We start from the raw sequence: 1,095,835 nt of genomic DNA on the forward strand, positions 1-1,095,835 counted from the left end.
TGGGCTTCGTACCATTCCGGCGAAAAGTTCCTCCTTTACACCACGCATCAGTAGGCGGACTTTCTTCTCCTCGGACATTTCCGGGTCGGCGTGGCGAAATAGGCGGCTCATTTCTTCGGTAAAAATCGCTGTGGTCTCATTTGGTAGTTGCACCCGGGTTTCTAATAGCGCTTGGGCTCGTTCTCGGCGTACGACTCTTGCGAATGTCTCCAGGAAGCCGCTTCGGAACAGCTCCCAGGTCGTTAAGGTGACTTCTCGGTTCTCGAACCACGTCCTGGCCGCGTCTTCCAAAGCGAAGAAGACATATCGCAGTTTGTCGTCGTAGTTCCAGTTGTTAAAGGTTGCGACTCTCTCGTACGTCTCAAGCCAGCTTTCTGGGTCCTCGAAAGTTGAACTGCGGAACGTCGGAGGCTCCCTGGGCTGCTGCAGCACGACGGGTGACGCTGGGGCTGCCATTGGGGTGGGCTTGGTTGCCATCTTCCTAGTCGTCTCAGGCAAAAGTCTGTGCTCCGGGCTCAGTCCTTGCAGCCTGCGGCTACCTCGCTGGTTCTTGGCGACGTTGATGTCTTCCGAGTGAGGGCTTGGGTCACGGCTTTGTGGGGGCGTCCGGTACGTGAACGCAAAGCACCTCCACCAGATGTCACGTGGTGGTGACGTTAAGAACACAGTAGAAATACTGTGAAAGACAAAACTAACTTTTATTTGGCGAACCTGTGCCCACAAAACAAGCTACACTTATAGCACAATGATAGCGGCGAACACGGTCGGCGATCGTCGAAAATCTGATCAGCGGGTCAAGCGCGTCGGCTTTTATACAGCAGTCGTCGAACGTTCCAGACTAATCGTTGGGACCCGCGTGCCTTCCACAAAGTTCTACACCATTCGCGGCAGGCGATGAAATCAGATAACACCATAAGGTTCGGCGACCGAACCATAAGGTTCGGCGACAACAGACAGCGAATAGAAGCATCGATAACTTTCCAGAAACTTCGGATACATGCAGGCGCGTCCCGCGCTGTGCGATAACATTTGTTAGGTGGCCAAGCGTGGTCGCCCGATAAAGATAGGTACACGTGTCACTATATATACTTAAAAGAAAAAAAAACGAAATCAGGAAGGAAACCATTGATTATAACTCAAAGGGAAGCTCATTACTTTTCGAAGCGAGATCGGGATGCCTTAGAACACGCACCTATAAAGCGAGATATAAGAAGGAAGAAGCATGTGCTTGCTGCGGTAAAGCTAGGAAAACTCCACTGTGGGTATGTGCCACGGCCACTCAGGACAACAACAACGACGGAGCATGTTTTATTAGCATGTGAAGACGTCTACCCAGCGGTCGATTTAGGCACCACTGGCCTCCTTGAAGCCCTTGGGTTCAACGGGAGCAGTGGTAAAGCCACGACTCTATGGTAGCGCCCATACTCGGTGGCACATGAGGCACGAGTGTGCCATAGCGTCCAATGTCGACGCGCGATCGCATGTCATAGGCAGGTTGCGAACGTAGTTCCCGCGCCTACTAGGGAGCCCCTCGCGGCGGCGAGCGCGGAACCGGCAGGATACGACCGGCCTGCTTGCGTTCGGAAAGCCTGTATGTGCACTGTCTCGCGCGTAGCTGTTGCCTTTTCTGAGCAACGCCGAAGTGCAACCCGAGCTGTTGAGTAGTGGGCTGCAACAGCACGTACACCAACTCACGAGGAACAAAGGTATCCAAGCCGACCGTATGAAGCAGAACGGCGTCAACACTGGATAGCGCTCGTCCGACTCCATAAGCTGTTTTATGTTCCGGCGTTATGCCAAGTGCGTTATAACGCTGAATTCTTTGCTTTTAGAGCAATGATGGCAGCCACGGGACACCTACAGTCAGTGGCGTAGCTAGGTCGCCTGGGACCCGGGGCCCGTAAGTCTTCTGTCCCCCTCCCCCGGGTTTATTGGAGGAAGGCGAGGATATCAACAATTTCCGTGTGTCCCCAGACGTATATGACACCCCCCACCCCCCTGCTACGCCACTGCCTGCAGTGCGTACCAGGATATGCATCAAATAAAGTAGTTTGTTCCTACACTGTACCGCAGTAAAGTCGTGGAACTCTTTCCCAATCCTCTCCCATTAAAACAGCGCTAGGGCTTGCTGAGAGATTTGAGGAGGGGTTGCAGCCGGCTAACTGCTACACGCAGAGACAAAGCAACAGCGCGCGCATTAGATCCTATAGAAGAGATGAATATTTACAATTATTATTAGGGTTATAATTATATTCGAGTGCTGATTGCCGTGTTATAGTTTGTTAACGAAGCTTCCCCTCGTCTAAATATTTTAAGGCAGTTTTTCTAGTCTCTAAAGCCGCTCGAGTTCACGCTGCTCCTCTGGCGGCCATTTTTCCAAGAAATTATGGAAAGGGACATCATCAGTCCCTTTCCACATAAGTATGAGGCTCGGAGCAGGAGCGATGTGGCTTGAAAGTAACCTGTGGCTTGACGAACCAACCGACTGAGCTACCTTTCCGGGCAACATTGAAGGGTAACGAATTCAAATCACATGTTATGTTCCTTTTTTCTTTTTTCTTTCTTTTTAATGTCTTTTCCTTCATTTTATCACTGTACGGAAACCCTCCTAAAAAAAGAAATTATATAGCCTCAATTATGTATGGCCACACATGTGCAGGTCATAAATACCAGGTTCTCTAGCCGAGTGCCATCCGTGCGGTGTAACCGAGCTCAGATTGGTCCACCTTGACTGATCAAATAGGGCACCACTGCAGGTTAAATGAGGCGTACAACTCCTGCGGGACCCGCCGTGGTTGCTCAGTGGGTATGGTGTTAGACTGCTGAGCACAAGGTCGCGGGATCGGACCCCGGCCACGGCGGCCGCATTTCGATGGGGGCGAAATGCGAAAACACCCGTGTACTTAGAATTAGGTGCACGTTAAAGAACCCCAGGTGGTCGAAATTTTCGGAGTCCTCCACTACGGCGTGCATAATCAGAAAGTGGTTTTGTCACGTAAAACACCATCATTTAATTTTAGTTTAATTCCTGCGGGGATGGTAGAGTATCCGTCTCCAGTGCAAGAAGACCGTGATTCAAATCCCGGTGCCGCACAATTCTCCACCGGAAAATGCAAACAAAAACGTGTGTTGAGAAAATTGCACAAACAGGCCTGGAGTGCGGCCTGATCCTGGTGACCAGAACCGGTAACGCACTCTCTCACCAGAGCAGGATTGGCCACCCTGCTGCAGTACTTGGCCACAACCTCCTATATGAACAACACAATCAAACTCCGGCCCTCAGTCCCCAGCAGCTGTGAAGCAACTAACCACGGCGGCGGTCAGACCTGCGAAGCAGCAAAGGGTGCTAAGAATCACTGGCTCCGGACAGGCCGCCATTGGAATCTGAACCTGGCAACGTTTAACGTTAGAACGTTATCTAGTGAGGCGAGTCTAGCAGTGTTATTGGAGGAATTAGAGGGTAGTAAATGGGATATAATAGGGCTCAGTGAGGTTAGGAGGACAAAAGAAGCATATACAGTGCTAAAAAGCGGGCATGTACTGTGTTACCGGGGCTTAGCGGAGAGACGAGAACTAGGAGTCGGATTCCTGATTAATAAGGAAATAGTTGGTAACATACAGGAATTCTATAGCATTCACGAGAGGGTGGCAGGTCTTGTTGTGAAACTTAATAAGAGGTACAAATTGAAGGTGGTACAAGTCCATGGCCCTACATGCAGTCATGATGACCAGGAAGTCGAAAGCTTTTATGAAGACGTGGAATCGGCGATGGGTATAGTCAAAACAAAATACACTATACTGACGGGCGACTTCAATGCCACGGTAGGCAAGAAGCAGGCTGGAGACAAGTCAGTGGGGGAATATGGCATAGGCTCTAGGAATAGCAGAGGAGAATTATTAGTAGAGTTTGCAGAACAGAATAATATGCGGATAATGAATACCTTTTTCCGCAAGCGGGTTAGTCGAAAGTGGACGTGGAGGAGCCTGAATGGTGAGACTAGAAATGAAATCGACTTCATACTCTGCGCGAACCCTGGCATCATACAAGATGTGGACGTGCTCAGCAAGGTACGCTGCAGTGACCATAGAATGGTAAGAACTCGAATTAACCTAGACTTGAGGAGGGAACGGAAGAAACTGGTACACAAGAAGCCAATCAATGAGTTAGCGGTAAGAGGGAAACTAGAGGAATTCCGGATCAAGCTACAGAACAGGTATTCGGCTTTAACTCAGGAAGAGGACCTTAGTGTTGAAGCAATGAACGACAATCTCATGGGCATCATTAAGGAGTGCGCAATAGAAGTCGGTGGTAACGCCGTTAGACAGGAAACCTGTAAGCTATCGCAGGAGACGAAAGATCTGATCAAGAAACGCCAATGTATGAAAGTCTCTAACCCTACAGCTAGAATAGAACTGGCAGAACTTTCTAAGTTAATCAACAGGCGTAAGACAGCGGACATCAGGAACTATAATATGGATAGAATTGAACAGGCTCTCAGGAACGGAGGAAGCCTAAAAACAGTGAAGAAGAAACTAGGAATAGGCAAGAATCACATATGTGCGTTGAGAGACAAAGCCGATAATATCGTTACTAATATGGATGAGATAGTTCAAGTGGCTGAGGAGTTCTATTAGCGGCGAGAATTAGGAGTGGCGCCCTCTCGCGAGTGACGTCACGGCCAGGACGCCGCTCGCTCCGGCTCGCTCGGCTGCCGCGCGCGCTCGTTCCCTTCGTGTATGCTTGGGGTATGGGTGGCTCAAGCCGTACGTATTGAAGGACATGTCGGCTTCTTTCAGCTGCCATGCCTTAACCACAGTGTCTTCTTCAAAGCACGTGAGTCGAGAAACATTGCGGCTTGGATATCGCAAGTTATGCAGCGTTAAAGGGGTCCACTGGTTTTGCAATGCACATATGCGCCGTGTCTATCCGTAAATTTTGCGCAAAAAGAATGTCTGGAAGTTCAACACGCGAAGTTGTGTATGATGCCTCGCTAAACATTTAACATTCCCTTAGTATTTAGCTATGAGCGACATTACATTTTACATAGAAGACAAATCTTGGTAATTGGCGTCAGCATGGTATCCTATGTTAGAAAGGCACTGCCCAGCGAAGCTGTCATCACGATTCTTATCACTCTGGTGTGCTGTTCTATTCAAATATGGCCATTAATTATAGCGTAAAAAAATAGGCGCGAATTTTTTATGAAAAAGTTTGCTGCTAATTTCATCCGCCTCTGAAACAGGCCTGCTAAAAACGAGTTGCTCATGGCTGCTAACACGACGGCGCGTCACGTAGAGTATTTACGTAGTTAATTCACAAATACCATAGTAGCAATCACTTGAGAGAAAAGTTTCGTTGTTAAGATCGAGAGCCAATCAATTGAAAGTGATGAAATGTTTCATAGTGGCCCTCAGTAGCCTTTTTCGACAATATGGCACACCCCTGATCACGTAACGGTAGCAATCGACTGTCGGTATGGCGAGGCACGCTATGTTCGCGAAACCCATCAGTTCACTACAACTTCGAAGTGAAACCATAAAGCATTTTTTTACAGAGCCAACTGGAATGGCTAAAGTATTGTCGAGCTACTACAGCGCAGCTTAGATTGCCTAGAAAAGGAAAATTCAAGCACCTTCTGTCTCACCATGTCTCGATCCAGCGTTCTTTAATTATACAAACGGATAACTATTCGCTTCGTTGGTACATTAAAAAGAACCTTGCCCAACTGCAGGCTAAATAAACTTTGCTCCAATCCAATCGCAAATATTCGTAAAGAAAGCATCTGCAAGCCTTGCATATACTTTCACTTGATTTCTGACCCTCCACCGGGGGGAATTTCGATATCTTCAATATGTCCCATACTACTAATGATTGAAGCTTCGACTTCTTTCTGGCTGCAGCCATGCGGTCCAACAGGCATACTTCACTAAAACATTGGGCCGAGCAGCCTGTGTCAGTTCGCCAAACAGATTCGTCATGTATATTCATCAAGCAACAAGCGCCAGTAAATTTCTCAAGTGAGTTGAACGTGTATCACGGGAAAGGAAATACATATTGGTACATTCTTATTTGTATTCTGTAAATAGCTGTAAGCCTTCATTAACTTTACTTCAAATTTCCGCCACTTAAAATAAACACGGGAAGAACCGCCTAATATTGACAAGCAGTTAAAGAAGCAAGTGGTGCTTGTAGAATCTAAACTCCAGTATTAGTTAAGTCCCCGTGTTACTGCCGAGCGTTTCTGAGAAGAAATGCAAAAATTCGATATTATACCATGAACTACTCGTCGTGAGCAAACCTGTTTTAGCGGATTAAAATCAACGTAACTGTTGTAGAAGTCATATATAGCCAGCGTTTGTGACATACTTGTTGCACTCACGGCGGCCGCATTTCGATGGGGGCGAAATGCGAAAACACCCGTGTGCTTAGATTTAGGTGCACGTTAAAGAACCCCAGGTGGTCGAAATTTCCGGAGTCCTCCACTACGGCGTGCCTCATAATCAGAAAGTGGTTTTGGCACGTAAAACCCCAAATATTATTATTATTATTATACTTGTTGCACCGTAGCAAGTATAGTATCATAACTGGATTCCTGTATGCTATGTTTTTGTGATTGTCCATCCGCGCATGAAAAACCCGCAATGGGCTCTTTTGCATTCCTTCGGTTGGCACTGTAGCGTTGCCTTTGAGAGCTGCATTGTTTTCTAAGAAATTACCTCTTTGAATAAATGTTAGCAAAGGAATACGTCGTAAAAATATATTTGAGACGACCACCATAAGTATACAAGCAGAGAGAACGAGGGTGAGCAAACGGAAACACCGCAGAAAGCGCCCGGACAACGCCCGAACTGTAGCAGACGACAGGCGCGAGTCCTTGCCCTGACGTCACGCGAGCGGCGCTCGCAGCGCCCCTGTAGTTCGTTCTCGGGGCTAATAGAGATTTATACGGTACCAGTGGCACCCACGACGATAGTGGAAGAGAGTGACACGTGTACTTATCTTTATCGGGCGACCAGGTTTCGCCACCTAACAAATGTTATCGCACAGCGCGGGAAGCGCCTGCATGTATCCGAAGTTTCTGGAAATTTATCGATGCTTCTATCCGCAGTGTGTTGTCGCCGAACCTTGTGTTATCTGATTTATTCGCCTGTCGCGAATGGTGTAGAACTTTGTAGAAGGCACGCGGGTCCGAACGATTAGTCTGGAACATTCGACGACTGCTCTATAAAAGCCGATGCGCTTGACCCGCTGATCAGATTTTCGACGATCGCCGACTGTGTTCGCCGCTATCGTTGTGCTTTAAGTGTAGCCTGTTTTGTGGGCACAGGTTCGCCCAATAAAAGCTAGTTTTGCCTTTCACAGTACTGCTACTGTGTTCTCTCTTCACCGTCACTACCACGTGACATCTGGTGGAGGTGCTAGTGCGTTCATGTACCGAACGCCCCCGCAAAGCCGCGATCCAAGCCCGAAGCCCGAGGACCAAACTAACATCGCCGAAGACCAGCGTGCTAGCCGCAGACTGCAAGGACTGCCCCCAGAGCACGGACTTCTACCCGAGTCGACAAAGAAGATCGTGGTCAAAACAACTCCAATGGCTGCCCCAGTGTCCCCCGTTATCCTACAGCAACCTCGGGACCCACCAACTTTCCATGGAGCAGCAACTGAGGACCCGGAATACTGGCTGGAGACGTACGAGCGAATCGCGACTTTCAACAACTGGGACTCCGACGACAAGTTGCGGCACGTATACTTCGCCCTAGAAGACGCCGCCAGAACGTGGTTCGAGAACAGGGAGTCGACATTGACAACATGGGACCTGTTCCGTACCGGCTTCATGCGCACCTTTGCAAGCGTCGTGCGCAAGGAAAGGGCCGAAGCCATGCTGGACGCCCGAGTGCAACTACCGAACGAGAACGTTGCCATCTTCACGGAGGAAATGAAGCGTCTCTTCCGCCACGCCGACCCGGATATGCCCGAGGAGAAGAAAGTCCGCCTTCTCATGCGTGGTGTGAAGGAAGAACTTTTCGGCGCAATGGTACGAATCCCACCGAAGACCGTAGAAGAGTTCCTTCGCGAGGCAACCAGCATCGAGAAGACACTCGAGATGCGAAACCGGCAATTCGACCGCCGCACGAACGCGACAAACTACGCCGGACTTCAGTCACTGGCCACCAACGACCTGCGCGAGACTATCCGAGCTGTCGTGCGGGAGGAGCTACAAAAGCTGTTCCCATCATCACAGCCTCAGGTGGCTTCGATTGCCGATGTCGTGCGTGAGGAACTCCAACAACAACTTGGAGTAGCCCCTGAATCGCCGCAGCCCGAGCCGCAAGCAATGACCTACGCCGCCGTCGCACGCCGTCAAGGCCCCCCTCCGCGACCGCGCCAGGGCCCTGTCACGCCACAGTTTCGTCGTCCGCCGCCGCCGCCGCCAGCACGACCACCCGTCGCCCAGCGCACCTACGCGAGGAAGACGGACATCTGGCGTGCTCCTGACCACCGCCCGCTCTGCTACCACTGCGGAGAAGCGGGTCACGTCTACCGACGATGTCCGTACCGGCAGATGGGACTGCGAGGTTTCGCCGTCAACGCGCCGCGTCCACAGCTTGGCGAGCGCCCACGTGACATCGCCGATTACCTCGCCGCTACTCAGTGGAGCCCTCGACGGCCGTCCCGTTCGCCATCACCAGGCCGCTACCTGTCGCCGCAGCGCCGACCATACACTGGCCCAGCCCGGGGCCGGTCAGCGAGCCCATATCCGGAAAACTAAAAGCAGCAACCGATGGAGGTGCGGTTGCTGTTCGTCGAACTGACGAAGATCCTCCGCCGCCGACGAAGACGACGACGAAACGATCTCGACGACATAACAACGACACGCCACCGTCCCGACGAAGTCAGGAAGGCAAGACTACACCGACGAACGACGACTCAACGACGCGACGTTCCAACTTCAGTTCAACACGACGCAGCCGTGATCCGACGCCACGACCTAACTGCAACGCCAGACAAAGAACCACCGACCTCGACGTGCTTCTCGACGGCCACGCAGTCACTGCCTTAGTCGACACAGGGGCTGATTACTCCGTCATGAGTGGACACATCGCCGCCCAGTTGAAGAAAGTTAAGACTACGTGGGAAGGCCCTCAAATTCGAACCGCTGGAGGACACCTCATCACGCCGTCTGGAGTCTGCACGGCAAGAATTGCCATTCATGACCGGACTTACCCTGCCACCTTCGTTATCCTCCAACAGTGTTCTCGAGACGTCATTCTCGGTATGGACTTCCTGAACCAACACGGCGCAGTCATCGACCTGAAGTCGAAGTCAATAACGCTGTCGGAAGATAAAGCGATACCGCCAGAGAGCCCTCGTAGTCACCACGCCTTGAGTGTGCTCCAAGACCAAGTGAGCATCCCGCCCCGCTCCAGCATTGTTATTTCGGTCGGCACCGAAATACCCGCTGACGTAGAAGGTGTCATCGAAGGCGACCAACGTCTCCTGCTAGACCGTGAAATTTGCATCGCAAGAGGGATCGCTCGACTGCATGGAGGGAAAACTGATGTGTTGCTGACAAACTTCAGCCCGGAGTTCAAGCACATCAACAAGGGCACGACGATCGCGTACATCGAGGAAATTCTGGAAACCGGTAATGCGTTTGTCCTCTCGGATTCCGCCGCATCTACCCCGACGACCATGGTTCCCGAACCAGACTACGACGTTAATCCAAGTCTCCCAGTGATTAAGCAACAGCAGCTCAGAAGTCTGCTTCGACGATACAAAGACTGCTTTTCGACGTCATCGAGGATTCGACAAACCCCAGTCGCAAAGCATCGCATAATAACCGAAGAGTGTGCTCGACCACTCCGCCAGAGCCCTTACCGAGTTTCGACGCGAGAACGCGAAGCTATAAGACACCAAGTCGACGAAATGCTGCGCGACGACATCATCCAGCCGTCGAAAAGCCCGTGGGCGTCTCCAGTTGTTTTAGTGAAGAAAAAGGACGGAACCCTACGTTTCTGCGTCGATTATCGTCGATTGAACAAAATCACGAAGAAAGACGTATACCCCCTCCCACGGATAGACGACGCATTGGATCGGCTCTGCAATGCTAAATACTTCTCATCGATGGACCTCAAGTCTGGCTACTGGCAAATAGAAGTCGACGAAAGGGATCGCGAAAAGACCGCCTTCATCACGCCAGACGGCCTCTACGAGTTCAAGGTTATGCCATTCGGGCTGTGTTCGGCGCCTGCAACGTTCCAGCGCGTCATGGACACAGTATTAGCAGGATTGAAGTGGCAGACCTGTCTCGTTTACTTGGATGACGTCGTCGTCTTCGCCGGAAATTTCGACGATCACCTTAGGCGGCTTGCCACAGTACTACCCACGAAACACGCAAGCAGCTATTTGATGTCTAAAAGATGTCTTCAACGGCTAATTCAAAAGCCTAGTAGCTGTCTTGATCAAGACATTTTGTAGCCATGGACGTCTAGAAGTACTTCAGTTAGCCCTGCTAACGTTACGCTAAAAGTTGGCTAATGGACAGCTTGACAAGAACAACTGAAGACTTTTATTAGACATTCCCTCAAATTTTTGCGGCAGCTCTTACAGTAACACGACGTTTGCCCACAGTTACAATTTATTTTAAACGAGGCATGGACATCAGAAAAAAAAAAGTTTATATTGTCGGATAGAGTGATGCAGAGGTAGTTTTTCCAGATGTGAAACATGGGAATAGTGTAGTACAGCCTCATTGGTCAATCTGTGCTTTTTAATTAGACCAATCAATTGAATGCCACCTGTCAGAATTATTTTGCAAATCAAACAAGATCTGTATTGTATGCTGATATACTTCCAATGTTCACTCATTGACCTAACAAGAACATCTCTGCGTGAAACACACCATTATTGACAAAACTTCGCCCTGCTGGGTCTCCACCAAATTGAAATAGTTTCTAGCAAAGAAAAATTTTGTCAGTGATGCTGCAGTTCAGGCAAAAATTATATCCTGGTTTCAGCTACAGGGGGCACAATAGCCTTACACCAGTATACGAAACAGAACACTGTGCTGCAATGAGTTAAGAAATAAAGGATAGCACACATCTGGAAAAACACTCTGCGAACCACTCTAACTAGCAATATAAATATATTTTTTCTGATGTCCATGCTTCATTTAAAAGTAAATTGTAACTTACTTTCCGGGTGCCTCTTGTAAGGTAACGCCAAATGCTTGCACAGCATCACGCAGAAATAATGGCCAGTTCTTCGGCATACCATCCACTAGTGAATTCCTTGTATGTTGCATGTTATAAGATACTGAAAGATAAATCATAATATGCTGTTATTTTTTTCATAAATTGTATGATGAGCTTTTCATGCATAAAAGGTGATTGCAAGCTAAAATGCAGCAAGGCATCAACTTCACACCATGTCACATACTCATACTTTATTACCTAATAGATTAGAAAAGATGCAGAAAGTGTAATTAAGAAGAGTGACAAATAGCAGCAAAGGTGATCATCGATAAATCTTGAAGATGATTGCCGCCGCTGCCAGAGTAGGCCAGCCTTCGTAGGAGAGCACTGGCTGCCCACAAAAGCTTGCTGTCACAGGCCACCCATGACGGTTCTTGTAGACATAGGAAAGCAATACCTGCACAGAACAGGAAAAAAAGGCAAGGGAGGAAATGGGAATGTTGAAATTGGAACTTCAATTAGCAATATGTGCTACGTAAGAAGTTTGGCTCACATTAAAAATAAATTTAAGCATTCCTTTCTCTTAAATTACGGGTATCTTAAGGTATGTATGCGATGATGTTTAAATTGACTAGTATATTTCCTATCATGAGAAGCCAACAAACACTGACACCAAGGACAACATAGGGGAAATTACTTGTGCTTAATAAATGAAATAAAGAATCGATAAAGTAATGGAAATTAAAGTGGATGAAAAAACACCTTGCCGCAGGTGGGAACTGAACCCACAACCTTCGCATTTCGCGTGCTATGGTCTACCAATTGAGCTACAGCGGCGTCGTTTTCCCATCCACTTTCTTGGGTATTTATGTGTCCTAGTAGAACACTGGGAGTGTTAGCCAGCGCCCCAACTCAGAGGCCTTGTTCCTGGCATATAGTCATTAAGTTGCATAGCAGAGTCAAAGTCAGCCTTTAAATTATTGTATGGTGTTTTGTGGCTAAAAAGCCACTTATCAACCTGTCAAACAAGTCTGAGAAGCTTCCTGCAAAATATAATCAGTTTAAAACAGTAATTCACTCTGCAGGTAAATGATGTACTAACTTAATTAAGTTAAATAGCGTCTTATATTGTTGAACTAAAAGCAAGTTCGGCATTTTGCGCTGCCTAGCTGTTGCCTTTCTTTCAAACTTAAACATGACACAGTACAGAGTAAGCAGGTAGCATGCAAAGGAGGACTGGTGATAAAGTAGTGTTCCAAAGTAACACTCCTAGCTGGATCAATCACTTTTGTTGATATATTTTCAAGTGACCCTAATTGGCTTCGGGCAATACCTCACACAAATGATGCAACACCTTGGATGATGCTTCATACAAAGTTGAAAGTATCTCATGATGTGATCAAACGATAACATTGCCCGCTGAACATGCTGTTTGCGTGAGAAAGTGCGAAGTGATTCGTATAGGTGGCAAATTATCAGTGCATCTATACTCTCAGGTAATTCTGAGCATCTATGCTGACTTGCAACTGAGAAGCTACTGCACACAAAAAGGTGTATTCAAGTAATGGTCCATGCAGAATAATTGCCCACCTAGTGAAGAGGCAAATGTGGCAGGCTAATGGGCCAGGGCAAATAGATTGATAAATTCTGATAACACATCCAATGATATTATTGAAATAGGTGATAAAAAACAGCACAGGTAAAATTGCAGTCATGACAAAATTTTAAAAGCACCTCTGCAAACTGCTGGAACCCTCAGCATCATGCCTGTTCTACACGCACATATGTTGCGGCGCAATCTATATCTCAGACGCAGGCGCATCCACAGATCACTTTGTGATCTCCTCACAATAAGGTTAAAAAACAGTCTGGCACAAGCTACTTGATGCGATTCATTTTGCAAGCACCAGCCAAGTGCTCATGGTGGTAGAACGAAATTGAAATTTGTCCTTGTATGGAAGCCTTGGCCCATGTTTTATCAATTCTAGCGGCAAAGCACACCTTTTACAGCACAAATAAATCTTAAATAAGACTGCTTGCTGATGCTGTACAGTAAGTTCCTGTAAAGAAACTAAATCACACAGAAAACATTTAGAATACCAAACTAATCAAATACTGGCTTGAATACATTTGTGCATTAGGGAAGCAAGGTGTAATGTACACTGTTGTAGAAAATTTTTACTCATGTATGGAATACTTCTATGACACAGCAGAGTTAATTTGTGAGTTCTTACATAGCAATGACTACCTACAGGTAAATTTTGTAAGGCTTAGGGAAACTAATTATTAGTAGAACTGTGTATGTACACTGGCACTGAGAAATTGGTTATAATAGTGGCAGCTTATAATGGACCAGAGCTAAAAAATGGCCGTTGGTGAGACACCAACTAGCTATTTTACCACGAAGCGCTCCCTGGCCTTAACCCACATAAAAAGCACTGGGAGGACCAGAGAGGGTACAGTACATTGGCTTACACTGATCATGATGAGGTCCTGTCAGCCAGCTAGCGCCAAGGTACAAGAAGGATGTCCAGCCGTCTATAGAGTCAAAGGGACAAAATAAGATAGCATCAAGTCAGTTGAAAGGCAGATTTGCAATTACACATAAGGTGACCCAGTCACAGTCATTCATTAATAAATGCCAAGCTGTCGTGATTTCACTCCCAGATGAAGCACCTACTAGGTTAAAGGTTTTGCTGCTTATTTAGAACAAAACAAGTGAAATTTGTACATCAGCAGACGATTTAATTTGGAATTGTATAGATGAAGTAAACATTGCAGTTATATTTTTTGTTTTGCTATAAAGTGGGATAGCTACAAACTGCATAGTCACTGACACACGCGCGCACACGTAAGTACAAAAGGACACAAAATAAGGCGAGTTCAGTCTGGTTCAGCATTACAGCCAGCGCGTCATCTTCGAATGCACTCCTTTCGGTTGGCTCGTGCTACATTAACCACAGGCTAACAAGCAGGGCAAAGTTCTGACTGTTGTTGCGGAAGTCGTGGAGCGCGGTAGTGCTGAACGGCTGAACACAAGCAGAACCCTCGTATAAAAGCAATGACGAAAACTCGCAGGGTAGAAGAGCCCATATATCAAGAATTGCCGCGGGTAACACCTAAATATATTCACATTGTTGACGAAAAACGAAGCGCAATGTATTTCACTTACCGGAAAAAGTGTTATCCGAACGTGCGACGTATACAGAGACGCACCGAGACACGAAGGCGGCGAACGCAGATCCCGCCATTGTGGTAGTAAGCCGTCGGCGAAAACACGCAATACAGCCGATATCACGAAGCACTGATGCAAAACACACGGCAAACAGCATCAGCACAGCTAAATGACTCCAGTTAATATCCAGTATAAATGTACAGAACGGCTTGAACAACTGGCATAACGAACCCACGACCGAGACATTGCGGGCGGGAGTGGCCGTTTTTTTCAAACTTCCTGCTTCCCAGTGTTTCCAGCACAGAATGAGATGTCCGAGAAATTTGGATTGTGCCGCCGAAGTGGTCGCAGCGCGGTGGCTCTGTGACACCCAACGTTACTAGAAAGAATTTAAGAGCGTTGGTGACACCGCTGTGCAACACCGGCATTTCGCTCCTGCTGCTGCGCGAGCATAGAATGGTTTCCAGGCGTCGTGTGCGCGCCCTGTATGGAAAACAATAACACGCCCTTGATTGTTGAAGTTCTGGTGTGAAATTACTTAATATTAAAGCCAATTAACTTATGTTGCTTCGAACGAGTTCGATTTGTCTGAGGCGTCTTTTATTCGCTAACGTCGACGGCCGACGGTAACCGCACATTTAACACGTCGTTTGGCATTTTATGCACTTTTAGACAAAAAGATCTAGAAAAGTTCTTGAGTTAGACATTCTGAATGCGTTTACCAAAACAGACTCTAGTGACACCCGTAGTGGGTTTTGCCGCAGATAGAATATATGCTAGCATATTCCAAGTGCTGAGGTTATGTTTAGAAGAAATTCTATTTTCAGTCTTATCATAGACCAAGACGTCTATAGCCGTTTGTAGCCATTTCAAGAAGTTTTTAAGAGGTTTTGTGTTTCGTGGGTAGAGGCCATCAAGTCATCAGGGCTCACTCTGAAGCCAGAAAAATGCCGCTTCGCTTACGACGAGCTTCTGTTCCTAGGCCACGTCATCAGTAAATCCGGAGTACGCCCCGACCCGCAGAAAACAGCTGCCATCGCAAAGTTCCCGCAGCCCACCGACAAGAAGGCAGTGCGTAGATTCCTTGGCATGTGTGCCTACTACAGGCGCTTCGTCAAGGACTTTTCACGCATCGCCGAGCCGTTGACACGTCTAACTAAATGTGATGTTGAGTTCAAGTGGGAAACGCCGCAGGCCGACGCATTTGAAGAACTCAAACGACGCATGCAGTCGCCGCCGGTACTTGCGCACTTCGACGAGTACGCCGATACAGAAATCCATACTGACGCCAGTAGCCTAGGCCTCGGTGCCGTTCTAGTCCAGAGGAAAAACGGAGTCGAACAGGTGATATCTTACGCTAGCCGGTCGCTGTCAAAAGCGGAAGGAAACTATTCTACGACCGAAAAGGAATGCCTCGCCATCGTTTGGGCTACAGCTAAATTTCGACCTTATCTTTATGGCAGGCCATTCAAAGTCGTCAGTGACCATCACGCTTTGTGTTGGCTAGCGAGTATAAAGGATCCTTCAGGACGACTGGCGCGGTGGAGCCTCAGACTACAAGAATACGATATCACTGTAACCTACAAGTCCGGACGAAAACACTCCGATGCCGATTGCCTGTCGCGCGCCCCCATTGACCCGCCGCCGCAAGATGACGAAGATGACGATGCCTTCCTTGGCATGATAAGCGCGGAAGACTTCGCTGAACGGCAACGGGCAGACCCGGAGCTAAAAGGCCTGGTGGAATATTTGGAAGGGCACACCGACGTTGTCCCCAGGGCATTTAAGCGCGGACTATCTTCCTTCACGCTTCAAAACAGTCTCCTCGTGAAGAAGAACTTTTCACCAGTCCGCGCCAACTACCTTCTTGTTGTCCCGTCAGGACTTCGTCCAGAAGTATTGCACGCCCTACATGACGATCCGACCGCTGGACACCTCGGTTTTTCCCGGACACTCTCGAGGATACAAGAAAAGTATTATTGGCCGCGCCTGACCGCCGACGTCGCCCATTATGTCAGAACATGCCGAGACTGTCAGCGACGTAAGACACCGCCGACAAGGCCAGCCGGATTACTACAGCCAATCGAGCCTCCTTGCCGACCATTCCAGCAGATCGGGATGGACTTGCTGGGACCCTTTCCGACGTCAAGAACCGGAAATAAGTGGATCGTCGTGGCGACAGACTACCTCACCCGCTTCGCTGAAACTAAAGCACTGCCGAAAGGTAGCGCAGCCGAAGTGGCGAAATTTTTTGTCGAAAACATCCTGCTTCGACATGGCGCCCCAGAAGTCCTCATCACCGACAGAGGAACGGCCTTTACAGCGGAGCTCACCCAAGCCATTCTGAAATACAGTCAGACAAGGCACAGGAGGACCACGGCCTACCACCCGCAGACGAATGGTCTTACGGAGAGGCTGAATAAGACCCTCGCCGACATGCTAGCGATGTACGTCGACGTCGAACACAAGACCTGGGATGCCGTCCTGCCGTACGTAACATTTGCTTACAACACGGCGGTGCAAGAAACAACACAGATCACGCCGTTTAAGCTGGTTTACGGCAGGAACCCGACGACGACGCTCGACGCCATGCTGCCCCACGTCACTGACGAAGAGAATGTTGACGTCGCTAGCTACCTCCAGCGCGCCGAAGAAGCCCGACAGCTCGCCCGCCTACGGATCAAGAACCAACAGAGGACCGACAGCCGACACTACAACCTCCGACGACGCTTTGTTGAGTACGAGCCCGGCGACCGTGTTTGGGTTTGGACACCGATACGCCGACGAGGACTCAGTGAGAAACTACTCCGACGCTATTTCGGACCCTACAAGGTCATCCGACGTATTGGCGCTCTGGACTATGAGGTCGTGCCAGACGGCATTTCGCATTCACAGCGGCGCCGCGCACGCTCCGAAGTGGTCCACGTGGTGCGCCTTAAACCCTTTTACGGACGCTGACGAAATTCTTTATTTTTTGTTGTTGTTTTCTTTGCTACGGGTGTTTTTATTTCGCTTGTATGTAGCATCGGGTCGATGCTTTTTAAGAGGGGGGTATTGACACGTGTACTTATCTTTATCGGGCGACCAGGTTTCGCCACCTAACAAATGTTATCGCACAGCGCGGGAAGCGCCTGCATGTATCCGAAGTTTCTGGAAATTTATCGATGCTTCTATCCGCAGTGTGTTGTCGCCGAACCTTGTGTTATCTGATTTATTCGCCTGTCGCGAATGGTGTAGAACTTTGTAGAAGGCACGCGGGTCCGAACGATTAGTCTGGAACATTCGACGACTGCTCTATAAAAGCCGATGCGCTTGACCCGCTGATCAGATTTTCGACGATCGCCGACTGTGTTCGCCGCTATCGTTGTGCTTTAAGTGTAGCCTGTTTTGTGGGCACAGGTTCGCCCAATAAAAGCTAGTTTTGCCTTTCACAGTACTGCTACTGTGTTCTCTCTTCACCGTCACTACCACGTGACAAGAGAATAGCCTAGAGGAATTCGAAATCCCACAGGTAACGCCAGAAGAAGTAAAGAAAGCCTTAGGAGCTATGCAAAGGCGGAAGGCAGGTGGGGAGGATCAGGTAACAGCAGATTTGTTGAAGGATGGTGGTCAGGTTGTTCTAGAGAAACTGGCCACCCTGTATACGCAATGCCTCATAACCTCGAGCGTACCGGAATCTTGGAAGAACGCTAACATAATCCTAATCCATAAGAAAGGGGACGCCAAAGACTTGAAAAATTATAGACCGATCAGCTTACTGTCCGTTGCCTACAAAGTATTTACTAAGGTAATCGCAAATAGAATCAGGAACACCTTAGACTTCTGTCAACCAAAGGACCAGGCAGGATTCCGTAAAGGCTACTCAACAATAGACCATATTCACACTATCAATCAAGTGATAGAGAAATGTGCAGAATATAACCAACCCTTATATATAGCTTTCATTGATTACGAGAAAGCGTTTGATTCAGTCGAAACCTCAGCAGTCATGGAGGCCTTACGGAATCAGGGTGTAGATGAGCCATATGTAAAAATACTGGAAGATATCTATAGCGGCTCCACAGCCACCGTAGTCCTCCACAAAGAAAGCAACAAAATCCCTATAAAGAAAGGCGTCAGACAGGGAGATACGATATCTCCAATGCTATTCACAGCATGTTTACAGGAGGTATTCAGAGGCCTGGAGTGGGAAGAATTGGGGATAAAAGTTGATGGAGAATACCTTAGCAACTTGCGATTCGCCGATGATATTGCCTTGCTTAGTAACTCAGGAGACCAATTGCAATGCATGCTCACTGAACTGGAGAGGCAAAGCAGAAGGGTGGGTCTGAAAATTAATCTGTAGAAAACTAAAGTATTGTTTAACAGTCTCGGAAGAGAACAGCAGTTTACGATAGGTAGCGAAGCACTGGAAGTGGTAAGGGAATACGTCTACTTAGGGCAGGTAGTGACCACGGATCCGGATCATGAGACTGAAATAAACAGAAGAATAAGAATGGGCTGGGATGCGTTTGGCAGGCATTCTCAAATCATGAACAGCAAGTTGCCACCATCCCTCAAAAGGAAACTGTACAACAGCTGTGTGTTACCAGTACTCACATATGGGGCAGAAACCTGGAGGCTTACGAAAAGGGTTCTGCTGAAATTGAGGACGACGCAACGAGCTATGGAAAGAAGAATGATGGGTGTAACGTTAAGGGATAAGAAAAGAGCAGATTGGGTGAGGCAACAAACGCGGGTAAACGACATCTTAGTTGAAATCAAGAAAAATAAATGGGCATGGGCCGGACATGTGATGAGGAGGGAAGATAACCGATGGTCACTAAGGGTTACGGACTGGATTCCAAGGGAAGGGAAGCGTAGCAGGGGGCGGCAGAAAGTTAGGTGGGCGGATGACATTAGGACGTTTGCAGGGACAACATGGCCGCAATTAGTACATGACCGGGGTAGTTGGAGAAGTATGGGAGAGGCCTTTGCCCTGTAGTGGGCGTAACCAGCGTAACTAGGCTGATGATGATGCAGCCGGCTGAGTTGGCATACACTCTTTTGCGCCCAGCATATCAACGAAGGTGCAGATGAGATCACCAAAATTTTTGACAGCGTGGTTTATTGGAACCTCCTTTGCACGCACTGAAAAATCGCAACATAAAAGTATCGCACTTCCAGTAACTTGGGCGAAAATATTTTCCCAGCGTAGTCTAACACAAGTGGTAAGTTCATCCCCTTTTTTTTTTGTGTTTGGGGAGAGCAACGTTAGAGTGCCTCTGGTAGGTCTTGCGAGTCGTTCGTACGCCCCACGTTCTTGGATGAGATGTTTTGGATTCGTATTTGCCGTCATGTATGTACAGGGAAACTACCGCGGCGTCCTTGCACTTCCCTGCGATGCCTGCAGCACGGCAATCGCAGCTCCCCGCTAGGATTTCTCTGCTGTCGTCGATTTTCAAGAATCAATTTTGCCTACAATTTCATGCGTCCACACCGTAGATAACGAAGTAAATTACGCTGAGCTTCACGCATCTCGCTGGTGCATTATTTTTCGTTTGCGGAATAAACCTAGCAGTCATTTCCGATCAGTGCGAGTTCAACACTTCCCTCACGTCGTAGACGTGCCCCACTTCAAATAGACGAGTTCCTTTCTCCAAATTTTTTTCACGAAAAAAGCTGCGAAGATCTTGTAATTCCCCGAAACCCGGTTAAAATTAATATCGACACGCTGTTTCGCGCAATCGCTACCGTTTGACAGGACGCCAAACACGCAGTGCGGGCTGCTGACGCCGTGAGTATTCCTACCACATTCGCGCAACTATTCGTCAGATGGCGCTAGGGGTCGGAAAGACAGGGCGCCGCCTAGCACTTGCAACGTGCCCATAGGAGGTCAAACCTAAACTGTACGAAACTGCTACGCATCCAAAAAAACAGATTCGAAGCCGAAATTCGCCTCATCCTTTATTGCATGAATGCGTACGTCGTAATTTACATAAGTCACGGACTTAGCGATCGCTTTCTGTAAACTTAATATTGACGCGCCACCTTCATAAAGCCATCAGGTAAGCGTTTTTAGATGACAAAGCATAAGGTGACCTGCACTTGTTTTCAGCTCTTTCAATAGTAATTGGGCTGGCCACATTGACCAGTAGCAGGGCGGCGCCCCGCTAGAAGGGGAGATCCCCGCTGCTGTTTATGATGTACATGGTGAGGATGGAGAGGGCGCTAGAAGGAAGTAATATCGGGTTTAATCTCTCATACAAACAGGCGGGTACGGTAATAGAGCAGCAAATCCCAGGTTTATTTTATGCGGAAGACATTGTCTTGCTAGCTAACAAGCAAAGTGATTTGTAACGTCTGGCTAATATCTGTGGACAGGAAGGCAAAAATTTAGGCTTGAAATTTAATGTTAGAAAATCAGGTGTTATGGTATTCAATGAAAACATTGAACAGACAGTGGAGATACAGGGCCAAGAAATACCTGGGGTAACAGAATATAAATACCTTGGTATAAGGATAAACGAAGGCAATGGATATATGGAAACACAGGAAAAAACCATAACAGTCAAGGGGAAGAGAAATGCAGCCATAATGAAGCACAGAGCGCTATGGGGATACAATAGGTACGAGGTCCTCCGAGGTGTGTGGAAAGGGGTAATGGTTCCAGGACTTACTTTTGCAAATGCGGTTGTTTGCTTTAAATCAGGGGTACAATCAGGACTCGACGGGAACCAAAGGTCAGTGGGTCGCCTCGCATTGGGCGCTCACGGGAAGACTACAAATGAAGCTGTGCAAGGGGATATGGGCTGGACTAGTTTTGAAGTGAGGGAAGCTCGCAGTAAAATTGAGTATGAAGAACGGCTGAGGAATATGGAGGAAAGTAAATGGGCTGGGAGAGTGTTCAGGTATCTGTACAGGCAAAACATTGATTCACAGTGGAGGAAAAGAACTAGGAAGCTTACCAGCAAGTATGCGGCCTGTGGGGTGGGCAACACAGCAACAAAGAAGGTCAAGCGGAAAGTCAGAGAGGCTGAATTAATCTCATGGGTGACGGCAATGGAAAAGAAACCTGCCATGAGTAACTACTTAAGGGGAAAAAACGAAATTAGGAAAGAAACCATTTATGATAACTCAAAGGGAAGCTCATTACTTTTCGAAGCAAGATCGGGATGCCTTAGAACACGCACGTATAAAGCGAGATATAAGAAGGAAGAAGAAGCATGTGCTTGCTGCGGTAAAGCTAGGGAAACGACGGAGCATATTTTATTAGAATGTGAAGACATCTATCCAGCGGTCGATTTAGGCACCACTGGCCTCCTTGAAGCCCTTGGGTTCAGCGGGAGCAGTGGTGAAGCAAACAGGTCCGCAATAGACATCAGTAAGAGGCGATTGGAGGATTGGTGGAAGAAAAGTAAGGAAACGACAAAGGACGGAGACGTACAAAAGCACAGTTCACAATAGGGTATCAGAAAATTTGGATGTGGTAGTTCATAGTGTTTTTTTTTTCGTTGGTTAACCTAGGTAGGATATTAGAGAGCATAGTAGCAAGAGCTTGGTGGCGCAAGCCACCGCCCCGTTCCAAAGGGGACGCTCATAACATCCATCCATCCATCCATCCATCCAGGTGTGAATACCGGCGGTAGGGTGGCTAGAATGGGGAGGTGTGAAGACCGGCCTCCGGAAGCTGGCCCCAAAACGCGTTCCTGCCCCGTGACGGCGCCGCCGGCCGGGGCGCCGTTTAGGGCGCTGTAGTTTCTCGCGGCGTCGGCATACCTCCGGGCGGGAAAATGATTTGGTAGCGCTTAATTTTAGCGTTTGAATGTGTTAGAATCTGACCAGACTTCTTTCTCTACATTGTAGATGCTGAGAGAATTTAATGTTTCGCTGCTCTCATTCCACATGGAAACAGCGAGCACCGACTATGCAGCCGACACAGCAACGGTTTTTTGCGACCACCTCTTGCCGAGATTAGCGCGCTTATTCCTTGCCGAAAGTATAGTTCATAGGAATCGCCGAGCAAGGCCAGCGCATTGGAATAATCTTGAATGTGTCGCCCGCACATAAGTCACATATCTGGGATTGTAACATAACTTTAAATGGAGGAAGTTCATGCAATATATCAGCATTGTGGTGAAGAAATTCTAGAAAGTACAACGCGCTTGCGATTTAATACATGTTTATTGGAGATAACACAGTTATTGCATAAAATCACATTTTTTACAAAACACAGGGCTTAACCTTCTTGGCTTTGTTGTGTATGGCACAGTGATTTAAGCCTTTGAGGAAAAAGTGAATACGTGTTATACAATGAAACCTAGACACCGATCCTGTTAGATCAGCGTAATGCTTCCTGCAGCCAATCTGTGGCACATTGGCTGCTAGAAGCAAGAAATTTTTTGACAACTTTTGCTTGCAGTCGCGTAGGGTTAAATGCATGGGTGAACCTGTCCTCGAGTGTCTGAATGAGGTTGTATAGACAGACTGAGGGATACAGAAGCCCCCCATGTCCCCATGCACCCCCAGACTGAAATGCATAAGCTTGCATACTTCATTATAATGATGAACTGCGCAGGAGTGGGGTGATAATTGGCTCCGTTGGACTGTCTCACAATACCAAATGAACGTTCCAAGTAGTCCTGACTGAGGCGGGAAGTCATCAAGAACCTGAACCCAACCTTCTCAGTTAGATACGTCAAGAGGTCTTTAGTGGAATGTATGGTCACACGCAGACCTTCTGATGTGCCCTTCCTTAAGAAGCCGAGCCCTTTTGCATGGGCCTCCCACTGATCCAGAAATGCTAGCATGCTGTTAGGTGCAGTTTCTTGAGCACTGCCACGTCTGAAACACGAAAAGCATTTACCACCGGCACACGAAAATGAGCACAGTTGCTGTGGGCATATCTCAGAGCTTCAGTTGGAAACCGTGATGTCATGGCTTCAATTGCTTGAGCCATCACGTCGATGAACACCCTTGTTGGCTCCAGATTTGAGTACTGTTGCTCAATATTTTCTTTGTGCAAGTCCATGGCGTGCACAACTGCACTGTTGAAAATATTGAAGGCCAGATTTACCCGCATCTTTTCGAATCCACTAGAATATGTGTGTGAATATGTAAACTTGGGTGCAACTTTCAATGTCAACCCAGACAACACACTGATGTCCTTTGGATATCCCTGGGATGTCCTGCTTGGGAGGTGTGGGATGTCCCTGGGATGTCCCATACAAATCCAGAAATCCTCCCAAATGAGACAAAAAATGACATCCATAGGATCTTCCATTATGTGTCCTTTCCGGGACATTCTGGGATCATATCTGGATATCCACAGGATGTCCATTAGATGCGCTCTCCGGGACATTCAAAAATTCAAAAAGAACTGAAACCGAAACTGCTCGCCGCTTCTCCGAGAATTTGTCAAGTAGGAAGTAAGTAGGCAGGTCTGTCGCACGGATGGTTTCAATCCCCAATAATGTGTACGTTGAACTACATTCGTGCGCCATCGGAGTTGAACCGGTTTAGTGCGCAAGGTTAATGTATACATAAATGTGGGACCAACGACCAACGTGTGTTTTGTGTTCTCGCCGGCGTAATGCATATTATGTGTGCAGGGTTACGCAAGTTTAATTTGAGCGCGCACGTGTACTGGGATGGCACATAAAATATTCGTGAAATAAGCACATATGTACCATTCCCATTCATGTACTATTCTGGGACGTTTATTGGACATCCGTTCGCGTAAGTCCATGGGACATCCATATTACTTCCTTTTTTGGACTTGGGACTTCAGTACTTGCTTGGGACGTCCTTAGGACATTTGGTGTTGTCTGGGAAGGCACTGCTGTCAACCTTCCATGTCGTTGTGACATGTTCACAGGGTGTTAAGGGATAGCGACAGCAGCTAACACCAACTACTTTGAAGAAAAACTGAGGAAACAATAGAAAAACACAGCTGCACTACACCGACCACGAGAGATCACTTTGCACTGCACCGTGGCCTAAGAGACTGACAAGCTCACGGCGCCCCCGACGGAAGCGCCAAATTTTCCCCCAGTGGAAGGAACGCGCAGCGGGGCCTCCCTAGGCAATGGCGGCGGCGGCGCGGTCTTCACACCTCCCAATTCTAGCCACCCTACCGGCGGCACAAACGTGACCCCACTAGGGTACAGTGTAACTAGGGTGTCTAGATACCATAACCCCACAGCGCACCGATGCCGCGGGGCGGCGCTGTTGACCAAGGCGGGGTCCAAGGCATAGTAGAGGGTAATCTGGCGCCACCGTCTATGGGAGTTTCTTAAGGGGGCACCGTGCCGTCATGGGAATGACGGTATAGACCGTTTTTTCGTAGGCGCCGCCATATTGTGAGCTCAGTGGCGCCGCCTATGAGCAGCGCCATACTGGCTTGGGTGAAAGCGGTCTTTTGCATGGCAGGTATACGCTCGGCGGTAGGTTCTGGCGTTTGTTTTCGCGGTCGTGCGGTCTGTTTTGTATGACGTGCGTATCCTACGTGGTAAACGGTTCTGTGAGACGTGCTGAAGTGGTTTAAGGCGTTATGGCCGGAATTTCTGCTGGCGTTGAGGCGGACGGAACACGCAGCGCAATGTTTGCGCGCATATTTGAGCCTACAATCAGCCTCGGAGATCAGTTGTGTGTTTCTGAATGTTCTAGTCATTAATGTGACCTTATTGCAGTATTATCCTCTAATTCTAAGCTGCGGTTTAGGAGCCATGAAACATACTCGACGATCGTAACAGCGTGGGTATCGTTCTGCTACGATAAGAGCTGTGATGTTATACTTTGACAAGCGTTCAAACTGTTCGCTGCAGGTTACATTGCGTGACTACTTGGTTCGATGGATGAGATATTTCCCCCTGAATAAAATAGTTTTGGCAAGCAATAGCAGCATACATTACAGTCTGAATTAGGCTTGTCCAGCAAAGCGACCGTTTACGAACTGCGCGAGCGTCCTAAGCAGTGGTAGGTGCTGGAATACATATGTATTTGTTCTATATACCGCATGGTCCAAGCATATGGCATGAGCGGTTATATATTTATAAACGTTATGCGGCGTGACTATGCGAGGTCATATTGCGGCGTTTGCCCGTTTTCTCTTGCTCTTGAAAGACGATGATAACCGAATTTTTTTTTCGGTTGTGTTCGTTCCGTTCTCTACGACGCACTCACACGTATTATGGAAATGTTGTCCTCAAAAATAGGCATCACATTCTTTTTATGCGATCCCTCTCATATATTATGTCTGTATGCAGGCAAAAAAGGCAATGCCGAAGCCCACAGCTTACATATGTATCGTGCTGGTTCACCAACCGCAGTGATCGCTGTGCTGAGCAGCGCCATCGGCCTCATGCAGGAAGGCTAGCGTAGACATGTGGTAATTTGAAGCCTACTAGACTTGAAATGCGCGAGAACGATGCCGGCGCATCACAAATATTTGATAGCGCCTGCAGCTTAGATGTTTCGTGGTTGCCTTAGGTTGGCCGTGCACGATCATGCGCTCTTATGCTTTATGTTTTACTCCCTACGCCAAGCGATCAGATAGTGAGCAGATTTACCATTTCATGCTGCTAATACAGAGACACCACTTTCCTTTGTTGAATTAAAACCGATATAAGCAAAATAATTCACAACACATACACACACCGCGACTGATAATGTGCGTACACCACGGCTGATAAAACGCGTCACATTTTTGCGCCCCCAAGAGATATTGCCGCCTACTGTAGTTACCGATGCACCGAAAGGCTTCCCTGACGACCTTATATGAACGGACATGGCGTAAATTTCACAAAGTACCATCTAAAACAACTCGAAACCGTTCCGCAGCACGCGACAGCAATACTTTCAAGCAGAGCCGCGCCGGATCGCCCAAGCCAGAGAGGAGGAAAGGCTCTCCACGTGCCCTATCCTCCTCGCCCGATGAAACGGTCGTGTTGGCTGGTGTTGTAAGAGGCTTCGTCTAAAACGTGGATATGGCTACATAAATAACGCGTTCTCAAAGTAAAATCTTCATAAAATGTTTCCATTCACGCATATTACATCTTTACTCACCCACGATGCATGACCAAGCGGAGAGAAAACCAAGAACATACGACCAACTGTTTTAAAGCGAGCGCGAGCCTTGTCGTCTGTCCTCCAACTTTAGCGGCCCGCTGATACTTTTTACGTAACATATAACCGTACACGCAATAACAAGTTCTCATAGTTAAACAAAACATGTTTTTTACGTAATAATAAAGCTAAAACAGCTTTTCACGTGCTGTTCTAGTAGAAAATGAATCATTGTGACAGACGGAACGGTACTTGCCAAGTGCGTCTTCAAGGTGTCCTGTCTCTACGAGAACGATGCCAATCCGAATCCACAATATACCGGCATTCCCATGCATACCACAGCGCAGCAGCACCAGATTTCCCTCTAGGTAATGTAGTGAGAAACTCTATGGTCCAAGGCATGGAAAAGAAACCTGCCATGAGTAACTACTTAAGAGGAAAAAACGAAATCAGGAAAGAAACCATTTATGATAACTCAAAGGGAAGCTCATTACTTTTCGAAGCGAGATCAGGATGCCTTAGAACACGCACCTATAAAGCGAGATATAAGAAGCAAGACGAAGCATGTGCTTGCTGTGGTAAAGCTAGGGAAACTACGGAGCATGTTTTATTAGAATGTGAAGACGTCTACCCAGTGGTCGATTTAGGCACCATTGGCCTCCTTGAAGCCCTTGGGTTTAGAGGGAGCAGTGGTAAAGCAAACATGTCCGCAATAGACATTAGTAAGAGGCGACTGGAGGATTGGTGGAAGAAAAGTAGGGAAACGACAAAAGACGGAGACGTACAAAAGCACAGTTCGCAATAGGGGATCAGAAAATTTGGGCGTGGTAGTTCATAGTGCTTTTTTTCTTTTTTCATTGTTTAACCTAGGTAGAATATCAGGCAGTATAGTAGCAAGAGCTTGGTGGCGCAACCCACCACCCCGTTCCAAAGGGGACGCTCATAACATCCATCCATCTGGGTAAGCATGCAGCCGAAATGAGCGCCTCGCCAGCCTCGCGTCGGCTGCATCTCTACCACTGAAGGGAAAGTGAGCCCGTTTCGGGTATCCCGCGCTCTCTGCGAGCGTCAAAGAATGAATATTTATCATTGAAACAATGTTATGTCAGCCTAAATCATTACTCCTGTGAAATTTTACGGGCCCAGCACTGTATCGAGATTGAAACGCGTTTTGTCTGTGCGCATTTCGTGAGCTGACTTTGGGTGGGGGCTTCGAAATAATTCCGACCACTTCGGGTTCTTTAACGCGCACTGACATCATACGGCACACGGGCGCCTTGCATATCGCCTCCCTGAAAATGCGACCGTCGTCCTCGAGATCAGCAGTCAATCACCCTATGCGTGCCGTAAGACCTGTAAACTGCAGACGTTACCTGATAAAGTCTAGACGTATTTACAAACCACTTTTAGTCTGCACTTGCAGACCTGTAGCATGTCATTTTGACGCTCATATATCCTTATATGATACTACGATACCATGATTGCAGACAGTGAAGCAACAGATCTGGTCATGAAATCATTTATTTACAGGTGCAGCGGTGGCGTAGAGGTAGAACACCCGCCTCGCGTGCAAGAGGTCCGTGGTTCGAATCCCGGTGCCGGCAATTTTCCACCGGATTAAAAAAAAGAAAAAAAAATCCGCGTGTTGATAAAATTGCACAAACAGGCCTGGAGTGTGGCCTGATCCCGGTGACCAGAACCGGTAACGCACTCCCTCACCAGAGCAGGATTGGCCACCCTGGTGCAGTACTTGGCCACAACCTCCTATGAACACAACAATCAAACCCCGGCCCTCAGTCCCCAGCAGCTGCAAAGCAACTGACCACGGCGGCGGTCAGACCTGCGAGGCAGCAGAGGGTGCTAAGAATCACTGGCTCCGGACAGGCCGCCATTGGAATATGAACCTGGCAACGTTTAACGCTAGAACGTTATCTAGTGAGGCGAGTCTAGCAGTTCTATTCGAGGAATTAGAGGGCAGTAAGCGGGATATAATAGGGCTCAGTGAAGTTAGGAGGCCAAAAGAAGCATATACAGTGCTAAATAGCGGGCACGTCCTGTGCTACCGGGGCTTAGCGGAGAGAAGAGAACTGGGAGTCAGATTCTTGGTTAATAAGAATATAGCTGGTAACATACAGGAATTCTATAGCATTAACGAGAGGGTGGCAGGTCTTGTTGTGAAACTTAATAAGAGGTACATAATGAAGATTGTACAGGTCTACGCCCCTACATCCAATCATGATGACCAGGTAGTCGAAAGCTTCTATGAAGACGTGGAATCGGCGATGGGTAGAGTGAAAACTAAATACACTATACTAATGGGCGACTTTAATGCCAAGGTAGGCAAGAAGCACGCTGGAGACAAGGCAGTGGGCGAATATGGCATAGGCACTAGGAATAGCAGGGGAGAGTCATTAGTAGAGTTTGCGGAACAGAATAATATGAGTATAATGAATGCCTTCTTCCGCAAGCGGGATAGCCGAAAGTGGACGTGGAGGAGCCCGAACGGCGAGACTAGAAATGAAATAGACTTCATACTCTGCGCTAACCCTGGCATCATACAAGATGTGGACGTGCTCGGCAAGGTGCGCTGCAGTGACCACAGGATGGTAAGAACTCGAATTAGCCTAGACCTGAGGAGGGAACGGAAGAAACTGGTACATAAGAAGCCGATTAATGAGTTAGCGGTAAGAGGGAAAATAGAGGAATTCCAGATCAAGCTACAGAACAGGTATTCAGCTTTAACTCAGGAAGAGGACCTTAGTGTTGAAGCAATGAACGACAATTTTGTGGGCATCATTAAGGAGTGTGCACTGGAAGTCGGTGGTAACTCCGTTAGGCAGGATACCAGTAAACTATCGCAGGAGACGAAAGATCTGATCAAGAAACGCCAATGTATGAAAGCATCTAACCCTACAGCTAGAATAGAACTGGCAGAACTTTCGAAGTTAATAAACAAGCGTAAGACAGATGACATAAGGAAGTATAGTATGGATAAAATTGAACATGCTCTCAGGAACGGAGGAAGCCTAAAAACAGTGAAGAAGAAACTAGGAATTGGCAAGAGTCAGATGTATGCGTTAAGAGACAAAGCCGGCAATATCATTACTAATATGGATGAGATAGTTCAAGTGGCTGAGGAGTTCTATAGAGATTTATACAGTACCAGTGGCACCCACGATGATAATGGAAGAGAAAATAGTCTAGAGGAATTCGAAATCCCGAAGGTAACGCCGGAAGAAGTAAAGAAAGCCTTAGGAGATATGCAAAGGGGGAAGGCAGCTGGGGATCGATCAGGTAACAGCAGATTTGTTGAAGGATGGTGGACAGATTGTTCTAGAGAAACTGGCCACCCTGTATACGCAATGCCTCATGACTTTGAGCGTACCGGAATTTTGGAAAAACGCTAACATAATTCTAATCCACAAGAGAGGGGACGCCAAAGACTTGAAAAATTATAGACCGATCAGCTTATACTGTCCATTGCCTACAAAGTATTTACTAAGGTAATTGCAAATAGAATCAGGAACACCTTAGACTTCCGTCAACCAAAGGACCAGGCAGGATTCCGTAAAGGCTACTCAACAATAGACCATATTCACACTATCAATCAAGTGATAGAGAAATGTGCAGAATATAACCAACCCTTATATACAGCTTTCATTGATTACGAGAAAGCGTTTGATTCAGTCGAAACCTCAGCAGTCATGGAGGCATTACGGAATCAGGGTGTAGATGAGCCATATGTAAAAATACTGGAAGATATCTATAGAGGCTCCACAGCCACCGTAGTGCTCCATAAAGCAAGCAACAAAATCCCAATAAAGAAAGGTGTTATATACGATATCTCCAATGCTATTCACAGCGTGTTTACAGGAGGTATTCAGAGACCTGGATTGGGAAGAATTGGGGATAAAAGTTAATGGAGAATACCTTAGTAACTTGCGATTTGCTGATGATATTGCCTTGTTTAGTAACTCTGGGGACCAATTGCAATGCATGCTCGCTGACCTGGAGAGGCAAAGCAGAAGAGTGGGTCTAAAAATTAATCTGCAGAAAACTAAAGTAATGCTTAACAGTCTCGGGAGAGAACAGCAATTTACAATAGCTAGGCAGTGAGGCACTGGAAGTCGTAAGGGAATACATCTACTTAGGGCAGGTAGTGACGGCGGATCCGGATCACGAGACGGAAATAATCAGAAGAATAAAGGCTGTTTCACATGCTGCGACTGCAACGACGAAAATCGGTGCTGTCGCACGCGTCGCAATGCGATTTTTAGAGGGCTCATTTCACATGATTGCGATTTCAACAATGCGACTGGTGCGACGCCCAGGGTTGCTTAGTGCCAGGTTTCGTGGCACACGCTGCATAATTCTTTTATTGAAGTGAATAAAACGTTTACACTATAATAATATTGACTTCTCTTGATTATAAGCAAATAATATGTACGTTTACTCATTTAAAAACGTTAGTTAAGATTTGTCTTGGGGTACGCGACGGCGGTTACTGTAGTTCAGTGCGACATCGCGCACGTAAACAGCTGTTCGCAGGTGGTTCAGCGATGTGCGTTGTCTTATCTACCTTCTATGACCGTTTCGTTCTGTCTGTGCTACAACAATCTGCAAGATGGCCTATCGACAAGTTCATATAGCTACCCTCACCGTATATGCAGTATTCGGAATTCGGCTGCCACGAAGTTGTCGTGTCAGCCCAACAAGATCCTCGCGCTACCCGTGCTCGGCGTCAGCGTCTAGAGAAATGATGCGTGTATATTGCCTGTCATTGCGCATATGTGGTGCCTGCTCCTAGCCATATTCTTACGCCAAACGCAACAAGAAGCACCAACCCGAACGCCCGCGTGTGCCCCTGAACGAAGCCTCAAACGATCTGTGTGATTACGACGTGGAATGAAAATTGTGTTGTGAAATTCAACCTTAGCGCTAGCCTGGTTCGTCCATCGCCGTGCTTGCGCTGCGAATATATATATATGGGAGCCCCCTCTCAATATTTCTAAAGGCGCAAAAGCCGACGCATCAAATGTTTCGAGCAGTTACCGTCACTTTTGTAGAAACCTGTACGTTGTAACATAGCATTCTAAAAGACACGCTTCTCGTCCACTTTGTTGTCCCGTGTATCGCGCTGGTAGTATACTCGGAACTTCTAACAAGAAGACCATGTCAGTACGCGCTATTCATAATGCAGGATCGTAGGCCCACGGCAGGCGCACTTGCCGTAGAATTTTTCAGCTTTCTGCTCAGCCTCGCACGCCTCTCACGGTTAGCCTGTTTTGTGGAAATAAATATTATTATTATATTATTAATGTTATTAGATATTATAGTTTCTTCACTGTAATTTATAGCAATCATCCAGATTTCTTAAGCTAGTCATGCATTTAACCTGTATTAGATCAACATTGTTACGACATGCTTATGGGAGTCATTTCAAACTAGATTGCTCAGCCAGAGAAAGTACAAATGCAAGCCTCAATGTTTATTCCAATTTGGTATTCCTAAACATTATATTGACGGAATTTTATGCCTGCTTGCATTTCCCGCAATTCAATGTTCAGAGCTGGAAAAACTGATTCCTTTTCTTGCTGTTGAATGGCTGCTTCAATGTCGATAGCAAGCTATAATTATTCATTTCGAAAGTGTTAAGCAATGACTATATGTCTAAGCTTATCAATGCGTTTTTGTTCCACGAACACAATTAAGTTTTCTCTCTCCCTCTCATTGACAGCCATGGAATGAAACCGTTCACTTTCATAAGTATCAGGATGCAAACATTCTGAAATTTGTCCTGAACATTTGTCTGTGTCCTATAGTGTGCATGTTTGTATTAAGTTCTGGGGTTACAATCGCAGTGATCTACACATATTGTTATACTGCAACAAACAAATTTATTTCACTTTGTTTTCAAATCTACAATGTGGCCATGCAGTAACGACTGCATTAATAAGCAAAAAAGAAAACTGCAGATTCAGTGTACGTGTTGGAATCTATGTGAAGTGAAGTTTTTGTCAAGTGGTCAATTAAATGCTGTTAAAGTAACTGCGATATATACAATTTGTCTTATTTTCAACAATCCAACTTGTCATCTTTTGCAAGGTTTGCTTATGCACCGCATAGGTCACAACCTTAATGTCATGTAATCTTTATGCATTACACTGTTCACAAACCATACCGAAACGCAAACGGCAGTTAATGTAGATGCACGCTGCGAGACATCAACACAGTGACGTTTGTTGAGCAAGGAATGGTGCAAGGTGTATGCAGATGAATGAATGACGTGCTTATGTACTTATTTATTTATATACCTCGCAGGCTGCAAGGTTGGAGTATTATGCAAGGGGGAATAAAAAAGTTGTTACAAAAGGAAGAAGGGCACAACATCAAGAAAAAAACCAGCAAAAAAGCAGTACCACTACATTGCACCAACTAGCCCAACGTGTTTTACTGGCTCAACATTATACAATACTTAAAAAACAATAACAGAAAAAGTTACTGCCCATGCACCCTGTACAGACGGTAAACCAGCGAAGCCGAAATGTGCGGCCCCGGTGTTTATCACTGGGTTAATTCCAATGGCTTATTCAAGTCTTTCTATATTATTGGTTATGTCTGTGTTTCTTAATGAGGTTATGCACATGTTTGGCTTGGGTTTATCACGTTGTTTATTTGTAATGCCACACATCGCACTTTGCAAGATCACCATCTTCGAAAGTGCAATGAGCAGCGGTTCGTTGTGTTAATCCAGGTGGTCCATCGAAGTCTTTCTTAATTATGTTACACATTTGTGTTTTGTAATGCGTTAATCATAATGTTTATGACTCAGTTATGCACTGTAGCTACCAAGTGACACACCGGGGCTGCACATTTCATTTAATTGAATACAGGGACACATTTTTGAACCTATAGGGAAGTCTGAGAGAGACTTCTGCACGCGCGCTCTGCTGCTAGAGAGAAACGACGTCACTATCGGTGTAGCCAATGGCCCGCCACACCTTTGCTGCAAGATAATTATGACATCATGATCTTGTCTTAACCCAGTCCCACTCTGTGTCCCTTCCTTGCAATAATGCGTAGATAAATGTTTATGTGTTAAATGCATAAGCATTTCTATGTCTACCCAACAAGAAATGTCTCCGTCCCTCATGTAAGACGAACAATGGCTCACAACCCCCGAAACAATGGCTCATACCCCTACGCTAGGGTTCTTGTGATCGGACCATCTAGGCATATACAGCTTCACTCCCCCAGCAAAAATTCTAATACAAAAACTAATAGCCTATGAGGTTATTGACACTAATACAGTCTATTATGTCTATTAGTGTATTAGTCTAATAGACCTATTGGTGTATTGGCCTATTAGTCTGATAGGTCTATTGGTGTATTAGTCTAATAGGTCTATTGGTGTATTAGTCTAATAGGTATATCGGCGTATTAGTCTAATAGGTACATCGGCGTATTAGTCTAATAGGTCTATTGGTGTGAAAGAAAAGGTCTCAATGCACCAGTTACAGAATGAAAAACAGGCATAATTGCTAGGAGCATTTATTAGCACACAAATATTTTTACAGATTTCTCTTTCGAGATCTTCGTCAGGTCAGCAATTTTGATTGCCAGAGCTTTTACTCCACCACTTCGACCAGAGGACGTCCTTTTGGGGTGGTCAGAAAAACCTGGGTTGAAACATACACACATATAGAAACATTTAAAAGCAGGGGTGCTAGTTCTACCACTAAATGTTTAAGCAGGCAATATTTGCTTCTAAATTGGAATAATATGGCCCCGTAATTTCCAAACTAATTTTAGGGCAAAGTTTGATATGCTTAGTTCGATATGTTTATCATAAAGAAAAATGACACCATCTGATATGACAAAACAATTAGACAGCACATAAAATGCACCAAAAATGTTCTGTGTGTTACATCGAAACTGTAGGCAGATAAAGAACAACTCTAGACAGAAATCTTGCACAGCATTGTCGGAAACATGCATGTCACTGCTGCTATGCGCACAACAATCGGCCCAATCACACTGTACTGAAGTGCATCCACCATTGGGATAAAAAGAAACAACTTTATACTATACTATAGAAGCATAAATAAGTACAATAGTTACCTCCAAATGGAAAGGAATCGGCGCCGGCGAAGACACATCACATCGATGCACGCTGATAGATCCACGAAGCACAGGGGTAAAACTAGTTGCCTTCCGTTGTTTTGAAGTCACACAACACCCATATCCAAGTATTATATTGCAGGAATAAGATTGCGCAGACGCCAGCACTTCGGGTTCCTTAAAAACACATCGTTAATTCACTCAAAATCGCGCACACCTCGCCTTGACATGGCTACAGTACACTGCAACATGGTAGCCGCCAATGCACACGTGCTGTGCGCAACTACGGCTGACTACGGCCGTACTTTTGCGATCTTCCCGCCTGCCGTGTTCCCTTCTCTGCGATACTGCTCATTGATGTCAATAAATATTACGGCCTTTTATATGGGGTATTAAGTTATCAATTTAGGTTACAAGTTTAACACTGCTTTATGCGCACTTCAACAGAAGATACGGGACTAACGCAACTTCAGTGGCAAACAACTATGGTTGCTGCGATTGCACCATCGTTCGTAAACCCACCGGGCATCGCGACTCTGCCTCGCAGGTCACGGCTGGTTGTTCGTTGTGTTTTTTTTTTTTTTCGTGGCGAAGTATTTGTTGCGTTGTAAACATAGCTGTTTCCTCACGACTCATCGCGACGAGGCTCAACAGAGGCCTAGTTATGAGACGTCGCCAGTGAAACAAAATTAGCAAGACCATGTTGGCGCGCGTCGATCGCTTTCGTGTATATCGCTGAGAGATAAGCTTAGTGCGATGAAACTAATACAAACGTGCGAATGCTGTGTGCTACACATTTTGTTCTTTATTATTCAGCGAATAATCAGAGACCTCTCTGCAAATGGTCCCCAATACAGACTTAATTTTTCATGAACTTTCACCCTCGCATTAAACAAGCAGCAAAAAGGGGCAACAGAATTCAACAATGCATGTTGCATAACAGACCAGCAACAATCTGTATAAAGTCAATAGGACGTATCAGTCTAATAACGAAACTAGCAGACATGCAACACTGTTTGTATAAGACTAATACGCCTAATACATAGGCTCTATTGGTCTTATAGGTCAATAGGTACAACTGATAGAAATTTCTATTGGTCTAATACAAAACTTATACAACTAATACAAAACTGTATTAGACTAATACAAACTTCTATTAGAATTTTTGCTAGGGTCTGAAAAGAATGAACACCTTTCTGCTAGATACCAAGATAATCTCATGAGGTGTACTAACAAATGAAAGTTTATTGACCATGCCGAGTAAATGCTGGTCGACAAGCAATAAATCGAATTTACACAAAAAGCAGAAGCAAGATCTGATGCGTGTCCATACAAATCCCAACAGCAAACGCATCCATCTCTGAAAGTGTAACAGCGGCCATGCTGACACAAGATTCTCCCAGTGTATTTGCATCTACAGCATCCATAATTTCTCTAGGCAGCCGATCTCCACAGAATGCTAGCTTCTTCCTCTACAATGCACTCTCCACATCTGAGCGTGCATTGTAGAGGAAGAAGCTAGCATTCTGTGCAGATCGGCTGCCTAGAGAAGTTACGGAAGCTGTAGATCTAAAAATTCTGGGTTAATCTTGTCATCACGGCCTCCGTTAGAAATGGACGCATTTCCTGTCAGGAAATGCACATGAATTTTTGCTTCTCCTTTTTGTGTATGTTCAGTCTATTGCTTGTCAGCGAGCATTTACTCAGTGTGTACATTAAACTTTTGATTGTTAGATCATCACGGTTTTCTTGTTTGTCCTATGTGTTCTTTGGTGCCATTTGCAGCCAGGCTATTCGTTCTTTTTTTTTTTAGACTGCAGCAAGTCACTTTAATGGCCCTCATGATACCTTGTAAAATCTTTTATTTCGCCAATGTAGCAAGAATGTACAGTGTGAAGCAGTAAGAACAGGGTATGCTAACTTCTATTTAAAAGGTTTATTGTGAAAATGCAGTGATCTATAAAGGTTACCACAAAGTATACATATATAGTACAGCAATAAAACCTGATAAGGACTAGTGCTTGATGAAACCAAACATAAAAGCAGGAAAGGGGGAAAATACATATAGATATACAAGTCAAGGGAAAAAAAACAGTGATCACTAAGTGTGCAAGTGGCTACCTTCCAGGAAACTCATTTTTTTCCCAATGGCATGGAACTGGAAGAATGTGCGTGCATTGCATAAGCAAGCTGTCAGTCTGTCTACTGGAATAACAACAGTGTTTCTTGAAAGGTGCTCGCATGCAGGATTGGCAATTGTAATTATTTTTTCCTGCAGTTGGAATTTTTCTCTATTTTCTTTCTGTAGCATTTTTATTTATGTTTGGCTGCATCAAGCACCAATTTTTATCTATCCTTCAAAGATGTCTTTCTTTTTCTGGGGAAAACTCGGGAAAGGCAGGAGATGGAAATTCAAGACGATGAGCAACATGAGAAAAAGGTGAAAGTAGGAGCCAACGTTTCCACACGTGGACCTTAAAGAAGACAAGTCCACTTGTCGAAACGTTGGCTCCTGCTTTCACCTTGTTCTCGTTTTGCTCATCGCCCTTTTACAACTCGCCACATTTTTACAAATGAACCTCAGTTGAAAGTTAGTCCTCATCCATATCTAGTGTCATCCTGTTGATACTGCTTCATGCTATGCACTCTTGCAACATTTGTGTGTGTGTGTGTGTGTGTGTGTGTGCACACGCGTGGATTTGGATGCGAGATCGGGCCCTTGGGCAGTGGTATCATTCATCTCCTGTGCAGCCTTATGAATTCATTAACTATACTGCAACAGAAATGCGACGGACAGGAATGAAGTGAACACACAGAGCGCTTCGTTCTTGTGTGTTGTCTATCTGTTGCACTTTAGTTAATAATGAATACACACACAAACTCATCTAGTTTTCAGTTATTACGTCAGGCTTATAAGCCCGCTTGTGTCCTGGAATATCTGCATGGCTATGTATCCTGTAATTCAATTTCTGGCCATGTGCTGGCAAGTCGCATGTTAATCTCCTTGTTTTCCTGTCAATCTTGTGTGATGTGCAGGCCCAGACAGTTTCTGGTGAATCCATGCAGGGTGTTGTGCAGGGTGTAATCTGCATTACAAGTGCTGCTTGGATTGCTTTCCGTTCAGCTTTTCTAGGTGTAGGTTGACCTGGAATGGTACTCACTTATATGGGGTTTAGTTTTATGTAGTGTCATACTACTGTTACACTGCTATTGCCAGATCAGTGTACTATATGTGCCTTATGTTTGCTTGTATCTTCATGACTAGCAACCTCCTCTGTGTGTTTGGCAGTTGCATATAGTCTCCTGGCCTAATTTTTTGCCCCCATATTCCATGGTATGGGCCTGTTGTGTTTCAAGTTCAGCTACTCCCGAGGTTGTGTTTCTGAAGGGAGGGGTAGTCGCTTTGCATCTCATATGCTAGCTGGCATAGTATCTTGGGATGAGGTTCTGAGCTCTTGAGACAAAGAATTTGTGCTGCAGGCTGTAACTCTACTCTGTCTAGGTGCTTGTTCGTTAGCTCTTTCTCATAGAGGTCTTCAAGCATGGTACAGTTGGAAAGACCTGTTATTACTACCCGATGCCTGTATTCGATGAGTTGTCTTTTTTATGTGCTGCTGGTAATTCATACCGTACTATACCTTGGACACAAGCACAGCATCTGCGATTTTCTATAGTATCCGCTCGCCCACCGCCGTTATTTCGAGATTATTCTTTTCACCAGGTGTGGAAGTTGCGTCCAGGCATTGCATAATTGTTTCACCCACATGCTGGCTCTGCCGTCATGGGCTTACACTAGCTGAGGATTTGTGGATGTTGACTTGCGGGCATATTTGTCCAGCTATGTGGATCACAATGTGCAATCTGGGGTAGTTCTTGATTCTAGTCTTTCTTTTTTTTCTGACGTCAATATGAGCTGACTTATCAGAAAGCGAGAGGCCAGACTAGCCAAGAAAGTCTGCAGTGTTGTCGAGGGCTTGTTGCATCATTCTTGATTTCTGTATAAGATAGCTTTCCCACAGACTGTAATACACCATAGGCTGTAGTGTTTCTTGTAGTATGCCCGTGTTGTTGGTGTGTGTGGGCTAAACGTACCTCCAACTCTCACCTGGAATTTTCTGTCTTTCAGAAAGTTAGTTTAAGTGCTCTACCAGAAATGTTTTTGCTCATCGTTCCTCTTTTTTTGCTCATCGTTCCTCTTATTAGAGCAGCATGAGGTACTGCTGTTAACCCTTTAATAACGAGACATATAAATACCGAGAAAACATGTTTATTGTTCTATCTAAATATGCAAACCACGTCTAGAGTAAACATAATCAACAAAAAGAAAAAATATTTTGCAGAAGCTTTTCAGCAATAGAGGGAAAACTCCAGGCAGGAAACTGGAAGTGGGCTTCACCCGAATGAAGCCACCTAGCTTTATTTTCAATTTGTATAGACAGCTCTTATCATATGTGAACCATAGGTGCCCATTTCATTTGCTTTACATCAGATGTGCGACACCACTGCAGCTGCATACGTTGCATTGGCCTGTCTCCTCCGAACTTGCTTGCACAAGCAAGTTCGGAGTGCCAAACGTGCCTGAAGCGTGCCAAACTTCTTCCTCGTCCAGTGTTCCTGCTCTATCCGTTCCGTTCCAAAAACTTTTATTTCCATCAGAGAAGGAGACCCCCTACTCCCTGTCCCTGGCGCGCAGGCCTAGGGACAGGGGTGGGAGTCTCCGCGACTAGATGCAGGCAAAGAGTTGTTGACTCTTCGCGGCCTCTGCCGCCAGATGGATGGCTCTCCTCTGCATGGCGGGGTCCGCGCTTTGCAGAAGGGTGTCCCAGGCTTCTCTACTATTTATTCCTTCCTTGACACCTGGGGAGTCTACGCATTGCCAGATTATATGGTCGAGGGTCCCCCTCTCCCCGCATCTCTTACATTTATCGTCTATATCGTCGTCTTTCAGTACGTGTGACGCCCATACTGGATTTATGTAGTTTCCTGCTTGCAGTCTGCGCCAGGCTCTCGCCTCTCTATTTCCGAGCTCCTTGTCCGGAGGGGGGACAGTTCTACGCTGAAGCTTATAGTTTTCAATTATTTCTGTGTAGGTCTGTAGTCTCTCGTCTAGTTCCTTGCAAGCGGGCGGCTCTGTTCCTGCCCGGAAGTAGAGATCTCGGGCTAGGAAGTGTGCCGCCTCGTTGCCTGGGACCGACGTGTGAGCTGGTGCCCATACGAGGCTGATTTTTCTGTTAATTTTCTTTCCTGTTAGTATTCGTATCGCTTCTGGTGCGATTCTGCCTTTTCCGTAATTGTGGATGGCTGTTTTGCTGTCGCTTATTATGTAGCTCGCCTTGGTCCCGACACAGGCAAGCGCGATTGCTACTTCTTCCGCTGCTTCCGGATTGCGGCTGCGTATTGTTGCTGCTGAGACTGCTAAACCAACAAATGACGCTTGCTGCCTGTCATTCAGTGTTGGCCGAAGACATTTAGCTAGAAACTTCGTACTCGATACTTAAACTCGACAAGAAAAAAAAATTCTTTTTTGGTGTGTTGCCTGTAGGCAACACTCGTCAATAAAGGGTTAAAAGCCTCTTCACTCTGTTCATTCTTTCATAAGCGGTATTACACAATGTCCTGCAATAAAGTTTCTGCTGCTTATGGCCCACTCATATCTGCCAGAAGGGACGACTCTTGAAAAAGGTTTTCTTTGTGCTATGTGTGCGACGTAGTATGAGCATTCATGCCTTGACATTTATACATCTGTAGAACCAGTTTCTTGACAGAGTACTTGCTATACCTGATCATGCTTACTTGTGCAGTGCTGTTGAACACTACATATTGATGCAATGAATATTTACACACTTGAATTATCACGAAAGATGGTTGTTTTACAATTCTGCACTTTGCTTTCTATTGGTGTTAGATTTTGCATAAGCATGCCCCCCGTGCAATAGCATTTTGAAGTGTAAGGGTTCAATGAAAGGTGATGAACTAAATCTAAGTGCAAGAGCTTTTTTTCGCACCTATGACTCCCATCGAAATGCGACTTCCATGGCTGGCAAATCAATCCCTCGCCTTGTGTTAGCAGCAGAATGCTATAGCCACAGTGGCAGGTGAACAAATTGAAGAACAATATTTCTGTCTATAATTTTTTTTCTTGCCTGTATGTAAGTAAAGTTTGGAATAAGTTTGTCATTGCAAAAAAGCCCAGTTTGTGTTCTTTTATTGAATAAACCACATATTGTGTATTGTTGAAATGCAGAAATTTGTTCTAGAATCCTCAGGTGATATATGTTCTTGCAAGTAGCATAGTATTTCATTACTTATAAAGATAGTAATCGCAGCGGATATCGTTATATGGGTTTACACACTAATATATGTGACCACAAACTTATTAGAAACTTACTAGAAACATGTAAGGCATGAATGTTTCTGCACACTTGATCAGCTGTGAACGTGCAAGAACTGCTTGTACTGGCTGACTTCACTGCACAGTGTTGATTTACTTTTCTTCGGCGTGTCGTTTTATACTGTTTTATCCCCGCAAGAACAGGCCGTTTGCCTGCTTTTCGCATTGTTGCACGAGTTCTACATAATTGTGCAGGAGGGTACGTTGTCACTGTACTTAATTAATCTACTAGCTGTACAGTTAATTACCTTGCAGAGCAAGTGTTCATACAGATGCAGTAAGGATACAAAGTCCGCAACATAGTCAATGTTTATTGGTTTCTGAGCAAGAAAAAAAAATTCTCCAGAGAAGAGGTGCAACTAAACGTGCATGTAATATTTTATTCAAGCCACGGATTTAATGCTATCGCAGCAAACTCATTACGATAGCCTACACTTTTGCTCTGTCAAATTTAATAAGAGGCAAGATAAGCTTTCAAGATGCATCGGGAAATTCGTGCTTGAAAACCGACAAGAAAATGCAACTGAACGGTACCGCGTTCAGCGCAACGTTGAAACTTCGGGTACTTTGCTGTCTTGTCATTTGCCCTTGCCGAGGTTGAAATAATTCAAGCTGCTCCGTAAGCGCGATTTTTGCATGCTACCCAACAAAAGAAAATTGTGACGACCTCGTCGTCTGCTGGGGATCGAGCAGCTCCTAGCACTGACAACTCGCAAAGGCGTACGAAGCAAACGTGAAAATGCACTTCATTTGCTGTGTAGCGTGTCAACAAACGCATAGCAATCGGAGAATGCAATCTGCAGTACAAGTTTTTTATTCTCCCTTCGCGTACGTACCGAATTCGACGATCCACGTCTCCGCGCATTGCACTTGTCGTGCGAGGCGCCTTTTTTCCAAAACAAACCGGCGAAATAGCTCTGTTGACAGCTATCCGCGCAATTTCGACGGAAAATCGCAGCGATCGGTGCGACGGTGCGACTGTGCGACCAACCGGTTGGTCGCAGCCGAAAATCGGGGGGTCGGCACTGCGACTGCGATTTTCATCGCAAACGACGGAAATCGCACTTCCGGTGCGACGAAAATCGCACCATGTGAAACAGGCTTAAGAATGGGCTGGGGTGCGTTTGGCAGGCATTCCCAAATCATGAACAGCAGGTTGCCATTATCCCTCAAGAGAAAAGTATATAATAGCTGTGTCTTACCAGTACTCACCTACGGGGCAGAAACCTGGAGGCTTACGAAAAGGGTTCTACTCAAATTGAGGACGACACAACGAGCTATGGAAAGAAGAATGACAGGTGTAACGTTAAGGGATAAGAAAAGAGCAGATTGGGTGAGGGAACAAACGCGAGTTAATGACATCTTAGTTGAAATCAAGAAAAAGAAATGGGCATGGGCAGGACATGTAATGAGGAGGGAAGATAACCGATGGTCATTAAGGGTTACGGACTGGATCCCAAGGGAAGGGAAGCGTAGCAAGGGGCGGCAGAAAGTTAGGTGGGCGGATGAGATTAAGAAGTTTGCAGGCACGGCATGGCCACAATTAGTGCATGACCGGGGTTGTTGGAGAAGCATGGGAGAGGCCTTTGCCCTGCAGTGGGCGCAACCAGGCTGATGATGATGATGATGAGCAAAAAAATTTACAACACACAAGGTTTCAGTGTTTGATTCAGGGAATCCTTGTGAGGCAATAAAAACGTATAACTGAGGCTGTCAGGGTAGCAGAATGGTCTAGGCAACCAATCTTTGACATTTAACCAATTGACTGCAAAATCTCGGCCACAGATTTGGCATACTAGCGTGTTACACTGAATTAAAAATTATGGGGTTCTGCGTGCCAAAACCACTTTCTGATTATGAGGCACGCCGTAGTGGAGGGCTCCGGAAATTTTGACCCCCTGGGGTTCTTTAACGTGCACCTAGATCTAAGTACACGGGTGTTTTCACATTTCGCCCCCATCGAAATGCTGCCGCCGTGGCCGGGATTCGATCCCATGACCTGGTGCTCAGCAGCCCAACACCACAGCCACTGAGCAACCACGGCGAGTGTTACACTGAATAAACGAGTGAGGTTGTTTTCAAGGGCATTGTCCAGCTTATGGAACGATTCTGAGGGATATAAAAAGCCCTCAAGGTCCCACTCTTTGGATGCCTCTGGTGGAAGCTCTGTGGGGATATTGCCTTTATGGTGCTTCGCAGTTTTCACAATGTGCGGGCAAAACACGCCTTCTCGCCACATAACCTGCAATGTAATAAACTAGCCGTGCGTCGCTGCGGTGCTCAACATAACTTTGGTGGTCCACAGCATCTCGCCCTCGAATGACGGAATGTCGGGAGGAACACTCCAAAACAGGCGACGAGACCAACTGGCAGCGGAGGGCGCAGGCAACGTTACTAGATTAGGTTCAGTTGTCAAACTCTCCGTAGGCGCCGTACATCGCGGGTGGCCCCTTGTCTTGGTTTGCCGCCAGAGGGCGGGAGCACCGCAAATAGCTCTACCAGGGCGCAGCTCTGCGTTGGCGAAGGGGCTTGAGTCCTCAGACTTCGCAACCTACGTACTCAGCAAGTGTTTTCACCGATCCGTCTATAAAGGTTTGTATAGTCTCGCGTTTAGGAGATTGATTAAAAAACTTTACGTAGCTGTGAAAATGCTGCTGCGCTGCCCCAGAGTCCGCAGTGGAGTCCCTATAGTCCAGGGCCGCAGCAGCCCCGGCCGTCCACTGCGCTCTATATTATTCAGCTGTTGCTGATGAGTAGGTGTAAGTAGCTGATTAGTATTTGTAATCAGCTGTTGCTGCTTAGTACCAATTAAATATTAATGCGAACGCATGAGGCGATGTTAGCGCGACCACACGATGGTCCAAGAAAGTCACGGGAGCCCAAGCGAACCAATCGAGGCAGTTCACGAGGCCAGTCAAGGCACAGTGAATTAGGCGAAGTTAATTAAGGCACAGTTAATTAAAATAGAGTTCAGGCCTGGACCTTTGGTGGTGGTGGTGGCAACGAATTACATAAATAGATGAACTAATTTATTAATTAGTGAATTAAGAAGTACACTAACAATTATTGGATAATTTTTAATAATAATGAATTAACTACGCATTACCTAACTGGGTGGATTTATAATAATTTGAATATCTCAAAGCTACGGCAAACATTACCTTGGTTGTGCCCAGCTACGCGGCATTCGCATATTTTAAAACTCTGGCTGAAGTTAGCTGGGACACACGGTACCCAATGGGCATTGAAACTCCCTCGGACGTCCGGATAAGATCCCGACGTCCAAGTCCTACAGCAGTCGTCCTGGGGACATCCAGTGGATATCATTATCGGACTAACTTTAACATCCACTTCTTATCCTCCTGCGGACATCCTTAGGTCATTCGTGCTGGACATTTCGCCAATATCCTGAGCATGACTTTGTTCGGATTTGAGTGACGAACTGCTCCCTTGCTGAGCATTTCTGCGCTTGCAAATACCAACGTAGAAACGACCTCGAGTTCATTCAAGCCATAGCCACAGCTAACTTTGTTCAATAGAGGCATCAACGTTTGTCGGCGAAATATCAACGAGTCTTCAAACATGCGGCATAAAATAAACCACATTCGATCTAATTCTACCCGCCCATGGGATTTCCTTAAGGTGGAGAGCATACAGGTAGTACCCACGGAGGCAGGTTAGTGGACTGGTTCTAATTATAAAGCACAGCGTGATCGTAAAAGGTACGTGCATGCACATGTGACCGCCTCATTATTATTACTTGCAGAGCCACAGAATGATTTCTGTGCTTACAGTGCTCACGCGTTATCACGCATATCCTTTGTGAGCCATCACGCTCGCCAGGCATCGATGTGACCAGAGATCAACTGCGCCATTGTATAGTTGACGTCCATTCACGACGCTTTTCAAATAATAATAATTAACAGCAGCCACACATTTGGAAACTTCATAAATATTTCGATCTTCTCTAAAGATGCAGAAAACGCGCCGCAAGCATACCCAATACTACCAGCGCAATCTTTTCTGAAGCTTCGCATACCCTGCATTTTTTTTTTTTTTTTGCGGGAGGCTATTTCTTTTTATCGTGCGGGTTCTTTCCGGCAATATTTTTGGAAGTGTGCATCGGCAGAATTTCACTGGTGGCATTAACCCTTTCGTGTTTACATTGATGTTGTGACAGTTAACAACACAATAATTTCCAGTCGTTCGAAGAGGCGCCGTCGGAAACAAGAGACGTTTCGCGCGCAGCGCGAGCTAAGCGCGGGCGCGACCTTGACGGGAAGCAGCGAAAACGTACACCTGTGGGAGGTGAAATCATTCCGCCGGGAGAGAAGCGAGCACCATGCGAGTGCTGGCCTCTAGGATGAAACTTGGCCTGCGAAAAAGGCGCGAAGGCGAGCGTTTCGCGCGTTTATTGTGAGTGCGGAGGCGCCATTTTCAGTTGTCAATACGGCTGCGCAAGGTGGTCAAGACTGTTGTTTCTTTCTCCTGAGCTTCTGGCCGGGTTGGCCCCGCAGTAAAGGTAAGATTAAGCGTGGCTGGACTTTATACTGTACCATGTGTTGTCGGTGTGGTCTACAGGCCACATATGCGCAGTAGTTCGCGTGAGCGCCTTTCTTTTCGTCGCATATATGCAAGGAGGTGCTGCTGTACGCGATTGCTTGCGGTCGCATATGTTGCTGGGAGCTGCTACTCACTATTAATACGGTGTAGTGCGCGTAAAGTATGCAGAAAGCTCGCAAGAGATTTGCTGAAGAGAAAGCGGCACGGGAGACGAAAAAATCCCTTCAACTTCTCCATTCTGCGTGCACCGGGCAGGAGTGTTCTTCGACCGAGCAGCCGAGCGCCAATACCACTGAACCACTGCTGCGGGCTAGAATACTTGTGACCTTAAAATTCCTTTTCTGGTGTATTGGCTGGAGTAGTGCCTTCATAGACTGCAGTTGATCATTTGATATTGTAACATTATTTGTGCACAATTTTGTGCTTAAATTCATTGTTTTCACAGTTTTCTTCTCCACTGAATGACTGATTTACAATGCTGATATTTATGTCACTTTTCAGATTCTGAGTGACAAAAGAGTGTGAAATAGAAGGCATCAAGGCATCAGTGGGCATTTTGTCTTCACTGAGTACTTCAATGAGTGAAGGGCAGCCAGTCAGTCCACTGCAGTCTTTCTTTCTCGCAAGTCATGGCTGCATGCTTCTGAACGGCCTTTTTTGTGTGTATTTGCTGTTGACATGTCTCCTTTCTTGTAGTCCTCTCACTATATTTCTACTATTTTGTAACGATTCCATTGCAGTATTTTTGTCAGTCTTATGCGGCTACTTCCGTTGCAGTTTGTGTTACCACTAAAGAAAGCTGAACTAGCTGGTAAATGTTCACACTTTTGCATGCAGCACAACATGCATAAATGCACAGTACCACTTGTGTGTACTTCCTGTTGTCCATTGTCATGTTACGTGGTATTGTAGGAACCATGCTAAAGTGTAAGCTTACTACTATCTCAATTCAAGTGATGGCTAAGTTCTAGTGTGTTGCAAGGTGAGGCTACGAAACAGTTTGATTACATTTTATTATGCCTCTTTTGTGTTACGATGTGGCCATGAGTCGGAAAGGCTGCACTATATTGAGCAGTACTGCATGAGGACTCCAGTTTCAGTATATATCAACCGTTCCGTTCATTGCTATTTACTTCTTTTCCTCAGGAAGAGGTGGCAGGGCTACTAGCATGTAGCAAGTCAATGCTACACATATTTCACATTTAACCATTCTGTGTCACTTCCAGATTTATGTTTATTTGTAACAAACAATAATTTCCTTGATAGTTATTTCACTGTGAAGTATTTATCATTTATGCTGGTCTTTGCTGGCGGCAAAAAGTCTGCTCTCTTCTAGTCGTTTCACTTTTATGCGTAGCGTTGTATTTGTTTTCTTGCTGTCAGCCCAGAGTTTTTATCTAGTACATAGCGAGAATCACTGTTTCAGTTCTTATTTGCATTTTGTTTTACTGTGACTTACTTTTTCGAGAAGAAACAGTATTTTATTTGTAGTGCATTGCAAGTTTGTCACATTTCAGCTACTGTTTGCATAGTTTTGTTCATATGCATGTGTAAACCAAGGAGGGATCATTTGCCGTTTCCAAGGTATTGCTAGAATATGAAAAAAAAAGGCGCAGTCCAGATAATTTATGTCTCAACTGTGTGATATTTTAGGTGTGAGGATTGCTAGTACCTTTATGTTCCTTGTATACTCATTAATGAATGTAGTGAAACGCGATAGCGTACTGATCGCCAACTTTTTTTTCGGGGATAGGAGCCTCACCTCAAGACTCATTCACGCTAATGAAACAGTGAATGTCTGCGCTCTGTTGCTGTCTCGTATACCATGTGGCATTCTGAGCTTTTTTCTCATGCTCCCTGATGTCAAGGTGAAGAATAATCGTGCTATAGTGAAAGAAGTGTACCATGCTTTTGAAGTACCCTGAGTGCTACACCTGGCCCTGCCCACCTTGATGTTTCTAAAGATATACTACCGATAGTGGTGCTTAGTAAACACTCTTATATTATGTGATCACATCTCACTCTTGTAGCCCTTGGGGGCTGGGAATTTTAATGTACTGCTGTAAAAGCTGTCACCTGCAGACTTTGTCTTAGTTTGTGCTAATAAGTTGTTGGCTTTTATTATAATGCAGGACTGTCACATATTCCTTCTCTGAATGTTACAGGTTTGCAGTATATCAATTGTCTCGTGACCAGTTCTGTGTTTGAGTACTTGTAACACTTGCATCACTATACCGGCTCTCCATGTATTAAATCGAGTTTTTGAAATGGAAATGAATAAAAATTTCTGTGAAAGTGATTGTCCATATTATGTAAACTTAGCTTGTTTTGGAATCTTTGTTCCATGGGTGCAAGTTGTATTTTCATTGGTGCATGTCAGTATACTGCATCATCTTTGCAGCACAGATTCTACACAAAGCCAATGTTTACGCTAACTGTGCTATTCAGCCCATTTAAATAAAAATGAACATCCTGCAGACATCCCTTAATGGTCCACAGTTCGTCGTACGGATGTCTGACGGACGTTTAGCAATGAAAACCTAAACAAATTCTTGCGTCCGAGGAACATCCATATATCCGTTCTAGACATCCACGGGACACCCCTCGGACTGCCAATTAGTATGCGCCTGCTAGTCCTGTGGATGTCCGCCATACGCCCTTAGGCGATCTGCGGACGTCCTATGGATGACCAAGATATCCAGAAGTGGTAGTCCAGTAGACGTCCAGAGGAGTTCGAATGCCCATTGGGTATATACACACTCTCAGCACTTCATTTCGGGATAAAAAAAATGAAGCTAGCACTATTTCTTTCATCAGAGCACCGCATTCACAAGTGCAATGTTGAAACCTACGTGAGCTTTGCTCCCTTGCGAGCAGACTTGCACTTTCAAAGTAAGTTATCGCTGCAGGAACGGAGCATATATATGCATTCGCGTCACTAAATAAAATTGGATGATACGGCCCGTAAACTCTTCAAAACGCACGCAGCATTTAAAACGCATAAGAGTGTCGTAAAAATGCACCGAGACTGCAGCAAAACACGCATATATACAGCGCGCCAAAACACATAAACAACGGACCGTGCTTCGTCGCCCTGTCCGCGCCGTGCTGACCGAGCAAAGTGCGACAGCAGCGCGACGAGATGCGAGGATCGGTGGTGGGTCCACGCAGTCACGGGAGTTTGAAAACTGAACCTAGTCTAATAACGTTGGGTGGGCCCTACGCAACGTTTTGGCCATAGAGTTTCTCACTAGTGAGAAACTCTATGGTTTTGGCCCTACGGGTCATAGTCAGTATGGTAACTCTCTGCTACGGGTAGCTTGTCCTCTAGAGTCAGTATTAGCCCCGAGAACGAACACAAGCGGCGCTGCGAGCGCCGCTCGCGTGACGTCAGGGCACGGACTCGCGCCTGTCGTCTGCTACAGTTCGGGCGTTGTCCGGGCGCTTTCTGCGGTGTTTTCGTTTGTTCGCCCTCGTTCTCTCTGCTTGTATACTTATGGTGGTCGTCTCAAATATATTTTTACGACGTCTTCCTTTGCGAAAATTTATTCAAAGAGCTCACTTCTTAGACAACAATGCAGCTCTCGAAGGCAACGCTACAGGGCCAGCCGAAGCTACGCAGACCAGCCCATTGCGGGTTTTTCATACGCGGATAGACAATCGCAAGAGCATAGCCTATAGGAATCCAGTTATGATACCATACCTGCCGCGGTGCAACAAGTATGTCACAAAGCTGGCTATATATGACTTCTACAGCAGTTACGTTGATTTTATTCCGCTAAAACAGGTTTGCTCACGACGAGTAGTTTATGGTATAATATCGAATTTTCGCATTTCCTCACAGAAACGCTCGGCAGTAGCACGGGGACTTAACTAATACTGGAGCTTAGATTCTACACGCCTCACTTGCTTCTTTAACTGCTTGTCAACATTAGGCGGTTCTTCTCGTGTTCATTTTTTTTAAACGGCGGAAACTTGAAGTAAAGTTAATGAAGGCTTACAGCTATTTACAGAGCACAAATAGGAATGTACCAATATATATTCCCTTTTCCGTGCTACACGTTCAACTCACCTCTTTAGAGCGCGTTTGTTAATGATTAATAATGTATGTTATGTTCCTCTTTTTTTGTCTATGTTACCTAGTGTATATCATTTATTTATTTCAATGCCGCAGTGTGTTTTGCATTGTTATTGTGGAAATATTTCACTGTTCTTTCATATATTCTAAACCTGCAATGTTTTATGGCCACTATACAAATGTAATTTATATGGCGCTTGATGTGTTACCCCATGCAGCCATATTGTACCTAAGAGGGTGAGGTTACCTCAAGCCGCGTCTGTGCGGCTTTTTTCCCTCATCCACCTCCATTTACCACTCCTCTGTACATGTGTGTGTGTAAATCGAAATTAATAAATCAAATCAAACTCACTTGAGAAATTTACTGGTGCTTGTTGCTTGAGGAATATACAGGACGAATCTGTTTGGCGAACTGACACAGGCTGCTCGGCCCAATTTTTTTAGTGAAGTATGCCTACTGGACCGCATAGCTGCAGCCAGAAAGAAGTCGAAGCGTCAATGACTAGTAGTATGGGACGTATTGAAGATATCGAAATTCACCCGGTGGAGGGTCAGAAATCAAGTGAAAGTATATGCAAGGCTTGTGGTGCTTTCTTTATTAATGTTTGCGATTGGATTGGAGCAATCTTAATTTGCCTGCAAGGTTCTCTTTTATGTACCGACGAAGCGAATAGTTATCCGTTTGTATAATTGAATAACGCTGGATCGAGACATGGTGAGACAGAAGGTGCTTGAATTTTCCTTTTGTATACAGGAAATCTAAGCTGCGGTGTAGTAGCTCGAGAATACTTTAGCCATTCCAGTTGGCGCTGTAAAAAACATGCTTTATGGTTTTAATTCGAAGTTGTAGTGAACTGATGGGTTTCGCGAACATAGCGTGCCTCGCCATACGAACAGTCGATTGCTACCGTTACGTGATCAGGGGTGTGCCATATTGTCGATAAAGGCTACTGAGGGCCACTATGAAACATTTCATCACTTTCAATTGAGTGGCTCTCGATCTTAACAACGAAACTTTTCTCTCAGATGATTGCTACTATGGTGTTTGTGAATTAACTATGTAAATACTCTACATGACGCGCCGTCGTGTTAGCAGCCATGAGCCATTCGTTTTTTTGGAGGCCTGTTTCAGAGGGGGATGAAAGTAGCAGCAAACTTTTTCATAAGAAATGCGCGCCTAACTATTTTTTTTGCGCATTAATGAATGACCATATTTGAATAGAACAACACACCAGAGTAATAGGAATCATGATGAGAGCTTCACTGGGCAGTGTCTTTCTAAAATCAGATCACATGTTGACGCCAATTACCAAATTTTTCTTCCACGTAAAATGCAATGCTTCTCATAGCTAAATACTAAAGGAATGTTAAATGTTTAGCGAAGCATCATACACAACTTCGCGCGTTGAATTTGCAGATATTCTTTTTTTAGTCAAAATTTACCGATAGACACGGCGCATATATGCATTGCAAAACCTAGTAGACCCCTTTAACGCTACCTAGCTTGCGATATCCAAGCCGCAAAGTTTCTCGACTCACACGCTTTTGAAGAAGAAACAGTGCTTAAGGTATGGCAGCTGAAAGAAGCCGACGTATTCTTCAATACGTACGGCTCGAGCCACCCATGCCCCAAGCCTACACGAAGGGAACGAGCGCGTGCGGCAGCCGAGCGAGCCGGAGCGAGCGGCGTCCTGGCCGTGACGTCACTCGCAAGAGGGCGCCACTCCTAATTCTCGGGGCTAATAGTAACTCTATGGCCGCCGGTATTCACACCCATAGAGTTTCTCACTACATTGTAGTGAGAAACTCTATGTTCACACCTCCCCTTCTAGCCACCCTACTAGAGGTTCCCACTATGTTCCCACTTTTCCGGCCCAGCTTTTCCTCTGGAGTTGTTCTACTTACTGTATGGAGCAACGTACGCAACGGAGCCCGGATCAGCCTTATTCACACGTAGCTGCGTTGCGTGAAGCTTGGCTCACGAAACATACCATCACCTGACTATACCATCAAGAAAACCTCATTTACTATAATTATTTGTTACAGAATACAAATAATATCCATTCAATATATTATCTTCAATTATTATTTTTTCGATCAGCGTTGGCGGAAACGCAGCACAGCCATCTAGCAGCCTTTTCGCCGTTGTCGTCTGGCTACCAGGCGCGGTTGCTTGTCTCCCTGCTACGGCAACCCTGAATGACGATACTTGGCGAGATTTCTGATCAGGCCTACTAGCCTACGTCCCTACGTGTAGCGGCCGGCTCGGTGCGCGTCGTGTGTCTGTCAGAGTGCCACAAGAAGAACTGGCATCGAACAGCGGCGTGGCCCATAGCCGAACCTGCCGCTCGTCACTCTAACCCTCTCCCGGCCTTCGCCACATCGTGCTGTCAGTGGTCCGGCGGAGGAGCAGCGTTCCCGCACGCATTTCGGACAGCGGTCATCGTCCAAGTGTTTACCATGTAAGTGCGTAACGATGTCGTATTCGGGAGCCGGCGTTCATGCTCGCTTGGCCCTCATTGGAGCGGGGGCGTCTTGGATCGTCCTGGGTTTGATCGCGGTGCACACTGCGCTGACAGACCGTGGCAGCGCCCCGTTGCGCTTCCGCGGTTATTGGCATGCGTTGCCCCCCGCCTGCTTGATGTATTTGATGCCTGCATGCAGTGCTGCGCAAGAGCGATCGCAACTCGTGTGTGCTTGTTTCGCCAAGCTTCCCAAGCTTTGAAAATGCTGCCTAAAAGGAGCGCAGACCACCGAAAAGGCTGTGCGCCATTCCACAGCGATTATCATTTGTGATTTGCGGACTCTTCCCCGTTTCTCAGTGGAGCATCCTTGCCCTGGCACACCTCCAGATATTGAAACACGCTCACCGAGATAAATTGGCTACAAAGTGTGTTGCTCGTCAGCAAATGTGTCCTTGTATGTTTCGGTTACAGCTCAATTCATCCCGCATTCGCCATAGCCATGCACTGACGACACTCAGACCGCTCAACAGGCGGTAAACAAGTATGATTTCTTTTTCAACTAAGATAAAATGTATAATTCAGCGGTGGTGACTTGCTGCCCATTTGGATGTTGTGGGCAGCCTTTTGATCTAAGTGAATGTTGTATCATTGTTGCAAAATACACGGAAATTTCACTCTTAACAGTGTCAAAAAAGATTGATGACGTGCTCGAACAAGGGGGGCCGTCCATTTAATTTACTTTTATTACCTTAAGGACCTCATAGAGGCATTACATAAGGGGTAGGTGTACACATATTCATTATACATTAAGTAGGAATTTCAGAGTACAAGTCAAGTCTTAAATACAACACACATGAACGATATGGGCACACAATTTCGAGAAGTACATGCTTGGAATAGCACAACGAATGAAATTAATGTAAATAAGGTAACCAGTAGTTGTTTATGAATTTGTTGCATGAATTTAGGTGCACAGGCGGCCATGTAATCGGGCACATTTGATAGGCACACTGGCGATCCTGAACTCTTGTTCCCTTGCCAGGCTATTGATCATTACGTTTGTCTTCTGCATATTATTCATCAACTCCACACTTGCACTCTCTATGTTAATGTTTATTCATTTGTTGTAACTCATCAAATGATTGAGGACCTTAACAGAGAGAGTGTAAGAGTGTGGTTGAAGATTATTATGCAGAAGATAAAGATAATGATCAATAGTCTGGCAAAGGAACAAGAGTTCAGGATCACCAGTCAGCCTCTAGAGTCTGTGAAGGAGTACGTTTACCTAGATCAATTACTCACAGGGAACCCCGATCATGAGAAGGAAATTTACACAAGAATAAAAATGGGTTGACGCACATATGGCAGACATTGTCAGACTGACTTCTTTTTTGCATAATGAATCCTTACCAACTAGCTCAGCTTTCTGTCGTTCTGACCGGAAGCTTATCATTATCATTGATAAGAAAGGTGTACCATCAGTGCATTTTACTGGTGCTAACATGGGGCAGAAACTCGAAGACTGACAAGGAAGCTCGAGAACAAGTTAAGGACTGCGTAAACAGCCATGGGACGAAGAATGTTAGGCGTAATGTTAAGAGACAGAAAGAGAGCGGTGTGTATCAAAGAGCAAACGAAGATAGCCAATGTTCTAATTGACATTAAGAGAAAAAAATAGAGCTGAACAGGTCATGTAATGTGTAACTTGGATAACCGGTGGACCATTAGGGTTACAGAATGGGTGCCAAGAAAAGGGAAGCACAGTCTAGGACAGCAAAAGACCAGGTGGGGCGATGAAATGAGGAAATTTGCAGGTTATAGTTGAAATTGGTTGGTGCAGTACAGGGTTAGTAATTGGAGATTGCAGGGAAAGGCCTTCGTCCTCCAGTGGACAGGAAATAGGATGATGATGATGATGATGATTTGGCGCTGATCGAAAAAAATAAGGTCTGTGAGTGTGAGGGCCCAGTATGGTGCGATATGCAGTGGGAATGATCTACGTGAATAAGCATAGCATGAAAGAGAGAGAGAGTGGAGATACGGTGGCAATTAGCAAGGGTCATTGCATTGGATTCTTCAGTGACGACACACTGACATCATAAGAATATCTTCAATGGATGAACCTTATTTCATGGTTTTTCACTTATTTGAGTGCAAAGTGGCGTCAATGGGTGCTACAGATGCACCTGACGTGAGCTCCATAGGGCACATGCGTGTTTGAGTTTGTCTGATTATAGTTTGATAGGCTAGCAGTTTCACATTCTTGGGGGCTTGCTTTAGAAAAGCGATTTAATTGAAGATGGAATGAACATTAACATGTGCGCTTGAAGACATGTCATTAGTGTGAGGCTCGAGGGCGAACGACTGAAGGCACACGCGGACACCACATATCGCATGTCGTGGCTTCAGTAATCGAAAGGTGCTTTGCATGACTTTCCGAAAGGTTGCAGGGGCATTCTTTAGACCAAATGGCATCCTAGTCCATTGAAAGGTGCCATGGTGTGTGATGAACGATGTCTTAGGCTGATCTGCCTTGCATACTTGAATTTGCTATTAGGCAAATTTCAGGTCTAAGGATCCAAAGAGGGAACATCTAGCGATGTCATCCATAATATCCTCGGCATGGGGAAGCAGCTGGTCAACGCTGATGGTCTGCTTATTGAGAGGAATGTAGTTTATGCAGAAGCATTTTTTGGTGCCTCTTGAAACTACGACTGCAGGAGAGGCCCATGGGCTTGAAGTGGTATGATGATACCTTTTTTTAAAAGCTCATTGGTGTGTTGCTCAATAAATGCTCTATCATCAGCAGTATAATGGTATGGTTGTTGGCTATACGGCACGGCTCCAGGGACAAGATCAATGGAATGTTCAGCTCCCTTAAAAAGACCCAGGTCATTGCCTTTGGTAGCGAAGAGCCTCATATGTTGCTCAAGGACTTCCCGGATGACAGCCGGCTCTCCTGTGGTGAGCCGTCTACCAATTTGTTCCCCACGCAGGATGGAGCTTCTCTCGTCTGTTGTGGAGTTGCCTGAACAGTGGTGGGACTCGCCGACACTGTTGTTCTCAAGTATTGGTTCATGGCATGCCAGGGACAGCCATGGCGGTTGGTTGTTTTCTGGAAGGGGTTTGAGCTTTAGGCCTCCAGTGGTAAAGTGCGTTGAAGCCAACAAGGGCTGGCTGTGGAGGAGTACGGCATTAGACATTCTTGGGAAGGCTTTTTCTTGACAGAAGAGTATGGTCTTTGTGCGTTGATGGTGAAGTTCTGAGGGTTTTGGTGGTTTCGCAACGAGTTCTGCCCGAGCAGCTTTAAACCAGTCTTCTCCGAGGATCAGGGGTAGGGAGTTAGGGGAAGCACTGTCACATCTACAATTGCAGAGATTGGCCCAAGTGAAATGCAAGTCGACATTGTACCTGTGGGCATCACTGTACCTCCCCCCACGACAGAGATGGGAGGCTTTGTCCAACATGACAAGGCAGGTGATAGGACAAGGTCTTCAGTCTATATGGTTATCTTAGAGCCACTGTCTGGGAAGGCGTGGACAGTTCCAATGCCTGTTACATGAGCTTCTATGACAGCGCACTGCACGAGTGATCCCTGTAGGCAAGACATGGCTGCAGTGTGGGGATGGCTGTTGTTTGGGAGTCTGACATGTAGCTCGGGGTGCAGGGCACCTGGCAGCTAGGTGGCCTAGCTGTTGGTAATTGAAACAGGTGGCTGTGCTGAGGTCATGGCCACTACGGTATGCTGGTGCACTATACTGAGCAGAGATGGCAGCATACTTGGCTTCCTGCTCGTGCACAGGCATGTCGGCAATGCGTTGGCGCGGACATGAAGGCGGTGGAGTGATGGGCTGTTGCCTGAAGTTTTGAGGTGGCTGGTCTGGATTCTTGGGAGTTGAAGACCTAGGTGGGTAATCATGCTGCGACTTGCGCTGGGGCTCGGCAGGCAATGGGCTGGAGTAGGGCTGCATTCGGGCACGCTGAGCGCATTTGTCGAGATTGATGCACGTTGCCATAAGATCGCTTACGGTAGCGGGTTGGCTGGCAGCGATGGCGTCGATAACGTGCTGCTCACATAAGCCTTGAAGAAGGTAGTCGATCTTCTGCCCTTCGAAAAGCTGGACAGGGCATTGTTCCACCAGTTGCAATTTTGCGAAGGCATATTGGCAGATATTCTCGTCGGTGTGTTGGTTAATCTTGAGGATGTTTTCCTGCCACTCGATGAGGGAGAGCTATGAGGAGAAAGTGTTCTTGAGTGCTTTGCTCCACTCCTGCCATGTCACATACAGGTGGCCGAATGTCAAGTGCCAATTGTGAGCTGTACCCTTCAGTTTGCTAGAAGCGATGAGGCAAGGAGGGGCATCATCCCAAGAGGCGGGTTGTTGCGCTTGACGCATTTCGTCAAGCCATGCGTTGACATGTCTCGGGGATTCTTCAAAGTGTGAAATCGATGCGGAAAGGCTGGGCAATGTCGTTAAAACTGTCGAAGGCCTCCATCAAAGCCGTGAGGGCTTGAATAGTGGTGGGATCCAATGAAAAGCTTGCGGCCGATGGTGTTTGGTCTGGCATCGGAGTCGCTTCACGGTTTGCATGGATATCGGCGTGCAATCATCTTTTGTACCGGACGTGTCCAAGTTGCGTCTTTTGGGTTCTTCTCTGAGAAGCTCTACACTTAGGTGAGACATGGTCGCCGTGTCCAATTCATACCAATGAATTCCAGGCATAATGAAGTATGGTTGTCGCGGCAACTAGCTTGAGTCGGAACGCCGGAGTAGGCTTAGCATTGTTTCAGAAGTTCAAACGGTGTTGGAGGCTGAGTAGCCTTAGCTGTGTTTCAGAAGTTCGAATGGCGTTCTAGGTTTGATTTAAAAGAATGTGTCAAACGGTGTAAAGGCTTAGGCTGGTCATGATATTAAATGGCTTGGAAGGCTTCGCTTACTCGCTAACGGCTTTGGAGGCTTTGGTTACTCGATCATCGTTGGAAAAAGGCGGGCTTGATGTGACGCCAAGATGCAGATGTGCAGTTGCTGAGGCTCATCGCCAACTGCGTCAAATGTGAGGCTTGAAGGCAAACGACTGAAAGCACACTGGCACTTCCTCTTGGTAATTACACGTTTAATAATGACAGTAACTGAAAACTGCAGCGCAACAGGGTGACGCTCGCACGCGCACGCAGAACGGTCATTCCACAGGCAAGGCGCCCAGTTCTCGGCAGTCTCTGCTGCTGTCTCACCAGGTGCCCTCTAGTAGGCTGAGGACAAAATGCTAAACGGAGCAACTGCGGGTGCTGCCATCTGTCCAGAGACACAGGAAACAGGCAGTGCGGGATAGGCAACACCAAGGTATTTGTTAGACTGCGCAGTTGCTACGTTATCGTGACTCGGGGGCAATGACGAGAGAGGGACTCTTGGAGTAGACGAAGAGGAGACAAAAAGCCTTTGTACAATATCTACAGCTATAGCAGGCGATAGCATACAAGCAGCAGTAAGAGTGTGTCAGACACCATTGGGGGCGGCTGGTGGCGACTCTCTTAACAATGGGCTAGTTCTGCCTTAATTCCCTTAGGTGACTAGGCAGGTGACTAGGTGGGTGCCGACATCGCCCGCGTCGCATTCCGCTTTCGTCGTGGCACCATTCTGGGTACGGCGTGCCAGCAGATTCCTTAACTCGACCCACGAGAAGGGGTCAGCGGTTTCGTGGAACTTTGAAAGTTCGTACACATAGTTCGGTGAATTGGCTTGACACAATGATTTCAAAGTTGTCAGTGGATGTTTGAAGCTCAGCACAAGGGCAACCACTTCAGAAGAACGAGGGTGGGAGGGGGAGCGTTTGTTGCCTCGATGATAGGCACGTAGTGTGGCACGACAATGTGCACATTATTTGTTGTGTATGGGTAAGCCAGTGGCTTACGTTGGTGGGAGAATTTCATTTCATTTTTATTTCCTTAACGATCCCATAGTAGGGGTATTACATAAGGTGCGGGGATACAACATATACAAACAATTGTTATTTAATTTACAACCCTTCCTGCTTGGTCCAAAACGATGGCCTGCACTATGTGTAACTAAAAATAAATAAAATAAATAAATAAATCTTGAACCAATTGTGAAGAGCAGGTGACGGCAGTGATTTGATGAGGAAGGCCATTCCAGTCTTTAGAAGCTCAGTAGAAAAATGAGGCTGAAAATGCATTTGTGCGTGAATGTGGTTGTGCTACCTGCTGGGGATGGCCAATGCGTCATGACCGGCGCGTTGGGGGAACAATGTATGGTGGGTGATTAAGCGTCGAATAGTAGAACCTGTGGAAGAGGGATAGGGTGGCAATGTGGCGACCAATGAATTGAAGTGATGAGGAAGATTTCTCTTTTTTAAGTATGATGTGCTGATGTTTTAAGAGTAAGTTGAAATAATCTACCTGGTGGCGTGATTTTGAACTGCCTCAAGGGCATTGGTGAAATATGCTTGATGCGGATCCCAAATGGCAGATGCGTATTCGAGTTTTGCTTTTACCAATGGTTTATAGGCTATCAGTTTTACATGCAAGGAAGCAAAGCAAAGGTGACGACTTTAAAATCGCAATGTTTTGTTAGCTGATGAAATAACATTAGTTGCATGAGTGTTCCAGGTCAGGTCGTTAGCTAAGGTGGCACCTAAGTATTTGTAGGATTTTACTAATTTCATGGTGACCTCACTAATTCGATAAGAAAAGTTAAGTGGCTGATGACAACGGGTAAATGAGACAAGTTTGCATTTATTAGAGTTGAGTGTCATCAGCCAAAGATAACACCATTCTTGCACCTGGTTAAGGTCATATTGAAGAGTTGTTTTGGTCAGTGATGGTATTGACTGTGCAGTAAATAACATAGTCATCGGCAAACATACAGATATGGCAGGCAGGACACATGCAAGTGTAAGTCGTTAATGTAAACTAAGAAAAGAAGGGGACCAAGGACAGACCTCTGTGGTATGCCTGATGTGATGGGTGCAATGTTAGAAGCCTGGTTATTAAAGTAGACATAACTGGGAGCGGTTAGTTAAAAATTGCTCAAGCCTTTTTAGGATATCAGGATGCAAATGCAAATGAGAAAGTTTTAGTTATAGGCGTTGCTGAGATATTTTGTCAAACGCTTTTGCATGATACAAAAATATGGTGTTTGTATGTTACTGTCAAAATTAGCATGAATGTCATGCAGAAATAGTGCAAGCTGTGCTGCGAACCTGTGCTGCGAAGGATGGAAGGAGTTGTTAGCGTCTAGACAGTTGCATAATATGAGAGTGGGTTACATGCTCCGTGATCTTGCAGGGAACACTTGTCATTGAGATGGGGCGGTAATTTAGTAGGGAATCTTTGTTACCCGATTTGTAGACTGGAATAACCTGCCCCATGTTCCACTCCTGTGGCATGGTGCCTGTGGAAAGCGACTGCGAAAATAATAGAGAAACGCTGCAGAAATATGTTTCGTGTTTTTTATTAGTTTAGAGTTAAGTCATTGATGCCAGATGATGAAGACAACTTAATATTTTCTATTATACATAAAAGCCCATGTGCTGAGAATGTGATGGCTGACGTGTTGCATTGTATGTTTGTGGTTGGTGGAAGAAGAAGTGTCTCCATTTCACTAGTGAACACTGAAGAAGACACTTTGTTGAACATATTAGCGTAGGTTAAATCTGTCACCGATTCACCCAGCTCGTTAGTAAAGGTGTTCATACGTGCTTCTTTGGTGTTTGTCACTTGCCAGAATTTTCTCGGATTAGTAAGTAAAATATTTGGCAGGTCATAGTGAGGCATCGTGTAGGCAGGTCATCATAGGCATCGCGAATTCCAATTAAGTACCGAGTTTCAGCAGCGTAATATTTTTCTCACGCAACTGAGCTTGCCTTAACTTTAGCATGGCGATAGAGGCACTTTTTTTTATTTACCTATTTACTCTAATCTTGGCCGACCCCTTCTAAGCCGACCCCCGTGTGTCCAAAGTCAGAAAAAATATTAAAAACTTACCTCGAATAGAAGGAAGCTGAACAAAAAAGTGAGCACAGCGTTCACAAAATGAAAACAATATCTATTTAACAAGAACATGCCAAGCTCACTCTACGTCATCATTGCTGCTAGCCTCGTACGCTTGCGCAGACAGTGCGGCACTGCTCGTACGCGTTGAAACGCGGCACGATCTCAGTGAACAACTCCTCTCTATTATAGCATGCCTATCTTCCTTATTGCTATCATCTCCTCGTTGCCACACACACGAAAGGCATCTCTCATTGCCCTTCCAACCACGAACGTTTTTCTCATCAATGCCGAAGTCCTGCCTGGCTTGAAGGTTTGATGATGCCTCTGTGGCTAGCACAAGTTTTCATTTGTGGCATTGCCTGTTCGGTGCCATTGCAATAATACCATGCGGCATGCCGATACTTAGCCACCATACCGATACTACACAGGTCAAAATGGCGACATCGCTCGTGTACTTTGATTGGATACTGGCATGGCTATTAAGAGCTTCAATACTGACTTTTATAGATGGAGCTATGTATGCACCATATTTATCATTTTCGATTGCAAACTGGTGCATTTTTTACAATCCTCGAATCTAAGACGACCCTAGAGCTTGTTATATGATTACAGTAGAACCCCGCTGTTACGTTCCTCACTGCTGCGTTTTCCCGGCTGCTACGTCGTTTTCATCCGGTCCCGGCATAGCTTCCATAGGATACAATGTATAAGGAACCCCGCTGTTGCGTAGTAGCTGTGAAAACGTTTCCGCATGGTACGTCGCAACTTAGCACCCCGCACCCGCCTGGGCTACAGTGTACTAGATAGGGGCAGTGTGTTCAGACGGCGCAGCGCGCCACGCACCGCTTTGAAGCCGGGAGTGTAGACAGGTCCCGGATGTATGCGGCGACGCTGCAGTCGCACGGGCTGTATGGACGCGTTCTCTGTGTGTTGTGTTCTGTGGTGTTGCGGCCAGTTGCAGCGTGCTTGCCGTGTGCTTGCTCTGAAGGGCTCTGAAGGCATTCCTCGAGTTTCTGTCTCGTTGGGAGTCACGTGCAAAAGGATTGCCATTTGTTGGGCGTGTTGGTAGACTGACTTGGAAAGCATATTTAGCGCCAGCGAACAAGGACAGAAGGGAGACGGCACCACAATGCGCTAACATTAACTTGATTGTCAGGAAACAGCCGCCTATTTAACTGTGCATGGGTTAAATAGGTGGGTGTTTCCTGAAAATCAAGTTGTTGAAGTTGGCGCATTGTGGTGTTGTCTCCCTTCTGTCCCTGTTCGCTGGCGCTAAATATGCTTTCCATTGCAAAAGGACTTTGCGGCTTGAGCCAGTCGACGACAGATGGGCTCCGTGTGACATTGTGCAGCACTTTGCCTCTGTTAGAATACTTGGAAGGAGAGGGTTCTAAATACCTGTTGACATCTAGACTAAGCCAATAAAAGTTGGAGAACTTCTTGTGAGGTAGTCATGCAAATCCAACGATCACCCAACGCCGCCTCAATTTTTGATTGTTGTGAATTGCCTTCTTATATCTTGGCGAAGGCAATGCAAACAGGGAACACAGAGGTAAGTAAACATTTGGTGTCGCTACTTCACTCACCTCATAATTTTTACAAGGAAGGGGTTGTTGGGTCACTATTGACGAGTTAGTTGAAGCTGGAAATCTTACGCTGGTAGAGCAAAGGCTAAACAATACTCCGGCAGAGCACTGGGCTTATGTGGAGGAAAGGAGCGGTGACCGCCTCATCTGTTATATATGGCAGGGTATGTCGCGCAGAAATTTTTTGCTCGCAAGAAATGTGAGGACTGCCGCTCTCTTCTTTTGCAGAACTCTAGTGTCAGTAGCAGTCTCGAAATTCACGAAACTTGTGACAGGGGAGGATTGCTGTATCCGTCCAAGTTGCTTTTCGAAGCACTAAAGAAACTTTGAGGGAATATATTTACAACCTTCTTCCGCAAAGAGGAGCTTTGCAGCGACAGCATAGTTAATGTCATGATTCTAGTGAAAGTTTTAAATTTGGCTATGTCATATATGCTGCAAATTACATGCTGATGATTTCACATCAGCAGTTGTGCGTTTTTATGTCCTAACAAGGCTGCACTTTTACGTAAAAAGTGTTAATCAGTGAAGAGAAGCATGCCGAAAAAGAAATTGCACTTTAAAGTTAGCTATACTGTTCTTAGCAGGCTGGTGCAACATATGTATACTGACCCTTCTTTGTCTTTTTCATCTGAATGCACAACTTTTTCTGGTGCATTCAAAAAGCTAATTTTGTTATAATTAAAAATGAATGAAGTAGTTTATTTGCAAATATTAATTCCGCTGTAGGTCTCCATTGTTTGGGTAGGAATGTACTTGCACTGTTTTTCTGTGTTTTGGCATACTGTGTGTAGTTTTGCAGAGATGCCTTTTACTTAGCGTCTTTCTTACCTGTTTTATGCCTTCCATAGAAATGTAGGATGTCGGTGTGTCTCATACTCGCACATGAGCCTGACGTTCATGAACACTTCGTGATGTAAATAAAAAAAAATCACGAATAAACTTATGTATTACAAAAATGGCGCCGAATAATACAACGCACGAAGAAGGGGGACACGAGACAGCACGTAGGCTCACTGATCAACAACTCACTGATCGGCTCACTGATCGAACTGTGGACCGCTGTCGGTGCATATATTGAGTGGAATTCTATGGGGCACAAATTTAAGGCCAAGCTGATTGTTTACATGGCGGTTTGTAGTTTGTGAAAGGAGGTGCAGTTTGGGGTAGTTCGAGTGTGCATTATATACAGCGAGGTATGTTTTCCTGGTGTGTTCAAAGAGCCCAACTCCTACGTGAGCCCTTGGTAGAAGAGGCATATGACCTGTTGGCAACGGCGTTTCACTTGGTTGCTGGTATGTGAAATGTCGTCATGTGTCATTAATGTTCTTGGAAATTAACACTGCCAGTGTCGTGTTCTTCTTTTCCTTTGCCTTGTCTGTATTGCGACGTTAATTTCCAAAAAATATGAATTACCACCAACTCGTCCAAGTTTCTCTTCCAGTATGTGCCAATAAATACTGTTTCTGCAATTGTGCACCCATACCTGGTCACCATTACATTAGTATAATTGCCATTCCCTTGTATTTTGTTATGCCCAAGTGCCCTCCATGCAGTCATTGCAGCATTATATTCCTGAGCCGTTTTGAGATTACGATCTTTGATCCTTGCACTAGTATGCCATTTATGCATATTAGCTCTGCTTCGACAGGTACTAATGGGCCTGTGACACTGGGGCCATTTTCCAAGGCTTGAATTACCTGCCTTAGATGGTTGTTTCCCTTGGTTTCTTTTGCTAGCTGGTCTGCCATTGTGTGGCTGAAAAGATTATTTAAGACTGATGCTGCACGAATTGTGACGTCGTCTGTCTCATGTTCACGGAATTGCCATTTGCTATCTTGGACAGTGTGTCAGCCAAAAGAAGGTTCCTTCCGGTAACATACTGCAAAGAAATGTCAGAAGGCATTAAGCGCAGGAAAAAACGCAGACAATGCTGCATGTCCTATAAGTTCTTTTGGGCAATGCGAGGAGGGGTCGGTGACTTGTTTCAACTGTGGTATGGAAGCCGATAGTAAAATCATGGAAAAGTTCGCACACAAACATTATTCCAAGTGCTTCTTTTTCAATTTAGGCAGATCTTGATTTGGCATCAGCCAATGAGCACGACCCGCCGGGGTTGCTCAGTGGCTATGGTGTTAGACTGCTGAGCACAAGGTCGCGGGATTGAATCTCGGCCACGGAGGCCGCATTTCGATCGGGGTGGAATGGGAAAACACCCGTGTACTTGGATTTAGGTGCACGTTAAAGAACCCCAGGGGGTCAAAATTTCCGAAGTCCTCCACTACGGCATGCCTCATAATCAGAAAGTGGTTTTGGCACGTAAAACCCCATATATTATTATTATCAAATCATTGAATCTTTCAGCTCTCTGAAGTCGCAGTTTTGGGATTCCCGCTGAACATATCTCAAAAAATACTCGGAACAGTTGAGTTGCTGGCGCGTTCTCAAGATGCAGTGTTCCTACATTTTGGACTACAGTACTCTTCAAACATTTGTACAATTACATTGTAATCCTCACATTGCTCAGCCATCACCTAGAAGGTGTTTAAAATATCGATTGCTTCCTGGCCTGCCACATGAAGGGAAATCACTGCCTTCTGTGCCTTTGTCTGCTCTGGTGTCCTAGCAGTAGTGTTGAAGTAGAGAGGTCCACCTGTTCAAGAAACATCATCCAGGTTTTCTGCAGCCTCTAACAGCAGCGGATGCTCCTGTGGAGGCAACACTTTTGGGGCTGCGGGCATGAATCGGCACTAATGACACCATGCGTTAATGAGCAAACAACATCAGGCTTGGAAAGAAAGTGATGTTTAGTGCAGCAGCTCGCTTTTTCTACATAGGTTAGTCATCACCATTGCCAGACTGGTTACACAATTCCAATACACCATCTGAACGTTTGTAAGGAAAGAATTTGTCATCAGCTTCTTTGGACCGAGTGTGCCGAGCAGTGGTCAATGACAAACACTACTTTCTTTCCTGCTGTACACATTTGTGTAGCTGCAAAAACGAAAGTGCTTCTTCGTCCAGCTGAGGTTTTGCAGCCAGCCCTAGTGTCCTAGAAACAAACGTGCCCAGTGCCTCCATCCTGGTCATCACATTGTGAAAGGACAGCTTTGAAGTGTCACAGGAAATGAGAATCTCTTTCTGCTTTGTTACAGTAAGGTTTCAAAGAGGAGCAATCTCTTAAGCTGGTTGAATGCTTCTTTGTGTTTCGCTGTTCTTGTAGAGAATCTGTCGAGTAGTTTGACATGCTCTGTGCTTGCACACATTTGGAACTTCCTGATTTCTCTTGCATAGTTACTTTTGTGTCTCACCAGAATGATGCACTTTTTAGACAAATGTGCGCAGCCACACAAGAGATGGCTATCTTGTCAGTTTTCAATTCGATCATTTACGCATCTCTCCGTTTGTCCTTAGCTTCCACGTGGCAATGAGAGTTCATGTCTGACTGCTTCCACACATTTAACCAACTGGTTGCAATGACTCATCAAACTGGACTCAGGCTTGTGGCACGTTTTGCTCTGTTTATTCTGTGCAGAAAAAAAATGGTTCTTGTACCCACTTGACTGCCAATTTTTGAGGGGTGGTTTTCTGTCCAGCTTAAGTACTGAACAATGGCAACTTGTGCTTACTAAACACCTATTGAATCACATTAACTAAGGTTCCCCTTCTTCTTGGTCATTGCATAATTGTGCCGGGTGGTGACTAATTTTCTGCTTAATTGTGCTCGTCCCTCAGGTTGCCTCCATTCATTGTACATGAAGGGTTTCTCAAGAGAAGCAGCGATTACGATGTATTTCACTTTTCATGACACAGGTGTTGCTCGCTGTCCCAGAAAATTTTTTAAAAAGTCGCTGTGGCTTTTTATGTAACATACAACCTATGTGTTGATGTTGTTTTCTGTCATACACAAGCACTCCAAATCTCTCCTTCTGGTGTTGTATCCATGTTATTAGAATGCATGTTGGTTTTTGGTACAGAGTGTGGCTATCCCCTCATTGTCACAGGCTATTTCAACATTTACCTGCTTTCTTCAGAACGGACCAAAAGATGTCTTTGGACATATTCGTTTCCTTTGGTTATGAAAATGTCATCAATGTTCCAACCAGGGTGACAAATGATTCTGAAAGCCTACTTGTGCTTCATTATGCAAACAGCTGAATTAGAATCAGGTGACCTCATAACTGATGTAAGGGATCACATTCCCATATTCTTATCCTTGACATGTGAGTCCAAAATATGCCCACAGCGCAAAAGTGACACGCGGCTAAAATACAGAGTAATAAACAAAAACATGATTGCTCATTTTCAAATGTTTGTGAACTTGAATGCTGCAAGATATACACACTGACAGATTGAGGCGTACAGCTTTTTTGTTACAATAATCAAAGTCCTTTCCTACAAGGCATTTCCTCTTATAGAAACAACAAGAAGCAAGAAATGCAGGAAATGTTGGGTTGATACAGCCCTTCTGAAACAAATTAAGAAACGAGATAGGCTTTTCACTGCTTTTATAAAGGCAAAGCAACCAGAATACTTAACGGAATTCAAAAAGGTCAGAAATAAGTTAAGCTGCGATATCAACTTGGCATGTGAGAGCTATTATGAGAATAAGTTTACCAATGTTTTTAATGATCCAAAAAAAGTTTGGAAAACTTTGAGTAATCTGCTTCTGCACAATGAACCAAGCTCTGTTTTTCAGGTCATTGATAAAGGCATATCGTTCACAGGGATTTCACTGGCAGATAAGTTTAATTCCTTAAAATGTGTTGTGTCAAATGCCTTCGGTTCTCATAGCACAAATTATAGCTCGAATATTCCAGGTATTATGAGCAGGGTCACTATTTCTTGCATCAACAGTTGAAGCTGAAAGACGTAGCTTTTTTCTGATGTTAAAGAATTCCGCAGCATGTGATAGGGATGGCATAAAGATAGAGCCAGTAAAAGCTGTGATGATGCATATTAGTGAGCCCATGTCAACCATGTGCGGTTTAATATTGTGTGCTGGTGCATTTCCCAAAGAATTAAAGATTGCGCGAGTATCAGTAATTCTTAAAGGGGGCAACAGGAACGACTTGAACAACTACAGACTGATTTCAGTGCTGCCAATTTTTTCAGAAGTTATAGAGCAGGCTATTAATAACAGAACTTTAAATTTCTGCACCCGAAATATATTATAACAGAAAAACAGTACGGTTTCCAAAAACACTAATGCACGAAAATGGTGCTGCTACACATTAAAAAAAGAATAATAAGTAACGTTGGAGACTAGCTGTATAAGACTGAGAATATTTCTAGACTTAAAAAAGGTGTTTGATTCCATTAGGCATGATATCTTGCTACAAAAATTGAATGAGTGTGTGGGACAAGGGGAACAACCACTCTTCTCAACCTATAGTCAAACGCTACTTAATGAACCGACTACAGTACACCGACTGCATGTGTCATTCAAAGTCAACCCCTGGGTGAAATCAAATTTGGTGTCCCACAGGGGTCTGCTCTTTGGCCGCTTCATTTTCTGTTATACATTAATGGTATTACAAACAACTGACATATTATGCCAGGTGTTATCTGTCGAGAGCTTGTGCACTCTCCAGCAAGAATTTGGCTCTTTCAGAATGGCTTAGAGTAAATGAGCTGGAATTAAACAGTAAAAAGACATAATACATTGCTTTTTGGCCTCGTAATAAGTGTATTGATGAAAGCATAGTAATAGAATTCCGTGATGAAATTGTCCTACGTTCCACATGCCATAGGTTCCTTGGTGTTAAGCTTGAAGAAAACTTAAACTGGTATGGTCATGTTGACAGCATAAAAACTAGCATTGCAAGATCCATTGGCATTACTAATAAATCAAAGCATCTATTACCTTCTCAATTGAAGAAGTGATTGCGCCTAGTGCATTCATGCCTTCAATACCATTTATCTTCCTGTGTCACCACAATGAAAACTAATGTTGATAGTTTACTAACCTTACAGAAACACATGGTACTTATAACTGAGAATGCGCCCTATAGAAGCCACTCTGCTTCTCTTTTCAAGAAGAGTAAGGAAATCTTATCCACAACAACAACAACAGCAACAACAACAAAAAGCCATTTAAAGATATCTGGCTTAATGAAAGTGCCTTTTTTAGAAAATACCTTCTGAAGGAAAACATATTGTTACAAGCACGGAGAAAAGGGGTTTATTTAGGCGTGCGAGAGCAGGAACGGCAGGCTACGAACAACAGGAATGGCCGCTGCACAGTCTTCGTTCTCCTCTTCTCTTCTCTTCTTGATCCCCGCGTCCCCTTTACGCGCTTGGACGTAACATATACCTCTCCTCGCAGACAAAGCCCACTGGGCGAGTCAACTAGCTTGTCATGGCGTGCATGATTTCAACCATGCAACATGCGCGACTTGTGTCCTAGCAGAACGTCTACCAGTGTTCGTGAGGCGCGCGAGAGTATAGTTCACTTCGCTGACTTTGTCGATGACAATATACGGTCCATCGTAGTTTGCCAGCAGCTTTTGGCACAAACCGTGCTTCCTTGTAGGAGTCCGAAGCCAAACGAGATCACCAGCGCGATATGTAACAGGCCGATGTCGTGCGTCGTAGCGGGCTGTGGAGTTTTCTTGTGATGCCAAAGTCCGCAGTTTTGGAGTGTCCGAGCCTCTTCAGCGAGGCGTAGCGTATCGGCAACCGTAGGATTGTCATAGTGGTAAAAAGGGAGGACAGTGTCGAGCGTATACCGGGGCGGCCGAGCACATAGAAGGAAGAAGGGTCTGTAGCTGGTTGTCTCGTGCTTGGCGGTGTTGTAGGCGTAAGTAATAAACGGTAGAACTTCATTCCAATTCTTGTGATCGGACGCAACATACATGGAAAGCATATTTGTGATTGTTCGGTTGGTGCTCTCAGTGAGGCCATTCGTTTACGGATGATACGGCGTTGAGTGCCTGAGGTGCGAGTTACATAAACGCACAAGCTTCCATGATATCCACCATGAATTGACATCCCCGGTCGCTTATGATAACACCAAGCGGTCCATGTCGCAGAACAATAGCGTGAAGTAAGAAGAGTGATACTTCGGTGGCGGTGGCTGATGGTATAGCCGCCGTCTCGCAATAGCGCGTGAAATAGTCGGTGCAGACAATTATCCAGTGGTTCCCCTTAGATGACTTTGGAAAAGGGCCTAACAGATCAATTCCAACTTGCCGAAAGGGTGAGCTGGGAGGCGGCACAGGTTGAAGGAGACCACATGGGGCAGTAGTTGGACGTTTCCGACGTTGGCACTGTATGCAGCTGGCGACATACAACTCTACCGAATGTCGCATCCGGGGCCAGTAAAAGCGTTCTTGAATGCGATAAAGGGTGGCACAGTGCCTAAGTGACCGGAGGTAGGGTCATCGTGCATAGCCTGAAGGATTGCTGGCCGGAGACGCTCCGGCACCACTAAAAGGAAGCGTGCACCCATGCTTGAGTAGTTCCTTTTGTACAGGAGCCCGTCACGTAGACAGTAGCTGCTTGTTGCACTTGAATGGGCAGAAGTGAAGAGTGGCTCCAATTTGGTGTCTGTCCGTTGTTCTGCTTTGAACGCATCAATATCTGGAAAAGCGGATGTCACAGAAGCGACGAGATGATCAAAATTGTCTGCGTCGCAATCCGTCGTGGTAAGCAGCATACGGGAAAGGCAGTCTGTGTCAGTGTGTTTTCGGCCACTTTTGTAGGCAACAGTGAAGTTATATTCCTGCAACCTCAAAGCCCAGTGCGCAAGGCGACCACAAGGGTCGCGAAGGTTCACGAGCGAGCACAGGGAATGGTGGTCTGTGACGACTAGGAATGGGCGTCCCTACAAGTACGAGCGAAATCGCTGAACTTCAAAGATTACAGCGAGGCATTCTTGCTCTTTCACCGAGTAATTTTGTTTAGGTTTGCTTAATGAGCGGCTTGCATAAGCAATCACGTGCTGACGGTCGTCATAACGTTGGACTAAGACGGCACCCAGACCGACGCCACTAGCATCTGTGTGGACTTCTGTCAGCACAGTAGGATTGAAGTGGCGAAGGATAGGTTAGGAGGTCAGCAGGAACTTCAATTGACGAAATGCAGACTCGCATTCGGGTGTCCACTCAAATCGTGCGTCTTTATGTAGCAGATTTGTCAGAGGGTAAGCGATGTCAGCAAAACCAGGAATAAATCGGCGAAAGTAAGAGCAAAGACCCAGAAAACTACGAAGTTGCTTCACTGACTGCGGTGCACTGAATGCCTCAACAGCTGTTGTCTTGAGGGGATTAGGCCGGATACCGTCTTTGTCAACAAGATGACCCAGCACAAGGATTTGACGGTCACCAAAGTTACATTTCTTGGAGTTCAGAACCAGGCCAGGGTTTTTGATGCAGTCGAGGACAATATCCAGGCACGTATTGTGCTTACTGAATGTGCGCCCAACTATAACAACGTCGTCAAGATAGCACATACAGATGTTCCACTTTAACCCTCGCAGAGTGGTGTCCATGAACCTTTCAAAGGTTGCCGGAGCATTGCACAACCCAATGGCATCACATTGAATTCGAATAATCCATCCAGGGTTATGAAGGCTGTTTTCTCCTTGTCTGCCGGGTGTACCGGGATTTGCCAATATCCTGAGCGCAGGTCCACTGAAGAAAAATAAGAGGCCGAATGAAGGCAATCAATTGCATCATCAATCCGGGGCAGTGGATAGACATCCTTCTTAGTCACGGCGTTTAATCTTCGATAATCGACGCAAAATCTCCAGTTACCGTCTTTCTTTCTGACGAGTATGACCGGAGCTGCCGAAGGACTCGAAGACTTGTATTATCCCATTTTTCATCATGTCACTCACTTGTTCCCCGATTATCTTGTGCTCGTTAGGCGACACCCAATAAGGCTTTTGCCTGATTGGGCGCGCAGATCCCGTATCGATAGTATGGCACGTTCGTGACTCGGGAATCGAGAACGCTTTGTTCAGCTGCGCAAAGTCAAACACTGACAGATGCTTAGAAAGCGTATCCAACAAGGTATGGCGCTCCCTTGTGCTAAGCGACTTGTTTATCATATACAGAAGCTTTTTGTCTGAGACGTGGCGAAGGTCAGCAGGTTCACACGGCGGGTCTGTTAGTACGGCTATGGATGAAGACGTGCATTCTGTAAAGTTGGCGAGTTTCAATCCGTCTGGAAGCAGGACGGGTTCTGCCGAGCAGTTGGCCGTCCACAAGCCAGCACGCCCGTTGCCGATGGATACCACACAGTGAGGGACAAAAACGTTCTTCTTCACACAATTTAGATGCAGTGGCTCTACAGAGGCATCGAAACTGTCTGGAACTTCACCACGACATACAACCGGCACGCACACAGAGGCGGATGCAAACACAACAGTATCTGCAGATACACAAAGTTCACCTTGACTGCAAATCTCCTCTAAGAGCGCGGACGAAACATGGCCATCGACGCAAACTTCCCCGTGCAACAATCGACAGTCACACCACACTGTCGCAAGAAGTCGATGCCCTAAATCACTTAATGCGTTGATTGGAGAATAACTACAAAATCCGTTGCAAAAACTCCACCAGCCAAAGATACTTCAGCAGAGCACGCACAAACAGGGCTCAGCAACTCGCCACTCACTCCACAAAACGTCGCAGCCTGGTCCCACCGAAATACAATTTTCGCCCCAACCGACCTTTAAAACCAAGACTCATTATGGATACAGTTGCTCCGGTATCCACTAAAGCCATTGTAGAAACACCATCTACAAGTACATGCACTTTGTTCTTAATCATAGCAACTACAGGGGGAATTTCTGTTGATAGCATGTGTCGAGCGACCTTACTCCCATTGGCCGCGCTAGCTAGTTTTCCGGTTATAAAGGCGAGGTGGAGCGGCGCACTGGCAATGGAGATTGACGCAAACGTGGTGCACGAGAAGATGGTGGTGACGTCAAACTCCTGTCAGATGCCAGCGAGCAGCTCCAAAAGATTCTCTGCCAGTAATCGTTGCCGGCAGGGACGCTAGCTGACCAAGAGGTGGTTTACGGCTGTTGAGTTGTCCTCATAGGAAGTATGGTCCTTGTTGAAGACCCAGATTGACCATTCCACGTTGTTGGGCGACGATTGCAAAATCTCCCTATGTGGCCCGCGACACCGCATTGGAAACACACCGGCAGATGCCACAAATTTCGATGTTCCTACATGTAGTCACGCATGTTGCTATCGACTTCATAGCCAGCAGGTGGGTCACGTTCATCATGGCTAGGCACCGGCCACCGGGAGGCGTGCGTGCGGCAAGGGCATTGGTCATAGTCATATCTTGATAGCTCATGGTCCCTCTCGTTTGTAGGGTACTCAACGGTCGCTAAGTGAACTATCGGTTGCCATGCGGTCGAAACGGCCGTGTTTCTCATCTTGTGTGGTGAGTACGCACCAGTGATGCTGGGTGTGCAACGGTACATCTCTTCCCGATGGAGCAACTCTTCGTGAACAATCTGCCATATTGTTGATGGATGGTCAACACACGTGCTTGGGTCTACACTTGCCATCATTGTGACATTAGCCAGGCGGCGAAGCTTCGGTATTATCCGTTGCATCTTCAGCGTTTCAAAGGTCCTGCAGTGGCGAATGACGTCAGACAAGGAATCCAAGCTTTCCTTGCCGATCAAAAAATTTTAGATGTCTTTGGCTACTCCTTTCAACAAATGTCAAACTTTGTCATCTTCAGACATTTGAGAGTTGACTATTTTACACAGTTTCAGAACTTTTTCGATATAAGGCGTACAGGTCTCGCCGGGAATCTGAGCTCTTTGCGAAAGCGTCTGTTCAGTGCATTTTTTTTGTGCTAGAGTCTCCAAAACACGCCCTGAGCTCCTCTACGAAAAGCTCCCATGAAGTGAGTGTGTCTTCGGGATTCTCATACCAGACGAGCGCTGTGTCGGTAAGGGAAAACACAACATTGGGCAACTGTGCGGTTGAGTTCCAACCATTAGATCGGCTCACCTTTCGGTAGTTCGTGAGCCACTCGTCGACATCTTCTCAGGCTTTTCCTCCAAAAGAGAGTGGCACCCGGTAGTATTGCCACGGAACGCCAGGTGCTGGCCTTGAAGCCGCATTGTCCTTTTTAGTGTCTTTTCAGTTGTTGCCTTTGTTTGCTTTGTACATGACTATTAATTCGATGTTTGTATTATTGTTTTGCCTCCCCCTTATGTAATATCCCACACGGGGCCGTTAAGGGAATAATAAATGATGATGATGATGATGATGATGAATCTGGCAGGTGTATTCAGGCATGTCAGGTGAGGGTGGCGGAAGTCCGGCAAGTCGACAACTTCGGCGAAGTTGTAGCAGCGTTGGCTCCGTGGTTACGAGGTGTACCCCGCACCGTCCACCAATTTGTTACAAGCACGGGGAAAAGGGGTTTATTTAGGTGTGCGAGAGCAGGAACGGCTGGCTACGAACAACAGGAATGGCCACTGCACAGTCTTCATTCTCCTCTTCTCCTCTCTTCTTGATCCCTGTGTCCCCTTTACGTGCTTGGACGTAACAATATATAACACGAGGCACATAACTTACAAGGGAAAGATACGGACAAGTTACGGCATGCAAAAGCAATCTTTCATAATTGCAGATTTTCTAAATTATGATCCTGCCATGCACACTAATGTAAACGAATCATCTCTAGGAATATTAAAAAAAGAAGTGAACATGTATTTGTTGTCGCTTCAAAATGGTTGTTTACTTTGAAACTGCAAATAGCGTTCAACATTTCTGTTATGTATTGCATGTACAGTCGCAATCAAAAATACGCGGCCCATGGCTCCGGGCGCAGGAGCGGCTGTGGGGCCACACCGCGGCGCTGCTATCGACATCGGGCGCCTGCTTTGAGGGTGCACCGAATGACGTCAATCTTCGCCCTCACTCTCGTGCGGCCAAGTCGTGCGCATGATAAACAGCCGAACGCCGCACTTGAAATTTATAAAGCACGTGACTTGGCCGCACGAGAGTGAGGGCGAAGATTGGCGTCACTCGGTGCACCCTCAAAGCAGGCGCCCGATGTCGATAGCAGCGCCGCGGTGTGGCCCCGCGGCCGCTCCTGCACCCGGAGCCGTGGGCCGCGTATTTTTGATTGCGACTGTACCTTCCATTTTTGGTGTAGCTATTCACATTGTATAGCTTGCTTATGAAGTATGCTTGAGTGTCTTGTGTACTGGGAAAGGGGACTAGCACTTAGTCAGGAATTCATGCCTTTTTGTCAGCCTCTTGCACAAAGCTTCTTTGACGTAGTAGTTCTGCGGAAACCCGCAAGGTGGAGAGAAGTAATGAATATAGGGAAAATCAGACATCCACTGTCGTAGCAATTGCAACAAAGGAACTACAGTTCCTGCTACAGTTCCTCGAAAGAAAAGCCTCATAGTTGAAGAAAAATTCGTCCTGGTCCGGGACTCGAACCCGGGACACCGCCTTTCCGGGGCAGCCGCTCTACCATCTGAGCTAACCAGGCGGCTAGCAGATGGTAGGGCGAAGTCGAATTTGTCGACAACACGAAGCAAAGGCAAGAATTTGATATAGTACTTCTGCGGAAACCCGCAAGGTGGGGAGAAGTAATGAATATATGGAAAATCAGACATCCACCCGTTCGTAGCAATTGCTACAAAGGAAACCCATACGGGTTCCTCGAAAGAAAAGCCTCATAGTTGAAGAAAAATTCGTCCTGGTCCGGGACACGAACCCGGGACACCGCCTTTCCGGGGCAGCCGCTCTACTATCTGAGCTAACCAGGCGGCTAGCAGATGGTAGGGCGAAGTCGAATTTGTCGACAACACGAAGCAAAGGCAAGAGTTTGACGTAGTACTGTGGAAACCCGCAAGGTGGAGAGAAGTAATGAATATGGGGAAAATCAGCTTCTTTGTATTTTCTGTCAAATAATCAAACATTCAATTATTCAAGTCGGTGTGCAGTGAACAATGTCTGCTCACTTGATGCAATTTCATGCACTGAATTTTAGTACTCGCTACACATGCAGTAATGCACAATTGTCGGCATTGGCACACGGAAGGTGGTGAAAGAATTTCTTGTGCCTAGTAATAATTGGTGTCTTAGGCAATTTGATGGCAACCTGACACTAATCTAGTACAAATGCAGTCTGGAAATTTTGTTATTATAATTTGAAAGAATGTAAGTTTGGGCATGTTGGTATTAGCCTTGTTATCTGTATTACCATATTAGCTAAAGGCTAATTTGCAATTATAGTGTTTTGAGCCTGATGTAGATATTGTGCCTGCTGTATAAGTGAAGGAAAAATTTACTCATAATTTTACTTTGGAATTGTGTGTGAACTGAAAATAACCAGAAGTTGCCTCATGGAAACTTAGTATTCAAAAAATGAAGTATAAGGTGTGTTGAGGAAGCTGGCTTGGCTAGCTGCTGCTGGCACTATGGTGAAGGCTGGCCAAACATGCTTTCAAGCACTCTGTGTGCTGCTTCATGTCTAAAGTGAGAGGGTATTGGTGTAGCTGTGTTTAGTCATTCCATTGACCTATGAGAGGATAGCTGTAAAGTGACAGCTTCCTGGTTCAAATGTGTTGAGTTTTCCATTTTTGTTCTGATTTGATGCCTCTTCACCCACAGAAGTGCGAGGTGCAGCTGTTTTTACTGTGCTGTGATCGCTTGTGCCCCACGAAACAAAGCTTGCTCACACATCTCTGTGCAGGCCCCTGTGGAGGACCATGACTGGCAGCTGAGCACTGCTTCCTCCCCCCTCCCTTTCCCTACAGCACTGGTGCGTCCTCATCTCGCAGTGAAGCATAGCCGGCACCACTGTGAAGCATGCTGCTCTACAAACGGGAATCGGGAGGCGCAGTTTAGGGTAACGTTTGCTGTCACGCTAATTGGTACATGACTAGAAGGGCTTTGTGGTGCAAAATAAGACACATACTAAGAATAGACATGACTGCACATAACTGATTTAATTCTTTAATTCTTCACTATGTAAACATCCCAGGCATTAGCATAACAACACAATGAATGACTTACCACCAGGTCCACCACAAATTATCCTATCACCAAAGAAATAAAACTAATTCGTGTATAGTGACAGTGTGTAAGTACACTGACACACTTGTCACCAATTTCCTGATAAACGAAATCAATTGCGAGTGTGCGCTTGTTTGGTATCGATTCTTCAACCATGTCTTACGTTGTGCCTCAAACACCTTCTAGCTCTTTTAGCTAGTTTCTTCAATTTTCCTGTAATTCTTCCACAAGGCAAATGCCATTATTTGTTCTGTAATGAGCAGAGTGTTCCATGTTGGGATTTGAATTGTGCTATATTATGGGCAATTTCAGGTAAGGTTGAGCAAAGGGTGACTTGCTACCATTTCGAGTTGGCCCAATATGTTATTGCCTGATCTCTTGAATACATGGTTCCACACCTATTGTTACTCAGAAAAGTTGTGCAGTTTTTTTTCTTCGAAATGAATGTTGTAGTTACTCTGAAGCTCTTTCCAGGACTTGGCGATCTATTCCTGAAATGTGTTTTGACCAGGTGTGTTCAACTTCTGTTAGAAATTTTGTGCTCAGACTGATTCACATTTAATAAATAATTTGGAAGGTCAATATTTTAATTAAGGAATTGTAAACATGGTGCTCAGTAGAAGGGACTTCCTTAACTCTTTCTTTACCACAAAAAAATGGTCGCTTTTCTGTAAGTCTTGGGAAAAATTATTTACCACTACAAATAATATTCCAGCACACATCGCAGCATAGCATATTGTGCATAATGAAATGCTCTTTCCAAAAACATATGTTGCTAAACAAAAAAATTTATTTGGTAAAACATAAAAATTCTAGAAATTGCTATCTTTGCTGCCAGTTGATAAAAACAATAAAGAACATAACATCTGCAAAAAACAATAATATCAGAAGAAATTCAGAATATATATTTCAAAGATAAATAACCCGGGAATACTGTCTGAAAAAATAAATGCTCAGTAGACCATTGTTCTTCAGATACAAAAAGGAAACAGACCAGTTCATCGCTCATGCCATGCGTTGAAGCAGTTCCTGGATTTTGTGAAGCATAGGTGCACTTCGCACTTTTCCCACAAGACGTCTGGTTTTTGTTCAACTTTGCGGTCCTCTTAACACATTTTGCAGTTCTGCCTTTTCGGCATCTTCCGAGGATGGTCCGATGAGAAGTCCAAGGAACGTACTTCACCGGTTCGTTTAGGGTCATGCCTGTCTTCCAGGACCGATTGCTCTCAGGGTAGCTGGGTAGATTATGCATCCAAGCATATCTGTTTGCATTTTCGCAGATTGACTTTAATAGAAAGAAATCCTACACTGTTGTAAACTGCCTTGCGCTGATCCGTAGCGCTAGGCCGAGATGCGCTGTGGGCGGCCTTCTTGACATGCATGGAAGTTTCTTTGCTGCCAATGGCAGCATATCATTACCGAGTGATGTATGCACCCTGAAGATAATCAGTAGAGCTCTCAGGTTGTGCAAAAAGATAGACAGATAAGCACGCACAAGGAAGAAGACCGCTCAAGGCCATAAAGGAAACTCACCGGTGAACAGCTGCGGATGTCCCATGCTGACTTGAAACATCGTCGCTGTCAGAGCTTGAATCTGCTTTACTGTCATCTTCGGAATTATAACTCGAGTCCTCATCACTAAATTGAAGTGCGGTTGTGGCATAGTGTTGAGCACGACGCTTTTCTTGCGATGCAACCGTGTGGGACGACGCCATGGGAGCGACGTTCGATAACTGTGCAGTGTGGGGTTCTCATCCCCGTACTCTTGGGACAAAGGAACGACAACACAGTAGTGCAAACAATCACAAGGGCATTTAATGCCCCTTTCATAGATCAATGCCTGCTAGCCGAGTTGCTATCCACAAAACATGCCCATGGGCGCTCGACAAATCTAGGAAGTCAAACCCACCGCGACCGGATAACGAGCGAATATGTTTGCCCCATGCTGGTTACCGACACCTGGTCGTTCGCGCGTACGGTCATGCAAACGGTGGCGCGTTCGCACGAGGCCTCGCGAGACGGTCTCGCAGAAGCGTGGATCGGCGCACGTGTGGAACGTCCGCGCTGCTTGCCGACCTCGAGCCAAAGAGGAAGCGCCTTCTCCTTCCCACGCCCAAGTAACCCCACCGTTTTGTGGTCTTAGCAGCGCAACACTCACGCCATCTCTCGTACTGCACTTCAACCAGACCGACTGCCGCGGGCATTAGGCCACGCGGTGAAGCCGGATTGCAGGAGACAGAAGCTGTGCGGGAAAACAAGATATCAGGGGACACGTGAGAGTCGCGCATCCCTACACTGTACAGAACCAAGGTAATGTTTGCTGTCGCTTGTAGATACTCAGATGATTTTTTGCATTCTGCCTGATTACATAATTACTCTTAATTAATCAACTTCTCAAATATTATATTTAGATGAAAAGTGTCAATGAGAAAATTGTAGAGCAACATGAAAACACCCTATACAGCTTTCTGTTGCTCAATATGTGCTACACAAATACCCGCAAAATTGATGTGCAACTAGCTGCTGGAGGCACTCGAGGCATATGTCAGTGCTAGGCACACCAGTGCTGGCAGAGCCTCAAAACGAGAGTGCTAAAGGGAAGTGCTATGGACATAAAGCTGTGTTGGAGTGGCACTCTCTGGAGGAGAACACCGGGGGGTGCCCGTTAGCTGTAATTGTTTTCCCACATTCTACGAAATCAACCATCTGTACTCCCTTTTCATCCCAGAAAATGGTTTCCCACTCGATTAAGCAGATTGCTTGCACAATTTTCAGTTTTGGTGAAGATGAATAATGCCACTGCATCGACGGTTGTTTTGTTTCTGCGTTGGTGTAGGTTATCCACATCTTGTTGCCTATGACAATGTTGGAAAACAAGTCATGTCCGTCTTGTCGATAGCGGTCAAAAAACATTCATCCACCTAACATCCTTTGCTCTTTGTGTTGGTCATTAAGCTTTTTCAGTACCCACCTTGTGCACAACTTGTGATATCTAAGCTTTTCCGATACCATCGTGTAAATAGTGGTGTGTCCAACAAAAGTAAATTTATCAGCCAGAGCACTAATCATCGATTAAATCGCAACTCTTGGTCCGTTAAACGATTTAATCGATCTGAATAGTGGGCCTGCCTCCCCACTCTGCAACATATACATTTGTGCAACCATTTTTGAAGCCTCGACACCGCTGTCTAACCTTTCTGTCACTCATTACTGTAGGTCCATAAGCAAGGTACAACTCCTGATGAATTCAGGCAGCTGACGATCCTCTTGCACACAAATATCAAATCACAGCTTGCACTATGCAACTGGCGGGCGCAACGATTTTTGCACACATTGTCATCTGCATTGACCAACATGCAGACGACTACTGAATAAAAACTATAGCTTCAGTGCCTTTGCAAGCAATCAACATATGGTGCTGCATGTGTACAACTTGGTTCTGACCTGCCAATATTTATTTATATGCAAACAGCCCTTACTTTTCGAATATGCCTTGTAAAAAGAGCAGCTCACAATAGATGACTGTAAAATGCACCTTTCTTTGAAAAAAAAGAAAAAATGGTCCAATATTGCTTTCATGTTGCAGTCAAACGAAAAGCCAAAACCGTTGTCACAGCATTGAGAATGTTCTACTGTCAAAGCCAGCATCATTGCTATTGTTTTTGCAAAATGGTGCTGGAGCAAGTTTCAGCTTATGATGATCAAGATGTGCCACTATCATTAGTACAGAAGCTACTGTCAAGGGAGGAAGTTATTTTACATGTTCAGCATTGAAGCTGCACCTGACATATTTGGAGTGTCAAGAATCTTGTGTTGCATAGGTAACTGGCAATGTGGACAATTTAGACGTAGGCCACCATCTCATTTGTGACAGTTGTCCTTGTTCAAGAAATGCAGAACATCAAACGCAGTGAACCAATTACAAGTCAATATGTCGTGGTGCACAGTGATAAAGAACTGTCTGAATGGAAGGCCGGTGGACATTAAAGGGACACTAAAGGTATTAACGCCCTCATGACCCCTACAATTAACCCATTCCCCTCAGTCCCCAGCTGCTGCAGAGCGGCTGACCATGGCAGCGGTCAGACCTGCAACGTGGCAGAGGGTGCTAAGAATCTTTGGATCCGGACAGGCTGTCACTGGAAGCTGAACCTGGTAACGTTCAACACACAAACCTACTTAGGTGATACTAGCTTAGCAGGACTCTTTGAGGAACTATCAGGCATTGGAATAAATGAGAAGAAAGGGGGTTAACCGAGGGGCCAGATTTTTATTAGTCATATCATGAGAAGCCAACTAACACTGACACCAAGGACAACATAGGGGAAATTGGTTGTGCTTAATAAATGAAGTAAAGAAACGATGCATTAATGGAAATTAAAGTGGATGAAAAAGCAACTTGCCGCAGGTGGGAACCGAACCCACAACCTTCGCATTTCGCGTGCGATGTTCTACCAATTGAGCTACCGTGGTGCTGCTTCCCCATGCACTTTTCTTGGGTATTTATGTGTCCTACTAGAACCGTGGGAGTGTTAGCCAGTGCCATCACTCACAGACTTTGGCTGCGGACGTGGAACGTCCTTTTTGCCGCAGGCGTCACGAGAACCTGATCTTTTTGGGTGAAGGCAACTGGTCAATAAACCCACGCGTGCTACCCGAAGGATCAATGTTGCCGGATTCGAGACCCTCGTTATGTAATAAACGAGAAGAAAGGGGGTTAACTGTGGGGCCCGATTTTTATTAGTCATATCACGAGAAGCCAACAAACACCGACACCAAGGACAACATAGGGGAAATTGGTTGTGCTTAATAAATGAAGTAAAGAAACTATACATTAATGGAAATTAAAGTGGATGAACAAACAACTTGCTGCAGGTGGGAACCTAACCCACAACCTTCGCATTTCGTGAGCATCTCGAATCTTGGGTCTCGAATTCGGCAACATTGATGCCTTCAGGTAGCATGCGTGGGTTTATTGACCAGTTGCCTTCACCCAAAAAGATCATGTTCTCGCGACGCCTGTGGCAAAAAGGACGTTCCACGTCCGCCGCATAGGTCTGTGAGTGGTGGCGCTGGCTAACACTCCCAGGGTTCTACTAGGAGGCAAAGATACCCAAGCAAAGTGGATGGGGAAGCAGCGCCGTGGTAGTTCTATTGGTAGAGCATCGGCCATTAGTTTGATTTCAGTATTGTACAAGTTATTCACTAAGATCAACCAGGTAATCAAGAATTCTGCCGAGTACAATCAACCTCTCTATATGGCTTTCATAGATTATGAAAAGGCATTGTATGCAGTAGAGATACCAGCAGTCATAGAGGCATCATGCTGTCAAGGGGTGCAGGAGGTATACATGAATATCTTCGGAAATACCTACAAAGATTCCACAGCTACCTTGGTCCTCTACAATAAAAGTAGAAAGTTACCTATCAAGAAAGTGGTCAGGTAAGGAGAGACAATCTCTCCAATGATATTGTTACGGGGGAACAAAATATATGTATTTACAATATATACAGTTACAAGGTTGTAGCTCAGTATCGGGGTACCACCATCTACCGATCGTCGAGACACTTCAACCTCCCCTTCACATCACAATGTTCTTTCGCCCACAGCGGCACAAACTCGTACGTGACATTAACCCCCGGCGGCAGAAGCATCGTCTCGATGCTTCCTAGGGTGTCGAATCAGTGTGTGAGTTATAGGGCTTTAGTCGCGAAACATGCACAATATCAGTTCTTGGTGGGGTAGATGACGTCGAAGTCGCAAGTGATATCTCGTGTGAGGCTGGTGACTTGGTGAAGAACTCGGCATGGCCTGACGTATCGTGGCAGCAGTTTTTGCAAAGGCCGACGCGACGAGAAGGTAACCAAAGCAGGACAAGTGACCCAGGGCTGAAATGAATGTCCTGATGACCACTGTCGTAACGGTGCTTTTGGCCAATCTGAGACGCCAGAAAATGGTCACGGGCAATTCGTTGTGCTGTGGCCGCATGAGCAATGTCGTCGTAATCGTAGAATGTGGTAGTGGTGGTATCGGAAGGGAGCAGCAAGTCAAGAGGCAGCAGTGGGTCACGGTCATATAGTAGATGGAATGGAGAATAACCAGTAATATTGCCCCTATTCCAGAACCGCCCCTAATCTCGTTCGCCTTCACCCCAACGACGACAATCTCGCTCTCCCCAGCCCCGTCGCTCCTACTCGCCGACTCCCTTCGGACGCCGCTCCCAGCCGGAAAACTAGACGATGCAGCGCCTCGAGGTGACGCTGCATTGCTCCCTACGCCGCCAAATCTTCTACTGCCCTTGCCCGCTCATCTGAACCTTCTTGACGTGCAAGTCGACGGTGTTTCTGTGTCTGCTCTCATAGACACTGGAGCGCATTTGTCCGTAATGAGCGCTGACCTCCGTAACCGGCTCAAGAAAATTATCACGCCCGCCACGACGCCTGTTGTCCGTGTCGCCGATGGCGGATCAGCCCCCGTAATTGGTATGTGTACCGCCCGCGTCTCCTTCGCCGATCGCTCAACAATCGTGCTATTCACAGTCATCGCCCACTGTCCCCACGACATCATCCTCGGCTTAGACTTCCTCTCCGCACATTCTGCTCTCATCGCCTGTTCCACCAGTACTCTCCGCCTTGACCTGCCTGTTCTGGATCCTGCTGACCCCACCCCAGTCGCCTCAGTTCCGCCGACTTCGTTCGCTTGCCACCTTCGGCACTGACCTACGTTGACCTAGTGTCATCCCCACCAGTCCCCGACGGTCACTACATCGCGGCTCCTATGCAAGACGTCCTCCTTACACACGGGATCACAGTACCCCATACTGTTTTATCTATTACGGCGAATTGCGTCTGCCTGCCAGTGGTCAACTTTGGCTTGACGACACAAGTGCTGCCATGCGGGATTTCTCTGGGCCAACTTTGCTCATTCGAGGATCACTCTGTAGCATCGATTTCAGTAGACGACCATTCAGCCGATCCTCCTCTACCGTCGCAGTCGGCAACTTGTACCATCGCCAACTTACAGAAAATGATTGCACCCGACATGCCTTCCGAGCACGCCCGTGTGCTCTACCGCGTTATGATTTCCTACCAAGATAGTTTTGACTTTAACGATCGTTCGTTGGCCCAAACAGCTGTCAAACATCGCATTAATACCGGCGATGCCCCTCCTATTCATTGCCGCCCGTATCGAGTGTCACCAGCGGAGCGTCAAGTTATTCACGCAGAAGTTCGCAAAATGCTTGCCAAGAACATTATTGAACCGTCATGTAGTCCTTGGGCGTCACCGGTTGTGCTGGTGAAAAAGAAGGATGGCTCATGGCGCTTTTGCGTGAATTATCGGCACCTTAACAGGGTTACCAAAAAGGACGTGTATCCCCTACCTCGGATTGATGACGCCCTTGACTGCCTCCACGGTGCTCGCTATTTCTCCTCTATTTACCTTCGCTCCGGCTATTGGCAGATTGCCGTGGACGATCTCGACCGCGAGAAGACTGCCTTTGTAACACCCGACGGTCTTTATCAATTCAAGGTGATGCTGTTCGGCCTATGTAACGCTCCTGCCACTTTTGAACGCATGATGGACGCAGATTACCGTCCTTGGACATCTCGTTGACGCGAACGGAGTGCAACCGGACCCAGGCAAGATCCATGCTGTTGCGCACTTCCCTGTTCCGAAGTGTGTCAAGGATGTGCGCAGCTTCATCGGCCTTTGTTCGTACTTCCGCCGTTTCGTGAGGAATTTCGCCGCCATAGCACGACCACTAACCGACCTTTTGAAAAAAGACGCTCCTTTACAGTGGGGCGATAACGAGGCCTCTGCATTCTCTCATCTAATCGACATTCTCACAACGCCTCCCGTTCTGGCCCATTTCGATCCTTCTGCGCCTACCGAAGTCCGTACTGACGCCAGCGGTCACGGAATTGGAGCAGTACTGGCACAACGCCAGCGTGGCCACGACCGTGTTATCGCTTACGCCAGCAGGCTCCTCTCACCCGCGGAGCGCAAGTATTCCATCACTGAGCGTGAGTGTCTGGCCCTAGTTTGGGCGGTTGCGAAATTCCGCCCATACTTATATGGCCGATCCTTTTCCGTTGTTACAGACCATCACGCGCTTTGTTGGTTATGCTCATTGAAAGACCCTTCCGGAAGACTTGGTCGCTGGGCCTTACGCCTCCAAGAATATTCGTTCTCTGTCACCTACAAATCTGGCCGACTACACAAGGACGCTGACTGCCTGTCTCACTACCCGGTAGACGAGCCTGACGACGCCGACAGTAGTACCGCCGACGGCATTTTCTCTGTGTCTGCCTTCGCTAACATCGCCGATGAGCAGTACCGAGACCTATCGCTGCGAGTACTCATCGAGCGTCTGCGCTCTACGCCTCCCGACGCATCCGTTCGCCGATATGTCCTCCAGGGCGGCATTCTGTACCGAAGGAGCTTCCTCCCTGCTGGCCCTGATCTTCTTCTTGTCGTGCCACAACATCTACGACAGACTGTGCTCTTTGAGATGCATGACGCACCCACTGCAGGACATCTTGGGGTAACCCGCACGTACGACCGCGTCCGCCGCCGCTTCTATTGGCCTGGTCTCGCTCGCTCCGTTCGACGCTATGTTGCTGCCTGTGATCCCTGCCAGCGTCGGAAGACACCTCAGGTGCTACCTGCCGGTCATCTCCAGCTGATCACCGTCCCTGTGGAACCGTTCTTTCGTGTTGGATTAGACCTGCTCGGTCCCTTTCCCACGTCATCCTCTGGGAACAAATGGGTAGCCGTCGCGACTGATTACGCCACCCGATACGCTATCACTTGGGCTCTCCCTACCAGCTGCGCCACTGACGTCACGGACTTTCTCTTGCGTGACATTATCTTGCTTCATGGCGCCCCGCGACAGCTGCTTACTGACCGTGGTCGAAACTTCCTCTCGAAAGTTATCGCTGACATTGTGCGTTCCTGTTCCATTCAACACAAACTGACTACTTCATACCATCCTCGAACCAATGGCCTGACAGAGCGGTTAAACCGTACTCTTACCGATATGCTGGCCAAGTACGTTTCCAAGGACCACCACGACTGGGACATTGCCCTTCCTTACGTAACATTTGCGTACAATTCTTCCCGGCACGACACCGCCGGATTTTCTCCCTTTTATCTACTGTACGGTCGCGAACCTACCTTGCCCCTAGACACGGCACTTCCTCCTGCTGCGGTCTCAACAAGCGAGTATGCGCGCGACGCCATCGCCCTCGCCGACCATGCACGCCAGCTTGCCCGTGCTCGACTTACGGCCTCACAGACCACTCAGCAGTGTCAGTACAACGCCCGCCATCGTGACGTACAGTTTTCACCTGGTGCGCTCGTGCTCCTGTGGTCGCCCTCTCGTCACGTCGGACTTTCAGAGAAGCTTCTTTCGCGATACACAGGGCCCTACCGCATGCTGCGCCAGGTGACGCCTGTGACTTACGAAATTGCTCCTGTGGGCTCAACCTCGTCCTCTCCTGTGGCATCTAGTGATGTCGTACACGTCAGTAGGCTCAAGGCCTACTACACTGCTTCCGAGTCCGATCTTTAGTCACTCCGGGACGGCGCTTTTGCAGCCGGGGGTAGTGCTACGGCACAATATGTGCGATCACGAAAGGCCAGCAGTGTGAAGACGACGACGACGGTTAGAAGCTTGCGCGGGCTGTCGTCTCTTGGCCAAGCGCAGCGTATTTTCCTTGTAAATATATTTGTACATAGCTTTTTGTCTGCGTCTTCCTACGTAACAATATCGTGACATGACGAATTGTACGGAAACGTCACGAAGGGTAAGGTGCAGTCCCAATCCCGGTGATCATCAGACGTGTAGTCACTCTCAGCGGGCTCAATAACTCCCAACTCTAGCATGCGCTGTATCTCTCCCTCCATAATCTCTCACTGTCTTGGAGACACCCTGTAAGGCTTTGATCTTACTGGTTCGGTTGATTTCAGCTCAATTTCATGCGTTATTAGTTTGGTTCTACCCGACCGATCGCTGAATCTGTCGAGATATTCCCCTAACACCTCTTTTAGCTCATCAAGCTGCTCGGGTCTTAGAGCGTGCGAGCTTACCAAGTGTTCTACTACTTCATCTAGGCCGATTTCAGAGTTGGAGGTCGCCCTATACTCCTTAAACTTGGTACTAGTACCATCCTGCTCTTTGATGGTATAGTTAACGACTCCGCTCCGCTCTATATACGGCTTCATCAAATTGCAGTGATATATCCTCACCTCCTTCCTGTGACTGGGCATTTTCTGAGCATAGTTAGTATCTGAAAGTTTGTGCAACACTTTAACAGGCCCGTCCCAGTGAACTTCAAGCTTGTTCTTTCTTGAAGGTTTGAGGATCATTACCTGGTCTCCGGCGTTAAACGTACGAAGCCTCGCATTCTTGTCGTAATGGAATTTGGCCTTCTTTTGAGCTACTCCCATGTTCTTTCCGACTAGTTCTTGGGTTGCGCTTAGCCGTTCCAGCAATTTTAGCACGTATTCAACCGCTGTTGGGCTCTCCCCTCTTTCCTCCCACATCTCTCTTAACATTATTTATTTATTTATTTATTTATTTATTTATTCAAATACCCTAAAGGCCCAGCAGGCATTACATAGGGGGGGGAACAACAGTTAGTACAAAGCAACGCAGTACTACGATGTGTACAGAAGTCGCTCACCATTAACAGCATGTTGAAGAGAAAAACAAAATATAAAGATACATATCAACAATAATCAACAAACATTCAATTGTTACAGAGAGTAGCGTTATATATACACACACATGTATGAAGTGAAAAGAGGGGAAGAATGAAGGTTACAGCTCAAGGTGACATTTCAGGCTGGTTACAAACGCTTCGTAATCAATGACAGATGCAATGGTGCCAAGCAGAAGATTCCATTGATGCATGGCTAGGACGAGCGGCGAATGAAAGAAGAGGTTAGTGCTAGCAAAGATGGGTTCGACTTTGAGTTGGTGGTCAATGCGTGGGAATATGCAATGCGTTGGCGTGAGACGGGATATAGCAAAGGAAGAGTGGCTGTGATATAATTTGTGGAAAAAGGACAGTATGAAAAGCGTTCTACGTTTTTCAAGAGGAGGTAACTTGAGAGCTTTCTTTATTTCAGTGACGCTTGCCGTACGCGAGTAGTTCTTCGATATGAATCGAGAGGCTTTATTTTGAAGAGACTCTAATTTTGCTATTAAGTATGCTTGGTATGGGTTCCAAATCAAAGAGGCGTAATCCAACTGCGAGCGCACTAATATGGTGTATGCTAAATACTTAGTGTCTGCATTAGCGGAACGCAGATTTCGTCTGAGAAATCCTACTGTTTTAGAAGCCTTGTTAATGACCGTATCTATGTGAATGTTCCATGAAAGGTCGGATGCTAAATGGATCCCTAAATATTTTATGACCGGTACTGATTCTACGGTCATGCCGTTTAGAATGTAATGGCAAGGTTCTGGGTCAGTTTTTGTGGTAAATGTCACGACTTTTGTTTTCGAGGTATTAATTTCCATTTGCCATTGTGTGCACCAATTGTTAATCTTGTCTAAGTCCGATTGTAGTTGAAGTGAATCAGAAGGTTCAATTATTTGCCTGTATATCACGCAATCATCTGCGAACAATCTGACCGCAGAACTCAGGTTATTGCTTATGTCATTAATATAAACTAAGAATAAGATAGGTCCAAGTACAGACCCTTGTGGTACTCCAGATTTAACGTGGGAGAGGGTTGATGAATGACCATTAACAAAGACTGATTGGTAGCGATTGGCCAAAAAATTGTTAATCCAGAAAATAACCTTCGAATTAATGTTCAGATTGTCAAGTTTTTTAATTAGACGTTTGTGTGGAACTTTGTCGAACGCTTTGGCGAAATCTACAAATACGGCGTCTATTTTAGAGTGAGCATGAACAGCGCGATGAAGGTCAGTAATTAATTCGAACAGTTGTGTTTCGCAAGATCGACTGTGGAGAAAGCCGTGCTGATTCGCAAAAAAGAAGTTATGCTTTGCCAGATAGCTCATGATGGCTGATGAGATTATGTGTTCTAGTAATTTGCAGCTGATGTTGGTTAGCGAAATTGGTCTGTAATTTGACTGGTTAGAGGCATCACCAGATTTGAAAACGGGTATGACACGCGCAGTTTTCATGTCGTTTGGGACACAGCCCGTATCTATAGATTGCTGAAAAATTGCGGCTAAGATTGGGCATATTACAGGCTTTGCTATTTTTAGCAATTTAGGACATATACCATCGGGGCCGGGTGCCGAGTTAATAGGGAGACGGTCTATGGCAGAATATATGCCTTCAGGCGTGACAGTTATGTCAGGCATAGTTTGGCACAGCGTTGGGATTTGTAGGTCAGTAGGTAAGGGGCCCTCATGAGTGAATACTGAGCAGAAAAATTGGTTAAATTCCTCTGCTACTTCAAGGGAAGTAAGAAGAGTACCTTCTTTATTTATGGATACTGAGGAGTTTAACTGTAATTTGGATTAACAACCCGCCACAATTTTTTAGGATTGTTTTTTAACATGTGTGAAAGGTCACTGTTATAAAACTTGTCCTTCGCTGATTCAATTTCACTTTTGCACAGTTGCTCATGTGTGCGGTAGTTGTTCCAATCGTGTTCAGATGCTGTCAGTTTAGCTTTTGCGTACAACCGTTTCTTTTTGTTTATGCATCGTTTCACATTTCTTGTGAACCATGTGCTTTCTGTAGATGTGGTAATGGTGACCGTAGGCACGTCTTTATCTTTCAGCAGAGTTAGTTTATCACGAATTAGGAACCAGTTCTCATTTGCATCCCGCATATTGAAAGAGTGGAAAATATCTGTACAGAATAATGATAGTTCATTAAGAAGAGCGTCAACATTTGCTCTGGTATAATCAAATCTAACTTTTTTTCTGTTTTTCTGGTTTATTCCTGACTACTGTATAATCGCACTGCAGTATCATGTGGTCACTGATGCCATCTAAAACGTGTACAGATGTCTTCTCCGGTTCCGTTGTCAGTGCAAGATCTAAAAGCGAATGACCACGCGTAGGTGTGGAAACAATTTGGTGCAGATTGAAAAGTGTTAACACATCCAGAAAATTCTGGCATTCACGCTTTCTTGTGCCGTGGAGGGGCCTGCATGTTTTCCAATCAATATTCGGATAATTGAAGTCGCCGGCCAGGAATACTGGTGCGCGTGGAAATTTGTTCTGAATGTGAGTTAAAGATTCATTCAGGTGTTCAGGGAATTCCTCGGGTGAATCAGGTGGGCGATAACACACCCCAACGGCACAAGTTACAGACGGTGACAGACATAATACAATCCACAAAATTTCCAGGCACGATTCCGTATCAATAACAAACGCTTCCAAGCTTTTCCTTACAGCGATTATTACCCCACCACCGCTTGAAGTTATGCGGTCTTTCCTAAATAATAAAAACTGGCTGGACAAGGATAGTTCGGAATTATTAACATCGGGAGATAACCAAGTCTCTGATCCTAACACCAGGTCAGCTGAGCATGCTTCGACATAAGAACAGAAGTGATCTTGCTTTGGAAGGAGGCTATGGAAATTTGTCACCAAAATTGACAACGTTGCACTTATCCCTTTACATTTAGTCAGTTGTCTTGAGTGGTCGCATCGCCTTCATGGGGAGTAGTCATTTCTTTTATACCGTTTTTTGAAAAAGCAGCCCTATCTGTAGAGTGGCGTTTTGGAAGAGCAGTCACTTCTCTAGTGGTGCAGTTGAATGAATACAGGGTACCATTACGAAGGAGTTTATCGAAGAAGAGATTATATTGCTCACCAGGATGTCTGTTCTTTCGAGCAAAGTCTCTAAGCTGCTTCCTAATAAATTGCATCCTAGGTGAAAAGTCCTCTTCTATCCAAACGAAAGCAGATTTAAGATCTTTCAATTTGTGGGCATTTTTGAGAATGCAGGTCTTGTCTTTGAAATTTAAGAATTTCACAATTATTGGGCGGGTGTTGTTCTCCCTTCGTTCTCCTATTCTATGGGCTCGTTCGATTTCGCCAATTGACATTCCCAAGATCGTGGTTACAAGCTTTGTCACCACATCTTCGGTATCTTTCCATGTTTCCGTTGTCTGCTCAGCAATACCTTTGAAGATCAAGTTATTTCTACGCATTCTATTATTGAGGTCATCAACAAGTTTGCTAGACTGTCGCGTTTGAGTTGTTTCTATGCTTTGAAGCCTGTCTTGAGATTCTTTCAGCATCGCGCCCAAGGTGTTGACTTCGTTAGAGATGTTAGTGACAGCGGCCGAGCTGTCTTCTAGCTTAGATAAGCGCCGTTTGATTTCAGTAACGCTCAGCTGTACATCTTTGATTTTTCCAAGAACTTCTTTTTGAAAATTTTCACTTACTAATCTCATTTCTTTAATTGCAGCGAGAACTTGATCAGATTTATCTGGGCCGGGATTTGTCTCAACCTCACCAGCACAGATTAGCAGGAGCCATATACATGACACAGCTAAAGTCAGTCGAGCGCCTACGCATATCCTAGTGGCAGCACAGCCTGGACGAAACCATACTGGTGAACATGATACAGTGTCCCTCCCAAATGGCACAAACAACCCGTTCTTAGTGGAGAACGGAGTGTCCTCCCATACACTAGTTCTGCTGGCGAGAACCCTGTCGCTTCATGTGGAACCATTCGCAAAGTGAACAAAGTTGCCGGCAGACAGTTCTCCCAGTCCTCCTTGTGCTCGTAACAGAGCGCACGTAAAACTCGCTTAAGCACCGAATGCCACCTCTCTACACTGTTTGACTGAGGGTGATAGACAGAACTGTGTATTAACTTTACTCCGCACTTCTGCAAGAATGTGGAAGTCAGTGCGCTCGTGAATACTGACCCTTGATCTGCCTGAATTTCGGCTGGAAACCCAACTCGTGCAAACACTGTCAAAAGCGCGTCTACTACTTCGGTGGAACTGAGCTCTTTCAAAGGGATTGCTTCTGGAAAACTTGGTAGCCGGACACAGCATGGTAAACAAGTACCTGTAGCGCGATTTTGTTTTTGGAAGAGGCCCTACCGTGTCTATTACAAGTTGTCTGAAAGGCTCTGTTATTAAGGGCACTACCTTCAGTGGAACTTTCCATGTCTCTCCTGGTTGACCAGAACGCTGGCAGGCGTTGCATGATCTTACAAAGTTTTCTACGTCTTTGAAACAGCCAGGCCAGTAGTATTCCATAAGCAATCTTTCCTTTGATTTGTTTATGCATAGGTGGCCGGACCACCCATTTCCATGACAGAGACTCAAAAGGTCCTCCCTGTACTTAGTAGGTACGACTAACTGATCTAAAATCCTACCCTTTCGATCTCTGTAGTTCCGATACAATAATCCTCCTCTCTCATGTATCGTCATGTTGCGCCTAGCAATGCCTTCTTTAGCTGTGTCATGTAATTTAGCTAAGCTCTCATCATTCTTTTGCTCGGCTGCCAGTGACTCTCTATCCACACGTAAGAGCTGATCAAAGTTCTTTGAGGCCGGTGATAATAACGACCCTGTCTCGCTTGTGAGTGCATCAGCTTGCTCTTCCTGCAGGCTAGAACTTTGATACTCTAGTGCTACGCTCTCATTGAGCTGGTCAGCTGGCAGGCTCTCCTCAACTGTTCTTTTGTCCCTCGGGCCTGGCTCGGATTCAGGTATTGAAGTTATCCAATTTTCTGCTTCCGCTGGAGGAGCTTGAGCATTTTCAGCCGAAAGCGCCGCGATCTTACGAGCTTGGCTTCGGGTCAATGCTTGTACTATGCCCTCTCCCAGTTTGAGCCCTTTGTCACGCAGTAACTGATTCGAACGATTCGAAAAGATGTAAGGATACTGCAGTGACAAAAATTTGGAAACTGCAGCCTCAGTCTCTAGCTCCCCGAATGGCCAATTGATTTTGACTTTGGCCATGGGCAGACAGACGCTTTGTTCTTCTACAACCTGTTTTATCCATGCTACTTCTCCGGTGAAGTCATCTACCGTCACGTAAGATGAATGTACAATGTCCATCGTGGCGGCACTGTCTCTTAGCACTCGGCATGGTTTTCCATTAACTTGCAGGTCGTGAAGATATGGATTTAAAAGTTCCATATTCTCATCTTTTTCCTCCACGTAGGAGAAAACTACGCTAGGTTTCCCGCAGTTTACAGCTATATGTCCCAGTTTGTGGCATTTGTAACAGCGAATTGGTCTGAAAGATTCGAATTTTCTTTTCTGTTCATTTTGTGCGGTTTCTCCGTTAAGTTTCTCCTCGCTCTTTTCTTCGGGCTTTTCCGCCATGTCTACAGGCTCCGATCATCTAGTCTGCGCACCCCTTTTGAACGGAAATGGTTTCCGCGGTCCATTTCGACCGTCCAAGTTTCCGTCCTCGGCGTTCAACTTTCTACGGGTTGCGTACTCTTCGGCTAATTCGGCCGCCCTTTCCACAGTGTTTACATTCCCTCTGTCTTGCACCCACAGTTTCACAGCTTGGGGGATGGTTTTGTAAAACTGCTCTAGACACATGCATTCAATGATCATGTCTCTGCTGTCGTACGCTTCCGCGCTTTTAAGCCACTCGACTAGGTTGGCCTTTAAGCTATATGCAAACTCCGGATATTTCTCGCTATCTTTCTTGCCTGTGCTCCTAAACCTTTGCCGAAAAGCTTCGGCTGAAAGGCGGTATTTTTTCAGGAGACTAGCCTTAACTTTTACATAATCATATGCATCCTGAGCACTCAGTCTGGCGATTACTTCCGCCTCCTCACACGGCAACATAGACAGCAATCGCTGTGGCCATGTACTCAGGCCGAAGTTCATCTTTTGGCAAGTCCTTTCAAAATTGCTTAGGAACAAGCCTATGTCGGTCCCGACCTCAAATGGCTTTAATAGCCTGTCCATGCGGTACGATTCTGCCTCACTTGATCGTCCCAGAGCGCCATCACTTCCTTGAGACACCTTCAAACGTTTACTTTCAAGTTCAAGTTGCATTTTTCTTAACTTGCGATCTTTATCGCGTTCCTCTCTCTCTCTGTCCCGTTCTTCTCTTTCTCTTTCCCGTTCTTCTCTGTCCCGTTCTTCTCTTTCTCTGTCCCGCTTCTCTCTTTTTTTCAGAAGTTCAAACCCCATTTCAATTTCTTCCTCACTGGCCTTTTCGGAAATTAGCTTCAATAATTCCGATTTTAGCATTTCCTTGCGCACATCTAGGCCAAGTTCATCACCAACAATCAACAATTCGTCTCTCAGCAGTGTCCTTAACTCCATGATTGCTGCTTTACTGCCTTGATCCTGCTCTCTAAATCTAGCTAGGCAAACACAACCTAGCTAACACTCAACAATCAAGCTTCCCTACTGTTCTAAACAGAACAACCACAATATGAAGCCTAGAGAGTCAAAACAAGAACCAAGCACTCACCGCAGTCACAGCACCATGTCGCAAAGTCCATCCCATCGCTGCCACCAGTTGTCAGGATTGGGGGCTCAAACCCGTCGCTCGTGATCTGTTGTCAAGATTGAAGTCGGGCATGAATTAGAAGGTAGCTGGCCCATGCCGTCGTCCAACTTATCCACGCTGAACACGTTGATGAAGGGAAGGACTGCTTCTCATCGAGAACGAGGAATATAGGTTTATTTACAATATATATATCAGTTTAACATGACTGTTTGAGAAAGCACATCAGTCTAACATGACTGCTCAAGAGAAGTGTCAGTCCAACCTGACTGCTCAAGAGAAGTGTGTCGAGCATCCGCACAACAGCAGTTTTTTAAACACTCGGCCCTCCGGCGATACAAGGCGGCGAACGTTCGTTTCGTCAATGCAACCTAGCCGCCTCCCGCAGGATGGTTTACGCACACAAAGGCACACACATTCCAGTGTCCGGAGCCGACGTCAGAGGAGCCCTGTAGCACTCGGAGCCGTTCCGGGTGGAGCGTTGGGGAGTTTGGGAACAATAGTTCCCGCCGAGCTCATTCCGTCACAAAGTCGATTTAGTCACGCTGTGGCTAGAAGTTGGCGGCGAAGCTCCCGGTTTCTTGCCCTCATAGACGTAAGCGGGCGGCAATCCGGCACTGCAGGTGGCCATTCTTAACAACGTACATGAAAAGCATGTCCGTGAGTGTACTGTTAAAACGCTCGGTAAGTACGCTTATCTGTGGGTGGTAGGCCGTCGTGAACTTGTGGGACATGGAGCAAGAGCGAAGAAGGTTGTCGACAACCTCAGAAAGAAAACAGCCGCCCCTATCAGTGAGTAGCTGATGTGGGGCACCATGATGTAGGATCACCTCATGAAGGAGAAAATCAGTAAGTAAGTCGTAAATGAGTAGCTATCATTGGTGTAAACTGGTTGTTGCGTTAAGTAGGAGGGGCAGAAGCTGCAGCAGTGTCGAATCGTGGTTCGGGCGTAAGAGCAGCTATGCCAGTCTTCCAAAGAGAGATAGCACAGCGAGATACACCCTCAGGAAGCACTTGCAGACATGAACCAAAGTTTAGAAGAGGAAGCCACGCTTGATTATTGATGGGAGTTACAATTGAGCTAGGTAGCATTATTTGATGGGCCAGGAGGACGTCGCAAAGTGGGCACACCACGTAAGCACCATCTCGAAGTGGTGGAGTAGGTGACATGAGGACGTAAGTCGCAGCATCAGGTTGCAATCATACAAATTCAGTAGAACGAAGTCGGGACTTGTGGTCATCAGTCAGGTCGGCAAAGTAATGGGGCAGTTCAAGGGGAAGGGTGCCCGTTGCACAGTCAATAAGTGCCGCATGGCCAGTCAGAAAGTCGATTCCAAGAATTCGTGGGGATACTCGGCCAGTACGGTGAACAGGACTAACACTGGACGGCAGGCAGTGGTAACATGGGCAGTGCGCATTCCCATCATGACTATTGTACTTCCCTGAGCTACTCGGACGGCAGGCGATTCGGCAGGTGTCAGGACTTTATGGAGACGGCTACGAAGATCTGATCGCATAATCGACACCTGAGTGCCAGTATCGATGAGGGCTTGAACGGGTACATAAACAAAAATTTCAACAAGGTTCGGTCGAGCAGTAGGGGTCAGCAGAGGTTTCGCTGTCCGAGTTGTCAATGCAGCTGCACCTCCGGACGACGAGGTGTGGGCAAATGGGACTGACGGCGTTGCTGCGAGGGCGAGTGGCTAGCGGTGTTTCCCCGTGGTGGAAGGCCAGCATGATATGGTTCAGAGAGGGGTGATAGAGGCCGAGGTTCTCGGTTGAAGTGGCAATCGGCATATGGTCGAGGTGAGGAGTACCAGCGGCAATTAAAGCAGTGGTGGAAGATGTGACTGACCCGAGAGCAAGCAAAGCAAATTGGCCTGTCATCCGGTGTTCGCCACTCAGAGGGGTTCTGATATCGATTCGGGAGCGACTGTCAAGGTACAGCAGAGGCAATGACAGGAGCGGTAGGGGTGGGACGTGGGTGGACGGCAGACTGGATGTCCATATTTGCAATTTCTTGGCGGACAACTGCTTGAATAAGCGAGATGGTCATGTTGTCATGCGTATAGTGGCAGTGAGAACTTGGAGCCATAACTTCAAGTTCGCGACAGATGACCTGCGTCAAACTTGGCGTTGTAGGCGAATGTGTCGCCAGAGGGTCGTTGTGTGACGCCGGAGGGTCATTGCAGGAGGAAGTGGCAGCCATATTCGGAAGGTGGTTGAAGCATTGTACGATGCGTTTGCTCTTCGCCTGCTCAAAATTTTGGCATTCCTTAATGATGGACTCAGCCGTTAAGCACTTTCTGCAAAACAGGAGGAAAGGGCATCCGCAATGCCCTTCAAGATGTGTCCAACCTTATCGGCCTCCAGCATGTCCACGTCCGCGTTACGGCAGAGAGCCAGAACGTCTTGAATATATGCGACATACGATTTGGTTGATGCCTGGGCACGAGACGCTAGCTCTTGCTTGGCCTCCATTTGACGTCCCACAGGTCTTCTGAATAGATAGCGTAGCTTTTTCTAGCAGGAGTCCCAGCTTCTAATGTCTGCTTCATGCGTCTCGAACCATACCTTCGCGGTTCCTCCCAAGTAAAAGATCACGTTGGCCAGCAAAAGTGTGGCATCCCACTTGTTGTGCTTGCCGATGCGTTCATATGACATCAGCCAGTCTTCGACGTCGACCTTGCCAGTGCCGATGAAGATTCCCGTGTGACATAGCTGGGTTAGCACTACTGCTGGTGTCTGAGCGGTGGAGGCAGCGTCAGCGACGGAGGCAGCGTCAGTAGCCATAACAGCGGAACTGATGTAATTCCCGCTGCGAAGATCCAGAGTTGGCTTGTGGCGAGAGTACCCAGCACCTCCACCAAAATGTTACGGGGGAATAAAATATATGTATTTACAATATATACAGTTACGAGGTTGTAGCTCAGTAGTCAGGGTACCACCATCTACCGATCGTCGAGACACTTCAACCTCCTCTTAACCTCATAACATTTTTTTGCCCAGAGCAGCAGAAACTCATACGTGACAATATTAACTACATGCTTGGAAGCAGTATTCAAGCTGTTAAACTGGGAAGGCTAAGGAGTGAGGATCAACAGGGAATATCCCAGCAAGCTTCGGTTTGCAGATCACATCCTGTTCAGCAACACTGGAAAGGAATTACAACAAATGATTGAGGACCTTAACAGAGAAAGTGTAAGAGTAGGGCTGAAGATTAATATGCAAATAACAAAGATAAGCAGGTGCTTTAGCATCACGTTAAACCAGGGTGCTTGTTTAGAACACGATGAAGGGGAATGACTTCGTAAGTTAGTTCACTTTCGCTTTAAATACTCGCCAGTTTTCATGGATGGAGCGCGTCCAGAACTGTGGGAAGAAAGTGCCATTGAAGTGCTCTAGCTCTGCATTAATGGCTGGAAAATTCGCAGTCTTGTAGTTTCTTAGTAACTTGTATTGTCTTGAAGAGTGAGGGGAACGTGACGGCATAGTTAGATAAATTACATTGTGGTCACTTAGGCCCGGAAAAAAGCCAATTGAAGATATGTTTTCGGGTGAGGTGGTTAGCACAAGATCGAGTATGATGGCTGATGTCTATGCAATATGGGTTGGTTGTATTATAATTTGTACAAGGTTGAACGTAAAACACAAGTTAATGAAGGCAGAACATTCAGATGAAGCAGGTAAGACATAAAAGGAGGGACTGTTCCATGGAATTGCAAGAAGGTTGAAATCACCAAAGTCGTAAAGAGGAGCCCTCGGAAACTTTGAAAGGACCATATTTATGATGTCGTGGAGGTCGTTGTAGAAGGAAGCCTGGGAACTAGGGGTCGGTAACATGCACAAAACACAACGTCTTTGTAATTCAAACGAATACAAGTGCAAAAAAATTCCAGAGAAGTGTCTACAGGCACGTTATAGGAAACAATTTCATCTGACACGGCAATCAGAACACCGCCACATGCATGCTCGCACCGATCACATCTGTAAATATAATTTTTTTCACAAGTGAACAGTTCCAGAGAATCAACTTGTCTAGACAACCATGTCTCGGTCAGGATAATCACATTGGCAAGGCGCATGCCGGCTAAAGATGACAATGAATCACGTTTACTTAAAATGCTGCTGATATTGTCACCCAGCTAGCACAGGCTAGAATTGTTCACCAGCGACAGATTGGCAAAATTTCTCCTTTTAGCAACGGCTAATCCTCGGAAGGCATGTGTGCAACCACGAACTTCCTCGATCTTGCCTCAAGAGGCCAATGTCATCACGTGCCAACTTATTTTGCATCATTCCTCCTCTCTCAAAAGCTGCCGACTCAGTCGCTTCGGGGGCAGCAGTGGGTGAGTACTATAGGCAAAAGTGCCAACATGAAAAAACACTCAAAAAAAGAAACATACAGAAATGTACACAATGCTGAAGCGGTATGTGAGGGTTGCTTATCCCTCGCGTGCATAGTGCAGCTTCATCCGTACTTCATCCGTACTTCGTGGACAACTTCAGCACGGGGACGGTGTCGGTTAGAACCAAGATCGGAGCTTTGAGGCATCACCTCATAGTTCACATCACTGAGGCGGTGGACAACTTCATAGGGGCCGAAATAGCGGCACAACAATTTCTCCGAGAGCCATGCTGTCGGATAGGTGTACACACCCACATGTGGTCACCTGGTGAGTACTGGACATTCCGTCGGGTCTGGTGACGGCAGGCGTCAGTATTTTGCTGGGTGCGATGCAATTCCGAGCAAGCAGGCGAGCTTCCTCAGCTTTCTCGATGACCTCTTCAATGATGTCATTCCTCGTGGCTCCGTGGTCTACTGGGAGCATGGCGTCTAAGGGGGTTGTAATGCGACGTCCATGAACGAGCTCAAATGGTGTAAACTCGGTGGTCTCCTGCACAGCGATATTGTGAGCAAACGTCACGTATGGCAAAATTTCACCCCATGTTTTGTGTTCCACATCAGTATACATGGAGAGCGTGTCAGCCATTGTTCTGTTCAGGCACTCTGTTAAGCCGTTAGTTTGGGGATGATAGGCTGTGGTCTTTCGGCGGTCGGTATGTGTTAGTGCGACGACTTGTTGTAATAACTCAGCTGTAAACGCTGCACCGTGGTCAGTAATGTGTGCGGCGGGTGCACCATGAGGAAGCACGATGCTGTGGACAAAGAAGCTGGCAACTTCAGTACCAGTTCCCTGTAGCACAGCTTTCGTCTCCGCATAATGAGTTAAATAGTCAGTTGCCATGGTTATTCACTTGTTTTGGAAAGGATGACGTGAGAAACAGACCACGGAGGTCCATTCCCACTTGCTGGAACGGCACCGGAGGCGGATCGAAAGGCTGAAGAGGGCTGGCAGGCTTGACAGGTGGGACTTTACGCCTCTGACAGTCACGGCACGCTTGCACATAGCACTGAACTCACGAATATAGGTGTGGCAAATAGTATTTCTACCGTATGTGCTCTAATGCCCTCGCAAAGTCTCACAGGGACCGTCGTGACATGGCTGTAAAACTTCCTCTTGCAGCGCTGTTGGAACGACAAGAAGTAAAGTTTCCTGGCTGTTCTCAAAATTTTTATTGTACAGTATATCGTTCTGCAGGCAGTACGACGTCAATCCTCGTGAAAGTGGGCGTGGGACAACGTCAGCTCCCTCGTGATATTGGATTACTGGAAGCTGCTCAGAGTCTGCACGTTGATAGTCAGCCAAGCTCACCACGTCAACGACACCCAGAAATGGCAAATTGAATTCGAAGCCTGAGGTTGTCAAAGAAATAGGAGAACATGACAAGTAGTGTCGCTATGCTTATGGCCAGATCTGCAGACAACAGTTCTGTCGTATTACTGGAGACGGAGGCTTCAACAAGCGAGGCGACGTGACAAGTCTCGTAGATTAGCAAGCCAGCAGAGCAAGTGGTGATCACTGACTGCTCAAAATGGCCGGCCATATAAGTAGGGTCGAAACTTGCTGGTGGCCCACACGACTGCTAAACATTCTTTTTTGGTGGTTGAATAATTAGCTTCTGGTTTTGTGAGACTACGGCTCGCGAACGCAGTTACACATTCTGCACCGTCTTGCCATTGAACCAGAATGGCTCTGAGTTCTACGTTGCTTGCATCTGTGTGAATTTTAGTCACCGCGGTGTCATCAAAATGCACCAGCACAAGAGCAGATTGAAGGCGTTTGCGCAATTCGGTGAAGGCCTGCTCTTGGTCTTCCGTCCACGCAAAGGGCACAGCTGGGCGAGATGTTCATCGAATGTGCTGGAAAACACAACAATGTCGTCAAGGTACACTAGGCACGTCTGCCACTTTAGTCCAATGAGTACAGTGTCCATCATTCGTTGAAACATAGCAGGAGCGGAACAGAGACCGAGAGGCAGGGCTTTAAATTCGTATAGCCCGTAGGGAGTCACGAAGGTGGTTTTTCACAGTCGCACTCGTCCACTTCGATTTGCCTATACCCTGACTTTAGGTCTAACGTGGTAAAGAACTGAGCATGACGCAAACGGTCCAAAGCATCGCCGATCTGTGGCAGGAAGTAAACATCTCGTTTGGTAACTCGGTTAAGCCGTCTTTAGTCAACGCAGAAGTGGAGTGTGTTGTCTTTCTTTTTTACTAGTACGACAGGCAATGCCCACGGACTTGTCGGTGGCTGGATGCATTTAGCATTTCTTGAACTTGACGCTTAATCGCCTCCCACTCCATAGGTGACAGTGGTATGGATGCTGACTAACGGGCTGCGCCAACTCCTCTGTAACTATCCGGTGTTGTGTAACGGAGAATTCTGTCACTAGGCCCAGCAGCTGATCCTTCTGTACATCTGCCAAGTCAGTAATGTGGACACGGGTACTTAGGCTGGTGTGAGTTGTTGCATTTGAAGTCACTTGTAACATACCGATGTCTGAGAAGTCAGCAATGTCATTTAGGAACGCTACAGCTGTACCTAGAGGGACGCGCTGATACTCATTGCTGAAGTTGGTCAACAAAACTTGCGAGCACTTATTCTGTAATCATACAAGGCCCCGGGTGATGCAGATGTGTCTTTTGAGCAGCAGTGGGTTATTTGCCTCGGCAGCACCCTTACAGTTGTCAAATGCGTCGCAGGTTACGAGGGTCAATGCGCTGCTCCTTGGTGGCGCTGTGATGTTCTCGTCAACAATCCTCAAGGCGTTGACATAAGTGGCGTCACTGCTGCTCCTTGCTAAGGCCTGCACCATCAAAAACATTACCCACAACTTTTCTAAGTGAATCACGGCTCCATTAGCCTGCAGAAATTACATTCCCAGAATTAAGTCCCAGAGTTAACTTAGGAGCATAACGAAATCTCTGAGGTACAAAAACCCACGAATGCTCACTCGCGTTGTGCATCTTCCTACCAGGGCTAGCAGATCGCCGCCTGCAGTGCGAATCTGCAACCCAGTTCACTCAGTAGAAACTTTCTTCAGCTTACAGGCAAGGTCCATGCTCATAACTGAGGTGTCCGCTCCAGTGTTGATTAACGCCATTATTTCTTCGTTGTCTACGATGATGGGAATGTTCAAAATTACTACCGCTGGTACGGTGTTTGACTGTGTCTGTACAACTGCATCATTCTGTTTACGTTGTCGTCGTTGTAGTGGACGATCTTGTGTACAGTCGACGTCAGCGGCCTCATCTCCGGAGGTCGCTGAACTCGGTTTTCCCGACCTGCCGGGTTAGGCAAGCGGTGTGTGGGAGCGCCATGAGAGAATGCTGAGCTTGGTGATAGTGACCTGTAACAAGCAGGAGACGACGAACGGAGCATGTGCCATCGCTGATCAACATTGCGACGATTTGCCACGAAACTCTCTATTTTTGGTGGCCGCTCACCAGGTCATGGATGAGGTGCATTCGGCGAGAATCTACGGAGCCCCACATGACGATAAGAACAAATTCTGTAGACGTGCCCAGCTTTGCCACAACGAAAACAAAGGTGCTTGTAGTTTGCGGTGCGCCAGACCTCGCTCTTCCTAGTTCTTGCTTCGGTGATGTGTGGTAGGCTGCGAGGCCTGAAGCTGTGGGATCGCATGCGCATCCTGATATCTCCGGAGCGGCCACACGGTTATCAAACGATAATCACATGCTCGCTCATGAAGGGTGGCTGGAAGAGGGAACGTTCGCCGCTCCCACTGCTCCTCGCGCCTGGCCACGATGCTGCAGCCAAGGCACCCGTTCCCTCCTTTCCCTTTCTTGGAACCGGGGAGGGGGGGAGGCGCCCTCTCCACCGCTCTGGGAGAAGCGCTATTCCCCCGATGCATCTTTGTCTTTCGGCTGAGGAGCTTGCGACTGGCTGCATCTCATTTCAGCCGCTGAGACCGCCACACACCGTCCCCCTGCTGCGCTTGGCCTTTGTGAGCAACTGACCGCCCCAGGGCCCGAGCGCGGATCCACTCGGGTTGAGCTAAACTCTTATCAGCCTCTTTTGTGGTTCCATCATTGTGCGGTTTATTTCGCCCCGGATGTGCGGAAAGCTCCACCATTGTTGTTTTGTATATGTATTTGTGGTTGCTGTTGTTGCCCTGTTGGTACTTGTATCTTAAGGTAAATAAACACCTAAGGTCGAGACTCACCCTGTCCCCCCGGCCTGAACTAGCCATCGCAACTCACTGCGACCCGTGGGCTAGGAGTCACAGCTCTGACTGTTAGTGCTACTGCAAAAGTGCTAGCGAGCGACTGCCGCTTCGCCGGCGCTGTGCGATCCAGAGAAGGGTCAGGTGCGCATGCGCGAACTTGAGTAATACCCCTACAAAGCTTAGGTCCATTTGTTGAGCGGGGTGTACCATGCTGTATGCACTTGAGGGTGTTTGACGGTGTACTGCTTCAGCGCAATTCATTTCAGCACGCGGTCCCTGCAGTGGTGCCACATACTGTCCAGGAACATGAACGGCCTGTCGGACCTCTATGTGCACCATTTCTGCAACGGAAAGTTGTCTCATAGGGGCAGCAGTCGTCTGCATATTTTGCAGTTCCTTCTTGATGACAGCCCTGATGAGTCCTCGCAAAGTGCCGATGTCGTTACCAAGGGTAACAGCAGAGAGCGCCCTTGAAGTCATGGCGTCACGGTTGTATTGCCTGGCCCTCTGTTGAAGGTCCTTTTCCATTGTAAAAGCTTCATCATGGAGCTCTGCAAGTGTCATCGGCAGGTTTTGAATAAGGCCAGCAAAGATTTCCTCTTTGACTCTGCGCATTAAGTGGCGCACCTTCTTTGTTTCACTCGTAGAAGAGTCCGCATGTCTGAAGAGCCGATCCATGTCTTCTACGTATGCCGTCACTCGCTCATTCGGGCCTTGAATTCTCGCCTCCATTATTAACTCTGCCTCCTCCTTCCTGTCTCGCTCATTCGGGCCTTGAATTCTCGCCTCCAGTATTAACTCTGCCTTCTCCTTCCTGTCTGCCCTAGCGAAGGCATTGAGGAACTGCAGACAAAATTCTTCCCATGATGTCGATGTCGCCTCGTGGTTCTCAAACCATGTTTTTGCGGAATCTTCAAGAGCGAAGTGCACATAATGTAGCTTACGCTTATGGGTCGAGTCGTTGAGGTTGCCGACCCGGTAAAAATGGTCAAGCTAGTCGGCGGTGGCCTCTGAAGCACTTCCGTGGAACGGATTCGGCGTCCGGGTGTGATTGATGACCACATGCGATGCTGCAGTAGCGGCAGGAGGCAGTTGGTTTGTCATTCTAGTTTGTTCGGTTAGCACACCCATGCTCTGGCTGGAGTCTCTGGAGACGTCGGCTGGCATGTACGTGCACAGGTGTAAGCTTAGGCGAACTACTCGTCGGGCTTAGGTGGGGAGTATGCTCCCGAGATCTTAACAGCTACCGTATCCCGCACCTCCACCAGAAATGTCACCCAGCTAGTATAAGCTAAAATAGTTCACCAGCAACAGATTGGCAAAAAAACGTCGGCCTTTAGTAATGGCTCATCCTCGGAGAGCGTACATGCTACTATGAAATTCCTCGTCACCTCAAGGGGCCAGTGTCATCACGTGCCAACTTATTTCGCATAAATATTAGTAAAAAGAATAGAGTCATCTGGACTAGGATTACCTAGTGGCCACATTTTGCTATGCTGAACCGGAAAATGAAGTTGCTATAGCCGAACTTGAAGCGTCATTTTCAGAGGCATGCGCATTTGGTTCCTCTACTTCGCATACAGCATCAGTGTTGGCAGAATATACATAACATTTGTTGTTAACGTACAGCCGGTTGTGTACTGCAACTTATATTTGTGGCCACTTGCTTTCCCATTGTCCATGAGCTTTCTTTGCAAGAGTCTAGTTGCTCTGCAAAAGTCCTCCTGTATAGACATGCCAGGGTTCTCAGTTTTGATCTCTTAGTCAAAATGCTACCTTTAAATTTGAACGATGTAAACTTCACAATGATAGGTCGGCATTCAAGGCGATGTGCCCTTGCAATGCCTTCATCGGGCAATTCCAGAGAAAAGGAGCTCATAAGGCGCGTGCATATCTTCTGCTCAGACTCTGCCCATGTTTAATCTACTACATCATCAACACCATAAAATATAAGATTATCTCTTCGAGACTGATCTTCAAATTCATCAAGGCGTGTCCGAAGAAGATAAGTTTCATCAAGAACAGCCTTTGTTAAAAGGTTTTGCTAGTCGGTCCTACCCGGGAATGCTGTAAAACCGCTCATCTTACCTTCAAGAGCTGCCAGTCAACCTAATGCGTCTGACACCGTTTCTTCAAGCTGCTTTTGACTGGCCTCAAGCTGCTTTTGCCCCGTTTCAAGCTGTTTCTGACTGGCCTCAAGCTCTCTCTGGCTGGCCTTTACCTCGCTCAAGCTTACCATGACTCCTTTGCAAGGTGCGATTCCATGGTCCTTTTAAGATAATTTATTGCAGCTAATATGTTGTCATTAGCCGTACCTTGCTTTTTATTAGGGCCAGGGTTCACTTCTGCATCTCCCGACAACAAAAGCAATTTCATAATGTGAATACAGTTGGCAAGTGTGCATCCCAAAGTATGTGGGCATAGGATGAGCAGTAAACAGTGATTGCTAGTACGCTTAGAGTGAATATGGATAACCAACCTGCATAAGAAAGCAGAAAGGCTTTAGCAATGTTACCGCTGCTGTCCCATGCCCATGGCGAGTGGATGCGTTGGCGGATCGTTTATACACAGAAGCCTTGTTGATGATGGTGGTGATCCGTCTTGCTTGTTGTAGCGAAATGGTGATGCTCTTACGTGGTTCAGTAGCGCGAACTTCAAAGTGGTAGTACTATCTCTGGCTGCTGGGAATCCGTTGAAATGTGCAGTATTCGGCTGCAAGGGCTGTCCTCCAGACAGATCAAGGCTGGCGATCACGAGCAACTGTGTAAGGAAGCAGAAAGGCAACGTCGTCATTGCTGTCCCATGCCCACTGGCGAGTGAATGTGTTGGCCGGTTATTTATAGACTGCAGGCTTTCCCAGGTGGTCAAATTACTTTATTGCGGATCTTAAATGTACAACATGTATAAAGTTGGGAATAAATAGTAAAAAAAAATTAGGAACGGTATTTTGGTGTCGGTATCACTCCGAACTGCAAAATGTTCAATAGTATTTCAGAGTGTGGTACTCCTTGAAACACAGATCTATGCACAGCGCCTTATCGCAGTCTGCACACCTGAAATGCGTGTCTGTTCTCTTGAAGCGACGAGTTGCGTTGGCGCACACATGAGATCTTCTCTGCGTGCGGCTTCCTTGGGCAGAGGTCTGAGGCACCCTCTCGCGTAAGCGCGTTGCTGCAGAGAGCGAGAATATCTCGGGAGCGGTGGTGATAAGTTAAGAGCAGCGCCAATAAAAATAGAAATCAACTTCTGCTGCCCGAGCGAGAGTGTGCCGACAAAGAGGAAAATCACGTTTTGCGCGCCTCCGTTGCGATCACGCGGCGGAACCGAAACTGCGAAAGTGCGCTGCCGCTGATAGTGAGAATACCTCGCGAGCGGTGGTAATAAACAAGCTAAGAGCAGTGCCAATCAAGATAGAAATCAACTTCCACCACCTTGCAAGAGAGTGTCGACAAAGAGAAAAATGACGTTTCGGGCGCCTTTGTTGCGATCACGCGGCGAAACTGAAACCGCAAAAGGGATGTTCTTGCAGTCTGTGCGACGCGCTGAAGCTAGAAATCAGTTCTCTTTATCTCCCCATGAAGGTAGCACAAATTTCAAACGCTTCTTGTAAGTCCTAAGAGGTGGCAGCACCTCTCAGTGAGCATGTGTCGTCATTATGGCGCGAAATTTGAAACGGAGGGTCGAAACCGTACCCGTACGGCAAAGACCTTGTGGGACAGAAAACCACCGCCGTACATGTACGGAAAAAACCTTCAAAGGGTTAAATGTGCAGTATTCGGCTGCAAGGGCTGTCCTCCAGGCAGATCAAGGCAGGCGATCACGAGCAACTTCATAAGGAAGCAGAAAAGCAACATCATCGCAGCTGTCCCATGCCCACTGGCGAGTGGATGTGTTGACCGGTTATTTATACACTGCAGGCTCGTTGGTGATGGTGGTGATCCATCTTGCTTATTGTAGCTAAATGGTGATGCTCTTACATGGTTCAGTAGCGCGAAGTTCAGAGTGATAGTACCATATCTGGCAGCTGGGAATTCTTTGAAATGTGCAGTATTCGGCTGCAAGTGTTGTCTTCCAGGCAGATTATGGCAGGCGATCATGAGCAACTGCGTAAGGAAGCAGAAAGGCTTCAGCAAGGTCATCCCTGCTGTTCCACGTCCACTCCATTCCAGTGCCGCAATAATATTTTTTTTCATTCTCTCATGCCTGCCTCAGTATTCATGTAGCACTGAATTATACTGCTAGTCACGTGTCCTTGTGCACAGCGCGAAACGAGGCACTCACCACAGCTCTCATGTGACGCCATCAGCAGAAGTGCACCATGCCGCAGAAAAGCGAGCTGAAAAAAAAAAAAGATAAATGAAGGTGGGGCTCGTAACGTATGCGTCACACGTTCTTCGAGGTCCAGTATAAGAGAACGCAGGGAAGGAATTTTGCTCGCGGAGACTGGATGGGGCAAGTGGAGAGTGTACTTTGCTTGGCAGTAGAGCTTGCCTGCTGAAATCGTGGGTTCGCTGCACTGACATAATTCTATCTCGGTTATTAATGAGCCGATTTGAAAAACTTTTGCTGCAGAATGCTTCCTAGAGGGCACGTAATAACTTCCAGCGCATAACTGAAATTTGCTATGGGGCCTGGTGAGCCCATTAAGAGAAAGCTTTAGCGCATGGGCTCCTATCTAAATACATGGGAGAGAAGAAACAGTTTGTCTCGACAACTACTGCACCAAATTTGATAAGCTTTGTTGTATTTAAGAGACAAAGTTAAACTCTAGTGACGGTCGGTAGGGAAATTTCGATTTATGCCGTGAATTTTTGAATAAAGATTGCTGAAAATTGCTAATTTTCAGAAAACAAAACTATGAAGTTTACGGCTCTTTAACACAGCTATGCAAAACAATATCACAATTCTGTATATTGTATTGAATAGTACATCAAAATTGGACAAAATTGATGTACTATATATGGCTCCCGAATATACCATTAATATATGAGTACGACATTTGCAAAACCCTTGCAAACAATGTAACAAATTCACGTAAGATGTGAAATGATAAATAATATTTGTCTGCTTTGGATGCTTTGGAAACGGATGCAGTTTACAGAACTGCAATATCTGCTCGTAGTGGAGAGCTACGAATTTGTAAACATTGTGCTTCCATTATTTTTTCAAACTTATCAATTTTTGAAAATTTCTTTAAAATTATTCAGGCCCTAAATGAAAATTTTGCTTCCAACAGTCACTATAATTTAAGATTCTCTCTCAAATGCAACAAATTTCATTAAAACCAGCCAAGAGGTTATCTCAGAAAAACATTTCTGTGTTTTACATGTATTTGAATAGGTGGCATCGAAGTTGAACCTGAGCTAAAGCTTCCTCTTAAGGGGGCTGTCTGGTCCTAGTATGCCAAAAGTTGTCAAAAAAATTAATCTTGAAATTGACATTTTTAATATCTATAACTCTTTCCACTATTCTGTAATGTACCTCGCCTTATGGATCACTGTTCTGGTCAAACAATAACAAACTCTATAAACCCGTGTACCTCCTGTCTTGAGTTGTACTTTGCAGTTTTCTTGGGATGAGTGAGTGAGTGAAACAACATTATTCGGTCTACAATAGACGCGAGTAAACTCGCGTCACCTGGCTAGGTCCACTCGGGGACCATCAGGTGAAACATGGCGGCCCTCTTGCGAGCCCTCTGGACTGCGAGGATTTGAGGGGTCTGGTCCTAGGCCTTAATAATAAGCTTCATCATTTCTTGGGTGAAAGGGGGACCGGCAGAGGCACAGCCCCACAGGGCATGCTCGAAGTCCGCATAACGACCACGCAGGGGGCAGTCCAGGCTTGGAAACCGTTCGAGGTACATTGTTTGCAGTGCCGCGGGGCTCAAGTAAGTGCTTGTTTGTAAAAGTCTGAGAGTGACTGCCTGGGCACTACACAGCGAGGAGTGCGGCAAAGGCAGGAGTCTTCTTGAGAGATAATTATGCTTGCAGTTCTCGCAATACGAGCAGAGAGGCTCGGGTCGCCCAGGAGAAGACGCATTACACGATGCACGGTCAGTCAAACCTCGTGCAGCAGAGTGTGCCTCCTTGTTGGGGTTGAGTGAGACACCCTCAGTGGTTCCAAGGTGCGCAGGGAACCAGGCCAATGAGTGATGTTTGAGGTCTTTAACATTTTGGATGATGGTAGGGCCTGGGGAGCCTCCATTCCCATCTAAAGGGTCCTGATAGCTAGCAGCCTTGGAGTCTCAATGAATCGTGTCATGAACACTGTCCGTCAATGCAATTGCAACCTGCTCTGCAATGCTGGAACTAGAAGTGTGGATGGTAGCGCAGCTGAGGACTTTGGAATCACAGTCGATGACAACTGAGAAGAAGGCTTCTTGCTGAGCGTATGAAGCAGTGTCTACGAAGCATCTTCGATCCTTGTACAAGCGGGCACTGGCGAGTGTAGCTTTACCCCTGGCTTGTCTTCGTCCTTCGTTGTAGGTCAGACGCACATTGTGTGGTATCCGGTGTATGGAAATCTTGGATCTTACGTCGTTAGGAAGGCTAACACCCTCGGGATCGACGACTGTGGGGTTACGTCCCAGCATGCCAAGTATGGCTCGGCCTGCTGGGGTACTAGAGAGTCCAACAAACAGGGAAAACTCTTGGGCTTCAACAATTTCTTCAAACATGTTGTGGTTTCTTAACTTGAGGAGGTCTTCTGTGTGTATTCGGACGGAAAGGCCAAGGGCAAGCTTGAAGACTCTTCTGATCAGGGCACTGATCTTGTTGCGCTCCGACACGAGCCAGTTGTGCATAGCCGCCGAATAAGCGAGGTGGCATAGCACAAATGCGTGGATAATCTGGATCAGATGGTCCTCCCTGATTCCGCGGTACCTGTTGGTGATTCTTCATGTCAGACTGAGGGCGCTTTCGGTCTTGGAACAAATGCGTTTGAGGGCGGCTCCATTGGCTCCGTTAGACTCGATAAACATTCCCAGGACCCTGATAGTGTCCACCCGTGGGACTGGGGAGCTGTTATTGGTTAATAACATAATGTGGCTCTCCGTTGCTGGCTTCCAGGAGCGGTTCTCACGGCTCTTGTAGAGTAAGAGCTCGGATTTAGCGGGCGAGCACCTTAGCCCGGTGGGGACAAGATACCGCTCCGTCACATCGATGGCCTCTGGCAAAGCGCCCTCGACCTGATCCTCACATCCGCTGGGGCACCAGATGGTGATATCGTCCGCGTAGATCGTGTAGTTAATGTTCGGGATCTTGTTCAAGGCCCTCAACAGGTTGATCATGGAGATGTTGAACAGCGTCGGGGAGATCACCGCCTCCTGAGTTCTCTTTGGCCCAAGCTGAATTTTGTGGGTCAGAAACTCGTCAATCTTGAGTTTGGTGGACCTCGAGGAAAGGAAGGAGCGCACTAAATTGTACACGCGCTTGCCGATGTGAAACTCGGTCAGGCTCTTGAGAGTAAAGGCGTGCGATAGGTTGTCAAAAGCCTTTTTCAAATCGAAGACAAGAACTACCTTAGTGTCGGCAGAGGTGGAGTTAATGATCTGGTGCTTGATCAGCCTCATGGCACCCTGAGTCGAGAACCCTGTCCAATAGCCAATCATGTTGTGAGTATTAGCGGCGAGAATTTGGAGTGGCGCCCTCTCGCTAGTGACGTCATGGCCAGGACGCCGCTCGCTGCGGCTCGCTCGGCTGCCGCATGTGCTCGTTCCCTTCGTGTATGCTTGGGGTATGAGTGGCTGGAGCCGTACTTGTTGAAGGATATGTCGGCTTCTTTCTGCTACAATGCCTAAACCACTGTTCTTTCTCCTAAAGCCCGAGAGTCGATACAATTTGAGGCTTGGATATCGCAAGCTATGATCAGTAAAGGGGTCTACTGGTATTACAATGCATATGTGCGCCATGTCTGTCCATAGATTTTGGATAAAAAGAATTTCTGCAAATTCAACACATGAAGTTGTGTGTGATGCTTCGCTAAAGACTTCACATTCCGTTACTATTTAGCTGTGAGAGACATTGCATTTTACATGGAAGAAAAATCTTGGTAATTGGCGTCAGCATGTTATTTGTGTTAGAAAGACACTGCCCAGTAAAACTGTCTTCATAATTCTTATTACTCTGGTGAGTTCTAATCAAATATGGGCATTTATTAATGCGTAAAAAAAAACTTAGGCGCGCATTTTTTATGAAAAAGTTTAGTGCAATTTTCACCCCTCTCTGAAACAGGCCTCCAAAAAACTAATTGCTCATGGCTGCTAACACTACGGCACGTCATGTAGAGTAATTACATAGTTGATTCATAAATACCATAGTAGCAATTACCTGAGAGAAAAGTTTCATTGTTAAGATTGAAAGCCAATCAATGGCAAGCGATGAAATGTTTCATGGCACACCCTTCACGCAACGGTAGGAACCGACTGTCGGTATGGCGAGGCAGGCGTTCTTCGCGAAACCCATCAGTTCACTACAACTTCGAATTGAAACCATAAAACATTTTTTTACAGCGCCAATCGGAATGCTTAACACTTTCGTGACTGCGGGAAAATCGGTAGTTTTAGGGTAGTCAGGTAATTATTTTTTTTCCTGCCACAGAAAATGATTCATGTTGAAGTGTATAATATCAAATTGTAGAAGAAGAAATTATCTTTCCAACGGTATTAATTTCAAACATCATTCTTAATAATAATAGTACGAAAAAATTAAGCAAAACAAAAAAATTGCAACAAAAATGAGAAAGATCGATAAAAACATCAATGCTGCTTTGCACAAAAAAAATATTTAAAAAAATCGAAATATACATTCTCAACAAAAGGGCCATGTGAAATCAGCCTGCAAATATTAGCTCTGTATCTACAAAAGTTCTTCAGGTACACAAGAAAACATCAGACCTAGTGTCGTCTATCGTGCCACCGTGCGAAGCAGTTTCTGGATGAAGTGAAACAGAGGTTAGCTGCACGTTTCGCAGATTTGTTTTCTGCGCAACTTTTCTTTCTTCATAGCACAGTTTACACTTTCTATATCTTTCCATTTTTTTGTATTTTATGCTGTTGAACCTAAGGTGCGCTCCGAGAGGGAACAACAGGCGCAACTGGGGGGTCCGCAAAATGTGGCACATCATATCCCAGCAGCTGGTTGATTAGTTCTAACCTGAAGGCAAACTGGTTGAAGTGCGAACTTCGCGATAATTCTGGGACTTCTGGATGCTGCTGATGATGCTCGTCAAACATCATAAAGCTATTTACTACAGCTATATCGATACAGTGGAAAAACAGTGTCTTCCACCAACGCACGGACTTCATAAGAATGTTGTAGGATCCGATGAGCTGGCCAAATTTATCCCCTCCAAGCATGCCCACATTGTATTTCTTGATCAGCACCGGCTTCTTCACGGACACTTCTGTCCTCATATTCCCAACTTTCTTTCTTCGCTTTGTAAGGACGAGTTTATTCGCTGTCTGCGCGGTAGACATATTCACAACCCGCCTGTCTTTCCATTGCAAGTACAAAACATCCTGCTCCCGCAGCCATCGAACTCTGCCTTCTCTTTTCGCTTTTCGCCTTCTTTTCCCACTGTGTGCCTTTGAGTTCACTTAGAAAGCCACGCCGATCTTTACATGTTATCCCACATGGAAGTGTCTTGCGCTCCAGTAAATGAACAAACAAAGATGTGGAAGTGTAGGAATTGGCCAAAGAAATGATGCAACCCTGATCAAGATAATTTTTGCACAGCCGCGTCACAACATCGAATGCCAAACCTTGCACGCTAGGCTCTTCGCGCTTTCGCGTGTAGACGCTGAACTGAACAGTGTACCCCGTTTCTGAATCTGCCAAAACCCATAATTTGTAACACTTTATCCCTCATGCAATGGCGAATTGAGACCGACCTTTTGATTTCACCATTTTCTCCCCGACGGAGAGGTTCCGACGCGGTTGAAAAAATAACGTGAAAGAATCGTTGATGTGCTGAAGCAGAGAGGATATGCGGGGGAAGCTTGCCATGGGATGCGACGGTCGTCTTCCCTGGATCAGACGCCCTCAGGAAGGCAAGCAACGCCTTGAACCATTTCCTTGGCATCACTGTAGGCAGAAGAAGCCCGGAGAATAATCTGCATGTGCTCCAATAACAATGCAAGCATGGGACTTGCACGATTCCCATGTATACGAGAAGTCCGATGAACTTGAGTATCTCCTCTTGAGTGACTTCCTTCCGCTATCTATCTCTCGCTGTACGTGGGCTTCTCGAAAATATGCATCCACGCATACTTATTTGTGCTGTTGCATATATCCCTCATGATTACGGCGGCGAAAAACAACAAGAAATTGACGGCTCTTACGAACCGCCGCGCAGCACTCCGGAGCGCGCTTCCAAGGTCCACTCCCGGCGGTCTTCATATACAAAACTCCACTCTCTACGTGGCCGCCGGCAAGTGGTCCTGTCTGAATGACATTGACACCCTGCAGATAGGAACTGCAATCCTTAGAACACGGCGGAAATCCTTACGATGCGATAACATGGTCCGAGAAGAAAGCAAAACTCACCGGCGGATACTTGTCGATGTTTCACGGCAGTTTGCTGCACTGTCGTCGTCCGTACTAAAGTCCGACGAATCGAAATCGTCTTCCGAGTTTGTGGTGCTGTTATCATCCACAAATTCGAGCCTAGATGCGTCGGAATCCGTCGAAACTCACCGTTTCCATGGAGCGGATGCGCACGACGTAAATGCCATCTCGAAAACAACGAGCGCTCATCACCCCGACCATGCAGGCGCTTTAAAAATCCCTACACGGTGGAAAAAAGAAACACAAATCTGAACCTGATAAAATAGTCTCTCTTTAACCTGTTCGATGGCGCTAGCTGTCCTAAGCGCTCGGAGAGGCACCAAAATTCGAACTTGTACCATCGAGGACATACTGTCGACAGGAATAGGTGCGGTCACGAAAGTGTTAATAACATAATGTGGCTCTGCGCTAACCCTGGCATCATACAAGATGTGGACGTGCTCGGCAAGGTGCGCTGCAATGACCATAGGATGGTAAGAACTCGAATTAGCCTAGACCTGAGGAGAGAACGGAAGAAACTGGTACATAAGAAACCGATAAATGAGTTAGCGGTAAGAGGGAAAGTAGAGGAATTCCAGATCAAGCTACAGAACAGGTATTCAGCTTTAACTCAGCATGAAGACCTTAGTGTTGAAGCAATGAACGACAATCTTGTGGGCATCATTAAGGAGTGTGCAAAAGATTTCGGTGGTAACTTCGTTAGACAGGATACCAGTAAGCTATCGCAGGAGATGAAAGATCTGATCAAGAAACGCCAATGTATGAAAGCCTCTAACCCTACAGCTAGAATAGAACTGGCAGAACTTTCGAAGTTAATCAACAAGTGTAAGACAGCTGACATAAGGAAGTATAATATGGATAGAATTGAACATGCTCTCAGGAACGGAGGAAGCCTAAAAACAGTGAAGAAGAAACTAGGAATTGGCAAGAATCAGATGTATGCGTTAAGAGACAAAGCCGGCAATATCATTACTAATATGGATGAGATAGTTCAAGTGGCTGAGGAGTTCTATAGAGATTTATACAGTATCAGTGGCACCCACGACGATAATGGAAGAGAGAATAGTCTGGAGGAATTCGAAATCCCACAGGTAACGCCAGAAGAAGTAAAGAAAGCCTTGGAAGCTATGCAAAGGGGGAAGGCAGCTGGGGAAGATCAGGTAACCGCAGATTTGTTGAAGGTAGGTGGGCAGAATGTTCGAGAGAAACTGGCCACCCTGTATACGCAGTGCCTCATGCCTTCGAGCGTACCAGAATCTTGGAAAAACGCTAACATAATCCTAATCCATAAGAAAGGGGACGCCAAAGACTTGAAAAATTATAGACCGATCAACTTACTGTCTGTAGCCTACAAAGTATTTACTAAGGTAATTGCAAATAGAATCAGGAACACCTTAGACTTCCGTCAACCAAAGGACCAGGCAGGATTCCGTAAAGGCTACTCAACAATAGACCATATTCACACTATCAATCAGGTGATAGAAAAATGTGCGGAATATAACCAGCCTTTATATATAGCTTTCATTGATTACGAGAAAGCGTTTGATTCAGTCGAAACCTCAGCAGTCATGGAGGCATTCCGGAATCAGGGTGCAAATGAGCCGTATGTGAAAATACTGGAAGATATCTATAGCGGCTCCACAGCCACCATAGTCCTCCATAAAGAAAGCAACAAAATCCCAAGAAAGAAAGGCGTCAGGCAGGGAGATACGATCTCTCCAATACTATTCACAGCGTGTTTACAGGAGGTATTCAGAGACCTGGATTGGGAAGAATTGGGGATAAGAGTTAATGGAGAATACCTTAGTAACTTGCGATTCGCTGATGATATTGCCTTGCTTAGTAACTCAGGGGACCAATTGCAATGCATGCTCACTGACCTGGAGAGGCAAAGCAGAAGAGTGGGTCTAAAAATTAATCTGCAGAAAACTAAAGTAATGCTTAACAGTCTCGGAAGAGAACAGCAGTTTACGATAGCTAGTGAGGAACTGGAAGTGGCAAGAGAATACATCTATCTAGGACAGGTAGTGACTGCGGATCCGGATCATGATACTGAAATAATCGGAAGAATAAGAATGAGCTGTGGTGCGTTTGGCAGGCATTCTCAGATCATGAACAGCAGATTACCATTATCCCTCAAGAGAAAAGTTTATAACACCTGTGTCTTACCAGTACTCACGTACGGGGCAGAAACCTGGAGGCTTACGAAAAGGGTTCTACTTAAATTGAGGACGACGCAACGAGCTATGGAAAGAAGAATAATAGGTGTAACGTTAAGGGATAAGAAAAGGGCAGATTGGGTGAGGGAACAAACGCGAGTTAATGATATCTTAGTTGAAATCAAGAAAAAGAAGTGGGCATGGGCAGGACACGTAATGAGGAGGGAAGATAACCGATGTTCATTAAGAGTTACGGAATGGATTCCAAGGGAAGGGAAGCGTAGCAGAGGGCGGCAGAAAGTTAGGTGGGCGGATGAGATTAAGAAGTTAGCAGGGACAACATGGCCACAATTAGTACATGACCGGGGTAGTTGGAGAAGTATGGGAGAGGCCTTTGCCCTGCAGTGGGGGCAACCAGGCTTATGATGATGATGATGAGGTACTATAGTGCAGCTTACAGTGCCTAGAAAAGTAAAATTCAAGCACCTTCTGCCTCACCATGTCTCGATGCAGCGTTGTTTAGTTATACAAATGGAGGACTATTCGTTTCATCATACATAAAAGAGAACTTCGCAAACCTTCATTAAGACAACACTACAAGCCTTAGATATATCACCTGATTTTTACCCTCCACCAGGGAAATATGGTATCTTCAATATGTCCCATACTAACTAATGATTGATGCTTGGACTTCTTTCTGGCTGTAGCCATACGGTCGAAAAGGCATATTCCACTAAAGAATTTGGGCCGAGCAGCCTATGTCAGTTCGCCAAACATGTATATTCGCCGTAATGTATATTCCGCAAGCAACAAGCACCAGTAAATTTCTCAAGTGAGTTGAACGTGTAGCATGGAAAAGAAAATATATATTGGTACGCTCCTTTTCGGATTCTGCAAATAGCCGTAAGATTTCATTAACTTTACTTCAAATTACTGCCACCTAACATAAACATGTGAAGAACCACCTAATTTTGAGAAGCAGGTAAAGAAGCAAGTGGTGCTTGTAGAATTTAAACTGCAGTGTTAATGAAGTCCTCGTGTTACTGCTGAGCATTTCTGTAAAGAAATGCACAAATTCGGTATTGTACCTGTGTTGTTTCGGCCCTAGCCGGACGCCGAGCACAGCCGGGTAGTGGGCAGGAAGGAACTGAGCCTGGCTCCATTCCCGGCACGATAACAACAACCTTTATTTCATGCAAGCAGTGTATCTATATAGCAAGCACTCATGTGACAAGTGACGTCATGGACAGACAACGTTTCAGGCATCGGGGCGAGAGCGCCTGATAAGGCAGACACATGACACTCGGCACAGGCGCTATCAGCACATCTCCCCTTTTTCTGCAAAGATACACCGGCATTTGCAACGAAACTTAGCACTGCAGCCAACGAAAGATGAACACTTTTTAATGGAAGCAACCAGTGCTCAAAACAAAATAACAGTCAGTTACTGAACCCATATCGGTCTGGCGGTCGGACGTGACGGCCAAATCGCGTTCTATATTGAGGAGGGTCAGTTTGTCGCAAGGGAGCATTAGATGGATCGATGGTGCCTTGTTTTTAGATAGATTAGTTTCCCATTCCATTTCTACCTGACTATCATATGTCTGCGGAAACTCATAGCTTCCTCCTTCTTCCTCGCAGTCATTCTGCTGGGAAACAAAGTGAACCAGAAATTTCCTGTTTCTTTCTAGAACTACACCAGTAGAAGTTCTAACTACATACGACCTTGGACATTGTTCAAGACGCAAGACTCGTACTTTCATTTTGCAGTCTGTCACCCATACTTCCGCTCCTGGTTTGAGGACTGGCAGCGGAAGAGCCCTATGACGACTATTGAAGTACCTATGCTGCCGCCCTTGGATGGTTACGTCGCGATCTCGGAACTTTTTCAGGCTCACCCTCTGGGGCAGAAGTCTCTTGGGAGGGACAGGAACTGTTGTGCATAGCCGCCTGCCCATCAGAAGCTCTGCAGGGCTTTTTCCAAGTGGCCCTGGGGTGTCCCTGTATGCTAGCAGCGAAAGATAGGGGTCCTTAGCTTTTAAATCAGCCGTTTAAGTGTTTGGACCATCCTTTCTACTTCCCCATTTGCCTGGGGGTATCTGGGGCTTGTCGTCACAGTGCGGAAGCCATAGTCGTGAGCAAACGACTGAAATTTCTGAGATACAAATTGTGTTCCATTATCCGACATGACAACCTCTGGTATGCCATGTCTTGCAAAGAAACTTTTGAGGTGCATAATGACAGCGACACATTTTGTCGAAGATAGCAAGGCTACCTCTGGGTATCTAAAAAAATAATCTACGACCACCAAATACCATTTTCCCTCAATATGGCAGAGATCAACGCCTAGCTTTTGCCAAGGACGCTGTGGAGTGGTTGTCGGAATTAGTGGTTCCGACTTTTGTTCCCTGTGCCCCGCGCACACTGGGAAATCGGTCACCAAAGCTCTCAGCTGGCAACTCAACCCAGGCCACCATACGGACTCTTTGGCTCGAGCTCTGCATTTTTCAATTCCTTAGTGACTTTCGTGCAAACGCATCAACACCTCTGCGCGTAATTTTTGTGGGATCACCAGCTGCACACCTTTGAGTAGCACACCTTCAGGACTGTCAGCGTTGCTCTTTCCTGCCAGTATGGACACAAGACCATCGACAGCGATGAGAACTTTGGCCAGCCTTCCAGGGTGAATTTTACGAGAGCTTGACAGACTTCATCGGCTGCTTGTTCAGCTTTCACTTGTTCAAAAAGGCTAGCCTTGACGGCATTTGTCAAACAGCCAGAAACGAGCTTGGCGACTTCGCCAACATTCAGTGCATGAACATCAATTTGTTTTCTCTGAATCGGGGCTCTAGACAATACATCTGCAGTAATGAGGCTCTTACCCGGGACATGCACAACCGCAAAGCTGAACCGCATAAGCCTCATGCGAAAGCGCTGAATACAAGGTGGCAAAACATCTAAAGGTGATTTTCCCAACAATGTTACTTGTGGTTTGTGGTCGGTTTCAAACAAAATTTCAAGACCTTTGATGTACCCTTCGAATCGTTCTGCCGCCCAAGTCATTGCCAACGCTTCCTTCTCAATCTGAGAGTATCTGGTTTCGGCAGGCGTCAACAAGCGTGACGCAAATGCAACAGGTCTTTTTTCATTGTTTGGTTGAACTTGTATCAGTACAGCCCCCAAACCGAATGATGACTCGTCAGTGGAAGGAATCGTAGGGTACTTTACATCATGGTTAGCCATGACGCGCGTCAAAGAGATAACGTCTTTGACGTACGACAGTGCTTGCTCTTGGGCTGGTCCCCACGTCCATTTGGAACCCTTCAAAAGCAAGCGACGTAAAGGCGCCGTTCTTGAAGCCAAATCTGGTGTGAATCTTGCCAGATGATTAGCCATACCGAGCAGCCGTCGAACGTCAGACACGTCAGTTGGCATCGCCAGTTCTTTGATGGCACAAACTTTTTCAGGATCCGGCTTGATGCCATCTCGAATAAGCACACAGCCAAGAAATTTTATCTCAGTTACACCAAAAGAACACTTTTCTTTGTTTAGCGTAACACCGGCACTTGCGAGACAGTCTAAAGTTAGACGCAGGCGCTCGTCATCCTGAGCCTTGTCGTTGCCAAAAATGAGCACATCATCCATCGTGTTTATCACGCCTGGGATTCCTTCAAGTATCTGTGACATTTTCTTCTGAAAGAACTCGGGTGTGGACGTTATTCCAAATGGCAGTCGTTGAAAACAGTATCGCCCAACTGGCGTTATGAACGTAGTTAACAACTGGCTTTCGGGCAACTTAATTTGAAAGAAGCCAGAGTTGGCGTTCAACTTCGAAAACACAGAGGCTCTACTTGAAAGACCGAGGCTGTCATGCACTGTCGGCATGACATAGCGTTCGGGAAGTACACTTTTGTTTAATTGCGTCAAATCAAAGCAAATATGAACCGCTCCAGATGGTTTGAGTACTGGCACAATTCCTGCACACCATTCTGTTGGTTCATCTACTTTGCGGATTACACCATCTCGCTCCATATGCTCGAGCTCCTGCTTAACTCAGTCACGCAAGGGTAAAGCTATGCGACGCGCAACATGAATTGCAAAAGGTATCGAGTTCGGCTTTAGTATAATTTTGTATTCTCCTTTTATCGCTCCTAGACCACTGAAAAGCGTGCGGGTAGGAAGCTTTGACGGCTGTTCCGCTACTGGCCGAGTCCGCGAATTTAATAACTTCCAGAGCCTCAAGCGCTGGGAGACCCAAAAGTATGAAGCGTAATGGTGAGACCACATACACGATTTGCTGGACAGTGTTTTGGTTCCACTGGATAGTGGCATGAAACTTTCCCAAAACATTCAGTGGCTCATTCGACGGGCCTGTTAGGATTAGGTTGCACTTTTCTAGTCTGGTAGGCAAACCGGGAAACGTTGAGGGCACAACGGAAACTTCGGCACCGGAATCTACTTTAGCGAACACCGGAGGGCCGGTAATGACGACCTGAACATACCGATAATTAGAGTACTCCCCGTTCACCGTGCCAACGAAATATGCACCCTTGTCCATATGGAGAGATGAAAGTTGTACCTTCTTTCGATCACGTGCAGCCTTTTTCCGACATACAGCTGCAAAGTGTCCGGAACAACCGTAGTATTTGCATTTCGCTGCTTTTGCTGGGCACGAGGCTCTGGGGTGCGCTCCTTGACCGCATTTGGGGCATGACCCGGGGGTGCCTGGTCGGTAGGACTGTGCTCTGGGGCGCCGACCTTGTATTCCAGGTGAACAGTTCTTTGATGAGCTGCCCGAGTGCTGTCCTGAAGAATTCTTTCCGGGCTGCCCTTGCTTACTGACCGCGTCAAGATTGCTGGTCGCTACTACGAAGGGTTCGTCGTCGGTTTCTTGCAGTTGCTGCTGCTGTCGTTGGACGGTTTTCTTTAAGCTCGCTTTTGCCAAAGCGCTGGCAAGAGTCAAAGTCGCATCCATTTGAAGTGACTCAGAGAGCTTAGCATCCCTGAGGCCAACCACGGACCTGTCGTGCATCATGCGCTCTTTTTCCTTGTAGTCGCACCGGTCCGCCAGCGTATGCAATGCGGTAACGAATTGGTCGACTGACTCATGAGCAAACCTGTTTTAGCAGATTAAAATCAAGGTAACTGTTGTAAAGGTCACATATAGCCAGCGTTTCTGACATACTTGTTGCATTGCGGCATGTATGGTATCATAACTGGATTATTATTAAATGCTATGTCTTTGCGGTTGTCGATCCGTTCATGAAAAACCCGCAATGGGCTGGTCTGCGTTTGGCTGGCACTGTAGCATTGCCTTTGAGAACTGCATTGTCATCTAAGAAATAAGCTCTTTGAATAAATTTTCGCGAATGAAGATGTCATAAAGATATATTTGATATTACCGCCATAAGTATACAAGCAGAGAGAACGAAGGCGAACGAACGAAAACACTGCAGAAAGCGCCCGGACTGTAGCAGACGACAGGCGCAAGTCCGTGCCCTGACGTCACACGAGTGGTGCTTGCAGCGCCCCTGTAGTTCATTCTCGGGGCTAATAGCATTCGTTAGACTCAAGGTGGTCAGTGAGGTGGTTAAGCATGGCGTGCTCAGCCATCTTCCCGACACACGACATCAGGGAAATGGGCCTTAGATTGTCGATGCTCAGCACCTTACCTGGCTTGGGTATGAGTACTGTGTAGGCTGCTTTACAGTTTTGGAAATGAGGCTGCTGCGCCAGATTTCATTCATCTTGCCTGTAAGAAACTCGATTGAGTCATCATCGAGATGCTTGAGCATTTTGTTTGTGACCCTGTCGGGCCCAGGGGCAGATCTGCCGTTGAGGGATGCGAGAACCCGCTTGACCTCAGCCACGGTAAAATCCTCGTTCATCAATGGCGCAGCGCACCCTTCATACTCGGGAAACTGGGGACCACCGGATCGTCCATTGCTGCCAGGTACTTGTCTATGAGCTGCTCCATGACCACCTCATCTGGAGTTGAGTCGGTGACCAAATGGACAGCTTTCGCCAAAGCTCTCTTCTGATTGGACTTGGTGTTGCCATCATGCAGTAGGTGCCTGAGGAGTCTTCAGCTTTCACCGCTCTTGAGCTGGCCCTCTACCAAGTCGCACAGCTCGTCCCATTACTGCTTGCATAGCACCTTGGAATGAGCTTCTATTGTCTTGTTGATTTCGGAAATTTTCTTGCTTAGTCTTCTGTTATGGTTCCGAGTCTTCCATCGCGTGAGCAGTGCCTGCTTGGCTTCCAACAGATGCGCGAGCCTACTGTCCATCCTGCCCACCTCCAGATCGGTTGTCACCTCCTTGGTGGCTCTAGCCACATCCTTTTTTATCTCGTCGCACCAAGAGTCTAGGTCCGTATCCTGGGTGAGGACATGCTCGGAGCAGTTTGCTCGGAACAAGTCCCAGTCAGTGAATTTAAAGGTCCTCGTCTGTAAAGGGCAGCCTTGATGACTGTTTTGATGATACAATGATCGCTACCGAGGTCCATGGCTGCGTTGGTCCAGTTGACGTTTTCCAGGTTCTTGACAAAGGTAAGATCTGGAGTCTTATCTCGGCACACTGAGTTTCCTCTCCTGGTCGGAAAGTCTTTATCAATTACCAGCGTAAGATCTTCCTCCGTTGGCGTGTGCCATATGTCTCTACCCTTCTTCGTATTGGTGTGATAGCCCCACGCCTGATGCTGGGCATTGAAATCTCCCACGACAACGAGAGGTTGACAGCCAGCAAAATGCACGGCCTCCTTGAGAATACCACCAGCCCTGGCTCTGTGAACGCTGGGTCTGCAGTAAACATTGGGTATGAAGATAGTGTTCCTTATGCGCTGCATAAGGGGGTCGACAAGGAGTTCGGCCATGACATACTCGACCCCATTGTCCACGGGACCAAGGTCTCGCTGAATGCACGTGAACTTTTTACTGACTGGAGTAGCGACCCCCTTCCCCCTTCTGTGGAAGCCACTGTTAGCAAATTGGGAGCTTGATGGGTGCTGCATACCTGCCAACCCTCCTGATTCGCCCCGGCGACTCCAGATTTTTGTTTGAACTTTCTGATCACTGTCTTATATATCCTAAAAAGTGGTCTCTGTTTCTGCAATAATGGTTTTTGTGAAACTGGCACTGCGAAATCAAAAGCCACATCGTAATCGTCAGCATCACCAACAACGGCCGCACTAGCACTATCGGTATCATCGACTAAGCAGTTGACTACAGTGCCTAGTAAGCCGACCAAAGCCAGAGCCAATGTAGCTCTTGCATTTCATGCATGCCTTTCTCCACGGTGCATCTTGTTGTTACTGCTTGCAAGGCATTGCTGCTTGTGTGTATGATTAGTGTTGGCTAGGCCGTGTGTGTGCGGTACACCGTGTAAAGTTACAATCCTTGTGTGCTTGATACCATGGCGCCATCAAAGCCCAAGAAAAGGTATTTGCAGAAGTTTTTGCGATATTATACTTCTGAATTTTCCTGCTTTTTGACATCAAGAAAAGGAGAACCTTACGCATTTTGTACAATGTGTGGATGCGACTTCAGCACACAGTGGCAAAGGCGACTTGAAACTGCACATTTCCACGGCGCACCGCTGAGCAGCAAGACAACATAGTGAACTTTCTACGGAACAACTGTGACGACAGTGTCATACGTGTGGAGCGCCTGTTTACTAAATTCGTTGTCGAACACAAGCTACCCCTTAGTGTCAGCGACCACGTTGGGCCTCTTCTACGAAAAATGCTTCTGAAATGCGACGAGGCGAAGTGTTATGGATGTCGACGCAACTCTGAAACACAGCTCGGAAGAATGCGGAGGTAGCCAACCTGAAATTTATTTCACGGGCATTGCTCTCGAGTCTTCATTTTTTTATTCCGTTTCCCTCAGCTGCTTCCCCGAAATTCCAATGAATCTGCTGAAGACGCTTTAGATGCTCTCGAAACTGAGTTTGCCACACTACAGGCGTACAGTCTTCAAGAGCACATTCTGAATGAAGAAAGGTTGGATGTGCAGTGGTCTATGGTGGGAAAAATGAAAAACACTGATGGAAAACATGTTTCACCGAGTTGCAAAGGTGATGCTCGATTTACATGTGATACCGCATAGCAAAACAGTGTGAGAGGATTTTAGCACTGCGCGAAAAAGTAGGGCTGAATTCTGCTCATCAATGTGCAACACAACCCTCCAACACCTGCTGCTAGTGAAGGGCCGTCAGTCTAGACCATGTTTTGAGCAAAGCTACTTGGACAAATTTTTGAAGTGAGCAAAGCCTGGTACTGCAAGGTCCCTCCAAAAGGACTCATCGAACACTGCCTGAAGAGAGACCTGTCTGTATGTTGGAGATGGTGTTTTTGAGCTCGGACAGGAGTTCTACTGTCTCATCTCCCCTCGAGTCATCCAGGGCGTGACGCTTCACTGCAACTGTCTGAGGGGGGCCTCCACCGTGTCCATGGCAGACGAGCGTGCGGCAGGCTGAGGAGCCGGGGGTGTGACTGCCAATCTTTGTATTTCGGCCATCTCGGCGGCTTGCCGACTGATTTCCTGCTTGAACTGAGTGTTTTCTTTCCTGAGACTATCATTGGCATGCCTAAGCTCTTTGAGCTTATTTGTGAGATGCAGGTCATGCGAATCTTGGGAGTTGAACGCCTGCGTTTGGTTGCCATCGGCCCTATCGGCCCACGTTAGAGAGGACTTGCCTTTACCGCCGGTGGGGGTCTTGGATCATGGCCTCTTGGATCAGTTGCTCTAGGTGCAGAACTTAGAGCAGCCTCTGGAGCTGGAGTACGCTGGAGAAGGCGATGTTAGTTGCAATCTTGAGGCAGAGCGACTTGTGGAGCCCCGTCGGCTTGTAGAACAGCCTTGAGCGCAAGCGTCTTCTGCCCCTAAGGCTGGGGCTGGATGAGACTTGCAGATTGGAGGATCGAACGATTAACGGCATGGGGAGCTGCTCTTGCTGCCTGGCGCGCTCAAAGCATTGTTGGCGAATGATGTACGGCGTCTTGAATCTATGCGTTGTGGGGATGCGTGACTCTCACGCCTCCCCTCAGATCTAGTTTTCCCGCATAGCTCTTCTCCTGCAGGGCGGCTTCGTCCACTGCGTGGCCCGGCGCCCGCGGCGGTAGGAGTGATTGAGGCGCAGTGCGAGAGATGGCGCGAGTGTTGCGCTGCGGCGGGGTTACTTAGGCGCGGGAAAGAAAGGCTCTTCCTCTTGAGTGGCGGACTGACGAATGCGGCGGACGTCCCGCGCATGCGCCGATCCATGCTTCTGCGAGACCGTCTCGCGTGGCCGTCTTCGAGTGCGCCACCGTTCGCGTGACCGTACGCGCGAACGACCAGGCGTTAAGACCCAGCATGGGGCAAACATATTCGCTCGCTATCTGGTCGTGGTGAGTCGGACTTTCTAGATTTTTCGCGCGCCCATCGGCATGTTTTGTGGATAGCAACTCGGCTAGTAGGCATTGAGCTGTGAAAGGTGCAATAAATGCCCTTGTGATTGTTTGCACTACTGTGTTGTTGTTCCTTTGTCCCAAGAGTACGGGAGGAGAACCTCACAGCGTACATTCTTTACCAGTGTTGAGGTGCGGACTGCTGCAAATCTTGCATTTTGGGTTGCGTTGGGGCTGCTTATCGGGGTTTGGCAGGCCGCATCCCCGACAGACGATGTTGCTCGGTATTGGACAGACATCGGTGCGATGCCCGAGTCTTGCACAAGCAGGCATACGTCCACTTGCTTTCGATATAGGGAACATTTCATCGGGAGCGTTGCGTACCGGACAAAATTCAGTACATGGTGCTCGTCAAAGGCGATGATGACTGTCCCGGTCAGAGCGATTCTCTTGGCTGCTAGTGCAAGAGGGTTGTTCTGGCTAACATTTTTCGTCCACCGTCGCTGGGTTATCTTGTAACGGTATGCAACGTGTGACCCCCTTGCACGTGGAGCGCGGGGCTGTCTCGTACGTGCAGAATTCGTGGATCTTCTTTGAGATGTGGATTTGCTTGATGTGGGCATATTGGTTGGCATTCTCCCGTCTAGGAGGGCTGGCCACTATGATGTTTTGCTGTAAGTTCATGCCGGCGGCTGCAAGTATTGCGTCACTCCAATTTTGGAGGTATTCAGCTCACCTCTTGGTCTAATAACGATTTTCGTGTCTTCTTTGGGAATAACTGGCATTCAGCTTGCCCTAATAATCTTGGACTTCAGCGCTACACCGCTAGATTTGTTGCTACACGGAGCTGAAGGCGTTGCCGCGGCGTTCGGGTTAGCTTCCTGCGATTTGGCACCAGCTCTTCTAGCACCCGCAGTTTGCCATCCTTGGTCTTGAGTAACTTCCTTTGGGAGAATATTTTCTCCTGCTACTTGATATTCCATCATGGTAGCGGACGAGTGGCACTAAGCCGCCTTGGAGGCCAAGGCGTAGTCTCTGAAGTGCTCATTAGACACTGCCGACGGAAGTACAGGAATGTCTATAAAATGTTGTAAAGTCACTCACTGTGGCAAAAAAGGGTATTTACGTGGTCCTTACAAGTTCAAAAAAAAAAGATGTGTACAAATAAACATTGACATGCTGCAATTAAATACTAGAAAAGTTGGGAAAATGCAGCAACCGAAGCGAGTGCGTCTTGACTCGCTGCCTTGACTCACTGCCAGTGTTGTCTACCACGAATTCCGGCAAACTAGAGAGACAGCAGCAAGTTGCACATGTAAGATGAACATTTATAATTGAAGAATAAAGCACCAAACAAAACAACTATAAACAAACAATGCACACATGTCGGAACACTCAAACTATACAATATGTACAGTCCTACTCGGAGATGAAGTCCAGACCTTTTACGTCATAGCTCACTTGTAGGGGTGTCGGGACAACCATTGTGGCACAGGACAGGGCTAGAATTGCAGCGGGAACCTGCTTGGGTACTGCAATGCACTGTCACAGTACTTTCGGAGGACGCCGGGCTGGTGCATTGCCTGTGGGTCCCCTCTCCGGGCCAGGCATTGTGAGCCACCCATTGCAGTCTCCAGAGCGCGGCTGAAGACGTCCTCACATTAGTTCAAGGCCACGTCACCCACTGACCTGCCACCTCATTCAGGCCTTGTTCCTTCTTGTTGCAGTCTCTCTTTCGAGTTGTCTCGGGGACCACTTCGTTTCTCATTTGTCTTCCTCTTCGTTACTGTAAACCCACACACAAACTTACGACAATATCTAAGCACCCAGAGCAGGTAAAATCAAAATTTCTTGCAGTAGTAAGCTGCACGTACAGTAAGCGGCATAGTACAAGCAGATTTTAAAGTTCTGGCTTCAAAATGTAATTATTTTGCTCTATTTTCACTGCATTGTTCCCACATTGTAAAATATGAACTTTAATTTATTAAAATGGCACTTATATTTACCACATTTTAACTTACATTATTGCATTCATCGCCTTTTGAGCTATTTACCCATGCGCTAAAATGAAATTTTAATTTTCCCATTGTTTCACAATATATGCCAGAAACAATGTTATTTGATATTTAAATAAATATAATTCGTAAAATAATTGGCTTCCACAAGAAAAATAAAATACAGTCTATCCCGAATATATCGAACCTGGATATATTGAATTATTGCCTATATCGAACAGTTGAAAAATCCCCTTGGGAATCCCATGCAGAAGTATAGCGCTATTGTTCGCGTATATAGAACTCCTGTGCACCGGCATATCGATGTATCGAACTCCGTGGTGAGCTGCGCCCCGGCAAGTGTGCTTTTCCCACCATACCCCACCCCTGAAAGTGTGCTTCTCCCATTGCATCCCACCCCCGCAAGTGCGCTTCTCCTCACGAAGTGCTTCCTGCAGGGGTGTCTGCGTCAGCAGGCGTTTGGTGTGTTGCGACACCACGTACCCGAGCACATGAGGGTTGGACCCTCACGCGTGTAGCTGTGCCCGGGGAAAGGGGGATCCTGGGGGTTGAGCCGATGCCGGGTGTTTGGACCTTTAAGGCCCCCCGGCGGAGGCAACACACCTCTTTGGCCTCTGCTTCACATAGACGGCACCCCCGGACTGACCCACCCGGGGGAAATCGGTAGTTGCCTTTTCCTGTCTCTCGCTCTCCCTCCAACCTTCGTCTTTCTCACACTTTCCATCTTTCCTGTCTTCTCCTCACTTCTCTTCCAATTTTTCCAGGCAGCAAGGGTTAACCTTGTGTGAATAACCAACCTAGGTTATTTCAGATTTGGTTATAGTGGTAATGTACAGCTGGCGTTTGCAGGCTGTGTTTCACAGGCCCTGCAACGTCCCCTTGTAGGACTCCCTGGTGGGTGGCTGGCATTACTGCCGAAATTACAATCTCCTATGGCTACTTCCTTTCCCCCACTACCTGATTGCTCCCTGAAGAGGGGGCGCACCGATGATGTCTTGGAATTTTTTGCCCGTCAAAAAGAAAATTTTCCTTGATTCCATGTAGTCCACTCTGAAACACCAAGCAAACCCGTTCGAACAATCTCACCATTCCTCGTGTCCAAGTCTTTGACCCAAGTTTTTGGTACTGGTTACAAAGCATCCAGAATGACAAGCGGTGATCTCCTCTTGGAGCTCCGCAACCTGAAGCAATATGAAAAGCTATCCAATCTAGTATCATTTGATGACGCCAAAGTAACAGTAACACCGCATCGTACTATGAATACCAGCCGTGGCGTAGTCTCCGATGATGATCTCTTGGAGCTGACTGAGGCTGAGCTCTTCGAGGGCTTCAGCGAGTAGAGTGTCATCAATGTTAAGCGAATTAAGATGACGCGTGACAATAAGGAAATTCAGACCAAACACCTGATACTTTCTTTTGGCACAAGTGTTCTGCCCGAGTCCATCGAGGCTGGCTATATCAAGCTCCGTGTTCACCCATATGTTCCAAATCCCCTGCGTTGCTTCAAATGCCAGCTTTTCGGTCACAGTTTACAGAGCTGTCGAGGCCGTCAAACCTGCGCGAAATGCAGTGCTCATGAGCATGCCTCTGAAACTTGTGAAAACTCTCTCCATTGTGTAAACTGTGAAAGGGAGCACGCTGCATACTTGCGGTCGTGCCCATCGTGGAAGAAAGAAAAGGAAATAGTTACAGTTAAAGTAAAAGAAAACATAAGTTTCAAAGAGGCACGCAGGCGGGTATCCTTCCTGCCAAAGCACACCTTTGCCGATGTGGCGCGTCAGGGGGCAGCGCCACAACGGTCTCCGGCGGCTGTCCGACCCACACCCATTGAGGCGGCAGTGACGCCATCTGCCCCCTCAGCGGCTGCAGCTAACGCTGCTACGTCAACACAGCAGACGGGGCCATCGACCCTGAAGGTGGGTGCAGCCGAGGCTGCCCCAACCTTCCCGGCCCCTTCCCCGCTGGCAACAGCCGGCGCAGCCAGATCCCTCCGGGTGCCCCCATCGACCTCCGGGCTGGTGGGCGCAGGGGTCTTGCCCTCCAAAGCGGGACTCTCTCGGGAAACATCTCGCTCGCAAGAGCACGTGTCCGGTGCCTCACAAGAGGCAATGGACACTACACCTATTCTCAAGGCGCACCAAGCGCCTAAGGAGCGGCGAGGCTCCCTTAGATCGTATCTCCCTGCCTGACGCCTTTCTTTCTTGGGATTTTGTTGCTTTCTTTATGGAGGACTATGGTGGCTGTGGAGCCGCTATAGATATCTTCCAGTATTTTCACATACGGCTCGTCTACATCCTGATTCCGGAATGCCTCCATGACTGCTGAGGTTTCGACTGAATCAAACGCTTTCTCGTAATCAATGAAAGCTATATATAAAGGCTGGTTATATTCTGCACATTTTTCTATCACCTGTTTGATAGTGTGAATATGGTCTACTGTTGAGTAGCCTTTACGGAATCCTGCCTGGTCCTTTGGTTGACGGAAGTCTAAGGTGTTCCTGATTCTATTTGCAATTACCTTAGTAAATACTTTGTAGGCTACAGACAGTAAGTTGATCGGTCTATAATTTTTCAAGTCTTTGGCGTCCCCTTTCTTATGGATTAGGATTATGTTAGCGTTTTTCCAAGATTCCGGTATGCTCGAAGGCATGAGGCACTGCGTATACAGGGTGGCCAGTTTCTCTCAAACAATCTGCCCACCTACCTTCAACAAATCTGCGGTTACCTGATCCTCCCCAGCTGCCTTCCCCCTTTGCATAGCTTCCAAGGCTTTCTTTACATCTTCTGGCGTTACCTGTGGGATTTCGAATTCCTCTAGACTATTCTCTCTTCCATTATCGTTGTCGGTGCCACTGGTACTGTATAAATCTCTATAGAACTCCTCAGCCACTTGAACTATCTCATCCATATTAGTAATGATATTGCCAGCTTTGCTCAATGCATACATCTGATTCTTGCCAATTCCTAGTTTCTTCACTGTTTTTAGGCTTCCTCCGTTCCTGAGAGCATGTTCAATTCTATCCATATTATACTTCCTTATGTCAGCTGTCTTACACTTGTTGATTAACTTCGAAAGTTCTGCCAGTTCTATTCTAGCTGTAGGGTCAGAAGCTTTCATACATTGGCGTTTCTTGATTAGATCTTTCGTGTCCTACGATAGTTTGCTGGTATCCTGCCTAATGGAGTTACCACCGACTTCCATTGCACACTCCTTAATGATGCCCACAAGATTGTCGTTCATTGCTTCAACACTGAGGTCCTCTTCCTGAGTTAAAGCCGAATACCTTTTCTGTAGCTTGATCTGGAATTCCTCTATTTTCCCTCTTACCGCTAACTAATTTATCGGCTTCTTATGTACCAGTTTCTTCTGTTCCCTGCTCAGGTCTAGGCTAATTCGAGTTCTTACCATCCTGTGGTCGCTGCAGCGCACCTTGCCGAGCACGTCCACATCTTGTATGATGCCAGGGTTAGCGCAGAGTATGAGGTCTATTTCATTTCTAGTCTCGCCGTTCGGGCTCCTCCACGTCCACTTTCGGCTATCCCGCTTGCGGAAGAAGGTATTCATTATCCTCATATTATTCTGTTCCGCAAACTCTACTAATAACTCTCCCCTGCTATTCCTAGTGCCTGTGCCATATTCCCCCACTGCCTTGTCTCCAGCCTGCTTCTTGCCTACCTTGGCATTAAAGTCGCCCGTTAGTATAGTGTATTTAGTTTTCACTCTACCCATCGCCGATTCCACGTCTTCATAGAAGCTTTCGACTTCCTGGTCATCATGACTGGATGTAGGGGTGTAGACCTGTACAATCTTCATTTTGTACCTCTTATTAAGTTTCACAACAAGACCTGCCACCCTCTCGTTAATGCTATAGAATTCCTGTATGTTACCAGCTATATTCTTATTAATCAGGAATCCGACTCCTAGTTCTCTTCTCTCCGCTAAGCCTCGGTAGCACAGGACGTGCCCGCTTTTTAACACTGTATATGCTTCTTTTGGCCTCCTAACTTCACTGAGCCCTATTATATCCCATTTACTGCCCTCTAATTCCTCCAATAGCACTGCTAGACTCGCCTCAATAGATAACGTTCTAGCGTTAAATGTTGCCAGGTTCATATTCCAATGGCGGCCTGTCCGGAGCCAGTGATTCTTAGCACCCTTTGCTGCTTCGCAGGTCTGACCGCCGCCGTGGTTAGTTGCTTCACAGCTGCTGGGGACTGAGTGCCGGGGTTTGATTGTTGTGTTCATATAGGAGGTTGTGGCCAAGTACTGCACCAGGGTGGTCAATCCTGCTCTGGTGAGGGAATGTGTTACCGGTTCTGGTCACCGGGATCAGGCCACACTCCATGCCTGGTTATGCAATTTTATCAACACGCGGATTTTCTTTTTTTTTTAATCCGGTGGAAAATTGTCGGCACCGGGATTAGAACCACGGACCTCTTGCACGCGAGGCAGGTGTTCTACCTCTACGCCACCGTTGCACCCTATTCACTACACCTATTCTCAAGGCGCACCAAGCGCCTAAGGAGCGGTGAGGCTCCGTCGAACGCTCCAGAAAGGGTAGAACCCCCGTTACAGGGCCTCGAAAGAGCTCTGTAACCTAAGGCATCACCTCCGTTTCCGTAAACACAGCACCAATTTTAGAGCGCAGCTCTTTGGCGTCCGTTCCTGGGTTTCGCGTCGTCGTTGGCGTTGTCGTCGGCCTCGTAACCAGCTCCGCCCCCTTTCATCCCCCCAGCGCTAGCAGCGACCGACTGATGCCGCTGACGCCGCTAGAGAGTCAAGATAACGTGACTGCATAGAACACCGTCGCCGCCATGCAGAAAGAGGAGGAAAGGGTCCCCCCCCCCCCCTGTTCTTGTGTGGCGGATAGGGTGCTCTTCAGTTGCCGACGCGCCGGTTATTTCACGTAGGCCCCAGCACGTCGACGAATACGTGACCCCCTTCCCACGGCTAGACCTGGTTCTTAGCGCTGCGGAAGCGAGGGTATCATATTGTTTGTGTCGGCATCGGCGGCGTTGTCCCTGAAACCAACTCCGCAGCTGGGGTTGACTCACTATCGGCGTCAGCGGCATCAGTCAGTCGCTGCTATCTCTTCCCTCCTCCCTTTATCGTGTTGTCCGCTTGCTGCGCGCGCTTCTGCCCCCATCGTTTGCCGCTGGGTGTACACGCTGCCCCCCTCCCCCCTCTTCCTGCGAGTCTCCGGTTGTCAAAGCGCCGGCTCGAACTTAATTCCTTTCTTCGCTCCTCCTCCAATGCAACCCCTGTGCGGTGGCAATCAGAGAGCCAGATCGGTGGCGGCGGATCTGTATATATGCACCGCCCGAGCCGAAATTGCCGCTGCCGTTCGCCCTGTGCGGTGGCAATCAGAGAGCCAGATCGGTGGCGGCGGATCTGTATATGTGCACCGCCCGAGCCGAAATTGCTGCTGCCGTTCGCCACTGCGAAATTATCTGCCAGTTCTTTCTGAGCCATGAGCGAGACGACCGATGGAAGTCCTCCGTCTGCTGCTGCTGCTGCTGCTGCTAAACGAGCTGCCAGAGCAGAGGCCCAGCGCCATCGCCGTCAGAATCCAGAGGTGCGTGTTGCCGAAGCAGAAGCTTACCGTCGCCGCCGTCGAGATGATCCAGGAGTACGCGTCCACTTCCTGCAACTCGCATTAACCGTCCATCGATCCACACCGATGTTAGTAGTGGGGGACTTTAATGTTGACATAAAGACAAACAGCAATTTCCTAACACTTATGCGGGAGAACATCCCGTTCCTCTCGCTCGTAACGCGTCCCACGGCTGTGACAACCTCGCGAGGCACTTGTATAGATCTCGTCTTTGAGAATCAAGCATTGGTGTACCAAGTCGAACATATATCAGTCTATTTCTCTGGCCACAAAGCTTCCTTCATGACTGTGAAGAACTGTTAGTGGAGTCTTTGTTAAAGGAATACGTGTGAAAAAAAAAAAAAAATTCTGTGATAGCGCGTACATGTGTTGCTCGATTTCTTTGCCTCAATCTATCGAAAAGGTGAAACAGCTTATTTGCTGCGCTCAAATTTCGCATTAGGAAGTAACGTAATCGTCGGTAATTTTTTCTTTAAATATGGATACACAAATCATTCAATGGAATGTCAGAGGTCTTCTTAGTAATCTCGATGATGTGCAAGAAGTTATCCATAAACACAATCCAAAAGTGCTGTGTTTACAGGAAACACACTTAAAATCAAAATACACAAACTTTCTTCGACAGTATGTTACTTTCCGCAAAGATCGCGATGATGCTGTCGCATCATCGGGCGGTGTTGCAATTGTAATTCAAAAAAGCATAGCCTGTCAACGTTTACAACTACGAACGGCTCTTGAAGTAGTGGCGGTTCGAGTTGTTCTGCTAAACAAACTTATCAATATTTGCTCGCTTTATATACCCCCACACTACAAACTAAACAAACATGAATTTCAGTCCTTTATAGATGTATTGCCAGAACCATATGTTGTTCTTGGCAATTTCAATGCACATAACTCCCTGTGGGGTGACCCTCGTATAGATGCGCGAGGACGTCTTGTTGAACAGTTCCTTTTTTCTTCTTGTGCGTGCCTGTTGAATAAGAAGGAACACACATATTACTCTCTTGCAAACAGAACCTATTCTTCAATAGATCTTAGCATAGTCTCCCCGTCTGTACTGCCTGAACTTGAATGGGAAGTTACCGACAACCCTTACGGCAGTGACCACTTCCCTATACTGCTAAGGTCACCTAAAGAAAACGAATATCCTCCACAAGCTCCGAGGTGGAAGATTGAGACAGCTGATTAGGAGAAATTTCGAACTCTCACTGGCATCTCATGGGCTGACATGTCTTCTTTAGAAATTGATGCTGCGGTGGAGTATCTTACAACATTCATAATAGATGCCGCATCAAAATGCATATCCGAAGTGAGTGGTTTAGCATGCAAACGACGCGTCCTGTGGTGGAACGACGAATGTAGGACCGCCCGTAAGAAACAAAAGAAAGTGTGGGGGTTGCTATGCGCCTCTTTCACTGCAGAGAATCTTATTAAATTTAAAAAAGGAAAATCCGAAGGCAGGAGAACACGCCGATAGGCCAGAAGAGAGAGTTGGCTGAAGTTTTTATCGAGTATTAACACGTTTAGAGACGAGGCCAAAGCATGGAACAGGGTCAATAGGATTAGAGGGCGCCAAACATATTCACTCCCTCTGGTAAACACACAAGGCGATACCCTGCAAGATCAGGCAGACTCACTTGGGGAGCACTTTGAGAGCGTGTTAAGCTCAACCCATTATTCTCAGTCCTTTCTCATATATAAACAAATAAAAGAATGTAAGTCAATAATTAGAAAATGCAGACAGAATGAACCCTATAACCGGCCTTTCAGTATTGCAGAGTTGAGAGCTGCCTTGAACACATGCAAAAGCACTGCACCGGGACCTGACAGAGTCATGTATGATATGATCAGAAACTTACATACTGATACACAAGTTACACTACTCACACTTTACAACACTATTTTAGCTGCGGGATACCTCCCATCTGCATGGAAAGAGGCGATTGTGGTTCCTGTCCTGAAGCAGGGAAAAGACCCCTCCTTGGCAGCAAGTTATCGTCCGATAGCTCTTACGAATTGTCTGTGTAAGCTCTTTGAAAACATGAATAATCACAGACTCATACACTTCCTTGAATTCAACAATATACTCGATCCCTATCGGTGTGGCTTCAGACAAGGGCGGTCAACAACAGATAATCTTGTGCGCATTGAAGTATATATTCACGATGCCTTTGTACGCAAACAGTATTTCCTCTCCATATTCCTCGATATGGAGAAGGCATATGATACAACATGGCGCTACAGGATCTTGCGAGATTTGTCGGGAATGGGCATCTGTGGAAATATGTTGAAAATAATTGAAAGCTATTTGTCCAATCGTAGCTTTCGTGTAAAAGTCGGTAATGCACTGTCACGTCCCTTTACCCAGGAAACTGGTGTACCCCAGGGAGGCGTGCTCAGCTACACTCTTTTTATCGTTAAGGTGAACACACTACGTCCTTCACTACCACATGCCATTTTTTATTCCGTATACGTAGACCCGTATACGTAGACGATATACAAATAGGCTTCAAATCCTGCAACCTCACCGTATGCGAAAGACAGGTACAGCAGGGCTGTACCTGTGTCCAAAGTGTCCAAATGGGCAGACCAAAACGGATTTAAGGTCAACCCCCACAAAAGTTCTTGTGTTCTCTTCACAAGAAAGAGAGGCCTGGTCCCAGATCCTTGTGTAGAACTGGGCGGACAACAAATTCCTGTCAACAAAGAACACAAATTCCCAGGTGTTATTCTTGACTCCAGGCTCACTTTCATTCCTCACATAAAACATATTAAAGAAAAATGTCTTAGAACAATGAACTTACTTAAAATCCTATCCCACACAACATGGGGTAGCGACAGACAGTGTTCATTGAATATTTACAAGAGCCTAGTTCGATCACGGTTAGATTATGGTGCCGTAGTATATCACTTTGCCGCACCGAGCGCGCTTAAGATGTTAGACCCCGTCCACCATCTGGGTATCCGTCTGGCCACTGGCGCATTTAGAACAAGCCCTGTGTAAAGTCTATATGTAGAGTCAGATGAGTGGCCACTCCATCTTCAGAGAACAAACATCAGCTTAACGTATTTTCTCAAGGTTCGCTCTAATAAGGAACGTCCGTGTTTCGCAACTGCTAACGACTTGACGTGTGAAACACTTTTTCATAACAAACCCTCTATGAGACTTCCTTTCTGACTGCATGCAAGAGAACTTAGCACGGAAATGGATGTCCATGGAAACAACACCTAATGCCTCCAGCTAAGCCAGTACCGCCCTGGGAGTGGCAACTTATAGAGTGTGACACATCCTTTGTAGAGGTCACTAAACATGCGCCAGAGACACATATCAAAATGCACTTCTTGGAGCTCCAGTACAAGTACTCGTGCACAGAGTTTTACACAGACGCTTCTAAGTTGCATGCCGGGGTGTCCTACGCAGCCATTGGCCCATCCTTCTCAGAATTCGGTGTACTGCACCCTGAAACAAGCATATTTATGGCTGAGGCCCATGCACTATTGTCGGCTGTGAAACATTTCAGAAAATCAAATATTCAAAAAACAATTTTATTTACAGACTCCTTAAGTGTCGTAAAAGCCTTGAAGTCACACTGTAAACACAGAAACCCCGTAATTACTGAGCTCTATTCCATTCTCTGTAGAGCGTATATGTCTAACCAGCATGTCATTATATGCTGGGTGCCTGGACATAGGGGCATCGAGGGTAACGTTCTAGCAGACCAGATGGCCACATCAATTACATTGCATACAGTTAATCCTACTGCTTCGGTCCCTGCCACAGACCTGAAGCCTTTTTTAAGAAGGAAACTGCGAAACCACTGGCAACGTAAGTGGGACGCAGAAGTAAATAACAAACTGCACGTGATAAAGCCACAGTTAGGTTCTTGGCCCTCTGTAACAAAATCACAGCGAACAGATGTCGTATTCTGTCGCCTCAGAATGGGACACACATTTGGCACACATAACTTTTTACTCACTGAAAATGATCCTCCAACCTGCTTTAGATGCGGGGAGAGGCTGACCGTCCTTCACGTCCTCCTGTAGTGTCGGGCAGCCGAATCTGAGAGAAAGAAACATTTTCCCCTAGCATACTGGCAGCAGATCCCCCTTCATCCTGCAATGCTACTTGGCCCAGAACCTTTATTTGACACCAACGCATTCCTAAGTTTCCTGAAAGATGTTGTCCTGTATGTTTTTAGCCCCACATGTTCGTAGCGGGTCCTCTCTTCAGAGGATGCCGCTGTGATAGCTCTTTGGTATAGCACATGCCTCTAGGCCCTTGTGTTTCAAGGGCTCTGGTGAGGCAGCAGTGCTCCAAGTAATTTTACCACCTTATATATTTTCTATTTTGCATCATTCTTCTACGATGGATTTTAATGTTCGTAGTATTCATCATTAGTCATCGCCATAATTTTATATCACGTAGATTTTACGCACTTTACAGCGACTATTTTTAGGCCACTTTACAGCCAAGTCACATCTTCCATAATACATCAACATTACCACTTGTCATGGCGCTCTTTGGCCAAACCTGGTCCTTGCACCACAAAACACCACACATCATCATCATCATCATCCTCACGAAGTTCTCGCAATGTTCCCGCGATCTCGCGCGCCGCCTGTTATATTCAGTTTTGTTATTCATTTCAGTTCTTTATTCCCCAGGGGGCGCTTCTGTTCTTCGTTATATATATTGGTTGTATATGTTAAATACGGCTTTTTACTTCGGGACGACTGGAGTCTGACTTCCACCTTCGGTCAATGCCACGACGACGAAGGTAGGATTCGAACCCACGCGGCACTCTGAGAAAGGGGCGTGTGGGTAAAAGGCACGTGACGAGGAGCGCTTTGAGTGCGATTGGGTATGAAAGGGAAGCGGGAGGGAGAAACCACAGTGATCGCAGGCGCCCATTCCCTGTGTTTTGGTTGGCTGACACCGCTGGCACAGTGAGACGAACGAGGTCAGTGCAGCTTTGTCTTGTGCTTGTGCGAAGACACGGAGCGGTGCATCTTTCGATTCGCTTTGTTCCTTTTATTTACGAGGCCAATGCGAAGGCTTGAGACTCATGTGGTGCAGTGCGTTTTTCTTTCCGCTTTTGGCACGTGTTCTGGAGCCATGGCCGTGAAAAAATGCAAGAATTTTGATTTTTCAACAAAGGCGGACATCATTCGATAGGTGGAGGCTGGTGAAAAAAAGTCGTTGGCTGCCGCGGCGCTCGGAATTCCTCGCAACACCCTGAGTATGATCCTCAAGAACAAAGCCGATGTTAAGCTGAAGGCAGTGCAGTCCAGTCGCCCTGGAGCGTGTCATGTGTGCGTCCCAACCTTTGACAAGGTCAAGAAGGCATTGTATGCCTGGTTTTTGGAGACACGTGCCAAGAACATACCTGTTGACGGCCCAGTGTTCATTGAGAAAACCAAATGGTTTGCGGTGGGCTTCGGAGAAGAAAGCTTCACTGGTGGCACTGGTTGGCAGCAGGGATTTAAGAGTCGCTGCAGCATCATCGGAAAGAACCTTTTGGGCAAAAGCGAGGCGACTAGCACAAGTCGCATAGAGAAGGGGTTGTCCGAAGAGTGGCCAAATATTTCCGACAGCTTTTCGCCGTCGCAAATATTCAACGCAGATGAGATGGCACTGTTTTGGCAAATTCTGCCAAACAAGACTCTGCATCTGAAGGGCACTGCGTGCCATGGTGGAAAGAAAAGCAAAGTGTGCGTATCGATTTCACTTGCTGCAAATATGTATGGGTCATGCAAACTACGGCCGTTTGTTATCGGAAAGAGCAGGTCGCCACGCTGCTTTAAGAACACGAAAGGCCTCCCGGTTCGTTACGCGTCCCATAAGAAAGCTTGGATGACACACAATTTTTTTGTTGAGTGGTTACAGGCGTGGTATGCCGAACTAGAGAAGTATGGCCGCAAAGTTTGTCTTCTTCTTGACAATGTTCGGCCCATCATGTCATCTGCCTATTAAAGCAGATCACTCTCAAGTTTCTGCCGCCAAACACAATGGCAAAACTTCAGCCTCTTGACCAAGGCATTGTGAAAGCGTTTAAGGTAGGGTACAGACGACGACTGGTGCAGAGGCTCCTAATCAACCTTCAATTAGGAATCGAACTCAAGGTGGACCTCCACGGAGCCATTCAAATGCTGGCTGGTGCTTGGAACGATGTGAAGAAAAGCACAATTGTGAACTGCATCCGCAAAGCAGGCTTTGTGGTAGCTGCGGACGACGGATGTCTTGACAATGAAGACGACGCTGGATGCCTGGACAGCAAATTTCGCGAGCTCTCGGCATTCCCAGGCCCCATCCCAGGCGGCGTTACAGCACGCGATTTCGTCAGCGCTGACGACGGCGTGCAAGCTGTAGCGGATCGTGCTGATGTGGAGCTTGTGGCTGACATCATGGGTGATGAGGACGCAGACTCGAGCAGCGGTGAAGGTTCCAACAAAGAGGACCAACCACCATGCACTGTAGCTGAACTTGCATCAGCTTTCAGCGTCATTCGCCGATGTTGGGGCACAATGGAAGGAGCTGGCCTTTGTCATTTGGACACTGTCGACAAGCTTGAGGACAGCTTAAGGAACTTGATGGTGCAGAAGAAAAAGCAAGCAAAGGTCACAGATTTTTTTCTTCCGAAATAAAGTGCTCTGGTCATCGCGCTGCGTTTTTATTTTTTTACGCGCCTTGGAGGCACTGATCGGCAAGTTCCCGTTAGTCACGACATCGGGAAACGGCCTTGAGATGTGTTGAGTTAGAGAAACTTTTGACATGCATATTTTATATTTTGAATTATCAATATATCAAACTATTTTGCAATCCCCTTCGAGTTCGATTTATTCGCGATCGACTGTATTTAAAATCACCATGGAGAACTAAACAAGTATGCATAATTTCATCAAAATTAGTTGTAAAATAATGTTATATCGTGCATATTACTCAGCACGATATCAATGGAGACATTACTCAGTCTCTCTCCGTTTATTCCATTCTCTTTTTCTTCTTTTCATGCGGCTCCAAGTGCGTGCCTCCTAATGGCGCTGTGGTAGGCAGCGACGCCTTATACCATATACTTCTTAAAAAAAAAAAAAAACGGTTGATTATTTTCTAATGTAGTCCTACAGCTTCTTCAGTGTCTTCTTGTGGCGGGCGCTTCTTCTCACGCGCGCTTCGCATCCTGGCAAATAAATGAAGGTTGTTGCGTGCGCCTTGCAGCAGGTGGTTCAGGGTTTGGGAGTGCATTATCTGCGCTTGATGTGTCAGGTTGTGACGGATGTTATACAGCCGCAATAGCTGAATAAATTGGATGCCGGTGACCAGTTCATGACAGCAGTGGTACCAAATTTCATTCTGCTGATAGCTTTTGGTGAACGGCCGCTAATTTGGAAGCATTCCACACACTTCCATCTTCCAAGAGGTAAGAGGTGGGTCCGCGCTTTCCAATAATTTTCTTGGGCGCAGAAAACTGTGAAGATAGCTTCCCATGAACTGCAGGTAATTTAACCTGCACGTAGTCACCAATGACGAAGTTCGGTTCCTTGGCACTGCGTTTTTCATAGGTGTAGCTCTTCGACTTCATTGGCTTGGTGTTGATGCGCTCTCGCAACTGCTATGGTGCCTTCGAAGGGTCCGTGCTGAAACATTTGTCAGGCAATCCCACAATGTCAAGTCTGGTTCGAGGTTGGCATCCATAAAGAAGAACAGCGGGTGCAACACCAGTAGTCACTTGAGGCCTACAGCGATATGTTTGCAGGTAGTCAAACATTGCTGTTCTTATATCACGACATTCTAACAGGGCTGATTGAGTATATGACTAACACCCTGTTCAATTTTTCAACCAAACCATCAACTTACGGGTCATACACGGAAGAGTTGTAATGCGTGATTCCGCGCTCTGTGAGAAAATCTTCAAAATTCACGGAAGAAAATTGTGGTCAATGATCAGATATGATATACCACGTGGATATCCTTCTCTTGCGAAAAGTTAAAGTAAGAACTTTCTCACTATAGACTTGGTCGCATCCCCTACGAAAGCCACGTCTGGCCACTTGCTGTAATAGTCAATAAATGTAATGGCAAATTGATAGTCAGCTGAAGGTTGCGTGAAAGGTCCCGCAATGTTGATAGCAACTTTTTCCCAGGCTTTCTTGGGAAGAGTGGCAGGTTGCATTGGAACTGCAGATGTACATGCTGATTTGTCACATGACTGGCAGGTTACACATGTGTGCACAAGTTCTTCAATGTGATTATTCACGCACGGCCACCAATACGACTTTCTAAGACGAGCTTCGGTACGACTAATTCCTGGGTGTGTCTCATGAGCCAGATCTAAAGACGGCAAGTCAATAGGCGCAACAATCCTGTCACCCCGGCACAGAATGTCTCTAACAATAGAGAGTTCAGATCGCATGTGAAAGTAAGGTAGCATCTCTCTTGACAAGGATTTCTTGTCTTGTCAAGAAGTAGTGGTAAACTGCTTAACTTGAGAGATAGCCTGATCAGCGGCACTTGCTTTTTGAAGCTATTGGGTAGTAACTACTGGGCACAGGAGACATATAAATTCTTCTTTGGGTGCATCGCAGGTGAAACTCCGTATGGGCAGGTGGGAGAGTGTGTCAGCCACACTGTTTTCGCTACCCTTCCTGTATTCCATGATGTAGTTGTAGCACAGCAACCGTGATGACCAGCGCGCAATCCTTAACGGACGGTGACCTGTGCCTTTCATTGAAAGGAGCGTAACCAAAGCAGCGTGGTCTGTCTGCAAGATGAAAAGTCGGCCCCACAGGTTAAGGTACCAGTGCTCGCAGGCCCAGACACAGGCAAGGGCCTCACGTTCACAGACGGAGTACTTCCGTTCATGCGGTTGCAGAGTATGTGAGGCCAACGCGACAGTTTGCTGCGATGTTCCCTTATCGTGCTGCAGTACAGCATCTAATCCATATCCTGAGGCATCAGTTGTAACATACAAAGGTAACTGAGGATCAAAAAAGTTAAGAATTTTGCATGATGTTATCAAATGTTTTCAGCTGCTCCAAGTTGCTTTGGGCTGCAGCAGTCCAAGTGAATGGCGCGTTTCCTCGAAGCAAAGCACTCATTGGCTCCTCAACATCTGAAAAATGCGAGATGAACTTGGAGTAGAAACCTGTGAGTCCCAGCAGTGAGCGAAGTTCATTGATATTTCAAGCAGGCTTTGTGCTGAAACCGCCACCGTTACGCTCTAGCCTCGTCGGCGTTGCGAGTGAAGGAGTTCGACAAAGCAAGCTTTGTGCGCAACACGACAACGCCGCCCTGTTCTGCTGTGAGTGGGGGAGTTGCCGTGGGAACGTCGACAGGGGCTCCTTCCCTCGTTCCGACCAAGATGCAAGACCATGTGCTACCCGGAACGGCTCAGAGTTCTACGAAGCCCCTCTGACGTCGGCTCCGGACCATTACTCCTGTGTGTATGTGCGGCACGTGTATGTGAGTCCTCATCCTCCTCCAACAGCCCTCACCCTCCTCTAAAAGGGCTGGTTTACGGTGACGTCGAACGATGACTGGACAAACGTTTCCGTCCGCTTGGAATCAAGGGGGAACCAAGTGCTTATAAGCAGCGATTGTCGGCTGCTAGTGGGTGCTCGTTGTCGTGCTCGAGATGTACTAGTGAGCTGAGTGCTTGTTGTCGTACTAGAAACGTACTCGTGAGCTGTGAGCTCGTAAGCTGTTTGCTGTATGCGTCGTCTTGCGTGCTCCATTTGGGAGGCACGCTAGACTGTCGATGTATGTCTTGTCTAAGATGTAAATAATGTAAATAAATCCTGTTCACCGAGTTCCTCTCTACGACCTTCAACTCCTTCAAATGGTGGCAGCGGCGAGATCGTCCGACGACTCCTACATCTGGTTGACAGCGGTGGGATCGTCCGACAACTCTGACAATACACGATTTTGTCGTCAATGTAAAATGAGATGCATTTGCATCCTTTGAGGATCATACGCATCATCTTCTGAAACGCAGACGGTGCTGATGCCAGTCCGAAGCAAACTCTCTTAAAGCGAAATAGTCCGTCGTGTGTTTTAAACGTAAGATCATGACTCTCTGGACTTCGTGGTAACTAGTGGTATGCAGAAGCTAAATCTAGCTTGGAGAATCGCTGTGCACCAGCCAAGCTGTTCAGAAGTTCCTCAGTTTGTGGCAGGGGAAAACTGTCCACTACTGTAGCTTTGTTTGGCTCTCGTAGGTCTGCGCACATGCGAATCGAGCCATTCTTTTTTCTGCCTACGACGATTGGTGAGACCCACTCTGAAGAATCGATGTGCTCAATGATGTCCTGAGCTTTTAATTTTTGTACTTCTGCCGAGACTTGCTCACGAATGACAAGGGGTAGTGGCCTCAGTTTGCTGGCCACTGGTTGAACAGATGCGTGAACTCTGACCTTGTGAGTGAAACTTTTCACAGTTCCTAGCTGCTTTTCAAACAAGTGCTCAATCTCGGAACGTAATTCAGGAGGTAGCACAGGAGTTTCTTGCGTCATTAGCAGACACCTGAGTGGCAACCCTTGAATCTTCATATCCAGAGACGCGATACTATCTAAACCAAGAATGGTTGTTCCTCCTGACACAATGTACAGAAGGACAGAAGTGCATTGACCATGAAATGAAACTGTAGCAATGAAACATCCTTTTATAGGAATTGCTGACTTAGAATAATTGAGGAGCTGGTCAGATGTTGATGTCAGAGGAAATACAGTAGCGAAATGACGTCAGTAATGTTCTTCGGCTAGGATTGAAACCGATGATCCAGTGTCAGTCAGGAATGACACGGACATTCCTTCAATTTCCAACACTGCATAAATTCCCTTCGTACAGCTCCAGATGTGACACACACTTATGTAATCGTCCGTGTCAGCTGTATTTGTGTCATCTTCCATGACATGATGAACTTCTTTCAGACTTTCGGAAAGACATGCACACCTTTTCCAGATGGCCAGTCTTTTCACATCTGCGACACTTCTGTGTCTTAGCTTTGCAGTGAGGGCTATTCGACAGATGGTCCAAAGAACCACAACAATAACATTCTTGCTCTTTCAAAGCTTGACAATTTTCAGTTGGCGTCTTATAGCATGTGCACTAGCCACAGTGCTTTTCTCTCATATTTGAAGTGTTTGTGTTTTAACGTGATGTACTTGTGCTTCATGTCGTGCAAGTTCTCTTGCTTCTCTCTAGGCGCCTGATCATGCTGTCTCGTAATGGTAAGGGCCCGAGAAAGCATAAAGACGTTCCTGCAAGTATTCGCTATTTTTCTATAAGCTTATTGTGTATCATGTCGTCCGCCAAGTTACCAAAATTGCACGCTCTTATGAGACCTCGTAGTGCAGTGACATAATCAACCACAGTCTCGCCTGGGGCTTGTGCACGTCGACGGAAACGGGGGTGTGCTGCGATGACATTGACAGAGCTCTTGCAGAGACATTCAAGCGTCACATTAGCGCAGTCGAACTCATCAGGGATGGGAGTCGTCAACGTCCCTTTGGTGGCGCTCGAAGCCAAAAAGAGTGGGTCGCCCTCCGACGTGAGAGTCTGAAAAATACGTTGTCCTTCCAAGCCGAAGCAGTTTGAAGTTTGAAGTTGAAGTTTATTTACATCGCCAAAAAATCAACGATGCGGGTAGGCCCGGGCAAAAAGTGAACTCAATCACTTGAGGGACGCCCGCGCCCCCCTGTACAAGGCACACAGCGAAAACGCAAAGTATAAAAGTCATAGTAACACTCTGGCTATTCAACAAGGGCAAAAATATCTCGTATATGCGTGAGTTTGAACAAAGCATCAACAGAAAAAACACAGCATAATAGTAAAAAACAAAAAACACAGAAATGCATAGCAGCAAGATAAAAATTACACAGGATACATCGCAGCAAGATACGAAAAAAAGAAAAATACATGAACGCGGCTTTCGAAAAAGAAGATATTAGTGAATTAATGCACTTCTCATGTCAACAAGTGAACATGTTTCAGGAATTATACCCCTTGACAATAATTTATTCAAAACAGTGGGCAGGCTATGTCGGAGCATCTGTTGCCCGTACATTGTACGGGAGAAGGGAATGTGCCAAATTTCTTTTTTGCGAAAGGAGTATTCTGAAAGATTTTGACTGAGACAGGGTAATTCAAGAAAACTAAGCTGATTATTTTGGATACAACGCTTATATTTTAATGCTAAGTAATATTCGTACACGGTATTAATCGGCAAAATTTGGTAACGAGCAAACAGTTCCCGAGTGTGAGCAAGGTAGTCTACGTTTGCAATGTAGCGTACAGCTTTCTTTTGAAGCATACATATTTTATTAATATTTGTTTTAGTGGTAGTACCCCAAACCAAAAAACAATAATTTAGGTGGGATACAAACAGCGCATTGTAAATAATTAATTTTATGCGTTCGGGCAGAAAATGCCGAAATTTTGCGAGAATTCCGGTGCACGTTGCCAGTTTACTCATAATGAACTGAACTTCAGCGTCCCAGCTCATGGTCTTGCTAAAAATTACCCCTAAAATCTTGACAGTGTCTACGAACTGGACACGTGAATCGCCTATGTATATATGTATATCAGGTTGAGTGGGAAACTGTCTTGTACTGAATAGAACCGCTTTAGTTTTTTTCGTGTTTATGAGTAAAGAGTTTGCTTCAGACCATTCCTTAAGTTTATCAAGAGCATTGTTAGTAACAGAAATCAGAGATTGTATGGAACTACCTGTGAAAAATAAACTTGCATCGTCAGCATAAATTACAAATTTCGGCTGGCTAATTGTCAAAACAAGGTCATTTATATATAAAATAAAAAGTAGAGGTCCTAAAATACTACCCTGTGGGACACCAGCAGTAATAGTTTGAAATGAAGATATATGTGGCCCTATTTTAACGCATTGTACACGATGACACAAGTACGATTTCAGTAGTTCAAGTGGAGTGCCACGTATGCCATAAAGGTCTAATTTTTTAAGTAAGGTATTATGATTAAGGCGATCGAAAGCCTTTGAGAAATCTATGAAGATACCGATGCACAATTCTTTATTTTCAAAAGCATTAAGAATAATTTCTTTTTGAGACAATAAAGCTGATTCGGTAGATTTACCTCGTAAAAAGCCATGTTGTGCTGTTGATAACAATTTAAACCTATTGCAAAATTTCATTAACCGTTTTTCAATGATTTTCTCCAACCCTTTCGAAAAAAGCGGTAAAATGGAAATCGGTCGGTAACTTGACATGCTATTTTTATCACCGCTTTTATATAATACTGTTACCTTAGATTTCTGCATCTGCTTTGGAAAGGACCCGCTTGATAAGGCAAGGTTATAAATATAAGTTAACACTGGTGCTATTAGAGTGAGGACAAATTTTACAGGTGAGATTTGAATGCCATCTATATCACAAGACCTGTTGTTCTTAAAAGAAGTAAAAGTACTGCACACTTCAGTGTCATCCGTAGGTTCCAAAAATATACTATTGCTATTCCGTCGTATAGTGTTGCAAGCGAAATCTGAACTCAGACCGGTATTTACAATATCTTTGTAAAATGTATTAAATTTATCTGCAAGTGCAACACCCTCAATACGTTCACCTTCAAACCAAAGCTCTGTAACTGCTGACGCAGACTGTGCTCGGTTTAATAATTTATTAACTTTTTTCCAAACTTGTGCGCTACCATCACAGAACTCCTTGTCAAACTCATTGTACAGAAAGTTTCTTTTTTCGTTTCTGAGAAAAGACGTTACTTTATTGCGGTATTGTTTAAACTTGTCTAGATCAGCAAGAGACTTGGTCCTCATAAATTTCTTGTATAACTGGTCTTTCTTTTTAATCATTCTAAGGCAATCTCGATTTATCCATGGCTTACGACTTCTAGTGGACTTTTTTACAGTTTTCTCAGGGAAATGATCATGGTATAGGCGTTTAAAACAGGTGATGAATGCCTCATACGCCGCATCTACAGACTCAGAAGAAAAGACATCATCCCAGTTTTGATTTGAAAGAATAGAAAAAAAGGACGCGAGGGTGTACGGAGTAATATTTTGCACAGTATTCTGCGCTGATAGGTTGTGTTGTTTATTTGCGGCACATTTCAGGAGCACATAAATGGGATAATGGTCGCTAATAGAACTGTGTAATACACCTGAGAGTAAGCTACTAGTATTTAGGTTCGAGATAAATACATCGATAAGTGTGGCTGTCTGCATCGTAACGCGTGTAGCCGTCTGAGTCAGTATGCAATTACCACTCGATTCTACAGTTAGTAAAAGAGCTTCCTGCGCAGGAGATCGTTTCAGGAGATCAATGTTAAAATCGCCCCCAAGAATTAAATTGAACTTGTTGTCGCTTACGTAGCTGAAGAGGCGGTCTAGAAATTCAATAAAGGTACTTATGTCAGCATTAGGGGGTCGGTACGCTACGGAATAAATATAATTTTGTGATAACAAAGTTAAACATTCAACTTCGTTGCATATAAATGAAAATTCCGAAAGAACTTCACAGTCGAACTTATTTTTAACCAAGATAGCAAGCCCACCCCCCATCCTACGGGATCGATTTACAAAGAAGCTCTGATATCCGTCCGGCTTGTAAATTTCTTCGCCACATGTATACCATGTTTCAGTCAACATGATAGCGTCGAACTGGAAACTAAATTCATCTAGAAATACTGATAACTCATCTTCTTTGTTTCTAGCTGAACGAATGTTAAGGTGCAGGCAAGAAAAGCATACATCTGAGTTGATTTGAATTATGTTGTTGACATCTCGCGGTGACTTGTTCATCATTCAAGATAGACTGCTTAGGCTCGCGAAAACCGAAGCAGTTTACGCAATCTTTTCTACGTCATGCGCACTACGGATGTGCAAGACAGGAGATTTTTCCTCTTTTCGCGCATAGACCTTGCCACCACGTGTCCAAGCAAAGCGCCAGTTTTTCGCCTTTTTTTGCGCGATTGCCATTCCGAGCAACTGTTTCATAGCAGGGCAAAGGTGCTCGTTTATGAACACAGGTTCGCTAGACTTATGGCCAAAGTCACGCGTCGAAAGTTTCAGCTTTCTTGCCTTCTCGAGCACAGTGTCACGCTTAGATCGACATTTAAACTGGACAACAATGTTAGGAGCAACATTCGAGTTTTTCGCTTGAACACGGTGGCAGACGTCAATATCTGACTCCGAAATGGGCTCACCAACAAGTCTACCAATCTGACTCAGGGTGTCAGGAATGCTTTCACCCTGAGTGAAAGGCAAACCCTTCACCTCGAGGTTACATTTTCTGGAGTACTGCTCGGAGGCAGTCATGCGTTGCTCAAGCTGAAACGCCCGCCCCTCAAGGGCCTCGCAGTCCAAAACAAGCTTTTCATTAGTTTTTTTGAGAGATCTGTTTTCTTGCACAAGCTCGTCACGTTCCTTCTTTACTTTCTCAAATTCCAAGTTGAAGAATTCGAAACTTGACTTAAGTTCGCGGATTTCTTTGCGTAATTCACGCTCCAACCTTGCCTTAAAGTCATTCATTTCCTTTCTTAGCTCCTCCTGGAACCGAGCAGCATCAGCCATGGTACAACACAGGTAAATGGTTAAGAGAAAATAAAAAATGCTAGGAACTTGGCAGCAGTCAAGGCAGCGTAACAGAAATATTTTGCGTTGAAAGAAATACTGTACGAAAAATGCCAACCTGCAAAGATAGCAGGTGCAGCGATTATGTCGATTGTCCGTGCTGCCTCCGCTGTGCCAAGTGACGTAGTCCTGGAGCACCACCGGCTTTTAAGCTTGCTTCCCCTGGCGGATGTGATGCCGGTAACTTGCTTGCGCTGTCACCGGCGTTCCTTTCCTGCAGCAACAGTAGCAGCCGCCGCTTGACGATACAGTCGCTTCGCCAGGGAAGATTCCAAGGTAGCTGCAAAGATAGCAGGTGCAGCGATTATGTCGATTGTCCGTGCTGCCTCCGCTGTGCCAAGTGACGTAGTCCTGGAGCACCACCGGCTTTTAAGCTTGCTTCCCCTGGCGGATGTGATGCCGGTAACTTGCTTGCGCTGTCACCGGCGTTCCTTTCCTGCAGCAACAGTAGCAGCCGCCGCTTGACGATACAGTCGCTTCGCCAGGGAAGATTCCAAGGTAGCTGCAAAGATAGCAGGTGCAGCGATTATGTCGATTGTCCGTGCTGCCTCCGCTGTGCCTCCGCTGTGCCAAGTTGAGCAGAATAGCCTTCCAACACATGGCAGGTAGGTAGGAGGCGCCTAACGCCACCATGTAGTTTCTGAGCGCTTGAAGCCCAAGCAGTTCAGCAGAATAGCCTTCTGACACATGGCAGGTAGGTTGGAGGCACCCGACGCCACCATGTAGGTTTTGAGCTCTTGGATCCATTGCTCCCATGGGATGACCGATTGTCCAGGTGACGAAAGGAACGGGGGTGGCGGTTGTAGCCTCGAAATACTCATCGTCGAGGATGATATGCAGCAATCGAAGGCACAGATGAAGGACAAGTCGGTGGCACACGGGTTGTTAAATCTTCATCGCCACTTATGTTATATCGTGCATATTACTCAGTACGATTGTCATAATATATGGTACGCGGGAGTGGAAACATAAACATACGAAGACAGTGCGCCGTGCGGGGGCGAAGAGGACAGTGAATCTTGGCAAATACCCGCAAGAGAGTCATCATCATCATCATCGACGCCGGCTTGGGAGCGTCGGCAGTGGCGCCTCAAAAAGCGTGGCGCGAGAGTGTGGCCCGTGGCCCGTGGCGTGAGCAGTGCGCGAGGTTCGGCGGTCGACGGAAAGCAGCTTCCTCGCTGGGCGTCTGGCCCATAGGAGCTATCGCCGGCCGCGCCAATACGCCACACCTGAAGCAACGCTATCGCCCGCTGGGAGGTTACCTCGCCCCGCTCTTCCGCTGGGCACTGGTCCAGGAGGGCTAGCGGTCCGGAACCGGGGCGCTCGAGCGTTCGGGTGAGCGGCCACGGGGCTACCCCGCCAGCTGTGGACGCGACCCGGAGACTGCGGCCGGTTACCTGAGCCCCGCGAGGCGGTCCGACCCGGCCGTCCAACCCGGCTGTCCGACCCAGCCGACCGTCCCGGCCGTCCGACCCAGCTGTCCGATCCGGCCGTTCTACACGGCTGTCCAACCCGCCGGCCGACCCTGTTGTCCGACCTCGCTGGTCACGGCTGTCCGACCCGCCGGCCGACACTGTTGTTCAACCCCGCTGGCCAGCATCGGTTCAACGAGGTCTCAGACACGGTGACATACGCTTCCGCCGGAACTGTAGGCCAATCATAACCCACCGAGCCATAGATAGAGTGCATGTCGCCTATGAGGCATTTTGGGACATTGTCACTTGTGTGTGCCGTTATCTGTGTCGTGTACGTCAATACAAGTCTGATGTGTGTTTTTGCTTTCGCGTGCTGCTTCTCCCTTTTTCTGGAGTGATCCGGCCCCAATAACATCACAACGATATCAATGGAGACATTACTCAGTCTCTCTCCGTTTATTCCATCTTCTTTTTCTTCTTTTCAGGTGGCTCCAAGCACGCGCCTTCTAATGGCGCTGCGGTAGGCAGCGACGCCTTATGTAACAAATAGGAAAATTAATTTCACAAATGGGCTGCCCCCATGACATACAGATGCATAAGCATGTATTGAAGAGTTTGTATTCTTTTACATTTGTGCATTGTCAGAGAAAGAGAGAGAGATAAAAGTTAAAGAAACCAGAGGAGGTTTGTTACTCTTTATTGGGGAGCATACGCTCCACAGAACGTGGGACCGCCATTATTGGCCTGGAGCAAATCCTGATGTTGGGACACACCCATAATCATAAGCAGGCTCCCGCTGAAATCGAAGCACGATGCCAACGCTGTTGCTTCCAGTCCTTATTAGATCATTGTAGGAGCAAATATTTGTCACCTTAGCATAATTTTTGTGATGCAGCAATTCTTAGCATAGCTTTTGAGAAAATTGCACAAAGTGTCTGCTGACGAGAGACTAGGCCCGTTGTGCCTTGACAGGCCACGGCGGCCGCATTTCGATGGGGGCGAAATGCGAAAAACACCCGTGTGCTTAGATTTAGGTGCACGTTAAAGAACCCCAGGTGGTCAAAATTTCCGGAGTCCTCCACTACGGCGTGCCTCATAATCAGAAAGTGGTTTTGGCACGTAAAACCCCAAATATTATTATTATTATTGTGCCTTGACAGGTCCCTGAAGACAGGGACATGTCAGCATTTTCGTTTGTCTCGTCTTTAAACAACTGCTGTTGTTGCCTGATATGCTTACGAGGAGGGCAAGGCCCCCTCGAAGTGTATGCACAGCTTTTTTGCCTGGTCCTTGCTCGTAGCATATTTTTTGCTGAATAAACGCTGTTACTATAGCTATTATTATGTGCCATGTCTAATCTGCCCAACACTAGGTAATGCTTGTGCATGCTGGGAGGAACACGAGTGCTCGTGAGGATGCAAGCATCTGCGAGTGATTTGATGGTACAGCAATACCCAAGACCTCTGTTTTACACTGCCTTTGCTCGGCTGACTTATGCTGCAGCTAGCTTGCAAGACAGCTTGGTAGTGTTCAAACAGGGCGGCACCACAGTCAGTGTGCATGTTTTAGCTGAGAGCCTTGCAGTGCGTCTACGGTTGCAAGACAAACTGCAACATAGTTGGCTGCTTCATTTGGAGAAGCTGTAGGATGTGTCCACAGGAACACTGCAATGCAGTTTCCTCTACATTTTTCAGTACTTGGTCAAAGTGTTAGTTTATATATTGTACAAATGAAGCAACTACTGTGCATATGGATGCAGTGCAGCTGAATATGCATCATGTCAACTGGTGAAATGCGATTGATGTAATGAAGAGGCAGGATCATTTAGAGTTGCATTGGCCCCCTGCAGAGGCTGTAGCCGGATGGACCCCCCCTAGCCATGACTGCCCGAGGGAACCCCCAGCAGCAGCAGCAGCAGCAGCAGAGCAGTGGTGGAGTTGACCAGGAGCCACCCCCTGCCAGCAGCAGCAGCAGCAGCAACCATGAGGTGAGTTTAGGGCCGCATTATTGGTGGGGCTCGTGTCTAGGTGTTGAAGAGGGTGTCTACCGACCGGGAAAACCGGGAAAACCGGGAATTCTCAGGGAATTTGAATAGTCTGGAAATACTCAGGGAAAGCTCGGGGAATTTGTGCTTCTATCAGGGAAAATTACCTGTAACTTTAGTGAAAGGGAACGAAAGTCGTAGTAATGCTGGCTCCAGTTACAGAGGAGTCGCAAAGAATCGTCATTGACGAGGTGTCATCGGCACAATATATTGCCAGAGTAGTTAACGACCGATTTTCCAGACGCCCGATTTTTCGGACAAGCCCGATAATTCGCACGACTTTGCGGCACGACCACGTACTCCATATAGCCAATGTATATTGCCCTGACTGCAGGTCTGAAATGGCATTAATCAAAGCCACCACCGACACCATGTTGATTATCACGCGGCTCGAACCGGCACTCTCGCACGCAATCCGCTGGCAGCCATAGCCCTACCGCGGCAACGTTAAGCCTAGCTGCTTCTACGTTCGTTATTAAGCTTCTTGCTGTGCGGTGCCATGTTTTTCATTGAGAGAATTTGCTGCTGTCAGCAATGGCACCGACTCCGCCTTTGTAATCCTCGTGGTTGGCTTTGAAGCTCGCAGAGCACAGCGCTTTGCGTAATGCCAGTCACCGAAAGTTAGTTTCGCCTCAGTACAGTAATGCAAGGCGGTGAAGCATAACAAGGGTGGGAAGGGGCAATTGTCATGGGACACAGTATGTATTCCTTAACTATACACTCGTGCACCCCCGTCTCATGTCAAAGTGCGAGCACCGATATGTCTAATAAGTGTACTGACATGCTTTAAGAGTTTTTTTCGGACGTGCTTGTGGCAATTTTAGCCCTTAAGGGCAGTTAAACATATGCATTCATTTTTTTTTTGGACAGCCAGATTTTTCGGATGTTTTTGCGGCCCCTAGCGAGTCCGAAAAATGGGATGTTGACTGCACAACTGACCAAGAGGATGCTTCAAATGATTCATGGGGTGAAAGGGTGGCAGAAGGAGGATGAGAACCGAAAGGACCGGCACACTAAGGAATTAAAAGGAAAGGAAGAGTGCCGCCGCCTCTTTGAAGGAGCTTGAGCTCAAAAAACAGTGTTAGCTGATGCCGAGATGCAAGTGTCCCTCATCGAAACCAGAACTCTTTAAAGCAGTGAAACCCAACACTGAGATGTTGTGTACGGGCTGAGAGTATGTCAGGACAGTTGAGGTTGACTTCCCAGCTGGCGAGAGAGAATCTTAATTGTGACAAAGTTCAGGCTTCATACCGATGAACTTGCTATCAGTTGATAAAAATATCTCATAATTAAAATATTTACTCATGCATGCATCTCCTTTTCATTTGTATTTGAAAATGTTCGACTCAATGTGGAATGGGGTTTACCATTTTTTTCGCTGTGAATTTTACTAACACCTTCCTTCTGTTTTGTTTTTAAATAAAATAGATATTACTTCTTACTATTCAAAGTGGATTGTCATTTTTTTTTGTTTCAACATGCTTACTAGAGAGTGACAGCATCGGGCAACATGGTGTCAGCCTGTCTTGACATAAAACAAAGTTCTGGCTCATTCAGGGAATTTCGCAAAAATGCTCAGGGAAAACCTGGAAAAATAAGGGAATTTGGAAATGTGAGCTTGGTGAGACACCCTGTGAACTGAAAGAAATACTTCGCTCCATGTTTGCTTCCGATGTGGGGAAATGAAATAATATTATGGCTTGCAAACATGTTCGGCAAGGTCCACCTTATTGTCCACCACCTTGGCGGCCTGTTGCACAGAGCTAATGACTTTTCCACGGGCGACTGTTTCAACTGTGTAAAGTTGTCTAAATTTTGGGTTGCTATAAGCATACTCGCAATGCCAGGCATTTCAAACAGTGGTACCCTGGTAGTGTGTGTGTGTACAGAAAGAACATTGCACAGAAAGCAACTAACAAACATGCAGCACAATCATGCGATGCAGAAATACAGCAGCATCTTGTTGATTCGAACTCCAAAGGGACTGGAAGTTTATTAAATAAAGCAGAGTTTGAGCTAACGAGAGCATCTAAAATAGCACCCGATCAATTGTGCGGCACAGCATGCAAAACCGAAACCGTCGCTGGGCTCGCATTGAAAAAGTCTAGTCTTTCCTCCATCAGCGCGCGACATGTGCTGTCAGCAGGAGCCTAGGTTCTGTAGAGAGTCCGAGTGCAATAAGATCGCACCTCTGTGAGGTGCAAGGGAAAATGTGCAAGCCGAGAAAGGTGCTCTTGCTTGACATGTCCCCAGTGCCTTGGAGATGGCGGAATCAAGTGCACGCTGGGTCCTATTATTATGGTTTGACGCATAGCTTGGGGTAACTGGGTGGGTGCCACTGGTAATGAGCCACTCTACAAAGGCTACTGGAGCACAGTGGTAGGGACAGTCAAGAAGCACAGCAGCAAAACTGGCAATGGCTTGGCTAACTTTTTACTGGGCGAACCTGTACCCACAAAAGGAAGTTACACTGAAAGCACAACGATAGCCGCGAACACAGTCGCTGATCGTTGAAAATCTGATCTGCTGGTCAAACGCATTGACTTTTAGGGCTCATTCACACTGGCGACTGACAGTGGTCGCGCGACCAAGTTGGTCGCAAATGGCCGCACGCAATCACTTTTCTCGAAAAGTGACCATTTTGGGCCAGTCGTTCTGTGCGCGATTTGCCAGTCGCGCGATCGTGGTTGCGAAACTGATAAACCAATCAGCAGCGCATTGGAAGTGATATTTCATGTGTCTACATCCGGCCTCCTCCCGTGTCGCGTCAGATTCCGCGTAGATTCCAAGAGTTCTCGCTGAGAACGATAATCTCCGTGATTGCGACTTGCGGGTCGCGCTCAACCGGGCTTACCGGTGGGAACATCAGTCGCCTTTCGTTGCTTTTTGATCGTGAGTCGCAAATGGTCGTGCGACCTCAAGTCGCCGGTGTGAATGAGCTATTATATGTGAGTCATTGAAGTTTCCAGAGTAACCGCTGGTGCCTGCTTGTCTTCCAGAAAGTACTACACAATTTGCATCGCGCATGCAATCAGGTTACACAAGCTGCGGTTACAAAAACGACAGATTGAACCACCGATCTATTGCAGTAAGAAGTTCCAATCATGCAGGCGCATTTTGTGCTGAGCGATAACTTTAAAGTTTGTGGTGTGGGTAAAATGCAGTCCCCGAGAAAAGGATAAATACAGTAGCTGACCGATTTTCTGGACCTGAAGGGGACCGTAAAGTACTAGTCCAAATTAAATAAGTCCGAAAAATCCGTGAATCACAAAACCGAACTTTATTCCAGCTAAACTGGACTGAAAAAGTCGCGGATAGTCCCTTGTTTTAAATTCCTGCTTTTTGTGATGACGTCTGCATCTGTGCAAGCGGCATGTTCTCGTCATACACACTAGACAACATTAGAGCGTTGACAACGTCTTGCGTTGATGGTTGTGGGCGGCCGGAGATGTCATTGTCGGAGTCCGAGTCTCTTTGCAGCAGTGCAGTCACCTGGCACACAATCTTATCGTCCGTAAGCACGTGCATACTGTTGATCGCGGCAAACTCGTGAAAAGTAACAGCAGTGGGAAGGTCCATACCATTGCTACGCATGTCGGCAATCAGCTGCTCGCCGGTGTCAATGTCTTCAGCGGTGCCATTTGCTTCTTCGGTCACAGGCTCTTTAGAGTTGCAAAATCCAGCATGCCTAAAACAATTTGCAGTCGTCAAAGGCTTAAAACAGCCTTCTACGCATCTGCTAGCATGCCGAGTGCCGGGAACAGGTTAACAAAGTACGTCGTCTTCTTGTCAAAGCACATGAGTGTGCACCCAAGTAAACGGGCTCGGTAGTGCACCTTGAGGCTTTTAATTACGCCTTGGTCCATCGGCTGGAGCACACTTGTTGTATTTGATGGCAAGAATTCAAGATGAATAGCTTGCAGGTTGTTTACGGCGTGGTGCGCCCTGCAGTTGTCTGCGACCATTACCACTTGCCTCTTCTGGCACTCAAACATCCGGCCAAGACGGCGGACGTAATCGGCAACAAGCTTTGTGTAATCCAGGCCTTTGTATTGCTGCTGTTCCACACAGGCAGGTTCTTCGCACTCATAAAGCAACACAGGTTTTTCACCTTTCCTATCACTAGAAGGGGCAGCTTCTCAATGCCAACTGCATTTGTGCCGACCATGACAGTTACCCTCTCCTTACTATGCTTGCCACCAGCGCAGGCCTCATTAGTAAAGGAAAATGAACAGTCCGGCAGCATTTTGAAGAACAGGCCGGTCTTGTCATAAAATTAAAGATGTCTGCAGGAGTATACTCTTGTAGCAGAGCCTTCAACTTGCTCATCCGGTAATCCATCCCAGTAGATTGACCCATGGTATCACTCTCCCCGCAAGCTTTCTTGAAAGAGACTCTGTGCTTTTTCTGAAACCCACGGATCCACCCATCGGTGAACTTGAAGTGCTGAATGCCCATTTTTAAAGGGAGCATCTCGGCTTTCTGCTTGAGCATGTTGCCCAAAATGGAGAAGTTCTTTGCTAGGACTCCTTTCAACCACAGCTGCAGGGCCTCCTCAAGCTTCAGATGTCCTTTCTGGTCATTTTTTTGTAGATTTGCAGTTTGACTGGTCGACTGCAGTCAAGATCTTTTCTTTGTTTTTCATGTAATCAGACCAGGTTTGTTTGGAGAGATTAAAATACTCATTTGCGACGTCGACTTCGGTCCGTCCTTGTTCGATAAGCCTGGTGATGGCGGCCTTCTTGTCCAGTGTCATGGTCAAATATTTTCTTTTTCTGCCCTTTCCTCCTTTGCACATACGAGATTGAGCCGCCATCGTCGGGTCACCGTCACACGCTTTCACTCGCATACACAGCATATGGTGTGGTGCGAGGAGGCTATCACGAGGGGAAGCCGATATGTCTGTATTGCAAACATAACCTGTAGCAAGTGCTAGAGGAGGCCAACCTAATGCACCTCCGCCTACGTCCCTATGCTACAATGTTTCGCTTCATTTCTCCTTCCCCACCTTGTTCAACGTCACCTAGACTTTCCTCTGGGTGGCGTTGCTTTGACGCGCGCTCCTTCGTACTCTCGCTAGCTCGAAGCCTGCACCGATTACCTGAGAGGCGGCAGATTCCTGCTTGAACTTCCTAGTGAACTTCCTGCAGCTACACGAACGTACAAAATGATGTTTAATGTCAGTAGGTGAAATGACCTTGTTTGTGGTTTCTCACCAGTTTGCACGGAAGCGACAAACATCAACCGTGGAATAGGGGAAACCGAGCAAGGCTACCACTTGAATACAGTTTTCTGTTAAGTTGAGCTAAATGTATGCCTTTTATGTAATTTTTTTCCCCTGTTGTAAGTCTACTTCAGTTACCGATTTGAAGAAAGATATTTGGATGCACCTGGTCATGTTGCCAATTATTCTTCTGATAAGAGGAACTTCTGATGAGACGAGCAAATTTTCATGGTTCCTTCGAGTTCTTCTTAAAGGGTCGTCTCGTTAATCATAGAACACATACTTATAATGCTATAATGCATGTAGATACATTTTCTGCATGCCAAATAACACTAGAACAGCCTCACCTTTTGTGAATACTGCTTGCCTTGATCTGTTTTTCACACACGTGCATGTAAAGTGGGAACTTATTATAAAGCTTGTGCCAGCTGTCTTACCTTGTCCTGATTTATATAAAAGCATGCAGCAGTGCGGCTTAATTGTTGATTTTGCTCAATCAACAGATTCTTTCTCATTTTTGTTGTCATACAGAATGCTTACCCATGCAAACATCACGGTTTCGCGCAAGTACACAACAGCAAAAGTGCGGTGCAGATGGGCTAACTAGTAGGGGTGGGGTGTGCCACAGGGCTCATAGCGGCAGAAGGTTGAGCTAGCACAGGTGTGCTGGTGGGTGAAAGGGCTCAAATTGCCACAACGTCAGGAGCAGCTCTGAATGGCTGCCAGTACACTTATGGGGTGTCTTGGCGCTGATACTTTGACTGGAGGCAATGCGTGCGCATGGTGTATAACCGTAAAAACCGGAATATAAGTCGAACTTTTTTTCAAAGAACCATTGCAAAAAATCTACCTTCGTCTTATATACCGGACATTGCCTGAAAAACTACGGAAGTCTTTCAACAATGGGCGGATGAAGAGCCACCTTCGCCATTGCCATCAGCAGTAGCTCGACGTGGCGACATTGTGGCACCACCAATTTGTGTTTACATTGTCACAAAGTTATATTGGTTAAAGGCTGCTTTTTCATGTTTTGTTTCAAAATGAGCGGAAGCCGATGGCAATTCACCGTCGCCTTCAAGAAAAAGAATGTACACATGCGCGTATCTCGTTTGTTTCGCCGCTCAGCGCCGTTAATAAGGTGCTGACAAGCACGCGGGTCGATGGTTGCACGATACTGTTAAAAATTTGCAGGGTGCACATGCGAGCAGTATTTAAATAAATACTGTCACTATTAAGCATGAGTCGCATTTGTTTCAAGGTAAGGGTGTCTTTCGGTACTTTTGCCACTGAAAAAGATTTTTTTCATTTTTAGAATTCGTTAGTTGGGGGATCGACCTATATTCCGGTCCGACCTATAGTCCGGTTATTACAGTAAGGAACACATACTGTGTCCCATTACAGTCGATCCTTTCTATTCTTGATATGCTTCACTGCATAACAAGATTATATGAAAGTGACTTAACCCTTTGAGGGTCGAATTATTTTGAAAAAAAAGCTTTCCCAAGTGATCAAATTACTTTATTGTGGATCTTGAATGTACAAAATGTATGAAGTCGGGAATAAATAGTAAAAAAAATTAGGAACAGTATTTTGGCGTCGGCATCACTCAGAACTGCAAAACGTTCAATGGTATTTCAGAGCGTGGTACTCCTTGAAACGCGGTTCTATGCAAAGCACCTTATCGCAGTCTGCACACCTAAAATGTGTGTCTGTTCTCCTCTTGGAGCGATGAGTTGTGTTGGCGCACACATGACATCTCTGCGTGCGGCTACCTTGGGCAGAGGTCTGAGGCACCCTCTCGGGTAAGCGCGTTGCCGCAGAGAGCGAGAATACCTCATGTGCGGTGTTGATAAACAAGCTAAGGGCAGCGCCAATTAAGATAGAAATCAACTTTCGCTGCCCCTGCCAGAGTGTGCCGACAAAGAGAAAAATCACGTTTCGTGCGCCTTTCTTGCAATCACGCGGCATAACCGAAACTGAGAAAGCGTGTTGCCACTGAGAGCGAGAATACCTTGCAAATGGTGGTAATAAACAGGCTAAGAGCAGCGCCAATCAAGATGAAAAATCAACTTCCGCCGCCCCTGCAAGAGAGTGCCGACAAAGAGAAAAATGACGTTTTGCGCGCCTCCGTTGCGATCACGTGGCGAAACCGAAACCGCAAAAGGGGTGTTGCCGCAGTCTGCATGACGCACTGAAGCTAGAAATTTGTTTATCTCCAAGAAGGTAGCACAAATTTCAAACGCTTCTTGTAAGTCCTAAGAGGTGGCATCACCTCCCAATTAGCACGCATCGTCATTATGGCGCGAAATTTCAAACGGAGGGTCGAAACGTACCTGTACGGCAAAGACCTTCAAAAGGTTAAAGGCCAATTGCAACGAAATTTCACTTGGGCTAATTTGACTATGAATGTATAGTGTATACTCTAAAAGTAATCTTGGCAAAGCTGCAGGGCTGGTAATTGCCTACTTTTCTTATTAGCAGCTATTAAATAGTGCCTATGCAGACGACGCGTGCACCTGGCGGCAAAGCAGTAGCGATCCGGGTATCGTGTATATTGGAGCACAACTGTTGATCTCTCAATTGCACCATGTTGCACCTAGGCAGCCAGGGGCATTGCTCGCTCATCATTTGTGAGTTCTACTTCTGTTGTCCCTGTGTTTATACTGCAGTAACCCCCACATTACGTAGATGACATACAAATAGGTTCCAAATTCTGCAACTTTACAGCATGTGAGAGACAAGTACAAAAGTGCTTGAACAAAGTGTCTAAGTGGGCAGGTGAAAATGGGTTCAAAGTGAACGCCCACAAAAGTTCTTGTGTTCTTTTCACCACAAAGAAAGGGTTTGTTGCAGATTCCACGATACAAATGTATGGGCAGCCAATACCTGTGAACAAAGACAGGGTGTCTACCAACCGGGAAAACCGGGAATTCTCAGGGATTATGAATAGTCTGGAAAAGCTCAGGGAAAACTCAGGGAATTTGTGCCTCTAACAGGGAAAATTAGCTGTAAGTTTATTGAAAGGGTTGAAAGTCGCGGTAACTCTGGCTTGAGTAACAGACAGGAATTGTAATGAATAGTCTTTGATGCCCTGTCATTGGCTGGAGGAGTTGCCAGTGCACGTTCAACGACCTACTTTCCGGATTCCCGATAATTTGGATGGCTTCGCGGCACCACCATGTACCCCATAGAGTCAATGCATTAGAATGTCTGAAATTTCTGATGCAAGAACTCCTCGCCGTCCGATTTTCCAGACGTTTTGCCGTGACCGCAGGTCCAATACGGCATTATTCAAAGCCACCACCACTGCCATTTTGATTACCTCGCCGCCTCGAACCGTGGCTCTGCACGATGATCCGCTGGCAGCCCTAGCCACCACTTCGGCAACACTAGGCATACCTGCTTTGACGTTCGCTAGGAAGCTTCTTGCCATTGAGTGCAGTATTCTTAATTGAAAGAATTTGCGGCTGTCAGCAATGGTACGGACTCCGCCTTTGTGGTCCTCGCAATTGGCTTAGAAGCTTGGAAAGCACGGTGCGTTGCATAATGCCGGTTACCAAAAGTCAGCTTCGCCACTGTACAGAAATGTTACTTAGTGAAGCATATGCAAAAGTATTGCAGTGAAGCATAACAAGCCTGGGAAGGGGCTGTTACCACGGGTCACAGTATGTATTCCTTAATTATACATGCGTGCACCCGGTATTTCCTGTCACTGTACAAGCACAAATATGCCTAATACGCATACTGACAGGCGTGCAGAGCGTTTTCGAATGTGCCTGTGGCGGATTGAGCCCTTAAGGACAGTAAATGACATGCATTGATTTTTCCAACCGCCCGATTTTCGGACATTTTCGCGGCCCCTGGGGAGTTCGAAAAATCAGACGTGGACTTTGAAACTGACCAAGAAGATGCTTCAAATAGTCCGTGTGGCGAATGAGTGGTGGAAGACGGACGAGAACAGAAAGGACCTTCGCATTGGGGAATGAACGGGAAAGGAAGCTTGCTGCCGCCGTTTTGAGCTCAAAAAACAGTGTTGGCTGATGCTCAGATGCAGGTGTCCCTCATCCAAACCAAAATAAACTCTTTAAAGCAGTGAAACAACACTGAGGCATTGTGAACAGGCTGAGAGTATGTCAGGATAGTTGAGGTTGATACACCAGCGGTTGAGAGAGAATCTCAATTGTGACAAAGTTCGGGCCTCATACCACTGAGCTTGCTATCAATTGATAGAAATAGCTCATATTTGACAATATTTGCTTCTGTATGCATCTCCTTTTTATTTGTATTTGAGAATATCCGACTCAATTTGCAATTTTTTTCGAACGCTTTTTATTTGCTGTGCATTTTACTAAACCCTCCCTTCTATTCTTTTTTTGAATAGCATAAACACTACTCCTTATTATTCAAATTTCATTAAGTTGTCTTTTTAAAGCTTTTTTCATATGCCTACTAGAGAGTGACAGCATCGAGCGATATGGTTTCAGCCTGTCTTGACATAAAACATAGTTATGCATCACTCAGGGAATTTTGCAAAGGAACTCGAGGAAAACCTGGAAAACTCGGGGAATTTGGAAATTTCAACTTGGTAGACACCCTGAAAGAGCACAAATTTCGAGATATGATAGTTTAGGCTGACTTTCCACACTGGCAGAGAATCTTTTGGAGCTGCTCGCTGGCATCTGACAGGAGTTTGACACCACCACCATCTTCTCGTGCACCGCGTTTACGTCAATCTCCATTGCCAATGCGCCGCTCCGCCTCGCCTTTACAACCGGAAAACTAGCTAGCGCGGCCGATGGGGGTGAGGTCGCTCGACACATGCTATCAACAGAAATTCCCCCTGTAGTTGCTATGATTAAGAACAAAGTGCATGTACTTGTAGATGGTGTTTCTACAATGGCTTTAGTGGATACCGGAGCAACTGTATCCATAATGAGTCTTGGTTTTAAAGGTCGGTTGGGGCGAAAATTGTATTTCGGTGGGACCAGGCTGCGACGTTTTGTGGAGTGAGTGGCGAGTTGCTGCGCCCTGTTTGTGCATGCTCTGCTGAAGTATCTTTGGCTGGTGGAGTTTTTGCAACGGATTTTGTAGTTATTCTCCAATCAACGCATTAAGTGATTTAGGGCATCTACTTCTTGCGACAGTGTGGTGTGACTGTCGATTGTTGCACGGGGAAGTTTGCGTCGATGGCCATGTTTCGTCCGCGCTCTTAGAGGAGATTTGCAGTCAAGGTGAACTTTGTGTATCTGCAGATACTGTTGTGTTTGCATTCGCCTCTGTGTGCGTGCCGGTTGTATGTCGTGGTGAAGTTCCAGACAGTTTCGATGCCTCTGTAGAGCCACTGCATCTAAATTGTGTGAAGAAGAACGTTTTTGTCCCTCACTGTGTGGTATCCATCGGCAACGGGCGTGCTGGCTTGTGGACGGCCAACTGCTCGGCAGAACCCGTCCTGCTTCCAGACGGATTGAAACTCGCCGACTTTACAGAATGCACATCTTCGTCCATAGCCGTACTAACAGACCCGCCGTGTGAGCCTGCTGACCTTCGCCACGTCTCAGACAAAAAGCTTCTGTATATGATAAACAAGTCGCTTAGCACAAGGGAGCGCCATACCTTGTTGGATACGCTTTCTAAGCATCTGTCAGTGTTTGACTTTGCGCAGCTGAACAAAGCGTTCTCGATTCCCGAGTCACGAACGTGCCATACTATCGATACGGGATCTGCGCGCCCAATCAGGCAAAAGCCTTATCAGGTGTCGCCTAACGAGCACAAGATAATCGGGGAACAAGTGAGTGACATGATGAACAATGGGGTAATACAAGAGTCTTCGAGTCCTTGGGCAGCTCCGGTCATACTCGTCAGAAAGAAAGACGGTAACCGGAGATATTGCGTCGATTATCGAAGATTAAACGCCGTGACTAAGAAGGATGTCTATCCACTGCCCCGGATTGATGATGCAATTAATTGCCTTCATTCGGCATCTTATTTTTCTTCAGTGGACCTATGGTCAGGATATTGGCAAACCCTGATACACCCGGCAGACGGAGAAAACAGCCTTCATAACCCTGGATGGATTATTCGAATTCAGTGTGATGCCATTGGGTTGTGCGATGCTCTGGCAACCTTTGAAAGGTTCATGGACACCACTCTGCGAGGGTTAAAGTGGAACATCTGTATGTGCTATCTTGACGACGTTGTTATAGTTGGGCGCACATTCAGTAAGCACAATATGTGCCTGGATATTGTCCTCGACTGCATCAAAAACCCTGGCCTGGTTCTGAACTCCAAGAAATGTAACTTTGCTGACCGTCAAACCCTTGTGCTGGGTCATCTTGTTGACAAAGACGGTATCCGGCCTGATTCCCTCAAGACAGCAGGCTAGAAACAGCAGGAATGGCCGCTGCACTGTCTTCGTTCTCCTCTTCCCTTGTCTTCTTGATCCCCGCGTCCCTTTTACGTGCTTGGACGCAACAATATAAAGTAATTAAAACTTGAGAAAGCAATAATAATTCTGACTCCCTAATTCTTGTAAAAGCGTCAATGTCCTTGCAAATACAAAAGCATAAAAATCCTGTTTTTTATTGAGCTTTACTCAATCTCGTGCAACATTTATCTCATGGACATTATAGGGGTATTACTCAGGCTCGCGCGTGCGCACCTGACCCTTCTCTGGATCGCACAGCGCCGATGGAGCGGCAGTCGCTCGCTGGCACTTTCGCAGCAGCCCTAGCAGTCAGAGCTGTGACCCCTAACCCGCGGTTCGCAGTGAGTTGCGACCACGGCGGGTTCAGGCCAGGGGGGACAGGGTGAGTCTCGACCTAAAGTGATTATTCACCTTAGAGTACAAGGATACCAACAGACAACAACAGCCACAACACATACAAATACAACACAAAACACAACCACAGTGGCGGAGCATTCCGCACGTCTGGGGTGAAACAAACCGCACAATGTGGGAACCACAAAAGAGGCTGATAAGAGTTCAGCTCACCCAAAGTGGATCCGCGCTCGGGCCCTGGGGCGGTGAGTCGGTCTCAGCGGCGGATTTGAGATGCGGACAGTCGCAAGCTCCTCCACCGAAAGACAACCGTGCATCGGGGGAATAGCGCTTCTCCGCGAGCGGCGGAGAGGAGTCTCCCCGATTCCAAGAAAGGGAAAGGAGGGAACGGGGTGCCTTGGCTGCAGCGTCGCGGCCAGGCGAGGAGCATCGGGAGCGACGAGGGTGCCCTCTCCCCACTACCCTCCGCGAGCGAGCCTGTGATTATCGCGTGATAACCGCGTGGCCGCTCCGGAGATATCGGGACGCGCATGCGATCCCCTCAACACATAATATTGTTACGTGTAGCTGAAGCCCAATGCTATATACATTATTTACAGAGACGCTAACAGAAGGCCAAAATGGCGACGCTACAGTGAAACCTCGTTAAACCCTAGTCGACCGGAGCTCGGAAAAAGTACGTACTAAACGGTAGTGCTGTTTAACTGAAATAGCATGAGATCGCCCACTTACCTGTCGAATACCCGCTGTGGTTGCTCAGTGGTTATGGTGTTAGGCTGCTGAGCACGAGGTCGCGGGATCGAATCCCGGCCACGGCGGCCGCATTTCGATGGGGGCGAAATGCGAAAACACCCGTGTACTTAGATTTAGGTGCACGTTAAAGAACCCCAGGTGGTCTAAATTTCCGGAGTCCTCCACTACGGCGTGCCTCATAATCAGAAAGTGGTTTTGGCACGTAAAACCCCATATATTATTATTACCTGTCGAAAACGGAACTCAGAGAGAGTGCGATGAAAGGGGAAAAACATGTAGTATTTATTCACTTCGCGCGACATAAGTTATTTTCGTTTGATGCCGCAGCGGCCTAGCACGACGACAGCAGCCTCAAACTTACTCAAGCTGTGTGCCAGCTTCTCAGTCAGCCCCCCTCCTCTCGGCACACACTCGCACGGCAGATTCCTCGTTGGCGTTGCGTATTCTCCGTGCACGCGCGCACTAGTGCTGCGTAAGTCCCGGGGCGCCTTTTTCATTGCCGGGTGCCAGAGTTTGGAAAACTTTTCGTTTGAAATAGTTATGTTATCGCGCCTTTGTTCTCGTTGCGACGACTGCATTCACGAGGTTGACGTAACGCGCAGCTTCTGCTACCATCGGGCCTGAATCGCCCGTGCTGTTGCTTTCCGTGTCGTCCTCATCACTGTCGCTAGTCGACACTTCGGCAACAACAGAGGCAACGATGGCGAAAAGTTGAACCTCGTAGCCGACATCTCTTCGCGGTCGCAGCAGCGCTGCCGAGCAACTTCGCATTCCAAATGCCACACACTGTAGTCAACAGCAGATCCATGTCGCAGGCCAGCGCCGACTTCTTCGTGTCACGTTCGATAGCACGGACGATGTCTAATTTTTCTTCTATGCTGAGCACCCGGCGTCTTTTTTATCCGAGCTTCGGCATGACGCGAGTTCTCGCTTGCACGACGCCATAACGCGCTCTCGCCACACTCGCTCTCTGGCACGGCGTCCATGCGGCGTCGAAATGATGTTGATGCGGCTTCACGTACAAACGCACGGGGCGCTTGGAGGCCGTTGTACCGATCTCTGAGGCTTGTTCTGCCGGGCCGCCCGATGGAGACGACGCACCGCCGTGTTTGCGCTACAAAAAGTGGAAACGCTACGTTTTAACCGATGCGTACGCAATAAGCTGGTACGGTTTATGCGGATACAAAATACATTATGTTCAATGGCCGCTGAGTCGGGGAATTGACTTTACTACTTTTAAACCGAAACTACTGTTTAAGCGGGTACAGTTTAACGAGGTTTTACTGTATATCAAGCGGGCCCACGTCGTCTTCCTCCTCCTCAGTGCAGCCACACTGTGGCGGCTGTTCCGTAGCATCACCTGGCAGTAGAAGCACCGTCCCGCTGCTCAATCTACACATCCGCGGTTAAAGGTGTGTGGTATGGCTTTAGTCTCGCCACGTGAACGATGTCAGTTGCAGCCGACGATGACGCCGAGAGGTCGGCGGGGATGACTTCATACGTGACATCGGTCACTTGTCGCACCACACGGTATGGGCCAGTGTAGCGCGACAGCAGCTTTTCAGAAAAGCCCACACGTCGAATGGGTGATCAGAGAAGCACCAGAGAATCCGGGGTAATGTGCACGTCACGATGGTGGCAATCATAGAGGCGTCTCTGATGCTCCTGTGAAGCCTCGAGACGGGTGCGGGCGAGCTGGCGCGCGTGGTCGGCGTCTGCGATCGCGTCGCGGGCGTATTCAGTGGCTGAATGCTTGGCCGAGGGCAACAAAGTGTCTAAGGGCAATGCGGGTTCTCGGCCATATAGGAGATAGAATGGTGAATAGCCGGCAGTGTCGTGCCGCGATGAATTATACGCGAACGTCACATAGGGTACGTGAAGATCGCAGTCGTGGTGGTCGGTCACGACGTACTTCGAAAGCATGTCGGTGATGGTCCGGTTGAGGCGCTCCGTGAGGCCGTTGGTCTGTGGGTCGTAGGACGTGCTAAACTTGTGCTTTGTCGAGCAAGAGCAGAGGATGTCTTCGGCGACTGCCGACAGAAAGCTGCGGCCTCGGTTGGTGAGTAATTGGCGCGGAGCACCATGCACTAAAATTATGTCATAGAGCAGAAAGTCAGCAACGTCAGTAGCACAACTTGTCGGGAGGGCTCTGGTGATTGCGTACCGCGTAGCATAATCAGTAGCGACGGCGACCCATTTATTTCCGCAGCCAGAGAGAGGAAACGGTCCAAGCAGGTCTAAGCCAACACGGAAAAAGGGTTAGGGTGAGATGTCGATCAGCTGGAGACATCCAGCTGGAGGTGTGGAGGGCTTCTTCCGGCGCTGACAGGGCTCACAAGCGGCAACGTAACACCGCACGGAGTGGGTGAGACCCGGGCAAAAGAATCGACATCGTACACGGTCGTATGTGCGTGAGACGCCCAAGTGTCCAGCCAAGCGAGCATCATGAAGTTGTTGGAGGACAGTCGAACGCAGGTGCAATGGAATTACGAGTAGAAGGTCAAGGCCGTGTGGATCGAGATTGCGGCGGTATAATGTCCCCTCCTTAAGGAGAAACATCTGGAGAGAGACGTCGCCAGGCGATGATTCCAGATGGTCGATGAGGGCTCGTAATGAAGGATCGCGGCGTTGCTCGTTGGTAATTTCAAACAACTGGGACACAGAAAAAACGCAAGCGATGGCATCCGCATCAGTTGGTTCGTCGACGGGGTAGCGGGATAAACAATTGGCATCCTGGTGGAAGCGTCCCGTATTATATACCACGGAGAAGGTATATTCTTGCAGGCGTAACGCCCAGCAAGCGAGTTGTCCCGTGGGGTCCTGAAGCGAGGATAGCCAGCAGAGCGTGTGGTGACCAGTGATGACACAGAAGGGGCGTCTATACAAGTATGGACGAAACTTCGCAACAGCCCACACAAGAGCTAGGCACTCGCGCTCTGTGATTGAATAATTGCGCTCGGCGGGTGATAGAAGTCGGCTGGCATAGGCTATAACGCGATTATGTCCATGCTTGCGTTGTGCTAACACTGCTCCTATGCTGTGACCACTGGCCTCAGTTCGAACTTCCGTTGAGGCAGATGGGTCAAAGTTGGCCAGTATTGGAGGCGTGGTAAGGAGAGTAGTGAGCTGCAAAAAAGATGCGGCATGGTCAGGTCCCCAAGAAAATGGGGCGTCTTTCTTCAAGAGGTTGGCAGGGGGACATGCGATGGTCGCAAAATCCTTCACAAAGCGTTGGAAATAAGAGCATAGCCCTACGAAACTACGAACATCCTTGGTAGATTTCGGAACAGGAAAGTTCGTGACGGCGCGAATCTTGTCCGGATCAGGTCTCATGCCTCTGGCATCCACGAGATGTCCAAGGATGGTGATTTGGCGGCGAGCGAAGGGACATTTTGACGAGTTCAACTGGAGACCGGCGCGGCGGAACACGTCAAGAATCGCTGAAAGACAGTCTAGATGCATGTCAAATGTAGGCGAATAAACGATGACGTCGTCCAGATAGCACAAACAAGTGGACCACTGAACCCCTGAAGCAAAGAGTCCATCATTCGTTCGAAGGTGGTGGGCGCGTTACAGAGACCGAAAGGCATCACCTTGAACTGATAAAGGCCGTCAGGGGTAACAAATGCAGTCTTCTCTCTGTCCATGTCGTCGACGGATATCTGCCAGTATCCGGACCGTAAGTCGATAAAAGAAAAATAGGTGGCACTGTACAGGCAGTCTAGAGCGTCATCAATACGTGGCAAAGGGTACACGTCCTTTTTTGCGATTTTTTTATCCGATTTTGTTTATCTTTTTTCCGAAGTGGCGTTTGTCAATGCCACCACCCCTGCCATTTTGATTACCTTGCTGCCTCGAGCCGGTGCTCCCGCACGTATATACACTAGCAGCTGTAACCACCATCACGGCAACGCTAGGCCCAGCTGCTTTGACGTTTGCTGTTAAGCTTCTTGCCATTCCGCGCTGTGTTTTTCATTGAAAGAATTCCCCACTTTTAGCAATGGCACCGACTTCCCCTTTGTGGCCCTCGCGACTAGCTTCGAAGCTCGGAAAGCACGGTGCATTGCATAATGCTGGTGGCCAAAAGTTAGCTTCGCCTTATTACAGTAACGTGACGCGGTGAAGCAAAACAAGCATGGCGTAATTGTCACGGGACGCAGTATGCATTCCTTAATTATACATTCATGCAACTGTCATCTCCTGTGATGGTACGAGCACTGATAAGTGTGGCATGTATTCAGAGGGTTTTCAGATGTTCCTGTGGCAATTTGAGCCCTTAAGGTAGTAAAAGACTTTCATTCATTTTTCTGAACTGCCTGATTTTTTTTATGCTTTCACGGCCCTTAGGGAGTCTGAAATATTGGACATTCACTGTACGGCTGATGAAGGGGATGCTTCAAATGGTTCGTAAGGCAAACACGTGGCAGAAGCAGGACGAGAACAGAAAGGACCTACGCATTGACAAATGAACAGGAAAGGAAGCTAGCTGCTGCTTATTTGAAGGAACCTCAAATCATGATCAATTAACTTCAATTACGTGATCAATTGCTACACAGGAAACCCATACGAGTCTCTCAAAAAGTAAAAGAGCTTCGCAATTGAAGAAAAATTCGTGCTGGTCTGGGACTCGAACCTTTTCGGGGCAGCCACTCTACTGTCTGAGCTAACCAGGTGGCTACCAGATGGCATGGTGAAGTCGAATTTGTCAACAAGTTGAAGCAAAGGCAAGAATTTGACGTAGTAGTTCTGCGGAAACCAGTAAGAGCAGAGAAGTAAGTATTTGAGGGAAAATGAGACATCCATCCAATTGTAGCAATTGCTACAAAGGAAACCCACACGAAACCCATGAAGGAACTTGGAGCTCGAAAAAAGAAAAAAATTGTTGGCTGACAATGAAGTGCAGGTGTCCGTGTCCCTCATCTAAATTGAAATAAACTTTTTGAAGCAGTGAACCGCAACACTGAGACGTTCTGTTTGGTGTGAGTATGTCAGTACAGTTCAGGTTGACTTAACAGCTTTTGACAAAGTATCTCACTTGTGACAAAGTTCGGGCTTTATACTATTGAGCTTGCTATCAATTAATAGAAATAGCTCATATTTGAAAATATTTGCTTCTGTATGCATCTTTTTTTTATTTGTGTTTGAGAATTATCAACTTCATTTGCAATGGGTCTTACCATTTTTTTCGAAGGAGTTTTATTTTCTGTGCATTGCACTAACCCTTCCCTTCTGTTTTCTTTTTGAATAATACTTCTGTCACACGGCAAATCTAATGTCATTTACAACGAATGACATTCGCTGATAATGCCATTTGTTTGCTGTCACACGGTAAAAATAATGACATTTGTCGAAAATGGCATTTACATATGAATGAGTTTGCCAAATTTATTCGCATTTGTTTTGGAACCTAATGTGTATCCTCGACACCACGAGTAAACTGGTCAAGTTGCCAAACAGTACATGGTTCTTTTTTTGTTTAACAAAAAATAACTATTATTCTATCAATTTCATTACTTAATTATTATTTTTGTGACATTGAAGTGCATCACAGTGTGCTTCACAGATTACAGAAAGATACTCTCAATTCAGTGACTAGACAGCCGTCTTTAGCTTTCGCCGCAGCTGTCGTGTTGGTTTGCATCGGAGCATCGGCCGCGGCCAGTTCGATTGACTTGACGTAAATGCATGTACATGTTTTCCTGTGACATGCACCAAGAATGTGGATATTAGGAGCCTGCATGCACATCAGAACGGCGATGACATGCAACTGCCGTTCTCATTCCTCTTTAGCGGATGTAGCGGATGCGCCTATCGCGCTTTTTAAAAACCATGTAGCTTGCCATATCTTCGGCTTAGCTTGACTCGACTTCGTTGGCAATGTCAACAAGTTGGTGATCGAACACCACGGTGTGAAAGGGACGCTCACGTATTATAGTGGAATTTAGCATATTGGAAAATAATTATTGGACAAAAGTGGCTTTGAGGCCATTTTTGCACGCCTTTTTTTTACTACAGTGCAGTCCACTTATAACAATATCGAGAAAGGCGAAAAGTATGATCCTTATAACCAATGATCGCTATATCTAGACTGCAGTTATTAAAAAAAAAAAATATAAAAATATATGCGGAACATACCTTTGCAGCTCCGAACTCGTATTCGCTACTTGCTCTAAAGAATAGATGATGTAGAAAGTAGGCTGTGAAAAACACTTTATTTTTAGCGCCGATGACCGTGTCAGGGGTTAGGAGTGCCGTAATTGTCCAAAATCTGCACTTGCTTTTGCAGCAGCTTCAGCTTCACAACCGCGGTGTGCACGGATTCCAGCAGCTGCGCGAACACTGACGGTAATCCTTTAGCATGCACAAAATCAATTAAGGAGTCGATCGACGACAGTGCACTTGGCGTGGACATAGAGGTCGGAGTCAAGGAGTCACTGTCAATCTCGTTACTGTTGCTGCTGCCGTTGCCACCGTCGCACAACTTTGAAACCGTCTGTCGAGACAGCAGATCTTTGGCGATCGCCTCGTCGGTGACCTCATCGCAGAATGAGGCAGCACTGTCTGCAGTCAAAAACTGCTTCGACGCACCACCTGTGTCACCAGTAGGAACGAGCTTCCGGAGCTCGGTTATGTCAGCGGCTTCCACCGTGTTGGTCTCAGTGGGTTGGGGAAGTTCGTCTTTACGCACAAAGCCCGCCTTTTTGAAGCAATTGGTGATGAACCACTGGTAAAGTGCCTCTTCAACATCGGTGACAAAGGGTCTCTAACCCTTTTCCGCTGATCGACATGGCTGCTGATAGCTCCTGCCTTCACAATTGCGGTGCTCTTGGTTTTCAAGATGGTTGATATCGTTAACTGGGCGAGCTCATACTTCTTCACAAGGGCGTTCACCTTGAAGCCGCATTGAGAGTCCTGCAAAATATCCATCTTCGTGTCAAGCGACACAGCTTTGCGTTTTGTAGGCGCCATCTTCAAAGTGGGTTGAACCGTTGGTTGCATGCTGCTTCGGTGGCGTCGGCCTGCTATCGCAAGAGAGAGACGCGGGAGGGAGCCACCGCGCCGCTTTGCTTGTTGATTTTTTTTCTTTCTCTCTCTTTCGGAGCGACTGTGGCCGATGCGCATGAAGCAGCTAGCGCCATCTTGTGGCGCGCTGCGCCTACTCAGGTACTCTCCGGTGCGCGGTCGGGGCGGGACGTGCTGCGCGGTAATGGCGGCAGATACGAACTTACGGAGGTACACATTGCCTCGTCTCGACATTGTTCGTTTCAGGCAACTAAGCAATGCAAATGTTACGATTATTTAGCACAGAAAACGCCGTCCAGACAGCAAAATTTTGATCGTTATATTTGATATGCGGTAAATAACCTATCGTTATAGATGTTTTTTTTCCCCATAGACCTAATGCATAAAATGACACTCTCATGTCGACCCATCGTTATAACTGATATATTGTTATATGTGGTATCGTTATAAGTGGACTGCACTGTATCGTCATTGTCATCATTTTCTAATGACATTAGTTTTCGCTGTGTGACAGTGTGCCATGATAATGACATTAATTGCAACAAGTGTCATTTGTTGGATATTGTAGTATAGTGTTGCCTCCTGTCAGATCTCTGTGTCATCGTACATGTATGTTTTGTAGTTGTTTAGCTAGATGCCCCCCCCCTCTCTCATGTGACGAGCTTGGACCAATCAGGAGGTGTCATCTGGCGTGTGAAGCCTTTATTAGTAATAAACGGCTGCGGGTCGGCTGAGTCTTCGTTCCGGTTTTCATCGGGAGCAGTTAGCGCCGTGTCTCCTTCACTGCGCCGGCGCTCGCGCGCGTTCGCTGGCTGGGGGCCCCCACTTGCCTGCCGCTGCCGACACAACAGATATGACATTAGATTTGCTGTGTGACGGGTATAAAATAAACACTACCCCTTACTATAAAAACTGGATTAAGTCAATTTTAATTTTTAACATGCTTACTAGAGAGTGACAGCATCGGGCGACATGGTATCAGCCCGTCTTGACATAAAACAAAGTTATGTGTCGCATAGGGAGGTTTGCGATGCCACTCAGGGAATTTGGAAATGTCAACTTGGTAGACACCCTGTGCATGTTATAAGCCTAATAAACTCGTAGTACATCCTCTCTCTAGAGGATGTCACTGTGATAGTCTTGTATAGCACATGCCTCCAGGCCCTTACGTTTCAAGGGCTCTGTTTAGGCAGTAGTGCTTCTTGCCAATCCTTGCATCTGACATATCTTGTGTACCGTATTTACACAATTGTAAGTTGACTCGTATGTAAATCAACCCCCCATATCGCGTGTGACAGGGAAAAAAAGGAGCATACTCGAGGACGCATTCGATAACGAAAATTTATTGGTAGCTTGCATGGTCACTGGAATACTCGTCCTCACTAGTGCTGCCATCATCATCGCTGCAACGGCCCCACAGTGCGTCGTCATGCAACGAAATTCCACATTTGGCAAACGACTGCACCACAACATCTTGTGGAACAGCAGCCCACACCAAATGTACCCAACCACACACAGCTGTCAGGGAGACTCTTTTGACAGGTTTAGTTGGCGTAAGTTCGCGGTCTTCTGCCGCCAGCCGCTTGTTGTACTCACAGGGGAGCAGTTCCTTAAGAGGCAAAGATCCGGGCTTGTGTCATGACCATGTCACACTTCACTGGCAGGGACTGATCACACATTTCAGCAACGCATGCCGCAAGCATGGCCTACAGCTCTGGAGAGCTCTGGGACCCTGGCATGTGGCAAGTCCTACGTAGGGCAGACAGGACGGTGCCTGAATGATAGAGCCAGGGAACATGAACAAAAGTTAACGAAAGATGAATTGGCGCACTTGCCTGCGCACTGCAATGCTCGTCGCTGTGCACCTCTTTTTAAAGAGAGAAAGATTCTGGGGAGAAGCCATGACCAGACTTCATGCGAACTGATGGAGGCTTATCACATAAAAAAGAAAGGCCAAGACTGTGTTAGTGACACCTCCATTAGATGGTTTCAATCAGAAATAGATTTTTTTGATAATTGGTTGCCATGCTAGGCTGATGAGTGTTCTTGTTTGCTGCAATCTGCGCATGTTCTATATGCCTATATATGCCCACGAGCTGCCGTGAATAAAACAGCAGTATCTGCATAGTATGCACGGTTGCTGTAGCTGCCGGCTTCGACAGTTGTCAAAAACACGTATGCATGATCTCAGAGCCGGTCACCGGTTAGCCACCCATACGAACATATCAGCGGCAAGCTTTCCATGATGGCTTGTGGAAAGCTTGCCGGTCAAATCGGCTAACAGCCAATTTTCGTCATGGAACACTGCCTTGGCCTAGTTAGGTCTAGTCGGTAGTGCTTCGAATGTTCAATTGGGTATAGGTGAGAAAAATTACGGTTTTACGCCGAATTGACTGGTACCTATTCGCGGAGGCCACACGACACACGGGAGGCAACAATCTGCCTCACAATGAAAGTGAGTGTACTATCTTTGCGACGTACCGTACAGAGGTACTCATCTTGGCACTGTTCATAGACACATAGTCTTGTCGAGCTTTTAGCATTGTATTTAGGCATACGATACAGTTGCTGAGTGATTTTTCGGCTCCAAAAATTTGGACATGCTTGATTATTTGGTCTGCTTCGCGGCACCGCCATTCTTCCCATAGACCATAATGTATAACAACTGCCGAAAGTTCAAATACCTTGCAACCTCTCGTCTCATTTTTCGGACACTCCTTGAGCCAGCCAACTCGATCGAGAGCACCATGCACCGACTCTGACCGCTGCATGGTTCGACTTGCTGAACGTCATTTTTGTTTTGAAAGGAGCCTCCTTGCTGCCCCATGAAGTGGTGCTACTGGAAATCCCCACTCATCATCATCGTTTCTACCTGGTTCGATAGAGTTGCTACAGCAGTTCCGGTCTCAGCTTCGTAAGCCATGTCAAGACAATTCAGCAGCTGGTTTGTTTGTTTCATTGTGCACGATGCTGCTAGTAGGCCACATTTTTCATTTGTGCGACTGGTGTCGGCATGACGGCATGGTGGTGTTTGCTTCATGTGCTGTGTCGAGGTTGCGGTGATCCAACGCGGCATATGGGAACATCGCGTTAAGTGTTTAATGGCGCCGACAGTGCCCGCGCAGACTGCGCTGGGGAATGCCGCCGATGCCGGCAAGCGGGTGCCAGGAGGCCTAAGATTTGTTGCCTTCCGATGTGCTCCCTACTGATGCGGAAAAGGCTCTGCCGAGACCTGTGCTGTGGTTGCATTGTGATTCCGGACACCGTCTCATTTGACAGTTTCACAGGTGCTGACACTGCTGCACTGACATGTGCAGAACTTGACGACGGCGAGATCATTCGTCAGGTTTCTGCTGCACAGCCGGACGATGACTCTAGTTAGAAGATGATGCACCATGTGCTATGCTGCCGTCGCATGTGGAGCGTGTACAAGCAGCGACTGTGCTTTCAGCTGCCTATAGTGACCGTACGACCCTCTCCTAGGTTCAGGCTTATCTGATTGCGCATAAACAGAACAGCGTGCAACAGTGCATTCACGATTTCTTCAAGCCTACTGCCGAGCCTGAATAAGTGCGTGGAAATAAAGAATTTCTTACTTTCCTTTCCTTAATCTGCTTTTTCGGACACCTGTTTATTCGGACATTTCCGTAGTCCCTGTGAGGTCTGAATAAACGGTTGGTGACTGTACACATTTTGTCTAGTGTGGTAAAGTAAATCAAAGCACATCAGTCATTTGGAATGCACATAAGTCGTTTACCAAGACTTTTTGTCTTGTGCACGCATAACGGCGCAAGTCATTCTAGCACATATGTAATGTTATGCTGCTGTTGGCTTAGTGTTTTGTGTCACTCTTCACTTACTGATTGCGCTGTAATAACAAGCTTTGCCTAATGGATACAGATTACTGTTGTACTACTCCTAATGCCCCGAAAAGACATATATTATTAGAAACGAATAGTAGCGCACTGTGAAGAAAAATTCATCCCATCAATAAAAAAACGAGTAAACAGGAAGACACCTTGGATTACACGCAGTATTATCCACCTCAAAAGAAAGTTACAAAGAATGCGTAAAAAGAAAACCAACGTCGATGCTATAAATGAACTTTCACAAATGCTCAGAGCAGAAATTTCTTCAGCAAGAAGCAATTTCTTCACAAATACACTGACCAATTTTATGACGCAAGAGCCAAGAAAGTTCTGGCGTTACCTGGCAAAACCGGGGGCGTCTATCGACCAAATGGAAATAGACGGAGCCATTACGGATAACGCAAATGGTATCGCGAACGCCTTTAATCACTATTTCCAGTCTGTGTTCACCCGTGCTTCTACCTCAGAGTTCAATCTATCGGAATACCACTCCCGCATGCCTGACCTTGTCATAACAGAATGCGGCATTCTTAACTTACTGTTACAGCTTGATGAAAAGAAATCACCTGGGCCCGACGGATTACCCAATGCTTTTCTAAAGCGATACGCGCAACAACTGTCTCCCCTTCTGCAAAAAATTTTTTCCTTATCCATGGCAACAGCATCCGTACCCGCCGACTGGCTTTGCGCGAAAGTGGTCCCGGTGTTCAAAAAAAATGGGAATAGGCTCTTGGTAAGCATGTACAGGCCTATATCACTAACTAGCTCTTGCTGCAAATTAATGGAGCATGTAATTAACAAAGCAGTCATAACTTACTTGGAAAGCAACAAGCTTTTAAATGTAAACCAGCACGGCTTTAGGAAGGGACTATCAACAGTTACGCAATTACTTGAAATTACACACGACTTCGCGGCTGCTATTAACTCTGGTTTGCAAGTGGATGCAGTGTTCGTTGACTTTGCAAAGGCTTTTGATTCTGTTCCACATTGTAAATTAATTGAGAAGCTTAAAATGATTGGTATTAATTCAAACATCGTTTCCTGGATTACAGCTTACCTCTCAGGCCGTACTCAATACGTCGAAATAAAAAATGCCAAATCCATTAGCCTAGACGTTTGCTCTGGTGTTCCACAGGGATCAGTATTAGGACCTACACTTTTTTTAATCTATATAAATGACATTTTTTCCTGTGTCACTCCAGATGTTGTACTGAGATTATTTGCAGACGATTGCGTTGTGTACACTACGGTTCGTTCACAAGATGACCAAAATAATCTGCACTTAACCCTAACTAACATTGATTCTTGGTGTAAAACTTGGGATATGAAAATAAATGTAAGCAAAACGTCCTCTGTCACCATAACAAGGAAAAAAACTCCCATCTATTTTACTTACCTTTTATCAGGATCTGCTGTGACGCGTAATAATGAAGTAAAGTACTTGGGGGTAACGTTGACTGAAAAATTGAGTTGGGATTCCCACGTAGATAACATATGTACAAAGGCCTACCGACAACTTGGATTCATCCGACGAAAATTGTCAGCTGCACCTGCGCATGTAAAACTAAACGCCTATATGACTCTAGTAAGACCCATCCTGGAGTACAGCGCCATAGTTTGGAACCCCCATCAGTCTTTCCTGAAAACGAAACTTGAAAGAATTCAAAGCCTAGCACTCCGTTTTATTTACTCCCGATACTCCCGCTACGATAGCGTGACACTTCTCCGTAAAAGGGCTAGCATCTCGACGTTAGAATGCCGACGACTAACTGCCTGTATGAAATTTCTTTTCCTGTTATATCATGATTGCATCAACATAACTAAAGACGTGTACCTAAAGCCACCTCACCACCGCTCCAAAAGAATCAATCACGACTTGTGAATACGGCCATTTGCTGCTAGATGTAATTTATTCAAATTTTCTTTTTTTCCTCGATCCATAGAACTATGGAATAGTCTGCCCCGCCATATTGTGAATGATGTGTCAATTGATGTCTTTGTTGCGAACGTTGAATCTTTCTTTGAAAATGCTTTTGTAAATGTGTTGTAGTCACAGCCTTCTTGATTATGAGTCGTGAATTGTATGATTCTACAGCTCTGCACACTTTGATTCTATTATTTACATAAGTTATGTATCTTTTCATTCATCTTCCGGAACACCAAACCTGTTGTACCACCTATTGTACATTCCACTCCTGTCAGAGCCTGAGAAAGGCTCACAGTATTATGAAATAAATAAATAAATAAATTATTCTGCTCCAAAACTGCTCCAAAATGCTGGTGTAGCTACACCTAAACTGCTCCAGAATTGCATTTTTCGTGCTCAAAAATTGGTCCAAATCCTGGACTGGCTGGACCACCACTGCAATCTTCCTACACATCGGGGGGCTTGGATTTCAATCTGACTTCGGCTATCTACCTAGCATGTGACGTAAATTGTGATGCCAACTGTGCTGCACGGCGCGGCTCCTTTTTTTGTTTCTCCCACAACTTCCAGAGTGAGACTACTTGCTTTAGGAATTCGCGACACTTTCCCCGAACTGTGCGAGGCCTACCTCTCTTCTTAGTACAATCGTCTCACCCGCACTCGATCGGACAGGGCCATCCTCCACTGCCTTAACATAGGTTTCGTGTCCCCAAACCCAGACCCCGTTCAACTCACACCCACACGTTCAGAACCCGTTTGAAATAAAACCCCTTTCAAAGCATATGCACCCCATCCATCATAGATGTTGCTATAAGGCACTAGCATGGGCCCTCCATGCCAAATACTGCCGGTACTCCAACTCCGCCTACGTTGATGCAGCCGAATACCCTACCCACGATGTGTTTGCGCTCTCAGCAGTAACTGTGACTAGCACCTCTCTTGTGGCTGCAGCCAAGTGCTCAACCTCTCCCAAAACAGGGGAGGAAGCTGTGATTGCTCCAGCGACAGCTAACACCACTCCTAATATGATTTTCAGCGACTCGACAGCTGCCACACGTAGCTTTGCAAAGGGCCGCATATCCCCGACCACGCACCACAGCTTTTGTCACACCCTATGTCCCCTCCATGAGATTGAACTGATCTGGCTACCAGCCCAATCCTCCAACCTAGGGAACGAGGCAGTCCATACTAGCGCCTGAGGATTTGTCGGGCTGGGCCGTGGATGTCTCTGACCTTGAGGCCTGCGAGAGACAGACTGGTCTCATTTCATGATACAACACACCACTATCGCCTTAACAGGAAACCCCCCCACCTCCTCACAAGACCTTAACCAGGACCCAGGAAATCATCTAGCGCCGGTTACACACCCATTCCTTCCCCAAAAAGGCAGTATACGAGGTGTGTTCAGAAAGAAACCGAACTTTTGCTATAACACCTTTACTGCTTATGGTACAACATTTTAAGTGCTGTCCCCTTCAAAGTAGTCCCCTTTACTGACAATGCACTCTTCCTATTTTTTCTTCTATTTTTGGAAAGCCTCCTGGAACGCACTTTCTGGAATGGTGCGCAGGTCTCTTCTCGCATTGTCTTGGATCTCCTCTATGGTTTGGAAACGACGTCCTTTCAAGGTGGTTTTCAGCTTGGGGAATAGAAAAAAAGTCTGCTGTGGCTAGGTCCGGAGAATATGGTGGGTGAGGCACAACAGGAGTGTGGTGTTTTGCTAAGTAGCTGTGGACAAGGAGCGACGCATGAGCCGGGGCATTGTCATGATGCAGCATCGAAGCCTGATGTTCCCACAATGCAGGCCTCTTACTGCACCCAAATTATCTCAAACGTGCTAGGATTCCCTGATAAACTTTTTTGTTGACTGTCTGACCATGTGGCACAAATTCCTGATGGACAATGCCTTTGCAGTTAAAAAACACAACCAACATCACCTTCATTTTTGACCGACTCATGCATGCTTTTGTTGGACGAGGAGAACCTTTGGCCACCCACTGCGATGACTGCACTTTCATTTCAACATCATAGCCATAAGCCCATGTCTCATCGCCTGTTATGATGTTCTTAAGAAAGTTTTCATCGTCATTGGCAGTGGCGAACAGTTCCTGGCTGATTTCAACACTGGTCTGCTTCTGTTCGTCAGTCAACAAATGCGGCACAAATTTTGCAATGACACAATGCATCCCAAGTTTGTCACTCAAAATTTCATTACATGATCCTACGCTCATACACTTCGTCAGCGATTTCTCTAACAGTCAAGTGACGATTTCCACGAATCGCAGTTCGAACTCTCTCGACGCGGTCATAATCTATGAATGTGGAAGGTTGTCCAGGCTTTGGATTGTCATCAACGGACATTCTTCCGTGCTCAAAACGTTTGAACCAATCATAGCACTGCGTGCGACTCATACAGTCCTCCCCGTATGCTTGGCTAAGCAACTAAAATGTCTCTGAAAGTTTTCTCAAGTTTGTAGCAGAACTTCAGACACACATGCTGTTCTTCCAATTCCTTCATTGTCACTTTGGTACCAATCCGAAGACCAGCTTGTTCATGTGCTCACTTCAGTGGCTATAGCATGGCAACTAACGGTCAGAGCGAAATGCGGCAAATGGCAATTTGTTGTCTAAACCTCCGCTACATGCGCTCAGTAGCCGCAGCGCGCTGCTCCCTCTGCCAGTTGGTGGGCTATTTAAAAAGTTTGGTTTATTTTTGAACACACCTTGTACTCTTTATATATATCGCTGAACCGTAGTTGGCCGGAGCCCGGAAAAGGTACGTACTAAACAGTCGTACTGTTTAACCAAATTAGCATGAGATCACCTACTTACCTCTCGAAAACGAAACTCGGAGAGAGTGCGATGAAAGGGAAAAAAAAACATGCAGTATTTATTCACTTCGCTCAACAAATGTGTTATTTTCGTTTGATGCCGCGGCGGTTAGCACGACGACAGTGGCATCAAACTTACCGAAGCTGCGTGCCAGCTTTTCAGCCAGCCCCCTCTTCTCGGGAAACACTCGCACGGCACATTCCTCGTTGGCGTTAGGTATTCTCCATGCGAGTGCGCAGTAGTGCTGCAGAAATCCCGGGCCGCCTTTTTCATTGCCGGGTGCCAGAGTTCGGAATACTTTTCATTTGGAATAGTTACATTATCGCACCTGTCGCGACGATTGCATTCATGAGGCTGACGTAACGAGCAGCTTTTGCCACTGCCAGGCCTGAATCGCCCGTGCTGTCGCTTTCCGTGTCGTCCTCATCACTGTCGCTAGTCGACACCTTGGCAACAACAGAAGCAATGATGGCGAAAAGTCGAACCTCGTAGCCGACATCTCCTCGCCGTCACAGCAGCGCTGCTGAGCAACTCCTTCGCATTCCAAATGCCACACACCGTAGTCAACAGCAGATCCCTGTTGCATGCCAGTGCTGACTTCTTCGTGTCACGTTCGATAGCACGAACAATGTCTAATTTTTTTTTATGCTGAGCACCCGGCGTCTTTTTTATATCCGAGCTTCGGCATGACGCGAGCCTTTGCTTGCACGACGCCACAACACTCTCTGGCATGGCATCGAAATGATGTTGATGTTGATGTGGCTCCGCGCGCAAACGCGCAGGATGCTTGGAGGCCGTTCCGATCTCTGAGGCTTGTTCTGCCGGGCCGCCCGATGGAGTCGACGCACCGCTGTGTTTGCGCGACGAAAAGTTGAAACACTGCGTCTTAACCGATGCGTACGCAATAAGCTGATACGGTTTATGCAGATACAAAACACATTATGTTCAATGGCCGCTGAGTCGGGGATTTGACTTTACTACTTTTAAAGCGAAACTACTGTTTAAGCAAGTACGGTTTAATAAGGTTTTACTGTGTACCTTGGTCAGTACTCTCCCATCTGCACTCGTTGTGGTGGTAGAGCTACGTTTAATCACATGCTTTGCAATTGTCAGTAGGACTCGCCTCCTCCAGAACTGGGTCAGCTCCTTACTACCGAGCAGTAGCAGGCTGTGCTGCCCAGCTCCGATCTGGCAGTACAGCTCCGGGCGGTCGAGCGGGCCAAGCAGGTTGCCGAGAGCCAGGGCTTCTGGCCACCTAGTGTGACCAACAACTCATCATATCCCAACCTTCTGCCGATTCACAAATACTTTCTTCCATCCATCCATCCCGATGGGCTTGGGGCAGTTCTTTTTTTTAGATTTATGGCTGTGTCAGTGCAATGTGGAGGATTGGTCAGAATTCGGTAGCTGCTTTCCAGTTAAATCGGGAGGGTTGGCAGGTATGCATGACTCATTTGTTATACATAGAATGAGCAGAGCTGGACGATGATATGGAGATGGTGCTGCTGCAATGTGTAGTGACAGGGGATGCTTTAAGATGAAATTGTAAATTACAGTTTACACAGACCACGTAAATTTGGCCCCTGATGATCACAAGTACAGTTAAATCCTGCTAATTTGGAATTTGTTAATTCGAATTTATACATAATTCGAACTGCTCTGCTGTTTCTGGTGAAGCCCTATTTATTTGAATAATAAAAAGCTCTCGCGAACTCGAACTCTAAGATTGCTGCATTGGTTATTTCGGACAAAATGTCTTGCTCCCATGGACCAGTGTTTGGACAAACCCCTAGCTACCGGCAAAGGTTTGATGCATTGCTAGCTACCGTAACGTTACATGCTGTAAATATAACTGGGAGAGACACGTGGGCATCCGAGACCAAACTGGCTTAAGCAGAGTGGTACGCACCTTCCTATTTCATCTGGCTTAAAAGGAGCAGGAAAGAGCCCCTTCGTGTGCGCTTAATCATGTTACGTATGCCACCCCCACCTCCCTCCTAGCACCTCTTAATCACATTACTGTGTGCTCTATCACATCATATCAACATTGGGCATGCTGGGGAACTGCATGCATGCATCAAGCCATCATTATTCCCGGTTCAACCTTGCACATTTTCTCTTGCGTCCACAGCAAATGGCGTGTGAGATGCGGTCTTATTACACTGGGATTTTACCCGGAAGTTAGGCTTCTTCAAGCACATGTCGTTGCGTACTGATGTCGGAAAGAAAATACTTTTTCAATGCGAGCCCAGTGACAGTTTTGGTTTTGTATGCTGTAATGCACAATTGATCTGGCACTATATTTAAAGGTACTCTCCTTGGTGTGAACTGTGTTTTATTCAAATAACTTTCATGTCCTCTTGGAGTTAACATTAACGAGATTCTATTGTACAATTGCCTACACTATCAACTTGGAGCAAAGCTGTCAAAATTGTTTGAGGGTCCTTTAGCATGTTCCACAGAGCCCGCACTAACTCTTTTTGAGATGCAGCAGCAGCAGGAGCAGCAGGAGCAGCAGGAGCAGCAGCAGCAGGAGCAGCAGCAGCAGCAGGAGCAGCAGCAGCAGCAGCAGCAGCAGCAGCAGCAGCAGCAGCAGCAGCAGCAGCAGCAGCAGCAGCAGCTTGCTGAGGAGCCCCCTGCGGATGCCCCTCCTTCAGCAGTGGTGGAAGAGGAGGAGGAAGAATTCCCGCTGGCGGAGCTGGCGCGCCTTGACGAGATGATCAATCGGCCACGCTGGGTGGTTCCCGTGCTACCCAAGGGCGAGCTCGAGGTGCTACTCGAGGCTGCCATCCGCCTCTGCAGGCAGGGTAAGTGTTGCAGAATGGTTCTTAACCGGGCTTGTTGGTACAACAGCACAACAATAGACAAAAGCCTGAGGGGACAAACGACACAGGTACACGCTTCCAAATTAAGTGTTCCTCGTACCATTTTCTCCCTTCTGTTTGATGTTTTAAAATTTAATTATTGACTTTGTTTGAGGCAAGGTTGTTGCCCGCGCTTCATTTTCTTTATTCCAGTCATACTTAAAATACTGGTATACCTCAATGTAACAAACTTGACTATAATGAAATTATTGATATAACGAAGTACTTAACTTTTCATAACTTCTTGTCCGTGGAACACCCTGTATATGTAACCTCATTATAACAAAACATGAGCAGCCAACAAACAACGACAGCAAGGAAAACATAGGGGAAATTATTTGTACTTAATAGTTGAATTACAGAAATGATAAATTAAAGTGAAAGGGGATAAAAAAACAGCTTGCAGCAGGGGGGGAACGATCCCACGTCTTTGCCTTACGCGTGCGGTGCTCTAATCAATTAAGCTACCGCTGCATGGTTTCACCATCCACTTTCTTGGGCATTTATGTGTTACTGCTCTCTTCTTTATGCGTTACCCCTCTCTTCTCGCTCAATATAACAAAAGTGTGTTTAAACATGATTTCAGTATAACAAAATTTCACTGCTGCCTCAAAGTAATACCGACACAATACGTAGATACATCTGCGAATGCAGATGGTGAAGTAGTTGAATTACAAGAATGTGCCTGCAAGTGCACCTCTCAAATTGTGCGCTGAGTAACCAAGAGCAACCACCGAAGCGGAGCAGCATCATGTTTCGTGTGAAGTCCAAGTGCAGTAAGGTTCTATTCTGCCCCGCGCACTGCCGTCTTCCTGCAAGGAGCAAGGGGAAAGATTTTTGAAGGGGATCGAGGGAGAGAAGTGGAGAGGCAGTGGGGACAGGTTAGCACGCATCTCCTTTTCTAGTGCGGCCGTGTCAGTGCGTGGCTTTCAGTGCAGTTGAGCGCATATGCAGCCCCGCACGCCTTGTCTTAAGGTAATCTGCCTTGTGTGAAAAAAGTGGGCATGTCAGGATGACAATGCATCATTATCGCTGTCTTCCCAAGCATTCAGTTCTGGAGGCTGCGTAATCTCAAGTTTCGGAGACGCGTTGAAGTGAAAGGTAGACCAAGCATTCACTTCTCAATGCAAGTACCTTTCATAATAATGAAACGTGTACATGTTGATCTTTCTCGTGGACCACGTTTCACTGCTTAACAAATGTTATCGCACAGCGCAGGACGCGCCTGCATGTATAGGAAGTTTCTGGAACGTTATCGATGCTTCTATCTGCTGTCTCTTGTCCCCGAACCTTGTGGTATCTGATTTCATCGCGTGACGCGAATGGTATAGAACTTTGTGGAATACACGCGGGTCCCAGCGATTAGTCTGGAACATTCGACGACTGCTGTATAAAAGCCGACGCGCTTCACCCGCAGATCAGATTTTCAACGATTGCAGAGTGTGTTTGCTGCTACTGTTGTTCTTTGAGTATAGCCTGCTTTTGAGGGCACAAGTTCGCCCAATAAAATGCCAATTTCTATAATCACACTTTGGCTGCCTTCTTCACCGTCACTACTATGTGACAATAATGTCGACCCACTGCAGGTGACACTATCAGCCGCGGAGTGGATGTGAAAGCGTGGCTGGCCCACTTTGTGCCGCCGATGTAAAGGTATCGTCAACATGTCATGAAACCGTATGTTTCGTCAGACACTCTTAAATTCAAGAAAACGATTCCTTTCTCATTCAAATTTACGTTTTCCGATTGCACTATAATTTAGAAAATTGTGCGGCCTATTAGATTCGTCGGACGATCTCGCCGCTGCCACCATTTGTTAGAGTTGTCAGACGATCTACGAGCTGTAGGCCGATCCCACCGCTGCCACCAGGTATTAGATTTGTCGGACGATGTCGCCACTGCCACCATTTGAAGTAGTTGAAGGTCGTAGAGAGGAACTCGGTGAACAGGATTTATTTACATTATTTACATCTTAGACAAGACACACATCGACAGTCTAGCGTGACTGCCATATGGAGCCCGCAAGACTAACATACAGCAAACAGCTTACGAGTACGTTTCGAGCATGACAACGAGCACTCAGCTCTCTAGTACATCTCTAGCACGACAACGAGCACACAACGAGCACGCACTAGCAGCCGACAATTGCTGCTTATAAGCACTTGGTCCCCTGCTTGATTCCAAGCGGACGGAAACGTTCGTCCAGTCATCGTTCGTCACCGTTCGACGTCACCGTAGACCAGTCCTTTTGGAGGAGGGTGAGGGCTGTCGACTTGGAGGAGGATGAGGGCTTACATACACGTGCCGCACACACGCACAGGTGCAAAGGTCCGGAGCCGACGTCAGAGGGGCTTCGTAGAACTCTGCTCCATCCCGGGTGGTGCGGCCGGGTAACACATTGTCTGGTGTCTCGAAAAGCTCATGGGGAGGTTCCGCCAATTACCTCCCCTCGAGAACTCCCTTGAGCTGACCCCGCGCCACGTGGCTGCCGGGTATTCGCAGTTCTCTGAAGTGCGCCCCGTCCGGTTGGATTGGAGCACATGCAGCGGGCTGAAATAGCTGGCACGTTGTCACCCCATACGGCCATTCCTAACAGGCCCCTTCTGAGTAAGAAAAATCTATTGCTGGCTACTTATTTGCATAAAAGGCTGAATTTCAACATAATGAAATTCCTATATGATGAAGCAAATTGCCAATTTTATCAACTCTATTATATCGAGGTTTAACTTTATCTGCCAGTGGCTGTTGTCTGCACCATTGAGAACAGCTTACTGTACCTGCATTGGCAATCTCTCCAACAGGGTGTCAGAAGCGGTATGTGCTGACTACAGCTCCACTTGAGCAACATGTCCGTATGTCCTTTGAGACATGCTGACATGCCTGATAACATGGTGCTGTACTTTCTGTTGGTTCAGCAAGGAGACATTTCTTTCCGAGTGGCAATTCTGCAGCTGATGGGAAGAGACAGCTGCTGAGACACTTCTTCCTTGGCCACATAACTACAAGTTGCATACACTTGAAGAAGCAGAAGACACAACATGGTGCTTACCATGAACCATACAATGATACCTTACACTGCAGTAGAAGCTAGACTGAAAGGGGATACAGGCCTCGGGCTAAAAATTTTTTAATCTTCATTCTTTGAGAAAACTTGTACATGTATGTAATGTTATGTCCTTATTTGGAATGTAAGGTTCATTTTCGTTTATCTCCTTTGGCTCAGATTTTATGCAAGCTTCTTTTAATTATCTTCCGCAAAGATTTGCAATATATCTTTTCATTAGATTTTACTAAATAGGGTATCAATGGCTTCTGTGTGATCCAAGGAATGCAATAAGACCAACCTAATTGTTCTACCTCACATAGAACACAAGTTGCCAGGTATGGAATTTGAAATTCAAGAAAGTGTTTTTCTGGTGACTGAACTTGGAGTCTGGCAACTCTTGTTCCAAGTAAGGCAAAGCGATAAGGTTAGTCTTGTGGCATTCCTTGAATTATACACAAGCCACTGGTACGCTGTTTAGCGAAATTTCAGGAACTTATATTTTGCAAATCTTTGCGAAAAATTATTTAAAGGAAGCTTGCACAAAATTAGAAGCAGAGGAGATAAACAAAAATGGACGCTAGAAATGTGTTCAAAGGGGCCGGTTGGTTTATCTTTAGAATAAAAACAGAAACAATGTGACACAGGACGAGCGAGTAAAAAGCACAGGAGAGAGTGCTGTCCTGTGCTCCGTTCTGTGCTCTTTACTTGCTCGTCCTGTGTTGCACTGTTTGTTTTTTATTCTAGAAAAATGGACTGCACATTCAAAATAAGCACATAACATATATGTACAATATTTTAGCACCATATCTCAAAGAACAAATTTTTTTTTTCTATGACCTACCTTCACCCTTATCAAACATGCATAGAATGAATTATAGAATGGACGCTGGCGTAATGGTGCGTGATGTCCCGTATCAATGTCGTGAGAGACTGTACTTGTGTGGCCTAATGATGCTTGGTTGCAGTCAAAAGACGCGTGAAAATCATTTAAAAGAGTAATAAGCCGCTCACGTTGTGTCGGCTCGAGGTCATCGGCAATAGAGCGGCAAAAAACATCCGGTGGTACTCGGTTAGATGGCACATGGGGTGCCAGTGCTGTTACGTTAGCAGTATCCACGTCGTCGGGAACAGGGAAATGCACAATAACGTCAGCGTCCACAGTCTGGATGGTACCAATAGTCTCGCCACAATGCAAAGCCAAAGTGTACGAATTTGGGTTAGAAATCAGTATTTCTGCAGCCCCATGGTGAACCGTGAGGACGGTGAAAGGCAACAATATAGGCTGGTGGCGAATGAAGACAGCAGCGGGTGAAAACATGACCGTCGCTTCGGCAAGCAATGCGCATGAAAGAGGGACAAATACCGCGCTGTGAGGAGGAAGGTCGGTATCTGAAGCTACACAGATCCTGGTAACATCGTGAACTTAAAAGTCGTGAAATGGCAAATCGCACAGAACGGAGAACTGAACCTCAGCACGTGCACAGTCAATGACGGCGTGATGGCGCGACAGAAAATCCCAACCGAGAATCACATCGTGGGAGCAACAAGTTAGCACAAAGAAATCAGTCGAATACAAAATTTCTCGAATCAGCACCCTGGCAGTGCACATAGTGACTAGCTGAACTTGTTGTGCACTGGCTGTTCTAAGCAATAGTACCGAAGGCATCATGGTCACTTTCCGTAATTCACGGCAAAGTTTCTCACTAATCACGGATACAGCAGCACCTGTATCGACGAGCGCAAGACATTTGATGCCATCAACAAACATTTCAATAACGTTAGCGGGGGAAAAACGAGGACTTTGATGTTCCGACGATGACGCAGTTTGTGCCTCGGGAACTGCGGAAATCAGCTTTCCGCCTCAGTAGTACTGGCACTGGGCCTACGACGCATGGGTGAGAGTGAGCGCCGACGAGGGGAAGGCGAGTGACGAGTATTGTAGAGCTGTGACTGCGGTGCTGGTATGTCATCAGCAGCATAGACTCCTGGTGGTGGTCGCTGAGGCATACGGAATGGTCGGAAGACGGAGCTGGGTGGTCGCGCGGTGCCCACGAAGGCCGGCAAGCGCCGGCGGCAGAAGCGCGCTACATGTCCTGGTGTACCGCAGGCATGGCATATTGGGCGGTTGTCAGGAGTGCGCCAAGGATTCGTGCCTTGCTGCTGTGCGCTGAAAAAGGGAGCCACCTGCTGGCGAGGCGAAGCCAGATGAGAGAACACCGGCTGAAGAGGCGCCGAAGGCGGAGGAGAGAATCCCGTCATACGAGGCGCCCGTGCAGCGGCTTCAGCATATGTCGGAGGTGCGGCCACGGGAGCCGGCTGACACGGAGGTGGAAGAGCTTCGGTCATTTGCTCTTGAATTACCTGTCGGATCGCTGGAGCCAAATATTGAGAAGGCTTCTTGTGGTCGGCAAAATCGAGAGCTGTCGCGCGACCTCCTCGCGCACAAATTCTTTTATTTGCGTCAGCAAAGTTGTGTGGTTGCCGCCAATAACCAATGCTGCTAACGAATCTTCCGCAGGCGGTGGGCGCCGAGCTAAGATGCGTTGTTTCCATAGCTCCTCAAAACTTTGGCACAAATTGATAACTTCGGCCATGGTACGCGAATCCTTCGCTAACAACATTTGAAATGCATCCTCATCAATGCCTTTCACAGTGTGTTTTATCTTGTCCTGTTCCGCCATTGACGGATTCACGCGCTTACACAGGTCAATGACATCTTCGATGTAACTTGTGAAAGTTTCACCGTGATGTTGCGCGCGCCCCCGTAAGCGTTGTTCTGCGCGAAGCTTGCGCACAGCGGGGCGCCCGAACACTTCTGTGAAACTTGTCTTGAATCTGCTCCATGTTGTGAAGTCGTGTTCGTGGTTTCGGAACCAGAGGTTCGCAATGCCGGTTAAGTAAAACAGCACATTGTGCAACTCGGTGACGTCATCCCACTTGTTATGCTGGCTCACCCTTTCGTAAGATGACAAGCAATCCTCCACGTCATGATCATCGGTGCCACTAAAGATGGCAGGATCACGCTGACGCAGTGCACCGGAAACGATGACCGTTGGAGGCTGTGGTGCATCTTCCTGGGTAGTTTCGTCAGGCATGGTCGCAGCAGTCGGTAGCGTCCGGCATCGGAGTTCCAGTTTTCAAGGTTACCCCGCACCTCCACCAAATGAAATGGGGTTTATTGCAGCTCGTTCGAGGGATCGCAGGTAGCTCTAGATCACGAGTCCTAGCGCTTCGCATCAACAGCCCGAGCTCGTGTCTTGCGCCGCAGCGGTGGCAGTCCGCACAGTGCCACATGCATATTACCCACTACATATTGTTAGGAATGGCCGTACGGGGGTGGCAACGTGCCAGCTTTCAGCCCGCTGCGCGTGTTCCAACCCCCCCAGACGAGGCGCCTTCTGAGAACTACGGATGACAGGCGGCCACGTGGCGCGCGGGCAGCTCTGGAATGTGGTGCGCCGCCGCGCCACCCGGGACGGCGCAAAGTTCTACGAGGCCCTCGGTTGACGACACCGCGGGCTATACCGAGAGTTCTACAAAGCCCTCGAACGCGTTAGCCTTTGTGTGTGTAGGCTCGAACGTGTTAGCCTTTGTGTGTGTGGGCTGTACTGCGGGGCGGCGGCAAGTTTACCATGATTGGACGCACATTCCCGACCATTCGTGCTCCGTCCACGCCGAACGATGACGTCGAACTATGACGTCAAGCGGAGGCTTATAAGCAGCGTTTGCCGACTGCTAGAGCGTGCTCGTGCTCGTGTCGTGCTCGTCGTAAGGAGCTGAGTGCTCGATGTTATGCTGAAAATGTAGTAGTGAGCTGTGTGCTCGAATGCTGTTTTGCTGAATGTTAATCTTGCGGGCTCCATATGGGAGCCGCGCTAGACTGCCAATGTATCTTGTCTTAAAATATGTTAATCCTGTAAATAAATCCTGTTAACCGAGTTCCTCATCTACGACCTCCGACTCCTTCAAATGGTGGCAGCGGCGAGGTAGTCCGACGACTCCTACATCAGCTTGACAGCCGTAGGATCGTCCGACAACCCCGACAATATATATTGTTATGGAGCAGTGGTGCGTAGTGTGACTATGAACAAAGACAACGATTTGGCGAGCGTGCGGCTGTTTCGGGCAGCCACCTTATGTATCCAGCATTGCTTCAATTATTATTTACAACTTTACCTTCGCTTCACTATTTCTGCCCCATGGCACTTTTGTGGAGGTGCAGGGTATTCCAAAGAGACCACAGAGCTTCTCAGCGGTCGTCGCCTCGGTATTAACATCATGATGGAGGAGGCGGAATCAGCACCAGTGGCAACTACTCCAACCATTGTCCTGGCATATCTGAAAGACACAGGAGCTTTCTACGGAACCAATAATGTCAATGTGGAAGATTGGATCGCCATGTATGAGCGTATGAGTACCCACAACAGGTGGGATGCGACTGTAATGTTGGCCAACTTGATGTTCTACTTGCAAGGCACGGTGAGGGTGAGGTTTGACAACGACGAACATGAGCTTACGGACTGGGAAACGTGTAAGCAGAAGCTCAAGGACTTGTTTGGCCGTCCATTCGTACGGAAGAACGCTGCTAAGAAAGACCTAGTGACTTGTCCGCAAACATTCACGGAACCACACGTCACTTACATCCAGGACGTGCTTGCTCTCTGCCGCAAGGTTGACAGTCACACGTGTGAGTCGGACAAAGTCTGGCATGTTCTAAAGGGCGTTACTGACTATGCTTTCAATCTGCTAATGTGTAAGAATTGTGCGACAGTCGGCGATATTAACAAGGAGTGCCAATGCTTTTAGCAGGCAAAGAGCTACCAAATTGCAACGTTGCCAATGTCGTTTGCCTGCTTTCCAAATACAGCTGTGATTTCCGCATGCAAGGACAGCAAAACACAGCGACCATCTACTTCAGAAGACATGACAGGAATTGTTCGGCATGAAATTGAAACAATGTCACCTGCCACCCTCTGGCCACGTGTCAGTGATCCCGACACCTTGCCTGCAGTACCACTTGTTCATGGAATAGTCCGCGAAGACCTCCAAAATCTTGGAGCTCATTCCATTTGCTCTATTGCAACTCCACGACTCGCTGATAGACCTTATCCTTCGCCTAGTTAGTGGTACCCTCCAGGCTATCGAAACCCTGCCAAATGTCAAACTGCGGATCATGAAGCGATCTGCTTTGCCTGCTGTTGAATCGGTCATGTTGCCTGACATTGCCGCAACTGTATTGCTTCTTCACTTCCGCGACCAGCCTATGGTTACTACCGTTCCGGACAGAGCGCACGGCGTCTCCAGCCTCCATTCGACCAGCAACCGCTCAATGCCGATGCTACTGCTACATGGAACAGTTTCTTACCGTCATTCCATCATCACCAGTCCCGTTTGTCACCAGCTCATCAGCCATCGACTCTATCGCCTCAGGCTCGTCGCCCGCCGTCCCCGATGAACCTTTGACGCTCTTCTCCAGAAAACTAACTGCTGCAGCTCCTGAAGGTGATGCTGCACTGACGATCTGACCTAAAAATTCTTTGCTCACTTTACCGACCAGACAAAACTTGATTGACATTATAGTCGACAATGTAAACATTTCGACGTTGATCAACGATGGTGCGCAACTCTCCGTGATGAGTGCCCAATTATGCCGCCGCCTGAACAAAGTCCTTACACCTGCCACATCACGAACCGTCCATGTTGCCATTGAAGGAATGTTCATCGTGCTCGGAATGTGCACTGCTCATGTCAGTTTTGGAACAGTGCCCTCACGACATTATCCTAGGGTTAGACTTCTTATCATCTCATTCCACCCTCTTTGACTGCACGTCCGTTGTGATTCAACTGCAACTGCCTCAGAGCTGCCACATTCTGCAAGAGAGACAACTGCACTTATGTTCCCTTGACGACATCCGCCTGCCACTGCAAGCCACCAAGTACGGTACTGTGATCTCATTTCCGCCTGTTTCTGACGGTGACGATGTGGCGTGTCCGTGTTCTGATGTAATGCTTAGAACGGAATGTCACCCTTCCGCACACCCTCCTCACTTTGCAGAAAACCGAACTGCACTCCCTGTCCTCCACTTTAACTATTTTGCGCAGGTTATCCCAAGGGGTATACCGCTGGCTCATATCTCGCCTATTGATGATTGCGAGATATCCATATTAAATGCGGAAATTCCACCATCACTCGCAGGGAATTTCAAGCAGTCTAATCCTGCACCAGACGAACTAAGCGAGATGATCGCTGACCTTCTTTGTACACAGGTTGCAGACATATGCAGCGTTTTGGAGGCTTATCGGGACATTTTCGATTTTGATGGTCGTCTCTTAGGCCAGACGTCAGTGGTCACTCACCGTATAAATACTGGAGATGCCAATCCCATACACCGATGTCCGTACCGCTTTTCACATGCTGAGCGTCAAGTTGTACATCATCATCATCATCATCATCATCATCATCATCATCAGCCTGGTTACGCCCACTGCAGGGCAAAGGCCTCTCCCATACTTCTCCAACAACCCCGGTCATGTACTAATTGTGGCCATGCCGTGCCTGCAAACTTCTTAATCTCATCCGCCCACCTAACTTTCTGCCGCCCCCTGCTACGCTTCCCTTCCCTTGGGATCCAGTCCGTAACCCTTAATGACCATCGGTTATCTTCCCTCCTCATTACATGTCCTGTCCATGCCCATTTCTTTTTCTTGATTTCAACTAAGATGTCATTAATTCGCGTTTGTTCCCTCACCCAATCTGCTCTTTTCTTATCCCTTAACGTTACACCTATCATTCTTCTTTCCATAGCTCGTTGCGTCGTCCTCAATTTGAGTAGAACTCTTTTCGTAAGCCTCCAGGTTTCTGCCCCGTAGGTGGGTACTGGTAAGACACAGCTATTATATACTTTTCTCTTGAGGGATAATGGCAACCTGCTGTTCATGATCTGAGAATGCCTGCCAAACGCACCCCAGCCCATTCTTATTCTTCTGATTATTTCCGTCTCATGATCCGGATCCGCCGTCACTACCTGTCCTAAGCAAATTATGCTTAAGGCAGGTAGGAAGGGCAGTGGAAGTGGTATTCCCTTACCACTTCCAGTGCCTCGCTACCTATTGTAAATTGCTGTTCTCTTCCGAGACTGTTAAACATTAGTTTTCTGCAGATTAATTTTTAGACCCACTCTTCTGCTTTGCCTCTCCAGGTCAGTGAGCATGCATTGCAATTGGTCCCCTGAGTTACTAAGCAAGGCAATATCATCAGCGAATCGCAAGTTACTAAGGTATTCTCCATTAACTCTTATCCCCAATTCTTCCCAATCCAGGTCTCTGAATACCTCCTGTAAACACGCTGTGAATAGTATTGGAGAGATCATATCTCCCTGCCTGACGCCTTTCTTTCTTGGGATTTTGTTGCTTGCTTTATGGAGGACTACGGTGGCTGTGGAGCCGCTATAGATATATTTCAGTATTTTTACATATGGCTCGTCTACACCCTGATTCCGTAATGCCTCCATGACTGCTGAGGTTTCGACAGAATCAAACGCTTTCTCGTAATCAATGAAAGCCACATATAAGGGTTGGTTATATTCCGCACATTTCTCTATCACCTGATTGATAGTGTGAATATGATCTATTGTTGAATAGCCTTGACGGAATCCTGCCTGGTCCTTTGCTTGACAGAAATCTAAGGTGTTTCTGATTCTATTTGCGATTACCTTAGTAAATAGTTTGTAGGCAACGCACAGTAAGCTGATCGGTCTATAATTTTTCAACTCTTTGGCGTCCCCTTTCTTATGGATTAGGATTATGTTAGCGTTCTTCCAAGATTCCGGTACACTCGAGGTCATAAGGCATTGCGTATACAGGGTGGCCAGTTTCTCTAGAACAATCTATCCACCATCCTTCAACAAATCTGCTGTTACCTGATCCTCCCCAGCTGCCTTCCCCCTTTGCATATCTCTCAAGGCTTTCTTTACTTCTACCGGCGTTATCTTTGGGATTTCGAATTCCTGTATGTACAGCATAAGGTGGACATATTGCTGACTAAAGGCATCATTGAACACTTGTCTAGTGCATGGGCATCCCCAGTTGTCCTTGTCAAGAAGAAGGATGGCAATTGGCGCGTTTCCGTCCATTGCCGACATCTGAATATGATCACGTGTATAGACATCTACCCGCTGCGACGTATTGATGGCACCTTGGACTGCTTGCACGGACCCAAATACATCTCGTCCATAAACCTTCGCTCCAAGTATTGGCAGATCTCTGTAGATGACATGAACTGTGAGAAAACTGCTTTTGTAACAACAGACGCCATTATCAATTCAAGGTGACGCCGTTTGGCCTTTGTAATGCCCTGGCAACCTTCGAGCGAATGATGGACTCTCTACTTCACGGCTACAAATGGTCCACTCACTTGTCTTTGTTATTTAGATGATGTGGTGATAGTTTTTTCACCCACGTTTCCAAGCCACCTTATGCGTCTGTCGGCCATTCTTGATGTTTTCTGACGAGCCGGTCTACAACTCAACTCGTCCAAGTGCCACTTTGAACATCGCCAGATTACTGTTCTTGACCACCTTGTCAGTGCCGCAAGAGTTTAAACCGACCCTAACAAGGTTCACGCTGTCCGAAAATTTCCCATGCCGTCATCCACAGGAGCTGTCGGAAGCTTTGTTCGACTAAGCTCTCATTTCCATCGCTTCAGAACTTTGCCGACACTGCCTGCCCGCTCACTGACCTACTCCAAAAAAATGTTTCCTTCTCATGGGGCCCTGCACAAGCCAAAGCCTTCGCCACTCTCGTTTACTTGTTAACGGCTCCCCATTTTCTGGCTCACTATGACCCATTTGCTCCTGCTGAAATTCACACAGATGCCAGTGCCCATAAAATAAGGGCTGTTCTTGTTCAACAGCAGAACAATGCACAGCGTGTAATTGCGAACGCTAGCTGCCTTCTCTCGCCCACAGAATGGAAGTTTTCTATCCCGGAATGTGAGTGCCTGGTGTCGGTTTGGGCAGTTGCCAAGTTCTGCACTTACTTATTTATTCACCCATTTCTCGTGATCACTGATCACTGTGCCTTGTACTGGCTCTCATCGCTGAAGGACCCGACTGGACGACTGGGTCAGTGGGCGCTACGGCTACAAGAATACGCTTTTACTGTTCAATACAAATCCGGCCGTTTACACAAGGATGCCGACTGTCTATCCCGTCACCCGCTCGACAGTCTAGACTATGATGCCACGACACCAATGCTTGTGTAGGGGCCATTTCAGACGCGTGACATTCACAAGAAACAGTACTGTGATCTCTCTTTACGTGTCCTCATCGATCGTGCAGCTTCTGTGCATCCTGAACCCTCTGTCAGCACATTTCTACTGTGATATGGCGGTCTGTACCGATGCAGTTTTCACTCTGATGTCCCAGAACTTTTCTTCGTCCTACCTCGCACTTCTTGAGCAGCTACATGACGCACCCACTGCTGGCCACCTCGGTGTCTACGACTGTGTATGACGACGCTTTTACTGGCCCGGCCTGTATCGCTCAGTGCGCTGCTATGTTGTTGCTTGTGCACTCTGTCAGCTCCGCAAACGACCTGCTGTATTACCCTCTGGATGTATACAGCCCGTCGATGTCCCTGTCGAACCATTCTTTCAAGCTAGAGTCCAGGCCCTTTACCAACGTCTAAAACTGGCAACAAGTGGGCTGCTGTTGCGACAGCTACCATATTTACACGATTGTAGGTCTACCCATTTTTTAAAATTTGACAATCCAATGTAAGGGTGTCGACTTAGAATCAAAACCGAACTGTGAACCGCTAGTAATGGCAAGATAAATGAGATATCAGGAATGCTACGACGTGGTTATAACTTTGCACCTATGTTTCCCTAGTTACAGTAGAAGCTTAGTGGATTAATTTACCGTACTGCATACATTTTGATGTCAATACTGGCAATGCCTACTTTGAATGTTGGCACTCCCACTCTTTGCCCATTGGCCACCGTACGTAGAGTGACAAACCTCCCACCATCCAGTTTGGAAATGTATTGAACAATGGGATATTATTGTGGCTACCTTATTGCCGGGAATCGAATCATGGAATCCGCTAATACTCATTTTCTTTATTAGAGACCAACGAAACACTTCATGATGCGAGTAACATACTCACGAGGTGAAGGAAATCATGTGTGGGCACATCTGTCGGCAGCATGTTTGTTTTGGTATCCCGCAGTGCGGCAGTGACCGCTTCCGATTGCTTGGATGGTCGTCATCTTGCAGCAAATGTGTTATCATAATTGTGAATAAAGTATCACGCTCGACCCACAGCGCATGGTTATTCCATGAGCTTGTACAAAAGTGCACGGCTCTTGTGGGAGCATCGATCATTGATGGAAGAGTTGCCGTTTGGGGGGTATTGGTAGTTGGCGGAAGAGCTTCTCTTTGAGATACGATTTTTTCGACGGCTGCATGCTTCTGTCACTTCTGTTGTGCCAGTTGGGCTTAATCGTCGTGCCTGTCATGAGTACCCTGGGTCCAAAGAACTTTTGACGCTCGCTCACAGCAGCGTTCAAATGGGCTGCTATCCTCCATGCCGAGCAAACTTACAACTGCGCAGCAGGATGCAAGTTTGGAGTCGGTGAACATGTAGTGTGGCAGTGGCGGCTTCAGTGATGGAATTTTCTCATGTGACTCCAAGCGTCATGGTTTTCGCGGGCCTAAGTCGGGATGCTTTTCGGAGCTGGAGACGAAGCCTGTGGTACTACAGTGGAATCTCGATGATACGAATCTCACGGGGTCACGAAAAATATTCGTATTAGCCGAAATTCGTATCATCGAAACAATTAAAACTAGCTAAATCAAAGAGTCAGAGGTGAACTCAGACACACGTACGTAAAAAGGATTTATTTCTTGTAGAAAATTCTCTAATGTCCTCTGCCTCTTTTTCTTTGTCAGGTCAATTAGCAGACTTTGTTCAAATCCATAAAAACGCGTGCACGTGTCGTCGCTGATTTCGTTCGCGCACGTCTCAGAACTTAGTGCGCATGCAACGTTTCAGCCGCCGGTGGTGGGTCCTTCGCCGTCGCCCACGTCTAACACAAAAAACGCGTCCCGAAGCACAGCAACCACTCCGTCCAATGGCACGCGGAAAATGAAGAAAAGCACAAAAGCAACACAAGTGCCACCGCTTCAAACTCTTCGCGCCCAGTCGAGGCCTCCGCGCTGTCCGGCACCGCGTCCGCGCCTCCGCACCAAAAGAGAGAGGGAGAAATCACGTAACTGCGCGCTGTTCTCTTTCACTGCCATCGGTGGGGCTCATGCTCGCGGTCGCGTCCATCCGTGCGCTGGAATCGTGCCAACTGTGGTCTCTCCTCCACGCAGCGGCGCAACCTCCTCCCCTCCTTAGCAACCGGCGCGCCGATCAGGGGCGCAGCTGCGCATAGCAACCGTGACGTCACACAGTAGCGGTAGAACGGGCGCGCGCGCGTCGGCGGTGGCACCGCCGCTCCTTCGCCAGCCGTTTCGTTGCAGTCGAGTGAAAGGCCCGTGTTGCGCGCCATGCGGTACGGGGAAGCGCCAGCGGATTGGTGTTGGGGATTCCCCCAACACCAAACGCCAGAAGAACAAGGAGCGAATGCGCATGCCACGAATGAACATGTCACCAGATGCGAAAGCAAGGGAGGCAGAAAAAAAACGCCAACAGCGACTGATTAGATTGCCTGGTACCAAAGGCAGGGAAGCAGAACGAAAGCGGCAGCAGCGACAGGCGATACCGCCGAACACCAAAGCGAATGAATTGGAGCGCAGACGGCAGCAGCGTCTGGCTTTCGCCAAGCACACTTTCAAATTTCCAATGTCTTCGGTAATTTTCGTATCAACCGACGCGGGTCGAAAATTGATTCGTAACAACCATTCTCTAACACGTTGCAAAGTAATGGGGCTCGGCTGGGACCACAGAAAAATTCGTATCATCCAGAAATTCGTATCAGCCGTGATCGTATCATCGAGATTCCACTGTATACAGTCGCCGACTGTTTTTTTGGACCTCACGGGGACTGCGGAAATGTCCGAATAAACAGGTGTCTGAAAAAGAAGATTAAGAAAACAAAAAATGAAATCCATTATTTCCACGCACTTATTCGGGCTCGGCTGTAGGCTTGAAGAAATCAGGAATCTGCCGTTGCACGTTGTTCCGTTTACGCGCAATCAGATAAGCCTCAATCTCAGAGAGGGTCGTACGGTCACTATAGGCGGCTGAAAGCACAGTCCCTGCTTGTACACGCTCCGCATGCGACGGCAGCGTAGCACATGGTGCGTCATCTTCCTGCTAGAGTCAACGTCCAGCGGTGCAGCAGAAACCTGATGAATGATCTCGCCGTCGTACGATCACTATAGGTGGCTGAAAGCACAGTCCCTGTTTGTACATGCTCCGCATGCGACGGCAGCGTAGCACATGGTGCGTCATCTTCCCACTAGAGTCATCGACCAGTGGTGCAGCAGAAACCTGACAAATGATCTTGCCGTCGTCGAGTTCTGCGCATGTCAGTACAGCAGTGTCAGCACCTGTGAAATTGTCAAATGAGACGTTGTCTGGAATCACGATACAACCACTGCAGAGGTCTTAGCAGAGCATTTTCCGCGTCAGTAGGGAGCACATCGGAAGGTGACAAATATAAGGCCTCCCGGCACCCGCTTGCCGGCATCGCCGGCATTCCCCAGCGCAGTCTGTGCGGGAACTGTTGACGCCAATAGACACTTGACGTGATGTTCCCGTATGCCGCGTTGGATTACCGGAACCTCAACACAGCACACAAAGCAAACACCACCATGCCGACAGCAGTCGCACAAACGAAAAATGTGGCCTACTCACAGCGTCGTGCGCGAAGAAACCAATCAGCTGCTGGATTGTCTTGACATGGCTTATTAAGCTGAAACAGGAACTGCTGTAGAGCCACTCTGTCGAACCAGGCAGAAACGATGATGATGAGCGGAGATTTGCAGTAGCGCCACTTCGTGGGGCAGCAAGGAGGCTCCATTCAAAACAACAATGGCATTCAGCAAGTCGACCAAGGCACCGGTCAGAGTCGGTACATGGTGCTGCTCTCGATCGAGTTGGCTCAAGGAGTGTCCGAAAAATCAGAGGAGAGGTTCCAAGGTGTTTGAACTTTCGACAGTTGTTATACATTATGGTCTATGGGGAGAATGGCGATGCCGTGAAGCAGACCAAATAATCGAGCATGTCCGAATTTTTTGGAGTCCAGAAAATCAGTCGACGACTGTACATGACTGATCTACGTTGTCGATCTGTGTTGATCACATGTGAAATGATCACGCAACAAGCCCGTGTCTTTGCTTCGATAACAGAAATACCAAGGGCCTGGGCATCTAAATTTATGAAGAGCGCTGGCTTCTCATTACGTGGACGCACCAACGTGTGCTGAATGTTGCTGACTGCATTCGAAGAGAAGGTCCTCGCCTTCCATAGGCACTTTCTTAAACTCCGCGACTCCTGACGGTATTTGCTCGGCCAGATCGGCAATGCTGTCCAAACTCCCGTATACTTTGATATGACCAGCAATACGACGGTGAGCGTAAGGGCGCACGCAATGCGAATCTACTCACAACGGGCAATTTTACTGTCACTGTCGTGCTTGCAGATGGCAACAAGTTTCGCCCGTACATCATGTTCAAAAGGAAGACGATGCCTAAAAAGTACTTCCTAAAGGCATTGTGGTATGGGTGAATGCAAAGGGCTTTATGATGGATTACTGATGGAGACATTACTGCACATGACATTTGCATGTAACTCATCGCATCATGAGACCGCTGGTGTTTCTCCATTTTATCTGCTGGTCGGCCGCAACCCAACTTTGCCCTTCGACACACTCCTACCACCCACGACCACCATTCCAACTGAGTATGCCCATGACATCTTCCTGGGCTCACAATGCTCACCAGATAGCCCGCTCACGGCTCACTGCCTCACTAGTTGCACAGGAGACGATGTACGACACCAGCCACCTGGACGATCACTTCTCCCCTGGGTCTTTAGTTCTTCTATGGACACCACGCTGCTGCATTGGATTGTCCAAAAAACTTCTCCTGCTCTACACAGGGCTATACAAGATCCTGCGCCAGCTCGGGGATGGGAACTATGAAGTGCCCCTGCTGGACTATCCATTCTCGGCCCCTGTTTCACTGATATTGTTCACATGTCTAGGCCTTATAGCTACTTTGCCCCTTGCATAAAAACTAGTGCTGAGATGGCGACTTTCCGACCGGGGCGTCACGTTACGGATCAGTGGGGCATAGTGTGACCATGAACAAAGACGACGATTTGGCGAAGCGAGTGTGCAGCTGTTTTGGGCAGCCATCTTGTGTACCCAGCGTTGCTGCAATTGTAAATACCTGGAAATACACGTTCGCTTGACTATTTCTACTCTGTGGCAATATCAAAGTTATGTTTGGTTGGCAGTGCTTTATCTAATGGGGTATTCTTCTGCTATAGCAAACTCGAAAATGTGGTGTCCAACTCAACATTGGTTATAACGAAGCAAAATTTTTTTCTGTCGGTTCCTCAAAACATATATATTCTGGTAACAAAAATATCAGATACGGTCACTGCCGGATTTTTCAAGCTTGCGTAATTTTTCTCACTCAGATACGGTGCGCGAGCTACCCCTTAAATACAGTCAACGACCGATTTTTCAGACCCTCTAGGGAACGTAAAACGTCCGAAAATTCTGGCAGTCCGAAAAAATGAATGCATGCAAAAAAAAAAAACGCACCCCTTTTCTTTTTTTTTCTCAGAACTAGAGGTAAAGGGCGAAGTTACAGGCTTTCGAAACCCCGCCACAGCATCAGTGAAGTGGCTATAAAAAGAGGCGTTCAAAATCTGTACAGTCAACGACTGAATTTTCGGACGCCCAAATTTTCGGACATGCCTGATATTTCGGACGTCTTCGCGGCACCGTCACGAACCCCATAGAATCAATGTATAAGGACATCTGAAGTTTCGGACGCTCGAACCCCCCGCCGTCCAATTTTCCGGACTTTTTGACAGACGGAAGGACTTTTGGCTCCTCGCACAGCGCCCTTGTGAAGGAAATCGACTTGCAGCCGAAGCATATCACCGCTCTGAACCACAACTAGCCGAATCTAGCCGTCACACACTGATTTGGTCTGGCCACGCTGGCTATGTTCATCGCCGCACTTCCGCCTTCGGCGGAGTTTCCGGAGCGGCGCCATTTTGTTTGTTTGTTTGCACAGGCCACGTTTTGGCTAGCGTGGTGTGTGGTTGTGCTGTTGTGTCAAATATGCTCTGCGACGCTAGGCCTAGGTGCTTCGACGCTCGTCAGCGAACTCCACTGTTCGCAACATGAGGATTTCGCTCGTCTTCGATGGCGGCCACTCCGTCTTCGTCGTCCTCGCCGATGGCATCGAAGCGCGGAAAGCAGTAGTACCGTCGGACGACGTGATCAACGACCTCCGCTCTGCTGGGGTTTCCATACCCACGGAAATAACTTTTTAACAGTTTGTTGACGCTGACAATGAGCTCAACTTCTCCGCAGAACTCATTGACGAGGGAATAGTCCGTCAGGTTGTGGGGGATTCAGAAGACTCCGATGTTGAAAATGAGGAGCCAGTGCCTGCGCCGCCTACAAGCGCCGAGTTGACGCGAGCACTGTTGACTCTTATCGGTGTACAGTGCTGATATGACCCTTGCTCAGATCGAGGCGAATATGATCGCATGCAACCAGAACGCCGTCAAAACAACAATCAACAAGTTCTTCAAGCCACTGCAGCAATAACACCGGCTGCTCGACGATGCACATGTACATAATAAACCGGCTGCATACATAGTTTTGCATACAGCAAGTCGTCTGCATACAGAGTTTTTGAACGCCTCTTTTTATAGCCACTTCACTGATGCTGTGGCAGGGTTTCGGAAGCCTGTTACTTCACCCTTTACCTCTAGATCTGAGAAAAAAAGAAAAAGGGTGCGTTTTTTTGCATGCATTCATTTTTTCGGACTGCCTGAATTTTCGGACGTTTTTACGTTCCCTAGAGGGTCCGAAAAATTGGTCGTTGACTGTATATGCAGCCGACTGCCGGTTTATTATGAACATGTGCATCGTCAGGCAGCCGGTGTTATTGCTGCAGTGGCTTGAAGAACTTGTTGATTGTTGTTTTGACGGCATTTAGGTTGCATGCGATCATATTCGCCTCGATCTGAGCAAGGGTCATGTCAGCACTGTACACCGATGAAAGAGTCAACAGTGCTCGCGTCAACTCGGCGCTTGTAGACAGCGCAGGCATTGGCTCCTCATTTTCAACATAGGAGTCTTCTGAATCCCCCACAACCTGACGGACTATTTCCTCGTCAGTCAGTTCTGTGCGGAAGTCGAGCTCGTTGTCAGCGTCAACAAACTATTCAAAAATTATTTCCGTGGGTATGGAAACCCCAGCAGAGCGGAGTTCGTTGATCACGTCGTCCGACGGTACTGCTTTCCGCGCTTCGATGCCATCGGCAAGGACGACGAAGACGGAGTGGGCGCCATCGAAGGCAAGTGAAATCCACAAGTTGCGAACAGTGGAGTTCACTGACGAGCGTCGAAGCACCTAGGCCTAGCATCGCAGAGCACACTTGACACAACAGCACAACCACACACCACGCTAGCCAAAACGTGGCTTGCGCCAGTGGCCTGTGCAAGCAAGCAAAGAAACAAACAAACAAAATGGCGCCGCTCCGGAAACTTTGCCGCAGGCGGAAGTGCGGCGGTGAACATAGCCAGCGTGGCCAGACCAAATCGGTGTGTGACGGCTAGATTCGTCTAGTTGTGGTTCAAAGCGGTGATATGCTTCGGCTGCAAGTGGATTTCCTTCGCAAGGGCGCTGCGCGAGGAGCCAAAACACCTTCCATCCGTCAAAAAGTCCGGAAAATTGGACGGCGGGGGGTTCGAGCGTTCGAAACTTCAGATGTCCTTATACATTGATTCTATGGGGCTCATGGCGGTGCCGCGAAGACGTCCGAAATATCAGGCATGTCCGAAAATTTGGGCGCCCGAAACTTCAGTCGTTGACTGTATTAATACGGTCGCCGACCGATAAATCGGAGACCAATAATCCGCACATGAAGTTAAGAGTTCGACGAAAACTCGTCTGGTCCGGATTGCTCATAGTCAAGGGTAAAAACGGATGCCGACCAAGAACATTAAAAGAAAAGAAACCAAGACATTTTGGCTCCCATACGGAGGCTTTGTTCACAATGCACGAGCATTGTGAACAAGGCTTTTTCCCTTGCCCTTTTTACCCTTGATTACAATCTGGACATGCTCGCTAATTTGGACAGCTTCGCGGCACCGCCAATGGCCCCACAAACTTAATGTGTAAAGACAACCAATATTTCAGAAACCGCGAGCCCTACATTTGATTATCCGGACTCCGTCCGTGGCTGCAGCATATGCTGACTCTGCCGCCGTTATCTTCTTGGCAACTTCGACCAGACATGAAGTATGGGCTCAAAGATACTAGACATCAAGTTTGGACTTATTGATTACATGCTAAGCAGTAATCCCTGAGGCCTTGCCTTGGTCGCAGCACTGTGCGTTATGAGATTTAAGGGCAAATGCTGATTTTGGAGGCTTTGCCTGAATTGTGAGGTCGCATCAACATCGCGATCATCACATCCTATTCCGGCACCACCGTGTTATGCATGGTTTGTTCTTTTGCCTTCCTGACAGCGTTCTGCCATTCTGTGCTTGTTTGCTTAGTTTGTGTTCTCGACAGCGCTCTGCTGGCCACAGATGTACAGGCTGGACTGATAGCCATTTTAGCATACTACTGATTGACATGTGGTCCTCTTAGTCTCCTAAAATTTTGCTGGCAGCAAAACTCCACAATAGCAACTTGAAATGACGCACATTGTACATGAAGCCACACCTCAAAGCAAAGTTCTCTGCCATGTAAAGTTTTGTTTTTTCACTTACCTGGGGGCATGTTGAACCTCTCATTGCCCTCCTTCATGGTCGCCCACTCTCCTCCTGCTGGGTTAGCAGTTGGCAAATAGTGCACATGGTGCCAGTGGGCTCGGATCACAAGAGCTGCACTGACGGCAGTCCTTTACAGCATAACAGATTATCAGCGTCGCTGAAGAGGTGCGGAACTGAGCCGCTGGCAAAAGATACGACGTGAAAGAGTTATGCATCCGTGAGACTGTTTTAATGTGAAACATTCTTTGTGAACTTCAGCCATATTATTCGAAGCAAAGCCATGTCATATATTCGAAGCTAAGTATTTGTATTCAATTCGTGTTAGAAGATCTTGATATCTGCACATCAATACAGTCAAACCCGACTATATTGAACCTGTTTACATCAAGTTATTCTGTATATCGAACAATTTCTGAACATGGTATAGTTACAGAGTATATGTAACAAAAGTCATGCTTAAACCGAACAAAAATAGCAGCGACTCCCGATACACCGAACGACGTGCAGCGCAAAAGTGCTCCCATAAGTTGGCTTTCCCTCATAGACAAGAACGGCACCGAGAGCGGCGCTGCTGCGCCGGCGTTGAGAGCGCCGCATGCGGAGCAAAATTCTATTAGCCGGTGGTACCCCTCTCCCATCTCTCGTTCGCGCCGCCTTGATTGCCTCTTGCACTGCGCGTGTTTGGGCACGTATCGCGCCGCGCGCGGTGTGTGCGCGTGGACATTCCTTTCGAAGGGCGGTGTACAGTCTCTCTCACATTTAGGGGAAAACTCGAAGCGCATTGCATCGCGATGCGGCGAGCGCTTGAGTCAAGCGGCGGCAGCAGCTCGCGCAGATGCTCGAGGGGCGGGATCTTGAACGGCGTCGTCTGCTACGGCGACGCACGCTGGCCGCATTGTCGAGAAACGTTCTACTGTCAGGTGCAGGGCGCTGATCACATCGTTACTGCGTGAAAGGAGCCGGTATTCTTTGCTAAGCGTTGCGCGACGCCCACTGATACGCCTCGAATGTAAGTTCATCGCTGCATGGCAGTCATAGACGACGTACTGATTCCATACATTCTTGACGGCCCGTTTCTGGAAGGCGACTATATATTCTAACGCGATAGGACGCCGATCCACACTGCTCGTGCTGTGCAAGAACTGCTAGAAGAGCGCGCAGTCACTCTCTTGGAGCGGCCGCCTCAATCCCCGGGCGCCAACATCATTTAAAATGTCTGGGGCTCGTTGAAAGTATCGCTGGCGCAACATCCCCTCTATCAGTCGCCCGAGGATAGGCTTCGATCCACCATCGTCAGTGACTGAGACGTGCAGCGAATGAACACATCCCTGATCAAGTCATTCTACACTTCACTGCCTTCCAGGATGAGCGCTGTCATCGCTGCCGCTGGGGACATGACGAGATACTAACTGAAGTTCCGAGCGTGACGTGTCCAATTCCCCACCGGCGGGCAGGGTCTGTCTGGTGTAGCGAAAGATTATCGAGAAAAATCACTTCCAGCTCATTGTCTGAACCTAAAACGTTCATTTAATCGTGTCCGTTTGTTTCACCGTGTTCGACTCCCATTGTTGAGTGCTTTGTTTTCCTTTCGAGTCAAACAAAGACTGAGCACGTTGCGCGCACATCTTGGTGCGTTTTGTCGCTGCTCATTACGGTAGCACACACAGTGAAGAAATATACGTGCACACGCTCAGTACTCCGGCCTTTCGAAAGAACAAATGAACCATGTTGTCAAAAGAAGTTTGTGGAACTCCATTATCGCCAATGAAGGATCAGAGTGTGGCGACGCACAACGTTTAGTAAAGAATATCAGCTCAGTTCCCGCAGTACCGATGAAATCGGTGCATTGCCCCTGACAGTACCACGCTTCCCGAAAATGCGGCCAGCGCGCGCCGCCGTAGCAGACGACGCAGATCACGACACTGCCCCTCAAGCGTGTGCGCCTGCTTGAGCTGCTGCCGCCGCACGACTCCATTGCTTGCCGCATCGCGACGCAATACGTTCCGAGTTTTCCCCTTAGTGTGAAACAAACTGCACACGCTATATTTGCCTTTAAGAAGATCGGTACGCTTGACGATTATTTTTATGGCTGCAATGCGGCGAAACGGCAGCGTCTGCTTAACCATGTAAGGGACGCTGAGCAGGTAATTGGAAACGACATCGTATGTGCCGCCGGAAAAATCGTCAGCACATACGATGCGGCACATACATACGGCACCTACGAGCTAAAGTCATTTTTGCAGTTTCTCACATTATGTTTGCTACAAATCCGTGTTGTCTCTGATGGCAACAACGGACTTCTATCGACACTGTGCGGAAATAAACAAGATATATCGCTGCATAGCACAAGTACGACATGCGCACACAACTTTAACTAGTACGTCCCCTACAATATGGAATAGAGGCAGCAATGTAGACAGCTTGGTCATTTTTTAACAGTACTCAAGAGACGGAAGTTGAAAGTATTATTAATCATTCCTGCTTCAGCAATGCCGGCGCGACCAAGACGCGGGTGTGTATCGTCCAGTAACCCGATCGATCGGTGCGGTGGTGAAGCGGGAATGAACTCCGGTCATGTTCAATGCATCATGCACATATTCAATTTCTCGGCACGCGTGAACTTCGGCCACTGCTAGCGCATACAACAGACGTGGTTTCCATTCTTAGACAGCGCACACACAAACGAAACACGAGAAAGAAGACAGGACAAGCGCTCGTTTAACTTAAAGCTTTTATATGAATAAAAGGATTATGTACCGAGTAATTATTAATTTCACGTGGGTTACATATAGAAACCGTCATACACTCAGGAGTGATCAATAAACGAGCTCGCTTCGTTTGCCAGATGTTTACTTCGCTCGGCGCATAATCATGTCTGTCGTCTGCTTCTTTCGTACCATTTTCTTGTGAATCGACAGAATTTCACTGGTGGCATCAACCTTTTCATGTTTATATTGCTGTCGTGACAGTTAACAACACAATAATAATTTCCGGTCATCCGAAGAGGCGCCGTCGCAAACATGAGACGTTTCGCGCGCAGCGCGAACTGAACGCGGGCGCGACCGCGAAGGGAAGCGGCGACGGAAACCACCGTTGGAGATGAAATAGTGCCGCCAGGGGAGAAACGAGCGCTGGCGTCTAGGATGAAACTTGGCGTGCGGTCGTCTATGGTGGCAAGGAAACCCTGCGGCGTGGCTCCTCCCAACCGCTCTCCCTACCATGACGCGCTGTGTCGAGCAAGCCGTTGACACCCCCCTGCAAAAAATGATCCTGGCCCACTCGCATCGCTTGCTCAGACAGCCAATCAGATGCTCTTGTGCCCTCGTCGTGCAAGATGGCGTAAGTGCGAGTTGTCACGCTGCTTTTCCGGTTCATTGTGTTTGTGCCTTGTGGGCCTTCTCCTGCAGTGTTGACATGATGAAGCGGCAGAATTTGCTTTTTGCTGTGAAGCTTGAAATCATAAATGGGGTTGAATGTTATGTAATACCCCCTAACCGGCGTCTTTAAGGTAATAAAGTGATGTGATGATGTGATGTGAATGTGGTGAGAAGTCGGATGTCTCCGCAGCGTACAAGATTCCGAGGAGCACTCTCAGCATGATCTTGAAGAATAAGGGGGAGATTAGGGCTAAAGTGGACAAGGTCGTGACCCGGTGCCTGTGGCGCTCGATGGCATACGCACAGCCGTGTACAAGTGGTTCATCCAAAATTGCTTCAGACGTGCCGGCTTCCTCAAGCCCGGTGATGACTGTAAATTCTGATGAGTGCAACGAAGCCGTTGCCAGTGTTGCCGAAGTTTGGAGTGAGCTGTCAGAATTTCCAGAAGCCATTGCAGCGGTAGATGAGTTTGTGAGTGCAGATGATCATGTCGTGACCACGGGAGAGTCCGAAAATGAAGACTACATTGCCGACATCGTACCGAGTACAAGTGAAGGTGGGCCCAATGAGGAAAGCAACGATGGTCCTTTGCCCACATCCTCCGATGTGATTGGTGCACTCGCACTAGTCCGGTGCTTGTGCGCAAATCTGGAAGGTTGCGTCCTCAGCTGCTCTGACTCTTTAGACAATGTGGAAAAGTGTGTGCATTGCAGGCAGCAAAATTGCCCAAGCAGAAGAAAATGCAGGACTATTTCATGTGAAACTAAGCTAGTTTCATCAATAAAGTGATACAGTAAAACCTCGTTAAACCGTGCCCGCTTAAACAGTAGTTTCGGTTTAAAAGTAGTAAAGTCAGTTCCCCGACTCAGCGTCCATTGAACATAATGTATTTTGTATCCGCATAAACAGTACCAGCTTATTGCCTACGCATCGGTTAAAACGTAGCGTTTCCACTTTTCGTAGCGCAAACACGGCGGTGCGTCGTCTCGATCGGGCGGCCCGGCAGAACAACAAAGCCTCAGAGATCGGTACAACGGCCTCCAAGCGCCCTGTGCGTTTGCACGTGAAGCCGCATCAACATCATTTCGATGCCGCATGCATGCCGTGCCAGAGAGCGTTGTGGCGTCATGCAAGCGAGGACTCGCATCATGCCGAAGCTAGGATAAAAAAGACGCCGGGTGCTCAGCATAGAAGAAAAATTAGACTTCGTCCTTGTTACCGAACGTGACACGAAGAAGTCGGCGCTGGCCCGCGACATGGATCTGCTGTTGACTACAGTGTGTGGCATTTGGAATGTGAAGCTGCTCGGCAGCGCTGCTGCGACCGCGAAGAGATATGTCGGCTACGAGGTTCGACTTTTCACCATCGTTGCCGCTGTTGTTGCCGAAGTGTCAACTAGCGACAGTGATGAGGACGACACGGAAAGTGACAGCACGGGCTATTCAGGCCCGACGGTAGCAGAAGCTGCACGTTACGTCAACTTCGTGAATGCAGTCGTCGCAACGAGAACAAAGGCGCGATAACGTAACTATTCCAAACGAAAAGTTTTCCGAACTCCGGCACCCGGCAATGAAAAAGGCGCCCCGGGACTTATGCAGCACTACTGCGCGCGTGCATGAAGAATACAAGGTTAAATATACCTGGTAGCGAAGCTTCCATAGGAGCCCATACGTTCAAAACATGGCGGTCCATCGCCGGCTCATGGGGCTTAGCGCCATCTGTATGTGGTGGGAACCTTCCGACGGAAGAAAAAATAGCGTGACGCCATGTCCGTTAAAAGCAGAAGTGACGTCATTTTGTTTTCGAAGGCGCGAAATTTGTTTTGTTGTTCTTCCTTTGGAGCTATATATTCAAATGCCCCGCCATTCGACTTGATGGGCGTTTCAAGCTTTCAGCGCGGAAAGCGATGCAGGAAAAGGCCAGCCGTAGGGTTGTCGAAATCGCATCCCTGCACAGAACATACTTTCTTTGGAGGACGACGAAAGCTTTAAGTGTAGAGTGCTGATCCTATTGTCGGATGCCAAGCCCGTCGGCCAGCGCAGTCGCACGAAAACAACTACACAATTATCTGGCGGTCGTAACTCACTACTTTTGACTGAACAGATTAAGAAGCAATGAAAGTGCCCGCGTCATCAAATTCAGACAAACTTCGACAAGCAAGAAAGCACAAATTGTGAGGGGTGCGTATTTCAACAGGTGATACGAGTGTGCCTTTCTCCCATTTCAAGACGTGCATTGCACAGCGAGTGATAGTGGCGTCAACGCCCCCTGTAGCGATGGGCGCTGACAAAAAATGCATTTATTAATAATAATAAAATTAAACGTATTTTCTTAACTCATCATGAATATATAAAACTGACTAGGAATTTTATTTTCACTGAATGAATCTAACTGTGTCTCGTTTGAATTAAAAAACGCGTTTTTCTTTCCCAATGTTTGTTCCCTCCAAACATAGTCGCGCTTCACTCGCTGCTCCCATAACCCCCCACTGATGTCGGTGACAATCTGTACTGAACCGCTTTTCACCCGAAGCTTCGCGACCTATTTGAATCGACCTTGGAGACTACGTAATGCCAACGAGGAATCTGCCGTGCGAGTGTTTGCCGAGAGGAGGGGGGCTGGCTGAGAAGTTGGCACGCAACTTCAGTAAGTTTGAGGCTGCTGTCGTCGTGCTAGGCCGCCGCGACATCAAATGAAAATAACACTTACGTCCCGCAAAGTGAATAAATACTGTGTGTTTTTTCCCCTTTCATTGCACTCTCTCTGAGTTCCGTTTTTGACAGGTAAGTGGGCGATCTCATGCTATTTTGCTTAAACAATACTACTGTTTAGTACGTACTTTTTTCGAGCTCCGGCCGACTACGGTTTAACGAGGTTTCACTGTATTATAAATGGCATGTGCTTTTATTACGTCCAAATATTTAGCAGGCTTAAATCGAATTATGCCCTATATCGAACTGATAAGCATTTTTTGCAAGTGCGATAATAAGAATTCGATGTGATGATCGATTGATTTGTTGAAATTCACCCCCACCGTTGGCGTCCGAGGCGCACCGTCAGAGACGGTCTGCACAGGTGGCTCAATGGGTGACTTAGGTTCGAAGGACAAAGATGTGAAGTACGAATGAACAAAACTTGTATTTACAGATAAAATTACAAAGTGCAGTTACAAGATCGCAGAATTTCGGCAGTTCATCGGTTGCAAAGATTTACACTGGTTTGGACCACCTAGGGTGACCCTCTTTCGGCAGAGCCGATGGTGCTTAGCACCGAAGCCAAATTCGCAATCAGTTCGAAGTGCTGCGGCCGCCTTTTCTTGACCCAACGCTCTGCCCAAAATCTTTTCTGGTGAATTACTGCCAGTTGGCGTCCCAACTGGACAATCCGTTAACCAATCCCTGCGTTTGGCAGAGCTTCCATGCGTGATTGGCCAGTCGAAGATCCATCCATCTCGGAACACTTTTTTTAGAACAGTTCACAGTGTAGAATCCTCACCCAAAATACACAATATACAACAACAAAGGGCTGAGGGTCACGCCAGCTGTAAACGTCGCAAGTTCTGAGAAATGGCATGTGAGCACAGTTGAAGTAGCATGTGCTGACCAACAATACACGTGTGCAGAACCTAAAAGCCAGGAAACATCGGGATTGTGTTGTCAGTCCTCGAACACGTACACAACGTGACCAGATTCCAAGGAACCGAAGGCCATGTGGCACCATAAACAACCACTTGTTTGCGAGCCAAACTGTCAGTGAGGAACACGGGATAATTGTCCACCCACCAAGGTCGGCCTGGGCCATAAGCCGAAGCAAACATTCCCTCGGAACCGAGGCAACACCGTAGGCTCCAGTGCAGTTCCATGAACCTGCATGGCTGGTCTGCGCGCGGGGCAAGCCCTTAAAAGCAATGAAGCTCACGCACCGGTTAAAACCCGAACCACACATACTGCAAGGTCACCTGCGAGAGCACCGCTGAAGTTAAACACGCACGCCTATTAGGGCGTTTGATGCCAATTAGCGGGACCTCAAGCTGTGAATTCATTCGCACCCACTGGCTGGCCTCGCGCAAGGAAAATGCCTGGGGGGATTCCGAGGAAGCGCAACGTGACGGGGGTTCGAGGCTCCTTTTTCACTGTCATGTGCGACTGCTACTGCTGGTGGTCCTCTCCACTCCCCAAGCTGTGCGGTAGTTAACGCTAAATACTTCTCATCCATGGACCTAAAGTCTGGCTATTGGCAAATAGAAGTCGACAAAAGAGATAGCGAAAAGACCGCCTTCATCACCCCAGACGGCCTCTACGAGTTCAAGGTTATGCCATTCGGACTGTGCTCGGCGCCTGCAACGTTCCAGCGCGTGATGGACACGGTTTTAGCAGGATTGAAGTGGCAGACCTGTCTCGTATACTTGGATGACGTCATCGTCTTCGCCGGAAATTTCGACGTTCACCTTAGGCGGCTGGCAACAGTACTAGAGGCCATCAGGTCATCAGGACTTACTCTGAAGCCGGAAAAGTGCCGCTTCGCTTACGAGGAGCTTCTATTTTTAGGCCACGTCATCAGCAAATCTGGAGTCCGCCCCGACCCGCAGAAGACAGCTGCCATAGCAAAGTTCCCACAGCCCATCGACAAGAAGGCAGTGCGTAGATTTCTTGGCATGTGTGCCTACTACAGGCGATTTGTCAAGAACTTTTCACGCATCGCTGAGCCGCTGACGCAGCTAACTAAATGCGACGTCGAGTTCAAGTGGGAAATGCCGCAGGCCGAGGCATTTCAAGAACTCAAACGACGCATGCAGTCGCCGCCCGTACTTGCGCACTTCGACGATCACGCCGATACCGAAATCCACACTGACGCCAGTAGCCTAGGCCTCGGCGCCGTCCTGGTCCAGAGAAAAGATGGACACGAACACGTGATAGCTTACGCTAGCCGGTCGTTGTCAAAAGCGGAAGGCAATTATTCTACAACCGAAAAGGAATGCCTCGCCATCGTTTGGGCTACAGCGAAATTTCGCCCTTACTTATATGGCAGGCCATTCAAAGTCGTCAGCGACCATCACGCCTTGTGTTGGCTAGCGAATTTAAAGGATCCCTCAGGACGGCTGGCACGGTGGAGCCTCAGACTACAAGAATACGACATCACCGTAACATACAAGTCCGGACGAAAACACTCAGACGCCGATTGCCTATCCCGCGCCCCCATTGACCCGCCGCTGCAAGATGACGAGGATGACGACGCCTTCCTTGGAATAATAAGCGCGGACGACTTAGCCGAACAACAACGAGCGGACCCGCAACTTAAAGGCCTCGTCGATTATTTGGAAGGGCACACCGATGTTGTCCCCAGGGCATTTAAGCGCGGATTATCTTCCTTCACGCTTCAAGACAGTCTACTCGTGAAGAAGAACTTCTCGCCAGTCCACGCCAATTACCTTCTTGTTGTCCCGTCAGGACTTCGTCCAGAAGTATTGCATGCCCTACATGACGATCCGACCGCTGGACACCTCGGATTTTCCCGGACACTATCGAGGATACAAGAAAAGTATTATTGGCCACGCCTGACCGCCGACGTCGCCCGTTATGTCAGAACATGCCGAGACTGTCAGCGACGCAAGACACCGCCGACAAGGCCAGCCGGATTACTACAGCCAATCGAGCCTCCTTGCCGACCATTCCAGCAGATCGGGATGGACTTGCTGGGACCCTTTCCGACGTCAATAACCGGAAATAAGTGGATTGTCGTGGCGACGGACTACCTCACCCGCTTCGCTGAAACAAAAGCACTGCCGAAAGGTAGCGCAGCCGAAGTGGCGAAATTCTTTGTCGAAAACATCCTGCTGCGACATGGCGCCCCAGAAGTCCTCATCACCGACCGAGGAACGGCCTTTACAGCGGAGCTCACCCAAGCCATTCTGAAATACAGTCAGACAAGGCACAGAAGGACAACGGCTTACCACCCGCAGACGAATGGTCTTACGGAGCGGCTGAATAAGACCCTCGCTGACATGCTAGCGATGTACGTCGACGTCGAACACAAGACCTGGGATGCCGTCCTGCCGTACGTAACATTCGCTTATAACACGGCGGTTCAAGAAACAACACAGATCACGCCGTTCAAGTTGGTTTACGGCAGGAACCCGACGACGACGCTCGACGCCATGCTGCCGCACGTAACGGACGAAGAGAATCTTGACGTCGCTACCTATCTCCAGCGCGCCGAAGAAGCCCGACAGCTCGCCCGCCTACGAATCAAGAACCAGCAGAGGACCGACAGCCGACACTACAATCTCCGACGACGCTTCGTCGAGTACCAGCCCGGCGACCGTGTTTGGGTATGGACCTCGATACGCCGACGGGGACTGAGTGAGAAACTATTGCGACGCTATTTCGGACCCTACAAGGTCATCCGACGTATTGGCGCACTGGACTATGAGGTCGTGCCAGACGGCATTTCGCATTCACAGCGACGTCGCGCACGACCTGAAGTGGTCCACGTGGTGCGTCTTAAACCATTTTACGGACGCTAACGAACTTTCCTTATTTCGCTTTTTTCTATGCTATGAGTGCTTACTTATTACTTTGATTTTGTTTGCAGCATCGGGTCGATGCTTTTTTTTTTAAGAGGGGGGTATTGACACGTGTACTTGTCTTTATCGGGCGACAAGTTTTGCCGCCGAACAAATGTTATCGCACAGCGCGGGACGCGCCTGCATGTACCCGAAGTTTCTGGAAAGTTATCGATGCTTCTACCCGCTGTCTGTTGTCGCCGAACGTTGTGTTATCTGATTTCATCGCTTGACACGAATGGTGTAGAACATTTTAGAAGGCATGCGGGTCCCAACGTTTAATCTGGAACATTCGATGATTGCTGTATAAAAGCCGACGCGCTTGACCCGCTGATCAGATTTTCGACGATCGCCGACTGTGTTCGCCGCTTTCGTTGTGCTATAAATGTAGCCTGTTTTGTGGGCACAGGTTCGCCCAATAAAAGCTAGTTTTGTATTCCACCGTACTGCTTCTTTCTTCGCCGTCACTACCACTACCTCTGCAGTTACTGCAGTGTATCAGCCACTTGCGAGCAGAAAGTCTGAATTTCTTGATACCTTTGAAAGCCTTATATGTTAGTTAAACTTAATGCACGTGCCTTATTTTCTGATGGGTGACGTAAAGATCGACATGATAAGCGATGACGCAGCCACTGTGCAGTACACATTAAACAAAAAGACAATTCAAAAGCCACGGATCAGCACAAGCCTTCACAAAAGAATCAGTATAAAAAAACAAAATGTATCATAAGTTTGTTCAAACACGTGACCTAGCCGCTCTTAAAGAATTCAAAACGTGTCGCAATAAACTAAATGCCGACACGAAAAGCTAAGAAGATTTATTATGATTGCCTATTCGCCAAGATTTACAGTGGAATCTCGATGATACGAATCTCATGGGGTCACGAAAAATATTCGTATTAGCCAAAATTCGTATCATCGGAATAATTAAAACTAGCTAAATTAAAGAGTCGGAGGTGAACTCACTCGGGCATGCGTACGTAAAAAGCATTTATTTCTTGAAAAAAAAAGTCTTTAATGCCCTTTTGCTTCTTTTTCTTTGTCAGGTCACTTAGCAGGCTTTGTCTAAACCCATAAAAACGCGAGCACGTGTCGTCACTGATTTCATCCGTGGCCATAGTACGCCTCAGAACTTAGAGCGCATGCAGCGTTTCAGCTGCCGGTGCTGGTCCTTCGCCATCGCCCACGTCTAACAAAGAACGCGACCCAAAGCACAGCAGCTCCATCCAACGGCACGCGAAAAAGGAGGAAAAGCACAAAAGCGCCACCGCTTCAAACTCTTCGCGGCCTCTGCGCTGTACGGCGACGTGTCCGCGCCTCTGCACCAAAAGAGAAAGGGAGAAATCGCGTGACTGCGCATTGTTCTCTTTCGCGGCCGTCATTGGGGCTCATGCTCGAGGTCGCGTCCGTCCGTGCACTGGAATCGTGCCAACTGTGGCCTCTCCTCCGCGCAGCGGCGCAACCTCCTCCCTTCCTTAGCAACCGGCGTGGCGGCGGGGGGCGCAGCTGCGCATAGCAACCGTGACGTCGCACAGTAGCGGTAGAACGAGCGCGCGTCGTCGGTGGCAGCTGCACTGCCGCTCCTTCGTCAGACGTCTCGTTGCAGGCGAGTGGGTGTGATGCATGGCACCGAAGCGGCCCAGTGACAGCGCGCCAAGCGGTTCGTGGAAGCGGTAGCGGATGCCAGATTCCCCCAACGCCAAACGCCAGAAGAACAAAGAGCGAATGCGCATGCGACGACTGAACATGTCACCAGATGCGAAAGCAAGGGAAGCAGAACGGAAACACCAACAGCGACTGACTAGATCTCCGGGTATCAGAAGCAGAGATGCAGAACGAAAGCGGCAGCAGCGACAGGCGATATCGTCGAACACCAAAGCCAGGGAAGCGGAGCGCAGACGGCAGCAGCGTCTGGCTTTCGCCAAGCACACTTTAGAATTTCCAAAATATCTTCGGTAATTTTCGTATCAAACGACGCGGGTCGAAAATTGATTCGTAACAACCGTTCTCTAGCACGTTGCAAAGTAATGGGGCTCGGCCGGGACCACAGAAAAATTCGTATCATCCAGAAATTCGTATGAGCAGTGATCGTATCATCGAGATTCCACTGTATAATGATCCTCGCAATGCAGTTAATAATCTGGGACAACTTGTGGAAAACAAAATGCGTTTCATTGTCAAAGCCCTCTCGCAAGACATGAGGGATCATGCAGCTATAGCGGCTTTGAATGAATATTTTGCCCACTCTGGGGGGTGACTATTTTCCGCCTTCAGAACAGAGTACGCGGGAAGCAATCTGCTGTTGAGTAAGACAGCCCAACACAATTAGTTTAGCCCCAGTGACACCTTTTGAGGTATTAAGCTCAATAAATAGACTACATAACAATGTCGCAACAGGTTCTGATGAATTAAGCGTGGCGCCTATGAAGTATGTTGTGGATCTCGTCTCAGAGCCCCTGGCTCATATCATTAATTGTATGTTCATTTGTGGACTTTTCCTTTCTGAGCTGAAGCTTGTGCTTGTATGCCCTCGACATAAAGGCGGTGCTCTAAATGACATCTTGAATTACAGGCCAATCTCTGTCTTGCCTGTTCTATCGAGGGTGTTTGAATCTGCCATAAATTGCAGACTAAGGAACTTTCTTAGTAAGTATAATATAATAAACAATGCTCAGTATGAATTCCAGAAAGGCAAGCCCACTGAATTAGCCATATTAAACATAAAAGAAGAGATACTAAACAATTTTGAAAAATGACTCTATACAGTTGAGTTGTTTCTTGGTCTGAGAAAGGCTTATGATAGTATAAAACATGATATCCTAGAACAAAAATTATTCGACTACGAAATATGCGGTGTTGCTCTTAAACTTATTAAAAATTACTTATCTACCAGAAAACAATATGGTAAAGTCAGAAGCTTAACGTCAGCAGAAACTGAACTTAAGCAAGGTGTTTCACGGGGTTCTATGTTATCTTAGGGCCCTTATTATTTATAGTTTGTATTAATGATATATGTAATATCCCTTACACAGAAAAACTAGTTATGTATGCAAGTGTATAACAGCTGTGTCTTACCAGTACTCACGTACGGGGCAGAAACCTGGAGGCTTACGAAAAGGGTTCTACTTAGATTGAGGATGGCGCAATGAGCTATGGAAGGAAGAATGGTGGGTGTAACGTTAAGGGATAAGAAAAGAGCAGATTGGGTGAGGGAACAAATGCGAGTTAATGACATCTTAGTTGAAATCAAGAAAAAGAAATGGGCATGGGCAGGACATGTAATGAGGAGGGAAGATAACTGATGGTCATTAAGGGTTATGGACTGGATTCCAAGGGAAGGGAAGCATAGCAGGGGCCGGCAGAAAGTTAGGTGGGCGGATCAGATTAAGAAGTTTGCAGGGACGACATGGCCACAATTTGTACATGACCGGGGTAGTTGGAGAAGTATGGGGGAGGCCTTTGCCCTGCAGTGGGCTTAACCAGGCTGATGATGATGATGATGATGATGATGATGTATGCAGATGATATGAATGCCTTTTTTTAGTGCTGATTCAATGAACAGTCTCCAAGTTGCTGTAACCAATTATTTAAGGCATGTGGAAGTTTGGCTAAATGAAAACAAACTTGCATTAAATACACGTAAAACAAAATACGTTATTTTTGGGCCTATGAACAAACTATGTATTAATCTGAAATTCTCCTTTCAAGGTATAACATTAGTGCGTTCGCACGCAAAAAGTTCTAGGTGTTTGGTTCGAGGAAAACATTTCATGGAATACCCATGTGTCAAGGATTGCTTCTGAATTAGGCAAAACCGTAGGCTTTCTGTACAGGTTATCAAATCTAGTTCCATTATGGCTAAATAAAGCTATATATTACGGCCACTTCTACTCTCGCTTGTCTTACTGAAAGCTAGTATGGGCAAAAATGTTTGCTCAAAACCTAAACAGATTCGAGATGTAGAAAAAAGCTTGTTAGAATGTTTGAAAATTCTTATGTTCACCCTGGCGAACTATGTACTCATCGGCTGTTCATAAATCAATATTACTACAGCAACTGATCTTTATACATATAAATTACTACTTTATACAAAACGATGAGCAAAACGTGAACAAGGTGAATGCAGGAGCCAACGTTTCGACAAGTGGACTTCTCTTCTTCAAGGCGACATATGCTTTCCTCGCCACAGTATATATAGGTGGGGTTCTTCTAAAGGGGAAAGGGTGTGAGGCGGGAGGACGCGGAAACGAGGGAAAAGTTGTTAGCATGTCGAATTGAGAGTAAAGAAACGCTGTGTACAAGGTCAAAGCCAGGGCCCCTCCCCCTTCACCCCGGTCTGTCAAAACACGCGCATTAGCTGGCGTGTCAAGGGCGTCTGCCCCGCCGGCTGACAAAAAAGGGGAAAAAAAAGAAAAAAAGGAAGGAAGCAAAGGAAAGGGGAGAAAAAAAAAAAGAAGGGGGGGGATACGCCAAGAAATCAAACTAAGTGTTGTTGCCTATAGCTTGAAGTTTAGCATAGTGAATAGATTCTAAAGCTCCCTTTGAAACGTTTGTGCCTATTGGTTGCAATGTCTTGAACTTATGAATAAGGTATGATTCACCATACCTTATCATACCTTATCATACCTTATCCATAAGTTTAAGACATTGTAACCAATAGGCATAAATGTTTCAAAGGGAGCTTTAGAATCTATTCGCTGTGCTAAACTTCAAGCTATAGGCAACAACACTTCGTTTGATTTCTTGGCGTATCCTCCCCCCTTCTTTTTTTTCTCCCCTTTCCTTTCCTTCCTTTCTTTCTCTCTCTCTCTCTTTTTTTTTGGCAGCCGGCGTGTCAGACGCCCTTGACACGCCGGCTAATGCGTGTGTTTTGACAGACCGGGGTGGAGAGAGAGGCGGGGGGGGGGGGGGGGCTCCTCTGAGCGAGTTTGTTAAACTGAAATATTGACTGTTCCGTAATTCGTTTAAGTGAAACATTTTTGCATAGAATCTATAAGAAAACTGCCAGGGATTTTTAAAAAGTTCGTTAGTCTGAAATATTCGATAAACCAACGTTCGCACAACTGAGAGTTTACTGTAAAAAGAAAGCATAAACACTCAGACAGACACCGTGGTAAGGAACACACTTAGGGATAATGTGGCGTATAACCAGTGCGCGAGTCCGGGCAGACCACGATGGCAGGGGCGCTTAATAGTCTCGACGTGGCGACAAGATGATGAGAGAAGTTGTGCCGGTCTCACCAAAGGTCGGGGTGTTGAATGGTTGACCAGGCGACCAGAGCGCGCCAGCTCTGGCTTGAATAAGAAGGCTTGGCGGCACGAGCACACAGTGGCGGCATTCTGGCCGGGCTGCTGGGGGTAGAACTTGGGCCCGTAGCCCGACTGCTCTCATCCTGCCCACGGGCACAGAAGCTCAAACGCCAGTCTCGGGCAGCGTGTGGCACGAGTAGATGGCGGGGGCGTTCTGGCCAGGCAACTGGGCATAGAACTTGGGCCCGTAGCCTGACTGCTCTCGTCCTGCCCACGGGCGCAGAAGCTCGCCGGCCTTGGGCAGCTGGCAGTACGATCGGGCAGAGTGGCGATGCACAGGAACGGGTTGGGAGGAGGCCCCGGTCGGGTGAAGTCCTGTTGGTTCGGGTCCGGAACCTGACGGCCCGTTTTCAACTCCTTGGTGCGGTGGCCGACCTTCTCCTGGCGTCACTTCCTGGAGCTCTCCCTGCATCTGCCCCTTCTGCCAGCGTGCCTCGCTTTTTCTTCTGCTTTGGCCAATTAGTCGTTTTCTGATTGGCTGTGTGACGCTCCGTGGTTTCTCCTAATTGGTTGGAATTTTTCTCTTGTTTTCTTGCGCCGCGCATTCACATGCCGGACGCTCTTTGGTGTTGTTTTTTCGCCAGCACGGAATTTGCCTCGGCGCGTACACTCCTTGTCTGCTTCTGTCCTTTCTGACTACCGCACCATGTTGCGCACTACACACATCACAGGCACTCTCAAGATGTCGCATGTGGGACGCGGAAACAGATGATAAGCTCCACCTAATAAAGCCACAGTTAGGACTCTGGCCCTCTACTACAAAATCACGTCGAACAGATGTCCTATTCTGTCGTCTAAGAATAGGACACACATTTGGCACCCAAAATTTTTTACTCACTGGAAATGAGCCCCCAACCTGTGGGAGATGCGGAGAGAGGCTGACCATCCTTCATGTCCTCCTAGAGTGTCGGAAAGCCGAATCTGACAGAAAGAAACATTTTCCGTTAGCATACCGGCAGCATATTCCCCTTCATCCTGTAATGTTACTAGGCCCAGAACTGCTCTTTGACACTAACGCAGGCCTAAGTTATACGAAAGATGTTGTGTTGCATGTTGTTAGCCCCACATGTTCGTAGCGTCTCCTCTCTTCAGAGGATGGCACTGTGATAGTTCTTTCGTACGGCACGTGCCTCTAGGCCCTTGTGTTTCAAGGGCTCTGGCGAGGCAACAGTGCTCCAGGCATTTTTTCTATCTCATATATTTTCTATTCTGCATCATTCTTTTACGATGAGTTTAATGTTCATAGTATTCGTCATTTGTCATCACCATAATTTTAGAGCAAGTAGATTTTACGCACTCTACAGCGACTATTTTTAGGCCACTTTACAGCCAAGTCACATCTTCCACAATACATCGTCAACATCACCACTGGTCATGGCGCTCTTTGGCCAAACCTGGCCCTTGCTCCACAAAACACCACACATCATCATCATCATCATCGAAATGCAAAGGTGGGATCGTTCCCCACCTGTGGCAGGTTGTTTCTTCATCCACTTTCATTTCCATTAATTTATTGTTTCTTTATTTAATATATTAAGCAAAAGTAATTTCCCCCATGATGTCGTCGGTGTCAGTGCTTGTTGGCTTCTTATGATATGACTAATAAAAATCGGGCCCCTCGGTTAACCCTCTTCTCGTTTATTACATAACGAGGGTCTCAAATTCGGCAACATTGATGCCTTCAGGTGGCATGTGTGGGTTTATCGACCGGTTGCCTTCACCCAAAAAGATCACTTTCTCGTGACGCCTGCGGCAGAAAGGACGTTCCACGTCCGCCGCCAAGGTCTGTGAGTGGTGGCGCTGGCTAACACTCCCAGGGTTCTACTAGCAAACATCAATACCCTAGAAAGTGGATGGCGAAACAGCGCCGCGGTAGCACAATTGGTAGAGCATCGCACGCGAAATGTGAAGGTTGTGGGATCGTTCCCCACCTGTGGCAAGTTGTTTTTTCATCCACTTTCAGTTCCATTCATTTATTGTTTGTTTATTTCATTTATTGAGCACAAGTAATTTCCCCTATGTTGTCGTCGGTGTCCATGCTTGTTGGCATCTTATGATATGACTGTTATAACATGTTGTTTTTGCAAGACTAGCGCTAGTGAAACGTGCCACACTAAATCACTTATGTCGCATGTAATTTCTTTTTATAGCTCATGCTTCTCTTACAATCCTTCCACTTGCGTAAACTGCACACCTTCTGTTCATTTCTTAGTACCACATTGTGATTTTATAAATACATTGACAGTGCAAGTGCGTAATTTGTCATCTTATGTATTTTACTTGTTTATTGATACAATAACGTATGTTTGGCTGTGTCTGTTTATACGCCATGTTTGTTATACTCCTAGCTTCTGAATAAAAAGTGGTGGCTGTGCTTGCAGCTTCAAAATGACAGGTGGTTGGAACTGGGCGCCATTTTGAAAAAGCTACACGGTGCTGCATTTCGTTTTTTAGGTGGTTGTTTCTAATGGGAGTTTGGAGCTAGGTGCAGGAGCGCACAGAGAACAAAAATGACACTGAAAATCTGATTGTCGGACCAAAAGGCTGCCCAATCATAACTGCTGACACCAGCTTCAGTGCGGATAATTTTTTAGTGTTTTTAAAGGTGAGTTCATATATAACGAACTATTGGCGTAACAACTGCTTTTCACGGAACCATTGAGTTAGTTATAAATGGGCTCATCTTTATCTGTAAAGGGCGTCGAGACCTTGTTAGGCATTTAGCCTTGAGCTCCTCTTAGACAGTGTCTCAGGAATGAAGTAAATTAATTGAATAATATATGAACCGCTTTATCCTACTCTGTAGTCTGGTGTGAATGTTGTCTTATACAGTTAGACCCACTTATAACGATGCCAGATATAGCAGTCTATCAGTTATAATGACTACATTTCACGGCATTAATAATTTTCTGACCCTGCCTACTGAAACTGCATCCAGATGGAACGAACATTTTAAAAAGTGGCCTACTGTTAGAACCAACAGTTAACACCTGCTCCAGCCAACTAGAATGTGTCACTACAGTATGAAAAAATCCACTCGTGTCCTGCTGATATCAAAATATATGGCAGGCGCTCGGAGACAAAATGGCGGCTCGTAGTAGTTTCAAAATGGCAGGTGACCGGAACTGGCTGGGCGTAGTTTTGGGAGTGCTCTACACCGTCGCATTTAATTCTTTAGATGATGTTTTGAACATAAACTTGCAGTTAGATGCAGAAAAGTGCCAGGAGCAAAAATGAAGGTACTGAAAATCCTCTTTTCAGACCAAAGTGGTGTCGAATCGTGACTGCCGATGCTAGCTGCAGTGGTGTGAATTTTTGGGTGTTTTGAAGGGCGAGTTCACATATAACAAACTACTTACAGCGATCACTTTTTGTGGAACTGTTGAGTTCGGTATAAATGTGTTTGGCTGTATAGGCTGATCACTAATTCAAAACTATGTGAAAGGTGTTTTCTGACACCACAATTTGTATCTGATTCTGTTTGGAAAATTACAATTTGAAGGTGCCTAGTAAATATGTGCTGCAGCTGCAGGGTATCAGCTGGGCTTCCTGGCTATGTAGTATGAGCAGAAGCTGGACAACGATGTGTTAATGATTAATGTCATCACAACATGTGCGAATTAATAACACGCAGGGCGGGACGTGCTGAGTGAGCCGTGCCAGCGGTTCTTCCGCGAAGGCCTCACCATCTCCTTCACCAAGATCCTCACCGATGAAGCAGTCAGTGGATGGAAGTTCGAGATACATGTGAGTCGGGCTTGAGCATGGTAACACCACATATTTCTCTCTCTGAGCCTGGTGGCTGCTGCGCGGCGTGTGCACATCATGTGTGGCCTTGTCACCTTTTTACTCGTGACATTGGTCGTGAGCACAGTGTACAACCAAGAAGGAGAGGGGCATGTTGCATCTTGTTTGTGTGCTCTTACCGTCGCTCAACATTTGCATCAAGTATTATGGTGCCACCTTCTGGTACCCCTTGAAACTTCTCCTAGTACAGTGAAACCTTGGTGATTCAGATTTCACGGTACTGAAAAAAAAAAAAAAAATTGTCTGAATGAACCGAATGTAGAATTACCGAGGGTATCAAGAAAATACTAAACAAATGCTTACATTAGTATGCTTTTATTTACTGAATGACTCTGCAAATACTGTTTCTATATTGCACAAAAGTAGTGGAAAAGCTGCAACTTTTATCATCTCGTGTCTGATTAGTGCTTTCAGTGGCAAAAGTGTCACGACTTCCTTCGCAGCGCAGCCACAGACAGTAATTGCTAGAATAAAGGCACGAACAGGCACGAATTGTTCTGGTGTTCCTGTTGTTCACCTACGATTTCCACTGTGGCCATGTGGACACTTAATTTTGGTTGGATGCTCTTTTGCATTGCATAATCATTCATTCATTCATTCATTCATTCATTTAAATACCTTCAAGGCCCATAGGACGTTACAGATAGGAGTTGCGCAAAATGTGGATATAATACAACCTCTTAAAGAAAGAACGGCAAAATCGCAAAAGTAAAATTTTTTTTTTCTAATAGTATACGTAAAAGTCAAGGGGGGATGAGGGTAATGAAAACGTTTCTTTTTAAAATTTTTCAGCACATGTTGTTTAACTTCTCTCTGCACATATATTGTAGAATGCTGATTTCAAATATCTCACTTGTAAGAAACGATATGACAGAATACAATAGTTCTAACTAGGTCATTTCTTACGAGCCTTTGTAGTAATTTATCTTTAAAATAGAGTGTTTGTTAAATATTAATATAAATAATATAATATAAATATAAATAATTATTAATGTTTTGCCATAGCAACAGCCAACCACAAGGCGCCTCTCAGTGCGTTGACGCACTGAGCTAATAGGAGGGCCGCGTGCATCGCGAGCTTCATCAGACTGGCCCCTGATTGTTTTACATTTGTGCTTTTTCTATGCAGCCATCGTCGGTGAGGATGCGAAGAACTGAAAGGCGTAACTTTGAGCTCCCGAACGATACCAAGATAGTGGCGCTCAGCGGCGGGAAATACGAGCAATAGCTCCGTGAACTCCAGCGTTTCTGCACGATTTTGGGGGTCGTTTCTCGCCATCCACACTGACGAAATAATTATTTTTTTGGACACTTAGGCTGCGTTTCGGGGCAAATCGTTTTGATATGGTGTAGATTAGGCATTACAGATGCCGAATTAAGTAGTTCCGAAAAATCAATTTTTTTTTTCCTTGTGATTTTCGGTTTTTAAGACCCCCGTGTTCCCCCTTAAGCTCTAAGTACAGGGCAAAATGCAAGTAATATATTGCATACACCTTATGATCATCAAGTGCTATTTCAAGTGCTATTTCAAGTGCATCAAGCTGGTTGATTGAAACGATGGAGGTGGGTAAAGTGTTACAATCTCGACCTGCCTGGGGAACAAATGAATAAAAAATCATGAGCCGCTCTACTCTGTGAAGGTGAATGACCAGTGAAGCTGTCTCACACACGACAAAGAGGGAAAACACGGGGAAGGCGGGAGATGAAATTCAAGACGATGAGCAAGGCGAGAACCATGTAAAAGTGAGAGCCAACGTTTTCGACAAGTTGACTTGTCTTTTTCAAGGCGACATATGCTTTCCTCGGCACAGTATAAACTTTGTTGATACGTTCCTGTTGCGTACATTTTCCCAGCGCCAATGTTCGCAATCGAGAACAGAAAAAAAAAAGGGGGGGGGAGGGGGCGACCCAATAGAGTTATGCTTATTTTTTTGCCAATTCATGTGTTCCCGTAACACAATTTTTCGGCACCAATGTTCAGTCCATCGCCAAACTGCAATCATATGATACCGTTTTCCGGCCGCTAGATCCCATGTGAACAAGAAAATGCGCGAGGCGCGCGCCACCCAGAACAGTATTGACACATGGACTTGTTTATCTCTCTCGGGTGAAGTGAGTGTTGCGGTGAAGTTGCCCGCCACGGCAGCTTCAGCACAATACTTGCCCACCCGTCTCATGTGAAAATGCTTGCGTGCACTCAGTTCCTTATTTAGATACTACCAAGTCTTCTCCGGTGTTGTCACGCACAGTATTCACAGCTATCACAGCCAATGCTATTGCGATATAAGCATCTTCACCTATTTGTTTTACAGCACATGGTGCATGGTGCCATTAGTAGCGTACTGCGCATTTTTAGTAGGCGATAATCCAAACGCACCACCGTTCTCAGCTGCAGGCGGCGTGATGCTGGCATCACGTTTCGCTTCCGCGGCATCCAGCGTCGCCTATCAGCTTGATTTCATTTCGGTTTCCCGTCACCCTCCTAAAACACCATGCAGTAGAAAAACAACAAATCTTTCCGGCCCCCGAAACACCACCAGTTTGTCACGAGTCGGTGTCTCATGTTGCAACTATCTGCGCGGTGCTTCGCATTACGTAGATGTCAACATTAGCTGAGCCCGTAAATTTTTTTTTGACTTTGGATTGTACGTTTTCCCGGTTAGTATCTTTTTTCTCGCATTTCTTTCCCGAAACGTTTCAACTGGGTCGCACTATAGGTATGGTCCTTTTAAGGGGGGATGCGGGGCTAAAATACCGATTTTCGGAAAAAAAAATGTGTTTTAAAGCTTGAGTTGTTTTGGACTGCTGGTTTAATGAAGAATATTCTCACCAGGTTTGGTTGTTATCGGAGAAGTAGAAAAGAAGAAAATGAATTTTTTTCACGACGCGGTGGGGCGCATTTGCCGTCGAAGGCGTCTGTGAACGCTCTTTTCAAGACGCGGCCGCGGTGCGGGCAAAAAACCGAACGTGAAGTGAATGCCTGTGATAGAAAGTTTGTTTTTCGCGCTGTTTAGTGATGGAATACTTTCCATCGAGACTATGCAAGGCAACTATCGAAGAACTAAAAAAGAAAGGCATATTACTGGCCGCAGAAACCGAAACAGGAGCTCGAACCAAAGCAGTGGGTGGCAAACCGAAACAGAAGCTCGGATTGGCGGAAATGTACCACGTGACCACCTAACGCTGTTTTCGCGCCATTTGGAGTCGTTCCTGCTTTGGTTGTGCTCGACGCTTGCTATGTGTTGCTATATCTTCCTTCTGTGAGCTTATTGCGATCATCGGGTGGCCGGTGGTTTGACCCGAAGATGCCCGCAACGAAGGCTTCGACACGGAAAAGCTTCGGGAAGCGAAAACGCACGACGAAAGCGAGAGGCCTAAACAGCACTGGGCGACCGCCAGCAAGTGAGCGTCTGCCTGTGCGTTCGCCAAGCCCAAGCCTGCTGCCGGCGGCTGATGCGAACCCTACAAGCTCCGATGGTGGTTCATCACCTATGGAAATGTCTACTGGTTCTTCTGATGGTGGTGAGTGCCAATTGACGACATTTGAAAGGAAGGTCGCGCTACTTTGCCAGGGTCCTGCCGACGAAAGCGAGGAAACGCCGGAGTCCAGCGGCTACCGTTTTGTAAAAGTTACAGCCATCAAGGCGGTGGTAACATCGCTTCTGTGCCCGCATTGTCACGGACAGTCGTTGGACTTGGAAGAAATCGGTGTGGGTGTGAATCTGGAGTTTGTCGTGATGTGTAGATGGTGTGGTGAAGTCAAGAAGGCCGCGCATGCTCCACCTGTGAAGTCCAGTCGGCAGCCTGAGCTTTCATTGCGCCTCGTGGTTGCAAGCCGTAACTGCGGCATGAACTACAAAACCATGGCAAACTTTTTTGCGGGTATGGACGCGCCAATGCCCATGCACCACAAAAATGAGGGTGCACGTGGCATCAAGAGAGTATTTGACAAGCTGGAACTAGAACATGGAGTCCAGACGATGAAGCACGTCCAACAAGCAACCCATCAAAGCATTGCCCGAGCGAAGGCAAGGGCGATGGACAGCTCTAAAGTTGAGAAAAAGAAAAGAAGGCTTGAAGCAATCGCCACAGAACAGCGTCGCGTTGAAGATGAGGGCCCGACCTATGGAGCAGGGCACTTTGATTAATTTTTTTTTACCACAAAATAAAATAGCATGTTCTCAAATCTTTGAACTCATTTTTCTGAGTTTGCACTTTTTGGGGAAACAAAACCGTTAGGAAAACAATCATTTCTAAACTACATTGCCAAAAGATGCTTTCAAGGTGGTTTCTAGACTGAAATTTTCTCAGGAACAAGATAAGATACTTTTTAGGGTGCTAAATAGTTTCTAACAGAAAATATTTTGAGATGTCTGACATGTAATGACAACAAAAAAATTGAACTTTGTTTTTAGATTGATGACATTTTTACAGAAATTGCATAAAAAGCATGCGAGCGGTCTTATCTTGCACTATGAACCATCTAGAAGATATCTAATTACAAACAGTTGATATATCTCCATTATTTTTGAAATGATAGTTTTCCTAAGCTGAGACACATGATTGCTGAATATGAGAGCTATAACTTTTTGTATGTTTGAGCTAGCGCATTGAAACTTTGAATATATTCTGATGAGCAGATTATAACCAGTCGCTGAAAATTTGATAAAAATTGATGCAGTAGTTCAAAAGTTGACTCTTGAGCCTAGCATCCCCCCTTAAAGGGGAGAGGGGGGTAAGGCGGGTGGGCGGGGCAATGACTGAGGGAGTGTTAACGGCAATGTTGTAGAATTGAAAAGAAAGGTATGTTATTCAATGTCGGCGGAGGTATGTGAAGTTGCGTTATGGCAGCCGGTTGATGTGTCACCTACTGACACATGGCCGGTGACATGGCTGAGTGTCAGCTGGCCATGTGTCCACGGAAGGGGCCTGGACTACAGAAGAGGGGTATTTGCTCTGCTGGAGGTCAGTGAGCGAGGAGGTCTGCTGGAGGTCTCTCTCTGAAAGCGAGAATAAAAGCAGCGTCAGAAAATGGTGCTCGCGTGAAATTTTTTTTTTAACGGAAACAGAACAAATATAAATAAAAGAATGGAAGGGAGGAAAGAAAATAAACACAATTAGGAACCCACTGAAAAATAACTAAGTGCTGTTGCCTAGAGCTTAAGATTTAGCATGCTCCCTTTGAAACTTGTATGCCTGTTGGTTGCAATGTCTTGAACTTATGGATGAGGTATGATTCTCTGTATTTTCTGTCTCGCGCAGAACTGAAATTTGACTATAGGATGTAGAGTTTAAGTTCATCGATGTTATGACCTGCTTGGTTGAAATGCTTATCGCCGGTTTTGGGAAGCTTTTTAGCTGTATCTACGCGATGTCTGTTTAACGTGACATTAATTAATTGTCCCGTTTCACCGACATATTGTTTCTTACAGAAGAAACACTCAAGCATGTAAATCAGATTGCAACTAGTGCAAGTAAAAATAGTTTTTACTTTGTGTGTATAACTACTTGCAGTACTATTAATTTTAATGTCACTTTGAAGATGTCTGCAGGTTCTGCACCTGGGGTGACAACATGCTTTTATTAGGCGGGAATGATATTGGCTGACTTTTGCATGCACTAACATTTCTTTATCTGTTGCGGCAATAGGTCACCCTTGATACCACGGGGAATGCTTTTTTCAGACGCTCGTTACTTAGTAATATTGGGTGGTAATATCGTAGGATGTTGTTTATGCTTGGGAGGGCATTATAATATTTTGTAATAAAGGCTGGTGGTCTCTCAGATTCTGGTGTAGGCTGTTTCTTAGCTTATTCCGACTGCCTCTCCTATCTTGACATGACAACATGAGCTCTGTCGAGAGGAACTTGTGGGTAGTTTCATTCTGCTAGCGTTGCTTTAAGGACATTTAGGTTGTGGATATAATCATTGTCTTTGCTGCAGATTCTTTTTATCCGTTTCACTTGTTCGGCAAAAATTTCTTGCTTGCTGTGTTGCAGGTGATAACTGTTGTAGTCTATATATTGTTGGCTATCCGTAGGCTTCCAGTAAAGTGTCATTCTCAGTTTTACATTTTCTATGTAGACCGTCGTGTCGAGGAAGTTTATATGACTAGGATGACGGTAAGCATGTTAATTTAATACTCGGGTGAAAGCGGTTGGAGGGGCTAATTAGGTCTGTTAATGCACTTGTGCCATGTTCCCATATTGTACATATGTCGTCAATGTAACATATAGGTGAGCGGTTTTAAAGGTTATGATTTTATCAGGTTTGCTTCAAGCTGTCTCATGAAAATGTTGGCATATATTGGAGCAAATGGTGTTCCCATGCTAGTGCCGAAAGTTTGCAGGTATTGAATAGTATCGAATTCAAAATAGTTGAGCGTGAACTAACCTAAGAAGTGACAGGTAAACTTCAGGAGCGTGTGCTTGGGGATGGATTGCAAGGTATTTCGATATGGCTTGTGGGGGTTCTACTCTGCGTGCGGCTAGGGCTGAAGGCGAGCTCCGGATCTAGCCCCACGCAGTCGCTTTGTGTTACTCCCCAACCCGTAGCGCGGGAATCGTGGCTATGTCGGGTTCGAACGAATAAGGCAACCAGTGGCGTCACCTGTAAGAACGTTTATTGCTACCGGCAATAAAGAACACTGGCAGAGGGACGTCCTCTCTGTAATAGTAATAAATAGGCTGGCCTCGTTGCCTGGGATAGTCAGGCAACGTGGTCACTCACGGGTTGCGGCAGGTACTACAGTCCGGCATATTAGGGGTCCGGCCTCAGAGAGAGAGGGTCTCCCCCGGTCGCGCTGTTTTGTACCTTTTTACCTGGGCGAAGGGAATGTCCTCCTCGCCCGTCAGCTACCTGCCCGCAAGTCGGGGATGAAGGGCGCGCGCTTCGCGAGAGCGAGGGAGAATCGGGAGAGGGCATAGTGCACCTCTCCCCTGTCTATGCCGGCTGTCGACGCGACGGCGCGGGGGAAGATGGGTGCGTGCGCTCCCCACAGGCTTCAATTCCTTCACTCATGGGTACCGTATTTACACGATTGTAAGTCGACTCGAATGTAAGTCAACCCCCCCCATATCGCGTGACCGGAAAAAAAAAAAAAAAATTAATAGACCATACCCGAGGGCGCATTCGATAACGAAAATTTATTAGTAGCTGACATGGTCACTGGTACTCGTCTTCACTAGTGCTGCCATCGTCATCGTTGCTGCAGTCCCACAGCGCGTCGTGGTCCAGCGAAATTTCAAATTTGGCAAACGACCGCACCAGGACATCTTGCAGAACAGCAGCCCACGCCAAATGCACCCAACCACACGCAGCCGTCAGGGAGGCTCTTTTGATAGGTCCGGTTGGCTTAATTTCGCAGCCTTCTGCCGCCAGCCACTCGTTGTACTCACGGCGGAGCAGAACCTTAAATTAAGGTGAAGGTCCAGGCTTGTTTCATGACCACGTCGCACTTCACTGGCAGGGACCGATCACGCATTTCAGCGACATACGCCGCAAGCTTAGCCTACAGCTATGGAAAGCGTCCAGACTTTGGCACGTGAGAAATTTCTCACTTGTCGCCACAGGTGAAAATTTCGCTTCACTGCAGTCGCCACTCTCGCTCCAACTGTTTAGAAACATCGAAATTGCGGCCCGCTGTGCAGTGATTTGTTTCTTCGGCGTAAAGGATGGCAGCCCTCCAGAACGCCGCTGTGAACGAGTGCCGAACGATTAGTTGGCCTGGAGCACTCATGACGACTGGGGAAGCATAGAACTAGCACGTAGCCGGCAGTCAAGTGGAACGCGTCAAACCAATACCATGCCAATACCAATGCCTTCAAACAGAGAAAGAGAAACCAGCGAGTGGTGCCTGCTCTTCCATGAACTACCGATACTCCCCGCAAGCGCCGCCGTTCTGAGGGTGCCGCCACAAATGGGAACAGCGGCGCTTCCATCAACTATCGACACCCCCCCACGAGTGTTGCATGCACTGTAAAACTCTCGAAAAGTTTGAAAAACCCTTCCGAAAAGCGGGCAAACACGCGGGATAGCGAAAAGATACAGGTAGGGCCATAAACATAAAATTCTAACTACGTTGTAGCTCCCGTTGGTATCGCTTTTTATTTGGCGGGGCCATGTTTCGGTTTCGATTGTAAGTCTATCCCCCAACTGCAGACTTTCAAATTTAAAAAAAGGGGTCGACTTACAATCGTGTAAATACGGTATGTTAGTGTAAAGGGCAGTAACATCCAAAGTGACTAGAATAGCGTGGTCAGAAAGGATTTGGCTGCTGTTGATGCTGTCCTTAATTCGAATGAATTGCGGTATGTCTTGAACAAAAGATGGGAGGGCAGTGGGAATGTTTGACAGGTGGTGATTTAAGAATTTAGATAGTGACTCGGTAGGTGTGTTGTTATTAGACACAATAGGCCAACCTAGAATTTCTGCTGTAAATATTTCTTCAACAGGATCTTTATGTATTTTAAGAAGAAGATAAAAGCGACCTGCTTCTTTGCTCTTGGGCATCACGAAGCGATATTCTGATTGCGTGATTAGTTCTCTGGACAGGAGCTCTGCTGTTGTGCTTTGCACAGTATTGCTGTAGTCTGAAGTAGAGTTTTCTGTAATGGGTGTGGTTGCTAAGTTGTTTGGAAGCCTAATTTTTGTACTTCTATATAGCCAGATTGCGATACTGCTACCTTTGTCTTCTGGTGTTATTACAATATGATTTCTTCCCACGATGACGATAGTTCACCGACCTCCAGCAAAGCAGATAATCCCCCCTCTCCCCCTTATTGCCCAGGCCCCTTCCATGAAAATCATGTGGCTGGCTGACACAAGGCGCTTCCTCACATTGCTCCATCGACGTCGAATAACACACTTCTCTTTTTAATTCTACACCCTTGCCGCTAACACACCCTCGGTCGTTGTCTCGCCTACTCGCCTTATGCCTGCTCCCTTTTAGAAGGACCCTACCTACTGTGCTGAGGAAAGCATATGCACCCTGGAAAAAAAAAAAAAAAAAAAAACCACCAAGTCCATTTGTCGAAACCTTGGAAACCCGGCTTTGTGACATTGGCAACAGCCCAATGTCAGAGCTGCCCGGTGCAGCGTCATGTAAACAGAGTATGTTTTCGTGGAGGCGTGTGGGCTCCTTTTGTGCTTATCTCTGAGCTGGAGCTGTATTCTCAGTCCGTACTTTCAGAGACACCGTGAGTTTGGTGGTAAGGTTTAGTGTGGCTCGGCACTGGCTGCTCCGGTGTGTGTACAGCACTCTGGCACTCTGACAAGCTCGCTATCTGTGCTCAGTGCCAGGAGTGCTGCCGGCCGCATTCTACAAGACCGATGCCGGGTCACAGAAAATCTCAAGTAAGGAATAATACAATCACTAAACGTGATCGCTGGAGAATGTCGCCCTGGTGTCTGTGGTATTTGTGACCAATGAAGTGCAAATGGCGACGGCGATGCAGTGGTTATGTTTAGAATTCCCCTTCTTTGAAACTAATTTCTGCATGTCTCGTTCTTCTTGGTAGTGAACACGGGGGCATGCTGTATTTTCCTTTTTTATAAATCGGTTGCATGTTACATTGAGGTGCGCATTTATTTTCTATGTGCACATTAGATTTGGGGGTCGATTAGAATCTGGTAAATCTGGCAATTCATAACAAATTGCACTTTGCACCTATGTCTAAGGTGTCTGAATTATCTTGGCTGCTAACTCCTTTCCACAGCAAACAAAATGTCACATGCCAAGGCAGATGTTAACTCTCTTGGTGGAGGACAAAGGATTTCTTTAGTTGCTATGGGTAAATGCTGAATTTACCTCTAAGATTCGGGGGCGCACTAGGTAGATAGGTACTCCCAATCCATCGCAATGACAGCCACTATTGAACGAAGTGAAAAGCCAGTTTTTGGGGAAGGTGAGAGATGGCAGCAGAGTAGTAATTCTTTTTTAAGGTTGCAGCACCTCTAGAGCAATGTTAGGCCAGTCTGCAATTCAGTTTGAAGAGATGTGTTTTTTAATATGCTTGACCTCTTGGGTCAAGCATATTCTTGTCTCTGCTGTCGTACATGTATGATGGCGACCCTCAAAGGTTAACTGCGCTGCCCCAACTCGCCATGTGGCTGATGCCAAGCTGTGCCCTTATGGAAAGGCTTTGGTTAGTGATGCCTGTGTGGGTAAGCAAGGGAAAGGCATGGAGCTAGGTGGTGGTGGCCTTAGCAAAGAATGTAGCGGTTCATGGCCACAGACCTCTTGCCTCTAGCCATATTGTGATAAGCATCTTCACATATTTGTTCGGCAGCTTGTTAGGCTTGGTATGCTGCCCATCCTCCGCTGCACAGTCGTGTGAAACTGCCAGAGTTGTTTCTCACTGCTCTGGAAAAAAAAGAAAAGAAACGAAACCCAGGGCATATAACCTGCACCGAAAATTCAAAACAAATTCAAAGGTAAAGTTGAGGTGCAAGTCAAGACAAGGTTCTCTGCAATTTAAAGTTTCATTGTGTCCTAGGGAGCCCCACCTTCTCCTCACCCCTGCGTGTTGAAGCTCCATTTTTCCCTCCATCACGGTCGTCCATTCTCCTCTTTAGGGGGCCTCTCACCAGGTCTGGCCATATTGAGCTGTCAAGTGCAGTGCATATAATGCATGCTAACAATCATGTCTGCCAAGGATTACATCGCACCGCGCTATGTAAAGAGCAGAAGTTTCAAACCAAACGCTGTTTGCCCCTTTGCTCCAGGACGGGGGTTGACGTACATCAGCTAGTGCGCCTACTTTGAATGTGTATGCTGTGATTTCGCTCATAGCGACCTGTGACACTTCGACAATTAGTCAAGGCAACATCTCTTAGTTGTTTATTTTGTTGCTTCAATAGACGAATTATAGTTTAGAGAAATAATAAAACACACAAACCGAATGCTAATGTGTTTTTTGTTTCACTTCACACCACAGCAAGGGAGATGTACTTCCGTTTCGTGTGCTTGTTCTCACGTCGTGCTTTTGCGTGTGCGTAGAGCGAAACTATGTCATTTCCTATAGTGTTCCAGTGCACGACCATGCTCTGCAATCCGCTTGTGTCTGCCTCGGTATTCGTGTAGCACTGACTTACACTGCTAGTCAGGTACTATTCTCGTGCATGTGAGCGTCAGCAGAAGTGCCCCATGCAGCAAAAAAGCGCGGGAGAAAAAAAAAAAGAAGGTGGGGCCCGTGACGTATGTGCCAAGCGATCCTCCAGCTAGGGTGTGGGAGAATACAGGGAAGGGATTTCGCTTGCGGAGGCTGGACGGGGCAGATGGAGAGCGTCCTTGTTGGCAGTGATGCCTGGCATCTTGGAATCATGGATTCACAGTACTGAAATATTTCTGTCTCGGCAAATAAAGAAAGAATTTGAAAAATTCTTGCAATAGAACACTCCCAAGAGGGCACGTAACAAATTCCAGCATATAACCAAAATTTTATGTGTGGCCTGGTAAGGGGCCCTTTAAGGGTCGCCACATTGCACTTGGTAGTGAGCAATGCTGCATGTGGGAAGCTAATACTCCGCACGGTCGTCCTGCCGGATTCATGTGGCGGGCTTGATTGCAGACAAATCAGTAACATGACATGTGACATAAATCAAATCACAGCTAGCATTCGCATGACAGAGGATGAAAGAGCAAACGGAGCAGCCTCACACAAGTGACAGCGACAAAGCAAATGCGACTGAGCCGGAAATCCCAACAGTGCTTTGGCTCTCTGCTGTTTTGCAAAGTGCTTTGCACGGACTGAGGGAGTGGCACTTCAACGGGTGACGCATGCTCACATGGTGCGCAAGCTCATTTGCTCTGTTGTTTGAATACAGCATTACAACATAGCAGGAGCCGGAGATTACCGGCATCGCCGAAGAGCAAGGGTGGGGGGAGGAACAGCGCCGCAGGCCGAAGACACAACATTGACGAGTCATGCATCTGCGAATGGACACCGTTTTTTCAAATATTTGAGCGTTGTGGCATGCAGTTATTTTTGCGGGTTATTTTTTTTCTTCTCATTCTGGGTCGTCGTAATTGCGGGTGGTTCTGGTTATACGTGCATTTCCAGGTGCTCATTACTCATTGTGCATTTTCTGCATGATGCAGCGCTGCATCATGAAAAACTGTGAACGTCTGGTGGAGCTGTGCGTGGCCAAGCTGCAGCAGGACTGGTTCCCTCTGCTCGACCTGCTTGCCATGGTGCTCAACCCGCACAACAAGTGAGTGGGAGGACACACTTGATTGCTTGCACCAGTTGTGGGGGTGGGATGTCAACACTCTTCTCAGCTACCTTGTGTGTCATAAGTTAATGGGTCCACACCAAAATTCAAGAGAGCTGCCATAAAATTTTCAGCAAAATGCAGAGCTAAGCAACTTCTATAATGTCTTGCATCAAATCCTGCTTGTGTAACTTGGCCAATGTGTAACAACCACTTAAACGAAGCCAACAGACAATGAAACCAAGGAATAAAAGAAAAAGCTGTTTCCTTATTTTAATGAGTATGGGCAAAATTTGCAACAACCTTCATTTGTGATTACGTTTTGGACTGGCAAAAAGATGACAAAGAGAAGAATGACGCATGCAGACAAAAGCGCAATTCCTCCCTTCTTTGTCATCTTTCTTGCAAATTGTTAAGTTCAGCAACGTAATTGTGAACGTGCACCGACTAGCCCCTTTTGTTGCTTTACATAACCGTCATGTTCAGAACAAGCAAACAGGTGTGCTTACGAGTGAATTCAATTGCTCTCGAGGGCACTTGGCAGTGACCTTACGCTGCCCTTGGGAGTAAACGGAACTCCCCCGGCCAACTACTTCCAAGGAATGGGCAAGGTTGCCGCATGCCTGTCTAACTGCCAGAACCACATATGAGCACTGCTACGCCTCCCACCTAGTCACCTCTGAAGAAGGAGCCGGTCTGGCTCCAAAATGTTGGGCTTCTTCAAATGCACTTTGGTTGGGGTTTCCTCAGTTTTTCAGTTTCAGTTCAGTTTACTACCTTAAAAGTCTCCTCAGGGGCATTACATGGGGGGTGGGTTTTTATAAAATAGCAAAATACATCGCAGTCAGTTATTGTTCACAATGCACCTTTTGCACTGCACTGTGATGCCATGTTAGCAGGCACTGCAAGAAGCAAAATTTTATGGTGTCGGGGCAACTTGGTACGCAGAGAGGCACGCTGCATAAAGTGAGCAGAGATGTTTTTGTGCATTTGTTAGCTGTTCTTTTAATTTTCATTTTGTGTCGCTGGACACATCCTTTGCGAGACGTCAATGCCGTTCGCCACTGTCAGTCATGCCGAAGTCGTAGATGGCATCGATTTCCCGTTATCAAGAAGTGATGACGGGCTTTTGTGCAGCTGCGTCAACAAAATCAGTCGCCTTGCGATGGGCCGCTGTATAAATACATTGTATCATGACATGATTGCCGCAGCGCCTACATTTGTATTCATGTTTAGTCATGCTCAATTTGGATCCAAACATGCTTCAGAAGTTGTAAAGCGCGAAGTTGAACACATGCCAGCTGCCCACATCAATTTTTCGCTGCAGTTGATTCTGTTCAGCAAAAGGTTAGCCATAGTGTAACAGCCTAGTTCATGCATTTGCCACTATTAGACATTCACTGAATGTATGCAGTGTGAGGATAAAAACTGCTCTCATGTTCAGTTTTGGCAATAGTTACCATAACTCTCTAAAAGGGCGATAGTGCGTGCAGAGTGTTTATACAACACTAGAGTGGTGTATTTGTTTACATAGGCATGTATATTTATTATTAAACTACAGTCGAACCTTGATATAACGAAGTTCAATTTGCAGCCGGAAATTTCGTTAAATCGTGAGTTTCGTTAAGTCGAGGTTTGCATGTTTCAGCAGTCCAAATAAAGATGCAGGTTCTTGGAACACTCCTGGAATATGGCACCGTGTAGATAGCAAAATTACGAAGATAACCAATAAACTCTGGAACTAATAACACAACCAAGAGCGTGATGCCCGATAGCGAGCGGGTACGAACACATTTTTCTCCATTACGCGTACGGTGAAGAGCAGGTCTGCAGCAAGCGCCGTGCCTAGTGCTCATAGCTGCCACTAGATGTGGCCATCAGTGCCGTCATCTTCGTGATTTGTCATCACTAAAAAAAAATATGTATATCTTTTACAAAGACATGGCAACCTGTCGTGCAAAGAAAAAAAAAATTATGCACATACCAGAGCTATCAAGATGAATATTCTTTCGAAGAAAATTGGGAAGTATTGGCGGATCCATGAGGCCACCACTTACCATTAGAGCGCCTAATGCTAGCAACCATCGGATGATACCGCGCTCAGTAAAGCAATGACGACGTTGATTCATGAACGCTGGAATATTTTATTTAACTTCCTGCAGAGCAATTCTATGCAACTTAGGTGGAAGTGAAGAACTCTGTCAGTTTCATCTGCCGCTTTTTAATAAGCGTCGGGGTTATAAGGCGCTCGTAGGTTGACAGCGCTGTTAAGGCTTGCTCTTGCGAGTGCACGCCCGCATATGTGCCTAAGAGATGCAGCGCATCCATGGGCCGTATTCTGTAGCGGTTGCTTTGGGACCGGTTCGGTCTGGCTGTTACGTCTGGATTACGTCACTCGGAGAAAGAGTGGAACGGGGCGGCGTGAGGGAAACCAATCAGCGCGCGGCGGTCTGCCGGCAGATCACGTCATCATTTTTGTTTGTACTAGGGGATGGTATTGCAATTGAAGGAAGTTGCTGGTTTGATAAAAAAACATTGGTTTGTACAGAACACTTGCAAATATAATTTTCAGTAATAAATGTGAGCTTGCGGCGCAGATGGCTACTGGGAGTTGTAATTTTATTTGTGTTGTCTTCTTATTTAGTCGCTAGGTGGTGTGCCATACGTTATGCAAACAACTTGCCTCGCTTTGTTTACATTTTGGACTTGTTCGCGCGCTGAAATCGCAACGATGTCGTTGCACAAGGACAGGCAGCTGGGTCCTCATGTTTCAGTGAGGCAGCGCAAAATACTCGTTTCATTTGTCGAGGAGCACCCCCACCTAGCAAAGGCGTCGTGTGTGTTGGGCCAGCAGCTGACGGCAGCTTTCTATTGCACTGTGGATGGGAATCTAACCCATCCTTTTTCTTTGCCCACAACCGTAATGGCCTTGGCGACGGCTGTAATGATCCGGCTGACTGAAGGCTGCAACAATGCAATCGCTTCTTCATTCCCAACGCAATGTTGAAAGCTCCCGGTAGCAAAAAACCGCAGCGCGCACAGCACTTTCATCGTAGTGTCGACACCATGAAATCTTTGAGGTCCGAGATGTTCTCCCAGCTCATCGCAAAGACGTCGCACTATGTCTTTGGAGAGCCTAAAGTGCCTTTGAAACTCTTCTTCGGCCATGCCGAACGCGTCGCATCGTTGCCTCTTGTCGCGCCGTTGTCTTTCGGCGCTCGCCAGCAGCACAACCAAAGGAGCCGCCATTGACGTCTCTGTCTCGTCTCGTCTAGGTGCCGGCTCGTCAGCTGGCGCGAGACTAGCCGGCAGCCACGGTTGCCCTAGCAACCCTCGACATCATGCTCGCCACCGCGTGCGACCCTCGAGCGAACCACTTCTCCGCGGTTCCTCTCATAGCAAGGAACCGGTTCCTTTCCAGATAATTGACAACCTGTGTGATGTCAACAAAATTTGTCGTCCCACCAACCAGGGATGACGACAACGAAGCGCTGACCAATGGCAACAGCCAGACCGAACCGGTTCCAAAGTGAACCGCTACAGAATACGGCTACCCATGACTTGCTTCGGTGTAGCTATGCTGCTTGCCACCTGGAGTTCTTCGTCCGAGTCGTCGTCCTGCATTTCTGTATCGGTGACGCTCTGGATTATTGCGTCATCGTCCAGCTCTTCAGTTGTCACAGCGCAAGCATCGCTGAAGACAAAGTCCTTGAGTGTCACGTTGCTTGGAGCACCTCCCTGATCCCAGAGCAGCTGCCACGAGTCAATGACATCTGTTGTGTACGCCATACATTCGTCACCGTCATTGTACTCACAGCGGAGCAGGGCCTTAACATTAAGGTGAACGTCCAGGCTTGTTTCATGACCATGTCGCACTTCACTGGCAGGGACCAATCACGCATTTCAGCGACGTACGCCGCAAGCTTAGCCTGCAGCTCCGGAAAGCATCCAGACTTCAGCACGTGGGAAATTTCTCTCTTGCCGTCACAGGTGAAAATTTCGTTTCGCTGCAGTCGCCACTCTCGCACCACTCGTTTGTGATTTGTTTCTTCGGCGTAAAGGATGGCAGCCCGCTTGAACGCTGCTGTGAACGAGTGCCAAACGATTAGTGGGCCTGGAGCACACATGATGACTGGGGAAGCGTAGAAGTAGCACGTAGCCGGCAGTCAAGTGGAACGCGTCAAACCAATGCCAATGCCTTTCAATGGAGAAAAAAACCCGCGAGCGGTGTCTGCTCTTCCATGAACTACCGATACTCCCCGCAAGCGCCGCCGTTCTGAGGGTGCCGCCGCAAATGGAAACAGCGGCGCTTCCATCAACTATCGACACCCCCCCATGAGTGTTGCATGCACTGTAAAACTCTCAAAAATGTTTAAAACCCTTCCGAAAAGTGAACAAACACGCGGGATAGCGAAAAGATACAGGTAGGGCAATAGAGCAAACATAAAATTGTAACTACATTGTAGCTCCCGTTTGTCTCGCTTTTTTGGTGGGGCCATGTTTTGGTTTTGATTTTAAGTCAACCCCCCAGCTTCATACTTTCAAATTAAAAAAAAAGTGAGCGAGGTAAATCGTGTAAATACGGTAACCAACTGAGAATACGTGCCCAACGACCGCCGTTCGTAAACACACTTCCGGTTGGTGTTTTCCCGTTCCAACAGGCGGGTGACGTCATAGCGTGACGCGTTCCGGAACTTCTGAAGCACTCTGGCTAGCACTACTGGAGCGATCCGCTGCAGGTTTCATGCATACAAAATAGATGGCGCAGCGGCACGTTCTGCTCTAAGTATTGAAGCGCGCCGGGAAAATTTGAGCATTAAAGGGCGCATGCAAATCGCTGTATGCCTGGCTAAAGTTATTGTCTGCCTTTCAAGGAGGCTCCTGGTACGTGCGTGCGATGTGCAAGGACTTCGTTATATCGGAAGTACAGTATAATGTGACCTCGTTAAATCACGAAAAAAGAATACATTGTTTTCAATGGGGCAGAGATTGGGAAAAATAAAAAGTGCATTATATAGAGAATTTCATTAAATTGAGGTTCGACTGTATTTGTTTAAGATATACTGCAGAATATTTTTCACTATCCTAGCTGTAGAACGTTACATCATGTCCCCAACAAAGGAATTGAAGGTATTTGATGGCAGCACTTTAAAGCAGTCAGAGGGCTGTGAATTCCAATCATTTTTCGAATGATTAAACCTTGCTGAGTGTCGGGGAGGTGACAGAGTATACAAGTCTTTATTTAAACTGGTTTCATTGTTGTAAGTATGTTGTTGTAAGTCCGACACGGCTGTGGATGACACGAAGGATGCCGACAGGAAGACGCAACAGCGTAGGCTTAGCCAGTCACACCAGGAACAATGTCTAGCCCGAGCCCCACTTCAGTAGCGCTGGTGATCTGGCTGCGGAGCTCTGCATGGCACACTTCTTCCTTACAACTTCCCCCCTCGCTGAAGACAGAGCCGCCTAGGAGGCCTAAGGCGCCGTGAGGATGAAGGGCTCGTGATACGGCTTGAGCTGATCTACGTGCACAGTTTTGCGGTCTCGGTGACGCATGTCCATGGGGTGTCAGAGGTTTGACGACGTAGTTCACCGGATAAGTTTACTGTAGAACCCGGTAGACTCCATGGTATCGGGATTCAAACTTGGAGGAGACACCTGCTGTCGAAGTAGGAGGCACCCACAATCAAACGAGAGCGTCAAGCGAAAACTGGTGGTGGTGGCGCCCGTGGTCATGACGAAATTTCTGTAGCGCTTCTTGCGTTGTAAGGGAGCAAGCTAGTTGCCGACATTCTTCTGCATACCGGGTGGCTTCGGAAACCGGTGTGCCCTCTTATAAGTCGGGACGGTAAGGAAGAATAGTGTCGATGAGAAATGATGGTTCGCGGCCATTAGAAGAAAGAAGGGAGAAAAGCCCGTCGTTGACTGAGGTGCCGTATTGTAGGCGTACGTAACGTACGGAAGGATGAGGTCCCAGTTGGTGTGCTTGGAGGCGACATACATCGAAAGCTGTTGCCAAGAGTTCGGGTAATGTGCTCTGTCAATCCGTTTGTTTGCGGGTGATATGCGATGGTACAGCGATTAATAACGAAGAAATCAGTGAGAAGTTCTTGAATTACGTCAGCGAGAAAGACGTGGCCTCGGTCGCTCAGGAGTTCGTGGGGAGCGCTGTGACATAGGACGAAGCGTTGAAGCAGAAAGGAGGCAACGTCACTAGCCATCGCACCTGGTAGAGCGGCCGTTTCTGCATACCTTGTGAGGTGATCTATAGCTACAATGACCCGCCGATTGCCAGTACCTGTGTATGGCATAGGTCCGTATAGGTCTATCCCAACCCGGTCAGCAGGTCGCGAAGGGCACGGCAAAGGTTGCATTGGTCCGGAAGGACGGTAAGGATCAGGCTTGTGGGCAGCGTTGACATTCTGTGCAAGAGCGAATGTACTTTTGCACAAATGTGTACATACCGCGTGTACATACCGCGCCAATAAAACCTATTACCTAGTCTGGTGTAGGTCTTAAAGAGACCAGTGTGTGCGCACTCAGGGTCGGCATGGAAAGTGGCGCATGCGTCAGTGCGGAGCTGCCGGGGTATAACAGGCGGCCATTTGCAGCCGTTTGAGCTGTAGTTGCGGCGATAGACAATTCCGTCGCGGATGGCGAAGTGCGAAGCTTGTCGGTGTAACGCTCGGGATAGTGGGCGTGTAGGTGAATCAGAGATGTAATCTATCAAAAATGAAATCCAGGAGTCCTTGCGCTGCTCCAAAGCCATGTCGACAGAAGCGAATGGGAGAAGTGGGTCGTCTAGGACTGAGACACTGACAATGTCGGCTTGGACAGGCGAGCGCGAAAGAGCATCAGCATCGGCGTGCTTCTTGCCTGAGCGGTAGACAACCTGGATATCAAACTCTTTGAGGTAGCCTATAGCTACAATGACCCAGTGATTGCCAGCAGCTGTGTATGGCCCACTGGGTTAGGCGACCGCAGGGATCCTTGAGATACGACAACCAGCAAAGGGCGTGGTGATCGGTAACGACATCGAAGGACCAGCCGTACAGGTAGGGATGAAATTTTGTGGTGGCCCAGATCAGGGTGTCAACCAACCGGGAAAACCGGGAATTCTCAGGGATTTTGAGTAGTCTGGAAAAACTCGGGGAAAACTCAGGGAATTTGTACCTCTGTCAGGGAAAATTAGGTGTAATTTTATTGAAAGGGTCGAAAGTCGCGGTAATGCTGGCTGGAGTAACACACAGGAATCGTAACGAATCGTCTTTGACGCCCTGTCCTCATCTGGAGGAGTTGCTAGTGTACAGTTAACGATCGACTTTCCGGATTCTCAATAATTTGGACAGCTTTGCGGCACCACCACGCACCCCATAGAGTCAATGTATCAGATGTCTGAAATTTTGGATGCAAGAACTCTTCGCCGTCCGATTTTCCGGACGTTTTGCAGTGACCGCAGGTCCGAAACGGTATTAACGAAAGCCACCACCGCTGCCATTTTGATAAACTCGCCGCCTCAAACTGGCGATCTCGTGCACAGATCCGCTGGCAGTCGTAGCCACCACTGCGGCAATGCTAGGCTTAGCTGCTTTGATGTTCGCTATTAGGCTTCTTGCCGATCGAGTCCGTGTTTCTTCATTTCTCCGCTATCTGCAATAATTTTGGCTTTAAAGCTCGGAAGCACTGCACATTTCATAATGCTTGTTTCCGAAAGTTAGTTTTGCCTCAATACAGCTGTGTGATGCGGTGAAGCATTAGCAAAGTATTGCAGTGAAGCTTAACAAGCGTAGGAAGGTGTGGGACACAGTATGTATTCCTTAATTTTACACGCCTGCACCTTCCCTCTCCTGTCACAGTAGGAGCACCGATATGCCTAATATGTATACTGGCAGGCATTCAGATCGTTTTCAGACGTGCTCTTTTCGATTTGAGCCCTTAAGGGCAGTAAAAGACATGTATTTATTTTTTCGGACTGCCTGATTTTTCTCAAGTTTTCGCAGCCCCTAGGGGGTCCGTAAAATTGGATGTTGACTGTAAACTGACCAAGAGTATGCTTTAAGTAGTCCGTGGGGCAAACGCGCAATGAAAGGAGGACGAGAACAGAAAGGACCGGCGCATTGAGGAATGAACGGGGAATGAAGTATGCGACCTTCTTTGGGGGAGCCTGAGTTCAAAAAACAAAGTGTTGGCTGACGCCGAGATGCAGGTGTCCCTCACCGAAACCAAAGTAAACTGTTTAAAGCAGTGAAACAACACAGGCGTCGTGCTCAGGCTGAGAGTATGTCAGGACAGTTGAGCTTGACTTAGGAGCTGCTGAGAGAGAATCTAAATTGTGAAAAAGTTCGGGTTTGGTACCACTGAGCTTGCTATCAGTTGATAGAAATAGCTAATATTCGAAAATATTTGCTTCTGTGTGCATCCCCTTTTTATTTCTATTTGAGAATGTCCGACTCGATTTGAAATTTTTTTCGAAGACATTTTATTTGCTGTGCATTTTACTAACCCCGCCCTTCTACTCTTTTTTTTTTCAATAACATCAACACTACTCCTTTGTATTCAGATTGGATTTAGTCGGCCTTTTTTATTTTTTTCATATGTTTACTAGAGTGGGACAGCATCGAGCGATATGGTTTCAGCCCATCTTGACATAAAACACAGTTCTGCATCACTTGGGGAATTCGGAAATGTCAGCTTGGTAAACACCCTGCAGATGATCGCTAGACATTCTTTTTCCGTGACTGAATAGTTCGCTTCAGCTTTCGTGAGAGTGCGGCTCGCGTAAGCAAGAACATATTCTTGGTAGCTGGGCTTTCGCTGGGCGAGCACTGCGCCAAGACCAACACGGGTGGCATTCGTATGGATTTCCGTGGGAGCAGTTGGATGGAAATGGCGCAGTATCGGTGGTGGTGTGAGCAGGCGACGTAGCATCACAAAGGCATCATCGTAAGCCGGGGACCACGCAGAAAGATTGGGGTCTCCCCGAAGAAACTCTGTCAGAGGTGCCATAATAGAAGCGAAATTTCAAATAAAACGGCAGTACGAGCAGAGGCCAATGAAACTGTGCAAGTATTTTAGAGGTGTTGGCCTTGGGAATTCTTTAACAGCACGGAGCTTAGCGGCATCAGGGAAAACGCCGTCCTTCGACACGACATGTCTGAGAATCGTCAGCTTGCGTGCCCCAAAGTGACTTTTTTTCAGGTTTAAGTGGAGGCCAGCGTCACGGAGACAGCAAAAAACTGCTCGAAGTGATTAATGTGAGTAGGAAAATCTGGTGCAAACACTACTACATCATCCAAGTAACACAAGCACGTGTTCCATTTGAGGCCTCGAAGAATAGTGTCCATCATCCGCTCAAAAGTCGCGGGTGCATTGCAAAGTCCTAATGGCATCACACGAAATTCGTATAAGCGATCTGGTGTAATGAAAGCAGTTTTAGGCTTATCGTCTGCAGCCATAGGCACCTGCCAATAACTAGAGCGTTGATTGAGGGAGGAAAAGAACCGTGTACTTTGTAAGCAGTCTAGAGCGACGTCGATCCACGGCAATGGATAAACATCCTTTTGGGTTATTTTGTTCAGGCGATGGTAATCCACGGGAAAGCGGGTCGAGCCATCCTTTTTCTTTTTAAGGGGGGATGAGGGTCTTGAAAACTTTTTTTTTATTTCGTAACATATCTTCCTGAAAATTGGCATGCAGATATATCTTTGAATGCTGATTCCAAATATATATTCAGATTTTATATATCTCATCTATAAATGAAGATATTGCAAAATAATTCATCCCACATAGGTCTTTTCTTACGGGCCATTATGATAATTTCTTAATTAAAAAAACTAGTTTCAAAGAATGGCTGTCATTTCCAAGGGCCCACTGCACATCCTAAAGCTAAAGAAATTTTTAAAAAGTGATCATATAGGTCATGAATGAATAACAAAGTAGGAAGAAAAAAACAATGCGGGAGTAATTAGCTTACATCTGACCTAATTGCTAGTCTAATGGGTTTAATGAAAAATGGAAAGCTTTAGGATGTAGTTGAGGTTTTACTGAAAAAAATGATACCTAATTCAATAAAATCAGTTGATGCAAACATTATGAAAAGTTCTGTAAGGCAAAGGCATTTGATCGAAAAAGCAAAGCTGAGAAAATTGCATTCAAAGTTTTGCTTACTCTGCCACTCTTGTTTACCTATCACATGGAAAAATTTAATGCTTTAGCATGCAGCCCAGTCATTACTGAACACAATAACACCAAACTCAAAGAAATCTGTTCATGTAAAGATTCTGAAAACCTCTGTATTGCATTGGTACTTGGCAAAAAAAAAAAAAAAAACACTCAGAAAGTCGTCTTTACTTGCTGCGCCGACGTTCATTAGCTCGAACTTGCGGGAACTCGCGGACTTCTTCGCCAATGAAGTTTTAATGTTGTCTGCGTACTTTTCACGCCCCGCGCACTCCGCGCAAAACACCGCGTCGAAGCGTTGAGCACGCGAGCTCGGTTCAGCCGCGTCCGTCGGCACCGAAGCGGCGTTCGGAAACGCCGAAGTCGACGTTAGGCTTAGGTCAGCCGGCTTGGCCGCTTCCGACGACACGGAATCCGAAGCGACTTGCAGCGTTTCAAAAGTTAGCATTTTCGACGGGCTTAGTCCAGGCGCATCCACCGGCACTGCAGAGACTTGCGGTAATACCGAAGTTGACACCGATCGGGACTTTGAAAATCAATTTCCTTATTTCTTCATGGATTTTGATGAAAATTGGCACAAATGTTTAGAATGTCTCCCTGATGCTTCCATAAAAGTTTCAGAGTGATACCTTGAGAACATTTTATTAAATTTGATTGAGCAGAATGTTTCAACCTCGAACTTTGTGAAGAGCCTGGGGAACATAAAAAACGTGATAGAAGGCTTGTTAAGTACTGACTGCATAGCTAAATGCACGCTGAAGGTCGTGACATTCTTGCTTTTGTTTTTTTCAACACAAATTTTTTTGGAGTGTCATTTTTTATGTTACCTTCGTATCAAGCACACTTTCGGGGTGAACGAATAGCCACATCATAAATTTATAAAACGTCAAGGCCCAAAAGCAAGAATGTCACGACCTGCACTGTAGCCTAAGGATCAAGACAAAAAAAAAAACAGAGTCAGAATAGGCCAAACGGCAACAAAGAAATCAGCTCCGCAAACTGAGCAGAAAGGCAAAAACACAGTTTTGAGAAAAAGGCCTTCAAAGTTTTGCCTTGCCTCCACTCTCCTAAAATGCACCAGGATTGTAGTCCTTGGTGTCCTTAGCACAGCGGGGCTTCTTGGGCATGTGGCCTTTCATCTGATGTTTTTCGATGCCTTTGTTTTTCGTAGGGCATCCTTTTCTGCAGCTCTTTGAAGGGAATGCTTTCCTGGCTTCAAGCCAAGTGAGGCACAAAACTGTCTGTATGCACGAAGCGTTCCAGCATTGTACTTGCAGACTGCATCATTGACAGCTGTCTCCGCTGCGATCAATGAAGCATTTTGCTCTTTTGGTAGAATTGACCAAATGACAGAGTGGAGACTCTAGGCTGCATTCTGAGCCTTCTTGCCTTGGCAACGTCTGAGCAGCTGAGGATCCGAGAGGCGCTGATACACAGGCAGCAACGCAGCTGAAACATGTGTTGCCAATTTGTACTTGTGTTCTGGCGGAGCTTTACCTTCAGCTTCTGCAGCCTGGTGTCTGCACCAGCTCAGGGGTCCTGGAGGGCAGAGCTCATGATGAGGGTCTTTATCTGTTGAAGTGATATGATAAAAGGTTGCCATTATGGCCCTTCGCATATCATCTACTTCACTATTATTACGTATGGCCATGCCATAATAATCGGTGAGCTTTTTGATTAGGTCTTGGGTCAGGCCACCCTTCCCTCCAATCGGTTTACTTCTGCTTTTTGAGAGAAGTGTTCGCAGGGCTGTACCCATCCTCTTTTTCACGTGATTAATACAGTCCTCTTTGTTGAATGTAATGAAGCCACAAGCCTTGTCTTCACAAAGGGCCTGGTAGGTACGGCTATCCCCATCACAAACAACAGATGTGTAGCGGAGGTCATTCCTTTCCAGTGACCTTCTGAACAAGATCAACGCTGCCTCGACCTCTATTCGGCTTGAGTTTGCATCGGTGTTCTTTTGGCACACGTGATTCTCTTTCCATTCACTGTAGCCTTCATCGTTTTCTTTCGGCCCAAGCGTGCATCCATGGCATCTGTTCGAGAGCACAACGCAGTAAAGCACCAGACCAGTGTAAAACTCAATTATTGTGCCCACACCAGTATGGGATGCATGACCACGTGTCATCCATGTGCCGTCGTAGACTACCGTCACATTTTTGGTGAATGCCAGGTCCATTTCGCTGTAAACTTTCCGCACGGCTGCCACAGCATCAGAAAAGAGACTTGCCGCAGCCATCCCACCAGCAGGCCTGAATTTTGATTTCAGATGTCTTTGGAATGTCTTATGGTGCAAGCCTCTGTGTGAAACGTTCATTACTGACCAAAAGTCAGTCAGTGCAGTTGCCCCTCTGCCGGTGGGTTTAATTGCTTGCATTGCACGCATATTCACGTCAAAAGCCTTACCACCCTCTACTCGCGGCGATGACCATTCACTTGCAACAATGCCGCAGGCATTGCAGGTCAGTAGCATTCGTGCAGCCAATCCATGCCTTGTTCCCAAATGAACAGTCAGTCCCGGCTGAGAGCTTTCTTGGCACAAGGCATTCTTGTAAAAAGCATTCAATGCTGTGACCTGCACAACCAAAAACTCATCCGCCAGCTCCACATCAGCACAACTTCCTCTCTCACCTGTGAGCTTCATTTTTCTTTCGGTCGCCGAAACAGAACTGAGTGATGCTTGCACTGTCTCGGCTCGCCCAGGAGAAGCTTCTATCGATATGTAGTGCGGTTCCAAGTGAGCCTGAATTGTACTGCCGAATCTCGACTGCGTTTCATCCACGCGCGAGGTGCTTGGTCGCAGGTCCGAGTCGTCGGCGCGTGAAGTGCTTGGTCGCGGGTCCGAGTTGTCGGCGCGTGAAGTGCTTGGTCGCGGGTCCGAGTCGTCGGCGCCCAAGATGCGTTGTCGCGGGTCCGAGACGTCAGCGCGCGAGGTGCTTGGTTGCGGGTCCGAGTCGTCCGTACATGGAGGGAACTGCTGCTGTGTGTCCACGATGTCTGCGCCGCACTGAACATCAGCAGAATCAGCACTGGAAGCTGTTGATGACGCTTTACTTTTGGGCATCGGAGACTTGCGCTTACGGCTGCCAAATTGATGCGAAGTTTTGAATTTCTTCTTCTGCCGTCGCCGATCCATGATCACAGCCGAGATCCAACGCGAAACTACGCCACGGAGCTTCTGAGCCGCTACCGAAACTATGGGGTGGCTCGTGATATGGGCGATGGAGAACGTAGCTGCGGGAAGAGCAGACGACGCGCGGGACTTCGCCCGCCGTTGCTAGGGGCAACCGCTCCGGAGACCAACGGGGCCGCGCGCCGCTGTCACGTGGCGCGCGCCGCCGTCACGTGGCGCGCGCCGCCAATCAGGAACCTCCGCGAGACCTCGAAACTTTTGCTTTTTCTGTATTTGTTTTCGCTCGGAGGAGGCCGGGAAGGCGGCAGATTTGAAGCTGAAGAAATGCTCTTTCTGTTGCGACCAAGATGGCGGCGCTCGGTTGCGCCGTTACGAAGATATCGTGGCTTGAAAAACACCGTCTTTTTGCGATTTCCGCAAAACTTCTCGTCGCCGTGGCTGATACAACAATTTGTTTAAAGCACTTCTAAGCGATTTTCAGGGAAGATATTTTGGAATCGGGTAGAGAAAGGGTTATAAAAACTGAAAATGTGATTTTCGAAAAATTGGTTTTTCGGTCATTTCTCGCGATGCGAAAGCCGCATTCCCCCTTAACTAAAACAACTTGCGATAACCATGCGCTGTCGGACGGTTCAATGACACTTTGCTTTAGCATGTCGCCTACTTGCTCATCAATGACACGTCATTCTGTCGATGATACCCGGTATTGTCGCTGCCTTAGCGGTGAGTGAGAGCCGGTGTCAATCCGGTGACATACAGTCGTTTTTCGGCCCTGAGAAGTGTTATGGCTGTCAAAAGCAGGGCGACATTTCTCGAGGAGACGGAGAAGGTCGTGGCGTTGCTTGGGGTTTAAGGCATTGTCGATTACGTGGCTGAAAACGTCTTCAGGTGATGTGGCAGTTACGGGACTACAGTAGAGAGTGTTGACCTCTGACGATCCAATAGGAAGTTCCAACGTGGTAATGGTGTCGTAAGGCTCCACAGTGCCGAGAGATTCACAGCGAACCAACATAATAGGGAATTGGAATTGGTTGTATACAGGAAGGTGAATCGCACCAGCTTGAAGGTCAAGCAGCGAAGTTGGTAGTGGTGAGAGGTGGCGATGAACGAAAGCAGTCGAAGGTGGGAAGAGTACGGTGGAGTCGGAAGTAATTTTACAGGACACAGGTGCCAGAACGGATGCGTGCAGAGGTATTTGGATGTCGTCAGTGAAAGACAACTTGGTGCAGGAAAGTGAAATGTCATGAGATATGGCATTGCCAAGTGAAGTGAAGGCGACTTCTGCACGGGAGCAATCAATGACAATATTGTGATGGGAGAGAAAATCCCAACCTAAAATAATATTGTTACGGGGATATAAAATATATGTATTTACAATATATACAGTTACGAGGTTGTAGCTCAGTACTCAGGGTACCACCACCACGACAAGATGGCGAACCAATATGTTCGCCCCATGCTGGATCCCAACGCCTGGTCGTTCGCGCGTTTGAACGAGCCCTCGCAGCACGGTCTCATGTGAGCATGGATCGGCGCACGCGCGGAAGGTCCGCATCACTTGCCAACCCGCAGCCGAAGAGGAAGCACCTTGTCCTTTCCGCGCCCAAGTAACCCCGCCGGTAAGCGGCGTTACAAGCGCAACACTCGTGCCATCTCTCGTACTGTGCCTCAACCAGACCGACTGCCGAGGGCATCAGGCCCTCGGGGACCAACTGGACTTGCTGCTCGGGGACCGTTTCGTCTGCAGAATCAACAACGCCGCCATGCCGACGCGACTCCTGGGGCTTCCCAACCCGTCGCTGGACGACGCCGTGAAGGCAGCACTGGCAATGGAAACTGCCTCCAAGGACGCCGGCGAGATTTCCCATGCGACTGGCTCACCGTCGACGGAAGCGGCGTCAACAAGTTCACAACAAAGAGCAGTACCTGCGGTCGCTGTGGTGGTGCCCACTCCCCCTCACAGTGCCAGTTTTGTCGAGCACAATGCTTTACATGCGGGAAAACTGGGCACCTGGCACGTTGTATGCCGAAGGAGGAGGACGAACAGCAAACAGCAGCAGCAGCCTGAGTCAAGCCCAGGTACCAGACAAGCCCGTGGCCAGGGTAGCCGGCACAAGAGTATGCGGCGTAGGCATGCTGCAGCAAGCTAAAGTTCTTTCGCGGCCAGGCTCCACGTCGTGGCTGAGGACTCGCCGATTTTCGACATGTGGCACACAGGCTTTGTACCCTCGTCTGTGCCGCCATACATGCTGACCGTCAAAATCTGCGGGCACCCCATTCCCATGGAGCTGGACACAGGGGCCAGCGTGTCTGTAATGGCCAGGAAGCTTTTCAAGCATACTTTCCCCGGTGTGTTCGTCGAGGCTTCGGACGTGATGCTGTGCAGCTCCTCCGGGCAACTCTCCCAGGTCCAGGGTCAGGCACAGGTCAGCGTTCGTTTTGGCGACAGGGTGGCAACCCTTCCCCTTTACTTAACGAAGGGGTCGTCACCGACGCTGCTGGGCCGAACCTGGATTCATGTTCTGGGCATTCGTCTGCCAGAGTACCCGGAAGCCAGCCTCCATGTGGTGCAGAGCTGCCAAATCTGCCAGGAGCATCAGCGAGCCTCGCGTAATGTGGAAAGCACCCCCTGGCCATTCCCACAGAGAGCCTGGTCCCGCCTACATGTGGATTTTGGAGGCTCTGGCGGTGGTGGCGGAGAAGCCTCCCTGGGCTTGGAGGACCTGCAGAGCCAGCTCGAGGAACAGCGGGAGCTGGCATCGGCACAGCTGCTGGAGCTGGAGCAGCTTCAACATGACCACAAGGAGGCCCTGAAGACGGTGGAGCGGCTGCGGTCGCTGCCCGAGAGCCTGGTGGTGAGCACGGCCGAGTAGAAGTGCCTGCAGAGCCAGTTCTCCGTGCTGTACAACCAAAGCATGCAACTCAAGACTCAGCTGGACGAGTGTCGCTCCTTGCTGTCGACAGCCAAAAACTCACACCTTTGCCACATTGAGCAGATGGAAAGCGTGGAGCTGGTTGTCCAGAAGAAGCTTCGCTCTGAGATCATCTGCCTCGAGGACAACATCGCGCAGATTCATCGAGGGTACGAGAATCTATGCATTAAGTTTGAGGCGTCGTCGGTGTCCAGGGAGCAGGCTCCGCCAGTCAACTGGGAGATGCGGCACATTATAACGAGCCTGCAGAGGCACAACAGGCAGCTCAAGAGCGAGGTCTCCCGCAGCAAGCGCAAGCTGCGCGAGGCCCAATCAGAGACGCAGAAGCTGGCTGCTGACCAAGGGTGCCGTCCCGGGCCTTTGCCAGAGTCGGGAGCTCCAGTTTTCGCCAGGAACTTCCGTCCTGGCCCACCTTGGTCTGCCGGACAGGTGGTGTCTCCTGCCAGCGCCTCATCGCTGCTCGTCCGCATGCCAGATGGGGCAATGTGGCACAGACAAGCCCACCATGTCAGGGCTCGCCTCGGGACCTGGCCAGCACCCTCGACTGCCACCGAGTTCCAGCCCGCAGAAGGACTAGTGGCAGCACCAGTCACTCCCAGCAGAGTACCACCTACCTCAGAGGCGGCAACCGTAGCCAGTGGTGCGGCACCCGTTGGGCCGGTCTCGAGTCCAGCACCACTTGCAAGGCCGACCACTACGAACCTTCCGGATGGAGCAAGGCTGGCTCAGGCAGCACCCGGCGTTGCCACACCCGACCCGTCAACACCGGTGCCCAGGCGGAGTACCCGATGACGGAGGCCACCAGACCGTTACTCGCCTGGATAGCAGGCACCGTCGACCCAGCTAGGGTGGAGGCAGAGCCTCATAGTGTGAACAGGGACGTTTGTTTTTCATTTAGCAAACAAACTGGGGGTAAGGGGGTGTAGCAAGTATGTGACGCCCCCTCGGACATAATCTTGGTTCGCCCGCCAAGCTCGGCGACCTGCTAAAGCTCGGCAGGCAACATCGGTCACCGACCACAATAAACACCGACGAGCATGGCTGCTCGCCGGTCAGTCATCGTTCAGCACCATTACGTCCGTCTATCGGAGGGTGCCTCGAGCCCTCCCTTGTTCACGACCCGGGGTGGATTGTGACTACAAACGCAAGCGGCTGTTTTTCCAAGAAAACGCGCACCAGCGCCTCAGGGCATCGCACGAACGCCGCTGTTGCCTGTGATTGGTCGGGGCCACTGTGACATCATTCGCGGCAGTCGCCGGTCAGCGCCGCCGTTTCAGAGTGTAGCACGCTGTTCTGTTCTGGCTTCATAGCTGAGTTGGAAGCATTATGGAACGTTCTTGCTGTCTCGGACAGCTTGTGTTTTTGCCGTACATGTTTGAACCGACAGCCTATGCGCAAAACGATGGTGGCAACGACGATGTTGAGTGTGCGAACAGCGAGAGCGATGTGCGCACCTTCCCGCGCATTGGAAATTTTAGCTGGTACGTATGTTTTTTTGTTCTTTTTTTTTCATGTAGCTGCACGTTTCAATGATGGGAGAAAAAATGCGCTAAAGTGTCACTGGGAACTTGCTGCTGGAAGAATGCCGAAGCACTAACTTCTCATTAGATTTGTGGGGTCTGATGTGGGATTCTCCCACCGTACTCTTGGGACAAAGGAACGACAACACAGTAGTGCAAACAATCACAAGGGCATTTATTGCACCTTTCATACATCAGTGCCTGCTAGCCGAGTTGCTATCCACAAAACATGCCGATGGGCGCGCGACAAATCTAGAAGTCCGACTCACCGCGTCCTCGCGAGCGAATATGTTTGCTCCATGCTGGATCCCAACGCCTGGTCGTTCGCGTGTATAGTCACGCGAATCGTGGCGCGTTCGAAGGCGGCCACGCGAGGTGGTCTCGCAGATGCATCGGTCGCCGCGCGCGCGGAATGTCCGCGCTGTTTGGCGACCCGCCGGGGAAGAGCGTTGCTGCACGTGCCGCACGTCTGTCCCGCTTCCTGTCTCTAACCCAAGAGAGAGCGCCTTGTCTTTCCCGAACCCAAGTAACCGCGCAGCGGCGCGACGCTCGCGCCATCTCTCGGACTGCGCTTCAACCACATCGACCGCGCTGACGTCACGCAAGCCACGCGACGAAGCGAGACCACAGGAGACGCGCTATGCGGGAAAAACATCAGGGGAGGCGCGAGGGTCGCGCATCCCCACAGATTGTAAACACGGGTGCAATTACGAGATGTCAAGCACCTTGCCGCTGCTTGTCCAATGTTCCGTGGTTTTTTCCGTGTTGATACATGATCGCGAACATAAGTGCCGCGTTTGGCTACATGAAGCTCTTCAACATTATCTGCCTGTGTCACACTGGCTGCTTCAAACTCTTTGATTGGTGATGGTAGTGGAACAGGTTCATCAGGGGCTCGGTTCTCAAGGTGCTCTGCTAGAACCTGAAAGAGTGCAAGTCATGGATGTCATGAATTTCAGCATATCATGCATATCAGCACACATGACAACAGTTGGATTACTTCTAGTAATTGAAATACTTTTTCAGTAATTTATGTGATGGATTAGTTGTCTAATAAACGAGAAGAAAGGGGGTTAACCGAGGGGCCCTATTATTATTAGTCATATCATGAGAAGCCAACAAACACTGACACCAAAGACAACATAGGAGAAATTACTCGTGCTTAATAAATGTAATGAAGAAACGATAAATTAATGGAAATTAAAGTGGAAAAACAACTTGCCGCAGGTGGGAACCGAACCCACAACCTTCGCATTACATTTATTAAGCACAAGTAATTTCCCCTATGTTGTCCTTGATGTCAGTGTTTGTTGGCTTCTCATGATAGGATTAGTTGTCTAGTGATTTAGTAATGTGAATTATTTGGTGTCTGTAATTTCACGGCTGAAGTTATTTATTAATTGCGTTAAATATGCACCAGTAAGTTGTGCACGGTGCCAGAACGTTGGTAGTGTCGTGAGGTGTCGTGGAGGAACATGGGGTGGAGGGCATGAAATGTTGGCAAGTGTATGTTACCTTGAAGAAAGGTTGGTGTCCCTTTAAACTTTGCTTTTTGCTTCTTGTATGCATTAAAACTTTTTGGAAGCAATCGTAAAGTAATACCATTCTTGAAAGCGGTAATCGGTAATGTAATTGAAATCGATGATTGTAATAAGAAAGTAATGAGTAATGTAATATAATTACTTTCAAATAATAATTTTGTCATGCCTGATACATAGCTAGTTCTCTAGGTACAAAGGCAAAAAAACATTTTTTGTGCAGCAGCGATTCCTGTATTGGACTAGACGACATCGAACGCTGACAAGTTCAATACCTCACAACGTTACTTCATTATTTGAGCCCGTTCGCCTTGCAACGGGCGCGGTTGTGCCGACGCTTGTTTTTGCGGCATTTCGCTGCTGGTAGCAAGCTGCGAGTGCGAAATGTACGGAACCAAGTTTCTACACGCCGAGTTCAACTACTGTATCGCGAGCATGAAAATATTACCGTAACGCCCCATGTCATGCGATTTGAACATGGATGCTGAACAGCTAAACCTCCGGGCACCGCGTGGCAGGACGAATAGCAAATATCACGTAATGCGCTACCGTACCCCCGGTCAATTATTTCACCGTATCAAAACAGCGCCGAACAAACAGCCGTAGTACAGTGTTCCGTGACACAGCGGAGGGGAAAAGCAGGATGAAAAAACGGCAAGGTGTTTGCACGCATGTGCATATTCCAGGCTGAGCCTCCACCTCACTTCGTCAAAGGCCGCTGTAAGGCCGTTTGTTCGACACTCAGGTGATCATCTGTTTAAAACATTGCCCGTGTGCACATTAAAACCCTTACCTCACCCTTTCTCCTCTTGGTGAAGGCCGCTCTTGGAGGTCGCGAGGTGGTTGTCTTGTGGGAGGATATAGACGGAACAACGCCGGGCTTCAGTCGCGCCGATTTAATTGGAATACCGATTGCCCGCATCGTTGTCGAACTCCGATGATAACCACTATCGCGGAAATGCTCCGAACACAGCACAGTTGATTTCGTCGGCACGAAATTATCTCTCCTCACCACATGGACCCACTGCGCTGCAAGTTACTTGCCCTTCGGGAACATGTGAAACACCACATCGTCTCAGCCGCCTGTGTTCGCACAGCCGAATGTGCGCAGAACAAGGGCAGGTTAGGTGCCCTTGGCTGTAGGCACTCACGCAGCGCAGAAAGGAAGCACAGTTCATGAAAACCAAAAAAAAAAAAACACGCCAGCGGCGTCATATCTCTCGTAGCGTCATTTAGTAAAGCGCAGGACGGGAAGAAACATGCCAGCACATACCAGCACGCCAGTCCGGCAGTACGGTTATAGTGCCTAGAATATACTGGCTAGTGTGCTCAGCGCGAGCGGCGCGGTGGCCCCAGAGGTGATGCCTGCCGGCGGCGGCCGCATGGCGGCGCTGTGGTGCGAGTGGGTGTCGGGTGAGCGCGCGCAGCTGGGCGAGACGGTTTTGCGCCGCGCTACTGAGTAGGAAAGTGTGCTGCGCGTAGCTTCGGCTCCCGTTTAATACTTTGCTTTACATCAATTAAGGAACTTGGGAATACTGTAACGTTTTAGCCTACTTCGTACAGATTTCCGGAGCTTGAACGCTCAGTATAAACGCACATGCGAGCGCCAACGGTTGGTGGAATCCAAACACAAAAAACACAAGTTTAACAAAACACAGATTTGGTTTAATGGAGCGAATACAGCATTTTTAATCAAAGGGGCCAGTGCGAGTGGAGGGTAATGCTTTTTGGCGAACACAAGCTGCGAAAAAGCATGTATTCAATTGCAGTGCCGCAGCTTTAGAAGTTTTAGTCTCTCTCGCTGTCCGTCTCGTTCCTTGTTAAGACCCTTGACAAAGAATCTAAATCTCTGTAGAACATAGAACTTTAATACAGCTGACAGTGTTTGCTTCTGATGCTCGGGGCAACCAAGAGTTGGAAATGTTAGGGAATGTAAAAGGCTGGCAAACTCAGGTAAGCTTTCCATGTGCAACTTGTTCTTGCTCAAGAATGATGTAAAGCTATCTTCCATGAGCTTTACAACACTCGATAAAGCTTGACTTGGATAAATGAGCCCGCCGTTGTCAAAGTGGGTAGTGAAATATGCATCCGCATTTGCGTTTGCTTCAGCATTGCTTATGCCAAGCTGAGCAGCACAACTGGTGCAAGCTGTTTTTGCAATAATTTTTCTCGCCACATAGCCCGCTACATAGTAAAGTAGGGCGCTGTTGCGTTTCTTTTCTGTGTATCCTGTATGGTCACTTTCTGCCACTAGAGTGTCAATTACATCCTCGGCCTCATCGACCCTTCCTCGGTCCATCAATCTGTCCATAGAATCCAAAACATCTTTAACAGATGTCTTATTGGTGTCACTTGGTTTCAGCAGCGCTTGGACAACATCCTGGGAACAGTTGCCTCCTCGTGTCGACTTGGCAAGGTTGTAAAATGCCATCAAATTGACAGTCACCAGGAACTGTGAGACAGTTGGGTGATCGTTACATCCCTACGATTGTCTAATGATCCCAAAGAGGTTTTCTAATTTGTCTTGGCTCAAACGGGATGTTAATATATACTTGAAACCCACATTGGTGCTTTGGTAGGAAAGCAAGCCTAGAGTGCTCGTTATTGTCACTCTTAACCCAGCGGCTGTACTTTTAGATAGAAAACCACCTCCAGCTGGTTTAGCATGTTCTTCCCACTTGTCCAGATATCCTAAAAAGTCTTCCAAGAAACCCATGTTCGGGCTGTCTAGCTTAAGTGCACAGTTGGTTACTCTGGAGGTCATTACTTGTATCAAACGATTGATTAGCTTGACAAAGTCTTCTGTTGGTTGCACCCGAGTGTATAAAGTCTACACATGCCGGCGGTGTAGAAAAAGCCCCTTAATTACCTCATCTCCAAAAAGTTGAAATGCGAGGTCAACCTTCATCTTTTCAAAATTATTGGGTCTTATCTGCGCATCTGTTATTTTCGGCATTGCCTTAAGGGTCACATTTTCACGGTCCGCATTTAAAGCAGCTTGAATGATACCGATATAAACATGGCCACTGGGCGTGAGGTACCCTTTGGAAACGAATGCATTTCGGACATTCTTAATTAAATGCGGAAAATCTGACACAAAAAACAGTTTCCTGTTTTCTGCACCAGTGGTGCATCGTGCTGCACCACTAGCATTTGTTTCGTGAACTTACGAAACTTCGCGCTTGATGACACAGCAGCCACAAGACACGCACAGCAGTAGGAAGTCCGCAACACAACCACTCAAGAAACACGCGGAAATCTCACACACGCGCCAAAACCAACGGCGACCAGTCTGCGCAGCGAGCGGAGCTGCGACTGTGGCACCCACCCGACGAGCAGCGCCCTCTATTGACAGTAGCGGGCAGGCATCACGAAAGGAGCCACCCTCTCGCATAGTGCGGGGCGCGCGCTGAGCACACTAGCCAGTATATTCTAGGCACTATAGTACGGTTCCCGCGAGTGACGTCACTCTCGCCGGTTCTCTCCTCTGGCAACCACCTCACCCGGGGCTCCGGGAAGCGACGGGGACGTGTCCGCGGGGGACATTTAGAAAGCTATTTCTGGCCCTTATATTAACAAAACAAAGAAAAAAATTGCAGAACCGTAAATGAATAGGTCTGTTCTTCCCAACCCCAGCAATTCATGGAAATTGAAAACCGCTTCAGCTTCCCTTTAAACCTAAAGCATTGTTACCCTGACAACAACCGGCATCTAATAAACAATACCCAAAATGGGCGCAATACGGGCAGTCGCGAAGAGATGTCAGCTCTGCTAGGTGGTCCTACCTCGCTCGGTGCACACAGCATCCGAATTCACGGCGCCCACCGTCCCAGACGGTGTCTGAGCGCCCGGTGCCAGGCCGCAATACCAGTCAGCCCGTAGCGGCACCCGTGGCCCGTGGCCACCCGGCTCCCAGAGCCGCTACTTCATCAGAGTAAAAGAGATAGAGGAAGCTATTTACATAAGAAATTCGGACCACCCACGAGGCTTCAGTACTCACTCACTTCAGGCTTCTCAATGCTCCGCGGGCGCTAAGCCTCGCTCTCCCAGGATGTAGACCACGTGGCTCTCGTACCAACAAATGCCATTTAAAAAAAAACACTTGAGAAAAGGCTTAGCATGCTGACAAGTTGAAACACTACAGCCACCGTCGCCTCGCTCAAGAAAGCACTCCGCCAACGCTAGTGGTCAAAATCCACGCTAGCCCTACGCTTTGGTTCGAACGTCTCAAATGAAGCAAAACTGTTAAAGCTATCGTCCGATGCCCCAAGAGGCCCCACGTTGGGCAGCCAGATGTGGGGTTCTCACCCGTGCTCTTGGGACAAAGGAACGACAACACAGTAGTGCAAACAATCACAAGGGCATTTATTGCACCTTTCATAGATCAGTGCCTGCTAGCCGAGTTGCTATCCACAAAACATGCTGATGGGCGTGCGACAAGTCCCGGAAGTCCGACGCACCGCGACCGGATAGCAAGCCAATATGTTCGCCCCATGCTGGATCCGAACGCCTGGTCGTTTGCGCGTACAGTCACGTGAACGGTGGCGTGTTCGAACGAGCCCTCATGAGACGGTCTCGCAAAAGCGTGGATCGGCGCACGTGCAACACATCCACACTGCTTGCCGTCCCCGAACGAAAGAGGAAGAGTCTTCCTTTTCCGCATCCAAGTAACCCCGCAGTGAGGCGGTGTTAGCAGCACAACACTCGCGCCATCTCTCGTACTGCACTTCGACCAGACCGACTGCCGCGGGCATTAGGCCACGCGACGAAGCCAGAATACAGGAGACGGGAGCTATACGTTAAAACAACATATCAGGGAACGCGTGAGAGTCGCGCATTCCCACAGGATATAGCACAACAGGAGCACTCCATCAGCATCCAGCAGATACAAATCCAACGTGCCTGCAGCAATACTGGCTGCGTCAGACCTGGCGCCAACACCAATACCAGCTGTCAATTCGCACCCATCGGCGTTGTGGCCTCGCACCCTTTCGGAGCTGTGCTCTTTTTCGAGCTTGTCAGTGATTACCTGACAAAATGCGACATTCCGCTGAGCTTCCAGCAGCTCCTGTCTGCTGAATGTGATACCCATGGATGTTACAGGGTGCAACAGGTACGCACTTTCATTCGGTGACAGCGGCTTACAGGCCACATTGCTGCCTTAACTCGCTCCGTTCGCGCAGTTAGGAGACAAGGGCTCCGGCTTTGTTCGGAAGCGTTGTGTCGGAGGGGTGCCGGTTCAAAGTGTTCGGGTCTGAAACGGGGGCACGCGACAGAGCATCGGCCACCACGTTTGTGCACCCCTTCCGATAGTGAACAACAAAGTTGTAGCACTGTAATGTCAATGCCCAGCGCGCGAGGCAGCCTGAGGGCTTGCGCAAGCGCTTCAGCCAGGTGAGCGCTATGTGATCCGTTTCAACAACAAAAGGCACTCCGTCGACTTAGTGATCGAACTTACGCAGAGCGAACATTATCAATAGACACTCACGTTCGGTCACGGAATAGTTACGCTCTGTGGGCGTCAACGACCAGCTGGCAAAGGCCACTGGCAGAAGAACGTCCTCATGTTCTTGGAGCAGCACCGCACCTATTCCCAGGTCGCTCGTGTCAGCTTGGACTACGAACTCCCTGTTCAAGTCCGGCAGCTTCAGCTCAGCTGTTTCCAAAAGAGCTTTAGAGAGAGCCCCGAAGGCAGCATCTTGCTCCGGACCCAAGCTTCAGCTTGTAGACTTCCTCAACAACAAGGTCAAGAGAGCCTGTAGAGTGGTGCAGTTGGGCACCAACTGGCGGTAGTAATTCACCACACCCAAACAGCGTCTGAGGGCCTGTGTGTTCGCCGGCGTTGAGTACTGGAGGATAGCTTGGACCTTGCCCTCGCTCGGCAAAACACGGCCTCGCTCTATTGTAAAGCCTAGCAGTGAGACACGGGTCTCTGCTATCTGAGCTTTCTTCAGATTCAGAGTGATCCTGGCAGCGTGCAGCCTTTCGTGAATGTCCTCCAAGTGGTGGAGGTGTTCCTCAAAGGTATGAGAGAAGAGGACAATATCGTCTAGGTAGGCTAGGGTGTATTGCCATTTGGCCTTTCCACAACTCTGTCCATCAATCTGGAAAGTTGCTGCAGCGCCCAAGCAGCCAAAGGGCATGCGATTGAACTCGTACAAGCTTCTATGTGAGGTGAAAGTGGTTTTCTCCGCATCCCTTGGCTCCTTCTCTACTTGCAGGTAACCGCGGCTAGCATATAGAGTGGTAAAATAATGTGCACTACTAGGCTCGCCGCAATTGAGTCAATGCTCGGCATAGGGTAAGCATCCTTCCGAATGATTTTATTGAGTCAGCGGTGGTCCACGCAAAAATGAGAAGAGTGGTCTTTTTTCGGGACTAGCACTACCGGAGAACCCTACACACTATTAGATCAGCGGATTACCCCAGTCACGATCATTTTGTCCATTGTGAGGTCCGTAGCTTTCCTTTTGGCCACACTTACCGGCCTAGGATTGCATTTCCATGGTAGCGCATCGCCTGTGTCGATCCGGTGTCGCACAAGAGTGGTGCGTCCCGAATGATCTGTAAACATCGCATGAAATTGGCTCAGTAGCGATGACAGGCATGCCTTCTTACATTCCGACAAACTGCCAGGAAATGGCAGCAGCGAGCAGCTCGTTTTGCCGCGCGCCTGCGATCGTAGGATTACGTGAAATCCTATCCACTAGCCCTGCACTCGGCTCGGGAGAATGAGTCTTGTAACGAGTACTGCCCGCTTCGCTGGCCGACAAGGGCCCGTGTACAGCTGGTTTTGTGACAGCCAGAGTCTGGGGGGTCAATGGGACTCGCCCCTCCTTCTGCCGTGGTGTCGCATCATTGGCTCTAGGTGCCGCCGGAGCGACAGGGAAATGCGTAAAAGGTTTCAAGGGCACACAAGGGCCCTCCTTGTATCCTTTGTTAGCAATGTCTATCACGATCCCAGTGCAGGCCAGAGAGTCTCAGCCTACTATCATGGAAACGGACAGACCAGGGAGGTGCACGAACCTGTGATAGCGTACACGCTCCTCCCAGCGCAGAACTAATCTCGCCGAGGCGGTGTTGCAGGCTCGTAGCCAGACTGAGTGCCGGCGCAAGTGAGCTAAAACTTCCTCCCCGAACAGCGAGGCTGTGGCGCCGCTGTCTAGTAGTGGTGCAAACGTTCGACCAGCGATTGTGAGCGCGAGAAAGGGAGCCCTGGTAACGGGTCATCAATTCGGACCCTACGGGCCATTGGGGCTAAGGAAGCCCTTGTTTCAGGCACCGCCGGCGGAGGCAAAGTCACCAGCGGCGCACACCTTCTCCCATCGGGTGATCGTGCCCTTTTGTAGTGCAGCGGCTTGCGCACTCCTGGCCAATGTGGCCCGTCTCATTGCACTTGTAGCAAACGACGCTGCGTGCAGGTCGAGCTGCTCGCGGCACGCTGAGCACCAGCGGTGGTTTCTGTTGTGCCGCGTGGGCATTGGTATCAGTTTCCACCGCCGGGCCGCTTCGGCAGTTCCAGTTTCGTGCTTGACCGGGCTGGGCGACTGTGCGCGCCTGCCTGGCGTACGAGTACGGGTCAAGAGCGTTGTCAGAAAGCTTCCACGTGCGTCGCTTCATTTCTCCAACGAGGGCTGTCGCTGCGTTGGTTTGCCGCAGGTACATTTCCGCCGTCCCAAGCGCACCGGCGTTCAAGGGACAACGGCCGGGCGGGCGGTAGGCCCGTGCCGCCAGAATGTCACCCTTAATAGGGAGTTTTAGAATAGGGGCCCCAATATTTTGGGGCCCCAAAGAGCTTTGCTGGTGTTAGCATTGGGGCACGCAGGAGTGAAGAGGTTTAGAGTAGGGCTTTGCGTTTGCGGATAGCATCTTGCGCTGACAGCGCCACTACGGCGTCTAAGAAAAATTATTAAAAATAATTAAATAAAATATTCCATTTTATGATATGAATAGTAATTTTGAATTGCGTGTATTCACGTTTAATTACGATTTAGAGGTTATTCTTCAAGCAGCAAACAATTAGTTGTGCTTAGTTTTGAGCTACAAAACCAACTTTACGTGCCTTCACTAGCCAAGCTTAGCCGTGTTAGGCCTACGAGCCATAAAATCCACAATCGAATTCGGGATCAGCGGCGTCTAATGAATCAATCTTCATAACATACGATAGTTGAGAGAAAGCGATAACTGCAGTCACTTCTCCTAGCTTGCGAACTTCACGCGTTACCGCGAATCGAACCCAGTTTGGTGCTAGGTTAGAGCCGTCGCTTCGATGGGTGCCGCCATGTTTGTTGACGCAAAGCTTTTGGGAACGCTATTTGAGCTCCCGCTAAATCGGTGAAATAGCGTTCCCAACGCAAAACCGAAACGCAGTTTGCGTGTCGCGCATGCGCAGTGGCTTCGACGCTATTTCTTTGGGGCCCCAAAACGTTTGGGGCCCCTATTTTAAAACTCTCTAATATGCTTCGCTTCAGCAGCCAAATCGTCCAGATCGTGGAACCAGCCGTTTCGAACGTAAGCAGCGAAAGTTGGATGGGCTTGCCGAATCACCCGCTCCACATTCTCAGAGTTTGACGCCAAGTGCTCTGCTAGGAGATAAAGCTCCTGCATGGCTCTCAAGTACTCGAGCAGAGATTCGTCCCTGTGTTGGGTTCGAAGCTCCAACTCGTGCCGCATGCATCGCTCATATCGGGAGGAAGGAACTGATTGCTGAACAGCGTCCTAAACTCCTCCATGCTACGAGCATGCTGACCAACTAGGCAGTACCACTGCGCAGCATGGGCGGCCAGCGAGACAGGCAATATGGTGCCTATAATCACACTATCTTCCAGCCTCATCGCTTTCTGGTATTGGCATAGACGCTCCAAGTATTCTGTAGCGCTTATGCGGTCTGAGTAACCGCTGCACATCGGAATATGTACCTTGAAGTTGCTCGGCAGCGCAGGCCTAGGGGGACTAGGGTCCACCACGAGAGGCCCGACACTAGCCTGAGATTGTGCAATTTCAATCGGCGATGATAGCAACTGCGCGGCTGCGTTGTGCTGCGGCGATTGGTTCAGGCTCACAGGGTGCCTGCCAGGATGTGCCTTCTCGTGGCCCTAAGGGACCGGCGAATGGCGGAAAAACGTCGTGCATAAGAAACGTCATACCTCCAGTGCTTAAGGAGAGAGAAGCCGAAGAGAGGGCGAAAGGGCCTGCTCCTCAGGCACTGTCGCTATGGGAGGCCGGCTGACAGTACTGTGAAAAGGTTGCTCTCCAGGCCAACTGAGACCGGATAACGTATCGCAGTCGCCACGGGAGCGCGATCACTCCTGCTCGGCAGAATGATGCAGCAGCTGAGAAGTTAAGGGGGAAGGCTACACTACACTAGACTACTTTTTTATTTGTGGACAGATCCGAACGAAATTTTCACACTTTGTGTATTTTATTGTGCAGATTCGAAAAATGTAATTAATTTTGCCATAGGATAAGTAGTTTCCAATATACTCTAAAAGCATTGTATAAGCTTGGTCCTTTGTTTGGAGGAAATTTAGCATTTAAACAGAAAACCCTTACACAGTGGTTTGAGTATAAAGACTATGTTGAATGTTCTGGGAGTGTCATAAGGTATTAATCTAGGCTATTAATAAGGTATTAATGTTCTAGGCTAAGACCTCATCAAAGTTGTGAGAAAAAAGTGACATCTTGACATGACAAACATGTGACCCATTTCAAAAACTTTTTGAGAAGAGTACTGCTTTGGCATATTGGCAGAAACAATGCATATTGTTTCTGTCAAGGGGCATATTGCTTACTGCATGCATTTCTCTTTCTGGCAAAAAAAGAAAACAATTTTGCTGATAGCTGAAATAGGACAGAAGCTATTTTACCTTCAGAATCTGAAGTCTGTCAGAATTGTTGTTTTGAGAAATCAAGAAAAACATTCTGCAACATTTTTGTTGGCAACATGCCAATAAAATCTCAAGGAAATGCGCCAGGGGCATAATCTGGATGCATCCCATCTTTATGCCGCTTCTTAGCCAGCTTCCTTGCGCTCATAGAGGCTTCTCGCTTCTTGCTGGAGTTAGCACTTCGATGGCCATCTTTCTCCTTTGCTCGCTCAGATGCAGTGCCAGGAATATTCATATGTAGCTGCTGTAGGATTGCAATGGACGCAAGCAGGTTCCCGGTGTTGATGCATAGGACAGCTTCCGCTATAGCAACTTGCACGGCAAAGAGAGAAGCATGCTGTTCTTTTGAGACTAAACTCCAATTCACTGAGTGAAGGCTCTCATTCGAATTCTGTCTTGCCTCGCTGGCATCTCTGGAGCAGGTTTCTTTCAGATAGCCGTGTATTGACAGGCAGCATTGTTTCTGCCACATGTTCTGGCAAGTTGTAGCGGTGCCTGGGTTCAGGCTCTCCCTTGGTGACGACACCATGGATTTTCACCGTTTGGACACAGGCTGTGATGCGAACATTCGACAGTGGACGTGACATGCGTGTACGTCGCCATCACAGCCTTCTGCATGGCGTCCACATCACCGTCATTGGATTTTAGAGCCCAGCCATAGTACATGCTGAGCCTGGTGATAAGCTCATTTGTCAGCCGGCCTCTCCCACCAAGGCTTTTCTTACCCTCAAATTTTTGTTTCTGCACTAAATTACGCAGTACCGTCCCCATGCGCTGTTGGACGTGATTGACGCAGTCCTTCTTCTGGACATCAACAAATCCATAAACTTTTTCTTCTTGGATAGCAGTAAATGTGCGGCTGTCACCATCACACAAGATGGTTGTGTATTTCAATGCACGTCGCTCTAAAGACCTTCGAAACAGTGTGAGGCCAGCTTCAACTTCCATATGACCAGCTTTGCTGTCAGTATTTTTTGGCACTGGTGTGTGTCCTTCCATTTTGCATAGCCATCAGAATCATGCTTCGGTCCAAGTTCGCACCCTAAACAAAAGTTTGAGAGCACAGCATAGTCCAGCACGTACCCTGTGAAGAGCTGTACGCTAGCACCGACGCCTATGTGAGAGGAGTGACCGCGAGTCATCCAAGTGCCGTCATAGCACACAGCTATGTTACCTCTATGACCCAAAACATAGGTCCTCATACAGTGTGGCTGCTTTCTGTTCGCACTGGCTCATAGCGACCTGGGCCACTTGCGTGGCAGCAGGTTTCAAAGTTTGCTTCAAGTGGTGCTGATAAGTCCGATGATGCATCCCACAGTGGGACAATCCCATTGCCGCAAATTCATCATTCATGGCTGTCTGGCCATTTCCCGTAGACATCATCGCCCGCGTAGCCAAGAGGTTGATGTCGAATGGATTGCATGTCTTCTTGCCATCAACTTGGGGCAAGCTCCATCCGGTCGCGATGTCTCCACAATTATTGCACACAACAGTCAGCTTCACTGCGAGGCCGTAGTCGCGATCATCCCTCACTACTTATGCTGGTTCATTGCACGTTTCACATCGCAGAACTTGAAGGAGCAAGAGGGAGTTCAGGTTCACTATCATGTAAGGAGTGGTAGGCTGATCTGACGCTGACGCCGTTGCTGCACCGCTTGCTTCTGCAAGAGGCTCAACCTTCCGTGCTGTTGCCGGTACCGACAAAAGCCCCTCAAATGCGGTCTTTTCACAGGTGCGCACCTCGCGCACTTCTCCGACACCGATAACATCGGAGTCTATTCTCACGTGGTCGGAGTCGACATCGCGCGTGTTGTGACGGCAAGCATCCTCGCGCACCTTGCAGTTGCCGATAGCATCGCTGGTTATCATAAGGTGGCCAGAGTCCACGCTGTCAGGGGAAGCAATCCCACGAACACCGCTGTCCCCGATAACATCGACGTTTACGCTTACGCTGCCAGAGTCCACACCGTGCACATTCTGTGGGGGGGAGTGTCCTCGGTCACGACGGCGTTATCAGGCGATGTCAGTGCCTGATTGTTCCTCACATGCTCCTGTGGCGCAGTAGCAGCTCCAACACGCTTTCTGCCTTTGCCTTTCTTTTGTGTACGGTCGAAAAGACGCAGAAATTGGAACTTCTTCGCACCGGCGGGCATAGTCAACCGCACGATCACGTTAGGGATAACACACCTTCGCAAGCGAAAAACCACTTCATAATGGCGGCATGTATGTAAAACTAGAGGCGGCGTTGGCAACACAAGCTTCCCTAGCCATTCACAAACTGCCATTTTGGTCACGTGTGCCAGCCAACCAATAGACGCACACACTACGCATTATTTTGTCATTAGTTTTTTCACTCTCGCGTGGTGAGCAGGGTTTCTTACAGAAAAAAATGAAATGCTAGAAACAGGAGCTTTCAAGCAAGACCAAAATGGCGGCAGTGGAGCATGTAGTTCGCGAGCTACGGATGGTTGAAATAGGCGAGTTGAGACTTCAATTTAAAGGTCTGCGTGCGTCGATTCGTGGTTTTGATCCCTTATAACTCATAAAATAAGCGTAATTTTGAAACCAAAAGTTGCAGGTCGGTGCAGAAGGGTCTCGGGAACGCGAAAATGAAGAGACTGAAAATGCGATTTTCGGGCCGATTTTCGTCTTTCAAGTGCCGCATCCCCCCTTGAAAGGGCTCGCGCTGCTTGGATCGTAGAGTGCCGCTGGGCTAATGGACTGACCTATGGGGTTGGCACGAAGAGCATCCCTAAAGCTTACAGCATTGTCCGTTGCCTCAAATGACAGAAAGTCCGCAACCAAGGACTCAGGCTGCGACAGGGGCCGCAAAGGGGCCTGCTCCGACACCATGCCGAAACCTAGTTGGGCGCCAGATATGTGGGGGCTCAGGCCAACGTGCCCCGGTCCCGGCTAGCTAAGGTCTAAGGAGACACGTAGCTCGTCCCCACTCTGCAGCGCACGCAATGGGGCGCCGCAGCGGGTTCGCTGACTCACCAGCAAGGCGTAGAGACAACTCCAGCTGTGGTACCAATGAAAGGGGGTTTATTCCCTGTTATATACAAAATGCACATACAATACAGGAATACGGCATTGGAGTGGCAGGTGCAGACAACGGGTGAAAGCTCCCGGGAAGTCTGCTCCGCCACACTGGCTCTTCCGAGCAGGTCCGCCACACAGGAAGTAGCTACCTTGCTCAGAAGGGCGCGGGACCAAGTGGGTCCGCACGTCCGACAGACAAGAGCACTGAAAGTCAATCTGTCGGGTGCCCATAAAGCCTCAAAGCCTCAAAAAATGTCCGATGTCATCCAAGCCTTCCTGTTCGCTCTGTACTCAACAGAAAGGTTTTTGATGTTTTTAAAACAATGTGGCTTATATGCCTTCCCAATGACGACAAGTGGCAAGCGCTCCATGCCAGTCATATTGGCGGCAAGAAGCAGTTATCCTTTGCTTGCTCTTCTTGCCACCAGTGCACGGGTCCCCTTTGAAAGTAACCATCTTGTCGGGCAAAGCTCTGAAACATAAAGCAGTTTTGGTTGTATTGGACACGTCACTTCGTTCAGATGGGGCGATGTGCTCAAGCAGCTTCACATTTTTCATCTGGGTGGTCCCTGCACACACTTCTGAAGACGAGTTTGTGTCTTTCCCGAAACCTCGCAAACCACCCTTCTGAAGCACTGAACGATTAGTGTTCATCATTGCAGTGTATTTCTCACCTTGTGCCATGATGAGAGGTCCGCTCAAAGGCACATGCGCGTTGAAACAGTCGGTAATCCACTCGAGCAAAGCTTCTTCGAGCTGGGGATAAGCTCCGGTACGCAACCGCTTTCTTGATGCATGAAACTTCCCGCTTTCGAAGGCTTGAAGAATCTGTTGTTAATTTTTCACGTACGTTCCCAATGTTCTCCTCTTCATGTTGTACTTGGTCATAACGTCTTGTCGCGATTTGCCATTCTTCAAAGCCTGCAAAATTTCCACCTTAGTCGCCAAGTTCTTGCCTTCGTACTTCTGCCGCTTTGTCGGTGTTGCCATCACTGTAGTGACAATGTTGGTGGCATGCAAAACACGGTCATAATGAAAAAAGAAAACTCCACAAGAGATGATGGCGACTCGACAACACAAGGGAAAATGGCGCCGAAGGCGCAGTGGAGTGAAGAAAGAAGACACCGATGTTTGGTGATGCTGCGATGGCCCCCACTAATTGACGACGATGGCGATGCCTCTCAGGTTTCGGTATCACTTCAGGGGAGCCAACGCTGCTTTGCCACACTTTCGTCTAGCAGCAGCCGTCAGCATTTGTCCAAATTAAGCGGTGCAAGGCCGAATTCTGACCAATTAACGAAGGTTTGGTCCCATAGACTAACATGCACTTTGGCCGAGACCAATAGAGCCATCCAAATTATCCAAATTTCCAAATTAACAGGTGTCGAATTAATGAGCTTTTACTGTAATGAACTTTATAAAGGCGTGATCGAGCAGTTGCTCATATTTCTGATCATGGCGTTTGATTTTGTGCGCTCCCGCTGCCATATTCTTTGTCATGCATATGATGGCTGTGCAGAACTCGAATTCGTTAATGGTGGCGTGCAACGTATGGTTGGGTTTCCCTTGATGTTCTGCGTCATAGGGAGGGGGTGATATTGTTATGGAAGGATGAAAGGAGAGAGCAAGAAGAACATTGCGAGACGCTGGCTGCTGCGTGTTGTTACTAGTCAGCCATTTTACCCCATTGACTGTGCTTGTCTATACATTGTAAATACAGTCTTATACTCCCAACATCACCGTAATATTATATCTCCTCCAAAGCATTTCGCCTCCACTTTGGCCAGGAATTCCTCCTCCGCGCCTGCATACGTGTGGAGCAGGTGTTCTAGTGTCTTATTGTTTTGCCCTTAGTTTTGGTCAGGTCTGAGGTGGCTCTGAATATTCAGCAGGTTTTGCTCATACTCAGCGTTCCGTACAGACTGTCGCAGAATTTCTTCCAATTGCTTTCAGCCAATTTTAAGGCATAGTCTTCTGCCTCCTTTGTGATTTCAGAAATGCAGATTTTGAGTTTCTTATTTAGCTTCTGCCTCTTCCACCATTTGCTGAGCCTCCTGCAAGCTTCCCAAAGGTGGAGCAGATGCGGATTGATGGCTGGAGCTTCCTCTGTGGTAGCCAGGTTTTTGGTGACCGCCTTTCTTTGCCTGCGGAGGTTATCACACCATTCGTCCTGGGTTCCTATGTCGAGATCTGCATCTGTTGTGCGTTGCCTCTACTCTGTGGGAGATGTGGGGTTCTCCTCCGTACTCTTGGGACAAAGGAGCGACAACACAGTAGTGCAAACAATCACAAGGGCATTTATTGCACCTTTCATAGATCAATGCCTGCTAGCCGAGTTGCTACCCGCAAAACATGTTGATGGGCGCGCGACAAATCTAGAAGTCCGACTCACTGCGACCGGAAGCGAGTGAATATGTTTGCCCCATGCTTGATCCCAACACCTGGTCGTTCGCGCGTGCTGTCACGCAAACGGTGTCTAAGGCGGCCACGCGAGACGGTCTCGCAGAAGCATGGGTCGGTGCACGCGCGGCACGGCACGTCCGTGCTGCTTGCTTCCCGAACCCCAAAGAAAGAGCGCCTTGTCTTCCGACGCCCAAGTAGCCCCACCTGTCGGCGGCGTTAGCAGCGAAACACTCGTGCCCTCTCCCGCACTGCGCTTCAACCACATCGACCGCCGCGGGCATCACGCAGGCCATCACGCCTGCGCGTGGCCTGCAAGCATCACGCAGGCCACGCGGCGAAGCCGGATTACAGGAGACACGCTATGCGGGAAAAACATCAGTGGACGCACGAGAGTCGCGCATCCCCACATCCCCCCCAACCTTAAATCACTACATATTCCAGCGAGACATGTGACACGGTCTAACATCAAACCATGCTTCGCGAACAAGATAGTACATGCAACAGTGGCTGCGCCAAAGAAATGTCCACACGTTGTCCATAGCATGCGAGCCGATATTGTCCTTGGGTACACCGCTGGCGTCCGCCGGTCACAGCAGCAGCTCTGCAGACTCGACGGCACGATTCCAGGCCAGGACGCCGGAGACGACGATGACGCGGTAGTCGGTACGAGCAAGCGTCGCTGGCGCCGACGCGCCCTGCTGGGAGGAGCCGCCATAGCTGTCGGTGACCGCCGGCTCTTTTGTCCGCCGCCGAGGGTTGTGAGCTGGATGCAGGAGGCCGCCGAAGTCGCTGCGCCGAACTGGCCTCAGCATCACCATCACCCCGGGTGGCTCGATCGTAGTCCGGGGCAGAAGCACAGGCGATGTGCAGGTGACAGCAAGCCAGGGGTGACTCCAATCACGCTGCGTACACTCAACACACTTGGCAAACACTGAAGTAGTGCAAGGGAGAGGAATTCTGCATGCACATCGCCCACGTGCTACGATGTTCAACTTGGCTAGCAAAAGATCGGGCAGCTACTCAGATCCTAAGTTCACGTGAACGAAGCTCGCTTTCTTGAGTCGAACGAGTAATTTCAATTCGTGCGAGGCTAACTAGAACGAGGGAAGCAACTTGCAACACCTCAATGCCACGGTCCACCAGGTTGTGTCCCTCCACGTGCGACAGGCAGCTTAGAAAGCCTTAGGCCTAAAGCGTGGCTACCCTGACAACAACCGGCATCCAAAAACAACACCCAAAATGAGTGCAAAACAGGCAGCCGCGAGGAGACGTCAGCTCTGTGAGGTGGTCCTACTCCGCTCGGTGCACACAGCATCCGAGTTGACGGCGCCCACCGTCCCAGACGGTGTCAGAGCGCCCGGTGCCAGGCCACAATACCAGTCAGGTCGTAGTGGCACCTGTGGCCCGCCGCCACCCGGCTCCCAGAGCCGCGACTTCATCCGAGTCAAAGAGATAGAAGAAGCTATTTACATGAGAAATTCGGACCACCCACGAGGCTTCTGTACTCACTCGCTTCAGGCCTGCCACTATGCTCCGCGGGCGCTATGCCTCGCTCTCCGAGGATGCGGACCACGTGGCTCACGTACTGACGAATGTCATTAAAAAAAAACACTTGCGAAAAGGCTTAGCATGTTGACATGTTCAAACACACTACAGCCACCATCACCTCGCTCAAGAAAGCATGCCGCCGACGCTAGCGATCAAAATTCACGCTAGGCCTACGCTTCGGTTCAAACAAAGGTCTCGAACGAAGCAAAACTGTTAAAACTATCGTCCGATGCCCCAAGAGCCCCACGTTGGGCAGCCAGATGTGGTGTTCTCACCCGTTCTCTTGGGGCAAAGGAATGACAACACAGTAGTGCAAACAATCACAAGGGCATTTATTGCACCTTTCATAGATCAATGCCTGCTAGCCGAGTTGCTATCCGCAAAACATGCCGATGGGCGCGCGACAAATCTAGAAGTCCGACTCGCTGCGACCGGAAGCGAGCGAATATGTTCGCCCCATGCTGGATCCCAACACCTGGTCGTTCGCGCGTGCTGTCACGCGAACGGTGTCCAAGGCGGCCACGCGAGACGGTCTCGCAGAGGCATGGGTCGGTGCACGCGCGGCACGGCACATCCGTGCCGCTTGCTTCCCGAACCCCAAAGAAAGAGCGCCATGTCTTCCGGTGCCTAAGTAGCCCCGCCTGTCGGCGGCGTTAGCAGCGCAACACTCGCGCCCTCTCCCGCACTGCGCTTCAACCACATCGACCGCCGCGGGCATTACGCAGGCCACGCAGCGAAGCCGGATTACAGGAGACACGATATGCGGGAAAAACATAAGGGGACGCGCGAGAGTCGCACATCCCCACAACTCGAATCTAAGTCGACCCCGTTATATTGCATGTGACAAGAGAAAAAAAGAAAGTGCATACCCGCAGGCGCATTCCATAACGAAAATTTATTAGTAGCTGGCATGGTCAGTGAACTACTTGTCCTCACTAGTGCTGCCATCGTCATTGCTGCTACGGTCCCACAGCATGTCGTCGCCCAGCAAAATTTCGCATTTGCATACATACATAAGTCCACGCTGAAAGCACCTAACCACACAGAGCCGTCAGGGAGGTTCTTTTGACATGCCCGGCTGGCGTAAGTTCGCGGTCTTCTGCTGCCAGCCACTCGTGCTCACGGCGGAGCAAGTCCCTAAAAGGTGAAGATCCAGGCTCTTCTCATGACCGTGTCGCACGTCACTGGCAGGGACTGATCACGCATTTCGGCGACGTACGCCACAAGCTTGGCCTTCAGCTCCAGAAAGCGTTCAGACTTCGGCCCGCGGAAACTTCTTCGCTTGCCGTCACAGGTGAAAATTTTGCTTCACTGCCGTCGCCACTCTTGCACCACCCATTAAAAAACATCAAACTCGAGGCCCGTTGCGCAGTTAATTGTTTCCTCAACGTAAAGGATGGCAGCCCTCTTCAACGCTGCTGGGAACGAGCAGCGAATGTTTAGTGGACTCGGGGCACTCATGATGACTGAGGAAGCACGGAAGTAGCACTTGGCTGGCAGTCAAATTGAACCCATGAAACCAAATGGCCACAGGGAAAGAGAAACATGCGAGCGGTGTCTGCACTTCCATGAACTATTGATACCCCCCGCACGTGGTGCTGTTCTGAGGGTGCCACCGCAAATAGAACAGCAGCACTTCCATGAACTATCGCCACCCCACATAAGTCCGGTGCGCGCTGTAAAACAAAAAAATGTTGAAAAACCCTTCCAAAAAGTGAACAAACGCACGGGATAGCAGAAAGCTACAGGTGTGGCTGTAGAGCGAACATAAAATTGTAACTACGTTGTAGCTCTCCTGATATCCCATTGTTCTTGCTTTTGTTGCGGTGCGATGTTTTGGTTTCGATTGTTAGTCGATTCGCCCACTTCAGATTTTCCAATTAAAAAAAAATTGGTTGACTTACAATCATGTAAATACGGTATGCAGTGATCACTCGCCAGGCTTTGAGTGTTCAGCCACATGGTGCCCACGAGATTCCTTCCCATTGTCAGGTCAGGACTAGTGTCTGTTTGTGCGCGATTCCCTATCCTTGTTGGGATTGTGGGGTTCATGAGCAGTTGTAGATCGCCGCTTATCCATAAGTTCTACAACCTTTCTTCCCTTGACGTCTTGGGGTGGGGTAGCCCATGCCCGGTCCTTTGCATTAAAATCCTTGGCATTTAGTAGTGGTTTGGTGTGCGCTTTTCTAACCACTCCTTCAGTTATCTTGGTAAAATCAGCTGCCCTTTGATGGAGACAGGGGGGCTATAAATGTTTAGAAGAAAAAACGCCATGCCATCCTGGGCCCTTGCACAGAATTACGACTAATAGGTGAGGGATGTCCGTATCGGCACCGGTATCACGTTTGATTAGCGTTATGGATCTGTGTCTTAGCGTTGCTACTCTGTGTTCTCCCGAAGCTGTACAGTAAAAGCTCGTTAATTCGAACCGCAAGGGGAAGCCGCTTGAGTTCGAGTTAACGAAAGTTCGAACTAACGAAAGTGAGGGAGAGAAACAGTACACTGCGATTTGGAAGCAGTCGGGCATGTCAGAAAGTGATGGCGTTTGCTTCGGGCACACGCCATCTTCAAGTCGAAGCTCTGGGTCCGACTGTGCCCCACCACCGATGTCCACCGAAACGAACGTTAGCCGAGGCTTAACACCATCACAATCAATCGCGATGGCCGATACCTCCTAATCTGAAAACAGCGGTGCACAACCGATGAAGACTGCCGAGACAAAGACGCTGAACATGTGAAGGTGGCGGAGGCCCTGATTCGTTGGTTCTTGATTGCAAGCGCAGCTGCGACGTACTTGATTCGCTGTGTTTTGGCGCTTGTCGTGCCATCTCCGCACAATATTAGCAGCTGTGCAAGATTTGTAAAGCCTCCGAGATTCGCAACCGGCAAGAAGTCTCGGAGGTTGCGTAGAACGGAGAGGCGGCAGCCGCCGCTGGCTTCTGGCTGAACCCGCGCAGGTTAGATTTTTTTCCGATTTTGCCTTCTCTCGCTGTTCTCTCCGTTTCGGAGGCAATACAGCCTTGTGTGTAGGCAGTAGGCGTGTTTCTCCGGCCGTGTGTCAGGCGAGCGTAGTTCGAATTATCCGTGAGGGAACCTTCTCGCGTTCGAATTAATGGACTTTTTTATACATAGACTTCTGTGGAGCTTGGCCGGACCAAATCGTACAGTTCGAATTATCCATAAATTCGAATTATTGAAGTTCGAATTAACGAGCTTTCACTGTATATGTTTCATAGCCCTGCATCCTTGGTTTGATTCCGACTTCCTGGAGGGCTATTACAGCCGGTGGCGTCTGTTGGGACTTCACCAGCTGCTCTAGCACTCCCTTTTTACGCCGGAACCCTCTGCAGTTCCACTACCAGGCCTCTGTGGTTTACCTAAGGCCCCTGGGGCACTTAGCCGTGACTTCCTGAGTCTTGTCCGATGGTGTGCAGTAAGGATAAGGGGACTTTGCATTAGCGCGTAAAAAAGATTGTGGACAGGAACATGAAAAAAGACATACTGAACGCAAGTTAGGGCAGAAAGCTGGGCTAGTTGGTGGTTATTCGTATAAGGGGACATTGCACTAGCGCGTAAAAAAAGGCACGGACAGGAACATGAAAAAAGACACACCGAACGCTAGTTAAGGCATAAAGCTGCGCTAGTTGGTGGTTATTTATATAAGGGGACATTGCACTAGCGCGTAAAAAAGGACATGGTCAGGAACATGAAAAAACTGGCTGTGGCTTAGCTAAGGTTAAGCCCAGGATGCGAAGCATACTAGCCTTTATTTTAACGCGACAGCGTTAAGGAGCTCGTGTCGCTGAAAAGCCAGTGTCGTCGGCGTCGGCTCAGGCGCGCGGCGCTTGCTCAGCTGCACATTTCGTTGTCGCGCCGAACGCTGCGTTGCTCGAGGCTCACCGCGTCCGATGCGGGGCGTGTAGTCGCTGCGCCGTAGCAAAGCCACCTAGAAACAGTCTCTGTAGCACGCCGCAACCTTCGCTTCTCATTCCAATGAGCAGCTCTGTCTCCAGGAGGCATTTCACCTAGTGAGTGTCTAGCAGAGGCAAGCGCAGCTGCTTATATACCGCCGCGACGCCGTGAGCGACGGCGCGAGTTGGAGCCCCGTTTCTCCTCTGTCGTGACGTCACGGTGTTACGTGGTATTGAAGGCGACCCCGCCGCACCTGAGGAGCTGGGTTGAGCTTTAGTAATATGCTTCGCATAAAAGACACACCAAATGCTAGTTAAGGCAGAAAGGTGGGCTAGTTGGTGGTTATTCGTACAAGGGGACATTTGACTAGCGCGTAAAAAAAGACACGGACAGGAACATGAAAAAAGACACCCCGAACGCTAGACATGTTGTTCCTGTCCATGTCCTTTTTTTATGCGCTAGTGCAACGTCCGCTTATACGAATAATCACCAACTAGCCCAGCTTTCTGCCTTAAGGGGAGACGCGGGTTTTACATTGCGAAAAATGGCAAAAAAAATGATTTTTTTTAAAATCATATTTTCAGTTTCTATAACCCTTTCTCTATCTGATACCCAAATATCATCACTGTATACCACTTAGAAGTGCTCTAAAAGATTCGTTTTATCAGCCAAGGTGGCGAAAAATCTCGTGGAAATCAAGAAAGAACAGCGTTTTTCACACCACAATATCTCCGGAATGGCGTGCCCGAGCGCCGCCATCTTGGTCTTGTTGGAAAGTGCATTTCTCAGTCTTCGAATTTGCCGCTTCAACGATGTCCTTCACACAGTAACAAGCCTACAAAAAGCAAATGATTGAAGGTTGTGGCGGAGTCTGCGATTGGCCGCGCTACAGTGTACTAGAATAGGGGCAGTGTGTTCAGGAAGCGCTCGCCGCTGAGGCGCTTCATGTAGACAGCACGAGATGGCGCTGTAGGAACATGGGCGGTACGGAACGTAAGGCGCAGTGCCAGCGCTGCACGCTGATATTTTATAATCGTTTTCTGTTGCAATCAAATAGACGTGCAAATGCTCGGCGGATGCTAGGATGCATCCCCGAAACTCGCTACATATAAGAGATGAATGGTATGTGCACTCCTAGCGCATCTCAACGCCCATTAGACGCATTTATTAACCTGACAGCAAAGGTTTTGCAGGCACAGAAGTAATGGCGTAAAGCCGTTAAATTTGTTTTGAGCCACGTTGCCACGTAACCAGAAATTATTCGAACAGAAAAGTCGGCTGCAATTAACGCCGTAGTAAAGGACATCGAATTGATTTAAACCAGCTTGGATTCTAGGTGCACACATTTTCTTTTGCGGTTCTCATTCATAAAAAAGCGGCCGCGGCATCCGCGACCCAACGTCAAGCGCTTAGTTCCTCAGCCGCTGTTGTAGAAGAGAAGGCAAAACAACATGTACGTACATAGCCCAAAGCCAAAGAGCTTCCCTGCTTGGCATTTACCTTCTTTCGCGATAAACATTTGTCCCTCGTTCTGTTTCGCGAGCCCCCTGCAACTACATAAGTTTATTCGTGATTTTTTTTATTTACATCATGAAGTATTCCTGAACGTCAGGCTCATGTGCGAGTATGAGACACACCGACATCCTACATTTCTATGGAAGGAATAAAACAGGTAGGAAAGGCGCTAAGTAAAAGGCATCTCTGCAAAACTACACACAGTATGCCAAAACACAGAAAAACAGTGCAAGTACATTCCTACCCAAACAATGGAGACCTACAGCGGAATTAATATGCGCATATAAATTACTTCATTCATTTTTAATTATATTAACAAAATTAGCTTTTTGAATCCCCCAGAAAAAGTTGTGCAATCAGATGAAAAAGACAAAGAAGAGTCAGCATACATATGTTGCACCAGCCTGCTAAGAACAGTATCGCTAACTTTAAAGTGCAATTTCTTTTTTCATCATGCTTCTCTTCACTGATTAACACTTTTTACGTAAAAGTGCAGCCTTGTTAGGACATAAAAACGCACAACTGCTGATGTGAAATCATCAGCATGTAATTTGCAGCATATATGGCATAGCCAAATTTAAAGCTTTCACTAGAATCATGACATCAACTATGCTGTCGCTGCAAAGCTCCTCTTTGCGGAAGAAGGTTGTAAATATATTCCCTCAAGTTTCTTTAGTGCTTCGAAAAGCAACTTGGACGGATACAGCAATCCTCCCCTGTCACAAATTTCGTGAATTTTGAGACTGCTACTGACACTAGAGTTCTGCAAAAGAAGAGAGCGGCAGTCCTCACATTTCTTGCGAGCAAAAAATTTCTTCGCGACATACCCTGCCATATATAACGGATGAGGCGGTCACCGCTCCTTTCCTCCACATAAGCCCGGTGCTCTGCCGGAGTATTGTTTAGCCTTTGCTCTAGCAGCGTAAGATTTCCAGCTTCAACGAACGCAACAATTGTGGCGCAACGTCCCCTTCCTTGTCAGAATTATCAAGTGAGTGAAGTAGTGATACCAAGTGTTTGCTGACCTTTGTGTTCCCTGTTTGCATTGCCTTCGCCAAGATATAAAAAGGCAATTCACAACAATTAAAAATTGAGGCGGCGTTGGGTGATCGTTGGATCCGCACGACTACTCCCCCCTCACAAGAAGTTCCCCAACTTTTATTGGCTTAGTCTAGATGTCAATAGGTATTTAAAACCCTCTCCTTCCAAGTATTCTAACAGAGCCAAAGTGCTGCACAATGTCGCACGGAGCTCATCTGCCGTCGACTGGCTCAAGCCGCAAAGTCCTTTTGCAATGGAAAGCACATTTAACGCCAGCGAACAGGGACAGAAGGAAGACGACACCAGAATGCGCTAACTTCAACAACTTGATTTTCAGGAAACGCCCACATATTTAACCCATGCACAGTTAAATAGGCGGGTGTTTCCTGACAATCAAGTTAAAGTTAGCGCATTGTGGTGTCATCTCCCTTCTGTCCTTGTTCGCTGGCGCTAAATATGCTTTCCAAGTCAGTCTACCAACACGCCCAACAAATGGCAATCCTTTTGCACGTGACTCCCAACGAGACAGAAACTCGAGGAATGCCTTCAGAGCCCTTCAGAGCAAGCACACGGCAAGTCTACCAACACGCCCAGCAATCTACCAAGTCACCAAGTCTACCAAGTCAGTCTACCAACACGCCCAGCAATCATTTGCAATCATGCAATCATTTTGCATGTGACTCCCAACGAGACAGTGAACTCGAGAAATTCCTTCAGAGCCCTTCAGATCAAGCACATATATGGCAAGCACGCTGCAACTGGCCGCAACACCACAGAACGCAACACACGGAGAACGCGTCCGTACAGCCCGTGCGACTGCAGCGCCGCCGCATACATCCGGGACCTGTCTACGCTCCCGGCTTCAAAGCGATGCGTGGCGCGCTGCGCCGTCTGAACACACTGCCCCTATCTAGTACACTGTAGCCGTGCCCGCCATGTGACTCCAGCGCGGTTCGCCATTGGTCCGCCGCTCGCGTCGTCTGCTCGGCTCTTTTCACCTCGCGAGTCAGAACGTCTCCACTCACCGTAACCTCGACGTGCCGAAACGGGCACTATGCGGACATCGCAGTAGCGTGGCCGATTCCTACGTTTGTGGACATTTCAGACTCGCGGCTAAGCATTCTGAGCATCGGTGACGCGGACTTTGCGACCAAGATTCACGCGCGAAATCCTTGGACATGCGGCTAAGCCTTTCAGCACTCGGTGTTTCGGAATTCGTGACGAAGCACATCGCACATGCAATCCTCGGACACGCGGCTAAACATTTCGTGCACAGGAAATCTCCGACGCGGCGATCATGCACATCACACGCGGAATTCTCGGACCCTCACCTAATCATTTTGTGCATCAGCGCCTCCGACTGCGCGAACAAGAGCATCGAGTGTCGACTCCTCGAGCCTGCGTCTAGGCATTTCGCGCGTTGGCACCTCGGACTGCGCGAATAGGCGCATCGAGTGTCGACTTCTTGGAATGCGCGGCTAGTTATTTCGCATGTCTGCACCTCGGACTGCGTGACTAAGCACATCGAGCGTCGACTCCTTGTGTCTGCGGCCAATCATTTCGTGTGTCGGCACCTCGGACGCGCAACCAAGCACACTGCGCGTTCGCTCTATGATCATATTGTCACGATAGCTCGTAACAATATCTATCATACCCCCCATAAAGAGAATATCATCATGAGCTCTGTTCTCTAGGCCCCTTAGGCTGGCACATCTGGCTGAAGAAGTGATCGAGCCATCATACAAAAGTACAATTCTGGAAAGCACCTAGCAGCTGCATATCTATCACTGGCTCTCTGATCATAAGTTCCACAGCCACTGTCAGGTGAACATGACTTGGAAGGCTACTTACACTCAGAGCCTTCATTCAGTAACATGGTCAATTCTACAAAATGAAAAAAAAAAATGCCTCACTAATTGTTTTGGAGACTGCTGTTAATCAGGCAGCCTGCAGGTACAACGCTGGAACTATATTCATGCCCACACAGAGTTCTGCAGCTTGGTTTGAAACCCAGGCACCATGCTCTTTGTAGGAAATGGTGCCTAATAAAGTTTCCTGTGCTAGTTCAGTGGCCAGTGTGCTAATATTTTGAGAGTTTGCAGACACACATTTAGTATGGGCATTCTAACAATACATAGAGCTTCAAAATGGTGCCATTTGTATTGCTGTAGATTCACTTCAGCGAAAGCTACGTTTGTTTGAAACTTTAAATATGTTTATTTCAGTTTGATGTTTTTGCTCACTGTACTCAGCCTTACACGTGTTTTGTCTGGGTTGTTTTTGGCCAAAAATGACAAGGGTGGTATTATGTTATTCATATTGAAATGATCTGGGGGGTGATGCTATTTTTATTACTCTTGCACTGTCATGAAAATTACATTCAGGTATAGTACTCGCTGCTAATTAGAAAAAAATGTTCTTAATGAATGCAAAATTGTTTTCTTGACCGTAAAATGCTTCCAAATGAATAAAAATAGCACACCCCCTACAGTAGGTCTTTAGCAATGGTGTCATGCATTTAGTTTTTGGTTTAGCAAGAAGGAATCATCGAAAAGCCCCGTAACCGAGTTTGAAATTAATTTGACTTTAGACCTCAATATTCTTTGAACTGCTACAGCTATCAAATATCTAATTACAGATCTTAAATCAGCACGAAAAATTACTACCCCAGACAATGGAGTTTGTTAAAGATTCATCCAAAAATAAGAAAAAAAGTTTTAGGACCCACGTCCCCCCTTAAGTGCAGACCGGGCCTATTATAGGACTTTCCTGCCTTTTCTTTAATAGTAGAGCTTGTTGTTTCTTTTCTGATCAGCTGCCTGCACGCAATTTGTAAGGCTTGTGTTCTCTTGTCTATCTTCTCGTCTTGCATGGCGAATTTCCGATGAATGTATCGTGTAAAGCGGGCGACTGTCGTTTCTATCAGGTGTGTTACTGTTGCCTCCGTGACTGGTGTCACCTGTACAGTCTTGGCAGTGCTATTGTTCCCCGCCGCTGTGTTATTTGATTGAGGGAGTGACTGTTGAATTGCAGGTGCTTGTACCTGCTTTTTAAGCTGCCTGTTTTCTCTCTCCCAAGTCGCCTAATCTGACTTTTGTGATTTCTAATTCTCTTAGCTTCGCTAGTTCGGCAGAAAGTGTGTTGTCTGGTTCGGTTTGGGAGGCCATTGCTGCCCAGCTCAACTCAATTTCTTCGTTAGCTTGTGTCATTTTCTTCTGCTTCTGTTGAAGGGGTGGTTGTTGCCTCAGCTCAGGGGAGCTAGATCGCCCCCTAGACTCTGATCTTGACCTGGACTTGGACCTTCCCGAAATGACTGAGCGCTCCCTTTTCGAGCTCAGCCAGCGTTGCTTGATTATCCCCCGCTGCTTGGGCCAGCTCTAGTGCTGGTGCTGTTGCTGCTTCGGTCGGCCTCGCGACTGGATTTTCTTGAGTTTGTTGTGACATTCTGGTGCTCCGGTAGCGTGTTCCCTGCCGCAAAAGGCACAAGTGGTTTCACAGGTGTGGTCTTGCAGTGGGTCCTCTATTCCGCACTGGGTGCATTGGTTTGTCGCTACTCTTGGGCACACGTCCATATGGCGGCCCGTCGCCTGGCAGGTCCTGAAGTACTGAGCCATCATAATCGGGCAGCTGACACCGAGGTGCCCCCATGTGCTCCTCATGCCCTAGCTGCTGAACTGGATGTGTACCTTCGAAATGCCTGGGCCTTTGCACACGACCGCCAAATCTTGGCAAACGCCAGCCAGGCCAAGTATTACAACAAAAAGTGCACTCCAGCTACCTTCAACTTTGGAGACTTGGTTCCCTGGGACACTCACCTGCTAAGTAAGGCAGCCATTGGATTCATAGCCATGTTTGCCCAACGACGCACAGGTCTCTTTAGAGTGAATGCACACTTTGTACACTATACCTACAAACTCAGAGAACCGGCTACAGGGAAACAGAAAGGCCTCGCTAATGCAGACTAGCCGAGTCCTTACCGTGTGCCTTGGAAGCCCTCTTCAAAGGATAAAAGGGGGGGAGGGGGATATGTGAGATTACCGGGCCGACGTCAGGTGGCATAGAGTCGAAGGCACGAGAGGGTAGGCAACTGGATAGAGTAGCAGGCACGGGACGGTAGGCAACGGTGTGTGGCAGGGAGGGAGAAAATGAAAGGTGTGTGTGTGTGGTCGACATGCGGGGAGTGCGTGACAACGAACTGAGTGAGTGAAGTAATCGGCAGAGCAAGCCGCGTGCGGTGCGGAATGCAGACTATGTGTGTGTGCGTGTGCCGAGGATTTCCCGAAATCAAGAACGTACATGACAACTCGATAACGATGAACAAATACACATGTCAATATTTAACCATAAATGGAAATAAATGGAAAACAGTTGCCTGGCATAGACTGAACATCTGCCGAGCAAAGCGGATGTGACATCACTCCCTGCTCTGTCACTTTTCCTCTCCCAACGCTCGCCTGCTCACAACAGCTGTGCGCTCTCGCTCGTTACGTACTCTGACGTCAGCACAGAAGATGCCGTGTAAAATGTGCTTCCTCCTCAGTCTCCCTCGCCCTCATATCATGCCAAGGGAAAGACGTTTGCTCGCTTAACCTAAAGAACACCAATGCCGAGGTGCAAGTGCCACAAGAGACACCTACATCAAAGACTAGGGTCATCATCATCAGCCTGGTTACGCCCACTGCAGGGCAAAGGCCTCTCCCATATTTCTCCAACAACCCCGGTCATGTACTAATTGTGGCCATGCCGTCCCTGCAAATTTCTTAATCTCATCCGCCCACCTAACTTTCTGCCTTCCCCTGCTACGCTTCCCTTCCCTTGGAATCCAGTCCGTAACCCTTATTGACCATCGGTTATCTTCCCTCCTCATTACATGTCCTGCCCATGCCCATTTCATTTTCTTGATTTCAACTAAGATGTCATTAACTCGCGTTTGTTCCCTCACCCAATCTGCTCTTTTCTTATCTCTTAACGTTACACCTATCATACTTCTTTCCATAGCTCGTTGCGTCGTCCTCAATTTGAGTAGAACCCTTTTCGTAAGTCTCCAGGTTTCTGCCCCGTAGGTGAGTACTGGTAAGACACAGCTATTATACACTTTTTTCTTAAGGGATAATGGCAACCTGCTGTTCATGATCTGAGAATGCCTGCCAAGCGCACCCCAGCCCATTCTTATTCTTCTGATTATTTCTGTCTCATGATCCGGATCCGCAGTCACTACCTGCCCTAAGTAGATGTATTCCCTTACGACTTCCAGTGCCTCGCTGCCTATTGTAAACTGCTGTTCTCTTCCGAGACTGTTCCGAGACTAGGGTAGCGTACCGTTTTTTTTTTGCTCAGAGTGACACAGCAATTTTTTTTTTAAGTGCAGCGTTGGGTTTGGAACTCTTCCATGTGATGCCAATGTGACGGCCTTGTGAACAAACAGTACAATTTTGTTTGGCCCATGGGTTGTGCATCGCAGAGAAATGGGTGGTGAAAAGGCATCATTTTCATCCAACTTAGATTTGCTATGAAGGAAACCCATGCAGGTTTATTTGCAGAGTTAAAGCTTTGTTGTTGAATTCATCCTGGATTGACCAATGCCTTTTCATGGCTCTGCCATCAAAGCTAACCAGGGGGCAAAGCAGAAGTGCATTTGAAGAGGTGGTGGGAATTTTATGAAAGTAAATTCAACTGTAAGCTGCTACTCATATGTCATTTTGTAGAAGTGATTTGTTTGTGCACTGATTGAGGTTCGTGGAATAAGTGAGATGAGCTTGTGCTGTTTTGGAATTAGGCATCGTGGCACAGTCACCCTTTGCTCTTGCAGGTTCCACTCCTACAATGGAACGCGGCCCTCTGACTCAGTGCCTCCAGGATCCCAGATTCCGGATGACCAGGTGTTTGCCCGTCCTGTTGACACCAGAACGCCCAAGGTGGGTCACACTTCACACTCTGCATGACCATTTATAGAGGTTTTTCAGTGAGCTTGGATCTCATGAAGGGTTTGTGTCCAGCTCCGCACAGTGTGGCCACGTAGTTTTTTACTTCGAGTTATTCTAAAAGGTTGTTATAGTGAAAGCCCCAAAATTAACCATTCCACCCATGAACCTATCAGTTCAAAAGTTGTCACCATTTGAGCTATCCACGGAAACATCGTTGTTGGCTCTCAGCCCGTGCTGTTGTTATTTTTCATATTTTCCGGTGTGGGGATGCGCGACCCTCGCGCCTCCCCTGGTGTTTTTCCCGCATAGCGCATCTCCTGTAATCCCGCTTTGCCGCGTGGCCTGCGTGACGTCAGCGCGGTCGATGTGGTTGAAACGCAGTCCGAGAGATGGCACGAGTGTTGCGCGGCGAACGCCGCAAGGTTACTTGGGCGCCGAAAGGAAGGCGCTTGCGCTCTTGGGTTCGAGCTGCGAGCAGCACGGACGTGCCGCGCATGCAGCGGCTCTCTTCCCCGGCGGGTCGCCGAACAGCGCGGACATTCCGCGCCCGCGGCGACCGATGCATCTGCGAGACCGCCTCGCGTGGCCGCCTTCGAACGCGCCACGATTCGCGTGACTATACACGCGAACGACCAGGCGTTGGGATCCAGCATGGAGCGAACATATTCGCTCGCGAGGACGCGGTGAGTCGGACTTCTAGATTTGTCGCGCGCCCATCGGCATGTTTTGTGGATAGCAACTCGGCTAGCAGGCATTGATGTATGAAAGGTGCAATAAATGCCCTTGTGATTGTTTGCTCTACTGTGTTGTCGTTCCTTTGTCCCAAAAGTACGGTGTGAGATATCCCACATCAGACCCCACACCGGTGCCACGCACCACCAAAGCACCATATAATAAGAGACGCGCGAACCAGATGCTGACACTGAGAAAACTGCTGACAAAAAGGCAGCTCCATGTCTCCTCCACAGTGCAGTGTTTCTTGTTTGTTTCTCGCATACCTTGCTGTAGACACTGCAACTCTCACTCAAGGTGGACACCTGAACTACCCCAAAGTGCAAGCGTGCATTGACGAAACTATCCAGAAAGTCCAAAGTGCGACTGTGTGGAATCCCTGCAAGTCTGGAAGCTACATTTCTCCACGCGCGTAGCTACTACAGCCGTAGCAAAAAACGCGAGAGATAGAGGCATGCGCAGAAAAAAGGAAGAGACGCGCCTCCGTTGCTCGGTGACACTTGCCTGGACAGAGCATGCGCTTGCAAAACTGGATGCGTCGTCGCCTCCACAATAGATTATTAATTTTTTTATTTGGTTATATATTTACGAATACTGCAATCCCGTTACGGGATTTTTGCAGGATAGGGATACATCATTATGACATGATTAGCAGGGCAGACAAAAGAAAAATTACATGTACTAGTAAAAAGACAATACAGATATCATGAAATAAAAGATACGCTTCGAGTACAACTGAATCAATGCATCTACTGCAAGTGCAAATGTAAGAAAGCGAAAATAAGAAAATTACACAATATGGGACATAAACAAATTCAGGGATGGCTGCAACACCACATTGTTAGACAGCTGATTCCATTCAGTTATGACCCTAGGAAAAAATGAGTATTTAAAGCAATTTTTGCGGCTAGTGAAGGGGGTAATTGTTAGTGTATGCCGTTGCCTTGTAGCATAACCTGTTGAAAAGGAAATAATCTCAGAAATATCTATGCTGTAGTCTCCCTTAATGAGCTGAAACAAAAATTTTAATCTGAGAACACGATTCCTTTGGGTTACAGTTGGCAGATTGACTCTGCTTCCCAAGGCTGTCATCGACGTGCGCCTAAAGCTGTTATATATATAACAAACGGCCCGCTTTTGAATACCTTCTACTTTATTAATATCTTTTTTAGTGAAAGGATACTGTTGTATATGTGGTTTCGGTTCCGGTTTGGGGATCACCTGCCGCCAGAGGCACCAGTGTCGCTATGTGTATATATATGACTGTATGTGGCAATAAACCGGGGATTGTTTGGTTGCTAGCAGTTCGTGTACTTGGGCGGCACTCGCCGCTACAACATTGGTGACGAGGATGGGACCATTTCGGGGGGGCGTGACTTTCGCCGCTTGCTTTTTGGCGCCATGAGCATTTCTGGACTCGCGCCGCCGTCCCCGTTCCTGCCTATGTCTGGTCAACCTGCTGTTGCGTGGCCGCAATGGTTCCGCATCTTCGAGAACTACCTGCTTGCTTCGGGGGCCTCTGACTGCACGCCGGATCGTCGCAAAGCACTATTTCTTCACAGCCTCGGCGTAGAAGGTCAGCGCATATTTTATACATTACCACTTCCATCGTTGGACAACGTCAAGCTCGGTGAGCAAACTGCTACTGAGAAAACGTGGGAAGATAGCAAGGGCACAGGCGACACAAGGCCTGAAGTATTGCCGTACGATATCGCAGTCGCCGCTCTGCACGCTCATTTTTCGGCAACAAGCAATGTTGTTGCCGAACGGCATCGTTTCAGTAGGCGAGTTCAGCAAGCTGGTGAATCAGTGAATGAGTACATCACTGCATTGCGGGAGCTTTCTGCTACATGCTCTTTTCCTGTCGAAGAAGATTCGCTGCGTGACCAGTTCGTTGCTGGTATTTCGTCTCGGAGCTTGCGCGAGCTTCTTCTGCTTGAAGGATCGTCTCTCTTGTTCGCTAGAGCAGTACTACTGGCAAGGCAGTTTGAGCAGGCGTACAAAGATCTGCAAGAATTTCCTTCTGTAGATGTTGGACGCATAAATACTCGTGGAAATACGCCTACGCGTACACCAGAATCCGACGAGAGCTCGAAGCGGTCGCACAATCGCCAGTCTCATTGTTACCGCTGCGGTTCATCCCAGCACAATGCAGCATCAGTTCGCTGTCCAGCCAAAAGCAAGCGTTATCACCATTGCGGTGTCATGGGTCACTTCCGCTCTGTTTGCCAGAAACGAGCCTCCACTCCGGTGCGTGAGGTAGACAGCCAAGACTCTCCGAGCGAGGAAGTTTTGAGCATTCTGGCTGTGACGACGGCCGCTCGCTCCGCTGTTCACGTCACAGTTTCGATTGGCCGTGCGGACATAACTTTCCTTGTAGATTCTGGGTCGTCAGTTTCCATTGTTGCACACGATCTTTTTAAGCAGTATTTCGAAGGCCAAGTACTTTTGGCGCCGACTGTTCGGTTACTGGACTATTCAAAACAGCCAATTCCGGTTCGTGGCTGTTTCTTAGCTGATGTTACGTACAAAGCTAGCACAACAAGCCTTCTTTTCTACGTTGTAGAACAAGGCACCTCACTCCTGGGTATCGATGCCGTCAAGGCCCTCGGTCTACAGATTGATGGGTCATCTCTGCAATGCCTTGAAACGACGCTAACTTCTAATTCTCGAAGGGAACACCGCCTTGACCCGACGAAAGCCGTGCAGGATAGTAACCTCCCAAAGGAATTAGTTGGCGAGTTTGGATCTCTTTTCGATCCAGGCCTTGGCCTCGCGAAAGGTTGTGTGCATCACGTCAAAACGCGATCCACGGTGCAGCCAGTGCAATCCAAACTTCGGCGCCTTCCGCTCTCGCTACGACCATTGGTCTCGGAAGAGCTCCATCGGTTGGAAAATCTGGACGTGATAGAGAGAGTGGAGGCATCTGAATGGGTGTCACCCATTGTGGTCGTTAAGAAGAAAGAGGGAGGTATTCGCCTCTGTGTAGACCTTCGACAAGCAAACAAAGCTGTCGTAATAGACAGCTTTCCCCTTCCTCATACAGAAGAGCTATTACATAGTTTAGTGGGGGCTACAAATTTTTCTAAGCTAGACCTCGCGTCAGCTTACCACCAGGTCATGCTTCACCCTGCGAGTTGCGATTTGACCGCATTTATAACTCACGAAGGCCTCTTTCGTTTTAAATGAGTGTGCTTCAGACTGGCTTCCGCGCCTTCTGCATTTCAGAGTATGATGTCCAAAGTCCTGCAAGGGTGTAAGGGCGTGCTCTTCTATATAGATGACATTATAGTCTTCGGTACGGGGCCGGCAGGAGCACATAGATAACCTTGCAGCAGTACTTCAACGCATTAAAGAGTCAGGACTCAAACTGAACTGCAAATGTATCTTCGATACGCAGGAACTTTCATTTTTGGGTCACAGGATCACAGCAAGTGGTATTGTTCCGCTGGAGGAAAAGGTTGCTTCCATCAAGGATACACCGGCACCCACCAATACAGCCAGCCTTCGATCGTTCCTGGGACTGGTCGAATACTACTCTAGGTTCGTTCCCAACTTTGCCGATATGGTTGAACCGATGCGCGTTCTGCTTCGAAAGGGGCAACCATTTGTTTGGTCTGGCGAGGTAGACTCCAGTTTTCGAAAGATCAAAGAGGCACTTGCGTCCAACATAGTCCTGCGGATGTTCGATGCATCTCTTCCAGTTGTTGTTTCCACTGACGCTTCAGACTGTGGGCTTGGAGCGGTTCTCCAACAGGTGGAGGGAGAGAAACTACACACTGTCGCCTTTGCTTCTCGAGCGCTTTCATCTGCAGAGAGGAGTGTCAGGATTGGGGGCTCAATCCCATCGTCCGTGGTCCTTTGCCAAGATTGGAGTACGGCGTGAATTCGAAGGTAGCTGGCCCATGCCGTCGTCCAACTTATTTACGCTGAGATCGTTGATGAAGTGAAGAACTATTTCTCATCGAGAACGAGGAAAAGGGTTTATTTACAGAAATTAACTCAGTCTAACATGACTGCTTGAGAAAAAGAGTATCAGTCCAACATGACTGCATGAGAGAAGTGACTCAGTCTAACATGACTGCTCAAGAGAAGTGACTCAGTCTAACATGACTGCTCAAGAGAAGTGTCCTCAGCATTCGCACAACCACAGTTTTTATACACTCGATCCGCCGGTCCTACGACGCGGCGACTGTTCGTTTACTCCTTACCAACTCGCCGCGGCTCTGCAGATCAGTTTACAGACACAAAGGCAACCGCGCTCTGATGCCCGACGACGGCGTTGGTGGGGTGCCGTTCCGGGAACTATCGGCGCCGATCGAGGGTCGCTCGTTGTTCCGTGCCAGACCGAAGCGTGAGACGCACCAAAATACGTCGTCCCCACGGCAGCTTGTCCATGCGTGTCAAATCAGCTCCGCGTTGGGGAACTCCGGAATCATTGTTCACACACGCCGAACTAGTCCCGTCACAATGTCGATGGGGCGGGTGGAAGGCGGCGGATTCCAGCGCAAAGGCCGCTTCTTTGAACGCCTCCCAGCTGCAGCGACGGAGAGGGAGAGGTGCGCGTCGTGTCGCCCTGTCGTAACTGTGTGGCAATCTTGTTTCGCAGCCCGCCATTCTTGACAGGAGATATTCAGTAGGAGAACGCGAAGCGCTTGCGTGTGTTTGGGCGTGCGAGAAGTGGCATGTTTACTTGTGGGGACGCCATTTCACGTTGCTTACTGACCGTCAAGCCTTGGTCGCATTGCTGTCTACTCAAGGGCCAGGAAGGCGTCCTTTGCGGATAGCACGGTGGGCGGAGCGCCTACTGCAGTACAGCTATACAGTAAAGTACCGGAAGGGTTCGCAAAATCGAGTAACAGATGCGCTCTCTCGTCTCCCTACGTCACCTGCTCAGGAAGAAGAGACTTTACCAGATGAAACTGTATCAGTTGCCCTTATATCTTCTTGCATTACCAGGGAAGAGTTTGAACAGGCCCAGTCGGAAGACAGCACACTGCAACGAACCAAGGCCTACATTGAATCGTCCTGGCCTGTGCAAAAATCTCTGCCGGGTGAACTTCAACCTTTCCTCAAACTTTGCGATGAACTGTCAGTGGTGGACAATTTGATTTTGCGTGGCTAACGCCTTGTGGTTCCTGCATCACTTACAGCGCGGATAATTACCGCTGCTCATGAGGCTCACCCTGGAATTGTACGAACGAAAGCACGTCTGCGAGAAAAATTTTGGTGGCCAGCCATGGACAGGCAAGTCGAGCTAGCTATTCAAATGTGTAGTATATGCCAGGCAGCGGACAAGAGCACGAAGGTTATGGTTGCACCATTGAACCCGGTCCCCTTACCAAAGGAACCGTGGCTAAAGCTTGGCATGGATATTGTTGGCCCATTTGAGAGAGCACCATACGATTGTCGATATGCGATCACGCTGGTCGGCTACTTTTCTAAGTGGCCCGAAGTATACTTTTGCAACCAAGCCACAACACGCACAGTAACAGGCTTCTTGGTGTCAGTGTTCGCACGTGAAGGTTACCCAGAGGAAATTGTTTGCGATAACGGGCCACAGTTTGCATCTCGAGAGTTCCAAGCTTTTCTGCAGGATTGCGGCATCCGCTTGCGGCATTCGACCGTATACTACCCGCAAGCAAACGGACAGGTAGAACGGTTCAACAGAGTTTTTAAAAGCTTTGTTCAAGTGGCTACACTCGAGTAGCGTCCCTTACGCCAAACGGTAACAGAATACTTGGGCATTTACTGTTGTACGCCGCATGCCACAACTGCAGTTGCTCCAGCACTTCTGCTCCATGGACGTCTGCCAAGGACTCGGCTCGATGTCGTTGGGTATCCGTCAGCAATATTTGCAACCGACCCTACTTCAGAGCTCCACCGCCTACGCGAGCGGGTGAAGCAAAAGCAGCAATCCAGTAAACTATACACAGACGCTCGCAGGGCCGCAAGGGAAACCAAAGTGAATGTTGGTGACCTTGTACGAGTACGCAGACAAACAACTGCTTTTAAAGGTGACCTGGCTTTTAGCCGCCCAAGAAAAGTGATAAGAAAGCAGGGGCAATCGTCTTTCCAACTTGATGATGGAAAAACGTGGAACGCTTCAAAGTTGTCAAGGATGCCACGAGCTTCTGCATCTGTCTATGGGTGGGGGGAAAGGAGTGATACAAATGACACCGCTAGGGAAAGCAGCTCACCGCCTACCTTGGAGAGACCCGTTTCAGAAGCGCCAACCGGGACTTCAGCTGTGGCTGCTGTGAAGCAGCCGCCTATGCCACCAGTGACCGGCTGTGAGCCGGAAGAGACTTCGCCTGCCGCCAGTGGTTTCTGAGAAGCATCGGGACCTCAGCGTAGGGTACAGCCATCAAGGAATAGACGACCTCCAGACCGCTATGGACACTAAGTACAGAAAGACACGTTTTGCAGTGAACATGAACCTGTCACAATCTGCACGAGTGTTGAGTTTGCTGACGTTGTGAAATATGGACATAACTGGAATTGTATCTTGTTTCCCCCTTTTTGTTTTATATTTTTGTATTAAGTGCATAAGACAAGCACATTGTTGTTACTGTAAATATAATTCTGTAAAAGAGCACTAACGTACTACCACTACTAAATCACTAACCCATGTAGCTGTCTTTTTTTTATAAGAAAGGAAATATGTTGTATATGTGGTTTCGGTTCCGGTTTGGGGATCACCTGCCGCCAGAGGCACCAGTGTCGCTATGTGTATATATATGACTGTATGTGGCAATAAACCGGGGATTGTTTGGTTGCTAGCAGTTCATGTACTTGGGCGGCACCCGCCACTACAACAGATACCATATTATGGATCCGTAATCTAAAAGTGGCGGCACAATTGCGTTAAATGCAAGAAGGTGAACTTCAGGTGTTGTCAGTCTCGAGGCCCTCCTGAGAAAAAAAAGCCTTTGATTGGCAGAATGGCATACAGTGTTGATATGTTTGTTCCATCTAAGATCTTTAGAAATCCAAATACCAAGATATTTTATGTGCTCAACCTCAGGTAGCAAGACATTACATGCCGAGTACTGGAAGCGCAGTTTTTTAAGTTTGCACGGAATTTTCATAAATACAGTTTTGTCAAAATTGATAGCCATTTGCCAGTCACTACACCATTTTACAAGTTTTTCAAAGGCTTCATTTAGTCGTAGTTGGTCACTGACGCAATCTATTTCTGAATACATTACACAATCATCCGCATATAATCTAATTTTTACGGGAATGTCATTAACAATATCATTAATAAAAGCTAGAAACAACAGTGGTCCGAGCACCGAACCCTGTGGAACACCAGACTCAACGGGAAGCCTCTGAGAGGCATGGTTCTTGAATGTAACATATTGCTATCGGTTTGAACGATATGCAGAAAGCCAAGTAGCAATTTTGGCATTACCCAGAGTTACATCAAGTTTGTGGAGTAGCTTTTTGTGGAACACTTTGTCAAAGGCTTTCGCAAAGTCCATGAAGATTGCATCGACCTGCTTACCTGAATTTATTGCCTTAGCGAAATCGTGTACAGTAGTTACAAATTGTGTGCATGTAGAGAAACCCTTTCTGAAGCCATGCTGATGGCATGATAATATTTTATTCTTTGAAAGGAACTCAGTAAGATGTTTAGTATTATGTGTTCTGGAAGTTTGCATGATGTTAAAATCAAAGGAATAGGACGATAGTTCAAGACGTGCTGCTTATTACCATTTTTGAAGATAGGTTTTACAGCTGCCATTCTCCAGTCGATGGGAATCTCGCCTTCATTTAGCGATTTAGAAAAGAGCACACTCAGATAGATAGAGACATGGCGCATAACGCTTTAAGAATTCATTTGGCAAGCCATCAGGACCGGGTGATTTCTTAATATCAAGGTTAAGGAGCATGTTAAGTATTTCATTCTCATTAATACCAAGATATTTTATGTCAGACATAGGGGGGTATGGAGCATGAAAGTATGGCAATGAACCATTGTCTTGCGTAAACACAGATCTAAAATGTAAGTTAAGGGGAGACGCGGGTTTTAAATCGCGAAAAATGGCCAAAAAATCGATTTTTTGAAAATCACATTTTCAGTTTCTATACCCCTTTTCTATCTGATACCCAAATATCATCACTGTAAACCACTTAGAAGTGCTCTAAAAAATTTTGTTTTATCAGCCAAGGTGGCGAAAAATCTCGCGGAAATCAAGAAAGAACAGCGTTTTTCACGCCACGATATCTCCAGAACGGCGCAACTGAGCGCCGCCATCTTGGTCTCGTTGGAAAGCGCATTTCTCCGTCTTCAAATTTGCCGCTTCAGCGATCTCCTCCATACAGAAACAAGTGCACAAAAAGCAAATGATTGAAGGTCGTGCCGGAGTCTGCGATTGGCCGCGCCTTCCACGCGACTCCAGCGCGGTTCGCCATTGGTCCGGCGCTCGCGTCGTCTGCTCCGCTCTTTGCATCTCGCGAGTTTGATGTCTCCACTCGCCGTAATCTCGACGTGTCAAAACGGGCGTTACGCGGACATCGCAGTAGCATGGCCGATCCCTGCACTTGTGGACGTTTCAGACTCGCGGCTAAGCACTCCGAGCATCGGCGACGCGGACTTCGCAACCGACATTCACGCGCGGAATCCTCGGACATGCGGCTAAGCCTTTCAGCACTCGGTGTTTCGAATTCGTGACAAATTCGTATAGCGCGCGCAATCCTCGGAAACGCGGCTAAACATTTCGCGCATAGGGAGTCTCCGACTCGGCGATCATGCACATCGCGCGCGGACTTCTCGGACCGTCACCTAATCATTTTGTGCATCGGCGCCTCCGACTGCGCGAATAAGCGCATCGAGTGTCGACTTCTCGAGCCCGCGACTAGGCATTTCGCGCGTCGGCACCTTGAACTGCGCGACTAAGTACATCGCGCGTCGGCTCCTTGTATCTGTAGGCGGCTGTGCATTTCGCACATCAGCACTTCGGACTCGCAACCAAACACATTGCGCGTTCACTCTATTATCATATTGTCACGATAGCTCGTAACAATATCTATCATACCACCCCTTCATAAAGAGAACCTCGTCATGAGCTCTGTTCACTAGGCCCCTTGGGCTGGCACACACCTGGCTGCAGAAGTGATCGAGGCATCATACTAAAGTAAAATTCTGGAAAGCACCTAGCAGCTGCATATCTATCACTGGCTCTCTGATCCTAAGTTCCACAGCCACTGTCAGGTGAAGATGACTTGGAAGGCTACTTACACTCAGAGCCTTCATTCAGTAACATGGCCAATTATACCAAATGAAAAAAATGCCTCACTGATTGTAATGGAGACTGCTATCAATCAGACAGCCTGCATGTACAACACTGGAACTATAGTCTTGACCACACAGAGTTCTACACTTCGGTTTGAAACCCAGGCACCATGCTCATTGTAGAGCATAGTGCCTAATAAGGTTTCTTGTGCTAGTTCAGTGGCCAGTGTGCTATTATTTTGAGAGTGTGCAGTCACACATTTAGTATGGCCATTCTTACAAAACATAGAGCTTCAAAATGGTACCATTTGTATTGCTGTAGATTCACTTCAGCAAAAGCTACATTTGTTTGAAACTTCAAATGCGTTTATTTCAGTTCGATGTTTTTGCACACTGTACTCCGCCTTACGGGTGTTTTTTCTGGGTTGTCTTTGGCCAAAAATGACAAGGGTGGTATCATTTTATTCGTATTGAAATGATCTGGGGGGTGATGCTATTTTTATTACTCTTGCACCGCCATGAAAATTACATTCAGGTATAGTACTCGCTGCTAATTAGAAAAAAATGCTCATAATAAATGCAAGATTGTTTTCTTGTCCGCAAAATGCTTCCAAATGAATGAAAATAGCATCACCCCCTACAGTAGGTCTTTAGCAATGGTGTCATGCATTTAGTTTTTGGTTTAGCAAGACGGAATCATCAAAAAGCCCCGTAACGAGTTTGAAATTAATTTGACTTCAGACCTCAATATTTTTTGAACTGCTACAGCTATCAAAAATCTATTTACAGATCTGAAATCCACACGAAAAATTACCCCGGACAGTGGAGTTTAATTAAGATTCACGCATAAATAAGAAAAAAAGTTTTAAGACCCACTTTTAGGGGGGGACGCGGCTTTCGCATCGCGAAAAATTGCCAAAAAGTCGATTTCTCGAAAATCACATTTTCAATTTCTATAACCCTTTCTCTATCTGATACCCAAATATCATCACTGTAAACCACTTAGAAGTGCTCTAAAAAGTTCGTTTTATCAGCCAAGGTTGTGAAAAATCTCGCGGAAATCAAGAAAGAACATCGTTTTTCATGCCCCAATATCTCGGGAACGTCGCAACCGAGGGCCGCCATGTTAATCTCGTTGGAAAGCGCGTTTCTCCGTCTTCAAATTTGCCACTTCAGTGATCTCCATACAGAAACAAGCGCACAAAAAGCAAATGATTTAAGGTCGTGCCAGACTCTGCGATTGGCCACGCCCGCCACATGACTCCAGCGTGGTTTGCCATTGGTCCGGCGCTCGGGTCGTCTGCTTGGCTCTTTGCACCTCGCGGGTCTGGACGTCTCCACTCGTCACAATCTCGACGTGTCAAAACGGTTGCTACGCGGACATCGCAGTAGCATTGTTGATCCCTACGTTTGTGGATGTTTCAGACTCACGGCTAAGCATTCCGAGCATCGGCGACGCGAACTTCGCGACAAAGATTCACGCACGGAATCCTCGCACATGCGGCTAAGCCTTTCAGCACTCGATGTTTCGGAATGCGTGATAAAGCACATTGCGCAGGCAATCCTCGGGCACACAGCTAAACATTTTGCGCATAGGGAGTCTCCGACTCGGCGATCATGCACATGCACGCGGACTTCTCGGACCCTCACCTAAGCATTTTGTGCATTGCCGCCTCCGACTGCATGAATAAGCGCATCGAATGTCGACTCCTCGAGTCTGTGGCTGTGGCATCGAGTCTCGACTCCTGCGGCTTGGAATTTCGCGCGTCGGCACCTCGGACTGCACGAATAAGCGTGTAGAGTGTCGACTCCTCGAACGTGCGACTAAGCATTTCGTGCGTCGGCTCCTCGGACTGCGCGACTAACCACATCGCACGTCAGCTCCTTGGATCTGCGGCTAGGTATTTCGCGCGTCACCTCGGACCTACAACCAAGCACATTGCGCATTCACTCTATTGTTACGATAGCTCGTAGCAATATCTCTCATACCACCCATTCATAGAGAACCTCATCATGAGCTTTGTTCACTAGGCCCCTTGGGCTGGCACAGACACTTGGCTGCAGAAGTGATCGAGGCATCATACAAAAGTACAATTCTGGAAAGCACCTTGCAGCTGCATATCTATCACAGGCTTCTGATCCTAAGTTCTACAGCCATTGTCAAGTAAAGATGACTTGGGAGGCTGCTGACACTCAGAGCCTTCGTTGAGTAACACGGTCAATTCTACAAAAAAAAAAAAAAAAAAAAAGCGTCGCTGATTGTACTAAAGATTGCTATCAATTGGGCAGCCTGTGGGTGCAGGCTGCTTGAATGTACACTGGAGCTATATTCATGCCCACACAGAGTTCTGCAGCTCACTTGGTTTGAAACCTAAGCACCATGCTCTTTGTAGAGAAAAAGCAGCAAAAAATACCCCATAAAAAGAAGAAAAAGGGGGGGGGGGAAGCACACCGAACTAGAGGCCACATGTCCAAGAAGCCCCACATCACAAAACACCCCAAGGACTACAAATTTGGTGCCTTTTAGAGAACTGAAGAGAAGGTGAAACTGTTCTTCTGCCTTTTTGCTCAGTTTCTGGAGCTGATTTCTTTGTTACTGTTTAACATATTTTGACTTCGTTTTTTTTTTTGTCACATTCCTTAGGCTGCAATGCAGGTCGTGACTTTCTCGCTTTCTTATGTTGACCCTTTGTAAGTTTACGATATGGCTATTCGTCTACCCTGAAAGTGTGCTTGATGTGAAGGTGACATAAAATGTGGCACTCCAAAAAATCTTTTTGCAGTGCCACGAAAAAAAAAAAAATTTTTTTTTTGCGGAAAAAAAAGAATGCAAGAATATAACGACCTTCAGTATGCATTGAGCTATGCAGTCAATACTTAACAAGCCTTCTGTAACGTTTTTTAAGTTCCCCAGGCTCTCCAGAAAGTAAGAGGGAGAAAAATTCTGCTCAATAAAATTGAATAACATGTTCTCAAGATATCGCTCTGAAACTTTTATGGAAGCATCAGGGAGACAGTCTAAACATTTGTGCCAATTTTCATAAAAATCCATGAAAAAATAAGGAAGGTAATTTTCAAAGCCCTCAAGTGAATAAAACATGATTCCAACGTGTCGAGATTGGTGATCTAAAGCATCGATCACCGGGGATCAATTTGAATAGGCATGGTAGCAAAAGAGTTACCATCCGTGTGAGACTGTATATACTGAATCCCTGCCAATGCTTGAAATGCCAGAGGTTTGGCCACGGCTCACAGAGCTGCCGTGGTTGGCTGACGTGTGCTAAATGTGGAGCGAACGACCACCCTGCTGGTGGTTGTCAAGGAGGGCTTCACTGTGCTAACTTTGATGGAGGGCACATCGCATACTCGCAGTCATGCCCGAAATGAAAACAATCCAAAAATTTCTAACACTTAAGATGAAACAAAACATTTATTTCAGAGACGTGCGTAAGCGTTTTTCCTTTGTTCGGCACACAACGTATGCCGATAAACGAGAAGAAAAGGGGTTAACCGAGGGGCCCGATTTTTATTAGTCATATTATGAGAAGCCAACAAACACTGACACCAAGGACAACATCGGTGAAATTACTTGTGCTTAATAAATGAAATAAAGAAACGATAAATTAATGGAAATTGAAGTGGATGAAGAAACAACTTGCCGCAGGTGGAAACCGAAACCACAACCTTCCCATTTCGCGTGCGATGCTCTACCAATTGAGCTACCGCGGCGTCGTTTCCCCATCCACTTTCTTGGGTATTTATATGTACTAGTAGAACCCTGGGAGTGTTAGCCAGCGCCACCACTCACAGACCTTGGCGGCGGACGTGGGACGTCCTTTTTGCCGGAGGCGTCACGAGAACATGATCTTTTCGGGTGAAGGCAACTGGTCAATAAACCCCAATAAACCCTCACCTTACCTGATAAAATGGAAGCTGACCGCGGAGTCAGTGACTCCCAAAACCCCGCGAGAGTCGAGACCCGAGGCATGTGGCACACTGCCGCCTGTGCGGACATCCAGCGCCTCACAGGAGGCGATGGAAGCAACCCCAAGCCCTCCGGCATCAGCAGCATCGAAGGATCGGCATGCCTCATTGGAGTGTGCCAGGACAGGAAAACTCGCAAGAGTTACTGCGCCTATGAAAGACCCAGTAACATAGCTGTTCAATCTTGAATACAGAAGCATTTATTCCAGCTACAATGGCTGTACAGATGTTACAGTGAAATGTCAGAGGACTCATTGATAATCTAGATGATGTAAAACAACTGTACGAATTCCAACCAAAAGTGTTCTGTGTTCAAAAAACACTTAAGATCCTGCCACACAAGCTTTCTAAAGCAGTTTGTTGTAGTTCGAAAACACCACAATAACTATCTTGCCGGCTCAGGTGAAGTGGCTATAATTACAGACAAGTTTTACAGGCATACTACAGGACAAATAATTTCAGGCATGCTATCGGTTCCTGAAAGTCAGCTTCGCCTCTGTACAGAAATCTTATTTGGTTAAGCATACGAAAAAGTATTGCAGTGAAGCACGACAAGCTTGGGAAGGGGCTATTGCTACGGGATACAATATGTATTCCTTAAATTTACATGCGTTCATCCAGTATTTCCTTTCACAGTACAAGCACCAATAGGCCGAAGACGTGTACCGACAGGTCTTCAGAGCATTTTCGAATGTGCCTGCGGCGGTTTGAGCTCTTAAAGGCAGTAAATGACATGCATTTATTCTTTTCCAACTGGCCGATTTTTCGGACATATTTGCGGCCCCTAGGGAGTTTGAAAAATCGAACGTGGACTGTGCAACTGACCAAGAAGTTGCTTCGAATGGTCCATGGGGCGAATGAGTGGCAGAAAGAGGACAAGAACAGAAAGGACCTATGCATTGAGGAATTAACGGGAAAGGGAGCGTGTTCCTGCTGTTTTGAAAGAGCTTGAGCTCGAAACACAAAGTGTTGGCTGATGCCGAGATGCAGGTGTCGTTCATCGAGACCAAAATAAACTCTTTAAAGCAGTGAAACACAACCCTGAGGCATCATGCACGAGCTAAAAGTATGTCAGGACAATTGAGGTTGACTTGCGAGCTGTTGGGAGAGAATCTCAATTGTGACCAAGCTCGGGCCTCATAGCACCGAGATTGCTATCAGTTGATAAAAATAGCTCATATTCGAAATTTTTTTTTCTGTATGCATTTCCTTTTTATTCGTATTTGGGAATGTAAATGCCGACTTGATTTGCAATTTTTTTCGAAGACATTTTATTTACTGTGCATTTTACTAACCCCTCCTTTCTATTCTCTTTTTGAATAACATAAACACTAGTCCTTAGTATTCAAATTGGATTAAGTTCTTTTTTTTCATAGGCTTACTAGAGAGTGACAGCATCGGGCGTTATGGTTTCAGCCCGTCTTGACATAAAACATAATTCTGCATCGCTTACGAAATTTTGCAAAGGCACTCAGGGAAAACCAGGAAAACTCAGGGTATTCGGAAATGTCAACTTGGTAGACACCCTGGAAACGCTCTGGCCATACCGTGGCGGGCGATCATGGCGGTTGTCAATAACCGTGGCGGGCGATCATGGCCATACTTCTAGCTGCATTTTCCACCTAACCGACTGACTCATTGGAAAGATCAAGTGTCATACATGTTTATTGTGGAATGCATATCAGATCTGGAGGCCTTTTGTGTCCTAGGAGCAGAGTGCTGATGAGCTCATGCCTATAATGAACGGACACACTTTGCACGAGCGTTGCATGTACTGCCCTCAAGATTTAATATTGTAACGATGCAGGATCGACGAGTATGCGTAGCAGCACCGCCAAGGAATGCACTTTATCAGTTGTCCAAGGGAACAACAACAACGTCTTCTTCGTTTTCCCCGCTTCACCTCAGCGTCGTCCCCACTGGCGCATACCCGCTGCATTATGGTTCTGCCAAATATAGTTGTGTCATTTGCTCCCCCTTTAGAAAAGATCATCGTCCCGATAATAGAGGCTTGGAAAGCAGCGGTAAAGAACTGCGCAGTCTTGTCAGTCCTCATAGTACGGCTTCATACGAAGCACGTAAACGACCTCGGATAAATGCCGTCGGCGCTTTGAACAGTGCGAGCTGTCTGGAACGACTTCGTAGTTGATGTCACTGATGCGTCGGAGAACTATGTAGGGCCCGAAGTATTTGTGTAGGAGCTTTTCAGAGAGCCCACGCTGTCGAATAGGTGTCCAGATCCACACTTTGTCGCCGATGTTGTATGTTACGGCTTTGTGCCGAAGATTGTAGCGTCGGGCGTCAATGTCCTGTTGCTCGTGGATTCGCAGACGCGCAAGCTGCCTAGCTGCCTCTGCTCGGTGTGTTATCTCTTCTGCACCCGTCTCGTTGTCGTCAAGTTCATGAGGGAGCATTGCATCTAATGTTGTTGTAACCTCACGGCCGTATACGAGACTGAAGGGCATCTTGCGAGTGGTCTCTTGACGAGCCGTATTGTACGCGAAGCTGACATAAGGTAAAACCTCGTCCCAGTTCCTATGCTCTACATCTACGTACATGCTTATCATATCAGCCAATGTCCTATTGAGTCGTTCTGTCAGTCCGTTCGTTTGAGGGTGATACGCTGTTGTCTTCCGCTGGGCGGTACCACTTAGACGTAGAATGATATCTTAAAACTGGGCCATGAACGCAATACCTCTGTCCGTGACGACTACTGCGGGAGCGCCATGCCTTAAAACGATGGATTCCAGAAAAAATCGTGCCGCTTCATCTGCTGTTGCTCGTTGCAGGGCACTTGTCTCGGCATATCTAGTGAGATAATCCGTGGCAAAGATTATCCACCTATTACCAGTAGTAGACGCTGGGAAGGGGCCCAGAAAGTCCATGACCACGCCAGGACCTCGTTTTCATGCGTTACACCTGCTTTCTCATGTCTTGTTATGACACAACGCCAACTCATCAATGTCGCCGGTGGGCGACATGATCGCTGTGAGCAAAGATCCTCGAGATATCGCTTTCGAGTATACAATCACTTATGCGCGATCTCGTGCCTTGTCATGCGCCGCGTCGGTGGCCATCTGTTGCGCTGCGCAAGGTCGAGCGAAAGTGATTGTATCCCTGAATGCAACTATATATGTTCAAGCTGGCAACGCATAAATGGGCTGACTATGCCGAGTGCGTGCCGGCCTCGCCGGGCACTGCCATGCTGGTAGCATATTTACATTCGGCTAGCTGTCCCGGCGTACGATTTTGCAAACTACGGGCAGGTTCGGGTTGTCTTGGGATCCCAGCCCACGTGACTTCCTATCAGAGCCAGAACTAGCTGGCTGAGATAACTCCGAAAGTCGAAGAGGCCCAGTGGCGCGTGATCTTGGCACTGCTGAATTTCAACAGCTGTTAAAGCAGTACTCATGCCATCAATTTTCGCAGCTTTAAGTTCCAAAGAAAGAAAACGAGCTTTTAAATCTGTTACATCAAGAGTGAGCTTACTCTGTTTTTCTTCCGTGGACGTTAGTTTTACCATGACAGCATTTTGCCCTTCAAGCAACTGCGCAAGCAGTTGTTCAGTAGGCCCTGGATTCCTGGATTGGACCCTGGACCCTCGATTGGACCCAGAATTCCTGGATTACTGGACCCTGAATTGTTCAATAGGCCCTCACATCTCAGGCAGGGGCTTTGCTCAAGGACAAGGATTCTGCAAAACAACCTTGCCCTATTATTGAAATAAATACAGTAAAATGTGCAGCAATCTCGAATACACCACTGTTCTCAGTACTTTATCACAGTGTCAGGGTCAGAATCCAACGCTGCAGAAGTTGGCTCTTGGAGGACAAGCTGTCATCTTCCGAATCCAAGCTTGGCTCGTATTTGGAGTCATAAGAGTCGATACTTTCATCAACAGCTGAAGGTCCTACGTGAGCAGCCAACTCAAAGCATTTACGTAGCCATGCTGAAGAAAGGAGCACATTTGTTCATTCGAACTCGACCAGAGAATAATACAAGAGTAGCAGATGAAAGAGATGAGGGCAGAGCCGTTCTGGACCAACAAAAGGAGAACCCTGGTAGCTGGAGAGGAGGTATACTATCGGTGAAGGTAATGGGAGACAGAAGAAAAAAAAAGAAGAAAAAATCTTCTACAAACACAGAACAGATGGCAGAAATACAGTAGAGTGGTTGCCTTGCATGAAGAATTGCCATTGTAGCGGTGTGCAAAGTGTGAACGACCTCGGGTAAATGCCGTCAGCGCTTTGAACGGTGCAAGCTGTCTGGAACGACTTCGTAGTTGACGTCACTGATGCGTCGGAGAACTATGTAGGGCCTGAAGTATTTGCGTAGGACCTTTTCAGAGAGCCCACGCTGTCGAATAGGTGTCCAGACCCACACTTTGTCGCCGATGTTGTATGTTACGGCTTTGTGCCGAAGATTGTAGCGTCTGGCGTCAATGTCCTGTTGTTCGTGGATTCGCAGACGCGCAAGCTGCCTAGCTGCCTCTGCTCGGTGTGTTATCTCTTCAGCACCCGTCTCGTTGTCGTCAAATGCATGAGGGAGCATTGCGTCTAATGTTGTTGTAACATCACGGCCGTATACAAGACTGAAGGGCGTCTTGCGAGCGGTCTCTTGACGAGCCATATTGTACGCGAAGCTGATATGAGGTAAAACCTCGTCCCAGTTCCTATGCTCTACAACGACGTACATGCTTATCATATCAGCCAATGTCCTATTGAGTCGTTCTGTCAGTCCGTTCGTTTGAGGGTGATACGCTGTTGTCTTCCGGTGGGCGGTACCACTTAGACTTAGAATGATATCTTAAAACTGGGCCATGAACGCAATACCTCTGTCCGTGACGACTACTGCGGGAGCGCCATGCCTTAAAACGATGGATTCCAGAAAAAATAGTGCCGCTTCATCTGCTGTTGCTCGTTGCAGGGCACTTGTCTCGGCATATCTAGTGAGATAATCCGTGGCAAAGATTATCCACCTATTACCAGTAGTAGACGTTGGGAAGGGGCCCAGAAAGTCCATGCCTACTTGTGCAAATGGTGTGGCCAGTACGTCAATAGGGTGCAGCAAGCCGGCTGGTTTGACGGATGGCGGTTTACGACGTTGGCAATCCAGACATGTCTGAACGTAACATTTAACAACTGCAGTAAGTCTCGGCCAGTAGTAATTCTGCCGAATCCGTGCCAATGTGCGAGTGTAGCCCAAGTGCCCAGTAGTCGGCTCGTTGTGGCAGGCGTATAAGATTTCACATCGAAGCGGTGATGGAACAACAAGTAAGTAGTTGCTGCCGCTAGGCGAGAAGTTCTTCTTGTAGAGGACGTTGCGACGCAAGCAGTGTGATGCCACCCCTCTTGCAAAGAGCCTCGGCACGCTGTTGGTTCGTCCTTCGAGGTAATCAATTAGCGGCAGCAATTCAATGTCATCCTGTTGCTGGCGTGAAAGATCGGCAGTATCCACGAGTCCCAGAAAAACGGTGTCGTCATCGTCTTGTGGTGCCGGCTCAACAGGAGACCGAGAAAAGCAGTCGATTGGCAGAGCCCACCCTGCGACTCCAGCATGCTTCGCCATTGGTATGGTGCTTGCTTTGTAGAGGCATCGTCTGCCCTTTGGACCTTGCCAGCTCTCAGCATGTCAACCATCATAATCTTGAGTGTCAAAACAAGCGCTACGCAAACATTGCACAAGCGCTGCCAATCCTTTATTTTCTGGGCATCTCAAACGTGCAGCTGTACATTCCGAGTACTGGCAACGCGGACTTCGCAACCAAGCTTCATGCGCAAAATCCTCAAACATGATACTAAGCCTTTCAACCATCGGTGCTTCGGAATTTGTGACCAAGCATTTCGCACATCGGCGCCTCTTGACTCGGCGAACAAGCACATTGCGCACAGACTTTTAGGACCTGCGACCATGCACATGGCGCTTGTACTCTTTGGACCTGTGACGAAGCATTTCACACATCTGCACTTTGGACTTTGGGGTCAAGCACAATGCAAGCGGACTCCTTCCACTAGCAGCTAAGCAATTTGTGCATCGACGCTTCTTGACTCGATGAACAAGCACATTGCGCACAAACTCCTAGCACCTGCGACCATGCACATAGCGCGTGTACTCTTCGGTATCCTTCGTGTACTCCTGTGACTAAGCATTTCGCACATCAGTGCTTCGGACACGGCAGTCAAGCACACTGCAAGCATACCCCTTGTGCCTGTGGCTAAGCATTTTGCACATCAGCGCCTCTGACTTGGCAATAACGCACATCATGTGTAGACTCCCTGGACTCGCGGCTGGGCATTTCACGCTTTGGCACCTGGAACTGTGTGGCTAAGCACATGGAACATCAACTCTTTAGACTCGCAGCTAGACATTTCGTGCAGCACCACCTCAAGCTGCACAACTAAACACATCGAGTGTTGGCTCTTTTAAAGCAAAACTTTTTTTGCCTCTTCCTTCGACTTTTCTACTGCTGCTGCTGTCGCTGTCTTTCATGCTGCGCTGGGAGGTGGTTCAGAGCATGCATATACATGGCAAGAGAGTGGCAGACATGAAAGGCGACCCGGGAAACTTGCTTGTACCTTTTTTTTTTCATCATCAATATCATTTTATTTTATGAACTCAATACAACAAAACATGATTGGACCTATAGCCAGCTCGGCTAGTGAAAGGCCCAAATACAAGATATTCACTAAAGAAATAGCAGACATTCAAAAAGCTTTACATAGATTGGGCCACAATATGAGCTCCCTAGGCATTGGCACAATGGCCTCTTGATGGCTGTAGTTATCTATGAACCCAACAAAATCATTGCAGTAACTGAAGTGCTTGCCTTTGCAATAACCTACAATAGTCCAGAAGGTAGGTAGATTGAGTGCTAGAGAGGAGATAGAAAGAGGAAGCAGAACTTGTTGAACCAATGTAGTCACAAAATGAGTGAATAACTGCCTTGTCGCCCTTCTCTTGCGCCTCCCATACATGGAGGCAAAGCGGGAGAGGGAAAAGGAGATGTAAGTAGCTGACAGGAGTTGCGGACAAATTGAATAAATTTAAGTTCAAGATAACTCATGTTTGTGCTCTTTCTTAATGATAAACACCATGCAACTTTGTCAAGCAGACGACTGACGCAGGATGTGCAGACACAAAGCCACATTAAGCACCATAGCCTCTAGGCGACACTACGAGGCAGCTGCATGTTAAATTAACACTTCTGTGCCCGCTGTGGTTGCTTTGCAGCTGTGGCATTGCTTGAGATCGTGGGTTCCACCTCTACAGTATGCCTGATAATCCGATAATAGAAGCTGCAGTGCAGCCTTTATAATGTAAACTTTATTTGTAATGCTTCAAACCAATACGTACACAAAAAACATTTCTATTTTAAGTTTTAGAATGTTTGAAGCAAATTCAGCTGAAACACTGAGAAGTTTTACATGTGACTTCTCAAATGTGACTTCTCGAATGTGACTTCTCGAGTGGGTAACTCCGCTAGAGAGAGCAGGCAGTCTAGACCAGGAGGCGAACAGCCGTGACAGAATTCGCCCTTGTGAAGGCTATGTGTTTATGCTCAAATCAAGCTGTAGTTTATGAATATTGGGAAACCAGTGGCATGACATCTTCAGCTACAAATGTGGAGGAACTTTAGCAACATACCAGCGTGTGACGGCTCTAAGTGGTCGGATGTATTTCTTCATTCAGCGGTGGACAGCTTGCATTCAACAAAAATGTGGGGGGGGACTGTGTGTAGCATCCTTTTGCACAGGAACAATTATGCATGTTACTCACCCGAATATCTTCTGTAATGCTATTCACGTGCCTTTTATTCCATGTAAACATCGATGCTGTTACAGTAAAGCTGTTTATTTGCAGCAAGTTGGTATGATGAGCATTGCGATTTCCCTCGGCTTATGCAGCAGTGCCAACCTCCAAAGGTAAATGTACAGGCTGATTCTGAGTGCCAAATAAGAAGAAATATACATCGTATGTGAACGAGGTAAAATTAGGATAAACCTGGCCAAAGCAAGTGGGGCAATGCAGCAGCAATAGCAGACGTTGCTGGCATCGGTTGTCTGTTGTGCAGTACTCCTCACAAGTGTCATTGTGCTTTCGATACATATTTAACTTTCTAAGCAACTAGAAAGTATTCAGACGTGGCCTGTCATTTTTAAATTTGCATTGTAAGGGAATAATATTCAAAGCATCATCTGTTATTAGTTAGCAAACATTTTTTGAACATCAGTGCAAATTCCATTAGAATCCAGGTAGCAATAGCGTCACCTGCGAAAACGGGCCCTTTGGCTCTATGGGAATGTCACAGGCTTGCCCGTGGCTAGGCATTTCACACATCAACGCATTAGACTCGGTGATCAAGAACATCACCGGCGGACTCCTCGGATCCGTGGCTAAGCATTTCGCACGACAGCCCCTCAGATTAGGCGATCCAGCACATGTGCACCAATTCGAGCTTGTATGTAATTTATTTATTTTTCTTAGTCACAATATCTTCAGCTGCAGCTCAGGTCGGGATTTCTTTGCTTTTCTGGCTTGATTATTTCAAATCATTCACACCCAAAGTGTGTCTATGATGGGAAGGTGCCAAGAAAAAAAAAAAAATGGCAGATTAGGGGTGGGGGGACCAGAAGTCACGTTTAGCTATACTCAAAATATACAGCAAACCTTCCACTGCATTCCGTAAGCTCTCCAGGCTCTCACAAGGTTCGAAGGAGAAAAGGTTTGTATAATACTATCATATAGTGGTGACGTAGCTGAAAACAGCAGCAAAACTGTGAATGATGCAACTGGCTTTTTATTAGGTGAACTTGTGCCAACAGAAACAGCCTACATTCAAAGAACAATCGTAGCAGCGAACACAGTCGGCGATCGGCGAAATCTGGTCAGCTGGTCAAGAGTGTCAGCTTTTATATATCACTCATTGAAGGTTCCAGTGTAATCGCTGGTGCCCCCGTGGTTCCATGAACTGCTACATAACTTGTGTCGTACATGCCATCTGATTATACAAGGTTCGGCAGGGATATGCGCAAAAGATAGAATCAATGGTAACAGTCATTTTTATTTATTTATTTGTTTGTTTATTTATTTACAATACCCTCCAGGTCCATTGGGCATGATAGAGGGGTGGGTAGAATGAAACAAAGAAAAAACATCAGTAACAACAAAGTATTAACATGAAAACTAAAAATTCCTAAAAATTTTTACAGACTTGACTCATGACAAGTACACTCAAATAAAGCAAATTAAAAAGGACACCAAACAAAGTATTAGTGAAGATATTGTTACTGAAGTAGTGTGAAGTATGTAGTCACTAATGGCATCCTCGAAAATCATTGTCTTCTATGCCAGTGATTGACGAGGAAAGGTGGTTCCACTTGGTACTTGTCGTTGGCAAAAAAGAATAAAACAATGCATTTGTTCGACTAAAGGGAACAGAGACTTCTTGTGGGTGATCGATTCTGAAAGACACATAAGCTGGTTCTTTTAAAAGTTATTGTTTTAACAGTTTGTTCTGAAAGAAAATTTTGTGGACTAAACAGAGGCTAAATATTTTTCTTCTAATTTGTAAATTGTCAAGGCCTAGGCATGACTTTTTAAAGAAATACTAGCTCTGCGTGAAAAATTAGAAACAACAAAACTAGCTGATCGGTTTTGTACTGATTCCATGCTATCTGTTAGTGTTTGTTGTCCAGGATCCCATACAGATGAGGCATACCCTAGCTTCAGTCTAATGAGTGTTTTGTACCAAAGCAGTTTTAAGTGTTGTGGGGCCAGGATGTCTACCAACCGGGGAAACCGGGAAAACCGGGAATTCTCAGGGAATTTGAACAGTCTGGAAAAACTCAGGGAAAACTCAGGGAATTTGTGCTTCTATCAGGGAAAATTAGCTGCAACTTTGTTGAAAGGGAACGAAAGTCGTGTTAATGCTGGCTCCAGTAACAGAGGAATCGCAACTAATCGTCATTGACGCAGTGTCATCGGCACGATGTATTGCCAGAGTAGTCGACCGATTTTCTAGACGCCTGATTTTTCGGACATGCCCGATAATTTGCACGGTTTTGCGGCACCACCACGTACTCCATATAGTCAATGTATATTGCCTTGACTGCAGGTCTGAAATGGCAATAATCAAAGCCGCCACCGCCGCTATTTTGATTATCTCGCCGCCTCGAACCGGCACTCTCGTAGGTAGATCCGCTGGCAGCCGTAACCACCACCGCGGCAACGTTAGGCCTAGCTGCTTGTATGTTCGCTATTAAGCTTCTTGCCGTGCGGTGCCGTGTTTTTCATTGAAAGAATTCGCTGCTATCACCAATGGCGCCGACTCCGCCTTTGTAATCCTCGCGATTGGCTTTGAAGCTTGCAGAGCACAGCGCGTTACGTAATGCCAGTCTCCGGAATTTAGCTTCGCCTCAGTACATTAGTGTCAGGCGGTGAAGCATAACAAGCGTGGGAAGGGGGCAATTGTCACGGGACACAGTATATATTCCTTAATTACACATGCGTGCACCCCGTCTCCTGTCACAGTACAAGCCCTGATATGCCTCATAAGCGTACTGGCAGGCCTTCAGAGCTTTTTCAGACGTGCCTGTGGTAATTTTAGCCCTTAAAGGCAGTTAAAGACATGCATTAATTTTTTTCAGACTGCCCGTTTTTTTTTTTCAATTTTTTTTGCGGCCCCTCGGAAGTCCAAAACATCAAATGTTGACTGTACAACTGACCAAGAGGATGCTTCAGATGATCCATGTGGTGAAAGCGTGGTAGAAGGAGGATAAGAACAGAAAGGACCGACGCACTGAGGAATTAACGGGAAAGGAAGGGTGCCGCCGCCTTTTTGAAGGAGCTTGAGCTAAAGCAACTAAGTGTTGGCTGACGCTTAACCAAAATAAATTGTTTGAGCAGTGAAACCCAACACTGAGATGTTGTGTACGGGCTGAGAGTATGTCAGGACAGTTGAGGTTGACTTCCCAGCTGCTGAGAGAGAACCTTAGTTGTGACAAAGTTCAGTACCTCATACAGATGAACTTGCTATCAATTGATAGAAATAGCTGATATTAAAAAATATTTACTTATGTGTAGATCTCCTTTTCATTCGTATTTGAAAATGTTTGACTCAATTTGGAATGGGCTTTACCATTTCTTTCGCTGTGCATTTTACTAACACCTTCCTTCTGTTTTCTTTTTAAATAACATAGATATTACTCCTTACTATTCAAACTGGATTAAGTCATTTTTTTGTTTCAGCATGCTTACTAGAGAGTGACAGCATCGGGCAACGTGGTGTCAACCTGTCTTGACATAAAACAAAGTTCTGGCTCATTCAGGGAATTTCGCAAAGGTGCTCAGGGAAAACCTGGAAAACTCAGGGAATCTGGAAATGTCAACTTGGTAGACACCCTGGGGGCCTGTGAAAAATTCTTGCGTATGTAGCCTAGCATTTTATTCACGACTTTGGAGATATGTGTATGCCAGGAGACAGGAGAGATTATTGGCCACATGGGCACCGCGATACTTATACGAGAGATCTGTTTCAAGACAAACTTCGTTAACTTTGTACTGGAAAGTGTCAGATGGGTTAGACTGCCCAGAAACTGCCATTACTTTCCATTTGGTTGGATTAAGGACCATTTGCCACTTGGAACACCAGTTGCAGATCATGTCAAGGTTAGTCTGCGGAATGAAGGAGTCCTGTGAATTTCTTATCTCACGGCAAAGAACGCAGTCGTCTGCAAAGAGTTTAATTAGGGAGTTAATTGTGCCAGGAAGGTCACTAATATATATTAGAAATAGCAATGGTTCTAAGACGGAGCCCATTCGTACACCTGATTGAACTGCACAATGCTGCGACACTGAATCATTTGCAGTAACAAATTGTGTACGGTTAGTAAGAAAGCATTCAGTCCACTTCATTAAGTTAGGATCTATATTTCGGGCACTGGTTTTAAGGAGTAGCAGTTGGTGTGGAACCTTGTCGAGCGCCTTGGCAAAGTCTAGGAAGATGAAATCAACTAGTTGTGTTTTGTCTAAAGAGGAAGGTAAGTTATAATGAAGGATAATAATTGTATTTCACAGGAGTAACTTTTACGGAATCCATGCTGAGAAGGGATAAAGAATTTCAGTTTGATTGTAGAAAGGAGGCAAGGTTCGAATAAATTACGTGCTCAAGAAGTTTGCAGGGAATTCTTGTTAGTGAAATATGTCTAGAGGTGAATGTGGATTATTAGATTTAAAGAGAGGGACCACTTACCCTACCTTCCAATCTGCAGGTAATAATGCACCTCCAAGACTTTGGGTGAAGAGGTACATAAGGAAGACAGATGAATATACTGCAGTGTTTTTCAAAAGTTTTGAATTAATTTATCAATGCCACAGCTATATGATGGTTTCAAGTCCTGGATTAACTTCAAGATTAATGTAAATTCAATAATAACTGGGTCCAGAGGAAAAAAATTTCGTTAGTATATGCGCATTGTTGGGGCAGCATGAACTTCCGTCAATGTATTCGCGAAGGTATTGTTTAGTAACGCACAGCTGTCTTCACTGGTCACGAAATTGCCATTAGTGGCTCAGGGATATGGCGTTTTTCTTTGCAGGCTTGATTGTTGTGCAAAACTTCCTTGGGTTTGTTGAAAAAGGTGAAGGTAATGTGTTATTGAAAAGAGCGTGCTTACCTTTCCTTATTGCAGTTCTATAATTCCACAAAGCTTCGCTATATGCACACCAACGAGTTAGAGCTTTGCGAGACGTGAAGGTAGTTTTTTCTTGTATAACATTCTTTTGAAGGTAATTGAAAATCAAGGCGAGCGCTTCTTTAAGGAAATCACATAAGTTGTAAATCATGCAGGTGCATGTTGCGCTGAGCACTAACTTTAAGTTGTTAGTGGGTGAAATGCAGTCCCCGAGAAAAGGATAAATAAGTACACGTGTCCATACACTGTTCTCAAAATATGGTAGTTGGTGCAAACATTAGGCCACAAGAACATAGGGTAAACCTCCATATAAGTACTGGCTTGCAAGGCATACATGTTTCAAATGCATTGCTGCCCATGCACCAGTGTCTTTCTAATATGCAGCTAGCTCCTCAGTCTTTGCCTAGGAAACAAGGTTCAAAATGCTGCTCAACACCTTCGTTTAGCCATCTGCACCTCGCTCCCGTTTTCTCATCCCCCCGTCAGCAGCGAGACTGACTAGACAGCCTGGCTCAGGTTTGTGGATGTCGACCGACAGCTCGAACTGGTGGACTGGGCAGAGAAGGCCAAGCAGGCCCAGGGCCTTACTTGAGCTTGATCCCTCAGCCACCTCCGCCTTCCCCCTTTCAATAATGTTTACCACCACCACCACCTAGCCAGCTGGTCACTGCTACAAAAAGACAAAAATGTGCTATTGGATGCAACAGAAACATTATGAGAGATGCTAACGCGTAAGCCTCACTGCTGCACTATAAGCAGCTGTCAACAAAGCAGTATGCAAATAGAATTCTGGGGCCTGCTGTGCTTTTCCGGGATATTGTGCAACACTTGGTCTGCAAGCTGGCCGGTCCGGAAAAAAAGGCAAGCAAAGCTCTCCACAGTAAAGAAAAACACTCCAGAAGCCCCGCATTTGACTGGACATCAATGTCTACAACCCTGGTGCCTTTTGATGACTTAAAATCTAAGGTACAACTTTGAAAGCCATTTACTCAGAACTGTTTTTCTTGCCTCCTGCTCAGCTTGTCCTGCTGATTTCTTCGCGACTGCTAAGTTTATTTCAATTTCGTTTTTTTTTACTATGTTCTTTGACTTGCAGTTCAAGGTGTGACATTCTTGATTTTACAGTGCAAGTTTTTCTGAATTAAGGATTCAACTAATTGTTTGCAGTCTAGATGCTTATTGTACAGTCACCTCATAAAATATGAAAACTAAATATTGTCATGTTGTAAATAAAAGAATCTAAGAATGTCACAGCCTCAACCATTCAATTTGCAACATATGGGGCCTCGAGTGAGTGTTCTGTCACATTTTGTAAGTCTTTCGAGGTAGGGAAAAACCCCAAAAGGAGGTAAAAATTTGTAAGTAAGGAAGTAAAGATATAACATTGAAGTGTCTTATAACAAAAGCATTACCATTACCTCTGAATCCATGAAGAAATGGATTACTGTAGAAGTCCGAGCAAGTGCCCCCACCCCTACTTTTGTGAAGGATAATCAAAGAAAGCCCGCAGGGGGAAAGGGGGGGGGGGGGGCTTGCTTAGTCGCGGACCGAAATTCAAGGGCTATCGACCTGGACACGACGTCCAGTGAGCTAGGCCTATACCATCTTCCAGCGATCACAGGCTTGCCTGGCTTGCTTGCTCACTTCCGTCGGCATCAATAAAATAAAATGTATTGCAATTTAACTGCGACATAATTGTGTACATGTCGTGCTGATCAACATAGGCACTTTATTACGAGCTGTGTGTGGTCGTGTCACAATGCCACCAGTCTTCAATTTGATGGCCAAGTGAGCCAAGCCTGCCAGCCCCTAGTCATCAGCGGCAGTGTCAATGGAGCTCAAAATGCGGACGTCGCCTTGCGGAAACATGTCTGCACTGCTCACATGGTCATGTTTATGTTGACATCTTTTGTTTAAAACGATAGAGCTGTACAGACATGTTTATTTTCACTTTATTTGCAAAGTCATTCCAAGCGTCAAAGAGGCATCGGTTTTAGGCGTAGCCACGAGCCGCTTGCTCATTCATACCATGTGCACTGAATCTTCGTATGCGGCAAGTTGCACTCAGGCGCGTCGTCCGATAGATACACTTGGTTACTTTTATATTAGCTTCTTGTTTGGTTGCGCTCCATGACACCATGTGGCTGCACTGTGCAGACTGTTCACGTTTACACCTCCGCTCATCTGCTAAATCGCTTAGTATGCTTGTGCTAGCATTTGCCTGAATAATGGGCATGGTAAAGCTCTATGTTGTCATAGTAATGCTCCGGCATGAAATCACAGCCACAAACACATAGATGCTGGTGCTGATCGGATACTGACAACCTGATGCGCTGCAGCCACTTTGCTTGCATGTTGCCTCGCAGAGGGACACCGTGTTGCACCTTGACATGCTGCCGGTTGCTAGATTTGCAGCCCATAACCTAACAAGGGCAATCCATGGTGCTCGCGAAAAGAAAGCTCAAGACCAACACTGACTGCGCAGCTTTTGTCAACACTGAGACCATTGTAACTCAAGCAGGTGACACTTGCTGTGTGCCAAAAGTGCTTGAGTGATACATTGTCATTGTGTTTTCTCATTCTGTTACTTTTTTATGCAGAAACAGCTTTACCAATGTTGCATTTATTACAAAGAAGAGTTGGCGGCAAAATGATTGATAATGCAACCTGGGTAGCTAATCAGATAGCTCACCCTACTCATGTCAGTTGGCTTAACTACATCAACTGTAATGGGGTGGCTGAAAACTCAGGGGAGCGGTGCCACTGCAATTGGCAGCGCGTGGATTTTAAAAAAGCTTATAAATAATGTGCTTTACACAAAGCACTTAAAATCCATCTCTTCATGATCAGAAGGACCTGCCCTAATGACACTGTACAAAATGGTCAAAATTGGTTTAGGGCCCCTTTAACTATTTCTCTACCATGGGGAAAATAGATGCTTTTTTGTAAGTTACACCAGATTTTTTTCTGAAAACTACTGCACTCAATATTTTATGTAAACCATAAACAAAAAGCAGAATGAATGCACTTTCCTAGCATAAATGTTTTATTAATGAGATGTACATCATAAAAAAGAAATTTCTTGTTATTGCCAGAATCAAAACTTTGGGATAATATTGAGAGAAGTTTGTAAAGAGACTTGTATCTACTAGGAAAAAAAGAATTTAAAAATTATGAGATATACAAAATGTCTTACGGTCTAACAGGTACTATCTTTGAAAAAAATCAACATTTTTCATTCAGCAGGTATTTCACTGCAAAAATTTAACTGCAAGCACAACAGTTGGGCAGTCTGGGCTGCGCCCACTAATGTTCCAGGCTGGCTTGCGTTGTTGTCGTCGCTCTCAGAGTCCGATGAAAAGGCAGCATCCTAAGATTCACTGCAGCTCGAACCATCGATAAAATCAGCCACAGACGCAGCGGAATCACTAGATCTGTTGAGGGTAATACTTCGCGTAAGTTCGCTGTGGCCCTCCCGGTTTCACAACTTGTGACAGGTGGCAAATGACAGTGAACCCAACAATGAAAAGCCCCCTGTCTTTTACCTTTGGCATGACTTCGGTTGACCCACACAATGCGAACGATGGCTACGCGCAAAGTGGTGAATGAGCCAGGTGATGCATGGTTTGCACTTTTGTCTGTCGTGCAACTTGACCTTCATAAGGTGACGACAATCTGTAAAACCCACCTGCTCATAAAGCTTGAAAAACCCTTCTGGAATTTAGGGGAAAACTGGAAAGGAAAACTGTCCATTCATTAAAATATTGCCACAAAACACAGGTCCACTATTAAGCTTAATATACTGAATAAACTGAAAGAAACAGACAAAGTGACAGAAAAGGTGGCTTCCTCTCACTGTCTGATTTTTATTCGAAGTCTTGTCTGGTTTCCTGCCCATTTGCTGGCATTCTAACTTGCAAGAATGTTTGTATTCTGGGGGTACCCTCTGTGTGCGACTAGGGCCGAAGGTGAGCTCTGGATCTAGCCACACAGTCGTTACACGGTACCCGACACAACCCGTAGCACATGTACTTGCAGCTACGTCAGGTTTGAATGAATAAGGCAACCAGCAGCATCAACAACGTTTAGTGCTACAAGCAATAAAGGACACTGGCAGAGGGAAGTCCTCTCTGCATTAAGTAATAAATAGCATTGCCTCATTGCCTGGGCTAGTTAGGCAAACGAGGTCACTCATGGGTTGCAGCATGTATATCATTCCGGCAGGTTAGAGGTCGGGCGCCAGAGAGTCTCCCCTGGTGGCGTTGTTTTATACCTTTTGCGAGAGGAATGTCCTCCTTCCCCATCCTTCCCGCGAGAGTGAGAAAGAACCGGGAGTGGGAGCGTGGGGCTGCGCCTATTCCCAATGTGGGAACACAGGCGTGCGTGCGCTCCCCACAGGGTACATTCATCTCCTGTTTCTTGTTTTCCAACACAGCAGGCTGGCGCATGAAGCACATGATATTTTTGAATGAAGCATTCCGAGTACTGCAATAATGACAACCAGTAACAATGATAGCAGTGAAGAACCCAAGTCAGTAGTGTTAATCATATCTTTTAATACTCGGACCAAGCAACTTTACAAAATGCATCAACAAGCACCATAAAATACCAACAGGCACCATTTAAATCAATGCCTACTAATATGTTTCTTAGAGAGATTGAAATTTGATACACCTTGGAAAAACTTCTGGCACACAGCGGCAAGAAATGCCAATCGATCGTGAGTGACACACACCAAGCACAGTTGCACTTGGTGTGTCTTCTTCTCTTACGTCCATGTCTTTTTTGTTGTGCAATAATACTTGACCTATCGATAGGTTTTCATTTCCTTCCACAGTAGTGTCAAAATTTTGTAATATTGCAAGTAAAACAATTTGTCACATCAAGCACTTGTTTAGATTAATTGCATCCTCATCTTTAATCCTTCCCAAGTCAACATTTTGAGTACTTTGTGCAAGCATGCAGGGAATAACATTCGAGAGATTTTGCACCCATGTGGTCAAAATTAATCTAGAGTCCCCTCCCCTACTTCAGCATGCCTCACAGTCATGTGAGGGGCGCCGGCTTTAACACATAAAACCCCAAAATTTAGTTTTCTTTTTCATTTGAGAGATTGTGTCTCCTTTCTTGACAGTCATACGAAAGGCCAGCCGTAGCAAAATTTTCAACCACAAGAAAAGCCCAGTTTCAGATAATTTAGCCATATAGTCATATACATTGAAAATTTTATGCTTGAAATGCAAGTGGCTACATCACAAAACGCTCGCAAGCATAGGTGTTTTTTACACTGTAGAGAACTAGTGCCTGAGTTGTCTGCTTTTCTTGCTTGTGTAGTGTTCCCGTGTATCAATAAACAGGTCTCGCAAGTCTGATATCCACAGAGTTAGTACACTCTGCTACCTGCTTCGTGCACTGTGACCACGTTGCTGCGCGCCCGCTATGTTCTTTTAATGCGAAGTATCCTCCGAGTCAAGGCGGTTTTTTGGGTCTGGTTGTCTAAGTTCACATTGCAGAGCCTCGATGCGTTCTGTCTCTGCCCAAAGATGAAGAAAACATTGGGATGACCAAGTTAAAGGTGTGGATATAGTCCGGCACAACACCGATGATATTCACGCGCAGCGCAGTTTGGCTACGTCAGTGAAAAGTGGACACTCTACAGTGCCTAGTGTAGTGGGCGCAGGAATGAAACATGTCTTTTATCTCATGGCAGAGCCACTGAAGTAGATTTCATCACACACTAGATTGGCAGACCAGCAGCGTGTTGGCCTATGTACAGTTCCGGCTCACTGAAGCGAGCATGTTGAGTTTGCGTCTTTGACAAACAACAAAGTGCTCGCTTGCTGTGCACTTGTGCACTTGCGCTGCGGCAGCAACAACTGATTGCCGCGCTGCTGCTGGTTATGTCAACGCGCAGGATAAAATTTTCGCAATCTTAGCATCACCCACCGTGGTTGCTCAGTGGCTATGGTGTTTGGCTGGTGAGCATGGAGGTCGCGGGATTGAATCCCGGCCACGGCGGCCACATTTCGGTGGGGATGAAATGCGAAAACACCTGTGTACTTAGATTTAGGTGCATGTTAAAGACCCCGAGGTGGTCAAAATTTACGGAGTCCTCCACTAAAGCGTGCCTTGTAATCAGAAAGTGGTTTTGGCATCTAAAGCCCCATAATTTATATTTATCTTAGCATCTCTGGTATTATGTATCCACCTTCACCGGCTGCTCCCTGGTATGCTGGAAACGCCGGACTTGTCAACCAATCAAACAACTACTGCCATCTGTAGTAAAAGATGCGCAGTAGCTGAGGCTCAGCACAGCCAGGCTTGAGGAGTCTACCCTGTAGCCTGGCCGTGGGCTCGGCACAAACCTTGCATAAAGTCATGGTCAGACAGGCCAGACTTTGGCCACGGTTTCCCCCATTTTTCATGGTTTCCCAGTTTCCCCAGTTTCCCCCATTTTGCTTTGGTGGCGTAGTATTCTCTTCAGCGTCAAATGCAGCATACAGTTCCTGCTGACAGTGTTTCTGGCGCTCTGTCAGAAAGGCTGTGACGTGTGCAATGTAGAGATGCGTGAAACGTCTCGAAATCGATAGACTACTGGAAACGATCACTCAACAATATTGACCCTCAACACAACTTACTTTTGCTTAAGTACTTAGTCATCCCAAGAAAGCATTTCGCAAGCAAATCTTGCATGGGAAAGTGGCTGTGCTCGTGAAATGTAGCCTGGTCACCGTCGTCAAATGCAGTTTACATGCTTTGTGCGCGTCATCTGGTCTGCATTGCACTTACCTACTGTGGCGTGGTGCACGCTTGTGCTCTGCAAACTGGGACAGGAAAGGTGTGACCTGTCTTTCTCTGTGTAGTGTTGTATACTGCACAGCCTTTGCTTGTATTTGAGCACTCGACGGCTATGCAATGCATTGGAATTCTTGCAACAGCTCAGATCATGTGCGCAACGAGAATGCACACCGAAAAGACACCCATCAAGTTGCAAATATTGAGTGAGCGACATGTCTGGGTGCCTAGGCATGACTGAAAGATTAGCAGTCGTGTGCAGTTTTGAAACATTTACCATATCTGCAAATGAAATGAGGAAATTCGCAGGTGCAAGTTGGAATCAGTTGGTGCAGGACAGAGGTAATTGGAAATGGCAGGGAGAGGCCTTCGTCCAGCAGTGGACATAAAATAGGCTGATGATGATGATTTACCATGTATAGAGAGGTTGTATAAGCACCTAAAACTTGTAATGTAACATAAATTTCTGATAGCAGTTGGAGCAAATGTGTCGATGCTCTTTCGCTCTATCTCGGCTGAACAGCCATGACCAGCAAGTGCAGCAGGTCCATCTGCACTTTGACATATGAAGAAATTTGTGAACTGTTAACAAATTTTCCATCACAAGAAAATGGCGACGAAATTTGTACGTATCACGAAATGTCCACGGAACTAGCCTCTAGAAAGAAACCTGGTTACAGCTCCTAAACAAAGTAGAAATCGAATGTACCCCCAATTTTTTAGCTTGAAAAACGTGCCATTCCTTCAATTCTGGCAATAAAAGAAAGACATAACCAGCAAACTTTACCTTCACAGAATGGAACTTTATTTACTTTATGTCCACTTTCATTATTCGCACACAACCCCTTTATCAATATTTCTGAAGAACCACAATGTCTCATTCTCAGTACGGTCCGTAGCGCGTTTGATTTTCTGCATTTATCAAGCAACTTTGCAACAATCGTAAACCGGATGGCAACCCACACCTAGAATTCACTAGTTTTTATTGTGATGCATGTGATTCTCGGGAACACCAACAACACATGACACGAATCGTTGCTGCTATCTTAACATGTAAAATAGCTTCTCACATCAATGTGCTTTTGTAATCCATCTGAAAGTGGCACGCCGTCATTGTCATAATATGCGCTAACTCGTTTTGTCACCATCCATAGTCACCATCTTGTGATGGCAATGGCTACAACACTGTGTAGGCTGGCTGTGACAGTAGGCTTTTGTGAACACAACAAACATGGTTTCGGTTTCCTATCGGATTGCTTCACCCAAGCAGTTCTCACGTGAATTTTCTTGGGGAAAAAGGCACATGTTAGAATTGGGTAAATACTGTAATAATGAATTGTAAGCCATAATCTCACTTCAAAATTTTCCTGGGATAGACCGAAAATGGTTCTTTTTGATGAGAGATGAGGCGTGTTCAACGCATTCCCTAAGCGCCGCCAAGATGGTGTTGCTGCATCACAACTGTAGTCACCTCTGGGGTCGGGTGCGTGTGTGATGACCAGCCAAGCTCAAATTGTCCAGCGAAGGGTTATCCAGGATCAAAATAACAAGTTTGGTCCCATTGAAATGCACAGATGACGACTGCTACTGGAACACTTTTTCAAACACTTGAAACAATTCGTGTCCTGCAAGTTTGAATAATATGTGTGGAGTGCTTTATTAAAATGAAGGCAGACGGCAACATGTTTGGTGTCAGCATGCCGTCGCATAGTGGGTTCATTTCTTTCATTGTTTTTCAACAGTGTTAGCACGATATCAGGCGTATTTTAAAGTGACCGGATTGGTTCTGTCCAAGTATTCTGGACATAAAGTAGTTGGCATATCAGACGCTCCTGCAAAGCATTCCCGCATGTATTCGTGTTCGTTAAACATAACAAAACTTACTAAAGAATTGAAAATACTGGGGTCGTTCTACAACCTCAGTAAGGTGCGGTGTGCGGTGTGTGGTGTGGTAGGCTGCTCGGCTAGTTGGAAAGATCCCTGCTGTTTCCCCCGCCATGAAGGGGTGTTTTGTAATGTCACAGCAAAACTCAGACCCACGTGAAGTCTAAATCAGCCCCTTTGGCCCCAACAAGATGTTATATTGTCGTCACGTAAAGCAAACTTTTCTCCTGTGAAAATGAAGCATTATTTTGCACCTTATTTAAGGCCTAGCGTGCTCTTCTGTGCAGGGTTGGGTGGTGGATCTGATCAACCGCTTTGGCAACCTGGGCGGCTTCACCATCCTGCTGGAACGGTTTCGCTCGGGACCCCCTCTGTCCGTGGCCGTCATTGCGGCACTCATCAGGCCGTTTGGGCTGTGCCACAGCCTGCTGACAGTGCCCACTGTGGAGCGGTACCTGATGCCCATCGTGTCGCTGGTGCCCGCCTTCCTGGAGCGCCTGTCAGATGAGGAGCTCAAGCGTGAGGCCAAGAACGAGAGCAAGAATGATGCCCTGGCGGCCATTGTGCGTGCCTTGCGCTCTCTTGCTGCCATGGTGCCCCACCAGGATGAGACTGTGCGAGCGCTCGAGATGTTCCGCCTGCGCATGATCCTCAGGTACTGGCTTCCTCCTGGCTGGGTTCCAGATGCTCCAGTACCCTGCTGCCACGCAGAATACAATTTGCGGGAAAGCATAATGGGAGAGCATCCATTGCTCCCCCATGTTCCACAGTAATAAAGATATTAGTGCAGGGAGACAAGTGAGTAGTCTTGAGCAGAAGATTTACATACAACTGTTTACAGTCTGGAAAGGCCAAGATGATGGAGGCAATACATGAGCAATGCTCAGCTGATCATCGTCTTCCTCTACTTATGTGGAACTGACATGATCTCCTTGCAGGGCAGAGCCCTGTCTCGCAATATTATATTGACGCACCACAGCGCCATCACAGCCCACAGCATCTACACCTTCGAACGACATAAAGAAAGCTTTACTGAATATGGCCTCCCACCTACAGCTACCGTAAAAACCGGACTATAGGTCGGACCGGAATATAGGTCGATCCCCCAACTAACGAATTCTAAAAATGAAAAAAATCTTCTTCAGTGGCAAAAGTACCGAAAGACATGGCACCCTTACCTATAAACAAATGCGACTCAGCGGGTTGCACAATGGTGACAGTATTTATTTAAATGCTGCTCGCATGCGCTCCTGGCCATGTTTTTAGCGGTATCGCGCGACCATCGACCCACGTGCTTGTCAACACCGTATTAACGGCGCTGAGCAGCGAAACAAACGAGATACACGCATGTGTACACATGCCCTTACTTTCGCTATTTCGCCGCTCCGTGCCGTGATGATAAAAGGTGCTGACAAACACGCGGGTCGATGGTCGCGCGATACTGTTAAAAATTCGTCGGGTGTACAGTACGCAGAAGGGCACGAAGTCCGCAAGCGCTAATCCGAATCAGAGCAACACGTTTGAACAGAGTCGGATGCCGAGTGATTCTCGCTGTCCAGTCCATAGGCGCGTGCGATCTCTACCGCTTTCAAACGAATGCATTCGACAACAGGCAGTGATCTTACACGCAGCTCTCGGACGGACTCCACAACCTTGCCTTCCAGTTCTACAGTCCGCTGCGATCCGGCCACGAAATGACGTTTTCTTTTGGTTGCTGCAAGTTGTAATACGTTGCTTTTACCTCCACCACTACTGAATGCTATTTTCGGATACTCCAAGTTCGCGCTGTGCCGCCAGGTTGCCATGGGCTTCCACGTACTCAATCGCCTTTTTCTTGAAGGCGACGGTGAATTGACGTCGGCTTCCGCTCATTTTGAAACAAAATGAAAATGCAGCCTTTAATTAATATAACTTTGCGACAGGGGAAACGCAAAATGCCGGTGCCACAATGTCGCCACGCCATAGAATAAAGAACCAACGCCGCGCTGCTGAGGATGGCAATGGCGAAGGCGGCTGTTTACTTCATCCGCCCATTGTTGCAAGACTTCCGTAGTTTTTCCGCCAATGTCCGGTATATAAGTCGAGGGTCGACTTTTCGCGATGTTTTTTTGAAAAAAAGTTCGACCTATATTCCGGTTTTCACGGTAATTTTGTCCCATTGGCGCTGTAGAATTGGGGCTCTGCATATCTGACTTAGAATTAACTAAGGTGCATATGATAGTCTTTTCTTTTTTTCATGTGTAGAACAAATTTTTTTTGTAAGCTAGAAGAGCGTACATTCTCACATTAATTGGTCGGACTTATGATTTTCTGTTTTTCTTTGTAAGCGAGAGTGACATTTCAAGGGCTAAATAGCAGGCAGCAGTAGTGCATCAAAGTGGGTAAAGTAGGCTAAGAATGCTAATTGCATGAAAATATATATTGTTTAATCAACTGATGACATAAGATGTGCTCATGAGTGGGGTTCTTCCTTGCAACCCTGCACAATCGGAAGAGCAAATTCAGTAGTGGTATTTTGATCAGCTTTTATGTGTTCCGCGGCATGGTTATGCAGGGCAGAGTGTGGATGTCTTCACTACAGGTCTGTTCAATGTTCCTGGTCCACTGTGAACCATTTCAGTCAGTTCACGGCAGGGCACTGCGAGCTCAGTTGTGCTGCTAGGCTTCAGCCGCGCAGGTACAATGCGACACTGTTCTAAACAAATGCAGAGGTGCAGATGTGGTGGACGTTTTGTCTGCCTAGTGGGTTGTCTGCGTAAGTTTCAGAGGTCCCAAACTGCCGGTATGGTCTGCTTCTGAGGTGCAAACAACGCACTCCTGCACTTCATAGACATAGCAGATGTACATAAGTGGGGTTTCAGTGGCACAATGTTCCCGTTTGATGGCATCTGTTGCTTTGCACCTGCATCTCTGTACCCAGGTGTCACGGTCAGCCGTTAGACGGACGCTCCCCAGCGCGGTGGTAATGAATGATGACTGACCGCGAACAGCTGTGCTTGTCGGTGTTTATTGCGGTGCAGTAACCAATGTTGTCTACCGAGCCTGGCGGGCCAACAAAGATTATGCCCCTGGGGGCGTCGCATGGTTGTTACAGCCCCTTATCCCCAGTTTGTTTGTTGCCAACAAAAAACTTCCATGTTCAATGTACGAGGCTCTGCCTCCGTCCAAGCCGGGTCGATGGTGCCTGCTACGATGGTGAGTAACAAACCAGTGGCCTCCGCTGTCAAGTACTCCGCCTGGGCACCGGTGTTGACGGGCCGGGTGTGGCAACACCGGGTGCTGCCTGAGCCAGCCTCGCTCCATCTGGAGGGTCCGTAGTGGTTGGCCTTGTAAGTGATGATGGGCTCGACGCCGGCCCAACGGGTGCCGCACCACTGGCAACGCTTGCCGCCTCCGAGGTCGGTGGTGCTTTGCTGGAAGTGAGTGGTGCTGCCGCTAGTCCTCCTGCGGGCTGGAACTCGGAAGTGGCAGTCGAGGGTGCTGGCCAGGTCCCGAGGCGAGGCCTGACATGGTCGGCGTGTCTGTGCCACGTGGCCCCGTCTGGCATGCGGATGAGCAGTGATGAGGTGCTGGCAGGAGACACCACCTGCCTGGCGGACCAGGGTGGACCAGGACGGAAGTTGCTGGCGAAAACTCGAGCTCCCAATTCCGGCAAAGGCCCGGAACGGCATCCTTGGTCAGCAGCCTGCTTCTGCTTCACCTGCTTCAGGAGCACTGTGGATCGGAGGTCCGGATGCAAGACATCCAAGGTTGTCTTGACCATCCAACCTAGCAAGAGCTCACAGGGGGCATGGCCAGTGACATCGTGGAACGTGGTCCAGTACTGAAACAGTATCTAGGTAATCTGCATCCGGAAATCCCGAGTCTGGCTCTTCTTGAGCTTGTCCTTGACGGTTTGCACCACCGGCTCAGCTGCACCATTCGAAGCAGGGTGGTACGGCGGAACCATCATCCGGCGGATTCCGTTTTTCATCAGGTGTTCCTTCTATACCCAACCCTACCCTTTCCTCTTGGGAGTCTGCACTGCTCAGCACAAGCCAGCAGGAACAGCAACGGCTGATCCAGCGGGCTCGCGAAGTCGCGCATGGCAATGGAGCCCTGGACTGAGGGCCCCACTCATCGAGGAAATTTTCTACTCGCTTTATGAAATAAATGTTTATTCTCTCTCTCTCATCAGCCAGGCCAGGTACTCTGTGCTGGCGAAAGCAGGACCATTTTCGGACACGATGACATGCGGCAACCCCTGGGCGGCGAACACCTGCCTTAGCGCTGCGATGGTCGTGCCTGCTGATGGAGTGGTAACTGGTAGAACCTCCACCCACTTCGAAAAGGCGTCCACCACCACCTGGAAATAATGGTCCTTGAAGGGCCCCCCAAAATCCACATGTAGGCAGGCCAGGGTCTCTGTAGGAACAGCCACGGGGTGATTTCCACATGACATGTGGCCCGCTGATGCTCCTGGCAGATTTGGCAGTTCTGCACCATGTGAGCAATGTCCTGGTACAGGCCAGGCCACCAAACATGGGACCGGGCCACCATCTTGGTCTTTTCCACGCCAAGATGACCCGCATGCAGCAACTGCCGGACACTGGACCGGAGACTGTGGGATCGCCACCCTGGAACCCCACAGTAGGCAGCCCTGCTGCAAGCTCATCTCAGCGGCCTTGTGGCAATAGGCCTGCTGAACCAATTCCTCCCCACGGGACACCGCCTTGACCATCTGAGACAGGACTGGGTCCCGGCTGGTCGCTTGTGATACCGCAGATCTGGAGAGCACCTCTGGGTACGCATGCTCCAGCATGAACATTTCAGCAAGTTCTGGAACAGCATCAGGCACCTCTGGCAGGGGCAGGCTGCTCAGGGCATCAGCAGGCCCCAGGTCCTTTCCCGAACGGTAAACCAACTTGTAACTGTAAGCTGCCAGCCTCAAGGCCCAGCGTACCACTCGAGGTGATGCCTTCCCGGGAACTGCCTTGTCAGGCCCTAGCAGCCCCAACAGCAGCTTGTGGTCCGTGACCGCCTCGAACTTCCGGCCCCACAGATACTGGTAAAGCGTTCGACACCGAACATGAGGGCGAAACCTTCCTTGCCCAGCTGGCTGTAACGTTGCTCTGCAGCATGAAGCCGACGAGAAGCAAACAACACAGGGCGTTCCTGGCCGTCTTTGTCCTGCTGCGCCAGGACGGCTCCCACGCTGTACGGCGACGCATCTACGGTCAGGACGACAGGCTTGGCAGGATCAAAGTGTACTAGCACTGGAGCCTTGGTAATTAGCTCCTTGCTGCGCTGGAAGGCCTGATCCTGCTCCTTCTTCCAGACCCATTGCTGACCATCTCGAATCAGAAGGTGGCTCGGCTGTAAATGCTCCGACAGGTTTGGCAGAAAACTCCTGTAGAAGTTGATGAGGCCGAGATAGCTCTGAAGCTCCTTCTTGTTCTGGGGCTTAGGTGCCTTAAGCACAGCATCAACTTTGCGGGGAGCCAGGGCCAGGCCAGCCTGGGAAATGACATGTCCCAAGTACTCAAGAGTGTGGGCCAGGAAAATGCACTTTTCCAGGTTGAGCTCAAGACCGGCGTCCTGCAGCCATGCCAGGACGTTGTGCAGGTTATGCAGGTGGTCCCCGTCGTCGCTGCCAGTAACCAAGATGTCGTCCAAGTGCACCGCCATGTGCCTCATGCCCCTGAAGAGGTTGTCCATCTCCCTCTGAAATGTGGCTGGGGCTGAGGCCAAAAGGTAAGCGTGTGTACTTGAAGAGCCACAAAGCTGTCGATATTGTGACATACTTCCGGGAGGCATCCTGGAGCACCAGCTGCTGGTAAGCATCTCTGAGGTCGAGCTTGGAGAACTTCTATCCACCAGACAACACTAATGAAAGATCATCAATCTGGGGCAATGGGTACTTCTCGATAGTAGCGACGGCGTTGATGGATGCTGCCGTCTCGCTTGAGGACTGGTACGATGGGAGCAGCCCATTCAGACATCTTGACGGGCACCACGATGCCCTCTCGCTGCAACCGTTGCAGCTCCTGGGTGACCCCATCCTTCAAGGCGAACGGCAGTGGGCGAGGCTTGAAAAAACGTGGCCGGGCTGCCTCAGGTACATAGATGCCAGCCGTCGTGCCGGCGAATGTGCCCACTCTTGGCTGGAACAGGGACTTGAAATCAGTTAAGAGGCTGGAGACATCTTTCACCGAATGCAGGCTGGCTTCTTGGTACTCGAACGCCCAGTGCAGACGAACGCCCAGTGCATGAATCTAGTTTCGGCTGCTGGGCAGGTTCACGCCCGAAGCCTCGACGGACATGCCGGGGAAGGTCCCTTGAACCGTTTCCTGGCCATGACAGGCACGCTGGCCCCTGTGTCCAGCTCCATGGAAATGGGGTGCCCGCAGATTTCAACGGTCAGCATGTACGGCAGCACAGACGACGGTACAAAGCCTCTGTGCCACATGTCGAAAATCGGGGGGTCCTCGGCCACGACGTGGAGCCTGGCCGCAGAAGAACTTGAGCCTGCTGCCGCAAGCCTTCGCCGTGTGCTCTTGTGATGGCTACCCTGGCCGCAGGCTTGTGTGGTACCTGGGCTTGAACCAGGCTGCTGCTGCTGTTTGCTGTTTGTCCTCCCCCTTTGGCATTATTGTGTCAGGTGCTCAGTTTTCCCGCACGTGAAGCATAGTGCTTGAGGAAACTGGCACTGTGAGGGGGAGTGGGCACCACCACAGGGACCACAGGTACTGCCCTTTGTCGCCAACTTGTTTACCGCCACTTCCGCCGACGGTGAGCCAGTCGCGCGAAAAATCTCGCTGGCGTCCTTGGCGGTAGCTTCCATTGCCAGCGCTGCCTTCACGGCGTCGTCCAGCGAGGGGTCGGGAAGCTCCAGGAGTCGCGTCTGCATGGCAGTGTTGTTGATGCCTCAGAGTAAACGGTCCCGGAGCAGTGAGTCCAGCTGGTCCCCGAAAATGCAGACACTCGCTAACCCTCATAGCGCAGCAATGAACTGCCCGAGGGTCTCTCCTTCCCGGCAGCTCCGGTTGTTGAAGTGGAAGTGCTCCATCAGTGTGGATGGTGCTGGGTTGAAATGCGAGCACACTATGGCGAGCAGCTCACTCAGCGTCTTAACATGCGGTGTGGCTGGCTTGAGAAGGTCGAGCAGAAGACTGAAGACGCCGGTCCCGTTACTTACCAGGAAAATGTCCCGCTGTTTGGCTTCGAGTGTGTCGTTTGCCAGGAAAAACATGCGGACTTGTTCCTCGTAAATTGGCCAGGCTGACCCATCTCCCTCGAACGGCTCGAGCCTTCTGTACAGCGACATGGCGGCAGCAATGGGAGGCGGTGTTTCGCCGCAAACGGCGGCATGGGACGATCCGTGGGTACTCGTCACCACTGTCTTCATCTTGACTTCGTCTTAGCTTCAAATGTCCTAGGGCACGGTCTTGTTAACATACCCTAGTTTCACATAACTTTTTTTGCTAACTTTAAGCGCGCTGAACAGGCAATGCCTATTGCAGTTAGAAATGGCAGAAGCGGCTTTATACCGTTATATACACAAGGCTATTCTACTAAAGAATCACTTAGATTAGTTTGTAAATGTTAGTCCTAAATCTCGCGATGATGTACACAAAGGAGACTCCGCTGAATTCGTTTACTATATTAGTTAAAATTGGGACCATATGTGGCATTAGATTAGGGGTGTGTGAATACTCAAATATTCTATTTCGAATCGAGTAGTGAACATTCAAGTTATTCAGTTTGCAAATAGATTATCTACTAATACATCTTCAAAATATTAACTTCAAACACCTAACAGAGGTTAGTGCCTTGCACGCAGCCTTTCTCCTTTACTTTGTCTGTGTCGGTAGAAGGTACGTGCAGGTTGACGACACCGATTGAAACAATTCTCATACGTGACGCCGCCAGAGAAAATGGCGATGAAAGTTTGGTGCTTGTTGCCTGCAGACCTGTATAATGTCAGCAGCCATTAAAAGAAAAAAAAAAAAAAATCCTTCTACGCAAAATCTCGGAACTGATCGTCGATTAACCACTCATGCAAGCATGTAGCATGCAAGCAGCAAGCTGTCTGCAAAAGTAAATTTTTGTCACAGGCACACTGCCAAATCCGTTAAACTTAGTTGGCTCTCCTTTGTCAGGTTGGTTGTGTGTCGTAACCTCAAGTTATGGTTTGGTGCCAAATCGATGGATATCTATTTGCAGAGGCCGACAGACCGCCTCTCAACAAATGCGAGTGTACAGGAAGGTACCAACATTGTTTGCTGCTGCCATTGCCGTGTTCGCCACATTGTACGGCATCTCGTGTTCCATACACCGTTCATAGATTCACATTGGTTTTGTGTCATACCTTCGAGTATTGTTGTTTGGCGCAGTTAACATTGTGTGTATTGTGGTAAAGCCTATCAAAGCACGTCGGTCATTTGGCGTTCTCTTTTTCTTATGCCTGATGGCTCAAGTTGTTCTAGTTCAGTTGTAGTTTCTCTTAAGCATGGTCACATAGCTTTGTTCTCTTGCTAGCCAAAAAAATTTTATATAATTATTTACAAAAGCTTTTTGTCTATCTAAATAAATATCTGTTTGCAACATACATACCATGCATGGTATGCTGCCTGTTGCAGTTAAGACGAGCTGAAATAGCTGCTGCTGACTGTTGGCTTGGTCTCATCCTTTACTGTTTAGCAGCATTTACTCATCGTACGGTAATATGAAGGTAGACGCTCATTACTGCTGTACTGCTGCAAGTGTTCCAAAAAGACCAGTTTTCCTGCTCCATAAGGCTGGTCCTAATCTGTTTCAGAACTGCTTTCTTCCTGCCCTGAAAATTGCTCCCAGTGCTAATCTAGCTGGAACATGCTGAACCTGTGCTGTGAGATTACATTAAAAAAGTAATCGCAAACACTTCTTGGCGTAGCTAAACCTGCTCAGGTGGCAGAATTAAAAAAGGGTGGAAGTAGAGGGGCATGTCTTCGTGTGCATTGCAGGCTGCTGCAGATCTCCTCATTCAATGGCAAGATGAATGCGCTCAACGAGGTGAACAAGGTGATCGCCAATGTGTCCTACTATGCCCACCGGCACACTGACGAGGAGGAGTGGCTCACAGCTGAACGCATGGCGGTCAGTGTCTCTCTGCATGTTTCAAGCGTCCAGCATGTTCACCAATGTGCGAGCTACTTGCCAGTGCTTTTTCTCTACAATTTTTTCTTTACTTAATCTGTAAATGGCCCAGTTTTGGCACCATGGTAGAAAGAGGTCGTTTTTTTTTCAACAAATATGCTAAACGGGCCCTGAAACACTTTTTATTCAAATAAGGAAATGCATTTAATGTTAAAATAGACAATTTCAGAAATACTTTGCACCGAAAAGCACTTCAGTACACTCAGCAGAAGCGGAGATATGGCAATCAGAGGTAACTTCTAATCCCCTTCCTGATGCTCCTGAGGCTGCTGCAGGATGGGGGGCGTCCATGATGCTCAGCCCACTGAATGTCACTGTTCCGCACACTTGAAACGTGATTTTGGATGTTTAAGTAGACGCCAACACTTCCGATTTTGTGCCAAACTCAGATGCGCTAAACTCGGAGGCTATTACTCAACTTACGGTTACATTCACAGTGTCTCATCCCTTTGCTATGCTACAGTGTACTAGATTGCTACGTGCAGCTATGTTTTCATGCACCAAGTGGCAAATAGCAAATTTTCTTTTGCACTTATCTCTACCACAATCACACAGTTTCTGAGGATCAAACGAAACATTGTCTTTATGTTCGCTTATGTGAGCACTATGTGCAAGCGTGCACATTGGCTAAGCAGCGGATGGCTAAACAGTGGATGCCACACTCGAGACACGCGTTGAAAGTATTCACAGCGCAACTAACTTTGACCATGATGGTGATCACCATGAGGACATGCCATTTGGGAAGCAGATGACCTCTTCCATCTAGGTGTCGGCGCCGCTCAGACAGTGAGGGCATGCTGTTGTCCTTGTCAAGCTGCAGCAAGTTCAGCAAATGGACACAACCACACGCAGCAGTAGTGGCTAGCTGTAGTATAGGGCAACGTTTGCTGTGTGCATGACAGGGCTGGTGTGCGCACTCGCACTCGTGGGCTTTAGTCTGGCCCTGCTGTGTGGTGCGGTCTGGCTTTGTCCTGCACCAGCTTGGCTGACGGATAGTACTCACATTAAAATAGCACATAATAAGGGTGCTATCAATAGCACACTACAAGCATTCTTCACCATCCCAACTTGTGTGCCCCATATACCAGACCGTAATGGGGCCTAGTACGCTTTCCATAATTATACGCATGCAGTCTCCAGTCACAGCACGAGCACTGAAACGTTTCACGACCGTTCTGGCAGCCATCAAAAGATATTTCCGATGTGGCTTTGGCCTTGAAAAAAAGAAGAGTGAATTTTATTTCTTTCGTCGTCATTCTGAGTAGTATTTCTAATTCATAAGGACATAGCCGGCAACATTGATGAATTCTACAGCATTAATGAGAGGGTCGCAGTTGTAATAAAGCTGAGTAGGAGACAGCATAAAGACAGTACAAGCCTATGCTACGCTCCAATCTCCAGTCCGGGTGAAGAAATATTACAGGATCGTATTTTCCGGTCTATAAGTCGCCTATTTGTGTAAGTCATCCCCCCCCCCCCCCCCCTTCATACGGCTGTCTTCCTGGAAAAAAATATCTATATTTTGCACCGGTTGTAAGGCTTGCTTGTTAATTTGGTAAGTGATTTAAACAATGTATAGATTTTTCATTTTGTGAACGCAGGTCACGCACAAGCGTATTGGTGCCATTACTATAGAATTGCGATAGCAATGATATGGACACTCCAGGCACATTTTTGCCATCGTGATTACTGCGGTGTTCCATATGAAGTCCAAGGGCAATAACATTTTCCGTATGCTGTATGTGCAAGTGAAAGCGTGCGACTGCGAGCTGAATTGCATGCAAGGGACGAAAGCGGGAAGGCAGTGCGAGAGGGAGGGGGTGGCTTGTACTCTGGGGCACGATTGGAGATCATTGTTCGAAACGCACATTTAGTTTTGCATTCAGTTTTGCTTCACGCCATTGGCCTAGGCTGCGCTGAGTCAGCTGCGACAGCCGCGGAAACTGACGACTCGGTGCGACCTAGGCCAATCGTGTGAGGCGAAACTGAATGCAAACTAAGCATGCTATTAGAACAATGATCTCCAATTGTGCCCCTGGTAGCAGCTGCATAGTTTGTGCAGTGGCCCGCACCATATCTTATGCAGCAATGCTCGACTCTCACATGCCCCGTGATGTTGTTTTTCCTGCATGGCTCTCGTTTAATGCAGTTTCTCCCCGTAACTAAGCGCTGGCGGTGGTCAGTGTGGTTGCAGCATATTAGGAGCGATGGCGCGAGTGTTGCATTGCTAAGGCTGCCTAACGGTGGGGTTAAGTCTGCTGCAACAGGGAGGATGCTTTTCCTCTTTGGCTTGGGGTCAGTGAGCGATGCAGACGCTCTGCCCGTGTGCTGATCCACGCTTTGTGGAACCGTCCTGAGAAAGGCTTTGGAGCACGGCACCAGAAAGAACAAATACAATCATATTGACACGTGTACTTGTTTATCTTTATCGGGCGACACGTTTCACCGCCTAACAAATATCACACAACGCAGGGTGCACCTGCATGTATTGGAAGTTTCTGGAATGTTATCGATGCTTCCATCCATTGTCTGTGACTGAACCTTGTGTAATCTTATCGCATGTGTGCGCAACATGAATACTGTAGAACTTTGTGGAAGGCACGCAGGTCCCAGCAATTACTCTGGAACATTCAACGACTGATGTATAAAAGCCGGCGCGCTTGACCCACAGATCAGATTTCGATGACCACCGATCTGTTCGCCGCTACCATTTTTCTTTGAGCGTAGCCTGTTTTTGAGGGCACAAGTTCGCCCAATAAAACGCTCGTTTCTTTAATCACAGTTTTGCTGCCTTCTTAACCGTCACTACCACGTGACAATAATTGCTCGCTATCCAGTCGCGATAAGTCGGACTTTCTCAATTTGTCACGCACCCATTGGCGTGGTGTGAGAATAGTAATTCAGCTTGCAGGCATTAGTGCATGGAGGGTGCCATAAATACCCTTGTGATTGTTTGCACTTCTGTGTTGTCATTCCTTTGTTCCAAGAGCACGTGTGAGACCCCACACTTAAAAGTGAACTGCAGATGCAATGACTTTGGAGTCGGTCGACTCGCGGCAGGCGTACCACCGCTTGCATTGCTGCTCTGTCCTTTGAGCACGGCGCTATGCAACTCGGATCATGAGAAGAACCCAGTGCAGTGGAATCTCGATGATACAAATCTCACGGGGTCATGAAAAATATTTGTATTAGCCGAAATTTGTATCATCGAAACAATTAACCCTTTCGCTGTCGGACCTTTCTGACCGTGACGCACCCCCAGTGTCGGCTTGGTTTCAGGGAACGAGCATAACAGGGAATGAACATAGCAATTTATTTTTGATTATGATTGGTATACAAATAACATAGTCAATGTAATATACACATTTCAGTGTTCTGCAGCTGTTGTTAGTAAACATCATCATCATCATCAGCCTGACTATAAGATCCCTTCAACATCCGAATCTGACAATGCGGAACCCTCTTCCTCGCATGCGACTCTGTCCGAGTCCGAATCCGAGCTCGGCTCGTATTCTGAATCGGAATTGAGCCACCGCTCCAATGAGCAGACGAAGGTCCCGCGCGCTGAGCCATCCGAAAGTAACCGCGCGCAGGGAGGATGCACTTTCAGTCGCCCGCACAACGGAGATAAATAGGACGTTGCGTGATCAAGATGACAGAGAGAGATGGAAAAAGGCTAAACAAAGTTCTAAGGGCTTTACGTTTACTGCTGCAAGTCGAAAGCGAGGGTGCGGCGAGAGAGCGAAAGCAGCAACGAGTCGCTCTTTTCGGAGAGGCAACGGCACGTGTGCCTGAACATGACGCGCCGTAGCAGGCACACCAACAGAAGAAAAATAAAAACCTTCAAACCAGCGGAGATGGCAGAGCAACCCTTGAACCCACAACCACACGCGCGCGACGCATGATACAGCGAACACGGAGCCACCGCGCCACTCAGCAAAGAGAAAGTGGGGAGTGGCCGTCGCGCCGTACTCTTCAATACATGGAGTAACACAGGTCGGGGCGAATATACGAATTTGTAGAAAGAGTCAACAGATTGCGTGGCCAATCCAGGAGCGCCAGCTTTGCGCTCTGGCGCGAAATTTTGAACGCACGATAGAGAACGTACCGGTACGTCAGTGACACTTTTGGGGGGGAAGCGCGATGACGTACCGGTACGTCCGTGACAGCGAAAGGGTTAAAACTAGCTAAATTAAAGAGTCAGAGGTGAACTCCCTCAGAAACTCGTACCTAAAAAGCATTTATTTCTTGAAGAAGTCTCTAATGTCCTTCTGCTTCTTTTTCTTTGTCAGGTCACTTAGCAGGCTGTTTAAATCCATGAAAACGCATGCAGCATTTCAGCCGCCGGGGGTGGACTTTTGCCGTCGCCCACGTCTAACACAAAGAATGCAGTCCGAAGCATAGCAGCTATTCCGTCCGATGGCATGCGGAAAAGGAGGAAAAGCACAAAAGCAACAAAAGCGTCACCGCCTCAAACTCATTGCGCCCAGTTGCGGCCTCCGCGCTGTTCGGCACCGCGTCCGCACCAAAAGAGAAAGGGAGAAATCGCGTGAGTGCACGTTGTTCTCTTTCGCGGCCGTCGGTGGGGCAGCGCGAAAGCCCTTCCCATGCTCGCGGTTGCGTCCATCCGTGCACTGGAATCATGAAAACCATAAACTGTGGCCTCTCCTCTGCGCTGCGGTGCAACCTCCTCCCCTCCTTAGCAACCGGCACGCCGGTGCGGGCGCAGCTGTGCACAGCAACCATGACGTCACACCGTAGCGGTAGAACAAGCGCGCACGCATCGGCGGTGGCAGCTGCACCGCCGCTCCTTCGCCAGACGTCTCGTTGAAGTCGAGTGAATGAGACGCATAGCTCCGAAGCGGCCCAGTGATTCCACGCCAAGCGGTTCGGGGAAGCGACAGCGGAGGCCAGATTCTCCCAACGCCAGAAGAACAAGGAGCGAATGCGCATGCGTCAACTGAACATGTCACCAGATGCGAAAGCAAGGGAGGTGGAATGGAAACGCGAGCAGCGACAGATTAGATCGCCGGGTAACAAAGGCAGGGAAGTAGAACGAAAGTGGCAGCAGCGACAGGTGATATCACCGAACACCAAAGCGAATGAATTGGAGCGCAGACGGCAGCAGTGACTGGCTATGTCACTGAACAGCAAAACCAGGGAAGCGGAGCGCAGACGGCAGCAGCGTCTGGGTTTCGCCAAGCACACTTTAGAATTTCCAGTGTCTTCGGTAATTTTGCGGCTCTCGCGCCCTGCTGGCGAGAGCCGCAGTAGCTGTCGGTGACCGCCGGCTCTTTTCTCTGCCGCCGAGAGTTGCAAGTGAGATACAGGCGGCTGCCGAAGTCGCTGCGCTGAACTGGCCACAGCATCGCCATTGCCTGGGGTGGCTCGATCGTATTCCGGTGCAGTAGCGCAGACGATCAGCAGGTGAAAGCGAACAAGGGGTGACTCCAATCACGTGGCGTACACTCAACCATCTCGAAAAACACTAAAGTAGTGCAAGGGAGAGGAATTCTGCATGCGCATCGCCCACGTGGTACGATGTTCAACTCGGCTAGCAAAAGATCGGGCAGCTACTCAGATGCTAAGTTCATGGGAGCAAAGCTCGTTTCCCTGAGTCTAAAGAGTAATTTTAATTCGTGCGAGGCTAACTAGAACGAGGGAAGCAATGTGCAACACCCCAACGCCATGTTCACTAGGTTGTGTCCCTCCACGTGCGACAGGCAGCTTCGTAAAGCCTTAGGCCTAATGCGTCGCTACCCTGACTACAACCGGCATCCAAAAACAATACACCCAAAATAAGCGCAAAACAGGCAGTCGCGAGGAGACGTCAGCACTGTGAGGTGGTCCTACTTCGCTCGGTGCACACAGCATCCGAGTTGACGGCGCCCACCGTCCCAGACGGTGTCGGAGCGCCCAGTGCCAGGCCGCAATACCAGTCAGCCAGTAGCAGCACCCGTGGCCTGCGGCCACCCGGCTCCCAGAGCCATGACTTCATCAGAGTCAATGAGATAGAAGAAGCTATTTACATAAAAAATTCCGACCACCCACGAGGCTTCCGTACTCATTCGCTTCAGGCTTGCCAATGGTCCGCGGGCGCTAAGCCTCGCTCTCCCAGGATGAAGACCACGTGGCTCTTGTAGCGACGAATGTCATTAGAAAAAAAAAAAAAAAACACTTGCGAGAAGGCTTAGCACGTTGACAAGTTCAAACACACTGCAGCCACCATCGCCTCGCTCAAGAAAGCCTGTTGCTGACACTAGCGATCAAAATCCAAGCTTGCCTTATATACGCTTCCGTTCAAACAAAAGTCTCGAACAAAGCAAAACTGTTAAAACTATCGTTTGATGCCCCAGGAGGTCCACGTTGGGCAGCCAGATGTGGGGTTCTCCTCCCGTACTCTTGGGACAAAGGAACTACAACTCGTAGTGCAAAATATCACAAGGGCATTTATTGCACCTTTCATTGATCATTGCCTGCTAGCCGAGTTGCTATCCCGAAAACACGCCGATGGGTGCGCGGCAAATCTAGGAAGTCCGGCTCACCGCGACCGGATAGCGAGCGAATATGTTCGCCCCATGCTGGATACCAACGCCTGGTCGTCCGCATGTATGGTCACATGTACGGTGGCGCGTTCAAAGGAGGCCACGCGAGACGGTGTTGCAGAAGTATGGATCGGCGCACGCACGGGACATCCGCGGCGCTCGCCAACCCGCAACCCAAGAGGAAGAGCTTTCTCCTTTTCACAGCCAAGTAACCCCGCCGGTAGGCGGCGTTAGCAGCGCAACACTCGCGCCTTCTCTCGCACTGCGCTCGACCGCCGCGGGCCTCAGGCCACGCAGCGAAGCCGCCCTGCAGGAGACGCGTTAGAGTCGCGCATCCCCACAGTGTATGCATATTGTAACCAACAGTTACGACGGCCATTTCTATAAAAACTAGTTTATTCTGGGCGAACCTGTGCCCGTCAACAAAAACGTCCCTTGAGCTTCGCTTCTTCTAACGTCGTTCTCTTCTTTGTCGCCTCCTGTCGCGTGCCAGTCCGATTCTCGCGCACGAGCCGCCGGTCTGTCAGCACCGGCCCAGCGTTGCCTTGCGGTGCTTTTCTTGACGCTTGCGGTGTGGCGGCTCTTTTAAACGCAGTTGGGATGTGGCGGTCGTCATATGTTCTCGCAATGCTGGCGGCATTAGCCCCCTCCGAAGAAGCATCGTCCCGATGCGTAGAAAAGGCCTATAGAGAAGCCAACTGCTTTAAAAGGACAGTGGTCAGGGGATGGCTGGTGCTAGGCTTGATCGTACGTGCAAATTCCGGTTGTCAATGCCTTTCATGGTAAGGCTTCATTCGTACTACGTGTACGACCTCTGGGCGAGTCCTGCGTCGTGTGGAGCAGACTTGGCCTTCAGGAGTTACCTCGTAGTTTAAGGGACTGAGCTGGCGAAGTACTCTGTAGGGGCCAAAGTAACGGCGCAGTAGCTTCTCCGAAAGACCGGGCGTACGTATTGGCGTCCATACCCACACTTTGTCTCCGGGGTTGTACTGTACCTCTCTTCGCCCGAGGTTGTACCGGTTTGCGTCGACGTTTTGCTGTTTTATGATACGGTGCCTTGCCAACTGCCGTGCTTCTTCTGCCCTTTCTACGTACTCACTAGCGTTAGGGTCGTCTTCACTGCTGTTGTTTACAGGTAACATCGCGTCTAGGGTCGTTGTTACTGTCCGACCGTAAACAAGTTCAAATGGCGTGAAATGTGTCGTCTCTTGTACTGCAGTATTATACGCAAAGGTAGCATATGGTAGAATACTGTCCCATGTCCGATGCTCGATGTCCACGTACATTGAGATCATGTCAGCGAGCGTTCTATTGAGCCGTTCAGTCAGGCCGTTTGTTTGCGGATGGTACGCTGTGGTTTTTCTACGAGCAGTATATGTTAGTTTCATAACAGACTGCATCAAACGGGCAACAAAAGCTGTTCCTTTGTCTGTTATGAGTACTTTAGGTGCGCCATGTCGTAACACTATGTGTGTGACAAAAAACTGAGCCACTTCAATGGCGGTTCCTTTTGTAAGAGAAGATGTCTCAGCATACCGAGTCAGATAATCGGTTGCCACCACAATCCACCGCTTTCCTGACGTTGATACGGGAAATGGTCCAAGTAAATCCATTCCTATTTGTTCAAAGGGTGTTGCTGGCGGCTGTATCGGTTGTAGAAAACCTGCTGGTTTGAGTGGCGGTGTTTTTCGTCTTTGACAATCTCGGCATGATTTGACATAGTGCTGCACTGAATTCATCAACTTCGGCCAGTAATATTTTTGGCGGATTCTCGCCAGAGTCCTACTAACGCCCAAGTGGCCAGCTGCAGGATCATCATGGCAAGCTTCTAAGATCTCAGCTCGCAGCGATGATGGTACGAGAAGTAGAAACGTCTCACCAGTGTGCTCGAAGTTTCGTTTGTAGAGGACGTTGTTCCGGATGACATACGAACACAATCCGCGGACGAAAACTCGAGGCACTTTGACTTGTCGACCCTCCAGGTACTCGATGAGCAGGAGTAATTCCGGATCTGTACGCTGGTGATGAGCCATTTCCGTTATATTTACAGCCCCAAGAAATGGGAAATCTTGCTCGTATTCAGGTGACGTAGATTCGATTGGTGCAAGTGATAAGCAATCAGCATCATTGTGTTTGAGACCGGACTTGTAAACGACCGTGATGTCATACTCCTGCAGACGCAAACTCCATCTAGCGAGTCTACCAGAAGGGTCCTTGAGGTTCGCCAGCCAGCACAATGAATGATGATCGCTGATGGCTCGAAACGGTCTGCCATATAAGTATGGCCGGAACTTACTGATGGCCCATATAACCGCCAGGCATTCCTTTTCTGTAGCTGAGTAATTTGTCTCGGCTTTTGATAAGGTACGGCTCGCATAGGCAATAACTTTTTCATCTCCATTCTGCCACTGAATAAGTATGGCACCGAGACCAACGTTACTCGCGTCGGTGTGGATGTCCGTTTCGGCATTTTCATCAAAATGGGCAAGTATAGGAGGACTCTGCAAACGTCGTCGTAGCTCAGAGAAGGCGTCTTCTTGTTCCTTCTCCCACACAAAAGGGACATCTTCTTTTGTCAGTCGCGTGAGGGGTTCGGCAATCTTAGAAAAATTTTCTACGAAACGCCTGTAGTAGGCACACAGTCCCAGGAAACGTCTAATAGCTTTTTTGTCTCTTGGCTTCGGAAACATTTCTACTGCAGTGATCTTCTCAGGATCGGGGCGGACGCCTTCAGCACTGACAATGTGTCCGAGAAAGCGGAGCTCGCGAAAGCCGAAGTGGCATTTTTCGGGTTTTATGGTCAATCCCGCCGTGCGAATAGCATCCAGAACTGCTCTCAGTCGCTGCATGTGCTGCTCGAATGTAGTGGAGAAGACCACCACATCATCCAGGTAGACGAGACACGACTGCCATTTCAGTCCGGAGAGAACAGTGTCCATCATCCGCTGGAAGGTGGCGGGCGCAGAACACAGACCAAATGGGAGCACCTTAAACTCGTATAGACCATCCGGTGTCACAAATGCAGTTTTTTCGCGATCTCGCTCGTCCACTTCTATCTGCCAGTATCCGCTTTTGAGATCCAGAGAAGAGAAGAAGTAAGCATTGCGTAGTTTGTCCAAGGTGTCGTCGATGCGTGGGAGTGGATAAACATCTCGCTTCGTGACGAGGTTGAGTTTCCTGTAATCTACACAAAATCGTAGGGTGTTATCCTTCTTTTTGACCAGGACTACCGGAGATGCCCACGGGCTATTGGATGGCTGTATCACATCGTCTTTGAGCATTTCCTGTACTTGACTTCTTATCGCTTCTCTTTCTTTTGGAGCCACTCGGTACGGGTGTTGGCGCACTGGTCTTGCAGGTTCTTCGACCACAATGCGGTGTTTTGCGACGGGAGTACGACGGACTTTCGATGAAGTCGAAAAGCATTCCGCAAACTCTGTGACCAAGCTCACAACCTTATCTCTTTGTGGTGATGACAGCTCTCGGTCAATGTTGATGGAGGTAAGGACACTGTCTAAAGTGACAGAAGCTGGTGATGTTGCATGGAGGGTTGACAAATCCGCGAGTTGTACATAGTCATGAAGAGACGCTATGACTGTTCCCTTCGCCACGTGTTGTGCCTCGTTGCCAAAGTTAGTCAAGAGGACGTTTGCGTATCCGTTACGCAGGTGAACTAGGCCTCTTGCCACGCACATTTGCTTCTCCAGTAAAAGCCCGATATTTCCGTCTGCAAGTCCCTCATAGTCACGGAATACGTCGCTCCTTACAACGACAGTCACACTGCACCGTGCCGGCACCGTCACGTGTTCATTCACAATACGGAGAGAGGAAATATGTGGCTGTTCTGTATCAGAAATGGTAACAGCATTTTCTGTGGAAAACAACACGCGTGATTCTTGTAAGTCGATAATTGCGCCATTCGTTTGCAAAAAGTCCATGCCCAGTATAAGCTCACGGGAACACTCAGGGAGAACAATAAAGCTGCTGACGTATGTAAAGCCTCTAATGCCGATTCTTGCGGTGCACATTCCAACGGGGTCGACTAAGTGTCCCCCCGCTGTACGTATTGGGGGTCCGGTCCAATGGGTCAATACCTTTTTCAATTTTCTGGCGAGTACACTGCTAATAACTGAATAGTCCGCACCAGTGTCTATCAACGCAGTCACTTCGAAGTCGTCGATGATGACGCGCAACTCAGAAGTAACGGCGTCATCACTGCACTGGTTCGTCGGTTCGTCACTGCCGTCGTCTTGTCGGATTGGCGATGGAGGGCATTCGGTGTTCCGGGCGTCAGCGGCCTTGCCTCCACAGGTCGCTGGCTCTAGTTTTCCCGTCGCGGACTTTGGGAGCGTCGCCTCGGTGAAATTGAAGCGGGACGCGGACTGGGCGACCTATAACGCATAGGCGCTGCCGATCGAGGTTCATGTTGCGGGGGGTTTCGAACAGCTTGGCGCGTGGACAAAAATGCTTCGATTTCATCAGGGCGCTCACCGTTTCGGGGGCAAGGTGCATTCACAGAGAAACCACGCAGTCCCACTCGGCGATACTGGCATTCCCGGTATAGGTGACCAGCCTCTCCACAGTGGTAGCAAAGGGGACGCCGGTCTGCAGTGCGCCATACATCGCTTTTACGCGGCCTTCCTTCTGTCATGGGCGGCACATTGCGCGGAAGTACCTGGGGTATTGTGGCCGTTCGTCCAAAGTCGGCGCGTCCTAAGTCCTGGCGTAAAGCTTGGGCGTACGTTATCCGCGGCTGACGCTCTGGCTGTGCGCGGGGCCGTACCTGAGGCTCTGGCTCACAAATTACTTGCCGGACTTCTTCGCGGATGACATCGGCAAGTGAGGACAATGGAGGAGGGCTTTGAGCCAGCTGCAGTTTCTGCAGCTCTTCCCTTACGACGGACCTCACCATTTCGCGTAGGATGTCCATGTTGTTGGAGAGGGCTCCTGACCCAACGTCAAATGATGCGAGGCTTACATCTCTATTGTACTGCCTCGCACGCTACTGCAGCGTCTTCTCCATCGTCGTCGCCTCTGATCGAAATTCGGCTACAGTGCGGGGCGGATTACGAACCAGGCCGGCAAAAAGTTCCTGTTTCACACCGCGCATTAGGTGCTGCAATTTCTTGTCCTCAGCCATGTTGGGATCAGCTCGGCGGAAGAGGTGGTTCATGTCCTCAATGTACATAGTCACACTTTCGTTGTTTCTCTGGTTCCTCGCCTGAAGAGCGGCTTCTGCCCTCTCTCTGCGGTCCGTGCTAGGGTACGTAGCAAGCAGCTCTCGCCGGAAGTCGTTCCATGATGATAACGACGCTTGATGGTTTTGAAACCACGTGCGCGCAGATTCCTCCAGGGCGAAGTACACATACCGGAGTTTCCTTGTTTCGTCCCAACCGTTGCATCTGGCGACACGCTCGAAGTTTTCGAGCCAGTCCTGGGCATCCTCGAATGTGTCTCCGTGAAAGGATTCTGGCGTCCGTGGTGAATCAACGACGACGTGAGGAGGCATCACTTGAGTAGCCATTGCACTGGTACCTAGGCTGACTGCTGCCGCTGCCCTTGGTGAATCGGCGAGAGGACCAAACTCGGGGGCCTCACCTCGTATGCGGCGGCTCGTGCGTTGGTGGACCGGCGTTAATTCCGTTGGCTGCAAACTTCGGGGATCCGGGCTACCTTCCCTGGCGCGTGTGGGGCTTGAAGTCATACCCCGCACCTCCACCAGATATGTAACCAACAGTTACGACGGCCGTTTCTATAAAAACTAGTTTATTCTGGGCGAACCTGTGCCCATCAACAAAAACGTCCCTTGAGCTTCGCTTCTTCTAACGTCGTTCTCTTCTTTGTCGCCTCCTGTCGCGTGCCAGTCCGATTCTCGCGCACGAGCCGCCGGTCTGTCAGCACCGGCCCAGCGTTGCCTTGCGGTGCTTTTCTTGACGCTTGCGGTGTGGCGGCTCTTTTAAACGCAGTTGGGATGTGGCGGTCGTCATATGTTCTCGCAATGCTGGCGGCAATATGTGTATACATTCATTACTGTGTAGCCATGTTTTATTGGTTTTCTCGTTTTATGTTCATAGATTATTAGCCGTTTGTAAATTAGCTTTGTTGCATTGTCGGATTGTGCACTGTTGTTAGATAATAATTATACTCCTATTCAATTACTGTAATATTTGTACTTTCATGTGTATTTCAATATAAAATTATTCTTGCTCATTTCTGTGTAATCTTCAACTACCTATGTTTCATTAATTACTTCTAATATTGATTGTATTTCCATGCTCTTCTTACCTTCATTGCGAATCCTATATTCTATATTTTTATACATGTTATAACAGGAGGTCCCCCTGAGAGTTATTACTTTGGGACCCCCTTCTGTATTACAGTTCCTTTGTAATTGTAATAATGTTTAATAATAATAATAATAAAATTGATTGATTGATTGATTGATTGATTGATTGATTGATTGATTGGTTGACTGATCAAATGCATGTCATTAAACAGGTAATCAAGAAATCTACGGAGTACAATCAGCCTCTCTTTATGGCTTTCATAGATTACGAAAAGGCATTTGATTCAGTAGAGATACCAGCAATCACAGAGGCATTGTGTAATCAAAGCAGTAAAGACCGCTTACGTAAATACCTTGGAAACTGTCTACACAGATTCTGCAGCTACCTTAATTCTGAACAGGAAAAGTGGGAAGATACCTATAAAGAAAGGGGTCAGACTAGGAGACACCATCTCTCTAATGCTATGCTTCACTAGGCTTCAGTGTGCGCTTGAAAGAAATACTCAAGCTAATAAACTAGGAAGGCTTAGTAGTAAGGATCGACGGCGAATATCTCAGCAACCTTCGATTTGCCGATGGCATTGTTCTATTCAACCACACTGCAGACGAGTTGCAACAAATGATAGAGGACCTTAACAGAGAGAGTGTAAGAGTGGGGTTGAAGATTAGTATGTAGAAGACAAAGATAATGATGAGTAGCTGAGCAAGAGAACAAGAATTCAGGATCGCCAGTCAGCCTCTAGAGTTGGTGAAGGAGTATGTTTACCTAGGTCAATTATTCACAAGAAGCTCTGATCATGGGAAGAAAATTCATTAAAGACTAAAAAGCAGTTGGATCGCATACGGCAGACATTGTCGGCTCCTGACTGGGAGCTTACCCTTATCATTGAAAAGGAAAGTGTAAAATCAGTGCATTTTACCGGTGCTGACACATTTGGCAGAGACTTGGAGACTGAAAAAGAATCTTGAGAACAAGTTAAGTACAGCACAAATAGCTATGGAACGAAGAATGCTGGTCATAACCTTGAGAGACAGAAAGAGAGTGGTTTGTATCGGAAAGCAAACGGGAATAGCTGATATTCTAATTGACATTAAGAGAAAAAAAAATGGTGCTGGGCAGGTCAGGTAATGTGCAGGTTAGATAGCCGTTTACCATTAGGACTACAGAATGGGTACCAAGAGAAGGGAAGCGCAGTAGAGTAAGGCAGAAGACTAAGTGGTGCAATGAAATTAGGAAATTGGCGGTTGCTTGTTGGAATCCGTTGGCGCAGGACAGGGGTAATTGAAGATCACAAGGATAGGCCTTCGTCCTGCAGTGGACATTATAAAATGGACTTATGTTGATGATGATGATATAGCAAAAAAGTGTGCGTTAGATTCGATAAAATACGGTAATCAACCTCTCTATATGGCTTTCATAATTATGAAAAGACGTTAGATTCAGTAGGGATACCAGCAATCATACAGACATTACGTAATCAAAAAGTGCAGGAGGCATATGTGAATATCTTGGGAAATATCTACAATGATTCCACGGCTACCTTGGTTTTCCACAAGAAAAGTAGAAAGTTACCTATTAAGAGAGAGGTCAGTCAAGGAGACGCAACCTTTCCAATGCTATTCACTTATTCACTATTCACTTTCTTAGAAGGATTATTCAACCTATTAGACTGGGAAGGCTTAGGAGCGAGGATCCATATTGCAAATCCCAATAACTTTCGATTTCCATATAAGAAATTCTTCGCGGAAGTTCGCGCGGAACTCTTCTACTGTGCGGCATCGGTGTCCGGTCAGTCGGAACCATCGAGCCGCCTGGTTGGTCAGCGAAACCGGGATCACGCGCGCGACTAGTTCGGCGTCTGAAAGCCCGGTTGCCTGCTGGTAATACAGTAGACGGTCGAGGTACTCACTCGCACTCGTGCGATCGTGGTACCCACTGTAGGTAGGCATGTCTACCTTAATCCGTGGTCGCTCGCTCTGCGACGAGGCCTGCATTGTGCTTTGCAGGGCGCCGGCTAAGCTCTGCATGATTTGCAACGCATTTTGCAGCATTGCCTCGCTAGACGGCAAACTCTCGCCCAAAGGGCCGGATGCCTCCACCGTCGGGGTTGAGTTATCTAGTGGCATGTGTGCCTCTGTGTCCGCGTCGCGTTCGGCGAGGGGCCCGACGGGGTACGCCTCGTATTGGGGTTACCCTCTGCCCACGTGGCATTCGCGCTAGCCTGAGTGTTCCGCGTGAAACACTCAAATCCAAAGCTGCTGGTTTGTTCAGCAGCTGCCGCCGCGTCAGCAATAGGCTGCTCACTTTGCGTCGCTACATTTGACAACATGAACAAATCTGAGAGGTCAGACAAGCCAGCCGCCATTGTTCGCTGAAACGTGGGTAGTCCTAGCGCCAACACACACCAGAAGACTCGCCGTGTTGCCGAATTCGATCCACGTTGGTAGCGCCAAATGTGGGGGTTCCACTCTGCGTGCGGCTAGGGCTGAAGGCGAGCTCCGGATCTAGCCCCACGCAGTCGCTTCGTGGTACTCCCAACCCGTAGCGCGGGAATCGCGGCTACGCCGGGTTCGGACAAATAAGGCAATCAGCGGTGTCAACGGTAACAACGTTTATTGCTACTAGCAATATCGAACACTCGCAGAGGGATGTCCTCTCTGTAATAGTAATAAATAGGCTGGCCTCGTTGCCCGGGATAGTCAGGCAACGTGGTCACTCACGGGTTGCAGCAGGTACTCCAGTCCGGCAGGTTAGGGGTCCGGCCTCAGAGAGAGAGCGTCTCCCTCGGTCGCGCTGTTTTGTACCTTTTTACCTAGGCGAGAGGAATGTCCTCCACGCCCGTCAGCTACCTGCCCGTGAGTCGCGGAGGAAGGGCGCGCGCGCGTCGCGAGAGCGAGGGAGAATCGGGAGAGGGCATAGTGCGCCTCTCCCCTGTCTATGCCGGCTCTCGACGAGACGGCGCGGGGGAAGATGGGCGCGTGCGCTCCCCACACACTATCATTGAAAAGAAAAGTGTACAATCATTGCTTTCTACCAGTGCTAAAATATGGGGCAGAAACTTGGTGGTTAATTAAGAAGCTCGAGAACAAGTTAAGGACTGCTCGAAGTGTGATGGAAAGAAAAATGCTAAGTGGAACGTTAAGAGACAGGAAGAGAGAGGTGTGGATCAGTGAGCAAACAGGGAAAGCCGATATTCTAGTTGACATTAAGAGAAAAAAAGAAATGGAGCTGGGCAGGTCATGTGATGTGTAGGGCTGTGGACCATCAGAGTTACAGAATAGGGGCCGAGGGAAAGGAAGTGCAGTCGAGGACAGCAGAAAATTAGGTAGGATGATGAAATTATGAAATGTGCAGGTGCAAGTTGGAATCAGCTAGCACAAGACAGGGGAAATTGGAGGTGGCTGGGAGAGTCCTCCTTCCTGCAGTAGACCTAAACATAGGCTAATGATGATGATAATATAGGCAAAATGAATGAGGGGGACTAAGGGGCTTGAATTTTTGTTCGTCACTAGCACATGATGGCAACAGATTCTGAAAACAGTGAAACAATACAGGAAACTAGCTGTTCTTTTTATTGACATGTATAAATAACTATAGAAATATGTATGGTGCACTTGATAGCAGTAAGCTTATGTCAGTAGCATGGTGGGCATCCAACCCCTGGTACCGAATTTTCACCATAGGGTGTCACGATAGAGTGTTTTTTGTCACCTTCTGTGCAAATTTCAAATTATAATTTCTACTTGAACCACAAACAGCAGCATGTTTGATTATGTAGCTATAAATTGTGATCATTTCTACAGACGTCTTGCAACATGTTCTGGTTGGTCCGTTGAAGGGGAAAATGTTGATTGTTGGACACTGCTAAAGGTGCCGCATTCGCACAGTGCATAGAGTGCATCACTGTGATCTCCTTGCTTACTCTCTGGGAAAGTGAGGGCCCCTCCTTGTTTGTACGCTGTATGGCAGCCCAAACACGCTGCAGAGGAGAGGCGGTGCCCCCCCCCCCCCCCCATGCTGTGTTCAGCTCCAGACAAGCTGCCACGCATGTGCCGCGCCGCCAGTGCGCGGAAAGGAAAAAAAGTGATGCCTGTTCAGAAAAGCATGCCACCTGCTTCATTCCTCTTAGGACGGGGGTTTGTTTATAAATTGCCCTTATTGTGCGAAAACTGCTACGTGGGCCAGACAGGTAGATGTTTAATGACAGATTGAGGGGAACACCATGCACAGGTCCAGGCTTTGACAGTGTCAGGCCCCTGCAGAAGATGCCTTTGCATGCCGTTAATTGACAACACGCACATTCCATGGAAATTCTAAGTGTAAAAGTGCAGATTAATTAATACATGAAGGGTTTTGTATATCAAATGATACTGATAAGTGCATCGGCATTCCTTCTATCACTTTGGTGAAAAAAAGTTCAATTATCTTGACAAGCTGTTTGGGGCTTTGCAGAATTGATAGTGGCATTAGGCAAGTTGCACTGCTTCTGAGTCTTCTTTGTTGGCATGTACCAGGATGTGCCTTTTCTGTAACTATGTGACTTGCTGTCATTCTTTTCAAAGTTTATACCAGGGTGTTCAAACATGTTTTTCATTCTGGTTTCAGTTTTTTTCCACTAAAAAAATTCACGCAGAAACTCCTCTGTCTAAGTATACATAAGCATTGTGCCGCTTGCTCATCTCCGTGCAGCCCAGTGTCATGACCAATGTTATGAAACTTCATCCGACCTGTGTAGATAGCGCTGCCGTTATAGCTCTTTAGCGCCTTATCCATCTGTGTCGAACCATTATGAACTGCGATCAAATGTGCTCCGGAGGCAGTTGCGTGTATTGCACAGCGGTGTGGTCTGTATCTGAAAGCCACCTGTGATACAGGCAGAGAGTGCCGACTGCCGATAGCTCTGCATACTGTTTTCGCCGCTTCCCGTTGAAGAGAGATGCGTGGGCCGATATATTGAAAGGAATCTGCTAACAGGGCAGGGTGCCACTTGTGCTGAGAGCTTCATGAGCGATCGTCTGACAAGACGTACAGATGGACATTTTTCTTGTTGGGTAAGCATAGAAATGCTTACACATTGAAAAGTTCTGTTCGAGTTCTGCTCCGTAATAAAAAAAAAATGATCCAAACAGTTCATGACGGCTTTGGTTCACATGCAAAAATTTTCTAAGCAAAGTAACGGTAAGAATTTTGAGATAATGCTCAGTACCTTGAGCATTATCACTGAGCATGATCTTGGAAGCAGTACGTCATCGAGCGCACACTCCGAAATGCGAGGCCACAGTTCCGATAAAACAAACATAAACGAATGATAAAACTTCAGTTACAAAGCGTTCTATTTGTAGAAAACGAAATGATAAGCTCATTAGTGCGCAAGTTCTGGGTTTCACTACGACGCCGATCTGCTGGTACATCTAACGGCAGCTTAGATTAGCGGAACACTCGACTGGCTATTGCTTGCACTATCCCTGCTTGAGACAAGTGCTTATGCAGACTCCTGAGATGTGTCCTAATGCTGGCGTTGCCTGACGTTGGTTGTTTCGGATTGCTGACTTTTCCCTTGAAATGAAAATAGATAAGAATATTACGGTTTTACTCCAAAACAATATAAGAAATAGCATTTCTGTTACATTTCCGTTCTGGTCAAAAATATGTTTCTTTTTGGCATTTTCGTTATTGTTTCCTTTTGACACACTGGTTAATACAGTTGAAGACCAGTGCTCTACTTTTTCTGTTGTCCTTTTGTCTCTGCAGCTCTTTTAACTTTTCTTACGCACTGGAACATGTCTTTTTCTAAATTCTTACTAGCCCAAGTCAATGGCTTAAGTACTACATCAGCTTTTGAATCCAGTCATTTCTGAATTTTGAAGGACTGCCATTATCTGCTGTTATCCATACTAAGTTGGATCACAAAATGCCTGCTGCTCACTGCAGGAATGGATCAAGGAGAACCGGGTACTGCAGATTGTTTTGCGAGACAGCCTTCATCAGCCACAGGTAAGCACAGCATGTGCCATAAAGCCTGCTACTTTTTGAGGGGGCCCACCACTGAGCCACCAGTGCCTCCACAGAGATTGTGTCACGTGTCCATCAAGGGCAGCCACATTGTTGCCCCTTGTTCCCTGTGCACTGCAGGAAAGCTCCACACAGGTGGAACAACTACCTGGAGCTGCATTGCAGTGCATGGGACTGTTCACAGTTTTCACTGTGTATGCCTAGGGGGTCCACAGAGCTTACTCGTGAACATAATATGGGTGCACCACTTGCTACATGTGGCGTCACTTGAGCACAGCTTGCTGCGTTTGTCGATCGATGGGGGGACACAATGAGGACTGCGCCATCAGGTTGCAGCCTTCGGTGCAGGATGGCTCGCGGCACTGCTGTCTTGCGGTAATGCCAATAATGAGCGTACGCACCTGAGCTGCCCACTGCTTATTCGTGGATGCTTTCATTGTTTTGCCTTCTTTCATTACCTCGAATCAGAGGGGTTGGACAGTAGGAGCTGTTAAGTTGGCTACAAACGGTTCGCCCAGCAGGCATGCCTGTGAAGAGATGTAAAAATCAAGAATTGCCTAGTTGTAAGTTAAACAGGCTACGTGTAAAAACAAGACCAGCAGCACATCTTTTGAAATCATTCACAACATCCTTTATCATGTTACTGACATTTTAACTTCCTGTACTGTTACAGTACAGCCAAACCTCAATAAAAAAGATAGGATATAATGATGTAAATAGAAATTGTCTCACTGCTATTACAGTGTAACGCACATATGCATATAATGAATATTGAATATAATAAAGCTATATTTCTGTCACATGCCACTTCATTATTACAAGGTTCAGCTGTTTCAGGCAATTGGGGTTCTCTGCACAACGGGCGGCAAAGGAAACGCTGCCTGCCACTCTGGTTTATCTCTTTCAGTGTGCAACTCTGTAATTAGAATTGTCGAGGTAGTCAGTTTCCGAATACTGTATTCTTTTTTTTTCTTTGTTTAGTGATTCCTAGTTGTTTCGTTGTCACATGGGGAAATAGTGAAAAGAACTAATCTGAACTGGAACGTAGGAAAATTGTGCTTTTGTAGTGGCCATGTCTAGTGCAATGGTGGTCATGGCCTCATATCGTGTGATGTGTACAGTGTGCCTCTGTATAGTGTTTCTCTTTGTGCATAATAATAATAACAACCCGAGTGTAGACGAGCTCTTGTGCGTGTGTTTCCTTTAGTTGCGTTATAGTGCCCAGAATGTACTGGCTAGTGTGCCGTGCACGTGCTCTTTTCAATGGACGAGCATGTCGCCACCTGCAATGAATGACCACGATGGCCGGCAGAGGTCGCTTTCATACGGGTGGGTGCCGACTGCGCGTGTCGTCTGCTTCGCACGTCACTTTCGCAGCGGTTGCGTCAGTTTCTATGTTTGCATTTTCAGTGTTATTAGAGTGTTGCGTGTTTGTTCTTGGTGTTGTCAAAGAGTGAGTGCGTGGCTGCTGTGTTCGTGGGCCTGTCATTACGAGAACTATGCGGGGGCGGTGAAAAAATGCTGAAGCTATAGATACAGTGCAAGGAGAGGACCTGCTTTGTGCCGTTGTGTAGTACCGGTTACCGCTCGAACAAAGGGCTTGTATCCTTGCTCACTCCGCCATCTGATACGAAGCAGTAGCAGAATGAGCAAGGCTGATCAGGAGAATGGACAGAAGGCAGGAGAATGGACAAAAGGCCGGCACCAAGTGCTGTGGTTTGAGAAAAAACATTTTGAAAACAGCTTAGTCGAGCGTGCGTTCTCTATCACAGTGAGCGGCCTTGTCCACGAAATTCCCCACGATAAACGACGCCTGAAACCCTACACTATACCCACGATTTTTCTTGAGTATCCTAAGTATGCATCTTACTTTTCGTGAGTACCAGGGAAAAAAAGAAAAAGGGAGCAGTAGTGCTTTGGTCTACTATACTGCAGGTTGTGTTGCACGAAAGATCACTGCCCAAAATTCTTGACCACAGTGTGCACGCTTCCTTTACGTAAGTAAAGCTGAAGCTAGTGCCGACGCTGCTTCATTATTGCACTACCAGGCCTTGTCGACCGCTGTGAAGGCTGTGGAAGATGCTTTTACTGTGTTCTTTAGCAGAAACAAGTTGCATGTAGCGAGTCTAGCTGATTTTTCAGGTCAGCTGCAGACACTGTCCTTTCCACAACTAGGGTGCCCAGAGCATGAAAAACCAGCTTTGACAGCATTTGTAAAGTTCTATGTTTTCTTGAGGTTTCGGTTTTTTGTTAAAGGCATCAACAAAGAGGGAAGCGCAAAAGCAACGGCAGAATTAAACTGTGTCACTGCCACTAGATCTATCTACTTCATGTATGTATGCATTATCTCATCTGGTGCGGTCTTATGCCTATGTTTGACTGTTGTTACGCTTGAATAAAATGTTTGTTACGCTTAAATAAAAGATCTGTTTCCTATATTTGTTCACGTATATCAGACAAAAATAAATCTGCACGTGTTTACCAGGTATAAAAAATGTATAGCACAGTGGAACCCCGTTCATAAGTTTTTCACCGGACCGGGAAAAAAGACCATAACAGCCGGGAAAACGCAACAGTGAGGAAAGCTCCGAAAATGAATGAAAAAAAGGGCAGCTTCAACTATAGACAATTTATTTCCACAGAGTGCGCTCAGGGCTTAAAAAAGTGTAGAATGGTGGCTTGCCGTTTCTTTCGCTCGCTAGAAATCGCCACACGTTTCTCAATAGCCTGGAAGGCCGCATTGCTGTCAGCGTTGCTGTGAGGTGCGACGTACCTGCGGAGGAGGTCCAGAGCCCCGACGGCTTCTCCAAAGCTAGGATTTGGCCACTCCCCGGCATCATGCGGTTCGTGCTCCTCGTTGTCACCGTGCCACGGCAATGGCAACGGACGAAGGAATATCCGCTGGAAATATTGCTCTCTTTGGCGTAATCATGCTAACCTGCTAACGATTGTTCAGTATTGCTGCGGAGCGCGCGCGTCCGAGCAGCCCGGTTGCACGCAGCGCGGCGTGGGAGAAATGCAAACAAGAGAGGAGAGCTGGCCCGATAGGCGAAGCAACGCCACGAGCAACGCCAACTTCCGGTTTCACTTTTGCTTCACAAAGAGTGACGTGAGGGCCTCTCCCGAGTTTCCTTCCTCCGTGAGTCGTCCCGTCCAACAACCATCCGGTGACATCACAGTGATGATAGACAGAGCATTTTTCACGAACGGCCACTTAGTGGCGGCCTCTCGAACTGGTGTGCGGCTTCTTGCAGCCAGTTCCATAGCCAAGCCCAGCCAAAACTCGTCAAAAGCCAAAATGGCGGTTGGAGCGCGTTGCCTACTTTAGCCCAGGCGGGTTCAGGGTGCTAAGTTGCAACGTATCATGCGGGAACGTTTTCACAGCTACTACGTAACAGCGGGGTTCCTTATACATTGGATGCTATGGAAGCTATGCCGGGACCGGATGAAAACGACGTAGCAGCCGGGAAAACGCAGCATTGAGGAACGTAACAGCGGGGTTCTACTGTACAAGGAACACCAGTTCATTTTCAAGGCAATTTTTTTTAAACTTATTATCCTACCCTTGGGGCCCAATGGGCATTATGAGGAGATGGGTACATGGTTTACAAACAATCAAAAACATTCAAACCTACGAGGACAACAATAAGATTATAGGCAGAAATAGCAGCAAATAAAATAAAGAGAACAGCGAAATTCAAGTCATTTCGAAAGATGATTGGTTACAGCGCTCTTGAATGGTTATGCATTAAAGGGATACGGACACAAAAATTGGTGGGTGGTTTTCTGCGTCAGAACAAAAGTTGAACTGTTAAAAATGACAAATACAACAAGCTGCTTAAAAAAAAAGAACGAGAAACACCTTCCTTTTGCGATTTTCTGTTGCGCCTTGCCTCCAAGCGGCCGCCGGGAGAAGCTGAAACTTGACGTCATGATACCCCCGCGTGCCCGCGCGCGCGCGGCCAAGGTCAGCCACAGCCGGCGCAGTCTTTCCGGAGTGTCAGTGCCTTGCAGTGTTTGTTTATCGCCGTCGGCTATGTTCGCACGTGGTCTGTCTGAAACATTATCCCCGTCAGCGCTCCATGCAGGTGGTGCATCTTACAAGCGTGTTCGCACGGTAGTCGATCGGTATTGAAGCATTCATCGTGACGGAAGAAAATGCCCAGACATTACTGCACCCACGGCTTTTATAACAGCATTATCGGTCGTGACACGCCGTCGCGCACATTTCCCAGAGACAAGAAGGTGCGTGAACTTTGCATACGTGCCTGTCAGCCACCACACCCAGCATGGAGACTTCTAAAAAATGGCTTCATTTGCGCGGACCACTTCATCGACGATGCTTATGCGACCAGTCCGGCTGTGCTCAAAAGCCTTGGCATGCCGCTCAAAAGGCTCCTGTTGAGGCAATACAATTAAAAGAGCGGGTGCTTAGTGATGCATTCGTAACTGTTAGCTGTGTTCGCCAACTTTTGTTGTTCTGGCAACAGACCCTCTCTCTTTTTGTATGCATGTAGCAGCAGCGGTGACAGCAGGAGTGCCTGATGAAAGAAGGGAAATTACCCTTTCATTGGCTGTGCAAGAACAGATATTCTCGGCTTGTGACAGAAATTGTTTACCGTGCGGATGCATGTGTTTATCACAAAACAATATAGTCATGTTGTGTACACTCTCGCTGCGTCTAATATTGAACGACAGCATACGAGCGCTCTTTTAATTGATCAAATATACAAAACACAGCCAGTGAATGAACGCCGGACAACAGCATACATGTGTAGTAATCTAAAATGCGCAGCACATTTATCTACATTGCCGTTTCACACGTTGCTTTTCAACCTCAAGCAAAAAATTACGGATTTCCATAGGTCTCTGCATAATCATGCGTCGGGTTTCATGACTTGGTTGTTCGCGCAGCATTTCCCTATGAAATGTCACAGCAAAAGACTTTCCTTTGGCTATGGCTGTAGAATCGATGTAGCTAAGTGATCTGGTCAACGGGTCCCTAGCGCAGCCGCCCATTTCAATGAGTTCAACCAGTAAATGGCTTCTAATGGCGTGAATGTGAATGTAGCAGTAAACACAGGGCTATGAAACGGCTGGAAAATTCTACACATGCCGTGCCTCGTCGCGTAAAAACGAAGTGTGCAGCGATCGAAAGCCGACAGCGTAGGTAAGCACAAAGCGACGAGCTATGCAACCTACGATTCAACCGTAATAGCTCCCTTTCTGCCTCAACGCGGGTCACGAAACTAGGCATTTTGCATCCTACATAACATAACTTTACAAACTGCTGCTGCAGCACTTCAAGTTTACTAGAAAAAGCAATTACCATGTTGCTGGCCCGGACTGCCTGACCGGCACGTTCAAGGCCGCCTGCTCTTCTTCGCCGCTTGACGCGGAAGGCTCGCAACCGTAAGCGGTTATATTTCTTGTCAAGTTGGAACGGTCCTCGTCTGCAGACGTGTACTCATCACTGGTAGAGACACCAGAACCCAAATCCATGCTCGCGATTGCGGCGGCGGCGCGCCTCGAATGACCGTGGTCGGCCGGCTGGCTATCCGACGGGGGTTTCGTGACGTCACGCCTTCCGACTCGCTTGGGCCGGGCGGCGTTGCGCGCGCTCACAAAAACGCCAAAAATAAGGCCATCCGTTGAAAAATGAGCGAAGTGACTACTTGTTTTCGGTGTACTGGCACACCGAGGACTCATTTTCTGTATTATCGTAAAATGTCCAGATTTTGTGTCCGTATCCCTTTAATAGAACAGTAACGCTACCCTTAGAATTCTCTTACTTTATTAGAATGAAAAATGTAACCTAAAACTTACCCTTAAAATAATTACACTTCCATCATCGCTAGAATCGAAAAATCAAGCGTCCCTAGCTATCGCTGAAGAGACACGAAGGCAACCGGCTTGTAAAGCCGACTGTAATTCACCTTAATGCACCCTAATCATCCTTCATCCACACTAATCCTCCTTAATACACCTTAATCCCCTAATTCAACCTAATCCACCTTAATCCAATCACTATAATCAATAATATAAATTTGGTAATCATTAAGCATCTCTTACACACGCCTGGACATGCTTTGGTTCGTTTCTGGCTTTCCTTGGTGATATGTTCTGTACCTCGCAACACGACCTTGGAACATGGAGATCTAAGGCATTTGCCTTAAAAATTACATTTTCTCTTCACCAGCATAGAAACACATCAGGTTCCCCGCTCGAAGCCAAGCTGAGCTTGCACACGCTTTTCACGCAAGCGACAAGCTCTAGGGAAGTCTGTTGTGATCAAAACAAACGCTAATCAGTAATTGCCTGCCCATATTTGAACTGTGCTGCTGCTACGGTTTAATAAAAACAAAAAGCGCAACAGCCCGCTTGCTGATGCTATGGAAAGACGGCAGGCTAGGAAAACCAGATGGTGCCGCGGCACCCACCTGCACCACAGCGCTCCTGGTGGCAGCCGCCAGCATTCCTTGCACCTGGTGCCACCCGGGAGGCCGCGGACGGGCACACTAGCCGGTAGCCATTCCAGGCACTGTAGTTCTGTGTCACATCATCACAGCACTCTCATTTCCAGTGCTTTTCTGTTACTTTCTTCGCTGGCATAGCACTATTGAGAATGCCTAACAACAATTTTCCAATGAGTAAACTTTGCATTTTCTCCTAAAGAAGCCCATTGTTTCTTAAACAATAAAAGAAAAGTGTGTGTGAGACCACAATTTCTTCCGTGTAGTCCAGAATGATTGGCTGGCTCAGTGCAGCCAGCGTAGTCAGCTACTCATTGGTCTGGTCTCCTCTGGCTCTGCAGTATGTGGAGAAGCTGGAAAAGATAGTGCGCTTTGTGATCAAGGAGAAGGCCCTGACTCTGGCTGACCTGGACGACCTGTGGGCGGCACAGCACGGCAAGCACGAGGCCATTGTGCAGAACGTGCACGACCTGCTTGCCAAGCTGGCCTGGGACTTCTCGCCCGAGCAGCTGGACCATTTGTTTGGCCGCTTCCAGGCTAGCTGGGCCAGCGCCGCCAAGCGCCAGCGGGAAAAGCTGCTCGAGCTTATCCGCCGGCTGGCCGAAGACGACAAGGAGGGCCTCATGGCTCACAAGGTGCTCCAGCTGCTGTGGAACCTGGCACACAGCCGCGAGGTGCCTACGGACACCATGGAGCTCGCCCTGAGCTTCCACGTCAAGATCCTCGACTACAGCTGCTCCCAGGACCGGGATGCCCAAAAGACCCTCTGGCTTGACCGATGTGTCCAGGTGTGAATGACTGCTCTCCATTCTTCATATCTAAAGCTAGCACTTTGTTCATCCAGTGACTCTTGTGCATTCAGAGCAGCTGATGTCATAAATACAAACCACTCCTTGCAATGTATGTTTTAGCTTGCGTATGTCAAGTGCTTAGGTGACACGAAGCAAAAGTTATGACACTTTGTTATCACAACTTTAGGGCCCACACAAAATTTTTGATTCTGGGAAGTTACCGCATGAAAACACGGGACCTGAAGAAAGGGACAACACGAAGCGGTTCAAGTTAACCACTTCGTGGTGTCCCTTTCTTCAAGTCCCTTGTTTTCGGGCTATGACTTCCCAAAATCTTGAATAACCAGCTGGCCTACACCCACACACTGCTATCCTGCATGAAAGCCCATTAACTAGACTCTGTAGAAACTGACAAAAAGTTCAAGCGAAGCAAAGTTTTGAGAGAAGTGAGAAGCCAGCTAGCCGCACGTAGAGCGGGGCCTTTCCAAAATGGCATCGGCAGCTCTTAGATTGGTGTCTACGGGCAATGGCGTTGTTGGCATTGTGCCGAGGCAGCATGCTTGGCACTATGTCAAGATCTTAATGCAACATTTCAAGCCAGTCATCCAACTACATCCAAAATGGTGACGCTGCAGCTCTCTGCATCATAATGAAATCAGCACAATTCCACTTGAAAAACAGAAACTCAACTGCAGAAAAGCACAAATTGTCATGTTAAAAACTGCAAAATGCCCCAAGTGATGTGGCATTTATGCCTTTGTGTTGTGCAAGCATGAAGTGAGCATCTTTAGCATCTCGCTCAAATGCCGTGGGCTCGCATGCAGGACTGGTCATGCCTGCTCAGAAGCACTCTTGCTCAAGGTCTTAAAGGGGCCCTGAACCACTTTTTATCGAAGTGGAGAAATACATTTGAAGTGAAGATGGGCTATTTCAGAATCACTTTGCCGTAAAAAGTACTTCAATGCGTTGAGCAGAAGCGGAGTTATCAGCAATCAAACACTGCCTCAGCTGTGCTCCCCTTCCTCCTCCAATGCCTTGCACTGCAAAGGCTACGGCGGAGACGTCACCGTAGCGCACAGTTTAAATTTCCGATTTGGTGCCTACGCCGCACGAAACGTAAGCGAAGCGCGGCTGTCCTCAAAAAGCCGCAATGAGCTTAGCCACTGGATCGTGGCGGCATTTCGCGGCGGCCGCAGTGTAGCCGAGTGCAGCAATCAATAGCAGCCGCATATTGGAGTGCGCTTTATGACGATATAAAGCACACAGAAAAGAGCGAGGATCATGGGTTTTTTGAAACGAGATCGTTTGAGAAAAAGGTGTCTTCGCGCTCCGCTTGCGAGCTCCACGGACCGCGTACGACAGCAGAACTTGGCTGAGATGTTCACAACAGCGTATTCTACCCGTGGAATATGTTATTTCACCAAGCCGAAGGGGTGGTTCAGGGCCCCTTTAAATGACTGCTGCTGCTGTACAAGGCCACAGGAGCCGAGCCTTGTGTGTGTGCAAGCGAGGTTCGACAGACAGACTGGGGGATGCCTTGCCTTGCTAGTGAGCTCTGGTGCGAGTGCAATTGACACCTTTGCCGTGGTAATTTGCACAAAAGATTTCGCAATATCTGGAGGCCAGCTAAAAATTTTTTTCAGCATAAGGGGCGAGAACACCAGTTGATACCTTTGTGGGAAAAAAAGATGCCAACTAAACCTGTACTTTGAGATGTCAGAGTTGAGTTGACCAAGGTTTGTTGTACACCGTGAGACGAATAAAAAAATTGCTCAAGTTGACACGAGCTGTGTGCTGCAGGAGCTGCGGCAAGACCCACAGTGGGCGCTGCCGGCGCTGCGGCACATGCAGGAGGTGGCCGGCCTATACTCGGAGGCCCCACTGGGGCCCGCTCGTGGCGGCAGCGGGGGCGGGCCGGCGCCTGGGGGCCAGGCCCTCTACCGGCATGAGGTGATCAACCGGCTGCAGCAACAGCACTCGCTCGTGGTGCTGGTGGCCGACGGGCTGTCGGCTTACATGGCGCACGCGCGCCAGCTGCTGGCCGAGCGGCCCGACCCGGCGCAGGTGTACGGGGACAGCCGCTACAGCCACCTGCAGCAGGTGCAGGAGCGGCTCAGGTTCCTACGCTTCCTGCTCAAGGACGGTCAGCTGTGGCTCTGCGCGGCGCAGGCCAAGCAGATCTGGCACTGCCTCGCCGAGAATGCTGTGTACCCGACCGACCGGGAGGCCTGCTTTAAGTGGTTCTCCAAGCTGATGGGCGAGGAACCCGACCTGGACCCCGAGATCAACCAGGACTTCTTTGAGCAGAACGTACTGCAGCTGGACCCCGCGCTGCTTACAGAAAGCGGGTTGCGCTGCTTCGAGCGCTTCTTCCGTGCCGTCAACTGCCGCCAGGGGCGGCTGCTGCTGCGCCGGCGGACCCACCTGCTCGAGGACCCCGAGCTGATGGGCGCCGACTACCTGTGGCGTGTGGTGCTGCATGCACAAGATTCCGTGGCCGACCGGGCCATTGAGCTGCTGCGTGAAACATACACCAACCTGGGGCCCCGGTTACAGGGCTCGCGCACCGATATTCACGAAGACATGGTGCAATCGTGCATGGACCGACTCAAGGCGGCCTACGACACGGTGTGTGCCCTCGGTGCGGGGGAAGGGGCTGCCCGCGAGAGTGCCACCCGCATGGTGCGCGTGCTGCGAGTGCTCTCCGAGTATGTGGCCCAGTGTGACGGGGACTTCCCCCACGACCGAGCTATCCTACCCATGGCCAGGTAAGTGACAATCGTCAATTATGCTACAAAATGTTTTCGTGACTTCAGCAAATGCTCATAATTATGTACCTAGGATTTTATCACATTCTTTGGTCCCTGCTACATGCAAGATATGCTTGGTTGCAGCATAGTTTTGATCAGTTCAGCTAGATTGCCGAAATCAGGTGCTTGCATGTGGGTAAGCATTTTCCTTGCGGTAAAGGAGGTGGACAACCACGGTAAGCTATGTGCTTGAACGAGCTATTCACAATCATCTACAAACTAAGCCTTCGTTGGCTTCACTATGGTGTCTTTGAAAACACATTGAAATAAGTTTCGTTGTAGCACAGTAATGTCAAAGGCCTTTGTTATGCTGCACTGAAGCGTGATCAGAGATCTTGGCTCGAAATGCGTTCAGTTGCTGCAACGTCACAGAGGGGGCAGCATGAAAAATTTGTGAGAACGGGAGGGAGAGAGCAGCCAATCGGCAAGCGGCGAACTCCCCAGACGTTTACGTGCCTCGTTTGTTGTCTGCTTGCAGTCAATATACAGTGCAGTCCACTTATAACAATACCACATATAACTATATATCGGTTATAACGATGGGTCGACATGAGAGTGTCATTTTATGCATTAGGTCTATGGGGAAAAAAAACATTTATAACGATAGGTTATTTACTGCATATCGAATATAACGATCAAAATTTTGCCGTCTGGACGGCGTTTTCTGTGCCACATAATCGTAACATTTGCATTGCTTAGTTCCCTGAAACGAACGATGTCGAGACGAGGCGATGTTTACCTCCGTAAGTTCGTATCTGCCGCCATTACTGCGCAGTGTGTCCCGCACCGCTCACGCATCGGAGAATACCTGAGTAGGCGCAGTGCGCCACAAGATGGCGCTAGCTGCTTCATGCGCATCGGCCACAGTTGCTCGGAAAGAGACAGAAAGAAAAATAAAGTGACAAGCAAAGCGGCACGGTGGCGCCCGTCCCACACTCAGTCTCTCTCTCTCGCGATAGCAGGCAGACGCCATCGAAGCAGCACGCAACCAACGGTTCAACCCACTCCGAACATGGCGCCGACAAAGCGCAAAGCCGTGTTGCTTGACACGAAGATGAATGTTTTGCAGGACTCTCGACGCGGCTTCAAGGTGAGCGCCCTCGTGAAGAAGTATGAGCTCGCCCAGTCAACGATATCAGCCATCTTGAAAACCGGGAGCACCGCGATTGTGATGGCAGGAGCTATCAGCGGCCATGCCGATCAGTGGAAAAGGGTTATAGACTCTTTGTTTCCTTCCCCTTTGGTGGACAGGGGTAGCCTTGCTGGAGCCGGGAACTGAAGGACGGCCGTAGTAGGTCCGCTTTGAAGGCTTCGTGGGGTTCCAGTTCACCTCTGTGGTAGTTATTTGCTGTTTCGCTTGGTCCGCTGTTGGCTCCAACAGGCATAAGAAGTGTTCTTCGGATTACTAAATAAAAAAAAAGGTAGTAGTAACGACAAAAGACACAAAAAGTAAAGCATGCAAGAAAAAGGGTTAAAAAGGACATGCCGAAGAGACTTATGCATCGGGGCGATGCTCTCGCACAGTTGGCAGAGCACCGGAGAGGCAATTGTGCACCGAAGCAGCACGCAACCAACGGTTCAATCCACTCCGAACATGGCGCCGACATAGCGCAAAGCCGTGTTGCTTGACACGAAGATGGATGTTTTGCAGGACTCTCGACGCGGCTTCAAGGTGAGCGCCCTCGTGAAGAAGTATGAGCTCGCCCAGTCAACGATATCAACCATCTTGAAAACCGGGAGCACCGCGATTGTGATGGCAGGAGCTATCAGCGGCCATGCCGATCAGTGGAAAAGGGTTATAGACCCTATGTGTGCCGATGAAGAGGCGCTTTACCAGTGGTTCATCACAACCCGCGCGCCTAATGTGCCTATTAGTCGGTGAATACTTGCCACCAAAGTGAAAAACTTCGCTTTTCTTCTGGGACGCGCAAATTTTAAGCATGGGGGAGGCTGGATACAGCGCTTTAAAAAGCGGCATGGAATCGCTTACAAAAACTTGGTAGGGGAAGTGGTGTCTTTGGACACAGAGGCGAAGCGGCAGTGGCTACAGACAAAGCTGCCCGGCGTGCTGGAGAGCTACGTGGAGAAGGACATATCTCATTGCGACGAAACTGCTCTGTTTTTTTCAAATGTTGCCGTCGAAGACTCGCGCTCTTAAAGAAGATCGATGCCCCGGTATGAAGCACTCTATACTTAGGGTGACCGTGTTGCTGTGCGTTAGCATGGATGGGAGCCGTCGTCTCAAGCCTTTGATGATCGGGCGATCAAAGAAGCCAGCATGCATTAAGAATCAGCACATCCCGGTCCGCTATCGCAGCAATAAGAAGGCGTGGAAGACCCGCGACCTGTACAAAGAATGGCTGCTCGAGTTCGACAGTATAATTGAAGGCCAAGGAAGAAAAGTAGTGTGGCTACTTGACAACTGTAGGGCACACAGCGTTAACCCGAAGCTAACATCTGTCGAATTGATGTTTCTGCCTCCGAACACTACGGCAGGCCTGCAGCCGTTGGATGCTGGCGTGATCGCCAACTTTCAAGTCCTGTATCGGCGGCGCATGCTGGAGTGACTAATTTTAGCCATTGACCGCGCAGCTCCTGGCATGTCGGGTCATGCAGACGTGCCCCCTGACCTGAAGATCAGCCTTTTGAAAGCCGTGTGCTTCGTTTATGGTGCATGGTATGAAGTAAACCAGTCAACCATATACAACTGCTTCAAAAAGGCGGGCTTTGTTCGTCAGGACAATCCACTGAGACCAACACGGTGGAAGCCGCTGACATAACCGAGCTCTGGGAGCTCGTTCCTACTGGTGACGCAGGTGGTGCCTCGATGGAGGAGTTTTTAACTGCAGACAGTGCTGCCTCGTTCTGCGATGACGTCACCAACTAGGCGATCACCGAAGATGTGCTGTCTCGACAGACGGCAAAGTTGTGCGACGGTGGCAACGGCAGCAGCGACAGTGACAACGAGATTGACAGTGGCTCCTTGATCCCGACCTCGATGTCCACGCAAAGTGCACTGTCGTCAATCGACTCCTTAATTGATTTTATGCATGCTTAAGGATTGGTACCAGTGTTCGCGCAGCAGCTGGAATCCATGCACACCGCGGTTGTGAAGCCAATCTAATCCATCAGACGTGCCATGCAAAGCTGTTCTCCTCACGAGCACATAACGCCTCAAACTTCACACCTCTAGTTGCGTTCTGCTCCTAGCAGACGACATGCTTCGTCTGTCTCGTGGTCTCTTGTCTTCGTGGTCGACGTTGAGGACATCGGCCAAACTTCCACTCATTTAGAAAAAGAATCAACTAAAACAAGGAACATGTGAGAATTGCTGCATGCAAAATCAACGTGAACTCGTGCCCAGCGCTTTGACGGGTAGCTCCACGGATAGAGCAGCACGGGTTGGGCAGCTGGTTGGACTGCCTGGCAAATTTTGTATAGCTGACGTACATCTCGATGGCTTGATCCAGACCCGGCCACCATACAAAGCTTCTGGCTAGCATTTTCATGGGAGTGCTGCCAGGATGCTCGTCATGAAGCAAGTCTAACACGCGTTCTCTCAACTGATCCAGTATTACTACCAGAGTACCCCATGTTAGGCACCCTTGCTCAAGGGACAAGTCATAACGGCGCACGTGATATGCCTTCATTTCTTCAGGGTATTGGTTTGGCCAACGATTCAATGTATTCAGACACACGACTCAAAGTCAAGTTGTGCTTTGTGGCCATAGCAACATCCGCAGCATATAACGGCAGGCTCTCGAACACTGCCAAGCATTCCACTGCAACATCAGTTCCCTTCTCAGCCTGCGGTAGTCCGGACAGCGCATCCACTACTTCCAGGTTCTTGCCCTTGCAGTACTTAAGCCGATAATGGTAGGCAGCAAGCATCATAGCCCAACGCTGCATGCGCACTACGGCCAAAGTAGGCGTTGGTTTGTCCTGGCCAAGGATTCCCAGCAATGGCTGATGGTCGGTGTAAAGTGTAAATTCCCGGCCGTATAAATACCGATAAAATTTTTTCAACCTAAAAACTAAAGCCAAGGCTTCGCGCTCACATTGTGGGTACTTCCTTTCTGCAGCTGTCAGCGTTTGGGAGGCAAAAGCTATGGGACGTTCGCTGCCATCTGGCGTCTCATTAAAGATAATAGCGCCCAGGCTATAAGATGAGGCGTTGCAAAGCATGCCTATAGGCTTATTGACATCGTAGAAGGTTAACACTTTGCTGCTTGTGAGCAGCTTTTTGGTGGATCGGAATGAGTCGCGGCATTCTGTAGACCATGACCACTCTTGATTTTTTTAGAAGCTGGTAAAGTGGCTGCGCTACAGTGGGCACGTTATCCAAAAATTTTGAATAAAAATTCAGCATTCCCAGATACGCCTTCAGTTCGGAGACTGAACTTGGTTCCGGCACTCCCAGGATTGCCTGTACTTTGGTGTCACCAGGGTAAATGCCCTCCGCAGTCACTTTGTGACCCAAATAAGTCACTGAGCTTTGAAAGAAACGATACTTGTCGACATTCAGTGTGATGTTGAAGGCACACAATCTCTGCAAGACATGCTCAAACGTCTTTTGACAGTCATCCATGTCTGACCCTGCTACAATGATGTCCTCAATGTAGGAGCCAACTCTCGGAATGCCCTTCAACACTTCATCCATCAGGGCTTGGAAAATGGCTGGAGCGCTCGCCACACCGTACGGAAGGCGTTGAAATTCAAAAAGTTCCAAACTAATGTTAATGGTCAAAAGTGATCTGGCTTCTGGAGCGAGCGGCACTTGCTGGTATGCAGCAGAAAGATCGAGCACACAAAATATCCTTCCACCTGCTAGTGTTGAACACAAGTCCTCTGGTCTTGGTAGTGGGTAGTGTTCGGTTTTCAACAATGTGTTTGCCATATCTTTATAATCACCGCATATCCGCAGGCTGCCATCTTTCTTCTGCACCACTACAACCGGTGTTGCCCATTCACTGTGTGGAACTTGCCGAAGCATGCCCGTCGCTACCATTTGGCCGAGTTGTTTTTCTACTCTTTCCAGCAGCGCGAAGGGAACTGACCGTGCGCGACTGAAAACTGGAGCAGCATTTTGATTTAGCACCATTTTCATCTCAAAATTACGTACTGTCTCCAACGTGACCGAGAAAACCGTAGAAAATGTTTCACGCAGTGCTTCGACGTGGCTTTCTCCCGAAATATGGCCGATCTGCTGCCAATCTAACTGAAGGCGTTCAAGCCACTTGCGACCTAGCAGCGCAGGCAGCCGCCTCCCGTTATTGTGCGATACGAAGATGGGCAGATTCATGTTTTGATTGCCGTAGACGACTGATATGTCACAGCGGCCTTTCAAAGATAACTGCTCTCCCATGTACGTGCGCAATGACATGCTAGTGGGCATGCACTTCACGCGCGGAAAGACAGAATTGTACACACTCTCAGGAACAATTGAAACAGCCGCGCCAGTGTCGATCTGCATTCTCAATGGCTTGCCTTCCACTTGAACATTTACTTTAGGACTTGATCGCATCAAGTTTTTAAAATAGTACTCGTCTAACTCTTCTCCCTTGCCCTCAGTGTCATCCAGTGTATTCAGGAGCTTTGCCTTAGGGCAGATTTTCTGCAAGTGACCGATTTTTTAACACTTACGGCATTTAAAATTTTTGTAGCAACACTTCTGCTATTTGTGCTTCCTGCCACATCTTTCACAAGAGGCTTTTACTGACACCTGGTCAGGAGACTTGCCATCCTTTCGTTCCTTGCGCTCTTACTCTTAACCTGCAAAGAATGTAGCGATAAGTTTGCTTCTTTTGTTTGCATTATAGCAGCGTGTTTTGCCGCCAGCTCCCGATCCAATGCAGTTTTGCACGCTCCCTCAAACGTTAATTCCTCTGCAATGAACAATGCACGCTGGCTTTCCTCATTCCGCAAGCCTGCAACCAATCTGTCCCGTAACGCATCTTGCAAGAATGTGCCAGAGTCACACTTCCTGGCCAATTGTTTTAGTTCAACAATAAACTCTTCCACACCTTCATGCTCTAGTTGTATGCAGCGATTGAACTTGCAACGTTCGGCAATCACACAGCTTTTCGGGCAGTAATGGGTTTTCAGCAACCGCTGTACCTCAGCATACGTTTTCGGCACACTCAGATTTTTCAGCACCTCATAAGTCTCTGCGCCAATAACTGTCAAAAATACTGACAGTTTCTTTTCCTCAGTGATTTCGTTAGCGGCAACAAAAAGTTCAAAACGTTCCACGTGATTCGAAGTTCTGAGTTTTAGCATCAAACTCCGCTATTTTCCCGTAAGAAGGCATTTTGACAGTACTCATCACACGTTGTGTCCGAAGTAGTCACTTCCTCCAGTCAGCACTTGCGCTGGACTTCTGTCGACACCTCGGTTGGCTGTCGTGCTCCTTGAACATGTACAGCTTAGTGGACGGTCGACGAACATTCCGGGTGCCCTGGCTGGTCTTTCCGCGTAGAATGTTGCTTCCGCAGTACCAAGCCAGCTCCACGCGTGGGCGAATTGCCTCATCGCCAGATGATATGACTGACGCCAGACATGGACGATGAACGAAGAATGTTTATTGAACAGTACGCAGGAATATATATAGGCCCAAGAGGCATGATAACGCAGCACGGAATCATGGTTATTTCAAGACTGCGATGACGTCACAACACAGCGTCGTGCTATCACAGAATGCAATACGGGCTCACCCAATCCTCAACCCTAGTGCGAATAAACACACTGTTTTGACGTGTCCAAGAGAGCACATGTTGAAACAAAGGAATAAATGTAATGTTTTTGCATGTGCACGAGAACACATGTTGAAACATTGAAATAAACATACTATTTTTTCATGTGCTTGAGAGCACATGTAAAACAGTGTAATAAACGAAGTGTAAAACGGGCGCAATTAATGTACCTATATGCGCAACCCAATAGTCCAGTTGAATGTGGCTGTTGAGAGGTGGTGAAGACCCACTGCCTGATGCCATTGATGTGGTCAGATCAAGGTGGTAAAGGTTTTTGCCATGTCAGACAAACTGCCCCAGAAAGAAATAAACTTGCGAGGTGGTGGCAAACCCAGGACAGCAGCGCACGGTAATTGGGAGATACTACTGCAACACTAACCCTGGAGCTTGTTTAGTTGATTCTCCAGTTGTATTATTAACCACTGCCTGCGAACTGTTCAGGTTTCTGCCACATGATCTTTGTTGGTTTCAGCATTTTGAAGGCCAATTCTTGTACAGTTCACTCACACATTCTGCTCAAACCCTTTTATCTACGGGGTCACGAGGTACTTGACATAATGACAACTTCAGGAATAGCAACAATATTTCAGGCACGATTCATTCTATTCGTTCCAAATATTTTACAATGTTTCTTTTGTGTTTTTTTTTTCATAAGTCAAATAAAACCATATTCGGCCTCAATTATTGACTGAATTCAACTTTGATAATAGCTGCATTCCCTCATCAAATAGTACATGTTGATGTTGGGCAGTGCTTCCACAATAGCAGCCTTTATTGAATTTTTATCATCGCATGGCTGTTTGTTAGTCTCTCTCATAGTGACGCCTGCCATACAAGCAGTGTACAGAAGGTGTGTTGTCCAAGTGTCCATCTAGTGGACATGTCCATTTCGCTTGCTGCTGATGTTCTGATTGGCTGAGCTAGGGTTTGCATAAGAAGGAGCCAATAAACACTGAAACAGCAGATGAAATAGACATGTCCACTATGTGAACACTTACAGAATACCCCCCCCACTCCAGGTCTATGTATTCAGAACTAGAAATGTCACGATATTGTGACATTGTAGTAACGGCGAAGAACACAGTAGCAAAACTGACTCACGAAACAAACTTTTTATTGGGTGAACCTGTGCTCACAAAAGTTAAGTGACTCTCGAAGCACAACAATAGCAGCGAGCATAGTCTGCGATCGTCGAAATCTTATCTGTGGGTTAAGTGCGTTGGCTTTTATACAGAACTCTTCGAAGGTTCTAGTGTAATCTCTGGTGCCCCTGTGCCTTCCAGAAAGTAGCACACAATTTGCTTCGTGCATACAATCTGATTGCAGAATATTCGATGACAACAGATAATGGAAAGAACCATCGATAACATTTGAGAAACTTCCAATATATGTAGGTGCATCCTGCGCCAATCGATTATGTTTAATATTTGTCAGCCGGTGAAAAGCAGTCACTAGAGAAAGATGAACAAGTGCACATGTCAGTGTGCATGTTTAAGGCATTGTGAATTTCCTCTCAAATGTCGCAGTTGAGGTCTGTGGACAGGAACAAATGGCCATAATAATTTTTTTGAAATCAGTTGAAATGGTAGCACCAGATTAATTTTAAATGAGTGGTCACATTTGAAAAGAAGAGTTCACAGTTTGAGTTAAAACGCCGCCACTTACCATTTCAACACAGTTTTGGCCATATAGAGTAGCCATTAAAATAGGGGCACAAACACACAGACAAAGGAGGAAACGGGCCTTGTTTGTCTGTATGAATTTGCACCCCTCTTCTAACAGCTATAAATTGTTAGAAATGGCCGGCCGACGTGGCAACGTGCCAGCTATTTCAGCCCGCTGCACGTGCTTCGACCGCACCACGGTGGCGGCACCCTTCAGAGAACGAGCATTCCTTCATTCATCTCTTTCGAGCTTCTTACCACGGGCCGCAGCGTCCGAGTTGCCGCCGGCCCGTAATGACTTTATGACTGTTCATTTCTTTGTACTCTCACTGTAAATAATGTAAATAAACCTCCAGTTTACATTTCAAAGTCGTCCTCAACATCGGCCAACTCCCGCACCCAACGGCAAGGTCCAAAAATCTGGGGGACAGCAATTGGGATTGTCCTCCAGATCCAACAACATCACCAACTAGCCCAAAAAGAAGTTGTTTAATATAGACTAAATCTTTGGTTACACTGAAACATCTTGCCTGCCTATTATGTCTTAAAATCTGGTTTCCGTTGGTTCAACAATATCAGCTCCAGTATCGCTAGTAATGAACTGTTCATGCTGTCACTTTTAGACTCTTGATGTTAGTGAAAAGAACTAACGCTGTTAAAAATCAGCCACCACCTTGTTCACACATATTTCATACATGGGCACAGCTGGAACTTGAAAGTCAGGTGATGTCACTGACGTGTCCAGAAAATATGTTGGCCAAACTGCTGAAAGGAGAATATGCGATGTGTGAAACTCTGTTGCCATTTTCAGTGCAAAGTTGCATGCCTCTTCGGAATGGTCACTAGCGAGTGATTTGGTGCCAGGCTATTATTCCTTATTTCATTTGTTACTTCAGCAGCCCAACAACCACATGAAACACATGTAGTGAACTGTGTGAAAACGGTTTGGAATGAGTGGAACACATGATTTCTTCTGAGACTCCATGTCAGATATGGGTAGTTGTAGGCATCAATCTTTTACTAGCAAAACTAGTATGAATAATGAGAGTACTGCTTGAGAACTCGCAGTGCATGCTGATCATTTGAATAGGAACTCTTCTTGTGCTGCAGAAGCCGCTACAAATAAACCCAGACTTGTCTATCTTCCTGTACAGTTTCAAATATTATATGCCCCTCTCTGTTTGAAAAGTTGTTGTACGTGCGTTGTGTTATAGCGTATTAAGATACGGCATAACAGTTTATGGCCATTGTGCAATTCGTTGGCAAACTAGGGTCAACTCTATTCTCCATTCTATTCTAAAGAACATCAGCTACGATGTAAATCTTAACGACAAAAGGGACGTTTTCAAAACCGTATTTATGGCAGACTTTAATCAACTACTGCTGGAAACTGTTGCGCTAAAGCATTGCTGGGAAAGTAATTTCAAGGTCAAGTACGTGCCCACACATAGTTTGCGGGCTAAAAATCTTTACCTCGTACCCAGGCGTTGGACAAGATAAGGCAAGAGAATACGAGACTACTATGTTCCTGTATATTTTAACAAATTGTCTCAAACCGTCTTGCGCGCTCAAACCAAATACAAGTTAAAAAAGGCACTCAGGCAAATTGACAACTAGTCGCCTCAGGGAACTACTTTTCTTTTTTTTGTGTGTGAAAAGTATGTCAATTGAATAACTGTTAGGTTCCACTGCCTGCCAAGCACTGCCGCGCAAGCCCTATGTGGCTTTTGCACGCCTGATATGTACGCTGGTTTTTTTGTAACTTTGTGGAATAAAGTATTATTATTAGGTTCATGCTTAATTACTCATCCATGCTTCAAGAGGATACCACCTGTTATCACCGTCGAATTTCCCAAACAGGCACATATTACTTTGTAATTACCGCTTCGTATTAAGGCCAGTGAAGAGGCCTGACATATGTCTGTCTTTGCCTGATGTAATCGATGCAGCATCCCCAGTACTGAAATACCTGTACAAGATTTCGTGTACATGGATTTGTATGAAGAGGCACTAATATTAATACACACTGCAAAAGCTTATATGAATTACCTTCCTAGGCACTAAATTAAATGCTGTAAAGCCCCTCCGAACAAGCCACATATAATGTTATTTTCAGCCTGGCAGTACACATTGAAGGCAGCAATAAACAAGAAAAGCCTATAAGCTTTCTGAGAAACTATGTCCGCCATAGCGTTTTAATGAATTTCAGTTTGTGTTCAGGCATCATACCTACACAAGAAATGATAGGCAGGAATGGGAATTTGATTGGAATAACTGTCTCGCACTTTATGGGTTTGAATACCCAGATGTGTTAGTCAGTAGCTGGTGATTTGTGAAATTTCAGTTGCTATAACTAAGTCATCTGATCAATGTGGGTGTGATAGGAAGATGTGGGCCCAGGCCTCCAACACACAGGGATGGCACAATGAACACAGAGAGGCTTTAATGACATGGGGACGGGACTAGGGTAACTTACACGATAACAGACACAGTTCCCTTCATGAGTGTCTGTCGCTGAGGTAGAGTCAAGCTCAGCGTCAATGTGGGAAGGCGTTCGATAGCGCGTCACTATCACACACTGACGGCATGAAGAGGCGCAAAGATAAATCTGGAGCAGTGGGTGGTGCAGGGGCTCGAGGCCGGGGCGGATGCCCGGCACACGACGAGCCACTCGCGTCACAGCTGGGTCGGGACATCTGCCCGCCACAGTGTAGACCGTTCGGAAGGCTTAGCTGCACCAGAACATGTCAGCGTCAGATGCTCGCCCAGCAGTGGAGCAGGCCGGTTGAAGCCCAAGGACAACCCGGCCTGTTCTGCCAGCACATCCAGGAACACCGGCCTTGCGTAGATGAACTGTTTGGCTCGTTCGGAAGGCCAGCTCAGGCAGTTCCCATGGCTGCTGCATCTACCCAGAAACCGGCCCTTTTCTTCCTCTTCGTCCGTCGCCGCCCCACAGCACACACGCGCATTTGACCGCACCATTCAAATAGTCCAAACTCCTATCACATTTCTCCCCGAGTTCAAGTAGTCGAGGAGGGTAGCACTACGGAGTATCACGAATCACACAGTTCAAGCTGTTACTCTCATGACACCTTAGTCCGGGACCGTAGCTATTCTACTTAGATAGTCTGCACCAACGTTAACACAGCTATGAATATACTCTACATGAAAGTCGTAATCCATAAGGAGTAAACTCCAACGTAGTACCCGACTACTCACGTGCTTCGCCGAATTGAGGTATCGCAGTGGTTGGTGGTCGGACTGCAGGATGAATGGTTTACCGTAAAGGTACACATGAAATTTCTGTACAGCCCATACTATGGCGAGGCACTCCCTCTCAATTGTGGATTAGGCAGCTTCGCGTGGCAAAAGCTTCCGGCTAGCGTAGGACCATGGGATGCAAAATCCCGTCGTGTTTTTGTAGGAGAACTGCTCCGAGACTTCTCGAAGAGGCGTCCGTGCGTAGCACAAAGTGTTTGCTCAAGTCTGGAGCTTTAGTACAGGCTGCTGTGACAACAGCTCCTTTAATCGCATAAATGCCTCTTCGTGCGGTGTCTGCCAATTCAGCCGGTTTGAGGAACCCTTCTTCGGAAGGTCAGTGAGTGGATGGGCAAGCTCAGCGTAGTTCGCAACAAAGTCCCGGTAATATCCCATTAGTCCTCAGAAGGCCCTGAGCTCCTTCTTCGTTTCATGTTGTTTAGCAGTGTTGACCTTGTTGGCGGTGTCTTTCAGGGACTGTGAAATGCCTTGTCCTACCACGTGGCCCAAGAAGCATGTTGTTGGGGAGCCGATTTCACTTTTGTTGGGTTTTATGGTTAGTTTGGCTGTGCGAACTCTGTGAAAGAAGCAATTTAAAGTCTTTAAATTCTCTTCCCATGTTTCTGTTGCCGAAAAACATCATCGAAGTAATAGTAAACGGGAGGTATGTCTCCGACAACCCCCCTCATCAATCGGTTGAAGACAGTAGGTACTGTCTTAATGCCAAAAGGCATGTACCTAAATTGGTATAGTCCAGAGTCGCATGAAAATGCAGTGGCTTCTTTGGACTCGGGGGCCATAAGTACTTGCCAGTACCCTTTTGTGAGGCCAAATTTAGAAAAATAATGACTTCCAGCGAGCTTGGCAAACATCATCTCTGCTCTAGGAATGGGCTCGCAGCTAGGAAATCATCATCATCATCATCAGCCTGGTTACGCCCACTGCAGGGCAGAGGCCTCTCCCATACTTCTCCAGCAAACCCGGTCATGTATTAATTGTGGCCATGCCGCCCCTGCAAACTTCTTAATCTCATCCACCCACCTAACTTTCTGCCGCCCACTGCTACGCTTCCCTTCCCTTGGGATCCACTCCGTAACCCTTAACGACCAACGGTTATCTTCCCTCCTCATTACATGTCCTGCCCATGCCCATTTCTTTTTCTTGATTTCAACTAAGATGTCATTAACTCGCGTTTGTTCCTTACCCAATCTGCTCTTTTCTTATCCCTTAAGGTTACACCTATCATTCTTCTTTCCATAGCTCGTTGTGTCCTCAATTTGAGTAGAACCCTTTTCGTAAGCCTCCAGGTTTCTGCCCCGTAGGTGAGTACTGGTAAGACACAGCTATTATATACTTTTCTCTTGAGGGATAATGGCAACCTGCTGTTCATGATCTGAGAATGCCTGCCAAATGCACCCCAGCCCATTCTTATTCTTCTGATTATTTCCGTCTCATGATCCGGATCCGCCGTCACTACCTGCCCTAAGTAGATGTATTCCCTTACGACTTCCAGTGCCTCGCTACCTATTGTCAATTGCTGTTCTCTTCCGAGACTGTTAAACATTACTTTAGTTTTCTGCAGATTAATTTTTAGACCCACTCTTCTGCTTTGCCTCTCCAGGTCAGTGAGCATGCATTGCAATTGGTCCCCTGAGTTACTAAGCAAGGCAATATCATCAGCGAATCGCAAGTTACGAAGGTATTCTCCATTAACTTTTATCCCCAATTCTTCCCAATCCAGGTCTCTGAATACCTCCTGTAAAATCGCTGTGAATAGCATTGGAGAGATCGTATCTCCCTGCCTGACGCCTTTCTTTATTGGGATTTTGTTGCTTTCTTTGTGGAGGACTACGGTGGCTGTGGAACTGCTATAGATATATTCCAGTATTTTTACATATGGCTCATCTACACCCTGATTCCGTAATGCCTCCATGACTGCTGAGGTTTCGACAGAATCAGACGCTTTCTCGTAATCAATGAAAGCTATATATAAGGGTCGGTTATATTCCGCACATTTCTCTATCACCTGATTGATAGTGTGAATATGATCTATTGTTGAGTAGCCTTTACGAAATCCTGCCTGGTCCTTTGCTTGACAGAAGTCAAGCAAATAGTTTGTAGGCAACGGACAGTAAGCTGATCGGTCTATAATTTTTCAAGTCTTTGGCGTCCCCTTTCTTATGGATTAGGATTATGTTAGCGTTCTTCCAAGATTCCGGTACGCTCGAGGTCATGAGGCATTGCGTATACAGGGTGGTCAGTTTCTCTAGAACAATCTGTCCACCATCCTTCAACAAATCTGCTGTTACCTGATCCTCCCCAGCTGCCTTCCCCCTTTGCATATCTCCGAAGGCTTTCTTTACTTCTTCCGGCGTTACCTTTGGGATTTCGAATTCCTCTAGACTATTTTCTCTTCCATTATTCTCTTCCGTTCTTCCACTTGAACTATCTCATCCATATTAGTAATGATATTGCCGGCTTTGTCTCTTAACGCATACATCTGATTCTTGCCAATTCCTAGTTTCTTCTTCACTGTTTTTAGGCTTTCTCCGTTCCTGAGAGCATGTTCAATTCTATCCATATTATACTTCCTTATGTCAGCTGTCTTACGCTTGTTGATTAACTTCGAAAGTTCTGCCAGTTCTATTCTACCGGGAAATACATGATTGCTGGGAAATAAAGTTTGATTAAGTTGTCGAAAGTCTATGCAGAGGCATACTGTGCTGTCTTTTTTTTTTTTACTACGACAATGGGTGCCTGATATGCTGACTGATTTTTCTATTATACCTAACTTCAGCATGTCCTGGACTTCTTTTTCCACGGCATTTCTGACAGCAAATGGCATGTTGTATTGCCGGACTCGTATGGGCACATTAGTAGTCAATTTTAAATGACATTGCAGGACATCAGTCTTTCCAGGTAGATCGGAGAATATATCGTCGTTGGTTGTAAGGACAGCTTCAACTTGGAGTCACTGATTCATAGCCAGTTGGTTCGAAATGGCGACGTCTTTTGGTGTCTGCGTTCGCATGAGTGATGGATAAGGTGGCGTTGTCTCTTCAAGCTCTAGACCTGTCGCGTCATCTGTACCCACCGTCGTTGCTGTTACCTGAAGCAATTCGCTGTTGGGTCGCTCTTCATAATTTTTCAATATATTTATGTGAAATACCGTTGTCTTGCTTCCAAGGTCAACAACATAGTCCCACGGACTTTCCTTTCTACAACATTGAAAGGTCCCTTCCACATGAGTATCAACTTATTCCTTTCACCAGGCAGCAGAACAAGTACTTTGTCTCCAGGATCTCGCATCTTGGCTTTCTTGTGATAATATGTTTTCTGATGCTGTTTCGCTTTCGTGAGCTCTTACGTGGCGATGGTGCACATACGCTCTAGCCGTTCACGCAGTTCCATGATGTATTCATGAGATTTCGTGTCGTTTTCCAAATGGGGATTCGTCCACAATTGCTTTACCACAGCCATCGGACCATGGACATAGCGCCCATACGATAGTTCAAATGGCGAGTAACCGATGCTGCTCTGTGGCACTTCTCGATACGTGAAGAGTAGCGGGCCGAGGTAGCGGTCCCAACATCTAGGTCGTTCTTGGCACATCCATTCTAGCGCGTGCTTTAGCATGCCGTTAAATCGTTCCACTAATCCATTTGCCATGGGGTAGTACGGCGTGGTAGGAAATTGCTTCATTGACAGAAGACGACTGAACTGCTTCATCACAGCTAACATGAAATAGGATCCGTGGTCACTGACAATCTCCCACGATAAGCCCACTCAGGAAAACATTTCGAGGAGTCCTTCTTCAACAGTTCTCGACTCGGTAGATGGCAGGGTGATAGCATCAGGGTATCTGGTGGCGAAGTCAACCATAGTACGGATGTAATGGTTGCCTTTATCTGAAGTTTAGGATAAAGGACCCATAATATCGATGCCTATGCAAGCAAAGGCAGTGTCAATTACAGGCATCGTACCCAGTGAAGCGCATCCGACTGAATGGCGCGGCACTATTTGTTGACAGACGTCGCACGATTTAACAAACCGTTTCGTCTCCGACTGGACCCGTGGCTAGTAAAATTCAGCAGCAATTTGATCCACCGTTCTCGTCACACCCTGGTCACCGGCGAGGATCCCTTCATGAGCCAACTTCATCACCATCCCCCTGAGATCTTTTGGCACTAGTATTTTCCCACCTGACACTGTGTGCTTCCTGTTTAAAATGTCATCCTGTAAGTAACACTCACTTGCGTGGCCATCCGTGACCATCATCTTGCCGACCTTTTCGAAGCATCCCCTTCCACTTTGATGGAACGTGTGGGGTCTGATGGGGGCGCAGAAGCGTGGGTCGCCGCGCGCACGCGGGAGACGTCGCCCGCCGTGCGCCGACCCGCCGGGAAAGAGGGTCGCTGCCGCGCGGCACGTCCGTGCTGCTAGCTGTCTCCAACCCAAAGAGAGAGCGCCTTGTCTCTCCCGCACCCAAGTAACCCTGCAGCAGCGCAACACTAGCGCCATCTCTCGCACTGCGCCTGTACCATTCCGACCGCCCCGTGTGCGGCGAAGCCGCACTACAGGAGACGCGCTATGCGGGAAAAACATCAGGGGAAGCGTGAGGGTCGCGCATCCCCACAAACGGAAGATGACCTGCTGTGAAATACCGAGAGCGGTGGTTCAAGCGGTGTGACGAACTCGAGTGGCAGGGATAGTAACCGAGCATCCGACACAAGCAATGGGTTCACTGTGTGCACCGATTTTTCTTTTGAATGTTTGCAAAATAAATTATTATTTCTCGCACCTGTCCCCTCGTGATGTCGCACCAAAAAGAGGGAGGGGGAGGGTCATTCTAGATTTTTCGAATCTGAGCACCCCCCCACCCCCCTCACTTTGGGCATCGTGATCGTGAAAAAAAGGGGGTGCTTAGAATCGAGTAAATACGGTATCAATGTTATAGTTATTGTTGTGTTACTGTATTCTTTATTTCTCTTTTGATAGTGTTGCTTTTTTTCTTTTCTTGTGCACTTTAAATTCGTACCAGAGATCTGCACCAGCCAATATATTACAGAAGGAAAACACATCTAGAGCTGCGCTCAAATTTCGCATTAGTGAGCATCGTAATTGTTTGTGATTTTTCTTTTTTTGTGAATGTCTAAAGTTCAAAATGAACTCATACGGTTAAAGGGAAGGTGAAAACTGTCGAATTCAATAAGACGCTCATATACGGATGCAGGAACCTTATAAACCATGCAGGTAAAATTTTGGGGGGGATTTTTCACTTAGGAGCGACGCAATCGTCGGTTACAATTGCGCTGTAGCTCCGCCCCCTGTCGAGCGCCGCGCGCTGCTGCTGACGCTGACGACGATGCAAGCGGAGACCGGAAACCGCGGCATAGTGACGTCAGCACTGGTGTTCCGTTCCTTCGCAGTCTCCGCGACTGTGCCTGACCGGGCTTATTTCTGCATGCGTGCCGTCCTAATCTGCTTCGCTCGACCCTACATTCCTTTGTTTGTGCGTGTATAGGTGTAGTAGTTGACGTGCGCAGCATCAATTGAACTTGTAGGCCGATCATGCCGGCGTTCTGTGCAGCCTACCCTTGCACGAACGCCAGCAGCCGTGACGATGTTCCAATGTTCCATTAGTTCCTGCAAGACAAGAAGCTTTCACCTAAGTGGGAGGCTGCTGTGAAGCGAAACAACTTCAAGCGCTCAAGAACGACAGTGTTGTGCTCTAACCATTTCCGTGACGATTACTACCGGAGTTTATCAATAATGCGTGCTTTGGGTTCTCCTTCGTGTTAGCACGCTGAACGGAAGGTGCATGTTTATCTCCCACCCTTGACGCAGGTTTCATTGCTGAGCGCCGCGAATTTTCTATTCGTGCGTGTGTTGTGAAACAGCCTGCATGCAGCGACCATAACGCAGTGAAAGCGTAGAGTTTGCATGTGTTCGAAAGCCTGCTCACGCCAGGACACTGCGCTCCCCCTTCTCTCGCACACATAGGGAAACCGACCATCTCACGTAGCCGACAGAATTCGCCGGTTACGAGTAGCGTGTGGATGGCGTTCTGATGAAGGTTCTATACTACACGTACTACAACAGCCGGTAAACTTTTCCCGCGTTTAAACCGTCTGTGTAGATTGCCGACACCTTTGGGGCAGCGCACAAATGCCGAAGATCGCATCACCGCTTACGTTCTACGAGGAGGCATGCAAGAACATAACACTACAGTTGTTTGCCCGGAAACGTACTCACTGGAACGCTGAATGCAGCTTAGCAAGAAACGTACTCGCCAAAGAACATTTTCAACACAAGGTGATGCTAATGCTTCGCCTTCGTTCGCGTGGAAAACAGTGCTTGCACTAGCATTTTTTGCTTCTTGGAGAGGCCGGCTCTTTGCAATCGGCTCGTACATGTAGGGAGTAAAGTATAAACCCCTTACAAGTGATCCTGCATGCGACAGCGAGGCGATGGCTGGCACGTTCATTCGTCGCCTGCTAGCCGAACTCCACGCAAGCGACGGCTTTGAGCGACGACTTCCCGGTATGAGGGCAGCAATATACGCACCGAAACTAGCGTGACAGTTGATGTATTTTACTGAAAAAGGAGCATAAAATATTTCTCAAGGTCTTGCACTAGGTTCTTATTCTTACACGTGTAAAATTTAATAGTTTGCTCGTTCCGTGCGACAAACAGTAGTATTTGAGTTGTGTACATCCAGTTCCGGCTTCGCACTATTGGCTAGTCGCTCATAGCAGTTCCGGGCGACGAGTGACGAGTTCTAGATTTCTAGAAACGACCAATCGAGCGACAACACCGAGCGATCTGTTCAAGCGACGGCCCGTTTTATCGCTCGAAGCCGTCGCCCGTCACCTGCGCGCGCAATATCGCTCTCGTGGAGTTTGGACTTAACGCCGAACTCCTCAGAGAAACGCAAACTCTCGAAATTTTCCATGACAGTCTCAGCAAAAAAGCACCAAACTACCTTGCACTGTGCTTTGTGCGGAGCGGCAGCAGTCGGTCCGGACAAACACCATTGTTGGCATCACGAGGCACCCGACCAATCACAGGCGGAAACAAGGCGTGTGAGCTGGGCGTGTCTGCTTCTGCACTTTTTGTCGAAATAAAATATGTTTGTGCTTTCTTTCGCTCAATTTCGATGCGATATTCGAATTCAGAGGGTTGAAAACCACGACATACTGCTGTTCACTCATTTTTTCTGGAAAAGCTTTCAGCTTCCCTTTAATAGTTGTGGGATTCTCACACCCATGCTCTTGGGACAAAGGAACAACACAGTAGTGCAAATAATCACAAGGGCATTTATTGCACCTTTCATAGATCAGTGCCTGCTAGCCGAGTTGCTATCTGTTATATTCAGTTTCGTTATTCATTTCAGTTCTTTATTCCCCAGGGGGCGCTTCTGTTCTTCATTATATATTTGGTTATATATGCTAAATAAATGGCTTTTTACTTCGGGACGGCTGGAGTCTGACTTCCACCTTCGGTCAATACCACATTGGCGACGAGGATTTCGTGAACGTACCCCCAGCCCCACTGCGCCGTCCGTATCCGCCCACCATGAGCTTCACCGGGCTTGCTCCGCCACCGTTTTTCCTTCCGACGCCCGGCCGTCCCTCATTGCCATGGGAGCAGTGGGAGCAGATGTTCAACGTGTACTTGCTGGCATCTGGAGCCGCCGCATTCAAGCCCGAGCAACGCAAGGCGATTCTTTTGCATTGTTTGGGGGCGGAAGGCCAGCGTATTTATCAGACGCTACATGCAGAGACCAACGCCGCAGCACCGGCCGCGCCAAGTGCCGCAGCACTCGCCGTTGACAAGTCTGTCGTGGCCCCTCCTGACGGTTACGACTCTGCACTCGCCGCATTACGGAACCAGTTTTCGGCGTCGCGCAACGTTATCATCGAGCGTCATCGCTTTCACCGCCGCAGCCAACACACAGGCGAGTCCGTTCATGACTTTGTTGCCGCTCTACGGGAGCTAGCGTCACATTGTTCGTTTGCCTCGCAAGATGATGCTCTGCGGGACCAATTCGTTGCCGGCGTAGCTTCCACTCGCGTACGTGAGCGGTTACTGCTCGAGGGTTCCACACTTTCGTTCGAGAATTCTGTTCGAATTGCACTTCAGTTTGAGTAGGTGGCTGAAGAGCTAAAGGAGCTTTCTGCTTCGGTCGAAGCAATTTCATTGCGGCAGCGTCGAAAACCATCGTCGCATTCTTCGAAAAAAAGGAATTCACAACCGGCAGCCACCTTAGAGCAGAATTTAACGAGGAGCGCGGGCGGCTCACGTGCGCCGCAGCGGAACCGCCCCCTCAGCGGAACCGAGAACAGAGTAGCCGCTCCGGCTCGCCACTTTGTTTCCGATGCGGCTCGCGGAACCACATCGCGTCAACGCCGCAGTGCCCAGCGCAAGGCAAGACTTGTTCGTTTTGCGGTCTCAAGGGCCACTTTCAAAGGGTATGCAACCGCAAGCTAACCCGAATGCAAGACCGAGTCCGTGAAGTTGAATTTCATGAAGATGTTTCGTCTTCCAGCAGTGCTGAGGAAGTTTTGACTGTGCAACCTTCCGCGCGTAGCGGAATTCATATTCAAGTGCAAGTCGCGAATGTCGCTTTGACATTCCTTGTTGATTCAGGGTCATCTGTGTCAATCCTGTCGGAGCAAGAATTCAGTTGATATTTTCAGAGCGTTACGCTCCTGCCTGCTCCGCATGTTAGTCTGTTTGACTACTCTCAACGGCTGATTCCAGTGCTTGGTTGTTTCCAAGCAGACGTTCGATTTAAAGGCCGCACAGCGTCGCTACGTTTTTATGTTGTTCACCGAGGCACATCTCTGATCGGTCTAGACTGCATTAAAGCCTTGGATCTTCGCATTGAGGGTTCTGCTCTCAAGTGCTTATACACGTCCATTGCTCCGCAGCCGACTGTTGTTGACCCGCTATCCTGCTCTATTTCCACACCGTCAAGAACGCAACCCCGTAACAAAGCTGTTCCGCCAGCCTGCGTGACTAAGGAGAAGTTCAGGCAGGCCGTCCTCGACGACAGTTGCCTGGAAACTGTCAAGTCATTCGTGCTGAGTTCCTGGCCGCCAAAGAAGTTCATACCAGAAGAGGCGAAACCATTCTACGCCATTCGGGAAGAACTTTCTGTTGTTGATAACCTGCTTCTGCGTGGAGAGTGCCTCGTTGTTCCGTCGTCCCTTACGGCTCAGATCATCGGCACCGCGCACGAGACACATCCGGGTATCACGCGCACGAAGGCGCGACTGCATGAGCGGTTCTGGTGGCCACGAATGGATAAGCAAGTGGAAACGGCAGTAAAAAACTGCCATATCTGCCTGGAGGCAGATAAGTCTGCCAAAACATCACCAGCACCGTTGTAACCTGTTGAATGGCCTGAGCGACCATGGCAAAAGCTTGGCCTAGACATTGTTGGTCCTTTGGAGCATGCAGCTTACAACAGCAGATTTGCTATAACGCTTGTTGACTACCATTCTAAATGGCCAGAGGTGTATTTTTGCAGCGAAGTGTCCACGAGCACCGTGAAAGACTTTTGAAGAAGTGTTTTTGCCCGTGAAGGCTATCCGGAAGAAATCATTTGTGACAATGGACCTCAGTTCACTTCGCGTGAGTTCATAACTTTCCTGCAAAACAGAGGCATCAGTCTTTCACATTCTTCGGTATACTACCCCCAAGCCAATGGGCAAATAGAATGTTTCAATCGCACATTGAAAAACTTCATTCAAGTCTCACTCCTCGAAAGACGACCACTTCGACAAGCTGTCACAGAATACCTTGCCATTTACCGCTGTACTCCGCACGCCACCACCGGGGTCACCCCAGCAGTTCTGCTGCATGGTAGAATGCCCCGAACCAGGTTGGATATTGTGGGTTTCTCGGCACCAGCAATTGCGGAAGATCCAGCCAAGGAGTTGACGCGACTTCGTCAAAGGGTTCGGCGTCAGCAGCAAAGCACCAAGCACTACACGGACAAAAGGAAAGCCGCCAAGAAGATGAAGATAGCCGTAGGCGATTTTGTCCGCATCAAAAAACCGTCCTTTCGGTTCAAGGGAGACTGCGCCTTTTCTTTACCAACTGAGGTGATCAAGAGGAGGGGACCAGCCTCTTTCCGACTTGGAGACGGCCGTACGTAGAATGCCTCCAAGCTTTCCAGGGTTCCAGAGAGGGGCACCTGGGAACTAGGCCCACCTGCCACGCCACAGCCGCGGTCTTTTGATGCGCTGCAGCCCACCACGTCGCAGCTTCCTGATGCGCTACAGCCTGCCACGCCGCAGCCGCGGTCTCCTGAGGCGCTACAGCCTGCCACGCTGCAGCCGCTGTCTCCCGATGTGCTGCAGCCTGCTGTGCTACAGCCTCCTCCTCCTAGTACGCAGGCGCTGTCTCCTGGCATACCACAGCAGCAGTCAACGAGCCCGTTGCCTGTGCGACGTCCAACGCGGCCGACCCGAGAGCGCCGGCCACCGGCCTGGCTCCAAGACTATCAGACCAATTAGTTCGCGGTCTGACATTGTGTTGTAAATATGTGTTCTGTCACTGTGTACATAGCTTGTAAATATGTGTAAATAAGAACAGTGTGCATGCTTTGGGGTTTTTCATTACTAATACTTACTAACAACTAACCACTCAAAATAAGGGAGGGAGTATGTTATATGCAGTTTCGTTATTCATTTCAGTTCTTTATTCCCCAGGGGGCGCTTCTGTTCTTCATTATATATTTGGTTGTATATGCTAAATAAACAGCTTTTTACTTTGGGACGGCTGGAGTCTGACTTCCACATTCGGTCAATACCACACTATCCACAAAACATGCTGATGGGCGCGCGACAAATCTAGAAGTCCGACTCACCGCGACCGGATAACGAGCGAATATGTTCGCCCCATGCTGGATCCAAACGCCTGGTCGTTCACGTGTACGCTCACGCAAACGGTGGCGCGTTCGAAGGCAGCCACGTGAGACGGTCTCGCAGAAGCATGGATCAGCGCACGCGCGGCACGTCCGCGCTGCTTGCTGTCCCGAACCAAAGAGAGAGCGCCTTGTCTTACCCGCACCCAAGTAACCCCGCAGTGAGGGGGCGCTAGCAGCGCAACACTCGCGCCATCTCTCGCACTGCGCTTCAACCACTCCAACCGCCGCGGTCGCCAGGCCACGCGGCGAAGCCGCACTGCAGGAGACGGGAGCTATGTGGGAAAACAAGATATCAGGGGACACGTGAGAGTCAAGCATCCCCACATAGTCAACACACTGTTTCTGTATTTCGTCTGAGCGCTGGTCTTCCAGAATTTGAATGAGATTTGGAGCTGACTAACTGCTACACCATATCCTCCCAATGTGAAATGTGTGTGTCTATTAGCTTAATGTGCATCAACTGGAAACTGTGGCTTCTGAACAATGAATCAAATAATCAGACTAATTTATTAATTAATAACCTGCTGGCATTAGCACCGTTACTGACCGGTTAGGGTGGGCGTTGACATTAAGGTTGCCAACCACACACGGGCTTATGCCACGAAAGCACATTTCCAGACATGGCCAATAATAAATACTACCGTGATTGAGCATCTATAACCATAGTGCTCATGCGCTGTCATTTTGGTTTCAGAGAATGAACAATGCAGCAGCCATTGCCATTCATTTCTTTACAACAACACATAACGTGGCAACTGATGTTTAAACAGCACTTTTTTATGTACAGTCCCCAGCTTCATGCTGTAATTGACTTTCTGTAATGCATCATACGATCGATTTTGTTTGGCTTGTCTTCTCATCAATGTGTTCTGAAACAGTTTGTACTGTTCTACGAACTGCTGCCTAATTACGGGGCGCATTTACGACGAGGTGATCCACAGGCTGCTCTCGGCAAATGCAGGTGCCTTTTCTGGTAGCTGAACACTAAAATAACGCAATACATAAAACCTGAACACACAAACAAAACAAGTGAGGCCAGGTGTACTATCTGGTGACAGCGTAACCCAGTGAAAAGTACTGACCTTTTGTACTACACAGTGAATTTCATTGCTACCCACAAAGTTGCGGTACACAGTGTTCAAAGCTTCAGTGTGTCAGGCCCATGACAATTCAAAATGCAACAATGATGGTGGTGACAACGCTTGGGGGAGGCACGTTGCTTGGTGTAGTCGACGGGTTTGTCAGTCTGTGACCTACGTCGCAGGCGGTAGCTCACAATGCCATACATACATTTTAAGCACTTTTCAAGTGTGAGAACTATGCGCAGGACTCAAAACAATGCACCAAACGAGCGAGACCTGTGTTACTCTTCAGGGCAGAATCTTTTCCGTACTACCCAGTCTACTTGGTTGTCTACCACCAGGTTGCGCCACAGTGTGTTTGTAGCTCTTGCCCATCAGCCCCTTAGCGAACATGGTTTTGTCCACAGTAGTCACAGCGAGGCGTGCAGTAATTTAATTTTTACTGTTGCAATGCTTACCGTTCAATGTCACTAACACAGAGGGAGCCGTCTAAGGCGGAAGGCAATTCTACTCCGGCCTCCATGGTGGCATCAAACCTGCTGGCTACCTCGTGATGGACAGATGGTTTATTGCCAACCAACTCAGCAGGGATAAAGTAATTGGGACAAGCGCCCACTACTGAAAAGCATGTGTCAGTTGAAAATGTGGGCCTTGTACCATGGCCGTGCTGCAAATGAAGTCCCAGTGCCTTCACCGCTGCAAGCGCTAATCAGTCGCGAGATGACAAGAATTGTAGCTTCCACACGACTTTTGGTTGAAATAAAAACGGTATTTGCTGGTTCATTCAGTAAATAAAAGTGTTTTAATGTAGTAAGCATTTGTTTATTATTCTCTTGATACCCTCAATAAGTTCAATTAATCAGGTTTTGCTGTATAACTTTTCAAAGAAACAGTGCAGAAACATAGTTTTTGTTGAAAAAGTTCTTGCGATAAATCGCACAGTGAAAGAAAAAAAAAGTTGCTTTTCATTAACAAATTAAGTTGTTATACAGTGGAATCTCGATAATACGAATCTCACGGGGTCACGAAAAATATTTTATTAGCCGAAATTTGTATCATCGAAACAATTAAAACTAGCTAAATTAAAGAGTTGGAGGTGAACTCACTCAGGCACGCGTATGTAAAAAGTATTTGTTTCTCGAAGAAGAAGTCTCTAATGACCTGCCTTTTTTTCTTTGTCAGGTCACTTAGCAGACTTTGTTCAAATCCATAAAAACGCGTGCACGTGTTGTCGCTGATTTCATCCGTGGCCATAGCATGCCTCAGAACTTTGAGCGCGTGCAGCGTTTCAGCCGCTGGTGGTGGATCTTCGCCGTCGCCCACTTCTAACACAAAGAACGTGTTCCGAAGCACAGCAGCTACTCCGTCCAATGGCACGTGGAAAAGGAGGAAATGCACAAAAGCAACAAAAGCGCCACCGCTTCAAACTCTTTGCAACCTCCGCGCTTTCCGGCGTCGTGTCCACGCCTCCGCACCAAAAGAGAAAGGGAAAAATCGCGTGACTGCATGCTGTTCTCTTTTGCATCCGTAGGTGGGGCAGCGTAAGCTTTGGCTCATGCTCGCGGTCGTGTCTGTCCGTGCGCTGGAATCGTGCCAACTGTGGCCTTTCCGCGCAGCGGGGCAACCTCCTCCCCTCCTTAGCAGCCGGCGCGCCGGTGGGAGGCACTGCTGCACATGGCAACCGTGACGTCACACAGTAACGGTAGAATGAGCGCGCGCGCGTCGGCCATGTGTTGGTGGTTGCAGCTGCACCGCCGCTTTTTCGCCAGATGTCTCGTTGCAGTCGAGTGAGAGAGACGCACAGCCCCAAAGAGGCCCAGTGATTCCGCGCCAAGCTGTTCGAGGAAGCGGCAGCAGACGCCGGATTCCCCCAACACCAAACGCCAGAAGAACAAGGAGCGAGTGCGCATGCGATGACTGAACATGTTACCAGATACGAAACCAAGGGAGGCAGAACTGAAACGCCAACAGCGACTGATTAGATCGCCAGGTACCAAAGGCGGGGAATCAGAACGAAAGCGACAGGCGATATCGCTCAACACCAAAGCGAATGAATTCGAGCGCAGGTGGCAGCAGCGACTGGCTTTCGCTAAGCACACTTTAGAATTTCCAGTGTCTTCGGTAATTTTTGTATCAACCGACGCGGGCCGAGAATTGATTCGTAGCAACCGTTCTCTAGCACATTGCGAAGTAATGGGGCTCGGCTGGGACCGCAGAAACATCCGTATAATTCGGAAAGTCGTATTAGCCGTGGTCGTATCATCAAGACTCCACTGTATATTGTGTAGCTGTGTACCAGTACACATATAATGTACTGCACAGGAATGTTTTGAAATGATGTAATAGAAAAGTTACAGGCACTTTCATAAAGGACTATACGGCCAGAATAGTTTCTCGCTCACATTCCGTATCCTCCCCATAAGCCGTGTACTGTCATCAGCCTTGTGCAGAGCAGCCAAAGCTACTGGTCGCATTCTGGAAGGACTCCGCGGTTGTCTGCTTACTGCATGCAACGTAAGGATCAGTGGTGCACAGTAAGCGAGCCTCTCTCCCATCTCCATCACACTCTCATCGATTGACAATTTACAACATTTACCCTGCTCATGTCAGGATCTATGAAGAAGGGTCCAAACAGGCACAAAATAATTTTTTTTTTAATTTGTGACTTTCCGTGTTTCATAGTGCTGCCATGTTTGCCAAGAATGGTTTCTTCTGTTCACAGTGGGCATGCTTATTTAAAATGTGGTCAAAATATTGGAGGTGGCTCGGGGACCCTTTTTTAGACGGGGCGTAGATATATGGTGGCCTTGTTGCTGCAAGGGGAGAGGAATGACGTTGTTCTAAATTTCTTTCAGGGCTCACCGTGGAAGGCAGGTTGTGCTGACAGTGCGCTTTCCAAGCCAGGGACGACAGGTGGAAGACCTGGAGATCATTGCCCACACAAATGATACATTGGGTGCGATTCGACGGCAGATCTACACCAGGTTGGTGGCTGGTATCTGGGCTTGATGCTGTTTATTCCAACAGTAGTGTTGCCATTCCATGAAATGCCTTTCAGTGCTAATAACAATTTCAGCATAAAAGCACAGATATAGTAACAGCATTTTTTTAGGGCTATGAAAAAGTCAACATTTTTTCTCACACAAGTTCCCCTGGGGCAACACCCGAAATTCACTAAGATGTGCTGAATATCTGCAAAGCAAAAAGTCGGCAAGCAGTTAGATGAATCATGCTTGCAGGTATTTCTCACATTACTCTAACGAATTTTAGCGTTCCAGAAAAAGACAGACACGATGCAAACATATTAAAAAGATTTATCTCACGCACACCCGAAAAAGCTCCCAAGACTAGCTATTTACATTAAAATCTAGCTAGACCTTAGCTATATCCTTCCCCTCAGTTCGACTAGCCAAGCAACATGCAGTCACTCGGAATTGAATGTTCCGACTGTAACCAATATTCGGCCTAGCATGGCATAAGACGTCGGCCTGCATGGTTCTGACGTGGCTTCAACATCCGGTGCGAGTGGCGGGGTTCGGATTTTCCACTGAGAACAGCGTGACACAGGACACTGTCTTGGACAGTTGGGCATTGTGTCGCTGAAGTGGTGAGGTGTTTGCCTACCTGCCACTGGGCAGTGCCCGCTGACAGAAATGTGGGGCTAGACCGGGCCCAAGGAGCAATGCCACAGTGATGTAGTCGGAATGGTGGTGGCGGTGGTGTAACTTTATTACAGAAATCGTTGCGCTGTTTATTCCTGGGTGGTTCCCTCTGACAGGGCTCCACTGGCGATCGCGGCTCACCAGGCCTGGTTGAGGGTCGCCAGTCGGCTTCCCAGGTGCATGTAGTCTGCGTTCATTCGGAGAGTCTCACCTCCCAAGACCTAGTGAGTGTGTGTGCTGTGACTTGTGGCGCATCGCCCAGACGGTCGGTGCATTCGTGTGCTTTGTGCGCGAGTGTCGCTGTGTGGTTGCTACACCAGGGACATCTCCGGGACGTATATCTGTCTGGGGAGATTGCATGTAGATGAGACAAGTGCGGGTATGTGTTTGTTTGCAGGCGGCGCCAACCCCTTGCACGGAGTTTTTTGAGAGCTTTGTATGGGTGACCGTATTGTGTTCTTTCGGGACGTTGGTCCTGCAGTATTTGTTGACTTGTGGTTAATAACTCGTGGGTCACTCATCAGTCTGTAGGGTGCTGAAGAATGGTGTGGTTTGCCGCTTGGCTAGTGAGACCTCGAGCTGCGCAGTCCGCCTCTTCGTTCCCCCGCAGGCCTTCTTGCCCGAGGCACCAGACGATATCGTGGGTCCATTCTAGCGAGCGACCCAGGATTCGAATGGCTTTTGTAGGGGGTGTTCCATTCATGCATAAACACGCTTGTGAGTTCATAAGGACGCGAGCAGACCTTTGCTTGCTCTCGGCATCGCGAAGTGCGAGAGCAATCGCTGGTGCTTCTGCTGCTGCGCTGCGTGTGGTGCGGATGGAAGCAGAGGCTACCAGGTTCTCCTGGTTGGTGACGGTGATTGTGTATTTGGGTCCACGACGTGGCGACGAGGGATACAGGCTAGCGTCCATGTAGTATATGGTTGGGTCTCTGAAACAGTGTTTGTGCAACATGCGGGCACACGCTGCTCTCTTCTCTTATTGGTGGGGTGCATGTTCTTGGGGATAGGGTCTTCTACAATATTCTCTCTAATTTGGTTAGGCAGGAGTTGTGTTTCTTCTTTGCAGTACTGAGGTGTCAACGTGTACGCTAGCCGTTAAAAAGGTGCCTTCCCTGTTGTGTCTTGTTGAGGCTTTGTGCTATGAGCATGGCACTTGCTAGCTCCTCAAAGGTGTTGTATACTCATAGCCTTGGTAATTTCTTTCTGCTTGCGCTTGACGGTAGCGGTAAGGCCGTTTTGTACGCTATTCTTATAAGTGTCCATGCGCTCAGTCTCACTTTTGCACTTGACTTGATACGGGAGTGCGTACGTTACACGGCTGATGACGAGGGCTTGTGCCAATCTTAAGGTTTCATCCTCTGTGAAACCATCTTTACGAAGCGCTACTCTGGTGATGAATGATGAGTTATGCGATGCTTCTTATAATGTGATTTAATTTCTCTGAGGTTACCTTTACGCTGTTGTCCTTCTGGACGTGCATACCTAGTAAGTGTGTTGTCGGGGCGCGCTTTATAGGTTGCCCGGCAATCTCGAGGTGTATTGGTGGGGCTCGATGTTTCTTAGCATGCTTTGGCCAGAACATCTCATTCCTGCTGTGGTTAGGTATGACTCGATGTGTTCGACAGCTTTGAGGAATGTGTTTTCCCTGTCGCCGTGTGAACCCTTGGTTGCCCATAGGGTGTGGAGGTTCCACTCTGCATGCGGCTAAGGCTGAAGGCGAGCTCCGGATCTAGCTCCACGCAGTTGCTTTGTGGTACTCCCCAACCCGTAGCGCAGAAATTGCGGCTACGTCGGGTTTGAACGAATAAGGCAACCGGCGGCGTCAACTGTAATAACATTTATTGCTACGAGCAATAAAGAACACGGGCAGAGGGATGTCTTCTCTGTAATAGTAATCAATAGGCTTGCCTTGTTGCCTGGTTGGGTCAGGCAAACGAGGTCACTCACGGGTTGCAGCAGGTGATCTCGTCCCTGCGGCGTAGGTGTTCGCCGTCCAAGAGAGAGAGTCTCCTCCGGTGGCGTGCTTTTATGCCTTTTTACCTTTTGCGAGGGAACGTCCACCTCGCCCGCCGGAAACGTTTCCTTTCCCGCGAGCTGGGGGGGTGGGGGGGAGGTGGGGGGAGGGGTACGCACGTCACAAGAGCTACGGAGAAAGGGAGGGCGCGTAGTGCCTCTCTTTCTTGTCTACGCCAGCTCGGCGTGTCCGCCATTTGCGAACGTGACGACGCGAGTACGCAGGAGGAGATGCGAGCGGGTGCACCCCACATCCTCCTCCCCTTAAGAATGCCCTCGGACGCAAAACATTCGGACGCCGGTTTATTCGTCGGGAATGGCCCAAAAGCCGATCTCCATTGCCATTTCAGTCTCCTGGGGCTGCTACAACGCATGCAGGGTGTTGGCCGCTGCCCCCGATGCCGCCTTCCCACCGTCGTTTTCGGCCATCGCCGCAGCATCCTCAGTCGTTCTGCCAGTCGTCGTCTTTGTGGCTTGCTGCTCCGCTGCTGGTGGCTATGCTGCTCGCTGATTTTCCGTCCCAGCAGCGGTGTCTAGGTGGCAGGTCGCCACGTGGAGCAGCCACTCGCCCACTTCGTAGCGAACGTTTCGATGCGAGCAGTCGTACTGCGCCTTCTGTTGCACCATAGCAGTGCAATGGTTACGGTGTGCTTTGTGTAAAGCTTCCGTCATCTTGGCACGTAGGTGCATCGCGTATTAAGCTCATGCTGCCGGCGCGACCGACATTCCACTGCAATCCGCGAGAACTCTATCCATCGTATTCAGCAGCTCTCTCTCCATGTTCAGAGAAGAGGACGCACACCCAGTCAAGCGGTTCACTGTCGATCGCAATGCAAACCCGATCTCTGGAAGGTAGGTATCCCAGTCCTTATGTCTTTCAGAGAACGCGACATGCATGTGCTTGAGGGAGGAGAAGGGGATCAGAAATAATTTTTTTGTTTCTTAACAGAAAGGGCTGAAATTTGGCACACACACTCAGGGTGTCTACCAACCGGGAAAACCGGGAATTCTCAGGGATTTTCAATAGTCTGGAAAAACTCAGAGAAAACTCAGGGAATTTGCGCTTCTATCAGGGAATATTAGCTGTAATTTTATTTAAAGGGAAAGCAAGTCGCGGTAAAGGTGGCTCGAGTAGGAGTTGCCAGTGTTTAGTCAACGACTGACTTTCCGGACGCCCGATAATTCGGACGACTTCGCGGCATCACCACGTACCCCATAGAACCTGTGTATAATAACGTCTGAAATTTCGGATGCAAGAACCCTTCGCCATCCGATTTTCCGGACATTTTGCCATCATGGCAGGTCCGAAACGGCATTAATAAACCCACCACCACTGTCGCCGTTTTGATTTCCTTGTCGCTCCTCGAACCGGTGCTCTCGCACGCTCATCCGCTGGCAGCCGTAGCCACCACCGCAGCAACGCTAGGCTTAGGTGCTTCTGCGTTTGCTATTAAGCTTCTTGCCGCTCTGCGCCATGTTTTTCATTGAAAGAATTCGCCGCTGCCAGCATTGGCACCGACTCTGCCTTTGTGGTCCTCGTGATTGGCTTCGAAGCTCGGAAAGCATGACGTGTTGCATAATGTTGGTTGCCGAAAGTCAGCTTCGCCTCACTACAGCAATATTACACGGTGAAGCGTGCGCAAATTATTGCAGTGAAGCTCAACAAGCGTGGGAAGGGGCAATTGTCACGGGACACAATATGTATTCCTTAATTAAATGTGCGTGCACCTGCTGCCTCCTGTTACAGGATGAGCACAGATGTGCCTAGTAAGTGTACTGGCAGGCCTTCAGAGCTTTATTAGACATGCTGTGACAGTAAAAGACATGCAGTGGCGTACCAACTATTTCTAGTGTGTGTGTGTGTGTGTGCACATATATATATATATATATATATATATATATATATATATATATATATATATATATATATATATATATATATATATTACCAATTGCTATTACAATAAGTGAAATAGCCTGGAAGTGCTTCTGTTATAAGTATATTTAACCGACGGGGACCTATTTCTCAATCACACATGGTGAACCATGGGGGCCTGAAAAATGAGCTGAATTTGCATTTATCTCTTGCAACTATATAACATCTCAAGATGATACAGGGACAAAAGGCAGTGAGTGCATCCACAGTGGTCTTGGACTGCACCCAGTAGCAGCAGTACAGCGTACATAAAAAGGCACATTTGCTACAAAGAATTTAAATAATTCAACAAAGAATTGTACTTTCCGTTTAAGTCTACAACATAAATGTATCGCTAGTTTAGGTAATAGTACTGTTGAGGTTATAGGCGACAACGTACAATCAACATAAATTACTTGCAATATTCACTCACACATAAAAGAAATGGACTCGCCATCCCAGCCCTGCGACAGTGGATGTCCAGTGAAGCTGTTAAAAACCATCATTACAACTGCTGAGGGAGTTACGCAATGCTTTAGTGCTTTATAACACCCCACCCTTCCCACATACTCAATTTCCACTAGATTTGATATCTTTTGAGTTCACAGTTATTTCAGGGCAATGGGATAAATTCTTTGTTCGCAAAACGCATTCATAAAACTCCGGATAGCTTACATGCGTAGTGTACTAAAAATATAATTAGTTCTCTATCTTTGAAGTTTGCCTACATATTGGTGATAACGCACCCTTTATTTTTGCCAAATTTAAAGGGAAGCTGAAACGGTTTTCAATTTCCGTAAATTGCTGGGATTGGGAAGAACAGACCTAATAATTTACGGTTCCGAAATTTTTTCCTTCGTTTTGGTAATATAAGGGGCAGAAATCGCTTTCTAAATCACCCCCGCGGACACGCCCCCATCGCTTCCCGGAGCGCCGGGTGAAGTGGTTGCCAGAGGAGAGAACCGGCGAGAGTGACGTCACTGGCGGGCACCGAGCTGCCGGACCGGCGTGCTGGCATGCGCTGACATGCCTCTTTCCGTCCTGCGCTTTACTGAACGACGCTACGAGAGATTTGTCGCCGCCGCCGCTCACGTTTGTTTTGCGATTTTCGTAAACTGTTCTTTCCTTCTGTGCTGCGTGAGTGCCTACAGCCAAGGGCGCCCAACATGCCCTCGTTCTGTGCAGCATTCGGCTGCGCGAACACACGCGGGCAAGACGATGTGGTGTTTCACAGGTTCCCGAAGGACAAGAAGCTTGCAGCGCAGTGCGGTGAGGAGAGATAAGTTCGTGCCGACGAAATCAACTGTGCTGTGCTCGGACCATTTCCGCGATAGCCGGGTAGCCTAACGACAAATGCGGAAACGCGTTGTTGCTAGCGTTGCTATACTCCGTTTCATACATCAGGTGCAACGCTGTGGAGGCTTGAGATACTTCTTGCAGTGGCTGCGTTCGCACTTGGAAAAAGTTCGGTGTTTCTTGACCCGATTTTTGAGAAAACTTTTCATATATAAGCTGAGTTCTGAATGAAAAAAAAAAGAATTTACCCATAGAAACAATCCGTGTACTTATACGGCTGCTAACACGTTCTTTTAAATCAATTTTCTTTTCGCCATTCTTTAATTGCAGCCCGTCGCGGCAGCTTCACGTGCATGCTCGCGCGAGCAAACGCCGCTGGCACGCTGCGAACCGTATAGACGGAAACGCGCGCAGTAATAAATTTTGGTAACCGGACTTCGTGCGTAGCTTCCACAGCGTTGCACCTGAGGTATGAAATGGAGTATAGGCTTGCCTAGTGACATTCGACGTATGGTTGCCGTTATCATGTTTACCACACGGCGGTGCTAAAACTGCCTAATATCTTTATGTCAACACTAGCAATAACACATTGCAGTTACAATGGCCTCCCTCCACATTCCACAAAATATGAACCTGTTGTAAACTACAGCTGTGTCAAGACACCGAGAAGCATAGTTGATAGCGGCCATATCACACGCTATAATGCTTGAATAATAAAATTTTTGCAAAGGCTGTATTTGTTCCAACCACTTCGCACAGGAAGTTTCCATTGGGCATCACCAATTTTCGCTAAATTTGGTCTTGGCGGCTTTTATAGTGCTGCCAGAGCAGCAGGCTCAATTCTTCAGCTTTTGTTAGACACGCTGAAACACGCTGGAGTGCTTGCATACGTAATTTATTACGAAAGCCATGTATGTTGAACTTTACCTCGACATCACCCATTAATTTGTCCTTACAGTCACCAAACCTAACGAAGCTGCCTTCTTTAGTTCAGTGAGGACACCAGCCGAAACTAATATATCACGCATGACAAAGTAAGAACAATAAATGAGGGTTCAATGATTATTCGTAATGCTTCTTGATAACCCAGAAATATTAAAACTATGCGACACATTCCACTTGAAATGCTGCCTATTCTTTAAAGTATAAAGTATCAAACTCTCTTGGGACGATAGCAGTAGCGTGATAATTTCGAACACTTCACAATTTTTTGATGCTGTATTTGATCAACATGTATTTGCCATTGCACATAAACTTGACGCATTGTTTCCCTTATGTTCGCACAATTTTATCTCAGTTGTTATTGTAATTATGCAAGCGCAGCAGTCTAAGTCTTACACCGCTCGCAAAACAGACTAGTAAGGCTATGGACCACTTGAATACCTATTCTACTTGAAAATGCCATTTAACCATAACCCATTTGGAGCATTGCCGACACCTTATCCATACCATGCCCCTAATTTCCCCTAGAAATAAACAAGATGCCTTGTTTTAGCTCACCGAGAACAGCGGAGAAACAAACTGCGAATCTCGCAATATCCCCTTCAGTCAAAGCATAACATTTGCGAATGCAACTTATTTTTGCCATTACAGTGTAGTGGTTACATGGAATAGACAGTGAACATTAGGCTTTGAATAAATTGCACATTCTGCTCTCTTGAGATACACCTATTCCACTTCTCAGTGAAATGTATCGCTTCAAACGATCGCTTTCACAAAGGCATTGCCCTCTTTGACGTCCCTTCAAAGAGGGCCTTCATGAAAGCGAAGTGGGGGGTTTCAATAGTAATTACAAAAGATTATTTCTTCCCTTGCAATGCTTGGGCCCAATAATTAACCTTTGCAAGTAATTTGAGCGCGTGATTCAATATATTTATTGAAGAAACTTAGCACGGCTTACTGTACAATTAATGAATATTAGTTACTATCTATTTACGATGGGTCACTATAAAATTCAGAGGCATTCTCCCGCCTTGACTTGCCTTCTATACGGAGTCTCCAGCACCTTGGGATAAAATTGATAGAAATAGCTCACCTTGGAAAATATTTGCTTCTGTATGCATTTTGTTTTTATTCGTATTTGAGAATGTCTCACTATGAGTTTTACGCATTTTTTCCAATATATCTAGCTTTCGCTGACCATTTTCTTAACTCCTGCATTCTGTTTTCTTTTTTAATAAAATAAACACTACCCCTTACTATTCAAACTGGACTAAGTCGTTTTTTTTTTTTTAATTTTTTAGCATGCTTACTAGAGAGTGACGCCATCAGGCGACGTGGTGTTAGCCCGTCTCTTGACATAAAACAATGTTCTGTGTCGCTCAGGGAATTTGGCACTGGCACTCAGGGAAAACCTGGAAAACTCAGGGAATTTCGAAATGTCAACTTGGTAGACATTCTGACACTGCACATTGCAATAAAGAGACAAATCTAAAATTTCATTAGGATGTCTTCATTACAGCATTGCCATTTGTTGGGCGTGTTGGTAAACTGAAAGCATATTTAGCGCTAGCAAACAAGAACGGAAGGGAGACGACACCACAATGCGATAACTTCAACAACTTGATTTTCAGGAATTACACCTATATAACCTATGCACAGTGGCGCCACCTTATCCAAATCTTACTCATCCAAAAAAGCCGTCTCTTTATCTAACAAATCGACTGAAGGGGCACTAACACACGTGTCACTATTCCGCCAGATAGCCTGAGCCTCAATAATCTCTCGCACATCTTTATCTTTTTGCTTCGCAAGAACTCGGCAGGATCCATACACCGGCGCACAGCCGCATTCCTGACAGTGGGCCGACAGATGACCGTGTTGCTTATTTTTCACATTTTGGCAATGTTCCCATAATCGGTCATTAAGACATCTCCCTGTCTGTCCGATGTATTTTTTCCCACAGGACAGCAGAAGCTCATATACAACAGCTTCTACGCATCCCACTGGCGCTTTTCAATGATTTGTAGAGCATCCGGCAGCTGGCTTACGGTACGGGTCCGTCAATCGACATATTTTTGCCAGCTTTTCTGGTGCGGAAAAGACCACTTTTGTGTCCACCCGGCTAGCCATTTTCTTAAGTTTATGTGCCGTTCTATGCAGCTAGGGCACTACCGCTACCTTCCTTCTACGTTTCGTCCCTTGATTTGCCGTGTCCCGAGTTGTGCTATCTGACCTGCACTTTTTTAGCAGTCCCTCGACGACCGAAACTTGCACTGATTCCGGAAACCCTGCTGCTGATAACCTTCCCGATTGATCCATAAGACTTGTATAGATCTTATGGTTTCAAGACTTCTTTAGAGCATTTCCAAAGCATAAGTTGGCAATGCTCCTCTTGACACTGCTCAAAGGGAGTCGCAAATGCTGCATGCCTGCACTTCTGCAGTCACCGCTGACACAAAACGCAGCTCGAGGCGCGTCTGAATCGTGCGACGTGCGGGCGACGATTGGTCTGGTGAGCCTTGAGTCGCCATACTGTATGTAGCTCGTCGACGGTTGGGGTGCACTTACAGGCTGCGTGTCCCTGTCGCAGGATGCGTCGGAAATGGTACACCATCTCTGCCGGCGATGGTGACCTTCGACCCGCGTTGCCTCCAAAACAGTGCGATCTCAGTTGCTAACTCGCACAGCTGTACGCATAGGTGCGACAGCCTCCGTTTCAGTTTATTATTCTTCAGATACAATGCTTTGGTAAAATACAATATACAGACGAGGGTCCCAAAGTCAAAGACTGCAACGGGACCCTTGGTTAATAATAACAATGTAGAGATGTATTAAAGATGAGCAAGCTGGTCCAATTTGAATTACATTAGAATAAATCCAATGAAGACGAAAGTAGTAATATTTAGAGCTAAAAATAAGATAGTCAAAACATGCCATGCTGTCAGATGCCAAGACCAAGAAGTTCAAGTAGTGAATGAACACAAAATTCTCGGCGTTACGTTTTCTTCAAACTTCAATTGCGATAAACACATAGATGTTTGTAGAAAAGTAGTCGCAGTGACGGGAATCTTATCTCGTTGCTGACATCTTCCAACACAGGCCAAAATCCAAATTTATCATGCACTGTTTGCTTCATACATTAACTAGTGTGGTCTAGTATGGGCTACAATGACAAAAAGAAACGTTCCAAAGATAGGTGTACTTCAAAAGAATCATGCGACATATTGCAAACCTTGATTACCAGTATCCCACGTGAAGTGCTTTTATAAGCTACAATATGATTAGTGCAAAATATATGTATCCTTATCGCCTGCTCCGCTCTTTTTACTTTTCCTGTAGCTTTCCAAGATTTTCTAATGAATCTAGCATCTCTAAGAAAAAGACATGTTACACTATCCACACGTAACGATGATGTCTGGCTTCGCCCAAAATTTTGAAATAATTATAAAGTTCAGTCATTACAGCATAATCTGCCATTTATTCTAAATGAGCATAAATGTGTGATCAGTTATGGCATAAAATAATTAAGAATGTATTTTCTGTCCAAATAATGAATGACTATGTATGTTTGCCTTTTGTTTTGCAAGTACTTTTTCACATGAACATGTATGTATTCTATTATTCTTTATATTCTGGTGTTTTAAACTTCTTTTGTTTGTATTGTCATATGTTCACAACTATAGATAAAGTTGTTGCACACATCTTGAAATCATATGCTGTAGATTTATTAATTGCCCTTATGCTACTGTGTAATTCATTGTGCTTCGCATTTCTTGATGTCATGGACTATACCTGTTGCTGTACATCAATACTGTCTTGTAGATGGGGTTATGGGCCTAGTGAAGCTGTCGAGACAGCTTTTAGCTCGTGACCCTTTTCAGGACCTATTATTTCTGGAAAAATAAAAATTGAATTAGATTGAATTGAACTAAAACAAATGAACACAATTGCGAAAATACAACATAGAAAAGTAATATAAATGAAAACAAATTTTATTTATATAAGCCTGTAGTGCATAAAAAAAACTATCAATACATACAAATGACAAATATAGTGTAATGAATGACGTAAACTTAGTTACACATATAAAACAGCTTAAGAGCATGACTAAATGTATGAAAGGATGATTTAATGATAACGGGTAAACCATTCTACAGTTTTATAGCAGCTAACGATGATGTCATTTTTCCATAGTTAGAATGAACCATAGGTAGTAGAAAATTAGAGTTACGTGCAAACCCGGTATTATTGTTATTGATGAGGTGCCTGGAATCAATGAATTGGTATGGGGGCTGTTTAGTAAGTAATTTATAAAATATAACAATTAGATGATATTTGAACAAGTTCGTTACAAGGATGTTATTTTCACGAAGTAGAGGAGTAGCATTCGTGAAAAACCTACTGTTAGTGATAATGCGTATTGCTTGGTTTTGTAAGTGCTGACTAGGCGAGATATGACAGTTATATGTGTTTCCCCAGGAAACAATGCCATAATTAATGTGACTGTGAATGAAGGCTAAGTATAATGCTAATAATGCGTCTTTAGAGAAGTATGGTCTTGATTTGATTAATGCTCTAATACTGAAGGTACACTTTTGCTTAATGAAGGCAATGTGTTGAGAAAACTTAAGGTTAGAATCTAATTTGATGCCCAAAAATGATACACAGTCAGAGACGGGAATGTGATGACTATCTATAGTTATCTCAGGTAAGCCAGGTAGTATCCTTTGGCTAGATCGAAAAATCATCAATTGAGTTTTTGAAGGATTGATAATTAATTGATTGGACGACCACCAGGCAGCAATGTGGTCAAGCTCATTGTTTAGTTTAAGGATTAAGGTTGTTAAAGAATTGTTACGCACCGAGATAGTAGTATCGTCAGCGTATAGTGCACAATGTGCCGAAAGACACATGGGTAAATAATTAATGTAAATAGAGAATAGTAAGGGACCTAATGTGGGGGGGGGGGGGGGAGGCCTGTGCTACACCTTGGTTAATAATAACTTCAGTATCAGGATAAGCACCTAAAAAAAACTTTGTTCTCTATCATGTAGTTAACCTTTTCGGAGGTTTAGTACTGGACCGGTAATTCCCAGGGCTTCTAGCTTAGTAAAAAGTATATTATGAATAATTGTATCAAAAGCATTAGTGAAGTCCAAGAGTACCAAACCAACGAAGTTACCCGTATCAATCGAGTGACGAATGTAGTCAGTCATGTATATTAAAGCTAGGTTAGTTGAACTGGCAGTGCGAAAACCAAATTGAGAAGACTGCAACAAATTAAATTCGTTTAAGTAATTATTTAGGCACATAGAAAATAACTTCTCAACAACTTTACTAATCGACGACAGAATAGAAATAGGACGATAATTAAACACCTCCGTTTTATCACCTTTCCTATGTACAGGAATAATCTTAGCCCTTTTAAGCAAAGTTGGAAAAATACCACATTTAAGAACATTATTAATTATAATACAAAGTCTATCAGAAATAAGCAGAGCAACAAGTTTTAGATGAAATAAAGAAATGTTATCTAAGCCAGGGCTAGTATTCTTTAGAGCTAGCCCTGGCTTAGATACCAGTTACGGCGTAAAATAATTATGGAACATACCTCATCTGCAGTTACGGGAAAGAGAAAAAAAGAATAATTGCAGCGATAAATGGGATAAGTAGTAGTCATACGACGACTGCTGTATATATTATAGAAGTAGTCACTGAAAGTACTTGCTATGCTAGAAGAATGAGTATGGGTTTTATTGTTGTAGTTTGTTTTATCAGCAGTATTACCGGACTTAGGTAAGTTCATGTATGCATAAAGAAGTTGTCATTGTTTTTTGGAATTGTTCTTGTGTTTTGTAAATTCATGGTCGTAATACTGTCATTTAGACTGCTTTAGCAAGTTATTCAGAATGTTGCAATAATTTTTATAGCATGCCGCTAAGCATACAATCAAGAGTTTCTTTTTAGTCTTTTTGTATAGGTTTTCTTTTTTCTCATACTAGTCGGTAAACCTCTCATTACCCAAGGGTTACTGGGAAATTAAATATGTTTCTTGCATCTGACAATACTGGTGTTAGCGCGAACGGCTTGTAAAAAGATGGCACAAAATTTTTCAAGAGCTTCATCGGGATCGTGCAGGGAGTTAATTACAGACCAATCAGTATTTGTTATAGTGTTAACAAAGCTATCTCGGTCAAAATTGGAGGAAAAGTAGCAAGGCAAGGACTGAGGTATTTTGGCTTGAAAGGAGACGAAAATCGGGAAATGGTCTGTGATCTGAGTATCTACGACACCAGAGTTGGGAGTTGACGCAATGTTAGTTAGAGCATGGTGAAGAAGCGTGTTGGTACCTTGAGTAGAACACCTACTAGGAGAGATAAATAATGATTCCAGTCCAAAACCAGCAACACAGTCTGTATAAGCTGCTACACTTCCGTTGTCGACATCAAGTAAGTTGATGTCAATATCACCAACAATTAGGACTTGCTTATGTTCAAGAGAAACTTTTTCAAAACTATGCAGAGTTCACCCAGAAAATCGGGAATAGTTGAAGAAGGGGAGTGATATACACAACCAAGAATACAATTTTTACGATTATGAGAATGCAGCTGTAAGTCAGTTTCAATGCATACCGATTCACAGTGATTTACATTAAGAAAAAGATCAAGCCTACACTTATATTCAATGTGAGGTGAAACAAATATGGTGGAACCACCATATCGATCCGAAATACGATGGCAGTATTCTGCTTGGTATGGACGAAAATCGTATAAATTGCTATCAGCATTGTCAAGCCATGTTTCCGAAGCGCAAATAAATGAAAACGAATTATTAAGTGAGTCAGTAAATGCAGAAATGGTATCATGGTTCTTGCGCCAACTTCGTGCATTGATATTGTAACGATGTTAGTAAAACAAGGATATTTATTAAAGGTGAACTTGTGCCCACAAGTAAAAGTCACTGCGGTCGTGCAGGAATTCGCGGCAGTCGCGTTCTCAAACTGGGCTCGAACCGTCTTCCTCTTCTCCTCGCGTGACACCTCATGCGCGTGGCGCATGCGAGGCGGGTCCAACTGGCTGCCCGTGCCACGAAGATCGCTGCCTGTTGTTGCTGAACAACACCACTGTACGGCGTACACAGTGCCCAATGCAAAAGGCGCGCAACTTGAATGTCACCAAGTTTGTCGTGGCAATATGAAGAATTAAAATATTTGAAGATGTAAGCAATAGCTTGACTTCGGCTGGCGATAGCAAAGACATGATGAAAAGTATTCGGGTACGTGTGTGGCAATCAGCCCGCAGGACAGAAAATGTAACAATAAGCTACGCCTGCGCAAAAATGCGAAAAACAGCCTCCAATTTTATTCAGAAGACCATCCTATCAGTTGATTTATGGGCTTTAATATGGCAATTTTCAGTCCATAAAAACTGCCAACTGTTCTCTTTTTTCAGTGCAAGGGCCTTGCTGAATAAACGTTTGTTGTCTACTGTGAGGTGTTTATTAATGTATTGATTGATTAAAACATCTTTATTTGCAGGATATTCGTAGAACTCGTGGGTGGGCCGCCTATTCTGGTAGCCCACTGGTTACTGCTGCTGCGCTGGCCCTCCCCGCCAGCCAGGGCTGACGGTCAGGATCATCGCTGAGCAGAATAGCCTTCCACTGCTCTTTTGAGGGATCTGGAATGGGGTCAAGTATGGGATTAAATTGGCAAGCCCACACCATGTGGTAGAGGTTAGCTACCTCTCCACAGTGTGGGCATTGCGGGGAGTATAGTGTAGGGTACCACTCGTGTAACTTAGCTGGCATTGGGTATGTATTAGTTTGTAGTCTCCTAAGAGTGTTCTCTTCCAACTTATTGAGGGATTTATGTGGTGTTGGGTACTCCTTTCTGGCTGTTCTGTATGATGCGAGATTGTCAGCACACACTGCTAAAGCAGTTAGGTCCCAGCACTCTTCACGGTCATCAGGGGGAGACGCCCGGTATAGAAGAGCTCGGGCATGCCTGTGAGCGGCTTCGTTTCCTCCTGGTAGTTCCAGGTGACCGGGAAACCAGATGACTGAGGCTTGGCTGGGTGGATGCTTAGTCAGCAATGACAACCTTGACCTGTGTATTAATCCATTATTGAAGTTCCAACAGGCGTTCTGGGAGTCAGTGAGCACATCGGCGTCGGGGTTAAATGCTATAGCTAATGCAATAGCTGCTTCCTCTGCGTGAGTGGGGTTGGATGTTTTCATCGAGGTGCAATTCACCATCGATCCTGAAGGCGTTGAGACCACAATAGTCATCACTCCATTCTTTGGCCCTGCGGCGTCCACATAGAGGGTGTTAGGTTGCTCGTTTCATTTGTTCTGCAGGGCTTCCCCTCTTGCTTTTCTCCTTTCGATGTTATATGCGGGATGCATGTTCCGCAGAATGGGGTACACGTTGATCCATCTCCTCACATCACATGGTACCTCTTCCCTTTGGTCTATCGTATGGGGCAGATTAATATGGATCTTTTCAAGCAGATCTGTACCTGGTTTTGTGAGTGCGAGCCTATTGAGTTGTGAGAGGCATTGTGCTTCCCACATGTCTTTGAGGGTATTATGTACTCCTAGAGCCATGAGCTTTGTCGTTGGCGTGGAGTTTTGTAGCCCCAGTGCCGCCTTGTAGGCCTTCCGGATCAGTGTCTCCAACTTTTCAATTTCCGACTTAGAGAGGTTAAGGAATGCCGTCCCGTACATTATCCGAGAAATCACGGAAGCCTGCACTTAGCGGATGGCTTCCCTTTCCTTCATGCCATGGTGCTTATTTCTGATACGATGCATCATCCAGAGGATTTGCTCGGTGGATGTTCGAAGCTTCTTCATAGTGGTGGAGTTCTGTCGCCCCTGCGGGATATACAGCCCTAGGATCTTGATCTCCGTGGGTTTCGGTACTGAGTGGTTGTCTATATACACCGTGATGTTCTGCGCCAGGGGTGTCCTCGGGTTCTTCAGGATGAGCAAGTCGGACTTTTCCGGCGCACACTGGAGGCCTCTTTCCCTGGCGTACTGGTCCACCGTGTCCGCTGCTGCTTGAAGACGCTCCTCGATCTCTGTGTCACTCCCTGAGTTGCACCAGACAGTGATATCATCCGCATACAATGTGTGTTTGATACCCGGGATTTCAGAGAGAAGGCCTGGGAGATCTTTCATAGCCAAATTGAACAAAAGGGATGACAGTACCGCCCCTTGTGGAGTTCCTCTCGGGCCTAGAGTGATGGGATCTGATTTTATTCCACCGAAGTTTATAGTGGCTTGCCTTGCTGATAAGAAGTTTTTGACATAGCTGTAGGTTCTGGTGCCACAGTTGGTGTCGGCAAGGTTTTGAAGAATATTTTTATGCAGAACGTTGCAGACGCTCCTTTCAACAAACGCTCCTTTCAAATCAAGTGCCAGGATGTCCCTTGTCTGTGACTTGGGGGGTGTCTCAAGGAGATGCTTGTACAGGTACAAGAGGGCGTCCTGGGTCGATAGGTGAGGGCGAAAGCCGAATTGAGTGTTAGGTAGGAGGTTGTTCTCTTCTAAGTATCTACTGAGTCTCCTGTTGATGACCCTCTCTCTGAGCTTGCCCAAACACGAGGTCAGCGATATTGGTCTTAGATTATCCAGTTTAAGGGGTTTGTTCGGCTTCGGAATGAACTGAACCTCGGCCGTCTTCCAGGATATTGGTAGCGTTCCTGTAGCCCAATGCCGCTCGTTAAAGCATTCCACCAGCGAGGTGATGGTGTCATCGCTGAGGTTAAATAAGAGCTTTGCTGTTATTTGATCTGGACCTGGAGCTGCATTTTTTCTCATGGCCGCTATTTCTGCTTCGATCTCTTCTTTCGTGAGGGGGATGTCCAGCTTCGCATTCAGCAGCCCAGAATACTCCGGTTGTTCCACGACTGGGTCCTTGCACAGATACCTGGTCTTGAGCTTTTCCATCAACTCTGTGTCCGTACCCGGGATGGTGTGTACAATCTTCCTGAGCCTGTCTTTAGTGGCCGACTTGCTGCTGCTGGGGTTGATTAGGACACGCAGGAGCTTACAAGTCTTTGACACACCTAGCTTCCCCTGAATACCATCGCAGAGCGTATTCCAGTTCTGTCTGGCCAAGGATATGGCATAGGATTCTGCCTTTTTGTTTATCTCGTCTATTTTTTTCCTGAGTTTGCGTTTAAGCCGTTGTCTTCGCCATCTCTTTGTCAATGAGTGTCTTGCTTCCCATAAATGTAGAAGGTGCGGATTGACCGCTGGGCAATCTTCTGTCGTGCAGATCTCTTTCGTAAAGGCTTTCAAAGCTTGCACCTCACCCTTAACCCATTCCTCTAGGTTTGTAATAGGGTTTGGAGTAGATGCGCGGGCCTGTCTCCACCTGTCCCAGTTCGTAATTCTTGCGATACCTATATTGCGTTTGCACGCGTTTGTGCTTATCTCCAGAGAGAGGATGAAGTGATCGCTTCCCAGATGCTGTTTGCTATTCTTCCAAATCGCGCTGTTTATGTTCTTGGTGAAAGTCAGGTCCGGACACGTCTCTCTACTAACACTGTTTCCCAGCCTTGTAGGGTAAGTGGGATCGGTGAGGATCGATAGCCCTTCTTGTGTCACTACTTCCAGTTTTCTGCAGTTTGGTGTCGCCGCCGGGTAGCCCCATGAAGGGTGCGGTGCGTTGAAGTCGCCCTCAATCACGCAGGGGGCATGGCCCGCTAAGCTCAGAAATTTATGAGGGAACCCAATCTTGCGTGCCTGTCTTTGGGAGGGCTGTAAACATTCAATACATGCGTGCTTGTCGCTCCTGTTTGGAGAGGAAGAATAGCAATGTAGCAGTGCGCAATATCCAGCTCGAAAGGGTCGTGCAGTATGGCAGTGTATAGTTTGTGCACTAACGTGGCAGTTAACTGGTCTTGCTGATAAGTCACATAGTCTTGGAGTTTGATAGGTATTAGGTGGGGTTCTTGAATTAGGATAGCTGCCAGTGGGTCAGATTCCTGAGATAGTAGGAGATCAAGAGCCGCCTGCTTTTTCCTGTAGCCCCGGCAGTTCCACTGCCAGATCTTTATTCTAGGTTCGGCTGGCATGGTGAGTCCGTATCGGAGGGCTCCTCCACTTGCATTGTACGAGCGAATTTGGACTTAGGTCTTTCATCCGCATGTTCCTTCCAAAGTGCAGAAATTGCCGTCTCCGTGTATCGTCTATTGTTTGCAACCTGCTCTCGAATTTCTTGGAATTGGGCGTTCACGTAAATTGGAAAGGCTCGAAACTCCTCCTTGAAGGATCGGAGTTCTTGGATAATTTGTTGGTAGACCTCGCCTAAGGCAGGCTGGGAGCTAGGTACCTGCTGTGTTTGGCTTTGAGGAGTCGGCTGAGTTACCGGCATTGTTGCATTAGTAGTGGCTCGCTTAAGCTCTTGGTTTTAGATTGTTAAAGCACTGGCTTGTTTTTTAAGACTTTCTATCTCTTTTTTGAGTGCTGCCAACTGCGACAGTCTGGCTGCAATCTTGGCAGCCAGACTGTCGACAAGTGCATCAAGCTTATCGTTAAACAGTGATTCCAGATGCTCAATTTTTTTACTGAGTTCAGCGTTGGTGGGCATCGCAGAAAACAGACCAAAAACAAGAGACACACTTATGAGCAGCAGCTGCAACAACAGCATATAAAACCCCGTGATTTCATTTAACGACATAGTTTTGCAAAAGCAATTAACTCTCGGCAGCTAATAGATATGATTTTTCTGAGGCGGTCAAGTCATTTGAACTCGCCCTGAAGCCGGAAAAATGCCATTTAACTTACGAGGAACTCTTCCTAGGCCATGCTATCAGTAACTCTGGAGTCAGTCCCGGCCCACAGAAGGTAGCTGCCATCGCTAATTTCCTGTGGCCCATCAACAAGAAGCCAGTGTGCAGATTTCATGGCCTGTGTGCCTATTACAGCTGTTTTGTACATACCAAGACTTTTAAAAAATTGCGGAACTTTTAACTCGTTTCATGAAAGCCGACGTCGACTTTAAATGGGAAATGGTGGCTTACGTGATGGCTGCAGTCACCACTGGTGCTTTCACACTGCGACGAAGACGCCGAGACGGAAATGCACACTGATGCAAGTAGCCTAGAGCTTGGTGCCGTGCTAGTTTAAAGGAAGGACCGAGTTGAGAGCGTAATAGCTTGCACTAGCCAGTCACGGTCGAAAGTGGAAGCGAATTATTCTGTGACAGAAGAGTGCCTTGCAGTCATTTGGGCTACAGTGAAATTTCGACCTTACATATAAAGCAGGCACTTCAAAGGGCTAAGCGACCACCACCCCTTGTGTTGGCTGGCAAACCTAAAGGATGCTTCAGGTTGCCCAGTGTAATGGAGTATCAGAATTCTGGAATTCGGCATCATAGTCGTCTAAGTCCGGGAGGAAGCATTCTGACACCGACTACCTGCCGCACACCTCTATTGGCCCATCACTGCAAGGTGAACTGGACATCGACGTTTTCCTAGAAACGACAACTGCAGATGACTTCTCTGAACAGCAATGAGTAGAACCGGAGTTACGAAGCTCTGCGAAGTACTTTAAAGGCAAGACCGATGTTGTCCCTAAAGTATTTCGGCGTGGACTGTCTTCGTTTTGCTTGTGCAACAACGCCCTTTTAAAAAAAGAACTGCTCTCCAGTCGGCGCAAACTACCATATTGTTATGCCATATGCCAACAGCACTCTGGCCAGTAGTCCTGCATGTCATGCATGACGATCAGAGAGCTGGGCACCTTAGGTTTTCCTATACACTCACAAGAGAGAGAGAGAGGCAAAGGAAAGACAGGGAGGTTAACCAGAGGTTATCACCGGTTGGCTATCCTGTACTGGGTGAGGGGCAAGGGGATGCAATAGATGAGAAAAAGAAGGATAAAAAAAAAATAGAAAAGGAGAAACTACACACACACATACACACGAACTGTTTCTGCGCAAAATACAAGAGAAGTTCTATTGGCTGCACCTGACCACCAATGCCACCCGCTACATCAAGACATGCCATGACTGCCAGCAATGCGAGACAACCTCGTCGAGGCCAGCGGGATTATTACAGCCGATCGAGCATCATCGCCAACCGTTTCAGCAAATCGGAATGGATTTTTTGGGACCCTTTCTGACGTCAACATCTGGAAACAAGCAGATTATCGTGGCCACCGACTACCCTACCTGCTACGCCGAAATGAATGCTCTGCTCAAAGGTAGTGCAGCAGAAGTGGTGAAATTCTTCTTCGAGAACATCCTCATGTGACATGGTGCACCAGAAGTACTCATTACTGACATAGGAATGGCTTTTATTGCAGAGCTCACCCAAGCCGTTTTGCAATACAGCCAGACAAGCCACAGGGGGACAGCTGCCTACCACATGCCAATGAATGGTCTTACGGAGCGGAGCATCTGAACAAGACCCTTGTAGACATGGTGGCAGTGTACATTGATGTCAAGCACAAGGCGTGGGATGCCATCCTGCTGTACGTAACCTTTGCTTATAACATGGCAGTGCAGTAGACAACACAGGTCACGCTGTTCAAGTTGTTTTACGGCAGGAACCCAATGACGACTCTCAATGCCATGTTGCTGCATATCACCGACGAACAGAATCTCGACGTCGCCGCCTATCTACAGCATTCTGAACAAGCCTGACAGCTTGCCCACCTGCGGAGCAAGAACTTGCACAGGACCGACAGCTGACACTACAATCCTAAACAACAATATGTCGTGTACCAGCCTGGTGACTGCATTTGGGTTTGGACCCCAATACACTCACGAGAACATAGTGAGAAGCTTTTGCACTGCTATTTCAGACCCTACAAGATCATCTGATGTATTGGTGTACTGGACTATTACGTCGTGCCAGACAGCATTGCCCAATCACAGCGGCGCTCACGGTCTGGAATAGTCCATGTTGTCCGCCTTAGCCCTCCTACCAACCTTAACTAACTCTGGGACTTTTTTCTTTGTTTGTTTATTACTTCTCTTCACTGCATATGCTTTCATGTCTTGCCTTCATGTTTGTAGCATTGGGACGATACTTTTTAAGAGGTGAGCATTGGCACGTGTACAGTGAAAGCTCGTTAATTCGAACTTCAATAATTCGAATTTATGGATAATTTGAACTGTACGATTTGGTCCGGCCAAGCTCCACAGAAGTCTACGTATAAAAAAGTCCGTTAATTCGAACGCGAGAAGGTTCCCTCACGGATAATTCGAACTATGCTCGCCTGCCACACGGCCAGAGAAACGCGCCTACGGCCTACACACAAGGCTGTATTGCCTCCTAAACGGAGAGAACGGCGAGAGAAGGCAAAATCGGAAAAAAATCTAACCGACACGGGGTCAGCCAGAAGGCAGCGGCGGCTTCCGCCTCTCCGTTCTACGTACCCTCCGAGACTTCTTGCCCGTTGTGAATCTCGGAGGCTTTGCAAATCTTGTGCAGCTGCTAATGTTGTGCGGAGATGGCAGGGCAAGCGCCAAAACACAGCGAATCAAGTACGTCGCAGCTGCGCTTGCAATCAAGAACCAACGAATCAGGGCCTTCGCCACCTTCACATGTTCGGCGTCTTCGTCTCGGCAGTCTTCATCGGTTGTGTACCTCTGTTTTCAGCTTAGGAGGTATCGGCCGTCGTGATTCATTGTGATGGTGTTAAGCCTCGGCTAACATTCGTTTCTGTGGACATCGGTGGTGTGGCACAGTCGGACCCAGAGCTTCGACTTGAAGATGGCGTGTGCCCGCGGCACACACCATCACTTTCTGACACGCCAAATTTCTGACATTCCCTACTGCTTCCAAATCGCAGTGTACTGTTGCTCTCCTTCACTTTCGTTAGTTCGAACTTTCGTTAATTCTAACTGAAGCGGCTTCCCCACGCAGTTCGAATTAACGAGCTTTTACTGTACTTATTTATCCTTTTCTCAGGGACTGCATTTCACTTACTAACGGCTTGAAGTTATCACTTAGCCCACGAGATGCCTGCATGATTGGAACTTGCCGGAACGTTATCGATGGTGTTTTGCATTGTCTGTTGTCGCCGAAGCTTGTGTAATCTGATTGTATGTGTGACGCAAATTATGTAGTACTTTCTGGAAGACCCATGGGCACCAGCAATTACTCTAAAAACTTAGATGACTCATGTATAAAAGCTGTTGCGCTTGACTGGCAGATCAGATTTTCGACGATCGCCAACTGTGTTCAACGCTGGCGTTGTGCTTTGAGTGTAACTTGCTTTTTTGGGCACAGGTTCGCCCAATAAGAATGATAGTTGAGCTATTGACAGTTTAGCTGCTGTGTTTTTCACTGTCGCTACTACGTGACAATATAGCGCAACCACCAATATAATGTGAGGTATACTACATTATACTGCCGGAAGAACAAAGAGCACCTTTGGTTGCATCAAAAGAATGTTTTGTTTATAACTCCTCGTAAACATGCCTAATGCAACCACACTCATTTAGAATAGTGCTTTTTAGCACACTGCGATATGGGCAGGCACCGTAGTAATGCTCATCACCTGCGAGATCTCTACTACAAGTCCCAGGTTTTGCAGGGTGCATATTGACACGTGTACTTATCTTTATCGGGCGACCACGTTTGGCCGCCTAACAAATGTTATCGTGCAGCGCAGGCTGCGCCTGCATGTAAAAGAAGTTTCTGGAAAGTTTTCTATGCTTCTGTCCGCTGTCTGTTGTCGCCGAACTTTGTGTTATCTGATTTTATCGCGTGACGCGAATAGTGTAGAACTTTGTGGAAGACGCGCGGGTCCCATCGGTTAATCTGGAACATTCGACGGCTGATCTATAAAAGCCGACGCGCTTTACCCGCTGATCAGATTTTCGACGATCGCCGACCGTGTTCGCCGCTATCGTTGTGCTATAAGTGTAGCCTCTTTTGTGGGCACAGGTTCGCCCAATAAAAGTTAGTTTTCTCGTTCACAGTATTGCTACTGTGTTCTTTGACGTCACGACCACGTGACAATATTGCTGTAGTGTATTGGCTATCGCTCTGTGCTAAAATCTAACAGGTTTGTGATACGCTGCACGGAGGTACGTTATGGGCATGCAGCATGGAGCTGGATATTTGCATAATGAAGCCACGTGCATGGGCATTGGCATATAGGATCCGAACATTAGCCCTACACTTCCAGAAAGAGCATTCTTATTGTTGCTGGATTCTTTTGTGTAGTCTTTGCGTTCTAAGCACACCCTCGCTTTCCGCAAACCTGTGCCCCTTGTTACTGGCTTTTTCCACAAAGCTTCGTCAATCGGTGGCTGAGCGCAATATACATGTGAAATTTCGCCATAAACAATAAATGAGACATATATTCTTAGATAGAAGCAAATGCTGTGAACCGTGTTTGCATCCGCACAGTCAGGAATATATTCAATTTGTTTTAAATATTTGAAAGTGTTTCAATACCTACCTTTTGAATGGTATATGAATATTAAATATAATATTTTATGGTATTCCCAATTTTTTAATATTCGCACACCCCTAGTTTCAAGAAATGTCGATTCAGCATAAATGGGTCAGTTATGCACCTTCTAATTCACTTTTCTGTGCATTTTCCAGGAAGTCCCAGAGCAGGAAAACCATAGTATCCCCATGAACACGATGGACCTAAATTTGGGCAGTTTTCTCAAATTAGATTTAATGGTGATTGCTGTTGTGAGCTGAAACCTCTTTTGACTTTATTACAAAAATGTGAAAATTTTAATGCATTGTGGAAATCTGAAACTAAAGCTGTCATCAATAGGATTGTTTGTCTTATAGAGAACAGTGAAATGTACGTAGGAGTGCCTCCATAGTAGCCGTCCTAAGTTGCGAAATTATAAGAACTGTGAAGGTTTCAAAGAAACCTGCGATGTTCGCATGTGAATTTAAAATGTATGGCATATACTACTTGTGTTTGGCATATCTTACAATATATATGGCTGTGTTGAGATAACCTTGATTGCCGCTCTAGAACAAATAGAACACCATACTGCCAGGTACATCTTTTTGGGGTGGTACAGAAACAGGGAAAGCTGCAGTGCAATGAAGGCTGCACTAGGATGGGAATCTCTTTCAGCCCGCTGCAATAAACTGAGATTAGAATTTTTATATTCCATTGCCTATAACCAAACTGGAATTAATAGGGAAATTTACATATGGAAACCTCATTACATTTCAAAGTGCACTGATCATAGTTGCAAGATCCTGTAGTTGCCCACACAAATGTATGCCATCTCTTCTTTTGTTTGAACCATTAAACAGTGGAATAGGCTGACGGAAAAGCATTTGCGTTGTGTGAACGAAGGTGTATTTTATTCCATGTTGTAACCTCCCTGATGTGACACCTTTGAGTGCGGCGGGTAATTGATGAATAAAAAAAACCCAGTGAGAACTCACTGCTTTAATTTTGAAGTGAGCTTAAGAAACTCGAAAGATATAATTTTTGTAACAACATGCAGGAGTGAAATATACCCGACCTCCTCGCAGGGTGAAGGTGAACAATGCAAGTATGAAGCTGGACCTGTTCCTCAACACTGAGCTATTGGACCCAGCCGACGACAAGAAACTCATTGGACAACTGCCCATCAAGGACAAAGCGGTCAGTGCAGCTGCCCCACTGGGGGCGGCAGTTTGGCTGAACCCATTGTACTTGGTTTCCAGTCCATTCTTAACGATTTTTCTCTTCTCCTACTCATTGCATGGCCCCTCAGGTTCCATGGAGTATTACCCATATAGCAGCATTACTCGCTGTAGCAGGCTCCAGTGTTATGCACTGCGGAAGTTGTGAGATGTGTGGGCTCAGTGTTTAGGCGTTCTACTGAAAATTGGAACAGAATCAACCTCTTTTTTACCTGCCTCAAAAGGCGTGGGCTGCGTTGGAGAGGGGTGCCATCAGTTGGGCTTTCTTGCTACCCAAGACAAACAGGCATCTTGTTTTTGGGAAAGTGCAGTAATAAAAAGAAAAGCTTCAGACCCTTGTTGTATAACTGAAAGATCTTGCAATAGCATGTTTAGGTCTTTGTTGCATATGCATGCTCTTACTCGTCAGTTGTCACATATGGTGCACATTGTTGACCAACTTACAGTAGCAAATTCAAATGCTATGCGAAACATGTTTTTTACATTTCCAGTTTATAGGAAGCATTGAAATTGCAACTCTAGCGACGGTTCCCTTAAGGTAACAAAAAGCAATCTCAGAGGCTGTGCTTTCTGTGTACTGCTAGCACCAGAAGTGATTGCAGGAGCAGGAAACACATCGTGGTCACCATTATTTGGACATCGCTCATACCATGACCAAACATCATTCACCGACAAATATTGCTAAAATGTTTGCAATGATGTTACGGGAAGGAAGAAGCGTTCGTCTATTTACAAGTGGCTTTTAATGGCTGAGCCAACAAGCGTAGAGCATCGATACTGTTAAACACTTCTTCGTCGTCTCTAAGACCACCATCAGCGTCGTCTTCTTTCCACATTACCGACTGTGACATCACCCCCGTCGGAAAAAGCACCTGATTGGTGCGGCTCATCTGTCCAAGAAAGGTAAGGTTTGAGACAGCTGACGTGGATGATGTCAAAGAGAGGTGAAGGCACCGTGGCATCCAGCGGAGACACTTCATACGTGACAGGGTTCACCTGGCGAAGGATGCGGTAAGGGCCATAGTATCGCGAGAGGAATTTCTCCGAAAGACCAACATGCCGAGTTGGATACCAGACTAGCACAAGAGCACCTGGTTCATAATGCACGTCGTGATGGCGCTGGTCGTAACGGCACTTCTGGCGTGTCTGTGAAGCAGAAAGACGAATGCGGGCAATCTGGCGTGCTTGGGTCGCTGTGGTTATGACATCCCGAGTGTACTCTGTCGGCGAATCGAGCGTGGTCGAGAGGAGTGTCTCGAAAGGCAAAGTTGGCTCACGGCCGAAGAGGAGATAGAAGGGCGAATAGCCAGCTGTGTCGTGGCCCGAGGAATTGTAGGCGAACGTGACAAATGGTAGAGCAATGTCCCAGTCGCAATGATCGGAGGAAACATACTACATTGCGAGCATGTCAGTTAATGTGCGGTTCAGGCGTTCGGTAAGACCGTTAGTTTGAGAATGGTAAGCGGTAGTAAGTTTGTGTTTAGTAGCACATGATCGAAGTAGCTCGTCTATGACTTTGGAAAGAAAGTATCTGCCGCGATCGGTGAGAAGTTGACGAGGTGCACCGTGGTGCAAGATAACATTGTGAAGCAAGAAATCAGCGACGTCTGTAGCGCAGCTGGTCGGTAGGGCTCTAGTAATGGCATAGCGAGTTGTATAGTCCGTAACGACGGCAATCCACCTATTTCCGTCATTCGACATAGGGAATGGTCCGAGAAGATCAACGCCAATGCGAAAAAAAGGGTCGGCCGGTATATCCAAAGGCTGCAGCAGTCCGGCAGGAGGCACAGCTGGTCTTTTCCGGCGTTGACACGACTCACACGCGGCAACATAGTGGCGAACGGAGCGTTTGAGACAAGGCCAGAAGAACCGTCGCCGAATTCGGTCATAGGTCCGCGTAACGCCAAGGTGTCCAGCGGTGGGAACGTCGTGCAGCTGATGCAGTACAGTTTGTCGCAGATGAGACGGAAGGACGGTCAGGAGCTCGGGCCCGACGGGATTTCGAGACAGGCAGTCGGCGTCCTGATGTAGACGACCCGACTTGTATACCTCAGTGTATGTGTATTCCTGCAGCTGTAGGGCCCAGCGACCGAGGCGTCCGGTGGGATCCTTAAGGGAGGAAAGCCAACAAAGGGCATGGTGGTCGGTTGTAACTGTAAATGGCCGACCATATATATAGGGTCTGAACTTGCCCACCGCCCAAATGAGGGCGAGACACTCGCGCTCAGTAATCGAGTAATTGCGCTCTGCGGGAGAGAGGAGGCGGCTGGCATAGGCGATGACGCGGTCGTGCCCACATTGGCGTTGAGCTAAAACTGCGCCGATGCTGTAGCCACTAGCGTCAGTGCGGATTTCTGTCGGAGCGGAGGCGTCAAAATGGGCGAGAACAGGAGGTGTGGTGAGCGGCGTGATGAGCTGCGAGAAAGCAGACGCTTGTTCAGAGCCCCAAGAGAAAGGAATGTCTTTCTTCAGGAGGTCAGTCAGGGGTCGGGCAACATGGGCGAAATTTTCCACAAACCTGCAGAAGTACGAGCATAGGCCAATAAAGCTGCGAACATCTTTGGCACAAGTTGGTACGGGGAAATTCTGCACAGCGGGAACTTTAGCGGGGTCGGAGCGAATGCCTGATGAATCGACGAGGTGTCCGAGCATAGTTATTTGGCGGTGACCGAAGTGGCACTTGGACGAGTTGAGCTGCAAGCCAGCGGTGCGAAAAACAGAAAGAACAGATGAAAGTCTGTCAAGATGAGTCGCAAAAGTTGAAGAGAATACGATCGTCATCCAAGTAGCACAAACAGATGGACCATTCAAACCACGCAAGAGCATGTCCATCATCCGTTCAAAGGTCGCCTGGGCATTGCACAAGCCAAAAGGCATTACCCGGAACTGATATAGGCCGTCTGGTGTGACGAATGCGGTCTTTTCACGGTCCATTTCATCCACGGCAATTTGCCAATATCCAGAGCGAAGGTCTATAGATGAAAAATAAGTGGCATCGTGGAGACAATCCAGAGCATCGTCAATGCGGGGAAGTGGATATACATCTTTCTTGGTGATCGTGTTTAGATGACGATAGTCAACGCAGAATCGCCAGCTCTTATTCTTATTTTTGACGAGACCAACAGGGGACGCCCACGGGCTGGAAGAGTTTTCAATAATCCCTTTGGCAAGCATCTTGTCAACCTCGCTCTGGATAACTTGTCGCTCAGAGGGCGACACCCGGTATGGGCGTCTGCGAACAGGTGCTGCATCGCCGGTATTTATCCGATGTGTCACGACCGTAGTTTGACGCCAAGGGCGATTGTTCAGATCGAAAATGTCGGAGTAGGACTTGAGGAGGCCACGGAGCTGTGCGGCTTCTTGGGTTGAGAGGTCCGGTGCAATCATCTTTGTAAAGTCGTCGGTCGGTACTGATGTAGAAGGCGCAGAATGAGCAGTGGTCGAGGACGGTGCAACAGATAGAGCAGAAATGTGGCACTCGTGCGTTGGTGACAACGTGGCAGGAGACATGCCTCGAGGAACTGCTTGTGGGCACTGTCCGAAATTTAGGATGGGAAGACATGTCTGATTGTCCGCAACAGAAACGATGGTGTGTGGGAAGGAGACATTGTAAGAAAGCAGGACTGACGTTGAGGGAGTAAGGACATAGTCTCCGTCAGGTACAGGTGGGCTGGCTAAAACAGGGATGAAGGTTGCTGCAAGAGATGGCAGGCGTATAAAATCCGCGGAACAAAGTTGAGCTGGAGCTTGAGCCGGAAGGTCAATGGGAACAGGTAGGGGTAGGACAAGTTGTACAACACCGGCGAAACTGTCAATCAGAGCAGAATGGGCAGACAAAAAGTCGATTCCGAGGATCACATTATGAGGGCAATGTTCAAGCACACTAAACAAAACGGACGTGTGGCGACTGGCGACACTGACACGAGCAGTACACATTCCAAGCACAGCCGGAGTTCCACCATCGGCGACCTGGAGCAGTCGAGTCGGAGCAGGGGTAAGTACTTTTTTCAACCGCGTTCGAAGCTCCGCACTCATGATGGAAATTTGGGCTCCAGTATCGATGAGTGTTGTAACGGGCAAACCATCCACGTCCACGTCCAGAAGGTTCCGATTAGCAGGCAGGGTCAGCAGAGGAATTTCAGGCCGGTGTTCTAGAGCAGCGTCACCTCCAGGAGCTGCCCCAGTTAGTTTCCCGTCGGAGAGCGGCGACGGTAAGCTGGGGATGGAGAGCGACGCAGCTGGGGCGAACGGGAGCGGCGACTATGTGGTGATGGCGATCGGCTGGTCGCGGTGGCTCGAGCGTTGTCAGGTGCGTCTTCAACCTCGGTGGAGAGTGATGGCGGGCGAGGATTCAGTGGGGAGCGGCGGTAGGCGGGAAAACTTGGTTGTGAGTGGGCTGGCCAGGAACTTCGACAGTGGCGAGAGATGTGACCCACACGTCCACAGTAAAAGCAGATGGGTCTATCGTCATGGGTGCGCCATTCGGCCGGGTTGCGATAGCTCGGATATGGACCGTATTGGCTCCGGTGAACAGGGGCAGAGGCAGCAGACGAAGCAAAGTCAGGACGGCTGGCGGAGCAGATGGATGGAAGACCTACATTGGCAAGTTCATGGCGTATCACCGACTGAATGAGGGACACAAGCGGCCGGGAATCGTCAAAGCACTGCATGACTGGTGTGGAAGGAGACGCTGCTTCGATTTCTCGCCGAACGATATGTACGGCGTTCTCGCTGGAGGTGGACTCACGCGGTGGACAAATGTCTTCGCACGTTGACGAAGCCGCAGTATTAGGTAGACGAGTAAACTGTCGAATTATGCGGCGACTCTTCGCGTCTTCAAAGCGGCGACATTCATGAATTATCTCATTGACCGTTGTGATGTTCTTATAAACAAGCAGGTTTAACGCGTTGTCTGCGATGCCCTTTAAGACGTGGCAGACCTTGTCTGCCTCTGCCATATTATTATCTACTTTGCGGCAAAGAGTGAGGACGTCCTGGATATACGCCACGTAAGATTCAGTGGACGTCTGTACACGGGTCCCAAGGTCCTTCTTCGCAGCACGTTGGCGGCCGACGGGTTTGCTGAACAAATCTCTAAGCTTCTGTTTACACTGGTCCCAACTCGTAATCTCTTCATGTGTTTCGAACCAGACCCGTGCTGTTTTCTTGAGGTAGAATATTATATTAGCCAGCACAAGCGTGTGATCCCACCTGTTGTGTGCGCTGACCCGTTCATAATTCTGTAACCAGTCGTAAACATCAACGTTGTCAATCCCGGAAAACATGCCTGGGTCGTGAGGCTGGGCCAGGATGACCGTCGGTGGTGACGCCGGGGCCGCGGTTGAACTCTCTCCTTTGGATGACATGGCGGCCAGGTTACGTCCGCTGCGGAGCTCCGTCTTGCTCAAGTGATTACCCCGCACGTCCACCAATGATGTTACGGGAAGGAAGAAGCGTTCGTCTATTTACAAGTGGCTTTTAATGGCTGCGCCAACAAGCGTAGAGCATCGATACTGTTAAACACTTCCTCGTCGTCTCTAAGACCACTATCAGCGTCATCTTCTTTCCACATTACCGACTTTGACAATATTTTTGAAATTGTAGCAGTGACAGTGCACAAGTTCAGATGTAAGGTTACGACTTGAAGCAAGATGATGCAAAATGTTCTCGCAGTTCCACAATAACCAGTAGTGGATAAGCATTTGGGGAAAGTTTAATAAAAATTGGTAATGTTTGTTTTTTAAATGGCAGCAAAGATGCCAAATTTCGCTACTTAAAAATTTTAGCCACCTTAGACATTAATTTACAAACAACTCATGTGCCTATGCTTGTTAGCTTTTCCATTAGTAACCATTATTATTTGGAAAAACAATTAACAAGATTTCCAGTTTCGTATTTGAGTGTAAGTAGTCATTACACCATTGAATTTGTGAACACACTTTCTCCTGAAACCAACAGCGCCACATTTTCGATATTCCTTATTGAGCTGCAAATAACTCAGCTTGCATGTGTAGTCAGGAGTAGTGATACTCAGTTGCTTTAATTACCCCTTTTAGTGCCTTTGATGTATTGATGCATTTCCACATTTCTATCCAGCCATGTCACTGACATGCCTTGTGGGGTTCTCAACCATCTTAACCATGCTCTTGGGACAATGGAATGACAACACAGTAGCGCAAACAATCACAAGGGCATTTATTGCACCTTTCATAGATCAGTGCCTGCTAGCCGAATTGCTATCCACAAAACATGCCGATGGGAATGCGACAAATCTAGAAGTCCAACTCACCGCGACCGGATAGCGAGCGCATATGTTTGCCCCATGCTGGATCCCAACGCCTGGTCATTCACGCGTACGGTCACGCAAACGGTGGCGCGTTCGAAGGCAGGCCACGCGAGGTAGTCTCGCATGGGTCGGCGCGCGCGCGGGACGTCCACGCTGTTTGCCGATCCACCGGGAAAAAGCAAGCGCCTTGTCTCTCGGCGCCCAAGTAGCCCCGCCCCGCCTGTAGGCGGCGTTAGCAGCGCAACACTCGTGCCACCTCTCGTACTGCGCCTCAACCACTCCGACCGCCGCGGACGCCAGGCCACACCGCCAAGCCAGATTACAGGAGACGCGCTATGTGGGAAAAACATATCAGGGGACGCGTGACAGTCACGCATCCCCACAGCCCGTACATCCTCCACTCTATTCACATGGATGTGCACAGTAACACAGTGTTGCCAATCCATGAAGTGGCTCCGCCATCTGTCGTAAAGTTAAACCTCGACATGATGAAGTTGGTTATAATCAGCAATTTGCTTCGTTATATAGAAATTTCGTTGTACAGTAGCCGACCAATTTTTTGGACTCCAAAAATTTGAACTTAATAGATATTCCGAATTTCATAAATGCACAATCGGGGTTCCCATAGAGCTAACGTATTTTCACAACTGATTTTTCGGACAACATAAAGCCAGAAGTTCAATCTTCTGAACAAAATTTGCCGCGACGGACCAGCGGTGTGAGTCAGGGAGGATGCCATATTGAATCTTGAGCCGCCTGACTAGCTTCGGATCGGATGTGAATTGGCTCGTATCAGTATAGTAATTTGATTAGCAAGTATAGGAGGCATCCAAATCCCTGCGGTAATGGTGGGGCCTGTTGTAAGGCCGTGCTTTTTGCTTGTAGCCTGCCCGTTTACTTGGGTGCACACTCATGTGCTTTGACAAGAAGAAGACGTACTCTGTTAACCTGTTCCCGCCAATCGGCTTGCTAGCTGATGCCTGGAAGGCTGTTCAGCCTTCAACGATTGCAAATTGCTTTAGGCATGCTGGATTTTGAAACTCTGAAGATCCCGTGACTGAAGAGGCAAATGGCACCGCTGAAGTCATCGACACCGGCAAGCAGCTGATTGCCAACATGCATAGCAGTGGGATGGACCATCCCGCTGCTGTTACTTTTCACGAGTTTACCGCGATTGACAACACCATAGAGTTGTGCGCGGAGCTTACGTACGACGAGATCGTGTGCCAGGTGACCGCACCGCCGCAAAGCGACTCAGACTCAGACAACTACATCTCTGGCCTCCCGCAACCATCAATGCAAGACGTTGTCAACGCTCTAATATTGTTGTCTAGTGTGTATGATGAGAACATGGTCCTTGCATATATGCAAGCAGACGTTACAAAAAGCAGGAATTTAAAACAAGAGACTGTCTGCAACTTTTTCAGTCTAGTTTAGCTAAAATAAAGTTTGGTTTTGAAACTCGCGCAGTTTTCAGACTGTTATTTTATTCAGACTATTTTTCGGTCCCCTTCAGGTCTGGAAAATCTGTCGGCTACTGTATAGAAATTTGACCGTTTATGCAAATGAATACGATTTCCGATCTATTTTTCTTGCAGGGAAAGATGCCGCAGAATTTTCCGAATTATCGGGCAATCGGAAAAAGCAAATTTAAATGAGAAAACAATTTTTTTGGTATATTTGGGAGTTGACAACGATGATACGGTTTCATACCACGTACATCGACAATGTCTTCATCGGTGGCACGAATTAAGCGAAGCCAGCCACGCTTTCGCATGCACTCTGTCGCTTTTGCTTATAATGTCGCCCGCACTGGGATGACACTATCGGGAAAAGCACGCAGCGGAGAGTGAATGCTTTGTCTACCTCACGAGATTAAGCCACCAACAATACCAAACGCGCGGGAAGACAGCTTACATGGTGCGACACTGTCTCGGCATGCCCACTCTTTGTATATGTGGCAGATTACCTCTAAAACAGGGTGCGCGCGACTGTGCATGCACTCAGCTGCACTTAACTTGCCCCCCGTTCCGCCCCCTCGCGCGGGCTTGATCGCTTATCCACGAGCTCGCTCCCCTCCCCCTCTTTCGCTCTGCTCGCGTGAGGTGTCACTCGCGCTTTCACTAGCACCTAAAGCACACAGTGTGCAGAGTGCTATAGGCTTTTATCGGACTTGTACCTTTACGGAACAACATGCACCTCCACTTCGGTGGTGACTCTTGCCATGTGGCGCGCGATTTGAGAGGTTTATTTCCAAGCAGCCACTTTATAGTAATTCAGTCATTTGGCCATGTGCGTCCGCTGAAGTTTCCATTTATTGTCTCAGCATTCTTCTGTGGCAGCTGTGAAATTTCGTTATATTGAAACCGCATACAACACTTCGTTATATTGAGCTTCTATATAGTCAAACCTCGGTATATCAAACAGGGGACTCAGGGGACCAACTGCAATGCATGCTCACTGACCTGGAGAGGCAAAGCCGAAGGGTGGGTCTAAAAATTAGTCTGCAGAAAACTAAAGTAATGTTTAACAGTCTCGGAAAAGAACAGCAGTTTACGATAGGTAGTGAGGCACTGGAAGCGGTAAGGGAATACATCTACTTAGGACAGGTAGTGACTGCGGATCTGGATCATGAGACTGAAATAATTAGAAGAATAAGAATGGGCTGGGGTGCGTTTGGCAGGCATTCTCAGATCATGAACAGCAGGTTGCCATTATCCCTCAAGAGAAAAGTTTATAACAGCTGTGTCTTACCAGTACACATGTACGGGGCAGAAACCTGGAGGCTTAAGAAAAGGGTTCTACTTAAATTGAGGACGACGCAACGAGCTATGGAAAGAAGAATGATAAGTGTAACGTTAAGGGATAGGAAAAGAGCAGATTGGGTGAGGGAACAAACATGAGTTAATGACATCTTAGTTGAAATCAAGAAAAAGAAATGGGCATGGGCAGGACATGTAATGAGGAGGGAAGATAACCGATGGTCATTAAGAGTTATGGACTGGATTTCAAAGGAAGGGAAGCATAGCAGAGGGCGGCAGAAAGTTAGGTGGGCGGATGAGATTAAGAAGTTTGCAGGGACAACATGGCCACAATTAGCACATGACCGGGGTAGTTGGAGAAGTATGGGAGAGGCCTTTGCCCTGCAGTGGGCATAACCAAACTGATAATGATGATGATGATTATGATGATTATATCAAACGTGGATATTTCGAATTATTGCGTATATCGAACACTTTGTATATCACCTAAAAAATCACATAAATTGTTAATTTGTTTATTTTGTTTGGGTTCGGACATAAAATTTATCTATTGAACTCCGCCACCCCAGACCATGTGCGCTCTGTTGACAGGCGGTGAGCTTCCCCGCAACACCATCGAAGATAGCGGTGGCGCGATGGGTGTTCCCGACTGCTGCGCACCACATTGATCGCGCTGAACACGCCAGTTGAGCATAGAGGTGTACACGCGCAGCGGCCGTGGCTAGTTCGACCCAAGTTTGACAACATCAGCGACGCATTGTACTTGCTGCACTGACTCCTCCTTGGTGCCGCGCTTTGTGCCTGCCGCGCCTCTTGGAAACTGGCAGTTTGCAACTGCAAAGACGGGCGACAGCGCACGCTCACTGGGCTCACTCATGGATGCCTTAATTTGCAAACACCACTTGGTTATTGACAGTGTTTCAAAATGCTTCGATTGACGGACGTGGATATCACAGCAGAAGTTGCGGCCAAATGAAGATGCTACCAAAGTTGATCCTGCAAGCGCCAATGTTGCCCTGCTTCCGACTTCTGAGGCTGTAGCTGCTTTGGCCCTTCTGCAGTGCAATAGAGAGCACCGGCTTATCGCTTGTGGATCGTTCAGGCTATGTTGAGGACTCTGTGTTTAAGCACGCGGCAGCCAATAAGAAGCAGGCCACGCTGCTGCAGCACTTTCAGCCAAAGCACGAGCTTCAAGTGATTATCTACTGTGCCACAATTGGTTTGTTTTTTACGCGATTCTATATATAGAATTCTGATTACAGTCGAACCCGACTATATCGAACCCGTTTACATCGAATTATTCTATATATCGAACAATTTCTGGGTACGGTATAGTTACAATAAGTATATATAGCAAAAATTACGTTTACATCGAACAAAAATAGCAGTGACTCCCGATATATAGAACGTCGAGCGGCGGAAAAGTGCCCCAGAAGTTGGCTTTCCTTTGCGGTTCAGGGGAAACCCGACAGCGCAGCTCCATCCAACTGCTCTCCCTACCGTGACCGCCCTGCTTTGGATGAGCTGTTGACACCCCCTGCAAAAAATGATCCTGGCCCGCCCGCACCGCTTGCTCAGACAGCCAACCAGAGGCTCTTGTGCCCTCGTCGTTCAAAATGGCGAAAGTGCGAGTTGTCTTGGTGCCTTTCTGGTCCATTGTGTGTGTGTGCCTTATGGGCTTTCTCCCGCAGTGTTGCCGTGATGAAGCGGCAGAATTTGCCTTTTGTCGTGAAGCTCGAAATCATAAATCGGGTCGAACGCGGTGAGAAATCGGATGTGTCCCCGCAGCGTGAATGATTTCGAGGAACGCTCTCAGGACGATCTTGAAGAATAAGGGGGAAATTAGGGCTAAAGCGGCCAAACTCTCGCCCCAGTGCCCGTAGCGCCTGACGCGTGCACACGGCTGTGTACGAGTGGTTCATCCGAAATTGCTTCAGCCGTGCCGGCTTTCGCGTGCTCGGTGATGACTAAATTCTGATGTATGCAACGCATCCTTTGCCAGTGTTGCCGAAACTTGGAGTGAGCTGTCAGAATTTCGGAAAGCTGTTGACGAATCTGATCAACAGTGGACGAGTTTTTGAGTGCAAATGATGGTGTCGCGACCACAGGAGAGCCCGAAAACGAAGCCTACATTGCCGACACCGTACCAAGCACAAGTGAAAGTGGGCACAATGAGGAATGCAACGACGGTCCTTTGCCTACATCCTCCGAAGTGATTGGTGCACTCGCACTAGTCCGGTGCTTCTGCGCGAATGAGGAAAGTTGCGGCCTCAGCTGCTCCCGACTCCTTAGACAATGTGGAGAAGTGCGTGCGTAGCAGGCACCAAAATTGCCTAAGCAGAAAGAAATGTAGGTCTATTTTATGCGAAACTAAGCTAGTTTCATCAATAAAGTGATTTTATAAATGTTATGTGCTTTTATGACATCCAATTATTAGGCATGCTTATATCGAATTATGCTACATATTGACACAACTATATTTGGCAGAACCATAATTCAGCGGGTATGCGCCAGTGGGGACGATGCTGAAGTAGCGTGAGTTTTTAGGTGAAGCGGGGGAAACGAGGAAGACGTTGTTGTTGTTCCCTTGGACGGCTGATAAAGTGCGTTTCTTGGCGGTGCTGCTACGCATACTCGTCGATCCCACGTCGTTACACTGGTGGAGGTGCTGGGTATTCTTCATGCTTGGCACCCCTTCGCGGAGCCGACGATCAAGCCCTGAATCACCATCGCGCATTGAAACACCGGTCCACCGCTTCAGTCGTCGCCTGCTAGGCTTAGTGCCCGAGTCCAGTCTCCTGCAAGAAACTTCGAGAAATCGTTTGCCTCCTACAAATAACATGGCCACCGCAGCTCCATCGCAAGTAACACTACAGAATCTTATGGTCCAGGAGAGCTTTCATGGTGATGCCTTTGAAGACATCCAAGATTGGCTAGACCAGTTCGAGCGCGTCGCCCAGTATAACCATAAGACCAGCTCGGCGGACAAACTCTCGAGTGTCTATTTCTATTTGAAGGACAGTGCTCATACATGGTACGTAAACCGGGAGAGGAGCTTTGCCACGTGGGACGACTTTCGCGCACAGCTGCTGGATACCTTTTCAAGCATCGACAGGAGGGAAAACGCGCAGCGTCTCCTTGAAATCTGCATTCAAAAGCCCAATGAGAGTGTTGCTATGTTTTCGGAAGACATGGCCCGTCTTTTCCGTAGGGCAGACCCAGACATGCCAGAGGAAAGAAAGCTGCGATATCTCCTGCAAGGAGTGAAGGAGCAACTGTTTGCCGGCCTTGTGAGAAATCCACCGACAACAGTGGCACAGTTCACAAAAGAGGCTACAGCCATTGAACGGGCCCTGCATCAACGATACTGCCAGCATGACATGGGCAACTCGACGGCGAACACTTCTGTACTGGCTTCGAGTAACGACATGTCTCTGCGGGAAGTTGTCCGAGAAGTGGTGCGAGCAGAGCTTCGGCAGCTCGGCTTTGTGGTTGCGCCTACGGAACCGACGCCAGCGTTATCTTTTGTTGCTGATGTAGTCCGGGAGGAAGTCCGGCAAGCTTTTTCAGCGCCAGACTGTGGCAACGTTCCGCGGCACCTCACGTATGCGGAAGCTCTTCGCCGTCCACTCAACGCAACTTCAACGCCGTTGACACCCATAACTGCAACACCAACTACGCCACAAATAGAGCTGACATCGTCACCCTCGTCGACTATTTTCGACATGCACACGCCACTCCTTGGCTCCATGGAGAGTTACCGCTGAACTACCAGCGTCGGAAAACCGATTTGTGGCGCACCGTCGACCGTCGACCAGTGTGCTACCATTGTGGTGAAGCTGGACACGTCTATAGAGTTCGCCGCAAATGGAACAACTATCGCACCGCTCAACACCCAAGCTTTCCTGCCAACTATGCTTATTCTCCGTACGACGGTCGACGCGCTTACAACGACGCTCCTGTGAACAGTCAGCCACCAAATACGACAACACCCCGACCACGTTCTCCTTCTCCATCTCCGGCGCGCTACAATTCGCCGACTCGTCGCAGTTTTGCCGACGTCACTAGGGGCAGATCGCCTAGCCCTCGACGGGGAAACTAGCCGCAGCGACCTCCGGGGGTGAGGTTGCCAATACTCTAACTGCTCCACATCCCCCGTTATCGACGAACGACGACGTGAAGACGTTTTTCTGGAATCCATCGTTTTAAGGCATGGCGCTCCCGCAGTAGTCGTCACGGACAGAGGTATTGCGTTCATGGCCCAGTTTTAAGATATCATTCTAAGTCTAAGTGGTACCGCCCACCGGAAGACAACAGCGTATCACCCTCAAACGAACGGACTGACAGAACGACTCAATAGGACATTGGCTGATATGATAAGCATGTACGTCGTTGTAGAGCATAGGAACTGGGACGAGGTTTTACCTCATATCAGCTTCGCGTACAATACGGCTCGTCAAGAGACCACTCGCAAGACGCCCTTCAGTCTTGTATACGGCCGTGATGTTACAACAACATTAGACGCAATGCTCCCTCATGCATTTGACGACAACGAGACGGGTGCTGAAGAGATAACACACCGAGCAGAGGCAGCTAGGCAGCTTGCGCGTCTGCGAATCCACGAACAACAGGACATTGACGCCAGACGCTACAATCTTCAGCACAAAGCCGTAACATACAACATCGGTGACAAAGTGTGGGTCTGGACACCTATTCGACAGTGTGGGCTCTCTGAAAAAGTCCTACGCAAATACTTCAGGCCCTACATAGTTCTCCGACGCATCAGTGACGTCAACTACGAAGTCGTTCCAGACAGCTTGCACCGTTCAAAGCGCTGACGGCATTTACCCGAGGTCGTTCACACTTTGCACACCGCTACAATGGCAATTCTTCATGCAAGGCAACCACTCTATTGTATTTCTGCCATCTGTTCTGTGTTTGTAGAAGATTTTTTCTTCTTTTTTTTCTTCTGTCTCCCATTACCTTCACCGATAGTATACCTCCTCTCCAGCTACCAGGGTTCTCCTTTTGTTGGTCCAGAACGGCTCTGCCCTCATCTCTTTCATCTGCTACTCTTGTATTATTCTCTGGTCGAGTTCGAATGAACAAATGTGCTCCTTTCTTCAGCATGGCTACGTAAATGCTTTGAGTTGGCTGCTCACGTAGGCCCTTCAGCTGTTGATGAAAGTATCGACTCTTATGACTCCAAATACGAGCCAAGCTTGGATTCGGAAGATGACAGCTTGTCCTCCAAGAGCCAACTTCTGCAGCGTTGGATTCTGACCCTGACACTGTGATAAAGTACTGAGAACAGTGGTGTATTCGAGATTGCTGCACATTTTACTGTATTTATTTCAATAATAGGGCAAGGTTGTTTTGCAGAATCCTTGTCCTTGAGCAAAGCCCCTGCCTGAGATGTGAGGGCCTATTGAACAATTCAGGGTCCAGTAATCCAGGAATTCTGGGTCCAATCGAGGGTCCAGGGTCCAATCCAGGAATCCAGGGCCTACTGAACAACTGCTTGCGCAGTTGCTTGAAGGGCAAAATGCTGTCATGGTAAAACTAACGTCCACGGAAGAAAAACAGAGTAAGCTCACTCTTGATGTAACAGATTTAAAAGCTCGTTTTCTTTCTTTGGAACTTAAAGCTGCGAAAATTGATGGCATGAGTACTGCTTTAACAGCTGTTGAAATTCAGCAGTGCCAAGATCACGCGCCACTGGGCCTCTTCGACTTTCGGAGTTATCTCAGCCAGCTAGTTCTGGCTCTGATAGGAAGTCACGTGGGCTGGGATCCCAAGACAACCCGAACCTGCCCGTAGTTTGCAAAATCGTACGCCGGGACAGCTAGCCGAATGTAAATATGCTACCAGCATGGCAGTGCCCGGCGAGGCCGGCATGCACTCGGCATAGTCAGCCCATTTATGCGTTGCCAGCTTGAACATATATAGTTGCATTCAGGGATACAATCACTTTCGCTCGACCTTGCGCAGCGCAACAGATGGCCACTGACGCGGCGCATGACAAGGCACGAGATCGCGCATAAGTGATTGTATACTCGAAAGCGATATCTCGAGGATCTTTGCTCACAGCGATCATGTCGCCCACCGGCGACATTGATGAGTTGGCGTTGTGTCATAACAAGACATGAGAAAGCAGGTGTAACGCATGAAAACGAGGTCCTGGCGTCCGCGAGGTATGCTTCAATCTCCAGGGGGCGTTCACCATTGCATGGGCACGGCGCAATCAGTGAAAATCCACGGAGCCCAGCTCGGCGGTAAGGACACGCCCTGTAGAGGTGATCGGCTTCACCACAATAAAAACACAAGCGCCTCTGGTCTGCAGTGTGCCATAAGTCGCTCTTGCAGGGTGGTCGTGTTTCGGCAATGAATGGCGTGTGGTGGGGCCTGAAGTCGCCAGTTGCTTGTTCAACAGCGCACACACCATGATAGTCCGGGACGTCGCATGCATTGTGAAAAGTCGGAGACAACGAACTTCGCGCAGCTTCCGCACACGACATACGAGGTTGTGGCTGCCGTACCTCGTACTGTGGTGTCTCGCTGCACTCCGGGACTTGGACTGCCTGCCTGATTTCCCCCCGGACGACCTCAGCCAGAGCGAGTCGCTGTACCGATGCTGGAGCCACCTGAAGCTGTTGGAGCTCTTCTCGAACAACAAGCCTAACGAAGTCCCGCAAGGCATCGGTATCGTCCAAGGGCATAGCGAGAGGGTCATGCGATAGGGTCAACACATCGCGGTTGTACTTCCGTGTTCACTGCTGCAGTGCCTTTTCCATTGATATGGCTTCCGCAAGAAACTCTGCAACGGTCTTTGGTGGATTGCGTATTAGGCCACTGAATAACTCTTGCTTGACACCGCGCATCAAGTTCCTGAGCTTCTTTGGCGGGAGCCCCACATCTTTGTGTCACAGGTTATTGGGCACGTCTCATACGCATAAAATTTCGTGCTGACTACTTGGGCTTCGATTTCAGAAAGTTTGTTGTGGCTGATTGTGCTTCTCATTTTGACCTGGGGACGCAGCTGGCGCATGAAAATGCATGCCACCTGTGACCAGCGAAATGTTTCACAATCGGTCGCGATCATGAGAGCAATAAGCCAATGTATGTGTGTCTAATGTACCGAGGGCAATCAGTGCTTTCTTAGATCAACGGCCTGCAGTCGAACACATATCGGTTTCGAGCTGCCACCTAAGCATATGACAGAGAGACAGAGCAAACACGGGCTAGCTGCAAAGCCTTCGCTAACTGCAGAAAAAGGAGATAAATACATACGCCAGATATGTGAAAAGGAAGGCCACCAGAGAAAGACGAACCTAAACTGTACCGCAATGTGTGTCTAACTTGCATGGAACACGATGCAGATAACATGCACGCACGAGAGCGCAGCGCGCTGACCACCGCCTCGAAGCCTTCAGGGGACACACACACATACACACACGAAAGCTTCAAACGATTCACCACTGTTCGTATCATACTGTTTCACAATGTGGAACGGAGCTTAAGCACCTAAAAAGATAACGCTAGAAGTAAGAAAATCTGTAGATGACCGTAGACAGTTGGCTGAGCGAGGTAAATTTAAGTCCTCAAGCGCCCGCGTTGCAATCTGTGAAGTCCCCGCAAAGATGGCGGCGAGTGCCCATCGCCTGTTTTAGTCATCTGCTAGCCAGAGAACTTCCAGAGAGCAGCCAGACCAAAATCGTCCTGGCAGGTTCTCGCAGCCCGCGGGTAGCCAGAACCGTCCAGCGCGAGCAAAACAAATGCCCGGCAGAAGTGCGTAGCGCGGTGGGTGGAGCAACCCGAGAAAAATGCAGACGCTCTGGCTAGCTCTGACAGCCCGCGGGTAGCCAGAAGTGGAAAATCAAAGAAGCCCACTGGTGACAATTAACAAAAATATTGATGACTTTGAAAATAGGGAGCGATGCAACAATTTGGTATTTTATGTTTTTATGGATGCAGTTTTGTGTACCTCAGAGCTTGAACTTACTGATGTCAGCATTGAACGTGTGCATCGAATAGGGCCATACCATGACGGCAAACCACGTCCAATAACTGTTATATTTTTTTCTTTTAAGGCTTGTCAATCTGTGCTGGTGAAGAGCACACAAGTTAAAGGGAACAGATTATAGCATATCGGAAGATTTTTTGCGTTTTGTTCGGGACACGAAAAAGAAATTGTGGGACTTTGCAAGGGAGCATGAGCAGCAATGAAAGTAGGTCACATTAAAGTTCGATACGCTGCACTTAGACGCAAACGGTATCAAGTAGATAGCGCCACAGGGTGCGTGGTCCAACAATGACCACTTTGTACGCCTAGAGTTGCGCAGCCGCTTGCCATTATAGTTATCAACTGTCAGAGCATAAAGAACAAAATCGACTATTTTTTTATGGTGGTTCGATCGATACGACCCTCAATTATTTTGGGCACAGAGTCGTGGCTTGATTCTGCAATTGCTAATTTTGAAGTTTTTCCTCCTGGGTATCAATGCTTTCGTCGCAACTGAAGTGCAAGAGGAGGAGGGTTGTTTATACTTGTAAGTTCTGATTTACCTAGTATATATTGGATTGTTCTGCTACTGATATTGAATGTGTTTTTTGTAGAATTCGGCTGCAGAATGGGAAAGGTGTCGTAGTTGGTTCATATTATAGGCCTCTGTGATGCAAGGTTCGTGTACTCAAAGGTTCTGACGGTTCTCTTAGGCGGTGCCTCTGAGAACCTAATTGAGGACAAAGCCGTTGGTTTCGAAAACACACACAAACTTTTAATGGAACTAAAAAGAGGCTAAAATAAATAGAAGAAAATAGAAATCATAAAAGAAACACTCAAATAGACATCGTGGCAGTAAGAAACACACTTGGGGCTAGTATGAAGTTGACTTGTGCGCGAGTCCGGGCTTGCCACGACGGCAGGGACGCACAGCAGTCTCGACGTGGAGGCACGGCAGCAAGTTCACAAAAGGAGTTGCGCCGGTCTCACCAAAGGTCGAGGTGTGGGATGGTTGACCGGGCGACCGGACTGCCCTTGCTCTGGCTTGGAAATAGAGGCAGGCGGCTTGGCGGCACGAGCAGACGGCAGCGGCGGCGTTCTGGCTAAGCAGCTGGGCGTAAAGCTCGGGCCTGCAGCCTGACTGCTCTCGTCCTGCCCACAGGCACAGAAGCTTGAACGCCGGCCTTGGGCAGCAGGCGGCACGACAGACGGGGCGGCATTCTTGCCGGGCAGCTGGGCGTAAAGCTCGGGCCTGCAGCCCGACTGCTCTCGTCCTGCCCACAGGCACAGAAGCTTGAACGCCGGCCTCGGGCAGCAGGCGGCACGACAGACGGGGCGGCGTTCTGGCCGGGCAGCTGAGCGTAGAACTCGGGCCTGCAGCCCGACTGCTCTCGTCCTGCCCACGGGCACAGAAGCTTAAACGCCGGCCTCGGGCAGCAGGCGGCACGACAGATGGGGCGGCGTTCTGGCCGGGCAGCTGAGCGTAGAACTCGGGCCCGTAGCCCGACTGCTCTCGCCCTGCCCATGGGCACAAAAGCTCGAATGCCGGCCTCAAGCAACTGGAGGCACGCTCGGGTAGACTGGCGACGTGCAGAAATGGGTTGGCAGGAGGCCCCGGTCGGGTGAAGTCTTGGTGGCTCAGGTCCGGAACCCGACGGCCCGTCTTCAACTCCTGGTCCGGTGGCCGACCTTCTCCTGGCGTCGCTTCCTGGAACTCTCCCGGCGTCTCCTCCCTTCTGCCATCGCGCCTAGCCTTTTCTTTCACTCTGGCCGATTAGTCATTTTCTGATTGGCTGCCTGATGCCCCGTGGTCTTTCCTAATTGGTTGGCTTTTCTTCCTTTACTTCCTTTCCTTGCGCCGCGCGTTCACGTGCCGGGCGCCCTTTGGCATCGTCGTTTTCCTCCTTCCAGCACGGAATTTGCCTCGGCGCGCGCACTCCTTGTCGTTTGCTCCTGTCCGTCCCGACCACCGCACCATGTCGCTCACCACACATCACAGCCTCCTAGCACATCGTCCGAACAGTTCTTCAAATTGTCTGAGTGTCTTGAAACATATAAAGCGGATCATATTTTGATAGGGGATGACTTTAACCTTCCACATATAATTGGTCAAGCAGTGAACCAAGCTATACTGCCAGAGGCCGACTATATGCAATTTTTTTTTTTTTTTTTAATATTCTGGACGAGTAAACATTTAAACATTACGTCCGTGAGGCATCTCGAAATGACGGTACAGGTCATGTTCTTGACATACTTCTTTGTAATATGCCTAAAATTGTATCGAATGTCCATGTTTTACCCGGTGTTGTGACCACAATATAGTTGTGGTGATGTAAATGTTGAGACTATATCTGTTCCCAAAAAAGCTGCCAGAAGGGTGTACGCGAATAGTAGAGCAAATTATGATGCAATTAATTTGGCATTTGAAACCTATTTTCCCACTTTTGATACACTGGCAGCCGGACTGAATACAGTGAAACCTCGTTAAACCGTAGTCGGCCGGAGCTCGGAAAAAGTACGTACTAAACGGTAGTACTGTTTAAGCGAAATAGCATGAGATCGCCCACTTACCTGTCGATAACGGAACTCAGAGAGAGTGCGATGAAAGGGGAAAAAACATGCAGTATTTATTCACTTCGCGGGACGTAAGTGTTATTTTCGTTTGATGTCGCGGCGGCCTAGCACGACGACAGCGGCCTCAAACTTACTGAAGCTGCGTGCCAGCTTCTCAGCCAGCCCCCCTCTTCTCGGCAAACACTCGCACGGCACGACAGATTCCTCGTTGGCGTTACGTATTCTCCGTGCACGCGCGCAGTAGTGCTGCATAAGTCCCGTGGCGCCTTTTTCATTGCCGGGTGCCGGAGTTCGGAAAACTTTTCGTTTGGAATAGTTACGTTATCGCGCCCCTGTTCTTGCGACGATCGCATTCACGAGGCTGACGTAACGCGCAGCTTCTGCCACTGTCGGGCCTGAATAGCCCGTGCTGTCGATTTCCGTGTCGTCCTCATCACTGTCGCTAGTTGACACTTCGGTAACAACAGCGGCAACGATGGTGAAAAGTCGATCCTCGTAGCCGACATATCTCTTCGCGGTCGCAGCAGCGCTGCCGAGCAACTTCGCATTCCAAATGCCACACACTGTAGTCAACAGCAGATCCATGTCGCAGGCCAGCGCCGACTTCTTCATGTCACGTTCGGTAGCACGGACGATGTCTAATTTTTCTTCTATGCTGAGCACCCGGCGTCTTTTTTATCCTAGCTTTGACATGACGCGAGTCCTCGCTTGCACGACGCCACAACGCTCTCTGGCATGGCGTCCATGCGGCGTCGAAATGATGTTGATGTTGATGCGGCTTCACATGCAAACGCACAGGGCGCTTGGAGGCCGTTGTACCGATCTCTGAGGCTTGTTGTTCTGCCGGGCCGCCCGATGGAGACGACGCACCGCCATGTTTGCGCGACGAAAAGTGGAAACGCTACGTTTTAACCGATGCGTACGCAATAAGCTGGTACGGTTAATGCGGATACAAAATACATTATGTTCAATGGCCGCTGAGTCGGGGAATTGACTTTACTACTTTTAAACCGAAACTACTGTTTAAGCGGGTACGGTTTAACGAGGTTTTACTGTACTGAACAGTTATGGAATGTGTTTAAAGAAAAACTATTTGACCTGTGTGAAACTTCCGTTCTCATTCGAATTTCGTCAACTAAACGCACTAGAGATAAACCATTGTTTAACACTCGGCTGCATACGCTACTGTGATGTATAAGACGAATGTATAGGAAATGTAAAAAAAATTATTTGGAAAACAAATGTGAGCTAAAAGAATGAAGCTTAATTTTCAAAGTCTAACTAAAGTAGGTAAGACTTCCCACTTCTTTAGTCTTGGTAAGAAGCTCGTGGAGGACTCGAAGCAGTTTTGGAAATAAATTCGTCCCAATGATAAAAAAAATACATCTGTTCCTCCTCTAAAATATTCTAACACAATCATTGACGATGATGCGTCTCAGACAGCCATCTTTAGCAATTATTTTTCGTCCTTGTTTAGTCAAACTGGGGCAGAAGTGATGCCCAAGGTCACATTTAGTGTGCCCGGTATTCGAAAATCATTAAAAAATGGCAAACCAGCTAAAGAGTGTGGCCCAGATGATATTCCAGCAGTGATAATAAGGAACTGTTCGGCAACGTTGTCTTTAGACTTTTACTGTTTATTTCAGAAGTGATTAGTTGAGAAAGCAGTACCTCATGATTGGAAGTTAGCTTGTGTTACACCTGTTCATAAGAATGGGCCACGAAATGACGTTGAGAACTACAGGCCGGTGTCTGTAACTAGTATAACATGTAAAATATTTGAACATGTCCTTTATAGTTGTATAATGACGCATTTGGTTAAACATAATCTTTTGCATTCTAAATTATAAATTATGGGGTTTTACGTGCCAAAACCACTTTCTGATTATGAGGCATGCCGTAGTGGAGGACTCCAGAAATTTTGACCACCTGGGGTTCTTTAATGTGCACCTAAATTAAGTACATAGGTGTTTTTCCATTTAGCCCCCACCGAAACGCGGCCGCCGTGGCCGGGATTCGATCCCACGACCTCATGCTCAGCAGCCCAGCACCATTGCCAATGAGCAACCACGGCGGGTTTCTGCATTCTAGTCAACACGGATTTCGGCAAGGTCTTTCGTTTTCAACGCAGCTTGTTGAGTTCACGCATGATTTGGCTCTAGCAATAGATAAGCGTAAAGTAGTTGACTGTATTTTCTTGGACTTCAAAAAAGGATTCGATGTTGTTCCTCATGACCTTCTCATTAGTAAATTACGGGGCTATAAACTGAATGAATCTGTTATTGCATGCATAGCCGAGTTTCTCTCTCTAAGACAGCAGTCGGTAGTTCTCAATGGTTGTTCCTCCAGATATGTTCCCGTGACCTCAGGAGTTCCCCAGGGCTCAGTTCTGGGCCCTCTTTTGTTTCTGTTGTATATAATTGATATTACTATTGGCCTCAAATCTTCATTCAGAATGTTCGCGGGTGACTGTCTAGTTTACAGGACTATAGAGAATGAACGTTATTCAGAATAGCTGCAGCATGGTTTGAATGTAATAGCATCCTGGTGTGCCCATTCCGAAATGTCGTTGAATCTTAAAAAAGTGTGTTCACGTCACCTTTACAAGGAAACGTTCATACAAGTTGAATACATATGCCGTTAATAATGCTACTTTAAGCACGACCAGGGAATATAAATATCTAGGAGTTTATTTAACGAGTGATTTGAGGTGGACTAGGCATGTTCACTGCATCAAAGTTAAGGCTGCACGTGTGTTAGGTTTTTAAGACGAAATTTCAGCGAACTTTCATTTAACTTAAAAGAACAACTGTATTTCACTCATGTGCCCTCATTGTTACAGTATGCATGCGTTTGCAGGGATCCATGTACCATAGAGCTGGCCGACACACTTGAAGAAATACAGGATAGGGCAGTGCGATTCGTTCTAGGTAATTGGGATCGTCATCTTAGTATGAGAGAAAGCAAAAGTAAACTTAAATGGGAAGACTTGAAATATTGTAGACGAAACCTCAGGTTGAAATTTTTTCATAATATCTACCATTCTAAAACTGGAATCGATAAGGAGAAGTACATCCAACAGCCGTCCTACATATCCCAAAAATGGGACCACAGTCTCAAAGTAAAGGAATTATCCTTTAAAGGTGACGCCTCGCGCTGTTCATTTTTTGTTAAATGTATAAGAGAGTGGAATAATCCTCCGCCTATGATTGTATCCATTGCGTCGAATGGTGATTTTTACCACGCTTTGTGTAATTAGTTTCTTTATTGGCCTCAAATATGATGCTAATTTCTATGTGTCTCCCTGCTGTAATGCCTGCAAAGGCGAAGCAGGTATAAAATAAATAAATAAAAATAAAATAAAAGAGGCTCATCGTTACTGTTTCAAGATCGCATTAGCATAAATACGCTTCTAGTAAACCAGCTTTAGATGGAAGCACGAATTATATCAATTAATAAACGTCGGCAAGTTAGGCAGCATCATATTTTTGAACCTATTACCCGCACCGTGATTAGAAAAACATAACTGTAAAAGGCGAGATGTAGGTTATTGCGAATGTCACCTTCAGGGCATGCACTGCTGTAAAGCCACATTTAAGGTGAAATTCATGTGACCATGAAGATATACCTCAAGGTGACATTTGTATATAACTCATGCCGATTATTTTCATTGCTCTGGGGGGAAGGGGGGGGGGGGTATTATTTGGATTATTTGGCAATCCCCGTCGAGCCGGAATAATCCATCGGCTACTCTGCAGCATCTTAGGTTAGTGTGCATACTTAAGTTCTTTTTCTCTGGTGCCCCAACTGCACCATTGCTTTATAATTCATGACTGCCCTATGTTCTACACACTACAAATGTTCAAGAATTTTGCCGCAGCAACTTACTAGGCATGCTGCCAAAATGGGCTTTCTTTGATGGTGCAAATTTTTCACACAATACGAGCAGAGAAAAGTGCCAAGAAGGTGTTACCGTATTCACACAAAGAATAAGGAAAGTGCACGTAGCGTCACCACTTGTGAAATTAACACACAGATTTTCGTCACGTCAGAACAATCATATGTGTGTCCGTTGCTTTCATCTACATTTGCAGTTATTCTTTCTTGCGTGCATTTGCTTGTATTCCTGGGAATTGTATTGCGAGCATGGTGGTAACAGAGCCGTTGATTGCTTCCACATACGAAATGAACAAACCAAGTCTGTCTGATCGAAGACGGCACCACTGTAGATTAAATGAGGCATAGCATTGCTGACTTCCTAGCGTATAGGTCTGAATCGTTCCCGAGAAACTAAAGAGCCAGTTCCGCCCCCCCCCGCCCCCCCATTTCTCCCTTCTCATTAGCTCTATTATAACTGCTGTCCAAAGCTGTAGAAAGGCCGAAGACATCTAGGAACTGTCAAGGTCATCTGCTTTGCGCGAGGCTCAGAACCATATTGTTCTGGTGGCCTGTCTCGCCACTCTTAGTGTTTACCTGGGAGTGCAAGTTTCAGTGTATATACAAACGGCGGCAAGAGGCAGGCAGACACGACAACAAGTGGACAATACACGACTCGGTCTTTTTCGGTAAGCACCAGTGTTTTTAGGTTGGTTCAGTTGGCAAAGAGCGCGGCCTTCCAGTGGTGCAGAGCGGGTCGGCGCCATCGCCGACCAAGTGGGGGCGCTGTGGTAGCATTGGGATCGGTCTCTACGCATCGTCTGCTACTTTCTGAAAGGTCCCGGCAAGCGACCACCGCATTCATTGATAGTCGCCCTCTTATACGAGAAGCACAAACGCAGCTTCGCTCTCATGTTACTTAGCTTTAGTGAAAAGCCCCTTTTAGTTGTATCTGAACATTACAACAAAAAAGAAACAGCACGTAAGACAGGGCAGAAAAAAATGGCAAACGATGGGCAGTGCGCTCGCTTTCATTCCGCTTCCTGTTGTAACCGATGTTTATTTTTCGCCAGTATACTGATGCCCAGGATCCTGTAATACTCAACCTTATTCCAATCTTACCTGAACATGTCTTACACGGGTAAAAAACTCCGGGAAAGCCTACAAAGTCAACAACCAGCAAGGAAGCAAGAAAAAATGCCATGTAATTTTTGTTTGTTAAAGGGAATGCAGCAGGTAAATTATCTGCAGGGACATATTTATAATCAGAAAACTGTTTACAGTGAAGGAGCTGTGCAGGAAACCTTCACATTAGCTTGACTTTCTTTCTGGCAGATGCAACCTTTTCTAAAGAGCTGAGGCTCTTGCAGGCATCTTTTGAGGCAAAATGCATTCGTAGTGCAATGGATGAATGAAAAAGCTCTGCAGTAGTAGTGTCCTTGTGAATGGGACAACTGACACTTGTCACATCACAGTCCCCAAGTGCTTCGAGAAGGGCCCAAAAAGTGTCAGAGCAGAGCCGGTTCTTTTGCAACTCGTCTGAAACCTTGTTTTCAATGCCTCGAAACATATTGTCACGCGCTAAGGCAAGAATAAGCAGCAGGATCAGCAGCCAGACACGAAAATGTCAGACACAAGGAGGACGGTTCACCAGCCGGCGCAAGATCCTTGACTTCGTCGTCTTCAATCACCGTTTTTGCTGGGCACGCAGCGCTGGCTCAAAACACCAGGTGGCATTATTCCCCTTCCCAACGGAGCATCGACTCGATGCTCAAACACAAAACGTACATGGAAACTACACAAATTAGGTAAGACAAAAAAAAAAATGCGGGGGGGGGGGGGGGGGGACGCGCTAGCACACATACGGAAATGCACACGGAAAAATGTGCTCTGCGGTTGGGAACAAAAAAAAAAAAACGCTTCACAGTTCTTTGGAGGAAGACGCGACGACAGCAAAAAAAAAAAAGGTTGTTTCACTAGTACACTTCACCATGTAAAATACGGCTTGAGGCGGACCACATGTACAGTCTCTGCGCGTGGTAAACAGCGCTTGGACGATGGCAGGTCTCCATCTGGGATCACTTCATAGTTCACGGCGCTTACACGCCTTAGTACTGTGTATGGTCCGAAGTACTTGCTGAGGAGTTTCTCGCTGAGGCCTCGCCGTCTAATGGGTGTCCAAACCCAAACTTGGTCACCAGGCTCATAGGTCACTTGTCTATGGTGGAAATTGTACCTTATTGCATCGGTACACTGCTGCTGTCTTATGTGCACGCGGGCCAGTTGACGCGCTTCCTCGGCGCGCTGAATGTACTCCTCGACGTCGGGAGCTAACTGGTCGAGCTGGTCGGTATCTTCATATGGCATCATGGCGTCTAGCATAGTTTGGACATCTCGACCATATACGAGGCGGAATGGTGGGAAGCGTGTAGTTTCCTGCGTGGCAGTGTTGTACGCAAACGTTACGTACGGTAGGATTTCGTCCCACGTCTTGTGCTGCACATCCACGTACATAGCGAGCATGTCGGCCAGTGTTTTGTTGAGTCTTTCTGTCAAGCCGTTAGTCTGAGGGTGGTATGCAGTGGCCTTTCGATGACTCGTGTAGCTCAGCTTGAAGATGTCATCCAGAAGCTTCGCCGTAAATGCCGTCCCTCGGTCAGTGATGATGAATGACGGTGCGCCGTGCCGAAGCACAATGTGATGCATAAAAAACTGGGCAACTTCAGATGCTGTCCCGCGTGGTAGTGCCTTCGTCTCAGCGTAACGTGTCAAGTAGTCAGTTGCGACAATGATCCACTTATTGCCGGAGGAAGACAAGGGAAATGGTCCAAGAAGGTCCATTCCAACTTGATCAAACGGCGTACGCGGAGGGTCGATGGGTTGTAGAAGGCCTGCAGGCTTGCAGGGTGGTGACTTGCAGCGCTGGCATTCACGGCATCCTTTCACGTAGCGTTTGACGCAAGCAGTCAGTCTAGGCCAGTAGTACAGTTGCCGTACCCTGTCCAGAGTCCTTGAGTAGCCCAAGTGGCCAGATGTCGGCTCGTCGTGGCAGGCTAATAGGATGTCGTCGCGAAGGGCTTGAGGTACTACTAGCAGATGTGGTTTGTCGCCGGCACCTGTGTTTCTTTTGTATAAGATGCCCCCTCGTAGGCAAAATGACGACAACCGTCGCGAAAGTGGGCGAGGAATGGACGCGATGCCGCCTTCTAAGTGATCGCTAAACAGCGATCGGGCACTGAGTTAAGACCCGTCATCGATCACTTAGAAGGCGGCATCGCGTCCATTCCTCGCCCACTTTCGCGACGGTTGTCGTCATTTTGCCTACGAGGGGCATCTTATACGGGTCTTAACTCAGTGTCCGATCGCTGTTTAGCGAGCAGATCCGGCCCGCTGAGGGCTCCCAGAAAGGCGCTGTCGTCTTCCTCGTCAGGATTCGGAGATTTAATAGGTGCCCGTGATAACGTGTCAGCATCTTCATGTTTCCTGCCTGACTTGTACACGATGGTGATGTTGAATTCCTGGAGTCGCAGACTCCAACGTGCCAATCGGCCAGAAGGGTCTCGAAGGTTGGTCAACCAGCACAAAGCGTGATGGTCGGTCACAACTTTAAATGGCCGCCCGTAGAGATACGGCCTAAACTTTGTGGTAGCCCAAATAACCGCGAGGCACTCCTTCTCTGTGGTGGAATAATTGGACTCTGCGCGTGACAGAGTGCGGCTCGCGTAGGCTATGACTCGTTCAGTGCCGTCTTGTCGTTGCACCAGGATAGCTCCGAGACCGATATTGCTGGCGTCAGTGCGTACTTCTGTGTCGGCATCCTCATCAAAATGACCGAGCACGGGAGGAGAAGACAAGCGACGTTGTAGCTCCGCAAAGGCGGTCTGTTGTGCATCAGTCCAGAGGAATGGCGTGTCGTCACGCGTAAGGCGAAATAGCGGATCTGCAATCATCGAAAAATTTTCAATGAAGCGGCGATAATATGCACACAAGCCCAAAAATCGTCTCACACTTTTCTTATCGGTTGGAGCGGGAAAAGCTGCTACGGCAGCAGTCTTCTCAGGATCAGGCCGAACACCTGCCGCGCTTACGACGTGACCAAGGAACTTCAGTTCCTCGTAACCGAAATGGCATTTCTCTGGCTTGAGTGTAAGGTCAGCCGATCGAATGGCTTCGAGTACATTCCGAAGGCGTCGAAGGTGCTCGTCAAAAGTTTCCGAAAAGACAACCTTCATTCACAACGACATCATCGAGATAGACGAGGCAGCTTTTCTATTTGAGGTCAGCGAGAACGGTATCCATCATTCGCTGAAATGTGGCTGGAGCAGAACAGAGCACGAAAGGGAGTACTCTAAATTCGTAAAGGCCGTCCGGAGTTACGAAAGCAGTTTTCTCGCGGTCACGCTCATCGACTTCAATTTGCCAGTAGCCGCTTTTCAGATCGATAGAGGAGAAATACTTCGCGTGCCTCAGCCTGTCCAGAGAATCGTCGACACGAGGCAACGGGTACACGTCTTTCTTTGTGACGTTGTTTAGCTTCCGGTAGTCTACACAAAATCGAAGCGTGCCATCTTTCTTTTTAACAAGAACGACTGGCGATGACCAGGGACTGCATGAAGGCTGGATTACGCCGTCTTGAAGCATTTCCTTCACCTGCGTTTGAATAGCATGTCGTTCCGTCGGGGAAACACGATAAGGCTGTTGCCGTATGGGGGGCACGTCGTCATAGGTGATGATACGGTGTTTCGTAATCGATGTTTGACGTACCTTCGACGACCGTGCAAAGCAAGAGTGGAACTCAAGCAACAGCTTGCGCAGGGGTTGTCTGTTCTCTTCAGGAAGCGTTGGACTAATGTCGACGTTGCGTAGAGGTGCGTCAGCAGTGCCGATTGCCTCGGAAACAAAACACTCAGTGACATCGGCGATCGGGTTGGCGTAGGCGATGACAGTACCGGGGAAAAGGTGCCGGTGTTCGTAGCTGAAGTTGGTGACAAGAACCTCACAGTGGCCATCGTGGAGATCGACAAGGCTTCTTGCTACGCAAACACCATGATAAAGCAGGAGAGACCGATTGCTTTCTACGACTGCTTCACCGTGTATGAGCTTGTCACATGCCACTTGAACCACGACACTTGCATGGGTGGTAACGTGACAGCGTCATTGATGACACGAAGAGGTGCTCGAGGATGGATGGTGTTGGTCGTCGCTGTGGCGCTTTTTGTCGAGAAAGTGACGAGGCGTTGTCGAATGTTGATTATAGCGCCGTGCTCCCTGAGAAAGTCCATGCCGATGATTAGGTCTCGAGAACACTGAGGGAGAACGCTCAAACTGGCAACAAACGTAGAGCCGCGAATCTGTATTCGTGCCGTGCACATGCCGAGTGGTGTGACGATGTGCCCGCCAGCTGTACGAACTGGCGTTTTATTCCAAGGCGTGGTCACTTTCTTCAGAAGGGTGGCCAGTTTTTCGCTGATTATAGAATAATCCGCTCCAGTGTCCACTAAAGCACTCAATTCACGACCGTCAAGCAGTACAGGAATGTCCAAGGAAATTCTTTTTCTGTAATCAGCAGGTCCTCTCGTCGTCGATGTATCGTCGGTCCGCGTACACGTCAGTGGGGGTCCTTGAGCACATCCAGACTGAGCGGCCTCGCCCCCAAAGGTCGCTGTGGTTAGTTTTCCCGTCGTGGGCTGGGCGACCGACCCTGCACCACGCTTGCATACGTACGGCGAGTCGGAGAAAACCGCCGCGGCGAAGGGGAGCGTGACTGGTGTCGAGCTGATGGAGATCCGCGCTGCTGGGCAACGTATTCTTCGATTTCAGGAGGACGCTGGCCGAACCTAGGTCGCGGCGAGTTCGCTGAGAATCCGCGTAGTCCGAGCTCTCGATAGGAGCACTGTCGGTAGACATGCCCAGCTTCGCCACAGTGAAAGCAAAGAGGACGGCGATCAGGTGCCCGCCACACGTCTGATTTCCTCGGGGCCTGTCGGTGGTCCTGGTAATACGAGGCAGCTTGGACGGCCTCAAGCATGGCCGGGCGCGCGGCGCGAAGCGGGGAGGGAGGTGGGGCAGGTTGCCTCAAAGCTTGCGAATATGACATATGTGGGCTGTCATGTCTTAGCGGTTGAGCTTCTGTATTGAAGGGTGGTTCTTTTAGCGCATGCTGAACTTCGTCACGGAGAACGCTGGACAAGGAGCTGAGCGTCGGCTGTGAAGGTACCGACAGTTTCTGGAGTTCTTCGCGGATCACGGAACGAATGAGCTCTCGAAAGAAGTCCGTAGGTGAGGCAGTGTTCACTTGACGGTCGTATGATGGTGTCCGCTGGCGAAGAGTCTGCTCCATGGTGATGGCCTCGGAAAGAAACTCTGACACAGTCTTGGGAGGACTGCGCACGAGACCGCCGAACAGCTGCTCTTTCACTCCGCGCATCAGGTACCGCACCTTCTTTTCTTCCGACGTGCTGGGGTCGACTCGTCGAAAGACACGCGTCATGTCCTCGATGTACATTGCGACACTCTCGTTCGGCATTTGGATACGGGACTGGAGATCACGCTCAGCTCACTCTCGGCGATCAGGGCTCGCATATGTCTCAAGAATCCGCCTTTTGAATTCTGCCCATGAAGTTAAGGCATCTGCACGGTTCTCGTACCATACACGTGCGCCATCGTTAAGGCTGAAATAGACATTTTTCAGCTTGTCTGCGTCATCCCACTTGTTGAACGCGGCAACACGTTCATAGTGCAACAGCCAATCTTCAACGTCCTCATGTATGGCGCCGTGGAAGGGATTCGGCGTTCGCGGATTGAGTAGCATACAATGAATCGGCGTTGTGCCTTCCATACCGGTTGGGGTGGTCGGAGCTGCCATTTTCTCTGGGAGGAGTCCAAACTCAGGGGCTTGTCCACGGATCCTTCTGCTGGCGCGGTGTACAGGCGTAACCACCGGTACGGGGCTGGAGCTCCTGCTGCCCGGAGGGGTTTGGTGCATAGATTAGATTACCCAGCACCTCCACCAGTTTGTCACGCGCTAAGGCAAGAATAAGCAGCAGGATCAGCAGCCAGACACGAAAATGTCAGACACAAGGAGGACGGTTCACCAGCCAGCGCAAGATCCTTGACTTCGTCGTCTTCAATCACCGTTTTTGCTGGGCACGCAGCGCTGGCTCAAAACACCAGGTGGCAATATAGAAAAGCTCCCGTGATGGCAACTTGAGGCATCCAAGCTTATGTTCCCTCTCCAGAGTGAGAAATGCCTCTGGGCAATCTGCATTTTGGGACTGGATGCTACTGATACAGTCGGAGCATCTATTATGTTTGAGAAAAGACTGAACAAGGTAGCCGCACAAGTAGTAAATAACATAGTCCTGTGCTGCTGGTTTGGAGTATCCATGATCAGGTGTTGTCAGTGCTGCATTCTGCCTAGTAGAACATATCTCTGCCAACTTTGCTTCTACTTTCTCCTGGAGTCTTTCATGGGATGAAAGTTTGTCCTTTGTTCCCCTTTTCATGCTGTCGGCTACAGTGGCAAGCACAATGGTCTGCTCCTCATTCAACATTCCCTTTGACACAAGCACTGATTGGGGTATACAGGCTCAGAAGCCTACATATGTGTGCAAAGCTGATTAGAGTGGGGTGATCTTCATCACCTCCGTAGCTTCTTGTCGCACTAAAAAACCTCTGGGAAAAAAATGAAATGATAAGGTGCTTTCTTCATGAAACAAACTGCACAAACGTCAAGGTTATAAACAAGGAAACTGTACTGCTTACCTCTAGAGGATCTTGGTTGAGTTTGCCCATGAGCACATAGGGCGCTCCTTTAGAGAGAAGGTCTGCTACAAGGTCCCGTACTGACGCAAGTGTAATCCGAAGAGATTGCATAGTAACTTGCGACGCAAACATCACTGTCCCTTTGGCGATATAGTTTTCCTCGGTCTCATTTACAGCATCAAGGATCTCTTGAATCACCTTTAAAATGAACCACCGAGCAACTTCCTTTAACAACAATGCAACAGAAGGTATAAAATATTATATTTACCTCAATTTCTTTTGATAAACTTCATATTCCAAGCTTCACATTGAGGGCATCGAACAAGTTGTTCACCATGACGGTGAATTCAGTAGTTCTATGGCAGTCTTTCAGATCAGGCTCCTCTAACCGCTGGTAGACCTTTAGCCCAATGGCAGTGCTACGGCTGAAAAGCTGAGGACAACATATTGTAAAATTTTTCAGCTTTATTTTTTATAAACATTCATTGATGCACATAAACAAAAGAGTAGTTAAAGACGAAATACATATAGATATGGCATTTTTGTTTACCTGTACAGCCAGTCTCACATTCATCTTTCGTAGGTTGTCCGGGCTTACATGCTCTTTTGTCAACTTCGGTACCACCCGGAGCTGCTGTTTGCCATCTACTTCTTGGAGTTTTCGGTAGTGGTCAAAGTTTATCTTGTGTTCACCGATCTGTAATTTATAACATATTAGATGAAAAAATCTGCTCCATTGCACAAATCACTCTATAGTTGCTTAAGGATGAAAAGTAAGTAAAAGCATTCAAATCCACATACCATGCCACACTTGTGATGCAGAAGATGGTTCCTTATACACTTGATAATGTGTGGAACATCGCAAAGAAAGTACAGCTGCTGATCAGGCACACAAGGATGGTCAACTTTGTGTTTCGGTGCGTAAAGCTGGCCTTTGATACCAAAACATGACCACATGGCCTTGTTAGTGATGGCACCATCACTGATTACAGCGACGACTACTGCATTGTGCTTACATAGCTCCAAAATGGCTTCCAAAACAAGCCTTGCCAGCACTCTTCCAGGGGCTGCATGTCTTGTCGCGAAACTTGCAATCGGCTGCACCCAAGAGTGAAACAATGGCACAAACATGAGGACCGAAGCGTGGTCAGCTGTTGTTTCTTAGTCATGGCCATCTCAAAGCCGTCAACCTTCTAGGTACTCTTGTTAAATGCAACCACCTCTCGCACCTTCACCACGTCCAATATCAGGGCTCCATAGCATTGCACTCCTGTTCTGTTCTTCATAAAGGTCCCGACACTGGCAAGAGATACCTTGTTGAAGCCGAATTCACAAGGCATTCCTTTCATCATTTGTCTCAACCTTGTGACGGTTGGAAGTTGTATGAGCTTCATCTTTGTCGTTAGTCTATAAGCTCTTGGGCTTGAAATTCTTAACAGAAGGCAAGTCATAAGCCATTCCTGTTCATAACGGCGCCTCGTGGCGATTTCGCTTTTGCCGCTTTCAATACTGCCCGAAAGGCAAGTTGCTGCACTTGTGGAAGATTTTCCATTGCTTTGTCGACTTACCTAATGAAACTTACCTAATGAAACCTTACCGACTCGACTTACCTAATGAAACAAATGAAACCCAGCTCTCTTTTTGCTTTTTTGCGAAAGACAGTGGCCCTAATTGCCTTTTTCCTTAGGTTCTTAATTTTGCAATTTTGCATTGTGGCTTCAGTTTTGTGCTTTTTTGGGGGCGGCGCTTAACTCTATCCACAATTTTTTTTTTTTTTCTTGCATGGAGGGCACAAGCTTTTGATCTGACAGCACCATGCATTTGTCGTTTCGCCACACACCCTGCCTTTTCACAGCCATCATTGAAGATGAAATGCCTGGAAACAACTCACATTTGCACCCAGTAAAAAACTTGAGGGCATCTATGTAGCGAAAAAATGTTGCTACATTCTTCTAGCTTGCTAGTTGAGTCTGAATGTTTACATTTTTATCGTTGTCGACGATGTAGCTGTACGGCGGGACAAGCACACCTCTTGAACTAACTTCAACCGTCAAGTCTCGTCTGATTACTACGGAGTTTTCAATGTGTACAATGCCCCCGGACTCCTCCAGCTTGTAGAGTATAACCTGGTTGGTCGAAGCCTTGACATGCCCCGACTCAAACGCTTGACCGTCCAGCATAACAGCAAACCAGGGCGCAGCATCTAGCATTCACCGCCATCCACACAGTCAATTGCATCAATTTCGTCGTACAAACTCCCATCACTTTGGCAGGAAGCAACTTGGGCAGGAACCACTGTTTTCACTTTGGGTGGTTTTCTTGCTGACTTGGGCGTCTTTGGTTTTGACAAATGCTCTGGTATGTTTGGAAACATTCGAGGCACCGCGCACTCCCTCAGTGCCCACCTGCCTCGTGGTATTGTAACGGTTTGACCATTCACGACGTGCTCACAACAGCTTATGATGTCTGCAGGCTCAAAATGAATGTCACAAACGTATGTTTTTGACGTCACCTTAATGTTTTTCCGCGGGATCGCGTTTTCCCACGCCTTCAATACGTGAGGGTCCTTTGGGGGCTTCAAAAAATGTCGCGGCACGGGACTTGCCACTGCCGAAGCATAGCCCGAACGACAGCCTGTCGCGCTGCACGTCGGCACATTGAGAATCCGCACTGACACTTCACGGCACCCACTCAAACACGTAAAGACGCTCACTGCACAGAGTTAATACGTTTGCGGAACGCATTAAAGCAAGAAATACAGGCGTGATAAACGCGCGAGCACCAACAACGTGACAAAAACACGTGGCCGAGGCAAGCCTCGCTCTTCAGACTAGATCTCAACGGAACTGCAGCACCACCTCTCGTAACAGTGACAGAACGGAGCGCGTCTCGCAGCCGGTTTGCTAACTCGAAAATATAAAAACGTTGGTGAGCACTGAAAACCTTTTCCTTTTTCTTACTTTTTCTTTCACACAAGTTTTAAGTGCTGTTCAAATTCGCCAAAAATATATTGTGTACCTAGGCGCGTTGAAAACGACATGCGTACGTGAGATTCGGGAACCACGATGTTAGGACCACTGAGATTTTACTCTATATCGTGCAACCTAGGACGATCAACAAAACCTGCAGGAGGAGGGCGGGTAAATGAATGGATCTCTTGAGCATCTACGGCCCTCTGAGCTGTACTTTTCGGCGATAAGGTAGCCTCACCACCTACGGGATTATCCGATTGAGCTTATCCGACTGGATGCTCAGTTGCCATAGTTAAAAGTTTGGATCCTTCTTTTCTTTTTTTTTATCTGACACTGGTGAGCTGGAATTTCACCTCCTCCAGTGCACTACGTCTGCAGGCTTGGAGGGACACCTGACACTGGCAACAGATGCGTAGAGCGAGTGGGGCTATACTAATCCAGGTACAACCAAATTAGAAATGCCCACTAAGCTTCAACAAAGACACTTCGTCACCAGAATAGGAATTGGCCTCCCTGGTGCAGTATTCAGCCACAACCTCCCTGATGATATCTACAAGGGGAGACGCGGGTCGAAAAATCGCGGTTTTCAAAAAAAAAAATCACTTTTTTGTTTTAAGCTGCATTGTCATCTTTGATGTATAAACTTTTATTTCTGTAAATATCAAGCCGAAATTCGCACGAGAAGTCAGCAAAAAATGCGCCTAAGTGAGCGGCGGTGACTCTATAGTCCACCGAAAGTTTAGAAAATCCGCGCCGTTTGCATCGTTCGCACGCAATCGAGCTTCACCGGCGGCCATTTGCAATCATTGGGGCGTGGAGCGTCAACCCGTTCCTCCAAAGTTCAATGGCTGTCAGTCTCGTATGTTCACGGAGAATAAAAGAAAAACGAGAAAGAAGACGAGACTGTCGCGCATTTTGAATTGCGTGCCATGCAGCGCGGCCCCGCCATTGGACGGCGGTGCTCCTTTTGTGCAGCAAAGCCGAACCACCGCCACAGCGCGTTCTCGCTAGCCGCACAGTTTCCCGTGTCCTCTCCGAGTTTTCTTGAGATGACAAGCCCGAAAAAGTGCAGTTCCGACGTCCGCAAGTATGGAACTCGGCACAAGTACCGAGGGAAACGGCATAAGACTGTTAAAAAAACGACAGCCGGAAGCGACGCCCGCAACGCTCCGACGTCGGTTAGGCCTACCGCCGACACCGGTCACCGCGACAGTGGTGAAATCGACGCTGCTGTGGATTTCGTGAGTGCATCGCAGAAAAAGATGGAATTCTTCAAAAGCGAATCAAGGTCGGTCGGCGCCCCTGCTGCTAGCACGGTGTTGTGCGAGATCGGCGCATTGACGGCACTGGTGACAGGTTCGGTATGCCCGACTTGCTGTGAACGGAAACTCGCCGTCCGAGAAGCAGCTGAGAAGCGCAAAGGACTTTCGTCGCACCTGGGGCTACGCTGCGAAAATACCGACTGCCCTGAATCTGTGCTTTCATTCACGCACACGTCGAAGCGGATCGTCTCGGCCGGCGCGTGCGGTGACCCCGGGGTGAACACTCGCTACGACAGCGGGAGCTCGCGCGACGGCTTTGCCGTAAACGTGAAGGCTGTTTTGGCAGCGCGTGCTATAGGAGTTGGATATGACCAGCTTTCGCGATTTTGTGCGATCATCGGCCTTCCAAAACCGCTGCATCACAAGACATTCCATGCTATTTCTAAGAAGCTCCATGGTGCTGCAATGGAAGCTGTTAGCCAAAACTTGAAACTGGCGCGAAAAGTCACGAAAGACGCCGTTGGCGGCGGCGATGTGCCAGTCATGTTTGACGGCACTTGGCAAAAAAGGGGCCATAAAAGCCACAACGGAGTGGGCACAGCTGTTTCCCTGGACACAGGTCTTTGCTTGGACTTTGAAGTCCTTTCAAATTACTGTCTTGCTTGCAGTATCCACAAGGACATGGATACTGTCCTTGTGGATAATGGGTGATGATGATGAGGTATGGCAAGCCTTTCATCGTCCTGTATGTGAAAAAAACACCGAATGTTCATCCCATGCAATGGAACCTGAAGCAGCAGTGCGCATATGGCAGAGGACTTTGTCATACGAGACCCCACTGCGCTTCACAAGCTTCTTGAGTGATGGGGACAGCAAAGCCTTTACTGCCGTCTGTGGGGCTGAGGTGTACGGTGACACTGTCATCGAAAAAGAAGAGTGCACCAACCACGTTGCAAAACGCCTAGGCACTGCTCTGCGAAAAATGACAACGCCACTGCCACGAGGTGAAAAGCTAACGGTCGCAGCCATCCAGAAACTGCAGACATACTACCAAATAGCCATAACAAATAACAAGGGCAGTGTGCGCAGCATGTACACTGCTATATGGGCCTCATATTTTCATTGTTGCTCCAGTGATGGGGCCAGCAGCCACAAATTTTGCCCGGCTGAACCAGATTCCTGGTGCAAACATAGGCGTGCTGAAGCACTGGGGGAGCCTACACCACGCCACACCCCCTTGTTGACAAAAGCTCAGGGCTTGGCAATTATGCCTATATATAAGCGCCTTACTGATGAGAAGCTCCTGGCTCGGTGCCTTCATGGCAAGACGCAAAACGCAGCAGAGTCACTCAACAGCAAGATATGGCTGCTGTGTCCAAAAACAAAATTTGCTTCCCGGACATCTGTGGAGACAGCCACGGCTATTGCCGTGCTGTGGTACAATAAAGGCCATGCGGGCTTTGAAGAAGTCCTACAAGAGATTGGAGTACTTCCCCCAGAAGAGTTGGTCACACATAGCGACCATTCTGATGACATGCGCGTAAAGAAAATGAACTTGAAGCGAACCGCAGAAGCAAGGGCGCACCGTCGTAGCGCAGTGAAAAGGGCTCGCACCGAGGAGACCAACCGTAGGAGCCGGGAAGGGCCAAGCTACAGTGCAGGAGCATTCTAGAAACTTTTGTGTGCTTTCTGTGAAGCTGCTCTTGAGTGTGACAAAGATTAATGCAAAAACAACTGGATTTTGAAGAATAGAAGGTTTTGAAACTTTCAAACCTGTTTTTCTCATTTTCAATTTTTTTGATATTTTCGTGTCTTCCGGGAAGCCTTTTGTACACTTAGAATTGGTGTATACTAATGAAATTTGGCACACATACTCTTGAAGGTATGTAGAATACCGATATCTACTTGAAATTTCAATATCAGTCGTCAGTAATTACAATAGTACGAAGTTATGTCTCAGGGAACTAAAAGAAACAATGGTCGAAGTGTCAAAATTTTTTTCTCCCACTTCCTATAACTGAACACGCTTTTTGACTAGATATCGGTACTCTGTGATCTAGGAAGAGCTAAATAAGCTATAGCACGATACCTTTTGTGAAAGTTTAGTTCATAAAAAAGTGCCCGTAAAGACCCCTATAATTTGCACTTCAGTATAATATAACTCGAGAACTATAGCAGCTACACAAAAACTAATTGCATATTTGAAATCTGCATAAAAAACTCTTCAGTTGGCTGAATTTTGAAGTCTCTGGTACAAATAATAAAAAAAAAAGTTGTTTCGAGGAGCCTCTCCCTTAACCCATGGCCCTCAGTTTCCAGCAGCTGCGGAGCACCTGACCAAGGCGGCGGTCAGACCTGTAACGCAGCAGAGGATGCTAAGAATCTCTGGGTCCGGACAGGCCGCCAATGAAAATTGACCCTCGCAACCTTTAACAGTCGAACTCTGTCGAGTGAGGCTAGCTTAGCAGGACTCTTTGTGGAATTATCAGGCATTGTTTGTGATATCATAGGCCTTAGTGAGATTAGAATAACAGGTGAAGCTTATACAGTGCTGACTAACGGCCATGACCTCTGCTATAGAGGTCTCCCAGACGAGAAGCAATATGGTGTAGGATTCATAATCTATAAGGACATAACAAGCAACATTGACAAATTCTACAGCATTAATGATAGGGTAGCAGTAGTCATAATCAAACTTAATAAGAGGTACAGATTAAAGTTAATACAAGCCTATGCTCTAACATCCTGTCACGATGATGATGAAGTAGACCAATTTTATGAAGATGTTGAATTAGCGATGAGAAAAGTGGGAACTCAGTATACTGTAGTAATGGGTGACTTCAATGCAAAAGTGGGGAAAAAGCACGTTGATGAACAAGCAATTGGCAACTACGGCATCAATTCTAGGAATACTAGAGGTGAAATGCTGGTAGAATTTACAGAAAGGAATAAGCTGTAAATAACGAACACCTTTTTTAGGAAGCTTAACCAGCGAAAGTGGACCTGGAAAAAAGCCCTAATTGTGAAGAAAAGAAATGAAATTGATTTCATACTTTCTGCCGATCCCAGCATAGTGCAGGATGTAGAAACGATAGGCAGGGTAAAGTGCAGTGATCATACGTTACTGAGGGCTAGGATTCACCTCAATTTGAAGAGAGAAAGAGCTAAATTGGTCAAGAAGAAACAGGTCAACCTAGAGGCAGTAAGGTAAAAGCACTCAAATTCAGGCTAGTACTTGGAAAGAAATATGCTGCCTTACAACAGAGAGATGAAGATGGCATAGAGGTAATGAATGAAACCGTAACTAGGCTGGTTCAGAGGCAACAATTGAAGTTGGAAGCAAAGCACCAAGGCAACCAGTAGGCAAGCTCTCCCAAGTAACCAAGACCTAATAAAGAAACAACAAAATGTCCAACTCAAGAGATGAGATAGAATTCGCGGAACTGTCAAACTGATAAACAAGGAGAAAATAAGGGATATTCGAAATTATAATGTGAGAAAGACTGAGGAAGCCGTAAAAAATGGATACCGCATGAAATCAGTGAGCGGAAAACTTGGCATAGGACATACAAAGATGTATGTATTTAAAGATAAGCAGGGTAATAGCATCAGCAATCTAGAAGATATAGTAAAAGCAGCGGAGGAATTCTATGCTGACCTGTACAGCACTCTGAGGAGCAACGATACCTCCATTTGAAGCAGTAATGAACAGGTTGCAGAGACTCCTTCTCTAATTAGCTATGAGTTCAGAAGGGCCTTGCATCACATGAAATGGGGAAAAGGTGCTAGTGAAGATGGAATAACAGTCGATTTAATCAAAGGTGGAGGAGACTTAATGCTTGGAAAACTGGCGGCTTTCGATACGAAGTGTCTATTGACTGCAAGGGTCCCAGAAAACTGGAAAAATGCAAATATTATACTATATCACAAAAAGGGAGACGTTAAAGAATTGAAAAATTATAGGCCCATTAGCTTGCTCCCAGTATTATATAAAGTATTCACCAAGGTAATTTGCAATAGAATAAGGGCAACACTGGATTTTAGTCAACCAAGGGAACATGCTAGCTTCAGGAAGGGATGCTCTAGAATGGATCAAATCCATGTCATTAATCAGGTAATCAAGAAATCCACAGAGTACAGTCAGCCTCTCTTATTATGCCTTCATTTATAGCCATTTAAATTACTGTATCAGTTCTTGGACTCTTGCATATCGCTGTCATATAGCTCCCTTGCAGCACATCCAAAATAACGCTGTCCGTATCATCGCTTCTGCTCCTTATAATGCTCATGGTGCCCCCATCTTCACTGAGTTACGTATCCTCACAATAAATAAAATTATCTGGTACAACCACAGCATCATTATTTACCGCCTTCTTCAAAACCAACAATTACATTATGTCATTGTCAGGAATAGTCTTGCTAATCCTAACACTACCAGGTTCTCTTTACAAAATAACCTTTTACTTCCAAAATCGCGCAGCAACTATGGCAAACTAACTGTTGGTTTTGCTAGTGTGAAAATGTGGAATAATTTACCTACTCACGTAAAATCCTCACCTACATTATCGTCATACCAACGTTCACTGAGAGCTTATATTAATACCCTGTAAACTGCATCTATTCTTTAAAATATGTTTATGTTGCTTATTGATGTAATTTCTTTTATGTTGTGATGTGTTGCCATAGGTTTTATTACTTTAACACTGTAGAAATTGTGTAATCCATTCTTTGTTTATAACCGCAACTGACGCCTTTTTATTTATATATTATTATGTAACTAAGAACAAGAGGTCCCGCTGTAGTTTATAACTGTGGGACCTCTTTCTGTATAACTTCTACTGCATATATGTACCACTAATGAATGAAGCAATAAAACATGAAACTCTCTATATGGCTTTCATACAGTACGAAAAGGCATTTGATTCAGTAGAGATACCAGCAGTGATAGAGGCATTACGTAATCAAGCGGTACAGACTGCTTACATAAATACCTTGGAAAATATGTATAGAGATTCTACAGCTACCTTATTTCTGCACAAGAAAAGTAGGAAGGTACCTATCAAGAGAGGGGTCACACAACAAGACACAATCTCTCCAATGCTATTCACTGCGTGCTTGGAAGACATATTCAAGCTATTAAACGGGGAATTCTTAGGAGTAAGAATTGACAGCGAATATCTTGGCATCATTCCGTTTGCCGGTTACATTGTTCTATTCAACAACACTGCAGACGAATTACAACAAATTATTGAGGACCTTAACAGAGAGAGAGTAAGAGTGGGGTTGAAGATACCTTGGAAAATATGTACAGAGATTCTACAGCTACCTTAATTCTGCACAAGAAAAGTAGGAAGGTACCTATTAAGAGAGGGGTCACACAAGAGACACAATCTCTCCAATGCTATTCACTGCGTGCTTGGAAGACATATTCAAGCTATTAAACGGGGAATTCTTAGGAGTAAGAATTGACAGCGAATATCTCGGAAACATTCCGTTTGCCGATTACATTGTTCTATTCAACACTGCAGACGAATTACAACAAATGATTGAGGACCTTAACAGAGAGAGTGTAAGAGTGGGGTTGAAGATTGATATGCAGAAGACACAGATAATAATGAATCTTTGGAGACTTTTTCACACACAAAGACAGGACATCAAATGAAGAAGGGACACACAACATGCGCAAGTCTCCAAAGTCTCCAAAGCACCATGTACAACCAACTCACCCAAAACGTAACGCTTCTGAACTATGTAATGATGAATAGCCAGGCAAGGGAACAAGACTTCAGAATCGCCAATCAGCCTCTAGAGTTTGTGAAGGAGTATGTTTACCTAGGTCAATTAATCACAGGGAACCCTGATCATGAGAAGGAAATTCATAGACGAATAAAAATGGGTTGGATTGCATACGGCAGACATTGTCAGCTCCTGACTGGAAGCTTACCATTATCATTGGAAAGGAAGGTTTACAATCAGTGCATTTCACCAGTGCTGACATATGAGGAAGAGACTTAGAGACTGACAAAGAAGCTTGCGAACAAGTTAAGGACCGTGCAAAGAGTGATGGAACGAAGATTGCTAGGCATAACGTTAAGACACAGAAAAAGAGAGGTTTAGATCACAGAGCAAACTGGTATAAACGATGCTCTAATTGACATTAAGGGAAAAAAAATGGAGCTGGGCAGGTCATGTAGTATGCAGGTTAGATAACCATTAGACTATTAGGGTTACAGAATGGGTGGCAAGAGAAGGGAAGCGCAGTCGAGGACGTCAGAAGACTAAATGTGGTGATGAAATTAGGAAATTCGCGGGCACTAGTTGGAATCGGTTGGTGCAGGACAGGGGTAATTGGAGATCGAAGGGAGAAGCGTTCCACCTGCAGTGTACATAAACCGCCAGAGACTGGATTAGTCTGTCTGCCGACATCACGCACCACTCCAACGCTCATCACTTCAAGGCTGCTCTCAAATCACTGTTTTGGTAAACTAATCCCATCCCTCATGTAAAACCCCATCTCTTGGGCCTTTGAGGTATAATAAATAAATTAATAAAATAGGCTGACAATGATGATGATGACAATAACCAAACGAATACAGTATTCATTTAGCCAGATAGGAATATGAGGATCATACCAAGAGTGCATTTGCCATTATCCATGCCATTTTTAGCTTCTGCACAACCAAAAATAAAGTGCTGTGTTTGTTTTGTAATATCCAAGACAACAATCCAACTCTGGACTTGCGTCACTTCTGAAATAACCCGATACTGAAAGGGTTACTCTTACTCGGTACATTTTAATTCCTGAGATACAACCTTTTCAAACTTTCAAAAATTGCTGAGCTCATCTCAACAGAGCAGCTTCTCAATTTCACAAAACCGAGGTGGATTCCTTTCATCAAGCATATTTTCTTATGTCACATAAAAATTTGTTTTAAAACAAAAAACGGTTATCAGAATGCCAAATTCATTCTTATCTGAACATATGCATCTACATTACTTTATATATGATATTCAAAACAAAGTACAGTAGAGCCTCGTTGGTACGATCCCTTTTCATATGTTTTTCCAGCATCGACGTTCATGATCGAGAATGCACAACATGATCCAATGCAGTTATGCTTCTTCTTTACTGGTCAGTACACTCCCAGAAGGCACAATCTTTCGGAACCAACATTCAGTACATTGCCAAGCTGCAATCGTGTGAGGCCTTTCCAAGCCACGGGATCCCATCGTATAGATTCCATTAGAACAAGGATCAAGAGGGCCTGGCTGTGTCATGTGACTCACTCGGCTGCCACGCACGCTCATACCCTTCAGTGTATATTGGTGGCTCCAGCTGTAGCTATTTATTTATTTATTTATTTAGTTTATTTATCACTTTACCCACAGCGCCGCGAATGGCATTACAGCGGTGTGTGTGGTGGGGGGGGGGTATATAGTACAATGAGGGAGGAATACACAAGTGAATTGTCACGTGCATACAACATTGTGATATAACACACATGAAAACAAACACTGCTAGAATAAACCATAGGAATAGAAAGCAATAATTTTAATATAAAAATTATACATACGTCACATGGCTTAGTAATTACGTAGCAATTACAGGGCCTAAAATACATTATTTGTATTAGATAGAATTCACTTTCGCATTAATTACATTGTCCACATAAATGCACGACTGGAGCAACAAGAAAAAGTTAGCATTTCTGGTGGTGGTGGCAATTTCTCGTGGTAGTTGGTTCCAATCTGAAATTGTGCGGGGAAAAAAGGACATATTAAGTCTTACAGTTTTACACCTTATCTGTTTAATTTTGTTGACATGATCTCGTCATAAAGAAATATAATCAGGAGGAAGTAAGTACATTTCACACCGTATACCTTTTTGAGAATGCAAAATGTTATGTAGAAATTTCAGCCTTAGCATTTTCCTACGTTTAGCTGATGAAATCCAGCCAAGGTTCTCCTTAGCACGCGTAACACTGAAAAATATCGACATATCGAACTCCTAAATTTTGCACTCTTTCTATTCGCTGAATGTCATTGTTGAGCCAGGGATCCCACACGGTATAGGCGTATTCATGTGTAGACCTAATATATGATGTGTACGGTAGCTGTTTAATTCCTGAAGGAAACCGTTTGGTATATCGACGCAGGAAACCTAGTGTCCGGCAGGCTTTGACTGTACTTTTTTCAATGTGACAGTGCCATGATAGGTCGGGGTTAAAGATGATGCCAAGGTATCGGCACTCATGCATGGGAATCAGCCCAGTAATGTTTAGGAAGTATTTGCAGTCATGAGCGCATCGCTTGTTTCGTAAACGACATGTGCACTGTTTTTTGCAAATTGTTACGCATGCCCCAAGCGCTGCACCATTAATCTACGCTGTTCAATTTATGTTGCAAAATGGCACAATCCTGTTGATTAGTTCATAACGCGATAAATCACACAATCATATGCGAATAGGCCCACATGGGAATATAGGTTAGAATCTATACCAGTCATATAAATTAAAAATAGCAATGGACCCAAAACAGACCCCTGCGGTACTCCTGATGTAACATCCACCTCACAAGATCTTTTGTTGTTAAGAACGTCTAGTACTCAAGTATTCTTTGATCCAGGAAATTACTAAGTCATTAACATTATACTACCATGAAAGTTTTTCAAGGAGTAAGTGATTAGTTACAACATCAAAAGCTTTCTTTAAATCCAAGAAAATGGCATCAGTGGAACAACCAATGTCTAATGCACCTGCTAAATAATATGTTAATTCAGTGAGTTGGGTAATTTATGAATAGCCACGTCTAAAACCATGTTGATTAGGGCTTAGCAATGCGTGGGTGTCGAGATGGTTCATAATACTAGTAAATAGGATGTGTTCAAAACTGTTACAAATGCAACTTGTTAAGGAAATAGGTCGACAATTCAATACGGTACTACGTGCTCCTGATTTGTTACAGGTACAACATTGGCTATATTCCAGTCATTAGGCAGGGTGCTCAGCTCTAAACATTCAGTAAAAATAACTTGTAGATATCAAGACACAGAAGGAATGCATAAAGCGAGAAAAACAGGAGGCGAATAATCCGGCCCAGCCACCTTAGATTTATCAAGGCACTGGAGTAACAATTCAATTCCCCTTGGGTTAATGACAACGTCATCCATACGTTCAGTACAATTTGTGCCATAGTTGAGCAATATTTCACTGTCATGAGAGCGTCTCCCAAATACCGACCTAAAAAAGAAATTAAAGTAATTTTCGTTAGCCATGCTATCGTGAACAAATGTGCCATCGTGGTCAAGCGAGGGTACTAAAATCTCATCCTCGAGGTTCGTTTTGATAAAATTCCAAAATTATTTGGGCCGCTCCTTCATTCCAAATTTAGAGTCAAAATATGAGTATTTGGATTGTTTCGTAATACTCTTTATTCGTTTGTTGCTTTTTTTAGTGTTTTCTTAAAGGATGTCTGATTTCTTTTATAAGCTTCATGAGCATGCTTTCTTCTCTGAGCAATTCTGGATACCTCCTTCGTAAAATGACTTGCTTTTGCTAAGAAGGATACTATTAATACTTATACTATTATTGAAGTGTACGTTGGCTTCTTTCAGCTGCCATGCCTGAACCGCAGTTTCCATCTTCAAAACTACCTGAGCCGAGGAAATTTGCGGCTTGGATATCGCAAGTTCTATAGCGTTGAATTGGTCTAATGGATTTGCAATGCATATACTGTGCACCTTGTCTGTCCATAAATTTTGCGTAAGAAGAATACTATCTGCAAATTCAACATGCAAGGTTCTGTGTGATACTCGGCTAAACATTTCATATTCCTTTAGTACTTTGCTCTGAGGGACATGGCATTTTACGTGGAAAAAAAATCTTGGTAATTGGTGTCGACATTATAAATCCGTGTTAAAAGGACACTGCCCAGCGAAGCTTTCATCATGATTCTTATTACTCTGGTGAGTTCTAGTCAAATATGGCCACTTCATAATGCGTAAAAGGAAGAGCTATGCGCATTTTGTACGAGAAAGTTTGATACTATACTTTCACCTTTCTCTGAAACAGGCACCCAGAAAACACATTGCTCATGGGTGTTATGATGATGCGTCATGTATAGTATGTATATGCTTCATGAACACCATAACTGCAATCACCTGAAATAAAAGTTTCATAATTAAGATCGCAAGTCACTAAATTGGCGCCATGTACATCCTATCATTGTGGCTTTCATAGTCGCCCTCAGTAGCCTTTAACGGCAATATGGAATACCCTCCATGCAATGGCAGCAGCGAACTGTCGTTATGGCAAGGCACACATTGTTCTTGAAACCGATCACTTGTTCACTGCAACTTCGAATTGAAACTGTGATGCAGTTTTTCACAGACCCAATTGCAATGCCTAAAGTACACTTGAAGCACTATAGCGCAGCATAGGCTGCCTTGATGATGAAAATTCAAACACCTTCTGCCTCACTACGTCTCGAGGCTGTGTTGTTTAATTATACAAACTGAGAACTCTTGGCCTCATCAGTACATAAAAGAGAACCTTGCATACCCACTTCATAAAGAAAGACACCACAAGCCTCACATGAATTCACTTGATGTTTGATCTCCAGGGGGGAATAATGATATCTTCAACACTACTAATGAATGAGGCTTCAGCTTCTTTCTGGCTGCAAAAGGAATATTTCTCTCAGACATTTGAGCGAAGAAGCCTGTGTCAGTTTGCCAAACAGCTTCATTGCGTCTCTTCCTCAATAAAAAATCACCAGTAGATTTCCTAAGGGAGTGTAACATGTAGCATGGATATGGGAATAAATATTGGCACATTCCTTTCCGTATGCTGCAAACACCTGTAAGCCTCCATTAACTTTACTTCAAATTACTGCCGCTTAAAATTAACCTATGAAGGATGGCCTAATTTTGAGAAGCAGTTAAAGAAGCAAGTTGTGCTGGTAGAATCTAAACTGAAGAGCTGCTCTTGCAGTTGATCAACAAGAACAATTTCAATGTGATAAGCCCTCCTGTTACTGCTGCGTGCTACTGTGAAGAAATTCAAAAATTTGTTTTCGCACCATGAACTACTCTTTGTGAACAAACATAATTTAGCGGGTTAAAATGAAGTTAAATGTTGCAGAAGTCACATATTGCCAGTGTTTCTGTGGCTTGTTACATCACGGTGGGTATGACATCCCAGCTGGGTTTTTATGTGCTACGTTTTTACGTTTGTGCTTTTATTATTCATGTTAGCTACCACTTCCAACTGTGGATCCACGCATGAAAAATCTGCAGTAGGCTGGTCTGTGCTCCTTTAGCTGGCACTGTAGTGTTACCTTTGAGAAATATATTGTTGCATAGGAAATAAACTCTTTGAATGAATTTACACGAATGAAGACGTCAGAAAAATATATTTGTGAGGACCGTCATAAATATACAAGCATAGGGAACGAGAGCAAACAAGGGGAAACACTGCAGAAGGCCCCCGCACGCTGTCCGAACTGCAGCCGACGACAGGCCCTCATGTCCATGCCCTCACGTCATGCGAGTGGCACTCGCAGCGCCCCTGTAGGTCATTCTCGGCGCTAATATGAGAACAATGGCGTGAACAGTTTCTTGTTCCGGTACCTGCAAATCTCCACCTAGGTCGTCGTACACCGCATTCACAGCTATCACCGCCAAACCAACTGCGATGAGCATCTTTACCTATGTGTCTTACATCGCATGGTGTGTAGTGCCATTGGTAACGTACTGCACGCTTTTAGTAGGTGATAACCCAAATGCACTACAGTTCCCTGCTGCAGGCGGCACGATGTGGGCTTCACATTTAGCTTCGGTGGCATCCGGCGTCGCCCACCACCTCGATTTCGTTTCTGTTTCCCATCGCCCTCTTAAAACACCATGGAATAATAGGAAAACAACAAAATGCATCTCAGGCTGTCGGAGACCGCCAGCTTGACACGCATCGGCACCTCATGTTGCAACAATCCACACAATGCTTCGCATTAGGTAGATGTCGGCAATAGTTGAATGTGTCAATTTCTTTTTTTTTTACTTCAAATCGTACATTTTCCTGGTTAGTAAAATTTTTCTCGCCTTTTAGACCCACTACATTACATGGACTACATGGACTACATTAGACTGTTGATTGGCGCTCTTTGACCATTAGCTTCATATATCATCATCATCACGATTGGCAGCCACTGCTGCTTCCTCGGTTTCTCATCACACAGGACGTCGGTGGCATGCGACGCCCTTGATTTCTCACAATATCGTCTAAATGATTCCGGTCTATAGCCAACTTGCTAACGGAGAAACTGTACAAAAAAACTAATCTGCACCAATTTAATCGCAAAACTCAATAACACAGCCCACAGCATTCATTGGACATGAATGCTTTCGCATTCACTTCTAATGATTAGTGCTTAGGTATCCTCCGATTTTCTAAAAAATTATTTTTTGCATTTCAATAAGCTAACAAAAAGGAAATTCCATTGTGTATAACCTGGCTGTATCTTCTGTTGGCTTCATATGGCTGTTACTAACAAAAAATCGAGCCTCTGATCATGGTGTAAGAATAGGTGCTCCGTTGATGTAAGGGGCGCTGGTGATAAATGTGTCTCACTATTGGTGGTGTTTCATGTCTGCACGGCAGCACACGTTAAGAGGCTGAACCAGTGGGAACGTGTAAGCAATTGTAACTGTACACAAAGTTTGTGAAAAAATTTTGAAAATTTTTTCATTTTTTTTTTTAAACACACGCCGTCTGTTAGAGCACGTGGCTCTAACAGACGGCATGTGTTGATCCTTGGGAGCTGTCGCCGGCAAGCGCTGTGGGCAGACAATAACCACTTAGTATAGCAAGGCTTGCTTCAAAATTGAGCAATGTTTCATAGTCATTCTCGGCAAGCGCTTAAACATTCAGACGAACAGACACATCTCGAGCTGCGACGTTTCCTGCTGAAGACGGATTGTAGGCGAGAAATGATTCGCACCAAACTGCAACAGCAGGCCTTGCATGTGTAAAGACAGCTTCCATGTTCAGGGAAAAGAGTCGACCGCATGGCTCTTAGGATGCTCTCGAATGTGGAGGCCAAGTCCTGCGACCAGGAGAGTACTATGGGTGTGAAAAACACTTCGACCCGGTGTACACCACAAGTTCGTGGGCAGCAGTGCACAATAAAATTTAAAAGGGTCTGAAGTTAAGCTTGCTGCTATGGCTTCATTATGAGGAAACAGCGCGATAACAATAAGACAAGAAAGACGGACAGGACAGGCACTGTCCTGTTTGTCTTCCTTGTTTCGCTTTCTTTTTTCTTGTTTTTTGCGCTGTCTCCTTGTAATGAAGCAGTGCACAATAAATTTGTTATCATCGGCACATCTGGAAGAAGAAATTTTAGAAATGTGACTAAGCTAAGATGCTAGTTAAAGAAGCCCCGACTGGAGTCACTCGCTACGGTGTACATCTTAGAGTCTAGTGTTGGCAACGAAAAACCCTGAATTGATTTTAGACATTTAGAATAATTCATCCAAGAGTACGCACATTGATACCACAAATTCCACGGCAGCATGGTGTAGAAAGAATGAGCTGTCTCTCAATTCGGCCCTTTTTGAATTTGGAACTTCTGCATAGAATCTGTGCTGAAACGCGCAATGCATCATTTTTCTTTGAGCATAAACAGTGAAATATGTGAACATTAACCTACTTCATTAGGTGAAGGCACTTCCCTTAATTCAGAAACTATTCATATGCAGCACTCCTCTGAAGCCTGCTTCGTAAGAAATGAAAGCTGGAATGCTGTGTGCATTGTGACAAATAGTAGCGACTGTTTGTTCAAGCAGAAGTAACGAAAGTAAATTAAGTTACTAGTAGATTCAGCAAAAGACAAACTGTGACTGCCACACTGAGAGAAATACTATACGCTTTTGTTTAGAAAAGGTAGCAAAGCGCATCAGCAATTAGAAATCACATTTTAAGATTGTGTAACATGCAGAGAGTGGCTTAAGGTTTATCGCTAAATACAGTTGCAGGCACTCTAAAAACACGGTGGTCTGGGAATGCCTAGCCCCCGGACACATCTTCGGCGCACCAGCACCCTACAACATCAGTGAAATGGCCCAGCAGCGGCGGCCCAACATTAGTGATACGTGCCACGCGCTTTCGTCGGAGCCCCTGTTCTTCTTACACCATGCCTTTGATTCACGCTTGCAGCGTAGTGCCATATGAAGAATGTTGTGACTAGAGACAGAAAATTTAGCTTTAAAATGTTCTATGACTTTTTTGTGTGTGACAGTTGTAGGCATTAATGGACAACTTGTGGTGCAGGTGCTCTCAGCCAAGCTGAGCCAGCTGAACGCACAGCTGCCGTCCTCACCCGAATCCAGCTCAGACAGCTCGGCAGGTTCACCCCAGCACCAATACGAGGGGCCACATGCTGATGCCGAGGCCTGCCTGCCTGGGGTGGTCAGTACTGCTCCCTGGTGTTTACCTCCAGTGTCCACAGTGTAGCTCATGTTGCATGCCTCACTCCCACTGATTTTGTTGGCTGCCAAATAAAGGGCAATCACTACCTGTGGGCAAACAACTAGCCCCTCAAGCACCTGAGAAAGGAAGGTTAACAATGCATTCTAGCTGTTAAATCAAAGGAAATGTCCTGGAGCCTTCACAGTATTTATGGAATACAGAAATTATATAACAGAATATTATTTATAAAGCAATAGCTGTGGCATATGTCTGCTGAGCACGAGGTCACAGATTCGAAGCCGTGGCTGCTGCTTTTACTGCAATGTTAACTGAATGTTAAAGGGCCCCTCACCAGGTCTGGTCATTTTGAGCCGACAAGCGCAGAGTATACAATGCATGTTGACGATCGTGCTTGCAAAGTATTACATCACTACGCGCTGTAGAAAGGTCTGAAATTTCAATCTAAACGCCGTTTTCTTTTCTCCTCGCTGCCGCTGTGCTCGAAGCCAGAGGACAACGTACACGTGTTCCTGCGCCTTTGTACTCGTGTTTGCAGTGACGGCAATCATCGAGACACATGACACTTTGAGAATCATTCAGGGCAACATCTGTTATTTGTATGATCTGTTGCTTGATTGATGATTTAAAGCTTAGAGAAACAATAAAACACACAAACCGAATGTCTGCATGTTTTTTGTTTTACCTTGCATCACAGCAAGAGAGATGTACTTCCGTTGCGTCTGCTTGTCCCCACCGTCGTGCAGTCGTGCACGCAGACACCGAAACTATGTCATTTTCCATTGTGCTCCAGAGTGCGATCATGCTGAGTGATCTGTTTGTGTCTGCCTCAGTATTCATGTAGCACTAACTTATAGCGCTAGTCACGTGTCCTCGTGTCCAGCGTGCAAAATCGCGCACTGCGCGAAACGAGACAATCACAACGCCTCTCGCGTGATGGTGTCAGCGGAAGTGCACCGCATTGCAAAAAAGTGCGGAGAAAAAAAATAATAAAGGTGGGGCCCGTGACGTATACGTCACGCGGTTCTCGAGGTCTGGTATGGGAGAACGCAAGGAAAGAATTGCACTTGCGGAGGCTAGACGGGGCAAGTGGAGAGAGTGTCTTGCTTGGCAGTGGAGCTCACCTACTGGAATCATGGGTTTGCGGCACTGAAACATTTCTATCTCGGCTAATAATGAGCCGATTCTTAAAATTTATGCGGCAGAAGGCTTCCTAGAGGGCATGTAACTACTTCCAGTGTATAACCGATATTTGCTATGGGGCCTTGTGAGTGGCTCTTTATAACGCTCATGTACAGTAAAAGCTCCTTAATTCACAACTCGTTAATTTGAAATTTCGGACAATTCGCAGTAGCCACTGCGGTCCCTCCAACAATGTATTAAAAGCAATATGAAACGCATCCCACTAATTCACACTGAAATCCACACTGCCACCGATAATTCGAACTTTGCACCATTGTGGATGGGGAGAGTTCTAGTGCATGGGAGCACGTTGGCGATGATTGTCGCCGCCCTGCTTTGCTCATTCCATCTGCCGCGGTCTGTTGCAGGCCGGTTTTCTTCCTCTTTGAAGACCTTCAAGATAAAAACGCAGATGCAGTGCTGCGTGTTTTTTTATTTCTTTATTTATTTATTGCGATAGCAATTATATGGACAGTCCAAGCGTATTTCTGCCCTCAGTGGGGGCATCAGCATTACCGCAAGGTTCCATATAAAGTCCAAGGGCAATAGCACCGTCGCCACATGCACTACGCTTTATGTGCAAATGGAAGCGTGCAAGGGGAACCGGTGATTGCGGCTCAATCTCACCTGCGCGAAAGGGACGAGTGCGAAGAGGAAGCGTGTCATCTTCGCTCGTGCGCATTGCAATGTTGCGAGACGCCAGGGGGCAAGGGGAGGGGGCCATTCTCTCTGCCTGCATGTGCGCATGTGGTAGCTGCGCCCAATCACGTGGCTGTATCTCGAGAGCGATCTGTGCTGGGATACCGTGTAGCAGAAGGCTTTGTAGTGGGCTCAGAGGAGGGCATGGCCTGACGTGTTGCATATTGCTGCTGGGAGGAGCAAGAGGTTCCTCCTGACGCTTCGCTCCGGTAGCTCCGGGACACAGCAGCTGCCTAGCGGGCGGCATTACTTTTACCATTTCACTTCAAAGTAGACTGCCAGTTTCTGCGCTGCCGACCGGGGTATTATTTGTAGGGTACCCCGGCACTTTGGCAAGAATAAGAATGTGTGATTCTCTGGACCACTGCAGATGGCTCGAGGAAGGTCGCATGTCGTTCCTGCATTGACGTTGAATGTCTGCCCAGTTTGTTCTTACAATCATTACATTTCTGCGGGAAATATAATATCCCTATGTCACTGCTATTGCCTAATCATACATTAAGGGTTGACCCGTTACCTTCGTCATGCCATTTTCTCTAACCGCATCGAGTTTGATTGTTAAACTGCTGTGGTACATGACTCGGCCGCAGGAAAGTAAACTTTATATGCACTCGTATAAGCTCAGAGCAATTTCTTCAGTAATTATGGATCTGCAATCTCAAATGGTTTGTCTACAGCACTTGTGCATGCTCCCCTTTACAAGGTCATTTCCTTAATTTACAAAGCATGAATAAATTCGCCGAAACAGAGAAGCATTTTTCAGAGCATGTATAAACACTTTATTTACAGTAATAAATACAACACATTGATCAGGCGCATCTTGCAAAAACATAGCAGAACGGCTTGCAGAAGCCAAGCAGCATCCCAAACGACCATTCCCCCCCATTGTGTTGCATATTTAGCTTAGACGCCATACCTGCCAACTCTTCCAAATTTTCTGAAAATGTACGAATTTCGAGCAGTCTTATGATTTTACAAATCTTGCTTGAAATTTTGCGGAAAGCATCTTATATGTCAAAAAAAAAAGAAAACTACATGAAAATGTAAAACTACACCCTGGTGCCTTGCGCAGCCACGAGAGGGCAATACGTATGTGTGGTATCATCATCAGCCGCTGCAAGGTTGTAGTGACTTCTGTCATCTACTAGGGCAGTCTTGAATCCATATCCAAAGCTTGATAGTGCCTCTAGCGCGTCTACAAACCTGTTGCCATGCTGTTGCCTTTGTTCGCGCGGGCGCGTGGGTTTGGACTTCAGTCAGCTTCAGTTACTGCAGTGTTTGCCTGGCCTTTTATGTGAGTAGCTGCCGTATTTAATGTGGTGCAACTCCGGCCTCTAGCGGCTTTGCAGTGCAATGGCAGGTTCGAAGTCCCGACAGTACTTCCAAGTGTTTTTGAAGTCGTACATGGCAGAATTTTCGTGCCCTTGAAGAAAGGGGAGAAGTTCGGATTCTGCACTACGTGTTCCTGTGATGTGAACATTTTGCATGGCGGCAAGTCTGACAACAATGTCCACGGCGCTTTGAAAAAGCATCAGGGATATGTGCGAGCCACTGACAGCCAGCCAAGCCTAGCAATTTTTGTACACAGCGACAACGACTTTGATGTGATTCATGCAGAATGCGTTTTCAATGCATTTTTAGTTGAACGCAACATCCCGCTGAACGTTAGCAATCATGCTGGACATCTTTTCCGGAAGAAGTTGCCCAAGTTCGAAGAAGCTAAACGCTACGCGTGTGGACGAACAAAAATGATGGCAATTGTTCGGGAAATGGCCACCGATGCGGAGACTCCTTTGCTGGATTCCCTAAAACAGCAAGTATTTTTAATCGCAATGGATGGCAGTAACAATAGGGAGACACAGCTTTACCCTATTGCTGCGACATATTTTGTTAAAGGAACAACTAAAGTCAAAAGCCGCCTTCTTTGCCTTGGTACAATCCGAGGGGAAGTGATGGATCACAAGATTGTAAATCTGGTTCTGGACAAGATGAAGTCTCGGAATTTGCCTGTTGGAAACCTGTTGGCTCTTTGTTCAGACAATGCCAATGTCATGATCGTCAAGAAAAACAGTGTTTCTGCTGTATTGAGAGAGGCTCAGCCAGATTATATAGCGGTTCGTTGCCCGTGCCATCTTATCAACTTGGCTGCCCAAAAAGGAGCTTCATGTCTTCCTGTAAAGGTTGATGAGGCTTTGGTTGACGTTTTTTCTTTTTTTTACCTTGAGAAAAGCTAGAAATGGAAAGATTGACTGAAAGAGTTCCAAAAAATGCATGACGCCGAGGTCAGAAAGATGCTGAAGCATTCACCGACACGTTGGCTGTAGTTGGGAAAGTACTTGAAGAGGCTGCTTGACCAGTGGAAACCACTACTAAGCTTTTCATCATCTGAAACAAAGCAGTGCAACAAGCAGAGCTTGTTTATGGAGTCGTACCAAATTCCGAAGACTTCCTCACAAACCCCCAAGAACCCTGCACTGACCCCAATGTCTGCTACACATCTTCACAAGACTGCTGCAAGCCTTGGGAAGAAAGCACCAACGGTGATGAACTTCGGCTAAAAAGGAAAGGAGCTCATTCTGGACCTCAAACAAAAAAAACGGAAACTTCATATCAAGGATTCTGGGGAAGCCAGCCACATGACCCGTGAAGAGTGCCTGTTTTATTTTTGGTCATCCTAGCTAAACAGGGCATGCTGTCTTTTTCTCCAAAATGTTATACTGCTTTTTGAGGAGGCAAACTGCCTTCTTTAGGCACAGGCTCTTCAGATTCGTGTACTGAGGGGCCTCTTGAACCGCCTTTTCGAGGATTTCCTGACTACATTTGTGCGCCCAGGTGATGTTAAGAGGGGAAGTGGCAATGAAAACATTTTTTTAAATTTATGGGATAAATTGGTGAAATTTGGCATGCAGGAGTGATTTGTTATGTTGATATCATAACTGAAATTAGTTTCGTGCTATTATAGTTTTTGAGTTACAATTGACAGCCTCTAATTGTCATCCCCAAATTAATTAATTAATTAATTACACATAAGTTCGCCAAGATTTTCACATCTGCATGTTCAGAAAGGCCCATTCTGTGCAATAAAGCTATTGGTTCACTTCTTAAATGTCAAACTGAGCATAAAAATATTTTTTCAGCTTTCCTATGCATATTGTCTTACTAACGACTTTCGCAAACGCCCATTATAAATTTTTTTATGAGGCGCAGTTAAAAATGGACAGCTTTATTGCACTCATCAATGTTTCAGCATATAAGTGCCAAAGACAGAATGATTTTGTCTTCATTCGTTTAAAATGGCACTGGGATGACTGAAAGCAACTGCACAAAAAATGAAAGCTGAGAACACAGAGCTCAAAGTTTCATTGGTTGTAAACATTTAAATCATTATGTTGAGCACCTAAAACCCGCTTGGGATGTAATCCTTTGCCTGTGGGGACACATTTGCTTTCCATTTTGATGTAGTTTTTAGCCTTCTTGCAGCAGTTTCGTGCACCTTAGTTGCCTTGGTCATGGTGCATCCATCCGTCACGTAGAGGGAGGTGACGGTGCACTCAAAACGTCCGCTCGTGTCTCTCGTTGCACAACATCTTTATTGGTGCAATTGGAGTTGAAATCCGCAGTTGAATATTTCACGCGAAAACTTCTTCTCCGCCGACGTTGCATTGCTGTTACGACCACATGCGGACGTAATGTCACCATCGCTCGTGGACGCGCCGTCCTCATCAGTCGCGGTCGCGTAGGTGTTCTGTGGTTGCGTCGTCAGCCTGGTTATGCCCCCTGCAGGGCAAAGGTCTCTCCCATACTTCTCCAACTACCCCGGTCATATGCTAATTGTGGCCATGTCGTCCCTGCAAACTTCTTAATCTCATCCACCCACTTAACTTTCTGCCACCCCCCGCTACACTTCCCTTCCTTTGAAATCCAGTCCATAACTCTTAATGACCATCGGTTATCTTCCCTCCTCATTACATGTCCTGCCCATGCCCATTTCTTTCTCTTGATTTCAACTAAGATGTCATTAACTCATGTTTGTTCCCTCACCCAATCTGCTCTTTTCTTATCCCTTAACGTTACACCCATCATTCTTCTTTCCATAGCTTGTTGTGTCGTCCTCAATTTAAGTAGAACCCTTTTCGTAAGCCTCCAGGTTTCTGCCCCGTAAGTGAGTACTGGTAAGACACAGCTGTTATAAACTTTTCTCTTGAGGGATAATGGCAACCTGCTGTTCATGATCTCAGAATGCCTGCCAAACACACCCCTGCCCATTCTTATTCTTCTGATTATTTCAGTCTCATGATCCGGATCCGCGGTCACTACCTGCCCTAAGTAGATGTATTCCCTTACCACTTCCAGTGCCTCGCTACCTATCGTAAACTGCTGTTCTCTTCCGAGACTGTTAAACATTACTTTAGTTTTCTGTAACTTTAGACCCACCCTTCTGCTTTGCCTCTCCAGGTCGGTGAGCATGCATTGCAATTGGTCTCCTCAGTTACTAAGCAAGGCAATATCATCAGTGAATCGCAAGTTACTAAGGTATTCTCAATTAACTTTTATCCCCAGTTCTTCCCAATCCAGTTCTCTGAATACCTCCTGTAAACATGCTGTGAATAGCATTGGAGAGATTGTGTCTCCCTGCTTGACACCTTTCTTTATTGGGATTTCGTTGCTTTCTTTATGGAGGACTACGGTGACTGTGAAGCCGCTATAGATATCTTTCAATATTTTAAATACGGGTCATCTACACCCCGATTCCATAATGCCTCCATCACTGCTGAGGTTTCGACTGAATGACTTTCTCGTAATCAATGAAAGCTATATATAAGGGTTGGTTATATTCCGCACATTTCTCTATCACCTGATTGATAGTGTGAATATGGTCTATTATTGAGTAGCCTTTACGAAATCCTGCCTGGTCCTTTGGTTGACAAAAGCCTAATGTGTTCCTGATTGTACAGTAAAAGCTCATTAATTCGAACCGCAAGGGGAAGCCGCTTCAGTTCGAATTAACGAAAGTTCGAACTAACGAAAGTGAAAGACGGCAACAGTACACTGCGATTTGGAAGCAGTAGGGCATGTCAGAAATTTGGCGTGTCAGAAAGTGATGGCGTGTGCCGCGGGCACACGCCATCTTCAAGTGGAAGCTCTGGGTCCGACTGTGCCACACCGCCGATGTCCACCGAAACGAACGTTAGCCGAGGCTTAACACCATCCCAATGAATCGCGACGGCCGATACCTCCTAAGCTGAAAACAGAGGTGCACAACCGATGAAGACTGCCGAGACAAAGACGCTGAACATGTGAAGGTGGCGAAGGCCCTGATTCGTTGGTTCTTAATTGCAAGCGCAGCTGCGACGTACTTGATTCGCTGTGTTTTGGAGCTTGCCGTGCCATCTCCGCACAACATTAGCAGCTGTACAAGGTTTGCAAAGCCTCCGAGATTCGCAACGGGCAAGAAGTCTCCGAGGTTACGTAGAACGGAGAGGCGGCAGCCGCCGCTGCCTTCTAGCTGACCCCGCGTCAGTTAGATTTTTGCCCGATTTTGCCTTCTCTCGCCGTTCTCTCCGTTTCGGAGGCAATACAGCCTTGTGTGTAGGCAGTAGGCGCGCTTCTCTGGCCGTGTGCCAGTCGAGCGTAGTTCGAATTATCCGTGAGGGAACCTTCTCGCGTTCGAATTAACGGACTTTTTTATACATAAACATCTATGGAGCTTGGCCGGACCAAATCGTACAGTTCGAATTATCCATAAATTCGAATTATTGAAGTTCGAATTAACGAGCTTTCACTGTATTTGCGATTACCTTAGTAAATACTTTGTATGCAATGGACAGTAAGCTGATCGGTCTATAATTTTTCAAATCTTTGGCGTCCCCTTTCTTATGGATTAGGATTATTTTAGCGTTTTCCAAGATTCCGGTACTCTCGAGGTCATGAGGCATTGCGTATACAGGGTGGTCTGTTTGTCTAGAACAATCTGCCCACCATCCTTCAACAAATCTGCTGTTACCTGATCCTCCCCAGGTGCCTTCCCCCTTTACATAGCTCCCAAGGCTTTCTTTACTTTCCGGCATTACTTGTGGGATTTCAAATTCCTCTAGGCTATTCTCTCTTCCATTATCGTTGTGGGTGCCACTGGTACTGTATAAATCTCTATAGAACTCCTCAGCCACATGAACTATCTCATCCATATTAGTAATGATATTGCCGGCTTTGTCTCTTAGTGCACACATCTGATTCTTGCCAGTTCCTAGTTTCTCCTTCACTGCTTTTAGGCTTCCTCTGTTCTTGAGAGCATGTTCAATTCTATCCATATTATACTTCCTTATGTCAGCTGTCTCACGCTTGTTGATTAACTTTGAATGTTCTGCCAGTTCTATTCTAGCTCTAGGGTTAGAGGCTTTCATACATTGATGTTTCTTGATCACATCTTTCGTCTCCTGCGATAGCTTACTGGTGTCCTCTCTAACGGAGTTACCACCGACTTCTATTGCACACTCCTTAATGATGGCCACAATATTGTTGTTCATTGCTTCAACACTAAGGTCCTCTTCCTGAGTTAAAGCCGAATACCTGTTCTGTAGCTTGATCCGGAATTCTTCTATTTTCCCTCTTACTGCTCACTCATTGATCGGCTTCTTATGTACCAGTTTCTTCTGTTCCCTTCTCCCGTCAAGGCTAATTCGAGTTCTTACCATCCTATGGTCACTGCAGCGCACCTTGCCGAGCATGTCCACATCTTGTATGATGCCAGGATTAGCGCAGAGTATAAAGTCTATTTCATTTCTAGTCTCGTTATTCAAGCTCCTCCACGTCCACTTTCGGCTATCCCGCTTGCAGAAGAAGGTATTCATTATCTGCATATCATTCTGTTCTGCAAAGTCTACTAATAACTCTCCCCTGCCATTCCTAATGCCTATGCCATATTCCCCCACTGACCTGTCTCCAGCCTGCTTCTTGCCTACCTTGGCATTGAAGTCGCCCATCAGTATACTCTATTTTGTTTTCATATTAACCATCGCCAATTCCACGTCTTCATAGAAGCTTTAGACTTCCTGGTCATCATGACTGAATGTAGGGGCATAGACCTGTACGACCTTCAATTTGTACCTCTTATTAAGGTTCACAACAAGACCTGCCACCCTCTCGTTAATGCTATAGAATTCCTCTACGTTACCAGCTATATTCTTATTAATCAGGAATCCGACTCCTAGTTCTCGCCTCTCCACTAAGCCCTGGTAGCACAGGACATGCCCGATTTTTATCACTGTATAAGCTTCATTTGTCCTCCTAACTTCACTGAGCCCTATTATATCCCATTCACTGCCGTCTAATTCCTCCTATAGCACTGCTAGACTCGCCTCACTAGATAACGTTCTAGCGTTAAACGTTGCCAGGTTCAGATTCCAATGGCGGCCTGTCCTGGTGGCAAAGGGTAAATCCCTAAAAAAAAAAACTTCTGGCCCCCCCGCCGCGATAGTTTTGCAAATTTCTAGATCTTCAGGTTGGCAAGTATGTTAGATGCACTTACTCATCTTTCGGAGTTTCACTGTCTCTAATTGCCTTGCTTCTCTGCATTCTTCTGTCACGAAAAAGTGCAGCTGAGTAGTTAGGTAGAAACTGACGACCTTCATTGTTAGTTCAGCTTCGTGTTCACTGCTATCATTCGTGTTTGTGCACTTGGCCTTTGCCAAACTTATTACATCCAGGTTGCTTTCAGAGTGCAGCTTGCTTTTGTTACGGCATTCCGTGAACAAGTTCTCAAGTGTTTCCACAAAGCATAACAGTGCTCCGCTGGATACATTAGCCCTTCCTTATCCCTGAGCTGCGTGAAGTATGCGACTTCTGAGCACTCCTCACTGGCTGGCATTGTCAGGGCTTGCTTGCAAACTTCACACTTAGTCTTTAACACACATTTTCATGAGCATAACCAGCGACACAACATTATAGCACTCTTCAATGAAGCACACTAAACACACTGGTTTATTGTAGGTGAACTTGTGCCCGGAAACTCAATATTAAACATTCACACACTTTAAAGGAAGAGTTAACAGGAGCCTATTCCACAGTCAACCACGTCTCTCCGCCGAACGCACTTTTCACGTGCCCCGAAGGCCAAGAGCCACGCCGTGGCTTTTCATTGGGCGGCAGTCTCGGGCGCTGCCGTGAGCGCGTCCACGGGAGACGCACTGCATCGCCATGCGCGAGACGTTGCTGGCGCTCTTCTAATGGCGGTGCGACGAGTAATGGGTTTTAGTGATGAGGCGCTTAGAAAGGTACCTCACGAGAATGCTCATAACTGGCATGTGGAGAGCTCTCTGCGGCATTAGTCCCCCTCCGAAAACGCATTGTTTCGATGCGTATGACACAAATTTATCTATAGATGTGTTTTCATTGCCTGTCGTAGTAAGGCTTCATGCGGACTACGTGTACGACCTCCGCATGGATGTGCTGCTTTGGTCACTCTTGTTCATGAGGGATGACTTCGTAATTCAGGTCACCTACTCGGCGAATAACTTCGTAAGGTCCAAAGTATCGACGAAGGAGTTTTTCACATAGTCCGCGACGACGCACTGGTGTTCCTACCCACACTTTGTTGCCTGGGTGGTAGTGAACTTCTCTGCGGCGCAGGTTGTAGTAGCTTGCGTCCCTACGTTGTTGCTGGCGGATACGGAACCGTGCCAACTGCCGGGCTTCTTCAGCTCGTTGTAGGAAGTCGTCCATGTCGTACGGGTTGTTGTAGTCATCATCTACCGGCAACATAGCATCCAGTGTGGTTGTTACTGTGCGGCCATAGACCAGTTGAAATGGAGTGAGCTGGGTTGTCTCCTGTACTGCCGTATTATAGGCGAAAGTGGCGTAAGGCAAGATTGCGTTCCATGTCTTATGTTCCAGGTCGACATACATGAACAGCATATCGGCCAGGCTTTGGTTTAGACGTTCCATCAGGCAGTTTGTTTGGGGATGGTATGCAGCGCTTTTCCTGTGACTGGTGTGAGTCATCTTCATCAAACATTGCATCAAATCAGCTGTAAAGGCCGCTCCTCGATCGGTAATCACGACCATTGGTGCACCATGTCGCAGTACTATATTACAAACGAAGAAATTTGCAACTTCAACTGCCGTTCCTCGCTCAAGGCAGCCAGTTTCAGCATATCATGTTAAATAGTTCGTCACTACTACGATCCATCTCTTCCCTGACGATGATGTTGGGAACGGGCCAAGAAAATCCATTCCAACTTGTTGAAATGGAGTCTTTGGTGGGTCTATGGGTTGTAGAAGGCCGGCCAGTTTCACGGGTGGTGTTTTGCGCTTTTGACATTCGTGACATGTCTTCACGTAATGCTACACCGACGCTAACAATTTAGGCCAGAAGTATCTGAGACGAATTCTGGCGAACGTCCGGCTGACACCTAAGTGACCCGACGTTGGTTCATCATGGGAAGCTTACAAAACTTCTGGTCGCATGGCTGACGGTACGACGAGTAAGAATTTTTCCTGGTTGCGTTCAAAGTTTCTCTTGTAGAGCGCATTATATGGGAGGCAAAATGACGATAAACCTCTCATAAACATATGTGGGACTTGGACGTCGTATCCTTCGAGGTGTTTGATGAGTGGGAGCAATTCTGTGTCGGCCCGTTGACGCTCGGCGATTTCCAAAGCTGTTATCGTTGTAAGAAAAGGGAAATCTTTTTCTGAAAGAGTAGACTCCACTGGGGAGCGGGACAAGCAGTCAGCATTGTTATGGTTTTTTCCAGACCTGTACACGACAGTAATGTTGCATTCTTGGTGCCTGAGGTTCCACCTCGCAAGTCGTCCATGTGGGTCCTTTAGGTTCGCCAGCCAGCAAAGAGAATGGTGATCGCTGACTGCGTGGAACGGCCTGCAATAGAGGTATGGTCAGAACTTGCTGATGGGCCATATGACAGCCATACACTCCTTTTCTGTCGCGGAGTAATTTGTTTCAGCTTTTCAGAGACTGCGGCTAGCATACGCTATGACTTTGTCTTCGCCATTGTGCCACTGAACTAGAACTGCGCCGAGACCGAGATTGCTTGCATCTGTGTGGACTTCTGTGTCCGCTGTTTCGTTGAAGTGGGCGAGGATCTGTGGGGTTTGCAATCGTTCCTTTAATTCATCGGATGCGTATTCTTGTTCAGTAGGCCACATGAAGGGCACGTCTTCTTTAGTAAGTTTCGTCAAAGGTTCAGCAATTTTCGATAAGTTTTCTACAAATCGCCTGTAATAAGTGCATAGTCCCAAAAATTGCCATACAGTCTTCTTGTTTGTAGGCTTTGGAAATCGTGCAACGGCAGCAGTCTTCTCGGGATCCGGACTAGTACCTTGCGCACTAATTACGTGACCCAGGAAACGAAGTTCTTGGAATCCAAACTGGCACTTTTCCGGTTTAATGGTTAGGCCTGCTGAGCGGATGGCTTGAAGCACTAAACGCAGCCTCTGGACATGCTGGTCGAATGCTGCGGAAAATACCACTACGCCGTCTAGGTAAACTAAGCATGACTGCCATTTAAGACCCTAGAGGACACTTTCCATCATGCGCTGGAATGTTGCTGGCGCACAGCAGAGGCCAAATAGAAGCGCTTTGAACTCATACAGGCTGTCTGGGGTTACGAAAGCAGTTTTTTTACGGTCTCTTTCGTCTACTTCAATTTGCCAATATCCGCTCTTGAGATGTAATGAAGAGAAAAATTTTGCATGTCGTAGGCGATCCGTGTCATCACTGCGGGGAAGGGGGTATACATGCCGCCTGGTCACACTATTCAATTTCCGGTAATCAACACAAAATCTCAATGTAGTGTCCTTCTTTCTCACAAGGACTACGGGCGACACCCACGGGCTGTTTGATGGCTGAATGACATCGTTCTCAAGCATCTCTTGCACCTGACTCTTTATGATCTCTCGTTCAACTGGTGACACTTGGTACGGATGTTGGTATACTGGCCTGGTCGCTTCGTCTGTTATTATACGGTGTTTAACAATTGCTGTATGCCGTACCTTTGACGAGGTGGAGAAACATTCTGCGAATTCATTTATAAGGTCCTCCATCATTTCTTTCTGGGCTGGCGACAGACTTTGGTTATCGCAACTGATGTTACGGCGTCATGCATAGTTTGGACAGCAGGCGGCCTTGACGCTAAGCTACATACATCTGTGACCACAGTAGCGCTGTGCAGGAAGGCGATGGCTGTGTTCTTTGCAACGTGCTGAAATTCACTTCCGAAGTTCATCAGCAATACATCAGCACACCCATCGCGTAGTTGAACAATTCCTCGTGCTACGCAAATACCTTTTCTCAACAGCAGCTCGACGTTGGCCTCCGCTATACCTTCCGAGTCATCGAATGCTTCGTTTCTTAAGCGAACCAGCATGCTGCATCGTGGTGGCACGGTTATGTCATCATCGGTAACCCGCAAGGCAACGTGTTCTAGCTCCTCCGACTCTTGTATGTCTATAGCCTGCTTTGTAGAAAATGACACGCTAGAATTCTGCAGGTTGATTATGGCGCCATTTGTTAGGAGAAGATTCATTCCGAGTATTACATCCTTCGAACATTCTGGTAGCACGACAAATTCAGTGTCGTAAGAAAAACCCCGAATTCCGATTCTCGCTGTACATCTACCCAGGGGCGTAATGAGGTGCCCACCAGCCATACGTATCTGGGGTCCACTCCACGGCATCAAAACTTTTTTCAATTCCTTGGTGAGTGCATATCTTACGACGGAATAATCGGTGCCTGTGTCAACTAATGCACTCAATTCATGACCGTCAATTGTAATGCGCAAGTCTGAAGAAATTCTCTGTTCACTTATATTATTCATCCGCTTCTGTTCGTCGCGGCTGCTCAGTAAACTTGACGGGGGATGTTGGCTTTTTCGAATGTCAGCGGCCTCGCCTCCACAGGTCGCTCGCTTCAGTTTTCCGGACGTGGGCTCAGTGAACGACGCCTTGGTGAAATCGAGGATGTCCGTGGACTTGGTGATCGGTAGCGTGCAGACGTTGATGATCGTGACTGGTGTTGGTATCTAGCAGCCGGATTCTGTGTTCTGGTCAAGTAGTCCTGAATTTCGATGGCTCCTTTGCCATTACGGGGACAAGGCACATTTATATTAAAGCCGCGAAGACCTGCTCTGCGATATGGGCACATTCTGTAAAGGTGTCCAGCTTCGCCGCAGTGGAAACAGAGTGGCGTCTGGTAGGGTGCACGCCACACGTCACTTTTTCGTGGCTTCAGCTCTGCTAGAAGGGGTCCACTGTGCAGAGTCTGCTGGCGGCTGCTAGGGGTCGCAAATGACGAACTATGCCCGGTCGGTTGACATGACAAATCAGCGTACGTTGGCATGCGACGTACAGGTGGTGGTTGGTCATGATGAACAGGTGGTTCCTCATGTCCTGGCTGCAGAATGGCGTGGCGAACTTCATCTCGAATGACGACGGCAAGAGTTGAAACTGTCAGCGTGGCTACCGGTAGCTGCAGCTTTCGAAGCCCCTCCTTTACGATTGATCGCACCAGTTCCCTTAGTGCTTCGGTGTTACTGCCTGGGCCTGCTGACAGGATATCGGCCGGTACGCTGGTGACATCACGATTGTAATGATATGCATGCTGCTGCAGCCCCTTCTCTATGGTCGTCGCTTCAGCGCGAAACTCAGCAACACTGTGTGGTGGGTTGCGGACGAGTCCTGCAAACAGCTCCTGTTTAACGCCACACATCCGATGGCGTAATTTCTTCTCTTCGGTTATGTTTGGATTCGTGCGCGTGAAGAGACGGGACATGTCCTCGATATACATGCCGACAATCTCGTTAGTGCGCTGATTTCTGGCTTGTAGAGCATGCTCTGCCTTCTCTCGCCAATCGGTGCTGGCATACGTGGCAAGCAGCTGTCGCCGAAATTCTTCCCATGAAGATAGCGTCGCTTCATGATTGACAACCACGTCCTCGCTGACTTTTCTAACGCGAAGTACACGTTGCGAAGCTTCCGTGTCTCGTCCCAGCCGTTGAAATCTGCCACTCGCTCGAAGTGCCCTAACCATTATTCCACATCTTCGAACGTATCGCCGTGGAAGGACTCGGGCGTGCGTGGTGGGTACACGATGAGCTGGGACGATGCCACTGGGCTGGTCATGGTTGCATCGTTGCTGGTAACTGTTGCCTGCACTGCATCAGCAACAGGAAGCGGTCCGAACTTGGGTGGGTCTCCTCAGATGTGGCTTGTGCGCTGGTGTACTGGAGTCAGTTTCCTGGGTTCCAAACGCTGAAGGTTGGGGCTCCGTTCTCTTACGAAGTGGGGACTTCCAGTCATACCCCGCACCTCCACCAGAAATGTAGCACTCTTCAATGAAGCACGCTAAACACACTGGTTTATTGTGGGTGAACTTGTGCCCGGAAACACAATATTAAACATTCACACACTTTAAAGGAAGAGTTAACAGGAGCCTATTCCACAGACAACCACGTCTCTCCACCGAACGCACTTTTCACGTGCCCCCAAGGCCAAGAGCCACGCCGTGGCTTTTCATTGGGCGGCAGTCTCGGGCGCTGCCATGAGCGCGTCCACGGGAGACGCACTGTATCGCCATGCGCGAGACGTTGCTGGCGCTCTTCTAATGGCGGTGCGACGAGTAATGGGTTTTAGCGATGAGGCGCTTGGAAAGGTACCTCACGAGAGTGCTCATAACTGGCATGTGGAGAGCTCTCTGTGGCAATATGTTACCGCGAGTCACTCTGCCCTATGTGCTGGTTGTGGTCATGGGAAGAGGTCACACAGGCTCAGGAGAATTGTGGCGATGATCGCATTTTTTAATCAATCAATCAATCAATCAATCAATCAAAGTTTCATTTTTGCCACAGACAATACATTGTTACTGCGAAAATAGGGGGCCAGAGAAAAAACTTGCATCTGTGCAACTTGACTAAGCTCTAGCCACCTGTACAGCAGCAGTGACACGACGATTTATCATATGGATTCAGTTATGTAAACATCAGCAAATAAAGAAACGATCAGACACTTCCATCACAAATGGCAGTTACAAGAACAATTACACAATATACATATTTCAATGAACAATTAGAAGCATAAGCAGTTTCAATACAGTCAAACAAACAGGTCAAATGAGGTCTTGTTTGTAAGTTTCAGAGCGTCCACATTTTTCCGGTCTAGCTCATTTATTTTAGTTGTCAGTGCATAGTCAAGTCTTTCTTTCCCATAATGGGTGCGCGAGAAGGGAACCCGTAGCATGGCGGTTGATATCGGAAAGGGTAGGAAATTGTACTTTTCGTGAGATTTGATAATTACTGGAATAGTTCCGCCTTACCTAATGTGTCGTTTCTATACGATCTTAATAATTTGTATTTGTATATATTGTTATGTAGGAAGACGCAGACGAAAATCTATATACAAGTATATTTACGAGGAAATGCGCCACACTTGCCTAAGAGGCAACAGCCCGTGCTAGCTCCAATCGTCGTCGTCGTCTTCACACTGCTCACCTCCTCGTCATCGCCAATACTGTTCCATAGCACTACCCCCGGCGGCAAAAGTGCCGTCCCGAAGCAAATAAAGGCCGGAGTCAGAAGCACTGTAGTAGGCCTTGAGCCTACTGACGTGCATGACATCACTAGATGCCAGAGTAGAGGAAGAGGTTGAACACGCAGGAGCAATTTCGAACGTCACAGGCGTCACCTGGCGCAGCATGCGGTAGGGCCCTGTGTATCGCAAAAGGAACTTTTCTGAAAGTACAACGTGACGAGAGGGTGACCACAGGAGCACGAGCGCAGCGGGCGAAAACTGAACGTCATGGTGGTGGGCGTTGTACTGACGCTGCTTAGTGGTTTGCGAGGCCGTCAGTCGAGTACGGGCAAGCTGGTGTGCATGATCGGCGAGGGCGATGGCATCGCACGCATACACGGTTATTGAGGCCGCAGCAGGAGGAAGTACCGTGTCAAGGGGCAAGGTCGGTTCGCGACCGTAAAGTAGATAAAATGGAGAAAATCCGGCGGTGTCGTGCCGGGAAGAATTAAAAGCAAATGTGACGTAAGGAAGGGCAACGTCCCAGTCGTGGTGGTCCTTCGAAACGTACTTGGACAGAATGTCGGTAAGAGTACGGTTTAACCGCTCTGTCAGGCCATTGGTTTGAGGATGGTATGAGGTAGTCAGCTTGTGTTGAATAGAGCAGGAACGCACAATGTCGGCGACAACTTTCGAGAGGAAGTTATGACCACGGTCAGTAAGCAGCTGTCGTGGGGCGCCATGCACTAAGATAATGTCACGCAAGAGAAAGTCCGCGACGTCAGTGGCGCAACTGGAAGGGAGAGCCCACATGATAGCGTATCGGGTGGCGTAATCAGTTGCGACGGCTACCCATTTGTTCCCAGAGGATGACGTAAGAAAGGGACCGACGAGGTCTAATCCAACATGAAAGAATGGTTCCACAAGGACGGTGATCGGCTGCAGATGACCGGAAGGTAGCACCTGAGGTGTTTTTGACGCTGGCAGGTATCACAGGCAGCAACATAGCGTCAGACGGAGAAGCGAGGCCAGGCCAATAGAAGCGGCGGCGGACGCGGTCGTACGTCCAGGTTACCCCAAGATGTCCTGCAATGGGTGCGTCATGCATCTCAAAGAGCACAGTCTGTCGTAGATGTTTTGGCACGACAAGAAGATCAGATCCGTCAGGGAGGAAGTTCCTTCGGTACAGAATGCTGCCCTGGAGGACATATCGGCGAACGGATGGGTCGGTAGGTGTAGACCGCAGACGATTTATGAGTGCTCGCAGCAAACTGCTCATCGGTGATGTTAGCGAAGGCAGACACAGAGAAAATGCCATTGGCCATACTACTGTCGGCAGCGTCAGGCTCGTCTATCGAGTTGCGAGACAGGCAGTCAGCCTCCTTGTGTAGTCGGCCAGATTTGTAGGTGACAGAATACGATTATTCTTGGAGGCGTAACGCCCAGGGACCAAGTCTTCCTGTAGGATCTTTCACTGAGCATAACCAGCAAAGCACGTAATGGTCTGTGACAGCAGAAAATAGTCGGCCATAAAAGCATGGGTGGAAATTCGCAACCGCCCAAACTAGGGCCAGACACTCACGCTCAGTGATGCATTGGTCATGCTCCGAGGGTGAGAGGAGCCTGCCGGCGTAAGCAATAACACGGTCATGGCCGCGCTGGCGTTGTACCAGTACTGTGCCAATTCCGTGACCACTGACATCAGTACGAACTTCGGTAGGTGCAGAAGGATCGAAATGGGCCAGAACGGGAGGCGTTGTGAGAAGGCCAGTTAGATGCAAGAATGCAGAGGCCTCATTATCACCCCACTGGAAAGGGGGTGTCATTTTTCAAAAGCTCTGTTAGTGGTCGTGCTATGGCCGCGAAATTTTTCACGGAACGGCAGAAGTACGAACAAAGGCCGATGAAGCTGCACTCATCCTTGACACACTTCAGAGCAGGGAAGTGCGTAACAGCATGGATCTGGCCTGGGTCTGGTTGCACTCCGTTCGCATCAACGAGATGCCCAACGACGGTAATCTGGCGACGGCCGAATTAGCACTTCGATGCGTTGAGTTGCAGACCGGCTCGACGAAAAACATCCAGGAATGCTGAGAGGCGCTCGAGGTGCGTAGCAAACATTGGGGAGAATACTATAATGCCATCCAAGTAGCACAGCACGTGGACCATTTGAATCCGTGAAGGGAGTCCATCATGTGTTCAAAAGTGGCAGGAGCGTTACATAGACCGAACGGCATTACTTTGAATTGATAAAGACCGTCGAGTATTACAAAAAAAGTCTTCTCGCGGTCGAGATCGTCCACGGCGTTCTGCCAGTAGCCAGAGTGAAGGTCAATAGAGGACAAATACCGAGCACCGTGGAGGCAGTCAAGGGCGTCATCAATCCGAGGTAGGGGATACACGTCCTTTTTGGTAACCCTGATAAGGTTACGCAAATGCGCCATGAGCCATCCTTCTTTTTTACCAGTACAACAGGTCACCCCCATGGATTACATGACGGTTCAATAATGTTCTTGGCAAGCATTTTGCGAACCTCTGCGTGAATAACTTGACGCTCATCCGGTGACACTCGATATGGGCGGCGATGAATAGGAGGGGCATTGCCAGTATTAATGCGATGTTGAACAGCTGTTGTTTGGGCCAAAGGACGAACATTAAAGTTAAAAATATTGTGGTAGGAAAATAGAACGTGGTAGAGCTCGCGAGCGTGCTCGGACGGCATGTCGGGCGCAATGATTTTCTGTAAGTCGACGATGGTACAAATTGCAGACTCTGATGGTAGAGGAGGATCGGCTGAATTCGTCTACTGCAGTAGATGCTACTGAGTAATCCTGGAATGAGCAAAGCTGGGTCAAAGACATCCCGCGTAGCAGCACTTGTGTCGTCGAGCCAAAATTGACCACTGGCAGGCAGACGCAATTCGCCGTAATAGATAAAACTGTATAAGGTACTGTGATCCTGTGTGTAAGGAGGACGTCTTGCGTAGGAGCCGCAATGTAGTGACCGTCGCGCGCTGGTGGGGATGACACTAAGTCAACGTAAGTCAGTGCCGAAGGTGGCAAGCGAATGAAGTCGACGGAACTGAGGCGACGGGGGTGTGGTTCAGGGGGATCCAGAACAGGCAGGTCAAGGCGGAGAGTACTGGTTGAACAATCGGTGAGAGCAGAATGTGTGAAGAGGAAGTCTAAACTGAAGATGATTTCGTGGGGACAGTGGGCGATGACTGTGAATAGCACAATAGTGGAGCGATCGGTGAAGGAGACGCGGGCAGCACACATACCAACTATGAGGCTGTTCCGCCATCGGCGACACGGACAACAGGCGTCGTGGTGGGCGTGATTATTTTCCTCAGCCGGTTACGAAGGTCAGCGCTCATTACCGACAAATGCGCCCCATTGTCTATAAGAACAGATACAGTAACACCGTCGACTTGCACATCAAGAAGGTTCAGATGAGTGGGCAACGTCAGTAGAGGATTTGGCGGCGTAGGGAGCAATGCAGCATCACCTCGAGGCACTGCATCATCTAGTTTTCCGGCTGGGAGCGGCGTCCGAAGGAAGTAGGGAAAAAGTAGTGAAGGAGCTGGGCAGAGCGAGATTGTCGTCATTGGGGCGAAGGCGAACGAGAATAGGGGCAGTTCGGTGCAGGAGAATTTGTGGCGGCATTATCGGAGCGGGCGGCATAGGGACGAGAAGGGCCACCTGGGGGGCAAGAGTAGGCAGTATAAGTAGACCGGGTCGGAGAACTCCAGCAACTGTGACTCTGCTGAGAAATGTGCCCGATTCGACGGCAGTGAAAACAAATGGGCTTGTCATCAGCAGTGCGCCATTCAAATAGGTTGCGGAAACGTGGTGGGTAACAAGATGCGGGACGGGGCGGAATCAAACAAGCCGGGTGGATATCAGGGCGATGGGCCGAGCAGATGGTGTGAAGACCCATGTTTGCGAACTCCTGGCAGACAACTGCCCGAATCAGGGAAACCGTGGTTGCAGGTGCGTTGGCGGGGCTGGAGTCGAAGGCAGCTGGATAGGCGGCTTCGATCTCACGCCGGACGATCCTGGTAACATCGCCAGTGTTGTTGGGACGAGGAGGAGCGTCGGCACAGGAAGATGTCGCTGGGGTATTGGGCAGACGGGCAAACTGCTAGTTGGTACGTTGGCTTTTAGTGAGTTCCAGGCGGCGGCACTTTTCGATAGCTGCATCCACCGTCGCCACGTTGTTGAAAATGAGCAAGCTGAAGGCGTCATCGGCAATGCCTTTGAGGATGTGGGAAACCTTGTCTGACTCAGTCATGTGTGCGTCAACTTTGCAGAACAGAGCCAAGACGTCCTGAATGTACGTGACATAGGGTTCTGTTGACATCTGCACATAACCGGAGAGCGCCTTCTGCACGGCAAGTTGGTAACCATAGGGGTTGCCGAACAAGTCTCTGAACTTTTGTTTAAGCGAATCCCAACTGGTGAGCTCATCTTCGTGCATTCGAAACCAAACTCGAGGTGTGCCACCGACGTAAAAGACTACGTAGGCGAGCATGGTAGTAGGGTCCCGCCGGTTATTGCGGCTGACGTGTTCGTATAGGCTGATCCAGTCCTCGACGTCTTCCCCCTCTTTGCCCAAGAATACGCTAGGATCATGGGGAGCGGGGAGATCGATGTAGGTCGTCGAAGTGGCAGCAGGTGTCGGAGGCGGCCGAGTCGAGTTGTCGCTGGGAGCCATGAAGGGAGGCTTGACGTACCGTCCAGTGCGAAGCTTCGTGACGAGGTGCAGGGAACGTCCACCTCCAGCAGATTTTGTTACGTAGCAAGATGCAGACGTAAAGCTATATACAAGTATATTTGCAAGGAAATACGCTGCACTTGGCCAAGAGGCAACAGCCCGCGCTAGCCTCCAATCGTCATCGTCGCCTTCACACTGCTCGCCTGCTCCTCATCATCAATACTGTTCCGTAGCAATATTGTGGATTTTCATAATTTTATGTTTGTGAAAGAATTGTTCTCTGTGTTCTAAGAATGAGGAATTTTTTATTGATCCAAGCGCTTTTTTCTGAATGAGGAAGAGTTTCTGTAAGTTAGATAGTGTCGTGTTTCCCCATATTAGCATGCAGTAATGTAAGTGAGAGTTAAAGAGTGCAAAATATAACATCTTTTTTTAATGCTGACTGGAGAAGTGTGACGGTTCTGGCTTAATACACCGGCGGCTCTACTTAATTTTGGTAATAAAGTTTTCACATGTTCATTCCAAGACATGTTTTCTGAGAAAATAACACCTAGAATTTTAACAGACTTTTCTATTTTAATTTTGAATGGGCCAAGAGCAATATAGTCATCTGTTTTTAAGGTGCGTGGGGTGTGCAACAACACACACTTAGTTTTTCACTCGTGAAGAATGAGCCTATATTTCTGGCACCAAATCTGCAAGTTGGGACAGAACGCACTTTCAATTTATCTTACAATATCAATGTCTTTTCCCGAAATGAGTACAGAGCAATCATCGGCATAAATAATATATCTACAATCCTCATATATTTTTACAATATCATTAATATAGAAAAGAAAGATAATTGGTCCCAGTATGCTATCCTGTGCAACTCGAAATTCAATAGTCCGTAGGTGAGATTTATGCTTATTTAGTTCAATGTATTGATGACGCGCACTCAAGTAAGATTTAATAAGCTGTAGTGTTGTGCCACGAAACCCATAATGCTCTAACTTATCCAACAATATTGGATGGTTGATTCGATCAAAGGCTTTGCTGAAATCTAAGAGTATACCTAATGTCATTACCTTATTCTCATAATTGTTTAATATTTCTTCCTTCTCAGCTAGAAGTGCTGTCTCAATGCAGCGTCCCTTTCTGAAACCAAATTGGTAGTGCCTGAAGAGGTTATATTTTCTAGTAAATTTCTCTATACAAGACTTAATCACTTTCTCGAATCCCTTGGAGAATACAGGCAAGATTGACACCGGGCGGTAATTACCTTAATTTTTGTCACCATTCTTGTAGATTACTGAAACTCTTGCTACCTGTATGTTGTTTGGGAAAATCCCAGTCGAAAAAGAGATGTATATGTGTGTAAGCGCTGGCGCAAATAAATCTACGACGCATTTGATTGGTTTTACTTCTAGATCATCTATATTACAGCTACGGCTATGTTTAAGCTGCTGATACAATATCGTTACTTCAGTGATGGATGCTGGCAGTAGCTACATTGTGTGGAATAATCTTATAATAGTATTAGTAGCTTCATGACAGTATTTACTGGTGCCAATTTCAACAAAGAAATTGTTAAAAAGGTTAGCTAGTTCCTTTCCACCAACCCTTTTGTTATTTATAACAAGGTTGTCAATCGTGGCATCCTTAGTGCTCTTGTTTAATACCTCGTTAATTTTCCTACACACTTTGCCGCTATCATGCAAGCAATTGTTGTCTAATACACGTTTGTAACATTTGCTTTTTGATCTGTCTATATCTATATTCAACCTATTTCGAAACATTCTAAATTCTTTTATTTTTTCCGTGCTACGCGACTTAAGAAAGTTGTCAAAAAGTTTGTTCTTATGCCTAATAAGCTTGATATGTTCATGTGTGATCCATGGTTGACGCAATCTTTTTTGTTTACGGTATGGGCGTAATGGGAAGGACTCAAAATGTTTCTTGAAGATTTCTAAGAATGAGTCATAGCATTTGTTGCTGTTTTCAAAAGTAAATGTTTCCTTCCAGTCTGTTCGAGCGATCTTATCCCTAAAATTTTCTAACATGATAGATGATATTTCCCGGTACGTGAGTTCAGGTCATTCCTTTTGTTTCAACGCGCTGTTACGCTGAAGCATACGAAAAGTATATAAGTGATCACTGATGTCACTGTTTATGACACCAGAGAAAACGTTATTAGGATCTAAGTTATGAATAAATGTAGCACAGTTGCAGTTGTAAGATTAATGCGTGTTGGCGTTGCTATAACATTCTGAAAACCATTACTCTGCAACACAAACAAAAAGTCATTCGCCCGGCTCGAGGCCACCGCCTATTGTTAGTAACCATCCATTTCATTGGCACAAGGCAGAAAAGAATCAAGGAAGTTTAAGTACGTGACGAGATTGCCGCTTGGCGGTCTGTACAGCATAGCGACCGCATTCTTATTTTTCTTAATACAAATTATTTCAATATAACTGGTAACGGTGCTAAATTCGTGTAGCATTTCAAAACCTGGTACAGCAACCTGAATGGTGACTCCGCCCCCTCTGCAATTTTTCCGATTTTTTTCCGATGATTGTAACACGGTAAAACAAAGTGATCCGAGTTTTCATCATACCAAGTCTCAGTGAACACGAGTGCATCAAATCTAACACTACATGATTTTAAAAGGGTGTTGATTTCGTAAAATTTATACTGAATGGATCTCACGTTTGAATGAAAAAAGCCTAAAAAGCCTGTCTGGATTCTGAGTTGTGATACCGCGTATGTCCAGAGGTAGCACACAATCGGTAGCCATGTTTGCACATGCTGGAAAATCTTAGTGCTGGCGCCAAGCATGCGCACTCTTAGCCTGTCGCGGTAACCTTGCCCAGATCGCTCTTGCGTCTTATTGCCACAACGGCTGACGCTTCATTGCAACAGGCAAAAATGCCACCTTTTTTGACCCAGACAAACTTCCAGCCATGTTCGCGCTTGCGCGCAACTGCCATACCAAGCGATCTCTTCAAAAATTGGCATAGGTGTTCATTTACAAAGACTGGCAAATTTGCCTCTGTTTCGGAAGCTTCCAGTGAAAAACCCTGATTTCCGTTCGTAAGTTTTGCTTTCTTTGCCTTCTCAGAGACTTTGTCTCACTTTTTGCGCTTTGTGAATCGTACAACAATCTTCTTTGTTTTGTATTTGGTTGCCACCCGTGAATTACGTCTATATTGCTGGCGGAGACGGGTTCACTGATGGCCGCACCTATTTTAGCGAGGATATCGGTTAAACACTCGTTCGGAGTTTCTGCAACGCCCTTGATCTCAAGGTTTCTGTCGTGCGAGTACTGCTCCGATTTCACAACACTGGTTTGACATTGAGCCAGATCTCTCTCCAATGACCGAACTTGCTGCCGGAGCACTTCATTTTCCTTCTTAAGAGAATTATTCTTGGTCAAGGTAGCATTAAGTCGCTGCTTAGCATCATCAAGGCTTTTACTTATGTAATTCATGCTTTGCTTCATGTCATCAATATCGGCCCGGAGTCCTCTTTTTTCTGCACGTACGTTTCTTTCAAGAGATTCCTTTAAGTTTTTGAATTCATTCCTTAGCTCATCTTTGAATTCTTGTAGTTGTTTTGAAAGATCCCTAGCCATTTCTAATAACTGCAGCAACGAACAAAAGTGGCACACTTAGTGGCAGCGGTGACTGCAAAACTGTGCTTATTAGACTTCTAGAAGTATCTGAAAAGTTTGCTTACCTGCAGTGTGCAACAGTCAGGGATTATGCCTTCTGCTCCACCGCTGTCACCGCTGCCAAAAGGTGCGTCCGCGAAACATCGGTAGCTTTATGGCCAGAGGGTGGTCTTCACATAGCAGGGGCCTTCCACGAGGAATACATGTTTTCTTGCCTTCAATTACATGCACGTAGTCTCTGATTATGTACGTAGTCTCTGATTATGTATTGCGGCTCGAAATGCAGCTCTCACACCGCACATTTCTCATCCAATACTTTATCAGAATGGTGCAAATTCCGTTCCCACTGCTTTCTTCGTTCTTGCGGAACATTGCGATTCTTGCGGTCTCGCGGAACATTGGACAAGGATGGCTTCTGTGCGCCTTTTCAAACGGCTGTACTCCGTACGACAACTGGGCATGAAACAATAGTTGTGGCGATGGTTAGTGTTTTCGCCTACCTGGGACTCGCGTCTGTAACATCAGCGACATGCAGAGACAGGCACTACACGGAAAAGAAGCCGGTTGCAAGCAGCGAAGTCGCAGACATCCGACTGCCACTGCAGCATAGCACAAAGAATCACACGCATGCAAGATAGAGAAACTGAAGGGCAGACTGGCAAGTTCAGGAGGAAGGTGCTGCAGCGGCTGCGTCAGTGGAGTTCATTGGAAGAATAGGCCAGTGACCCCACTAGAAAGCCTTCTAGTACACTGTAGTTGGAGGCAGAGTCTTGGGACATCGGTGGCTCGTAGCATTGTGCGTGCTGTGTGTTCTTGGCCCTCACTTTCCGCTGTAGTGATGGACAGCACAAATGCCAATTCGCTCGCTGCTGTTGCCACCTTTCCTCACACCAGCATTTTGACAGCGAGAGTCCATAGTCATTGAGTGTGATGCATTCATGTTTACTGTGAGTGCTGACACCATGCTTAGTATTTTAGTTAGCAACAGAATGTTTACAAGTTGATACGGCTGATTAAAGTACTACAGTCGAACCCGGATATATCGAACCCGCATATTTCGAATTATTGGCTATATCGAACACACAGATTACCCCCTTGAAAATACTATGTAAAAGTATAGGACAATTGCGTAGTATATCGAATTCGATTTTCGTCGGACATTCAATATATCGAACGCCGCGCAGCGCCCCTGGAAGGTGCGCTTTTTCCAAAGACATTCGTGTCTGGTCCTTAGGGGAAAACATTTCCGCAGAGTCACTCAGCAGGCTCCTCCTCTGCACATGCGCGGCCGTCGCCTAGCGACGGAGACGCAGAGCCTTTCCCCCGTTCTTGCGCCCCACCGGCGCAAGCACCCTCGCTTCTCCTCTATTGCCGGCGTGTGCATTGGGCAAGGGCATTGGAGCTCAGCGAAGAGAGTGCGCGGCATGGAGACGCGGCGACATTTCCAAGCCACGCTTCCTGGGAAAAGGGAGAGAGAGAGAGAGTGAGGGGTCGGTGCGGTCGCTTGTGGGCCAGGGGAGACAAGAGAGCCAGAGAGGGCTCAAAAAACGAACACAGCACCTTCGATGGCATATTCCGCCGATCTTTCTCGCTCTCTACTTTCTTTTCCCTTTGTCCTTCCTTCGCAGCCCCGTTGACTGCCGCTCCAACAGGCTTCGCTCGGACTGCTCCATCTGCGCATCGCGCGTTTTGTTGTGCGTACTTCTGTTTCAACGTGCCGTGTGTAGCGTGTGTGATTGCGGTCATCTGGTGAGCTATGGCATCCGCGGACATAAAAAAGAGGAAGAATCTGGACTTTGCAAGAAAGCTTGAAGTAATCCGGCGTGTCGAGAATGGAGAAAAGAAGTCCTCCGTGGCAGACGCATTCGGCATTCCGCAGAGTACTTTAAGTACGTTGTTAAAAAACAAGCAGGGCATCAAGCTTGAAGCAGGTGAGGAAAGTCGCTCGGAAGCGTGTCGTGTGCACCCTGCTGCTTTTGACAAAGTGGAGAAGGCACTCTATACGTGGTTTCTTGAAATACAAGCGAAAAATATTCCCGTGGATGGCCCGATGTTAATCGAAAAGGCCAAACGGTTTGCTACGGCTCTTGGCGAAGAGAACTTTTGCGGTGGCACTGGATGGCTGCAGTGGTTTAAAAACCGCCACGGCATTGTAGGAAAGGCCATTTCAGGCAAAAGTGGGGCTGTCAGCAGCCAGGAGATGCAGCAGTGGCTTTCTGAGGAGTGGCCGAAGATCACTGAGAAGTTTTCACCTGCAGAAATCTTCAATGCAGACGAAACTGGTCTCTTTTGGCAAATGTTGCTGAATAAGACACTCGCTCTTCGTGGAACCTGATGCCACAGCGGTAAAATGAGCAAAGTGCGTGTGTCAGTGGTGCTTGCAGCCAACATGGACGGCTCGTGCAAGCTACGGCCATTCGTGATCGGGAAGAGCAAGTCACCGCGCTGCTTCAAGAACTGTAAACAGCTTCCCGTCCGCTACGGCTGTAATAGGAAGGCCTGGATGAGATGTCAACTTTTTGTTGAATGGCTGCAGGCTTGGGATGCTGGGTTGGGCAAGTCGGGTCGCCGAGTTTGCCTTCTGGTAGACAACTGTTCAGCCCATCAAACGACTTGCAAGCTTCAGCACATCGAATTGAAGTTTCTCCCGCCGAACACCACAGCGAGACTGCAGCCCTTCATCCAGGGTATCATAAAGGCATTCAAGGTAGGCTATCGGAAGCAACTTATTCAACGGCTCCTCATAAACCTCCGCATGGGAACCAGTCTCAAGATTGACCTACTCGGCGCGATCCAGATGATTACCGGCGCTTGGAGCGACGTGAAGCAGGCCACAGTAGCCAACTGTTTCGGTAAGGCAGGCCTTGAAGTGGCCGGAGATGAATGTCCGAAAGCTTTAGATGACGATGAGTGCTTGGAGGATGCGTTCCGCGACTTGTCCAATTTTCCCGGCGCCGTCCCGTCCGAAGTTACTCTTGATGACTTCGTTAACGCTGACAGCGAAGTTCAAGCGGTAGCCGACCTCGCTGATGAGGACATTGTAGCCGGAATAGCTGGCGTTCAAGACGGCGATTCCAGCGACGACGAGGGCAACTCATTCGAAGAAACGCGTCCGTGCACAGCCACTGAACTGGCATCAGCGTTCAGCCTGATTCGGCACTGTTGCAGCGAAATGGAAGGCACTGGGCTCTCGCACCTGGACAGTCTCGAGAAGATTGAGACTTGTGTTTTAAACTTAATTTCCCAGAGGAAAAAGCATCCCAAAATTAGTGATTTTTTTTTCCGTGAACTAAAGCGCTTTCATATTATGTGCACATGCTATGTGATTTGCAGCTGTTCCATTCGGTAAGCCATAATTATTTATGATAGCGAGTGCTTTGTTGGCCTATATCTGTATATCGAATTTTCGCTATATCGAACTATTTTCCGATCCCTGTCGAATTCGATATATCCGGGTTCGACTGTAGCCTTACTTCATACACCTGTCTGCTAATTTGCTGTCGCAATCGATGTTTCGTCTTTTATTTTTTTCATTCTTTTTGTCACGTCACATCTTGGAAGCTACACTCTTTATCTACGAGGTGTTCTGCCGAGAAGCGGCACCAGGTAATGTCTATAACGCGGCAGCCATGATGTTTATCGGCGCTCGCTGTACCAAAAAGCACAGCCTTTGAGATTAGTGGCTTTTACTCAAAGGAAACCATCGCTGGGATACGTGTTTGGACGCCACCTATTCGTATACAGTTCCCGACCTTTTATTTGGACCTCACGGGGACTGTGGAAATGTCCGAATAAACAGGTGTCCGAAAAAACAGATTAAGAAAAAAAAGAAGAAATCCTTTATGTCCATGCACTTATTCGGGTTCGGCAGTAGGCTTGAAGAAATCGTGAACGTACCATTGCACGCTGTTTATGCGCTATCATCAGCCTGAATCTCTGAAAGCACGGTCACTTCTTGTGCAAGCTCCACATGCGACGGCAGCGCGGCGCACATGGTGCGTCATCGTCTGGCATGGCAGCAGAAACCTAACAAACGATCTCGTCGTCGAGTTCTGCGCATTTCAGTACAGCTCTGTCGGGACCTGTGAAACTTTCATATGGGACGGTGTCCGGAATCTCAATACCACCACTACGCAGGTCTCGAAGAACATTTTTGGCATCAGTAGGGAGCACATTGGAAGGCGACATATGGCGACTTGAAGCGATGTTTCCGTATGCCACGTCAAATCACCACAACCTCGACACAGCACACAAAAACACCACCAGGCTGTCACGTCGACACCAGTCGCACAAAATAAAAACGTGGCCTATTTGCAGCGTCGTACACGAAAAAAAAAGAAACAAATCAGCTGCTGGATTGCCTTGAGATGGCTTACTAAGCTCAGACCGGAACTGCTGTAGCCATTCTACCACACCAGGCAGAAAGGATGATGATGAGCGGGATTTGCAATAGTGCCACCTCGTGGGGCAGCAAGGAGGCTTGGTTCTAAACAAAAATGGCATTCCATAAGTCTAACCATGCACCGGTCACAGTCGGTGGGGGCAGCTGCCATCGATCGAGTTGGCTCAAGGAGTGTCCGAAAAATCAAATGAGAGGTTGCAAGGTGTGCGAACTTTTGGCAGTTGTTATACATTATGGTCTACGGGGACAATGGCGGTGCCACGAAGCAGTCCAATTTTTCGAGTCCAAAAAGTCAAGTCAGCGACTGTAGTGGAGCTCAGCAGCGTGTAGCCAGTGCATCTACGAAAGTACAACGGAGACCAACATCGTAGCAGGTTGTGATGCGTTTCAAGAGTCCATTGTAGAGCGCAGCTCTTGTTCCTGCAGTGAGCGTCGGTGCACGTCACGTGCGCCCAGTCATGCTATGGCATTTGCACAGAGCCAACCGAAATGCCGTCCCTTCTAGACTTCGACGTGCGCACAGTCGGCTGTTTTGTTCTGAGCATGTGCAGAACGATCCCCCGTGCGCCGCTTCAAACGTTTGCCTATGACCGTTGGCGAAGCGGCGTGGGCACCTTTTTTTTCCATGCCATGCATTGTGGGTCTCCGGAGTCGGCTCAACGAACGCGTGGGTTGAGCAAGAGCCATCTTGACGTCGGGCACGTCGGACTGAGTTTGCCACACCTGGTTACGTTGGCTATGCCGATGCTTCGAACTTAAGACGTTTGTTCTTGCCAACGTGACTTAGTGCGTGTGCGCGCACACTCATGCTGCGTCGGACTCTATAAACACTTTACCCGGGCAACATTTTTCTGACTTTCATTTGTTCAAATTTTGTATAATTCGAATTTTCGTAGTATCCCCACAGAATTCAAATGATTCAAATATATTGTTGCACAAGAAGCGTATATATACAGATATCTATAAGTAAAACGAGCAGCACAGAAGTCACAGCAGCCAATATGGCGAAGAGGCAAAGAGCCACCTCTGCCTCTTCTTCATCAATGCTGGCCAAATGCGACAGACTTCTTATAGCATTACCCCCCTCCTCCGGGCGAAAACACTTGCACCATCCGTGTAGGCTAGAGTGCAACATCAACGGATGGGCTATACAGTTTTAGCCAAGCAACGTGAACTACATCAGTCTGGACTGGCATAGAAGGGAGCATAGAATTGGCTTTGCTTGTGCAGTCTCATATGTCACGTTGGTAACTTAGCGCAGAACATGATAAGGACCGTGGTAACGTTGTATAAGCTTCGCTGATAGACCAACTCGTCGGCTTGGCAACCAGAGGAGCACTAAGGATCCTGGAGCGTAATATAGGATGACAGTCGTAACGCAACTTCTGTGACGCCTGCGACATCATAAGGCGGTCACGCACGTTATGATGAGCAGCGTTCACCCTTGTGATGCATCTTGTGCGTACCCTGATGGTTGTTGTGGAGCGGATGGGAGTAATGTATCCATGGGGAGTGTCGGTTCATGGCCAAAAAGAAGATAAAACAGAGAACAACCTGCAGTATCGTGGCATGGCATATTATAGGCGAATGTAACAAAGGGTAATGTAACATCCCAGTTGCGGTGGTCGGTTCCAACGTACATGAAGAGCATGTCGGTTATGGTGCGATTCAGTCGTTCAGTGAGACCATTTGTCTGAGCATGAGAGGCAGTGGTGGCCTTGTGTTTTGCGGAACATGAGCGGAGGAGGTCATCGATGATACGGGACAAGAAGTAAGGAAGGCGATTGGTGAGCAGCTAGCGAGTAGCTCTGTAATGCAGAATCACATTGCAAAGAAGGAAGTCGGCAATATCGGTAGCACAGCTGGTTGGAAGCACATGTGTAATAGTGTAGTGCATGGCATAGTCTGTCGCAACAGCAACCCATTTCTTCTCTGATGCTGATGTAGGGAAAGGTCCGATCAGATATAGGCCGACGCAGAAGAATGGCTCTACTGGGACATCGATAGGCTGAAGAAGGCCAGCAGGAAGCGTCGGTGGCCTCTTGCGTCGTTGACACAGAGCGCAGCTGCCAACATACTTCTGCACGGAGTGATAAAGCCCAGGCCAAAAGAAATGACGCTGCACACGATCATAGGTGCGCATTACACCAAGGTGACCTGCTGTGGGTTCGTCGTGAAGCTGCTGGAGCACAGTGGAACGCATGTGAGAGGGTACCACCAGCAAGTGCTCAGGACCTTCGGGGTATACATTGTGGCAGTATAAAGTTCCACTATGTAAGCTAAACATACAGAGTGACTCGTCAAAAGCCCCAGAGCTGAGACGGTTGATGGAACGTAACGTCGGATCGCGCTGTTGTTCATCGCCGACACGAAGAAAGTCCGAGATAGAAAGAACACAAGCATCGGTGTCAGGGTTGGTGTTGTCGGGCAGATCAACAGGATATCGGGACAGGCAGTCCGCGTCCTGACCTAATTGGTCAGACTGGTGCATAACGGAAAATGAGTACTCTTGTAACCGCTAAGCCCAGCGTCCAAGACGGCCTGTAGGATCTTTCAGTGAGAAAAGCCAGCACAGCACATGGTGGTCAGCCACTACCGTGAATGGACGGCCAAAGAGGTATGGCCAAAATTTGGAGATGGCCCAAACAAGGCAAGGCATTCACGCTCGGTAATTCAATAATTGCACTCTGGGGCAGATAGCAGGTGGGATGGCCCAAACAAGGCAAGGCATTCACGCTCGGTAATTCAATAATTGCACTCTGGGGCAGATAGCAGGTGGCTAGCATATGCTATGATGCAGTCACGACCATGCTGGTGCTGGGCAAGGATGGCTCCGATTCCGTATCCACTGGCATCCGTCCGAACTTCCGTAGGAGCAGAAGGGTTGAAGTGCGCCAACAGAGAAGTCGTGAGAGGACATATATGCGCAGAAAATGCATGGGCTTTGCAACAGCCACATGAGAAAAGCGTATCTTTCTTGAGAAGTTCAGTGAGTGGGCGACCAATGTCAGCAAAACTTTTGACTAAGCGACGGAAGAAAGAACATAAGCCATTGAAAGAGCGAACGTCTTTGTTAGAGGAAGGCACACAGAAATGCTTCACGGCACGTATTTTTTCAGGATCAGGTCGGATTCCTGCGCCATTAACAAGGTGTCCGAGCACTGTTATTTCACGTAGACCAAAGATGCAGTTTGATGAGTTGAACTGACGACTGGTGCTGTGGAACACTTGGAGAATAGCCAACAGGCGTGGAATATGGCTGGAAGATGATGTTGAAAAAACAGTAACGTCATTCAGGTAGCATAAGCAGATCGACCATTTGAAAACTCGGAGTGAATCCATCATGTGCTCAAATGTGACTGGCGCATTCCATAGACCGAAGGGCATAACCGTAAATTGGTATAACCAGTCAGGTGTTACAATGCAGTCTTCTCACAGTCAATAAGATCTACGGCAACTTGCCAATATCCACACCGTAGATCGATGGACAAAAAATAACTCGCTCCGTAACGGCAGTCGAGAGCGTCATCTATACGAGGCAACGGATGTACGTCCCTCTTAGTGATCTTGTTTAGGTGTCTGTAATCGACATAACACGCCAGGTGCCGTCTTTTTTTTTTTTTTTTTGACGAGCACAATTGCAAAAGCCCATGTGTTCTATAATGTTTTTTTCTGTCATCTCGTCGACTTCTTTTTGTATAATCGCCTGTTCAGCAACAGAAACGCGATACGGAAGACGATGAATAGGGTTTGCGTCGCCGGTGTCGAATCAATGCATAACAACTGTTGTCTGGCCTAGTGGGCGGTTGTTGTAGTCAAAAACATCCCGATACGACGCTAACACACGGCAAAGTTCAGCAGCGTGTACAGGTGAAAGGTCCGCAGTGATCATTTTGTTGAATTCACTGGTGAGGAAGCTGATAGATCCTGCTGTGCTCGTAGGTTGGGAAGGGCTTTAGATGTTAGCGTGGAAATCTGACAGTTATTTAGGGATGAAAACATTGCAAGCACATTTCCGGAAGGTAGAACATGGGCGGATAAGCTGAAGTTGAGCACAGGCAGATAAGCTTCATTGTTGACAATTTCGACAACTGTGTGGGATAGGGTCACGTTGTGTGCCGAGACAACGTCAATATAGGGTATGCAATGTAATCCCAGTCAGCGAAAGAAAAGTGACAAAAGAACATAAGTAGTGGATTGCGGTGGCAGTCGCACACTTGACAGTACACAGTTGCATAGGCTGAGCAGCAATAGTCTCGAGGACAGAAGGGAGTTCAAGTTGAAGGTTACTGTTGCCACAGTCGACAAGGGCTGAATGTGTGGATGAGAGTCAATGCCCAAGATCACGTCGTATGGGCCCTGCTCAAGCACGAGAAACGGAGCACTTGTCTGATGGCCAGATATAGTGACACGAGCAGTACATGTTCCAACAACGGTAGGAGTGCTTCTATCAGCAACTGTTACTACATCTTGCACGGCAGGTGTCGGGACTTTCTTCAGTTTCTTGTGAAGACTGGCGCTCATCACCGAGATTTGTGCACTGGTGTCAAGAAGGGCCGTAACAGTAACACCGTCAAGTTGGACTTCGAGCAAATTAGAGAGGGCAGAGACAGTAAGACGAGGATTTCGAAGCTGGGTCAAGAATGTAGCGTCACCTCCGGGCCCCACGCTCGTTAGTTTTCTGGTGCATAGTGTCCAGGGTTGGCAGGCAGGCGTGGTGGATGGGCATTGTGGCAGGCATGGTGGGTGCTTCAGTGACCATTCCCAAGGAAACAACACGGCAGCCACTTCGGAGTTCCATTCTGGGATGATGGTGGGGAACAGGCAGCGTACCCGCACCTCCACCAGAAATGTTTCACAAAAAACATATTTACAAATATTTACAAGTACGGCCAACAGCACAGGAGTCTCAACAGCCAATATGGCGAGGAGCCACCTCTATGTCTTCTTTATCGATGCTGGCCTTATGTGACAGACTTCTGTCTTATGGCAATATGCATTTAAGGGGGACCCTGTGCATGAAAACCTTTTTTTTAAATTATTGATTGATTTTGATAAAACTTGCTGGGTTTATGTATTTCAGTATGCTAGTTTTAAATATACATCCAGTTTTCTTGCAGAGTAAATAACTTTCCAGAAATTGAAGAAGTTAGGGCTTTATTGCATAATTTACTTGGAGGTGAGCTACTTATCAAGCTGTATGTGGCATAATGAATACTGACATGAAAATGTTGGGGAACTAACAAAGAGTGCAAATTAGCAGGTATGGTGTTCTAACCCAATTTTATATCAATGAGAACATTGCGAATTTCAGTCAGAGAAATCCATTTTAACTGCCAAAATAAGAAAAATTTTTCTAAATAAATGCAACAACAATATTTTGTAAATTAGCATTCTACACAGCTTTGACTTTCTGGAAAAAAAGAATTACAGTGATAGCACAAGTAGAACATAAAATAATGCATCTCTGATATGGTGTTATCATCAAAATCGTAGTTTTGAGAAAACAACAAAAGACATTTCACAACTGATATACTGAAAGAAAATTTTGAAGAAATTGCACCAAAGGCCATCAGCAGGCACTAGGTGTATAATTCATGGCCATTTGGCCGTTGCCAGTGTACGACATAGCACGCACTGCGAGTACATTCACTTCATTGGATTACACGTTTTCAGGCCCTCAATTCCCTGTGCGCTCCATCCCTATGCAACTTCACCACAGATCTTGCAAACCACAGTCAGTTTAGTAGCGAGACCGTAACCCTGATCATTCCGCAGCAGCTATGCAGAACCACCGCAAGTATTGCACGAGAAAACAGAAGATTGTTTACTGCTGCAAGTCTGATGACAACGTATGGAGTAGTGGGCTTTGCGACCGAGGCTGTTGCACAGTCGGCGGACGGGTCTCAAACTAAACGACATTTTCACTCCGTGGACGGCGTAGATGCAATCTTGTTGAGCGTAGCTTGCTCATGTGCTCTTATCTTGCCTACTTCCTCTTCAGTGTCAACAGCCGTGTTCAATTCTTACGCAAGTGCAACCGCTGTGTGGATATGCATAATCCAGCAGAGCTGTCGAGGCGTTGATGTTCGGTGGTGGCACGACTTCAGCGGCGAGCTGCCGGGTATCCTGTGCCAATTGCGACGATGGAATCACTTTCAGGTGTCTATTGCATCTTGCACATTCTGCTCGTAACGATTCACGGAACGAAACTTTGTCAGACCTCCAGCATATCCAGCGTCACAGTCACAAGACTAAGACAGACAGCTGTTTTCGTCATTTGAGCGCTCGTGGTCTTTGTGGCCAATCATAACTCGCCATCTTGGTCGCATGCTCAAACTGGCCAATAGTAGCATGTGCGGTGAATTTCTTTTGGCGTTGTTTTCTTCCTGACCACAGTGCTGGTAATGCTGCCAGCCGACGAATAAAGAAAACCAGAAACGTGAGCTTTCTAATGATACCAAAATTGTGCTGCCAGAGTGCGTAGTTATCGAGTTATGCGCAGCGAAAATCAGGTACGATTTGTCCCCAATTTAAAGAGTCACATTTACGGATTCGCATCTTTAGGGTCACGGTAATGGAAGAACTATGCAGTATTTTGTAACCAACTTTCTGAGATAGGTCCAGAAACGCGTCACGAACATGGAAAATACAAATTTTAAATTCGAATTTTTAGCCAATTTTTTCTCCTGAAGACCCTGGTCCCCCCTTTAACTGAGTGATTTCTTTCTCTGAATTTCATTAGTTCTAATTTTGTTTCATTCAAATTTTCGTAGCATCCCCACAGAATTTGAATTGAGCTTTTATTGTACTGAGAAATAGGTGAGGGACGGAAATTATTGTGGAATCTTCCGTGTTGCTATGAGTCCCCACCAAATGAGCATTTAGCAGTTTAACTTTGTTGCTTTGCATAGCTTCTGCAGTTTACCTGGCAATTTCTTCAGACAATGTGTGGTGCCATTTCCAATTAGATTTACACTGTCACTGCGCAGTTGTCATGCACTGATTACGGGAACGCATACCTCTACTTCAGCATTTATTCCCGTCACCAAACTGTCACCGTTTCAGCTTGAGGCAGACTATCGGGGGTCTGAGTTTTGGGCTGTGGTGTCTGTTTTTTAATGGGATTGCAATACTCATGCATCATGTTATGTAATGTGTGAACTGGCAACCGCAAAAGGACAAGGACAACAAAGTGGTTGTCAGTTGTACACCTTGTGATATCGTTACGGAAGGATGAAAGAAGAGAGAGGAAGAAGAACTTTGCGAGACGCTGTCTGCTGCATGTTGTTGGTGGTCAGCCATCTTAACAACCCTGACTCATCTTGTATATATATTGTTAATACAGTCTTTCTATACTCCCAACATCCCCGTAACATATTGGTGGGAGGTGTGGTGTACCACGGCTGGTAACAAAGCTCCGCAGTGCGCATCGCATCACCGTCTGCACCATGAATGATGGTGAGCATGCAAGATCAACATTGTTTCTGCCTGAAAAGTCATCATTGCCAGCTACATCGCTGTCACTTTCGGTTGTGGTTGTGCAACCCGAGGATCCTGGAACTTTCTGCGGGACCGATGGTGTCGACGTTGAAGAGTGAGTGGCTATGTACGAACGGGTGAGAGAATAAACAGATGGGACCCTACGCTTATGCTAGCTAACCTGTTGTTCTACCTGAGAGACACTGCAAAGGTGTGGTACGAAAACCGCGAAGAGGAGCTAACGAGCTGGGACCAATGCAAAGAGAAGTTGACAGAGTTGTTTGACAAACCAACCGGCCATAAGGTATCCGCAAAGCAGGAACTGGCCTCCCATGCCCAATCCTTCATGGAGTCCGATGCCTCGTACATCCAGGACGTGCCGGCACTTTGTCGTAAAGCCGATCACGATATGACAGAAGCTGAGAAGGTCGGGCACGTGCTTAAAAGCATTGCTGACGATGCCTTTAATCTGCTTATGTGCAAAAGTTACTCTACAGTTGATGCTATCATTAAAGAGTGCCGACAATTTTAGCAGGCCAAAAGCCGACGCGTCTTGAAACCATTCGCCAGACTTCCCAATACTGCCGCTATGTCGACGTGTCAAGACCAACCCGCACAGCAGCATGCATCAGTGTCGGAGGACGTGGTGTGAATTGTTCGACGTGAACTGGATGCGTTGACGCCAGCAGCTTTCCGTTTGCGTAGCTCTGATGCTACCACTTTTTCAGTTCCCCTCGTACAAGCCATCATTCGGCAGGAACTTGAAAACATTGGTTTACATTATATCTGTGCTGTCGCCAATCCTAGAGCTAACTAATGCCCTTCTACTATTTCCTCTCCACCCTGATACTTCTCTCTGCGTTATCACAACCCGACTGAGTAGGAGAACTGCAGATGACCATCCCATCCAATATGTTTCACCTGTCGCCGCATTGGTCATGTCGCCTGATACTGTTGCAACTTGTGGGCCTCACCAACTTGCAAGCTGACCAAACTGAGCTGTTTTGATGGAAATGCCCGCAATGTTTCGCCCACCTCCAAGTCTCACAGTGCTGACAACTCTGCTAGGAACACGTCGCACAGTCGCTCACCATTGCTGCGCGGACACCAGTCTCGTTCACCGCAAACACGTTGCCCATCTTCCCGTTTGCCACAGCCACGTCGCCTTTCATCCCCTGTGCCTTTTGGCCGCACACTTTCGTAAAGCTAAGAAATGCAGCCCTCGGAGGTGGTGCTGCATTACCTACTACTGCAGCAAATTTTCTGTCTGTGCCCACAAGGAGAAGTATATATGACATTAAAATAGGCAGCGTACCTGTCCAAGCACTCGTCGGCACTAGAGCCCACGTATCTGTGATGAGCGCTAGCCTACGTAGGTGTTTAAAGAAGGTCCTCACCCCAGCAGCTGCCCTAGTGCTTCGTGTGGTGGACGGCGGCATGCTGGTTATACTTGGAATGTGTACTGCATGTTTCAGTATAGCCGCCTGCCCTACTTCTGTTCTTTTTGCTTTCATGTGGTACTATCCGTGCACTACAAAGCAAAGGGTTAGACGGGCACGGATGGCAGCGTTCCGAAAGAGGCTTCATCCGCAACTCCACAACATGATGCAGAGTGAAGCCACACAAAGCACGTCACAACATGCTCTCATGCAGGTAGTTTGCTTGCTTTCCATGGAAAAAAGCACATATACAATGACAGCGTCCTACAGCGATGATGGCATAGTCGCTAAAGCAGGCTGCCACTGCGCTGTTATGTGAATATGGCGTTATCTTTGAATTAGACTTTTTATCCACTCATTCTACTCTCATCAACTGCGCGCCCGGCATTCTTCAGTTTGAACAGCCTCAACTCGCCAATGCTCCATGCACCGCCCCACCGCACTTGTGTTCGCTTCACGATGTGCGTCTGTCACCCGAGGCAGTTACTCTCGTCACTTTGACTGCCCAGCCACAGGTTTCTGACGGTGAATATGGCCTTATCCCATCATCAACGTGCTTTTGAACCAGAACATTGCTGTTCCACATACACTGGTCACGGTTACTAATAAGGACGTCGTTCTACTGCTTTTGAATTTCAGCCTGCGCCCTCAAGTGATTCCAATAAAGTTTTACCATTCCATACCATACCTCAAGTGATTCCGGCCGGCATGTTCTTGGCTAGCGTTTCTAGTGGTTCCGGATTTGACATAGAGATTCTGAATGCCGAGGCTGGGTTACTAGCACCAATTGAAGCTCACAGCTCTGGTTCCTTAGTGGATGACTTAGCGAAAATGATTGCTCCAGACCTCACCTCTGCACAGTCCATGGACATACGTCTCCTACTTGAATCGTACACTGACATCTTTCATTTCGGCGACAGGCCTTTAGGCCAAACATCTGTTGTTCACCACCGTATTGTCACGTGGTAGTGACGGCGAAGAAAGAAGCAGTACGGTGGAATACAAAACTAGCTTTTATTGGGCGAACCTGTGCCCACAAAACAGGCTACACTTATGGCACAACGAAAGCGGCGAACACAGTCGGTGGTCGTCGAAAATCTGATCAGCGGGTCAAGCGTGTCGGCTTTTATACAGCAATCATCGAATGTTCCAGATTAAACGTTGGGACCCGCATGCCTTCTAAAATGTTCTACACCATTCGTGTCAAGCGATGAAATCAAATAACACAACGTCCGGCGGCAACAGACAGCGGGTAGAAGCATCGATAGCTTTCCAGAAACTTCGGATACATGCAGGCGCGTCCCGCGCTGTGCGATAACATTTGTTCGGCGGCAAAACTTGTCACCCGATAAAGACAAGTACACGTGTCAATACCCCCCTCTTAAAAAGCATCGACCCGATGCTGCAAACAAATCAAAGTAATAAGTAAGCACTCATAGCAAAGAAAAAAGCAAAATAAGGAAAGTTCGTTAGCGTCCGTAAAATGGTTTAAGACGCACCACGTGGACCACTTCAGGTCGTGCGCGACATCGCTGTTAATGCGAAATGCCGTCTGGCACAACCTCGTAGTCCAGTGCACCAATACGTCGGATGATCTTGTACGGTCCAAAATAGCGAGGCAAAAGCTTCTCGCTCAGTCCTCGTCGGCGTATAGGGGTCCATACCCAAACACGGTCGCCGGGCTGGTACTCGACGAAGCGTCGTCGGAGATTGTAGTGTCGGCTGTCGGTCCTCTGCTGGTTCTTGATTCGCAGGCGGGCGAGCTGTCGGGCTTCTTCGGCGCGCTGGAGATAGGTAGCGACGTCAAGATTCTCTTCGTCCGTTACGTGCGGCAGCATGGCGTCGAGCGTCGTCGTCGGATTCCTGCCGTAAACCAACTTGAACGGCGTGATCTGTGTTGTTTCTTGCACTGCCGTGTTATAAGCGAATGTTACGTACGGCAGGACGGCATCCCAGGTCTTGTGTTCGACGTCGACGTACATCGCTAGCATGTCGGCGAGGGTCTTATTCAGCCGCTCCGTAAGACCATTCGTCTGCGGGTGGTAAGCCGTTGTCCTCCTGTGCCTTGTCTGACTGTATTTCAGAATGGCTTGGGTGAGCTCCGCTGTAAAGGCCGTTCCTCGGTCGGTGATGAGGACTTCTGGGGCGCCATGTCGCAGCAGGATGTTTTCGACAAAGAATTTCGCCACTTCGGTTGCGCTACCTTTCGGCAGTGCTTTTGTTTCAGCGAAGCGGGTGAGGTAGTCCGTCGCCACGACGATCCACTTATTTCTGGTTATTGACGTCGGAAAGGGTCCCAGCAAGTCCATCCCGATCTGCTGGAATGGTCGGCAAGGAGGCTCGGTTGGCTGTAGTAATCCGGCTGGCCTTGTCGGCGGTGTCTTGCGTCGCTGACAGTCTCGGCATGTTCTGACATAACGGGTGACGTCGGCGGTCAGGCGCGGCCAATAATACTTTTCTTGTATCCTCGATAGTGTCCGGGAAAATCCGAGGTGTCCAGCGGTTGGATCGTCATGTAGGGCATGCAATACTTCTGGACGAAGTCCTGACGGGACAACAAGAAGGTAATTGGCGCGGACTGGCGAGAAGTTCTTCTTCACGAGTAGACTGTCTTGAAGCGTGAAGGAAGATAATCCGCGCTTAAATGCCCTGGGGACAACGTCGGTGTGCCCTTCCAAATAATCGACGAGGCCTTTAAGTTCCGGGTCTGCTCGTTGTTGTGCGGCGAAGTCTTCCGCGCTTATTATTCCAAGGAAGGCGTCGTCATCCTCGTCATCTTGCGGCGGCGGGTCAATGGGGGTGCGTGATAGGCAATCGGCGTCTGAGTGTTTTCGTCTGGACTTGTATGTTACGGTGATGTCGTATTCTTGTAGTCTCAGGCTCCACCGTGGCAGCCGTCCTGAGGGATCCTTTAAATTCGCTAGCCAACACAAGGCGTGATGGTCGCTGACGACTTTGAATGGCCTGCCATATAGGTAAGGGCGAAATTTCGCTGTAGCCCAAACGATGGCGAGGCATTCCTTTTCGGTTGTAGAATAATTGCCTTCCGCTTTTGACAATGACCGGCTAGCGTAAGCTATCACGTGTTCATGTCCATCTTTTTTCTGGACCAGGACGGCCCCGAGGCCTAGGCTACTGGCGTCAGTGTGGATTTCGGTATCGGCGTGCTCGTCGAAGTGCGCAAGTACGGGCGGCGACTGCATGCGTCGTTTGAGTTCTTGAAATGCCTCGGCCTGCGGCGTTTCCCACTTGAACTCGACGTCACATTTAGTTAGCTGTGTCAGCGGCTCAGCGATGCGTGAAAAGTTCTTGACAAATCGCCTGTAGTAGGCACACATGCCAAGAAATCTACGCACTGCCTTCTTGTCGATGGGCTGTGGGAACTTTGCTATGGCAGCTGTCTTCTGCGGGTCGGGGCGGACTCCAGATTTGCTGATGACGTGGCCTAAAAATAGAAGCTCCTCGTAAGCGAAGCGGCACTTTTCCGGCTTCAGAGTAAGTCCTGATGACCTGATGGCTTCTAACACTGTCGCAAGCCGCCTAAGGTGAACGTCGAAATTTCCGGCGAAGACGACGACGTCATCCAAGTATACGAGACAGGTCTGCCACTTCAATCCTGCTAAAACCGTGTCCATCATGCGCTGGAACGTTGCAGGCGCCGCGCACAGTCCGAATGGCATAACCTTGAACTCGTAGAGGCCGTCTGGGGTGATGAAGGCGGTCTTTTCGCGATCTCTTTCGTCGACTTCTATTTGCCAATAGCCAGACTTTAGGTCCATGGACGAGAAGTATTTAGCGTTGCAGAGCCGATCCAATGCGTCGTCTATCCGTGGGAGGGGGTATACGTCCTTCTTCGTGATCTTGTTCAGACGACGATAATCGACGCAGAAACGTAGGGTTCCGTCCTTTTTCTTTACCAGAACAACAGGGGATGCCCACGGGCTATTCGACGCCTGGATGATGTCGTCGCGCAGCATTTCGTCGACTTGTTCTCTTATAGCTGCACGTTCTCGCGCCGAAACTCGGTAAGGGCTCTGACGGAGTGGGCGAGTGCATTCCTCGGTGATTATGCGATGCTTGGCGACTGGTGTTTGTCGAATCTTCGATGACGTCGAAAAGCAGCCTTTGTATCGTCGGAGCAGACTTCTGAGCTGCTGTTGCTTAATCACTGGGAGACTTGGATTAATGTTGTAGTCTGGTTCGGGAACCATGGTCGTCGGGGTAGATGCGGCGGAATCCGAGAGGACAAACGCATTAGTTGTTTCCAGAATTTCCTCGATGTACGCGATCGTCGTGCCCTTGTTGATGTGCTTGAACTCCTGGCTGAAGTTTGTCAGCAACACTTCAGTTTTCCCTCCATGCAGTCGAGCGATCCCTCTTGCGACGCAAATTTCATGGTCTAGCAGTAGACGTTGGTCGCCTTCGATGACGCCTTCTACGTCAGCGGGTGTTTCGGTGCTGACTGAAATAACGATGCTGCAGCGTGGCGGGACGCTCACTTGATCTTCGAGCACACTCAAGGCATGGTGACTACGAGGGCTCTCCGGCGGCATTGCTTTATCTTCCGACAGCGTTACTGACTTCGACTTCAGTTTGATGATTGCGCCGTGTTGGTCCAGGAAGTCCATACCGAGAATGACGTCTCGTGAACACTGTTGGAGGATAACGAAGGTGGCAGGGTAAGTCCGGTCATGAATGGTTATTCTTGCCGTGCAGATCCCAGTCGGCGTGATGAGGTGTCCTCCAGCGGTGCGAATCTGAGGGCCTTCCCATGCGGTCTTAACTTTCTTCAACTGGGCGGCGATGTGTCCACTCATTACGGAGTAATCGGCCCCTGTGTCGACTAAGACAGTGACTGCGCGGCCGTCGAGAAGCACGTCGAGGTTGGTTGTTCTTTGTCTGGCATTGCAGTTAGGTTTTGGCGTTGGATTACGGCTGCGTCGTGTGGAACTGAGGTTGGGATGTCGCGTCGTCAAGTCGTCTTTTGTCGGTGTAGTTTTGGCTTCCAGACTTCGTCGGGACGGCGGCGTGTCCTTATGTCGTCGAGATGGTCTCTTCGTCATCTTCGTCTGCGGCGGAGGATCTTCGTCAGTTCGACGAACAGCAACCGCACCTCGATCAGTTGCTGCTTTTAGTTTTCTGGGTATGGGCTCGCAGAGCGGCCCCGGGCTGGGCCAGTGTATGGACGGTGCTGCGGCGACAGGTAGCGGCCTGGTGACGGCGAACGGGACGGTCGTCGAGAGTTCGACAGAGTGGCGGCTAGGTAATCGGCAATGTCACGTGTCAGTATAAGCACTGGAGACACGAATCCTATTCTTCGGCGTCTCTATCATGTATCACATGCTGAATGTCGAGTCATCCAATCAGAACTGGACAAAATGCTCAGCAAAGGAGGCATCAAGCCATCAACCAGCCCTTGAGCTTCGCCTGTCGTCCTTGTGAAAAAGAAGATGGTACCTGGCATTTTTGCATTGATTATCGCTACTTAAACAAGATCACGCGAAAAGACGGCTAGCCACTACCACGCATCGATGATGCCTTGGACTGCTTGCATGGAGCCAAATACTTATCATCCACCGATCTTCGATCCGGCTACTGGCAGATTTCAGTTGATGAAATGGACCGTGAGAAGATGGCCTCCTTCATCATGCCGGATGACTTACATCAGTTCAAAGTCATGCCGTTTGGCCTATGCAATACTCCTTCGACATTTTAACGTATGATGGACTCTCTTCTGTGAGGCTGCAAATGGACCACCTGTCTTTGTTACCTTGACAACGTTATTGTTGTTTTCTCCCACGTTTGTCAGCCACTTTACTCAACTTGCTACCATTCTTGCGGTCTTCCAAAAAGCTGGCCTCCAACTCAACTTCACAAAATGTCAATTCGGGAGCCGTTAGATTACCGGGTTGGGACACCTCGTTGACGCATCCGGTGTCCAACCAGATCTAGAAGTTTGCGCTGTACGCAGTTTCCCTGTGCCACATTCTGTTTCTGACGTGCACTGCTTCGTCGGCCTGTGTTCTTACTTTCGCCGTTTCGTCAAAAACTTTGCCGCCGTTGCTCGGCTTTTGACAGATCTTCTAAAAAAGAACATGTCATTCTCATGGGGCCCGGAGTAGGCTCACACGTTCACCTCTCTTATCGGGTTTCTTACCACCCCTCCTATACTTGCCCACTTTGATCCATCTGCACTGACTGACGTCCACACTGGCGCAAGCGGCGATAGCATCGGCACTGTTTTCGCCCAACAACAGAATGGTACCGAGTGCGTGATAGCTTACCCCAGCCACCTGCTGTCACCTGCCGAGAGAAATTACTTCGTCACCGAGCGTGAGTGCTTTACTTTAGTTTGGGTTGTCGCCAAGTTCTGGGCACATTTGTACGGCCGCACGTTTTCAGTCATTACAGAACCCCATGCTTTCTGCTTGTTGTCTTCCCTCTTGGACCCGACAGGACGGCTTGGTCGCTGGGTTTTGCAGCTCCTGGAATTTTCATTTATTGTCAGTTACAAGACTGGATGCCTCCACATGGATGCTGATTACCTCTCTCGTCACCCCTTGGATCCCTCTAGTCCTGCTGCGCATGATACAGTGACCTGCGTGATGGCTTTTACTGACATGACCGACATGCATGTTGAACAACAACGCGACACATCCTTACAGTCCATCATCGCTGGAGTGCAACTCGGCAGCACCAACGGCACGTGCCACAAGTTCACGCTGCATGTTGGCATCCTCTACCGCTGCAATATTAACCCTGATGGCCCTGAGTAGCTCCTCCTTGTCCTTCCTCACCTCATCATTTGTGTTGCGTCGTTCTTGAACAACTTCGTGATGAACCGATGGCGGGACACCTTGGAGTTTTGCGTGCATACGACAGTGTGCGACGCCGGTTCTTCTGGCCGGGTCTCTACCGCTCTGTGCATCGTTATGTCACAACTTGTGAATTGTATCAACGCCTGAAGAAACTATTTCTGCCACCTGTCGGATGACTCCATCCAATTGAAGTTCCCTCTGAACCTCTCTTTCGAGTAGGCCTTGACCTGCTTGGCCCTTTTCTGACGACGACTAGAAGGAATAAGTGTATTGCTGTCGCTGCTGATTACGCAACACGCTATGTGATAACAAAGGCGTTGCCGACTAGTTGCGCAGGAGACATCGCCAATTTTCTCCTCCAGGATGTCATTCGCCACCACGGTGAACCTCGACATTTACTTACAGACCGCTGCTGCTCGTTTTTATCTTGAGTTGTCGACGACCTCCTCCGCTCTTGTGTCACTGAGCACAAGCTGTCCACCGCCTACCACCCACAAAAGAACGGTCTTACGGAACGTCTCAACCAAACAATTACAGAAATGCTGTTAATGTACGTCTCCAACGATCACCGCAACTGGAAAGCCACGCTGGCTACATGACGTTCGCGTACAACTTGTCGCGATCCCACATTGCCGTTTCACACCATCCTTCCTTCTGGGCCACGTGTTGCAAGTGAGTAGGCTCGTGAAGTCACCAATCCCGCTCACATGGCACGTCAAGTCTCCGTGTCTCGTTAATTAGCCTCCCAGCATATACAAAAATATGGTTATGACCGGTGCCATCGCGATGCTGAGTTCTTGGGTGCTTTTTTCGTCACCATGTCATCAGGTTGGCCTCTCCCATAAGCTTCTCTCTCTCGCTACACGGGGCCTTATGGGGTCCTTCATCAAGTTAATGACATAAATTACGAGATTTCACTGCTACAGTTTATGCATCCTCAAGTCCGATGCCTCTTGATGTTGTGCACATTTCACGGCTGAAGCCATACTTCGCTCGCAATCGTTCTCCTACCATGTGCTGAGACGGCGCTTCACCACATGGGGGTCCTGTTACGGAAGGATGAAAGAAGAAAGAGGAAAAAAGAGATTGCGATACGCTGGCTGCGGTGTGTTGTTGGTGGTCAGCCATCCTAACTACTCTGACTCAACTTTTATCAGGGTGTCTACCAACCCGGAAAACCGGGAATTCTCAGGGATTTTGACTAGTCTGGAAAAACTCAGGGAATTTGTGTCTCTATCAGGAAAAATTAGTTGTAATTTTATTGAAAGGGTCGAAAGTCGCGGTAATTCTGGATCGAGCAACAGACAGAAATCGTAATAAATCGTCTTTGACGTCCTGTCGGCAACTGGAGGAGTTGTCAGTGTACAGTCAACGACCGACTTTCCGGATTCCCTATAATTCGGGCGGCTTCGCGGCACCACCACGTATCTCTAGAGTCAATGTATCAGAACATCTATAATTTCGGACGCAAGAACTCTTCACCGTCCAATTTTCCGGACGTTTTGTCATGACCACAGGTCCAAAACAGTGTTAATAAAAGCCGCCACTGCTGCCATTTTGATTACCTCGCCGCCTGAAATCGGTGCTCTGGCACCCGCTGGCAGCCGTAGCCAATGCTGCGGCAGCGCTAGGCCTAGCTGCTTCGATGTTTGCTATGAAGCTTCTTGCCATTGGGTGCCGTGTTCTTTATTGAAAGAATTCACTGCTGTCAGCAATGGCACGAACTCCGCCTTTGTGGTCCTCGCGATTGGCTTTGAAAGCACTGTGTGTTGCATAAAGCCAGTTCCCAAAAGTCAGCTTCTCCTCGATACAGAAATGTTACTTGGGGAAGCATACACAAAAGGGTTGCAGTGAAGCATAGCAAGCGTGGGAAGGGCCTATTGCCACAGGACACAGTATGTATTGCTTAATTATACACCTGTGCACGCAGTATTTCCTGTCACAGTACAAGCACCGATATGCCTAATACGTGTACCTACAGGCCTTCAGATCATTTTCGAATGTGCCTGTGGTGGTTTGAGCCCCTAAGGGCAGTAAATGACGCATTTATTTTTTCCCACTTGCCGTTTTTTGGGATGTTTTCGCATCCCCTAGGGAGTTAGAAAAATTGGAAGTGGACTGTGCAACTGGCTAAAAAGATGCTTCAAATGGGCCGTGGGGTGAACGAGTGGCGGAGGATTACAAGAACAGAAAGGACCTACGCATTGAGGAATGAACGGAAAAGGAAGCGTGCTACTGCCGTTTTGAAGGAGCTCAAAAAACAAAGTGTTGGCTGATGCCGAGATGCAAGTGTCCCTCATACAAACCAAAATAAAGTCTTTCAAGCAGTGAAACGCCACACTGAGGCGTCGTGTATGGGCTGAGAGTATGTCAGGACACTTGAGGTTGACTTACGAGCTATTGGGAGAGAATCTCAGTCGTGAGAAAGTTCAGGCCTCATACCACTGAGCTTATCAGTTGATAGAAATAGCCCATATTCGAAAATATCTGCTTTTGTATGCATCTCCTTTTTTATTCGCATTTGAGAATGTCCAACTCGATTTGCAATTTTTTTCGAAGATATCTTATTTGCTGTGCACTTTGCTAACCCCACCCTTCTATTTTCTTTTGGATAACATGAACACTACTCCTTAGTATTCAAATTGGAATAAGTCGTTTTTTTTAAAAAAATATCTTGCTACAGAATGACCGCATCGGGCGGTATCGTTTCAGCTCGTCTTGACATAAAACTAGTTCTGCATCACTCAAGGAATTTTGCAAAGGCACTCAGAGAAAACCTGGAAAACTCAGGGAATTTGGAAATGTCAACTTGGTAGACACCCTGTGTATATATATTGTGTGGGGATGCATGACTCTCATGCGTCCCCTGATATGTTGTTTTTCTGCGTAGCTCCCGTCTCCTGTAATCCGGCTTTGTCGCGTGGATTTACAGCGGCGGTCGGTAAGCTTGCAGGTAGTACAAGAGATGGCGTGAGTGTTGCTCTGCAAACGCCACCTAACGGCGGGGTTACTTCGGCACAAAAGGAGATGGCTCTTCCTCTTTGATTCGGAATCTGTAAGCAGTACGGACGTTCCGCACTTGCGCCGATCCATGCTTCTGCGAGACCATCTCGCGAGGGCTCGTTCGAACGCACCACCGCTCGCGTGACCGCGTACTCGTGAACGACCAGGTGTTGGTGTCCAGCATGGGGCAAACATATTCGCTCGCTATCCCATCACGGTGAGTGAGACTTCTGCGATCTGTCGCGCGCCCATCGGCATGTTTTGTGGATGGCAACTCGGCTAGCAGGCATTAGTTTATGAAAGGTGCAATAAATGCCCTTATGATTGTGTACACTACTGTGTTGTTGTTTCATTGTCCCAAGAGCCCGGGTGAGAACCCCAGAATTGTAAATACAGTCTTTCTGTACTCCCAACATTCCTGTAACAATATGAATGAACTAAGCTGATAAGAATGATTAACAGTAGAAGCTCATTGCTACGTTTCTTGAATGACCACAGACAAGGAGTGCATCATACAAGAAAACGTAACATGCGATAACATTCGCGGCAGCATTACAGATGAGGCAGAAAGCTGCTCTCACGGAAAACTTTATTTAAATTTGAATATCTAGATAGAAGAGAACAAACTGCTAAAAACTTGCTAAATAAAGGTTGCTATCGCTGCCTCGCAGTAAAATTTAATGTTAAACAGCTTTTTAGAGCAGTCATAGCTGTGAATCACACAGTGAAGCTTGTGATTTTCATCTGGTGCTCGGGCCAAGTGTTTAAATATAATAGCTTCATTTTGAGCATTCGTAGTTCTTTCTTTCAGTTTTGGCGCAGCTTGTACATTCAAGTAAGTGCTCAAGGTATCAAAGGCCACAACAGCATCTGTGTATGTGAGTGTGAGGTCACTGCTTGTGATTTTGTCCACCTCCTCTTTGCTTTCGATGTCATGAGCCATGTTGAAATCGGTGACAATGTCTGACATGCGCCGCGAAGAGACCGTTTTTAGCGGCTACATGTAGCAGTCAGTGCAGGCACAGCTGGCAACGCTGCATCAACCATGCAGCGTCACAGTTTTTTTTTTTGCCGTAACAACCGGGCAGGGAAAAGTGACAAATGAGAAGCTAATAAACACGACCCTGTAGGAACTAGAAGCCACCAAAGTTGCAAATTGTAAGAGACATAAAAGTGTAACAGGAACATATCTCAATGAGGTTTTACTGCACTTGTGCTTTCGGCGCATGCTGGAGGTGGTAAAAGAATTGTGTCACATCTCTCGTGGCACTTGTATTGTATGCAGTGCAGGTCAAGTGCCATTGTGGAACTCACTCGATCTCGTTCTGGTGCTCACCACCGGGATATGCAAGAGTTTGTGACTGCACACATTCACAGACTCCTTGTTGGAAAAACACTTGGCAGGAGAGGCCTGTTTTAGTGTGTAAAGAATGTTGGCTGGGGACTCTTTTAATACATCCTCTAGTTCAGCCAGTGTTCACAAGACTACTGGGCAAAAAGGTATACAGCATACACTGCTTATAGTGTAAGTCACGGGAATCTCGAATATCCGCACTATAAGCAGTACTGCACCATAACCAAAACAGCATTTTTTCAATGGCTGCATGCAGGCAAAACATATAGACCAAGCAGCTGCGCATATCTGGGAATCGGAGCATGCGACCAGGATGTTTGCATCTGTTTAAATTTACGAACATGGAAACGTGGAAAGGTTAATGTCCAAGAACCTGTGGTCTTTCCATGTAGCATACAAAGTAACACAGAAGAAAAGAAACTACATAGAGGAAAGTAAGTTGCCAACCAAATTTTCATACTCACCAATTTCTGCAAAATTCCCCACTGCAACACCACGAACTCCACAAAACTAATGTAGAACAGTGCCTGAAATTTTGGATGGTGTGTCTCGTTTTATTTCTTAGACTGATCCAAATGCCATGATCTGCGGTGTTGAAAACATGGCAACCGTGAACCAAGTTGCCGCCATTCGAGTGTTGCCCGTGCCATCTGTGCCCTCACTTTCATTGTCAAAGTAGTTAGTCCGCTTTCCAACTGCCGTACAGCCAGTGCAAAGCGTTTAGTTGACTTAGAACCAAACTGCAACTTCATCAACTGCTCCCCTCAAGCTGCAATGTAACTGGTGGCGGTACCGGGCAACACGCCGTTGAGGGAAGCTCGCCCTTGATGCATTTGTACCTGTAGTAGATTGGGCTTGTGATCGCATGCATGGTCTGAACTGACCACACCGCATGTGAAGTGGAGTTTGGCTTCTTGAGTGATCAGCCATGGCAACTGCTGCGAACACCTACAAAGTTTGTATGTGCATGTACTAGTAGGAATGGTGGAAGTACGCATAAGGACATGAAGCCTAAAAGCTCCAAACTTAAATTTGCAGAACACTGCCACGGCCGCTCGATGCAAAGCAAGGTGTGGCCAGCTATGTCGCGCCGCGGACAATAGGCGGGTGCGTCTCGGCCTAGTTTACAGTTGCGACCGCTTTTCTTAGTGAGGGCGCCACTGCTCGGGGATGCTTTCGCAACTTCGCGCCGGGGCTAAGCGGGCATTGGTTCTTGTGTCAGAACGTGTTTGCCTCGTGCTCTATGCACTAATCTCGTGCTTTTTCGCGTGCGTGTCTGTGAGCAAGTTGGTTCGCGTCAGAACGTGTTAGCCTCGTGCGATATGCATTAATCTCCTGCTTTTTTGCGTGCATGTGTGTGAGCAAGTTTGCCTGTGCTTGCTGTGCTTTGTTAAGGCTCTTCAGTGTGCATGTGTGCCATAGCCAGCCTCGTTCATGTGGCGCGATGCTGCACAACTGTTGTGTGCCACTATGCGACACAAATGCCAAAAAGGACCCGACTGTAAAATATCACGAGTTCCCCTGCGACTTGGACGGTCGAGAAGCGTGGCTAAAAAATATCTCTCGCCAAGAAGTGTTGGAAAAATGAAGCAAGTGGGAACTGAGCGCTAGGTCTCTGGTATGTTCCCTGCACTTTACAGAAAGTGACTATAAAAAGAACACGAAACTTAGGCTCCTGCATCTGAATGCTGTACCGACCGTGTTTTGCAAATATCCACAGTACCTGCAAAAAGAGAATGTGCAGCCCAAAAAACTCCATCGAAGAAACTTTACTGATCACGCAGTAGTTGAGGCAAGCGATAATTGCGGCAGCTCAGGAGAAAGCCCCAATATCGAAAGTGCCTTGCAGTTTCTCAGCAATGAGATGGAAGCTCTAGTTCTGGAGACTGCCTTAGAATCATGCTCTGAACATAGTTTTTCTGTTGACCAGGCCTGCCAAACTACATTAGATATTGGGGACGTCCTTGAACAAGTCAAAGAAAGCAGTCAAGAGATTGAAAAAGATACCGGTCAAAGAGAAGAGTCGAAAAAATTGCAGTCCGAATGGGACGAAATGAAAAACTGCCTCTCAGTTTATGAAAACAGCGAAATTGAGTCCTTTATTCAGGTATTATTACAAAGAGCGGAAAAAAGAGTCCAAGCTGCTGTTTTTATCAGCAACGAAGTGGCCACTTCAGGGAAAAAAAAAAACTGCCTACACTGAAAGAATTCTGCGGGAATGCGTTTTATGGAAAGCGTGCTCAAATAAAGCGTATGAGCATGTTCAAAGCAGAGGCCTTTTGAAGCTTCGTTAAAGGAGGCGCACTCCTTAGATAACCTCTAGCATCACTCAATATGCTTCGTTTTCCTTAGAAACAATCTACTGATGATTATTTGCAATGATGAGTGTTTATATTTCATCTAAGTTAGTTTGCATTACTTGGGAAACTCGTTACAAGTTCTCCCTATGAAAAGTTTTTACTTTGCTTACATGTTCACAAGAAGTGAATAAAAGGACTGATAGATTGATTCAAGCAGAAACTCTCAATGGAAGTGCATCACCCGGTCGTGCATCATACGGGCAACCGTCACGGATAGCGTTCGGGCATATTCTAGAACAGATTTCCACCCCTGTGACAATCTGTTGGCGTTTGTGGCATAATAAGCGCTTCCAATGACGACTTAAAAGATTTTGTCTGCAATTTCCAAATATAAAATGCATTATTTACGCCTTGACTGGAGTGGAGATTGCGCGTGCCGATGCAGATGTGCAGGCGCTCTCTATCAGCAGCCATCCCCAAGCAGTGCCGCCGCAGCGGGCGCATGGAGAACTAGGCCCGAAACGGCGTTCAGGCGCGACGCAGCGGGCCGCACCTTGTGCTTTTGGATAGAGTGGCCGTGACACTGCACTGTCAGCAATCAAGGTCGCTCGCACGGTATCTGCATTTCATGAAGACACGTATCGCAATGGGCACACACAAACTGAAGAGCCAAGGCCACGAAAGAGCAACAATGTGCATGCCTAGGCATTTCCCACAGAAGACACACTATAACCGGTATTTCATATAGCATGACTGCACTATAAGTGCTATGTGTATACAGTCGAACCCACTTGTAACAATATTCAAGTGCCACGAAAATTCCATTCTTATAACCAATAATTGTTATAACTGGGTTGCATGAAAAAATCAAAATACAGGGATGGCAGACTTGATGTGAGCAAATGGTGGCAGGATGTCTTTCAACCGGGAAAACTGGGAATTCTCAGGGATTTTGAATAGTCTGTAAATACTGAGGGAAAACTGAGGGAATTTGTGCTTCTATCAAGGAAAATTATCTGTAATTTTATTGAAGGCGAACGAAAGTTGCTGTAGTGCTGGCTGGAGTAACAGAATGATCGTAACGAATCATATTGTCACGTGGTGGTGACGTTAAATAACACAGTAGCAATACTGTGAACAACAAAACTAACTTTTATTGGGCGAACCTGTGCCCACAAAACAGGCTACACTTATAGCACAACGATAGCGGCGAACACGGTCGGCGATCGTCGGGAATCTGATCAGCGGTTCAAGCGCGTCGGCTTTTATACACAATCGTCGAATGTTCCAGACTAATCGTTGGGCCCCGCGTATTTTCCACAAAGTTCTACACCATTCGCGTCACGCGATGAAATCAGATAATAAGAGGTTCGGCGACAACAGACAGCGGATAGAAGCATCGATAACTTTCCAGAAACTTCGGATACATGCAGGCGCGTTTCGCCGCCGAACATTTGTTCGGCGGCGAAACGTGGTCGCTTGATAGAGATAAGTACACGTGTCAATATTTTGATGCCGTGTCATTGGCTGGAGGAGTTTCCAGTGTACAATCAACGGCCAACTTTCTGGACGGCCGATAATTCGGACAGCTTCGCGGTGCAACCTGTACCCCATAGAGTCAATGTATAAGAACGTCTAAAATTTTGGACACAAGAACGCTTCACCGTTCGACTTTTTGGACTTTTTAACGTGGCTGCAGGTCCAAAACTGCATTAATCAAAGCCACCACTGCTGCCATTTTGATTACCTCACCGCCTTGAACGCTCTAGCACACAGATCCGCTGGCAGCTGTGGCCACTGCCGCGGCAAAGGCTAAGCCGGTGCTTCGACATTCACTATTAGGCTTCTAGCTGTTAAGTGCCATGCTTTTCATTGAAAGAATTCGCCACTGTCAGCAACGGCACTGACTCCACCTTTGTGGTTTTCGCGATTGGCTTCAAAGCTCGAAAAGCATGGCGCGCTACAGAATGCTGTTTGTGAAATTCAGCTTCACCTCAATGTCGCAATGTTACGCGGTGAAGCATACGCGAAAGTACTGCAGTGAAACATAATAAGGGTGGGAAGGTGGAATTGTCACGAGACACAGTATGTGTTCCTTAACCCTTTCAGGGTCAATGACGTAAATATACGGCGCTGTGAATGAAGTCCAAAATGGTCGATGCCATATATTTATGGGGCCATCTGTATGTTTAAAAAGCGCTAATTTCCTAACTTTTTTCTATCTGTCATGTGCTGCCACTATGTGGAAATACTGGGAATTTTTTTCATGCACCTCCCTCTTTTGGTATTTGTTGCATGGTTTGTTTTAGCGCTAGTTCGCTCCCGCGCGTCTATATAATACTGCTCGCGCATTGGCGCATGTGCGCGCGGGCGGGTGGCGATTTGGGTTTTGTTCTGCAGGCGGTTTCGGCTTCTTGCGCTTGCAAAACTGATGGCTATCGTTACTAATTGCTCTAAAGGTGACCGCTTGTTTCTCGTTCGTTTAGAGTTCACGGGAGTGCGCACAGGAAAGGTGCCGCCTTGCATGCGTTTCCATTGCTTTTTTTTTTTTTTTTGGACACTCGTGACAGCCAATTTTCCTCGGGTTGGTGATAAGATGAAGATTAATGGGCGTTGGTCACACGTTTTGCTTCTTTTACGGGCACACAACCACACACTTTGCTTGAGTGTGCGCACCTACGCAGTTCAATTACGCTATGGATGTGCATATTAGTGTAAGACCAGGAACATTTGAGTCTTGCGAAATATTCTCGTGTGCACATTTTCAAAGCCTTGAACTATAACAATGCATGAAATTTTCCATTCCAATAATTTATTTCCTTCTTTATTGTTGTTACTCATGAATGAAGAGTACATATATACCAACGCAAAATATTTTTTTCTCATTTTACGGTCACCCTAGAAAAAGTAAGGTAAATGTTTTTTTAAATAACACCCTAGGAATAATTGGAATCTGCAATAAAAAAAATCCACCCTGGGTGGTCACATACGGCGAAAAAAATTGACCCTCGAAGGGTTAATTGTACACGCGTCCACCAGCCATCTCCTGTCACAGTACAAGCACCGATATGCCTAATAAGCGTACTGGCAGGTCTTTTCGGATGTGCCTGTGGCGTTTTGAGCCCTTAAGGGCAGCAAAAGTAATGCATTCATTTTTTCAAAATGTCTGATTTTTCGGACGTTTTTGTGACCCCTAAGGAGTCCGAAAAAGCAGACTTTGACTGTAAAACTGACCAAGAGGATCCTTCAAATGGTCCGTGGGACGAAAGCGCGGTGGAAGGAGGACGTGAACAGAAAGGACTTACGCATTGAGGAATGAACAGGAAAGGAAGCATGCTGCCACTTTTTTCAAGGAGCTTGAGCTCAAAGAAACAAAGTGTTGACTGACACCGAGATGCAGGTGTCCCTCATTCAAAGCAAAATAAACTCTTAAAAGCAGTGAAACACAACACTGAGGCACTGTGTACGGGCTGAGAGTATATCAGGACTGTTGAAGTTGACCCACCAGCTGTTCAGAGAGAATCTCACTTGTGACAAAGTTCGGGCCTCATACCAATGAGCTTGCTGTCAGCTGATAGAAATAGCTCACATCCTCTTCACTCACGCTGTCCACAATTATGCACACGGCTTATTTTTGCCATTTCTGTGCAGTGGTAGCAAGGAATAGAGCACAAACATTAAGCTCATTGAACATTCTGATAACCTAAATTACTCCCATTCTACTTCAGAGCGTAATGTATCATTACTGAGTACTGCTTTCGGGAAGGCACTACAGTGTTTTTTACGTGACATTTGACGTGGAGCATGTCGATAGCAAGCTCGAAATATATAAGCCATGTTTACCTGCATTATGATTGCACTCGCATAATGATCACGCCCCTGAATTTCGTCATCAAAATTTTTTTTTTTCGTTCCCGTGTAATGATTGCACCCCAAACTTGCCGCAGTGATATGTCGTGTGCCAAGTTTAGCTAATGATGATTGCGCTTACCATCTGTCGAATGCTGTCGAATGCTATGCGAACGACTCTTCAAGACGTACCAAGTGGTCTGAACGCGCCAAACATTCTTAAGCAGATACCCCATTTTATTCCTTTCATCACTTTCCAGATGTCCATGAAAAAAGAAAAGCTACAACCAAACTTGCCTTGGCTTTATTATTTGCAGGCTTTAGAATGGTTGTGGCCAACAACAAAAAAGGTGCCCTTCGATTCTTCTTGTCTGCACTGGTGGGCACGCAACAAATCGCGAGCTGTAACGATAGTAGCCACATGTACACTGATACGTTGGAAGTGTACCCTATTCATATGCCGCGCTTGTAACACAACTAAGATGTTCGCCTACCCTTAGCGAAAACATGCCGTATTAGGATAGTAGTGAAGAAAAAGGCCGCAGTTTCTGCAGCATACCCGCCATGTGTTTCTATGTCACTGGTAGCTAAGCACGCCTATCTCTTTTCGTCCCCTCAAAGTGAATGTGGCTATGTTATTGTCACAGACTTGCCGATATTAAAGATATTATTTATTACTGATACAGAACAAACTGCTTCAATGCGTGTAATGTACTCACGCAAAAAGAAATGATGGCGTTCGGCGCCTTCGACTTGTCCGCCGGCCGCCATTTTTGCTTTGGTGACCCGCACTCTTACAGTGGCAGCTGCCTGTTTGTTGACCTGTTGTCCAAATGCGGGATGCAAAAATTTTTTTCTTTCTGTGGGAAATTTAACCCGCGTAATCATCGGGTAGCAACCATGTGACGCCCCCTCAGGCATAATGTTCATTCGCCGCCAGGCTCGCTGGCCTGCTAAGCTCGGCAGGCTACATTGGTCACGGCACCATAATAAACACCGATAAGCACGGCTGCTCAGCGGTCAGTCATTGTTCAGCACCACCACGCTGCGGAGCATCTGTCTAACGGAGGGTGCCTCGAGCCCTCCCTTGTTAATGAACCCAGGTGGATTGGAACACTGGCGACTAGGATATGGCCACAATTAGTACATGACCGGGGTAGTTAGAGAAATATGGGAGAGGCCTTTGCCCGACAGTGGGCATAACCAGGCTGATGATGATGATAATGATGAAGGTTCTAGTGTAATCGCTGGTGCCTGTGCGGTTTCCAGAAACTATTACACAATTCGTATTGCGCATGCAATCTGATTATACAAGGTTAGGCAAGGCAGAACACGACAGATAGAATCGGAGATAACGTTCCCATAAGTTCTGAATCATGCAGGTGCATTTTGCCCTGAGGGATAACTTCAAGTTGTCAGCTGGTGAAATACTGTCCCTGAGGAAAGGATAAATAAGTACACGTGTCAATATTAATGAGCATGCTTTTCACAGCAGCTCATCACCAGCTGCTCCGCTGGCGTTTGGTGAATTTTTGTGATGACTGCGCAGTGAAGCGGTTAGGCAAACACAGACGGTGCTTTGAGAGACGAAGCACGAAGTTTATGCGTCAGCAATTTAGTTGACTGCCGATGATTGCAGCATCATCTGCACAGATCATGTCTGATAAATTGAGTAGCGTGCATGTAATATTCGAAATTTCAGTTGCCATTGACATTGTTTCTAGGGGTGTGTGGCGGTGGTGCCTGTAACACCGAATAAATGCATAGGTCCGACAGGCTCTGAAAAATTGGTCGGAAACTATATTGTGGTTGCAGAAATGTCAAGTCAAGTTTATTGCAACAGTCATGTTAAAGTTACTTGGTAATAGTATTACAGCAGGAGGTCCCATAGTTTTGAAAGACCTGCCAGGGGGAACTCCTATAATTACATAAATAGTGTTATTATAGAAAAACAGCAAATAAGTATGGTCATGTGAACAATAAGAATAATTAGGCAAGTTGATTATCAATAACAGGAAATTGGATACATAAGTTATTGGTAATGATAATTATTGAAAAAAAAACATAAAGAATAGTCCAAAGGGTGTGAAGCACCAGAATAACGAATATTAAAAGAAAAAAATCATCCATTCATGAGAGACCAAACTGGTTTCACTATCAATAATATTAATTACTTATACAAAAACAAAAATTATACAGCAAAATGACATACATATTGATAGTTAATTAAGAAATTAAGATTAGTCTGTTAATTCCGGAATGAAATATTTCTTGGTGCGTGCGGAGAATGTATGAACGCTGTGTGATGATTTTTTTTTTCTAAAGCTAATGAATTCCATATTGCTATGTCAGAGAAGAGGGCTGTGAACTTGCCGTAATTCGTCCTTATGGCACATAAAAGAAGATTGTTGCACAGGCAAAACCAGGTACTGTTGTTATTTGTTATGTGTTCAGGATCGATACATTCAATGAAGATGTCGTGTGTGATGAGCATATATGCAGTTATGGATAGTTTGACGAAATAATTGCCATAACAGGAGTACGTTAAGTTTAGGAAACAACGACCTGCAGGACAAATCAAATCGGCTAAAAGTCATTAGTCTCATAGTTTGGTTCTCAAGTCGTTGCAGACGTTCAATATGCATAGAATACGTATTGGCCCATGGTGATGCACAGTATGAAAGGTGGCTATGAATATAAGCAAAATACGAAGATCGTACGATGTGAGGCGGAAAGTAAGTTCTTCTCTTCACGATAATGAGTATGCCAAATGCAATCTTTTTCACAAGTGATCTGGCGTGTCTGTGAAACTTTAGTTCATTATCTAAGATGAGACAGAGGAACCACGCTTGTTCGAAACCTGTATGTCGTAATCACCAATGTGAACAGAAGGTGGGACATCAATTGAATTTCGTTGGGAATGGAACACCATAAATGTGGTTTTAGTGGGATTAATGTGCAGATGATTATTTTGGCACCATGAAGTAATATTGTTTAGGTCTGTGTTAAGGTTAGACTGGAGTGTGGCAATTGATTTACTGGATGTAAAGATGGTCATGTCATCAGCTTAAAGTGTGCACTTGGTCTTAGCAAGAATAGTGGGTAGGTAAATAATTAGCATCAAACATAAAAGTGGGCCTAAAGGCGATCCCTGTGGGACTCCTATGTTAATTAGCTTGGATGATGAGAGATGGCCGTTAACCTGGACTATATATTTGGTTACTCAAGTAGTCTTTAATAAAGTTTAGTGGAGGACCAGATATACCAAATGATTCGAGTTTAACAAGTAGTATGCGATGGTTTATCCACAATTAGACCTCTTAGAATCCACAATTATAATTAGAATTGGAATCCACAATTAGACCTCTGTCAATAGCTTGCTTGATTTCTTCAGTTAAAGTAATAAGTGCCAGTTCGGTTGAAAATCCTTGGCGAAATCCGAATTGCTGAGGAGACAAAAGGGTAAATTCCTTTAAGTACCGCATTAATTGAGTGTGAAAAAGCTTTTCAATCACTTTACCGAAAAAAAAAGGAAGGATACGAATTGGCCTGTAATTACCTGCTGAAGTCTGATCACGTTTCTTGAAAACAGGAACTATTCTACCAGTTTAAAACGGCTCGGAAACACCCTTGCAGAGAACAGTTTGTTAATGATCAGTGCCAAAACTGACGATAGATAATGCGAAATTAGTTTTATTTTAGAAGAATCAATGTTTGACGTAATAGTTCTGCAGAAACCCGCAAGGTGAAGAGAAGTAAATAATTAAGAGACAATGAAACATCCACCTAATCGTAGCAATTGCTACAAAGGAAACCCATCTGGGTTCCTCAGAAGAAAAGCCTCACAGTTGAAGAAAAATTCGTCCTGGTCCAGGACTCGAACCCGGGGTACCACCTTTCTGGGGCAGCCACTCTACTATCTGAGCTATGATTAGGTGGATGTCTCATTTTCTCTTAATTAATTACTTCTCTTCACCTTGCGGGTTTCCGCAGAACTATCTTGTCATACCCTTGCCTATGCTTTGAGTTGCCGACAGATTCGGCTTCGCCCTGCTATCTGCTAGCCACCTGGTTAGCTCAAATCGTAGAGCGGCTGCCCCGGAAAGGCGATGGTCCCGGGCTCAAGTCCCGAACCAGGACAAATTTTTCCTCAACTGTGAGGCTTTTCTTTCAAGGAACCCGTATGGGTTTCCTTTGTAGCAATTGCAGCGATTAGGTGGATGTCTCATTTTCTCTTAATTAAAGGATCAATGTGATCTAAGCCAGTGCTTGTAGCCTTCAATGATGTGATGGCCTGGTGAACTTCATCTGCAGTCGTCAAATTCAGATAAAAGGAATGACTACACCGAGGTATATCAGGTAAAGGACATGCCGGCTGCTGCGTATCCGTGGATGCGCAAAAATGCTCATTGAATGCATTAGCTATTCCAAGAGGATCAGTATACATTTCGTCACCTTGTTTTATTTTTATTGTGGTCTTTGAGCAATCTTTCTTGTTCAGAAACATTTTTAATAATTTTCCAGCAGCGCTTCGTGTCGCTTGTGTTTTTACAATAAGATCCTGATAATAATTGCGCTTTGCGCACCTTAATAAAGAAGATAATATAACAGTATATTTCTCAAAGCAGGATTTTAATCTAAGATTAAAAGGCTGCGACTTTAATTGCTTATGAACATTATTCTTTTTATTAATAGACTTTAATAGCGAGTTAGTAATCCATGGATTTCTGGGTGAACAAAATCACTTCGTCACAGTAGAGTAAATGGTGTAGTTTTCTGTGCACGTAGCTAGTGTTTCCGAGAACGACACAAAAGCTTTTTCTGCGCAATCCTCCTTAATCACCGATGTCCAGTCTATTGCACGAATGAACTGCACAAATTTGAGGGAGTCAAATCTCCACTTTGTCAATGTATTACTGCTTTGTCCATCTTTAAAGCCTATGGTGAAAAAAATAGGATTATGGTCTGTAATGCTATGATCTACCACTCCTACCATGTAATCAGATGAAATGTTGGAGATATGATCTATTAGTGTACTGGAGCCCAGTAAATCATTCCTAGTTGGAGCTGAAATATGCGAAGAAACGCCAAAGCTGTATAAACAGTGCGTGTACTCTAAACATGATGCACTATTACAATTCATGATGTTAATGTTATTATCACCAGCTATAACAATGTTCTTATTTTCTATTAACAAGTTATTAAGAATGTTGCCCAACTGACTGCAAAATTCTGGATACAAAGACGAAGGTGACTGAAAAATGGAAGCTATGATGCTGTTACGACTGTTAATTGGTATAACACTATGGGTAAATTCTAGTCAAACAGATTCACAGGGAATATTTTTAAATTCGATATCAAGACGACGCATGTATGTTAAGGACGAGTTTACAAGCACGGTACTTCCACCATCGCGATACAATTTGCAGTTACAGTATTCAAAATTATAACCTAGTAATCCATACAAGTTGCCTTCATTGCCAGATAACCATGTTTCAGACAAACATACGAGAGAGAATGAATGATCAAGTAAAGAAAGAAATGCAACAAGATCATCGGGGTGTTTTCTAAGACTGCAGATGTTTAGGTGTTGAAGCGATAATGCTGATCACTTTTCGTGCAACAAATCTGTGGTTTCTTGGCACGTGTAGCTAGCCATGATGGTTTAAGGACCGTTTAAACTGTGAAACGACAGCTAATCTAGCGGAAGATACCAAGGTCTTCTGCACATGCAATTCGAAACGTGTGGCTGCCATCGGTCATCTGGGCTTTGATAGATTGTACAGTTATTGGTCCAGAGGTGCTTTCACAGGTGCGCTCTTTTAAGCCCAAGTGCCTGTGCAGAAAGACGTTTTCGCTCCGGCGTGAGGTGATTGTTCGCATACGCAGGTTTGGGGCCTCTGCTCTGGGCAAACCCTATGTCCGTGGGAGACAGCCGCGCCATTCTTGCCTATTTAGTGAATTCGGCCTTCTTGTTTTGCGAACAGAATCGCACAATAATGTGGCTTCCATTTCTCGCGGGCACCCGGTGTTCACTGTCTGTATCTGTATTGGCGATTGGGCAACCGATCTTCTCATCAATACTTTGAACGACTGCCAGGCAGTCTTCGCCTTTTGACTCGGGGATGCCTTTCAGCTCAACATTATTGAGTCACAAATATTGTTTGAGATCACACATTTCTTTACTAAGTTTCTTATTTTCATCTCTCAAGACCTTGTTTTCTTTGGTCACTGCCTCATTTTCATTTTTCACAGATCCACAAAAGTTATTAAACATCACTGGGCTAGTTATCAGTTCGGCAACCTCCTCCCGAAGAGCCTGTAATTCCTTTGCTAGTTCAGCACAAGTCTGCGTGCTCAAGTTTTGCAAATGCAAAAAGTAAACACAAATAGGGGTAGCAGTCAAAGCGGGCAAGAACGCAATACAGAATAGAGTGCACAAACAAAGCAACGAACCTGGACGGAGCAGCACAAGGATCAGTACTTGCACACCGCCGCAGCCACTGCTGCCGAAATGACGAGCAACGGGAAGTGATGGCCTTTTTGTAGAGCTTCTAGTCTGGTAGATGGCAAACGCAGTAGCTGAAGTTCAGTGACGTAGTTTGAAGATGTGCATGCGCTGTGGATACAGGAGCAGCCTAACAGTGCTTCCCAGTAGACCGTGCAGATAAGATTCGGCACCAGGACGGGGTAGCACAACGATCAGTACTTGCACACAGCCGTAACCACTGCTGCCCAAAATGTCAAATACATGTGCCTACCAATTTGAGATTATTTGTTATATTCGACAATTTGTTATATCTGATAATTTGTAATACAGTCGTCTGTTATTTTTACCCTAATGAGTTGACGAAACAGATTTATTTATACGGCAGGTCAAATGAAATGAGATGCAAAAAGAGAAACACTCTGATTCATTCGGCAGTATTTTCCAGATTCTGACACTATTTGGTCTAAAGTAGAAAATAAACATAGAAAGGACAATAAAGCTCTTAAACAAAGTAAAAATCTAACGAGCACCCGATTTTGTAGCAAGAAAAATGGGGAAAGGTCTAATATGAGGTGCATAATGACGAGTTTTTTAAAAGTTAGCTTCGTCACAATATGTGTTATGCGGTACAGCGCACAAGTGTCACCTAGGCAGTTTTGGTATTGCACCACATGGACAATTTGTGGCCTGATTTTCACCAAAAAGAAGTCTTTAGTAAATACTGCAGTCAGACATTCTGAGCTTTGGTTATTACTTGAAAATCTTCCGAGGGCAGTTTGAGAATAGGTGTTTTCGGCGGGAAATGATGTGTGTTTACCACATTCACAGTCCCCTAAACTCCGCTGCGACAGATGCCGCCACTGAAGGAGTCACAATGTTGTTATCATATGGGTCAGGTGCGTACGTGTTTAGTGGTCAAGTGCCAATTATCTGTTGAAGGCCAATTTTAGGATGTAAATAATGAAAGTTAAAGCCCATAGACATGCATGGGTGCCAGCCAGGATCAAATTAACTGAAAAGTCTAATTAGTCAAAGTTGAATTAACAGAAGTCTGCTCTATCAAGGTTTGTGTTTGTGCTGTTGTCCTTTTTGTTCCTTCTTGCATGCACGTTTGCATGCCTGCCTTTCAGTAGCATAAATCTCTATACCAATCTGCTGAACTTTAAGCAATTCTAAGAATTGCAACAACTTTTCCATCCTTGTTACCTTCACTTATTCATGAATCTCATCGTGGTCATAATCTTTCTATTTTATCCATTTGATAACACAATGTTTCAATGATCTGTAAAACTGATGAAGCTGGCTGTGGTGTTAAGCTGCTAAGCATGAGGTTGCCGGATCGAATCCCGCCCACAGCGGCTGCATTTCAATGGACACTGAATGCAAAAACACCTGTGTACTTAGATTTAAGTGCACGTTAAAGAACCCCAGGTAGTCCAAATATCCGGAGTCCCTCACTACAGCGTGCCTCGTAATAAAATTGTGGTTTTGGCACATAAAATGCCATAATTTAATTTTGAAACTGACGAAGCTCACTCGGGGTTGTTTATGCCTTTTGCAACTGCGAGGTGAGATATGCCCCTTATTTATTGCAGTTGATGTCAAAGCAGCCCCGCTACACCAACTTCCTGTTCAAGCTTGCAGACCTGGGCAGCACGCTGCCAATGGCCGAGCTGAGGGACAGCGCCCTAGGTCTGCTCAAGCTGCTGCCCGCAGGTGAGCATGCAACTGCACAAGTGTGCTATGCTTTTTCTCCTTTACCCGGGTCTACATTAAGACATTCTGCACTTTGACGGGCTGTAACACAGTGACCATTGGAGCTGGTTTTATTCTGACCACTCACACCCAAAGATTTGTCATAGCAGACGTGGTCACTATGTGTTTATAGGGACTGCCCTAATGAAGCTGCAACTGCTGCCTGATTTGTTAATGTGCAAAGGGAAGAGTGACATCCCTTGTTAGTTCAGTTTCAGCACACATTATGGAAAGCTTTCATGGTTGGCTGCACAATGAGGAGCATCCCTCAGTGCCGTCATCTTTGCTTGAGAGTTCCTTGTGTCATCCTGCCTTTTCTCTGTCCACTCTGTTCCCTTAGGCAACACAGAACAGTAATTGTCAAAATGTCGGGGCTGCTGGCAGGCACAGTCAATTCCTGACTATCAGAACTGCCAGAGGCACAGTACGCAGGGCTCCATCTTAACAAAAAGCCAATGCGAAAAAGAAGTGGACGAGCAAAGAAACGATTAACACATGTGCTGACTCACAACTAACATTTTATTTGCAACGAAAGAATAAGTAGAAAACCACAAAGAAAGGAGAACAGAAATCCTCTCATGTGTGCACGGAAATGAAAGAAGCAAACATGTGGCCATCCCATGGCTGGCCACTCAAGAGCTGATTCGCAGACACTCCCGCAAGTATGACACTTCTGCCTGTGACAAAGCTACAGAAGGTTGACTGGTACATCTGCCATCTTCCGAAGACACGTAAAAAGCTTCCATTATTTCTTTAGTTTTTTTTTTTAGCACTATGCTGGTGCAAAATCTTAGTTTTATCAAAAACGGGTTTACAACACCTTGTGTGACTGTGAACTGGCAAGTGTGAACCGGTGCCATTTCCGACATTGAGCACATGCTTCTGGATCTGGATATGTAATCATCGACTAGCTTGCCTTGTGTAAACCTTTTTACAGGAGCACGGTATCCTATAGACAACTTTGATTTTACGATCCAGGTACTTCTTATGATTGACTGTGCATCCTGCACGGCTGAACAAATCTGACCAAGCTTGTGGCCAACGCTAAAGACAACATCAACTCTCTTTTAACCTGTGCGTGCTAGCAGCCCTTGCACATGAAGCAAGTGGTGAGGGGGTCGGTGCGAAGGGTGCTGGACACCACCGTGAGTGCTCACCTGCTCCTTGCTGCTAGTTCATTCTAAGTGGAGCGACTTAATGGTATGCTTAGAGTAATCCAGTTTAAAATGCATGCCTTTGGGTTGGGAGTAGGTGAAATTTCAAATAAGGTGATAATTCGAGTAAAACTACAGCAGACTCCCGTTAAGACGAACTCGCTTAAGATGAACCCTTGGTTAAAATGAACAGTGGAAGTTGTTTGTTTGCTTTCCCATAGAGTGAATGAAAAAAAAAATTCGCTTAATATGAACACTGCACACACGCTAATTGGTTAAGATGAACTTTCACAGCCAGCCACGCCTTACCCGCGCAGCTTTACTCGACCATCCGAGCAGCACGTTAGGGGAAAGAAAGAAAAAAAAAAGAAAGAAATGAAAGCTTTTCTGCGCCGTCAACCATCTGTGCGACGCGCGGAGACGAGGAGACCTAACCACCTTGGTGTTTCTGCAGAGGTTCCGCTGCTCCTCCACTCCTCCTCTCCCACCCTTCCTCGCTCACTCCTCTGTCTGCACCCGGCCCGGCTACAAGAATTAGCCACGCCCTCAAGTTCATTCTCTCCTTTGCCTCCCCATGGCCGAACCCTCCCCGCTGCCCTGCACAGCGCCGATGCGATGAGCCCTTCATACGAGGCATTTTCAGCGCTGTGCTACTCCCCTTTCCCCCCACCGCAGTAGGTTCGCGTCGCGCTGGCGCTCTCCGAACTTGCAGACTGCAGGGAGGAAACAGGATGCAGAGAGAGAGGGGGAAACAAAGACCAAGCATGGCCTGGCCAGTAAAGCCAGCGAAACTAAAAAAAAAAAACGCAAAGAGAAAAAGTGAGAAGGAAAAGCAGCCAATGCTGTTACCTAATGGTGATCACATGATAGTGCCGTCATGCCAGTGCTACCAATCTCCGTGTGTTTGCTGACCTCCAACTACGCAGTAGACACATCCCTTCTTGGTGGCATGCGTGCACACCGTGTCCTGCTGTCTCCTGCCAGTCCGTACGCTTACACATCGTGGTGTGCGTTGTTTGTTTTAGGGTGCGCCCTGTTCGTCGTGTTGCTAGTATGGCAAGTCAGCCAACAGCTCGGAAAAAGCAGCTTGAACTTCGTGAGAAGATCGAAGTTTTGACCGAAGTTCACACGGCTTTCAAAGACTGAAATTGCGCGCAAGTTCGGCATCGTGAAAACTACCGTGAGTGGTATTGTGAAAGACGAAGCGTGGATTACCAGTGCTCTGCAAGATGGTGAATTTGCGCCAAACCTTGAAAAGATGCACACAGCTATGCGCAGTGACCTAGAAGACATTCTTCTTGCTTGGGTAAAGAGAGCGCGCGGTGCGAATTTGCCAGTGAATGGAGTCATGTTGAAAGCAAAAGCAGAAGAAATTGCAGTTTGGCTGAATGTGAAGTTTGCATGCAGCGATGGGTGGCTCAACCGTTTCCGCAGAAGGCATGGACTGGCCTTTTGTTGCGTTGTAGATGAGGCTGCTGCAGTGGACGAAACGGCCTGCAACAATTGGAGGCAGAACAAACTGAATGACCTCATGGAAGAATATGACCCTCAAGATATGTACAACGTGGATGAAACTGCCCTTTTCTACCAGCTGCTTCCAAACAAAACGCTTGCATTTGCTGGTGATAACTGCGTGGCGGGCAAGCACAGCAAGCTTCAGGTAACGGTCTTCGTGAGCGCAAATATGACTTGGACTGACAAACTAAGGTTGCTGATGATTGGGAAGTCTAAAGCACCATGCTGCTTTAAAGGCATAAATACGCTGCCGGTCACGTACATGGCTAATTCGAAAGCGTGGATGAAGCAAGCACTTTTCGAGGGCTTCACGAGATGGATCATCGCTTCCAGAGAGAAAAGAGAAAAGTTCTCTTTGTTGTTGATAACTATCCCGGACATGGTCACGTCGCCGGACATTCTGCCATCCATCTGTAGTTTCTACCAGCAAATACAACTGCGAAGCTACAGCCCATGGACCAGGGAGTAATCAGCAGCTCGAAGAGGCACTATCATTGCTCTCTGTTGCAGAGGATGGTAATTTGCATGGAGAGTGGTAAAGAGTACGCAGTGAACCTGTTAAGTGCTGTCCACTTACTAACAAGTGCCTGACTGAAGTGACCATTGCCAATGCCTTCCACCGTGCGGGGTTTATAGTGCCTAGTGACAGCTCAGCGCAGAATGACTGCGTGAGGACTCTACTGTGAACTTGGAGGAGAGCAGCATTGTTTCGACGCTGAGCAGTAAGGGTGTTTCCATTGACATGAGTGCGTATGTCAGCATTGATGAAGGTGTGCAAACATGTACGGCTGACACACTGGAAGCTTTAATTGAAGAAGTGCTCGACCTGCCATCAGAAACTGCTGCTGACAATGACAGCATGGATGTTGGGCCTGAATCTGCACAAGTGACCTGCAATGCAACTGACGCTTGCCTGGATACTTTAGTGCAGTTTTTCGAAAAATGCGAGGGCCCTGAAGAATATCTTAGAAAATTAAGTGAGATGTCTGCATTTGTAGCAGCCAGGCGATTTTCTCAACAGGCACCAAAAAAAAAAAATAACAGACTGGGTAACAGTCAACAGTGCCTGATGCCTTTGTAGTATACCACTAGTAGTGCAATAAATGCTTATATTGCAGTTTTTTTTTTCCCTGAAAGGCCATTTCATTCATTTGTTCTCATATACGAGGTATCTGGACACACACTGCATGCTCAAACATCATTTTTAGAAGCACTCCTGATTAGACGAACTTTTGATAAGACAAACACTTTTCATGATCCCTTGGAGTTCGTCTTAAAGGGAGTCTACTGCATTTCATTATAGCGAGAGCTTACTCTATGTGCAGAGTAATCATTCTTTAGTAATTGTATTGTTTTTGGCTTGTGTGGACAGAACAGTTCAATAGAACATGGTTGACCTGGTTGTTAACCCTTTTATTTACTTATATATTTTCATACTCTCGGGACCCAAGGCTATTACAAAAAGGAGTGTTCCAGCAATAAATTGTTAATCTCAACTTCAAAGGCGGCAGGGTCTTCAATTGCAGCGACGGAGGTGGGAAGATGGTTCCAGTCACTGCTTGTTTGTGGCAGAAAAGAGGCATGGCAAGTGTTATTGCGAAGTAAAGGAATTTCAACCTTGAGCTTTATGATCGATCCGTGAGGACACATAATCTGGAGGAAGGAAAAGATTGTGTTTAAGTGTTGGCTTATTGTAAAAAACTTTGTGATAAAGATTTAAGCGGAAGCACTTGCGGCGTGACCTAAGTGTTGGCAGGCCTAAATTAACTTTCAATGAAAAGACGCTGGCTTAGCGAGAGTAATTAGAGAGCACATATCGGGCAGTGCAGTTCTATACGGATTCAAGGGTGGTGATTTATGTGGAGCTAGATGTGTCACAAATAAAGCAAGCATATTCTAATATTAATCTAACTAGAGTTGTGTGTAGTTTAATCTTTAAATTGGAGGGAACGGAGGAAATATTTCGCCGTAGAAATCCAAGCATGTGATTACCTTTGTTAATTAATTACATGTTCAGCGTGTATAATCTAAGAGAGATTGGGAGTTATGCGCCAAAGCATCACATTCTCTTGCTTATCTACGTCACAACTTGCGAAATGCCCCGCCAAACATTTGAAAACTCGCTTTCCACACATTCATTTTGCCACAGTTAGAATTCGCCTCCCCAATTTGGTCCCCTCATCAAAATTACCTAATAAATATGACGGAAATGATACAAAATAGAGCAGCCCAGTTCATATCCCGTAACTACGGTATAAACTCAAGCGTTACACAAATTAAACTAGACGTACTGTTGCCGCCATTAGATATCTGCCGCAACATCGCTCTTCTGTGCTTATTCCACAAATATATTTACACTAATAAACGAACCCGGTAACAACTACAAATACCCCACTCTTTTTCATGCAGATTACATAATCAGTTCAGTTTCATGCGCATATACGGTAAAACAAATGCATTTAATTCATCTGCACTACCACATGCCATTAGTCTCTGGAATGACCTCCCTGATTACATAGCCTCCATATCCAATCCCGGCACCGTCACTGTCACTGTCAATGCCACTGTCAGGCCTGAATCGCCCGTGCTGTCGCTTTCCGTGTCGACCTCATCACTGTCGCTAGTCGTCACTTCGGCAACAACACAGGCACCGATGGTGAAAAGTCAAACCTCATAGCCAACATGTCTTCGCAGTCGCAGCAGCGCTGCCAAGCAACTTCTTCGCATTCCAAGTGCTGCGCACTGTAGTCAACAGCAGATCCCTGTTGCGTGTTAGTGCCGACTTCTTAGTGTCATGTTTGATAGCACGGACGATGTCTAATTTTTCTTCTATGCTGAGCACCCGGCGTCTTTTTTATCCGAGCATCAGAACGACGCCATAACGCTCTCTGGCACGGTGTCGAAATGATGTTGATATGGATGTGGCTTCATGCGCAAAGGCACAGGGCGCTTGGAGGCCGTTGTTTTGATCTCTGAGGCTTGTTCCGCCTGGCCGCCCGATGGTGGCGGCGCACTGCCGTGTTTGCACGACGAAAAGTTCAAACGCTACGTTTTAACCTATGCGTACGCAATAATCTGGTACGGTTTATGTGGATACTAAACGCATTATGTTCAATGGCCACTGAGTTGGGGAATTTACTTTACTACTATTAAAATGAAACTACTGTTTAAGCGGGTACAGTTTAACGAGGTTTTACTGTATAGGCAGGAAAATTATAATATAAACCATCTGTGAGCCTCGGACAATCCTTCTGTTGCAGAACATTTCGCACCAGACGCCACAAACAGAGAGTAGCTTGGCACAGCTGCCTCATTATCGGGAGGTTGCAGGAGGCAGCGCTTAGGCGCATAGGAACGTTACGCGCCGAAAAGATGGCAGAGACTGACTGACACCGCTGATGCTGCTAGCGAGTCAACTGAAGGTGGCTTTGCGTTTCAGTTTGGTAAAAATGCACTGTGATCTACTGATACCAAGCCGGTGCTTGGGCAACCAGAGAACACCGCATGCTTTCGCGGGGTTGCCGCCATGGAGGAGAGGAGGAGGGGTGCCGGGCAGCAGCACATCATTGAGATGAGCCGCCACCGAGCCGGCGCTCTGATTTCCGCCGCACATAGTTGGCATTGGAGGAAGAGCAAAAAGAGCAAGGCTCGTGCCGTGTGCGAGAGATGGTACCAGGAGTGTGCGCAGCTAGAGCAGCAGGCTTTGCCTCGAGTACGGAGCGGGTTATGGCGAGGCACGACGGCACCGCGAAACGCAGAAACGGGCTCCAAAGATCTGTGCTCCAAAAAAAAGGTTCATTGTACCCATTGCGAGAAAATTTTAGCTTCATTAAAACAATGTTTTCAATACGTGGGCATCTATTGGAATTTCAAGGAGAATCATGATCTCTTCATTATATTTATTAGTTCGTTAAATCCTGTTTCGTTATAACGAGGTTTCACTGTACTTCTGTTTCGTCTGCTTGTTCCCGTGGTGTGGAGTCGCTTATGCAGAAAAAAAGACTATGGCTTTTTCTACGGTGTTCCAGCATGGGATTGTGCTCTCATGTCTGCTCGCGTCTACCTCGAGGCTCATGTGGCAGTGACTTATACCACTAGTTAGGGGCATCGCCCCTGACGGAGGTTTTAGTCGTACAACGAAACAATGTATCGCAGTAAGGATCCATGAGCTGGGCCAGCCTCTCCAAATGTGTGCACACTGAGCGATCCATTTTGCAGAAGCAGCCAAACAACAGCGCAGGTGTTCGTGTGTGCACAGCTCGCAAGATAGTCCACAGAGCAAAGCGAAACAAATGCAACAGCTTGCGGGCTTTGCACAAGATCGTCACCAGTAGTGTGCCGTGCAACAAAAATGCGAGAAAAAAAAAGGGGGGGATACTGTGACGTGTACGTGATGCGACCCTCCAGCACCTGTAAGGGAAAACACGGGGAAGGAATTTGGGAGGGGAGTGGGGCTTGCTGAGGCCAGACGCGCCAAGTGGCGGGAGTGTCAACTTTAGCAGTGAAACTTGCCTCCTGCAATCGTGGTTTCACAACATTTTTAATATTTCGGTCTCTGCTAATAATAAACCTAGTTGGAAAGATTCTTAGTGTAGAATGTTCCCTAGATGGCACATAAAAATTTTCGGCGTGTAACCAAAATTTGTTATGTGGCCCGGTGAGCGGATCTTTGAAAGCAAAATAAGCACCTTCAGTGTGGGGGCATGCAGCGTGAAAGTGACGAGGACATAGGAACAAGAAACACTTACTTCAAGTGAATTTAATGCAAAAAGTGCTTACAGGTATGCCGCATGTTTGTGCAAAGACAGTAATATATAAAAATAGCCATTTCGAAATAAAAGTATCATTCCTTTAGAGACAATGGCGTCCATGATGCCGATCGCGGGCCGACGGGTCATATGTGGTAATTAGTCCCGATTTAATATAATATAATATTTCGTCATAATAATATTTAAAAATATCCCATAATTAAGTTTGAAACTTATTTTCGGCGGGTTCATTCTGATAGGGAAATTGAATCAAGCTCTCAGTGCACGCCATATCAACTTTTGGATGTGAACAAATGTGATTTGCCAGGGCTCTGTGGTGCGACGAATGTTGGCACAGAGCGCAGCTGTTGCGGTGCACTGGCTGCTCGGTGGCATCGCCGTTTCGAGGGGCATGGCTCGTTGCAACCTCCCCGTTTCTCGTGCTCCGGTAACTTACATTCTGTAGATGCAAAAGCTGACACGACTTCTATGGAGAGCTCAGTTCAATTTCCCTATTACAATGAACCTCCTGAAAATACAAGTTTCAAAGTTAATTAATAAATATTTCTTAATTACTCAATATTTTCTTCATTTCACCAGTCACTGTGTGGTTGGCACCACAAACGCCATGTTTTCAAAGGAACCATTGTTTTATTTTATGACAGCTATCCTTAAATAATATTCATTCAGTCATTCATTCATTTATTGGTACTGTCAGCCTTTCTCAGGCTAATACACGAGTGGAAAATCTAATAAATTCACATTCTAAACAAGGTACATTTCACAACTACGATATTGACACAAAAGACAAAGGAAAAATCAAACAGAAGATAAGAAAATGCATGCAAGTGCTGAGGCACAACTATTACAATGGTGTACTATGGTCCAGGTAAGATTTCAGGCATTCTAGAAAGGCATAGAGGGAGTTAATATTTACAATGGAATCAGGCAGCATGTTCCATTCTTTAATAACACAAGGAAACAAACTGTACTTGAAACAATCGTTATAAAAACGCGGCACTGGAATGTACATGGAATGGTGATGTCTTGATGTCTCATTAGGGTGTATTGTAAAATATGGTGATGTGTTGATATTCAAGTGGCCATGAATTAAAAGGTAAAGAAACTTCAGCCTATCTACCTTAGTGCAGTATTCTAAACTTTTAAGGTTTGCTAATTTACATAATTCGGTTGGTGAATCAGTTCGGCGATATTTATTGAAAATAAAACGGGAAGCAAGTTTCTGAACTTTCTCAATTTTTAATTTGTTAGACGCAGTGTAAGGATCCCAAGCAATTTTGCCATATTCAATTACAGGTTTTACAAGGGGTGTTTTTACATCGGGAGTTGCATTACAAATTTTGCGTCTTAGTGCCCAAATTGCTTTGCGCGCCTTGGAGCATACATTATCTAAGTATGTATTCCAGTATAGGTCAGAAGTGAAGGTTAAGCCGAGATACTTATGCTAATGGACTCTATTAACTGGTTTACCTGCAATGGAGTAAGGGTATACCATTATATTTTTCTTTTTAGTAACAGACATAATTACGGATTTGTCAGAGTTAAGCACCTTCTGCCACTTAGCGCACCAATGTTCTAATGCGTGCAGATTAGCGTTCAGTTCTTCTTGATCAGTTGGGGTCCCGATTGTTTTGTACACGACATAGTCATCAGCAAAAAGTATGATTGGGACCGTGATAGCTTTTGGGAGGTCATTTATGAAAACCAAAAATAAAAGGGGGCCCAAGACACTTCCCTGTGGAACACCTGAAACCACAGGGGAAGAAGACAATTAAAAACCTACGAGGTGTACAAACTGTTCACGGGAGGTGAGGTAGGAAGAAAACCAGTGGGTTATTTTGGAGTTCCTGAATATAGCATTAATCTTTAGCAGCAACTTTGGATGGGATACCTTATCGAATGCTTTTGAAAAGTCCAAAAATAATATGTCAGTTTGCCCACGGCTGTTTATTCCCTCGGAATGATCGTGAACGGTTTCTATGAGCTGGGTAATTGTAGATAGACCTTTTCGGAACCCATGTTGAGAAGGATGAAGTATGTTATTATTTTCAAGATATTCCATAAGGTGTTTAAATACAATATGCTCAAGCAACTTAGAACATGTACAAAGGAGAGAAATTGGTCGAAAATTATTGACAACCGATGAAGAACCACTCTTATGGACCGGAATAACTTTGGCATATTTCCAAGCGGACGGGAAAGAACTCGAGGTAATGGATTGAAAAATTTTTGTGAGGTATTTGGCAACCCACTCTGCATATCTAAGCAGGAATTCATTGGAGATTCCATCAGGGCCTGGGCTTTTCTTTACAGACAATTGAAGCAGCAAGTTAAGCACTGCTTGCTCTGTGACTTCTAAGTCTTGAACTGGAGGGCAGCCAGACGTGTCTGCTACTTTTGGTGACAAGCCGTCGTCAGAAGTGAAGACGGATGAAAAAAATGAGTTAAAGGGACCCTGGCGCGCTTTTGACGATTTTCTACAAACGTACTGAGTCGTTAGAGTAGATCCTTCTGATCATTAATTGACACATCTAAGTGCTCTGCGTAAAGCATGTAATTTATTATAAGGTTTTGAAAATGCACATTGCTGCCGATCGCAGCTCACTGCTCGGCGGAATTTTAAGCGGGCCCTACCCATATGACCGAAATCACCCATCTGACGTCAGTGGGGCGAGCTATCCGGTTGGCTGACCAGGGCGCGTGATCGATAATTTTTCCAACTTTATGGTAAACAAATGATCTTCGTAATAGTTGGAATGTTAGTTAATTTGTTTTTATAAAGAGAAAGTAGCATAAAGAGAATGCACAAGAACAGTTTTTCAGTACACTTAAGCACTTCCGGCACACAGCAAGTGTCGTCTGCTTGTGTTACAACGTACTCCATTTTGACGAGAGCTCCGTGGTCAGAGTTGGTCTCAGTCTTTTCGCGAGCACTATGATTCGACTTTGTTGCCTTGTGGACTGCAAACGTATCGACTGGCAATATGTCAAGCTGCGAATCGTGTCCCTCTGCAAGGCAGCGTACGAGCGAACTGGCTGCTGCACATCGGACTGCCGCTATCCGATCAGCGCCAGGATTTGCGCGTTTGTGGCCGTCACTTTACACCGGAAGATTACTAACGCAATAGCGTTTCGCGAGTCCCGTATTTGGGCAAACATAAGTGCAAGGGGACAGGGTCTGGCCGCTTGACTGTGCCGTAACGGGATGAGCCGAGATGAGCAGAACGGCAAACGTGAATGGTCTGCACGGTGCAGCCACCTGGTGGCATAGAGCTCAACCATACACAGTAGCAGCAACGAAGCGTATTCTTCTTTATTGCTGGTGCGTATATTTCGCAGGAGTGTAATCATCACAACATTGTTTTTATAAATGTTTAAAATGTTTTGCACTTGGTTAGATCAGCATTAGCGCTTTGTTTGGCTGGTTAAGCGCTGCGCCAACAAGTGTCTGGACCAAGCAGACCGATCAGGCCGCTCATGTACGTCTACGCCAAAGTTCCTTCATCAGCTTGAGTTTATGCCTCCAGTCATTTGCCGAAATGACCAGCTTGCCTATGGTTAACGGAATACCAGACGCGTTCGGCGCTACGACAGAATGCTCGCAATGCACGCTGCTTCGATAGCTCTTGCTTGGGGTCGACAGCCAAGCGGCTAGCGGAGAAGTTTCGCGCAGGCGGGGGCGGGCTCCAAAACAACCGGGAGTGGACAATGTGACGTCGCATCGTGACGCAGGACCAATGAAGGCGGAACTTAGCCCCGCTCGCTCGGCGAACGAGTTGAGGAGGAAAAGCGTGGCTGGGGAGGAGGGTAACTTCTAATTGCTTGTAGCTCCATTAATACGTAACGCTTCACTTAAATTGTGGTGTGAATGTTCTACTTAAGCTGTACCCTACGCGTCTACAAAATTTGTCCGAACCGTTTCAGGGGCCCTTTAAGGTTTTCAGCTCTTTCTGCATTATTTTTGTCTCCATTTTTTTTTAGGCTATGAAGGAATAACATAGCGCCAAAATTTAGTAGGTGCCTCTATTAAAAATTTTTTTAGTGTTACATTGTAGAACTTGTCCTTAGCCACCTTCACAAGATGCTTGAGTTGCTTACTCATTTGGCTAATGGCACTGCTATCGCCAGGAACAGACTTAATCCTGTTTGCCCTCCGTTTTTTTCTTTTTTTTTAATTTCCGCTTCATGTGTATGATTTCTCTTGTTATCCAGGGATTCTTCTTCCTTGTACATTTTGAAAGCTTGGCAATAAAGTGCATAATACAATGTTCCACCATGTTTGAAAAGTAGGCCCATAATTTGTCTACAGTAGCACCATTATAGGCAGGATGCATGAAATCATCAAATGAACTCAAGGCATTCCAACACACCAACGTTGTCAGCGGCTGCAAAGTTTAGAAATATCTTACGTTTACTATGCAAACGATCTGGCACCATATCTAAAACCATTATCACAATTTTGTGATCAGATATACCTCCGCAGGGTTCGCAGTCACAAAGATGTGGTAGCAGTTCTGAGGATATAAAGACTAGGTCTAAAAATGATGAGGTTGTTTCGCATACTCTGGTGTAACCTTCTACAACTTGAGTTAGGTTATAACAAAATGCAAGCTCAATTAGTTCTTCACAGCTAGGCATATCCGTTGCACTAAAGGAGAGTGTATTCCAGTCAATTCCGGGCAAGTTAAAATCACCTAAAAGTAGAATTGAGTTGTCCTGTTTTAAATTCCTGTCCATGAAATTTCTTCAGCTAACAACCATGTCTGCAGGGGAGTTTGCGGCTCTGTACACACCACCTACTATCACCGAGCGGTTATTTAACCTAACTTTTATCCATACTGATTCTATGTTACTTGGACCATCTAAAACAGAAAATACTATACCGCTTTTGACCATTATTGCCACTCCACCCCCTCTTTCTATCCGATCTCTTCTCACTATTAAATAATTTGGCGGCGTGACTTGCTCGTCTGATACATCCTGATGAAGCCAAGTTTCAGTTATTACTAGTATATGTGGTTCGTGTTCCAAGATAATGTTTTCAATGGTGGTTGCTTTGTTTACAATGCTTCTGGCATTTATATTTATCGCCTTAAAGCCTGCTTTGGGAGAATTATTGAGTCACACTTCATCGATTTCTGCAGGGGTATGACACTTCACTCTCTGAGCGTTTACTTCATCCCAAATGTAAAGGTCGTCGCCAATTTTAATCTTATCGAATAGTAATTTAACTTTCAGGCCATTGCTCCTCTCCACATCTGACAAATTCCACAGCTTCTTGTGGATATCGACAACTCTTTTAGAATAGTCCTCTGATATGCTGTTTGACTACCTTTGAGCTTGTGGCAGTTCTGCATAATTTTCATCTTATCTCTAAAATTATTTAGCTTCAAAATAACAGGACGGTCCTTGCCCAGCGTTTTCTTTCCTAGTCTATGAATTCTTTCGATAGAGTTAAGTTTGTGTCCGAGTTTTTCTCCCAATATATTGTCATTTACCTTCTTCAGCAAGATCTCTTCAGATTCGCGCCCTTCCTCTTTTACACCTCGAATTATGAGGTTGTTGCGATGAGATCGGTTTTCTAAATCGTCAAGTTGCCTGGAGATACTATTCATTGTCAAGCCGTGACCTTCCGTAGCAGTTTCTAAGTCGTCAAGCCTTTTGTGTGTTCCGTCAAGGCTCTACAGTTTGTTTTCATTAGCCTGAAACCTGGTTTGTATTTCAAGAATGCGTGACTCAGACGATGTTTGGTTTTGCTGAATTTCCTATATTTTGGACAGAATTTCTTTCTGTGTGCTGATTAGTTCTGTAAACATCTTTTCAGTAACAGGGCCAGGATTGGATTCAATGTCTCCAGACAGCTTGAGTAAAGGAAGTGATATCGAAAAACAGTCACACACATAATTGAAAAAACCGTGTGGACACTGCAGCACTAGTATACAATGGTTATCACTACGGAAGCCATACTTTTCATCACCAACCTGTACAGGTAGAGGTACGTTTGGTGACATTGTCACGGCCGTGCCGCCGTGTCCACTGAAGCAGGAGCTTGCAGGAGCGCCTTTTATATGCACTGGTCTTGTTGTCCTGTGATGGTGTGGTGACGTCAGTGCGCCCGAAGATGGTGCGCCGTAGTCCTTATCCACGTGTGGGAGGCGGAAAATGACGAAGCCGGATGAAGATGCACAGAACGAGCTGTATCCATGGCGCCATTGCGCAGCGTTGATTCCGTCAAGGTGCAGGCAGCATCCTTGAGCGGGGAACAATGCCGATCCATCAGAAACGAAGAGCAAGCAGCCAGCGAAAACCTGCACAGGTAGAAGTACGTTTGGTGACATTGTCACGGCCGTGCCGCCGTGTCCACTTAAAATCTTTCTAGAAACACCCAGTATTACGTCTTGTTCTCAGGCAGTGCTGTTTTGAAATCGTCGGCATTAAACCTGTTCCGATGACGCTAGAAGTTATAGTGCCTCCTTCAGAAATGAACTTGCAGGGGTGCACATTTAATATATCAAATGTGGCGGTGAACGGAAGTTCAACGTACACGTGGTACATCCCTATACTTTTGCATGGGATTTTCAAGGGGATTTTACAACTTTTTGATATAGACAATAATTCAATATGTCCGAGTTTGATATTATAGAGAGGGAGAGAGAGAACAACTTTAGTGAAAATGCCTGCAGAGTCGGTTAGGCTCCCTCCACGCAGGGAGGACAAGCTTTTACCGCGACGCGGCCGCTACGTCAGTCTCGTGCATTGTGCTCCGCGAGGTCTTGGTTCCTCGCTACTTCTGCGGGTCCAAGAGGGCCGCCGCCCCCTTCCTGGGGGTGCTGCCCCCTTTCTCCGTTTCGCACGGTCGCTGCCTCTCTAGAGCTGCCGAGACCTGCTGGACGGCCTTGAGTTGTGTCTCTTTGTCATAGCTCCTTGTTGCAGCCTCTAGCTGCGGCTTGAGTGTCGTCTTCTCGCTGGCTTCTCGCGGATTTATGCTACAGTCCCAAAGGATGTGAGCCGCGGTGGCTCTCTCCTTCGTGCACACTCTACACGCGTCACTCGCATACACACGTGCACCAGGGTGAGCAGGGACCCCGTCTGTAATTGCCTGTATAACAGTGCCTCCTTCCAGATAAGCCCCGGGTGAGGTGGCGGCATAGTCTGTCTGTTAAGTCTGTACCACTTCACTATTTCGTTGAAGGTGGTCATCTTGTCCTTGGCTCTGCACCACGACCAACACTCCGAGTCGGCCGTGCTTGCAGCTGCGCGGTTGGTTAGTCCTCGGTTGGTTCGGTTAGTTCAGTTGGTAAACCTCAACGAGACGGCCAACTCGGCTGCGCGAGTTTGATATTATATACAATATCGACTGCTTATGTGGTGGGGATGCGCGACTCTCACGTCTCCCCTGATCTGTTGTTTTTCTGCATAACTCCCATCTCCTGTAATCCGGCTTCGCCGCATGGCTTTACAGCACCAGTCTGTGTGCTTACAGGGTAGTACGAGAGATGGCGCGAGTGTTGTGCTGCTAGCGCCACCTAATGGCGGGCTTAGTCGGGTGATACAGGGAGTAGGCTCTTCTTTGGCTCGGGGTCGGCAAGCGGCACGGACGTTCAGCGCACGCGCCGTTCCATGCTTCTGCGAGTCCGTCTTGAGAGGCCTACCCCGTAATGAACGAACACGATCGTTTGAACGCGCCACCACCGTTTGCGTGACCGTACGCGCCATAGAGTTCCATATTAGTATAACTAGAGGGAAATCTGGCGCTGTGATCATTCAACCATCATGGGAATGATGGGAAGTACAGGCTACAGATTGGTATTCTCTTGACTACAAGTATTTTTTGGCAGTTTTGGTTTCACTCCAAGTGCAATTGCTATTACCTGCAGAAACAGTACAACGCAGAGCTCTCTGCCTTTGTTCTGTTGCTCGAAGTGGCGATAGTGGCTAGGATGATGTTTGTGTAGCAGTGTGGCGTCGAAGCCCTGACAAGAATGCGACGGCATCGCAAACATTGAAAGAACATATTTGGACCATTTGGACCTTGGTTTGTTAAGTGTGTTAGGTTGGTGGTGTAGCGTTACATGCTTCATGAGACTTGAGAATAGGAAAAAGAAGGCACTACTGACACAAGACATATACAGTTGTACTTCTAGTGGCTTGGCAATCAAATTTTATTGAGGGTTTCATTATGCATTGCTTGTTTAGTGCTCATTGAAATGCATGTTTTAGGCCTTTGAGAACACAAACTTACTTGTGGTAAGTAAGGTTGCTGCTTCCTGACTGTAGTCCAGTGTCATAAAATGGGTAAGTGCAAAGCCACGCTGTAACGCTTCGGAAGCGGTACGTCAACACAAAATAAAATGAAGCATACTCCTAGGAGGCCTCAAGCATCCCTGCTAGCAGTGCAGCAGATATGCTTGGAAGTTGTTGAAGATGTTCAGGAATCGTGAAAGCTGACGCAGCCTTTCGAAAGAGTGAGAGAGTTCGAAAGTGCCTGTCATCTGCAAGAAAAGTCTCACGTTTGCAGCGAGCAGGCATTGTAGCAGACGACACTTGTAGCATTTCTCTTAAGGGCGCAACACTTTCTCACAATACAAAATTTCTATTTCCATAAATACTTGATGAGTATTTTTATGCAAGTACATGCACGGTTTTTATTGCTGTTGTAAAATAAATAAATAATGATTATCTGGCATTAAATCGGCAACCTAATTGCACAAGAATGCAGACCCTGGTGTGTCCTGGTGAAAACCATAGTAAACCGTGCTTCAATATCAAAGTCATACAAAGTTAATGTAACGTGTTGTGCATTATATAGGACATTGCAGAAATAAGATTAACTTTTACACGATAATATTTGAGTAGAACTTCATTTACTGCGCCTCAAGCAAACGCCGCTAGTCTAAAGGTTGAAGTCAATCCGAAGCGTGTACTTCCCATCATTCCCCATGTAAGTTGAGGGAACGCTCAGGAGAACCCCCGTAAACACTAGCACCACATTTTTGTATAGGGTATTTATTTAGAAACACTACGGTATGTGTGAACGACCAGGCGTTCGTGTCCTGTATGGGGCGAACATATTCGCTCGCTATTTAGTCGCAGTGAGTTGGACTTCCTCAATTTGTCACGTGCCCAATGGCATGTTTTGTGGATAGCAACTCGGCTAGCAGGCGTTAGTCTATGAAAGGTGCAACAAATGCCCTTGTGATTGTTCGCACTACTGTGTTGTCATTCCTTTGTCTCAAGAGCGCGGGTGATAATCCCACAATGTGTGTGTGTTCCTTACATAACATTTATTGGGCCCTTTAAATATTGCGATGCAAAACTAATTAGCAAATAATTAGAGCAAATAATTATCTTACTTGCAAGGAACCGTGGGTTATGCGTGCAAACCTAAGCAGGCATATTCACTTGCACCAACGAGCGACCCGTACACTGTGCAGATGTGCAGACGGTGGAGCGGCTGCGCGAGCTGTGTGAGCAGCACCGTGGAGAAGGCGACCCGTCAGGGGCTGCGCTGGAGGCTCTGCTGCACACTCTGTCGCCCACCGAGCTGCTCTACCACCTCGAGGTATTTTGTGCATGCATTTGTAGTGCACTAAACAGGGCTCTGAGAATGTTTTGCCCAGGAAAGATCCGAGCCAATGCAAATGAGGCTCTGTCCACAACCTCGTGCACTGCAGGTGGCCTACTCGCTGCTGCTGCCAGCCCTGGCACCTTGCTCCAAGGAAGCACAAGAGTTCCAGGCAGGCTTCGTGCGCGCGGGAGGCGTCGCCGTGGTGCTGCGCATGCTGAGCGGCCTTAACCGCCCGGACCCCGCCTGCAGGGGGTAAGTCAACCCGTCCACGGGCCAGCCGTGGCCATTCGCTTTCCTTGCAGGCTGCCCTGTTGCCTCTCGTCTGCCATGTGGCATCAGGCGGCGAGCACTTCTCTTTTATTACAAAAATGGAGTGTCTGATGGCCGCATTGCTTGAATTGACCGAGTCGAAGTTTCGTAAACTTTATGCAGTCTAACCTCGATATATGAAACCTCAGTTTAGTATAACGCAAGATAATTAAGTTCTAATTTCCCAATTTTGGTTCCACTGACCTCCATATGGAGTGTCTTTAGCAAAGCAATTTTTTCTACAGTCTAGATATAACCAAGTCTACATACATTGTATGCACTTACCCAGAACCTTTGTGACAAGCAAAACATCTTCTGCCCGTGAATTGGTCATTCGCCTGCGCCCGCTCAGGTGCACATGTTGCTGGTGATTGGCACGAGGCAGCCAACAGCAGTCGAACAGAGGATGGAATGCACCATTTCTGTCGGGGCAGTGCTTGTGCTGATGTGTGATCAGCCTGAGCTGGAAAGTGCTGATTGAAATCGAGCCCAGTCTGCAGATTAGTGTCACTGCCGTGTGTCCCAATCATGTTATAGTGGTGCCTACTTTTTGCAGGGCCGGCCACCACAGAGCAGGCATTTTTTGTGATGAAGCTTTCTATCCTCTGGCATGTAGCCCATGCTTTTAATCTAGCAATATTGGTGAACTTTGTTATGCCATTGTGTTCATAACTGCTTATTGACAAGATGCTCTCTACTAGGACAGTTCTAAGAAATTGTGGAGCAATTTTTACTGCTAAGACGTACATCATCATAATCAGACTATTTCTATGTCCACTAAAGGTGAAGGCTTCTACCAGTGATCTCTAATTAAACCGGTCTTGCGCTAGCAGATTACAACTTGCAGCTGCAAATTTGCTAATTTCATCACCTCACCTAACTTTCTGCCCCCTCGACGTCCCTGCTTCCCTTCCTTCGGCACCCATTCTGTAACTCTTAACAGTCCACCGGTTATCTGCCCTATGTGATACATGGCCTTCCCAGCTCCATTTTATTTTCCTAATGTCAACTAGAATATCAGCTATCATCATTTTCGTTGTGATCTACACCGCTCTCTTCCTGTCTCTTAACATTATGCCTAACGTTCTTTGTTCCACCACTCTTTGCGCGGTCCTTAACTTGTTCTCAAGCTTCTTTGTCAACCTCCATATTTTTGCTCCACATGTTAGCACCCGTGGAATCCATCGATTGTACACCTTCCTTTTCAATGATAGTGGTAAGCTTCCAGTCGGGATCTGGTGATGTCTGCAGTATGAACTCCAACCTATTTTTATTCTTCTGTAATTTTCCTTCTCATGGTCAGGGTCCCCTGTGAGTGATTGACCTAGGTAAACGTACGCCTTCACAAACTCTGAAGGCTGTCTGGCGATCCTGAATTCTTGTTCCCTTGCCAGGCTATTGATCATTATCTTTGTCTTCTGCACATTAATCTTAACCCCACCCTTACGCTCTCTCTCTTAAGGTCGTCAATCATTTGTTGCAATTCATCCCCAGTGTTGCTCAACAGGCCATTACCCTCTGCAAATTGAAAGTTGTTGGGATATTCATCCTCACTCCTAAGCCTTTCCAGTCTAATGGCTTGAATACTCCTTCCATGCATGCAGTGAAAAACATTGGGGAGACTGTGCCTCCCAAACCACCCCTTGGGCTTGGTGGAAAAACATAGTCTGCGGATCGCATACACTGCTTTGAACATTTTAGTGTCATTTTGCACACGTGCACTGCACGGTGTTAGGAATGGCCTACCAAGGTGCCAACATGTAAAGTTTCTCAGCCAGCTGCAGCAACCGGGTTAGCGTTTTCTGGGAAACCACCGTCATTCTCTAGCTGAACGGCGCCACTAAGTCTACGGTGTGTGGAGGACAATACGCCACGTCAGTGACTCTTTGTCGCGGAAAGACCGAGATGAGTTTGACGAACCAGGCTTTGTTACTGAACCCGCCACCGCCGACCTGGTCTGCCGTGAGCGAGGGAGTTCCTGAGGGAAGGCAATTGGCGGCACCTCCCCACATGCCTTTCAAGCCGTAAGCCCAGAGTTCTGCGAAGCCCGTCTCACCTCGGTGGGGGCAGTGAAACCAGTGCGTACATGTGTGTGTAAGCCCTCCCACTCAAAGGCGGCTCGGCTTCGATGACTGGTCCAACGGTTTCCTCACCTCTGGATCTAGGGAGCGCGGAGTGTTTATAAGCAGCTTTGCTGGCATCTTTGTAGATATTTCTCAAGACATTGGGAAATATCTTGGGAAAGATCATTGACTTTAGTAAAGCATTTGACACCATCTGTCGTAACATTTTTTCCTAGAAATTAGAAGCTCTGGGCATTCGTGGCCTAGCTCTTTCGCTCATCCGCAGTTATCTGACTAACAGAAGGCCAGTTGTAGATTTCGGTGGTTCACTCTCACATACTAAATCAGTCACTAGGGGTGTCGCACAAGGCTTGCTCTTAGGGCCTTTATTTTTCCTTGTGTACAATAATGATCTTCCTCACTGTTTAACCAGTATTTCATCTACACTATATGCTTACAACACCACTATATTTACTCATAGCAAATGTATAAATACTCTAATAAATCGACTAAATTCTGATCTAGACACTTTATCTGTGTGGTGTACAAATAATCAACTTCAGATCAAACCTTCGAAAACGCAGTTTATGCTTTTTCATATGCATAAACATGTCATCGCGCTCGCACCACTGCTCATCTTACAAACTCACATTTTTTCACTTGCACATGAAGTTGTGTTCCTTGGCGTCAAACTTGACCCCCACATTAAGTTTAACCTGCATGCTGACGTGATCTCAAACAAAATTGCCTTCGGAATAAGAGTACTACTTTAACGCGCTCGCATTTTCCACAATACATAAGAACTTCACTTTATTACACATTTGTGCATTGCCACTTAGAAAACTGCATCTCAATCTGGGGAAACACATATTCCACGCACATAACACATCTGCAACATTTACAAAATCAAGCCTTGAGGATTATCAATTTCTCTAGTTACATGTCACATGCAGTGCTAATTTTAATTTCCTCAAAGATACTACCATTACGCTATATGCTCCAGCTCAAATTGGTTTTACTATTATATGGCACTCTAAAACATGAAATCATTTTAGATACATTCAATATATCTGCTCTTACTAGCACTAACTACATGAGATTTTTATCTAACAATTTTTTACTCCCTAGAGTAAACATCAATTATGGAATGTTTACTGCCCTTTTTACGACCATTAAATACTGAAATAAACTGCCACCCCATATTAAACCCTGCCTCAGAACATTAACATTCAAGAGGGATTCGAAGAAATATCTACTAACCACACTACTGGCTACAGACTCATTAATATGAACAAATATTGTATACAAATTTATTTTACAGTTTTTGTTGCTTCTGTATTTCCCCAATGTATTGCTCTTATTCTCTATCTCCCATTGCCTTCCTTATTTTTCTTTTCTTAGAGATTTTAAGTTTTTTGTTGCATAACATATATTTGACTTGTACTTCACATATTGTAAGCACAGTTATGTTTCTAATTATCTGCTATGTTAACCTTGTGTTCTTTAATATATGTCATTCCTATGTTTTCCTAATGTCTCAATTACTACATTTTTATTTACTGATACGCAGCTTCTATTTCATTTGCTTGTTTGAATTAATTTAATTTAATTATGGGGCTTTACCTGCACTGTGGTATCCGAGGGAAAGCATTATCATTATTGAACTCTAATCTCTTATTTAGGCAACAAGTGGTATTAATTAATGGTATGCAGTCTGAACCAAAACCTCTCATGTGCGTTGTCCCTCAAGGAAGTACGCTAAGACCTTTACTCTTCAACATTTATATAAATGATATAATAAATATTAACCATGATGCAAAGTTTGTCATCTATGCGGTTGATACAAGTATGTTTTTTGCCGGTAATAACATTTCTGAACTTATTGATCAATGCAACATTGCAATGAAAGCCCTCGAGGATTGGTCCATTGCTAATTCAATGAAAATAAACGAAGGTAAGACTAAGGCAGTCATTTTCAAACCAAAAAATAAACTTATCCCACCGCATGAAGATATTATTTTGAATTCACGTCCTGTAGAAATAATAGAGCAGTTCAAATGCCTAGGGGTTATATTTTCCTCGAATATGTCATGGGATCATCACGTTAATTGCGTCTCAAACAATATAGCTCAAATCACAGGCGCTATAGGTCGTTTAAAAACATCCTTCCTACACAAACTAAAATGCTCATTTACAACTCGATCTTTAACTCACGTTTGAATTATTGCCCCTTAGTTTGGGGTACCACAACCTTCACTAACCTTGAACGTATTCACCTAATCCAAAAAAGTATCTCTGACATGTGTATAGAAGAAGTAAAACCAAGGACACCGACCAACATAGAAGTGCTAATACGTCATACCGACATCCAAGTGCAACTTTATTTAGTCATTCTAGAGTGATTAAAGTACATAATCTCTATAAATATCGTCTCGGTGTCATCTTTAAATCAGAAATCAGGAATAATATAACCAATCTCAGCAAATTAGCAGAACTAAAGAAAAAAACGTTAAGCTATCCAACAAGACATGGCGAGGAATGGATAGTACCGACACCTCGACTTAAACTCGGACAAGAACGCCTTCACTATATTCTTCCATCTCTTCTTAATGGTTATACTCTCATTAATTTTTACTTGTTTTCTTGTTCGAGGAGCTTCATACTATGTGTTTAAATAGTATGGCTTGAGTTTACTTGTGTGCACGTATTGCTGTTTCGTGTATACTTAGTGATTACTTGATATACTTATCTGCTTGTTTGTTTTTTGTACAAGTTCCAGTACTGCCTCCCTGCTGAACTTTAGATTTGTAGACTTGTCAAGCTGCCCTGGTGTAGCTTTTTTCTGCAACCCCTCCATCTGTATTGTAAGATGGGAAAATAAATTGAAATTGAAATTGAAACCACTTTCTGATTATGAGGCACGCCGTAGTGGGGGACTCCGTAACATTTCGACCACCTGGGGTTCTTTAACGTGTGCCTTAATCTAATTTCTGAAGTGAAGGCGCTAAAATGACGGAGGACAAAGAAGAAACACACACACACACAGGGCGCCACTTCCAACAATGTTTAATCAAGAAAAAACGCCACCGATTTATACTATGAGCGCAATCACAGTTTCTCAGGGCGCATTCGCATTCAAGTAAAGCAGTTCTTTGCAGTTTGCGTTCTTTGCGGGAAAAACATCAGGGGACGCGCGAGAGTCGCGCATCCCCACACATCTTATGTTGACCACGTTTACTTCGCTATCTTTGTTCATGGCCTCCAAGATATACACGCGCCAGCCTTGGACAAAGCCAGCATGCATATCTCCGAGGCCATGTTTCGTCACTGAGCTGGTGGCGATGAGGTCAAAGTCAAAATGCATAGTGTCATCCCTGCTTCTGCTGCTCAAAGATTTGTCACTTGCTTCATGATGTGAAGTTGGCATTGTAGAAAGCAAATGCGGCAACAAACGGCAGCTATGATCTGACCTCGTGTGGTGTGGTGGCTGATCTTCTAGCAGACGATGGCTCGGTTGCATGCAGCACATGAAGTTGCACATGGCTTGGGAACATGGCGGTGGGCGCCGAAGGGCAGGGCTTAGAGCAGGCGCTTCATTGTTTCAGTGCACAAAGACAAGTCTTAGCACCACGCTCGACAGGATTCATCCCCTTTCAAAATCCGGAATTCTTGGTCCCTGGTCCTAGCTGACGTCGGCACGAACTGCTTTAAGAGCGCTAGTGTAATTTTTAAAGGAAACGGGACTTATTGAAAAGCTATAGAATGTGCAGACTGATGCTTTGCTTTTTTTTTTAATCTTCTCTTGTTTTCTTATCTTTTTTGCCCCTTACCCTATCCCCCTGTGCAGAGTAGCCAACCAGACACTTAAGCTGGTTAACCTCTCTGCCTTTCACCTCTTGTTTTCCTTCCTTCCCTCACTGCAATTTCTCGTGGAAAACCACAAAATGTTGGGTGACCGTGTGATGCTCCATTTAAAACCGATGCTGTAGTTGCCAGTTGTTTGTTCTCCAGCCTTCTTTTTCCCCGCTTTGGCATTGAAGTCGCCCATGACCACAGTAAACTGAGTTTGTGCCTGTTGTTTCTTCATCATCTGACTAGAGGTTGGAGTGTAGGTTTGTACTACCTTTAATCTATATATTCTATTTAGCTTTATTACGGCAACTGCTACCATCTCATTAATGCTGTAGAAATAATGTTGCCCACTAAAGTCCTTATCGATTAGAAATCCTAACCCGTATTCTCTCTTGCCTGCGTGGCCATCAGTCAGCACTGTATAAGCATTACCAGTTCTGCTAACCTTACTAAGGCCAATAATATCCCAGAAATGCCTGATAGTTCTTCAAAGAGCCTTGCTGAGCTAGCCTTAATTGAGCGGGTTCACAAGTTAAACATTGCCAGGTTCAGTTTCTAGTGGCGGCCTGTCTGGATCCAGAGATTCTTAGCACCCTTTGCTGCGTTACAGGTCTGATCACCACCTTGGTCAGGTGCTCCACAGCCACTAGGGACTGAGGCCCACGGTATAATTGTAAAAGTCATGAGGGAGGTAGTGGCCGAATACTGCACCAGGGAGGCCACCTCCTGTTCTGTTGAGGGAGTGTCTCTTTTGAAGCTTAGTGGGCATTCCTAATTTGGTTGCATCTGGATTAGTATAGCTCCACTATCTCTTGCCATTTTTTCCCCCAGTTTCAGGTGCCTCTCCAAGCCTGAGAAATGTAGTAGACTGGACAAGAATTCGAACTTGCAACCTTCAGATTAGAAGTATGGTGTTCTCCTTTCTGCTCTAGCAGTATATTACCGTATTTACTTGCATAATGATTGCACTTGCGTGATGATCGCACCCCCAAATTTTGTCATCAAACGATTGTGTAACGATTGCATCTCGAAGTTGCCGCACTGATGTGTTGTGTGCCAAGTCTAGCTAATGTGATTGCGTTTACCATCTGTCGAATGCTATGTGAACGACTCAAGACATACCAAGCGGTCTGCGCGCACCAAACAGATTCTTAAGCAGATGCTCCACTTCATTCCTTTCATCACTTTCCGCACATACACGAAAAAAGAAATACAACCAAACGTGCTTCGGCTTTATTATTTGTTGGCTTTATTTCATTTAATTTATTTTTTCCCTTAAAGGCCTGAAGGCATTACATAAGGGGGGAGCAAAATCAAGGTCAAAGAGAAAGAATAAATTGACAAAAGAGAACAATAACAAAAAAAGAGTATGTAACAGTGAAATGTTCTTGTCACGTGTATACAATGCAAAGTAAAATTCACGGGATTGAAACGCGAGAAAAAAAAAATATATATATATATATATATATATATATATATATATATATATATATATATATATATATATATATATATATATATGAAACACTCAATTAATACACGAGAAAAATACAGTGAAAAAGGCATCACACGGAAAACCAGTAAAAATAAAAAAATAAGCTGTTCAGAGTGCCGAATTGAATATGCCAGGAACCTTTTGCCCTCATGAAAAATGGTCATTTAGTTTATCCCGGAATGATTTGTGGTTAGTGCATGATGCGATGGTATTTGGCAAGCCATTCCATAGTGCTATCGCATCTGGAAAAAATGATGACCTTAGAGCGACAGTTGATGCGTGCAATGCTATGGTCATGGCTTAGGCGGCTCGACGTCCTGTGCGGGGGTTGCAGCTTTTCCTGTCTCCTGCGTGGGTGATAGTAGAAATGATGAAAAAGACAGAGGCAAGATATAATGCGGCGTGACTCGAGTGATGGGATGGCCAGGAAGTGTTTCAGCGCGGTAATACTAGTTTTTCTTGAATAGCATGATGATATAAATCGGACGGCTCGATTCTGCACAGCTTCAAGGTCAGCGGCGAGGTACGCTTGTGATGGGTGCCAAATGGATGAGGCATATTCTAGTTTTAGGCGAATCAATGTTATATATGCTAGTTTTTTTATGTCGAGAGATGTGGCCTTCAAGTTACGACGCAGATATCCGAATGTGCGAGAGGCTGCAGCTTAGATGTTTTGAACATGAGTTACCCATGATAGCGATGGTGTTAGATAGAGGTTAAGATATCTGTAGGATAATGCGGAATCAATGGAAAGTGAGCCAATACTGTATTGGTGCAGATTCACGGTGCGTTTTCTGGTAAAAGACATGGATTTGCATTTGTTAATGTGTCAGGAGAGGAGGGATTTATCGCACCAAGAGGAGACAGTGTCAAAATCGGACTGAAGAAAAGATGAATCGCTGGTTCCCCTAATCACTCTCTATATGACGCAATCATCAGCAAAAAGCCGTAATTCCGATTTTATATTGCAAGCGAGGTCATTAATGTAAATTAGGAATAGTAGTGGTGACAGGCCGGCGCCCTGAGGGACTTCCGATGTTACATTGGAAAGAGGAGAGTGGCTATCATTTGTAGAAGAGAACTGCTTGCGAAAAAAAATTTTCGATCATACGGATTAGGTTGATGGGTATTCCTAGTGATGAGAGTTTTTGTAGTAAATGATTGTGTGGGACCCGATCAAATGCTTTGGAGTAATTGAGGAATATAGCATCTATTTGGAGGTTGGCATCCATGGATTCGAGCAAATCGTATATGAACTCTGCAAGCTGGGTTTCACATGAAAGGTGTTTCCTAAAACCATGCTGGTGCGAATAAAAAAATTTGTTAGATTCAAGATGTGTCATTAGGTTTGTGGATATAATGTGTTCGAGTAATTTTGATGGAACACTGGTTAGGGAAATAGGACGGTAATGAGAGGCTAATTTGCGGTCACCGGATTTAAAGATTGGGACAATTTGGGCAATTTTCCAATCATCCGGAACTTCCTCGGATTGTAAATACTGGGTAAAGATCAATTGTAGTATCTGAGCCGAAGTTGTTGATGTGTTTTTTAGTAGTTTACTATTAATATGATCACAGCCTGCTGACGACGGCAGTTTTAGAGAAGCAATAAGGCTGCTGATAGCATTAGTATCAACCTGGATCATAGGCATCGCCACTGATGAGGATTCTGGTGAAGTTATGGCAGTAGAGTTGCTTACAGGAGAAAACACCGAGACGAAATAGCAGATCAAAACGCTGGCACACTGATCTGGTTCGACTGGTTCTCCAGTAGTTCCCATAAGCGCTATTTGGTTCGGGTGAGACCTAGGGCATAGAATGCGCCAGAATTTGTTGGGATTCGACTGTAGGATTCTATGTAGATCGATGGAAAATAATTTATTTTTTGCAGCAGCTAAGTTTTCAATGTACATTTTTGTACATTGATGATATCAGTCCCATGTAGTAGGGGAGTTAGATTTCTTTGCTGATCGATAAAGGCGCTTTTTCTTGTTTAGGAGGCGTTTCAGGCTTACGGTAAACCACTCATTGCTATGATTGGACCTAATATTTATTTTTGGAATGTATTTGTTTGTGAGGTTTATCATTGCTGTTTTGTATAATTCCCAGTTATGGTTAACTGTTCTGGATAGATAAGACTTGCGGAAATGCTCATAAAACCGTGTAAGTTCCGTGTTGATGGCATCGAAGTTCGCTTTATTGTAATTGAAGATTATCTTTTCAGCGGTGGATCTAACTTTCAGCAGTAGTGATATGGAAATGTGTAGAAGTGCATGGTCACTTAGTCCAGGAAGAGCCGTTACACCTTTAATGTCTTCAGGACTGCACGTCAGCAAGAGATCAAGGGTGTTATTCCCTCTCGTTGGAAGTGTTATGGCTTGATGGAGACTGAAATCAAGGGTTAGATTGAGGAATTGCTTGGGCTCACTAGACTGCGATTTACCAGGTACGCTAAGTAGAAGCCAATTAATCTGGGGGAAATTGAAATCGCCAAATAGAAAAAGAGATGATTTGGGGAAGTTATCCCTGATATATCCTAAACTACAGTAGAGTGAGTTGATGAAAAATGTCCCACAATCGGGTGGCCGGTAACAAATGCCAATTATAGCTTTCACAGATGAGGTATGAACACAAACCCATGATAATTCAAGTACGTCATCGTGGTATACTAAGGATGGTGACAATGTATTTCTTACAGCTATTAGAACACCGCCCCCTCTACAGTTTCTGAGATCGCGACGGTACATGGTGAAGTTAAGATTAGCGGGAAGGACTTCGTTATCGAGGATATCTTCAGTTAGCCAGGTTTCAGTTAGAATGATAATGTGCGCGTCAATGTCATCGATGAAGCTAAGAAACTGGTCACGCTTTGGAATTACGCTCCTTATGTTGGTAAATCCGATATGGATGTTGAGGTTAGATGGAGGACGTCTGCTGTGAACATGATTCATTGCGCGTCATTCACTACTGTCAGCGTTAGGAACACGTGCCGTAAATTCCGTAACCGTGTCAGTAGTGGGGTTGTACGTAAAGCACTGTTTTTCAACATGCAGCTTATCAAGTTGTAGTTTGAAGGCACATTTTTTTGGGTGGATGAACTGCAGAAGTTTGGAACGAGCAAGGCGAGTTTCAGGGGCAAAATCTTCTCTGATTGCGTAGACCGTGTCTTTAAGTTTGGGCCCACACGACAGAACGTTTTCTTTTGTTTTAAAATGAGCTAATTTAATAATGATTGGGCGCTCTTTATCCGTACAGTATTTTCCGAGTCGATGTGCACATTCTATACTACATGTGTCTAGTTCCACACCGAGCTCAGTAGAGCAAAGGGCTCGTACCTGTTTTTCAGACTCTTCCCAACTTTCTTTTTCGCAGTCCTTAAGGCCAAAAAAAAGTAAGTTGTTTCTTTGCATACGATTGCTTGTGTCAATATTGGCGGCCTGAAGGACTGCAAGCTCTTGTTTTATTTCGTTAGTTTCTTCTATTTTCGAATCTGCTGATTCCTTCTTATGAGCAAATTCCAACAAAGAAATGCGGTTGTTCAGTTCGGATATTAGCTTTTCGTGGTTGTCTTGCGTAGCCTTAAATTCTTTTAGCTCATTTGATATGCTGACCTGTTCTAGAAGCTCTCAAGGCGTTTGAGGGCTTCTAGAACAGATGAATTATCAAACAATGTCGGTAGTCCTGGGTTGAACTCTACGTCGCCTGATAGGTATAACATCAGTTGGGATAACAGGTGGGATAATATACAGTCACAACACATTTGCACAGCGCTACGCCACTTGATCACATAGGAGCAAGACACCGCTACAAGGCAACGTTTGCTACTTTTGCATTCAATCTAATTGTTCAGGTAACCAACCTGTAACGTCAGCAGTGGGTTGAGCATGGTGCAGCGTGCGGTGTCATGCCCCAGGTGATCTGCGGCGGGTCGCGGTATATATGCTGGGTGGGCAGGTCCGGTGATTGATGACGTCGGTGAAGGAATGGGTTGCGAGGCGAGCAGTGGTTTCCGGGCTAGGTTCGGAGCTTCGTTGAGTACCGTGCCGAGCACACAGTAGTTGACTGCGCACTCCGCACTGTGAACGGTTGACGGGACTTGAGGGAAGGGGCATTCAGCAGCAGGTTGAGCATGCTGCAGCGTGCGGTGTCGTGCCCCCGAATGCCCCTTCCCTCAATGGTTGTGGTCTACAACAACAAAAAAGGCGCCTTTCGATTCCTCTCGTCTGCATTCGTGGGCATGCAACATATCGTGAGTGGCAACGATAGTAGCTACGTTTACATTGATACGTTAGAAGTGTACCCTAATCATACACCAGTGCTTGTAACACAGCTAAGATATTCACTCACCCTAAGGGGAAACGTGCGGTGTTAGGATTGTAGTGAAGACAAATGCCGTAGTTTTCGCAGCATGCCCGCCATGGGTTTCTATGTCACTGGCAGCTGAGTGCGCCCATCTCTGTTTCTGTCCCCTCTAAGTAGACATGGCAACGTTATTGCCGTAGACTTTCTGATATCTACAATATTATTCATTGCTAATATGGAATAAACTGTTTTAATGCATGTAATGTACCCGCGAAAAGAAAAAAAAATTGCATTTGGTGCGTTCGGCTCGCCCTGCCGGGTGCCATTTTTGTTTTGGTGTCCCGAACTGTTACAGCGGCAGCCACATGTTTGTTCACCTGTTGTCATCCCACAGCAAACACAGGATGAGAAAAAAAATGTGTTTCTTTTCGTGGAAAATTTGCCCTGTGCAATGATCACACCCCTGAATTTACGTAAATTTTTTTGACAGGCAAGTGCAATTATTATGGGAGTAAATATGGTACACTCGAACCTTACTAAAATTAAGTTGAATGAGAAGCCAAAATTACTTTGTTATATCCACTGCTTCATTATACTTACTACAGCGAACCCCGGTGATAGGATCATGGCTGGTGCAAATTTTGGTGTGATACGAAATGTAACATTCCCCAGCCAAAATGCATTGCTTATAATACGAAAAACATCAGCTGTTCCGATAGATTGCTCGGCTGCGCCACAAGGTTGGCACAAAGCAGAAACGATGCAAATGTGTTGCTGCACTGCATGAGCAGCAGTGGCGCTGCGGCGGCCGAGCAAGTGGAGCGACTGGCGCAGCGCCACTGCTGCCGTTGTTCATGTGTTCATAAGATTCGAAGCGGCGTGGCATCACTATCGGAACAGCCAATGTTTCGCATATTGTAAGCAATGCATTTTGGCTGAAGAATGTTACAAATTCGTATCACATCGAAATTCGCACCAGTCATGATTGTATCACCGAGGATTCACTGTGTAGTCAGTATAATGAAGCAGTGGATATAACAAAGTAATTTCGGCTTCCTATTCAACTTCATTGTAATGAGGTGGAAAGAAGCAAGTGACTGGCGCAGACGAGCCGGCACAGCAGGGTCTGGGTGGGACCCATAGTCTGCAAGCGCTCTGCTATGTCACGCAGCTGTGCAATCCTTCATTGGTTCCTCCTGTTGAGTGGACCAGACCATGCTCTGCACATATAAGGGGAGAGACGTAGGAAGCCTGCGAGAGCATGCCAGTCAGCCTTCGACAGCCCACCAGATTGTTCGTTGGGGGTGGGGCAAACATGCGTTTTCCCCGAAGCCGTGTTGAGCTGGTCCTCAGTTTCTTCTTTTTTCTTTTCTTGTTCTTTTCATACGCACCATTTGCCTGTCTAGCCTTCAGTAGCGCTAATTTCATGCACTTTCACACCGTTTGCTGTGATTTGCTCGTCTTGGGAGTTTGGTCTGTTCATTGCCAGCATGTCGCGAAAGTGAAAGCCTCTGTCATTTAAGGAAAAGTTAGAAATCCTGCATAAAGGGGCCAAAGATCCAAAAAGAAAATGAACTGACGTCGCCAAGGAGTTAGGTTGAGCACCATCCACTTTATGCGTTATTGTCGGTCAGTGTGACCTGATAATGAAAAATATGCATTGACTGAGCATCAACGCTAAAGAAGCAAAGACTGCACAGCACCTGCACTTCGAGAAAGTTTTGTTAATGTGGTTCAAAGAGTTGTGATGGCGGCGGGAGTGAATGTCGACGGCAAAGTGCTGTGCGAGAAGGCCAATGAAACTGCACTCTCGCTTGTTGTGAGTAATTTCCAAGCCTCCGGTAGTTGGGTCCACTGGTTTAAAGAGACACTAAAGGTTACTATGAAGTCAAGTTAAAGTGATAAAGCAATGCTGTAGAACGTCTAAGGCGTCAATATAATCGCGAACAGAGCTTTATTAACCGAGAAATTGAGGTAAATGCATGACACGATTTGAAACCCCCCAGCGACATTTTAGTACTAGCCCGATGACGAAGGCACTCCTCATTATAATTTATGTCACTAGTACTCAACTACTCGTATTAAAAAGATAATTTCATTAGGTTATAAGACGGAAGAAAATGCTATTTATCTACTTCTGTTCAATTCTAAGAAAAAACAACATTTTGACATTACCCTTCAGTAGTATGGGGTAGTCGAAAGGTTTCATCTTCGCTCGACTCTGTGCACCCGACTCTCCGCCACACGCGCTTTGGAGTTTCAGTTGTTTCGTTATTGCGTCGTGCTGCGCTTGTTCTGCTGGCTCGCGAAATTTGCATTTGGAACAAGCAGCGAGAATGCCACATCCATGTGATGTTGTGGGATGTGCGAACAGTCTGCGGAACTTGGCCAAGGGCAGTTGCGGCGAATCCAATGTTACTTATCACTTTGTCCCAACGAGTGAACCTCTCCGATCGAAGTGGGTAAATGCCACAGCGCATTGGCAAAGAGCCGAAAAATCACATAGTGTGCTCACTGCACTTTCGTCCAAAGGATTACGAATTCAACGCCGACTTACTGAAGTCGTGTGGTGTGCCTTTAGCAATGCTTTCCCGTAGCGCTGTTCCATCGGTCTTGCCTGCATTCTCCGAAGCACAAGAACGACTGCAGGTCGAATACGATGCGGTGAGTGCGGCATTTGGTTTTCACGAAGGAAAAGCTACAAATGTGCGAATATGTACAGCCATGACATAAGTTGCCGTTGTAGTAGTACGCAACGATGCCGGCAGCGCGAGCCCTCAGCAGCAGGTCACGTTCATCAGGGCTTAAAGCGCTGAAGTCGAGGGCAGCATCGCGAGCCAATGTGTCGTTTTCGAGGTCGTCCACTGCAACGAATGTCAAAGTTGGCGTCATAAAATAAAGAACCAGCTTATCGTTGCGCGCTTTCCCTTCCGCTTTCACGCTGCTGTCAGCTCTGTCTTGGCTCTGTTTCTGGCTGCCCATTTGCGTTTTGCGCAGAAAAGCCGTAGCGCCGTCTGCGGGTGCCGTTTTACTCACCGACGGCACAACGTCACTATGAGACCATGACGTCACCACTCCTCGATCGGAGGGCGGGCGATTTGAACTGCGCTAGAGGTATGCGGATGCTTCAGAACGCATTTTCTATTAAAATAAGTTTCTTCTTCGCATGAAACAAGCATTTCGAGGTTTCCGGGATGGTATTTCAACAGTCCACGTTGACTTCATATTAACTTTTAGTGTCCCTTTAAGGTGAGACATGGACTCGTCTACAAGTACGTGAATGGGGAGTGGAAAAAAGTGGTCGAGGCCGTCATGAACGCTTGGAACTTCCCCCATCGCTGGATTCGAGCAACGTGATGTTTTCGTTGGGAATGAAGCCGCTCTCTTCTATAACTTTCATCCTGGCAAGAGCCTACGTGTTGAAGGTGAGGCGTGCCAAGGCGGTCGAAGAGTACGCATCAGATTACAGTTTTGTTTTGCTGCAATTCTGACGGTTTAGAAAAGGTACAGCTGACAATTATTGGCTGCTACCAGAATCCTAGCTGCTTCAAATGGCTGTCTGTTTGCCTTGCATTTACAAGGCCAAGCACAAGGTTTGGATGACATCCGCCTTGTTCACAGAGTTTTGACTTACCTCACTGCGAAATGGGCAGCCAGAAAAGAAAAATCTGTTTGATCTTGGATCAGTGCTCCACCCACTTGAAAGATGCCACCCTCCAAAACATAAAATTCGTTTTCTTGCCTTCAAATGCGACGAGCCACTTGCAACCGCTAAACGCACACATCATTCGAAATGCCAAGTGTAATTTTAAAAACCTTTTGGGGCTTCGTCTGCTAGAAAAGTTGGAGCAGAAAGATTTGTAGCTGAACATTACATGTGATACACTTAATCGCAATGAGTTATGATCACATCTCGCCAACTACGATCGCTAACTCTTTTGCACAATACAGTTTTGCAAAGCCATCTGAAGACCACACGCAAGAGCCAGCAGTTGGAATTGAAGATGGAGCGAGCTCACTGGCTCCGAGGATAATTTTGTCACTGCCGACGATGAGCATCTCGTAACTTGTGGCTTGCGTACCGTGGGAGAAGACATCAGCAAGAAAAGAGATGAGGACCACTGCAGCAAAGACGACTGTGGGAGTAGCCCACGACTGCCAAAACTCTCCTTGCCCTCGAGGCATTCAGTAGCGTGGGAAAACATTCTTGAGGTCTCGGGCACACACTTCTACACCTGCCATAATGCAATGGTTGACGAATTTGGCAAGGAAAAAGAAACACCGATGGATGTTAGGAATCTTTTCTTGATTTTGCTTGTGTTTTGATGATAATTTTGGGTGATACGAATATTTCATGCAACCCCGTGAAATTCTTATCACTGGGATTTTACTGTATTGCACTTTACTGCAGTATATGGAGTGGCGTAGCTAGGTCGTCTGGCACCCGGGGCCCATAGGTCTTCTGTCACCCCCCCCCCTCCCCCCCAGGTGTAGTCGAGGAAGGCGAGGATATCAACAATTTCCGGGTGTCTTCAGACGTATGACCCCCCCTCTGCTACGCCACTGAGTATATGCCCAGTGGTATGCACAACTTTGAACATGCAAAGCAGGCTATGGCTCTGCAACTGGCCGAACTGCAATTCGGTCAGGTATGCGATGAAAACTTCATAAAACAACAGCAAAAGATTGCATGCAACACACGACTTTTTAGTACCTAATGCAACAACTGTTATGACGGTGTCCTTATGTTCCAAGGTGATGGCCTTTTGCTTCCACTTTCTACTTGGCTCACTTATGTTGTCATGAAACTGGCATGACAGTGATGCGGGTGAAGGGAACAGCTAGCACGCTGTGATGAGAATGAAGTGCATTGTGTTCGCGCAGCACGTGGCACACAACATAGTGCGTCAACTACATACACTGCCGGGGCAGTATTCTCGGGCGACCTCCATGACTGACAGATATTTTCCAAGTGTGTGGCTGACAGAGCTTGACACAGCACGAGAAACGCGGATGTACATGAAGGCACATTTGGCCCTTGAAAGGGCAACTATCTGATTGGCCGCTTTCTCGAAGCCCCGTGTGTCCGCTGTGTGAGCACACCTGTTTGGTTGGCGTGTGCCGCTTTCGCCCATTCTCGGAGGCCACACCAGGCTGTGGCAGCTCAGCGTGGTGCACTGTAGAGAGAAGGGGAGGCACTTGTTTTTAGCATGCAAGCATCATTGATAGGTGCTGCAGCGCAGCTAGCGATGGCCTCTGAGATTAGGGAGTATACGCCTAGCTTCACCAGCTACTTGCCTCAGCGAGAGAGAGACTTGCAATAAGATAAGAAGTGGTACTTGTGCGCGGCTATGCACGGTAGTGAAAAAAACCAGTGTTGCTCAATTGCCTGGAATTTGACGCTGGAATTTCGAGTTGTTGTGCTGAACAAAGGGGGAACCTGGCCAAAAATGATATGCTCAGTACACAACCGTCGGTATTTTTGGTTTCAGAGACGAATCTAGTTCATTATATCCTTTGGCAGAACAATGCTACTTCGTTAAATGAAGGTTTAAGTACATGGATCTCTATAGGAATTTCAAGGGGAATTGCATTTACTTCATTATATCCATTATTTCTATCATGTCTCGTTATATCGTGGTTCAAGTGTACACTAAACCAATCTTGGCAGAACTGCAGGTCTAGTAGTTGCTTACGTGCACCTGGTGGCTCTCGGATATCACAGTCCATGGCCCTAAGGGTTTTCAGGATGCCACAGGCATCGCCTTACTTGGGAGGTCATGCTGAGGCACTGCGCTAGCTCTCCTTGTTCAGGGTTCTGTGTTATTCATTTCTGGCGTGGTAAAGGTAGTGTTTCTTTCAGTTCCTCCATCAAAACTGCCTATTTTTACAAGCTTTTTGGGACACATTCACTCATACTTTAAATGCAAAACTTTGCATCTGAAGCTAGGCTTATTGCAGGATCCAAAATTTTGTTGTGCTTGGCCTTTAATGTGCACCAATATCTAAGTGCACAAGCGTTTTGCACCTTCGGCGGGATGAAGCCACTTCTGTCGTGAATTGAAGCCTCGCACAGCATGGTTTTCTATACGTGAGGTTGACGAACATGGTGAATGCCTCCAGCATGGTGAACATGGTGAATGTCTCCAGCATTGCTCTGTTGTCACGGTTTGGTTGAAAAAACAACACTTTGCTGATGACACTGTAATCTGGCAGTGTGGCATAACTTATCTCTGCTCTCTCATTAAAGGGCTCCACACCAGGTCTGGTCATTTTCAGCTGACAAGTGCCGTGCATACAATGTGTGCTAATGATTGTGTCTGCTAAGTATTACATCGCCATGCACCGTGGAAAGAGCTGAAATCTCCAACCAAACGCTGTTTACCCTTTTCGCGGGTACCGCCCTCCCGAGTCGGAGAGGCGATGCATATCATACAAGTGCACCTACATTCATGCCAGTACTGTGACGTCACTCATAGTGGCAGTGATTTCGATAATTATTCAAGGCAACACCTGTTATTTGTGTAATCTATTGCTTCACTAGATGAATTAAAGTTTAGAGAAGTAATAAAACGCAAACCGAATGTGTGCGTGTTTTTGTTTTACTTTGCAACGCAGCAAGAGAGATATACTTCTGTTGCTTCTGCTTGTTCCCACGTCCTGCAGTTGTGCATGCAGACAATGAAACTGTCATTTTCTATTGTGTCCCAACGTGTGATCATGCTCTGTGATGTGCTTGTGTCTGCTTTAGTATTTATGTAGCACTCATTTATACCACTAGTCAGGTGTGCTCGTGCACAGCGCGCAATATCATGCACTGTGCACAAAACGACACAAACGCAACAGCTTGCGCGTGCAACCGTCAGCATAAGTGCACCACGCAGCAAGAAAAGGGAAGGGAAAAAATGAGGGTGGGGCCTGTGACATATGCATTATGCGATCCTTGAACTCCGGTATGGGAGATTACAGGGATAAAATTGCGCTTGCGGATGCTAGACGGGGCAAGCAGTGCTCTCATCATACGTTCGCGGCACTGAAATATTTCTGTATTGGCTGTGAATGAACTGATTTGTCTTGCGACAGAACGCTCCCTAGAGAACACGTAACAACTTCTGACGTATCACCGAAATTTGCCATGTGGCATGGTGACAGGGGGGTCTTTAAGCTTAGAAAGATGGGAGTACACACTATAAGGTGGTAGCTTTTAGCCAAATGGTAGCTTTTGAATTGAGTACCTATTTGAATCAAGAATCAAAATGGCCAAATATCGAATATCAGAAAATATAACAAAATAGGAATGAATTTTGTTCAAGAAAACCAGCTATTGCCATATGATAGGTCGTCTACTCTGATTGCACATTAAGATTGTTAATGACTTTAATACCAATGAATGGACATTTACAGTGTCCTCTACTCTTATAAAAGGGAAAACGTACTTGGTCTGCCAGCTCTGATTTTACGGACACCCAATTACTTAGACATGCCCAATAATTCGAAATGTCGGTTTCTGAAAGTCAGCTTCTCCTCGATAGAATATTGTTACATGGTGAAGCGTACGCGAATGATTGCGGTGAAGTTTACCAAGAGAGAAGGGGCAATTGTCACGAGGCACAATATTTATTTATGCAGAAACTACTGCTAGCCTGAACTCCAGGCCATAAGCTTGAACAGAGAGTAGACATACAAACAAACGGAACTGGAGAAATGCAATTGGTATGTCAAGTACGGCACTGAATACAATAATATTGCTACGAGGTGCTGCAAGAGCGAACGATGATGTGAGGACTGATGAAGACAACAATCTCCGATAGTCGTGCACATGAGCTCCATCATGTATGCCTGTCTTCTGCCTGCTGTATGTATCCAAACGTGGCCAGCCCTGCTGCCATCGCTGATTCTCTGGAGGAGGCACACGTTGGATTAACGTTGCCATAGTCTCGAGTTCTCCAAAGGAAGTTCATGGTCGGTTAGCGCTGTCATCTTCGCCTGTTCTCTGAAGGACGCCACCCCCGCGGGTCGATCGAAGCACCTGCAACGGGCTGAGATGACTCATCAGAGTCAACGAGATAGAAGAAGCTATTTACATCAAAAATTACGACCACCCACGAGGCTTCCATACTCGCTCATTTCAGGCTTGCCAATGCACCGTGGGCACTAAGCCTCACTCTCCCATGATGCAGACCACGTGGCTCTCGTACCGACGAATGTCATTAAAAAAAAAAAAACACTTGTGAAAAGGCTTAGCATGTTGACAAGTTCAAACACACTACAGCCACTGTCGCCTCGCTCAAGAAAGCACGCCGCCAATGCGATCAAAATTCATGCTAGCCCTACGCTTCGGTTCAAACAAAGGTCTAGAACGAAGCAAAACTTAAAACTATCGTCCGATGCCCCGAAAGCCTCACGTTCGGCAGCCAGATGTGGGATTCTCACCCGTGCTCTTGGGACAAAGGAACGACAACACAGTAGTGCAAACAATCGCAAGAGCATTTATTGCACCTTTCATAGAATAATGCCTGCTAGCCGAGTTCCTGTCCACAAAACATGCCGATGGGCGCGCGACAAATCGCGAAAGTCCGACTCGCGGTGACCGGATAGCGAGCGAATATGTTTGCCCCATGCTGGGCACCAACACCTGGTTGTTCGCGTGTACGGTCACGCGAACAGTGGGTGGCGCGTTCGAATGAGGCCTCACGAGACGGTCTCACAGAAGCATGGATCGGCGCACGCGCGCTACGTCCGTGCCACTCGCCGACCCGCAGCCAAAGAGGAAGCGCCTTCTCCTTTCCGCGCCCAAGTAACTCTGCCGTGAGGCGGCGTTAGCAGCGCAACACTCGCGTCATCTCTCATACTGCGCTTCAACCAGACTGACTGCCAACAAGGTACGGAGCCCCACATTACGACCTGACTGCCGCAAACTACAAGCAACTGGACAAGCTACACAACATGGCTATGAGGGCAATCACTGGCCTACCAATACACGCAAAAATAGAAGACCTGCACAGATACTCCGGCCTCCCGACAGTGGAAGCATTGGGTAAAACCCACAAGGATAACCATGAAACGATGCTGCAGAACACGTGGAATGGTCAGCGACTGCTATCTGCACTGCATGGCACCAACCTGCACCTGCCAAAGCTGGATCACCTCCTTCCACCCTGGGATGAAATAAGGGTTACGAAATCCAGACCACTACCTACGAACACCGAAGGTGAAGGCAGGGCACACCGACAACAAAGTGTACTAGACGCGCAACAAAAGCATGAAGGAACAAAAATATATACTGATGCTGCGTGGCAATACGATGAACATTCAGGAAAAATGTATGCTGTTACCGCTTTTTACAGAGAAAACGGGCAAGCACACACCGTGAGCCACAGCGGCTATGCTTCCTGGACAGCCACTGATCTTGAACTACTGGCCATCGAAGAAGCCATTCAACTCTGTGAGGCACGCACCGAAGACACGGTTCACATCTACACCGACAGTCAAGAGGCTGTCAAGCAACTGAACTCCCGATCCTACACGACTACCATAGCGCACCGCATAAAACAAGCCTGTCGTCACCTGCAGGACAATAGACATGCACGCATTTTCGTACACTGGACACCTGGTCACAACATAAGGGCAGCGGGGAACAGGGCGGCCCATGAAGCTGCAGGCGAGAAAATTAGAGAAGACCACCATCGCAGCCACGAAGTGAGCCCGTCCCTGCTGGACCATACCAATAGCTCCCCATCATCCGTCGTTGTACCAGATCACCAGATTGCCCGGTTGAAACACGAGAGGAAGGCTCTACTACGGGAATCTATTCCTAGCATCCTTCCTCCCATTCCCACTCGCCTTCCTAGAACAGCCCAGGTTCTCATCCACAAAGCAAGAGCTAAGGCATCTATTACACCGGATGTCCTGAGCAAGAGGAGAAGAACACAAGTGGAATGCCCCAACTGCCCTGCGATCAACGTTGATCTTAAACATATGAACTGGTCCTGTCCTGCCACAGCCACCCTCAGGGACAAGCACACCCGACCTCTAAAGGTAGCATCGTACGAAGACTGGGTCGCACCTTAAGCAGATGCCACCAGAAGAATCAACGCTTTGCTCTCCTTTGCGAAGGAGGCAGGCATCCTTCCTTTCACCTGACCCCCATCCCTATCTTAGGCCACGGGCCATCCCTTCTAATGAAAGTTTCAATCAATCAGCCCCATGCCACGCGGCGAAACCGGATTACGGGAGCTATGCGGGAAAACAACATATCAGGGGACGCGTGAGAGTTGCGCTACCCCACAAACTACAAGATTAAGCAAGAAGTAAAGGTAAATAAACAAACTTATATTTCATCACTTGACGCAAAGTTGAGGGATAATCCTAAAGAATTTTGGAAATTTGTTAAAATAAATAGTAAAGTGGACACCACTGTCCCTAGTTTATCAGTTGGCGAGAAAACAGTGCTTGATGATTATGACAAAGCTTGCTGTCTGAATTCCTATTTCAAAAGTGTCTTTTCTGAGACATAAACTGGTGAACTGCCTGAAATACTAGAAATAGTCTACAAGAATATGCCTATGGTCACTGTCACATATAACAAGCTTATTTGTTCTCAAGCTCATTTCCAATCTAAACAACAAATCGGCTGGCGGTCCTGATGGGATTCCGTCGCAGGTATTAAAATCCTGCTCACAAGAAATTGTGCATTTCTTAGTAGCTTTGTTCAATAAATCATTAAATACTATTTCATTACCTGCAAAGTGGAAGGTAGCCCACGTCGTTCCTATTCATAAAAACGGTCCCAAAAGTCTACTAGAAAACTACAGGCCCATTTCTCTTAAATGTGTATGTTGCAAAACAATAGAACACATTATATACAGTACTGTGATGAAACACCTACAAAGCAACAATTTCTTTTCGAATGTTCAACATGGATTTACGCCGGGCTTGTCATGTGCGACTCAACTGGTAGAGTTCTCCCATGATCTATTTTACTCTTTTGACCTTGAATTTCAGGTAGACTGCATATTTTTGTATTTCTGGAAAACTTTTGACATTGTTTCCATGTATTGCTTTTGCATAAATTGTCTTGTCTCGGTATGCACCCTGCAATAGTAGATTGGATTAGAAATTACTTGTCTGGGTGAACACAGCATGTTTTAATAAACAACACTAAATAAACACCTGTCACCGTAACCTCTGGCGTGCCTCAAGGGTCTGTTTTGGGGCCTTTGATATTTTTAGTCTTTATAGATGACATTGTCCACAATCTAGAATGTAAAGTGAGATTATATGCTGATGATTGTGCCACATACAGGAATGTAGAAAATGATTGTGATGTTATTAGTTCGCAGAATGATCTAAACAAAATTCATGCTTGGTGCATTAAGTGGGGCATGTCTTTGAACAGTGCTCAATGTCAACTTGTGTCATTCTCCCATAAACACTTTCCTGTCAGACCAGTGTATAAATTGGATGGACTACTTCTTGAAAAGGTCCAACACTACAAATACCTCAGGGTCTACTTTTCAGGAAATTTAGCATGGAACAGACATATTGAATACTTAACCTTAATATCATCTCGTATGCTAAACCTTGTTGACGTAATTTTTATAAAGCCGCCCGAAAGTAAAAGAACTGCTTTACATAACAAATGTTCGTCCGGTACTCGAATACGCTTGCAAGGTATGGGACCCTCAAAGCTCTAAACTGATAGAAAAGCTTGAATGCATCCAAAACTGTGCTGCAAGATTTCTTTCTGGTAATTATAACTTCTGCAGCAGTATTACATTAGTTAAAGAGGACCTTGGTTGGAAAACACTAGCACACCGCCGATTAACTACAAAATTTGAACTTTTTTTCCGAATTTACTCTAATCTCAGAGGAATAAATAAGAACTTGTCCATTTTCTCTCCCCACTTCATCTCTAAATAATGTGATCACGAGCTGAAAGTTCTTGAAATTCGCTGTCGTACTGATGTCTACCGTAATTCATTTTTTCCGCATGCTTCTGCACACTGGAATAGGCTTCCCAAGAGCATTGGTGAATGTAAAACATGTTTAGAGTTTCTGTCTTTTATTGTCACGCAGTCTGCCGTAGTATAATATCATCCCATTTACCTTGTATCATTTACTGGCATTGTGCTTCATGCCGATAGTGTATCCGTTCCATTTCTGTATTGCAATTTTGCACTGCAGTTCACTGAGGACCGTTTTGCCGTCGAGATGACTCATCGATGTTTCGTATTTTGTTACTTTTACCACCTGTGCTTAGCTGTTTTTTTCACATGTTCATTTGACTCCAATTGTCCCCCCCCCTGCAATAATGCCCTTGTGGTGCTGCAGGTACTTGTATAAATAAAATAAAATAAGTAAAAATATCAGGTGACGTTTTGCGGGTCTATATTAAACCATGTGCCAGCATCTCAATACGCTGGCTCACATTCGGAAAATTCTTTGTGAGGTTTTATTCTGCCTATTGAAGGATGTATTCATGGCCTAATGGCTTGAGTACCAGGCATCAAGTTGGTGGGACAGTGTTCGAATCCAACTGGGGAACATTTTTATTTATTTGCAAACTTATGCAATATTTTACATTTATGAGCATATGAATCCTCATAATAAGGTTGGCTCTTGCTCGCTTAGTGATCCGCCGGAGCAGCCTATGGCTTTGCATCACCCAAATACTGGGTCAGTGGCCAGGCATGAGTGGACCTTGGCTCTCGCATGCCTGGCTGGCTAAATGAGCAACTAACTATTTTCTGGCTTGTTACCAACTGTTGGCCATTTTCCAAGTCCCATTGAGGACGCCTTCAGTCGCAGCATCTAGCTTGACCAAGCAGCAATATAATTATTCTTCTGGAGTGGAGGTGGCTCTAGAAAAGGGAAGCTGGTTCCGTCATCTTGCTAGAGCCAAGAAGCCTGAGCCGGCGTAGCTGTTGTAGCACAGCATGGAGGGCGTTCATTGTGCTCATTGATTGTACGCAGTCAGAACAGTGTTCAACTGATTGTGGCATGCTCTCTGAGTGCATTACATCTTAGTAGGTCATGGGTGCACCAATCACGTAGACTCCCCTAATGTAACATTCTGGCTGTAACATAAGCTCTCGCCATTTGCTCACGACCGAATGTTGTTTGTATGTTTGCTTCACTTGGGAACAGTTAGGAAGGTGCTTGTCTGAACACGTATGAAATTTGCACGTCAAGTAGTTTCTAGTGTGTCACTGCATGTGGTATTATGTAGCGCAGCTGGTTCGGGTTGTGACATGCGATGCGCACTTTCCACGACATTCTTTATTTGGAGGATGTCGCTTTTTAGGATTAAAGGTAAACTTTTTCTGTGTTTTTGGGTGAGCAGGGCTTTGTAAAAGAGCTGCTTCAATCAGAATCCAACATGGTACATGGTTAAAAATGGTATTAGTGAATCTGGTAAATTGTGAGAAGTGCCACTTCGATGGTTGCCGCCATGTTTGTTGACACAAAACTTTTGCGTAGAGTTTGTGTTGCTGCGATATTTCAGTGAAATAGCGTCGCTGATGCAAATGCCAAACCGTATTTGTGCCTCGTGTGTGCGCATTGGCTCTGGCCCTTTTCTTTCCTTTCTTCTTTTTCTCCTGGCTGCAAAACCTTCATACGCCTATTCGAAAATTCCACAATGTGCATGGCATGACATGAGTATATTGCATGATATTATGTTCAGTGGTGCTTCATATGAAGTGTGTTTTTCTGGCACTGGCCCAATTCTAAAACTGCTCCTTTCTTAAGGAGGTCTGCTGAGGGGGGGGGGAGCTGCTGTTAACGTGAAATTCGAAAAAAAATTGGCTGACGATTATGCTCCTTAGTAATACAATGTTTGAGCACAGCTGCTGCCTTGTTTCAGCAACAGGCAACCGCATACAGAACACGCAGTGCCAAACGAAGCGATACGCCGCTATCAAGCCTGCTTATCTTATTTATAGTGGGTCACTGCTGCAAACGAGGGGGGGGGGGGGGGGGGGGGGGCTGAGATTAGCAATTATTTTGGAATGTTTCTTCTGAGGTGGGATGACAAAATGGGGGGAGAACAGGAGTATTGAGTGGAGGTCACACACTCATTCACTCACAGACAGGCCTCAATGTGACTGCACAAGGTTGGGGTGGGAAGTAGAAGTAAGGGGACGAAATGCTATAACTGTCTTTCGAGCCACCGCAATGGCACTGTGCCAGGTAAGGGGAGGTATAGGGCAAGAGTGGAGGCGGGAGAAGGAGATCCAGGCACAACCACTGCCAGAGGCGACAAATGCCACTGAGGAACATGCCCTGCAAACACGGATGAGAGAGATACGGCTTGGAGCCGTACAGCCATGTAACGCGGAGACGCAGGAGTGGAGAGCCGTGGATCATGCGCGAGGCCGCAAGGGGCGCCCGCCGCCGGCACCACAGTAGTGCCGTGACAGCAGGAAAAGGGACAGCGAGGGAGGAGTGGACAGTAGCAGCAAGGGTCACTGCACGGAGGAAGGGGGCGAGAGGATAGACGAGAACATGTGATCCGGCTTTGGAGGACGAGAGAGCAACACTCGCGCCACGCATGACAGATGGCAGCAGGAGCATGCGCAGCTAGAAGCAGCGCGCAGATGATGACCTTGGTTACAACGAGGCACGACGGCAACGCAAAACTTGTCAAGGTCTAAGATGCAGGCTTGATCTTTCAGCAAAGCTAGCACTGTGTTCATTGCGCATTGAAAAGTGCTTGGAGCTGTGCGCAACCCGAAAGGCGTACAATTAGATCCGTACATTCTTCAAGGTCTACAGAAGGCTGTTATGAACTTGTCCTCTTCTACAACGTTTATCTGCCTATATCTGGCACACAGATCGAGAGACAAAAATATCTATACTTTCGTATTGTGTCGATTGCGTCATTGATACAGTGCGTAAGAGTCCAGTATCATATGCTTTTGCAGCTCTCAGTAGTCGATGCAAAGCTGGAAGGTACCATTATTTTTCCATTCGAGTATAACAGGTGCGGCCCAAGGGCTCCGAGAGGGCCTGATAATTCGCGCGGCTACCATTTCATGCACTTGTTCGCTTATAATTGCATGCTTTCGTTTTGCATAGCACCTTAATGGTACGCATACTGGCGGATGACTGTCCATGGGAATACGGTGCTCAAGGAAGTCAGTACCGAGAAGTTCTGCATCCTTGTCAGCAAAAAGGGAGCTATGTTGCTTGAGAACACTGGAAGGGTCTTCCTGCCAAAAAAGCTCACCTCTCTGTGACTCAGTTGGTAGCGCACAGTAGGTTGTGGACCGGAGCCCAACTTTATTGCCCTCAATGGTCAGTTGCATGTCGTCAAAAAGGATGTAGTTCGCGCCAGGAATAATGTTGGCAGGCAAGTCATTGAAGACGGGGACCTCGTGTAGACACTTTGTGCCAGCGGTTGTACGTAGCCGCAGATCAATGGTGCCTGCTGGCTGTACGTTTCTCCCTAGGCCTCGCAGGGGTACTCGAGTCCAGGGCTTGAGAGTGGGAAGGGTGTGCCACCTAGGCAGTGCTGAATATTCAGGGCTCGTGCAGGCACGTATGGCAGCGTGCTGCTCTGGTATTGCATTTGCTGTCTTGCAGCGTGAAACCCATCGCTAGAGCAGTGGCTAGTGTCACCAACGGAAGAGTGTCCATGTTGCAGCAGGGGAGCTTGCAAGGTAGCACATGGCTGCATGGTGGCAGCCTGACGCTGTCTAGCTGTGTCCTGTAGCACTGAAGCCTTGTGGGCGAAAGCGTCAAGCATGTCTCTAACGCATGCACGAACAAGATGACAGCATGTGTGGGGTCTTGGATGCCATCTATGACATACTGTTTGGCCACTGGGTCAGCCCAGGTAAGTTTGTAGGTGCCAGAGAGCCGCAGCTTGTCCTGTATTCGGCTCTCTTCATCTGTAGCTTGTTGAGGTGACCGTGCCTACATAAACCGAACGCTGTAGGCACTTGGAAGGTTCTCGAAAGTAGAGAGCAGCACCATGGTCTAGCTGGACCAAGTTGGATAGGCCCACTTTTTTGAACAGATTCCAAGCCTAAACTGCCTGTCGGAGACGCTCTTCTGCCATGGACCTCTTCTTGGCATCTGTGCACACATAGCGAATAGCAAGAGACTCTATGGTATGCACCCACTACAGGGCCGTCTTGGAAACCATAGAAATTAGGAAGAGCCGTCACTGCTTGCAGTGAAAGCACAGTTTGTCCGCCGACATAAACAAATGCTGCGGTCATTCGGTGAAGTCGTGAGACACGGTAGGTGGGTTGGGCAAATTCACTAGCACCGCCCTCTGCAACAGCCACTGACAAGTTAATGAGATAAGGCGGAATTGGAACCAAAAAACTATCACATTTGAACATTTCTTTTTTTTTTTTCATGTTTAGAGTGATGGACACCATTGGGTATAAGCTGCAGTAAAAGGCAATAATGGACATACCGAAGTAATGGATATAGAGTCGAACCCACTTACGATTCCAGATATAGCGATCCATCGATTATAATGACCGCATTTCAGTGCATTGACGATTTTCCGACCCTTCGTATTAAAACTGCTTCCAAATATAATGAACCGTTTTTAATTTGCCATACTGTTACAACAAACATGTTGAACCCAGTCACAGTAGAATGAGGGCAGACGTGAAGTACCAAAGTATGAAAGCACGACCAAACGGGGAGCACGACAATGCATGCTCCACTGCAGTGTAACCGTGACGATGATATGGCCTTTGAGATGAGTGAGCGCCTGATTTCGGAAGCCGCTAAGAAGGTCACTCGGGGGAGGAGGCACATATAGTGACGTGTACTTGTTTATCTTTATCGAGCGACCACATTTCACCACCTAACAAATGTTATCGCACAACGCAGGACGCGCCTGCATGTATCGGAAGTTTCTGGAATGTTATTGTTAGTTCCATCCGCCTTCTGTCTCCAAACCTTGTGTAATCTGATTGCATGTATGTGCGGCGCGAATAGTGTAGAACTTTGTGGAAGACACACGGGTCCCAGCGATTACTCTGGAACATTCGACGACTGATGTATAAAAAGCCGTTGTGCTTGACCTGCTGATCAGATTTTTGAGGATCGCCAAGTATGTTCGCCGCTATCATTGTTCTTTGAGTGTAGCCTGCTTTTGAGATCACAAGTTCACCCAATAAAATGCTAGTTTCGTTAATCACAGTTTTGCTAACAATAACAATAACACAGTTTTACTACGTAACAATAGTATAAACAGCAAGGTGCAGGGTGTACCGTGGTCGCATTGGTGCATGCGCCAATGAAACCATAGTACGCCTTGCACATTTTAATATTTCAACGATTTGGAACAAATTGCACCATGTTAAAAACAGCCGATCAAGCATTGCTATCGTTGCTGTCAATATCCATGCGGACAGAGTTCCAAAAGCGCCACACCATGCAATGTTACGAAGGTCTGGCGGTAACTACGCCGTTATCAGGAGATCACCGTTCATCGACACTTAGTTTACGTGTTGCTGATTGTTGATAGCGATTCGCAATGGTGTTCAACCTTTTGAAGATTGCATTTTTTTTCCCTGAAGCGGCATGGATAATGAAATTTTACAGCTCATGTGTGGCTGACTCGCAGTTGCAACTCTGAGACCACGATGTCCGAGACCTTTGGTGAATTGTGGCATGCCGTACTAGTTGTCGAACTTGATGCTTCTGGCCAACTAAAATGCTTCGCTCACAAGTGCAGAATAGTAATTTCCCGGTGCTAATAAATATATAAGCCCGAGCTCTCGAATAAAAAATAGTGGTAGCGCTTGCAGTTTTGAAATAGCAGGCGATCCGAACGAGGCTTCATTTTGAAACATCTTTACGATGATGCATTTCATTCTTTAGATGGACGTTTCTAGCAGAAGTTTGCAGCTAGGTGTAGGAATGCACTGGGAGCGAGAATGAATTTTGGTGTGAAAACTTGGTTCTCACACCAAAATGCTGCTAAATCGTAACTGCCGATGCTAGTGTCAATGTGCGATTAATATTGAGCGACTTGAAGGGCGAGTCCATAGGTAACGAAGTACTGTTATAATGACTACTTTTCGGAGAACTATCGAAATTGTTGTAAACGGCTTCGACTGTATAACAAAGTAATTTCGTCTCAGCTTTCAGCTTGGTTATAACAAGGCTTTAGCATATGCACAATGTTGCCTATCCCAATATTGAAAGTGATGAAGAAGCGATGCTAAACAATGATAACCTACATAGCGTAAATGTGTTATCCTGCTATGCCATCTGTCACTAGGGAGGCATTGAAACTGCATAAGTGGCAAACATCATTGGGAGGCTCCAGTGGGAACACTGTTGTCACCTGGGCTTCTTGCACTGAGAGCTCTTAAAACCCCGTACCAGCAGTGACTGTAGAAAGGCTGCCTGCATCAGAACAGCAACTGTGATTCTTTCACCAAATGTGCTGAGTATTATTACGATATCATCGAGTGATGCTCAAGAGACGAGTTGCCGCGAGAACGACGAAGAAGTTGGTCGGTGCCCTTGGCACGAGCGAGTGTCAGCCTGGCTGCCTGGCTCCAGTGTATATAGCGTGTAAATAGCATCTTTCGTCTGTGTCTTTCCACACGTAACATTTCTGGTGGAGGCCAGCGATCCCCGTCCTCACCACGGAACTCCGAAGTCGTCGGCACACCGAGCTTGTCACCATGCCTCCCGGTGACGAGCCCGCCTCTGCAACGGCTTTGGCTTGTCCGACTGCTCCAATTGTCACGGTTGCCCCACACCGTGACCCAGGTGTGTTCTCTGGCCTGGAGGGTGTGTTCTCTGGCCTGGAGAGACAGGATGTCGACGACTGGATCAAGCTGTATGAACACGCCAGTGCTAATAACAGGTGGGACCCAACGATTATGCTCGCCAATCTCATCTTTTATCTCGGCGGCACCCCACACGTATGGCACCAAACGCATGATGACGAAGTAACCTGTTGGGACAGTTTCAAAGAAAAGCTACGTGAACTGCTCGGCGACCCCATTGGGCGCAAGGCTGCCGCGAGAAAGGCTGTTGCGTCTCGTGTTCAGTCATCTACAGAGCCATACGTTTGGTACATCCTCTACGTCTTGGCTCTGTGCCATAAAGCTGACGATAATATGTCCGAAGCAGATAAAGTGGCCCATCTGCTAAAAGGCATCGCTAACGACGCTTTCAATTTGCTTGCTTTTGGCAACGTCTCGACTATCGACGCCATTATAAAAGAATGCCGTCGCCTTGAACAGGCTAAGTGCCGCCATATCTCACACCACATTACGCGGCTACCCAACACTGCTGCTACGTCGACATGTGAGTGTCGACCACGTCAGACCACCACCTGTGACGACGTCACCCATATTGTTCGCCGCGCACTCGAGGCCGAGTGTTCGCCAGCCTTCTCCACGACGCATCCCAATCCGCCAGCAACCACCATTGCGAGGATTCAGGCCGTCGTCAGACAGGAATTTGAAAACATGGGTCTGAACACCGTGTGTTCCACATCTCGACCTAGCGTTCCCCAGTTATTTAGCGGCCCTCCTCGTCCCCGGCAGTCCTTTTCTGCCACATCTCGCCACAACCCCTCCGAATGGCGTACCCCTGATGACAGGCCGATCTGCTTCCACTGCTGTCGCATCGGCCATGTCGCCCGTCGCTACCGAAACCGATGGCCATTACCTCCTCGGACTTACGCCGCCACTTATTCCCGCACCTTTGGACCTTCTGTACCCTATTCCACCCGCCATGAACCCACTACCGTTGATGCCCCTGCTCCGAACCTTCGCTGCAGCCGCTCGCCCTCACCTCTACGCCACCAGTCTCGTTCGCCCCAAGCCCGCCGCTTCTCTTCGCCGCCTATCGCCTCCCGGACCCAGCCAGAAAACTAGGCACTGCAGCTTGTGGAGGTGAAGCTGCATTGTTGACCTTGCCCTCAATTCCTCTGCTCACATTACCTACTAACTGAAACCTTCTTGACATTGACGTTGACGGCTATCCTGTCACGGCACTCATCGATACAGGAGCACATCTTTCTATTATCAGTGCTGCCTTCCGATGACGACTGAACAAGCTCCTCACCCCAGTGTCGGCACGCGTCTTCCGCGTTGCAGATGGCGGTACTGTGCCTATCATCGGCATGTGTACAGCACGTGTCGACATCACCGGCCGCCACACTCCTGTCCTCTTCACCGTAATTGCTCATTGCCCCCACGACCTCATTCTCGGCCTGGATTTTCTCTCCGCCCATTCTGCTCTTATTGATAGCTCTTTCAGTACCCTTCGCCTTGAGTTTCCCATGCTAGCAGAACCTTCTGACGCACCCCACTGCTGCTTACACTCCACCGGCTTTCTTTGCCTGCCACCAAAGTCCATAGCCTACATTGAACTGTTGTCTTTCCCACCAGTTCCTGATGGCGAGTACCTCGTCAATCTTCTGGCCGACATCCCAATACAGTATGACGTCACCGTGCCTCACAGTATACTTACTATTACTGCGAACCACACTCGCATGCCTGTCTGTAACTTTGGATTGGTAAAGCAAATTCTACCGCAAGGTATTTGCCTTGCCACCATTGATTGTCTCAGCGACCAATACAGTCGAACCTCGATATATCGAACAGCGCGGTGATCGCAAAATAGTTCGATATAGCCAGAATTCGATATATAAAATCACGTAGAAAACGCGTCAAAAACTAGCACAAATCAATCAATGAACCAATCGTGGCGCAATAGATACTCACATAAAGCTTCAAACAAAGTATTTATTTCGTTCGCTGAAAGTACTAAAGCAGCGTAGCCTGCTTCATATTGGCAACCGCGTGCTTGACCACGGCATCCTCATCATAGTCCAAACAATCCACAAGAGACGGTCCAGTGCCTTCTATTGCGCCGCAGTAGCGGCGTACAACGGCCAAAGCAGCTACAGCCTCAGTTGCAGTCGGGAGCGGGGCAACATCAGCGCTTGCTGGATCAGCCTCGGCAGCGTCTTCGTTTGGCCGCTCAGCAGTCACTTCTGCCGCGATCTCCACGTCTGTTAACTCCGCCACTGTTCCGGTGCTGTCGTCACCGCCAACGAAGTCCTTAATGCACATGCAGTGTGGCTCAGTACCGACAAAGCGCTCCAACTGGCTCCACGGCCGCCTCGATCACGCGCGCACGGCGGGGGCCCGGGCGCGCGATTGAGGCGGCCGGGCTGGCTCACGGCCGGGGAGCGCGCGCTTTAGAGAAGTGCGCGCGCGCGAAGCGCGTGCTCCCCTCGAGACCGGCCGTGGCTGGCTCCAAGCCGCCGCGTGTGTACGCCGCTACGTTCAAATGGCGCCCTCGGCGCAACCGATGTGGGAGCTGTCGTGCGCAGCAGTCTGGAACGCCCATCGCGCCGCCGCTATCTTCGAGAGTCTTGCGGGAAAGCTCGCCTCCTGTCAACAGAGCGCACTTGGTCTGGGGCGGCGGAGTTTGATATATCCATTTTACATCCGGCCCCGTTCGAAATAAAAAATTAAAAATCCATGCGATTTTCCACGTGATATAGAAAGTGTTCGATATACGCAATAATTCGATATATCCGTGTTCGATATATCGAGGTTTGACTGTACGTGGCAGCGTTACCGACCGATGGTTCTCGCGAGCTTAGCATACCCCTCACCCCAGCCTCGGGCGTTGATCCCAACATAAGAAAATGGTTGCGACGGACCTGTCCTCTATGCAGGCTGAAGACCTTTGCGATGTATTGTTGTCCTACCGCAATATTTTTGACTTCGACGATCACCCTTTAGGTCAGACGCTCGCAGTCAAGCATCGGATTCTTACTGGCGATGCTGCGCCTATTCTCCGACGACCGTATCGAGCTTTTGCGTCGGAGTGCCGAGTAATTCAAGATGGAGTGAACAAAATGCTCGATAAAAACATCATTTACCCTTCATCGAATCGCTGGGCGTCACCTGTGGTGTTGGTTAAGAAGAAGAACGGCACATGGTGCTTCTGTGTAGACTACAGTCATCTGAACAGCATTACACAGAAGGACGTCTACCCGCTCCCACGTATAGACGACGGCCTTGACTGCCTGCACGGTTCCAGCTATTTCTCGTCTATAGATCTTCGTTCGGGATATTGGCAGATTGCTGTTGACGATATGGACAGAGAAAAAACCGCGTTCATCACACCTGATGGCCTATACCAATTTAAACTAATGCCATTTGGATTATGCAACATCCCTGCCACCTTTGAGCGTATGATGGGCTCCTTGCTCCAAGGCTTCAAATGGTCCACATGCCTCTGCTACCTCGACGACCTCATTGTCTTCTCGCCAACGTTCGACACTCGCCTTGAGCGTCTCACAACTATACTTGGTGTATTTCAAAAGGCGATGCTGCAACTTAACTTGTCCAAACGTCGTTTTGGCCACTGACAAATTACTCTTCTGGGCCATCTTGTTGACACTTCCGGAGTACAGCCTGATCCCAAAGAAATCAAAGATATCAAAGAAATCGCAAAGTCAATGTCATATCATATATTACATTTGTTTCCACCCTGAAAGCCCAAAGGCATTGCATGAGAGGAGGCATTAACATGTTCTCAATAGCTCAAAAAATTAAAACTCTTGCTTGGGCTAGTTGGTTCATGCTTGAATTAGTAAAGGCAAGGCGCAGAATACCAGGACTCGAGATAAAACACAAACGACAGAAGCGGCGCCGGTCCTGTCATTTGTGTTTCGAGTCCTGGTCTTCTGCACCTTGCCTTTGCTACTTCAAAAACAAGACAATAGAAACAATAACACATCAAACAATAAGAAATAGAAGAATGCAGTTTGTCAGTAGTTACGTATTAATAGTCGAAAAGTCTTGTTACATCGAAACATCAAATACTGGTCAGCCAGTTTCTGCAACTTGCCCTTGCATTGCGAAAAACGCAAATGCCGACCAGTTTTTGATAGGGTTTTGTGGGGAGAGAGCACAAAAAACTGGATAGAGAAATAAGGGGAGCATTTCACATCAGAAAGTTTGGTGCGCATATATGTGCAAGTGAACCTTCAATCCCTCTCACTGTTAAGAAGCTTCAGTTTTTAAAGTTATCACACTAATCCAAGTGTTGTGGCCCTTGTCGGGAGGGGGTGTGGCTTGGCTTATTTTTTGTCTTGATCGCTGACTATAAACTTTGTTACTGTTCCTGGTTTTCTGTGCATGCATGGCAGAGATTTGCGTAATGTATTCGCAATAAATTTCTGTTGCAAGTCCAGTTTTGTCCTGTTCATTTCTTTTACTTGTGCTCGCTTCTGTGCTCGCTTCTGTGCTTGCTGGAATCCCCCATACTGTAACCTACACAATCTTTGTTTGATTAACAGTAGTAACAAAAATTAAAAGTAGGACATATAGCAATTTACACGGTATTCGACACCTGTGCACAGTACACTTTAAGGTGTAATTTTGGTTACCCGAAATGTTGTGTTAGTATTTCATGTCACAGTAGTGACTATGAGGTGTTTGATTTGTGAAGAGAATTCCAGCATGCTTATGTTGCAAAACTTGCGAGTGCTGTGACGGGCGCTGCTTTTCAGCTGCTTCTTTGGATGCCTTCCTGCAGGGGTGGTTCGCTGTTGCTTCTGAAGCTTAGCAAGCTCCTGCTGACAGTGGTGGGCCACTGCCTGGCCCAGCAGGCACCCGAGGGTCTGACCCAGGCCCTCAAGCACGTGCCTAGCATGGGGCCCGAGGGCACCCTGCACTCAGTCGGCATGCGACTGGCAACCCTGCTTCGGCACCAGGTTAGAGGCAGCACGTTGGCAAAGGAGGATGCTCACCATTTGTCTCCCGACAGGCCCTCCACCTCCCAGACCTGGGCACCATACAGGCCGTCCTCAGGTTGGCATGGGACTCAGCTGGACTGCCAGCCCCAGAGGAGGGCAGTGCTTCCAATCAGGTTGGTCCATCATGCATTGATTGTGATCAGTATAGTGTTTGTTGCACCTGAAAGAACTGGTGCAAGCATAACCCTTGGAGGCCCATGTACGGCTGTGACCAAACATTAAAAAGAAAACTTGGCCTTTTCATAGTGAAGCACCACCTAACGTTGCTTCAGAGGTGCTGCGACATTCCATGACTTCTTGAAAAATTTTTCATTGTGCTGTTGCCCTTCAGCTTCATTCAAATCTTATTTTTCACTTCACCCTGTGGTGTACTTCGCTCTCCCCTAAGCGGATGAATACATTTTCTGCAGGCACGTGCTGTCAATCTGGCAATAATCGCACCCATGCATCTAGTTTTGCAAGGAGCACGAGAGCTTATAGAATCTAGTCTAGCAACTATAATGATCCCATCCCACCCCCCCCCCCCCCCCTTTTTTTTTCACACCTTTCTTTTTGTTCTCGCTCTTCTTTCCGTCCTTACTTGCCCTTTCCTTCCCCTAGTAAAAGGTAGCAAACCGGAGGATTTAACTCTGGTTAACCTCCCTGCCTTTCTCTTAATTGAATCTCTCTCTCTCTCTCTCTCTCTCTCTATCTCTCTCTCTCTCTCTCTCTCTCTTTCATCTCTCTCTCTCTAGCCACCAATCACACATTTTATTGCTTGAAATCTAAATCTCATTCGCATCATTTTTCTGACTGGTTCGCATCACTAAGCCTGTTTGCTGATGCTTACATGGCATGCCCTGTTAGTATATTAACCTCTTATTAGTACACCTCCTTGTTTATCTAAAGTACACAGCTCCACAAGATGACGGTGACCTATACAGTCAAACCTCGATATATCGAACACGGATATATTGAATTATTGCGTATATCGAACACTTTCTATATCACGTGGAAAATCGCATGCATTTTTAATTTTTTATTTCGAACGGGGCCAGATGTAATATGGATATATCGAACTCCCGACGCCCCAGACCAAGTGCGCTCTGTTGACAGGAGGCGAGCTTTCCCGCAACACTCTCGAAGATAGCGGCGGCGCGATGGGCGTTCCAGATTGCTGCGTACGACAGCTCCCACATCGGTTGCGCCGAGGGCGCCATTTGAACGTAGCGGCGTACACACGCAGCGGCTTGGAGCCAGCCACGGCCGGTCTGGGCCGGTCTCGAGGGGAGAGGGGAGCGGGCGCTTCGCGCGCTTCTCTAAAAAGCGCGCGCTCCCCGGCCGCGAGCCAGCCCGGGCGCGCGTGTTCGAGGCGGCCGTGGAGCCAGTTGGAGCACTTTGTCGGTGCTGAGCCACACAGCATGTGCATTGAGGACTTCGTTGGCGGTGACGATAGCACCGGAACAGTGACGGAGTTAACAGACGTGGAGATCGCGGCAGAAGTGACTGCTGAGCGGCCAAACGAAGACGCTGCCGAGGCTGATCCAGCAAGCGCTGCTGTTGCCCCGCTCCCGACTGCAACTGAGGCTGTAGCTGCTTTGGCCGTTGTACGCCGCTACTGCGGCGCAATAGAAGGCACTGGACCGTCTCTTGTGGACCGTTTGGACTATGTTGAGGACGCCGTGGTCAAGCACGCGGTTGCCAATATGAAGCAGGCTACGCTGCTTCAGTACTTTCAGCGAACGAAATAAATACTTTGTTTGAAGCTTCACGTGAGTATCTATTGCGCCACGATTGGTTCATTGATTGATTTGTGCTAGTTTTTGACGCGTTTTCTACGTGATTTTATATATCGAATTTTGGCTATATCGAACTATTTTGCGATCACCGCGCTGTTCGATATATCGAGGTTCGACTGTATATCCCGCCACTTTTATTGAAATTATTAGTCACTATTGGCGCTTCCATTTGTTGCTGCATTATGAGAAAACTGGATGCTCCAATAGTCATTTTAATAATTCTAATGAAAGTGGCCTGGTATGTAGGTTACCCTCATCTTGTGGAACTGTGTACTTTGGCCATGCAGAGAGGTGTGCTAACAAGAGGTCAACAAAGCTGCAAGTATTCTCTGAAACCTGTGTATGACTGTTTCACATCCGACAGCAGAAGTTATATGCACCCCCACTTTCTGTGATACTGCCATTTCTTTATGTGTCTCTTATGGTGGCATTAGTCAAGTTCACACGTGCGCATCTGACCCTTCTCTGGATCGCACAGTGCCGGCGAAGCGGCATTCGCCCGCTAGCACTTTCGCAGCAGCCCTAACAGTCAGAGCTGTGACCTCTAACCCGTGGTTCGCAGTGAGTTGTGACCACGGCGAGTTCAGGCCAGAGGGACAGGCTGAGTCTTGACTTAAGGTGTTTATTCTCCTTAAGATACAGGTACCAACAGAACAACAACAACAAACAGAAATACAAAACAAAACCACAGTGGTGGAGCGTTCCGCACGTCCGAGGTGAAAGAAACCACACAATGTTGGAAACCACAAAAGAGGCTGATAAGAGTTCAGCTCATCCAGAGTGGATTTGCGCTCGGGCCCTGGGGTGATCAGTTGCCCACGAACGCCGAGCGCAGCAGGGGGACGGCGTGTGGCGGTCTCAGCGGCTGAATTGAGATGTGGCCAGTCGCAAGTTTCTCAGCCCAAAGACAAAAACGCATCGGGGGAATAGCGCTTCTCCCCGAGTGGCAGAGAGGAAGTCTTCCCGGTTCCAAGAAAGAAAAAGGAGGGAACGGGGTGTCCTGGCTGTGGCGTCGCAGCCAGGCATCACAGCCAGGTGCGAAGAGCAGCAGGAGTGGCTAACGTGCCCTCTGTCCACTACCCTCTGCGAGCGAGCATGGGATTACATTTGCTGACCATTTATTCGGACCTCACGGGGACTGTGGAAATGTCCGAATAAACAGGTGTCCGAAAAAGCAGATCAAGAAAAAAGAAGAAAGAAATCCTTTATTTCCACGCACTTATTCGGGCTCGGCAGTAGGCTTGAAGAAATTGTGAATGCGTCGTTGCATGCTGTTCTGTTTACGCGCAATCAGATAAGCCTGAATCTCGGTGAGGGTCGTACGGTCACTATAGGCGGCTGAAAGCATAGTCACTGCTTCTACACGCTCCGCATGCCATGGCAGTATAGCGTATGGTGCGTAATCGTCCTGCGGTGCAGTAGAAATCTGACGATGCATCTTGCCATCGTCGAGTTCTGTGCATGTCAGTACAGCAGTGTCAGCACCCCTGAAACTGCCAAATGAGACGATGTCCGGAATCGCAATGCAACTGCTGCATAGGTCTGCACAGAACAGTTTCGGCGTCAGTAGGGAGCACATCAGAAGGCGACCAATCCTAGGCCTCCCGGCACCCGCTTGCCGGCATGCCCCAGTGCAGTCTGCACGGGCACTGTAGGCGCCATTAGGCACTTGACGCAATGTTTCCGTATGCCGTGTTGGATCACTGCAACCTCAACACAGCACACAAAACAAACACCACCATGCTGTCACGTCGACACCAGTCACGCAAATGAAAACTGTGGCCTACTCTCAGCATTGTGCACGAAGAAACAAACAAATCAGCTGCTGGATTGTATTGACATGGCTTACTAAGCTGAGACCGGAACTGCTGTTGCAACTCTATCAAGAACCAGGCAGAAAGGATGATGATGAGTGGGGATTTCCAGTAGCGCCACTTCGTGGGGGAGCAAGAAGGCTCCGTTAAAAACAAAAATGGCATTCAGCAAGTCGAACAATGCACCGCTCAGAGTCGGTGCATGGTGCTTTCGATCGAGTTGGCTCAACGAGCATCCGAAAAATCAGACGAGAGGTTGCAAGGTGTCCGAACTTTCGGCAGTTGTTATACATTATGGTCTATGGGGAGAATGGCGGTGCCGCGAAGCTGACCGAAAAATCGAGCATGTCCGAATTTTCGGAGTCCGAAAAATCAGCCGGCGACTGTATCGCCTGATAACCACGTAGCCACTCTGGAGATATCGGAATGCGCATGCAATCCCGCAGTCTTCACCTTGTTCTCATTTTGCTCATCGTCTTGAATTTCCATCTTCCGCATTCCTTGTGTTTTCCCTGCCATTTGTTTTGTCATTCTAATGAGAAAGCCAGGGAAGCCGTGGAATCATGTTATATTGCCACTCGTGATGGCATTCCTATCAACCAGATTTTCATATCCGTTTTGTTGCCTTCTTTAATAAATTTGTAATTTCTCAATTTTCATGAAGTTTGCGCAGCACACTCTGCTGGGATTCGTGTGCCCCCCTCAAACTCTTTCCCCAACCTTTTTTGGATTATTTCCTATATGTTGCTCAGAAAACTGCAGCTCATAGTGAAGCACTTGTCATGTCTACTCGGTGCCCCTCTGTCTGGATTTTAATTTTTCACGCTCCTTGAAACTTTCCCTCCAGAAATAAAAAAAAAGAAAGTTCTTAAAACATCAAAATAAATTATACATTTTTTCAAAGAACCATGGAAAAAAATTTAGCAGCTGGGAAAACATAGCACTAAAAGAAGACCCCAAATTGCGGCAGCAACATCATAAACAGCTCCACGTGAATGTATAATTAAGGAATGTACCATGTTCTGCCATAATGGCCCCTTTCATACTAAACTCTTTCCCCAACATGAAGAAAATGGGTGTTTTTTGTAGGTTATGCCAGATTTTCTTAAAAAACTACTTTACTCAATATTTTATGTAATACATAAACAAAAGGCAGAATGAATTTACTTTTCACACATAAAGCTTTTACAATGAAACCTCGTTAAACCGTAGTTGGCCGGAGCTGAGAAAAACTAACCGAAATAGCGTGAGATCGCCCACTTACTTGTCGAAAACAGAAGTCGGAGAGAGTGCGATGAAAGGGGAAAAAAACATGCGGTATTTATTCACTTCGTGCGACAAAAGTGTTATTTTCGTTTGGTGACGCGGCGGCCTAGCACGACGACAGCAGCCTCAAACTTACTGAAGCTGCGTGCCAGCTTTTCAGCCAGCCCCCTCTTCTCGGCAAACACTCGCGTGGCAGATTCCTCGTTGGCGTTACGTATTCTCCGTGCTCGCACGCAGTAGTAGTGCAGAAGTCCCGGGGGCGCATTTTCATTGCTGGGTGCCGGAGTTTCGAATACTTCTCGTTTGGAATAGAGTTACGTTATCGCGCCCCTGTTCTCGTCGCGACGATTGCATTCATTAGGCTGACGTAATGCATAGCTTCTCCCACTGTCAGGCCTGAATCGCCCGTGCTGTCACTTTCCATGTCGTCCTTATCACTGTCGCTAGGCGACACTTCGGCAACAACAGAGGCAACGATGGCGAAAAGTCGAACCTCGTAGCCGACTTGTCTTCGCGGTCGCAGCAGCGCTGCCGAGCAACTTCTTCGCATTCCAAATGCCATACACCATAGTCAACAGCAGATCCTTGTCGCGTGCTAGCGCCAACTTCTTCGTGTCACGTTCGATAGCACAGGCGATGATTAATTTTTGTTCTATGCTGAGCACCCGGTGTCTTTTTTCTCCGAGCTTAAAAATGACGCGAGTCCTCGCTTGCACGATGCCATAACGCTCTCTGGCACGGTGTCGAAATGATGCTGATGTTGATGTGGCTTCACGCGCAGACGCACAGGGCACTTGGAGGCCGTTGTTCCGATCTCTGAGGCTTGTTGTTCTGCCAAGCCACCCTATGGAGACGACGCACCGCCGTGTTTGCGCGACGAAAAGTTGAAACGCTACGTTTTAACCGATGCGTACGCAATAAGCTGGTACGGTTTATGCGGATACAAAACACATTATGTTCAATGGCTGCTGAGTCGGGGATTTGACTTTATTACTTTTAAAACGAAACTACTGTTTAAGCGGGTACGGTTTAACGAGGTTTTACTGTATCATGACATTTTGTGCACCTGCAGCATAGTGTGCGCCAGTAAACATGCGTGCCAACAATTCCCGGAAAATGCCAATTTCAGTGGTCGTGGCTGAACAACGACAACTACCGAGAGTGGCTTGCACTGTACATGTCAAATCCACACAAGATAAAATGCAAAGTTAGCTGTAAGTGTTTTGACATCACTGCCATGGGCAGGAGTCGGCACTAAAAAGCCACCTAAGAAGTGCAAAGCATAGAGAGCACATGCAAGCCACCGGGAGTAACTGCATGATAAGGAGCTTCCTGACGATCTCTGAATGTCAAGCGAATGAACCACAGCCGGGGCCATCGCAGTCGTCAAACTTGATGGATGCATGCAAGAAGCATGAACTTGTGATTGACGCAGAAATTTTTTTGGACATTGAAGGTTATAACATCGCACTATTCATATCATTCGTCATCACAGGTGAATGAATTGTTTCAGAGGATGTTTCCAGACAGTGAGGTCGCACAATCTTTCCCATGCGGAGAGCAGAAGTGCTCGTATATCGTGTGCCATGGCTTAAGGCCATTTTTTCTTTCCTCTCTGTGGCGGGAGATAGAGAAAAGCGACTACTATGTTGTCTTGTTCGACAAGTCTCTGAATGAGAATTGCCAGCAAAAGCAAATGGATGTTCATCTAAGGTACTGAGATCCATCACAGTCGGTCACCGTACGCTACTTCACATCTGTGTTTATGGGCCATGCCAGGGCTGAAGATCTGCAAGAAAAACTACTTTGTGCCTTAGAACCACTTCCATTACATAAAATAGTGCAAGTATCAATGGACTGAACCAATGTGAATCCCAAGGCATTCAAAGGCCTGCAGGAGCACCTACAGAAGAACAATCAGGTGAGGTGCTTAGACTTGGGCAGCTGTAGCTTGCACACTGTGCATAATGCCTACAAGGCAGGTCTTGCAGCAAGCAAATGGAGCTTGGTCATTTTGCTCTCAAGTATGAGCAGGCTGCTTTATTTATGCACCTGCTCGGAGAGAAGACATTGTAGCTGTCACTGGACCAACTCTGCTTCCTCTCAAGTTCTGTGCACATCGGTGGATTGAGAACGTCCCGGTGATAGAGCGGTTTCTGCTTCTGTGGACATCAAAGAGTATGTGGAAGTGGTAAGAAGCAAGGAAGTGAACCTTCCCAAGTGTGCTTCTTTTCAGAATGTTTGTGACTTTCACTGTGACCCACTAGTGGTAGCAAACCTCAAGTTTGCACTTCCCATTGCGATGGCCTTCCAGCCATTTTTTACACACTTTCAGACAGATAACCCAGTTATGTTCTTTTTGGCAAGGGACCTTGAGAATATTGTCAGAAAATTGCTAACAAAGCTTTTCAAGTCTTCTGTTCTCTGTTCATCAGTGGAAATCAGTGGCCTCCTGTAGATTGACTTTGAAAATCTGAACAACCATGTGCCACTCGAGAAGATAGATGTTGGTCACACAGCCAAGAAGCTTATTAAAAGCCACACAGTAAGTGTGAAAGCTGCATTTGCATTTCGCATGCAGTGCAAGGCGTTTCTTCTAAGTGTCACAATAAAGATCCTGGAGAAGAGCCCCCTTTGATATCCCATTGTAAGAGGCCTCTCTTCACTAGACCCCAGGCAGATGTCATCGAAGCTGGATGAGTGTCTGGAAGGCTTAAAGAAAGTTCTAGATGCACTCATTTCAGCAGAGAGAATCCATGAGCATTCAAGGGATACTGTGCTTTCACAGTTAATTGAGCTGCTGCAGGAGCACAAACATGAGTTCCAGCTATTTAAAAGAAGCTTGCATACACTTGACAAATTTTTCTCTGAACTTTTAAAGGTTGGCTCAGCATATGCCGAGCTTTGGAGGGTTGGGAAACTGCTGCTTGCACTTAGTCATGGCCACGCAAGTGTAGAGAGGGGATGCAGCGTGAATTGCCAGGTTTCAGTAGACAACATGAAAGAAGTGTCTCACATTTCACTGCGCATTATCTGTGATGCTGTACGCATAGCAGGTGGCATTTTCAATGTGCCCGTCACAAAGGAATTGAGAGCATCTGTGGCTTCTGCGTGGAACCAATGCCGTGCCTTTTTGGAAACACAGAACAAGCAGGAGCGTGAAGGTGCGAAACAGAGGAAGAAACGCTGCATTAATGAAGAGATTGAAACTCTCAGAAGGAAGAAAAAGAAACTAGAAGCCGCTGTTGCCGAATTGACAGCTTCAGCAGACTTTTATGCAGAAAAAGCGGAGGCAACCAGTGACCTGGCTTGCATAATGAAGTGAAACAGCCTAAGGAAGACTGCCAAGAGCAAGTAGCAGGAGATCTTGGACATTGACGTAAAAATTCAGGAGAAGCAAAATGAGGCCACCTAAGGACTGAGGGATTGTTTGTGGCTTGGTTGATCTGCTTTAGCAAATAAATGTTTGCATCTTCTAACACACTGAAAGTGGTCATTTGTGTAATTCTGACAAGCAGTGGTGAATAATGGAAAAAGAAAATGAAGTATCGCTGGAGCCATAGTTTTGTCTAAAGACAATTTTCTTTGTTAAAACATTGGCTGCAGCGACAATCCCCATTTTCAGCGAATTCTCATCGTTTCGAGCCTCTGTCTTCCCCTGAACATCTGTCTATTTAGATTTCTAACAGAGAATGTGGTCCTTGAAAATCCACACACAGGGCCTTGAAAGTCCTTGAAAACCCTTGAATTTTTGTCATATACCCCAGCATGAACCCTGTACATACAAAGAGAAGGCTAGCATGGTAGCAAATTATGCATGGATTCTCCTAGCAGTACAAGCTATACCCGTGCCCATTGAAGGAAACTGGATTTGTTAATGGTGCAGGAAGATCATTCCAGAGTGATATGACGCGCAGGAGTGCAGATAATTAAAAGCTTTTGTACGCCCAAAAATGCGTGAAAAACTAACATGATTATGCAAACACCTAAACGTTTGCGGTGGATGCCATTAAGTCGTAGGGGCGAAGGCTTGCCTGTATACACTAGGGATGGAAGTGCTGCGCCAATTGCTCCATCTAGCGCCAAACCACCGAGCTGTGCTAATGTGCACCAAAACGCTAACGTCGAACGAAGTCACTGAATTTTCCAGGACATTAGTGTTCAGTGGCAACCACACGGCCATTTAGTATTCAGCATAATAGGAAGAAAAACAAAACGCCGACCAAAATAGTGCTGTCTAAAAATTCTTAAAGTTTCGGCTTCCCCCGCAGGAGCGTCTGCGTCAGCAGGCGTTTGGTGTGTTGCGACACCACATACCCGAGCACACGAGGGCTGCACCCTCCCGCGTGTAGCCATGCACGGCTTAGCCGTGTCTGGAGAAAGGGGGATCCTGGGGGTTGAGCTGATGCTGGGTGTTTGGACCTTTAAGGCCCCCCGGACGAAGCAACACACCAATTTGGCCTCTGCTTCATATAGACGGCACCCCCGGACTGACCGACACGGGGGAAATCGGTAGTTGCCTTTTCCTGTCTCTCTCTCCCTCCAGCCTTCGTCTTTCTCTCGCTTTCCACCTTTCCTGTCTTCTCCTGGCTTCTTTTTACTTCCAATTTTCCAGGCAACAAGGTTTCTGCATTAGCAAGAGCTCTGCAATTAGGCGCACCAAGCGCCTAATGAGCGGCGAAGCTCCCTCGAACGCTTCAAAAAGGGCAAAACCCCGGTTACAGGGCCTCGAAAGAGCTCTGTAATCTAATCTCTGAAATCTCTGTAAATATCATGTGAATAGCCAACCTAGGTTATTTCATATTTGCTTATAGTGATGACGTACAGCTGGCGTTCACAGGACCTGTACATACAGCCCCTGCAGCGTTCCCGTGTAGGGACGCTACAGTCCCTTCCATGGTGGGTGGCTGGCATTATTGCCGAAAATTGAATTCCTTTATGGCTAGCTCCTTCCCTCCGCTTCCTGATCGCCCTCAGAAAAGAGGGTGCACCGATGAAGTTTTCCAGTTCCTTGGAGATCAAAGACCGAACTTCCCACGTTACTATGTGATCCACTCAGAAAAATCCGATAAACAAGTATGAAACATTTCCCCTTTTATAGTTTCCAAGTCCTTAACTGATGTCCTTGGTCCAGGCTACAAGGTATCAAAGCTGGCAAGTGGTGATCTCCTGTTAGAGCTGCATGATCAGAAACAATACGAAAAGTTGCCCAGTCTAGTATCATTTAGGGGTGTTCCATTGACAGTAACTCCACACCGCACTCTGAACACCACCCGCGGCATTGTCTCGGATGATGATTTGCTCCAGCTGACAGAGGCTGAGCTCCTGGAGGGCTTCAGTGAGCAGAATGTTGTCAATGTGAGAAGAATTAAGATGAGAAGGGATGGAAAAGAAATTCAAACGAAACACCTAATACTCACATTTGCTTCAAGTATTCTGCCCGAGTCTGTAGAGGCCGGGTACATCAAGCTCCGTGTCAGACCATATGTGCCGAATCCCCTAAGATGTTTCAAATGCCAGTGTTTCGACCACAGTTCGCAGAGCTGCCGGGGCCGCCAAACATGTGCGAAATGTAGTGCCCTTGAACACGCCACTGAAGCTTGTAAGAACTCTCTCCACTGTGACGGGAATCACGCTGCGTACTCGCGGCCGTGCCCCTCCTGGAAGAAGGAAAAAGAAATTGTAACGATAAAAGTAAAAGAGAATATATCATTCAAAGAGGCACGAAGGCAGGTAGCATACCTGCCAAAGAAAAGCTTTGCCGAAGTGGCGCGTCAGGGGCAGCGTCACAATGGCCTCCAGCGGCTGTCCGACCCATAAGCAGTGAGTCGGCAGTTACGCCATCTGCCCCCACGGTGGTCGCAGCTAGTGCTGCTCCACCAACTGAGCAGAAGGGAGTATCAACCCCGAAGGTGGGCGCAGCTGAGACTGCCCCAACCTCCCCGGCCCCTTCCAGCGCTGGCAACAGTCGGCGCAGCCAAATCCCTCAGGGAGCCCCATCGACCTCTGGGCTGGTGGGCGCAGGGGTCTTGCCCTCCAAGGCGAGACTCTTTCGTGAAACTTCTCGCTCGCAAGAGCACGTGTCCGGCGCCTCACAAGAGGCAATGGACACTACACCTATCCTGAAGGCGCACCAAACGCCTAATGAGCGGCGAAGCTCCCTCGAACGCTTCAAAAAGGGCAAAACCCCGGTTACAGGGCCTCGAAAGAGCTCTGTAATCTAATCTCTGAAATCTCTGTAATTAATACTTCTGTTTCCGTATACACAGCACCTATTTACTTCAAATATGGATACACAAATAATTCAATGGAACGTCAGAGGTCTTCTTAGAAACCTTGATGACGTGCAAGAGCTTATCCAAAAACACAATCCAAAAGTGCTGTGTCTACAGGAAACACACTTAAAACCACAACACACAAACTTTCTCCGACTATATGTCAAGTATGTAAAGATCGCGATGATGCTGTCGTATCATCGGGCGGTGTTGCCATTTTTATTCATAATAGTATTTCCTCTCAGCGTTTACAGCTACAAACGCCCCTTGAAGCAGTGGCGGTTCGAGTTGTTCTGCTAAACAAACTTATCACTATTTGCTCGCTATATATACCCCCACATTACAAACTAAGCAAACATGAATTTCAGTCCTTTATAGATCGATTGCCAGAACCTTATGTTGTTCTGGGTGATTTCAATGCACACAGCAGCCTGTGGGGATACTCTCGTATCGATGCGCGAGGTCGTCTCATTGAACAGTTCCTTTTTTCTTCCGGTGCATGTCTGCTTAATAAGAAGGCACCTACATATTACTGTCTTGCAAACAAAAAGTTTTCTTCAATTGATCTTAGCCTAGTTTCCCCGTCACTACTGTCTGAACTTGAATGGGAAGTTAACAACAATCCTTACAGAAATGACCACTTCTCCATACCGCTAAGATCACGTAAAGAAAATGAATATCCACCACAGGCTCCTACGTGGAAGATTGACACAGCTGACTGGGAGAAATTCCGAACCCTAACTAGTATATCATGGGATGACATGTCCTCGTTAGGAATTGATGCTGCTGTTGAGTATTTTACAGCCTCTATATAGATGCCGCAGCAGAATGCTGTGGGGTTCTCCTCCGTGCTCTTGGGACAAAGGAACGACAACACAGTAGTGCCAACAATCACAAGGGCATTTATTGCATCTTTCATAGATCAATGCCTGCTAGCCGAGTTGCTATCCACAAAACATGCCGATAGGCGCGCGACAAATCTAGAAGTCCGACTCACCGCGACCGCATAGCGAGCGAATATGTTCGCCCCATGCTGGATCCCAACGCCTGGTCGTTCGCGTGTACAGTCACACCAACGGTGGTGCGTTCGAAGGCGGCCACGCGAGACAGTCTCGCAGAAGCATGGGTCGGCGCGCGCACGCGAGACGTCCTCGCTGTTAGCCGATCCGCCGGGAAAGAGACAGCCTGTTCTCCCCTGCGCCCCCAAGTAACCCTGCCGTGAGGCGGCGTTAGCAGCGCCATCTCTCACACTGCGCCCCGACCACATCCACCGCCGCAGGCATCACGCAGGCCGCGCGGCGAAGCCGGATTACAGGAGACGCGCTATGCGGGAAAAACATCAGGGGACGCGCGAGAGTGGCACATCCCCACAATGCATATCAGAAGTAAATGGCCTGGCATGCAAACGGCATGTCCCGTGGTGGAACGACGATTGTAGGGTCGCTCGTAAAAAACAGAACAAAGCTTGGGGGTTGCTACGCGCCTCTCCCACTACGAAGAATCTGTTTAACTTTAAGAAAGTAAAGTCCGAAGGCAGGAGAACCCGCCAACAGGCTAGAAGAGAAAGTTGGGAGAAGTTTTTATCGAGTATAAATTCCTATACAGATGAGCCCAAAGTCTGGAACAAGGTTAATAGGATAAGAGAGTGACAAACATATTCACTCCCTCTGGTAAACACACAGGGCGATACACTGAAAGACCCGGCAGACTCACTTGGGGAGCACTTTGAGCGAGTGTCAAGCTCAACGCACTATTCCCAATCCTTTCTTAAACATAAAGAAATAGTAGAGCGTAAGCCAATCATACGAAAATCCTTGCAGAATGAACCGTATAACCGGCCTTTCGGTATTGCCGAGTTGAGAGCTGCCTTGAAGACATGCAAAAGCACTGCACCGGGACCTGACAGAGTCATGTATGACATGATCAGAAACCTACATACTGACGCGCAAGTTACACTTCTTACACTATTCAACACTATTTGGGCTTCGGGATACCTCCCGTCCACATGGAAAGAAGCGATTGTGGTTCCTGTTCTAAAGCAGGGAAAAGACCCTCCCTTGGCAACAAGTTCTCATCCGATAGCTCTAACAAATTGTATGTGTAATATTTTTGAAAAAACGATAAATCGCACACTTATACATTTCCTTGAGCTCAACATTATGCTCGATCCTTATCAGTGTGGCTTCAGAGAAGGGCGGTCGACAACCAATCATCTGGTGCGCATTGAAGGAAATATCCGTGATGCATTTATAGATGGACAGTATTTCCTATCGATATTCCTTGACATGGAAAAAGCGTATGACACGGCATGGCGTTACGGGATTTCGCAAGACCTGTCGGAGATTGGCATCTGTGGAAATATGCTGAACATAATTGAAAGCTATTTTCGGATCGCAGTTTCCCCGTGAAAATCGGCAACGTATTGTCGCGACCTTTTATACAAAAAACAGGTGTACCCCAGGGAGGAGTACTCAGTTGCACTCTCTTAATCATTAAAATGAACACACTTCGTCCTTCACTGCCACCGGCCATTTTTTATTCCGTCTACATAGATGATATACAGATAGGTTTCACATCTTGTAACCTTACAGTGTGTGAAAGACAGGTACAGCAGGGCTTAAACAAGGTGTCCAAGTGGGCAGACCAAAATGAATTTAAAATCAACCCGCACAAAAGCTCTTGTGTTCTCTTCACAAGAAAGAGGCCTGGTACCTGATCCCTGTGTATAACTGGGTGGACAACAAATTCCCTTCAAGAAAGAGCACAAATTTCTAGGTGTTATTCTCGACTCCAGGCTCACTTTCATTTCACACATAAGATCTCTTAAAGAAAAATGTCTAAAAACCCTGATCTTACTTAAAGTTCTATCCCACACTACATGGGGTATCGACAAGAGGTGCCTCTTAAATCTTTACAGGAGCCTAGTTAGATCACGATTAGATTATGGTGCCGTAGTATATCACTCTGCTGCACCGAGTACGCTAAAGATGTTAGACCCACCCCGTTCATGATCTGGGTATCCGCCTGGCCACTGGCACATTTAGAACAAGCCCTGTTGAAAGTCTATATACCGAGTCAGATCAGCGGTCACTCCATTTTCAGAGAACGTACATCAGCTTTAACTATTTTCTTAAAGTTCTTCAAATAAGGAATATCCATGCTAATTACTTGACGTGTGAAACACTTTTTCTCAATAGACCCTCTATGAGACTTCCTTTCTCACTGCGTGCAAGAGAACTTAGCGCGGAAATGGATGTCCCAGTTCTCGAACATCGCCAAATGCCTCCAGCTAAGCTATTACCACCCTGGGAGTGGCAGGTGTTAGACTTTGACATATCCTTTGTAGAGGTCACAAAGCACGCTCCTGAGGTTGAAATTGCTATGCTTTTCCGGGAACTTCAATCAAAGTACAGCTGCTCCGAATACTACACAAACGCGTCAAAATCACATGCTGGTGTATCTTATGCGGCTGTTGGTCCCTCATTTTCTGAATCTGACATGTTGAATCCTTTAACAAGTATCTTCACTGCAGAATCCTATGCAGTACTGTCTGCAGTAAAACATATACAGAAATTAAAACTCGACAGAGCAATAGTATTTACAGACTTGTTAAGTCTTGTAAAAGCGCTAATTTCCTTACAAAACCATACCAATCCTGTTTTCATTGAAGTTTACTCGATCCTATGCAATATTTATGTATCACATAGACACGTAATAATATGCTGGGTACCTGGCCATAGAGGTATTGAGGGTAATGTACTGGCTGATAAAATGGCCACATCACTCACATCACTAAACACTTTTCCTACAGCTGCTGTCCCTGTCACAGATCTGAAGCCTTTCTTGCGTAAGAAACTGCGACAACACTGGCAACGCATGTGGTATTCAGAAATAAACAATAAACTACACATTATAAAGCCACAGTTAGGTGTTTAGCCCTCCCCAACAAAATCACGGCGAACAGATGTCCTTTTCTGCCACTTCAGAATAGGGCACACATTTGGTACTCACAATCTTCTGCTTACTGGAGATGAACCGCCAACCTGTGGTCGATGTTGTGAGAGGCTGACCGTCCTCCACATCCTCTTGGAGTGTCGCAAAGCCGAATCTGAAAGAAACATTTTTCTCTTGCATATCGTTATTGCATACCTCTTCACCCAGCTATGTTTCTTGGTAAGGAACCATTTTTCAACACCAAAGTAGTCCTCAATTTTTTTAATGAGGTTGTCCTACACGTTATGAGCCCAATAAATTCGCAGCGCATCCTCTTTCCAGTGGGTGCCCCTGTGATAGTTGTTTTATATAGCACATGCCTCCAGGCCCTTGTGTCTCCAGGGCTCTAACGAGGCCACGGTGCTCTAGTGAATTTTAGAAACTTATGCATTTTTTATATCGTATCATTATATTGAAATGCACTTCAATGCTCATAGTACGCGTCATTTGTCATCGCCATAATTTTATTACACGTACATTTTACGCACTTTACAGCGACTATATTTTAGGCCCCTTTACAGCCACGTCACATCGACCCCATAGAACCCATCACTCCACTGCAAAATCATTAACACTTGCATGGGACTCTTTGGCCATACCTGGCCCTTGCGCCAATAAAAACCACACATTCATTCATTCAGTTTCGGCTTCCACACGGAAGCTTTGTTCATTAAGCTGAGAGGCATAAAACCTTCAGCTTAAATCCACGTCAGTAATCGCTTCAGACATCTTGCGTATGTTGGCGGGAGATAGCCATCATTTCGATTAAGTATGTGTGCAGTTGTGTGGACAGTGAGAGATTCCAGATACTGTCGCTGCATACAATTATTTTCTTGCGCTATGACTGAAGCTTGGCTTTAAGTTGAAGTCGTGTTGCTTGGTTTCTGCGTGTTCAGCAAGTTAACTGTTTTCTTTTTTGCATGTTCTCCTTCAGGCCCCACTCAATTTGTTGTATTTATAATATACAGTTATAACAAAGTCAGTGGGACGGCAAAAGAATTTGTTGGAAGCGGTAATTCGATGTAAGCGACCACTCAAGAAGAGATAAAGTAGTCGAGCTTTAATTGTGGCACAACTGCGACAAAGTCAAAATACAATGTATTCAGTGAAGCAAAACTTTATTCAGGTGCAAGAAAGGCAGTGAAGTTTAGCTGTTTCAAGTTATACTGGGCGTGAGCAACCCCTGCTCTGATTTGACCAATTGGACGAGGTCGTGGTCGCCACCCATGCATTAAACCTTATTTTGCAGCAGGCATGGGTACTCCCATTTCTGCACCATAGTTGGCATTTCATGTGGCTCTTCGTCCGCCAGCTCTTCGTCCTCGTCGGGGCCACCGACGGGGTCAATTAAGATGTCCACATCCATCACTGGGGCGACCACGGGAGCAGCAGCGTCAGCTAACGCGAATGTCTCGAAGTCTCCTTCTACCTCTTGGCCAACAACTTTATGAACAGCCTTGTACAGATTGTTGCAAGTCCAGTTGTCACCATGCTGGTCATCATCAGGGTTGGTGACGACCCTGCGGGAAAAGCCAGCGTGCACATCATAGCAGTTGGTGACCTTCAAATGTGCGAGTTTTTTCCGTGAAAAGTTCTGCAAGTGGATTGCACCAAGCAAATCAGTGTTTTACCTCTTGCTGGCATCACACGCTGTGAGCATGCGCTGCAAAAGAGCCCTGCATTACAGCTTCCAGGTGGTCTTAATGATGCCCTGATCCATCGTTAGAAGTACTGCAGTTGTGTTTGCGAGCAAAAATTCCACAGCGATCGCCTTGAGGTTGTCGATTTTCCCGTGGCTCGGACAATTGTCAGTTCTGAAAAGCTCTTGCCGATTTTTTTAGTCGAACCATCTGTCTGGAAGGCGTACATAGTCTTAAAAAATAGCAGCACTTATCCATGCTTGCTTGTTACTTCTGTGGATGCATTCCTTGGGAATAGCTGCGTTTAGGAAGCACCACAGCTTCTCCACCTTCCCCAGTATTAACAAGGGAAGCTTGTTCTCGCCTGTTGCATTGGCACTAAACAGCACTGTGACATGCTCCTTCCTCTGTTTTCCTCCAGATGAGGATCCACCAGCGAGTGTGAACGTGCGATTCAGGAGCATCTTGTAGAAGAATGCAGCCTCATCTAGGTTGTAGATGTCTTTGTCTTCATGCTTTTTAAGCAGAGCTTGGAGCCGATGTTGGCACCATACGTCTACAGTGCCACGGCTCACAGCTGTGCTTTCACCAACGATTGACTTCGAGGTCGTGCCGTGTCGTTTCTTGAACCGCTCAAGCCAGCCATTGCTACACTTGGAATCTTTATGGCCGATTTGGAGGGCGAGAGATTCCGCTTTTGCAGTAAGTGCCGGTCCATGCATGGGGAGATCAGCACTCCTGGCGTTCTTCAACCACTGTAGAAGTACACCTTCCACTTCGGAGTATTTTGAATTGCGATTCCTCTTTCTCTTTGCCGAGAAACACTCTTCAAAGCCATCCAGCCTAGCTACCTTGTTTTTCAATACAGTTGATAAAGTAGACGGTGGTATGCCGAATTCCTTCGTGATGTCAGTTTTCTGCCAGCCACCTTTTTCCACTTCTTTTATCAGTGGAACTTTCTGCTCCAAAGTCGGACACTTGCGCCCGAAGACAGACGGAGCCATTTATCACTTTAGACCACAAATCATAAGCCAACAAACACTGACACCAGGAACAACATAGGGGAAATTACTTGTGCTTAATAAATGAAGATGAAGAAAAGATAATAATGGAAATTAGAGTGGATGAAAAAACAACTTGCCGCAGGTGGGAACCGACCCCACAACCTTCGCATTTCACGTGCGATGCTCTACCAATTGAGCTACCGCGGCGCTGTTTCCCCATCCACTTTCTTAGGTATTTGTGTCCTAGTAGAACCCTGGGGGTGTTAGCCAGCGCCACGACTCAGAATTCTTGGTGGTGGACGTGAAACATCCTTTTTGCCACAGGCGTCACGAGAATGTGATCTTTTTGGGTGAAGGCAACTGGTCAATAAACCCACACATGCTACCTGAAGGCATCAGTTTTGCTGGATTCGAGACCCTCATTATGTAATAAACGAGAAGAGACGGGTTTAACCGAAGGTCCTGATTTTTATTAGTCATATCATAAGCCAACAAACACTGACACCAAGGACAACATAGGTGAAATTACTTGGCCTTAATAAATGAAAATAAAGAAATGATGAATTAATGGAAATTAGAGTGGATGAAAAAACAACTAGCCTCTGGTGAGAACCGAACCCACAACCTTCGCAATTCGCATGCGATGCTCTACCAATTGAGCTGCTGCGGCGCTGTTTCCCCATCCACTTTCTTGGGTATCTGTGTGTCCTAGTAGAACCCTGGGGGTGTTAGCCAGCGCCACCACTCACATTCCTTGGCAGTGGACGTGGAACGTCCTTTTTGCTGCAGGCGTCACGAGAACGTGATCGTTTCGGGTGAAGGCAACTGGTCAATAAACCCACACATGCTACCTGAAGGCATCAATGTTGCCGGATTCAAGACCCTCGTTATTTAATAAACGAGAAGAGAGGGGGTTAACTGAAGGTCCCGATTTTTATTAGTAATATTAGTCAATGTCAATGTATTAGTCAATGTCACAAGCTGTCATGAACCATGTCTGCTGCGAAGAGCGGTTGTAAGCTCTCGTCCTTGTGCTGCTCGGATATTACAGTACCCATATCCAGAAATTCTGGGGACACAAAGGCGATGTATTCATCAAAATTGTCCGCATCACATTCGGTTGTTTGAAGTGGCATCCGAGAGAGACAATCAGCGTCAGCATGTCGGCGGCCACTTTTGTAGCAAATAACGAAATCATGTTCCTTTAGACGGGGAGGGCCCAGCGTGCTAGTCCTCCTGGGGGATCCCGCAGATTCACAAGCCAGCATGGCGAATGATGATCTGTTATCACAGTGAAGGGGCGCCCATAGAGATACGAATGAAACCGTTGCACGGCGAAGATGACCGCCAGACACTCTTGTTCGGTGACTGTGTAGTTGCGCGTGGAGCGGCTCAAGGACCGGCTAGCGTACTCACTGCTCACTGCTCACTGTCGCCAACATGCTCAACTAGCACAGCACCGATGCCTACGCTGCTGGCATCGGTGTGAATCTCAGTTGGTGATGAAGTATCAAAGTGGTGAAGAATTGGTTGGGATGTCGACAAGAACTTGAGCTGGCGAAACGATGAGTCGCAATCTGCACTCCACTCAAAGGGAACGCCTTTTTAGAGAAGACGTGTAAGGGGATGAGCCATGTCAGCAAACCGAGGAATGAATCGGCTTGGGCACAAGCCCAAGAAACTTCTTAACGGCTTGACAGAGTTGGGTACTCTAAATGCTTCTACGGCCGCAGTCTTTTGTGGATCTGATCGGATGCCTTCTTTAGCAATCAGATGGCCTAGCACAAGAGTTTGTTGTTCCCCAAAACAGCATTTTTTTTCATTGAGCACAGGACCTGATTTCGCCAAGCTGTTCAAGACCAAATCCAAACGTTTGTTGTGCTCACTAAACATTCGCCCGAAGATCACAACGTTGTCTAAGTAGCACATGAAAACTTACCATTTTAAGCCGCGTAATATCGTGTCCATGAACCTTTCGAACGTTACGGGCGCATTACGCAACCTGAAAGGCATCACGTTAGACTCGAATAGTCCGTCAGGTGTTACAAATGCTGTCTTTTCTTTGTCGTCCTTGTGTATAGGAATTTGCCAGTAGCCTGACCGTAAATCAATTGAGAAAAGGTAAGATGCCGCAAAGAGACAGTCGATGGCGTCGTGAATTCGTGGGAGCGGATATACATCTCTCTTAGTAACGGCATTTAGGTGACGGTAATCAACACAGAACCGTCACGTACCGTCCTTCTTCTTCACCAATATCACGGGGACTGACCAAGGACTATAGTCGGATACAACTTTAGAAAAAAGGAGGCGTTTACTCCTCCGAGGCGGGTGCGCCAATGGGCGCGCATTCTGGACCGACGTCATGCGCCGGACGGCAGGTGACTTCGCCGCTTCGGTCATCTGGGCGGGGCCTCCCCTTTTTTCTAAAGTTGTATCCGACTATAGATGATTCTCGAATGATGCCTTTGCATAGAATTTCTTGGACTTGATCGCTGATTATCTTGCGTTCTGAAGGGGACACACGATAGGGTTTTTGTCGGATTGGCTGGGCTGCTCCTGTGTTGATGCAGTGACGAGTTCTGGACGCAGGAATCGATGGCGGGCCATCGTGCTGCGCAAAGTCGAATACCGAGGCATGTTTCGTAAGCACGGCCATCAAAACTCGACGCTCGTTATCGCTGAGTGACTTATCAATCATGCAAAGTATCTTCGAGCTCCCGGGGCTCGAGACACTGGCTGCTCCTCCATCGGGGAGCTCTGTAAGTACTTCCACCGATACGGGCGAGTCTTCCTGAAACGTGGCAATCTTTAGGCCTTGAGGTAGCACTGCCGCTTCAGTGGACCAGTTTAGCGCCCACAGCCCCGCGCATCCGTTGGTCACTGAGACCACGCAGTGCGGAACTAACACGTTTTTCGTGAGGCTGTTCAGATGTACAGGTTCCATTGCAGCATCGAACGAGATAGGAGTTGGAGATGAACAGGCGACGGCAACACGCATCGCAGATAAGGCGGGCACAACTGTATCCTCAGACACGCACAACACTCTCTCCGGGCAAGCTTCACCATCAAAGAGCACAGGTGAAACACTGGTGTCGACACTGAGTTCTCCCGTCCGGCAGTCAACCTTCGCACCACACAAGTGCAAAAAGTCAATCCCCAGAATCACGTCATGCGAGGAGCGAGGAAGAACAGTAAACTCTGCATTAAAAACTTTCCCACCCAAAGACACATCCACGTTACACACACCAACCGGGTATAATGATTCACCACTGACTCCACGGAAACTTGTGCACTGGTCCCAACGAAACATAACCTTGCATCCCAGAAGGCCTTTAAACCCCACACTCATGACTGAGACAGTTGCTCCCGTGTCGAATAAAGCCATTGTAGAGACCCCATCAATCAGTACATGAACCTTATTCTTTAGCATGAAAATAGTTGGAGGCAGTTGAGTTGGCAGCACACATTTTCCAGCGACCTCACCTCCATCGGCCACACTGGCTAGTTTCCCGGCAGGGGCGACACGAAACGGCGCCGAGGCGATGGTGACGTGAATTGCGGCCGAGGGGATGGTGATTGGGAGGCTTGGAAGGCTGGTGGTGGCGTCAGAGTACGGTCAGAGGCAGGGGAGCGGTAGCGGTTCCGGGTTCTTTCTTCTCCAAAGTAGGTCTCCTAGGCGGTGCATCGGTCCTCTCGAAAGTGGCTTCCTGAAGTGGAGTCTCCTGGCCACTGAGTGCACAGTGTACGACCGCTAGACCGCATAGTCAGCGCTGACGATCCGTAGTTTGATGCTCGGCGTCGGCTACAGTACCTAGCTATATGGCCAGGCATGCCGCAGCAGTAACACACTGGCGAAGAATTGTGGTCTTCAGAATGCGGATTAAAGTGTTCTGCTGAAGACATCGGTTGAGGGTAACGATACTCTTCCCCTTGAAAGTCGTAGGTAGTGGCGAGTCTTCATGGACGAAAGTTGCGTGGGCGTGGATCAAAACGTTAAAGGGGGCGGTTCATTGCGTGGTGGTTTAGTTGTAATGTAATGCGGTTTGTCTCTGGAGCCGTTAAGATCCACGACGTTCACCGAGTGGTTCCAAGTGGCCGAAGGAGGTATCCAAAGAGTGTCTTGGAAAATGGAGGAGCTGCAACGTGGTGCCGCATAACGTGCCTGTCCGTCATGTCGCTGGAGCTCCTTGCGGACTATCTGGTGGATGGCGGACGAAAGGTCTAGGAGCGGAGGACTCGTGTCAACACTTGCTACAGTCATTACATTGGCCAGTCGTCCAAACTTTGGTGTAATTCGGCGAGTCTTCAGCGCCTTGAACGTACGGCAGTGCCGTATCAGTTCTGACACAGTGTTCAAGTTCTCTTTACCAATGAGGAAGTTGTGCACATCTTCCGCTAATCCTTTTAGCACGTGCTCCACTTTATCTTCCTCTGTCATTTAAGGGTTGACGGTTCAGCACAGCTTCAAAATTTCTTCGATATAGGTAGCGCAAGTCTCGCCGGGTACCTGAGCTCTCTGGGCTAATGTGAGTTCCGCACGTTTCCTCTTTGCGTCCGAGTCACCGAAACACTTTTTAATCTCCTCAACGAAGCGTGTCCATGTAGTTAGCATGTCTACGTGGTTGTCATACCATACCAACGCCGTGCCGGCCAAGAAGAAAACAATGTTCCTAAGCTGACTGGCGGCGTTCCAGTTATTGTATTGGCTTGCCCTTTCGTAATGGGATAGCCACTCATCCACATCTTCCTCTGCCTTCGCCGAGAACGTGCGTGGCTCTCGGTAGCGCTGGACAGGGACTGGGCTCGCCGACGCACTGCTGGTGAGGGTATTTTGCTCTGTGGCCATGATTGAGCGCGACGGCTAAAGTCTGGCGAGGCGACGGCTTCGGCGTAGCTCTTGTGCTGGTGCCTCCGTTGTAGGTCGTGGGAGTTACCCCGCACCTCCACCAAATGTTACACACGAGGTGTTTAATGCAGAACCATATGAATCTGGTTTATAGGCGTGCGGTTGTTGAAGAGCGGTCTCGCGGCAGCTTGGCCAACGTCGTTCTCTTCTGTCTTTCATCTGGTTGTCTGCGCGGCAGGCGTGGTTCATGACAGCTTGTGACAATATCGTAAGCCAACAAACACTGCATGACACCAAGGACAACATAGGGAAAATTACTTGTGCCTAATAAATGAAAATAAAAAAACGATAAATTAATGGAAATTAGAGTGGATGAAAAAACAACTTGCCGCAGGTGGGTACCGAACCCACAACCTTAGGATTTCGCGTCAGTATTTGTTGGCTTATGATATGACTAATAAAAATCAGGACCATCGGTTAACCCCCTCTCTTCTCGTTTATTGCATAACGAGGGTCTCGAATCCGGCAACATTGATGCCTTCAGGTAGCATGTGTGGGTTTATTGACCAATTGCCTTCACCCAAAAAGATCACGTTCTCGTGACGCCTGCGGCAAAAAGGACGTTCCACGTCCACCACCAAGGAATGTGAGTAGTGGCGCTGGCTAACACACCCAGGGTTCTACTAGGACACATAAATACCCAAGAAAGTAAATGGGGAAACAGCGCCGCAGTAGCTCAATTGATGGAGCATCGCACGCGAAATGTGAAAGTTGTGGGTTCGGTTCCCACCTGCGGCAAGTTGTTTTTTCATCCACTCTAATATCCACTAATTTATCGTTTCTTTTCATTTATTAAGCACAAGTAATTTCCCCTATGTTGTCCTTGGTGTCAGTGTTTCTTGGCTTTGACTAATAAAAATTGGGACCTTCGGTTAACCCCCTCTCTTCTCGTTTGTAGACACAAAAGCACACGCGAGGCACGCCTAACGAAGCACTCCGAATTACGCACAATCACATGGTCTGCAGCACGGATCCAAACACACTTGCCATCGGCGCCGAAGTGACTGAACGCGGTGGGCGACGCAGAAGGCAGAAGCTTCAAAACGTCATCAACGCATCTTGCTTTCCTCGTCTGGCTATTGTTGCAATGGTGGGCTTGGTATCAGCTTCGCATGTAGCAGAAGGCAGGCGATCGGAGTTGTAGAGACCAAGAAGCAGGAACCGCTGAAGGGCAATCGTTGGTGAAAAATTGTGCTTGGGAGGGCAGGCCTGAAGAGGGCAGCTTTGGAAGAGCAGCGACGTCAAGACTGACGGCGAGAAGGCGAGGAGTTGACGTGAAGGCGAGTCAGAGGAGTGACTGGCGTCCAAACGGCTTGCAGACTGGAGAGTGAATGACAAGGAAAAGGCAGTGGGCCGCTTTTATAGAGAGTGGTGCGAAGGTCACGGAAGACTACGAGAGGATCGTGCTGGAAAGCGCTGTGAAAGCTGCAGCTCGAGTCTGAGGTTATGTTTGTTGTGCTCAAAAAACCATTAGCCACTCATCTTAGGTATGCAGCATGATCGTGAAAACTGAACGGTTTTGCATAATCACGGCGCTGCAGCCATGAAGTTTGCGAAGCGAGTTTTTCAGCGCACCGTTGTTGACGACACTGTGCTAATTTTATGGTTCGAGTGTCGACATTCGTGCACCGTCACGTCCGTGCCATTGACAAATGTCGAGGAACAAAATTCAGTGACCCTACCACACATTTAGACCATTTGTCTGAAGTCGGATGGCACGAATCGAGCATGACCGCCTCGAGAAAATTGCCAGCGAAACACCAGCTTGCAATGACCCACCATCTTGACAGCCTGACTCGCCGCTTGCTTCGCTCAGATTTTTTTTTGTTTTCGGCAAGTTATCAGTCGATTTGTACCGTCAAAAGTGCAAGGAAGCTAGGAGTGGTGTTTTATTTCAATGCAGGTCTATTACGGGGAGCAACAAGCAAATTTCTAGACCAGCTTTCTTAAAATTGTCTTCCCTATTCGTTAACGTAGCTCCTCGCGTCGAACATGGCACTTACAATCAGAGAGACACTTATTTTGTGCTTTTCATCAGGTTTCAGCACCGGATAGAGCAGTAAAGCTTTCCTCGTCGAGTGCAGACCACGGAATACTATGACGCTAGTCTACCCAAGGTCTTTTGGCCACTTTTCAGCATCCAAGAGACCACGGTTTTCTGGCATCGTAAAGTGTCACGAAAACTTTATTTTCGTGTGGATTCTATCACGGGTGACACCAGCGATGCTATTGTGACTGAGATTAACGGTTTGGGTGCACTGCACCATGGAATTTGACAGCTTCCGTTCACTCGGCAGTAAAAAGCTGGGAGCAGTTGGCACTCACTTGGTACCCGTTACTAGGCATTCATCGGTCGTGGGTTTGGTATTTTTCTATCCTGTGCTGTGGCTGCATGACACAAATTCGGCGACGGTAATAATTTGACACTGCATGCGCAAAAGGGTCACCGCTGTCAATGCTTCCCCTTGCCACTTCGCTCTAAGCAAGTCAAGCTCTTCGTGCACTTTGAGTAATGTGGCTTAAAATGCATGCATATGGGTCAGGACTGGAACAAATTTTTAATAAAGCGATATTTCGAGTAAAGTGGTGTCGTTACAACAAGGGATTACTGTATAATGTATTTTTTGGCTGCTCTCTTGTAGTTCTGCAAGACAAGCTAAAGCAATACATTTCAATGTCTGTGTCCTTGGAGTGCGACTGTGTTTGGTGGTGCATTTTAACTTGACTGAAGGAAAACGTAAATCATTCGTGCTATACCATGCATTATAAATGTTTTTCATTCGCATTTGCATAGTATTTTAACCAGCTACAGATGACTTGAACTGGCGCTTTTTTTTTTTTATGGGGCAGTTGGGTAAGAAAGTCGCACTCTCAGCTGAATTAACAAGTCGTACCAGTCTGTTCTTAGTATACTGAAGGCACTGGGCAGTGGCCATGGTGCTGGTGAGAGAGAAGAAGATGATGAGAAGCGCTTGCTTCCCCGTTTTGCCATAGCACCGACCTTTTTCAGCCTACCCCGACAAACGTATAACTAGTGCTGCTAGGCGAACACCCCCATTGCATTTGGTGGAGCTGCTGAATTCCTCTTTGATGTCCTAGAACTCTGCAGTTGGATGCTACCACCAGCTATTGCAATGGATGATGCAGGACCATTCCAGGCTGCTGCTCCCATGCCCCTGGCCATCATCTGCGCCGGCGTCATCCGTCGGCGCAATCCGGCTATATTTAGCAGCACAAACGACCACGACATGGAAGACTGGATCACCAAATATAACCGTGTAAGCGCCTCTAATATGTGGGACAACCGCGCCAAGCTCACAAATGTGATCTTTTACTTGACTGGCGTGACCAATCTATGGTTCCATGATCACGAATACAATTTTTCCACCTGGTCGACTTTCACAACTTTCGCAGCAGTCTTCGGCCGTCCCGCCGTACAGCGGCTTCGCGCTGAGCAGCGCTTGCATGGTCGAGCTCAACGCCAGTACGAGACCTTCACCAGCTACATTGAAGACATGCTCTGGCTCTGCAAGCGTGTCAACTCATCTATAGAGGAAGCTGACAAGATCAAGCACAATCTGAAAGGCATCAAGGACCATGCCTTCTAGATGCTTGTCACGAAGTGTCCTCGGATGATTGCCTAGGTCATACAGCTTTGTCAGCAGTACGACGAACTACGCAAGCAGCGCGCATAAACATGCGCTGCTCAGCTGGACACCACAGATCTATCTCCGTTGGATTTTGGCCACGACACTGCCGACAGCTCTGCCCTAATACTGAAGATAAAGCAGTTCAACTGCCAGGAAGTCACATGCCAGCTCTCTCTGGCGAATAGGGTACACAAGCCATCAACAACCTTGCCTCCTTTGCTTCATCACATCATTCAGACGCAAGTTGCCACGGCGCTGCCACCTCCTGGTGCCTACCAGACCACCAGTACCTTCCATGTGCCGCCACCACCTTCACAACCGATTCTCGTCCCTTACTTGGCCGCCGACACCCCTGTCGTCAACCCGTGGCGAATACCTGATAACCAGCCATTATGCTATTCTTGCCAATTTCTGGGCCATGTAGCACGATTCTGCCGCCATCGCAACCACCATTTACACCGTTTACCTGACAGTGAGCTCAAGCTACAGGCCTGCTCAACTTCCGTGTCAGGACCTATGTAATCTTTCTCCGGACTCGTCTTACAGTTGCCACCTCTTCAGTTCACTTCGGTCACCTTTCCCACATCGCCGATCCATTTCCCCAATGGTTCGCCGACCCAGCCGAGCCCGAGAGGAAAATTAACAGTCGCAGTTCCAAAGGCAAGAACTGCATTTCCGTCGAACATTTCAAGACCTCATTCTTTCCTGACGAACGAAATTGAACTGTCCGTAGACAGCGTCACCGTACACGCACTTATTGACACCAGAGCCATCGTTTCTATTATTAGTGAGAAGCTTTGCCGCAATTTGAACAAAGTGACCATTCCCCTTACTTCTCTTCCTCTGCATACAACGACCTCGCATCACATTCAGCCTTCGGCATCGTGTACAGCCCGAGTCGTCATTCAAAACGTTATGCATGTTATTGAATTTGTCGTCCTATCTCGTTTCTCGCACGACGTTATTCCTGGATGAAATTTCCTATCTGTCAATCAAGCTCTTATCTACTGCGCTCGTGCCAAACTTACGTTATCAGTACCGTGCTTTGACCTTGACACCATCATTCTCCTAAAGTTGTTGCTGCCTCTGACATCAATATCGCACCTTTCTCCGCCGCTCTGGTTCCTGTGTAATGTAACTCTGCTGCGAACTCATCTGTTCTGTTTATGCCGTCGGCCACTTGTGCGCACTGCCGGAACTTTCTGCTTCCGTTTGCTGTCGTCACTTTTTGCCAAGGTTCTGCTGCCCTTTACATGTGCAATCTGTCTGCCTGGCCATCATCCCTACTCCGCGGCAAGTGCCTGAGTACCTCTGAACCTTTCGATTGCGTTCTCCCGGCCACCAACGTTTGGTGATACGGCATTACTTCCGAATTGTGCCGTCACTTCTCCCGCCGCGACCGATGCCCCTGTAGACGTCTTCGCTCGTGCCGTCGAAGCAGAACTCACACCTGAGCAGCACATAGAAATCATCAAGCTCCTCCAACGTTTTCGTTCCTCATTTGACATTGACCAACTATCCTTGGGCTGAGCGTCCACAGTCATTCACCGTATCAACACCGGTCAACAAACACCATTGTGCCAGTGTTCGTATCGTGTGTTGGCTGCTGAACGCTGGGTCATCGTCCAGTATATTGACGACATGCTGGAGTGTGGCATCATCCAGCCCTCTAACAGTCCCTGGGCATCTCCGGTTGTCTCCAGGGAACTCCAACTACCCCTGTCACACTAGCTTATTCCAGTTTGCACCTGCAAATTTCCTCATTTCATCACCACCTTATTTAATTTTGGCTGCACATTCCTCCATTTAGCACCCACTCTGTTGACTCTCTCATTAAGAAGTAAATCAAACATGTTTCCTGAGTACTTTAACTCTTTCCCTGGAATGGGGAAAATGAGAGTTTTTTGTAGGCACCCCATGTTTCTTTCTGCAGGAACTACTGCACTCAATATTTTACGTAATTCATAAAGAAAAAGCAGAATGAATGTACTTTTCACTCGTAAAACTTTTATTAACGAGATGTATGTCATAAAAAAGACATAAATTGCCGCACTCAAGATTTTGGAATAAAATTGAACAAAGTTTGTAAAGACACGCTTGTATTTACCAAGAAAAATAATGAACAAAAAATACTATACAAAATGTATTGCCTTTTACAGTTGAACCCGACTATATCGAACCCATGTACATCAAATTTTCTCATATATCAAACAATTTCTGGACATAGTGTAGTCACAATAAGTATATGTAGCAAAAATTATGCTTACATAGAACAAAAATTGCAGGGACTCCCAATATAACAAACTTCAAGCAGTAGAAAAGTGCCCCCAGAAGTTGGCTTTTCCTCACGGTGGCGGGCAAACCCGATGGCGCAGCTCCATCCAACTCCTATCCCTACTGTGACCGCACTGCCTCGGGCAAGCCGTTGACACCCTCCTGCAAAAAATGATCCTGGCCCGCCCGCAGTGCTTGCTCAAACAGCCAATTACAGGCTCTTGTGCCCTCGTCGTGTAAGATTGCGAAAGTACGAGCAGTCTCGCTGCTTATCTGGTTCAGTGTGTTTGTGCCTTCTGGGCCTTCTCCCGCAATGTTGCCGTGATGAAGCAGCGGAATTCGCCTTTTGTCGTCGAGCTCGAAATCATAAATCGGGTCAAACATGGTGAGAAGTCTGATGCCCCCGTAGCGTGCAAGATTCCGAGGGTTACTCTCAACACAACCTTGGAAGAATAAGGGGGAGATTAGGGCTAAAGCGGCCAAACTCTCGACTCGGTGTCCATGGTGCTCGACGCGTACGCATGGCCATGTTCAAGTGGTTCATGCAAAATTGCTTCAGACGTGCTGGCTTCTGCGTGCTCGGTGATTACTGTAAATTCTGATAAATGTGATGAAGCCATTGCCGGTGTTGCCAAAGTTTGGAGCGAGGTGTAAGAATTTACGGAAGCTGTTGACGAATCAACGGTGGACAAGTTTTCGAGTGCAGATAATGGTATCGCAACCATGGAAGAGCCAGAAAATGAAGACTACATTGCTGACATCGTACCGAGCACAAGTGAAAGTGGGCACAATGAGGAAAGCAACGAAGGTCCTTTGCCCACATCCTCCGAAGTGATTGGTGCACTTCCTAGTCCGGTGCTTCTGTGTGAATGTGGAAGGTTGCAGCCTCAGCTGCTCCGACTCCTTAGACAATGTGGAGAAGTACGTGCGTCGCAGGCAGTGAAATTGCCCAACCAGAAGAAAATGCAGGACTATTGCATGCAAAACTAAGCTAGTTTCATCAATAAAGTGATCTTATATATGGTATGTGCTTTTATGACATCCAATTATTTAGCAGGCTTATATCGAAATGTGCTCTATATCGAACTTATAGGCATTTTTCTGCGAGTTCGATATAGCTGGGTTCGACTGTAATTGGCACTGTCTCCGAGAAAATCACAATTTTTCATGGAACAGGTGTTCCGCTACTAAAATTCAACTCCAAGCACTACAGTTGGGCATGCCAGGCTGCAGCCGACAATGTTCCGGGCTGGTTTGTGTCGTCATCGCTCTCAGAGTCAAAATCTAACGACAAAGTAGCATCCCTAAACTTGCCGCTGCGGCAAGTTATCGTCCGATAGCTCTAACAAATTGTCTGTGTAAGCTTTTCGAAAAATGATAAATCACAGACTTATAGATTTCCTTGAGCTCAACGATATGCTCGATCCTTATCAGTGTGGCTTCAGAGAAGGGCGGTCGACAACCAATCATCTGGTGCGCATTGAAGGAAATATCCGTGATGCATTTATAGATGGACAGTATTTCCTATCGATATTCCTTGACATGGAAAAAGCGTATGACACGGCATGGCGTTACGGGATTTTGCAAGACCTGTCGGAGATTGGCATCTGTGGAAATATGCTGAACATAATTGAAAGCTATTTTCGGATCGCAGTTTCCCCGTGAAAATCGGCAACGTATTGTCGCGACCTTTTATACAGGAAACAGGTGTACCCCAGGGAGGAGTACTCAGTTGCACTCTCTTAATCATTAAAATGAACACACTTCGTCCTTCACTGCCACCGGCCATTTTTTATTCCGTCTACATAGATGATATACAGATAGGTTTCACATCTTGTAACCTTACAGTGTGTGAAAGACAGGTACAGCAGGGCTTAAACAAGGTGTCCAAGTGGGCAGACCAAAATGAATTTAAAATCAACCCGCACAAAAGCTCTTGTGTTCTCTTCACAAGAAAGAGGCCTGGTACCTGATCCCTGTGTATAACTGGGTGGACAACAAATTCCCTTCAAGAAAGAGCACAAATTTCTAGGTGTTATTCTCGACTCCAGGCTCACTTTCATTTCACACATAAGATATCTTAAAGAAAAATGTCTAAAAACCATGATCTTACTTAAAGTTCTATCCCACACTACATGGGGTATCGACAGGAGGTGCCTCTTAAATCTTTACAGGAGCCTAGTTAGATCACGATTAGATTATGGTGCCGTAGTGTATCACTCTGCTGCACCGAGTACGCTAAAGATGTTAGACCCACCCCGTTCATCATCTGGGTATCCGCCTGGCCACTGGCACATTTAGAACAAGCCCTGTTGAAAGTCTATATACCTACCGAGTCAGATCAGCGGTCACTCCATTTTCAGAGAACGTACATCAGCTTTAACTATTTTCTTAAAGTTCTTCAAATAAGGAACATCCATGCTAATTACTTGACGTGTGAAACACTTTTTCTCAATAGACCCTCTATGAGACTTCCTTTCTCACTGCGTGCAAGAGAACTTAGCGCGGAAATGGATGTCCCAGTTCTCGAACATCGCCAAATGCCTCCAGCTAAGCTATTACCACCCTGGGAGTGGCAGGTGTTAGACTTTGACATATCCTTTGTAGAGGTCACAAAGCACGCTCCTGAGGTTGAAATTGCTATGCTTTTCCGGGAACTTCAATCAAAGTACAGCTGCTCCGAATACTACACAAACGCGTCAAAATCACATGCTGGTGTATCTTATGCGGCTGTTGGTCCCTCATTTTCTGAATCTGACATGTTGAATCCTTTAACAAGTATCTTCACTGCAGAATCCTATGCAGTACTGTCTGCAGTAAAACATATACAGAAATTAAAACTCGACAGAGCAATAGTATTTACAGACTTGTTAAGTCTTGTAAAAGCGCTAATTTCCTTACAAAACCATACCAATCCTGTTTTCATTGAAGTTTACTCGATCCTATGCAATATTTATGTATCACATAGACACGTAATAATATGCTGGGTACCTGGCCATAGAGGTATTGAGGGTAATGTACTGGCTGATAAAATGGCCACATCACTCACATCACTAAACACTTTTCCTACAGCTGCTGTCCCTGTCACAGATCTGAAGCCTTTCTTGCGTAAGAAACTGCGACAACACTGGCAACGCATGTGAAATGCAGAAATAAACAATAAACTGCACGTTATAAAGCCACAGTTAGGTTTTTGGCCCTCCCCAACAAAATCACGGCGAACAGATGCCCTTTTCTGCCGCCTCAGAATAGGGCACATATTTGGTACACACAGTTTTCTGCTTACTGGAAATGAACCGCCAAACTGTGGTCGATGTGGTGAGAGGCTGACCGTCCTCCACATCCTCTTGGAGTGTCGCAAAGCCGAATCTGAAAGAAACATTTTCCTTTTGCATATTGTTATTGCGTACCTCTTCACCCAGGTATGTTTCTTGGTAAGGAACCATTTTTCAACACCAAAGTAGTCCTCAATTTTTTTAATGAGGTTGTCCTACACGTTATGAGCCCAATAAATTCGCAGCGCATCCTCTTTCCAGTGGGTGCCCCTGTGATAGTTGTTTTATATAGCACATGCCTCCAGGCCCTTGTGTCTCCAGGGCTCTAATGAGGCCACGGTGCTCTAGTGAATTTTAGAAACTTATGCATTTTTTATATTGTATCATTATTTTGCAACGCACCTTAATGCTCATAGTACGCGTCATTTGTCATCGGCATAATTTTATTACACATACATTTTACGCACTTTACAGTGACCATATTTTTGGCCCCTTTACAACCACGTCACATCAAATCCATAGAACCCATCACTCCACTGCAAAATCATTAACACTTGCATGGCGCTCTTTCGCCATACCTAGCCCTTGCGCCAATAAAAACCACACATTCATTCATTCATAGAGCGATCTGAGAATACTTCACCATCAGCAACTTCATTTGCTAACCATACTTCTGTACCGAGAATAATAGACGGCTTCACCGTGTCAACTAGAGATGCAAATTCATCAACCTTGTTCTTAATGCTTTGGCAGGTAATTACAAGAAAGGAAATAAGCATTGCATTAGGCCGACACCGTCACCCGACCAGTTCTACTCCCTTTGAAGTATCGGTTTTGTCTTTTACTATTGGTACCACCTCATTTGTATCATCACCAAACAAGTACTGCTGACCATTTTTAATAAGAGCGTCGTACTTAAGACTGATCTTTTCGTCATTTGTTCTTGCGATTTCGCGAACTGCAATAGACGTTTTCTTTTTTTACATACATCCTGAGAAAAGTCCTCTGAAATACTGACATTGCTTCCTTTGAATTTATAAGCGCTTTTCAAAACCTTTTGCTTTTCAACGTATGAAATGAAAATCGCTATTAATGGACGATTGCTACCAGTCTTGAATTTACCCAGCCTGTGAGCATTTGCCATTTTCACTGATTGGATGCCTAATTTTGATTTACACACGTCAATTACACATTCTCCAGAGTCCTCACTTGACTCGTTGGGTTTTGTATCCTCTACACAAAAAAAAGCAAATTACAACGCCTCCTCTGGTTCTCCAGATGGTCTACCTTCACCATAACTAAACCCAGCATCCGCTGATGTACCTTCGCCATAACTAAACCCAGCATCCGCTGATGTTCTTCACATTATTTCTTACATTCCTCAACTGTGCAGTTAATTTGGTCAATACTAGATATTCTGGATTTTATAGACGCTATGCAGGTGCTGAGATCATTCATGGCACATTTACTTTCAACTTGCGTTAGTTCTATTGCATATAACTTGGCCTTAATGCCATCTTGACCATCGAAGAGCCTCTGCAGAGTTTCGGCAGTGGTCGGGCCAGGGTTAAGCTCAACGTCGCCACTTAAATGTAGCAGCAACAGATAAAAGCAAATACGACGCAACAATCGAAAGCGATGACGCGAAGAATCTTTCACTTGCGAGTGAGTTGTTTTCAGGCAAGCAAATAACATTTGGGGTGAAACCGGCAAAACAAAATGCGTGCGAAAGCAATGCAAGCTCGATTACTAACCTGCAAAAGCAGCAAGAAAAACATGAGCAGCCCCACTTCTGCGATTCCGGTTCCACGCCCCTCTGGGTGACTGCCAGATCCCAGTATTTGTAGGATGACGATAAGGCGATCACTGCACTAGTGTTCCTTGATCGGCACGGTACAGCGGCCGAAGTCAGTGGTGGTGCTTGCCGATTCGTCGTCGTGAGCAGCAGACGTAGTTCCATTTGCTGATCCATCAACGCACATGCCAGACCAAAAGGGATAACTCGTAGTTGACGTACATGAAACGGCGTCGCCAAAAGATTGCTTCAAAGGCTAAGGTGCCATGTGCCTGCAAAAGCAGCAAGAAAAACATGAGTGGCACCGCTTCTGCCATGCCGGTTCCATGCCCCTTATAAAAACCCATAATTTAAAACATTAACGTGTGACACGATCTCATCTTTTGTATTCAGTGACCCACAGTCACCTTCTTTCGGGTCGTCATTGTCACTAAAGACGTCGCGAACGCAGTTAACAATCTCTTCGCTTGTCAGGTCTGCTGCCGGTAGTGTTGCGCTGCTGCTCTCTACGTATTCGTCAAAGGAAGAGACGGCGGGCAGCAGTTCCGCAACCTCGGTCTACAGGTCTCCTGGGTTGTTGTCGGTCACTTCCAGGTCATCTTCAAGCTGCGCAAGCGCTTTCATAAGCCCTGCTTTTCGTCAGCAGTTTCTAATGATGGACACTCAAGTTCCACCAAGCTCCTGTGAGCAGTTCCGCTGCCTGACGAATATATATTGCAGTCGGCTGCTTTAGGCGGAGGTTGATAACCAACCACCTGCACAATGCGCTTATGAAATTCTGCTTTCATACTCTTTATAATGCCCTGGTCCAGGAGTTGCAGCAAGGACGTGTTGTTCAGAAGCAGAAACTCCAAGCGAACGTGTGTCAAGCGAACATTCACAATGTGAACAGAGCAGTTGTCGACAGCCAATAGAATTCTTCGGTCATCCCTCCTCATTTGGTCGTCGAGTTTGATAAGCGACTCGAAAAATAATTTTTTGGTCATCCAGGCTCGTTTGTTAGCACAGTAGTCGTACAGTAATCACATGGCGCTTTTAATGCAGCGAGGCTTCGTGTACTTGCCAATGACAAGCGGTTTAATTTTCTTCATGCCTGTTGCGTTGCAGCAGAGCAGGACTGTCACGCAAAGCTGCGACTTCTTCCCTCCTTTGCCCTGCTGCCCTTTGAAGTCCATTGTCCGATCTGGCAGGAGCTGATAAAAACATGCGGCCTCATCCACGTTAAAATGTCGTCTTCAGAGTATGATTAAGGCACCTCCAGAAAATTATCATTGCACCAGGAATCTGCGCCTTCTTTTTCAGTAGCCTTTTCCTCACCCAAGACTACCTGCCAAGTTATTCCGTTCCTTTGGCAGAAACAAAAAAAGCCAACCCGTACTGGCGTCGAACCCAGTTATAAGTGCATCGGCAAATTTGCGGGTTTTTTCTTGGAGCGTTAGGCCAGACATGGGAATGTTTTGCAGTCTGGCATCATTGAACCACGTGAGAGCAGCTCGGTCCACGTTTTGAAAGTTTCCCAGTCGCAGCCATTTCCTCATAGGAGCGAGTTGCGATTCCCAGTGAAGCTTGACAATCTTGTCTCAGTCTTTCGAAATGGTCGCAACAGGCGATGGGGCAATGCCACGCTGTCTGCACACATCGATTTGTTTTTTTCCCTTCATCGATTTCCTGCAATATATCCGATTTGTTCTGCAGTGAAAACTGCTTTCGCTTCTTCATGGCATCGTTGCTAGCTGCATTCATCGTTGGATCTCACGTGAACATTGCCAAACCTTTGTCGTGAAGTTTGTGGTGAAGTTTGTGGTGAATCAATTGGCATTCGACATGGTGATCATGATAGCTACTGCGGCATGGTGATGATGGTAGTTAATGCTACCGCACAGGCGGTAGCACAGCTACCGCCTGTGCTGTTTATGTGTTTTCTTCCTATGTCCCCGTCTTTTTTGCGGTCAATATGATTTGCAAAATAAATCACGTATGTTATTCTGAGATATGCGCTATAGTTCTGAAATATTTTTACATTTAAGATATAGGCAATCTGGTGGGAATTTTTTTTTTAATTATTCGTAAATTTGAGAAATTCGTTAATGTGATGTTCTTAGTAACGAGATTTGACTGTACCTATTTTGTTACACTTTTGTTTTCATTTGTAGGCACCCGCTGCAGACACTAAGCGCAGTTAGTAGCTATAGCGCCCAAGATCTTTGTCGCCATGCAGTGCAACTTATGCAAATCTCAGACGCCATGAGCCCCATCGATGCACTGCTCTCAGCGTGATCTGCATTGCACACGCTGGCTCTCATAACCGTGCTATTAGAGCCCGGCCTTCCTGCAATTTGTTTCTAAGTGCTTAACTAACAAGATACTATCCACCAGGAATGGTTTGTAAATTCGTTAAGTTCTTTTTAATGCCTTAAAAGTTTCTGCAAACTCCAATACCTCGAATTAACGAATTTTGTGATTTAACCAAGTTTTTTGCTACAAGTTCAACTATACAGGTTCGACTGTATTGACATGTGCACTTGTTTATCCTTCTCAGCTGACTGCTTTTCACTGTCTAACAACTGGTATCTATCACTAAGTGCGTAATGTGTCCGCATATATGGGAAGTTTCTCTAATGTTATCGATGGTTCTGTCCACTGTTTTTTGTCACTGAACTTTGTGTAATCTGATTGCATGCACGACGTGATTCCTGTAGTACTTTCTGGAAGGCACGCGGGCACCAGCAATTACTCGGGAACATTTGATGACTCATGTATAAAAACTGACGTGCTCGACTCACAGATCAGATTTCGCGATCGCCGACTGTATTCGCCGCTCTGTTGTGCTTTGAGTGTAACTTGCTTTTGTGATGACATCATCCAGCCATTGAAAAGCCGGTGGGCATCTCCTGTGGTCTTAGTGAAGAAAAAGGATGGAAGTCTGCACTTCTGGTCGATTATTGCCACTTGAACAAAATCACCAAGAAAGACGTATACCCCCCTTCCACGGATAGACGACGCATTAGACCGACTCTGCAATGCTAAGTACTTTTTGTTGATGGACCTCGAGATGTGTTATCAGCAAATTGAAGCCAACAAAAACGATCGAGAGAAAACTGCGTTTATCATGCCAGATGGCCTCTTCAAGTTCAAAGTGATGCCTTTTGGGCTTTGCTCTACGCCTGCAAGTTTCCAGAGCGTGATGGACACAGTCTTGGCAGGACAGAAGTGGCAGAGTTGTCTTGTCTAATTGGATGACATTGTAGTCTTTGCCACGAATTTCAAAGATCACCTGAGGTGGCTTCAGACAGTACTAGGGGCAGTCAAGTTATCTGGATTCACTCTGAAGCTCGAGAACTGCCGTTTTGCTTACGAAGAACTTCTCTTCCCAGACCATGTCATCAGCAAATCTGGAGTCCACCCTGATCCATAGAAGACATCTGCCATCGCTAACGTTCCATAGCCCACCGACAAGAAAGAAGGGCACAAATTTCTTACCTTGTGTGCCTATTACAGGTGCTTCGTCAAAACTTTTTGCATGTCGCGGAGCCATTAACCTTTCTCACGAAATCAGACGTACATTTTAAGTGGGAAATGCTGCATTTTAAGAGCTTAATTGACACCTGCAGTCACCACCAGTACTAGTTCATTGCGATGAAGACGCCAACACCGAAATCCATGCCATCGCAAGTAGCCTAGGCCTTGGCCCCGTCCTAGTCTAAACGAAAGACGGATTTGAAAGGGTCATTGCTTATGCTAGTCGGTTGCTGTTGAAAGTGGAAGCCAATTATTCTATGACAAAAAAGGAATGCCTTGCTATCATTTAAGCTACCGTGAAATTCTACCCTTACCTTTATGGCAGGTCCTTTAATGTCGTAAGTGACGACCACGCCTTGTGTTGGCTGGCAAATTTAAAGAACCATTCAAGACGCCTCGCACGATGGAGTTTGAGACTCCAGGAATTTGACATAACCGTTGTCCACAAATCTGGACGGAAGCACGCTGATGCCAACTGTTTATCATGTGCCCCCATTGACCTGCCAGAAACAAACATAACTAAAGACCAAGTTTTAAGCAGGTCATCATCGTAGTCCCAGTAGTTTTTGCTAGAAACAGAGTGCTTCATCGGGGTCAACATAGCATGTTGACAAAGTCGTGAGCACTGCATGTAAATGGTGGCCAAAGATCTCGTGGGAATTGACATTTAAAGAATGCAGGGAGAGAAGTGATAAAATTAATGAGTGTTTAATTACAATAATACCTTAATAGGAAGGCATTTTTATTGTGAAATGTAATTTAAAAAAGCGGCTGTGGTCCAGGCGGCCGATGAAGAGCTGTGCCAGGAGGCCCTGGAAACACTGACGCTGGCACTGAGCCTGCAGCCCTCGGCCCTGTCACAGCTGCTGGTGGACCCCGACTGGTCACGCTTTGTGCTCGACCTGCTGCTGCACTGCCCACACAGGTCAGTGAACTTGTGCATTTAAACTTGTTAAGTGGTGTTTTCAGGTTGTCAACAAGACACGTTTAGAGGAAGATGGAAACTTGAAATGATGAGTAGTGGTCGAAAAAGGAACATCCTTTTCAGCCAACATTTTGACAAGGGGACTTGTTTTTGTCAGGGCAGCAACTGCTTTCCTTAGCAACATTTTAATGTGCACGTGGTGCACTCTGCCCCACCCTTAGAGGGTGAGGGGAAGGGTAGACGGGAGTTGTAAGGTAGTAGACAGATCGGAAATTACAGGAGGGGGAGGGACAAAGGTAAGTTTGGAGTTGTGCGAGTAACGTTGAACAATAGAAAAGGGGAGGTACTGTCTTGGTTTCTATAGAAAAGTGGAGATAACCAGTACTAGGAATGAATTTACCAATGTAGGTAGCTGCAGCCGATCTGGTGTGTTTGGTTCTCTAAGAAAGCAGGAGCTAGTCAACAAATCTCTCTGGAATTTGAAAGAGGTGGGGAGAGCAGAAGAGTCCCTGGTAGCAAGCTGTGTTCGGTCAGAGTCTTTGAATAGCTACAATGGAAAAAGTATTAGGGGTCTCTGATTCGGTAAAGTGTACAAATCAAAACTGCAAGAGCATCCATACACATACGTCCCCCCAAAAAATAAGCTAACCTGAAAAATAAGGTCTATTGGGTATATTTGTCTGAGTAGTATTGCGAATGCATTTAAGAGCTCCCTTTGAAACACTTATACCTGTTGGTTTGGGTGTACTATTAAGCTTGTGAATGAGATATGACTGTCTGTATTTTCTGTCTCATGGAGACCAGAAGTTTGACTGTAGGATGTAAAGTTTAATTTCATCGAAATTGTTTCCTCAGAGATAAAAGAGCTGTGCCACTGCATAAGGAAGTTTCTTGGCCATGTCCGCACGGTGCCCGTATAGTCTAACATTAATTGGCTGTGAGGTTTCGCCAATATATTGTTTGCGGCACAGTGAACATTCCAACATGCAGATAATGTTTGAACTAGGGCAGGCTGTATTGGATTTCATGCGTATAGTCGCTTGCAGTTCTAACTTTTATGTAATAAACCTTCCTCCATCTTGTGGAGTTCTGCAGAACTAATTAGCCATTATTCGAATTATGACAACACTATCAGCATTACTAACTTGAAGTTATCTATTGGTCTTCCCCCTTTAGCATCAAGACGCATAATTTCACAACTCTGCCTATTCCATAAATTGTACTATAACTTTTCTGACCTTCGTTCCACACTTTTATTTCCACCCATTCGCTCATCCCATCGTCTATTCAATTCTTTATGTATCCAACACCTTCATGGTTCTACAAACGCTTTCAACAAATCCTTCCTTCCCTCTGCAATAGAACAATGGAGCTCGCTCCCGGAATCCATTGTTGTAGAGCGAAACTCTTCGAAATTTCGAGAGTTACTAACCACTCATATTTGCAACTAATTATGCAAAAACCTGTTCTTTTAGTGTCCTTTCAGTTGTTGTCTTTTTTTGCTTTGTACATGAGTATTCCTTCGATGTTTGTATTATTGTTTTGCCTCCCCCTTATGTAATACCCCACATGAGGCCCTTAAGGAAATAATAAATGATGATGATGATGGTAACTTTTTTGAAGGTGTTTGCAGGTCTTATAATTGGTAGAAGCACAGGCTGCTATTTTGATGGTGCACTGAGGCGTTAATAAGACTTGTCGTTGGGCGAGTTGGTTCATACTGTGAGGAAATAAATGTACTCTGTGAAATTCAACACAAGGACATAGTAGGACGTAGTAGGAGTAGTAGAAGGGTGTAACGCTTGTCCGTGTCCCTCACTGCGCCCTTGTGTTGAATTTTTCACAGCGCATTTATTTCCTCACTGAGGCTTTACTTTTGCCAGTGCTAACACACCCTTAATGTTTCTGTTGCAGCGATATGCGACTCTAGGTACATCCAGGAACACTTTTCTAAGGTGCTCATTGCTTGCTACAATTGGATAGTGTTTCTGTAGAATATTCACACGTGTACGTGTTTATGTTTCTCCGGTGACCGCTTTTCACCAACTAGCAACTGTTAAATGTTATCACTCAGTGCAAGATGGGCCTGCATGATTTGGAACTTCCACAAATGTTATCGTTCATTCTATCTGTTGCGTATGTCCTCGCCGAAACTTATATTATCAGATTGCATGTGCAACACAAATTGTGTGGTAGTTCCTGGAAACCATGGGCACCAGTGATTACACTAGAACCTTCCTCGAGCGATATTATCACTCAGCTATTACAACTAAAACAGTTTACCACTGCCAGATTGGCAAAAAAAGTCTGCCTTTAGCGATGGCTGGTCCTCGGAGGGCGGGCGTGCAACCACGAACTTCGTCGTTCTCGCCTTAAGGGTCCCATGTTATCGCAGGAAAACTTATTTCGCATCATTGCTCCCCTCTCAAAAGCGACCAGCCCGGTCGCTTCAAGGGCAGCGGGTGCGCACTATGGGTAAGAGTGCCAACATGAAAAGACAAAAAAAAAACATACAGGAATGTACATAATGCTGAGGCAGTTTGTGAGGGTTGCTTATCCCTCGCTTGCGTAGTACGGCTTCATCCGTACTACGTGGACGACTTCAGCACGGGGACGGCGTCGGTTCGAACCACGATCAGATCTTTGAGGCACTACCTCGTGGTAAACATCACTGAGGTGGCGTACAACTTCATAGGGGACGAAATAGTGGCGCAACAATTTCTCTGAGAGCCCACGGTGTCGGATAGGTGTCCACACCCACATGCGGTCGCCTGGTAAGTACTGGACGTTCCGTCGGGTCCAGTTGTAACGGTAGGCATCGGTATTCTGCTGGGTGTGGATGCGATTCCGAGCAAGCTGGCGAGCTTCCTCGGCTTTCTCGACGAAATCTTCAGTGGTGTCATTCCTTGTGGTTCCGTGCTGTACCGGGAGCATGGCGTCTAAGGGGGTTGTAACGCGATGTCCGTAAACAAGCTCGAATGGTGTAAACTCGGTGGTCTCCTGCACAGCGGTATTGTAAGCAAACGTGACGTACGGCAAAATTTCCTCCCATGTTTTGTGTTCCACATCAATGTGCATGGAGAGCATGTTGGCTAATGTTCTGTTTAGGCACTCTGTTAAGCTGTTAGTTTGGGGATGATAGGCTGTGGTCTTTCGGTGGTCGGTGTGCATCAGTGTGATGACTTGTTGCAATAACTCCGCTGTAAACGCTGCACCGCGATCAGTAAAGGCCGATCCACACGACGGACCAAATTGCTCTTTTGGACCGCGGTCCGCGCATCACGTGATAGGACATCACCAGTTCGTGCGTACCGCCGTTGGCCCGCGCAAGACCGCGGCCCTCGCGGTCCAACAAATCGCCGAGGCTTTTCCCGCTTCCGTTTTGGCGGCGGACCGCATGCAAACCGCAGCGATTTTGGCGTAGCCAACGAATGTTGTCCGGCAACAGAGTGTCTTCAGCCAAATTACAGTGTACTAGCCAAATCCAATCTAGTTTTCGGCTCAGCAAAAGCCAGTCAAGCCAGTCGTTTCATGTCCGCCGTTCCGCCTACACGTGCGTGCAGCGGATATATTTTTAAACACCGTGTCCTCTTGGAGTGACGAGGATGTTTTTTCATTTTGTATGCCTCGTTGAGCAGTTCCTGGCTTTGTGGGACTCGAGCCGGAATGATAATGATAACACTCTGGCCGAGAGTGTAGCTGGTTGGTCTGCTCTGCCGTCTGCTATGGCGGTCCGCCGTGTGGATGTGCTCTGCGCCGGACCGGACCGCGGCGGTCCGTGACGTCGCATCACGTGACCTAGCGGCCCGCGGACTTGGTCCGTCGTGTGGATCGGCCTTAAGGAGTACAGCGGGTGCACCGTAGCGAAGCACGATGTTGTGGACGAAGAAGCTGGCGAATTCAGCAGCCATTCCCTGCGGCACAGCGTTCGTCTCGGCATAGCGAGTTAAATAGTCAGTTGCCACGATTATCCACTTATTTTGCAAGAATGACGTGGGGAACGGCCCAAGAAGGTCCATTCCCACTTGCTGGAACGGTGCCAGAGACGGATCCAAAGGCTGAAGGAGGCCGGCAGGCTTGACGGGTGGAACTTGACGCCTCTGACAGTCACGGCACATTCGCACATAGCGCTGAACCGACAAAAATAGGTGTGGCCATTAGTATTTTTGCCGTATGCACGCTAATGTCCTCGCGAAGCCTAAGTGGCCGGCACAAGGATCGCCGTGACATGCCTCTAAAACTTCCTCGCACAGTGCCATCGGAATGACGAGAAGGAACGTTTCCTGGCTGTTCTCGAAATTTTTCTTGTACAGGACATCGCTTCGCAGGCAGTACGACATCAATCCTCGTGAAAGTGGGCGTGGGACAACAACGTCAGCTCCCTCAAGATATCGGATGACTGGAAGCAGCTCCGAGTCTGCACGTTGATAGTCAGCCATGCACACCACGTCGATGACACCAAGAAACGGCAAATTTAGCTCCAAGTCGGAGGATGTCAAGGGAATAGGAGAACGTGACAAGCAGTCAGCGTCACTATGCTTATGGCCAGATCTGTAGACAACAGTTATGTCGTATTCCTGGAGGTGGAGGCTCCAACGAGCGAGGCAACCTGACGGGTCTTGTAGATTGGCAAGCCAGCAGTGCGAGTGGTGATCGCTGATCGCTCGAAATGGCCGGCCGTATAAGTAGGGTCGGAACTTGCTGATGGCCCACACGACTGCTATGCATTCTTTTTTGGTCGTTGAATAATTAGCTTCTGCTTCTGTCAGGCTACGACTCGCGTACGCAACTACACGTCCTGCGCCATCTTGCCATAGAACCAGAATGGCCCCGAGTCCTACGTTGCTGGCGTATGTGTGTATTTCAGTTGCCACGTTGTCATCAAAATGCGCCAGCACTGGAGCGGATTGAAGGCGTTTATGCAATTTGGTGAAGGCCGGCTCTTGGTCTTCCGTCCACGCAAAGGGCACATCTTGTCGCATCAGTCTCGTGAGCGCTTCAAGCAATCCTTGAGAAGCCTTCAACGAAATGACGGTAGTACCACTGAACAGTCTACCACTGAACAGCCTTTTTGTCTTTAGGACGAGTGTGGTATCCTGTGTTAACTTCTGGTTTCGGTTTTGGGTCTTTACATCAGGGCGCCACTCAGCGCCAAAGGCTGTAAATTGCCTCCTGCTTCCCCTCGGAGAAATAAAAGTGCATTCTTCGTCTGGTCCCCGATTGGAGCAGTCCGGCTCTTTCTTGCGGCACTGCGCGCCCCGGCCATTAGGCCTCGTGCTGTAACCGTTTCGTCCTGCCACCCCGTCGAAGCTACAACAACGAGGAAACTCGGCAACGGCAGCGAGTTTTTCAGGGTCTGGTCGTACTCCTTGGGAGCTGACCACGTGGCCTAGAAACTTGAGTTCCTGGAAGCCAAAGTAACCTTTTTAGGCTTGATGGTGTGGTTGGCTTTGCGTATTGTGGTAAGGACACTTCATAGCCGGGCAAGATGTTCATCGAACGTGCTGGAAAACACAACAACGTCGTCTAGGTTCACTAGACACGTCTGCCACTTTAGTCCAACGAGTACAGTGTCCATCATTTGTTGGAACGTAGCAGGAGCGGAACAGAGACCGAAAGGCAGCACTTTAAATTCGTACAGCCCATCGGGAGTCACGAAGGCGGTTTTTTCACGCTCACGCTCGTCCACTTCGATTTGCCAGTTGCCTGACTTTAGATCTAACGAAGTAAAGAACTGAGCATGAGGCAGACGGTCCAAAGCGTCATCAATCCATGGCAGGGGATAAACGTCGCGTTTGGCGACTCGGTTAAGCTGTCTATAGTCAACGCAGAAGCGGAGTGTGTTGTCTTTCTTTTTTAGTAGTACGACAGGCGATGCCCATGGACTTGTCGACGGCTAGATGACGTCATCATGTAGCATTTTTTGAACTTGACGCTTAATTGCCTCCCGCTCCATAGGTGACACGCGATATGCATGCTGACGAACAGGCCACACCGACTCCCCTGTAACGATCCCGTGTTGCGTAACGGAAGTGCGCTGGACTTTGGATTCCGTGGAAAAACAGCCGGAGAATTCTGTTAGTAGGTCCAGCAGCTGATCCTTCTGTACATCTGCTAAGCCAGCATTAATGTGGACGCGGGTATTCAGGCTGGCGTGAGTTGTTGCGTCCGGTGAAGTCACTTGTAACATGCCTATGTCAAAGAAGTCAGCAATGTCGTTCAGGAATGCCACAGCTGTACCTTGAGGGACGTGCTGATACTCATGGCTGAAGTTTGTCAACAAAACTTGCGAGCACTTATGCTGTATTCGAACAAGGCCCCGGGCGATGCAGATGTGTCTTTTGAGCAGCAGCGGGATATTTGCCTCGGCAGTACCCTCATAGCCGTCGAATACGCGCGTCGCAGGTTACGAGGGTCACTATGCTGCTCCTTGGCGGCACCGTGATGTTCTCGTCAACAATTCTCAAGGCGTTGACATACGTGTCGTCAGTGCTGCTCCCTGCTAAGGCCTGCGCCGTCGAAAACATTACCCGCGACTTTTGTAAGTTAATCACAGTTCCATTAGCCTGCAGAAAGTCCATTCCCAGAATTAGGTCTCTCGAACAGCTTGGGAGGATAACGAATCTCCGAGGTGCGTAAACCCACGAATGCTCACTCACACTGTGCATCTTCCTACCGGAGTTAGCAGATGGTCTCCTGCAGTGCGAATCTGCGACCCAATTCACTCTGTAGAAACTTTCTTCAGCTTGCAGGCAAGGTCCATGCTCATAACTGAGGTGTCCGCTCCAGTGTCGATTAACGCCATTATTTCTTCGTCGTCTATGGTGACAGGAATGTGCGACGTTACTGCCTCTCGTAAGGTGTTCGACTCCGTCTGTACGTCTGCGTCATTCTGTTTTCGTCGTTGTCGTCGTAGTGGAGGATCTTGCGTACGGTCGTCGTCAGTGGCCTCACCTCCGGAGGTCGCTGAACTCAGTTTTCCCGACCCACCGGCCTAGGCGAGCGGCGTCTCGGAGCGCCGCTAGTAGAGGCTTGGCTTGGTGATGGTGACCTATAACGAGCAGGAGACGACGAACGGGGCTCCTGCCATCGCTGATCAACATTGCGACGATTCGCGAGGAAACTCTCTATTTCCGGCGGCCGCTCACCAGGTCATGGACAAAGTGCATGCGGCGAGAATCCACGGAGCCCCACATGACGATAAACACACATTCTGTAGATGTGTCCAGCCTCGCCACAATGAAAACAAAGGGGCTTGTAGTCTGTGGTGCGCCAGACATCGCTCTTCCTAGTCCTTGCTTCGGCGATGTGCGGTGGGCTGCGAGGTGGCCTGAAGCTTACATCCATTTGTTGAGTGGGGTGTACCATGCTGCACGCACTTGAGGGTGGGGGACGGCGTACTGCTTCAGCGTAACTCATTTTGGCGTGCGGTCCCTGCTGTGGTGTCTCATACTGTCCAGGAATATGGATGGCCTGTCGGACCTCGGCGCGCACCATATCTGCAATGGAAAGTTGCCCCACAGGGGCAGTGGTCGTTTGCATCTTCTGCAGTTCCTCCTTGACGACAGCCCTGACGAGTTCTCGAAAGGCGCCAACGACATTACCGAGGGTAACGGCAGAGAGCTCCCTTGAAAGCATGGCGTCGCGGTTGTTTTGCCTGGCCCGCTGTTGAAGGGCCTTTTCCATATCAGTGGCTTCGTCATGGAACTCTGCAAGTGTCATCGGCGGATTTCAAATGAGGCCAGCAAAGATTTCCTCTTTGACGCCGCGCATGAGATGACGCACCTTCTTTGTTTCAGTCATAGAAGGGTCCGCACGTCTGAAAAGCCAATTCATGTCTTCTACGTATGCCGTCACTCGCTCATTCGGGCCTTGAATTCTTGCCTCCAACGCTAACTCCGCCCTCTCCTTCCTGTATGCCCTGGCGAAGGCATTGAGGAACTGCCTACGAAATTCTTCCCATGACGTCAGTGTTACCTTGTCATTCTCAAACCATGTTTTTGCGGAATCCTCAAGAGCGAAGTACACGTAGCGTAGCTTACACTTGTGGTTCCAGTCGTTGAGGTTGGCAACCCGGTCAAAATGGTCAAGCCAGACGTCGGCGTCCTCTGAAGCACTTCCATGGAACCGATTCGGCGTTTGGATGTGATTGACGAATACATGCGATGCTGCAGGAGTGGCAGGAGGTGGTTGGTTCGTCATTCTAGTTCGTTCGGGTAGCAGATCGTGCTGTGGCTGGAGTCTCTGGAGACGTTGGCTGGCACGTACGTGCACAGGGCTAAACTCAGCCCTGTACTCACCGGGCTTAGGTCTGGGGTATGCTCCGGAGATCTTAACATCGACCGTACCCCGCACGTCCACCAGAAATGTTACCCAGCTATTACAACTAAAACAGTTTACCACCGACAGATTGGCTAAAAAACATCTGCCTTTAGCGATGGCTGGTCCTCGAAGAGCACGCGCGCAATCACGAACTTAGTCGTTCTCGCCTTAAGGGTCCCGTGTCATCACGAGCAAACTTATTTCGTGTCAGTATATAAAAGCCGCCAAGCTTGACCGGCAGATCAGATTTTCACCGATCGCCGAATGTGTTAGCCGCTTTCGTTGATCTTTAAGTGTAACTTGCCTTGGTAAGCACAGGTTTGCGCAGTAATGGTGAGCACGGGTTTGCGCAGTAAAAAGTTAGTTATTTACAGTTTTGCTGCTGTGTTCCTCCCTGTCATTACTACGTGACAGCCAGTGGAGGTGCTTGTGAGTACATGAACTGGATGCGATCCAAGCCTGCAACCCAATGATTGCACCGACTTCTCTCGGACCATTGCGCAAGCTGCAGGCTACAAAACTTGCGACCGGAGCACGGACTTCTACCTGAGACGACCAAGAAGATTGTGGCCAACTCAACTACCCCATTGGCAGCCCCAGCATCCACCATCGTGCTGTGCAACAACCCAGTGAGCCACCGACCTTCCACGGATCACCCTTTGAAGACCCAGAAAAATGGCTGGAAACACACGAAAGGGTTGCGTTCACTAACTGCAACTCCTACAACAAGCCACACCATGTTTACTTCTGCTTGGAAGACTCCGCCAGGATGTGGTTTGAGAATCATGAGTCCATCCTCACAATGTGGGACCTGTCTCACAGCGCCCTTTTGAAGACCTAAGTGAGCCCCGTCCACAAGAAGTGAGCTGAAGTGATACTGGAATCCCATCTGCAACACCCAAATGAAAACATTGCTATCTACACAGAAATGATCAGCTCATTCTGCCCCGCCGACCCAGACATGTCTGAGGGCAAAAAAATTCGCTTCCTGATGCATGGTGTGAAGCAAGACCTTTTCGAAGGATTGATTTGCAATCCACCCAAGACCGTCGCCAAATCATTAACGGAAGCCACGTCCATCGAGAAGACACTGGAAATGCTTACCCAGCAATACAACCACCAAGTGCATTCGCCGAAGAGTGAAACTAAGGCACTAGACTTCGATGAAGTCCGAGGGACCATCAGAGCCATTGCATGCAAAGAAATGTGCAAGTTGTTCCCTTCATCGCAGCCCCAAGTGGTTTCTGTTGCCGATGTTGCACGTGAGGAGATCGACCAGTCACTTGGAGTACCTAAGCCGCCGTACCCTGCCATCACATTGCCCCTCTGCACCCATGCCAGAGCCCGGCAACGCCGCAGTTATGTTGTCTACCGCTGTCGTCGCCAGCATGCCAACCCGCCACCTCGAACAGCATTCCAAGGAAGACTGATGTTTGGCGCGCCCCTGATCACCACCCACTCTGCGATCACTGTTGAGAAGTAGGCCATGGCTGCCGCCGGTGTCCATATGGTGAAATGGGACTGCGAGGGTTCGCCGTCAATGCTTCATGCCCACAGCAAGGTGAATGTCCTTGTAATGTCGCCGACTACCTTGCCACCACTCAATGGAGCCCTCGACAACCATCCTGTTCGCCATCACCAAGCTGCAGTGCCGACTCTACGCTGGCCTACCCCAGGGTCAGCCTACAAGCCCATATTCCGAAAACTAAAAGCAGCAACACATCAAGGTATGGTTGCTGTTCATCGAACTGATGAACATCCTCCACTGATGATGAAGACACTGAAAAGACTGTCTCGACCACGCATCAACGAGATGCCGCCATCCCGGCGAAGCCTAGATGCAAACAATACACTGAATAATCAAGACCTGATGAATGAAGACCTGATGATGTGATGTTCCAGCCACAGGTGAACACAACAGATGCCGTGATCCGATGCCAAGACCAAACTACTACGCACAACAAAGAACAACCGACCTTGACATGCTTCTCAACAGTCGCGCAGTCACCGCTTTAGCGGACACAGGAGCCACCTACTCCATCATGGGTGGACCCATCACCACCCAGTTGAAGGAAGTTAAGACTATATGGGAAAGCCCTCAAATTCGGACCACAGGAGGACACCAATAATGCTGAATGGACTCTGCACAGCAAGAATTACCGTCCATGAGCCCTATCGTGCCACCTTCGTTATCCTCCAACAGTGTTCACGAGACTTCATACTTGGCAGGGACTTCCTGAACCAACACGGCACAATCATTGACCCTGAAGTTCAGTTGATAACGCTATCTGAAGATCAAGTAATACCACCAAAGAGCTCTCGTAGTCCTATGCCTCGAGTGTGATTGAAGATCGAGCATTCCGCCTCCCTCCAGCACTGCAATTTTTGTCGGCACCAAAACACTTGCCAACGTAGAAGGTGTCATCGAGGGTGACCAACATCTACTGCTAGACCATGAAATTTGCGCTGCAAGAGGGATTGCGTGACTGCATGGAGGAAAGGCAAAAGTGATGCTGGCCAACTTCAGCCAGAAGTTCAAGCACGTCAACAAGGGCATGACAATCGCATACGTCAAGGAAATTGTGCAAACGAGCAGTGCATATGTCCTCTCAGATTTTGTCGCATCTACCGCAATGACCATAGTTCTCGAACTAGTCTTTGACATAAATCCAAGCCTCCCCATGAGTAAGGAATAACAGCTCGAAGGTCTTCTCCAAGGATACAAAAACGGCTTTTCGTCATCGAGGATTCGGCGAACACCAATTGCAGAGCATTGCATAATAACCTAAGAATCTGCTCGACTACTCCGCCAGAGCCCTTACTGAGTCTCCACACAAGAACGAGAGGATATAAGGCAACAAGTCGATGAAATGCTGCACGACAATATCCAGCCGTTGAAAAGCCCGTGGGCGTCTCTTGTCGTCTTAGTGAAGAAGGATGGAACTCTGCACTTCTGCATCAGTTATCACCCCCTCCCACGTAACAATATTGTTGTAATATTGTTTTAGCTTCCGTTGATTGCGACTTGAATAACCTTTTAGACACCGAGAAGCAACTACATGTTTTTAGATGTGTAGCTGACTTTCTTGTGATTTTAAACACTAATAATTTCTAGACGAGTACCTCTGTCGTTTATGAAATTTTAAGTCTCTTTAGGCTGCATGGAAAAGGCTCAGTCTTTACTCATGAACTTTCTGACAATGACACCTTGCAGTGTTTAGATGTTAACATGTTTTTAGTGGGCTCCACATTTGCTGGAAATACTCTCTGTGAGCTCGTAAAGAACTCTTACCGATGAATTCAGCACATAGTAAGGTGATAAAACGAGCAATCGCAACACAATGTCTTGAGTCAGTGCTGGTGAAGTCTTGTGCACACTTGGCTCTGGATAGCTTCAGTTGACAGATTGAGCGCCTACAGGTGGCTTGCTTCCCTCATTCGATTTTGACAGCTGTGTCCGAGACTTTCCTTCAGAAACTGAGGGGTCGAAAAATGCCTCGGGCAGCTTATACGAACAAGAAAGCCGGAAGTGGTGCCCTACATTCACAGGGTTGCGCACAACCTGAAAAAGTTGGCAAAGAGGAAGGCGTTGTCATCCTCGTGTTGCGGCAGCAGGTCAATGGTGCCGCGTGACAGGCAGTTGGCATCAGAGTGCTTCCGTCCCGACTTCTAGACGACAGTGTTGTGAAATTCCTGGAGTCTCGGACTCCATCATGCGAGGCATCCTGATCGGTCCTTTAAATTTACCACCCAGCACAAGGCACAGTGGTTGCTTACAACTTTGAAGGGCCGGCCATAGAGGTAAGGACGGAATTTCGTCGTAATCCAAACAATAGCACTGCATTCTTTTTCCGTCATTGAGTAATTGGCTTCCGCTTTCAACAGCGACTGGCTAGTGTAAGCAATAACCCTTTCATATCCGTCTTTCCTTTGGACTAGGACAGTGCCGAGGCCTAAGCTACTTGTGTCGGGGTGGATTTCGGTTTCAAGGTGTTCGTCGAAGTAAGCGAGCACTGGTGGTGACTGCAGGTGCTGTTTAAGTTCTTGGAAGGCTTCGGCTTGCAGCGCTTGCCATTTGAAATCGACGTAAGAAAGGTTAATGGCTCGGCGATGCATGAAAAGTTCTTGACAAAGCGCCTGTAATAGGCACACAAGCAAAGGAATCTACTCACTCCTTTCTTGTCCGTGGGCTGTGGGAAGTTAGCGATGGCAGATATCTTTTGTGGATCAGGGCGTACTCCAGATTTGCTGATGATGTGGCCCAAGAACAGGAGCTTGTCGTAAAAGAAGCAGTACTTTTACAGCTACACAGTGAACCCTGATGACCTTATAGTCTCTAGCACTGTCCCAAGTCACCTAAGGTGATCATCGAAATTCCCAGCGAATACAGCGGCATCATCTAAGAATTGCTAACATGTCCATCACGCGCTGGAACGTTCTTCTGGCTAGGGTTGCGGGGACACCGGAAGTTCTGGTACTTCTAGTGACCGCTGAATTTCCTTTCGGGCAACGTCGACAATCAAATTAACTTGGGGCTGCGATGCTGGGAACAACTTCCGCAGTTCTTTTCGCATAACTGCCTTTATCATCTCCCGCAAATCATTTGAGCAGAGTGCTTGAAGGTCTGCATTGTCTGGCATCAAGCGGCGGTTGTACTACCTAGTATGCATTTCAACAGTTTTCTCAATCATCGTTGCCTCGGTCGAAAACTCAGCTACAGTCTTTGGTGGGTTGCGGGTCAGTAGAACTAAAAGCTCTTGCTTCTTCTCAAACACGTCCAGGTCGGCGGGGCAGCACAGGCAGGTCATCTCTTCTGTTGTATACCGCGATGCTCTCGTTTAGGAGCCGCACACGGGATTCCGGTATCGCCTCAGCCCTCTCTTTGCAGATGACACTCTCAAAGGTGTTCAAGAAACTGCTGCGAAAGAGGTCCCATGTTGTCAGGGTGAACTTGCGGTTCTCAAACCACGTCCTGGCGGCGTCTTACAAGCAGAAAGAAGTAAGCATGGTGCAGCTTGTCATCGTAATTCCAGTTTTTGAAGGTAGTGACTCTTTCATACATTTCCAGCCAGCTTTCTGGGTCTTACAAATGACAATTCGTGGAAGGCCGGTGGTTCCCTGGGCTGCTGCAACACGATCGGTTTAGGTGGAACTAGAGTTGTCATCTTGGCTGCTGTCGTGGCCATGCACTTCCTGGTCTTCTCAGGTCTGTACTCTGGGGGCAGGTGTTGTAGCCTGCGGCTTGCTTGATGCCCCGGCACCATGCTGGTGTTGTCTTCGTGGTGCGGGCTTGGATCATGGCTTGATGGGGGCGTCCAGTACATCAACGCAAAGCATCTCTACCAGACATCATGTGGTAGTGACGGTCAAGGACACAGTAACAAAATTGTGAATGGTGGAACTAGCTTTATTGTGCGAACCTGTGCCGAGAAAAACAAGCTACACTCAAAGCTCAACGAAAGGGGCTAACACAGTCGGCGATCAACGAAAATTTGGTCTGCGGGACAAGCGCGTCGGCTTTTATACATCAGTCAACGAAGGTTCTAGAGCAATTGCTGGTGCCCGCGTGGTTTCTGGAAAGTATCACATTATTCGCATCGCTCATACAATCAGATTACAGAAGCTTCGGTGACAACATAACAGATAGAACCATCGGTAACATTCGAGAAACTTCCTATACATGCAGGCACGTCCTGCACTGAGCGATAACGTTTAACATTTGTTGGCCAGTGAAAAGTGGTCACCGGGGAAAGATAAACAAGTAGACGTGTCAATATGTTGTGGTGCAAAAATGCTCTCTTTCCATCTCCTATGCAGAATGTGACTGAGTGCTAAGCAAACGATAACAAATAAGCGAGAATTGCTAGCAGAGTGAACAAGTTTGGACTTCCCTTGGTGAATAAGAAAGGGAACCACCACAGACCATGTTTCATGGAAATGTATCTGTGAAATTTAACCCCCGAATGCAGAGATCTAACTTGGCTCGAACTTGACTTCTGGCAGTCTCAAGACAGCTTCGCCGCGCGTCGTAAATCGTGCTTGATCTTGCGGACGACTTGCGAACGACTTGGCTGCGTCGAAGTCCCCTCAAGTTTCAAGTCTGCTCCCGGGCTAGCTTGAAACTGACTTCGTGTGTTATTCCAACATGGCAGCCTCCCGAACGGACGTCGCGCGGAGGTTAGCTGCTTTCGAGTTTGCTTGCCACACCATGGATACAGCATTTTCAGAGGCGCAGCCCTTGCCGAAAATTGCGCGACCCACCCTACGTGACCGAAGAAATCCGATGGAGCTGTTCGACGACGAACAATTCCTCGGTCGCTACAGATTCACGAAGAACGCCGTGCAACTTCTCGCTATGTATCCGGGTAAGCGGGGACAACAGAGGACCGCCTGTGTGCCTCCCATGCTGCAGTTGCTGATGGTTGTGATGTTTTACAACGCTGGCACGTTTCAAACAGTCACCAAAGGTCCGGTCCGCATTCCTCAGTCAACAGTGTGCAGCGCAGTTTGAAAGGTGACTCTGCTCATCGCGAAGCACCCGCGCCCGATGCTGGTGCGCTTCCCGCAGTCGCGGAAAGATTGATTGCGAGCGTATTTTCTCATCTCCTGTGACTACACATGCCATCACCAGTTATTAGCGCTCACGACCGTATTTACGCTCAGCATGCCGAACTGTCACGCACTCATCCACCGAGTACGAAACATGCGCATTAACATAATAAAAAGTAGCTCAAATAAGTCAGTCATGCAGCACATGTGCGCTTACCAGTTTTGTGGCGCTTTCCCTTTTCTTTCGCAGCTTCCTCTTTCCGCTTTTGCTTCAGGTTGGTCCAACACTTTTTCAGTTGCAGGTGATCGCGCCGCGTAATCCCGTGGTTGGCATTATAATGTTATGCCATTTCTTTCCATGTCTGATTCTTCTTGGTCAACGACGCGACACAGTTTTCTTGCATTCCACAATATGCTTGTAGTCGTTCACGAGTGTCGTCAGCAGGCTCTTTTCGTCATCTGTAAAACGGGGTGCCGTCTTGCGTTGCGGTGCATTTTCTTGGGAGGAGACCGTACGTGAGTGCGGCATTTCAGCGTCAAAGCCTGTTGACAGAACAGCAATTTCGTACCAAATGCGGCGCGGCCATCGCGCGAGCCCCACAATTTGTTTTCCTAACAGACGACACTTTCCTAGCAGACGACACGCACTGCCAATTTGCGATGTCTACGACTGTGCCTCACTCTCCCTCACGTTGTTCTCGACAAACCCTCCATGCGAAGCAGACAAATCGTCTGCACGTGTCATTTTATTTACTTATTTTGTTTTTTATCAAGTGTTGTCACCCATATAGGTCCGGGCAGGGGACTCTACGGCGCTCAGTACTCTTCGTTCACAGCACATGTTGCAGATTTTTTTCTTATTTGTGACTCCGGCCTAGTGCGTTCGAATAGGTTGGTCTTTTCTTCAAAGGGTCACCTAGCCCGAGCAGAACAAAAGCCGTCACTTTCCTCCTGGAATGCCTATAGGCGAAAAGGGACGTGCGAGCTCCCTCAGAAACCGACCGTATGCCTCGTCTCGGCCTCTTGTATCCGGTTGCCGGCCCAGACGGCGCATGAACACCTTGCGGCAGTCGAGAACAAAAGCCGTTTAAAGACCGCCATACGAACCAACCATTTCGTTCGCTTCTCTACGGCCAGTTATACAAACACGTAACAAGACCTCTGAGTTAAAGATAAGCTAAAACCAAAATAAATGTGACGATAAAATTGATTTGCACTCAAATACACTGTCGCCTAAAAGTGTAGCGGCGACTTTAAAAAACGGTGAAACCTGCCACTCAAAAAGTGCGCCAAAACACCGAAACTTGAAGACCACTTAAACCCGCCGGGAACGCGCGCTTTCCGCAAGCAACATTGCCCATCACAGCGGCGGACGTAGCCAGATGGAATAAATTTACGCAAACTATACTTCAGCACTTATGCCCTGATAGAAATTTGGAAAGATACATACTTTTTTGCTGTACAACGTGCCTTACGCTAATAAATTTATTGTTAACCTCGAACACAGACGAGCAACCTGCTTTTGCATTGAAGCTCAGTCTTGACTTGACGAAGCAAGTCAGCTTGACCGTCTATGAAACGCGAAAGCCGACTTGGGCATTTTGAAGTCCGCCTCTTGCTTTGGGGCGACTTCGTCAAGTCCAAGATCGATCCAAGTTAGATCTCTGCATTCGGGGGTAAGTAGTTTTCTTGTTATATTTTACAGAAATCACTTTTTACAGGAAAGGATGAGTGAAAGGTACGCTAGCGCATAGTTGCTAACCTAAATGCACTCTGATGCAAGGAGCTATGTGAGGTCAACGTCGTGCGTCAGCCTGCCGCACAAGTATTTCTTTTCTGTTAAGTCGCGCTGCAAGGAAAGTGAGAAGCAGAAAGGGCATTGGTGTTGGTGGAAAGAGCCCTGGCCTGGTTCCTCGCAGTCTTCGTACTGTGACCACTGTGGGCACTGTGGTAGGCAAGTTATAAGATATATGCGGTATAAATTACTATAGTAGTAATGCAGGGTGGAATATACCTTGTCGTCGTTTTGCGTATTTTTTCAGGAGCGCTGTACCCTTGTCATGTTATAAAGTCTCATTCTATTTTTGTTTGACTATCACATGAATAAATAGTGCAGTGCCTTTGCTAGATTGATTATCTAAAGCTTTGTCAATTTATGTGTTGGATTCACAAACAGTTTTGAAGGCCAAAATACTTGTTGATGCAAAGCACATGATTCACGTTACAGAAAACAAGAGGCAGATACACACAGAGAGGTTGTGTAATGATTGAAACATTGGTCACACTTGCTCGATAGAAGAGAAAGAATACTTGAGATGTGCACCTCAACAAACAATCTCGCACAAGCTAGGAAAGAACGAGATGAGTATAACACATTTAATTTCTTTATCCCAGATTTTATTACAGCTCGCTAAGCCGCCCACCTTACATCACACCATCACCTTCACATGTCACATCGCACCAGCTATGAACTCCTCAAGTTTCTCCTCCCCAAACACGAACTGTCACTTGTCAAGCTTCATTTTTTCCTTGGACTGCCAAAAACTGAAACAACCTACCATTCAATGTCACTGCCATCAAATGTCGTTCAGAATTTCTGGAAACCGTTCAAACTTGCATTTCAACCTAACACCTGTCTTTTCTTGTGTATACATGTTTAACACCCCTTATGAAGTATTAAAGGTAATAAAATGATATAAAAAAGCTTAACACAGCATGTAAACCTCGAGGATAAGACCAAAGTAAAAACAAAGCATCCGCAGCGCACAATGTTCTGAAACTGGAAACGGCTTACAATTTCCAACATTATGTTTGAAGGGCAGCAGTAGCATGCTTCTTACTGCTTGGCACACGGCTGCGATACCAGGTGCAGACCTTGCCCACATTTATCTCGCCAGCCTCAGAGGCCGGCACTACCTCTTGTAGACCTTAACCCAGAGACAAGATAGACCCTGTGGCTAGTGCTTCTGGTAGGCTTTGTCCAAGGCCCCCTCAGCAACTACACCAAGTGTGGGTCCAGCATGGTGCACTGGTCCTGCCGCTCCCCCCCGCCCCCTGCAATCTTGCCTCTTTCTTTTCTTCTGGAGTTAATTATTGCGTCAGTGCCACCTACCGTAGTCCGTAGGATCACAGTATCTTTAAATAGAGGCCGGCAGGGGTATCTTTTGCAATGCTGTGCAAGAAAACCATTGACCTGCTCTTTGTTTAGGTTGCTGTTATGCTCTCTTAGCCTATCAATAAGGCATCGTCCCACCTGGCCGATGTAGCAAGCTCCAGCATATTTGATGGTCATTCACAATAACCTGTAGGTCGAAAAACCGTATAGAGCCGGTCACTAGGTAACTCAAAGGTAATCTCAAGCAGCCTAAGACACTCTCATACAACATATAGTACACTGTCACATTCCTGCTCAAGATCTTGGTACTTTCGATCAAGGACAAGCAGGAAATCGTAACATATCGAAATACTTTAAGAAAATTTGTATCTTTCAAACTTTCATCTTTAAGCATCTGCCTAACATGCCTAGATGTAGATTACTTAAGACTGGGGTAAGGTATGAACCGATGCACCTTTCATTTTTCTGCAGGTGCGGTACGCCATTCCAAGTCACAAAGGTAGACGACAAATAAAAGCCTAAAGGTTCTAAAAAGTTAGCCACAGAAATTCCTGCTTCATTTTGAAACCTCATAACGCCAACATCGAAACCTCACGTCATCCTTGATTGTAAGTACATGTACCAATACCTTGAGCAGGAATGTGACAGTGCACTATGCGCTGTACAAAAGCCTATTAGGCCGCTTGAGATTACCTTTGAGTTACCTAGTGACGGTGCCATACGGTTTTTAGACCTACCGATTATTGTAAATGACCATCAAATATGCTGGTGTTATCATCCGCACGCTCGCAAACCGTTTCTCTCATTTCGTTCCACTTTAAGCAGGTCAATTAGAGGCATTGAAAGATGTTCTTAATCAATGCTCTAAAGAAATCGTGCCAGCATCTAATCAATGTAAGCTTCACAGAACAAGTGAAACGCCTTTGTGACTCTGGATACCCTAGCCACATCATCGTATTGGCAGCTGAGGGATTACTGAAGCAACTTCAATGAAAAGTTTCCTTACCATTGTGCCCCAGCACAGAGAAGAATAGCGTAGCAGTCATACCGTACATGCATGGATTGTCGCATCAACTCAAGAAAAAGGCACTACGCGATAATATCCCTGTGGCGTTTCCAGCACCTAACAAATTAAGTAGTCTATGTAGAAAGACCACTCCAGTAAGTACAAAGAAGACAACCTGCAAAAAAAAATCACTTGAATAAGCTTGTAGGGTGTATAACAGGTGTCTACCAGATACCTACAACCTGCGGAGCTTGCTACATTGGCCTGACCAGACGATGCCTTAAGAGGAAGCTTTAGCTCGGGCCCAACTCCAATGCAGCCTATTCAAATACATGTAAAACGCAAAAGCGTTTTGTTGCAAAAGCAATTTGTTGTTGCAAAAGCAATTTGCATGTGACAGAAAAGTTAAATTCGAGTGACTGGTGGAAGCGGAATTTCAATTTAGGGCTTGAATTTTGTTTAAAAAATTTTCAAATATCCGACAGTTCGAAAAAAATAGAAGCACGAAGTTTACAAATTCATAGCTCTGCATCAATAACAGATACTATCATGGTTGTGTAAATGGCATCCATTAGATCATTGAAAGCGGACAAGTTCGAAATGTCATTTTACATCTTACATGAATTTGTTACATTGTTGACAAGGGTTCTGCAAAAGATATATTTCCATATTACTGAATTTTTTTATACTCATGTGTAACATATCAATTTTGTCCGCTTTAGATGTACTATTAGATGAAATTCACAGAATTGTAGTATCATTTTTCGTTGTTGAGTCACAGAGTTGTAAACTTGATACTGTAGTTTCGTTCTTTGAAAATTTTCGATTTTTGCCAATTTTTCATCAAAAGTTTACGTCCTAACTAAAAAATTCAAAACCAACAGTCACTAGATTTTAAGTTTGCCTTTTACATGCAACATACCTCGTCAAATTTGGTACAGTGGTTGCCGAGAAAAACGAATTCTCCTTTTACGTGTATTTTGATAGGAGCCCCCGAGCTAAAGCTTCCTCTTAAAGGGACACTAAAGCGAAACAATAAATTAATTTGGACTAATAAAGCATTGTTTCAGAACCCTGCAGGCAGTCATTTCAAGATAATAGTTTTGTGAAGAAGACGCGTCTCGGGGCACACCCGCATCGCCAATGCGCAGCTCGGCTCGTGCTGTTGATTGCTGGTGTCTTTTGGACAGTGCTTCGGGCTGTCTCACCGTTCCATGTCGCTGTGCTTCTGCATAAGGAGGCGCAAATAAACCTCTTCTCAATTTTATTTATTTATTTATTTATTTGTTTGAGTACCCTAAGGGCCCGTTAGGGCATTACATAGGGAGGGACAAAAAAGTTCAAGCATGAGTGAAATCTGTACAATGTAAATAATAAAGGCGTTAAGAACCATAAAAAACATCTAGCAAAAAAAAACGACAGGTTTGACTCCCAGGTGCTGGGATTCAAACCCGTCGCTTCAAACCCTGGAGCTTCAATCAAGAACGCTACCGCCCGCCATGACCGACAGCTCATCCCAAACGGCGTCGACGCCACAGTCCATCGCCTACACCGGCGTTCCACGACAACGGGACCCCAAGATCTTCAGCGGTGCAGACGACGAAGACATAGAAGGCTGGTTCGCGTCATACGAACTGATGAGCGTGCACAAGTGGGATGACCCAGTGAAGTTAACCCACGTCACCTTTTGTCTGGCTGGTGTTGCCCAACTCTGGTTTCACAACCACGAAAGTGACGTACCCACATGGTCAGTTTTCAAGACAACCTTTACGAAAGTGTTCGGCTGAGCCGCTGTTCGCAAGCTGCGCGCTGAACAGCGCTAGAGTGGCCTAGCACAGCAGATGGCAGAAACGTTCACAAGCTACATTGAAGACGTCATGGACCTTTGTAAGCGGGTCAACGCTGCCATGCCCAAAGCTGAGCGAATTCACCATAGTTTGAAAGCCATTGATGACGGCTCATTCCAGATGCTCCTAGCCAGGAATCCGCACACCGTTTCTGAAGTCGTCAGCCTATGCCAAAGTTATGATGAGTTAAGGAAGCACCGCGCTTCAACTCGGCGTGCTACGAGAAGCAATGACTTGTTGGCGAGCCTTGACAGCATGTACGACCTATCCTCATTCTTTCGGCGGGTCAAAGACTTCGTGCGTGAGGAATTTGCCCGCCAACTTTCCTTAGTCCCCTTCACTCAGGAGCCCACCTCCCGTCTTCCAAACACGCTCGGCACCCTCATTTCCGAAGAGGTCGCTCAAGTTGTCCCTTCCGCACACCACCTGCAGCCGCGAATCTCGACTGTGCGCTGGCGGTGCAGCCTGCCGCCATGCCTCTCACCTATGTGCAGGCAGTGCACAGGCCTCCGCCAGCATCTGTCTCGACCCAGTTCCAACCGGTGCCACCGGAAGCCCATGCTGCATCTTGGATTGCACCAAGAGCTAATCCTTGGAGAACACCTGACAATCGTCCCATCTGTTATTCTTGCACTCCCGGACACGTCGCCTGATATTTCCGCTGTCGCCCTCAAGCGTTCGGCTATGCCTCTCGGCCCTTCCAGTACAGCAGCCAGCCCTTTCGCTTTGATTATTAGATGAGAAAATGAAGGTCGAAGTATCAGTATTTGAATTTTCCACCGAAACCCAGACGCAGGTAAGTTATTGTGACATCAGGGATTCCAAAGTATGTTTTTGCATTAGGGCCGCATTAGCTGATGTTGAATTCCAATGGCGGAGTCGGAGCAAGTTTTTCTGCTCGTTTCAGAGCAAGTTTGTTCCAATGGCAGAGTGAGGGCGGGAGTAAGGTGTTCCAGTGAGAGAGTCGGAGGGTATTCAAAGCGGGAGTCACTCCGTGGAGCAGAAAAAGCTGCTCTGCCAAAATCGGCGGAGTGGGCCGGAACTCTGCCTGACGTATTTCCTTTACCACGTTTTTCTGCTGGGAGGCGCCACCAGTCACGACTCGCGAGGAAGCAAAAGCTGCTGCACGTTTGGCGAGATATCCATTCTGCAGTTTTAAATAAACAACAGGTTAACGGCGCTGAAGAGGCAAGTAACCGGTGCGGCGGTGCTGGGAGCAAACAGCGGAAGGAAATGACAACACGCAAGGTATCCTGGGTAACTCGGTGATAGAACTTCCACTTCTGCCTTGCTCCGCCGGCGCAGGTTATGTTCCACTCGCGGATCTGGAGGGGTTGCTCTGCGCCAGAGTCGAGTGCTCGCTCGTGGAGTCCGTCGGCTGCTCCGACTCCGCCATTGGAATTCAACATGAGTAAAGCTTGCCGGAACTTGCTATGTTTAACATCTGATTCCTTTAGAACACAATGTAGTCAATCTGTACCGCTATATAAGTAAGCAGGCCCTAGGAGATACCATCAAAATCCATGACGTCACAGCGACCAGGTATGAAAATTTCAAGGAGGCGTCACCACCCATCTTTTGTTCTTCATTCTTGCGCCTTTCCTGGCTTACCAAACGTCTTATTGTGGTAAGAGTGGTGCTTTCAGTGTCGTAGAAAAGTAATTTATTTATGCAGAAGAAATCATTCTTCTCTTTAGTGTCCCTTTAATGACAGGCTAAGAGAGCATAATAGCAATCTAAACAAAGAGCAGGTCAATGGTTTTCTTGCACATCATTGCAAAAGATGCCCCTGCCGGCCTCTCTTTAAAGATACAGTGATCCTAGGAAAAAGGCTTAACGAGATGACCAGGCTCATCATTGAAGCATATCACATCACCACCTTCAGTGGATCTTGTATCAGCAAACCATCCATCTCATTATCACTAAAAGAGGTGGAATTTATTCTTTAACACAGATTTCCCATTCTGCCTTGAGAGACACTATCAGGTTGCTCGGAGCACGTGTTCTAATGGATGTGGGAGAAGGGTATATATGTATGCTGTGATCCCGCAATAAATACTCGTTGAAAGTTAGTGCCAAACGTGCATGTTGTCTGTGTTCTTCTTTTGTCCTGTTTCTGATGCACTGCGCCTTTTGCCTCCACCACGATATACCAACAAGCCCAACGTGTAACTTTAGTCAACACAATATCCCCTTTTCAAGGAAGTTGCCTAAACTAATAAAAGAAAGAAAAGAAACTTTTCAAACAGTGTACAATACAAGAAAAAAACAAAACATGGGCGGTATCCCTAAACAAAACACTTGTTACATATGGCTGTCAATTTCCATCACAGATTGATTGATGCACAAGAAAAAGAAAATATGCTAGGCTTGTGCGAATTTCTGATATTTTCAAATATTGTTCACATGTTAATCAAACAAATTATTTGTAGTTGCCGTACACCTTTGCTAGAGCTGTATTGACTCTGTGAATAGATCTGCATCAACGTGGCACTAAGCCACAACTATGGTGGCCGACATCCGGAGAAATGGCCATGGCCATGGCGTGACTGTGCCCAAATGGGCCCCATGTCACGTGCACAAGCTAGACTGAGGATTGCGCGAGCGTGCCTAACAAGTTCATCTGCACTCTCACAGAAGATGAATAAACAGCATGGGATAAACTGCCTGCGCCATGCAGTGAAGGTTTTTTTTTTTTTTTATATATATGCTCCCATGGCCTCAGTCATCACCAAATATTAAAGTAGACTGGAGCACAACACCGTGAGATGAACCTCTTTCCTTTTTTGTAAGTAAAGAACGATTCGCCTACATTTGGTGCTTGTGCCAAGGTTTTTGTAAGTCCCACAACAATTTGAACTATTCACTTGGAAATTATTTTCCCCTAATTACTATGCGCTTCGACTTTGCTTCGATCCAAAAAATTTAGGGTCACACAAACCTAAAAAATCAGCACGAGTTCGATGGGGAAAAAGAGCGAGTGAAAAAGTCTCAAAATCAAGTCAACGGAGTGCTAAACAACGTCCTGCCACATATAAAATGTAACATCAAAGCACAAACTCTCAATTCTCAACATGAACATAACTTCACAAGCATGTCGCAAGATGAACAGTCTTTGTTTTCATTTGTATTGCGCACTATGTTGAAAAGGTTTTTTTTTTTGGCTTTGTGTTGTGTGAATCACTGTGCTTTCCATCGGCAAGTGTGCCACACCAGGTCGCCCAGTCTTCAACATGAGCAGCAGGATCTGCAGCAATAGTTCAACATGTTTCAGTATAAAAAAAAATTATAAACCAAATGCCACTGAAATAAAAAGGCATGAATTAGACACAAAAAATTATGCACCCAAAATACTAAAAGGTAAATTCAGGCTAGTTGCTCTCACAGCAATAAAGTTGACATTCACTTAAATATCCTTACATTATTTCAAGGCAAAATCGTGAATGCTTGTCTAAGGTATCACCTTAAATTAAAACTCCACCTTGCTCTGATTTGTCCCAACATTAATCCACTTTAGTTTACTTGGATCTAATTTATACCAACTTTAATACACCTTAATTCAGCTTGCCCTAATTTATACCAGCCTTAATCCACCTTAATCTACTTTAATCCACCTTAATTAATTCACCTTTATTCACTTTACTTCACCGTGGGATTTTGCAGTACGAGCTGCAGCAGGTCCAGTGCCGGGAATGTGACGTCATCATTTGGTCACATGGGTTTTGGTACCATGAGTAGCCAGACAGACGCCAGATATTTTGCTTCGTGGAGCATATAAGGCTTCCGCCCTAATAGGTAAATCACGGTGCACTGTAGACAAGAAATGACAGCAGACATGCAGGTTGCTTGTCTGTGTCTTTTTCTGTCATCCCTTGTTTACAATGCGCTGTGATTTACCTGTAATCGTCTAAAATAGCTGCTGAAGGTTCCTTTGGAACAACATATTTACAAAAAGTAAAGTCTTCTAGTTGACATAAGAACTATAAAAAATCTGACCAATTTGTGGGAAATAATAGAAATAGCACAGCAACACTGAATCCTAGTAGTGGTCCACCTCGAAATGGTGCCAGTGTAGCAAAGTGCATAGCAGACACCGCTGCAGTGCAGAGATGTGTGCTGTGCAGGTCCATACGTCAGTGTGCAGCTGACCAGCTGTGCCTGATTGCAACCAAGTGCACTGCAAGCCAGCACTGCCTGCTGTCCCTGGTGGAGCTGCTTTTTGTTCAGCTGCCTGTGAGTAGCTTTCTCATTTCTTGGGCAATGAGACACTCACTCATTGACCAAAGCATGTGTCAGTGCGAAAGGATTCTGTGGACTAGGGTGGTTACTTGGGCTAGTCGGCAATTCATGATAAAAACGACGTACAGTGCGAAGGACAAGGACTGCGAGAGATGACATCGTGACAGTGCAGTGTATGTTGTCTCTCGCTGTCCTTGTCCTTCACTCTGTATGTCGTTTTTATCATGGATGCTGTGGAGTTTGCACAACTTTCTGGCAGCAACTGCAGTGCTGCAATATGATGCAATTGTGTTTCATTTTGTCATATGTACAGTTAAAGCTCGATATAACGAACTTTGATATAACACACTTCAATATAATGAAAGCCTCGATATCAAGAAGTATTTAAATTTTTATAACTTTTTGTACATAGTACACCATGCATTTAGAACCTCAATATAGCGAAGTGTATTTATACATGATTTCAATATAAAAAAAATTTTACTGCCTTCTCAAAGGAATACGGAGACAATAAATAGAAATTTCCATGGACGAAGATGGTGAAACAATTGAATGATAAGCAACTTGTTGTGAACACATATCTTGAATTGCGTTCTGAGCGCCAATGTGCTGCAGCATGGTGTTCGGTGTAAAGTCCGCAAGTGCGATGAGATGCTGTTGCGTCCAGTGCACCCTGTGCTGTAGGTGCGAGTGAGAGCGTGCAAGGGTGATGTGAGGAGGAGGTGGCCTGATGCCTTCCCACATGGCATGAGTGGAAAGGAGGGAGGGGAGCTCGCTCACGGTCATAACAGAAAGGAGGGTGGATGCAGCTCTCCTTTTTTTATAGCGCATCTACACCCAGCTGTCGAACATGGCCGGGTGCATAGGCAGCTCTCGCATGCAAAGAGATGGCGTGGCATTGTGTCTGTTGTCCCGCTGTACATTTAGTGCTGGAGGTTACGTAATCTCAAGTTTCAGAGACTTGTTGGAGTGAGAGGCAGACAAAGCATTTGCTCTCTGATCCCCCGGCTCTTTTACAATAGTGTTGTCCCACTGCGGGTGACACTATCAGCCGCAGGGGTGCTGTGGATGCAAAAGTGTAGCTGGCTTTGTTTTTCTACCACCAATGTGAAGATATCATTTAGGTACACTGCATGAAACTGTATCTTTTGTTGCCAACTTTCAAATTCAACAAATTGCTTTTTCTATTGCCCTATAAGTCGGATAATTTTGTGGCCTCTTCCGTGTAAGTAAAAACTATTGGCAGCTGTACTGATTTGCATAAAACGTTGAATGTCAGTATAATGAAATTTTTATATAATGAAGCTAATTCTCGACTTTATCAATTTGGTTTTATGGAAGTCTAACTGTGCACTGATATTAGTGTTATCATTTCATTGCCACATCCTATAATTTTTTATGGCATCATCCATGTCATAAACTGCCCATACTGTCCATATTTATTAATTAGCTGTGAGACGGCAACGATGACATGTGAGTACGGTGCCAACTAGCAGCATTTTCTAAACATGGTAGAAATGAGGAGGATGTGACAGAAAGGGTTGGTGCCAAATGCAGCATCTACAGCTGTTTGCTGTAACACTACAGATATCCACAACTACACGTAAGGCGAGTAATCAGAGCAGGCAGAGGAGCGGGGAGGGGATAGGCCTCAGAGGCAGTTCACACAGAGGAGTTACTGGAGTGTACTGGAATGGGGCAGTGTGTCATCCACACAGCAAGTGCAATGGGAGGCCTATGGTCACTTTTGTGATGACGCCACCAGAAGGGTGCTGCAAGCAAATGGTGCGCTTAGCACACAAAATTTAAATATTTAGCATGAAACTTTCTGCATTTAAAAAATCAAACGCTCTCAAAACGTCATTGAAAGTACAGTTGAACCCAAATATGTATAATTTTTTTTTTTTCTCTCAAACGGTTATAACGTACCCTTGAAAAAAAAAATTGTGCCATAACCCATGTCACAATGACTGTCGATGGGGATGCATGAGTATTGAATTAATATAGTGACACAACATATTGCCACTGTCGAAGTGAGTTATACGTAGTAGGCATCTACTCCTCTATGGTAGTTCCCTAAGAACACTCCACTCCATCTAGCAGTCACCATAATGCCTTCATATGGCTTCCTAAATACGTGGCGTGCCGGTGCATGCGGTGCATGCGAACGTTGAGAAACACGTCGTGTGGCAACTGAGTTCGTCTCTCCTGCTTCTCTCTGGGCACGTTGCGCTATCCAATGGCACTGCAGAGAAGTCTGCGGGTGGCCTCCGATACTGGTGCCTGCAAACATTGAGCATTGTTCCCTCCCCACACTCAGTGGCACATGCTCGGTGACTCAAGTTGACGAGAGGTTTGTTGAAGAGCGGCACATACGCAGTGCGTTCATGGTGCAGCTCACTGAAGCATTTGCGTGAAAGGCGTTCCTTGAAAAGCAGCACATACCTAGTTCATTTGTGGTGCAAGCTGCTAAAGCATCGGGCTGCCATTCTTGAGGAACCCTTGTGACATGGGTTCAATCCAGCTCAGCATTGGAGAAATTTAGGGGAACTTTTTCATCATTGTAGTGCGGCACATTCCCAAGGGCACATACCGTGCAATTCAAGTTGGCGTCAAATGCTTTCATTGAAGAATGGCACACACGTACGGCACATACCCAGTCACCCAAGTTGGAATCGAAGACGTTCATTGAAGACCAGTGCAGAACAAAGGGTACATTCCCAGCACTCTAGTTTGGTGTCACAGTTTCTTCAAACGGCGGTACATGCAAAGGTGAATCAGAAAGCCTTTGCCCCTATTTTTTATTATCCAAAATAAGGTAAATGCAGGTAATTACAAATGTACTACTATTCTCATAACTTACACTATTTTTCCACATAGTCCCCACACTACTTCAGACATTTGTTCCATCGCATTCGTCAGTCAGACTTGCATTTTCATGCAAGTCTTCACGGCTTTTTGCAAACTCACAACAAGGACGAAGGCCACGGGGTAAGGCATTTAGGAGGTGAAATTCCCGTCAGCGGGAGCGAGCGCGGGCGTCCAGATAAGGTCACAATTGTTGTATACGCCGATGGGGCCATATAGAGTTACTGTATATGCTACCACAGGTAGCAGAGTTGCGCGTAGGTCCGCCATCTTGCCTGGCAAGCAACCAAATCTATGCGGCGAAGCCGCACTCTGTTTTGGCAGGCCACTTGCCTACCATATTGTCGATCGACCGTGGGCGCTTTTGCATCGCTTGTGGACTGCTTTTCCGCCTAATCGCAAACAAAGTGCATCGAAACAGCTGACTGAATAAGATCGTCAAGAAAAGGCGCCGAGATCGGTCCCCACCGAAGCTTATGCCAAGCGTATCCGCCGAGACCATCTGCACGCTCTCGACGCGTTTAGGCTCGGGAATCAAGAAGTCTAACAAGGATAAATCACCATATTTCAGCTTTCGCATCAGTGTCCTTAAATAAACACAAGTAGCATGAGCGCACAAACAGCACGAGTAGCGTTGAGCGCCGATGTGACGCGTCATGAACACAGGTATATATGTGCTGTCGCCGAAGGATCACAGTCCTAGCCTGCGCTTCTCTGACGAAGATATATGAATAGACAGACGTGTCGACTGAAGGGCATCAGTGATTTAAGAAAACGTTGCATATCCTTCGCATGAAGAACAACAAACGGCTATCCAAATCGTTAGTAACAGCCCATACAGCGTCCCGGGTCGGTGGTTCATTTAGGACTTTTTTCGAAGTTAAAATGCAAATCGCAAGCGAAAATCGGTGTTGTGGCACTTCCGAGCAAGCTACTGAATATGGACAGCAAAATTTTCTTTGTGGTACAGGCGTGAGCTTTAGTTGTTGGGCGATAGCGCATCTACTATGACTGAGCGAGGCTTCTCTCTGTGAAACTAAAACTGCTTCATGGTCCTTGACGTAGAAAACACAAAAAATTCTGGCGTGGCGTAGTGGTAAAGTACCGTGCTTAGGATTTGCAGGTCCGACGTTCGAATCCTGGTCGGAGCTTTTTTTTTGTTTTTATTGCGCCAAAATGCTCTCTGTTTCTCTCTGTTCTCAAATATATATATATATATATATATATATATATATATATATATATATATATATATATATATATATGGTGTCCAGCCACCGCGTATTTAACGCGCTAAAGCTGTTTTTCGCACCAGTACCCAGTGCCTCTCAGTACGCCGCGCCTGCCCAGCATCCAGCGAGCGGCACTGGGCCCATAATCCGGCGCTGCACTGGACACTGGATACTGGGCTTTGCAATAGGCATACCTGCTTATGTGCCAAAGCTCTCAACGTGTAGGCAGTTTTACATATTACTGGTGAATAAATGACCAACCATTAGTATTTCGACTCTGGTACCCCATTAAATTTGCTGTAGAAACGTACCCACCTACTAGCAGGCACTGGATATCAGCCACACCTTCAAGTGCCACTTCATTATGTGCCTTTTCACTGCAGGGTTTCGAAAAGTAACCTTCTGTGGGAGTGTAGTGAAAGTTTTTCTCTCACAGTATTGACATAGCTACAATATGGGTAATAATGCAAAACACAGTAAAGGCCCTTACCGTATGGTAAATAACGACATTAATTCCCCTTGCATCCTGCTTCACATAAGCAGTAGTAGATGAAATATCTTTACTTAGTTGTGTAACCTCTTTTATGTTCAGAAACAGCAACCAAAGCAGTGCATTATCCTGAAAATGTGAGCTGGTTTTTTATGACAGTTCTGTGAAAGCAGTGTGCTGCATGGGTTTGAATGGGATCGAATAAAAAGCTTTTCCGCTTTCAGAGCGATTCGTGCAGACGGGAGCGGAGCACCCGGTCATTCAATCATTCCGATGGCACTGCGCGGACACTGCGATGAACCAACTGTGAGATGCGCTGCGCACGATGTGTTGTTGCTCCGCAGCTAGCGCGCACGCGAACAGGCAACGCCAAGATCGGCCGGATTCGCTTTGAATTTGACTGGCGATAACTTGTGTCAATCCAGTTCGCTGCAGCGGCGGCGTCGGGAAATACAAAAATTGGCCCGGGCATCTGCTTCTCCGCAATGCACGGTTGCTTGACTACCACGTGATGACGCTCTCCCAATAGGGGCGCTAGCGGCGTGATAAAACAGACGCGCAACTCTGCTACCTGCGGTAGCATATACAGTAACTCTAGGGCCATATATACAGTGGCGGTGCCATGCGGCGCGTCGTAGAAGTTGCAGCGAAAAAAAAAAAAAGATGCAGCGCCCGGGCAGGCGGCTCCGGCGCGCTCCGAACAGCGGTAATTTCTTTCCAGGCCGCCAGCACGATATGGCTCCGCGGGCATGTGACCTTTTCTGGTTGCCACAAACAGCGGAGTTTCCACTCCTAAATGTTTTTTGCTCCGTGACGAAGGCCAAATCAGCTGCTGGTTGTGCAAAACGTGGCGGTGGCGCGTAGTGCAGGTGATGCCAAGCGCGTTCCATGATAGGGCCGGCCGCCTTCACCATTTCTTGCAGGTTTGCAAAGCTCACGCTGACTTTTAGGTCGTCGAATGACGGATGCATTTGTCTCCACACGCGTTCCACCTTTTCGGCATCTGAAACAGGCTCCGCTATACGGTCATAGTATTCGGGAATTACGTGACTGAACTGCTCGAGGTTTTCTGTTGTATGCTGAGTGCGCTGATCTAGCTCTGCGTTTATTTTAAACTTGTAGTCAGTGGTGGCAAACTCTGCTGTAAATTCAGACGTGAAGGACTGCCAGTTAGCCAGCGCCAGAGTTCCAGAGTGTTAACCAGCGCCACCTCTCACAGATCTTGGCGGCAGACGTGGAACGTCCTTTCTGCTGCAGGCGTCACGAGAACGTGATCTTTTTGGGTGAAGGTGACTGGTCAATAAACCCACACATGATACCATGTAGTAGCACATAAATAAATATACCCAAGAAAGTAGATGGGGAAACGGTGCCGTGGTAGGTCAATTGGTGGAGCATCGCTCGCGAGATGCAAAGGTTGTGGGTTCGGTCCCCACCTGCGGCAAGTTGTTTTTTCATCCCCTTTCATTTCCATTAATTTATCATTTCTTCATTTCATTTATTAAGCACAAGTAATTTCCACTATGTTGTCCTTGGTGTCAGTGTTTGTTGGCTTCTTATGATATCACTGTTAGTTGTGCTTATCGGGTGAGGGCCAGATTCAAAATTGGAATAATTTTAATTCAAACAAAAGTACTGTCATCATTTTTATCATCATCAAATTAAGTTTTGCTTCATGGAAAAGTAGGGGCGCACCTCCCAGGAGCTTTGGTTTGGATTTAATGAACAGAAATTGAATTAGCATTTGTTTATTGCACCACCCTGAATTTGCAGCAAGAATAAAACTTGAATGAACCCTTTGAGGGTTTTTTCCTTACCTCTATAGCACTGCTGATCCATCCCACATGGCCCTTGATGTACTCCTAAAGGGCTGATTTTGTGTGTGATACTTCGCGCATACTTAATGCCACTGGTTGTACAGATGTGCTGCCACCACTGGGGAGCCCCCCCAAACTCACTGGACTTTGCGTTTCTGTTCGCAAGGGCACACAGCTCGACTTGTTTGCCTCCAAGCACTCGCACACTCGTCTGCTGCCTCCGAGGCATGTGCCGAGGAGGCGCTGTCGCTTCTTGTGGCCACCACTGTCATGTGTCTGGTGGCTCAGATATAGCCCTGCATAACCCAAGTTCAGAGTTCTCTTTCTTTCTTCGTTTTTGGCCTTCGGTTGTGGGGCCCTTCTCACGGCGACTGCTCAATCGCTTCTTCTTGTGAAGAAACATGCTTCAGAGACAACAAATTCATAGCCGCACATGTAGCTGTATATTTTTCTTAATCTCTAGCTGTATGGCATGTTTCTTTGTGTACTAGTGGTGTCAATAAAACATTTTTGAGACAGAGTATTGCGGCAAAAAGTTTTTGCAGTATACAATAGTTGTGAATCATTTCCTGCTACTGGAAACTGCAATGAAAAAATTCCGTGGCGATTTAGCGGTGAATGCAAGATGAATGCATTAGGCATTATGGCACACCTCTTTTAGGTCCTGGGTCTATGATTTTGACCCCGTTCACCACATTGCAAAGTGTTGTTCAGGGGCTCACTCAACACACGTCCTGCCTTTTCGAGGAGCAAAGTGCAACCGACAGTAGTCCGGAGCAGGCCGCCATCAGTTGCACTGTACATATATACAGCTAAACCTCAATATAATGAATTGGGTAAAATCGGCTGTTTATTTGTAATATTGGAATTTCGTTGTATTAAAATTTGACCTTTTTGCACATAAGTACAGTCACCGATCAATTTTTTTTGCCTAGAAAGGGGCCGCAGGATACAATTCATTTTGATAAATTTGGGAGTCGACAATGAATGATACAGTTTCATGCCACGTTGACGGTACAAATTAAGCGGAGCCAGCAGTGCTTCTTTCGTGTGAACTCCGGCTGCGCAGCTGATAGCGTTGCCTGCACTGGGACGACATTATAATGAAAGGTGCCGGCAGCGGGTAGCAAATGCTTCATCTGTCTCTCACTCCAATGAGTCACCGAAACTCAACATTACTCAACCTCCAACCCTAAAAGCGCCAGAAAGCTTACATGATGCCACGGCATCGCAGCATGCCCACATGCGGTAGATTGCCTTTAAAGCAGCATGCGCGACTACGTAATGCGCTCAGCCTCGCTTACAGCCATGTGCCCTCTAGAAATTGCGAGCACGCCACCTTACCCCCCTCCTCCTCTTTGCTCGCGCTGGAAGGCGGCACTCGTGAAGCCACCGTCTTTCTTGTCTCACCCTCGCACACTTTCACTCGGGCCTAAAGCACAAAGTGCATAGCGTGCAATAGGATTGTATCGCACTTGATGCGGCTCCACTTCGGCAGTCACTCTTGTCGCATGGGTTTCGGCATTCTTTTGTAGTGGAAACAAGATTTAATTATATGAAATCGCACACAAACACTGTGGGGTCTGATGTGGGATTCTCACACCGTACTCTTGGGACAAAGGAACGACAACACAGTAATGCAAACAATCACAAGGGCATTTATTGCACCTTTCATGCATCAATGCCTGCTAGCCGAGTTGCTATCTCCAAAACATGCCGATGGGCGCGCGACAAATCTAGAAGTCCGACTCACCGCGTCCTCGCGAGCGAATATGTTCGCTCCATGCTGGATCCCAACGCCTGGTCGTTCGCGTGTATAGTCACGCGAATCGTGGCGCGTTCGAAGGCGGCCACGCGAGGCGGTCTCGCAGAAGCATGGGTGGCGCGCACGCGGGAGACGTCCCCGCCGTGCGTCGACCCGCCGGGAAAGAGCCGCGCTGCACGTGCGGCACGCCCGTCCCGCTCCCTGCCTCGAACCCAAGAGAGCAAGCGCCTTCCTTTCGGCGCCCAAGTAACCTCGCGGCGTTAGCAGCGCAACATTCGCGCCATCTCGCGGACTGCGCCTGTACCATTCCGACCGCCGCATGTGCGGCGAAGCCGCACTACAGGAGACGCGCTATGCGGGAAAACATCAGGGGAGGCGCGAGGGTCGCGCATCCCCACAACACACTTCGTTATATTGAGATTCTAAATACATGGTGTTCTATGGACAAGAGGTTATGAAAAGTTAAGTACTCTTTTATGTCGAGAATTTTGTTACATTGAAGTTCCTTATATCGAGGTAAAACGATACATTGACTTACCTCTACATCTACCACTTGACTGGCTTCCCGCATTAAACACACATACAGTTTTTTTCCAATTTGACACTCCAAAGGCTAATGCATAAAAAATTTACTACAGGGGTGTGATATTTGCAAAAAAATTCGACCCTCCAAGTCAAGGTACTTGAAAGTCCAGTTCGCGTCATTCAGCATGTGACGGTGCCTCATTGTGTGCAGCGCCTGGAGGATCTTGCGGAGAGCAGCCAAGAGCTGTTTGGGCTGCTGTGTCGTCTGCTGGGTGCTGCCTGCCGGTGCCCACTACCTGCCCTGCAGCAGCTGCTTGCAGATGAGATCGGATGGCTCAAGCACATCAGGGTATTATACAGTAATTCCATCTGCACTCAGGCACTGGCAACTTCATCCATAAACTTCTTTGCAATACTGTGCATAGTGCCAGCCATCACCTGAAAGTCATACAACAGCAGATGTAATCATGGACACTCTGTGTTTGCAGCCTAGCGAATGTGTCAACAACTTGCAAGGCTGCAACTCCATGGGAAGCTGCCAGACGACAATTATGTCTTTCTTCAAGTTAAATTTTGCAGGTGGCCTAGCACTCACGTGTCATGCCACGCCGAGGCATTAACATGCATTTATACCGCACAACTCTAATTGCTGGCATTGGCCACACGACACGAAGAGTCCGATCTCGGTGATAATGGCAATTCGGCAGCTTGCCAGTCACGTCGGACTGTGGGCCGGCCACAGTGCTGGGAGGATGCTGTTGCCCATTGACATTGACGAGATAGTCGGCGGAACCACGAACTGCTGCTAAAAAGAGTTTATCTCTTAAATGAACGACCAAGAACGCTGTCCTTGCTGCGTGGCTTCCTATGCTGACACATGCTGTCACACTTCTCTCACATAAGTGCAGTCTCAGATTTTTTCTGATCTTAGTGTGTTTTTATGAGAGATATCGGATATAATGAAGTAATTTTAGTGGCAGCTGCAATTTGTTTTTAATGAGGTTTGTCTGTGTTGAGCTTTCCCAAACATTGTTTACTCACCTTGCCCTGCCGATATTTAGTGGAAATGAAATTTTGCATTGCAGTAACAGTGGCCACTGTGTTTGTTGTTTGCGTGCAGGAGAAGGTGCAGCAGACAGGCGGCCTGTCGGATGCCGAGGAGTCCCTGCTCGAGGGTCACCTAGGCGTCGCACGTGAGCTGGTGTCGCTCCTGTCACCAGCCAACAAGCACCACATAGGCTCAGACTCTGGCAACACTGTCCACGGGAACCTGGTCAAGGTGAGCTATGCATGACACGAAAGGCAGCTTATCAGTTGCTGGTACCCTGTTGCTGTCATGTTTCCTTCGATAAGCTGTGTGCAGCCCAGCATCATCTGAATGGCACCGGCCTACATTGAACAAAAGCTAGCATGTTGCATCACATTACTCAACGTTCCTTGTCATGGTACGGTTTTGTACAGGGCAAGTGTGACTGCATGTTCTCTTGCATTGGGCTCTTAGGCCAACTTTCGTGTGAAAGGTCAAGGCAGCCCGGCCATCCATTAAAGCACCAGGTTACTTCCATTCAAGCAGTCATGCCACATTGTCTATGCACATGCCACGTAGACTGGTGTCTCATTCACTCAAGGAGGCACTGATCCACACAATCCGCCTGTAACCTTGTGCACCAATACAGGCAGCATGTTCTTCGGTCTGTTTGCAAGATGTGGCGATATCTTTGTTACAGTTTCGCACTCTCCGAATCTCGGTGAACTGCTAAAACAATGTCTCTATGATACAATGGTTCGCAGCCTCCGTGTAGTTGTCATTGCACCTGAACTATGAGAAAAGAAATTATCAAACTCCAGCTCTAAACTCATTCACTGCATCAATGCAGGATCTCATCTTCTTTCCTCTGAGATACAGCTGCAACCAGACTCTGTGTTGGGTGTCATTAGACTTGTTGTCATCCTTGCCCATTACAGCACAGCTAAGCCTCTGTGCAACAAACTTCAATGTAATAAAATCTTCAAAAGTAAAAAAAAAATAACTTCTCATCAATTGATATTCATAGAACATTGTGTATTTTTAGCCTTAATATAACAAGCTGTGTTAAATTGCAATTTCGATGTAAAAAATTTTTACTTCTCACTGGGTTACATCTGATTTTTTTACAAACATTATTTCTCGGCTTCAACAACAAACTGGTCATTCAATTCACGTTAAATAATGTTGGCAAGTCACCACGTGATCCAGTAATTCCCATCACAGGCTGCACCAACAGCCTTTGCTGGGAGGCTGCTGGTGCAGTAAACCACATGCCTCCAGGCATTCAAGGGCCTTGCCAGGCATTCCAGGGCCTTGGTTAAAAACAACTTAAATGCAGCAATAATTTATTCCAGTTTTTGCCATGATTTCAAGGCATGTCAAGGTATGGCATATACATATACGTAAATATATATACAGAAATTTTCGCTCACGGACAACTTCACCTATGCCGAAATCAGGTTTTCTGTGGCACAGAGCCCTTAACCCTTTTCCTACTGCAAAAAAAAAAAGAAAATTTTACCACATTTACAGGAAACATTTTTTCGCTAAGTTTGTAGAGCTTGTTTTTCTGAATAAAACGGCATCGCTATTTCAATTCAATGGAGTTTCTTTATTCCACAAATTGCGTAAAAAGATACATGAAAAAAAGCTTCACTGCATGGCCTTGGTGTCTTCCAAAAAAAGCGTTTTGCAGGGCTCGATACACTATGAAAAAAGAGAATACAAAGAAAAATTACCTAAACATCGCAAAAACATGCACATGAATAGTGGCTACGTTTACGCAGCTTGTAAAGCAGTTAGTAGACCGTCTTCGTATGACAGACTCACAGGCAGCCACAAGGTCCTCCGGGCCATCCACAGAATAGTCATCATCGGACTCCTCAGATGAGAACACCACTTTCCGTTTACAATCAAAACTCTACAGAGCTGTGGTGTAATGAACAGTCGTCAAATTAACTTCTTTTGCATGCGATTTCATTGCCTCGCTTCGAGAAGGCAGCCATGCTTTATGCGAGAGTGTCAGAGGCGCCAATGTAATGAAAGACGAGGCACAAATGGCACAATGCGGACAGGTGTGGCCATCTAGTGCCAGGAATCGCATCTAGATGGAATAGGATGAGTATAGTTGTCATGAGTTCACTGTGTGAGAAATTTTTGTTTATGACGACTATATTCACCATTGGCTATATTGGTATGAAATTCCATGACGACTGTACTCGTCAAAGGGAGATAAATGGTTAATGCCATTGCATTAATACTTATTCGAACTGTAACGAAGAAGAGGGACGCTATAGTGGGCCATGCTCTCCGGGGCCTTCTAGTGGGTCAACCTCTCCAGCGCCTTTGCTCGGAGAATGCCGCTTGTGCTGGGAGTCCGTGCCCTGCTCTAACGGTCGGTCCCAAACGGAGGTGACTAATAAAGGCCTTTAGAGATTATATTTTACCTTCTCTGAGACCGTGTCATTTTCATTACGCATTTCGTGGTATAAGAATGCTCTCTGCGCAAATTGCGTTCACATGTAGCACCTACATACTGATTCGTATAGCAAATTTTGACTCGCTCTACCTTTGGAAGAAGTGACGAAGGGATGTTTTGTCCTCACAGAAATTGTGCTCCTCTTTGTTAACTCAACTGTAACATGTTTGCCGAACGAAACAGCATGAAGAGCTCTATATTCTTGCCTCTCAAACTGGGAAACAAACCACTGCTAAGGCAAGTACGTTACCTTCGCAAGCGACAGAGCTCTACAGCATTCGGAAATCTTTTAACTGTCTATGGTGTCACTGTGAAGATGGTTTCCAGTTTGAACAGAAGGATAAATACACTGCATTTCCACTCCAATGCGGCCACAGCAGCACATGACGTATGCGGCTTGTGACATGCCTACGATCGCAGTGCTACATTTGCCGTCACGAAGCAAAGCCATGCCAAACTATGCTTCCTGCCCGGCAGTCGGCAATCCTGCCCATCTGGCCTCCATGCCTTTCAGGGGCCACGCGCAGGCTTCGTGGCACCAAGCATTCTTGGGGAAAGAGAGGTCCCGCTGCAGTACATGCCTCATGCATGGCTCATTTCGACAGTGGCTATACGTTGTGTGGCTATATTGATTCAGTGCTAGCGTGTTGCCATCAACAGTCATCGTGAGATGGATTCTGCCGATTATTTTTTTTTCTTTTTTCTGTTTCTGTGTGTCGGTGCAAATAAAAATTGTCACGACTGAGAAAGTAGCCTTTGCACCCCCATTGCCGATGCGCCGTGTGTACAATGCGGGAGTGCAGGAGCTGCTGGAGGACTTTGCCTTCCCGGCGTCCCGGGTGGAGGCCCAGTTGCGAGGTGGCGCCGGCGACGGGGGTGGCACGGCGGCAGTGGCCGTGTGCCCCGGGCCGGACGCCCTGCGTGCGGCCCTCGACCTGCTGGTGGCGCTGTGCACCCAGAGCCCCGAGAACCTGGCCGCCTGCGCTGCGCTCCTGTCGGACATGTTCTACGCCGACCAGCCGCCGCTGCAGGAGTGGGAGTACCTGCCCCCAGTGGGACCCAGGCCCCGAGGAGGGTTCGTGGGCCTCAAGAATGCTGGTGCCACCTGCTACATGAACTCGGTGCTGCAACAGGTATTGCTCAGCTTGGGCTGCGACAGCCTCTGATGCGGGGGACGGTGGTGGAAACAACGTTTCAGCACCTCTTGTTGTGCACATGCTGTGTCCCAGATTAATTAGCACTTCTCATTATGATGTAAATGGATGCAAAACAATGAACACAATAGTCCTGTTCTTAGTTGACATTGCGTCTTAGTGCACGTTAACAAGTATGAACCAGCTAGCCTATAGACAAGTAGCAGCTTTTTTTCATGAACCACACTGGCTGGCATGATTTGTGGATCACGAGCTGCAAGACTGATGTCACCTCGGTGATGACACCACGGTTAAGATTGGTTTGGCAGGATATTCAACACAACTTTCATTAGTGAGGTCATCAAGAAATTTTCGTGCTGAGAAATCCCAATTATATGGCTTTCTCGGGAACGTGTGGAAATGTCGTGTAATATGTCCAACAAAAATTATGTCTATATCATATAGTTTTGGGGTACACATTTGCAAGGAGCTTCAATTTAAATTCTGTAGTCAAACCCCACTGCAATGAATGCCACTTCAACGAAATGTCCAGTACAAGGAATAATTTTCAGTTCCCTGTCAGCTGTCTGTAGCAGCCAATACACGAATAGGCCAACACATTTTCTTCTGCCGTTCTGCTTCTGCAAAGTTTGACAAAGCAATTCTAGGCTCTAAAATTTCATTTGCCATGCTGGAAACACAATGTCCAACATTTTGATGCATTCTGGCACATAAAAATATTTCTGCAAGGTACAAATTAGGTGTAGGCACCACCAGAGACTTCTGCTGATGACTGAGCATGGAGGCTGGCCATTGGGCTGGTCATCCTTTGCCGTTGGCTTGAAACTTCTCAGCCGCCAACAGTTCTAAGGTCAAGCTCGATCGTCTCTGCGAGTCCATGCTGCCCCATCTCGCCTTGCTGGTGCGTGGCTAGGTTGTGGTGCAGGTTGTACACCTGTTGCTCCATTTGATTTGCTCAAAGATGCCTTTCTTTGTGCTTTTTAACATAGCACCCCTATGCAGGAAAGTTTTTTATCCTTAGAGGATAACGCTCACACACTGGCCCAAGTTGCAAGTGAACAAAAAAAGGGGGAAAGTTTGAAATTTTGCCAGTTTGATGTCCACCGCCGAAGCGAAAGGATCGATTAAAAAACGGTTTCATCAGGCACATCGACCCAGCGCAAGAAGCTGACGACATCAACGCACGAAAGCTTGGTAATGTAGATATTGTTTGTGGAGACGAGGGCAAAAGAAGATACCTATCAGTTGGGAATGCCATGCAGCAGAAGGCCCTAAATTACACTTGCTTGTGGGAAATCTATGACTTTAAAACGGTCTTGAACCAGCCCCCAGGGTTAGTGAAAAAACACAGTCGGCGGATGGCATACACTGCGGTGAACATGTCAACCAAATTTTGCAGTCGTGCACGGTATGTGGAGCTCTCATGCAGAGCACAAAGTCACCTTTTTCTCCGGCACTCTATTTTCAACAGAAGCCTTCGCCTCACTTTTTTCGGGCTGTCATATTTTGTCAGATTCTCATATGCGGCTGCTTCTTAATTGACAACAATAAAGAAGAATATTTGGATCAGTCCACTTCTTTTTACTGTTGCTGTGTGTATTTATTGAAGCAGTTTAATACACACCATGAAGCAAGTGAAAATCTCCATTTTGAATTTACACAGAACTTAGTACTTCCGTAAGTGCGATTATCGTATTGTCTCATTGCAGTGATGATGAAAAACACATTAGTAAAACTGTGAATCACGAAACCAGTTCTTTATTGGCCAAGCCTGTGCCCATGCACAACATACAGGCTATATTGAAAATGCAACGTAGCGGCAATCGCAGTCGGCGATCGTCAAAATCTCATCAGTGGGTAAAGTGCGTTGACTTTTATACATGAGTCGTCGACGCTTCCATAATAATCAGTGGTGCCCGTGTGTCTTCCAGAAAGTACTGCACAATTCATGTTGCGCATATAATCATATTACACTAGATTCAGTCACAGCAGACAATGGATAGAATCATCGGATAACATTCGTTCTGATACATGCAGGTGCATCATGCGCTGAGCAATGACATTTGTTAGCCGGTAAAAAAGTGTTCACAGGAGAAAGATAAAACAAGCACAAGTGTCATTGCCCGCTCCTTAGAAGCATTGTCCCAATGCTACAGGCATAACAGGAGAGTGAACGAGTACACATTGAGACATGTGCTTGTTCAAATCGAGTATAAAATCAAACTAAAAGAAATCCAAGTATCGTATCGAATGTTCTAAAATTTTTCACAAAATTTAATGCTTACATAGTATGTGCAAGAAAATGCGGTGCTGCACATGCTCGAAAGTCTCCTAGCATTGCCTGACAAGACTGTGGCAAGCTAACTTAGGTACATAGAAATCAAGATATACACTCAAACCTCGTTAGAACGAAGTTTATGGGGGAGCCCAAAAATAAACAAATCCATTACATGCAACTTAGCACCTGACGTGACAGCCTTTAGATAGCTGCCTTCTCTTCCAGTGTGATGGTTGTTCGCGTCCGCATTTCACTTTTCTCGTCGCAGTCGAGCTGCATGCCACGCACAACAGAGTGCTCCCCTGTGTGATCGGGGATGCTAGCGAACTTCGCCACGCTGGCTTGGCTCGGCCGCCTCTTGGCCTCCGAGACCAATGTGAATGCGATCTCGGAGGCCATGTCCAACTGTCGGCCCACGTGGCGCACTGCAGGGAGAGGGAGAAGTGAATGCACAGCCTGGGCGTGACCCCCGAAATCATAAAGCCACTAAATGAAATAAAAGTAGCCTCAACTTTTGAAGATTGCTGCCATCCTCCTCTCCTGCACTTTCCCTTGACACTCGGCCCTCCTATTGGCCGAACGCAATCACGTGCTCTTGGGCACTTTTTTCTCGTTTGTTTTTTGCTGCCACCGACATATCGGTGCCAACATTGTGGAGCGGCATACGCAACCACCACGTTTCGCACCTCCTTTGTGCTTTTGTAGCATAGTTCCGTGTTCGCGATGTTGTGTTGCTGCATCTTAGGGTGTAGCACACATGAAATTGATGGCTAGTGACTCTTCCGGATTCCATCTGCCAAGCGAGATGCGACACGGGGGAAGGTCTGACTTCAAAGAATCAGCCTGGCTGATTTCAACCCAACGCAATGGTAGAGGCTCTGTGAGGTAAGTGAGCAACTCTTCGCTCATCACTAATCTCACATGCTACCACTTGCTGTATGCGGTTTCATTAGTTTTTCGCTCTCCCAAGGGCCACATGTTCGCACCGCGTTTATTTGCAGCTTCCGTGCCCGACCTCAATCAAATCATCTTCAAACACAGGTGCTTTTTGTCGACTCATTCATACTTTCCATGGCGTTGTCTTTATTTGGCCGGAATGTGTGCAAACAGCACCTTTTGAGTGTATCGCCGTAGCGGTGGCGGTGCATAGGCAAAAAGGGCCGCTTACCTGCGGAAAGACAAACTTATTGGGGCGACCTTGCCCCTTCGTTTTTGAGTTGTAGGTGACTGTAAATGAATGTAGGAAAGTTCATGCAGAAACACTTTTGGGAGTTGTCTAAGTATTCGTAAGCACTGTGCCACTTGCTCATCTTCACGCAGCCCAGTCTCAGTATCAGCGTTGTGAAACTTGATCAGGCCAGTGCAAACGAGAGCACTGTGGTGACATGAATGTTTGCGCACCCATTCGTGTCACCGACACCAGCTGCACCGATGACGTTCCGATCATTCGCGCGGGGTGTGCGAGTACTCGAATGTATGAATACGAATCGAATTGTAACTTCTCGAATAGTTCGATTCACAAATCGAATCTTAAATATTCGGTTACTAGAATATTTGATACCGTATTTACCCAAATGTAACGCAAGTTTTTTTTTTCCCAAAAATGGAAGTGAAAAGTCACCCCCTGCGTCACATTCAAATACTAGGTATAAGAATGCTAAGAAAGGCACCAAACACTCATTATTAAGCTCGCTTAATGTGCCGCATTTATGTGTATGTCGATTGACCTGCTCCTTCAAAGTCGCATGCTCCAAATTCAGCGGTAAACCAATACGCGAACCACGGCCAGGGCGAGTTGCGAATGCAGTGCAAACACGAAAAAGGCAGGCCAAACTGCACCAACGAGAGCGCGCCAGCGTCATCTTGGAGGGGCCAAACACACGCGTGAGTGTCGAACGATTGGCGTGCGAAATGAACAAGCCTTTTTCTCACCACTAGGTGATTCTAGTGACATAGCAATCCGTTTGGGCCACTGGCAGCGTGTCCTGGGCACTTGTTTTCATGATAGTACCACATGACCAAGGCCGCCGACTCCTCAGGCAATGTGCATAGCTGCATTGTCTGTTCAGCGCTTCGACACGTTGGTGTGTTCCTGCCTGCTTAATGTGCCTACATCCAAAATGGCATACTCTCACACTCAGTATACCGCTGGCTTCAAACGCAACGCTATTCTACTCGCCAAAAAAAGTTCGTAACTCAGCGGCCGCAAGAAGCCATCACAAAAAAAAAAAAAATGATGAAACTTACCATCAAAGAATCGATGGTAAGTTTCATATGTAAGAGGCGTGGGGCACCAAAAAAAAAGAAGAGGACGATGTGCGCCGACCGGTCCGAATGACATGAGCCCTCGAAGCGCGTGACCTGAGGTGTGATCAGGGGAGAAGCGGTGCCAAGCGGGGATTATCGACGTGGCTCTGGGCCAAGAAGGCTGGAGCGCCAGCTTCGCACTGGCGACCTGAGCCATGGAGGTTCAGACTGGCCTGTGACGCTGGCTATCCAGGGTGTGGCCGTCAACCTCGGCGACGTTCGAGCGAGGCTCCCTGGACCTGCTGCAGCCTCCCACGGCGCTGCCGGCCACTCCAGGAATTGGATCCCCTTTCTTTGGCAGACCAGCATGAACGGTAGTCCCCGGAGCTTCTCGTCGGCACTCGGAGAAGTAGCAGCGGAGCCCGGCGATAGGCCTAAACAGGAAGGCTGGAGTGCCACGTCACCGACATAGTTCTGGGCACCGACATCCGAGACCGAGGAGCTGGCCGGTCAATGCCACGACAACAAAGCTTGCGGAGTCGACAGGAGCACCGACTGAGATCAAGAGCCGACGCACATTGGACTTGGAGTTACATGCAACAACGGAACTTTGTAAGAGCGCTCCTTTTGTTAGCGGGCGGGCCATAGGCCAGGGTTGCCGGACTTTCGCGCGAAACGCGCTAAGGACGCACGTAGGTGAGGATAAGGACATTGTTTTGGCTATGCAAGTGTGGAGTTTTATTTTTTGCCAATTGAGCTTTGACTTTTCCATTTCGAGTTGGGCTAAATTAAAATCTGTTTGCTGTGCTCGCCTGCGTCTCCCGACTCCATCTCTCCCAACATCCGCATGGCCCCGAGATCAGTGACAATAAGGGGGTGGAGGAAGCATAGCCAGGAGTTGTTCAATTGCAACAGTCATGGAAAAGGTTTCCGTGGGCCCAAGAAAGGCCGCTTCCTGGATTTGGAGCATCATCTTGCGAACTTCGTTGGTGAACAACGCTCCCGGCTTCTTGGTGCGAGCATTGAAATGCTTCAGTGCAAAGCACATGAACTTGCACGAGACGTGGGTTTGGCGCCAAACCAATTCAAGGCATTGCGCAACTTGATACAGAAGTTCATGCGAAGGGCCAGTTTTTTTCCCTTTGACGCACTACCTCTATTTGTCAGAAACTACCCAAGGACTTCGAGTCGAAACTTCATGCATTTCAGCGGTATGTCATTGATCTCCGCCGCTCTACCAACATGCCACTTGGACACATCGGGAATGCGGACCAAACCCCCGTGTACCTTGAAATGCCAATGGTTAGGACAGTGCACAAGTCTGGTGAACACGAAGTTCAAATTAGAAACACTGGAAACGTAAAGAATCGGATAACAGTTATCCTCGCATGTTTGGCTGATGGTCGCAAGCTCCCTCCCTTCGTAATTTTGCGCCGGAAGACTATCCTGTAATAAACATAGATTGGATTTCCAGCGTTTGGGACTGAAGGCCAGATGCATTGCTGCATCCAGAATCAATATTGGCGCTGGATTTTTTTCGAGGTAAGCTCACACCAGGCAGGAAGAAAAGCTGCAGCATGACTGAACACATTTGGTTGTTATGCCGGGTGGAATGACGTCCATTCTTCAGCCCTTGGATGTTTGCTTGAACAAGCCGTTCAAGGATCGCTCACGGCAGAGTTATTGGGACTGGATTCAATGTGGACTCGACACTTGCAGGGAGACTGAAACGCCTGAGTGCATCTACTGTTGCCCAGTGGGCTTTAGCTGCTCGGTACGGGCTGTCTCATGAAACAGCCTACCGCGCATTTAAGAAAGGTTCTATTCAAATGCCCTCGACGGAAGTGAGGACAATCTGCTGTGGGAAACAACTAGTGACAAAGAGGAGTCCAGCTGTGATGACAGGGACGGCGACATCAGTGGCAAGGATGAAGATTAGGCATAGTTTGCAGGTACTTCAGTAAAGCTGCTCTCGACTTTTCCTATAGTTTGTTTCCTGCATTAAATTCATGTTCTATAGTTTCGGTTTCTCGCGTTACATTCACGTTTTTGTGTCTTTGATCTTGCGCGTTCACAAAGTCGACCCTCGCATGACACTCGTGTTCTTCTTTTTTCCCCGGTTTCGCCCTTGCAAAGTTGACCCTCGCATTACAATTGGGGTCGCGTTACCTTCGGGTAAGTATGGTATATTCGGCAAGCTTAGTTGGCGGGTAATATGCAAGATGCATTTCAGTTCTACTGTTCTATCATATTCTAGCACACACACTCTAAATACGCACAATTTGAATGTCATGAACCTGATAGCACGCAGATTTAACTGTAGTCGTGACACAGCCGAACTGTGAAGCTCGACTAAAACACCTATTTGTTTTCACTGCTCGCACAGGCTGCACCATGTCTTATTTTCTTCACAAGCAAAAGTTGCAGATACACTTGAGAGGAAATGGAGACTGCAAATCGCGAGCACAAAACGAAAGCGTGGCATTGTGAACTGCGAAACCACGGCGTCGCAACGTGCTGCGTTGCTTCGCTGCTGTGTCGCTTCACTGCGTGGCCTGTGCGGACAGCACTCACACCACCTTTTGGCCGCAGAGCCAACAAATTTCTCTCCTACTTTTGCAAGCGGGATAGAGGTGGCACCAGTTTCTCTTCCTCTGTTTCTCTCGCGCGCTCCGCGTCGTTGGTCATTGACATCGTTTTGCCGGGCGATCTGAAACCACCAAGGCCCTCGCTATCGGAACCAAGCCAACATGTTCTGCACCCGAATTTCATCTGCATTATCTGTTGGAAAATGTAGTCCGATGATCCTGCTTTCGGTCGGGGACGACTCGACTAAACGAAAGAAAAGTGCCATTTGGAAACATTTTGTAAAGAACTCGGCCCAAGAGCCAATGTGCAAAAGCTGTGAAATGATACTTCGAACGCCATCGAGTACAACGCCGCCACTTGTGAACCATCTCAACAACAAGCATTTTTCTTTGCACAGTGTCTTTTTGAGAGACAGCGGGAATCAAGGAAGACCAGACGGTGCACAGCCGCTCATCAAAAGTGTGCTGAAGTCAAGCAAGGACCTATCACAGCGTGACAGAACGGCGATAACCACCAGGATTGCCCGAATGCTGGCGCTCAACCTTCAGCCCTACATCTGTGTCTAAAATCGAGGTTTCAGACAGTTGATGAAGCACATGGAGCCATTGTACAAGATACCCAACCGCACGACGTTTTCGAGGACAATCATCCCGGAGCTGTGCAGAGACACAGTCACGGCTGTCAAAGAGAGAATGCATGCAGACTTCCAGGAAATCATTCCAGTCAGTCTCATTTACAAATGACTTGTGGACGTCGAAGTCAAACCAGAGTTACATCAGCCTCACCTGCCATTACTTAACCTCCAACTTGATGATGATGAAGCTTTGCATTGGACGACTGGAGGGTGACCGAGAGCCACACTGCTTGCAACATCCTGGAGCACCTGCAAGCAGTGATGGATAACAGGGAGCTGCCACTGCAGAAAGTGCCAGTCTTTGTGGTGACGGACAATGCACAAAGCTTCTGTGCAGCCCTTAGGGCATTTCTTGCATCCCAATGCACTGTATGGGTCATACACTGCAACTAGCTATAAAAGATGCCAAGAAAGAAACAGCAGGCGTTCCTGCCATTCTCTAGAAGTGTTGCGCAATTGTTGGTCATTAGAAACACAGTGCCCAAGCTGCGGCAAGACGGCAGGGTTGTCAGCTACGGATGGAGCTCTCTGTTTTGGAACTTATTCAAGACGTTGAAACAAAATGGAACAGTGAGCATGACATGCTTTCACGTCTTGTGCAGCTGAAAAAAGCCGTCTGTTTAGAGCTTGCCACCTCTGAGAACTGTGCCCAGCCTGACACCACAGGAGTGGAAAGCAGTGGCTGGGCTCGTCAAAGCTCTTGAACCCATCGCATCGGCAACCAAAGATATTAGTGGCCAGAAGTGTGCAACTTTGTCGTCAGTAGTACCATTTCTCTACGGAACACAAATGGTCCTGAAAGACTGTTGCAGCCGATGATGACACCTCAGAGTTTGCAAGAAACTTGCTGAAGAGCATGAGGACAAGGTTTCCAGGGCAGGACGAGCAAAAGGAGTATATGTTGGCAACCGTCGGTGACCCAAGGTTTAAGAACCTCTTTTGTTCTCAAATGTTCCAGGAAACAAGGCTCCTAGAGCATGAAAGAACTGAGTTGCAGAGCTCTCCAGGAGAAGCGTCAATTTACTGTGCTGAAGCGTCAACATGTACAGCTAGCTCACAAGGAGCATGTCAGCAGTATTTAGGACAGCATTGAGAAGCTGGAAGCGTTACGAGAAAAAGACACTTCTCCAAAACAGTCATCATTGAGGAGTTTGAGTGGTACCTTCGAGAGCCCACTTGCAATAAGGACCAAGACCCTCTAGCATTATGGAAAGAAACAGGCAGGCAAAACTTCCCAGAACTGTGCAAGATGGAAATGAAGTACATGGGTATTCCAGCAATGAATGTACCAAGTGAAAAGTTGTTTTCCACGGCTGGCAGCATTGTTACGGCCCGGAGGGCAAAGTTGATCCCAGATCACTTACAACAGCTGCTTTTTTTGCATGAGAATTTGTAAATATTCGAGATTCTATTAAATAATTTTGTTATCTGATATTCAATTCGATATTCGACTTTTCTTTCTTGATGCGATTTGGTATTCGATTTGAGGCTTACTATTCGATATTCACACACCCCTAGTTATCGCTCTTTAACACCTTATCCATCCACGTCGAACCATCGACCAAATGTACTCGGGCAGCAGCTTCATGTGGCACCGCCACACGAGCTGCACCTTGGAAGCGATTTGCGATGCCAAAAAAGAGCGCCAACTGCTGATAGCCTCCCGCAGCCTGTTCTCGCCGCTTCATTGGTGTTGAAACGAGAGGCTGCACGCAGGTGCATCCGCTCGCTGTAGTGGGCGCTACCTCGAAAGGGGTCTTCACATTTTCTAAGTGTCCACCTTTGTCCATTTTGCCTGCTGCTGAAGTTCTGATTGGCTGGACTGGGCTGCCTGTGAGTAAGAGACAGCCAATCAGCACTTAGACAAAATGAACATGTCCGCTAGGTGGACACTTACAGAATATCCCTCCTGGAGGCTCACGGCAAGTTTGCCCCTGCAGAAGTGCATGCAATGGGATCATAACACTTTCGCACCCGCCATATATATCCAAGGCTAGTCTTGTGACAGGTTGCACGAAGCTACAAAAAGACACTGACATGTGCCTCCAAACGGTTTCAGGAATTGGAGGCAGCCATACAGTGTGTCACAAAGAGGGCAGCCATGAACAACTTCTATACACTGCCTTCCTGTACACTCACTTTCATTTGCGAGGCAGCTTGTTGGCTTTCCGAGTGTCATGCAGCTGCCATGAATAGATCTACATCAATTCAGCACCAAACAGTAACTTTAGTCATGGGTGCCCAATGAAGCGGTGCCATTGAAGCGGTGCCGATTAGGCCTGATAACCTAGGCAATGCTGCCGTCACGAAATTTTGCCGCAGATCGACATGGTTACGGGCCAGGCTGCAAGCCATCGCGAAGTGCTGGTCGCTCATACGTTCGTAGAGGTGGCTCATCAGTCATCAGTCTCGATATCACGCATGCAGGTTAGATTGTTGAAGCGGCGTGAAGTTAGTTTCCATACATTCAACGTGATCCACGGTGTACCTGTCGGCAGCTAGTCAGCCTAATCTTTACACAGGCTTTAACACTTTACGAAATACATACTGCTGTTGTTGCTGTTCCCTCTGTCCGTGTTGCGTTATCATTTTGATCGATCCTGTCGACATGTCAACCAAGAAGAACCGCGTAACCACCATTGCGGCGCCGCCCTGCGAATTGCACCATTCGGGTGCTGTGTGGGTGAACCCGCATCGTGCCGAAGTCGGGAGTGCTCGCAGTGACAAAGTCTGCTACCGTGTCAGCCGGGGCAGCCCATCTGCGGTGTGCTCAGCACTCTTTTCACGCCGTAAGTGTCACAATCCGCCCGGGTTCATGAACAAGGGAAGGCTCGAGGCACCCTTCATTAGATGGACGCTCCACAGCGTGGTGGTGATGAACGATGACTGACCGCCGAGCAGCTGTGCTCGTCGGTGTGTATTGCGGTGCGGTGACCAATGTTGCCTACTGAGCCTGGCAGGCCACCGAGCCTGCCAGGCCAACGAAGATTATGCCCGAGGGTGCGTCACATGCTTGTTACACCCCCTTACCCCCAGTTTGTTTGTTAACTAAAATAAACAAACGTCCAAGTTCAAAGCACAAGGCTCTGCTATCGTCCTAGCCGGGTCGACGATGCCTGCTACCCAGGCGAGTAATTGTCCGGTGGCCTCTGCCGTCGATTACTACGTCTGGGCACCGGTGTTGACGGGCCAGGTGTGGCGATGCCGGGTGCTGCCTGAGCCAGCCTTGCTCCATCAGGAGGGTCCACAGGGGTCGGCCTTGTGAGTGGTGCCGGGCTCGATACTGGCCCAACGGGCACCGCACCACTTGCAACGCTTGCCGCCTACAAGGTGGGCAGTGCTCCGCTAGGAGCGACAGGTGTTGCCACTAGTCCTCCTGTGGGCGGCAACTCTGAAGTGGCAGTCAAGGGTGCTGGCCAGGCCCCGAGGCGAGCCCTAGCATGGTCCTCGTGTCTGTGCCACGTGGCCCCATCTGGCATGCGGATGAGCAGCGATGAGGAGCAGGAGACACCACCTGTCCGGCGGACAAGGGTGGGCCAGGACAGAAGTTCCTGGTGAAAATTGGAGCTCCCAACTCCGGCATCGTCGGTCAGTAGCCAAATTCTGCTTCAGCTGCTTCAGGAACCCTGTGGATCGGAGGTCCGGATGCAAGACGTCCAAGGTTGTCTTGAGCATCTGACCCAGCAGGAGCTCACAGGGGGCACGGCCAGTGACATCGTGGGGTGTGGTCCGGTACTAAAACAGCATCTGGGCAATCTGCATGTGGAAATTCTCAGTCTGGCTCTTCTTGAGCTTCTCCTTGACGGTTTGAACCACCCGCTTGGCTGCCTGCACCGTTTCAAGCAGGGTGGTACGGCGGAACCATCATCAGGTGGATTTCATTCTTCGTCAGCCAGGCCAGGTACTCTGTGCTGGCGAAAGCAGGACCATTGTCGGACACGATGACGTCCGGCAACCCCTGGGCGGCGATGACCTGTCGCAGCGCTACGATGGTCGTGCTTGCTGATGGAGTGGTGGCAGGTAGAACCTCCACCCACTTCGAAAAGGCATCCACCACCACCAGGAAGTAATGGCCCTTGAAGGGCCCCCCAAAATCCACATGTAGGGGGGACCAGGCTCTCTGGGGGAACAGCCAGGGGGTGATTTCCACATGATGCAAGGCCCGCTGATGCCCCTGGCAGATTTGGCAGCTCTGCACCATGTGAGCTATGTCCTGGTCCAGGCCAGGCCACGAAACATGGGACTGGGCCGCCATCTTGGTCATTCCATGCCAAAATGACCAGCATGCAGCTACTGCAGGAGCCTGGCCCGGAGACTTTGTGGGAATACCACCCTAGAACCCCACAACAGGCAGTTCTGCTGCAAGCTCAGCTCAGCGGCCTTGTGGCTATAGGCCTGCTGAACCAATTCCTCCCCACGGGACACCGCCTTACCTCCCACGGGACACCGCCTTGACCAGCTGAGACAGGACTGGGTCCCGGCTGGTCGCTTGTGATACCGCAGATCTGGAGAGCACCTCTTGAGTACGCATGCTCCAGCATGAACACTTCAGCAAGTTCTGGAACAGCATCAGGCACCTCTGGCAGGGGCAGGTGGCTCAGGGCATCAGCAGTACCCAGGTCCTTTCCCACACAGTAAACCAGCTGGAAACTGTAAGCTGCCAGCCTCAAGGCCCAGCATACCACTAGAGGTGATGCCTGCACGATGTGGGGATGCTGAAATCTCGCGCATCCCCTGATACGTTGTTTTCCCGCATAGCTGCCGTCTCCTGAAATCCGTTTTCGTTGCGTGGCCTGGGGCCCGCGGTGGTCGGTGTGGTTGAAACGCAGTGCAAGAGATGGCATGAGTGTTGCGCTGCTAACGCTGCCTCCCGGCAGGGTTACCTGGGCGTGGAAAGAAGGCGCTTCCTCTTTGGTTCGAGATCGGCAAGCTGCACGGACGTTCTGCGAGTGCGCCCATCCATGCTTCTGTGAGACCATCTTGTGAGGCCTCATTCAAACGTGCCACCATTTGCGTGACCGTACGCGTGAACGACCAGGGGTTAGGATCCAGGTGCGAACATATTCGTTGTGGGAGCACCCGCCTCCATTTCCTCCCGCGTACCCGCGGCGACCCGTTCGCACGTGGCGACGGGTCGTGCCGGCGTAGACAGGGGAGAGAGGCACTACGCGCCCTCCCTCTGTTCGTCGCTCCGATGACGCGCGTACTCCCCTTCTCCTACGCGGCTCACGGGAACGGGAAACGTATCCGGTGGGCGAGGAGGACTTCCCCTCGCAACAAGGTAAAAAGGCATAAAAGCGCGCGACCGAGGGAGACTCCCTCTCTTGGGACGCCGACGCCTTGGACCGCCTGCGCTGCACCTGCCGCATCCCGTGAGTGACCTCGTTTGTCTGACCCACCCAGACAACGAGGCAAGCCTTTTACTACTTTTACTGAGAGGACGTCCCTCTGCGAGTGTTTGATATTGCAAATAGCAATAAACGTTGTTACTGTTGACACCGCTGGTTGCCTTATTCGTCCGAACCCGGCGTAGCCGCGATTCCCGCGCTACGGGTTGGGAGTACCACGGAGCGACTGCGTGGGGCTAGATCCGGAGCTCGCCTTCAGCCCTAGCCGCACGCAGAGTGGAACCCCCACATTTGGCGCTACCAACGTGGATCGAATTCGGCAACACGGCGCGTCTTCTGGTGTGTGTTCGCGCTAGGACTACCCACGTTTCAGCGAACAATGGCGGCTGGCTTGTCTGACTTCTCAGATTTGTTCATGTTGTCGAATGTAGCGACGCAAAGTCAGCAGCCTATTGATAACGCGGCGGCAGCTGCTGAACATACCAGCAGCTTTGGTTTTGAGTGTTTCACGCGGAACAGTCAGGCTAGCGCGAATGCCACGTGGGCAGAGATTAACCCCAATACGAGGCGTACCCCGTCGGGCGCCTCGCCGCATCGCGACGCAGACACAGAGGCACACATGCCACTAAATAACTCAACCCCGACGGCGGAGGCATCCGGCCCTTTGGGCGAGAGTTTGCCGTCTAGCGAGGCAATGCTGCAAAATGCGTTGCAAATCATGCAGAGCTTAGCCGGCGCCCTGCAAGGCACAATGCAGGCCTCGTCGCAGAGCAAGCAACCACGGATTAAGGTAGACATGCCTACCTACAGTGGGTACCACGATCGCACGAGTGCGAGTGAGTACCTCGACCGTCTACTGTATTACCAGCAGGCAACCGGGCTTTCAGACGCCGAACTTGTCGCGCGCGTGATCCCGGTTTCACTAACCGACCAGGCGGCTCGATGGTTCCGACTGACCGGACACCAATGCCGCACAGTGGAAGAGTTCCGCGCGAACTTCCGCGAAGAATTTCTTCCGGCCAATTACGAGTGGCGTTTGAGAAGAGAGCTGGAGCTTCGTACCCAGCATCCGGACGAGTCCCTGCTGGAATATGTTCGAGCGATGGACGAACTTTTTCGTCTCGCGAACTCTCTCGCCACCGATGAAGAGAAAGTTGAGCGCGTCACACGGCAGGCGCACCCCACTTTCGCGGCCTATTTCAGAGGGCGTAGGTTTAGAGACCTAGACGAACTCGCCGCCGAGGCGAAGCGCATCCAGGGAGACATTCTCGCAGCGCGAGCATACCGCCCGCCTCCACCCGCGGCGCTGTCACTCAAGCCTTGCTGCGCGTGGAACGGCGGCGCGATCACTTGCCACTCGTCTAGAGTCGACGCGTCGGCATCGTTCGCGGAGCAGCAGGTCCAGCGTAGTTGGGAGTTATCAGACCGCGCTTTGGACCCGTACGCCTACGCGCTGAGAACAGCACCGACTAATGCCGCACTCAGCGCGCCGCGACAGGAACGAGAGGCCGATGCGAGACTGGAGGAGCGGCACACGCCGACCGCAGTTCAAGGAAGCTACGGCGGGCCGGAGTGGAGCGACGGCCGCCCAGGCCACCGAGGCTTCAACGGCCGCTGCTACCAATGCGGCCGACCAGGGCACATCGCCCGAGACTGCGGCCGCACGCCGGGCCAAGGCCGAGCGCGTGGCTCGGGAAACGGGCGAGGCCGCCGGTGGTCCACCTTGGGTCCCGTGCGGCGATGTCGAACATAGCTGGTGGCATCGAATTACTTGCGCCTTCGGCTTGTCGCGTAGGAGGTGTTGCGGACTCACAGGCGCCATTCATCGAGCTAACGATAGCCCGAAAGAAATTCGCTGCATTATTGGATACCGGAGCAAGCGCTTCATTATTTGGTGACGAGGTGTTGCATCATCTCCGCGAGAACAACATCCGCTTGAGAGATAATGGCACCACCTTCCGACTTGCTTCCGGCACAGCCATGCTGACCTAAATCACTTCAGTACATCCCACAAGAACCCTTTTCCACATAGAAGATGCCATGTCATACCAAGTAGACCGCGCAGCTCAACAAGAACCACCAGAAACCAGTGCCGAGCATATACCTGGCAAACAAATGGAGCATTCGCCCAAGCCAGCATGCCGACTGCCTATAGGTGGCCCCACTGTGTACGCAATATGGCACTGCCCGTGAAAAAAGAAATCTATTTGCTCGGGTCGTTTTCTTTTTTTTTCCGGGGGGTGGGGGTGGGGGGGTTGTTGTAATCGGGGGTGCGTCTCAACTTGAAAAATATGTACCTTTGTTAATTTCAAATACTTCAATAACTTAGAATACTAAAGTTTGAGCCAATGTGAATATCAAATAGCATAATATGCAATCAAATATTAAAAAATCTTGAATATTTGCACAAGCCTAATATTTATGTAGATTTGTTCTATCTCTCAGTAACTTCGTAGAAAACAACGCCAGCAGCCTGGGCGCCTTTAAGGGTAGTAAAGGGGGGTAGTGCTTTGAAGGGTTTTTTGTGGTCTAACTCAGTCGGCATCATAGAGCGACATCGTTCCTGACGACTTTTGGAAGCCAGCCCCGGCAACTGTCACTGCTCGGTCATGCTGCGGCGGCTCATGGCGTTTTCATGTGTCAGCTCACCTTTGAACATCTGTATGGGTGCACACGCACATGACGCCACCGTAGTTCTGACAAACGCAGTTTCGTCGCATATGCATTCATTGTGGTGTCAGATTTACCTATTGAATTGAATTGAATTTGTTTACAAGTTGGATGGGCAAAGCCCGAACTGAGCTATCACGCCTGGTAGCCTCCAGGGTGCTGTTTACACTGTAGCGCAGCACAGGCCTTGCATGTTTGCTATCACTGTCCTTGCTTTGCCCTGTGAGCAAGACTGCAATTAATACAATATTGCACATTTATGTACCTGTATTTGTGAATATGCAACAAAGCTGCCACTGTTTCTTAGAATATGCGTTTCACTTTTGTGTTAATGCTAATTCCTCTGAAAGAAGGATCAATCAATTTTTTATTTAGTAGTTTGGTCCAGTTATGATATGGTCTGGCATGCACGGGCCTAACATACTCTAAATAAACCACTCTGCACTCCATGCCATTGGGGGACGAGAAAAGCCCCCATTTATTTGTGCAAATTTCTTGTATGCCCATAAATCATGTAGCCAGCTTGACAGTCGGCTGTTATTCCTGTACCTAATCTTCATGAACAGTGCCAGCACAGCAGGAGGTACATCGTTACACCATAATTGCAGCAGCTGTACAAGGGTTTGACGTAATAGTTCTGCGGAAACCTGCAAGGTGGAGAGGAGTAATTAATAAAGGGAAAATGAGACATCCACCCAGACGCAGCTAAGTGCTACAAGGGTACAAGGATTAAAATACAGGGCAAGCCTCATGCATAAAATTGCATACTCGAGTACATTGTCTCATCGAGGTATAACTGTACTGGCTGTGGCATCCCTTATGTTCTGAACTGGCAAAGGTCACCACGTGTGGTTCCCTACGCAATGGAAGTTTGAATGCTCAGGTCACACTTCTCACAGGCACACCCGAGCGATGTGGGGACATAAGCTATGGCACAGGGACAAAAAGCTGAAGACGGCGCTTGCAAAATTTCACAGTTCTGTGGTTAACATTATAAAGACGAGACATATAAAATACAAGAAAACAATTTTTATTTTTGATCTAAATGTCTCTTTCTCGAAAGGCAGCAAAAATAAGCACAGTCAATGAAAAGAAAAAAATATTTTGCAGAAGCTTTTTCAGCAATAAAGTGGAAACATCAGGCAGAAAACTGGAAGTGAGCTTCAGCCCAAGCCTAGGTTTTTATTTGGAAGTTGTACCGACAGCTCTCGTCATGTGTGTACCATAGGTGTGTGTACAGTTCAATTGCTTCACATTGCATGTGTTGCACCAGTGCAGCCAAAGATTCTGCGTGGGTCTGTCTCCTGTGACCATGCTTGTGTTTTTTTTCTCGTCTGTTGCCTGTAGGCAATACTCGTCCGCAAAGGGCTAATTTAGCATTGTCACAATTGCCAAGGATTCCCATAGTGTGACACAAACTGTTCTTACTGCCATGCAGGAAAGATATTACTTGGCACAAGAACGGGCAGTGGACTGGATTTGACATTTTCTCAACTTCAGGGCCATGGTGTTATGGTTGACGTGTAACACACCGGCCAAAAAGGATGCTCAACCACCATGCCTCATCGAAATAGAGGATGGATTCCTAATTTGCTGTGGTTGTCTTGAGTGGTTGCTTCTGTTACGGTTGGCGTGTAACACCCTGGGCAAAAAGGATGCTCAACCACCATGCCTCATCGAAACGGAGGATGGATTCCTAATTTGTTATGGTTGTCTCGAGTGGTCGCCGGTCTGCACGACGCCCCACAGTGTTTACAGGCCCCCTTTGTGTGTGTGCGTGAAAACTGTTTCTGCAAACTGTTCAACTCCAGGAGAGACCCTTTTCTGCGAACCAACGTCGCCTAGAAGAAAGGATCAGCCGCCCATACCGGACCCACGGGTTGCCACCAGCGGAGGCAAGCAAGTGCAACGTCGCCTAGGAAAGTGGGAGCAGCCGCAAAGCAACAACGGGAACGTGCAACATTGCCGAGGAAAGTAGAAGCAGCCGAAAAGCACCGAGGGGGACTCGGTGCATGTCACGTGACGTTGACGTGAGCAAGATCCCGCCTACAAATTTAGTGAGCCTATTTAAGGGGCCCCACAATGTATCTTTCAATTCATCCATTCTCTTCTTATCCTTCCCAACCATTGAATAAACAGGGCAAGTTTCGCATTAGAAATCATCTCGTCTTTGCCTGGTCGCCATGGTCTACCGGATGCCTGCAGCCCGCTGACAAGGCCACGTTACCTAATAGTAACGCCGGTCGAGCTTTGAGAAACAGCCGTTGCAACAACTGGTTGGCAGCGGAGAGATACGCTACCCAGGAGACCCCAACTTTGAACAACATCTAAGATATCGTCTCCTCTTCATCCTGGTGACATTATTTGGAAGGAAGGTGTCAGGATTCATGACTGCATGTGGTGAGTGCACGGCTCTTCTTCACTAAGATATCACTTGGCTTTACGTATTTTTGGGAAAGTACAGAGCAGTGTTTTTTTTTTTTTTTTTTAACTGTTGACGGAAGTTTTGAGTACGTCGAGTTTGTTATAGAGCAAAGAGTTAGCAGCACTAAGGGCAGCCATGAACTTGAAGCCGGGATTGTTTAGCTTGGCCAGAGAGTTGGGCCTCCAAATTGCCGAATCAAAGAGAAAGCCGGAGATCATAGAGGTGATCGAAGCAATCGGGGCAGACGATGAACTGAAGGAGTGACTAGAGACCATTAGGATAAAATAAAAGAAAAAGAAGAGCGCAAGCGGGCAGCACAGGAGGCCAAAAAAGAGCGCGACCTCGAAATGAGGCACCTAGATATTGAGTTGCTGAAGGCTCAATATACCAGACCTAGCACAAAGGCGCGAGAAAGCGAATGCAGAATGACAGACTTGATGGCACCCTACGCAGTAGGAGGGGACATAGGTCTTTTTCTGGTGCAATTTCGGCGCACGTGTGAGAAGGCAAAATTCGCGAGAAACAGAGAGTCGCAACGCTTGCTTACGTTGCTGCCACGTGAAGTAGCTGATATCATTGCCCGCATGGGGAAAAAAGCAGAGGACTTCGATAAAGTCAAAACAAATCTATCTGCTTTAAACGCATAGATTATCAGCAGCATTCAGGCGAAAATTCGGGGAGTTCGAGAAGACCAAAAGTGAGTCATACTCGGATTTCTCATACACCTGGGAGGTAAAAAAGAATGGCTGAAAGAATGGCTCAAAAAAGAAGGTGCACTCGGCAACGCCGAAAAGACTATGCAGTGCGTTGCTTTAGAACAGTTCTACCGCCGGCTGCCAGAAAACAAGTATTGGGTTCAGGATAAGCCAGGCGTGGACACTATCACGAGAATGCCCGATCTCGCTGAGGAGTACCTAACTCGTCGTGCGTTTGAAGGCAGCGAAGCTCCTGAGAAGGAGATTAATAAATACAGACCCGGCAAGCCAGAGCGATGGTCAAAGTCGAGTCAGTATAAATCCAAGGAAAGGTCAGATTCAGTGAAAATTAGTGACGAGAACAGCAAGAGAAAGGAGGAGTTACCCGAACAGAAGGCAGAAAGGCAAAATAAAAAAAGCTTTCGAAGCAAAGAAACCAGGAGGTTGCTACAACTGCCAGCAAATGGGGCATATCTCCGTGGGGTGCGAAAATCCCAGACTGGTGTTAATGTCACTAACTAGTAACGAGGAAAATCTGAACTTGCTAGAACCATACATTCAAGACCTGATGGTAAACGGCAAACCGTGTCAGGTGCTTCGCGGCTCGGCAGCCACAATGGACATGGTGTACCCATCGTACGTAGAGGAAGGCCAGTTCACAGGAGAATGTGCTTGGATAAGGCAAGCCGTAGAGGCCTCCAGTGTTTGTCTACCCGTGGCAAAGATTCGTATCGAAGGCCCTTTTGGAGTACCGGACACTGAAGCCACTGTCTCGGCACATCTCCTGCCACAATATCCGTATTTTTTCTCCAATAAATCTGAGGATTTGCTGCGACGCAGGGGAGTCGGGTTTAGTGACGGAATAGCACAAGTGCTAACTCGTTACAAGGCAAGGGAGCTCGCGGCCAAGGCAAGCAAATGTTCAGTGGTGGAGAAAACAGGTTTCATGAAGGATTCGTCAACCTGCACCAAATAGGACAGCCCTATAGGGGATATTGCGGAAAGTACACTATCTAATGAAGAGGTCAGGAAAGCACCGGATCCTGAAAAGTCTCGAGAAGCAGAATGCAGAAGAAATTTATTGGCTGCAATGTAAGCCCTGCCACATTGATTGCTGAACAGGAAAAAGATTCCACCCTGTGGAACCTAAAGTCGGACGTGAAGGAAGGTGTGGCCAAACAGAACGTAAAGTTCCTCAAGAGGGCAGGCGTCCTCTGTAGAATGTACATCAGTCGAAAGGGGGTGCAATTCGACCAACTCGTGGTGCCACATCCCTATCGTGAGCAGCTCCTGCACCTGGTCCACAGGGGCTTTTGGACAGGGCATCTGGGCATTCGGAAAACAAAGGACCACTTACTGGAGGAATTTTACTGGCCTGGCTGTTTTCGGCAAGTGGAAGCATTCGTGAGAAGCTGCGCCACGTCAACGCATAGGCAAGCCCAGAGATAAGGCTAAAGCGCCAATGAAATTTGTTCCCATTAACACGGAGCCGTTTCGTCAGCTCATGATAGATACAGTGGGACCACTTCCTGCAATGCAGTCTGGCTATCGGCATATTCTTGCCGTACTATGCCCAGCAACGAAATTCCCAGAAGCAGCGCCCCTCAAAGAACTAAGCTCGATGGAGATCGACCTTCACGCAAGTGGGGTTTCCCGCAGAAATTCAGTCAGATCAAGGATCCGTCTTTACAAGCGCACTGACCTCAACGTTTCTGGAAATGTGCGGTATTAAAATCATTCATAGCTCAGTGTACCACCCGCAGTCAAACGCAGTAGAGGAAGTCCACTCAGTCATAAAATGGCTTTTGCGAGCCCTTTGTTATGAGCACAAAGCCGACTGGGAGGTTTGCTTGCCTGCAGCAATGTTCACTCTTCGAACTGCACCGCACGAGTCAACAGGTTTTTCACATTCAGAACCACCCTAGTTCAGAGCTCCTTTACGGTCGCTGCCTTCGGTCCCCTCTTCACGTTGTTCGAGAACCCTGGGAAGGCCGAGGGGACCATTCTTCAGTTGTGGTATACGTTCAAGAGCTGTTAGACCGACTGCACACATCTCAAGAATTAGCAGGGCAGGAAATGCGAAAGGCACAAAGGAAATGTAAGCATTACTATGACAGGACGGCTCGAATGCGACGCTTTGAAGTTGGGGAAAAGGTAATGATCCTGAAACCCTCATGGAAAAACAAGGTTGAATAGGAAGGACTGGTGGACATAATTCAGAAATTATCTGAAACAAACTATGTAATCACGGTACCGGGAAAACGAAGGACACCACAAGTGTACCACAGCTATCTACTTAAACCCTACCAGCAGAGGGAAACCATTGTGAACATGTCGCTTAACCAACCTGGGCAGATGCCTGTCGACTTTCTGGAGTTAACATCAATAATGCGGGCAAAAGACATTCAGGAGACCATTGACAAGCTAGTAGAGCAGGCGGAGTTGAATCCCATTCAAAGGGCCAAACTGAGGGAACTCGTGTTTGAATTTAATGACATATTTTCGGGCACACCTGGCAGGACCACTGCGATCGTTCACAATATCGAGTTAACCTTATCGGACTTAGTTCGTTCAAAAGCTTATCACGTTTTACCTCGTCGACATCAAGTCATGGCCACCAAAATAAACAAGTTGTTAGAGCTAGGTGTAATCTAGCCAGGAGAGAGTGATTATACCTCGCCTCTTATCTTGGTTGAGGTCCCAGGAAAGGAGCTGTGACCGTGTATCGACTACCGCCCGCTCAACTTAATCACAAAGGACCAGACCTACCCAATACCGCATACCGAGGAAAGGCTTGAGAGAGTGAGCAGTGCTAATTTCATCTCTACGCTCAATTTAGTCAGAGGGTACTGGCAGGTTCTGTTGACTGAGAGGGCAAGCAGGCTTACAGCATTTATTTCCCCGATGGGAACCTTTCGGTCAAAAGTCCTGAGCTTTGGGTTGAAGAATGCTCCGTATGGTTTCTCTAGCCTTATAGAGCAGGTGCTACAAGGAATGGAGGACTTTGCACTTCCGTATCTCGATGACATAGCAATCTTTTCATCACTGGCGGACCATATACAACACCTGCCAACAGTGTTGTGCCGTCTACGAGATTCCCACTTAACTGTCAAGGCTCCCAAATGCCGATTAGCGCACGCGGAGGTAGCTTATCTAGGTCATGTAATGGGGCAAGGCCATCGTCGGCCTTCAAAGGTTAAACTGGCCGCTATAGACAACTTCCCGCAACCACGCACCAAGCGGGACATCAGGTCATTCCTTGGCTTGGCAGGTTATTACCAAAGATATATCCCGCGTTATTTCGAGATTGCAAGTTCTTCAGCAGATGCTCTCAAAAAAAACAGAACCACAAACGGTAAAGTGGGATGACGCAAAAGAAAAGGCTTGTAGTATGCTGAAGAAAACACTAACGAGTCAGCCAGTGTTGAATGCGCCCGACTGCTCTAAACCATTCATTCATTCAGCGACAGGTGTATGGGGGTGGTGCTTTGTCAAAAGAGAGATGACGAAAACTAACACCCCATACTGTACATCAGTAGAAAGCTTTCAGTTCATGAGGAAGCATACAGTGTGTCAGAAAAGGGATGCGCCTGCGTGGTATGGGCGGTGCAGCAGCTACATTGCTATATCGCTGGTTAAAGATTCACCATAGAGACTGACCACTGTCCCCTCACATGGCTGCAGTCCATGTCTACGAAAAACGGCCATCTTTTGCACTGGACCTTGACTCTTCAACAGCACACCTTCGATATTCGCCACGAGAAGGGTAAACTTAATGGCAATGCCGATGGTCTGAGTCGTTGCCCATAGAGTAGCGAATGCCGCATGCTCACTCTGGTTTCTGTGGAATTTTTATGTTGGTATCTTTTTTTCACGTTTTCTTTTATTATCGCAAAGTTGTAGTTGTTTGTTAGCTGATTTTAGTAACCATGTCTTAACGCTTTCAAGAAATGTCTGTTTTTAATGTTTAGGGGGGGGAGGATGCGTGAAAGGGATGGGAAAGCAGTAGCAGGGGTGTTTTTTTTTTTTTTTTTTGTAAAGCCTGGTGTATCTTGGGGGAGGATGGCCTTTTGCTCGTTTGCCTTGTAGTTGTGAGTCCAGCACTGTTCTGGAGTGATTTGCTTGCCCAGACAGGAGACGCGAGACCGGTTTGCAAGTCCCGTTTCACCAGACCGGACCAGGGAGAAAAGGCACATAAGAGCGCCACAAGGACTGATGAATGACTGCAAGGAATCTACAAGCTATGAACCAAGGGTTCGTCACCCCGTAGGAAAATTCTGCTGCTGAAACGCTGATCCCTCGCCAGTAGCTGGTGGCCCCTACGCATCCGGATCTTCCTCCCCTGCTGGAGATGCGGTTACGGTTAGCGTGTAACACCCCGGGCAAAAAGGATGCTCAGCCACCATGCCTCATCGAAACGAAGGGGGGATTCCTAATTTTCTATGGTTGTCTCGAGTGGTCGCCGGTCTGCACGACGCCCCACAGTGTTTACAGGCCCCCTTTGTGTGTGTGCGTGAAAACTGTTTCTGCAAACTGTTCAACTCCAGGAGAGACCCTTTTCTGCGAACCAACGTCGCCTAGAAGAAAGGATCAGCCGCCCATACCGGACCCACGGGTTGCCACCAGCGGAGGCAAGCAAGTGCAACGTCGCCTAGGAAAGTGGGAGCAGCCGCAAAGCACCAACGGTGACGTGCAACATCACCGAGGAAAGTAGAAGCAGCCGAAAAGCAGCGAGGGGACTCAGTGCATGTGCCGTGACGTTGACACGAGCAAGATTCCGCCTGCGATTTTAGTGGGCCTATTTAAGGGGCCCCGCAATGTATCTTTCAATTCATCCATTCTCTTCTTCTTATCTTTTACCAACCATTGAATAAACAGGGCAATTTTCGTACTACAAATCGTCTCGTCTTTGCCTGGTCGCCATGGTCTAATGGACGCCTGCAGCCCGCCGACAAGGCCACGTTACCTAATAGTAACGCCAGTCAAGGTTCGAGAAACAGGCGTCGCAACAATGGGCACTGTCATAAGTGTAATTGATAAAAATGGTAGATACTATTGGCCAAATTAACCATGGTCATCTGCGGGCACGTTTTTCAGCTAAGCTGTCATTCTCACTATTACATAAAGCTGGACTAGTTTTCTTCTAGCATTATGAAACATGGTTATGGTACTAAGGAAGGACAGACAATCTGCACATGACAGTCACTGGACGTCAACTGGCTTCACTGCACTAAATAACCAAATATTAGATGCATGAAAGGTGCACTCGCTTCAACATTTGAAACTAGATGTCTTATCATACAAGTCACCCATCATGAATGCCCACTACGTATCATTTGGTTCAAGTCATCAATTTCTTTACTCTCAAGAACCCGATGAAATGTGTGCTAATACAGTTATCAGCTTTGTTGTAAAACAAGCTACTATAAGTATCGAAGATAAGTGGGAGACACTGATTAAGATGGGTGTCCAAAAGAATGACACAAACCTTGAATTCACTGCATGCTTTCAACGAGCATTGAACATGTTAATGGGCAACTCCAATGTTTTTTAACCATATCAGGATATTGTCATTTTGAAATGGCATTTACAGACCTGTTACCGGTAGGGTGGTTCAATTTGCTTAGAAATTAATCAATAATTTTATATTACCAATAAACAACATACCGAAACTGAAACGGGTAGTTGCTTCGTGTGACATCATGATGAGTCGATGACGTCAGATCCTACACTACTATAACGTAAACACGCAGTACACATGATGCTAACACCGAATAAGGGAAGCTGGTGAGGTCTCCTGATAACACAGGGAGATTTTACAGATTTTCTAAACTATACAGCGATGATTTCAGCGGCGATTTCAGCAATGATTTCAGTGGCGATTTCAGTGGCGATTTCAGGGACGGTGGCGGTGTAGTCTATAACGTCACAAACACAGGGTGGCCAGTAAAAGTCATGAGTCGGGAACGCAGCCAATCTTTATAATTCATATTCAGGAAAACTAAATGAGTAGCAGCCATATCGCTTGACGCAGGTAATCAGGGTGCAAAAGAGAGTGCTTATTTAAAATTTTATAAAGATCGGTGGACGTCGAAAAATCACCCAAGTTGCCCTAAGCAGGAAAAGGACTGATGGGGGATATTTCAATGTCCTTCAGTTTCTACTTGACATGGATTGTTCTGTGCAGCAAATCATTTAAGACTTTAGCCAAGAGACATGGGTTTGAATATTAACGCATAGAAAACCATTCAGTAGCATGGCAAAGAATCATAGGAACCTTTTTTGGTTATCCCAATCTTGAAAGGTAGGACAGGGCTTAGGATGCGTTATACACTGCGCTTGTGGTTCACAAGGATTTGAAGCCATCATGTTCTTTATTGATTTCTGCTTTGGGGCACCCTCACATTGTGGTGGACTGAACAAGCACAGACTCGCTACATTTAAATCGGCCATCTTTTGTGTTCAGTTGAGAAAAATGTATGTAATGCACGTGCAGCAGGTGTTTTTTATTGCAGTTTTTGTGAAGAGTGCCATGCCGAGTGGTGTCATCTTTTCACTCCTTCTGCAGCTTTACATGATCGAAAGCATCCGCGAGGGCATCCTGGCTGTTGAAGGGGCAGCCACTGACCCAAACGAGGACTTTTCGGGAGAGGAGCGGCCTGACCACGAGGTACAGCCATGTGAAATTTATTGTGGTCTCGGCACGGGACACTCTTTTGGTCAACATAAGCACATGAGCAGCCACACATTTCGGCAGCGCAACTGCAGACACACGAATGGATTTGCCAAATGTAAAGTGTGCCCACCTGTACAAATGTTATGTACGGCACCTTTTGCTGCAACTTATGAGAGCAGCACTTGCCCATTTATAATCAGGTGGTGCAGCTCTACACTGATTATGGTGCACTTGCGACTTAGCTGCACCAAAAACGCAAAAATTCCTTACATTGTTCTCACTTTGCGCCACCACCAAGAGCTCATGTTCTGGCAAGATTTAGAAGACAGTGGTGAATAGCCTCTGTTTTGTGGCATGGTCGCTGAATTGATCTATTTTTGAGCGTGCCCTTTTTTCCGGTGCTATAATGGGCGACCGTGTTAGCACACATGTTTGTGGTTTGTCAAATAACTATGAGTTGTGTGTTTTCTTTCCTACCTCGGGAACTTAGCGCTTGTGCGTCTCTGTCCGCTCATTCCTGTCGTCTTGCTTGCGCTACAAGTTTATTGCATTGCTTGGGGCACACCGGAAAGAACATGGTGAACTGTGGAATTAACATTGTTGATGCCAACAAATTGCTCACGATGGGTAAGGAACACTTCAAGCCATTTTAGAATGTTAGTGTCTAATCCTACCACGCGCAGCTTTAGTAACAAACGGTGATGGGAGACCTTATCTAATGCCTTTGCGAAATCTAAAAAGATCCAGTCGGCGATCGAGCGGCAGTCTAGAATTGCGTGAAGTTTGTGCGTGAATGAGGGTAGCTGTGTTTCACATGAATAGGACTGTGTTCCCAGCACTGTGAGCAGAAAATAAGCGTGGCACAGTGCCAGAAACACGGGAATCAATCGGCCAATGCATCTGGTGCCGAGATGCACCAAATCTCACGAAAGTGATAATATCTCCAAAACCTATCAACCAAAAATACCCCTCTAGATCATAGTCGAGCTCGAAATAAACCAACAGCAACCTCCAGAAAAATGTGCTCTGTCACCATTTTGTGGTGGCTACAATGCTATGTCTGGCGGCTCTGAGGGCAGGCTGTTGCCATCACTGTGAATGTGGTTCTGGTTTCATGTCTGATTGTGACATGCAGGCAATTATTGCACACACTCTCAGAAAGAAGGTGCATGCTGGATTCAGGTAAATACAGTAAGTACGCTGAATGATTGACAGTGCAAATGCTCTGCATCAGCTGCATCAATGGCATGCATCAATGGCTTGCTATTAGGTTCACAAATGGTCGAAAACACACTGGTTTACTTAGAATTTTTAGGCAGTCATTGACAGAATGCCTGTAGCATTCTTAGCAACCCTCTGGCCATGCGGCACTGCAGTTGCGCTACCTTAGCAGCGTGCCCAGCAGTACGCAGAACTAGCAAATGCCACCTGTGCCGGAGTACCCTCAGCATGGCAGAAAAAAAAGAAGTAAGCAATTGCGCGTGCCATAGCATTTGACCTGTGTGTTTGTGTTCAGGCATCATGTGTCTGTGATAAGGCTACAATGGAAATTTCACTTGAAATAACCCTGTCGCACCTGTATGTGTTCAAATGTGTTCGATTGGTATTCAATTATATTGTTTCAATGTCACTATTACTAAGCGTACGTTGTTATAAAATGTGCTGTCATTCGATGCTGAGGTGAAATTAAGTATATTAACGCATGATGCCCTACGTAGGACAGTAACTAATGTGTTTAATTTTATGGTTTTGTCAAAGTTTGTGACAATGTGCTTAATATGATGGTTTTGTAAAAGTGTACGACCATGTGAACAAAACTTGTGTGCCTCTGCTGTTGTCTTTGCCAGTATGGGGGCAAAGGACTCCCTCAAGCCATCCTTGAATGGCTTTCCCCTTTGCCTCCCATCACATGTATATGTCATAAACCAATAAAGAATCAATCAATCAATCAATCAAATAGCCGGAGTTTCTCTCCATTTAAAACAGCAACGAGACCCAGCATGCCATTGGAGTCATACGTCGGTTTGAATTACAGGAGTTGGAATTCTAGGCAGTGCATCTGCTGAAAACTAGACAGCATAGCCAAGCAGTTTTTTTTTACACACTGAAGTTAATTTATGGAAAATATAAGGCAATTTTTTCAGAACATGGGAGGAGTTAATCCAAAAAGGAATGACTAGTGTGAAACTTGCAATTGCTTGCTTCATTGATGCACTCCAGATTTAAAGTGTTTGACAGCAAATAAGCTGCTCCAAATTTCAAATTTGCAGGTCTGAAAATGTCATTTTTCTGTTATTTACCTGCTCCATATTTGTGTATTCTGCTCCTAAGCCAGTATATTTCTGCTCCAAAAATTGCTCCTAAATCTATTTCACCTCTTCCATCCCTGTCACATAACACCGCTTTTTTCAGGACAGCAGCAGTACTTTAGACCCTTGTCACCACTTCCTCAGGTTCGCCCATTGACTGTGGCATGCAAGGTCCACTAATCTTCATGTCGCAGATATGTCGTGAAACTTGCTTTGGCTGCTTTTCGCTTTCTTTCCATTCTCCTGCCAAATATTAGACATGCTATCACAGTGCGCATGCGTTTTGCAAGATAGCAAAGCTGCATCGAGGAATGCCTGGCCGCTGTGCATTTCAGTGGAGCAGCAGGCTGCAAAATGAAATTGCATTCTTTTCAGTCCACCAAGAGAAACGCAACATCATTTGTGATAAACGTGGCTGCACAATATTGGAAGACTTAACTTTGCCACTTTGAAACATGGTGTTCCTTGCAGTGCAAATGTTGTAGTTCTGGTATTACTTGTAGATGGTTTTACACAAACATACGTTCACAATTTTGGTCAACCAGACTTGTCATTAAATTTATTACAGTGGACCAAGCATAAATGCAGCCAAAGCATGTTTCTTTTCTAAAGATCACTGACCTGCTCCTGTCAACTTGCTTCAGTCATTGTCTTTGTAACATTGTTTTCTGTTCTTCACTTGGAAATATTATTGTGTTCATTGTTACAGAGGATGTTTTCTTCTTCTCCCCCCGTTTCATACCTTGGGCTGTTCGCCCCATGGCGAAAAATTGTGCACATATTTAGTACAGTAAAACTTGGTTACTACGTACCTACTATGTTACTACTATGTACTAACGGTTAAAATGTAGTTGCGACGAATCCCCAACCCAGTCCTAATAGAGCCTAATGTATTGGCTGACTGCTTAAGCTATAGTGCCTTGTTGTTAATGTATACCCCATTCTCATTTTGTCACATAACTGCGCCACCTCAACTCTCTGTGTGGCCAATGCCATCCCGTGTGGCAGGAGATATTCTGGCTTTTCGGAAAGTAGAGTCCGGTCGACCAGTGCTCCAATGCCTATGCACTAAGGCAACGTGTTATCCTCGGCAAAAAATGCGACTCATCAACAGACAGCTTGACTTATCGCGAGAAGCATCTTCAGCTAACTGCTCTTCAGTGCGCATGATGCAGTGCTCAGAAAGCTCACTGCATAGACACTCGCACAAAATGCAGGTCTGCCATCATACACACATGTGTATGTTTGCTTTCGGAGACTCACTTTTGTGAGACATCGGAAATGGGCACATAGGAGCATACGACTGACAGTGCACTTGGCACTGTGTGTGAGTTGGGCACAGTGCTAGAAACGCTGTCATCTGCTGTGGGGATGCACGACTCTCACGCGTCCCCTGATACGTTGTTTTCCCGCATAGCTCCTGTCTCCTGTAATCCGGCTTCGCCACGTGGCCTGGGGCCCGCGGCGGTCGGTGTGGCTGAAGCGTAGTACGAGAGATGGGCGCGAGTGTTGCGCTGCTAACGCCACCTCACGGCGGGGTTACTTCACCGCGGAAAGGAGAAGGCGCTTCCTCTTTGGTTGGAGATCGGCAAGCTGCACGGACGTTCCGCAAGTGCGCCAATTCATGCTTCTGCGAGACCATCTCGTGAGGCCTCGTTCGAACGCACCACCGTTCGCGTGACCGTATGCGCGAACGACCAGGCGTTGGGATCCAGCATGGGGCGAACATATTTGCTCGCTATCTGGTCGCAGTGAGTCGGACTTTCTAGATTTGTCGCGCGTCCATCAGCATGTTTTGGGGGCAACAACTCGGCTAGCAGGCATTGATCTATAAAAGGTGCAATAAATGCCCTTGTGATTGTTTGCACTACTGTGTTGTTGTTCCTTTGTCCCAAGAGCACGGGTGTGAGAATCCCACGCTGCGTATGTGCAAACAGGTCCAGTGCAGACTCCCGCAAAATTGTGCAAAAGCGAAAGTGTCTCAGAAAGTGATCGCCCAAGGATACCGCCGCCAGTAAGCATTCCAGCACAGTGAAGGACCTTGCTCCTGGTGTGCGCTTAGTAGGTGACTCACGGCACACACATCACACGGGACGATTGCTATTGCCTGGCATTGGGTACCGCCTTTCAATGAAGCGGCGCAATTTTGCCTAATCGCAGACAACTTTTCCTGGGTGTGCAGGGAAGGCTATGGGGACAGAGTTTCTACACATGTAAACCTACGCGAAGTAGTCTGGTTTAGCGTGCGTTTAGATTTTACTTTCGGTTGGTCAACCTTCCATAGCTTCTTTGCATGTTTGACGGCAGACAAAGATAATTCGGTGAGTATATCTAATAGCCAATCAACAGTGTCAGACTTGTTTTGACCTTAGATAAATAAACTAATTTTGGGGGAACATTTCGCTGGAAGGAACAGTCATGTCGTAATTCAGGATTATGTAGCATGTGCCACAGCTTTATATTTTGCTTTGTTTCTGTAAGGACATGTCAGTTTTGTCAGAGATGCAGCTGATATACTCATGCTATTTAAAATAGTGATCTGAAGGTACAATGAGCTAATTGCAAAATGAAAAGTTTATGAGCAGAGTTTTGTTTGAGAAGCTTCAATGCACTTTTTTTTTCATGATGCCTCCAGTCAGCAGCAGACAATATTGTTATGGGACACAAAGGAGAATATGGGTATGAACTGTAACATGGAGTTCGACAAGATAACAAGTGCCGACAAAAGCGAGAGCACAAAGAGAGCTGCTGGGAAAATCGGAAAAAAGTTTAGTCTGTAAGCACCCTTTGCCCTGTAGAACACAAAGAGAAGCAAAACACTCAGGGTATATCTTTCCAGGCACTTGCCTAACTTTCACTACCTTTGGAGCTTATGCTTAGTTTGGAGCCAATGTCGATTTTCAGGCTCTTAATATTGTCATCAATTTCGCCATCCCTGTCCCATAATTCGTTTTAGATTTTTTTCCACATGAGCCCAGTTCCACCTCCAGTTTTCCTCGCCTACTAAGTCAATACCGGCGTGCAAAAGCTTTTGCACATCATTAGGCTTGAATGTTGCACTATTTGTGCCACATTCACTTGGCGCCAGACTAGCTCTAGTGGATTGAATTTGCAGTGATACAGCAGCAACTTCAACTCTTTCATTACTGCAAGAAAATGGTAGATTTTTGTAGGTCTAGGAAAAAAATTATTTACTGCTACAAATAATACCCCAGCACAAATTGCAGCATGCCAAATTGTGCATAATATAATGCTCTTTCCTAAAACATACGTTGCCAAACAACAAAATTGATTAGGTAAAAGATAAAAATTCTAGAAAGCGCCATTTCTACAGCCAGTTCATAAAAACAATAAAAAACATGGTATCTACAATAACATTAATGTCAAAGGAAATTCAGAAAATGCATTTCGAAAATAAATAACTCAGGAACAGCGTCTGAGAAAATAAATGCTCAGTACGTCACTGTTCTTCGGATACACAAATGAAACTAAGACCAGTTCATCGCTCATGCCATGCAGTGAAGCAGTTCCTGGATATTGTGAAGCACAGGTGCACTCCACACCTTTCCCACAAAACATCCGGTTCAACTTTGTGGTCCTTGTAACACATTTTGCAGTTGCACTTTTTCGGCTTCTTCTGAGGATGGTCTGATGAGAAGTCCAAGGAACGTGCTTCGCCACTTCATTTAGAGTCATGCACGTCTACCAGGACCGATTGCACTCAGCATAGCTGGGCAGCTACAGCATCATGCATTCGAACATATCTGTGTGCATTTTTGCTGGTGGTCTTTATCACCTCTGCAGAGAGGAAGAGTAGAGAGAAATCCCACGCCATTCTAAACTGTCTTGCACTGATCCATAGTGCTGGGCTGAGATGTGCTACAGGAGGCCTTCTTGGTGTGAATGTAAGTTTCTTTGCTACCGATGGCAGCACATCATAACCAAGTGAGGTATCTCTCAGATTGTGTAAAAGATCAGTAGATAAGCGCACACAAGGAAGAAAACCACTCAAGGCTGTAAAAGAAACTCGCTGATGAACAGTTGCGGATGTCCCATGCTGACTCAAAGCATCCTCGCCGTCGGAGCTGGAATCTGATTTACTGTCATCTACAGAATTATAACTCGAGTCCTTATCGCTAAATTGATGACCGAGTGCAGCACAGTTTCGAGCACGACACTTTTCTCGCGACGCAACAGCGTGGGACGACGCCATGGGAGTGACTTTCGATAACTGCGCAGTGACACCAGCAGCGCCTCTTGCCGGGATTTTACGAGAGAAGCGAAACTGAAACCATTAGAAACTGGTTGAAAATGCCAGGTCCGCACATTGGACATGCGGCGGACCTTCAGAAGGCATGTGTGGAAAAAAGTATGTGGGAAAGATGGGAAGGTGCTTAAATGATCATCTCATAACAATGTGTACAACACGGTACAGGGCCATCCAGGTTGTCACGATCGACGACACGCCACACGTGGTCCCGAACTACCGCTTTATTTCCCGAACGCCAACCTTCCGCACCACATAACCACACTCCGAGTTCTCCCGTTTGGCACTCTCTCCCCGCACGCTCGCACGCTCTCGCCGCTGTCCTCTCCGCACTCACGCCACCTGTTCGTTGCTCAGTCAACTACCGTCGATCCCGCGCCTGGCCCCCGAGAACCGTGGCTCCTCGTCGCGGGTCTTGGGCTCGCTTGTCGCGGGTCTTGCGCGTCACAACTCTCCCCCCCCTCGAATCGTGAAGCTGTGCTGGTAGGGAGGAGCCATGGCTCATGGTAGAGCATCAACTGATCAGCATGGGCAGTAGTTCGATGACGTCCTGTGGCAGGATCACTCAAAACAAAGTTATTGTCACCTAATCGTTTGATTACACAATAAGGTCCACTTCGCCGCGGTGCCAATTTCGCCGAAACGCCCTTGGCCGCATCACTCAAGGTATGGGAATCCAGGAGCACAAGGTCACCCTCTTTGATGGTTGTTGGCCGACGATGACGGTCGTAACAGGATTTCTGCACCTTCCAAGCAGCTGCCTGATGTGACCGAGCATACTGGAGGGCCTCTCCAAGGCACCGCTGGAGTTCTGCAGCAAGTGCATGGTGTGCTGCTTTTGGAGGCTCTGTGTCCTCCTTGTCGCTTGTAGGTTCCCATGGGGTGCGCAACTCGCGGCCGTAACACAACAATGCTGGAGTATATCCGGTGACAACACTCTCAGCAGTACGCATGGCAAGGGCGATCTCAGGTATATGCCGGTCCCAGTCTTTGTGGTTGGAGCAGTATGCCCGTAGACACTGCTTAATTGTTCCATTGTGGCGCTCCACCATTTGGCCAGCCGGCCGGTAAGGCACTGTGTGACGATCTTTGATGCCCCAGTGTTTCAAAAGGTTGCGCCATAGTGTGCTAACAAAGGGCTTGCCATTGTCACTGGTGATGGCCACAGGTGTGCCATGGCGGCAGAAAACTTGCACCATGCACTCCAGTATTTTTGCGCTTGTTGCTGCTCGTAGAGGGAAAAGCTCTGGGAACTTCGTAAATTTGTCAATAACTACCAGCAAGTATTTGTGGCCCCGGGGTGTAGATGGCAAGGGCCCGACAATGTCAACACTGAGCTCTTCCATGGGTGATGTTGCCCACTGACTGCTCATGAGGCCCTCTGGTTTCTTGCGCCGAGCTTTTGTGCGCTGACAGACAGTACAGCATTGCACATACTTTGAAATGTCTGCTCGCATGCCCAGCCAGACGAATCGTGCCGTCAGTGAAAAGTGAGGGATGAAGCTTCTATAGTAGCCGGCAAGTCCCAGGAAGGCTTGCAGCTGCTTAACTGTACTGGGTCTTGGGTAGTCCAGCACTGCACGCACCTTGTCCTCATCTGGTCTGCACTGCCCAGGGGAGATGATGTGACCTAAAAACTTGAGGGACTGACGGCAGACCTGTACTTTATCTGGATTAATCGTAAGGCCAGCACCCTCAATGCGTTGTAGCACTTCCCTTACATGTTCAACATGTTTCTCCAGTGTCTCTGAGTATACAAGGACATCATCTAAAAATGCCATAGCAGAGTGGTGATTGATTCCCTGCAGCACCCGGTCCATTAGGGTTTGAAAAGTTGCTGGACCGCCTGCCACCCCGAAGGGCATCCTCGTAAATTCAAATGTACCTTGATGGCAAATGAAGGCCGTTTTAGCTATGTCAGCCTTGCAAACAGGAATTTGGAAAAACCCTTGGGAGAGATCAAAGCTGGAAAACCACATTGCTCGGCCCAACTGCGCTAGCAGCCAGTCTGTTCGAGGCATTGGGTAGGCAGGTACTCGGGTGCGTGCATTTAACGGACGGTAGTCCACAGCGAGCCGGTAGCCTCCAGACTTCTTTGCAACGAGCACTGGGGCGCTAGTCCACGGGCTGGTGCTTCGTCTTATAAGGCCCTGTTGTAGGAGGTCATCCACACAGCCCTCAATGATCTTCTGCTTCTTCGCATTCACTGGACGTAGCTTGCATCTCACGGGCGCACTGTCCCCCGTGTCAATGCGGTGCTGAGCCAGGGTGGTACATCCCGCAACTGTAGTAAACAGATGGCCAAAGTCATCGAGAACTTTACTCATGCTTGGGTGTAGTTCCCTGGTGCCAGCCTGATGCATGTTCTCTATGCCTGGAACCACAAGCACTTCTTCAAAGAGGCTGTGCAAGTGGTACGACTCTCCATCTTCTATTGCAAGTGCTGTCGCTGGGTCCTTTTCGCGCTTAGCAAATGGCACCATGCACTGTGGATCGGTTCCAATCGTCCACCCACCCAGCGATACATGTAAAGAGATGCCTGTTGCTGTTAAAAAATCTCTGCCCAGCACAATGTCCCGACACAAGTCTGGCACACACAGGAAGCGTTGATTGCGGCTGCTTGTGGCCCACTTTATTTTGCATTTGAGGGAAGTCGTTGACTGAGACCAACCTGTTGCCAGGCGGAGTGCTTGTTCCTGTGTCTTTGGTTTGGCGCCCGCCTCGACCGCTACCCCTGCCGCCGGCAATCCAAGCAAGCTCACACTCGAGCCTGTGTCCAGTAGGGCCTGGAACGTCGTCCTCCCGATCTGCACTTCCAGGAGAGGCTCCTTGTTGCCGGCCAAGGCCGCTACTTGCAGCGCAGTCTCGTAGGTGCTTGCCGGTGCAGCACCTACCGTCCCCCGTTTCCCGTACACTGAGAGCGGATATGTCCGATCCCGTTGCATTGGTAGCAGCGGGGTGGGCCGCCACGCCGACCTGTAGGGCACTCGCGGGCCATGTGACCGACGCCTCCGCAGCGATGGCAGTTGAATCCTCTCTGGTCACGCGGCTGGTACCTTTGCTGCTGTGACGGCGTTGGGAGATGTGGCGTCCTTGTGGCGGATGCGGCCAATCCGTGCAATTGGTCTCGGTGGTAGGAGGGCTGTATCGCCGCGGGGTGCAACGGCCAGGGGGATGCCGCCGGCGGATACTGGAACGGCGCGGCAGCCGCTGTGATCAACCCTCCAGGTTGTGTTCCCGGCACGCCGGCCACGTTTATAGTCGATTGGAAGGCCAAGTCTCTCGCGACTTGGTCAGTCGGGGGTGGTGGTGGCTTGTACTGCATGCGCCTCCAGAAACGCTCCATGAGACCGTCAGCGGCCTTCGCCAACTCCGCGAGACTGCTGAACTGTCTTCCCTCCACCAAATCCTGGAGTTGCGGGTGCATCTGCCGCAGCACGCGGTCAACCTTCTCCGACTCGGGCACTTCGCCGCCAATCCGGTCGTAGTAGGCCGCGATGGTATATATAAATTCCTTTAAATTTTCTTGGGGATGTTGCGTCCGGTGCTCCAGCTCTTGTTTCAAGCGGCGCTTCGCGTCAATGGAGGAGAATTCCGCAATGAACGCCGCAGTGAACTCCTCCCACGACGCAAACGATTTCACGAAACGCCACCACAACTTCGCGCTACCTTCCAGCGCAGCAGGCACAATGTGCGTAAGCCTTTTGTCAGCTGCGACACCGCTGACCAAACAAAACGTTTCAAGCCGGTCCAAAAATTCCTCGGGGGACTGATGGTCGTTGAACCCTTTAAACCTTGGAGGCTGACCTCCTGTGGAGCGCGGAGCGCAGTCGCTCGCCGGTTGAACCGCCGCCGCCGTTGTCGTAGAACCCATAGGCGCTGCCTCGGCCGCCATCAGTCTTTGTCTGACAGCTGCCGCGATTTGCTCGCGTTCCATGGTGGATCCGCTCGTCTGCCCCAGCAGATGCTGTACCAATTGTTCAGGAACGTCCACTGTCTCCATGTCCACGTAGATCCCGGACGAGCCCCCACTTGTCACGATCGACGACACGCCACACGTGGTCCCGAACTACCGCTTTATTTCCCGAACGCCAACCTTCCGCACCACATAACCACACTCCGAGTTCTCCCGTTTGGCACTCTCTCCCCGCACGCTCGCACGCTCTCGCCGCTGTCCTCTCCGCACTCACGCCACCTGTTCGTTGCTCAGTCAACTACCGTCGATCCCGCGCCTGGCCCCCGAGAACCGTGGCTCCTCGTCGCGGGTCTTGGGCTCGCTTGTCGCGGGTCTTGCGCGTCACAAGGTATTCATTGCCGTGACCACGGTTGTAAGCCCTACTTTGAAAAAAGCTAAGTGCTGGCTAAACATTGTTCACAGATGACGCATGAAATCATTGAAGCAGATTTCATTAGGTAGTTTGATAGCTCGTGCGTCAGCTCTCCTTCGATTGCACTTTCATCTCGGTAAATGACATATCTTGACGGGGTTTCAATGGCAAGCATTTCGTGGGCTCTGTAAGTACGCGGCTATCATTATCAGCATTGCAAATGATATTCCATGTTTTTTGCCAATCATTCACACATTGCGCATGGTAGCATCCTACAGATTTATTCCTTCATTGCTTCATTAACCCTTTCGCTGTCGGACCTTTCTGGTCGTGACGCACCCCCAGTGTCGGCTTGGTTTTAGGGAACGAGGATAACAGGGAATGAACATAGCAATTTATTTTTGATTATGATTGGTATTCAAATAACATAGTCAATGCAATATGCACATCTCAGTGTTCTGCAGCTGTTGTTAGTAAACATCATCATCATCAGCCTGACTATAACATCCGTTCAACATCCGAATCTGACGATGCGATCTCACGTCTTCCTCGCATGAGGCTCTGTCCGAGTCTGAATCCGAGCTCAGCTCGTATTCTGAATCGGAAGAGCCACCGCTCCAATGAGCAGACGAAAGTCTCGTGCGCTCAGCCATACGAAAGTAACCGTGCTCAGGGAGGATGCGCTTTCAGTTGCCCGCACAAAAGAGAGAAATGGGATGTTGTTTGATCAAGAAGACAGAGGGAGATGGAAAAAGACTAAAACAAAGTTCGAAGGGCTTTACGTTTACTGCTGCAAGTCAGAAGCGAGGGTGCGGCGAGAGAGCAAAAGCAGCAATCGAGTCACTCTTTTCGGAGAGCCAATGGCACGTGCCCCTGAACTTGACATTTCATAGCAGACACACCAACAGAAGAAAAATAATAACCTTCAAACCAGCAAAGATGGCAGAACAACCCTTAAACCCATAACCACACACGCGCGACGCATGATCCAGGGAACGCGGAGCCACCGCACCACTCAGCAAAGAGAGAGGGGCGAGTGGCAGTCGCACCGTACTCTTCAATACATGTACTAACACAGGTTGGGGCAAAAATACGATCTTGCAGAAAGAGTCAGCAGATGGCATGGCCAGTCCAGAAGCGCCAGCTTTGCACTCGGGCACGAAATTTTTAACGCACGATAGAGAACATACCGGTACGTCAGTGAAACTGTGGGGGGGAAGCGCGAAGACATACCGGTACGTCCGTGACAGCGAAAGGGTTAATAAATTGTTATAAAATAACTGTTATAAATAAAAAGTCGGCGCTGTGTGCATGTCGCTCTCTCGTGTCTTTGTCTTTATTTTGTGCTGTGTCCTTTTTCCAATGAATCACCAACAAGCCCAGGCTTCCACGCTAAATCTAATGCAGATGCCTCTATAACAAACAGGCGGGTCACCAATTGAACGGGAGCACTTGGCAGCGCAAGTGCGACAAGTGCTAATGGTAGCATCGAACTCAACCTTCTCAACTTCCTTCACCTCATCTGCTCCGATCACTGAAGCGAACGTGGTAGCTTCCTTTGTTCACACCAGTACACCGAAATGCGTTCTACAAGAGTGACGACGCCAGCAGTGGTGCCACGATTCCAGTGATTCCACGACGTGCAGTCACTGCAGGAGTTATTTGATAAGGTGGAAAATGTTGGTGTGGTGGCGGACATTCCTGGTGAAGATTGTGTCAGATGCGTCATCGCATCCATCCTGGATGGGAGTTCCAAACTGTGGTACCCCTCCGTCAGGCCGTTCGACGTGGCTTTTGCCGAAGCCTTCAAGAAGGAGTTTGCTTCTGTTGACAAGAAGCTACGACTTAAAGAGAAGTTGGACCGGCGCACACCCCGAGGAGAACTTAAAATAGTTCGTATATGGAGTGGCAGCCTACTGCGATATGATCGGCGAGGAAGTGCCCGAGTCAGTGAAGGTGGACCGAGTCCTGCGCCCAAATGCACTCTCAGCTGCAGGACTTCACAGCGGAGTCTACCTACCCATGCTTGAAGGCAGTGGCAGCTGCGGCCAACAGCCTCATGGAGCGAGCGCGGCGCCGACTAGAATATTGGTCTGTGCCACCCAAAATAAACCAAGTTGCGCATGACTTGGCATATTCAGCACACGGCATTCCTGACGGAATGGCAGCTCCTCAGTACATGGCAGCTTTCATCTCTGCGCCGAACACACGAAATGCCTGTCCAGTTGGATGCCTGTATGCACGTGGCCTCTTCACCCTACAGCAGTGCAGCCTTCGTACCATCGGGACCAGTGGTCCATAGTTCAGGCTCAACCTATCAGCGTGCTAACATACTAACCACCAAAAGGACGTCAACCCCAGCAGCACCAAACCAAAGTGTTTCCGATGATGTGTTAGTGTCGGGCACATTGCACACAAGTGCATGAGTGGACAGCACCAAGACCACGCCGTTTGCTTCCAGTGCGACCAGCCCGGGCACTTCCAAGTGCAGTGCTCGGGAAACGGGCGCCAGTAGGTACCGGTCCGGCGGGTGCCTACAACACCACCATGCAAATTGTATCTGCAGCCAGAAAGAAGGAGCCACTCCTGGATGTTCGAATAGGTAGTACGACATTCCGCACCCTGCTCGACATTGAGTCCAGCATGAGTCTCCTTGGTCTACTGGCCACCAGTGTGGCATGCTCTTCGGGAGCAAAGAAGAAACGCGAAACTCGAAAACATTGCCTGACATCAGGTTGTTATCAAAGCTCCACAGCCACCAAATGCAGAATAAAGTGAGATGGGAGCTCCCAGGTTCAAAAGCTTCTTTGGCTGTCTGACATGTGCCAGGACATTGTGCTTGGCAGGGATAGCCACTAGCATGTCCATGGACATTGCTTTGGGAGGGTGGACTATAGGTATGGAGCCACCGCTTGTATTCCCATTCGCTAAACCTGACGAAAAGGTTGAGCCACATTTAATGGAGGATGCCAATTGCCTTGGAAGGCTGTTCAAGCAAGAGCCGGACACTGTGGCATGTAACAGTCGATAACTCAGGACAGCAGGCAGAAGAAGTGGATGAGTTCAGGGGTCTGCTGGGAGAGTATGAGGGGCTGTTCACAAGATTGCCTGGTTGTAGCATGCTCATTGAGCACTCTATTGACACCAGTGACAACGCTTCAGTGTGTACAAAGCTGCACCCAGTCAATAAAAAAAGATGCATCGTGGACGCCTGCTTAGATGAGATGTTGGATGCAGGTGCAACAAAAGTAGCTGCTACAAGTGCACCGGTCCAGGTGGGAAAGAGATTTGGAGGCTACTGCATGGCTATTGACTACAGACCCTTGATTTCTTGCACTAGAGTACCAGTGTACCCAATGCCTCACACTGATTGGTTATTGGCTCAGCTAGGTAATGCCCAATGGTTTACAAGCTTTGACCTGTCTCAGGGGTTCTTCAAATTTCATTGCGGGAACAAGATGTTGAAAAGATGGCATTCATGTGTCACGGGGGCACTTTACAGTTCACAAGGATTTGTGAACTAAAATTCTCACAAAAGATTTGTGTGAGCCCCAAGCCACACCATTTGGTGTGGCTTGGGGCTCAGCCACATTTCAGACTTTAATGACAAGGTTCCCGATGGCGTAAACCATAAATTTGCCATGGCGTTTCTCAATGATGTCTTGGTGTACTCTCCAACTATAGAAGACCACCTGGTACATGTCCGCGATGACCTCGAGCGCGTCAAGGATGCGGGGCTTGCAATTAATCCCACCAAAGTACAGCTGTGCACACAGTCCCTCACCTTTCTTAGTCACATCATTTCTCCAGGAGAGTGCCGACCAGAACCAGAGAAGGTGTGCGCAGTGGCAGAGTACCCACGGCCATCCAACATCAAGCAACTGCAGGCATTTCTTGGCCTAGTCGGATATTATAGGAACTTTCTTTCACAATTTTCCCTCGCTGCTAGGCCATTGACGAAGTTTCAGAAGCGGCAACAGAAATGACTGTCAACGAGCATTGAAGAACGGGTATTTGCGACTCTCAGAGCATTGCTGGCAAAGATTCAGTTCTGAGCTTGCCAGACCTCAACACACCATTTGTAATTGAAAAAGATCCCAGCAGCGTCGGCATAGCAGCAGTGCTGCTACAACATCAGGACTTATTCAGGCCAGTTTCATTCATTAGCAGAAGCTTGTCAGATTCAGAGCATAATTACACAGTCCAGGAGTGGGAGTGCTTGGCCGTTGTATGGGCTGTGGAGGAATTCCGACCTTATTTAGAATTTATTGAATTTGAAGTGCACTACGATCAAACATAGTTGGCGTGGATGTTCACGGCTGAGCACGCATCTCCTCGTGTGCGGCAGTGGGTGCTCTCCTTTCAAGGGTTTCAGTGCAAAATTAAGCAGCACCATCATGGGAAGGCCAAGGTCCCTGTTGATTCCCCAAACAGGGCACCTGTTGAACAAGACCTCAAGACAGTCACTGAAAGCCTGCCTGAGAGACTTTTCCCACTTCACTTGGACACTTACGAAGGCTCCGTCACATTTGGCAACTGCCTGCTGGCCACCATTGAGGGCCTCAGTGTCATAAACAGTGTGGAGAAACTGGCACAGGAACAATATGATGCCCTTTTGGGCGATTTAACCAAACACCTGGCATCTACATTCCATCTCAAGTCATCAGGACTTCTGATGCATTGTCGTGGTGACCGTATGGTAGCATGGTTGCCCATTCACCTTCGCCCCTTGGCTGTGGAAATGGCCCACGACCACCCAACAAGTGCCCATGTAGGATTCTTTAGAGGCTGCAGCACATCAGAGAGAAGTTTGTGAGGTTCGGCATCAGCAGCAACGTATCCAAGTACGTCTGTGGTTGTTCAGTCTGTCAGATGTCAAAAGCACAGCTTCGCAAACCCCAGGGACTTATGGCCAGTCAGTGGCCTGCAGCACCAATGAAACAATTAAGTGTTGATCTGATGGGGCCGTTACGGGGGCACAAACACTTGCTAGTCTTTGTTGACAAATTCAGCAAATCGTCAGCCATGTGGAAAAGTTAATCTGCACACATGGGCTACCTACAGCCATTTTTAATGATAACGGGAAACCCTTTGTTGGTAGGTTATGGAAGAACCTGCTTAGGCGATGGGGCATCTCAGAGTGCCACACGGGGCCCTACAGGCAAGCCAGGCAGATGGTTGAGCAGCACAATGGCACCATGAAGCAGTGCCTTCATGCATACTGCACTGAACACAAAAACTGGAACCAACACATTTCCAAGATTGCCTTTGCAATGTGAACTGCAGTAAGTGCTGCCAGCAGATACACCCCAGCCCTCCTCTGCTATGGCCGAGAACTCCGAGCCATGTGGCAGCCTGCTGAAAACAAGCAAGATGCCAAGCCTGCCGTGTAAGCTTCCCATGCATTCGCAGCAGAACTTCAGTCCCATTTGGCAGAGATCATGGATGCCGCGCGGCAGCATCAGCAACATGTTTGGCATGCCCGGAAGCAACGCTACGACTGACGGCGTCGAGCCACGACATTGGAGAAAGGCGACCTTGTCCTGCGCAAAACCCACGTACTCAGCGATGCCGCAAGGGGCAGCTCATCAAAGTTGGCGCCAATGCGCAATAGTCCATTCCGCATCTGCAAGCTTGTTGGTGCAAACACCTTCAAGGTTGTCCACCCACAAACTGGGAAAGCTTGTGGCGAGGCCCGTGCTAACCAACTCGTTAAATACCATCTCCATGGTCAGTGGGGGCTTCACGTTTCAAGGGGGTAGGCAGGCTGTGAGGACATCCATCCATAGGGAACAGGGTATGTTGCAGCCACGGACATCCATCCATAGGAGGGGGGAGAGTATGTGGCGCACCCAGGGTGTGGTAGCAGAAGACGCAGGCTGCGATGGCATCCCTCCGCAGTGTGTGTGTGTAGATGGTGGCGAGTGGTAGTGTGGTAGTTGTAAGGCACAGAAAGCGCGAGTTAGACCTAATAAACCTGACAATCTAATGCCAAGTTGGCATCTACTGTGGAATGTGAGCACTACTGGCATGATATTCCAACTCGACTTGCCATGGAAGCCGAGTGCATCGTATTTTTCTCCCAAATTCTTTGGAATTTTAATTGTTGTATGCTACTGGCGAATCAACATAGTACCGTATTTACTCGCATAATGATCGCACTCGCGTAATGATCGCACCCCTGAATTTTGTCGTCAAAATTCGATTTTTTTTATTTCCCGTGTAATGATCGCACCCCGAACTTGCCGCAGCGATATGTCGTGTGCCAAGTCTAGCTAATAATGATCGCGCTTACAATCTGTCGAATGCTACGCCAACGACTCGTCTGCACGCACCCAACATTCTTAAGCAGATGCCTCATTTCATTACTTTCATCACTTTCCGATCTTCCATGACAAAAAGAGGTACAACCTAACTTGCCTTTATTATGGGTAGGCTTTATAATGGTTGTGGTCAACAAAAGCAAAATAGGCGCCTTTCGATTCTTTTCATCTGCACTCGTGAGCACGCAACAAATCGCGCGCGGCAATGATAGTAGCCACGTTTACACGGAGACGTTAAATGTGTACCCTATTCATACACCGACGCTTGTAACACAGCTAAGATATTCGCCCACCTTTAGCGGAAACGTGCCGTGTTAGGATAGTAGTGAAGACAGATGCCGCAGTTTCCGCAGCACACCGGCCATGCGTTTCTGTCACTGTCAGCTAAGTGCGCCCGTCTGTTTCTGTCCCCTCAAAGTGGACATGGCTACGTTATAGCCGCAGATTTGTTGATATTAACGAGATTATTCATCACTGATACGGAAGAAACTGTTTCAATGCACGTAATGTACTCACGAGAAGAAAAAAAAAATCGCGTTCGGCGCATTCGGCTTGCTCTGCCGGCCGCCATTTTTGTTTTGGTGTCCCGCACCCGCATCCCGCAGCAAACGCGGGACGAAAAAAAATTTTTTTTTTTGCGGGAAATTTAACCCGCGTAATGATCGCACCCCTGAATTTGCGTCAATTTTTCTGGCGAAAAAAGTGCGATCATTATGCGAGTAAATACGGTAAATAATGAGCCTTGTTCCTAATCTTGGGACTGTCGTTGGTGAAAACAATTTGACATGTCGCGTCATGAGTAATCACGATTCGGAATGGCAGGCAAGTTCCACTCTGCTTCGGGTAGCTCAGCGCGTGCCCCGCCGGATTGGTGCAGTGATGGCGCCTGTTGTAGTGTTCCTTGAAACCCCATGCAGGAGGCAGCCGTGCGTCCCTGCGAGGAAGGCCGGGAGGAGCACCGCCGCGACTACCACCTGGGTGTGCTCAAACAGGTGCAGGCAGTGTTTGGGCACCTGGCAGCATCGCAGCTGCAGTACTATGTTCCACGTGGATTCTGGCGCCACTTCAAGCTGTGGGGTGAACCGGTGAACCTACGGGAACAGCATGACGCGCTCGAGTTTTTCAACTCTCTGGTGGACTCGCTGGACGAGGCCCTTAAGGCGCTTGGTGCCCCGTGCCTGCTGGCCAAGGCCCTGGGGGGCACCTTTGCCGACCAGAAAATCTGTCGCGGCTGCCCACACCGGTACTCACGAGAGGAGTCCTTCACCACCCTCAACATTGACATTCGCAACCACAGCAACCTGCTCGACTCGCTCGAACAGTATGTCAAGGGGGACCTCCTAGAAGGGGCCAATGCCTACCACTGCGACAAGTGCAACAAAAAGGTGGACACGGTCAAGCGGCTGTGCATCAAGCGCCTGCCCCCGATCCTGGCCATCCAGCTGAAGCGTTTCGACTATGACTGGGAGCGTGAGTGTGCCATCAAGTTCAACGACTACTTTGAGTTTCCCCGGGAGCTGGACATGGAGCCATACACGGTGCGGGGCCTGGCCCGACTCGAGGGGGAGCTCATGGACGAGGAGGCGGCCGATAGTGAACTGGGCACCACCCGCTACCGGCTGACGGGCATTGTGGTGCACAGTGGACAGGCCTCTGGGGGCCACTACTACTCCTACATCTACACCAGGTGGGCTCATCTTGAGACCTTCATTAGTATTAGAAAATCTTCAATGTTATGATGAAATTGCAATACTTATATTTACTATACAAGTTTAATAATTCTATTTGCAAATAGATTATCTAGTATTTGTTTCTTAGAATATTTCAAGTGTGGCCGGCTTGCAAAACCAGCATCTTAATTCGAGTCGACATTCATTTCACTACGGCATGCACGTCCTAACTGTGTTATTGCCAGTGGGCTAGTGAAACCATGACGACTTAGCTGGCAGGTTTGATGCCACAGTGCAGGCCATGGTGAAATCACGCTTCATCCTCAGATGTTTTCCGGTGTGTGTGTAACAGAGCACAGGCCTGAGTCGAAACAAAACTGCTGCTCACTGCAACCTTTGCAGATGAATCCATTGTCACCACAGACGCAATCGCAGAGGGTGACCATGCAGTTATGCAAAACACAGGTCACGCTCGGCTAAAGCTGCAGAAGTGCAAAGTGTCCTAGCCACATAGTACAGTAGAAAGGCGTGCTGACTGTCCTATCTAGCACTGCATTTGGCACAGCCAACTAAAGTATTTAACAAGAGGCTGCCTCCACTAACCTCCTCGCTTTCTTTGCTCCCTAGTGGTTGGCGCCAAATGTGCTTGCTGCTCGCAGATAGGTGCCGAGAAATAACTGTGTCGAGAGCCCTTTCAGATATGCAAACAGCAGGAGGGCATGCTTTTGCCATTGTCTCCACTTGAAACAGAACAGCATTGTGATGCATTATTTGATTGCGACTGTAGCTGGTAGACACGTGGTCAGCCAATTCATTCCATGTGTTCTGTCACAGTTCCAGTGCTAGCGGGTGGCAACGTGCTGTCCGAATAAAGAGCTGCAGCAACTGGCTTGTGATGAGGGTGGGGCTTGCCAGCAGTCTAAGCCTTGCATGCCGCCATCCTGGCTACTACGTTGTTGCTCATGACTTGCATAAAAATTGCAGTTGTTTTAAGCAGAGTTTCCAAACCCAAAAATGCTCTCTACGGTGTCTTTGTTTACAGCACTGCAGCTACCAAATAGCAGCCTGTGGTAAGCACACCTGAAATGCTTAATTGTAGCTGGAAATATCAGCCTGATCATAGGCATCATGCTGCAGCATGCCAGCTGAACCAGGCCAAGACACAGGCATGCCATAACTTGCAGTTTGTGAGCACATAGAAGAAACAAAAATATGCACACCTAAGAAAAGCTGTATGTCATTTTCTCTCAGTCATATTGTTACGTGGTAGTGACGGTGAAGAAAGCATCAAAACTGTGAATGGCAAAACGCGTTTTATCGCGTCAAGTTGTGCCCACAAAAGCAAGTTACACTCAAAGCACAGCAATAGTGGCGAACACGGTCGGCGATCGGTGAAATCTGATCTGCCGGTCAAGCTTGTTGGTTTTATACACGAGTCGTCGAAGGTTCCAGAGTAATCGGTAGTGCTCGCGTGTCTTCCAGATAGTTCTACACAATTCGCATCGCACATGCAGTCAGATTACACAAGCTTTGGTGACAACAGAACCATCGATAACATTCTAGAAACTGCTGATACATGCAGGCACGTCCCGTAACATTTGTTATAACATTTGTTATACGGTGAAAAGGGCTTACCCAAAAAGAATAAACAAGTACACATGTCAATATACTCAATGTCCACAAATGTGTGACAGCCGTCTACAGTTTTTTATTTCAGTGCATTGTTAAGACACGTAACTTTAGCAGAACCATGCCGACATACCAAATCAGCCACTGCCATGATACTGGCTGGTAATTATTGTAGTGAACTTTCATGCATTTAAAAGCCACAAAATATCCCTCAAACTTCAGCAGGTGACAAGTGTGAGCACACAACAGCAGAAATGCGTGCACAGTTCTATAAGCGAACTGGCCAATAAAGAGAAAGCCCATTTTGCCTCGTGTGTATTGAAGTTGGCTGGTGACGCCACTCTGGGTGCTAGTCTCCACACCACCTATGTCTTGCTCAACGTGGAATGCCTTACTGGGTGATTCAGCGCTCCTGTTTACCTTGCTCCTCTGTGGTTCTATTGCCATTCCCATACTGGTGGGGATGTGGACTGCGGCTCAATTTCCGTCAGACATTAGCACTGCTACTACTTTTCGCATCGCATATTTGCGCTGCTCGGCACGTTTGAAAGTTCCTCCAAGTTAACCGAGGCACTGCTAAATACATCCTAATTAATTAGTTTAATGCCATTTAGATAATACCTAGACTTTACGGGACCATAGTGCAAGTATAAGTTACTGTTCTGTATTCTTGTGTAAATACTTTATTTTTCCATGAATTTGAGCCCCAATTTTTTTGGTTGCTGCCAATGCTCAAGTAAAAACTAAATAAATCTGTATCCATTCTGAAAAGTTGACGTCCTTCCAACCATGTGTTTTGACCTTAGAAAACCTTCGTTCTTGCTTCGTTTTTCATCCAATTCATTGTTGCCGGAACATACTAACCATAGAGCTGAAGCAGCCAAAATGTGGTTCACTGTGAGCACGCTGTTACAAGAAGCCATCCTTGGACATGGGCTCAAGCCTTGTGCCATATAGGAGGGTGCGCAAAAAAAGAAAAGTAATAATTATTCGTGGAAACTGGAGCACAGTGTTGCAGTTGATGGTACCCGCATTTTAACTACCAAGAACGGTGAAAGCTTTCTGCGTGAGAATGTGTACAATACATGCGGTGTACGTACCATACACCGTACTGCTGTATAAGCATACTTTCGAAATCGAATATTAGATATTCCATTTCCTGATATATTTCTTTGGATGCTCACCAGTTGATTAGAAATAGAGTATTTGCACACCCCTACTCATAGAGTTTCAATAAATAATAATAACCCGCCATGGTTGCTATAGTGTTGAACTGCTAAGCACGAGGTCGCGGGATCAAATCCCGGCCAAGACAGCCGCATTTCAGTGGGTGCGAAATGCAAAGACACTCGTGTATTTAGACTTAGGTGCACTATGAAAAACCCCAGGGGGTCCAAATTTCCGGAGTCCCCCACCACAGCATGCCTCATAATCAGAAAGTGTTTTTGGCACGTAAAACGCCACAATTTAATAAATAAGAATAAAAAAAAATATCATTTTTTCCAATTTTTCGTGTGCTTAGGATGAGTGTATTATAGGCATGCTAGGTTTTAATTACGATGACTTTAGAAACATTGCTTCCAGTGTCACTGATCTTCGGCTTTCCTATAGAGGCATCGTATAAAAAAGTTTTCCCAAAATAGCCCTGCAATCTGAGCGTTGTAACCCACCCAGGAGGTGTGTGCGTTAAGGCGACTCCACTGTATTCATTGGCTAGTAGGACCGCATGGTGTGTGCGTTTGACGCTGCACCACGTCAGCCTGTGCCTAGATGTGCACCGCATGGTCAAATGGCTGTCCCACCACTGTTAAAGTAAAGCTTGCCACGCGACACTGCTCAGTGTAGGACACAACCTCAAAGTCAGGGCTCTGCTTGTCAAGGATGTCTCTGCAATGTGTCTCTTGGTGGCGCTATTACTCACCTTGACACCATGTACCAACTAGCCCACATCACAACCCCAATGTACTCTGCTTGTCTGAGACATACCTGCCCAAATGTGAAGGAATTCACAGTAGTGGACATTTCTGAAGGTTTTGACTATCCTCAGTTGTAAATTGCGAGACATTTTTGTGTCGTGCTAACACACACACACACAAAACTTTTTTTTTTTTTTCTAGGGAATAGAGAGGAGTTGAGAAAAAGTAATTTATATAATTTTATTTTTTTTATTCTTTTTTTTTTTTCAGCAGGCCTCGAAAAAGGAAAACATTGATGACTAACCCTACCCTGTGAAACACGTGCAGGCCCGCCAATACGGGTGCCTGCCGGTGGTACAAGTTTGATGATGGCGAAGTGTCCGAGTGCCGCATGGAGGAGGAAGAGGAGATGAAGAACCAATGCTTTGGGGGCGAGTACATGGGTGAGGTGTTTGACCACATGCTGAAGCGCATGTCCTACCGGCGACAGAAGCGCTGGTGGAATGCCTACATCCTGTTCTACCAGCGGGCGCCCCTGGCTGATTCCATGGCGGCCCTCAGCATACAGCCCAAGGGTGAGTTGTGCAGCCGCCTGTTGGCAGGGACTGCTGCTCTGTCGTTCAGCTTGCCAAGGTATTGCACACTTGAGGTGCGTATGTTGTCATGTGACCGAAACCTTCACACCGGAGTGCTTCTGCTTTGCACGAAGCTTTGCCCAAAATATGTCATATGAACAGCATGGAGCATGCAGTGTGCGCTTGTGCTCTGTTCACTTAGTACCCAGCAAAGATACTAATCGAAATCTTTTTTAGTCATTCTGTTAATTAGGCAGGTAAGCTACCATGGCTCTATAACTTTTATTTGAATTGTACTTATTGGTATCAATAGTATTGTGATGCAGGATTTGCCAAAGCCAAATTCAGACAGGACACAGCAAGGTGATCAGAAAGGACAACTGATATGTACCATGCAACAATATAGATAATATACATAAAAGTGCTCATTGCACAGAAAACATGAAATGATATGAAGATTGGGCAAGCCACTGTTTTTACATTTCATGGCAGCAGCTGCTTTCCTTGGCAGGGTTTGTAGCAAGCCGAACACTGAGAGTGTAGGTGGTCGAAATGTTGGGGCTCTTGAGTGATTGCAGCACAGTGCAGGATTCTTGAATCATGTTACCAGTGCATCTGAACCAGGACTTGGATGGAAGACGCAAGGACCAATAATGTTGGACTACAACTGAAGTTTAGTGAACACGAGCAAGAACCATAGAACATGGTAGTGTTACACTGTGCATGCTGACCACTCATCCTCTTTCTGTGCAATGCCAATGATGCACACGCAGACGCAACAACAGGCCAGGAGATCTTGCTGACCACTGTCATGGTGCCTTTCTGATCGCTCTCACGTCGACTGTAGGTAACACAGCACGAGGAAGACAAGATGCACAGGAGGAGTAGATGCACACAGCATTCATGCGCATCTTGTTTTTCTCACAGCCATGAATAATCCAACCAATGAGCCCAGCTTTTCAAACTAGGTTTCAGTCAGAAGGGGGTAGATGGGTGGGAGTGGTCTACGTCATCCCACTTTCGTGCGGCAAAATGTACTTTGGGCAGATGGGACGCTGCCTTAACATCCGCCTCAGGGAGCACCAAGGTGCGATCAGGAATGAAACAGGTTCGAATCTGGCCGCGCATTGTAGAGTTTGCTCATGCAAACCCATGTTTGAACAAACGGAAATACTTTATAAAAATATGCATCAAATTAACCGCGAGATTGTAGAGGCCTTCTTCATGCATGTCAACTCAGGCGCATGCGTCAGCCAGCCTTCTATCACTCTACAGGATAAAGAAGCTGATTTTTTGAATGGCAAGATAGGCTAACACCCTTGTTAACGTCATTTTACACGTGTTTACATTTTCTGTATAATATAGTCCGTTGCTTGAAATAATAAACCAGTTGTTAGTCTGCGCTCGTGTTGTGTACTTCCTTTCGTCCTTCGTCAGGGTTGCGCTGCCCACCCACAGGAAAACGAGTGAACAATTAGCAGCACTGCACGCACCGGTGTGCCACGCTTCTAATGCCGGACACCACGCACAGAGTTCTTGGCAGCACCCATTGATGCCGCAGCGTGTTTAGAAAGAAGCGTGAGAGTGAAGCTCGGCTGCCGCATGGCACGTTTCTCAGCATGCGCACACACTGGTGCACCATGCATTTTGGAGGCCATGCACAGGCTTTGCGGTGGCAGCGCTAAAAGCGCAAAAAGAAAGGAGTCCCGCTGCAGTACACGCTTCATGCATAACTCGTTTGAACAGCAGAAATACATTGTGTCACTATATAGATTCAATGCTAAATGCAATATCACTGACAGTCACTGTGTGATGAGTTTTGTGATTTTTTTTTTCTTGAATGAGTTTACTTTTTTTTTAATTAGTTATCATTTGGTTGTAAACGTTACTGATAACCTGGCATCAGATAAGCACATTGAAGGCTTATAGTGCTTTCGTGCCTAGCATCACATTGTAATGTGCGCCAGAGTGGCTGTGGTGTTTAAGTGTTTTGAGCTGACAAAATGTCTGGAGCCTTCTGTATGAGAATCATCTTGTGTCAAGCAACCAACCATTGATAGCGTTCATGATAAGGAATCCTGAGGACACCAAGAATTGCATGTGGGATCCCAGTCTTGAGTTTTTCTGTGCTGTTTACCGGTTTGGTTGTAAATGTAAACTGCTTGGGTCCGTGCAGTGGCTGCTGTGCCCCCCCGAATGCCAGCGGCCATTGAGCGCAGTGTGTGGCGACAGAACATCAAGTTCCTGCACACCCGCAACCAGTTCAGCCCTGAGTACTTCCAGTTCACCAAGAAGCTGGTCAGCTGCAACGCACCCTTTGTCACACTGGCGCCTGACCAGGACAGGCTGGTTAGTGTCACCTGACTTGCACTGGCTGAGGTGCCTTATCTTGAAAACTGGTCTAGTGCATTACCTGTGTGCAAGCTGTCGCACCTGTTTACAAGTGGGCTTGCTATTGAGTGCATACGCATTCCATGGTATCTTTATGATTTTGTGGGTTTTCTTTTTTCGTCAGCACCACACAAGACCTGTGTTGGATTAGACTGTGTGATCGGTCATTTTTTGATATTGTCATCAACTTTTGCATTTACGCCTTATTGATAGGCTAAATTAATTAAAGCCTTTCTCATTAAACCTAATTAACTAATTTTTGCAAAATAAAAAAATACTCATTGCTAGCATGATGAACGTCCATCAACCTACAGTGATGGCTATTTGCGTAAGGCCCTCCATTATTTTTTCATTCTTGGCAACACTTAGTTGGAACAGCCAGTACAGTAAAATTTGGATGATACGTTTCCATTACATACATTTACCCAGCACCACCGTTAGCAATCGAGAACACAAAAAATGACCCAAATGAGTTATGCTAATTTTTTACCGCTTCATATGTTCCCGGAAAGCACAATTTTCCAGCACGAACGATCAGTATGTCGCCAAACTACAATCGTACGATAACGTTCAGTACATCGCCAAACCGCAGTCATATGATTCATGTTCCTGCCACTAGATCCCATGTAAACGAGAAAATGTATGAGGCGCACACGGTCCAGAACAGTACATGGCTGCGCGCTGCAGCAGCTTCACTGCAATACTCGCTCGACCGTCTCGCGCGAGAACGCCTGCGCACACTCAGTTTCTTATTTTGGTACCAGCAAATCTCTGCCCGGGTCGTCGTACGCCGCATTCACAGCTATCTCCACCAAACGTACTGCGATAAGCATCTTCGCCTATCTGTTTCGCAGAGCGTGGTGCATAGTGCCATTGGTAGAGTACTGCACGCTTTTGGTTGGTGATAATCCAAACGCGCCACCGTTCCCTGCTGCAGACTGCAATCATGTAAGTTTTTCGGCCACTAGATCCCATATGCACAAGAAAAGGCACAAAGTGCGTGCTTCGAGAACGGTATATAGCCACCCATCTCGTGTGAAAGCAACGGAGCGCACATTTTCATATCCCGGTACCAGCAAATTTCTGCCCGGGTTGTCGTATGCCGCATTCACAGCTGTCGCCACCAAACGTACTGCGATAAGCATGTTCACCTATATTGTTTTACAGCGCGTGGTGATCGGTGCCATTGGTAGCATACTGCGCACTTTTAGCTGGCAATAATCTAAATGCGCTGCCATTCCCTGCTGCAGACTGCAATCGTATACGTTTCCCCGCCACTAGATCCCATGTGCTCAAAAAAAGGCATGAGGCGCGCGCGCTTGGAGACTGGTATATAGCCGCCCGTTTCACGTGAAAGGGAGGGAAAGCACAGTTTCATATCCCGGTACCAGCAAATCTCTGCCCGTGTCGTCGCATGCCGCATTCGGAGCTATCACTGCCAGTCGTATTGCGATAAGTGTCTCCACCTATCTGTCTCGCAACGCGTGGTGCAGTCGGAAGCATAGCACACGCTTTTAATAGGTGATAACCAAAACACGCTGCCATTCCCTGCTGCAGACTGCGATTTCCGGCCGCTAGATTCCATGTGAACAAGAAAAGGCACGTGGCATGTGCAGATCGACTACACTACAGTAGAAACTCGCTGTTACGTTCCTCACTGCTGCGTTTTCCCAGCTGCTACGTCATTTTCATCCGGTCCCGGCATAGCTTCCATAGGATCCAATGTTTAAGAAACTCCGCTGTTACGTAGTAGCTGTAAAAACGTTCCCGCATGACACGTCGCAACTTAGCACCCCGAACTCGCCTGCACTAAAGTATTCAACGCTCTCCAACCGCCATTTTCGCTTCTGACGAGTTTTGGCCGGACTTGGCTATGGAACTGGCTGCAAGAAGCCGGACGCCAGTTCGAGAGGCCGCCACTAGGTGGCCATTCGTGAAAAATGCTCTCGCTATCATCACTGTGATTACGGTCACCGCGTGGTTGTTGGACGGGTCGACTCACGGAGGAAGGAAACTCAGGAGAGGCCCTGACGTCACTCTTTGTGAAGCTAAAGTGAAGCCGGAAGTTGGCGTTGCTCATGGTGTTGCTCCGCCTAGCGGGCCAGCTCTCCTCTCTTGTTTACATTTCTCGCGAAACCACGCCACGCTGTGTGCAATCTGGCTGCTCGGACGCGCGCACTGCTCAGCAATACTAAACATTCGTTAGCATGTTAGCATGATTACGCCAAATAGGGCAAAATTCCTCGGGGATATTCCTTCGTCCGTTGCCATTGCCATGGCGTGGTGACTACGAGGAGCACGAGCCGCATGATGCCGGGGAGTTGCCAAATCCTAGCTTTAAAGAAGCCGTCGGCGCTCTGGACCTCCTCCGCAGGTACGTTGCACCTCACAGCAACGCTGACAGCAATGCGGCCTTCCAGGCTATTGAGAAACGTGTGGTGATTTCTAGCGAGCGAAAGAAACGGCAAGCCACCATTCTAGACTTTTTTAAGTCCTTAGCGCACTCTGTGGAAATAAATTGTCTATAGTTGAAGCTGCACTTTTTTCATTCATTTTCGGAGCTTTCCTCACTGTTGCGTTTTCCCGGCTGTTACGTTTTTTTTTTTCCTCGGTCCAGTGAAAAACTTATGCTGTATAGAGCCACCCATCTCACGTGAGAGTGACGGTGCACACAGTTTCATATTCCGGTACCAGAAAATTTCTGCCCGGGTCGTCGCAGGCTGCATTCACAGCTATCGCCACCAAACGTACTGTGATAAGCATCTTCACCTATTTGTTTTACAGCGCGTAGTGCCATTGGTAGCATACTGCATGCTTTTACTTGGCGATAATCCAAATGCGGCACCGTTCCCTGCTGCAGGCGGCGCCATGTGGGCGTTTCGCTTCGGCGGAATCAGGCATTCCCCACCAGCTCAATTTCATCACGGATTCTTGGTGCCCTCTTAAAACACCACGCTATCGGAAAACAACAAAACGCGTCTCGGTCGTTGGAACACCACCAGCTGAACGCGCATCAGCATCTCGTGCTGCAATTATCTGTGCGACACTTTGCATTCGGTAGATGCCAACAATGGTTGAGTCTGTCAAAATTTTTGAGTTACTTCATAGCGTACGTTTTCCCAGTTAGTACGTTTTTGCCCTTGGTTTTTTCCAAAACGTTTGAATGAGATTATACTGTACTTGGTACCGTTTTTTTTTTTTTTCTCTCTCTCTTTGTAATGTACAGTTCCCCTGATTTCATGTCCAAGCTTTTTTATTGACTTGCAACATCACTTAAGACAACATAGTAAAGACAAAATAATATTATGCTTTGACCTTTTATCAATTTACTGGAACTGTTTCATTTACAGTCCTGCAACTACAGAAAATGCAAATCTTATGTTTGACATTATTCTCTGTCAATAAACCAACACACATGAGCAATAATTCAATTTTGTGGATTGGTCTCTTGTTGATTGCAGTGTACAGTGATGATTCTCTCATAACTTTTTATTATTTGCACTTCTTGTCAGTTATGCACCAAAAGGAGTTATCGGAAGATTACACATGCACTGACAACGGCAGTACTTTCAACTATCTCGATAACTTAGAAGGCAATCTGTTATTGCTTTGAAATAATGTAAATAAATCTGTTTATAGAACACCTACCCTTGCTCACGTAGACAGCATGCGATGGCACTGTTGACCGTGGCGATGGCCGATTGAGGTTACGGGCTTTTTTTCCAGCCTATAGCAATACATGGACGAAGGAGTTTGCAATTTAATTTCTCATTATGCTGCACAGTTATGAAGTGCACCTTTCACAAGAAAGTTCCTCTTACATCAGAAAAACTCGCTACGCAAACCCACAACCACTTTAAACTATGTGAATGTTTAAAACACTGGTCTAGTGGCATAATTATTGCCCACAGTGCGTTGAATTGCTACATGTATTGAGTGTTGAAACACTGCTACTGGCATTTTTATTTATGTATTTATTTTTATATATATATATAATGCTTGTGCCTTTCCTATACATCCCCCCTTACGCAATTGCCTCTAGGGGCCCGTAAGGTATCTGTAAATATATTTTTAAAAACACACCCACCGCTTAGGATTAGAAGTTGGCAAGCACTTTAAGAGCGCTTCAAGCCTTTGACAATGGCACTTCTCTTCATTGGGGCTGCCACTGTTTTCCTTGACAGTGTTTTTGTGTATGTGCAGCTCACTCGCGCCCCCCCACCCTCATTGGAGGAGGAGGATAAGTCAAGTTGGAAAAGGGGGGGAGGGGGCGAATGGGCGCATCTTGATTTCATATACGTAGCGCATAAAAAAATGAAATTGAGATTGAGATGTACTCTCTTTTTTTGTCTTAGTTTTTTTATGTGCTACATATAGGGAGTTTAGGCAACAAGCAGGGACACTGTAGCTGGTTTAGAGACCTGGCTGATAGGAACGGTTCAAGACAGCACGCATGTGCTCACTGTTGGCCCGTCTTCCGGGAAGTGCGAAAATATGCCGTTTGAATGCGTGAAACTAAAAGGAAACCTTCCAGCTCAAAGTTTTGACAAACTGGCCAACAATGTTATCGGCGTCAGGTCTCGCTGACACCTGTAGACATACAGCTGCTTTAAACTTCATATCCTACAGTCTCACTTTTATTCACCCAGAGGCAGAAAATACAGACTCGTATCTCATCTGCAAGTTCATAAACTGCAACCAGCAGGCATAAATGTTTCAAAGGGAGCTCCATTCGTTACAGCAATGGCACAAATATACCTTATTTACTTGCATAATGATAGCACGTTTTTGTCAGAAAAATTGGCACAAAATCAGGGGTGCGATCATTATGCAAATTAAATTTGCCGCGAAAAGAAAAAAAACATTTCGTCCCGCGTTTGCTGCGGGACACCAAAACAAAAATAGCGGCCGGCGGAGCAAGCCGAACGCGCCGAATGCGATTTTTTTTCTTCTCGTGAGTACATTACCTGCATTGAAACAGTTTTCTTCCATATCAGTAATGAATAATATCGTTAATATCGGCCAAGTTTGTGGCAATAACGTAGCCATGTCCACTTTGAGGGGACAGAAACAGATGGGCACGCTTAGCTGCCAGTGACATGGAAACACATGGCGGGCATGCTGCGGAAACTGCGTCATCTGTCTTCACTACTATCCTAATAAGGCACGTTTCTGCTAAGGGTGGGTGAATATCTTAGCTGCGTTACAAGCGTCAGCGTATGAATAGGGTACACTTTTAACGTATCAGTGTAAATGTGGCTAATACCGCTCGCGATTTGTTGCGTGCCCACGAGTGCAGATGAGAAGAATCGAAAGGGGGGGCCTTTTTTGTTGTTGTTGACCACAACCATTATAAAGCCTACACATAATGAAGGCAAGTTTGGTTGCAGCTTTTTTTTAGTCATGGAAGTGCGGAAAGTGACGAAAGTAATGAAGGGAGGCATCTACTTAAGAATGTTTGGTGCATGCAGAACGCTTGGTTTGTCTTGAAGAATCGTTCGCATAGCATTCGACAGATGGTAAGCGCGATCAATATTATCTAGACTTGGCACACGACATACCGCTGTGGCAAGTTCGGGGTGCGATCATTATGCGAGTAAATACGGTAACTAGCTGCCCTCTGTTACAGCAGGGTAGACCGGAGCTGTTCGTATCCCCCTCTCAATTTCATGAATCACTAAATTTCTTTTTATTATTTTTTGGGGGGGGGGGAGGGCAAGGGGAGAGTGCGTGGTCTTCACAAGCCACGTTCTACAAATCTACCTTTCCCCCAGTTCAAATTCATTGTTTCATCTATTTAATATTTGGTTAATGTTGTTTTTTTCTCCCTCAGCTCGAAAAGATATGCATTCATAATTTCACTTCCAACTGGACATGTCTTTATAAAACTCAGTTTCTTCTACTGATTGTTATTTTCTCCTTCCTTTTAATTTCTCTCAATTTTTTTTTTTTTTTTGATGTGTTCGAACAGCATATCTCCTGTTTTCTCGTAGGACAGACTTGTGGTATTGTCAGTACATGCTTGCAAGTTGTGAACCTTGTCAGCCAGGCTTCTTTCTAAAGCAGCAGCAGTAGCAGCTCCCTTCTATAAGAACCAAACACCACCTCGTTTCCTTTTCTCTTCCTCTTTCATTTTGTGTAGGTTGCAGGGCAGTGGGCCCAAGCGGGTGCAGATCGGCGGGCTCATCATTGCTTTAATTGCTGCATCTGCTTACATAGCGTTGATGTGCACTTTCACAGATAGAAAATCGGCTTCCATTCAGTGCCTCTCAACGCGATACTATGTGGTCTGGCGCTATGCTCATGGTGCATGTGCTCTGATATCGCATGCCGGACGACCACCAAGGGTTTGAACACTCTGAGCCACCACTCCGGCCCGCTCTATGTGCCAGACGGGTCGCTGCACATGCGCCCTCCCGCCGCCGGTCTCGGCTAGGGCAAGGGAGACTGGAAAGAGCATTTCTTTAGCTGGGACCTGATACAACAAGTTTAAACAACATGTCCGAATCTAAATCTCACTGTAACACAATACGGGGCCAAATGGTCGCCAATGGCTGCTAACGGCGCACTGCGACTGAGAGAACGAAGAACCCAGCTAATAGAGGCTACCTATCCTTCGGCCAACGCCTGCCATCGTGCACCCCACAGCAGAGGAAATGGAAACAGAAAGAAACAGAAGGACAGAGGGGGCACAATTGGACAGCGCTGCATTGGGGCTCTGAGACGGCTGAAGAGTGCGTGCACCTGTCGAGGCTGGGACTTGGACAAGCCGAAGTAACCGGCGGCGGACAAAAGGGCAGCTGCTGGCACAGAGGAACATGTATGCATCTTCCAACGCCCCGACGTATTCTCCTCGCACGCCGTCTTGTGCGTGCATACCCGGAGCGCACACAAGCTGGGCCTGAATCCTGCCAAAAGGTTGGCCAGTGGGAAAAGCCCATTGACCTTCCCGTTGGCGGCATGACGGCCAGGTGTTTTATGACCTGTTGCCGACTCATCCGGGCAGGGACCCTCGGAAATGCAATGCAATGGCGTCAAACAACTACCGCGAGCACCCATTTCTATGACATGCGCTTCTTGTAAATGAACCAATGATGAAATCACCTGGCGCTACCGATCCACTTGAGTGATTGATGGAAATGCACCTGTGTTGTTGCAGCATTTACGAGCCTGTCGAACCCAGAGCTCCTCGTCTCCAACAGTCTTATTTTCGTTTGTGAGCAGGTGCGTGCAACCCATGTTGCTCACAGGCACTTCTTTGTTGATGCTTCTTCGGGAGACTACTTCAGTCATCATATGCAGACCACAAATAAAAACTTGAAAAATTGGCAACACATGTTACAGTGTCATATGAGAACATTGTTATTCTGCATACATATAAAAGCATTATGCAGCCATGTCCATACACTCCGATACTGTGACGCTGCCTCATTTACAAAAGGCAGGAAATGCTTTGTATGTGGGATGTTGTGCAAACAGGAGGGAGGATCTACATGCATTCGCTCACGTCGATGGCAAGCAGTGTCAGTGCAGCTGAGGGCTCGCTTTTTAAGACCAAAACAGGCATATAAAAGTGGCTGCTATGGGCACTCATTACATCTTAGATAAAGGGTTAGAGTAGAATGTCGTAAAGTGCTCAAGAACTGCCCTTCAGTAACACCCAAGTCAACAAAAATCATGAGCTGCGGCCGAGCACGAGCCGGAAGAGCTACCGCACCCGGTTACCAGCTTTCGGGACATTACCCGGATGTACCGAGAGGAAAGTGCAGACTGCCAGAACCGCACCCCAAACTCACTAGGCAACAACAGACGATCCTGCGTCGAGCGCAGGCGGGATCGCTTGCGCATCCCGTACTGATGAACCGCATGTACCCTGTGGAACACGATATGCCCTGTCCTTTTTGCAGAAGAGAAAAGGGCACCCTGCCACACGTCTTGGCAGAGTGCACAGAACTCAAGACCCCCCCTCCTCCCCTTCCCACCAACGCCCCTGATCCACAACCCCTTGAGCGATGGGAGACCTTGTTATCCAGCCCCGCCCTACCGATTCAGCTCGCACTGACGGACAGGGACCAGGAGCTGCTGGAAACATATGGGTCCCGTAACTAGGGAACCACCCCGTCTGGTGCCTGCGTGCACCACCGATTTATTTCGGGCCCAGCAAATGTTGCTTCATCATCATGAGCTGCGGAGCTCAGCGGTTTGCAGTCATTGTTTAATACTATCGTACAGAAATGATCGCAGGTTCGCCTCTCTTAGCATTGCGGTAAAATTTACACTTGTTCCGAGTACTTGAGTTGGATACCAGTTCACTAAATTTTTTTCTCTGGATTTCTTCTTTCGGTTTTTGTGTGTGCATGCCCGCGCAGGGCGGTTTGCCTGACGTGGCAAAATATTGGCTGCAGCTTAGCTCAGCTAACCCTGGATATGCAAAACTAAAGCTTGGATTAGCCTCGTTAAGTCGTGGTTTCACTTGATTACCCTTTGATTTAGCTGTAATTTTTCTGCTTAAGCATACAATCGTCGTTAAGCCAGGTATGACAGCTGTGCCTAGGTCGGTGGCTAGACACGACTGTGATGAGCCTTGGGTAGGCATGCATCGGTCGATGGTGCGACTCCTGCTGTGCCACAGTGAAAGTGCAAGTGCTATATATGCAAAGAGACGCCGTGAACATGTGTAGCGTCGAAGCACAAACAGACAGGGCGCGAACGTGGTTGCTACATTGATCTCGACGGTGCGACGCCTGTTGCATTCCGGGCCCTCTCCAGAGAAGCAGCTCGCCGAGCGATATCCGCGGGTGGTCAGACGCCGCTTGGCGGCGACGGCTCAAAGCCTCCTGCTCCCGCACAACGTTCAGAGAAGACGGCCTGGCCTCGCTGTCATCCATGGTCAAGCTCGCACCGACTAGGCAAGTGTGGTGCTCCTCTTAGCCAGGCGTGCTGCGAGTCACGTGGTCAGGGGGCGACCCAGCTGCGGAGAGCGCGTGTGCCCAGCCGGCGGAGCTCAGTGCAGCAAGTTACGTGATGCGTTGCCAAGGCTATGGGGCAGCTGCTGTCAAATGAAGGTTAAACTGCTGGTGATGTCAAAACTTGGCTCAACGCGGTTAGTGAAGCGTTCGCGTTAAAACCCTTTTTCACAACCAGCAGTGCATCCTCACTTTTGCCAGACAGCCCCATCTGTCGGACCATCGGGTCATGCGTTTAAGTTGCACTCTTTGTGCGCCTGCTCTCTTGGAGACCACGTGTAAAAACAACAGAATAAAAGTAGTGCAAACACCATGCAATAAATGTACCTATATGCATGATTTCATTCTGTTTACTGTGTGATGCTGTTACACAAAGGACCAAATAAAAAAGAAAGTGACACACACGTGCGGAAACTTTCGGGTGTTTATAATTCGTTAGCGCATGTCAAATATATGCAACAGGATAGGGTGACTGAAAGTGAATACAAAACATGAAATGAACGATGAAAATGAAAGTCATTTAAGAGCATCTAATTTCACAATGACAAGTATGGCTTTTCATTGAACGATTTCATACTTATACCATGTCATACCAACAAGCTTCAGTCGAAGCCTAATTTAACTGCACACGTAACTCGAAGGTCCAATAGGTGTGGCTGTTGAGTGGTAGAGAGGATACAGCGCCTTCTGTCATTTGCCCTATTCAGATCTAAGTGGCATGAAGATTTTGTCATGTCATGTCGTCCATTTCGGTTTCCCCAAGCCCAAGAACCGCTCCTATTCACCCCGAGCGGTGACCTCGCTATTAGGTGGCATTAGCAGCCCAACACTGGCGCCATCTATTGCAATGTGCTGCACTCACATCGACCACCGCCAGCGCAAAGCCACGCAGCGAAGCTGGATTACAGGAGACTCGACACAACATTAGGGACAACATACGTGAGAGTCGAGCACCCCCACAAATTCGAGCGTCTTCTAAATGGCTCTTTAATAGCAAGGCCTTAGCCATGCTGGCACTTATTACAATCCAAGTGAGCACAGAATTCCAGCCAGTGGTGTGGGATTCTGCTCAGGGATTCTTCTGTGTGGAAGAATCACCCCCTTTTTTTTGGTTGCATGTTCTCTGTAGTTCTGTGTAATATATTATTGCATACATTGTCTATGTATTTGCACAGGGATGTTTTTTGTTTTATTTCTTAACTGTCATGCTCACTGAATGTTTCATTTCCTGTTCCATTGATTTCTGGCTTCTGTAGTAGTTTGTAATTGTGACTCGTTTTTTTACTGTATTGTGATTTGTATTGCCCTCTCGCTTGCACTCTGTAGCTCGTAGTGTTTTTATATATAAGTAAATAAAATTGTTACCTGCTGCAGAACTGCAGGGTGGATGCCCGAAAATTTTTCTTTTAGTGATGTTTATTTGCTCAGCATCGATCCTTCTTTCACACTTGTCTTAGACTGGAAAATTTTATGCATACTGACGAACTAATTTCTCAGCAATTTGATTACACATTTTAAACAGTTCTATGGGATCAAATATGTTCTTAAATGTGAAAATTTCTCTGGAGCATCGTCACAAGAGATAATTCAGTGGGCCATATTGCATCACTGTGATGGAACAAATCGGAGCATTAATGGGCTGCAAGGTTCCTCTGCATGTTTCAATGTGTGCTGGACAATGGTGTTTATTGAGGACGATCTCACAGACGCCCGAAGCTGAGGAGCTGGCCCTGGTGAGCGTGCAGCTGGCTTCCAGGTTCCTCTTCCAGACGGCGTTCCACACCAAGAAAACACTCAGGTAACAACCATTGAACTGTGTGTGTCTCCTCGTGGCAGCATTTTGTGCACAAAACAGCAGTAGCATTCAATGGCATCACACTCTCATTGACCCTAGGGTATTTGGCGAGGCACCGGTTCATTCGGACAACCCTCCAAGCACCGTGCAGCACAAGTTAGCACCACTGTCAGTAATTCACAAAGCACCAGCCAAAGGACAAATGTATTCAATTCGAAGTTGTTACAGCTTGAAGGATGGTAAAAGTAGGTAAAAGTAAGCATGAACGATGAGGCCTTCAACCAGCATATATTTCATGCTGGGCATGACATGTAAAGGCAAGAAAGAAAAAGGGAATTCTGATGTCGGCGCAAGAGAATTCTGATCAGTTTCCATGGCCAAACTGCACAAGTGACACATGCTGCTCCTTTCCTTGCTATCGCGTGTGCTTTGAAGATTTCACGTGTCCTTTGATTTTGATACTTTTTTAACATGGTTGCACCGCTCAGCTTTTGTTTGCAATGTGTGGCAAGGTTGTTGCCTGTCCCTGTTTTTAAAGATTTTTTATGTTTCCCCAGCCAGTCATTAACGCAGTGGCCAGTGTGTGTGAGAAGGATGTGGAATGCATTTGTCGGGAGCTGGCTGCATGCGGATACTCATTGTCATTTGTGGACTCTGTACACCGACAGCTGTCGTGTCCAGTTCAGGAAAGCACTCTTCCCACTCAGGTGCCTTCTTGCATTGGGCTTCGGGTTCTGCCCACACACAAGTGGCACACGTCCTGGCACGAAAGCGAATCTCAAAGACCACAAGGTTCGAGGGTTGCGTACAAAATTTCTTGCATAGGCTTTAACTGGTAATTTCGAAAGATGGCTGCAGGACTGCTGTGCACCAGCTGTAGGAACGATGCCTCGGCACTCCACCACGCGTGACGCACGCCTGCCTCATCCACATTGGACATGCTCGAGGAAACAAGGGATGGCAACCATGTGTACGCTCAGGCAGCATTAATTACGCTTGCAACTTGAGCAGGTCAGCTAGCCATCACCGAGGGATTCCTCAAAGAGAATTGTAGTCCAGGTAAAAAAAGGCTTCTGACCTACCAGCTGGGCTACGAGCCACTGCGGCATCTGCCAAAGCAGAAACACGGCTGATTAAACACGTGCAGGAAGACGGGAGTGGAGACATTCACACTGACAAAGAGCCTTGGACAATGTGGGTTAGCAGCGCAACACTCGTGCTATCTCTTGCACTGCACTTCAACCACACTGACCGCCGTGGGCCCCAGGCTACGCAGCAAAGCCGCATTGCAGGAGACGGGAGCTATGCGGGAAAACAAGTTATCAGGGGATGCAGGAGAGTCACGCATCCCCACATCCCCCCAACCTTAAATCACTACATATTCCGGCGAAACAGGTCCCACGGTCTAACATCAATGCTTGCTTCGCGAACAAGGTAGTACATGCTACAGGCGCCGCTCTGAGGAAATGTGTTCCCGCTGTCCATAACATGCGAGCCGACACTGTACTTGGGTACACCGCCAGCGTCAGCTGGTCACAGCAGCAGCTCTACAGACTAGACAGAGCGATTCCAGGGCAGGACACACCGGAAACGGTGATGCCCTGGTCAGTAGGAGCAAGTGTCGCCCGTGCCAACGCGCCCTGCTGACGAGAGCCGCAGTATCTGTTGGTGACCGCCGGCTCTCTTCTCCGCCGCCGAGGGTTGCGAGCTGGATACAGGCGGCCGCCGAAGTCGCTGCGCCAAACTGGCTACAGCATCCCCATTGCCTGGGGTGGCTCGATCGTAGTCTGGGGCAGCAGCGCAAACGATGTGCAGGTGACAGCAAACCAGGAGTGACTCCGCTCATGCTGCGTGAATGAGGGAAGCAACTTGCAACACCTCAACGCCACGGTCCACCTGGTTGTGTCCCTCCACGTGCGACAGGCAGCTTCGTAAAGCCTTAGGCCTAAAGCGTCGCTACCCTGACAACAACCGGCATCCAAAAAACAACACCCACAGTGGGCGCAAAACAGGCAGCCACGAGGAGACGTCAGTTGTGTTAGGTGGTCCTACCCCGCTCGGTGCACACAGCATCCGAGTTGACGGCGCCCACTGCCCAGACGGTGTCGGAGCGCCCGGTGCCAGGCCGCAATACCAGTCAGCCCGGAGTGGCACCCGTGGCCGGCAACCACCCAGCTCCCAGAGCCGCGACCACCCACGAGGCTTCCGTACTCACTCGTTTTAGGCTTGCCAATGCTCCACGGGCGCTAAGCCTCGCTCTCCCAGGATGCAGACCACGTGGCCCTTGTACCAACGGAATGTCATTAAAAAAACACTTGTTAAAAGGCTTAGCATGTTGACAAGTTCAAACACACTACAGCTACCGTCGCCTCGCTCAAGAAAGCACGGCGCCGACGCTAGCGATCAAAATCCACGCTAGCCCTACGCTTCGGTTCAAACAAAGGTCTCGAACGAAGCAAAACTGTTAAAACTATCATCCGATGCCCCAAGAGGTCCACGTTGGGCAGCCAGATGTGGGATTCTCACACCCGTGCTCTTGGGACAAAGGAACGACAACACAGTAGTGCAAACAATCACAAAGGCATTTATTGCACCTTTCATAGATCAATGCTTGCTAGCCGAGTTGCTATCCCGAAAACATGCCGATGGGTGCACGACAAATCTAGGAAGTCCGACTCAACGCGACCAAGCGAATATGTTCGCCCCATGCTGGATCCCAACGCCAGGTCGTTCGCGTGTATGGTCACATGAATGGTGGCGCATTCAAAGGAGGCCACGCAAAACGGTCTTGCAGAAGCATGGATCGGCGCACGCGTGTTACATCTGCGGCGCTTGCCGACCCACAACCCAAGAGGAAGAGCTTTCTCCTTTTCGCGGCCAAGTAACCGCACCGGTAGGCGGCGTTAGCAGCGCAACACTTGCGCCATCTGTCGCACTGCACTTCAACCACGCTGACCGCCACGGGCCTCAGGCCACGCGGCGAAGCCGCATTGCAGGAGACGAGAGCTATGCGGGAAAACAAGATATCAGGGGACGCGTGAGAGTCGCGCATCCCCACACAGTAAGGAATAATATTGTTAATATCAGCAAGTTTGCAACAATAACATAGCCATGTCCTTTTTGAGGGGACAGAAACATAGATGTGCGCACTTAGCTGCCAGTGACATTGAAACACATATCGGGCATGCTGCGGAAACTGCGGCATTTGTCTTCACTGCTATCCTATTACGGCATGTTTCCTCTAAGGGTGGGCGAATATCTTAGCTGCGTTACAAGCGTCGGCATATGAATAGGGTACACTTCTAACATATCGGCGTAAACGTGGCCACTATCATTGCCGCTTGCGATTTGTTGCGTGCCCACAAGTACAGACGAGAAGAATCAAAAGGCGCCCTTTATGTTGTTGTTGACGAAAACCATTATGAAGCCTTCAAATAATAAAACCGAGGCAAGTTTGGTTGTAGCTTCTTTTTTTTTCATGGAAGTGCGTAAAGTGATGAAAGGGATGAAATGGAGCATCTGCTTAAGTATGTTGAGTGCATGCAGGCCGCTTGGTATGTCTTCAAGAGTCATTCATGTAGCATTTGACAGATGGTAAGCGCGATCATCATTAGCTAAACTTGGCACACGACATATCGCTGCGACAAGCGCAGGGTGTGATCATTACACGGGAAAGGAAAAAAATCGAATTTTGACGACAAAATTCAGGGGTGCGATCATTACGCAAGTGCAATCATGATGCGAGTAAATACGGTAGTTGTAATGTTCCCTAACCAGACGGGATTGTGGATCATTCCATGCAAAATCAACTGCCGTGTTTTTGACTGCACATATATATAGTTGAACAAAATTTCACGTGTTTGTTGATGTTCAGAACTCATTCTGCACATTTTTTTTTTTTTTCCCGAAAGTTTTCTAGCATTTTGGCAAAATATCGATCTGGCCACCTGAGCTAGAAGTCACCAATCAACAGGTTTCTTCTTTTTTTTTTTTTTCAAAAGCACATTGCATGATCTGAGCATTCAGATTGTGTGTAGGACAAGACAATGAAGTGGTGTGACTGCCAAAATAGCAATGTTTCTAATATTTGAACACTTTGACTGCTTTCGACACCGGCAAAACTTAGTAAAATTGCAAAGTTTGAATTTTTTCTTGGAATACAGAACCATCCAGACGGCACAAATTAGTATATTGTAATGAGGAAGAACGCCTGGACGTAGGCAGGAGGATTGCCAACAGCATCGCATGCCGCAGATGCACGAGCTTAGGAACTGTACGCGTTGAAGCACTCTACCCATCATTGGCCCGTCGTGTAATAAACCCAGTTAGCATAGTATAACCCAGAAATATTCGAAACTTTGAAGACTGAAACTGATATTTTTTTCTGAAAAAGCTTGATGTTCATGGTCAAACTTTGGTGGCTGGCCTGAAAGTATCTGTGATACATAATTACTCATAATTAAATTACATTTACTGATCATTACTCATCATCATTACATATTGTATTCCCACACCCCTTAAATATAGGCATCTGTCTCACAAATTATGGTAGGGAGAAGTTGCATGCACAAAACAAGCATATATATTTAGAGTGTAGACTTCTTATGACACAGGCCGCAGGAGTTGCAAAAAGTCTACGCTTTTAGGGATACCCTGTTATAATCAAGACATCACATTTTTAGGTTCTTATGCATGCCAAGTAGGCAACCTGCCTTTCCAACACAATTTATTTCCCACGCACACAAGCAAACAAAAAAATAATCCCAATTAAGCACGAAAAATAAGTTTTCTTCACAAGTGCCTTATCAGTGGTAGAATGCTATGATTTTCTAGGAGTAGTTTTTTTACTGCACTTTGAAGAATTTCATCTTTGACAAGGCTTACGCACTGAAATGCTTTGTCGCCAAAACTGTTTTGGGTGCAGTACATTTTCACTTTGTTCAGGCTTGTATTTGCAAGGCAAATCTGGTGTGGGGTCTTCATCGTCCTCGTTACCAGGTCTGTCTTCAGTAGCAAGCTCCATGCTACTGCACCCCGCTGTGCCAATCACATTGTCAGTGCTCACTTCCTCGCAGGCAACCAGCTCATTCTCACTGCCATAGCCTTCAAAGGTGTCTATTGGAGAAACAGAGTTGCTGTCGACGAAGCTGGACCACATATCATCGGTGTTGACTGCTTCAACAACGAAATCTGTTCTCATCAGCTTCAAAAGCCTCCGCATTATGCACAAAGCCAGCCACTTGAAAGTGCTTGCTTATTGTTGTGACTTTCAATTGCCACCATAAATCGACATCTGGGTCAATTGCGCCCGTTAAGAGGCTCGTGCTGTTGTATATCAACAGGGTGTCTACCAACCGGGAAAACCAGGAACTCTCAGGGATGTTTAATAGTCTGGAAATACTCAGGGAAAACTCAGGGAATTAGTGCTTCTATCAGAGAAAATTAGCTGTAATTTTATTGAAAGGTAACGAAAGTCGCAGTAATGCTGGCTCGCGTAACAGTGAGGGATCGTAACAAATAGTCTTTTGGTGCTGTGTCATCGGCTGGAGGAGTTGCCACTGAACAGTCAATGGCCGACTTTGCGGACGCCCGACGGCTCCACGGCACCATCACATACTCCATAGAGTCAATGTCTAAGAACGTCTGAAATTTCGGACCCAAGAGCCCTTCGCCGTCCGATTTTCCGGACTTTTTGCTGTGACCACAGGTCCAAAATGGCATTAATCAAAGCCACCACTGGCGCCATCGTAAACACTAGGCCTAGCTGCTTCAACGTTCATTATTAAGCTTCTTGCCGTTCGGCGCCGTATTTTTTATTGAAAGAATTCGCCGCTGTAAGCAATGGCACTTTGTGGTCCTCGCGATTGGCTTCGAAGCTCGGAAAGTACGACGCGTTGCATAATGCTGGTTTCCAAAAGTCAGCTTTGCCCCAATACAGAAGTGCGACGCGGTGAAGCATAACAAGCATGGGAAGGGGCAATTGTCACGGGACCCAGTATCCCTTAATTATACACGCGTCCATCCACCAGCTCCTGTCACAGTACAGGCACTGATACGCCTAATAAGCGTGCTGGTAGGCCTTTTCGGTTGTGCCTGCGGTGATTTCAGCCCTTAATGGCAGTAAAAGACACGCATTCATTTTTTCGGACTGCCTGATTTTACGAACGTTCATGCGGCCCTTAGGGAGTCCGAAAAATCGTATGTGCACTGTACAGTTGATGAAGAAAATGCTTCAAATGGTCCGTGGGGCGAACGCGTGGGGGAAGGAGAGCGAGAACAGAAAGGACCTATGCATTGAGGAATGAACGGGGAAGAAAGCCTGCCACCGCTTTTTCAAGGAGCTTGAGCTCAAAAAACGAAGTGTTGGCTGATGCCGGAGTGCAGGTGTCCCTCATCCAAACCGAAATAAACTCTTTAGAGCAGTGAAATGCAACACTGAGGCGTTGTGCGTGGGCTGAGAGTATGTCAGGAGAGTTGAGATTGACACACCAAATGTTGAGCATCTAATTTGTAAAAAAGTTCGGGCCTCGCACCAATGAGCTTGCTCTAAATTGATGAAAGTAGCTCATACAACCTTCAGTCACGGCGTCCACATTTGTTGATGTGACCTGTTCTTGCTATTTCTGTGCAGTGATAGCAAGGAATGGAGCATGAAGGTTAAGCTTACGGCAAATTGAAGATTCTGATAACCTAAATTACTTCCATTTTGCTTCTGAATGATATGTATCGTTACAGAGTATCGCTTTGGTGAAGGCACTACCATGGTTTACATGACGCTTGATGTGGGGCATGTCAGTAGCAACCTTGAAATATATATATATTTTTCTTTCTTGAAATGCTTGAGGTTAATAAATAACTTGTGCATATAATTTGAGCGGGGGATTTAATCCTTTTTATAAAGAAATGTAGCATCACTTACTTTACAATAGTGAAATATTTAGTTACTCTGTAATTATAATGACTCATCATAAAATGCTCAAAGAGTCGTTCTATCACCTTGATTTGCTTTCAGTAGAGTCTCAAGCACCACCTATGTTTCACACATACGTATCAACAGTCGATCACAATTAATGACATAAGTAGATATTCGAAAACATATGTTTATGCATGCATCTTGTTTTATTCATATTTGAGAATGTTCTACTCGATTTGCAATGAATTCTACCATTTTTTCAAAGATATTTTATTCGCTGTGCATTTTACTGACCCCTCGCTTCAAATTTTTTTTAATAATATAAATGACACTCCCCACTATTCAAACTGAATTAAGTTGTTTTTAGCACACTTACTAGAGAGTGACAGCATCGGGCGACATAGTGTCAGCCTGTCTTGACGTAAAACAAAGTTCTGTGTCACTCATAATTTTGCAAAGGCACTCAGGGAAAACCTGGAAAACTCAGGGAATTTGGGAATGTCAACTTGGTAAACAGCCTGATCAAGCAGGACCCTTTTGCAAATGTGTTTCTTCTATAGTGTCTTTACAGTAGCAGACAGCCTTATTCAAAAGGCTGTCTCTTAAAGGGTGCCTCACCGGGCCACACAGAAAACTTTGATTACACACTGGAAGTTCTGCCACAAAATTTTTTTCTAATCGGCTCATTAATTGCCAAAGTAAAAATATTTCAGTGCCGTGAATGCATGATTTCAAGAGACAAGCATCACTGCCAACATAACGCTCTCTCCACATACCCCGTCCAGCCTCTGCGAGCGAAATTTCTTCCCTACGTTCTCCTAAATCAGACCTCAAGGATCGCGTGATGCATACATCATGGGCCCTGCCTTCATTTTATTTTTCTCCTTGCTTTTCTTGTGGCGCCGCGCGCGAGCTGTTGTGATTGTCTTGTTTCACACGGCACACAATTTTGTGCGCTGTGCATGAGGACACCTGACCAGCGCTATGAGTCAGTGCTACACGAATACTGAGGCAGACACAAGCAAATCACAGAGCATGATTGCGTGCTGGAACACGGTAGAAAATGCACAGTGTGGAGAAAAATGTTTGACGAAATTACTACAAAAGTCATCGTGATTTCTGAGCAAAGCAATGCTATCCGTAAGACTGTTCCAGAGATAGATAGCACAAGGGAGTGGTGAAAAGTCAAATGCTCACATCGCGCCGTCTACACGGGCATAGCTGAAATTATTGTGCAGTCTGTGCAATGTGAAGACGTGGTGTTTCAAACATGGTAGGGATAATCTATCAGAGTGAATGAATTTATAAAATGACTGCAACAATAGTTTGGCTTTGATCTGCGTTATGCTAGACTGGGCGCTGTAATTATAAGCAATGAAACGACTTGCCCTATTCTGAATGATTTCCAACGCTTCAATTACCATATTTACTCGAATCTAACATACACTTTTTTTCTGATAAATTGGGTACAAAGTTTGCTTGCGCATTAGAATCAAGTACAACCCTAAATCTGCGTTACCATATTGCTATCGGCATTTTGAAATGGCCACCTCGTGCGCGCTTGGGGCCTAGCTGCCGTAGCTTCCTCCATGTGCTGTAGTGCGTGTGCTCAAGCAATGTTTCGTTTGGCTTGGGTTAGTACACAGGCCATCTTCCCGGTCTTCCCGTTTTCTGCATTTGCTCTATCGGCATGGAAGTGCAGACTGCGAAGACATGCCAAGTTCATCACGATGCCACATTTAAAATGAAAGTGATCCCTGTGTGGAGACGGATGGAAAGTGGGCCGTGTCACGGGCATTCTGATTTCCCGAAACTTCTGTGCGGGACTGGTGCAAACAGGAGAGACATTCTACACCAGTAGGTGCTAAGCGTGGTGTGGCCGTGCGACCCCTATCTTGAAAGCGGTCTGTGACGGAGACAAGAGTCTACGCATCTAGGCACACCGCGCTGTGTTCTCGTCGCTTAGTTCGCATAGAAGCAAGGGGCCACACAAAGGCTAATCCCCTCGCTCCGGCTACAGCACTTCCTCACTCCAGCATATTGATAGTTTCCGCAGTCATTGAGTGAGTCGGGTTCATGTTTGCTTGTGCGCGCGTGACACCATGCTAAGTAGTTTAGTTAACGAATGTTTAAAAATTTATATGGTCGATAAGACTGCTATCCTTACTCTTTGTGTAGCTGTCCACTAATTTGCTATCGTAACCAGTGCTTCACCTTTCGGGCAAAACTGCGACATTCTTTTATTTATCGCAACTTTAGTGCATTGGGAGTAAATCCATGTTTTTTCCAAATGAGAGAAAGTTTTATTTCTGTCTGAAAGAATCAGGTGTGTGGTACTGTAAAGGACTTTCTTTATTTAAGTCACCGCGAACAAGTGCATGTTACAATTAAGGATGGTTTTTGTTTTTTTGTTACGGAACACAGTGCACGTTACAATCGATGGCGCATTAGAATCGAGTAAATACGGTAGGTATTGCTGGTATGGAGACCCAATGAGAGATGCGTACTCAAGCTGAGATCGCATCAAACATTAAGTAAGCCAGCTTATGCAAGGCAGATGGAACAGTGCTGCGCAAGTTCCGGCGCAAAAACCCTAATGATTTGGATGCATTGGCATAGACACACATAATGTGCTCAGACCATGATGGGTTAGGTGTAAGGTGCACACCAAGATACTTATATTGTGCGCTCGAGGATGTGTAGTAATACTATTTTTAATGTGGTAGATAAACCGAATTAACAGATTTGCAAATAAAAGACATTGTTTTACATTTTGACATGTATAGTGTCATGAGCCATGTAGTACACCATTGGTTCACAATCTCTAGGTCTTGTTGGAGGACTATATGATCATCACTGTTGGTTATTGGACAGTAGATTACGCAATCATCGACAAATATTCGAATGCAAGACGATATTTATTTATTTATTCAATTTACCCTACAGGCTCAGAGGAGCATTGGGCAGGGGAGGTTACAGAACAAGTGACAATATTTAAGGAAAAAGGGAAATACATAGTAGGAGAAACAAATAAGTTTTTGCATTGGAAAGAAACACTGGTAAACATTGAAAAAAAAAAACACTCAAGGGAATACAGTACAAAGCAAAGTCGAAAAACGATACAAAAGCGAATACAATACAAAGTCGTAAAACATAATCAAGCGAACGTGTCAAGTTCCAAATGTTCTCGAAATATTTTGTTAGGTAGATCATTTATATAAATTAGAAACAACAGGGGCCGAAGGACACTTCCTTGTGGCACACCTGAAGTAATTTTAGATTTGGGGGAATTGAAGTCATTACCAGAGGTAAATTGCTCTTGATTAGACAGAAAGTTATGTAGCCATGGCAATGTACAGGATTTAATTTTAATGCAGATAATTTCTATATGAGGCAGCAATGTGCAACACGATCAAACGCTTCGAAAAAGTCAAGGAATAAGCTGTCAATCTGTAAGTAGTGATTTGTGTTAAGGTGGATATCTGTAGTAAATTCAAGTAACTGTGTCTCGCATAAAAAGCCTTTTCTGAAACCGTGTTGATTGCAGAAAAAGAAACTTTTAGATTCGAGTTATAAATATGCGGAACAATGACATGTTCGAGCATTTTGCAGCAAATGCAGGTAAGTGAGATGGACCTGTAATTTTCACTCAAGTTTTTACTTCCATTTTTGTAAATCGGTACAACTTTTGCTATCTATCTTCCAGCCAGAAGACACGATCACAGATACGTTGCCGACACGATCGTTATCGCGCAATGTATGCTCTGCACTTGTCAGCTCAATATGGCCAGACCTGGTGAGGGGAGGGGGCCTTTAACATTAGTGTCAGCTGGTAAAATTTTCAACTTGACTGCAGTGAACTTTAACTCGGCATTATGAGCCGTGCATTTGTCAACGATAAGCATGACCCATTGCTTCTCTTGGATCTTCGTCAAAATTGCACAGTCAACTTTGTGGGGGTCTCACCCATACTCTTGGGACAAAGGAACAGCAACATAGTGGTGCAGACAATCACAAAGTCATTTATTGCACCTTTCATACACCAATGCCTGCTAGCTGAATTACTATCCTCACACCATGCCAATGGGCATGCGACATATCGAGCAAGTCCGACTCACCGCAGCTGGATAGCGAGCCAATATGTTAGCCCCGTGCTGGAACATCTGGTCGTTCACATGTACAGTCATGCGAATGATCATGCCTCGCGAGATGGACTCGCAGAAGCATGGATCGGCACACATGCGGAACGTCCGCACCGCTTACCGACCACAATCCAAAGAGAAACAGTCTTCTCCCTTTTGCGCCCAAGTAACCCCGCCGTTAGGCGGCATTAGCAGAGCAACACTCGTGTTGTCACTCGTACTACTCTGCTACTACACCGACCGCCGCCATAAAACCATGCAGCGAAGCCGGATTACAAGAGATGGGAGCCATGCGGGGAAAGCAACATATTGGGGAACGCGTGAAGTCGCGAATCCCCACAACTTGCTAACACCTCATGCATCATCCACACTTTCTTTTTGCTTTGGCCCCACAGGGGCATCTGCATCAGCAGGTGTCTCACAAACCGCCCAGGTTTGTGAACGAGGGAGGGCTCGAAGCAGCCTCCATTAGATGGACGCTCTGCAACGTGGTGGCGATGAACATGACCGACCGCCGAGCAGCTGTGCTCATCGGTGTTTATTGATGCGGTGACCAGTGTTGCCCAGCGAGCCTTGCGGGCCAACGAAGATTATGCCCGAGGGAGCGTCACATGCTTGTTACACCGCTTACCCCCAGTTTTTTTGTTGACAGCAAAAAAACATCCACGATCAAAGTTAGAGGCTCTGCCTCCATCCCAGCCGGTGCCTGCTACCAAGGTGAGTAACGTTACGGTGGCCTCCGCGGTCGAGGACTGTGCCTGGGCACCGGTGTTGACGGGCCAGGTGTGGCGACACAGGGTGGTGCCTGAACCAGCCTCACTCCGTCTGGAGGGTCCTCAGCGGTTGGCCTTGCGAGTGGTGCCGGACTTGAGAGCGGCCCAATGCGTGCCGCACCACTGGCAATGCTTGCCACCTCCGAGGTGGGCGACGCTCCGCTGGAAGTGACTAGTATTGCTGCTAGTCCTCCTGCGGGCTGGAACTCTGAAGTGGCAATCGAAGGTGCTGGCCAGGTGCTGAGGCGAGGCCTAACATGGTCGGCGTGTCTGTTCCACGTGGCCCCATCTGGCATGCGGACGAGCAGCGATGAGGCGCTGGCAGGAAACACCACCTGTCTTGCAGACTAGGGTGCACCAGGACGGAAGTTCCTGGCGAAGACTGGAGCTCCCGACTCTGGCAAAGACCCGGGATGGCACCCTCACTCAGCAGCCAGCTTCTGCTTCAGCTGCTTCAAGAGCACTGTGGATTAAAGGTCCGGATGCAAGACGTCGAAGGGTGTCTTGACCATCTGACCCAATTGGAGCCACAGGGGGCACAGCCAGTGACATCATGGGGCCTGGTCTGGTACTAGAACAGTACCCGGGCAACCTGTGTCCAGAAATCCTCAGCCTGGCTTTTCTTGAGCTTGTCCTTGATAGTCTGCACCACCTGCTCGGCTGCACTGTTTGAAGCAGGGTGGTGCGGCGGAACCATCATCCAGCGATTTCCGTTCTTCGTCAGCCAGGCCAGGTACTCTATGCTGGCGAAAGCGGGGCCATTGTCAGACACGATGACGTCCAACAACATCTGGGCGGCAAAGACCTGTTGCAGCACTGCAATAGTCACGCTTGCTGATAAGAGTGGGGATAAGTAGAACCTCCACCCACTTCAAAAAGGCACCCAGCACCACCAGGAAGTAATGGCCCTTGAAGGGCCCCCCCAAAATCTACATGCAGGCAGGACAAGCGTCTCTGTCCGAACAGCCAGGGGGTGATTTCCACATGATCCGAGTTCTGCTGATGCTCCTGGCAGACTTGGCAGCTCTGCACCATGTGAGCGATGTCCTGGTCCAGGCCAGGCCACCAAACATGGGACTGGACCACGAACTTGGTCTTTTCCACGCCAGGACGACCCGCGTGCAGCAACTGCAGGACCCTGGACTCGAGATTTTGTGGGATCACCACTTTGGAACTCCACAGTAGGCAGCCCTGCTGCAAGCTCATCTTGGCGGCCTTATGGCTATAGGCCTGCTGAACACGGCTGTCGTAACTGGAGAGGAAGTGGATAAGATAAGAGCACATGAGAAAGCTACGCTCGACAAGATTGCATTTACGACTGCCACTGAGTGAAAGATTCAGTGTTTTGTTGAAGATCCGACCACCGATAGTACAACAGCCTCGGTCACAAAGCCCGCTGCTCCGTACGTTGTCATCGAACTTGCAGCAGTGAACAACCTTCATGTTGTTTTCTCATGCAATACTTGCGGTGGTTCTGAGTGGCTGGTGCGAGTATTTAAGATTACGGTCTCGCTACTAAACTGACTGTGGTTTGCGAGATCTACGGTGAAGTTTCATCAGGATGGAGCTCGCGAGAAATTGCGGGCCCAAAAACGTGTAATAATCCTATTGAAGTGAACATACTCACAGTGCATGCTGTCGTCGACCCGCAACATCCAAACTGCCATGAATTATACCTAGAGTCTACTGATGGCCTTTGGTGCCATTTTTGCAAACTTTCTTTCCATAGATCAGTTGTGAAACTTTTTTTTTCCCAACACAACAATTTTGTTGACGCTGCCGTATTGGAGTAGCATTATCTGTGCTTCTACTTGTGCTATCACTGTAATTCTATCTTTTTTTCCAGAAAGGCAAAGCTGTATAGAGTGCAAATTTACAAAATAATGTTTGGTAGATAGCTCACCTTTAAGCAAATTATGCAATAAAACTGAGTTTCTTCAATTTCTGGGAAGGTATTTACTCTGCAAGAAAACTGGATGTATATTTAAAACTAGCATATTGAAATACATAAACTCAGCAAGTTTTATCAAAATCGACAAAGAATAAAAAGAAATGTTTTCAGGCGCAGGGTCCCTTCTTTAAAAAAACCTCTCACAGCCACAGAGAAACTGGAGGGAAAACCCGAGCTTTCGAGACGTGACGCCTGCAAACTGAAGCTGTGCTCGACATTGTGCATACAGGGCTTTCTCTAAGCCAAATTCAGGCATGACAAAGCAATCCCTCATTTGACGAGCTTAGTGTATGAGGAGTCATAAGGTAGTAGGCTTTTCTTGGAGCATGAGAAATATTCCCAACAAACATGGTTGTCTCATTTAAAATACAAAGCGAAATATAAAAACTGCAACATGCCATTGGCGGGAAGTTCAAGGGTAAAAGAGGAAGGACATGAAGTATTATTAAAAGGATCTAACACGCTATTCGCTGCTGATAGGAGTGTTTGGTCACACGGTATACTTAAAAAGCAAGAAAGTCATCAATGTATCTGTACACACTTAAAACATGCCTTTCTGCAAGTTCACGTTGCAACTTGCGTTCCAATTTGACTAAAAAAATCTCACAAAGTAGAGGCAAAACACAAGAGCCGGTGCATGTGCCCCTCTTTTGCACGTAGATATTTTCGTCATAGCTTATAATCATGGAGCACAAATAACACTTCAACAGCTCTAAAAAATTGTCCACATTGACTAATGAGGCATTTTGAAAGGGCACTACCCCATGAAAGTCAATCACATCATGGATTGCTAAAAACAACTCATCATGCGGCACAGAGTAGAAAAGTTCCTCAAAGTCAGTAGAAATGCTGCAGCTTGCTCTAGGTAATCCTTCCACTAGGTCCTGCACGAGCAATTCCGAGTTCTTTAACTTGAAGGGGTCTGCAGGTGTCAACATGTTGAGGTGGCATTGCAAGGAAGAACTGACATTGTGCTGCCAGCAGTGATCTTCTGTGACGATGGCACAGAGTGGGCGCAATCTTTGTGTGTTTTTGTGGGGAAGAATACCTGAAGGACATCACCTTTGCAGAATTTGACTGCTTTTCTGAGGCCTTCCAATTCCAAGTCGGCAAGAAAGGCTACTGCCCTGGACTTCACCTTAGAAGGGGCGGTGACCTCCAGCCTGAAGTTCTTCGCTATGGCTTTGCTTTGTTTTAAAAGTAGTAAAGTCAAGTCCCCGACTCAGCAGCCATTGAACATAACGTGCTTTGTATCCGCATAAACCGTACCAGTTTATTACGTACGTGTCAGTTAACACATCGTGTTTCCACTTTTCGGCCCGCAAACACGCCGTTACGTCGTCTCCATCAGGCAGCCCGGTAGAACAACAAGCCTCAGAGATCGGAACAACAGCCTCCAAGCGCCCTGTGCTTTTGCGCGTGAAGCTACATCAACATCATTTCGGTGCCGTGCCAGAGAGCGTTGCGGCGTCATGCAAACGAGGACTCTCGTCATGCCGAAGGTCGGATAAGAAAGATGCCGGGTGCTCAGCATAGAAGAAAAATTAGACATTGTTTGTGCTATCAAACGGGACACGAAGAAATCGGTGCTGGCATGCGACAGAGATCTGCTGTTGACTACGGTGTGTGGCACATTTGGAATGTGAAGAAGTTGCTCGGCAGCACTGCTGTGACCGCGAAGAGATGTCGACTACGAGGTTTGACTTTTCGCCATCTTTGCCTCTGTTGCTTCCAAAGTGTCAGCTAGCAACAGTGATGAGGACCACACGGAAAATGACAGCACGGGCGATTCTGGCCTGACAGTGGCAGAAGCTGCGCATTACGTCAGCTTCATGAATGTGAATGCAATCGTCACGGCGAGAACAGCACCCCGCAATGAAAAAGGCGCCCTGCAACTTCTGCAGCGCTACCGTGTGCATGCATAGAGAATACATAAAGCCAACGAGTAATCTGCCATTCGAGTGTTTGCCGAGAAGAGGGGGCTGGCTGAAAAGCTGGCACGCAGCTTCAGTAAGTTTGAGGCCTCTGTCGTCGCTGTTAGGCCGCCGCGGCATCAAATGAAAGTAACACTTTTTCGCACGAAGTGAATAAATACTGCATGTTTATTCCCCCTTTCATCGCACTCTCTCTGAGTCCCATTTTTGACAGGTAAGGGGGTGCGATCTCGTGCTATTTCGATTAAACAGTAGTACCTTTTGGTATGTACTTTTTCCCGAGCTCCTGCCAACTACGGTTTAACAAGGTTTCACTGTATCGTCATGATCAACTCTTTGCTTTTATGTCACTGGCAAGCACTCCCACTTTTTAAAGCGACGCAGGCTCACTGATTTACCAGCGATAAACGGGTGACACTTTTCAGTGCCATCCATATTTATGCAGAACAACACTCTGATGCGCTCCTTTGAAGCCTGGAGACCAGAGCAGGGTTTGCTTCTCAGCACGAGTGCATGGTTAGGCAGTAGATTATAAAATGAGCAGAACAAGCTATGAGATGAAGTTGTTAACGAGCGTAACCCTTTGAAATTTAAGCAACTGCTGTGAGGTAATCTCAGAAAATAATACTCAATTATTTTCCCAATGTTCTGCAGTGTATGACCAAATGTTCAGTTGTTCTACATTTAATGTAAAGCCAAGTTTTGATGTGTTATTGTAAAGCATGTGTAGATGTATTCCCTTTGTATTCCCCCTCCCCCCCCCCTTATGGAATACCCAAAAGGGGGCCTTTAAGGGTGTGATAAATGATGATGATGATGATGTGCCAGCTTCATTGGCATCTTTAATGTCTCTGTCTGCATATGTTGACCGCATGTTCTACAAATTTGAGCAAAGCCAGACTTTGAAGTCAGATAGATGCATTGTTCACTTCTTTGCTTTCACTGCAGTTGATTTACAGCTGATGCCACGGCAGTCCACCCATGAAATGGATTTAACTCGTTGTGGCCTAAGAGAGTTCCATAAAACCTGGCTTGCCCTTACAGTTTGGGGCCATTACTGGGATGGTCTGAGCCCTCACTTCTTGAAATCATCTGATGAGTGTCGGGTCCAAGTCCTCGTACTTTGATGCACAAATTTTTTTTCATGACAGCTAAGAACCTTGCTGCAGCTGCTGCTGCACGTTCACCCGGTTCTTTTATATAGTAGACACGGTTGTGTAGGACATCCTGTACTTTGCCACCACGAATGCTTTCTTCATGCCACTCTCAACATCCTTTATCACGCCCTCCTTGGTTTTCAGCGATAAAGCATGCCACTTTCCAACGATGCTTGGAGACGCAGATGCCATGGTGACAGAAGCTTGAAAGCAACTGCAGATGCCAACGCAATGTGTTGCTCAGTGAATGCAACAAAGAGGCTGCTGGGACAAGAAAAAAAAATAAAAGACGCACCCTGCGCACCGTGCAGCGCACTCCGGGATCGGGCGCTGCCACCGAGACATACGCGCTTGCCCCTTCTCCCTCCTCCCGCTGTCTTTTCGTTTTCCTTCTCGCTGCTTGTCTTTTCGGCTTCTGCGTGTATCTGCTCCACTGATACATGGCAACAAAGTCACGCCTCCTCGATGGGTTTGATGGTTGCAAGCTTCAAGAAACTGCTATAACCGGATTTTTGCTTTCCACACCTGCACATTAAGCAGCCTGCATTAAGTTCTATGTGAAGAATGCTAGTGGTCAAGAAAAGCGATGTCATAACTGGTCCTGGCTATAAGCAGTTACATTATAAATGGTCTGTACTGTATCTAAATAAATCTTAGCACAATACAGTGATAAGAAAACAAACGAAACAACAAGCATTATGAGCATGACTTTGTCGTGGCTGACCTTTTGAAATATTGGAACCACAGGCACAGCACGAGACTGATCGATGGAAACCTGGTCTCATTGACAAGGCTGGGGGCCGGGGACTCCGCAGCTGGCCACGTACCACAGTGCTCCTCTACAACTCTATAAGTCTGGTTAACCCTGTGCTGCATTTCGCACACAACAGGCAATGCTGCTTGCACTACGCAAGAAGTGCACAAGTCTCACTTTACAGTGCTCTGTGACACTTTCTAAAGAATAAACTACTTCATATATATAACTACAACTTGTAGATGCAAGTTTGTGACAAATTACGTATTCTTTGTACACCTTTTCTGCTTTCAGTGCTTGTCATGCTATGTTTTGGCTGTGAGTGCAAATAATGTGCGGTAGCCACTGGCCACAGAAACATGTCACTCTTCTCGTTAGGTGATCAGTAAGTTTATACCTTTGACCCCTTTCATATAATGAACACATCATATTTTGTGACATGAAAGCATGAGACAATTTTTCATCAAGTTGCATGACACGTGCCTATATCTTTCATATATGACGCACTCTTTTTGGTTGTGGATGTGAACAAGTCTCTCAAGCCTTTGCCCGCTAGTATGTATCAAACAGAGCGTGGCAGACATGGCCTGGCTACATCGAGCTGGAGTCGCTCTAGCCACGTCACCCACTGCTGATGGTTGCCTCCTGGCGCATCTACTTTTAGGCAGCCAAGGTGCCCTCATACTTATTTTCTTGCCCCACCGGTCCTTTTTCTTCTTTGTCTTTACCTGTCACAAGGTTGATACAATAAGCGATTGTTTATTAAATTCTTGATGCATTTGATAATTTTACACACAGTTAACTAAAATGTTTTTTTGCACTCCCATGTGAGGATGGACCATTGTGGTCGGGCCAGAGAGTAGATAACGATTGCTGCGACGCCCATGTATTTTTTGTGCAGGGGTTCTGCCTCAGACTGGTACGAGGTGCTGTGCGTGCACCTGCGGCATTCTCGCAATGTGCGGCTCTGGTTTGCAAACCAGGTGCTGTTTGCACACCCTCATCGGCTGGCCGAGTACTTGCTTGAGTGCCCCACTACAGAGGTGAGCTGCATGCAGGAGTGCGCACGCGCTTGTTTCTCGAGGGTCCCTTCCACAGAGGCAGTGCCTGTTTTCGTGTCCGACTGGGTGCACTGTTCGGTGTTTCAAAAGCCAGCTGCTGACCAGGTAGTGTCTCGCATGGCAGCACCCTGGTTCAGCAGATCGAACAGCGCTGAACATCTCTTGCAAATATGCCAGCCCTATTGAGCACACTGCGGGCTAATGCAAACTCGGCATGACAAATAAATGCAGTGATGACATAGAGGTTGAGCATCCGCCTCGCGTTCAAGAGGACCGTGGTTCGAATCCAGGTGCCGCGCAATTTTCCAGTGGATAAAAAAAAAAATATCAGGTGTTGATAAAATTGCGCAAACAGGCCTGGAGTGTGGCCTGATCCTGGGGTCCAGAACCGGTAACGCACTCCCTCAGCATAGCAAGATTGGCCACCCTGGTGCAGTCTTGGCCACAACCTTCTATATGAATACAACAATAAAAACCCCGGCCCTCGGTCCCCAGCAGCTGTGAAGCAACTGACCACGGCGCCGGTCAGACCTATGACGCAGCAGAGGGTGCTAAGAATCTCTGGGTCCGTACAGGCCATTATTGGAATCTGAACCTGGCAGCGTTTAACGCTAGAACGTTATCTATTGAGACGAGTCTAGCAGTGCTATTGGAGGAATTAGCGGGCCATAAATGGGATATAATAGGGCTCAGTGAAGTTCGGAGGACAAATGAAGCATCTACAGTGCTAATAAGCTGGCACGTCCTGTGCTGCCGGGGTTAGCAGAGAGACGAGAACAAGAACTAGGGGTTGAATTTTTTATTAATAAGGATATAGCTGGTAACATATAGGAATTCTGTAGCATTAACGAGAGGCTGGCAGGTCTTGTTGTGAAACTTAATAAGAGGTACAAATTGAAGGTCACACAGGCCTACACCCCTACATCCAGTCATGATGACCGGGAAGTCTAAACCTTCTATGAAGACCTGGAATCGGCTGTGGGTAAAATCAAAGCAAAATACACTATACTGATGGGTGTCTTCAATGCCAAGGTAGGCAAGAAGCAGGCTGGAGACAAGTCAGTGGGGGAATATGGCATAGGTAATAGGAATAGCAGGGGATTATTACTAGTAGAGTTTGGAGAATGGAATAATTTGCGGATAATGTATACCTTCTTCCGCAAGTGGGATAACGTAAAGTGGACGTGGAGGACCTGAAATGGCAAGACTAGAAATGAAATAGACCTTATACTCTGCGCTAACCCTGGCATCATACAAAATGTGGACATGCTCGGCAAGGTGCGCTGCAGTGGCCATAGGATGGTAAGAACTCGAATTAGCCTAGACTTGAGGAAGGAATGGAAGAAACTGGTACATATGAAGCCGGTCAATGAGTTAGCGGTAAGAGGGAAAATAGAGGAATTCCAGATCAAGCTACAGAACAGGTATTCAGCCTTAACTCAGGAAGAGGACCTTAGTGTTGAAGATATCAATGACAATCTTATGGGCATCATTAAGGAGCGTGCAATTGAAGTCGGTGGTAACTTTGTTAGATAGGATACCAGTAAGCTATCGCAGGAGATGAAAGATCTGATTAAGAAACTCCAATGTATGAAAGCCTCTAACCCTACAGCTGGAATAGAACTGGCAGAACTTTCCAAGTTAATCAACAAGCATAAGATAGCTGACATAAGGAAGTATAATATGAATAGAATTGAGCATGCTCTCAGGAACGGAAGAAGCCTAAAAGCAGTGAAGAAGAAACTAGGAATTGGCAAGAATCAGATGTATGCGTTAAGAGACAAAGCCGGCAATATCATTACTAATATATATGGCATAGTTCAAGTGACTGAGGAGTTCTATAGAGATTTATACAGTACCAGTGGCACCCACGACGATAATGGAAGAGAGAATAGTCTTGAGGAATTCGAAATCCCACAGGTAACGCCAGAAGAAGTAAAGAAAGCCTTGGGAGCTATGCAAAAGGGAAGGCAGCTCATGAGGATGACGTTACAGCAGATTTGTTGAAGGATGGTTGGCAGATTGTTCTAGAGAAACTGGCCACCCTGTATACGCAATGCCTCATGACCTCGAGCGTACCGGAATCTTGGAAGAATGCTAACATAATCTTAAACCATAAGAAAGGGGATGCCAAAGACTTGAAAAATTGTAGACTGATCAGCTTACTGTCCGTTGTCTACAAAGTATTTATGAAGGTAATCCTTAGACTTCTGTGAAACAAAGGACCAGGCAGGATTTCATAAAGGCTACTCAACAATAGACCATATTCACACTATCAATCAGGTGATAGAGAAATGTGTAGAATCTAACCAACTCTTATATATAGCTTTCATTGATTACGAAAAAGCATTTGATTCAGTCGGAACCTCAGCAGTCACGCAGGCATTATGGAATCAAGGTGTAGACGAGCCCTATGTAAAAATGCTGAAAAATATCTATAGTGGCTCCACAGCCACCATAGTCCTCCATAAAGAAAGCAACAAAATCCCAATGAAGAAGGGCGTCAGGCAGGGAGATACATCTCTCCAATGCTATTCACAGCGTGTTTACAGGAGGTATTCAGAGACCTGGATTGGGAAGAATCGGGGATAAGAGTTAATGAAGAATACATTAGTAACTTGTGATTCGGGGATGATATTGCCTTGATTAGTAACTCAGGGGACCAATTGCAATGCATGCTCACCGACCTGGACAGGCAAATAAGAAGGGTGGGTCTAAAAATTAATCTGCAGAAAACTAAAATAATGCTTACTAGTCTTGAAAGAGAACAGCAGTTTACGATAGGTAGCGAGGCACTGGAAGTGGTAAGGGAATACATCTACTTAGGGCAGGTAGTGACCGCGGATCCAAATCATGAGACTGAAATAATCAGAAGATTAAGAATGGGCTGGGGTGCTTTTGGCAGGCATTCTCAGATCATGAACAGCAGGTTGATATTATCCCTCAAGAGAAAAATGTATAACAGCTGTGTCTTACCAGTACTCACCTACTGGGCAGAAATCTGGAGGCTTACGAAAAGGGTTCTACTTAAGTTGAGGACGACGCAACGAGCTATGGAAAGAAAAATGATGGGTGTAACGTTAAGGGATAAGAAGAAAGCACATTGGGTGAGGTAACGAACGCGAGCTAATTACATCTTAGTTGAAATAAAGAAAATGAAATGGGCATTGGCAGGGCATGTAATAAGGAGGGAAGATAACCAGTGGTTATTAAGGGTTACGGATTGGATTCCAAGAAAAGGGAACCGTAGCAAGGGATGGCAGAAAGTTAGGTGGGCGGATGAGATTAAGAAGTTTTCAGGAACAACATAGCCACAATTGGCACATGACCTGGAGAGGTATGGCAGAGGCCTTTGGCCTAGAGTGGGCGTAGCCAGGCTGGTGATGATGAATTGCACTCTGTATTTGAGTTGGGGTACACCATCTGGTATACAGTAAACCCTTGTTAGAACGAAGAGACCGAGCCACAATAAGTGACGATACAAGTGGATGCGCCCTAAAGCTTTGGCAGCAGCCTCCCAGCTGTTTGGAAACACCATGGAAGTAAACAAATAGATTTACTCCCACCTCGCCGATGGCCATACGTGTCCACTGAGAAAAAGAAGATCAGTTTAGTCTGCTGCAAGTCACTGCTGGGCACAAGCAATGCCACCTCCCACTTATTGTGCAAGTCCGTAGTCACTGTCAATGCATTGAAGCCTGTCGTGAAGCAGACACAGGCACTCCTGCATCTGCACTGTTGTTGCATAGGAAAAGGATCCTGCACAAATAATAGAAGCATGAGGGGATCAGACAAGTGCAGGGCTTGCGATATTCCGATGAAGAAATTGCGGCCACTGACCAAGTCAAGGTGAAAAACCACAGAGACGTTTTGGGACCCGTACAGGCTCCTTGATCACACTCTTGCCCGCTTTTAGTGCGATCTCCCCCACTTTTAGTGTGCTCTTGCCCGCTTTTAGTGTGATCAAGGAACCCGTACTTTTCCCGAAACAAAAAAATTGCGGCTCTTGCCCACTTTTAGTGTGATCAAAGAACCCGAAACGAATGTGATCAAGGAACCCGTACGGGTCCCGAAATGTCTCTGTGTTTTTTCACCTTGACTTGGTCAGTGGCCGCAATTTCTTCATCATCATGTTACCTGACCAGACGAACTTTCTTTGAACTCTTGACTACTTGCGATATTCCATGTCTCTGCCCTGCCCTGTCATGCTTGTCTGTCTTTTCATGCAGTATTCCTTTTTCATGCATTATGAACGAACTAATCCAACCGCAAGATTTATTAATCTACTGTGGTTTTTCATCTGTTGCCAGTTCTTGATCAGGACAATGCAATGCTGCATCTCCACTCTTCGCATCTGTGATGAGGCAGTAATGGGAATAACTGCGTCAGTGAGCACATATTAGCTAAAGTCACCTTTGGGGTCCTCACCGACCATTTCATGCACATTTCTGGGTAGGTCGTTGCACACCTGCAGATCATCCTCTAGTTTCTCCTGAAATATACATGAATGATCACAGTGGTGGTTGTGCACTGGCATACTCGATGCATTAAACCGTCATTACAACAAAGTCACTTTATACAAATTATTAATTTAAATGTAGTGTCACATGCTCCTGAACCAAATGCGTGCATCTTAGACCCGAAGCCTACAGGCTCCACTTAGCACGAAGAGTAGAAGTACAGAAGGCGCTCAAGCGTTTAGTGGCAGCCTGCATGTCCTCCCTCCTATGCAGAGAGATTTCCTCAAAATGGAGAACCAGCGCGTTTCGCTAGATTCATGGCTTTGGCTATGCCGTGTAGGCTTTGAGATTGTCATGCACTCCCAATCTCAAAGGTCACATAGGAGGACCGTGCTTGTCCCTGCGTTTGTTGTCAGGGGGGCTAAACGCATGCCCCGTGGTAGTCGGCGTAGATGCACGATATTTGGCGAGTGCCAGGCACGCTGCATGTGCATACTGTTGTCTCAACCTGAGTGGTGGCCTTTCTGTCAAGAATGCTGAGAGTGGTACAGTTGCACATTTTATGGTCTCCTCCCGTGCAAGCTATACCACAAGAGCCTTCTGCAAAGGATGCCTACCACCTGCGATGATAACAAGGACTACGGCATAGGTTTACTCTGCAGTATCCATTCGCTCCATCATTTGTGGAAATAACTGTTGCCGACAAAGATTGCCAGCTGCTTTGCACATGCAGGTTTTTCCCAAACACTTTTGTTGCTGTCTATGAAGAACCACATCATGTCGTCCTCCGTAAAGTTCCCGGCACATTTTATATTCTGCACTTATAAAACGACTCCACCACAAGTACAAGCAGCAGCATGGTGGTCTATGCGCACTGACCACGTTGCTAGTTCATACTGCGATTCATGTTACTCTCTGGAACGCCAAGAACACGCTACACAATATGTTGCTGCTAGCTTTAACATCTGAAATAACTTATCATTTGAATTAGTTTTCATAATCAGACTGAAAGCATGTCGTCGTCATCGCCATGCTATGCGAGAACTTGTTCTGTTGCCATCCGTAGTCGCCATCTCGTGATGGCAGTGGTGATGACACTGGCTAGGCTGGCTTTGACAATAGGCTGTTGCGAATGCGGTTCTGGTTTCGTATCAGATTGTAGCAATTTTCCTAGCAATTTTTTGGTGAACTTTCTTGAAAAAAAGGCATGCATTAGAATCAGGTAAATACTGCGATTCATTGTGAACTACCATTTTCACTTTAATATCTTCCTGGGGTAGATTGAGAATTTGCATTTTCAACGGGAGATTACATGTGTTCAAAGCATTTGCTGTACCCTAAGCACTGCCATGGTGGACACTGCTGCTATTAGTCACCACCACAGTCACCACTAGACAGTTTTAGTTTAGCGTACGCAACTTATAGCGTACGCTATATGCTAAGTGTAGCATACACTAAGCAGCGCACGTTTTTTACTGTTTTAGTTGGCAGGCGATATATTCGGATCTCAGAGGCCATAGGCCATCGTTACGGCTATTTCCCGCCTGTAGCGATAGGTGGCGTTGACATCTCAAACATTTATTTCGTTAGGCTTCGACTCGTTGGAAATGAGAAGCGATCTCATAAACACAATGAGATTATCCAAAATACTCAGTCATCGAAGCGGCCTGAGACTAAGCAAAAGCAATTTCCACAATCATTTGCTATGAACGAAGTGCATTTTACAAAAGCAACGCCAAATTCAATTCAAAGCGGGCAGCTGGGACCACCGCTATGTTTCACACAAACTCCGTAAACCACGCAAGAACTCTAACGCTAACTCATTTGCGTTGCGTACGTCCGCTATACCCGCTATTTCGTTTAGCGTTCAGCGCATGCGCAATGACGACCCGGTATTTATTAGCGTACGCTATACTAAAACTGTCTACTGAAATCAGCCGCTTACGTGCTGACCAGCCAAGTTTGAATTATCAAAGTCTAATTTTGTGATCAAGATAATGAAAGTGGAACACTTGAACCCATGGAACCATGGAACCTTCAATTGGAATGTAATTAACCCTCATTGAATTAATGTAAATTTACTGTACATTGTTACTGACAGCACATTAACCAGTAGAGTAAACCCTCGTTAACTCGTACTCTGACATCTCGAAATATCAGCCAAGTCACAATTTTTTCCTGGCTCGGGGTCAACTCCATGTATTTTTCACCTCTGATTGTGAAATGCTTTTGCACCGCACTCTGGATATCTTGAAATCCCACTGCAAAAATGTTGTCAAAGAGGCACTACCCAAAGGTTTATATACTTTATGCACCGCTGCAATATCACCAAAAAGTGACAGGACTGTTTGTTTGGAGCGAATTAGTCTTGATTTTATGCCACTCTTATCACTGCCGTTCACAGCCAGCTGCAGTCTCATTCACAATATAGTTTTACCGTATGTTCGAGTCTATAAGCCACACCTTAGTATATAAGTTGCACCCGCCTCAAAACGGCAGCTCTTCCCAAAAAAAATGCGTACAAGTCGCACAGGTGTAAAAGACGCACCTGTTAATTTGGTAAGCGATCTAAAAAAAAAAGATACAGTGACATTTCATTTTGGGAACTTGAGTCACGTGCAAGTGTATCGGTGCCATTCCTATAGAATTGCGATAGCAATGATATGGACACTCCAGGTGCATTTCTGCTGTCGTGATGGCCGCGATGTTGCATATAAAGTCCAAGGGGTATAACATAGTCTCTGCACACTATATGCTGTACGTGTGAGTGAAATCATACAACGGGGAGCCAAATCGCGCACAAGGGAGGAAAGCGGGAAGGCAGCAGAGGAGGGGCAGGAGTGGCTCGTACTCTGGTAGCAACTGTGTAGTTTGTACAGCGGCGCACGCTGTATCTTGAAAGCGATCTGCAGATGCGACGACTTCTGAGTCGGCTGACTCACGATCGGCCGTACGGCGCTCGGCAACTCTATCACGAGAAGAATCTGCTACTTCCATGGCGCGCACACTGCCCGTAGCAACTGCCAGAGGAGGTCAATCCAGCACACTTCGTTTGGCCATAGCATCCAATCCGATATTGATGGAAGTTTGCTCTTCTTTCAAAAAAAAATTTATAGAAGTAGCACTGTTCTATAATACGCACCAACCAAAAATCCTGAAAGAGAACCTCAACTGATATGCCAGAAAGTATGGTAGTTGAGCACCGCTTACATTCCGCTCTGCTTAGATTTCATGCGCTGACACACTACGGTTGTGTGGAAATTACACTGTAGGCATGACATGACAACCCGCGCGAGACCAGACACCCTATGACAAAAGCGGGAGAAGTCTTGTATGCTTGTGCATAAACAAAGTTTGCTTGGCTCTGTGTGAGGATCACTGTTGCCCATAAACGGCCGACATGGCGGGTCCCAAGTCGCCGAATATTTCGCGAAAGTGGTACACCGAAAATAGACGCTCCATAAATATAGAGCTCTTATGAGAAATTTAGCAGCTGCTGGCAGCTATTTCGAAAAGCTCTAGTGGTCTATGCACACCCAGGGGCTTCTATTTTCGTGAATTTGCTTATCTTAAAACTTGCTTATTTCAAAATTTTTCCCGGTCTTTACAACTTTGAGTTAGCAGGGTCTTACTGTACAACTACGCTGTCAAACCTCGATATAACGAACCTCAATTTAACGAGCTATCTTCATTTCCCAATCTTGGTTCCATTGAAAACCGTGTATTTGTTTTCACAAAGTAATTTTGTTACCTAGTTTCGATTTAACAAAGTTTTTGGCTATTTCAAGCATGTACTTGGAGACTGTATGGCCTGTAAATCTAGCGAAAAAAAAACTATACAAATGTCGGCCTCAGCAAAAATTATTCGAGTGTCCTTCTGGGTGAAAAGTTTTTGTGGCAAAAACATCGTGAAAGCACACATGCTGGGACGCGGTAGGCAGCAAACACCGCTGTGCCATTTGTCGCATTGGTAAACAACTTGTGGAGCTCGCAGCACTTAGAGAAACGTGAGAGCTGACCGTTCCTTCTGCGCAAGTGGGATGGGGGAGAGAGTGAATTTGATCAAGCATGCACTGGGAGAGGGGGGCAGAAACACCTGCCAATCTGCCTTTTCCTCCTCACGCACGACTATGCATGGGCCACGCATTGTATATTGCAGCTGATCTCTGCACAGCAAGTGCAAAGGCTGAGCCGAAAGGGTTCGTGCCTTAGTGCGTATTGGTTTACCATGTGTCTAGTGTTGGCAGTCGCATAATCTCAAGTTTCCGAGACACGGTGCGAAACGTTTGCTGATGTTGTGATGGTGAGTTCATGCTCGTCGAGTGAGATCTGCTCGTGTTTGCCTGAGTACACGCGACACCAATAAAACTACGAACCTTGCTTCGGGCAGTTGTCTCTCTGCTGCTATAGCCATCAACCCGCCTTTCTGGCCAAACTGATCTCTTTCTCTTTTTTTGCTTTTTTTGGCTCGGGGCAATTATTCGTATCTTTTTGCACTTTTGTTTTTAATTTGTGGGTGCCGGCTGCGAGCACTAAGCACGGTCAGCCATGGCATCCAAGATTCACGGTACCACGTGATGCAGCACTCGCAAATCTCGGACACCATGAGCCACGTCGATACATTGCTGTTGGTGCAATCTGCACTGCATGTGCCGGCGCTCATAACCGCGCTATTATGGCCTGACCTTCTTGCGGTTTTGTGCGTTTATAAGTGCTCGCTAACAAGATACTATTTTCAGGAATGCTCTGTGAATTTGTAAAGTTGTTTTTACTGCAGCAACTTTAAAACCTCGAAATAATGAAATTTGCAATTTAACAAAGTTGTTTGCTGTAAGTACAATTTCGTTAATGAGCCACTGTAAGTGGCTCATTCATACATTTTTCTCCGGTTATAATGTCGCTAAAGCCCAATCCCACCAACGGACTTATAGACAACTATTTACTAGAAGGGCCTTTAATACGTCGTCATTCCCTCAAAATATACTACATTGCCGCTTTGGCATATACAGTTAAGTTCTAAATTTGTGGGCTCCCTGTGGGTCACGAAAACGTCTGACAAAAATGAATGCTTTCCTTTTACCGCCCCCAAGCACTCAAATCGCCACATCCAAAATAGCTCTGTGGGCTTGCCAGTACACTTAGTATTAGGCACATCAGTGCTCATATTGGGACAGTAGATGGCAGGTGCACACATCTATAATTAAAGAATACATATTGTGTCTCGTGGCAGTGGCCCCTTTCCATTCATGGTCTGCTTCACTATACAATACATTGCCTATGCTTGATCGCATAACACAGCTGTATTATTTGGGAACCGGCATTATGCAAGGCTTGACCCTTGACATACTTTCTGTGCTTCGAAGCTGTCCACGAGGATGACAAAATAGGAGTCGGTGCCATTACTGACAGTGGTGAATTCTTTCAATAAAAAACATGACGGCGAACAGCAGTAAGCTTGATAGCAAATGTTGAAGCAGCCAGGCCTAGCATGCGAGAGCACTGGTTCGGTGCTGCAAGATAGTCAAAATGGCAGTGGTGGTAGCGTTGATTAATGCCGTTTCGAATCTGTGGTCCTGACAAAAAGTCCTAAAATTCTAACAGCGAAGGCTTTCAGCATCCAAAATTTCAGACGTCCTTATACGTGGGCTCTGTGGGGTACGTGGCAGTGCTGCGAAGGTGTCCAACTTATCAGGCACATCTGAAAAATCGTTCATTGACTGTAGATTACAAGGAAAATGTCAAGCATACCGTCTGTTACCTAAAAAGATCTAAAAGAAAAACATAGACAGTGCTAGATACCCAAGCTGTGCACTTGCGACTATGAAGTGCATTTTTAAGTGCACCACGGTGTCGGTGGAAATTTTCAATATGTCTGACACCTTTCAGCCTACATTTTGATATTTAAACTCCTCCTACATGACCGTGTGCGCCAAAGTAGCAACATTTTGGTTTTGACATGTGGCCATGTGCTAATTTGGCCACTAAAACCAGCAGAATGAAGAGATAATTTCGTTTTGTGACGTCACTGACACAATCGTCGACCATAGCACTGGTGCCTCTTCAAAACCAAAACTAGCGAATCCTAGTTGATCCAGTAGTCGCCGAGGTTGCCCAAACCACAGGACAATCCAAGCCAAGCCACTAAGTGTTGAAAATGGTTAAAAGGCTACATCGGCTGCATTGACGTTTGTCTTGCGAGTTCCATGCGTCCAGCATTCGTTCATTCTTGCGTTAAGGGGGGACCCTGCACCTGAAATCTTTTTTAATTCTTTGGTGATTTTGATGAAACTTGCTCAGTTTATGTATTTCAGTGTGCTAGATTTAAATATACATCCAGTTTTCTTGCAGGGTAAATACTTTCCCAGAAATTCCAGAAATTCAGCTTTATTGCATAATTTGCTTGGAGGTGAGCTATCCACCTAACTATACACGGCATAATAAATATCGACATACGAAAATTATGTAGAACTAACAAAGAGTACAAATAAGAAAGTATGGTGTTCTAACCCAATTTTATATCAAATGAGAACGTTGCAAACTCCAGTGAGAGAAATTCATCTAACTGCAAAAAAAGGAACATTCCTTTTATTTTCTAATAAATGCAACAAAGTTTGCCTTTCTAAAAAAAAAAGAATTACAGTGATAGCGCAAGTAGAACCAGAGATAATGCACCTTCAATACGGCACCATCATCAAAATTGTGGTTTTGATAAAACAAGAAACATTTCACAGCTGATATATTGAAAGAAAGTTTGAAAAATGGCCCCAAAGGCCATCAGTAGGCACTAGGTATAATTCATGGCCGTATGGCCATTGCCCGTCGACGACATACCGTGCACTGCGAGTACGTTCACTTCAAAAATATTATATATTTCCGGGCCCTCCATTCCCTGCGAGCTCCATCCCGACTCAACTTCACTGCAGATCTTGCAAACCACAGTCAGTTCAGTAGTGAGACCGTAGTCCTGATCACTCCACACGAGCTACACAGAACCACCGCATGTGTTGCACGAGAATACGCCAAGGAGATTGTTCACTGCTGCAAGTCTGATGACAACGGACGGAGCAGCGGACTTCGCGGCTGAGATTGTTGCACTATTGGCAGTGGGATCATCAACAAAACACCGAATCTTTCACTCCGGGGCCGTTGTAGATGCAATCTTGTCAAGCATGGCTTTCTCATGTGCTCTTATCTTATCCACTTCCTCTCCAGTTACGACAACCGTGTGCAATTCTTACACGAGTGTGACCGACAAGTGGGTGTGCACGATTCGGCAAAGCTGTTGAGGCATCGACGTTCGGCGGTAGTACAACTTCAGCAGCGAGGTGCTGGGTATCCTGTGCCAACTGCAATGACGGAATCATTTTCGGAAGTTTATTGTGTCTCGTACATTTCCACCCGTAACGATTCATGGAGCAAAACTTTCTCGGACCTCCAGCATATCAAAGCCGCAGTCGCGGGACTAAGATAAAATGGCAGCTGTTGAGCGCTCATGGTCCTTGGAGCCAATCATAATTTGCCATCTTGGTCACATGCTCAAACTGGCCAATAATAGTGTGCGCATTGAATTTCTTTTCCTGTTCTTTTTTTATTCTTTTTTTTTTTCGTGAATTCAGCGCTGGCAATGTTGCAGACCGATGAATAAGAAAAGCCAGAAACAGGAGCTTTTGAATGATACCAAAATGGTGCAGGCAGATCATGTAGTTACGTATATAGTTATACGTGACAAAAATCAGATACGATTTGTCCCTAATTTAAAGGGCAATGCTAGCGGATTCACATGTTTAGGTAACGATAAAGGAAGAACTATCGCGCATTTTGTAACCAAATTTCAGAGATATAGGCTCAAAAAATCGTCCGGAATACAGAAAATAAGAATTGAAATATTGGGCCGATTTGCGTATCTGCGTGCAGCAACACTTTGGCAAACTTGGGCCGTATGCACGGAAGATCATTTTCGAAGAAACTTTGTTTCATAGCAGTGGACAGCATCGACAGGTGACAGTGATCCTTAAACACAATGTGTTTGGCAGTGGGCCATAAATGCTCATAAATGCCATTGTGTCTGGTGCTAGTCGTACGATACCAGAGAAATTATCCCCGAAAGTGACCATCCGAGAATGTGTCACATTTTTTTTGGCCACTTGAGGAACAAGTCACTCAATCTGTGAATTATCCAAGATTTCTAACTTTAAGCAGTCCTCATCGAGTCCTCATTATAGGTCAGCCACTGCGAATTCTTTTGAGGCCGAGCCGTGCATTGTACAATAAAACCTTGTTAATTCGAACTCAGTTAATTTGAAATCCTGGATAATTCGAAGGTTTTCTGCACTCCCATATTTTTCAATGTAAATTTGACCGGATAATTCGAACCGGCGGCCTACATCATTTCAGTTAATTAGAAGATTTGGAGTGCTATTTGGCGATTCCCGATACCCATTTCACCACAAACCCGTTGAAATGACGGCTATTTGGAGCCGCGAGGCGACGCCACATAGCAGTCGCGATTATTTATAGACGAAACGCTCGACCCATAGTACTGCTAGCACAAAAACCAGTCCGCGGTACGCCCCATGCACCGCCAAAATGCACGCCTGCAGAGGAGGAGATGTGCTTCACTGCAACACAGCGGGCTTACTGGTTTTTATCACGTGTTCTCGTCCTCTACTCCGCATGCTCCTCGCAGTCGCAGTGTCAGCGCGTGTTCCGTGCCACTGCCACTGGCTGCCATTCGCCCATTCTCTCTCCGCACCTGCGGCGATGTGTGTGCGCACAACGCCAGCCTGCGTCGTTTCTTTGTGTGCTGTGGTTAGGGGTGTTGCAGCTAGCGTGGTGTTCCTTTTTGTTTTTTCTGAGCTGTGCAGAAGTACCAGTCAGCGAAGATGCCAAAGTGTAAGACTTTAACACTGCAGCTGAAGTTCTGCTTGATCTAAGAAACGGGTAAGAATACGTGTTCCAAGACCGAGTTGGGCTGAAAGCTGAAAGGCACAGCATGCCCCTCTCGACATTGTCCACAATATCGTATAACAAGTCGAAGGTACTGGAGGCCTACAGCAAGACATATTCTTTGAAGCGGTCAGGAGTACGGGCTCCCACATACCAAGATGTGGAATCGGCTTTACTTCGCTGGCTGCAGAAAGCAAACGCAGCCCACCTTCCCGTCACTGGAATGATACTGCGGGAGAAGGCCAACGACTTGTCTCTACGTTTTGGGAAGCAAGAGTTCAAGAGTAGCAGTAGATGGTTCAACCATTTTAAAGAGCGCAATAATTTGACCTTCGTAGCTGTCTGTGGCGAGAGCGGCACCACAAACGAGAGCGTCGTCGATGACTGGAAGGAACACATGTTGGCTCCGTCGCTTAGCGAGTACGGTGCAGACGATGTGTACAGCCTTGATGAGGCAGCCCTTTTTTTACGAGATGCTGCCCACAAAAACGTTTGCAGTGAAGGACACCGCAGTCAAGGGCCAAAAGTAGGGCAAGGAAAGAATTGTCGTTCTGTTTGGCACGAACATGTGCAGTAAGCACGAGCTGTCGCTACTCATAGTTGGAAAGAGTGGGAAGCCTCGCTGCCTTAAGAATGCACGGCTGTTGCCAAGGGATGAGCTTATCTACTGGCACAACAGGAAAGCCTGGGCCACAGGCGCAATATTTGAAGATTACGTTTGGCAGCTTGACCGCAAGTTCATGACCACAGGCAGGAATGTACTCTTAGTTGTTGATAATTGCCTGGCGCATGGTGACATCCCACATCTGAAAGCTATCAGGATGGTATTTCTTCCTCCAAACACCACGTTGATCTCTCAGCCAATGGACCAAGGCGTCATTCAACACACGAAGATTTACCACCGCCACCTGCTCAAGCGCATGCTTCTTTGTTACAACAATGGCAAGAAGTACTCCATCGACCTCCTTGGAGCCATATGACTTATTGTGTATGCATGGAAGCAAGTGCAACCCACTTTGATCATGTGGTGTTTTGGACACGCTGGCTTCTCGAAGGAAAGCACCGTCGATGCCGATGCTGACTATTCATGTGCGCTTGATGAAGAAGGAGCCGAGTATTGCAATCGCATCAATGCACTCTGCTCAGAGTGAATCCGATGCAGTCAGCTTCGCCGAGTATCTGAACTTTGAAAATGATCAACAAACGTGCTACTCAGACTTGGAGAGTGAAGCTACTGCTGATGCGACCATGTACGATGACAGCGACGATGACGACAATGACGCTAACCAGACCTCCAGAGCACCCGCTCTCGGGGAAATTATCGGATCGCTGAACATTATCTGCAGTTTTGTTGAGTGCCACGGTGGAAATTCTCAAATGCTGCATGTAGTTGGCTAACTAGAAAACATGACCCTTGAAGCCTCGGACTACAGGATGCGGCAAACCAGCATCTCTGATTAAGTAATCCAGAGATCACTGAATAAAGCTAGCGCATTCCTGCAGCAAAATTTTTTGCCTGGGTTGCATTTCTTTTTGTGCGTTCGGTCAATTCAAAAACCTGCTTAATTCGAAGATCTTTTGCAGCCCTGATGATTTCAAATTAATGAGGTTTTACGGTATCTTTGTTGGAAAGGCCCTCAAACACTTTTTAAGCCACCGTCCTTTTGTTGGAATGACTGACCGTGGGAGATGCTTTTAGCGTAGGTCAAAACACTGACATGAAAATATTTATTATCTTAATCGTGCAAACAAGTCGCCACGTTGCTGCCGACTGCATCATTGCCCAGTGGTGCTTGCCAGAAGAATTTGTATCGTAATCGACGTCACAACTTGCTCTTGCTCGTCCATGATTGGTTGAAAATAAAGTTGCTCAAAACCACTACACTGCAGCGAAAACGTGATAAATTATTATTTGTACAAATTTTTGTTTGCTATACTATTTGTATTAGCACAAACAGACAGTCACAAAAAACACTACAAAACACAGTATTGGCACTGGCTTCTCTTTTGCCTCTGTCCTCTGAGGATTGCTCTGTGTTGTAGGGAAGGCTTCTCTTTTGGCTCGTATGTGCCAGCGAGCAGCAATCTGGTCACATCAGTTCAGTTTCAGTTGATTATTCTATAAATACAATGAATTGGTAAGAGACAATATACAGACAAAAGTCCCAAAGTCAAAGACTGCAACAGGACCCTCAGTTAATAATAATAGTGTAGAGATGTATTAAACAGTAAGCTAACTAAAAGAAACAAACACAATCACGATAATACAACATAGAAAAATAAAATCAACGAAAGCAAATGGTATTATACTTATTATTATTACATGATGCCTATATTGCATAAAAAGAAATCTGTCAATGCATACAAATGACAAATCTAGTGCAACGAATGATGCAAACTTAGTTACGTATATGAAACAGGTTAAGGGCATGACTAAATGTATGACAGGATGAAGATTTAATGCTGACGAGTAAACCATTCCAATTTTATAGCAGCGAATGATGATGTCATTTTTCTTTAGTTAGAATGAACCATAGGTAGTAGAAAATTGGAGTTATGCGCAAACTTGGTATTATTATTGTTGATGAGGTGCCTGGAATCAATTGGTATGAGAGGTGTTTAATTAAAGTAATCTATAAAACATAATTATTAGATTATAGTAGAACAAGTTCGTTACAACAAGAATGTTCTTTTCACGAAGTAGTAGAGTAGCACTTGTGAGAAACCCACTGTTAGTGATAATGCATATTGCTTGGTTTTGTAAGCGCTAAATAGACGAGATATGACAGTTATATGTGTTTCCCCAGGAAACAATGCCATAATTAATGTGACTGAATGAAGGCAAAATATAATGCTAATAACGTGTCTTTAGAGAAATATGTTCTTGATTTGATTAATGCTTTAATACTGAAGGTACACTTTCGCTTAATAAAGGCAATGTGTTGAGAAAACTTAAGGTTAGAATTGAATGTGATGACCATCTAGAGTTATCTCAGGCAAGCCAGGTAGTATTATTTGGCTAAAACGGAAAATCATAAATTGAGATTTTAAATGATTAATAATTAAATGATTGTACGAACACCAAGCAACAATATGGTCAAGCACCTTGTTTAGTCTAAGGATCATGGTTGTTAAAGAATTGTCACGCATTGAAATAGTAGTATCGTCAGCGTATAGTGCACAATGTGCCGAAAGACACATGGGTAAATAATTAATGTAAATAGAGAAAAGTAAGGGACCTAATGTGTGTGTGTGGAGGGGGGGGGGGGGGGGGAGGCCTGTGCTACACCTTGGTTAATAATAACTTCAGTATCAGGATAAGCACCTAAAAAAAACTTTGTTCTCTATCATGTAGGTTACCTTTTAAGAGGTTTAGTACTGGACTGGTAATTCCCAGGGCTTCTAGCTTAGCAAAAAGTATATTATGATTAATTGTATCAAAAGCTTTAGTGAAGCCCAAGAGTACCAAACCAACGAAGTTACCCGTATCAATTGAGTGACGAATGTAGTCAATCATGTATATTAAAGCCAAGTTAGTCGAACTGGCAGTGCGAAAAACAAATTCAGAAGCTAGCAACAAATTAAATTTGTTTAAGTAATTATTTAGGCACTTAGAAAATAACTTCTCAACAACTTTACTAATTGACGACAGAATAGAAATAGGACGATAGTTAAACACCTCCGTTTTATCACCTTTCCTATGTACAGGAATAATCTTAGCCCTTTTAAGCAAAGTTGGAAAAATACCACATTTAAAAATATTATTAATTATAATACAAAGTGTATCAGAAATAAGCGGCGCAACAAGTTTTAGATGAAATAAAAAAATGTTATCTAAGCCAGAGCTACGATTCTTTACAGCTAATACTATGGAACGTACCTCACCTGCAGTTACGGGAAAGAGAAAAAAAAGAATGATTGCAGCGATAAATGGGATAAGTAGCAGTCGTATGATGAGTGCTGTATATATATTATAGAAGTAGTCACTGAAAGTACTTGCCATGCTTGAAGAATCAGTATGGGTTTTATTGTTGTAGTTTGTTTTATCAGCAGTATTACCAGACTTAGGTAAGTTCATGTACGCATTAAGAAGTTGTCATTGGTTTTTGGAATTGTTCTTGTGTTTTGTAAATTCATGGTCGTAATACTGTCGTTTAGACTGCTTTAGCAAGTTATTGAGAATGTTGCAATAATTTTTATAGCATGCCGCTAAGCGTACAATAAAAGGTTTCTTTTTAGTCTTTTTGTATAGGTTTTCTTTTTTTCTCATACTAGTCAGTAAATCTCTCGTTACCCAAGGGTTACCGGGAAATTAAATATGTTTCTTGCATCTGACAGTAGTGGTGTTAGCGCGAACGGCTTGTAAAAAGATGGAACAGAATTTTTCAGGAGCTTCATTGGGATCGTACAGGGAGTTAATTACAGACCAATCACTATTATAGTGCTAACAAAGCTATCTCGGTCAAAATTGGAGGAAAAGTAGCAAGGCTAGGACTGAGGTATTTTGGTCTGAAAGGAGACGAAAATCGGGAAATGGTCTGTGATCTGAGTATCTATGACACCAGAGTTGGGAGTTGGCGCGATGTTAGTTAGAGCATGGTGAAGAAGCGTGTTGGTACCTTGAGTAGAACACCTACTAGGAGAGATAAATAATGATTCCAGTCCAAAACCAGCAAGACAGTCTGTATAAGCTGTGACACTTCTGTGGTCGACATCAGGTAAGTTGATGTTAATATCACCAACAATTAGGACTTGCTTATGTTCAAGAGAAATTTTTTTCAAAACTATGCAGAGTTCACCCAGAAAATCGGGAATAGTTGAAGAAGGGGAGCGGTATACACAACCAAGAATAAAATTGTTACGATTATGAGAATGCAGCTGTAAGTCAGTTTCAATGCATACCGATTCACAGTGATTTACATTAAGAAAAAGATCAAGCCTATGCTTATATTTAATGTGAGGTGAAACAAATATGGTGGAACCACCGTTTCGATCCAAAATACGATGGCAGTATTCTGCTTGGTATGGACGAAAATCGTATAAATTGCTATCATCATTGTCAAGCCATGTTTCCGAAACGCAAATAAATGAAAATGAATGATTAAGTGAGTCAGTAAATGCAGAAATGGTATCATGGTTCTTGCGCAAACTTCGTGCATTGATATGAAGAATAAAAATATTAGAAGATGTAAGCAATGGTTTGACTTCGGCTGGCGATAGCAAAGACATGATGAAAAGTATTCGGGGACATGTGTGGCAATCAGCCCGCAGGACAGAAAATGTAGCAATAAGCTGCGCCTGTGCAAAGATGCGAAAATCAGCTTCCAAGTTTATTCAGAAGACTCTCCTATCAGTTGATTTATGGGCTTTAATCTGGCAATTTTCAGTCCATAAAAACTGCCAACTGTTCTTTTTTTTCAGTGCAAGGGCCTTGCAGAATAAACGTTTGTTGTCGACTGTGAGGTGTTCATTAATGTAAACGGGACTATCTGTACTACCAGAAAAGCCAATCTGGGAGCATCGCAGATGAACTTTGCAACCGTTGCAAAGAAATTCATTCTTCTTGTCACGTGAACAAAAACGAACAATGATGTTCTTGTCTGACATCTCGCTGGCCACACGATGAACTATGTCAATGCCTCCTGAAGAAATTCGGCACTCAATTGCATCGGCAACCTTCTTCAAGATCGCAGAGCATTACTCGCCTTGTGATGATGGAATGCCTTTAATTTCGATGTTATTAATTCTGCTGTACTGTTCCAAGTCTGCGATTATCTTGGTTAATGCTTGATTCTGAGAAGTTAACGCTTTGTTAGTAGTTAACAGTTCACTGAATGTCACTTTGAATGTGTCGTACTGTTCACTCATGAAACGCACGCTTTCAGCTAGAGAAGCAAGGTTGCCAATTCCCTGGTCTTCAATCCTCTTCCCAATCTTGGCAGCCAGACTGTCGACAAGTGCATCAAGCTTATCGTTAAGCAGTGATTCCAGATGCTCAATTTTTTTAATGAGTTCAGCGTTGGTGGGCATCGCAGAAAACAGACCAAAAACAAGAGACACACTTGTAAGCAGCAGCCGCAACAATAGCATAGGACACAGTGAAAAGTATAAAAACTAACTTGCAGCAAAAATATTGGATGATTAGACTGTGTCCTGTTTCATTGTAGCCGCTGCTCAGTAGTGAAGCCGGCGCCAGAATGGTCCCCTATATATGTATGCCTCTCCAGCTGAGCAAGCACAGGTGCTGTCGCCGGCACCTGTCTGTGCCTGCGGCGCGAGCAAGCGCAGGTGCCGCAAGCACGGTCAGCCTGCTGAGTATGTGCAGTATACTCTGCTAGGTAGCTGGCAGGATGAGGCCGTCTGCTGCGTCAGAGGGGAGGCACAGAGATACGGCCTGCAGCAAAGATATCGGATGGTTAGGCTGCGTCCCGTTTAGTTGCAGCCACTGCTCCAATCATTTTGCATGTGCAGTACAATTGTTAGTGTTGGTAAAGCAGTGCAAGTTTCTACACTCGGTGCATCGTTGTTGCTGCACCCTTTTCGTTGTTCGCGTTGCTGTTTTGAACTGCCCGCACACACTATAACATTGCAAAGTCCCAAGTTTCTCGACTGGTCATTATCATCTGGGGAGCTCATTAACTATGGCCTTCCCTTCGAAAATGTAAACAATATACTGTGACGTGGTTGCACTTGGTTTGTTACCATGGTAACAGCAACACCATCGCACCAGAGTCTGTGAACATGGAATGGGCAACCACGGAGCGCAATGTAGGTGTTTCAAGCTCTTACCATTCACAGCAAGGAGTTACGTCAGTAGGTGAAAAAAATGGGGACCGCACAAAATTCAAGTTGAGGGCATGTACTTTATTTTATTTTTATTTTTTTGTATTGAAATTTCTTGACTGAATAACTTTGTACTGCATACCCATAGCTGCCATCTTGTTGCATTCTCCAACCGTCCCAAAAATTATGGCGTGAGAAGTGTTTGAGGGCACCTTTAACAGTGTGCTTGCATGACGCAATTCCCGGTTACTATGCATTTTTCTTGCATTCCTGTGGAAAATATACTAGAGGGGTACTACTGTAGTTTTGTGTTTTCCAGCTTATACCACAGCACAACACAGATGATAGACAGTGCCCAAACTGCCTCAGCAAAGCAAGTTCCACAGCAGCTTTTGCTGGTAAAGAAAGTTCCTGTAACAGCAGCGTCACCAAGTAACTGTCACCAAGTAAGTGAAAAGTTTGCTTGGGCCAAGCAAACTTTTCACTTACTTGGTGACGTCCGATAATTTGCTATGTTTGTGTTTCTGTACGTTGAGGCTCTTCTGTGGAACGCCAATAGAGCCTGTTGGTGGTGCCGTGCAGGTGCGCAGTGCCTTTGCCAAGATCGTGGTGTTCCTGGCGCACGCCTCCGCGAGGGACGGCCCTTACACGCCACTCTGCCCTTCCATCTCGAGTGAGTCACTTCATGCACTGTCGTTCCTGGTCACAAATCTCTCGGCTCGTGACCACATTGCGAGAATTCAAAGCAGGGGCTCTCTACACATGTGGGCTAGTTCTTAGATACAGTTGCCAACTGATAATTTGGACCAAATAATGGGGAGTCTGAAATACCACCAGAGGCCTCCGTGCCTGGAGACAAGCTCACCCACCTGGTTTTTACTTCTGTTCCTCTTCCCTGAGTGCGTTTATTCCAGAAGTGGCCCAGAAGCTTGCTTGCGGCCTAGTCAGCCTCCATCGCTGCCGTGCCGTTGCTGCAGGCTCTGGCATAGTCGATGCATGCACCAAGTCTCCCGACAACTGAACTCGGCCGTGCTCATCCGAATTGGTTGGCTGACTGCCAACAAAGCCCTAGATGCCACCTTTACAATTCGGCTGCTTGGTTTGGGTGCAGTGGGTGACTGCTGAATTGACTAGGTTTCGATTTCAAGAAGGTGATTTATCAAAACAAAACTACAGTGGGCTCACTTTAAACAGAACCTTGAGCGACCAGGGAAATTGGTACCATTTCTCAGGAGTTTCATTTAGTGAGGGACAAAGCTCAATACAATTGCATGAACACAAAGTCAACCAACCGTGAGGATGGCGTTCTGTTTAAGAGGCAGTTCCATTTAAGCGATTTTCATTTTATTGCTCATTCAGTTCAACTCTGTGTTTGAATTAGCTGGCAGTTGTGCAGGCAGAGCTTTTAGTTATCCTTATACACTACGTTTATGAGGACCAAGTTGTGGTACTGCAAAGTTGTCCAAATAATCAAGCACATTCAAATTATGGGTTGGTCACTGTACTTTTAACAGTGCTATGTAGTGTTGGAAAAAAAAGGAGTGAGCGGACGCTAACTACTAACTGAATTTTATTAAGGAAGAACCAGCACATACAAAACATTCTCATGCACACAAACACACAATAAAAGGATGAGAGCAAGCATGTGCACAACAACGTAATTTCTAACAACAATATTTGTATTTATCTCTTGGTCCAATCGACCAAAGCTGTGCAGGTGCACCCTTTCCAGTGAAATGCTTTTTTTATGATTATAAGGTAGTCGAACCCATTTATAACAATGCTCATGTGCCAATGAAATCCCACTGTTATAACCGATAATTGTTATAGCCAGGTGTCACGAAAAAAGCAGAAGGGAAAGAACGTCCAAATATTTTAATTAGACAAAAAGATGTGCAGTACTTATAACATTACTGGTTAAAAAAATTTATAACAACAACAATTATTCACAAACCCTTGTCGATAATTGTCAGTGTGAGCGAATGGCCCAAACAATCGAGAGAGCCAAAGGGACACTCCCCACAACTCGGCTGCCCGGGAGCATGCACCCGTTCCCTTCCCGGAGTTCTTTCATGGCAGCTGTGGACAGCCTTAACGTCTTCCTGGTGCACTTGCATCAACGAAACTTTCACTTACATTGGAGTGGTTCTCGTCCACGGCATCGTCCACGACGAGCCAACCACCTCCGGGTGGCCAGCAGGACGTGCGACGAAGCGAAGAAGCTAGCAACAGCCTTTCCTCCTCCTCCTCTCTCTGGCTCCACCCCCAACTCGCTTGCCTGAGATCGTGCACCCGTCCTCTCACCTGCCCGCGGCGGACAAGCTAACGAGACTAAAGTGTGCCCCCCTCCTTCACACCATTCTCCGCCACTCGGTGGCATAAGAGGTCACGCATGACCTTCCCCCCTCCCCTCCCCTCTCTTGGCAACTCGGTTGCCCAAGAGTACACACCCTTTCCATTGGTGCGTTTCCTTGCCTTCCGTCGTCGAAGTTCGACACCACCGTACCTACCACAATAACAACCGAAGAAACAAAAGAAAGCTATTTTCTCTAAAGTAGCACCAAATCCTTGAGGAAAAAATTAATTGCTATCCTGCCTGCGTGTCCCACACCTTTGCCACACCCGCTGTCGTGCCGTGCAGGGTGAACGGCACATTCTTGTTGCGTCGCTAGCCTTCTCTCTTCCAACCCGTCAATTCAGGAGTCAACAGTGCCAACTGAGGGGTGGGGAAGGGAAAGGGAAGAGGCAGGCACAAGGCCGGTGATGCAACGAAGGCACGGCACAAAGGCGAGTGCGGCTACTCGCATTCTCTTTTCTTCTTTTCAATGACCTTGCAGTTCTCTTTCTTCTCTTTTGCCACACGCACCCAGAAGTTAGATTTAATTGTTGTAACCAATAATGCGGCGTGGCAACATTGTAGTAAGCTGGTTATTTTCCATGTAACAGACGCAACAAAAGTTGACGGTGTATCAGCTGCTCAGATCCGATGTATTGTTGTAATCGTGACGTGTGGGTTAAGCCTGTACCTGTTGTGGGGTGTTTTCTGGCTTTACCCTCAACTCTTTGCATACACTGCACCTGGCATGTTCAAACTCTGTGGGCTGTTACGCCAGAATGAGAAGCAAACAGCGTGGCTTGCAGTAGGAAGGATACTTCATTGCATCTCTATATCCTTTGGAGCATATGCGTAGGGTCTTTAATTTTCAGGTTTTACATTGTTTCTTTAATTTGGGGGGTCAGGATTGAGTGTCATATTCAAAGAAAAAAATCCGGGAGAAATTGGGTGTTGTTCCCTGGCAGTCGAAAGCTCGAGATTTTCCTGGTGACTTTCACAAACTATAAACGCAGGGGATGGTGTCCTTATGGACACAAAGTCACAAACATTTTATTTAAATCAGTGAAATTACTGACACGAACATACTATAATGAAAAAGAATGCTGCTCGCAAGTTGTGTGACAAACTTATTTATACAAATTCTCACTTGCAGGCATTATTTACACTATTAAAAGAAATAACATCTAAAAAATTTTCGAATCCCACGAGCTGTGGGAATCGGTTTAAGTGAAGCTTTCTTTGGTGTTTGTGAAATGTGATTATTTGCAACTGGAGACTGCACAACCCAGTTGGACACATTTTCACTGGGAATTGTCTCACTCAACAATAAACTTGTGGTGCTCAGTTATACACATTCCACAACAAAGGGAAGGTGACAGCTGAACAACCATGACAGCACGAAGATGACTGCATGACGACGATGAAGTGACAATGAAAGAATTGCGATGGTCACATGGAAACAATGGCAGGACGATATTAGAATCACTGCGGCAAATCGAAAATGATGGAATGACCACAACAGCACGATGACAATACAATGATGACGATGGCGTGATGACACTGGAGTGACCAAAATTATACGACATGACGATCGCAGTGCGTCTACAAAGTGATGCGGTTGCTAGAATGATGCCGATAGTATGACGACGAATTATTTTAGAAGATTCATAGGATAAACTACCTTTTTTGAGTTGATTACAGATAGCTTAATGTCAGAGATGACATTAGGATTTACTGCTGTGACGTAATGAAAGGCAGAGGATCTGGTAAAATTATTCACAAGTAATTCCTGCACTTGACGTATGCAAGAAATTTATAGAGTCTTTTTCAAAGAAAGGTGAGCATAGCTTCTTTATAATACAGTAAAACCTCGTTATAACGAAGTTAAATGGGGGTTGCACTTCGTTATAACCATTAGTTCGTTATAGCCACTGTCCATTTCTATCCACAGTTAGCAAGCAAGAAAGCAGCCTGCCACACAAAGAAGAAATGGCCGTTGTATGGAAAAAAAAAAAAAAGCTAACAAGATAGCAAGGAATTGCTACTTTATTCATGCCACACAGCTCATCATTGGTCGATCAACAGCACACCAGCTCAGCTGGTGGCTCACTTCACAGAAAACAAGTCCTTGGTAGATTTTTGCCACATCTTCAGGCGAATGATGACTTTCTCAGCTGCAGCCGCTATTTCGAGTCTGTCCTCGCCGTCATCGTGGGCGCCAAAGAAGCGGCGCACCAGGTCTGCCGCATCCAGCGCTTGTGCGGGCATTGGTACGTCGAGTTCGCCAGTATTAGGCTCCGGGCTGTCGTCCATACATTCGTCACTGTCATCACTAAGCACCCCTGTCACCGCGTCAGCATCGGCAATGACATGCATGCAGAAGGTGTCGCAGTCAGGCACAACGCCAGCATCAAGGAGAGCGTGCCACAGTGCTAGGGCATAATCGAGATATTCCGAGATATTCGCTGTAACCACCGCTGCTGACGCGGAACGAGGCATGCCGGAAGCAATTGGCGATCGTGCTTGCCTGTACAGCCATCCAAGCAGCATATAGCATTTCGATTGCCATGTACAAGTCGATCGCGGACTCGCGCTTCATGCTCATATTGAGCAGAATCCAGTCGATCACACGCTTGTGGTAGCCTGACTTAGAGTTCATGATAACTCCTTCATCAACAGGTTGCACAACTGTAGTGCAGTTTGGCGCCAAGAAGCATAGCTCGATGTTTTTGAGCACGGTGGCAGTGTGGTGGGCCGCGCAGTTGTCCAGTACGAGGCATATCTTCCGGTTAAGCTTGCCCAGCTGCTCGTCCCACTCCTGCAGCCATTGTGCAAAAATTTATCTCGTCATCCAAGCCTTACGGTTGGACGCATAACTCACTTGGAGCTTTCGCGTGCCTTTGAAGCATCGTGGTGACGCACTTTTGCCAACTACGAGGGCCAGCACCTTTTCCGACCCATCCATGTTGGCACAAAGCAACATGGTTATGCGGCCTTGCTCTGCTTACCGTCCCGGCAGCATTCACCTTTGAGGGCCAAGGTTTTTTGCAGCAGCATCTGGTAGAACAGGCATGGCTGTCCCATCCGTGTTGAACAAATCCTTGGCACTGTATTTTTCTAGCAGCTGTCCAACGTTTGTCTCCACCCACGCCACTGCAGCTTCGCAGTCGACAGGCTGTGCTTCCCCGCTGACAGCCCTGCCGACGACGTTGTGGCGTTCCTTGCAACGCTGCAGCCAGCTGACACTCGCCACAAAATTGTCGTGCCTCATAATGCAAGCGAAGTCCCTTGCTTTGCACTGCAACAGTGCCTCACTCACAGGAGTGCCGCTTGCTCTTGGGTACAAAAACCATTTGAAGACTGCCTTCTCTAGAGCTTCGAAAGCGGAGGCTCGCAGCTTCTTTCACGCACACGTGACACATGGCACACGTGTCACACATGACACGTGTCACACATGACACATGGCACACATGGCACATGTGCCTTCACGCACACGTGACAGCAATGGTGACAGCTTCTTTGCTGCTCAATATCGTCGACAGCATTGCTCAATGCTATGCCTAAATCTTCGGCCACTTTTTTTCTTCTTCACGCTGTACTCGACAGCTTAGCAAAAACACCATCTGCTCGATTCATATCGTTTCGCGCTTCCGTTTGCTGTCGTCCATCTCCTTTCTGGCGGTGGGAACTTGCACGAACAAACCGATAGAAACACTGGTATTGTTGATTCGCACGGAGGCAAAGACACGCAACAACAGAACCGCAGTCGGCGCCGTCCCACGCACGCTGCGGAAGAGCGGGCAGGTCCACCAGTTCCACAGGAAAGGGGAGGCCGGGAGACGCGCACAGGTGACGCGAACGTCGGCCTGGCGGGTTCCAGAATAATCAGTAAATGCTTGTTGTGGAAAAAAAAAGTGCCGACGATTACGTTACTTCCTAATGTGAAAATTGAGAACAGCCGTTCAGCTGTTTCGGCTTTTCTACATACTGAGGTAAATAATTCAAGCAAGACATGTATAAACAGTTATAACTTTTTATTCTTCACTTCTTCAAGAAACACTCCGCTCCCAGTTCTTGATTGTCATAAAGGTAGCTTTGTGGTCGGAGAAATAGATGGATATATGCTAGACTTGCCAAACCAGTGCCTGGTTTGGCATAGCGCACCCCTGTATTCTGTTGGCAACAGCTCTGGGCCTCTGCTCAGGCAGCTCATTTAGCAGCAGCGGCGGACGAAGGACTTCCATCGGTTGCCTCGCTCACGGCTCAGAAAGAACTGGCTGAGAATGAACTACTTATCTTGGCAGGTGGATTATATTATCATATAAACCATCTGCAAGCCTCGGACAATCCATCTGGTGTGGAACACTTTGCACCAGCCGCCGCAAACGGAGCGTTGCTTGGCGCAGCTGCCTCGGTTATAGGGAGGTTGCGGGAGGCAGCACATAGGCGCATAGGAACGTTGGGCGGCGAAGACATGGCAGCAACTGACTGACGCTGCTAGCAACACAACTGAAAGTGGCTTTGCATTTCGGCTTGGGAAGCGCGCACCGTGATCCGCTGATGCCGAGTCGGCGCTTCGGCAACCGGAGAACATCGCACGCTCTCATGCGGTCACCACCACGGATTAGACGAAGGGTAAAAGGGGTACACGCAGTGGTGAACAGCGGCAGCTATGCCTTTCGGCTTGGGCAGCAGCACATCATCGAGATCAGCCACCACCGAGCCGGTGCTCTGATTGCCGCGGTACAACGGTGGCATTGGAGGAGGAGCTAAGAGGGCAAGTCTCATGCCGTGCACGAGAGATGGCGCCAGGAACGCGCGTAGCTAGAGCAGCACGCTGGCCCCGGCTACAGAGCTGGTTATGGCGAGGCACGACGGCACCGCGAAACGCTGGAACGGGCACTAAAGAGCTGCGCTCTAAAAGAAGGTTCATTACACCCATTGCTAGGAAATTTTAGCTTCATTAAAACAAGGTTTTCAATAGATGGGAATCTATTGGAATTTCAAGGGGAGTCACGATTGCTTCGTTATATCTATTAGTTATATCCCGTTTTGTTATAACGAGGTTTTACTGTGTTGTTTAATGTGTAGGTGAGTTGAAAGCTTGCAAAAGCAACTCCAATGCTTTAAAACGTGCTGCACGGCAGGCCTTGTGTCACGGAACTTTTTTCAAACTACAAAGCTAGCTTTCCCGCATGGTACGGCGGCAGCATAACAATGGTGCGAAACATACATACGCAGTGAAACTGTATGCGTAATTGTCTTTTTGAACTCACGACATATTCACAGGCAACTTGTAAGAGTTAAAATTAGTGGTAATCGTTCTGTTGTCGAAAGTTACAGTGGTTTCCAGTTTCTAAAATGTACAGAAGCAAACTTTACAATGTATACAATGAAACTTTTATGAACTTTACAAACTCTACAATGTGACTTAATGTGAAAGATCTGTGCGGTTTGCTACTGCATGTAAAAAGGCAATAGGGAAGCTATTACCCGCTATTTTAGAGACCAGCGGGCTACACGCACCAAGATTTTTCACTTTCAGGCAGTCAGCTTTTGGAGCCTGGGGACCGATCAAAGCCTTGTGACATCATTGTCACTGTGTTCACAAAAATCGTCAACTGTGCAAGTTATTCGTCAACGTATAACGTCGTCCCAGTCAACTTTAGAGTAGCAGACGAACAGGTCACGGAAGCGACATCAACGACCGACAGTTGAATGAGAGTGGGAGCAGGCAACTCCCATAGAAGTCGGTTATCTGTGCAGGTCTGGAGTTCCAGTAGGTTGTGTTGTAAACAACTTAGGAAGCGCTACGTCACGAGTTCACGCTGCCGTCAAGGTGGGTGCTGCAAGCAAGTTTCACCCCGCTGACGGCAGCAGAAAAATCAGCTAAAATTTTCAGCTAAACCCTTCTGAGCCAACTAAAATTTGTTTCTGGCACGAAATAACTCGGAGTAAAGTGACCTCGAAAGTGTCATGTTATAAAACGTTGTGCGCAATAGTAAATCATTGGCATGATTTTGACTCGCAGCCACCGCTGCAATCGTCTCTGCAAAACGGCTTGCCTGGCTAATGTGTTTTTTCATTGCTACCAACGGCGTAGGATAAACTAACTGTATTATCACTTGTGAGTGACATAAATGTGCAGACGTTGATTGTGTTGACGAATATAGGTGCTTTATTACATACTGCAGACTGATCACTAGGGCCGTCAGCCTCGGATCCGACAGCCAGAGTGCTAGGCCTATACTGTTTTCCATCTATCGTCAGCTCGCCTGGCTTGCTCAATCACTACCGTTGACGTCAATAAGCAGAAGTGGTCCGAGTTCCTGTGCACTGCTGGACGCTTAGAATGGACCTAGCTGAAGAGTGGCCAGATTGGCTCATTTCATTTTGAGCGTGCCTGGTACAAACAAAACCGCCGAGCTTAAAGCAATCCGATGATCTTCCACCAAGAATATGTACTCCCGAGCCTGATGCTGTGCCGACTTTTACCCAGCCTTGCGTTCTGCTCTGGAATTCGCTTCATTCCCAAAGTACCCTCGACGAATGGTTCGTACTACTTGTAGCGGTGCGTACACATATTGGTAGCTGTCGCTGGCTGCACTTTCCAAATCGCTGCTTTGTAGTGTATCCATTCAAAAGTGATTGGCCACGTCTAATATGGCGGCGGCTCCTGCCTGCAGGAAACAGTCATGGTTGGAGGACGAAAACGAGGACAACGATGATAATGAGGAAATCGCGTAGCACATACAGGCATAGCAGACAAACTACTTGGAAAAAACGTACTAACCAGAAAAACATACGCACCAAAGTGACTAAAAACATTGACAGACTCAACTATTGTTGACATCTACCTAATGCGAAGCGTCGCACGGATCGTTGCAGCACGAGACACTGACGCGCGTCGAGGTGGTGGTGCTCCGGCAGCCTCAGACACATTTTGCTGTTTTGCTATTGCGTGGTGCTTTAAGGGGGCGATGGGGATGCCCACATCACACCTGCAGCAGGGAACGGTGGCGTACTTGAATTATTGCCTACTAAAAACGTGCAGTACACTACCAATGGCATTACACACCTTGCGCTGTAAAACAGATAGGTGAAGATGCTTATCGCAGTAGGTTTGGTGCTGATACCTGTGAATGCGGCGTGCGACGACCCGGGCAGAGACTTGCTAGTACAGGAATATGAAACTGTGCGCACCGTCGCTTTCACATGAGATGGGTGGCTATTAGTGTAGTCAATCCGCACGCGCCTCACGCCTTTTGTTCACATGGAATCTAGCGCCCGGAAATCGCAGTCTACAGGAGGGAACAGCGGTGATAGACGAAGATACTTATCGCAATAGGATTGGCAATGATAGTTGTGAGTGCCGCATGCGGAGATTTGCTAGTACCGAAATGAGAAACTAAGTGCGCGCCCGCATTCTCACGCGAGACGGGCGAGTGAGTATTGTGGTGAAGCTGCCATAGCGCCCAGCTATATACTGCTCTCGATCGTTCACGCCTCGTGCATTTTCTCACTTACACAGGATCTAGCAGCCAGAACACGTATTATATGATCGCAGTTTGGCGACATACTGAACGTTATCATACGATTGCAGTTTGGCGACGTACTAATCATTAGTGCTGAAGAAAATTTTTTTCTGGGAACATATTGTCACTTGGTAGTGACGGTGAAGAAAGCAAAATGATGAATGGCGAAACTAGCGCTTATTGGGTGAACTTGTGCCCACAATAGCGGCGAGCACAATCGGCAGTCATCGAAATAAGCGGGTCAAGCACATCGGCTTTTATGCATGAGTCGCAGAATGTTATACCCATTAGTTCATTATATCCATTATGCATTATATCCATTATATCCATTAATACCCCCCGCCCCCCAGTCTAGTCTGGTTCGTAGGCACCGTCCGAGGAGCAAAGTGGAAGGAGCTTCTCCTGTCGTAGCATGAGGTGTACTACGATACATCAAAAGGCAGTCTGCTTGTTTCACACTAACTATCCTCAGATTGGTCTTGCAAAGCACTGCCTTCAAGGTTTGGACAAAACATTTTGCCAATCCATTGCTGCTTGGGTGATATGGTGCGGTCTGTACGTACCTTATACCTCCTTGCTTGAGGGGCACTTGGAATTGTTTAGATATGAACTGGCTTTCATTGTCGGACACCAGTGTTTCTGGAAATCCAAATCTGCAGAAAAGTTTGCGAATGCAAGCGATGGTTGTTTTCGAAGTTGTAGTGGTCATGGGACGTACTTCCGGCCACTTCGAATGAGCGTGGACTACCACTAAGTATGAAAAAGGACCTGCAAAATTCACATGCAGGCGTTGCCACGGACGCATCGGCCAGGGCCTAGGATGGAGCAGTGCTTTTATTGGCAAACTGCGTGTCTCAGCGCATCTTTGGAAAGCCACAACGCACCTCCCTATGTCATAGTCGAAATTTGGCCACCACACAGCTTCTTTCCAATGCCTTTGTGCGTACCACTCCTGAATGTCCCTCATGCAATTCATCTAGGACAAATTGACAAAACTTTTGTGGGACCACAATACCAATACCTCCTTTACTAGATGCCCGCCACGTCGCTCGCTTTCCCATTGTAGCGGTGGTTCCCTTAGTTCAGCATAAATTCCATGAGGTGACACTTATTGCCTTTTCAACTTCCAGCGGCGGCCGAATGCTTCTGCCGGCGCGTTCGTAGAGCCGATATGCACGGGCATCTGTTAGCGAGCGTTCTCGCAAGCCTCCGAGACGGTGACAGATGGCATGGTAATCTCAGAGGCTGCAGCACGTGATCTAAGTTGCACACGTTCGCCATTAGAGGCACTCGTTGCCTTTCTGCGGAAATGAGAAAAGGGGGAGGGCAAGGAACCGAGTTCGCCGGACAATACGGCAGGCATCTAGTAAAGGAGGCATCGACAATACGCATTCCGAGCATGACACAACCTTGATATAAGGAAAGCTCTAGTTTCCTGTAGAAAGATGGTTTCAGGTCTGCAGACACGTTAGTCAGCCAGCCTAAAAAAATGTGCTGTACCACTTGACAAAAAGAAACTGGATCACATGCAATTTCTTCTGCGATTTCTTTACTGCAGACAGGCATGCTGTTCAAGCACAAAAGCAAAAATTTTCTTTGACCCCAACTATGTCAGGCCGCTGAAGTGGAAGGTGTGATAAGCAATCAGCGTCCACATTCTGAGCTTAAGGTCGATACTGCAATGAAAAAGAGTACGCAGAAAGTGCCCAGTGCTGGGGCCTGGCGGCTGCTGTTGCGGGAATGCCTGTTTTAGGGCCAAATATCATCTCAACAGGCTTATGGTCTCTGAGCAACTTAAAATTGTGTGCACAAATGTAGTAATGAAACTTCTTGACACCAAAAACAGGTGCAAATGGTTCTTTCTCTAGTAGGCTTGTTCAGCCTTTGTCAGCGTGCATGAAGCATAAGCTATTGAGTGAACCTGCCTATGTGAAATGTGCAACAGAACCACACCTATTCTATAGACAAAAGCATCACACGACAGCTACACAGGCCGACCGGGGTTGTAATGAGTCAAAATAGGCTTAGACGTTACCATTTTCTTTACAAGTACCAACATACATTAACAAGCCCCGTTTCGTTCCCCAGCTTTGGTCTTGCATAAAAGTTTGTTCAAGGGAAAAAGTATGGATGGCAGATTTGGAACTAACTTTCCATAGTAATTTATGGATCCTAGAAGCGGCTGCAGTTGCTGCTTATCTGTCGGAGCCGGTGCATTTGTGATTGCGTCCAGCTTTTCATCTGTCGGCCGAATACCGTCCTTTGTGATCACATGGCCCAAGTATTGCAGTTCATCGCAGAAGAAATCGCGCTTCGAAATATTTAGGAGGAATCCAAGTTCTGATAGCAGTTTCAGCACTGCTTCAAGGTTAAGCAAATGTTCTGCTTCCATGCGCCTCGTAATCACCATGTCATCAAGATAACAAGTTACGCTGTTCAGGGCTGAAGTATTGTGGGAACCGATGATATGCCAAACAGTAGGCGGTTGGCCAAAAATAAACCTTTGTGCGTTTTCAGCATAAGGTATTGCTTGGACTCGTCATCCATTTCGACCTGCGGATACACTCTGCTTAGGTCCATCTTCGAAAACTGTTTTCCACCTGAAAGTGTGACAAATAGCTCGTCTGCTTTTGGTAGGGAATACTTTTCATTATAGAGTATTGGGTTTAGCGTTACTTCACCGTTAGTCAGCACAGCGTTAGTCACCGCACAGTCTGAACCATGTGGGGTCTGATGTGGGAGATCTCACACCGTACTCTTGGGACAAAGGATCGACAACACAGTAGTGCAAACAATTACAAGGGCATTTATTGCACCTTTCATACATCAATGCCTGCTAGCCGAGTTGCTATCCACAAAACATGCCGATGGGCGCGCGACAAATCTAGAAGTCCGACTCACCGCGTCCTCGCGAGCGAATATGTTCGCCCCATGCTGGATCCCAACGCCTGGTCGTTCGCGTGTATAGTCACGCGAATCGTGGCGCGTTCGAAGGCAGCCACGCGAGGCGGTCTCACAGATGCATCGGTCGCCGCGCGCGCGGGATGTCCGCGCTGTTCGGCGACCCGCCAGGGAAGAGCGTTGCTGCACGTGCAGCACATGCGTCCCGCTTGCTGGCTCGAACCCAAGAGAGCGCCTTGTCTCACCCGCACCCAAGTAACTGCGCAGCGGCGTGACGCTCGCGCCACCTCTTGGACTGCGCTTCACCCACATCGACCGCGCTGACGTCACGCAGGCCACGCGGCGAAGCGGGACCGCAGGAGACGCGCTATGCGGGAAAAAACATCAGGGGAGGCGCGAGGGTCGCGCATCCCCACAACCATCGCATTTGACCACTGGCATGACAGGCATAGCATACAGGCTCGTTGTAACGGATTTAATTATCCCTAGCTCTTGTAGCTTGGACAATTTGCGTTCAACAGCAGTTTTTAGTGTGAAAGGCAAGTTTGTAGCTTTGAAAAATTTAGGCCTCACCTCAACCTTGAAGAGAGTAGCCTTATCACCTTTTTTGTGCCGTGTTCATCCTTGAACAGGTCTTGATATAGCGGCGTAGCAAGGACTGGAGCTCAGGCGATTTCTTGGAGCTACCTGTCTGCCCTAGCTCCATGTGGTGAAGACCTTGGATTTGTGTCCAAACCAGCCGGAGGTGCTGCAGCCAATTGCGACCCAGCAGCGGCTGACTGTCCTGGTGCAGCACATACAATGCTACAATGCTGTGCAGCACGTACATGCAGCACAGCACGTACAGCATGTAAGTGCAACGCTGGGCGTTGCACTTAACTGCCACAAATGCTACTCCACAGAGCTTCACAGCTTCATTTGTGTAGGCTCTTAACGTGAGGTGTGTCCTGGGAAATTGAGCACTTGGAAAAAGTGAACGGAACTGTGAAACAGACATACTGACACTGCGGCTCCTGTTTCAAGTTCCATGTTCACTGGTATGTTGTTAATAGTGACCTCAAACATGATTGGTTTTTCTCATGCTTCTGCAGCGGGTTTCATGCTTTGCAAGTTGCTGCATGGGAGTGCCAAGGTACGAACATCTCGCTTATTTTTACCTGTCGATTCTTTAAACTGCCTGCTTCGGCAAGCATGCTTGATGTGGCCCTTTCTGTTGCAGTGAAAGCATTTGGCATTCATATGCCAACAAGTGTTTGCTGCGTGTTTCAATGACCCGCAGCAATAACATGAGGTTGAGAAGTTTCTTCAGTGCTGTTAACTTTATGCACATCATATTCTGTCAGAGGCGTTGAGCGCTGTTGTGACTTGGGGGTGGAGGACGAAAACGAACTCGTTCCGTAGACGAAGAAGAAACGAAAAACTTTAGACAATATTTACAGGTAGTGGACGATAGCATACAGGTAGCAGTAAGAGCGCATCAGACCGACTGGGCAGCTGGAAACACCTCTCTCTTCTCGCAATGGGCCGGTTCTCCCTTAATCTCGTCGGCAGGAACCAGGCGGGGCACGGTCATGACCTCGCCCGTGTCGAATTCTTGATTCGTTAGAGGGATATCTGGGTGTCACGGAGATGGCTGGGTGCTTCTTGAAGTCGCCTCCCGTGTCGAATTCTTGATTCGTCGCGGAGAAGTGGGAGCTCCCGTCACCTCGTGGTAGCCACATGGTGCATGTAGTGTGGCAGCACCTGTTGCCTCGTGGTTGCCACATGGTGCTTGTAGTATGGCGTAACAGCGCGTAGCAGACACACATTGAATAGCACCTTCGATAGCTATTGCATGATAGACTGCTGTTTGAGACTTAAGCTAATTGTCTTCTGCAAATAGATTGGGTTGAATGTCAGCTCGAAGCAACCCGTAAACAAATCTATCCCTTAAGGCTTGATCGAGAAAAGTGCTGAACTCGCAAGTTTGTGTGAGCCTCCTCAGCTCTGCGGCATACTGAGTAGTAGTCTCTTGCGACAATTGCGAGCAGCGATGAAATTTGGCTCTTTCTCCCATAATGGACAGTTGTGGGACAAAGTGGCTTCGCAGTAACTCTGAAAGTTCTTCAAAAGACTCCTTAGTGAGAATCTCTGGAGACATTAATGACTGCAATGCGTATGTCTTCGGTCCTACCAGGCTTACCAACGTATCAGCCTTCTGCTCATCCGGGACTTTGTTAGCCCATAAAACTACTTAGAGCCGTTCCTCATAACTAGTCCAATCTGCAGAAGATTCGTCGAACGGTTCCACTTGCCCCTCTTGTGACAACATGGCTGCATTGACTTGCCGTTTTCTCGTGGCTGTCTACCAGGATCCCATCCTCGTCACCAAGAATATGTCATTGTAACGGTTACCAGCGCATGAGACATGAATCTGGACAGACACACTAAACACATTTATAATGTATCACACTGATAAGTCCTCGCCAAATTTACATACATCCGCAACAATGGTTACACTGAGTTTGACCTCTCTCCTTTACACTAATATCTTTCCCGAGTTCTTAAATCGTTTCACGAATTCTCACAATGTCCTAATAAGTCACATGGGGTGTGGCGCTTACATGCCTGAGTTGGTGTAGTTCTTCCGCATTGCTCGGTGGACTACTGGCATCTCTGCGGCATCTCTGCCGTAGAATAGGCCTGGCTTGTCAAGTATTGTCGTCAGTGAGGGCGAGGTTGTCCTCGTAGCATAGGACGGGGCCATTGTCCTCAGACCAAGCCTTTGCTGGCGACCATGGTGCACGCAGCAGCGGGCATGGAGGAACAAACCCGGCTGGTGCAGAGCAACCAGTGGCCTCCTCCTGCTCAACTCTTCAGTCTCGACCCCCTTAGTTCAGTGCCTTCTTCGCCCAGTGTTCTAGCCGACTTCTTCCTCCTTCTCCTCCAGCAGTGTTCTGCCATTTACCACCTCGCTCCTTGCAGGCCACGTCAGCCTTCTTCCTCTTTCTTCTTCTCTCTCTTCTTTTTCTTCTTCTACTTCAGCTCATGACAGTCACGTTCTGGAGCTTCCATGAATAAGGAGGGAGACCGTACTTAAAACATGCTTTATTGTGTGGCAGCAACTTAACGTGGCAGAATTAGAGCCAGAGGATACAAGGGAGAATTGCAGAGCCCAGCCTTGTGGCCAGCGCTTATACGCACATAGTGGGCAAGACTGATGTGATCGCAATATGGGCCGTGTGGCAGGAGGGGAAAACGCCATCACGCAAGTGCACTTGTACAGGTGTGCGACAGAAAGCATATATCATATTCATACATTAATAACTTTAATGTAGTATATGCTGACTACTAGCTCACACGAGGCAAGCAGCATTCATTGGTTTTGTAATGCCTGCATTTATTCTTACCTTTTACAAAAGGGGCCACACTTCGGGGAGTAACCTATTTAACCAAATGTTATAAATCTTGTTCGTGGTGCAAAAATCTGGAATTATCGAGTTATATCTGAAAACGAAAGACCCTACAGAAACACTAGTGCTCCAGTACGTGCTGCACTGTTGAACTGCTGCGCATGCACAGCCTGGGCCCTGTCCCGCATCACAGCGCAGTCGGTGTCACTCAGTGCGAGAGCCAGTGACAGGAGGGGGGAAAAAATGGCAGATCTGGCCAATTGTTGCGAGATGCGGTCCCAGGATGAAAAAAAAAAAAAACTCTATTCTTGAAAAAAAATGAAAGACGATTCTATTGAAAGTGATGATGATGATGTGTTATGGCGCAAGGGCCAGGTTTGGCCAAGGTGCGCCAAGCCAATGGTAATTAGATCAAAGTGAAGCGATAAATTACGAGCATTGAATGTTACAGGGCTGTAAAGGGGCCTAAAAGACGGTCACTGTAAAGTACCGTATTTACACGACTGTAAGTCGACTCGAATGTAAGTCGACCGCCCATATCGCGTGACCGGAAAAAAAAAATAAGAGAGCATACCCGAGGGCGCATTCGATAACGAAAATTTATTAGTAGCTGACATGGTCACTGGACTACTCGTCTTCACTAGTGCTGCCATCGTCATCGTTGCTGCGGTCCCACAGCGCGTCAGTGTCCAGCGAGATTTCAAATTTGGCAAACATTTTGCAGAACAGCAGCCCACGCCAAATGCACCCAACCACACGCAGCCGTCAGGGAGGCTTTTTTGACAGGTCCAGTTGGCGGAATTTCGCAGTCTTCTGCCACCAGCCACTCGTTGTACTCAGCAGAACCTTAAAATTAAGGCAAAGGTCCGGGCTTGTTTCATGACCATGTCGCACTTCACTGGCAGGGACCGATCACGCATTTCAGCGACGCACGCCGCAAGCTTAGCCTACAGCTCCGGAAAGCGTCCAGACTTCGGCACGTGGGAAATTTCTCACTTGCCATCATAGATGAAAATTTCGCTTCGCTGCAGTCGCCACTCTCGCACCACCCGTTTAGAAACATCGAAATTGCGGCCCGCTGCGCAGCGATTTGTTTCTTTGGCGTAAAGGATGGCAGCGCTCTTGAACGCTGCTGTGAACGAGTCCCGAACGATTAGTGGGCCTGGAGCACTCATGAGGAAGCATAGAAGTAGCACGTAGCCGGCAGTCAAGTGGAACACATATGGAACGCGTCTAGCCTTTAAACAGAGAAAGAGAAACCCGCGAGCGGTGTCTGCTCTTCCATGAACTACCGATGGATGGATGGATGGATGTTATGAGCGTCCCCTTTGGAACGGGGCGGTGGCTTGCGCCACCAAGCTCTTGCTACTATGCTGTCTAATATCCTACCTAGGTTAACCAATGAAAAAAAAAACACACTATGAACTACCATGTCCAAATTTTCTGATACCCTATTGCGAACTGTGCTTTTGTACGTCTCCGTCCTTTGTCGTTTCCCTACTTTTCTTCCACCAATCCTCCAATTGCCTCTTACTGATGTCTATTGCGGACCTGTTTGCTTTACCACTGCTCCCGCTTAACCCAAGGGCTTCAAGGAGGCCAGTGGTGCCTAAATCGACCGCTGGATAGACGTCTTCACATTCTAATAAAATATGCTCCGTCGTTTCCCTAGCTTTACCGCAGCAAGCACATGCTTCTTCTTCCTTCTTATATCTCGCTTTATAGGTGCATGTTCTAAGGCATCCCGATCTCGCTTCGAAAAGTAATGAGCTTCCCTTTGAGTTATCATAAATGGTTTCTTTCCTAATGTCATTTTTTCCCCTTAAGTAGTTACTCATGGCAGGTTTCTTTTCCATTGCCGCCACCCATGAGATTAATTCAGCCTCTCTGACTTTCCGCTTGACCTTCTTTGTTGCTGTGTTGCCCACCCCACAGGCCGCATACTTGCTGGTAAGCTTCCTAGTTCTTTTCCTCCACTGTGAATCAATGTTTTGCCTGTACAGATACCTGAACACTCTCCCAGCCCATTTACTTTCCTCCATATTCCTCAGCCGTTCTTCATACTCAATTTTGCTGCGAGCTTCCCTCACTTCAAAACTAGTCCAGCCCATATCCCCTTGCACAGCTTCATTTGTAGTCTTCCCGTGAGCGCCCAATGCGAGGCGACCCACTGACCTTTGGTTCCCGTCGAGTCCTGATTGTACCCCTGATTTAAAGCAAACAACCGCATTTCCAAAAGTAAGTCCTGGAACCATTACCCCTTTCCACATACCTCGGAGGACCTCGTACCTATTGTATCCCCATAGCGCTCTGTGCTTCATTATGGCTGCATTTCTCTTCCCCTTGACTGTTATGGTTTTTTCCTGTGTTTCCATATATCCGTTGCCTTCGTTTATCCATATACCAAGGTATTTATATTCTGTTACCCGAGGTATTTCTTGGCCCTGTATCTCCACTGTCTGTTCACTGTTTTAATTGAATACAATAACACCTGATTTTCTAACACTAAATTTCAAACCTAAATTGTTGCCTTCCTATCCACAGATATTAGCCAGACGTTGCAAATCACTTTGCTTGTTTGCGAGCAACACAATGTCGTCCGCATAAAATAAACCTGGGAGTTGCTGCTCTATTACTGTACCTGCCTGTTTGTATGAGAGATTAAACCCGATATTACTTCCTTCTAGCGCCCTCTCCATCCTCACCATGTACATCATAAACAGCAGCGGGGATAAAGGGCACCCCTGCCTCAGTCCCTTGTTGATATGAACTTTCTCCGCACTCCTCATCCCTTCCCATTCAACGCAAACAGTATTTTCTAGGTAAATCTCTCTCAAAAGCTGTATACAATCGTTACCTGAGCCTTCCCCTTCCAGAATATCCCACGAAATGCTGCGGTCTACGTTGTCGTATGCTCCTGTAATGTCCAAAAAGGCCACATACAACGGTCTGCTTTCTGCTTTTGATATTTCAATACACTGAGTAAGAACAAACAAGTTATCATCCAAACGCCTACCTATTCTAAAGCCATTCTGAAGCTCTCCCAAAATGCCATTATTTTCTGCCCATGCTTGAAGCTTTAATTTGATTGCCTGCATTGCTAGCCTGTATATTACCGATGTAATGGTCAACGGTCTATACGAGTGAATTCTGTCTTTCTCCCCCTTACCTTTATAAATTAAATTCATTCTACTTTGTCGAAGCTTTAATTTGATTGCCTGCATTGCTAGCCTGTATATTACCGATGTAATGGTCAACGGTCTATACGAGTGAATTCTGTCTTTCTCCCCCTTACCTTTATAAATTAAATTCATTCTACTTTGTCGCCAACTGTCTGGTATTCGTCTATCTTTTAAAGTTTTTTCAACTGCTTTCACGAGAGCTTCCTTACTTTTTAGTCCCAGTTCATTTATCAGCCTAACGGGAATCTCGTCTAGCCCTGTGGTTGTGCGCTTAGGAATTATCTCTTCCGCTTTCTTCCAGTTTAAATTTGTAAGCACTAGCTCCTTTCCCCCTTGGGTCTCTTTCATGCTCTTTTTTTTTTTCAAATACAACCTCGTCCTTGCCTTGGAAAGATTCGGCTGTTACTTTTTGGATGTAATTTATTGCTGCTTCTCCTTCCAGTCTGTTTTCATCTTCGTCTAGGATATGTTGTTGTATTGTTGTTGGCTTCCTGCCTAATAATTTACTGCCTACCGATACTCCCCGCAAGCGCCGCCGCATAGGCCGCCGTTCTGAGGGTGCCGCCGCAAATGGGAACAGCGGCGCTTCCATCAACTACCGACACCCCCTCCCCCATGATTGTTGCATGCCACTCCGTGTTGCATGCGCTGTAAAACTCTCAAATATGTTGAAAAACCCTTCCAAAAAGCGAACAAACGCGCGGGATAGCGAAAAGATACGGGTAGGGCCATACAGCAAACATAAAATTGTAACTACATTGTAGCTCCCGTTGGTATTGCTTTTATTGGCGGGGCCATGTTTTGGTTTCGATTGTAAGTCGACCCCCCAACTTCAGACTTTAAAATTTTAAAAAATGGGTCGACTTACAATCGTGTAAATACGGTATGTAAGAGCTACATGTAATAAAACTAGGACAATGACTATGAAGCATGCCAGGAACGCGAAAGGTGCATTGTAAAAGAGTTACGATGTGCTAAAATTGGTCATTTGGATAAAAATTCGAAAGAGCGCTACTGTCCTAACAGAGTCCTTGAAGCGCAAGGACCTGAGGGCGTGTGCTGTACTAGGACTACTATCACAGCAGTATGCTCTAAAGACAGGATGCGCTACGATACTAGTATTGGGCTATTAATGTGTAAAACCACATCATTCAAGAAACCTAGGATAGCTTTGGTAGTAAAAAGGGGTTCCTTACCAAGAAACATACCAGGATGGAGAGGAAGACAATATCGTTATGCTAGAGGAAAATGTTTCCTTCTTTGAAAGTGAGCATTCTTGGCTGATGGTCACAGTACCAAACCAACTGCATAGTCCTAATGTCCCAAGAGTGAGTGAGGGCAGTGCGGCCAATTTCAAGAAATCACGCAAATTACAAAAAGTGCCACCACATTTTTTCTTATCCAGCACAGAGTAAATCTTCATTCGGAACAAAATAAGGTGTGTTATATAAAGGAGGTTATTTTAAATTTATTTTTTTGTCAATCACACCTTGTATTCGATTACTGCCAGTATCTTATTTTCTGTGCATGTCTTGTAACCACGGCCTCTTGCCAGAGGCTGGCAGTACGCTTAAAATAGATGCATGGGTGTATAGAGAAATCTCAAGGGGAATTATGGTTACCTTGTTTGGTTATGATGACTTTTGACTGTGTATGCTTGCACTAAAAATGCCGCCTCCTGTTTTTTGCAAAGCAAACATTGATGGGGCAGGCCTGCTGTCGAACCCAAGTGCTGCCAGTCTGTCGGACCACCTGCTGGTGGCTGTACTGTCACTTGTCAACAAGGAGGTGTCAGAACATGGCCGTCACCTGGCCCAGTACTTTGGCTTCTTCTACATGTACGCCTGCTACGGAGTCGCCGAGGTACTGTGCTTGCTTCGTTCAGAAGGGCAGCGTTGAATGTGGCAGCATTACTTCTGCCACAAATTTGTTGAGGAGGAGAAATAAGAAACCTGCATCATCGCGAGCACAAGCATTACACACGACGTAATAAAGTAATCTGATGTTGCCTGGATGCGTATTAACGGTTTTCTTGTGCGAGGAGATAGGAAGACGACTATAAGAGAAATCACATTAGGTGATAAAGTTTTATCAAATGAGACGCTTGCAAATACATTTAATAACTATTTTACAACTTTAAACAGTACTCATGATCCTAATTCTTTGAATTATCTTGGCTACAGGACTAAACAATCTGCATTTTTAGCGCCTACTACGGAAAATGAGGTATTTACTACTTTTATGTCCATCAAAAACAGCAGATGTGACGTCGAAGGATTCGCGATGATGCCAATTAAGCGTCTCCTGCACTTGATTCTACCTGCATTAGTACACATATTCAACTTGATATCTTCCTGGGGCTCGTTGCCGAAAAGACTTCACGTTGTGAAGGTAGTAGTTTTGTACAAAGGTGGTGATGAAAATGATTTAACAAACTACCGTCCAATATTGGTGTTGCCCATTTTTTCTATAGGCATAGAAAAACTAATACATGCCTGCATGACATTGTTTCTAATCAAACACGACCTGGTCACTAGTATGCAGTATGGCTTTGTGAAAGGGCAGTCGACAGACACTGCCTTACTGACTCAAAAGGAAATTTTATTGCAGTCGTTTGAACAGGAATTATGTACTCTGGGTACCTTTGTTGATTATTCGAAGGCGTTGGATTGTATAAACCATGCTGCGCTACTCAACAAACTAGAACATTATGGTTTTCGTGGCGTATTTCTCGAATTATTACAGTCGTAGCTTCAACACTGTATGCAACAAGTTGTGTCGAATTTAAAGCTAGTTGGCGTGGGAGTGCCACAAGGAAGTATCCTGGGGCCCCTGCTTTTTTTTGTATTTATATTAATTACTTATTTACTATTGATAATAATTCGAAATTTATTATGTACGCGGACGATACAACTATTCTAGTTACTGCACTGAATTCCATTGATCGGTATCGCAAATGAGGCACTAACAAAACTGTCCTCGTGGTCTACCACAAATTCACTTAGTGTAAATACTAAGAAAACAACAGCTGTTCTGTTCAGGCGGAGAAATTGTAGTCTCGCTACAGACTTAACATTACAACTTAATAATTCTGTTATTCCGATTGTGCCTACTGTTAAATGTCTTGGGGTTGTATTCAAACAACATATGTCGTGGAACTTGCACGTGGATTTAGTTGCTGCTGAAATATTCTGTGTGAGTGGAATTTTGTGCAGGTTAAGATATTTTTCCCTAAAAGCATCAAGCTTCTCCTATACAAGTCCTTGCTTCTCAGTCAAATTAACTATTGCCATCTTGTTTGGGGTACTACGACACTTCCTAATATCACCACATTACACAGAATACAAAAAAAGGCCACCCGTAGTATTCTGGACGTTCCCCACGACAAACATACGCACCCACTTTTCAAAAAAACTGAATTTACTTCCTATGCCTGATATTTATGAGCAAACACTAATTCACCGGTATAAGACAGCTATTAACAGAAATAGTAGCACGTTAAATACTAAATCGAACTTAAGACGCCGAGATGGGAAGCTAAATACGTGCAGTTGCGAACTCTGGGAGATGCCACAGGCAAGGACTAATTACACATGCCAAATGTTGTGCTTTACTTTACTGTCTTGTCTAAGCAAAATCTGCACTGTATAACTTTCATTATTGTGCTTTTTTTCTTGTATTTTCGTTGTTTCCATTAAGGGGAGAAATTGGTTTTTGGTAACAGTGTACTTGCCAAATTGTGCATTGCAGTATGTATTGTGTGACACATTTGTCGATTTCATATATGTATAATATGCATTAGTAATTAGCGTTAATTATTTTTTCCCTCTGTTTCAATATTACTAATATTATTACATTATTATTATTATTATTATTATTATTATTATTATTATTATTATTATTATTATTATTATTATTATTATTATATAACAATATTATGATTCTGATTCTGATTACGTGAGTGCTTTATGTACTATATGTACATTCTGTTTCACTTGAATTCATTTGATATATTGTGGTGTTCTCATCCGTGCTCTTGGGACAAAGGAACGACAACACAGTCGTGCAAGCAATCAAAAGGGCATTTACTGCACCTTTCATAGATCAATGCCTGCTAGCCAAGTTGCTATCCCCAAAACATGCCGATGGGTGCGCGACAAATCTAGGAAGTCCGACTCACCGCGACCGGGCGAATATGTTCGCCTCATGCTGGATCCCACCGCCTGGTCGTTCGCGCGTACGGTCACACTAACGGTGGTGCATTCGAAGGAGGCCACGCAAGACGGTCTCGCAGAAGCATGGATCGGTGCACGCGCGAGACATCCGCGGCGTTCGCCGACCCGCAGCCAAAGAGGAAAAGCTTTCTCCTTTTCGCGCCCAAGTAAACCCGTTGGTAGGCGGCGTTAGCAGCGCAACACTCGCACCATCTCTCGTACTGCGCTTCAACCACACCGACTGCCGCAGGCCCCATGCCATGCGGTAAAGCCGGATCACAGGCGACGGGAGCTATGCAGAAAAAAAACATATCAGGGGACACATGAGAGTCGCGCATCCCCACAAACTACAAAATTAAGCAAGAAATAAAGGTACATAAACAAACCTATATTTCATTGCTTGACGCAAAGTTGAGGGATAATCATGCTCACATATGGGTAGAAACGTCTTACTTGGGCCTGTTTAGTAAACGGCATCAATAAATACACACAGTGACAGCAGGAAGAAGCGTACTGATCAAAACATGATTTTTGACTGACCTCAACTATTGTCCAATGGCAGCATTCTGTGGGAATCTGGCCACCGATGTCAAAGGGCAGCTGCCAACTGACCTGAAATGGTTGGGGAGAAGGCCTCTGTTAAAAAGAGAGTGTTTGAGAAAAAGGTGACATCGCACTTGTGAGGTCCACAGGCCGCGCACAGCTGTAAAAATAGTCCGAGACGTGCATTTTTTCACCAAGCCCAACGGGTGGTTCATGGCCCTTTTGATCTTAAGGGCAGAGCATCGATAAGCACAGAATCTGTGTTTAAGGTTGGTAAAGGGACCCCAATTTTGACGATATTGTATGAATGTACCGAGCCGTTACAGTAAGTTCTTCTGATCATTAATTGACGCATCTAAGTGCTCTGCGTAAAGCGTGTAATTTATTATAAGGTTTAAAAATGTACATAGCTGCCGATCGCAGCACATCGCTCGGCTGAATTTTAAGCCACCCCTGCCCATTCCACGTCATTTACCAGAATGATGTTAGTAGGGCGAGCTGAGTGATTGGCTGCCCAGGGCACGTCATCAGTAATTTTTCCAACTTTATGGGGAACAAATGTTGTTTGTAATAGTGGGAATGTTAGTTAATTTGTTTCTATAAAAAGAAAGTAACAGAAAGAGAATGCACGAGAACAATTTCTCACTACACTTAAGCACTTCCGGCACACAGCAGGCATTGTCTGCTTGTGTTATAATCTGCTCCATTTTGACGTGAGCTCCGCGATCAGAGTCGGTCTCAGTCTTTTTGTGGGCACCATGATTCGATTTTGTTGCACTGTGGGCTGCAAATGTAGCAACTGGCAATATACCAAGCGGCGGCATCGTGTCCCTCTGCAAGGCAGCAGATGAGCGGACTGGCTGCAGCACATCGGAATACCGCTATCCGATCGGCGCCATCATTTGCGCGTTTATGGCCATCACTTTACACCGGAGGATTACTACCGCAATAGCGTTTTGCGAGTCCGGTATTCGGGTAAGCGCAAGCACAAGGGAACAGGGCCTGGCCATTTGACTTTGTCGTTTCATGGGATGAGCAGAAGCACAAATGTGAATGGTCTGCATGGTGCAGCCACCTGGCAGCACAGAGCTCAACCACACACAGTAGCAGTAACGAAATGTATTCGTCTTTGCTGCTGGTGTAAATTTTTCGCAGGAGTGTAATGCTTAACACATTGTTTTTGTAAACGTTTAAAATGTTTTACACTTGGTTAGAGCAATGTTGGCGCTTTGTTTGGCTGGTTAAGCGTTGCGCCAATGGGTGGCTGGACCGTGCAGACAGATCAGGCCGCTCACGTACGTCCACGCTAAATTTCCTTCATCAGCTTGAATTTATGCCTCCAGCTATCCGTTGAAACGCCCAGCTCACCTGTGATTGCTGGAACACCAGACATGTTCGGCACTGCATCGATAGCTCTCGCTTGGGGTCAACTGCCAAGCAGCTGGCAGAGAGTTTGGAGAGGCTTCGCGCGCGTGCTCCTAGAGAACCGGAAGTCGATGACACGACATGCCATCATGACGCAGTGCTAGTGAAGGCAGAGCGTAGCCCCGATCACTCGGCGAATGGATGAATGAAACCACGTTTATTCCACATTAAAATGCGCCGAAGACGCTGCGGCAGTAACTTGTAATCGTGTGTAGCTCTCTTAATATGAGACAGTTGACACAAATTGTGGTGCAAATGATTAACCTTAGCTGTACCCTAGGCGTCTACAAAATTTGTCCAAACCGTTTCAGGGGCCCTTTAAAGGAGACATGCAGGCACTACCCTAATGCGAACTATGTTTTGTGCCGTGTCCATGTTTACCTTGCAGTAGTATTTACAAGCAGGCCTAAACCCGATTTGTGCAGAGGTTGCAGCTGCTGCGTTTGAACGTGCTGGGCACGCTGATGCTGGTTGCACTAGACGAGGGGCCAGGCCCACCCATCAAGTACCAGTATGCCGACCTGAGCAAACTGTACCAGCTGGTCTCCCTGCTGGTGCGCTGCTGCGATGTCTCCTCCAAGACACACTCCTGCCTGCCCGTGAGTCATGCTCCTCCAGCCAGCTTTACGATGGAGTCACTAGGCTTGTGTGAATGCTGAACATTTTACATCATTTGATCGGCTATTATGTTATCCAGTATTGGTTTTTATTGAGTACAAAATTTTCATACTATTTGGAGCAAATGACTATCAATTTGAAAGCGTGTAAGCTGAGCAATTTGCATTGATGAACAATTTGTTTGCGCCTGACAAGCCAGTTGCATCTGCTTGATGTGTGCGTAAATAAGCCCCTTAAGGATAGGCTGTGGAAATTTTACACAGACTGGTTCACAGAGAAAGCATACCAGCTGACCCCGGCAAGCCATGTTCTAGCCAGTCTGTGTCCCCTGGGTCAGTGGTGGGCTGGATTGCCGTAGCCTTGGATGACGTTCCAGAAGACCTGATTAGATGTGAATTTAGGAAATGCTGCATTTTGAACGCACTCGATGGCATTGAAGATTATGTGCTGTGTGACAGCGGCAAAAAGCCTAGCGATGACGACGGCAAGTGAGCTGGGGCAATGCCACGGCTGGCACTGGATACTGGTAGTAAATGTCATTTGCCTTTTGTGCCTGCCTACTATTGATCTCTGTTGGCTTACATTTTTTGAGGAGTTTTTCTTCCTTTTCTGACCTTCCAAATTTTAAGGGTCAGCTTAGAATTGTGGCCAGCTTAGATTCGAATGCGTACGGCAGCTTTCTTTCCTCATTTCAGCGGGTGTCAAATTTTGTTCTGGTATTATGTCCCTTGGATCCCTTTGCCAAAATTCACACATTCCATGTGGTACCCTATAATTATTCAGTTCCCCAGAGTTGCAGTAGCAGCTCCTCTGTTTGGCTGCTTTGAAACTGAAAGTGATTTTGATTGTCAAGAGAGTCAGTAACACTGGCAAGGAGTGACGTTTAGAAATTACTTAATGCAGCATTCGAAGTTGGTGATGACAGAAAGAAGCACGTTTTGCTGCACTGGCACAAGACAAAATTTTCGGGGGTACGGAAAAGAAGCTTTCCCAGGCATCAAGGAGAGCTTCACTTCATACATCTAGGCCCGTCACCTTGTCGTGAACATTGAGCTCGTACAGCAAAAGGTTATGCAGGCACTGGGCCGGCCACTTCGTGGGCCACACAGGCCTTTCATTACACCGGCATACAACCGCCCAAATTACATGCATCACATTCTGACCCTGCACGTGAATACAAATTTGCACCATGGACATTGTTGTCCTTCGACGGGGAACTTCCTGCCAGCTTCGTGCCCACAAAACTGGTAACGACTGGTTATGCGGTGCTGTACAGCAGGCTGATGAAAGCGCCTGGTGCGCCTTGCTTTCAAGTGCAGGACACTGCCAGAACACACCCAGGAATGTAAACGCCATAACAAAGGATGAGTCCCTGATGGGGCAAAGGGAGCGTGGTGTCCACCCTTGTCCAACATGCCACCACTGGGCTCGTGAAGAGGTTGCATTGTGGGCTTCTTAGCTGCTTTATCTTTCAAGGGTGCAGGGCGGTGCCAAGTGCTAGCCCGCCGGCATCTTTGTGAGTTCCTCTTGCACTGCTTCACGGTGGTGTGTCACTGCACTGAAACAAGGTGTGCGTGACATTCCACGAGTGCCGCAGAAGCCAGATGCACTCAGGCGAACCCGCAGTCAAGGCTGGCCTCATTTATCATGCGCTACCTGCACCATTCAATGTGTGGGCCTCGAGCTTTCTGCCTGCAAGAAACGCAGTACAGTCAAACCTCGATATATCAAACACGGATATATCGAATTATTGCGTATATCGAAGACTTTCTATATCACGTGGAAAATTGCATGCATTTTTAATTTTTTATTTCGAACGGGGCCGGATGTAAAATGGATATATCGAACTCCGCCGCCCCAACCAAGTGCGCTCTGTTGACAGGAGGCGAACTTTCCCACAACACTCTCGAAGATAGCGGCGGTGCGATGGGCGTTCCAGACTGCTGCGTACGACAGCTGCCCACATCGGTTGCGCCGAGGGCGACATTTGAACGTAGCGGCGTACGCACGCGGTGGCTTGGAGCCGGCACGGCCGCCTCGATCACGCGCGCACGGTGGGGCAAGCCACCTCGATCACGCGCGCTCGGCGGGGCTTGCCCCCGCCGTGCGCCCGTGATCGAGGCGGCCGTGGAGCCAGTTGGAGTGCTCTGTCAGTGCTGAGCCACACAGCATGTGCATTCAGGACTTCGTTGGCGGTGACGACAGCACCGGAACAGTGGCGGAGTTAACAGACGTGGACATCGCGGCAGAAGTGACTGCTGAGCGGCCAAACGAAGACGCTGCCGAGGCTGATCCAGCAAGCGCTGATGTTGCCCCGCTCCCGACTGCAACTGAGGCTGTAGCTGCTTTGGCCATTGTACGCCGCTACTGCGGCGCAATAGAAGGCACTGGACTGTCTCTTGTGGACCGTTTGGACTATGTTGCGGATGCCGTGGTCAAGCACGCGGTTGCCAATATGAAGCAGGCTACGCTGCTTCAGTACTTTCAGCGAACGAAATAAATACTTTGTGTGAAGCTTCATGTGAGTATCTATTGCGCCACGATTGGTTAATTGATTGATTTGTACTAGTTTTTGACGCGTTTTCTACGTGATCTTATGTATCGAATTCTGGCTATATCGAACTATTTTGCGATCACCGCGCTGTTCGATATATCGAGGTTCGACTGTATTTCAAATGCAGTGGACATGGACAGGAGGCAAGTATTTTTGGACAAGGCATTGCTTCGGCACATAGCACACCTTCAATAAAGGTTGTGCAGGTGTTTCTTGTACGGTCTACACCCATTACAAAGGATCCACCTAAAACATACTTTTTGATAAAACAGACTGTTCTTCTCGCTTCGTTTGGTCTGCCTGTTTTATTTGTGCAAAAAATTCTGCTTTTAAAGGACCTGTTGCCTGCATGCAAAAGAGCACTGTAGGTAACTTCTGGCCACTTGTGAAAAGTATGAAAATGCACTTTCTTAAGAAACAAACACATTAGGTGGAAGTGTCTTGCAAGGGCTTCTGAAACAACAGCCAACGATTGCAAAGTGCGTCATTTTGAGAACACGTCCTTATTGCATCAGTTTACACAAAAAATGACGATGGGCTGCAATTTGCGGCATCCGGGCTGCTAAGTGCAGTGGCAACCAAATGTGGGCTCCGAGTTGAACTTGCCTTGTATTGAAGTTCACATTTTCTGCTAGAGGTGCAACAGTAGCTGTCACTTGTCACAAAAGATAAGTTAAGGCATCGGATAATTTCATTGACCATTGCTTTATGCGAAAGACAGTGCATGACCGACGTTTTTTGTGTAGTCAGTAATGGCAGTCACTCAGGCTAGCTAGCATAATGAGGAGCTGGCCACAATGGCAGAAATATCACTAACAATTTTTTTTTTTGGACATGAAAACCTTGCCTTTGTGCAGGGAAACTATCATTTGTTGGCAGCCATTGTCTGGAAAACAGCAGACAAGAAGGCAGCATGCCACTGGTGTTTTTATATGATAAGCGTGCAAATATATTCTCTTCCTTTGCTTTGACTGTTTTCACCTCCAGGCTACGATGATAGTGAGGCAGGCACCTTTGTGAGGATAGCTGGCACCTTTGTAGCTCCTGGATAGATGATGGTACTGTCGTGCGCAGAATGCAGCACCCCTGCCCAATCCACACATGGGCGACCAGCTGTGCCAGGAGTACCTGATGCCCGTCCAGCCCCAGGTGGTGGCATGCCTCTACAACAAGAGCAGCTACGTGAAGAAGGTCATCGAGGACGCGAGCGGTGCCGAGGACACGCTCAGGCTGCTCCAGTTCTGCTCATGGGAGAACCCGCAGTTCTCGTCGGCCGTGCTGGGCGAGCTGCTGTGGCAGGTGGCGTACACGTACACGTACGAGCTGCGGCCCTTCGTCGACCTGCTGCTTGGGGTGCTGCTGCTCGAGGACTCGTGGCAGGTGCACCGCATCCACAATGCGTTGCGGGGCCTCCCCGACGACCGGGAGGGCCTCTTCGACACCATCCAGCGCTCCAAGAGCCACTACCAAAAGCGGGCCTACCAGTGCATCAAGTGCCTGGTGGCACTGTTTGACTCGTGCCCCGCGGCCGCCCACATGCTGCACGCCAATGGCGAGCTCAAGCGCAAGTGGGCCGCCGCCGTCGACTGGCTCAACGACGAGCTCGAGCGGGTGGGTGTGCTGCCACGGCTGGCGATGCGGACCATTGCAAAGCCATGTTTCTTTACGCCGCAAGAACGTGTCTTTCGTGGCAGCCAAGTGATAACATAATAGCATTTCATTTTATTACGTGTACAGGCCTCACAATTTGTTCCACATTCGTGAAACCATGACTTTATGCTGTTGATTAGATGCACGTTGCTGGACTACTGCAAGCAGTCAAGAAATTCAAAAAGTTTTTTGCATTTGTCATCGCACAGAATTAGAAATAATGAAATGTTACAACGTATTTTGCATATTTTTATAGAGCAGGTCGTGGGCTTTAAAACCTGATTTTCTGAGAAAAAAAATCAAAGGTGGTCTTTTCTTGTTTGATCTTCAAAGCTTGTCTTTTTTGCCTGATAACATGCATATGGATGGTACTTTGTGTGTAAGTTAAATGCTATCTAGGAATATGAATTTCGGGCACAGTCAGAGAAAGGACACGTCGACATTGCAAGCAAGTTTCATTGTCGTGGGTCTACTAGCCCATGAGACAGGATTTGAAATAACATAGTACATTGCTCTTTTAGCCAAATCTCAGGTTTTTTGTTTGGGAACTAAGACTCACTATGCAGGAATTAATTTTTTCCATATGCTTTTGTAGAAACATAGTGTAAAATTAAAAACATGCTGAGCCAACACAGAGTACAACTTTCCAGCAATAATTTCCCAACTTAGCAAGATTAGTAATGAGTTTGACATAATAGTTCTGTGGAGGCAAGGTAGAGAGAAGTAATTAGTAAAGGGTGAATGAGACATCCACCCAAACGTAGCAAATTGCTACGTTTGGGTGGATGTCGGTAAGGCGGTGGTCCCAGGTTTGAGTCCCAGACGAGGGTGAATTTTTCTTTCGAGGAACCCATATAGGTTTCCTTTGTACCAATTTGCTATGTTTGGGTGAATGTCTCATTTTCCCTTTATTAAGATCAGTAATGGAGGTGGTGGTTTGGTGTTCCCCCAGGAAAAGGCCAGCTTATGACATTTTCATGAAGATGAGAATTGTCGACCCGACATGCCCCACCAATTGTACGGGGGATCACCTGAGAACACAGCTGCGTCTTTCCTATGTTTTTCTCTAAATGCAAGCAGGACTTCTGCAGGGTGGCTTGTGCAGCAAGCTCTGTCGCTTTTTTCCTACCAAGGTGTCCGGCTAATGCGCTGTTGTCGAAGCACGGCATTTTCAAGAATATACCCCAATTACAATGCACCATGCGAAGAAGTCGGAGGGCACCTTTGATTGCTTGAAAAGAAAAGAAAATTATGTTTTGATTATAAACCCATGTTTAGTGCAGGCGTGCTCATCTAAAATCATTATTATCATCATCATCATCAGCCTATCTTTATGTCCACGAAGGCCTCTCCCTGCGATCTCCAATTACCCCTGTCCTGCACCAGCCGATTCCAGCTAGTGCCTACAAATTTCCTCATTTCATCACGCCACCTAGTTTTCTGCCATCCTCGACTGCGCTTCCCTTCTCTTTCCACCCATTCTGTAACTCTAACAGAGAGGCTGATTGTACTCTGCGGATTTCCCGATTACCTGATTGATGACATGAATGTGATCCATTGTAGAGTATCCCTTCCTGAAGCCTGCCTGTTCCGTTGGTTGACTAAAGTCCAATGTTACCCTTACTCTATTGGAGATTATCTTGTTGAATATGTTATATAATACTGGAAATAAGCTAATGAGCCTATAATTTTCCAATTCTTTAACGTCTCCTTTGTTATGAATTAGTATAATGTTGGCATTCTTCCAGTTCTCTAGGACCCTTGAGGTCGACAAACAGTTCATATAAAGGGCCGCTAGTTTTTCAAGCATTATTTCAACTCCATCTTTGATTAAATCGACTGGTAGTCCATCTTCTCCTGTCAGTTTTCCCCGTTTCATGTCTTGCAAGACCCTTCTAACTTCATCGCTAGTTAAGAAGGAGTCTGTGTAACCTGTTCATTACTACTTCGAATGGAGGTATCATGGCTGCTTTGGGTACTGTACAGGTCAGTATGGAATACTTCTGACACTTTTACTGTACCTTCGAGATTACTGATAATAATACCCTGCCTACCTTTCAGCGCATACATCTTGGTTTGTCCTATGCCAAGTTTCCTTTTCACTGATTTCAAGCTGCGTCCATTTTTTACGGCTTTTTCAGTGTTTGCCACGGTATAGTTTCGAATATCCCTTATTTTCGCCTTGTTGATCAGTTTTGACAGTTCCGCGAATTCTATCTTATCTCTTGAGCTGGACACAAACACGGGGCGAGCAAGAAGCACACAAGAAAACGAAAACTTACAGTGATGTTCCATTTCGCGAACGCGGGTGACATGCAAGCGTTGTCGCAACGCTTCACCTCGTTTCTTCTTCTCCCAATGCCACATAGACTTTCCTGCTTTGCCGCATGCTCAGTGTACACTCCTCCGTAAGCGCAATTCTCTTCCCCACCTGCAGGTGCCAGAAGAAGTGCACTTTGAGGTCTTCGGCACAGCACCGCGTTCAATATATCGAATGTGCTGGTGAACAGCCGTTCTATATACGTGTGCACTAGCCCTATACATTTGCATGGGATTTTCAAGGGGATTTTACAGCTGTTCAATATGTATAATAATTTTTTATATGTAGGTTCAATATATCCACGTCCTACTGTATGCTCAATTTGCAAAAAGGCCTCAACTTGTATGTGCGTGCACATTCTGCACTGCAGCGCTTGTTAGGTGATTTCAGCTTCACTTCCTGGTGCTGGTGCTTCTTCTGCAGACTTGCGCATAGGTATACCATCCTGCAATTTTTTTTTTTTTTATGTGAGAAAGGCACTCCTTGGGTTCACAGGAGCCAGGATGAATTGTCAAACGAGTCTTCAACCTTCATCACTACTACTACTATAATGAGTCACGGATGACAGTTAGTAATTATACGCATCAACCTTTGCCACCTTGAAAGCAGTGTTTGACGAGATTGAACTGTGCTATACATATACAGTAGAACCTCATTGATACAATCCCATTTAGTATGATTTCTCAGTGCCAATGTTTGCGATCAAAAATGAAAAAAATTACCCACTACAGTTGCGCTTTTATTTTTTTGTTACCAGTTGATACGTTCCCGTAAAGCACAATCTTTCAGCAACAACATTCATTACATGCCTGAGCAGCAATTGTATGATACGTATTCCACCTGGTAGGTCCCATGTAAACAAGAAAAGGTGCGAGGTATGCGCAATTGAGAACACAAGCCACTACAGCAGCTTCTCTGCAGTACTTGCCTGCCCGTGTCACATGAAAACGGCGGCATGCACTCAGTTTCTTATTCCATACCAGCAAATCTTTTTGTGGGTGATTGCATGCCGCATTCACAGCTATCGCCACTAACCCAACTGTGATAAGCATCTCAACCTATCTGTTTCGCAGTATGTGCGGCATCATGCTACTGAAAACTCGTTGCACATTTTCATTAGGCAGTAACCCAAACACGCCACCATTCCCTGCTGCCTCTTTGAGGGCATCGCTTGTAGAAAGAGAAGCAGCCCGCAGCAGCCGAGAAAGCTGGTATCATCAATGCACGCACAGTGTTGGATGTCACGTGATTTGCTAAGTTTGGGAAATGCTGTGTAGTTGAATTATTGAAGGGAGGGACAGCTTGGAACATTCACTCTGGGCAGTTCATGCCTCCTGCTCCCAGCACTTCTCATCATGCCAGGGTTGTGACGACAAGTGCTCGCAGTCATTGAGTGAACGCTCTTCATGTCTTAGGCGTTTTACCCCATGCTCAGGCCAACATTCATTTGGGCTAGATGGTGCATACTTGAATTAGGAAGGAACAGCGCCAACTAAGACGATCACAAGTGGGGAGAACGACACAGGACAAGCACCATTAGGACATTTCGCTTTTGAAAAGGGTCACGGAAGTATCACTAACACAGTTTTTTCCTCTTTTCTTTATATGGAATGCTTCCAAAACCTCATGTGCCTTTGTTTCCCTGATTCTGCCAAGAATCTTCATCTCTCTGAACCGTAGTTCACACTTCTTGCAGTACTGGCATTGTTTTTGTGTCAAATGTTCTGCCGCTTAGTCACACGCAGTGCAAGTTGCACAATGTTGCGAAAGATACGCACCGCCTTTCAGCGACCTCACATGTTCAGCTGCACGGTCATTCACGCATCTGCCCTTTATCTGCCCTTTATGCCTTTATTAGTAAGCACATGTTTACTGCAATTTACAATACCCATAAAGCTACGAGCCTTACTTCGTTTAATAGTATAACACTTTGCTCTCTCTATCAATGCTCCACCTTTCAGGTTGTGGGGATGCGCGACTCTCACTCATCCCCTCATATGTTGTTTACTCGCATAGCTCCCATCTCCTGTAATCGGCTTTGACGCATGGCTTTACTGCTGTGATCGTTATGCTTGCAGGGTAGTACGAAATATAACCCGAGTGTTGCTCTGCTAGCGCCACCTAACGGTGGGATTACTTGGGTGCAAAAGGGAGAAGGCTCGTCCTTTGTGGCTAGGCGTCGGCAAGCGGCACGGACATTCTACGCATGCGCCGATCCATGCTTCTGCGAGACGGTCTCACAAGGCTTACCCCGGAATGGACAAACAGGATCGTTTGAACGCGCCACCATTCGTGTGACTGCATGCGCGAACGACCAGGCATTGGTGTTCAGCATGGGGCAAACATATTCGCTCGTTATCCGGTCGCGGTGGGTCCGACTTGTGCAATTTGTTGCGCGCCCATCGGCATGTTTTGTGGATAGCAACTCGGCTAGCAGTCATTAGTCTATGAAAGGTGCAATAAATGCCCTTGTGATTGTACGCACTACTGTGTTGTCATTCCTTTGCGCCAAGAGAACGGGTGAGAGCACCACATCTGGCTGCCCAACGTGGACCTCTTGGGGCATTCAACAATATTTTTGACAGTTTTGCTTCGTTCGAGACCTTCGTTTGATTGAAGCATGGGGCTAGCGTGAATTTTGATCGCTAGCGCCGGCGGCGTGCTTTCTTGAGCAAGGCGACGGTGGCTGTAGTGTGTTTGAACTTTTCAACATGCTAAGCCTTTTCGTAAATGATTTTTTTTTTTAAATGACATTCGTCATTATGAGAGCCATGTGGTCTATATCCTGGGAGAGCGAGGCTTAGCGCCCGCGGAGCATTGGCAAGCCTGAAGTGAGTGAGTATGGAAGCCTCGTGCGTGGTCCGAATTTATTATGTAAATAGTTTCTTCTGTCTCTTTAACTCTGATGAAGTCTGCAGCCACCCGTCTCTGGGAGCTGGGTGGCCGCGCGCTACGGGTGCTGATACGGGCCAACTGGTATTGCGGCCTGGCACCGGGCGCTCTGACACCGTCTGGGACGGTGGCCGCCGTCAATTCGGATGCTGTGTGCACCGAGCGGGGTAGGACCACATAACAGAGCTGACGTCTCCTCGCGGCTGCCTGTTTTGCACCCATTTTGGGTGTTGTTTTTTGGATGCCGGTTGCTGTCAGGGTAGCGATGCTTTGGGCCTAAGGCTTTACGAAGCTGCCTGTCACACGAGGAGGGACATAACCTGGTGGACCGTGGCGTCGAGGTGCTGCACTTTGCTTCCCTCGTTCTAGTTAGCCTCGCACAAATTGAAATTACTCATTCGACTCAAGGAAGCGAGCTTCGTTCACGTAAACTTAGCATCTGAGTAGCCACCCGATCGTTTGCTAGCCGAGTTGAACATCGTACCACGTGGGCGATGCGCATGCAGAATTCCTCTCCCTTGCACTACTTTAGTGTTTGCCGAGTGCGTTGAGTGTACACAGCGCGAGTGGAGTCGTCCCTGGTTTGTTGTCACCTGCACATAGTCTGCGCTGCTGACCCGGACTAGAATCGAGCCACCCCGGGTAATGGTGATGCTGTGGCCGGTTTGGCGCAGCGACTTCGGCGGCCGCCTGTGTACAGCTCGCAACCCTCGGCGGCGGAGAAGAGAGCCGGCAGTCACCAAAAGATACTGCGGCTCTCGTCAGCAGGGCGCGTTGGCACGGGCGACACTTGCTCCTACTGACCAGGGCATCACCGTTTCCGGTGTGTCCTGCCCTGGAATCGTTCTGTCTAGTCTGTAGAGCTGCTGCTGTGACCAGCTGACGCTGGCAGTGTACCCAAGTACAGTGTCGGCTCGCATGTTATGGACAGCGGGAACACATTTCCTCGGCGTGGCCACGGTTGCATGTACTACCTTGTTCGCAAAGTACACATTGATGTTAGACCGTGTGACATGCTTTGATGGAATATGTAGTGATTTAAGGTTGGGGGAATGTGGGGATGCACGACTCTCATGCATCTCCTGATAGGTTGTTTTCTCGCATAGCTCCCGTCTCCTGTAATCCGGCTTCACTGTGTGTTGCTCTGCTAGTGTTGCTCTGCTAGCGCCACCTAACGGCGGGGTTACTTGGGCGCAAAAAGGAGAAGGCTCGCCCTTTTTGGCTGAGGGTCTGCAAGCGGCGCGTACATCCTGCGCGTGCGCCAATCCATGCTTCTGCAAGACTGTCTCGCGAGGCTTACCCCGGAATGGACGAACACAATCGTTTGAATGCGCCACCGTTCGTGTGACTATATACGCGAACGACCAGGCATTGGTTCCAACATGGGGCGAACATATTCGCTCGCTATCTGGTCGCGGTGAGTCGGACTTCCTAGATTTGTCGCGCGCCCATCAGCATGTTTTGTAGATAGCAACTTGGCTAGCAGGCATTAGTCCCTGAAAGGTGCAATAAATGCCCTTGTGATTGTTTGCACTACTGTGTTGTCGTTTCTTTATCCCAGGAGCACGGGTGAGAACCCCACAAGATAGAGCTGCAACATTTTTTAGTAGCTTCGGCATGTACGTTTTCCCGGATAGTATGTTTCTCTCTTAATTTTTTTTTCCTCGAACGTATGAGCCAGGTTCTACTCTAATGCCGCCTCAGCAATGGTGTCTTTTCCTAGCAACAGATGGCAACACTACCCTTTATATGCCATTCTCAGTAGTTTTTCTTCCCTGTTGTTGGTGGTCAACTTTGTTTTATTTTGAACAAGACATACGAACATTTTAAATGAGCATGAAATAACCTAAAGAAAGCCTGTCTGTAATGGTTATTTCTGTACCAAGTTACACGGGAGATGGGGCATTGAGAGGTAGAATAATCCCTCATTAAACGAAATCACTTTACTCAAGATATCGCTTTATTCTAAATTTCTTCCGGTCCCAACCCAAGTGCAGCAGCATTATAAGCCACATTACTCTAAGCGCATGAAGAGCTTGACCTGCTTAGAGCGAAGTGGCGAGCGGAAGCATCATCCGCGGCAACCCTTTTGCGCATGCAGTGTCAAATTAGTACCGCCGGTGAATTAGTCTCATGCAGGGACAGAACAGGCCACAAACGTACCAAACCCACGGCTGATGACCGCCTAGTAACAGGTACCAAGCGAATGCAGAGTGCTCCCAGCTGTTTACTGCGAAGTAAACGGAAGCTGTCAAGTTCCATGTCACAGCACTCCAATACCATTAATCTCGGTCGCAGTCGCATCACTGGTGCCCCCCGTGATAAAATCCACACGAAAATAAAGCGATGCCAGAAAACCCGCGGTCTCTTGACTACCAAAAAGTGGCGGAAAGATTGCAGGCAGACTTGTGCCATAGCATTCCATGGGGCGCGTTCGAGGAGCAAAGCTTTACCGCTCTTTCTGGAGCTGAATTGTGCCAAAAAGCATACAAGAAATGTCCCTCGGATTATAAGTACCATGTTCGATGCGAGGAGCTACATTGACAAACTGGGAAGACGACTTTGGGGAAGCCGGTCTAGAAATTTTCTTGCCGCTCACCATAATCGGCCTGCATCGCAATAAAACACTGTCTCTAGTTTCATTGCACTTTTAACAGTGCAAATCGATCAATAACTTGCCGAAAACACGAAAAATCCAGGCGTTGCCAGGCTGTCAGGCTGTCAACATGGTGGGTCAACGCAAACTGGTGTTTCTCCGGCAATTTTCTCAAGCCAGTCATGCTCAATTCGCACCATCCAACTTTACACAAACAGTCTAAATGCATGGTAGGGTCATTGAATTTTGTTCCTAGACATTTGTCAATGGCATGGGCGTGACAGTGCACGAACACTAACACTCAAACTGTAAAATTAGCACAGTGTCGTCGACACCGGTGCACTGAAAAACTCGTTTCGCAAACTTCACGGCTGCACACCTCGGGAAAAAATTTCCCAGTGATCATGCAAAGCCCCTACTGCAAAACCGTTCAGTTTTCACGATCGCATTGCATACCCATGATGAGCGGCTAATCGTTTTTTGAGCACAACAAACACAACCTCACACTTGAGCCGCAGCATTCACAGCGCTTTCTAGCACAATCCGCTCGTAGTCTTCCGTGACCTCCGCACCCCTCCCTATAAAAGCGGCCACTGCCTTCCCCGTCTCATTCGCTCTCCAGTCTGCAAGCCATTTGGACACCAGTCACTCCTCTCACTCGCCTTCATGTCCAGTCCTCACCTCCTCGCTGCCAGTTTGACTCCACTGCTCCTCCAACGCTGCCCTCTTCAGGCCTGCCCTCCCGAGCACAGTCTTCCACCAACGGGTGCCCCTCCACGGTTCCTGCTTCTTGGTCTCCAGAACTCTAATCACTTTCCTTCCACTACACGTGAAGCCGATGACAAGCCCACGATTACTACCGTCGCCATCACCAGCACACACTGATGAGGAAAGCAAGATGCCCTGACGACATTTTGAAAGTTCCACCTTTTGTGTCGCCCGCTGTGTTCAGTCATTCTGGCACCGACGGTGCGTGCATTTGAATCCGTGCTGCAAACCATGTGATTGTGTGTAATTAAGTGCTTCGTTAGGCATGCCTCACTTGTGCTTTTGTGGTCTACAGTGATAAATGGCTCCGTCTGTCTCTGGGCGAAAGTGTCCGACTTTGGAGCAGAAAGTTCTGCTGATAAAAGAAGTGGAAAAGGGCGGCCAGCAGAAAACGTCGCAGAGGAATTTGGCATACCGCTATCTAATTTATGAACTGTATTGAAAAACAAGGAAGTTGTGCTGGATGCCTTTGAAGAGAGCTTCTTAGCAAAGAGAAAGGGGAATTCTCGGAATACCCCGAAGTGGAAGGTGTACTTCTACAGTGGCTGAAGAATGCCAGGAGTGCAAATCTCCCCATGCATAGACCTGCACTAACTGCAAAAACGGACGCTCTCGCCCTCCAAATGAGCCATAAAGATTCCAAGTGCAGCAATGGCTGGCTCGAGCGGTTCAAGAAACGACACGGCGTGACCTTGAAGTCGATCGTTGGCAAAAGCGCAGTCATGAACCGGGATACTGTAGAAGTATGGTGCCAACATCAGCTCCAAGCTCTGCTTGAAAAGTATGAAGACAAAGACATCTACAACCTAGATGAGCATGTGTTGTTCTACAAGATGCTACCAAATCACATTCTCACAACCGCGGGCAGATCCTCATCCAAAGAAAAACACAGCAAGGAGCCTGTCACAGTGCTGTTTAGTGCCAATGCAACGCGTGAGGACAAGCTTTCCTTGTTGATACTGGGGAAGGTGAAGAAGCCGCGGTGCTTCCGAAATGCAAATATTCCCAAGGAATGCATCTACAAAAGTAACAAGCGAGCATGGATGACTGCTGCTATTTTTGAAGACAATGTGTGCCTTCTGGATAAACGGTTTGATGCAAAGAATCGGCAAGTGCATTTCGTAGTTGACAGTTGTCCGGGCCACGGGAAGATCGACAACCTCAAGACGATCGCTGTGGAATTTTTGCCGGCAAACGCAACCGCAGTGCTGCAACCGATGGATCAGGGCATCAATGAGACCACCTGAAAGCTGTACCGCAAGACTCTTTTGCAGTGCATGCTCACAGCCAGCAAGAGGTACAACATTTATTTGCTTGGTGCAGTCTGTTCGCTGAACTTTTTATGGAAAGAACTCACACCTTCGAAGGTTACCAACTGCTTTGAGCATGCCAGCTTTTCCAGCGCCGTTTTCACTGACCCTGATGATGACCAGCCTGACGGCGACCAGACTTGCAGCGATCTGTACAAGGCTGTTCATAAAATTGCTGGCCGAGAGCTAGAAGGCGACTTCGAGACATTCGCGTTGGTGGACGCTACTGCTCCTATGGTCGTCCCAGTGACGGATGCAGAGATACTAATTGACACTGTCGATGGCCCCGACAAGGACAAAGAACTGGCGGACGAAAAGCCATGTGAAGTGCCAACTGTGGGGCAGATGCGGGAGTACCTACGCCTGCTGCGAAATAAGGTTGAATGCATTGGCGATAACCACTGCCTCGTGCAATGCTTGGTCAAATTAGAGCAGGGGTTGCTCGGGCCTGTTAAGAACGTGAAACAGCCTAAGATTACTGCCTTTTTTGCACCTAAATAACATTTTGCTTCGCTGAATACATTGTATATTGACTTCGTCGCAGTTGTGGCACAATTAAAGCTTGTCTGCTTTAGCTTTTCTCAAGTGGTCGCTTATATCAAATTGCCAGTTACAACTAATGTTTTAGCCGTCCCGCTGACTTAGTTATAACGAGGGATTACTGTACTTGTTTCCTGTGATTCAGCAATGTCTAATTCTTCTTGCTGTAGTGTTTTACTATATTCAAAATTGTATGCAAGTGACAATGTAGCAGCACAGGAGAAATAGTAAGTGTTACAATTGCATAAAGTGCGAAAACTGTGTGTTATTTGTTTGAACCTTTTCACCATGTACAACCAGCATGATGGAGCACACAAAAAGAAACCTTGTCTCGTTGCCATGTAGCCCATATGAGAGCCTCACTGCATTGCTTGATCTGAAAGGCAGCAAATTCAAAAGCTATACTGGACAAGAGTACAGAGGGAGCAGCATGCATGTTCTGTGCATAGCACAGTTTTATGAAGAGTGCCTAGACACAGGTGTTTTTCTTCTGTCCTGCAGCGCCCTTACGGAGCTGGCAGCCAATATGGCTACAGCCAGTGGTCGCCACCAGCCCAGTCCAACGAGACATCTAATGGCTACTTTTTGGAACGATCTCACAGTGCCCGACTGACATTGTCGCGTGCCATACAGCTTTGCCCTGAAGAGGTGAGTACTTTGGTCCAGTTCACTTCAGCCTAGTGATTGGTTTTACTATTTGTGGCGCTGCTGGGTACACTTTTAGAACAGGAAAGCTACAGGCACTGCGAGGACAACACAATCGTCGATTTGCTTAGAAAAGCTCAACTATCTGCGCATGCTCCACGAATATGCGAAGCCGTCCCGTAAGCAACTTGCTCTTTCAGGTGCCTTGCACTTGGTTTGCTGTCAATAAAGACAGCCGAGGTAGTCAAGCTCCTTTTAGAACATTCACACACGTGGTTTAATGCAACATGCCTCAAATATGTCACGAGTAGGCTTGCGCGAATATTCAATACCTTCAAATACAGTTGAACCTCTGGGTATCGACGTCTGTAAAGTCGGCACTTCATTATATTGTAATTTGACCTTTTTATGCATTTAAGTACAGTTGCCGATAGATTTTCTTACATAGAAGGGGCCATGAAATCTTCCCCATTATTGGGTAGTCGGAAAAAAATTCATTTCAATAAGGAAAAAATATTTCGTTAAACATGATAGTCACCAATCAAAGGTACGATATCATGCGGTGTCAACAATATCTTCAACATCGGCAGTACAAAACGCAGCCTGCGATGCTTTCGCGTCCACTGCATCCCCGCGGCTGATAGTGTCGCCTGCCTCTCGCTTCAACGGGTCTCAGAAACTCACGGTTACATAACCTCCAGTACTAAATGTGCAGAAAGACAATGCACATGATGCCCTGCCATCTCGACATGCCCACTCTTTGCACACACAGCTGATTACCTATTTTCGCATGCCGGTGGGCTGCACTCAGTCGCACTGATGTCCATGCACCACCACATCCGTGCTGAAAAAGGCGACGTATGCCAACCTTTCCCTCTCTCCTTCCACTGCCTCATGCATGCTTGATAGCGTTACGGCAAGCTTGCTCCCCTCCCTCATTTCCCCTTGCTTGTGCAGGAAGGCGGCGCTTGACCATCCTTCTCAGCTCACCCTCGCCAGCTTTCCCTTGCACCCAAGGCATGCAGTGAATGCCTCCTATAGGGTACAGTGTGCCGGGTGCAATAGGATCTTATCAGACTTGGACTTTATATGGAATATGACATTGCTCCGCTTCAGTGGTCACTCTTGATCGCGCTACGCATGATTTTAGAGGTGCGTGTCAAGCAACCGCAAGTAATTCAACCATTTGACCATAAGCGTCGGCACCAGTTTTCATTTACCGTATTTGTCCGAATTAAGCTAACCCCCAAAAGTCCGAAGCCAGAAAAATAAACATTACCTCGAATGTAGGCCAAACAAAAGAGCGAAGACAGCGTTCACAAAATTAAAACAGTATTTATTGAATATGAGCGTGCCAAGCGCATTCTACGTTTCAATCTTCCTTATCCCTTTCCTTTCCTCAGTGCAGCCGGCGCACACAAAAAGTCTCCCGTTTCCCCCTCCAACAATGAACATTTTTCTCATCGATGCCGAAGTCCTGCCCGACTTGAAAACTTTTCATTTGAAAGCAGCAGCATAGTGGCATTGCCTGTTTGATGCCATTACAATAACGCCATGCCGCTTGCTGATACGGCACAGGTCAATATGGTGATGTCACTCGTGTACTTCAGTTGGCTACTGGCACAGCTAGTAGTGGCTGTGATACTGACTTTTGTAGATGGTGCTAGCTATGCACCATATTTATCAATTTCAATTAAAGAGTGGCACGTTTTTTGATATCCTCGTATCTAAGCCAACCCTAGAGTTTGGTATATGATTACTTCAAGAAAACTGTCGGCCTAGATTCAGATAAATACGATATTGCCTTATTATTCCCATGCAGCAGCAGCGAAATTTTGTTATATTGAAATAGTGTATAAACACACTTCGTTAGATTATACATGGTATATTATACATGGCATTCTATTGACAAGAAGTTATAAAAATTTTAATGCTTCATTGTATTGAAGTCTATCTGTATTCGATCAAACATTATGCTATTCAGTACTCATTTTGGCTCAAATTTTAGTGTGCAAAGTTTTCAAGGTATTCAAAACGAACGAATATACATATTTTTCAATGTGTAAGCTGCACTTACAGTTGTAATACCCTGGAAAAAAGATTCTCAATATCCGTGGATATAACCCGCAGAAATAACTGCATACAATGCTCAAATCTTTGCAAAAACAGTCTCCATTTGTGCTTGCACGAATCGTCTACATATTCCACCGGTAGCCCTGCCTTTTCAGTGATGCTTATGGCAAGGAACTTTGCCCTAAAGGTAATTTCACGTCAGCGCGGGCCACACTGTCGTATGGCCGCTGTCAATAAATTTGTTTAAGCGCAGCAATATACCGTAACTTTGGTAGCCGACACACAGTGAAGCAGCGCTAGTTAGGCCTACAGCGATGGCCGGCAAAACGTCACGGGAAGTTTGCCGCTTCTCAGTGATTAGTAAAACTTCATTTGGGCCAACAACAAAAAAGGCACCTTTCGATTCTTCTCATCTGCACTCGTGGGCACGAATCAAGTCGCGAGTGACAACCATAGTAGTCACATTTACACTGATACATTAGAAGTTGCATGCATGATTCTTGCACGTCCCCTGATATGTTGTTTTCTTGCATAGCTCCCGTCTCCTGTAATCCGCCTTTGCCTCGTAGCTTTACTGCAGTGGTCGGTATGCTTGCACGGTAGTACGAGATTGTGCAAGTGTTGCTCTGCTAACACCACCTAACGGCAGGGTAACTTAGGCACAAAAAGTAGAAGGCTCTTTGGCTCGGGATCGGCAAGCAGCGCGGACGTTCCACGTGTGCGCCGATTGATGCTTCTGCGAGACCATCTCGCGAGGCCTCGTGGGAACGCGCCACCATTCGCATGACCGTACGTACGAACGACCAGGTGTTGGTAACCAGCATGGGGCGAACATATTCGCTCGTTATCCGGTCGCAGTGAGTCCAACTTCCGCGATTTGTCGCGCGCCCATCGGCATGTTTTGTGGATAGCAACTCGGCTAGCAGTCATTAGTCTATGAAAGGTGCAATAAATGCCCTTGTGATTGTTTGCACTACTGTGTTGTCATTCCTTTGCCCCAAGAGAACAGGTGAGAACACCACATCTGGCTGCCCAACGTGGACCTCTTGGGGCATTGAACAATATTTTTGACAGTTTTGCTGCGTTCAAGAACTTTGTTAGAATGGAAGCATGGGGCTAGCGTGAATTTTGATCACTAGCGCCAGTGGCGTGCTTTCTTGAGCAAGGCAACGGTGGCTGTAGTGTGTTTGAACTTTTCAACATGCTAAGCCTTTTCGAAAATGATTTTTTTTAATGACATTCGTCATTATGAGAGCCATGTGGTCTATATCCTGGGAGAGCGAGGCTTAGCGCCCGCAGAGCATTGGAAAGCCTGAGGTGAGTGAGTATGGAAGCCTTGTGCATGGTCCGAATTTCTTATGTAAATAGTTTCTTCTGTCTCTAACTCTGATGAAGTCTGCAGCCACCCGTCTATGGGAGCTGGGTGGCCGCGTGCTACAGGTGCTGATACGGGCCAACTGGTATTGGCGGCCTGGCACCGGGCGCTCTGACACCGCCTGGGACGGTGGCCACCGTCAATTCGGATGCTGTGTGCACCGAGCGGGGTAGGACCACCTAACAGAGCTGACGTCTCCTCGCGGCTGCCTGTTTTGCGCCCATTTTGGGTGTTGTTTTTTGGATGCCGGTTGCTGTCAGGGTAGCGATGCTTTGGGCCTAAGGCTTTACGAAGCTGCCTGTCACACGAGGAGGGACAACCTGGTGGACCATGACGTTGAGGTGTTGCACTTTGCTTCCCTCATTCTAGTTAGCCTTGCACAAATTGAAATTACATGTTCGACTCAAGGAAGCGAGCTTCCTTCACGTGAACTTAGCATCTGAGCAGCCGCCTGATCTTTTGCTAGCCGAGTTGAACATCGTACCACGTGGGCGATGCGCATGCAGAATTCCTCTCCCTTGCACTACTTTAGTGTTTGCCGAGTGCGTTGAGTGTACGCAGCGTGAGTGGAGTCACCCTTGACTTGCTGTCACCTGCACATCGTCTGCACTGCTGCCCTGGACTGCAATCAAGCCACCCCGGACAATGGTGATGCTGTGGACGGACGGACGGACGGACGGACGAATGAGGCTCAAGCCTTTGAATCGGGAAGCAGCGGCGCGTGCCACCTAGCCTTGATTGGATGAAGTTGTTTACAAGAAAGCATGAAGTGTTCAGCCAGTTTGGTGCAGCGACTTTGGCAGCTGCCTGTATCCGTCTCGCAACCCTTGGCGGCAGAGAAAAGAGCCGGCGCTCACCAACAGCTACTGCAGCTCTCGCCAGCAGGGCGCGTCAGCGCGAGCGACGCTTGCTTGTACCGACTACTGCATCGCCTTTTCCGAAATCCTGCCCTGGAATGAAGTCGCCAAGTCTGCAAAGCTGCTTCTGTGACCAGCGGACGCTATCGGTGTACCCAAGGGCATTATCAGGTCGCATGTTATGGACAGCGTGTGGACATTTCCTCAGCGCGGCCACTGTTGCATGTACTACTTTGTTTGCAAAGCACGCATTGATGTTAGACTTTGTGACATGTTTCGCCAGAATATGTAGTGATTTAAGGTTGGGGGGATGTGGGGATGCGCGACTCTCACGCGTCCCTTGATATGTTGTTTTCTCACATAGCTCCCATCTCCTGTAATCTGGCTTCACCACATGGCTTTACTGCAGTGGTCAGTTTGCTTGCAGGGTAGTACAAGAGATGGCGCGAGTCTTGCTCTGCTAACGCCACCGAATGGCGGGGTTATTTAGGTGCAAAAAGGAGAAGGCGCTTCCTCTTTGGCTCGGGGTCGGCATGCGGCATGGACGTTCTGCACGTGCGTTGATCCATGCTTCTGCGAGACCGTTTCGCAAAGCCTACGCCGAAATGGACGAACACGATTGTTCGAATGCGCCACCGTTCACGTGACCATACGCACGAACAACCAGGCCTTGGTGTCCAGCATGGGGCGAACATATTCGCTCCTTATCCGGTCGCGGTGAGTCGGACTTAAGCAATTCGCCGCGCGCCCATCAGCATGTTTTGTGGATAGCAACTCGGCTAGCAGGCATTGATCTATGAAAAATCTAATAAATGCCCTTGTGATTGTTTGCACTACTGTGTTGTTGTTCCTTTGCCCCAAGAGAATGGGCGAGAACTCCACAATGTGTACCCAATTCATATGCCAACGTTTGTAACACAGCTAAGATATTCACCGCCTTTAGTGAAAATATGCCGTATTAGGATAGTAGTGAAGACAAATGCCGCAGTTTCTACAGCATACCCGCCATGTGTTTCTATGTCACTGGTAGCTAAGGATGCCCATCTCTGGTTCTGTCCCCTCAAAGTGGACATGGCTATGTTATTGTCGCGGAGTTGCCGATGTTAACAATATTATTCCTTACCGATACAGAAGAAACAGTTGCAATGCGCGTAATGTACGCAAGAAAAGAAAAAAATGTCGCAGCAGAACTTTTTGTTGGGCTAGTTGGTGCATGTTACTGAAGTACTAAAGCGCCAGACGACACAAATCAACACAAGACGACACAAGTCGCCAAACAGACGACGCTTGTGTCGTCTGTTTGGCGCTTTACTACTTCAGAAAAAATATCGCGTTGAGGGTGAGTCTTGGACTTTAGGTGTGTATTCACCTTATAGTTACAATACCAACAAAGGGCAGCAAGCACAAATACAATACAAAACCACAGCGGCGGAGCGTTCCACATGTCTGAGGTGAAAGACAGCACAATGTGAGAACCACAAACCACACAAGAGGCTGATAAAGGGTTCAGCTCACCTAGTGTGGATCTGCACTAGGGCACTGGGGTGGTCAGTCGCTCAGGAAGGACAAGCGCTGCAGCGGGACGAATTGTAGCAACTGAATTGAGATGATGCGGCCAGTCTGAAGCTCCTCAGCCGAAAGACAAAGACGCATCAGGGGAATAGTGCTTCTTCCCAAGCATTGTAGACTGAGTCTCCCTGGTTCCAAGAAAGGGGAAGGGAGGGAACGTGGTGTCTTGGCTGTGGCGTTGCGGTCAGGCGTGAAGAGCAAAGGGAGCGGCGAAATGTGCCCTCTTTCTGCTACCCTCCGCCAGCGTGCACGGGATTTGCATGCGATCCCACATACCCTCTCTTTAAAATCACCCTTTAGCCGCGAAGAGGCCACTGTCACCCAAGGCTTTCCTGAGAGGGACATGCTACTCCAACAGCAACACGGTTTGAGTCCACGTTGGTAAGGGAGCAGCTGTAGCTGCAAACTGCCGTTGTCGCCGTGTAGGTAGTCGTGAGCCTGGCCGGAACATTGAATGATGGTACAGAGCAGCTTGACAGTTTGTAACAGTGTGTAGTAGGAGGCAAGAAGGCCGCTGGGTCCGGGTCATCTTACTTCTCAGCAGCGTCACCTGCCTAGTCGGACGTGCCAGGTCCCAGGTGGCGAAAGGGCTCCTGGATTTCTGTGGGCTTCTTCGATTATGCTGACGTGATCCCTAAAGTCAGCCTCGAGATGGCACAGGGCAGTTGTGTTCTGATGTTCGCGGGGGTCGTTGCCCTCTGGTATGGTTGAACGCATTTCTTCCTGTTCGTCTCGACACAGCTCTCTCTGTCACTGCGCCTCCGTTGCTCTCGCGGATTTCGGCACGCAAGATCAGCAAAGATGCGCCGACCCACCCCTGACCCCTCTTGCACCTCGCTGTGCCAGAGGGGTCTATTCTGTTGTTGCGGGTTAAGTCTTTTGCTCAGCCTTGAGGCTGGGTGCTTGGTTGCGGGATTGTGTGCCACAGTTCAGCGAATTGTGCGCCGCTGCTGCCACTTTGGACCGGAAGCAGCTTGCTGCACTTCTCACCTCATTGCTGGCTGCCAAAGGATCAGCTTTTCTCGCCACCTGTTGCATGAAATGCATTGCTGGCCTGCTCATTTGTACCCGCTTTGGAGACGGTATTTTCTGCGTGGTTGTTGTTGCACGGCTGCCGATGGGCGTTCTGCTGCTGCAACAATTTAGTTAGCCCCTCTCGCTTCTTCGAAAGAGAAAGCATGTGTTCGCTCTGGAAAAAGGAGCATTCGCAGACATTGAAGGAGCATTCCGTCCGATATCACACGCAATCACATGCAGGAAACTCCTGTAGAAGTTGATGAGGCCGAGGTACCTCTGAAGCTCCTTCTTCTTCTGGGGCTTAGGCGCCTTGAGCACAGTGCCAACTTTGCAAATAGCCTCTGCGAACCGGGCTGCGTTATTTCTGCTGAGATTGCAAGGTGTAATACCGCACTGGGCTGAGACGTTGAGCTGCACAACCCAGGGGAGAGCATTCTCCTCGGGCCACATGCACGCAGTACCAGGGTCTCTGTGAGAACGGCCAGGGGGTGATTTCGACATTACATGAGACCCGCTGATGCTCCTGGCAGATTTGGCAGCTCTGCATCATGTGAGCGATGTCCTGGTCTAAGCCACACCACCAAACATGGGACCGGGCCACCATCTTGGTCTTTTCCAGCCAGGATGACCCACATGCAGCAACTGCAGGACCCTGGAGCAGAGACTTTGTGGGATCACCACCCTTGAACCCCACAGTAGGCAGCCCTGCTGCAAGCTCAGCTCAGCGGCCTCGTGGCTATAGGCCTGTTGAACCAATTCATCCCCACGGGACACCGCCTTCACCACCTGAGACAGGACTGGTTGCTTACAATACTGCAGATCTGGAGAGTACCTCTGCGTATGCGTGTTCCAGCATAAACACTTCCGCAGGTTCTGGAATGGTATCAGGCACGTTAGGCAGGGGCAGGCGGCTCAGGGCATCAGCAGGTCCCAGGCCCTTTCCTGGATGGTAAACCAACTGGTAACTGTAAGCTGCCAGCCTCAAAGCCCAGCGTACCACTCGAGGTGATGGCTGCCCAGAAACTGCCTTGTCAGGCTCCAGTAGCCCCAACAGCGGCTTCTGGTCTGTGACCGCCTCAAACTTCCGGCCCCACAAATACTGGTGGAAGCGTTCGACATCAAACATAAGGACCAAACCTTCCTTGTCTAGCTGGCTGTAACATTGCTCTGCAGCATGAAGCTGACGAGAAGCAAATGACACAGGGTGTTCCTGGACATCTTTGTCCCGGTGCGCCAGGATGGCTCCCACACCGTACGGCGACGCATCTACAGTCAGGACGACAGGCTTAGCCGGATCGAAATGTACCAGCACTGGTGCCTTGGTGATTAGCTCGTTGTTGCGTGGGAAGGGCCAGTCCTGCTCCTTCTTCCAGACCCATTGCTGACCATCTCAAAGCAGAAGATGGAGCGGCTGTAGATGCTCCGACAGGTTCAGCAGGAAACTCCTGTAAAAGTTGATGAGGCCGAGGTACCTCTGAAGCTCCTTCTTGTTCTGGGGCTTAGGTGCCTTGAGCACAGTGTCAACTTTGCAGGGAGCCGGGGCTAGGCCAGCCTGGGAAATGTCCCAAGTACTCAACACGGGGGGCCAGGAAAATGCACTTTTCCAGCTTGAGCTTGAGACTGGCGTACCCTGGCACGACTGCAGGATGTTGTGCAGGTTCTGCAAGTAGGGACCACTTGCAGAACCACATTGCTGCCAGTAGATGCAGACCACATTGCAGACCACATTGCTGCCAGTAACCAGGATGTCGTCCAAGTACACCGCCACGTCCCTCATGCCCCTGAAAAGGTTATCCATCTCCCTCAAAAATATGGCTGGGGCTGGGGCTGAGGCCACGCCAAAGAGTAAATGCGTGTACTGAAAGAGCCCCAAAGTTGTCGATATTGTGACATGCTTCCTGGAGGCATCCTGGAGCACCAGCTGCTGGTAAGCATCTCTGAGGTCGAGCTTAGTAAATTTCTGTCGACCAGACAATGCCAATACGGTGCATCGGGTACTTCTCGACATTTGCGATGGGGTTGATGGTAACCTTGAAATCCCCACAGATCCTGACACTGCCGTCGCGCTTGAGGAGTGGTACGATGGGAGCGGCCCATTCAGACGTCTTGACGGGCACCAGGATGCCCTCTCACTGGAACCGTTGCAGCTTCTGGGTGACTCCATCCTTCAGGGCAAATGGCATTGGGCGAGGCTTCAAAAAACATGGCCGGGCTCCCTCAGGTACATACGTGCCAGCCGTCATGCTGGCGAATGTGTCCACCCCTGACTGGAACAGGGACTTGAACTCGGTCAGGGGGCTGGGGACGTCTTTCACCACATGTAGGCTGGCTTTCTGGTACTCTGGCAGACGAACGCCCAGTGCATGAATCCAGTTTCGGCCCAGCAGCGTCAGCAGCGACCCCTTGGTTAAGTAAAAGGGAAGGGTTGCCTTCCTGTCGCCAAAGCGAACGCTGACCTGTGCCTGACCCTGGACTTGGGGGAGCTGCCCGAGTAGCTGCGCAGCATCACACCCAAAGCCTCGTCGGACACGCCGGGGAAGGTACGCTTGTACCATTTCCCAGCCATGACAGACACGCTGGTCTCTTTGTCCAGCTCCATAGAAATTGGGTGCCCGCAGATTTTGATGGTCAGCATGTATGGCAGCACAGACAATGGCACAAGGCCTGTGTGCCACATGTTGAAAATCGGCAGGTCCTTTGCCACAACCAACGTTACTAGACTAGCTTCAGTTGTAAAACTCCCCGCCCGCGCGCTTACAGCTGCTGTCGCCACTTCTGTGACAGCCGCCAGAGGGCAACGCTGTTCCATCGGGCTCCACTGCAGACGCCTCGTCACAGCCTTGAGCTCGTGCGGACGGGCAGTTTGCACGTGTTTCATGCTCGCTGGCGTTCCCCCTTGTCCGAATTAGTGATACCACGAGAAAGCGGTATCCACCTACAGCAATAAGATTTATCAAGTTCGTTAATACTGAAAGAAGGGTAAACTGCACGAAAGGAAGAAACGCATACAGCGAAGCGCAGAAGCTGCGTTTCTAAATGTTGTTTCTTCCTGTCGTCTTAACGTTTCGCGCAGTTTAGGCTCACGAGCCTGAATATCTGGCCAAAGTGCGTGATTGTAGGATGATCTTCATCCCCACTGAAGCTTCTCACCACGCCAAAGAAGCGCTACAAAAAGAAAGGTGAGGTTGGTCTTTGCACACAAGCCACGCACACACAAAAAGGAAGTCGGATTTTTTATTCCGTGAAGATGCTTAATCAGCGAAGCTGAAACGTGCGGCCCCTGTGTTTATCACTGGGTTAATCCCGAGGGTTCGTTAAAGTATTTCTCAGTTATGAGGTTACACACACAATCGGCTGTGAGAGAGAACGACGTCACTGACGGTATGTGCGCAGTTGTCGCTTGCGTTCGATGTCTCGAGTTTGCTCGGCGGCGTGGTTAGCAGCCTTCGCCTGCGATTTGCTGCTTGTGATTCTTCGAAATTAAATTTCTTCAAAATTAAATCTTTCCGTTACGTATGACCATGAGGGGCTCATACTCCCTTAAGCAATGGCTCATACCCCCGTAAATGCGGCCTCCCCATTACGACGACAGAAGTGAAGTGAAATTCTACGCTGGAAAGATGAACGGCCACACAGCCAGCTGTGGAAGACGACGACGAACGCGGGAACAGTGGCACGAGCGCGTGCCGTTGATTTCGCAGTGAGTTCCCGGTCGGCACGAGGAATCGCTCTGTTTCACGCTGAGCGAAGCGTCGCATTGCTGGGAGCACAGAATAAGTGGTGCGCCGAACTGTCGACATCGTTCCGATAGGGGCCTATGCAGCCAGGTACGCAGCACGTCGGCATCGTCTGCTGATATTCTTAAGAAACTCGGCGAAGGCTACAGTTTCACGGATGACATGCTTGCTGAAATTCGCCGCCAACAACAAACCACAGAATACACCAACGCTGCACCACGTGCTTAGTCCGGCCCGCCCGCATAGCCAGCTAGTGAGGAAGTGAAGCCGGGCGCGACTGCAGCGCCACGAACGCGCGGGCGGGTGGCGGTTCCGCACAACGGCGCCGAGTTTTAAAACTGAAGCTAGTCTAGTAACGTTGGCCACAACGTGGAGCCTGGCTGCGGAAGAACTTAAGCCTGCTGCTGCACGCCCCCGCTGCGTACCGTTGCGACGGCTACCCTGGCCGCGGACTTGTGTGGTACCTGGGCTTGAACTAGGCTGCTGCTGTGGTCTTTGCTGTTTGCCCTCTCCCTTTGGCATACCCGTGCCAGGTACCCCGTTTTCGCTCACATGAAGCATTGTGCTCGAGAGAACTGGCACTGCGAGAGGGAGTGGGCATCACCACAGTGACCGCAGGTACTGCCCTTTGTAGAGCCAACTTGTTGACCGCTGCTTCCGCTGACGGTCAGCCAGTCGCACGGGCAATCTCGCCGGTGTCCTTGGCAACAGTTTTCATTGCCAGCACTGCGTTCACGGCGTCATCCAGAGAGGGGTCACGAAGCTCTAGGAGTCGCGTCTGCATGGCGGGGTTGCTGATGCCGCAGACGAAACGCTCCTGGAGCAGCGAGTCCAGCTGGTCCCCAAAAACGCAACCGCTCGTTACCCTCGTAGCGCAGTAACGAACTGCGCGAGGGCCTCTCTTTCCCGGCGGCTCCAGTATTTGAAGCGGAAACGCTCCATTAGTGGGCCTCTTCGATTTTCGGAGTTCTCGCCGCCCGCTGGCAGCCAGATGGCAGCCAGCTAGTTCCGGTTCTGACAGGAAGTCATGTGGGCTGGGATCCCAAGACAACCCGAAACTGCCCGAAGTTTGCAAAATCAAATGCCGGTACAGCTGGCCAAATGTAAACATGCTACCAGCATGGCAGCGCCCGGCGAGGCCGGCGCGCGCTTGGCGTGGTCGGCCCATTTATGCGTTGCCAGCTTGAAAATATATAGTTGCATTTAGGGATACGATCACTTTCGCGCGACTCGGCACAGGACGCGTACTCGGCCAACCTCGCCTTGCGCAGCGCAACAGATGGCCTCGGACGCGGCAGATGACAAGACGCGAAATCGTGATTGTATACTAGAAAGCGATGGCTGGAGGATCCCTGCTCGCAGCGATCACGTCGACCACCGGTGACATTGATGAGTTAGCATCGTGTCATCACAAGGCATGAAAAAGCAAGTTATCGGGTACATCTCATACGCATAAAATTTCGGACCGACCTGCTTGGGCTTCGATTTCAGAAAGTTTGTTGCGGCTGATGGTGCTTCTCATTTAAGGAGCTGGGGACGCGGCTGGCGCATGAAAATGCACGTCGCCTGTGACCAGTGAAACGTTCCACACGAAAAACAACATTGGTCGCAATCATGAGAGCAATAAGCCAATGTACGTGTGTCTAAATGTACCGAGTGCAATCAGTGTATTCTTAGATCAACGGCCTGCAGTTCAAGCACATATCGGTTTCGAGCTGCAACCTAAGCATACGACGGAGAGACGGAGCGAACACGGGTTAGCTGCAAAGCCTTCGCTAACTGCAAAGAAAGGAGAGATATACATACGCGAAATATGTCAAAAGGAACGCCACCAGAAAAATACGAACCCAAAATGTACCGCAATGTGTGAATGAGCGTCTACAACTTGCGTGGAACACGATGCAGATAACATGCACGCATGAGAGCGCGGCGCGCTGTTCACCGCCGCGAAGAAGCAATCAGGGGACACACACATATACACATACACAAAAGCTTCAAACGGTTCACCATGGCTCGTATCACACCACTTCGTGATGCGGAGCGAAGCGTTAGCACCTAAAAAGATAACGCTCGAAGTAAGGAAATCCGAAGATGACCATAGACAGCTGGCTGAGCAAGGTAAATTTAAGTCCTCAAGCGCCCGCGTTGCAATCCGTGAAGTCCCCGTAAAGATGGCGGCAAGCGCCCATCGCCTCTTTTAGTCGTCTGCTAGCCAGAGAACTTCCAGAGAGCAGCCAGACCAAAATCGTCCTGGCAGGTTCTGGCAGCCCGCGGGTAGCCAGAATCATCCAGCGCGAGTAAAACGAATGCCCGGCGGAAGTGCGTAGCACGGTGGGCGGAGCAACCTGAGAAAAACGAAGACGCTCTGGCTGGCTCTGGCAGCCCGCAGGTAGCCAGAAGTGGAAAATCGAAGAAGCCCAGTGTGGGCAGTGCTGGGTTGAAATGCGAGCGCAGTATAGCGGGCAGCTCATCTAGCGTCTGAAACATGCGGCACGGCTGGCTTTAGAAGGTCGAGCAGGAGACTGAAGACACGGGTCCTGCAGCTGGCCAGGAAAATGTCCTGCTGTTTGGCCTCTGGTGTGTCGTTTGCCTGGAAGAACACGTGGACTTGTTCTTCATAAACTGGCCAGGTGGGCTCATCTCTCTCGGACATCTCAAGCCTTTCGTACAGCAGCATGGCGTCAGCAATAGAGGGTGGTGTTTCGCCGCTCGCGGTGGCGTGGGACGATTCGGGGGTACTCGTCGCCAGTGTCACGATCCGCCCGGTTTCGTGAACGAGGGAGGGCTCAAGGCACCCTCGGTTTGACAAACGCTCCGCAGCGTGGTGGTGACGAACGATGACTGACCGTCTTGGGGAGCAGCTGTGCTCACCAGTGTCTATTGGTGCAGTGACCAATGTTGCCTACCAAGCCTGGCAGGTCAACGAAGATTATGCTCGAGGGGGCTTCACATGCTTGTTACGACCTCCACCTGTAAGTATCCTCTGCTTCCATAGAGCGTAGTGAAGTATTTAGCTCCACCAACGGTGGACACGATTGAGGAAATGCTAGGAAGCGGATATGCATCCTTGCGTGTCACCTCATTCAGGCGGTGATAATCAACACAAAGACGGGTTGTCCCATCCCTTTTAGGAACTAACACCACAGGAAAACCCCCTGGGCTATCTGACCTTTCAACAATGGCTGTATCGAGCAGTTCGTTCAGGGCGCTGTCTAGTGCTTTACTTTTAGCCAAAAACTCACCGGCTGAGGATTGCACTTCCATGCCGCTGTAACTGCCACCGGCCATGCAGTGTTGCTCACCGGTGGTCCCGCTCATTCCTCAAAAGTACGTGCTCTCGGTTTGTAGGCTGTTTGCAATCCCAGGCCTAGTGCCCCAGTTGGTTGCACCAATAACAGAGGAGAGTCTGCCTTTGTCAGGCTTGGCATACAGTGCCTTACCCTGGTTGGCCATTGTTCCTTCCTTTCGACTGCTCCCTTGCAGGCACACTATGCTCTGGCATCCTCAAGTCGACATGTCAACCACGATTCTGCATACCTCGGCCATCAACAGCACGTGCTGCACGCATGGCATAAGCGTACGGGTCGAGAGCCCAGTCAGATCATTTTCAATCGTTTCTCAGAGGCCCGTCATTGAAAGCAACCGCACCGGCTCCCTGGGAACGGGTGCGGCAAGTGTCTCCTTTCCACGCGCATCACGGCTCAAGTGCCTGTGATGATGGGGTTGGAGGTCGGTATGAACGCGAGGCAAGGGTATGGCCGCCTGTATGCATTTTGCCTCCGAGGCCAGCTCATCCAAATCCCTGAACTTGCTGCCTCTCAAGTATGCTGCGAAGGTGGGATGAGCTTGTCGCATGACTCTCTCCACCTTATCACAATTTGGAGCAGAGGGGTTAGCGGTACGATAAAGTTTGTCCAACACCCTTAAGTACTCGAGGAAGAATTAGTCCGGATGCTGAGTGTGTAGCTCCAACTCGTGCTGCAGACGAAGCTGGTAATCTGCAGGCAGAAATTCCTCGCATAAGGTCACTCGGAACTTGGCCAGCATGCGAGACCGGTAGCCAGTAAGCCGGAACCAGCGGGCTGCGTGATCAGTCAACAACACTGGTACGTGTTCCAGCATCTCTCCATCGGACAGCCCCGTTGCTTGCTGATAAGTCAGCATGCGGTCGAGGTATTCGTTGACACTGACTGAATCATGGTGCCTGCTGTAGGTGGGTAAGTCCACCCTCACTCTCCGTCTAGCAGCTGTGGTAGGTGTCAACAGAGTATTCTGCAGGACACCTGTCAAGCTTTCAATCAGGTGCATTGCATCGCGCATCAGCACCTGCTGAGGCTCGCCCTGGCCAGTATTGTTTGGCACAAGAGCTGGATGCATTGAGCAAGTGCGCCGCAGTGGCTCCATGCTCTCCACAAACTCTGGTGTAATGTGCCTCGTGTCCTGTCGGAGAGGGTGCTTAATGTGTAGTGCTACCCTCTTCAAAGCTGATGATGTTCCGAGGGGTAACGTTCACCGCAGGTTTGATTGTGCAGTAGCAGTTACCAATGCTTCGAATTGTTGCCTGTTGGTAGCCACCGTTGATAGCGTATACAATGGCTGTAAGTCAGCCTCATATGCTGCTATGGTTCGTTAGTGTGGTGACAGTCACTCACACACAGACTCAACCTGTCACACCTCTGGCCCCATGTTGGGCACCAAATGTAGGGGTGTTTTTCAAGTTCACTCCGGCAGAGAGGCAGTCACTCGCTAGCACTTTTGCAGCAGCCCTAACAGTCAGAGCTGTGACCCCGAACCCACGGTTCACAGTGAGTTGCGACCACTGGAGGTTCAGGCCTGGAGGGGGGGGGGGGGGGAGGCAGAGTGAGTTTTGGACTTAAGGTGTTTATTCACCTTATAGCTATAATACCAACAAAGAGCAACAACAGAAAATACAAATACAAAACAAAACCACAGTGGCAGAGCATTCCGCACGTCCGAGGTGATAAACCGCACTATGTGGAACCCACACAAGAGGCTGATAAGGGTTCAGCTCACCTAGCATGGATCTGCGCTCGGGCCCTAGGGCGGTCAGTCGCCCACAAAGGCCGAGAACTGCAAGGCGATGGCGTGCGGCAGTCTCAGTGGCTGAATTGAGGTGTGGCCAGCCGCAAGCTCCTCAGCCAAAAGACAAAGACGCATCGCAGGAACAGCGCTTCTCTCCGAGCGCTGGAGAGGGAGTCTCCCCGGTTCCAAGAAGGGGAAAAGGAGGTAATGGGAAAGGGGAAAGGAGGCCTTGGCTGCAACGTCGTGGCCAGACACGAAGAGCAGCTGAAGCGGCGAAATGTGCGCTCTCCACACTACCCTCCGCGACCGAGCATGTGATCATCGCATGATAACTGTGCGGCCGCTTTGGAGATATCGGCATTGCACGTGCAATCCCCACACATTCTGGTAGCATCATAGGTATCATATACTGGCTTCGGCAACCAGCTCGATTTCTTTTCGGCTTTATATTGCCCTCTTAAATCATTACAGGATAGGAAAGTGACAATGTTCGTCTCGGGTCGCTCAGGCGCCACCTTCTCGGCACACCTCGGTATGTCATGCCGCACTGACTGGGCGCATAAAAACTTCCCACCAAAATGCCCCGCTTAAAGAACCCTGGAGCGCAAACGTAAGCTTGCCAAAGCCACAAGAACAACAATGTGCATCTCAAGCTGCTTGGGCTCAACCAACTCGGTGAATACTGCAACGATTCGATTCATACAATGCTTCGCATTATGTAATTGTCAGCTACAGTTGAGTCTGCCAATTATTTTTGTGACTTCAGATCATACATCTTCCCAGTTATGACAAATCAGTTCTGCGGAAGCCCGCAAGGTGGAGGAAAGTACTGAAAGGGAAAAATTGGCACTCACCCGAATTGCAGCACGAAGCTTAAAAGGAAACACATACGGATTTCTCAAGAAGAAAACTTCACAGTTGAAAAAAAATTCATCCTGGCCTGGGACCTGAACCCCAGACCAGCACCTTTCCGGGGTGATCGCTCTACCGTCCGAGTTTACCAGGAGGCTAGCGATCGCAGAGCGAGGCCAAATTAAGCAATAACTGCAAGGTTTTCTTGAGAAAAACGTACGGGTTTCCTTTGTAGCTTCGTGCTACAATTCGGGTGGATTCCAATTTTGCCCTTTCATTTCCCCGGTTAGTACTTGGCATTTTTCCCCCAAATGTATGAACAAGGTTTGGTTCAATTTATTAGTTCATTGTAGTGAGGTTTAACTGCAGTGCTAAAATAGTAGGTCTCAAATTTTATTGCTTAAGTACTTTGTAAAAGTACCACTGGTATAAGGTCGACAGGTTTAATTTAATTATTGTGCTTCTTGCTCTTGCTCTTGCTCGGCATAGAGACAGTGTTATTCGTGCAGTGGGTGATAAGTGAACAAATGGCAGCAGGTGCTGCAGTCATTGTTTTTGCACTACTTTACTCATCTTCAATAGCAAGTTGCATTGTACGCAAGGGTAGGCCAGAATATGCACCTTTCTGCGGCAGCCTCCGAGCCTAATGAGGTAGGTCATCCTGGATGAAGCTTGAGTTTATGTTATTCTTTGCTTCTTCCTGTTCTTACTTGTCTGTGCCCCGAGCCCACACCGAATCTGGATAGAATGCAGAGGTGTAGGTGCACATTCTACTGAGGGCGTTGCAGGAAGCATTGTGCTGCATGTGCTGCATTAAAGGCCACATTGTGCAGCTCATGCATGCTCTTCACAAATGCGTGCATTTGCTGTCGTGAATGATGGCACATAATGAAATGCTAGCAGCAGCTTAAGTGTGGGCTTAATAATGTTAATAATACTATTATGATTGCCAGCATGCAAATCACCAACAGCCTCATGTGTTTCTTTCTCCTTGGGCCATTACACAAAAAGCCTTCCATAAAGTAAAAACACATTTTTGCGTTAAGACTTCGTGTCATAACATCTGGAACACTAGGTGACACACAGTGTAAACAGTATGTTTTTCATAAGTCGCTTGGAGAAATACATGTTCTGAATGTGTAAGCGACAAGGAAACTGCACCAGGGGGATTTGACGTGTATGCAAAGTCAGCAATGGGGACAGCCAGCATGCCCAAGTATTCCACTTAGGCTCCAGCAGAGCAGAAGTGCACGAAGCCATGAGGAAATGAAGTTGCGATGCTGAAGCGCAGCTGCTGGAACTGCACTTACTTGAAAAACACAAGCTGCTCTTAATTTTGGCAATTGCCACTGCATCTCGTTTACACCCTACTGCTAAGTGTTTATTCTCATAAATTTGTGTGCACAGGAGCCCGAAGAGGCTGAATTGCCCGAAGAGGCACCAGCCTTCGCGCCGCCCAGCAGCACCCTGCGCTACCAAGCCGAGGAGCAGCCGCCACCAAGCAAGGAGGAGCAGCCCCACAGGACCGATGATGCCTGACTGTTCTGGTGTACAAACTATTGTGCTGTGAAAGTTTAGCCTCATGTGATAGAGCGATAAAGGCTCGTGCCATGCTTGGCTTGCCTTCTATTCGCCTGTTTTTCGTCTTGTTTCTGAATAAAATGACACAAATTGTTATTAATTTCCTTGCATCTACAGCCAGTGATGGAAAGGTGCGTCCCCAACTGTGTTCATGTGACAATTTCGAAGCCTAGTCATGGAATATGTGAATGAGGACTCGTGCTCACTCCATGCAGAGGACTCGCATGCTTTGCCTTCATCATGAGAATAGCGGTAAGATGTAGCTTAACGAAGTTGTAGCGTAGCACAGGATTACTCGGGCACTGCCTAATGAAAAGTAGGTTGAGGCTAGCGAACTGGATTGGTGAACTTTTGCTACAGGCCCTGGGAATGGCACATTTATTTCGTCACAAATGGATGTTATCATTTTTTCACCACACATAGCATGTGTGCTTTGGTTATGCTTAGAGTCCATTGCTTTCGGGTTTTATATATATTTCTTTCTAATTTGGGGGAGGGGATAGAAATCAGCCATTATTTTTGGAAAGGTAAACGTGGTAGATATATCTGGGGGTTTTGTTGTCAGGCAGCCCAAACTTAGAAATTTTCCTGATAACTTTTGCAGGCACTTAACATGGCGAGGGTCTTGTTTTGGGCAGAAATGTTCTATTAAGCCTTTAACTCCAAATTAATTTTGGGGGAAATGTAAGAAATTTTCCAAATTTTTTAAGTAGTCATAATTTTTTTGTCATTTTGATTCTGAATATGTAGTGTACTTGGTGTCTGGCTAAACATGACACAAAATTTTTTTAAACAGCTGCTCTTGAGGGCAGCCTTCTCTCAATCCAGACCATAACTCATCTTTGGCTGTGGGAGCAGCACAACTTCGGGTTGAACGAGTGTGGCTTGTCATCAGTGGTATCGGTACAACCTCCCATGACATGTACAACTCAGGATTGGGGGTTAAAGGGTTAAACAAGTGAAACCACTTGCAGTGACATGTACTGGCAAAGAGAGCTACTCGTGTGACGAACTCGCCTCTACAAATCTTCGTTTCGGGCATTATTACATTTAGAAGAAGGCAGATTAACAAAAAGAACAAATAAAGAAGGGTTTGGTGATCCCTTAATTTATTTGTTCAGTTTTTTAACGAAGGGAGCAAAGTGCTGCGCTTCAGGTATGGGTAAAATTCCTGAATCGACCAAAAAATAGCCAGACTCTTGCTCTGTGATGGTGTAGTACCGCTGAGCTGGAGAAAGTGTTCACCTGGTATATGCCATGATTTGCTCTTTAGAGGTTGCATTAGGATGCAGAAGTACAGCTCCAGTATCTTGTAAGTTTGCGTCTGTCAAAGATTGGTGGTTATGTATTCACGCTCTCCAAACCAGAGGGGATGGGGCGACAACAAACCCACCCCACATGTATTTACGGATAGTTAGACTGCTGACCGGCGATAAGGTCCATGCCTGATCAACCGTGGACCAAAGGCATGAGACGGGAGGTGATGTAAAAGACACACGCTCAATTTATTAAAATGAAATCGGGCCGGAGACATGATGGAAAAAAGAATACAGAAACAGAAAGCAGATGTTGCAAAGCTTCGCGGAAGGCATGCAGGGTCACACGCAACACCAACTCTGACACGACGCACAACGCAAAGCCCATGTGGGAATTTCTAACACTCGCGAAATAACAAAAAAATATGTGGCACAAATGAAAAATACATGCAACAATAAACGTGGCAAACACTACTCTAACAGAGCATACAAAACTAAATAATTAAATTATATATGGAACGCGATTAAAAAAAGGGTCCGGCGGAAAGTTCCGAGATCAGGTTGGAACATGAGGCTTATCTGTGGCGTGGTCGCCGAGATCCCGATCTGAAGAGCGTCAGGCTGCTGGTACCTCGCTGCCGAAGACCTTGACAGACTTGCACCGTCTGTCGATCTACCGGCAAAGACTTTGGCCTAGGGGTTTCAGCCTGCCGACCACATCTTCAGCTGTCTCTCGGTGCACGACCACGCCGCTCCGTCTTCTAAACCACTCTGCCCGCGCTCGCCAAGGCAAGCTCGTCCCTCATCCCACTCTGATGACCCACGTGACCAACTGGTCTGGCAAGCTGGGGTAATGGGGAGTCCTCCTCCCGATCACCGTGCGAGTGGCACTGCGGCTGCAATCTCCAGGTGGGTGCGGTCACGCACTTTGTGACATTGTCCGTATGAAGTATTGTGGGGGCTCTGTCAATGAAGTGGCAAGGCACCGCTCCTGAAGTAAAGTGTTGCTTGAGAACTTGAAAAGCCGACTTGCAGTCATCAGTCCACGTGAGAAACACCGGTCACCCACAGCTTCTATAGAGGAGCCACTATTGCAGTGAAGTTGCGGATAAATCGATAAGGATAGGATGCCAAGCCGCGAAAACTATGTAAATCTTTCTGCTGCTGTGGGTAAAAAAACTGGAGAACAGCAGTAATCTTTTCAGGGTCTGGCTGGATGCCACCCTTTGAGACGACGTGGCCCAATACTTCGATACTCTTGCTTGCAATATTTAGATAGCCAGTTTTTGCTTAAATGTCAAGCGAGAACGAGGCATATACCATATTCATCTATTAATAGCATTAATATTACAATATATCTTAAACACTCGCACACAGAATGTGGGCAGCATTCATTAGTTTTGTAGCACTTGTATTTATTGTTGTTGTGTTGCCGGCGCAGTGACAAAGTGAGCATGCTACACCAGTGTGGGCCCTATTCTGATAACAACCTTCAATCAGGTGGACATCACTTATGTACATGGGTGCTGTGGCACCATCTGTTCAGTGTCTCGTGACCTATGTCACATATGAATGCCATCTGGCGTGGAGGCACAACGCTACAACCCAATTTCAATAAAGTTTGGGATGGAGAATATTGGATTTTGCCCTGTAGCGACGCAGCGATGAATCTGTGCGCCACCCCACAGCCATTATTCCACTTGATAATTCTGCGAGATGGTCCGGAATAGGATGGGATGATCCCGATGTTGACGTGACCTATAATTTGGGCAAACCTGTGTTTGCAGTCTGAGGCTTAGTTTGGCAACCAAGGCAAGGCCTCAGGGCCATCTAGCATGTAATCTATGTAATCTGTTGCCATCTAGCATGTAATCTATGAGGCCATATTTGATTTTTTGGTTCTTTCAGATCATACTTGATGTCTCTTCGAGGTTGCCAGAGAATATAATGGTGGCGGAGTCGGCATACGCTACAGCTACAGACGGAGTACAGATAACGAATGTAGAGCTGGCGGCCACCCAAAAATATCGGTTGTATTTACACATCAAGTCTATTGGGCCAATGGCGATGCCTGCAAAACGGGAAATTTTCTGGATAATGAAGGGCCCTTCAAGTTTATGGTGAAGAGAAATTGAGATCTTGCTTATTCACTGTCTGATTGGCAGGCAAGAAGATTTAAAATGCACTGCCATCTCTGGCTGAAATGCAATGCCAGGGTAGTCGCCATTTCCTTGCTTTATAAGTGCAGAGCACTTCAAATGATGGCTATGCACACTGTAGGAGCTGAGGAGGACTTTGGGATGAAAACCTTGGGAGGTTTATTTACATTATGTACAGTGAGAGTCAATTAACAGTCGTAGAGTCATTACGGGCCGGCAGCGACTCGGACGCTGCGGCCCGTCGCAAGAAGTTCGATAGAGAAGAATCAAGGGAAGCTCTAGGAATGCTCTTCTGCTGCTCCCGGTCGGCGTCTTTTAAGCCCTTCGGTGTCGATAAGACACGTGACGTTTGGCCAATGGGAGAGCCCGCTCAGGTGACGCCATTTTCAGCCAATGGTAGGCGCCTGTACGTGCGATGGAGTCACACCCGGCGAAGAGAGTCGCTGCTCGGTTGTTTGTCCGAGGGCTTTCTTTTCCCTGCGGTCTTGCCTTGCTGACTTACACTGCGCCGTCACCATAGAGGGAAGGGGGCGACGCCGCCAGGTTGTCATGGCGCATTACAGCCGTCTTGCTTCGGGACCCACTTTACCCGCCCCCAGTGCCAGGCTCTCGCTTTACTTTCGGGAAGAGCCAAGCAGTGAATAGCTCCACCGGCTGAACACGAAGTGGGGTCCGCCAACTTGTTTGCACGTGCCGTGCCTCAGGAATGTGTCATCCGTGTTTTCGGCGCTCCTTAATTAGCTGTGGTGCGATTCTATGTGGTCTGGGGAGCTCGAAGTAGGTTCAGCAAATGGTTCCGTATCTAACAGCTCGTCCTCGCCCCGGAAGTTTGGAATGGCCGCTGAACTCAATTCGCTGGCCGCGGGGAACTTCGGGATCCTGGGCCCTGGAGAACGTACGTCAAACAAACAAAACAACACAGCATTGCACCACGTGTAAGCGCAGGCTCTTCACCCCTGACTCGCCAGGCTATTACTGAGTCAAAAGGAACCCTGATCTTTTATTTCCCCAATTTCCACAAAGCAGTTCCAACCACCTCTCCAAACCGCTATCCATTTCTCCCCAAATGCCGACAGGACCAGAGTGCCAATGTTGTTGCAAAACAAAAGGTCGTTGCCGTTACAAACAATGAAAACAGCCTAATTAGTATAACTTAAGTGGCCTAACTAGTCGAACAGCATGTTTCCAACCTATCGCAGTGGCGTACTTGGCGCAACAACGCATTGCGTACATAAAGGATGGCGTTCTGCTGGCAGCCGCATTGGCCGCATTGACACCAGAAAATGCCGGAGAAGATACGCTACGAATCAATCCAAGACAAAACACCATGATCATGAGCACGCCGAAACTGGAGAATGCGAAACGCTGCAGCCAAGGGAGAACACCTCCAAGTGAGTCATACACGGTATACCAGAATACGACACGCCTGAAGACATTGAAAGAAGTCCGGTGAACTGCAGAAACCCGACTATACTACACGCAAGACGCATGGGACGCACCGATTCGGTGGTGATAGTGTTTGAAGGTACATACGTACCACACTACGTGTACTACCGCGGAGCTGAATACCGATGCCTACTATATCGTAAGCAGTACGAAAAAATGTACGTACCACCTGTGGCCGCCTCGGCCACCGAGCGGATGTCTGCCCGACACCGAACAGCAAAAAATGTCGCGGATACGGAACTCTCAATCCACCCGAAGATCGATCATCAGTGCGAGCCAAGATGCTTCATGTGTGGGAAGGGACACCTCACAGGAGACAAAAAGTGCCGTGAACGATTCAAGACCCCATATCTCCTCAGAAAGAGGCAGTGGAAACAACAACGGAATGAACATCAACCGCATGGCGGACAATCGCCCAAGTCGGTCCAGGGAGCGGTCGGGCAGCACGGAATCGCACAATTAAGGGATCGACATGGACCAACAGCCACGGCAGCAGACGCCGCGACAGGAGCCGCTCTATAGGTCCTTCCCAAGACTCCCCGGCGGAGGCGGTGGCGGCCGGTCCCGGACCAGGTCTGAATCGAGATCGAGAGGATCCCTACTACACGGAACCCCGGAGGGCTCCGGCGGGGACCACGGCAACAAAACGCAGGTGAGCTGGGCAGACACGGTCTCCGGCGCTGCTTCTCCGTCTAATATATAACACCTAAAAAAGAACGGTCCGCCCTGGAGCAGGAATTTATCCAAATTAGAAAATTACTAGCGCAAATTACTCGTGAAAAAACTGGAGGACTCTTAAGCTTCGCCTTCAAGAGTGGAACGCGACAGCGTTCCCGTCGACCCGCCAAGGGATGTAAGACAATGGGCTTCGGCGCAGCGACTACGCGCCCCGCATCGGACGCGGTGAGCGTCGAGCAACGCAGCGTTCGGCGCGGCAACGAAATGTGCGCCTGAGCAAGCGACGCACGCCTCTAAGGCAACACCGCATTCACTAGAGGCGCGTTTGTACCGCTTTGAAGCATTGAACTCGTGGCTCAGTGGTAGCGCCTCCGTCTCACACTCCGGAGACCCTGGTTCGATTCCCACCCAGCCCATCTTGCAAGTTGTTTTTTATTCATGAAGGACCTGCTGGGATTTATCGCTCACGGTCAACGCTGCCGCCGACGACGACACCGGCTTTTCTGCGACACGAGCTCCTTAACGCTATCGCGTTAAAATGCTAAGCAGGGGGAGGAAATTCAACAATTAAAGCAAGAGAACGCTCAGCAGTATAGGACACACGAGCCAAGTCACACGCCTACCGCCAGTACGGCACAGACGCCTAGCCGCGAGTCAACGCCCGCTCTCGCGCAAATGACAGGGACGTCGCCCCACAGAAGAAAAGCTGAAGACGCACCAGACGCGCAAAGCAGCGTCTCAACGCAGTTAGAAAAGCAAGTAGAGGGAATGTTTGTGGAGTTAACTAAGACGCTACAACAACAATTCGCCGGGTTGCAGGTACAGTTCGTGGAAATTATACAAAGAATAGAAGGCATTGAAACCCGATTAACAGTTGTTGAAAACGCGCAAGAAGACTTGAGGCCTGCTGGAGTGGGACCGGTAAAAGCGACCACCAAACCATATCATCGACCCGTAGTGACAGAAACCAGTGAAGTCACCGGGGAGAATCAAACAGTTAAACATGGCTCCGCGTAATAAATACATAATATGACAATGGAACTGTCGCGGGTATCGCCGGAAACGGGGACACCTACAGCAGTTCATAAGTAGCAAGGAGGCCCCAGATGTCATCGCCCTGCAAGAAACAGGGGGACTGGCTAAATTATCCGGTTACAAAGCATACGGTGCTTCCGGCGAGAAGGCGTCCGTTACAACTCTCGTACATAGAAACCTTACGGTCATAGAACACAACACGGGCGTGACCGGTGTAGACCACGTCCTGATTGAAATCATTCCCACGCGCAAGGGAGAAGGAAGCCTTTTCATCGTAAATGTGTACAGTAGCCCTCGACACAAGATGAGATTCGGTCCGCTTTTTCGTAAATCCTTAAATTTAGCAGAAAGACATGCAATGGTAATTGTAGGGGACTTTAATGCACCCCACACGGCTTGGGGATACCGTTTGGAGAACGTCAAGCGTCCTAATCTATGGTTAGGCGCTCAGTAGGAGGGTCTCACTCTTGTAACGGATCCACAGGCGCCCACTGGAATGGGTAACAGTGTGAGCAATGACACCACACCAGACCTAACTTTTACAAAGAACACACCTGATGCAAAATGGATAAACACACAAGAAAATCTGGGTAGTGATCACTTCAGTGTAGCAACAACTGTACACGCAGGCCCATCAAGAAAGAAAGGCAGGAAAATAACGATTGTGGAATGGGACTCCTTCCGCAAAATCCGGGAGGAGGAAGCTGATGAAGTCAAACATGACACTGAGATTTGGACTAAAAAACTTCATCAAAGTGTGATCCACTAAGACTATTCCGGAAAAAGCGGGGATAGATGAGGCGGACAGCAAACTCTTACATATGTGGGAGGCAAAAGGCAGCATGCAGAAGCGCTGGAAACAGCAAAAACTTAATAGAAACCTGAGAAGGAAAATCGCCATGCTCAATAAGGAAATAGAGGACTATGCGAATAGATTAAGCCGTCAAAATTGGGAGGCCACGTGCAACCATGGAGAGACAGATAGGGATACCTAAAACCCGGAATCTTCTGCGCTATCTTTTAGACCCGGAAAACAGCAAGTCCACACAACGACACTGCCTGCACAAAATAATTCACAGATACAAAGGCACGGAAGAAGTACTTTTACAGGAACTACAAGGGCTATACGTAGGAAATACAACCAAAGAACAACAACATCCGTATACTGGTAAGGAAAACCCGTATCTTGACAGCCCCATAACCGAGGCTGAAGTTCGAGCGGAACTAATCAGGCTCAACAAGAAGTCCACGCCAGGCCCGGATGGAATCACCAACAAGAAGATCCTGAGAAAGCTCGATGATGAATCTATCTCGGCCCTCACCAAGTATATTAACAACTGCTGGGAACAGGGTAATATTCCACGTCAATGGAAAACCGGCCAAGTTATAATCATTCCAAAGCCGAGAAAGAAACTTCAACTTGAGAATCTCAGGCCTATATCGTTAACGTCGTGTGCTGGCAAGCTCATGGGGCACGTCCTCACACGTCTAACCAATTTCATGGAAGATAATGGCCTTTTCCCGCACACCATGACTGGGTTTAGACCAAAACTGTCTACACAAGACATTATGTTGCAAATCAAACACCAAATAATAGACGCGAATAGGCCTTTGGTAATATCACCCACAGGGCTATTTTAGAAAACTTACAAGGCCTAGGAGTGGGGCAACGAACCCACGCGTATGTTAAAGACTTTCTCTCTGACCGTATTGCGCAAATCACAATCGGTGAAGTGAAATCCAAAGAGATAAATCTCGGAAGCCGGGGCACACCACAAGGATCAGTCTTATTTGCCTTTCTTTTCAATGTAGCTATGATTGGCCAGCCAGCAGAATTAGAAAATATAGAAGGATTACAGCATAGCCTGTACGCCGATGATATCACCCTTTGGGTAACAGGTGGAAGTGATGGGCAGATTGAGGAAATCTTCCAAGGAGGAGGAAAAACTTTATTTGCTCTAATGGTGTAGAAATTAGCGGTGGCAGAGGTGGTCGGCCATCTTCACGGTCTTCTTTCCCATCTGCGCAGGGTCGACGCCCCTATTCCAGGGCACCACTGAGGGTGGCTACTCGGCGAGCGTGCCTTACTAGTCCATGCTGGACTTTCGGGTCGCTGCTGGAGAGCACCCTCTCCCACTGCTCCGCACTCGGGTCTTTTATTTGAAGGAATTGCTGATTCTGAACGCATTCCCATGTAACGTGATATAAGGTGGGCTTGGCGCCGCACCAGGGGCAAATGTCTCTATACTGGGTGGGAAACATCTTGCTTAGTGTGTTTAAACGTTTTAGGCTTGTAGCGCAGCTCGGAAGAGCAAAAAAGGAATAAGGTAGGGGTAATCAAAGGGAACGGGAAACAGAGTGAGCGCTCACTCTGTTTCCCGTTCCCTTTGATTACCCCTACCTTATTCCTTTTTTGCTCTTCCGAGCTGCGCTACAAGCCTAAAACAGTCATGACATACCAACTCGCCCAAACTGCTATACGCTTTAGTGTGTTTAGGTTTGGATATGTTCCTGTTTGCAGCCTCCTCCAGGAGGTTGCTTCATGCTGATTTAGGCTGTTGTGGGGTGGAGGGTATTTGATTCGGACCCCCTTATAGTAATTCAATATGTCTGAGTAGCTTGGGTTGACTGGTATGGGTTCCTCAGGATCGGTGCTTGTGGCCGCTCGGTTTGTGTGCTCTCGAGCTGCCTTGTCCGCCCTTAGGTTCCCTTCTATTCCAGCGTGTCCCGGTACCCAGAAAATTGTATGCCTGACTTTGTTGTTAGCCCTGCAGGAGCGGAGGATGTGAAGCGCTCTGCGTCCTATTCTGCCGTTCATGTAATTCCGACACGTAGCTTGCGAGTCGGTGAGTATTGTTAAAGACCTTTCGGATCGGTAGCCCTCCACTGCCGCTAGAGCTACGGCTATTTCCTCAGCTTCCGTTACCGAGCAGTCCTTCATTGACGCGCTGCTGATCTCTTTGTAGTCCTGGCTTATTACTATCGCAGCTGTATTTACTATGTTTGTGCCTCTTTGCTTGGCGTATACTGCAGCATCTGTGTATACTGTTGTGTTTTTTGTGGCCAGGTACTTTTCGACGTATTTCGCCCTTGCGTCCCTTCGCGCCGTGTGGAGGTTTGGGTCCATGTTTTTGGGTATAGGGCTAACAGTGAATGTTTTCCGATATTCATCAGGAATCCCCTCCGTTCTTTGGGTTTCTTTGATTGATTCCGCGAAGCCTAGCCCCATTAGCAGTTCCCTTCCCGTTTTGGTCTGCTGGAGTCTCATGAGCTGTGCGATACTTTGGGCTTCTTTTAGTTCTTCGAAGGTGTTGCTTAAACCAAGTGCCATTAGTTTCTCTGTCGATGTATTGTTCGGCAGGTGAAGTGCTGTTTTGTACGCTTTGCGTAAAATTGTGTCCGCTTCTTGTATTTCCTGTTTGGTGCAGTTGAAGTACGGGAGTGAGTATGCGACCCTGCTGACCACCAGGTTGCCAACCAGCTTAAGTGTGTCTCCTTCTTTCATCCCATATCTCTTTTGTGACACCCGCGTGATCATGCGTGCTATTTGGGTTGTTGACTGCTTGAGTGTTTTTAGCGTGTGGGTGCAGCGCTGGTTGGATTGCACCCACATTCCAAGGACCCTGATTTGTTGGCTTTCCGGTATCGGCTGCCCCTTTAGCCATATGTTAAGGCTTTCTTTGCTTTTCTTGCCCCGTACGTGTAATTCTCAGAAGCTCGGATTTCTCCGTGGAGCACTCAAGGCCTCTTTCCCCGACATATTCTTCCACGCAAGTGGCTGCTGCTTGCAGATAGCTTTCTTTTTGGCACAGCGAGCCTTTAGTGGCCCAGATGGTGATGTCATCTGCATAAATGGCGTGTTTTATGCCTTCGATTTTGCTTAGTTTATGCCCTAGGCCAATCATTGCGATGTTAAAGAGTATCGGGAAAATTACTGAACCTTGGGGTGTCCCCTTGTTTGGTGTGGCGAATTTTTGCGATCGAATCTCTCCCAAACGTATTGTTGCTGTTCTATTGGAGAGGAAGGCTTTGACGTATCCGTGTACTTTCTTCCCGCAGTCTACGCTGTTAAGGCCTTCCAGGATTGCAGCGTGGCTTACATTGTCAAAAGCTCCTTTTATGTCTAGTGCCATTAAAATGTGTTCTCCGTTGTATGGTATGTTGCTGAGAACCTCATGTTTAATTTGGAGAAGGACATCCTGTGTCGAAAGCTTGGATCGGAAACCGAACATACTATGGGGGTATAGCTAGTTTTCCTCCATGCAATGTTGTAGTCTTTTTGTTACTATCCTCTCATATAATTTGCCTAAGCACGATGTGAGGGAGATTGGTCGTAAGTTTGTTACCTGTAGCTTTTTACCTGGTTTGGGAATCATTTCAATCTCGGCGTGTTTCCATTCCTCTGGTACCGTTTCCGCAGCCCAGTGTTTGTTGAGGAAGGCGGTGAGTTGTTCCACCTGTTCGTTCCCTAGGTTTCGAATAAGTGAATTTCTGATTTTGTCCGCGCCCGCTGCTGTATTCTTTTTTACGCTTCTTATGGCCGCGTACACCTCTTCTTTTGTGATTGGCCTGTCCAGCAGCTCGTTTTCTTTCCCTTTGTATTGTTGTGTGTAGGCCGCCGGGTGGTCATGTCCGGAAGGAATGCAAAACTATAGAGGGAAACATCGAGTGCCTAGAAGGCTGGGGAAACAAGCTCAGGGAGGTGCTCGACAAGTACACCAAAGAAATAGAAAGAACAGAGGAAATACCTGAGGTGGACTCGCGACTACTCAAGTTATGGGAGGCAAGACGCGGGCTCACTAAAAGATGGAAAAAACAAAGGCTAAACAGGAAGCTCAAAAAGAAAATCGCAGAGATAACCAAGGTCGGAGGAGTATGCGGCTCAGCTGACTAGGCAAAACTGGCAACAGTTTAGCGAGTCCCTAAACGGAACACTTAGCACGGCAAAAACATGGCACATACTCAAGGCGCTCCTGGACCCAACAAAAACAAAATCTGAAAACAATAAGGCCATACACCGCCTGGTATACCAATTCGAGGGACCGGACTCTGAAATCTTCCAAACAGCCAAATACGGTACATACGGTTGAGAAATATGTCGTGGATAAAGGATTGAGATGCTCAGCGCAAAAATCAGAATTACTCCTATACCGGCCGACACGCAGGGGCCGTAAGAGTTCTACGGATAAATCAAACATCACGCTTTTTGTAAATGGCAACGAAATACCTATTGTCGACAGCATTAGAGTCCTCGGACTCCACGTATCAGCGAACGGTCACAACGGGGAAACAATCAGAATACTAGAAAACAGCGCACAACAAACAATGAGACTAATTAAGAGAATAGCTAATCGCCATTATGGGATGAAAGAGAACAATCTGGTACGACTAGTCCAGGCTTTTGTCATCAGCCGCATAGTATACGTAACCCCTTACCTAAATCTCCAAGTAGCAGAAAAGACAAAAATCGAAGGCATCATTAGACGATCATTCAAACAAGCCATAGGTTTGCCGATAAACACATCGAATGACAGGCTCCTAGCCTTAGGTGTCCACAACACGCTCGAAGAACTCATAGAAGCCCATACGATAGCGCAATATGAAAGACTCTCACAAACACCTACTGGCAGACACATACTTAACAAGCTTAGAGTAACATACGCATCACAGTATGGCACTAAAGTAGACATTCCCCACGACATAGGGAAGCAGCTTATTATCCCACCGCTATCCAAAAACATGCATCCCGTACGCCACATGGAAAGGCAGGAGGAAAGGGCAAGGGCTATACAGAGGAGATTCCAACGCTCTCAGGACGTGGTGTACGTCGACGCGGCAGAGTACACGACTACTCAGAATATGTGTATCGTTGCAGTGAACTCGGAAGGTGAGCGTAAGGTCAGCGGATCTATTAAAACCAATAACAGAGCTGAGGTGGCTTAGGAATCGGCCATTGCTCTCGCAATGGCTTCCACACTGGCCAAGATAATAGTCAGTGATTCTAAAACCGCCATTTTAAATTACGCAAAGGGGCGCATTTCGCCGGAATCACGACGTATCCTGGCAAACTTCCGTGGTGAGCGGGTTGTCCGTATCATCTGGGCGCCTGCGCACTCGGCCGCACCGTGGCTCGAGGACTCGCAAGCCGGGGCGCCGCGGTTGGGTTGGGGAGGGTGCGTTTTCCTCCCGCACACCCATCACTTAATAATCAGCAGGCGGTGGCATGGCGCCTCCTTCAAACAAATACATATCCAAATCCGGTGACTTATAATCATTATTACCCAGACCAATATTCGGCCAATTGTAAATTTTGTCAAGAGAGGGCGGACCTGAATCACATTATCTGGGCCTGCCCTCGGGCGCCCCGACAGGGCCAAAAAATGCAGGATCGGAAGCAGTAGGAGATCGTGTTGCTCAGCTCGGCCCCCGAAGACCAACTTTTGGCTGTCAAGCAGGCCGAGGATGCCGCTAGAGCTCAAGGGCTTCTGGCCGCCATCTAGGCGGAGTTGCCCCCCCCCCCACCACCAATCTGCCGGCTATACAAATAAAAGTTATTTCTCCCTCTCTCTCTCTCAACGAAACCTGGATGAACACGCGTTGGACTGGTGAGTTCGAAAGAGGCTGCGCAAGTAGGCACAAAGCGAGCTCAGACAGCAGAAGGAACATAGGATTTCGGGCAATCTTTTTGCATTCCTGATGCTTGTTGATACTAGAGCACAATATTTTCTTTTGATCGAGAGTCGAGACTACTGTGCTTCACTGAGCATGAACATCAAGACTCGAACCGTGGCGTTTCTCATTCAAAGTAACTTATGGATATTTTCGCAAGTTTCCTGGGTAAATAAATAATGCGGCGATTTGCGAGAAAACCAAGCAATAGGCTACGAGGAAGCCTTGATCAACATTGAAGAACTATGGGCGAAAATGACTCGCTTTGACATGGGTGCGAATGCTTGAGCTGTTGTGTTAAGTCGACAGAATAGTTTGCTGTGTAGAAGCCGGCATGGAGCATGTACTCTGCAGCTGTCAGCGCACTGTTTTTCTTATCGAACCACACGTTAACCGACAGCAGATGGCGCCGATAACAAAACAAAAAGAAGATAGCTTAATTAGCGCTGGAATGGCATATAAATATGGCAGTCATGACTTAACCATGCCATGCAAAAGGTGTGTAACAGCTGTCTTACCAGTACTCATGTACGGGGCAGAAACCCGAAAAGGGTTCTACTTAAATTAAGGACAACGCAACGAGCTATGGAAAGAAGAATGATGGGTGTAACGTTAAGGGACAAGAAAAGAGCAGATTGGGTGAGGGAACACACGCGAGTTAATGACATTAGTTGAAATCAAGAAAAAGAAATGAGCATGGGCAGGACATGTAATGAGGAGGGAAAATAACCGATGGTCATTAAGGGTTACGGGCTGGATTCCAAGGGAAGGGAAGCGTAGCAGGGGGCGGCAGAAAGTTACGTGGGCGGATGAAATTAAGGTTTGCAAGGACGACATGGCCACAATTAGTACATGACCAGGGTAGTTGAAGGAGTATGGGAGAGGCCTTTGCCCTGCAGTGGGCGTAACCAGGCTGATAAAGATGATGACTTAACGCCATCCTCCACGCGCCGGCATTGCTAAAAGAAAGCCTTCGAGATTGCCAACAAACTTTTGTAGCAGCAAATAGCTTTGGGTTTTACGTCGGCCTTCCAGAATTTTGTCAGTGTTCAGTTTTCCTCGGGACTCGAAAGACCTCACGACAAAAATAGCCCAAATATAGCCATGTAGCCAACTCGGAATTTTCGATGCCAACCCGCATAAAAGTAGTCCAATCTGGCAACTCTGAAGGCAAATTAAGGCAGCTGTACGTAGCTTTAAGCAAAGCCAAATTGGTTTAGCCAACAAAACGTGCCATGTCCTGAGGTCGGCTGTCATTCGGGTGTTGTTAGATACGGGACCATTTGCTGAACCTACTTCGAGTTCCCCAGACCACATCGAATCGCACCACAGCTAATTAAGGAGCGCCGAAACACGGATGACATATTCCTGAGGCACGGCACGTGCAAACAAGTTGGCGGACCCCACTTCGTGTTCAGCCGATAGAGCTATTCACTGCTTGGCTCTTCCCGAAAGTAAAGCGAGAGCCTGGCACTGTGGCGGGTAAAGTGGGTCCCGAAGCAAGACGGCTGTAATGCGCCGTGACAACCTGGCGGCGTCGCCCCCTCCCCTCTATGGTGACGGCGCATTGCAAGTCAGCAAGGCAAGACCACAGGGAGAAGAAAACCCTCGGACAAAACAGAGCAGCGACTCTCTCCGCCGGGTGCGACTCCATCGCACGGGCGCCTACCATTGGCCGAAAATGGCGTCACCTGAGCGGGCTCTCCCATTGGCCGAACGTGACGTGTCTTATCGACACCGAAGGGCTTAAAAGACGCCGACCGGGAGCAGCAGAAGAGTATTCCTAGAGCATCCCTTGATTCTTTATCGAACTTCTTGCGACGGGCCGCAGCGTCCGAGTCGCTGCCGGCCCGTAATGACTCTACGACTGTTAATTGACTCTCACTGTACATAATATAAATAAACCTCTCAAGTGTTTCATCCTGAAGTCCTCCTCGACTCCTACAACTGGTTGCTAGTGGTGGGATCGCCTCCAAATGCATCAACTGGTGGCAGCGCTACGGATCAACCTTCGTCGAGAGAAATCCTGAGGAACCCGGAACAGCGAAAAAGAGCCTTCGTCTAAAGGAGTCGCGAGGAACCGGGAAGAGCGAAGAAGAGAGAGCCTTCGTCGAAAGAGGTCCTAAGTGTTATATCTGTTGCATCTTGATTACTGCGGATTACAACTGATAAGAGAAAGGACAACGGACTCCATGGTGAGTGGGTTGAATCAGCACTGGCCTGTCCTCCAGTTGGGAGTGGCGTTTATTGTGCAACTAGCAAAGGGAAACGTAGGGGGCTCTAGCGATTACAAAACACGCCGCCACGCAAGAACTGACAACAAAAGACAAAAAAAATAACACAGAGAAGACCTTCACAGGAGAAATCTTGAAGGAATTCTCACTGGTCTTCCCGAGCGCGTCTTTTTCGGGAATGCTTGCGTTGGCATCGTTCTCGGGTCTGAGGATCGGTCAGGCGGAAGACTTTGGCGTGAGGAATGGTGTGGCTCACTTTCTCCTGTTGACTCAACGGGATAATAGTCTTCAGGTGTTTCCTGGGGATCCCTTGAGTGGCGTCGCACTCGTAGGTGGTGTCGGTTGCGCATGTACGCTTGACCATTGGCTGCTGTGACTGTGTACCTCCGTGGCTCTGGGCCTACTTGAGTTATGACTGCTTTTTCCCATTTCTTTCCATGCCAGAACCACACTGGTAGGTTCTTGCCCAATGGTGGCAGGTCTCGAGTGTGCTGGTCTGCGTACTTGTGCTGTGCCTGCTGCCTTGTTTGAAGCTTCTTCTGGAGCACCTTATGGTGGTAGTGCGGTAACAAGGTTCTGGGATGGGCTGGAATAAACGTTCTTATCCTTCTTCCCATAAGCATCTCGGCTGGGGATAGGAGGCCATTCATCGGAGTTGCTTTGTGGTTCATGAGCACCATTGAGAGTTCCTTGCCCCCAGAAAGCGCTTTAATCATTGTTGCTTTTATGGTATGGACCGTTCTCTCAACTTGTCCATTTGAGCGAGGGAAAAGAGGTGATGTGGGTTTGCGGACGATGTCCTATTCCTTGTTGAAGTTTCTGAACTCAGAGGAGTCAAATGGAGGTCCTTGATCAGTCACGACTTCTGAAGGTATGCCAAACCGTGCATAGACGTCCTTGAGCACTGAGATCACAGGTGAGGCTGCAGTGGCGTTTCTTGACCTCTACAAACTTGAAGTAGTAGTCCACTAACAGCAAATATGTGGCACCATTGTGGTGGAAAAAATCCATTGCCACTTTTTCCCACGGACGTGTCGGCAGTTCTCTGTCAGGGAGCGGTTCTCGCAGATTAGCTCGCTGATGGCGTTGGCAGAGCTCACAACCAGACACCATCTCCTTAATGTCCTGGCTTATTTGAGGCCAGTAGACACTCTGACGAGCTGTATTCTTACACGAGACTATGCCGCGATGGGTCATGTGGATCCTTGAGAGTACGTCCTTTTGGCATGCCTGGGGCACAAGTCGTTCACCGTAACAGAGAAATCCATCAGTTGTGTACAGTTCACTCCTGATTGAATAGAGGGGCTTCAATGTTGGCGGAACTTTTGAGATTTTGTCAGGCCAGCCTTTCTGGATGTACCAGGCTACACGTTGAAGTGTGCTATCAGTAGCTGTGCAGCTTCTTATCTCAGCTCGCTTTGGGGTTGAGGCCTGCACCAATGTACAGGTCAGAACCTGATACTCTTGGTCTGAGCTCTTAATGGTTGCTGCTGGATCAGGGGCTCGAGACAGCGTGTCTGCAACTGTTAAGTGTTTACCAGGTACGTACACCAACTTCACATTGTAACGCTGCAGTCGAAGTAGTAGGCGTTGTAGCCTAGGAGAAACTTTGTGGAAGTCCTTACACTGAAGACCGATGAGAGGTTTGTGATCAGTCTCAACCACAATGCTGCGACCACAGACATAATAATGAAACTGTTCACAGGCAAACACCACAACTAACAGTTCCTTCTCAATTTGCGCATAGCGCTGCTGGGCTGGTGTGAGTGCTGCAGACGCATAGGCTACTGGATGCCCATTCTGAAGTAGGACGCTGCCGATTCCATAGGAACTTGCATCTGTGGATATGGCTATAGCCTGTGCTGGGTCGAAATAGTGCAACACTGGGGCTCTTGTCAGCTTGTTCTTGATCTCAATGAATGCATCCGTCATCTTAGGAGTCCAGTGCCATGCGATGTCGGACTTAATAAGTTCTCGAAGGGGCTGTGTCTTTGCTGAAAAATTCGGGACGAACTTCATGAGGTATGTTGCCATTCCCAGAAAGCGAAGCTCAGCTTTGCTAGTTGGTGCTGGTATTGCATTAATCGCCTTGACTTTACTGGGATCAGGGGTGATGCCTTGCTGTGTCAGCTCATGTCCTAGGTAGGTGACTGAGGGCAAACCCAGTTTGAGTTTGTCATAGTTCAGTTTGAGGGTGTTAGCTCGTGCTGTGCTGAGCACTTTACGCAAGTGTGCCACATGCTCTTCAAGTGTTCTAGATGCGATCAAGATGTCGTCAAAGTATGGCGTGACAAGGTCTTGACGTTCAAAGATACTGTCAATTGCTTGCTGAAAAAGTTCAGGGGCTGTATTGAGGCCAAATGGTACCCGAAGGAACCTATAGCGTCCCCAAGGTGTGGTAAATGTGCACAAATACGAGCTGCTTTCGTCAAGAGCTAACTGCCAAAATGCACTCTTAGCATCCAAAACTGAGAACACTGTACACCCACTTAGCCGCGCAAACAGTTCTTCTGGAACTGGAATGTGATAGTGATGTCGCTTCACGGCTGCGTTTAAGTTCCTTGGGTCAAGACAGATTCGCACACTTCCATCTTTCTTTGCGATTATGACGATAGGATGCACCCAGTCTGTTGGTTCCGTCACACGCTTGATTATGCCATTCTGTTCCATTCGTTCGAGTTCAGCTTTCACAGTCTTTTCTAGTGCACTAGGTACACGACGAGGGGCAGTAACTGTAGGCTTAGCATCTGGCTGGAGGTGTATGCTGTATTCTTCAGGTAGCCTGCCCGTGCCTCTGAACACATCAGGAAATTCTTGGAGCACGGCTTCAAGCTGTTGAGAAGCTGAGGGGTACGCCTTTTCCACTGCTTTAATGTTCCTGACTCTGTGCACCAAGTCTAGCGCTGTGCATGCAGCTGCTCCAACTATAGGCTTGAGGCTTTCTTTGACTAGCAAAAATTTTAGGATGCTTTTCTTGTTTTTCACTGAGCAAGAGAGCTCACATTCATAATCAATGTTGAGTTGCTCACCGAGGTAAGTTGTGACCTTTGCCTTTGTTGTTGTCACAGTCGGCTGGGGCTTCCATTTCAACACTAGCTGCTCAGGGAGAATGTTCACGTCGGACCCCGTGTCCAGTTTAAAGTTCACGTCACGGCCATTAACTTCGACGCATTCGAACCATTCTGATGATGCCTTTTCCACAATATCCACGGTGAGGCTTCCCAGGAAGAGTTCTTGGTCGGGGTCGTCACCCTGGTCGGCGCCAAGCATCCGAACTTTTCTCTGCATTGTTCGTTGCTTCTGACGGCAAACACTCGCGCAGTGTCCCAACTTCCCACACGCGTAGCAGGTAGAGCCGTAGGCGGGGCAATGTCGGGGTTGGTGCAAGGTTCCACACCTGCCGCATGTGCGTTGAGATACTGTTTCTCTATGCTGACTGTTTCTTCGGTACAACGATGGTTGTCCTCTCGGCTGTTGCTTGTCGGGTGCTTGTTGTCGAGCTTGCTTGTGTTTTCTGTTCAAGCTGTCCACGTTCACTTCTTGTCCATCCGCTGTCGTTGCTAGCGAAGACACATGCTGCTTGGATATTTCCGCAACTCTGCACGTTGCGACAATTTTCTCCAGTGTAAAGTCTCTCTCGCGAAACAGCCTTTCTCGAAGTGCTGCATCCCGAATGCCGACGATGAACCTGTCGCCCAGGAGGCGGTCATGCTTGTCACCGAAGTCGCATCTTGCTGCTGGAGTTCAGCAATGAACTCGTCAATGGGCTGGTTTTCTTTCTTACACATGCTGTTGAAGACGGCTGTCGCTTGTGTCACGTTTTTGTACGGAAGGTATCTCTCGTCGAACTTGGCAAAAATGGCTGCCACTGTGTCGCTTCTTTTCTCACCTTCAGCTGGCGGAGAAAAACGGAATGTCTCCACGACCTTCCGTGCTGTTGGACCCATGACGTGAAGTAGCAGTGCTCGCCTTCTTGCTTCTGGCTTCGCGCTGTACTCGCATGCTGCTTCGTAAAGCTGATAGGCCGCTTTCCAGTCCGACGACGCTTCGGCGGGATTGCTGCCCGGCTCGAAATTTTTGGGTGGTTGAATGAGCGGGAATGCCATGCTTAATAACGTTGATGCCGCGTCACTGAAGGGCCTAAGAGCTGCTGCGTTGGGTTAGTTGACTTCTGACACCATGTTATATCTGTTGCATCCTGATTACTGCGGATTACAACTGATAAGAGAAAGGACAACGGACTCCATGGTGAGCGGGTTGAATCAGCACTGGCCTGTCCCCCAGTTGGGAGTGGCGTTTATTGTGCAACAAGCAAAGGGAAACGTAGGGGGCGCTAGCGATTACATAACACTAAGAAACTGGGAGTAGCCGAGAAGAGCGAGCCTTCGACCCGGGAGCCCTGAGGAACCGGGAACAGCGGACCAGTGAACCAGATGGCAGGGTGCTGCAACCGTAAGTGAGCGCGTGGTTTTTTTCCTTTTGATTCGCCAGACTCAAATGTTGTGTGTTCATTTTGATAGTTCTGGGAATCGGGAATTTGTTGCATTGTGTACGTACTTGCACAAATTAATTAAGGAAAACACTTCTAACCACCAGTCGGGGCAGCTGCCATGGATCTTAGAAGGTTGACGAGGTTAGACTTGTTGGTGTGCGACGATTTGGGAGTTGAGGCGGACGAACGGATGAAAACGCCAGCTATCATAAAGGCAATTCAAGATAGTGGCAATGATGATAAAATGGCTGTGGCTTAGCTAAGGTTAAGCCCAGGATGCGAAGCATACTAGCCTTTATTTTAACGCGACAGCGTTAAGGAGCTCGTGTCGCAGAAAAGCCGGTGTCGTCGGCGTCGGCTCAGGCGTGCGGCGCTTGCTCAGGCGCACATTTCGTTGTCGCGCCGAACGCTGCGTTGCTCGACGCGCACCGCGTCCGATGCGGGGCGCGACGCCGCGAGCGACGGCGGGAGTTGGAGCGCCGGTTCTCCTCTGTCGTGACGTCACGGTGTCACGTGATTTCATGGTCACCGCCGCGCCTGAGGAGCTGGGTTGAGCCCTCGTAATATGCTTCGCATAACGTCGGCTCAGGCGTGCGGCGCTTGCTCAGGCGCACATTTCGTTGTCGCGCCGAACGCTGCGTTGCTCGACGCGCACCGCGTCCGATGCGGGGCGCGACGCCGCGAGCGACGGCGGGAGTTGGAGCGCCGGTTCTCCTCTGTCGTGACGTCACGGTGTCACGTGATTTCATGGTCACCGCCGCGCCTGAGGAGCTGGGTTGAGCCCTCGTAATATGCTTCGCATAAAAAATCATTGAGCTTGCTTGGGAGGTAATACAAGAACCACGGGAGCGTGAGCGTCGTGAACGTAAGAGTGAGCGTAAGCGTGAAGAACGCGAGAATGAACGGAAGCGTGAGCTTCAAGAACTTACCCTTAGGGTGTGAGCGTCAAGAACGTGAGAATGAACGCGAACGTGAGTATCAGGAACGTAAGCGTGAGCGTGATCAAAAGTATGAGAGTGAGAAGCCAGCATTGTTAAAAGAGATACAGTATTGTGATCAGTTAATGGCACAGAGACAACGCCTGTCTGAAAATTCTGTAGGCAGTACAGAGCACAAGAATGATGATCGAAGTGTCTAGCGGATTTTCGCCTAAATCCGACGAGAAGAGTAGTGCCTGTGAGATTCGCTGCACATTCATATGTGAAGGGAAAAAGCTAGCTGCTCACGATGCCTTAGTGGCAACAGAGGCCGTTAAAGGCCGCAGTGAGAGCGACGAGGTGCTGTGCCAACAGATGACTGTGGAGACAGCTAGGCCAGCTGCGAACAAATTGGCACAGTTACCACGCGTGTGCTTCGCTTGTAATGTTAGCGAGGTTGCTAGCGAAAAAAAGGGTACTGCTGACTCGATAGACACGAGCACCCATGTAGAGCCAGATCTGCGTGCAGAAGTGAAGTGCGAGCTGAGCGATGCAGTTGAGGGTAATTCTCAGGATTGTGAGCTACGTAGCTCAAGAGAAGACAACTGCATTGTTCAGGGATCGGTGCAGCTCTCCGCCAGTCTAGATGGCCTAGATAGGGATGATTCAGTTATTAATCATTCGGACTGCGCGCGTGAGACAGCGATTGATACCGACGGGCTGTGTGCCGATGCACAGCGTGAGCTGGGCAATGCAGTAGGGGGCAGTTCGCAAGAGTGCGATTTGCATAACTCGAGTAATGCTTGCTGCATTGTTCAAGAGTCGTTGAGCTGTCCGCCAGTCGAGGCAGAGAGAGTGTTGATTTAAATGAAAATCAATCAGACTGTGCGGGTAAGAGACCGATCTGGGCCGATGAGATGTGTAACGGCCAGCACGAGGCACGAGAAAGTGGCATAAAAGGGAATTCCAAGAGAAAGTGCCGCAGAAAGAAGCGCCCTAAAGATAGGAATGCGGTGACTAATGTAGCGCCGCCAAAGACGGTGAGAGACCCAAAAGGGCAGGGCGCGAGGAAAAGAAAGGTGCGGTCGTCACTGACGATGTTGACGCATCAAACACGTTCGAGCCACCGGTCAAAGGGGGACCGCGAAGCATGTTCTGCACGGACGCGGACAAAGGGCACGGGGCAGTTAAATTCCTCGTCGTTCCGTCGTTCTCTTCGAAGCTCAGCGTGTAGTACAAAGAAGCGCAAGGTGGCAAGATGAGACCAGGTGGGGAGTAGCGACGCGGTCAATCGAGTTCGTGAGGAAAGAGGGGCGCCAGGACGCAAATTGGCAGGAGACTGTAACGTCATGGGGGAGCTGATAGTGAGTCAACCCTTTTGTTGTTCCTCGGTAGCCAGAATAGCTTTCAAACCGCCACCACCTCGAGTGCGGCTCAAAGTATGAGTCAGACGTAAACGTTTGGAACGGGAGGCAAACAGAGCTTCCGTAGAAGTAAAATGTTCTGTTTTGTTTTATTTTCTGAGCATGTGAAAATTTTCGCGAATTGAGACTAGTTTCTTTCACTAGGTAAAAGTATGAGCTTTGTTTGTGTTTTTGTTTGAGAAGCTCCGAGAGTTGAAAGACGCGTTTTAAGTAAACATGTAGTTTCGCGAGGTGTTCATTAATAAGTAGATAGGCTTTCTTTTTTGTGTGTGAGTAACCTGAACGTCAAGGTTATCGTTGAGAGGCCTATGGTAACGCGTGTGTGTTTTAGTTAACCTTCATTTTTTTATGCGTTTTTTATTTTCTAAGGTTAACCGCGTAGGTTTTCAGTAAGTGCATCATTTGCACTGAGAAGCGTTCTTAGTTCCATTAGCGCGTGTCCTGTGCGGACGGAAGGAAGCAGATTTTTGACTGGGTTGCTCGTGTGTGTTGAGGGCAGCCGTAATCTGCTTTCTGTATAGTTAGCGTGCATAGAACTAAGACGCATTATTTTAAGGGTTTTGCGAAGTGCGTAAGTTACGCAAATTAAGTTTTCGTTTAGGTTACGTGTCCTGTAGGGATTAAAGAAAGACACGTGAGTAGGCGTAATAAAACGTTTGCCTACGACGCAAGTACGCGTTCTGATTAGGGAGTGAGTGAGTGAGTGAAGTAACTTTATTTTGGTCCAGAGAAGACGCAGGGGAGACCCCGCGCCACCCGGCTAGTTCCACGTAGGGACCGCCAAGCCGAGCTTGACGGCCCGATCGCGGGCACTCTGGACGGCCAGGGTTTGGTGATTGAGTTCGGGGCTGCCCGAGAGCGCAGCCCACCTATCCTCGCTGAAGGAGAAGCCGATGGCTTCACACTCCCACCACACATGGTCCAATGTTGACCTTAGTCCACAGGCAGGGCAGTCCGCACTGGGATATCTTTCGGGGTATACGGCATGAAAAACCGCGAGGTTAGGGTACGCACGGGCTTGTAAAAGTCGAAGGGTAACCGCCCGCGCCCTACATAAGGCGGGGTGCGGGAGGGGGAAGACCCGTCTTGACAGATAGCTGTGCGTGGTGATCTCATTAAACGTAAGCAAGGGTTCCCCGCGGGGCTGAGGGACTGCTGAGGCGGCGCGGTCAGTGAGTCCTCGCGCGGCCTTGTGTGCGCCCTCGTTAGGGTTAGAGGGAGAACCCTCAATCGACCCCAAGTGAGCGGGAAACCAAGAGAGAATGCGGAGAGATACTTTTGGCGCTTTAGAGAATGCGGAGGGCCTGGGGGGAGACCATACCGGTTTGGTAGGCCTTAACGGCTGCCTTGGAATCACTATATATTGCCTCTCTGCGACCATCGAGCACAGCCAGCGCGATTGCAACCTGTTCGGCGACCACGGGCCTTGAAGTGCGTACCGTAGCGCAGCAAGTGAGCCTTGAATTGGAGACTACGATGGAGACGGCGAATGCCTCTTGTTGGACATATGCCGCGGCATCCACGAAGCTTGCCTCAATGTGGTTATTGCGGACATGCTCGAGTAGAGCTCTACCCCTGGCTCGACGTCTGCCAACGTTGTTTGCGGGGTGCATATTGCGGGGCAGGGGCGCGATGTGCAGTTGTGACCTGATGTCGCTGGGAATCCGCACGGCGTCAGGGCACTGGTCGACAGGATTGAGGCCCATCTCGTCGAGTATCTTGCGGCCCGTCGGGGTGCCGGATAGCCTGAGCAGCTGTGAGTGCTCTTGTGCCTCGATAATCTCTTCGAGCGTGTTGTAGACTCCGAGCTTCAACAGGTTCTCGCTGTGGGTGCTTGCAGGCAAGCCGTGGGCAAGCTTAAAAACCTTTCTGATGAGTGAATTGAGCTTGTTCCTCTCAGTCACATGCCAATTATGCATGGCCGCCGAGTATGAAAGGTGGCAGAGAACAAAAGCATGTATAATGCGGATGAGATTGTCTTCCTTGATTCCCCGGTGCCTGTTGGCGATCCTCCGAATGAGGCCGAGAGCACTCTCCGTCTTGGCAGTGATTTTCTGAGTGCGGTTCCATTGGAACCGTTAGACTCGATATACATCCCCAATATTCGGAGCGAGTCCACTCTAGGCACCGGAGACCCGTCACCAGTGAAAAGCCGTATTTCGCTTTCGGACGCCGGTTTCCAATCACGATGGCCGCCACCTCTGGGTCTTTTCTTGTAGAGAAGTAGCTCAGATTTTGATGGAGAACATCTGAGCCCAGTGGGGTGGAGGAAGCGCTCGGTCGCATCGATGGCGCTCTGCATGGCGGCTTCAACTTGGCCGTCGCTCAAGCCGACGCACCAGATGGTGATGTCATCTGCGTAGATAGTATGGTTGATTCCTTGAATCTTCACAAGCTCCTTAAAAAGCCCGATCATTGCGATGTTAAATAATGTTGGCGAGATGACTGAGCCCTGAGGCGTGCCGCGTGAACCGGGGGCGTTCTCTTGCGAAAGGTATCCTTCGATCTTGAGCTTGGCAGTTCTCTGGCTAAAGAAGGATCGGACGATGTCGTAGGCCCTCTTCCCGAGCCCGAGGCCGGCAATAGACTGGAGAATGAACTCGTGTGAGATATTGTCGAATGCCCTCTGCAGGTCTAGTCCAAGGATGGCTCTGGTATCTCCCGTGCTCCGGTCGATGATCTGATGCTTTATTAGCTTCATGGCGTCCCGTGTCGAGAGGCCGGCTCTGAAAGCAATCATATTGTGGGTGTACATGTCATTGGCCTCGAGCAGGGCATGCTCTGCAACCTTACCGACGCAGAACGTCAGGGATATTGGTCTTAGATTCTCTATTCCTGGTGCTTTACCGGGTTTGGGGATGAGTACCGTGCAGGCCGCCTTCCACTGTGTGGGGACCTGTCCCCTGCGCCAGACTTCATTATACCTTTCAGTGAGGAAGTCGATCGACTCATCATCGAGATTCCTCAGCATCCTGTTAGTGACGCCATCTGGACCAGGGGCAGATTTGACGTTGAGTGGGAAGAGGACGTCTCGGATCTCGGCCGCGGTAAAGTCCTGGTCCAGCTCCGGCACCGCACACCCCGCGTAGTCCGGGAACTGGGTAGGGGCAGAGCTATCCGCGACCGGCGGGTACTTGTCTATGAGCCTGTCGACAATCAACTCGTCCGGGGTAGAGTCCGTAGCGAGGTGGATGGCTCGCGCGAGGGATCGGCTCTGGCTGGATCTGGTGCTGCCCTCATCGAGAAGGTGTTTGAGCAGACCCCAGCTCTTGCCTGATCTGAGCTGACCCTTGACGGATTCGCAGAGCTCATCCCATTGTTGCTTACACAGGTTCTTGCAGTGCTGTTCGATTTCTCTGTTAACTTCCGAAACCTTCTTGCGGAGCCGCCTGTTATGCTTCTGCCCCTTCCATCTCGTGAGGAGGGCTTGCTTGTCTTCCAGCAGGTGCGCCAATCTGCTATCCATCTTGTCGACGTCGAGCTCAGTGACGACCTCCTTGGCTGCCGCCGCGGCGTCATCCCTTATCCCTTTGCACCAACCTTCAAAATCTGTCTCCGCCATCGGTGCGCGCTCGGCTCTGATCTTGCGGAAAACGTCCAAGTCGATCAGCTTGAATTTCCTGGTCTTATAGCGGGCTATCGGAAGTTCTGATTAGTGACCACAAGGCTAGCGCGCTTGTGATTACGTGCTTGTGAAGTTGACCAGACAGTTCAGTGGCACCAATACGTGCGATAACCCAGGTAGCACAAAAGAGATACATAACGTTTTCGTAGCGTTTATCCAAGTCGATAAAAACGGGTTAAAGAAGACACGAATAAGAGAACTTCGTTGGGAAAACGTCGTATATGTCTGCTAATGTCCGGCCTAATTACTTTCTTGAGACGATCTAGAACAGGTCTGCAAAACGTATTCGAAAAGCTGGTCTAGAAATATGATTGGGGAAGACACAAATAATCTCTTTGCCAAAACTATTCGTAACCAATTTCTAAACGTTTTTAGGACGTTATGAAAAAGCTGGTCTAGAAGTGGTGTTAAAAGGTTTACGATAATCTGAAGCGAATTTTCGCGGGTGCCAGGTGCGCAATCGGACATCGTTGTTCAAAACGCGCGTTCAGTTTCGCCTCACGCGCCTGGCCTATGCCGCGCCAACGTCGTCAGCCGCACCTGTCGGCACGGCCTAGGCCAATCGCGTGAGGTGAAACTGAACGGGCGTTTCGAACAACGATGTCCGATCGCGCCCCGGATGAGTAGAAGCGTCGGTGATGACTGTTACAGCCATGGCGCAGTGCCAAGCACTGTTGCCCGCATGGCCGGCGCATCCTCTACCAAGTCACATGAAAGTGAACCTGTTAGGAATAAAGAATCTTTAATGCCGCTTTTAGTAAGCTACGATGCTTACAACCAAAATGGGAATGACATCCTGCGAAGAACAAATGGTCACGTCTTGGCAGGTGACCTGACCAAGGCATTCATGCCAAGAGTGCATGAAATGAGAACATTGTGACCAAGCAAAAACACTTTATTAAAATGTAATGCTTATGCAAGGTTCAAGCAAAATGTGTGAGAAATGCAAGTAGAAGTAAAAGTACATCAACAATGACAAAAATCGCAGAAAGGATTTGTAATAAACTCGAAAGTGAGCATTCACTACTACATAAACAAATTTCCAAGTACACATGCAAAAATGAACAGAAAAACATAGAGTGTACTATTGCTTCTCATTTATCATAGTAAAGAGCACGTGCTATTAGATGAACTAGAGTTATCCTGAAGTGACATCGGAGCGACTGGAAGAAGTAGACTGAAAAATGCAAGAGCTTGAATCGGATGGTAACTGCCTCCAAGCAATGTTACCAATCAGCTAGAAGCTTGAAATGAGCACAATAAGAAATACCACCGCATACCATCATAAAACAATCCTGTGACAGAAATCAAACAATGGGAACAATGCAAAATTGGAAACATTGCCTTTAGGATATATCACAGAAGGTAATGGCTAGAAAAACTATACAACAAAAAAGCAATAAAATGAAACTAGTACAGAATACTTAAATGGAGGAGTCAGGTAACAAGTAAGCACTACTGTAGTACGGTGAACGATGAGGCTGAGTAATGCTGCATCTTGCCACTCCAGAACATGAGAAATGAATATGCAAGCCTCATATTAGAAACTTACATAGACATGGAAATAAACTGGAATGCACTGGAAGCTGCATTTGTGTAACAAAGGAAGCAATGGTCATAATAAATAGTAATTGGTTTATCTAAAAAGCCCCGTACAAGTTGCAAAGAATAATTTGCAAACCAGTAAATACATTAATTAGCCCACTGACATGTCACAATTTGCGCACATCTCCAGTCTCCTAAAGTAAAAAAAGCACAATGAATGAGAAAAAGGTTTAATACATGTAGTCCAGAGCCAATTCTTAGCCAGTTCGCCCACACTTTCACATCCAAAAATATTTGCTAGAGTCTAGGCACAGTTCCACTGATGTTTACCAGTTCACCCCCACTTTCACGTCCAAAAATATTTGGCACACAGTCCAGGCAGAGCTTCATCGATGAACAGCTTGAGAGCACACTACTGAATATTCTGCAGTCCCGCTGGAAATAGAACAGCTGCACATGCTGGTAGTGGTTTCAATGTAGCCACACTTGCTGCCTTGGACAGGTAAGCCCAGATATCTGCACTGGTGCTCCATTTCGTCGAAGTAGACACATTGATGCACTACGCTGGTAGCTGAAATGTTTTGAATGCGCAAGCATTGGCTTCACCAAAAAGACTTGCCCACATACCACCGCTGGCATATATATGCACTTGCTCTTCATTCAGTAGCATTGAACTTAAAGTGTTCCTTATGTGGGCGCCATGTGTAATACCGGTGTCACACAACCACTCTTGATCGCGATCAAGCCCGATCCGGATCGAAATTATCGATGCGATTCCCTCACCCGCGCAGCTTGCGCGAAGGAGCCAATCACGACCGAGAAATTCGATTTGTAACGGACTAAATCGCGGTGAAAAGGGCCCCGTGTGAAACCGGTATCAAATAATGCACAGACGTACGCTAAGAAAATGTGTTGCACAAGGACAAAGAACTGCGGCATGCCCTGTGGTACGAAGCGCGCGAACAGAACACAAATCGAAAAAAAAAAACCGCGAGCTCTTGCAAACTCCATGCGCACACATGGCACCCGCATGAACTCGGCAGGCAGCCGACTAAGTAAAGCGTGAAGGGCGCACAGCGTACAGTCTGACACATGTCCCAAACTGCAAACAGTCGTACTACCTGGAGCATACAAGTTATTTTACACCAAGGGCATACCCGACTCACGCACGCAGTATCCACAAGGAGTTATGCAGCGTACATGCTGTATCCATTCGCCAAGTAGAAAAATTGATAACAAGCACAAAGCTATAAGGGGCTCAATATATTACAACCATTTGAGGCGTCAAATAAAATTGAATTTGGCCGTTTCATATATTGGACACAAGTTCCCCGTAAGACCATGAAATACTCATCACGTGGGTAAAGGGAGCGAAAACACAATCGAGAAACTGAAGCGCGAACGATAGAAGCACGGTATATATGGTGCACGCAAAATTCTGTCAGTGCGCTGAAGCGCGAGGGAATAGGGCGGGCACTTGACCTTACCTCTTGGGATACCGTAGTAGCACTGAATCATTAAAAAAAGCCCGTTTGTGCAAGTTCTCTTGTCTGCAACACTCTTGCTAAACGGGAGACTAAAATACCACGATGACGGCTCTATTGCCGAGATCGGCAAGGTACGCAGAGACAGCAATCTTGCCGCCTTTCTTCGCCTTCTGCAAAATGCGACTTTCTTGTTACGATCACGCATAGCGGCCGATCCCGACGCTAGGGACACACAAGCACGATTTCGTCCCTCTAACTTTCGTCCTTATACTGCCCTTAACTCCTTAATTACAGCGTTATTGAAAAGGCGCCTCGCATAACATGACAATGAACTTGAAGAGCTGATTAGTTCCCTCCACTCGGCGCCCTCCAATTGAAAACACAACTGATTTCCAAATGAAAACCACTCAAACAGATCCCACAACCCAAACTAATCACAGAATGTCGTTTTCTTGACGGCAAAACACTGCAACACTTACATGACAAAGGGCAGCGGCAGCACATTCAGAACAGCCGCAAACACACCAAAGCGAAATGCTAGTGCGGTGACGCAACTATGCCCGGCTCGCCCGGCCGCCCGCGGCATGCTGCCCGGCCTTCGTGTTGCCCGGCTACACGAATCACGTGGCCGCCTTGGTCACATGATGTCACGACGGTATCGCCACCTTGCGCAAGGTTGGATGGCGTTGATGGGTTGTTGTACAAGCCGCTAAAGAGGCTGACGCGCCGTGGTGTGGCGCCTTGGTGTGCGCGTCTTGCGTGTCGGGTGCGCTTTTGCAGTTCTCGACCCGTGAATCATGTTGCGCAGAGCCAGACCCCGTGCGCTCTTCCATTGTTCTTCAACCACTCCATCTGCAGCAAGAGTGGCGAGCTGGAAGTTGCCACTTGGCGTTCCGCAAGGCCTTTCAGTTTCTTCTCTCATTTCGGACGCTTTCCGCTTTCAGTGCCGCGTCATTGTGGTTACAGCACGTTAAAAAACAATCGCCGCTTCTATATAGGTGCGATCACACCACCCTCTGCGCCCAAGCGTGGCGAGCCTATAACGACGCGTTTCAGAAATATTAAAGCGAATAGCTTTCTGTCTCCTCTCCGTCGGATGTTTTCGTAGTTCAGTCGTCAGTGGTCGGTCGTCGGACTGCTGATCTGCAAGGAGAACGCTCGTGCGTGCGTTCGTTCGCTTTCACGCTAACTATACTTTGCTCTCTCTCTTGCTCGCTTTCTCTAGCGTTCTTTTGTTCGCTCGCTCGTTGGGACTAATCGCTTGCATTAACAATCATCGACGATGGTTTCTGCAAATTTTTTTCTGTACATTGTGCTCCACTTCCTCGTTGCGCAAAACACTTCCCCTTGGGATGCCACGTTCATTTGCAATCCTTCGTCTCTTCTGACGTGAGGTTAACACCACAAAAGAATTTCTTTTTCTTGCCACACTCATTCTGATGTAGGTTGAATAGAGGAGCAATTGACACGACTAGTGCTGTTTGAAAAGCGAGGAATCCTCCCGCCAAAAACGGCGCTGTAGAATACGTACCCAGTATGCTTGATAACTAAACAGATAGAGCGAGTTATGTGAAGTCGTTTTCAAAACGTATTCACCCTTCGTTTTTAAGCTGTTTGGCTTTCAACGTTTTCAAAACGCATTCAACCGTCGTTTTCAAGCTGTCTTGTTTGGATCGTCCTTGATGCGTTGAATTTGGTCAAAAATCCGTTTCAGACGTTCAATCCCTTAATACGACGTTTTCAAGACTTTGTGTGCTACCTGGGATGTCGAGCCCACCTCTCGGGCGGATCACGACCTTGTACCCACGAAACACGCAAGCAGCTATTTGATGTCTAAAAGATGTATTCAACGGCTCATTCAAAAGACTAGTAGCTGTCTTGATCAAGACATTTTGTAGCCATGGACGTCTAGAAGTACTTCAGTAAGCCCTGCTAACGTTACACTAAAAGTTGGCCAATAGACAGCTTGACAAGAACAACTGAAGACTTACTAGACATTCCGTCAAAATTTTGCGGCAGCTGTTACAGTAACCCGACGTTTGCCCACAGTTACAATTTATTTTAAACGAGGCATGGATATCAGAAAAAAAATTTATATAGTCGGATAGAGTGATGCACAGGTAGTTTTTCCAGATGTGAACCATGGGAATAGCGTTGTGTAGGTGTAGACCTCATTGGTCAATCAGTGCTTTTTAATTAGACCAATCAATTGAATGCCGCCTGTCAGAATTATTTTGCAAATAAAAGAAGTTCTGTATTGTATGCTGATATTCCAATGTTCGCCCATTGACCTAAACAAGAATATCTCTGCATGAAACACGTCATTAATGACAAAACTTCGCCCTGCTGGGTCACCACCAAATTGAAATATTTTCTAGCAAAGAAAAAATGTTGTCAGTGATGCTGCAGTTCAGGCAAAAATCACATCCTGGTTTCAGCTACAGGGGGCACAATAGCCGTACACAAGTATACGAAACAACACTGTGCTACAATGAGTTAAGAAATAAAGGATAGTACACATCTGGAAAAACACTCTGCGAACCACTCTAACTAGCAATATAAAGATATTTTTTTCTGATGTCTATGCTTCATTTAAAGGTAAATTGTAACTTACTTTGTGGGTGCCTCTTGTAAGGTAACGCCACATGCTTGCACCGCATCACGCAGAAATAATGGCCAGTTCTTCGGCATACCATCCATTAGTGAATTCCTTGTACGTTGCATGTTACCGGAACTGAAAGATAAATCATAATATGCTGTTTTTTTTTCATAAACTGCACGATGAGTTCTTCATGCATAAAAGATGATTGCAAGCGAAAATGCAGCAAGACATCTACTTCACACCATGTCACATACTGTTACTTTATTTCCTAATAAATTAGAAAAGATGCTGGAAGTGTAATTAACAAAAGTGAAAAATAGCAGCAAAGGTGATCATGGATAAATCTTAAAGATGATTGCCGCCGCTGCCACAGCAGGCCAGCCTTCGTAGAAGAGCACTTGCTGCCCACAAACGCTTGCTGTCACAGGCCACGCGTGACGGTTGTTGTAGACATAGGCAAGCAATACCTGCACAGACGAGGAGAAAAAAAGGCGAGGGAGGAAATGGGAATGTTGAAATTGGAAGTTCAATTAGCAATATGTGCTAAGTAAGAAGTTTGGCTCAAATTAAAAAAAATTTAAGCACTCCTTTCTCTTAAATTACGGGTATCTTAAGGGATGTATGCGATAATGTTCAATATGACTAGTATATTTCCTGGCATATAGTCATTAAATGGCATAGCAGAGTCAAAGTCAGCCTTTAAATTAATATATGGTGTTTTGTGCCTAAAAAGCCACTTATCAACCTTTCAAATAAGTCTGAGAAGCTTCCTGCAAAATATAATCAGTTTAAAACAGTAATCCACTCTGCAGGTAAATGATGTATTAACTTAATTTAAAAGTTAAGTCGCTTTTTGTATTGTTGAACTAAAAGCAAGTTTGGCATTTTGCACTGCCTAGCTGTTGCCTTTCTTTCAAACTTAAACATGACACAGTACAGAGTAAGCAGTGTGGGAGATGTGGGGTTCTCCGTGCTCTTGGGACAAAGGAACGACAACACACAGTAGTGCAAACAATCACAAGGGCATTTATTCCACCTTTCATAGATCAATGCCTGCTAGCCGAGTTGCTATCCACAAAACATGCCGATGGGCGCGCGACAAATCTAGAAGTCCGACTCACCGCGACCGGAAGCGAGCGGATATGTTCGCCCCATGCTGGATCCCAACGCCTGGTCGTTCGCGTGTATAGTCACGCGAATCGGGGCGCGTTCGAAGGCGGCCACGCGAGGCGGTCTCGCAGAAGCATGGGTCGCCGCGCGCCGACCCGCCGGGAAAGAGGGTCGCTGCACGCGCGGCACGTCCGTGCTGCTTGCTGCCTCGAACCCAAGAGAGAGCGCCTTGTCTCTCCCGCACCCAAGTAACCCCGCAGGAGCGCAACACTAGCGCCATCTCTCGGACTGCGCTTCAACCACATCGACCGCGCGGACGTCACGCAGGCCACGCGGCGAAGCGGGATTACAGGAGACGCGCTATGCGGGAAAAACATCAGGGGAGGCGCGAGGGTCGTGCATCCCCACAGCAGGTAGCATGAAAAGGAGGACTGGTGATAAAGTAGTATTCCAAAGCACCACTCCTAGCTGGATCAATCACTTTTGTTGATATATTTTCATGTGACCCTAATTGGCTTAGGGCAATACCTCACACTAATGATGCAACACCTTGGATGATGCGTCATACAAAATTGAAAGTATCTTATGATGTGATCAAACGATAAGACTGCCCACTGTCTTGAAAATGTTAACATGCTGTTTGCGCGAGAAAGTGCAAAGTGATTCGTATAGGTAGCAAATTCATCAGTGCATCTATAGCCTCAGGTAATTCTGAGCATCTATGTTGACTCGCAATTGAGAAGCCACTGCACACAAAAAGGTTTATTCAAGTAATGGTCTATGCTGAATAATTGCCCACCTAGTGAAAAGGCAAATTGGGCAGGCTAATGGGCTAGGGCAAATAGATTGCTAAGTTCTGATAACACCTCCAATGATATTATAGAAATAGGTGATCAAAAACAGCACATGGTAACATGGTAAACAGGTAAAATTGTAGTTATGACAAAATTTTAAAAGCACCTCTGCAAAGTGCTGGAACCCTCAGCATCATGCCTGTTCTACACGCACATATGTTGCAGCGCAATCTATATCACAGACGCAGGCGCCTCCACACATCACTTTGTGATCTCCTCACAATAAGGTTAAAAAACAGTCTGGCACAAGCTACCTGATGCGATTCATTTTGCAAGCGCCAGCCAAGTGCTGACGGTAGTAGAGCGAAATTGAAGTTTGTTCTCGTATAGAAGCCTCGGCCCATGTTTTATCAATTCAGGCGGCAAAGCACACCTTTTACAGCATACATAAATCTTAACTTAGACTGCTTGCTGCTGCTGTACAGTAAATTCCTGTAAAGAAACTAAATTACACAGAAAACATTTAGAATACCAAACTAATCAAATACTGGCTTGAATACATTTGTACATTAGGGAAGCAAGGTGTAATGTACACTGTTGTAGCAAATTTTTACTCCATGTATGGAATACTTGTATGACACAACAGAGTTCATTTTTGAGTTCTTACATAGCAATGCCTACCTACAGGTAAATTTTGTAAGGCTTAGGGAAATTAATCTTCAGTAGAACTGTGTATGTACACTGGCACTGAGAACAGGCACGTACCCAGGGGGGGGGCGCCCCCCCCCCCCCGAAATCAAGTGGCATACCCCCCCACCCCTCTTCACCCACGCCACTACTCCTCACACATTCCTAAAGCGCCGCCAGATCAATGTTGCGACTTCGCAGCTGTTCATCGGTCAGCATTATTATGCTGCCTTTTTCACTCCTTTTAGATGGCGGTAGTTATCGGCATCTCTTGTAATGTGAAGGACAGTTTACTCGTACATTCCGCACCCGCGCGATTAACTCGAGATGCGTTCAGTTGTCACCATCTATTCAACCGTAACGCGCATAGCTGTTGCTTTTGTTAGTTCAACCTTCTTTGTTTAGGCTGATCCTGGGACCAGGAGAGGGATGCAGCTGTTACTCAGCTGGTCTGTGCTCTCATGGAACGAGTTGCGGCCGGAGAAAACGCCAATTGCGTTTAACTTATCCCTTTGCTTCATTGTTTCCTTGAGTTACGGCTCACCGCGACGCTGGCAGATGCCCGGAACCATATACACGTGATATGGGTTAGATAAGGTGGGAAATAAAATAATGTGAAAGAGCGTCCATCATGAAACCCTACAATAACCCTTAAGAGGAAGCTTTAGCTCGGGCCCAACTCCGACGCGGCCTATTCAAATACATGTAAAACGCAAAAACGTTTTTATGAGATAATCCCTGGACCGATTTTTATGAAATTTGTTGCATTTGAAAGAGAAAGTTAAATTATAGTGACTGTTGGAAGCGGAATTTCGATTTAGGGCTTGAGTTTTCTTAAAACGATTTTCAAATATTTGACCGTTTGAAAAAAAATAGAAGCACAAAGTTTACAAAGTCATAACTCTGCATCAAGAACTGATATGGCGGTTCTGTAAACGACATCCATTAGATCATTCAAAGCGGACAAATTCAATATGTCATTTTACATCTTACGTGAATTTGTTAAGTTGGTTACAACGGTTTTGCAAAAGTTGTATTTCTCTATGATTAAAGTTTTTTTTTATATTCATGTGTAACATATCAATTTTGTCCGCTTTAGATGTGCTATTAGATGCAATTCACAGAATTGTATTATCATTTTTAGTGGTTGAGTTACAGAGTTGTAAATCGATAGTTTCGTTTTTTGAAAATGTTCGATTTTTGCCAATTTTTAATAAAAAATTGACGACCTAACTCAAAAATTCGAAACCAATAGACACTAGATTTTAAGTAAATGCAACAAACCTCGTCAAATTCGGTACAGTGGTAGCCGAGAAAAACGAAATCTCCTTGTTTCCAGTTGCCAATTTTGCACTTTTCGTGCAAAATTGGCAACTGGAAACAAAAATCGCAGGGAGTGCAAGCAAAAGTGACTGCAAGCAAAAGCGAATAATAAAAAAGTTAACCATTGTTTATGAGAATGTTTATGGATCAACATCTTTTTATTTAAAAAGGAAGTAGAGAAAACGCCGCCGGAAGTGGAGAACAATTACTTGTTTTGAATGACGCTTCTACAGTAATCGGTCGAACCGCCTCACGTAGCCACTTCTCTGCTGTGCTTATGTGGGTGTTTTTCTAACCTTTCGCAGTGAGCGCAGTACATCTAGAATTGCAGAGTTCTGCGCTCTACGCGGTTGTATGGGAATGGCGGCCGCACAGCGTTACGCAATTCGCGGAACTGTCAAAACTGATCAACAAGGCGAAAATAACTGATATTCGAAACTATAACATGACAAAGACTGAAGAAGCCGTAAAAAATGAACGCAGCCTGCAATCAGTAAAAAAGAAACCTGGCATAGGACAAACCATGATGTATGCATTAAAAGATAAGAAGGATAATATTATCAGCAATCTCGAAGATATAGTAAAAGCAGCGGGAAAATTCTAAGCTGACCTGTATACAGTACCCAGAGGAGCCACGATAGTTCACGTAGAAACAGTAATGAACAGGATACAGAAACTCTCCTATAACTAGCGATGAGGTCAGAAGGGCACTGCAAGACATGAAACGATGAAGAGCGGGAGGATAAGGTGGAATAACAGTCGATTTACTCAAAGATGGAGGAGACAATGCTTGGAAAACTGGCGGCTCTTTATACGAAGTGTCTATCGCCTGCAAGGGTCCCAGAAAACTGGAAGAATGCAGACATTATACTAATCCACAAAAAAAGGAGACGTTAAAGAATTGAATAATTATCGGACCATTAGCTTGCTCCCAGTATTATATAAAATATTTACCAAAATAATTTCCAATAGAATGAGGTTAACACTGGATTTTGTCAACCAAGGGAACAGGCTGGCTTCAGGAAGAGATACTTTACTGTGGATCACATCCATGTCATCAATCAGGTTATCGCGAAATCTGCAGAGTACAATAAGCCTCTCTATGTGGCTTATATAGATTACGAAAAGGCATTTGATTCAGTAGAGATACCAGCAATCGTAGAGGCACTACGTAATCAAGGAGTACAGAACGCTTACGTAAAAAGCTTGGAAAATATTGCTGCATGTGAGGTACTTGTTTGAACGAGGCGCGTAGGCGCCATCACTCCAGAAAAGAGGAGGAAGAACGAACTGGGCTCGCGCTGTGAATTTAAGCGGTCAGCGCTGCAACCGTTGTAAATATAATCTGTAAATAGTTTCTCGTCTTACTGACTCGTCTTTCGCGTTAGAATATCTACAGAAGTTCTACAGCTACCTTAATTCTACACAAGAAAAGCAGGGAGATACCTATGGAGAAAGGGGTCAGACAGGGAGACACAATTTCTCCAAAGCTATTTTCTGCGTGCTTAGAAGAATTCAAGCTATTAAACTGGGAAGGCTTAGGAGTAAAGATCGACGGCAAATATCTCAGCAACCTTCGGTTTGCCGATGACATAGTTCTATTCAACAACAATGCAGACGAGTTACAACAAATGATTGGAGACCTTAACAGAGAGAGTGTAAGAGTGGGGTTAAATATTATTATGCAGAAGATGAAGATAATGATAAATAGCCGGGCAAAGGAACAAGAGATCAGGATGGCCAGTCGGCCACTAGAGACTGTGAAGGAGTACGTTTACCTAGGTAAATTAATCAGAGGGAACCTTGATCATGAGGAGGAAATTCACAGAAGAATAAAAATAGGTTGGATCGCATACGGCAGACATTGCCAGCTCCTGAGTGGAAGCTTACCATTATTATTGAAAAGTAAGGTGTACAATCAGTGCATTTTGCCAGTGCAATATGTTCAGTGCCAATGCATTTGCCAGTGCATTTCCCAGTGCATTTTGCCAGTGCATATGGGGCAGAGACTTGAGAGCAAGTTAAGGACGACGCAAAGAGCGATCGAACGAAGATTGCTAGGCATAACGTTAAGAGAGAAAGAGAGTGGGTCGGATCAGAGAGCGAACGGGTATAGACGATATTCTAATTGACATCAAGAGGAAAAAATGTAGCTGGGCAGGCCATGTAATGTGCCGGTTAGATAACCGTTGGACCATTAGGGTTACAGAATGGGTACCAAGAGAAGGGAAACGCCATCGAGGACGACAAAACACTAGGTGGAGCGATGAAATTAGGAAATTCGCGGGCGCTAGTTGGAATCGGTTGGCACAGGACAGGGGTAATTGGAGATCGCAGGGAGAGGCCTTCGTTCTGCAGTGGACATAAAACATGCTAATGATGATGATGATGATGGCCCCCCCCCGAAAAAATATCCTGGGTACGTGCCTGACTGAGATTTTGGTTATAACAGTGGCAGCTTATAATGGACCAGTGCAAAAAGATGCTCGTTTGTGAGACACCAACTAGCTATTTTACCACGAAGGGCTCCCAGGGCTTAACCTATATAAAAAGCACTGGGATGACCAGAGACGGTACAGTACATTGGCTTACACTGATCATGATGAGGTCCTGTCATCCAGCTAGCGCCAAGGTACAAGAAGTATGTCCAGCTAGCCGTCTATAGAGTGAAAGGAACAAAAGAAGAGAGCATCAAGTCAGTTGAAAGGCATATATGCAATTACAAATAAGGTGACCCAGTCACAATAATTCAATAATAAATTCCAAGCTGTCGTGATTTCACTCCGAGATGAGGCACCTACTAGGCTAAAGGTTTTGCTGCTTATTTAGAACAAGAAACAAGTGACATTTGTACATCAGCAGACGATTTAATTTGGAATTGTATAGATGAAGTAAGCATTACAGTTATGTTTTTGTTTTGCTATGAAGTGGAAACGCTAAAAACTGCATAGTCACTGACACACACGCGCACACACGCAAGAACAAAAGGACACAAAATACGGCGAGTTCACTCTGGTTCAGCCTTACAGCCAGCGCATCGTCTTCGAATGCACTACCTTCGGTTGGTTCGTGCTACGTTAACGACAAAGACTGACAAGCAGGGCAAAGTTCTGACTGGTGTTGCGAAAGTCGTGGAGCGCGGTAGTGCTGAACGGCTGAACACAAGCATAACCCTCGTATAAAAGTGAAGATGACGAAAACTCGCAGGGCAGAAGAGCCCATCCATCAAAAATTTTCGCGGGTAACGCCTAAAAATATTCACATTGTTGGCGAAAAATTATGTGCAAGGTATTTCACTTACCGGAAAAAGTGTTATCCGAACGTCCGACGTACAAAGACGCACCGAGACACGAAGGCGGCGAACGCAGATCCCGCCATTGTAGTAGTAAGCCGTCGGCGAAAACAGGCAATACAGCCGATTTCACGAAGCAGTGATGCAAAACACACGGAAAACAGCATCAGCACAGCTAAAAGACTCCAGTTAATATCCAGTACAAATGTACAGAACGGCTTGGAATGACGCACAACTGGCATAACGAACTCGGGCAAGGTAATATACCTGGTAGCGAAGCTTCCATAGGAGTCCATACGTTCAAAACATGGCGATCCATCGGCGGTTCATACTGTCGATTGATGGAAGGTAGGAGCGTCCCCTTTGAAACCGGGCGATGGCAGTTGCCACCATGCTCAGATTTTTTTTTGCCTGTTATTTTTATCTGTGTTGTCTGTTATTGAATTTCTCGATTTTCTTTAAATACGTCTTCCTACCCTTTTAACCTCATGTCACCTCTCTGCTTTTGAGCCACCAATCCTCCAATCGCCTTTTGCTAATTTCCACCGCATATTTATTTACATGACTATCATTATCTCTGAATCCTAGGGCCTCAGGAAGGGTGACTGTGGCCACATCGACGTCGGGATTGATACCATCACATTTTAGTATGAGGTGTTCCATTGTTTCTACATATTTACCACACACAGTACATGTGTCTTCTTCGTTAAATTTTTTTTATAGCTCCGCGTTCTGACACATCCTCATCTATAGCTTCAAAGAGTAGGGCACTGCCTCTTGAGTTATCATAAAACGCTTCCTTCCTGATCTGCTGTTTCGAGTATTGATATAGTTCCACACTATGCTTCTTTTCCATTGAATTTATCCAATTTTTACCTTCCGCGTTTTTAACCTGCCGTTTAATGCTCTGTCTTTTTCCGTCCTCTTGTCTGGCATACTTACTGGTTAGCTTCCTAGTTCTTTGCCGCCATTGTGAGTCAACGTTCTTTCTGTATAGGTATTTAAACAGCTTAGCTGCCCACCTGTTATCGACGAATTTCCTCAGACGTTTTTCGTATAGGATTTTACTCTGAGCTTCCCGTGCTTCGAACGATGCCCAGCCCATATCCCCCTGTACTGCTTCGTTTGTGGTTTTCCTGTGGGCACCTAGTGCTAATCTTCCCACAGCTCTTTCTTGTCTTTGTTTCTTGTGTTTATTTCTTGTCTCGACTGAAACTCTGCCCTTAAACACAGGACCGCATTCCCGAAAGTAAGCCCCGGCACCATTACTCCCTTCCAAATGATGCAACCTTGCGGTTCATGGGGCTTAGCGCCATCTGTATGTGGTGGGAACACTTCCGGCGGAAGAAAAAATAATGACACGCCATGTCCGTTAAAAGCAGAAGTGACGCGATTTTGTTTTCGAAGGCGCGAAATTTGTTTTGTTGGCCTGGTTTTGGAGCTATATATTGTGGGAGTCCTTCGGTCTACCGGGGCGCAGTCGCTGCTGTGCCTAAGGCTCCGGACTTATTCGCCATTGCGAGGAAAACCTCTCCCAAATGCCTACCCCTCGACCGCGCGCCGTTTTCCCCAGGCGCCGCGGCCGCGTCCCGTGACGTCATGCTACGCGGCCCTGCGATTGGGTCGTGGGGCGTGACGTAGGGAAGAAGCCCCGACTGGGGACGATCGCCGTGCGCGGGGGAGTGGGGCTGCGACGGGGACGAGCGCCGGTCACGAGAGGCAAGCTGCAAGGTACGTGAGCGACCAGCTATTTGCGTCCCCCAACGCCCCGGCCTGGGGACGTTCACGTGCTTTGTCAGCTTGCGTAAGTGTGGCTTGCTGAGTGGCTTTGCGTTCCGCCCTTGCGGTAGTCGCAGGTGCTCAGTGCGTCACATTTTGCGTGTCCGAACCGTCGCAGACCATTGTCGGTGACGGGAAGCGCTAGGTAGCGTTTGCGAACGCATTTCGGCCCGCGCGCGTAAACCATTGTTCGACGCGGCGTGTACCCCGCCTTCCTCGCCGTCGGGAACCGCGGGCGCCGAGTGTACTCCGTGTGTTTGGGTGCAGTCTGGCACATGTTGGCCATTGGGGATCAATAAACGCCTTAACTGTCCTGGACGCCGTGTGTTCCTGGGAGAGCGCCCATGCGTACGGCCAGAGCCGTCCGGGTCTTTCGGCTCGGTGCTCGAACCTGCGGTGGGTCTATCGCCGTGCGCCGTCGTGCCGCGTCGTGAGGCCCCACGTTGGGCGCCAAATGTGGGCTCACAGTACGTCTCCGCGCACGGCGTCGCCAAGTGGCCCCCGAGAAGTGGAGCCTCACGACGCGGCACGACGGCGCACGGCGATAGACCCACCGCAGGTTCGAGCACCGAGCCGAAAGACCCGGACGGCTCTGGCCGTACGCATGGGCGCTCTCCCAGGAACACACGGCGTCCAGGACAGTTAAGGCGTTTATTGATCCCCAATGGCCAACATGTGCCAGACTGCACCCAAACACACGGAGTACACTCGGCGCCCGCGGTTCCCGACGGCGAGGAAGGCGGGTTACACGCCGCGTCGAACAATGGTTTACGCGCGCGGGCCGAAATGCGTTCGCAAACGCTACCTAGCGCTGAGCGCGGAGGGAGTAGGGGGTTACCGCCTGCCGCGAGCACCGTTGTGCGAGGTGGCGAGGTGGCCTCGAGTCGCGTAGGGTTGAGCGAGGTACCGCTAACCGAAATGAGGGGAGGGTTGCAGGTGCCCCAGCCTGCCGAAATCCCGCCTGCAGACGCTCCTGATGAGACGAGCGCACCGGACGCGAGGGCGTTGCTTGGCGAAGCCACGCGACTAATTGAGTCCCTTTCGAGTGCCCTCCGGACTTCCTTGGAGTCGCCAAGACACTCGCGGCCGGTGGTTAAGCTGGCAGTTCCCACATATCGCGGGTACGCGGATGCGGTTAGTGTCACAGACTTCCTTGACAGTTTGGCGCACTATCAGGCAGCTGTGGGGCTTGATGACCGCGAAATGCTGGCTCGGGTTGTGCCCGTTGCTCTTACAGAGCGAGCAGCACAGTGGTACAGGCTTTCCGGCCACCGCGCAACGACGCTCGAAGATTTCAGGGCGGCTCTCCGCCACGAATTTTTGCCTGTCGACTACTATCGTAGAATGCGGCGCGAGCTCGAGTTGCGGACACAAGCCCCGGACGAATCACTCCTCGAGTATGTGCGAGCGATGGAGGAGCTGTTCCAGATGGCGGAGCCGACGGCCTCCAGCGACGAGAGAGTCGAGAGGGTGATAAGGCAGGCTCACCCAACCTTTGCGGCCTACCTGCGCGGAAGTCGGTTCCGTGATCTGGAGGACATGGCCGCCGAGGCCAAGCGTATACAAGGCGACCTGCTGGCCATGCGTGCCTACCGCCCTCCACCGCCCGCAAGCGAGGCGCTAGAGCCGCGCTGTGCATGGACGGGAACCCTTTTCCGTTCACGCCAACAGCAATCGCCCGCGCATTCCACCTTTGCGGTGGGCTTTGAAAACCGGCAAGCTTGGGGAATCAGCGAACGCGCCTTGGATCCTCATGCATACGCGCGGAGCGCGGCCAGTGCGGAGCAAAGGGCCAATCCGCCCCCTCAAATACGCCAAGCAATCCGCAGCAGCGCGCGCCCAGCGGAAGACGCATGTCCCGAACGGCCTGAGGGCAGCGCAGCGGGCGGAGGAGGACGACCGGGGCAGAGTGCTTTCAACCGCAGGAATGCGCGCGGCGGAGCCCGCTGTTTTGAGTGCAGTGAGCTGGGCCACATTGCTCGTTACTGCCCCAGACGCACCCTCCGGCAGGGAAACGGGGATGGGGGTCGGGCGTGAACGCACGTCCGACCGAAGTGATTGTCGCTCCCTCCGTGTGTCGTGCGGGCTTTCCCGCGGATGCATTCGCCCCATTCGTCACTGTCACTATTGCTGGTCGCGAATTTGCCGCGCTCCTCGACACAGGGGCCAGTGCGTCTTTGTTTGGCGACGACGTTTTGACCCTCTTGCAGCAGCGCTTTGTTCGCTTGCGCGAATGCCGAGCAACTTTTAACCTAGCCAGCGGCTCCGTTCCCGCAGGCGGGGCAGCGAGGCTGTCTGTTCGTTGGGATGGTCGAACGAGGCGCCATCGCTTCATTCATTTGCCTGGCTTGAGTGTTCCCGTGATTCTGGGTCGTGGCTTTCTTCGTAAGACCCGTATAGTGGTAGACATTGCGAACGGAGGCTATAGGGTGGGACCGTTGTCCCCTTTGAGGCTTTTCGCTGACCCTCCGGCATGTGTCGCCGCCGAGCGAGTGGCGGGCCCGCACGGCGCGCTAGATAAGGGGGTTGAGCCCTTTCTGGCGCAGTATTCTGCGTGCACTACCGCTCAGGTAGACGTGCCTGCGCGAGGTGGCTTGTTCCACCCTTTGATCGCCCGTGCGGTAGGGCTGGAGCTCAAACAAAAATCTGACATGTCCGAAGTTCTGTTCAGCTATGACGACCTGTTCACAGAAGACCCAGGTTGCACTGACCTTGTACGCCACAGGATCGAGACTGGGGATACGCGTCCTTTGAAGTGCAACCCCAGGCCGGTTAGCCTGTCCAAGAGACAGGCTATCGATGGTGTGCTTAACGAGATGCTGGCGACCGGTGTCATCAAGCGTTCCGATAGCCCCTGGGCATCTCCTGTCGTCCTGGTTCCAAAAAAGGATGGTAGTTTCCGCCTTTGCGTTGATTACCGTCGACTGAACGCACTTACCCGTAAGGATGCCTATCCGTTGCCAACCATCGAGTCAATTGTGGGCAGCCTAGGTTCAGCGAAGTATTTCACGACTCTGGACGCTGCTAAGGGCTACTTGCAAGTAGAGGTGGAACCCGATGACAGAGCAAAGACCGCCTTCACGTGCCATCGTGGGCTGTTTCAATTTGAGCGAATGCCGTTTGGTCTGTGCAACGCCCCAGCCACATTTCAGAGGCTAATGGATCGGGTTCTGGGCAATGCCAAATGGTCCCATGCCATGTGCTACCTCGACGACATCGTGATCTATTCCGAAACGTTTGAGGAGCACATACGTCACGTTGGGGACATACTTGGGAGGATCAGGTCAGCGGGCATGACGCTAAATCCGGCAAAGGCACAAGTGGCGCAAACTCGAGTCCACTTGCTGGGGTTCACCCTAGGAGGAGGCTCCATTGAGCCGAATTCGGAGAAGCTCCTGGCTCTCCTGGATTTTCCCGCCCCCAAAGATGTACGCGGCCTCCGCCGCTTCCTCGGAATGGCCAATTTCTACCGGTCATTTATTCCATCTTGTGCGAAACTCCAGGCACCGCTGACAAAGTTGTTGGGGAAGTCTGTGGAGTGGCGTTGGGAACCGGAGCAGGAGCAGGCATTCCGCGGCTTGTCCCGAGCCATCGCCGAGACAGCTCGCCTCAGATTGCCTGACCTGACCAAGAAATTCGTCGTTCAGACGGACGCGAGCGATTTGGGATTGGGGGCGGTCCTCCTTCAGGAATTCGATGGTGTCCTGCACCCTCTGGCTTTTGCTAGTCGGGCGCTGCTCCCTGCGGAGAAGAACTACTCCGTGACGGAAAAGGAGTGCTTAGCGATTGTGTTTGCACTGAGGAGATTTGACGTCTATTTAGACGGCACGAAATTCGTCGTGCAGACGGATCACAGCGCGCTCAGCTGGCTCATGAGGCTTCGAGAACCTGCGGGTCGGCTGGCACGTTGGGCACTTCTAATACAGCACTACGACATTTCGGTGCAGTACCGAAAGGGGAGCACGAACGTCGTCGCAGACGCGCTTTCGCGTGCGCCGCTTCCCCACCCGGCTGATGCCGGAGGCGAGCGGCGAAAGACGGAAGCCGCCGACACGCCCACCTGTGCGAGCGGTGAAGTGGCCGAGGAAGAGAGGGAGACCGTCTTCGGGTCCCCACCTATAGAGGAGACTGCGGTAAAAGAGGTTTTCGACGTTGTACAGCCGGGCGATGACGAGAGTTCTCCATCAGTGGGGGAAATAGTTGTAAACGAGCCAAAGGGGAGCGTTGTGAATAGATCGACCGGCACTGGTGGTAACTTAACCGTTCATGACTGTGCCTTTAATGAACACGATGTCACCGCGCATGATGTTCTCGCACGGGTGCAGAAGGAGTTAGCCGCAGAAAGACAGCCGCGTACCACGACACCGGAGAACGAGGCCTTTGCAGTATCTCCAAAAGGAAGTAATGGAACCGGCTCTCACTCTGGAGGGACCGCGATTATTTTCAGCCGAGAAGAGCTTCTAAAGGCCCAGCAGGAGGATTCATTTTGCAAGGAAATTGCTGGTAGAGTAGCGGAAACGGAGCGCCGTAACGTTGCTGGTGTTGCAACGAGCGCAGAAGTACCCGGGCCAGCTTTTATTGCTGGTACTTCCGAAGATTCCTACCTGCTGGACCACGATGGGCTCGTGCTTAGATATATCGCTACCGAGGATGAATCAATTAACCCGTTTAAGGTGGTGATACCGAAAAGTCTGAGGCGCGCACTTTTGCACTACGCTCATGATGAACCGCTGGCTGGACACCTCAGTGGCTCTAAGGTCTTTGCAAGACTCAGCCACACTGTCACCTGGCCTGGTATGAAGCGCGACGTTTTCCGTTATTGCCGGACTTGTCACGTCTGTCAGACGGTGAAATCTCGCGGTGGCCGTCCGCCGGGTTTAATGAAGCCGATTGACAGTCAGCGGCCTTGGCAGTTTGCTGCCTGCGACTTAATTGGGCCTTTTCCAAAGAGTAAACAGGGCTTTCAGCACCTTTTGGTAGTGGTCGATCACTTTACAAAGTGGGTGGAGCTATTTCCGCTCCGCAAGGTGACGGCTCGGGCAGTGTTGGATAAGCTAATGGAAGTTTTCACACGCTTTGGATTTCCGGAGCGTTTGATTACTGACAATGCGTCTTACTTCACTTCTCGGGTGTTTCGTGAGACGTGTACATCCCTTCAGATCGAGCATCGCCTCACATCGCCCTACCACCCCCAGGCCAACCTCACGGAACGCTTTAATCGTACTGTGAAGTCGATGCTCACGGCCTTTGCCAGGAGCCAGAAGGATTGGGCAGACCACGTGAACGAACTCGCGTTCGCCATCCGGACGGCGCAAAACCGCTCAACAAGTTTCTCCCCCGCTTTCCTCATTTTTGGCCGTGAACTGGCGAATCCGCTAACCATTGTTACGCAGCGCCGAGCAGGGGTTGAGAATGCGCCAGGGGACCTTTCCTCGTACGCAGCGCAGCTTCGCTCCCGGCTTGCCCGCGCTTTCTCTAGAGCAAGGGACAGCTTGGGAGCCGCCCGAGCCCAGCAGAAAGCTCAGTATGACAAGAGTCATCGCGACGTCTGCTTTCAGGTCGGTGACTTGGTGCTTAAACGCAACCACGCTCTTAGTGACGCCAGCAAAGGGTTTTCCGCAGCGTTGGCTCCTAAATGGCTGGGGCCTTACCGAGTGGAGAAACGACTTTCACCACTTGTGTATGAGCTGACGGATCCTCAGACGGGGAGAACCAGGGGCCGCGTTCACATTGCCGACTTGAAAGCCTACCATTGCAGGCCAGTCGAGCCGGCGCCGGAGCCCAGCGATCTCGGGTGTTCCGGGGAACAGAGCACGTCCGGTGTTGCCGGCCGCTTTCGGCCGTCGCATCGATACCCCCTCAGGCGACGACCACCATTGTGAATTCGCCCTCGCGTTGCCAGACCTTTCTGGTAAAAGAAACGCGGTACTCTTGCTTTCTGCCTCTGCGAGCGAGTGTTTCTTTCCTCTCGGGATTTCCCGCACAGAGGCCAGCGCGCCACGGTTCCAGCCCGCCCTAACTAGATGTCAAAAAGTTTGCCCGTTTGTTCAGTGCTTGTATTTCTTCTTGCTTGAATAATAGGTTTAGCCTTCCTCGTGTACATAGCCTTGTTTTCAAAGTGCCCCGCTTCTTACCCCGCATCGCCATTGTACGTAGCTGTAGAGGGGCGCTTGGTGCCCTCATTCTTTTGTTGTCTCGTCTTTGAGACTCGCCGCGTAAGTGTCCGGAAAGCGGGGGCGTGCGACCACGGGAGCGTCAGATGAGGGGAAGGTTTGAGACATTGGACGCCTCAGACATTGGTGTTGCCTGCGCCCGAATCCGTTGCAAGCCCTAAGGGCACGTGTCGCGGGTGCCTCGTGTGTGCGCGTGCAAAAGGGGACGAAAACCACGTCCAGCTGGCTTCGCGACCCTCCATCCTGTGCCCCCCATCTCTGCTCGCTCCTTCTTGAAAACGACTGGCGTCAGCATTTACTACTCCTGCTGGCACTGCTGCTGCCGGTGCCCGGAACTGACTTCCCGCTGTCATTCTGTCTCGACAGTCGCCTTCGTCGGTAGCTTCGAGTTGCAGCGCACTCGCGCTCAAGATGGACAAGCCGTCTGCCCTTGTCGCCCCTAGGAGCCGCCGCCGCAGCCGACGCCGGCGCTGGGTGGCACAGCCAGGCGCTCCAGCCACAAGGAAACTCCCTGCTCCAACGACTGTCCCGCCTGCCGCAGCTACGGAGACCAGTCCAAAAAACACGGAGTGTGGCCACCTGGACGCGCCAGGAGGGTGTATCGGCACCCCTCTGATACGTCCCCATTCGGTGAAGGCATGGCCCGCGCAGCGCAGAGTGGAGAGGTGCCAGCACCCAGTGCCCTATCCTCATTAGGGGCACACGCTGACTCTAACGGACGCAGCCGCGGACGGCGCCCACCTGCCTGGGGTTCTTTAACTTTTTTTTAGTGTTTATTTGCGAGTGTGTGTCTCTGTGCGTGTGTGTGTGTGTTCGTGTAGCAGATATTACATTTATTCTGGGGGTATTCTGGGGCAGTGTGCTGTACAGTTTTTCCTTTGAGTTATATGGTTGTGCGCGATTTTCACTGGGTTTGCTGTACGTGTTAAATATCTATGCTATTAGTGTATCTGCCCTGATTACATTGTTCTCGTTTCTTTAATATGTGTTTAAGGGCTGGAACGGAGGCAGGAGGGTAGCCGTCCTTGCAATATCTAATGCTGGCTGATACAGGGGACTTTTCCTTTGTGTTACATGCCGCCGGCTTATTTCTCAGCTGGTAGGGACATTTAAGGGGAGAGGGATGTGGGAGTCCTTCGGTCTACCGGGGCGCAGTCGCTGCTGTGCCTAAGGCTCCGGACTTATTCGCCATTGCGAGGAAAACCTCTCCCAAATGCCTACCCCTCGACCGCGCGCCGTTTTCCCCAGGCGCCGCGGCCGCGTCCCGTGACGTCATGCTACGCGGCCCTGCGATTGGGTCGTGGGGCGTGACGTAGGGAAGAAGCCCCGACTGGGGACGATCGCCGTGCGCGGGGGAGTGGGGCTGCGACAGGGACGAGCGCCGGTCACGAGAGGCAAGCTGCAAGGTACGTGAGCGACCAGCTATTTGCGTCCCCCAACGCCCCGGCCTGGGGACGTTCACGTGCTTTGTCAGCTTGCGTAAGTGTGGCTTGCTGAGTGGCTTTGCGTTCCGCCCTTGCGGTAGTCGCAGGTGCTCAGTGCGTCACATTTTGCGTGTCCGAACCGTCGCCGACAATTGTCGGTGACGGGAAGCGCTAGGTAGCGTTTGCGAACGCATTTCGGCCCGCGCGCGTAAACCATTGTTCGACGCGGCGTGTACCCCGCCTTCCTCGCCGTCGGGAACCGCGGGCGCCGAGTGTACTCCGTGTGTTTGGGTGCAGTCTGGCACATGTTGGCCATTGGGGATCAATAAACGCCTTAACTGTCCTGGACGCCGTGTGTTCCTGGGAGAGCGCCCATGCGTACGGCCAGAGCCGTCCGGGTCTTTCGGCTCGGTGCTCGAACCTGCGGTGGGTCTATCGCCGTGCGCCGTCGTGCCGCGTCGTGAGGCTCCACTTCTCGGGGGCCACTTGGCGACGCCGTGCGCGGAGACGTACTGTGAGCCCACAATATTCAGATGCCCCGCCATTCGACTTGATGGGCGTTTCGAGCTTGCAGCGCGGAAAGCGATGCAGGAAAAGGCCAGCCGTACGGTTGTCGAAATCGCACCCCTGCACAGAACATATTTTCTTGGAGGCCGACGTGCTGGTCCTATCGTCGGACGCCAAGCTCGTCGGCCGGCGCAGTCGCACGAAAACAACTACACAATTATCTGGCGGTCGTAACTCACTACTTTTGAATGAACAGATTAAGAAGCGATGAACCTACCCGCGTCACCAAATTCAGACAAACTTCGACAGGCAAGAAAGCACAAACTGTGAGGGGGGCGTACTTCATCAGGTAAACTTTACGAGTGGGCCTTTCTGCCCATTTCAAGGCGTGCATTACATTGCGAGTGATAGTGGCGTCAACAGCCCCTCCAACGATGGGCGCAGAAAATAAATGCATTTGATAATAATAATAAAATGGAATAAACTTGTATTTTCTTAACTCGTCACGAATATATAAAATTGACCAGGAATTTTATTTTCGTTCAATGAATCTAACTGTGTCTCGCTTGAATTTAAAGAAAACGCTTTTTTTCTTTCCCAATATTTGTTCCCTCCAAACACAGTCGCGCTTCAATCGCTGCTCCCATAACTCCCCTTGCTGATGTCGGTGACAATCTGTACTGAACCGCCTTTCGCCCGAAGCTTCGCGACCTAGGGCGCTGTTCTGGTGCGGCAGTGGCCGTTTTGCCGTTTTTTCAAACTTCCTGCCTCCCAGTGTTTCCAGCACGGAATGAGATGTCTGACAAATTTGGAGCGTGCCGCTGAAGTGATCTCAGCGCGGTGGCTCTGTGACACCGCTGTGGAACACCGGCGTTTCGCTCCTGCTGCTGTCAGCATACCTGCTGCGCGAGCATAGAATAGTTTCCAGGCGTCGTGTGCGCGCCCCGTATGGAAAACAATAACACGCCCTTGATTCTCGAAGTTCTGGTGTGAAATTTTTTAACATTAAAACCAATTAGCTTATATTGCTTCCAACGAGTTCGATTTGTCTGTGGCGTCTTTTATTCGTTAACGCCGACGGCCGACGGTAACCGCACTTTTAACAAGTCGTTTGGCATTTCATTGACTAAGACGTCTATAGCCGTTTGTAGCCGTTTCAATAAGTTTTTAAGAGGTTCTTTGTTTCGTGGGATGTCACTGGTTGTCACAGCGGAGGACGTAGTGGGCGTGGCTAGAACGATTTCATATGTGACATCGGCCACTTTGCGTATCACGCGATATGGGCCTCTGTAACAGGAAAGCAGTTTTTCACAAAGGCCGACTTTACGCGATGGTGACCAAAGCAACACGAGGGCGCTGGGCACAAAATGGACAGCACGGTGACGGAGGTCGTAGCGTTGTTTCTGCTTGTCTTGAGACACTTGTAGACGAGCGCGCGCAAGTTGGCGAGCATGGTCAGCATGGGCGATTGCATCACGGGCATAATCGCTAGTTGAAGCTGTGGCGGACGGAAGCACAGTGTCCAGTGGTAACGTCGGTTCGCGGCCATACAAGAGGTAAAACGGGGAAAAGCCAGCAGTTTCGAGACGGGAAGAGCTGTATGCAAAGGTAATGTAAGGTAGAGCCAGGTCCAGTGGCGTAGCTAGGTCGTCTGTCACCCCCCCCCCCGGGTGTAGCCGGCGGAAAGAGGGATGTCTTCAGACGTATATGACACCTTCCCCCCTCCCCCCACTGGCCCCTTGCACCCGGGGCCCACGGCCCCCCCTGTTGCTACGCTACTGGCCAGGTCCCAGTCACGGTGGTCGTCTGAAGAGTATTTGGATAGCATGTCTGTAAGGGTGCGGTTCAAACGCTCAGTAATGGATGGAAAAAACTTTATTTAGAATCCGGCAAATTTGACGACCCGGGCTCAGGTCTCCCATGAGGGGACTTCGAGGCCTTGCCTCGTCGCCGCCTCTCGGGCTTGGTTGGTTGGTTGCTTGCTTGGTTGGAGCTGCGCAGAGTGGCGGCCCACTTCGACGCAAGAGCCTCCGGAGCTACTGCAATTGTAGCTGATGTAACCCGACACTCCCGCAACATGTGTGACAGCGTCGCTCTAGTTTCCTGACATAATTTGCAAAGAGCAGTCGGGTATTGCGCGGGGAAAATGTGCTGCAATCGCACCGGACTGGGGAATGTTTTTGTTTGCAATTGTCGCCAGATGACTGCCTGGCGACGTTTCAGCATGGGGTGAGGTGGGGGCAGCAACCGCCTGCCTAGCTGGTAGTGCTTGGTGATGTCATTGTACCTGACCAGACGTTCTCGCGCGTTTTGAGCCAGCAGCTCTGAACTCGAAGAGGCGGTCTCCGATTCAGCGCGGCGGGTCAGTTCTCGCGCAGATCGGTGTGCTACCTCGTTCAAGTTAATGAGGCCCTCATCGGTGGGGGTGGCGACGTGCGCTGGAAACCATATGATGGCGGTGTTATCGAAGTGCTGTCGACCAGCTTTCCTTAGAATCTGGAGAGCTTCGGAGGAAATGCGACCCCGCGCGTAGTTGCGAACTGCGGATTGTGAGTCGCTAAAAGCTACCTCGCAGAGGGGGTCGGTAAGCGCAAGCGCAATCGCTACCTCTTCTGCTGTTTCGGGGTATTCCGTTGCGACACTACACGCGTGCGTAAGCCGGGAGCTAACGTCTACGACTACCGCCGTGAACCGGTGTTCTCGTGTGTATTCTGCGGCGTCTACAAAGCGCGTAGTCCTCTTTCCCCCCAAGGTGCGCAGCAGTGCCTTGGCATGGGCCTGGCGTCGGCCCCGATTAAATTCGGGGTGCATGTTTCGAGGTATAGGGGCGACAATCAGCGTGTCGCTGAGGTCAGGTGGAATGACCTGTTTCTGACCGTGTTGGACGTGGTAGTTGAAGCGGAGTTTCTGCAGGATGTACCGGCCCGTGGCTGCCAGAGACATGCGTTCGAGTTGAGAGATTCTTTGCGCATCCACGATTTCCTCAAGCGTGTTGTATACCCCCAGCTGTAGCAGACGAGCAGTGCTTGTGGACTCCGGTAGGCCAAGGGCGATCTTGTAAGTCTTGCGTATAAGGGTGTTGATTTTCTCCCTTTCAGTGACATTCCAGTTGTGGAAGGCAGCCACATAAGTGATGTGACTGATTGCGAAAGAGTGTATGAGGCGCATGACACTGTCCTCCTTCATGCCCATGTGCTTGTTTGTAATGCGTTTGATCAGGCGGGTAGCCGCTGTAACATTGCCTTCGATTTTGCGAATAGCTTCTATGTTTACTTCTAGATAGCTTCTAGATACGCCTCCTAGGCATATGCATGCCTAGGAGGCGTATCTTCGGGACTCGGGGAATGCAGGAGCCGTCTTGCGTATAGAGGATCATGTCGTCACATTGGCGCGATTCGGCTGTAGGCGTGGGCCGGCGGCGCGAGCGGTAGACGAGCAGCTCCGATTTCAGTGGAGATAGTCGGAGACCTGTGTCTTGGAGGCAGGTTTCGACTGCAGAGACCGCTGCTTGTAAGGTGCATTCTATCTGACCGTCACAGCCCTTGTTGACCCACATGGTGATGTCATCTGCATACAAGGCGTGATGGAGGCCATCGATCTCGTCGAGGTAGGCCGGGAGACCCAGCATCACGAGGTTGAAAAGGAGCGGGGATATGACCGATCTTTGAGGAGTGCCGGTGCTTCCTAGTGTATGTTCGTCGTATGTCAAGCTGCTGACCGCGAGGGTGACTGTGCGGCGCGACAGGAAGTCTCTGACGTAGTTGTAGCTTCGCTCACCCAAGTTGAGCTTGTTTATGCGGCTCAGGATTGCTGCATGTGCTACATTGTCAAATGCCTTTTCCAGATCTAGGCCGAGGATGGCCCGGTTGCCACTAGTTCGGTCATTGATAATCTGGTGGTAGAGCTGGAGCATGACGTCTTGAGTGGAGAGGTGTGACCGGAAGCCCACCATAGTGGGTGGGTAGGCTCCAGTGTCCTCGAGGTGGTGGTTGATGCGGGAGAGGAACGCGTGCTCCATCACCTTGCCAACGCAGGATGTGAGGGAATGGGCCGCAAGTGATCGAGGCTGGACGGCTTGCCTGGCTTCGGTATCAGGACTGTTTTAGAGCGTTTCCACGCCTCTGGGATGCAACCTGCTCGCCAGCATTTGTTGATGTATGCCGTAAGAGCGGTATCGAGGCATCATCGAGGTTTCTTAGAGTCTTGTTCGAAACCTTGTAGGGACCAGGTGCTGATTTGCCATTAAGGTCGTGGAGAGCTGCGCGGATCTCTGACTCGTGAAATTCTTCATCGAGTGTCACATTTGTCTCTCCAGTGTAATCTCCGTGTTGAACATCGGGCCGTTGAGGGAAGTACTTGGCTAGCAGGCGTGTCACGAGCTGGTGATCACTCGTGGTAGCCTGTTCCTTGTGCAAAAGGCGTTGCAGGTTTGCTGGCTGAGCAGACTTGCTCTGCGTTTCCCCCAAGAGGTGACGAAGGAGACGCCACGTGCTGCCATTGTGGAGCTGCCCATCGACCGCGTTGCAGATGTCATACCACTGTTGGCGGCTTAAGGTCCGGCAATGTTCTTCCAGCTTGCGATTGATATGTGCGATCTTCTTACGAAGCTTTCGGTTGTGCCTTTGCTTTTTCCATCTTGCGTTTAGTGACGTCTTGGCTTCCCAGAGGTGGGCTAGTCGGCTGTCGATCTTGTCAACCTGGACTTCCGGTGCGAGCGTCTGCGTCGCCTTGTTCATGTCGTCGTTGAGCGTCTCCATCCATGCCTCGATGTCATCGATGTTCTCCTCACCTCTCTGTTCAGCTCGCTGCTTTCGGAATTTGTCCCAGTCCGTCCATTTGAATAGCTTAGGAAAAGGGGGTGTACCCGCCTGAGGAATTCGTGTTTCTATGATCATGTGGTCACTACCGAGACCTTCAAAGGTATTGCGCCACATTGCTTGAGGGATGTTACGGACCGCCATCAGGTCTGGTGTCGTGTCCCGTGCCGTAGAGGTGCCCGTGCGGGTCGGCGCCGTGGTATCAGTAATAAGAGTTAATTCGGCATCATGTAGGTCCTGCCACATGCGTCGACCTTTGGCGGTAGTGTAGTCATAGCCCCAGGCCTCGTTCGGGGCGTTAAAATCTCCCCCCACCAGAAACGGGTTTGCGCCCGCCAAGGCAAGCGCCCCTCGGAACAGAGAGAGGAAACGAGCCCGTGAGTGAGCCTGATTACTATATACGTTGAGGAGAAATACACTGTGGTTGCGTGTTCTATTGGGAAGGAGCTCTACAAGCATGTTTTCCGCATGTGTGCCGCTTACGCTGTGTTCTTGCACTACTATCCCTTTCCGAATTAAAATTGCAAGTCCGCGATCAACGGGAATCGGCGAGGCATGCGCAGTGTAACATGGAAGCTTTGGTACGGTACCTACTGTTTCTTGTATCATTATGATGTCGGGTTTGGGTTGCGCGTGTCGGACGTATTGTTGCAGCAGTGGTTGCTTCTTAGTGAAGCCGCGACAGTTCCACACTCTAAGCCAAAAAGGACTAAAACGGGTATGGCTGTTAGTCTCTTGGGGGATGACCTGCCACAGATTTTGAACCAATTTTGGACTAACTGCGGGAGCAAATGCAGCGGCCTAACTGGGGGAGCAACTACTGCAGACTAAAAGTGAGGGCAACTTTTAGACCCTCCCAGTTAGTCCCTAGAGGATCAACGGTTAGTCTGTTAAAGTTAGTCTACAGGAGTAACTGCAGGAGCAACTTTTAGTCCCTCCCAGTTAGTCCCTAGAGGACCAACAGTTAGTCTGTTAAGGTTAGTCCACAGGGAGTAACTGCAGGAGCAACTTTTAGTCCTTCCCAGTTAGTCCCTAGAGGACCAACAGTTAGTCTGTTAAGGTTAGTCCACAGGGAGTAACTGCAGGAGCAACTTTTAGTCCTTCCCAGTTAGTCCGAAATCACTTTTCCAATGATTCCAGGTTGCCATAGCTTTTCAAGCAAAAACAAAGATCGAACTCAAGTAACCCATGTTTATTTTTGATTACATATTGCCACCATCATCTTGAGCCACAATTAACAAAACAAAAAAGGAATACTAGCATACAAATGCCAAGTCCTTGGTATACAGTAATGACATATAGATACAGAACATAAAAAAAATTGACTGAAAATATGCAGCAGTTCAAACAAAATAAAACAACTCCTAAGTATACAGCAGATGAAACGTGTCATAGCCAGAGTAAAATCATGAAAATGAAATTAATTCAGGAGCAGTCACAGTCAAATATAAGTTAGAAGCACTCTACAACCCCCGAATGCAGAGATCTAACTTGGCTCGAACTTGACTTCTGGCAGTCTCAAGACAGCTTCGCCGCGCGTCGTAAATCGTGCTTGATCTTGCGGACGACTTGGGAACGACTTGGCTGCGTCGAAGTCCGCTCAAGTTTGAAGCTTGAAACTGACTTCGTGTGTTATTCCAACATGGCAGCCTCCCGAACGGACGTCGCGCGGAGGTTAGCTGCTTTCGAGTTTGCTTGCTACGCCATGGATACAGCATTTTCAGAGGCGCAGCCCTTGCCGAAAATTCCGCGACACACCCTACGTGACCGAGGGAATTCGATGGAGCTGTACGACGACGAACAATTCCTCGGTCGCTACAGATTCACGAAGAACGCCGTGCGACTTCTCGCTACGTTGCCTATCCGGGTAAGCGGGGACAATAGAGGACCGACTGTGTGCCTCCTATGCTGCAGTTGCTGATGGCTGTGATGTTTTACGGCGCTGGCACGTTTCAAACAGTCACCCGAGGTCCGGTCCGCATTCCTCAGTCAACAGTGTGCCGCGCAGTAGGAAAGGTGACTGCTCATCGCAAAGCACCCGCGCCCCATGCTGGTGCGCTTCCCGCAGTCGGGGAAAGATTGATTGCGAGCGTATTTTCTTATCTCCTGTGACTACACATAATAAAAAGTAGCCCAAATAAGTCAGTCATGCAGAACATGTGCGCTTACCAGTTTTGTGGCGCTTTCCCTTTTCTTCCGCAGCTTCCTCTTTCCGCTTTTGCTTCAGGTTGGTCCAGCATTTTTTCAGTTGCAGGTGATCGCGCCGCGTAATCCCGTGGTTGGCATTCAAATGTTTTGCTACTTCTTTCCATGTCTGATTCTTCTTGGTCAACGCCGCGACGTAAGTTTTCTTGCATTCCACAATATGCTTGTAGCCGTTCAGGTGTGTCGTCGGCAGGCTCCTTTCGTATTCTTTAAAACGGGCTGCCGTCTTGCGTTGCGGTGCATTCTCTTGGGAGGAGACCGTACGTGAGTGCGGCATTTCAGCGTCAAAGCCTGTTGACAGAACAGCAATTTCGTACCAAATGCGGCGCGCGGCCGTCGCGTGAGCCCCACAACTTGTTTTCCTAACAGACGACAGTTTCCTAGCAGACGACACGCACTGCCAATTTGCGATGTCTACGACGGTGCCGCACTCTCCCTCTCGTTGTTCTCGACAAACCCTCCATGCGAAGCAGACAAATCGTTTGCACGTGTCATTTTATTTATTTATTTTGTTTTTTTATCGGGTGTTGTCACCCATATGGATCCGGGCAGGGGACTCAACGGCGCTCGGTTCTCTTCGTTCGCAGCACATGTTGCAGTTTTTTTTCTTGTTTGTGACTCCGGCCTAGTGCGTTCGAATAGGTTGGCTTTTTCTTCAAAGGGTCACGTAGCCCGAGCAGAACACGGGCCGTCGCCTTCCTTCTGGAATGCCTATAGGCGAAAAGGGACGTGCGAGCTCCCTCAGAAACCGACCGTACGCCTCGTCTCGGCCTCTTGTATCCGGTTGCCGGCCCAGACGGCGCATGAACGCCTTGCGGCAATCGAGAACAAAAGCCGTTTAAAGACCACCATACGAACCAACCATTTCGTTCGCTTCTCTACGGCAACAAACATGCAACAAGACCTCTGAGTTAAAGATAAACTAAAACCAAAATAAATGTGACGATAAAATTGATTTGCACTCAAATACACTGTCACCTAAAAGTGTAGCGGCGACTTGAAAAGATGGTGAAACCTGCAACTCAAAAAGCGCGCCAAAGCACCGAAACTTGAAGACCACTTAGATCCGCCGGGAACGCGCGCTTTCCGCAAGCAACACTGCCCATCGCAGCGGCGGACGTAGCCAGATAGAATAAGTTTACGCAAACTATACTTCAGCACTTATGCCCTGGTGGAAATTTGGAAAGATACACACTTTTTTGCTGTACAACGTGCCTTACGCTAATAAATTTATTGTTAACCTCGAACACAGACGAGCAACCTGCTTTTGTATTGAAGCACAGTCTTGACTTGACGAAGCAAGTCAGCTTGAGCGTTTATGAAACGCGAAAGCCGACTTGGGCGTTTTGAAGCCCGCCTTTTGCTTCGGGCCGACTTCGTCAAGTCAAGTCCAAGCCCGATCCAAGTTAGATCTCTGCATTCTGGGATTAGTGTCTCTTTAATATCCTGGTCAGATGGGCAAACTTAGGGCACCTTGAGTGGATTTAATTTACTTCGTTGAGTGTCACTTCAGCAGCAGGGTGCTAGGTGGCAAACCAAAGTGCCATTCAGGAATACTGAAAATGATGCTACAGTGAAATCTTAATATAATAAACTTCAGGGGACTACAATAAATTGTTCGTTAATATTGTTACGTGGAGTTACTCGCACATATTGTGCCGCAGCAATATGAAAGGTCATTATAGCAAAAGCCCCAGAATTAACAATTCCGTGCATCAAGCTATAAGTGTGTAAGTTTTGACTGTGTGGGCCATCCACAAAAACTATTCTGCTGCTATTTTCCATTGACTCGGCCACCATATACCACCAAAGCACCGCGGCGCACATGAAAGAGATGCTGTCTACAAAACCACAGACAAGCTCCCAGCCGCCTCCAAAGCACAATGTTCTTTTTTCTTCTTTTCTTTTTTTGTCACTTTCATTGCCGCATGCGGTCACAAAACCTATTATGTCGTCACCTCCAGAAAGAACAAAAGAAAAATTTGTGGTCTCCTCGCTACGCTCACGGCGCGCACGCTCCGATTCCGCGCGCGCCGGACGACCACCGCGGGTTCGAGCACTCCGAGGCGCCATGCGTGCAGGGCACCGGAGACGCAACCCACGCCCGGCGTTCTTCAGACGTGCCTCGCATGGGCTCCGTGATTTCTGCTCCTGGTTTTAGCATCTCGCCCGGGATATTCTCCAGTTTCTGCTAACGAGCACCCGGAGGTGTGAGGACCTTCCTGACGCCTCATCTGCCCGGACCCGCCAACCAACGTTTCACCAGGACCTCATCTTTGACCAGCCACGGGGCCGCCGAGCTAAGCCCAACGCTCGGCGCAACGCCACCTCGCCCGCAGCGCGCAGCTGCACCTAGCGTCGCACCGGCGTCCGCTGCGCCGGCACTCGCTCCCCTTGTCTCGAAGCCGCCGATATGAAAAGTATAGTCGACGGTACACTCATCTCCCAACAAGAATTTGATGACGACCCTCGCTGGTCCCGAATGCTCCAAGCCCACCGTGCGGCCCATCCAAAGGAAGCCGTTTCAGCCACGAACGCCCACCTCAAGTCCGCCATGGCACCCCCGCCATCGCTGAAGACTCACCGCCTACGCCGCCACGTCCCGCTGCCTCGACTCCCAGCGGAAGACTACAAGATCGTCTTCCGCCCTGGAGGTGGCCTCGACCTCCGCACAACCACCAATGGGGCCCTCCTTGCCTCACTCTGTTCTAGCGCCAGCGTTGAGTACGGCAACGCCCGTGTCGAGGACCGCGTACGCATCAACCCGTACAACAACTCTTTCACCGTCAGTACACCCTCGGAGCAACGCACCCGACAGTATGTGCGAACCTCTGAGTTGCATCTCGCCACCCAGCTGTACCCACTGCGCGCTTATGTGGCCGCACCTGACAACGCCCTCCGCGGCATAATCTACAACGCCGTGGACAATCAAAACCAAGAGGAGATAATCGAGGACCTGCAGGCTATGAATCCCAGCAGCACTTACGCCATCGCCGACGCAAGGCAGATGGGTCGCACCCGGTCCATCCTGATCACCTTCGTCGGCACGAAAGAACTCCCTCGCACCGTGGTGTTCAACTGCGGCCTGTTCATCTGTCACCCCTTCCGCCCCAAGGCTGAAGCCTGTTTCAATTGTTGGAGCCATGGTCACCGCTCCGACGTATGTACCAAGTCCAGGTCCGGACGCTGCCCACGCTGCGGAGCTGTGCACGCAGCTCGGGACCCCCCTTACTGCACTCCTAAATGCATCTTGTGCAGCGGCACACATGTCAGGGGGTCCCGCCCGTGTAAGCTCCGCTTCGAACGGGGGGGTCCCACCCCACTCGCATCCAGTCCCAAGTCAACGCCATCCAACTCAGCGCAGTCAACACCATCCGCCGGAGACAACCGCTCATCGCGTCCCCGTCAACGATCCAGCTCCCGATCAAGCCAGGACCGCAGCCCCCGCCACCGCTCCGTCTCATTTCCACCGCTACCGGGGCAAGACAACCCATCGGCTGCTTCCCAGGTGAGCTGGCGATCGCAGCCTCCCACACACGACCCCGAAAAAGAAAAGCTCAAAGCTCAAATCGCAGCCCAGAGCAACGAGATTGCCCTACTGAAAGAACAGCTGCAGGCGCTGCTCGCGCGCCCCCACCTCCCTACCTCATCCCCTCACCAAACCTCACAACCCATCGCTCTCCAGACCCCACCGCCACCACCTCCCGCCCCTATGTCCGCCTCCTCTTCGGCCGCGTCTTCTCGTGCCGCCTCCCCCTCCCGCTGCCCTCCACATAAGAGGCGCTCCTCTACCGAACCCGCCGCCACCCCGGAGATGGAGGCTGTCATCCGCCACACGGCCTCGTTCCTCGAGGCACATGAACGACGCATCATGGCCGCCATTACAGCTCTGCGTACGGACACGCAGAGCTGGATGACTCAAATTAACAACCGCATGGCCAAAATTGAGGCCCGCCAGAGTTCCCTCGAGGCCGATCTTGCCCAGATGACAATTAATGTCTCATCCCTCCTCCCCTCATCTTCATCTCCCAAACACCCTGCACCAGCAGGGGCACCCAGGCCTCAAGATGGCCAGACACCCCCCGCGCCTTAATTTCTGGCAGTGGAACTGCCGCGGCTTCCGCGCAAAGCGGAACACGCTGCAGCTCCACCTCCAGAACATCCCTCCCTCCGACCTCCCCGCTATCATCGCCCTTCAAGAAACCTTCTCCCCAGTAAAACTACGGGACTACACAGCTTTCCACCCTGCTTCCCCTTCACCTCCGAACGTTGCCACTCTAGTTCATCGCGCCTACATGGCAATCGAGCATCCGCTCGACGTTCCGGAGTGCACTCACCTCTTCTTGGAACTCCTTCCCCGGCGGCGGCAAGATGCCAGCCTCTTTGTCCTTAATGTATACAGCCCTCCCCGCACACCTGCAGCTCCCCTCCTCCTCCTTCTCCGCAACGCCATCTCACGCGCGAGCCGGAACGCACTCCTAATTCTTGGGGATTTCAACGCTCATCACCTAAGTTGGGGCTACCCCAAGAACTGCAGGAAGGGCCTGACACTATGGACCTTCTTGCAGAACGAACAGTTGACCGTCCTTAACGATTTCTCGGAACCCACCCGCATTGGCTCCAGCGTACAACGGAACACTAATCCGGACCTTTCCATCTGCAAAAATATCCCGGACGCGGTGTGGACGAACACCTGGGTCTCTCTCGGTAGCGACCACAATATCCTGTCCGTCTCTTTCTCCTTTCCCACCCTATCTTCCTCCCGCAAGCGTCTGGTGCAGGTGGTGGACTGGGATCGCTTCCGCCAGTCGCGGCAACAAGCCTCCATCTCCATCTCAGACCTTTCTCAGTGGACCACTAACTTGCTTCAGGATGTTTCCTCTGCCACCTCCATCGTCCCCACCCCTCCTCACTCCTACACGGCTGATAGTCGCCTCCTGCACCTCTGGGAGGCGTATCACTCCCTGCACCGCCGCTGGCTTTCCCAGAAACACAACCGCTCGCTGCGCATCCGCCTTGCTCGCCTGGCGATGGACATGGAGGAGCACTGCTCCACTCTCACCAGACAGCAGTGGGGCCAGACCTGCGAGCGCATGGCCGGTAGCCTCGGGCTGAGGGATACGTGGGTTCTCCTACGTGTCCTCCTTGACCCGTCGCATTCCAAGGCCACGCACCGCAGGGACGTGACGCGCCTCCTCCACTCATCTCCACTCTCTGATTCCGACTTTCTTCTTGCTCTTCGTGATCGCTATCTCTGCACCAACCCCCCTTCCTCTCTCCCTTCCTACGCCGGCAACCCTAATTCTGCGCTCGACGCAGATATCACCCTGGGTGAGGTTCGTGCCGCACTGCATAAGCTCCGCACCACCTCCACACCGGGGGCTGACCAAATCTCTAACAAGGCCCTCCGTAATCTGGACACCCCATCTCTCGAGGCCATCACTGACCTCTTTAACAAACATTGGCATGAAAGCACTCTGCCTTCCGAGTGGACCCACGCTAAGGTAACTTTCATCCCCAAACCTGGCAAACCAATAGACATCCAAAATCTCCGCCCTATTTCCCTCACCTCTTGTCTTGGTAAGCTCTTGGAGCACGTTGTTCTCAACCGCTTGCAGAACTTTCTAGAAGACAACCACCTTTACCCCGATTCGATGTTTGGCTTTCGCCCTTCCCTTTCTACCCATGACGTCATGCTCCAGCTCTCCGAAGAAGTTCTTCACCCTCTTCACGCCAAGCGCACGCCAAGCGGTCTTGGCACTGGACATGACGAAAGCATTTGATAATGTCCTTCATTCCGCCATCCTAGATGCTCTTTCCACCCTTAACGTGGGTCCTCGTATCCACGGTTATATCACGGCTTTTCTTGCCCGTCGCACCGCTGAGATTTCATTCGGCCCTCTGACTTCTCCAAATTTCACTCTTGGAAATCAGGGCACCCCCCAGGGTTCCGTCCTCTCCCCCCTTCTCTTTAACATCACTCTATTCCCCATGGCACGCACTCTCGCTGCCATTCCCAACCTGTCCCATGCTTTCTACGCCGATGATATCACCCTCTGGGTAACCACCGGAAATATTGGAGAGATGGAGGCCGTCCTCCAGGCGGGTGCGGACGTGGTTGTCGGTCATGCTCGCGCAGTCGGGCTGGCCTGCTCCCCGTCAAAGTCGGAGCTTCTGCTCCTCCCGGCTCGAGGCACGCCCCTCACCTCTTCCCCCACCCTTAGCATCATTATTGACGCGTACCCCGTCCCTTCTGTCTCCTGCCTCCGCGTTCTGGGTCTCCTTCTCCAATCCAACGGCAAACACACTGCCGTCCTTTCCCGCCTAACTACCACTGTCCACCAGACCGTCAGACTTATTCGACGTGTCGCTAACCGGCACCACGGCATGCGTGAGCACGACCTCCGTCGTCTTGTCCAGGCGTTCGTTCTCAGCCGCTTCGTCTACTCCCTCCCCTATCTCTTTCTCTCTCGCGCCGAGGAAGACAAGGTGAACTGCCTCATTCGCCAAGCCTACAAGTCAGCCCTTGCGCTCCCCACCTACACCCCCACATCTCGTCTGCTTGCAATGGGCGTCCACAATACTCTTTCAGAGCTTGTGGAGGCCCATCGCACGGCACAACTCGACCGCCTTTCTCGCACCCCATCTGGTAGAGCCCTTCTCTCTTCCCACCGCTTGACCCCTGTGTCCCCGGTCTGTGTAACCCACCCCTTACCCTCCTCTGTATCTTCCATGCTCACTGTCAACCCTCTTCCCAAGAACATGCACCCTGAGCATCACGCCGCCCGCCGCTTTGCCCGTGCCTCTACCCTCTGGCGCCAATACGGCACACAGTCTAAAGCTGTGTATGTCGATGCGGCGCCATACAATTCCCACCCCGCCTACGCCCTTGCCACCATTTCCCATACACTTTCTCCCCTGACTGTTGCCACTATACCTGCCCCCACCTCCACTGCCGCAGAGGAAGCAGCTATTGCGCTCGCCATTGCCACCACCCCAGCCCGTTTCACACTCAGCGACTCCAAAGCTGCAGTCCACAACTTTGCGAAGGGTCGCATCTCCTCCTCCGCGCTCAGCATCCTTGAGCACTCCCCTCCCCCTTCTCGTCGTATCCAACTCCTCTGGGTTCCGGCTCACGCGGGGCACCCTGGCAACGAGGCGGCAAATTCCATCGCTCGCGAGATGACAGACCGAGCTGGCCCCCTCCACTCCGGGATGGACACGCGTGACTCCCTCCTCACCTTCCATGACATCACCCTTCATTACCGCAACTCTCGCCTATCTCTCCCTCCCCCTCACAAATCCCTGTCTAAGCTCCAACAAAGCACGTGGCGCCATTTACAGGCCCACACTTTCCTCTCTCCTGCCCGACTTGCCCTTATTCACCCCGGTGCCTTCTCACCTGAATGCACGCTCTGCAGTCACCCACGAGCAGACTATGCTCATATTCTGTATTCGTGCCCTAAACACTCACCCCCTGCCGCTTGGCATGTATCTAGTCCGCAGCTGTGGGAGGCTGCTTTGGCCAGCTCGGAGCCGGATGTCCAGCTACGGCTAACGATCTGGGCAGCGGAAGTCGCCGCCAGGCATGATCTGGTGGCCACGACCGGCAGCCTGAAGGCCACCCACGGAACGGCGGCATCTTAATTTCCTTTCTTTTTTGGCCTTCACTAAATAAAGTTTGCACCACCACCACCAGGGCACCGCGTCCGCGCCTGCTCCGGCCCGCTCCGTGTGCCGACGCGCAGCTGAGCGCGTACGCACCCCGCCGGCCCCAGCTTAGGGGGAAGGCGAGACCGCGCGCGCAGCAAGGGAGACCCTAGGCAAAGCTCTCGAGAAGCCAGAAAGTACATTTATTAAACTGGAAGTCAATACAAACATCAATTTTAACGTCCCGTCCGAATCTGAAGCTAGTTACACAAAACATGGCCGAATTGTCGCCGGTGGCCACTAACGGCGCACCGCGACAGAGAGAGAAAAAAGAAACGAGGAACAAAGAAAAAAGAACCCCAGCAGTAAGAAGTTGCCCATCCTTCGGTCAGCGCCTGCCATCGCGCGCCCCACAGCAGAGAAAAGGGAAATAGAGAGAAACGACAGACGAACAGACGGGGGCACGATCGGCAGACGCTGCCTCGGGACATCGAGACGACGGAAGAGTGCGCGCGCGCCCGACGAGCCGAAGTAACCATCGGCCGGCGGCGGACAAAGGGGGCCGCCGCCGGCAGAGAGGAACACGTACGCACCTTCAGACGCCCAGATGTGGTCTCCCCGGGACCCGACTTGCGCGCGCTTACTCGGAGTGCACGCAAGCAGGGCCCGAATCCCGCCAAAATGTTAGCCAATGGCGAAAGCCTGTTGACCTTCGTGTGGGCGGGATGACAGCAGAGCGACAGTGTTTTATGACTCGCTGCCACCCCGTCCAGGCAGGGAGGAGAGGGACACGGAGCCCCCCTCTCTAAAGTGACTAAAGTCAGAGGACTAAATTGTGCCGTTGATCCCCACCGTCTACCGTTACCTTGCAAGGACGAACATTTAGTCCCACAAATTTGCGCACGACACTTCGCCTCTGCACACGGCACGCACGGTGGATTAACCGTTGATCCAAAGGTCCAACGGCTGCCGTTAGCCCCCTTTTCCCCGTTTTCGGCACCGCGAGCTCGTTAGTGGGGCTGGCCATCGTGGTGCTGTACTTGTGCTTACCTGAAATAGGGCTAGGGTGAATGACTGTAGGGCCCATGGTGGGCATCATTTCCATGCCTGGGCGAAGGCCTGTGTGAGTCTCGATTTTGTCTATATGGATTTCAACCCTGTCTGTTCGAGCAGTGAGGTTATTGACCGCAACGCCGATGTTGCGGATCCCGGTTTGAATTTCTGAAAGCAGCTTCCTCATTTCTTCTTGTTCTTTCCGCCAGTCATTTATCGTGACATGTGCTTTGCGCCAATCACTTACTGCTGATTCGAGGTTCTCTAGCTGTTGAGACTCGGAACTGGCCGCCGCGCGTTTCTTTGTGGGCGGCGCCGCACTGTCGTTATACCGTTCGTGACGGGAGTCGTGACTAAAGCAGGTTTAGGTATAGATGTCTGCGCTCAGTGAGGCCGTTCGTTTGAGGGTGGTAGGAGGTGGTAAATTTATGCTGTATTGAGCAGGCACGCATGATGTCGTCAATGACTTTGGCCAAAAAGGCGCGGCCGCGGTCTGTAAGCAATTGACGCGGAGCACCATGCATCAAAATGATATCATGTAGGAGGAAGTCCGCAACAACAGTTGCGCAACTGGTCGGAAGAGCACGGGTGACGGCGTAGCGGGTCGCGTAGTCCGCCGCGACTGCAACCCACTTGTTTCCTGATGTGGATTCCGGAAATGAGCCGAGAAGGTCTAAGCCGACACGATGGAAGGGCTCGGCAGTGATGTCGAGCGGCTGCAGGTAACCAGCAATGAGCTGGGAAGGCTTCTTGCGTCGTTGGCAAAGTTCACAAGCGGCGACGTAACGTCGTACGGAACGGGCAACGCCCGGCCCGAAAAAACGGCGACGTTCACGGTCATAGGTTCGAGATACACCGAGGTCAGTGGCGTAGCCAGAAATTTCGTTCGGGGGGGCTCACATCGCAGCTCGGTGTCCTCCTGAAGAGGAAGATTTAGCTCGGGTGCTCGTATCTAAATACATGTTTATTATTTTATTTATTTTATTTAGAATATACTGCAGGCCTTGTAGTGGCCCTTGCAGGAGGGGCAGAAATACAGAAAAAGACAACAACAAGGAAATGCAAGAATACATGAGTAGCAAAACAGTAAGAGCAACAATTAATTACATTGGAATTTCAGAAACACTGCAACAAAACAAGATAAAAAGTAGCAAACAACACTTTTCAACTGTCGCATGTTCAGTTTTCAATGCATTCAATGCTGTCAGTGTCAATAAGAAGCGATATGGGCAAGTTATTCCATTCGGCTATTGTGCGAGGAAACAAGGAATATTTAAAGGTGTTGGTCCTGGCAAAATACGGAGTTAATGACTTGGCGTGCCGGTGCCTTGTTAATCGCCCTGTTAGTGGTTGTATGTATTGCTGCGGATTAAGAGATAGCCGATTATTCTGAAGCAGATAGAGGAACTTAATCCTTTCAATCTTCCTCCAAAATTTTAGTGTTTGTATATTATTCATTTTCATTAAGTTTGAGGGAGAGTCTGTTGAACGGTATTTAGAAAATATAAAGCGCACAGCTTTTCGCTGATTTTTTTCTAATGCATCGATGTTGCGTTTCGTGTGCGGGTCCCAAACAATTGCCGCATATTCTAGTGTAGGCCTTATAATGGTGTTGTAAGCCAACAGCTTGGTTTCCGCAGGTGCCATTTTTAATTTATGCCTGAGCAGACCAAGTTTTCTTAAAGCTGAAGCACATGTAGTAGAGATATGTTTATTCCAGGAAAGATCGTGCGTTATGATAACCCCCAGGTACCTATATTCCTCGACTTCGGATAAGGGTTGAGATGCAAGATCGTAAGTAAACAGTAAAGGGTACTTTTTTTTAGTAATTCTCATAGAAACTGTTTTATTAATGTTGAGCTCCATGTTCCACTGCTGGCACCAGGAATTAATGCTCTGAAGGGTAGAACATAAGAGGACTTGGTCTTCGTGGCATTTAATTTCATTAAATAAAACACAATCATCAGCAAACAATCTTAATTGAACGGGTTGAGCGATTACTTCTGCAATATCATTAATATATATTAAAAATAACAAAGGGCCAAGCACGCTTCCTTGAGGAACACCGGAAGTAACTGGCACTTCTTCTGAAGAGCAGTCGCTTATGCTGACGAATTGTGTGCGCTTAGTTAAGTATGCAGAAATCCAGCTAATTAAGTATGGCGGCAGTTTTATTATTTCGAGCTTCTCAATTAGCTTATGGTGACAAACAAGATCAAATGCTTTTCTGTAATCCAGAAATACAACATCAATCTGACCAGGTTTATCAAGAATGCTAGCAAAGCTGTGGATGACTGAAGCTAACTGAGTGACGGTGGAAAACCCCTTCCTAAAGCCATGCTGTACCGGTGTGAGGATGCTGTTGTCACTTAAGAATTCTTTTATCTGGTTAGCTATAATATGTTCCAATAGTTTGCAGCAAGATGAAGTAAGGGAAATCGGTCGATAGTTCTTTATTAATGTCGCTTCGCCTTTCTTAAGCACCGGTACAACCCGAGCCGATCGCCAATCTTTGGGAAGGGCGGCTGAAGATAAAGATACACCAAAAATGCGCACTAGAAAACGTGCAACCATTTCTGCATAGCGGCACAAAAAGGCATTTGGGATGTTATCCGGTCCTGGTGATGATTTCGTTTTTAAATTTAACAGCATAGAAACCACACCGCTCGTCGATATAACAGTAGGATCAACATAACAATTAAGGGGTACAGCTGAAGGGTACATGGTTCGGGGCACTTGAAAATACGCTGTGAAAAAATTGATTATAATGTTCTGCTATACATCGCTTCTCAGTAACCGTTACACCATTGTGTACAATGCAGTCAATGGGTTTCTTTGTGCTAGCTAGATGGTTCCAGAATTTTCCTGGTGCACTGCGCATAAAGCTAGGCAGGGTATATTGAAAATACCGTTGCTTAGCCTTGAATACAGCCTGATTCAAGGCCTCTTGAATGTTCTGGATCTCAGTGCAAAGTGCATGCCGTTGCCTTAGCCTTTTTAGTTTTCGCTTAAGTTGCAGTACCTTTCGTGTAATCCACGGATTACGTTTGGACTTCTTTTTAACTTTGTTTGGAATAAAGTTATCGAGACAGAAATGGCACATTTCTTTGAACTTATTCCAGAGCACCACGACGTCATTCCCATCAAATTCACTCAGCCTGTGATCTAAGTAGTCCAAAACACTTTCATCTCTGGCACGGGAAAAATCCTTTACAATCACTGTTTTATCAAGGGCAATATCGCAACGGTCCATGGGACACGAAAAGTATACAAGTTCATGATCCGAAATACCTTTTTCTACAGAGGTGACAAAATTTTCAATAGAGCGACTAATAAAAATGAGATCAAGCATAGTTTCACTATCTTCTTGTAAGCGCGTCGGCTGTGTCACAATTTGTTGCAAGTTATTAGTTAGCATAATATCAATCAAGTAATCGACATTCTGATCGTAACTGTAAGCAGAATAATCCCAGTTAACGCCAGGCAGATTGAAGTCACCAACGAGAAGTATTTTATCCTGAGAAAAAGTCGACATATGCGCATAAAGGTCATTTAGGAACTGCGTAGGTGACTGAGGTGCACGATAAACCGCGAATAATAAAAAGGATCGTCCCCAACAGCGAAAGTTTAGGCTGATACTTTCGTGATTTTCAATCTGCCGAAGTAGAAAAGCAGGTATGCTATGTTTGACTAATACAGCTACACCGCCTCCTCTGGAAGGCCTGTCACGTCGAAATACCTGATAAGAAGGTGGAAAAACGCTTGTGCTATCAATGTCATCGCGCAGCCAAGTCTCAGTAATCACAACAACATGTGGATCGTAATTTAAAAGGGTAGCCTCAAGCAGGGCACTTTTGTTCACTACGCTGCGCGCGTTGATGTTTAAAACCCGTAGATTCCTAGTAGTCGAACTAATTCATTGAGGGGCGGATGAGCTTTGACGAGTATTTAATTCTATTCTGGAGTTAGTGTTTTCGTCCCACATAAACAATTGTCCATCCACTCGTAGCTTATCATTGATAAGTTTTACTTTCTTGCCCAGTTCTTTCTCGCTTTTTGCACTCTCCCACAAAAGTTTCTGCTTTCTGCGCGTGTCCGGAGAAAAATCGCTTTGAACTGACGTTCTCGATCCTTTAAGCTTGTATGCGTTTTTCAATACTTCCTGTTTCTCGTTATAATCTTGAAAATATATTATAACTGGCCTATTTTTGCTAGGTTTGCCCAACCGATGAATTCTCCCTACCGAGTTGCAGGTAACATTAAGTTTCTGTAAAAAGATGTCCCTCAAGACTTTTTGCTTCAAATCAGTAACAGTTTCGTCGCTGCCTTCTTGTACCCCGAAAACAATCAAATTTGACCGCCTGCTCCGGTCCTCTAGGTCAATGATTTTTTTATGCAGAAGATTCACCGATTGTTCAAGGGATGCAACGCGAGCACCTTGTTTATTGATTTCGTCGAAACGTAGAATGTAGAAGGAGAATTCGTTTTTCTCGGCAACCAATGCAGCAAATTTGACAAGGTTTGTTGCATTTAAAAGACAAACTTAAATTCTAGTGACTATTGGTTTCGAATTTTTCATTAAGGTTGTCAATTCTTTATTAAAAATTCACCAAAATCGCAAATTTTCAGAAATGTAAACTCTCAAGTTTGAATCTATGTAACGTAGCAATGAAAAATGATATAACAATTCTGTGAATTCCACCTAATAGTACATCTACAGCGGACAAATTTTCTATGTTACACGTGATTCTCAAGAAATTTAGCATTATGGTAATACGGTTTTCGCAGAATCCTTGTAGACAACGTAACCAATTGACGTAAGATATACGAATTGACACACCAAATTTGTCCGCTTTGACTGTTATAATAGATGCAGTTTACTGAACAGCGACATGTGCGCTTGTTGCACAGCTAATAGTTTGTCAACATGGTGCTTCTATTTTTTTTTAATTTCGAGTTTTTCAAAATATTTAAACAATGTTCAGGCCCTAAATCAAAATTCCGCTTCCAACAGACACTAGAATTTAACTTTCTCTCTCAAATGCAACAAATTTCATTAAAAGCGATCCGGGGGTTATCACAGAAAAGCGTTTCTGCGTTTTACATGTATTTGAATAGGCCCCGTCGGAGTTGGGCGCGAGCTAAAGCTTCCTCTCAAACAGTTTGTCTGGGGATCAAATACACGAATAATAAGTGCATTGTCATTGCTAAAGATGCTGCAAACGAATTCTTGGACGTTACGCACTGTCAAAACAAGTAAAATATGTATTTTTTCATAAACGGATATACTTGTATGTGCCAAAAATTGTACCCGAAATAATCGATATCAATGCTTCCATGTTTTTTCTCTAATAAGTAAATAAAACAACACACGAACTTTACAACTATATCAGCTCGAAACCAGCAAGGCAGTACACGCCACTGATATGAAAAATGTAAAGGCCGTGAAATTAACAAGCTGAGGACAAATATTGTAATGACACTATGTCATTCAAGAACCTTGTTTAGATTCTTGTACTATGGAACGGCCAGTGAAAAATCTCAATGACGCTGTCATTTGTTCCAATGTATTACGCAGGAGCAGCTGTCAGCAGTCGTGTACCGTGAGTAATTGCACCGAAATTATAGCCGCAACAGAGAGCATGTATAAAGAGCAGGAGATCTGCAAAGTAAACGATGGCGAGTCAAATGAGAGTCAGCCAATGCGAATATATGACAAACGGGGTACCTCATGTAAAAGTAGTCTCCATGATCATTTAGACATTCGTTCCGTTGTATAACGAGTCGCATGATTCTCGTCTCATTAAATTGCTTGGGTTGTTGCTTCAAAAAGTCTGCAACTGACTCTTTCACGCCATCGTCCGACACGAATCTGCTTCCCTTGAGCTGTTTTTTCGGTTGCCCCAAAATGTGTAAGTCGCAAGGCGACAGGTCTGAGATGTATGGTGGATGTTGCAGCGTTTCCGCTTGAACTTTGCCAGTTTTGTATTAACCACATCAGCGACGTGGAGACTGGAATTGTCGTGGAACAAGATGACACCATTCGTAAATTTTCCACGCAGTTTATTCTTGATTGCGACACGCAGCCGGTCCGGCGTTACACAATATCGGAAACAATTGATAGTCTTTCTAGATTTAGCAAATTCTATCAGCAATGGCCCCTGACGATCGAAAAAAAGGTCAACAACACCTTTCCAGCGGAAATGACAGCCTTTGCTTTCTTTGGTGGTGGTGAATTCGAATGTTTCCAGTGTAAGCTCTGCCGTCATATTTCAGGCTCGTAGTAGTGTCATGATAGTGCGTCCCCGAGCCCAATTGCATACAAGAAATCGTCACCCTCGTTGTGATACCGGATCAGATGAGTAAAGGTAGCGCCGAACTTCACCGTCTTCTGGCGGTGGTTCAAAATCTTGGACATCCACTGCGCACACAAGAGCCGATAACCGAGATGTTCATGAATTATGGTGTGAACCGAACCGTGACTGATGTTCACACGCTCTGCCAGTTCATCGATGCTTATCCTCCGTTCTTGTCTCATCAGCTCATCAACCTTTGCAATTTTGTTAGGGGTGATTGCACGATGGCTTTGGCCCGGCGTTGGATCGTCTTTGCAACTTTCACGTCGTTCTTTGAACCATTTGCTGGAACGCTTCACAGTGGCCAATGAAATGCAATGTTCAACGTACACGGCAGGCATACGGCGACTAATTTCTTTTTGGGAAATACTTTCAACTGTCAAAAACCTCAGGGTACCACGCTGCTCAACTTCTAGAGCGTCCATTATGTCGCGTAACCATGTTCAACCCTGTATATGAGAGCATTAAACAACCTTGATACTCACACCTGCGTGTCACTTGTACTAGAGAGATGCCTCTGTGTCGCGTGCATGCCTAGCAGATAATGGACCGAACAATTATTGCGCGGGGTGGGTTGGCTCACTATCATTTTACTCGCCTTCGTACATTAGAACTGCGAAGATACAATGGAATATACAAATGCGAAGATACAGCTTGATAAAAGGCAAAAAGTGTCACTGGAAACCAAGTTCACTGCACGTATGCACAAAACCCCACCACAAGATATTTAAATATACGTATAAGCCTCCAATAAATCTACGCATCTAAAAAAGTCACTGTATAGAATGCGTCAAACAAGGCAAATAAACATGTTGCGCAATCAGGGATTCACAGAATCCTAGATCCCACCCCCATTCCATCCACTCCCCCCCGATGTATCGTGCGCGACGAGGGCGGCGCGCTTTCTCCCCGCTTTTCTCTTTTGCGCACACAAGACAGCCACCATCGTCGTCTCACCCATTCCAGTCCCCCCTCCCTACGCTTTCACTCACACATACAGCATGCGGCGCGTGGTCACGGTGTTATCGCCCTTGGACTTTATAGGAAACATGAGGGCGATGGCAGGAATGGGCCTGGTGTGTCGATATGATTGCTTTTGCAATACTGTATGATAAGACTATCCGGCAACTGAAGCGCCCCATGGCCCATTGCTGTCCGCAAAAGAAGAAGTAACAAAACCGAACTTTCACCATATGACAGTTAGCTGCGCCACAGCAATCTCTTTTTTTTCTTTTATGGGGCCGGGACACCGAAATGAAAAAGCGCAAAGTATGTTGGCCACAATCGAATGCCTGCTTTGAGCACCTAATGTAGCTACCGAAAGAATATCGAAGAAAACGTGAGGCGCTTGGTCCACCGAGAACCATACGCATATATCTGCTCGGTATCCTACACTGGCGAGACCAGACTTTCCGGAGAGGTTGCGCTCAAGCGAACGCGCTGCAATTCGTCGAGTCCCCACAGTGATGGCGGCGAGCGACGATAGTTTTTTTTTCTCGTCTGCTAGCCAGAAAGTGCCCAAAACTCTGCCAGGTGAAAATCCACTCGGCCAGAGAAAAGCGAACGCGCACCAAAGTCTGCCGCGCGGTGGTCGTAGCAACACGAGAAAAACGCATGCCCTCTGGCTGCTTCTAGCAGCGAGGACAAAAAAAAAAAAAATTGAAGAGGCTCAATGTGTTTTCGCGAATAAAAGTCGTAGTAGAAAAATAAATAAGAATGTAGTTACCTTGGCTGACTTTAGTGTCTTGACATGGATGCCTTGGCGAAGGTGAAAAAAAAAAATGTTGATAATTTTTTGTGTCATGACGGCACGAATGAACTACCAGAACGCTTCATCTGATCGGATCTCGCTGCTGGCTTTGTCAACTTGCCTGATAGTGTGTTGATTCGGCTTGTCTCGTTGTACGTTCCGATGTAAGAGTTTAGAAAAGTCAATTCACCTTTGGCGTCCAATATTTATAGTAACATCAAACCCACAAAGTTCCGCAATTAAAAATCTAAAGCACAACTTTGGCAATGTCAATGCACCTTTCACATCAAAAGTTTATGAGAACTTTATACCCATAAATTTTGTAATTGACATCCATGTGCTGCGTAGACTCCGCGGCCTCCGCAAGATGCCGTGGTGAGCCCGTTCGCCATCAAAACGCCCTTGAAACTTTGTGCTCGGATGGGGCTGCTTGCGTTAGGGGCTCCCGGTGCATGGGCACTGCCGCGAAATCCAGCCCGAGTTCGCAAGGTTCGCGCTGAAATGTCTTTTCGAGCGCGAAAAAGACATTCTAGAGAAAATTCAGAATGATTTCCGGCACCGGGAATTGCTTGGGTGGGCGGTGCATGGACAGCACGAAAAAATTTCGGGGGGGGGGGCTGAAGCCCCATAAGCGCCCCCCCCCCCCTGGCTACGCCCCTGGCCGAGGTGTCCTGCCGTTGGTGCGTCGTGCTCTTCTAGAACGGTGGAGCGGAGGTGTTTAGGTGCTACAAGCAGGAACTCAGAGCCGTCCGGATGAAGGTTACGACGGTACAGAGTACCGTCGCGGAGGACGAAGAGGCGTAGAGCAGCATCGGCCGGAGAGTGTTCAAAACGGTCGATGAGTGCTCTGATGTAGGCGTCGCGGCGTTGCTCGTCGGCGAAATGAAGCAGCTGGGATACAGAGAATACGCAAGAAGCTCTGGAAATATCTGAGGAGTCAGAGTCGTCAACAGGGTAACGCGACAAACTGTGAGCGTCTTGGTGCAGGCGGCCAGACTTGTACACCACGGAATATGAAAATTCCTGTAGCCTCAAAGCCCATCGACCAAGCCGGCCTGTAGGATCATTTAGCCATGAGAGCCAGCAGAGAGCATGATGGTCAGTGACCACGGAAAAAGGGAGACCGTAAAGGTAAGGACGGAACTTCGCAACCGCCCAGACAACAGCAAGGCATTCGCGTTCCGTAGTGGAATAGTTGCGCTCCGATGGTGCTAGGAGGCGGCTCGCATAAGTAATAACGCGATACTTGCCACGCTGACGCTGGGCTAAGACGGCACCTACGCCATGACAGCTGGCATCTGTACGTAATTCTGTAGGATGTTAGATATGGCGCCGTTTCCTGAGGCTACTTCGAGTTCCCCAGACCACATCGAATCGCAGCACAGCTAATTGAGGAATGCAGAAGCAGGAAAGCACATTCCTGAGGCAGGACACTTGCAAACAAGTTCGTACCGCCGGGACAATGGAGCCCAATCATCCCCCTTCGCCTTTGAAGAAGACATTTGCTACCGCTGCGGGGCCGTAGCACCGGGAGCAGGTGGGCCTTCGGACAATGGAGCATGAGCGTCCCCACTTCTCCTCCTTCGAAGAAGCGCATTGCAAATCTGCGAGGCAAGACCGCAGGGGGATCAAGTGATCAAGCAAGGGGGCCCAAGCGGCGACTCTCTTCGCCGGGTAAGACACCATCGCACGGGCGCCTACCATTGGCTGAAAGTGGCGTCATCTGAGCGGACTCTCCCATTGGTCGAACATGACGCGACTTCCAGTGCTCGAAGGGTTTATAAGAAGCCTTCCAGAGAGACCAGAGCATTCCCTGATTCCCTGATTCACGTCTCTCGAACTTCTTGCCGCGGGCCGCAGCGTCCGAGTTGCTGCCGGCCCGTAATGACAGTACGACTGTTCATTGACGTCTCACCTCTCTGTATATAATGTAAAATAAATCCTCCCAAGTTTGGTTTTCATCTCGATGTCCGTCCCTCAACCCCTACAAGGAGAATCAGCGGTAGTGGGTTCATGGCGGGTGGCATAGGGTAAAGAAGGTCCAAAGGTGCGGGATTAAGTGGCGGCCTAAGTCCGAGAAGGTGGTGGCCATCGGTTGCGGCAGTGACGGGCGAAGTGGCCGATGCGACAGCAGTGGAAGCAGATCGGCCTGTCATCAGGGGTACGCCATTCGGACGGGTTGCGGCGAGATGTGGTGGAAAAGGACTGCCGGGGACGAGGGGGGCTGCTAGAGAACTGGGGAACGCTGGGTTGAGACGTGGAACACACGGAGTTCAGACCCATGTTCTCAAATTCCTGTCTGACGACGGTACTGAATCATCGCAATGGTGGTTGCTGGCGGATCGGGAGGCGTCGTGGGGAAGGCTGGCGAACAGGCAGCCTTCTGGCAGTTCGCGGCGAACAATACGGGTGACGTCGTCACAGGTAGTGGTCTGACGCGGTCGACCCTCACATGTCGACGTAGCAGCAGTGTTGGGTAGCCGCACAATGTGGTGTGAGATACGGCGGCTCTTAGCCTGTTCAAGGCGACGGCCTTCTTTTATAATGGCGTCGATAGTCGAGACGTTGCCGAAAACAAGCAAACTGAAAGCGTCGTGTGAAAGCACATGTGCCACTTTATCTGCTTCGGACATATTATCGTCAGCTTTACGGCTTAGAGCCAAGACGTCGAGGATGTAGGAAATGTATGGCTCTGTAGATGACTGAACACGAGATGCAAGAGCCTTTCTCGCGGCAGCCTTGTGCCCAATGGGGTCGCCGAACAGTTCCCGTAGCTTTTCTTTGAAACTGTCCCAACTGGTTATTTCGTCATCATGCGATTGGTGCCACACGCGTGGGGTGCCGCCGAGGCAAAAGATGACATTGGCGAGCATAATCGTTGGGTCCCACCTATTATTAGCACTGGCATGTTCATAGAGCTTGATCCAGTCGTCGACATCCTGTGCCTCCAGGCCAGGGAACACACCTGGGTCACGATGTGGGGCAACCGTGACGATTGGAGCAGTCGGACAAGCCCAAGCCGTTGCAGAGGCGGGCTCGTCACCGGGAGGCATGGTGACAAGCTCGGTGTGCCGACCACTTTGGAGTTCCGTGGTGAGGACGGGGATCGCTGACGTCCAGCAGAATTGTTACGTGTGCAAAGACACAGACGAAAGATGCTATTTACGCGCTATTTACACTGTAGTCAGGCAGCCAGGCCAAAGCCACGTAGAAAAAAATGCAAGGCCACCGCATCACCTCCTCTCCCGTGTCAATACGTCACGAGAGTGGGATGGTAGCGGTGGATGGGGGAGCGCTGCGTTTCTAGAACGCGGCGCGCGTTCTGAAAACAAATTTTCTCCGTGGCTGCAACGCTAGAGCGGCAACGCGTGGAGCATTTGCTTGGTGGCTTTGGTGGGGCATGCTGCACTGTAAACGCGATTGCTTTTCTTCGATTGTGCGTGGTTCGTCGTACACGGAAGCGCAACGATGCCTGGCTGTTGTTGCGCACCAAACTGCAAGTCCAATTATGACGGAGGACAAAGTGTCCGAGTGCACAAGTTCCCATCTGACCGAGCCACTCGGGAAGCATGAACGAGAGCAGTTCCTCGGAAGGACTTCCGGCCAACGAAGTACACAGTGGTAAGTATTTCTTCTCTCTATTGTTATTCTGGGTTTCCAGACGAATAGGTTTCGTCAGCACAGTGTGCAATGCATTCGTGCACGCGTGCACACTAGATGGGTCTCTGCAGCTGTCGACGCCCTTGTAAATTCAACATTTTCGTCGAGCTTCATACCTGTAACGGCTTGTTTTTTTTTTATTTCAGCTCTGTGAAAAGCATTTCTTGCCATCGGATTACTTGAAGACGACATCTTACACGGACGTCAAGACAGGAAAAGTGGTCGAAGTTGCCATGAAAAACATCCGTCTGAAGAAAACTGCAGTTCCGAGCTTGTTTCCCTATTGCCCTGCCTATTTATCACGTCCGCAAGTGTGCGTTCGAGGAGCGCCGGCTGCCAAAAGAGCGCGCTTGGAAGCCACATATTTGCAAAAAGCAATAATGCTTTCTCAGCAAACCCAAGCAGAAGAGGACGCCAAAAATCTGGTTGGTAGCTTTGCGGACTTGCTGAAGGCCTTCCCAAGCTTTCAGTGTTCGGACTTCTGGACAGTTTTGAACGAGGGCTCCAAGGTTTTCTTTTTGGACTTGTCACTTCAATCTGCTCCTGCAGTCCGTACTTCGGTGATCGTGCCCACAGACCTGCGCGTCGAAGTATTTTTTGATGAAACGGGTGTGAGGAAGTGTGGTGATGTTTTAGTTCCTGAAAAGCTGTGCGACTTGAGAGATTTGAAAAGTGTGTTACACATGATAGAACAGACACGTAAGGATATCAGCACTGAGCGTTCTGAAAAGGCCCGTCAGCTACTGACATTGGTTTCGACATTGCTAGAGGAAGTAAGTGGAAAACATTTCGCATGCGAGTTGCAAGAATGGCATTTGGAAGTGCTTAAATTCTTGAAGAGTCAAGTTGATCTTGTTTTGAATGATGCTGGCCGATATCCCCCCGATTTATTGGTTTTTGCTAGCCTTTTGTTCACAATTTCACCTCATGCATATAGATTCCTGAGAAGTTCGATGAAGCTTAAGACGCCGCATCCTGATACGATCAGAAGACTGTGTTCATCGTACGATGTACGCCCTGAAACGGAGCAGCAGGAATGTAGCTTTCTTTCCTATGCAAAGCGTATTGTAAGCACATATAAAGAGCATGAAAAGACTGTAACGTTAATGATTGATGAGATTCACCTTCAATCATTTTTTATTACAAGGCTGGGTTGGTTACTGTTGGTGCGGTAAATTCATCGATTGCAGCAAAAACTGCCCACGTATTTATGATACAGAGCCTGCTTTCTTCAAACAAGGATGTTGTACACATCCTTCCTGTGGCACAAATCGATGCTAAGGCGCTGCACGACTTCCTTCGGAAGATTGTTCTTGATCTAGAGGCATCTGGTTTTAGAATAATCGCAGTGATCTCGGACAATAACTTCATAAACAGAAAAGCAATGTCCTACTTCGCTAAGCCGGCAAGTGTCAGCATTGTTTACCAGCATCCTTCTGACCCATCACGACCGCTGTTTTTTGTGGTCGACCCAGTTCACATACTAAAGTGTATAAGAAATAACTGGCTGAATCAAAGAAACATTGGCAAATGCATGTACTTTCCTGAACCGAAGAGTGATGAGGCTGAACCAAAGATACTTACAGCATCTTTCAAGGTATTATGCCAGCTGCACGAAGCTGAAAAGCATGAGCTCTTGAAGCTAGCACCAACGCTCACTTTGAAGGCACTGAACCCCTCAAACATGGAACGGCAGAACGTTAAACTGGCCTAAAGATTTTTAACTCATCTAATGTTGCTGCTCTCAGTGTTGCAACGTTCCAGCATGCAAAGGAAACCTCTCAATATGTCGACACCATTTTGACTTGGTGGAACATTGTTAACGTCAAGAGGCCAAGAAAAGGACAGCGGTTGCGAGATCAATTGCAAGGTCCAATAGCTTCATCGTCATGTCCTCAACTAGAATTCTTAGAGAGAATAGTTCAATGGCTTGATCACTGGAGAAGCCTCGAACATGACCATGGCCGCTTGACACGTGAAACGCACATAGCTTTCAGCCACACTACCCATGCCTTGCACGAACTTGCCATATACTGTCTCAAAGAGCTTCGTTTCGAGCATGTTCTTTTGGGCAAATTTCAAACTGATAGCTTAGAGGGTCGCTTTGGAAAGTACCGGCAATTGTCTGGTGCCAATTACCACGTGTCTATAAGGCAGATATATGAATCTGAAAACAAATTGCGTTTGCAGAAGGTTCTGGACCTGCCAGATTTGGACATTCTACTACCACCGAGCGCGAACACGTTGTAGACAAGTGTACATTCAGGAAACGGCCAGTTTCAAGTCACTGTGACCAACTCCGACATTGAGAAAAAAACGTCAAGGCTACCGGCACTAACCTATGTTGCCGGCTATTGTGCCCATGCAGCTCTAAAAAAGCTGACATGCGCATCTTGCAGTGAAAGCCTTGTTATGCAAGACGTCGATCTAGATGACCCTGAGAATGCATTAATCACGAAGATGACAAGGGGTGGCCTGAAGTTTCCACGAGCAGTTGTAGTTAATGCTGTACTCTTTACTGAAATTATATTGGACAAGCTCAGGACACCAGAATATGCCGTACGATTTTTCAGCCTTTCTAGGCAGAAAGATACTCTTGTCGGCCTTGTGTTCGCTACCCTTCATGACTTTGAGGATGTCGATGTGTGTGATTTCGGTCATCGTGCACAGAAGGTAATGGGGCATGTTGTAAGTGCTGCAGCGAATACACTGCTGAACAACTTGTGCTGCACAGAAAACGACAAATTACGCAACGCCAAGAACGACCGAAAATTGCAGACCTTGAAGGCCTGGGATGTTTCTCATTATTTATTTTTTATTCATGAAGCTCTGTTTTGTTGAACATCTACGTATGTTTGTGTTGACAGAACCCTTGTAAAAAGAAACCTGTGGCGTAGCTAGGACTTATTTGCCTACATTATCAACATTTAAACCCTGCATTTTGGCCAATTCAAATGTTATTTGAGTGCATTGTGCTGCCTGTTTATGATTCGAGCTCTCCATGCTACCGCAATCCATTAATTGCATGTTTTCCTTTAGGATTGAGAGTAGGCCTCTCGTTTTTTACTTACTTTTCACCATTATCGCAGTATTTTATGAAGACCAATAAGGCCTGCAAACAAGGCGGGTGGAAATAAAATAACCACAAGAAATGGTACAACAACGACGGAAGCTTATTCTATTTGAAAATTAGTTGTGCGTGACCCTATAATGATAAAATTTTCACAATAAAATTAACCTCGATATTCGTCTGTCTAGCGAGGACTGTTTTACGCAATGCAAGAGTGAGAATGATAATTGTATATGGAAGATTTAAAATGTTTGTTTCTGAATGCAGTTCTTATCATTTGTGAATAAAGTATATTCTGTGTCTTCAATATGCAGTTTTCCTCTTTCTTTCGTTCCGTCTAAAGTTGAGTGACTAAGCAGCATGCAGTTTGCTTGTCTTAGTCCCGACCAAACATCACAAGCACAATAAGGCAGGTCGTGTTGCGATACACGCAAAAAACAAAAATGTTGCCAATCAAGTAATCTAAGGAAGGTATGAAAGAATGCTGCTTTCTATGGTGGTGTTGACTGCGGTGAACCAGCGGCTCCCCCTTATTTTTTGCGTCAGCTATACGTGTCTTGCTTTGGAAACGAAGCATCTGAATTTATAGGTTGCTGTCACTTTAAGGACAGCACTAATTTTCTTATGCCATAGTATCCGCGACGCGCAAAGAGACACACTGCAAGCGCAACGAACCTAGGCGCGGAGACGCCGACGGCGTCGACTGTCCGACCCATCCGACTAGCGTGACGTCACACCGGCGTGCGGAGGCCTTACATTTTTTTCTAGGTGGCTTTGGCCAGGCTGACACTCGCTCGTGCCAAGGGCACCGACCAACTTCGTCGTCGTTCTCGCGGCGGCTCGTCTCTTGAGCATCGCTCAATTATATCGTAATAATATTACTGAACCTTAAGGCGTACCTGCACTTCCGATCTGTAGTTCTTCGGAGTTAAGGTCTCCTATCTTAATATGTGCCTTTCTGTTGGTAAGGAAGTCTCGTATATAACTGTATACTCTCTGACCTAGGCCTAGCTCATTTATTCTGTTTAGTATTGTTTCGTGCAACACTGTCAAAAGCTTCTTTAGGTCCAATCCTAGATAGCTTCGGCGTTCCGACTTGTGTTATCTATAATGTGATGCTTAAGTTGGAGCATTGCATCCTGTGTGGACGATTTCTCCGGAAGCCCAACATTGTAGGGGGAGAACGTCGTTATCCTCGAGATAGTTGGTCAGTCTCGTTAGGACAACGTGCTCCATGAGCTTGCCCACACAGGACATGAGTGAAATGGGTCTCAGGTTCTCCAACTATAGCCACTTTTGAGAACGGCCAGCTGCAGTGCAAGTTTGCCACCCAGTTACAACTATGGCGGCAACATCGCTGTTAAAGGACCCCTGAAACGGTTCGGACAAATTTTGTAGACGCGTAGGGTACAGGTTAAGTAGAACATTCGCACCGTTACGTATTAATGGAGTTACAAGCAATTAGAAGTCACCCTCCTCCCTAGCCATGCTTTTCCTCCTCAACTCGTTCCCCGAGCGAGCGGGGCTAAGCTCCGCCTTCACTGGTGCTGCGTCATGATGCGACGTCACATCGTCCACTTCCGGTTGTTTTGGAGCCCGCCCTCGCCCGCGCGAGACCTCTCCGCAAGCCGCTTGGCCGTCGACCGAGAGCTATCAAAGCAGCGTGCGTTGCGAGAATTCTGTCGTAGTGCCGAACGTGTCTGGTATTCCGGTAACGACAGGCAAGCTGGTCATTTCGGCAAATGACTGGAGGCATAAACTCAAGCTCATGAAGGAACTTTAGCGTAGACGTACGTGAGCGACCTGAATGGTCTGCACGGTCCAGACACTTGTTGCCGCAGCGCTTAACCAGCCAAACAAAGCCCTAATTTGCTCTAACCAAGTGTAAAACATTTTAAACATTTATAAAACAACGTGTTGATGATTAAACTCCTGCGAAAAATACACACCAGCAGCAAAGAAGAATACACTTCGTTGCTGCTGCTGTGTATGGTTGAGCTCTGTGCCACCAGGTGGCTGCACCGTGCAGACCATTCACATTTGCCCTTCTGCTCATCTCATGGCTCATCCCGTTACGGCACAGTCAAGCGGCCAGACCCTGTCCCCTTGTGCTTGCGTTTGCCCTAATACCGGACTCGCGAAACGCTGTTGCGTTAGTGATCTTCCGGTATAAAGCGACGGCCACAAACGTGCAAATCCTGGCGCGGATGGGATAGCGGCAGTCCGATGCGCAGCAGCCAGTTGGCTCGTATGCTGCCTTGCAGAGGGACACGATGTCGCAGCTTGACATATTGGCAGTCGCTACGTTTGCAGTCCACAAGGCGACAAAGTCGAATCATAGTGCTCGCGAAAAGACTGAGACCGAATCTGACCGCGGAGTTCTTGTCAAAATGGAGTACGTTGTAACACAAGCAGACGACACTTGCTGTGTGCCAGAAGTGCTTAAGTGTACTGAAAAATTGTTCTTGTGCATTCTCTTTATGCTACTTTCTTTTTATAAAAACAAATTAACTAACATTCCAACTATTACGAAGATCATTTGTTTACCATATAGTTGGAAAAATTATCGATCACGCGCCCTGGTCAGCCAATCGGATAGCTCGCCCCACTGACGTCATATGGGTGATTTAGGTCATATGGGTAGGGGCGGCTTAAAATTCCGCCGAGTAGTGCGCTGCAATCGGCAGCGATGTGCATTTTCAAAACCTTATAATAAATTACACGCTTTACGCAGAGCACTTAGATGTGTCAATTAATGATCAGAAGGACCTACTCTAACGACTCAGTACGTTTGTAGAAAATCGTCAAAAGCGTTTCAGGGTCCCTTTAAGACCCAACGAATTGGTGCTGGGAATCGCCCCGTCAACATCGTAAATTACGCCAGTAGATTTCTTTGCACAGCGGAATATGAGGGCAGACTTCCACCCCGTCCAGTTCCATGACTACGCAGACTCCAACGCAGCCGCATGTACTATTTCAATCGCTAGGACATTCTTGCGGGTGTTTACTCTGATTTCTTTCATTCAGAACCAGCGCCTCTAGATGTGAAGACACGGCTTGCCTGTCGAGGCATCTCAATTTGCAGCGGCGAGAACTGGCGCGAGGATTGTACCTCAGTATTCCGCGAAGATCTCATGGTGGATGCACTCGAGTTCGATGATGTGCTGAGAATCCTACTCTTTGCTTTACGGCTCCGCACCAGCTAGAAGGTGTCGTCGCAAGATTCTTCGCTGCTGACATAGAGTGCATGGTGTCGTTGCTGTCAGTGTCGCTATCGGTGATGTTGCACTTCCTGGAGGCAACCGTCGCCGTGGGCATTGCTGCATCCGCCGGAAGCACGTGAGACTCCATCTCCATGGCAACTAAGCAGGAATCAGAAATTCACTGTCAAAGTCCAAGAAATTCACAAAGAGAGTAGAGCTGAAAGACAGCGTTGTCTGAAAGATGGCTACTAGCCGTAAGTGGAGAAAGCGTTACCTGAGCTACCAGCTGGCTTGTAGAGGTCTAGAGAACAGCTTACAAAAGCAACTACAAGCTGTGGCCTTAAGTCAAGCTGGGAACTCGACTTCTACTAGCTGCGTGTTTCCTGGGCGGTAATGAGTGAGCGGATCAGCTTGCGGTTGAGGCTTGGCAGCAACAGCCTACTAGACACCCACTTTCTCTGGAAGATACACGCATGCTCAAGCAGACACATTACGCCGCACTACATCCAAATCCTCCAGTCACAGGCGGGAAACAAATTGCCCCAATCTGTGCGCGATCCCTATCGCGACGGTAGCGTGTGGCGTTCGTCTCCACGTCGGCTGCATGTGGATGGGGGTGGCCTGAGTTCTGTCTTGGTCTCGCCACACTGGACTTGTACCACCGGTGAGCGACAAACGGAGGCACTTGGCGATGCGCAGCACTGCCTTCATTGCAGCCTGTAAAACGTCATATGAGGAGTACTGTGCACTTGGTCTTGTCGACAGTGTGTGTCACGAGGATCCCATCCTCGTCGCCAGTGTCACGATCCACCACGGGTCGTGAACAAGGGAGGGCTTGTGGCGCCCTCCGTTAGACGGACGCTCCGCAGCGTGTTGGTGCTGAGCGATGACTAACCGGCGAGCAGCTGAGCTCGTCGGTGTTTATTGCGGTGACCAATGTTGCCTGCCAAGCTTGAAATGAAAAACAAACGTCCATGTTCACACTATGAGGCTCTGCCTCCACCCTAGCTGGGTCGACGGTGCCTGCTATCCAGGGGAGTAACGGTACGGTGGCCTCCGCCGTCGAGTACTCCGCCTGGGCACCGGTGTTGACGGATCGGGTGTGGCAATGCCGGGTGCTGCCTGAGCCAGCCTTGCTCCATCCGGAGGGTTCGTAGTGGTCGGCCTTGCGAGTGGTGCTGGACTCGAGACCGGCCCAACGGGTGCCGCACCACTGGCTACGGTTGCCACCTCCGAGGTGGGTGGTACTCCACTGGAAGCGACTGGTGCTGCCGCTAGTCCTCCTGCGGGCTGGAACTGTGGCAGTCGAGGGAGCTGGCCAGGCCCCAAGGCGAGGCCTGACGTGGTCGGCGTGTCTGTGCCACATGGCCCCGTCTGGCATGCGGACGAGCAGCGATGAGGCGCTGGCAGGAGACACCACCTGTCCGGCAGACCAGGGTGGGCCAGGACGGAAGTTCCTGGCGAAAACTGGAGCTCCCGACTCTGGCAAAGGCCCGGGACGGCACCCTTGGTCAGCAGCCAGCTTCTGCGTCTCTGATTGGGCCTCGCGCAGCTTGCGCTTGCTGCGGGAGACCTCGCTCTTGAGCTGCCTGTTGTGCCTCTGCAGGCTCGTTATTATGTGCCGCATCTCCCGGTTGATTGGCTGAGCCTGCTCGCTGGACACCGACGACGCCTCAAACTCAATGCGTAGATTCTCGTACTCTCGGCGAATCTGCGCGATGTTGTCCTCGAGGCGGATGACCTCCGAGCGAAGCTTCTTCTGGACAATGCTTCTTCTGGACAACCAGCTCCTCGCTTTCCATCTGCTCAATGTGGCGAAGGTGCGAGTTTTTGGCTGTGGACAGCAAGGAGCGACACTCGTCCAGCTGAGTCTTGAGTTGCATGCTCTCATTTTACAGCACGGAGAACTGGCTCTGCAGGCACTTGTACTCGGCTGTGCTCACCACCAGGCTCTCGGGCAACGACCGCAGCTCTAGCCGCAGCCGCTCCACCGTCTTCAGGGCCTCCTTGTGGTCATGTTGAAGCTGCTCCAGCTCCAGCAGCCGTGCCGATGCCAGCTCCCGCTGTTCCTCGAGCTGGCTCTGCAGGTCCTCCAAGCGCAGGGAGGCTGCTCCGCCACCACCGCCAGAGCCCCCGCCAGAGGCAACCATGGGCAAAGTGTCGACGCCGTCCACCTGGAAGCTCTTCATGCGCTGCAGGCAGTCGGCCAGGTTAGTCAAGCTTCTCCTCACGCGCGCGCACCTTGCTCAGCTCGTACTCGAGTTCTTCCTCTCGGTTGCGCAGTTCGTCATTCTTGCTCTGCAGCGAGTCCACCTGGTCCTGGTGCTCCGACAACTTGAGGGTGAGCTTGTGGTTCTTCTCGTGCAATGAGGTGACCAGCGCATGCAGATTTTTGTTCTCTGTCTGCAGCTCTATGTTGGCTTGCCGTACTGCCTCCAAGTCTGGCACCGGACCAGTGTCCATCACTCACTCCCCATCTGCACCAGGGGTTTCTTCCCCTTGGAGGGCCAGCATGTACGGCGGCACAGACGACGGTACAAAGCCTGTGTGCCACATGTCGAAAATCGGCGGCTCCTCGGCCACGACGTGGAGCCTGGCCGAGGAAGAACTTCAGCTTGGTGCCGCATGACTCCGCCGCGTACCCTTGCGACGGCTACCCTGGCCACGGGCTTGTCTGGTACCTGGGCTTGACTCAGGCTGCTGCTGCTGTTCGTCCTCCTCCTTCGGTATACAACGTACCAGGTGCCCAGTTTTCCCGCACGTAAAGCATTGTGCTTGAGAGAACTGGCACTGTGAGGGGAAGTGGGCACCACCACAGCGACCGCAGGTACTGCCCTTTGTCGCCAACTCATTGACCGCCGCTTCTGCCGACGGTGAGCCAGTCGCACGGGAAATCTCGCCGGCGTCCTTGGCGGCAGCTTCCATTGCCAGCGCTGCCTTCATGGTGTCGTCCAGCGACGGGTCGGGAAGCTCCAGGAGTCGCGTCTGCATGGCAGGGTTGTTGATTCTGCAGACGAAACGGTCCCGGAGTAGCGAGTCCAGTTGGTCCCCGAAGGCGCAGGCACTCGCTAACCCTCGTAGCGCAGCAACGAATTTCCCGAGGGTCTCTCCTTCCCGGCGGCTCCGGTTGTTGAAGGGGAAACGATCCATAGTGTGGACGGTGCTGGATTAAAATGCGAACGCAGTAGGGCAAGCAGCTCACCCAGCGCCTTGAGAAGGTCGAGAAGGCTTGAGAAGGTCGAGCAGGAGGCTGAAGACGCGGGTCCCGCAGCTGACCAGGAAAATGCCCCGTTGTTTGGCCTCGGGTGTGTCGTTTACCCGGACGGACACGTGGACTTGCTCCTTGTAAATTTGCCAGGCGGACCCATCTCCCTCGAACGGCTCGAGCCTTCCGTACAGCGGCATGGCGGCAGCAACGGGGGATGGTGTTTCGCTGCTCGCGGCAGCGTGGGACGCTCCGTAGGTACACGTCGCCAGTGTAACGATCCACCCCGGGTCGTGAACAAGAGAGGGCTTGTGGCAACCTCCGTTAGACGGACGCTCCGCAGCGTGGTGGTGAACGATGACTGACCGCCGAGCAGCTGTGCTCGTCGGTGTTTATTGCGGTGCGGTGACCAATGTTGCCTGCCGAGCTTGGCGGGCGAACCAAGATTATGTCCCAGGGGGCGTCACATACTTGCTACAGTGTGGATGCCTCCTCTGGCCGCGTGGACCCACCCACGTATATAGCACATTTTAGCCTGGCCAGATACATAGATTTTTCATAATTGACGGTGTGCCGAATGTACGCGTAGTAGCGGACTACACATACCGCAAGGAAGTGGGTGCAGCCGGGCCTTGTTGCTTTCCGCATTTCTACTAAGTGCATCTAGTGTTCGCAGAGCATTTTTGCCAGCAGAGCTATCAACTCCGAACACTCGCTTCCTTCTTATGTCATATTCCCGTCCGTTCTCCTCCTTCGCCACACTGCTCACCTATGTTCATGCGTCAGCCTCTCGCTTAACAGTTACGGCACGGTCAGCAAACTTTTTCCTCTCCCAACCTATCTCTCCTGCATTTTCAGCCGCGTAAGGACACTGCTCGGATACACCTCGTACCTTTGGCAGTGCACCGACACTATTTGGTTTTTCGGTAGATTCCCTGTTTCCCCAGCCTTACTTTGTCAGGGCTTTATTAAAGACACATTAAAGGCAAATATAAAGTCCAGTTAAAGCGATAGCAGGGTCTTTTACCCCTGGTGACAGATTGATGCTCGAGAAAGTCTAAGGCATCAGAATTATCGTAAACAAGGCTTTAGTTATCGAGAAATTGAGGTAAATGCAGGACACGATTTGAGACTTCCCCAGGACATTCAAGTGCTAGCCTGATGACGAAAGCACTCATTATAATTCTGTCGCTAGTACTCAATCACTCGTAATAAAAGGATCTTTGCATAGCACAGCATTATAAGATGGAAGAAAATGCTACTTGTAGAGCTCTATACGATGTTTAGAAAAAAGAACTATTTGACATTGCCCTTGGTAATGATGCGGGCGCTCGAAAGGTTTTCGTTTTCGCTTGACTGTGCGCCACCCGCGTTTCACTAGTTTCGTTATCGAGTAGTGCTGCGCTGGTTTTGATTGCTTGCGAAACTCGCACCAACTGCAAGTAGCAGAGAATGCCATATCTATGCGATGTCGCACGATGCCCGAACCATTTACGCCACTTGAGCTACAGAAGCTGCAGCAGCAAATCCGAGCCTTGGCTCGATTTCTCCATCGTAGCATGTTTGAATTTTGCGCACGAAAGCTTAGCACCATCTGTCGGGAGCCGTTTTACTCAACGACAGCTGTAAATGGCGGTGATGGCGATGCAACGTCACCACCCTCCAGCTGGGGGTGGGAGATTTGAATTGTGTTAAAGCTATTCGGACTCTTCAGATGCGATTTCCTCTTAAACTAAAGCTTTTCTTGGCACGAAACAAGCGATTCGGGGTTTCTGGAATGATATTTCAAGTCCACGTTGGTTTAATGTCGTCTTTAGTGTCCCTTTTAGCGAAGAGAGCCGTGACAAACGACATGATGCCAACGAAATGCTCAACCACTTTGCATCAGTGCACGCACTGCAGGAAATGGTGTACCAAAGCGTTTATTGAACGCACTAGGCTGCTGCTCACACTCGCTTGAAGCCTGCAAACGTACACACATGGCAGAATTACCGGCAGGCAGCTTCTTTGTCAAGGAGTAACGTGGTCGTGCACGACGAGGCTTTTCGTCGAGAGGGCAAGTCTGTGAGCAGGCATCATTGCAAAACAGTCCTTGCACACTTTATTGTTAAAAACAGGCACCAGTAAGCGCTTTCGTCGAGACAGCAATTCACAAAGCTGCTGCGGAGGACGTCCAGCGTTCCCCTGGCACCAAAAGAATGGAGGCATCCTTCACTGGCGGACGACGAGCATTGTCACAAGCCCTGCACATACAAAAGCAGGGCAGTCAGCTTCACGGTCACACAAGGAACCAGAAGAAAAAAACCCCTGACGTAAATAAACACTTAAAGGACCCCTAAACTACTCCGAGGTCGAAATTTAATTCTGCAGTTGCAGTTGAGCACGAGTCTGCAATGAACATGTAGCCGCGATAATTTTTCGAAACGGTGTCTTAATAGCTGAGTTGCATGCGTTTGATGATCGAAACGCGGGCCTCGCTTGTTTCAATCTCATTCGTTACTCTCCGTTCGTTGGCTGGTCTCCTCCTCACCGAGTGCTCTTCAACCGTGGCCGCCACCGCGCTTTTCAAGACACTGTCCACTTCCGGTTACCTACCGGTTACAACAGAGTGGGCCTCTTCGATTTTCGGAGTTCTGGTATGGTGTTCTAGTTCACTATAGTTCTGGCAGACCACTGGCAGCCAGATGGCAGCCAACTAATTCCGGTTCTGACAGGAAGTCACGTGGGCTGGGATCCCAAGACCATAGAGTTTCCTACAAAAATTACTAGAGGGAACTCTGGCGCTGCAGTCGTTGTCCTACCATGGGAATGATGGGAAAGTACATGGATTTGTCTGATTTTCATGCTTGTGGATTCAGACGTTCTTGTGGCTTTGCATATTACGCTATATAAATCTTATTGTCGTATATTTCGGCGCATTCTATATTCTTCGAAATGCAGAAGACGCCGGGAACGCGTACAATTGCTATTAATTGCAACGATTGAGCTTGTCCAGGTGGCCAAATCGAAACGCGCCAAGCGTCTCAAATCACTGGCATGCCCGCGATAAATTCATAAGGGCGTCTCATTTGCTTGTCGATAGATGCGTCCGTGGCATAATGGTTTCAATATCAGGCTTCTGTGCTAGAGTCCCTGTGTTCGAATCCTGCCGTTGGGCCATTTTAATGATGCTTATTTAATTATTTGTTGCGCAATATACTGTTGAAAATGACGAGTTTACAAAGCCACAAAGCCGTTTGAAGAAATAACGAAGTTTAGGCAAATCCATGTACTTCCCGTAATTCCCATTCTGGGACAACCGCTCCCATTGCAGCTGCTGTAGACACTAGCGCCAGGGTTCCCTCTAGTAATTCTTGTAGGAAACTCTATGCCCAAGACAACCCGAACCTGCCCGAAGTTTGCAAAATCGAACGCCGGTCAGCTGGCCAAATGTACACACATATGCTACCAGCATGGCAGCGCCCGGCGAGGCCGGCGCGCGCTCGGCGTAGTCGGCCCATTTATGTGTTGTCAGCTTCGAAATATATAGTTGCATTCAGGAATCCGATCACTTTCGCGCGACTCGGCGCAGGACGCGTACTGGGCCAACCTCGCCTTGCGCTGCGCAACCGATGGCCTCCGACGCGGCGGATGACAAGACGCGAAATCGCGATTGTATACTCGAAAGCGATAGCTGGAGGATCCCTGCTCGCAGCGATCACGTCGACCACCGGCGACATTGATCAGTTGGCGCTGTGTCATCACAAGACATGAAAAAGCAGGTTATCGGGTACATCTTATACGCATAAAATTTCGCGCCGACCTGTTTGGGCTTCGATTTCAGACAGTTTGTTGTGGTTGATGGTGCTTCTCATTTTGACCCTAAGGAGCTGGCGACGCGGCTGGCGCATGAAAATGCACGTCGCTTGTGACCAGCGAAACGTTTCACACGAAAAACAACATTGATCGCAATCATGAGGGCAAAAAAAAAATGGCTGAAGGCTTAACTTGGTCAAGCCTGGAAGATTGCGAAAGCAATACCCTTGGCTGCGCCTTGGTTCGGCTGAAGGTGTGAACATGGTTGCCCTTTGTTAAACTTATGGCTGTACATCATCCGACACAGCGCAAGGCAGCGCGCAGACCACTGCGAGGAGTCGAGCTGTAGCCCCATTTATCCTCCTAGCGTGACGTCACACCAGCGAGCGCCCTCTCTCGGTAGCGCCGCAGCAGCGGCACGCAAGGCTTCGCCTTCACCATCGATGCCGCGAGCTGGGGCCCCGTCTCTAGGTCTGGCGTGACGTCACGCGGTCACGTGAAGCGCAGCTGTGTAAGGAGGCGCCATGCCCACCGATGGGCCGAAAGTGCGAGCAGTATTGCTTTCGCAATAATAAGCCAATGTACGTGTGTCTAATGTACCGAGTGGAATCAGTGTATCCTTTGATCAACGGCCTGCTGTTCGAACACATATCGGTTTCGAGCTGCCACCTAAGCATACGACGGAGAGACGGAGCTAATACTGGCTAGCTGCAAAGCCTTCGCTAACTGCAGAGAAAGATGATGATATACATACGCGAGATATGTGAAAAGGAACGCCACCAGGGAAAGACGAACCCAAAATGTACCGCAATGTGTGAATGAGCGTCTACAACTTGCGTGGAACACGATTCAGATAACATGCACGCATGAGAGCGCGGCGCGCTGTTCAACGCCGCGAAAAAGCAGTCAGGGGACACACATATACACACACACAAAAGCTTCAAACGGTTCACCACGGCTCGTATCACACCGCTTCGCCATGCGGAACGGAGCGTTAGCACCTAAAAAGGTAACGCTAGAAGTAAGGAAATCCGAAGATGACCGTAGACAGTTGGCTGAGCGAGGTAAGTCCTCAAGCGCCCGCGTTGCAATTCGTGAAGTCCTCGCAAAGATGGCGGCGAGCGCTCATCGCCTCTTTTAGTCGTCTGCTAGCCTGAGAACTTCCAGAGAGCTGCCAGACCAAAATCGTCCTGGCAGCCCGCGGGTAGCCAGAACCGTCCAGCCCGAGCAAAACGAACGCCCGGCGGAAGTGCGTCGCGCGGTGGGCCGAGCAAACCGAGAAAGACGAAGACGCTCTGGCTGGCGCTGGCAGCACGCGGGTAGCCAGAAGCGGAAAATCGAAGATGCCCAGTGGGTAGCTGCGCTACTCAACTACCAACTGTTGCTGCCGCGCCGGCCCGTGCTCCTCCGAATCGTGACGCTATGGACCCTGCGTTGTGCGCGCGCTTGTTGCGCGCCAGGCATTGCGCAGTGTGTGATCATCACGTCGCGTCGTTTTTCACATCGACGCTTTTGCAGCCAAGCACCACACAAGGATACCTTCTGCCCATCGCAATACACTGCAAACATGCTAAGCATGACTGTGTTGCAATGCGAGCGATCCGGCATTTACGCTGCGTGCCGTAGTTACCTATTCGCAAGCGCGCGCAAGCGAACAACACGACGAGGAACCTGCCAGCAGACTCGTACGTTCTTGTTCGACCAATCGACAGCATCTGCTCCAGCTGGGGCCGTATCACGGAGGAAGGAAACTAAGGAGAGGCCCTACCCCCTCCGCGCGCTAGGAGAAAAGTGTGGCGGAAATGACGTAGTAGGTTCTCATTTTTTTGCTGCTTTTTTATTTTTTTGTTGTATAGCCCCGCCTTTTGGGCCACAATGGCGGCGTTGTTATGGTTTTGAGCGCTCACACGTGTTGCTCTGGTAGGTTTCGTGCCGTGGCAAAGGCGCTGTGTGGGCGGGTTTGCGTTAGTCACCGTGCCTTGTTGTGCTGTGTTACCTGCACCGTGCTCTGCCGGATGTTGCTGTGGCCATGTGGGACAGGAGGAACTAAAGCTCGTGAAATGAACGCGCATGTGTAACGCTGTACGCAATGTACCGCGCCACGGCAGTGACAACGGACGAAGGAATATATCCGCGGGAAATTTTGCCTCCACTTCAGCGGAATCATGCTAACGTGCCATCGCAGACCGAAACCGATACGTTTCAGAATCTGTACAGTGAACGCCTTGCAGGTCAGTGATTCCTGCTTTTGACAGCGCATGTTGCATTTGCGGCACGTAGAACGTGCGTTATTCAAGAATGCATAATCCTAGTTTCAGAACTTCGTGTTCAGTAACAACTTGCTTTTGTGCATATTAAAACACGTGTTGCTCAACTGTTGCTTGTTTCTCGCATTACTCGCGACAGCGCCGACTCTTTTAGGCAGAGCACGTTCGAGGGTCATGCACACCTGCACAGGTGTACCACAATTAATACACACGTGCTGATAGAGATTTACCCAGAATATGTGCATTTTGCTGCCCTCGACATCGACATTTACACAAGCTGCACGCCTGCTTTATACCAACATGTAGTGTTTCATGACCTAGATTGGCACGTCGATGCGCACAGTAGCCGTTAAAGCGCTGCATTCATGTAACGGCGCACCATACAGAGAAGCACACGGTTCTACTAATTAAAAAAAAAAAACTAAATAAAACCAGTGCTGTGCAAAACTATTTGGAAGGCATTCATCACATGTACAAGTGGAAGTGAAATTTCAAAGTGCACAAAGAGCAAGAAATGCACAATCCTCGCGAGTCAGTTTGCATAATGAGTTTATTCAGCAAGTTCTCCAAATCGCGTCTTTGTCTAATACGATTTGAGCGTAGAGAAAAAACATTCGTTTAATTCGGTCACTTTTCCTATAGGCACTTGTGACTGGCAACTGTAAAAGTTTGCACGCCCTGTGTGTTAAGTCCAGAAAAGGTTTGTTCATCTTCAAGCCTTTCATGGGAGGGGTTAAAGATTATTATTTAAATACAACATAGCAAATGCAAACCATTGAATCAACAAGTTGAATGTAAGGAGTTCTGCACCATATAAATGGGACTAATCTAATAAGGAATATACGCATAAGATACTGCTGTGTATTGGTATGAATCAAAGAGAAAGGCGTGGCAATTGTATTCATATAATCAGTTCAATGGAACATTTAAACCATGCAGTAAAAATGTGCATTAAAACAACTTAGATTGGCAACACAATCCATTCTTTTCATCCATTTTTATTTTCCTTTCTTATTCATGTACATCAATTAAGAAGTGTTGATTTCTCCTATGCTTCAATTTCTTTTGGTTTCCTACCGTTTTAACTAGCAGACATTGAGCCCCTGGATAAAAAATGTTTTAATATGTTGCTGTCACGTGACAAAATCACCTAAAATTATGTGACTGTGTTGGAAAACGCCTAATGGAACTAATGTGTGTTTTGTTTATTTCTTATATTGTGGTGGAGAAAGTAAACGTTCAAAGAAGCAACTCGCACCACAAGATAAATGCGTATGAAATTGTATACGTCCCATACAACAGCAGCATATTCTAGCAATAGCCCGATATATTATTTTTTGCAGACTTGTGGAAGCTCTTCTTAAGTGCGCCAGTTTCTTCCTTGCTTTTTTCCACTATGGTTTTTCAAGTGTGAATTATTCTTCCTAAGGCTATCAGAAATATCTCACAGGTACTTATAACTAGATACCACGGATAGTAGATGATGACTGATGCAATGAGTAAAAGGTTCTTCTAGGTATTGGTCAGTCAGAGTTCTTTATTTTTAGCATGGGATAAAAAGGTGTTTAATGCAGCCCATTTTAAGGCAAAATGATTTCCTGGTACAGGATTGAAACATCAGCAAACTGCCATATATCCATGACCATATTATGGACAGTGTTATTAACAAATAGCAGATCGAAAAGAGAGGCACGCACAGAACATGTCAGAATACTCAACTGTATAGTAGCGCATGAATTTGTGGCAACCCAAATTAAACACACCTTGTTGTTTACAAAAACAGTATGCTTCATCAAACCGCTGAAGTCATTTCGCAGTATTAGTTTCAACTTCAGTAGCTAATCGATCATTTCATTTTTTATACCCTCAGTGCTTTGACATTGCATAGGGGAATGTTTTTAGACACTTGTGAACAATAACAATAGACGGAAGTGTGATATAGGAACAATCTTGCAATCAACAAGAACATTTCAACATGCATGTATGAAGAACAGTGAACGCAGGGCTAATGAAGCACTAAATAACGCCACCGGTGCATACGCATTGGAACATCAGCAAAGTCAAAACTTGATGAAAACATAAGCAGGAAAATGAGAAAAAAAACAATGAAGGTTTCAGTACACATTCAACACAAACACATATTTGGCATTAGCTTGACTGGAAAAATTGAAATGACGTCATTACTTTCCTTAGTAAATGAAATGTTGCAACAAAATTTTATTGCCCTTTAAATTGAGTCAGTTTTGTGAACATTTGGCGCACTTGACTGCTGTGGATACTCTGAGTTGTCTCTTTTCCGACATGATAGAGGCGTACATTCAAATAACATTCTGCTACACTTCTTAAAAGATGGACATAATGATTCTCCAGTGGAGAATTATCAAACATGTGTGAGTGTAGCTCTGCAAACAGCTCTCTTTGCTGCAGTGATTCAAGCACTTGGTGTACTAAGTCCTGCAATAGTGTTTTTGATGACAATTTTTTCATATGCACAGCCCATCGAAGAAGAGATTCTGATTTTTGGCAAATTGAAATGACACTCTTTGATGGGTAGTGAAGCCTTCCTCTGCTCTTTCTTTGTATAAATGCAGTGTCTGCTGCTCCAGGTGTACTAAACAATGCCGCTGTGCACTGCTCACACATCAGCTTTTGGCCCAGCTTGTATGCCACGTAGCCAGCGACGTAGGCCACAACACGACTCCCAAAATCACTGATTTTTTCTAGTGATGCAGAGTAATCATGTTCACTGGCTATTTGTCTCTGCTCAACCACCGACTCCTCGGTCAAAAGCTGCTTCCTCTGTGTGCTTGCATTCAGCACATCGGTTGGTGAACGTCTTCTGGCTGAACTGCATGACAATATTGTAATACTGTCCAGGACTTGACAATTTCCCGAGACATCAGAAAGTTCATTTTGGACTATCACTTTCTTGAATGCTGCCTGAAACTGCTGTGATGTGGGGTTGTCGTTGTGACCGCCGTGTGCTCTAATTAAACCAAAAAGTAATTCCAAATGGTCCTGGCAAATCTTGTGCACTGGAATGTACTGTAGTACTTTCTTTAGAACAACGAGGAAATTATACATGGCTATCACACTCTTCATGCACATAATAAATCCCAAGAACCCAGTCTTCCGCGCTGTTTCTATCAAGTTTCTTCTATTTACAGGCTCTTTCAAAGCGGAAAGGTACTGTACTGCAGTATTAAACATATCTTTTACATTATTTATATTTTCTTTGCACAGTGGCTTCTTCCACTCTCTTTGATTCATACTGCGGGAATTCAACACATCAAAGAGGTTGTTGACAATGACTAAGAATTCCTCGGTTGGTTCTGTATTGGCAAACCCTTCCACGTGCATGATCCTGCATTCAGCAAGTGCCGTCGCCATGGACAGGCTCATCACTTGGGCTGCCAGGCGAACCTTCATCGGTTGCCTTTGCCACTCAATATGAGCCTTTCGCAACTTGTTTGCCAAATGGACACCCTCTTTTTCTTGCAAATTGTGCAGCTTCTCCACATATGCCCAGGATACGACCCTTCCATCTTGGTTGATAAAGTATTTGTGATGAGCAAGAGCATTCCTCACCAACTTCAGCATATGGCAGGGATCTAAAAAGGCTGCAACTGGTTCTTTGGTTGCTGGAAAGTTGTTTGCAGATTGTCAATATCTGTAAAATTGCAGCCAAGCTCTTGAAGCATTGCTATGTTTGCTGGTGCACCATCACAAGTTATTGAGACAACCATGGCCCCTGCATCATGTGCAGACAGCAAGCTTTGCTTAACTAGGTTTGCTCGCTGTTCACCTACAATTCCATCTACAAGGAAGTAACCCAGAGGAACCTTCCAGTGCCCATTAATACAGACGACCATTATAACAAAGGCAGCTTTCGCCTGTGGCAAGCAGTCACCTTCGGCTCCTGTGCCCATGTCCACGTAGCCTTCAAAGTGGCCCCCTTGCCATTGGACTTGCTGTCTGATTGACATCTCATCAACTATGAGGCTGCACACTGTTTGATGGCCTCGGGTGCTGTTCTCTGAACACTTCAGCTTTAGAGCAGTCGCAGCCTCTTTAGAAAACCCTGCCTTCCCATCAATGCTTTCGTACCATTTCCTTAAAGTACGAGGATGTGGTAAGCATGTGTCGAATACCTTCCTCACATAACTGTATGCCCGTGGTGAATAAAAGTTGAGAGTGAGAGCAAATGTTCTCAACTCTGGCGAGTACTCCTTTGGTTTCTGTTGTCCTGTCTGCTTTGCTACCTGTCGTTGCAAAAGCTGTTGATTTGCAGCACCAAGACTGTCGAGCACAGAAACCTGTTCTCTGAGCAAAATGTTCTGTGTGGTTAGTGTCCTCAGAACCGATTTTAGTTCGGCATTCTGTTTTTGAAGACGCCGCCTTGATTGCTGCAGTCTTTTGATCGCTTTTCTTGACTGTTGCTGCTGTGAAGCAAGTCTTGCTGCACGAGCTCGCAAGAAAGCTTTCTCAGGGGTGTCGACCTAGAATGCAAAAACTAAGTGTCACAAGGAAAGCCTAATTTATTATATTATAACCATTTTATCAACTAGTAAGCTGTAACACCTGTGCAAACTTAAAGTGCTGTTAACAATGATATAACTAAGCTCAAGGACAGATTTCAGGCTTTATTTTTCCTGCATTCCTGTTCTTTATTCAAGTGGTGTACTGTAGCACGATTAAAAGACTGGACAAACGAAGACACACAGGGACACACAGCGCTGTGTGTCTTCTTTCGCTGTGTGTGTCCCTGTGTGTGTCCCTGTGTGTCTTCTTTTGTCCCGTCTTTTAATCGCACTACCGTACACCCCTTGAATGTGCATTACCAACAAGCCCACACATTGCAACCCTCCTGTTCTATCTATCCACATTCATGCTAAAAAATGCGTCAAACTTACACATGCATGACAACCATCTGCCATCATATCATGGTCTCCTCAAAGAACATCTTACCATGACTAGCCAACCAGTTTTGTGAGCTCAAACCACAGATATTAAAACACTTAATATTATATGCATTTATTGATTGATACATCATGCAGATAAATACAGCATGTGTAGTTAGTATGCATTGTCTGGAATCAAATTATGCCCTTACATACATATCCCTGTCTGCTGTTGTTGAATTACACTGAACTCAATAAATGCTTATTTTTTATGAACATAATTTTTTATATTGCCCATGACACGGAGCACAGTTCTTCATCTTGAGATAATAATAATATTTGGGGTTTTACGTGCCAAAACCACTTTGTGATTATGAGGCACGCCGTAGTGGAGGACTCCGGAAATTTTGACCACCTGGGGTTCTTTAACGTGCACCTAAATCTAAGCACACGGGTGTTTTCGCATTTCGCCCCCATCGAAATGCGGCCGCCGTGGCCGGGATTCGATCCCGCGACCTCGTGCTCAGCAGCCCAACACCATAGCCACTGAGCAACCACGGCGGGTCATCTTGAGATAGATTACTCACAGACAGACTATAATTGTACAAGGAATTAAAATTAATATTTAACTAATTAAGTTTTTTATCTAATTACTGTGCAGCACACGTTGCAATTTATCACTTGTAGCCGATCCCTTCGGAAGTCATCTGCTCCAAGTGAATTATGAAGATGCCAGTTTTGGGATATGCATTCTCAAGTTTCATGACGAACTGCTTTGGTGTTCCAGCAGTTTTTTTGTGCCTCAGTGTGTAAAGAGACATTGTGAAGAAAAGTAAGCAGACGAACATTGCATTTTCATCGCAAGTTTGACGGTGCTTATTTCAAAAGGTATGCAAGTTTAAAAATTCATTCCAAGTGGATGTGCCTTGCGAAATCACCGGCTTCAGTTTGTATATTGCAATATGTAGGCTAAACTTATTAGCTTGAGTGGAATTTTGTTAATTATTCAATTATGGTTTTTAATGTCTTATGTGATTAATTGTCACCTCTTCCAAGCCATGCAGATCGATGAGTATAATTTTGCTGTTTCGCCACAGGTGATTTTAAAAAAATGATAATGTCAAAATAAGGATGCCCGGTTACTAGAACTGCTCACATTCATTTACTTGGATGCACATACATTGCTTTGGTAAGATATTTTCCATCTGTAGATCTGCCTTACCTTTGCCAGCTTCCTTTTTTTTGGCGTTGTAAGAGCAGCTTCCACATTCGATGACCTTTGTAGTTTCTGCAGAAGCAGTTGATAGCACCTCATTAATTAATGGTTAAATGATTTGCAATGAGCACAAGTACTTATATTTACTGGGACTTGCATCGCCAATTATGGCAGACACTACTGTACCCTTAATGCGATTTGACTAACACGTGAGATGATGACTGATAACACTACTGACCCTGTTACAATGAATGCACAGCACTAGTTGTTGCATGAGCAATGCACCTCAAGGTAGCAACATGATTGATCATGAGATGGTGGACTGAAGTTTCTTAAAAACAACATTACACTACAGAATTTTTTACTGTTGCTAACTTGTAGAAGCATACTGCAACCAATATGAAAGCTGCATGCTAAGTTTATCCTATGAAAAAAGGGAAGTGTCAGTGAATCATGAGGTGTATATTGTGGGTGCTCCATATTATTATTATTATTATTATTATTATTATTATTATTATTATTTCAGATACTGTCAATCCCAGCGGGATTTTTACAGGTTGGGCATAGATTATACACTCACAAATAGTGATAAAAACAGGTTTACATGATTTCAACTATATTTGCAATCGACACGAAGTAGATATACACATATGGTAGGAAATAAAACAAGGGTACATTTCATTTGGCAAAAGGGGGTGACATTACATAGGCAAATACAATGCTCATACAGATTTCATTTTATACAATGACATGAGTGGGGTTATTTCCGGCTAACATAATCTAATTATTGCACAACAGCTCTTCTACAAGGGTTATAAATTTCGGCAACGATGTGCTAGTCGTTATGAAGGGGTCCAGGCTATTCCATTCTCTTATTGCAAGAGGAAAGAACGAATATCTAAAACAGTCAGTGCGAAATGCATACTCTTTAAGTGTTAATGAATGCTTATGGCGGGAAAGTCTGGTGTCAGCTAGGGATATATACAGAGAAGTATTTATTCGTAATGCATTGTGTATTAATTGGAACAATAATTTAAGTCTTGCTAGCTTGGCACGGTTTTGCAGAGTAGAAATACCGGCTTGTTTTAGCAGTTGGGTAGGTGAATCGCTATTCTTGTATTTGTTAAAGATGAATCTAATTGCCTTTCGCTGCGCTCCTTCTAGTTTGTTAATAAGCTGTTGTGTATAAGGAAACCAAATTGTGTTACCATATTCGAGAACTGGGCGAATAAATGCGTTGTATGATAGCAGTTTAATTTCCGGTGGTGCAGCTCGAAGTCTTCACACTATCACTTCATACCACACTATCACGAGTGCATGACTGCATGTAACAGGCTAACGCCCTCCAAACATGAGTACCAAACAGTCAGCACTAATCAGCCATGTTTTCAAAGCAGATCTGTAAGCTTGCATGTATGCCCTTGCTAGCTTGAATCAGTTTCTCGAGAGTAATAGCAATAATATAGGTTTTATTAGGTAATAGCTTTATCAAAAATTAGTTGGGCCCACAAACCTGTTACATATTTCTGCTACTTTCATTTTTGTATTGATTGTGATCAAACGGGAGGAGGACAGAACTTCACAGTCACTACACCACTGTCTTGTGACTAGAATACCTTAAGCTAGGCTAGTTCATGCACCCCTTAACATCAGAATAATGCAAGCACAGAACTAAATGAAAAGTGCTAACTATGTTAGCGTAGCCTTTTTTTACAGAAAAGACGTGTTTACCTGCACTGGTGTCACCTCCAATTGAAGAACAGCAGCTAGGCTTGATGGGTCGGTGACATAGAGGCTCTCCTGTACTTGACTGTTGTCTCCAGTATCCATTGCAGCCTGGTAGCAAGAGCACATGTCAGCCATTTCCGTTTAAACTTCAATTGCAACCACTGTATGCTTATAACACAATAAATGTGTTGGGTGAATTGCACATAGAATAGATGCTCACCTGCGCAAGTTGTGGCTCAATAGGAACACTGGTACTTAGGCCAGATGGACCGGGCTCAGACAGGTTGGTCTGGACTGCAGTTTCATATTCCAAATCCATGGCAGCCTGAAAACAAGAGTGCTTATTGTAATCAGCTGTATGGCCTAAACTGCCTACTTGAAGTACTACAAAGGTCTAGGAAAAGTGCAACACAGAAGGAAATAATGTGCACCTGTTCAAACGTAGTCTGACTGTAGAGACCAGCACCTAAGCCAGACAAACCAGGGGTAGGTAGGCTGGCCTGAGCTGAGCGTTCATCAAAACTTGTGGCAACCTGAGGGCAAGACATCAATGAGTAAATAACCGCTTCAAGTAAAACTGTGCGGCATGACTTGGACTAAGCGAGACGTGGAATTTACAGGGATGAGCGTGCGATAGCCGCATTCATCCCTATTACGCGTGATACAATTTGGCCTGATACAATTTTTTGTTCAATAGCAACTGCTGACTATTATTAGCGAATTGAAATGTTCACCTGTGCAAGCACCATCAAGCCTTCATCACATCCTTGCGTGAGTTGAGAGGATGCAGAGTGCGAGTGTGCAACATGGCTTGTTGCATCAGATGCACTGTCACCTTGGTAAACTGGATGAGGCAGCTGGGAGGTTGCAAACTTCATATTAATAATGTTACACATGATAAGGAAGGGATGTCAAATAGCAGTAACTGAATATGTGCTTGGCCACTTTGGGACTACTAACAACATATCCTTTGTTTGCTCTCACAAAATTATTTGGCATGGTTTGCCAAGATTACTTCTGAAATTGTGCTTTCAGTAGAAAGTTTAAAATGCATGCAGTTAATTTTTTTCCATCACTCCAACTCGTGTACTGGGTGCCACGAATAACCAGAGAAGCAGGTACGATATGCATAATTAAAAGTTATGAGAAACATATAGAGTTTTAACTCGTGTTAAAGTTGGAAAACTTGTATAGTGAGCACTGTATACTGCTGAAAATTTATTTATTTGTTTCGGTAAGTCGGTTGATTGTGTGTAAATTTGCTTTCTAAAATTTATCCTCTACTAAAATTCTGGTCGCATACAGGTATCAGCATTGTTTACCAGTTTAAAGAAAGCCCCCCCCCCCCCTTCCTTATATGCATTTGTGTATGTATTGCAAGAGCCATGCCACATAAGAAGCATCAGTTCTCACCAAGAGCGTCGGCACTGCATGTCCCCGCAGACGGACTCTACTTGGCGACGTGCGATCTATATGTTCATCCCGAAAGTGAGTTGAACAAATGCGGGCTTGCTTCTTAGGCTCTCGATCAACTCTGGAGGATGGCCAAATTGCCTCTATCCACTTTTTCCGACGAACGGTGTCACCGGGAAACCTGATAATGAAGAATCACGCGCATATGTATTAGATGATAACTTATATTGTGCGAATAAAATATTTTACTGTTATACTATAACTATAGAATTATTATCGCTATGTGAATGCGTGTATAATAAGTTCTAGTTTTTCCTCCGATAAAACACCAACCACATAAGGAAATTTACTTACACGTGAAAAGATATGGGCGGTCCACTTGTCGGCGTGCGCGACTTGCATCCTGGCACACAACTAGGCATTGGATGAGCGGATACCTAGGCAAGCGTCCGCACAACTCGTGCGCGGAACGAAAACTGAAAAAACGGTGCCTTTCGCGCATCGTTCGCTGGGAAAGAAACGCAGAAAATGCAGTCATGGCCAGTCGACTCTTCATCCGGGACGGCTGCTTTGACTTATTAAGGAACGAATCCTCCCTACCACAAGCTTATCTCATCTGTGCGTGCGAGAAGCGCAGGGAAGTGAAGGTTAGCGGATGCGCTGCAAGAATACACAAGGCGCCACAGAACGTACACCTGCGAACACGTCGAACGGCTAGCTATTCCATGCTCCCACGTAGGCCGGGTCCACGCGCGTATTGTTCGGCACCGTGCGCCGGCCAGTCGACTCTTCATCCGGGAAGATGGGAAAGAAGCGGCTGCTTTGACTTATTAAGGAAATAATTCTCCCTACCGCAGGCGTACCTTATCTGTGCGCGCGCGAAGCGCAGGGAAGGTCAGCGGATGCGCCGCAAGAGTGAGGAAGGCTCCACAGAGCGTACCTGCGAACACAGCAAACGGCTGTTTCCTGGTCGCAGGTGGGCCGGTTCCACGCGCGTACTGTTCTGCATTGTGCGCCGGCTATCGCAAAACTTTGGTTCCGTGACGCTTCACTTACCGTGCGAAGAAGGCACCTCAAGCCGCAGTCAATGAACCTAAACGTGGAGTCAGAAACGACATTCTGCCTCCTCGCCGGCGCGCTGTCGAAGTGATGCGCGGCCACCCGAAGTTTGTTCAATAAAGCACGACGATTCCTCAAGCGAGAATGTGTTTGTGCTCATAAACTCCAAATGGATCGCAAATGGGTTGGTGTGTCGTATGTGTCTCCAGTGCGTTCTTGCGGTGCAGTAAGAATGCGTACATCTTTTTTCGCATCGCCAGACGTCTAGCTCGCAAGACCGTATGAGAGCCCCAGGAAGCCCAAGCAGAGAAAAGCAAGTAGAAGGCAGCGATAAAGGGGACCTTTTTTTAAAAAACACGCAAGAGCTGGGTAGCGGCCGGTACCTGCGGTTAATGAGAAGAGTTCAGTTGGTTGGTCTTATATTTAAGGCATGTTTATTTTCATAATAGCCGGTAAAAGCAGCCGATTCGACCTCACGGCCCAATTTGCGAAGTTCATTATGAACTTCTTTTAACATGGGTTCGGCAACGGCAACGCAATGAGACATCGCGATTGTTTAGTATTGCTGCGGAGCGAGCGAGCGCGCTCCGTGCGCGAAACCACGCGCAGCGCGGCGCACGTGGTTTCGCGAAAGATGTAAACAAGAGAGGAGGGTGGCACAAAAGGCGGAGCATCGCCACGAGCAACGCCAACTTCCGGCTTCACTTTTGCTTCACAAAGAGTGACGTCAGGGCCTCTCCTTAGTTTCCTTCCTCCGTGGGCCGTATTCTGTAGCGGTTCCTTTGGGAACAGGTTCCTTTTGGCTGTTGCCATTGGTCGGCGCTTCGATGTCGTCATCCCTGGTGGGCGGGACGACAAATTTTGATGACGTCACGCAGGTTGCCAATCATCTGGAAAGGAACTGGTTCCCTGCTAGGAGCGGAACCGCGGAGAAGTGGTTCGTTTGAGAGTCGCGCGCGGGGGCGAGCATGATGTCGAGGGTTGCTAGGGCAACCGCAGCTGCCGGCTAATCTCGCGCCAGCTGACGAGCCGGCACCTAGACGAGACGAGACAGAGACGGCAATGGCGGCTCCCTTGGTTGTGCTGCTGGCGAGTGCCGAAAGACAACGACGCGACGAGAGGCAACGACGCGGCGCGTTTGGCATGGCCGAAGAAGAGTTTCGAAGGCATTTTAGTCTCTCCAAAGACATAGTGCCACGTCTTTGCGATGAGCTGGAAGGACATCTCGGACCTCAAAGAGTGCGTGGTGTCGACACTACGATGAAAGTGCTGTGCGCGCTGCGGTTTTTTGCCACCGGGAGCTTTCAACAGTGCGTCGGGAATGAAGAAGCGATTGCACTGTCGTAGCCTTCGGTCAGCCGGATCATTACAGCCGTCGCCAAGGCCATTACGGTTGTGGGCAAGGAAAAAGGATGGGTTAGATTCCCATCCACGGCGCAACAGAAAGCCGCCGTCAAGGAAGGCTTTCTTAGCCGTGGAAAAATTCCAGGAGTTCTAGGGTGTGTGGACGGGAGTCTGATAGCCATCGTTCGCCCTAAGAAGCTCGGCCCCGGCGAAACGGAATCGTACTGGAGCCGTAAAGGGTATTACACCCTCAACTGCATGGTCGTGAGTATTGTTCATTGACAAATATTTTCGATATGTGTTTGCGCGAGTGCACGTTGTAAAAAACTTCGTTTCGTTATTTTTCATCAATTGCCGGTAATACTTGCGTTCCTATTAGAGAAAGTAGCGTTTGTGTTGTATGTGTAATGACGACTTTGATCTTTGCATAGAACACGGCCGCACTTTTTCAGTGCTCTCCAATCACAGTTGAATAGCCTTTTCGATGCTACAATGTAAACACATTACGCGCGACTTAAACCGGAATAGACGCCGTAGCAGTGAAGGGAGTCTTCGTCTGCGAGCGATCCTTACAGAAGACGAGCCCTTGTGATTCTTATTCGACGTAAAACTAAAGCATTGTGGCCAACAGACTGTAAACGCGAAAAGGAGCATCCCATCAATGAAAATGGTGTGAGGGAGAATGAGAATGTGTGGACACCCATTTGCTCTAGCTGTCAATACGGCACATGCTGTTTCCGCGTTCTTTCGCTTGTAATAGGCACTTTGTCTGAAAAAAAAAAAAAACACACACAGGTGGCACTCTTTAGCAGAATCTTGTACAATATGGACGGAAGAAACCAAAGGAATTATTTTGCACATTGTGTTGTTACCGTATGCCATACATGAGCATGTGAACACATGCCAACATTGCATTTGTAGGTTAAGATGACATTGTTATCATGCTGATCATTAGTTCAACTGCCTACTGCGTATGTTGATATCTCCTTTTCTGTAATTGTGTTCACTGACTGAACAGTAACTGATTGGCAAGTAGTGCTAAGCAAAAGGTTGTGCCAGATATTTGTTGCAGTGGCACTGACACCTTCTCTTTGCTTTCCCTTATGAGGTGTGCGACGCGAAGCTGAATATCCTGGAAATTGACCCACGGTTTCCGGGATCGTGCCACGATTCTTTCGTCTGGAGGCATTCTGCATTTCGCCGCCGCCTCACTCGTGGCCTGTTACTTCATGGAGAAGTCTTGCTTGGCAAGTGCACCTAAAGTAGCAGTGCTTCTTCCACATGTAAAACATACACAGTCAAATAGTTTTGCATTCTAGCAAGCTTTAAGAAAGCGTGATTTGCTAGAAATGTGTTGTGAATGCAGCAGTACCTAATGAACCTGCAGCGACTATCGAGAGAAACAAGTCTCTCTTAAAAGGCAGATATTTATACCAGCATGTATACAACAGCTGACATGTTATGCTGTTTATTTATTAATTTCAATACAGTGAATGCCATGTGGAGCGCTACAGGCAGGGGTGGAATTCTACAGAACACGTCGAAATGGCAGTTTTCAAGTATAGTGGAAAAGGGTTGGTGACAATGGACTCGGGGACCTGGTCCCTGTCCTTGGAACAAAGGAATAAGCGTGTGCATGAAACTTTCGGCATTGACGTTAGTGATCGGTGTTGTATATATTGTAGAATGGTGCAAGTTGCGCTATTTTGCATTGCGTCGCAATGTGTGCGATTTTTTTTTTTTGTTACAGCGACATGTGGTGCTGGAGTGATTAGAAAGGATCAAACGGGTAGCTCGATTTTGGGTACCTTCATGAGAAGAGGTACGAAAGGTAGAGCAAGGATCCCAGATACTGGCAGCATATTCGAGAGTAGACCTTAGAAGTGTTTTATAAAATAACACTTCTGAAGAGAGAAGAGCTAATAAGTTTTAGTGGAAGATGTACATTTAGGGAGGGGCAAATGGGATGAACGGAGCAGAAAACCACGAGTATGAAATAAATATTACATGTCCAACTTAACCTGAGAACGAGATTTGCAGCCAAGACAACAGGTGAAATTGGGCTTTCTTTAAAATGAGTTGAACTTTCTTTACAACTTTCCGGGAAGGTCAATGTTTGATAGATATTGCAACAATAAATCCAAGACCCGCTCCTGTTGTAAAAGGGCCCTGGCGTAGACTGTGTTCTTGCATTGTGCCTTAATGTATCCATTTCGTTCACTGACATGCAACACTTCACAGGGGACTCTGGGTACCCGCTAGAGCCATGGATCATGACTCCTGTGCCTGGTCACCCAAATCGCCTCACGGCAGAGGGGCGCTATAATGAGGCACACGCATCAATGCGAAATGCCGTTGAGCGGTGCATAGGAGTCGTCAAGAGCCGCTTCCGATGCCTGCAGAGGTATCGGGTGCTCCACTACTCGCCTCGGAAAGCAGCCACTATTGTTGCAGCTTGTGCAGCGCTGCATAACCTCTGCCTTGCAGCAGGCGTGCCTCTGCCAGATGACCCAGATGACGACGGTGCACATGACGACAGCGCACAGGGGCCAGCCCAGGCACAAGTGCCGCTTCAAGTACAGGTGCCGCCGCAGGCGCACCCTGTACAGCCTTCTCGAGCTTTGTTTCAAAGAGGCCGTGCGGTGCGCGAATCCATAGTTGGTGTGTTTCGGCTGCCCAGAAATTTGCGCATTGCCTACCTGCAAAGTGTGCGCCAGCGCATTCGCTGGCAAATGAGGCGGAGACATGTGCTGGTGTAACATGTTTTCTTTTTCTTTTCATGAAGTAAATAGGCCGTGCACTTCAACATAACACATTGCGTGTGCTCACATGTGGCTAATCGTAGTATGCTGCATACTGCGGTAGTGAAAAGCACATGATTTGTCTATGTTGAGCATGACAGATACAGTGATGGGGGTGGGGGGGGCGTGCGGCAGCAGGCTTAAGTTCTTCCGCAGCCAGGCTCCATGTCGTGGTCGAGGACCCAAGATTTTCGACATGTGGCACACAGGCTTTGTTCCGTCATCTATGCCACCGTACATGCTGACCGTCGAAATCTGCGGGTACCCCATTTCCATGGAGCTGGACACAAGGGCCAGCATGTCGGTCATGGCCGGGACACTCTTCAGGCATACTTTCCCCGGCGTGTCCGTCGAGCCTTCGGGCGTGATGCTGTGCAGTTACTCTGGGGAACTCTCCGAGGTCCAGGATCAGGCAAAAGTCAGCGTTGGCTTTGGCGACAGGGAGGCAGCCCTTCCCCTCTACTTAACAAGGGGTCGTCGCCGACACTGCTGGGCCGAAAATGGATTCATGCACTGGGTCTTTGTCTGCCAGAGTACCAGGAAGCCAGCCTGCATGTGATGAAAGATGTCCCCAGCCTCCTGACAGAGTTCAAGTCCCTTTTCCAGCCAGGGTTAGGCACATTCGCTGGCACGACGGCTGGAATCTATGTACCTGAGGGAGCCCGGCCACATTTTTTCAAGCCTCGTCCACTGCCGTTCGCCCTGAAGGACGGGGTCACCCAGGAGCTGCAATGGTTACAGCGAGAGGGCATCCTGGGGCCCATCAAGACGTCTGAAGGGGCCGGCTCCCATCGTCTCCCATCGTAACTGTCCTCAAGCAAGACAACAGTGTCAGGATCTGCAGGGATTTTAAGGTTACCATTAACCCCGTCACTACCATCGAGAAGTACCTGATGCCCCGGATTGAAGATCTTTGACCAGCTTTGTCTGGTGGACAGAAGTTCACCAAGCTAGACATCAGAGATGCTTACCAGCAGCTGGTGACAGCTCGTGACATACTGCCTCCCGGCAGTATGTCACGATATCGACAACTTTGGCATTCTATCAGTACACTCGCTTACCATTTGGCGTGGCTTCAGCCCCAGCCATATTAGACAAGAGATAGACAAGCTCTTCAGGGGCATGAGGCACGTGGCGGTGTATTTGGATGACATCTTGGTTACTGGCAGCGACAACGGGGACCACCTGCAGAACCTGCACAACGTCCTGGCATGGCTGCAGGACGCCGGTCTTAAGCTCAAGCTGGAAAAGTACATTTCCGTGGCTCCCAGTGTTGAGTACATGGGACATGTCATTTCCCAGGCTGGCTTAGCCCCTGCTCCCCGCAAAGTTGATACTGTGCTTAAGGAGCTTAAGCCCCAGAACAGGAAGGAGCGTCAGAGCTACCTTGGCCTCATCAACTTCTATAGGCGTTTCCTGCTGAACCTGTCGGAGCATCTACAGTAGCTCCATCTTCTGCTTCGAGATGGTCAGCAATGGGTCTGGAAGAAGGAACAGGAGTGGGCGTTCTAGCACAGCAAGGAGCTAATCAACAAGCCGGTCGTCCTGACCGTAGATGCGTTGCCGTACAGCATGGGAGCCATCCTGGCGCACCAGGACAAACATGGCCAGGAACGCCCTGTGTCATTTACTTCTCGTCAGCTTCAAGCTGCAGAGCAATGTTACAGCCAGCTGGACAAGGAAGGTTTGGCCCTCATGTTCGGTGTCAACGCTTCCACCAGTATTTGTGGGGCCAGAGGTTTGAGGCGGTCACGGACCACAAGCCGCTGTTGGGGCTGCTGGGGTCTGACAAGGTGGTTCCTGCGCAGGCATCACCTCGAGTGGTACACTGGGCCTTGAGGCTGGCAGCTTACAGTTACCAGCTGGTTTACCATCCGGGAAAGGACCTGGGACCTGCTGATGCCCTGAGCCGTCTGCCCCTGCCAGAGGTGCCTGATGCTGTTCCAGAACCTGCTGAAGTGTTCATGCTGGAGCACGCATACCCGGAGGTGCTCACCAGGTCAGCGGTATCGCAAGCGACCAGCCGGGACCCAGTCCTGTCTCAGGTGGTCAAGGCAGTGTCCTGTGGGGAGGAATTGGTGCAGCAGGCCTATAGCTACAAGGCCACTGAGCTAAGCTTGCAGCAGGGCTGCCTACTGTGGGGTTCCAGGGTGGTGACCCCACAAAGTCTCCAGTCCAGGTTCCTGCAGTTGCTGCACGCGGGTCATCCTGGCGTGGAAAAGACCAAGATTATGGCCCAGTCCCATGTTTGGTGGCCTGGCCTGGACCAGGACATCACTCGCATGGTGCAGAGCTGACAAATCTGCCAGGAGCATCAACGGGCCTCACGTCATGTGGAAATCCCTCCTGGCTGTTCCTACAGAGGCCTTGGTCCCACCTACATGTGAATTTCGGGGGACCTTTTAAGGGCCATTACTTCTTGGTGGTCGTGGACGCCTTCTTGAAGTGGGTGGAAGTTCTACCTGTCACCACTCCATCAGCAGGCGCGACCATTGTGGCGCTACGACAGCTCTTCGCCGCCCAGGGGTTGCCGGATGTCATTGTCTCCGACAATGGTCCTGCTTTCGCCAGCGCAGAGTACCTGGCCTGGCTGACGAAGAATGGAATCTGCCGGATGATGGTTCCGCCGTATCGTCCTGCTTCGAATGGTGCAGCTGAGCGGGCAGTGCAAACCGTCAAGGACAAACTCAAGAAGAGCCAGACTCGGGATTTCCGGATGCAGATTACCTAGATACTGTTTCAGTACTGGACCACGTTCCACGATGTCACTGACCACGCCCCCTGTGAGCTCTTGCTGGGTTGGATGGTCAAGACAACCTTGGACGTCTTGCATCCGGACTTCTGATCCACAGTGCTCCTGAAGCAGGTGAAGCAGAAGCTGGCTACTGACCAAGGATGCCGTGTCGGGCCTTTGCCGGAATCGGGAGCTCCAGTTTTCGCCAGCAACTTCCATCCTGGCCCACCCTGGTCCGCCAGACAGGTGGCGTCACCTGCCAGTGCCTCATCGCTGCTCGTCCGCATGCCAGACAGGGCCATGTGGCACAGAGACACCGACCATGTTAGGCCTCGCATCGGGAACTGGCCAGCACCCTCGAGTGCCACTTCCGAGTTCCAGCCCGCAGGAGGACTAGCGGCAGTACCAGTCGCTTCCAGCGGAGTGGTTAGAAAAAGTCGTTTCCTACTTTTTCTAACGAAGGGTGCCTCGAGCCCTCCCTTGTTCACGAACCCGGGCGGATCATGACAACATTATTGTGATAGCAATTATATGGTTACTCCAGGTGCATTCCTACCGTCGCCGTCATATTCCGTATAAAGTCTAATCGTGAGTGCGCACTGCATGCTTTATCTGCGAGTGAAAGCGTAGGGGGAGGGGGTAGTGGCATGGGTAGAGTGAACTAGTCTAGGCATGGTTGAGCTGACGATGACGGCTCAGTCTCTTTTGCGCAAGGCAGAAAAGACTGAGCCACCATCGTTGGCCTTAGGCTTCTGTGATATGTGAATCTGTGATCGCGCAACAAGTTTACTTGCCTTGTTCGATGCATTAAATACAGTAACTTTTTCTTAGATACGTAGATTTATTGGAGGCTTATACATATATATTTAAATATCTCGTTGCGAGGTTTTGTTTATGTGCGCAGTGAACTTTGTTTGCACTGACACTTTTTTGCCCTTTATCAAGTTGTATCTTCGAATTTGTATATTTCATTGGATCTTCGCATTTCTAATGTACGAGGGCGAGTCAAATGAAAGGGAGCCAACCCATCTCGTGCAATAATGGTTTGGTTCATTATCTGCGAGGCATGTGCGTAGCACACAGACATCTCTCATTTACAAAATTACACACAAGTGTGAGGATAAATGTTGTTTAATGCTCTCATATGCTGGGTTGAACATGGTTGCGTGACATTATGTACGCTCCAAAAGTTGAAAAGCGTGGTGTCATGAGGTTTTTGACAGCTGAAGGCGTTTCCCAAAAATAAATTAGTTGCCGTAAGGTTGCCATGTACATTGAACTTGGCATTTCATTGGTTACTGTGAAGCATTGGAGCAAACGTTTCAAAGAAGGATGTGAAAGTTGCAAATACGATGCAAGACTAGGCCAAAGCCGCTGTGCAATCAATCCCAACACAATTGCAAAGGTTGATGAGCTTGTTAGACAAGGAGAGAGGATAAGCATCGGTGAACTGGCAGAGCGTGCGAACATCAGCCACGGTTCAGTTCACACCATAATTCATAAACATCTTGGTTATCGGCTCTTGTGTGCGCAATGGATGCCCAAGATTTTGAACCACCGCCAGTAGACGGAGAGGTTTGGTGCTGCCTTGACTCATCTGATCCGCTATCACAATGAGGGTGACGATGTCTTGTCTGTAATTGTGACCGGGGACGAATCGTGGTGCCACTAGTACAAGCCTGAAACACGATGGCAAAGCTTACTGTGGAAACATTCGAATTCACCACCCCCAAAAAAGCAAAGGTCGTCATTTCCGCTGGAAATGTGTAGTTGACTTATTTTTAGCTAAAACTGGAGAGACTGTGAATTGTTTCCAATATTGCGAAACGCCAAATCGGCTGCATGCCGCAATCAAGAACAAAAAATGTGAAAAAATGACAAATCTGGTCATCTTGCTCCACGTAGCTGATGTGGTGAACACAAAACTGGCAACATTCAAGTTGAAAGCGCTCCAACATCCACCATACAGCCCAGACCCATCACATTGAGACTTCCACATTTTGGGGCAATTGAAGGAACAGCTCAAAGGAACCAGATACATGTTGGAGTTTTACGAGATGGGAATCACGCGACTCGTCAGACAGTGGGACAAACGTCTAAATGGTCATGGAGACTGCATTTAAATAAAGTGCGCCGTTTGTCATATACAGTCGCCGACCGTTTATTCGGACCTCACGGGGACTGCGGAAATCTCCGAATAAACAGGTGTCCGAAAAAGCAGATTAAGGGAAAAAAATGAAATCCTTTATTTCCACGCACTTATTCGGGCTCGGCAGTAGGCTTGAAGAAATCGTGAATGCGCCGTTGCACGCTGTTCCGTTTACGCGCAGTCAGACAAGCCTGAATCTCGGAGAGGGTCGTACGGTCACTATAGGCGGCTGAAAGCACAGTCACTGCTTGTACACGCTCCGCAGGCGACGGCAGCGTAGCACATGGTGCGTCAACTTCCGACTCGGTCATCGTCCGGCGGTGCAGCAGAAACCTGACGAATGATATAGCCGTCGTCGAGTTCTGCGCATGTCAGTACAGCAGTGTCGGCACCTGTGAAACTGTCAATGAGACGGTGTCCGGAATCGCAATGCAACCACTGCGCAAGTCTCGGCAGAACATTTTCCGCGTCGGTAGGGAGCACATCGGAAGGTGACAAATCTTTTAGGCCTCCCGGCACCCGCTTGCCGGCATTCCGCAGCGCAGTCTGCGCGGGCACTGTCGGCGCCATTGGAGACTTGACGCGATGTTTCCGTATGCCGCGTTAATCACCGAAACCTCGACACAGCACGCAAAGCAAACACCACCGCGCCGACACCAGTCACACAAACGAAAAAACGCGGCCTGCTCGCAGCGTTGCGCGCGAAGAAACAAACAGCTGCTGGATTGTCTTGACATGGCTTACTAAGCTGAAACCGGAACTGCTGCAGAGCCACTCTATCGAACTAGGCAGAAACGATGATGATGAGCGGGAATTTCCAGTAGCGGCACTTCGTGGGGCACCAAGGAAGCTACGTTCAAAACAAAAATGGCGTTCAGCCAGTCGAACCATGTACCGGGTTGAGTCGGTGCATGGTGCTCTCGACCGAGTTGGGTCAAAGAGTGTCCGAAAAATCAGACGAGAGGTTGCGAGGTGTCCGAACTTTCGGCAGTTGTTATACATTATGGTCTATGGGGAGAATGGCGGTGCCGCGAAGCTGACCGAATAATCGGGCATGTCCGAATTTTTGGAGTCCGGAAAATCGGTCGGCGACTGTATTCGCAGAACTCCTGCTTTTTATATGTGCTCTCTGTTGCAACTATAATTTCGGTGCAATTACTCACAATACATGACCAGTGACAGGTGCTACTGTGCAATACATGGGAGCAAAGGACAGCATCATTGGGATTTTTCCCTGGCCGTCGAATTTGTACAAAAATGTAAACAAGGTTCTTGAATGACAAAGTTTCATTAAAATATTTGTCCTCATCTTGTTTATTTCATAGCCTTTACATTTTTAATATCAGCGGCATGCACTGCATTGCTGGTTTCAAGCTGATATAGTACTAAAGTTCGTGTGATATTTTCTTTACTTATTAAATAGACAAAAACATGGAAGCATTGATATCGGGTATTTCGGGTACAATTTTCGGGACATACAAGTATATTCTTTTATGAAAAAATACATATTTCACTTGTCTTCACAGTTCATAGCGTTCAACAATTCGTTTGCAGCATCTTTGGCAATTATAATGCAGTTATTATTCATGTATTTGATCCCTCGACAAATTGATAACGAGGAGGCCGAGCTGCAATGTGACGCACTAACGGGCATGTGCTTACACACCATTACACCAAATGTTGCGACTTGCAGTTCCAATATTTTTGACACCTGCAATGTGGTAGTGTTTATATAACTGTTTAAACCGCATCGCTCAGGGTCCCCGCCAGCAAATGGGCAATTGAGACCTCTTGTACTACAGACCCGAGAGTTGTCTTTGGAACACCAGAAAGGTTTAATTGTCTCATGTTTCGCGCACATTCACCTTTACCCATCATGGCAATGTGGGCCTGTTGGTATGTCATAGCAAAGGTTAGTACTCTGTCCTTTATCATATTCCTCTTCCCATGCACTTGAGCTATTTAACACTTTGATCATGTTTCTCAATGCAAATCAGTCTTCTAATGCTCTTGAAAATCTTCTGAAAATACATGCAACAAAGCTGATGGCATCAATTCTTTTCTTTATGCTGGCAATCAAAAGCCAACGCTTGTCTGCAACTGCAGCCGTGGAGTCCACGGAGTAGCCCCAGCTGAAGATGCACTTTACATTCACTTCCGAAAGTTATTTTTGTGCCTGAATACAACACAGTGGCAGCCTGTTGACCTTGAGTCATCTGACAACGCAGCAATCATAGATGGAACACGTTAGGATCTCACTGATTCCCAGTGACACCGTTACCATTCCACTATGCCACTGGAAGAGACGGGAATTTGCACATACAGTCGCCGACCATTTATTCGGACCTCACGGGGACTGCGAAAATGTCCGAATAGACAGGTGTCCGAAAAAGCAGATTAAGAAAAAAAAATGATATCCTTTATATCAACGCACTTATTCGGGCTCAGCAGTAGGCTTGGAAGAAATCGTGAATGCGCCGTTGCACGCTGTTCCGTTTACGCGCAATCAGATAAGCCTGAATCTCGGAGAGGGTCGTATGGTCACTATTGGCGGCTGAAAGCACAGTCACTGCTTGTACACGCTCCGCATGCGACAGCAGCGTAGCACATGGTGCGTCATCTTCTGACTCAGAGTCATCGTCCGGCGGTGCAGCAGAAACCTGACGAATGATCTTGCCGTCGTCGAGTTCTGCGCATGTCAATACAGCAGTGTCAGCACCTATGAAACTGTCAAATGAGACGGTGTCTGGAATCGCAATGCAACCACTGCGCAGGTCTCGGCAAAACATTTTCCGCGTCAGTAGGGAGCACATCGGAAGGCGACAAATCTTAGGCCCCCCGGCACCCGCTTGCCGGCATTCCCCAGCGCAGTCTGCGCGGGCACTGTCGGTGCCATTAGACCCTTGACGCGATGTTTACGTATGCCGCGTTGGATCACCGAAACCTCGACACAGCACACAAAGCAAACACCACCGTGCCGACACCAGTTGCACAAACGAAAAACGCGGCCTGCTCGCAGCGTCTTGCATGAAGAAACAAACCGGCTGCTAGATTGTCTTGACGTGGCTTACTAAGCTGAAACTGGAACTGCTGCAGAGCCGCTCTATCTAACCAGACAGAAATGATGATGATGAGCGGGTATTTCCAGTAGCGCCACTTCGTGGGGTAGCAAGGAAGCCCCGTTCAAAACAAAAATGGCGTTCAGCAAGACGAACCATGCACCGGTCAGAGTCGGTGCATGGTGCTCTCGACCGAGCTGGCTAAAGGAGTGTCCGAAAAATCAGACAAGAGGTTGCAAGGTGTCCGAACTTTCGGCAGTTGTTACACATTATGGTCTATGGGGAGAATGGCGGTGCCGCGAAGCTGACCGAATAATCGGGCATGTCCGAATTTTCGGAGTCCGGGAAATCGGTCGGCGACTGTACTAGCGCGAGGAGAAGAGTGGCACGACACGCTGGTTCAAGGCTATGTTCCTCCTTGCCAATAAAATGGTCTATATGGAAGTCAGGGGCTGGGTCACCCACTTTCCATCTCCTGTCCTCGTGTTCATGTGCCCTGTTATCAGCCATGCATTCCTACCATGCTATATACATGGAGAGGCAGAGACCTACCAAGGATGTAGGCGGCAATCAGTTTCTGCTGGTGGGTGAGCTGCAGAAACGGATGGCTACTGCTGCTGCTGCTGCTGCTACCACTTGCTCCCTCTAGTGGCAGCACCAGAGCCACTAGGCAGGCCACAGCCACCACAAAAACTGCAGGGCTTGGGCCGTTTGTGGCTCTTTGGCTCAGCCGACGTTCAGCTCCAAGTGATGGCTCCAGGGGCACAGAACCTGCAGACAGGAGAGGGCCCTCAATGGCTTCCTTCTAAATTTCAATGCACATGCTGTATTGTCAGTGAACACCAATGTCACAGTGGAAGGTTTTAACCTGTCTCTGTATATATTGCACTAAAGGTACAGCTGAAACAGAGCAGTGAGCCACATTAGAGCAGTGGTCAGATCGACACTCCACCCACGTTATCAACAGGATCAGGGGGCCTTGAACGGTGGATAACAAGAGTGGAACAGAACTCGCAGACCAATCGGCAAATAGCAAATGCAGCCTTAAAGGGTTCCTGAAACGGTTCGGACAAAATTTGTAGGCACATAGGGTACAGCTACAGTAAAACATCTGCACGACAGTTTGTGCGAAGCGTCTCATATGAAGAGGGCTACGGACGATTACAAGTTGCTCTCCTCCATAGCCATGCATTTCCTCCTCAACTCATTCACCACTTGATCGTGGCTAAGCAACACCTTCACTGACTCTGCGTCATGGTAGAACGTCGTGTAATCTACTTCCAGTTGTCTTTGAGCCAGCGTGCGGAGCCTCTCCAACTTCTCCGCCAGCCGCCTGGCCATTAATCCCAAGCAAGAGCTATCAAAGCAGCATGTGTTGCAATAATTTAGTCACAGTGCCGAGTGTGTCCAGTATTCCAGTAACCACAGGCGAGCTGGGCATTTGAACGGGTGGTGGAGGCATCAACTAAAGCACCTCCATATTACTACTGCTGCGATGGAGGAGCTTTAGCGTAGGCGTACGTGAGCAGCCTACGTATCAGTGAACCATTTATCACTCTTCATGACAAGGAATTGCGTTACCTATGTCAATTTGATTATGCGTCAGATTGTCACAGTTGCCTCGATGCATCTCTGTGCCTCGTGCATGTCATGGTTATAAACTTGCACCTATTGTCAGGATTGGGGGCTCAATCCCTTCGTCCGTGGTCCTTTGCCAAGATTGGAGTACGGCATGAATTCGAAGGTAGCTGGCCCATGCCGTCGTCCAACTTATTTACGCTGAGATCGTTGATGAAGTGAAGAACTGCTTCTCATCGAGAACGAGGAAAAAGGGGTTTATTTACAGAAATTAACTCAGTCTAACATGACTGCTCAAGAGAAGTGCGTCCAACAATCGCACAACCACAGTTTTTATACACTCGATCCGCCCGTCCACGACGCGGCGGCTGTTCGTTTACACATCACCAACTCGCAGCTGCTCTGAAGACCAGTTTACAGACACAAAGGCACACACATTCCGAAGCCCAAGCGACGGTGTTGAAGGTGGTGCCGTTCCGGAAAATCGACGTTGTCGATCGCGCGTCGCTCATTGTTCCGAGCCACTCCAAACCTTGAGAAGCACAAAAATAAGTCTTCCCGCGGTAGCTTCTCCAGGCGTGTCAAATCAGCCCCGCGTTGGCGAACTCTGGAATCATTGTCCCCACACCGAATTCGTCTCGTCACCATGTCGAAGCGGGCTGGAGGAAGGCGGCGGATTCCAGTGCAGAGGCCGCTTCTTTGTTCGCCTTGCAGCTGCAGCGGCGGGGAGCGGGAGGTGCGCGTCTTGCACCCCTTGTCGTAATCGGGTGGCAAGGTGACAATCTTGTCGTGCAACCCGCCGTTCTTTACAGCGCCTCCATGGCCCCAAAAGTCTCGACTGTCTAGCGCTGACAACCGCTAGGCAGGAAGAGAACGGCTGCTGGTCAGGGGGGGATTGATGTCTTGGCTCGCAGCGACCACTTGTGCCTTGATGTCACCGCCCCAAAACATCCAACAAGGACAGGCAACTGCAAAATGAACCCCACAACACGGCTCTGCGCCGAGATGACGTGCATTGGCTCTCACTTTAGACTCGCTAGGCTTCAAAAAAAAAAAACAACAACAACATAAGTGCAGAAACAAAAAAAATGCTGCATTTCACTATGCCAATTTCTGAAGCAAATTCCTGCTGACAAATTCAGCAATCATGGAAGGAATCCTGCTAAATGAGAGGGGATCTTCTTCGCTTAATAAAATTAACACTAGTAACCCTAAAATTTAGGCGGGACCCTCAAACGCAGAATTCAAATTAGCCTGCTCAAACCATCCGCATTGCTATGCAACTTTCCCTTCTTATATCTAACGGAGAAGTTGTACTCTTGGAGAGTGAGGCTCCATCGGAGCAAGCGGCCGTTTTTGTGTGACATTTGATTGAGCCACGTCAGAGGACAGTGGTCGGTCTCGAAGATGAACTTCGCTCCGTACAAATAACACGACAACTTCTGGGCGGCCCAAACCAAACAAGCGCATTCCTTCTCTGAAGCGCTGTAGGCTTCCTCTCTTACATTTAGTTTACGGCTGGCGTAGAGGATAGGATGCTCCTCGTTATCGTCGCCGACTTGACTAAGTACCACGCCCATACCTCTGTCGCTTGCGTCGCATTGAACTATGAATTCCTTAGTGTAGTCTGGCGCGCGAAGCACAGGGCGAGAAACCAATAGCGTTTTCAAACTTTGGAAAGCGTTCCCTTTGTCCTTATCCCAGAGTACGTTACTCGGTGCTCCCTTTCGGAGGGCGTCTGTTAATGGACTTGCCAATTGCGAGTAATTCGGAATGTACCGTTGATAGTACCCCACAAGTCCCAAAAATGAACGAACGTCCGTTTTCGTGCGCGGCTGAGAAAAATCTCTAATCGTAGCTATTTTCAGCTCAGCCGGCCGTCTCATGCCCTGACCAACAACATGGCCCAGATAAGTAACCTGCGAACAACCAAACCTACACTTTTCCGCTTTCATCGTTAAGCCGGCTTCCCTCAACCGTGAGAACACCTGTTTGAGGTGCGATACGTGTTGTTCCCAGCTGTCCGAAAAAATGGCCACATCATCAAGATAAGGTAAGGCGAACTCCTGCAAGTCCTTTAGGACAATATCCATTAACTTAGAGAAGCTAAACGGCGCGTTCTTCAGCCCGAAGCTGAGTGCGAGAGGGCGAAAAGTGCCCACAGGCGAGATGAATGCAGCATAGCGGCTGGCACTTTCTGAAAGGGGAACTTGCCAGTACCCCCGCACGAGATCTATAGTTGAAATGTATTTAGCAGCGCTAACTCTTTCAATTCGTTCCTCAATGTTGGGTATCGGGTACAGCTGATCCCTAGTGATCGCATTTAACTTCCTGTAGTCAACACACGGACGAGGGTCCTTGTTAGGGGTTTCTACGAGTATTAGCGGTGACGTGTAGTCACTCTCAGCGGGCTCAATAACTCCCAACTCTAGCATGCGCTGTATCTCTGCCTCCATAATCTCTCTCTGTCTTGGAGACACCCTGTAAGGTTTTGATCTTACTGGTTCGGTAGAGGTCAGCTCAATTTCATGCGTTATCAGTTCGGTTCTACCCGGCCGATCGCTGAATCTGTCGAGATATTCCCCTAACACCCCTTTTAGCTCATCTAGCTGCTCGGGACTTAGAGCATGAGAGCTTACCGAGTGTTCCACTACTTCTTCTAGGCCGATTTCAGAGTTGGAGGTTGCCCTATCCTCCTTAAACTTGGTACCGATGCCATCCGGCTCTTTGACAGTATAGTTAACGACTCCGCTCCGCTCTACATACGGCTTCATCAAATTACAGTGATATATCCTCACTTCCTTCCTGCGACCGGGCATTCTCAAAGCATAGTTAGTTTCTGAAAGTTTGTGCAACACTTTAACGGGCCCGTCCCAGTGAACTTCAAGCTTGTTCTTTCTTGAAGGTTTGAGGATCATTACCTGGTCTCCGGCGTTAAACGTACGAAGCCTCGCATTCCTGTCGTAATAGAATTTGGCGTTCTTTTGAGCTAGTGCCATGTTCTTTCCGACTAATTCTTGGGTTGCGCTTAGCCGTTCCAGTAAATTCAGCACGTATTCAACCACGGTTGGACTCTCCCCTCTTTCCTCCCACATCTCTCTTAACATTCTCAGTGGAGACCGGAGTGTCCTCCCATACACTAGTTCTGCTGGTGAGAACCCTGTCGCTTCATGTGGAACCGTTCGCAAAGCAAACAAAGTTGCCGGCAGACAGTTCTCCCAGTCCTCCTTGTGCTCGTAACAGAGTGCACGCAAAACTCGCTTAAGCACCGAATGCCACCTCTCTACACTGTTTGACTGAGGGTGATAGACAGAACTGTGTATTAACTTTACCCCGCACTTTTGCAGGAATGTGGAGGTCAGTGCGCTCGTGAATACTGACCCTTGATCTGCCTGAATTTCGGCTGGAAACCCAACTCGTGCAAACACTGTCAAAAGCGCGTCTACTACTTCAGTGGAGCTGAGCTCTTTCAAAGGGATTGCTTCTGGAAACTTGGTAGCCGGACACAGCATGGTAAACAAGTACCTGTAGCCTGATTTTGTTTTCGGAAGAGGCCCTACCGTGTCTATTACAAGCCGTCTGAAAGGCTCTGTTATTAAGGGCACTACCTTCAGTGGAGCTTTCCAAGTCTCTCCTGGTTTACCAGAACGCTGGCAGGCGTCGCATGATCTTACAAAGTTTTCTACATCTTTGAAACAGCCAGGCCAGTAGTATTCCATAAGCAATCTTTCCTTTGATTTGTTTATGCCTAGGTGGCCGGACCACCCGTTTCCATGACAAAGACTCAAAAGGTCCTCCCTATACTTAGTAGGTATGACTAACTGATCTAAAATCCTACCCTTGCGATCTCTGTAATGCCGATACAACAATCCTCCTTTCTCATGTATCGTTACGTTGCGCCTAGCAATGCCTTCTTTAGCTGTGTCACGTAATTTAGCTAAGCTCTCATCATTCTTTTGCTCAGCTGCCAGTGACTCTCTATCCACGCGTAAGAGTTGATCAAAGTTCTTTGAGGCCGGTGATAACAACGACCCTGTCTCGTTTGTGAGCGCGTCTGCTTGCTCTTCCTGCAGGCTAGAACTCTGACACTCTAGTGCTACGCTCTCATCGAGCTGGTCAACTGGCAGGCTCTCCTCAACTGTTCCTTTGTCCCCCGGGCCTAGCTCGGATTCGGGTATTGAAGCTATCCCCTTTTCTGCTTCAGCTGGAGGAGCTTGAGCATTTTCAGCCGAAAGCGCCGCGATCTTACGAGCTTGGCCTCGGGTCAATGCCTGTACTATGCCCTCTCCCAGTTTGAGCCCTCTGTCACGCAGTAACTGATTCGAACGATTCGAAAAGATGTAGGGATACTGCAGTGACAAAAATTTGGAAACTGCAGCCTCAGTCTCTAGCTCCCCGAATGGTCCACTGATTTTGACTTTGGCCATGGGCAGACATACGCTGTGTTCTTCTACAACCTGTTTTATCCATGCTACTTCTCCGGTGAAGTCCTCTACCATCACGTAAGACGGATGGACAATGTCCAGCGTGGCGGCACTGTCTCTTAGCACTCGGCATGGTTTTCCATTAACTTGCAGGTTGTGGAGATACGGACTTAAAAGTTCCATATTCTCATCTTTTTCCTCCACGTAGGAAAAAACTACGCTAGGCTTCTCGCAGTTTACAGCTATATGTCCCAGTTTGTGGCATTTGTAACAGCGAATTGGTCTAACAGATTCGAATTTTCTTTTCTGTTCTTTTTGTGTGGTTTCTCCGTTAAGTTTCTCCTCGCTCTTTTCTGCGGGCTTTTCCGCCATGTCTACAGGCTCTGATCGTCTCGTTTGCGCACCCTTTTTGAACGGAAATGGTTTCCGCGGTCCATTTCGACCGTCCCAGTTTCCCTCCTCGGCGTTCAACTTTCTACGGGTTGCGTACTCTTCGGCTAATTCAGCCGCCCTTTCCACAGTGTTTACATTACCTCTGTCTTGCACCCACAGTTTCACAGCTTGGGGGATGGTTTTGTAAAACTGCTCTAGACACATGCATTCAATGATCATGTCTCTGCTGTCGTACGCTTCCGCGCTTTTAAGCCACTCGACTAGGTTGGCCTTTAAGCTATACGCAAACTCCGGATAGCCCTCGCTATCTTTCTTGCCTGTGCTCCTAAACCTTTGCCGAAAAGCTTCGGCTGAAAGGCGGTATTTCTTCAGGAGACTAGCCTTAACTTTTGCATAATCATATGCATCCTGCACACTCAATCTGGCGATTACTTCCGCCGCCTCACACGGCAACATAGACAGCAACCGCTGTGGCCATGTACTCGGGCCGAAGTTCATCTTTTCGCAAGTCCTTTCAAAATTGCTTAGGAACAAGCCTATGTCGGTCCCGACCTCAAATGGCTTTAATAGCCTGTCCATGCGGTACGATTCTGCCTCACTTGATCGACCCAGAGCGCCTTCACTTCCTTGAGACATCTCCAAGCGTTTGCTTTCAAGTTCAAGTTGCATTTTCCTTAACTGAAACTCGCGATCTTTATCGCGTTCCTCTCTCTCTTGCTTTTCTCTGTCCCTTTCTTCTCTTTCTCTGTCCCGTTCTTCTCTTTCTCTTTCCCGTTTCTCTCTCTTTTTGAGAAGTTCCAATCCGATTTCAATATCTTGCTCACTGGCCTGATTGGAAATTAGCTCCAATAATTCCGATTTGAGCATTTCCTTGCGTACATCTAGGCCCAGTTCCTCACCAACAATCAACAACTCGTCTCTCAGCAATGTCCTTAACTCCATGACTGCTGCTTTACTGCCTTGATTCTGCTCTCTAAATCTAGCTAGGAAAACACAACCTAGCTAACACACAACAATCTAGCTTCCCTACTGTTCTAAACAGAACAACCACAAAATGAAGCCTAGAGAGTCAAAGCAAAAACCAAGCACTCACCGCAGATACAGCACCATGTCGCAAAGTCCATCCCACCGCTGCCACCAGTTGTCAGGATTGGGGGCTCAATCCCTTCGTCCGTGGTCCTTTGCCAAGATTGGAGTACGGCATGAATTCGAAGGTAGCTGGCCCATGCCGTCGTCCAACTTATTTACGCTGAGATCGTTGATGAAGTGAAGAACTGCTTCTCATCGAGAACGAGGAAAAAGGGGTTTATTTACAGAAATTAACTCAGTCTAACATGACTGCTCAAGAGAAGTGCGTCCAACAATCGCACAACCACAGTTTTTATACACTCGATCCGCCCGTCCACGACGCGGCGGCTGTTCGTTTACACATCACCAACTCGCAGCTGCTCTGAAGACCAGTTTACAGACACAAAGGCACACACATTCCGAAGCCCAAGCGACGGTGTTGAAGGTGGTGCCGTTCCGGAAAATCGACGTTGTCGATCGCGCGTCGCTCATTGTTCCGAGCCACTCCAAACCTTGAGAAGCACAAAAATAAGTCTTCCCGCGGTAGCTTCTCCAGGCGTGTCAAATCAGCCCCGCGTTGGCGAACTCTGGAATCATTGTCCCCACACCGAATTCGTCTCGTCACCATGTCGAAGCGGGCTGGAGGAAGGCGGCGGATTCCAGTGCAGAGGCCGCTTCTTTGTTCGCCTTGCAGCTGCAGCGGCGGGGAGCGGGAGGTGCGCGTCTTGCACCCCTTGTCGTAATCGGGTGGCAAGGTGACAATCTTGTCGTGCAACCCGCCGTTCTTTACACTATATATATGTTATACTTCAATAAAATATCAGTTGAGAGTCAGCGCCGTGTCATCGTTTTGATGCCTTCTTGTGTCCTTGTCTTGTATTGCACTGTAATGAACCACTATGATTCCCACCAACTGGCCCAACTTGCCATTTTGGTGCGTGAGCAGCCTGATCACTCTAAATCAGTCTGAATGGTCCAGCCACCTGGTGGTGCAGAGCTTAACCAGCCAAACAAAGAGCTAATATTGTTCTAATCAAGCATAAAACAATTTAAACACCTAAAAAACAATGTGTTCATAAATACATTCCCACCAAAAATTTACACCAGCAGCAAAGTAGAATGCACATCGTTACTGCTATATTAGTTCTGTGTTTGGTTGACCTCTGTGCCACCAGGAGGTTGCACCATGCAGACCGCCCACATTTGCGCCTCCGATCATTTTGTGAAACACCTAGATTTAGTCTGCTTGTGCTTGTGCTGCGACAGACTCGTGGAGTTAGCCAGAAGAGACCACGGAGCTCAGCAGCAATCTCTGCATTAACATCATGACAGAGGAGGCACTGCCAATCCCCAACCTCTTCCTGGGGTATCAGAAAGATTCAAGAACCTTCTGTGGTGTCAATGTGGATTATTGCATTGGCATGGGTGAGCGTGCGAGTACCTGCAACAGATGGGATGCAAATGTAATGTTGGCCAACCTGATGCTTTGCTTAGTGAGGGTGTGGTTTGTAAACCAAGAAGATGAGCTTACCAACTGGGACACTTGTACGCAGATGCTGAAGGATGTGTTTAGCCATCCCTTTGGAATAAACCGTACCAGCTTATTATGTACGTATCGATTAACATGTAGTGTTTCCACTTTTTGTCGTGCAAACACGGCGGTGTGTCGTCACCATCGCTTCACATGGCAGCACAAGCCTCAGAGATCGGAACCATGGATCAGAAGAACAGCCTCAAAGCGCCCTGTGTTTTGTGGGGATGCGTGACTCTCACGCCTCCCCTGAGATCGAGTTTTCCCGCATAGCTCGTCTTCTGCAGGGCGGCTTCGCCCGCTGCGTGGCCTGGCGCCCGCGGCAGTCGGAGTGGTTGAAGCGCGGTGCGAGAGATGGCGCAAGTGTCGCGCCGCTGCGAGGGTTACTTGGGCGCCGGGAGACAAGGCGCTTGGTCTTTCCCGGCGGGTCGGGGAACGGCGTGGATGTCCCACGTGCGCGCCGACCCATGCTTCTGCGAGACCGCCTCGCGTGGCCGCCTTGAAACGCGCCACCATTGGCGTGACCGAACACGCGACCGACCAGGCGTTGGGATCCAGCATGGGGCGAACATATTCGCTCGCTATGCGGTCGCGGTAAGTCGGACTTCTAGATTTGTCGCCCGCCCATCGGCATGTTTTGTGGATAGCAACTCGGCTAGCAGGCATTGAACTATGAAAGGTGCAATAAATGCCCTTGTGATTGTTTGCACTACTGTGTTGTCGTTCCTTTGTCCCAGGAGTACGGGAGGAGAACACCCCACAATTTTTGCGCGTGAAGCCACATCGACATCAACATCATTTCGGCGCCTTGCCAGAAAGCGTTGTGGCGGTGTGCGAACAAGGACTCACGTCGCTCGTGTCATGCCTCAGCTCGGATAAAAAAAGACGCCGGGTGCTCAGCATAGAAGAAAAATTAGACATTGTTCATGCTATCGAACATGACATGAAAAAGTCGGCGCTGGCACGCAACAGGAATCCACTGTTGACTACGGTGTATAGCATTTGGAATGCGAAGCAGTTCCTCGGCAGTGCTGCTGTGACCGCGAAGAGATGTTGGCTACGACATTCCGACTTTTCGCCATCGTTGCCTCTCTTGTTGCTGAAGTGTCGCCTAGCAACAGTGATGAGGATGAAAAAGAAAGTGACAGCACAGGCAATTCAGGCGTGACAGCGGCAGAAGCTGCGCGTTACGTCAGCCTCATGAATGCAATCATCGTGATGAGAACACCACCCCGCAATAAAAAAGGCACCCCGCGACATCTGCAGTGCTACTGCACCTGTACACAGAGAATATGCAACACCAACGAAGAATCTGCCATGCGAGTGCTTGCCGAGAAGAGGGGACTGGCTGAAAAACTGGCTCGCAGCTTCAATAAGTTTGAGGCTGTGGTCGTCGCTGTTAGGCCACCGTACCATCAAACGAAAATAACACTTTTGTCGCGCGAAGTGAATAAATACTGCATGTTTTTTTCCCCTTTCATAGCACTCTCTCCGAGTTCCGTTTTTGGCAGGTAAGTGGGCGATCTCATACTATTTCAGTTAAGCAGTACTATTCTCTAGTATATACTTTTTCCGAGCTCCGGCCAACTATGGTTCAATGAGGTTTCATTGTATAATAAAGTGCATTTGTATGTGATTTCAGTATAACAAAATTTCACTGCCGCCGCAAAAGAATGAAGAGACAATAAATGGAAACTTCAACGGGTGCAGATGATCAAATTATTTTTAATTACAAGTGGCTGCTTGCAAACGCAGCTCTCAAATTGCATGCCACGTGACAAGAAAGACCATCCAATTGGGGCCGCATCATGCTCAGTACAAAGTCCAAGTGCGATAAGACCCTACTGTGCCTTGCGCACTGCGTGCCTTAGGTGCAAGCAGAGTCCTTCCATTTTTTTTTCTGGTCCCGAAACTGCCGCTTCAGTTTCATATAGAGCCAGCGCCCGCCGCTAGAGGTGCAACCGTGCATGAGAGGGCATGCGAATGCCGCTACCGCTGTGATTGTGTGTGGGGCAGCCTCGGTATTCTACCTTTCTCAACTTCCTCAACCGTCGATTTAGTTTCACGTAACTATTTTTAACATTGAATATGCTTAAATTACTGCCTGAGCGCATTTTCGGCCATGATTTGAGTGCCCGGGACGAAAAAAAAAAGCCGCTCATAACAGAGTTGCGGCGATCTCAGACAAAAAAGAAACTGCGATTTTAAGAGGCAGAACCGCAATACAATTATGAGGCAAGCCGTAGTGGGGGAGTCAGGATTAATTTTAACCAGCTGGGATCCTTTAAAATGCACCTAAATTTAAGTAAACGTAAATAAATGTCTGAATGAGATTTAGGTGGGTATAATGCAAGACAACCTTCGCTACTAAATGTCTTTAAATGCACCTAAAGGTCTGCAAAGCGATGCCATTTCTGAATGAGATTTAGGTGGGATTAATGCAAGACAAACTTCGCTACTAAATGTCTTTAAAATGCACCTAAATTTAAATAAATGGGTGGTTTGCATTTCGTCCTCGTCGAAATGTGTCCGCTGTACACGGCCGGGTGGTCTCGGTCCGGATTTCTACATCATCGCCGTTCGCCTCAACACTTCGATGGGCTCCACTTTTTAATATTTGCCTGAAATTAAACACCGTGCATTCGCAACAAAGTGCCAGTGGTCCCACTTATCAGCAGATGCAAACATATGGGCTGTTGCACCCACGCTTACCCGTAAGTAAGCGCCAACTCTCCGTTGCGCATAGTGCCAGATTGTTCGCCAAGCACAGCTGTTCCCTTTCTGTTAAACTGTGGCAGAGAAGGACTCTGACTGTGGGCAGTATCTTATAAGGAGATCAAAAGAATGAAATTGTTATTGCAAAGGGCTGCTACCGTAGAGTACTTAATGACAAAGAAAAGGAAATTGAGCTGCTCCGTGCGCTTAAGATTTCTCTCCAAAGCGATGCCATTTCTGAATGAGATTTAGGTAGGATTAATGCAAGACCAACTTCGCTACTAAATGTCTTTGGTGCGGCTTTTAGCAACGGATTAAGGCGAACGTGAAGTGTTAGGACCTGCGCAGTTGAAACTAGCTGTATTGTAATTAGGCAATTGCCTTAGCAAGCAATCGTTTAGAAGTGTCAGTAAGCCCAGCACTTATTCAAGCTGCTCGTGGTTTCGACGCAGAAACGACGAGACTAGGTATTTTGGTTCCTAATGCGCAACTATTAACAATATGTTAAAAACTTTATAATTCGATTAAGAAAAGAAATAGAACGTGTTGGTGCAAAAACAGCATACAAGCATGATCATTTATTTATCATGTAAAATAAGCGGAGCGAAATACTGATGCTACAGAGGCGTGCGGTCACGAATGGTCCACCATTCACGATGCAAGAAGTTTGTTAAAAGCATGACACTGATATAATAAGCATAAAGAAATAACATCAAACGTGACAGATATGTATTGGAGGGCAAGAAACAAACACCAGCAAACGAATGGCAATAAATACAGAATGCATAATCGATTGTTTCTATAAACAAGAAAGTGTAAAGCATAAGCATTTCATAACACATGGCAAAGCAACTCTCAAACGAACACAAGTAGCCACATCACAAATACAGCAATTTTTTTTAAATGGCTTGTTAGAGATACCACGATTCTACTTCTTCAGCTGTTCATTGCAACACGCTTTCGGCATCGTTGTCCCACACCGCCACTTCAACTAAACAGCCCAGCACTCGAAAAATAGCGCAGCACATGAACAGAACGCACCCAATCACTCAGCTTGCCTCGCGCTGCGCATATGTTTCGGTACACGAACAATGCCCTCTGTGGCACAGTGGCGCCGCGTCGCGGCACCTTTGGGCAGCATATGAACCTCTCCCATAGCATGACGGCGGAGTTTCATGACCAGAAAAACATGGAAGGACTCTGGTGCAAGTGAAAGTGTGCAAGGGTAAGAGAAGAAAGGTGGTGGCTTCACAAGTGCCACCTTGCCACACAAGCAAAGGGAAAGAGGGAGAAGGGAGCTCACTCGTCGCAAGGCAATCAAGCGCACGTGAGGGGGCGGAGTGGGTGGAGTGGGCGGTAAGCTGGCACACTTCTCGGCCATGGCTGCACATGGCTGTAAGTGTGGCTGAGCACATACGCAGCCACGCACTGAGACGCTGTGGCATCATGTAAGGTGTCTTTCCACATGTTTAGTGTTAGAGGTTGCGTAATCTCAAGTTTCAGTGACCTGTTGGAGCGAGAGGCAGAAGGAGCATTCACTCCCTGTTTCCGGCACTTTTCACGGTAGTGTCGTCCCAGTGCAGGCAACGATATCAGCCGCAGGGGCAGAGTGCATGCGAAAGCATGGCTGGCTTCGCTTAATTCGTACTGCCGATGTGAAGACATCAATGTGGAATGAAACCGTATCATTTGTCACCGGTTCCCAAATTGATCAAAGTGAACTGTTTTTTCATTCAAATTTGTTTTTGTTTTTTCGATTGTCCAATCATTCAGATAATTCTGTGGCCCCTTTCTGTGTAAGAAAACTCAACAGCAACTGTACTTACATGCCTATAAGGTCGCATTTCAACACCACGAAATTTCGATATAACAATGCAAACTGCCAATTTTACCAACTTCACTATATCGAGGTTTAACTGTATTAACAAGACGTGCAAACGCTTTGAGCAGGCAAAGAGCCAGTGCATTGTGACGTCATTTACCTGCTTGCAGAACATAGCTGCAGCATCCTCATGCAAGGACAGCAAATTGCAATGACCATCAACTTCAGAAGACCTGACACAAATTGCTTGGTATGAAATTGAAGCAATGGCACCTGCCACCCTTTTTTCCATGTGCCAGTGATCCCAACAGCTTCCCGCAGTACTTTTTCAAGCAATAGTCCAGCGAAAAACTCCAATATCTGAGAGGTCATTTGGTCTGCTTTACTGCCACTTCACGACTCTCTGAATGACCTTATCCTTTGCCTAGTCAGCAATATCCTCCAGGCTATCGAAACCAAAGCCGAGGGGCGAACTGGAGACAATCAGCTAACCTGCTTTGCCCACTGCTACATCTGGTCATAGACTGCAATCTCATTGTCTCCTCACCTCTAGGAACAACCTATGGTTACTGTCGGTCCGGACTGAGCCCGCACCTTTTCAAGCTTCAATTTGAGCTGCGAGTGCCTAACACTGACGCTACTGCTACATGGAACAAGCTCGTTAGCCCGGTCCATTTCATCTCAGTCTAGTCGCCTGCTGTCCTCAGTGAACACCCAATGCTCTTCCCTAGGAAGCAAACTGATGTAGCTCCCATATGTGATGCTGCATATTTATGCAGGACCTAAAAATCCTCTGCTCAGTTTACCGACCAGACAGAACTTGACTGACATTATTGTTGACGGCATAAATGTCCGGGTACTCATTGACACTGGTGTGCAATTATCCCTGACAAGTTCCTAAATGTGCCATTGCCTGAACAAAGTTCTGAACACCCTATTGAACTCGAACCCCCTATTTCATGGCTGTCTTTTTTCATGGCTGGCACGGGTTAAAAAAGACAGCCATGAAATATGGTGTTCAAGTTGTCTTTTCAGCAAAAAACTCATTAAAAAAGATTTGCAATTTTGTCAATAGACCTAAACAGGCGTCCAAGGTTATGTGCCGTGTCAAACACTCGGGGCAGCTTGTGGCATGCTCGGTGGGAGTGGCCTACGTCCTTCCACTTTCGTGCGGCAAAAAGTACTTTGGGCAGGCGGGATGCTGCCTTAACATCCGCCTTAAGGAGAACCAAGGTACAATCAGGAATGCAACAGGCTCGAATCTGGCCGTGCATTGTAGAGATTGCTTATGCAAAGCTTTGTTTGAACAAACCGAAATACTTTACAAAGATATGAATCAAATAAACCGCAAGATCATGGAAGCCTACTTCATGCATGTAAACTCAGGTGCATGCATCAGCCACACTTCTATCACTCTGCAGGATAAAAAAAACGATTTTTTTTAATGGCAAGATAGGCTAACACCCTTTCATCCTTGTAAGCATCACTTTACACATGTTTACATTTTCTGTATATTTTAGTCACTTGTTTGAAAAAATAAGCCGGTTGTTAGTGTGTGCTCATTCTGTGTACTTCATTTTGTCTTTCGTTTGGGTTGCGCTGCCCACCTCTATGAACATGTTAACCAGCACATAGCCATGGCAGCTATGGCAATGTTAACCTCTTACTGTTGACATTTTTAAAATCTTATCTAATGGTGTTTTTTTGCAAAATTAGAACATCGGAATGTTTGTGTAACACTGCTTGCAACTTTAACATGAAATTACCGTATCTTTAAGTACCGTTTTTTTTTCTTTCTCAAATAGTTCTAGCATAACTTTCATACCGTACTTACCCGAATCTAATGCACACCTTTTTTCCGATAAAAGGGGTAAAAAAATTGCGTGTGCGTTAGAATCGAGTACAACCCTAAATCCGCGGTACCATATCGCCATCGGCATTCAAAAACTGGCCGCCTCGTACGCACTTCCTCCCATAGCTTCCTCCATGTGCATACCTTCATGTTGTATGTGTAACCAGGTGCTGGTGTAACCTAGTCTACCGCCTGTCTTCCAGTTTTCTGTGTTTATTCAATCAGCATGGAAGTGCTGACTGCGAAGACATGCCGAGTCCACCATGATGCCGCATTTAAAAGAAAAATTATCATGTGCGCAGAAGCAGACTGAAATCGGGCCGCATCACAGGCGTTCGGAGTTCCCGAAGTTTGTGTGCGGAACTGGCGCAAACAGAAAGAGAATATTTTCTCCAGTGAAGCAACAAGTAAGGGTTTTAGTGGAATGCAACAGGGCCCCTTCGCCAAAATAAAAGAGCTGCTCACAGAATATGTGCAAGGGCAGTGAGCGGCACAGCGGCCTGTGACGACCGCTCTGCTCAAAGTACGGGCGATGCAGTTAGCGCTACGGAAAGGGCTAAAGCGGAGTGACTTCAAAGCGAGCTAGTGCTGGCTATCAAATTTTATGAAAAGAAAAGGCTTTTCTTTTCGAAGGCGAACAGGGATATGCCAAAAATTGCCCGAAGAATATGAAGAGAAATTGCAGTTTTCAGTGCTACACTTTGAAGTTGCGCCATAGAAACGGCTACCACTTCGGGCAGATTGGAAATGCCGATCAGACGCCACTCTACTTTGACATGCCTGCCACCACAACTGTTGAAAAGAAGGGGGCGAAGCAAGTTCGCGTTTTGTTTTCTGGCCATGAAAAAACTAGTCACCGCAATGCTTTGTTGCACTGCAGGTGGGCACAAGCCGCCCCCGTATTTTATCTTCAGATGGAAGATGCTCCCGAAAGGAATCGTGTGTTCCGAGTGGCGTGATTGTGCACGCAAATGAAAAAGGTTGGATGACCACGAACTTGCTCGCCGACTGGATTGATAATGTTTGGCGTAGAGACCGAGCGGCAGTTTGGGTCTGCGTGGGATGCTTGTGCTCAACGTGTTCAGGTGCCACCTTTACCAGCGCATTAAGGACAAGTTGGCTGCATGCAACACTGACCTTGTCGTGATACCAGGTGGCATGACATCGCAGATCCTGCCGCTCGATGTTTTTTTGAACAAGCTAGTGAAAGACAATTTTTGAATGCTTTGACTTGAAAGGCAAAAGTTCCTGTTGTGCCCGAGGAAGGTAAACCCAATGAACATGACGTTCACAGAACTCTAGGTTAAAATCAAGGAACGGCAAATGATTATCGTGGGGTAGTTCGTGGGTAAATCATAGTCCTTGACCACAGTGATTAAAAACACCTAAAACCTCTTTAACAGTATTCTGGTAGAAGGAGTCACACGCTAAAAAAACTGAGAAGTCATCGATGTATCTGAAAACCTTTAAAACCTTTCCCTCTTTAAAAATGTCATCTAAAGACTGGTCTACCCTAGCTAAATATATGTCACAAAGGACTGGGGTGACATAGGACCCGATACATATGCTGTTCCACTGTAAAAACAGTTGGTCATTAAAAACAATAAACGTAACTTTCAGATAAAACTCTAGAATTAAGAAATTCCCCACTGATAGTCCGACAGCATTCTGGAACTCGAGCTCACCGTTTCCCTCAATGCAACATTTCACACTAATCAGCAGTTCGCATTGTGGTACCAAATAGAATAAATCTTCTATATCTATTGAAAAAGCATAGCCAATATTTTCATTTCCCTACAAAAACTGCACAACTTCATCCGATTTCTTCACAAGTAGACACACTGAACTTAGGGCCTTTCTCAGCACACGGGAGACGTATTCTGGTAGGCTGATATTTCCAAGTACCTCAACATGTTTCTTTTCAGTAGAACTAGTCTTTCCGAGGGACCAGCACAGATCTTTTACAATACAGTTCCAGCTGGCCTCCGTGAGCTGCGCAGCAAAACTTGTGAAGGCTCAGTACTTACTAAGGACAAACCAGTCCGGATCAGCTGAATGGCACACCGACCAGAGCCAGTCTTGGTAAAGGTGCACTTGCCGCAAAAGCTCAGACCGTAGTAGTTTGCACAATCTCTTGACATGTCCCCACGACGGCGCCACAAGCCCGAAGAAGGCTCCCAAATCAGCTGGGGCCAGACCTTTACGTATGGAATACCCATAGTATCTTGCTCGACATGTGGCTTGGATTATGTGACTGAGTAGCGCATTGATGACGGAAGAAGACGAAGGAGATGACACACAAAAAGAAGGGTCCTGTGCCAGCCCAGTCCTTTGTGATGTATTCTTAGCTAGTGTAGACCCATCTTTAGATGACATTTTTAAAGAGGGAAAGGTTTTAAGGGGAGATGCGGCCTTTGAAAACCTAAAAATTGCGAAAAAGCCGATTTTTCGAAAAACCACATATTCAGGCAGTATGTCTTATAAACTACCATTTTTGTAAATATCAACGTCGAATTCATCATGAAACTATTTCAAAAAAAGTTTATAATGAGCCCCAGCAGCCCTCGAGCGGCGAGCGAGCACTCAAAGTACCCTTATTTGGCGCGAACGCCATTTCTCCACCGCTCCCCCGAGCGCCGCCATTTTGGTGTTGTTTTGTTCGTGCATTCTTGTGCTTTTTTTCCTGCCAGCCGTGGCATGATTCGCTCATGATTGAAGGGCTCGTGAGAGTTTTGAAGTTTCCTGCAGCTGAGACGTGAAGCTGAGATTGGGCAAAGCGCAGCTCTCCTCAAGGACGCGGGGCCCCCGCGACTCCCATTGGCTGCTGCATGCAATGACGTAGTGAACTCCTGCATAATGCGTCCGGCTGTCATCTGCTTCGGCTCCTCCATCCCTGGCGCCCTTTATGTGTTCTGCTTGCCATCGCCTATCTTTACAGTCGTTCGCATATTCTCAAAGTTTCTACTGTCATTACGAGATGATTTTTAACTGTCTTTACGAGACCGTTGTTGCATTTAGCCTGCCGATTGTTGTGCGGTCAGCCATGATGCGCCCAAAGAAACTCAAGACGCTACATGCATTCGGTGCAAGGAAGCGTTCTATGAAGCTCGCCCACACGGTGAAGCTCGCCGCTCGCCCGCATGCCGATGATGATCGCACCGATGGTTCCAGTGGGGCAGCTTCTGCTTCATCTACCCAAAAGCGTGGTTGCGTCGACGCTTCTAGCAACGCGACTCCTGCTCCACTGGCGCAAGAATTCGTCGTTACGAGTGCGCCTGGTGTCTCATGCTCATAGGCAGTGGCTCCCACATCCTCTCTTTCATCTGCCTCGGACAGTGGGATTGTGTCGTCCACTGTGCACTTGAAAACACGTTTCCTGACGTGTGAGGAGAAAGAGGCGACGGATAAAAAATGCGCTGCTGTGCAACGAGGACTTGGCGCTATGTGAGCGACGGAGCGGAAATTTTAAGCAATGGAGGGCAATCATGAAACTGCCACCGCTACAAGTGAAGGCGGAAAAGTTCTCCTTGTGTAAATGGATGCCCTAGGCGACCAGCTATCCAGGATCCCATGCTAATGGTGCTTCGTGACTGGGATGAAGGTTCAAGTAGGCACCCAACTTGGTCTTGCAACAAAGCTTGAGCTGCTATGTTTACAGTGCGGAGTACAGTAGTTGCAAGCTCATGGAGTTCTGCTCGTCAGGATGACTCAATGGCCTTTGACATGAATATAAGAGCCATTGTGGCAACAGAACAGGTAAGGAAGGGATAAACAGCCCTCAATGACTTTTGGGCAGCGATGAATGTGTCCCATCATGGCCTGCATCATAAGACTTTTCAAAAGCACTTGAAGAAATTCAGGGAACCGCAGACACAGTGCATAGACAAGTTTATGGAGAATCTGCTTCTGCTGTGAAAACCACCTACAAGGAAATGGATCCATATTTCAGCAGGGATATCACAGTAAACTTTGATGGAACATGGCACAAGCGTGGCGACACGTCCCATATTGTAGTTGGTGTAATAATTGAATATCATACGTGCCTCTCTTGGATGCCATTGTTATATTGAACCAGTGCCTTGGTTGCCAAGTAGGACCAAAGCCTGGAGACCCAGGCTACGCGAGCTGGAAGGAGGATCATGTGTGCCAGAAAAACAGTGACTCTAAGTCTGGGAGAATAGAGACAGCAGCAGCTCTCATCCGTTCGGTGCCAAAGCACAACCTTTGTTACACAACGCTCCTGTCTGACGGAGATAGTGCCACCTTCTCTGCCCTTGTGCAAGAAAATGTTTATGGACTGGTCCCATTTTGAAAGAAGAATGCCTGAACCATGTCCAGAAGAGAGAGAGAGAGAGTAAACGTTTATTTTAAAAGAGACTGTTTGGCTATGGTGGGTGGAGCCCCTCCTCCAGGGCCCCACTGGTTACAGCGGCTCGCCGGGCCTGGTCAAGGGTCGCCAGTTGGCTTCCCAATTCCACTTCCGCGAGTCGCGCCTCCCACGACCAGTTATGTAGAGTGTTGTCTAGCAGCGGCGAGGTGGCAGCCGCCGGACGTAACGCGCACTGGAATGTTATGTGTTCCAATGTCGGTGTTCCTTCGCACCACGGGCATGTGTTGCTGTATTTGTCTGGGTACATTTTGTGTAGCCTGTATAAATGTGGGAAAGTGTTTGTTTGCAGGCGGCGCCAGTCCCGTGCTTGCCTCCTGTCTAGGTCTGGGTGAGGAAGGGCTTTGGTTCGCCTACTTAGCCGTTGTAACTCGAGGATTTCTCTTGGCGCACCGGGTGTCGAGGTGTTCTCCCGGGCGGTGTGGCCCACGGCTCGGCCTGTCATGCCTCGAGCCAAGCGGTCCGCCCGTTCGTTCCCCGCTATCCCTGTGTGCGCCGGGCACCAGGTCACGCAATGATCCATGGTGAGGTTCGTTCCTAGGATGCGGAAGACGCAGCCCGGTAAAGCCCCCCCAAGGAAGAGGCGGCAGGCGTCCTGCGAGTCTGTCAGCACGTAGGCCGATCGGCCCTTGGCTTCCGCGGCGCGTATAGCAAGGGCTATGGCCACAGCTTCGGCCGTTGCAACCGATTTCGTGTGTATAGATGCTGCTACGGTAGTTCGTCCTTGGCTAGTCACGACTGCTGCAAATGTATTAAGGGTGCCTGGATTCTTGTGATACGAACTCGCGTCTGTAAAGTAAGTATCCGGGTCGCTTCGCCGCCTTAGTAAGGTGGCTGCCCGCGCGCGTCTCCGTGCCGCATGATGGACTGGGTGCATGTGACGGGGGATCGGCGCCACGTGGATGCGCTCTCGGATTTCAGATGGCAGTAGGATTGTTGCATCGCCACAATATTGTGGTGTCAGTGGATAGTTAAGTCTTTGTAAAACCGAGCGCCCCTGAGGTGTCGTGTTTAGCCGTTCACGCTGCGCCATTAGAGTGGCCGCTGCATATTCCTCGAAAGTGTTCATCATTCCTAATTCGGTCAGTCGGATCGTGCTTGTGCTTTCAGGCAGGCCGAGTGCTGCTTTACAGACAATTCTTATGAGCTTATCCGCATGTTCGATGTCGTGACGCTGCGTGGTTTGGAAAGGCAGGGCGTACGTTAGACGACTAATGACGAAGGCGTTTACTAGTTGCATGGTGTCTGCTTCGCTCATGCCTTCTCGGCTGCGTGCAACTCTGCTAATAAGCCCAGTTACGCTCCGAACAGTGCGTCTGAGATTAGAGAGCGCTATGCTAACGCTGCCCGTTTCTTGAATGCACATTCCCAGTACGCGCAGGTGAGATGCCCTCTTGATGGGCTCTCCCTCTAAGGTGAGCTGCAGATCCGGAGCCCTGGTCGCTTGGGTATGTCTAGGTCTAATATGAATATACTCCGATTTCGCTGGAGCGCACCTCATGCCTGCTCGCCTCATATACCGTAAAAACCGGACTATAGGTCGGACCGCAATATAGGTCGATCCCCCAACTAATGAATTCTCAAAATGAAAAAAAAAACAAAACATATTTTTCAATGGCAAAAGTACCGAAAGACATGACACCCTTACCGTGAAACAAATGCGACTCAGGGGGTTGCACAATGGTGACAGTATTTATTTAAATGCTGCTCGCATGTGCACCTGGCCAAGTTTTTAGCGTTATCGCGCGACCATCGACCCGCGTGCTTGTCGGCACCATATTAAAGGCGCTGAGCAGCGAACCAAACGAGATACGCGCATGTGTACACATGCCCTTACTTTCGCTATTTCGCTGCTCCGTGCCGTGATGACAAGGTGCTGACAAACACGCGGGTCAATGATCGCGCGATACTGTTAAAAATTGGCAGGGTGTACATTACACAGAAGGGCACGAAGTGCGCAAGCGCTACTCCGAATCAGAGCAACGCCTTTGATTAGAGTCGGATGACAAGTGCTTCTCGCTGCCCAGTCCATAGGCGCGTGCGATCTCCACCGCTTTCAAACGGATGCATTCGGCAGTCACAGGCAGCGATCTTACACGCAGCTCTCGGACGGACTCCGCAACCTTGCCTTCCAGTTCTGCAGTCCGCTGCGATCCGGCATGAAATTACGTTTTCTTTTGGTTGTTGCAAGTTGTAATACGTTGCTTTTGCCTCCGCCACTACGGAATGCTCTTTTCGGATACTTCAAGTTCGCGCTGTGCCGCCAGGTTGCCGTGGGCTTCCGCGTACTCATCGCCTTTTTCTTGAAGGCGACGGTGAATTGACGTCGGCTTCCGCTCGATTTGAAACAAAATGAAAATGCAGCCTTTAATTAATGTAACTTTGCGACAGTGGAAACGCAAAATGCCAGTGCCACAACGTCGCCACGCCGCCATAGACGCCGTGCTGCTGCTGATGGCGATAGCGGCTGTTTACTTCATCCGCCCATTGTTACAAGACTTCCGTAGTTTTTCCGCCAATGTCCGGTATATAAGTCGAGGGTCGACTTTTCGCGATGGTTTTTTGAAAAAAAGTTCGACCTATATTCCGGTTTTTACGGTAGTTTTCAATGGTGCTGATGGCCTGTTGAAGCGTGTCTTGTCGGTTTCCGTAGGACCCTTTGCAGGCCCAGAGTGTAATGTCATCCGCATATATGGCGCAGCCAAGGTCCCGGTTCTTCTGTAAGTCCAGGGCCATTCTACGTAAGCCGACGTTAAAAAGAAGTGGTGACAATATGGATCCTTGAGGAGTGCCCTTATCTGGTAGGCGATACAGAGCAGAACGTGCTGAACCTAGTCCTACATTCGCGGAGCGGCTGCTCAGGAAGTCTTGAACGTAATGAAATACTTTTTCTCCACACCCGACATCTCGTAGTCCGTCTAGTAATGTAGTGTGTGAGATGTTATCAAATGCCTTATGGACGTCGAGTGCTAGCAGGATTCTGTCCATGCTGCCCGGAGGAGGATCGAGCACCTCATCTCTTAATAGAAGAAAGACGTCCTGTGCACAGATTTGCCTGCGGAAACCGAACATGGATTCAGGGAAGAGTGAGTTTCGTTCGATGTGGGCTTCGAGTCGGGTTAGAATTACTCGTTCAAAGAGCTTGCCCATGCAAGACGTGAGCGATATGGGCCTGAGATGGTTGAGCTCGCGCGGCTTGCCCGCTTTTGGTATAAGCACGATGTCTGCCTGCTTCCATTCTCGCGGTAGTCTTCCATCCGGTCGCCAGACCTGTTCATTGAAGAAGTCGACTAAGTGCTGTAGGGCTACGTCACTAAGGTTGCGCAGCATTGCGTTGGTGATTTGGTCGGGTCCAGGAGCCGTGTTCTTCTTGAAGGTTTGTGCTGCTGCGTAGAGCTCCGAGAAGGTGACGGGGGCATCCAAGCTCAAGTTAGCCTGTCCTTGGTATTCTCTCATAACGCTTGAAGATGTCTGGGCAGCGCCGGTGTAGGTGCGTTTAAGGTGCTCGAGTAGTTCTTGTTCTGAGCCCTTGTATTCTCCTAACAGCCGCCGCATGACGTTAGACGTCTCGGTGCGCGTGCTAGTTGGGTCTAACATGCACCGAAGAATGGCCCAGGTCTTCTTGGTGCTGAGGGTGCCTCTGAGAGAGTCGCAGAAGCTGCGCCAATTTTGATTATTCAGCTCCTTCGCATAGGTGTTAGCTTCGTTTGCCAGCAGAGCTATTCGGCGCCAAAGTTTGCGATTACGCTGCTGCCGCTTCCAGCGTTTGGTGAGGCTTCTGTGGGCCTCCCAGAGGTGGGCGAGATGGCTGTCTACTGCCGGTGCTTCCGTTGTGGTCTTGATCTCTCTCGTGGTGGCAGCATGGGCCTCCTTGAGGAAAGCTGTCCAACCTGCGGCCGTGGCTGGAAATGAGGAAGCAGCCTGGTGTCGTTCTCTGTACCTTTTCCAATCAGTGAGCCTGGCCACCCCTAGGGGCTGTCGAACTTTAGCTGTGTTAACATTGACACACAATAGATAGTGATCACTACCTAGCGTTTCGTCCAGGTTACACCAGGTGACCCCCGTCTCGTTGTTGACAAACGTAAGGTCTGGCGTGGTGTCCTGGGCAACGCTGTTTCCTATCCTTGTAGGAGTGCCTGGCTGCGTAATCAGTACAAGTTCGTGGGACTGAGTTTCTCGGAGTAGATTGAAGCCCTTGGCGGTGTCGCGTTGATAACCCCATGCGGAGTGCCAAGCGTTAAAGTCTCCGAGAAAGATTAGTCGGTCTTTCGTTGAGAGCAAGGTAGACACGTGACTTAAAATTAATGAAAAATCGGCCCTCTTATCCCTAGGTGGGCTATATACGTTGGTTATCAGGCACTTTGGACGACCCTTCTTAACTGGCCAAATGGTGAGTATTTGGTGGTGGATTTCTACGCCAGGTGCTATGGCGACAGTGATTGTGAGGTCCTTGCGGGCCAATGCTGCCACTTCAGGGTAGTTCGAATCGCTGTAAAAACGGTAGCCCCCAATAGGTATCCGCATTTTCCCCACTTCCTGAAGACAAATAATGTCAGGTGGGACGAGCGCCGCCTTGATATATTGTGTAAGTGCAGCATGTTTGTTATGTAGTGATCGGCAGTTCCACTGCCAAATTACGAGATTCTCTTGGCGTGTAGGTGTGGAGTTAGCCAGAGTATGGGCTCTCGAAATGTTCTGTGTCTGTGGTTACGGTGACCGTTGGATCTCGGTTCTCCGGGCTAAGGCTGCTACGACGTTTTCGCGTTTTTTTGGCTCCTTTGAGCGAGTCGTCAACATACCGCTTAAGATTGTGAAGCTCTGCAAAAAATAATTGCATTTGTGCGCACATATTGTCTAGTTTCCCTTCCAGATGAGTGATGGGTGTAGGCATCTGTGCTATAGGCTGCGTTTGTGATAGTGTTTCGGTCTGTGTTGGGTTCGTCTGTGTGTTGGACAGTTGTGCGGGTGCGTCTGTCTTATGGGTTCCTCCGTGCGTCATCATGCTTGCCATTTGTCGTTTAAGTGTTTCAAGTTCATTTTTCATGCTATCCAAGCTTGCCTTAAGTTGTCTGTTTTCGGCAACTATTTTCTTGTATTCCTCGTTTTGTGTGATAGGTTTGGTTGTGGAGGACGCGACCGCTGCCCAGCTTACCTGTGGATTTGTCAGAACGCAGGCCGCCTTCGGTGCTTCTTTGGATGATCGTTGCGTCTGTCTTGCTTCTCCTCCCTGGACGCGTTCTCGTGCTCGAGAGCGGGATCTGCTCCGGCGAGGTGACGCTGATCTGGACCGATCGTTCAGTCGGTGTGGAGATGGCGATCTCGTCCTTCCCTGTCGGTCGCGTTGGTCGCTCCTATGGCCGTTTGTGTAGTCCGATTCCTCATCCTCTGAGGCGAACCAGCGAGGTTTTTTCTGCCCTTCATTGCACTTGTCAGTGCTCTTTCTGACGTGAGGTTTTTTCGGTTGCTTGAGGCGTCGTTGGCAGCTGCGGTCCCCGGTGACGTGGGCACCCTTACACGAGGCACACTTTGGCTCACACGGGTGTCCGTCCACTGGGTTTCTGAGTCCACAAATTCGGCACACTCGCAGGTCAGGCTGTGGACAGACGTCTGTCCGATGCCCTTTTCCATGGCATGTTTTGCACACCTGAACAGTAGCACGGTAAGGATGACACAGGAGTTCGCCTCCGTTGTAGTACACCACCCGAGGTAGTGACGGGCCACAGAAAGTAAGGGCGGCACTCTTTGTTTCTCCGATCATTCTTGCTTGGATGAGTTCGACGCCTTGAGTCCGTATACGTATGTTTGCTATGATGGTCTCCGGTGGCGTTCGGGGTGGAAGTCCGTGTATAACTCCTCGGATAGCTTCCTCTCCGGTGGCAGCGTATACGTTAACGTCATGCGAACGTCCGTTGATAGTGAGGGAGTGGACTCGGCGTGCCTGCTCCGCAACCTCCTGACTCGATGTCGAAAGTATGGCAATATTGGAGCCGGGCTTTATACGGAGCAAAAATTGCTCACCTCTTATTTGGTAGTCGCAGGCCATGACGATCGCTTCGGCGAGGGCCGGCGTGCTGATAGTCTTCAAAGGCAGTCCCTGGTGTGGTCGGATAACTATCTTGAAGTCATCCTTAGGAAGAGGAGGAAGTTTGGGTATGCCTCTTCGTCGTTTCCTTAGTTTCGCCGGGTTAGTGCTGCCCGTTGAGTCCGTTTGTCGCTTGCGCTCTCGAGCCTGCTGCTTCTTTTGCCGTAGTGTCAGGACTGTCTGCCAGTCGTCGTCCGTCCGCTGGCGTTCCCCGGCGTTGTGGCGAGCGGAGCCTGTTATGCCGTCTTCTGTTCTGTCTAAATTTGTTACATCCATGTTCTCTGCTGGTGTTGTCATAACGCCAGCAAGAAGTGGTGTGCCACCTCCGAAACATCGGTACAATCTTCCAGGCTATGTTGCAGAAGCACTGCTACCTGTTTATGAGCGCCTCTCCCAGACTTCTCTTCTGCAACACCGCCTGGGAGCAAAAATGCAGAATGCACCAGAATCATTTCACTCTGTGCTGTGGTCCCTGATGCCCAATGAGCAGCATGCGTTGCTGATTGCTGTGGAGACAGCACTGCATGAGGCAGTTTTAAGATGTAGTGCTGGCTGCCACAGGGCCACCCAAGAGCTGTGTTCGTCAGTGGGGCTAACACCTGGCCACCAGGCCATTCAATGGGCAGCCGAGAAAAATTCTCTGCGCCTGAAAAAGGCAAGAAATGTTCGCAAGAGAAGGTGGAAAGGTGGCAAATGAAGAGAGTGCCTAAGAACATCTGCAGTTAAGCTGCAGGGTCATTTTAGACCAATATATGTGCTCAAAACTTTAAAAGCTCATTTTCTCAAAATTACTTTTTTGGCTGGTGAGGCTGCTTGTTCCAGCCATGTCTCTGTATCCAGAGACATGGCCAGAGACGTGGCTCGTCAGATTTCCAGAAGTTTTTTTTGTGTGTATTTGAATAAATTTCTGAGGGCAAGACAAGCCCATTTTTTATATATATATTGTGTCTGTGATTTGTGATATTTAATCAAAATTTGATTGATAAAATCTTAATCACTAACATTAAATTCAGTGCTTTGCTAAAACTTTTCAGCAAGGAAATTTTTAAAAAGGGATCTGTCTTGCTCTGAGGTATCCATCTGGGAATAGTCATAGTGAATTTCACAGTTGCAGCACCTTTTGAAAATTCTCCAGGCCTGGAACGAGAAAACCATGTGCACCATTCTGACATATTGCTGTAACCAGTGAACATAACTGCATGAAATTTTGAAGTTCTACTAATGCTTTTGCTATGAGTCTATCCTGAAAATTTCATTAAGATATTTCAATAAACAAAAAAGTTGGCATTCAAGGGTAACCTCCCCCTTTAAAGGTCTTTAGATACGTCGGTGACTTTTTAGTGTTTTTAGCATCTGACTCCTCCTATCAGGACACTCTTAATGAAGTTTTAGGTGTCTTTAATCACTGTGGTCACGGACTATGATTTACCCACGAACTACCCCACGATAATCATTTGCAGTTCCTTGATCTTAACCTAGAGTTCTGTGAACGTCGTGTTCGTTGGGTTTACCTTCCTCGGGCACAAAAGGAACTTTTGTCTTTCAAGTCAAAGCATTCAAAAATTGTCAAAAGAGGCATAGCATCCCAATGCATAGAACCAGCTCTCAATAAATCGTGTATGCATAAAATGCAGGCGAGTTTTGACAATCAGGTTCGCCGGCTTTGTGCAGCAGGGTTCCCTATGACACTCTTGATAGCTTTAGCCGAGGGTCTGTTACAGAGGTTGAAATTCAGAAAGCCGAGTACGAGGTCGACAACAGAATGTGAAGCGTTCGGACCTGTGGTGGTGCCTTATATACATACAGTTTCCCACAACCTTAAGAAGGTCACAGGTAGGCACGGTGTCCCTCTGGCTTTTTCTGCTCCGAATAAGCTCGCAAAACTGTGTGCCCACACATGCGGTGATAACAGGCGAGGCTGCCAAACTAGGGATGGGATATCGTAGGTTCCCTGCGCAATCAAAGTGGTTTATGCCCTGCCATTATCATGTGGAAAGACGTACATTGGTCAGACCGGGCTGTGCATCAACGAGCTGCTCAGGGAACACGCCAGAATAGCAAACAGCAATGCTGACAGAGGGGCACATTTTGTGTCGCATTTGAATACTTGCCGCAATAGTGCACCGTGCTTGGATGAGACCTTGGCTCTGGGCCGAAGCAAAAGCGAGCAAGTGCACTTAGTTCTAGAAGCTTATCACATAAAGAAAAAAAAGCAGATGACTGTGTCAGTGACACATCCTTATCTCTTTACGCTGCAGAGTGCCAGTTTTTAAGTTCACATATATGTTAACTGCCTGGCGTAAGTGATGTGTTCATTTTCATTATGTTTGCACATGTGTGGCCATGGTGTATATAAGAGGGTTGTGGCGAGAGAGCAAAAGCAGTTGTTAGTTGCGCTTCTGCGGGTGTCCCTCTCATTTTGTGGTCGTCCTAGTTTGCGCTATTCTCTTTTACTGGATATGTACCAACTCACTCCTACAGAAGTTTTACTGGAAGCCTGTGTGTGGCCTCTGAAATGCACAGCGTGCCAGTGCATGCGAATGCCCGGAAATGCAGCAACCGGACTCCTCTCTCTAGCTTCTTTCTGGACCTTCTTTCTGTCATCCAATGGCACTGCCGAGAAGTCTGCACGCAGCCTCCAAAACGAGAAGTGCAGCGCACCAGTGCCTGCCCTGCGAACACTGAGGATTGTTCCTTCAGTTGCCGCATACACTGTGGCTTAAGTGACTCAGTGACTCAAGTAGGTGAGACATTCGTTGAAGAGTGGCACATATCCAGTGCATTCATGGCACAACTCGTTAAAGCGTTGGCGTGAAATGAGTTTCATTGAAAGCGGCACATACCCAGTGTACTTGTACAGCAAGCAGCTTGCCAAAGCGTCAGTTTGCTGTCCATGAGGGACCCTCGTGACATGGGTTTGATTCTGCTCAGCATCACAGAAATTTAAGGGATATTTTTCGTTATGGTAGAGGCAGGACATTCCCAGTGGCACACATCTAGTTACCCAAGTCGGCATCAAAGAGGTTCCTTGAAGACCACCATAGCCCGAGTGGCACATACCCAAGTGCTCTAAGTCAGCATAAAAGATAGAATTTCTTTGAACAGCTGTGCCAAGCAGTCCTCCATCTACAGTGACCGATGTCAGCACTAAACAAATTCGTTGAAGAGTGGCATCTATGTACGCAGTGGCAGATGCTCGGTGACCCCAGTTGGTCCTATGGTTGGTTTCGAACCCTGGTACCTCAGCACAGCAGCCCAATGCACTAAGTATTCAACCACATTCTACCCAGTGACCCAGGTAGGCGGAAAAACGGTTCCACACATGTGCGCACATTAACGCATACACAAACACACAGTCCCCGAAGAGTGCGTCAAGTACCCTAAAAATGCTATGGGTATTTTTACTAATGTATTTGCTGCTCATGATAATTTTTCACTTTTACATCAATTGATGACACTACAATTTCATTATTTAGGTTGCTTACATTAGGTGCTTTCACTCATGTTTGTTATGGGCTGCAAGATCGGGCTATAGGTCACATCAATGTTGACATGTTAGCGGAGATAGGTGGTCGGCGGCGCTTCGCTGTGGGTGATTTGGGCAAATTGTTTCGTAATGAAATGCACTCACTACAGACAACTCAATATGCAGGATGTCCCAACAATCAAGCACCAAGATTTAAAAATCTTCAAATGCCACAAAGCTGGACAGAATCAAGGTAATGTTGTTTGCCACCACTTGGAGATACTCAGATTATTTTTTCATTCCACCTAATTAAATACTTATTCTTTGTTAATTATTCAACTTCTCAAACATTATAATTAGATGAAAACTGTCTGTGAGAAAATTGTAGAGCAACATGAAAAACTCCCAATACAGCAGAAAGAAGCCCACGAATACACGCAATGTGCCTCAACCAGCCAGTCGTGCAGCAATTGCGTGACAGTGCAGTCCACTTATAATGATACCAAGAACGAAAAATCCAACTGTTATAACTGATCATCGCTATATGTGGACTATTTTCGTTGATCAGCATGGTCACGAATTCTAGCCTTCACGATCATGGTTTTCAGAATCGTCGATACTGTCATGGTGCCACGAGAGGGACAAAGACGATGATCACCAACAAGACAAAAGAGACAATGTAGTGGGGCTAACCTAACGTTCAGCCATACTGGTTGTACTGGCCATATCTTCTGCAGAGTAAACACGGGCCCATTTAACCTTACATCTCTGCCCGTTTCATTTTTGATGGAGGTGCGGGGTACTGCACAAGACGGAACTCCACAGCGGGCATGTCCTCGGCCATCCTACCATGCTGACCGACGACCAGGCCACTGGGTCAAGCACGGCACCAAGCACCCGGTGCATCCGGGCCGTCAGCATTCGTGACATCGCAACCATCAGTCGTCTTGACCCATCCGCGCAACCCTGGCACCTCCTCTGGTAACAGTACCGACAAAGTCGACATCGAAGAATAGCTTGGCATATACCAACACGTTGCTGCACACAACCGATGGGACGCCACGGTGACGTTCGCAAATCTTCTCTTCTACCTCCAGGGACCAGCATGCACCTGCGAAAGATCTATCCTGTCACGCTCAGGCAGCTACCGAGTCGTACGTTGTGTACCTCCTTGATGTCCTAGCTCTTTGCCGCCGCGTCGATGCCAGTATGCCCAAGGCTGACAAAGTGAGGCACACTCTGAAAGGCGTCGCCGATGATGCGTTTAACTTGTTAGTTTTTAAAGACTACTCAACGTTCGATGAAATTATCCATGAGTGCAGACGTTTCGAAGACGCAAAGAGCCTTCACATTGCCGGACAGTTCGTGCGGCTTCCCAACACCGCCGCTACATCATCGTGCAAAGACACTCATTCAGCCCTTCAATCGTCCACTCCAGATAGCGTTGTCCGAATTGTGCGGCACAAAATCGAGACTGCATCACCATCTTCTTTCGTGCGCCCTTCTGAGGATATGCAATCGATGATCTCCCTCATCCACGCAGTTGCCCCCGAATAAGTGGCCAACACAGGAATTCAACCCATGTGCTCCATGACACGCCCTCCGGTTAGCCCTGCCCCTCTTCATCGACTTCCATCGACATTTTCACGCTACCAAGATCTGGCCCAATGGTGAACACCAGACGACAAGCCCATATGCTTCCATTGCAGCGGTGTGGGGCACGTTTCTCACTATTGCCTTTATCATCAGCCCTCGTTTTCACCCTCCACATTCTACTGCCACTACAATGACAACCAGCGCCAGCCATTTCATGCTCCAAATGCTCCAGACATACCATGACCGTGGCCTTTCTGTGCCCATCAGACGCTCGAGCCATTTGCCATTGCCACATAATCGTCGGTCCCGCTCGCCCCTGCCCCGTCATTTTTTATCACCTCACCATTATGTACGCTATTCCCCGGAAAACTGACGGATGCAGCTCCCCGTGTTGACGCTGCATTGGGCTCTCGACCTGCAAATCCCCTCCTTACCTTGCCAACAGATCAGAACCTAATCGCCGTGGAACTTGATGCCTACCTGTCACTGCCCTGATCGACACCAGCGCACACATCTGTCATGAGTGCTGATCTCTAGAAGCGGCTCATGAAAGTGTTCCCTCCTGCCGAGTCCCGCGCCGTACGAATCACTGATGGGGGAACTACCACTGTGCTGTGAATGTGTGCCGCTCGTGTCAGCGTCGGCAGTCGCCACACATCTGTATTGTTCCATGTACTTGACCACTGCCCTCACGACGTGATCCTTGGCCTTGATTTTTTATCTGCCCACTCAGCTATAATTGACTGCTCGATGGGTGTAGTCAAACTTGAGTTCCCTGATGTTACTGACCTTACCGCCACCGTACCGATCCAGTCTGTTGCGCCGACTTTGTCTATCTCCACAGGCAATGATGACCTGTATCACTGCTGTGCCCAACCCCTGTGTACAGGATGGTGGCTATGTTGTCCCTCCCTATGTCAGTACCTTACTTTTGCACGGTGTGTCATTTCCTCACACCGTAGTTACCGAATCGGCTAACGAAACTTACCTTCCATTCCTGAATTTCAGCTTCTGCCCTCAGGTACTCCGAAAAGGGATCTTTCTCACCACACTGTTGCCGTCACACGAGTACAACCTTTCTTCCCTCTTGCCTCTTCCGTCTTCCTCCAACTCTTCCGCTGCCTGCAATTCTCATTCCGCCACATGCCTCCAACGCACAACATTACCAAGATGATAGCCCTGTACCTTATCCCCACACAAACGGACGATCTTCGTTATCTGCCCACATCTTATTCCGACATTTTTTACCTTGATGGTTGGCCTTTGGGACAAACCTCCCTAGTTCAGCATCGCATACATACATGCGATGCAGCGCCTATTCACAGATGGCCCTATCGTGTGTCACACGCTGAGTGCCAAGTAATACAACAGGAGTTTGATGAGATGCTTACCAAGGGCTTTAGTGAACCATTGTCTAGCCCGTGGGCTTCTCCTGTTGTCTTGGTAAAAAAGGACAACACCTGGCGATTCTGCATTGATTACCACCATCTAAACAAGATAACAAAGAAGGATGTCTAGGACCCATAGACGACGCATTGGATTGTCTACAAGGTGCGACATATTTTTCATCGATAGACCTGTGCTCCGGTTACTAGCAGATTGCCGTCGGTGCCATTGACCGTGAGAAGACTGCATTTGTTACGCCAGATGGCCCTTATCAGTTTCGAGTCATTTTTTCGACGTGTTTTTTTTTATTATTTGAAAATCTGAAGTGGGTGAGTCGACTTACAATCGAAACCAAAACATGGCACCACCAAAAAAGCGAGACCAACGAGATATCAGGGGAGCTACAACGTAGTTACAATTTTATGTTTGCTCTGTGGCCCTACCCGCACATTTCACTATCCCGTGCATTTGTTCACTTTTCAGAAGGATTTTTCAACATTTTTGAAAGTTTTACAGTGCACACAACGCTCAAGAAGGAGGGGTGTCGATAGTTGATGGACGTGCCGCCGTTCCATTCACGGCGGCACCCTTAGAATGGCAGCGCTTGTGGCATAGAGTTTCTCGCCATATTACCTAGAGGGAAATCTGGTGCTGCTGCGCTGTGGTACACATAGGAATGCCGGTATATTGTGACTTCGCATTGGCACTGTTCTCGGACAGCCCAGACACATTGAAGAGGTGCCTGGCAACAGTAGAACCCCGCTGTTACGTTCCTCACTGCTGCGTTTTCCCAGCTGCTACGGCGTTTTTATCCGGTCCCGGCACAGCTTCCATAGGATCCAATGTATAAGGAACCCCGCTGTTACGTAGTAGCTGTGAAAACGTTCCCGCATGATGTGTCGCAACCCGAACCTGCCTGGGCTAAAGTAGGCAACGCGCTCCAACCGCCATTTTGACTTTTGACGAGTTTTGAGCGGGCTTGGCCGGGGCTTGGCTATGGAACTGGCTGCAAGAAGCCGCACGCCAGTTCGAGAGGCCGCCACTAGGTGGCCATTCGTGAAAAATGCTCTCCCTATCATCACTGTGATTACGGTCACCGCAAGGTTTGTTGGACGGGTCAACTCACGGAGGAAGGAAAAGGGAAGCCGGAAGTGTGGCGTTGCTCATGGTGTTGCTCCGCCTAGCAGGCCAGCTCTCCTCTCTTGTTTACATTTCTTGCGAAACCACACCACGCTGTGCGCAATCGGGCTGCTCGGACGCGCGCACTGCTCAGCAATACTAAACAATCATTAGCATGTTAGCATGATTACGCCAAAGAGGGCAAAATCTCCCACGGATATTCCTTCGTCCGTTGCCATTGCCGTGGCGCGGTGACGACGAGGAGCACGAGCCGCATGATGCTGGGGAGGTGCCAAATCCTAGCTTTGGAGAAGCCGTCGCGGCTCTGGACCTCCTCCGCAAGTACGCCACACCTCACAGCGACGCTGACAGCAATGCGGCCTTCCAGGCTATTGAGAAACGTGTGGTGATTTCTAGCGAGCGAAAGAAATGGCAAGCCACCATTCTAGACTTTTTAAAGTTCTAAGCGCACTCTGTGGAAATAAATTGTCGATAGTTGAAGCTGCACTTTTTTCATTCATTTTCGGAGCTTTCCTCACTGTTGCATTTTCCCGGCTGTTACGTTTTTTTTGTTTTTTTTTCGGTCCGGTGCAAAATGTATGAACCAGGTTCCACTGTACTGCTCCGTGTGTCACGGTGATTCATTTTCAACTAAAACACCATGTAAGAAGCTGTTTTAGCTTTATTATAACACAAAACTTGTTTTTTTAATTATGAGAGGTTGTTATTGCATGAACAATTATAAGAAACGTAAGAAGTATCAATGGGCTGCTAAATTTGGAGAACAGACGACAAGGTTCAAGCTCGCTTTGGAACAGTTTGTTGTCTGTTCCTGCTTTTCTTCGCTTGGTTATGCATTGTAGGTGAGTGAACTTCGTTGGAAGATGTAATATGGGTGAAAGAAAACCTTTCATGATGATTTTAATTTAAGAACGAATTATTTATGTAGCCATATCCACGTTTTAGATGAAGCCTCTTACAACATCAGCCAACACAAGCCTCGCAGATACATATAGTGTCATTCCTATGCCGGCACAGCGCCTCTTAAGAAACTCCCATAGACGGTGGCAGCAGATTTCCCTCTAGGTGTTATAACGAGAAACTCTTTGGCTTGCAGGGAGTGTCAATAGTTCATGGAAGACCAGACACCCCTCACATGTTTCTCTTTCCCTGTAGCTAGCTCTTAGTTTGATGCGTTCGACTGAACTGCCGGCTACGTGCTACTTACATGCTTTCTCAGTTGTCACGAGTGCTCCAGGCCCACTAAACATTTGGCAATCGTTCACAGCAGCACTCAAGAGGGCTGCCATTCTTTACGCTGAAGAAACAAATCACTGCGCAGTGGGCCGCATGTTCGATGTTTCTGAACAGGTGGTGCGAGAGTGATGACTGCAGCGTAGCAAAATTTTCACCTGTGACGGCAAGTGAAGAATTTTCCAGGGGGCGAAGTCTGAATGCTTTCCAGAGGTGTAGGCCAAGCTTGCAGTGTACGCCGCTGAAATGCATAATCGGTCCCTGCCAGTGAAGTGCGACATGGTCATGAAACAAGCCCGAATCATCGCCTTTTATGCTGTACAGTCGCCGACCGATTTTCCGGACTCCGAAAATTCGGACATGCCAGATTATTCGGTCAGCTTCGCGGCACCGCCATTCTCGCCATAGACCATAATGTATAACAACTGCTGAAAGTTCGGACACCTTGCAACCTCTCGTCTGATTTTTCGGACACTCCTTGAGCCAACTCGGTCGAGAGCACCATGCACCGACTCTGACCGGTGCATGGTTCGACTTGCTGAACGCCATTTTTATTTTGAACGGAGCTTCCTTGCTGCCCCACGAAGTGGCGCTACTGGAAATCCCCGCTCATCATCATCGTTTCTTCCTGGTTAGATAGAGTGGCTCTGCAGCAGTTCCGGTTTCAGCTTAGTAAGCCATGTCAAGACAATCCAGCAGCCGATTTGTTTCTTCGCGCAAGACGCTGCGAGCAGGCCGCGTTTTTCGTTTGTGCGACTGGTGTCGGCACGGTGGTGTTTGCTTTGTGTGCTGTGTTGAGGTTTCGGTGATCCAACGCGGCATACGTAAACATCGCGTCAAGGGTCTAATGGCGCCGACAGTGCCGGCGCAGACTGCGCTGGGGAATGCCGGCAAGCGGGTGCCGAGAGGCCTAAGACTTGTCGCCTTCCGATGTGCTCCCTACTGACGCGGGAAATGTTCTGCCGAGACCAGCGCAGTGGTTGCATTGCGATTCCGGACGCCGTCTCATTTGACAGCTTCATAGGTGCTGACACTGCTGTATTGACATGCGCAGAACTTGACGACAGCAAGATCATTCGTCAGGTTTCTGCTGCACTGCCGGACGACGACTCCCAATCGGAAGATGACGCACCATATGCTACGCTGCCGTCGCATGCGGAGCGTGTACAAGCAGTGACTGTGCTTTCAGCCGCCTATAGTGACCGTACGACCCTCTCCGAGATTCAGGCTTATCTGATAGCGCATAAACGGAACAGCATGCAACGGCGCATTCACAATTTCTTCCAAGCCTACTGCCGAGCCCGAATAAGTGCGTGGAAATAAAGGATTTCATTTTTTTTTTCTTAATCTGCTTTTTCAGACACCTGTCTATTCGGACATTTTCGCAGTCCCCGTGAGGTCCGAATAAACGGTCGGCGACTGTATCCACACGACGGACGGCTCCGCGCAAATCTGTGCTGCGGATGCTTATTCCGCCGCCCGTCCGGCTGCGAAGCGCATCCAGACGACGGATGGACTGAGCAGAGGACCGCGTCGGAAAAATAAAGATGGCGGCCCCACCCGAAGCGACTGCCGTCCGCCTCGAACCTGTAGAGTCGTCGTCGTCCACTGTGTGGCCCGTAACTTTCAAACTGAGGCTTGTATTTGGTTTAAACTTGTGTACAGAAGCTTCGACAGCAATGTATTCGCGATGAGTGGGTACCGTTTCTGAAAGCGATACTCAGATTCTCGGCGTGTAGGCTTAGAGTGGCTGTGTTGGCTGAACGTGGCCTCGAAGATGTTGCAGCGGCCCGCGCATATCTCAGTGGCCGTAAATTAATATGATTGCTTGTTTCTACTCCCTCTAGATGGCACTATCGGTGTAACAAAGACTTGTCATACGCGTTTTTTACTGTGAATGAAAATGGAGATTGAAAGGAAACGACGGTTGGCCGCAAAGGCTGTTGTTTTGTCCGAATTGGATGACGACGAGTGCTTGTTTCATCGAAAGAAGTCTTGTTACGCTCTCGTGTCCGCGTAATCGGTGAGAGTCATGTCCCACAACGCGGCGCGGGGAACTGCTCCACGAGATGTCAGAAGAACAAAGTTGCCTCGTCGCTCAGATTCATTTCAGTCGCTCTTGTTCGAGTCGCACGCGCGAACAGAAACTAATGGTGTCAGCAGCGATGAAGCTGTTTCAGAAAGATCCCAAAGCCGCGCTTGTTGCCAGACTGTAGAGCATGCTAGGCTAAATCCGGAGCATTCGACCCCCAAAATCTGGATGCGAAAAATAGCTCGGCATTTTCCGTCCGTGGGGGTCGTGGACGACTCGCGGATGGCACAAATCTGTGACGCGTGGTCACGTGATGCACCGTCTGTGGCGAAAAAGACGGATTTCCTCCGTCATGTGGATCCACCATTAATTAAGGACCCGCTCCGCCGTGAGTCAAGTGGCTCGCGGCAGAAGACCGCGAAATAACGCCAACCGAACCTGTCAAAAGAGCCTCCCTGATGGCTGCGTGTGGTTGGGTGCATTCAGCGTGGGCTGCTGTTCCACACGATGTGGTGGTGCGGTCATTAGCCAAATGTGGAATTTCGCTAGACGCACTGTGGGACCGTAGCAGCGTTGACAATGGCTGCACTAGTGAGGATAATGGCACAAGTGAAGACGAGTAGTCCAGTGACTATGCCACCTACCAATAAATTTTTGCTATTGAAGGCACCCTCGGGTATGCTCTTCTTTATTTTTTTTTTCCCTGTAACAAACGATATTGGGGGGGGGGGGGGGGTTGACTTACATTCGTGTAAATATGGTATTGTGTATGCAAGTTGCCTGCTTTCACACACTGAACGCAATTACTCCATTACAGAGCGCGAGTGCCTCGCCCTCGTATGGGCAGTGAGCAAATTCTGGCCATACTTATACGGTGGACCTTTCACTGTTACCATGGACCATCATGCTCCCTGTTGGCTCTCGACACTTAACCCTTTACTGCACAATTTTTTGCTTCCTCAAAATATTATTCATGGAGTTGTAGGGAAGCATAACAGTACTTGTACTCCCATGGAAACTTACTTTGGCGAATGTCTGTGGTTTCAATTTGCCGAAAAAGGGTATGTTGCATATTTGCAACAATGTGCAAATAAAGAAGAAGTTGAAAGTAAAAGATAGATTTAGTGCGATTCATGCTCAGATGCTTATTTGCACGAGACAATCATTGGTGCACCTATGATTTAGTGTGGAACAAAGAGAAGCACTTGGACATGCTTGTGCAGCACAGGTGGCTCCCACACTTCGTGCAGTACGTCATGCAGATTCCCGTGCAGCCAGGAAACAATGCAGTGTTTTCGGGTTATTGTCAAAATGTAGAACATCGAAGCAGAGACGTAAAGCTGTGCCCGTGACGACGTGACACGGCAACATGCGGAGGCACAGCGTACTTTTGAAAAAAAAAAAAGGAAATTCGACCAGAGAACATCTAGTCCACATGTTGAATCGAAACGGACTTACACTCGTGGCTGTCGTGACTAATTGAATAGTCACTGCCTTCACTATCAGGAGGAATTGATGGCCCATACCAGCGTTTCGGAGCCATTTCACTTTTCCGAAGAAAATAAACCATGTACACGTTGTTGCATTTGTGCAACATAGCAGCGTTCTGGCGCCACGAACAAACTATTCCGAAATGACAATGTTTTTTTTTAACCTACAGAATCAGAAGGAAGTGTAGCATAGCGTAAGAATATTTTTTGCACTTTGTCTTATGGAGAAATACATTTACAATTTGTAAAACTTACCTATATCACTGCTCACGGGCGCGCGCAGCCTCCGCCACGTTTGTTTTGGTACAAGATGCGAAGGATTAGCACAGATTGCAGCACAAGGTGGCGCGTTTTACAGACCAATGTTGCGGGAATGCAACAACGTGTACAGGCAGCTCCAAACTGACTTTGCTTCGGTTTTTAACACCGTTCATCAGAATGTTGCGTAAATGCAACAAGGTGCAATAAAGGGTTAAGAATCCAATGGGTCGTCTAGGTCGCTGGGCACTACGTCTTCAAGAATTCACCCACATAGTGTTCGGTAGGCTGCACCAGGATGCCGATTGTTTGTCTCGGCACCCTGCTTACACTCCCGACTCCAGTGATGCAACTGCTGGAATATTCACACTCTCCGCCTTCCACCACATCAGCGAGGAGCAAGCATGTGATACATCCTTGCACGACCTGTTAAGAACAGCCTGCTGAGGTGCAAGTTTTGCCAGCCAGTTGCGACAGCGGCATCAAACTTTTCCTGGAAGGCCACCGCAACCTCCTAGCCATGGCGTCACTAAGTCGACTGTGTCCCGAGGACAATACGCGCGTCCTCGACTCTCCGTCGCAGGAGCCAAGATGAGTTCGACGAAGCAGGCTTTGTGCCGGAACACGACACCGCCTACCTGGTCTGCTGCGAGCGGGGAAGTCCCCAAGGGAACGTAGTTCGAGGTCCCTCCACACTCGCTGTTCCAAGACGCAAGACTATGGGCACCTGGCGGAGCGCTGCGGGGGTCAGCTCGGGGAATGAAAAGCGCCTTTCCTGAAGTAAGCCCTGAGTTCTAAACACCGAGTGTTTATAAACCGCTGTTGTGCGGCTGCTCAGTACACTTTCTCTCGCAGTCATGCTAGACTGATGAACTCATCATCATCATCAGCCTGATTACGCCCACTGCAGGGCAAAGGCCTCTCCCATATTTCTCCAACAACCCCGGTCATGTACTAATTGTGGCCATGCCGTCCCTGCAAACTTCTTAATCTCATCCGCCCACCTAACTTTCTGCCGCCCCCTGCTACGCTTCCCTTCCCTTGGAATCCAGTCCGTAACCCTTAATGACCATCGCTTATCTTCCCTCCTCATTACATGTCCTGCCCATGCCCATTTCTTTTTCTTGATTTCAACTAAGATGTCATTACCTCGCGTTTGTTCCCTCACCCAATCTGCTCTTTTCTTATCCCTTAACGTTACACCTATCATTCTTCTTTCCATAGCTCGTTGCGTCGTCCTCAATTTGAGTAGAACCCTTTTCCTAAGCCTCCAGGTTTCTGCCCCGTAGGTGAGTACTGGTAAGACACAGCTATTATACACTTTTCTCTTGAGGGATAATGGCAACCTGCTGTTCATGATCTGAGAATGCCTGCCAAACGCACCCCAGCCCATTCTGATGAACTGCAACGTCCTTATGTAGAGACTGTAAATAAACCCATATTCCTCGTTCTCGATGAGAAGCAGTCCTTCCCTTCAACAACGTCCTCAGTGTGGATAAGTTGGACGACGGCATGGGCCAGCTACCATCTATTTCATGCCCGACTCCAATCTTGACAACTGGTTACAAACGGTGGGATTGAGCCCTCAATCCTGACAACTGGCTGACAGCGGTGAGACGGACTTTGCAACGTGGTGCTGCGTCTGCGGTGAGTGCTTGGTTCTTGCTTTGACTCTCTAGGCTTCATTTTGTGGTTGTTCTGTTTAGAACAGTAGGGAAGCTAGATTGTTGAGCGTTAGCTAGGTTGTGTTTTCCTAGCTAGATTTAGCGAGCAGGACCAAGGCAGTAAAGCAGCAATCATGGAGTTAAGGACACTGCTGAGAGACGAATTGCTGATTGTTGGTGAGGAACTGGGCCTGGATGTACGCAAAGAAATGCTAAAAGCAGAATTATTGGATATAATTTCCGAACAGGCCAGTGAGGAAGAAATTGAAATGGGGTTGGAACTTCTGAAAAAAAAAAAAAAGAGAAACGGCACAGAGAGAGAGAAGAATGGGAGAAAGAACGGGACAGAGAGAGAGGAATGCGATAAAGATCGCGAGTTAAGAAAAATGCAACTGGAACTTGAAAGCAAACGTTTGGAGTTGTCTCAAGGAAGTGAAGGGGCTCTGGGACGATCAAGTGAGGCAGAATCATACCGCATGGACAGGCTATTAAAGTCATTTGAAGTCGGGACCGACATAGGCTTGTTCCTAAGCAACTTCGGTCCGAATACATGGCCCCAGCGGATGCTGTCTTTGTTGCCGTGTGAGGTGGCGGAAGTAATTGCCAGACTCAGTGCACAGGATGCATATGATTATGCGAAAGTTAAAGCTAGTCTCCTGAAGAAATACCGCCTTTCAGCCGAAGCTTTTCGGCAAAGGTTTAGGAGCACAGGCAAGAAAGATAGCGAGGGGTATCCGGAGTTTGCATACGCCTTAAAGGCCAACCTAGTCAAGTGGCTGAAAAGCGCAGAAGCGTACGACAGCAGAGACATGATCATTGAATGCATGTGTCTAGAGCAGTATTAAAAAAGCATCCCCCAAGCTGTGAAACTGTGGCTGCAAGACAGAGGGAATGTAAACACTGTGGAAAGGGTGGCTGAATTAGCCGAAGAGTACGCAACGCGTAGAAAGTTGAACGCCGAGGCCGATAATTGGGACGTTCGAAATGGACCGCAGAAACCATTTCCGTTCAAAAAGGGTTCGCAGACTAGACGACCGGAGCCTGTAGACGTGGAGGAAAAGCCCTCCGAAAAGAGTGAGGATAAATCAAACAGGGAAACAGTACAAAAAGAGCAGAAAAGACAATTTGAATCTTTTAGACCGATCCGCTGCTATAAGTGCCACAAACTGGGACATCGCTGTGAACTGCGGAAAGCTTAGCGTAGTTTTTTCCTACGTAGATGAAAAAGACGAGAATATGGAACTTTTAAGCCCATATCTTCACAACCTACAAGTTAATGGCAAACCATGCTGGGTGCAAAGAGACAGTGCCGCCACGATGGACATTGTCCATCCGTCTTACGTGACGGTAGATGACTTCACCGGAGAAGTAGCATGGATCAAACAGGTTGTAGAAGTACACAGCGTATGTCTGCCCATGGCCAAAGTCAAAATCAGTGCACCATTCGGGGAGCTAGAGACTGAGGCTGCAGTTTCCAAATTTTTCTCACTGCAGTACCCTTACATTTTTTCGAATCGTTCAAATCGGTTACTGCATGAAAAAGGGCTTAAACTGGGAGAGGGCATAGTACAGGCATTGAGCCGAGGCCAAGCTCATAAAATCGCGTCGCTTTCGGCTGAAAATGCACAAGCTGCTCCAGCAGAAGCAGAAAAAGGGATAACTTCAACACCCGAATCCAAGCTAGGCCCGAGGGACAAAAAAACAGTTGAGGAAAGCCTACCAGCTGACCAGCTCAATGAGAGCGTACCACTAGAGGGTCAAAATTCAAGCCTGCAGGAAAAGCAAGCTGACGCAATCGCAAGTGAGACAGGGTCGTTATTATCACCGGCCTCAAAGAACTTTGATCAGCTCTTACGCGTGGATAGAGTCACTAGCAGCCGAGCAAAAGAATGATGAGAGCTTAGCTAAATTACATCACACAGCTAAAGAAAGCATTGCTAGGCACAACGTGAGGATACATGAGAGAGAAGGATTGTTGTATTTATTTATTTATTTATTTATTTATTTATTTATTTATTTCATGTACCCTCAGGGCCATTGGCATTGGAGAGGGGAGTGGTTACAGGCATACAAAACAAGAAAAATAGGAAATGTGATACAAGGAATAGGAGTATTGCAATAAAAGTTAACAAGTGTGTCTACTCATACAATATTAGCTAAGGCGTTCTTGAAAAGCTGGTAATCTTTGATGGTGGCTGTCAGTGCGGGAAGGTGATTCCACTCTGCTGCTGTACGAGGTATAAATGACTGGAAGAAAGCGTTAGTTCTACAAAATGGAACACCGACCTTGTAGGCATGATCTAATCGAGAGGATAGGTGACGTGGGGGAGGGATTAATTCGCTACGCAGGTGTGGATGATGAAACATCTTATGGAACAGACAGATACGAAACGCTTTGCGACGTGAGGCTAGGGATGGTAGATTAGGGCTTGATTTCATTGAAGATATGCTAGCGGTCCTGTTATAGTTGGAAAGAATGAAGCGAACCGAGTTATTTTGGACCATTTCTAGTGAATGTATTAGGTTTTCATGATGAGGGTCCCAGATGGATGCGGCGTACTCTAGTTTCGGACGTATTAATGTTTTGTACAACAGTAGTTTGAGGGATGATGGCACTTTAGAAAAGTTGCGGCGGATGTAACCGAGCATACGATTAGCATTGTTAATTATGAATGTGATATGTGCAGACCAAGTGAGAGTGGAAGTGATGTGTACACCAAGGTACTTGTATGAGCTTACCGATTCTAAGAGGACATGATCCAAGGAATAAGTGGGGATACTGTTGCAAGTTCTTGATACACGAAGAGATTTACATTTTGTGATGTTAAGTTCCATTAGCCATGTTTTACACCACAATGAAATAGCGTTCAGGTCAGTCTGAAGAGCGGTTACATCGTCACTGCTTGTTATTTCTCTGAAGATTACGCAGTCATCCGCAAATAAATGGATATGAGAGGAAACAGAAGAAGGCAAGTCGTTGATGTAGATTAGAAAAAGAAGAGGCCCGAGGACAGAGCCTTGTGGGACGCCGGAGTGGACAGGGTTTGAGTGGGAGTTAAGATTATTAGCCGACACGTATTGCGGGCGGTTTTTAAGGAAACACTCAATCCAAGCAAGAAGTTTGGGGTCAATGTTCATGAGCTGTAGTTTGTGAAGTAGCAGTTTGTGAGACACTTTATCGAAAGCTTTGGAGTAGTCTAGGAAAATGCAATCTGCCATTGAACAAGTATCAAGAATTAGGTGTAGCTTATGTATGAAAGAAGCCAGCTGCGTTTCACAAGAATATGTTTTTCGAAAGCCATGCTGTGAACTTGAAAAAAATGAATTGGACTCAAGAAAGTTAGCAAGCTGTGAATATAGGATGTGTTCTAGTATTTTGCATGGGATACTGGTTAGTGAAATAGGCCGATAATTGAGAGGAGAATGCTTGTCACCTGATTTATAAAGTGGAATCACCTTACCGACTTTCCAATCAAGGGGCAGGTATCCTGTGTCAAGTGACTGTTGAAAAAGTTTTGCTAGTAAAATAGATGAATAAACAACAGTGCTGTGCAAAAATTTCACGGAAATTAGGTCATGGCCAGGAGCAGAGGACAGACGCAACAATTTAATCACGGTTTCAATGACACAGGGTTCAATTGTAATTGGAAACATAGCCTGGTAATCATAACAAGGTGCAGTGGGTGGGGAAACATTACAGGTTACAGAAAAGTTTTGGATAAATGTTTCATTGAGGACGGATGCGATATGATCACAGGGTATGGCATTCCCCGAGTTATCTACAAGAGTTATGGTATACAAATCCTCCTATAAAATCCTACCTTTCTGATCTTTGTATTGGCATTACAAAGATCAGAAAGGTAGGATTTTAGATCAGTTAGTCATACCTACTAAGTACAGGGAGGACCTTTTGAGTCTCTGTCATGGAAATGGGTGGTCCGGCCACCTAGGCATAAACAAATCAAAGGAAAGATTGCTTATGGAATATTACTGGCCTGGCTGTTTCAAAGACGTAGCAAACTTTGTAAGATCATGTGACCCCTGCCAGCGCTCGGGTAAACCAGGAGAGACATGGAAAGCTCCACTAAAGGTAGTGCCCTTAATAACAGAACCTTTCAGACGACTTGTGATAGACACGGTAGGGCCTCTACCAAAAACAAAATCAGGTTACAGGTACTTGTTCACCATGCTGTGTCCGGCTACAAAGTTTCCAGAAGCAATCCATCTGAAAGAGCTCAGCTCTACCGAAGTAGTAGACGTGCTTTTGACAGTATTTGCACAAGTTGGGTTTCCAGTCGAAATTCAGGCGGATCAAGGGTCAGTATTCACCGGTGTAATGACTTCCACATTCTTGCAAAAGTGCGGGGTAAAGTTAATACACAGTTCCATCTATCACCCTCAGTCAAACAGTGTAGAGAGGTGGCATTCAGTGCTTAAGCGAGTTTTGTGTGCACTCTGTTACGAGCACAAGGAGGACTGGGATAACTGTCTGCTGACAACATTGTTTGCCTTGCGTATGGTTCCACATGAAACGACAGGATTCTTGCCAGCAGAACTAGTGTATGGGAGGACACTCTGTTCTCCACTAAGAATGTTAAGAGAGATGTGGGAGGAAAGAGGAGAGAGTCTAACAGTGGTTGAATACGTGCTAAATCTGCTGAAACGGCTAAGCGCAACCCAAGAACTAGTCGAAAAGAACATGGGAGTGGCGCAAAAGAACGCCAAATTCTATTACGACAAGAATGCGAGGCTTCGTAGGTTTAACGCTAGAGAGCAGGTAATGATCCTCAAACCTTCAAGAAAGAACAAGCTTGAAGTTCACTGGGACGGGCCTGTTAAAGTGTTGCACAAACTTTCATATACTAACTATGCTCTGAAAATGCCCGGTCACAGGAAGGAGGTGAGGATATATCACTGCAATTTGATGAAGCCGTATGTAGAGCGAAGCGGAGTCATTAACTGTACCATGAAAGAGCAGGATGACACTAGTACCAAGTTTAAGGAGTATAAGGCGACCTCCAACTCTGAGATCGGCCTAGAATAAGTAGTAAAACATTCGGTAAACTCACACACTCTTAGACCCGAGCAGCTAAACGAGCTAAAAGGGGTGTTAGGGGAATATCTCGACAGATTCAGCGATCGGCCAGGTAGAACCGAACTAATAACGCATGAAATAGAGCTGACATCAACCGAACCCGTAAGATCAAAGCCTTACAGGGTGTCTCCAAGACAGAGAGAAATTATGGAGGCAGAGATACAGCGCATGCTAGAGTTGGGAGTTATTGAGCCCGCTGAGAGTGACTACACGTCACCGCTAATGCTGGTAGAAACCCCTAACAAGAACCCTCGTCCGTGTGTTGACTACAGGAAGTTAAATGCCATCACTAGGGATAAGCTGTACCCGATACCCAACATTGAGGAACGAATTGAAAGAGTTAGCGCTGCTAAATACATTTCAACTATAGATCTCATGCGGGGGTACTGGCAAGTTCCCCTTTCAGAAAGTGCCAGCCACTATGCCGCATTCATCGCACCTGTAGGCACTTTTCATCCTCTCGCACTGAGCCTCGGGCTGAAGAACGCGCCGTTTAGCTTCTCTAAGTTAATGGATATTGTCCTAAAAGATTTGCAGGAGTTCGCCTTGCCATATCTTGATGCTGTAGCAATTTTTTCAGACAGCTGGGAACAACACGTATCGCACCTCGAACAGGTGTTCTCATGGTTGAGGGAAGCCGGCTTAACAATGAAAGCGGAAAATTGTAGATTTTGTTGTTCACAGGCAACTTATCTGGGCCTTGTTGTCGGCCAGGGCACGAGACGGACGGCCGAGCTGAAAATGGCTACGATTGGAGAATTTTCTCAGCCGCGCACGAAAATAGACCTTCGTTCATTTTTGGGACTTGTGAGGTACTGTCAATGGTACATTCTGAATCACTCGCAAATGGCAAGTCCATTAATGGACGCCCTCTGAAAGGGAGCACCGAGTAACGTACACTGGGATAAGGACAAAGAGAACGCTTTCCAAAGTTTGAAAACGCTATTGGTTTCTCGTCCTGTGCTTAGCGCCAGACTACACAAAGGAATTCATAGTTCAATGCGACGCAAGTGACAGAGGTATGGGCGGGGTACTTAGTCAGGTTGGCGACGATAACGAGGAGCATCCTATCCTCTATGCAGCCGTAAACTAAATGTGAGAGAGGAAGCCTACAGCGCTTCAGGGAAGGAATGTGTTTGTTTAGTTTGGGCCGCCCAGAAGTTGTCGTGTTACTTGTACGGAGTGAAGTTCATCTTTGAGACTGACCTCTGTCATCTGACGTGGCTCAATCAAATGTCGCACAAAAATGGCCGCTTGCTCCAATGGAGTCTCACTCTCCAATAGTACAACTTCTCTGTTAGACATAAGCAGGGAAAGTTGCATAGCAATGTGGATGGTTTGAGCAGGCTACTTTGAATTCTGAGTTTAAGGGTCCCGCCTAAATTTTAGGGTTATTATTGTTAATTTTGTTAAGCCAAGAAGATCCCCTCTCATTTAGCAGGATTCCCTCCATGATTGCTGAATTTGTCAGCACGAAATTGCTCCAAACATTGGCATAGCGAAATGCAGCATTTTTTGTTTCTGCACTTATGTTTTCTTTGAAGCCTAGCGGGTTAAAGTGAGATCCTAGGTACATCATCTCGGCACAGAGCCATGTTGTGGGGTTCGTTTTGCAGTTGCCTGTCCTTGCTGGACGTTTTGGGGCAGTGAAACCATTACACAAGTGGTCGCTGCGAGCCAAGGCATCACTCCCTGGCCACCAGCCATTCTCTTCCTGCCCAACGGTTGTCAGCACTGGAGAGTCGAGATTTTCCGGGCCATGGAGGCGGGGTTAAGAACAGCCTGCTGAGGTGCAAGTTTTGCGAGCCAGTTGCAACAGCGGCGTCAAACTTTTCCTGGAAGGCCGCCGCAACCCTCTAGCCACGGCGTCACTAAGTCGACTGTGTCCGGATGACAATACGCGCGTCCTCGACGCTCCGTCGCAGGAGCCAAGATGAGTTCGACGGCAGTTCGACGACAGTTCGACGGCACCTTCCCAAGGGCATGGCTGTGGCTTATTTTGACGCCGTTGCGGATGTTCGTGGCTGCTGTTCACTACTCGAAGAAGCGCCTACACAAGACCCAGCTTCTGTACTTGACGTTAGCACTGCTTTGTCGCAGCACGAACGAGAGCACCGAACGAAGCAGGCTTTGTGCCGGAACATGACACCGCCTACCTGGTCTGCCGCGAGCGGGGAAGTCCCCAAGGGAACGTAGTTCGAGGTCCCTTCACACTCGCTGTTCAAGACGCAAGACTATGGGCACCTGGCGGCGCGCTGCAGGGGTCAGCTCGGGGAATAAAAAGCGCCTTTCCTGAAGTAAGCCCTGAGTTCTACAAAGTCCGTCTGACGTCGGTTGAGGACCGTGAACCTCGCGTAAAGAAGTGCGTGTGTGAGTGTGTGTGCGTGTAATCCCTCGCACAGAGAGGCGACTTGTTTAGGATGACTGGTCGAACGTTTCCCTCACCTTGGGATCGATTGGGATCGAGGGAGGACCGAGTGTTTATAAACCACTGTTGTGCGGCTGCTCAGTACACTTTCTCTCGCAGTCATGCTACACTGATGAACTGCAACGTCCTTATGTAGATACTGTAAATAAACTCATATTCCTCGTTCTCGATGAGAAGCGGTCCTTCCCTTCAACAACGTCCTCAGCGTGGGTAAGTTGGACGACGGCATGGGCTAGCTACCTTCTAATTCATGTCTGACTCCAATCTTGACAAGTGATTACGAGCAATGGGATTGAGCCCCCAATCCTTGCAGACCTCATCAGCCACCTCGGTTCTGACCCGTCAGACCCCTCGCTTAACTTGTTCCTAATTTTGGACGGCATCTTACCGTATTTACTCGCATAATAGGCGCACTCGCATAATAGGCGCACCCCCAGTTTGGTCGCGGAAAATTTGATTTTTTTATTTCCGCGCATAATAGGCGCACCCCGAACTTGGCACTGTGATCAATACCGCATTTACACTATTTACGCATTTACGCCCTCCTGCCCCTCCATCTCAGGTGAAAAACAAAAAAAAAACGCAAGCACATTTCACAACCCAAGGTTATCAACGCATTTGCTGGACTACTAGTCTCATTAGTGTTGCTGCCGTCGCAGCTGCTGAGGGCCCACAGCACATAGAACATGGCGAAAACTAGCTCTTCCATTACCTACCGACACCCCCCTCCCCGAACCGCCGCGAAGCCAGCGAGCACGACAACCTAACGCGTCCGTAGAAACAAAAAAAAAGAAAGAAAAACGCATCAACGAGCGAAAAATAATTCTTCCATCTACTATCGATAACACCCCCCTCCTCTCCAAACCGCCGCGCGGATATAAGCTTTTCGCTACCTTCGCTTAGGCAGCTCGGAAAGCTGGGCGACTCTCGGAGGCCGGGCGACTCGACACAAGCGACAGTACCATCGCCATCAATGCTCTACACATGCTGACACAGGCAAAGAAAAGACAAATCGCCACATCTCGCCATTTTGCAAACGGCGTGCAGTTCGTGTGGTCGCGTGTTCCGCAATGGGCAAGTACAGCAGCTACACGGCTGCATTCAAACTGAAAGCTGTGCAGTATGCACTCGAGCATGGGAACCGTGCTGCAAGCAGGCATTTCAGTGTCGAAGAGACAAGCATTCGCTACTGGCGAGGTCAGCAAGAAAAACTTCAGGCAACAAAGAAGTCGTGACGGGCCTTCCGCGGTGCAAAGTCGGGAAAGTATCCGCAAGTAGAAGATCAACTAGTTCAACACATACGGGGCCTTCGACAGGACGGTTGTGCAGTGTCTCTCGACATAGTGCAGACAGAGGCGCGTAGAATTGCCCGAGCGCAGGGCATCGAAGCGAAAGACTTCAAAGCAAGCTCCGGATGGACAACGCGCTTCATGCGACGCCACGGACTTACCCTGAGGAGGCGCACAACGTTGTGCCAGCGCTTGCCCTCAGCATATGAGGACAAGGTACTCGAGTTCTACCGTTTCGTCATACGGCTCCGGCAGCAGAAAAACTTCATTTTGTCGCAAATAGGTAATGCAGATCAGACTCCTCTCTTTTTCGACATGCCGAGAAATACAACAGTAGAGGAAAAAGGTGCACGGAGTGTGCTTATTCGAACATCTGGCGCTGAAAAACAAAGGCGTACTGTCATGTTGGCAGTGACTGCGGATGGGCGCAAACTACTGCCTTATGTTATTTTTAAGAGAAAGACGCTCCCAAAGGGAAATTTCCCTCGAGACATATATGTGAGGGTCCAAGAGAAAGGTTGGATGTCCGCGGAATTGATGGTAGACTGGGTCAAGACCGTCTGGGGCCGGCGGCCGGGCGGCCTGTTGTATCCGGCCATGCTCGTTTTAGACAGTTTTCGCGGGCGCCTCGTAGAACGTGTACGAGAGAAGTTGTCAGAGATGTGTACGGATATTGCCATGATTCCGGGAGGCTTCACTTCCGTGCTGCAACCTTTGGACGTTTCCCTAAATAAGCCTTTTAAGGACAATGTTCAAAGGCTTTCACCAACTGGATGGCTGGAGGACAGCGTCAACTAACCCCCGGTGGCAAAATTAAGAGGCCGCCTATGGAAATGCTGTGCGAATGGATCGTGGAAGCTTGGCGAGAGATCTCAGATGACGTCGTCAGGAAAAGTTTCAAGAAGACTGGGATCTCCAATGCACTGGATGCAAGCGAAGACGACATGCTGTGGAGCTCAGACAAGGAAAACGAGTCTCCACCCGGCGGTGATGAGGATGTTCTCTCCGACTCGGACTCTGAATAGTCTTAATAAATTTTGCGTGTGTTCAGTCAACGTCTCTCGCCTGTTCATTAAAAGGTAAATAGGTAGCTTTTATTTTCCCTTCTATGCTGGATTTATTGGTGAATTATGTGAGAGTAGCCATATTCCTGACATGTGTTAAAATTTAAAGCACGGGAATGCGAGTTGAAAAAATTTTGTAAATTTTACCCCGCGTAATAGGCGCACCCCGAACTTCGAGCCGGATTTTCTGAAAAAAAAGTGCGCCTATTATGCGAGTAAATACGGTATACCACCGAAATATGCGCACAGAAGGTCATGGTCATGGATAGTAATTCCTTCTCATCTCCGGGCAACTGTACTCGCGCAACTACATGATGTCCCAATTGCTGGCAACCTAGGTGTTTCCAGGACCTACGAACATGTCCAGCGACAATTTTTCTGGCCTGAACTCTACCATATCGTGTGACATTATGTCGCTGCTTGCGAACCCTGCCAACATCGTAAGAAGCCTGCTTTGCTTTCGGTTGAAACCCACCAGCCAATTCATATACCCACCGAACCGTTTTACCGTTTCGGCCTCAATCTGTTGGGCCCTTTCCCTAGCTCCCGAGCTAGAAATGAGTACATAGCTGTTGCAACGAATTATTCGGCCCGCTACGCTGTCACACGAGCCATCCAGACCAGTTGTGCTACTGACGTCGCAGACTTCCTGCTCCAAGACATCATCTTACACCACGGAGCTTCTCACCAGCTCCTCACAGACAGGAGCCACTACTTTTTAACTCGGGTTATTGAAGATCTACTTTGCTCTTGTGCCACGAAACACAAGTAAACGACAGCATACCGCCCTCAAACAACGGTCTCATTGAACACCTGAACCAAACACTTACAAATACGCTTTGAATGTATGTCTCCTCAGATCACAGTGACTGGGATGCCACGCTTCCATTTGTGACGTTTGTGCACAACTCGGCACGTCACGACATCGCTCTCTACTCCCCCTTCAATCTTCTCTTAAGGCATGACCCGACATTGCCTTTCGACATGCTCCTGCAAACTGCTCTTGAGTCCCCATCTGAGTACACTTGCGACGCTATAGCTACAGCCACCCAGGCGCACGCCAGATTGCCCACCGTCGCCTTTCTGAGTCGCAGGCAAGACAGAACATCATCGTGATGTCCAGTTCTCTGCCAGCGACCTTGTTCTCCTTTGGACTCCTTCACGGCGTATAGGCCTATCGGAAAAACTGCTCTCCTGGTACTCTAGCCCTTACCGCGTTGTCCGACAGTTCAGTGATGTGACTAGTGAAGTAGCTCCAGCCGATGCTTCCCTGTCGTCGACGTCAACAGATATCATCCACGTGAGTCATCTCAAGCCATATCATGTGGCCGTCACCTAGAAGGCGCCGGGTCGGCACTTTCGCTACCGGAGGTTATATCACGGTGCCACGCGAGGAACAAAGACATTGAAGACTGGCTGGACAAGTATGAACACGTCGCAGAGATAAATCAGTGGACTGAGCAGCAAAAGCTCTCCCATGTCTATTTCACCCTTGACGACAGTGGCCATACTTGGTTCGAGAACCCCGAGGGTAGCCTCATGAGCTGGCATGACTTTCGGCAGAGGATCACGGAAACTTTTGCGAGTGCCGACCGACGCGACTGCGCCCAGCAAATGATGGAGCTACGCGAGCAACAACCTAATGAGTCGGTCACAATTTTCGCCAAGGACATGGCCCGCCTCTTTCGCAGAGCCGATTCGAACATGACCGAAAATAGGAAGTTCCGCTACCTCATGCGAGGTGTAAAAGAGCAGATATTCACGGGGTTTGTGCACAATCCGCCAGTCACTGTCTCTGAGTTTATCAAAGAGGCTACGGCTACGGATGCAGGCAATACGATCGACTGTCCACCAGCACTACAATCAATGCCGCCGGTTTGACTGCCGAGTATCAGAACTCCTTGCGTGAGTTGGTCAGAGAGCGCATCAGAAAGGAAATTCAAAAGATCATGACACTGACACTAGATAGACCCGTCGCGTCAATCGCCGAAGTGGTGCGTCACGAAATCCGGCAGGCGTTCCTCATAACCGATGTTCAAGACTACCAGAGACCCCTGAGTTACGCAGCTGCTGTCCAATGTCCACCACCGGTTGCAACCACATCGTCGTACCACCAACCTCCGACAGCCGCTCCTTGGTTGCCGCCAAAAGAGGAGGCTTCGAAGCATGCAGCCGTTATGCTGCTTCAGTCATACCGCCAGCCGTCGTTCGCCGCGTCTTGGTCACCGCCACAAAACGACGCTACGGGACGGCCGCAACTTTGGAGAACTGACGTATGGCGTACTGTCGATAGGCGCCCACTCTGTTTTCACTGCGGAGGCGCCGGCCATATTTCGTGTCATTGCTGGCATCGTGACACATCATTTCGACCTGTGCGTCTGTGGTCCTATGATCGACGTGCAAATGACGACGCCATGCTACGCCGCGACGACACTGCTTTTCAGGGACCCCCAATTGCGCACCCGAATGACGAATCCGTGCCCAATGATCGGTCCAATTTCGACCGACGGTCGCGCTCTCGAACCCCTCCACGTCAGATGGCTTCATCTACTGGACGTACTTTTGCGGAGCTCCGAGGACGAAGGTCGCCCAGCCCCCGTCGGGGAAACTGAAGGCGGCGACCTCTGGGGGCAAGGTTGTAGGCCCGCCGCAAGACACTAAAAAGCCCCCAACATTCTCGCTGCAGAACGACGTGAAGCCGATAAACACTGAAAAAATTGTGAGCACCGACATGGATGTTTTCGTGGATGGGCAGCCGATGACAGCGTTAGTCGACACTGGTGCCAACTTCTCTATAATGAGTCAGGAACTCGTCCTCCGCCTGAAGAAAGTAAAGACGCCATGGATGGGACCTCACTTAAGGACGGCAGGCGGCCAATTACTGATGCCTACTGGAAGATGTACTGCTAGAGTTCACATCGGGATTCTTCTTTCTTTTCATCGTCCTTCCTGTATGCTGCAAAGATTTGATTATTGGAATGGACTTCCTAAAAGAATATGGCGCCGTAATTAACATCCCGGACCGCATGGTGACGTTTTATAAGAGCTCCGGTTTAGTCCATTGCTTATCGCCGCAACACAACTCATTTCGTCTAACAGAATACACCGTTGTCATCCCCCCTCGATCGTGTGCCCTTGTTTCGGTAGCATGTGACATACCGTTTCGTTGCGAAGGAGTTGCCGACCAAATAACCACGTCGTTGTTTACTCACGGTATCTCGGTCGCACGAGGAAGCGTGAATGTCACCGACGGGCGCACAAACCTGTTGCTAACAAATTTTAGCACAGAGCGACGGCACCTTCCCAAGGGCATGGCTGTGGCTTATTTTGACGCCGTTGCGGATGTTCGTGGCTGCTGTTCACTACTCGAAGAAGCGCCTACACAAGACCCAGCTTCTGTACTTGACGTTAGCACTGCTTTGTCGCAGCACGAACGAGAGCACCTTCTTACGCCTGCTTTGCATCGACGTCCAGCGTCAGTCGGACGCCTCTAACAAAGAACCGAATAACTACAGAGGATACGACAAGACATATTCACCAAAATCCATATCGTGTGGCTCTTAGAGAATGTGAAGCCATAGAACAAGTGACAAAAATGCTTGAAGATGACGTGATCCAACCGTCAATGAGTCCCTGGGCATCTCCTGTAGTTCTGGTCAAGAAAAAAGATGGCAGCTTGCGTTTCTGTGTGGACTACCGAAAGCTAAATAAGGTGACAAAGAAAGACGTATACCCGGTTCCCTGTATAGATGATTCACTCGACAGGCTTCGACAGGCACGTTACTTCTCTTCAATGGACTTAAAAAGCGGATATTGGCAAATCGAAGTAGACCCGAGAGGTCCTCAAAAAAAACTGCTTTCGTGACGCCAGATGGCCTATACGAATTTAAAGTCTTGCCTTTCAGCTTGTGTTCTGCCCCTGCTACGTTCCAACACCTCATGGATACTGTACTTTCAGGTCTGAAGTGGAAAACCTGCTTAGTGTATCTCGACGACGTCGTCGTGTTTTCCGCAACGTTTGAAGAACACCTCGAACGGCTTGAAGTGCTTCTGCAGTCCATACGGTCTGCCGGCCTCACCCTGAAGCCGCAGAAGTGCCACTTTGGCTTCGCGGAACTGCAGTTTCTCGGTCACGTCGTCAGCCACGCAGGTGTCAGGCCGGATCCTGAAAAAATTGCAGCCATCGCACAGTTTCCCATACCATCCGATAAAAAGACTGTCAGGCGCTTCCTCGGCCTCTGTGCCTATTATCGGCGGTTTATTGCAGACTTTGCGTGCATTGTGTCGCCGTTAACTCGCCTGACGAGAGACGACGTTGCTTTTGTATGGGGCGACAAAGAGCAAGGTGCATTCAACGACTTGCAGCAACGTCTCCAGACACCTCCAGTGCTTGCTCACTTTGATGAGACCGCTCCTACATTGCTCCATACTGATGCCAGCAATGTTGGCTTGGGAGCTGTTCTTGTGCAGCGGCAAGACAACACAGAAAGAGTGCTTGCCTATGCAAGTAGAACACTCTCCCGTACAGAGGCTAATTACTCCACAACTGAGAAAGAATGCTTCACCTTGGTATGGGCGGTTATGAAATTTCGCCCATATTTGTATGGCCGCCACTTCACAGTTATCAGCGACCACCATTCACTATGTTGGTTGACAAACCTTAAAGATCCTTCTGGACGACTGGAGCGTTGGAGCCTAAGGCTGCAAGAGTTTGACATGACTGTCATGTACAAGGGAAACGACATACGGAGGCTGACTGCTTGTCTCGATCGGCGACAGAGTCACCTGCTCCGCCCGAAGAAGAAGACTCAGCATTTCTTTGTGTTATGGACACAACCGCCATCGCGCAACAACGAAACGACCATGAGTTGCTTGAACTAATCAATTTTATGGAGGGAAGATCTGCGAAACTTGGAGTTTTCGCAAGAGTACTGTTGTCGTTTTGTTTAAGGGCCAAGGTCCTTTACAAAAAAAAAAAAACTTTTCTTCGACCGGGTCCCCTTATCTGCTTGTCATTCCTGCAGCTCTTCGTACGGAAGTACTTCAAGCTTGCCATAACGAGGTGACTTCTGGTCACTTAGGCTACACGCGAACATTAGCCAGAGTGCAGCAAAGGTACTGCTCGCCGAGACTTACCACTGCCATGAAACACCACGTTCGCACTTGTCTCGACTGCCAGAGGCGTAAGTCGCCTCCGACGAAACCAACCGGCCTTCTACAACCCATCCAGGTCCCTCGAAGGCCATTGGATCAAATTGGAATGGATATTTTGGGCCCACTTCCTACTTCTACTGCAGGCAATCACTTTGTTATCGTCGCAACCGACTATCTCACATGTTACGCTGAAACAGAGGCAATCCAGAGCAGCACAGCAGCCAAGGTAGCGCACTTTTCCATTGAAGATGTGGTGTTACGACACGGCGCGCCAACCGTCATAACAACAGACCAAGGAACCGCATTTACGGCTGCACTTTTAGATCACGTCTTGCTACTAAGTGGAACGGCCTATAGAAATTCAACCGCCTACCATCCACAAACCAATGGGTTAACAGTGCACCTAAACAAAACCACTGAAGACATGCTATCAATGCATGTGGATGTCGAACATAAAAATTGGGACGACATCCTATCGTATATCACCTTTGGATATAACGAGGCGAAACAAGAGACGACGCGCATGACTCCGTTCACCCTTGCTCACGGACGAGGTGTACGAACGATGCTGGATGCGATGTTTCCACCAGCTTTTACGACACTGATACGGACGCCGATGTGTTTACGATCTTCACCGTAGAATAGTTACCGATGAAGTCGGCGACAGAGTATGGGTTTGGACACCCATACGGAAATGAGGCCTCTCCGAGAAACTGTTAAGGCGATACTTCGGACCCTATCGGGTATTGCGGCGACTCAGTGACGTCACCTACGAGGTCGTTTCCGATAATCCTAACTGTACGCGGGGTCACACACACCGTCCTGAACTTGTGCACGTTGTCCGCATGAAGCCGTATGTGAGCGAATAACTATGCTAGCGGCCTTTACTTCCACAACTGACATTTCTTGTCTAGAATCGGGACGATGCTCTCGTAGGGAGGGACAAATGACGTGTGTATTCTATGCAGACGACGATGATGATGGGAGCACTAACAGACTCCGCCTAGTGGGTTAGAGTGAGATTGGGTGATGACGAAGAAGACGTGTCTCTGCTGTTTGTTCTTGAACAGATTGTCCTGTTGTTCCTGAAGAACGTCTCCCTGTGTTCTGTCCACGTTGTACCGCGACAATATCCTAAATGTGGTTTAGCCCACAGTGTGGCTCCATCTGATCTCCCTACCGTGACCGCGTAGTGTCGGGCGAGCCAGAGACACCCCCCTGCAAAACATAATCTTGGCCCGCCCAAAGCTAATCAGAGGCTCTTGTACCCTTGTCGTGCAAGATGGTGGAAGTCTGAGTTGCTGCGTTGCTTTTCTCATTCATTGTGCTACCGCCTTGTGGGCCTTCTCCCACAATTTTTCCGTGATGGCTAGCATGAAGCGCACTGAGTTTGCCTTTTGCCGTGAACATAAATTGAGTTGAACGCAGTAAGAATTCGGATGTCGCCGCAGCGTACGAGATTCCAAGGTGCACTGTCAGCATAATCTTGAAGGATCAATCTTGAAGATTAAGGCTAAAGCGGACAAACAATCCAGTGCCCGTGGCGCCCAATGCGTATGCACAGCCATGACGTCAAGGCGGCCGTGTACAAGTGGTTCATCTGATGCTTCTTCAGATGTGCCAGCTTCCGCATGCCCGGTGATGACTCTGAAAATGCTTATGAGTGTGACGAAGCTATCGCCGGTGTCGCCAAAGTTTGGAGCGAGCTGTCACAATTTATGGAAGCCGTTGACAGATCAACGATCAAAAAGTCTGGGAGTATGGATGGTGGTGTCGCGACCACGGGAAAGCCCGAAAACAAAGACTACATTGCCGACATCGCACCGAACACAAGTGAAAGCGAGCACAATGAGGAAAGCAACAATCATCCTTTGCCCACATCCTCTGAAGTTATAGGTGCACTTGCACTAGTCCGGCGCTTTTGCGCAAACATGGAAGTTTGCGGCTTCAGCTTCTCCAACTCTTTAGACAATGTGGAGAAAAGCATGCTGTCGCAGGCAGCGAAGTTGCCCAAGCGGAGGAAGATACAGGAATAGTTCATGCGAAACTAAGCTAGTTTCATCAATAAAATGCTTTTATAAAGGGTATGTGCTTTTACGACGTCCAATTCTTTAGCAGGTTTAAATCAAATTATGCCCTATATCGAACTGGTAGGCGCTTTCTTGTGAGTTCAATATAACCAGGTTCAACTGTACATTATTTTGTCTACATCACGTCTCTTGCAAAAAAAAATGACCATTTACATTAAACCAGTACAGTGTCCACAGTCACATGTTCAAGTTTTCACTTTTCCCACGTGCGGTCAAAGAATGGAATCTTCTGAACTCGGTTTTTTTTCCATCATTTTCATCATTCATCAACGTACTAGAGACATCAAACACAGAAGATGCCAATCAACATGCCCCCATATCTTCACTATAATATTTGTTTACTACGCATAAAATTTCTGCCACAAACTGACCACTTCTGCAGTGTTATCTGTAAAAGTTCTCTAATTTTAAATGGGTCATTTATTCGCTAGTTCTATATAAATTCTAGTAATATTAGATGTGTTATTGAGAGATGGTCATACTAACGAAAATTCTTGTATTTCACATCGTCATTGGCGATTTTTTCAATACCTAAAATATCTTTTTCCAATTTTTGTATTTTACTGTACCTTGTAGCATATGCTTTCTTTTCTTTCTTTTTTTTTTGTAGAACTGTCTAACTCATGCCCCACCTGTTTTGGTCTCACTGAGACTGGCAGTATCACACATAAATAAAAATTTTTTAAAAAAAACATGGGGCACTAAAACCCACTGTTGCAATCCAAAGTAAGTCTTTCAACTACAACAAAAGCTGCAAAAAGGCTAAGTGTTTCTGGCTAAGTAGACTCAATGGCATGCTTTTCAAAGGGCCCTCATTTAGCATACCTAATGCAGACCTATGTAGCAGTTATTCTGATGGTGCCTAAGATTACCGCTTGTGCTCTCGGAAGAAAATGCCAGCAGGCAGAGCTCACCAGTGGCTGCTGAGAGAGGCTTGTCCCCCCGGCTGCGTGCTGGCCGCAAGGTGGCCGGGACGTCCCTGTGTCCGTGCAGACGACCCCCTTCTTCCCGCATAATGATGCGCAGGTGGTCGCGGCGGCCTACATTTGCCTCCAATGCCTCCCGGTGGCGCACCACTCTGCAAGCAACAACTTGTAGCAATCAACTATATGAGGAGATTTATTTGGTTTATTTGATTGATCAATCAAAATTAACCTCCAGCAGGACACAGGGTACTGGAGACAGGGTGCTGAACCAAAAAGTTTTTGGGTTTGGGTTCAGTTTAAGGCTTCTGCATATTTTCCAGTTCAATTCAGGTTCAGCTCCGGAGCAAAAATATAATGGTTAGAACCAGTTCAAACAGGTTTACCTGTTCGGCATTAAGGAGAATGAAAAGATAACATTTTTCAGCCTCAACCAAAAAAATATTTGACCGAGAGATAGTTTCTTTCTACCGATGTATGTCTGGCATCCTTAATTACAGTTGCCAACGTTTTTTTGAACATGTCGCTAAATGAAGACAAAAACATAACTAAATTGTTGCTAAATTTCCTCTAAAATTGTAAAATTGTTGCTAAAATCATTCAGAGGATTTAACATAATGTAGGCATCTTTGGAGCACTATAACATAAGCTAACATGCCATAACACCTCTTCTTAAAAGTTTCACGTTTACCTAGTGTCCATGCAGGTGGGGAATAAAGAATGCATTTACAAACAGAGTGTAGAGGTCCTCCTATTTTACTAATGCACTTGAAAAACTATGCAAGATGACAGCTGAAATCCTGTGTTTACCTTCAGATTTTAAGATTACAGATCCAGCACGGTAAAAAAAAAGGCACAGGTTACGTGACTATCCTATCATGAAGACACATTTATTCTATGTTATACTAACGAACTATCTAGTTTCCAGCTCTCAATGAAAGAACAAATTATGCCACGCTTCTCGGTCATATGCTGTTGACACGGCAATAATAGGTGGCGTACAAAAGATGGTGGCACAGTGCAGTTCCAGCTCCCAGCTATATGTCTGCTATATATTGAGAGTTTCGCTTTTAGCTTTTGCGCCTGTATGCCACCTTCGCAAAATAATGTGGTGCATGATTGTGAACGGCACCAGCTTCCTCGCATATGCCTTGCAAAAAGGAGTGACGGAAACAATGGGTTGCTGTGATACGTCAGCAAGCAGAAGATGGTGACAGCTCGAGGCTCTGCTCCAAAGCTTTTGCGAACAGTAAAATGTAAGCATTTTGTCTAACAGCACGCTGCTGTTTCAGGATTTCTTCTCTTGTTGCACAGGAATGGAGCCACGATAGCGGCTTGATTCCCGTGCCAACTATGCCACAAGCCAACTATGTGCCACAGCTGAATTCTGGCACAACAATGTGCCAGATTTGGATTCTTAAAATGTTAGTCTAGGTGCGAGCAAACTTTCGACATTGCAATCGCATCACAGTTGAAATGGTAAATGCTTTTCTTCTGTTCCTTTAGTCACAATCATTGTGCTTGCATTGCTAGGCCTTGCTGCCATGACCTTTAGCGGTCCGTCACTCATGCAGCGGTGCTCAAATACTGTGTGCATAAGACGCTATACAAATGAATTACAACTCATTCACTCATCTTCTCCCTAACTGTATCGAACCTATATCTTGCTCGGCAGCTGTGCAGCAACACCGTAGCTGCTTGCAGATATCCTGCAAGCCTGCATTTCATCCGGGTAGCCACAAGTCGGGCTATGCCAGCATATGCTGCTGAGTTTGGACACCACTACCTATTACATGATGTTCATACACGTCAAATACTAAGTTTCTGCCCCTTGATCCACCTCAAAGCGTCGTCCAATAATGATTTCTCAAGAAGCCTTGAGGACCGGAGGCGGTGTGCATTCAGATTCGCTTCAACAAGCCTAGCCCCTCTAATATGTGTGCTTTTCAGCTGTTCTGACAGCAGTTCTGTCCTATTATTCACATGCTGAGTTGTAAACTTCACCATAACTTACTTCACTAATTATTGGTAATTAAATTTACTGTTATGCTTGTGAACGTCTGCCAATCTAATAGCCCTGTCACACTGGGTGTTTTAATGTCATTAGAAGCGAATGGCTTTGGTGCAACAACTGCTACTTGCTCGCAAAGGTGCTACACTCGAGAAATTAATGTCATTCAGTGGCGATACCTCGTGACTAAAGTACCTGGCAACTAAAGTAAAACCTGGCAACAAAAGTAGAACAAGGTAGGTATAAAGTGCTTGCAAATTTAAGCAGTCCATTTATTTAAAAATAGCTTTGGGACATCGCTTCACCGAAAAAAATATATATTTCAATGAGTATAAAAAAAGCTGTTCTATTTCAGACTGTGTGGCCAGTACAAGCCAATACAAGGCTTAGCCAGCTTAGTAGCCAATAAATTGAAAACAAACAAAATGGCTGACATGGCGAGCGACACTGGACAACGACGCTCAGTTGCAGCAGGTGTAGTTACTGCATACTTTGCACTACGAGCAAAGCGTAATAATCAGAGGAGACGATTAGACCTTCAAACAGACACACAAGCAAGACACAGTGATGAAACTGAGCAGCATATTCAAGCAAACTTATTCGATGTTGTGGCTGTGATGGCTACTTCCTCTATTGTTCACCAAGAGCATTGGACATTTCAAAGGAATGAGCATTGGTTTGAAGACACTATGCCAAACCTTGGAGAAAATAACTTCAAACAAGCTTTCCATGTGTCACCGTCTACATTCAGATATTTGGTGGAATCCTGCAGATCTGTCTTGAAGTGCCAAACCACACGATCGAGAAGGCCAATCTCCGTGGAGGAGCAAGTGGCAGTGGGATCGTACAGATTGTGTTCCAGGGCAGAGGGCAGAACCATCACACACACCTTCTTGACATCGGTCAATCAACTGTGAACATGCTGTGCAGAGAATTGTGTAAGGCCGTAACTGATCAGCTAGGGAAGTGGCTTCGTATGATCTGCTGCCAAGAAATGACAGAGCACATGAGGCGAGTTTTTTGCTCTACTGGCCTTCCTCAGTGTGCTGGCACTCTTGACGTCTGCCACTTTTGCATGTCGCCACCGAAGGAGAACACCATGAATTACAACTATAAAGGATGGTAAGCAGTACAAAAGCTTTTTTTTTTAACTTTCATAAAGTCATTTCACTAACACAGGTTGGGCCTTGTGTCTGTTGTTTGGGAAATATTAAACTTTTTATGGGCGTTTTATTATCCATATTTATCTAGATAAAATTGTGTATGAAATTTAAAGCTTACAACAATTTTTCATGGTCTTTCATTCTTGTTTGTTATCTAAGTTTCATAAATTTGACTTGTGAGAGGTAACTTCTTTACATTTCTTGTAGAGCATATATTGTAGCATAGTTCGTGTTAGCATGGCACAAAACTACTGCTAGATGCTAGCGTTGGCCTCTTCAGCAGCACTATAAGCACAAGTGACTTGTACCATTTGGTCAGGAAATTACAATGCAGAATAGACTGAAGTGAAAGTGCAGCACATAATTGTACGAACGTATTGCTTTCTGTGCAGGTACAGCATCATACTTTTGGCGGTGTTAGATCACATGTACTGCTTTCAATACGTAAATATTGGAGCTCCAGGCAGGTGCCACAACACCAATGTGCATGCAAGCTCAAGACTGTCTGCGTTAGTTGAAGGCGCATACTTCTCGTTGCCTGTGGCTGTGATGGAGGGTGTTGAGGTGAAGCCAATTATTCTGTGTGACCAGGCATTCCCACTTACTACCAACCTCCTGAAGCCATTCCCAAATGCCTTGCCTGACACACACGAAGCTGCTTTCAACTATAATCTATCAAGGGCAGCAAAATGCATTCCAATAATTGAAAGCTCACTTTAGGTTCATTATGAATAGAATGGAGTGCACCTTGCCCAATGCAAAGCATGAAATCAGGGCATCACATATTTTACATATTTGTGAAGACCTCAGACACACTGCGACCAGCAGTGGGAACATGAAGCCACTGCATCTGATTCTCTGCATGGGCAACCATAGCACACTACCACTGCATCCACTGCGATAGGTCGTGAAGTCAGAGCTGCCCTTGTGCAGTATTCATGAAAACAGGTGCAACAAAACACAAAATTAACACAAACATGACAGTAGGAAGCATACTTGTTTTGTTTAAAAATATTTTTTTTTAGTATGCCTTAAGAAGTGCATGGTGTCAGTTGAAGAAGACACTTCAAGTAAATACAGAAAATAGAAAACAGTATATTTGTGAATAGCACTATGTTCCTGCTATTTTTTCTAGAACTGCAACTAAACGTCCTTCATGCTCAGCAGTAGTAATATGTCACTAGTGCAGCCGCAGCTCCTTCTCTTTCGGCCACTCTATGCTGAAACAAAGCTGCCCCGGCTCTTCAACTACTTGGGATAACAGCAATTACTGTGAGGGCTGCCTTTTCTTCGGGGTTTGTTTGTTAGCTCTCTTGTGAGCTGGTGGTAGCATTGGCGCTTGTGAGCCCTCCCCGTTGTTGTATGTGTTCAATAGCGGTGATGGTTTGTCGCTGGCGGTGGCTGAGCCTTGTGTTGTGGATGAAGTTTCAGAGTCCACGAGACTCCCATCACCAACCAAGGCATCATCCTCAGAGCCAAAGTCGTTTCCAGAATCCATGCCCTTGATGAGCTGTAAAAAAATTAATACAATAAAAATGCAATTCATTGTTCAATGATTTCATACGGCTAAACCGATGCAGGTGAAACATAAAAACTCTATTAAAAACTCTATAAAAACATAGAGAACTCTATTAAGCAGTAGAAAGTTTTAGAATAGGGGCCCCAAATGTTTTGGGGCCCCAAAGAAATAGCGTCGAAGCCGCTGAGCAATGCGCGAGATGCAAACTGCATTTGGGTGTTGCGTTGGGAACGCTACTTCACCAATTTAGCAGGAGCCCAAATAGTGGCTCCAAAAGCTTTGCGTCAGCAAACATGGCGGCACCCATCGAAGCGACGGCTCTAACCTAGCACTAAACTGGGTTCGATTCGTGGTAACGCGTGAAGTTTGCAAGCTAGAATTGACTGTGGTTATCGCTTTTTCTCAACTAGCGTATGTTATGAAGATTGACTCATTAGACGCTGCTGATTCCGAATTCGACTGTGCATTTTATGGCTCGTAGGCCTAACATGACTAAGCTTGGCTGGTGAAGGCACGTAAAGTTGGTTTGCTCAGAACTAAGCCCAACTAATTGTTTGCTGCTTACAGAATAACCTCTTAATTGTAATTAAACGTGAATACACGCAAGTCAAAATTACTATTCCTATCATAAAATGGTATATTTTATTTATTTTTTTTTTAATAGCTTTTTGACGCCGTTGTGGCGCTGTCAGCGCAAGACGCTATCCGCAAACGTAATACCCTATTATAAAACTCTTCACTCCTGCGTGCCCCAACGCTAACACCCGCAAAGCTCTTTGGGGCCCCAAACTATTGGGGCCCCTATTCTAAAACTCTCTATTGATATTTATGACGTTGCAAATGTTACAAATATTGCTTTGTGGCATGTTTGTCCGAAGTCCGTTGTGCAGACAATAGCAATGGAAGCGCCTTGAAGAAAAATGTGAGTTTTGTTTAGTGCCAAATTGTGATATCAAAATTTTGCATACTTAAAGACATAACTGCTGCAAAAATTTATTTGGAAATATTGTACAATACGTATTGCACTTACCCATTCCACTGTGTTGCTGCTGTTGCATGCACTCTGATGCAGCAGGCTGTTGTCAACACTTGAAGGAACTTGTTCAGCTCCCAATAAAATGGCCACGTTATCTAGCCACACCAAGTGCCTTTTTTTTTGTTGTTGTTAATATCTCTGCAACAGAAATAAAGCACAGTTATGTTTTAACTGCATTGTCAGTTATCAAGCTCATATGTTTGCACCATGGGTTCACAGAACTGACAGCAAAGAACACACCCGAATAAAAGTGAGTGGTACCATACATGAACAGCATATGTAAATTTGCGCTCTGAAGGTCAAGGTAACGAAAAGCTGTCATTACTTGAAATTAGATGTTCCCTCACATGCACTGAGATACTCGCTTACAGATGCTTTTTTCCCTATTCTGCTATTTGGAAATCAAGTCGTCACAGCACGAATATTACCAGTCACACAGGGCATTTTCAATCTCGAGTAGAACCGACCGAGGGCGCGCCCCGCATTTACAGTAAAACCTCGTTAAACCGTACCCGTTTAAACAGTAGTTTCGGTTTAAAAGTAGTAAAGTCAATTCCCCGACTCAGCGGCCATTGAACATAATGTATTTTGTATCCACATAAACCGTACCAGCTTATTGCGTACGCATCGGTTAAAACGTAGCGTTTCCACTTTTCGTCGCGCAAACACGGCGGTGCGTCGTCTCCATCGGGCGGCCCGGCAGAACAACAAGCCTCAGAGATCGGTACAACGGCCTCCAAGCGCCCTGTGCGTTTGCACGTGAAGCTGCATCAACATCAACATCATTTCGACGCCGCATGGATGCCATGCCAGAGAGCGTTGTGGCGTCGTGCAAGCGAGGACTCGCGTCATGTCAAAGCTAGGATAAAAAAGACGCCGGGTGCTCAGCATAGAAGAAAAATTAGACATCGTCCGTGCTACCGAACGTGACACGAAGAAGTCGACGTTGGCCTGCGACATGGATCTGCTGTTGACAACAGTGTGTGGCATTTGGAATGCGAAGTTGCTCGGCAGCGCTGCTGCGACCGCGAAGAGATGTCGGCTACGAGGTTCGACTTTTTACCATCGTTGCCGCTGTTGTTGCCGAAGTGTCAACTAGCGACAGTGATGAGGACGACACGGAAAGCGACAGCACGGGCTATTCAGGCCTGACAGTGGCAGAAGCTGCGCGTTACGTCAGCCTCGCGAATGCGATCGTCGCAAGAACAGGGGCGCCATAACGTAACTATTCCAAACGGAAAGTTTTCCGGACTCCGGCACCCGGCAATGAAAAAGGCGCCACGGGACTTATGCAGCACTACTGCGCGCGTGCACGGAGAATACGTAACGCCAACGAGGAATCTGTCGTGCCGTGCGAGTGTTTGCCGAGAAGAGGGGGGCTGGCTGAGAAGCTGGCACGCAGCTTCAGTAAGTTTGAGGCCGCTGTCGTCGTGCTAGGCCGCCGTGACATCAAACAAAAATAACACTTACGTCCCGCGAAGTGAATAAATACTGCATGTTTTTTCCCCTTTCATCGCACTCTCTCTGAGTTCCGTTATCGACAGGTAAGTGGGCGATCTCATGCTATTTCGCTTAAACAGTACTACCGTTTAGTACGTACTTTTTCCGAGCTCCGCCCGACTACGGTTTAACGAGGTTTCACTATCTATACGCCCTGAATGACTGGTGTATGACATCTCAAAGCTACCTCAGCAGCTAATTTTTATATGCCTGCTGGTCCAGTATGCTAAAACAAGATACACAATGCATTCGATTAAGGTATGCACTGCATGAAAGAAAAAAAAAAGTGCACCGTGTCTATTAACACTTTCGACAAAATGAAGTGATGCTACTGGTGTCCGTACTAGACACAATCTGCGATGCAACAGCCCACAATAACCCTATACTGGCCTCCAGGCTAGAAAACAACCTGCAACGCTACTTTGCCTAATACATTCTCCTTATTTTTTCTTATTTAACAAATATGCACAGCGTAAAAAATAAAAATTGTTACTTGCCTGTATTTGTTTCCTAGGTTCTCAATTTTCCTCTTCGTCTCTTTTATTGTCTTGTCAATGCCGGCTTTACGGAGTCCCTTCAGAATGTGCGCATAAACTTTTAGGTTTCTTTTCGCCCGACGCAGGTCCTGTAGATTTTCCTCCCAAATTCAAATAAGTGCAAAAGTTTCCAGCCAATTCCAGTGTGCTCGTCTCACTGTCATTGCTCGTTCCGCTGCTCTTGCTGATCCCTGATCAACCAACATGTGCGACCAGACACCCGAGTGTTTACACTATGGCCAACGAGCAGAGTGGCGGCGGCATCGGCGGCAACCAGATGCTGCTGAGCTGAAGAGTTACATTTTGCGACAGCCTTCGGTACAGATTTTTTCTCTTTAAAGTAACAAGTGCATCAAAACATGCAAAAGTAATTATTTTTTAACATATACGGCTTTCAATTTGCAAACACTCTGTCTTGTTTTACTTTGTTTCTGGAATTGAGAGTATACTTGAACTACAAAGGAATAGCACCAACTAAGACAATCACGAGCGGGAGAACGACACAGGACAAGCACCAACTTTATCTATCTTTAGTCACTGAAAAATCAGCAAATACAGTTCAACCTCGCAATAACGAGGTCGGCAAGGAATGCTAAAAAATTCGCTTTCGTGAGAATTTCAATGTTCCGAAATGAGACAGCACAGATAGGTAATGCGTCGCAGAAAAAAAATTTACTGTCGAAATTTCGTTAGCCTACTTCGGAAAGCTTGTTCAAGGATATAGGACCACACTGCCAACAGTGAACAAAGTGCACAGCACGTGTCGATGAGCAAAGGCAGCAGTGCCCTGGAGCAGTCTTCTCCGTCAATTGCGTTCTGAGATTTGATCACTTTTGCAAGATTTTGCAGAACTCAGCGCCGAACACAGAGCAACAACAGCACTCCACGCATGCAGAAGCATTTACCCAGCAAGCCCGGTTACCCGCAGGCCCGGATGCTTCCAGTGCCGAGCGCGAAAGCGATGGCATCTCGCATACCCGGAAGAAGTCGATCGAAATTATGGCCTCTTGGCGCAAATTTATGCCGGCGCCAAATCCTCACGCAATGCCTGTCAGGTGGCACCAAAACCAGCATTCTTGAAGCAAGGAATGCGTACTCCCAGATGATCACTCAATCACAGTGCAATGCGCGGCACTCCATGCTGCGACCGTCATCTCAAGTGCCTTAAACAATTGCACGTCTGTGGGACGTGGATTTGCTTGTTTTTGGTGGATTTGCTTGTTTTTGGTGCATTTTTCTCGCTACGCACCACACTAGACGTGCAAAAACCGTCGTCACATATCGGTATCAACACGTGCACCGCTTCGAACGGGCATCAATGAACAAGATGGCGGCGATGACATGTTTCCGGGGACGTGCTTCTGGCGTGGTCGCTTCCGGCGCTTGGTTGTTTTCGTAAACAAAAATAGCGGCGCCCACACAAGCGTAATGTGGTAGTGTTTTATGCAATTTTAGTGGAAAGCAATAGCATTTGAGCACATTTTTGAGCCTGCTAGCCTTGCGCGAGTGGTGATATGCTGGGTTGCATTCCAGCGAGTTTTGCTGATGCGGGATTCTAGTATAGCAATATTTCATTGCCGAGAGGTATGAAATGCATTGAATCCTATGGGCGTTCGCTGGGGATACGAAAATATTTCGTTGCCACAAGAAGTTCGTAGCCCCGGGATTTTATTGCGGGCTTCAACTGTATAAGAAAAATCACAGACATGCACACAAGGACCACAATGTATCATGTGCCAAAGCATTCAAGATATGACATTTCACTTTTAAACAGGGTCCCAGAAGTATCACTAACACGTCTGTGATTTTCCTTATACTTGCTGATTTTTCAGTGAATAAAGATAGATGAAGGTGGTGCTTGTCCTGTGCCGTTCTCTTGCTCGTGATTGTCTCAGTTGGCGCTGTTCCTTTCTAGTTCAAGTATGTGCAATCTAGTCCAAATTAATGTTGTTCTGAACCATATTGAAAGTATACATTCGCTCCAAGTGCGAAGCCGAATGAGTTTCTCGAACTCATTCGATTGCAGAAGTCATTCGGTACTTTGGGCATTAAATATCACTGTGTAGCAGCCGAATAATGTCATTTGATGCTAATGCCATTCGATTCGAATGACATTAAAACGCCCAGTGTGGCAGGGGTATAACACACGTTATGAAACTGCAGGACTCGCACTATGAAAACCCATTTCAATGGGTGTCACTAAAAATTTTAAAAAGAAAACAGAATTTACATTTCGTGAGAACAACATGAAGCTTATATGCCTCGCCGTACTGTATATTTAAGCACATACTCCGCCACTGCATATAACCCACACCCCCAATTACAACAGCCTGGAAAGAACCAAAAGAAAAAAAAATCTGCATGCATAACCTGTGGAAATAACTGCATACAACAATGCTGACATCTTTGAAAAAACAGTCACCATAAGCGGATGCATGACTCATTCACATCGTATCTGCAGCCAACAGCACTTTTCGACGATGCTGATAAAGCTGGATTCACACAATGAACTGGCTTCTATGGCCTGCCTTCTCGTGTTTGTTTAAAAATAGGTTTTGCATCAGTACACGACTGTAACAAGCATTTAAATCTTTCCCTACTGCACCCATTGGTTGTCATCAGTTTGAAACGCCCCTTTCAGGATCTTCAACGCCACTCACAAACACACTTCCCCATCAGACGTGAAGGAAGAGAACTATATTTTTGTTTTCTAAGCAGTTCACTTTTTTTTCACTTGGCTGTGATTTCTTTTATCTTAGTTGTGGGGTTTTACGTGCCAAAACCATGATCTGATTATGAGGTGCGCCGTAGTGGGAGGGAACTCTGGTATAATCTGGACCACCTGTGGTTCTTTCACATACACCAAAATCTAAGTACACAGGTGTTTTTGCATTTCGCCCTCATCGAAATGCAGCCGCTGTGGCCAGGATTCTATCCCAGGACCTCATGCATATTCGCATATAACCCTTAGCCCGGCATTACAGACAAATTTTAAAAATTTTTGGTGCGAGTTATACACAGATGTAACATATGGCCTCCGTGAATGCAGACCTCCATTGCTACATCATGGTCATGGAGCCTACACATCATACAGCCAATTTCGGTCTCTTTTTTGTGGCTATTGAAGAGCATTCTAAAAAGTAATTTTCAAAGAACTGTCCTAACTTCGATGTCACTAAATATGCAGCCAATTGCTCTATCATGATGTTTAAAAGTATCACCGGCTGCTAAATAGAAAATTTGTTGCTAAACAGACAAGGAGTCACAAGATATAATGACAAAATTGCTAAAATGGCAACAGTGCCTTTAACATTATGAAAGAAACTGAATTGGCACCGTGACCTGAGTTGAAATGAAAACACGCTTAATAGCTGCACCTGTGAGCTGTCTCACAGCTGCGTGTACCTTGCTCTCATTGAGGTTGACAGGCCAGTAAGGGACCAATATAGTGAGCATCGTGCAGAACAGGTGGCTGGCAAACTCTTTTGCCTTCATGCGCCAGGTGAGCGAACATTTTGGCAAATGTTACCGTAGTAAAAGCTTTATTCTTTTTGTACTGCCGTGTCCAAGACAAATGTGTTCTTTCCTCCAAAACTACAGAGTGAACATGCAGGATCTTAATGCTGAAATTGAAAAATGGCTGTTGACACCACTGCTATCAGAAATGAAAATCGGTGTTCAGATGAGTCGGTAGCAGGTGTTCACTCCAAACTAGATCTTTTAGGACAGCTTGAAAGTCGTATGTCAACCATTGAGGAAAGTGCGTGCCAGTGCTAGTAGTACTTGATTGATAACCGTAGAAACTGGGTTCTTTTGCTGGTAACAAAATTAGCATCTAGACAAAGAAACCAAACAGAGCGGTTATGATACAGAAGTAATCTAGAGTGTCTAAGGTGTGTCCTAAGGTATAAAGCAATGTTCTAGGCCATCTTGAACTAGAGTTAGAGTGCATTAACATTGCCTGAAAAAAAAAAAAAATGCGATCTTGACATGTCAAACATATGCCTAAAAATAAATTTTCAATAAAATATTACAACCCAATTGGGCTTAGAGCACATGCATTTATCTTTCCGGTAAAAAAAGAACAATTACAAATCTAAAATAGAACACAAGCTATTCTCTCTTCAAAACTGCAAGTGTGTCAAAATTGTTATCGGGAATCAAGAAAAAAAATTTCAAAGCATTTTTATTGGGACATAAGTTCTAAATTCTTATGGGAATGAAGGGTTCTGGAAACTTATAGAATGAATCTTATGAAAATTCAGGGGGTTGGAGACGCAACATTGACAAAACTGAAAACAGTGTGCATGAAAACGTGGCAGGCATGCGGATCCGTCAACCTTTTTTTGTGCTCTCTGGTGCAGGTGATATCAGCCAGAACATTCTGTACGCCTATGTCTTCAAATGGAGTTTCACGAAATCTGCTAGGCATGCGCCTGACTCCCATGCAGCGTTGCCCGGCTTCAGATGATGAAGCTTCACTTGCAAGTTCTCTGTCGCCAATGCCAGCTTCAGATGTTATAGGTTCTAGATGACGACACTGCCTGTGCTTGGGCATAATAGTCATCGGTAATGAAACATGTACATGACACCAATTTCCAAGGCTGCATCATGATTACAATATACACTGTAAAAACTGCCAAGCACGTAAGTTGGGCGGCAGTTCAGTCATTAGCATGTCTGGCTCTCAACCATGCTTTGCTGTAGATCCCATGGTTTTCATTGCCACAGTAAAAAGAACACATGGCTTGCATTAGATTTTAGTTTCTTTCCTTTGGACTCTCAATGGCTTATGCTGGATTATAGTTTCTTCTGAAAGCGCTCACAATGGGGTATAGCATCAGTTGATACTTAGTCACTAGTGTTTTGATTTAGTGGTCTCATATGGACTGTACGGATACAGCACACTAAGAAGTAGTAACACTCACATGTCAGTAAAGGAGTGGGGCTTGAGCACTCCCTCAGGTTCTGCAACCGCGTAGCATCTTGGCGCATTCGACAGCACTGCATAGAGAAATGGCAACTTCAGCATAGCAGAAACACGACAGCAACTTGAAATAAAAAAGTTAAAACAGGTAAGCACGGAGCCCCTCATGCTCGATGCCACTCAAGCAAGCATTTCACTTCGTTTTCAGAATAAAAGGAGCACCGAATGTAATGCGGACGGGTCACTACAGCTGACATGGTAACTGACTATCACCGCAAGCACTCCCCAACATTGGCTCGATGGAAGGAATCACGCATAGAGCACCCAAATTCTGCAATTCGCAGAATGACACTGCGTCAGCAGGGGCCATCCCTGTCGGTACAGGGATCGTCCAGGATAGGACCAATAGAAATGATAACGCGATGCCAGACAGAGGCAGCTGCAACAAAAGCAGCCTGTATTTAAAAATGAAAGGTGAAGATTGAGCCGATTAACCGTCAGTAGGTAGACAGATCGTGGTGGATACACGGCAACAAACTTCACGTTGCTTCAACAGCCGTCGATCACTGACGAGCGACCTATACGGACATATTAGCAGAAAGCGTTCCGTGACAGTTCGCGGCCTGTTACATCACCCAGCAGCAAATTTTTGTCATGGCCATACTGCCTTGGAAATAAGGCCTAATCGGTGTCGCATCACGGGGCATTGGCAACTAAAGTTACAGTTTGGTACCGAATCGACGCAAATTTATTCACAGCAGCCACACGACACTTGGAAAGCCAACAAACTGCTTCGCAAATGAAAGCACATGCATGGGATGGCAACACTGTTGTTCACGGCTGCCATCTTTGCAAAACACCTTACGGTGGCCTCTCATTCCCAACATCGTACATAAACACATCTGTCTCTTTTTGTAGCTTCAAGCAATCAGCCACAAGACTAGCCTGGGATGTACACAGCAGATGTGAAAGTGTCATGGCCGGTTACATACATTTGTGCAAACGACAGATGAACAAGGGGGAGGGGGGGAGGGGAGAGGGTCATCGCGCAAGTGTGCTGTGACCCTCCAGGTTTCAGAATCTTTGATTGGTTGCAAATGCCGCTGAACTTGACAACCAAAGGATGCAGACGGCGTCTGCTTTTTACCATCAGCGCGGGCTACGTGTGAAGCAGTAAACAAGTCGCGTGATGCGCGCTCCTTTTGTTTGTCACACAGATTGGCCTTACGACAATGTAACTGCTGTAAGGTTGAGCCTGTCTATATTTTAAGAAGTGGAAAGAAAGACTTTCTGTGGAATAAATAAAAGATAGTTGCAAAACACAGGTACACTATTAAATTGAGAACCTCATTGATATCCAGTACAACAAAGCATCACTAAGTTTCAGAGGAAAAAAAGGACTTGAATCTATTCAACAGAAATTCTATTGATAAAAAAAATATTTTCCAGACCTTCATATACTAGACTGAGCTGTAATCAGTGCAGGCATACTAATCTGGCGCTCCATTTAGTAAGAGAAAACTGTACCGTATATCTTGACTTCTATGCAGTTATGTTATTGATAACTTGATCATACATTCTTGTTATGCAATGCTAGGAGACTTCCAAGCACGTGCAGCGCCATATTTTCTTGCTCAAAACTTATACGCATTAAATTTTGAGAAAACGTTCTGACATTCGACTTGATAATGAATTCAAAATCGATTATTCGGTATTTGCACCCTCCTACTTTTAACACTACAGTCGAACACAGTGTCCAAGTGTCAAAATTAAATTTAAATTAATTCCAAGGCTTTACACACCAAAAACATAATGATTATGAGGCACGCTTTAGTGGAGGACTCTGGATCAGTTTAGACCACCTGGGGTTCTCTAACGTGCACCCAATGCACAGTACCACAAGTGTCTCTGCATTTAACCCCCATCGAAACGTGGCTTTCCCGCGCCTTCTGGTTTAGCAGCGCAATGCCATAGTCTCCATGCCCCATGGCAGGCTATTCAAGTGCCAAGAAAATCCCAGTTATAATCGATAATTGTTATAACCAGGTTGCATGAAAAAATCAGGGGTACAAATATCCAAACATTTCAATTAGGCAGAAAGAAGTACAGTGGAACACAGTTATAGCATCATTGGTTTTAACAATACTCAAATGTGACAATGTGCAGTCCTGGCACCGCAAATTTTAGTGTGTGTTCTATGGTGGAATAAACCACTCATTACAATGCTCCCAAGTTGGGTCATCAGTTATAACAATTCAGTCTACCTACTCGGTGTGTGTGTGTGCCAAAAGAAAAAAGAACGCAAAATCTTTGAAGAAAAGGAAATGAGAGCTGCCACAGCTGCCTATGTGCTCCTCCCTTTCGCCACACCTGCCTTTGTGCTGTGCACACCGCACGGCATGCGTTCATCACGTCTTGCACATTGCTGTCCTCATGTGCCCCTCTCCCATCTCCTTTTCAACCTTCCAATACACGAGTCAATTGTGCCTACGTCAGAGGGATGAAAGTAAGCTAACTGCAACACGAGACAAAGAACTAGAACCACCCACCTCGACATGCTTGTCGACAGCCATGCGGTTAAGCGCTTTAGCGCACACAGGAGCCGACTACTCTGTCATGAGTGGACGCCCTTCGCCGCCCAGCTGAAGAAAGTTACCACTGCACAGGAAGGCCCTCAAATCCGGACAACTGGAGGACATCTAATAACACCGACTGGAATCTGCATGGCAAACAGTTCATGACCAAACCTACCCTGAGACCTTCATTATCCTCCAATAGTGCTCACGAGACATAATTCTCTTCATGGACTTTTTGAAAAACATGGCACAGTCATCAATATGAAGTCAAAGTTCATAATGCTATCCAAAGACCAGGCGATACCACCGGAGAGCTTTCCGTGTCCCCGTGCCTTAAGTGTGCCCAAGGATCAACTGAGCATCCCGTCTCACTCCAGCATTTCCGTCATTGCCATTTCTGTCAGCACCGAAACACTTGCAGACATAGAAGGCGTCATCAAGGGTGACCAACGTCTACTGCTCGACTGTGAAATTTGTACCACAAGAGAGATTGCTCGACTGATGGAGGAAGAGTGAAACTGATGCTGAAAAACTTCAGCCAGGTGTTCAAAAACATCAACAAGGGCAGAACAATTGCATACATGAAGTAAATTGTAGAACCCAGCAATAAGTTTGTCCTCTCGGATTCCGCCGCATCTACTTCGACGGCCCTAGTTCCTGAACCAGCTTTCGACTTAAATCCAAGTCTTCCCATTCAACAACAGAAACAGATTCCAAATCTTCAACACTAGTAGAAAGACTTCTTTTTGATGTCATCAAACATTTGACAAACGCCAATTGCCAAACATTGCATAGCAAGTAAAGGTTGCGCTTGACCACTCTGCCAGAGCCCCTACCAAGTTTCCTCACAACGAGAAGCTATGAAACAAGTTGACAAATTGCTGCGTGAGGAAATCACCCAGCCATCGAAAAGCCTGTGGACGTCTGCTGTTGTCTTGGTTAAGAAGAAGGATGGAAGTCTGTTTTTGCATTAATTTTGGCCAGCTGAACAATATCACGAAGAAGGACATATATTGCCTCCCACGGATAGACGATGCATTGGACCAACTCTGCAACGCAAAGTATTTTTTGTCAATGGATCTCAAGACTGCCTACTGGCAAATAAAAGTCAATGAGAGGCACAGAGATAAGAGTGCTTTTATTAAACCAGATAGCCTCTTCAAATTCAAGGTCATGCCGTTCTGCCTTCGCTCGGCAGCTGCAACATTCCAGTGCACGACGGACATGGTCCTGGCAGGCCCAAAATGCCAAACAAGTCGTGTCTACTTGAATGATGTCATCTTTACTGAAAATGTAGACGATCACCTCAGGCAGCTTGGAACCATTCTTGAAGCCGTGAACTCATCCTGAAGCAGAAAAGTGCCGCTTTGCAGACAAAGAACACCTGTTCTTGGGCCTAGTCATCAGCAAGTCTGAAATTCGTCCGGACCCACAGAAAATGGTTGTGATAGTGAAATTCCAGCAGCACATCAACAACAAACCAGTGCGCAGATTACTTGGCCTCTGTGCCTACTGCAGGCACTTTGTCAAGTACTTTTCTTGCATCACTGAGCCATTGACGCACCTCACGAAATCAGATGTTGGGTTCAAGTGGCAAGCGCCACAAGTTGAAGCATTCCAAGAGCTTAAACGATGCCAGCAGTCACCACCAGTACCCGTTCACTTCAACGAAAGCACTGATACAGAAATCCATACCGACGCAAGCCGAGCAAGCCTTGGTGCCGTGCTAGTCCAAAGAAAAGACAAGCTTGAAAGAGTCATAGTTTATGCTAGCGAAAGGCAATTATTCTATGACCAACAAGGAATGCCTTGCCATCAAAAGGGTACAGCAAAATTTCACACTTACCTATATAGCCGGTGGTTCAAAGTCATGAGTGATCATCATGCATTGTGTTGGCTGGCAAAATTAAAGAACCCTTCAGGATACCTAGCACGGGAGCCTTATAATGCAAGAATTTGACCTCACTGTGGTCTACAAGTCCGGACGGAAACTCTCTGATGCCGACTGACTGTCACGTGGCCCCATTGACCCACTACCATAACACGAGCAAGACGAGGACACTTCTTGAGAACAATAAGTGCCAACGACTTCACCAAACAGCAGTCAGCAAACCCAGAACTAAGAAGCCTTGCTAAGTACTTGCAAAGCAAGACCGACTTTGTCCCGAGGGTGTTTAGGCATGGATTGTCACCATTTTTGCTACAGAACTATGTCCTCGTAAAGAAGAACTCCTCCCCAGCTTGTGCAAACTAACTTTTTGTGTCCGTAACACTGCGGCTAGAAGTTCTGCACGCCCTGCATGATGAACAGACAGCCAGGCACCTTGGTTTTTTCCATACACTGTGGGGATGCGCGATCCTCGCGCCTCCCCTGATGTTTTTCCCGCATAGCGCGTCTCCTGTAGTGCGGCTTCGCCGCACATGCAGCGGTCGGAATGGTACAGGCGCAGTCCGAGAGATGGCGCGAGTGTTGCGCGGCTAACGCCGCGAGGTTACTTGGGCGCCGAAAGGAAGGTTCGGGACAGCCAGCGGGACAGACGTGCTGCACGTGCAGCAACCCTCTTCCCCGGCGGGTCGCCGAACAGCGCGGACATTCCGCGCGCGCGGCGACCGATGCATCTGCGAGACCGCCTCGCGTGGCCGCCTTCGAACGCGCCACGATTCGCGTGACTACACACGCGAACGACCAGGCGTTGGGATCCAGCATGGAGCAAACATATTCGCTCGCGAGGACGCGGTGAGCCGGACTTCTAGATTTGTCGCGCGCCCATCGGCATGTTTTGTGGATAGCAACTCGGCTAGCAGGCATTGATGTATGAAAGGTGCAATAAATGCCCTTGTGATTGTTTGCACTACTGTGTGTTGTCGTTCCTTTGTCCCAAGAGTACGGTGTGAGAACCCCACATCAGACCCCACAACACTCACAAGGATACAAGAGAAGTACTATTGGCTGCACCTGACTGCTGACGTCGCACATTAAGTCAAGAGAATGTGAGCAACGCAAAACACTACCATTAAGGCCAGCGGGACTGCTACAACCAAATGGGCCTCCTTGTCGACCATTCCAACAAATTGGGATGGACTTCTTGAGACCCTTTCCAACATCAACATCCTATGTAACATTCTATGTTTACATTCTATGTTTAAATTCTATGTTTACATTCTATGTAAACAAGAAAATGCGTGAGATCCACACGATCGGAAACAGTATATAGCTGCCCACCGCGGCAGCTTCACCGCAACATTCGAGGACCTGTCAAGTACTGTTAGACTCTATCTACGCCAACGACATCAGCATCTGGACGTCGGGGGTGACACAGCTTCAGCTTTGCGCACGGTCTCAGAAGGCAGCCTCGTCGACATCATGCTACTTTCGTAAACACAGTCTGGAGGTGACGTGAAAAAAGTGCACAGTTGTGGCGTTTAACCAGAAGTCGATGTCTGCGTACACTATATCAATCAACGGACAAGTGATACCGTCCAGGAGAAGTCGCAGGTTCTTGGGTGTTGTGATCGACAGAGACTTGTCCTGGACTCCTCACATGAACCACGTCAGAAAGCAACTGATTGCTATATGTCATCTGTTCAGGTTCCTTCCAGGAAAGAACTAGGGGGTGTCCACACAATCCATGTTACAGCTGTACAGGGTGTTGTTTGTTGGGTTCCTCTGGTACAGAATACCTGTAATATCCAACACCTGCAAAACCAATTTGCATTCAAGCCGAAGCGTTGAGGATATGCCTTGGATTACCACGCAGTGCATCTACGGCTGAAACTATTGCCATTGCTCAAGATCATTCACGATGCACTATGTTGTTGAGACAATGCGTGCACGACAGGCACACTGCCTGGCCCCCTTGCCACCACCTCGCGGCACTCGCCTTGGAAAGACCCCACACGTCATTTAGCACAACTGACAGTGCATATCGCGCCTCGCTTACATCGAGGTACACAGCTGCGGCAAGGTCGGGGTCTCCTCCATGGTGTTTGTGCCGTCCTGAAGTATACCTCAGAATTCCAGGACTTCGGAAAAAGTCAGATCTATCACCGTTTACAGTAAAACAATTGAGCTTACTTCTGCTGTACAAGAAATGTACAAGTAGTGTACAAGTAGCCACGTACACATTTATACTGATGGATCAACCACATCGGCCAGTTCTGGGGGTGTTGTGTTTATATCATCAAGAGGAGTAACACTGCGATTCAAGACGTCATATGTCACAACATTCACGGCTGCAGAACCCACACCTCTGCACAGTGCGCTTCAATTTATTTACACAGAAAATCCTGGTGCATGGGCCGTGATTTCCGACTCGAGACCGGCTTTACACAGCATACAGTCAAATCTGAGACGTGGAACTCACGAACACCTAACATATTGTGACACCCTTACGCGCATAGTGGGTTTACACCTCAACAAAACGTATGGGGGGCATCCAAGAGAGGTGAACGAGGAAGACCATGTGCGGCTGGCTAGCCGAATCTCAACAGGTGCTCAGCTGATCAAGGCCATTGCGTCTAACTCTTACCTTGCTTGACAATAAATGCCTTTCGTGGGCAAAACAGAGTGGTGGAGGTGCAAGCAGGGTTGCCAGGTTTGGCTACTTTGCGCCAAATTGGCTATATTTGAAGGCTCGTGGCGGGAAAATTTTCGGATTGGGTACTTGGCTACCTTCTGGCTTTTTTAAAGCAACATTATGCTGTAAGAACTGCAGACAAAGAACACAAAATGCCACAAATAAACGGTATAATTCCCTGTACTACGCCTCTTATGAACACAGAATATGCAACTACCATCATCACCATGTCTATTTGGAAGGAAGGACGAAATGGCCACCTTGCAACCGACGAAATTAATTCAACAGGAACTTCTGGTTCATTCGAATGTCTGCCTTTAAGTTGATTGCTCAGAAAATTATATGGTGGAAACATCTTTTATTACGTTCCTTGATGAATTTCACTGAAACCATGTGACGACACGCCAATGTATTTCTATAAAAACTGCTAAAAAAACAATTTTTTTAAGGGAGAAGAAATCATGTCTACTATATGATATTCCCTTGCAAAGTTGAGATATGGCACACGAATACCAGGGTGTCTACCAAGTTGACATTTCCAAATTCCCTGAGTTTTCCAGGTTTTCCCTGAGCACCTTTGCGAAATTCCCTGAATGAGTCAGATCTTTGTTTTATGTCAAGACAGGCTGACACCACGTTGCCCGATGCTGTCACTCTCTAGTAAGCATGCTGAAACAAAAAAATGACTTAATCCAGTTTGAATAGTAAGGAGTAATATATATTTTATTTAAAAAGAAAACAGAAGGAAGGTGTTAGTAAAATGCACAGCGAAAGAAATGGTAAAGCCCATTCCAAATTGAGTCGAACATTTTCAAATACGAATGAAAAGGAGATGCATACATAAGTAACTGTTTTTTTACTATCAGCTATTTCTATCAACTGGTAGCAAGCTCATCTGTATGAGGTCCTGAACTTTGTCACAACTAAGGTTCTCTCTCAGCAGCTGGGAAGTCAACCTCAACTGTCCTGACATACTCTCAGCCCGTACACAACATCTCAGTGTTGGGTTTCACTGCGTAAACAATTTATTTTGGTTTGGATGAGGGACACCTGTGTCTCAGCATCAGCCATCACTTAGTTTTTTTAGCTCAAGCTCCTTCAAAAAGGTGGCGGCACCCTTCCTTTCCCGTTAATTCCTCAGTGCGTCGGTCCTTTCTGTTCTCATCCTCCTTCTACCACGCTTTCACCACATGGATCATCTGAAGCATCCTCTTGGTCAGTTGTACAGTCAACATTTGATTTCTTGGACTTCCGAGGGGCCGCAAAAAAAATTGAAAAAAAACGGGCAGTCTGAAAAAAATTAATGCATGTCTTTAACTGCCTTTAAGGGCTAAAATTACCACAGGCACGTCTCAAAAAGCTCTGAAGGCCTGCCAGTACGCTTTTTAGGCATATCAGGGCTTGTACAGTGACAGAAGACGACGTGCACGCATGTGTAATTAAGTAATGTATACTGTGTCCCGCGACAATTGCCCCCTTCCCACGCTTGTTATGCTTCACCGCCTAACACTAGTGTACCGAGGCGAAGCTAACTTTCGCAGACTGGCATTACGCAACGCGCTGTGCTCTGCGAGCTTCAAAGCCAATCGCTAGGATTACAAAGGCGGAGTCGGTGCCATTGGTGATAGCGGCGAATTCTTTCAATGAAAAACACGGCACCGCACGGCAAGAAGCTTAATAGCGAACATAGAAGCAGCTAGGCCTGACGTTGCCGCGGTGGTGGTTACGGATTTGCGGATTTGCCTGCGAAAGTGCCGGTTCGAGGCGGCGAGATAATCAAAATAGCGGCGGTGGCGGCTTTGATTAATGCCATTTCAGACCTGCAGTCGGGGCAATATACATTGACTATATGGAGTACGTGGTGGTGCCGCAAAACCGTGCAAATTATCGGGCATGTCCGAAAAATCGGGCGTCTAGAAAATCGGTCGTTAACTACTCTGGCAATACATCGTGCCGATGACACGGCGTCAATAATGATTCGCTGCGATTCCTCTGTTATTGGAGCCAGCATTAACACGACTTTCGTTCCGTTTCAATAAAGTTACAGCTAATTTTCCCTGATGGAAGCACAAATTCCCTGAGTTTTCCCTGAGTTTTTCCAGACTGTTCAAATTCCCTGAGAATTCCCGGTTTTCCCGGTTTTCCCGGTTGGTAGACACCCTGAATACATTGACGCATGACTAAAGCACAAGAATTGTTTACATGACATATTCGCTGATACTATAGACTTCAGTGACTAGTACTTACGTTTACTTGAACGTTTATGCAGTGATAACCATTCCCGAATACAATTATTGGAACCACCAGCTCTAACTTGATCCCCGAAGTCACGTTTTAAATAAGTCGAAAGGCACTAAAAAGACAGCTCAAAAAGTAATAGTTCATAATCGGGTACACCACAGTTTTCTTCTTAAATGATTGGCCATGACGGCTGCCTGGCGACTTTTTGGCCACTTTTTAAGCACCTGAAATGAAGTGGCTACTATTTTGGCTACTTTTTGCTATTTCCTGGCTACTTAATTCTCATGTTTTGGAACTGGCAACCCTGGGTGCGGGGTACGACACAACGTACCACGGAGTCGCAACCCCTAGAACTTCGCCAGAGCCGTCACCTTGTCGGTCTCTTGCCAACGACCTTCCCTATGGCTCAGGACAGAGGTGGACAAACGCCAGCTCTAATTTCACCAGCTCAAAGGTCAGTGCTCGCTGGACATTTGCAACATTACATGGAACCACGCTTGTTCATGAGGAAAGTGGGCTAAGACGTTGACGAGTGGCTGACGCACTACACAAGGGTGAGCCACTACAACTGTTGGGATTCTGTCAGTCAGCTTGAATATGTTGTATTGTTTCTGAGTGTGACAGCGCTGATGTGGTATGAAAACCATGAAGACTCCCCAACAACATTGGAGCGCTTCGTTGAAAAAATTAAGAAGTGTTTTGGTGACTCCTACAACAAACAGAAATGCGCCGATAGAACTCTAGCTTAGAGAGCTCTCAAACTCCTGGAGAAACATGCACTACATACATAGAAGAAATCCTCAAGCTGTGCAAAATAGTAAATTCACAGATGTCTGAGGAAGACCAAGTCTGACATCTCCTCAAAGGAATTGCAGAAAATGTCTATAATTTTTTATAAGCAGGGAACACGATGATTCAGTCTCAGATGTACGTCATTGCAGCATGTTTGAGACGTTGAAAACATGTTGCATTGTGCCAAAATTTTGATGCCTGGCGAATGTGACAACCGTTGCCAGCGTCGATGAGAGCCCGTCCACCGACTTTTCGTCTACTATACGGCAGATCATGCGTGAAGAACTGCTCCGACACAAGGAACTTGCGCGCAATGTCGTACAACCTGATGCTTGTTACTCACAACACATGGCGCCTGCTGTTTTCTTTCTAGCTATCGGGGTAATCGCCTTACTGTATCGGTTGCGGCATCGTACATATACACTGAATTGTCCATTCGCATTCGGTCAACAGTGAGCTTGCATATGGTGTTTTTTGATCTCGCAAACTCCAGTAGCTTCTTTCTAGCCACACGTGTCTGCAGAAAGAAATTCTTGCGTATGGCACACAGGCTGTCTTTTAGCTTGAAACCATTCTATCATGCACTGCTCATCTTTGAAAACGACGATAGGCCTGCATTTTTGGTTGTGGTAACAACCCAGGCAGTGCACTTTATCGATTTGGGGTGGCGCTAACAAGATGTCAAGGTATTTCGAGCACAAATCTATTACATCACCCTCAGACGTGGACCAAGATTCTGATGGGTTATCAAGAATTCCAAAGAATAACAAATTTGAACGACGTCTGTTTTCGGCATCATCACAAGCGTGTTCAATAGATTTCAGTTTGCCAAAAAGCTATCGCGTACTGTCTGCTGATTCGAACGATGTAGCCACGGGGTTCGTTTTTAAGGCAACAGCATCAGCTTCAATGAATGGCACGTACTCTGGCCGAGAGCTGTTTAAGTTCCACGTCAATGGAAGCTTGCCAGTGCTTAAGCGCTTTTAAGTCTTCTGAAATGGCATTTTGACCAGATTCAATCCGTTAAACAGTCTTTAAAACCTTAAAAAATGTTGAACTCTAGTCGAGTACGGGGTTAGTTCCAACATCGCCTGAGAGGATTAGGAGTAGGTTACATAAATGAGATGTAATGAGATATTTGGACCGATCCAAAACACAGCAACATTCACAGGGACACAATACCACTAAAAGAAACCTATATATTAACAATATATTATCCAGATCATGCTCCAATGGAAAATCTTTTATCTATGCTGATGATATCAGTATCCTACTGACTGCAGTAGCCATTACTAACGAAATCACCTGCTTATGTAACGACATCCTTAACAATCTTTATGACGGGAGCATTGCTAACTCACTCCCAATTGACACACAGAAAACCAAAGCTGTTTTGTTCCATACCAGAAACATGCCATGGCCCTGTAAGTTTATTTCTTTTTAAAACTAACATTCCCTGTGTAAGTGACATAAGAACATCAGTAGTGGCATTTAACGAACACCTTTCTTGGAATTTACAGGTTCAAAATCTACTAGCAAAAGCTCTAAAGAGTCTGCTGCCCATTAATGAATTTGAGGTACTTTCTACTTAAAAAGACCATTTACAACAGTGTCCTTTTTTCATCTCCCTTGTCGTATGTGTACATCATATGGGCTACAACCACCATTACTGATCTCAATAAACTGCATACCGTATTTACTCACATAATGATCGCACCTTTTTGTCAGAAAAATTTACGCTAATTCAGGGGTGCGATCATTACGCGGGTTAAATTTCCCATGAAAAAAAAAATGTTTTTCATCCCGCATTTGCTGCGCAACACCAAAACAAAAATGGCGGCAGGTGGAGCAAGCCGAACACGCCGAACGCGTTTTTTTTTTCTTTTCTTGCGAGTACATTACGTGCATTGAAACAGTTTCTTCCGTATCAGTAATGAATAATTCATTAATATCAGCAAGTTTGCGGCAATAACTTAGCCATGTCCACTTTGAGGGGACAGAAACAGATGGGCGCGCTTAGCTGCCAGTGACATAGAAACACATGGCTGGCATGCTGCGGAAACTGAGGCATGTCTTCACTACTATCCTAATACGGCACGTTTCCGCTAAGGGTGGGCAAATATCTTAGCTGTGTTGCAAGCGTCGGCATATGAATAGGGTACACTTTTAACGTATCAGTGTAAACATGGCTACTATCGTTGCCGCTCGCGATTTGTTGCGTGCCCACGAGTGCAGATGAGAAGAACCGAAAGACGCCTTTTTTGTTGTTGACCACAACCATTTTAAAGCCTACACATAATAAAGGCAAGTTTGGTTGTACCTCTTTTTGTCATGGAAGTGCAAAAAGGGATGAAATTAGGCATTTACTTAAGAATGCTTGGTGCGTGCAGACCGCTTGGTTGAAGAGTCGTGCGCGTAGCATACGACAGATGGTAAGTGCAATCATCATTAGCTAGATTTGGCACACAACGTATCGCTGCGGCAAGTTCGGAGTGCGATCATTACACAGGAAATTAAAAAATCCAATTCTGACGACCAAATTCAGGGGTGCGATCATTATGCGAGTAAATACGGTATTTTCCAGAAGAAAACACTCCGTACTACTGCTAACATTCCTTACAGATTTCCCATAAAATTTTTATGCCAAGATTTCAGAGTCATTCCTCGTAACCATCTTTCTAAACACCTATTCATAGTCCTCTGCATTGTGGAAGAGAAATCTAATCACAGCAGGACACGGTCAAACTGAAAAATAAGACCCAAGCTTCATCAATCCATACCCTGGCATATACCCTTTAGCAGCACTGGTTATGAATGCCAAAGACTACAGCACCATTTGCCCTTTACTCTAATCCAGGTAAATTTACACCTGAAACTTAGAAACAGTATTCACTCAACAGCACATGTAGCTGGAAGCCACTTGTAGGAGATGTGACAGTGGTAGTCCACAACATACGTGCCCTTTGTTTTTGTTTTCTTGTCGTACTGATTCCTTCTATGCCGTGTTGCTTTGATGCTACCATTATTGTTACATTGTTTCAGTTTTTTGCACAAAACATGCCGCATTAATGTCGCCTGACGCCAGCATTTCTATTAACTTGTTTTTACCATTGTATGTGCACTTTATTTGTTGGTACCCAATGTTCTACATTTTCATTATTATTGTCATTTCCTATTCCCTTTATTATTTTCATCTTTCTGGCAACATGCTACACTCTATTCCCACAGTTGGTACTTGTTTTCACTATGTTCTTCATAGCAGCTCTTACCATTGAATACCATTGGGGAGCATGATGCCCTTCAAGCCAACTAGTTGTTGGTTTCCAGCCACCTTCCCGGTATCCCAAGAAGGAAAGATGCGAAATAAAGTTGAAGTTGAATGCACATACTGGTATGAAGCCATTCTTGGCCAATCGCTCATAATGAATGTGCAAGAGGGACACAAGGGGTATGTAGTCTTACATCTATTAAAGCCATAGCACCTCATTCATAACACACCTCTTCGAGGAGCACGGCCAATGGATGGGGAGCCATTGCAACAAAGTCACAGCCAGGATGCTGTGGTGTTTAAACTGGGGTGCTGTGATGACAACAAGGTGTGCTGTGCCGTGGTATCACTTGGCATCATGGTTGGCAGCAAGATTGCCACTATGTACGTCTGCAGTGGCAACACAGGGTGTTGCTACATTCCTTAATTTGCATTCATGTCAAAATTCGTCGCATGCTGGAAATTTTATCTTGAGAAAAGGAGACACTATGAAAAGAAATCACGTTGGATCGACCACCAATGGTGCATTTCTAGAGACACACCACATGACCAGGTAGTGGTGCCCAACCAGACATTCTCAAAACGCTATCCACTACGCCTCAAATGTGATGGAGGGCAGCTCACTGTAAATGGGGCTACCTCAAGAAAGCAAACAACATGGTACTTTTCACAAGCTTTTCCTGTAGAAGGATCTCAATTCCATAAAGGAAAGTAAAATTCATCATAACTGTTGTTGCTGCCATGTCTTAGCATCATAAGACATTATATTCAACTGCAACAAAACTGCACAGCACAAGGTGCCTTATCTGAATGGTGTACATGTGAAGAAGCTTGGGCGCAAAAATTGCACTTGAGAAATATGACTGGATGCATCAGAGAAAGCTTGTAAAAATGCACGCCTTAAACTTCAAAACTAAGCGACAAAAAGAGATAAAGAAATGCTGCCATTATCTCTTGAACCACTGCAGAGAATCTACTACAGGTTTTCCCGCTCAATTTAATCCAAGTGCCAGTCAATTTATTCCGAGCGCCAGTCAATTTAATCTAAGCGCCAGTTAATTTAATCCAAGTGCCAGTGATTTTAATCCGAGCGCCACTCAATTTAATCCAGACAACACTCAATTTAATCCGGGCACAACGGAATTCAAGAACCTTTGGATTTCAAGACTTCTGAAAATTTGTGCACATATTATGAGTTAACAGCTTGAAAATGAAAGAGCGAGGTGGTAGACCAGTAGATATCCTGCCACGGGACTAACGACCACTTTTGGAGGTTTTGAAGCGAAAAGCTTCATTACGCTAGCGTAGTCAACACCGCGCATCGCGCGAGCCAGCGTATGTCGGAATTGGCTCCGTGAGCGTGTTCGGAGTCGAATTGGCTCCGTAAGAGCGTTCGGAGTCAGCGCAGGCGGCCACTGCCGCGCGCTATGCGTCATCGTTTGACGTTGGCCGCAAGCGCGTGTTTATCGCGGAGGCTGACTACATAACCGCTTGCCAGAGTACAGGCGTGCGAATTCAACATGGAAGGAGAAGAGAGATACTACCGATAGAAAGAGCTGTGCTTATGGCTGTACGGAAATCGTAAGACACTGTGCCCAACAATGATGAATAAAGAAGTTTAATAATCCTGCATTACTTATGGTATATATCATTGATAAGCAATTTGCATAACTACACAAGGCACACGTATAGCATAACCCTAAGCTAACGAAAGCATATTCATAAGTGAAACCGTAAGCATAACCACAGGCTAAATCATAAAGCATAACCATAAGCTGAACCGCAAGCATGTCCATAACTTAAAACATAAGCATATTCATAAGTTAAACCGTAAGCATATCCAAGGCTAAATCATAAAGCATAACCATAAGCTAACCCATAAGCATCACCGAAGCTTTTCGCTTCGAGATATCCAGGCTTAACCTTAGCTAAGCCCCAGCAAATTTTTTTTTTATTTTTTGCTTCGTTATGACAGTGACACAGAAGATGAAAATTCTCAAAATTAATTGAGAGGGAACGTCAGCATGAGTACGTCGAGTTAACGGTACACATGCGATTTGGTCCTGGCTATCATACAAAACAATAAAGGTTGATTCGATGATAAACACTAGGCTCTCGCCGGGAGGCTTCGGTCGGTAGCAAATACGATTCACTATCCTACTGCGACATCCGCAGCCTCCAATCAAAGACCTTGTCATTGGTACCACTAAAACAGTCGTGCATACCATTTAATTGCATAACTGATATGGTGGAGTCACTAGTAATCACAAGTCAAATACAATGTGTAGTTCGGGGTTCTTGGTGTTTTGCGCAACATGACATCATATACATCCAATGAAATACGATGAACCAATGACTCACTATGCCTACTATAAACTCGTATACTTATGTCACTGGTGAATATTATTCACCTATTTTACTATCCCTGAGGCAGCTTTCCCTTGCGAGTGCCGTCAGTAGTATCAATGAAGCTGTAGCACTATGAGCACTTTTGCGTTACCACTGCCAACTGATATCTAATAGTCATTGATATATATCAAAATGTTATTGAATTAGTATTTTCTCTACTACCATTGCTACCTGATAGTAAAGAGTCATTAGTGATCACTAGTGATAAGCTCAGTTCAGCGCTCTGTTACAATTAGAGTTTGTAGTGTCATGGATGTCAAATGATAATTCGAAGGATGATTCAAATTTTATAACCTGGGGTTGCTAAAAATTAGTCACTAGTAATCACGAGTCACTTTGACAATGGTAGCCATCATTCGTTCATTTTGCTATAGGTGAATATTTTTCCTCTGAGATTGCATATGTGGTCGAAATACTGGTGGTCAATGGTGACTATGTTCACTTCAATTTTCTTGACTACTCGCAAATCACAGCTTCATGGACATCAAATGAATGGTCACTCAAAAGGTGACTCGATTATGACCACTAGGAACTGACATGTCTGAGACAATCGACGCAAAGAGGCCGATGTGAGGTTATAGTTGCTAACTTTCTGAATTCTTAAGGCTTGTTTCACTAGAACGGCGCAACAGGCACCAATTGACTTGAAGAAATAAATGGAAACAGAAATGTTAACGTAGCAGGAGCGTCGCTTCATCAGTTGGCTTATAGTAGACTGATGTGCAAAAGAGCTAATTCGAAATTTAGCAGGAAAGGTTAGTATGTTAAGTGCCTTTAAACTCTTATGAAGCAATTGATTGCGTTGCAAAGGCGACGCCTGTGAATCGTTTATGTAAACAATGACCATAAGAGCTGTGTGTAGATCTGCGAGAGGAAACTTTATTAATATAAACCAAAAGCACTTTGTTGCAAGACTGTCGACTTTCCTTTGAGTGCAGCACTGAGCAGTTTTCACATATCGTGGCACGCTAGGGCAGCTTGCACAAAAATGTAGTTGTGCCTGTCGTAGGCAGCGCATTCAACTCGCAGGATGTGCTGCATTGACTCTCCCGCGGCCTCAACCAACAGTGCCTGGCGATGCTGTTTCTTGGAGATACCTGGTGGTGTCATGAAAAAACGGTCACGCCATTCAGCAAGAAAAGCCTTCACACCAGCCTTGAACTTCAAAAAAACTTCTTCGATTGGATTGAAGAATGGGCTGTAGGGTGGAAGCCGCTTCACTGAGTGATCATTGGTGGCCAAGACAACCTCCTCAGCACGGCGGTGCACTGGAGCGTTGTCCAACAAGAACACAGCTTCAGTACCAGGTTCCTGATGATGAACCTTCTTGGACAGATCATCGAGAAATTCGTTGAATACAGCCCAGTGGATCTTGTCCACTAAAGTCCAATGCAGAAGGCCGTTTGCAGACATGCAAGCCAAAACATTTATATTCGCACCCTTGGTGCTGGTTGCAAGACGAATAGCTGGGGCGCCTCGTTTCGCTCTGCCAAAACTTCTTGCGCACCACACGTTGAAATTCGTTTCGTCGATGTAGTACCGCGTGACTGTGGTACCCTCGTTTTGGAGCCATTGAGCGAACTTGCGGTGCTCTTCCTTGACATCAGCACGGTTACAGTTAACCAGCCTCTGAGTAATTAACTTAAGTGTATAACCATGGCCATCGAGAAGCCGATCGATGGTAGACTTGCTGATTTTGGTACCGGGAAACTTCTCTGTCAACGACATCCGGATTTGCATAAGCGTGAAGGATGGGTTCTTTTCTAGAATTTCACGCAGGGTATTGACCACATCTTGGTCAAACTTTTTTGACAAGCCACCACGTTTCTTGGCTGTTTCGCGATCTGTTGCGGTGATTGAGCGCACAATCTTTCCAGTGTTTGGGCCAACTGCTTTAAGTCCCCACCTCGTCGGTACGCATCGATGATGCGGGAACGATTCACGGCAGAAAAGCGAGCGTACTTGGCCTTTTCTTCATCAGGCATCTTTCTTGGTCGTCCAGCAGCTCACACCTTGCCCGCTTCCATGGCATAAATTTTCAAAATATTCACTTTACATTAAAGCTAAGGCACGCCTCTCACGATGATCGCACAACGACTGACGCTGGTCATCTGCTTGTCGTCTGCACGGAAGTGCGGCATCCCTGATAGAATCAGCCGCATGTTGTCTGCTTTAGTTATAATGGTAGTCTTTCCTCTCGAACATTAGTTAAAAAATTTATGTTTTGTACAAAGCTGCCATAATTCTCAGACGCAAGCTCTTACGATCTTTATTACCCGATATAATGAAATGCCTCATTTACGATATCCAGACAATCGTGGTAACACCCCACAGACCACTGCAATTTCATTGATCGTCTGCTCGCGCCCTGCAAGAAATGGCTTTCACTATCTTGAACCTTCTGCGAAATTTGAGCGAGAAACATTCGATAAATATCAGGCAAGCTTCGGTTCGCCTCCTTGCATTCACTGGTGAAAGTTGACGCGTTAGCACAAATTATTAGGCTGATGAATAAAAATTACTTTGAACTTTTTCTCTACGACATCAAAGCACTTTGATGCTCGGAAGTCTAGCTTTTCCAAAACCCACCTAGCTTCTTGCGAGCCCATACTATATAGGGATGGTCTTACTTTTGCCTAGCCAGTAGCATATGGCAAAGACCGGAAGCGAAACTGTGATACTCAAACGGGAAAATTCATTGTGCCCGTTCGAAGAGCTTCTTAAAGTCGAAACACGAAAGTCGCAGGCTCATGGCGGTCGCGAGAGTAAGTTTTCCCGCAGTTCAAGATTCGCCACTTTTGTCAGCCATTGATTAAGCTCAGGAACGCCTGGCCTTTGCTTCACAAGCGCACATCCAGCGGATGCACACAGACAATTATACAGGAATATTGACAAGAGAGCATCCCATACAATGGACCTGACTAACGTCCACAAGCAATGACTGAGAGAGATGACGATAAGCAAGGCCATATATACAAATTAAGCTCTCTCTGATAGGAATAATGTACGCAGAAACACGTCAAAGCAAAACAAATGCAACCGTCCTTGGCATTTATCATTTACCTTGTTATTAGTACGGCCCTCTTTAAGTGAAGGAAAACAAAACACAAATTGTAGTGCACGCAGGTATGCTTCCTTCTCAAGAGGCGTGATGCTTTCTTTCTTAATTATTCTAAAGCCGTTCTTGCCGATTGCATCTTGAGCAATTATGTGTCCATTCCAGTCCTTTCGGGCGTTTCGTCGTTTTTTGCTTCCATTTTTACTCATTCACATTATTCGCCTTTTCAAGAAATTTGTTAGAACAGCAAACCGTCAAATGGGCCGCCTTTCTTTGAACGTATCAGACCTGCGAAAACGTTCTGTACGCATCACAGCCACCATATGCATTGTAAAGCACCGTGAACGTCCTGCTCACTTCATAGTGTATTACTGCAGTTTACATATGTGCGACGTACGGGAAATGTGATGTGATCTGTCATCTACAGGGACCAAACCATATGAGATCCCACACAGCATAATCTAATTACGCTGCTAACCACTTTTCATGAGATGCCCTTACAGTGAAGAATTGTATATACCCGGCAAACAGAACTGTGCAAAATCACTACTTATTGCTAATGACACGCTGATGCTCTTTATATTCTTCAAGTTATTGCTGGTTTATTGAACCTTTACTCAATTGCAGCACGTACAAGTAGACGCTGTAATGGTAAAAATTATTGATATTTACTACTAGCTCAAACTTCTCATTTCATAATTGTCTTAACTTAATCACCTTTTGAGCAACTTTTCATTTGTATGTCCATTAAGCTGTGATTTGTGAGTAGTCGAGAAAATTGAAGTGAACGTAGTCACCATTGACCACCAGTAATTCGATCACATCAGCAATCTCAGAGGAAAGTAATTAGGGAAACACATTCAATACCTGTGGCAAAATGAACGAATGGTGGCTACCGCTGTCATAACAAGCAAAGTGATTCGTGATTACTAGTGACTAATTCTTATCATCTCCAGGTTAATAATCGTGAATGATCGTTTGAATTACTTACCATTCGACATGCATGACGCTATGCAGCATAAGAGTGCAAGAACACCGAACAGAGCTTATCGCTAGTGATCATTATTGGCTCTGCGATGTCAATTAGCAATGTTGACTGATTAAAACTCTCATTTATTGACACTTTCATTTATACCATTCACGGCGTGCATGAATAACGACTCTGACCATCAAACTACACAAAGTGATCCTTCATCACTAGATGAACCAATCTTAGTATTTCCTATAGTTATCAAATTATAGTTAGTGAATAGCCGTCTAAAGTACATTTGATTTCATATCTATGACGCTATTCTGCATGAAAATTTGAGAACATCACAGTGAGCACATCACTAGTGATGACTAAAAACTCGGCGGTATCAGCTGGCAGTGGTAACACAAAAGTGCTACAGCTTCATTGATACTACTGACGGCACTCACAAGGGAAAGCTGCCTCAGGGATAGTAAAATAGGTGAATAATATTCACCAGTGACATAAGTATACGAGTTTATAGTAGGCATAGTGAGTCACTCGTTTCATCGTATTTCATTGGATGTATATGATGTCATGTTGCGCAAAACACCAAGAACCCCGAACTACGCATTCTATTTCACTTGTGATTACTAGTGACTCCACCATATCAGTTATGCAATTAAATGGTATACATGACTGTTTTAGTGGTACCGATAACAAGGTCTTTGATTGGAGGCTGCGGATGTCGCAGTAGGATAGTGAATCGTATTTGCTACCGACCGAAGCCTCCCGGCGAGAGCCTAGTGATTATCATCGAATCAACCTTTACTGTTTTGTATGATAGCCAGGACCAAATCGCATGTGTACCATTAACTCGACGTACTCATGCCGACGTTTCCTCTCAATTAATTTGGAGAATTTTCATCTTCTGTGTCACTGTCATAACGAAGCAGAAAATAAAAAAAAAATTTGCTGGGGCTTAGCTAAGGTTAAGCCTGGATATCTCGAAGCGAAAAGCTTCGATGATGCTTATGGTTTAGCTTATGGTTATGCTTTATGATTTAGCCTATGGTTATGCTTACGGTTTAGCTTATGGTTATAGTTTATGATTTAGCCTTGGATATGCTTACGGTTTAACTTATGAATATGCTTACATTTTAAGTTATGGATACGCTTGCGGTTCAGCTTATGGTTATGCTTTATGATTTAGCCTATGGTTATGCTTACGGTTTCACTTATGAATATGCTTTCGTTAGCTTATGGTTATGCTATACGTGTGCCTTGTGTAGTTATGCAAATTGCTTATCAATGATATATACCATAAGTAATGCAGGATTATTAAACTTCTTTATTCATCATTGTTGGGCACAGTGTCTTACGATTTCTGTACAGCCATAAACACAGCTCTTTCTATCGGTAGTATCTCTCTTCTCCTTCCATGTTGAATTCGCACGCCTGTACTCTGGCAAGCGGTTATGTAGTCGGCCTCCGCGATAAACACGCGCTTGCGGCCAACGTCAAACGATGACGCATAGCGCGCGGCAGTGGCCACCTGCGCCGACTCCGAACACGCTCACGGAGCCAATTCCGACATACGCTGGCTCGTGCGATGCGCGGTGTTGACTACGCTAGCGTAGTGAAGCTTTTCGCTTCAAAACCTTCAAAAGTGGTCGTTAGTCCCGTGGCAGGATAGCTACTGATCTACCACCTCGCTCTTTCATTTTCAAGCTGTTAACTCATAACATGTTCACAAATTTTCAGAAGTCTTGAAATCCAAAGGTTCTTGAATTCCGTTGGGTCTGGATTAAATTCACTGGCACTTGGATTATTTTGGCTGGCGTATGGATTAAATTGAGTGGCGTCTGGATTAAATTGAGTGGCACTCGGATTAAAATCACTGGCACTTGGATTAAATTACCTGGTGCTTAGATTAAATTCACTGGCGCTCGGATTAAATTGACTGGCGCTTGGATTAAATTGAGCGGGAAAACCTGTAGTTACGTTGAAAGCGGAGCATGTCATTGCAAATACGTACTAGTGTGTCTTTTATTTTAACAGCAATAAATGTGAATTTCTGGCATGTGGGGAGCATGCACACCAACATCTTCCAATGTGTGATCACACAAAGTGACCAAAGCCAGAAGCTGTGGAGATGGTGGCAGGGCCACCATGCTCCTTGCTTACGCACCGACACCAGGCTCATGGTAAACTGCCCTGCAGATGAAGGTATAAAAGAGCATGGCTCAGGGGGAGACTCTCTCTTGCCATGAGCAAAAATAATCAGGGGATCCGAGGGGCTTGATTCTTTTGTTAGTCACAGCCACAGGACGTGACAAACAATGAAGCCAGAGAAAGGACAGGGGAAGTTGAATGCTATGTTTAATTGAAATGTGGAAATAACAGGATAAGGGGAAATAAAAGTGCACCAAAATATGACTTGCATGGGTGGGAGCCAAACTCGCATCTTGTTGCCAAACCACTCGCAAACACAGGCGAGTCGACCCCTTGAAATCTGTCATTTAAGGAGTGGACAACCCTCCATCAGTGGCTAGTTCAATTTGCTCCTAGCACTAAATATATTGTATGATTGTGCACCATTTCTTCACCTTACACCCAGGAAAATGTAGTAGATAAGGTTAACTTGCACTGCAGGTTGGAGATGCATTAAACTGCTAGAACCAGAGCTTACCTCCTGTGGTAGTCGCACGCACAGCATACCCTATACACACAAACAGGGTCTACAGGTATACCAGCTGTCCCAACTAAATGCCACCAAGAATTTAAAAAGTAATGGACAGCTTTACATGAACAGCACACACTGTATTTTGATAGGCCTTGCTACAGAGTTCATACAGGTTTCTGAGACAAAAATTCAAGGACTTTCAAGGAACATTTAAGAATACCACAGCAGTGCACACATGTTAAATAGCCATTGTAGCATTACTACTTTTGGGAAGCATGGCACCTGCATGCATGGAAGAAAAGGCGACACAGATCACTCACTAACTACATGCACCGCAACACCATAGCCAACATGTGGGGAAATAAAGCACTACAACCCAGATCGGATATGCACAATGCGGCCAGCAGCTGATGCTATAGCTGTTGAGGCTGCACCTTTTTTGATGGGTTACTAGGGAATCTGGCCCACAGTGGAGCCAAAAAGAAAAACAGCGTAAAGTGAAGTCCACTTATAACAATATCAAGAAGAATGAAAAATCCGGTCATTATAATCAATCATCGCTACAACTGGACTGCCATAAGAAAAAAAAAAGCTGCGAAACATACCCTTGCAGCTCCCAAACAAAAGTTGCCACTTACTTCGATAAAAAATCGACGTTGAAGAAAGTAGGCAGTGAAAAATAAAATGTTTATTTATACATGTACCTCTGAACAACATGTGAAGCGTTAGGCGCGCTGATATAGTCAGAAATCTGCACTTGCTTTTGCAAAAGTTTCAGATTCACAACCGCGGTTTGCATTGCGTCCAGCTGCTGAGCAAACACTCGTGGCTGTAATTTAGCATGCATGAAATCAATGAGGAACACCATGCACTTTGTCCGCAACATCTTCTCTTCGACACCATCTACTTTGAGGTTGCTTCCGCTGCTCATTTCAGAGCTCGCTGAAAGAGTGCAGAAAGGGCGGGCGCCACTTTGCTTTTTTTTCTCCCTCTCTTTTCTCTGGATGCATGGAGCCCGAAAGTGGGCGACGCAGACACATGCGAAGCAGCTGGCGCCATCCTGTGTCGCACTGCATCCCCTCGCGATGCTCTCCATGCCTTTCACAATCGGCGCGCGGGCGGGACACACTTCGCCATAATGGCAGCAGATACAAACTCGCATAGGCAAGCTTTTCGCACCGTCTCGGCATTATTCGTTTGAGAGAAACTTGGCAACGGAAATGTCGTGATTAGTCTGCATAGGAAACACAGCCCAGAAAGCAATACTTCAATCATTATATCCGACATGCGGTGAATAACATATTACATATGGGTTTCTTTCTTATAGCCCTAACACATAAGTTTATGCTCTTAAGTTGATTCATCGTTATAACTGATATATCCTTATATGTGGTATCATTATAAGTGGACTGCACTGTAGTCTATCTAGTAATTGCCGACCACACCCAAACCACAGTACAAGAAAAGCCACTAAGTTGCTAAGGAGTACCTAAATGATTTTGATGATTTTGTACGTACTAAGTCATTAGAGTAAGTCCTTCTGATTATTAAGTGACGCACTTAAGCGCTCCATGGAAAGCGTGTAACTTATTATAACCTTTTAAATATGTACACCACTACCGATCGCCGCACGCCATTTCCCCGAGTTTTCAGCCGCCCCTAACCAGGTGACGCGAGGTGACCATTTGACACCACTAAGGTGAGTTATCTGAGTGGCTGCCCAGTGTGCTTCATCGATAACTTTTCCAACTTTATGGCATACAAATGTTGTTCGTAATAGTTGGAATGTTAGTTAATTTGTTTTTATAAAAAGAAAGTAACAGAAAGAGAATGCACAAGGACAATTTATCACTACACTCAAGCACTTCCGGTACACACCAAGTATCGTCTGCCTGTATTACAAAAACAGCTTGCAAAAGCTTGCAAAAACGTAATTTCTAAGGCAACCCGTCTCATTGCACAGACTGTGACTTTGCTTGATATCTGGTTGACGAACATACACCCGCCGCATTGCGTTGCTGGAATGTTGGTTGTAGAAGTAAGCGACCACTTACCGATCTTTTGTACCCTTCCTTCTTCCAATGATAGTCGCGAAGCTAATGAAAAAGTGCGGTCACATCAGATCAACGCTAGGACACTAGAAATATTCCGGCATCATGTTATTCAAACCGAGTGGAATCACGTGTTCCGAGAAAAAGATCCTAACTTGGCATACAACGTATTCATGTCTAAACTGATAAAATGTTATAATGATGCTTATCTGGTATCTATAAGGTACATGAAATGGCAGAAAAATAGAAAAGTCTGGATAACTAATATCTTACTTAAAAAAATAAACAAGAAGAATAGCATGCACCATGAATTTGTGAAGACACGTGGCATAAATTTATTTATTAAGTTTAAAAAGTACAGAAACCAGCTAAATGGTGAACTAAGGTGTGCAAAGTTCAGATATTATGAGAATTTATTTTGTAAAATAAGTAATGATCCCAGGAGAATTTGGAACGAGGTTAGAAATCTTTCCGGTCAAATAAAACAAAACCTAGTCCCTAGCATTCTAGCTAACCCTAGCGGCCTTGGCTACAGAGAGGCTGCAACTGAAATTAACTATTATTTCATTACTAGTTGTGGTTACGATGAGATATGTGATGACGATGATCCAAGATTATCTATACATGACCGTGGTTTACCTAACTCCATAGTTTTGGATTCTATTTCACGTCGTGAGACTGAAGAATTAATAACCAAGATTAAAAGCAACTGCGCGGCAGGGCTTGATGATATCAAACCCATGCCAATAAAATGCATTGCTGATGTGATATCGTCCGCGCTCTCATACATTATTAACTTGACTTTCTCTACTGGGGTTTTTCCTGATCAACTGAAAATAACTTGTGTGTGTCCGGTCTTCAAAAGTAGTAATGACAAAGAAATTGCAAATTATTTACTAATATTGGTACTTCCGATACTGTCGAAAGTGCTACTAATATCAGATTACAAAATTTCTTTAATATGTATAATATCATAAGTGAGGCCCAGTTTGGCTTTCAAAAAGGCAAATCCACCGAGCTTGCATTACTCGATATTAAAAGCGAGATACTAAATAATTTCGAGGAAATGCTTTACACGCTTGGACTGGTTGTAGATTTCCATAAAGCATTCGATACCACGTGTCACAGCGTTCTTCTACAAAAACTGAATAATTACGGCATCTGTGGTATTGCCAACAGGTTACTACAAAATTACTTGACAGACCGTTACCAATATGTAGTTATTAATCACCATCACCAGCATCTATGCATTGGCGGCAGTCACTTGACGCCAAAGGATTGCTATATACAGTCAAAACTCGACATATTGAACACGGATATATCGAATTATTGCGTATATAGAACACTTTCTATATCACGTGAAAAATCGCATGCATATTAAATTTTTTATTTCGAACGGGGCCGGATGTAAAATGGATATATCGAACTCCGCCGCCCCAGACCAAATGCGCTCTGTTGACAGGAGGCGAGCTTTCCCGCAGCACTTTCGAAGATAGCGGCGGCGCGATGGGCGTTCCAGACTGCTGCGTACGATAGCTGCCCACATCTGTTGCGCCGAGGGCGCCATTTGAACGTAGCGGCGTACGCACGCGGCGGCTTGGCGTGGCCGTGGCTTGGCTAGGTTGGCTAGTTTGACAACGTCAACGACACGTGCGTCTCGGTACTGCCGCTTGTGCTAGGCCGGTCGTTGTTAGTGTGCGTGTGTGTGGCTTAGGCCTGTCATGGTTGGTGTGATGACTGCAAACGCGAAGAAGCGGACGTCCCTGACATTTGCTGCGAAATTGGAAGTGATACAGCGCGTTGAAGATGGAGAAACGAAGTCGAGCGTCGCCGAAGCTTTCAACATCCCAAGGAGTACTTTGAGCACTCTGCTGAAAAACAAGAGTGACATAAAGGCCAAGGCGGAACAGAACCAGCACTCAGGCGTGCGGCGGGTGCGCAAAGCTGCCTTTGAAGACGTCGAGAAGGCGCTGTACAAATAGTTTATCCACGTAAGGGCCCGGAAGAATGCCAGCTCGAAGAAACCTGGAGCCAGTTGAAGCGCCTTGTCGGCGCTGAGCCACACAGCATGTTCATTGAGGACTTTGTTGGCGGTGACGGCAGCACCGGAACAGTGGCAGAGTTAACAGACGTGGAGATCGCGGCAGAAGGGACTGCTGAGCGGCCAAACGAAGACGCTGCCAAGGCTGGTCCAGCAAGCGCTGATGTTGCCCTGCTCCCGACTGCAACTGAGGCTGTAGCTGCTTTGGCCGTTGTACGCCGCTACTGCGGCGCAATAGAAGGCACTGGACTGTCTCTTGTGGACCGTTTGGACTATGTTGAGGACGCCGTGGTCAAGCACACGGTTGCCAATATGAAGCAGGCTACGCTGCTTCAGTACTTTCAGTGAACGAAATAAATAATTTGTTTGAAGCTTTATGTGAGTATCTATTGCGCCATGATTGGTTCATTAATTGATTTGCGCTAGTTTTTGACGCGTTTTCTATGTGATTTTATATATCGAATTCTGGCTATATCGACCTATTTTGCGATCACCGCGCCGTTCGATATATCGAGGTTCGACTGTACCACAAGTTTCGTGGTACAGTGTTTCGTGTGTCCAGTATTCTGGGAAACGCAAGCACAAGTGAACAGGGCCTGGGCATTTTATGGGGTGAGCGGAGGCACAAACGTGAACAGCCTGCTCGGTGCAGCTGGTGGTGTAATATTGACGTGTTTGCACAGCGTAAAAGACGAGGATTGAAGGAAGAATACAACACAGGCGCTGACTTTATCTGCGAAATCGCCAGAACTACCGTGAAAACACGCATATAATACGAGGGGTTTTTCCTATTATTAGCAGCCCAAATTTCCGCCTCATACTATATGCGGATTCGAACGAAAATTTCAGTCATAAATTTGGGCTAGAAGTTTTGGTTGCGTTATTGCTGCGTGGCCATGCTTGAATTCATTATTGCTGCGTGGCTACAGCTTGGCTTCCTTATTGCTGCATGGCTACGGCTTGGTTTCATGATTGCTGCGTGACTGCAGCATCGTTTCTTTATTGTTGAGTGCGCACCTTGGCAGCACACGTGCAAACCACGCTATGCGAAGAGCACCTTTTTTATTTCGCATTGAAGGACCAATGTCCGGACCATGAAAACAGTACTCGGCTGCTTTCAAGAGAAAAGTTATCTTAGCTGCACAGGGCACCGGCAACAGTGTGGCCAGGAGGCAGTTTGGCATCAACGAGAGAAGCATTCATCGATGGTGCCAACAAAAGAAAGCCCTTTTCGTGTGCAGCGGAACGCGAAGAAACTTTTGCGGACCGAAGGTTGGAACATTCCCGGAAATCAAACCTACCCTGACAGAGTTCGTACGCCCACAGCGAGCCATGCATCTAGCTGTGAGTGTGGAGCTTATGCAGGCAAAAGCTAAGGAGCTTGCAAGAGAAAAAGGGCTACCGAGCTCCGCCTTCAAAGTGAGCAAGCGCTGGATTTATCACTACATGTGCCATGCTGGTTTTTCCTTACGCCACCGAACTAAGATTTTGCAAAAGCTGCCCGAATCATTCGAAGAGCTGCCTGTGGCTTTCCAGCGCCACATTATTTTGCTGCGCAAGTCCAAGAACTTCCAGCTAGGGCAAATCGGCAATGCTGACCAAACGCCGGTTTTATGGACATGCCATCGCCCCGTACCGTGCATGAAAAGGGCTCTAAAAGTTCACGACAAAGGGCAGTACCTGCAGTCGCTGTGGTGGTGCCCACTCCTCTTCACAGTGCCAGCTCTCTCAATCACAATGCTTCACATGCAGGAAAACTGGGCACCTGGCACGTGTATGCCGAAGGGGGAGGACGAACAGCAAGCAGCAGCCTGATTCAAGCCCAGGTACAACACAAGCCCGCGGCCAGGGTAGCCGTCGCAAGGGTACGCGGCGGAGGCATGCGGCAGCAAGCTCAAGTTCTTCTTCGACCAGGCTCCACGTCGTGGCCGAGGACCCGCCGATTTTCAACACGTGGCACACAGGCTTTGTACTGTCTTCTGTGCTGCCATACATGATGACCATCAAAATCTGCGGGCACCCCATTTCCATGGAGCTGGACACAGGCGCCAGCGTGTCTGTAATGGCCGGGAAGCTCTTCAAGCGTACTTTCCCCGGCGTGTCCGTCGAGGCTTCGGGCATGATGCTGCGCAGCTGCTCCGGGCAACTCTCCCAGGTCCAGGGTCAGGCACAGGTCAGCGTTCGCTTTCGCAACAGGGAGGCAACCCTTCCCTTTTACTTAACGAAGGGGTCGTCGCCGACGCTGCTGGGCCAAAACTGGATTCATGCACTGGGCGTTCGTCTGCCACAGTACCAGGAAGCCAGCCTGCATGTGGTGCAAGACATCCCCAGCCTCCTGACCCAGTTCAAGTCCCTGTTCCAACTAGGGGTGGGCACATTTGCCAGCACGACGGCTGGCATCTATGTACCTGAGGGAGCCCGGTCACGTTTTTTCAAGCCTTGCCCACTGCCGTTCGCCCTGAAGGACGGGGTCACCCAGGAGCTGCAACGGCTTCAGCGAGAGGGCATCCTGGTGCCCGTAAAGACATCTGAGTGGGCCGCTCCCATCGTGCCAGTCCTCAAGCAAGATGGCAGTGTCATGATCTGCGGGGATTTCAAAGTTACCATCAACCCCGTCGCTACCGTCGAGAAGTACCCGCTGGCCCAGATTGAAGATCTCTGGTTAGCATTGTCCGGTGGACAGAAGTTTACCAAGCTCGACCTCAGAGATGCTTACCAGCAGCTGGTGCTCCAGGATGCCTCCCGGAAGTATGTCACTATATCGACAACTTTGGGACTCTTTCAGTACACGCGCTTACCGTTTGGCGTGGCCTCGGCCCCAGCCATATTCCAGAGGGAGATGGACAACCTCTTCAGGGGCATGAGGCACGTGGCGGTGTACTTGGACGACATCCTGGTTACTGGCAGCGACGACGGGGACCACCTGCAGAACCTCCACAACGTCCTGGCACGACTGCAGGACGCCGGCCTCATGCTCAAGCTGGAAAAGTGTATTTTCCTAGCTACCATGGTTGAGTACTTCGGACATGTCATTTCGCAGGCAGGCCTAGCTCCGGCTCCCCACAAAGTTTAAGCTGTGCTCAAGGCACCTAAGCCCCAGAACAAGAAGGAGCTTCAGAGCTACCTGGGCCTCATCAACTTCTACAGGAGTTTTCTGCCGAACCTGTCGCAGCATCTACAGCCGCTCCATCTTCTGCTTCGAGGTGGTCAACAATGGGTCTGGAAGAAGGAGCAGGACCAGGCCTTCCAGCGCAGCAAGGAGCTAATCACCAAGGCTCCAGTGCTGGTGCACTTCGATCCTGCTAAGCCTGTTGTCCTTACCGTAGAGGCGTCACTGTACAGTGTGGGAGCCGTCCTGGCACACCGGGACAAAGATGGCCAGGAACAGCCTGTGTCGTTTGCTTCTCAACAGCTTCATGCTGCAGAGCAACGTTACAGCCAGCTGGACAAGGAAGGTATGGCCCTCATGCTCGGTGTCGAACGCTTCCACCAGTACCTGTGGAGCCGAAGTTCGGGGCGGTCACGCACCACAAGCCGCTGTTGGGGCTGCTGGGGCCTGACAAGGCAGTTCCTGTGCAGGCATCGCCTCGAGTGGTACGCTGGGCCTTGAGGCTGGCAGCTTACAGCTACTAGCTGGTTTACCGTCCGAGAAAGGACCTGGGACCTGCTGATGCCCTGAGCCGCCTGCCCCTGCCAGAGGTGCCTGATGCTGTTCCAGAACCTGCTGAAGTGTTCATGCTGGAACACGCGTACCCGGAGGTGCTCTCCAGAGCTGGGGTATCTCAAGCGACCAGCCGGGACCCAGTCCTGTCTCAGGTGGTCAAGGCGGTGTCCCGTGGAGAGGAATTGGTGCAGCAGGCCTATAGCCACAAGGCCACTGAGCTGAGCTTGCAGCAGGGCTGCCTACTGTGGGGTTCGAGGGTGGTGATCCCACAAAGTCTCCGATCCAGGGTTCTGCAGTTGCTGGACGCGGGTCATCCAGGGGTAGAAAAGACCAAGATGGTGGCCCGGTCCCATGTTTGGTGGCCTGGCCTGGACCAAGACATCACTCATTTGGTGCAGAGCTGCCAAATCTGCCAGGAGAATCAGCGAGCCTCGAGTTGTGTGGAAATCACCCCCTGGCCGTTCCCACAGAGACTCTGATCCCGCCTACAAGTGGATTATGGGGGACCCTTCAAGGGCCATTACTTCCTGGTGGTGGTGGACGCCTTTTCAAAGTGGGTGAAGGTTATACCTGTCACCACTCCATCAGCAGGCGCGACCATTGCAGCGCTACGACAGTTCTTCGCCGCCCAGGGGTTGCCGGATGTCATCGTGTCCGACAATGGTCCTGCTTTCGCCAGCGCAGAGTACCTGGCCTGGCTGACGAAAAACAGAATCTGCCGGATGATGGTTCCACCGTACCACCCTGCTTCAAATGGTGCAGGCGAACGGGTGGTGCAAAACATCAAAGACAAGCTCAAGAAGAGCCAGACTGGGGTTTCCGGACGCAAATTGCCCGTATACAATTTCAGTACCGGACCACGCCTCACGATGTCACTGGCCGTTCCCCCCTGTGAGCTCCTGCTGGGTCGGATGGTCAAGACACCCTTGGACGTTGTGCATCCGAACCTCCGATCCACAGTGCTTGTGAAGTAGCTGAAGCAGAAGCTGGCTGCTGACCAAGGATGCCATCCCGGGTTTTTGCCAGAGTCGGGAGCTCCAGTTTTCGCCAGGAACTTCCGTCCTGGCCCACCCTGGTTTGAGGGACAGGTGGTGTCTGCTGCCAGCGCCTCATCGCTGCTCATCCGCATGCCAGACGAGGCCATGTGGCACAGACGTGCCGACCATGTCAGGCCTCGCCTCAGGACCTGGCCAGCAACCTCAACTGCAACTCCCGAGTTCCAGCCCGCAGGAGGACTAGCGGCAGCCCCAGTCGCTTCCAGCGGAGCACCACCTACCTCGGAGGCGGCAACCAAAGCCAGTGGTGCGGCCCCCGTTGGACCGGTGTCGAGCTCGGCACCACTCACGAGGCCGACCACTACGGAGCCTCCAGATGGAGCGAGGCTGGCCCAGGCAGCACCCGGCATTGCCACACCCAACCTGTCAACACCGGTGCCCAGGCGGAGTACTCGACGGCGGAGGCCCCTGGACCGTTACTCGACTGGATAGCAGGCAGCGTCAACCCAGCTAGGATGGAGGCAGAGCCTCATATTGTGAACATGGACGTTTGTTTTTCATTTAACAAACAAACTGGGGGTAGGGGGGTGTGGCAAGTATGTGACGCCCCCTCGGGCATAATCTTGGTTCGCCCGCCAAGCTCGGTGGCCTGCTAAAGCTCAGCGGGCAACATTGGTCACCGCACCACAATAAACACCGACGAGCACGGCTGCTCGCCGGTCAGTCATCATTCAGCACCACCACGCTGCGGAGCGTCCGTCTATCGGAGGGTGCCTCGAGCCCTCCCTTGTTCACGAGCCCGGGTGGATCGTGACAATACTTGATTTCGTTTTTGGTGAGCGCAATAGATGGCATGCTGAGGCGTGCGAATGCTCATGCCACATGACCAAATATTTGCACTACTAACCATAGGAATCGGTTTGGAGCATGCGCCCTGGGTGTGGTTTACATGATTTCCTTGACTTGAGGAAAGAAATATGTTGGGCAAACAGACAGATGTTTAAATGACTGATTGAGAGAGCATTTCTACAATGTTTATACCACCGTGCAAAGTAATCTTGGCATTCACTGCAGAGACTGCCATTGTGACTCTGAATGTGAAAACTGCGTCATACACCAAGAACAGCCTACACATGCAATAATAGAGGCTGACACGATACAGCTGCTGGACGACCTTTGCATCAGCATGCCATCTATTGCCCTCACGAAAAGCAAAATCAAGTAGCTGGAAGTGATGCAATAGAGGTACATGTATAACATAATGCAAAAGTTGACTTTTCTTTACTTTTTCTCATATATATAGTTCTGGCGATTTCACAAATAAAGATCAGTTAAAGGGACCCTGAAATGATTTTGGCGATTTTCTACAAATGTACTGAGTCGTTAGAGTAGGTTCTTCTGATCATTAATTGATGCATCTAAGTGCTCTGCGTAAAGCGTGTAATTTATTATAAGGTTTTAAAAATACACATCGCTGCCGATCGCAGCGCACTGCTCGGCGGAATTTTAAGCCGCCCCTACCCATATGATGCAAATAACCCATATTACGTCACATGGGCGAGCTATCTGATTGGCTGACCAGGGCGCGTGGTCGATAATTTTTCCAACTTTATGGTGAACAAATGGTGCTCGTAATAGTTGGAATGTTAGTTACTTTGTTTTTGTAAAAAGAAAATAACTTAAAGAGAATACACAAGAATAGTTTTTTAGTACACTTCAGCACTTCCGGCACACAGCAAGTGTCGTCTGCTTATGTTACAACGTACTCCATTTTGACGAGAGCTCCTCGGTCAGAGTCGGTCTCAGTCTTTTCGCGAGCACTATGATTCGACTTTGTTGCCTTGTGGACTGCAAACCTAGCGACCTGCAAACCGCGAGTCCAGTATTAGGGCAAACGCAAGCGCAAGGGGACAGGGTCTGGCCGCTTGACTGTGCCGGGATGAGCCACGAGATGAGCAGAAGGGCAAATGTGAACGGTCTGCACGGTGCAGCCACCTGGTGGCACAGAGCTCAACCCATACACAGTAGCAGCAACGAAGTGTATTTTTTGCTGCTGGTGTGTATTTTTCGCAGGAGTGTAATCATCAACACGTTGATTTATAAATGTTTAAAATGCTTTTCACTTGGTTAGAGCAATATTAGCGCTTTGTTTGACTGGTTAAGCGCTGCGCCAGCAAGTGTCTGGACCGTGCAGACCGATCAGGCTGCTCACGTACGTCTACGCTAAAGTTCCTTCATCAGCTTGAGTTTATGCCTCCAGTCATTTGCCGAAATGACCAGCTTGCCTGTTTTTAGCGGAGTACCGGACACGTTCGGCGCTACGACAGAATGCTCGCAACGCACGCTGCTTCGATAGCTCTCGGTCGACGGCCAAGCGGCTAGCGGAGAGGTCTCGCGCGGGAGGGGGCGTGCTCCTAAACAACCGGAAGTGAGCGATGTGACGTCGCATCGTGACGCTGAACCAGTGAAGGCGGAGCTTAGCGCCGCTCGCTCGGCGAGCGAGTTGAGGAGGAAAAGCATAGCTAGGGAGGAGGGTAACTTCTAATCGCTTGCAGCTCCATTAATACGTAACGCTTCACTTAAATTGTAGTGCGAATGTTCTACTTAAGCTGTACCCTACGCGCCTACAAAATTTGTCCAAACCGTTTCAGGGGCCCTTTAAGTCCGCACCTGTGTTGTATTCCTCCTTCAGTCCTCGTCTTTTGCGCTGTGCAAACATGTCAATATTGAATCACCAACTGGCCTAAGCTTCCACTTTATCATGGTGTAAATTTTTGCCAAGAACGTAATCGTGAACGTACTGTTTTTATAAATGTTTAAAATGGGCTTCTTCGATTTACACTTCTGGCTACCCGCGGACTGCCAGAGCCAGCCAGAGCGTCTTCGTTTTTCTCGAGTTGCTCCGCCCATCGCGCTACGCACTTCCGCCGGGCGTTCGTTTTGCTCGCGCTGGAAGGTTCTGGCTACCCGCGGGCTGCCAGAACCTGCCAGGACGATTTTGGTCTGGCTGCTCTCTGGAAGTTCTCTGGCTAGCAGACGACTAAAAGAGGCGATGGGCGCTCGCCGCCATCTTTACGGGGACTTCACGGATTTCAACGCGGGCACTTGAGGACTTAAATTTATCTCGCTCAGCCAACTGTATACGGTCATCTCCGGATTTCCTTACTTCTAGCGTTATCTTTTTAGGTGCTAACGCTCCGTTCCGCATCGCGAAGCGGTGTGATACGAGCCTTGGTGAACCGTTTGAAGATTTTGTGTGTGTGTGTGTCCCCTGATTGCTTCTTCGCGGCGGTGAACAGCGCGCCGCGCTCTCATGCGTGCATGTTATCTGCATCGTGTTCCACGCAAGTTGTAGACGCTCATTCACACATTTCGGTACATCTTGGTTTCGTCTTTCTCTGGTGGCGTTCCTTTTCACATAATTCGCGTATGTATATCTCTCCTTTCTCTGCAGTTAGCGAAGGCTTTGCAGTTAGCCCGTGTTCGCTCCGTCTCTCTATCGTATGCTTAGGTGGCAGCTCGAAACCGATATGTGTTCGAACTGCAGGCCGTTGATCTAAGAATACACTGATTGCACTCGGTACATTTAGACACACGTACATTGGCTTATTGCTCTCATGATTGCGACCAATGCTGTTTTTAGTGTGAAACGTTTCGCTGGTCACAGGCGATGTGCATTTTCACGCGCCAGCTGCGTCCAGCTCCTTAAATGAGAAGCACCATCAGCCACAACAAACTTTCTGAAATCGAAGCCTAAGCAGGTCGGCGCGAAATTTTATGCGTATGAGACGTACCCGATAACCTGCTTTCTCATCTCTTGTGATGATACAGCGCCAACTCATCAATGTCACCGGTGGGCGACGTGATCGCTGTGAACAGGGATCTTCCAGCTATCGCTTTCGAGTATACAATCACGATTTCGCGTCTTGTCATCTGCCGCGTCGGAGGCCATCTGTTGCGCTGCGCAAGGCGAGGTTGGCCCAGTACGCATCCTGCGACGAGTCGCGCGAAATCGCGCGAAAGCGATCGTATTCCTGAATGCAACTATACATTTTCAAGGTGGCAACGCATAAATGGGCCGACTACGCCGAGCGCGCGTCGGCCTCAACGGGCGCTGCCATGCTGGTAGCATGTTTACATTTGGCCAGCTGTACCGGCGTTCGATTTTGCAAACTTCGGGCAGGTTCGGGTTGTCTTGGGATCCCAGCCCACGTGACTTCCTGTCAGAACCGGAACTAGCTGGCTGCCGTCTGGCTACCAGCGGGCTGCCAGAACTGCGAAAATCGAAGAGGCCCAATGTTTTACACTTGGTTACAGCAATATTAGCTCTTCGTTTGGCTGGTTAAGCTCTGCACCACCAGGTGGCTGGACCATGCAGACTGATCTAGAGTGATCAGGCCGCTCGTGTACGTCGCGCTAAAGCTCCTTCATCACAACAGTAGTAGTATGGAGGGGCTTTAGTTTACGCCTCCACCCATCTGTCAAAAAACTCAGCTCGCTGTGGTTACTGGAATAGCGAACATGCAGGGTGCTGCGACAGAATGCTCTCAACACATGCTGCTTCGATAGTTCTTGCTTGGGAGCGACTGCCAGGCGGCTGGCGGAGAGGCTCCGCCTTCTGGCTCCAAGACAACTGGAAGTAGAGGGTCCCAACATGACCCAGAGCCAAGGAAGGTGGAGCTTAGCCCCGATAACCCAGCGAACAAATTGAGGAGAAAAAGCACGGTTATGGAGGATGGTAACTTGTAATCATCCATAGCTCTTTTAATATGAGATGCTTCACATAAATTGTGGTGTGAATGTTTTACTGTAGCTGTACCCTATGCGTCAATAAATTTTGTCCGAACCATTTCATGGACCCTTTAAGTCTGCATGTGCTATTTGCTGATTTGTCTACGAGTTCCATTTAGCTCTTGTTATCTATCGTTCAAGGCCACCTGATCCTGTTGACAACGTGGGTGGAGTGTCAACCTGACCACTGACAAATCCCAAAAATTGTGAAAAGGAATAGCATAAAAGGCATCACAAGAAAACTGCAGTCATGGACTGTCTAGGCGTGTAGGCCAAAAGCAAGCATATGTGCAGGTACCAAGCATGACAAACTTCGTTCATATTCTCGGACAGTCGCTTCTGAAGATGCTTCGAGATTCCATATGATTTGCATCAGATTCGTCGACTGGTGGCAGTGTTTTCACACTGTGATAAGATAGCGTACTTGGCACTGTGCCAAGAATGTCGATCGTAACCCATGCATGAATGAATGAATGTTTATTTTTGATCTTGACGACAATTTCAAGAAAGGTGTAGGAGAAAAAGGTGCACAGCCTCTGACAGAGGCCCCTGTACCCACAACATATATTGTACATCATTTGGTGGCCAGCTCATAGGCAGAGAGAGGACACACATGATGTTACATATTTTCACACACTGTACATGAGTTAGAGAGAAACTTACAATATAACTTGGCCAATTATTGTGCTACAGTTGGTTCTTAAAATAGATGGTGAAATAATAAAGGTTGACAGGCTGCAGAAATACAAAACAACAAGATAAATGAAAAAACTTTTCCCCTTTCTTTTATTCTTTTGCCTATTCCTTTTGCCATGTAAATTACAACATTACACTCAAATGCAGCATATAAACATGAAGATATATGTATCCAGATACCTTCAAGAAAGATATTTATGCGCCAAGTTGTTCCCCTGTTCCAGATTACTCACATTGGAAGCGGACCGAGAAGTCATTGATGTTGTACAGGGTGAGCACCTGCTTGTGGCTCTCCTGTTGGTCCAGGTAGAAGTCAAGCTGGGACGGGCACACCACCACGGGCATGCGGCCCACCAGGGGGGCAGCATGCCGTAGATGCTCGGCTGACATCAGGGGAGAAGCCTCCCTGCACATCACCGTATCACCTGCAACAGCATCAGATCATTCGAGCTTTAGAGCAAAACAAGTACTATTTTCAAGAGAGTACATGACACTTAAATAGGAGTCCGTTTGAGCTTTAATTATTTAATTAAAATCTGGGGTTTCACATGCCAAAACCACAGTAATATTATGAGGCAATGTGAAGTGGGGAACTGCAGATTAATTTTTGACCACCTGGGGTTCTTTAACGTGCACCCAATGCATGATACATGAGCGTTTTGCATTTTGCCCCCATTGAGATGCAGCCGCCACAGCCGGGATTTGATCCTGCCCTCTCAGGCTTAGCAGAGCAATGTCAAAGCCACTACGCCACCATGGCAAGTCATTTGAGCTTTACAGCAGAGCAAGTACAGTTAATTCTTGATATAGCAAAGTCGGTGAAATCGCAATTTAGTTTCTTGTATTGAAATTCGACTTTTTATGCTGATAAGTGCAGTTGCCAAGAGATGTTTCTTACGCAGATGGGCTGGATAATTTTCTGGATTATTGGCCAATCAGGAAAAACTAATTTCAATTTGAAAAAGAAATTTTGTTCAACTTCACAGTCAACGACCAAAGATGCAGTTTCATGCCACATTGACGATATCTTCACATCGGCGGTATGAAGTGCAGCTTGCGAAGCTTTTGCGTCCATTCTGCCACTGCAGCTGATGGTGACTTGAAACACTATCACACAGGCAGAGGGGAGCGAATGTTTCAGCTGCCTCTTGCTTCAACATGTCTCCGAAACTCAAGATTATGTGACCTCCAGCACTAAACGCATGGAAAGACAGCGTGCATGAACCAATGACCATCTTGGCTCGGTTTATCTTTGCACTCGCCGCAGATTATCTCCAAGATAGAGTGCACTGACAGCCAGGGAAGATGGCGTGCATCAACCCACTGTCTATTTCAGCTCACCCTCGCATGCTTTTCCTCGCACCTGCAGCATACATTACAATCTTATCACACTTGACGGAACATGACAGCGAGAGGGTCTTGCTGTTGCACTGCTCCACTTCGGTGGCCGCTCTCTCTTGGGTGATTTGACTGGTGCGTGTGCAAGCAGCCGCATGTAATTCAACCATTTGACTGTCTGCATCCACAGAAGTTTTTACTTATTGTCTCGGTATACATTTGTGGCAGCAGTGAAATTTCATCATATTGAAATTGTATAAAAACATTTGGTATACTGAGGTTCAAGATACATAGTGTTCTTTTGATAAGTTATAAAGGTTAACTACTTTGTTAAATCAAGAATTTAGTTATACTGAAATTTGTTATATCAAGGTTTAAAGGGACACTAAAGGCAAGTCACATAAGTCATAATTAAGTCAAACTAAAGTGATAGATTAATGCTTCAGAACACTTAAGGCGTCAATATTATTGCAAGCAACGTTTTAGTAATCAAGAAATTGAAGTGAATGCAGGTCACGAATTGCGACATTCAGGTACTAGCCCAACGACATAGGCACTCCACATTTTAATTCTGTGACTAAAACTCAACCTCTCGTAATAAAAACATAATTGCACCGCATTATAAGACGGAACAAAATGCTATTTGCCCAGTTCTATTCGATATTCTGAAAAAAGAACTCATTGACATGGCTGCTCGAAAGGTTTCATTTTCGCTTGACCCTGCGCCGCCAACTCTTTTGCATTTCAGTAGTTTCGAAGTCACGTAGTGCGGCGTCGGTTTGATTGGCTCGCGAAACTCGCACAAAAGCAGCAGAGAATTCCACAACCTCCGGATGCCTGAACAGTCCCCGCCACTTGACCAAAAAGCAGTTGCAGTGGCAAATCCAATGCTCTGTCTTGGTTCGCTTTCTCCGTGGCCGCGCATTTGCATTGTGTGCAAAAAAAACGTAGCACCGTTTGCCACGCATCATTTAACTCACCGACGGCAGTAAAGGGCAGTGACAGCATATTCATGTCCCCCCTCCTCTACTTGGAGGTTGAGATCGAAATTGCGCTAAAGCTATGCAGAGCCTTCAGATGTGAATTGCTCTTAAACTCAGTAATTTCTTGGCACGAAACAAGTGCTGCAAGGTTTCTGGAATGGTGTTTTCACCGTCCATGTTGACCTAATATTTGCTTTTAGTGTCCCTTTAACTGTACTTTCAAAATGACATGCCAAATGTTGTGTAAATAAGAGTCCATTCAAGCTTTACAGCAGAACAAGTGCTTTTAAAAGGACATTAAGGTATGGTGGAACACGAACTAGTGAAAATTCTGGGCCATCAGGCTTGACATTGAGACAGTACAGAATGTATTATAGTTGAAAACAGAGCTAGTTGGTGCGTGAAGCACTCGTCAGAAACGAGGACAACAGATAAAAAAAGCCTAAAACATGCTCCGACTCACAATTGCCATTTTAATAAAAAAGACATTCATGTATGTTTATATTCATTCCATATGAACAACATGCTTACACAAGGCCTAAAAATGTAGCAATGTGTTGGGGTGTGGATGTGGTTTTCTGTCTTACCCCAGACACCAGGGGAATGTGCACACAGGGAAAGAAAGTTCAATAAACACGCCGAAGAGGTGAATCAAGATGTGGCATAAGACACAGGTATGAATTTGTAAACTGTGAGGTGGGAATTGTACACCGGGTACCACTATAATGTTAGAAAATGTAAATGTGAACCTGCTATAATGTGTATTGCATAGAGCGGACAATGTGTCAATGTCAGACAAAGAGCACCAACGTTCATTGTCTGAAAAACTTTTTTCCCTTGTCACCCGTTGCCATCAACGCAGCTGCTCTTTTTGATGACACAGTGGTGCTTTCATGTCACAGACAGCAGCTTGCACATAATGTGTAGAACTGGAATTTTACAGGAAATTCCTTTTTTTTTTACTTATGTCCTTATTGTGCCTGCTGAGTATATAAGCACGAACTATGGGTCTGGAAACATTTTAGTGGCACCTTTAAAGTGCCTATTTCACAGTTGGCACTGGATCATGCAATATTCATAAGTACAAGTATGCGCCGCTAACTTCGTTGGATGTTTAGCGTTCTTTTTTCTTCACACAAACTAATACTCAGTCAGAAAAGGCACAACATGAAACCCTAAAATATTGGAATAGCTCTTGTTTGTCACTACTTTCACAACCTTTCCCACAGTCTAAATTTCAGATAAATCTTGTAACCTACTCAACCTGCCTCATCCCATTTCAATGAAAAAATCAAATGAATTTCACAAAATAAAGGTTTAGTGGGCTGTGTTGCTTAGACAATCATAATTTATCCCAAAATGCACAGCTCTTATTGAGCTTATACATGCCTAAAGGAAAGTAATTGGCCCCTATATATGCCTTATATGCCAGCTTTAGTGAATATTTGAGGTGCCTAAAACAGCAATTTTTAGTGTCTCAACATCCTATCTCTAGCGATGCGATCAAGCCCTTCCATATCAGAAAGAAGTAGGTTGTGTCAGCCAGCCAGCCAGCCAGCCATCACTCTGAATGACAAGAGTTTTTTCCAGTGCATGCAGAAAGTGGTAGAATTTATACGCACGCTCTTCAAAGACGCACTAAGCGGTTCTAATCATATCTCCATTTTCTTTCGCTAACATTGCTATATGCATTTATACATAAATGCTTTTCTAATAAAAATTATAGTTGTAAGTTGGCGCACGTGTTGTGCCTTTTTTCTCTGTTGTCCTCATTACTGGTGAGCACAGCTCAAACCACTCATTGAGCACTGAATGTCACCGTGCAGGAATAATTGGTGGAAAGAAGGCTCAGAATGGCCAGAGCAGAGATGGTGGATGCGCCACTGGATATACCCGTTTGCACCAACTCAAAGAACACTACTTTGCTGAAACGGCACAAACTGGGTTGGCCAAATGGCCAAACAAATTGGGGTCATTAGTAAACACAGCTAACATCTAGGAGGGGCAGGAATTTTTTTAAACCATGTGGGATTCTGAGTGTGCACCTAAATCTTAAGTGCATTAGCATTTTCGCATCTTGCAATGCAAGTGTCACTGCTGGGAGTCCTGATGCCGGGAATAGAACCAACAACCTCAGCAGTAGAGTGCCATAGGCTCTGCACCTTTGAGCTGAACACCTACAGTGCTACCTGCGAACAGTTGTGGCAACACAGAAGGCGCTGTGAAAGCGTGTTGGGGCCAACACGCCTTAACATACTGTATGGAGCACCATAGTTAAAAGCTGAATTCCTCAAAGTTAAAAAGTGATTGCAGTAGTGCAGTCACTTTTGTATAAGGCCTCAAGAGCTCAGGAAGTGCAATTGGGATATTTCAAATTCCAGAAATTTTTCTGTGGACTCCTGTTGTGGCTTGACACCTGGCACGGGTTTGAAGATACTTTATTATCGAGGCGCACGCTGGCAGCCTCAACTCAACAACAAGAAGAGAAACCATAACAATACTAGAGCACACGCTCTCAGTGCATGCACCGCCAGCAGTAGCTTGCGAGCCCACAAACCTGTCATGCGAATGACTAATGACGTCGGAACACTTCCTTCAAGCACAGTTTTAGAAATGATCATAAGTTAGGCGATCAGGTGGACACCGATCGAGCTGCTTTGTAAGGGTACTGGCTGCTCGTGATTGCCGGAATGCAGTGGAGTTGTTGCTGGCGATGACGACTCTAGGCTATGACCTGTTGTCAGTGTAGTATCGGTGATGTCAAGTACAAGCAGCAGTTCCACTTCAACCAGTGGGTCACGTCATATTGACACATGTACTTGTTTGTCTTTTCCAGGGGACCTCTTTTCACCATCTAATAAATGTTATCGCACAGTGCAACATGCTCACATGTATCGGAAGTGTCACCGAACCTTGTGTAATCTGATTTCATGTATGCGCAAGCGAATGGTGTAGAACTTTCTGAAAGATGCGCGGGCACCAGCGATTACTTTAGAACCTTCAACGACTGATGTATAAAGCCCACACGCTTGATCCTCATATCAGATTTTCGCCGATCACCGACTGCGTTCGCCGCTTTCACTGAGCTTTGAATGTAGCCTGTGTTTGTGGGCACAGGTTTGCCTAGTAAAGTTAGTTTCGCCATTCAGAGTTTTGTTGCTGTGTCCTAGACCGTCATTACCATGTGACATCTGGTAGAGGTGCTAGTTCGTTAATGTATCGGACGCCCCTGACAAGCCATGATCCAAGCCAGGACTGCAAAACAACAACAAAATCATCCCGGAGTATCAAGCAAGCTGCCGACTGCAACAGCTGCCCCCGGAGCATGGACTTCTACCTGAGAAGACCAAGAAGAGCATGGCCAACACCAATGGCTGCCCCAGCGTGCCCCATTCTGCTGCAACAACCTTGGGACCTGTCACCTTTCCAAGGATCATCAACTGAAGACCCAGAGTCCTGGCTAGAGACCTATGAACGAATCATGCCTTTCAACTGGGACTCAGAAGACAAGCTGCGGCATGTATACTTCACCTCAGAAGATGCCGCCAGTATATGGTTCGAGTACTGAGAGTCGACCCTGACAACGTGGGACCTATTCCATAGCGGCTTCCTGCAGACTTTTACGAGCATGGTGTGCAAGGAAAGGGCCGAAGCTATGCTAGATGCCAGAGTACAAATACCCAACGAGACCATAGCGATCTTCACTGAGGAGATTACATGCCTGTTCCACCACGCCGACCCAGATATGCCTGAGGAGAAGAAAATTCGGTTCCTCATGCGTGGGGTAAAACAGGAGCCCTTCACCGGATTGAAACCCAATCCGCCCAGGACTGTTGCTGAATTTGTTTCCGAAGCAGCAACCATTGAGAAGACGCTCGATATGCAGACAAGGCAGTATAATCACCGAAACTACACCAATGTTCAATCACTCAGCAGTAAAGACATGCCAGAGACCATTAGAGCGGTCATTTGCGAGGAACTGCAGAAGCTCTTCCCTAGGTCGCAGCCTCAAGTGGCCTCAATCGCCGACATCGTCAAAGAGGAGGTTCAGCGATCACTTGGGGTTACTGAAGTGCAACCGTTGCCATCCCAGCCCCTGCCGGAAACTGTGACCTACACCTCTGTCACCCGCCATCAAGGTCTTGTGCGAACGTGCCAGGGCCCTGTAACACCACAATTTCATCATCCACCACCGAGGCGGCAGCATGCCCACCCGTCACCCAGCGCAGCTACGCGAGGAAGATGGACATTTGGCGAGCCCCCGACCACCGTCCGCTCTGCTATCACTGTGGAGAAGCCGGCCATGTGTACCACCGATGCCTATACAGCGACTTGGGACTTCGAGGGTTTGCCGTCCACACGCCGCGTCCACAGCTTGAGGAGCACCCACGTGACATCACCGACTACCTCGCTGCCACGCAGTGGAGTCCTTGAGAACCGTCCTGTTCGCCATCACCAGGCCGCTACCTGTGGCCTCAGCGCCGTCCATGCAGTGGCCCAGCCCGGGGCTGCTCTGCGAGCCCATATCCGGAAAACTAAAAGCAGCAATCAATGGGGGTGCGATTGCTGTTCGTCGAACTGACGAAGATCCTCCGGTGCTGCTGAATACTCTCTCAACGATACAACAATGACACGCCGCCATCGCGACAAAGTCTGGAAGCAAAGAATACGCTAACGAAAGACGACCTGACGACATCACGTACCAGCCACAGGTCAATGCGACGCAGCCGTGATCCGACGCCAAGACCTAACTGTAATGCAAGGCAAAGAACTATCGACCTTGACATGCTTCTCGACGGCCTTGCAGTCACCGCCTTAGTGGACACAGGAGCGGATTACTCCGTCATAAGTGGACACATCACCGCCCAGTTGAAGAAAGTTAAGACTGCATGGGAAGGCCCTCAAATTTGGACCACAGGGGGAATCCTCATTACACCGACTGAAATCCGCACGGCAAGAATTACCGTTTATGACCGGACTTACCCTGCCACCTTCGTTATCCTCTAACAGTGTTCACAATACATCAATATCGGCATGGACTTCCGTAACCAACACAGTGCAATCATCGACCTGAAGTCGAAATTGATAATGCTGTCGGAAGGTCAAGCGATACCGCCAGAGAGTTCTCGTAGTCACCATACTTTGAGTGCGCTCGAAGATCAAGTGAGCATTCCGCTGAGCTTCAGAATTATTATTTCCATCGGCACCCAAACACTCGCTGACGTAGAAGGGGTCATTGAGGGCGACCAACGTCTACTGCTCGACCGTGAAATTTGTGTCGCAAGAGGGATGGCTTGACTCCACAGAGGGAAAGTGGAAGTGATGCTAACCAACTTCAGCCAGGAGTTCAAGCACATCAACATGGGCACGACAATTGCGTACACCGAGGAAATTGCGGAAACCAGCAATGCGTTTGTCCTCACGGATTCTGTCACATCTACCTCGATGACCATAGTTCCCGAACCAGATTTTGACATGTCCAAGCCTCCCCATTAGTAAGCAGTAACAGCTCAGAACTCTTCTCCGACGATACAAACACTGCTTTTCGACGTCATCAAGGATTCAAATTACACCAGTCGCAAAGTATCACATAATAACCGAAGAGTGTGGTCGACCACTCCGTCAGAGCCCTTACCAAGTTTCGACGCAAGAATGTGAAGCTAGGCAACAAGACGACGAAATGCTGCGCAACATCATCCAGCCATGGAAAAGCCCAGGGGCACCCCCTGTTGTCTTGGTGAAGAAAAAGGACAGAACCTTATGTTCCTGCGTCGATTATTGTCGACTGAACAAGATCACAAAGAAGGATGTTTAACCCCTACCACAGATAGACGACGCATTAAATGGGCTCTGCAACGCTAAATACTTCTCGTCGATGGACCTCAAGTCTGGCTATTGGCAAATAGAAGTCGACGAAAGAGATTGTGAAAAGACAGCCTTCATCACCCCAGACAGCCTCTACGAGTTCAAGGTTATGCCATTCGGACTGTGCTCGGCACCTGCAACGTTCCAGCACCTGATGGACACAGTTTTAGCAGGATTGAAGTGGCAGACCTGTCTCGTTTACTTGGATGACGTCGTCGTCTTCGCCGGAAATTTCAACGATCACCTCAGGCGGCTTGCGATAGTACTAGAGGCCATCAAGTCATCAGGGCTTATTCTGAAGCCGGAAAAATGCCGCTTTGCTTACAATGAGCTTCTGTTCCTAAGCCACGTAATCAGCAAATCTGGTGTCTGTCCAGACCTGCAAAAAAGACAGCTGCCATCGCACAGTTCCCGCAACCCATCGACAAGAAGGCAGTGCGTGGATTCCTTGGCATGTGTACCTACTACAGGCGCTTTGTCAAGGACTTTTCACGCATCACTGAGCCGTTGACATGTCTAACTATATGTGATGTTGAGTTCAAGTGAGAAACGCCGCAGGCCAACGCATTTGAAGAACTGAAACGACGCATGCAGTCGCCGCCGGCACTTGCGCACTTCGACGAGTACGCCGATACAGAAATCCAGACTGACGCCAGTAGCCTAGGCCTCGGTGCTGTTCTAGTCCAGAGGAGAAACAGAGTCGAACAGGTGATAGCTTACGCTAGCCGGTCGCTGTCAAAAGCGGAAGGCAACTATTCTACAACCGAAAAGGAATGCTACGCCATCGTTTGGGCTACAGCTGAATTTCGCCCTTATCTTGATGGCAGGCCATTCAAAGTCGTCAGCGACCATCACGCGTTGTGTTGGCTAGCGAATATAAAGGATCCTTCAGGACGACTGGCGCGGTGGAGCCTCAGACTGCAAGAATACGACATCACTGTATTTACAAGTCTGGACGAAAACACTCTGATACCCAATGCCTATCACACGCCCCCACTGACTCGCTGCCACACGACGACGAGGATGGCGACGCCTTCGTTGGAATAATAAGCATGGAAGACTTCACTGAACAGCAACGAGCAGACCTGGAGCTAAAAGGCCTCATCGACTATTTAGAAAGGAATACCAATGTTATCCCTAGGTCGTTTAAGCACGGATTGTCTTCATTCACACTTCAAAACAACCTACTCATGAAGAACTTCTCAACAGTCCTCACCAACTACCTTCTTGTTGTTCCACCAGTGCTGCGTCCAGAGGTACTGCACGCCCCACAACACGATTCAACCGCTGGGCACCTCAGATTCTCCTGAACGCTATTGAGGATACAGGAAAGGTATTACTGGCTGTGCCTGACCGCCGACGTCACCCATTACGTCAAGACATGCCGAGACCATCAGCGACGCAAGACACCCCCTACAAGATCAGCAGGACTACTACAGCCGATCAAGCCTCCTTGTCACCATTTCAGCAGATCAGGATGGATTTGTTGGGACAGTTTCTTGCGTCAACATCCGGAAATAAGTGGATCGTCGTGGTGACAGACTACCTCGCCCGCTTCGCTGAAACTAAAGCCCTGCTGAAAGGTAGCGCAGCCAAGGTGGAAAAATTTTTCGTCGAGAACATTCTGCTGCGACATGGTGCCTCGGAAGTGCTCATCACCGACAGAGGAATGGTCTTTACAGCAGGGCTAACCCAAGCCATTCTGCAATACACCTAGACAAGCCACAGGAGGACAACTGCCTACCACCCGCAGCAACGGTCTTATGGAGTGTCTGAATAAAACCCTCACTGACACACTAGCAATGTACGTCGACGTCGAGCACAAAACATGGGATGCAGTCCTGCCGTAAGTGACCTTTGCTTACAACATGGTGGTGCATGAAACAACACAGATCACGCCGTTCAAGCAGGCTTACTGCACGAATATGATGACTCTCGATGCCATGCTGCCCCATATCACCGACAAAGATGTCGCCACATATTTCCAGCACGCTGAAGAAGCCTGACAGCTCGTGCGCCTGCGCATCAAGAACCAGCAGAGGACCGACAGCCCACACTATAACCTTCGACAATGCTACGTCGAGTACCAACCTCGCGACCATGTTTCGGTTTGGACCCCAATATGCCGACAAGGACTCATGAGAAACTATTACGCCACTATTTCGGACCCGACAAGATCATCTGGCGCATTGGCTCACTCGACTATGAGGTCGTGCCAGACGGCCTTTTACTACCACAGCAGCGCCGCTCAAGAACTGAAATAGTCCTTGTTGTGAGGCTTAAGTCGTTCTACCAGCACTAATGAACTTTGGGACCTTACATAGCTGAACACTGGACTTTTTCTTTTACTTTGTTACTTTGGGATTTGCTTCTTGGTTTTGTTTAATATGTGTCCTTTTTGTTTTTAGCTACCCTGTTTGGTTTGCAGCTTCGGGACGATGCTTTCTGAAAGAGGGGCATTGACAGGTGTACTTGTTTGTCTTTTCCGGGTGACCACTTTTCACCGTCTTAAAAATTTTATCGCACAGCACAACACGCCTGCATGTATCGGAAGTTTCTTGAATGTTATCGACGGTTCTTTTTACTGCTTGGTGTCACCGAACCTTTTCTAAGCTGACTTCGTGTATGCACGATGCAAATGGTGTAGAACTTTCTGGAAGATGTGCACGATTGCTGTCTGTGTTCGCCGCTTTCGCTGAGTTTTGTGTGTAGCCTGTTTTTGTGGGCACAGGTTCGCTCAATAAACTGCTAGTTTCATCCTTCCCAGTTTTGCAGCTGTGTCCTCGATCGTCACCACCACGTGACAATATCGTTGGCTCGATGCTCGTAGGTGGCCCATGTGCACGAACCACACTTTGCTTCACATGTTTACTAGATATGTTGAAGACTACTTTACACGCGTCACTTCTTCAGGCCACCAGTTCACCACTTCTCCACACACAGCATGCACTAGTACACGATCACCCACAGCAAACACTCGCGGCGGACCTCTGCGCATATCAGCAGATGTTTTTATTTTGGCAGCCTTAGCGCTGATCGCATCTTTTACATCTGGGCACAGTAGCAACAATCAGGTCCAAATTCAGCTTCCTTTGTACAAATAATTCAGCAGGTGTTCTTCCTGTGAAAGTGGGAGGCGTTGTTCGATAACAGAATACGAAGTTATCTATTCTGTGTTGAAGTGTTCTACTAGTGCCCTTTTCTGCGTCTTCTAGGGCCTGTTTGAGCAGTGCTTTCTTAGCTGTCTGAACTGCACGCTCCGCCACACAGTTAGACTGCGATTGGTATGGTGGCATCAGTGTGTGCCGCACACCATTAGCTTGCAGGAAGTCTCTGAACTCAGCAGCTCGTTGTCTATCAGTACCTCCAGGGGAAAACCATGCACCATGAACCAAGAATGCACGACTTCAACTGTCTTCGAGGCGGTTGTTCCGTTCATGATCTTAATTTCCAATCATTTGGACTACGTGTCGATAGACGCAAGAAATGTCTTCCCTTTTGTCTGGCAAAATCTAAATGCACTCGTTCCCATGGATTTTAAGATACTTGCCACAGCGACAAAGGTACGGGTGGCACTGCAGGGAGGACAGTCTGGCACATTTCACATTTGCGAACAATGCTTTCGAAGGCCTCATCCATTCCAGACCACCATACTACGGACCTCACTAATGCTTTCATTTGGGTTATTCCTAAGTGCTGTTCATGCAGCAATTGCTAAAGACCATTTTGCAATGACTCCGGTACTACAGCTCTGTTTGTTCACATAACACACCTGTCATCTACACAGAGGTCCAACTGGCGTATCCAGAATGGTTTTAGCTCCTCAGACACTGCTTTGGGCCATCCATGCCAAATCATGTCACGCACAGCCCTCAGCACTTCATCACGTCCCATTTCCTGGCTGACATCCTAAATGCTTGGATGTCATTTGGCCCTAAATGACATCCAAGTCATTTAGGGCCAAGAAGTAAAAGATTTCCTCAGAACTGCTGTCTGTGTTGGGTAGGGGTAAGCAGGACAACGCATCGGCATGCTGGATAGCCAATCCTGGCTTGTGTTTGATTCTACAGCTGTAGTTGGCCAAAAATGTCAACCAGCGATGCACTCTTGCAGTGGCCACCGCAATGCCCAGCCATTTAGGATGAAACAAAATTGTCAAGGGCTGGTGATAAGTAATCATATCAAAGACGCATCAGTAGAGATACTTGTGAAATTTTTTTTACAGCAAACACGATACTAGGCGCTTCTTTTTCAATTTGCCCATAGTTACGGTTGGACACAGACAATGACCGTGACACAAAAGCAACTGGCTTTTCCTCCCCATTCACCACGTGCAATAGCACAGCACCCAACCCATAATCAGATGCATTGCATGTGATCGAAATTTCTTTTTTCACATCATAGAGTTGCAGCACACTCTTATCAGTGAACATTTCTTTGTATCTGCTGAATGCCTCATCACATTCCCATGACCAGTGCCATTTAGTTTCTTTTTGAAGCTAGTGCAATGGTTCCAAGACTGAGGTGAAATTTGGCAATAATTTCCCATAGTAGTTAATCAAACCCAAAAAGGCCTTCAGCTCGGTCATGCTTGGTGCTTTTCTAATGGCTTCTACTTCTTCCGCCATTTAGTGCAAGCCATTCTTGCCGATCTTGTCACTGCTGAAAGAAAGTGAATTTCCTAGAGTTCACTTTTATGCCGTGTTCACTTAGGCGTCGAAGCACTTGCTCCACTCTGTGGTAGCACTCCTTGTAATTTTCACCTGCAATGACTACATCATCTAAATAGCAGGCGGTTCCTGGCATACTGCATAACATCTGGTCCATCACTGCTTGGAAAATAGCCGGTGCGCATGCTACACCATAAGGCAAGCAACAGAAGCTAAACAGGGCTAACTGGCTGTTAATGGTGAGCAGTTCTTGTGCTTGTTTTAGTTCAAGCTGCAAGTACACTTTCAAGAGATCTATGATAGAAAACACTGTTTCACCCTGCAGGTTTGCGAACATATCTTCAGACAGTGGCAAGGGATATTGCAATCAACTTTTATTGCTGGATTTGCTGTGACATCATAATCGCCACATAATCACAGTTCCTGTTTGTTTTATTTTGGGAAAATAACAAGCAGATTGCCCATGTACTGTGTCTGACTCTGTATGACACCATCTGTTGCTAGCTTGAGCTATTCTTGCTCGACTTGCTCACGCAAAGCGTATGGCATTGGTCGCGCTTTCATAAATACACGGCACACCTTCAATTCAATGCTGCATTTGAACCCTTTAATGGTACTAAAACTCGACTCAAACATGCCGGGAAATTTCTCAGCAAGCGATGCCTTCTTATCTGAAGCCTTTACAGACAAGACTTAAGGCCAATTTATTTTGATTTTAGAGAGCCGATATCAGCCAAACAATGTGGGCATTCTTGCTTCGTTATGACCAGTGGCAGTTGGAAGCATTGTTCTTGGTATTGCATCTTTACATTTATGACGCCTACCTTATGGACTGCCGTGCCATTGTAGATGGCTAATTTGACATTTGCTTGTCTGCAAGAGGCATTTCAAAAGTGTTTAACACACTCTCCTTCTGACATTATTGACACTGCTGCGCCCGTGTCAAGTTCCATGGGTATCACTTTACCATTTATCAGAACCTAGAGTAAAATGGTGTGCATGCTTTCTATGTGGTTCGTGTGACACAAATTGAGTAGTTCATTGTCGCACTCTTAATTCTCTACACTGTGGACAAGCTTAGATTTGCACATTTTGGCAACATGGCCTATTATTGTACACTTATAACAGGTACTGTTCAGTAATAGGCAACTCGAGTGAATGCTGTCCTCCGCATCAATGACACATTTCTTTCGTCTTTTTTTTTCGCTGACCACTTCGCTTTTGTGAGGCTGGACTTGGTCGGTATTTTTCTCGCTGGTGCTTTGTTCTGTTTGGATGTCTTCTGTTTCTGAAGGTGCTCCTTTAGTGTTGGGTTGCAGCATTTCTTTCGTGTTCTGTGTCGCAGCTTCCATGGCTATTGCTATGCTGTGTCCGAATGTCCCTTCGTCGTCTGGCACTGTCAACAGCCTGCACCATACTCCCTCAACGTAGCCCAGCAACGAGCTGGCCCCACAGAGCTTTGGTCAAAAAGGTGCTGAATTCGCATGTTGCAGCGAGTTTCTTCAATTCGACTAATAAATCTGTGACTGTCTCATGCAGCTCTTGCTTTTGCTGGTGAAAACGATGCCATTCCGTGACTAGGGAGCACTTAGGAGCATAATGCTTCTTCAGAACACCCACGACTTCCATGAATGACACCTCAGATGGTGTTTTAAGAAGCAGCAAGTTCTGCAGCCTGACGTATGCCTCCTCACCTATAGCCATTAAAAAGTCTGGGAGCCTCTCGTCTTCGGCTGTGCTGTTGGTCGCAGCAAATACTTCGAACCACTCCAGTTACACCTCAAAGTTTCCGTCCTCCGTTTGGAACCCCGGTCACTTCACATCGCCATGCTTCCGTTTGGCCTCGTTGTAGTGGACATCCTAGAAACCTGGCGTGAATACTGCCCTTGTTGTCACGTGGCTTGATACCAGGCACGGGTTAGAAGATACTTTATTATCAAACCACATGCCTCAACTCAACAACAAGAAGAGAACACACAACGATACTCAGGTGCCTATACAAGCACACGCTATCTCTGCACATGCGCAGCGAGCAGTAGCTTGCAAGCACACAAATATGCCACATGAACGACTGATGTTGTCACAAGCGGCAGCACTTGGTCAAAGCTGCCAATGCACATGTTTGCATTTACACTTGGGAGGCGTTTGCATGTTGTCAAGCCACTGTGAGCAGCTTATGCCCCAAACCTGTCTTCATAGCCTGCACCAGTTCAACTGCAGAACTGCAACTCAACTGCAGAAATTACACAAACAAGTAGACCATAAATAAATAAGCCAAAGGGACTTACTGATACAACGCATTTCCTGTTTACTGAGCCAACTATGACTTTTACTTTGTGGAGTTTAGCGTCAACATATCTTGATAGATCTTGTTTCCATTTGCTATTAAAATTGGCAGTGTTTCTTTGTGATAGTGAAATAGCTCATTTTAGATGTCTTATGATGCAACTAATCCTTTAATTAGCGACAGTTCAATTTAACTCTGCAGCACCGAGTCTGAGACACATCAATGCATTGTGTCCTTCGTCAATTTGACTTTCCCGCTTGAAGAATCTACCTCAATGCTTACTTAAATGCCATTGACTGGCACATAAGAAGTTGTTACGTACACATAACGTTTTCATGTAAGGCCCATTCTTTGGAAATATTGGCAGTTGCTATCAGAAAAATTATTGCACATTCCTGCACCAGCTGTTTTGCCTGCTGGTACCACCACCTTCTGCATCACTTCTGCAGCTAACACAAATTGGTGTCATTGCAGCACATTTGCATGATGTGCAATATTCTGTGATTCTGTTTGGACCTTGCACTGTGCATCATTTTTTGTTGTGCTGATAAATAACAAAGAACTGGAAATGTGCACTTGAAATAGTAAATATGGCACTTGCTTATAAGCACGCCTCCGCTAATCATATGTGCCACATATTTTTCGGTTATATACGATATACATGCGACAATGGCACATTGACATTTTTTTTTTCCCTCATTGTGGATGCCATTACAGTGCACAGGCAGCACTCACAACCAATGTTCAGATAGTTCTCTCAGAGCACACGACGACACTAAAGCGTCGTCTTGTGCTCCCTCTCCATTGCCATTTAGTCTGTACACCTGGAAGGCCCCAACCGGAATGTGCCAAAATCTGCCGCAGCGGGCACTGCTTGTTGCAGAACAATAGTGAGGATGAAGAAGGTGCTAGAAGGAAGTAATATTAGGTTCAATCTCTCATACAAACAGGCAGGTACAGTAGTAGAACAGCAACTTCCAGGTTCGTTTTATGCTAAAAACGCTGTGTTGCTAGCTAACATGCAAAGTGATTTGCAACCTCTGGCTAATATCTGTGGACAGCAAGGCAAGAATTTAGGTTTGAATTTTACCGTTAAAAAATCAGGTGTTATGGTATTCAATGGAAACTGTGAACAGACAGTGACAATACATGGCCATGAAATACCTCGGGTAAAAGAATATGAATACCTTGGTGCATGGATAAACGAAGGCAATACATATATGGAAAAAGAGGAAAGAACAATAACAGTAAAGGGGAAGAGAAATGCAGCCATAATGCAACACAGAATGCTCGGGGATACAATAGGTACGAGGTGCTCCAGGGTATGTAGAAAGATGTAATGGTTCCAGGACTTCCATTTGGAAATGTGGTTGTTTGCTTGAAATCAGGAGTACAAACTGGACTCGATGACAACCAAAGCTCAGTGGGACGCCTCATATTGGGCGCTCACGGAAAGTCTACAAATGAAGCTGCGCAGTGTGATATGGGCTCAACAAGTTTTGAAGTGAGGGATGCTCACAGTAAAATTAATTATAAAAAACGACTGAGGGATATGGAAGAAAGTAAATGCGTGGGGAGAGTTGAGGTATTTGTACAGGAAAAACAATGATTCACAGTGGAGGAAAAGAACAAGGAAGCTTACCAGCAAGCATGTGGCCTGTAAAGTGAGCAGCACAACAACAAAGAATGTCAAGCAGAAACTCAGAGATGCTGAAATTATCTCGTGTGTGGGGGCAATGGAAAAGAAACCTGCCATGAGTAACTACTTAAGAGGAAAAAAACGAAATCGGGAAAGAAACAATTTATAATAACTCAAAAGGAAGCTCATTACTTTTTGAGCGAGACCAGGATGCCTTAGAGCACACACTTATAAAGCGAAATATAAGGAAGAAGAAGCATGTGCTTGCTGCGGTAAAGCTAGGAAAGTGATGGAGCATGTTTTATTAGAATGTGATAATATCTGCTCAGCGGTTAACTTAGGCACCCCTGGCCTCCTTGAAGCCCTTGGGTTCAGCATTAAGAGAAGGGGGAAAGTAAACATGTCCACAACAGAGATTAGTGAGAGGCGACTGGAAGATTGGTGGAAGTAGGGAAACGACAAAAAGTGGAGACGTGCAAAAGCAAAGTTCACAATAGGGAGTCAGAAAATTTGGTTATCGGAATTCATCATGTGGTTTTCTTTTTCTTTTTTAACCCAAGTAGGACATCAGGCAGTATAATAGCAAGAGCGTGGTGGCACAACCCACTGTCCATCCCGTTTCAAAGGGGATGCTCATAACATCCACCCACCAATCCATCCATCGATAATGTCACCGTGCCAGTGCACGAGCCACCGTGGTGGGTTTTCCTCTGGCTCTCAGATTTATTATACCCATATAAGTGAACTTTTCTTTTTTGTTTGTTTTAATGAACTTCGTACTTTAGCACTTAAGTTGTGTGATCCCGTATCTTCTTTTTTTTTTCTTTCAAGGAAATATTCGGCTTGAACATTTGAGGCCATATCTTTCTAAATATTCATACGCAATTAATGATCACCTATTCAAGTGCCCCGCAGTATTACCCATGGCCTGTGTCCGAAGCTCCAACATTTCGGCTGCTGCATAAACGATATAGTAATGATAAAACATTATTTGGTGTTGCTTATCATTTTCGCCACGGCTGATTTGACGATTTCATCTGGGTCACTTTCCACGTGGATTCTGTTCCTTTATTTTTGCATCCAATCATCAAATCAAACAGGAATTTCGTCTATCCCTGTCACTGCGTGCTTAGGGCCACCAGTATTACTTTCTCTCGGTTTAAAAACTTCATTAAGATTGGCAGCGCATTAGTACGTAAAATATTTGGCTCATAAAGGCTGCACAGGCGAGTCCTTGAAAAGCCAGGAAGCGAGACAACCGTTGTGCTGCTAACTTTCGGCTGAGGAATCCAGCCATTCACACGCATAAAAACCCGACCTGAAAAGATGCGCCGTTCGCCACCACGACAAGCATGACATTGCTTTGTCGCAAGAACAAGTGAAAAAAATAAAAGCGCTGTACCCGCTAACGAAGAGAAACTCACCGCAGGCACACATGATCGCGCGGACACAATGTATTGGACCACCGTCGCGCTGTCATCAAATGCGATAAGTCATCACTCGGGAAGCACGATACCGAGGATGGTGCTCTTTACGAAAGCAGGAAGACCGATCGGCCGTCATATTCCCCGTTCCCTGATCAAAGGCGGGTTCAACTTCACCACGCGCACGCTGCAACTCTCGCAGCACCCAAAGCCGCGTGACAAGGCCAGTTTGGAAACAGCTGTCCCTCACCGGGCTCCTTCACAATGGTCTGCCAGATGCCGACGCGCTGTGCCATGCCGAAATCACAGCGGTCGCCGCCGACCGCTGGGCGCGTACCGCAGAGCAGTGGCAGGCACGCGCGGGACACTCACCATCGTCGACGGCGCTCAGAGCCTCAGCCGCTGACCCGACCAGCACTCAAACACACGAGCCCATAGAATAAACGAGCGGTTCACTTGAGAGAAGGTAATGTACCACACAACTGAGGAGAGGCCCTGACGTCACTCTTTGCGAAGCTAAAGTGAAGCCGGAAGTTGGCGTTGTTCATGGCGTTGCTCCGCCTATCGGGCTAGCTCTCCTCTCTTGTTTACACTTCTTGCGAGACCACGCGCGCACTGCGCGCAAACGTACTGCTCGGCCGCGCGCGCTCCGCAGCAATACTAAGCAATCGTTTAGCGTGTAAGCATGATTCCGCATAAGAAGGAAACATTTCCCGCGGATATGCCTTCGACCGTTGCCATGGCGCGGTACATTGCGTACAACAGCGTTGCAATGGCGTTCATTTCACGAACTTTAGTTCCTCCTATCCCGCATGGCCACAGCAACATCAGGTACACTCTTAGAAAAATTTACACCCTTTGGGGCGTATCTTGTCCCACAACGATAATCGTCATCCGCGCTGCCCGCGCTTTCTTTAACGCTGCGAGCACGGTACTTTCCAGTCACGAACGGCATGCGCCTTATCAGTGTGACGCAGCATTCTCGACAGGAAAGTAGCGAGCGCCGAGTTTTCAGGAAAGGAAACGCAAGCAAGGCAGATGACGATTATTGTTGTGGGACAAATATACACCCCAAAGGGTGCAACCGCTTTAAGAGTGTAGAGCGCAGTCCAGATAACGCAGCGCAACAAAACACGGAGACCAAAGCAAACCTGCCCGCACGGCGCCTTTGCCACAGTACGAAACCTACGGAGCAACACGTGTGAGCGCACAGAACAATAACAAAGCCGCCATTGTGGCCCGAAAGGCGTGGCTGTTACAGCAAAGAAATAAAAAATCAGCAAAAAAAGGCCAAAAAAGAATTACTACGTCATTTTCTCCACATTTTCTCCTAGCGCGCAGAGGGGGTAGGGCATAGAGTTTCTCACCACGAGTAGGGCCTCTCAGTTTCCTTCCTCCATAGTACCACATGACTGTACCTTCCGCAGTGGTACGAAAATGAGCAGCGGCAGCGCATGGAACTTAGCGGGGCGGACGCGAGATGGCGTTTCTGTAGATCAGGTATCTTCAGATATGTGTACAGGAAAAACATTGATTCACAGTGGACGAAAAGAACTAGGAAGCTTACCAGCAAGCATAGAGTTTCTCTATGCCAGCAAGTATGCACGAGTATGCGGCCCATATGCGGCCTGTAGGGTGGGCAACACAGCAACAAAGAAGGTCAAGCAGATAGCCAGAGAGGCTGAAATAATCTCATAGGTGGCAGGTATGGAAAAGAAACCTGCCATGAGTAAGTACTTAAAAGGAAAAAGCGAAATCAGGAAAGAAACGTTAACCATTTATGATAACTCAAAGGGAAGCTCATTACTTTTCGAAGCGAGATCGGGATGCCTTAGAACACGCACCTATAAAGCAAGATATAAGAAGGAAGAATCATATGTGCTTGCTGCGGTAAAGCTACACTCTAATAGCGTCCTCGATCACCTTGCCCCAGGGTTTCCCCAAAACGAAGCGCACTGCGGAGCTAGGGTCAACATCGAGGACAAACTGCACCCCGTGCAGGTATAGTAACCCTACACTCTTAGAAAAGTTTACACCCTTTGGGGCGTATCTTGTCCCACAACAATAATCGCCATCCGTGCTGCCCGCGTTTCCTTTCTTTAACGCTGCGAGCCCGGTACTTCCCAGTCACGAACGGCATGCGCCTTATCAGTGTGACGCAGCATTCTCGACAGGAAAGTAGCGAGCGCCGAGTTTTCAGTAAAGGAAACGCAAGCAAGGCAGATGACGATTATTGTTGTGGGACAAATATACACCCCAAAGGGTGCAACCGTTTTAAGAGTGTACACTCTAAGAAAAATTTACACCCTTTGGGGCGTATCTTGTCCCACAACAATAATTGTCATCCGTGTTGCCCGCATTTCCTTTCTTTAACGCTGCGAGCCCGGTACTTCCCAGTCACGAACGGCATGCGCGTTATCAGTGTGACGCAGCATTCTCGACAGGAAAGTAGCGAGCGCCGAGTTTTCAGGAAAGGAAATGCAAGCAAGGGAGATGACGATTATTGTTGTGGGACAAATATACACCCCAAAGGGTGCAACCGTTTTAAGAGTGTATGCCGTGCAGGGTGCTTGCATGCAGCGCCACTTTACCCCTGGCGTGCAAAACGTGCGCGAACACACGCGCGCACACATTTTGTTGTTTGCAGGTGCTGAGCATCCGCGGCAAGCGCTCGAACTTTGTCAAACGGCGTGCTCCGACATACCTGGTTGCAAGCAAACACCAATGGATATTATAATTAATCCTGACGACCCGTTCCTGACGACCAGTTCAACGAACCTGTCCACTTTCGGTCGCTCTTCACCACATTGTTTTTGGACGAGGTCGATCAGCATGTACGTTGTCTTCGCTGTCAGACAAACTTGAAGAAAGCTCATTGATTGCGGCAACTACTAGCGCTTCCTTTCTCATTGCCGACATCTCCACTAGCTAACTCCGCCAACTCCGTTGCAACCGCAGCAAGCTATCGGGCCAGAGCGTCTGCAGTTGTGCAGTCGGCTGTGCGACCGCGCGTCCCGCAGTGCTTGCTGGGATTGCCCCCGGCGCACCGCCGATTTTATCGGTGCGAGACGGCAACTGGGCAACAAAGGTCATGGATGGATGGATGTTACGAGCGTCCCCTTTGGAACGGAGGGATGGGTTGCGCCACCAAGCTTTTGCTACTATACTGCCTAATATTTTACCTAGGTTAAACAATGAAAAAAGACACAAAAAAAAACACTATGAACTACCACGCCCAAATTTTCTGATCCCCTATTGCGAACCCGTCTTTTGTCGTTTCCCTACTTTTCTTCCACCAATCCTCTAGTCGCCTCTTACTAATGTCTATTGTGGACATGTTTGCTTTACCACTGCTCCCTCTGAACCCAAGGGCTTCAAGGAGGCCAGTGGTGCCTAAATCGTCATCAAGCCCTGGCCAATGCCCTGGCCCACTGCAGTGTCCGCAACTTGAAGCATCTTAATACGGTACGCGCGCGAACGAGAAGCGAGCTATGCCGTCTGAGTTCGAGAGTAGTTATTTCATAAAAGCAAAAACAAACAACAATGTGACGTCACATTTGGTAAAATCAATTTGTCCTCCTTTCTTACCTTCACGCATGCGCAGCGACCACAGAGCCCTCGGGGGCGATCTTTATTCAAACTCTATGCAGGTGGCAGCTTCTTAACGGACCGTCCTTGCTCGGCTAGCCCGCTTACGGCTAAGCGGGCGGCGCATGCGCATTCGCGCTTCCGCTCCGCTTAACTGCTTAGCGGAGCGTAAAGACGTCCCTACAAACTTCTTAATCTCATCCGCCCACCTAACTTTCTGCCGCCCCCTGCTACGCTTCCCTTCCCTTGGAATCCAATCCGTAACCCTTAAGAGGAAGCTTTAGCTCGGGCCCAACTCCGACGCTGCCTATTCAAATACATGTAAAAACGCAAAAACGGTTTTCTGAGATAACTCCTGGACCGATGTTAATGAAATTTATTGCATTTGAAAAATAAAGTTAAATTATAGTGACTGCTGGAAGCGGAATTTTGATTTAGGGCTTAAATTTTGTTAACAGAAGTTTGAAAAAAATAGAAGCACGAAATTCACAAACTAATATATCTGCATCAAGAACAGATATCGCGGTTCTATAAACGGCATCTATTAGATCATTGAAAGCGGACAAATTTCATATGTTACTTTACATCTTACGTGAATTTGTGACGTTGTTTACGAGGGTCTGTAAAAGTTGTAATATTACATATTAATAAATTTTTAGAGATTCATGTGTAAGATGTCAAATTTGTCCGCTTTAGATGTGCTATTAGGTACAATTCACAGAATTGCGATATCATTTTTTTCTTGCTGAGTTACAGAGTTGTAAACTTGATAGTTTCGTTTTCTGAAAATTTGCGATTTTTGCCAATTTTTAATTAGAAATTGACGACCTAAATCGAAAATTCGAAATCAACAGTCACTAGATTTTAAGCTTTTCTTTTAAATGCAACAAACCCCGTCAAATTTGGTGCAGTGGTTGCCGAGAAAAACGAATTCTCCTTTTACATGTATTTAGATAGGAGCGCCCGAGCTAAAGCTTCCTCTTATGACCATCGGTTATATTCCCTCCTCATTACATGTCCTGCCCATGCCCATTTCTTTTTCTTAGTAATACTGGATTTGCAAGAAATATGAACTTCACTTTACCCATTGTTCGCACTAACTATATGGTAAGCAGTCATTACACTATTCAGCTAGCTTTATCTCTGTGGAACACATTACCATTCCCTTTAAAATTGTTCAAAGCTCACAGGTTTCGTACAGAACTTAAGTATTTTCTTTTAGCTTCCTCCAACTTTCCCATTTGAGTGTACTACGTGTTGTATTTTTAACTTTCACTTTGTTTCTCTGTATGTCTCTCGCATTTCTTTACTTCTTTTTTTTCTTAAGCTATTTTTGCAGTTTCCCCTTTTGTTGACTAATCCAAAGCCTTGTCATTGCTTAATACATTCATCTGCTGCTTTTCTGTTCATTTATGCCTTGTCTCCTAAAACCTTTATTATCGTAAATTTCACATGTTGCCATTGTTTCATTAATATCATGCACAGGAGGTCCCATTTCAGTTTCTAACTATGGGACCTCCTTCTGTATATACTTATCATGTAATTATCCCCATTTTTGTCTTGAATAAAACTGATTCTGAACTTCCACAATGGTACCGGGTAACGCGATCAATTACTGGTCCAGACGCCAGCCAGGAACTGGCAAAATCAGCAACAACATTCACAGAAATGTTCTACAAAGCAATTGGGCAACATGATTGTATTGGACATGTGTAGTGGCTGTACCAGCACGGATGCACATTGGTGATGTGCAGTATGTACAGTGTTCTAGCTCATGTCATTACAAGCCATGTTTTCAATAAATATGGGTTCATTTCTGGTTCTGGCTATGCTGCTGTAAGCGTCGTCTCCCTTTGTACGCTACATGGTGTCAGAAATGGCTCCGTTGCCCTTCGAGGCCCGAGGGAAATCGTACCTGTGAAGAGTGCGTTATGGACCTGCTGCAGACACCACAGCCATTGCGGCTGACAGGTAATGTCACGGAAAACTGGAAGCGTTTTACGCAGAAATTTGAGTTGTTTCTGCAAGCTACGGCGGCAAAGGACCAGCTGAAAATGGAAGCAGCGAAGGCAGCCCTCCTGCTGACCATGGTGTGTGTCGACGCACTGGACGTCTTCAACAACTTGCAGTTCATGCAGAATGAAGACAAGAATGACTACAGCACCGCGGTGAGAAAATTTGAAGCTTATTGCACTTAAGTGAGCAACGAAGTGCACGAGAGATATTTTTAGATGGCTCTTATATCTGCACAAAAAGACGAGGACACAAGAAAGAAACACACACCACACCATGAGTGCAAACTGCCAACTGTTTATTTTTTGAAAGCAAGCAACATATATACATTTCATTGAGGAACATGTGCACATGTTTGCATTGTCACTCTCACATGTGCCTTCTGTCATTTTTTCGCGCAGTTATAAGAAACATCTAAAGCTGTGAACCAACTAGCCTGCCAGAATGTCCTACTTGAGACATATGTATTCCATTCAAGAAAGCAAGCAGATGGAGAACCATTTGAGAAATTTATTCGTGACCTGAAAAAGCAAGCACAGTGTAACTTTGGCGTGTTGCAAGAATGGATAAGAGACCAGATTGTATTTGACACGCACAGTCCACGAATACTTGAGAAAATGCTTCATGGCAGCCAACTGACTTTGCAAAAAAGCAGAAGAAATGTGCAAAGCAGCAGAAATGGCAGCGCAGCGAAACAAGTATGGCGTAAAGGGGACGACAGTGTCGATGCCATTTCTAGGCGCTTGGCACCACCCTCAAAAGAGCGGAAGCAAGGAAAAGAACGATTTCACTATCTTAAGTGCAACCACTGGCACAAACCGAAGCAATGCACAGCTTTTGGAAAGAGGTGTCGTTTGTGCCACAAGCTGAACCACTTCGCAAGTGGTTGCGCGTCAGCTGTAGTAAGCAAAGTAAAAAAACCAGCAAGACGAGGACTTTGACATTCTTGAGATCACGACAGCAAGCCACGAAAGGGATTGGACGGTTAATGCTCAAGTTCGCAATCGCGAGATAAGCTTTAAAATGGACACTGGGCCGTGGGCAAACTTGTTTCCCATGTCAATTTACCACCAACTGAGGGGAGCTTAAGAGTTGAAGCCAATGAATTCGCTGCTGAGGGCGTATAATGGCGATATCATACTGTGCTTTGGAACGTCTATGCAGGAAGTCAGGCTTGGGAGCACTTCTTCTACAATCGCATTTTTTGTTGTGAAGAATGGCCAGCGGGCCATAGTGGGACTAGAAGCTAGTGAAGCTTTGGGTCTAGTCCAGTGTAAAGTACGCACCATAGACAAGATTTCCAATGATGGACTTCTCAAGAATTTCAGGCATGTCTTCGAGGATCCAGGTTGTTTGCAGCAGGCCTACAGCATGGTCCTGAAACCAGGAGCAGTGCAAGTTGTGCAACCAGCCTGACAAGTTCCTTTGGCGCTGGAAGAGCCTCTAAAGATGGAACTTGAAAGAATGGTACGTGTTGGCATAATTGTTAAAGTGAACGAGCCAACTGACTGGGTCAGTCAGTGCTTTAGTTCTGGCAGAGAAAAAAGATGGCACACTAATGGTGTGCATGGACCCTAGAGCTGTTAACAAGTACATAAAATGGCAGCATTTCCCACTTACTAGGCACGAGGTTTTGGAAGCCCGTTTAACCAATGCAGCTTACTTCAGCTGTCTTGATGTGAACTATGGCTGTCATAAGATACCGCTTGACGAGTGGACAACCAAGATGTGCACTTTTTCTTCACCGTTTGAAAGATACTGCTTCATCCACACCTGAGGTATTTCAACAAACTATGAGTCAAGTATTCGATGGCCTACCGGGCGTGCTAGTATACACTGATGACATTTTAGTTTGGGGTTCCAGTAAGTAAGAACACGATGAGCGGTGGACAGAAGTATACTTAAAGCTACTGAGAAAGCAGGATTGACTTTCAATGCGCAGAAATTCAAGTTTGGTGTGAAATCAGTCGGTGACGTCATATGCCGAACAGGCATATAGCCTGACCCAAAGCTAATTGAAAGCTTGGCGAAAATCGCGGCACCAAGATCCAAGACTGATGTCCAGCGGACGCTGGGGGTACTTAACTATTTCGGCAAATTCGTGTCACAGTTGTCCGAGCAAACGACGCTTTTGTGAGAGCTTATCAAGTTCTGTGCAAAGTTCCAATGGACAGCAAACCATGTGCAACAGGAAAATCTTAATGTAAGTTTGGCTATTGCTCTCGAGCTTGCAATCTTTGATCCACAACAAGAAACTAAGACAATGTGCGATACGTCAAGGGACGGTGTTGGTGCAGCATCATTGCAATACATTGGTGACGTATAGCATATACGTTTTGTGTCTTAACCCGAGCTGAGCAAAGCTATGGACAAATTGAAAAGGAGGCACTGGGAATTGGTTCTGGTGAAAGGTTTCACGAGTTTGTGTACGGAAGAAAAATGCTTATCGAAACAGACCATAAGCCGCTGGTAGCAATTGTGCAAAAGGAAATCGCCGACATGCCACCGCGAGTGCAAAAATTCTTTTTGCAACTTCTAAAATACGAGTTTGTTTTACAGTACATTCCCTAAAAGCAGCTGGTTCCCGTTGTCACGGTCAACAGCTGACCAGGGCAAAGACCAAGTTGGCACCCCACAGGACGTGGAGATCATGCGGTGCAGTCCTTAGGCTACATGGTCACTTCCGAAACACAACGGTTATTGCAGCAGGAAATGTCTTGTGATGACTACCCACAGACTGTGATGATGAGCTTAACAAGCGGGCAGCCGGTGAAAGGGGAACTCAAGCCATTTTCGAAAGAACGGTCAGTTATGAATAGAGTAATGCTGAAGGGCTCGAAAGCTGTTATACTGAAGAGTATGCAACGAAGCATTCTAAAAGAATTCATGCTGACCACCATGGGTTGTAAAAGTGCAAAGAGAGGGCTCGAACTGTTGTTTTTTGGCCCGGTCAGAACAGCAAAGTTGCTGCGCTAGTAGAAAGCTGCGCAACGTGCCGAAAGTATGCTGACAGGCAGCCGCATGAACTACTTATAATGCGGCCAGTCCCAAAATGTGCTTGGTATGGGGTCGGAGTATATATCTTTTTTTATGCAGAAAATTTATACGTGGTTGCTTACGATGCCTTTTCTATTTTCCCAGAGGTTGAGAAACTTGAAGACACAACTGCAGCAACTACGATCACAGCACTTAGCACCATTTTCGCCAGGTACCGCGTACCTGTAGAAATCTGCTCAGATAACGGACTCGTCTTCTAGCCATGAATTTGCCAGATTTACCAAAACATACGACTTCAACCATGTAACCTCCAGCCCCCGTTATCTGCAGTAGAATGGCTTAGCTGAAAAATGTGTGCAAATCGTTAAGCACATCCTGAAAAAGACTTGGGAGGCGAGGTAGGACTTCTGGCTGGGTTTATTAGCCTATCTGTCAACACCACTGGAAGATGGGCATTCTCCAGGTGAGCTTCTGAAAAGAAGGCTACTTCGTTCTAACCTTCCCGACTTCGGCAGGGTGTCCCGGACCACTGTGAGGAAGCAGCACCAGGTCAAGGCTGGGAAGCCTCTTGAAATACTGCGCATAGGCACGTAGGTGAGGCAACGGGGTGGTCCCCAAAAGCAAAGGTCGTCGGTGGAACTGTTCCTATTTGGTACGAACTCAAGATCACCATGTGCTACGGCGAAACCGCCAACATCTGCTTATGACGGGTGACAGCACAGTGGTAAAAGTGATGATGACTGCAAGGAGAGTCCACCATGTGAGAACTCCCCTACACCGGCGCCTGCAGCACCAGCTGAACCAACAGCACAAGCCTCTGAAGTGTCATCTCTAGACACAGCTGTAGGATCAACGCTACCAGCACGTGGCTGCGATCCTTCGCCTGGCATCCAATTGACGCAAGCTACTAGAAGGTCAAATCATGCCATCCGACCTCCCCAGAAGCTTCATTGTGGACATTTTAAGCAAGTGTTATGCGCTTTGGCAAATATGTATAAGTATTTATTTAAGTGTTTCTTTTGTTTGTTCCCCGAGGGACGATGTATCGGACACGTGTAGTGATTGTATCGGCATGGATGCACATTGGTGATGCGCAGTATGTACAGCGCATAAGCCACGCTCTCAATAAACATGGGTTCATTTCCTGCTCTGGCTATGCTGCTGAAAGCATCGTCTCCCTTTGTAGGCTACAACGATCAATCATGGGGACAGGCGAAATCCGCTAAACAATACACGGGCAGAACGACTACAGCCCACATTCGATCACTTCATCACACATTTAGCTACATCAAATAACTTCTCAAGCTTCACTCAGAGCTATTGTAGTGTTCATGACTTCACTGCTACCCATTTGAAAATATTATTTAGCGCGTCTATTTGGGTGACCGTACCGCTTTTGGGCCCTAACCGCTAGAATGACCGGGTCGTAGCATTGGCAGCCTTTCCTTTTTCCGAGGGACTGAAAGTTTCCCTTGCGTTACATTCATGGCCATATTATTTATGTGCAAATACAGTAATTACTCTCCATTTTAGTACACATTACTGAGGTGGTTTACACAAGGTGCCACAAGCTATGTGTTTAGCATCCTGAACAACTTGGTAGTCATATATGCTGAAGCCAGAGCTTACATCATGAACTTCACTGTGGACATTCTTCCATATTTCATATGTGCTCAGAAAAGTTGGTGCCACTCATCCATCCCATCTAAAACTTTTATTGTGACACACAAGCGAACCATCAGTCAGAAATGCTGTACAGGCACATCACCTCAGCCACGGCAGTCGCATTTCGATGGTGGCGAAATGCAAGAACACCCATGGTACTAAGATTTAGGTGCATGTTAAAGAAGCTCAGGTGGTCCAAATTATTCTGGAGTCCCCCACTAGGGTGCGCCTCATAATCAGATCATGGTTTTGGCACGTAAAGCCCCATAATTTGATTTTTGACTTTTTGCAATGACATATATAAATTTACAATTTGATTTATTGCAATTACATATACATTTTACCTGCACATACATGTCAGCCTCTCCTGCTGAGCTTGAGGCCACAGTGGTTGCATTAGTAATTCGGTAGAGTGAAAGAAATTCCTGGTGTGCAATTCACTGGTATTTCAATAAGCCTTCATGGTAAAAAATTACCGGTCCCCACCACTACGGTGTCCCTCATATCCCTGGCACAGTTTTTGGAAGGGAAACCTTATACATAGTTACCATCGGCATACACTAAAACCGAAAGCAATACATTAATTGCATGCTTAGCATCATCTTTTACACTGTGTAAGGATAGTTAAGTATATGGAGTGTTAATGTATTCTATGCCGAGTTGCTGACATATTCCTATCATTAATCACTAGTGACATTTTTTTTATGCAGATGGTTTCATTCGAGTTACCAGGATTTGAAAATGGAGAGCTTGTTGAAATTCATGATTACATACCAATCAAGTTCCTGTTATACTAATAAACTACCCTGTTTTGCTTATCTTAAGAGAATCAGTGCAAAAGTTAGCACAACATTAAGAGGCTAAGCTAAAACAATGAAGTTGCGAGTTTATTGTACATAGAGTCCCTCGACCGCCATTGAACAGCTTTTAAAGGAGCACAAAGCATGCCAGATGAGTGGAACAAGCATGATGAACCGAGTGTGCATCGGAGCCTTCTCTACTGGGAAAGCCTTGCGATCACACTGCCTCCTTCCCACCTTTAAGCTGCTCCAGGAAGGTCATCATGGGTGTAAAGCGTGATGAAAGGTATGGCAAGATGTTGAAGCAGGGTGCTGCTCTTAGGATAGACAGTTGGGCGAGTTGGTACGGTAACATGATCTAGCGCTCGTCCTGTTTGCTGCTTTCTGTGTCCGTGTTCACTTCACGCTGCAAGCCAAGATCATGTTGCTGCTCTCAACAGTGTCCCGGGTGCCTTCAGAGTTCTTAAATGCCATTTCAAGCAGAACCAGTGCCCTTGCCAGAACTGCAGGAATGCTGAGAGCACTTGAACTACGCTGCACCATTAGATGGGAGAATGCTCCTTAATTTGTAGTGTGTTTGTTCCAACACAATCTGGCTTAAAGTGGTCATCGCGACAAATGCCACTTTTGAGTAAATGATTAACATATTGTATTTGCACGTATATAATGCGACTATGAATATAATTCAAGGAGAGGCTTTCGGCCCCTCAGAAAAAGAAGAATGCATATATGTTACAATTACAATGTGAAGGGGTGCTGCAAAAAAACGAAACGACATATAAAATTGGGTGTCCGCAGAACACTTTCATCATTACTGTAAACTGTCATAGTAAAATACAGTAAAAGGACGAGTGCACATGCACAATTTACTTGTCACTGCCGACATCTTTGTACCCTTAAGCAAGAGTGGCATTGTCCTCAATGCAATCAAGGTTATTGGACAGCAGCAGTTCAAGGTGCCCACAGCACTATTGAACACGATAAGGCCGTGTTCAAAGACGACTCTATACATGGTGGTAATAGCGCTGGTGCCAAGTGGTTTAGTTCACTGCAGTTTGAAGCATCAGAAACAATAAGGCAAGACAATATGTTATATTTCTGTCATGAACCTGAAAATAATGTTCCAAAGCTGGAAATTTCTAAAAAAAAAAAACTTGCAATATATTCGTGCAAACATGGTGCGTGTGAAATTCTTGCAAGATTAGATTATTAAGGTGTAATGTGACAGACAATGGAACACCCTAGGAGTGTCAGGCTTCCCAAAGATTCTTTGAGGGAAATGAGATCAAGCATCTCCGAACTGTTGCCTTCCACCTGGCTTCCCTCAAACTGCTTGGCCGAATGAGCAGTGTGCACAGTGACAGACAGCCTCAAGAATACGAGAGGAGAAGCCTCCAAGCTGCAGCTTGCTAAATGGCTGCTCACCCAGTGCAGAGCAGACCAAATGCTTGCCTATGCCATCAAGGCAAGGCCTCGCCACTCACAAGAGGGGTTCTAAGAAAAGCAGATCACAGTGCAAGGATTGCACCAAAGTTGATCTTCACAATTTTCGCAAAGGTTCAAAATGATGGCTTAGTGACACTGACATTCGGTTGGACTAGTGGGTCATCCAGGGAGATTTTTTTAACTTCACAAGGACATGCATGCTGCCAATACATGGGCTGCACGTGACGTCAGTTCCGGCTTGCAAATCGCGCGTGCACCATCTTTAAGAATGACCGCATCTGGACGCACGCCTACCACCGCGCCTGAGCTTGATGTCGTTCGGTTTATCTTTGCGACATGACGAAATAAAATTTGCACGCGCTTTGTCCATCATACTCTGAAGAGCTCGTAGGACCGACTCGGGCACGTTACAGAGCGAAGATACTACTGCAGAGTACTACTACTACTGCAGAGTACTACTACTACTGCAGAGTACACGACCCGGCACAATCTCCGCAGCAAGTGTTCTTAAACATGGCGGTTTCCGGTTTCCTGGCTTGCGGATGTGATGTTGGTGCAACCCATGTATAGTTAAACTAAGTGGAACTCCCCCATGCACCCAGTGATATGCCCACAGTAGAGAGAGAGAGAGAGAATAAACACCTTAATTCAGGGATTGTTCAAAGGTCTTTGGGGTGGTCTCCCCTTTCTAGGAAACCACAGGCTTTTGGTACATCGATGGCCCTCACTACCAGCCAACCCTGGCGTGCGAGGGTGGAGCTGACTAGGGCTCTTTCCTAAAGCTCAGTGTGTGGTATGGATTCGGTATTTCAAGGAGTGATTCTGTACAGTCACCCACCATGTGGTAAAGGGTGCTCCACAAAAATGGCAAAGTGCAAAGGACACATAGTGGATGAGATGGGTGAGGGAAGGTACTGGTTTCGAGTGCTCCGAGGATGCGGTCTTGACCCTTAATTTACTTTCTTACGCGGCGCTGGGAAAGTTCTAAGTTGCAACCTATAGTGCATTTCCATTTCCTGATAAAAGACTGGAGGGCGTGGGTGCCATGGCTTCACTGTTGTAGACTAAAGAAACAGTGGTGCAGATTGTGACGCTCCACTCCTATCTGAAAACCTCAAAGCTGTACACAGTACGCTCATCAAGAAATGAAAATAAGTAAATAATTTAAATTCTGGGTTTTTACGTGGCAAAATCATAGTCTTGTTGTGAGGCACAACATAGTGGCGGGGGACTCAAGATTAACTTTGGCCACCTGGAGTCAGGCAGGTACACAGGCATCTTTGCATTAAGCCTCCATCAAAATGCAGCTGCTGCAGCCGGGTTCCAACTTGTGGCCTCAAGCTCAGCAGTGCACTGCCATAACCACTGCAGTACTGCGGCAGCTATAAAGAGAAGTCACACATACAGTTACAGGTGCTCTTATAAGTTGGTATTACCGCTTTGCAGCATTGTGCTACATTCGTTTGAATGACAAATTTGCCCTTACAAGAGGCATTACCAGTGCGACAACGATTTGGCAAAGCTCAGCTGCCTGTGCTTGCGAGCAAGATGCATTCCAACGATGACAGCCGGCGCGTGGCCAATTGCGATTTCTTAATTCTCTCTTAAATAGTAGTCCTTGAATGACAGCATAATATGTACAACAGAGAGTTTCACAAATTTATGAAAAATTTCTTGTAAATGATGATGCGTGCAATTCTGCCTGCACTGCAATCTGAGAAGCTGTCGCAAACTATTTATATAGGGGCGGTATTCTCGAGCAACCACTTTCAGAGATACTTTCCCTTTCCCGGGATTTCACGGGACTAGCACCGGACACCGACGCTCATACGCAAACACAGGAACACTGTTGCTCATAGACACAAGACGTGTCCGGCGCTAATCTCGTGAAAGTATCTCCGAAAGTGGTCGCTCCAGAATGCTACACCAACTCAACCTTGCAGTACATTCTACCTCTCCATCTGCACTCATCCCTCTGAACTCCCAGAAAACAGTTATGGCAAGTGCGAACATGAAAACAACATATTTACTCTCAACAACAAGCATCTGCTCATACACCGCGCACCCAGAATTGCTGGGCATTAGGACGACGACAGCTCAAACAACTGTCCCCCTTACGCCCTTACACACACATGCAAACTACGTGGAGGGAACATTGAAGAGAATGCCTCACGCTGTCGCCTGGCACACGCACACCACGCATTCACAGTGCCTCTGGCTGGAATTGGGGAGTCAGTTCTTAAGTGCATGTTGTCATTAGAGTTTTAGATTAGGGGATGCAAGCTGCTTGTGTACGCAAGTACTAGGGGCCACGGTACTGCGCATGCGCATGGCCTGACGTAGGGGTCTGCGCATGCGCAGTACCGTGGCCCCTAGTTCTTGCGTACGCAAGCCACTTGCATCCCCTAATCTAAAATTCTCTATTAGCTATGTCAATCACTTTACTATGGCACACCACTTCACTGCGGTCAATTAACACATACAGAGACTGAGTGTGCTATGCACGAAAGAAAGCAAACAGAGAAGCTCTCCAGACACCTTTCATGGAAGGTCTTGCGTCTTCGCGTCAGGCCGCTAGATCGTCCCATCAGCCCAGCTTGGCATATTACACCACCTCGCTCTTGAGGACACAAAGAACGTAACTGAAATGTAAAAAGTGCCCCCCCAAAAAAGGCACAGACAACAGTGAACACCACAAGCAGTTGTGGCGGTCAGTCTTGTCCGTGCCTTTTATTGCGCTCTCTTAATTTTACTGCATACCACGAACCAACTAGCCAAGCAACAAGCCTTACAAAGCCTTGCCAAGGTAACTGAGAAGGTGCCCTGAAAATGGCCAAGGTGTAAACGGCAGAAGGGCGTCCAACAAACACGGTGTTGCAAGTGCTCCTTAGAAAGAGGCGTTTTCACCTACAATAGCGCCTGAGCAAATTGACATGCATAGCAATGAAATAGATGAATCTGTTCAGGCAATCCAATGAAGCATGTGTTCTGCCAAGAAGCAATTCTTGGAATTCTTAATCTGTTACTGTTGGTGAGCTTTACTTTTAATGCATCAAACACCCAATTCTTCCTATTGTCAAAAATAAGGTTTTGTTAATGATAATCATGAAACAAATTAACAAATGGAGGCAGCAGTTCTGAAAATTACCGACTGAATCACAATTTGCCCACAGACTACACCTGTGATGTCCAGTGGTAGAAGCAGCATTTGAGTATAGAGCCAGCTGTGAGACCATGGCTTAAGATTGCAGTTCGGTATGTACAGTCAACCATAAAAGCTTCTGGAGCATTAAGTTTTGCAGAGGTTAAACATCCTCGTCACTTCTCCACTCAGCAGGAAAAATAAATAAGAAATGTGGTATTTGTAAACTGAAGTACATATACATTGGCCTTTTATAATTTGAAAGAATGTGTTTGCTACAACCGTCCTTTTTTTTACTCAGATTGCATGCTCCAAAAACCTTTGAGCATGCTTGTAGACTGACGCTGCTATGGAAGTATGTGGCCTGAGCTGCTTACAATGTCCCTTTCCTTTTTTAAAAAATTAATTTCACCGATTAAACAACCAGTAAGTGGTCTTGTTTATTAACATGTAAAGGGTTAATTGCGCTTTTCTGACCACATTTGGGGCCACAATGTGGGCCAATCTCATTTTCAGATACACAGTATTCTTTGTTTCCTGCCCAAGGCGCCACCAGATTTGCACTACATTCAGAAGCGATGCGGGCCACTGCGGCTTCGCTGCCGCAGAAACGCCCACTGCACGGAGCACACTCAGGGCTTGGCGGCGGGTTTCTTGGGCAACGTGCCGAAGGCCGAGATGACCGTGGGCCTGGACGCCAGCGGCGGCGGCAGGATGGCAGACGGGACGGCCGCAAGGGGCCTCGCGACGCCCAGCACGGGCTGCGTTCCACCCACGTCCCATTTACTCTTGCGCGGTTCGGGCTTCTTGGCCGTGCCCGTGAGGAACTCCACCTTGGTCTTCTTCTCACGTTCGCGCTTGTCCATCTCCTCCTTCTGGCGCCGTGACAGTTCCTCATAGTACGAGTCCGGGCCCCAGCTGTGCGGGTCGTACGTCTCAGGTGGGTAGTTAGTGCCAAGCTCGTCGATGCCGCAGTACGCAATCAGTTTCTCGTAGATACTCGGGTTGCGGAAGTCCTTACGCATCTGGATGGACGCGTTCATGTCTCGCCCATCACGAACCTTCCGCTCGTAGAGGCGTGCGATCTTCTCCTGAAGAGCCGGCGCGCAGCGGCCCGGCGGCTCTGGCGGCAGGAACACGCCATTTGGCCCCAAGCTCTGCAGGCATCGGTGGAAGGAGACTGGAGACTCGGGCCGTACGTACAGCACCTGGCCAGACTCGGCGTGTGCTTCGTCGTCCTCGCCGACTGCCTCGTCCTCGTCCTCGGCGCGGTACGAGACGAGCGGCACTCCACTCTGCGAGTTCGGCGTGCTCTCGATGCTCGGCTCCTTGCGCTCGATGGTCTCTGGCTCTGAATCGAGTTCGCCTTCCGAATCGGTGTACGTCTCGGTCAGCGACGCCAACGCTGTCGCTTTCGATGTCGAGGAATCGCTGTTCATGGTGGATAGTAGCGACGGTCACAGCTTTTGCATTGGCTTCAAGCCGCGGTGCATTCCTACCGGGTGTGAACACTTCGAGGCTACGCGTGATCACGTAATCAACTGATTAAATTACTGAATAAACAAGGAACGGTAACGACAAGTTGGCGGCGTCGCGCTACCCTCCCTCCTCTGTTTTCTGCGTTGGATTCAAGCAACAAGGCACAAGAGAACACAACCACACAGAACAAAAATCGGCAACTGGCAACCCTCTACGAGAGCAACCAAGAGAACGAGACGTTCATTTGAGGCATAGAGTTTCTAAATAAATACCCTAGAGGAAAATGTGGCGCCAGTGTCTACAGGGGTTCTCATTATCGCGTAAAATCTAATTCTATTTCTGCAGTACGTTATATAATGTACAATACACCATACAGTTTCCTACAAAAATTCAACACACTACATAAACATGACATGGGCGTCTTGCGCTGGAGTTTGAGGTATAGTAGTGGCGCCTGGTGGCGGCGCGGGAAACGACATCTGGGTTGTGCCAGCTTGGGTCGTATTGAGCCCTGGCTGTGGCAAAGCACGTTTCTAGGCCGAGTTTTGCGTCGATTCGCACTTTTTTCTGCCCTGTTGCGAGTGCGAAAAGGCTCGTCACTTCTCGCAGACCATGCCGACCACGCTGCGAGCTCGCCGCAGCCTCGGGCTCTCCGTGTGCCGTGGGACGTAATGCTGGGAGCAGACGGAATCGGTGACGCCGATCCGGAGAGACCTAGCCAAGCCTCGAGAAGGCGTCACCGTCATTACTTCTGCGTCGTGGGCTGCCATGAACAAGAAGGCCTGAATCCCAACATCAGATTCTACCGTTTTCCTTCAAGGCCTCACGAAGTGGAGCGTCGGGCGCGCTGCATGGCTGCAGTTCGTCACGCTGAGTAAGCGAAACTTCGCGCCATGCTGACTGCTTCGCCTGTCTTGAAGCTTGCTTGATTATCTGCGTTCTTCATTACGGTCTTTTTCACCTACAGTCCCGACAGCACACCGACATAGCAGCAGGCATGGCTGGTAATTCACGATTCGAGACCCGGCCACAGCGACAATTAACAATTCGACCGATGCAAAGTGGCTAAGTGACCAGGTGTGCATGTGCAAATGACCACAAATGGCCGGGCTGATTTGGTGACAATTCACTACCCCACTACGAGCAGCACAGGTTAGAGAGTTAAATGTGCTCATACTTGACCTCAAGTCAGCATGTTGAGGCAGCGCAACAAGGTAGTATTGATTACAGCAGATCGATGTTCGAGCGCTGTCATTAAAAGCTACGTCAAGCGAGCAGCGCACGAGCTCGCGCTGCGGCGCGATTCGCACGTACGTGCGAGCTCATATGCATTGCATCAGTTATTAGCAGTTACTAAAAGGGACAGATGGCCGCTATGACAACGCAGGCATAACTACTTGTTTAGCGGCATGCAGTCAACAAAGATTGCAGGAGGCCCGCCGTTTCGCGGCATGTCGAAAGACCGCTGCCTTCGCTGCGCGTACGATCGTGTGCTCGAGCAGTTCCGTACACATGATGTCTGCTTATCGCTGCTGTGGATTCATTTATATCAAGCATTTCCTCGCGTTTGTGCGCCTGAATCTAGCAGCGTGCAAACCTAACTTGAAATTCCACTTCCGACGTACTCGCTTCACTTGCGATTGACACCGCGCTAAAACTTCGCCGCTTAATTCTTGAACGGCATACAGGTATTCGGCACTGCATAATTTCTTGCCTTTACGCAGCGTGCCACCCCTGAAAAAAATCTTCGGCACCGGATATTCGTTGCAGGCCGTCATACAACACAACCGAAAGTGGTACGTGGGTCCATATTGTAAACGTGCTTTCCGAAGCAGACGACCGAGCTTGGTACGCCCCATTTTAGGACAGAGGGCGCTTTTTAGCACCTTTTTCGCAGCGTCCCCTGGGCAATGCAAGAGCCCCATAAACCAAACTTCAGTTTCGCAGCTCCCTATGGGGCTCTTGCATTGCCCAGGGGGCGCTGCGAAAAAGGTGCTAAAAAGTGCCCTCTGTCCTAAAATGGGTCGTACCATGCTCGGTCGTCTGCTTCGGAAAGCACGTTTACAATATGGACCCGCCACTTTCGGTTGTGTTGTATCACGGCCTGCAGCGAATATCCGGTGCCGAATATTTTTTCAGGGGTGGCACGCTGCGTAAAGGCAAGAAATTATGCAGTGCCGAATACCTGTATGCCGTTCAAGAATTAAGCGGCGAAGTTTTAGCGCGGTGTCAATCGCAAGTGAAGCGAGTCGCGTACGAAGTGGAACTTCAGGTTAGGTTTGCACGCTGCTAGATTCAGGCGCACAAACGCGAGGAAATGCTTGATATAAATGAATCCACAGCTGCGATAAGCAGACATCATGTGTACGGAACTGCTCGAGCACACGATCGTACGCGCCGCGAAGGCAGCGGTCTTTCGACATGCCGCGAAACGGCGGGCCTCCTGCAATCTTTGTTGACTGCATGCCGCTAAACAAGTAGTTATGCCTGCGTTGTCGTAGCGGCCATCTGTCCCTTTCAGTAACTGCTAATAACTGATGCAATGCATATATGAGCTCGCATGTACGTGCGAATCACGCTGCAGCGCGAGCTCGTGCGCTGCTCGCTTGACGTAGCTTTTAATGACAGCGCTCGAACATCGATCTGCTGTAATCAATACTACCTTGCTGCGCTGCCTCAACATGCTGACTTGAGGTCAAGTATGAGCACATTTAACTCTCTAACCTTTGCTGCTCGTAGTGGGGTAGTGAATTGTCACCGAATCAGCCCGGCCATTTGTGGTCATTTGCACACACCTCGTCACTTAACCACTTCGCATCGGTCGAATTGTTAATTGTCGCTGTGGCCGGGTCTCGAATCGTGAATCACCAGCCATGCCTGCTGCTATGTCGGTGTGCTGTCGGGACTGTAGGTGCAAAAGACCGAAATTTAGAACGCAGATAATCAAGCAAGCTTCAAGACAGGCGAAGCAGTCAGCATGGCGCGAAGTTTCGCTTACTCAGCGCGACGAACTGCAGCTATGCAGCGCGCCCGACGCTCCACTTCGTGAGGCCTTGAAGGAAAACGGTAGAATCTCATGTTGGGATTCAGGCCTTCTTGTTCATGGCAGCCCACGACGCAGAAGTAATGACGGTGACGCCTTCTCGAGGCTGGGCTAGGTCTCTCCGGATCGGCGTCACCGATTCCGTCTGCTCCCAGCATTACGTCCCACGGCACACGGAGAGCCCGTTTTCGTTAAACTATAGGCTGCGGCGAGCTCGCAGCGTGGTCGGCATGGTCTGCGAGAAGTGGCAAGCCTTTTCGCACTCGTAACAGGGCAGAAAAAAGTGCGAATCGACGCAAAACTCGGCCTAGAAACGTGCTTTGCCACAGCCAGGGCTCAATGCGACCCAAGCTGGTACGACCCAGATGTCGTTTCCCGCGCCGCCACCAGGCGCCGCTACTATACCTCAAACTCCAGCGCAAGGCGCCCATGCGAGCCCATTGGCCGACGTGGCCGAAACGGGTGTCACTGAAACTACCGGCGCTGCAGTCGCGTCTTTCGTCATGCGCCGCCCGTCGTCTGCTCCTGCTGCGACGCGTCGTTTGCACCAACAGGCCTGTAGGCGCTTATCCGTCGGTAAATGTAGTTAAGATACGCAGTGCGAGTTTTGTGACAAACCTTCCACGCGTAAGTAACGGGGACTTCACGGTGTCTGTGCACTATCGGCGCTGCAGTGACATATCTCTCACGCAGCGCGCATCGTCTACTCCTACGATGTCATCTCTGCGGTGGGTCGTTTTCCCCAACTGGCCTGTGCCGTTCGCTCTTCGACGACTGTGTTTTGGCTGCCCGAACAGTATTTTCTGCCAAGGACCTTTGAGTGACATGTCTAGCTAGTCTTTAGAAGCTGCAACTACACCGCAAATGAGAGGTTGTGCACTTCGATTCCGCTTTTAAACCAATTTTTTTTTCCCTATAAAAGCGCCACGGTGCTCCCTTCAGCGGGGGCTTTGTTTTTTGCTGCTTATTCTTAATATGTGTATTCATTAAAGACGGCGAGCGCCTGTGCAGACGTAGGGACATTATCGCATCACGCCCAGCAGTAACGCTGTGGTGAATTGATCCACCCCCGTCAACGCTTCTTCGCCTAATAAATTTAATTGACACATGTATTTTTTATAGTTGTCCGCGGATATTATGGGACGTGCAAATGAGTTGGAAGTGATCTGTGAGCCGTGACAAGGACGAAGTTAAATACTGTGAACACATTTATGTCAAAGTTTAATTCATTTTCTTTTTGGCGAACAAAACAAACAACAAACACAGTGGCACTTTTTATTTACTTTGTGCACAGAAAAGTAATTTTGAGCTACTTTTGCTCAAAGCAATTTTGCCCTCTTTCTGGCTGCTTGCACCTGCTATGTCTGCGAGTTATCGACGCCAATCAGCACAGGTTATATATGAAATAACCTACTAGCTCACCTGTCCAAATTTGTGCTTCAGCAAATGGTTGCGTACACACTTCAGGGCATGTGGCACATCACACTGGAAATAAAGGTACGCGCGCTCAGGCAGGCATGTATGTGGAATCTTGTGAGAAGGTGAGGTTACGCTGCCCCTGATTCCCATCTGCTGCCACATCGAGCGATTGTTCGCAGCTCCGTTACTGACTACGGCGATCACCACAGCACCACGTTTATGCAATTGCATTATTTCTTGCAACACCATGGCTCTGCTAAAATCCTGCCAGGCGCAGCACCTTTCGTGGCAAAGCTATAGGTGGCACGCGGTTGCACCCAGCTCTCCAGAAGTGGTACGAACATCAGCAAGAGCGCATATGATCTGCAAGTTGGTCAGATCCTTCATTTGAAATACCATCGTAGTCCACAAAACCATCAAGTTTGGAGGTTGACTTGTTGGAATTGTTGAAATTGTACGCCTGGCGTAACTTAATTTCATCCAAAATCAGTGTGCCGAATTTCTTCCCATCTGCTCTGTTGCCAGCTGTTTTCCAATAGCTTCCCCGTGTGCTGAGATTTAGGTACACGTTAAAGAACCCCAGGTAGTGGAAATTTCCGGAGTCCTCCACTACGGCGTGCCTCATAATCAGAAAGTGGTTTTGGCACGTAAAACCCCATAATTTAATTTTTTCTAATAGCTTCCATACAGAGAGGATTGAAACCATGCATACTTGCATGGTATTCCTTTCAGAATTTGTGTGACACGGCTCATGGAGCGCAAGGGCCGCATATTTATGTCAGATAGAAGCTTATATGCTCGAGGGCTCGCTAATATGCTCAGCATTAAACAATTAAGAAGCCAGTCCGCATTGTACCGCGCGCCACACGGAGACTTTGCTTTCAACTGTTTAAACGATGTCATAAATGCAAGGAAGTTCGGCCAACGCTTCCTCGATTCTGTTATCGGACATTTCAGAAAGCCTTCTTCAGAGCCAAGATTTCATTCCTTTGCTTTTGATGCGCAGCAGCTGGCCTAGGCAGCCTCTTCTTCGCAATGCGTAGCTTCTGATATTGCTTGAGCGTTGCGCTCGGAGCCTTAATGCTCAGTCGAAGTTTCCTCTGTAGACGGAGACAACGCGCGCAGACTAGTTGCTCTATAAGTACATTGCACTGATTGTGGTGCATATTACCTGATGTCACCGTGTCACGCTGGCCTGCTTTCACGTCCGCACACATGTTCAAGCTCTCTACTTCTCATAGGATTCTTTCCACACTTGCAATGCTAGTCGCAGCTCGAAATAGCTTCCTGTGAATTTTGCTGTAGCCGTTTATGCAACAAGTACCATCCTCTTCAAGCACAACAGTTTTCATTACTCGCATGATGCCTGGCTACCAGTTGCCTCTATATAAAATATTCCGCATCGCTTAATTCTGTGTTGTGTCGTCCTCAACAATTTCGAACTTCCAGAGCGCAGAAGGCAGTGTCACGTTCGTGAGCCCGTTGAGCACCAAGTGTGTAGCGCATATTTCTTAAGTTCCTTCTTCCAAGCCAAACAGCGTTAGTTGAAGCGCTGTCACTACAGCTTCGCCCGATGTACTTGCCGGCACTTGCGCTCGTTCTTTTGGTGGACGTCGCTTTCGCTTCACATTTTTGGCTTTGAGATGTGCTCAGGCAGCCCAGAAAAGAGCCGAAGAAGCGGGCCAGGAACAAGCATCCATTTCCCGCGAGGAATCAATATTTCTTTGTTACCCACAACATGCTTGTAGTGTTTCAAAATGTCGTCGTCCTCAAAGTGGAGTTCACACACTTTTGATTTGTTTGTGAGGCGTTTGTCTTTTCGGTGTAGCATGCGTTCCCAACTTTAAACTCTCCAGCGTCTCGCGGCGGTGCGAAAAAATGGTGCATGGTCACCATTTTTTCGCACCGCCGCGAGACGCTGGTGCAGCCGGGGGCAAAACAGCACGGCATAGGAAACTTCTTGCTGTCATGAGACGCGGAAACGCTTCTTCAAGAAGCTTTTCAAGAGAGCAAATCACGACACATCACACAACACCTACAAAACGGAGAAGGATAACGGCAGACGACGCAGCGCAACCCAACATGAAACCAGAAGTGAAAGCAGAAGTAATGTTTCAAGTTCATTACCAGAAACGCATTTACAATACCTAGCTCAGATATGACAAATTTTCACAAAGAGGCTCAAAATTAGGAACTGTGAAATAAGAACTTCTCAAAATTGAAACCGGAAATCTGCCAGAAATGGAGCAACTTCTATCAGAAACGAAACAAAAAACTGACGAAAGACGCGATCGCAGCGCCGCTAGTTCGCGTGACCACCACTTCGGCCATCTCCCGAGCGGAGCTGTGAAACTGAAGTATCATAAACCAACATCGCAGCTAGCATAGAGTTAGTAGAACAACTCTAGAGGAAAAGCTGGGCCGGAAAAGTGGGAACCTCTAGGCATAGAGTTTCTCACTACATTACCTAGAGGGAAATCTGGCGCTGCTGCGCTGTGGTATGCATGGGAATGCCGGTATATTGTGGATTCGGATTGGCATCGTTCTCGTAGAGACAGGACACCTTGAAGACGCGCTTGGCAAATACCGTTCCGTCTGTCACAATGATTCATTTTCTACTAAAACCGCACGTAAAAAGCTGTTTTGGCTTTATTATTACGCGTAAACATGTTTTGTTTAACTATGAGAACTTCTTATTGTGTGTACGACTACATGTTACGCAAAAAGTATCAGCGGGCCGCTAAAGTTGGAGGACAGACGACAAGGTTCGCGCTCGCTTTGAAACAGTTGGTCGTCTGTTCTTGCTTTTCTTCGCTTGGTCATGCATCGTGGTTGAGTAAAGATGTAATATGCGTGAATGGAAACGTTTTATGAAGATTTTACTTTGAGAACGCGTTATTTGCGTAGCCATATCCACGTTTTAGACGAAGCCTCTTACAACACCAGCCAACACGAGCCTCGCAGACACATATACCGTCCACGACCTACTGGAACTCCAGACCTGCACAGATATCCGGCTTCTATGGGAGCAGCTTGCGCCCACTTTCGTTCAACCGACTGCCGTAGATGGCGCTTTTATAACCTGTTCGTCTGCTACGCGGTGGGCGGTTGTGCGGCGTTGTAAGTAGTACGGCAGCTGTTGTGTTGCGACGAACTGCTTCTCTAGTTGACGATTTTTGCTAACACAGTGACAGACATGTCACAAGGCTTTGATCCGTCACTTGGCTCCAAAAGTTGACTCCCTGAACCTAAAAAATGTCGGAGCGTGTAGTCCGCTGCTCTCTAAAATAGCGTCAAATAGCCGCTCCAACTGCCTTTTTCAAGGAGATTATTATAAATCGCATTGTGTATAGAGTTCGCAACGTACCCAACAGTTTCATTGTACACGTTGCAAAATTCGCGTCTGCGCTCTTTAGAAACTTGAAGCCACCGTAATGTTCGACGACAGAACGACAGAAAGTTGTCCGTGAATGCGTCACGAGTTCAAAAAGTGAATTACGCACACAGCTGCACTGCGTACGTATCTTCAGCACCACCGTTATGCTGCCGCGTACTACGCGGAAAAGCTAGCTTGCACTGCAGCACGTTTTAAAGCACTGGGATATCGCTTAATTTTTTGCAAGCTTTCTACTGAGCTAGACATCCAACGATATTAAAAACAAGATATGCTCACCTTCCCTTGAAACAGAATCGATCAGACTATTGCACATATCGGGTGGAGGACTTACTAGTGAATACTTTTACTATACTTTTACCAGATCATCTTCCTTTCACTACGGCACACAGTAGTAAATCCTAATGTCATCTACGACATTAGGCTGTCTGTAATCAACTAAAGAAAGCTAGATTATCTTATGAATCTTTTTTAACAATTTTTCCAGTTTCTTAAGGAGGCTAGGAAAGGGAAATTTATGCCGTTGATCTAGCATTGCAGCGGCCACCTATGCTCGTTGTTTACATTTCTTGCACCGCTCATCCTCTTCTAGTTTCACTATTCAAACGCAAAGCATTCGCAAATATGTCTTCTTTTGTATATTTGTGAATTTATTCATTTACCACCAAAACAAGCGCTTTGTGCCTGCCGAAATGGCAAGACAAGCGCTGAACAGATCGCAGAAGCAGACGACAGCGAACAGGTTATGACTAGCGCCACTCTGCTCGTACGTTCTTTCCCTAGCGGCAAAAGGGGCGAACTAGACCAGGCGTGCTGGAGGAGGGAGATCTGTGCAGGTCTGTAGTTCAGTAGGTCGTGATACCGTCATTCCCATGACGGCACGGTGCCCCCTTAAGAAACTCCCATAGACGGTGGCGCCAGATTACCCTCTAGGTGTTATAGTGAGAAACTCTATGCCTCTAGGCATAGAGTTACTATTGACTCTAGAGGACAAGCTACCCATAGCATAGAGTTTCTCACTACATTAATGTTCAGGTCTACATTACTTAGAGGGAAATCTGGCTCTGCTGCGCTGTGGCCTGCTTTTTGGATTTTGAGGCGGATGGATGTGCTTTTCGGGGCTCCATGGCGACGACGAAATCATAAGTTTTGTGCATGCTTTGAGCTTGCTTGTTTTTATTTGCTGTTTTTTTTTGCATTTAAATAGAAATTGGGCGTGCGGACGCTCCTGTGTCGTGGCTTCAGCGACTTCGTTCGTAGCTAAGTACTCTTTTTTTCTTCTTATTAGCTGATGTTTTTGAGAGAGAGAGAGAGAAGAAACTTTATTAACGAATGGCCGGCAATTTCGTTGTGGTGGCCTCAGGTGGCGGCTCCAAGTCCTTGGACTCGGGCGGCATCTTTGGCTTGCCGGACGGCCCAGAGTTGGTCTGCCAACTCTGAACTTTTGAGAGCCGCCTCCCAGCGGCGGCGGCGCCGATGGAGAAGGTCTCCGGCGGGACCCGCAGCTGGGGCGGCGTCGGGGAGAAGCGAGCTCGAGGCTTCCCGTACTGTGGTAACGGCCGCGATTACGGACGCGTCGCGAACGGATATAGTCCCATTACCGTGGTTGCCGGCACATTCCCATAGCATATGTCGCAGCGTTGCTCGCTGTCCGCAAGCTTTACAGGCATCTGTGGGATATAAACCTGGGTAGAAGTGATGTAGGACCGCGGTGCTAGGGTAGCTGTGCGTCTGGAGCAAGCGTAAAGTTACGGCCTCATTCCTGTTTAACTTGTCGTGTGGTGGCGGGAATGTGCGTCTTTGGAGTCTGTAGTGTTGGGTGAGATCTCTGAACGTGGTCAGGCGATCACCTCACGCCCATTGTGATTCTTGTTGCTGTGTTTCTGTTGTAGTGTCCCGATCCGGCATATCCGATGCCCCGCTCTCGGGGGCGGAGGCGGCCACATAATCAGCGGCGGCTCGGCGTGTGAGTCCTGGAGCCGTGGCGTGGGCCGCCTCGTTGCCCGCGAGCGGGACATCGGTGTGTGCCGGGGTCCAGAGGAGGAAGACTGTAGAATTTTGGGGTTGCGAGGGCGATGACGAGCCGCCGTCGTCACAAATTTGGAGTATGCGGACCGCTTCCCGCGAGACGCGACCGCGCGCGAAGCCGCGGATTGCCGCCTGCGAGTCGCTGATCACGATCGCAGCGCTAGGCACCGTGGCCAGTGCTAGGGCTATTGCGGCTTCTTCGGCCGCCTCCGTGTGTCCTGCGGTCACTGTAGCGCTCGCGAGGCACTTACCCGTGCGGTCTACAACCGCGATCGCGTGTGCACTTTTCTCTCCTTCATATCGCGCAGCGTCTACGTACACCGCCTCGTTGTTGTTGCCAAACTTCTTCTGAAGGTCTCTGGCTCGTTTGTTGCGCCTCGCGGCGTGGTGCGTCGGGTGCATGTTTTTGGGAAGCGGCGGGATGATCAGGCGGTCGCGGACCGAGGCCTGAACCGCCATCTTTTCTCCATGCTGAGTGTGGTACGCGATGCCGAGTGTCTCGAGGATGCATCGACCTTTCTTTGAATTAGATAATCGTTCGTACTGCGCAATGTCGTGCGCCTCGATTAACTCGTCAAGTGAGTTGTGAAGCCCGAGCTCCAGAAACTTGTCGGAGCTCGCGTTGAGTGGAACGCCGACCGCCCTCTTAAAAGCCTTTCGTATCATGCATTCGACCTTGTTTTTTTCGCACCCTATCCACTTAAGGTAGGGGGCAACATACGTTATGCGGCTTATCGCGTACGCCTGCACGAGACGGATCGCGCAGTCTTCATGACACGCATACCATTGCGTCTATTCGTGATGCGACGCAAGAGTCGGATCGTGTCATCTACCGAACGACGAAGTCTTCGCACCGTCTCTCCGTTATGGCCATTTGCCTGCAGGTGTAACCCCAGGATTCTAATTTTGTCTAGGTGCGGTACGGGAGTACCATCTGCCAATATAATACGTATTTTGGAGTATTCCCGTTCTTCGTCGCGCAGGGTTTTACGACCTCTCCTTGTGGGTTTGTAGAATAACAGTTCGGACTTGGTAGCCGAGCACTCGAGGCCCGTTCCACGCAAGTAATTCTGGACCGCATCTACCCCTGCCTGTAGCGTTCGCTCGACGTGACCGTCACATCCTCCCCCGGGAACCCAGAGGGTGATGTCATCCGCGTAGAGACTACGATGCAATCCTTCAACTTCTGTTAATTTCTCGGGTAGACCGAGTAGAACTAAATTAAAGAGTAATGGTGATATGACGGATCCTTGCGGCGTGCCGGACGGACCCGTCTCAAATTCCGGCGATTCCTCGTCGCCAACGACGATGCATGCACGCCTGCACGCGAGGAAATCTCTAACGTAATTATACGTTCTTTGGCCAAGTCCTAACGTTCTAATTGTTTTTAAGATTGCTTCGTGTTTAACGTTAACGAAGGCCTTTTTAATATCCAGGCCGAGGATTGCCTTAGTGGAGCAGGAAGTGTCGTCTACGATCTGGTGTTTAAGCTGAAGCAATACGTCCTGTGAGGAGAGGTTGCGGCGGAATCCTAGCATGGTGTGCGGGAACTCGTCACGATCCTCGAGAAAGTCGGTCACGCGGGTGAGAACTGCGTGTTCCATGACTTTGCCAACGCAAGACGTAAGCGAAATCGGTCTTAGATTATCGAGGGTAACTTGCTTGCCGGGTTTTGGAATCATGATAACGCGGGCCCGTTTCCACGCTTCGGGAAGGGAGCCCCCTCGCCAGCACTCGTTGACGTAGGTCGCGAGGCGGGAGATCGACTCATCGTCTAGGTTACGGAGAGTCTTGTTGGTAACCCGGTCCGGGCCGGGCGCCGATTGGGTGTTTAGTTCGAACAGGACTATCCGAATTTCTGCTTCGCTAAATTCCGCGTCCAATTTCTCGTTTGCGACGCCGTCGTATTCAGCATATTGGATGCTTTCGGCCTTCTTAAAGTAACGATCACGTATTGCGTCGAAGAAGTTATCACCTTTGTAATCTCTTACTAGTCTACGAGTCTTGTGGCCTTGAGCGGCCCTAGTTTCCTCCGGATCTAATAGGTGCCGAAAAAGGCGCCAAGCGCTCGCCCCGGCCATCTGCCTCTCGAGGCCGTTGCACGTGTCTTCCCACTGTGCCCTGGATACCTGGAGTGCGTGTTCTTCGATCTCTCTGTCTAACTGTGCTATGCGTTTGCGCAAAGCCTTATTGTGTCTTTGACATTTCCATCTCTTTAGAAGTGCTCGCTTTGCTTCCCACATGTGTAGCAGCCTGCTGTCAATTATCTCAAGGTTCGCCTCGGGCGGAACTTCGCTCGTTGCCGCGTCTACATCCTTTCTGAGCGTCGCGGTCCACTTGTAATCGGCTCATCGCCTCGCCCCGCTTCTTCTCGTTTCTTGCGGAACGCGTCCCACTTCACAAGTTTGAGTTTACGGCCTTTGCTTACAGGGTTAGTCCCACGACCGCTCGGGCCCGTGCCTATCGTCATCTCGATCAGCATGTGGTCACTTCCTAAATCTTCTTGCGTGTTTTGCCAGTGCGCTGTGGTTACGTTCGAAACGAACGCGAGGTCGGGTAGCGTGTCGACACTCACGCTGTTCCCTCGGCGTGTGGGATCGGCGGGATTCGCGATCAGTTCAAGCCCATGGTCTTGCGAGTCTTCCCAAAGGTGTTTGCCTTTGGGTGTTTCTCGGGCGTAGCCCCAGGCTCCGTGGGGCGCATTAAAGTCACCCGCAACAACTAGAGGCTCGCCGCCAGAAGCCGCGCGCGCGCCCCGGAGCAGGTCCGCGAAGCGGTGCTGCAGCGTGGGTTTACTGTACACGTTAAGGACGAGGAGTCCGCGGCCACACTTAGGAATTAATTCTACGAATAGGTGAGGTATCTTTACGGAGGGAAGTTCGCGCTGCGCTACAGTGACGTTACGCCGAACGAGCACGGCGGCGACCGGCAACGGGCGGGGCGGGGGCGACGGCCGGCGCGCCACCTGGCCCCGCGCCATCTGCCACGTGGGGTGTAGACCGTTTCCTTCTTCGTCTGTTGTCCGTCGCGGTCGCATCTATGACCTTGTAGCCAGCTAGTTTGACCGGATGGTTTGTCTCCTGTAAAAGGATTGCGTCCGGTTTCGTCTCGCGGCTGCGTATGAATTGCTGGAGATTAGCGCGCTTCCTCCTGTAGCCCCGGCAGTTCCACTGCCAGATGGTGTATTGTTGTTGTTTCCCAGTGTTAGTGTGGTTCGTTGCGTGTGTAGCCATGATGATGGCTGTGTTTAATTTAACCCGTCGCCATCGAGGCGACTTGGTTGCTGCTGCGGTTGTGTCTCTACGTCTGTGAGCGTGCTTTGCTGCGGCTGATTGTGTTGTTGTTGTCTAGAGTAGGGCTTGCTCATCGTTCTTATTGGTCTACCCGCAGCTGGCGGCAGCCTCGCTTCTATGTCGTCTATGCGCGCCAAGTGCGCGGCGAGCATTTGTGTTATTTGCTCAGAGAGCTTAGCCACCGCGTTATTAAACATTTCGTTCATATGTGCCGTCTGTTTTGCAAAACGTTCCTCGAGGCTCTTCTCGATGCCGTCTATTCGTTTCTCTAATTTCTCGTAACGGCCGCATGGCTGTTTGGTGTCGGGTCTTGCGGGATCTAGTGCGATCCTTTTCGCGGTAACTGGACGATTATCCCGTTCATCCGCCGTCTCCATCGAGCTACCCTCGTCATCCGTGTCCAACCCGGCCGGCTCAGGCCGAGATGGAGTCGGTGATCGAGGCACCGAGGATGGCGGCATCATCGTGTGACGTTGCTGTGGTTGCTGCGATTGTGGAGGCTCGCCTTTCAATTTGAAATTTTCCTCTCTAAGGAGCGCGTTTTCGCGTTTAAGCTCGGCAATCATCGATTCTAATGGTTCTAGGCGTTGTCGTAGTACTCGCTCTATCGCTCGCTCGAGCTCGTTCCCACCGCCGCCTCCGACGGCGGGCCCGCCAGGGCGTCCCACCGGAGCGCCTCCGCCGCCGGGAGAAGCGGCGACAGCCGCCCAGCTCACCTGTTGCCCAGTGCTCCTGTGACCTTGTTGCTGCTGCCACGGCTGCTGCTGCTGACTTTGTTGACTGATGTGGCCGACAGTTGCGATGCCCGGACCGGCACCACCGCGCGCCATCGACGTGCTTCTCGGCCGCTGTGGCCGGTGGCGAGAGCGGGATCGGGATTTTCCCACGGCGCCCTTCCCGCCGCGGCTAGCCGAGTTTCCTCTTCGGTTGTCGGTGACTAAATGACGGTCTATCTCTGGGTAATTCAGGTAGTAGCATCCGTTGCCATTACAGTCGCTGCTGCTGTTGTAACAGCTGCCGTACTGTGCGGCCGCTTCTTCCTCTTCTTGTCTTTTCCGCTCTAGCTGGCGGCGCTTGACTATGTACGGGGTCTTGTATCGCGCCTTGCACCTGCGGTCACCCGTGAAGTGTCCCTTGCCACATAGTCGACAACGCGGCTCGCATTGGTGGTCAGGCGACGGATTGTTGCGTCCGCATCCACGGCAAATCTTGTCGTTGGGGTTGGGGCACACGTCGGCGCGGTGTCCCACCCTCCCGCACTCGTAGCATACGTCAATTTGCTTCCTGTAGAGGGAGCATCTGACGAGCATAGGTCCGTAATGTACGTATCTCGGTACGTGGAACCCGTCGAACAGAACGATTATGTTGTCTGTGTTGCCCATGCGCTTGGCGTGCAGCACACCGGGGTTGCGCTGCGTCACTAGATTAGCGATGACGTCTGCCGGGCTCTCGGTCTTTGTAATGTTCCTGATCAGGCCCTTGAAAGTGTTCTCCGGGGCGGCTTGATAGGCGTTCGCCTCGAACTCTCGGTCTCCGATGCAAAGCTTGCTAATAGCTCCGTAACGTTTAGCTCTGTCTTCAGATGGTGTGCTGAGCACCACAACGTTCTGTTTAACGTTCAGGCAGATGCTATCTTCCCCGGCCGCTTCTCTGCTTACACCCGCCACGTTACGTAGGCAGCAGTAAATGCGATCCGTCCCGTAATCGCGTACGTTGAAACCGCCTCGGGGGCGTACGACGATTTTGTAATCGTCCGGCGGTAACTCTGGCATTCGGCTTGCCATGGCAGTCTGATGCACTTGTCGGGCGTACTTCCTTTTGTACTGCGCTGTGGTGGTTCCCGTATTCGACGTGGCTGCCGTCCGTAGCTTCATTATTTTGCATGGAGCAGGAGCGCAAATTTTGAATTCGTGGTAAGCGTGGTAAACGTACCGGCTTTGTCTAGGTCTGGAGGTTTCCCTCGTTAGGCCTAGGTGCTTGGCGGGACCTATTTGATAGGCCTATTTAACTATCTCAGCTAGCTCTTCGAAGTGATTTGGCGGACGTGCTCGTTGAGCCAACGTTCTTAGACATACTTCAGTTTCGCAGCTCCGCTTGGGAGATGTCCGAAGTGGTGGTCACGCGAACTATAGTGGGGCTGCGATCGCGTCTTTCGTCACTTTTTGTTTCGTTTTTGATAGAAGTTGCTACATTTCTGGTAGATTTCCGGTTTCCATTTTGAGAAGTAGTTATTTCACAGTTCTTAATATTGAACCTCTTTGTGAAAATTTGTCATTCTGAGCTAGGTATTGTAAATGCGTTTCTGGTAATGAACTTGAAACATGACTCTGCTTTCACTTCTGGTTTCATGTTGGTTGCGCTGCATCGTCTGTCGTTATCCTTCTCCGTTTTGTAGGTGTTGTGCGATGCGTCGTGATTTGCTCTCTTGAAAAGCTTCTTGAAGAAGCGTTTCCGCGTCTCATGACAGCAAGAAGTTCCCTACGCCGTGCTGTTTTGCCCCCGGCTGCACCAACCGCCTAAGACATGATGCCGCTGGTCACCATGTTTTCGCACCGCCGCAAGACGCTGGAGAGTTTAAAAGTTGGGAGCGCATGCTACACCGAAAAGACAAACGCCACACAAACAAATCAAAGGTGTGTGAACTCCACTTTGAGGACGACGACATTTTGAAATACTACAAGCATGTTATGGGTAACAAAGAAATATTGATTCCTCGCGGGAAATGGATGCCTGTTCCCGGCCCACTTCTTCGGCTCTTTTCTGGGCCAAAAAATGGGAAGCGAAAGCGACGTCCACCAAAAGAACGAGCGCAAGTGCCGGCAAGTACATCGGGCGAAGCTTGTAGTGATAGCGCTTCAACTTAATCCAACCCTGCTGTTGGGCTTGGAAGAAGGAACTTGAGAAATATGCGCTACACACTTGGTGCTCAACGAGCTTACGAGCGTGACACTGCCTTCTGCGCTCTGGAAGTTCGAAATTGTTGAGGACGACGCAACACTGAAGCGATGCGGAATATTTTATATAGAGGCAACTGTTAGCCAGGCATCTGCGAGTAATGAAAACTGTTGTACTTGAAGAGGCTGGTACTTGCTGCATAAACGGCTACAGCAAAATTCACAAGAGGCTTTTTCGAGCTGCGACTAGCATTGCAAATGTGGAAAGAATCCTGAGAGAAGCATAGAGCTTGAACATGTGTGCGGGCGTGAAAGCAGGCCAGCGTGACACGGTGACATCAGGTAATATGCACCACAAGCAGTGCAATGTACTTACAGAGCAACTAGTCTGCGCGCGTTGTCTCCGTCTACAGAGGAAACTTCGACTGAGCATTAAGGCTCCGAGCGCAACGCTCAAGCAAAATCAGAAACTACGCTATGTGAACAAGAGGCTGCTTAGGGAGGCTGCTGCGAATCAAAAGCAAAAGAATGAAATTTTGCCTCTGAAGAAGGCTTTCTGAAATTCCCGATAACAGAATCGAGGAAGCGTTGGCAGAACTTCCTTGCATTTATGACATCGTTTAAACAGTTGAAAGCAAAGTCTCCGTGTGGCGCGCCGTACAATGTGGACTGGCTTCTGAGCCCTCGAGCATATAAGCTTCAGACATGAATATGCTGCCCTTGCCCTCCGTGAGCCGTCTCACACAAATTCTGAAAGGAATACCATGCAAGTATGGTTTCAATCCTCTCTGCATGGAAGCTATTGGAAAACAGCTGGGCAACAGAGCAGATGGGAAGAAATTCGGCACACTGATTTTGGATGAAATTAAGTTACGCCAGGCGTACAATTTCAACAATTTCAACAAGTCAACCTTCAAACTTGATGGTTTTGTGGACTACGGTGGTATTTCAAATGAAGGAACTGACCAACTTGCCGATCATGCGCTCGTGCTTATGTTCGTACCACTTCTGGAGAGCTGGGTGCAACCGATTGCCACCTAGCTTTGCCACGAAAGGTGCTGCGCCTGGCAGGATTTTAGCAGAGCTGGTGTTGCAAGATGTAATGCAATTGCATAAACATGGTGCTATGGTATCGCCGTAGTCAGTGACGGAGCTGGGAACAATCGCTCGATGTGGCAGCAGATGGGAATCAGCGGCAGCGTAACCTCACCTTCTCACAAGATTCCACATACATGCCTGCCTGAGCGCGCGTACCTTTATTTCCAGTGTGATGTGCCACATGCCCTGAAGTGTGTACGCAACCATTTGCTCAAGCACAAATATGGACAGGTGAGCTAGCGTAGTTTATTTCATATATAACCTGTGCTGATTGGCGTCGATAACTCGCAGACATAGCAGGTGCAAGCAGCCAGAAAGAGGGCAAAATTTCTTTGAGCAAAAGTAGCTCAAAATTACTTTTTTGTGCACAAAGTAAACAAAAAGTGTCACTGTGTTTGTTGTTTGTTTTATTCGTCAAAAAGAAAATGAATTAAGCTTTGACATAAATATGTTCATAGTATTTAACTTCGTCCTTGTCACTGCTCACAGATCACTTCCAACTCATTTGCACGTCCTAATATCCGCGGACAACTATAAAAAATACATGTGTCAATTAAATTTATTAGGCGAAGAAGCGTTGACGGGGGTGGATCAGTTCACCAAAGCGTTATCTCAAGCGACTGCTGGGCGTGATGCGTTAATGTCCCTACGTTTGCACAGGCGCTCGCCGTCTTTAACGAATACACATCTTAAGAATAAGCAGCAAAAAACAAAGCCCCCGCTGAAGGGAGCACCGGGGCGCTTTTATGGGGAAAAAGTTGGTTGAAAAGCGGAATCGCAGTGCACGACCTCTCATTTGCGGTGTAGTTGCAGGTTCTAAAGACTAGCTAGACATGTCACTCAAAGGTCCTTGGCATAAAATATTGTTCGGGCAGCCAAAACACAGTCGTCAGAGAGCGAACGGCACAGGCCAGTTGGAGAAAATGACCCACCGCAGAGATGACATCGCAGGAGTAGACGATGCGCGCTGCGTGAGAGATATGTCACTGCAGCGCCGATAGTGCACAGACACCGTGAAGTCCCCGTTACTTACGCGTGGCAGGTTTGTCACAAAACTCAGACTGCGTATCTTAACTACATTTACCGACGGATAAGCGCCTACAGGCCTGTTGGTGCAAACGACGCGTCGCAGCAGGAGCAGACGACGGGCGGCGCATGACGAAAGACGCGACTGCAGCGCCGGTAGTTTCAGTGACACCCGTTTCGGCCACGTCGGCCAATGGGCTCGCATAGGGAGCTGCGAAACTGAAGTATGTCTAAGAACGTTGCGTTGAGCCTAAGGACGTAGGCCTAGCGATGAAACCAAAGAAAGGGAAGGCCGCGGGGGACGCGGAGCAATTGCAGTGCGACGAGTGCCTGCGCTGGTGCTCCCTCGACGAGACCAGTTTCCAGAGCTTAGCAGACGCGGAGGAGTCTAGCTTTACGTGCAGGCTGTGCGAAGGGGTCAGGGAAGCAGTCCAAAAACTGGAAGGAAATTGGACAGCCAAGTTCGAGGAGCTGAAAGCAGTGGCGTAGCTAGGTCGTCTGGCACCCGGGGCCCATAGGTCTTTTGTCACCCCCCCCCCCCCCTGATGTAGTCGAGGAAGGCGAGGATATCGACAATTTCCGGGTTTCAGCACCAGTACAGACGCCTTGGATACTGCGCACGTTCCCCGGGTCACCCTCTCCTTCGCCTTCTTTCCCAGAGATCGCGAATGCAGCAAATATACACGCTGTTTTTCCTGCGCCAAATAACACAGGGTGCTGCACTGATAACGTGTGATAAGCCCATGTGCACATCTTTTGTCAGACTGTAAGGCTTGGCAGCCAATACAAATGCGGCATCGTGGAAAAATATGGCTCACGTCACAAGTAACAAAATATATCTTTATAATAAAGTTTTAATTACCAATTTTAGCGGCAATATTGCATTTGCAAAACTGAAGCCCGACATTCAAATCTTGCCCAACAACAACTCCACAAAAATTGTCGTAGGCAGTATGGCACGCAGTATTTTGTCTGTGGGCAGCCCTGAACGAAAACGAAAATTAAATTGTTTGTCAGTGACGCTGATCTCCCCGCCCTATTAGAAAACGCTACCTGCCTCCCCGCTGCGCGGGCGCCAATGCTACGACAATTACGAGTTCTCTTCATTCTGATCAATAAAGCCTTGTTTTCAATTGCTGCCATACGGACAAACGTGATTATCCGAGCTGCGGTACCACCGCAAGATTGGGAACAGAATAGAGCACGCTTCGCGTCGATTCTTGGCGTCACCATAAAGAAAGAAAGAAAAGGCCGCGATGAAGCCCGTGCCAGTGAAAGCTTGCACTACTGTCGGTCTGGACTCGCAATGGAGAGGATTAAGGGATCAACGTCACTGGTCCACTATTTCATATTTCTTTCGCTGCTGCCATATACTGGGCGCCGCCGGCAGTGCCAAAGTACTGTAGATTGTAGCACCCAAAAACATTTTGTTTAAGAAGTTTTTGTTGAGGTAATAATATGACTTTGAGTCCTCAATTCTCGAATTGAAGTGCTTCCTCTATAATTACTAATTACGGGATTATTAGGGATACGGTTATTACTTATTTGCCATATTTTTCGCGCTACCGAGAAAACCTTTCAGCGCTACCGAGCTGAAATGTTTTCCAGAAAAAATGAGTGAACATCTGTACATAATGGTTTTCAACCCTCCGAATTCGAATATCGTATCGAAATTGAGCGAAAGAAAGCGAAAATATGTTTTATTTCGACGAAAAGTGCAGCAGCGGACACGCCCAGCTCGCGCGTCTCGTTTCCGCCTGTGATTGGTCGGTGCGACTCGTGACGTCAACTCTAGTAACCGACCGCTGCCGCTACACATGAAGCGCACGTGCCAGGTAGTTTGGTGCTGTTTTTCTGAGACGGTAATGGAAAATTTAGAGACTGCGTTTTTCTGAGGAGTTCGGCGTTACTCCCTACATGTACGAGCCGATTGCGAAGAGCCGGCCTCTCGAAGAAGCAAACGATGCTGGTGCGAGCAGTGCTTTCGACGCGAACGAAAGCAAAGTCTTGGGATCTCCTCCTGTTGGAAATGCTCTTTGGTAAGTATGTTTTTTGCAAAGCGATCTAGTGATCTCGCCGATCTTTCGCCCATCTAGTGAGCTCGTTTCCGGTCAAACAACTGTAGTGTTGTGTTCCTGCATGCCTCCTCGTGGAACGTAAGCGGTGATGCGATCGTCGGCATTTGTGCGTTGTCCAAAGCTGTCGGCAATCTACAAAGACGGTTTAAACGCTTGAAAAGCTTCCCGGTTTGTGCAGTACGTGTAGTGACCTTCATCTGTTGACTACCACTCACGTTGATTACCACGCACGTTGACTACCACGCACGTTGACTACCACTCTACATACACGCAGACGCACCAACAAAGGAATGCAGGGTCTATCGAAGCAGATTACGATGGCACGCACGCAGAAACAAGCGCGGTCAGGCACGGTCGCGGACGCTGCGAAGGAGCGAAACACTAGAGTTGACGTCACAACACCGCGGTTTCCGGTCTCCGCTCCACTCGCTCACTCAACGGGGGGCGGAGCTACAGCGCAATTTTAACCGACGATTACGTCGCTCCTAATTGAAAAAAAAAACCCCGAATTTTACCTACATAGTTTATAAGGTTCCCGCATCCGTATATGAGCGTCTAATTGAATTCGACAGACTCTTCAGCTTCCCTCTAACTTCAGAATATTTCGGTCGAGAAACCTCCTTACAAAATTCATCTTTTTTTTTAAAATTCTGTGCAGCTGATACAGACACTTGTGACATTAAGTCACACAACAACAAGTTTTCTGAAACTTTCGAGAGTAAGAAGGGAAGCGTGAAAATAACGGCAGGTTTCGCAGCGGCTTCTCGGAGCGAGCGGGAGAGGGGAAGTAAAAGCGAGCCGGACATCGCGGCGGGCCCACGACTCTACAGCCTGTCGGGTCATACGCCGCCTAACTCTTCGGCCGAACCGAGTCTGAAGACGATCCAGAGAATCCAATTCGCGACTTTTGACGGCCCCACTTATGCAACGTCGCTCTCAACGAACGCTTCGCCGTAAACGCGAGCGCCGGGCGTGCTGGTTGAACACCCTCTTGCTGCTGTCCTTGTTTGTCTTCGCTGCGCGTTCTGAACGGAAGTGGGACCCAAGAGCCCCAACGCCTTACAACACCTCACTCTATGTTTAGCGACTCCTGCTCCCAGCATGAACGCACATCACGCGCGCACCCCACATGAAACGTTCCGCTAAGGCGAGTAGTTTAGCGACCATGTCGCGAAATACATTTTTTTAGCCCGCACATTCGTGCAATCATTTCGTGGGGTGTTGATAGAGCTGCAGCCTACAATTCTGCGGCGCAACGCATCGGGTGCATGAGCTCAGGCTACTGGATACCGGAGCATTCTTTGCAATTTGCACCCTGTCAAGCCGGCGGAAAGAGGGGTGTCTTCAGGCGTATATGACACCCCCCCCCCCTCCAACTGGTCCCTCGCACCCGGGGCCCACGGCCCCTCGGCCCCCCCTCTTGCTACGCCACTGGCTGAAAGCAGACCTGAGGGAGGAGTGGGAGAGGCGGTTAGCTTTGCAGGCGAAAGTCGCCGAGTTGGTCAAGGTGGAAGCGGTGCAGGCCGCGCAATTAGTAAGAACCGTGGCCGAGCTTGGAGAAGAGAAGGAAAGGAGAGCAGAACTGCATAGGCGTCTCGATGCGCTTGAGACGCGCGCAGCGGAGAATGATGGGTCGGGACACCAAGCCGGAGGCAAAAGCACAGAAAGTAGGGTAGACCCTACATGCGAAGTCGGGGGCAGGGTGGCAGAGCAAGCGGTAGTCAGCTCGCCGCCGGTGAACCGTCGTAGTTATAGCGAAGCAGCGCAACACGCCCCGCGGGAGGCGACGCTGCAGCCACAGGGGCGCCAGCGAGCGCGAGGAGAGGAGGGGAACAAGCTAACCCCAAGGAATGAGCTCATAGCCAATGATAAGCACAACCTGGAAGTTAGGAGGGAGAGAAAGAATGCCCTAGTACTTATCGGTGGTGATTCAAATATGAGGAGGTGCAAAAGAGCTATAATGGAGCGTGCAAAGGGTGATAAGCGGGTAGCAGTCGGGACGTTCCCAGGCAGAACAATGGACGCAGTACTGAGAGAAACAAAAAGCGAGCTTTCTGAGAATGTTGCAGAGCGCAATTTGGTAGTGGTAGCGGCGGGGCTAAATGATGTGTTGAATGGTGAAGCTGCAAAAGTAGTGGAAAGATTAGCGGAGGGAGTTGACGATTTAAGGGCGCTAGCACAGCAAGTCCAGATCGTGGTATGCACAGTGCCGGAGGTGCAAGGAAGGAACGGAGCAATTGCCAAGGACGTTGTGGCTGTAAGTTGTGAAATAAGAAAGCTAAGCCAGGAGAAAGGATTTGAAGTGGCAGACATAAACAGAGAAGTGCATAGAGCAGGCTTTGGCGGAGGCTTTACACGAGATGGCATCCACTTTAATGGAAGGCTAGGGGCCGAGATCAGCTGGCGCCTGGCAGGTCGGGCAGTAGCTTTTTTAGGGGGTCCACTGCGCCTCAGGGCGTAGGGGTAGGTAGAAACAGCGTAGAAAGTGCAACAATAGATGCTGACGCCAATAAAAAGGCCACTAGGAGGTCCAGGAAGAAAACTACAAATAAATTTAACACCAGGATCAGGTACATAAACATGCAAGGCGGTAGAAAGAGAGCGAGGTGGTTAGAAATAGAACAGCAGTTAAAGGACGAAGAAGTAGGTGTATACGCGCTATGCGAAACACACCTCAGGGATCTAGAAGACCCACCGCTTATTGAAGGCTACGTCTGGGAAGGGAGCAATAGAACAACAACGGAGAGGAAGGGAGGAGAATTAGGTATGCTCATACACCAAGGAAAACATTGGCAAAGAATAAAGTTAACTTGCAAAGAACATGTCTGGGTATCAGGTACAATTGCCGGTAAAAAGGCATGGCTAGGAGTAGTTTATTTAGGGACAGGGGACAAATACAGGCAAGAGAACAAAGATCTAGTGAAGTGTCTCGATGACGATATAAAGCAGTTTGGAGAAGGTGCCGATATTGTCTGCTGGGTGGCATGAATGGCCACATCGAGGATCTGGATGGATACGCAGATTGTAATGGGAAGTTGATGCTAGACTTCTGTGAACGACACAACCTAGTTATAGTAAATAGAGAAACTAAGTGTGAGGGACAAATCACGTGGGAGTCCCGTAACAGACAAACGACCATTGACTACTGCTTAATGTCGCAGGGATTGTATAGCAAGCTAGCAATAATGGAAATAGACGAAGAGGGGAAGTACAGCCTCGGAAGTGATCATAAGCGTATTAGTCAACAGTTGGGAGCCCTACTCAAAAGAGAAATGCAGGGAAGCCAAACAGAGTACGCAAAATTAAATGACGCGCAAATAGAGCAAATAGCGGCTGGCATAGAGGAAGCAATAAAGAAACCTCCCATGGAAAGGTGGGATTATAATCAGTTAGAACTACTCATTAGTACAAAAATAAAAGAGGTAAAAGGAGTAAACCGCTGGAGAGGAAAGGGGAAGCCACGAAGTTGGTGGAATGAGGAAATTAGAGAGGCCATCGAACAACGACGATGGGCATCTCGGGAACACAGAGAAGCAAAGAGGGCGCAGTTATCTGAAGAGGAAATAGGCCAAAAATGGGAATATTATCGACAAAAGAAACAACAAGTGCAGGTCTTCGTCCAGGCTAAAATAAAGCAGTCCTCTGATCGCTGGCTGGCTGAAGTTCGCGATGCAACTAAAGGGGGGGCCAAGAAAATTCTGGAACCATATAAGCTGGCTGGGTAAAGCTAATCACAGAAAAGAGGAACAGATTCACGATGCCGAAGGAAATTGTTTAGAGGGAGATGACGCTGTGAACTACATTGGTTCAGTTATAGCAGAGTCATTTAGGAAAGACGATAGGGTAATCGCCCCAAGTGAGGGAGCAACACAGAATAGCATAATAGAAAACAGCTTAGAATTGACCAATCTTAACTGGAAAAAGGCGGAAGCAAATGTTCCAAAATGCACGTCCGCGGGGATAGACGAAATTCCAATCAAGTTAGTTAATGAACTTGGCCCAAGAAGCAAGGAAACGCTGATAAAAGCATTGGAGGCAGTCATAACGAATAAGCAAATTCCGCACAGCTAGAAACAGAGTAAAATGAATTTGATTTATAAAGGGAAAGGTGATAAGAAGAACACAAAATCTTTCCGACCAATTACGATAACATCAGTTATATATAGGCTGGCGATGCAGGCGATGAAATTAAAAATACAGTCATGGGTAGAAAGTAATAGAATACTTGGAGAACTTCAGAACGGGTTCAGAAGTGGTAGGCGCTTAGATGATAGCCTGTTCGTGCTTACCCAGTGCATAGAAATAGCTAAGGCGGAAAAGAGACCTCTGTGTTTAGCCTTCCTGGACATAAGTGGTGCATACGACAATGTGAACAGGGAACTCCTGTGGAACATATTAAAAGCTGAAGGTATCGGTAATGAGGTAATTGATTTTCTACAGGAACTATATCGAGAAAATAATGTTGAAATAACATGGGAAGGAATCAAGAGTACGACAACTGTCGAGGTTCACAAAGGATTAAGGCAAGGTTGTCCTCTATCACCGCTGCTGTTCATGCTTTATATGATAAGCATGGAAAGAAGGTTACAACGAAGCAATCTAGGGTATAATCTGTCGTACAGATTAGGCGAAAAGGTTGTTGAGCAACGACTACCGGGTTTAATGTATGCGGACGATATTGTACTGTTAGCAGATACCAAGGAAGATTTGCAAACTCTGGTTAATTACTGTGGGGATGAAGGAGACAGTTTAGGTTTCAGTTTTAGTGCAGCTAAGTCCGGTGGGATGTTTTTCAACGATACAACTGATCATGAGCTTACAATACAAGGCCACGAAATACCCCGAGTGGCCGAATACAAGTATCTCGGGGTATGGATAAACAAAGGGCAGATGTACACGGAAAAGCACGAACAGTCTCTAATAGCAAAAGGGCGAAGAGATGCCGGGATAATGAAACATAAGGCATTGTGGGGTTACAACAGGTATGAGGTACTGAGAGGCATTTGGAAGGGAGTAATGGTGCCGGGGCTTACTTTCGGCGGTCGAGACTAGAAGTAAATCAGAGAGCTGTGGGAAGGTTAGCACTAGGTGCCCACGGGAAAACCACAAACGAAGCAGTACAGGGAGATATGGGCTGGGCATCATTCGAAGCACGGGAAGCTCAGAGTAAAATCCAATACGAAAAACGTCTGAGGAAATTGGATGCTAACAGGTGGGCAGCTAAGGTGTTTAAATACCTATACAGAAAGAGCGTTGACTCACAATGGCGGAAAAGAACTAGGAAGCTAACCAGTAAGTATGCCAGACACGAGGACGAAAAAGGCCAGAGCATTAAACGACAGGTCAGAAATGCGGAAGGTAAAAATTGGGTAAATTCAATGGAAAAGAAGCATAGCGTAGAACTATATCGATACTGGAAACAGCAGATCAGGAAGGAAGCGTTTTATGATAACTCAAGAGGCAGTGCCCTACTGTTTGAAGCTAGATCAGGATGTCTTAGAACGCGGAGCTATAAAAAGAAATTTAACGAAGAAGACACATGTACTGTGCGTGGTAAATATGTAGAAACAATGGAACACCTCATACTAAAATGTGATGGTATCAATCCCGATGTCGATGCGGCCACAGTCACCCTTCCTGAGGCCCTAGGGTTCAGAGATAATGATAGTCATGTAAATAAATGTGCGGTGGAAATTAGCACAAGGCGATTGGAGGATTGGTGGCTCAAAAGCAGAGAGGTGACACAAGGTTAAAAGGGTAGCAACACGTATTTAAGGAAAATCGAGAAATTCAATAACACACAACACAGATAAAAATAAAAGGCAAAATAAAAATCTGAGCATGGTGGCAACTGCCATCGCCCCGTTTCAAAGGGGACGCTCCTACCTTTTATCCTTCCATTATAGTGCTTGGAATATACTGGCTAGTGTGCCGTCCACCCGCTCTTTTCAATGGAGGAGCGTGGCGCCGCCTGCAATGAATGCCCACGGTGGCCGGCAGAGGTCGCTGCCATACGGATGGGTGCAGACTGCGCGTGTCGTCTGCTTCGCACATCAGTTTCGCAGCGGTTGCGTCGGTTTCCATGTTTGCGTTCTCAGTGTTATTCAGTGTTGCGTGCTTGTTCTTGGTGTTATCAAAGAGTGAGTGTGTCGCTGCTGTGTTTGTGTGCCTGTCATTACAAGAACTATATGGCGGCGTTGAAAAAATGCCGAAGCTAAAGAGACAGTGCAAGGAGAGGACCTGCTTTGTGCCGTTGTGTAAAAGCGGTTACCGCTCGAACACAGAGCGTGTATCCTTGTTCACTGCACCATCTGATGTGAAGCGGCTAGCAGAATGGGCAAGAATGACCAAGAGAACGGACAGAGGACTAACACCATCTGCTGTGGTTTGCGAAAAACATTTCGAAAGCAGTTCAATCGAGCGCGCATTCTCTGTCACCGTGAACGGCGTCGTCCACGAGATTCCTTGCGATAAACCGCGCCTGAAACCCGAAGCCGTAGCCACGATATTTCCTGAGTATCCTAAGCACCTTGTGCCCAAAGTGCCAGTAAAAAGAAAAGCAAGAAATCTGTGCGAGCAAGATCTAAAGCTTCCATCAAAGCGGCGCAAGCGCGGCGAGTCAGCTGCCTCTGAGCTGTGCTCAGCCATTGAGGGAGCGGAAACAGAGAGTCTAGAAGGTGCCCACCAGAATGCTGCTGTACCTGAAGAGTGCATCCCACGCAGTAGCTTTGAAGCAGCAAGCGCGCAAAATGATGGCGCTCAGTGCCTGCAAAACACTACTGAAAGTCGCCATCCGTTCAGCGACCTCTCTATTCCTGTCGCGTGGATGAAAGTGCCATCTCTGCCAGCAGAATCAGTAGCTTACGCTTATTGTGAAGCCGAAATAAATAACTTCGCCACCCGTTTCATTGAGAAAATGGTATTGTTCGAAAAGCCTTTGCCTGAGCGACAGTCAGTAGTAGCCACGGTTTACTTGAGAGGGAGAGAGAAATAAAAAAAAGTCCTCACAACTCGTGATGAGGCCGAATCCCTGATCAAGAACGTTTCCTTGACAGTTCTTTGTGTTGGATGCGGCCTAAAGCCTGCTTCAAAGAAGCACACTTCCTACAGAGACATGTATTTTGCGGAAAAATGCTTGTTATCTACGAAGTCTGAAGGGGAGTCCTGCGTTTCCTGCAAGTACCAAAGAGTTCTAGATCAAAACCAAGCCTGCAGGAGAAAGAAAAGGGAAAATGCAAGCGCAGGGAAGCATGGCGAAAAGAAACACTGTAAGAACATTTCTCGAAATTTGTCGAGAACCAAGAAACGACTCGCAACTGCAAAAGAACAGGTGGCACACATGAAAGAGCAAAATGAGGCTGTTAGCGAAGAGGCATTTGAAAATAAAATTAAATCTCTTCCTCACAAACAGCAACTCGCTGTCAAGAACTGCTTCCTCTCTGCAAGACGGAAGTCACATAAAGGCATGCGATACAATGATGAGTGGATCGTAGAATGCATGATGATGAAGATGCGAAGCCCGAAGTTGTACGAACATCTCCGCAGAGAAACCATTATGGTACTGCCTGGGAGAACTTGCCTGCAAAGGTATCTGCAACGCTTCAAGGGTGGCTTTGGCCTCAGTGCCAATATTTTCAATGCTTTGACTGAAAAGACGAAGGCCATGGATGTTTACAGTCGACGCGGTGGTCTCGTCATCGATGAGATCAAGCTTTCAGAGCTCCTAAATGTAAAATCAGCAGGTGAGTAAAGCTTCATTGCATATTCTTCGAAACTCCTGCAGGGGCACGGCCACGGTGGGCTCGGTGGCTGTGCCACGATACAGTCCACTAAACTGCTGCTGTTTAACATGCAGGTGCTCATCATCGCACTGATCGGCGCAGCTCTGCCCGCTACCATCTCGGCTGCCCCACAAGCAACTTCAATCTGTCTGGAACCGTGCCTTGGCCGTGCCCCTGCTGTCTATCGCTGAGTCACGCTAGCGCCCCCTACGCTTCTACTAGCGCCGCCTGTGACGAGCGTGATCGGCCCTACCACCAGGGAGCTGCCTGCGTCAGCAACATCTGGCAGATCGCCTATAAAAGCCCAACGCCTTCACG

The 1,095,835-nt window shown here is 47.5% G+C and overlaps 5 protein-coding genes, 1 long non-coding RNA gene, 1 other non-coding gene and 4 pseudogenes across 16 annotated transcripts; 4 read left to right on the plus strand and 7 right to left on the minus strand.

Moving 5' to 3' along the window:
* The first annotated feature begins 51,706 nt into the window (after positions 1 to 51,706).
* On the plus strand, positions 51,707 to 810,488 carry faf (ubiquitin carboxyl-terminal hydrolase-like faf). 7 transcript variants are annotated; one of them, XM_070532615.1, is made up of 38 exons: positions 51,707 to 52,031; positions 75,330 to 75,485; positions 150,316 to 150,453; positions 181,402 to 181,468; positions 181,505 to 181,723; positions 221,699 to 221,811; positions 233,972 to 234,084; positions 282,548 to 282,653; positions 318,278 to 318,645; positions 326,975 to 327,107; positions 345,931 to 345,993; positions 352,826 to 353,272; positions 355,076 to 356,043; positions 382,639 to 382,767; positions 407,104 to 407,215; positions 457,082 to 457,219; positions 520,739 to 520,859; positions 537,771 to 537,898; positions 538,011 to 538,156; positions 573,491 to 573,668; positions 573,722 to 573,823; positions 611,682 to 611,824; positions 636,788 to 636,896; positions 645,811 to 645,948; positions 646,720 to 646,878; positions 649,909 to 650,238; positions 675,714 to 675,815; positions 693,966 to 694,735; positions 698,591 to 698,838; positions 701,015 to 701,187; positions 711,902 to 711,993; positions 730,516 to 730,657; positions 751,447 to 751,537; positions 771,903 to 772,072; positions 776,817 to 776,990; positions 780,638 to 781,174; positions 792,141 to 792,287; positions 810,215 to 810,488. In XM_070532615.1, exons 3-38 carry the CDS (start codon positions 150,346 to 150,348, stop codon positions 810,344 to 810,346), a joined length of 7,416 nt encoding a protein of 2,471 aa, XP_070388716.1. In that variant the 5' UTR covers positions 51,707 to 52,031; positions 75,330 to 75,485; positions 150,316 to 150,345; the 3' UTR covers positions 810,347 to 810,488. The 7 variants fall into 7 exon arrangements, with proteins under 7 accessions (XP_070388716.1, XP_070388717.1, XP_070388718.1 ...); XM_070532616.1 differs by having other exon boundaries at positions 181,408 to 181,468; XM_070532617.1 differs by having other exon boundaries at positions 181,411 to 181,468.
* Positions 137,447 to 138,082, plus strand: LOC135906019 (tigger transposable element-derived protein 6-like). Its single transcript, XM_065437164.1, has one exon. The coding sequence runs from the start codon at positions 137,447 to 137,449 to the stop codon at positions 138,080 to 138,082; it is 636 nt and encodes a 211-aa protein (XP_065293236.1).
* Positions 153,800 to 154,968, minus strand: LOC139054840 (tigger transposable element-derived protein 4-like; annotated as a pseudogene).
* On the minus strand, positions 245,331 to 247,402 carry LOC139055131 (uncharacterized; annotated as a pseudogene).
* Positions 375,245 to 378,288, plus strand: LOC135906016 (proteoglycan 4-like; annotated as a pseudogene).
* LOC135904035 (uncharacterized) lies at positions 442,542 to 445,042 on the plus strand (annotated as a pseudogene).
* TRNAS-UGA (transfer RNA serine (anticodon UGA)) lies at positions 591,615 to 591,687 on the minus strand. Its single transcript has one exon. It is a non-coding gene; the product is annotated as a tRNA-Ser (tRNA).
* Positions 810,489 to 897,921: 87,433 nt separating the features above from the next.
* LOC135905991 (motile sperm domain-containing protein 1-like) lies at positions 897,922 to 1,051,770 on the minus strand. Of its 4 annotated transcripts, none has more exons than XM_065437142.1 (6): positions 1,051,701 to 1,051,770; positions 1,032,361 to 1,032,552; positions 995,335 to 995,410; positions 982,633 to 982,796; positions 925,034 to 925,252; positions 897,922 to 898,258 (listed from the first exon to the last, which is right to left on the minus strand). In XM_065437142.1, exons 1-6 carry the CDS (start codon positions 1,051,741 to 1,051,743, stop codon positions 898,227 to 898,229), a joined length of 726 nt encoding a protein of 241 aa, XP_065293214.1. In that variant the 5' UTR covers positions 1,051,744 to 1,051,770; the 3' UTR covers positions 897,922 to 898,226. The 4 variants fall into 4 exon arrangements, with proteins under 4 accessions (XP_065293214.1, XP_065293216.1, XP_065293213.1 ...); XM_065437144.1 differs by lacking the exon at positions 1,051,701 to 1,051,770 and adding an exon at positions 1,050,706 to 1,050,859; XM_065437141.1 differs by lacking the exon at positions 1,051,701 to 1,051,770 and adding an exon at positions 1,050,584 to 1,050,720.
* On the minus strand, positions 904,842 to 911,631 carry LOC135906009 (uncharacterized). The gene is made up of 6 exons (XM_070533907.1): positions 911,336 to 911,631; positions 910,657 to 910,779; positions 910,354 to 910,455; positions 910,143 to 910,247; positions 909,926 to 910,030; positions 904,842 to 904,925 (listed from the first exon to the last, which is right to left on the minus strand). Exons 2-6 carry the CDS (start codon positions 910,669 to 910,671, stop codon positions 904,842 to 904,844), a joined length of 411 nt encoding a protein of 136 aa, XP_070390008.1. The 5' UTR covers positions 910,672 to 910,779; positions 911,336 to 911,631.
* Positions 986,851 to 990,591, minus strand: LOC139059954 (uncharacterized). The gene is made up of 3 exons (XR_011514530.1): positions 990,368 to 990,591; positions 988,365 to 988,508; positions 986,851 to 987,325 (listed from the first exon to the last, which is right to left on the minus strand). It is a non-coding gene; the product is annotated as an uncharacterized lncRNA (long non-coding RNA).
* A 14,629-nt stretch (positions 1,051,771 to 1,066,399) lies between the features above and the next one.
* On the minus strand, positions 1,066,400 to 1,067,808 carry LOC135905989 (SAP30-binding protein-like). Its single transcript, XM_065437140.2, has one exon. The coding sequence runs from the start codon at positions 1,067,421 to 1,067,423 to the stop codon at positions 1,066,617 to 1,066,619; it is 807 nt and encodes a 268-aa protein (XP_065293212.1). The 5' UTR covers positions 1,067,424 to 1,067,808; the 3' UTR covers positions 1,066,400 to 1,066,616.
* Between the last annotated feature and the right edge of the window lie 28,027 nt (positions 1,067,809 to 1,095,835).

Source organism: Dermacentor albipictus, chromosome 1, assembly GCF_038994185.2.
Source record: "Dermacentor albipictus isolate Rhodes 1998 colony chromosome 1, USDA_Dalb.pri_finalv2, whole genome shotgun sequence".
In the NCBI taxonomy this organism is placed as follows: Eukaryota; Metazoa; Arthropoda; class Arachnida; order Ixodida; family Ixodidae; genus Dermacentor; species Dermacentor albipictus.

What these genes read in the sequence shown, in the direction of transcription:
- faf (XM_065437146.1), top strand. Translation starts at nt 150,346, where the DNA reads ATGACTGCCCGAGGGAACCCCCAGCAGCAGCAGCAGCAGCAGCAGAGC. An exon ending in TCACAGCTGAACGCATGGCG is followed by an intron (nt 327,108 to 345,930) that starts GTCAGTGTCTCT and finishes TGCTCACTGCAG; the next exon opens with GAATGGATCAAGGAGAACCG. An exon ending in CAACCCTGCTTCGGCACCAG is followed by an intron (nt 573,669 to 573,721) that starts GTTAGAGGCAGC and finishes GTCTCCCGACAG; the next exon opens with GCCCTCCACCTCCCAGACCT.
- LOC135905989 (XM_065437140.2), bottom strand. Translation starts at nt 1,067,423, where the DNA reads ATGAACAGCGATTCCTCGACATCGAAAGCGACAGCGTTGGCGTCGCTG.
- LOC135906009 (XM_070533907.1), bottom strand. An exon ending in TTGAGCCACAACTTGCGCAG is followed by an intron (nt 910,031 to 910,142) that starts GTGAGCATCTAT and finishes TCTTGCTACCAG; the next exon opens with GCTGCAATGGATACTGGAGA. An exon ending in TGGAGGTGACACCAGTGCAG is followed by an intron (nt 904,926 to 909,925) that starts GTAAACACGTCT and finishes ATTGTCATGCAG; the next exon opens with TTCAGCCAGAAGACGTTCAC.
- LOC135905991 (XM_065437141.1), bottom strand. Translation starts at nt 1,050,629, where the DNA reads ATGGCACAGCGCGTCGGCATCTGGCAGACCATTGTGAAGGAGCCCG. An exon ending in CCCCACTCCTTTACTGACAT is followed by an intron (nt 982,797 to 995,334) that starts GTGAGTGTTACT and finishes TGTTGCTTGCAG; the next exon opens with AGTGGTGCGCCACCGGGAGG. An exon ending in GATTGCCGCCTACATCCTTG is followed by an intron (nt 898,259 to 925,033) that starts GTAGGTCTCTGC and finishes TTGTATGTGCAG; the next exon opens with GGCTTGTGACAATGCTCGTC.
- LOC135906019 (XM_065437164.1), top strand. Translation starts at nt 137,447, where the DNA reads ATGGCAAAACTTCAGCCTCTTGACCAAGGCATTGTGAAAGCGTTTAAG.